Source organism: Macrosteles quadrilineatus, unplaced genomic scaffold (genome assembly GCF_028750875.1).
Source record: "Macrosteles quadrilineatus isolate MER2022 unplaced genomic scaffold, UCM_ALF_1.0 Scaffold_3__2_contigs__length_128488019, whole genome shotgun sequence".
Classification (NCBI taxonomy): domain Eukaryota; kingdom Metazoa; phylum Arthropoda; class Insecta; order Hemiptera; family Cicadellidae; genus Macrosteles; species Macrosteles quadrilineatus.
The window spans coordinates 107,691,157-108,823,837 of record NW_026542596.1 but is presented as its reverse complement, the minus strand read 5'-3'; the positions used below and the strand labels follow the sequence as shown (position 1 = coordinate 108,823,837).

The 1,132,681-nt window shown below is 32.9% G+C and overlaps 14 protein-coding genes across 20 annotated transcripts; 3 read left to right on the top strand and 11 right to left on the bottom strand.

Moving 5' to 3' along the window:
- The first annotated feature begins 18,037 nt into the window (after positions 1-18,037).
- On the top strand, positions 18,038-19,360 carry LOC128989455 (uncharacterized protein F54H12.2-like). The gene has a single exon (XM_054411349.1). It carries the CDS (start codon positions 18,038-18,040, stop codon positions 19,358-19,360), a length of 1,323 nt encoding a protein of 440 aa, XP_054267324.1.
- A 1,759-nt stretch (positions 19,361-21,119) lies between these two features.
- LOC128989454 (uncharacterized) lies at positions 21,120-26,043 on the bottom strand. Its single transcript, XM_054411348.1, has 3 exons — positions 25,818-26,043; positions 24,759-25,084; positions 21,120-24,197 (listed from the first exon to the last, which is right to left on the bottom strand). The coding sequence occupies exons 1-3, from the start codon at positions 26,041-26,043 to the stop codon at positions 21,120-21,122; spliced, it is 3,630 nt and encodes a 1,209-aa protein (XP_054267323.1).
- A 6,390-nt stretch (positions 26,044-32,433) lies between these two features.
- LOC128990123 (armadillo repeat-containing protein 3) lies at positions 32,434-39,676 on the bottom strand. Its single transcript, XM_054412383.1, has 4 exons — positions 39,405-39,676; positions 37,415-37,619; positions 36,556-36,697; positions 32,434-32,889 (listed from the first exon to the last, which is right to left on the bottom strand). Exons 1-4 carry the CDS (start codon positions 39,634-39,636, stop codon positions 32,590-32,592), a joined length of 879 nt encoding a protein of 292 aa, XP_054268358.1. The 5' UTR covers positions 39,637-39,676; the 3' UTR covers positions 32,434-32,589.
- Positions 39,677-40,152: 476 nt separating this feature from the next.
- On the bottom strand, positions 40,153-46,216 carry LOC128989453 (armadillo repeat-containing protein 3-like). The gene is made up of 8 exons (XM_054411347.1): positions 46,074-46,216; positions 45,163-45,393; positions 44,656-44,814; positions 44,115-44,339; positions 43,444-43,644; positions 42,185-42,463; positions 41,444-41,602; positions 40,153-40,410 (listed from the first exon to the last, which is right to left on the bottom strand). The coding sequence occupies exons 1-8, from the start codon at positions 46,116-46,118 to the stop codon at positions 40,153-40,155; spliced, it is 1,557 nt and encodes a 518-aa protein (XP_054267322.1). The 5' UTR covers positions 46,119-46,216.
- A 3,218-nt stretch (positions 46,217-49,434) lies between these two features.
- LOC128990366 (neuroligin-2) lies at positions 49,435-74,906 on the bottom strand. Its single transcript, XM_054412712.1, has 14 exons — positions 74,026-74,906; positions 65,168-65,449; positions 64,120-64,266; positions 63,018-63,171; positions 62,178-62,389; positions 60,960-61,127; positions 60,199-60,400; positions 56,614-56,801; positions 55,883-55,995; positions 55,368-55,441; positions 55,047-55,152; positions 54,603-54,798; positions 51,414-51,529; positions 49,435-51,133 (listed from the first exon to the last, which is right to left on the bottom strand). The coding sequence occupies exons 1-14, from the start codon at positions 74,332-74,334 to the stop codon at positions 50,818-50,820; spliced, it is 2,583 nt and encodes an 860-aa protein (XP_054268687.1). The 5' UTR covers positions 74,335-74,906; the 3' UTR covers positions 49,435-50,817.
- Positions 74,907-177,529: 102,623 nt separating this feature from the next.
- On the bottom strand, positions 177,530-180,078 carry LOC128990240 (uncharacterized). Of its 2 annotated transcripts, XM_054412541.1 has the most exons (3): positions 180,025-180,073; positions 178,485-178,525; positions 177,530-178,430 (listed from the first exon to the last, which is right to left on the bottom strand). In XM_054412541.1, exons 1-3 carry the CDS (start codon positions 180,049-180,051, stop codon positions 177,644-177,646), a joined length of 855 nt encoding a protein of 284 aa, XP_054268516.1. In that variant the 5' UTR covers positions 180,052-180,073; the 3' UTR covers positions 177,530-177,643. The 2 variants fall into 2 exon arrangements, with proteins under 2 accessions (XP_054268516.1, XP_054268515.1); XM_054412540.1 differs by having other exon boundaries at positions 177,530-178,525; positions 180,025-180,078.
- Positions 180,079-200,075: 19,997 nt separating this feature from the next.
- Positions 200,076-201,179, bottom strand: LOC128989452 (neuropeptide CCHamide-2 receptor-like). Its single transcript, XM_054411346.1, has one exon. The coding sequence runs from the start codon at positions 201,177-201,179 to the stop codon at positions 200,076-200,078; it is 1,104 nt and encodes a 367-aa protein (XP_054267321.1).
- A 78,363-nt stretch (positions 201,180-279,542) lies between these two features.
- On the bottom strand, positions 279,543-292,578 carry LOC128990450 (prolyl 4-hydroxylase subunit alpha-2-like). 3 transcript variants are annotated; one of them, XM_054412816.1, is made up of 10 exons: positions 292,218-292,578; positions 289,632-289,777; positions 287,506-287,661; positions 285,473-285,679; positions 284,685-284,836; positions 283,738-283,986; positions 282,655-282,864; positions 282,097-282,141; positions 281,457-281,622; positions 279,543-279,689 (listed from the first exon to the last, which is right to left on the bottom strand). In XM_054412816.1, the coding sequence occupies exons 1-10, from the start codon at positions 292,406-292,408 to the stop codon at positions 279,658-279,660; spliced, it is 1,554 nt and encodes a 517-aa protein (XP_054268791.1). In that variant the 5' UTR covers positions 292,409-292,578; the 3' UTR covers positions 279,543-279,657. The 3 variants fall into 3 exon arrangements, with proteins under 3 accessions (XP_054268791.1, XP_054268792.1, XP_054268793.1); XM_054412817.1 differs by having other exon boundaries at positions 283,738-283,974; XM_054412818.1 differs by lacking the exon at positions 287,506-287,661.
- A 4,050-nt stretch (positions 292,579-296,628) lies between these two features.
- Positions 296,629-302,619, top strand: LOC128989451 (odorant receptor 4-like). The gene is made up of 5 exons (XM_054411345.1): positions 296,629-297,434; positions 298,034-298,133; positions 299,702-299,809; positions 300,988-301,140; positions 302,454-302,619. Exons 1-5 carry the CDS (start codon positions 296,629-296,631, stop codon positions 302,505-302,507), a joined length of 1,221 nt encoding a protein of 406 aa, XP_054267320.1. The 3' UTR covers positions 302,508-302,619.
- Positions 302,620-304,148: 1,529 nt separating this feature from the next.
- LOC128990224 (TIP41-like protein) lies at positions 304,149-316,514 on the bottom strand. Of its 3 annotated transcripts, none has more exons than XM_054412522.1 (6): positions 316,438-316,514; positions 310,072-310,244; positions 308,123-308,302; positions 306,733-306,955; positions 305,486-305,644; positions 304,149-304,337 (listed from the first exon to the last, which is right to left on the bottom strand). In XM_054412522.1, exons 2-6 carry the CDS (start codon positions 310,236-310,238, stop codon positions 304,221-304,223), a joined length of 846 nt encoding a protein of 281 aa, XP_054268497.1. In that variant the 5' UTR covers positions 310,239-310,244; positions 316,438-316,514; the 3' UTR covers positions 304,149-304,220. The 3 variants fall into 3 exon arrangements, with proteins under 3 accessions (XP_054268497.1, XP_054268496.1, XP_054268498.1); XM_054412521.1 differs by having other exon boundaries at positions 316,354-316,500; XM_054412523.1 differs by lacking the exon at positions 316,438-316,514 and adding an exon at positions 316,143-316,245.
- Positions 316,515-338,965: 22,451 nt separating this feature from the next.
- On the bottom strand, positions 338,966-369,468 carry LOC128988800 (uncharacterized). Its single transcript, XM_054410455.1, has 21 exons — positions 369,411-369,468; positions 367,462-367,573; positions 365,990-366,126; positions 365,148-365,380; positions 363,349-363,562; positions 362,072-362,146; positions 360,689-360,888; positions 359,072-359,201; positions 358,405-358,517; positions 357,631-357,771; positions 356,224-356,430; positions 355,483-355,637; positions 354,045-354,168; positions 352,057-352,253; positions 351,534-351,690; positions 346,039-346,179; positions 345,306-345,446; positions 344,569-344,712; positions 342,773-342,940; positions 340,999-341,098; positions 338,966-340,649 (listed from the first exon to the last, which is right to left on the bottom strand). The coding sequence occupies exons 2-21, from the start codon at positions 367,551-367,553 to the stop codon at positions 340,462-340,464; spliced, it is 3,057 nt and encodes a 1,018-aa protein (XP_054266430.1). The 5' UTR covers positions 367,554-367,573; positions 369,411-369,468; the 3' UTR covers positions 338,966-340,461.
- Positions 369,469-379,221: 9,753 nt separating this feature from the next.
- Positions 379,222-488,741, top strand: LOC128991119 (transformation/transcription domain-associated protein). 2 transcript variants are annotated; one of them, XM_054413864.1, is made up of 67 exons: positions 379,222-379,437; positions 382,537-382,768; positions 384,940-385,050; positions 386,099-386,287; positions 386,645-386,845; positions 387,212-387,378; positions 388,122-388,357; positions 389,077-389,281; positions 389,714-389,905; positions 390,376-390,509; positions 391,514-391,668; positions 392,425-392,637; positions 393,256-393,569; positions 393,901-394,040; positions 394,870-395,036; positions 396,460-396,605; positions 397,726-397,870; positions 398,786-398,937; positions 399,552-399,643; positions 400,312-400,595; positions 401,500-401,697; positions 404,372-404,554; positions 405,401-405,599; positions 406,080-406,369; positions 406,501-406,684; positions 407,460-407,692; positions 408,733-408,880; positions 413,719-413,852; positions 433,000-433,161; positions 433,507-433,755; positions 435,922-436,195; positions 436,933-437,043; positions 437,802-438,007; positions 438,439-438,618; positions 439,978-440,160; positions 440,839-441,168; positions 446,042-446,164; positions 446,857-447,055; positions 447,807-447,958; positions 450,149-450,330; positions 450,803-451,041; positions 451,614-451,771; positions 462,358-462,606; positions 464,268-464,398; positions 465,150-465,312; positions 466,974-467,224; positions 468,444-468,615; positions 469,579-469,746; positions 469,947-470,201; positions 472,667-472,849; positions 473,161-473,257; positions 474,650-474,861; positions 475,477-475,641; positions 476,333-476,455; positions 477,502-477,544; positions 478,236-478,363; positions 478,669-478,843; positions 481,705-481,930; positions 482,330-482,423; positions 482,561-482,776; positions 483,466-483,592; positions 484,043-484,131; positions 484,389-484,505; positions 484,814-484,955; positions 485,179-485,375; positions 486,548-486,691; positions 488,463-488,741. In XM_054413864.1, exons 2-67 carry the CDS (start codon positions 382,625-382,627, stop codon positions 488,538-488,540), a joined length of 11,649 nt encoding a protein of 3,882 aa, XP_054269839.1. In that variant the 5' UTR covers positions 379,222-379,437; positions 382,537-382,624; the 3' UTR covers positions 488,541-488,741. The 2 variants fall into 2 exon arrangements, with proteins under 2 accessions (XP_054269839.1, XP_054269841.1); XM_054413866.1 differs by lacking the exon at positions 436,933-437,043.
- Positions 488,742-489,855: 1,114 nt separating this feature from the next.
- Positions 489,856-999,911, bottom strand: LOC128988764 (agrin-like). Its single transcript, XM_054410381.1, has 35 exons — positions 999,809-999,911; positions 910,126-910,536; positions 909,193-909,531; positions 905,327-905,362; positions 798,113-798,322; positions 543,274-543,510; positions 527,661-527,876; positions 525,209-525,424; positions 524,027-524,239; positions 523,163-523,257; positions 522,493-522,607; positions 522,101-522,340; positions 513,248-513,526; positions 512,589-512,741; positions 508,948-509,070; positions 508,662-508,799; positions 507,652-507,798; positions 507,331-507,473; positions 505,624-505,735; positions 505,216-505,401; positions 501,530-501,709; positions 500,770-500,928; positions 500,412-500,589; positions 499,836-500,063; positions 499,039-499,271; positions 498,291-498,416; positions 497,663-497,900; positions 496,824-496,988; positions 495,763-496,010; positions 495,180-495,255; positions 494,411-494,545; positions 493,286-493,475; positions 492,730-492,877; positions 491,806-491,976; positions 489,856-490,920 (listed from the first exon to the last, which is right to left on the bottom strand). Exons 2-34 carry the CDS (start codon positions 910,169-910,171, stop codon positions 491,822-491,824), a joined length of 5,703 nt encoding a protein of 1,900 aa, XP_054266356.1. The 5' UTR covers positions 910,172-910,536; positions 999,809-999,911; the 3' UTR covers positions 489,856-490,920; positions 491,806-491,821.
- On the bottom strand, positions 817,002-818,013 carry LOC128988763 (venom allergen 5-like). Its single transcript, XM_054410380.1, has one exon. The coding sequence runs from the start codon at positions 817,943-817,945 to the stop codon at positions 817,055-817,057; it is 891 nt and encodes a 296-aa protein (XP_054266355.1). The 5' UTR covers positions 817,946-818,013; the 3' UTR covers positions 817,002-817,054.
- Positions 999,912-1,132,681: the final 132,770 nt, after the last annotated feature.

Below are 1,132,681 nucleotides of genomic sequence, written 5' to 3'. Positions count from 1 at the left end.
AAAATTAGAGTTTTGTCTGTACACTGTTCAGAATGACATATTTTCCTCCTCGATAAGGGTTTACCTCCTCGCAAGTTATGTCAAAAAAGGTGTAATTGTAATTTTACTAAGAAAATTAAATCCAAAAAAAGGACTGGTTAATAGAACCAGATTAATGGCGAAAGTTATGAATGATGAAGTCTTGAAATTATTACTTGAAGTTCAGCTGGAAAACGAGTGTTCCTCTAAAATTCGTCCTCGAAAAGTTGGTCTTTATCTGCTAGAGCTGCATCCCCTGCTTACAGCATGGGGAATTGTACGTAACAATTTCAAGATGCCACGCTTTTGATGATCTAAAAATAATGGTTAAAGAACAACGAAACCAAGGTCATTTGGCTGAAGACGTTAGAGTGTTTACAAAAAGACATGGTATGTGAAGAGTTTCTTATTTAACATTTTAAAAGTAAGATAAACATTTTAACTGGTCTGTCAGTCAGTATTCTAAGCCTACTCTGTTAAAACCTTTATTAAAACAGTATTGAGCTTAAGATTTTTATTTACGGTTAGTTAAAAGTTAAGCGCTTAAAATTCTTCCTTTTTTTGTATTGAGAAGTTAAAAGGTAATTAAATTTTTTTAATGATTTTTAAATAGGTACTGTATAGTTAATATTAACTGGAAACAACTAGTCTATACTAGAGTAACAAATTACAAAATACAATACAAAGGAAAAGGGCATTCCTATGAATGCTATTGAGCATTGATTATTTAATGTATTTGGGTTTTATGATGTATTACTAACCAAAGGAATACTTACTAACCAACCGCGATACCAGTGACTTAATAACGGTCAACAGATGTTGGGTATCACGAGCTTGGATCGCTAGACAAAGTTGCCCGAATCGCATGGATGGTAAAATAACTTCTGGCGATGTCTAGAGAGATTGTTATTTAGAACACATGAAATCCTTTCTATAACATAAATGTCGGCTAATCGTGTGATTCCAAGTACTTTCGCCTGATTTGAAACATATTTCCAAGCCCGTGCCAATATTACTTGTTTCTGTTCGAAAAGGCCATTGCTGTGAGAATATCAGGTAAAACTAACATAGAAACTTGAAAAATACAAATTAACAATTAATTGGCAACATAATAAATATGGAGCATTACTGATATCGCAAGTAAAACAAAAAAGACTTAACTATATAAGTAATCGCAATGGGAAGAGAACGCGGAAGAAAATAATGTCTGTATATGCTGTATATGCTGTGTATGCTAAGATCTGTATAGTCCTTGCCTTATATAATTGACAAATGCTTATATTTGCTCCAAACAAAAAAAAATACCAAACCCTTCAAATATTTAAGTTGACGGGAGCGGGACCTACCACTTCTAAAGAACGCCACCGTGTCTGTCATCCCTATTCTCTTACTTAAGAACACCCCTAAAAACCTTCACCGAATAGGTAAGGTACTATCGTAAAAATAACGAGGAACTTATATAAATCAGTTTTAATTTACAATTCTCTGGACGTACATCACTGTGAGAACCGAAGCCTCGGGGAAAGTCCACGGGTGCGGGACTTGCCACTAGGGCGGTCAATATCTTCAAAAGAACGCCACCGCGTCTGCTTTCCCTAACTTAACAACACCCTTATAAGCCCTAAATGAATAGAGACTATCATAAATATGACAAGCACCTTTTACAACTTCTTTCCATTTCCAATCAACCTGACCTGTCCTTCATCGGCGTGAGAACGAAAGTATTGGGGAAGTCCAGAGAAGCCTAGAACTGCGTAGATGAAAGAGAAGCCGCGTTGGATGACCTTGCCACCCCTTCGCATACCTTCATCAGCGATATCTCATAGTGACTTTTTACAACGCAATTTTTGTTGTCAATTTGTCTGATCTGAACAATTTAAATATTTCAAAATTAACTAAGTGAATAGCTGATTATAATTGATTATTTTTATTGGTATTTGTGTAGCCACAATATCCGGATTGAGCGTAGTAAACGAACATCAACCAGGACGTGTTTGATTGATGCGAGCGAGCTCATCTTGAAAATGAAAGACCATTTGACATTAAACCACAATAGGACCACATGGTATATTGGATTAAAATTTGCACTGGTTATCAGTGTTCGTTGACTTTGGAAATAAGTCAAACGTCACAGTGTCTAATGCTATTCAGCAAACATTCCACATAATTAGTTCCACTATTCGATCAACTTGAAATGCTTACATTTCTTAATAACGCTGCCATTAATTTTTATCGTATTAGCTTATCTAGCCAAAAATGACAAAAGTAAGATATTATCATCATTGTGTCACGCACAGTTTAAATAGACACAGTTTAAATTTCGATCATAGTTAGTTGTAATAAACATTATGAATCGGCATATTTTGGGGTAGGAGTTAAGAATTTTATATTTGAATTTCAACACAAAAAATCTTTTAAAATCAATATTTCATTTTCTCCGTAATTTTCTCTCTACAGCTTAAACCATACATTTTCGAAAGTTTAAAAATACCATAATCGGATTCCTCACCTATTAAAACATACATTTTGACATACGGATCATGGTATGTCCGATTCGTGGTTTAATTCGATTCGTTACAAATTATTCAATTAAAATGCAATCAAAAACTACTTTCGGCCAGATATTTGGTTGGAATGTGGAATATCTTAGCTATTGTATAAAATTATAGCTTAACTAGTGTACATGTTGCTCGAAATCGAGCAATTGCAAAGAAGTACAGGAGTTACATATAAACAAATGACTTGTTAAAAAACTAATAACAGTCATAATTTCCGATGATTTTAAAAGAGTCAACTAAAAGATTATTAACTAATGGAAATACTCACAATTTACATAACAGTCCTATTCCAGTTTAAAGGGTTATTTTTTAACTATCAAACTGCCCATGGACGGGAAATGGTAAGCTTACAATTTAGGGCCGGGCTACACGAGCGTATGAAACGCCGCCGACCGTCTGCTTTTTTTGCAGAGCCAATAGCTTTATATGATGTGGACTACATGAGCGTTTTGTCTGCCTGGCGAGGACGCGTAATTCAGGCGTTCGGCAGATCTAACGCATCTGGATGCGTAAAATACGCGGGCAGATCGTCGGCTCGCCGGACTACACGTAGCGGCAACTAGCATTTCTCCTGCGCGTTGGTTGATACCATCGATATATAACTACTACTGGATTGCTGGCTGAGCTCGCTAGCCCGAGCCGAAATCAGTGGTTGCGTTCTGCACTTGAAGGCGTCGGGGAGGGGCAAGAAACCCGCACGGTGCTTGGGTTTTACAATGGTTTTACATCGCACTGACGCTGTGATAGCATTTGTTTACCCTATTTTAACTATTGATTCACGAAAAATGTTCATCGGGGGATATTTTGACTTACTTATATAGTTATAATAAAAACTGAAAGTATATAAGTTAGTAATCAATTAATTGCTATACAGTACAACGTGTATTTACACTGTTATAAAGTTGGGCGATAACATAGTATTTGTATTCCAAAAATTGCTTGGATGGTTTGGGTTATGGGTTTTATAAAATGGTTGACAAATTAAACAATAAAAATACAGCACAGTGTTATAAAAACCATTTACTGTATTTGAATACAGTTCCACACAAAGTAGCCTACATTTTACGCATGATTAAAAAGTACTAATTTTGTTAGCTTTTGACGAATACCAAATTTTGACAGTGCAATGGTTTGCTCTTTAGCATGACTGTTGCAAATTATTTAAAAAAACAAATTTCCGATTAACTTTATCAGCTTAATTTCGTGTGTGTCCTCTGCAAAGTCAACGTTAGACATATGGGTGTAGCTACTTAAATTGCATTCGTCAGCTGTCAAAAGACTAACACATTCATCACATGTTACTGTACCTAATATTTTTCTAACAATAAAATAGACATATAATATTGATACATTATTCTTGTAGTATGATCCAGTTTCCGCAGATACCACTCTTTGAAAGTCAATTGCATCGTTTTCTTCACAGTCATCAATATCGCAATTAACAATTGCCTGTATTTGAATGCATTAGGACTGTAAAATAGACAGTGAGTGCAAATTCTTTCATTTTTTCTGAATACACGGTCCTGAATTTACTGGTGTTTATCATAGAATGGGCAATTAAATCTAATGGAAATCCTGACAACTTTTCCTCTAAAACCTCTATTAACCTATCAGCATACTCCTTTTATCTATGCTATCAGGAGTTTTAAGTTTTTTCTTAAACACTACAATCATTTCACGCATGGATGAAATTTATCCTAGCATCTCTTCTGTTTAGCCGCGGTTGAAGAATTTTGACCTTCCGTCTCAGAAAAATTAAGACTTTTTTTAATTCGAAGTGGGAATAATGGAACAAACAATCTATTATACAGCACAAGAAGCAACAGTCAAAGATTATTTAGATTGCCCAAAGTAAACAAATAAAAAAACTAAATTATGGTGGAATAAATCATTATTTCATATTTCATTAATTCATACATTTCTAACCAAACTACCACGTGAAAGTGCTAACCGTCCACTAATAACTGGCAGGATGATTCATTCACAGGTGGTTTACTTTTGCTTCTTCATACATGACCTCGAATTGTAAAAAAAAGATTTATTCCACCATAATTACATTACATACAAATGAAATAAAAACTTGGAATTACGTTGCCACAGCATCCAGTTAATGTGACAACGTTCAATACAAATTAACAATATAAAGTACATTCTATAAACTTTCAGTCCAGTCCACACATGAAAAACACCTTGCCGCTCTCTGTGACGTCTTGATGACAGTTGTTAAATTAAACAGTGCTATCCGTCCACTAATAACTGGCAGGATGATTCATTCACAGGTGGTTTACTTTTGCTTCTTCATACATGACCTCGAATTGTAAAAAAAACTATTATAGATTTGGCGGGATTGCTAGTGGCGGAATAATTTTTTGGCGGGAATAGCAGCGGGCGGTGGCGAGAGTTGCTGTTTTGCCCCTACCGGGCGCCTGCAACACCGCGATACGTCCCGCCACTCACACCTGTACGCGACCGAATTTCTCTACACAGCTCTTATGGACAGCGCGCAATCCAGTAGTAGTTATATATCGATGGTTGATACATCCCTCCCATCACTTTGGCAAGTCAAATTCTGCACTACTTGTTGTAATTGGAGTAGTTTTTTTTATTGTTTTTTGTAATTTCTTGATCAGCATTGTACGTGTTATTAAATTTACGGAAAGTAGCCTAAATAAAAGAAACGTCTCATAACTCTTAAAATGGTTTTTGTGTCTCAATATTTGTATTTGTTTTGCTGAAAAAAAAAATTCTGAGTACATTCTATGGAAACATTACTTAAAACTGCCCTGTTACTAAACAACTTGATAATGTTGGGGGTGACTACCAACGCCTCTTTGCACGACGTTTCTTCTTAACAGCCTGCAACAATATATCATACCAGCTACACATCCGACTTGTACAGTATCGTTTCCATATTGGAACGGTCCAAATGCAATGAATACACAAACTATAGTTACAAACTATATAGTTTGTGTATTCATTGCCAAATGTCAGTGACATTGGGCGAGGACAGTCGGCGGCGTTCTATACGCTCGTGTAGTCAATGTTCTCGCGTTCAATACGCTGCTGATTGTCGGCTTCGTGTAGTCCTAGACATTTTTGCGCGTACTGTCGGCGGCGTTTCATACGCTCGTGTAGTCCGGCCCAAGTCAAAATAAAAAGTCTGTCAGCTTTTATAATGTACTGTACCTAAGTTATTTAGCCAATTTGTAGACAATAAGGTGTAGGCTACAAACTCTACAGAACTCTCATGCTTCCATGGGGAGCAACTAATTATTAATATTTAATTCCTGACAACAGCTGGAGTTTCAAAACAATGTTTGTTTCCCGTGTTAATCTTATGGAGAAATACGAAACTTTAAAGGGTCCCAGGGCCTCACTCTCTAATTATTTACCTAAAAAGAAAGTTTCCTGCACAACTTCACGTTACGCTCTTTCCAATGACACCAAAAACATGTCAATCGGTTCAGTAGTTTCGGAGGAATAATTGTCACAAAAATCCTGCTTGCGTATTAAATAAGTATAGATGTGACCGTGGACCCAATTTTGTACTAAACACACGCTGTTGTTTGATCTCGAGTAGCCGACCCAGTGTTAGCATCAAGAGGCCAAAAACTAGGAACGTAGTGCCAGCCACGTCCCTTTCACTTTCAGCAATTTTACAACCCTCGCCAACCCTACACATCCAAAGACAGAGAGAGAGAGGGAGAGAGACAGTAAAACAGCTGTCGAAGTCGATCGGGTCGACCTAGCCTCGGTCGTCAACTCGCTTTCTTTTTCTTCGCCTACAAGCGTTTGAATAGGGGCGCGGGAAAACTACTTGTGTGATGCGGCACGCGTAATACCGGAAAAGGCCTTCGGGTAGTTCTAGAGCGCCGCCAGAATTGGGTCGCTGGAGTCGCGTTTTAGTTGCCACTTTACTATTGAAGATTCTTAAGTGGCAAAAGAGTTTATGACGAAATATACCCCCACCGCAACAAACCTGCAGACTAAGCAAATTTCTATTTGCCTGATTGGATTTACACTAAAATGACATTTTGAAAATATCACAGTTATTCCATATTTAAATAGAATAAGTTTAACAAGTACTTAGGTTTGCTGCAACAGGGAGGGTAAAAGTGTGTGTTTTTTTTTTTGTAAAATAATAACATTTTATAAATAAATAAATGATTTTTTCCTAATTTAATGCAAATATTTTCATAAACATGAAAACTACTACAGTTTACTTATTCCCTGGTGTGAGTGAGGGTATACATTCAACTCTAGAAAATACGCTGGTCAACGAACGACAAAGAGCCGCCGATGTCTAGAGTTTCCTCGGATGGGTGGCCGACCGACCGGTGGTCATAGGGTGACGACACAAAGGGGGTGGTAGGCGGGTATCCGTGTCGGCCAGTGAGTCAGTGTTACCGGTGTTACTTCAAAGATGAATTATTGCCCTCGGGGAATCCCGAGGTAGGCGCGGCGCCGCCAGCTCGACACTTGTTTCGGTCACTGGTCTTGGTTGATTGTTTCGTTTTCGTTTTACTATCTTTTGATACTTTTACATAAACGATATAGCCATGATATATTACTAATGAAAATTCAATAAGTACATTGCACACTATAAAAAAAAACTTACATATAGGATAGTTCATAAGAATAAGAATAAGAAGAAGAATAAGAATATCTTTATTGTCATTAAATACAAACAAAAGTACAATAGACAACGTCAAAATAAATACAAACTTTCTATGGATTAGGTCAATTGTGTTGAAAGAAAATAAGTTACAGCATGAATTGAAAAGGGAAAAAACAATGAACTATATATTAGGTATTTGGTATTCTAAAAATTCTTTTACTGAAAAAAAACTTCTGTCAAGAAGCCAAACAGCCAATTTATTTTTAAATTTATTAAAGCTAAGCTCTTGAAACGATACAGGTAGCTTATTAAAGAGCTGTATTTGGAGGAATTTGTGACTATTAGTTGATTTTGATAATCTTACTATCGGAATATCTAGGTGGTTACTTGTTTTAGTATTATAACTGTGAAATTCATTACGTTTTGGGAATGATGAAAGAATTTCTTTAACAAATAGCAAATTTTGAAAAATAAATATACACGGTAGAGTCATTATTCTGTGTTTGCTAAAAAAAGGTTTGCTGGTCGTTCTGCGTGGTATTTCAAAAATTATTCTCAGTGCTTTTTTCTGCCATGAGAAAACCTTTCTGGCTCCAGCGCTATTACCCCACAGAATGTTTCCATACAGAAGATGAGAGTGGAAGAAACTATAATAAGCAGTAATGAGCATATTATCCGAGACGCAACTCTTAAGTCTTCTCAACAAAAAGCAGACTCGGGAGATCTTAGAGACAACATGCGTAGTGTGGTGTTGCCAGGTAAGCTTTGCATCCAAATGTATGCCTAAAAGTTTCACTGTTGACGGGATATTTGAACCTTCTAAGTGTTTTAGCGAAAAGCAAATCCGCTCAGTTTTATCATGATTTAAGGTAAGAGAGTTTGCATTAAACCAATTAGAAGACAAAGTAATTGCGTTGTTGACTGTGGCTTCAGACTCAGTAAAACTACAACTTGAGGAAAATAAAGTGGTATCATCGGCATATAAGTGAGTGATTGGCAAGATAGGTTACTAGGTAAGTCGTTAATCATTAAGAGAAACAGAATAGGCCCTAACACTGACCCTTGAGGGACTCCCGCTAGAATTTCCTCAAACTCAGATGAGTCCTGCCCAACAACCACTTGTTGGAATCTGCCACATAGATAAGTATTGAAGAAATTTAGCTCATTTTTTTGGACTCCATAAAATTTTAATTTATGCAAAATAATTTGGTGTGATGTACTATCGAAAGCTTTACTGAGATCCATTAAAGCTACGTTAAGATATTTTTTGTCTTCAAAAGATTTTAATACCTCAGAAATTAATTTGTCAACTGCCTGTATTGTTGAAAGACCAGGTCTGAAACCAAATTGAGCTGGGCTCAGAATTTCGTGCTTATCAAGATGACTGTAGAGTTGAGATTTCACATGATGTTCAATTATCTTTGAAAGATTGGAATTATAGAAATTGGCCTAAAATTATCAATAACTGTTCTGTCTCCCTTTTTATGAATTGGGTGTGTTTTGGAAAATTTTAGGCTATGGGGAAATGTACCTGAAAAAATAGACAAGTTTGTGAGATAGACTAATGGTTCTAAAATGAAAGGGATGATTTCCTTTACGACATTATTTGACAAACCAAATATATCTTCGGATCGGGAGGTTTTTAATAATCTTACAATTGATAGCAATGACCGGTTATCTATTGGCTGAAGGTGGAACTCTTTGGTCACCGGCTTTACTTTTTGAAGAAAGTTGACAAAGTCACTATTGCAATTGGATGAATTAACTTTTTCGGCCACTCTTCTACCGATCTTAATGAAGTGATCATTATACTCTTGGGCTGAAATTGGGGACTCGAGCTTCTGTGTTTTGTTAATGTTGGATTCAAATTTTATGAGCCGCCAAGCGGCAGCGCATTTATTTGTCGCATTACTGACAAAACTGTCGTTGTATTTGATTTTAGCCTTAATGATAGCTGACCTGTATCGTTTCTTAAAATTAAGATAAAATGCTTTCAACTTATCGTTTCTATACTTGGGTATTTTTAACAAGTCATTTAATAAAATTACAGTGTTTCTCTGTTCTTTCAGACTGCTATCAAACCACGGCTTTGAGACTCTTTGACTTCCCGGTACACATTTTTTTGTTATTCTAGGGCAATAAAAATTATACAATAAAAGGAGTTTATCCAGAAATAATTTAAACGCTAGGTTTACATCATGAGTACAAAACAATTCATCCCATTCAGTGTTGGCCAAAGAGCTTGCAAACAAATTGATCTGTTTTAGATTTCTATAGGAAATTTCATCTAACTTGCATTTTAGGGGATTTTGTATTATTAATTCAAACCAAATAATTGAGTGATCGGAAATAGTATGGGGCCAAATTCCTTAGTAGCTGATAATAGCCGAGTTCACACATGCCTCCCCTCCGGTAATTAGTAATTACAATGAGTAATTACAATTAGTTTTTTTTTTTTGGTAATGAGTTTTTTTTTGTAATGAGTTTTTTTTTTTTTTTTGGGTAATGAGTTTTTTTTTTTGTAATGAGTTTTTTTTTGTAATGAGTTTTTTGTAATGAGTTTTTTTTTTGTAATGAGTATTTACAATTAGTTTTTTTTTTTTTTTGGGTAATGAGTTTTTTTTTTTTGTAATGAGTATTTACAATTAGTTTTTTTTTTATGGGTAATGAGTATTTACAATTAGTTTTTTTTTTGTTAATGAGTATTTACAATTAGTTTTTTTGTTATAAGTATTTACAATTTGTTCTTTTGTAATGAGTAATTACAATTAGTTTTTTTTTTTTATTCGACAATGTGTAATTACTTATTAATACACATGTTGTACGTGGCAGAGGGTACTTCTCCCCCTTCCTTAATTTTTTAAGTGTAATTATTCTTTACATCGTGAGAAATCATTGTGATGTTGCTTTCCACACACACTAATCCCATGTCTAGACTTCATCAATCTGTTGACACATGAGGGAGGAACTAACTGGGGGAGGATATTCCTCCCCTTCCCTGTGTATGTGTGTGTGTGTGTGTGTGTGTGTGTGTGTGTGTGTGTGTGTGTGTGTGTGTGCGAGTGTGTGTCATAACACTGCCGCTTGGAGCGCTGGTGTAGGGGAGTAGCTACGGCGCTTCCACACTACAAGCATTCACAGACAACATGTTCTCCGACGAAGAACTCATCGCTGCCGCTGATGAAGCAGTGGCAAGACACCACGCCGAATTGGAGACCGCGGCGACTCAGCAGACGCATGGCGAGCGTAATTTATCCATCACGGATGATGAGGTTATCGCGAGTGCTGACGTCATCGAAGCGAGGATTGAATTGGAGGATAATAACGTCGAGCAGGAGGAGGGGGAAGACCAACAGTACGTCATCAATGTGCTGTCGATGGAGGAGTTGCTCCAAATACATTTGGAGGCAACAACCGAACTAAATGAAGGATGGTTAGCTCAACCTAGGGATGACGAGGAGGAGGCTAGGTTGAGTAACCTACTAACCCTTATCCCCATGGTGGAAGAAATAATCGCATCTATACAGCGGAGAGAAGACACGGAGGAGTAGATTTAAGTAGTAATTAAAGTAGAATTAAGTTTTGTAAATTAATAATAATAAAAAATATATATATATAAAAAAACAACAAAAAAAACAACAAAAAACAACAAACAAACTAATAATTAGAACTATTCCATACAGTCTTGGCATAGCTAAGACAGTGATGCAATAGTGGCAGTCACCACAAGGAGAGAAGGGGTGTCCCCATCGTTCCTTCCCACACACACATTAATCACCCTGTCTAGACATCGTTAATCTGTTGAAACAGGTGGTGAGGGAAGGACGATGGGACACCACTTCTCTCCTAGTGAGAGATTATTTCCGCATCACTGTGGATTGTGGACCAACAGTTTATTTTGTATGTTTGTTTGTTTTTGTTTGTTTTTTTTTTATTACTATTTATTTAATATATTTTTTTTATTACTATTTATTTAATATTTTATTACAAAATCTTAAACTAACTATCTATTCAACCATCTCAGAAACTCTTCATCTGTCATCTTCATTATCATGCGGTTTTCTTCACGCTCCAGCTTTCTTCTGCGCTCTAGCTCAGCACTCATATATCGAAGATTTTGCTTGATGATCTCCAGTTGCTGAGCTTCACCCTCATCTCTAGGTTGACTCGAAGTGTTTGACCATCGTATGGTCCATTCCAACGACTCGTCATCCAAATGTTTATATTCCTCCGTGGTAAATTTTTCTTCTGCGGCCTTACAAGCAGAAACTAACTGTTCGTCAGATATGTCACTAGGGAAGTGAGACATGTTACTAGCCTGATGACGGAATGTCGAATGACCGTGTCTGTAAGAGCACTATGAGCCCCCCACTCTTTCCAACTGAGAAAGTAGTGGGAGTAGTGCTGCAATATCCCCCCCCCCCTAGTGATATTTTTCACACACACATAATTATGTATGGAAGTGCAAGAGTGGTAATAAATATATCTATGAGTAAATTACAAAAAGCTAAACGAATCAATAATGATCTACGTTGGAATATTTTTATTAAAAGTGCGATAGTACGTGCAAGAGTCACATTCTACGAGGAAAACTTTAATATCAACCAATGACAAAAATAGCGTACATATGACGAAAAATTATAAGAAAAGTGTATTTTTTTCAAGTCCAATAGTTACTATATTTTACTTTGCGGACTATGAAGACAGAAGATGCTACTCACATTTAGATAGTATTCGTTTTAAACTAAGAATAAAACAGATAGAAACATTATTACGTAAACCTATTCTGCTAAGGTTACAACATATAAGAGAGTGTCAAAATTTAAACCACGAGTCATGTTTTGAAAAATTATTAAAATATTCTGTTGGCACACCTGCAGTGGCTTGCTCACCTCAACCCTAACTCATTGCATATCACGTCAGTCACAGTGTAGCAGCCGAACAGTGTGAGTATGAATCCCTCTTGCAGCATTGACGAATACATTCAATCATTTATGCAAGAGATAGACGGTATGACGGACAACGCAGTTCAACAGACTCCAATCACAAACAGTACAAGTAGTACGAAGAAAAGGAAGACTTCCCCGGCTAAGACCAAGATGGAAAAGTCAGGATGGGTACCCAAGCCGCCAGCGGATTGTCCCATAGTATCATGGATGGATAAAGGTAATATGTACGCAGTGCAAAATCCAGCAAACAAAGGAAGTGTTTTATTGAAAATGGAAGTGTATGAAGGTGTCGACATGAAGTTCATGTGCGGTTTATATTTGGACAAAGACAAAACAGTGCAAGAGAGTGTTAATGAAACAATTGAAAAGATCGAAAACATGTGGGTTGATAAAAAAACTGGTGCTCCAAAACTCACGGGATTAACTCAAACTGTTACACCATACAAAAGTGACGAGCTAGATGTAAAACCAAAGAAACGTGTGGTACGTAAAAAGCAATAGACATGTTTATAGGAATTAATGAACACATGTGCCCATAAACTATCCACATATGACAACCAACTCTTTTTTTCTAGACATTTGTTAGCACGTGTGTTAAAACAGCTGCGTTCATTATTAATCCCCCCCCCCCCACTCTCCCACCAACTAAAATGGCCGCTGATCGGAATAAAAAGCCCCAGTCTGTCTGAGACAAATGCCAGTCTGCTCCAGTTCATCAACACCTCACCACTAGCACCAGCACTGTCAGCTTCCACTACACACACACACTATGAGCAACATTGCTGAGATGGACAACGTGATGACCACTGAGGCGGCTACACCGATGGACCTGAAGACCGCATTGAACACCTGCAAGAACAACTCGCCTACATACACCAGACTGACCGACTTGATTGATGAGGTTCCATACCTAATAACGATGATGGAGAGAGCGGTTACACCATTCGGCGAGACAATCATCGTCATCCTTGAGGCCCAGACGGGAGATGACTACTACCTGAGAGTCTATCTGCCGAGACGCTTCAATGATGTGGTGAGCAATGCCGACATCGATCGCTACAACAACGGTTTCGGAGATCGCCTTCGCTTGGTGAAACGCTCACCCAGGCCCGGCGCATCATTCACTCCGTTGGAATTTGTGTAAATATTGTAAAGCAAGAAAACATCAAGACGTAAATAAAAAAAATGTATGTATATATATTCTTAAAATAACCTATGTAGATTTTGATAGTTTTTGTAAGTAATAAATTTTTGATTTATTTGCAAACATAAACACATGACTAAAATGATTGACTTATACCCGAAGGTAATACTATAGTTAAAGCAATGAGTGATTGGTATCAGTAGTTAGTATGACTTTGAAGTGGTTACACCCATTCTCCGCCATTGTGGCGGGGCCTTCAGGTAGTGGTAAATCAGTGTTTGTCTCAAGGTTTATTGATAATATTTCAGAAATGTGTGACACATTATTCTCTAGCATATACTGGCATTATGGTAGTGGTGGTGGAGGAGGAGTTGGTAATTCATTAAACTCAAAAATAAAATACATTGAAGGTTTACCAAACATGGAAGACTTTGACGGTAATCAACCGATACTTGTGGTAATAGATGATATGATGCGAGAAACAAACAACATAGTGGTTGATTTATTTACAAAAGGTTGTCACCATAGGAATATTAGTGTGTTTTTTATAACTCAAAATATTTTCCACCAAGGACGTGGCCAGAGAGACATATCACTAAATGCGCATTACTTAGTATGTTTTAAGAATCCTAGAGATAGGGTGCAGATCAAGTGTTTAGCTAGACAAATCCATCCAGAAAACTCAAAGTTTATCGAGGAGGCGTATACCGATGCAACAAGTAAACCACATGGCTACCTATTGATAGATCTGAAACAATCAACACCTGACGATATGCGAATACAGAGTAATATATTTCCAGATGATGATAATCATTTTGTGTATGTGCCAAAACAAAATAGGAAAACAAAATAATTTAGTTATCATCATGTCGTGCTTGAGGAAGGACAGAGCGCTTCTCAAAGTGTTAATAGATGCTACTCCAAAAGAGCGCAAAGGGCTATTAAAAGTGTGTAACTTGAGTACTATTCGTACAGTTTGTGAATGTATTTACAATGTGTTACGAGGTAACGTTCCTCTATCAGACAAGATAAAACAAAAATTGCGAAGACACAAGACTACTCTTCGTCGAATTGTAAAACGAGGTGAATGCTGGAATAAAAAACGCAAATATTTAGTACAAAAAGGAGGTGGAACTATTATCCCATTATTATTAAGTACTGTGTTGCAAGCAGTTGTACAATCAGCTTTAAATAACTAAAAGTTGTATTAATCAGGTGACTCCTACGTCTACATACATATAAAGATTTGTCATTCTATTCTGAGACACCGTGCGTGAAGTTACACAGAGTTACACGACAATGGAGCATGCACGAAAAATGGTCATTGTTCCACAAGAGTTATTTGATCGTTTAAAATCGCCGGCTAATCAACAGTCACTTTCAACTGAACGTTCATACAAAAGTTTGGATGACGAAATGGAAGAGATAATGAATAATAAAAAACTCAATGATAGTGATAAATGGAAGTTGTACAGTCAAGTGTTACATCGTTTTTTAAACGTAGCGTCAAGTAATCGTGAACCAGTTAGTATCCCCATTGTGAACACCAAACTAGGTGATCAGATTAACGAGGCTGGTGAAAGAGACAGACAGTATGGGCAGCAAGAACCTAACAAGCGACGTGTTTACCCTGGACAAATAGAGGAAATTGTTGAAACATTTTCAAAGACTTATAAAGATAGCGCTCGAAACTTATTGCGCTTCATAACACGCGACGACAGTTTGATTAGCTGGAATGATAATTTTGAAGTGATTATACAGGGTAACAAAATACCAGGATCCAATTTAGTCGATGTGACACATGCAATCGTACGAGTTCGAGCGGCACATTCATTACCGCCAGGATGGAATGAAATATTGAGCGCATTGAAACTGATGAATGTGCCTAAAGAATATATACATAACAAACAAGCGTTGGACTATTTAACGTTTGATGAGGCAACAGATGAATCAGTATATGACTCGGTAGAAGAAACAATGGATGAGCCTGATGATGGGACAAGAGGGGGGGCAGCCGCGCTGTCAGTGACAGGGCGAAGGAGATATTTATTACCAGATCGTTTACAGTCTGCATATGTAAGGCGGGTGGGTCACGCTCCGTATCCACAGAGGCAAGTGGCTGATCACCGTGCAGTGAGAAGAGAGGTACTTCAAGATTCGATTGTGCAGTCACTCAACAATTGGGAACCGTACGAACCGTAAACAATGGAACAGTTGTATTATAATCCAAACGATCCTGCCTCGTATGGCGGCGTAGCTCCGTTAGTACGAGGAGCGAGGGAGAAAAATATTTCCAAACGTAAAATAGTTGATTGGTTACAAACACAAGACACTTATACTTTGCATAAACCAGTCCGTAAACGATTTAAACGCAATCCTTATATGGTGTTTCGACCATATGAACTATGGCAGGCGGATTTAAACGATATGCGAGGATTGAGCAAATACAATGATGGTTTTAACTACTTACTGTCAGTGATTGATGTGTTTAGTAAGCGTCTTTATGTTAGGCCGTTAAAGAAGAAGGAAGGTGCTGAGGTGGCTACCGCTTTTGACGATATTTTCAAAGAAGCAAATAAAACACCAACGTGCTTACAAACCGACAAAGGGAGTGAATTCACAGGTAGAAAGACCGTACGATTGTTTAAAAAATATAAAATTAAATATGTAACCACACAAAATCCTGATATCAAAAGCGCCGTGATCGAAAGAGTTAATAAGACCTTGAAGACTCGTATGTGGCGATACTTGACTCATAAAAACACTTATCGTTACATCAATGTGTTGGATGAATTGGTGAATGCGTACAACAATAGTGTGCACAGGAGTTTGGGCAATAGACTACGCCCTGTAGACGTGGACGGTGGTGACAAACATGTCGTCTACAATGTATTAAAACATATGTTTAAAAGGATACCACGACGAGTGAAACCAAAACTAAAAGTAGGTGATACAGTTCGAATAGCCAGGGAGAAAGGGAGATTTAGCAAAGGCTACGAGACAAACTGGAGTAAAGAAGTGTTTTCGATACATCGAGTGAATGTGTTTACGCCACTACCTTTGTACACACTTACCGATCTCAATGGTGAAGAATTGAATGGACAGTTTTACGAAGAGGAAATACAAAAAGTTACATTACCCGACAATCACTTGTTTAAGATTGATAAAATAATAGAGACTAAAGGTCGAGGACACAGTAAGCGATACCTAGTGAAGTGGGAAGGTTACGGAGACGAGTTTAACTCTTGGGTAGCTGCGCACGATATACAGCATGTCTAGTAGTATCAGTCAATTTTTTATGACATTGCCCAGCAATAGTTCTATGAAATATTTCCCACAAAATACAGTGACCAGTTATACCACACACTTGTCCAAACACATCCAATTAGACGGCAAGTGGGAGTTGGCTTTGGTGGACATTCACTATCCTTGTTCATTTGTGGTGAATGGAAACAATGTTGATGACGAAACAATACGATTTCAGTATGATAGTTTACTAGCGAGATCGACTATCCGTGATACAGAACAGTTCGCTGTTAAAATTACAGGCGGATACTATAGGAATCTTGATGATCTATTGAATACAATAAACAAACATGAAGACATCCACGATTATATGGAATTTTCATACGACACGAGAATCAACAGAGTTAAACTCAGGATCATGAACGAAAACGTATCGAATGTGAGTCTGAGTGAAAAACTATCACAGCAGTTGGGTTTCGATTATGACGAGAAAAATATATTAAAACCCAATATTACCGAATTGATTGGTTCTAAAGCACCAAACCTCGCATTGGGTATTCCAGCGCACATTTATGTGTATTGCGACTTGATAGAGCCACAATTTATCGGCGACACTACAGCGCCATTATTGAATATAGTCAACATCAATATAGATACGTACAAGTACGGTTCGTACAATTCAGTGTCATTCACAAGTCCGCACTATGTACCCGTTATGAAATCCACATTTGAAACAGTGGAAATCGACTTGAGGGATCACACAGGGAAAAAACTGCCATTCATGTTTGGAACGTCGTACGTGAAACTTCATTTTAGGAGAGTGCAGCAGCAACAGCAGCAATAATGATAATCAATCTGAATGATCCCTATTTGGCATACTACCGACGGCAACAATTACAACAGACTGGCGGTGCTATCGATCGAGTATTTCACGGTGCACCATATCAGCGAGGACATGGAATCGGTAGTTTTCTGGGCGGTATGATTCGCACTATCGCGCCACTGATCAAGTCCGGAGCAAAATCGGTGGGACAAGAAGCGTTAAGATCCAGTGTTGGATTCCTAACCGATCTGGCAGGTGGTAAAATTACAGATCCAAAATCAGCCGCCAACTTACGACTTAGAGAGTTTACTGGATCGTTGAAACGTAAAGCTGACGAACAGATAGAACGTATTATGCTTAATGGCGGCGGAGGCGGCGACATTGGCGCGAGGAAACGACGCGTAACGCGTAAGAATAACGCGAAACGCGCAATGCGTGGCCGTGGCAGAAAGCCTGTTACACCACAGTCGTTGGCTAAACTTCTTAGGGTGCGGACGTCTACATCAAGAAGAAGAAGAAGAGTTGGAGGAGTGAAACACAAGAGACTAGTAGGGAGGATACGACGACGAGGAGGAGTAGAGCCAAGGAAGAAGGTGACTTTGCCGAAGAAACGTACTCGTCGCAGTAAAAATTTGAAGTCTATTGATATTTTTAGTTAGTTAAAGAAGGAGGAGAAAAAAAATGTCGTTCCTACATCAAAAATCATGTGAGTGTGTCAAAACCGAGCTGGATTTATTCTCCTTACCACCTACGCAGACGAGTATTGAAAGTGGCAAATGGGTCCAGTACAAACCAATATCCACATTGACCGATGATGCGCCAATAGAGTTTGTAGTTCCGGGTAATGGTGATGAATACACTGACCTTTCACAAACAATGATACAATTGACCGCGTCTATTGTTAAATCTAACGGAACTGCGGTCACTACTGACGAAGAGGCGAAAACAGTTGGGCCGGTCAATAACTGGTTACACTCACTATTCAGTCAAGTTGATATGTTTATGAATCAAAAACTTGTTACTCCCCAAAACAACACATACGCATATCGAGCGTATGTTGAAACGTTAATGAACTATGGATACGATGCTAGAAAATCACATCTAACATGCAGTCTTTGGTACACTGACGATGGAATTGACATGAACGATTGTGCGGAAGAAAATGAAGGACTCAAAGCGAGACGGGAACTAACTAATAAAAGCCGTGAGATTGATATGCTCGGACATTTGCATGTGGATATTTGCAATCAGAATAAGTTCATGCTAAATGGCGTAGAGTTGAGATTTAAATTTATTCGATCAAAAGATGCTTTCTCCATTATGGCCAGTGCTGGTGAATTCAAGGTACATATTGTCGATATTAGTCTCTGGATTCGAAGATGCAAAATAAGTCCCACCGCACTGTTGGCGCACAGTAAAACACTCCAGACTGGTACGGCAAAATATCCAATCACACGAGTGGAGCTGAAAACATTCACACTACCCTCTGGAATACGTAACAAGACTTTGGACAATATGTTTCTCGGCCAAGTGCCGAAACGCGTCATAGTGGGAATGGTTACGAACGCCGCATACAATGGAGATTTTAAAAAGAATCCCTACAACTTCGAACATTTTAAAACAAACTTCTTTTGTCTATATGTTGACGGAGAACAAGTTCCATCAAAACCGTTACAGCCCCACTTTGAAAAATCAAAGGATAAATATGTTATGGCATATCATTCGATGTTCTCCGGTTCTGGTGTACATTTTAGCGATGCCGGCACTGTTATCAGTAGGGAAGATTTTGGTCAAGGATACTGCCTGATGGCATTCGACCTAACACCAGATTTATCTGCAAGTGACACTACACATTGGAATCTGGTGCGTAACGGTAGTGTTCGAATGGAACTCGGATTCGACGACGCGCTTACCGAAACTGTCAACTGTTTGGTTTATGCCGAGTTTGACAATGTTATCGAGATTGATCGACAGCGCAATGTAATTGTGGACTTTGGCGGTTAATCGATCAGTCTTCAATAAACATTCGTTTGAGATGGACCGTTTACGCAGAGCATTCAAGAAATTGAATATATCATCACCCATCATTGTGGACATTCAATGTTTCAAGGACAATCAAAATGAATATACACTGAAGGAAGTTTGCGTCTTGGAAGCCGACACCGGCGTACTACTTATGCATCATATTGCTAAACCACCTTACGATCGATCAGAGTTATCAGATGAAAAACTGAGGGAAAGCTACTGGCTCACAAAACACTGCCACGGACTACGATGGGAGTTCGGTGATATTGCGTACTACGAACTTTTTAACAAATTGACTGATTGTATATCAAAAAGACCGACGGTTTATGTCAAGGGATTGGAAAAGAAAGAATATTTAAAGCGTCATCATGTGATGGACTTTGTTACTACCAATATAATCGATATCGGTGCAATTGGTTGCGAATCAATCACTTCAATCAATAATTTAATGTCAACAAACGTTTTACGATGTCGAAATCACAAGTCTACATACAGTCGATGTGCGCTCACCAACTGTGTCGCAATACGTGGTTGGTTGCATTTGACAACAAATTTGGACGAATGTCTGGATACCAGCGGAGATGCGAGATCCTACTACTGTTCTTGTTTTAGCACCTCTACCAGTACAACAAAAACAGCATCTACTGCTACTATTGGTTATGATACTGTAGAATGAACACGCTACAGATTGAAAAATATCTAGCCACACTTCCTGTGCGCAATGTTGGAGTCTACGCTGCTGACAGAATCCCACGACGCATCTCACCACACACTGCAATAATTGTAAACACTGATCCACACAATGAAGGTGGGACTCACTGGGTGGCTTTCTATTTGAATCGAGAGGGGATGCTTGAATATTTTGATAGTTACGGCCAACCGCCATACTTACCACTATATCAAACATTCCTGCGACACAACGCTCATCATTACCTGTACAATCCATACCGACTTCAAGGTGATACGTCTTCAGTCTGCGCCCACTACTGTTTGGTTTTCCTGTATTGCAGCACACACTTCAGTATGAAGATGATGGATTTTGTTCAACTCTTTGATGAACACACTACTGATCGTAATGATAGAATCGTCAAAAGACTCTTTACTCAAATGTATCACAAGACAAACTAATCACTGTACTGTTGTAAATTATATATATTTTTAAATATATATATATTTTTTATTACCAATAAACTTTTTCCTTTTGTCAAACAATATTTTCAGTTGTTATACTTTATTACCTGTGTTCATCATCATTATTATCATATTTTTAGTTTAAAGCGCATAGACTCTGATTATTTAAATGTGAAAACAAAATGATTTTTCCCTTTATTATTATTAAAATATTTCTGTTCAGAGTCTATGAATACTGATCAAAGTCTAATATTATACTATGAATGATAGGAAAATAATTACAATCAGAATTTGTGAAATAAATATATCTGTTTATTAACTAAAATACTATTTACAAATATATGCATACTTTTGAGGAGTCAGTGACTAGAAATATTTACACGTGACTTTGAAGTGGAAAAAATTAAAGAATTTATTTATCAAAACATCTTTGAATTGTATTCAAAATCTAATACTAATGAAGACTGTTCAATAAATAACTCTACCTAATATCACACTCATGCGGACCTTGGTCTACTAATCAATAATAATATATCAGTTATGATGGGGACAGATGTTGTGGCGCAATTGGAGAGTATCGTATCCACTAAAGGGTCAGTGGCAGTAGTTAAGGTCCCTCAAGTATCTGTGGTACCCTTAATGGTGGTATTGCATAGTGTCCCCAAGGTAGCGTGTTGATACCATCTTCTGGCATTACGTATCGTTTGTCGTCAAACGGTGCCATTGAGCGCTTCTTCACCACAACAGTGTATAAAATGTGGTGACGGCTTTGAAAACGTTGATTGTCTGTACTTTTAGTAGTTTTATTGTACAGACAATTCAAATAATCTTCTATGGTGAGATCACGCTTCACTACTGCTCTATTTACCCCTTTTGCTCTCTTCACAGGCGGCGGTATACAGTTGGCACCATCTCCGTTGTCTCCTTCAGGCGCACACGTTAAGATGCTATACGTGAAACAATACAGCTTCGACATCAGACCAATGAACATTTTAATGGCCACACCGGCAGCTTCGTCCTTAAACTTCCCCAGAACTCTAGCGTTTCCTCCGTCGTAACAAATGTGGTTCCGGGGATAGTTACTGGTGTCAAAGTCGTCCAAATGTTCTAACACGTCGCGGTATACGTTCTTAGTACGTATTGAATAATGACAGCCATCGGTGTCCATGTAAATCATCGATATTCTATCGATTCCATACCTATCTACCATGTCATAGTGGAAACCATACATCCACCTCTTACTGTGGTCCAGAATGCACATCCCTGCGTAGACGGGTTTGCTCAGTACTACCCGCACTTTTGACATATTCAGTATGGCAAGGTTCTCATTTAACCAAATACGGTCATTGAAATTAGCTTTTGCTACATACTTTGTATATGTTTTGCGGGATGATGCAATCTTTAAATCTTGATGTTTGCGCACATTCTGAAGACTCATACCGTAGACAGCGTTTACCATAAGTTTAAACATTTCTACCTCAAATTTATTTGCAGCACGCTGTCTAAGTTCGGTATTCATAGTCACGTACGGTTTCAACCATGCCGACTGTTTAAAACGAATCACTCTGTGGATTCGAGTTACACGTAATCCATTCTCTATAGCTTGTTGTAGGTAGCGATAGTGAATTACATATTCCCTCTTATCCATCAGTGTGGCCATTAGTTTCTTCGATTTTCCTGCTCCACTATTGATAATTTCCTCCAACGAGTATGGGAGTTGATTAATCGGTGCTTTGCATATCTCGGGACAGAATGGTAAATCCCTGTGTCGATCGTGCAGTGCTGGATCTCTGGGGTATTCTAGATCTACTTCCAGCACATATCCATATTCACCATCTGTTGGAATTCTTCCAATGTCCAAGTCGTCACATTCCTGACGTGATAACCACTCAAACTCGGAGTGAGGGAGCAGTTCCGACATTGCCCAGCCATAAAGATTGTTTGCGTCATAATACATTATAAATGTATCGTCATCTCTTTCATCGCAATATTCACTTGATGCTGCTGCGTTCTGACCGTCTCGGTCATTGCCAATTGTTTCCATTCTGGTAAACTTATTGTTGGCAACAACGTGTCTAGTAACGCATTGGGTCAGTCCACCTCGAATACCCTTCTCAAAAAACAGATACATATCAATATCTTGTAGGGTATCAAGGATAACATCTGTCTTGAACATCATTACGTCCCAAGCATATGATGGTAGTGTTAAATAACGCGCTGGGTCCAATCCGTAATGTGTTAGACACATCTCTCGGAATCCCTCGAACACATCCGCTAATAGCAATACGTCAGTCGCCAAATAGATATCAGCATACTGTCCGAGGGTCGTACAGTCAAATTTCTCCCATACTCGCTGCGCATGCTCGTAATCCGCATCACTCACTCCTTCTCCAAATACACACTTTGGTGGAAGGACATCTTCTTCGAGTACCTCCATCGATGAAATGTACTCATACGGAAATACACCTTTCCTACTAAGCAGATCAAACTGTTCTTGATTGGGGTAGCGTGACTTTGTAATTTTTAATTTATCGGCCGGCAGGATTGATGCTAATGTCCCTAATGCTTTTGACATTAACCTATAGGAATCAACAAATTGTAGTTTGAGACCACCTTGCCGACCTGCTCCCGGATATTTAAATCGTTTGGAGAATGTGATATACTTTTCCTCCGTATTTGCGAGTACATTTATATTTCCTTTATCAACGGATAGCTCTCTGATGATAAAGTGAGCATCGTAATTGGATAAATTGTGGAGATAAATGTTGATAGTGTCCTGTTCCTTGTGGCGGATATTACAGGAACGGTGTGCTGCTCCTCTGTAAGTATAGGGAGGAGAGTGTTCGTGATCTCTAACACGGGGGTCGAGTATTGTGAATTCTCGCTTGCATATGTAGCATACTGTTTGCTCGCGGAAAGAATCCTCTTCCACCTGTGTTAACCGTGGAGGGTCATTCGGCAGACGTTGCCCATACACTATATCGCCAATCTTCTGTACGTCATCCCGTATCGATTTGATAAAGTGCTGGGCGGCGTCTTCACCTCTGTACAGACGCAATTTGGAGAACGTCAAAGCTGTATGGTCATTGTCATCAGTGTCACCATCACTTACATTTCTATTATCATCTCGAATGTAATAGGCGTATGCATATGGTACATGGACATTTCTGGCATTGAGCATTTCACCAGGTCGGTGTCGACGTGCTCCTCTTGCTAATGCGGGATCCCATACTGGCGGTGGAACAGTTGGCGGAGGATCGATTGTTTGTTCAGGCTCAAGAGGTACGAGTGCGCATTCAAAGTCAGCGTATATGGTGAATCGACTTCGTTGAGTGCGTTCAAAATTTTTAAAATGTATTGTTTTGTCTTCCGCAAGATCAGTTCTTAACGGAGCATTGTTAAAACAATATCGCTGATGCTCCAAAAGACGTTCCTCTCCTCTAAGACCTAACTTCGTTGGCTGGTTATCGAAGTGTGCAAAACAGCGCTTACATATGTAAAGGCGATGTCCTCTTAGAGTCAGCTGGGATGAAACCAATCTCGTAAAGCTCTTGATCCAAACGTAGTGGGTGGTGACATCATTTGTTATAAGGAGTAGGTCAAAGTGATTGACCAACTCACGATCTGCGACACGAAGAGGGTAGACAATGTGTTTGTCCGGGTCCATGAAATGATTCTTTTTCTTCTTATCCAGACCATACACATTAACACTAACACCTGGATTATTGCGCTCAAACGTGCGGATTTGGTTAAGGCTTACAGGGAAAATTAAGTCATTAAAGTTTAAATTTGCTCTTTCTCTAATTTCTGCTGTGAACATGTTAGGTGTTAGTTGATGTTGATGATTATCAAAATATTTGAAAAGTATTGAATATTCAAAACAACGTTCATCCGCATCGTTTAGCACATTAACCGTTGCTTTTTTAATGGTGATATCATGCGGCAGTTGAATGAAAGAACTGCCTTTGAGCGGGCTATAGACATTTACACGGATTTGCATGTCCAAAACCCTGATAAAGCTCCAGCCAGATCCTTTCATTTCACATGTTTCCTTTTCTAGTAATACATTTTGAATAAACTCTTGCACTAATTCGTCAATGTGAGACGATTGAAAAAAAGGTACATTTTTAGTTTTGAAAGCTCGCCTGCATGTATCACCATGAACATTTACAAATTCACATTCTACAAATATATTACACTTAATGGCATGAGTGTGATTTAATATAGTCCGCATGAGTGTGATTACCTTATCTCGAATGTCATTGAGGAACTCCAGCAGTGATACGGTGTTTTCGGCAGGCTCGGATAAACAATAGGTTTTAAGCCGACCTTTGAACGCCGTCTCAATTTCCTCGAACCCTTGTGGAGCCAAATTGTCAGGAATCTCGACCTGGTCATTAGTATCATCCTCGTCACTAGTCGACTGAGGTGATGACAGGTTGATGGATGGTGAGGCGGGTGAGGGCTGATTGAGTGCTGTCTCAGATCTATGAATTCTGCAGCTGAAGCGGGCATGTGTTCGTAAGATATTCTTCCTGGAGAATGTTTTCCCGCAACCGTCACATGTGTAGCCTATATCAAACAAACCAACAAAAAATTAATCCTAACAATTCGGTGTGAGTAGTTCGTAAACATAAACAAGATCATAGAAGTTTATATCAATTTATTTAATTGCATATAGTATTTTTACGTTATATAGTTGTTGTTATTTCAGCGATTGGATGTCTATTGTTTGTAATAAAATTATTTTCGTAAATTATAAAATATCTATTTTTGGTATTGTTTTGACGATTAAACCCAATTAACCACAACCGAGTATGACTCGGCCCCGCTGACGTTTCTAGTAAGCAGAAAAGAACAAGTACACTAAAACCTAATGAAAAAAATATTTTTACTTTAAACAAAAGAGTGTAATGATAAGGAATATACTATATACTATATACTATATTGTTTTGTTATTGTTCAAGGAAAGTGACAAAAGATAAATATATATTTCATATTTTTACTGTGAAATAGTAAAACGTATTGGTTTTGAAATAAAATGAAATATGATATATTAATTTGTTATAGTATGCCTACAAGGAAAGTGACAAAAGATAAATATATATTTCATATTTTTACTGTGAAATAATTGGTATTGAAATAAAATGAATGAATAAAGCATATAATTACTACTAGTATTTTAACAATAGAGTTCAAAGATAATTCAATACTCTATTGCTATCATACTAAAGGTTATGTATCGAATTATATTTAATTAAAACGATTGTACAGTTTATTGGTGATTATATTATTTAAAACGTACCTATAAGGTGAGGTACAGTGGGTTGTGCTATCATCGGACAGTCTGGGGCAGTCGATGGTCCTGGTCTTGGAATGTAGTCTGGGGCAGTCGATGGTCCAGGTCTTGGGATGAAGTCGGGAGCGCTGGATGATGGTACAAGCCGATTACTTGTGATAGTAATAGCAATGTTCTGTCTAAATGCGGGGTTCTCCGGTTGTTGTGGCTGTTGGCGATGTGTGCTTAGCATGTGACGTTTTAAGTCATCGTTGCGCCTAAATGTTGTCCCGCAGGTAGAGCAGGCTTCAGTTGTACCACCATGAGTGACTCTAGTATGTCGCATCAAATTGTCCTTCCGCGTAAATGCCTTGTCGCAGAGGGCACAAGTGAAACTACGCCGTACGGTGTTATTATTCATGATCTGAAAACATAAATAAATACTTTTAATATACATACTAAAAACCTTTGATGCAATATTTTAATGTTTTTTTCAACCAAGAGAAATATTTTTAATTTCATACATTTTAGTTAATTGATCTTATTAGTTTTCTACGTTCACTATTTGCTACGATCAGAGCACTTCTGTTTAGTCAATTTCTTTTTGTAATATTGTTGATTTATAGTACTATTACAACTATTTATATTAATTAAAATCTAAACTTATTAATCCAAGTATGATATTAAGTTCACGATAGATTGGATTTATTTTCGTAATATTGTTACTTTATAGTATTACTACCATTATATATATATATATATATATATATATATATATATATATATATATATATATAAATTAAATCCAAACTTTTTAATCCAAGTGTGATATTAAGTTATATATTTATCTCTTTTTCTTCCTAGTAAATTTAATTACCTGGAGTAATTCTAGTCACTTCTTTTTTACATTTGTTTAAATATGAAATACATAACAATAAATATATAGTACTGTATACATAATGATATGTACTTACATTTTATGATTGAGAGGTTAATCCAAAATCTCGATGCTGCTATGCACCTATCGACTGTAGAAGTGGGTTGGTGATTAGTCCGTCCGCACTACACGAGTAATGGAAGCAGAATGATGTTTTAATATAGGGCTGGGATTTGTTATTTGGAAGGAAGGGGATGAGAGGGGGGTTGATGGGGATGAGGGGGAGGGGATGAGAGCGGAGATCTCTCATCTTGGCGTCATTTCTCGTCCTACACTCCAGCAAACATCACGATGTCCTTTGGAAGTGATATTAATGATGAACAGTTAATCGATGCTTCTATTTCGGCGGAGGCTGAAGACAATGTCATCAATGATATTGGTGAGATGACTCTAATCGAAGCATCGAGGTTGAAGTACGATGGGAACAATCCTTAATGAAGACAATGAGTATATCACAGTTGATGTCTGCGATGACTGATGTGGCCTTTGAATGGGAATTACGGACATATTGCGACACTCACACGCAGGACACGGTAAGGATAGCGTTGCAGCGATATGTAAACCTGGACGCGGAGATAAGAAGCCGAGGACTCCAATAGCTTTAGTATTAGTAGGATTAAGTTAGATATAATATATTAAATGCTTGACTTCCTGGTTCCTCAATAATGTAAATTAATAAAAAATAAAAATAAAAAATAAAAAAAAAAAACAAACAAACAAACAAACTAATAATTAGAACTATTCCATACTGTCTCAGCTTAGCTAAGACAGTGATGTAATAGTGTCTGCGATGAACCCTCTCTGTTGAGTCCAACGCACCCACGTGTCTAGACGTCATAAATCATATTGAAACATGTGGTGAGGGTGGCGAAGGGAGAGCTTGTCGAGGCTCCCTTTCTATCTTTGTGAGAAGATCACAACACTGGAGGGGATGAGTACCCCCCGCCTGGGATTAGTGTGTGGGAAGCAACATCACGATGATTTCTCAAGATGTAAAGAATAATTACACTTAAAAAATCAAGGAAGGGGTAGGAGTACCCTCTGCCACCTACAACATGTGTATTAATTGGTAATTACACATTATCGAAAAAAATAATTTTAATTACACATTATCAAAAAAAATAATTTTAATTATATATAAAAATTTTAATAACTCATAAAAAAAAAAAACTAATTGTAAATACTCATTACTCATAAAAAAACTAATTGTAAATACTCATTACTCATAAAAAAAAACTAATTGTAAATACTCATTACAAAAAAAAAAAACTCATTACAAAAAAAAAAAAAACTAATTGTAAATACTCATTACAAAAAAAAAAAAAACTCATTACAAAAAAAAAAAACTCATTACAAAAAAAAAAAACTAATTGTAATTACTCATTGTAATTACTAATTACCGGAGGGGAGGCATGTGTGAACTCGGCTATTACCAACTACTTTCCTTGTTTAAATTGAGATTTATGACAATTAGTGGCTATGTTATCTAGACAACTCAGGTTTCTGGTAGGCTCCCTATTTATACAGTACAAATTGAATGACTTAAGTATATTGAGAAACATATTACTGGTAACATTCTCTTTAAGTATATCAATGTTGAAGTCACCCCCCAAAATCAATCGATAATTAGTTTTTTTCTTACACACATAATCAAGTAAAGCATCTAGTAAACTTAAGAACATGATAAAAAGTCTATCATGTAAACAGTTGTTGCTTAAATCGTTTGGAACTCTGGCCACGTCTATATTCTTCATTAGAGTGAACTTAACTGCAGGCTATTCAATAGACTGTGAAAAAAAAAACTGTGAATGATTTTATGTACTTGGTTTTTTTTATAATTATAGCAAAAGCTACCAATCTTTGTCATCCGCGTCATAATTCTTGAGCTAACTACTTCTGCAGTGATATACCTTACACGTCACAAAACTGTATTAACCCTAGATCCAGTACCTCTGCTCCAACTAGTATTATAACATTGCCGTCCAGGAATCTTTGAACATATAGTTTGACAATAATTGCATGGATAGTACAGCCGTTTCAACAAGGATTTATTTACTATATGTTCTTAAAACTGAAATTAATTAGAAATACTATTAAAATAAATTAAATTAATTAATTTGATGTGAATTTAGCTTTAGTTAACAACACTCATACAAGTTCATAAACATAAACCAAATACAATTTTTTTTAATAGAAACGATTTGCAGGGTCGTCCAGATGAACTTGGAAATAGTACCATAGATAAAAGGAGTAGACATACTCTGTCATACATACATTTCTATACTCCTTTTATCTATGATAGTTCATTAGAAAATCTGAATATACAGTAGTGCCGTGCATTTGAAGTACTTACTCAGAACACAGACTTACTTGAGGACAGTTAAACAATAAAACGCAAAGATCCACGGAAGTAAAGACTACATTATTTAGTAAAAAAAAAACAAGGATGCGTCAGTTAGGGCCAGTTAGACAATTGAAGTACACAGAATTGAATCACCATAGTATTGTCCACGCAACAACATGAGAGGATAAAACATGTACTTCTTCAATTATAATTACATGTTTCTGTGTAAAACCGAAGACGTCTACAGACTTTACTAAGAAAAACTTCTCCCCGGTAACACAGGCAATGGGAATTCCTTCTAGACAAGGTTTTCAATAGGCCTACAACAAAATCATAAAACAAAAGATGTTTCTCAGGCTAAGTAGCACACTGTGCACTTCAGCAAATAAATAGTTTACAGAGATAACTATTGCTTACCAAGACAGCAGTGTCATTTAAGGAGAAATAGTACAAACTAATGTCACCAAAAGTCTAAATTCATTCTTTATTTTATTTTTTTAAGAGAGGGAAAAATAGACAACAAAGCTTTAAATAACCGGTATTATCAATTTCTATTTATCTCTCAATTGAATAAATGTAACGGTAGTTACCTCACCACTGTTAACAATATTTGACCCTCCTATTACATAAATATGTTAGTTAATTTAATATTCAAACTCGTGTACATGTTGCTCGAATTCGAGCAATTTCAAAGTAATACAGAATTTATTTCAAAACGAAAAAAGTAATAATCAATGAGTTTAAAAGAGTCAACTCAAAGATCACCAGTGTGTAACTGCTGGAGATACTCACGATGTATATACAGTAATCAACATTTCCTGTAAATATTTTATCATATTTCATAAATTGGTATTGCTTTTTAATGTTTCTACAAATGTTTCCTGACTTATAGCTGCATAAGGTTGTCCATGTTTATCTTATTTATTGATAAACCTATGTATGGCACCACCCTTGTCGCCAGCAGTAAGTTTACAAATTTCAGTAATTTTTTAATAAAGATAAACACTTTTTTGATCATATTAAGGACTTCCTGTTGTCTGTAACAATTTTATTTGTTCAATCGGCGTATTTTTATTTATTTAGCTAAATAAAACATTTATTTCATTGAAGTAAACTAATATAGGCCTATTTATATTCACTGTACTGTGTATAACAAAATATCGATTGAGAAACAAACAATTACACGTAATAAGAACCTCGCTAGTCCGCTGCATTGTGATAGCTGAAAATCGTCGGAATGAAAACCGCCGCTACAAGATACAGAAGTTGGTACGCCTGCAGTGCCCTCCACAGCTGCGCGCGCCGCTGGCACTGCCGCTCAACACATCCCCACCTAAAAGACGAGCAAGTGGTAAGTCGGTCGGGAGGATTGACGACAAGTTGGTTTCTCGTATATAATAATTTAGATTTACAGGCCGGTCAACTGGACTGACGATGAAATAACTTGTCGACGTACTGGTTTTCAGTATTTATCTATTTAATTAAAAAAGACGGTCTAGTGGCAAGACGACCAAGTATCTTGTCGGTCAACTGGTGGCCCCCCTAATTTTGTATCTTCTTCTCATAAGTGTTAATGGGGCATGAATATCCTGAAAATGAGGCAAACAAAAACAAGGGTAGCCAACAAATAGATGACATGTAGTGTTTCTTCATATCTAAATATTACGGGAATCTGTACGTTTCCAACAAAATTGAATCAAAATTTCTTCTTTTGTTAATGAATTTCTTCAGTTGATAACCATAAAACAATGTAAGGTAAGTTAAAAAGAATTTTAGCTATGAATTTGAAATTCATTGCAAAATATTATGTTTTATACAATTTTCCATATAGTTGGCAGCAATGCTGGCTAGGATTTAGGCTGTACAAATGTTGTTTTAAAATACATAATTTTTCCTTATGCCTTTTTTACAAAGGATTTTCATGTTTTGTTCGAGTTATGGCTTTAATCAAATTCTAAAGCCAGTTTGCAAATCTGCACACCTACTGTATATACTACAGGAATGTATCAGGTATACATCTATCAGAACAAAAAAGCCTTACTGGGAACAAACTTTGCAGACGTAGTGTATTGAATGTTATAAATTGTAAATTTAGTTAGCTGTTTTGTTACAGGCAGCCAAAACAGTAGGGATACATCAAATATTTGAAAAACTCAATGCAGGCCAGAAAAATGAGTAAATTTAAGTTTCATTTTAAAATTTGTATTCATATTGCAGATGTTTTAGTTTTTTTTAGAAGTCTGCCCTATGCTATCTGTGTAAAGGGGGGTTTTACATTAAGATGCAAGAATAAAACAGTACAGAGTGCAACAGCCCTGTAGGATAAAAATTTGTTCAAAAGGAGACACAGTTCTATCTTTGATTATCAATACAATTTTCAGTATCCAATAGTCAATGGTTCTACTTTGGGGTACATTTTAAATACAGTAATCTCATTGTATATTCTTAAACACTCTTGACTCTATCTATAACTAGTGATTTGGTCATGGTTCTGTCAAATTACTTTTTCCAGTTTCATTTAAGACTGTTAGTGTTAAGAAAGAACAAACATATGTATACTAAAGTTAAGTTACAAAACAACACTATTCATCATTGACCAATAATCTACAAAATTGACCACAGGGAGATCTTGTCACTGACAAGATTACAAGATTTTAATTTCAAGGACAATCTGCAATTAACATTTGAGCAATGAGATCAACTGCACTTAATCCGTGTTAGCACATTTCAAAAAGATCCGCCAACTAATTAATAAAAGTCTCTTCAACCAATAATTACCCCATCAGAAAAACCTGGGAGCTGCAATGTGTCGTTTTAAAACCTATCCATTCAATTTTGTATGGACTTTTTATGGTTTGGACAGAAATCTGGTACAGAGATGCTGTCAGAGCGAGATGGAAACATTTTTATTAACATTTTCTGTATTACTATGCATTATGAATTAATTGTTTTAGTTGTTTGTAATGGAACTGTCCAAACGCTGGTCTTAATTGTTACTATTTTTATTGTTGATCTTTTTAGATAAACATCATCATTAAATCGATAGCCCAACAAAAAATGACATCTTCTGTCAAAAATGGACCCTGGTAGGGATTGAACCAGTAACCTTCACATTTTACGGCAAGCACTATAATCACTATACAATCCACAGTAATATCAAAGTCTCAAGTAAGAAATTGTTAAAAACACAAATAACTATCAAATTGAAAAAAAGATTTTTGTGATTTTTGATATGGTTTGATTTGAACAATCTCAGATCTCAAGAATTTGGTCTCCTAATGTATGAACCAAAACAAAGCAATTGACAGGAGTCTGAGGTAAAAAAACATGATAAAAATACAATCGAGTGTTGGATTCAAACAAATATTTTACTCGTAACCTTTTTCACAAACTACATCCACACAATTTAATGCTGCAGATCATTAACGCATTTATCATAATACAAATTCCCATGTAGAAGGAGACATTACTAAATGGGGTTTCAAATACAATATAAGTTTTACTATCATAAACCATTATCAACATGATTTGACCCCGCAATACAGATCAGCCTCGTAGCTTTGTAACTGCAGGAGTTCCCCAGGGTTGTTCATCAGATCCACCACGTGGCTAGGTCTTAGCAGACTGTCGGGGTAGGCGGGGCGTGGAGCGGGGGGAAGATGGGGCAAACACACCTCCACCCAGCCCCGCTGCCACCCCCTTACCAGACTACACGGCAGACCTACCCTGTCAGCCAACACCTTGAACAGGAGCGCTCTCTCTAGGTGAAGACCTACTCGGAGGTGGCCCACGGGGATGATGTTGTCCACTAGCTCAACCTAGATGACGGATGAAATATACAAATAAATAAATCCATTAAACAAGTTAAGTGGTATGAATGAGGGATGAGGGTGAAATGGTGTGTGAACATGTAATGCAAGAATTGCCCTTGACCTCCTATCAGACACGCTAGAACTACAAGAAGTACAAGAAAAACCTCATACTCATCGGTGACATAAATATCGACAGGCTCACCCAAGATTCCAAAAACACCATGCTGGAAGAAGAGTTAACCACACAAAACATCTGGAGATTTCCTCTAGACGCCACCAGAATAACCCATGACACAGCCACTTCAATAGACTGTATATGCTCAAACATACCATATGCGTATATTACTGGACAAGTTGTGCATACTGGTCTATCTGACCACACTGCGCAGCTATGCCTGCTGAAAACACACCAAGAAGACACTTCCCAAAGATTTGTAATGAAAAGAAGCCTAAACAACACAAACCTAAACAATCTAAAGGCTCACCTCCATCTACAAAATTGGGAACATGTTTACTCTTCACCGAATCTTGAAACCTCCTACAACAAATTTCATAATATTCTTCAAACAGCACTGGATTATACATGCCCATTAAAGAAAACTAAAATTAGTACAAACAAAAAACAAATGAAGTACTACGATCCTGAAGCAAAATACCTTAAAGAGAACTTTTTAAAAGCTCTGCAAAAATTTGAGTTAACAAACAGAAATGAAGACAAATTAGAAATGATTAATAGAAAAAGGATATACGACATGAAACTAAGAAACCTAAAAATGTCCTCAACAGCTAGCTTCATAGAACAAGCTGACAACAAACCAAAAGCACTATGGCAAGTTATAAACAAGGAAAGAAAAGGAAAATGTGAAGAGAAAACCCTTACAGAATTAGAAATAAATGGCAAACTCACAAACGACACAAAAGAAATGGCCGAACACTTCAACACATTCTTCTCAAATATAGCAGAAAATACCCTTGACCAAAACAGAGCAATCGTTATAGACCCTGAAACAGTGCTGAATGGAGAGGAACCAGTCTGCCCAATACACCTTACCCTAACTTCAACATCCTATAAAGAAGTTAAAACGATAATAAACTCCCTAAAAGCCAAAACATCAAGTGGAATAGATGAGTTTTCCTCTAAGATGATAAAGCACTGCTCTCAAGAACTCATCTCTCCTCTGGTTTATCTTATAAATAAATCATTTAAAGAAGGCAAATTCCCATCCGCCATAAAAGTCAGTAAAATATACCCCAAACATAAAAAAGGACCAACTGAAAATGCTCAAAACTACAGGCCCATCTCTCTCATCTCCAGTTTCTCTAAAATCATAGAAAAAATTGCTCTGGCTAGATTAATGGCACATCTTAATCATAACAAACTCTTAACTGACAGCCAACATGGCTTTCGGAAGAATAAATCTACATCCTCAGCTATAACAGCACTAATTGAGTACGTCCTAGACCAGATAGAAAACGAACAATACATTTCCGCCATCTTCCTTGATTACAGTAAAGCTTTTGACTGCCTGGGCCACGACCTGATCTGCAAGAAACTCGAAAGACTCGGTATAAGAAACTCTGCGCTAGAATGGTTCAAAAGCTACCTAACGGGACGTTCACAAGTTGTGGAACTGAAAAACTCATCAAATGAAGTCACAGAAAGTTTCAAATCTTCAAAAAGCAAGCAGACGAGAGGAGTTCCACAAGGCTCTGTATTAGGCCCGATTCTATTCATCTTATTGACTAATGACTTCCCCAAACAAATTGAGAGTGAAAATGCTGTTGCAATCATGTATGCAGATGACACAACCATTTTGATCAAGGACAACACAGCCCAAAACCTTTACCTTAATTCAAAATCGATCCTAAATAAAGCTATCCTCTACTCAAAGAACAATGACTTAGCAATAAACCCCACAAAAACTACAACTCTGAATTTCAGTAAGAAAAAAGACATAGTCCCTCAATTAGAGGATGTAACAATAGAAAACCACACAAAATTTCTCGGTGTTATCCTTGATAACAAACTAACATGGAAAGAGCACATCAACCACTTAAGCAAAAAAATCAGTACTGGAATATATGTCGTCAGAAGAATAAACTACATAGGCGGACTCTCCGTGGCCAAAACAGCTTACTTCGCACTGGTAGAGTCGCATCTTAGATATGGCTTGACAGTGTGGGGAGGAACTTCAACAAAAAATATGAATCGAATTCTTGTCCTTCAAAAGAAAGCCATAAGAGCCCTCGCCAACCTTGTCCCACCACAGACTTGCAGACTAGCATTCGCAAACCTAGGAATCCTCACAGTGGTGTCTCTCTACATACTTGAATCTATAAAGTATGTGAATGAAATAAACCCCCCAAGAAACCAAGACCTGCACCACTACAACACCCGTCATGGCTCCAAATTTGCACTACCAGTTCACCGAACAACTCTTTGGGAGAAAAAACCTTCCTACACCGGCTGCAAGCTGAGGAACCATCTACCTGACTACCTGAGAGACCTGACTGGCAACAAGCTACACCAGGAGTTGAAGAAGTGGCTAATCGCAAGACCCTTCTACTCAATAAAGGAATTTTATGAAAATTAACATGTACAATTCACTATTGTATTGACACTATTGTAATTCTTGACGAATTAACAATAAAGAATATTGTATTGTATTGTATTGTATTGTAATTAGTCATGACTGATCATGTGCCAAATCCTTTATTAAATATTTTTGTGTCCCTGTTTTTGTGTTTGCTTGTGTTTGTGTCTTCTCAACCCCAGCTATGAAAAAGATAAAAAAAATTTACACTTAAAAATGGGTCATTAGGTAGGAAACTAGTGGTCATCTAACGGAAATTACAGAATAATGTTATCAGCACAACAAGTATTTTAATTTGATTAATAGAAAATTGTTTTATTTCCTAGGACGCTAGGCTCGAGCCGGAATTGTTTTACACATTACTTCAGGCTAGACCTAGGGCTACGGCATTATCACTTAGATAAAATCCATTGGTGATTTGGCGGGATTTGAACCCGGGACCCCAGGAACCAAAGGCCCACGCTCTAACCACTAGACCCAGCTCACTCCTCGTTATTACTAGAACAATAACGTAAATAATCCCTCAAACTTTTACTCAACATTAATGCTGTTGATTTCACTCAGAAAAAACTTTATTAGAGGAATAGGACGTTAATTCCAAATTTAAAGCCCTGTAATGTGTTAAAGGTTGAAGCTAATTTAGTATTTTGAAAATTATACGATATAATAATAGATTCATACTTAGCAGACATACCCAAGACAGACAGAGTCTGACTCTATTTTTGAAGTCTAATCACAGAGAATGTAAGGTACAAAGGAATCAAGTTTATGGGACAGCTGTGTGCTTTCAGCTCTGGTATTTTGGGGCGGAAATATACCTGAGACAAGCAAGGAAGAGCCCGAACGGCGAGCAGTGTGCGGAAAGTCCTATCTTACAGGGCACAGGGTCTTGCTCCACCCTGAATGTTGTAGTACATGAGGGCGAGGAGAGCGGTGTGGGACTTTGCCCTACGTGTACCGTTGAATGTTTCCTCTGTACCTTACTTCTCTGTGGTCTAATTCAGAGGATTGCCTCTAAGCTGATTACACAGAAAACAACTCAGTGCTTTTGACTTAAAATCAACATAAAAAAAATTACTATAAGCTCATTGATGTGCAAGTCAAGCATATGGTTGGAGCACACTTCCTTTTCTTCCATTCCACTCATCTGTTTTGCTACAAACTGTCCAATAACGCGTGATTTTCCTCGTATGGTGTCCTCATCTAACGCATGATGGTGTCTGAAAGATACAATTATTTATTAATTTTTAGTGAATAAATACTAGCTGGGAACATTGAGTATAATGGAATACCATAGAGTTGAATTAAGTCTATTAAATCTCTCAAAGGAAATTTCTCTTGCTTTCATAGTTAAGTATTGGTGAAAGCTTTTAGCTATATAAGAATTTTCCTAACCTAGCTTTTGTTTGTAAATGAACCTTACTGTTAGAAGATGAGTGAAATGGATAATGATTAATATTGTTCGTAACCTCCTGTATATTGTCGGGTCAGGTAAAATCTTGTACGTTACACGTTACGCAAGAGCGTGTTTACATCACTTAGGTAAATTATGCAACTCGCTTCCGCTCGTTGCACAACCTTCACCTGCGTGATGTAAAAACGCTCTTACTACACTTGTAAGGTAAATAGCTATTATATACTTTAAAATATTGAATGGATTTTATTGGAGGTTAGTTTTTTCATCCAGAGAAAGCTACTGACCTTTTTCTTTTCCAAATAGGTAAATCAGTCTCTATGATATCCAAAATTTAACTCTCAGTCTTAGATTCCCAAAATTAGACATTTAACCTTAAAAACCTAACCCTTTAGATCCTAAAATATTGCACCAAACCTTTGACTCCCAGACCCTAAACATCCAAAACAATCCACTTGCTCTTCCTTGAGCTTAACAGCTCAATCTCTTCTTTTTGACATACAATCTATATAACCCTACTTACTTTTTGGTAGGTTCTGTGGAAAATCCATTTTGTTGTAAGGTTTCTTTTAACGAATCGACGTAGTTGAGTAGATATTGATCTGGAGAAAGGATCTTTTCTCGATTAAACGAGACCACAGAGGATCTTACACTGCTTCTTCTGCTTTTCTCTGAATGGTTGAGGGATTCCTTTTTAGATACAGAGGTTTTCACTAATAATTGTGGACCTTAAAACAAAAATAATTCATCTTTTTATAGCGTAAAACAAAACAGTTGATGAAATGTTGATTTCCATTATTGAAATGTTTAGAGAGCCTGGTTAAATTTAATTTGCTAGTTTTGAATAATCAAATGTTCAAGTAAAAACAAGTTTATTACAGATGTACCTGTAGCAATTACAAAAAAACAATCCAAGTATGAAGTTTTAATTCTGAGCTTATTTTCTTTGGAATATTAAATAAGCTACATAGTAGATTAAATAAATAAATAAATATTCATTATAATTTTCCTTACCTACCCCGAAGAGCAAAAAGAAACTTTCAAACTAAACAAACACCAAGACTGAAGACAATTGCACTTCAGGCATTTACATATTCTCAATAAATCAACCAACGTATGTTAAGTTATAATTTATTTTAAACTAGTGTACATGTTGCTCGAAATCGAGCAATTGCAAAGAAGTACAGGATTTATTTATAAACCAATAACTTGTTTAAAAGCAAATAACAGTCATAATTTCCGATGATTTTAAAAGAGTCAACTAAAAGATTATTAACTAATGGAAATACTCACAATTTACTTAACAGTCCTATTTCAATTTATAGGGTTTATTTTTAACAATCAAACTGCCTATGGACGGGAAAAGGTAATCTTGCAATTTAAGTCAACGTAAAAAGGCTGTCAGCTTTTATAAAGTACCGTACCTAAGTTATTTAGCCAATTTGTAGACAATAACGTGTAGGCTACTTTAAACTCTACTCAAAAACTGGCAGAACTCTGAAATGGTGTTATTTATCACATGCTTACTCATATGCCAAATCCTTAAAATACAAATTTTATCATTTATATCATTAAACACAAACCAATATCCAACAACATAGATCATTTACACATTGACTGTTTACAATTAACATGTGTTCTTCTTCTCACTTTTAAATTTTGCTTCGCAACGGGAAAAATCTGTTTCATAATCATTGAAAATATATTTATAATAAATAATCTATCATAAAGTTTAAGATTAAATAAACCTACCACATAGTTATTTTATTTTTCTAGATCAGCTGTCTGAAATTGTAAAATAGGCATTTGACAGTTCTGGTTGTTTACATTTAAATGTCAAAGCAAATGTAAACATGGTGAATTTTCTCATGCTTCCATGGAGACCAATTATTAATATTTAATTTCTGACAACAGCTGGAGTTTCAAAACAATCTTTGTTTCCCATGTTAATCTTATGGAGAAATACGAAACTTTAAAGGGCCCCAGGGCCTCACTCTCTAATTATTTACCTAAAAAGAAAGTTTCCTGCACAACTTCACGTTACGCTCTTTCCAATGACACCAAAAACATGTCAATCGGTTCAGTAGTTTCGGAGGAGTAATTGTCACAAAAATCTTGCTTGCGTATTAAATAAGTACGAGAGGTGGTCCAGTGGTCGAAACTCGACCAAAAATATGTAATGTACTCACTTTTCTATTTTCACCCCACACTGTAAATAAAACATGTGATTGGAGTTTCTTCCATTTGTTTTGATTTTCTGTTTATATTTCGTTGTTATTTCGTCACCAGCATGGCAACGCATAAGATCCATGTTAATATTTTCAAATTTTTAAACTCATTTTTTGTGCTTATCTTTGAGCCTATTTAATTTTATAAAGGGATTCTGCACACCTACAGGAAAATTGCTTTCTAACGGTATGCGCAGATTTACCCCACGATGCACAAAAGCTGAGAAAAAAGGTTTTAAAGAAACATGCTTGCCTATTAATATATAGATAGATAGATTTAATTACCTTCTTGTCTATTAAGATTTCCAAAGTTAGCCAAATAAAGAGTCCACATTGGACAGCACTTGTCTGATACCAAGTCTTCCAAGATTGGAAACATGTTGTTATCGAGCTGTTGGCGAGTTAGCGAGACTCGAGTGATGTAGAAACAATCTCCTGTTACGTCTGTCATGTCAAGTCGTCCTGTGAATGCGAACTTGATTGGAGGAAAATGGTTGAAAACCATTTCCAGAGCCATTTCCCAGGCTGGGCAATCGTATCTGAGACTTCGTTGTGACAACAACCTGTGGAAAATGGTTCATATTCCGTTTATGCAGTTAATGAAACAGTTGATCTTAGTCAGTAACAAAGCTACACAATCATCTCACAACATTATCCACTCATACTTCACTTGTGGATTTAAAATACACACCTAGGTGGCGTCCCCATCTCAACTAATTGATAATTTAACTCTCCATCTCATACAAAGATTATCCATGCCCAAAAACCTTACCTTATCCTCAGCCATAAACTGGTAATGGTAATGTACTTTAATAGCGGTTGATACCTTAGACAGAATCAACCCACACAGAATCTAATTCCATAACGCTATGGGGTAGTACTTTTTGGGAGGAGACTAATCATCACACAGAGGAGTCACATAGAAAAGTTGTGAATGAAGTAAAATAACTGTCTCAGAACTAGTTTGCTTAGCAGGAGTTCAGGAGACCTTAATTTACGGATAAGCCTTGTAATTAACTATGATCAGATGTACTTAGGATTCATACCAGTTCAAAACTCCAAGCCGCAGCAGAGTGGGTGTAAACCGTTTGTCTCCCGAAACACAAAGATGTACAAAAGTAGCTGCAGACTGTAGCAACTGAATGTTGTTGTGATGTTTGGTGATGCTGTACCACACCACAGACAGACTGTCTAGGTTGTGTAACAGGTCCTGTGTCCGTAACTCACTCAGTAGACTACACAACGTCTCACACACAGCTAGCTTCAACACTGACGTGTCTTGGGGATAGTCCTGACACAGAGATTATACTTAATTAAATCCATACAAGCTGTAGTTCCTGTACAACTTTTTAAAAGTAAAGTTTATAACCAATCCAAAGTTTATTCTGAAGGACAATATGCCTGTCCTCTTGTCTAATACTTATTGAAAAAGTGAACTGTACAAGTGGTCAATGAATTTAGTGATCACGACCACTCAGTCAAACTTATTCTGAGAATCAATCTGAAAACCAACTTTTTCAGTTTAAAAAATTAAAAGGCAACTATAATGAGCTCAACTAACTTATGTGTCAAAGATTTGCTTTGATTTGCTATTGACAGTCAGTGGTTATAATCAAAAACATAACTCTTCTCAGAGAATTTATGATTGCAGTTATGTCTTAAGTCAGTGGCGTAAGTACAATAGGCAGCGCCCCCCCCCCTCAAAACATGTGGATGGTGCCCCCCTACCAAAACATCACCACATATGTTTTACTCGATTATCACAGCAAAAGCAGTGATCGCAGTAAAATCCAAAAACTCTTGCGGAAATTTTGTACTGTCTCCATTGAAAATCATCATCGTTTACCGTGATTGTGGCAACATCTTGTACATCATCCGTGGTCTTGTAGACATCATCTCCGTCTATCGCGGTCACGGAAACGACATAATCTTTTTTGGCGGTTGTGGCAAAATCATGAATGTATTCTTCGTTCTTGAAGACATCATCCTTGTCTCCCGCGGCTTAAGAAACGTCACCTTGGGCGGTGATAATCGGATCTTTGCGCCCCCTGGACCTCGGCGCTCCCCGTACTGCGGGGGTTGTGGGGGTTGCGGGGGTGTTATTTATGCCACTGTTTTAAGTTGGTGGAAACACAATGGATTTTGAAAATTGTCCATTTGTATTGTTAGGTTCTTTATGGCAAAAAAATATTGTCCAAAATATGTTCACCGCACTCCTATGCTAATCATGTTGGTAATCATCTGGTAAACACCTATTTTCCAGACGAGTACCGTAACGTAACATACAATTTCATAATACATGACTGTTAACATTGGGACTTTACCTTGAAGCAATGCAGGAGGCTGGATATCAAGTTCTCGTTTATTATTTTCTCTCGTAGATCTGCATAACCTGCCAGTGTAGTAACACAGTTAGCTGCTGTCACTGCTGCTTGCAGCGACACGTTTTCATCAAACTCATTTAGGAGTTTCTCAATAAAACCCTGAAAAACATGAAAAGAAAAAATAATTTTAATTTGAAATACTTTTTCATTATATGTCATCTCCTGCATATACTAAACCACCAAGAATAAACTAATACATTTGGTAACAAAAAAATATTGAATGTATAAACAATTTTGTTACACAAATTTTCTTTGTAAAATTTCTACGTTGTATATAGCAGCTTAAGTCAGTACAAGTTTCAAATCATCACAAAATAAAATTTTTCTCAGCTTTTCAGTTTTTATTATTTATGGTTAGAAAATTATTTAAATTTAGAAGTCAGTTCTCAAAATTTAGGTGGTTTAAGGAGAAGTTTTCCTGGGTTCCCTGCAATTTTTTTTAGTTTAATGTATACATCAGGCTATTGTTTCATTGTTAAGGTGAAGTGGAGAGGATGGAATCGCTTCTCCTCAAACCGCCTAAATTTTGTGAACAATGTACGGTATAGGACATTATAATCTATGTTAAATATAATTATTCAACAGTAAGTTTAACGAAACAACGAACATAAACAAAAGCAACTAGTTTGTAATTAAGTAAAAGCTCTACAAACACAAACCAAACAATTTAAATAGGCCTACCATTTCAAAATGGTCAGCAATGTAAGTACAAGCATCAGAATCTCTTTTCAATATCTCGTAGAGAGTATGGATGGCTGCACCTCGGGCAGGCCAGGATCTGTCTGGTACTGTCAGAATGTTTAACACTTGCTGCACTGTAAGTAGGTCTGCCAACTGGCGCAGAGATGCCAAGTCCTGGCAGAGGTTGGCAACTGTGACACAAGCTGCGGAACACACCACGTCGTCGTGATCCGACAACATCTCCACTAGTCTAGGTATGTAACCGCTGTCCAACAACACCTGTGAAGAAAGTAGCAATGGTGGGCATCAGTGAAAGTCCAGTACAAGAGATTTTGTTCTTTAGGTTTCTAAAAAACATGGGGGATGTAATCTTTTCAAATCAATTAGATTGGATGTATGTATATAACACCGACACCGAGCGGTGTGTGTGGTGAATATTGTACATGGAATGAACGAGTTGATAGTTTTAATTGTTACTGACTAGGAGATCAGCTGTTTCTTTAGTCATGACCATTTACTAAAAGCCCAAAATGATCAAGGACAACTGGGTTTATTTTTTAAATATCAGCTACCGGTACTAATTTTTCTCAGATACTGATCATCCACCTTATTATGTGAGCACTCATATTCATTCAGATTTTTTAAGTTCAAGGAATTTATCTTTCAAGATACCTATTTTTTGTATTCACAGTAGTCCTGGAATCAGCTGTGTTTTTGTTACCAAATACACGTTCTGAGATGTGAGCTTATAGTTGGTTCTATCAAAATAGTCAAGTACCTACACTTTTTCTCCAGACTTTTAAGATTACGCTCGTCAAAATAAAACAACAAAAAACTTAATTTCTAATTTAACCTAATTTATAATAAAAACTTATTTCTATAACTTAACCAAACAGACTATTGGAGAGGTAGCCATAAAAAAAAAAAAAAAAAAAAAAAAATACTGTAGGTAAATCGTTACGGTTCAGGTTGGATGAGTGAATTTTGGACTTGAACAAATGTCAATAAACACTAAGATTAAAGTAGACAGATGCGCCACTCAAAAATCTCACCATCTACATTCTACACTCATTTACATTCATACTTGGCTTAAAATACCTACCTTCGTATGGTCACCATTTCAGTGAAAAGTATTAAAGTATTCAAGTATTTGCTATTATTACATTACATTTAGACAATTTTGGATCCCAACCATTGTTGCTACGGAACAATATGGTAATAACTATCACCATTGATAAAACTCTCCTATAAAACCTTACTTTTCTCCCCAAAGGTGTTTCTGCAATTTTCGACAAAACTTCAACAGCTCCTTTCTTCAGCTGGGGGTCCTTAGCCAAGTCAACGTAAGCAATCAGCTGCATTACGCCATCTTTGAGGAAGGTTTGTGCTATGCTTGTATCGTTGTAAATATTAGCCAACACATCCAACGCTTTACCATGAATGTCTTTCCACTCGTAGTTCTAAAAAAAGATTGTAGTATTAATTTTGTCTCATGTTGTCTAGTAGCCTCTGGATCACTAAATTTAAGCTAAATGGATTTTCAAGTGGTCAAGTGGTCCTGGTACACTCTACTCAGAGTTCTGGAGTCCATCGGTGTGACAAAAACACCAAAAGTCATCTATCCAATTAGGTTATATACGTCGTTACCAATGTAGAACACATACACAAATACACGACAAAAATATGATTAACGAATATAATACTGAAAACTGGCCAGTGTTATCATGGGAGACACAAGTGGCGACACCGTAAGATGAGTCCATGACTCATTCAACATTTATTTAGACTTATAGCCACAATGTTTAGTGGCTTCAAAAATTCTTATCATGTATTTTAACACTTCTTTCCATTTTTTAACACTACAACTTTATAAACACATTATTAAGTGCGTTACAAATGTTTCTGAACTTTTAAGGACCAAATTACATACTTTGACTATTGCCAAAAGCTTCACCACTCCTCCAGCATCTTGAAACTGTTTAGGGATTGGGTTCAGCTTGGTTTGTTCCGTGAGACGATGCAATATATCCAAAGTGGTATTTTGAATAGCAACATATTCGCTTGACAAAAGGTTAACAAATGGCTTGACTGAAAAGCTGCTATCTTCAGTGAGCACTGTTTTATCATTCGGCTCAACTATAATATTTTGTATGATCTGTAAGGAATAAAGTAAAAAATGAAATAAAGTAAATCTGTTGGAAAAAAAGTCAATATAGAAGCACAGACTAACTGCAAGAAAGATAATCAGTATTAAAATATTATCTGTAAGGAACAAAATTAAATCATTAGGCAACACATTAAAATACCAGATAGACAATTAAATATCAAAAGGAAATGATAGGTCTTAGAGGCAAGTAGTGTCCGTGGATTAAAGATTTCCCTTCAAAAAATATGTGTAGGGTAGTAAAATATTTTGTTTCTGTTTGATAAACTAAAAAAATCATACACAAATTTATAGGCTACAAATTTACCTTTAAACAGTTATATTGTACATCGGGATCTGGTGACGACAGTAAAGGGATCAAAATGTTGATCATATTTGTCTCAATAAGCTGATCATATCCATGCCTTGTCTTAGTTAGTTCTGCAACTACGGATGCACTAAATTCTTTGACAAAAGAATCATTTACCTGAAAAGAATTTAAAGTGTTAATGAGTGAATTTAGAATCACTATAAAAACTTAAAAGAAAACAAATGCAATTCGGCTATGTTTTTTAGCTATAGAAATCTAAAAACACTTACAGTATGATCCTAGCAATGTTCATCCTAAATGTTACACACAAAAGTGATACCTACATTTTTTGTACAATTTGTTTACTAATTTTGAATACAGAGTAAGTGTATCAAGGGGGGAGATGTTCTGTGTATCTCAAGATTGTTGTTTTACAATAATTGTAATTATTACGTGTACGGTACTTAAATTAAATATTAGTTCCGGGTAAACTGGCAGATTTAAAATTCAGATGTATAAACTTACCTTATGTAAGAGATTTAACATATTCAAAAGTAACCCATCAAATTCTTCTAACAATTGGTTAACAATGGCTTGGTTAAAGCAGAGTTCTGATAACAGCTTGGTTGAAAATCTTTGGATATAGAGATTAGAGTGTTCCAATAATGGTGTAAGTGATTTCAAAACTCCCTCTTCATGTAGTACCTTAGCATTTTGTTCAAGTTTACCAGCAAACTTATCTAGAGATGATAATGCCTAAAAAGTAAAAATAACTGAAGTTACGTTAAAATAGGTAGTGAATATTTTACATTTGAAAGTTTTGCAATTGCATTTTATATTTATTCTTCAAAATACAAATTTACTTGTTATTCAAGACGAAAGAATAAAATGATAGATCCTAGGTCAAAGTTTAGGGTAAACATTGGAGATTTTGATCCAATACATTTTATCAAGTCATGCTTGCTTTTCATCTACCACATAGAATATTCACTAATTTTATTAGAGGGTTTTATGATCACAATTCAAAGAAAATGGCTGAAAACTGTCAGAGTCAAGCAGAAGGTGCACCAGTATTGTTGTTTGTTAAAAGTGGACTGTTAGATTTAATAAAAGGAGTTGCCTTTACAGGCAAAAGACACCAACATAGATCAGGGTTTGTGTCCATCTCTATAATGTACAGTGTGCTATTCATAGTTCATGTATCTGAGCTAGGAGAGAGCTTGGAGGAAGAGGAAAAATACAGTGAACATCTCTGATGTATGCAGTGAGTTGCATTTCAAGTCAGGCTATTTTGCTACTTTTTGTACCCATCCTATTCGTGTGTGTGTTTACCAAAACTTATGTGTAGATGAGAGAAAATATATTTTTACAGTAAGCATAACTAAGCTAAAAGTATCCCTAGGCTTATGGGTCCAACTTAAGTCAGTCTACAGTACCTTCAGCAGAACCATATCTTCTTTGCTTTCAAGTAACAGAATCATTGTCTGAGGAGTTTCTATATCAACAGAAGTTGTTTCAAAACAGGTTTTTGCAGCCAACTCCCTGTCTTCGTGTTTTTTAAACGAAATTAAGTTTTTGTTAACCATGTCAAAGTTCACTGTTTTGTTTTTCTTGTTTACTTTAACAAATATTTTTGTGGAACATATGGTTTAGGAATTAAAAATAAGAACAATACAAAATAATAAGACGTTTGATTATCACAGATGGAAATATGTTTTATGGTTTGAGAAATATGTTTTTTTATTTTAATTTTTTACTAAACAGAAATAAAGTCTTAATTATTCTAATTTATTTCTAAGAAACACAACTGTTTGCGTCACACTAACTATTATAAATAATCAAAGCTAATTTAATGAACAGAATTTAAACAAATTCTTGAATAAGTTGTAGACAAATTTAATATAACGTCGCTAAAGACTTTCTACAATTAGATAAAATAAATACTTTGGGTAAAACATTCAAATAAAACAATTTTCACAGGAAGTATAAAACTCTTTTTATTCATGTATAAATATGGAATCAAAGGCACAATTATTGCACTATTACATCAAACATTTGTAAATATTTCACTAAAAGCAAAATAGAATAAAATATTATGTATATCTCTTTAAAAGTAAATCAGTTAAAACTAGTCATTAAGTTTTACAAGACACTCATTTTGATTCTCTTGATTGGTCTGGGCATTTTGTACATTTTTACAGCTTAGCATTTTTACTTTTACAGCTAAAAATAAATTTTACTGTGTAACTGTATATTGAAAAGCAAGGTAAAAAAATCATTAATGAAAAATAACTCAACACTATTTGAATAAAATAAATGTACTACCGAACAATGACTTTGTACTGCTTGCAAAATTGACTCCATTGCTTTGCAATGATTAGTCGTACATTGATGTTTTCAAACAGCTAATACTCTTCATTTAAGTCTATTTGAAATACGCAAGTAAAATAGTCTTACATAAAAAAACTTAATAAATAAAATACCAGGCTTAAACAGAACAGTAAAAAAAAATTATGTAATTAATTAATTGTCAAATATTTGTTCTAATAGGCCTAAAACCTCCTTGAAACCTACAAATATTTTAAACTAGCAAACAAAATAAGTTTTTATTTAAATATTAATTCTCTGAATGAAAAGTAAAACTATTTTAACAGGTATTCAAATCTAAAAAAGTATCAAAGTTTTAATTTCATGAACAAGCTATGTATTATTATGTATGATAATAATTATAAAAGTTTTAAAATAGATTTAATTGATAATACATATATTTAAAATTTTTGCTTTTCAACAACAAAATTAATACAGGAGAGTAATTAAAAAATATAATCTATTAAGAGATGGAATGTGTAAATTATATCAACAGCCTTCACTGAAAAATACTATAGAGATCAATTTCAATTTATACTATACATGGAATGTTAAAGATAAACTTCAAACTATTAAAACTTAAATTAAGTAATGCCCTGGGAGGCTAATCTTCAACAATGGACGGCATGTCATTTCATTACAACTAATTAAGAACAAACCAATGTTTTTCATAGGAATATAAAGTCATTGACTTGGCATTCTGAAGGAGATATTTACTCAGGGGAGGTATAGATGAGCTTAGGATGACAGCTGTGGGCTTCTCATTAGCTGAGGGAACACCATTACGTAACAATACGGTTTGCAGCCATCGTCGAGCGTGCCGGGCTGATGTGCTGAGAGTCCCAGGTTCGAATCCCGCTGGTGGCACTAACTTTTGACCAAGATTTTTTCATTATCAGCAAGTTTGGTTGGTTTGGTTCGGTTATGACAGTTTAATTTTATTATTAAGTCATTATAAAATTTTAATTGAGCAATCACTAGTTTTATTTAATGAACAGAATTATTTTTGATATTAATAAACTTTTTCTATATTATTTCATTATCAGAAAGTTTGGTTAGTTCGGTTAGGTTATGATACTAATTTTATAAAAACCAAATTATAAAATTGAATTTGAGGCATTTATAATTTTATTTTATGGACAGAACTATTTTTGCGATTAGTAAACCTTCATTGCCAAAATGCTCTCTACTACAGCCCTGTTCACGAAGGAATTTTGAACTAATGCCTCAATCGTACCTCCCCTAAGTCAGACCCGAAGGAGACATCCCATTTATATGGACCAGCTGTAACCTGTTTATTTCTTTTATTTCAAGAATACAGTTGAAAGAGTCTATTAATAAGTGTGCTTTGATTAAAGTTTAATATTCTCTTACTTTTAATAGTTGATGGTAAAATAAACATGCTATGGTTTACAGTAAAAATGTCTCGATACAACAAATTTATTGATTAGCGATACCAAAAGGTGAAAAGTCAATTACAATAATACCGATGTTGATAACAATGTCTAATTGAGAATCGACACATCCCTACTTTAAAGTAAGTGCCTTTTAAGTTAGGCATGAATAACAAGTTGGTCCATAAGAATAAAAACTGCATTTTATAGACAAGATGAATTGAAGTTATTTTTATTTTAACTCTGGTGTCAGCTTTTACATGCAAATGGGATGTCTACTTTTTATGGGTAGCATATCTAGTTAATTGTAAAATATGTTACTTCAAAACATATTTTACATGATAACATTATACTTTTGTTTAATGGTGTCAAAGCTATCTTAGCAAAAAGAATTAAAAAATAATAACTATGATAATATTACAAAATATTATGTGAAGTAACTTAAGTAAATAATACTTTATACATGTGCAGCATTGAATTAAAAACTATATACAATCTTACATAAAGTAAGAAGAACATGTATAGGTGCATTTTACTCTCAAGCGGTAAAAAAATAAATTCAGTACAGTACTCTATAGGCACATTATTATCACACCATAATGTATTTTGTTTAAGTATACATATTTTTACATATAAATACGGTTGTTTTAAACTTTTATAATTTTGTCATCTGGGGATTAAAAGTATGTTGTTACTTTCCGAGACAATGTCATATAAATCTCATAAATAGATGTGAGATCTTAGTTCTAAACCGGTACCTAAGAACTAAGAATATAACAAACCAAAATAAAATAAACATCAGTATAATCTTAATCTATACAAAAATATATTTGAACTCCATAAAATATTTGGAACATCCTGAAAATATGTTAACAAATTATTTAAAACATAGTGAGCATATTATGTTGTAAGTGAAAAATAGTAAAATTTATCACCTAGGCCTATTTGAAATAAAGTTATGAAAAATAATCTTTCACGATAAGAAATTATTTTATAAAACATTATTTTATGTCGGCTCTAATAACTCAAAATTGTAAAATAACAAAATATTGAATTGTTGATACAGTACCTAAAATGACCATATTTATAAAAAATGTTAATCAGGGATATACAAAATATTAAAACACTTATTTGATAAAATACAAATACTAATTAAACATCTTAAAATAAATCTTTACAAATATCTCTAAATAATTAAACTAAAACAAATATACAATATATCACATTAATTTAATGAACACATTGCGATGGAAAAAGTGAGTGTAAGTCTCAAAATAAAAATTATTAAATCGTTCATTGATTAGTTGATAATACTCTGCCTCATAAATTGATGCATGTTTTCACAAGGAAATAGCTTTTAACAAGGTAAAAAGGGCTGTTAGGTCCTGTTTAAGGCAAACAATAAGTTTAAGGCTGCCATGTGGCTTTCAGTTACAATATTAACAATTTAGTAAGATACTAAAGCTTGAAGCAATACAAATTAATAATGCAAAATTACCGGAACATGAGTTTGATGTTCCTTTAAACAAAATACAGGGAAAACAACAACTCTATAATGGATGTAGGTCTTGTCACTGATATTAGATAACAAACTGAAAGTGATCTTCCTGCTGCCTTGTAAGCTCTGAGGCTAGTTATGTGCAATAACATTAAAGTGTGTTTCTGTAGGCTAATTTTTTCTTTCAATTTTGATTGCTTTTAGTTTTAGAAGATTGTTTCTATATAAGAATGTTAACAGAACAAGAACAAATGTTGGGCCAACACTTGATTGTTAAGGACTCTATCAGCATTCAAATACAGTAGATTTTTTATGATAAAAAAATTAATCTATATTAAAATAGCTGGTTTTATTCAGTAACAAAAGTACCCAAAGATGTCTCTAAACGCATACCCATATTTAGTTTAAAGTACCCAACTCACAAGTGAGGGTTGCTTTAATTAAATTGTAATAGTCCAAACAGTTGCTAATGTTCTTGTAGAGAAAAAAACCCTAGTTTTGTGGTACATTCAAGTACATGCATTTAACCTAGGTTTATCTTAAGTTTTTATGTTAGGGAGAGAGCAGGTCTAGTGGTAGAGCACGGAGCTTTGGTCCTCGAGGTCCCGAGTTCAAATATTGCTAATCACCAATGCATTTTCTTTAGTGATGATGTCCAAGGCATGGCCTGAAGTAACGTGAAAAACAACCCTAGACTAGAGCCTAATCCTAGGTTTATACTTAGGTTTAATCAAATTTAGCAATGGTCTTTAAGTTCTGGGGTCCTATCAGTGAATGCTATGGGATATCCGACAACTAATTTCCAAGCCAAAATTGTTTACGGAAAAAGTGTTTATAGTTTTTTAACTACGGTCACCAACAAGTTTTAACCAACTTTTGTGCTTAGCACAATTTTTGTTTTGGTCACATCCGCCAGGGTTTTCACACATCAGTCTGTGGGACGCCCACCTTATCCACCTTGGTGATGGACCGCTTGGCGGCCACCGGGGTTGTCTTCTTCCTGGGCCCGGCGGGGCTGTTGCTCACCTCCTTGCTGAGTGAGGTGTTGCTCCCTGTCCGCAGTGAGGGGTTGGAAGGTGTCCGCCGAGGTAGGGGCTGCTTGGCGGGGGCATCCCGGTACTCCATGCTGTAGATGTTACTGGTGCTCCGCTGATGACTCTGGATGTTGTTCTCGATGCCTTCCATCCGGTCGCCTTCGGACATCATCAGCATGTCCCCATTGTAGTACAGTGATTCTCTGTAACCAGTCAAAGATTGATTGGATTAATAATCAATGTATAAATTATCATGGGTATCCTTTTTAAATAACTTCTTGATCAGCATTGTACATGTTATTTACTTTCCATATCCTTTTTTTTTAACTTGTTTTGTTAAAAAAAACATTTAACAAAAGAGAACATTTTGCTGGTTTATAAACATAATATATATATATATATACATCATACACACACACACACATCTAAACAGCAATGTATAAATGAACTACAGCTAAAAATAAAGATGAATTGTTAACTGACCTTTTTGCATTCCTCCAGAGAATGCAGAAGATAAATATAAGCACCACCAAGACCAGGTTTACCGTGGACATGGACCAGAAGGCAATCTGTAGTGGTTCTTTGGGCTCCCACCAATACTGTTAACAGTCAGTAACAGCATTAATCATCATCATCATCATCATACTCATCATAGAGGCATAACTTTTAGAGGTTAAGTGGTACAGAGGACTTGCAAGTACTAACTTTGCCTCTTAAATAACTACATTTTTCAGTTCATTTCATCACCATCACAACCACCACCATCCATCAACATCATGAAATGAATTAAGACAACAAAAAACAACATTTTGTGGCACAATAGCATTGGTATAGATACTATTGACTAGTATGATCTTACAACCCAGCCATCTAAATGAAACAAAAAGAGAACAATACAAAGTCAGTTGATTGCAATGAAGACCACACAGTTACCACATTGCTTAGCTAGATAGCACTAGCTCTCAAAAATTTGAGTGTGAATCTTGCTCTTCAGAAAAAAAATATCAGGAGTTTGGGATATGAAAAGTAGATGTTAGGACAATGATTTTACAATTGCAACAAGAAAACGTATTTAGGGAGAAGTGTCATGAAAAAGTAGTTTGAGTTAAAAATGCAAAAGACATCTTAGGCTGGTACTTTAAGTATATATTGTGTCAATTAGAGTGGCAAGCAGGATGTGCACGCACACAAGAAACTCTTCGCCTACCACTTTTGTCGATTTTGTTATATTTTACATTCATCTCAACAGTTAATTACCGTCAGATTAGTTTAATGCCACTTGCGTCTAGTGGTGTAACTTTCAGTGTTGGGAGCCTTCCTGTTATTCCTTCCTAATTGTTGCTTTGCCACTTACCTGATACACAGACTACTGCATTAATCATAACAGCCATTGTGTATATAATCAATGGAGATACTCCTCTACTACGGCACAACACAACCACAACCAAGCGAGCTTTCATGCATTCTTCACTATAAGTTATTCACCTAAAGTAACACACTAAAGCAACTAGGGGTCTGCGGGTCAGACTTTTTTGGTTCGGGTCGGGTCGGGTCGGGCCAATAATTTTGGTCCTCGGGTTTCGGGCCAAAATCGGGTCGGGCCAAAAATTATTAATTACCGGATTTTTTTTATTTTTTTAACTCCTATCTGTGTTTATAATATTACTTGAAAATAACATATGGAAAAAGATTGTATTTATGTATATTATTTCATGTTCATAACTTATTTACAGCTTAGGAGTTCGAGTTGCCTCAACTGCAAGAAAGAAGAAAATAATTTTTTTTTATCAAGCCATTCTTTCCCATTTCCATAACTGTTGAAATATCTAAACAGCTATATAACAAGTTTGTAATGGAACTTAATATAAATGGATCATAAACAAATCAATTAACGTTATCACAAGTTTAGGGCCTGTGGCTTCAAGACTGCAAGCAAGAAGAAAATAAAAATTCTATGTTTCCACCATGCAATATGAATCATTCATTCCCTGCCTCCTAACCTCCTCTCACACTTACAATAGCATTATTAGTTACATCATCATAAATAAAGAATTATCTATTACTGGCATTAGTATGCCTACAGCTTTACATAGGAATTATTTTTTATAGGGCCTAAAATAGTAATAGACTAAGCAACATGACAAGTGGAGAACTCATTGAAGAAAAGATATTGTGTAAACTAATTTACTATAAAACTCTAAAACAATAAATAACACACATACATTGTTTATGGTATAGTTATAGTAAAGACTGTAAAAATTGCATATCATGTCATACACAGTTATAGATACACAGTTATAGGCACAGTTATAGGTATTGCAAGAGATTAAAATCCTAAAACAACTGATTTTAGCTAATAAATGAAAAGAATTAAAAATCCATAAACTCAAGTCAAACAATATCACAATTATTAGGTACCCGAAAAGGAACTCTTAATATATAGAAAATTATATTAAATCAAGAGAAAAGAAAGTTAAATGCTAATTTGGCAACATAAGCAGACAGCAGAGACATTATAGTGCCCTAATTAGCAACACAACTCAATGTTTTTATACTGTTAAGTCAATGTTTTTGAAACTTTAGGGTCTTTTTCTCGGAAGGAAGGGTAGTAGAATGTAAACAAAAAACCATGAATCACTCTCACAGCCGGGCCCGGGGACACTCAAGGTTACAGACCCTCCCCTCCCCTCCCCTCCCATCTTACACAACCCGAGCCAGGCCCCGGGGACACTCAAGGTCATAGACCCTCCCCCTCCCCCACCACTATTACGCCACCCGGTTGTTCCAATTGCTGACAAAATACAAGTAACAAAACAAGGAAGTAGAGACAAAAAGATATATTTTCTTTATTCAAAAATATAAAACTGTTACGGATAATTTCCAAAGAAATTAATTCATGGTAGTTTGTGTCTTGTAAATATTTTGTATTGGATCTTAGAAATATCTTTTTTGAAACTCAATCTAACTTAAGGAAAAAATAATTTTACTGATGAAAACTTTCATAAAATTATAAAATATTTAGGCCTAACCTCTTTGTAGACTTGTTGATACTTGATACTTAAAAAAAAAATTAAATGGTGACCATAAAATGCCGAACCAGACGATCAGAAGTGTTGTTTTGTTTTGTTACTGAATGACAAAAAGGACAATAGGAAAATAAAAGAACAAGATACAGATCTGTACACTATATCAGATATTTCTTTTGTTTATAATTTATTATGTAAATAAAATACTAAAATATAATTTAAACTAGGTATGGAATAAACAATAAATAATTAAACTGGTACCTCTGGATAAATAGTCTTTGTTTTGACTTTGACTTTTTTCTTTGCACTGTTGCGTCACGGCTTTTGTTTTGTCAGTAGACGACTGGCTCTGGCTAGTGACAGTAAGGCAATAATTGCTCTGTTGTGTCTTTGTTCTTAAACGTGAGCAAACTTAATATTTAATTCTAATTTTAACATTTTAATTCCTCTGTAATAATGTATATAAGAGTGTTTCTTTGAAAATTACTTATTATAACTTTAAAAATAGCCTAATAATTATTTTTTTTGGCCCGACCCGATCTTGGCCCAAACAAATCTCTGACCCGACCCGGTCTCTCGGGCCTTCCGCTGGCCCGACCCGACCCGAAAAAATCGGGGACCCGCAGACCCCTAAAAGCAACCTCACCTCAGTGGAAGGAGGGTACGTAGGCACCAAGTAGCCGACTACTGTAGGCAGGTACCAGGTCCAGAAGGCACTCTCAGTCTGGCGATAGTTGAGCTGAACACTTGAGTTGAACGTAGTGTTGACACTGAGGTACTTCAACAAACCATCCCTGGCCATCTCAAAGTGCAACCCCAGGATCTGGGTCTGGGTGGGGTTACTGTAACAGAAGTTACACAGCTCAGTAAACTCTAAAATATCATGTTCCAAGTTAAGGCTAAGACAATACTAAAGTGACAAATTATTCATTTTAAATTCCTTGGTTTTAAAAAGTCCTCTTCAATTTTAAGAAACACACATTTAGTTGAAATAAGGCATAATACTCCATGCCACATAGGTTAGTCAAGGGTATCGTCAAATTTGTCACAGTTAGAATTTAACCTATACCTAGTGTATATACACCCTTACCCAAATCTGGCAAAGTTGCTGTAGGCTTTCATGAAGAAATGGCTCATGTTGCGATCATTATCTGTCCACATTGTGCGTTCTAGTCGCGGCTTTGCTGGGAAGAACTCTGAAGAAAGCAAGAAACACAGCAGGGTTAATATAATATAAACTATTTTACTTTCGTACACCAAGAATAAAAAAAGGCCAAGAGCTTTTTGGTCTTAAAAACATAATTTAAAATTATAATGTAGTTGGGATACCAAGCATGTTAACTATAATATTTTTAAAGTATAACAAGTAATGTTCAAATTTAAGATAAAAATAAGTCAAATTCTTTCATACCTATATCCATAAAGGGTGCACCAGTCAGCAAATAGTGTTCAATATCATGAGGATATTTTCTCCATTCTGGGAACCTGAACACAATCAAAACAAAACAATTATTTAGGACAGTAAACCACCTAATCAAAGTATCAATATGAAAGCCAAAACTTCTTGATCAGTAAATATAAAACCTAAAATCTAGGAATTCCAATAAAAGATCAAGATCAAAGTTGATCTGCATATGAACTTTAATAAATCTAGTTCCAAATAAACCTCTATTTTGTATAAATTCTTAAACTTTTTAATATTCAAAACTGATGACTCCAGCATTGCAGGAAAATCAGTGACCATCTGATTATGATAACATTTTGACTATTTCCTACTATCATGAAAATATAGCCAGATTCAGATTGTTCTCCAAAAATTTCCAAATACATTTAACCTATTCAAAAACAAAAATAAAACAACCAAAGTTACCAATAGGGAAGAGTATTTGTATGTTCAGTATGAGTGTTTAGTCTAGTGTTGGATACCTGAAGGCCTCTATGGTGGTGTTGAGGACGTACATGTAGACTGGAACATGTTGCTCCACCAGCAGTTTGACAATTTGGTCAACAGGCGCTCGATACCAGAAATCTGATAACATCTGGAACACAACACACATTGGATACTTGTAGGCCTATTTCATAAGTGGCACAGGCTCATGTGTAAAATAGGCCTAATAATAAATACAAACTATTATGACTGAAATAATTTTTTTCATATCCATTCATATTTTCTCTTCCTCCACTATTGACCATAACTGAAAATTTACAGGCGATAGAATGTTATATTCAAAATGTTGGTTTGTATAAAAAAAAAAAAAACATAAATAGGAAGAGAATTAAAATCCACTCTCCACTCCACCCCAGGAAACATAATATTTGTCAGATTTTCTATTTCGGGATTCTATAAAGAAAATCTGTAATTACTTATTACCTCGTAATGAGACAAAAACCTTGAAATGAGCTGTAGCATAATAAATCAAACTTGGAAAAAAAAAATACATACAAACATCAGTAAAATAACAAACATAACAAAGAGTTTTGCAACAGATAATCAGTAGCATACAGTATGGTTGTAACAGAAAACTGTACAAATACTTAGATCTTTTCATTGTAGTAGAACCAAAATAGAATCCATCTAAATAAAAACATAACAATTAATAATTGTCAATTCCTTGAGAAGACACACATTTAGAGTAGTTATATATCTTGTTACTTACGTGTATGTACTGTTCGCGAAGATGAGTTTTATTTGTTGGGTCAGGCCAGTAAGTGTACATGTACTTGATAGCTTCATAGATCCCTTTCTGATTCAGAGTGTAGTTGTATCGCAACACCAACTCTTTTATCTTCTGATCAAAGAATCGTTCATCAACTTCGTAAAGTGGTGCCAGAGAATCATTGTTATCTGAAATTATACAGCATTGTTGGTGTAAAATTACCTTAGGCTAAGATTAATTCATTTTTGTCAGCATTTTTCAAATATGCTGTTAGATAATTTAAATATCATAACAATTGGAATTGAATTATATAGACCTAGTAGAATTATTTCCATAACTTTGCAGGTACAACTTTGCTTAAAAACCTACAGCTACAGTAATAAGAATCGTTATTAAAGAAGTCGGAAGCGGTGATGCGGTTGTGTAGACATCACTAGCAGCAGAAGAGTGATATTTTACCCATTTTTTTTTTTTTTTGTAGATCAGTGCCACAAATTGATTTTGTTTTTCTTGTTTGGTAACTGCAAAACTCAAGACTTTCTTTTTATGTACAGGAAAAAATCCCGTCCCGTCCCAAAAATTTGGAAGGAAATAAAAATCCCGTCCCATCCCGAACCAAAAATTCAATCTCGTCCATCCCTAAAAACAATGTTTACGCAATTCTTGACTCCAATATTTTCATATTCATAAGTGGTTTTTCGAAGGAAAGCAATCATCTGCGGTTCGCTGGCGTAATCTTAAACGTCTTGGATTCAGAAAGCAAGTTGACTCTGTCCCATTATCAATGTCTTTGAATGGTTAGAACAATAATTTCTTATCAGTTTGAAGCACTCGTGAAAACAGTTAAATAGTTCAGAACCGAGTTAAAATATGTCGGTTGCCTAATACTATTCCCTAATTTAACTTTAAGCCAGTATTGCAGATTGATGTTTTGAAGGCTATAAGACGGATAACGTCTGATACTACTGGTTCTGACACAATCCCAATTTTCTTAGTTAAATAAATGTATCTTGTTTGCTCTCCTCCCAACAATAACTTTCATATTTATAGATCAGTGTTACAAATGGTAAAAATTGATTTTGTTTGTCTTGTTTGTTAACAGTGGCGGTTCTGGGACCTTGTCAAGGGGGGGCTACCGGTGGGTTTGGGGGGTGTGGAGCACCCCCCACTAAAGTAGGGGGGTCCGGGGGGTCCTCCCCCGGGAAAATTTGGAATTTTCAAAGCCGTTTGGTGACTTTCTAAAGCCATTTTTAACACCTAAAACCGTGCCCAACTGTCCATAAACTCCAATTTCACTTGTTGTTTGTCATGAGCAAATAGACATTTTAAAAATTAAACTATGACGATTGCATTCATGAATTTCAAAACACACTGTAGACTACGGCCATATCCTCCTAAAAGCCGTTTGGTGACTTTTTACAGCATTTTTTAACGTCTAGAACTGTGTGCAAAACCAAAACCTCCCATTTCCCCATTTATTTGTCATGAATAAGTAGACATTTTTAAAACTTACTATGACAGCATTCATAAATCTCAAAACATATTATAGGCTACGGCCCACATCCTCCTAAAAGCTGTTAACTGAATTTCTAAAGCCATTATTATTGTCTATATCTGTGTCCAACTGTCCAAAAACCTCCCATTTTACCTGTTATTTGTCTTTGTCATGAGCAAGTGGACTTTTTAAATTCAAACTATGACGAACTTGCATTCATGAATTTCAAAACATAGGCCTACTGTAGACTACAAAGCCATATCTCCTTAAAGCCGTTTTGTGACTTTATTAAGCGTTTTTTAACGGCTAGACCTGTGTCAAATTGTCCTAAAACCTCCCATTTCACCTGTTATATATGTCATGCAAGCAAGTAGACACGTTTTTTAATCTTACGTTTTTCTCCATTTCATAGATCTGTCACACAATATGTATAGTATCGAATTCAGTAATAGCATTGACTATATAAACTTTAACACTAGTGTTAGTGTTTATATAGTCAATGGTAATAGGCTACTGGTGCTACCACTGATTACTGATTGATGCCTGTGTAAAGTTAGTGGCTAGCAGACAATTTGACAACTAACTATGGAACATCAGGAAATCAGCTGTTTCCCCGTCCTCGCTCGCACGCTCGGCGCTTGCCTTTGCCCTAGCATGTCAACAGCTGTGCTGTAAAAATTGGATGATGCGCACAACTTTCCATCGCGTAATATTGTTATATTCATTGTGCTATTGTCCACAAAGTTTATCTTTGTGGAACTTAATACTACTCCTGCCATCGCTTATTAAGTTTAATAAAAACTACATTGATGTCTGTTTTATGACGTTGCGTGCTATGTACGTTTAAATTTATTTTTCCAGGTTCCAGGGGGGGGGCTTTAGCCCCTGTAGCCCCCCCCTGGAACCGCCACTGTTTGTTAACTGCAATACTCAATATTTTCCTTTTATGCACAGGATAAAATCCCGTCCCGAAAATTGAGAAGGAAATAAAAATCCCGTCCCGAACTAAAAATTCAATCCCTAATATAACAGTACAGTACATTTTAATTTAGGTATTCACGTAATTGGGCTGGGCTGCTGATATATTAAATTATTGTAGTAAATAAGTACAACTGAGCACCCTGAATATTATATTTTTAAAAGAAGTAACTTCTTTTAAAAATATAATATTCAGGGTGCTCAGTTGTACTTATTTACTACAATAATTTAATAGTACAGTATATATATATATATATGTTTCCGTTACTCTCGCAACATAAACTTTTGTAAGCTAAATAAACTTTTGTAAGTTAAATATTTTCGTCTATTGGCGCATTGTTGTAAGATATGCTTTATGCTTAGTGGTTACAGAGAAAATTCTAAAATATATACCTAAATTGGAATTAGGCAAATATGTTTTTCTCATGGAGAATAATAAGTAAACTGTTGTAGTTTGCTTGCTTATTGATAAGTTTTGATTAGATTTGGCAAAATTATTCATTTCATACTAAGCTTTGATTATTTTACTAATATTCTTTAGAAAGAAAATCACTTTTACTTCTAGTTTAAGGAAATATTTGAGTGAAAAGCCAATCTGAATAGTGGAAATTCGCTTAATCCGCAGATTTGCTGCGGCGGGGGTATTTTAGAAACTGCATCACACCTTTAGAACTCTGTACCTTATCCTATTAAATCCTTAGAAAACCGATCCCAACTGACGGTGACGTTGAGAGAATATTACCTTAACCGGATGGCCGTGGCGTGGCGGGATGGCGTGCATTAGGCCTTGGTGCAGCAGAGGCTGTATGTGTGTGTGATTGTATGTTAGGGAAATTTATGTAATGTTATTACACCTATTTGTTTATTATTGTATAAACTTTGTTGTTTTATTTTGTTAATGTTTTATTATTATTTATTGTTAGTTTTTTAGAGGTAGAAAGGATTGTGAGATCCTTAGTTCGCCTCAATAAAGAAGGATTTTCATTTAATTTCATTTCATTAATTGAGTGGTGATTTATACTGATCTCACAGCTATCCTTTTACTTCGTACAAACTATTCTTTCAATCTCTGTAATACAAAATACAAAAACCAATTTCTATCAACGACTTACAAATGACAAACGCTGCCTCCTGCGTGGTGACCCCAGTCATGTAGGAGAGCCCTCTGTTGAAGCGGCCTTGCCTGATGTACTGCTCTGCTGTGAAGTTGGTGAAGCGCCAGTCTTGTTCTCTCCAGCCCTCGTACCACGTGTCCCGCGGGACTGTGAAGTTGAGATCCAGCACCGGACCCCACGGGAACATGCCTACCTGGGGCTGTGACAATGTGGACAGAAAGAGTTAGAAAGAGAGTAAGTTCTGACGAGGTTTGGAGGAAATGTGATATGTAATAGCTTTCAGTTGTGTAAGTTCTTCAATTAAGAAAACGTCATTGCTTGAATTAAGTATCCAGGGTGTCAAACTGTTTCTTGAAAATCTGCAATTCCTTTGCTGTAGGCTACATAATTCTCCATAACATGTGTAGTTTGTCATATTAAAAACTTTGTTGTTTTCATAACATTATGAGAGTGTAAACATGCACTGTACAGTTGTTAAATAAAAAATTGTTGACTGTTCATTTTATTACTGGAGGAAAACAAACCTCCGGCATGAATTTAATTCAGCCTACAAATTATTTTATTTTCAGATTAGATACATCACAACCTAAAACCTTGAGACTATTTTAGTTACTCCTCAATGAAACTGGGAAGGGGGGAGCTCATCACCCTGCCTACAGGGTTAAAAGCCACTGAATAGCTTGATCAAATTAGACTACGTTTCTCAATATGAACAAACAACCGAAATATAGTTTTTAGGTAGTCATTTTTTTTAGTACCTCAAACTCAGCATTGCCCAGCTCATAGAAGCTGCGATGTCGCAGACACTCAACCAGCTTGTAAGAGCTCTCAATGCCACAGCCCAGCCGCATGGCGTACACTCTGCTGGTGTTCTGGGCTCGGTACCTGTCTACAGTCAACGCCCAGTCTGCTGTTGCAGACCCACTCTAAAAAAACACTCAGTACATTAAAAACTAAAAATCTACTGCTAAGTTTTTACTGACTAAATATTTTATTGTGACTAAAAATAATACCTTCGGATTTAAATCAGTGCATATTTTGGGTGAAGAAGCATTTCAGGAATGTTTTTAAGAACCAAACTCAGAGATATCTCTAATAATGATTCACTTAGCAGCTAGAAAAATAGGCAGATGTGTTCAAACTGCATTTAAAAATCTGTAACTTTAAAACCACTTTGCAATGAATAATTTGACAAATTTCTCAATCAGATTGTTAATAGGCTTTGCTTATTTTTTAACATACAGATATGACTTATTAAACTTACTTTCTAATGCTCTTTTACTTTTTTTTTAACTTTATTTAATTTACAATCAGTTCAAGTTGAACAATAAGCAAATGATACAAATAGTAATACAAAAATAACTTGAAGAACATGAGCTAGTGATTGACCACTGTCAACACTAGCTAACAAAGAGAATTTTTATAACACTTAGCTGAATCTGAATGGTAGGTCCAATATTGTATGTCGCTTCAGTCTGTAAATGGTGTTGTGATTGTCCAATAAATTAAGTGCAAGATGATTTGAATGATTTCCCAATTTTATAACGTATTTTTCACTAGATTTTGTAGTGAAAAATACATTGGTGTTAGTTTTTTTTTAGAGGAAAAGGTTCTTGACTTAGTAGTACATGATTGAAGGAAGAAGGAATGGATACACAACTAACTTACCTGAGTAAATAAATCCAGGTAGCTGAAAGCACACCTAAAAAGGTTCCCAACATAATAAACTTGATATTTCGCCTCTACAAGGAGCTGCCTTGCTCATATCAACAGTTCACATTTGCCAAAAATAACACTAATCACTGCATTATAAACCCTTTTCAAGACACAGGTATTGCTAATAACTAGGTACCTAAATACTATAAAAATTCACCCAGACATGGTAAAAAAAAAATAAATTCAAAACTATTAATTAAAGCGGGGAAATATTTACTCGTCACAACAAAAACTTATCCCTAACCAAGAGTGATACAAACCTGAGCAATTACTCTGGCGATTACGTCTCTAGATCTAGGGTTGACCATGAGCAGTCCGGCAGCCGCAGCTCCTGCGTCCGGGCCAAACACTGTGATGCCATCTCTGTCTCCGTTGAAGAACTGAATGTTCTCGTAGACCCATCGCAGCGCCATTGACATGTCTTGGATGCCGTAGTTACCCGGAGAATTGGCGTCTGCTGTGCTCAAGAAACCTGCACAAGTGATTGGGGCTGTATGAATTCATGATCATAGTTTGATTACCTATATTGTTTTAGTTTCTATGTGTGGATTGGATGAGTGGATTGGATATGTATCATTACTACCACTATCACGGTTTTATTGATAAAGATGTTTCAGTTCAGGTGCTAGAAATCAATCACTGACTATAATATAATTATTAAGCTTGAAGTGTTGAATTCCATGTGTCTGGGCTGCCATTGAAGGGACGAACTCATCACAAAGATTCTGATGAATTCAATATGGAACACCTTAAGAATAATTTTCTACTAGAGTTGGCTTAATCCAGACAAAAAATGTTTCTATTATAAGCAATTCGATTAAAAGGAAGGATACAATTTTTAAGTTGTTTACTATTCAGAAACAATACACAAGTGTTTATGGTAGAGCGACACTATTTGACACAAAATTGAGAACCAAGACTTTTCATCACAGACGAGTACGGAACACACTTAAATGGAATTTCTACCTACTCAGCCAACCCAGAAGGCTTATCTAATGTTTTGATGCATTATTGAATGCGACGGTTTAACAGGGTTTTACTGTACAAATTACCTTATGAGACTGACTACCAGGCCAATATTTATTAAATCATTTTCTCACCAAGAGCCCCAAGACGGTAGTTGATTGTGACAACCACCACCTCGTAGAAGGCTGCCAGGACATGTCCTGGGAACAGGTTGGAAGCTCCTTTGCTGAACTCTCCCCCATGGATGTAGAACATGACTGGGTACTGCTTGGCCAGACCTGACACCGTCTGTGAACATTATAAATCAGCATAGCTTTAAAAAAATCCCAAGTGAAGTTAAAAAATATACAATTGGTTATAATTCAAACAATGAAATATTAAATTTTATTTTTGGGGTGTGGGCTGCCGTGTTGCTTAAAATGTGTGAGGGTTTTTTTCCTTGGTTATGTTCAAAATGTTTGGTAAGAAAAAAAGAGCCGTTTCGGCACCCTTTCCACACCACCTTGATGGACCTAACGCAGAAAAGTCAGTCCCTCAAGCCGTGCACACAGTTGTTAATACACTCCTGGCTTTTTTTTAACAACTGAAAACATTTCAAGAATATTACACCTTGACATTAAAAGTTACTAAGCGAGGATTTAAAAAAATTTTATTGTCAGAAGCAAACTTCGTGACAAAATTGTAGCTAATGAGATGATCTTCAGCATATAACCAAGCAATTTCAAATAACATTTCTTAGTCTTGTGTAATGGAGTAATTAGTAGCGCAACAAGGTTCTTTATAGATTGCACCACGGGCCGTCCTCCCTGGTTTCGCTGATCTTTTGGTTTATGGTACTCCCAGAAATGTTTTCCTAGAAAACTAACTTTTAATGTCACAATGTGAAAATTCTTAATTCTTTTTAACTATGGAAATTATAAATTTATAATTCAAATTAAAAGTAAAAAGTATACAATTCTGCATTCTGCACTTAAGGCAGATTCCGAATAAATAAGTATTATTGTACTTAATCCGTGTTATTGAAGGCTAGGAACGAGATAACAACTTCGCACACTATTCGATGAATTGGCTCATCTCCGCTGAGTCCATCATGGTGGTGGAGGAAGGCTGTCACAAGCGTGCTTTCGTGAACTTATACTTAGCGTTCCATTTATTTACTTCGATGGTATCAACACGTTACAAGTAGCTAGGTGGGGGAAAAAAAACATTAGAACACTCTAAAAACCCAACACTCACCGTAGGAGAGTAGACGTTGAGGTAGAGACAGTCCTCGTCCATGTCTCGGATGCCCTTGGTGGCTCCAGTAAACCTGGTAGGCTGAGGACAAGCTGGGCCAAAGTCTACAGCTTGTATCACCTCCCAGCCTCGGTGGGGCCTGGGTGGCTGAAACATTACCATGAGACATTAGTTTTAAACAGAACCTCAAAAACTATACCAAACCAATATTACCTTCTGACCGGTCATTTAGAGTGGGCCGAATGAACCTTCCACATAAATAGAGTATCTGTACACTGCTCAGTTCTTGTTCCATGATGCATTTAAGCTGGTGATGTCCTAGGGCTGTTAGTAGCCTACTTTAGTACTCTTCAGCCTTGGATAGGTCAGGCCTTTCAATTATCAATTATCAATCATCAATGCCACCTAGGTGCTATTTTAACCCAAATATGAGTGAAGGATGAGTGTAGAATGGTGTGTGATGACCTGTGTAGCTTTGTTACTGACTAAGATCAGCTGTTTCATTAGTCAGGATCATTTATTTAAAGCCCAATTATCAGGAACAGCTGGGTCCAGTTTCGATCCATCAAAAAGCCACTGACTTTTCTCAGGATCGAACCAGCAACCTTTTGATTACTAGGCGAGCACCATAACCACTCAGCTACCCAGCCAGTTTTTGACAGGTGCTACAAGTATTGTACTGAGGTGAGTTGATACTATTGGAGGTTGAAACAGACTATTCATAGTTTTTGGTACAGAGTTTCAATCTATTAATGGTCAATGAGAACCCTTTGATAGTTTTTCTTGGTAGACTGTCTTTGTCGATTGATTTACAATATGTGCAAAGCGTGACAGGCAATTAAACCAAAAAGTGAAAGACTAGAATTAAGTCTGCTGTTAAATGTTATTTAATTAAATAGGCCTAGTTATGAAAATATATAATCATGTTAGAGGAACATGATACTGGTAAAATGAAACTAAACAGCATTTTGTGCAGCTTGCTCTGAGTAAAAATATTTATTCTACTTGGCTAGATCAAAAGAAAATACCGAAGTAATTGATAGCTTACCCTAAATCGACCCTCTTTGATAGGCGGGACAGCGTAAGGGATGCCGAGGAAAACATCAACTTTCCCCTGTATCCTCTCAACCTGCCCAGTCTGGCCCGGCCTGTAACCTGACTTGGGGTCGGGGTTGTCGTACAGGTACGTTTTGAAGCCTTGCACCTTTCCATACTTAGTGTCGACGATTACATCCCTCTCTAGCGATTGCCAGTTGTCTCTTTGCTTGCCTTGCAAGTCAGGCCTCCATTTGCCGAGCACCCCCGGAAGAGGAATTAACTGGCCTAATTCCTGCAAATAAAGAAAACTATCAGACAAACAAAATTGTAAAGTGAGGTTGCTGGCCTCTTTTAAGTCAAACAACTGAAGTACTGCTTCTTCCGCCATTCTAATTACCTACTAATTAACAAAACTTAACCTACTGCTGCTTTAGGACAGTGTATGAAAATGTCAACAATCTTTAATTCAATAAATCTATGATGTCTAGGTATCTAGGCCTAAGAATGTCTAGACAGAACTGTTGCCAGATATTTTAAATGTTGTGCTATTTGATGGGATGCATTTTTGCAATAGCCTGTACTTCCAGAATTCCATAGCCTGTATGTGACACTTATAATAAAAAAAAGCATAGGGGTGAGATGGTAGGCTACAGTAGGCTTACAAGAATAAACGGGAAGCCTTTCATAAGTGAGGCAAAAAACAACCGAATAACTATATCGATCAATTATTTCATTTAATAGGCCTATCAAGTTTGGTTAACCTAACCAAACTAACCGAATGAAATAATCGATATATCGAATAATCGATAGATATTTTCATTCGGTTGTTTTTGGCCCCACTTATGAAAGTCTACCCGAATATAAACAGTAGGCAATAAATAAAAATATCAAGTGGTGACACCAGGTTATTTACATCATGTCGGCAAATAAGTCGAGATCACAAGTAACTCTGATGCACAAGACAATCGAACAGGTCCCTGGATCTTGTTATGGTAGGGATTCTAATGTCTATTTCTGATAGCAGCCTGGACAGCATATATGACCTTTAGCAGCTTTTACAAGAAACCAACATTGGCAACGCTGCGCCTCATGCACAATGGCTGGATTTTCAACTCCTCAGCCAGAATATCCTTGGGCACCTCCCAATAGCGGTATCCCTGACACACTCCCACCAGACTCTAAGGGAAGCATATTCCAGACACAGTCTCACCATTGCACAATAAAGAGTTTTCAATGCAGTTGGGTTATTCATACCTTTGGTAGAACGGGAGATGTTTGTTGATACTGAACAATAGGCCTAGGCCTTAACTTATTATATTGGAATCCGCATTGCTTGTTAAGAAGAATCCCAATATTTTTGTAACTAACAGCATGGTCCACAATTACAATACAAGAAGAGCAACAAATCCACATGTACCTCAAGTAAATTCCACCCTTGCAAGCAAGAGCCCTTACTTCAATAGTATAAAAATTTACAATAAATTGCCTCAGTACATCACGCAAGAGCACTCTATCAACAAATTCAAGAACCTGCTAAAACATTCTTAAGTCAAGCGTCCTACTACAGTGTTGATGAAATTTATGTCTAGGCCATGTACATCCCTGAAGCGGAAATGAAACCATTTATATAAATTAATATCAAGAAATATATAAAAACCTGACGACCACGTCGCTGATGCGATACCAGGGGGAATTCTCCAAGTAAGTTTCCAAGTATTTATCGTATAGGCCTAGTGTTGTAAGCTGATGATAGGCTTAAGTTTTATGTTACAATTCGTTAATAACGATTAGGCCTATATCAGATCAAAAATAAAATAACTTATTGATAGGAATAAGTTATCTAGGCCTAATCGAAAAATCGTCCATAATTGTAATGAATGTTTAACAGGACAGTAACTATACCCCGGTAGCCTAAGAGTCGAGTACGCCTAGGCCTAACTTACATTCTATGAAAAATCTTAAATTTAAACGTAGACCTATTAAGCTGACCCAATTCAAATTAGGTAAACATTAAGTCAAAATAAGCATATTTTATGAAAATATTTGAGTGGAAATTGTTACATTACTCACCCAGCCAGTTAAAGGTGTAGCAATAACATAAGAGGGAAACAAAAATACAAAAGCAATACCATAGCCGAGCTTTGAGAAGAAACTAGAAGACAGTTTGAATCTCAACATTTAAAATCTGACTTATTTAGAGTTTGTCAAAAAGTCAAGTCTTAACTCTGAGAAGAAATCGTTAAAAATGGAACTTTGTTTACACTTTGTATAATCATAACATAACCTCAATTAGATGCAAGTCAGACCACAATTTTAATTAAGGGGATGAAAATATTTTATAACTATCTTTGACTTGACTTATTTCACTTTTTAGAGGGGTTTTATCACTTCATTATTACAAAACTCTTGATAATGAGTCAGAAATATAAAAAGGCTGTGAACTGGAACTTGAGAATAGGGTACAAAACAGAAAACAAAACAAAAACACAAACAAACGACAAAGAACGTCAAACGTCACTCGTTGCCGTCACGAGACGAAAGGGAAGGGAGTGTAGAAAAAAATCCACAAAGACAAGACATAGAGTAGTACAGATGAGGACAAACTATTGTTGAGTGACGAGATCAACGAGAAGCCGCTACTGCAGTAGTGATGACGAATCAATGAACGCTGATTAAGAGTGAACAGTGAAGAATGAAATGACTCATATGAGCAATGACGTCAGATGTCATGAAGTTCCGTTCGTATGAAGACTGCCCGACTGCCGTGCCGGCCGGTACCTACTAAACTACAGTAGGCTTATTCTGAATTGACTCAATTTCACGTTTTCGTTCTTCAACCACACTGTCCTCAATTATTTTTATTGTAAATAGGGATTAACTAATCCTATACTCCTATGATAATTAAACTACCATATGAGACATTTTACTATAGGTGCCTCAAAACGAATTTCTAATTTTGATATCTCATAGTTTTTTATCTCCTGAATCCAAATATAACACATTATTTTTCACAGCAAATGAATATTACTGAAGATATCGCTGTTTAAATGTACAACTTTTTAATAATAAAGGTAGTCAGCAAGAATGACATTTAATGGAGGAATGAACAGAGACTAAATTGCATGTAACTTATATAACTCATAACTCATTTATTGAACCAAAATAACAAAGAATACAAAATTTGCATTGGTCATGTCAATTAATATAAACGTGGTTCTTAATAATTTAGGCACGTCAATGTGGTGGGTCGATTCACGATTGCGAATTCGGGGCTGTAAGTGTTTTGAATGACTAGCACCAAAACCCGGCTTTGCCCGGGTAAAATTATACAATGTACAATGATTGTGGAATTATTTTTTTTTGCTTTCATAGATGTATATATCTTGGTAATATTTAATTTAGAAATGTATGTTAAATATTCTTTGTAGCACACGTTTCCTTAAATTGGAACTAAATATTAACATCAATTAAATTATCTATCTGACCATAATGTAAACAAATATGTTCTTCACATAGCATGGGATAGCATGGAGAGCCCCAGTGGCTTCTAAGCCACTGGGGCAGAGCTCAAGGGACCTTTTCAAAAATATAGGGTCAGTTTGCAAATATACACACCTAGACGAACATTTTGGTATATGTGGGGTTAAATCTTAAAACAAAAAAACCTTATATTGTTCACAACATTTCATGTAGCGTATTAAGGAAGGTATATTAGCGTAATAAGCTTTATTAGGAAGGTAACGCTTCGGTTATAATGAATCGAGTTGTTGGTTTGGTTAATGTTACCGATAAAACTTAGTCCCGTTACCTAAAGACTGTTTTGCACAATTAAATCTCTGGAAAAACACTTCAAAATACTATTTCAAAAATGCTTGCACACTTTAACATGAGTTATAATGAAGCCAAAGCTCAACCATCGACTAAACCAACACAAGTAGACTTATTCTCATTCCATTGTAAATTTTGAAGCTCGTTTTTCGTGTCTAGCTCATGCCCGGTGACTCTGGGGGCTAGTGTTGACGAGATTTTGTTTATATTAATTTGGAGTTAATTTCATTATTTGTGTTTTACCGTTCGGTTATATAACTAGAGAATGGGTTATTGTTTATGATTATATCGTTGGTTTTATTTGTTTAAACGGGGTAAATGACTGAAAACAAATTGTAAACAAAACACCGCCTCTATAGTGTACCGGACAGAACTAACGATAAAATTGGCTTTAGCTGTTCCATAAGGATGGGAAATCTACTAAGGGAGTATGCTTATCTATGGCTCAACCGTAGGCCTACTTATTTCTTATTTTAACGAAGATATATTATAATTTGCAATAAACGGTGCAATTTTCAGAATAAAAACTAATATTTTTTTAATAATAATAATAATCATAGACAATCCCCCTTAGAGCAAAGAGCAGTCCAAAGTCCAAACAGCTGATAGTTAGGTAAAACCAATAAAACAAAATATAGGCCTAACAGCTGACGCACCTTATTTTAAAGGTAGGTACCAATTTAAAAAAAAAATATTGAGGTGGTCATAATATAGTTGATGATATGACCTACACAACATTGATAGAATTGGTGAAAATAGTTATTTGTGCAACTAGTGAGAAAAGTGAGCAATTGACTCACTCGAGAGAAATCCTTACTCACGAGCCGTAGGCGAGTGGGGAATGTTTTCTCGAGTGAGGCAATTGTACTTTGAACTCGAGTTGCACATTATACTTTTCCTACAGTTACCATAAAACAAATAAATTTGTGAAAAAACATAACCTATTTTTACACAAAAGTGAACTTTTAATATAACATTTAATGTGAAGTGACAAATACAACAGTACAACAGCTGACCAGCTGATTTACAGTCAGTGCTGCCAACGTATTTCGCGCGCATACGACGTTGCCTGCATGTTACGCGCTCACTATTTCGTGCCTTCACGTTGCAAATCTGGAGTGAGACAAAGTAATTAGAGTGAGACAATGTTAACATTGTCTCACTGATGAGCGAATTGGCCACTTTGCTTTCTCAAATCAGTGAGAGAACATGTACATTGTTAGGTAACTGTAGGAAAAGCTATTTGAGTTTTAACAAGTGGTGTTAAGCCATTAAAACATTGTCTGTGTCGTCACCATAGCATTTAGGATTTTACAATGGCTTTATTTTAGTCTCTGCTTTAGAACATTTACAGACCGTAAGTGCAAGTTCTCGGGGCTCGTGTATAGAGTAGAGTGAAAGCATTTCTTCCGTATTCCAATGTTGTTCAAGGCCATCAAATCTCGTCTCACACATCTTTTGGGGTCAACAAACTATTTCGACTTCACTTGAGGTCAGGCCATGCTCTCCACCTCCCCCCACAACACCCACCTACAATTAATTTCCTCAAGTAAACCCTTTCACGTTTTAGGACAAGAAGACATACAATAATCGGCAAAGGCAAAAACATTAACACAGTCATACAAATACAACACACAAAGGAAAATACGACAATTACTTTGTTTTAAAGGTAAATACAGATGTAAGCAAAACTATTGTAACAATAATTATCATTGAGTCCCTAAAAGGTTGGTATGTTTAGGTTGTGTTAGTATTCAACGAGAAAGGGTCTTTTTTGACCAAGTTGGGATAACTCGCTTTATTTATATTAAAACTAATAAAGGTAAGGCCATTGATAAATGCGGAGATTTAAAAATCAAATAATAATGATTTGTTTGTCAGTTGTTGTAATAATACTAAGTTAATCAAAATCTTAATAAGCCTCACAAAAGCAATCATTTTTATTTTAAATAACCCAAACACTTGATTGTTAGTAAAAAATAAATTAAAATTTCTGATGAGACTATTAATCTACTATTAATTCGAAACTATACCAAAAAGACACCGGTTTCACCCGGGAATCCCCTCTGAATTTTAGTTCGTCAGGCACTCCTGAAATCCCCCGATCGCCCAAAATGTACTAAATTATCGCAACACTGGGGCTTATATTGAAACGCTGGTACTCATGTTCATAGCGAGAACTAAATTAATTTTCGTAGATTTTATCAAAACATAAGATTCCTTCCGTTGTTAAATTTGTGGAATAGCAATTATTACTTATATTCTTTTTGTCTTGGTCCTAGAATTTTCAGTAAATACCTTATTATTTCATATTCTTTTTCACTTTATGTACCTTCATTAGCCAATCTACGTTACCGATTCTTATATAGAACTACATCCGGTTGGTCGCAATGCTAAACAAAGTGCAGTCACAGAATAGTATGAATAAGCGGGCAATTGAAAGGACAATTATTCAAATCTATTTCTCATTATAGATTAAACCATTGACTTTGAATAGTGCAAGTACGTTTAATCTATGATAATTTGTTGAATTGTACGAACGCGTCCTTTTCATCCGAAAGATATAAAAGTGGGCCTACTTACCTATGTTGTTATGTTCATGGAACGAACTAGTTTTAGATGCTTTAATGATTAGTACGGTAACTAATTTATACGATTAATTGTTGACGTGTCTATTGCATTTTGGGTTCCTTGATAAAATTAAGATTTTGACTTTTTACTTCCTCTCTCTATGCATAAGTAAGTCACGATTTTTAGAACCCCATGTGTTTGTTTATAGAGTTATTTGATTTCAAATGCGTAAAAGTCTGCTATGCTAACTACTGTAGATTTAGTTTCGTAGACGAAGGACTATTTATAACCAAATCATTACGCGAGTCAACGTTTTCAGCACTTAATGCCCTTACCCAACTCGTGATATCTCAATGGGTTACACCGTATCATCAGCAAGATAAGCGTTATTGAGCGCGCAATATACTGTACTAGTTCAGGATCTTAGCTAGGCCTAGTTGTATTTGAAAGAAAATATGTTAATCACCATGTAAGCGTGATTTAAATAAAACTAATAAAACTCAATTACACCACTAAAAAACCACGGGCAATTAATTAAAATGTCATTAAATGGGTAAAATATTTCTTCGTAGATGACTTTAAAATATAGCCAATCAAGTAGAAAGGTAGGTGTTCAGTGATAAAAATAATAGACCTACCTGTAACTTGAGTTTTTATTACATAAGGCACAGAAATTAGTATGTTTTCTGTGATTAAGGGAAGGGGGTTGCTTGTTTTATACCATGGTGATTATAGCGTCCTGATTGTTGTAGCGAGTGTGCCTCATCCCTCTTTAAGGGCAGTGAAATTGGTATACAAGTGAGTTGCATTTATTTGTTTTCCGTCCCCGACTCATTGTCAATGGGTATTATTGAGAGGAATATTTTTAAATTTACTGTAAGGTAAAACTATAATGATAATATGATAAGCATGACTAGGACAATTTGAGGTATCTTAAACTAGAACATGGCCAATGAACAGTGATGGACTTAAATTATGAATCAATCAATTATCAGTTTAATTGGAACGCCAATTAAGTCTTGAACCTTGGGAACGTGGGAAGTACTCTACTAGAGAATACCGATACGGCGATATATTCTTGAACAAAGGCTGAATTGTAGGGTTAACAGTTCGTTCACACAATTAGCAGAAGCCTTGACCGTGGAAGGAGATTGTTTCGAAGTTAGGGATGTCTGACGAGTAACCACAAATGAAACAAAATTAATGTTTAATTGTTGACTTAGGTTAGTGCAATTTCGTGTTGTAAAATCTAAAGCCTATTTTATCTGCATTTCATCAGCGGTAAAATTTGAGAAGTAATGTGGATTTAATTAGAGGATATACTTTACAGTGTGCACTTTGTATTTTGTCCTGGCATTAATTGACAAGTAAAAATATCATACGGTATAGATTGTTTATAGTTGGTGAAATGCAACAAATAACTACGGTAAGTACATATTAAACAAAAATGCATTCAACAAATACCAGACAGAATCACACTTTTTGTCTTGATCTATGAGGACTTTAAAGGAACTTTAAAATCTATGATTTTACTTGGTGCAAATATTTAAAACTTCATGTAAAAACCTAGGCCTGCCTTTGTGCTGTATTTTTCGTTATGTGATGTATGATTAGAACGGTTATATTTTGCATCCCCCCATTACTATCCTATTATCACACGCGATCACGGTGCTTAGATAAGTTGGTTACAGCCTACAGCACGAAAGTTTGATTAAATAAGAATTTTTTTATTATAATAAGTTATAGGAATATAGGATTATATATTATATTATATCAAAATAAGAGTTTGAGTGGATATATTTGTATGGGCCCTCCTGAACCCAAAAAGTGGGTTTTGAAGCTATGTATGTCTGTGTGTGTGTCTGTATGTGTGGATGTGTACCGAGCTACAGACTAAGTTTACACCTGACACCTATAGTCAGATTTTGATGAAATTTGGTACCTATGTAAGGTACAATTCATGCGGTATCTCCAGGCGTTATTTTAATTTTGTTTAGTTATTTTCCCCATAAAAATCAACAAGCAACGGAAAAATAGAATTTCTTTTAAAATTATCTAAAGATTTTGATAGAAATTTAGTAGACCTATGTTATAACTAGACTACTTAGTACTTAGTCCGTTAAACCTGAACAAAATGGTACAACTCCCATTGCAATAATTACGGTTCAAAAGTTATTGTACCGTAACTAATGTTATTACACCATAAAAACCCATCCGATCAACATTAGTTTATTATGATACTTTTAATTCGAAACAAAATAGTGCAACCCAATTGTTATAAAAATAATGTGCAAAAGCTATTGCAACTTTTTTGATTTTCTCTATAGCACAGTAACTTTCACCAGGGCCCACGATAAAAGTTGTTGACAAGCGAATGGGAGAAAGTATATGTGTCAGATTTCTGATGTATTTATTTATGAAATGAGCCAAATGCGTTGAGAACTAAGATAATGCCGAAGCCATACTCACATGATTGAACATATATCTGTTGGGGTCCTCCCCCGGTGGCAGTCCCCGGTTGATGGTCGGGTCGTAACTGTTGGGGTTGGGCAGTTGGGGGTTGTTGTATGAAGGGATGAACTCTCTAGGTGGCAGCGCTTGGCCGTACCTGCGATTGTTGTAGATATAAGTCCTGTAGTTGGGGTCACCAGGGGGAGGTAGCGTGAACACCTCTCTACCCTCTGGCTGTATAGGTCTCCCTCCAGAGTATTGACTAGAGATCAGCTGTAGATGTAAACATTGTAGAAGCAGTAACGTCCTTGAGGCACGAGACGCCATCGCGGGAGTTTCTCTGAGGCCACGCCCCTCCACTAGTAAACAACTGTCATAGATACGTCACCTTTCTTGTTGTTATCAATGAGTAGTGATGGTTTACCCGGAATAAATTGATGAGGTTATGAGTTGCAAGACATTACGATCGATAACAATAGAAATCATCAGTAAATGTGGGAATAGTTTTCAAAATATATTTCTCGCTTTGAACCAAATTTCAAGTTTGCGAAAAATCACAAGAGTAAGTTACACAACAGTACTAGATACTTATTAATTAAAACAGCCTTGTAAACAACACTGGAACTAGCAAAACACTTTTAGAGGAAAACACTCACGATCACTACACTACAACACTAGCCACTGCTGACTTGAAACTCATTTCTTCTTCCCGAACTTCCGCCCACGCAATTACTTATTGGGATCAAAGTTCACACCCGCACACTTCCGCTCCAGCTGGTACTGGATAGTCACCAAACCCGTGATGTAAGGAATTCGTCACGGCCTTCAGTTATTGTGTCTGTGGAAACTAGGCTGACTCGATACGGTGATGAAACGTCGTTTACGTTATACGCGCTACGGTACTCTACTATTCGAGTGGCGTGGCTTTGTTGGTGTAGTTGCCGCAGCGACCACCGCACCTGGAGGCGCCACCTGACGGACGCCTTACCTGTACTCACGCACGCACCGGCACACTACACACGCTCGTGCTAGCGGTCAGTGGTCCCAAGGACGGGCTGCGAAGGAATACCGGCTGGTAAACTGGTTGATACTGGATTGGCTTCGGTACCGCGTTTAAATGCATGTTTTATCTGTTTATTAAAACAAAATAACTTGATTTACAGATTTTTGATGGTGCTAGTATAACCATAGATGAAGTAATATAATGTGTTTAATTATTCTATGCTATAAGCATAATCATCGATCTTTTGAAAGTGAATCAAGATTTACGTCTCTTATTCCGATTCATCCTGATGTTTACAGGTGTATTTGATCGAAATCGATCGAATTTGTAACGTAAAATAAATAAAACTGGGTTCATCATTAAAATGGGGGTAAATGACAAAGTATTTCCATAGATAGAAAGTCGTTGAAAAATATCTAGGATAATCTTTTTCATTTAAAATATAAAAATCAAAATAAAAGGGAGAACAAAGGCCGCTACTGAGGTGTAAGTGTTCAACCCGAACTGTACTGTTTGACAGTAAACAGTTCGTAATTGTTGAGGATGATACCATTATACATTATCAAGGTAGAGAAGTGAATCTCTTTCGACACTTAGTAGCATCGGTCCTCCCAACAGCTCAGTCTACAGCGCTGTATATATAGCGACGCGCTTCTACCACTTTCCTGCGAGAACCAAACTTTGAATATGCTCGTTAGCCCTCCTACCCATTCCGATTCTTGGATACAATTATTTTATCCGATTAACCCCTACTGAAGTTTGCTAAATAAATTAATTAAGTTAGTTCATAAATCTTTTTTTACAATTTTAACACATGTGTATTCCAAAAACGGCAAAAACTACTCTCATGATTCAAATTAAGAATTTAAAAATTTTACAGTCCTTTAATTCAATATTTAAAATTGAGGTTTTACTGTAATGCACTAATCAGTTTAAAAAGCCATTACTAGAGGTTGAGATGCGTGCACGGAAACCTGCATATCATGACATAATATGATGCAACTATAAAAAATGCAAGTGAAATAAAACAATTAGGCCTACCTGTAGAACCATGTTTTCCTTCAAAATCATCATCCATCTACGCAACAAATCCCGATGATAATAAACCTGATTACAATCTGATAAAATCAAATCTAATTTCCTTGATTGTTTGAAAAAGAGAATCATGTAAGCCGGTAAATCAACATCCGATACTTTTAACATACATTTTACTACTTATACCTTAACAGGCTTTAACATTCTCGTATTATCAAACGTTTATTTTTAATAACGTTGTTATACAGACTGTCCCAAAAGTCCCGGACCGGTTTGATATTTTCTAAACGACAACAGATAAATCAATAATATTTTGCACATCTACACCAGACTTAAAAATCTACTTTTTTAAGGAACTATCAATTTTCTGTCATATCATGGGGACGTCCCACAAGGAGTCAGAAGGAAATCTTAAATAGAAGCATAGGTTAATATGCACATCAGTTTAAAGGGCTTAGATAGCAGAGTTCAATGCCGGAAACCGCGCCTCAAAAGGACCACCCGTTACAAAATGGCGGCCGTTCAAAGATTTCCTGAACCTGCCATTTTGAATCTTTGAACGACTGCCATTTTTTACTCAGGCGTTCTTTTGAGCTTGAATTTACGGCATTGTAATCTACTAGTGAAGACCTTTAATTTGATGTGCATATCGACCTATGCTTACGTTAACAATTTTTTTCCGATTCCTAGGGCTGTGCCCCCAAATGCAAATTAAATGAATCTTTGAACCACTGTCATTCTTGACTTGGTTGTCCGTTTGAGTTCAAATTTGCAGCAATATATTCTGCTAGTAAAGACCTTTAATTTGATGTACATGTCAACCTATGCTTCTATTTAAGATTTCCTTCTGACTCCTTGCGGGACGTTCCCATGATGTGACAGAAATTCGATATTTCCTTAAAAAAGTAGATTTTTAGGTGTGGTGTTGATGTACCAAATCTTATTGATTTATCTGTTGTCGTTTGGAAAATATTAAACCGGTCCGGGACTTTTGGGACAGTCTGTGTATGTTGCAAAACCAATACATAAATTGCTATAGAATGAAAACAATAGAAATATTTGTTTGAAAATTAGATATTCTATACTGTATTTATTGTAAAGTACAATTTATCTGTTATGAAATAGACATATTTGTTATATGCTTTGGATCAGAAAAGTGATTCGCTTTGTTTACGTAAATTACATTTATGTAAAACTAGCTGTTGTAGCCGTGCTTTGCAACAGGAAGATGACACGAAATAGAAACATTTTAATCTTTACATCTGTTGCATATAATAGTTACACATCCGCCAAGCCAACGCTTTCATAACTCATAATTCATAACTCGAGTTAACCTATACAAACATTATACCTTACTTCCATATTTTTCCAAGTAAATCATCTCCATTTTCAATTTTGCCACGTTTAATTAAGTTTTAAAGCCAATTTCTCTACGGCAGAAATTCCCTCTTCATTCTTAATTTAATTAACAATCATTTTGATACAGAAGAACAATCAACATTGAAAACATCTACAATGAAGTTAACAACAAACTCGTGATAATGTTTAACAAATCAGCTGTTGACCAGTATTGTTGCGAGTTGCGAATATTATGCGCTCTCTGGTTGCGACATGTTAGTCACTGGATCAAAAACCTAAAAGATATCACTGAAAGGAATCTAAATATTAATCTATAAGTATAAAAGAGGATGTTTGTATATATATTTGTTTGTTTGTTTGGCAGTGATAAACTCAGACACCGCTGAACCGATTGCCACGAAACTTGGTACGTACGTGTAGAATGTCATGGAATAGGTTTATACACCATCAATTTCGTGATCCGTCCAATCGGCTCCGCCCCAGTGGCTCTGGAGTTTCCCATGTTAACCTTATGAGAAATGGAATAAATGAATCTTAACAGCTGTTTCAATTAAACAAGTTGGTTCTGTTCTATGATGTTCAATAGCATTAATGTTACAAGGATTACCAACAGGGTGCAGCACTATTATTTCTTTTACATTTATGACAACAGCTAATTTGCAACCAAAAGGTGAGTGAGCGTAGCGAACGAACTTTAACCTGGAGGCGAGTTAGCGTAGCGAACGAGCTAACCTGAAGGCAAGTGAGCGCAGCGAACGAGCTCCAACCTAAAGGTGAGTGAGCGTAGCGAACGAACTTCAACCAGGACGTGATTGAGCCATGCGAACGAGATCATCTTGAAAATTAAGAAGTTAAACGGGGCAAAGCCCGCAGGATTATAAATAGTCAAAGGCAAGACAACGTCTGCCGGGTTCAGCTAGTAATCTTTACACGTGTTTTGGACTTTTTTTGACAGCTGCATTGAAATAATAATACAAACCTGTTTATTTTCGGGTTATTTGTTTGTTTATAATAATCCAAAACACAATTATAATTGTATAATTATAATTGTAATTGTTATATAATTGTGTATAATTGTGGGTTAATTTTGGATCATATATTTTTTTGGTATTAACTTAAAAAAAAAACAAAAAAAACACTTTTACCCTCCCTGTTGCAGCAAACTTAAGTACTAGTTAAACTAATGCTATTTGAATAGGGAATAAATGTGATATTTTTAAGTAGTCATCTTATTGTAAATCCAATCAGGCAAATGGGGATTCTCTTAGTCTGCAGGTCTGCTGCGGTGGGAGTATTTTTTAGTCTTATCTGCAAATGTTTCCCGTCTACCTATAGCTGTTCCCTTTAAACATTTCTTGAATGTATTCATTTGATCAGACATTACATTACCACCGTGACAACACGATGTGTATACTGTATACAGGGTGTTCATAAAGGGGTGTCATAAACTTCAGGGGCTGATGGTACTAATCAATCTTAACAAAAAAGTTCACATAAAGATAGGTCGAACAAATTTCGTTTAGCCGCTAGGCACCATTTTGTTTTATCTACAAAACAATTTATATATCAAGACCAACCAGCTACGGAAACCAAACTTTGCACTTACATTTAATGTGTCAAGAGAAAAAAAATATTGTCGTGTAATTTTCTTTAAAACTAACCAAATGGCGGCAATTTAAACACTTAAAACTTTAATTACTAAAATATGGCTGATTTTGTGGAAATAATGTCAAGACCACTTTTATTTAGCATTTTCAATGCCCTATATCTGACGATACAAAGTTTAAAAGATCGAATATAAAATGGCTGAACTATCACGATTTTTAGTTGTAAAATGAGGCAAACCTGACTAGCTTAGCCTTATTCTACCCCATTTTACAACTAAAAATCGTGATATTTCAGCTACCTTACCAGGGTGCAGCACTATTATTTTTTTTCTATTTATGACAACATCTAATTTGAACCAACTAGCAACAAAAGTTGTGAAAAATGAGAATTTCACTTTTTATTGTTTAGGGGCAGTGGTAGAACATTATGGCTAAGGTAAATGTGCTATACTATAGCATACCGTAAATTAAAAGAATCAAAAAGTGTCCTCTTCCATTGAAAACGTAAAGCACGAGTATAACTTACTGCAAGAAGCATTTTATACTTATACCAACCCCATACAAACGATGGTTACTAGTTACTCTGCTAGAATATATAACTTAGATAGATAGATAGATAAGATACCTTGAAAAATTAGGGTAAGGACCAAATTTACTACATGGTCCACTACATCCACAACCATCGATTTCGACGGGTTTCACCTAGTTATTATTAAATATATCAGATGTTTAACTGTGCGATGCAAATTCAAGCTAAACTTGTCCATATTTCTTTGAGTGGTGGAGTTTTAACAAATTCTACACATTAAAACTTTGCCGGTTCAAAACTTGATTGTTCCACTTTCGTCTTTTCATCGTCAGCTGAGATGCAGACTGATGTTCTTCGTTAAAAGTTTTTATTTGTACTTAACAAGTTTTCAGAACTTTTTACAGTATTTCAATTTTCCTGATTGAAACATGGATACGGTAGTAGTTGCGTTACACTTGAACATTATCTGGTTATGCTTACTGAAGTAGACGTCCCATTTATATGGTCCAGTAACCAGTTGTAGAGGAATATTTTAAAAAAATGGGGTTAAATGAGCCTTTCATAAAATTTGTTGTCTGAATTAAATTATATCTCTTGGTTTCTGTTACTATGATAGCTGGTGTAACATATAGAATAATATTGATGTTTTATGCCCCACCTTCACATTAGGACACTCTAGGTTCTATGGTTCTATCCCGGAACTGTTTTACATATTACTTCAGGCCAGTCCTGGTGGGTTTCGGCTTATCAGCTCATAGATCAAATCCATTGGTGATTGGCGGGGTTTGAACTCGGAATCCGAAACACCTACGCTCTACTCCTAAACCAGCTAGCTTCCCGGAATAACATATTAATTTTCTTAATACTGTAGTAATATATTGTACTAGGGGCCCACAGCAGCAACTGCTGACCTTCACCTCCGCTGCCCATTCCCTATGCTGTGCACCATTCCTAAATCTTACTCTCCTTCGTAGTCGTGGTCTTCCCCTAACGATACATTTCAACACTGCATTTACCATTCTAACCTAAAAACAGAACCCTACAATCTATAAACAAACAGATATGCAACGTTTACAAACACTGTAGCAGTAAGAATGTGACGGCCTGTGGGGCAGAGCAAGGGTAATTTTTGACACTTCTGATATTTCTTCCACCGCCCTTGGACCTTAAGCTTTAAAATGAATCCTCATCAGCCGGCATGGCTGTTGGCATAACCTTTTCTTAGCTCGAGATATTTCGTGGGGACCGATTCCCTTACGGAATTAAATAATATAATACCAGTGTGTAATTATTCCACTGAATATGCTTTTATCTAGTATAGTACGGTGCAATTAAACCTAAACCGGGACATCCAAAAAAATTTCAAACCAGTGCCAAATTGTTGAGTACACTTCCCTCAATATGTAAACAAAAGTTACACTGATTTGAGTGTCGGGTTTGGGGGGGAGGGGGTGAAAATGGGGTGAAAATATGACTTTTTTTACTTTTTCGCAAATATCTCAAAAACGGTGCGTTTTTCTTAAAATATAACAAATTACAAATATAATCTACATTAAATTTCGAACAAAATGATACCATACAATACCTATCTACTATGAACGGTTCAGGTAATATTGAGGGGTAAATGTGATTTTTTTCTTAAAATTCTAAAAAAGTTGTTTTTTATCTGGAGGAAACCCATGGACAACCATAAAAAAAGTTTCTAATGAGTGCCAAATTGTTCAATAAACCTCCCTTAATATGTATAAAAAAGTTACACTGATTTGAGTGTCGGATTTGGGAAGGAGGGTTAAAATAAAAGGGGGGGAATGGGACTTTCTTTGCTATTTTACAAATATCTCGAAAACGGTGCGTTTTTCTTAAAATATAATAAATTACAAAAATAATCTACATTAAATTTCGAACAAAATGAGACCATACAATACTTATCTACTATGAACGGTTCAGGTAATATTGAGGGGTAAATGTGATTTTTTCTTAAAATTCTAAAAAAAGTAAATTTTTATCTGGAGGAAACCCATGGACACCCATAAAAAAGTTTCTAACAAGTGCCAAATTGTTCAATAAACCTCCCTTAATATGTGTAAAAAGGTTACACTGATTTGCGTGCCGGTCTTGGGTAGGAGGGTGTGAAAACGGGGTTGGGAATTTTATTCATAAGTAATTTTGTAAATTTTGTTAAGTAACACTTTTTATTTTCCATTTTAACACAAATATAACTACAATATAACTAAATATGACTTACCTACCTAAAAAAGACAAACCTACCTAGATACGGGAACACGGTGAACTTTCTACCGTTTGAATTCTCATGAAGATCGAATAAAAAACAACTGAAGTTACAACAATTTTTAGTTGTAAAATTATTGTGATCAAGGCTACGCTATTCAGAGTTGCCTCATTTTACAAATAAAAATCGTGATATTTATTAATTTTTTATTATTTTAAAAGCTAAATAAGTGTTACAGACATTTTTTCATAAAATTAGCCATTTCTAGCAATTTCAATTTTAAAAAATTAAATGGCCGCCATTTTAAAATTTTTATTGGATTAAGATAATTTTTTTCTAACGTGGGGCTATTTTATCTCAACATACATACCAAGTTTGTTAATGATCGGTTAAAAAATTCAGAGATGAAATAATGTTTTTGTGAAAAAAACAAAATGGCAAATGTCTGGTTAACGAAGCGATTTTGGAAAACATATTCTTGATTTTCTTTTTATTTTCACCCATAGAACCATTTCCTGGGGTTTGGCTGTTTACTTACAGGACTCCCTGTATACAGGATGTCTCACCTAAAGTGAACCAATAGCTAACTTTTTTATCATGAGTTATACAGTTGACTTCTTATGGGACACTCCCCTTTTTTTTAGCGAATTTCCCATATAGGGAATAAGCTATTACCGTAGTACTCATGGTAAGACCTGGACGCGGGACCGATTTTTTTTTCGTTTTGAGATCCCTAGAGGCCAAAAACACCATCCGTTCAAATTCATATATATATATATATGTGTGTGTGTGTGTGTCCGTTAGCACAATAACTCAAGCAAAAATGATCCGATTTTGATGAAATTTGGTACAAACGTGTAAACCTACGTTTATTCGAACGAGTTCGCGATCCAGCATGATCGGACCATGGGAACGGGGGTTTACGGGGGGTTTTATGGGGTAAAAATAGGTTTTTCCCATTTTTAACCCAAAAAACATAAAATTTAGCAATTTCTTTCCAAACCATTTTGTAGAGCTTAAAATAACAAATAATTAAGTATATTGAAGCGTTATTATGCGCCTAATGGTTACGGAGAAAATTCCAAAAAATTGTAAATTAAAAATTTCCATGTTATTCTTAAGGAGAATAAGTAAACTGTTGTAGTTTGCTTGTTTATAAACATATTTTGATCAAATTTGGAAAATGTTTTTATTTCTTACTAACTATTAACATTTTACAAAAAAAAAAAAAAAACAGTTTTACCCTCCCTGATGCAGCAAACCTAAGTACTTGTTAAACTAATTCTATTTAAATCGGGAATAAATGTTATATTTTTAAGTAGACATTTCAGTGTAAATCCAATCAGTCAAATGGAAATTCGCTTAGTCTGCAGGTTTGCTGCGGCGGGGGTATTTTTTATGATTTGGAATGGTTCCCAATTTTAAAAATATGTTCGCCATTTTCCAATATGGCCAACAACTTTGTTGTTTCTTATGGAACACCCTGTAGTTTATGATTTAAAAAAAAATATAAATCCAATTAAAAAACATTTTTAATTTTGACATTTTTTCTTAAAAGCTACTCGTTTAGGAGTTACAGCATGTTACACTTGAAAAAAGGCTTGTTGTGTACATTCCGTATCCTGTAGCTCATAAACGAGTAAGTTAATAGATAAAATGCAAAGAACAAAAACTATTTTTATGGGTATCCATGGTTTTCCTGCATTTAAAAAACAACTTTTTATAATTAAAAAGAAAAATTACATTTACCCCTCAATATCTCCTAACTTGGTAGATAGGTATTGTATAGCATCATCTTGTTTGAAATTTAATATAGATTATTTTTGTATTTCATTATATTTTAAGAAAAACGCACCGTTTTCGAGATATTTGTAAAATAGCAAAAAAGTCCCATCCCCCCCTTTTCTTTTAACCCTCCTTCCCAAATCCGACACTCAAATCCGTGTAACTTTTTTATACATATTAAGGGAGGTTTATTGAACAATTTGGCACTCATTAGAAACTTTTTTTATGGGTGTCCATGGGTTTCTTCCATTTAAAAAACAACTTTTTAGAATTTAAAGAAAAAAATCACATTTACCCCTCAATATTACCTGAACCGTTCATAGTAGATAGGTATTGTATGGTATCATTTTGTTCGAAATTTAATGTAGATTATATTTGTAATTTGTTATATTTTAAGAAAACGCACCGTTTTTGAGGTATTTGCGAAAAAGTAAAAAAGTCATATTTTCACCCCATTTTCACCCCCTCCCCCCCAAACCCGACACTCAAATCAGTGTAACTTTTGTTTACACATTGAGGGAAGTGTATTCAACAATTTGGCACTGGTTTGAAATTTTTTTTGGTTGTCCCGGTTTGCTCTTTTTTTAAGCTAATTGCACTGTACTAGTAATAATATAGATTAAAACATATTCACTGGAAGAAATACATTTTATTGGTGTACCAAAAAACACAACAATTACACCAAGGAGTGACCCGAGTAATGGAAATTCTGGAAGATCAATGGAATCTTCGGCAAACGAGTTCTGTAGAAGTTACAAGTTAGGCTTACAATACACTGGACGATTACTTCAATGGTAATGGTTTAGGTCGTTATCACGCAAACTTTCATTATTACCTTCACCAGCAAAGGCAAACAGGTTCTGTCACACTGGACTGAACAGGAATCAACATGTTAATCACCTTTCGTTCAGCACAAGAAGTCAACTGAAGAAGTGATTATACAGTCGAAAACTGCAGACGATTACAAATTACTTTTGCTTACTGAGGGGAGCGACCTGGTCTAGTGGTAGAGCGCGGGGCTTCGGTGCCCGAGGTTCCGGGTTCAAATCCTGCCAATCACCAATGTATTCTATCTATGTGATAATGCCGCAACCTACTATATGACTTGCCTGAATTAATGTGTAAAACAATTCCCAGCTAGAACTAGCGTCCTAGGATGTGAATATGGGACATAAAAATAACTGTATGATTACTTGTAAATCAACATGGTAGCTGGGATAGCTGCGACTCATTCATTTATCTCCACTTAGGGTATACACATTTTTACTTAAATACAGTATAGTAATGAGAATACGTGTTCTGAACATGTTTGTTTGTTCTTAATGATCATTAAACTACTAGACTGCTAGGTAGTCAGCAACCAGACCCACACATTAATATGAGTTTTCTTTTTCTTGAATCTCCTCGGCAACGCCCTGTAGATTTCCAAAATATTAAAGTGGAGCTTTTGAAAGTAAATAATACTGATAAATCTATATTGGAAACCAGATGAAAGCCCCATTTCGCAGCTCTCATTTTAAATTTACTTTATTACTATTTTGTTTAAGTTGTTTATTTGATTCTAGCACATTGTTGATTCAATTAAACAATTGTATATAACTAAATGTTACAATTTTGCTTCGTCTCCATAAGAATTGGTAGGTGAGTAAAATACTATTATTTTTGGCGCCTTAGTCCGTGCTCTTAAAATAGTCATATACAATACTCATAAATATTTAAAACCTATAAAAATCAAATCCAAACAACTGAAGGCAGAAAAGCTATAATTAATATGTTGATTGTATGGACTCGAGAAAACAAAAAGATTAAATCTAAAGTGAAACCAAACGAGTTGGTTTTAATTATTTTTCACCCTCACCTCCGGTCTCCGCTTGAGATCGGATGCTTAATGATACTCATGAGGCGCCTGGTGTTGTAATTAATTCAGTAGTGGACTGTGACAGTTGTCCTACTATATACCCAGGTGCAGACAGGACGAACTCACCAACCATTCGTTGTGCACACATGTTGTAATCTGAATTGTGAGGCGACTTAATTAAATACGTGTTGTTTTCTATGTTAAATTTAATATAACTCAACATAGAATCAAGTAGAGGGTCGATAAAAAAAATATATATGACTACTTTATTTCTTAAAACGGTTTAGAATACCTGCATATAGTACGGTAGTCATTGGATGCTGTAGTGTCAAATAGTTTCGGTTCTTACTCTGAACCATCATCAGGCCTATAATGTGCCAAGTAGTCACAAGTAAAACACAGAATTCAATAACACACAAACGAGAACATAATACGAACATACTTTTATACGTAACATGAAACAAATGAAGGGACATTGACAAAGGTGATTGTGACCGAGCTGATGAAATAAAACTTGCAATTCAAATTAGGTTAGATTTGTATTTATTATTATTGCTTTTGAAATTTAGATTTATTATTTTTAAAAGAAAATTATATTTAAAATAGTAACCTGATGAGAATTTCTGAGCAGTTTTTGCACTCTTTTCTGAACATGTATTTGTTTTTATACAAACTTTTATAAAAGTAGTGGGTATTGCGAAAGGAAAAAGTTTAATAGAAGAATATTATCAGAATATTTTAATATTTTTGTAGAGTTTTCATTTGTAAAACAGTTGAAGGGGGTTTGATGCAAATACATTCAACCAAGTTGGGTAAACAGGGAGAAATTCAGTAGGTAGGTATCGCTATTGAAACGGAACAACTCTATAGGTACTTACAAACTTTGTTAAGAGTTTTCTGCATTGCTTAACTCCTTTATAAAATGTTTATTTGCCGGACGAGACCTAGCTTGAAGTTATTTATTGTTTATAATTGCTGAGAATATTCCTCTCTTCAAAAAAGTATTCTGTATATTTAATCGTTTTTATTTCCACCTCATTTTTCAACTAATAACATTAGGGGTTTTGTAAATTTTAACATTTTTTTGTAACCTTCTTTACTCAGAAATCTGTGCATTCCCTTTAGCGGTGTTACTTAAAGAAAGCCAATCTGTGTATATTATACGAAGTCTTTTTGAACATAATCTAATCCAACCTAAATTACTGAAAATTAAATAAATTGAGAATGGAGTAAATAAACACTAAAATAACTAGGTAACCTTTTAAGGGAATAATAATGTTAACAAGAAATAGAAAGATCACTTATTATTTTAATTACAAACATATCAACTAGAAAATTAATGTTTTACATATATCTTAATAGTATTGTGCCATTACTCCTATTCATACAACTTAACTTTTGAATGAATTATTTTGACTACTGATACTGCTATTTATACTACTACTATTAAACTATACAAACTTTGCAAACCTATTCATGCTACGGTTATTATACTAGTAGTCGTAAAAAAACTTTAACATCAGAACGAACATTAGAAATTTTTAAGGGAAAGTGAAGAAACTCTGAAAAATACCTCACATTAGTACATAAACATTGTATACTTATAAGGAATATCCGGTTTTCCTCTTTAATTACTTTAAAAATAACATTTCACATTCATTAGTTTAATTATCTTTATACAGCTTAACACAACATAGTGGCTGATAACCTATGAAGCTCATAATGCAAAGGTTCATATCAATTTAGGAACTTCATTAACCTTATCTCAGTCTACTGAACCGGTTTAATATTACACATCTAATCTACATGTGACGTATTATATAAGTGTACACCACATTCGACGTTTACATTTACCAAACTATTTGACTTATTTTGGTCAGATCACATAATGAAACATGCTGTAAAGATTTTGTCAAAGAGATACAGGGTGTCAAAAAAAATTGACAACCTTGAAGCTTAAAACAATCTATTTAGGTGTCCATAGATCATTTTTGAAATTACCACATGATAGAAGAATTCGTAATTTCAACATAATGTCCATGTATCAGCTGATTCATTGTTGTCGCTCAAAGCTAAAGTTCAACACATACAGTAAGGCAGACGTCATGGACGTGTATGAGAAAGCCCAGTGTTCTGAATGGTACATTGAAACAAAAACATTCCACTACGTTGTCAAAGACCAAGTTTTACAAGTCGAAAGTCTCCAATATTCGAGAATTGAGATTGAGAATCAATGCAGCCTTCAGCAACATCACTAATGAAATGCGACATGTAGTGTGGTCAGAGTTAGATAACTGTTTTTGCCATCGATGTATAAAACTAACGACATATAAAACTAACGACATATAAAACTAATGTTAGTTTTATATTTCGATGGTTTTTGCCAACAATGGAAGCCATGTTGAAATTTTAAAATTAAACATATATATATATATATATAAACTTAAGAATATGTGTGTTACTTTACATTTATTAAAATTTGTACAAGCCTGTTATTAAAATATTTACACTGCAACAACGTTGTTCAGTTTTTTTGGGACACCCTGTATTTTGAGAAATTTTTACTACGATAAAATTATTAGTAGTGTACGGTATGACGTATTAGCTACTGAAAGCAGTAGGCCTATAACTCTAAATGCAGTTTTTATCCTCCCATCAACCATACTTTTCCAAATTTGCGTGTAAACAACTGTAAGTTTAGATGAACACACACCAACTATTTTTAAATGGAAGATAATATAGAAACTAGCAAAAGTAGCCCTTCGAACGATGCCGTGTGTTTGCTACAATGAGAGGACAGAATGGGGCATTTTGTTATTTTTAAAAACATTTAATTATTTAGGATAGTTTAGTTTTTGAAAGTATCTCCATCCTAACCTATACTCTTATATGAGCAATGTTTGCATGTATGTATGTATGCTTGTATACTTGCTTACACAAAGAACTCGAAAACGGGGTTTTCCACTTTTTTCCAATGTTGTAAATAATTTATTTCTGGCCTAAAAACGTGTTGAATGCAGTAATAACTGCCAACAAAATCTATTTACGTAAAAAAATTAAATTGAAAGTAAAATCTGTTAACATTGGCCTTATGGGTTGCTAAGTAACCATGCAGTTTGAACAAAATAACAAGGCAAAAGTAAACGAAAGACTTGTTAACATGTGTTCATAACAGCCATCCACAGTATACTGTATACTAGCAAATTATAAAATACAGTACAAAGTGAAAAACTATTGAGCAGAGATTATACTGAAGATAACTCGGCAGAGGTGAAATAGTTCCAATCAAATACTGATTATTTAACTTGGCTCTTACCTATCAAAACTGAATCCCTCAAGAAATGAGCTGTTTTAATTTAAGCAAAATGCCAAAACAATGTTTACCTAACCCGCCATGTTAAACTTCCATATCAAACTCTGAACATAACCAGACAATCAATTGGTTAATGGGATCATAACATTGACTATATAGTCAATGATTATACTGTTATGGCAGAATTTGCAATTATATTTATTTGTATCCAACACTGTTAATAGTAAAAGAGTGATGCCAATAAGGGACATAGGTGTGTCTTGGGGTGTCTGTAGATCTTACTATGGGTCTTGAGAGTTTACCATTGGCTCCTGAAAGTCTAAAAAATGGCGACTCTGAAGTTCCTACAAAGTCAGGTTCAGTTGAAGTTGCACTAGGATACACAGCCCGAGTGTACAAGGGGTGTCCCGTGACCTGAAAATAGAAAAGAATGTTTTTACATACACACAATATAACCCTTAAAGAGGCGTTCAATTAATGTAACTAATTGATTACATTGTTTTATTAAAACATGCTTAACTAAATGTAACACATTGATAGAACACTATTAGTTCTACAACTGCCTGACAAAGAAGGCTTACTTGCACTGATTAGCATGCAAAGTAGCTGATTGCTGCATTTACTTACTTTTACCGCACTCATTTTTTGCCGCACTCCATTATTCCAACCAAACAACTCAAAACAGTGTGCTTTTAAGGTACGTAATACGTGTACGCTTGGAAATAAGATGGATACTACGACTACAATCAGCTGGTGCAGCGTTTCACAGCCTTTTGAATTTGATACTACGGCCATAGATAAAACATAATGTTTTATCTATGCTACGACTTAACCTTTCGTGTTAACATTCTTTTTTTCGATCAACGCTTGGACTTAACAGCTGAGTGTTTGCTGGTAAAAGATAGTCATAAAGCCTTGTAAGTTGATGGCCTACTGATTTGTTTGCGAACTCTATAACTCAGTTATTCAGATGTATTCAATTGAGCAACGAAAATCAAACCTTTCCTTTCAAACATTTAATAATTGAGTTTAAACAAATCTGTATTTTTGATGAAACGACACTTTTGGAAGAGGTATAAGTGGCTGTATTCAACTGGACCACTAGTTTATGATGCAATTTCACATGAAACCCAACTTTAAAACGTAATGATACACCAAAGTGTTTAGTCAAACGAAGAACAATTCAATTACGTCACCACATTACCACAACTTACCTGCATGCTTTGTACAGAGAGTAAAGAAACCACCAACACAACCATGAACAATGCAGCGTTGGAAGTCATCGTGGATACCTAGAAAACCACAACCAGGATACCTTTAGTAAGTGTAATTAATTATTTAATTAACTTAGTGATACTAAATATATGAGATAAATTATATTTATAGATTTTCAGAAAGAATGTTACATTCAGTGACCATTTTATGGGTTTTCATAGTGATAATTTTTTAATGCTGATTTTTGAATCATTAATGTTGTATTGTAAAAAAAAAAGAAGGAACCATAAACACTGGTTTTAAATGCTTGTTTAGTTCCTCAAAGGGACTGAATAATCAGAGAAACTTTTGACTACGATTGGAGCACTTGTTATATGTATTATGTTATACATTACATTACATGTTGTCATAGAAAAAAAGAATTAAGTATAGACCGTCAGCCGCACTACGGTTACGATGGTTACCATAGGTTCTGGCGCACACCGCTGGGAGCGCCGTGCAGTTACTTAGTGCGTACGCTAACTACATGACACTCCCAGTTGTGTGCGCTAGAACCTATGGTAACCGCTGCACAGCTGACGTTCTATATTTAATTAATTTTGTCTATGATGATGTACAGCTTTCTTGACATGTATTTTTGTAAAAAATAAGTATTGCTGTAATGATATATTATTGGAGTCTTTTCCCGGTACATGAACCTAATTGTTCACACAGAAAACCTGATACAGAAAACAATGCTAAGTAACATTTATATATAATAGCAATGTATCTACATCTATTACAACACATACAGTAATGTGTAATATTATATCAGAAAAATCATCATTTAAATTACTCTATGGCGGCTTTCTTTCAAATTCCTAGATAACGATTAAGTTATTAATAGTTACCATAGAAAATATTCCTCACTTTGTTTTATTAGATAAGTAGACCTAGAACCTAAGTTGGCCGAACCCTAAATCATGTACCTAATAAATATAACCTTTCTATAACTGTTTGGCAATATTTGAACCGAAACCTCTAAAACAGGCCTCGAGCTCTGACACTACACCAATCTTACCTATCCTCAGACGCATACATGCATTTTTACTACGATAAACAGTTCCAAAACTATGATAGTATATTTCATCACTAGAGCGTAAAGTGACTCTTTTTGACCCAAGACCAAGTTTAACTATCTAAGTTTATTTTTCTAACGCAAACAAGCAGCTGTTTACTAAGTGATTTAACCATTTTATCTATTACGATTGTGTTAGTGTACATCACAACATCAATATGCCGAACAATTGACTTGAATGCAATAATGCTTCAATTGTTTTAATCAATTGATACATGATTTTGATACACGCGGTTTCATACAATCAAAGTTTACAACATCTGATTTTTACTCTCTAGGGACTAAAAAAGGGGGTTTACTCCCTAGGGAGCAAAATTACTACACTTTAGACACGCAACGCATGTATTAAAAAGGGTATTTTTGGTGCCGTGTGACGTAATAGTATTTTTTACAATCTACACGTATAAATATATGGCATATTTAAACTTGGAGACATTTCAATCCTTTAATTAGAACATTTATTTTTCTTACGCAGGTTACTTTCAGTTGTTCACTAATACAATATTTTTGTTTAATTTACTCTTTACAACGCATTTTTACGGCATTGGAATTGTAAACCAGTTCCAATAGCCTACTTGGTAAATTATAATTACTAACTAAAATTGAAAAAAATAAAACATAAAAAAATTAATACGGTATTTTACAACAAGATATTCAGTATCTATAAATATAAATTAGAATACCTAAGATAGATAAGATAATACCTATTTAACAACAATTTAAATAACTTAATCCCACCTTAAGAGTAACAAATTAAATATTCAAGACTTACTTGTCCGAAAGGAACAACACCAAAAGAAGCACGAAACTGAATTAAGTAAATAAATTTCCAACATATATAAATACCATAATCTGGTTGGGTAAATACCATATGGGAAGTACAGAGAGTAAACGTAGTAACATCAACGATAAAATTGCGATGACCTGACCTCAACGTAGATATTGATGACTAATAAGTACTCTGTGATTTCCTCTTAATTTACAAAATTTTTCGAGGAAAAAGCTGTACTACTTCTGCACAAGCACATTTTTACAGTGCCAACATCACTTAGTTTAGTTAGTCACATATGGCATAGTGGGTTATAAAGGATTATTTACTGTCATGTTTTTCCGTGTCAGGCTTTGTGATTTAAAAACGACAAACCCAATGTGGTGTATTTCTCTACAAACTTCATAGTTAGGTAAAAAAATCGTCTATTCAAGTTTATACAATTTTCTTGGATAAAATATTGAGAGGGTTTTACCCGGTCAATTTAAGATGGCGGCTAAACATGGTAATGTTTCTAAACATGCCTCTACGGTACAAGCTCTCAAAACTCTAAAACTAATTTGTTTCCAAGGATTGTGTGTTTTTTGTGCTCTTAACAAGAGCTTGCAATGGATGCAATGTGTGACTATTTTTCATCACTCCTTACCGAAAGGAACTATTTTCGATAGCCTAACAGCTGATATGAAAGAAAGTTGTTGTTTCCCAAGCTCTAACTTACAGCGAGGGAAAAACGATCAGCTGATTTTACCTCGCTTTAAATTTATTTTCCCTCGCTCTCGTTTAGTTCTCCATTTATCCACTATGCGCGCCAGGGTTTTAAAGGTCGAAACAGAATAGCAGACGTTATAAGAGTTTTTATACTTTCTTGATCTACTCTTTACTCAACTCACTATTAAATGTTTGACATTTCATCGTGGTTTTCCTATTGTTGTGATACTTTGTAATATTCAAGAGAAAATTAAAGGTATAAATATTATAAGTATATGTAAATAAATTATAAATGTATTAGTCAATCAAGAGAATAACAGATGTTTACAAAGTTTTTAATATATTCTCTCCATAATGGATCAGCAATTTTGAATATTTATTTTCCTAGTATTACACTATTACATAAGTTAGATACAATAATTAAGTTAGTCACTAACAAGACTAACTCGCGCCACTCATCCTACACTCATCTCCATTCGTACTTGGCTTAAAATACCTACTTTGTATGGTCGCCATTTCATAGAACAGTATTAACAGTATTAGATTTTACCTTATGTGTGATTTGCTTGTAGCACATCACTGTGTATTACTTCCATTGCAGCAAGAAGCATTAACAAACTAATATATTGCTTCCATGAACAGAAAATCATATTGTGTTTGACAAAGTTCCTTTGATTTGCTCACTTTGTATCATAGTTGATTGTGGATTAAGGATTATTGACATTAATGTTTCCCTTCCTAGTACTGCATTACTGTTATCGTTTGTAATAAAAAAGATAACACTAAAAAGGTTTGATTCTTTCTGTCATCTAATGCCAGATGTTTGGCTTAAATTACCATAGGCCTACACTCTTTTTGACTCATAACAGACTATGGAATAACGACATTTTAGGTTTAATATCCAAATTCTGGTGAAATTTAAGCTTTTTTGTGTAATACTTTGTGTTAAAAAGAAATAACTAAAGAGCTCGAATTGTCCTTTGATTAGTAGAATGTCAGGCGTTTTATAAAGTTTGTTGCATACTCTATTTGTCTCAAAGTTTCCTATGCATAACTTTTTCGTTTTGTTTACTTGCAAAACATAGCCAACCTTTTTTTGTAAAACATCTTTAATGAACAAGACTTTTCGAAAATGGTAACTGTAAGTTTGTTTTTAAAACAGAGCATAAGGTATTTTAAATCTACAGCTGGTTCAGTGTTGAACAATATTATCTAGTTTCCGTTCTTAGTCTTAGATGAGAATCCTGGCTACATACTTTTTTTTAAACAAGTGATTACAGAAAGGCTAAATAACTATGCTTTACCACCAACATTATGTCAGGTGTCTAGTTACTTTACACTAATCAGTGTTAAACTTACTTTTAAAACATGATAACTGGTTACTAGACTCTCAAATTAGTTTATTATTCATTTTATGGATTCTCTAGCATAGAGGAATGATTCACTTATAAAATTTAATTACTATATCAATTGCTCATAATAGTTAACGGCGGATTGTTCCGTTTTGGAAAAAGTCATATAGCATAGTGGAGGTTCATATAACAATGTAAAGGTCACAATAAACGGAAGTATGTATGATAAATTTGTATTATAACCACTAGCATACAAACGTATAAGTATATTTGTATAACTCTAGATATATGACAATGCAGAAAATTTCATTAAAATCTCATTACCTAATTAAAATTAAAACATTAAATTAACTAAGCACAACGTAACCCTATAAAGTTTAAATAAAAAATGTTCAAGCTAACACTTTAAAATACAGAAACAACAAGCTCACACTTCAAATTACTGAAATGTACAAGTTAACACTTCATAGTACAGAAACATACAAGCTCACACTACTCAGCTGATATTCCTATCGGTATATCATACGCTGAGTTGCTATGTCACATAGAAGATTGACAAAGTTAATTAGATTATATTGTTTGAGTTGATGTTCAACGTCGAATGTGCCTTGGTACTACAACAAAGATATACAAGTCATATCACTCCATTATTAAAAGATCACCCATGTCTGGGCTAATATAAGCAAACCTGCGTCATACTCTTGATTGGTATAATAAGAGTAGTTAACAGCATGTCATTGGAATATGTTGTACTAAACAGAATCAATGTGTAATCAAGGTTATTGGTTAACGAAGTTCTTAAAGAAAAGATAGCCTATATATAAATGAATTTGAACGGATGGGTTTTTAGGCCTCTAGGGACCCTAAAACGAGATTTAGGTTCATCTTAAAAAAATTACTTATCTTATCCCTAAAACATTTTAGGTCTCTTAAATATAATTTTAGAAGTATAATGGATACTAATGATCTAAAAATTTAAAACGTAAAGTGAAAAAAAAAATGCAATTGGGGATGATATGTTTTACAGTCTAAATATGTATGGATATACTAAATTTAAGCTGTCTAATTCAAAAATTGAACATAGTTTATAGCGTAAAACATAAATAAAAGTATGAATCCAGTAATTTTAAATCACTTAACTTAAAATTATGTCTACTAGGAAAAAATTAAAGGAGTATATTTCATCTTAGTTAACTCATAATAAATGTGTAAAATTACAATTCGTGTAGACAATGCATATTACTAAGGCCATTTTGTACCTGGGTAGGATAAAATTTACAGTAGTAATTAATTAAGACACCAAGCAGCTTATTAGCACAACTAAGCACCCTTCCTAAAGAAGAGGGGAAGAAATAATTGCATGAAACCACGTCGTTAAGTCTCGTTTTGGGTGTTTTTTTTATTGCTTTTTTAATTATTATGATTTCGTATTTTTTTCTTGCTATCTTTATATCACTATTAATTATCAGCACTGCGTTGAGAATTGAGATGCGTACACATTACTATGTATTTTAACATAAACATGAACTAATGAATATGACGAGTCATCTTGTTTAGCTTTGTACCTTAGTTAATACCTCAGTTGTTCTTTAGTCAGAACTATTTAATTATTAAACATCTATTGTCAAGAACAGCTGTGGGGCCTGTTTCATAATAATAAACTACTAACTAATATTATTAGTAAATCAGCTGATTGCCCAATGCAAATCTAATGGGAATTACAAATTACAAGTTGTACAAGTTGTAACTTGTAATTTGCAATTCCCATTAGATTTGCATTGGGCAATCAGCTGATTTACTAATAATATTAGTTGGTGTACAACTTGTAATTTGTAATTCCCATTAGATTTGCATTGGGCAATCAGCTGATTTACTAATAATATTAGTTGGTAGTTTATTATGAAACAGGCCCCTGGGCGTAGTTTTGAACCATCAAAAGTCACTGAATTTTCTCAGAATTGAACAGCTTCCTGATTTCTAAAAAATAAGATCCTTGACTTTTCAGCTACCTAGGTATACAATGCAAGCAATATCAGTATAGAGCTAACGACTGCGTCATTCAAATAACGAACTTTGAAGTCTTTGATGTAGAGAGCGTCGTCCCTTAGCAAAGAGTCGTCATTATGACTGGTTCTTATGTGAACCTACCTATCTTTTGTGATTTGTATTGTTCAACTAAACTATTATTTGATTCCTGCAATAAAGGTTGTGTACACAGGACAAATTAAATAATAGATGTTAAATTTAATTTTTACATTTTTTTCTATTTTATTGTAGTTTTATGTATTTAGCCCAGCTAGTTTTGTGTAAGCTAAACGCTTATAAGTTGAGCTCCTGTCATTGGTCCTTAAGATTTTACCCCGGAACTAATCTGTGGACTTGAATATAATCTTGATAGAGTAAATCCTTTGCATGTTTAGAGTATTGCATATCGGAGATCTGCCTTTTAAATTATTTATTTTGAAAACTGAGTTTATTATAATAAACTTTGCCTATTAGACACAGTAACAAAAAAGTTAAATTTATGATATAAATAATATGTATCTTAGATTAATAACGCTGTCCATATAAATTATTTTGAATGATTTTACAAGATCTTTTTAACACCTATGACTATTTCATTTTTTTATTTTGATGAAAGATTATTTTTTTTTTTATTTGTCAAAATATTTTGTAATAGTCCCTCTTGCACCAATCATTATGCCAATTACTGATATAGAATTTATATTATATTTGTTTCTTAAATAAGTTTCACACTTACTATAAATTTTCCTCTTTTCTTCATCTACTTCTAAGGGTTGATTTGTTGATGTTTCTTCAAGTAAGTTTATACAGGTTGGATTTTAAATGTTTTAGTTTATTATTAATTTTATTATAATTATTATATTTTTTTATTTTATTATTATTAGTTTTAATTATTTAGTTAAAATACCAGGCTAATTTTTAAATAAAATTTTTATGGTTTGTAATACTTTTAAATGTAGTAAAATGAAAATTAATAAATAGAAGATATCAACACTCTTATGCGTTAACGGACGTTACATCGTCTTAGGATTGCCCCCAGCTGATCCTTGTGATAATAGATCCACGTGTTTTTAATCAATGACGTGTTTTATCAAGTTGAAACTACCTCGGGAAAGAGAATATAGTTTATTACTTTCTGCCTGATATTGGGTTTCATTGATTAACTACGGCGTATAACTCACTTTCTGTACCAGATTGTCTTTTTCAGGGTATTTGGCGATCAATACAGTATAGGATGCTGGGAAATACAGTTTGATACGTATAAAAGGATTAGTGTTGCCCGTCTCAGTTGTCATATGTCTGCTGGGACCGACACAGAAAATCGTATCTGACATCTGCTGAGGGGATGATATTGAAAATCTGATGTAGTTCCGATTTTCCTTAACAAATTATTTAGAATGTATGTTACATATTTAGACTGTTTTTAGCATACACCGCTCCTTCCAAGATGGACATATCTCAAGTTAGTAAAAATGAGTAAGTTGAGAATATAATTAATGATAAAATTACCTAGTATTCAGCTCAGGTTTCTAGAAGTGCAAATTTGAGTTATTGTTAACCCTTGATCTGGCGTTGGTCCCTAGGGGACCAGAAAATGTTGAGTTCTCAGTGGCGGTGGTCCGCTAGGGACCAGAACGACATGGTCCGGAACTTTCTATTGTTAAAATACTAAAACAGTTTTAAACCGCAATGAATCTTATACCATTAGAAAGATGAGATTCTGATGATTCATTTTCATATATAAAACATGTTTGAGCGAGTATTATGTAGCGAGAAACATAGTTTGAAAAACTAGAGCGTTCAAAATAGATTTTGGCGGTGGAAAGTTTTGGTCACCTGACTACAAAAACAGCTGTTTTTGGCGATTGTCAATTAAATTGTATACAATATTAGTACATATTCTGAAACTACAATAAGTTCCCTACAATTCCCTCTGAATCTATGAGGTTGATTGTAAAAATTTTATTTGTTTTTAAAAATGTCATAAAAATTATGTTTTCGTAAAAAAATCTTCGAAATTTTACATTCCGACGTAAATTTCTTTGAAATTTTAGAATTCAACTACATATAACTATATATTTTCAGAAAGGTCTTTTATTTCGTATTGTACAGTATCATTTTAAAAATTTGGTTGATGCATTCTATTATTTCCTAGGTGACAAAAAAAGTTTTGTAGTTTTTCAAAAAAGAAAATGTATATGTAGAATTTATTTTTTATAATTTTATTTTTATGAGTATTTAAAAAAACATTGATATTTCTACGTAGGGAATCATATTTCACACAACCTTTACATTTAGATCAAATGTCTAAAAAAATTATTTTGTAGTTTTCTTGTGGGTTGCTTTTGAAATTTCTAATTTGCATAATCCAAAAATTTGCAAACCTTTTGCTACTACGCCTAAACGCATTGCTAGGAAAAAAAAATTTATATTATTATATTCTAAATTTATCACTGAAACAGAAAACATGTATATGTGTGTACTTATATTCACAAATAAATGTTCTGTGGCAAAATATATGGTACCACTACAAAAGCACCAAAATATACCCGCCACTGGTGAATAAAATGACCACCAGATCTAGGGTTTTAAACCCTGTCACAGCTCGATTTTACCGTGGGTTATGAGTTGTAGCATAGATGAGTCAGTTCAATAAGATTAGACATGAACTTATTTCATTAGAACCTCCGTCAAAGTGGATTGCTTTCTGTTCTATTTCTTATTTAGATAAACATTAAAAGATCAAAAGGAACTAAACTGTTTTTAATCAAGACAATATTATTATACAAAGTAAATAAAAACATATGGTTAAATAATAATTAAATAACCATAGAGGTTGAACATCTTTCCCTTTTGAGTTTTTTTTTTTCAAAGTTTATTCAGGAAATCATTTAGTAGGTCTTATAATTCTGCCTCTTGATGATTTTTTTTATTGCAGCTTCTTGATTGGGAATTGTTGATCGTGAAAAAGATTTACTGTAATCTTGGTGTGTTCTAGATGGAGTAGTAGTTGCTTTTTCAGCAGTATTTGATAGGGACGAGTTGGTTTGAGTAACAGTAGTAAATTGCAGAGTATCTGGCATTGTATCTTTGATGGATAAAGGAATAGGATTGCTCTGTTTGCTTGTATTACCTTTGTTAGGCAAAAGGTGGTGTCGATTCCTTCTCATCGTAGTGTTTCCTGTCTTAACCCAGTATGACCTTGGTTCTTGTCCTAAGCTGATAATAATCCCCTCTCTTTTTAAGTCTTGGATCCATACTTTTTTACCTACATGCAGTGATGGATGTATATCCTCTCCCATTTCCCCCATACAGTAGATAGGCATGTCAATCAGATGCCTACCAGAATGTAGAGCTAAATTGCTAAGGGAATAATACCTCACAAAGCGAGTCTTCCATGTCTTCCAGCCGTGAGGATTGAAGGAAAAGGCTTCAGGAGGCTTAATATTCAAGGATACTGGTTCTTCATTTGACTGCGACATGTTCTATTTCTTATTTAGATAAACATTAAAAGATCAAAAAAACCAAACTGTTTTTAATCAAGACACAATTCCAAGACAATATTATTAAACAAAGTAAATAAAAACTTATGGTTAATTAATAATTAAATAACCATAGAGATTGAACACTTTCAATTAATTATATCTGTCGTATAAGTGGACCAAAATATTATCTTATATATTAATAAATATCATATAAAAAAATAAAACCACCGCTTATAAATATGATTTAAACAAATGTCGGTATCAATTGATCTGATTATAAACTCAGTTTTTTATTTTGAGAATTAAAATAGTAACGACGAAAGGACACAAATAACAAGTGTCTAACAGTAAAAACATCATTATCAAAGGCAGTGCAAAACAAATTAAGTACCTACCAAATTATCCTTCACCAATCTTCTTCAAACGCTGTAACACCAGCGAACCATACAAATAATATTTTCCTGGGTGTCAATGGCAAGGTAGGACAGAACTTTGAACACTTTTACTGATTTGTATTAGCATAGTTACTATAATCTTGTTTGAACATTGATGGTTGTTAGTGATTTTACACGGATCGTTTCTCTACTTGAAAGTTACAAGTTAGAAAAGTTTGAATCGTGTATAACGATGCTCAACTAACAGTTGTAACTCCGTTAAATTATCACGGTTAGTTTTGAATGTTCCTTTGATCACTCATTAAAGCAAACACGATTCGGCTGCCGATTTAAAGCTACGTTTAAACTTTTACTTAAGTTTGATTGTTTTAAAATAGAGTAATTGTATATTATCTTATGTATTTGTGTATCTACGTTTATTCCTTGCCAATGTCAATTTTTACTTTTATATTTTAAGGGAACTATCCAAACCCTAATTTTGTTAGCATCTAACGCCGACCATCGGTTATAAGGAATCATCATTTGAAAAATTAATCAGGTACTGAATTTATTGCGAGGGATTGAACTAGCTACCTTGAAAGTTGAAGGCAAGCAATGTGACCAGATAGCTAACCACAGAGTTAACCCCTTAATTTAACTCTCTTACTACCATTCTATTAGTTTTGTATGTATTAGTATGTGTCTATCGAACGTCATATTGTTCATTGGTCTAAACCACTTTTTAAACGTTTTATTTGCTATTGATGAATAAATAATGATAACAGATTTTTCTTGCATTGAGCATAGGTTCAATAAGTGGTTTATCGGAGCAAAATGTTTAACCAACATTACAAACAGGTTGTCCATAAAAAAATACACAATTATTAAAAAAGTGTTAAAATAAAACGTAGGCTAAATCTTAAAGATCAACATTTTAACTCATCAACAAAGATCACCATAAGTGATCATGAGCAACGGGAATTCGTCCTGAAGCCTTAGGATCAAATCTTGACGATCTCAAAAGGGCGACTTTTAACAATGTAATAATATCACTAAGTGTCAGGGGCCATTAGTAGTTAAACTTATCAAGAAACATAGTCTATAGTCAATTGTATTGGACTCTATACGTTACAAGGTTCTCTATGTGTGAAATGTGTGTGTATGACAGACGACCCATAACTTATGACACTGGATGTGTGACGAATTACGGTCGTTGACAACATGTCAGTGTTGATATCACTGTTAACAACAGCTGTTCGTCCTATGATAGAGAACGAGTTTGTTAAAGTTGGCTGAGGTAAAATATCACGGTAACTTTTTTTGGTGTTTTTAGATTTATAATCAATACCCGCCACAGAAAACCTGCTGACTAAGAAAATTTCCAGTTTTCTGATTGGTTTTTTACTAAATTGTCCTTAAAATGTCATGTTTATTCTCTATTTAAATATCATTGGGTTCTTTAGTCTGCTGAGAGCAATAACGTGTGTTTTCGTGAAACATTTATAGTTTATTAGAAAATAGATTAATTTGATCATGTACATAAACATAGAAACTACAACTGTTTACTTATTCTCCGTAACAATACCATAGGATTTTAAAATGTACAGTTTTGAAATTTGCTTCATAATCAAGCGTACCACAACCATTCAGTATACTAAATTATATGATTTATTCTCGACAAAATGGTTTTGAATTAAATTAAAATTATTTTTGTTTTGATGGTCTTTAATTTCTACTTGAGTCGTAAAGACTATCTTTATGCTATCGTTGCATAAACGCCATAAACTACTATTTTATATTATGTTTGTGATTTTTACATTCATGCAGTCTTTTTTATTTCTGTTTGTTTGTATGTTCTTCAGTATTTTCTGTAAATGAAACTATATTTGTTCGTGTTTTACGTGTAGGCTAAACTAAAAACGTTTCCCATCCTCCTGCCGTACAGTTTTGAACATTGTACGAGATTCAAGGAATGTAATTTACCATAAATAAAAAAAAGATTTTTAGTATACATAAATAGAAAATTCGAAGGATACTCTAATTTTCAAAATTTGTTCTAGAACTTTATTTCCATTCACCATAGATCTAAAATTTTCTTGTTACTCGGAAGGAAATAATCTGTTAAAGATCATTCGTGATGTTAAATATATATAATAAAATGGGGTTTTCGTAAGACTAGTAATTGCAATAGCAAGTAGTATTAACGTGTTGTTCAAATTGTTATATTTTCGTTTTGTCGATATAATAATAGAAAATAAAAAGTATCCTATAATCAGTGGTATTCTTAAACGCTGTTTTATCGTGTATCAATAATTTGAAAGCTTATTTAAATTTTTTATTCCTCTACAATCGTTGTAAAGTACGGTTGAAACCGATGAACTCAATGTTACTCAACTAAACATTCAATATATTACAGTGAAGGATTTGTTATGACTCATAGCCATATATACAATCAACGGCATTTGGTTTTATGCGAAAACACTTCGATATAAATTTTTATCTCTTAAGGGTTGTCATCTTTTTTTTTCTAAAAAGTAAACATAATTAATAGTTAATTTTTATTTGGAGTTGAAAACCATTATTATTTCTGCACATTGTATGGATTTAATACGTCACAAAAATACTCACAAAATTAGCTGAGAATTAATCATTCAATGCGGTTAAAAATGATAATCAACTGTTGGACTTTTGTACGCATTTTTAACATTTAACGCCATTGGCATGCTTTGTTATTTTTAACAACATGTAGCAACATAAACTGATAGGCTAAAGATAAATGACTGGGTCCATAAATGACCATTGAACCTAAGTGCCTTTGTATGTATGTTTTCCCTTGCACCATTATCGACAGATGATTCTGTCAACAATGATGATCACTGGGCATAACGTGCTGCATAAAAGTAGGCTGCTCATATTGGGGCATGACGGAGTAAATTCTATTAATTTAAATCAAATCAACTTTATTTGTGAACAGAAATATCTTAATAATAGCGTCAACTATTCCTAACCTAAAAACAAAATCTTATTCTGTAAATTATAAAAATGTACTAAAATTAAATCGTTATACTTTACAAGCTATACAAAACAATTTATACTTATGAATAACAACAAACAAATGATTGAATCACCTGTTATGTTTTAAAACACCTGATTGACGTATAACAGATTATTGTACAGATATTTAGACAATGTAAAAGGAGTATTATGATTGTTTAAATGGAGAAACTTGGTCATGCATTTGAAAAAGAAAACATCTCTCTGTTATTATTAATCCATCCTTAACAAATAAGGTATCATTGAAAACTACATACAATTAACTTTTTTGTCTTGAAATTTTTTTTGTAAACTTAACGGTTTTCGTGAAATTTGGCATCAAATATTTTTAATGGCTGCCATTTTGAGGAGTTTTTTAATTTTTTTGTAAAAAAACATATAAATACAGACGGACGGAAAACTAGGCACCACAGACCATTGATCTCTATTCACAGACCCATGTTCCTATGGTGAAATGTTCTTGTCTTGACCTAATCAATAACGCTATATACATGTGTCCATAGAGTTACGGGACACCCTATATTTAATTCAATCAGCCCCCTAAATAAGTAAATAGCCGATTATCAACAATAATATATAAGACATTATGAATCGATCTGCAACTGAAATATAATTAGACATTTTCAACTAAGATGTAGTTTTTATGATTACAAATCAGTCAGTTTTTTGTGTCGGCTACTATTCTTTATTTCTGTGAATCTCTGGATTTTATCCTGAGCTAAGAAGAGTAATGCTTTTGTTGTAAGGACCTCTACCTTGCCCTTCAACGAGAGACATTATTAAGGATAAGATCGAAATGGCCGTCGTCGTTGAGGTAGAAAATTGGCTACATTTCTCTTGTGTCAGCCACTAACATGAACTGAAAGTACTTTCTGTGGATAAACCTAGACAATCGTATATAAAAAGAAAGTTTGATTGTGAAATTTGTAGCCATGATTAATGATAATTAATTATCAACATGTGTTAAATTGACAATAGATTGTAACGACTTATTTTTCTCACGTAATGTGCAATTTAAAAAGTACAACCAAAATAATATGGTAAATTTATAAGAGTGATCAATAATCATCAATCATTGATATACAGAAACATATTGTTATTTGTTAATTTAATTATTGTTTTATTACAAGGCCATTTGGCTTAGAACAAAATAAAAATGTGTTTTTTTTATATGATTGCAACAATTCTATTACTAATACAGGGTGGTTAATAGTTTCTTAAACATCTCAAAAATATGCGGCTCGTTTCCGTAGGTTAACCTGAAATATTTCACTAGTGCTCTCAATGATCCATTTTTTCTCTATTATAGTAATCTTAAAAACAAACATAGCTAAATTTTACTTCACGGTCATTCTTAAGATCAGAATAAATAAACATCTCTCTGTTATTATTAATCCATACTTAACAAATAAGGTATCATTGAAAACTATAACAATTTACTAACTTTTTTGTCTTGAAATTTTTTTTGTTAACTTAACGGTTTTCGTGATTACAAATCAGTCAGTTTTATCTAATTTAAACCATTAAATCGCTAATTTAATTTCAAACACACGTCATAGTGAAATAGTAAACACAAACGTTAATATTATAACAGTGTGCAGTAAAAAAAGAATAAAGCACACCAATTACAAAGGTTTTGACTAAGCAATTTTTATTTTTGACAATTGCCTAGGTTCTTAAACACCCAATAAAATTGTTTCAAAGTTGCAGTTTTTTTTACATTTCAGTTTTCAAATACCGTGATAACTGCAGCGTAGGAATTAATTATCTTTTAAATACTGGTAGATACTTCGTTCACGTTATTAACCTAAGCGCGTAATTTAACCCAAATATGAGTGAAGGATGAGTGTAGAATTTTGTGAGATGATCTGTGTAGCTTTGTTACTTACTAAGATCAGCTGTTTTAGTAGCAATATGCAATACTTGTAGTTTAGATTATAGTTTGATTCTAACAATACAACAGAATGTGGTTTACTACGGCTGTTGGTAACATCTGCGTTGAACGCGTTGTTGAACGTTGTAAACCATCAACACACGATCTGTAAATATGTCATAAATCAAACACACACACACACACACACACACACACACACACACACACACACACACACACACACACACAAAGAAGAGGGTACTGGAATGTCATATCTGATATCATAGTCCTCATCAACACACTATACAGTAGATCTAGTATATTATATTATCTTACATTTAAAAATAAACACTTCACCAATAATAAAATAAAAAAAAACTAAAATATTGGTCAAGTTACTTTTTTGCTAATTTATTGAAACCAATATTACCAGTTCTTCATGAAGATTATATTATCTTGTGTTACAAACACTCAGCCTTTTAGAAACACTGCTGGTAATATTCCAAACACTGTCACTAAATATTGAAAGAACATCATGTTTTGAAAAGGTTTACAGATCTCTATCTTTTATCTATCTGTATACTTAATACAAAACGGGCTTGATCTATAATCCCTTTCTTAGACTAAATAAAGTTTTAGGATTAGGGTGTAATTTTAAAGCTTATTATGCGCATAGTAAAGGGCTAATGGAAAAATCAAACTTTTTCAAAATAGCTCGAGCAGTTTTGATTCGAATTTGCTATATTTTAGTCCTTTTCTTGAAACAAAACAGGTCATCTATCCCCCGTTACTGAAGAATTTCTGTACAAAAGCTATTGTAACTACTGATGTGATTTGCCCATAATAAGCATTACATAACAAACAAAAAACGCATTTTAAAACAAACCTTGACCGATTTTGATTAAATTTTAGTATGTTATGTTTTTTTCTAATTTAAAAAAGAATGGTTTAACCCGATTGTTGTACAAATTGAAGTTCAAAAATTATTGCAAACCTTTGTGATTTTACCCATAAAATTTAATAAATAATTTATATATATAAATATATATATAATATATATATTTATATAAATATAATAAATACTTTTCTCCCATCGCTTGTCCATGATAAGGGTTGTATGTGTCACAATGATGGTACCGTTTATTTAAAATATGAAAATATGTTTAAAATACTATCTTAGAAATATATTCTAATTAATATTGCGTTTTCCATTTCATTAAGCAAACATTATTTTAAATTGCTTTTTAATTTTGGGAAAGAGCTGAATGGCAAGACCTGTATACTTTTTAATTGTCTGGTGGCCATGTGGGTATATTGTTACTCACCTACAAATTTATAAGTAGTTATTCGTTGCTGGTAAATTTACCATCACATTGGTTTAGTATAAAATTTTCAATGTACACCTTTTAATTAATAACTAGTTGCTTACAGTTACTGATGGAATGATTATTTCATACCATGGCACATTAGAGAGTAATGTTTTACAAACAGACTAAGTTTCAGAATCTAGAGCCAAGGACACAGGTCAAGTTTTACCACTTTGTTGCTGAATTTATCAACTGAAGTCTTTTGTGAAGATGTCATGTCGTTTTTAATGTTGGTGACATCGTAAAGTAACTTTATTGTATAGATGATATTTTGAATGCTGAACAGAATATTAAGGTTCGTATTTAATTTTATTGCAATAAATAAACAAATACTTGAGTTTTTTTTTACCGAGGTAGATTTGAAGTGATATTTTTGCTATGGAAATGTACGTATAAATTGTTTTTTCTACTATTAACTTGGACACAAGTATTTTTGTCTACTCCTTTACTCTATGGTATGCGTGTTAAAGGGAATCAACAAAAGAAGAGAGCATTCTTCTACGTAATTAATGATAGTTTGTGGTATTGACCACTAGTCAATTACAGCCTACCCGCAGATTCCTCTTCAGATTAATTACCTTAGAGTTCATCAATTAACAGCATTGATTACGCTGGTGCAACACTAATCGGCAATCTCTGATGTGATGTAAATTTTTTACGCAAATAATATATCTCTAAAAGATTTATTTTTCAGACGTTTATGAAAATGAAGATATGATTACCCCATCAGAATCAGGTCAGGAAGACTTATTCCGTAGATAAAATCCGTAATTTAAAAATTGCACAATGTTAAAAAAAAAAATTAAAATACCTCCGCTGCAGCAAACCTGAAGACTAATATTTATATTTCCTCATTGGATTTTCACTAGAATATTGTCTTAGCATATTTCAGATGTATTCCTTATTTAATAACATTTTGTTTAATGAATGCCTAGGTTCCCTGCCAAAGGGAAGTTTATAAAGTGTATTTAGTGTAATAAAATTTCTAAAATTAATAAAAAGTATTTCCATAAAACAAGCAAAATATAACAGTTTACTCATTCTTCATAAAGTAAGATGACCTATTTAAATTTACAGTTTAGTGAAATACAATTCCGTACTCCTTTATCGCTTAGTAACGTTTTTGTATACAAAATTATTCGCTTTTTAAGCTCCACACGTTGACTGAAATTAAATTGGGCATTTCCAAATGGTAATGGTAAAACAAAATTTCACAAAATCAATTTTAGATTCAATATTACTCTCTATTCATCACACAATCTTGCTGGTTTTTGAACTTTATCAAGTTAAGTTAAAAGTTCGTTTGAATTTTTATACGAAAAGAGAAATCACAAAGAAGTTTGGATTATTATTACTGGGAATAAAAATAAACTTTTTGTGTACATGGTTATCGGATGTTACCTATGGGGAACGACCCACAGGGACTAAGTTGAAAATCTTAAAGAAAAATCATTAGGTTAGTATGGACATCAATTTAAAGGTCCTGTTTTAGCCAAAAATACCTCAAGAGGTTGATTCAGTTGGAAGTTATTGCTTTTCAATGGTTTAAAAATGGTTTTTGCTTAAAAATAGTTTTAATACGACATTGTACTAATGAATGACAAAAAGTTACAAGTTGAAGACAATTTTGTATTCAAAGTAGATCGTAAGATATGCCTAAGACTACTAACCAACACAGGGAGTACGTTTTAACTATGCTATCACTAAAGATGTAAAGTATATAAAAAATAAATAAAAAAACAATTAAGATTCACGATTTAAAAGAAATATCATATTAATGGAGTTGTTAACCAGGTTCTGAAACAGTAGTGACGCCAGCGAACAAAGTTTAGTTCATCTGAGAAGAAACTTTCTCAATTCATCCTAAAGGTCTGGGAGAGATTCACTTCTATTTGCATAACACATTTGGACAATGTTTTCTCTTTAGTGATATTGATGTGAAATAATAGTATATAAAAAAACTGCTTCATCAAACTTAAAAAAAACATGGGAACTTCAGTTGTAACTTTATTGATGTCGGGTAAAGTATTGTTTGTGTAGCGAAAGTAATGATTATGTCAGGAAAAGTCAGCTGATCACTGTTTTTATTGATGATTTTCGAAGATCTCAGCTGTATGGAAATGGGCTATCTTCGAATACAGAGTAGTGAAATATATGCAGTTTACGCCCTGGTAACCAAAAACTAATGATGTAATGTGATACGTAATGCCTGAGCTATAAACAATGCGTATTGTAGCATAACGTGTAAATAGTTTTCAAGGCCAGTTGTTAATGATACCCCAGACAGCTGATATATGGTTTGTATTTTGGCTCAATGGTGTCATGTCGTTCTGAATTTACTATCACATCAAATACGGTACTTGTACTTAACATGGTTTCTAGTATACATTATCAGTGTAAATAGTTAAGTTATTTCAACAACAATAATATGTAATTTAAATAACATTTGAAAGATTACATCTAACATTAAAAGGTTTTATTTATTACCATTTAAATTATATGGAAAGAAATTATGAGTTTAAACTGTGCTATGTAATCGTAAAATGAACAAACAAATTTACCCATACGAAAATCAGCTCTATTAAAAAAGTTATTTCGTCATTAAAAAGCAAACACTATAAATCCAACCATGAATTTTTACTTTCATTATACATTTACTTCCGTATTTAACTCAGGCAGCTATAAAATAGTCACCGGTTGTAGTTATATATTACGTAAACAGTTTACTTTGTATTTCAAAGCAAAATAAGACAATTAAAAAGATTGATTCGTGCCAAACATGAAAATCTTAAGATACATCGACACCAACAACGTATTAAGGAGCTAATTGAAACATGTCAAGATGTATGAATCACCGAAACTCAACGAGTTTAATGCAAACAAAGAAATTGCGAAACTCTAGAATGAAATTGCCCCCTAAATACCGATGTTATTGATTTGAAAATTTTAATTTCACTTTTTATATAAGTGTCGTAAAAATAGGTACAAGTACCCATGGGATTGCAGCGCAGCTGAAATAAAAAATAGGTACGCTGAAATTAAAAAAATTATAAAAAGTCTCGGCCATTTTGTAAAATTGCTCGAGCTCATTACAGTTCCTCAATATTAATTTTTGATATTTACATAGCATTTTATTGCAACGTTCGGGAAATGCCAACTTTTACATTTATAGCGTACCTAATAAATGTTAAAGTCGGAATTTCCCGAACGTTGCAATAAAATGCTACGTAAATATTAAAATGATTATTATTGAGGAACTGTTATTGAGCTCGAGCAATTTTACAAAATGGCCCAGACTTAAAAACAATATAAATAAGTTAACAAGACCCAGGGGCTCAAGTTAATGCGCAGCTAATAAATTACGGTGGCATACATATAGGGATGTAGTGCATAGTAAATAAATATATTTCGTGTCCACACCAACCACAGCTACGAATCCTCTACGTTAACTACAGGTAAGCAAATTATATAACATTAATAAGGCAAAAGCAAAAGAGTGTAGGGGTCCCGGCCACTGGTCGTAAATTCAGGTGTCATATTTATATAATCTAACTTATAATCTAACCAACCTAACCAAACCTCTATATGCGGATTAGGGCCAGAGGTGGCCTGTTCTCCGTTTCCCAAAGCAAAAACAACCCCAATGACATTTTATAAAAACTAAAAAGTTAATCGTTTTATGACAAGTTGATCGTGGTGGTAGGAAAGTCTTGTGTGTATTATGAGCACAGTCATTGCCACTCTCGTAATGTATGGACGCACTCGGCTAAATCTTCGTACCGCCATCTACAGTCCCAATGGCGTACTTCGTGCTCGCTCTTACTCAAATGGTTATAATTAGTTTTCTCTCTCATCATCTGAAACTAATATTGGACTAATTGAACAAATAACGTTATCAAATTACTCGAAATAAATTATGTTACATGCAAATTTAAACAAATACTTAACTTTAACAACAATGCCTAAAACATTACCTAGTCTTCAATCAAATGTTTAAATTGTTTATAGCAATGTAATATCCTTCAAGAAAGTAAAGAGATACATTAGGAGCTCGTGTATTACATTTCGGACTGAGATCCTTTTGTCGACCTAATGACAGTGATAATCTGTTCTACGTGAAGCCAGAATTATCAAAGGCACAAAAGAACAAAGGTTTGGTCATTAGTTTCACGTCATAATCTTACTTTTGACAACCGTCATTGCTACAGCTAGCTGAAAAAAAATTGACAGTAAATGACAGATTAATGAAACTGTGGTTTAAATTTATGCTTGGGGATGTTTTACTGTCTCCTACATTACACACAGTGTAAATGGAAAAAGTATTGTTTTCATAAACATTTTCGAGTTTGAGTTTTGGATGGAATATCCGATTTGCCCCCCCCCCAACCCAAAAAAGTGGTTTTTGAAGTGATATATCTGATTGTGTGTACATTTTGTTTTACTGAAATATGTAATGGTGATTTTTCCCATAAAAAAACCTTGCACCCCATAAAATCCATAAATTAACGGAAATATCGAATTTTTACAATAGCAACACAGTTTTTGTTGAGCTTAAGGATTAAACTTTTTGTAGATGTAAAACTTGGTTTTCTCCATTTGAAACACAAAATTTCACAATCTATTTCCAAACCATTTTGTAGAAATAAAAAAATAATTTTGCATATTGAAGCGGTGTTTTATGCTTAACGGATACGGAGTTAATAAAAAAAAAATTGTGAATTTAAAATTACCATTTTTTTCTTATGTAGAATATATAAACCATTTTGGATTGCTTGTTTATGGATATATTTTAATCAAATATGGCAATTTTGTTTATTTTATAGTAAGCTATCAACATTTCAATAATAAAAATAAAATAAAAACACACCACAATACCTTCCCTGTAGCAGCAAACCTTAGTACTCCTTAAAATTAATGTAATTTGAATAGGAAATAAATCTGAAAAGTTTAAGGAAATATTTTAATAGACGTTCTGCCAGGAAAATGGAAATTTGCTTATCCTATAGGTTTGCTGCGGCGGGGGTATTTAGTTTCTATTCAATGTTCATTTTATTTAATCTTCTAAGAGTCGTGATATTTGTTGATGATCAAAATTTGAGACCTTGAATATTTCTTTTGTGTACAGAAAACCCCCTGAAATTGTTAAAAACAATTACTAGTTGTAAAACAGAATACACTTTTAATAATGCTAGTCTATAGTGCGTCTCAGACTTTGATGCAAGAGAGGTGGGTACGAGTGTTCGACCCACACCGTATCCAATGACTTTATTTAGGGGGTTGATCGCTTTTGCTTAAAAGCATTTTGTAACAACTTCATTGAAAAAGTTACTCACAAATACACTAAAAATGAAGGTTTACATCACAGAGTGTTGCGCTTAAAAATTCTCTTGAACATTGTCTTCAAAACATTTTTAATCAGGGCATAAAACATAACACAAGTTGTATTTCCACTTTGCTGCTAAATATTACTCAAGACAGTCTCTTGTGAAGATGTTTTGTTGTTTCCTGAATGTTTGTGACATCGTAAAGCAACTCTATTGTAAAGATGATGTTCTAAACGCCTAGCAGAATATTGCAATTCTTTTATTATAACATTCGAGATAATATTTTATAGCTCAACGAATATTTCTATTCTTTATGTGTTTTTGTGCGAGTTAGCTAGGGAAACTGTTAATGTTATGGATACAACAGAATAAATTACTATAGAAATAATATTTTTCAATACAATTTCTTGGCTTTAAAAAACCAGTTTGTAAATATATAAACGGTTAATACAATACATAAAACGGGTAGGTAAAATATTTAACTGTAGTTAAAATTTTGCGAAAAATAAAAACAATTGCAAAATATGATTACATAATGCAGTTGTAAAATAAGTGTTATAAGTTAACAAAAAAAATTAATCAATTATTATTTCGCTTACTATTTACAATACAATATAGTTAGAATGCATTAAAGAACTTTATTGGGGCCACAGACTGACAGAGTTATGCTCTAAAAGCTGCTCGGGCCTGTTAAAAGGCTGTGAAACAATATTGGAATGTAAAACCACCCTTTTAGCTTAAAATAGTACTGTAGTTCGATAGACAAACATTTATTAGGTAACACCATAGACCATAAAATAAATATAAACCATCAGCTGTGGGTAGCATAATTTCTGGAGTCCACCGCTAGGTTTCCGTGTAGTTACGGCGCACACCGCTGCAGCGTCTGCTGGTCACATACGGATCCTGAGCTCCTCGCCTGCAGCGGTGGGCGCCGGAACCTTCCTTTGAAAGTATATATTTATTCTATTTGTCTAACAACAATAGTTTATTTGTCAAATAATAGAAGCTCATCTAGGCAGCCGGCAGCCCTACTTTTCCACTCCATTACCGATAAGCTGATGTGCATGAAATTAATTTTCCCTACAGTCACCCGACAAAGTTGGCTTCCTTGTACTGTTTACGGTACAGAAAGCTGCTAATTGCTGCATATTTATACTTTGTCGTACGGTTTATACTTTGACGCACATCAGGATTCCAACGAAACAACACAAAACAGCGTGGTTCCATTATGCACGTAATCCGTGTACGCTTGGAAATAGGTTGGCAACACTTAAAGATAATAATACTATGAGCAGCTGATTGACTATTATAACTACGATTTTACCTATCATTTCGTGTTTATAGTTTCGGTATTTCTGAACTTTCTGGACTTTTCTTTTAAACGTTTTTAAAACATTCCTACGATCTTAAAAACAAGAAAATACCGTTAAAGAATATTTTGAGGCGCAGAAACCACTTCAAATTACAAAAACATACGGAACTATATTCTCAAGTCGCGGAGCACATTTCTTGCCGAGGAAAAATAGCGGAGTGATACGAACCGGGTATTACTTTCTCTAGGGCACCTATTTGTGTTGCCGGCTGAACCTAAAAACGTGTTGTATAGTGTTTGAAAGATTAATGATTTATACGTCTATTAGATGTCATTATTATGACCTAGACATTAAATATGAGTCTATGAGATGTCATTATTATGACCTAGACATTAAATATACGTCTATTAGATGTCATTATTATGACCTAGACATTATTTATACGTCTATTAGATGTCATTATAACAGAAAAATAAAAATACATAACATAAAAATCTCAATCTTACAAGCCTTAGGCACCATGTTCACTATATGTAATGGCATAGTTTGATTAATGTTATAAGCACAGCTATAACATAGCAACATTCATTGTTCCTTTACTTATAATAAGACAACTTAAGAGAATTGGAATGCTTTCACAGCCTTACCCTGTATAACTAGGTATCATGGTATGACCTGGACCTGGGACCGATTTACTTTTTCGTTTTGATGTCGCCATAGTCTAAAAACACCACCTGATTAAATATACATATATTAGATGTCATAATTATGACTTAGACATTAAATATACGTCTAATAGATCTAATTTTTACGAACAAGACATTAATTCTACGTCTATTAGATGTCATTATTATAACCTAGACATTACATATACGTATATTAGATGTCATTATTATGACCTAGACATTAAATATACGTCTATTAGATTTAATTTTTATTACCTAGACATTAAATATACGCCTATAAGATGTCATTCTTATGACCTAGACCTTAAATATACGTCTATTAGATGTCATTCTTATGACCTAGACATATAATATACGTTTATTAGATCTCATTTTTATGACCTAGACATTAATTCTACGTCTATTAGATGTCATTATTATGACCTAGACATAAAATATACTCTATTAGATGTCATTATTATGACCTAGACATTAATTTTACGTATAATAGATGTCATTTTTAAGAACTAGACATTAATTCTACGTCTATTAGATGTCATTATAATGACCTAGACATTAAATATACTCTATTAGATGTCATTATTATGACCTAGACATTAATTTTACGTCTATTAGATGTAATTATTTTGACCTAGACATTAAATATACGTCTATTAGATGTCATTCTTATGACCTAGCCATTAAATATACTTCTATTAGATGTCAATATTATAACCTAGACATTAAATATACGTCTATTAGATGTCATTATTATGACATAGACATTAAATATACGTCTATTAGATGTCATGATTATGACCTAGACATTAAATATACTTCTATTAGATGTCATTATTATGACCTAGACATATAATATACGTTTATTAGATCTCATTTTTATGACCTAGACATTAATTCTACGTCTATTAGATGTCATTATTATGACCTAGACATAAAATATACTCTATTAGATGTCATTATTATGACCTAGACATTAATTTTACGTATAATAGATCTCATTTTCAAGAACTAGACATTAATTCTACGTCTATTAGATGTCATTATAATGACCTAGACATTAAATATACTCTATTAGATGTCATTATTATGACCTAGACATTAATTTTACGTCTATTAGATGTAATTATTTTGACCTAGACATTAATTATACGTCTATAAGATGTCATTATTATCACGTAGACATTAATAATACGTCTATTAGATGTCATTCTTATGACCTAAACATTAAATATACGTCTATAAGATGTCATTATTATGACCTAGACATTAAATATACGTCTATTAGATGTCATAATTATAACCTAGACATTAAATATACGTCTATATGATGTCATTTGACCTATACATTAAATATACGTCTATTAGATGTCATTATTATGACCTAGTTAAAAGACCATGTTAAAATGACAGTTGTTAGGTACACACAGATTTTACAAATATTAACCTATCAACTTGAAATTTTTCTACTAAGTTTAATACATTATTACCAACAATAATATGAAGAAAAAAAAAGTTGTTGGGCAAAATTAAATTGTTAGTATGATTTTAAAAATTTTAAAAAATATTTTGTAATTTTTTAACATAAAATAATTTTTTTCTAAGGTTTTTGGTTGTCATGGAAACCGATTCGTATTATTGTTTCTTATCATATGAGGAACACACACACCAATTTTTATTGAAAATGGATTATATTTGAGGAAGAAAAGTGTACCTGACTAAAAACCACCTGACTTTCGGAAAACGACAAAAGTACCCCCTGTCACGGGTAGTAGTAGGACCCTTGGGCATGCTAAAGTAAGAGTGTATAAAAGTCGCTGTATAGCTTTAAATATTTTTTTCTTCCATAAAATTTGGTATGTACGTGTTCAGGAAAGTGTGTGCTACAAAACTAAATGATAAAAAAGGTTTTAAAAAATTTAATAGTTGACGGCGTACCCTCTGCGTCTTGATTAGTAGTAGGACTTTGGACGTGCTAAATTAGGCTGCAATCGTTTATAAAAGTAGCTGAAAATGTTAAAAATGATTTTTTTCTTCCTTAATTTTTATTATCAACGTGTTTAGAAAAGTCTGTTCTACAAAACTAAATAATTAAAAAAATTACAAAATTTTTTTATGTTTGAGTACAGTACCGTGTTACCTTAAATATACGTCTATTAGATGTCATTATTATGACCTAGACATTAAATATACGTCTATTAGATGTCATAATAATGACCTAGACATTAAATATACGTCTATAAGATGTCATTATTATGACCTAGACATAAAATATACGTCTATAAGATGTAATTATTATCACCCCGACATTAATTATACGTCTATTAGATGTCATTCTTTTGACCTAGACGATAAATATACGTCTATTAGATGTCATTATTATAACCTAGACATTAAATATACGTATTTTAGATGTCATTATTATGACCTAGACATTAAATATACGTCTATTAGATGTCATTATTAAGACCTAGACATTAAATATACGTCAATTAGATGTCATTATTATGACCTTGACATTAAATATACGTCTATAAGATGTCATTTGACCTAGACATTAAATATACGTCTATTAGATGTCATTATTATGACCTAGACATTAAATATACGTCTATTAGATGTCATTATTATGACCTAGACATTAAATATACGTCTATTAGATGTCATTATTATGACCTAGACATTAAATATAGGTCTTTTAGATGTCATTATTATAACCTAGACATTAAATATACGTCTATTAGATGTCATTATTATGACCTAGACATAAAATATACTTCTATAAGATGTCATTATTATCACCTAGACATTAATTATACGTCTATTAGATGTCATTCTTATGACCTAGACATTAAATATATGTATATTAGATGTCATTATTATGACCTAGACATTAAATATACATCTAATAGATCTCTTTTTTATTACCTAGACATTGAATATACGTCTATTAGATGACATTCTTATGACCTAGACATTAAATATACTTCTATTAGATGTCATGATTATAACCTAGACATAAAATATACGTCTATAAGATGTCATTTGACCAAGACATTAAATATACGTCTATTAGATCCCATTATTATGACCTAGACATGAAATATACGTCTATTAGATGTCATTATTATGACCTAGACATTAAATATACGTCTATTAGAAGTCATTATTATGACCTAGACATTAAATATACGTCTATTAGATGTCATGATTATGACCTAGACATTAAATATACGTCTATTAGAAGTCATTATTATGACCTAGACATTAAATATACGTATTTAAAATGTCATTATCAAGACCTAGACATTAAATATACGTCTATTAGATATCATGATTATGACCTAGACATTAAATATACTTCTATTAGATGTCATTATTATGACCTAGACATTAAATATACGTTTATTAAATGTCATTATTATAACATAGACATTAAATATACGTCTATTAGATGTCATTATTATAATCTAGACATTAAATATACGTCAATTAGATGTAATTATTTTAACCTAGACATTAATTCTACGTCTATTAGATGTTATTATTATGACCTAAACATTAAGGTGACACAGTACTCCCTATCCTGCCCATGTGAAAATGACAGTTGTTAGGTACACACAGATTTTACAAATATTAACCTATCAACTTGAAATTTTTCTACTAAGTTTAATACATTATTACCAACATAATAAGAAGCAAAAAAAGTCTTTGGGCAAAATTAAATTGTTAGTATGATTTTAAAAATTTTATAAAATATATTGTAATTTTTTAACATAAAATAATTTTTTTCAAAGGTTTTTGGTTGTCATGGAAACTGATTCGTATTATTGTTCCTTATCATATGAGGAACACACACATCAATTTTTATTGAAATTGGATTATAATTGAGGAAGAAAAGTGTACCGGACTAAAAACCACCTGACTTTCGGAAAACGACAAAAGTACCCCCTGTCACGGGTAGTAGTAGGACCCTTGGGCATGCTAAATTAAGAGTGTATAAAAGTCGCTGTATAGCTTTAAATAATTTTTTCATCCATAAAATTTGGTATGTACGTGTTCAGGAAAGAGTGTGCTACAAAACTAAATAATAAAAAATGTTTTAAAAAATTTTATAGTTAACAGGGTACCTTCTGCGTCTTGATTAGTAGTAGGACCTTGGACGTGCTAAATTAGGCTGCAATCGTTTATAAAGTAGCTGAAAATGTTAAAAATAATTTTTTTCTTCCTTAATTTTTATTATCAACGTGATCAGAAAAGTCTGTTCTACAAAACTAAATAATTAAAAAAATTACAAAAATTTTTTATGTTTGAGTACAGTACCGTGTTACCTTAAATATACGTCTATTAGATGTCATTATTATGACCTAGACATTAAATATACGTCTATTAGATGTCATAATAATGACCTAGACATTAAATATACGTCTATAAGATGTCATTATTATGACCTAGACATAAAATATACGTCTATAAGATGTCATTATTATCACCCCGACATTAATTATACGTCTATTAGATGTCATTCTTATGACCTAGACATTAAATATACGTCTATTAGATGTCATTATTATAACCTAGACATTAAATATACGTCTATTAGATGTCATTATTATGACCTAGACATTAAATATACGTCTATTAGATGTCATTATTAAGACCTAGACATTAAATATATGTCAGTTAGATGTCATTATTATGACCTAGACATTAAATATACGTCTATGAGATGTCATTTGACCTAGACATTAAATATACGTCTATAAGATGTCATTTGACCTACACATTAAATATACGTCTATTAGATGTCATTATTAAGAATTAGACATAAAATATACGTCTATTAGATGTCATTATTAAGAACTAGACATTAAATATACGTTAATTAGATGTCATTATTATGACCTAGACATTAAATATACGTCTATTAGATGTCATTATTATTACCTAGACATTAAATATATGTATATTAGATGTCATTATTATGACCTAGACATTAAATATACGTCTATTAGATCTCATTTTTATTCCCTAGACATTAAATATACGTCTATAAGATGTCATTCTTATGACCTAGACATTAAATATACGTCTATTAGATGTCATTTGACCAAGACATTAAATATACGTCTATTAGATCCCATTATTATGACCTTGACATTAAATATACGTCTATAAAATGTCATTTTTATGACCTAGACATTAAATATACGTCTATTAGATGTCATGATTATGACCTAGACATTAAATATACGTCTATTAGATGTCATTCTTATGACCTAGACATTAAATATACGTATTTTAGATGTCATTATCATTACCTAGACATTAAATATACGTCTATTAGATATCATGATTATGACCTAGACATTAAATATACTTCTATTAGATGTCATTATGATGACCTAGACATTAAATATACGTTTATGAAATGTCATTATTATAACATAGACATTAAATATACGTCTATTAGATGTCACTATTATGACCTTAACATTAAATATACGTCTATTAAATGTCATGATTATAACTTCGACATTAAATATACGTCTATTAGATGTCATTATTATAACCTAGACATTAAATATACGTCTATTAGATGTCATGATTATAACCTAGTCATTAAATATACGTCTATTAAATGTCATGATTATAACCTAGACATTAATTCTACGTCTATTAGATGTTATTATTATGACCTAAACATTAAGGTGACACAGTACTCCCTATCCTGCCCATGTGAAAATGACAGTTTTTAGGTACACACAGATTTTACAAATATTAACCTATCAACTTGAAATTTTGCTACTAAGTTTAATACATTATTACCAACATAATATGAAGCAAAAAAAGTTTTTGGGCAAAATTAAATTATTAGTATGATTTAAAAAATTTTATAAAACATATTGTAATTTTTTAACATAAAATAATTTTTTTCAAAGGTTTTTGGTTGTCATGGAAACTGATTCGTATTATTGTTCCTTATCATATGAGGAACACACACATCAATTTTTATTGAAATTGGATTATAATTGAGGAAGAAAAGTGTACCGGACTAAAAACCACCTGACTTTCGGAAAACGACAAAAGTACCCCCTGTCACGGGTAGTAGTAGGACCCTTGGGCATGCTAAAGTAAGAGTGTATAAAGGTCGCTGTATAGCTTTAAATAATTTTTTTCCATAAAATTTGGTATGTACGTGTTCAGGAAAGTGTGTGCTACAAAACTAAATAATAAAAAATGTTTTAAAAAATTTTATAGTTGACGGGGTACCCTCTGCGTCTTGATTAGTAGTAGGACCTTGGACGTGCTAAATTAGGCTGCAATCGTTTATAAAAGTAGCTGAAAATGTTAAAAATAATTTATTTCTTCCTTAATTTTTATTATCAACGTGATCAGAAAAGTCTGTTCTACAAAACTAAATAATTAAAAAAATTACAAAAATTTTTTATGTTTGAGTACAGTACCGTGTTACCTTAAATATACGTCTATTAGATGTCATTATTATGACCTAGACATTAAATATACGTCAATTAGATGTCATTATTATGACCTTGACATTAAATATACGTCTATTAGATCCCATTATTATGACCTAGACATGAAATATACGTCTATTAAATGTCATTTTTATGACCTAGACATTAAATATACGTCTATTAGATGTCATTATTATGACCTTGACATTAAATATACGTCTATAAGATGTCATTTGACCTAGACATTAAATATACGTCTATTAGATGTCATTATTATGACCTAGACATAAAATATACTTCTATAAGATGTCATTATTATCACCTAGACATTAATTATACGTCTATTAGATGTCATTCTTATGACCTAGACATTAAATATATGTATATTAGATGTCATTATTATGACCTAGACATTAAATATACATCTAATAGATCACTTTTTTATTACCTAGACATTGAATATACGTCTATTAGATGTCATTCTTATGACCTAGACATTAAATATACGTCTATTAGATGTCATGATTATAACCTAGACATAAAAATATACGTCTATAAGATGTCATTTGACCAAGGCATTAAATATACGTCTATTAGATCCCATTATTATGACCTAGACATGAAATATACGTCTATTAAATGCCATTTTTATGACCTAGACATTAAATATACGTCTATTAGAAGTCATTATTATGACCTAGACATTAAATATACGTTTTTTAAATGTCATTATCAAGACCTAGACATTAAATATACGTCTATTAGATATCATGATTATGACCTAGACATTAAATATACTTCTATTAGATGTCATTATTATGCTCTAGACATTAAATATACGTTTATTAAATGTCATTATTATAACATAGACATTAAATATACGTCTATTAAATGTCATTTTTATGACCTTGACATTAAATATACGTCTATTAAATGTCATGATTATAACCTAGACATTAAATATACGTCTATTAGATGTCATTATTATAACCTAGACATTAAATATACGTCTATTAGATGTCATGATTATAATCTAGACATTAAATATACGTCTATTAGATGTCATTATTATAACCTAGACATTAATTCTACGTCTATTAGATGTTATTATTATGACCTAAACATTAAGGTGACACAGTACTCCCTATCCTGCCCATGTGAAAATGACAGTTGTTAGGTACACACAGATTTTACAAATATTAACCTATCAACTTGAAATTTTTCTACTAAGTTTAATACATTATTACCAACATAATATGAAGCAAAAAAATCTTTTGGGCAAAATTAAATTATTAGTATGATTTTAAAAATTTTATAAAATATATTGTAATTTTTTAACATAAAATAATTTTTTTTCAAAGGTTTTTGGTTGTCATGGAAACTGATTCGTATTATTGTTCCTTATCATATGAGGAACACACACATCAATTTTTATTGAAATTGGATTATAATTGAGGAAGAAAAGTGTACCGGACTAAAAACCACTTGACTTTCGGAAAACGACAAAAGTACCCCCTGTCACGGGTAGTAGTAGGACCCTTGGGCATGCTAAAGTAAGAGTGTATATAAGTCGCTGTATAGCTTTAAATAATTTTTTCTTCCATAAAATTTGGTATGTACGTGTTCAGGAAAGTGTGTGCTACAAAACTAAATAATGAAAAATGTTTTAAAAAATTTTATAGTTGACGGGGTACCCTCTGCGTCTTGATTAGTAGTAGGACCTTGGACGTGCTAAATTAGGCTGCAATCGTTTATAAAAGTAGCTGAAAATGTTAAAAATATTTTTTTTCTTCCTTAATTTTTATTATCAACGTGATCAGAAAAGTCTGTTCTACAAAACTAAATAATTAAAAAAAATTACAAAATCTTTTTATGTTTGAGTACAGTACCGTGTTACCTTAAATATACGTCTATTAGATGTCATTATTATGACCTAGACATTAAATATACGTCTATTAGATGTCATAATAATGACCTAGCTATTAAATATACGTCTATAAGATGTCATTATTATGACCTAGACATAAAATATACGTCTATAAGATGTCATTATTATCACCCTGACATTAATTATACGTCTATTAGATGTCATTCTTATGACCTAGACAATAAATATACGTCTATTAGATGTCATTATTATAACCTAGACATTAAATATACGTATTTTAGATGTCATTATTATGACCTAGACATTAAATATACATCTATTAGATGTCATTATTAAGACCTAGACATTAAATATACGTCAATTAGATGTCATTATTATGACCTAGACATTAAATATACGTCTATAAGATGTCATTTGACCTAGACATTAAATATACGTCTATTAGATGTCATTCTTATGACCTAGCCATTAAATATACTTCTATTAGATGTCATTATTATAACCTAGACATTACATATACGTCTATTAGATGTCATTATTATGACCTTGACATTAAATATACGTCTATTAAATGTCATGACTATAACCTGGACATTAAATATACGCCTATTAGATGTCATTATTATAACCTAGACATTAAATATACGTCTATTAGATGTCATGATTATAACCTAAACATTAAATATACGTCTATTAGATGTCATTATTATAACCTAGACATTAAATATACGTCTATTAGATTTAATTATTATGACCTAGACATTAAGGTGACACAGTACTCCCTATCCTGCCCATGATAAAATGACAGTTGTTAGGTACACACAGATTTTACAAATATTAACCTATCAACTTGAAATTTTTATACATAATTACCAACATATGATAATATGAAGCAAAAAAGGTTTTTGGGCAAAATTAAATTGTTAGTATAATTTTAAAAATTTTATAAAATATATTGTAATTTTTTAACATAAAATATTTTTTTTTCAAAAGTTTTTATAATTATAGGTTTATTTATATTTAATCAGGTGGTGTTTTTATGTCTAGGTCATAATAAAGGCATCTAATGGACGTATATTTATTATCTAGTTCATAATAATAAGATCTAATAGACGTTTATTTAATGTCTAGGTCATAATAATGACAGGTTATAGACGTATAATTAAAGTCTAGGTCATAATAATTACATCCAATAGGCGTATAATTAATGTCTAGGTCATAATAATGACATCTAATAGACGTATATTTAATGTCTAGGCGATAAAAATTACATCTAATAGACGTATATTTAATCAGGTGGTGTTTTAGACTATGGCGACATCAAAACGGAAAAGTAAATCGGTCCTAGGTCCAGGTCATACCATGATGCCCAGTTATACAGGGTAAGGCTGTGAAAGCATTCCAATTCTCTTAAGTTGTCTTATTATAAGTAAAGGAACAATGAATGTGGCTATGTTATAGCTGTGCTTATAACATCAATCAAATTATGCCATTACATATAGTAAACATAATGCCTAAGGCTTGTAAGATTGAGATTTTTATATTATGTATTTTTATTTTTATGTTATAATGACATCTAATAGACGTAAAATTAATTTCTAGGTCATAATAATGACATCTTATAGGATTATATTAATTATCTAGGTATTAATAATGACATCTAATAGACGTATATTTAATGTCTAGGTCATAATCATGACATCTAATAGACGTATATTTAATGTCTAGGTCATAATAATGACATCTAATAAACGTATATTTAATGTCTAGGTCATAATAATGACATCTAATAGAATTATATTTAATTTCTAGGTCATAATAATGACATCTTATAGGATTATATTAATTATCTAGGTATTAATCATGACATCTAATAGACGTATATTTAATGTCTAGGTCATAATAATGACATCTAATAAACGTATATTTAATGTCTAGTTCATAATCATGACATCTAATAAACGTATATTTAATGTCTAGGTCATAATCATGACATCTAATAAACGTATATTTAATGTCTAGGTCATAATAATGACATCTAATAGAATTATATTAAATGTCTAGTTCATAATTATGACAACTAATAGACGTATATTTAATGTCTAGGTCATAATAATGACATCTAATAGACGTATATTTAATGTCTAGGTCATAATCATGACATCTAATAAACGTATATTTAATGTCTAGTTCATAATCATGACATCTAATAGACGTATATTTAATGTCTAGGTCATAATAATGACATCTAATACACGTATATTTAATGTCTAGGTCGTAATAATGACACCTAATGGACGTATTTTTAATCAGGTGGTGTTTTAGACTATAGCGACATCAAAACGGAAAAGTAAATCGGTCCCAGGTCCAGGTCATACCATGATACCCAGTTATACAGGGTAAGTCTGTGAAAGCATTCCAATTCTCTTAAGTTATCTCATTATAATTTAAGGAACAATGAATGTTGCTATGTTATAGCTGTGCTTATAACATCAATCAAACTATGCCATTAGTTATAGTAAACATAATGCCTAAGGCTTGTAAGATTGAGGTTTTTATGTCATGTATTTTTATTTTTATGTTATAATGACATCTAATAGACGTAAAATTAATTTCTAGGTCATAATAATGACCACTTATAGACGTATTATTAATGTCTAGGTCATAATAATGACATCTAATAGAATTATATTTAATATCTAGGTCTTAATAATGACATCTAATAGACGTATATTTAATGTCTAGGTCATAATCATGACATCTAATAAACGTATATTTAATGTCTAGGTCATAATCATGACACCTTATAGACGTATATTTAATGTCTAGGTCATAATTAAGACATCTAATAGACGTATATTTAATGTCTAGGCGATAATAATGACATCATATAGACGTATATTTAATCAGGTGGTGTTTTTAGACTATGGAGACATCAAAACGGAAAAGTAAATCGGTCCCAGGTCCAGGTCATACCATGATACCTAGTTATACAGGGTAAGGCTGTGAAAGCATTCCAATTCCATAAGTTGTCTTATTATAAGACAAGGATTATTGTAAGTAAAGGAACAATGAATTTTATTATGTTATAGCTGTGCTTATAACATCAATCAAACTATACAATTACATATAGTAAACATAATGTCTAAGGCTTGTAAGATTGAGATTTTTATGTCATGTATTTTTATTTTTATGTTATAATGACATCTAATAGACGTATAATTAATGTCTAGGTCATAATAATGAGATCTTATAGACGTATAGTTAATGTCTAGGTTATAATAATGACATCTGATAGACGTATATTTAATGTATAGGTCATAATAATAATGACATGTAATAGACGTATATTTAATGTCTAGTTCATTATAATGACATCTAATTGACGTATATTTAATATCTAGGTCTTAATAATGACATCTAATAAACGTATATTTAATGTCTAGGTCATAATAATGACATCTAATAGACTTATATTTAATGTCTAGGTCATAATAATAATGACATGTAATAGACGTATATTTAATGTCTAGGTCATAATAATGACATCTAATAGAATTATATTTAATGTCTTGGTCATAATAATGACATCTAATAGACGTATATTAAATGTCTAGGTCATAATAATGACATCTAATTGACGTATATTTAATGTCTAGGTCATAATAATGACATCTAATATACGTATATTTAATGTCTAGGTCATAATAATGACATCTTATAGACGTATATTTAATGTCTAGGTCATAATAAAGACATCTAATAGACGTATATTTAATGTCTAGGTCATAATAATGACATCTAATAGACGTATATTTAATGTCTAGGCGATAATAATGACATCATATAGACGTATATTTAATCAGGTGGTGTTTTTAGACTATGGAGACATCAAAACGGAAAAGTAAATCGGTCCCAGGTCCAGGTCATACCATGATACCTAGTTATACAGGGTAAGGCTGTGAAAGCATTCCAATTCCATAAGTTGTCTTATTATAAGACAAGGATTATTGTAAGTAAAGGAACAATGAATTTTATTATGTATACTTGTGCTTATAACATCAATCAAACTATACAATTACATATAGTAAACATAATGTCTAAGGCTTGTAAGATTGAGATTTTTATGTCATGTATTTTTATTTTTATGATATAATGATATCTAATAGACGTATAATTAATGTCTAGGTCATAATAATGAGATCTAATAGACGTATAGTTAATGTCTAGGTTATAAAAATTACATCTTATAGAAGTAAAATTAATTTCTAGGTCATAATAATTACAACTGAAATACGTATATTTAATGTCTAGGTCATAATAATGACATCTAATAAACGTATATTTAATGTCTAGGTTATAATAATGACATCTTATAGACGTATATTTTATTTCTAGGTCATAATAATGACATGTAATAGACATATATTTAATGTCTAGGTCATAATAAGGACATCTAAAAGACGTATATTTAATGTCTAGGTCATAATAATGACATCTAATAGACGTATATTTAATGTCTGGGTCATAATAATGACATATAATAGACGTATATTTAATGTCTAGGTCATAATAATGACATCTAATAGACGTATATTTAATGTCTAGGCGATAATAATATCTAATAGACGTATATTTAATCAGGTGGTGTTTTTAGACTATGGCGACATCAAAACGGAAAAGTAAATCGGTCCAGGTCCAGGTCATACCATGATACATAGTTATACAGGGTAAGGCTGTGAAAGCATTCCAATTCTCTTAAGTTGTCTTATTATAAGTAAAGGACCAATAAATGTTTCTATGTTATAGCTGTGCTTATAACATCAATCAAACTATGCCATTACATATAGTAAACATAATGCCTAAGGTCATAATAATGACTTCTAATAGACGTATATTTAATGTCTAGGTTATAATAATGACATTTAATAGACGTATATTTAATTTCTAGGTCATAATAATGACAACTTATAGACGTATATTTAATGTCTAGGTCATAATAATGACATCTAATAGAATTATATTTAATATCTAGGTCTTAATAATGACATCTAATAGATGTATATTTAATGTCTAGATCATAATAATGACATCTAATAGACGTATATTTAATGTCTAGGTCTTAATATTGACATCTTATAGACGTATATTTAATGTCTTGGTCATAATAATGACATCTAATAGACGTATATTTAATGTCTGGGTCATAATAATGACATATAATAGACGTATATTTAATGTCTAGGTCATAATAATGACATCTAATAGACGTATATTTAATGTCTAGGCGATAATAATATCTAATAGACGTATATTTAATCAGGTGGTGTTTTAAGACTATGGCGACATCAAAACGGAAAAGTAAATCGGTCCCAGGTCCAGGTCATACCATGATACATAGTTATACAGGGTAAGGCTGTGAAAGCATTCCAATTCTCTTAAGTTGTCTTATTATAAGTAAAGGAACAGTGAATGTTTCTATGTTATAGCTGTGCTTTTAACATCAATCAAACTATGCCATTACATATAGTAAACATAATGCCTAAGGTCATAATAATGACTTCTAATAGACGTATATTTAATGTCTAGGTTATAATAATGACATTTAATAGACGTATATTTAATTTCTAGGTCATAATAATGACAACTTATAGACGTATATTTAATGTCTAGGTCATAATAATGACATCTAATAGAATTATATTTAATATCTAGGTCTTAATAATGACATCTAATAGACGTATATTTAATGTCTAGGTCATAATCATGACATTCAATAGACGTATATTTAATGTCTAGATCATAATAATGACATCTAATAGACGTATATTTAATGTCTAGGTCACAATAATGACATCTAATTGACGTATATTTAATGTCTAGGTCATAATAATGACATCTAATATACGTATATTTAATTTCTAGGTCATAATAATGACATCTAATGGAATTATATTTAATATCTAGGTCTTAATAATGACATCTAATAGACTTATATTTAATGTCTAGGTCAAAATCATGACATCTAATAAACGTATATTTAATGTCTAGTTCATAATCATGACATCTAATAGACGTATATTTAATGTCTAGGTCATAATAATGACATCTAATACACGTATATTTAATGTCTAGGTCATAATAATGACAGGTTATAGACGTATAATTAATGTCTAGGTCATAATAATGACATCCAATAGACGTATAATTAATGTCTAGGTCATAATAATGACATCTAATACGGTAGGCATATAATTAATGTCTAGGTCATAATAATGACATCTTATAGACGTATATTTAATGTCTAGGTCATAATAAAGACATCTAATAGACGTATATTTAATGTCTAGGTCATAATAATGACATCTAATAGACGTATATTTAATGTCTAGGCGATAATAATGACATCATATAGACGTATATTTAATCAGGTGGTGTTTTTAGACTATGGAGACATCAAAACGGAAAAGTAAATCGGTCCCAGGTCCAGGTCATACCATGATACCTAGTTATACAGGGTAAGGCTGTGAAAGCATTCCAATTCCATAAGTTGTCTTATTATAAGTAAAGGAACAATGAATTTTATTATGTTATAGCTGTGCTTATAACATCAATCAAACTATACAATTACATACAGGGTGTTGAAAATGTCTGGAACCAACATTATATCTGGTGAGTGGTTAAAGAAAAACAACTGATATTTTGTGTACGGATATACTATGGTTTTACCTATCTTTTGGTGCCTTATGAAATTTTTTACCACTTATAGGGAACGTCCTGTGGAGGATGCAGTAAAAAGTTTTAATGGAAGCATATGGTAAATGATACATCATTTTAAAGGGCATTTTTTTCTGAGTAAGGAGCCACAAGTTTCATCTCAAAAGGACCACCCTAGCAAAAATGGCGACTGTTTGAAATTTAAAAACATTGCTATTTAAATGGTCCGTATTTGTTTCCTTTAAATGCTATTACAAGCCAGTTACGAAGTACAGTAGTTTATAACGTGGTGAACTGAAAAGTGACTAAAAAAAACATTTAACTAAATTGTTCGTGTTGTTTTACTAAACTTATTTTTAACATAAATACCAAATAAGCTTTCAATTATTTTCAAAAACTTAAAACAGTCACCATTTTCGCTAGGGTGGTCCTTTTGAGATGAAACTTGCGGCTCCTTACTCAGAAAAAAATGGCCTTTAAAATGATGTATCATTTACCATAGGCTTCCATTAAAACCTTTTACTGCATCCTCCACAGGACGTTCCCTATGAGTGGGTTTTTAAATTTCAAACAGTCGCCATTTTTGCTAGGGTGGTCCTTTTGAGATAAAACTTGCGGCTCCTTACTCAGAAAAAAATGGCCTTTAAAATGATGTATCATTTACCTTAGGCTTCCATTAAAACTTTTTACTGCATCCTCCACAGGACGTTCCCTATAAGTGGTAAAAAATTTCATAAGGCACCAAAAGATAGGTAAAACCATAGTATATCCGTACACAAAATATCAGTTGTTTTTCTTTAACCACTCACCAGATATAATGTTGGTTCCAGACATTTTCAACACCCTGTATAGTAAACATAATGTCTAAGGCTTGTAAGATTGAGATTTTTATGTCATGTATTTTTATTTTTATGTTATAATGACATCTAATAGACGTATAATTAATGTCTAGGTCATAATAATGAGATCTAATAGACGTATAGTTAATGTCTAGGTTATAAAAATTACATCTTATAGAAGTAAAATTAATTTCTAGGTCATAATAATTACAACTGAAATACGTATATTTAATGTCTAGGTCATAATAATGACATCTAATAAACGTATATTTAATGTCTAGGTCATAATAATGACATCTAATAGACGTATATTTAATGTCTAGGTCATAATAATAATGACATGTAATAGACGTATATTTAATGTCTAGTTCATAATAATGACATCTAATTGACGTATATTTAATATCTAGGTATTAATAATGACATCTTATAGACGTATATTTAATGTCTAGGTCATAATAATGACATCTTATAGACGTATATTTAATTTCTAGGTCATAATAATGACATGTAATAGACATATATTTAATGTCTAGGTCATAATAAGGACATAAGTACGGGGTTGGCATATAAGTTTAAAATGCTTATTGCAGTTATACTCAAGCTTTGCGTTTGCAATGGGTGAGGACAAAGTTTGATAAAATTTGCTTCTATAAATTGACTTTATACTAATAGTATTACACATCTACCATAGTCATAATGTTCTACCACTTCACCTAAACAATAAAAAAATTAAACTATTACCAATTCACAAAAAATTATTCCTGACATTAAAACATAAACATAACTGTAAACAATCATACTTTGACAGTTCTCATTGCGTATCACAGTTTTTTGTTGCTGCTCAGTTCAAAGTTCAAATTAGCCGTTTACATAAATGCAAAAAAATATTGTGCTGCACCCTGTTGGTAAATCTCATAACTTTTTGATGCTTTTGTATATCATAGAACCAACTTTTTTAGTTGAAACAGCTGACTGAATTCTTCTGATTAATCTTCTCAATTTTCTCACCATCGAAAATCGTCAGCTCATAGAATATAGTAATATGTACAAATCCTAGTTATAATTCGTGAAGCTAATTTCATAAAGTAATTTCCAATTAATGTTTATTTAAGAACTTAATCTTTTAACCTAGAAAATCGTTTTGTTTATAATCATCGTTAGGAATTAGAATAATTAAGAGCTTATTTGTGTTTCCACAGTATTCATTGAAAGGGTGCATTTTGTGAACGTTTTAAGGCAACGCGCTTTAGGGAAGAATATAACAGGAATGTTATGCCACTTGTTTTCCTTATTTGCTGTTGAATATCTTAAGTGAACACTAAAATGATGCTTTTGTGACGACGTCTTATCATTCACTAGATTTCTGTAGCAAAACACTCTTGTCTAAAGAACATTCTAACAAATGAGAAATAGTAAAAGTTTATATTATATTTTTTACAGTTTTTTTATACGGGTAGGGCTAGTAAATTATAATGGGCACTTTATTCATTTTACAATTAACTTTTAAAAATACTTAAGGAATAAAAAAGTCTGCAATGTCTGCAGACTAATCTATTTTTTAGAGGGGGTTATTTTTATAAAAACAAATTGTTAAACACTTAAAATTAACTCTAAAACTACAGTATAAATTAGATTTTTTGGAAAATTTTATTTTCGTGGATAACAAAACTATAGCAATCTATAAGGTGCTATGCAATGTGTTTTAATATTTATAAATTTTGGTAACCAACTGGCGTATAAAAAAACTTGTAATTACTAATATCTTTTTAAAAATTAGTTTGGAGAAGTAAAAATATCATAAAACTATACAAAAAATAAAAAAATAAAAATAAAATAATATTTTTTTAAGAACGTAGCTGTCAAAAGTAATGCTTTGGCCGCTGAAGGCAGACTAAAACTAATAGTGAATTCTGATTTAAGTCTTTACGTTTTGATACCTTTTTATCTATTGGTAAATTCCCTAAAACATAGCTTTTAAATTATAAAATCAATATCATAAATAGTGTAGATAGTGTGAAAATGCAATCTAAAATCTAACAAGAGTTATTTTAATTACAATAGTCATTAACATATTTAAGATGTTTTTTAAATGACTAATCCGTTCATGTAATTCAACCAATAAAAGTGACAATAGGTACATTTATCAAATCTGTACAAACCAAATTGCGTTGTATTACTGTGTATAGTGAGACAATCAAGATAAAGTGTTGTTGGACGGAGAATGTAGATGCTAAACATTTAATGGGTCATAGTATGACTATTTAATCTGCAATAAAAGTGTGCACAGTCATAAAAGTCCTGAGGTCTGAATAAATGTGTGGGATAAAACACCCTTTTAGTTCAATGAAAAGTGCAAACTGTCGTGTAATTCATCTGTTAATAAAAGTTGTCAACAATCAACTAAGCCAAAAGTTGTTCTAACAGAGTTTTGTGATATTTTACTTATTGGCATGCCTCTTTTTAATTTATTCGTATAGTCTACATCTTTAACAAAATACAAATTTTATACTTCAGCAGTAGTTTTGCATTGAACATTCCAGCATGTTTAAATGAAAAATAATTGAAGTTAGATTAGCAATTTTTTTTAATTATAAAGAATTTTATGGAAAATTTCCTCTTAATGTTTTATCTCCCACTAAAAAAATATAGGCTACTAATAAATGTTTGCATAGATCGCTATCCTGCATTATAGACGATCGATATTTTTAATTGCAAATTTGAGAAACTCTGATTAAATTCTTATGGAGTTTTCCTCAATGTATAAAAGCTGTTATCCACGTGTTGCCCTTTTGTTTCCTTAGTACAACCTGAGATTCCTTAGTAATTACTCTGAGGTATCACGTTTTTATTTACTCTAACTGAATATAAATTGAAATTTTTTGAACGAAATATTTAATATAGAAATATGTTTGGGAGTGTTGGTCCTGTATAAAAAATATTTGTAGAATATGGTGGAAAACGATGCCAATAAATGGCGGTAACCCGAGTATTTTTCAATCTAAAAACTCTTTTGCAATACGTAGCCATACACTTAAACTCGACAATTGATCAAATGGGATATATCTGGATCCAAATTAACATCTATTTAAATTAATGTCTGAAATCTTGTGACTTATAGACATGTTTTGTGATAATTAATCAATACAAAAATCAGAAAATTATGGAGATATTCTTTCAACAGTGATAAAAATAAGGCCTAAGAATGCTTATATTGTGTTTTTATCAGGACTTTCAAAAACAACATCTGTGAATTATAATGACAAATACAATATGAGTTAATATAATCTTTGTATCCAATAGTCAATGGTATAACCAACAATTTTACTGGGCATTGGAATCACCCACAATTATTTCTCTAGCCTAAAAATAAAATACGCATTATTATCAGACATAGCTCTATTACTTTAATTTATTTAACTGCTTCTTAACTGTGCTTATACATGATTGTTGATTTATAACTATATATATATATATATATATATATACCTGTTAACTAATTGACAGTTAATACCAAACAAATCTTTGTCTCTTGATAGATGGATTACAGGTTCCATCGTATTTTTTATTATAACATAAAATAGAAACAATCATGTTTCAAATTATAGAAAAAGAATGAAAATAGAACGTTAAGGCCAAGATAATTCAAGGCAATCTCTTAAGACAAATGTTATAGAAGTAGTAAGATTAGCATGGGATTAGGATATTAGGATGATATCTATCTAAACAAAGGTGTTGTGTACGAAGCTAGTTTTCAACATTGACAAACGGCTTACAGTAACGATCAACATGCATTAACAAAGAACTTAATGTTTATTTTGAAGAAGAATGGGTTTAATTCTCTTTCGGAAGTCAGGTAATTTGTCTTTTCACATTGTCGCAATAAAAATGTTCATTCAAATATCAAACTCCGTTCATTTAAAAATTCAAGCATTTAATAATTTTGGGTAACTATAATCAAAACTTATTTTTTGGATAACTTAACCTTTGGGGCTGAATATAGCAAGGGCATTACACAAGTTATGATTCTAAATTGCTGCTGAATTCCTTAAGAGAAGGACAAAATGAGATCTTTTGTCACGAAGTCATATAATTTTCTAGGCGTTCATAAAATCATAAAATGTCTCCATTGTAAAGGTGTTGCAATACTGTACTTCCCAATAAATTGTTGCTAGTGAGAACACTTAAATAATAGGAATATAGTTTTTGTTGAGAATTTAAAATGCATAATTTATTTAATATTTTCTATATACATGTATGTATTATCTCCAGTATTAAATTCCCTTTCGTAAGCTGATTTTTTGCTTAAAGATTGTGGGCGTCTGGCAGTTCTTATAAATTCGAGATAAGGCTCAAGTTAAAGGTCTTTATTTCATGAAATGTAAGGTAAAGGCTCCTTTTCACAGAGAGTTTTGTAAAACATAACATTTGAAAACGTGTATTATATTATTACTAGGTGAAACCCGTCGGAATCGACGGTTTCTTTCAAGGCTTATGCTAATTAATCTAACTGCGATAAATTGAGTGAAATTATTATCATTTAATGATTAAAATATTTCCCATACTGTACGTCATCGTAGTTAATAGTATACTATCTGGTATCTCTTCCTTTGGAAGAACCTTTAAATCTATATCTATATCTATCTATCTATATATTAATAGGCAAGCATGTTTCTTTAAAACCTTTTTTCTCAGCTCGTGTGAATCGTAGGGAAAATCTACGCATACCGTTGGAAAGCTATTTTCCTGTAGGTGTGCAGAATCCCTTTATAAATTTAAATAGGCTCAAAGATAAGCACAAAAAATTAGTTTAAAAATTTGAAAAAATTAACATGGATCTTATGCGTTGCCATGCTGGTGACGAAATAACAACGAAATATAAACAGAAAATCAAAACAAATGGAAGAAACTCCAATCACATGTTTTATTTACAGTTTGGTGTGAAACATCAACATAAGTGAGTACATTACATATTTTTGGTCGAGTTTCGACCACTGGACGACCTCTCGTACTTATTTAATACGCAAGCAGGATTTTTGTGACAATTACTCCTCCGAAACTACTGAACCGATTGACATGTTTTTGGTGTCATTGGAAAGAGCGTAACGTGAAGTTGTGCAGGAAACTTTCTTTTTAGGTAAATAATTAGAGAGTGAGGCCCTGGGGCCTTTTAAAGTTTCGTATTTCTCCATAAGATTAACATGGGAAACAAACATTGTTTTGAAACTCCAGCTGTTGTCAGAAATTAAATATTAACCATCTTGGTCTCCATGGAAGCATGAGAAAATTCACAATGTTTACATTTGCTTTGACATTTTATTGTAAACAACCAGAACTGTCAAATGTCTATTTCACAAATTCCGACAGCTGATAAAAAAATGTATTTTCCTTCCACCATATAAAACAACTATGTGGTAGGTTCATTTAATCTTAAACTTTATGATAGATTATTTATTATAAATCTATTTCAATGATTATGAAACAGATTTTTCCCGTTGCGAAACAAAAATTAAAAGTGAGAAGAAGAACATATGTTAATTGTAAACAGTCAATGTGTAAATTATCTATGTTGTATTAAAATGTGTATAGTTTTGGATGTTGGTTTGTGTTTAATGGTATTAATTATTGCACTTTTATTTTAAGGATTTGGCATATGAGTATGCCTATGATAAATAACACCATTTCAGAGTTCTGTCAGTTTTTGCCTAACTCTGTTCTGTAGAGTTTAAAGTAGCCTACACCTTATTGTCTACAAATTGGCCAAATAGCTTAGGTATGGTACATTATAAAAGCTGACAGCCTTTTTACGTTGACTTAAATTGTAAGCTTACCTTTTCTTGTCCATGGGCAGTTTGATAGTTAAACATTAACCCTTTAAATTGGAATAGGACTGTTATGTAAATTGTGAGTATTTCCATTAGTTAATAATCTTTTAGTTGACTCTTTTAAAATCATCGGAAATTATGACTGTTATTAGTTTTTAAACAAGTCATTTGGGTATATGTAACTCATGTACTTCTTTGCAATTGCTCGATTTCGAGCAACATGTACACTAGTACTTATTTAATACGCAATCAGGTTTTTTGTGACAATTACTCCTCCGAAACTACTGAACCAATTAACATGTTTTTGGTGTCATTGGAAAGAGCGTAACGTGAAGTTGTGCAGGAAACTTTCTTTTAAAGGAAATAATTAGAGAGTGAGGCCCTGGGGCCCTTTAAAGTTTCGTATTTAACCATAAGATTAACATGGAAAACAAAATTTGTTATGGAACTCCAGCTGTTGTCAGAAATTAAGAGTGAAATATTTATTGATGGTATCCATGGTTACAAAGAACAAACCCACAAAATTTAAAAATGTAAACAAGCAGAACTAACTGTCAAATTAATTTTGATTTCACAATTCCACACAGCTGGTTCAAACATATTAAATACTGCATGATTATTAGAACAGGAACGGTAGGGATTATAAACATTAATCAAATATGTCACTCGCCCGAATCATTTTTGTCTATGCCCGAATGTAAACATTTAACATTGATTAAATTGAACTGTCAAACTATATGTTAATGTCATTAGTATGGAATTCTTTAAACATCATTTGTTGATCGAGTTAGTTTCAATATTTTTGAACTGCTGTAATAATATTTTACAGGAAATAATTGTTAGATAAATTCGTGGATATAAGTAATAATTCAGATTCTTCAATCTTTGCTGTTATTAAAATTTTGTATCTGCAGCAAACCTTCAGACTAAGCGAATTTCCATTTACCTGGCTTAATTAATACAAAGATTAATTATTCCCTTAAAATGGTCATTTTTCCTATTTAAATAACATTAAGTTAATTTTAATATGAGTACTTAGGTTTGCTGCTACAGGGAAGATAGGCGTGTTTTTGTTGAAATGTTGATAGCTAAGTATGATTGTTATTGGTTTGCCAATCCTGTAATACTTTACAATTGCTCGAATTCGAGCAACATGTACACTAGTAGTATTAAAATCGTATGGTGGATCTTTTGTCGTTAAACACTTCCGTAATTTCATCAGTGTAATGCAGATTAATCTATGATTTTATTTCAATAAAGTCTGTTTGTTGGGTAGACACGTTCTAACTTCACTTCAAAGGGAGGTATATCCGTTACAGTGTAAGTTTGATTTTTCCTTCGTCACGTCGCGTCAGTTCTTATCGTACTTCTGTGCCAATGAATAACGCTCTAGCACAGTTTTGAGAAATTGGTTGTGGGGTTACTGTTAAAGCTGGAATTTCTTGACATGGGGGATGTCAGTTAGTTGTCTCAGCCTTATCAGTTACATAAAGTTGCCAATTTAATCTCTCTACGGAATCTTAGGTGTAGTGGAATACTTGAAGTGAAGTTTGCTTTTATTCTTGAACTGTTAGGGGCCTCCTCATTTATATGGTCGTGCAGCTTCATTGGCAACAAATAATGTGAATGACATAGTAATGTGGCATTTCCAAAAAGCTAAAAATAATGTAAGTTGGCTGTTACGTAAATATTGACGTTTACATGCATTGTTAATCAACGTATAAAGGATGGTGTGATCTAGTGTAAAAGGAATACGACCCTTCTGTCATGACAGTAGTTACTTAAATAGTAAACTCATTGGGCCATTTTTACAGCCAAAATGTCGTGTTATTTTCAATAATGTTACCAACCACGACCAACCCAGTGGGCCACGGTCAGTAATATAGGCCACTGCAAATAATTTGTCAAAGATAGGTCCCATTTAGGCAAGGTTTCTGTGTTTGGATGTTTTTAGAAATGGAAAGAGCACAATAAAGTTCTTCTTTATAATACTGAATAAAATCAATTTTAAAATCAGAACATAACATTGCAAATACTTCTTTTTGGATAATTCAGTAACTCCCAATAAATGTGTGTTGTTTAAAATACAATTTTTAGCGAATTTCCCATATACGGAATAAGCTATTACCGTAGTACTCATGGTAAGACCTGGACCCGGGACCAATTTACTTTTTCGTTTTGAGGTCCCTAGAGACCAAAAACACCATCCGTTAAAATTCATATATATATATGTGTCCGTTAGCACGATAACTCGAGCAAAAATGATCCGATTTTGATGAAATTTGGTATAAACTTCTAAACCTACATTTATTCGAACGAGTTCGCGAACCAGCATGATCGGACTATGGGAACGGGGGTTTATGGGGGGTTTTATGGGGTAAAAATAGGTTTTTCCCATTTTCGACCCTAAAAACACAAAATTTTACAATTTCTTTCCAAACCATCTTGTAGAGCTTAAAAAAACAAATAATTTTGTATATTGAAGCGTTATTGTGCGCCTAATGGTTACGGAGAAAATTCCAAAAAATTGTAAATTTAAAATTCCCATGTTATTCTTATGGGGAATAAATCAACTGTTGTAGTTTGCTTGTTAATGAACATATTTTGATGGAATTTGGAAAATACACTAATTTTTTTCTAAACTATTAACATTTTACAACAAAAAACTTTTTTACCCTCCCTGTTGCAGCAAACCTTAGTACTCGTTAAACTAATTCTATTTAAATAGGGAATAAATGTGATATATTTTAGTGTAAATCCAATCAGGCAAATGGAAATTCGCTTAGTCTGCAGGTTTGCCGTGGCGGGGGTATTTTTAAATTAACAGCTGTTTTATAAAAACAAAAAGTATTATCCACGTAACCAAAATGTAAAAAAATCTGTGGAGGGATCTTTCAAGGCTTCTGGGGCAGAGCCCTAAGCAAATTCACTTCGTTTTTCTTTTGATAACTCATCTACAGACCAAGACCTTTCTTTGGACACCCCTACCAAGTTTATAATCCCAGCTGTTCTCTCAAATGAGTGGAGACAAATTTTCCAAATAAATATTTAGATTCCCCTATGTTAATCTTATGGGATGAGACCCAACTTTGATGGAAGATCCTGTCCAAACTAATAAAGATATCAAAAAACTAAAAACACTTTGCAAAACTATAGATCAGGGCAATTGCTTTGACACTTTAATCATCAAAATCTGTCCAAAAATGAGGGAGGAGTTCTGTTTACAAAAATCGGCTTAGCGTATTATAGATTTAAGATATTGTTACAAATTTAATCTATAACGGCAATAAACTAAAATATTGTTTTATCTTTACTATGATATTTTATTAAATCCACCTCAGATCTTTAAGGGGAGCTGTAAATTTAATGGTTTGAACCTGCAAGTGGTTGTATCTTCTTTAAAAAGAAACTAAAAAAAAAAATTTATGTTATTTTAAAAGTTGTAATTCCTGATAGTACTGTACTTGTACAACACACAGCACACAATAATAATGCAAATTTCGCATACGTCGTTCAAACACTTAACACAAACAATTACTGTTTAAACCTAAATGTATTACCAACCTCCATTGAAGATTTTGGGAACGGATTAGTGAACCACATGAAAGCTTTCTGTGGTTTGCTTTGCGGTTTCGCCCCAAAGTGCTCAATGGCCTTCGGAGGCTTTTAAAGCCCAATTTCATTTCCCATTAATTTGGATTCAATTTACGTAAAATGTAGAAAGGTCTTTTTAAGTCAATCAATTTTTTTACATTCATATTATAAAACTAATGTTTATTTGTATGAGAAATAAAGATTGAAATAAACAGAGAAAATTATATAACGAGCTAATAAAGCCACTTCAAAATATCTTGTACTCCAATTTGAGAAAGGTTTGTGTACACAATGATTTGAGAAACATCTCTAACCTCCTCTAAATTATTTACAGTGAAATTAACATGAAAACCCAGAAACATAAGATTAAAATACATAATAGTTTATAGTTAGCTTGACTAAAACAGGTGTTTTAGTTTGATCATAAAATAATTTTTTTGAAACGAAACGACGAGTCAGGATACTGTTGCATAAGAAGTAATGGCGAAAGATACAGTAATACATTGTGGTCACAAAATATACTATTGCAACCATTTGGAGCTTCATGGTTTTTGGGTATCAATCCCTAATAAATTAAAAAAAGGTTGCCGAAAACTACTGAACTAAGAAACATAAATATCAACGGCAGCCATTTAGTAAACAGATTCTATTCCTATGCCGTCTAAAAATACATAGGTTTTTAATTTCTATATTTCGTTTGCCGTGTATGTAAGACTGCACTTTTTTTTAATTTTGTTTGTATAACTTAAGATAACGTGATTTTTTTTTTGGGGGGGGGGGATTTTGCACTAGTGTCACTTACACTACAGTAAAATTAATTTGTTTTCTTTTATTTAGTAGGATAAATATTTTATACAGCATTTAATCCTTTTTCTTAGTTTAAAATAACATTTGTCGGGACTTTTGCATGTCTGTTACATATTTTTTACAATCAATAAAATTTATCACCACTGGGCATGGATCGATTCCGTGATACGTTATTACAACCTACAAGAATTACCTTAATTCAATTATGGGGTTATAAAAATATACATTTCGTGGTTCAATAAGGCTTGGTAGAGGAAAGCTTATGTTTAATTAGTTAGTTCAAAGACTTATCTCTGTAAAGCACTAATAGATGATGAAATGAGTTATATTTGAAACCTCCAAATCCATATTTCAAATAAACTGAGTTTTTTGTGCCTTTGCATTTGGCATAACTTTGTTTTAATTTTATACGGATATGCAATCAAATGCATAAATAGTATATGCCACTCAAGTAGCATGAATGTTTGTATTCTTATATTGTATCTTTAAAATTACATAAATAAATGTATAGGTTAAATATTTGAACGATTAGTAGATATAATACCAGAATATGACCCCACTTTCGGCGTTTTAGAGGCACTTTTAGGGCACTTTTTATAGGGGAAAAATGAGAAAAAAATGGAAGAGCTTTTTTTGGCCACTTTTTTTAAAGACCCAGCTCTCGACCTATACACCCCTATATAAATTTTCTACTTTTGTTAATACTAAAAATCACGTCTGGAAATGGTGAGCTTTTTTTGGCCACTTTTTTAAAGACCTGGATCTCGTCCAATACAAGCCTATATAAATGTTCAAACTCCATTAAAATTTCAAATCCACATCCATTCCCATGTATATTTTCAAAATCATGTGAGGTTTGTGCGCGAACTCGGGCACGCTTATGGCTATGTGTAAACTATGCCTGACTCAAATGAATGACTGTGAGTGTAACCTAATGACCCCAATCAAAACCAATTGTCAACATTCTCTGTCTGTCTGGCGCCAGTCTGTCTGGGGCAGGTTTAGACAATTACCAAATATGTTTGATTGATTGACCTCAATTATTCAATTGTTCAATTTCAGTTTGTTCAATTTCCATTGTTAAGTTCTAAATTAATTTAGACAATTTTGTGGTATATAAGGGGGGCATTCTACGGAATCATCACTAACTCTTCCACCTGGATCTTCTTGTTTTGGTAAGTCTTTGACATATAAGCTAGACTATTGTAATATGTTGTCGCGTGTTGGGTCATGGGATCAATTGGTGACGTAATTGATGCTTGTACTCATAGGCCTACTCTGTATTTCTTTTAACTTAGGAGTGTAGCTAATTTCCCGAGTCCATTTTTCAAAACTTAGCCGAATTGAGTCACTAAGGAACTTGTAAAAAATGTATATAAGTCTATTTTTAAACACTTAGAGTATTTTGAACAGTCACTAAGGAACTTAAAATGTATATAAGTCTATTTTAAAAAACTTAGCCAAATTCACTCATGACTTTGAGTCAAAAGTTTGCACAAGTTATTATTTAAAAACTTAGCCGAATTATACTCACTATATAATTTTGTCGAGTTCCTTTTAACATAGGTAACATAGTCTTCTCTATAACTAACACTCACTCTGTATATATGTAGACTCAGCATTCTGAATTGCTAAAAAGTATTTTTACTTAAGATTTTGGATTTAGTTTTGATTTAAAAAATTGCAATTGCCAAATTTTATTGTATGAAATTGTTTTGAATATTAAAATTTAAAATTCTGATTTAAATTATTATTTCCCATTAATTGAAATTGTCTAAAATGTAATTTCCATCATATAGAAGATGCTAACTTTGTTTTTTAGTTACATGTCAACTGTGTGCTGCTTCTCTATCCAAAAAAATAACTTATTTTGTTATTACTATTTTTAAGTGAGTCAAAATTGTGCACAAGTTATTATTTAAAAACTTAGCCAAACTTCATGCAACGGGGGACTTTGAGTTAAAAGTGTGTACAAGTTATTATTTAAAAACTTAGCCAAATTCACTCACGGGGGGGGGACTTTGAGTCAAAAGTGTGCACAAGTTATTATTTAAAAACTTAGCCAAACTTCATGCACCGGGGGACTTTGAGTTAAAAGTGTGTACAAGTTATTATTTAAAAACTTAGCCAAACTTCATGCACCGGGGGACTTTGAGTCAAAAGTGTGCACAAGTTATTATTTAAAAACTTAGCCGAATTATATTCACTATATAATTTTGTCAAGTCTCCTTTAAAATAGGTAACACTCACTCTGTATATATGTAGACTCAGCAATCTGAATTGCTAAAAAGTATTTTTTATTTAAGTTTTTGGATTTAGTTTTGATTTAGAAAATTACAATTGCTAAATCTTATTGTATAAAATTGTTTTGAATATTAAAATATAAAATTCTAATTCAAATTATTATTTCTCATTAATTGAAATTGTCAAAATGTAATTTCTACTATATAGAAGATTCCAACCTATTTTTTAATTACATATATAAAAATGAAGACTACATGTCAACATTGTTTTGCATCGCTCTCCAAAAAAAGCAACCTGATTCGCCACTACAAGGTAATACATAAAATGAAGGTGAAACTGTGCAAAGTTTGTGATATAATCTGTGATAATAACATGGCTCTAAAATCTCATATATTACAAACTCATAAGACTTGTAATTTCTGTAAAAGAAATGTTGTTGGTCATTTTAAAAGACATGTAAATTCTTGTAACAAATGTCCATATACAATGATTAAATTTGTTGGTGAATCGATTAAAACTGAACTTAAAAGTACTCTTCAGTCTTGTCCTCTACCAATAAAATGGACTTTAGTAAGGAGAATCAAATTTATAAAATATACAATAGATCAAAATGGAAAATTAGTTAATGAGAAAGAATGTATTGCAGATTTTAGAAGCCTTACTACCTTAACCATTGAGAAGAGAGATTTAAAGCCTCAAATTGAAAATGCCCTTTTAAAGATTGACGCTTCCATACACAAATATCAAGCCGAAGGCAGTGGATGGATTTATGACCATACTAAATATTGGCAGTTGCACGTTTACAAGTATAAGCCCCTAACTCCAAAGTCATACATTCCCACACCAAAAAGTATTAAATTGACAAAAGCAGTTTTAAATATAAAGAATGTTGATAATAAATGCTTCCTTTGGTCAATTTTAGCAGCTTTACATCCAAGGAATGCTAAACATGCTAATAGAGTCTCTAACTATGCACCCTACGTAGGTAAGTTGAACATGACAAATATAAAATATCCCGTAAAAATATCTGACATAGATCAATTTGAAAGAAAGAATAATATAAGTGTTAATGTATTTGGAGTTGAAGACCAAAAATTTATATATCCATTAAGAAGAACCAAACTGAATAGTAACACTCATATAGATCTATTATTATTACAACAAGGTCATAAATCACATTACTGTTTAATTCGTGATTTTAATAGGTTAATGCTACGGTCAACAAAAGATAACAGTAAAAAGCATTTTTGCAAGTTTTGTTTACAACATTTTTACACCAAAGATAAATTGGAGTGTCATATAACATATTGTAAAAACTTTGATGTCCAACGAGTGGAAATGTCTAAACAAGATACATTACAATTTAAAAATTATAAATATCAACTTAAAGCCCCATTTGTAATTTATGCTGATTTTGAGTGCTTTATAAACTCTAACAACCATACTCCATCTGGATTTGCATTTGTCGTAGTAAAAGATTCTAAGATTATTTCTGAAGAGTTATATAGTGGCGAAAATGTTATGGATGTGTTTTTCGAAAGGTTGTTTGAGACTTATGACTTCATTAAAAATCAAATGGCAATATATATCCCCCTTGTAATGACTCCTGAGCAAGAGGCATCTTTCCAAAACTCAACACATTGTCATATTTGTGAAAAGCCTCTATATTTTGATAGGGTACGGGAACATTGTCATTCAAATGGCCAATACCGTGGAGCTGCCCACAATGATTGCAATTTAAACTATAAAGTAACAAAGAAAATACCAGTATTCTTTCATAACTTAAAAAATTACGATGGACATTTAATTATGCAACACTTGGGAAAGTTTAATCGTAAATTAAATTGCATAGCCAAAGATATGGAAAAGTACATTTCATTCTCTGTTGATGATTTAGTATTTTTAGATTCCTATAACTTTCTGTCCCTTCCATTATACAAATTAGCTTCCAATTTAAATACATTTAGATTCATAGACAATCCACTACTACAACGCAAAGGCGTATTTCCCTATGAATATATGACAGGACCAGATAAGTTTGCAGAGTCTCTACCTCCAATTGAAAAATTTTACAGTACTTTAACTAAAGAACATATCTCTCCCATCGAATATGAACATGCTAAAAATGTCTGGACCCATTTTAATATACATAATTTACAAGAATATCATGATTTATATCTTAAAACAGATGTATTGCTACTGGCTGATGTGTTTGAGACATTTAGAGACCTGTGTTTAAAGGATTACAAACTTGACCCCGTACATATGTATTCACTTCCAGGACTAACATGGGAAGCTTGTCTTAGAATGACTGGTATAAAATTACAATTATTTCAAGATATTGACATGCATTTGTTCATAGAAAGTGCAATCAGAGGAGGAGTCAGTATGATTTCTACACGTTACGCTAAAGCCAATAATAGATATATGGGCAAACATTATGATCCCAATCAAGAAAGTGTGTATTTAATATATTTAGATTGTAACTCGCTATACTCCACAGCTATGTGTGAGACACTACCCGTGGATGGATTTCGTTGGACGAATGAGATAGACTACAAAAACAATCAAAATGATGAGTTTGGATATATCTTAGAAGTTGATTTAAAATACGATAAAAGCTTACATGATTTACATAATGACTATCCATTAGCACCTGAGAAAATGAATGGCAAATTAATACCTAATTTAAATGACAAAACTAAATATATTTTACATTATAAAGCATTACAAAAATATGAGGAATTAGGTTTGGTTGCTACAAAATACTATAGAATTTTAAAATTTAGACAATCAAAATGGCTTGCACCCTATATTAATTTTAATATTGAAAAACGCAAATGTGCTAAAAATGATTTTGAAAAAGACTTTTACAAATTGTTAAATAATAGTCTCTTTGGTCGAACAATTATGAACCAACGCAAGTTTCGTGATATATATCTCAAGGATGAGTCACTATTAACAAAATATGTCACTAATCCAAGGTTTGACTGTAGCAAAAAGTTCGATAACAATTTACATGCTATACATTTAAATAAATTAGTTGTAAAGTTTAATAAGCCGATATATTTGGGAATGACCATTTTGGATATTAGTAAAGTAATAATGTATGATTTCCACTATAATTATATGTCAAAATTTAAGAACAAAAGATTTCTTATGACTGATACAGATTCTTTAATGTATTCTATAGTTACAGAGGACTTTTACAAGGAAATAGAAAGTGACTTGCACTATTTTGATACCTCTGGATATAGTAAAGACCATTTCTTATACTCTGATAAAAATAAAAAAGTCACAGGCAAGTTCAAAGACGAATTAGATGGTCATATTATGTATGAATATTGTGGTTTAAGACCAAAGTTATATTCTTATATTCCTCTAAAATGGTTATATGAAGAAGACAAGCAAGCTTTAGAGGTGAAGAAAGCTAAAGGAGCTGATGGTGCTACAGTTAAACATCTCCTTAGACATCAACATTATTTGAACTGTCTTGCAACTGGGCAAGATTACTATGAGAATGTGACAAGAATTAAATCTACAAATCATCATCTTCAAACCTTAACCATGAACAAGAAAGTACTATCATTTGACGATGACAAGAGGTTTATTCTAGAAGATGGCATCAATACGCTTGCGCTTGGTCACTATAAAATTGATCAAACATAAATCTATATTTGCCATTATTCTTTGACCTTTCTTTGTCTATTACAAAAAAGCCATATTTAGTTTTATCCCAGCATTGGTGGCAGAGATTTCTAAATTGGTTAAATGAAAAGTCATTACCAACATGATTGTTATATACATGTTTTAAATTTAAATCATCTTGTTTAAATAATATTAGGAAATTTACATTATCACGTAAATGTTTGTGTACTTTGCTGTAAGATTGACACAAGTAAAAACAGTTAATATTTTTATGTCGACCCATTGAAAAAAATTGTGTAATATTTTGACTATTTATGTCATCAAATACAACAACTGACTGTGATTTTACATCATTTGGTGTGATTTCACAGTCAGTACACGTGTGTAATTTCACTTCGTCACACAAACTAAATATTTCAATTATTTTTTTATATTTTTCTTGTTCTAAAGATTTAGATATTAAATATAAGTTTGTAAATTTTAATCCTTCCTTTCTTACAATTAAATTGTAAATTACAACCGTCTTCCCACTTCCACTTGGACCACAAATAACACATCGAATATTGGTAGGAAATAGACCCAACTTCTTTGGTATATTTTCCTTAGTATGTACTATTTTAAATTTATGTTTTTGTTGAATAAAAGACATTTTTTATATAATAAAAATGGTGAAAAATGATAATAAGAAAACATGTAAAAAAGGCAAAGGTTTATTCTTAAAGCCTTACAGGGGTCGAGGGCTATTGAATACTCTTATAAATAATCTTCCATTTCCACTTCACATACCATCATATCGGTACTGTGGACCTGGAACGAATATACGTCAAAATCTAGCCAAAAATGTACCTCCAAAAAATAAGTTAGACTCTTATTGTAAAGAGCATGACATATTCTACATGAATAATCCCGATACCGCTGCTCGGAACAAAGCAGACATGAGATTAGCAGACTTAGCTTGGACTAGAGTAACGGCGAATGACGCAAATCTTGCTGAAAGAGCTGCAGCTTATGCGGTGACAAATTTGATGAAGGCAAAAGCAAAAATGGGAATGGGATTAAAATTTAATAAAAAAGATGGACAACTACCAGCTGTTAGAGGCCGCAAAAGACGTGCCTCACTTCCGGGGGGTGTACCTAAAAAACGAGCTAAAAAATCTAACACCAAAAGTAAAAGAGTGCGGAATAGTTAATTTAGACAGTTCATCTGGCACACATTGGACAGCATATCGTAAAAATAAAGATATTGTAATTTATTTTGACCCATTTGGAATCCAACCTCCAAAAGAAGTAATTAAATATTTTGAGGGACATAAAATATTCTATACAACCGATCAAATACAAGATTTAAATAGTTCTATTTGTGGAATTTTATGTTTATCATTCATAAAAAATTTTTGTTTATAAAAATGGATTCATTTACAATAACATTTTCGGGTACAGAGCCAGAGCTAAAGTCAGTGTTCTTTCCTCCCATAGAATTAAATGATGATTATGTAATTGGATTAGTTGATTTTCAAAGTTATAATTCTATATTTAATGTGAAAAAACCTCTAAATACTTTAACATATTACAAAGTAGAGAAAAAAACATTACCAAAGGGAGAGATCTCAGTTGCTGATTTAAACCAGTTATTAAATGGTAAACTTAAAGTTATAATAGATAAAAATGGAGAAGCATTAATTAATACTAAATCCAAACTTTTATTCAAAAGGCTTATTCCAAAATTAAATCAACTTAAAGGCAAAAAATTAACCATTAGTGAAGGTGATGATGTTTTCTATTATGACCACAATACTCCAGTTACAATAGAAATTTCCGAAGGAACATATGAGGTGGTTGAGCTTGCAAAGGAAATTCAAAAGCAAATCCCAGACTTTTTCCTTACAGCTAATAATAAAACTATGAAAGCGACATTACTTTCTAGCCACGTGTTTGATTTTACAAAACCATGTTTAGGGTCTGTTTTATTGGGATTTAAAGGTGTTTCTACTCCTGGTGTTCAGTTTGAATCTACAAATAAAATAAACATTAATAATGTAAATGTGATTAGAGTAAAATGTAATATTGCAAACGGGTCCTATTTAAATGGCAACAAATCACACACCATACATAGCTTTTATCCAGAAGCTCCTCCTGGCTACAAAATTATTGAAGTTCCAAGAAATATTATATATTTTCCTGTAAATAAGAGAAGTTTAGATGTTGTCAGTATTACATTTGTCGATCAGCACGACAAGGCAATTGACTTTAACGGAGAAGAAACTACAATTACTTGTCATATAAAAAAGATATGAGAATTTATAAGAATTTATCTATAAGTGTACAAAATGCTAGGTTCCTAAAATCAATAGGACTAAAGTTAAAATTTTCTATGAATAAAAATGGAAGATTTTCTAGACGTTACAGGGAAATCCCAATTCGACGATAGTGTGGTTAAAATTACAAATCACTCCTATGTTCCTCACAATACTTTAGCAATAAATAATTCTGATGAAATTCGAATATGTATTAATAATCAAGATTTGCTAACTCTGCCATGTAGGAGTTATCTGTATATTAAGGGAGAAATTGAGAATCATGATAAAGGTCATTTTATAAATAATGCATTTGCGTTCTTATTTGATGAAATTAGATACGAAGTCGCAGGTAAAGAAATAGATATTGTAAGAAACCCAGGAATTTCTAGTCTTATGAAAATATTGAGCTCTTACAATAAAACAACTAAATTGTCAAATGTAGCATTTGATTCTGACACGAATTTAAAAGAGTTCCATAAAAGTGGCAAGTTTAGTACTTGTTTGCCATTAGAACTGTTAATGGGTGTATTTGAGGATTTTAATAAGGTATTAGTAAATGTCAAACAAGAATTGGTGTTGAAAAGATCCAAAAATGATTTGAATTGTATATTAACAACCACTAGTGCTCCAGCCAGTGGTACTGCTGATGCAATTCCCAAAATTATACTTAACTCAATTCAATGGGTGATGCCACATGTAATACCATCAGATGGGGAGAAGTTACAATTACAAAAGATGTTATTGCAAAATAAAAATTTGCAAATTGCATTTAGAAGCTTAGAGTTGCATGAACTTCCATCATATCCCAATACTACAAGACATACATGGTCAGTAAAGACATCTTCAAGTTTGGAGAAGCCTAGGTATATTATATTTGGTTTCCAAACAGCTAGGGATAATAGTGCACGAAAAAGAACTGATGAATTTGATCACTGTAAGTTAAAAAATCTCAAAGTATTTCTAAACTCTGAATATTATCCTTATAGTGATTTAAATCTCGACTTTGAAAATGGAGATGTCTCTAAAGCTTATGAGATGTTTATGAGGTTTAGAGAGACTTACTATAATACTATCCCAGATCCTATGATTAGTAGGGCTGAGTTTATGAAGAAATATCCACTAATTGTAATAGACTGTTCTAGACAGAACGAAACAGTAAAGGAAGGAATTGTTGATATTAAATTAGAGATTGAAACTGCAGAAAATGTACCAGCAAATACATCTGCATATTGTTTAATAATACATGATAAAGTGTTTGAGTACAATCCTTTGTCAAATGAAATAAATAAAATGTAAATAAAAGATGAAAAACATTCAACAAGAATTGGTTGACTCTGCAAATCAAATACGAGATAAATATAGAGCTTTAAAACGTGGCAAGTTTCTAGAGGCTGAAGAGAGGTTTCAAACATTCCAACCTTTAATAGAGCCATTACAAGAATTAAAAAAAATCGCCAAAACAGAGAGGCCTCGAATGGAGATTCTCCCAATGACTCCATCTAGAATACCAATAATACCAAGATTACAACCATTACAGCAATCCACCCCACAGAAATTAGATTTTGGTCTTTTAGCATCAGACTATTTAGGAAATTACCTCAGTAAAAGTAGTATGACAGACACTACATATGGTATTAGACGAGAAGCAAATAAATTTTTTATTGGAAATAAGGAAGTTGACATTGCCAATGATGATGTTACAATTGCAAATAAAACCTACAAGGGGACAAAAGGTTTGTGGCAATTGTTAACTTTAAAAGAACCTGAGGATTATACTCCGGCTGATTTGCAAAATTATAAAGAAATTTTGGAAGCTACAAATGGACATTTAAAGAGTTACAAAGATGGTGCACCAATTTCAAGTAATAGACATACTAAATATCTTAATATAATTAAACCTCTATTTAAGTCTGTTGGTGAAGGTTTGAGACAAGTGACTGGTAATAAAATAGACTATATTTATTGGGATGATCCTAATGAGCTTGTAGATAGGTTAAGACTTCTTTGGCTAAGTCGCCAAGCCGGTAACTCAGGAGTGGATAATGAAATAGATTCCATTATTGAGGAATTGAGAGAAAGTGGAATTATTTACTAAATAAAAATATGTTTATAGATAAATTTTATCGTTTATATAATCCATATAATAAGCCTGCAGAACCCAGGGCTAGTAGTGAACCTACTTTAAATTTACAAGACGATAGTTGGAATGGTTTAAACCGTAAAATTGGTAACGTTAAAGATGGGGAGTTTGTAGATGATGTATCAACTTTGGGACAGACATTAACTAGAAAAGGTGATGTCTTCTTACAAGGTAGAACTAAATATGAGTTTTTAGAATCTAAGAATAAAAATTGGAATGCTAAAAAACAGAAAATTACTAATGTGGAAAAGGGTGAAAGTTTAGATGATGTGCCCACTTTACAACAGACTTTAATACGAACAGATGGTGGTACATTTGTACAAGACAATAATAATTATGAATTTTTAGAATCAGAGAATGGTATTTGGAATGCTAAGAAACGGAAAATTACTAATGTAGAAAAGGGTGAAAGTTTAGATGATGTGCCCACTTTACAACAGACTTTAATACGAAAAGAAGATGGTAAATTTGTACAAGACGATAATAATTATGAATTTTTAGAATCAGAGAATGGTGTTTGGAATGCAAAGAAACAGAAAATTAGTAATTTGATGGAAGGTACAGATAGTAAAGATGCTGTGAATGTTTCACAAGTTCCAAAAATGGAAGCAGGCTATTGGAGTTTTAATAGTAAAAGGTTAGTACGTGTTAAACCTGCCATTGATGACACTGACTGTGTTATAAAAGAACAGACTATAACTTTTGATAAAAAAGAAAAATGTTGGGATGCCAAAAAACAATTTATAAGAAATCTACCACAGGGGGAACATTTGGATAATATTTGTCTAATGTCACAATCTATGCATTATGATGGATCAAAATTTGTATATGGAGAAAAAAATTTTAATTTGATGGAATATAATCCTGATTTATTAGTTGCTGACCCCACATCTTTGAGTGGATTTAAGTATATAGATAATAGACCATATATACCAGAAAACTATGTATTTAAAAGAATGGAAGATAATCTATTGATTGGGGCTAATGGTGATGTATTTAGAGTTACAGGAAAGGATGATGTTATAAAAAATGAATGAAATTGCATACGAGCTTCATAAGCCTGCAAGAAAGAATTTCATTAGAAGGTCTTTTAAAGTATTGGGTATAAACGAAACCATACAAATAGATTTAGTTGATATGCAAAACTATGCTAGAGAAAATTCTGGCAATAAATATATTTTAACTTTAATAGATACATTTTCTAAAAAAGCTTATGCTGCTCCACTAAAGAATAAGACAGGGTTAGTGGTTACAGAAGCCATTAAAACCATTCTACCAAAGGGGGTTAAAAACATTCAATCTGACAATGGAAAAGAATTTTTTAATCAATATTTTAGCAAACTAATGAAAAAATTAAATATTAATCACTATCACACATTTTCTACAACTAAGGCTGCAATTGTGGAGAGGTTTCAGAGAACTTTAAAGAATTGGTTATATAGAGAATTTAGTGCTCAGGGGAGTTATAAATGGTTGGATTTACTTCCAAAGTTAATTCGAAAATATAATAATAAAGTGCATAGATCTATAGGAATGAAGCCTAACCAAGTGAATGTTAAGAATAGTAAATATGTGCATGAGAGGTTGACTTCTAAAGTAGTGCAAGTTAAAAAGCCAAGATATAAGGTAGGTGATAGCGTAAGGATTTCCAAGTATAAACATGTTTTTAGTAAAGGTTATACTCCAAATTGGACAGGGGAACTATTTACAATAGCAGAAGTTAAGAATACAAAGCCTGTGACTTATATCTTGAAAGATGAAAATGGCAATATAATCAGGGGAGGCTTCTATACAGAGGAGTTGTTAAAGACCAAGTATAAGGACATGTATTTGGTAGAGAAGGTAATTAGGAGAAAGGGTGATTCGTTGTATGTCAAATGGCTTGGGTTCCCAAGTAGCCAGAACTCATGGATTTCCACTAAGGATGTCCAAGGGAGCACATCATGAGCCGGGAGCATGCCCGAGTTCGCGCACAAACCTCACATGATTTTGAAAATATACATGGGAATGGATGTGGATTTGAAATTTTAATGGAGTTTGAACATTTATATAGGCTTGTATTGGACGAGATCCAGGTCTTTAAAAAAGTGGCCAAAAAAAGCTCACCATTTCCAGACGTGATTTTTAGTATTAACAAAAGTAGAAAATTTATATAGGGGTGTATAGGTCGAGAGCTGGGTCTTTAAAAAAAGTGGCCAAAAAAAGCTCTTCCATTTTTTTCTCATTTTTCCCCTATAAAAAGTGCCCTAAAAGTGCCTCTAAAACGCCGAAAGTGGGGTCATATTCTGGTATTATATCTACTACGATTGATAACCATCTGCAATTTCATATAAAACTTCATCATTTAGACATTTTGTGACATCCCATAATGTATATGTAGATCTATTTATAAGATTTGTGGACATTTGGTTGTAGTTTTCATTTCCTTATAAATAATCAAACTAAGTACACTTTTGTCACAGCCTATGGATAAAATTGTTATGATTTTTACACTTTGTTAAACAATAAGGTATTTACAAATCCATAAGGAAATTTCAATCTGAAAACGTGAATTACGTGCTAGCTCAAGCCAGACATTGTGAACAAACATAAAATAAGAAAGATAGATGTTCAGATTTAATTTCCGGGAAATGGACTAAGGATCTCATGCGGAAGGATTTTAGCTAAACAAACGTTTGTTCCAACAAGCTAAGATTTATTAATGAGCATTTTTAAATCATTTCCCTCATCAGTTATGTAGTCAACTCAATCATTGTTAGTGAACGCACGGAGTGAGATTATAAAACAAGTTATGCTATTCAGTAAATAAATATCACATGGGATACAATTGCATAGATACATCCACATAATGTATTATTGCACTTTGTAAGATTGAACATGAACACATAATATCATTGCACCACATATCTCAACAGCATTATGTATATACATGTTTCGCATGAACTATCATGTGATACTCTGCTGTGGTTACAGTATGTTATTTACAATGTCATTACGTAAACAATGAGTGGTTAGATTTCTAGTAAATTTAAATTACTATGCTTTAATCTATTTAAATAAAACTAGATTGTTTTCTGTACATTGCTCAGAATTATATATGTGTTAGTTATTTTTATGTTTTATGTAAACAATATTATTATTTGTTTCTCTTATTGGTTTATTTTTCTCTTTTAGCGAATTTCCCATATAGGGAATAAGCTATTACCGTAGTACTCATGGTAAGACCTGGACCCGGGACCAATTTTTTTTTTCGTTTTGAGGTCCCTAGAGGCCAAAACACCATCCGTTCAAATATATATATATATATATATATATATATTTATATATGTATCCGTTAGCGCGATAACTAGAGCAAAAACGATCCGATTTTGATGAAATTTGGTACAAACGTGTAAACCTACGTTTATTCGAACGAGTTCACGAACCAGCATGATCGGACCATGGGAACGGGGTTTATGGGGGGTTTTATGGGGTAAAAATGGGTTTTTCCCACTTTTGACTCAAAAAACATAAAATTTTGCAATTTCTTTCCAAACTATTTTGTAGAGCTTAAAAAAACAAATAATTTAGTATATTGAAGCGTTATAATGCACCTAATGGTTACGGAGAAAATTTCAAAAAATTGTAAATTTAAAATTTTCATGTTATTCTTATGGAGAATAAGTAAACTGTTGTAGTTTGCTTGTTCATTAACATATTTTGCCCAAATTTGGAAAATGTTTTTATTTCTTACTAACTATTAACATTTTACATAAAAAACACTTTTACCCTCCCTGTTGCAGCAAACCTAAGTATGTGTTAAACTGATTCTATTTAAATAGGGAATAAATGTGATATTTTTAAGGAGACATTTTAGTGTAAATCCAATCAGGCAAATGGAAATTCGCTTAGTCTGCAGGTTTGCTGCGGCGGGGGTATATTTTTAAATCTATTAGAATTTTTGGAAAGTTTATGTGAGGTTTTATGCTAAAAAAGAGATCACTGATGAAAATAATGCTTCGGTATTAAAACAGCTGTTGCAATTAAACAAAAAAAAGACTGATTACATAAACAGTTTTGATGGAAAATTCCAACAAGTTGGACAAACAAAATTTGATGCAATGCATTGGCGGTGTTTAGAATTATAATATTAAAGATGATACTGTGCTCAACTTTTACAGTGTTAAATTTTTCAAACGGAATTTTGTGTAGAATATTTTATGAGAGTTTAACAACTTTATGAAAAGTAACGCCACTCTAATAATAAGGAAAAAATATATATGAAACCTATATAAAACAGCCTCGTTTGGTAAATTATAGTACTCATTTTTACCATCTTATTACTATGATAATCCGACTAGTTATTCACGATAAAGAGGAGATAGGTATATCTAAAATACCATAAGGACGAGATTTGAAAGATATCAATTGATACAAGAAAGCACTGTATTATTCGGTGCCACTAAAGATACGTTTAACTTAACAAGAAACTCAACAACGAAAGTCAAATAAAGTATAAGTAGATTTGTTGTGATATTTTTCTGAATATTCCAGTGTGGCATCCAACATAACGTGAACCTATGCAACAACAATGTAAAACAGCTAAGATATCAGCTGTTTCCATGGCTTTAAAACGGCCTGAACGAAGCTGTTGGTAAAACCATTGCCTATTGGATACTGTACTGAAGAGTCCCTTCTATATGGAACATCTGTCACCAATGTTTTATTTAAAAAGAACATACTTAGTTGTGTGAGCCAGTCATAGAATGAGCTAGTGTCTAAAATTCTTTTTCCTACCTTATTTTGATGACACGGTTGATGGGTCATAACAATTTCTGTAGCTCACTATAAGTTGTTCTATCAGTTTGACTAGTAAAAAGGTTCGTGTATTTAACAGAAATCAGTAATCTATATCAGCACAATCTGTCGGTGGCTCGCATCAACTACGACGATTTTGATTTCAAAACTGGCGTCAACTTTGAGATAGAGATGGAATATCTAGTTGTCAAAGGTAAAACTGCGATATTGGCTACACCACTTTGATTTTCTCTTATGGTATACTATTTTTAGATCAATATAAATATTAAGTGTACCCTCTATATATGCCCTTAAACTTTCAAATAACTGCAATCTTATCACAACTTTAAACGACATGTTTAAAGAGTTCTTCAATAAAATTGTAACATAAAAGTCATCATCAAGTACAATATTTTGTACCAGTTTTAAATATAATGGTATACGAAATGAAAACAATATGCAGAACTATTTTAAGTTAGTTAAAGATAAGTTCAATTGACTTATTAACTTCATAGAATATGTATTGAATATTGTAAAATATTTCCGACGAAATATTAACTTTTTAAGTATATTTTAAATATTCAATACACATGCTTGGATGATGCATTTACTGTTCCTCACACAATTATTGAATTAAACTTTGAGTCAAACAATACTTATTAACATTCTAAACTATAGTTTTGATAAAATATTTCTCTAATAAAACGCACACAAGTTCAACAATGTCTGGGAAAGCAAGAAAAGAAAATACAATAAATTCCAATATCCGTTTCGAAGGCCGTTATTGCCAGTTGTTCAACAATTTCTTATCCAATATCCCTTTGATTCAAGAAGAAATATTTTTTTTAGTTAATAATCTGTACCTTTATCAATTTTATAGATTTCCTCTTATATTACGCTTATAATTATATCCATTAGGTGTCAATAGTGTGCCCTTTGAAATTGTACCAAACCTATAAAAGTAATTAACCAGGTATCTTCTAACAAATACAGTATTTATTTATTGAGTTGACATTATTACTCATTGTTAAACATAATTATACAACTTAAAGATGGAAGCTTAAGCACTTTGATATGAAGGAACCAATAATTAAATAATGATTTTTTAAACTACATAGAAAGCACATTTGAATCACGAACTATAACCACAGACAAAAAGAATTGTTTAATTCTTTTTATTTATGCTATAACTTTGAAACATTTTGTAAACAATTACAAATTACGAGCTTTACGTGGTTGCTAGCTTGAATAGACAGTCACAACCAAAGAAGCCGGTCTAACTTCGATTAGTGACCTACATTTTACGGACTAAATTTGACATAGGTCATGGAGTCCCGAAAGATGTCTCCTAACAATTATATAGTCAATGGTACTAGCCAGAGCATTCGAAACAACACAATGGAAATATATTAAGTATGGCATGAATAAATATATCAATACTACCTTGTAAAAGTCTATCAAACCTTTATTTTAGTTTCAAATTCCATTTAAATTGACAAGAAAGCTACTCACTGAAATATCGTTAATGTGACGATGTTAACGCTTATATATTATATTTTGATATATTGTTTAATTTTTTTTATTGTATTTAAATTTTCTCAAAGAAGAGTAGGCTAATTGCCTTTTGTATCTTCGCCACTACAACTTGAACATGGGGAGCGAGCTGGCGTAGTGGTTAATAGAGCGCGGGACTTCAGTCCCTGAGGTCCCGGGTTCGACCCCGCCAAGTCACCAATGGATTTTATCCCAGTGATAATGCCGCAACCCCTAGGTCTAGTCTGAAGTAATGTGAAAAACAATCCCAGACTCGTGCCTAGCAAAAAAAAAAAAAAAAAAAACCAAAAAACTACAATTTGAACATATTGTTTTGATATTGAGTTAATCATTTTAACTTAATATCTAGAGTTATTTGCTTAGAAATTATTCTGCCAAATACAATTTGGGTATAGCAGCTCTTTTCGTATGCAGGTCATAAAGACAATAAGACATCCCAAGGAATGAGTGACATGGAAAAGACATGACGGAATTATGCAGAAATCGTCGGAGAATTCACTTACATTTCTTAAGGGTACAATGATAAATGTTTTCTAGCTATAATACTTAACTGTAAATAAATAAAATACAAAATACAAACATTGTACAACAACAAAAGTACTTAGACGGTGCAAGAAATTTAGTTACTATTCAAGATTAAATGTTGTATTTTCTTCACCATTATTTTTTAACTCTAAAAATACATTGGAAAAATAAATAAATCCCTACAAGACAAATCCTACAGAAAAAATACCCTAAATATTTACAAGACAATTTGTATTGTTACAATTTGTACATTGGTATTTTTGTCAATATGTGATATCTTATTGCTTCATCTCCTTTTTTTAAGGTTAAAATATTATTTGCAATAAATCATAGTATTCTTTATCACTATATGGGTTTGTGAACGTCAAATCACTGTAAAAAAATTATGTACACATAATATATGGAGTATGTCTTTACTCATTTATACTTTAAGTTGACCTTTTATTGATTTTAAACAAACCCCTTGAATAACTATGTATGAATATATTGTAAATAAACTACACAGAAATATTTTGACAGCTTGGTAATCTCCCTACTTAAATGTTATCATTTGTTCAGATCTTTGTAAACCTGAGATACTTTGATTGTTTTGGCTGTGTAAATTTTCACGGTCACTGAAATACCTGGTATTGTATTTTCAGCTTTAAGACCAAGAAAGATCAGGTCCATTGAATGTTGTATTTGAGGTAATATTTTTAGAATTTTATTCATATGAACAATAAATATACAACTACAAGAATGTCGAACAACATTGTCTGGGTTAAAATGTTTCTTGACGCGGATTTCTTCGAAAAAGGGTTGACAACGAATCATCCGTTTCAGTTAAAACTTCAGACACTTTTTATGAATCTTCAAGCTAAGTGTGATCGTTCACCCAAATAATTTACCAAACCCGAAAAAAATGTATAATATTTTACTTTAATCAGAAATTAATATTTTAAAGAAATTATAATCAGGGCTAGCTCAATAAGATTTGGGTATAAATAATCTTGTACTTCTGAAAACCCTTGTCACATTACCTATATAGTTTTTCAAGCGTTAAAAATTTAATTTATTATCAATCTTGTCATACTCCTCTATATCAAAACTATACTACTGGAATTGCAAAGTTCGATTAATAACTTCTCGATAGCGGGAATTATACATTCCCAATCTGTTGAAACTCAGCAAACATTTAAATGTTTAAATCGGTAGTTTGAATATTAAGAATGTTCCGAGGGGATAAAAGTTTTTCCGAAAGAAGAACACAATTTTGATGTCTTATTTAAAGATGCTGAAACGTTTTGAATCACTAATTTCTTTTAAATATGCAAACATTTGCTTGAATCTTTAAAGTAAGACGTCAATACCAATATTACGCTAAGGATATTCAGTAAACAAAAGTTTAATTTAACTTCGGATCCACGTAATTTAATATCCCTACTTTTATACAATTAACAACCGATAGATATAAATGCACGTCGTTAAAAATGTAGCTTGTTGCTTTTGCACTTATTTTGAAAACGTGTACAGACACAAACAACTGAGAAAGTACTACACATGAAAAGTTAAAATAGCATAGCAGAGTGCTTAATATAAACTACACATTTTACGTAATGGGTTATTATGACATTGAAATGAAAAAATAAAAACAAACATTTCATATATTATAATAAATATCAATCCCGAATATAAGTTACAAAATTGAATTTTTACATTGTAAGAACATACATTTTCCCTGTACTTTGAACAGGTTTTTGAGATGTAATTTATTAAATAAGCTAGTAATCCACTACATCTCACAAATAAAAAAGGGATGCCAACATAAAGCCTGTTTTGACGTTACTCATTGTCTCGAAGTACTTGTAATTTTGTTTAATGTTTAGCAAAAACCCCGTGCAGTTTGAAATTTCTTATTAACTCATAATAATCACAACATCCACCATCTAAAAGCTCAGGAATTATGGTATATGTGGCAAATATGTTGAATTGCATTCAGTTACAAATGTGTTAACGCTTAATTAGAATAGAGTCAAAACCTCTCTGAAGTTGTAAATGGAACAGCTTAACCAACTAATGTTGCATTTGGAATGAAATTTGTAGTTGTATTATGTAACATGTAAGCTGTTTAACATACACACCGTAAATGAGAATCCATCTAAACGTTTTTATATTAGTCGTTCCTGAATGAAAATACCTACAGTATAATTATTTTATGAGACAATGTTTATCATTGTTTTTCTGACGGGATGATGTTAGACGATAGCATGACTTCATTTAATTCTATTCTCTTGTACAATACTTAGTTAGGGCAACTGGCTGGAATCAAAAACACTATAAAACCCACTCTGAGTTTTAAACAATCGTCAACGTTTGATAGAACATAAAGAGGGGTTTAGAAGTACATACCAAGCTATATGACTACAAAAATATTGAATATGAAACAACCTAAACAGTTGAGTTCGTTATCAATTAAATTATATCCTAAACATTCTAAAGTTGAAGGGATACACGAGCGAGATAGTCTGGTTGTAGAATGTAGAACTTCGGTCCCCAAGATCCTAAGGCCAAATCTCACATATCATTTAGGTTTTATCCATCTAATAATGCAACAATCTTCTAGGTCTAAACAGAATTAATGTAAGGCTAAAGCGTTCTAGGGGGTGGGACAAGAATGTAATGAATTTTACTGTAATAAAGCAACTATTAACCTTTAAGGATAATCATCGCTTGAAATGGTAAACAGAAGTGAATGTAGATAAACACAAATGACCAATCAGCACCCAAAATGATCAGGTAAAAGGAGGAAAGAATTAATAATATTAGAGGTAATTAGAAATTAATTAACTTTTCCAACTTGAGACATTTATGGTTTTAGCATGTTCTCTAAGGAAATTAGTGATAATTTTTTCTCAATAGGAAGTTATTATTCTAGATTTGAAACCCGAAATTTAAGTTAAGTCTCGAAGGGTACACAAACTTTACATTTTGGATAAGAACAATTTAAAGTTAAGCAAACAACCCTTTCTCCTTGTATTATAATTGTTCTGTACAACAGATAAGCCAGCATCCAGGGACTTATTAGTCTCCAGTGGAGATGGCACAGACTATTTGTTTACATAAACTTTATCTCGCACCTTTGTTATAGCTGCAAATTTGTGAGTACTTTATTGTTGTTAAGTGAAATGTCCAGTGCTAAAACTATGTTGTTATTTGTATTTTATAATAGTTTTATTATTATATGACTTTACTTTAATTCCATTTGTATTATCTGTCAAAAAATGTTATTATATTTAACAATTTGTAGAATACCTACTTTTGAGCATTGTATCAAACCATATATAGTTCCATTAGGTTTTAAATTAAATAGTGTCACGTTTGAGAAAAAAGTATGTATTTTGATAAAACTCCATATTTTACGAGTGATAACTTATAATAAAAGTGATACGTTGTTCAATTTAACACACATTATCTAAGCATCCGTTGCGTAGGAACAGCATTACATTTTGACCGTGTGTCGTGTACACTGACAGGGGTACACTATATTGCACACAGTACTGAATATTACAGAACACGGAAGCTTTATCCCTAAAATCTAAGAAATATTTTACTAATACCTAGAACCATTGTAACAAGGAAAATCAAGGAGCTACGAAGTTATCATCATCCTAAATTACAACCTTGAGGAGGAAAAAAGTGCACATAAATTTTAATTCATTTAGTTCTTTACACTGTTCATTGAAGATATCCAAATACTATACCCGCATAATGTAACTCACTCACTCACTCACTCACTGGTGATAGAAATGTTAACCCACATCTATAATAGCTAGAGATCTGGAATTTAGCACGATTGTAGGTCTTGGTCCCAAACCCCCCGGGATAATCCTTAAAGGTTCCATTTTTTTATTTCAACCCCCCCAAAAAAAAATTTGAATCCCCCCCTCCCAATGTTATTCTTATGGGAAATAACGTTGAATATTGCCGACTTTGGTATGCTCATCTGAACCATTTAGCAACGTGCTAGAGACTTGGAACTTGGCAGAATTGTAGTACATGATCTTAAATTAACGGTAAAAATTTCAAAAGTCCCATTTTTATATTTTAATCCCTCCAAAAATCCAAAATGGTGGACAGCTGAAAACAGGAAAACACGTTTTTACGGCTATAACTCAAAAACGGTAAGGGCTAGCAAAGTCGAAAATTGCACCCCTTCACGCCTAAAAAATGTACTATAGGCCTATAATGCTTACGGAGACAACCTAAATAACAAAGATTTGGACTATTAACTGGTTTATTAACACCGTTTACTGGTTCTTTTGTTTAATTCGATTTTATGTATTTAATATTTTGTGTAATTTATTTCCAAATTAATAGCAGAAGCTTATTACTTTGGATTATTTTCAAAACATTATTTATTGTCAACTCTCCAAAATATAGTTGAGTTTGTTCTGCAAAAAGCACAGAAGATACATTCTCCGAATTTGGTCTAAATCCATTTTCTGCTTTCCTTTTAGAGGGTCTGTAATCATTTAATGTAATCACTGAGTTACATTCACAACAGTGAGATTTACTTTTCTAGAAATGGACTTCAAAGAAAATATGTGTGATTGCAATATTGCTGTGCCATATACATTCCCAAAAACCGTTAAAATCTCAGGTAGTATTGAATTTACTTAAACTTTTCAAACAATTTTCTCTAATCCCTACTCAGATGTGTAAACGAAAATAAAAAATGAAAATATTTGTATTTCTTCTGTTACGAACCCCAAAACCACAAAATACGACAATAACAAATTGATGACGTGCATATTACCATTGACTATTGGATACAGAATATTTTATTAATAGTCAAAGATATTACCAACCAATATAAGTGACCAATATACCATACGTGTAGTTTTATCTTATTGTACACACTTTCAAAATGAAAATAAATAATTTTAAGTGGTTTTTATTTTACTGTTAATTGTACAGCCTTACTAAGAAAATTGCAATTTTATACTTAAATATTCTAGTTCTAACAGCCTATTTCTACTGAAAATATTTTTTTATGTTTAGTTGATTTGTTAAGTTTATTATAAAGTTTCTTTGCTTAGCATTATCGTAATAGGATCATGAAAATTATGTGTACGTTTAAAATACGAAAATTTTACTTCAATATGAGGATAGTGATTAAACAATTATGCAAAACGTAATGGCAATGGTATCTTTATTTCTTAGAACTTTATTTGAACAAAGAACATCAATATCATTTCTTCATGTATCTCTGTAAGTTTTTTACATAATATTTTAATTATTAAGTTAAACAACCAGTCTGTGTATCTATTGTTTATTTATACTTAAAATCTATAAACCAAAAAATGATCTTAGGTCACTATATATGGTGAACTAAATCTTGCAATGTTACATGTCAATGATAGCCTAATCATTACATTCATTCATTTTAGGTAAACCAAAGTCTTCCATTTAGCCCATTATAATAAATCATCAAAAAATGTTTTGTAAATATAAATGATATCATCCTTTTATCACCCCTCAGAAACCATCGTCACATTTAAAAATATCATATATATATATATCCAACAAATATTATTGTTACAAGATGCCCGAACCTTGTAATTTAGTCCATAGTTGCAATAACACTTTTACCCAAAATTATTAATATAGTATACATTTATCCTATAGTCAGAGAAATATAAAAATTGCAAGAAAACGTGTTATGGTTTATTTTGTAGTGTTGGGTCTGCAGAGTGACATACTAAAAGTTGCCAAAAATCGGTCTACAGGAAACCTCCTAAAATCACGATTAAAAATGGCTTTTTCTAGAATTGAAATCAGCGTGAAAATCTAGTTTATAATGATGTATCACAACGTTATAATTACATTTATTTTTTTATTTATATCCAATATGGCGGATCAAAGATGGCGGCCAAAAATAAGTACCATATCGAAATGAAGTACTAACCACCCAATAAACATCGGTGGTCGTCCCAAAGTCAATATCTCAAATATTTTTGAATGAAAAATGCATGTGGTACTGTATCTTTTTTCAAATTTGTCCAATGTTGGGAGAAGCCGCCATTTTTAATAGTGATTTTAGGTTGTTTCCTGTGGACTGATTTTTGGCAACTTTTAGTATGTCACTCTGCAGACCCAACACTACAAAATAAAACCATAAAACGTTTTCTTGTAATTTTTTTAACGTTCCCTATGACAGTTTTTTTAGTTTGCTTGGACTACTACTACAGCATTAAATCACTATCCAAAAGCCTAAGTGAAAGTGATGTTACTGTATCAAGAAAGAAGACAGCTGGCTACAACAATGAACTAATTAACCTCTTGTGTAAAAAAATCTTATCTTCTCTATCAGACATGGCAGTATAAACACACTAAACAATTTTTATACAACACTAAGTTGGCCAAATAGGTATCGACAGATATATTATTTTCAAAACATAGGGTAGAATTAGGCTACCATAATAACATACGCATTGCTTTCTTTTAATCTTTTGATTAGTTTATTTTTGTAGAGAAGAAATTATGTACTTACTCGTCCACTAATTAGATCATCACTCCTTCTACATGCTTAACCAATTGGTATGTATAAATGTTTATAGAGTGATGTGGCAAGGTTTTTACTTGTGATTTGAAATGTGTGCACACTTTACATATTGGCCCAGATGATGAATTTACAGTATGAACAACTTATCTTAAATTACATAGTGGTATTTTTTTTTATTCCTAAAACATCAGAGTGAATTAATACATAAACAACACACATAGTTCTTTATTAACTTGAATAAAGAAGTAGAATAAATAAATAATATTAATGTGTAGGATACACCAAAATGATTATCAACTTCCCCACCTCATTTTTTTATGACAAAAATGTTAATGAAGTAACATTATTGAACTGAAACAAAAAGCACATCTGACATACAAAAATAGAAAGATCTTTACCTTCTAATATTACACTCCAAGATAGATTGAACAATTCTGGAACTTGACAATACAATGGTATTGCAGTAGCAAGTCAAATATAATATTTCACCTGAAAATCTTCAAAGCTAAAACAATCAACTGCCAGTTTTACCCAGAACTGAACGAATGTTGACATTTCATTACTCTAAGATCACCGAATTGTAAATATATTAATATTTTTTGTTTATTTGATTGTATTATCAAAGATTTTTGTATATAAAATAGCATGCTATGTAGTTCACTCAACCAATGCATCTTCAAAAATAGTTCACCTATGCAATACAACTGAGTACCCCTTATGAATACATATGAATTGCCTTACCCTTTACACTTGTCTACAATATTAGTTGTGATATACAATATTAGTATGTAATGTATCAATATTACAATATTAGTTGTTACAATATGACGTGTCTACGTTGTCATATTACATTATGAGAAAATACTAAATCCATACGGATTTATAAAGTAACCCAATGCACACATTAATACTTTAAAACTTAAATACTTAAAACTATTTTAAAACCGTACTGTCTGATGAGTACAATATATACATTTTTGGATGGTAAACTTAAACATATTATTCCAAGGGCATCAGTATGGGTATTTGCAATTCAATATACTCGATGGATAAGATCTTTCAAATGTTACCGTTACTGCTATATCACTAAGGCCTTTGTAATTATCTAACAAGTTCTAACTTGTTTGCATTTGTCCGAATACGTGGGTTTTAGGTCTGTGTGAACACATCAATCAAAGCAAGGAAAGAACAATATAAAGTTAGTGTGGAAGTCGAGTTGAAATAAATTTCAACTTTATAACTAGATCTTAATTAATAAATTTAATTAAGTAGAATAAATATGTCCAATTATGAAGTTTCTGGATTCAAACTTTGCACTTCAGAAAGGGCCAACGATTGAGAACATTGGGTGGCCTAAATTTAGCTTTGAGGTGTTCTGAGGGACGCAACTTCAATATCTATCAAGTTACTTATTTGATTTGAGCTACACAAAAGAGAACGTTACATTGTCTGTCCTGTCTTTGTTCCATGATGAATTTTATTTTATCTTCAAAGGCTATGTGATACGTGTGGCCATTCTTTACCAGATTATGATACTTATACAGTACACCGTTACTTTTGACTAAATAAACCAATACACAATTTTAGAAGTTTAAATAAGCGACACATACTCAGAATTGGAAAAAAAACTTACTTTAAAATATGCCTTTGTATTTGAGTCGCATAATCTTTAACAATAATTAAAATCTTTATCAGAAATGCAGCCTTTTCAGATATGTCTAGTAGTTGGTTTTCATAATTTTTCATTTTTCAACATTTGTTCATTAAGTTTTAAATATTAAAAATTTTAATAATGACATCGATAAGTTGAGAAAAGTGAAACTTAAATGTGATTATCTTAATACTAATAATTAAGAGATTTTACTATAAATGCTAATCTATCGTCAACTAATGAATAACGAGTTGGTGCGGAGTTTTGTCTGGAAGCTTACAAAATCACTTAAATTTAACGGTATACTTTATAGGTCGATTTATACACCAGACCAGTCACAGTTCAGTCTCAGTTGCATCCGCAATTCCTCAGTAAACTGTCCGTCAGTTGGTTTTAGCATTGACTATTGTTTCAATCTTCCATCATTTCGTTAGAGTGATGTTTAAAGAATCCATTACATTAGTTGGAAATTTTACATCAATTGGGTACCTTACAATTGTATCTCATATGTTATGTTGCCACAAACATACTGTTCTATGTTCGTTTTGGGGTTTACCATTAAACCAATTTTATTATTATTGGGATGATTCAGCCCTATGCCAGGTGAAAAATCGCTAATTTGCCTTATAACTCCACAATTTGGTTTGGTAATTAGGGAGAGCTTACGTTACTATGAATCATTAGTGTTTGTACCTTTATATATTGCTCATCTACAGTTACCTTAGTGGTTTTTTACTTCTAATGGGCTGTAACTGGTATCACGTTAGTGATCAAATTTAGATTGTAGTACAGTATTACCTTAAAATTGCAAGAGATATTATGTCAAAACACAAGATGTAGGTGTATGCATAAGTTCGTACAAGCCCACCACGATATTTTGGTATGCATTGTTTAGCATCAATTATGCAAACCATGTCTGTATTCGTCTTCATTGCTCTTGGTTACAACGTAACTATACAGTGTGTAAATTAAGTATGGAAACAAATCTGTATTTTTAAAACCGAAATAGATGGAAACATTCTATTTGTGGCAATAATAGTTAACAAAGATTCCGCAATTTTTCACATGAAAAATATTTTTTTACCCCCCTAACAGGGTAGGTGGTAGGGGGTGACTTATTTTTTTCAAATAGCAACCCCTATTGAGTGACCCCTCATTTTGAAGGGTTTGTCAAAAGAAACACAATGACGCAAATCCGAAGTGAATATCTCACTCCTAGCCCAAATGGCGGATATTCCAAAATTTGATTTATTGTACGTGAAAAGCACCAATTTCACAAATAATGGAAAGAAATCTGTATTTTTAAAACCGAAATAGATAGAAATATTCTGTTTGTGGAATTGATTGTTGACATAGGTTCCGCAATTTTTTTAATTAACAATATTTTTTCAACCCCTTTAACAGGGTAGGGGGTGGGAGTGACTTATTTTTTTCAACAACAACCCCTATTGAGTGACCCCTCATTTTGAAGGGTTTGTTAAAAGAAAAAGAATGACGCAAACCCGAGGTAGATATTTCACCCCTAGCCTAAATGGTGGGTAATGAAAAATTTAATTTTTGTAAAAAAAAGCCCATTTTGGAATATCCGCCATGTTAGCTAGGAGTGAGATATTCACCTCGGATTTGCGTCATTGTGTTTCTTTTGACAAACCCTTCACTCAATAGGGGTTGCTATTTGAAAAAAATAAGTCACCCCCTACCACCTACCCTGTTAGGGGGGTAAAAAAATATTTTTCATGTGAAAAATTGCGGAATCTTTGTTAACTATTATTGCCACAAATAGAATGTTTCCATCTATTTCGGTTTTAAAAATACAGATTTGTTTCCATACTTAATTTACACACTGTATGTCATACCACACTGTAAAATGTTTATGTTGAGCGGTGTGCTCCAAGCGGGTTCATGATGGTTTTCCTTATTTGTTGTTTGTACCTCAACCACACTGATAATATTGCAATAGCAATTTAAAATCTTTACTTACCACAATTTTTAAACTAGCCTTTCCAATTAAGTTTTTAGAATAGAAACTATTTACTTAACAGTACTGTTTACTTACTTAACAGCATTGTTTTGTTACTTTGCAGTACAGGTTGGACCAATGAGGTTGAAGGATTGAGAGAAAAGAAGTAAAATTGTAATGATTCTAACATAAACTTATCAGCTGTTAAGGCCAATTTAATTGATTATAATGAGTGAGACAATGAGTCGATGCATCACTGTCAGTGGCAATGCGAGGATAATACCCCCGCCGCAAACCTGCAGACTAAGCGAATTTCCATTTGCCTGATTGGATTTACACTAAAATGTCTCCTTAAAAATATAACATTTATTCCCTATTTAAATAACATTAGTTTAACGAGTACTTAGGTTTGCTGCAACAGGGAGGGTAAAAACGTTTTTTGTAAAATGTATTAGTTTAGTATTAAAACTAGGTGTGCAATGCAGTTGTATGCTTGCAATATTGAGCGGAGCAAGTATATTAATCAATTTTTTAAAGTCAATGCTATGCTACGTCTGTTTTATGTAAATGGAATGTCTACTTACTGTATCCAAAGTCAATGCTAAATCTAGTTCAAGTAAATGAGACGTCTCCTGGTCGAATCCTTATTCAATGGTACGTTTGGTTCACATAATTAATGGAATGTCTACTTACAGAACCCAAAGGTAATGCTACATTTGTTATACGTAAAGGGGAAGTATACTTACAGTATCCAAAGTCAATGCTCCTTTTGGTTAACGTAAATGAGATGTCTCTTTGCAGTATCCAATGTCAATGGTGCATTTATATCACGTAAACGGGATGTCTAGTCTACTTGCAGTATCCAAAGTCAATGGTACATTTGGTTCACGTTAATGAGATGTCTTCTTGCAGTATCTAAAGTCAATGGTCTTTCTGTTCTTATAAATTAAATGTCTATTGATGTATCCAATGCAAATGGCACATTTGGTTCAATAAGTAAATGGAATGTCTACTTGCAGAACCCAAATGTGTTATATGTAAAGGGGACGTCTTCTTACAGAGTATCCGAAGTCAATGGTTCATCCGGTTCTCATTAATTAAATGTCTACTTGAAGTATCTAATGTCAATGGCACATTTGGTTCACGTAAATGAAATGTCTACTTGCAGTATTTAAAGTCAATGGTTCATCTGGTTCTCGTAAATTAGATGTCTACTTGCAGTATCTAAAGTCAATGGCACGTCTGGATCACATTAATGGAATGTCTACTTACAGTACCTATCCAAAGTTAATGCTACTTTGGTTCACGTAAATCGGATGTCTACTTGCAGTATCAAAGTCAACAGTTCATCTGGTTTTACATATATTAAATGTCTACTTGAAGTATCCAAAGTCAATGTCTCTGTTTCTTGTAAATGAGATATCTATACTTCCAGTATCTAAAGTCAATAATGCATCTGGTTCACGTTAATGTAATGTCTAATTGCTGTATCCAAAGTTAATGATATATTTGGTTCACATAATTTGGAATCCCTATGTGCAGTATTCAAAGTAAATTTACGTCTGGTTAACATAAATGAAAAATGTTTACTTGTAACATTAAAAGCCAATGGTTCATAATCCTTATTGGTTATACATTTTGTAGCAAATAATGCTCAACGGTATCAATTCGATTGTTCTTCCCTTTTGTTCTCTATTTTGCAATGTGCTAGTTTAGATGATTTATTGGTAAACACATGTTACAACTTTTGTTTACCTTTTTATTGTTATCTTGCAAATACTGTCATGGCAACAAATTAACCCATAAGGCCCATGTTAAATTTCTAAAAGTTTAAATTCACATAGGGAAAAGCCCTGTGGTCCGATTTGTACCATTTCAGATCTATACCTTCCCATGGTTGGTTACTATGACTGTGCCAAATTACATGCAGATCGCTTCAACCGTTCAGGGGGAGTATTTGTAAAACAAAAGCAGGAGTGTAGTATAAGAGCTTCGCTCGCTTGGCTTCGCTCCGCTCAATTAATTCATTTTCCAAATTTAATCAAAATATGTTCATAAACAAGCAAACTACAACAGTTTACTCCATAAGAATAATATGGGAACTTTAAATTTACAGATTTTTGGAATTTTCTCCGTAACCATTAGGCGCATATTACCGATTCAGTATACTAAATTATTTGTTTTTTAAGCTCTACAAAATGGTTTGGAAAGAAATTGCTAAATTTTAAGTTTTTAGGGTAAAAAATGGGAAAAACCATTTTTTAGCCCGTAAAACCCTCATAAACCTCTGTTCCCATAGTCCGATCGTGCTGGTTCGCGAACTCGTTCGAATAAACGTAGGTTTACACGTTTGTGCCAAATTTCATCAAAATCGGATGATTTTTGCTCGAGTTATCGCACTAACGGACACATATATAAATTATATATTAATATATATTAATATATATATTAATATATATATATATTAATATATATATATTAATATTTATATATATATTAATATATATATTAATATTTATATATATATTAATATATATATTAATATTTATATATATATTAATATATATATATATTAATATATATGAATTTAAACGGATGGTGTTTTTGGTCTCTAGGGACCTCAAAACGAAAAAGTAAATCGGTCCCGGGTAATAGGGGAAATTCGCTAAAAACGAAAACACAACCTCTCTTAGACGTTATGAGTAGTAATTTTTGTAATTTAAAAACTGTCGTAGGTAAATTAGTGTACGCAACTCGCGGGACACTCATAGACGTTGAAAGGCTCGAACCTTAATTTTTGCTACTCGTGTCTAAAAAGCTGTCTTCACGCGATCGTTTCGTAAACTACTATGAACTAGGTTTGTGTAAAGTTACAAATAAAAACGTTTCTAATAGCAAATTTGTATATCAACAATTATAATATAACTTTTAGGGTAATTTTTATAACTACAATAAACCAAGTGCTTTTCTAATCAAATGAACATTTTATACACATGTATACCATCAGACTTTTTGTTTTCTAGAGCAAACGGTAGGATCCCTGGTCTAGTTCTGAAGTCTACCTTCTGTTATACAACATCATTAATCGATAGCAACGATGTTGTCAAATTTGTAATTGGTTTATTGATGTAGATTTGGTGTGTGTGTTTTTTTATTTATCTATATACTCTATATCTATATACTCTATGAAGAAATGCAATAGATCGTTTGGGAGATAGGCCTATAACAGATTCTTCTTATGCAATTAATACATCATGAGAAATGGAATTGTTTACTTTTGAAGCTAAATAGTTCTTGCGACTCCACTTGCGTACAAGACTTTTAAATGACAATTTCCCTGTAAATTTACTATATCGATAGCCAAACAACATTGACCAACACTGCCGCTAGCAACGACACTATGTAGTAATATTATTTTGTAAACATAATTAGTGTTGTTTACAATAGTTAGACGATTTATGTACTAACAGAACTGCAGGATATATGTAATACTAAACATGATTTAGTATGGGAAACTTAGCTTCTTTTAAATAACACTGTAACAAAAAATCAAATGATTTATTATAAATAAAGAACTATTTGTTCAATAATGAGATAATAATCAATAATCTTTAAATAATCGTTTTAAAATATTTTGGTATTTCTGTATACAGTTTTTTTACATTTTTTAGCTTGTCGTCCTCATATACTTGTTCCTAGCTGTGATATCTAAAGTATATTATCAGCTATAAACGTATAGTGGGTTGTGGTGCATTCTACCATTGGGGGAAAATACATAAAATATAATGTTGGCAGTGGATTTTTATTTGTAATTTACGATTTTAGATAATTTGACTGAAACTGCGTTCAGAGGTTTTGAAAATAATGCAAACAGTTACATGTTTGTAAGTTTATATATTAATTATAGATACAATGAATCATAAAATAAACTTCTTAATGAATGATTATTTTTGTTAAATTCGTCAATGTTTTGCATTTACATCGACTAATACTTGATACTTAAGAACTATTTGATAACGATGTGATTTGAATATTATTCGGACTAAATATCCACAAAATATTATTAAGTAGGCCTACAATAAAGTACTTCAGAATGCACTTAATAAAAAATATGGACAAAATATTTTGTTGATATTTATTCCGTAACATATAAAAATCACGTCGTAATTTTTAATTTATAGGTTGATTTATAGGTTATTTGTTTATAGGTTATCATAGTTTTTAAGTTTATATGTTATTTTAATTTATAGGTTCAAAAATATGTTAAAATCAGTTTTAAAGTTTTTTTTTTAATGAGAGATATTTTGCACAGTAAGAAAATCCTTTTGCCCAAAGAAAACCATATTTTAGAAAAATATTGAATATTTACATCAACCAAGTTTGATTTAATCTCAATTCACGCAAAAAACTGTTTATATTTTTCAATTTACATTTTTACAAGAGAACTCCCACAAGAGAGATGATTAACATTTGTAATTATACATTCACGTTGGTTCTGATATTAAACTCAAGGGTGGAATACTTAATTTACTTTTACTATCTCAAACTGTAGGTCGGAGAAATCATGAATAATTCCAACAGATTTATTCATGAATATTATCATATGAGTAGTAAAAAAAATCACTAATATTGCCTGTTAAAATATGAATCATCAAGAGTATGGAGTTCTGTAGTTTTGCAAAGGTACTTTCCAACTGAGATATCATTTTTTCTACAGGTTAAAATAGGTTCTTAACTACTGAGTTGTGAATTTATCCCATGGCTGAGTAATGGGTATTAAATTCTCTTGATATAATACCCATTGATTTGAGAGAATTATCCTAGACTTCTACTGCTGAAATCTCAGGCCTTACTACTAGATTCTCAGTAATATTTGCACATCCCCATTGGAACCAGTGATAGCTACAGTAATCAATTTATTCATTAATAAAATGGCTATATGTTGGGTATCTTATAGTGGTTATTTTTTTATTTGCTTTTAGCGAATTTCATTGAAAAGACAATTATGACTGTTCGAAGAAATTAAGTAACTTCAATTAGCTTCAAGAGATATGTACGCTAACCTTCACGACGCAATTAGAGATATACAAATTCCAACATGTTTTCAAACAAATCTAAGATTTGTACTACAATTATTTGGATCCAAGAACCAATTTTGTGTATCTTACTACGCTGCTCATAGCCGGACGGGTTACATAGTAGTATTTATTTATACGTGTCCGCCATCACGGTTACTAGAGCAAAAATGATCCGATTTTCATGACATTTTATATAAACGTGCAAACTTACATTTATTCGAACGAGTTCACCAACCAGCATGATCGGACGATGGAAACAGGTGCTTATGGAGGTTTTATGGAGTAAAAAATGGGGGTTTACCAATTTCAACCCTTATAACATAAATTTTTCGATTGATTTTTAAACCATTTTGTAGAGCCAACATTTTTTTATATTGAAGCGTTGTAATGCGCTTAATGGTTAAGGAGGCTATTTAAAAAACTGTATATTTAAAATTCCTATGTAATGTTTATGGGAATAAGTAAACTGTTGTGATTAGTATGTATGAAAATATTTTTACCAAATTTGAAAAATTTACTTATTTTATAGTATACTATTAACATTTAACTACAAAACACTTTATTACCTTCCCTGTAGCAGCAAACCTCGTTAAACTAACGATTTTAAATAGGGATATGACACATTTAAGGTGATATTATAGCGAAAATCCTATCAGGCAAATTAAATGGAAATTCGCTTAGTCTGCAGGTTTGCTGTGGCATTTTATATTTTAACTTTGGAAAGATTTTTTTAAATAACGAAACGAATAATGATTATTATAGTATAATATAAATAATTGAGAACTATTAAAATAGTAAAGGAATCATTGGCACTTACATGCACATTTCCTCATATTATCAACATCTGAAGCTGTGAGCTACTACAATAATTGGTCAAGAGTGCTCCCAAAGGGAAGTTGTTGATTACCTTTATACCTTACCTGGCATGCCAATTTACACAGGACAATCTTACACAATCGTTGTTTGTAATCAGCAAAATATAAAAAGTTCAATTAATTTCCAAAGCTAAGTTTGGGTTTTACTAACACACAGTAACATCCTACAAGGAAGAAGTTGATAGGTGCCAGTATTTTAAAAGATTTAATAAGAAGGATACAATCTTTGTTTACGGAATTGCATTCTTAAAAACTGATTCAGTTGTTGTTTCAATAAGTCGTCATAATAGTTCCAGCCTAGTGTTAAACATTGACAAATCAGCTGATAAAGAATTATTCCTGACCAATGCGTCTAGAAAAACGTCTAGAACCAATACCGTACCCTCTGGACCAACAAAAATAGGTATAGAATACAGCTAGCTAGGTTCGCAAAGAATGTTTTTCATCAGATTCTTTCAAATTGAAAATAGTTTTTGGCCACAGTTTAAATAAAATATTTTAAAATCTTTTTTTATTTTATCACCATGTAATAAATATCAAATAGTAGATCTTGAGTATATCCTAAGAGACAGACAGGATACACAAAGTGTTCCCTAAGGACCATAATGAATCTCTTATCTCAAACTTATCCATTGTTGGCGACGTTCTGTCGTTTGTGCAACGCCTGAACTTCTCTGTTCAAGTGTAAATAAGCTCATCATTAAACATAGATGGAAGTTAAAGTATCAGATTGAAATTGTATATTAAAACCTTTGTAAGGTACGAAATATTTCTAAAGCTCGCGATAAAGTAGAATTGTAATAATATTTACCAATATGTGTCAGGTCTTTAAGCAAATTTACTAGGTATAAGTAAATTTGATTCACTTATATTTTGTTCATTTTCCTCTACTCCATCAAATTGATTTTAAATAGAATAATTGAATATAATTTTTAACAGGTCTGGAAATAACATATTTAGTATGCAGGTCTTGAAGACAATAAAAGCAGTCCTCTCAACGAGCGACACGGAAAAGGCATGAAGGAATGATGGAGACATTTCGCAAGGAATTACTTTTGTGCTGGTCAAAATTAAAGAGAATTTTAACAGTTTGAAAGGTATATACTTTCAACTAAAGTTACATTTAAAATGAATTAATTCATTTGGAAAACTGTAATAAAACGTGTGATAAAAGAACTATACACTCTTCGTTTCAACATGATTTCATACATCGTAATTCGTGGGGTTACTAAAATGTTTTTTTATCCCACAATTTTAAATACCTTAGCTTAAAGTAAGCATTAAAGAACGAAGGTGACACCTTTTCCCCAAAATTTTTCAGAATAAAAAAGTAAGAGAACGTTTTGTTTTGTTTTTGTGTTTTATGTCAACTATTTTAAACATTACAGAACGATATCTTTTTGTCTGAGCGACCAACATTATATTGTTTTAGTGAAAATATCAAACATATTATTTTTTATATTATATTGTTAGTAGAGGCGCATATTATGGTCATGATATTGTTTAATGTTTTATAGTTTTTTGGAACTGTTTTTTACATTTAGTTGGCCATAAAGCTTAAGGTGGGTTTACAAACTATCGGGTCGCGGATGAATAATCTTGGCAAGATAAACTCTACCTAATAAAAACGTTTTAAAAACATGACGGTCTTAATAAAGATTATATCGCCTATATAGTGTATTTGAGCAATAGAAGGTGTTCCACCAATATCACATTTTACATTCTTTCAAGAGAGTATATCGACTATTGTCTACAGTAATACAGATCAGTTTTTACTGTAGATAATCATTTTCAGAGTTTAAAAAGTAATGTGTTGTTGTTTATTGTCTGTATTACTCGAAAATGAATGTTGTATTAAAAAATAGTGAAGAAGTCAACAAAACGCGGAATGAATCTTTGTAAAACAGACTTTTTTACGACTTTTTGTTGTTATTTGCATATATCATTCTAGTTATAAAAATCAGTTATTTGGAATCTCGAAAACATTTAAAATCCTAAAATAACCAAAATATGCAGCAAATGGTTGGTCTGAAGTAGAATTTGATTTTGTCAGACATTTCCCATTAACTGAGGAACGCAAGATCTAAACGCTCAGAATGACGTTATGCACGACAAATATGTAACGTAAATTACATTCGGTTACAAATCTGTTTACGTCAAATCAACAGAGATTCAAACCCTCAACGGAGTCATAAATTAAATAACTGTTACATATGTGAACATATTATGTGAACTGTTAGTTTGGACATTTTAGTTTTAGCGAATTTCCTATATAGGGAATTAGCTATTTATTACCTTAGGTCTAATGATAAGATCTGGGATTAAGAAATAACATAGCTTCTTGTATTGTGGTTGTACGCCTTACGGTAACGAGGGAAATTCAAAAAAGTGCAAATTAAAAACATGTCATTCTTTTGGAGAATAAATAAACCGTTGTAGTTTGCTTGCTTATGGATATATGTTTATCAATTTTGGAAATTTTGATCATTTCATACCAAGCCATCAACATTTTAATAAAAAAAAAACACACCTCATTATCGTAGCAGCAAACCTAAGTACTCATTAAAATTAACTTAATTTAAATAGGAATAGAAATGGAAATTAAAAAGGAATATTTTAATGAAAACCCAACCAGGTAATTAATAATTGATTTAGACTGCAGGTTAGCTGCGGTGGGGAATTAATGTTATGTATGTCAATTCCCAGCCTGCTCTTTTAGATTTGTTACGGGTGTTACGACAGAAAACTGTACAGATTATAAACCAAACAATTTTACTTTTACTTTCCATATTAAATTGCGGTTTCCGGTATTTAGGTATTTAGGTTAGGTTTTATAAGCAATTAGGGAACTAAAACTTTATAATATTATATGTTTGGCACTTACACTTGTAAACAAATAGGTAAACAACCAATCATCTATAGCTATTATTAATTTTCATATTTTATCGATTCGAATATTTTCCAGGATTTTGAATTCTACAAATGGTTATTATAAGTACCCCTGGGGATCAAGAAGTTTATTTACTATAATAATGTTTACTCTTAATTCATTTAAACCACCATTTATTTAAATAACCAACACTGTAATCAAATTTACTCGCTCTATCCAATTCCTAAAGAAAATTAGTATTCGTGATGTTTCTGTTGATTTCCAAACTGGTTTTAATTGAGTTCTGGACACTGAATTGGTTGGGAAACAGTTTTGTAAGCAATTTACTTTTGAATTAAAACATTTTATGTATGTACAGTTTATTATATTTATCAATTGTATATTGATGACGATTGTATTACTTTTAAGTTAAGCGGACATACATTTTGCAGATACGCAATATTAAAGCTCACTTGAAACATTGAACCACCGATTAGCGATTTAAATGCGTTCCAATATTATTCTTCTTCACCGAGTACTCTATATTGTCTTATTATTTAAATGCTTGTCACTATGGCCTCAGAATAAAGAAGAAGACCTTTATCATGCGGTAAGACACCATAGCAGTGGTGAAGACGTGTGGAAATGCTATATAAACATATATTTTGCTATATAAACATGTTTTAGACCAAACGTTAAAAATAATATTCACACATTTCAAGCTAAGATTTTGTAGTAATAAAGGTACATTTCCAAATTCATACATTTCAATTATATATGTTATGGAATAATGTTTCAAACACAAAGGTAATGCAACATCAACTTTTACTAAATTACATTATACCTTATAGGCTACCTTGTGAAATGCACTCTGATCGTTCTTTTACTGAAATGTGAATAAGTATAAGTACTCATTACAAAGCAGGGAAGTAACACGTTTATTTAAGATTCATATAATAAAAAAACCATTATTTCTCTTTGTGTTGTAATTTAATAAAGGAGCAGATAAGCATTAGTCTTCTGACTCGTATTAGAGTCTCCTGTGAATGTGTGAGAGTTTATCAGTTAAGTACACTTTGTTTTATCTCAAGCTTTTGTTTTAACTTTACTATTGCTGGACACTGACCATGAGACATAAAAATATACGTTTATAGTAACAATTGTCTGAATCTGAAATGTTTACCTTATGGGTTCTTTCCTCGGATTATATTGTCTTATTTTTTCAATTGTTAAAAAGTATAATATAACATTCCTGAGGCCATCAGTGGCTAATTTTTACATGATCTCCCATTTAAGCTAACAAGCTCTTAAAATGGCTTTCGTCTTTTTTTAAAGTTTATATTGGCTCGCTTTCTTGTCTGTTTGGTAAAAATTATGCGTTATATTTGAAGTTATCAATATTTTTAGCCCTTGGATTGCTTATACACAATCAATTGATAATGTAAACTCTTACTTTAGCAATCCTTACTGTGGTTACCCGATATTAATTTCGGACCCTTAGGTCCATCTTCAGTCGGAAGTCTAGGGAGACCAAGGGTGCCTAAAACGAATATATCCACTCAAAACTCAAACTCTAAAATTTTGACGAAAACAATACTTTCTCCATATACTATGGTATAGGGGGAGGAGGTAAAATGCAAACTAAACACCACAAACAATAAACTTTAATCAAACAGATCATAAAATTTAATGGAGCATTTTACATCAAAATGACATCAAATGGGTGTTTTAAAAGCGTGAACCTACTGTAAATGTGAGGAAATTTTTTTAAATTTTTTTAGGAAAGAAAAATAACAGCTTTTATGGTGATTACAGTTTATTTTTAAGTACTTTTAAAAATAAATAGCATATGTTAAAAATAACTAAATAACTAAATAACTAATAACTAAATAACGTCGCAATTAGATCTTTACACAGTCATTACCACGATGGTGCACCAAATAATCTATTTGTTCAACAAATCAGGATTAGTGACGTTACAGTTAGGGACTAGGGAACGATCGATGCAGCCGTAGTCAAACTCAGAGTAGCCTTGTCCAGCCGGACATGTCATGTTGATCAGGTCAAACCCGTACAATGTAGGAGAACACTTGTAGTAGTTGGCACAGTTTACGTCCTTCTTGGGAAACAATCCTGCATTTGGACAGACAAATTTACAATCTTGTGCGCCCGTGGAAAAGTAATAGTCTCCGATGCACCGATCAACAGCCACTATACTTCCTTGAGTGCTACAGTATATGAAGTAGTTCCACGTATAACCAACAGCTACTTTCTTCCCATAGTAGGAACTGTAATATTTACAGTAGTACCCCGCAGTGTCCCAGGTACAGTAAGAACTGCTAGTAACACACATCTTTTGGCCAGGGTGGTAGTAAGGGGTCGGGTACGAGCATGTGTATTGGTATGCTACTTGGTGTTGACAGTTGTAGTACAAAGAACAGTTCACGGGGTCAGGGAAGTAGCCGTCTCGCATGCAGGTGAAGTTTTTTGCAACAATCGGGATGGGTTGGACGCAAGAAGTGTCTTGAGTGGAACCGCAGGTCCCAGTGGTGTAGTTGCAGTAAGGATTTGACGAGGTGCAATAGAATTTAGCTATCTCCTGAAGATGTTGTCCGTCTGACGTTGGAGCGCAGACTCGCACGTTGAAACAGTCTGCACATGAGTAGTCCCTATCACAGTATTTCACTGGGGAAGTGTCAACAGACATTGATGTGTCAGTCAGTGAAGTGTCAGCAGACATTGCAATGTCATTAGACAGAGAAGTGTCAGCAGACAGTGAAGTGTCAATTGTTGGTGACCCCAGTGACGAAACTAGAGTTGTGGCAACCTGCAATGAGAATGACTATTATTTTAAGTTTTTGACATTAAATTCTGTGTTTTATCTGATTCATAAACAACACATAAAAATTGTCTAAGTGTTAAAGTATGGAAAACCCTTTCTTTTCCTGTATCAAGCCGTTTAGCCAACAACATAGTGTGTTGACTTACTGATTTCTGTCAAAGAGACAAAAACCTTACTGGTATGTCAAAGAGACAAAAACCTTTTAACCAACCCAATTTGAAAGAGTGATTTGTTGTAAGCCAATAGCATCTTTTATGAAATGGAAGGGTGCTTTATTACACTGTTGAATACTGTTGATGTTGTCAGTATCAATCAATCATCAATTATATCAATAATTTAAACTAGGTGCGTATTTGAACAAAAATATGAGTGGAGCGATCTTGTAGTTTTGTTAGTGATTAAGGCCGACATGTCCCTTAGACCATTCTTAGACACAGCATACAGGCAATGGTAACCAAAGGACCTGTAGTTTATCGTGCAAACCGAACCACATTTTTGCCTCGTAATTTACGAATCGGTCTAATTATCAAGATAGCACTGTGGGCAGTCGTAGTACTCCCTGTTAATAATCCACACCATGGAGTATAGTATCCACTGTGCATGCCTATAAATATCCACAATTCGTGACCTCCTAGTAGCTAGATTACAGGACGACGCTACCATTACAATAGTACCGATGCTAGTATTAAATATTAGTCAGCAATCATCTCCCTTTCATCATTGCCACACTACTTTCATAAAACAAACATCGATCTGTATTACTAAATGGAGATAGATGAAAACAACAAGACAAAATACAAAACTTAATAAAAATACACTTTATCTCTCTTTGGTGTTTATACTCACCAAAGACAAACCTGGATGAAAGGAGAAATTCAATATTTGATAAGCAATGGTTGATTCAAAAGTAGATTTAAAATATTAGACAAAATAAAATATAAAGTCTTTCGTAGAGAATATCTGAAACGCATGACTGGTAAAAAGGTACGTGAGAAAAACTTGATCACCATGTAAAATGTCTTATTCCCTTGGTAATAAGAGGTACCACCCTTTATTTATTCTTGAATTTTTAAAGTGTTAACATTCTTACATACCGTTGAATATGTATAGAGTTAAACAGTTCATACCCATTATCTTTTTTTTATCTTTTTAGGTAGAGGCTGGAAAATGTGGGGCCCCAAACACACACTCAGTTTTAACGTTATAATATTAGTATGATTATTATTATAAATCAGTAGCATATATTTATTTAGAATAAATTGAGTCGTCTTAAATCTTACAAAGATAAATCCATTTTTAAGTTTGTTGTAATTTTGTTCCTTGAGGCACCCAAGAAAACCTTTTTCAATGAACCCTTGTGTTGAAATTCTGCCCTGATAGTAAGATAAGATTTTGGTAAATATGATTTACGATAGGCAACATGACTCTAAAAAATATTTAAATAACATGTTATTGTATAAATAAGTAAAACTCATATTGCTTACCACCAGAAAGAATAGTTGGAAGCCCATTATGCAGTCTTCTAGCTAAAGTCGGACTTTCAATATGTGATGTGCCAATTGTAGTGGTTTAAATACCTAACTTGAAAGGAGATAATTCAGAGTATCCTCAATCAATGATTGACATCAATGAGGCATTGTGAAGTTCATCAGATTGTGAGCTTTTTGACAAGATGAGTATGAAACGCAGTCTTTGAGATTTCTGTTGACTATATTTCTTTTGTTAATCAAGATCCACTTGAGAATTATCATGTTCTAAAAATAATTGATAGTTTAGCGAGTAATTCCGTGTGTATTTTCCTGTCATAGTTTCCTTAAGGAGCATTTCCCTATAGCAAATATGCCATTACCGCATGTGGTGCGGAAATTCCTAGACCCGGGACCGATTTACTTTTTCATTTTGATGTCCAAAGAGACCAAAACACTATTGTTCAAATTTGGTTATATGTATACATGCTTTGAAATAAAAAAAACCCGGGACAGTTAAATATTTCGAAAAGTAATAAATATAGAGCGTCAAACTCGGTACATAGTTACTGGGGATTAAAATAATTTTAACACATTAATCAGTAATACTCAACCCGCTAGGAGTCAGAAGAAAATATTTAATGTAAGCATAGGTTGGTATACACATTAAATTTAAGGTCTTTGTCAGTTAAATATAATCCTGCAAACTGGACTCAAACGGACAACCGAGTCAAAAAATTGCAACCGTTCAACATTGAATGTGCCATTTTGAATCTTGAAACGGCTGCCATTTTTTACTCAGATGTCCTTTTGAGCTCAAATGTGTAGCATCGTATAGGACCTTTAATTTGATGTGCATATCGACTTTTGCATACGTTTATGATTTTCTTCCGAGTTCTAGCGGGCGTCCTCCTTAGGAGGTATAAATGGCATTGCAATTTTAACGCATATTTCAATAGCTGTAATGTTTTACTCGCTTGTACGTTTAAGTTCAAATTTGCAACATTGTATTTTTATAAAAAAAAATACCTTTAATTTGATGTGCAAATTCACCTAAGGTTACGTTTCATATTTTCTTCTGACCCCTAGTGGGCCATCCCCCTGAGGAGTTAGCCCATCACTGAATAATGTGTTCAAATGATTTTAATGCCCAGTAATAGTGTACCAGGTTTTGAAGCTCTATCTTTATTACTTTTTTGAAATATTTAACCATCCCGGGACTTTTTTCCACCCTGCATACAAACATGTTTGTTAATCCCATTACTGAAGTATTTTTCGTCCAGTTTTGATGGAATTTGGCATAAATGTAGAAAGCTAGATGGACTTGAATAAGTTCAAAATCTTTACCCTTAAAACATAGAAATGACCAGTAACCATTATAACCATCGTGTAGAGCTTAATATAGAACAAACACTTTTGTATAGGTATTGAAGCATTTTTGTTCAATTACAATTTACTGAAAAATATAAAATATTTAATATTCCAGTTCTTTGCTTGTAGCCTATACATTTTGTGATATATTTTCATAACATTTATTTATTTCATCCTACTTTGACAGTTCTCATTGCGTGTCACGGTTTTTTGTTGCTGCTTAGCTCAATTACATAAATGCAAAAAAGATTATAGTGCTGCACCCTGTTGGTAAGTCTTATACATTTTAAATGCTTTTGCATATCATAGAACCAACCTTTTTAGTTGAAACAGCTGATTAAATTTGTTTAATCTATAAATAAAATCCAATGTATGTTTGTTTGTTTGTTTGTCCTTTATGGACTCCGATACCGCTCGACAGATTGTAATGAAACCTTCAGGCATTATTAAGCATTATGCAAGGATGGTTTTGTAAAGTTTGGTGCAAATCCGTCAAAGGGCTCCGCCCCAGTGGCTCTGGAGATTCCCATGTTAAACTTATGAGTACTCATATTTAAATGGAATTAAAGAATCTTAACAGCTGGTTCAACTAAACAATTTGATTCTGTGATGTTCAATAACATTAAAAAGTTAATAGGTTTACCAACAGGGTGCAGCACTATTTTTTTTTTATGACAACAGCTAATTTGCTACCAAAAGGTGAGTGAGCGTAGCGAACGAACTTCAACCTAGAGGTGGGTTAGCGTAGCGAACGAGCTAACCTGAAGGCAAGTGAGCGCAGCGAACGAGCTCCAACCTAAAGGTGAGTGAGCGTAGCGAACGAAATTCAACCAGGACGTGATTGAGCCATGCGAACGAGCTCATCTTGAAAATGAACGAGTATTTTTCATCAAACCACATTAGGGCAGGACGAAGTCTGTCGGGCCAGCTAGATCCCTATAAATATGAATACTAAGGTTAACATGGAGAACTACAGACCCACTGGGGCGGAGCCCGAAAGGATTTTTGAGATAAGAATATGTCTATATGTTAATCGGGAATGTGAGCTACCATCATACCAAATCCATCATGCCAAATTTTAGCCCAATCCGTCCAGTGGTTAATGCGTGATTGAACTTCAAACAAACAAACACACAAACTTTCACATTTATAATATTAGTAAGATTAGTCTATGTGGGCTTACCCTTAGGTTTTTAATAGAAATTTGGATTTCAAACATCATGCGCCAGATTGTAACACATTTTATTACTAAACATGTTTTCCATCTCACAAGATTCGTACAGTCAGGGATAAAATTAGATGATTGATGACGACAGTTTCAGGTTGTTTGCATTGACACACGATGTGTAATTGACAATGGTGTTGAAGCAGGGTTACATGTCTGACCATATGACGTCCATTTCTAATACTCGACTGTTGGAAATAAGGCATACATAGTACGTTATATTCTATGTACTAGGACCATACAAGCAATAAGTTGATGATGGTTTATGTATTAGATGTCATAATAAATGAAGACATTAGACAAAAACTGTTCCCATACAAAAATGTAATTCCTTAAATACAATTAATTGATCTTACTGATTCTATACTCCGTTCACAAAATTGAGTTGGTTTTAGGGGAAGAAATCTATTCCTTCCATTTGGACCTACCTTGGAAAATGATAGCTCAACAGCAGAGTTTTGCCAAAATATGAATATGAAGTAAAAATAGTAGTTGGGGTACTTTCCCTGATACCGCCTAAATTTTATGAACTGAGTATAATATGCGTTACTAGTAATTACAGTAATTAAAGATTAGTACTAAAAGGCGTTATATTTTGTATAGCAATTTTACTACAAAGTAACAATATCACATACGAATTGTAAATTAAAATTTTAAAGGCGTAATAAAATCAAATGAATTATGTAGGGGATTGCAAAATGGATTCAGAAATATATTCTTCCAAAGTATTCATCTATTTTAACAAATTTCTAAAGTTTTGTAGAACAACAATGAAATGCATCGGATCTTTTATTGTACTCCATATGGAAATAGTATGACTCTTTATTATGAGTCTTTATATTTATAGCTATCGTGACTGTATTGTTTATTAAAATAGCAAAAATAAATTGAATATCAACGGACACAAACGATACCAAGAATAAATTCCCTAAAATGCATCATACCAGATGGTTTTTATACACTTGTTTAAATAATAGTGGACAAGCAGTTTTGGGGATAAACTTGGATATTGTGGACTGTATAAAAGGGGATGTGAGATATATTAAGCTAAGATCAGCTTTAGAGACACACTGTGAGCACAAAATAATAAACCTTTAAATATGAAGGATTACGAATTGGTACCTCCCTTTTTACTGCAGCGATGTCTGTAGACAGTTGACGACTTTATGTAGCTGGCCAGCTTTCGCGTACGCTACCGTTTTGCACCATGAACAGTTTAAATACAGTTTTTAACTTTTCAAAGTTAACTTTTTTTAGGTGTGTCACGAATGAGTACATACGATATACATAGGATAATATAAGTTCAATTTATATGCCACAAACTAAGTAGGGTATTATACATAAATCAAAGTAGAAAATGGCGAAAACATGATGCCGGGTTGAAGAGTACTAAAAATATTGAAGAGTACTAAAATGGGGAATGGGAAGGATCGCCAGACATTACGTGACAGGGCAAGGGTCAGAACAAAATATGAATGAAATCTGGATTCACCTATATTGCGTAGATGCTTAAACATGGAACACAGTTATTTTCCAATATATAGGCTACTGTTTAGTTGAGAGGAGCAAACGAAGCTTTTATACTACACCCCTGCTTTTGATTTACAAATACTCCTCCTGAACGGCCGAAGCAATCTTATCGAAATTTGGCACAAAAATACGAAGGTATTAATCTGAAACGGTACAAACCAGGACAACAATCGTCTCCCCAAATAACGAATCATGTAAATAAAAATATCTCAAATATTTAAGATATCTTTATTAATATGTTTCATGATGCGTCTATTAAAAGAAATAATAAAAATACACACTATCCCATTTCAATTAGAGTGAACGTTTAAGCTTCATAATGTTCTACTTTACATCTGAGCCGAGATGTTACAATCAACAGAACGTCCCCAACAATGGACAAGTTTGAGATAAGAGATTCATTAGGGTCCTTAGAGAACACTTTGTGTATCCTGTCTGTCTCTTCTAGGACACAATCCAGACTCAAGAATTAGGAAACTTGAGCATGCAAAGAGTATTTTTGTAAACAAAACTCAGTTATACAGGATAAGCGTATGATACCCTAAAAAAAATACTAAATCAGATGGTTGTACTAATGATTTTGGAACTGAAAAAAGAGAACTAGGTAATGGCTCTGCACAAACATTGGTCCTGTGTATTTAATGTTGAATAAAGCCTCATAATCAATGCTATCGCTGCCTCCATATATAATATGGTGTTCACCTAACCCTCATCGTAATGCACTAAAAATAATGTTCACCGTATAACTCATTTTCTGCGTTTCACTATCGAAGACTCGATACGGATGCGGAAAAACGTTGAAAACCAGGTTAATAGAGCATACTCCTTGCGAGGATGGTGCATATCATATTATGCTCTCGTTTGAATTAGGGTATTGTTTCTGCAGACGCTACCCAGGTCGTTTTAGGGGAGGATTGAGTGTCAATGAGCTGGTAGGTAGTTTTTTTTTTTTTTTTTTTTTTTTTTTTTTTTAGCGAATTTCCCATATAGGGAATAAGCTATTACCGTAGGTCTCATGGTAAGACCTAGACCCGGGACCGATTTACTTTTTCGTTTTGAGGTCCCCAGAGGCCAAAAACACCATCCGTTCAAATTCATATATATATATATATATATATATATTTATATATATATATTTATATATATATATATATTTATATATATATATTTATATATGTGTCCGTTAGCGCGATAACTCGAGCAAAATTGATCCGATTTTAATGAAATTTGGTACAAACGTGTAAACCTACATTTATTCGAACGAGTTCGCGAACCAGCATAATCGGACCATGGGATCAGGGGTTTATGGGGGGTTTTATGGGGTAAAAATGGGTTTTTCTCATTTTTGACCCTAAAAACTTGACCATTTTGAAGAGCTTAAAAAAACAAATAATTTAGTATATTGAAGTGTTTTTGAATGTTCATTGACTACGGAGAAAATTAAAAAAATTGTAAATTTAAAATTCCCATGTTATTCTTATGGAGAATAAATAAACTGTTCTAGTTTGCTTGTTTATGGATATATTTTAATCAAATTTGGCAATTTGGTTTATTTCATACTAAGCTATCAATATTTCAATTGAAAAAACACACCTCAACATCTTCCCCGTAGCAGCAAACCTAACTACTCACTAAAATTAATGTTATTTAAATAGGAAATAAATCTGAAAATGTATAGGGAATATTTTAGTAGAAATCAAGCTGGGTAAATGGAAATTCGCTTAGTATGCAGGTTTGCTGCGACGGGGGTATTTTTTTTTTAGTGTCGGAACTGATAGAAGATTTTTTAGAAAACCCCGATTTAAAAAACATTGTTAAGAAGATTTGTCTATAATAATGTTCTTGGTCAATGTTGTCGATGTTTGTAAATTTCTAGCAAGTGACATAATGAGCTTTGGAAATAAAATAAAAACTTTGGAATTTTACTGGTTGGATCCAACAAAAACTTATCCTATTCAGTTAGAAGTCCGCATCTCTACTATTCGTAAAACCGTTGAATTGGCGGATGTAAAAAAACTGGCTTGTAAACTTGGTAAACAATAAAATGGTTTGAAAGTGGGTCCCAAATGTGGAGGAAGTGGTGGCGGCCACAGCAGCCGCAAGCCACATAGGGGTATCATCTAGGTAAACCAGTAAAATTCCAACGTTTTTATTTTATTTCCAAAGCTTGCTAGAAACTCTGGAACATGTCAACAAGAGTGACCAAGAACATTACTGGAGAAACCTTCTTATTAGAGTTTTAGAAATCGTTGTTTTCTAAAAGAAATCTTCTATAAGCCCCGACACTCATAAAAACTAACTACCTACCGGCTATATGACTAACGATTGTGTAAGATTGTCCTGTGTAAATTGGCATGACAGGAAAGGTATAAAGGTAATCAACAACTCTCCTTTGGGAGCGCTCCTGGATAATTACTGGCTTACAGCTTCAGATGTCGATCATATGAGGAAATGTGGATGTTAGTCCCAATGATTACATTATTGCTTTATATGTTTGTAGCTATTTGATGTTTAACAAATGTACCCTTTCTTTATATAAAAAAATCTGCAATTTATAGAAGAGTTTTACGTAATATAATATATTGCAAATTATTCAAATAAATAGTAAATTCTTACCTTAGCAATCCTTATTATGGTTGTCCGATATTCATTTCGAACCTGTAGGTTCATCTTCAGTCGGAAGTTTAGGTAGACCAAATGTTTATTCTAAAATCCACCCGATGGGTTTCGTAGAAATGTTGACATATAACACGAACAAGACACACATTACAATTGACATCAATAATATTCGGAGTTTAGGGATAAAAACCATGGTTTTATAAAACAGTGGGATAACCTCACTTCAGTCAAGGAACACGCTGCCGGCAGAACTGTCAAAATTTAGTCAGGATTCAATCCTACGAAACCCATCGGGTGGATTTTAGAATAAACATTTGGTCTACCTAAACTTCCGACTGAAGATGAACCTACGGGTTCGAAATTAATATCGGACAACCATAATAAGGATTGCTAAGGTAAGAATTTACTATTTATTTGATTATATAAGCAATCCAGAGGCTGAAATGATAGGCAAATTATTCATTGTGTACATATTCTTGCCCATAAAATATAATGTTAAGTTTTAGATCACTATTGCGATTACGATAATTATTTTTCTCTAATGAATATTATTATCGTATTCTAGTTGGCTTTAGATTATCACGGTATTTATACCTACAATATGAACATTCCTAACAAAAAGTATATAATTTAAAAAAATTGTGGTAGGAACGCTAATGTTCCCGTAGATAGAGCAAATTATTTTTGTCGTAGAGACCTCGGTTCAAACCCTGCTAATCACTAGTAGCTGTTGGGTTTAACTATTGTGTTGCATATTTACAACTCCAGCACATTTTAGTGCGTATTAAAAAAGATAAGAAATTATGGGAGTTAAATTCTAGTTTTATTACCAAATAATGTGGTTGGGTTTGCAACCTGTTGGTTCAAACCCCATCTTAAATTCAGGTAAGCCATACTGGAAAATGTTACTCATTCTGCAGGTGAGGCGAACCTTCTCTGGACTGCAGAGAGCCTACTACTAAATTCGATTAGAAACGTATTTTTCTAGCTAGTCAACAATTGCATTAGTTAGTAATTTAAACATAGACATATGTCATGCTCAAATCTGCTGTAATCGCACACTATATCCCTCGCTAAAAGATTAGGTGAAAATTGATTAACATATTCTCTTATAATTTCCCAATACTAACCAACGTGGCTGTTTAATTAAAAATTTTAATAGTCCGGTTGAAGGAAAATTTCTTGTTAAAAAGGTAAATAAATGCTTTAGGTTTAATTAAAGTTGCTAATTTATTGATTAAAAATTACTTTGCTCTTTACGTAAATGGGTTTTCATTTTTTTTTTTTTTGTTCTTCGCAAACATTGCATAGCTCTTAACAACTTTTTGAGTTAGGGTTTTCTATATAATACATCAATAACTTTTTGAACAGTAGGACTTGAATTAGCAGAGGAACACATGTCTGCACGTACTGGGAGAAATTAAAAGTAAGTTCACATTAAAACTGCGTTAAGGTTTTGCCCTAACATAAAAAGGGGTTGAAAATATATGTTTATAGTATTGTTATTATACCATTTATACATAAAGTCCGAGAAACTTTGATGTTATGTTTGCAAAAATGATGTGTTTCTACTGATGGTCAAGTTATATATGTATGATTTAAACAAATTCAAAACCACTTTACGGTCGACGTTTTGTACTCTGTTCTACTAACAACCTATTACAGTATTAAAAAACTCACCCTGATAAACGGTAGAATATGTAATTCTGTCGTCATGGCATGTGAAATAAAAATGTTCTTATTCTTTGAAACTTCGAACTCTACACCAGCATAATGGAGAGGAACAATCGCTCAATGTTGTATTGTGGACAGAGACAGTTATTCTGAATATTTTAGAACAAATTTTATAGAAATTTCACCAGATTGAGATGGATTTAACACAAAAATAAATAAATTAATGAATAAACAAATCTGTCGAATTACACATAATGCCGTGAATATTTTCCTTACTTACAGTCACTCTGTAAGGTCACTTGCCTATAATTTATTCAAAATACATAGAATCAATATCCTGCAGTTAGTTAACTAATCGTACAACACTTGATAGCCGAACTGATTATGTTTACAATCATTACTACACGGTTTACTTTGCTAAAGCTAGAATTGGAAATCATTGTTTTGCGTCATTCTCGTTAACATATAGGGAAATTGTAATTTATATTGTATGCACAAGTGATAGCGTAACAGCTATTAACATACCTAAAACGTTTAATTTACTGTATCCAAATATACTTAATCATTTATTATATCTTTTGTTATAACACAGTTACCAGTTAAAAAAATAACCAGTTATAGCCTGAATCTAAGGCTGACAGTTCGAACCCAATTAGAGTCCATTCTAGACCTGGATACAGATTAAAAGCTTAGAGCACCCTGTTACAAAATAACTTTAAGGCTTAGAAGGAGACAGAAATAAGTGAATTTGATTAGCAAAACACAATAGTACAAATAATTAGAAGTAATTATTTGCGTTTTATTCTAAAGTCATTTTGTTGAAGTTATCCCACTTATTATTTAGTTACTCGTTAATCTTTACCCTATTATTATTCAGCAGCATAAAACATTATGGATTGTTTTAGAAGTTGTAAACAATTCGAGTTCATTAAAACACCGTTCAGATTTATACAGGGTGGCTGAAAAGTAACTTGCACCCCCCTTAACGTTTCAACCATTTGAGATATTTGAAATCTGTTTGTGGCAACCTTCTTAGCTATAAGGGGCTACAATAATTATGGTCAATTTTGAAAATTCTGCCCTTAGGGGTAGTGGGGGTAGGGGGTAGCTCAACATTTTCAAATGACAAGTATAGTCGAGTTTGGTATCATTTTACAGGTCTTGACGCGAAACATACAAATTGACATAAAGAAAACCAAAATCGGCCCACTAATAACAAAATGGCGCCCTAAAACGTTTCAAATCCAAATAACCATGAGGGTGGCTGAAAATTAACGTGCACCTCCTTTAACTTTTTATTTATTTGAGATATTTGAAATCGGTTTGTGGAAACTTGTTTGGATATGAAGGGCTATAAAAATTATGGTCAGTTTCGAAAATTTTGCCCTTAGGGGTAGTGGGGGTAGGGGGTAGCTCAAAATGTTTAAATAGCAAGTATAGTCGAATTTGGTATCATTTAACAGGTATTGACAAAACATAACAATAAACATAAAGAAAATAGAAATCGGACCAATAATAACAAAATGGCAGCTAAAAATGATTAAGACAATGGTTATTAAAATTAATTTTGAACTGCCATTTTGTTATTAATGGTTCAAATTCCATTTTCTTGATATTAATTGTTATGTTTTGTCAAGACCTGTAAAATGATACCAAACTCGACTATACTTGCTATTTAAAAATCTTAAGCTACCCCCTACCCCCACTACCCCTAAGGGCAAAATTTTCGAAACTGTTCATAATTATTGTAGCCCTTTATATCCAAACAAGTTGCCGCAAACCAATTTCAAATATCTCAAATAGTTAAAAAGTAAAGGGGGTGCAAGTTACTTTTCAGCCACCCTGTATAATGTTTTATTTTGTTTAGTTCGTGATATACATATAGAAAAGTGTTCAGTTTTTAATGGCTTGAAACTGTCCTTAATAATTGACGTTCAAATAAATGGGCCTAGCCACATGGAACGACCAAAACATATGTTCAATGCTATTAGTATAGGATTCGGGCCAACAACGTCATTTTTTTGTTTATGATCCATACCGGTATTTTTCTAGTTTTCGTGGTCCTAGCTAATGAAACAGCTGATCTTAGTAACAAAGCTACACAATACATCACATTTTATTCTACAAAATGCCCTTCGCTAATATTTGGTTAAAAATACACACCTATTTGGCGTCCCCATCTAAACATTATTCCCTATTTAAATAGCATTAGTTTAACATCTACTTAGGTTTGCTGCAACAGAGATAGTTAAAAAAATTTTTTTTTTTTTGTGAAATGTTAATACAGTATATAGCTTCGTATGAAATACATAAATTATTGCATTTCCCAAATTTGATCAAATTATGTCCATAAACAAGCAAACTACAACAGTTATTTATTCTCCATAAGAACAACATAGGGATTATAAATTTACAACTTTTTTATTCTCCATAATCATAATTTGTTTTTCAATTAAAAGAGCTTATATAAGCTTTACTAAATGGTTTGGAAAGAAATTGCAACCTTTTATGTTTTTATGGATAAAAATAGAAAATCCCATTTTACCCCATGAAACAACCCATAAACCCCTGTTTCCATAGTTCCATCATGCTTGAATTTAAGTTTGGTTATGCTAGGTTAGAATCAGCTGAACTACAAGAGGATAGTGCATGCATATGTTGGTACAAACCACCCACCATATGTTGCATGTGTTGCTATGCATATTGTAGCGCCATCCGTACGTGTTGGGTCTGACTTGATTGCTTTTGCCTACAACGTAAACTATATACTGTCATCATAGATGAAGTAATATACTTATATTATACTACTTCACCTATGATGTCATACTACACTGTAAACTGTTTATATTAAGCGGTTAGTTTATCTGCTCCGACCAGCTTTCGTGTTGATTATACCTCAATTGTTAGTTGTACCTTTATTTAAAAGAAACTTGATAAAAGTATTGGTTTGAAGACCTATTGGGAATTAAATTTAAATGCAGTTTTATCATTATCAAATCTATATAACAGTAGAAAAATTTTATTACCAATATTAAAGCTTGTTATGTTTATTTTTACGAACCATAAATAGGCATTTTCACTCATATCTTTTAACAAGCCTGCTTTATACAAATATTTATTTTTTACTAATAAATAATTTGTATAGTGAGTAAATTATGTTTCATGTGACATATTCTTTGAATTACTATATATTGAGGAGTTCTGCAATTTATTAAATGGTTTGTACTATATTTAAGTTATGAATGATTAGCTTAACATTATTAATTCAAAATATTTATAGTCACGCAGTATCCAAGCATGTTGTATGATTTGTATGAATTGTCGAAAAAATAAAAAATGCTCATACAAGACAATATCTTAGTACATTTATTTTTATATTGCAATTATACTATGATTATTTGAATAAACTAATTTAAAACTATTATTATAACATCACGAGGTCTTGTGAAAAATCATTACAGAGTAACAAAAAAAAAACACAACAAATTACATGCATTTTATTTTTTCATTTAAAAATTCTTAAACTAATTAGTAATTTAAATTAATTAGGAAAATGTAGCATTTATAACCAATGTTCATACAACAAGCAGTCATGATTTAGTGTAACCTATAATTGGCTTTTTGAAAATAATCATACCAATCTAGTGCTCTATAAGAGTTTGTTTGTGTTTGATATTAGCTTAAGAGATTAGTAATTTCTGTTTGCATAAATCAACCATTGTATTAGCCATATTTATCTTTTTAGTTTCTATTAGTGTTCATAAATTGTTTAACATCCAAGAGCAAATTTGTTTGGCATTATAAGTTTAACTACCATTGAAGTTGGTATTAATTCCAATTTAATTAAATGCACACATTGTAAACTTCCTATACTTCTAATTACTAGAGATTCAAAGTAAAGTAATTATTTTAAACCGTTATCATCTTGAATTGAATGTAAAAATGTACTATTTTCAAACCACCTTTTTTAACTTTTAATGTAGTAAAAAATAAATTCTTACTGAAGGATAGAAAATATAGGTACCAAGATAATTTCACAACTGGATATTTACAATTTTAAATTTTCCAAAGGCATTATCATGAAAATGGTGGAATATGGTTAATTTGTTTGATTGAAAATAAGTTAAAATACATCATGTGAAAGACATCATCAAAACAAAATTTGAAAAAATATTTTTTAAACTCATATTTATATATCAATTTTATCTTTCTTGTTTTAAGACACAAATATAAAGATGGATTTCAAACAATGATTTTGTTAGGTTTTTAGTACCTATGCATAGTTAAACCTAAAATGTTTGTTTAACTTGATCAAAAGTAAAATAGTAAAACACCCCTCTAGTAAATAATATGGTCACATGTACTATTTTTAGAAGACTTAAATTGAAGTTAACGTAGAACAAAGACAGGACAGACAATGTAACGTTCTCTTTTGTGTAGCTCAAATCAAATAAGTAACTTGATAGATATTGAAGTTGCGTCCCTCAGAACACCTCAAAGCAAAATTTGACCACCCAATGTTCTCAATCGTTGGTCCTTCTGAAGTGCAAAGTTTGAATCCAGAAACTTTATTGTTGACCACATTCATCTCACTTAATCAAATACAGTAGTGTACTATCAAGGATAATACAAGTTGAAAAATGGCAACTTGTCTAATTTCACCTCCGCATTGAAGTGTGATTTATTCTCCCTACTTTGGTACATTCGTTCCATGTCCAAGTTGGGGGACGATGTGATCAGAATTTAAGTAAAAAAATAGCCATTATTATTTTAACAAAAGTTGTAAAAGGTTATAGAGGCCATATATATGCCTACAGTATATTCAGAGTTATCATAAAATAACGGTGGGGGTTTAACTGTCTATAAAACTATTTAAAAAAATTAAATATTTTATGTTGATATCCCTGTATCCGGTAAGTTTTGTTTACATTAATAAAAAACAGCTGTTTTGATTGTTGTGCTATTCGACAACCTAATTATTCTTTTAAATAAACTTCAAGTATTTTCTTATAGCTTAAACATGTTTGCCGTCAAGAAAAGACTAGGTGTGTATATGTGGTGAACTCAAGTCAGTGACTCTAGTATAACCCATTCAGGGTGTCAAAAACATAGTTCATTTAAAAAAAAACCATCTACTAGAATGAACCAGAGATGAATTGAACATTGTAACGAGAAAATTTTGTACGTGTATAGATCATCGTTTGGACGTCTGTATAGCAAGAAATGGTTGTCACGTTGAAGCTTGTTAGCTATGAATAAAATCTTTTGGATGTCAGGAATTCCAAAAAATAAATAGTTTTTTAGTATCTTTTCTCGTTTTCTTTTTATAGCATAACTAAACCCCACCATTACGTTATGAAAACACAGTATATATCAAGAAAATCGTGAAATAATAATGTTGAAAATTTGTCTGCTAAGAGTAAGGAATACATTACACTAGATTTATTCCAATTAAACAAAAAGTGTCTGATGTAATACTTGTCCACTGGTGTCATTTATCATATCCAAACTTGATAAATAATTAGAAGCAGTAACATGGATATCACACACAACTAATGGGCATCGCTTTGTTCTTTTGTGCTTTTGATGACTTGAGCTTCATGAAGAACGGAGTATTACATGTCATTAGTTCTTAGAAGAGAATTATGATGCCGAATTACATTTACAATCATTTGAAACTATACACAATTATTTCGTGAATATCATAATATAAGACCTAAATGATTTCTTGATCAGCATTGTAACGTTGAAGAGAAATAAAAAATCTATTTTAAGCTGCAGCATTGTTAGTTTGAATGCATCCAACCATGTGACACCACATACAGAGCTACATGTTACAATTTGAGCCACAGTAAAACTCATTTGTCAGCCTTACGAGGTATCACTTACAACTGACCTTCAAAACTATTTATGTTTGAACATGATATTTGAATTTTATTTTGCGTTGTTACAACTTTGCACTTTTTGTACTAAAATAAACATCTCGTGTAATGGTGGACATAAAAGATAGTGTTTCCAACCACTAAACATGTTTAATTAGAGACAAAATAAGCCATTTTACGAATATTCTACGGTTATGTAATTGTAACTTTAACAAGTAAGTCAACTAAGATGGTGTAATTTTAAAAAACTAAACATATTTTGTATAAAGATTTCTGTAGTAAAAGTATTATTCTTGGTATCTACATTCACAACAAATAAAATAATTTTTTTACTGTAATCCTTGTCTTCTGGATGGTAAATATATCAGGTTACAGCATATTTATTTATATATTTATAAGGGTAGTATGTGTGTGTAGTATATTAAATTGGGGAGCGAGCTGGTGTAGTGGTTAGAGCGCGGGACTCCGGTCCCTGGGGTCCCGGGTTAAAATCCCGCCAAATCACCAATGGATTTTATCTAAGTGATTATGCCGTAACCCCTAGGTCTAGTCTGAAGTAATGTGAAAAAAATCCGGGCTCGTGCCTAGCGTCCTCGGATAAAAAAAGGAAAAAAATCATATTAAATTAATCACTTTTGTTATGTATTTATTGTATGTAATAACCTATAACGAAAACATATTATATTAAAATTTCGATTGAAGGAAAATGACCACAATCAGTTTTAAGTTTTGTCTTCCTTTTATTTAGAGGCAAATATTGGAATGGAAAAAAACTATAAACTACTATACATCAGTTATGAACTGGATCTGCGCGACCCCTTTTTGGAATTGAAAACGTGCTGCAGTGTGATGTATCGTATTCAGTGGGAATATCTACGTGTAAACGAACTAGTTTTTCTAGACCGTAAATGTGACATGATCTAAAGTCTAGACAATCACGTTTACATACAACATCCACAGATGGTTTGCTTGTTCGTCATTTCTATCAAACGAATCTTTTTGATTGCTTATTTTGTTAGTTTCATCGGAGCAAAGTTATGAGTTTGCATCTTATTAATAATGTATAATAAATTAATGTTTGGTCATTAAAGATTTTGATAGGCGATTCTTCACAAATTATTGGAGTTATGACAGGCTATATACTTATACGTTTTATGAAAACTTTTAAGATTTAAACTTAAGTACTATGAAATAATATAAAATAATATTGAAGTATAGACTTTTAGTCCTATTTCAAATAAAAGAGTTATATAATTATAAAGGTCAAACATGTTCTAAAGTTTTTAAATATTTGTTTTTTAAACGTTTATTACTGTTCGAGTGTTTTTTATTCTATACCGAATGTAGAACATACCTTAAACCATGTATTATTTCCTTTGTAAGTTCAGCAACCCAATATAAGTAGATCATCCGTCATGGGGTTTGTATTCTCATTAACCTCCCTGGCGGATCTCTTTCAAGTTTTTCACTTGACAGAATTCCACAATATACATTTTTGCTAGGATTCAAACGAAGAAAAATATATATATATATTTACAGTCACAGTGAAATGCTATTGGTGATAGCAGATGTTTGAATAAACTCTAAAACAATACACTTTTTCAGGTTTAATTATATTACAAAATATTGAAATTTGGATTAGTTTTGTAAATGAATATCTGAAAACATCTATAAATAATATGATACGAGCTATAATGCATGGTTTATTGTATTCCCTGTAATTTATAATTTCTACATTTCAGATTTTTAATTTCTGTTTAATGGAACGTATTCAGTAGGTGAAAGATATTTTCATCACTCCTTATCGAAAGTATTTATTTTCGATGACAGCTGATATCAGAGAAAATCGTTGTTTCCCAAGCTCTAATTTGGAGCGAGGTCTAACTTTTCAACCGATTTTCCCTTGCTCTAAATTTACTTTCCTTTGCCCTCGATTAATTCTCTATTTTACCCACTACGCGCGCTAGTGTTTTGTTACGGTTTTTTTAATGATTAAAATCAGCTGTTTTCATTGTTACACGATCTAAATGTATACAGAAATAGGCATTAGTTTATTTACTGTGTTTAAAATTACTCATAATACGTATTTATAACAGTCATGATGATTTAATGAAAACAGCTTCAGAGGTAACTAATGCCCTTCCACCAGAGAAATCACGGGAAAGATATGAAGAGGAATACAGAAAGTTTACAAACCAGTGCAAATTACAAAATGTTTAGTCAACTAAAGTAAGTGATAAAGTGGTTATTAATATATTAATCTAAAAAATCTATAATCATGAAACCATATACGTTGTGAAGTAGATTTTCTTTTAATAATACTAAGATACGTTATTCTGTATGTGTGTATTTTGGATCGTGATTAAAATTATCGTTCATAACTCGTAACAAAAGCTATTTTTCGAGACATGCTCCATTACCCCCGTCCTCGCGCCTTGCCTCGTACGTGAAAATACTTCTCACATGCTCGGCGTTGCCTCACACATGAAACTCGAGCGCGCCCCGGAAATGTCACTTTCGGGCCTAGTAATGAAATATACTATTTTATCTTCCATTGAGCCAATTAACTCAACGCTTGCAAATCAAAGAGACATAAATAAGTCCATATGATACGCCTATGTACCTATGTACTTACCCTCCTTCGTATCGCACACCTTGGAATGATACCCAGATTGTAGTCGGAGCCAACTTGGCATATGCAGTACTCACTCCTATATTCCTCTATGTTAGAATAATTCTGTATTTCTTTAAGTCTGTATTCTACTATTGTTTGTAAACCTTTGGGGATAATTAATCGAAAAAGTCAAGGTATTTACCCAATAGAATAGTTTAAATATTAGTTTCTTCTTTTACAATATGCTTGGATAAGTTAAATTTAATTTCTCACAACCTACTTCCAAACACAATAACTTAAACAATTAATGTGGTAGGCCTAATCCTTATTATCTTAATGAATTGATATGGGGACGTAGTCTATGTGCGCATTTCAACCAAAATATGAATGAAGGTTGAGTTAAGAATGTCTTGTGTAGCTTTTTAACTGACTAGATCAGCTGTTTCATCAGCCAGGATCATTTATTTTAAGCCCAACTATCAGGGACTGCTGGATCCAGTTTTGAACCATCAAAAAGCTACTGTCTTTTCTCTTGCCGGTGACTTTTTAATTGCTAGTGGTCCAATTTTTATTTTATTTAGGCTATGTCAATTGTTTAGTTACATCAAGACCGTTAAAATGATTATATGAACGTCTGTTGACAAACGCTTCTAATAGCAAAATGGCAACAAAAATATAATTGAATAACCCACCATAAAACAGCATTGTATTGTGGTTTAGTAAAGAATAAAGATAGCAATTGTATTAACTTTAAATTTTATTTTATTTAAGGAAACATTTTTTTATCACTCTGTATACGAAAACAGCTGGGTTTCTATACAGCAGAGATCTTCAAAAATCACCAATTGCCATACACCAAAAAACAAATAGTGATCAGCTGACTTTTCCTGACATAAACATTACTTTTGCTACACAAACAATACATTGCCTGACATCAACTAAGTTACAACTGAAGTTATCGGTTACCCCAAAAGGAGCGAGCTCCATTATGTTTTATTTAAAATACATAACAGAAAATTGATTTATTTAAATAAAATTTGTATTAACAAAGTTTACAATTTGCGTTAATATCAAATTTAGACTAGATTAAATAGTTAAGAAAAACGACTAAATCTGACAGAACATAGAGTAGAGAACACTTTTTTTAAACATGTTAACAAACCATTGTGATTCATTTGTTTGTTTTGGCAGTTTGTTGATGTTCAATCAGCTAAATTTTAAACTAAAATTAATTGTACAGCCGTATTGTGTTTAGATTAGAAAAATAAATAGATTACAAAATATCAGATAACTTTCATAAGTTTGATGAAGTAATTTTTTAAATCGTGATAAAAAGTATCGATCAATACTCGTCACAAAAGTCGCATTTCGGCCATCTCGATAGAGTTTCCCATTCTCGTCTTCGACTCGCATGTAAAACACTATCTTGCCCCGAAATGGGTCAGTTGCAGTAGTGTTATAGTAGGGAAATATACTATTTCTAGTTCATGTTATTGGTTATAACGTCCGTGTGGTTAGTAATGAGTGCCTGAAACATCTCCCCATATCAGAAATCTCTGTTTGTTTTAAGGTGAATAATCTTTGGGCACAATTTGTCTGATTTTTATTTTCTTAAGTCCATTGTTGTCAATTGTAATGTAAAAGCTAAAACTACTAAAATTATTAAAATGTTCTATCGGTCTTAAGGAACAAAAGATCTTTGTGCTCGTATACATAAATTTTAGTTGCTATAAAAATCAACTTTTCATGTAAACACCTTACCATTTTGAGGGCACTTTTTCAGTATAGTTGTAGGATTGTAGTAGCTTATAAAATATTTGTTTTGGAATAGGTGTTAAATTCAATAAGTGGAAGCAAAAACTAATTTTGTTGACATGCTTTAATATTTTCAAAAACATTGAGTATAAGCTTTTCAATTATAAATATTAAATTACAAAAATCTTATAGATATTTAAAATTAATGTAATATGTTTCTGTCCTTGCATAGCGTAATACATTGGAAAGTCATACTTTTGATAGTTTTACTGAATTATACTGTCAAATATTGCACTTTTTAAGAAAATACAATATTATTAGCACAACTAAAACTAAGAGATCGCCAAATCACCTCTAAAAACATAAAATAGCTAAGAATAAACACTAAAATACTCGTTCAAGAGTGGAATTTCTGTTTATAAATTTGTTTAACTTTTACATTTGGCACTCTCGTTGTTATCATGTTGACTGTAAACCTGGATATGAAATTAAATGAAATGAAAAATTATTTATTTACACAGGTAAAATTGACCTTTTCATACACTTAATCTGTTAAAGAAACGCCTGGATATGAAGGTTTAAAGAATTTAACCGGTGACTGACTCGAAATGACTTTCCAGTGCTTGAATTAAATAAAATGTTATTTCCGATAAATAGTGATTCCCAAATTTGAGTGTCTTATACTGATGGTCAGTTTAGGAAAATCACGTTTATTATTTAGCAAGGTATAATCGCACAGGAAGATGAACGTCACCCCCTCCCCTCCCCAGCAATAAATATACAAGTTAGCCCAGGGCTGTAAACCGTATTTTAATTGCAAGAAATAAAAATTCCTCTATGCTTAGTCAATTTGCACACCTATAATATTGTCACTATTTTAGCATTTACAGGAAAATCCAAATCATTTTGAGAAATATTATTTATTTTTGTAATGATAGATCTAGACTTGGAGGAAAAAGCTTAGCCAAGAACAAAGTATTTGACTAAAAGTTTATAATGACTGTCGCTCTCAGCTATAGAATAGCTAAATACACCGGGTTCTAAGGAAAACTTGTATTAAACTAAAATATTTGGATTTTAACTTATAAAAACCTGTTGTGAAACAAGATTTTCTATTACATTTTACACAACATGGCCATAATTTATTCAGTATCTTACAGTTGTTCGAAACACTTCTTTCTTCTTTTAAAAAGATTCATAAATAATTTGCTTCACATATGGACTAGCTTATAATCTAATCATTAAGATTTTTTACTGTACATATTCTATGAAGAATAAAATTATTTTTTTATCACAGATATTAATACTAGTATCAAATTACATATTTACAGCCATCAACAAGCGTTAGCTGCAGCTACAACATAGTATTTACGTTGGGAGCCGGCAGCTACAAGTATCGTCAGGACTTCTCCCCATGAGCGATTGAGTAGTGAGTGGTCAGCACAGAGTTCTGACGACGATAGCAAGAGCTGTTGATGTGGACCAGAGTGACGTCACTATACTGGCTCTCCTGCTGAATACAACATATCAGGTAACGGTTGAAATACTTCCGGAAAGCCTTGCTGACGAGATACAAGGCGATGGGGTTGACGCACGAGTTTATGTAGCTGAGACAGAACCCAATAATTCGGAAAGCATGCCAGAAGTCATCGTAGTCGTCGTGAGAGTTCGGATAGAAGTGAAACCACAGCATGAATATGTGATAGGGAAGGAAGCAAAAGATAAAGATCATTACGAAAGCCAACACCATCTTAGCTACTTTCTTCCTCGCTCTGATCTGGTTGGTTTGTCCCTTCCCGTGTTCACCAGGGAGAGTTCGCGTACTCAACACCAAGTGACGTGCCATCAAGACGTAGAAGGCGGCGATGACCCAGAGCGGAATAGCGTAGTAGGCTAAAAACTTGAATAGAACAATCCCTTTTTCGTAGGTAGATCCGAATTCTTGTGGGAACGGTGAACAATACTCTATGGTGTGGTTGTCTTGTACCACTGCTGACTGTACGTTGGAGAATATCGCAGCTGGGAGAGCGAGTATCAATGATACCATCCAGATAGAGAGGGCCGTGACTATTGTGAGGGGTTTGGTGGACATGTGTCTTCTGAAAGGGTTGACGATGGCGCAGTACCTCTCAGCACTGAGAGCAGTCAGGGTGAAGACAGAGACACCGATGGACACATCCTTGGTGGCTTCTGATAGCTTGCAGATAAGAGCGCCCCAAGGCCAGGACTCCAGAGTGTAGAGTATAGAGGTGAACGGCACACAGCTGACGATCACCAGGAGGTCCCCCAGGGCTAGACTCATGATGTACGTGTTGGGGATGTTGCGCATTCGCTTGTGTCGAGCGAAGATGAAGACCAGAGTTCCGTTGCCCAAGACTCCGACGATGAATATGGCAGCGAACACCACAGGAACTATGTAGGTCTCCGGTCTCTGAGAGTAGGGAATGTAGCCTTCCTCCGTCGCGTTGATAGACCCCACTGCCTCCTCTATCTCTGGATCCATTGTCCTGAAACAATTTATTCCATAAGTCATTGGCTTTATACTACACGACAGACAATATATATAGGTGATGGTTCTTTAGAGTATAGAATATAGTGATCTCCGTTGCTTTGGCCAAACCTACTGCCTACTATATATCTGAACAGATCGCATTAAAAATATCCATTCGATGAGGAATTTTTTTTATTTGTATTGGCAGGCACGTTTTATGACTAATTACTGATCCAGGCACAACCTGATCAATCACGTTTAAAGAATCCTGACTCCTTGTTCTCCAATTGGAAAGAAATTATTTTGAAATTTGTTCCAAGAAAAATATTGGCATCTTAACCACTGCCAGAAGCTGTCCGGAAACACTGTAGATGATATATGTATATATTGCGAATTTCCCATTAAGGGACTATGCTACCTGTAGATCTCATAGCAAGACCTGGGCCACAACCTATGACCGATTTACTTTTTCGATTTGATATCCAAGGAGGACAAAAACACACTCCGTCAATACAAAATGATACAAATGTTTTATTTGCTACAAACGTGTAACCCTTACGTTTATATAAACAAGCTCACGAACCAGCATGATCAGACTTTGGGAATGAGTTTTTTTTTTTTTTTTTTGGGGGGGGGGGCAAAAAGGGGGTTCCCCATTCTAACTCTCAAAAAATAAAACTTTGGTATTTCTTTCTGAACTTTTTTGTAGAGTTTGATAAAAACAAATTATTGAGTAAAGTATTTGAGAACCTTAAATAATGAAGATGCAAATCTACGACGGATTATCAACTACAAACCATAGGTTTTATAAGTTATGTATTATTTCTTTTTGTAATTTTTAATAAAATCTCAAATAAAAAATTATAATTTTTTTACTGGACGAAACCAAACATGTATTTTACGGTTCGAAATTGCATACCTACACATAATTATTCAGTATTAATTAAATTAGTAGTCTATGCTTAGTAAAAACTTTTCTTTGTGATATTCATAACAGAATACCACAAGTTTTAAGAAGCAGAGAAAATTGTTTCAAACGAAGAAATCAATTTATTGAAACTTTCTTGTTTGAGGCTAGTACCAGCAAGAAAATAGTTCCAAAACATCTGGTTTCCAACCAATGTTGGGAGAAATAATTAAACTTGCAGACAACTTTGCCCATCTTCAATACTCTGTATTGTTTATTAAACTTGATTAAAACAAAAAGTATCTATCTAGAAACTATTACGCAATAACTTGTAAGGTTATACAGAGAGAGAGAACATTCTCAGTACAAAAATGGGTTGTTCCTATTGTTTCAAAGAAATTTTTAAGAAAAAAAAAACTTCATCTTCGTATGTCTTTTAGTGGGGGCCTTCAACACAGAATAAGTTCTCTTTGGCTAAGCTTCTAAATGTTTTTTGTTTCTTATGTTTGTAAACCTTTTCATTATGCTATGAAAGACTAAGTTGCGGTATTACAGCCTGGCAAAAACCCATCAGAGATTTTCAAGACACAAGACTCAGGAGAAAAGTCCTGCCCTCAAGTTACTTGACCCCACTTTACACCCTGATTAAGATTTTTATTTTGTTGCAATGTTGAAATAGTACAAAAACTGTCATAGAAGTCACCCTGATGATAACCCACCATCAAAACCAAAATCCTATAGTAACAGGGACCCACCAGTTGATCGACAAAATACTTTATCGTTAGAACACTTGACTGTAAACTGACGTCACAGTAATTAGGTCTTAAAGCCGAGTCTACAAACTGAACATAGTGTAAACCCAACCTCATTAATTTAGTTGCTTTGATGCTAATGCATTAGTATAGTAACATAATACAATTACAATAAACTAATCACATACGAATCATTAAAAACTATGGATCAAACAAAACTGATAATTATCCCAGTGCTTTGATAGATCATTTATTTGTTGAGGTATGCTACTGTAGTTTGTAATTACATTATTAAACCTCATTGCATTAACGGCATTACAAGGTCAATGATAGTTATTGCAATCTGAACCCACGATAAAAGAGTGGGTAGTGCTTCAGTGGTATCCATGTCATTAAAATAATATACTAAAAAGTCCATACTTGACATTATCATGAAAAATAAAAATATCATTAACCATATCTATATTCTGATCTTTGGTTTAAGATAATAAAGTAAAATGTTGTTTGTTATCGAGTTTTTCATATGAGGTCTTATATATTATTTCTATCACATGAGAACGAGGTAGGGAGCGAGCTGGTCTAGTGGTTAGAGAGCGGGACTTTGGTCCAAGAGGTCCCGGGTTCAAATCCCACCAAATCACCAATGGATTTTATCCAAGTGATAATGCCGCAACTCCTAGGTATAGCCTGAAGTAATGTGAAAAACAATCCCAGGCTCGTGCCTAGCATCATAGGACAAAAAAATCATATGAGAACATTTCCACCTTTTTATATAAAACAAATCTGGGTTCTTGGTTTATAATTTGGCCTATATTATGAAATTTGCCTTTATTTGCGTTTGATGACGTTTAGTCTAGTTGAATAGAATCTAGGTACAGTAGTGGTCAATCCATAGTGATATATTAGATACTAATAATTATAAATATTTATTTCTGATTCATTGTATTAGTACATTGTTTACAGAAGTTTGAACAAAAATATGAACAAGAATATGACAATAATAACACTGCGGGTACTTGAGACAAATAGTAAAATAGCAAATTTAAATACAGTTAACATGTTCAATTTTCTTTAGGCTTCGCCCAACAAGTCTTGGGGAAGCCTTCGACGTAATCTTCTATTTTCTGTTGTTTCGCCAAAATTGTAAGCCGGGGCTCCAGGAAAATTGTGTCAAGATTTTATAAACTTAAAGTTAGATTTTCAAATGCACGTCGAGATAAAATCTACTCCTAGCTCTTCGTGTATATGTTTATAATGACTCAGCCAACCAGAAAGTATCCACCACCATTCTAAGAATGATGTTTTGGATTACTTTAATTATGAAAAGTTTATTTTTTTAATAGCCAATCCTCAGAAGAGGTGATGCATGTTATTAACGGCTGAATTATTGAATTATAGATTAAAAATGCACAAGCTGGTTTTAGAGTATATTTTCTAATTATCAAAAGAGAAAGCTGTGAAAGGCGTATATAAACATTTGAATGTGTTATTTTACATGGTAGTTCCAATTAAGTTTCTTATCCAGCCATATTCCAAGGAATATAATGGCCAGAACATAAAGGTTCCATGGTATAAAATTGCCATTTTTAATTTCATGTGGCAACGCATGCTTTTTGAAGGAAAATATTGATGTCTCACATTTAGTCGAATAGTTTCCACTGCAATATACTATAAATATACTTTTTTAGATTACAATCAATCTAATTTTGTTGATTTTAATCAGTCTTGAACCATCGAAGAGATCGATGCCTCGAACGTGTGATTCCAATAACATTAGACAAACGTAAATAAACGAACTGAAGGTAAACATCGTAGTATTTCATTTTGTTGCCATGGTGACCAGTGAATGTTTACTTCCCAAAGTTCCACATCAGAACTTGAAAGGCTCGAGGCTAAGATCTTTAACCCGAAATATCCAAATAGCAATGTCAAAAAATATAGGCTATCTTAGCGTGGTTATATTTTGTCATAGTAGTATTGTTTGGAAGTACTATATTATTTTGGATAGTTAAAAAGTTTTGTAATAATATTTGGCTTAGAGGACCACTTTCAAATCAATTGCATGCTTTTAATTTATTTTGAGCGTCTCCCCCAGAAACATAACATATTGATACGGAGATGTCTTTTATTCTTTAAGCCTAGATGGTTGTTAGCTATAGACTAACCCTCTTAAATCTTCATACACATTCTTTTAGTGAAAGCTTATTTGTTCCTTAAATACGTCTCAACGAGCAATATAAAATCTTACATCACTACTCCAACAATATGGTGGTAACGATATATTGGCTGTTGTAGTTAAAATAGTAAGACGCCAATTAACTATAATATCAATTATTATATGATGGTACGTGTTATCTATATTTTAAAGAATTTAAACTTTTTTACATTCGTGAGGGAAAATGTCCGCAATAAACCTTTGAACAACATAAACTCACCATCACCAACAATGAACTTCAAACAAAGAATTTGGTCTGTTCAAGTAAGGTACTGAGGCAGCGAAACACTATAGTATGATTTATTGTGTGTATTAACAGCTATTTCCAATTACCAGTTTAGTGTAAGGGGTGCGTGATGATACAGCTATTAACACTATCTATGCCCAGCATTGCGTGCAAGAACCCTTTATTTGGGGGGATGATTGAGGTAGTTAGGAGATTCAGTTACCCAGGATTGCCTCAGCCACAAAACCTTCAGTAGGGGTGTTCTTTGTCTGGTTTAATTTAACAGCTTCACAATCACCGCCAAAACATTTCTTTGGGTAAATGCAAAAGAACTTCTTGATAAGCCTAATTTGAACCAAGGAAAGAAGTAAAATACAGATAAAATTTACTATTTGTGTGAAGAAAATAAAAAATAAACCCGCGACAACAAACCTGCAGCCGAAGATAATTTCCATTTTCCTGATTGAATTTTGATACAAATTTAATAATTCCTTAAAGCTGTAACTTTTATTTCTTTATTTTAATAGCATTTAGTTTAATGAATATGTGGGTTTGCTGATACAAGGATGGTAGTAAAATGTGTATTTTTAGTGAAATGTTGATATCTTAATGCAAAAAAATTAATTTGCTAAATATTGTCAAAAATATCCCTAAACAAACAGACTACAACAGGTGGGGTTGACAATCTGCCTATGTTTAAGTAATATTTCAGATTATTAAGTGTTTTTTGTGCGTACACCTGGACACACAAAAATACAGATACAACGACAAATGCAACAACTTGTGATATCATAGATTATAAGAAGGTGGGAAAAAAGCTTTCAGGGATTGAAATAGTATATTACGTTACTAACCTAGAAAGTGGTGTTTTACCGAAGCCGAGTGTGGGATTTTCGTGCGAGTACGGTAAAGCTTACCGGGCGAGTAACGTACGATACGATACTTTACATCATACTACACAGAAAAATAGTACATTTTAAACTCGTTACAGAATATATTCAGGACGTAACATAAATTATAATCTTCCTAATATTATAAATGTGAAAGTTTGTGTGTTTGTTTCAAGTTCAATCACGTATTAACTACTGGACGGATTGGGCTGAAATTTAGCATGATGATAGCTCCATAAATTATAATATTTTTATATATCAGAAAATAAAATAGGCCGTTGCATTAGCTCTTAATTTCATCAGTTGACTAAGTGCACGGTAAAAGTACATTACGTAACGTTTCCGTGTGTAGGCATGGCAAAGAGCAACTTTCCAGCCTATCAATATGGAGGGAAAACTACATGTTTCTGGTTAGTATGATGTAAAGAATTTTTTTTATTGTTAGTGTTATAATTATTTTCTATATCACAGCTCATTTTCCTGCAATTGTAGCTAAATTTAAATTTATTATAGAAAACCCTTGTAATGTATTTGGTGAAAAATTAATTTATAAGTTAGTTTTATCATTACCTATCTAAGATATATAGAATATATTGAATGGCTCTATTCTAAGCACATACTAGGGAAACAAAATCTGTGATTCTATGGGTTTGAATTAAAATCATAATTTTCGTGACATAACTGTACTGTAATAGTAAAGCCTAAACAAATCGATATGGACAAGAACTAAGAAGTGTTCCGTCTCAAAGTTAGAATTGATTTTTAAATCAATAATAAGTGTTTCTTTTAGCTATTAAGGGGAGTAAATAGCCACCCAATATAATATGACTGCAACTTGACCTACATGTTAGATGTTATGCAGTTAATTATCTTTCACAACAATCGAGTGTTGGGACATGATGATTAAACGTCAACAAAAATGTCCAATTTCATCCACTTTGACAGCTGTAAATTATTGTTTTTAATATTTATTTCAACGAAACATTCATGTTTAACTAGAGATGGAATTAAGACAATTAATTTAGGGAATTAACTTATTTATATGTCCAAAGAAAACCATACATAGTTTAAACGTTAAACAATAAATGCAATGGTTAAAAAATATAGTTTTCGCGGAATCAAATCTCCAGTACGAGTACAATTTTACTAAAAACCATTGATACAGCCATATTGGTACAATTGCTGACATTAAAGGAACCTTTGGGTAGGTCAAAGTTTTTTGTCTACATTCTAAGGCTGTTGAAGTCTAGCTTCAGACTTCAGCTGATGTAAATTGAGAAAATTACTTCAACATTTTACCATTAGTCAATGATTTTACCTACGACCATTTTTTTAACGTAGCCGTTTCAGTTCAGTTCTTAGAATTGAGCAAATTCACATAACAGCATTGTTTACTTTCATAACAGCATAGTTTTACTCATAACAACACGGGTAACAGACCAATGAGGTTCAAGGATTGAGAGAGAAGAAGAATGATTGTAATGATTCGAACTTCAACTAATCAGCTGATCAGGCCATTTTAATTTTTGGGTGGTGCAATTATTAGTGTTTGATACAAGGTTTTGTTTTGTTTCATTACTGTCAGTGGCAATGAGAGGTTATAAACGAAAACATAACCTCTCTTATAAGTTATGAGCAGTGATTTTTAGTAATTATAACACAATTGTGGATAAATTAGTGTACGCAATTCGCTTAAATAGTGTTAACGCAATCATTGCGTAAACTACTTTAATACTGTTGTAGTAAAATTGTTTGAAGAATTTCGTTGATTGAGTTGGTCATTTAAGGTCTTTGAGATAAATAGATATAGTCACTACTCTCTGGTTGAACATTAGAGAAAAACGTACCACTGTTTGCTGGTTTGTTTTCGGTTTTTCGTGTTGTTGGGTTGGCCGTGTGATCTGTTGGTGGGATGCTGTCAAATTCAATTCCTTCTAACCTAACCATACTATTTATTTGGGGTTTTCCGTTATTTGATGGACTTCAACTTATTTAAGTTATTAAACGTTAAAACCTGTGTATTTAAAGTTATTTTATTTTGAAACATTATCAATTGCTTTTGATACTAAATTCTAACTTATTTTTAAGCTATGATTAAAGGTGAAAATAGTTAAGTTTCCTGGTCATTATTTTTACTACGCCTAGCGTAATTATTTTTGTAAATGCCCTACAGGCCCACCTACTTAACTTACGTTGAACGATCGCGGTTGTATTTATGATATTGTTAAAATGGGTTGCTCGTAAAGTAAATAAATAAACTCATATTGCAATCATAATGTTGACATATTTTTGTTTACTATCAACAAAACAACAGGATGACGCCACCTTGCCTCTAATTTGACAAGTCCCACCAGCCTAACAACACGAAGCCTAACAAAAAACAGCAAAGACAGTGGTACGTTTTTTAAACACAGAGTGGTGACTCCAGTTATTTTTATAGCTCAGTGTTTAAGGTGTAATAAGACTCACATTTTCCGTGTGAGTGAGAAAAAGTTGAAAAGAAATTATATTAAGTTTAAAAGTTCACTGATTGTAAATAATCGGCAAAAAAAGCTAACTCGAAAAAAATCTCCTTATAAAACTGTGTTAATATGAAGTTTATATTGAGCACTAATCCCAAAACTTTACTTGCTCAATTGCTTCAAGCATCAACCAAAAGGGAATTTGTTTATCTTTATCAACAGAACTGGAAATGTTACAAACTTAGTTTTATCGTTCTTGAGACGGTTAGCTGTTTGTTGATCCATTGGATGAAAGAGCTCACTTGCAAAAAGGCTTTGATTGAGAGTTCCTAATTATTTCAACCAGAAAACAAAGTAATCAGAATTGTGTAGCTGCACCTCCATAGGCCTGATATCTCTCATGAAAATCTTTGATCATGGCAATCCTTCGTATGCTTTTTTGTTTTATGATATTGGATTACAATTTAATAAAATTTAGCTACTTTGAATATTTATATTTGACTAGCTGTTTGCCTGTTCTACGTACGGGAATCTTGTAGTAAGTAATCTTGCCTTATATTCAGAACAGGAGTTGGTTTGCATATTTAGTGTGAATTTTTCCAGATATGCTTGCAAAACTATTACTGTGTAGGAATACATACAGGGTGAATAAAAAGTCAAGACCCCCCCCCCCCCATCTAATATGTTTCCACGTAGATATACAGAGATATCCTTTTGGTGGTCGTGCAATCTTAGCAGGAAGTTTCATTTTATGATTGTGAAATTTTTTGTGTCCCCCAAAAGGGGGGATTTGGGGGGCAACTCAAATATTTTAAATGTAAACCCCCTGCAAGTCGCTATCTCTTCTCTATCCAAAATGGTAACCAATATTACCATTACGACCCAATTTTACCATTGATTTTCCATCAAATCTGATGGGCTACCATTTTGGATAGAGAAGAGATGGCGACCTCTAGTTTTCACCATTCTTTAAGTTTTTGTAAACCCTTCAAAATGAGATGTCGCTTGCAGGGGTTTACGTTTAAAATATGTGAATTGCACCCCAAATCCCCCCTTTTGGGTTGACACTCAAAAATTTCAAAATCATAAAATGGAAATTCCTGCTAAGATTTAACGACCACCAAAAGGATATCTCTACAAAAAAAGGATATCTATATTTACTTGGAAAAATATTAGAGGGGGGTCTTGACTTTTTATTCACCCAGTATGTATTTCTATACAGTAATAGTTTTGCACGCATATCTGGAAAAATGCACACTAAATATGCAAACCAATTCCTGTTCTGAATATAAGGCTTCATCTTACTACAAGATTCCCGTACGTAGAACGGGCAAATAGCTAGTCAAAAATAAATATTCAAAGTAGCTAAAAGAGGCATTCCAAGTAAACTAATATGGATGACATCTGGGGGTTTATTAACATAATTACCGTGTGCAAAATTCCAACAAAAAATATACCAAATCTCAATTTCTTATAAGCAGTAGTGATAAACCGATAAATTGTTGTTACAACTTTCAATCAGAATTTTTCGTAAGTTATTACAAAATGGATGATGGTTACCGACTTCGAGTATATTTTCTTCACCATTGTACTACATGAAATTGGTAAGAAAATGGGAATTAGTTTGAAATTGGGTACTCTTTTGGACAGTTTTCCCTATTACTTTTGGCCCTAAGCGATTTAACTCTTAGACCAAACTTTGGAATTAATTTAGGCACAATGTCCTATAAAATGAAATTAACACTATGAAAAGCTGGCAAGATCTGGGAAGAGGCAAAGGCTGAAGATCTGAAAGTCACATGCCCATTGTTGAAGAGTACAGCTGGTGAATTCACATAACACTTGCCACAGTCCTTGATTTTTGTTCTAATTTTGAAAAGTAATACTATATTTAAGATATTAATATATTGCAATTTTCTTACAATGATATTATTCTAAGTAGTAATTGACATAGATATTACATTGTAAAATGCTAGAAGGTATGACATTTCTGCGGGATGATGGCCGATGGGATGTTATAGAACATTTAACAAACTGTATGAAATAATACATATAACCAAAAATAAAAATTTTAAATGACTGATAGGACATTATTAGGGGCATTAACAAACATTGAAGGAGAAAATATAAAAAATAATATGGAAATTAATATTAATGATGAATGAATGGCATGTAATGCTACAAATTTCAGTCATCAATTCGTTTGTAATAAAAGTGTTTTCGTTAACCCATTTTTTGTATTATTTTAACGATTAAACCCATTTATGCACAATTGAGCAAGGATCGGCCCCCCGGTACTGTAATAAATCTAACATGTTTCAGGATACATTTAAGTGAACATCCAATCAGGCAAATGGAAATTCACTTAGTCTGCAGGTTTGCTGTGGCGAGGGTATTTCATTTTACATTCACCCAGCATTCATATTTAGTTTGAATACTTATACAAAGTGTGTCACTTCAGCAGGAAAATAATAGAGTCAATAACCATTTAATGGAAGCAAGCAAATATATACGAGTATAATGCAAGGGAAACAATTAAACAAGTTGCCAAATTATGCCGTAGATATTGCAACAAGACTTAACGACCCACATTAAACTTCCTAATTGAACATGGGGATATTGCACACTTCTGTTTCGCCAGCAAAATTGTCCAGTTTGTAGTTGTATAATATATTCATTGTAGAACGTTTGGTGACCGTAGGTTTGTATAGTCCCCAATATATGTTTAAGGTAATGTTAAAACTTATGTATACAGTTATGCTACTATCTTTGTTATGAAATTATGAAACTATTATCGTTTGGCCTGTCCTACGTACGAGAATCAAGTACCGGTAGTCAATTAAAACTGAATTTAATCCAGAACAGCTAGTTTACACTCATAAAGAAACTATCTGGCAGTTTTGATAGAGAAAATCATCGTCTGAACGAACATCACATGACCACCTATTTCTTTCATCCGCTTATTATAAAGGCCTATTCGATATGCGTTTTAAATCCGGTAATCTTACAATAAAACAGGTATTGTGTTGATTTGAAAAGCATTGAAGTGAGATTGGCCGTCGATTCACACACACTCCACCACCTTCCATAGCATACTATCGTAGTAACTTCCTTATTTTATCTCAGTGGCCATTGAAACCTTAAGAGAACTTTGGCCTCCCATTCTATTCCATCCCTTGCCTCTTTCTAATGTTGATCCCGGTCTGAAGAAGGCATTCATTGCTTGGTCTTCCAAGGGGTCGTCTTACTTGTGGTACTCCTTGGAATACATTTGTTTAAAGTTGACGTATCTCCTCTCCTCCACGCATAACCTGTCAATCCCAGCCTTTTAATTCTGGAAAGTACCCATATATCTGGGTGGTTACACTCTTAGCTCTCTGTTCTTTTGTGTCTCAACCGCCGTTATATCATAGATTCTTTTAATCTATGGTTATATTGAAACGAAAACAAAAAAAACTTGAAATTTGATCATATGATTTTGAAAATGGACTTAGTTTCCAAAACATTTCGTCAGTCAAAATCAAATAAATATTTAAAAATTGTACTTTACTGTATGTTAATTGTTAATTATGTTTTTAATTTTTATTATAATAGTTGCCCTAAACATGCAAGAAAATAATATATATATAAGAATATGAACTGATCGTGTTTTTGGCTTCTAGGGACATCAAAATGAAAAAGGAAATCGGTCCTGGGTCCAAGTCTTACCATGAGACCTACAGCAATAGGTTATTCCCTATATGGGAAATTCGCTAAAACCTTATTAACATTTTTGTAAGAATATTATGGGGTTTTACAAGTATTGCAACAAACAAACCATTTCCCCATGTTGATACGAAAATCTTGAAAGTTGTTAAATGACAAATGTATATTTTAGATTTTGTGGCTACTGCAAAGTTGGAAAAACACAGAGATAACACCCAGACATCGAATAGAGGGGATTTGTAAGGATAGAAATTGTAGAAATGGACAGTTACATCATCGATGAAAAGGCTTTTGGCTACAAGCCTTGGAAGGATCATCTTGTTTCAACTGTCAATTTTAGCTTACCAGACTTCTTATAAGTATTTGACAGTTCCACAAGATGCATTTTGTAACGGTCTATTTTCATTGGAAAATGATGTCGGGTCCAATCTGTTTGACATAGAGTTTGAGATAGACATTCACGTAGTATTGGCATGCCAGATTTGAATCCAGTTATAGAATAAAAGTGGACATAGTGAATCGAGCCTTTGAGTGTCTATCATACACACCAGATTTCTACGTTTTTAACCAAGCTTTGATGTCAACTTGTTGTAAACTTATCGAATTTACATAGTATATAGAATTAAATATACAGGATATTTTTTTTTTTTTACTTGCATCTTTATTTATGTAAAAACCGCAATAGATAGAAATATGCAGTTTGCGGGAATCACCTATTGACGTAGGGGGCACAATGTTTTTGAATTCAATGTTACATTCACATTCCCCCCTTTCCCTCCTGCCCCCAACTTATTTATTTAATAGCAAGGTACCCCTTGTGACATATAAAATGAAAGAGCATGAAAAAAGAAAATGTTTGATGAAAAAAAATTGAAAATCGGTTCATAGACTTGTGAGATATTCCCCCCTCCCCACCCGGAACTTAATTTTTTTTAATAGCAAGGTACCCTTTGTGACATATCAAATGAAAGAGCATGAAAAAATAAAATGTTTGGTAAAAAAAAAATTGAAAATCGGCTCATGAATTTGTGAGATAATCCCCCCCTTTTCCCCTACCCATAACTTTTTTTTAAATAGCAAGGTACCCCCCTTGTGACATATCAAATGAAAAATAAATTTCACCAAAAATTTTCTTTTTTCATGCTCTTTTATTTGATATGTCACAAGGGGTACCTTGCGATAAAAAAAATAAGTTCCGGGGAGGGGGGAGGGATATATCTCGCAAATTTATGAACCGATTTTCAATTTTTTTTTCATCAAACATTTTTTTTCATGCTCTTTTATTTGATATGTCACAAGGGGCACCTTGCTATTTAAAAAAAAAATAAGTTGGGGGATGGGGGGGAAAGGGGGGGGAATGTGAATGTAACGTTGAATTAAAAAAAATTGGGCCCCCTACGTCAATAGATGATTCCCGCAAACTGCATATTTCTATCTATTGTGGTTTTTACATAAATAAAGATGCAAGTTTAAAAAAAAACACCTGTTGCTACGAATGGTTCGCTTAAACAGATGGAATGTCTACACTCTAGCCTAAAAGTAATTGGCCCAATGCATGGATTTTTCCTGTTTATCCAGAAATGATTAAGTAACATTTGTAACACAAAATTATTGAAAATGGAGAACTACTTTTTGGGAGATTCCAGAAACGTTCCGCTTCCTCAGGGTTGGCAGGACTTTTTTGCCAAGTGGTCAGTTTTGATTAGGCGTTTAATACAGGTGCGAAGGAAATATATATGTGAAAGTACATAGATAAAAAATAAAATTCCGTGATGGGGGGTTTTATGGTCACACCTCATCTCGGATTGCAGATTAAATACTCCTATAAAGAATAATTATCCATGTTTTAGTGACTATTGTAAGTATTCAAAGGGATGCAAATATATTTATTCAAGATATTACATGCATGAGCTAGCCAAGTTAACAAAATTTGTCGCCGAGGACCAATAGATTAAAAAAAATTACAAAGTTTACAGATATTCTTTTCTTTAGTTGTTTTGTTCTAAGTACAAAACTATTTTGATACTAGCTATTTCTGAGGCGGTTTGTGGCAGGCACTTATTTATAACCAGATTATTTTGGCAGCAAGACTTAATTCTAAAAGCATTAAAAAGAATTGTAACAAATAAACTATAACAATAGCATGTAAAGAAGTAGGAACGAAACTCCTATAACCAACGGCTTTCTACCTAGATTGATGATGGCAATCTTTCGTTGTCTTTGGATTTGTGAGTTTATGTCGTGTGGTGAGTAACAGTGTCTTTCAGCCTGATAGAACAAAAGAGTTGCTCGTGTCGTGTTTGTTGGTTGAACATAACCTCGCACTAAAAATGTACATTTTTCATAAGCAGGATAAAAAACATTTTTAATAAAGCTTTTATGTATTATTTGTGAATTGTGGCCTTAATCTTGTGGGATTGGTTTTAGTTTTAGAGTGTAGTGATAGTGCCAGCAAACAACGTACTACATACTGTAGTCGATTTTGTGGTTTATTTCCTAGGCTAGTGTAAGAAACGAAGTTGTACCTGATGAATCATGGAATACCAGGTATAGTCCAGGCGCTAAACGGGTTGAGTATGCACTGAAAGTCTGACAAAATTTGACTTTTGATTATTGTTGGGGACATCTAGTAGATGAAAAAAATCGATGATGTCGCATTTCTAGGGTGGTCACAACTCGGGGGGGAGGGGGGGAAGTTGCGCGGGTCATCGGTTTACGTTACCGCGTCTAACTCACAAACGGTTAATGATAGAAAGGTGGTTTAAGCGTCTATCAACGCCTAAATATATTGCCCTTCAAAAAGGTTATTACAACCTTTCTTCTATCTCTTATGCTTTAGGCCTAAATCAACGTTTATTGCAAAAATTAAAATTTTAAACTACTTTAAAATCAAATATCGGAAATATTGTACGCGTTTAAGACATGCTACAGAAGATTTATGGTTAGAAAAACTAACAAATAGTACAAGAACACCAAGTTTAAGGAAATATGTGCAAAAACAACAGAGCTACGTTTCATTACGTAAGAGTAGACGTGGAAAATTCGTAGTAGTACCGAGGCGCGCATGGACGGTACGTAGCCCACAGTCAATACAGTGTGTAAATTAAGTATTGAAACAAATCTGTATTATTAAAACCGAAATAGATAGAAATATTCCGTTTGTGGCAATATTTGTTAACAAAGGTTCCGCATCTTTTTACATCAAAAATATTTGTTTACCCCCCTAACATGGTAGGGGGTAGGGGGTGAATAATTTTTTTCAAATAGCAACCCCTATTGAGTGACCCCTCATTTTAAAGAGTTTGTCAAAACAAACACAATGACGCAAATCCGAGGTGAATATCTCACCCCTAGCCAAAATGGCAGGTATTCCAAAATGTTATTTACTGTATGTGATAAACCACCAATTTCACAAATAATGGAAAGAAATCTGTATTTTAAAAACCGAAATAGATAGAAATATTCTGTTTGTGGCAATAATTGTTAACAAAGGTTCCGCAATTTTTACATCAAAAATATTGTTCAACCCCCTAACAGGGTAGGGGGTAAGGGGTGACTAATTTTTTTCAAATGGCAACCCCTATTGAGTGACCCCTAATTTTTAAGTGTTTGTTAAAAGAAAAACAATGATGCAAACCCGAGGTAGATATCTCACCCCATGCCTAAATAGTGGGTATTCCAAAATTTAATTTTTGTAAAAAAGCACCAATTTTGGAATATCCGCCACTTTGGCTAGGGGTAAGATATTCAACCCGGATTTGCGTTATTGTGTTTCTTTTGACAAACCCTTCAAAATGAGGGGTCACTCAATAGGGGTTGCTATTTGAAAAAAATTAGTCACCCCTTACCTAACCTTACTGTTAGGGGGGTAAAAAAATTGTTTTGATGTAAAAAATTGCGGAACCTTTGTTAACAGTTATTGCCACAAACAGAATATTTCTATCTATTTCGGTTTTAAAAATACAGATTTGTTTCAATACTTAATTTACACACGATAGGTTTGATGTTGTAAGTAACTATGGGAAAGCTGAATTTTTCTATGCTGTTAGACCATGTTGAGATAAGTATTTTCCCAAAAGTCCCCACTCCTACCCCTTTGTGCTTTCCTATACCCCCCCTTTTAGATAAATGTACAGTCTCTTAGAAATTAAGCTATAACTTTAAAACGGGTAAGGATAATAACGCAATCTTTTATTAATCATTTTGCGTTACGATATTCTACAAAAAGTGTATTTACCATGGTATCCTAAATATTCATAGTTAAAAAATATCATAAACATAAAAAAATGTTTTTTACGGATGTATTTATGAAACTTTTCTTTGTCGATTTTTTTATACGAGGTCGCACAACAAAATGTTTTGATACAACATTTGGGGTGCATAGTTTACATTTTAAAATGATACATAGTTATTAACAGTTTGTTTGCATATAGTGGTTATAGATAGTACAGTATATTGATTGTACAGGACTCTGGCTTTTTTGTGCACCGCAACAATGAAAAAAATTACGTATATTATGGTTTTTTGTATTTGAATTTGCCGCTTTATATAGATTATATTAACGTTATGTAGCTCATCCAGTACATATACAGACTATAGTGATATACTAGTTAAAAATATGTTCGCCATTTTCCAATATGGCTGACAACTTTGTTAGTCCTATGGAATACCCTGTATTTTATGATTGTTTTAGAATGTAAACGCACAATTTTTAAACCTCTTTATTCTTGACATTTTTCTCTAAAGCTACTTGTTTAGGAGTTACATCGAAGAAGAAATGGTTTGTGAGCACATCCTGCATCCTGTAGCTCATAAACGAGTAAGTTCAAGAGCGAAAATACAAAGAATAAACAAGTTTTCAAATCACATCTACATTTTAAAAAAACTATAAAATAAATTGTTCCAATATCAAAGTAAGCTACCGTTTTTGAAAATGGTGGCCATTTTTAAAACAACAAAATCAGTATTTTTTAACGTATTTTATATATGTTTTTGAACGAGGACTTATATGTGACTTATTTATTCTTTGCACTTTCTCTCTCAACTTACTCGTTTATGAGCTACAGGATGCCGAATGTACACCACAAGCCTTTCTTTTAGATATAACACGCTGTAACTCCTAAATGGGGTAGGTTTAGAGAAAAAATGTCACGAATAAAAAAATAGCTTTTAAATTCTAAAATAATACTAAAATACAGCGTATTCCATAAGATATAACAAAGTTGTTGGCCATATTGGAAAATGGTGGATATATTTTTTTTATTCGTAACCATCCCTAAAAACATTTTTTACAAACAAAGGGGGTCGTCTAATAAAAAGTTAACTCTATATGGAAAATAAAATGTATGTATGTCCACTGTGTAATCTCAACCGGGATGAAACGTGTACCCTTTTATAGCAGAATGTCCAATTAAAAAAAGATACGTCAATTTTGGTCCAACAAGTTATATTTAAATGAATATGAGTTTTTTTTTTTTATTTTTAAATGGCAAAGATTGGTGGGCACTTGGAAATTATCTCAAAGGGGCGTGGAGTAAAGGGTGGGAATTGATAATGGAGTTTAATTGTTAAATTTAAGAATTGAAATATCAATACAAAAATGGGAAAAATCTATGTAATTTAAAAATTTTTTAAAATATTATTTGTTAAGTATCTATCAAAGTAAATTATAAAAGTAACAGGTTTGTTTTATGAATTATTAACTGTTTGCAAGAGAAATTCTGATTCTCAGTAGGCTACATTTAAATTTTATTATTCATTCAATTGTTATCTGATCTTTATTACTATGTAGTGCTATTTGTGTATATTCTGTAGTTGAAATCAGTTTATTTCATGAATAATTGTATGTGATTCATAGAATTTTTTTAAACTGTTTTAAAATATTTTAAAATCAGTGTGTCTAACACAAAACAGACGGTCTTTGACCATTGTTCTTTGCATTTAAATAAAAAAACACTGTATTGATATTTTATTACAATGAACACATTTTCTTCTTCTTCTTCTTCAGAAATCTATAATAATTCTTTTTAAATATTTATTTATCTAATAATTATTTTTGTAGATTATCGTAACGCAAAATGATTAATAAAAGATTGCATTATTATCCTTACCCGTTTTAAAGTTATAGCTTAATTGCTAAGAGGCTGTAAATTTATCTAAAAAGGGGGGTTAGAGGAAAGCACAAGGGGGGAGGAGTGTTGACTTTCGGGAAAATGATCATCTCAACATGGTCTAACAGCATAGAAAAATTCAGCTTTCCCATAGTTACTTACAACATCAAACCTATATTGATTGTGGGCTACGTAGCATCCATGCGCGCCTCGATACTACTATGAATTTTCCACGTTTACTCTTACTGAAATTAACGTAGCTCTGTTGTTTTTGCACAGATTTCTTTAAACTTGGTGCTGTTGTACTACTTGTTAGTTTTTCTAACCATAAATAGTTTGTAACATGCCCTAAACAAGCGCAATATTTCCGATATTTCATTTTAAATTATTTTTAAATCTAATTTTTTGCAATAAATGTTGATTAGCGCCTAAAGTATAAGAGATAGAAGAAAGGTTGTAATAACCTTTTTGAAGGATAATATATTTAGGCGTAGATAGACGCTTAATTCACCTTTCTATCATTAACCGTTTGCGAGTTAGACGCGGAAACGTAAACTGATGACCCGCGCAACTTCCCCCCCTCCCCCCCGAGTTGTGACCACCCTAGAAATGCGACATCATCGATTTTTTTCATCTACTAGATGTCCCCAACAATAATCAAAAGTCAAATTTTGTCAGACTTTCAGTGCATACTCAACCCGTTTGGCGCCTGGACTAGTAACAAAGACCAGTGAAGTCCATGAAATACACCATTGCTTTGCCTACAAGCAAGTAATGTGAAACACCAATGTTCTATTATAAACGCAAATGTTTAGATACATGGTTGTTACTCAGCTTCATCACAACAGCTTTAGGCAGTCATAAAATTTGGTTCATATATAGTTTATAGCCAGAAATAGGACTGGTGTTTTCATCCAGATTTTCAGGTTATAACAGGAGTATGACCTCAAAGAACCCCCAAGGATTGTTATACCAATTATACAATTATGGTTTGGTTATACCCCAAGGAATAGATGTGACCATGTTTTTCATTTGAGAAGAAGTTTATTAATTGATATTTATGAATTATATGCAGTAGCTACAACATTAACTTTAAATTTTATCACTAAATACTTTTTAATTTTCCTTTTAAATGCCACACATTTGAAAAAAAATTAAACTTGATATTTTGTAAAAATAAATCATAGGTTTCATACAACTTGGGTATGCAAATAATACGAAAGGTATCCACATGACCACATACCTGATTTAGTATAATAAGACACCTACTTGCTATATATTTTTTGCTTATGAAAGCAGGGTGAGTTAAAAATGGTGTTAAGATGACCCATGTATAGTTAAGCTTTTTACTTGGCCGTCTTTTTTGCTTATGACTGATTATATATCATTATTTACAATTTAAAGATTGTATTTACACTTTTCTCCCACGGATCACAGGCAGTTTAATTTACAAAATTTAAATGACAAAACTTATTTTCTAGATTAATAAATAGATTTCACATTTTATGGTTTGAAAGAAACTAAAACGCTGTTATAATTTCTTTCCTTATATTTTTGTCAAAACTTCTGTGAATAATGTCCTGATACATTGAACCAGGAATCATTGTTGTAAAAATCTGATGCGTTTTCTGTTATATAAATCATTCAGGCTTTACAAAACCTTTGTAAATTTGTATGGATTTTGACACTATAACCCCGTTAGGAAACACTTCCGAAAACAGTAGTTGAACCCCTATTATCCGCTACACTCGGGACCGGGAGCATGACGGTTAAGCAAATAGACGGATAACCTAAATCATGCTATAAACCAGCACAGTTAAGTTGATTTAAAAGGTTTGAAAATAAACTAAACCCTGTACAAATAAAAAATACATAATTATATTTAAATTACTTTCATGCAAGAGTAATACAGAACTGTTGTGGGGTGACGGATAACATTAAGTGACGGTTAAAAGAGTATGGAGGTTCTACTAGCAATATTGTAACAATGTATATTTGTATCCATACACTAACTAACTGTGAAATTATACAAATTCTATAATAAAATACATTAAAGCCAAAAGCCTACTAGTGCAAGAAAAGATTATTTTTAGGTAATAGGTAGGCTAAATTGAAAGTAGTTAGAAATATTTCATAAAATTACATTATTAATAGATTTTTCGGGTATTCTATTTCAAACAAACACCTTTCATTTGGCCTGTTAATTCTTAGCAGGATCTTGTATTTTTTTACCAAAACTGATGGGGTTTAGTTTTGTGCAGTTATTAAATCCGTTTTTGTTACCATTATTTATTCGGTTATCATTCTTTCCTTTGTTGAATTTTCAATCAGCTGTAATATGGCTTCTCAGATCCTACCTCAGCTGTTTGAAGGTTAGTTCACGTACAAGCCATTAATCAGATACAATTTACAGCTGACCTTTGGAACCGAGTTAAACTCAGCGATCACGTTGTCATTCAACAGTTGTTAGCCACAGCTCGTCCTTACTAATATCCAAACTTTTACAATATTCTAATGTCATTCGTGAATACAAATCACCTAAACTCAACTCTGAAAATGGTGTTTTAACATCAATACATTTTTTTCAATAATTTGTTATAATTTGTAATTTTGCCAGTATTTAGGGATAGACCCTGAGGGTGAGTGTATTTTTCTCTAGCCCAAAATTCCTCTTTGTTTAAGAGTTTCATCCAATACAACCTATGTGAGTTACTATGCTGAACTGTTGAGAAGTAATCTAGAAAAGTCTATTAATTATATTAAATAAAATAAAAAATACGACTATAAATAGAATTTTCTGTTTTGTGAGATTAAGTAGGATCCGACTGTATAACAAAACAGTCAGTGAATCAAGTGAAATATATAGCTTATAACAAAATATTTTACTTGTGTCGAAAGAATTTAATTTTGTCGTGGGACTTCAGAATTACATAAATAAATTTGTACATTAACTCCTTCAACCGTCTTGTCTAAGAAAATAATTTCACATCTCTTTGTTTCCTTGAAATATCTCTAAAAGCGAAAGCTAAAGCTGTTTTCATTTTACATAGTAAAGTTTGGCTTAGTTGAAATTTGGCTTATCCAAACGAATAATTCGATATGTGTAATGTACATTTAGTGGGAATCGGTTAAAAAATGTGTGTCGAAATCATATTTCTTCAACGGAAAGGGCACACAAAGCTATCCCTGGAATAAGAAGGATAGACAAGATCAGAGTATTATTTTGATTCCCTTGATGATGACAAAGAGGAAGTAATTTAATCCAGGAATACGATGAGTTATAAGAATATTTATTTATGATCAATTTAAATGCATAGGAACCTTGCTTATGGTGCATTGTCTGATTAAAGTATATATTTCAGCATTTAGTTTTTTTTTATCTAACTAAGGTGAGACGGGCGTCCCTATCTTGCCCATGTTAAATTCATATATTTTAGGTACACATAACTTTTACAAATATTAACATATGTAGCAGATTTTTTCTGGGCTTATTCCAGCCATAGTAAAGAACAATAATAGGAACCAAAAGTTAATTTGGTTGAATAGTAATATTTTTATGGATTATTGTTGTTTATTGATTTTTTTACATTTTTTACTACACATAAAAGGCCATATAAAACATACTTTTTGAACAACACAAAAACTGGTTCCTATTATTATAGAAAATATTACAAGGAACAAGTAAACAAAAATTGTTCGAATTGGTTCATAAATATGGTCAAAAAGCGTACCGAAGTGTTAAAAACCTCAACTTTCGGAAAATGGCGAAAAACTAAAATCACGCATTTTACACGAGTTATGAATATCGACAAAACAGAGCTTGTAAAGTTTCAGAAAAACTCTTATAAAACATTGATAAATTATTATTTTTATATTGATTTTTGACGCCTGTCTTACCATGCATTCTCTTGCGTCTTGCGTCTTTCAGTAAAAGGAATTACACTACAGCTGGTCTACTAATCTGAGAAACCAATTCGTTTTCATTATCTAGTCACGTAAATCTACAACTTCAAATGTTAGGTAAAAATTGCATTAGTCTATGTCATAGCATGCACAGTTAAATACAAAACTTAACCTAAAAGATATGAAAAATCAAACAAAAACTAAATTACACTAAAAAGTTAATAATCACTGCATAATGCAGCAAACAGCAGCTGTACTATCCATGTTAGGTTTTTAAAACACTATGTCATTCCTTGCCACTAGGCTATTAAAGTCATACAGCTGGATTCGAACCTAATTTATTGGGAGAGCGAAGTAGACAAGAATTAAAATTAATCATGTGAAATCTACGATGCTATCTAAAAGAGCAACCGTGTACAGTTTTAAAGTAAAGTAACAAAGAGAAAAGATTTAGGTAAGAAAAGGTTTGCAGGAAATGCATGGAGGATTATTGGATGATTATAATATAGTCAGGGGTTCAAACATCGCTCAGTTTGAAATTTTAACAATTGTCTTGTCGTTTAGTTTGTTAGATTATTCTTGTGTTTCTATTCATCAAACTCTGCCAAAATAGAAAGATTAAACGCATTTGGATTAAGCCCAAACCAAGGCTGAAATACAATAATTTATAAAAGCTTTCTGTGCCTTTATAATAAAAAATCAAGTTCATGTGTAAACCATTATTTTGAGAGATAAGCATTTATAAAAATTGATTTAATTTGACCACAAACTAAGTACATCAATAAATTGTACGAGTTATTTACACTAACCTATAGCGTGTTAGTTATTGCAATAATATACATAATTGTGACAGGAAATGTTAGATTTAATATATAAATGGAATATACATAATATTTCTGTACGATTAGATTTAACGCGAACAAAGATTATAACAAGAATTTATTTTATTTAACTTCGGAGTTAAATCCCACGTATTATCAAGTGTATGTGTACGGATAAAGCAATGAATGAAATCAAATGAGTACATAAGGTGGTTCTGTGTCCCCTCAAAACAAAGTATTAGCATCATTTGAATAGTCAATGAGAAGTTTATTTAATTTAGGACCTTGTATAAATATTGTTGCATATTCATGAAATCAGCCCATTGTTAACTGTTTAATTCAACCCTAAGCAAAAAGGTGTGTATTTTAAAGCCAGAGAATTAATATAACTATTAATCTTAGTATCCGCCTAGTAAGCAAACGTTAAACATTTAATATGAACAAACAATTGTTTAAAACTTTAAAAATTATAGGCTGTGCAGCTAGAACTATTTGAATAAATTTTAAGTTATTTAAGTGTGATATTCAATTTTCTTCATAATGTATGTACAGTAATACATTTTCATATTTCGTATAAAATATTAAATAAAAATATTACAATTATTATTATTATTATTATTATTATTATATTAAAATATTACATATTTTCTTCATGGTTATGTGATATGATCACTTTGTTGACACAAAGCGGAGTTCTTTTTAAGTGATTAAAATAGAAACAACTTCCTGCCTTAAGACAAGATAACATAATGGGTATATTGAGCTTGACCCTAAGTTCGTCACTTCTACATACATAGTATTCATTGTAACTGTCATCATTCTCTGCACAACATCCATTTAATGCATTTTGCAAAAATTTTATAATCTCCCATAAAATCGAAAAAAACTTATAATAAAACATGTTAAAACGGAAATAAATAACCTGTATATTCTATATCACGTATAAAAAGTGCTTTTGAGTTTAAAACTCGAAATATGAAACTCACTTAATAGTTCACAACATTTCCCTTCGAGAGTTGCATATTTTATGTTTCAAACTTTACTAATGGATCTTTGTTCTTCTGGGAAGTTTTTACAGAATCCTTAATCGACTTAAATGAGAGGGTTAAGTCTCTCAGTTATGGGGGTGCCAAGTTCTGCTGCTGAAATATCAATTAATAAATTTTCAATGAACTCAGTTGCTAAATATGTAGCTTTTATTGAGTTCTAACATTTTGATTGAATACATACAGTTCAAAGGAAAACTCTTATTCCTTATACCAACGTTTTAGCGAATTTCCCAAATAGGGAATAAGCTATTACCATAGGTCTGATGGTAAGACCTGGACCCGGGACCGATTTACTTTTTGTTTTGAGGTCCCCAGAGGCCAAAAACACCCTCCGTTCAAATTCATATGTATGTATACATTTATATACATGTGTCCGTAAGCTCGATAAATCGAGCAAAAATTATCCAATTTTGATTAAGTTTGGTACAAACGTGTAAACCTGCATTTATTCAAACTAGTTCGCGAACCTGCATGATCGGACTATGTGAACGAGGGTTTATGGGATAAAAATTGGGTTTTCCCATTTTCGACCCTAAAACTCAAAATTTCATAATTTCTTTCGAATCCATTTTGTAGGGATAGAATCCATTTTGTAGGGATAAATAAAATAAAAAATTTTGTATATTGAAGCGTTGTTGTATGCTTAACGGTTACGGAGATAATTCAAAAAATTATAAATATATGATTCCCATGTTATTCTTATGCAGAATAAATAAACTGTTGTAGTTTGCTTGTTCATGAATATGTTTTAATCCAATTTTATAATTTTGTTTATTTCATACTAAGCTATCATAAAAAACACTTCAACAAAAAAACACCTCAATGCCTTCCCTGTAACAGCAAACCTAAGTAATCATTAAAATTAATCTTATTTAAATCGGAAATAAATCTGAGCATTTTAGGGGAATATTTTAGTAGAAATCCAGCCTGGTAAATGGAAATTCCCTTAGTCTGCAGGTTTTCTGTGGCGGGGATATTTTAATTATATTTAAAGCACGTTTATACTATAAGCACTAATATACTAATAAAATATTTATTTTAGTAATCCTTTATGGATATAATCAAATATGTCCTCCAAAATATGTAGATTTTCCCATCAAAAATACAATTATTGATTGACGGCGCCTTCAAAGTAGGTTTAGTATTGTAATGCGAGGATGGGTGAATAGTTGAGCGTTGAAGGAATAAGACTACAACTCCACTAGATTATCGGGGTTTTATATGCCAGTAGCATTTTTAATTTAAGTCATAGCTAGTTAGGTATTAAATATTTTAAGGGAAAGCTGACCAAACCCATCAAAGTGTTGTGGATTTGCCCAGAAAATCCACAGTAGTTTGTGTGACCGTAAACCCCAAAAATAAAGTGCATCGGTGATCCTATTTCGTATAATCATAAAGGTTTTTACTTTTCTCAGGGCCAGGATACAATAGAAGTATTATAATTTAGTTTATTTAATTTAGTTATATTGTACACCTAGATGTTAAGTGGAACCACCATTCTACGTTACAAGCACATACGTTTTGTCATGCTTTGGATATGAGCTATCAGTGACTAAGCTATGCAAAGAGTTTGTTTTTATTGGGATTAAGAGTCATGAAGGTTATGAATTAAACATAAAATCTCAAAAAATATGTTCACTGAGTATAGTGACTAGAAATCATTTATCAATGATCAAACTAGGTACAGTCAAATAAATAGTACAGTATAAGCGAAACCAATTATACCATACCATAAATGCAACCTTGATTTTAAATTACATATTTAAGCTATACAAAGCTTTTACGGTACGAATAAAGCACTTCAATTCACTTCAGGTAAATTATCATACAAAACTAACAGCAGGAGAGTATGTTTAAGTACTTAATCGTCCAACCACAATTGAAAATACAAACTTAAGTAATATATTGAATTTTTTTGTAATTTATAGGTTTATGATAAAAATCCTATTTTCTGAAAACATATTAGATATACTTGTTCACTATTTCAAAACAAACATTGTTATTCGAATCCCACTCGCATTAAGTTTAAGTATAGATCTCTAGGATTACAGTTATAATCATTCTGTTTTGAGACCCCCTTATCATATTATTAGTTAAGTACGGTCAGTGGCATTTTTTAAATCTTAAAATTACCTACTTTACTAGTTACAAGTACATAGTCATGTTATCGTGATATACTGAAAAAAATGTTTATGATTATAAATGAAAAACTTTGAAAATAAATGAAAAACTAATTATGAATGTATAGGAGTTTTCAATGGCCGCAGACATTAGTATATCATGTTATTGTTAGTATATTTAATTCCAAACACTTATTGTGTTAATTGCAAAGTTTTATTCACTGCCCGCGTACAACTTTATTCAAACATTTTTAAGTACCAGTTTATCATAAATATATTTCTAATCTAAATACTGAAAAAAGTTAATTATTCGTTTGGATAATGCAAGAGTTCAACTAAGCATAACTGTACTAAAAATACCCTATGTGAAAAACTGTTTAAATAATTTGTAATCAAAGTGAGAAAAGCTGTAGCTTTCGCTTTTAAAGATATTCCAAGGAAAAAAGTAAGAAATGTGAAATTCTTTACTTGTACAATAGGGTTGAAGGTTTTTTTAGTGTGGCCTTGGTTGAAGGAGTCGATTAACAAATATTTATTTATGTAATGTTAAAATTCCACGGCAAAATGAAATTCTTACGACACAAGTAAAATATTTCGTTTTAAGCTTTATTTAATATTTCGCTTGCTTCTCTGATTGTTTTGTTAAACAGTCAGATCCTACTGTATCTCACAGCACAGAAAACTATATTTATAGTCGTATTTGTGATTTAATTAATAAATACAACACAATTAAAAAAATATTCTGGATTATTTCTTAATAGTTTTAACTTATGGAAACTTACATAGGTTGTATTTGATGAAACCCTTACACAAAGAGGGGTTTAAGGTTAGAGAAAAATACACCCGTGAAAAAAATACACTTACCCTCATCCCCATTGACTTAAATAATTACAAAAAAGTCATTTAGTAAAAGTAAATTGAATTTTATGATTTTATTAAATACTTGAACGTATAGAAAAATTATTAAGCTTAACTTTCACTATATCTGCCTCATTAAAAATGCAACAATCGGAATAGCTTGATTAAATCTCTTTTTTTTATTTCAAGCTTGACTTTAATTAAAAGTTAACCATTTAAAAATAAAACAATATGAATTGATAAGTCAAATCTCTTTAACGTCTCTGCAGATAATAAGTACACTTCTGAAAAGTATTCAACCCTACAAAACAATGTGTACAGTTGCTCTTCCAAATACTTCCAAGTAATATTCTTTAAATATTCCAAGGATAAACATAAAATCTTGGTTTGATTAGCACGTCTGTTGTATTGTAATTAAATTCAAACTAATTGTTGATCATCAAACTACTTTCCACGGTGCGCAAGTTATTTTTTTAACATGTTTAATATTTCATATGTATAACAGCTATTAATGTTTGCATCTACGAAAGTTTGCTTACCAAAGAATTATAATCCAAATACAGGACAAGGTAGCGCGCGCCAGACTGAAGTTTGAGGGTGTGAATACATAGGGTGGTGTTGGGGTTAGGGCATGCGCTTTGGAAATATTTTCAGGGTAAGTACGTTTTGAAGCACATTGTATTCGCCATTATAATATAATGAATAGCTCTTCTTTAATTCATTTAAAGGATGATATGAACAATTGTAACGTAAAACTCAAAAATGGTTTACAAGTTTCACATGTTGCTATCTGGAACCTGTACGTTTTCGGGTTGAATATACCGGAAAGAGTAAAAAAAAGACAATAGTGGTAAAAATACATCTAATAACTTGGTTTTTCACATTTTAAATAACGTATTTAAAATTTTTCCAAACATCTGATAGGAGTTGATACATACCATTTGCCTAATCAAACTGTTACCACCTCTAAATAATATTTAAGTATACGGGTAACACTTTTATGGAGAATAAAACATTTTCTTACAACATTCTGTAAAAGTTGACTCATATCAACTTTGTAAAAAATCACCATTTTAAGAAAGTTTTTGGCTTTTTTAAAATCACCTGTTTAAACCCGACAAGACTTGAGAAAAAAACTTAACATTGCCAATTTTTTAATGTTTGCTAATCAATCAAAGATCAATTTTCCTGAATAATGATTGTATACTTACAATGGCAGCTTATCAAAAACTACACAAAAGAGACTTTGTAAGCCTTTGAAGTGCGACACGTCTCCTCCTTTGCAACGAGACATTGTTAACCCCTTTCGTTTTGTGATGAGCGTTCCAAAGTTAAATATCTTAGACAACTATGGGATGTTAACAGCAAAAATTACTGATAATAAGACTGCGACGGGTGAATGGAAATTCTGTCCCTGAGTCCTGGATTGAAATTCCACAAATAAAGCTACACTGTGTGGTCCAGCGACTGAAAACCCATCTTAATCCGTAGTTCCACCAACTATTGAAACAAAAATGTAAAGGTCCCTCATGCAGAGAGTACGTACATTGTACAACCCCTTCCGATAAAAGCCATATGAGAAATAAATATTCATGATCACTAAAAGTTCTATGGATCAAGCTGTGTGAATAATTACGGTATGCAAATGAGCTACGGCTCTTATAAGTCTAGAGTATTTGTGTGACGAATATTAGATTTGATTATTGTTGTTTGATTGGTTTTCGTGACGATGAATTGTAGAGTTCCACTACGTGTTCCAAACGTGCTATTCAAACGAAGATTTTATAATTATCATTAAAGTATTTCAAGAATATTACTTAGATGTGGTTGAAAGAGTAACTGTACAAATTACTGTGTAGGGTTGAATACTTTTCAGAAGTGTACTTATTATCTGCAGGGATGTTATATAGAGTTTTGACTTCAATTCAGATAGTTTGGTTTTCAAGTTTGAAATTCTAAATAGAGATTTAATCAATCAATTCCGGTTGTTGAATTTTTAAATGAGGCAGATACAATAAAAAGTCAAGTATAATAATCTTATAATTAAAATCATAGGATTAAAGCTAATTTTATACAATTATTTTTTTTATTTTGCCAGCCAATGGGGAAAGACCGTGTGGGTGAGTGTATTTTTTTTACCAGTGTATATTTCTCTAACCTAAATTTCCTTTTTGTGTACTAGTTAATCAAATACAACCTATATTAGTTACTATAAGCTGAATTGTTGAGAATCTAGAAAAATCTATTAATTATATTATTAATTGAATCAAAAATACGACTATAAATATAATTTTCTGTTTTCGTGACGATGAATGGTAGAGTTCCACTAAATCGAGAAATCATCAAATACACTAGATATAAGAGCTATTTACATAATTATATGACATCAAGAATTTAGACACCATAGAAAATTGTTAATTTTTATGCATAATTGTGGATCATTCCTTAGGCTATTGATAATTGTAAAGTATTAAGAATGAGAAGAAGAAGTACAGTAATCCATACTGTATATGAATTAAAAATAGTTTGATATATTAGCGTGGTGTTATTTCTTTCTCTTCAAACTTTAAATTGAGCCAACACACTGAAACATTACTTAGCTTAACTATGGTAAAACATTGTCACAAATACAAGTTCCAATTCAAACTCTTGATAGAAAAGACTTTTACACAATGTATTTCATTAAATAGAACAAAAGACAAAATTTTTTATGTATATATTTATATTTCTAAAATGGCAAAGTATAATTCCATCCTATTTATTTTTTTATTATTTAAGAATAAAACTAGGACTTCGTCCAATACAGTTTGATACGTATAAAATGATTAGTGTTGCTCGTCTCAGTTGTCATATGTCTACTGGGAACGACACAGAAAATCTTATCTGACATCTGCTGAGGGGATGATATTGAAAATCTGTTGTAGTTCACTTTGTCTCCACATCAGTTTTACAATAAAGGCTGTATATTTGGAAAATAATACGATTTGATGAATTACGATCAGCAGACTTTTTTATATAGGAACATTAAGCTTGGACGTATCCAAGCCTTGGTGGTGTATTTTGCCAAAACCCCATCTTGATGATTGAGGTGTTTCTTTTCAAAATCAAACAATTATGTTTTCTCTACAGTTACTTGACAAAGCGGGATTTCTTGCACTGATTATCGCACGTAAAGTAGATTCTTGCACTTACCTACTTTGTCACACTCATTTTGTGCTTGAAAACAAGTTGGCAACAGTGCTATATCGATCAGCTGGTGCAGTGTTTGTTATTTGACATTCCAGTTGGTCATTGATACAACGACAACTTATAAACCTGTTGCTGTGTGTTAACATGAACATTACAAACTAACAATTATATTCAGATTTTGATTCATTATGATTGTGAAATTTCATTCGGATTTTTATTTGATTTGTGACACAATTTCATTATGGTTTTTATTTGTTTGGGAGACAATTTGATTTAGGTTAGAATTGGTGTAACAACTAATACATGTCAAATAGTAAAAGATATTGCAGCAAAGTATTTTACAACAGTTCTAAGAATTTCATTTTGTCGAGAGTTTAGAATTTGGAAATTATGTCTCTAAATCCGTAACTCAACTCTTTCCACCGTCTGTAATCTAAAAGATAAGAATTTTAAATATCTTACTCGTTTTCTTGAAACATCTCTAAAACCGAAAGCCATAGTGATTTCAGGGTTTATTGTACATTCTTTCTCTAAGAATTTTTTCATGCAGTGTTTGTGTGTAACAGTATATTTCATGAAAATAGAAGAAAGTAAGTTGTTACACATTTGAGACCATATATTTTTTAAATGCGAGGTTGATCGAGCACTGTAAATATGGTCGAGAATATGTTATGACCCACTTTCACTCGTGTTTGAACGTTACCGTTCGTAACACTAATTATTTTTGATTACAAATAGACATTGGAATATTTATTTATTGCAGTGTTAGGCAACATTTAAAAACTAATAGCATTTTTAGAGTATGCCTTTACATTGATTATACAGTTGAGGTTGTTGCAACTTGAAACAGTTGATGAAACAGTAACAAATTTTTGTTTGTTTATGTTGACAAAATTTAAAAAAAGATAACTTTTTTGCATACTTAAATTTTTTTTCATGTCACACAATGTTATGATGAATTTTTGCAATTGATAAACATATTAAGAAAACAGGTCATTTCACAGTAGCGTAACGAAAAGGGTATTTTCCATACTTTTTATTTTCATTCTGAAATCGTTTTAAAATATCGTACTATTAAAACAATAATTTATTATTGTTACCTTAATCGATCAAAGGTTTTATTGTTTAATGTTTAATACCCAATAAATCCACTACTTTTTCTAACAAGTGTAGCGTTGTATAGATAATCCAAGTGGCAGAGAATTTGTGAAATCTTAGAAAAGGATTCCACGAGTATTCCTCAAAATCTGCGTGTGGCAAGCGAAAATTGATTAAACACATTGGTTTTGCAGCCTTACAACTTTTCGGTGGTTTGTAATGACCCCGTCTTTCAATTGATCAATAAAAAAACATTATTTAATTACATTTTTTATTAGAGATATATGTACTGTATTAATTTATAGGTTAAATGCCACTATCACCAACGCAAGTCATTTCAGACTGATTTCACGAATAAGTTATGAAAACTGATGGCTTGCGCTGCATATGTTCAAGTCAAATAAATTTTGTTTAAGCATTAAAGCAAAAGCGGTGGTGTTACTGTTAAGCATTGTCTATAAACCTAGTCAATACTGTTAAGTATGAGTATCTGGGGGCCGTGCTATGGCTTGGTATAGTTTATTTCGATTGTAAAAGCAATATAAGAGAAACTCACGTTTTATTATTTAAGTTTCGGTGGAATTTCAATTTATTATGATGTAAGTTTTTACCTGGCAAATCCCCAAGAGATTGATTGTTTTCAGTCGACGGTAAAAATCACTCGTTTATAATCGCATATACTTGTTTAAACATTGTTTCTACAATTTTTTTAAAATTAAAACAGCTGATTGAAAAATATTTGTTTCAATTCTAATGTACATAAAATAAATTTAATTAGAGAGCCGAGTAAAATAATCAGTATTTGATAGAAAAAATTTCCCTTATATCGAGTAATCTTTGATCTAATCTTTGCTCAATAGTACCAACTTTGTTTTTCCCTTTGCACTGTATTTTGTAATTTGCCAGTATACTGTGGATGGTTTGTTAGAAACACATGTTACAAGTCTTTTGTTTACTTTTTACATGCAATTTTGTTCAACCGACATAGTTACTTGGCAACCCATAATGCCAATGTAATTTATTTTATCAAATGAGTTATGTAGTGAAAAACAAATTTTCCAGAGGTAATGGTTGTCGTCAATTACGTTATTAGACACTAAATAAATTATTTACTACATTTGAAGGAAATCGTCGAAGCATTTTTCCAGATCTTTGTGCAAGCAGATGCTTTGTACAAGCTCATATAAGCGTATAGGATAAACAATATTTCAAATAACAATAGCTTTTTCTTTTCGTCTAAAAAAGAACAAAAACACTTATTTAGTTCTAAGAAGAGTATGTATTTAGGCAAGCAGAAATTATGGTTGCGATCAACATTGGTAATTTTGCTTTCGTTTCTTTCCTTCGCTGAACAAAATTTAAAACAGTTCGTAGGAAATTCAAAAAAATAATATTTAAATGTATGACGATTTAATCAATTCAATCTAAAATGTAATTAGATTGAACGTTGGAGCTTACTTTTTCCCCGATCTTGAATATTTCATCTTAATAAATACAATTATAAATATATTTCCATGAATATATTTCGTGTGTTAATTCACCATACGGTATTTGTGGCCGTAGATGTATTAGTCAACTTATTTTTAACGCTTCAATCAAAGCAATAAAGTTTTTTTTTCAGAATTCGGTCAGATTCGATCAATAAAATTTGTGGCATTCATTGTGCAGCGAATCCAAGTACCGCTTTAGACATCAGCAATGTTGATTTTATTTATCTTAGAGTAAATCACCTATTTTTTATGGGTCTGTAAAACATTTAGAACAGTAAGAAACTGCACTTGCCTGCAGATTTGTGGTAACTTGTGTATTTGGATTTGTAGTAGGTATATTATTCTTATACCAATTTAGAGAAACAAAACTCATCAGTAGTATTCGTTTGTGCTTGTAGAGTTTATGTGGTGTAATATGGGTTTCCGGTAACGCTGAGAGTATTAGGGTGTTCGCCAGTGTCGTGGCAAACTGTTCATTTCTACACTACCTGACCTCTATTTCTTAGCAAATTTATAAAATAGCAATCAATTTAGAGTAAACTAATAACTCTACTCAATGATAGATACACAACTCTATCAATAATATATTAATCCTAAAAATGTTACCTAAACATAGATGCAACTAGAGCCTGTATCGTGATACTAGATCATATTAAATCAGACATTAAATCAGACAAAAACCCAGCTAATAATAGGTTAACTACCTACACAAAGACGGATACTTACTTTATTTATCTGTTTTGAGCTAAATATGGATACATGGTGAGTATAGAACGGCGTATATGGTCTGCTTCGCTTTGTTACTGGCTAAGATCAGCACTTTATTTAGCAAGGTTCATTTATAATTTGACTAACAATCAAGGACAGCAGCTGTATCCAGTTTTGCACATTCAACCAGCTACGAGCGAACCAGCTGATTGTAAGGCGAGCACTAACCTCTAAGCTACTTATGAAAAACTACCACCAAATATGCGATATTGGTGATGGTACCGATTTCGGTATCCATAGTCAAAAGTGATGCGTGGAACATTGTTTTGTGTGGATGACGTATGGCTGATGACATGTGTCCTTCGTTGACATGTCATTGTTGACATCATTGTTGCCAACAGCTGTTTATCTTCTGCTAACTAAATAATACATCTCAACTGTTGTGTAATTTGGACAATGTTAATATTACTGCTTGTAAACGGTTAACCTATTTTCATCTAATAGTATTTTACTAATAGCATTGAATTACTCTCCTACTAATACTAACACTAGCACAATACATAATTAAAATTATAAGGAACGTATGGTTGGTTAAGTTTACTTTTATGACTGGTACGTTCCTGAACAAGATAGTTTCTGGACCAAGATACTTTTTGTTAATTGACTATCGTTACTACACTAACAATTGAATGCGTTCCTACAAATGGATATAAATTGGACAATTCGTTGATACCCCTTTAACGGTTATAACATAATTTTATATTTCGTTCTTTAGTTTTATTAGTTGTCATGATATCTAAGTACAAAACCATACAACATAAATTATTTATTCATAGTTATAGCAAATTTGTATTGATGTACCGGTATGTAAAACACTAAAAATCGTTTTTGCTTTCACGGTTTTAGGTTACCTTTCAAGCACAACTTTTTTTTTAATTTCCAGTACTTTGCAAAAACCACGGTTCTCGTATTAGATATAAACAAAACGAATAAGGCTATTAAATGTAATAAATAGTATATTTCATTACTAGTACCGAAAGTAGATTTTTACAGCACGCGCTCAAATTTAACGTGCCAGGTGAAGGACGAGGATGATGAAGCAAGTACCGAAAAATCACTTTCAGTACTAGTTACGAACGATACTTTTCATCACAACGCAAAGGTATACACATACAGAAAAAAACCCTGTACTGTAAACTATTATATTTTTCAATTTACATTTTTTTAATATCTAAATAAAAGTAAATAACAACACAAATTCTTAGAAGTTATATTTATTGTGCCGCTTTCCTTGTTGGTAACCACTCACTCATTCGTTTATAAGTTTTTATAATTTACTCTTTATCATTGAAAAACACCTTTACAACGTAAATGGTTTCATTATTATACTTTTTATATAGGCCCTATCAATACTGGTATATCCTTCGTCACTTACTTTATTTGGTTCAACATTTTGTCCTTTGTATCGGTCCGTAAAAATGATGTATTCCTCTTTATACCTTTCCCGTTATTTCTCTGGCGGAAGATTTTTAGTTTTCTCTAAAGTTTTTTTCATTAAATCATCAGGAATGTTAACAATACAGATTTTGAGCAATTCCAGCAAACCAAACTAACGCCTGTTTCTACATTAAGATTGTGCAACAATGAAAACAGCTGTTTTAAATAATTAAAACAAACCTAATAACACACTAGCATGCTTAGTAGATAGAGAACTAATCGAGAACACGGGAAATTAAATTTAGAACGATGGAAAATCAACTGATCGTTTTTCCTTCGCTCTAAATTAGAGCTTTCGAAAAATGTACTTTCTTTAATATCAGTTGTTATTAAAAACAGCTACTTTTGGTACGGTGTGATTAAATACGTGTTTTAATCGCGTTAAAAACTTTATGAATGTAACACCGTTTTATGAATGTAACACCATTTTATGAATGTAACACCGTTTTATGAATGTAACACCGTTTAGTGAATGTAACACCGTTTTATGAATGTAACACCGTTTTATGAATGTAATTGAAACCCGTCGGATACAACAAATGGCAATACTTAATCTAAACGTGAGAAAAAAAATCGTTAAGGCACCTAATGTCAAATCCTATTAATTAATTACCATAATAAAATTAATTCCTATACACTTTGTATATGCATACTGTACGATAATATATATATATATATATATATATGGACCGCTTGGTAGTTTGTTTGGCAAGTAACATATTGGATTAGAGGAAGCACTTGCATCCATTCCAGGGGCCGACAGAGGAGAAATATGTACCCAATTTTCTACCTCAACAAAGAGAACCGTTTTGATCGTATCCTTAATCATGCGTCTGGTGGACGGAAAAGGTAAAGGTCCTTAAAACCACAACAGCATGCTTGCTTTGCGTTTACTCTGAAGACATATCCTCTTAAACTTTTAATAACTCCAAAACGCCACAAAAATATTTTAAATCAAATAATATTTTGCCTACGATCATTTTTTAAAGTAGCCGTCTCTGTACAGTTGTTAGAATTGAAAATTTTAACATAACAGCATTGTTTACTTTCATTACAGCATAGTTTTACTCATAACAACACAGGTAACAAACCAATGAGGTTCAAGGATTGAGAGTAAGGAAGTAAAATTGTAATGATTTGAATTTCAACTAATCAGCTGTTCAGGCCAATTTAATTGTCGAGTGGTGCAATTATTGTCTGGTTCAATGTTACGTTGCATCACTGTCAATTAGAGGTTATAACGAAAACATAACCTCTCTTAGAAGTAATGAGTAGCGATTTTTAGTAATTATCTAACATAATTACTAACTATCTTAGGTGAAGTAGTGTACGCAGCCTGCGTAAGTGTTAACGACACCATCTTTACACAAGCTTTGCTTAAACTACTATAATCCTACCAATTAATTAGTTATGCAACTTTATATTCCTCGATGGATGTTTTTTTTAAACGGCGTTTTCAAGCAAACCAAATTGTAAGTACTGAGGGACAAAACAAGCTTATATTTGGTTTGCATTGTACTGTTATCTTTACTTCATAGCCTATCAGCTGATATGCATACTGTATATGCATTGTTGTATTCAGGGTTTTTTCTCATGGGGGATTTGTTGTGAATAAGACTAGTGTATTTTGAAATCATAAAGGCTATTCATTGTAGACTTATACAATAAAAGTTAACTATTTGGTTTTATGCCAAGAAAGGTACATTGTGGTGTGTGACATTGTGTATCTAGTTGTGATTGCAATATAAATCAAATCAACTACTTATAGACTATTTAAATATTTCACCGTTTTTTAAACTAGCTTTTTCAGTTCAGATCTTATAATTGAAAAGATTCAATTAAAATCGTTGTTTACTTATTTAACAGCATTGTTTTACTTAACAACACAACTTACGGACCAATAAGGTTCAAGCACTGAGAGAAGACAATTAAAATTGTAATATTTCGAAAGTCAACTTATCAGCTGTTAAGACCAATTAATTGATTAAACAATGAGTGAGTGTTGGGACTAAGTCGTTGCATCACAATCAGTTGCTATGAGAGGTTAAATAATAACGAAAACATAACATCTCTTGGAAGTTATAAGTAGTGATTTTTAGTAATTAAAAAACGGCCATAGGTAAATTAGCCTGTAAACTCGCGTAATTAGCCTTACCGACACTCGTAGAAGTTCTCTCTATTCGTGTCGTTAAGACTATCCTTACACGATCGTTAACTACAAGGAATTCGGATGTGTAGAAAACAAAAACGTAGGCATACACTTCATAATATTTGAACTTGCAAAACACTACGTTGAGTCTTATTCACAATATTCCCTGTAACACTAAACCGTGTGGGAATCAGTACAACGATGCATTACATCTGATCACCATAGATGTAAAGAATACAGGGTTACCAACTTATAAGCATCTTTTTCCCTAATACAGTGTCCCTCAGTGCTTGTAATTTAGAGTGTGTAAAAAATCCCTGTAATATCATGTAATATACTTACCATGCTTTGCATAAATATTGTAATAGTTTTGTAATAGTAGTTTACGCAACGATTGCGTAAAGATAGTGTTAACGACACGAGTAGAAAATTTAAGGTACGAGCCTTGGCGAGTGCCTTAATAACTTCTACGAGCGTCGTTAACATTATTTACGCGAGATGCGTACACTACTTTACCTACGACATTGTTTTAATTACTAAAAATCACTACTCATAACTTCTAAAAGAGGTTGTGTTTTCGTTTATAACCTGTCATTGCCAGTGACAGTGATGCGACGAAACATTGTATCAAACACTAATTGCACCAATCAACAATTAAATTGGCCTGAACAGCTGATTAGTTGAATTTCGAATCATTAAAATTTTACTTCTCCTCTCTCAATCCTTGAACCTCATTGGTCCGTTACCCGTGTTGTTATGAGTAAAACTATGCTGTTATGAAAGTAAACAATGCTGTTATGAGATACTTTTCAATTCTAAAAACTGTACTGAAACGGCTACTTTAATAAACGGTCGTAGGTAAAATGTTATTCCACAACATATGTTATTTTTTCATAAATACAAATCAAACTTTAAAACTTGTATTCTTATCCCCAACATGAAGAATATTGTTTAAAATTGTAACACAGGAAGGCACAGCTAAAAAGTATCCTTGCGATTTTATTAAGAGTGAATGGGATAAAATGTAACTAAGTGGTGTTGGAAGGATTGTAAACAAAGTACTCTCTTGAATCTTAATTTTTCTGGAGACAAATCTGAACGAACCGTTGAGCTTTTAACAACTTGATGGAGAGCCATTTGTTACTGCCTCTTTCTTACATTTAATTTTAAAAACGTTTTAACTAAACGTTTTCCTTCAATGTACCAAATCAACTGACATATTTTTCATAATACTTTTTCTTCATAAGGTATTTCATCTTCGCTTTAAATTTTATCAATCTTAGATACTCTAAAACATTATTTTTACATCACAATAATACTAACTAAGTTATAATAAACTAGTAAAATTAATAGTAAACTTGATAGCAAAGTAAACATTTTCACTGATGTTTGAGTTATTTCTATTTTATACTAAATAAATGCAAACGTTAAAAAAATAAATATTCTCAAGATTTTATATTTGGCCCTTTAACATTATTATTCCTTGTCCCTTATTATTCCAACATTATTACTTGTGCCCATTAGGAACCATAGCATGTTACGGTTACATGTTTAGATAATTACATCTGATACGGATGAATGCTCGAAGCCAGAAAAGAACATTTGGTTTGATTTAATTTAATATACATGCTGGGTTAGTGAGATTTGATATTAGATTTTTTTATGGCGGCGATTGTTTTATGAATATAAAATGGTAGTTTAAACTAATATTGAAACCTTTTATCGTTAACCTTCATTTTCAGCCATATTTGTGATCATAAGCACAGAAAACGTACTACTGTGTCATAAGTAAGGTTGAATTTAAGTAGGTTAAAATGCCAATAATGTGGTATAACTTTAACTTAAAAGCACTTCCTTATATTATATAATAATAGAGCAATAAAAATACTGGTCATAAAATAAACAGTATTGAATTCATAGAAACGTTGTGATGTTGCATTAAATATTATCAATCCTTGAAAACGTGATTACATTTTTATGTGAATATAATATTTACGTTAAGAGGTAGGAAAAACATCAAAGTTATGTGATTGTTATCATGTCAATGATTCAAACCTATAACTTCTAAAACTTTAATTCATTTTTATATTAGAAAATCAAATCTTTAAGTCTATTTTCATTTTTATTAAAAACAATCTATTACGTAACTTCCGATAACAGTCCATTAAAGCTTTGAAAGCTTCAGGTACTGACCTTTGGATTTCAAGATGGAAAAATGAGCAGAAACCTTTCCAATTTTACCCGAAAAGATCTTCCATGCTATGTGGTGATAACAAACAGGGTGTATGTGTTTATGTAAATAGATTTTTACAGAAAGATGCCACAAATATATACATTGTAGAACTAAAATGTTTTTAAAATCTTGAAACCCAATTTATTCCAAGGCACGTAAAGTGAATAGTAATAGTTTGGGAATCTTTATTATAGTTTCATGTAAAACGTTTATTTATCCTGAGCTAAGAAGAGTAATGTTTTTGTTGTAAGGACCTCTACCTTGCCCTTCAACGAGAGACATTATTAAGGATAAGATCGAAATGGCCGTCGTCGTTGAGGTAGAAAATTGGCTACATTTCTCTTGTGTCAGCCACTAACATGAACTGAAAGTACTTCCTGTGGATAAACGTAGGAGGTAAAAAAACACAAGAAATTCATAGTCTACAGACAATATTATAATAGGAATTATAAACTTTATTAGTTTTCATACAATTATTTATCAAATAACGTATTTAATTTAACGTGAAACTTTTGTTACAATAAATTACAACGGAATTACATTGAAGTGCTATAGTAACGTGCAAAATTCCTAAAAAGATCCAAACGATAAGGTTCATTCACATTTTTTCAAACGAGAAATACGTTTTGAGTTTGAACTTCCCAAAAATGTAAAATTACAACTTCGTAAACATTATGACTGGTTTAACTGTTTTCAATCTTTTCTATTGTTGTTCAAAAATTTGTAACATCTAAATTCTATTATATATTTGACAGTTTCTTTTTTAGCTGTTCTCGATTTCAAAATGCATTCTTATAAAAAAAAAAAAACCAAAAGTAAACTACTCCTTAATTGGCAAAAATCTTGAGTTCCAGTTTAACGTAGCCAGATATTTTCTTCGAATAACTCCGTCATGAATAAGGAACTCCATAATTAAAGTTACTTGACAGCTTTTCAATCTGGTTTCCAAACAGTGACGCACGCCCTTTTCCTTAGTTGCAAATTTGCAGCTGAATAATACAGGGCGAGTGTACTCTTAGAAGCTTTGACTATGGATACAACTTCAGTATCCAATTGTCAATAGTAGAATGGAGTGAGATCACGTGTAGCTTTTGACCCCATGGCTTAGGCCCATTTCCATACTATAATCTAGATGCAATAGTTCCTATCCTATAATGCAAGCAATTGAGTTAAGTGCATAACTGGTCAATTGAAGAGGAAGTTTTTATATCAACAAGAGTATTATGGCGTGAAGGTTTGCTATAAAGTCGCGTTCACACCGGAGTTTCTGACACACGTGTTTACAACAAATATTCCTATAACAAATGTTCCTAAAAATCCAAGAAACACTACTTTTTGAACAGAAACGTTTTGATGTTGAAAACAGTTTTTTGATGTTTACAACAGAAATTTTGTTTCCCACCTTTAATCGGTAAAAATCTAAGGGTGTTTCAAACATTAGGAAACTTTTGTTTCGGAACAAATGTTTCCGTATCTCCGGTGTAAACACGGCTTAGGAGTTATCGTAAGCAAACTTTTGCCATCCAAGCTGACCAGCTTATCAAACTCACCATTACCTTTTGCAACAAAGTCTTAAGATTTTTTACAAGTTAGATTTTTATATTATGGGTTTAGAATGTCTAAAAATACCTTGTATTTATTCCTTGATTGTAAATTATCCTACTAATAATATTATAAATGAGAAAGTTTGGATGTATGGATGTATGGATGGATGTATGGATGTATGGATGTATGGATGTATGGATGTATGTTTGTGACAAGTGAACGCGAAAAATACTGGTCGGATTGGGCTGAAATTTGGCATGATGATAGCTCACATTCCCGATTAACATATAGGCATATTCTTATTTCAAATATCCTTTCGGGCTCCGCCCCAGTGGCTCTGGAGTTTCCCATGTTAACCTTATGAGAAATGGAATTATTGAATCTTAACAGCTGTTTCAATTAAACAAGTTGGTTCTGTTCTATGATGTTCAATAGCATTAAAGTTACAAGGATTACCAACAGGGTGCAACACTATTATTTCTTTTACATTTATGACAACAGCTAATTTGCAACCAAAAGGTGAGTGAGCGTAGCGAACGAACTTCAACCTGGAGGCGAGTTAGCCTAGCGACAAGCTAACCTGAAGGCAAGTGAGCGCAGCGAACGAGCTCCAACCTAAAGGTGAGTGAGCGTAGCGAACAAACTTCAACCAGGACGTGATTGAGCCATGCGAACGAGATAATCTTGAAAATTAAGAAGTTAAACGGGGCAAAGCCCGCGGGTTACAGCTAGTGGGATATAAATGTTGGTCGTAAATAAACAAAATTTTTGTGAATTTCGGTTATTCCTTTATATGTGCAATATTTGTACGTTAAGGATCGAGATATTTATGTCAATGAATAGAGTTGTTCCCTTGTTTGAGAGTAGATAGTTAGCGAGTTTCGTTCCGAAAACTTCTTGTCACGTTTTTTTTAGAAATCTCGGTCTTTTATCAACTTTGATTGCTAAGAAATACTACGGAAAATAATTATGCTAATTATAATCCAAGGGCAACTACGCGCCCTATATTTATTTTATAACATCAACCAACTTATTATAATATCAACCAATTTATTTTATCAATGAATCCAATGACAAAATCCATAAAACATGTTTATGTTTGTTTTATGTTCCTTCTATAGAATTAAAACTGGCCATATGTAGTTTTCCACGTATATTCTTTTGGTAATGAGTCCTTTGATAATACACTCTGTTGAAAAAAAACTTTTCCTCTGTGCTTTCATACGAACGTGTCACAGAAGCCACTTTTCAAGTGCTAAGATATGTCTCATGTTTATTAAATGTGTGTCCTTCAAAAAGGGCAAAGTGCTACATTATCCAAATATTTTCTTTGTAGCCCTTGATGTCCTAATAAAAATATCGGCTTAACAAGAAGTGTATTTACTCCTTGAGGATTTAAACGTCACAATGAAAGCATAGTTTCATAATTTATATTGCTTGACATATTTTTTGTTATATTTTTTTACAGTTTGTAAAATTGTTACAATAACAATTACAATTACTTGTCTTAAGTATTCGTGGATGAATTTCCTTCCATTTTGAGGTGTTAAAAACTGGCATTAAAGCGGTAAAAATGTGCTAAATGTAATAGAAACCGTTTAAATCCTTTTTTTATATAATCCAAATAGAAACTACACCATTTTTTCATCTGAACGCAAATTGTGTTATGAAAATTGGATGATTTGTGTTGATAATTTGTTATAGTTTTCGTTTATACTATGAAAAATATATCTGCAACCGTAGTCTCAAGTTACTGTACAACATTTTTCATTTATGATCTGGATTTAAAAAATATGTTTTTCTTAGATGTTTTTCAAAAAGATATTTTCTCTTTAGCTTTTCAAAACTTTTGTCGTTAGTTTATTACAACAAATTAAATAAAACAACAATAAACACCTTAATAACAAAAGATTGTAAAATGACACCTTAACCTTTCCCGAAATAATTGACATATTGGCAAAAAATATACCTCCTGCTATGTGACACATGTTTGCTCCTGAGAGAATACGGAAAGAAACATATACAAAAGTAAACGCAAGAGAAGGAAACAAAGAAATCTTGGTAAGAAAGTTTGACAAAAAGAATATGAAATGCCCGACATGTTTGCATTTGTTTGACAAGCTTCCTCACACATGTTAGTCTTACTAAAGGCAATTGAAATGTATTGCTTATAAAAATAAAATAAATTCAAATACATCATCTGCATCCTACAACACGGGGTAAAGTAGCTTACGCTGTATTTTAGTGGCATAAAATAGACATTTTACTTTCATGTTTAATTTTACGTCACTTGTGGAAAATAGCTTATTCCACCGACAGAATGTACTGGTATAAATATTATTTTCTTTTTGATGTGCGAACTTTTTAACCGTTTAAAACGAAAACAAAATACTATTGTAAAAAAATCTTCTACTATGTTTAAATGGATTTTTGACAGATTTAAGACTTTGAGGGGCAATGAACTTAAAAAATGGCAAACTCTTAAAAGACTTGTTTAACTTTGTTGCTAGGAGTAAAAACTGGCTAATTCAGATTTGTATGGGATATATTATATCAACAGATAAAGCATATAGCTATATTAACTATATTTAACGAAGGTACATGTATACTATGAACATAAATTACCAAGATAGGTGTAAAATTAGATACAGAAATTGAGAAATTAGGAAAAAAAAAACAATTTTTATGTTCTGTAAAAAAAATTGTTGGTTGGAAAAAAGTGCTCATCAGTCAATCTGTGTAATTGTTACTACAAGAAACCAATTCGAAGAAAGTTCAAACTGTTTTCAAATTGTAAGTACATATTTTATTTCATTCAACTAATGCTTTCAACTTGTATGCATAGGTAATTAGTTTTTGGAGTAATTTAATTGTTGAACTAATTACAATTGTAGTGTAACACAATCCGGTCATATTTTACTATAATTTCCAGTTACGGCTTAATATTTATTTATGTATCTACCAAGAAAGCCAAAAAATATGTTACATTTTTTCAAACAAAAATATGATATTGCACTAGGGCTCTTGTAAAACAACTAAGAAAAATATAAATTAGAATCAATTACACAGTAAGTGTACAGTAAAATGTATGACACCAGTTAATGGTACTTTATGTTTAACAGTCAATGACGTATGTGTTTCATATTACATTGACAGATGGTCTCAGTAATAATTCAGGTTTGTTTGTAGTAGTTTGTCACTACCACTCAATTGCATTCAACCACAGATTCTCCTTAAGTTTGATTACTATGCAATCATCAATAATGTCCGCAGTTTTGATACATTGTCACGTTATTTGACCAATCGTTATGAAAACAATGTAATAAAATATCTATACCTTTATCTTTATCGACAGTTTTTATTGTAGCCCTTTCGGTTCAGTTCTTAGAATTGAAAAGTTTCTCATAACAGCATAGTTTTACTCATAAAATCACCTTAAATTTTCTACTCGTGTCGTTAACACTACAGGAGTATGTAAAAATAAAATGCCACAGTACAGTATAAGATCTTTGCTAACTCCATTATGAAAATCTTGACCCTTTTACCATCAAATAGTTAGACTATACAAAGGACTGATGTTAGAATTCTCATCGTTATAACATCATACGACCCTGTTATGATATTGAAGTGTTTAAGGTCACTGCTCTAAGTGGTCCTTTGACGAAACCATCTCACCAATATGTTAGAGGAAGTATGTGACATCGTGTTATTTGCTTTTGACCACTGAACGTCTTTGTGTTATGGCTGTGGTATTCAATCTCAAATAACATAGTTATTGGTAAAACTTAGAACGATATTGATGTTCAGTTACTTTTAATCCTATATTTGGCATCTGTGTTGAGACATTTCTCGGGGAAAATGTGAAATATTTAAACATTCATCATAGGAATACCCTGGGTTCAAGTTAATTTGTTACCATAAGTGGTTTCCATAAAATCAAGAACTAAAACAATCCTAATTTGTAAATGTCCAACATGATTTTAATACTTATATATTCTCTCCATTTTTCGTCCACATCATTCCCTTTTCCTCCGTTCATAAAAAGATTAATTCATCTTAAACACTTTGGTTTTACACCATTATGATCTTCATTAAATCTTTTTTCATAGACCATAGTGATTAAAGAATATTTTTTTATCTATCTGTACACTGACTTTTTATGCGTTAAGCTTATTCTGACAGTTTCTCCTTGCATATTACATTAGCTTGTCAGTGAGAGGAAGAATATTTTCCTTAAAATAAATATATAATCTGACCATCCGATCTAGTGATATAAGGGAGAACTGTGATCTCTAGGGGTTGTCTTGTTTGCTGATCCTGTCAAAATTGGACTGTCATTTCTGAACACTCACTTCCAATATTCTGGACACAGGTTGCAACCCACTGGCTCTTTCACAAAATTTTTCGATTTATCATAAATAAAACTTTTTTTATATAAAAGACAGTTTTCAAACTGAGCCTATATTGTACGAGTATCAACACAGAACACGTAATAAATACACAATGGATGTAAAAAAGCCAACTATTTTTTTAAGGGTGTGCGCTCTACCAGTCCGCCGCGCGCTAATGCAAGGGTTTATGAGGCGTTAATCCAAGACGCTAATGCACCTTGCATCTCCGTCATTGTCAGCTTAGTTCTTAACAGATTGAAAATATATTTATGTTACTTTATTCATTTCATATTAGTGTTGGCTTGTACGGTTTTTTACTTTTGTGATAATAGTAGGAGTTTGAGTGTGACTATAGTCTCTTAAAGGGTTTAACTCGATGTCCTCAAATACCTATTTCAATAAGTCTTTGCATTTACCTAAAATACATGGTCAACATCTCCAGTAGAATAGTAGTCCAGTGGATTATTTTGTGAGTAGTAGTTGAAATCGGACATCCTATTTCTTACCACGAGCATTTTCTATATCATTGATTTTTAGATATTGAAATAGATGTCTCATGTACATTGTGTAGCTCTCATCAATTTTTCTATAAAAAAAACATAGTTCTATGAGCCAATTACAGATTTTTCTAGTGTCTAAAATTATATTTTCGTCTTTTTTTCTTTTTTTACTGTGACTATAGGGTACAACAGATGCTATATGACCACAAGTCGACCTATCAGTGTGTCTTAGTTAAAAATGTCGCATATTCGTGAGATATTAGTAATTTACATAAGCAAAATCGTCGGTAGCTTACTTTAACGACCGTACGTCCATTTTGGTCCGAAAACTGGCGACACCTTTATCATGGGGACATTTAGTTCTATCAATTGTAGAAGCTATAAAAGCTGTGTTTCTGAGTCAAAATTAGAATTGAAAATAATTTGAATTTTTATTTCCTTCAGTGTACAAAACTCACTCAAAATATGCGTAATCAAATTACTGAATAATCCATGGAGAACAAAAGGGTAGTTTTTTTACAAAATTCTACTTAAGGTGATAGGCCTACAGCAGTCCCTATCCCGCCCATGTTAAAATGGCAGTTTTTCGGTACACATAATTTTTACAAATATTAACCTATCAACTTGAAATTTTTGTACTAAGTTTAATACATTGTTACCAACAATAATATGAAGTAAAAGAGGTTTTTGAGCAAACTCAAATTGTTAGTACGATTTTTAAAATTGTATAAAATACTTTGTAATTTTTTAACATACATTTTTTTAATTTAAATGTTATTGGTTGTCATGGAAACTGATTTGTATTATTGTTCCTTATCATAAGAGGAACACACACACCAATTTTTATTGAAATTAGATTATAATTGAGGAAGAAAAGTGTACCTGTCTAAAAACCATTTGACTTTCGGAAAACGACAAAAGTACCCCCCCTGTCACGGGTAATACAGTACTGTAGTAGGACCCTTGGGCATGCTAAATTAAGAGTGCATAAAAGTTGCTGTAAAACTTAAAATAATTTTTTCTGCCATAATATTTAGTATGTACGTGTTCAGGAAAGTGTGTTCTACAAAACTAAATAATAAAAAATGTTAACAAAAATTTTGATATTTGACGGCATAGCCTCTGCGTCATGATTAGTAGTAGGACCTTGGGCATGCTTAATTAAGCTGCAAGAGTTAATTAAAGTAGTTGAAAACTTCGAAAATAATTTTTTTCTTCCTTAATATTTATTATCTACGTGTTCAGCAAAGTCTGTTCTACAAAACTTAATGATAAAAAAATGTCATATTTGACTGCTGTGTTACCTTAAACAATTTCTTGAAATAAAACACTTAATACATGTTTTTATACGTAAAATAAAAATTGTGTTGATTATGTTAAATGACGCTTTAATAGCTGTTGGAAATTATATTAATCCATCAGGTAAGATATAAGCAACAATTTGTAACCACTGTGTAACCTTAGGCTATATTTAAAATTGGTGATTTCTAATGTTTGGCTGAAACTTAAAAAAAACCAAATGAAACTTTTTGTTAAAGTATATAAAGATAAACCAGTTTAAGATAGTGATCATGTTAATATTGTTAAACTCGTTTTATTAGGTTCAAGATTCATTTTTGAGAGATAATAAAAATCAAAATAACACGATTTATACAGATTGTTGACTTGCCAGTTTACAGTATTGTTAGTCTAACAATTGTACGGAAATTAAATCTCTTAACATCAAAATTTACTAGCTTCTAAATGCTAATATTTACTCCTCTCCGCTCTCTTCGTGTTTTAATATTAAAGCAATGGTGCTTGACTTGCAAATGAATAATTGTACTTATGTTAAGTTCGAGGATTTAAAATTGTGTACACATCGCGATTTCGTGTTTCTAAATTAGATAAGTAATCCCAAACAATAATCGAAAACTCATTTACTTATCGTCATTTCTATTAGCTTAACAATAAAACTTCCAACAATGTCTTATATTAGTCCCTTGGAAAGATTAAGGTATTTTTTACATGTAAATGGCATCTAAATGGCCCGGGACAAATAAAACAACTTTGTAAGACTAAATGTCTCCTTCGTTAAACATAATGTTAAGAGATTGAAAAAGTTTTAAATCTACCAAAGAACAGTTAACATATTGTATTTGACATTTTGTAATGTTTTCCTGCAACCAGAACTCTCAAAGATTTACTTTGGTTTTGGTTCTAAGAAAGCACTAAGTAAAAAGCCAAATTTGTTCCTCAACAAACAGAAAGTAAAACGGTTGACAAAGTTTGAAATCCACCCTACAGACAACGCCTTAACATTTCCAGAATTCATAAGAGTTCCTGGAGCTAAACTGGTATTATATCACTTTTGGACTTTGTTCAAGCTCAAAATAGCTATATTTGTTCTTTGATCAAAAGGATGTTAGCGTTTGCCAAACTTTGACATGTATAATCCCTGTCTTGGGGGGTGACACCAGATTATCGACATTATTTGCTTCAAGTCATGCCGTACTGCGTTACCGACCTTTTAGCTAAAAACTTTGTTCTACAAGTGATTTACTCACTCCAACTAAATTTCCTTCTCTGCTAACTCTCAGTTTTTCAGTATCGGGCTTTTCATAAATCGCACTAAAATTCGTGATGTTTTTTCCCTACCTACCACAAACAAAGGTTTAATTTCTTAAGTAATGGTTACATGTGCAAAGGACGCATTTTGCTCAAAACTTGAATATTATTGTGACCAAAATCAAACAATTTCTTTGATAAACTTGTCGAATGTATAAAAGGAATTTATATATTATAACGACAATACCGTAGTAATTACTAGACAAAAAAGCCCCTGTTAATATGTAGATACTGTCGTTTAGTGCCTACTCCAAAAAAATTAAATAATATTAGTACTTATTCACATACGTTTTTCTATCGTAAGAGTATTGAATAATAAGTAGAAAAATGTTAACAATATTATAGGTAATGAAATACGTGATTGAAAAAGGTAGTTAAATTATGGAGAGTCTGCTTATACAGTTTGCATAACATGCTTTGGTAAATAGGCTTTGTGTGATATTACATCAGTTGATGGCCTACTGAGATAACGGTTCTCAATCATCATTAACTAAGTTAATGAAGTTACTATTGATATGCAGCGTTAGGAGTACGTTACTTATTAAATATTTTAATTATTTACCAAATAGTTATCGTTTCAATAACTGACACTGTTCACAATCAAGTCTCATCACATGGGAATAAAAATATTTAAAAAGTTAAAATGGTAGTATTTTTTTTTTGAGGTAAATTTGTGTAACTTATAAAATATACCAATACCAACCAAACCACCAATGTACACAATGTACACGCATACACAACATTCACACACACACACGCACACACATGTACCAATGTATTAAGTTTGGTTATGGTTGATAGGCTGATTTGTAAAATAAACTTATAAAAATATTGTGAATAATTTCAACGTAGTGGTTTGGTTTTTAATACACAATCAGTGGCACTTTCTATTATAATAAAACCCTCAAGATGTCAGTAACTAGGAACATTACAAAACTGTTAATTTAAACACAATTTCCTATGCTCAAAATTGAAATTTTCTAAACTTTATTTATATTTGGATATGAAGCAGGTTTCATATAGTTGGTTGGTAGTCCGGTTTTACATAATAATCTTAAAAGAAACAATAATAAAATGTCTCAAACTTTATCAAATGGTAAAAGCGAGAAAAGTTATCTACAATGCAACGTAGGTCTTGTTCGGAAGTTATTTATTCCTATAAGGAAAACGAGAAAGTTCTAAACAAAGTTTTGATCTATAGAGTTGTAATACGTATTTAATACATCTCATATTACATATTAGATCGAGTAAACTTCAGATTTATTCAATTTAACCACATCAATAGTTTACATTTAATGATGTAGTTGTTAAATATCTATTACTAGCCACAGAGCCCGTTGTGGTTAAATAAAAGGGTCTCTAGGATAATAACAGTTATGAAATCCATGCACCACTTAACTCACTAATACTAATGGTACAGATTAAGCACATAGCTTTAGAAACACACACATAACATAAGGAACGAACTTTAATCACAAATGTAAATTGTGAACAACAACGTGCAAACAAAGAAAGATTAATGAAATAACAATACAACAATACAATATCAGCTGTTAAATTGTCAACACATGTTTCATATGATTAGATGATGCATACTGGCAAACCCATTACAGCCATTAATCGTAAAAATTCAAACTTCCATAATTATTTGCAAATCTACATGGATGTAGCTTTCCATTGACCTATTAATTGTTAAAATCGGTCCAGTAGAACTGTACATTTAGTTGTACAAAATTTAACAACAATATCTCTAAGAACTAATTATAGACAAGTTACATCAGTTCGTTACTTCACACAGAAGATTGCAAATATGCTTGATTTTATCATCTCTTAATTATCCTGACTTCATACAAGATTTAGACACACATTCTGATGCATTTTAAAGATTTACTACGCGAATGTTATAAGCTTTAATTTAGGATTTCGCGAGTATATTTTTGTTGTCTATAATCAATAGCAAATATAAGTTAGTTTCGCTAATAATTCATGATTTTTACAATAATTTTATAAATAAAATATTGACGAAAGGTTGTCGTCTGCGGGTGAGGATCTAATTATGCTGGCGACATATCCTTTTTGAATGGTCATGGCAATCCGTTGAACTAGGTAGCTCCTTGCTTTAAAGTCACCTGTTATTTTTCAATCAGCTTGCAGCCTATTTTATTATTTCACTAGCTGTACCCGCGGGCTTTGCCCCGTTTTACTTCATAAGTGAGCTCGTTCGCATGGCTCAATCACATCCTGGTTGAAGTTCGTTCGCTACGCTCACTCACCTTTGGGTTGGAACTCGTTCGCTGCGCTCACTTGCCTTCAGGTTAGCTCGTTCTCTACACTAACTCGCCTCCAGGTTGAAGTTTGTTCGCTACGCTCACCTTTTGGTTGCAAATTAGCTGTTGTCATAAATTAAAAAAAAATAATAGTGCTGCACCCTGTTGGTAATCCTTGTAACTTTAATGCTATTGAACATCATAGAACAGAACCAACTTGTTTAATTAAAACAGCTGTTAAGATTCATTAATTCCATTTAAATATGAGTACTCATAAGGTTAACATGGGAAACTCCAGAGCCACTGGGGCAGAGCCCGAGAGTCCGATCAGAATAAAAACAACTTAGTTTTCCTATTTAATGCCTAAAGAATCAGTGTACCAAATTTCTGCCTCCTAGGTAAATGGGAAGTGGGAGAATTAGTGATGAGTGAGTGAGTGAGTGAGTGAGTGAGTGAGTCAGTCAGTGATGGCTTTGCCTTTTATATATATAGATTTATCCAGTTCTTGCCTTCTTTGCACAATGGCCCAGCAGATTCCACAGCCAGGACGATTAACTAGAATCATCTTTAATATAATATCTGTGTATTTAGTATGTTTTCTCTGAGTGGCCATTTCAGCTGCTGCTGTGGTTTGCTTTTGCGTTTGATTGATATAACTTACTGCATAAGTATCATAGCAAGTTAAATCTCAGACTCGGTATTGGCCCTTGCACCAGGTGATGATTGTGGCTCGATCTGGCCGCTTTGGCTGGGATGTCGACACACACCAAAGCCTTTTTAATCACGTTGTTTACTTTAGCGTGTCGGAAAAATCTGCCAGAACTTTTTATACAAGATAACGGGTGTAAACCTTTCTTGTCCACGATTTCACCACAGTTCTTCGCCCTTATATCATCGTACCTCTAACTATATTAATGACTTCTCATTTTCATTGTTTTCCTCAAGCTTATACTTCCTGAAAAAAAAAATTAAAATTCAAGAAAAAACTAAAAAAATACGCCTTAAAGGTAATGTATATTCATAAAACATTGTTTGAAATTGTTCTACAAATAAATAATAGGCCTAAAGTAATGTCCTCTAAGTTAATAACTTGTTCTATGAATTGTGTTTTTTTTTTGTTAAAATTTAAATTTACGTTATGTTTATATTAATTTTAACTAAGTAATAGACACGAGGGGACCCATGCGCAAATAGTACATTTTTATAGCATTCAATTCCAAAGCGAAACGAATACAGTACCCTTTTACTTTAAAAGATTGTATTTAATTTAGACACCTATTAGGGGAACGAAACTACTAACTACAATACATTTAATTTGTTGCTTTTAGATCTACAACATGATGAGTGTACACTATATCAGGTAAACAGTTATAAGAAAAATAGCTTATTGAAATCAATTTTTATAAACTGTTTGCCTCTTGTTTACAATCTAGCTGTGTATAAATATTCAACTCAAAGACCCACTGTTCACATTTAAATTTACACCTAAACTGTGATAAATAAAGCTGGTCAACATCACTGAATCTTAGGAAGCAAACTCTTAAAAAACTAAAAGTTAAGGGGGGCGAAGCCATAAACGAAATGGCCATTTTAATTAATATTCCCAGGGGCGCTAGATAAGCTTAGGAATGACTCCTCAATCGTAAAAATCAGTTTAGTAGGTCGACTGACTTAAAGAAGTTAGTTGAACATTAAAACATTTGTTCGCAATGAATAGCTGTGATCTCGATCTGTACCTGGATAAGACAAGATTTGTACGTAATTAAGTCACCAGCCACTTTGAGTCCAGCAATACAGCAATATTCTAGGGAAGAGATGGAAATAATTAAAACAAAACAACTCTCAGGGCCTTCGCTCATAGCTTTACTAATTGGTTTAACTTTTACAATTCAACCTCTTTATTTTTGCATTTTTACCCAATATAGTTTTTATTACTATTTTTGTTTGTGTTCTTGCAGTTTACTTACGAATTTTAATTAATTGAATCTAATTGTTTGTAACGATTGTATTAATAAATGGTCCATCTACGGGTAAAACCTTTCATAGAATTTATTATAGCATCTGATTTTTTTTTTATTCAACAAAAAAACTACTAAAAATACATAACTGCAATTAGTACTATAATATGTTAACCCCTTTGTTATGGAAGATGCTTTATACTCATGGTATCTTCATGTCTTAACGTACCTTGTTTATGTTTATGTACATTTTATTAGATATATATTAATGGTTTGGGAAAACCAAAAAGTGTGTAAACAGTCCATAGGTTACTGGAAGGTAATTGTTAGTATTAATAATTAAATGTAAATAGGTAATTAATAATGTCAATAGGTAAATGTCAAAGGTAATTAAATGTCAATAATTATATGTCAATGTTAATGTTAAATGTTAATACTTTCATGTATTAAATATCAAACAGTATATTTATTCAATCCGTCTACATTTAACTACCCACATTTTGACCTTTCGTGTTTAGGACCATTTTTGAATGTGTGAAAAAAACCTTGACATAAGATAAAAGGCAGAGTTTCAAATAACAGCCTTCGAGAAAATATTCCTGAATGTCTACCGAATAATATCAAACATCTAGACGTCAGTGAACCTTTCTTCGGTGTTTAACATGGATTTATAGTATTTACCACTTTCTTATACATTTTTCACACACATAAAAGAGGATACTAATAATAATTCATTTTCAAGAGTAAAATAGATTCAGATCCTTGGTTTAGACACTTCGTAATTACCAATTTTTGGAACTTAAATCAACTACTGATGGTTTGAAGTGATGATTTTGGTATTAAAGATTTTTTTAACGTAATTTAAAAAACAATTAAGATAAAAACCCGTTGTCACCCTACTAATTTATAGGTGTAAAATAAATTGTTAAATATATACAAGTGGTTATATACAAGTGACTTATCAGTTTTTTCGGAATCGAAGCAAACTCAATCAACGTCCTACCATCATGTTTTGGATATTAGGGTTAGCAAACGGGTTTCAAAAACCGGTTGAAGCCAGTTTTTCGTTAAAATAAAAATAATTGCAAACAACTAGAGGAAAACGAGTAGTTAAGTTAAAAAGAGTTAAATAGTTTCTTAAAAAGTTAAAAAGAGTAGTAGAAGTTTCGAGAGAGTTTTAATTGAACATAAATTTGCTACAGCTGACAAAAAGTAGATTCATTTATCAGCTGACAAATGACAAATAAAAATGGTATCACTAACATGGCATCAAGATCAAAATATCAATGGTTACGCTTACACGAATACAACCAATGGCTACACTGGCATGTATACAAATGTTTTTGAAAACAAATATGTGGAGGAATTTGAAGTGAACGCTTGCATATCTCTTGTACTATGTGAGTTTTGTGAATTTAATAATAGATCATTATTACTTACTACACTTATTAAAAACTGCTGTTGTACCCGCTGTTGTACCCGTGCTTTGCAACGGGTAGGGGACACAAAATAGAAATTTTTTGGTCTTTACATTTGTTGTATAAAATAGTTACACCCTGTCGGTAAACCGTATAACTTGTTAATGCTATTACCATAGAACCAACTTGTGTATTTGAAACAGCTGACGAAACTATTTTATTCCTTTTAAATATGATTACTCATAAGGTTAACATGGGAAACTCCAGAGCCACTGGGGCGGAGCCCGAAAGGGCTTTTGCGATAAGAGTGCGTCTATATGTTAATTGGGAATGTGAGCTATCATCATACCAAATTTCAGCCCAAACCGACCAGTATTTTTCGCGCGTACTTGTCACAAACATACATACATCCATACACCCAAACTTTCTCATTTATAATATTAGTAGGATTGGTAAAACGGATGGCATAAAATAGTCCACATAAATGCATTGATGTCTCTGAAAATTCATCCAGTTTCTAACTCTTGACAAACTTACAAGTGAACAAAATTACCAAAATACAAATTCAATACGGTTTTTTCCTTTGTATTTATTGAAAGCCAATAATTCGGACTAATTAATAGCATGAATAATAACTTTACAAATAACTAAGCTGACTGGTGGAGGTCAATTTGAATGCCAATTAAAAAGTCACTTTTAAAGTTAAATTATCTGTAAACAAAACGTCAGTAATTTACAATTTTGTAATTTGACTTTTCTCTTAAACCTTATTGATGTGATGTTCAAACAGTTGTATTTTTGTTTGTCTTGGTGTACAGTTGTTTTTTTTCTTTTTTTAAGTAGTGGCAATATTTTTATTTATGTTCCAGTGCAGTTAAGGTTATTTCCGTCCCAAAAAAATTGAGTTACAATCATCTAGTTCAATCTTCATTCGAAAATGTCGTTCCGATCAATTAGACATACAATATAGGGAACATACTCGTATAATAGAATAGAATAGGCTATTTGAAACAGATTTAGGTCTTGCCATGCTGCATGGGTAAAATAGCTTATTTTGGGTAAATAAATAAGTGTTATTATAGCCTATCGTATGAGCTAGGACATTCACTCCATTCAAGATTTTAAAATCACATATCTGTGCCTAAGACACTTTTGTACAATTACTTTTCTTGTTTCGTTAACTATAAATCAACACAAATAAACAGTACCGTTAACAGCCTAAACTACTTAATTCAAGCTGTTCGAATAGTTCTTTCAAACTATCAATCCGATAAATTCCCTATTAAAAACACTTCACTTTCTTTTTGACATTCAATTGACTTGGAAGAATAGAAGGGGTTTCTGTTGAGAGAAGCTGAATGGAAGGCTTTACTTCCACTTAAGCGTTGAAGCAAGATTGCCTTTTAGCCGACCCTTCATCCACATTCAGAACATGCAGCGATATATCTATGTCCTAAAATAATAGTAGGTCTAAGTCTGTACATCAAGTAAAATAATACAGGAAGGCATAAACAAATGTTGAAAAGATTCCCCAACTAAGGATCGGTTTAAATCAATTATACCATAATGTTACCGTATCTTACTAATATTATAAAATGTGAGCGTTTGGATGTTTGTGTGTGTTTGGACAACGCAGCTTTAAGTTATAAATTATTCCGCAACGGAACATTTTAGGCCAATTTTTATTTTGAAACCCACCCATGGCTCCCCCAATGCCTTCTGAATATGGTTATTCTTTTATTACATTCTTTTTCTTATTCTCATCATTTTATTCTTATTCTTACAATAATGTTAGAATTAATTTACTAGTATGAACCAGCTGTTTCAAATGTGTGTCTGTTGGTGTTTTGTTTAGACTGCGGATATTTGTGTGTTATTTAAGAGACCCTTACACTATCAATATTACTGTCAATATTATTGTAAGACCGACATTGACAGTATTGGATGGATCACAAGAAATCTAGATATTCTTCAATACAAGTCGTCAATATATCAGTATAATATATTCGTTTCAACATTATTTTCAAAACTAACTTATATTGACAGTAGTATTAAATAGTGAAAGGGCCCATTTAAAAATAGGACTAGGTTACTTTTAAAGTAGGTAGGTATTGTGGTAAAAGTGTGTTGGAATTGCGCTTGTTGTTTCTTTTAATCTTTGTATAAATATGCTACAGGTAATGAGGTCAAGAGGGCAAATAATTTGGGCAAAACGTCTCTATTTTATGTGACATCTATATCACGTAATTGACTTAATTGTTACGATACGGTATTTTTGGGGATTTTTTATCTATTTACTTCCTTTATGTCGGAGTTTAAAAGTAAATAAGCATTCAAGAGTATCAATTCAAACGAAATCACATAGTTACAGTATTTCTAAATCACACATTCCACTTATACCCCGTATTAGTTAGTCTATGTCATTTAAACCCCAGATCAAAATTTAAATAAAAATCATTTACCTAACCAAGTGGTAAAATTAAGTTTCGATTTCAAAATAAACTAGCGATTTGTAATTATTTCATGCAGCGGGTGTAAGGAACCATGTCTACTTCCCATAGCGAAGCACGGGTTTAGCAGTTTATGCTTAATAAATAACAGTTTACCATTGCTTAATATCAATCCAGCATAATCCTTGTTTACAAACCATCGATAAGCCAGTGTTTTCAGTCCAATAAACAGGGATAACAAAGGAATTATTACCGGATTGTAACAGTCCACTGGATTAGAGGCATTTCCAATATTTTACATATTAACTGTATTCAACAAAATTGAATGAAATATTATTATATTTTGTGGATGATAATTTATACAACAATTGTAAAACCTTTTTTTTATTATTTTGTCAGGAACAGCGTCTTGAGTAACTAATATAAGAAATCGGTTATAATAAGTTGACAAAAAGATAATAGTATATTGCTGGGAACATTGTCTGACACTGTTAAATAGGTTACATAAAATAGAAACCCTAACATGTCTTCCTTATTGGTCATCACATCACAAAAAAATTAAGATCAAGAGTTTTTAATTAGTAGTGTTAATATTATTAATGTTTATGCTGTAATTATTTTTTTCCAAACTAACCTTAATCAACCCAAGGGTATTTTTTTTATTACAAATACGTATTGATTAAATAGTTTTTACAAAATGATACAACATTATGCAACCTAGTCCATATTTAATTATACTAAATTTATAAACAAATGAATTGTTATACTAAGTATATTTACACAAGTGTATAAATATATTTTACCTACAAAAGAGAATAAAAATTGCATACAAAAAGCTTCCATCTCAATAAACCAGCCCAAACTTTACATTCAATGGATTGGACACCCTTCTATTCTTCGGCCTATAGTGTGATGAAAGTACAGATTATTGCTAAGCTATTTCTCTTTTTGGAGAAACCCACCTAGAGAAAAGAGGTGTTTTAGCGAATTTCCCTATAGGGAAGTAGCTATTACCGTAGGTGGCACGGTAAGACCTAGACCCGGGACCAATTTACTTTTTCATTTTGATGTCCCCAGAGGCCAAAAACACCATTTGTTCAAATTTTTATATATGTGTATATATATATATATATATAGATTTATATATATATACGTCCGTGAACGCGATAACTTGAGTAATTTTGGTCCGATTTTGATGAAATTTGGTTTAAAGGTGTAAAGCAGGATAAACTTGAATGAGTTCGCGAACCAGCATGATCGGACCATGGGAACGGGGCTTTACGGGGGGTTTTATGGGGTAAAAATTGGTTTTTCTCACTTTTGACCCTCAAAACATAAAATTTCCCAATTTCTCTTTAGACCTTTGTAAAGAGCTTAAAAAAACAAATAATTTAGTATATAAAAGTATTTTTGTTTGGTTATTAGTAACAGAGAAAATTTAAAAAAATTGTAAATTTAAAATTCTCATGTTATGCTTATGGAGAATATTGTCAAATGTTGTAGTTTGCTTATTTATGGATATATTTTGATCTAACTTGGCAAATTTATTTATTTTGTACTAAGCTATCAATATTTTCTCAAAAACACACTTTATTAGTTTCCTTGTAGCAGCAAACCTAGGTACTCGTTAAACCTAATGTTATTAAAATATATTTAACTGAAAATCAATTCAGACAAATGGAAATTCGCTTAGTCGGCAGGTTTGCTGCGGCGGGGGTATTTAGACATTTATTAACCTTTTTGAGTATACTGTTTAGCTGAATTTCAGGGTGTGCGAAATTAAGTTTTATACATGCCTGCTTGCATTTATTTCTTAGAATCCTTGAAATCAGTAAATTACATTATTTACACTAAGTATTATGACATAACCAGTTTTAGGATCTTTACGATTAGCTTAGTTCAAATTTTCAATGTTTACAATAAATATATGAGTATACAAGTTATACATATATGTTTGACTCATACAGTGAGAACGTGAAGACCATAGTTCAGAGCTGAAAGCCAAGAGAAAGAGCCAAGAGAAAGAGTTTTGAAAGACAAAGACCTGAAAACAAAAATCAAATCAGGAGTAAAATGTAATGAACACAATAACATTGTATTGTTGTTATTTCATAATATAATATATATTCTATGTGTTCTTTTGTGTGTTCTCAATCATGAAAATAGAAATTATATAACTAAAGAAGTACAAATTAAACACTATGTTAGATAATAATTTCACTTCAAGCGAACCACCCTTCCCCCTTGTATTATAGCTGCACTGTACAACACAGTTTGAGTACCCAGGGATGCATTAGAGTCTCCAGGAGATATCACTGTTTATTTGTCTACGTCACTCTGTTTATCTCACACCTTTGTTCTGCAAATGTGAGGAGTTTAACTAATAAACCTGGATGCTATAACTGATTGTTATCACAATCCATTGATTATGTTTGCCGTGATTTGAATTATAAGCTTGGAAATATCTTCAACCGGTATCATACTACTATTACATGTGTTTATTTTAAAACTACGGTCCTAAGAACTTTAATCTAAGCGTGTATTTGCTGCGTTTCCTCGTATTGATATATGGCGTTAACCTTTTTGCCACAAACAGTTAACTATTGACTATCAATCTAACAATATTGGTTGTTGACTAATCCCCATTGACTTAATACTTAAATACTTTTCATTGAAAAGGCGACCATACAAAGTAAGTATTTTAAGTTTGAAAGGAGATGAGTGTAGGATGAGTGGTGCGATCTTGTAGTCTTGTTACTGACTAAGGCCGACATATCCCTTAGACACAGTTAATTAATATCCTATACAGCTAATGGCAACCAAGAGACCTACAGTTTATAGTGGAATCCGAACCACAATTTTGCCTTGGCATTAACGAATTGGTCTAATCATCAGGATAGTACTGCGGATAGTCGTAGTACTCACTAGTGTGGATGTTAATGAGTATCGCATCCACAGTGCATGCCTATAAGTATCCACAATTCGTGACCTACTAGTATCTGGATTACAGGACGACGCCACCGTCCCAGTCAGACTTGAAGGAGGGTGAGAACAATTGGACCTGTGTAACATTTCGTCCAGAGTACTCTCCGTGCCAAGAAGCTCGGAAGTTGACATCGACTAAGATGCGGTCTAGGTCATAAAATAACTGAATGCTAGAATCAGTGGAGCCCTACTAGAACTAGGGGCTTAGGGTGGCTTAGGTCATATGTTGGCCTGATTTGAAGACTGTGACAAACAATCCCAACACAGAGCAGAGGGGATTTTTAGTGAGTAGTCTGATCAATTCAGGAATCTCATAGTACATAGATTGGCCACATGTGTGCGTAAAAGAATGTTCCCTCCTCCCCCTCAAAACACAAAAAATCCCCATTGCCTATTAACCACTGAATTGTGTCCATAAACCGTTAAATTTACCAACAACAACTAACCATTGCATATAACAATGAACCATCAACATTTAATAGCAATTATGGCATAAGGATAAAACAGGTCACCGACTAAGCAACCTATAGCTTTGACTGATTTAATTAAACAATTAACACAATAAAAGTGTTTAATACTGATGTATGAGTCCATTGAGTGAATGAGCTCTTGATCAAATGCACATTCAAATGGGTTAACAATAATAACACGGAATAATTGACTGCAGGTTTCAAATTGTTTGCTTTGATACTTGATACCTAACTGTAGTGTTTGGAATAGAATTACACTACACATTTGAACACGTGCCGTCTATTTAGTAATGTTTAACAGTCTGAAGTATATAACTTGTGTATATATGTTACCAATAATCCATTTATGTTTTTACCTATTATTTTAGCGAATTTTTCTATAGGGAAGTAGCTATTACCGTAGGTCTCATGGTAAGACATAGGCCCGGGGCTGATTTGCTTTTTAATTTTGATGTCCCCAGAAGCCAAAAAGTAGTGGCGAACTACCGGTTTAACGCCACTTCCGGCATTTTTTGGCCCAGAACTTTTAAAATTTTTGGCGAAAAAAATGTCCGAAGCCCCAGGATCATTTTTTAGCCACTTTTTTTAAAGACCCAGCTCTCGACCTATACACCTCTATATAAATTGTCTACTTTTTTAATACTGAAAAACATGTCTGGAAATGGGGATCATTTTTAGCCACTTTTTAAAAAATCCAGCTCTTGGCCAATACAAGCCTATATAAATTATCAATACCATTGTATAACTCCATTAACATTTCAAATCCACATCCATTCCCATGTATATTTTCAAAATCATCAACTTGACAGTGTGAGGTTTGTGCGCGAACTCGGGCGCGCTCCCGGCTCATGGCGCGCTCCCTTGGACATCCTTAGTGGAAATCCATGAATTCTGGCTACTTGGAAACCCAAGCCATTTGACATACAATAAATCACCCTTTCTCCTAATTACCTTTTCTACTAAATACATGTCTTTATACTTGGTCTTTAACAACTCCTCTGTATAGAATCCTCCTCTGATTATATTACCATTTTCATCTTTCAAGATATAAGTCACAGGCTTTGTATTCTTTACTTCTGCTATTGTAAATAACTCCCCTGTCCAATTCGGAGTATAACCTTTACTAAAAACATGTTTATACTTGGAAATTCTCATGCTATCACCTACCTTATATCTTGGCTTTTTAACTTGTACTACTTTAGAAGTCAACCTCTCATGCACATATTTACTATTCTTAATACTCACTTGGTTAGGCTTCATTCCTATAGATCTATGCACCTTATTATTATATTTTCGAATTAACTTTGGAAGTAAATCCAACCATTTATAACTCCCCTGAGCACTGAATTCCCTATATAACCAATTCTTTAAAGTTCTCTGAAACCTCTCCACAATTGCAGCCTTAGTTGTAGAAAAAGTGTGATAGTGATTAATATTTAGTTTGCTAAAATATTGATTAAAAAATTCTTTTCCATTGTCAGATTCAATGTTTTTAACCCCCTTTGGTAGAATGGTTTTAATGGCTTCTGTAACCACCAACCCTGTCTTATTCTTTAGTGGAGCAGCATAAGCTTTTTAAGAAAATGTATCTATTAAAGTTAAAATATATTCATTGCCAGATTTTTTACCATTTTGCTATATCTCAAATAGTTTTCGAGATATAAGTATTTAAAAACAATATTATGGACTTAAAAATGTCAAAATGTGCAAAAATGTCAAAAAGTCTGGACTTTTAAATTTTCGTGATAACTGTTATTTGTACCCATATAAAATAATGTTAAAATTGTTTTTGAATTTTAGATTTACATTTCACACAATTTTCACACAATTTGACACAATTTGTACACGATTTGACACAACTGAAATGTGTGTGATAAAGTACACACGAATTCACATCACAGTCACAGTGAAATTACAACTTATGTAAAATTTGTGTCAAATCGTGTACAAATTGTGTCAAATTGTGTGAAAATTGTGTGAAATATGTGTGATAAAGTACACACGAATTCACATCACAGTCACAGTGAAATTCACAATTCATGTGAAATTTCTTTCATAGTTTCAGAAATTGTGTAAATTTGTGTGAAATTTATAAAAGTTGTGTGAAATGTGTGTGATAAAGTACACGCGAATTTACATCACAGTCACAGTGACATTCACAATTCATGTGTAATTTGTGAAAATAGTATGAAATGTGTGTGATGAAGTACACAAGTACACAAAAAATTGACATCACAATCATAGTTAGTTGTTGTATTTGATGATATGATATGATGATAATAGTCCAAATATTACACCATTTTTGTCAAAAGGTCGACATAAAAATATTGACTGTTTTTACTTGTGTAAATCTTGCAGCAAAGTACACAAACAGTTATGTGATAATGTAAATTTCCTAATATTATCCAAACAAGACGATTTAAGTTTTAAAACATGTGTATCACAATCATGTTGGTAATGACGTTTCATTTAACCAATTTAGCGATCTCTTCCTCTAAAATTTTGATAAAACTAAATATGGCTTTTTCATAATAGACAACGTGCTTAAAGTAGGGTCTCTTTGCTAGTTCGCCACTACTTTACATTTACACTTGTAAGGGTCAATAAATGTAAGAAATAGCTTTTTTAGCTTGATATCGAATATATTTTTGGGGAATAAGTAAGAAATAAGGTTTGACAATTATATAGAGATATGTGGGCAAAGATCAGGATTTTTGGAATTGGTGGCCAAAAAATGATCACCATGTTATTCTTATGGGAAAAACGCCTAAAGTGGGGTCATACCATCATATTGCCACTACTGAAAGGCTAAATAATAATTGCAATTATAGATTTAAGTTTGATCAATTTATAATTACTAAGAGCAAGAGTATTAATGTCATCTTCCAGAATAAGCCTCTCGTCATCATCAAAAGATAGAACTTTCTTATTCATAGTTTTTGACATGTTTACTCACCTAAAATTTGTTAAGCCCATAATATTGTTTAAAAATGCTTATATCTCGAAAACGGCTTGAGATATGGCAAAACGGTTGAAATTCTGGCACACATAGTGGGTGTCAACTTTTGATTACAAACAATATTACAACATAAAAAAATCTAAAATTCAAAAACAATTTTAACATTATTTTATATGGGTACAAATAACAGTTATCACGAAAATTTTAAAAGTCCAGACTTTTTGACATTTTTGCACATTTTGACATTTTTAAGTCCATAATATTGTTTTAAAATACTTATATCCCGAAAACTATTTGAAATATAGCAAAATGGTAAAAAATCTGGCAATGAATATATTTTAACTTTAATAGATACATTTTCTTAAAAAGCTTATGCTGCTCCAATAAAGAATAAGACAGGGTTGGTGGTTACAGAAGCCATTAAAACCATTCTACCAAAGGGGGTTAAAAACATTGAATCTGACAATGGAAAAGAATTTTTTAATCAATATTTTAGCAAACTAAATATTAATCACTATCACACTTTTTCTACAACTAAGGCTGCAATTGTGGAGAGGTTTCAGAGAACTTTAAAGAATTGGTTATATAGGGAATTCAGTGCTCAGGGGAGTTATAAATGGTTGGATTTACTTCCAAAGTTAATTCGAAAATATAATAATAAGGTGCATAGATCTATAGGAATGAAGCCTAACCAAGTGAGTATTAAGAATAGTAAATATGTCAATGAGAGGTTGACTTCTAAAGTAGTACAAGTTAAAAAGCCAAGATATAAGGTAGGTGATAGCATGAGAATTTCCAAGTATAAACATGTTTTTAGTAAAGGTTATACTCCGAATTGGACAGGGGAGTTATTTACAATAGCAGAAGTAAAGAATACAAAGCCTGTGACTTATATCTTGAAAGATGAAAATGGTAATATAATCAGAGGAGGATTCTATACAGAGGAGTTGTTAAAGACCAAGTATAAAGACATGTATTTAGTAGAAAAGGTAATTAGGAGAAAGGGTGATTTATTGTATGTCAAATGGCTTGGGTTTCCAAGTAGCTAGAATTCATGGATTTCCACTAAGGATGTCCAAGGGAGCGCGCCATGAGCCGGGAGCGCGCACAAACCTCACACTGTCAAGTTGATGATTTTGAAAATATACATGGGAATGGATGTGGATTTGAAATGTTAATGGAGTTATACAATGGTATTGATAATTTATATAGGCTTGTATTGGCCAAGAGCTGGATTTTTTAAAAAGTGGCTAAACAATGATCCCCATTTCCAGACATGTTTTTCAGTATTAAAAAAGTAGACAATTTATATAGAGGTGTATAGGTCGAGAGCTGGGTTTTTAAAAAAAGTGGCTAAAAAATGATCCTGGGGCTTCGGACATTTTTTTTGCCGAAAATTTTAAAAGTTCTGGGCCAAAAAATGCCGGAAGTGGCGTTAAGCCGGTAGTTCGCCACTACTCCAAAAACACCATTTGTTCAAGTTTTTTTATATATGTATATATGTATATATGTGTGTGTCCATCGATAACTTATTTTTTTCCGATTTTGATAAAGTTTGGTTTGAAGGTGTGAGGTGGGATAAACTTGAACGAGTTCGCGAACCAGCATGATCGGACCATGGGAACGCGGTTTACGGGGGGGGGGGGGGGGGGGTTTATGGGGTAAAAATAGGGTTTTCTCATTTTTACCCTTAAAACACAAAATTTATCAATTTTTCTCTAGATTTTTTTAAAGAGCTTAAAAAACAAATTTAGTATATCAAAGTGTTTTTGTACGATGATTGGTTACGGCGAAATGTTAAATTTAAAATTCCTATGTTATTCTTATGGAGAATATTATAATTTGTTGTAGATGGCTTGTTTATGGATATATTTTGATCAAACTTGGTGGATTTATTTATTTCATACTATTTATATTTTCATCAAAAACACACTTAATTAGTTTCCCTGTAGCAGCTAACCTAGGTACTCGCTAAACATAAATGTTAATTTAATAGATTTATTGAAAATCAATCCAGGCAAATGGAAATTCGCTAAGTCGGTAGGTTTGCTGCAGCGGGGATTTAAACTATGAATATGCCTCCTGTATTCAAACATTATTCTGAAACATTACAATAACACAAACACCAACCACAATTTCTTGTTTCAGTCTATAATACTGTGCCATATCAAACATGGCCCCACCTAACTGCCGTTTGTGTTTGGTCAGTTATTGGGCTGTCTTGTCTGTCACTGTAAAGTGATCCATATTAGATGAGCATATTGTGGTAGGGAATCAGGTGTAGTGTCATTAGAAGACCAATAAGTAAGGTTTTGTATCAAACTTGAAGGTCACTTGAAAAACTCCAGATTTGTTTTAAATTGTTTATACAATTCAATTCAATTCAAAAACCTTTATTTCACGCAACATCATGCTAAATATTTCACATCCTCTTGTGCGAGGAAATCTTTAGGTACATGCAATTTTACAATGTTGTTACTGGCAGAGTCTATTCACTGTTGATCAAATCAAATCAAATCAAAATACTTGTATTCCAAAAATTAAACAGTACAATAATAGAACAATATATTACATGGAATTATTCCCCCGGATAGACTGTTGATCTGTGATCAGGGGAAGAGTTCTTGTAAACCATTGTTAGGCAATATACAAAGTATTTAACATTTGTTCGATGCTATTACCTATATCTACTAAAAATTAAAAAAGACAAAGACCTTTATAAATTTAATATTAGAAAGGAAACCCCTAATTTGATTTAAACAAATACGAAAGTCTATAGTAATACATTCAAAAAAACAATAAAATGGATCCTACCAAACTAGAAGTTACTGAAAACGGTAACAAAAACATGGTTGAATACTGCATCAGCCGTGGCAAAAACATCTTTTTTCAGTTAATGGAAAATAATTATACTGTGTAAACGGACTGTATCAGCGCCTCTTACACAGTATAATACAATATACAGATACGATACACAAATACAATAAATAATAATGGTATCTAAGCTTACAAAAATAACAGAGGTTTTTTTACTTTTTTTTATTCATTTATTTTTTTATAACTTTACTGTAAAAAAACACATGCAACAAAGAACAATAAAATACCAATGAAAAAAGTGATTACATTTATAAGTTATAAAGATTTTTCATATAATTTATAAACATAAAGACACTCGGATATGAAGTGGTGTTATGAATCTTTCTACAATAGAATCAATAAATATGGAATGATATAAAAAATAAAGAGTTATAAATTAATACTCTACGGTCAATAAAGAACTAGGCCTATGAATAGAAGTAGTTTTCCAAATAGGCTTTCGTATCTGGAAAGAATGAATGTTAATTGATTTTACACTGTAACGACTAATATGGATTATTAATGTTAAGCTAATACCGTGGAAAAATCCTTAGTTTTTTTATTTTTTATTATGTAAACCTATCAGTTGTATTTATTATTTCACTATGCTATACTCAATTTAGTTTTTCTATTTACTCAAAATAATATATATTTTTAAAAACTAATTGTTGTGTAAGACTAAGGCTAGTTTGTGAATTGAAAACTTACTATAGCACCCATGGTCTAGTAAACACACATTTCTTGCATAACAGTATTTTAGGGAGTCGAGATTGGTACCCAGAAAGTAATTTACATATTTTTAGCAATGACTACAATTCACTAGCCTTCATACAAACCTTAATTTATATTGATTAAATAAGGTAGGCCAGTTAAGATTGAGAAACTATTTCTTTGCTCCCAATCGATATTGACGATAAGAATGTTTTTAAATGATACTACTAAAGATGGTATTAAAACAAACATATTCATTCTGAAAGAGAAGGGATGTTGGATCAGCAATAATTGCCTTGCAAACGGATATTAGAATTTATTGTATTTCCCTTTCTCTCTAAACTAAGTTGGACACTTGAGGTTATATGAAATAACAAATATAGACTACAAGGTACCTAGGACCTTTATGTATAGACTGTACCCTTGAAAGGTAAATAGCTATTACATCACGGCTGAATACTCTATGGCTTTTAGATGAGTTAATAACATTTAGAAAGTGTGCTTATGTTTGCATAATTGGTTTTTGAGAAATAACTAATATTTTGGTTTGATTTTTTTATATTTGACATTTGTTCATACTGAAACACTTAAATAAAAGTTAGTATAATCATAATAATAGGTTAAATACCTTGTTTACGTCCTCAATCCAAGTCATCTTTTATAATGACTATAGTTTCGGGGCCAACAGCCCCATTGTCAAATTTTCTGTCTTGTTAATTACTGTTGATAGCATTGGTCACCGTTGAAGTTCACATATACACATACACTGACACACGAAACATTTATATTTACACATAACATTGAGAATTTATACTTTTGGCCGGCCTAAATAAAAGTGATTACATCGTTGTGCGGACCGGTACACTGACGAACTGGTTATAAAAGACGACTTGGATTGAGGACGTAAACAAGTTATTTAACCTATTATTATTATTATTATTCAATCCAGGAGGCAAACATGGATAAATTAGTATAATCCTCCGCTAAATCCTTTAAAAACGTCTATACGTGGTAAATAGGGTTTTAAGTCGAGATTTTAAGTTTCATATGAGAAATTGTTACAACAAAATCCATATAACCAATGTTACAACAAATTTACCCTTAGCTGGATTGCAATAAATTACTATTAAACATGCATCACTTATTTAAATCTTTTGAGTATATTTTATTATATTATATTTTGGTACGAATAATCCGTAAGCCTTAAAAATCACGGGAATGTGTCACCATGCTCATAATACAGAACGTATTTTTAATTTAAACCACGTATTCCTGTGGTGACATACGCTGTTGAGTTATGTGGTGGAAAGATATTATATGTGAATGATTAATCTTGCAGAGTGCAACAATATATTACAGGCTTGATGGGATGTATTAATGACACTTTGTATTGCAAACTGAGTAATATTAATTTACTACTTAGAGTACCCAAAATCATTATTATTATTAATTATTAACGCTGAAAAATTTATAACATCAATGTAAATAAATCATACTGCCTGCTTTCATTAACATAGCATGGATACAATGTAGAACCAAATGGTGGTATAAAAATAATAATAAACTTAGTTTAACAATTCGTAATTTGCTTGAACAAAAGTCTGTTTAACTGAGTCTCTTCCGCATGAGTCCCTCTGTCCGTTTCCCGGAAATTAAATCTCAGAAGTCATCTTTATCTTTTTCATGTTTACTCACAATGTTTGACTTGAGTCAACATAAATGTTACGTTTTCTATTTCTCTAGAATATTAAGTTATCTCATCAGTTTCATAAGTATAAAAATGAATGATTACTAAAACATTAAATCTGATAATGACATTAATAAATTTTAAACAATGAAATCAAAAAAATAAAAATCGGAAAATATGCCGTTGCGTTGTTAGTATAGTGGTAGTCTCGGACTTCGATGCGAGAAGGATGAGTTCGATTACCGCGATACCCACAAAAATATAAGGGGTTTGAACAGCTTTTCCTTTAAAGCGTTGTAGTTCTTTAATTGATACTACAACTGCTAATTCGAGATCGGCTGACTGCAAAATAGTAAACAGACTTAGTGTAAAAGGTAATTTCGCGACAGTAGTCAACTTAATTTTTTTTGTTTATAGGCATTGGAATAATCAACCAAATTCAACTTAATGCTTGATTACAAAAACAACATGATACAGAATATTGAAATTTCAAATAATGTCAATTCAATGCTTTTCCATCAAACCGTTGTTATTTAGCAATATTAAGTGTTACTCGTTGCTTATTAGGTACACTAACGGACGACTTTTTAACTACTATTAAGCTTGCCTTCTTTTCCTTGTTTGATTCTATCTTAATTTATTTCAAAAATATATAATCCGACGTATGCTAACGTTTCAGTCAAAAAGTTAAACTATAAACAGAGTGGTCGAACTGTCAATAAATCTAAACATGTGTCTAATCCAGATGAATAGCAAACCAAAGTTGTCTAAATAGCATTTTGCAGTTTTGATTAATAATACCGCAACGCAAACAGTCATTCGGATTTACTAATTTGTTACACAAATACCCCCGCCGCAGCAAACCTGCAGACTAAGCGAATTTCCATTAACCTGATTGGATTTACACTAAAATGCCTTCATGAAAATAGCACATTTATTTCCTATTTAAATAGAATTAGTTTAACGAGTACTTAGGTTTGCTGTAACAGGGAGGGTAAAAAAGATTTTTTTTATAAAATGATAATAGTTTAGTAAGAAATAAAAGTATTTTCCAAAATCAATCAAAATATGTTCATAAACAAGCAAACTACAACAGTTGACTTATTCTCCATAACAATAACATGGGAATTTTAAATTTACAATTTTTTGGAATTTTCTCCGTAACCATTAGGCGCATTATAACGCTTCAATATACTAAATTATTTGTTTTTTTAAGCTCTACAAAATGGTTTCAAAAGAAATTGTGAAATTTTGTGTTTTTAGGGTCAAAAATGGGAAAAACCTATTTTTACCCCATAAAACCCCCCAGAAACCCCCGTTCCCATAGTCCGATCATGCTGGATCGCGAACTCATTCAAGTTTATCCCGCCTTACACCTTCAAACCAAATTCTATCAAAATCGGACAAAAATTACTCAAGTTATCGTGCGGATGGACATATATATATATATATATATATTTGAACGAATGGTGTTTTTGGCCTCTGGGGACATCAAAATGAAAAAGTAAATCGGTCCCGGGCTTAGGTCTTACCATGAGACCTACGGTAATAGCTACTTCCCTATAGGGAAATTCGCTAAAAGGTTAATAGGTTTTGTTTAGACCGTAATTAAATTTCTAACATAGTTGAGAAAATGTGAACTAGTCCAAAATAAATGTAGAATAATCTTTAAAATGGCTTATTTAAATACTATTGTAAAGGTTTTTTCTCTAACTTGGATTCTTTGTGTTCTAATTGTTAATCTTTATAAGGGCTATTTAAGATGTTTGTATTGTAACATAAAAGGATGCTTGTGCATCAAAATAATTAAAAAACACTAATTTATGTTTCCTTGAAATATTATCTTGAAGTTTGAAGCTGCAAATCAAATAACTGTTCAAAACGAACACAATGAACAATGAAACCTTTCCTATTAAATAACATCGATCAAAACAGTAACTTGATAGATATTGACACCAATATACTTCTCTGTAACCTCAAAACTACCTTTAATCCATCCAATGTTTTAAAGTCTCCTTTCAAGCGCAGAGTTTAACTTTAACATTTTGATACATTTGACTTATCTTTTGAATTTTACTTTAACTAAAGTACAGAAAACTAAAATGTCATGACAAATTCTAAGAAAGTATTAAGAAATTCCCGTTTGAATAATGATTTATGAGAAATCCCATGAGTAAATTGCGCATTGTTATAGGGTTAAAAGCTCGCCTCAGAAGCAGACCGAACAATGGTAAAACTCTGTGACCTTTTAAAGACTACCATGTTGCTGAAAAAACTAACGTTCAAGTCAAGAACACTCATCGTGTACAGTATTTAAAATAAATCGATTGTAGATATGTATTACTAGCAGAGTACCCGTTCTTCGTACGGCGTTGGTGTTATGTATAAAATGCTTATTGCAGTTATACTTGGCTTTGCATTTGTAATGGGAGAGGACATGGTTTAAGAAAATTAGTTTTTTTAGTTTACGGTATGCTATAGTATAGCATAGCACATATACTATAGCCATAATGTTCTACCACTGCAACTTAACAATAGATAAAGTAAAGTTCTCATTGTATATCACAGCTTTTTTGTTGCTAGTTGGTTCAAATTCAAAAAAGGTTAATAGTGCTGCACCCTGTTGGTAAGACCTTATAACTTTTTGACGCTATTTATTATCATAGAACTAACTTGTGTAGTTGAAACAGCTGGCAAAATTATTTTATTCCTTTTAAATATGATTACTCATAAGATTAACATGGGAAACTCCAGAGCCACTGGGGCGGAGCCCGAAAGGACTTTTGAGATAAGAAAGCGTCTATGTTAATCGGGAATGTGAGCTATAATCACACCAAATTTCAGCCCGATATGACCAGTATTTTTCGCGTTTACTTGTCACAAACACACATACATCCATACATCCAAACTTTCTCATTTATAATACTAGCTGTACCCGCGGGCTTTGCCCCGTTTTACTTCATAAGTGAGCTCATTCGCATGGCTCAATCACGTCCTGGTTGAAGTTCGTTCGCTACGCTCACTCACCTTTAGGTTGGAGCTCGTTCGCTGCGCGCACTTGTCTTCAGGTTAGCTCGTTTGCTACGCTAACTCGCCTCCAGGTTGAAGTTCGTTCGCTACGCTCACTCACCTTTTGGTTGCAAATTAGATGTCTGTAGTCATAAATTTAAAAAAATAATAGTGTGCTGCACCCTGTTGGTAATCCTTGTAACTTAAATGCTAATTGCACATCATAGAACAGAACCAACTTGTTTAATTGAAACAGCTGTTAAGATTCATTAATTCCATTTAAATATGAGTACTCATAAGGTTAACATGGGAAACTCCAGAGCCACTGGAGCGGAGCCCGAGAGTCCGATCAGAATAAAAATAGCTTAGTTTTCCTATTTAATGCCTAAAGAATCAGTGTACCAAATTTCAGCTTCCTAGGTAAATGGGAAGTGGGAGAATTAGTGATGAGTGAGTCAGTGAGTCAGTGAGTCAGTGAGTCAGTGAGGGCTTTGCCTTTTACATATATAGATTAGTAGGATAAGGAGTGATTTCCTCTCCTACGGAAATAGTGCATGTGAACCTCAGCTAATCAGGCTACTACTACAGCTAATATAGCCTTCTTTTTACTTTTAAATTTTTACCTGTTATTGTCTGTGATATTAGCTTATTAATCTAGTCTGGGTTACTGTGTAACCCTATTTTACCATAATAGGTGACCATGTCTATTGCAATATTGTTTTGCTAAAGGACAATAAAGGATTTCTGATTCTGATTCTGACTAATTTTAGTTGAAGTAGGTACTCTATTAACATTAAGTGTTGATACAATTTGGCGTACTATAATCAGTTCAAAGAAGGCCACTTTGTCAGGTAACTGTAGGAAATATTGTATATGCTTTATAGTAACTGTAGGATAAATATAATGTGTAACACGAGTGCAAAGTGACTTTGCTGCACACGAGAGAAATGTTTGCGCACGAACCGCGTTACACAAATAACTATTGTCTATTATGTTTACAATCAAAATCCAAAATGTTTACGGATCAAAATCCAGCTGAAGTTATTTGTTAATTGTCATTTAAAAACGTTATATGAAGTGCATCGGTTCTAGCAGGAATATTTGTAGATTGTATCTGTAGAGATGGATGATTAGTTGTCAAACTTTTCCGTCAGCTGCAACAAGGAAGCTGTCAAAACGTGCGAACATGACATAAAACTAATGACCAAACCTTTGTTCTTTTGTCCTTTTGATAACATTGACAGCACGTAGAACAGATTATAAAATGCTATTACTCGTTGGATCTGAAAAGAATAAATATTCTGAATGTAATATACAAGAACCAAAGATATCACATGCATTCCATGGAGATATGTTTTAAAAATAGTCTGTTCAAAATATTCACCATTATCAGTTGGGAATTATTTTTAATAACTGATGATAACTATTTTGCTGTCTACGGAGGAAGCATTTTTACAGGAGGGTTTGCAAGGTGTACTCAAACTCTTTCAGGACAGTCGGTCCTAACCCATATGCTTTAAATTTTACATTGAACCAGATTTGAGCCTGATACTGTATAGCCAAGGAATATAGGCATAGTACATACATAGTACATAGTATAGGAATATCATATACGCACATTAAGTATTATTTTTATTCTAGATACACTGCAATAAAGGCCTAATTGTAAAAGTATATTATTATGTATTACTTTAATAATATAATAGATTCTACAGGAAAATCCAATGATTTTTTTTATATTTATTATGAGGCCTAGCTCGTTTACTGAAAACCACTGGATCTTAAAACTTAAAAGCTTATTTGCATTTCTTAATGAAACAAAGGCTAATAAAGGCTTTTAAGACTTTATCTCTCCTTGATTTGCTTAACTGGTCTAAATACTCGCATGGCATAATATTACCAATTAATTACAACAATATTACAAAGTTTGGGCATAAATGTGCATAGATGAGGAAAACATATATTTTGTAGGATTCACATGATAAAAAAACTTAGGTAAAATCAAAATAAAACCTTCATGGTATTTTTAAGGAGAGCACAGCATAACTATAAAAATGTTGTTTGCATTTAGCTTGTAAAAGTTTAGCAACTCATCACACATCTTTGAAAACTTTGGAATATGGCTTCTTTACGTGTAGAATAAGTGAAACTTAAGAGTTTAAATGTTGCTCTAGTAAATCTTTTGAATATCAAGATAGGTTGGATGTTAAAAGTTAGATTCTGCTTTGAGGTATTTTTGGGAGTAAACACCACAAACTCTAAAATCGAACATTGCAAAAACTAATTTTGCTATTACCATGAATGAAAAATTTAGTCTACCAAGAAAAATATATATACCATGAAAAATATTGTCAATGCTATTACCAAACATAAATGTATATAACAATAATAAGTATCACGAACTTAAGAGAAAAGCGTAAGTCGCAACCTACCAACCTCATGCTAGAATGAAAGGTCATGATGTGAAATTTCCCCGTAAAAATCAGTTTTTCGATAAACCTAAAGGCACAATGAACTCAACTTTGTCATTCTCTGTCAGACATTATACCCCTTTATTAGTAGTCAATTGGATTTTAATTTATAATTGCTCAAAATTGTTTCAAGCATATACTAGAGGGGTGCTCCGCAGCTATGAAATAAATACCATATCGTAGAAAATAATATTTATGATTTTTAATTGAGTAATACAGTATCTTGAACTTAACTGATTCAAACGATCAATAGCTCAAATTGAAGCCTATAGTTAACTGATTATTTTAAGCGTAAAACATTTTAAAAAACACTAACAATACTGGAGATATTGATTTTTAATCATAGAAAACCCTTATAAAAATAATTTTTATGTTGGTTGTTCATCTTGCCAAAGCTTAAAACTTGTCCGATTTGAATAACTAATAGCTTAAATAAAATCCGGTATTTCACTGAAGGTTCTTAGACCAAAATATATAGGATTATATAATTATAACTGATGAAATACATCTTAAATTGAATTATGAATTCGAAAATAAATCAAATTTATGTTTTTTGTTTGAGTAATACAGTAGATAAATATATGCCGTTGCGATGTGAAATCTGTGCATGCATACCTTCAGTTTGAGACCTCAATCAAGAAAATCGGTCAGGTAGGAGAGTCAAACGAACTCGGAAAAGAAAACCATTTATTAAAATATATCAAACATAACGATTTAATTTATTTGTGAATAAATGAAAGCATAACTTATTGTACATAATGGGAAGTTTGATTTGAATAGATAAGTATTCCATAGAAATTTCTACTATGAACTTAACAAAAATCATTTGTCATCGATCCCATGCATATTCTCATTTGTCAGTAGTCAAACTACAAAATTGTTTTGGCTGCAATAAATGTAAATTATATAGAGAATTTTGTCTTGTAATAATAACCACTTCCGTCTGCTAGACACAAAACCAAGTTAGCAAACGTATGTTTTACAAGTACAAAGTACAATGATAACATTTTGTTTCTAGTAAAAGGTGTTTTAGTCTTTTGTCTGAGTGATGTCTCCTGAATCAGACTCTCGACATTATACCTGACAAGAGAACATCAATAATCACGTAGGGTGAAATTCAGATAAAATATTAAATGCATACTTTAATTACTGTAGTCTGTAATGATGAGGTTTTTGACCAACAATACAAATTTTTGGTCATAAAAACTTATATAATAGTATTGTAAATACGAAAGTAAGAAAAATTCATAATGATTCAAGTACTCTATCCCAAAACACTTCACTTTTCTTTTTGACATTGAATTGACTTGGAAGAATAGGAAGGGAAGAATTGGAAGGGTTTTCTGTTGAGAGAAGCTGAATGGAAGGCTTTACTTCCACTTAAGCGTGAAAGCAAGATTGCCTTTTAGCCAACCTTTCATCCACATTGAGAAAAAATATAGGGAGATCTACAACTCAGGTCTCAATCCGTTCAAAAATATTATGAAGGAAATTATTCTATAATCTTATGTCTGTTTGTCTGTCTGTATGTCTGTCTGCATATCTCAAAATCCAGCGGAAGGATTTTGTCAAAATTTTGGAATTAGGGACTTATAGCCCTAAAAACGTGATTGGCGACAGCGACTACCTCAGGAAAATTTATATTCGTCTACACAACTCATTTGAAAATTTAAACATTTAACATTGGCCTTATGGGTTGCCAAGTAACCCATTGTTGTTGTTCAACCCATTTGTTGGTTGAATAAAACAACAAGGAAAGTTAAAAAAAAGACTTGTAACTTTTGTTTATAACAAGCCATCCACAGTATACTATCAAATTACAATACAGTAAAAAGGGTAAACATCAGTTGTTACAGTTAATTGATCAAAGATTACTCTGAAGATCACCCCATATAAGGCAAAATAGCTCCTATCAAACACTGATTATATTATACGTTCGTGAACACAATAAATTGATCAATTTTTGTCCGATTTTGATGAAATTTGGTTTAAAGGTGTAAGACAAGATAAACTTGAATGAGTTCGCGAACCAGCATGATCGGACTATGGGAACAGGGTTTTACGGGAAGTTATTTTTTACCCTCAAAACACTAAATTTACCAATTTCTCTTTGGACCTTTTTAAAAGAGCCTAAAAAAACAAATAATTTAGTATATCAAAGTGTTGTTGTACAACTATTGGTAACAGAGAAAATTTAAAAAAACTATAAATTCCCATGTTATTCTTATAGAGAATATTGTAAAATGTTGTAGTTTGCTCGTTTATGGATATATTTTGATCAAACTTGGCAAATTGATTTATTTTATACTAAGCTATAATGTTTTACCAAAAAACACACTTTATTAGTTTCCTTGTAGCAGCAAACCTAGGTACTTGTTAAACCTAATGTTATTTAAATAGATTTGATTGAAAATCAATTCAGCCAAATGGAAATTTGCTTAGTCAGCAGGTTTTCAGCGGTGGGGGTATTTAAGAAAATGTGATCATGTAAACTGTAACAATGTGTGAGCCACGTCAATCGGCTGTTTTATGCTTATTTACACTGATCAGCTGTTTGTAACGATACATTGTTAAAATGTCATAATTTCCTGTGTGTTGCTTATTGTTAATCGGTGTGCTGCGTTAGTATCATTTTTCAGTATTAATTTATTCAATTTGTCCTTATTGATAAATGGCTAGTTTTAAACCTAAAATTTATAGTTGCAACTGCATGGAGACGCTTGTGCACAATAGTGAATGTTTTTGCACTGGGACTGGGAGCTGTAGACGTGGCTCACTACCAGTGGTGGTTTACATAGGAACAGTTGGCATTGACATGATAACAATAAAAAAAAGAGTGTTCTCCCTTATTTACTAACAGATTTTCTTAACTTTGTTATCATAAGATTTGTGTAATTGAATTCTCTTTAAAAAAAAAATACTAGAACATTTTTATACACAGTTTTTGAGATATTTTCGTTTTAAAATTTTAAGCAGCCACCATTTTGAAAATAAGCAAACCTAAAAATATATTTTTTTATGATTTCTTAAGTTAATAATGCCATATACCAAATTTTTATTTTTTTATAACAAGCCGTTCTTAAATAAAAAATATTTTTGTAAATTAAAAAATAGATCAAATAATAAATAATTAAAGGAATAATACATAAAAAATTTGGTAGAGAGTTCCGGGACACCCTGTATATTAGTCCTACATTATAAAGTTCTCAGTCTAATAATCCTGGATGACAAAATGTGTTACCCTGGAGGATTATTTAATAACTACAGCCTCTGTTTTAAAACTCTAGCTGACAAATGGAGTGTTACAGAAATCCTGTTGTTTTTAATTTGATACATTTAGTAAACTATGATTGTATCTATTAATCTCTATCCCATGAGTATGGAATTTACTAGCCAGTAATCCAGACAGATTTGACTTAACTACCTCTGTCTACTGTATGGAAACACACGTTAGTTATACATTTAGTTGTGTTGCACAGTGTACAGTGCTGTAGGAGGTCAATGTTATTTTTCAGAATACACACTATTTAACTTTTTATGTTGAAAGTGTTTCGTTATATTTATTAATTGTACTCACTCAAACACCACTGTCTCCCTTTATATCAGTTATATTCCATTTAATTCAAATTTTCATTATTCCGTACAACTTGCACTTCCAACTAGTATAGTAGGGTATTGAGTAAGTTGACAGTTTGAACTAAGACTAAACTTCAGGATGTTAATTATTTCAACTTCTTCAGCTCTACATAACAGCGAAATTAGTTTGGAAATATTTTAAGAGTTCCAGTCACTTAAAACATATGAATCTTAATGTGGATAACTTATTATTGTGCATTTTATTTAGAAGTAAGTAATTTAAAAAATACCTACTTCTTTAAACATTAACCGCTAGCCTTCCTAATAAGGCGTTGTCAACAACATGTGATTTCTTAACGCCATACGTTTTATGTTATTGTTTTAAAATGTTTACGTTTATATTTTTCATTCAGTTCAAATCTTACTAATATTATAAATGTGAAAGTTTGTGTGTTTGTTTGAAGTTCAATCACGCATAAACCACTGGACGGATTGGGCTGAAATTTGGCATGATGATAGCTCACATTCCCGATTAACATATAGGCATATTCTTATCTCAAAAATCCTTTCGGGCTCCGCCCCAGTGGCCCTGTAGTTCCCCATGTTAACCTTATGAGTATTCATATTTAAAGGGAATTAAAGAACTTAGTCAGCTGTTTCAACTAAAAAAGTTGGTTCTATCAAAGCAGATTACATTGGTTCTATGATACAAAAGCATTAAAAAGTTATAAGATTTACCAACAGGGTGCAGCACTATAATTTTTTTGCATTTACAGTAGATTCCCTCTTATCCGGACTCCTCGGGACCGAGGCCAGTCCGGATAACGGGTTTTCCGGTTAAACCGACGTCCCCAAAAACTCATTAAAACGGACTGTTTACTGTGATATTCGACTTAAATTTAGGAGAGCATTGTATTTAGACACGTGATCACTGGTCTCGTCTCAAATCTTTCCCACGAGAACAGTCGTTTCAGTACCGCCCACTTCCTGCCGATCTAGTCCGGTTAAAACAATGTGCTGATAAAAATTGTCCGGTTAAACAGATGGCATTTCCGCCGAGTGTAGTCCGGTTAATCCGATGTCCGGTTAAAAGGTGTCCGGATAAGAGGGAGTCTACTGTATGTAAACAGCTAATTTGAACTAAGCAGCAACAAAAAACTGTGTTACGCAATGAGAACTGTCAAAGTAGGGTTGTTTACAGTTGTTTACATGTTTATGTTTTTAATGTCATGAATAATTTGTTATTTTTTGTGAATTTTTAATAATTTTTGTATTGTTTAGGTGAAGTGGTAGAACATTATGGCTATGGAAGATGTGTAATACCATCGTATACCGTCAGTTTTAAGAAGCAAAATTTTATCAAATTTTGTCCTCCCCCATTGCAAACGCAAAGCTTGAGTATAACTGCAATAAGCATTTTAAACTTATATGACAACCCCCGGGTACTCTGCTAGTGGTTGAATAAAAGTGGGTTTTGCATTCTCTTGTATCTTGATTTATTTAATTTAAGGACTTGATTATTCCCATTCAAAAAATTTACACTGTGCATTTATTATTGTGAGGGGATATTTGTTTCTCTTTTACAATAACTTTGTTGTCTTGATTTCAAATTGACATTGTCAATTGTTCAAAAATAGTGAAACAAGTAATCAAAGATGAACATAATTTAAAGATTATTACGTCAAAACTGTATTATAGTATATGAAAAAAATAATAGTCCAAAAGTATTTAGACAATGTAATAATGCAATACAGTGTTAGAACATTTGCTGGGAAAAAGGAATAAAGTACTCTAAAAGCCTATTTTATCTCAATAAACCAGGCCAAAGCTTCTTCTTTCAATTCAGTGGATTGGAAACCCTTCCATTCTTTGGCACATAGAGTGATGAAAGTTCAGATTATTGCTGAGCAATTTCTCTTTTTAGAACAGAAAAGAGATGTGAAATCTCTTTGACACTTCAGTGGAAAGAATTAAGATAACAGTTTTTTAATAGACAATGGAGGGCATTAATTACCAGTATTTAACTTTAAATCCATAACTGAATTTAGAGTTGATGAAATTAGATAACAGGGTTATTACACTTTAATAACAACACTTGAAATTTCTATACATATTTATTTACAAGCTGGGTGCCTTTGGGCTGTATTTTTTGTTGATTTAAAAAAACACATTAAACTATTTTTACCATGAAATAGCCTTTTTTCCCAAAACTATTGTTGAAACATAATTTTACTTTAAAAAATTTTCCTCAGCGAAAACGTTGAAACCACATGTTTAGAGCTGCAAACAAAAATGTAATACAAATTATAACATACCAGTAACAAAATTTACTTATTATAGATTTAAAAAAATGTTGACTTAGATATAATAATAACTGAATCTTTTCTTTTAGTGTAAAGGTCGATTCACACACATCAGTTACGGCACGTCACAGTAAAGTCACTTCAGGCACGTCACAGTTAACAAAAATATTCTTTGATGGATTTTCTATTGCGCTATGTACACTCATCCGTTGCAGTCCCGTCAGTCACTCTGCTGGCATCCGTCAGTCAATTTCAGATTTCTTTCCAACGATACTTTTTGATTGTTCGGACGCCTGACGGAACTGTTTGAGGTTAGAAAATAGTGTTATTGTTATTTAAATGGTTGCGTTTGTATTTTTAGTACTGTTTGTAACAATCAACAAGATGGACAATGATAATTTGATAGAATATAGGTTTATAACTTTAAATTTTTGACTATAAATTACTGTGAATTTTAGAGACGGAAGACTGACTGAAACCACTTGACGGACAATTGACTGAGAAATTGTGGATGCAACTGTGACTGGACTGTAACTGGACTGCAACTGGACTGTAACGGAACTGTGACTGGACTGATGTGTGTGAAATGAGGCTTAAGTCAGTAACAAAATTATTAGACTTTATTTTTTGCAAGTCGTAAGTAGAATTCTGAGCTTACGTAGTTAAATTCTAAAAAGTTTCAGGATAAATTATTTAATATATTAAACAGTTGGTAAAATATTTACAATATATATGAGTATAATGTATATAATGAGTATAAATATGAGTATAAAGAATACCAAAAACTTGTATGACAAAGTATACCAATTCAAATTTTGAATCTTTACAACGTTTTCTAGGAAGAACGTTGGTACCACATGTTCAGAGCTGAGAATATTTAAATAATAAAGTATGAAATTTAATAAATACAGGAGTTATAATTGTCATATACACAACGAAAACTTTTCACTCTGAGCAAATACGATAACTAACTAGCCTTAGGAACTTTGTGTGATTAAACATAGACCTTAATACATGTAAGAGTAATTTGAGATCTTTAAACTCAACATTAAACTGTGCAATTGATGGGTTCAGTTGATTACGCTTGGTAATTTGTTGTGTAATAAATGTGCATTTTGTACTTGCACTGCCAGAGGTTAAGTGGTAGAGAGGACTTGCAAGTCCTAACTTTGTCTCTTAAATAAAGACATTTTCATTTCATTACATATTGTGCTCCCGTAAGAAGTGTTTGGTTTATAGCTAGGGGACGAGTTAGAGTTATTGTTTTTGATTAGATTGTTTTATTTGGTTAAAGAAGTTTTAAATTAGTTAAATAAGTAGAAACAAATTGAAAACAAAACACGACGTCTACAGTCAAGGCCTCACCTTGCCTTGTTACAGTGCACCGGACAGAACTAACTATAAAATTGTCTTCAACTGTTCCATAAGGATGAGAAATCTACTAATGTTTTATCCATCCTAATATTTTTCATGTGTCAAATATATAATAAGATTTTGGATTGAGGATGGACTTCTAAGATATTGGATTGAATCTATCCCTCCACAGTCACCCCTGATCATAATATTAAACAATACATCCAACCCGGCAGGAGCAAAATATGTCTTGTTTAAAGTTGTTTAGGTGACCTAACAAAGGACGTCTTTCCATCAACTCTTTTATCTTCATGTTTATTTGACTAGGGTTATACAAAACTAAATAGATAAGTAAGATATTCAAAACAACTGTTAGAACTTAGAAACTTACTAGTCTTACGTCCTTGTATGACAGGACAAGAACCCCAAACCATATTTTCGTATATGTTTTCCTCTTCGTCTACATTTAGGTAAGTGAGAGCTGCCCCCGCCACTGGGGCTACGGCCAGTCCCAGGTAGGGAAACGCCATCAAACCCCCCGCCTGGGGCTGTTGTAGCTACATTACATCACATCAAAATTATTGTTTATCTACCACAAGTAACTTATTCTACCAAATTGCAGAATAATTATATTTTGTCGCTAAGCAGCTTCGTCAGGGATCTTGTAATGTTCTATAATTTCACACTTTTGCAGCTAAACTATGTAATGGGTTGTTATTTGTTATTACTATACTCAATAAGGGTAGGAATAATTTCTGTTGAGCTGGAGGTGATATCTTAATATTTGCAATCTGTTCTTTATACTACAAGTAAAGAATTTTATCAGAGCCTTGGTGGCTTGCAGTGTGCTACAAACACAATTATGATAACCCAACCTAACAAAACTGCCGCAGCGCTGTATAAGGGTGGCCTCCGGATAATACCAAAGTACCTTGTATTAAGTATTTGGTTCGGTTTAAATAAAATGTAAATGGTTAAGCTATTTACGAGCATATTGTATAGAATAATTTAAGACTTTTACATGTACTTACAAAAAACATAGTGGATCCGTGTCTGGAAATATCTTCTGGTTCATCCTGGAAATGCGCCATGTTGCTGTTATTGTGGGTAAGGAAATAAGTAGTAAATAACCAAATCTTAAATTGATTAAAATTAAAGAGACTGAATGGGTTGGAAAAATGGTGGTTTAAAAATTAAAGATTACTGGAGACTAATTTTAATAGCAACTGTAATACTTGGGCTTTATACCAAACCACCCACAAATTTAATTTATCTCAGCTACAATCAAACTCATGACATTCTACAACATTCAGCATTCTATGACAATGTTTCCTCTCTTCTGCCACTTTTTATTAATATTTTCATATACGTTTATTTACTGACTAAGATCAGCTGTTTCGTCAGCCAGGATCATTTGTTTACAATCCAATAATCAGAGACAGCTGGGTCCAGTTTCGAACCATCAAAAAGCTACTGACTTTTCTCAGGGTCGATCTGGCAACCTTTTTAATTGCTAGGCGAGCACTATTTTAACCGTTCAGCCAGACAGACAACTTCCCAAATGATGACATAATGAAAGGAAACCATACCTCAGTCTCAGTCAAATAAATGTCCCGATCAATCAAAAGTTCACCACCAGGAGGGAATGCAGACAGATACGTTTGTTCTAGTGTGTTGTGCATGTTAGCTGCAGCGATCCAGTTTGCTCTGAGAAGAAGAGATTCACTGACTGAGGAATTCGCTGGGAGAGGTCCCCAGTACTGCTGCACTCGTCCAATCAGGTTTGTGTACCCAGATTTCTTAAGGGATCAAAAATAAAAATTAAATTACCTAATTAACCATGAATAAGAAAATAATAACATAAATAGTAACAACAAAATAAATTATTATAAATATAAATGTAGGTGAAACTAACAATAGTATAAAAATAAAAATAAAAAAAGGTACAAAATCTAAACAAGACAAAACTCAAGTAAAATGAAATATCAAGGAATAGAAAATTAACCACTATTGACTCAATAAATTTGCAATACAGAGTCTAAAAATAGATTCTCACAACTTGATATTATAAACTTAACCATTCTCTCTCATTTCAACTAAAAAAATACTGCAGTTTTTAAATGTAGGGCGTTTGAATAAGTATTAGGTCTTCAGTGAATTTCAAATTTCTCTATTTAAGCTTTGACTATTAGACATTCCATCCCCATGTTAAAGGTCGCCAGCTTTTTAATCAAATTTGTCTTAGTTGATGTGAGCCACCTACAGATTGCGCTGGATATAAATTACTGATTTCTGCCGATTACACAATGGTTTTTACCAAGTCAAACTTATGGAATGACTTATTATAAGCTATAGCAACTGTAATGACCCAGTAACTATGTCAGTAACAAAAAATAAGGTACAAACTAGAGTTTTAGACACTAGAGCAATCTGTGACTGGCTCACACAACTACATTAAATTAGTTTTTAGTAAAAAACGGGCCACAGCTGATCCATATAGATGGAATGTCTTCTTCTGTATCCAATAGTTAAAGATTTAAGCTGTACAAAAAATCTCAATCAATGTTTTCAGAAAAATTACAATTTTTTAACATTTGTGAAAATTAAAGCATGTGGGGTCACGATAACACTTTTTATTAGCTTTTATCTGACACAACCAATTAGAGACTCACCTTACTGTCGTCAATCATTTCTCGCATGAGAAATTCACTCTCAGTTTGATGAATGACATCATATGTCAAGTAAACGTCTGGTTTCAGGTGAAGATACTCTATCTTGAAAGGTCTCAAGAGCCAACGCGGATCTTCTTGACCACCCAAGTGGCACCTCAGAGTTTTGGATGGAGAGCTCTTGGCTCGACACAGTTTTGAATAGTTGCTTGATAGCTGTGCATCCTCTTCCCATGCCAGCTGTAATCTATGCTGTGTGAAGTAGTTACAGAATATATTATTTAAATTTTAGACTAAGAATCGAGTTTGATCCAAATGTTTCATTCTTTTGGTCATGTGGAGAGAGTGTACTCCTACGGCTATGAATAGTTAAATCATTGCAGTTTTAAGAGAAAGATTAAGAAGAAAAATAAATTTTTAGAATGTAGAAGAGGTCTTGAGATTATGGAGAGAAAATGGTTGATAGAGTGTAAACTTTTTAGAAGAGTATAATTGGAAAAATTTATGCCTATATCAATTATCAATCATTGAGATGGGGACGCCACCTAGGGGCGTATTTCAACCCAATATGAGTGAAGTTTGAGTGTAGAATGGTGTGTGATGACCTGTGTAGCTTTGTTACTGACTAAGATCAGCAGTTTCATTAGTCATATCAGGATCATTTATTTAAAGCCCAATGATCAGGAACAGCTGGGCCCAGTTTCGAACCATCAAAAAGCTACTGACTTTTCTCAGGATCGAACCGGCGACCTTTTGATTACCAGGCGAGCACTATAACCACTCAGCTACCCAGCCAGTCTATATATATATCTAAACTTATAATAATAATTCCGTATTCATGTATCTACAACTTAATCAAGTGGGCGAGTTGATTTCTGTATGCAGCAGTTTGAATAAGTCACAGCTAATCTCAAATAAAATTCAGTAGGATTCATGTATTTACAACTTACATCAATTGGCTTTAATGATTCGTTATCAGTCAGTTTCTTACAAGTATCATTGATTGCCAGAAGATGATCTTTAATCAGCTCCTGGGTTGGGCGGAATTCTGGAAACTCGTGGTACAACTTTTTAAAATACTTTCTTGCCAGTTTTTCATCTCCTGAAACATAATGAAATACATCCAGGTTAATATTTGTAATTGACAGTACCGCCTCAAGACTGTTTATCTAAACAACTGATCTTTTTGGCCGCTTAGAAAGCGACCTCCTCCAGCATTGGTTAGCATTAACGCGCAGGTCGCTTTCTAAGCGGCCGAACTATACACAGATCATCTCACACCCTTCTATAATCATCCTTCACACATATTTGGGTTAAAATAGGCACCTAGGGGGCATCCCCATGTCAATTATTGATAACTGATAATTTAATTTAATTTAAGCCTTAGCTAATATAAAATATGAATATAAAGTTACTTGTATGTCTAATTTAACAGGAGACAAATACACACACAAGGCAAGGGTGAAAAGAATTTGATCAATAGGGGATGGACTCCACACAGGGTTCCATCAGTCCATCACTTTTGCTGTAACACTAAGGCTGCAGGGCAAGTCTATGAATCTTTGGAGACACAAAACAGATGCTCGATGGAGTGCATTTTTTATTCCTGTGATGCCATCATTTTCGTTAGTACCAGGGTAACATCAGCTGTTTCCATTTTCTTGAAGACTGCATTCGCTTGGATTTTAATGTATGCTATGTGAAAAGTCTCATTATTAGTGTTATTATAACTGCATACCTGTAAAACAAATAGCCAGAGCTGTATACTCATAAATCTGTCCCATTTCAGGTACAAAAGTTTCATAATCACTCTCTTTGGTTGCTAACACGTTCTTCTCCTTGGTCTTATTGGCTGCTTGAGCCAACGCTTCCTTGAACCAGTCTACGGCCAAATGATAGTGATGATTCTTGAACAAGTCTTTACCCACTGCCAAACAGTCATCAACTGTAACAATAATATCAACATAAAATTAGGTTATAACCTGTCCTAAATCAATCATAAATGAATAAATAAATAAATAAATCCTATAATTATTGACAACGGCAAGTGCAAGAAGATATGTTTGACGATTTAACTACTGATGATTTGAAAATGGGGTTTTAATCCCGAAGCTATAGTCATCAAGGTTGTTAAGGAAGCCGACATCAGCTTGTCGAAACAAAATCTAAATTCACATGGTTCAAATTGTTCAATAATTAAACTTATGTCCTTGTCAATTTGATTAATTCATTGCTAGATTGCTTTACTTCTATCAGTTTCCATTTTACAGTGTTAGTTCATTAATTATTAATGGAAACTGATAGAAGTAAGGCAATCTAGCAATGAATTAATCGAATTGACAGGACATAAGTTTAATTATTGAACAATTTGAACCATGTGAATTTAGATTTTGTTTCGACAAGCTGATGTCGGCTTCCTTAAGGAGAAGACCGACATTTTAAGTTAGAAAACCTACATCCTAAAGCCCCCTGATTTCTCCCCGGCAACCCCTAACTGAACTTAAACTATCGCATGATTGAATTGGGATTCCCTGATAATTTATGCAATACTTAGATACTAATACTTATGTTTAGTTTTGAGTTTTCAGCGAGGTTTCTGGGTCGGCGATGTCAAGTCCGAGAAGAGGGGAAAAGGCGAACGAGAGAGATTTTACGTATCCTCGTCGTTTTTACCTCTATTGCCGTTGACAGCTGATACGCTTCGGCCAATAAGTTATTGCTCACGCGCTGAGTATGTATGTATAAAAGTGACGCGCACGGCACAACGACAAATATAGGATTGATTGGCGACAGGTTAGTAACGTCATTTTATGTCAATTAATCAATCCTGGAGGCAAATATGTATAAGATTATCAAGTTTGTAATGTAAGCCTGTTCGTCAAAACCAAAATCCAAAACTTAGATTGTTTTATAGTTGTACGGTATCTTAGTTGTATTATGTCTCACAAAAATCTGTGTTATTGTAACAATGTAAAGTTATATGTTCAATTTGGCTTCAGTTTCAAAACTAAGAGTTGTAAAAATGTGTCTAAATGTATAAAAAAATTACAAACTAGTATAAATGCAAATAGTTTAAATGTATATCTACAAAATGTATTGATTTTGTCCAAATCCAATGGGCAGTTTGAAACTAAGGCTTAAACTGAGAAGAGCTTTTTATGCTCAATGTTGTGAGAAGAATAAGCTTAACACACTACACACTACCAAAACAGGTAAGAAAGACACAACATTCTTCAAAAAAGAAATCATCCTTAGTCCTTAGTTTGGAAGGAAATGAGGACTGAGTTAAATATTTGTTCAAATAAATCAACAAATTATAAGGGATAGCAGTGCAGGTTTCTCAGAGACAATTTATCGTGGAAAATAATTACGGTATCTATGTACTTGTTTTAAAGTGGATGTAGTGATTTCGATAAAGATACCTTAAGTCCATATTTACTGTTAAATGTATGAAAAAGTAAATTTTACTTAGAAAATTAAAAATAAAATTTAAAAAAAAAACATTTAGTCACCATCGATCAATACACTCTTTATAACTGGAAATGAATCCCATCAGTCTTAGGTTTCATAATAGGATGAGGAGTTCAATGCACCATCCAAAGCAAATTATAACATTAGCCCTTCCACATGCTACAACAACAAAGACTACTAAACAAAGACCAATAAAAAGATCAGAGCCGTCATACAACCTTTGAAGAACTACCTCAAACTATTTCCCAAATATGCACCATGTAGCTCTTCAAATATCCATTGTTGATTAAGATTACACACCTGTCAGCAGAGATGTATTGTCAGTGCCATGAAAAGGTGACCCATATACTAATGCCTCAATAGAATAACCGTAAACCTGCTGAAGACGAGCAATACTATGCACAGCTGCGTAATAGTCGTCAATGTTGGGAAGATCAATCAGTTCATCTTCTTCATCTGGTATGAAATAAAATGGCGATTAACTAAGGTTCCTTTGATATTAAAATGTCAACAATTTCTGTAAAGAAGTTTTATTTACTAGTTTAATTTGTTATAACCATTTATATATATAGAATGGAGCAGATATTCCATATACCTGGACCAGCTGTGGACAATTTGTTACTTTTGAGTCTGGTTTACACGATGCCAGCTGGTGTGTCAGTTGTCTTCGCCAAATGTGATCACGTGATTGCGGGATTGTCGAGGGTCAGCAGTTGTCCTCAGTCTACTCCCGGAGACAATTGAATTTCAGGTCAGTTGTGAGGACAAAGATTGGCCTGAAGTGTTTACATGAAGCAATAATTCCATGCCAGTCAGTTGTCTTCTGACAACTGTCTCACCTACTTGCATCGTGTAAACCCGGCTTTTAAAGAACATAGCTGAATTACAGATTGTGCGTTAATCTATAATTTTACTTTCCCCTTAGTTTGTATTACTGTAGTTAAGATAGCATAAACAATGGCTAACTAAAAATTGCCCTCACAGTTTGGCTTTATTAAAAAGTTGGCAGATTCATAAAAAAACAGTGAATTACATCAGCTCTATTGGTAGTTCAATTCCACTTCTTTCATTTGTATTTTATAACTGGCTAAAACTCTGAAATGGCAATAAAATATCTAGTTATATACATAATCAATGATGATATCCATTGTATGAATCTATCATATCGATACTTAATACAGTGAGTATTTTATCAAATCAGATTTAATTTCCTAATTCGAAACTTAATTTTTCCTAATAAAGTATCAAGGAGACAAATGACAGGAAAAGCAGGCTTACCTTAACAAATGTAGGCATCCCACTTATCAATATCAAGGCAAAAATGTGGTTCGGATACCACTATAAACTGTAGGACCCTTAGTTGCCATTGGCTGTATGGGCAACTAAGGTCTGTTAACTTACAGCTTTTTCTAAAGAACATGTCGGGCTTAGTCACTGACGAGACTTTAAGATTGCGCCACTCATTCTACACACATCCTTCGCTCATATTTGGGTTAAAATACGCACATAGTAGGGTCTTCATCTTAAATAATTTATATAATTGACAATTTGAATTTACAAATGAATATTTACAAATAAATACGGTCATTGATTATTATTTACAAAAGAGTCCAAGCCTGCTTTAGGTATGGAAAGGGTAATGAAATTGTTATCTGAGATTTTTATCTACAATTTTCTTTCCCTTTCCATACCTAAAGCAGGCTTGAACTCTTTTGTAAATAATAATCAATGACTGTATTTATTTGTAAATATTCATTTGTAAACTCAAATTGTGTTGGCAACACTGCTTCCTTTACCAGTGAATTGACTTTCAGAATCTAATGTGACTCTCAATGTTCAGAACGGGGCCAGTGACCTCAAAATATTCAGTGTTTTATTTTGTGTACTTTAGTGAATGAAGTTGGGATGCCTAAATTTTTTAAGGTAAACCTGCTTATTCTGCCCTTGGTCTCCTTAAGAGTCGGCAAGAGTCAACTAATTTTACATTGTTGTTGACCGTCAGATGCCAGGCTAAAAAACAATGGTTGTCCTAGCGCCGATCAGCAAACACGTTCACGTTGAAGCATATTAATCATGTACCGTAGGTTTGATTACAGAGCAGAAACTTTTATGTGATTCTTAAATATATTTTCCGTGTGAATTGCTTGTTGGATTTTTTAAACTTTTGTTTTAGAAGTTGAAAAAAATTACAAGTCAATATATTTATATAGTTTGACAAAATAATAACAATTAAAATAAAAAAGTAGATAGCAAATCACATCTGTGGTTTCAATAGCTTTAAAATGAGATATTTTGCAACTTGTCATCTTAATAAACAATGCCGTTATGGGTAAAAAATCCAAGATGGCCGGCGGTCCTGCGACTCTTCTCAGGCAATTCAAATCAAACCTTTCCTAATAAGTATGTTATTGTTAAGATGAAGTAACCTGCAATAGCGCCACCAACCATCACCAGTGTGAGGGGCCAGTCATTCACCAATCTCTTGAGCAAGGCATGAACATTGAGAGGGTTGCCCAGGTATTCATCTGGATTGTTGATCTTGGGCTGGTGCTTCTGCTGTTCTTCATAATGTCTGAATTAGAGAGTGAACATGATTACTTTTACTTAACAATGATTTTTATAACGTTTGTTATATTTTTCTTTGAACTAGTTGTAGTAATGGGTTGCTAACCATGTGATGGTTTAACTTCTGTTTAACTACCAGCATCACAGTAGAAACAGTTAATGGACTCGACTAAAAATTAATTTTCAAAAATAAAGATTCACCTTAAGATACTAAGACACGGAAAGGCGGCTGTGCAGGAACACACTTTGTGTAATATTAAAATACCCCCGCCGCAGCAAACCTGCAGACTAAGCGAATTTCCATTTCCCTGAATGGATTTACACTAAAATGTCTCCTTAAAAATATCACATTTACTCCCTATTTAAATAGAATCAGTTTAAAACATACTTAGGTTTGCTGCAACATGGAGGGTAAAAGTGTTTTTTATGTAAAATGTTAATAGTTAGTAAGAAATAAAACATTTTCCAAATTTGGGCAAAATTAATAAACAAGCAAACTACAACAGTTTACTTATTCTCCATAAGAATAACATAGGAATTTTAAATTTACAATTTTTTGGAATTTCCTCCGTAACCATTAGGCGCATTATAACGCTTCAATATACTAAATTATTTGTTTTTTTAAGCTCTACAAAATGGTTTGGAAAGAAATTGTTAAATTTTATGTTTTTTGGGTCAAAAATGGGAAAAACAAATTTTTACCCCATAAAACCCCCTGTAAACCCCCGTTCCCATGGTCCGATCATGCTGGATCGCGAACTTGTTCGAATAAACGTAGGTTTACACGTTTGCACCAAATTTCATCAAAATCGGATCATTCTTGCTCGAGTTATCGCGCTAACGGACACACATATATATATATATATGAATTTGAACGGATGGTGTTTTTGGCCTCTAGGGACCTCAAAACGAAAAAAAAAAATCGGTCCCGGGTCCAGGTCTTATCATGAGTACTACGGTAATAGCTACTTCCCTATAGGGAAATTCGCTAAAACTGAATATGTATACAAGATACGACAGAATGAGTTTAGATGTGATTATGTGGCTTTGTATTAAAAGCCTAATAATCAAGCACAGCTGGAACCAGTGTTCTGAGAACCTCAAAGCAAATGCAAAGGATTAGTGTTTCCAATAGATAAATATTGGACAACTATGGGTGGGATTGAAAATATTTTTTTTATCAGAATGGCAAGGCTAGAGGATAGTTTGGTTACGTGAAATGGTTGGATGCTAGAAGAGTGGATGAAATCTTGCTTGAAAGAGATATCGGAAGAATGGGAAGAGTTCAAAGATCACAAAAGAAATTACGAGATATGATATTCTTTAAAGCAATTTAATATTTGCCACATATCTGTTTTTAATGTTATACTTCATTGATAAATATGGTTAAATAGTTAAATGTGTTGATAAAAAAAATAGTGTGATCTATGTCTTCACTTGTAGTTGGTTTAATTCAATGTGTTAAGTTTTAATAATTCAGTTTGCCCTTTTATTTTGGTGAGCTAGATTTATAATTTAGTGTCCAGGGAAAACATATATTTACAGATATTATAAAAGAAGACCTAATGATGAAAGGAAAACATCAACGAGAAGCTTCAATGGAGGAATAAGGTCAGAAGTGGTATATCTCGTACCCCTTGGAGAATGGGGCTGTTAAATCAATTATGAGCCAATGTGGGGATAAGGACAGAAATGGTATATCTCATACCCCTTTTTTTTCTTTTTTTTGTCCTAGGACGCTAGGCTCGAGCCTGGGATTGTTTTTCACATTACTTCAGGCTAGACCTAGGGGTTGCGGCATTATCACTTAGATAAAATCCATTGGTGACTTGGCGGGGATCGAACCCGGGACCTCACGGACCGAAGTCCCGCGCTCTAGCCACTACGCCAGCTCGCTCCCCATATCTCATACCCCTTGGAGAATGGGGCTGTTAAATCAATTATGAGCCAATGTGGGGATAAGGACAAAAATGGTATATCTCATACCCCTTGGAGAATGGGGCTGTTAAATCAATTAAGAGTCAAGGGTGGAATAAGGACAGAAGTGATATATCTCATACCCCTTGGAGAATTGAGCTGTTAAATCAATTATGAGCCAATGGGGGTATAAGGACAGAAGTGATATATCTCATACCCCTTGGAGAATTGAGCTGTTAAATCAATTATGAGCCAATGGGGGTATAAGGACAAAAAGGGTATAACTCGTACCCCTTGGAGAATGGAGTTCCCACACTGTCTTATACTCTATAAAACTGTCCCTATTCCACTAGTTAAACCAAAACAAATGCAATTTTTAAAGTAACTCTAAGGATAATGTCTAAAAAATTGATTCCCACACTTAAAACCTGAAATATAACCAAAGTGTTACATAATTTCCTATATTGATAATTAGACTAAATAATACTCAAATGAACTCAGATCGGTACATCTTAAAACTCTGAACTTACTGGCTAACAGCTTGCAGAATCTGTTTTTGTTCTTCTAAATAGGTGGTAAATGTTTTCACAAGTTTTTCTTCCAGGTCGTAAAATTCTTCAAGGTCTTCTATAGATAGAAAATGTCTTTGGGCCTGTGCAGTTGTACACAATACGAAAATTCCAACTAGAATTCTACGCACAAATAAATCTAAATTGATCATTTCCCCACTTTGCTACGATTAAAATACCTAATGTCTCTTAGATTATCTTCCCTAAATGCTACACAATAAAAAAGTATATTGGTCAAATAAATGTAGTGTACATTTAGATAAATCACAAACAAATTTAACTGTTATCGATATTTGAAGATAAAACCGTCATATCATTAGATATGTCATTAAAGGTAGGGAGGGAGTTTGGTAATAATTTACAGGACTCAACAACTGTGTTATTTCACCATCTGAGCAAACAAAATGTATTGAATGGTTTAATATTCCACATGTGTTAAAACTCAATGACACACACAAGTTAAACACTCTCTTTATAATTACATGGTGACAGAAGTTCAAAAGTTCCTGCTGTGTATTTTAACTCTAATACGGACAAGTGAAATACGTAAATTGAATGAAGTTCCCCACACTTCATTACCTTGTAAATCTTTGTTACTGGCAAAGATCAGCTGTTTCTTAGCCAAGCAATTAAACCAAATCATCAAAAACAAGTGGGTCCAGTTCCAAACCATCAGGGAGCAACAGTATTTTCTTAGCCAACAAACTTAAATAGATTTTTAGTAAGATAATTTTCCTTTTAACAAAGTTGTTTCGATATTATCTGGAGTTCCATGGGTATATATTGAAATGTATGAACTCATATATGGGGAATAGATAACCAAGTTTTATCCTAGCTACAAAATACAGGGCGATTGATATAAGTGTGCCAAATGTTTTATTCGAAAACTATACGAGATATCAAAATAAGTTATGGTAAGTGCCTTGGATTTTTATTTTAAAAATTTTAGTCAAGTCGAAAAAAATATTTTAGCCGCCATTTTTCCAATATGGCCGCCAACTTTTATTTTTCTTATAATAAAACAAGGGATGGAATAGCCTAAGGTTGACGGATATATCCGTCTCCGTCTGCTGCCCACAAGAATACTCAAGATTATTGGCAGTGTTCATATTTTGTGATTATCACTGAGGGCTGCAGACGGATATATCCATCCACCTTATGTTTTTTGTTGGGCAAAGACGGATATATCCTTCAAATCAAATTTTATTTTCTACATAACTTTTTTACAAAAATTAGATCAGCCCTAAGGAAAATCTTTTTATGATCCATGAATTATTTCAAGTGAAACAAATACAAAACACAATTACTATAGTTTTTTTTTTGTTTTTTTTTGGCAAAAAATAATTAAGCTCCAGCCCTTCATTTAATTTAGCCCTGGAAGGGTTCATTCTCAAAATCAGCATGCTCATAAGACATATACTCAATATTTCATAAGGATACAAAACTAGTTATAGAAATAATTGCATCCCATCATTGCGCAAACCAACATGAAAGTGAATAACTAACCGAAGCTGATCAAGATCGCCAGCTTTAATATTGAATAAAGTTGCCAAATTACAAGCCCCAATACAACATAGAATATTAGATTTGGCATTGACTAAGTTAACACCTTAGTTCTAAGACATTTCCTTGACTGTGCCATTAATGTACAACAGTGTAACGGCAAACAAGCATTCTTATCCTTATTGAAATGGAATAATTGGGAATAATCTGTCATTTTACACGTAGCCAAGGAATTCGCTTAACAGTAAGTGTAGTTTAGCTAATTCATATTTTTTAAAATACTGATAGATATGGATAAACTTAATTTTAACATTAAGTTCTTAAGAACGTTTGCTAGAAAGAAACTTTCTTTTGTAAAGATCAAACAAGTTTTCTATTTAAATTGTGTTGTATTAGCTACCGGTACTTTACTGATTGATTTTTATCATTGCGCCAAATATGTTTCATAAAAATATTTTGAAGAGAACATTTTTAATTTAATTTATGTCATGTTTTAGAGATTAATTAATCATACATATTAACAAAATTATAGGTCAGCAAACAAAATCGTTTTTGTATGAACCACGACAGAAAAACGTTGAATTTAGTCACTAAAACCTTGTTAACTTACAAAATATCTATTGCATTCACATACATATTTTAACTTTTTAACAGAACTATTAAATAATGAATTGTAGATTTAAATGTACTTGAATAAAGAGAAGAAACTGTTTTTAAAATAGTTAAAGAATTAACTGTAACTTTTACAGCTGTTTATAAGATTACAAACTTTACAATGTACTGTACTGCCTTTTGTACCTTCATTAAATATGACTAGTGCACATGTTGCTCAAATTCGAGCAATTGCAAAGTACTAGTGCACTTGTTGCTCGAATTCGAGCAATTGCAAAGTATTATAGGTGTTATTTTAAAACGAATAACCCTAACAGTCATAATTTCCTATGTAAAACAGTCAACTCCAAGATAATGTAATCAATCACTCCACTCCAGTTATCGAAACTGAAAACGAACTCGCTTTGAAAACAAACGCTCGTGTGTGAATCATGTGTTTACTATGATACAGCTGTGATTAATACAAATTATTCGTCTGTTTATAGTAAGTAAACAAAAGCATTTTTTCATAAGAAATACCGTACATTGGTATTTTGATGGCCTGTGGGGCAAAGTCTGAGGACTTTTATTACATGAATTGGGGAAAGGGGGCGTCTACACAAAACATACTTTATTTTGACACGTCGTTTGTAAAAATCCGTCCATTACTAACGGAGGAGTAGTGTTTCATAGAAATCGCCTTCACATATTATATATAAGGATTCCAGGCATTATTTCAAAACGAATAACAGTCATAATTTCCGATTACTTAAAAGAGTCAACTCAAAAATAATGTAATCAACCACTCACCTATAGTTATCAAAACTGAAAACGAACTCACTCTGAAAACGAACGCCCACTCCAATCCAGTTATTGAAACTGTAAACAAACTCACTCTGAAAACAAACGCTTTTGTGTGTATCATATGTGTTTACTATGAACCTCTGTAGTTAATACAAATTATTCGTCTGTTAAATAGTCTAAATGTCTTCTTTACAAGAAATACATTGGGATTTTGATGGCCTGTGGGGCAAAGCCCGAGAACTTTTATTACAGGAATTGGTGAAAGGGCGTGTCTACACAATAAATACTTAATTTTGACACATCGTTTGTAAAAACCTGTCCATTATTAACGGAGTAGTAGTGTTTTGTAGAAATCGCCTTCACGTATTATATAAGGATTCTGATTATATGTATAAAATAGAAAAATATTGAAACAACAACAAAAAAGTTTATCATTTAATTTACTATCATAGCTAAGTGATTACAGTGTCAGGAAGGTAAAATTATAGATAAGAAAGTAGTTAAGATGGCTTAGTCCTGAGAAACTAGCTCAAGCTTAAGTCTTTAGCCTAAGAAACTGCATCAATCTGAGTTTCGACTAAACTGTCTTTTACCAAAAAGTCCTGGTTAAAATACCCCCGCAGCAGCAAACCTGCAGACTAAGGGAATTTCCGCTTACGTGAATTGATTTTTAAATAAATCTATTTAAATAACATTAGATTTAACGAGTACCTTGGTTTGCTGGTACAGGGAGGCTAATAAAGTGTGTATTTTAGTAAAATATTAATAGCTTAGAATAAAATAAATAAATTTGCCAAGTTTGATCTTAATGTATCCATAAAAAAGCAAACTACAACATTTTACAATATTCTACATAATAATAACATGGAAATTTTAAATTTATTAAAGTTTTTTTTGTTTTCGTTATAACCAATAACCGTAGAAATACTCTTTATATTAAGTTATTTGTTTTCCAAGCTATTTATAATGGTTTGGAGGTAAATTGAGAAATTTTGTGTTTTAAGGGTCAAAAATGAGAAAAACCAGATTTTACCCCATAAACAAAAACAACAAACAAAATGGTTCTGTTCTATGATGTTCAATAGCATTAAAGTTACAAGGTTACAGCTAGTAAAGTTACAGCTAGTATATATATATACATATAGCCTATAACATTTTGAACGGTTGGTGTTTTTGGCCTCTGGGGTCATCAAAATGAAAAAGTTAATTGGTCCCGGGCCTAGGTCTTACCGCGCCACCTACGTTAATAGCTACTTCCTTATGGGGAAATTCGCTAAAAACAGCTGATCATAGTAACAAAAGCATCACAAGGAACCTTATTCCTTTCTACAATCATTGTTTACTTTTAAAAAAATGAGTTGCTGAAAGTGATTTTTAAAGCTGAAATACCAAATCATTACATTAATTTATTTATAACCTATTATGTAATATATTATAGTGGAATTGTTTCAGCCAGGTAGATACTGCATCAACCATGACAGAAGACACGAACGGTTGGAATGTTCCAACCTCAAAGTTGTCCCAAGTATGCCTCAGACTGACTGGAATATCTACCACCAACTACAGGGTGTTCCTGATTAGAACCTCTCTGATGATAATGACATCAGTTCAAGCCATCATTTCTCTATGCATCCATTGGAACGACGGGCCAGAAGAGGTTTTCCGGATCGCAAACGATGTCAACGCTATCGTCTACGGTACTTCTGTAGCCATCACGTTCGCCTACTTCAACAAACACATCACCGACCTCTTCTCAATGCTGCACCGAGGCTTGTTTCAATATTCCTTGCCACTTTGTCAAGAACAACATACCGCCAAGGATGCAGCGATGAAGAGAATCAAAAGAATCGAGAGGATCTTTAACATCTCTTCTGTTTTGGGCACAGTATTCTTCTTTTTGAGTCCGATGGCTTTTGGTATAGCGACTTTCGTGACAGGATCAAAAAGGAGATTACCACTCCCTTTGTCCCCTTGGTATCCATTTACGATCGACTCGATATATCTTTACCTTGTTCTCTATTTATTTGAGTTTTCAATCTGTGTGACCATAGTTATCTACCACATTTCTTGGCAAACCTCTCTTTACTCAGCTATCATTTGCCTTCAAGGTGAAATGAAGATGTTGGTGATTGCTTTTCAAAGGATAGATGGTAATGCTTCGGTGATGGCTGCAAGAGATCGTGTAACAAGACCAGGGAAGGCCCCTGTGCTGAGAAGTATTCAATATTACAAAGAGCAATGTCTCAAGGAGTGTATACAACATCACCAAATGATAATTAAGTAAGTTTAATGTATACCAGTATATTTTTCAATACTGTATTTTAAGCAGAATAAATGAAAATAAATATGTAAATGAAGAAAATAATACCTATATCCCTCTCCTGGATTGTAAAGAGGAGGTTTCTACAGATATGTGTGTCTGTGTTTGTTTACAAAAACTGCTGAACTAATAACTGGGATGGTAACATTTTACTTGGAGCTGGTATAATGTTATAGACAAATATAATGAATTTAGACCGGCAGCAGTGCTGGGGTTAGCATATGTTCCGGCGCCCACCACTAGGAGTGTCGTGTAGTTACGGCGCAGACCGCTGCAGCGTCTGCTGATAGCATACGGCTCCTGCGCTCCTTGCCTGCAGCGGTGTGTGCCCTATACGAGTACTTCGCCTTTCAAATAAAGACATTTTTCATTTCATTTCATATTGGTTCTATGATTATTTGTTAATATGTTTTACTTTAAGTATTCATAATGCCCCATTGCAAATGCTAAGTGAGAGTATAACTGCAATAATTATTTTACACTTATATGCCAACCCCGTACGAAGGACGGGTACTCTGCTAGTTATTAATATTTACTGGTAGATTATTTTTATTTACAGATGTGTCTCAACTTTAAACGGTGCATTCAAGATCACAATCTTTGAATATCTGCAATGTGCAACATTCATATTCTGCCTCAATGCAATGAGACTTACTCTGGTAATAACATATTTTAAAACATTACACCAATTTATTTCAACAACAATATTTTTCACATTATTACTAATTACAATTTAAGTCGTAAAATTTTATAATCGAACATGTTAAAATGTTAGCAAAAATTACAGACAATATTTTAGTAAAGTAGATTATATTTTAATGTGTATCATTTTCGAAGACAAAGTGCTTGTTAGGTCAAGTGGTTCAAATTCCATCAATATAATTGATCATGGATTTGCCTGGTATTGGACCTGTTACAGTACAGCAAATTCCTAGATGCAAACACTAATCTCAATAGCCCTTGCAGTGTTGCTATAAAATAATCCCTTATCTTGTGAAAATAAATTTCATCTGGACTGTTTGCTTCTTCTAACCTTGCATTTGGAAGCTACAAATCTCTGTACTGGCAGGCCATATTTTACTGTAAAATGTAAATAGGTTACTTTAGAGCAGTATAAATTGTGTTCTACCATAAAAAATATAAGACATTACAATGAACAAATCTTAACCATTAACAGATCCCACACAAAAATCGGTAGAACTGTTTACGTGTAAGAAAAAAACGAAAGTGGGCCGGTAACATTTTTCAAAAATAGAGGCTTGGTAAAAATACAAAATTTTCTATTTAGAAATACAAAGCTTTTATTAAATGCTTCTTTACATGAAAAAAGTAATGTTTTATTTGTATTATTATTTGTATGTAAAAAATTTAAAAAAGTATTTTACGTCACTACCCGCTAAACACACAGTTGTGTCATTCTAGTTTTTATTCTCAACTTGTAAAATATTATGTTACATCACAGTAACTAAACAAACTTTATATCAAGATAAACGTCAGAATCTCCTGTGTAAAATGATATAAAGCAATATCTAACACACAGTGATGTTTTCTGTTGATACTTAGCAGTTAAAGAAATTGATGCTCAAACGACTGGTGACTAGACGTTTGCCAGTAGAGGAACTAGTTTTAGCGAATAGTCAATAGTCATTTGCCAGATGCAGGGTTAATAAACTCAACAAATGTCAACATAAACATTAAGAGTAACTACCCAAACACCAGGCTTATATTAACTACCCAAACACACCTATATTATTCCAAGTTTAGTACAGTGAAAAGAATTGTAAAAGTGAATTTTCTAATATTTCTTTATATATAACAAATTATAGTAGTGAGTACCAGATTAGCAGGGCCAATTATAGACATTTTTTGATTATAAGCTAACAACATTCAGCCCCCCCCCCCCAATAAAAAATTAAAGTTTTTATTACCTATATTTTTTGTGGGGTGCTGGATTTTGGTAAAATCAATGGGGCTGCAGAGTTAAGTACTATTTTTTTTTTTTTTACTAAAATTTAACTCTTATTTTCTAAAATTTATTATTTGGAAAATTAATTATAATTACAAATGGAAATTATTACAAAATAAACGTAAGGTATCATCCCTAAGTGAGAAGGCATATAAAACTTCACTAGCTTCAAAACATGCTCAGTTTTTTTTTTGTGCAAATTCAGAAACAGTGAACATAGTCATCTACTTGAACATGTTTTGATACAATTTATGATTACAGGAGCCAGTAGCAATTTCTGTGCATACAGTGACTTCTGTTGGTGAAATCACTCCTGTGTTACTTCAGCTGTTCCTTATCTGCTTTTTTGGTCAGCTGCTCAGGAATGAGGTTAGTTGTACTGGCTGTTTGCCAATTACCAATAGAAGACTATAGTTTGGCCGCTTAGAAAATGACCTGCGCGCTAATGCTAAACCAATGCTGGAGGAGGTCGCTTTCTAAGTGGCCGAACTATAGTGGGAACGAGCCATAGAAGCAAAAGATGCAATAGTGTACTAATAGGTCGCATTACAACTAGCCCATGATAGTGCACTAGCTATGTTCTAAGTCACTAAAGGGCAAGTATTTACACACAGTGCTAGCTGTCTACCTGCTAATATACGTTTCATACTGCACTAAGTTACTCCCTAAGCAAATTAACGCTAATACTAGAGCTGTCTAACTGCGGTTTTAGATTCTTTTCTTGCTGAGTCTTTACGAAGCTTGAGCTTCTGGCTCGAGGAGAGCTTTCAGACATTCATTTTTCAGCAAAGACTATGAGAATCTAAAGCTCTAGCCACGAAAGAACAACTGCACAAGCACATCTTTTAAAAGCGTTTTACTTTTGTAATAACTGAGTGAAATTGTGCCATACAGTAAACGCTAACAGCTAGAAAATTTAGACATTTTGAAAGATTGAAAAGTAAATTTAGAGGTATAAACTTGCATGAAAGGTATAACCTAGACATTCCATCCCCATGTTAAATTTGTAGCCAGGTGTTTTATCAAAATTGTCATAGTTGATGTGAGCCACCTACAGATTGCGCTGATCTAAATTACTGAATTCTGTTGAGTACACAAACTTTTTTACGAAGTCAAACTTAGAGAATGACTTATGGTGAGCTATAGCCACTGTTATGACCCATCAACCTGGTCAGAAATAACAAATAAGGTATCAAATATAATTTTTGACACTAGTGCATTTTGTGACTGGCTCACACAACTACGTTCTTTTTTAGTAAAAAACTTGGTGACAGCTGGTCCATATAGATGGGATGTCTACTTCAGTGTCCAATAGTCAATGGTATAACAAACAGGGTATATTATAATCAAACATACATGTCTTCTTCCACTATCACTATTCTTGGGACTAACCACCAGCTGAGCCTCAATATTTTCTATTCTCCACAGTTCCTTCCCCATCTACCATCTCATTCCTCTCTTCTCCACATCCCTCTATCTCCTTCTCTTTTGAGTTCCCATTGCTCGTTGGACAACATTGTTTTATCAAAACATATTTATGATTTCAGGATGACCAAGTTAGAGAAGCATTCTACGGATGTGGGTGGCCAGATCAAACAAAACGTTTCAAGCAGATGTTGTATATCATCTTGACCAGATGTAAGAAACCTCTATGCCTATCTGGAGGCTTGTACACCGTTGATATGCGAACTTACAGTCAGGTAATATATGAATTTGGAACCATCTTGTTGTAATAAAGATCGCTCATTATAGGTATGATGGTTAGTTTATGCCTATATTATTAAAGAGATTATTTGGAAATGTCTAATCCTTCTTCCTAAGTGGAGACTGAGCTCGTCTGGTAATCAAAATGCCACAAGTTCCGATTTTGTGAAAAGACAGAATCTTTATATAGTTACTTGAAACTGGACAAAACTATTCTTGGTCATTGGGATTTTAATAAAACTAGTGCCCCTGTTGCTCGAATTTGAGCAATTGCTAAGTACTACAGGTGTTATTTTAAAACGAATTCCAACCAAGTCAGCAAATATTTGTAGCAAACTGTTATATTAGCAAACTTATTGACTGTTTAGGATTAACCTATGCTCTTCTTCTCACTTTTGATTTCTGACAACAGCTGGAGTTTCATGACAATTTTTGTTTCCAATGTTAATCTTATGGAGAAATACGAAGCTTTAAAGGGCTCCAGGGCCTCTCTCTCTAATTATTTACCTAAAAAGAAAGTTTCCTGCACAACTTCACGTTACGCTCTTTCCAATGACACCAAAAACATGTCAATCGGTTCAGTAGTTTCGGAGAAGTAATTGTCACAAAAATCCTGCTTGCGTATTAAATAAGTATATAGATATAGATGGTCTGAGCTAAAGGATAAGCTGATGATAGTCATGCAGAAACAAAACTATTTTCGCATTAATTCAACACTCATCTTTCAATCTTTGCCATGAATATGCATTGTGAAGTGTTGGCGTCATATAGATCTAATCCAATCCAAGACCTGGGATTGGCCACAATTCCACCTGCAGAGTGCAGAGTGACTTGGAATAAAGAGCATCGACGATGGCCAAGATAACTTTGCAGCCGTTAAAAAAGGTCATGTACTGATTTCAATTCATAATTCAACAATGTGTGCAAAACCAAGTACGCATTTTACTGACACTGTATTAATAAATATGGCACTGTATTAAATTTAATATATAGATGATTATTTTTAAGGTGAAACATTAATTTCCACTCATTTACTTAGGATTTATGTTAAAACAACTATCTTTTTTTCTAAATGAATTATTTGTGATTTTCCAAAATCGTGCCGTTTCACTGCCTCAACCTGTATATTTACTGTCATGTGAGTTAACAGTATAACCGTAAATAGATGTGTGTTATTAGATGTATCATTTTTTACTTTCCGTACATAATTAAAGACAAAATGGCGGATATCTCTATAACGAGGTGTTTTTGGAAAAAATATTAGTTACAAAACACTCTCTAATGGTTTGACAGTTTAATTTTTTTACAGATTCTTCAAGCTGCATACTCATACCTGAACTTTCTACTTTCTACGCACCAATAGGAAGGAATTTCACCTTAAACATTATTTATTGAACACTAACTTGCAATATTCACTTGCAACACAAAATATATTCTTATTAGACCTTCAATGCATGTGTTATCCTTGACGGCAACACTGGTACACATCAGGATGCTGTGTTTTATTAAAGCAACTAAGAAGAATAGGTAGGTACATTTACAAGCTGTCTAGTATATGGTTTAGTTAATCGACGTGATTAAGTAAATCCGATGTTATGCACCCACAGAGCACTAATCTCAATAAAAAAAGATTCTTTCATCAGCACATTTATATTTTAATTTATTCACCCAAGGCCACTTCAAATGTGTGTAATCTATCAATTATCAATTATCAATTATTTAAGATGGGGACGCCACTATGTGCGTATTTTAACCCAAATATGAGTGAAGGATGAGTGGCGCGATCTTGTAGTCTTGTTAGTGACTAAGGCTGACATGTTCCTTAGACACAGCTGTTAATTAATAGCCCATACAGCTAATGGCAACTAAGGGACCTACAGTTTATTGTGGAATCCGAACCACATTTTTTCCTCGTAATTAACAAATTGGTCTAATTATTAGGATAGTACTGCGGATAGTCGTAGTACTCACTCGTGCGGACGTTAATCCACACCAGGTAGCATCGCATCCACAGTGCATCCCTATAATTATCCACAATTCATGACCTCCTAGTAGCTGGATTACAGGACGACGCCACCCGTCCCAGTCTTATTCCCCATGATTAAAATTGCCTCCAGGAATGCAACAAACAGAATGTAATTTCTTTTTTCCAAAAAAATATATTTATATAGCAGAATATTATACTTAATGCAGGAGACTGGGACGGTGGTGTCGTCCTGTAATCCAGCTACTGAGGTCACAAACTGAGGATATTTTTAGGCATGCACTGTGGATGTGACCCTGGTGTGGATTAACGTCCGCACTAGCGAGTACTACGACTATCCGCAGTACCATCCTGATAATTAGACCAATTTGTTAATTACAATAAGGTAACACTATACGCTGTAGGTCCCTTAGTTGCCATTGACAATATGGGATATTAATTAACAGCTGTGTCTAAGGAACATGTCGGCCTCAGTCACTAACAAGACTACAAGATCGCGCCACTCATCCTACACTCATCTTTCTTCATAATTGGGTTAAAATACGCATATAGAGGCGTCCCCATCTTAAATAATTGATTAATTGATTGAGTGATTATGGCTACCTACAACAGTAAAAAAAATTATGGTTATTTAAAAGTCTTTTAACACAAAAACCAACCTCGCTAATTAAAAATCTCTTAGTCTGCAATATTGCTCAAAATAATCAAAGTAAAAAAGGAGGTCAATCAAAACTAATTTTTGATGGTCCAATTTTCTAAAAATTTGATGGTTTGATTTTTACCGTGCTTTTTTACTGCATATTGATGTAAAATATAGCTTCTAAAAACAGCAATAATGTAACTAACAACTGCACAGAGTGCAGCTAGCAGACGTTGCTAAATAGGCCCTACTACATTAAGATGTTAGAAATTGAACATTGATACAAAAAATATCTATTGCTTTTAACTTAAGTATTTATTATTCAGTAACATTTAAACTCTACCAGAAGATAACTGCCTGGTAATTGAAGTTTTAGGTGATTAGTTTAATGGTATAAATTTTTATTACACATATATGATGATACAATAAGCACACAGACACTTAACTTAATGCTATGTTGGAACTGGTTCTTCAGCAACTTTTGGGATGGACAGTTTTTCATAACAAGAAGTCTTCAAAGGCAGAAGAGGAGCAACTGCATTAGGATCTGTTGCCAACAACAAAGGGATCTGGAAGAAAACACACTAATCAGAAAACACCCAACTCAGAAGCCTTATTTACAATTGAAAGACATTCAACCCATGGTTTAATTATATAGGTTTTTACTTTGATAAAGGTTTTTACTTTTTATGATTACATATTTAATGCAGTATTGGAGAATTTTAACGTTGTTGAGTGCACAGGTGTAGTGTGCTGCAATATTGGGGTTTAGTATTTGGACTTATCTAAAAGTAAAATAGTTTTCTGTGCTGCATTCTGTGGAAATATTGTGGCACTATTCCAAATCATGACTAATACAGAATGTTGTGATTATTCAAACCAACAGTTGGTGAAAGTAAACATCTGCTTTTAAATTATATTTATTTGTGAACATTGTCGTTCCAAAAGTTTGACATTGGACCTCTCTGGGGCGGAGCCCTTTTGACCGATCTGCTCCAAACTTCACACAAACCATCCTTGAATAATGCTTATAATGCCTGAACGTTTCATTACAATCTGTCGAGCGGTTTCAGAGTCCATATTTATTTATTTATTTATTTATTGAGTTACATGTCAGTACATCGTAATAAAAGGACATATTGTCAATGGTTAAATCTATATACTTATATTTAATACGCAAGCAGGTTTTTTGTGACAATTCGTAAATATTACAATGGAAAAAAGCGAGAGAGCCTGGATAAATTGATGCACTAAAAAGAAAACTGAATTAAGACTGCGCTGGATAGGTAGCACAGCACACCCTCAGCCTTCTGCGATCCATCCAGCGCCCCAGCTATATAATTAACCATTTGTGTTATTGATGTTTGGGTATTACTTAAGGTAGATACATATATACATACATACATATATATATATACATACATACATAGTTCCTCTTTTATAGATATAGATGTAACTTTAGTTACATAATTTTTATCCAACACTGAACTATTTTTCTACATTGTGTCCGGACACGTTTTAGTATGCATAACTGTTGTCTTTTAGTCAGTGGTTTAGTGTTGTTAATGAGTATGGGGCTTGATGACCTGGAGAAAGTAAGCGGATTGAGAAGTTAGCAGATGTGGTTCTTGCGAATGACCGAGGGCAAGTGCAGTTTGAAAAATGCGTACAGCTCTTTTATATTAGCCTACACTAACTTTAGGTGTTAACTAATCACCTGTAACTCTGCTAGTTGACCTTCTCGTGAGGTAAACTCTCTGAGAATGAAGTCTGTAGTGAAGTCGTGATAGTACCTGGTGTCATTGACTCGTACCATCACATTGTCAACTCGCAGGAAATACCTCAGAAGAACAAAGAACCCAGATGGCATCACTCTCTGGAATAGCAAATTCATCATCTTTAAAATTCTTTTGATTGACAAATATTTAGAAAACACATGTTTATGAATTGTAATAAATAGGCTACCGATTATGTTCAGGGACAATTTGCCAATAGTGAGGCGTCAAATTGGAATATTTAGATTCATTTTCAGTTAGATTCTGCCAAACACAAACATTTTTAAGCTGTTTTGCCAATAGTCTACTTACTCATTCAGAATTTAATTTTAATTGAAGGAGGTGTCACCAAAATTTTGCTATTCTCAGTATTACAGTAGAACCTTGATAACAAGACTCCCATGGGGAAAAAAAGACTTGTTATCAAGGTTGACTTCTTATCGAGGTTTGTAATAACATGTGATTAGGGGTAAAATAATTTTGAGGGGATTTGAAAATGACACTTGTTATCAAGGGTGACTTGTTATCGAGGGTCTTCTTATCAAGGTTCTACGACACTGTATTATAATATTGAAACTTAACTTAGTGAAACTAACTATTCAGTATCCATTGTAGATACATGTACAATGTATTTACATTTGTATCTTATTGAGCGAAGGTTCTATCTCCAATCTATAGGTACTTATAAAAGGCAAATACCACTCACTCACTGAATGACAGACTCATTATATCTAAAAAACTTTCTTTTGAGAAATCCCATCAGGCCTCTGCCCTAGTGGCCTTTAAAGTTCAAATTTTATCATTATGGGGACAAGATTTGTTTACATTTGAACAGATAAGAATAATTTTAAATCTACACAATATTAATTAACGGAACCGCTTATATATTGTTGTTCAAAATACAAGTTGTAAATATTTATCGAATCAGTTTGGAATGGAAGTATTTGAATTAATTGTGTAGTTTTGAAATTGGTGTTTTACTGCATTATTTTTAATAGTTCAAAGGAACAATGATTTGCTATCAAGTTTCATATATCTATAGTCAGGGATGGTACCACTTCTTCCTTAATTTATAATTGTTAATGATAGGTCCTCAAGAATGATAGCCTAATAAGAAATTTGTTGTGCACAATAAATAACATTTGACACCCAACTCAAGACAAAATATAAAATGTTGAAATCAACTCACAATTTTTACACTGAGTGTGGTGATACCATTGTCGTGCAGTTCATCTTCAAACAGGTTAAGTTCATGATAAAAGAGTATTTGCTCCTTCAGTTTGAGCCGTTCCAAATCTATCCTTAATTCCGTTGGCTCCACTAACCAGCCTTCCGAGAGGCTGCCTTTGTAGTTGGTGCTGAAGGTCCAGTCAAACGGATGTAATTCTTTCTCCGTCAATCCCGTATCTTGCCTACACAAACAAGTTACTTAAACTTAAGGCATTTTTGATTTGTTACTTTTAAGCTTTAGTGTACGAGTCAACTTAAAGATGTTGATCTTTGGATTTTTATAGAAAAAAAATAATACTTCTACAAATATTTTATGATTTACTCTACTTAAATTATGTTGAAACCCCTTGAAAAACTTATAAAAATAAATAAATAACTTTCCTTCATAAAAACCCCATTTAAGTTATTGGTTTTCCAACAAACTCTATCTGTCAAATGTTTTGATAATTTACAAATCCAGACAATAGTAGGCCCTAAGCCTATATAAGAATGAACGGCACTTGATAAGCAGAAGCTATTGAGGTAATCAGATAAGTAGGCGGTCGGTAAATCTTCAAAGAAAATATTTTTTTTAATACAGAGTCCAAGGAAGTTTAAGATTAAGACCTTTACATTTCAAATTCAGTGTATATGAGTTCTTAAAAAACATAACGACTTATAAAATATACTAACCTAACACCCTAGAGTAAATAAACGAGCACTAATAGGCTACATAGAAAAAACAAACAAAAATTGGGAATCCAACAAAAACAAACAATCTTTTACTTTAGGCTGGTAAATCCTATTTTTTTTTTTTTTTTTTTTTTTTTTTAAAGAGGTTGGCGGCCTCATTTAACCTTGCATTTGCCCGTCCACATAGACTAAGCGCCCGTGCGTGGATCGTTAACAGCAAAGCAAGGAGTGAGCCGGTACAGTACAAAGGTGAACTGTACTGATAAAATGTTATCGGCAGTGACCAGGATCCGAACCCACGACATCGCTGCCTTGGGCCCGAAGTCCGCGACGCTACCGACTGAGCCACCGACTCACTACAAAAGTCCGTGCAAGTCTCACTACCGTCACTATGCGTAGGCTAAGCTGGAATAGACACTTGCCAATAAGGGAAATGTAGTGTTACCCTATGTATTTACTAAATGTTGGTATAGCCTACTCAATATATTCTAAATAAATACACTGTGATTAGAAAGATCACTAAACAAGCCAGGGTACCTAGGTTAGGTTTAATCATAATATTCAAATACTTCAGCAATACATTTCTAAATAAATAAATACACTGTGATTAGAAAGAAACAAGGTACCTAGGTTTAATCCTAATATTCAAATACTTCAGCAATACAATTAATAATTACCGAGATTCCTTCCAAGCCTCAGAACATGCAATCTTGATATCACGTTTGCCGGTGATGACAAGCTTGAGGGCATCCAGAGCATTGAAGCAGATACGAGGACCTGACGCGTGTAGCAGTGTCAATTCATTTTTTGGAAATAACATATCCGGCATGTGTGGCAAGCTGAGCTGACGAGTGTACCTAAAATTTGAAGTAAAGTTACATGCTTGATCATATTTTAATTCTATTACAAAAACAGAACCTATTCCTTCTTAAATTCTAGACAAGAGAGCCAGATAGTTAAGGTTGGATGGATTTGTGATAGAATCAATTATAGCCTACTATAGACTCCCAATTATACAAAAGTGGATTGACCACAATCATAAAAAGATCATTAACAAAATACCATCCAAGTTATACTTGAATAGATAACTTCCGTATCGGTGTGGTGGGGCGATCTGACTTTTGGGTAAGAGGGAGAACTGCCAGGTTGGCTACCAGACCAATAAGGGCAAGGAGAGCCTGACGCGGTTTCCATAGCAACAGGTGCTGTTGCCATATCGTACCGCATCTCCACGCTCGCACATGTGCAGTTCCTCTAGTGTTATAATAGATGACAGTGACTACTTTGAGTAAAACAGTATACTGTCCGCGACAGTTCCATTTTGATGTTGGAATAGTATATTCCATATATTTATACATAAGGGAAAAAGGTAAATACTTTTTGGTAACCGTTTAATTTAAAAGTGATAGTAATATTTATACATGTTTAAAGATTTAAGGCATAGTGATATTACCGCACAAAATAAGATAAAATTAGGAAAATTACAAAATAAAGGTTTATGTCTAAAAAACAAAAACGGTGTTACATAAATTTTAAAATGAAACTAACTCATCTTTTTTAAGATTTTTCCATTATTTTTCCACTCCAAATATAGGCCTAATAAGAATTTTAGTGCTTTACACATATTATTTCAAGAAATTTTGAGTTTATTCGTAACTTTTTTCTTTTAAAAAGGGAAATATATCCTTTGCATGTTTGCCCAACTCAGCTATAGTTTTTACATAGGCAAGCAATGTACAAATCAAAAAAGAACTCTGTGGGCGAAGACACGAGAGACTGCACCGAATCAGATGACACGACCACCCACTCATCAAAACAAAGATGATATGAATAATGATGTTTACAACAGATGTATACAGTATATGCTGAGGACCAGAGGGCAGGAACTCTTAATACACAGTGTAACGTTGTGTGCGTTCGCGTTGTTGACAAGTACCCTTCGTGCATATTACGTCCGCAACAACGCGGCAACAGCAGTCTCCCCACTGCTCGCTACCCCTCCACACCTCTCCGATTCGGAAGTTGTATCTATTCAACCATAGTTACTTTAGACAGAGACAACTAAGATGTTACAGGAGGCCCATCATCTCATGGGCTGACAGTAGAGTTAATGTTGCTTACTTCACCTACTACCAATGAGTCACCGATTACAACCAATGAGTTGATAAGGATTTTTTGAGAGGATAGCAGGCTTACCTGCAAGGGAAAGAGTCCAAACTAGCACAGGAAACACAAACTTTACACTATGAACACAAAACATTAGAATATGTCACTGTCACTGACAGCATTTCCAACTACAGTAAGGAAGAGAGAGTTTTCTTTATGTCCAAAATGGTGGCCAGTGAGTTTAATGTTAACTCACTGGTCACCATTTTGGACATAACGAAAACTCTCTCTTCCTTACATCGTGTGACACGGACTAACCACTAGAGAGTACATCACAACTTTTAGGTCTATTTACTAGTCAATCAAATCAATTAGGATATTCTAAACTGAAAGGAGAGCATAAAATGTCAAAAGTTAAAACAATCACTGGTAGGTAGCCTATAACAAATTAATAGATTTCTTCATGGATTAACTTAGGCCTAGGCCTAATCTTAAGCTTGAGTCATATTTGATAAGTTACCTGCAAAACTGGCATTCTTCTGGAGATTCTTTGACACAAGAGCCATTATTTGTGCATTTTGAGCTTAAAATATGGCTTTTTTCATATTTCACTGTCCAGCCTTCAAATTTCTGCTCTTCTCGGTCAACTGGAAGCCGAGTGATATCAATAAAGTTCTTCACAGACATTATTCCCTGAAATTTAAAAAATCAAACGTTAATTTAACTTTAACCTTGTTTTTCCTATGAAAATTCCAAGTTAGTCATACCATACAAGGTAACTGGGAGATTAGGCCTATAAGTTATAAGTTAACACCTTTTGCACTAGATATTTTTTTTAGTTTGCAGTAGAATACGGCCTAAGTTATATGAGGAAAGTGTTAACTTACTTACAGGATTTGTGACGGAAAAGCAAAGAAAAGCTTCAAGACGTTTAATCCTACTTTGATGTTTTAAGTTAAGCCGTGTTTACACCGGAGTTTGAAACACGAGTTGCAAACAGAGATTGCAAACACCTCTAAAAACGCACATTTTTAGACAAAACATTTCGCTGTTGCAAACAGTTTTTCAGTGTTTGCAACAGAAATTTGTGTTTCCACTTGAAGTCGGTAAAGATCAAAGGGAGTTGCAAACTCTTTGAATTGCAACACTAGTTTCGGTCATTATGAGCCGTTGAAACACGAGACAGAAACATTTCTCCGCCATCTCCTACGCTGCCACCTCCAGTCTCACTCACGAAATCACTCGCACCCACCCTGTGTCTTGACTCAGTGTTATTTAACTCTAGAACAGCCAAACGACTTTTTTAGTCGTTTAGTTACGGTAAGATCGTGGCCAAACAACTGTTTTAGTCGTTTGCTACAGACTTGCTTTCTAACATACCGGTAGCCTATATTTGGAACTGATAATATGTATTACGTAGAACTGTACATAATATACAGATTTACGTCAACTATAACGGAGGGAAAATAAATAAACCCATATTAGAGTTTCGCGCCTCGCGGGCTCTGTCGATCGGGAAGCAAAATCAATTCGTGGCAAAACAATTCTACGTCTTAGATGATATTGATAGGTACCACTGAACCTAGGGATTCTTACTCTACGCTCTGTCCGTCGATAGATTTTGTCTAGCATTGTTAGTTTACAAGCTGTGATTTTTTTACAAAAACCAATTGCGTGCATTGACAACACGACACACGCCACTGCGGCTAAAATAACATCCTCGCACTTGACATCCTCGGAAGGACTGATCCCAGGAACCAGTAATAATCAAGGTCGAAATTGTTTCAAACATTTTCATGAAACATGGAAACAAAACCATAAAAATAAAAATTGCAAACTTTTATTTGAGAAAAGAATTTATTAATAAAAATAAATACATCTGCCTTAAAAAATAAGGTTGCCGATGACACAGAACAAATTTTACACATATAAAATATTGAAGGATTAACCCTCCGAGTGTCCATAGTTTAGGCCTTAATGTCCACCTATTTTTGGCGCATTTGCAAGGTTTTATTAAAACGGATCTGAGAAGCTTACAACAATGTTAATTCTACTGTTCTATATACCATTTTGTTTGGAAAATCATGGGCTTCAATATCAAAACATAAGAAATATTTGTTTCAAACAAATTTTTTAGGTAAAAAAAAATTATTTTGGAAAAATTGAAAAAAAAATAAGTTCGCGCTCAATGAAATTGTATAAATTATAGGCCTATAAATATTTGAAAATAGCCACTTTGTTCTAAATTTTATGAGGATTACAAATATATAATAATATAAGGAAGTAGATTTGCAAATGATAAATAAGTTATGGGCAAAAAACAGATTTCAGTACATAGCGTTTAGCTAAGAATGCATAGCCTAACCATAGCTAGGAATCTGGCTGATAATTTACATCAATATCACTACCTACTTCATCCGGATCGTCAATAAGTCCTTCAACATCACTAATATCATCTTCTAGTGCATTACGTATATCACTACTGTCCATTTTTACCACTAAAAACGACGATAAACGTACAAAACCACACAAGTCACCGATGTGAAATAACCAAGTTGTCTAAAACCCGAACGTCAGCTGTCTGCTACAATTACGATCGGCTCGGAGAACATAAAGCGCTTAGAGACAGACCTCTGGAGAAAGCTTAGAATCTAACAAAAAGAACGATACCTAACTCGATCCAGTTCAATCCGATTCAGTCAGTCATAGAGCCTTCGCCGTAAACGATGTTCGTGTGTCGAAAAATCGACGCGTGACACTACACAAAGTGTGTCGTGAGTCGATTTTTCGACGAGTGACGCTCGGAGGGTTATACAGCTATAAGACTGCAACTGATGTTTGCAGTAAAAGTTTGCAACTTTTTACAGTTTGAAACTCCAGTATATTAAACGCGGCTTTAGACGTCTACTTAGGTCTGTCCAAGGAACAAACTGGGAGGATAATACAGTGAAAGAAACTAATTGTCTTAACTTAGGCTAGCCTACTGTTTTTTGTTGTTGTTTTTTTTAACATTGGCAATGTTAATGAAATGTAGACTCAAATGAAATTTGATAAAAGGCTAGGACTGTATAAGTTAGGCCTAGGTTACAACCTAGGCCTAACTTATACAGGCCTAGGTACACTGCACATGTTACACTGCACATTACTAAGTAATGTGCAGTGTCTGCGTAATAAAGTAGCTGAGCTTGATGTTTTATGTGATCAGAATAACTTGGATGTCTTGTGTGTATCCGAACATTGGCTAGTTCCAGAAGAAGTTGGATACTACGATAAGGTCAGCGATCTTGAGCTTGCCTCTTACTTCTGCAGGGCAAATCCTAGTGGTGGGACAGCTATATTTGTAAACTCTGGCGTAAGTTTTGAAGCTATAGATCTAAGTGACTTCTGTGAAGAACTGGAAGGTGAGTTTTCTGCTGTACTTTTGCACGAGTTTAACTTAATAGTAGTTGCCATGTATCGCTCCCCGAATGGCCAGGTAGAACGTTTTTTTGCCTTATTAGAACTTTGCTTAACTTTCTTGATTTCTTTTGGCCTGGCAGTGGTTATTGGTACTGACCACAATATTGATCTGCTAAAGTCAAATAGAGAATCAGTTGATTTCCTAAACTTGCTTCGGAGTTTTGGGTTTTATAGTAGCGTACTTAGCCCGACTAGAAATAATGCATCCCTTGACTCATTCATCACCAATCTGGACTCATGGAATTATCAAGTTGTGGTTAGTGACGATCAAATTGCTGATCACAAACATATATTCCTGAAATTAGATTTGTGTATACCACCAAAAGACACGAGTGATTTTATACCCAAAACGGTGTTCTTTAGGTTAGGCTTGAAAGATGAAAACCGTATCAAATCTTTCTGTGACGATATTGCGAACCAGACAGCCCAATGGTTTAATGAATTGTGTGTTCTCCCAGCAAATGAAGCTTTTGATGAGTTTTTCTCAAAATTTAAGAGAGAATTTGATCTACATTTTCCACTTAAACAAAAGACTGTAGATTCGGCTTGTCGTGATACTCGGGGATCAAACAATAGGATCAAAAACTGGTACACGAGCGAACTTGCAGATTTTAAGAGCCATATACTCCTGGTTCATGACATTTCAAAATGTGAACCGGGTGTTCTCCCATACCTTCGTGAATTAAGAAGAGAGTATCGTGTCCGTCTCCGTGAAGCAAAGCAATCAGCCGCTGCAGCCCACATCGCTAGTTCTGCCAATCCCTGCAAGGCGGCATGGAAGCTGATTGGCAAGAGTAGGCCCAAAGGGGGAGCAGCTGCCAAGCTTGATTTTGCTACTGCCGATGACTTCAACCACTTTTTTGTTGAGTCAGTAGATGATATTATTGGCGGTATACCATGTAATACTGATGTTTACAATTTTAGTGATTCAATTCCATTGGTTAGTGCTAGTTTTGAATGGAAAACCATAAATGTATCCGATGTTGTAAATATTGTAAATAATTTTAAGTCCTCTGACAGTAAGGACATCTTTGATATGTCGACTTCACTAATCAAAAGGGTTGTTAAGATACTTGCTCCTTTGCTGGTCCACTTGTTTAACTGCTGCCTTTTGCAGGGCATTTTCCCTAATGTATTAAAGACAGCCAGAACTGTACCTGTGTACAAAAAGGGTCCCAAAAATGTTTTATCTAGCTATAGGCCAGTGTCCTTGATACCTGTGTTTGGTAAGATTTTTGAAGCTGTCATGTTAAGTCAGCTCTGTGATCATTTTGAAGCGCACGGGCTCCTGGTCCCCGCCCAGCATGGTTTTCGGAGGGGCAAATCTACTGTCTCGGCAGTGGGCTCCCTTCTGCAGGTCATCCTGGAGGCATTTGAGGAAAAATGTTCAACTTCCGTTGTCCTGTGTGATTTATCACGGGCTTTCGATTGTGTTTCACATGACTTATTGCTACAGAAGCTTCCTAAGTATGGGGTTGGTCCCCGTGCGCTTGGAATGATCGAGTCCTATCTTAATAATAGGACTCAAGTAGTGTCATGGGCAGGTGTGAACTCAAAAGATCTGGCAGTTCAGCATGGGGTCCCACAGGGCTCGGTGCTTGGGCCTTTCTTATTTATAGTTACAATGAATGACCTTTATCACAATGTCTCTAATGATGTGTTGCTGTATGCAGACGATACAACTCTGTTCTCTAAGAACACTGACCCTACCACAGCTAGAAATTGTGTAAACACATTGGTTAATGCAGCATCTGAATGGTTTGCTGGAAATAGATTAGCCTTAAACAAAGATAAGACTCAGGAAATCATGTTTAGTCTTAACAAAAATGTTACCAGCAGTGATCCTGTAAAGCTTCTGGGTTTCACCCTGGATTCTGAGCTTGTGTGGAGTGACCACATTGACGCCCTCTGTGCTAAGCTCAATCGAGTGATTTTCCTTTTAAGAAACCTATCTCATGAATTGCCATTTCATTTCTTGAGGCTGGCTTTTTTCTCTTTCTTTCAGGCACACGTTGTCTACGGTACGCGGCTCTGGGGTCACTCCCCACATGCTAAGAAAGTGTTGTTACTTCAGAAAAGAGCGATTCGAGTCATGTGTCAGACTCATTTTATAGAGCACCATAAACCTGTATTTAGCGAACTTCGGATCATGACTGTGGTCAATGTGTACATATATCAATGTTTGATAGCAATGAAAGATATGGAGGCTGATCTTGTATATAATAAGGATGTTCACTCTTACATGACCAGAAATCGTTCAAATGTACATATGAGTAGTAATAGATTAAGTAAATCACAAAACTGTTTTCCTGTTACAGGTACCTATTAGGTTTTTCAATGCCCTCCCTGGTATTGTCCGTTCCCAGAGGAGATCAAAATTTGTATCCATTGTGAAAAATTGGCTTGAGTTGAACCCATATTACAAATTTGATGAATTTTTTTATGCCATGAAGGCTGCACAAAACTTAAATACTTATTAAGTCATGTCATGTACGTCTACTGAAAGGTATGTTTGTTTGACAATTATATTTTGCATGGTTTGCTGTGTGAAGATTTTGACAGAAGTGCTGTTGTTTGGTTTGCAGTGGATTATTTTATTATTTTGTATGTTTTATTTTTTTTCAGGAAAGACTGAAATTATTTTTAGATTAATATTTTATGTAAGACAAAGCCTATTGTAATCAACTTAATGGCCGAAATAAATCTTGAATCTTGAATCTTGAATCTTGAATCTTGAACCATAGCTTTAGCAGCACATAGGCTATCCAGGTAGGTAGTGACATAAGTTATTGAAGAAATAACATAATGGCCTAACTTAGTCCATAGCAAAAGGTCCTAACCGTAAGTTGCACAAGCGTTCTAAAAAATTACCAAAACAATTTGTCAGGTAGACATTTTGACTTAAGCCTACCATATATATTAAAGCCTACCTTATAAAATTAAACTATCATAACATAGGCCTAACCTAACCAACCAAACTTGCTGATGGTGAAAAAATCGCATGAAGGTTTACTAATCGAATTGATAGTTTCAATCGATATTAGCATTGCCCAATTAAGAAACTGTATCTGTGAGTAGACCCAGCTTAACTTATTAACTTGTTGGTTAAAGTAAGTTCTTAGGACTACTAACCTAATATCACCAATTAAAGCAAATAATAAGTATGCTTAAAAATAAGTAGATGGGCAGGTACTATCATTCATGAACCTCTTGAAGATTGTTTTAGGAATGTTTAAATAACTTAAACCATAAATCAAAACAATTAATTGGCTGTGACTGGACTGGAAAACACTGAAAATTGGGTTGTTAGGTTAGTCCAAAAGTAATAATAAACAAAGCTCACCTCCTTTTTCAGCTAGTCTCCAGTTAATACTATGCAAATATTTTATATAGTTAAAACACAACTATTACAATTTGAAATACTAACCGGCTAAAGCAAATCAAATCACAAATCTTATTGCTGTATTTCTTTAAAAGTCAAGTCAAGTAGTTAGATCGATCTTGTTTTCTAAATTTTTGACGTTTTGTTTTTACTTTTTTTTAGAAAGTCTTGTGTTTAGTTTAATTCCAACATTCCACCATAGAGCTTTTCACGGCCGCCTTCAAGTACTACCATTGATTATATATCTTCAACATAATTATCAATAATCTACCGGGTGATTCAAAATGAATAGACAGGTTTTACCGCTTCATAACTTTTATATTTATACTATTAAGGCCCGTTCACACGGGGCGAGTTTACAAGCTACACGCCAGCGTGTAAGAAGCTGGCGAGTTGGCGTGTAAAGTAGCGGCAGCGTCAACTTTTTCCAGAGCTTTTTTACAAGCAGCTTTTGAGCGAGTGTCGTTCACACTGAGCTATTTTACTAGCTGCGTGTAAAAAAGCCGGCGTGTAGCTTGTAAACTCGCCCCGTGTGAACGGGGCTTTAAACTAACCACTATAAAACACACATCAAATGGAAAAGCAACTCTAACAGTTTTATGTCTTCCAAAGACACATTATTAAACAAAATAGATCCAGTAGAAAAGTGAATTTAATTGTTCAAAGATAACTTCCCGTACGAGTGACTGAACTGAAATATTCACCTAAGTTTTTAGCAATAAAGGATGGGTAACGGATATGTCAGCTTATGGTTTTTATGTTCCGAGCGGGAAGCGGATATATCCACCTTCTCATCAGACAGACTGGCAGGTGCTTGAGCAGTAACCATATGTTTCGCGGTACCAAGGCGCTACTTTCTGTACTCTCCATGGCTGCGCTCTCTCACGCACACCCCCCCCCCCTCATGCCTACACCTCTCCCGCCGCTCCCCTTCTCCCTCTCCCGCGCATGACCCACCTCTCCTACGCTCCCCCCTCGACGTTTCGTGCTCAACACTTGGTCGATTTTTATTTATTGTATTCAAATTGTTCTTTATATTTATTGCCTAACATTGTCATGGTCATATCTTCAAAGATGGGTGGCGTATATCCGCTGCTTTTCTACTCATCCGTGGACGGGTAGCGGATATCGGCATAGTTAAAAACGAGAAAAAATTATTTTGACAGTATGAAGTGTTCCATTGTGTTTATTTTATGTATACTTGTATACCAAAACACAAATGAGGAAAACTAATTTTTATTATTTCCTATAATTCTTTCCTGTTCTATGTCACAAATTCGCCCATCCGGAAAGGGTTAAAAAGTAATCTCAAACTTTGTTCACCACATCAAATTTGAGGTTGCTTGACGTTTTTGGAAATAACTTTTAAATGGTATTGAAATCGTCCAAAGTGGAAGGAAATATTCCGAAAGCGAATAAAGTTTCCTACAATTTACTATTGTGCATTTCTTGAAAATACTCAGCAAAGGCAGCCAAAAATTGCCAGAATGAAACAAAAATTGGCAATCCCCGGTTTTTATGTCTATTGTCTACATTGAAAACGGAAATTTTCACATATTTTTATTTTGAGGCCATTTTTTGGCGCTCAGAAGGTTTTTGCCTGCAATCAGCTGAATGCTGAAAGAGTCTTTTGACAAAACACCAGACGTAATCTAGGGTCGCCTTGATTTAGATTCTGTTCAACGACCACGACCAGTTTGTAGGGATTTAAAATCGTCATGTAAAATACAATGTAAACGGGTCCTAGAAAAACCTAAAGCAACATAATGTTTTCTTGTCAATCTTTTTGACTTCAGAGGACATAGATTCCCGAATTCTTGTGGTGCTCTCATCAGTACGTACAGACTTTGGCCTCCCCGGAGGTTTATTCTTGAGAACATATCCCTTAGATTTTAAATTAAACATCCACCTAACTTATATTATGTCAGCTATCCTTAAATAATGTGTTTGACCTAAAGTAATATAACTGGTACTGCTGACATTGAATTAATAAATATTTTGTTTATTATTTTCAAAATAAACTTATCACACACTTTTATAGAAATTTCTATATTTCGGCATTAGCCTTCTTCAGGAACAAACACAATAACAAATAGAAGTGTTTACCACTCTGAATCATATGGTTTTAGCAAAAATCCAAAATACATATAATTTATGAAGAAGTAAAAAAGAAAATGTTTTGATAGAAAGAAAGAAAAAATTTTATATATATAAATATATATGTATATATATACTATCTCAAATTTAGACCGGAAGGTGTTTTAGATTTAAGTATTAATTGATGAGCTTGCTCAAGCTGTCTTAATTTCAAGTCTGGTGCGTCTTTTGCCAATTTTCTTATTCCTTTTAATGAATAACATTGTTCAAAATTTTGAGAATGCTCTCTCGCATGAATAGCCACAGGTTTTTGTTTATCAGGATGGTTTACATCATATCTGTGGCCATTCATACGAACTCTTAGAGCATTGGTGGTTTTGCCAATGTAGTCTTTAGGACAATTTTTTTCTTTTTTTGCATGAAATTTGGTAAATTACATTAGTAGACTCACAGGTGATGTTACTATTTATGTTATAACATCTTTTTGTTTGCCTGCTTGTGAAAGTTTTTGATGGGATGATTAATTTGCAAGTGGCACATCGTGGTTTGTTGCATTGATTACAGCCCGAAGGTTTTGCTGAGGGTTGGGAAGTGGGAGGTAGTTTGGGTTTTGAAAGAATGTATTTAAAGTTAGGAGCTTTTTTGTATATTAGTCTTGGGGGTTTGGAAAACAAATTATGGGTCAGAGGTGAATTTGAAAGAATATTATGTGCCACTCTTAAAACATTATTAACTTTGTAAAGGCCAGGAAAGTATTGGGTGATGAATCTTGGATCTTTTTTGAAATTATCTGTGTTAGGATTTTTTGAGCTTTTTATTTGACTGTCTATTAAATTTTTAGGATAACCTCTTCTGTTAAGTGAATTGCTGAGTTTTTCAATATAATTTTGGTAATCACGATTTTCAGAACAAAGGTTTTTTGCTCGTATTGATAGGCTTTTTGGTATGGATTTTTTAATGTGTGCAGGATGACAGCTTGAGTAAGCTAAGTAATCCATTGTATTCGTATCCTTTACATGGATTTTGGATTTTAACATACCATCTCTAACAAAAACGTCAACATCCAAAATCCAACATCCAATCTGTTCAACGACCACGACCAGTTTGTAGGGATTTAAAATCGTCATGTAAAATACAATGTAAACGGGTCCTAGAAAAACCTAAAGCAACATAATGTTTTCTTGTCAATCTTTTTGACTTCAGAGGACATAGATTCCCGAATTCTTGTGGTGCTCTCATCAGTACGTACAGACTTTGGCCTCCCCGGAGGTTTATTCTTGAGAACATATCCCTTAGATTTTAAATTAAACATCCACCTAACTTATATTATGTCAGCTATCCTTAAATAATGTGTTTGACCTAAAGTAATATAACTGGTACTGCTGACATTGAATTAATAAATATTTTGTTTATTATTTTCAAAATAAACTTATCACACACTTTTATAGATATTTCTATATTTCGGCATTAGCCTTCTTCAGGAACAAACACAATAACAAATAGAAGTGTTTACCACTCTGAATCATATGGTTTTAGCAAAAATCCAAAATACATATAATTTATGAAGAAGTAAAAAAGAAAATGTTTTGATAGAAAGAAAGAAAAAATTTTATATATATAAATATATATGTATATATATACTATCTCAAATTTAGACCGGAAGGTGTTTTAGATTTAAGTATTAATTGATGAGCTTGCTCAAGCTGTCTTAATTTCAAGTCTGGTGCGTCTTTTGCCAATTTTCTTATTCCTTTTAATGAATAACATTGTTCAAAATTTTGAGAATGCTCTCTCGCATGAATAGCCACAGGTTTTTGTTTATCAGGATGGTTTACATCATATCTGTGGCCATTCATACGAACTCTTAGAGCATTGGTGGTTTTGCCAATGTAGTCTTTAGGACAATTTTTTCTTTTTTTGCATGAAATTTGGTAAATTACATTAGTAGACTCACAGGTGATGTTACTATTTATGTTATAACATCTTTTTGTTTGCCTGCTTGTGAAAGTTTTTGATGGGATGATTAATTTGCAAGTGGCACATCGTGGTTTGTTGCATTGATTACAGCCCGAAGGTTTTGCTGAGGGTTGGGAAGTGGGAGGTAGTTTGGGTTTTGAAAGAATGTATTTAAAGTTAGGAGCTTTTTTGTATATTAGTCTTGGGGGTTTGGAAAACAAATTATGGGTCAGAGGTGAATTTGAAAGAATATTATGTGCCACTCTTAAAACATTATTAACTTTGTAAAGGCCAGGAAAGTATTGGGTGATGAATCTTGGATCTTTTTTGAAATTATCTGTGTTAGGATTTTTTGAGCTTTTTATTTGACTGTCTATTAAATTTTTAGGATAACCTCTTCTGTTAAGTGAATTGCTGAGTTTTTCAATATAATTTTGGTAATCACGATTTTCAGAACAAAGGTTTTTTGCTCGTATTGATAGGCTTTTTGGTATGGATTTTTTAATGTGTGCAGGATGACAGCTTGAGTAAGCTAAGTAATCCATTGTATTCGTATCCTTTACATGGATTTTGGATTTTAACATACCATCTCTAACAAAAACGTCAACATCCAAAAAAGTAACAATATCTTCTGAGAAGTTCCAGGTAAATTTAAGGATTGAGAATTGATTTAGATTTTCAAGGAAAGTTTGCAGGTTTTCTAGTCCATGTTCCCAAACCATGAAAATGTCATCAATAAACCTATACCAAATTGAAGGTTTCAACATTTGTGAATTTAGAAAAAGTTCTTCAACATGCCCAACAAATAAGTTTGCAAAAGAAGGTGCCATACGTGTGCCCATAGCTGTCCCTTTCACTTGAAGGTAATTTTGATCAAGGAATTTAAAATTGTTCATGGTTAAAACAAAATGAATTAAGTTTATAATAAAATTTGCACTAGGTTTGGAGTTAACTGGACGTTTTTCTAGGTATTTCTTTACAGATTTTTCTCCTTATGTGGGATGTTAGTATATAGTGAAACTACATCAATTGTCACCAATATAGTATTGTCCGTTAGTGGGGTGTTTAAGTTCTTAATTTTATTAAGGAAGTCTTTGGAGTCTCTTATATATGACGGTAAAGTTTTCACTAATGGTTGGAGGGTGTCATCAACGAATGCTGAAATCCTTTCAGTGGGTGATCCATATCCAGATACGATAGGTCTTCCAGGTGGTGGTCGAATGGGTTTGTGGACTTTAGGTAAAAGATAAAAAAATTGGTGTTCTTGGATTTAGAGGGCTCAAAAGTTTTATAGTTTCTTGACTTAGGTCTTCATTTGGTCCATATTTTTGCAAAAAATTAGAAATGTCATCATTGAAAGTTAAGGTAGGGTCATTTGGGATTTTTTTGTAGAATTGTTTCCTTGAAAATCTAAATCAATTCTCAATCCTTAAATTTACCTGGAACTTCTCAGAAGATATTGTTACTTTTTTGGATGTTGACGTTTTTGTTAGAGATGGTATGTTAAAATCCAAAATCCATGTAAAGGATACGAATACAATGGATTACTTAGCTTACTCAAGCTGTCATCCTGCACACATTAAAAAATCCATACCAAAAAGCCTATCAATACGAGCAAAAAACCTTTGTTCTGAAAATCGTGATTACCAAAATTATATTGAAAAACTCAGCAATTCACTTAACAGAAGAGGTTATCCTAAAAATTTAATAGACAGTCAAATAAAAAGCTCAAAAAATCCTAACACAGATAATTTCAAAAAAGATCCAAGATTCATCACCCAATACTTTCCTGGCCTTTACAAAGTTAATAATGTTTTAAGAGTGGCACATAATATTCTTTCAAATTCACCTCTGACCCATAATTTGTTTTCCAAACCCCCAAGACTAATATACAAAAAAGCTCCTAACTTAAAAGACATTCTTTCAAAACCCAAACTACCTCCCACTTCCCAACCCTCAGCAAAACCTTCGGGCTGTAATCAATGCAACAAACCACGATGTGCCACTTGCAAATTAATCATCCCATCAAAAACTTTCACAAGCAGGCAAACAAAAAGATGTTATAACATAAATAGTAACATCACCTGTGAGTCTACTAATGTAATTTACCAAATTTCATGCAAAAAAAGAAAAAATTGTCCTAAAGACTACATTGGCAAAACCACCAATGCTCTAAGAGTTCGTATGAATGGCCACAGATATGATGTAAACCATCCTGATAAACAAAAACCTGTGGCTATTCATGCGAGAGAGCATTCTCAAAATTTTGAACAATGTTATTCATTAAAAGGAATAAGAAAATTGGCAAAAGACGCACCAGACTTGAAATTAAGACAGCTTGAGCAAGCTCATCAATTAATACTTAAATCTAAAACACCTTCCGGTCTAAATTTGAGATAGTATATATATACATATATATTTATATATATAAAATTTTTTCTTTCTTTCTATCAAAACATTTTCTTTTTTACTTCTTCATAAATTATATGTATTTTGGATTTTTGCTAAAACCATATGATTCAGAGTGGTAAACACTTCTATTTGTTATTGTGTTTGTTCCTGAAGAAGGCTAATGCCGAAATATAGAAATTTCTATAAAAGTGTGTGATAAGTTTATTTTGAAAATGATTAAGCCGTTTGGCAATATTATGAAGAAACAATATTCTGTTTGGTAATTATATCGACCTCCGGACCTCACGCGATCTTGGATCCACCATTTTGTAATGTGATAAATTATTTTAAATATGAAGGTGGTGTTGTGACCCATCATTTTAACTACTTTTTTATGCTGAACTCAATGCCACAATCCGTTTTTGTTATCAAGCTTTCTGCATTAAATATTACAATTGATTCATTTAAAATTTCAATATTTTTAAAACCAAATACGAAAATGTAAAACGGATTGTGGCATTGAGTTTAGCATAAAAAAGTAATTAAAAATGATAGGTCAAAACCACTAGCCCTGGGTCAAAACACCACCTTTATATTTGAAATAATTTATCACATTTCAATATGGCGGATCCAAGATGGCGGCTGAAAAAAATACATCTGTCATTACCAAGTGTAATAGGTCGACAATGATTGGTGGTGTATAGACCTACTTATCTTTATCTAGCACTATTTTAAGGTTATGTTCTTAGTTTGTAAATGCACAATTTTAATACCCCCGCCGCAGCAAACCTGCAGACTAAGCGAATTTCCATTTGACTGATTGGATTTACACTGAAATGTCTACTTAAAAATATAACATTTATTCTTGATTTAAATAGAATTAGTTTAACAAGTACGTAGGTTTGCTGCATCAGGGAGGGTAAAACTGTTTTTTTTTATGTGAATAGTTGGTAAGAAATAAAGACATTTTCCAAATTTGATCAAAATATGTTCACAAACAAGCAAACTACAACAGTTTACTTATTCTCCATAAAAATAACATGGGAATTTTAAATTTACAATTTTTTAGAATTTTCTCCGTAACCATTAGGCGCATAATAATGCTTCAATATACTAAATTATTTGTTTTTTTAAGCTGTACAAAATGGTTTGGAGAGAAATTGCTAAATTTTATGTTTTTTGGGTCAAAAATGGGAAAAACCTATTTTTACCCCATAAAACCCCCCGTAAACCCCCGTTCCCATGGTCCGATCATGCTGGATCGCGAACTCGTTCGAATAAACGTACATATACCTATATATAAATACTAGCAGAGTACCCGTCCTTCGTACGGGGTTGGCATATAAGTATCAAATGCTTATAGCAGTTATGAGTGAGGACATGGTTTAAGAAATTTCGGTTCTTTTTGAAGTTCGTTCGCTACGCTCACTCACCTTTAGGTTGGAGCTCGTTCGCTGCGCTCACTTTCCTTCAGGTTAGCTCGTTCGCTACGCTCACTTGCCTTCAGGTTAGCTCGTTCGCTACGCTCACTCGCCTCCAGGTTGAAGTTTGTTCGCTACGCTCACTCACCTTTTGGTTGCAAATTAGCTGTTGTCATAAATGTAAAAGAAATAATGCTAGTGCTGCACCCTGTTGGTAATCCTTGTAACTTTAATGCTATTGAAAATCATAGAACAGAACCAACTTGTTTAATTGAAACAGCTGTTAAGATTCATTAATTCCATTTCTCATAAGGTTAACATGGGAACCTTTGCTCCAGAGCCACTGGGGCGGAGCCCGGAAGGATTTTTGGGATAAAAATATGCCTATATGTTAATCGGGAATATGAGCTATCATCATGCCGAATTTCAGCCCGATCCGACCAGTAGTTTTCGCGTTTACTTTTCCCATACACACAGACACCACCTCTTTTTTATAATAGTACTAGCTTTTGTACCCGTGCTTTGCAACGGGAAGAGGACACAAAATAGAAACATTTGAATTTTTACATCTGTTGCATATAATAGTTACACATCCGCAAACGCTTTGATAAACAAAACTCAACTTTTATGGCCTTAATAGAAACGTTTAAGCTATGACTTTTGAATCTGGTAAGTAGTGGATACCACCATTTTAGTTTTGATTAATTTTGAATCTTGTGTAGGCTGATATGAGAAAAACTGACCAAATCTTTGAATAAAACTTTGACATACATGATTTACCTCCATCTCCCTTAGTTACATATCTTTTAATTTATTATTGACATTTTAAATTTTAATTTTGAAGTTCCAAAAATACTAATTAGTAACTTTGAAATGACCATTTTTTAAATTTCAGTTTCTTCATATTAAATCACAAATCCTTCCATCTTCAGTTTCTTTACTCAATAAATCAATTAGCAAAACTAAGTCAGCTGTTATAAACTTTAGAAATATTGGTGTGCCTTATCAATAAATAGTCTTTTGAAATATTAAAGAAACTATATCTTTACTATAAAAAATTTTAAACAAATAAATTAGCATTAAAGACAGCAGACAAAACTAATATTATTATCAAAGCATCAACTGTTTCTAGCGTATTCAACAAAAATATTAACAAACAACTTAATATATAAACCAGTTATTTTAATCAGTTCCATTGCCCATTGCCTTTACATTTTCACACTTGCCATTAAGTAAACATAGTAGTAACAGATATGTCATTGATTTTAGAAACTGTTAAGCAGCTCGAATTTATGTATAGTAGCCTCCAAAATCATACAAAACATCCATACATTGTAATTTTCTTACTGTTTCCATGAAAATATATCAATAACATTATTTTCATAACACTTAAGACACAGAAATCGAAAGCAGAGCCTGACTTGATACAGCAATGCTTTTAGAATATTTTATTTATTTCTATAATCCTTGACGTAGTTTTTTAATAAATCTTTGATAGATTAAGATTAAATAAACCAACCATATAATTGTGTGAAATATTAATATTTAATTTCATTGGATCAGCTGTCTTAAATTGTGAAATATGCAATTTGGCAGTTCTTCTTGTTTACATTGAAATGTCAAAAACAAATATAAACATTGTGAGTATTCTTAATGCAGCCATGGAGACCAATCAATATTTACTTTTAAAATTCTCACCTCAGAACTTTTAAAACCAAAGGGGCAAAGCCCACGGTTGGTATCGAAGTGTGAATAGTCCTATAATGGTCCTTGGTATGGTAGCTATATTTTTATAAAATTTAAGCCCAGTTGGTTTAGTAGTTTTTGAACCTATTAGTAATACACATACAGACAGACACCATTAGATTTTTATATAATAGTATAGATAGATATATATATACATATGAATTTGAACGGATGGTGTTTTTGGCCTCTAGGGACCTCAAAACGAAAAAAAAAATCGGTCCCGCGTCCAGGTCTTACCATGAGTACTACGGTAATAGCTTATTCCCTATATGGGAAATTCGCTAAAATGAGCTAAAAATAAAGTTATAAAAGGTTCTCATAACTTAAGAATCGATCAAGATTTTTTTAAACGGATTGCAGCATCGTATTCAGCGTAAATATCCAGTTTGAAACGATGGGTCACAACCCTACCTTTACATTTGAAAAAAAAAATTGTATCCAATATGGCGGATCCGAGATGGCGGCCAAACATACCCAGTAAAAATGAAGTACTTACTACTCTACAATGATCTGACGTGGTCCGGAGTTGATATCTTAAGAAATGTAGTAGGGGGGACTCATTTAAAAATCACCCTGTATGTCTTTGCACTTGTTTTAAAGCAAAAAGTATATTTTGCCCCTGAAAAAAAATAAATGAATAACTTATGAGACATGAATAAACTATGAATAATTAATAAACAAAAGGTAATTATATCGACCTCCGGACCTCACGCGAAATTAAAATTTTTTTTTTCCTAAATGTTCGAAATTTCACGCTGATTTCAAAAATGATTGTCGTTTTTTTCGGAAACGTCCCGTTTTCCCGGAAAATGGGAAAAACGGGAAAAATATTTTTTTGCTCAAAACCCATAAACTAAGTAAACTAACCTAAACTAACCTAACCTAACCAAACTTAACCTTACCTAACCTAACGAAACTCAACCTAACCTAAACCAACCTAACCTAACTTAACTAACCTAACCTAAACTAACATAACTTAACCTAACCTAACCAAACTTAACCTAACCTAACCTAACGAAACTCAACCTAACCTAAACCAACCTAACCTAACCTAACTTAACCTAACCTAAACTAAACTATCCTAACCTAACCTAACCTAATCTAAACCTAAGTTAGGTTATGTTAGGTTGGGTAACCTGTCCAGTGATGGTTTACTTAAAAGCGATCGTAATAAAAACTACATATTCTTGTTCAGGATGAAATTCCGCACAATTTGAGTACCTACAACACAACATGGGTTTTGAGCAAAGACCCTGTTTTCCCCGTTTTCCCGTTTTTCGGTGATATTTTACTTAATAGTGGTCCGATCGTAATAAAATTTACATATTCTTGTTCAGGAGGAAATTCCGCACAATTTGAGTACCCACAACATGGGTTTTGAGCAAAAAAATATTTTTCCCGTTTTTCCCATTTTCCGGGAAAACGGGACGTTTCCGAAAAAAACGACAATCATTTTTTAAATCAGCGTGAAATTTCGAACATTTAGGAAAAAAAAATTTTAATTTCGCGTGAGGTCCGGAGGTCGATATAATTACCTTTTGTTTATTAATTATTCATAGTTTATTCATGTCTCATAAGTTATTCATTTATTTTTTTTCAGGGGCAAAATATAATTTTTGCTTTAAAACAAGTGCAAAGACATACAGGGTGATTTTTAAATGAGTCCCCCCTACTACATTTCTTAAGATATCAACTCCGGACCACGTCAGATCATTGTAGAGTAGTAAGTACTTCATTTTTACTGGGTATGTTTGGCCGCCATCTCGGATCCGCCATATTGGATACAATTTTTTTTTTCAAATGTAAAGGTAGGGTTGTGACCCATCGTTTCAAACTGGATATTTACGCTGAATACGATGCTGCAATCTGTTTAAAAAAATCTTGATCGATTCTTAAGTTATGAGAACCTTTTATAACTTTATTTTTAGCTCATTTTAGCGAATTTCCCATATAGGGAATAAGCTATTACCGTAGTACTCATGGTAAGACCTGGACGCGGGACCGATTTTTTTTTTCGTTTTGAGGTCCCTAGAGGCCAAAAACACCATCCGTTCAAATTCATATGTATATATATATATCTATCTATACTATTATATAAAAATCTAATGGTGTCTGTCTGTATGTGTATTACTAATAGGTTCAAAAACTACTAAACCAACTGGGCTTAAATTTTATAAAAATATAGCTACCATACCAAGGACCATTATAGGACTATTCACACTTCGATACCAACCGTGGGCTTTGCCCCTTTGGTTTTAAAAGTTCTGAGGTGAGAATTTTAAAAGTAAATATTGATTGGTCTCCATGGCTGCATTAAGAATACTCACAATGTTTATATTTGTTTTTGACATTTCAATGTAAACAAGAAGAACTGCCAAATTGCATATTTCACAATTTAAGACAGCTGATCCAATGAAATTAAATATTAATATTTCACACAATTATATGGTTGGTTTATTTAATCTTAATCTATCAAAGATTTATTAAAAAACTACGCCAAGGATTATAGAAATAAATAAAATATTCTAAAAGCATTGCTGTATCAAGTCAGGCTCTGCTTTCGATTTCTGTGTCTTAAGTGTTATGAAAATAATGTTATTGATATATTTTCATGGAAACAGTAAGAAAATTACAATGTATGGATGTTTTGTATGATTTTGGAGGCTACTATACATAAATTCGAGCTGCTTAACAGTTTCTAAAATCAATGACATATCTGTTACTACTATGTTTACTTAATGGCAAGTGTGAAAATGTAAAGGCAATGGGCAATGGAACTGATTAAAATAACTGGTTTATATATTAAGTTGTTTGTTAATATTTTTGTTGAATACGCTAGAAACAGTTGATGCTTTGATAATAATATTAGTTTTGTCTGCTGTCTTTAATGCTAATTTATTTGTTTAAAATTTTTTATAGTAAAGATATAGTTTCTTTAATATTTCAAAAGACTATTTATTGATAAGGCACACCAATATTTCTAAAGTTTATAACAGCTGACTTAGTTTTGCTAATTGATTTATTGAGTAAAGAAACTGAAGATGGAAGGATTTGTGATTTAATATGAAGAAACTGAAATTTAAAAAATGGTCATTTCAAAGTTACTAATTAGTATTTTTGGAACTTCAAAATTAAAATTTAAAATGTCAATAATAAATTAAAAGATATGTAACTAAGGGAGATGGAGGTAAATCATGTATGTCAAAGTTTTATTCAAAGATTTGGTCAGTTTTTCTCATATCAGCCTACACAAGATTCAAAATTAATCAAAACTAAAATGGTGGTATCCACTACTTACCAGATTCAAAAGTCATAGCTTAAACGTTTCTATTAAGGCCATAAAAGTTGAGTTTTGTTTATCAAAGCGTTTGCGGATGTGTAACTATTATATGCAACAGATGTAAAAATTCAAATGTTTCTATTTTGTGTCCTCTTCCCGTTGCAAAGCACGGGTACAAAAGCTAGTACTATTATAAAAAAGAGGTGGTGTCTGTGTGTATGGGAAAAGTAAACGCGAAAACTACTGGTCGGATCGGGCTGAAATTCGGCATGATGATAGCTCATATTCCCGATTAACATATAGGCATATTTTTATCCCAAAAATCCTTCCGGGCTCCGCCCCAGTGGCTCTGGAGCAAAGGTTCCCATGTTAACCTTATGAGAAATGGAATTAATGAATCTTAACAGCTGTTTCAATTAAACAAGTTGGTTCTGTTCTATGATTTTCAATAGCATTAAAGTTACAAGGATTACCAACAGGGTGCAGCACTAGCATTATTTCTTTTACATTTATGACAACAGCTAATTTGCAACCAAAAGGTGAGTGAGCGTAGCGAACGAACTTCAACCTGGAGGCGAGTGAGCGTAGCGAACGAGCTAACCTGAAGGCAAGTGAGCGTAGCGAACGAGCTAACCTGAAGGAAAGTGAGCGCAGCGAACGAGCTCCAACCTAAAGGTGAGTGAGCGTAGCGAACGAACTTCAAAAAGAACCGAAATTTCTTAAACCATGTCCTCACTCATAACTGCTATAAGCATTTGATACTTATATGCCAACCCCGTACGAAGGACGGGTACTCTGCTAGTATTTATATATATATGTACGTTTATTCGAACGAGTTCGCGATCCAGCATGATCGGACCATGGGAACGGGGGTTTACGGGGGGTTTTATGGGGTAAAAATAGGTTTTTCCCATTTTTGACCCAAAAAACATAAAATTTAGCAATTTCTCTCCAAACCATTTTGTACAGCTTAAAAAAACAAATAATTTAGTATATTGAAGCATTATTATGCGCCTAATGGTTACGGAGAAAATTCTAAAAAATTGTAAATTTAAAATTCCCATGTTATTTTTATGGAGAATAAGTAAACTGTTGTAGTTTGCTTGTTTGTGAACATATTTTGATCAAATTTGGAAAATGTCTTTATTTCTTACCAACTATTCACATAAAAAAAAAACAGTTTTACCCTCCCTGATGCAGCAAACCTACGTACTTGTTAAACTAATTCTATTTAAATCAAGAATAAATGTTATATTTTTAAGTAGACATTTCAGTGTAAATCCAATCAGTCAAATGGAAATTCGCTTAGTCTGCAGGTTTGCTGCGGCGGGGGTATTAAAATTGTGCATTTACAAACTAAGAACATAACCTTAAAATAGTGCTAGATAAAGATAAGTAGGTCTATACACCACCAATCATTGTCGACCTATTACACTTGGTAATGACAGATGTATTTTTTTCAGGGGAATGTTGCTGGAAGTCAACAGTCCCGGAAGATCAAATAATTTATACCTGTGCCGCTAGGTCAAAAACTACAATGTTTGCAGTGTCTGTAGGTCAAAAGTCCCAGTAAGTCAAATAATACAGTCCGAGCTAAAAACGTGGTCTATGTTAAAGGAATTGACTTATTGGGAATTTGACCTAATACAACAGCAGTTTTAATATAACGAAATACAGTAAAATACAAGTTCAGTTTCGCTGAGTCAACAGTGCCAGAAGATCAAAAGCAATAAAAGTGAACATCGATTCAAGTGTAAAGTAGACCTCCTGCAACGCTTACTACACCAACAAAACTCGCTTTTAGTTACTTCGTGTTTTGTCATAATTAGAATAGAGCTAAAATTATCATATTTGGTACATAGCTTATCTATTAATGCTTCTTGCCAACTGTTTGGTCAACACTGTAAATAGGTATAGCCTTTCGTCAAAATTTGTGGCATAAAATACACGCAAGGACGATCTGAAAATTTCTGGTTATTATATACGTTTGTAAAAGGAGATCCATTTAATTGTAGAACTATTTTATGAGTTATAATGTAGTCTAAATATAAACTGTGTAAATGTATTACGCCTCGGAAGGGTTGAAACCTGTCCAAACTATCATATATATTATTAAAACGTAAATGTGGTTTTTTCACGATTCTGAATAAACCAGTCGATGGATTTTCATTAGTTTTGTGTTGAAAGAAAGACAATTTTGAGAACTAGGAAATTTCAAAGCCATAATTTAAAATTAGTGTCCCAGTTTTTTATAAATTAAGTTTAAGTTTTTAAAAAGTCTAGCAGCCGATGCTAACCTTCTCCAATAGTCAATGCTTCTAGCTAGCTTTTAGTACAACATAATTTGCTTACATAACAGCTGTAACATTCAGCATTTGTGACACAAATTCAGCATTTGGAAGAAAATTCAAATCCATACTTATGGTGGACTTATTTATACTATGTGTAATGCTCACCATTAATACATTTAATTCGTCGGTACGAGGATGGCAGATTAATTAAATATGCATAGTAAAATACAGTAGTAGGATGTTCAAATTATTTTTTAAAGTATTCTTTGTAATCATCGATTTGTTTTAGTCCAATATAATTTGTTTTAACTAACAGCTGGTTGAATGTGCTATGTATACTTATAAAAGGCAAAGCCCTCACTGACACAGTCACCCTCACTCACTCATCATCACTAATTCTCCCACTTCCCATTTACCTAGGAGGCTGAAATTCGATACACCGATTCTTTGGGCATTAAATAGGAAAACTGAGTAATTTTTTTTATGATAGGGCATTCGAGCTTCACCCCAGTGGCTCTGGAGTTTCCCATGTTAACCTTATGATTTTTCATATTTAAAAGGAATTAATGAATCTTAACAGCTGTGTCAATTAAACAATTTATGACAACAGCTGATTTGCAACCAAAAGCTGAGTGAGCGTTTCGAACGAACTTCAACCTGGAGGCGAGTTAACACCAAGGCAAGTGAGCTCAGCGAACGAGCTCCAACCTAAAGATGAGTGAGCGTAGCGAACGAACTTCAACCAGGACGTGATTGAGCCATGCGAACGAGCTCATCTTGAAAATTAATTAGTTAAACGGGGCAAAGCCAGCGGGTTCAGCTAGTCTAATATATAAAATTCTCGTGTCACAGTGTTTGTCTGCAAACTCCTCCGGAACGACTTCACCGATGATTATGAAATTTGGTGTGTAAATTCAGTAGGTATGCGAATCGGACGTAAACTATATCCCGTTTCGAAATTCTTAAAAGGGCTCCGCCCCAGTGGCTCTGGTGTTTCCCATGTTAACCTTATGAGAAATGGAATTAATGAATCTTAACAGCTGTTGCAATTAAACAAGTTGGTTCTGTGTTGCTTAGTCTATGGTTCTGTTCTATGATGTTCAATAGCATTAAAGTTACAAGGATTACCAACAGGGTGCAGCACTATTATTTCTTTTACATTTATGACAACAGCTAATTTGCAACCAAAAGGTGAGTGAGCGTAGCGAACGAACTTCAACCTGGAGGCGAGTTAGCGTAGCGAACGAGCTAACCTGAAGGCAAGTGAGCGCAGCGAACGAGCTCCAACCTAAAGGTGAGTGAGCGTAGCGAACGAGCTCCAACCCAAAGGTGAGTGAGCGTAGCGAACGAACTTCAACCAGGACGTGATTGAGCGAACGAGATCATCTTGAAAATTAAACGTAACGGTACTTTCTTTCCATCGGTCTGTCTTAGGGGAAACCTATAACTTAGGCGATACGAAGTTCGCCGGGTCAGCTAGTTATTCTATAGAATTATTAGGTTTTTAGCGAATTTCGCATATAGGGAATAAGCTATTACCGTAGTACTCATGGCAACACCTGGACCCGGGACCGATGTAATTTTTCGTTTTGAGTCCCTAGAGGCCAAAAACACCATCCGTTCAAATTCATATATATGTAAGTGTATAAGACATTTTGGGGACTTGACTTTTTCGGGTCTCAAGAATTTATACGAAAATACACTATTGCAATATTTTGAGGACTTGAATTTCCGTATGTGTATAAGACATTCTAGGCACTTGACTTTTTCGGGACTCGAGAATTTAGTACTTTTCGAGGACCTGTGCAATTTTTTCCATTCCAAATGCAGCGCGTTATCGATCTTCACCCTTGTGTGGGCCTCCCATTCACTGACGGAATGTCTCGTGGCGTATGACGACCGGATTTAAATAGTCACTTTACACTCACTTATCTCGTTATTTTTTTCAGCATATTCGTTGACCCGTCTGCAGGTCTTATGTTGACGGGCTGTCAGAGCGTCTGTTGTAATAACTGGAATTCCTTATGTATGTTTGCTGCTGATTACGGTGAAGTATTGTTAGAAATTCCACCTAATCTTTAAAGTTACCCATTAAATTCATAGAAATAATAATATTTAACCTGTTTGACGAGTACCCCTATTGTAATCAAAATACTAAACGGCCCAACCCAATATTTAATACAAGACAAAGGTGTCTTATAGATTCCGAGTAAATTATTATAAACTATCAAATGGAGCATGTAAAGTGCATTATAAATAATCAACAAACCCTTACATAATTGACTATTGATTCAGTTACTGATTCGGGAATTACAATTGCTGATGATAACTGAATGCTCTGACCTGAAGCAGTGTTCTTCTTTACTTCTTTACCTATAAAACACATGGGATACAGCCTTTCTTCACTGATCACGTAATGCGTGATTTTCTATAAAGTCTTGGAAAAATAAAAGGAAAAATAGATAGAATACAGGTGTACTGTATGTGGTTTACACACAAATATTCATCAAACTGTGTGATAGTTTGTCATAGCAATGAACAATTTGAGAGTATCGTATTGTTTAAGTCGATGGAAAATCTCTGTTGATCCTGTTTTACAAGCAAACCAAAAATATACAGTAGTCACCACTCTATGCGACATATTCTAACCAGAAAATTGTAATCGTATGATTCTATAAGCATTGGTAGGATTGCAAAGTACTACACAAACATTATTTCAAGGGTAATAACAGTCACAATTTCCGCTGACTTTAAAAGAGTCAACTAAACTATTATACAAATAGACACAAAACTAAATGGAACAACTAATGGAAATTCTCACGATGTACATTTGTTCGATATAAGCATTGAGTATACACGTCAGTACATACGTGTATACCCAATGATATAAGCAAGGGTTCTTGCAATTTATTGCTTATTGTTTTTTAGAGTTGTTTTCGGACTTACTCTTGTTTTCGGACTTACTCACACTCGTATAAGGTTTTCCACGTTTGTCATTGATAATTTAGCCATGTTGCTTTGAAATGGCGACCATACAAATGTATGCATTTTAAGCCAAGTATGAATGGAGATGAGTGTGGGATGAGTGGAGCGATCTTGTTGTCCTGTTTATGACTAAGGCCGACATAATCCTTAGACACAGCTGTTAATTAATAGTGCATACAGTCAATTAATAGCAGCAGAGGTCAAGTTTGGTATCAAATTAAAGGTTTTATTCATAAAAATACATTGCCGCAAACCCAAACTCAAACGATGATGATGATAATAACGTTAATGAGGTCACTAAAACGTATCGTTTGAAATTTAACAGCTGAAAATAAGTGAAATAGAAAAGGTTTTGGTTAAATCCATCAAATTGTAATTGGACACTAGTAAATACTAGTGCACTTGTTGCTACCTCCCCCCTTCGGTTTCATGTATTCCTCTAAATCAGTTCAAACCTAGGAGGATTAAACATTAATGTTACCTAATTAATGTTAAATCCTCCTAGATTCAAACCTGAAACACCCAGATCGAAACTCGCCTGTCGTTATTTTACCATCGCCTTTTTTTTTTAATATATTTTTCAAAAAAGAAAGATTATATTGATTTACTTTGGATTTTAAAAATGTTAACGTTTTATTTTGTTAAAGACTTATGGTAACTACGGTAGTGTACATGTTGCTCGAAATCGAGCAATTGCAAAGAAGTACAGGAGTTATTTATAAACAAATAACTTGTTTAAAAACTAATAACAGTCATAATTTCTGATGATTTTAAAAGAGTCAACTAAAAGATTATTAACTAATGGAAATACTCACAATTACAGTCCTATTCCAGTTTAAAGGGTTAATTTTTAACAACTAAACTGCCCATGGACGGGAAAAGGTAAGCTTACAATTTAAGTCAACGTAAAAAGTCTGCCATCTTTTATCCTAAGTTATTTAGCCAATTTGTAGACAATAAGGTGTAGGCTACTTTAAACTCTTCAGGACAGAGTTAGACAAAAACGGGCAGAACTCTGAAATGGTGTTATTTATCATAGGCTTACTCCTATGTCAAATCCTTAAAATAAAAATTCAATAACTAATAACTTATATAATTAAACACGAACCAACATCCAAAACTATGCACATTTTTAATACAACATAGATAGTTTACACATTGCCTGTTTACAATTAACGTTTTTCTTCTCACTATTAACTTTTCTTCGCAACGGGAAAAATATGTTTCATAATCATTGAAATAGATTTATAATAAATAATCTATCATAAAGTTTGAGATTAAATAAACCTACCACATAGTTGTTTAATTTTTTTGGATCAGCTGTCTGAAATTTTGAAATAGGCATTTGACAGTTCTGGTTGTTTACATTTAAATGTCAAAGCAAATGTAAACATTGTGAATTTTCTCATGCTTCCATGGAGACCAATTATTAATACGAGAGCACGCCCCATGGTCGAAAAATCGACCAAAAGTGTTTTGTGCAAACTTCTCTATTTTCACCCCACACTGTAAATAAAACATGTGATTGGAATGTCTTCCATTTGTTTTGATTTTCTGTTTATATTTTGTTGTTATTTCGTCATCACCATAGCAACCCATAAAACCCATGTTAATTTTTTAAAATTTCGAATTCATTTTTTGTGCTTATTTTTGAGCCTATTTTAATTTATAAAGGGATTCTGCACACCTACAGGAAAATAGCTTTCTAACGGTATGCGTAGATTTTCCCTACGATACACACGAGCTGAGAAAAAAGGTTTTAAAGAAACATGCTTGCCTATTAATATATAGATAGATTTAATTTCTGACAACAGCTGGAGTTTCAAAACAATGTTTGTTTCCCATGTTAATCTTATGGAGAAATACGAAACTTTAAAGGGCCCCAGGGCCTCACTCTCTAATTATTTCCCTAAAAAGAAAGTTTCCTGCACAACTTCACGTTACGCTCTTTCCAATGACACCAAAAACATGTCAATCGGTTCAGTAGTTTCGGAGGAGTAATCGTCACAAAAATCCTGCTTGCGTATTAAATAAGTACAAGCTGAGAAAAAAGGTTTTAAAAAAACATGCTTGCCTATTAATATATAGATAGATACGTAAATATTGTGGTGTAGTAAAGTATATTATACTGTAGTTAAGTGTTAAATTTTGAAATTTTAGGGTGAATCGAGATGAATCTGTTTTTATAACACAGGTCTCTCCTACATTAACATACATACCAAGTTTCATAAACATCGGTTGGAAAAGTGCAAAGATAAATATTTGTATGTAAAAAATACAAAATGGTGGATATCTGGTTAACGAAACGATTTCGGAAAAAATGTTATCCTTGATTTTCTGTTTATTTTGACCCAAGGAATTACTAGGTAAAGTATCTCCCCGCTTATTTTTAACACCCTGTTTATGATGTATTCTTATAAGTGAAAAATGTAAGCTGGTAATACAGAAAGATGTGTTATAAATAATATGAATGTACTGGTGATCTGTATATTCATCTTTTTCTTGTTCTTAGAACTGTAAATTAAAATTCCACTCAGCAGTCGCATCGTACGATGTAGTTCTTTCCATGGGTTGCGAAATGCTAAATTTGCCGTCCTCTTCAACCCAAGTTATCTATTGAACCCTTTGATTGTAAAAAATTCAAAAAAATATATTTTACGCATCACACTTTTGGCTACAACTTTGCCACAGACGAAACCTCACTAACCCAAAAACAAAAAAAAATCTCGCATGCTAACTTTTTCATGTTAGAAATTACGATTTAAAACTATTTCACCATACATATCAATTTTTATTAATTAGATCGGTAAATAGTTTAAAGTTCCAACAAAATAGTCATCGAGTAGGACTAACCAAGAAGCTCTGTGCCAATTTTCAAAATTTTAGCACAACTTTAAGTATACCAAAACACGAAATTATTGAAGTCATGCGTCGAGAGGACTATCGTTGTTTTTAACAGATTATACTTTTGACCTTCCGGCACTGTTGACTCAGCGAAACTGAACTTATATTTTATCTTATTTCGTTATATTAAAACTGCTGTTGCATTAGGTCAAATTCCCAATAAGTCAATTGCTTTAACATAGACCACGTTTTTAGCTCGGAGTGTACTATTTGACTTACTGGGATTTTTGATCTACAGACACTGCAAACATTGTAGTTTTTGACCTAGCGGCACAGGTATAAATTATTTGACCTTCCGGGACTGTTGACTTTCTGCAACGCGTCCTTTTTCAGCCGCCATCTTGGATCCGCCATATTGAAATGTGATAAATTATTTCAAATATAAAGGTGGTGTTTTGACCCAGGGTTAGTGGTTTTGACCTATCATTTTTAATTACTTTTTTATGCTAAACTCAATGCCACAATCCGTTTTACATTTTCATATTTGGTTTTAAAAATATTGAAATTTTAAATGAATCAATTGTAATATTTAATGCAGAAAGCTTGATAACAAAAACGGATTGTGGCATTGAGTTCAGCATAAAAAAGTAGTTAAAATGATGGGTCACAACACCACCTTCATATTTAAAATAATTTATCACATTACAAAATGGTGGATCCAAGATCGCGGGCGAAATAAATACATCCGTCCTTACCAAGTGAAAATAGGTCGACAATAATAGGTGGTGTATACTTATCTAGCACTATTTTGAGATTATGGCCTTAGTTTGTAACTGCACAATATTTAAATTGGGCTAAAAATAAAGTTATAAAAAGTTCACATAACTTTAAAATGGATCAAGATATTTTTTAAACGAATTGCAGCATTGTATTCAGCGTAAAAATCTAGTTTGAAACGATGGGTCACAACCCTACCTTTATATTTGAAAAAAAAACTTTGTATCTATTATGGCGGATCTAAGATGGCGGCCAAAAATGTTTACCTGGTAAAAATGAAGTACTTACTACTCTACAATGATCTGATGTGGTCCGGAGTTGATGAAATGTAGAAAAAAGTAGGAGGGGGAACTCATTTAAAACTCACCATGTACATTGGAGTTTGGAGGAGTGAAAACAGGATATTAGAAAAATCATATTTATTGTAGGTATTTAAAAAAGAGTAACAACAAAAAAATTAACTGGTGATTATTGTAACAAACAGTTATAAAATTGAATAAATCTCCAACAATATTAATATAGACTATCTTAAAATTTCAGAAAAATCAATACAAATTAATGACTAGTTTACTATTGTAATACTCAATTTGTACACTACTTTCTCTTAAACTATAGGCCTAATAAGACAGTCAATGAAGATAACCTATGAATGATTTAGGAATTTTTGGAAAGAGCAAAAGAGCCAAACTTCAGCTAATTTACCTGAAAATAAGAATACAGTGGCTTATAGACACAAACATCACACATAAACCTAAAATTTTCTCCTAGTATAGAACTTCTTTGGAGAGTAAATTGATGAGAAATGTCTATTAAAATCCAGGTAAGGTAACCCAGTTTAGTTATACTCCTTAAAATACTCCCGCTGCAGCAAACCTGGATAATAAAGCAAATTTTCTATTTACCTTATTGGATTTTTATTTTACTAAAATATTTAGTCTTTTTTAGGAAATGATTTATTGACATGTTAGATTCATTTTTTATTGAAATAACATTAGGTTTAACAAGTACTTTGGTTTGTTGTTACAGGGAAGGTAATAAAGTTATTTTTATGAAATTTTAATAGCTTAGTATGAAATAAATCACTTTGCCACATTTGATTGAAAATATTGAAATATGTCGAAAAACAACCAAACTACAACAATTGATGTTTTTATTATTTTATTTGGCTTCTTTTACCTTCTATGTCACCTGACATAATAGCTAACAAATAGTCAATGCCGACACATTTACAACAATGGCATTTTGTGCAATCAAACTGTGTTCACATTTAGCAGTGTTATGGTGAGTAGTAAATTTTACTTGAGTAATAAATACATGATTTTAATCCAAACACTTATAAATTCAAAACACGTGAAATACATAAACAACTATTTAAGGCATCAACTTTCAAAATATCACAAAATATAACAATATTGGTGAAAAGTGCAATCAACACTAAATTGGCCAAGCTACAAAATGGTCCCGGGGAAAATATAGTAAATATTCTAGTTTAAATTAACTTTTGCATTTAAATATTTACCTACAAATATTTTTTGTAATAGCATTACATCCAAAACTTAAATAATATGTAGTACAAACATTTTAGATGGTATATGTGACTAATTTTTTCAACACTACACCCACAGATCTAGGGAGTATTTATAGATAGTGATAGTGTTGCCAACTTCTTTTCAGGCAAACTCATCCTTGTCTGTTTTTTTTACAAGCTTACAATTTTGTATTTTGTACTAAAATATGGAATATAAGAAAATAAAGTAGTACATGAATAAGCTTTTCTACATTTTAGTGCCAAAATAGCTGCTTTATTAATAGTTAGGTAACTTCAGAAAACAAATTCAAAAATTTAAAACATTAAACGCAGAAAAATAGGCAACTAAATGATACCAATATCTAAATGTCTATAAACCTAACTTCTCCCAGGTAACTAGACTCAATTGCTATCATTATCAATTAATTGAGATGGGTACACCTCCTACATGCATATTTTATTTTCAAACCAAATATGAGTGAAGGATGAGTGTAGAATGGAGTGAGATAAGCCTTGTTACTGACTAAGTTCAGCTGTATCAGTAGCCAAGATCATTTATTTAATGCCCAATAATCAGGAACAGCTGGGTCCAGTTTCAAACCATCAAAAAGCTACTCACTTTTCTCAGGATCGAACCAGTGGCCTTTCGATTGTTAGGCGAGCACTATAAACCACTCAGCTACGCTGCCAGTTCCTTGTTGTTGTATTCAAGCATACAAATATGTATACTATTTTTAAATTACGCATGAGTAATTAGAGATTTAAGGAAGCGATGAGTTGTCGTGCCGTAGCGATGATGACAGAGCGTATGTGATTGGCATGAGCTATTTTCTGACACGTCGCTAGGTGGCTCTTGTACTTCTGTCTTCCTAGGCTTCCACCAGGTAACACCCTGCATAATACATCGGGCGCTACATTGTTGCTCAAGTACTCCAGCACTTCTGTAACATTTATTTATTTGTTTACTAAACACAAACATTTCACCTAAATCAGGCCACTCTAACGTACCCTTGCATGAAACACACATTTAAGTAGGCAAAGATTTCACCATAGAATATGAATCATGTTAAACGTTTTACATTTCATCACAAATATACCAGAAAGACAATAGAATGCAAGTACCGGTAATGTTAAATATTTTACATTTCATTACAAACATAACCCTTGGTCAACATTTATACAATGTGAAATGTAAAATAACTTAAGTATCGCCACAGGGTAGGCCTACTGTTGATACAATAACACTAGGTATAGTTTTTCCAAAATAGCTTTATTAACAATGTGGTTTACCTTTGAGTATTGGCTCGTAACTTCCTGATGAATCTTCCTCTACCTTCTGCTCTAACAAAGAAATCATTTCCTTTAATTCTGCTTCATTTTTCAAACGATCCTACAACAGAAAATGAAAAAACTTGGTTTCACTCAAATATGGAAACCCAAGCAGTCTGTGAATACCGTAGTCTATTGTTTGAGGATGATAGATTATGCTATTCAAAAATATAATCATTTGAAGTATATATTTGTTTACGTTTACACAATTTAGTCCAATTTAAAAAAAATACTCAACACATTTTAGCATTATTTTTACGTCTTAATTTCAGTATTATATTTTCATTTTGTTCTATTTATTTATATGCCAAAACCTTTATACAATATGTGTTAACAGATAGATTTGAGTTTGAGTTTGAAAAAAAATTTGAGTTTGACAGTTAGGTGCTATGCTATAATTTCCTGGTTTTGTTTTCTTTCCTGTATTTATATTTGTTTGAATTTACAGTTTCATTTTTTAAATTACCTAGTTAATCATAAACTAGAATTATTATGGCTTTTCTTAGTTAAAATAAATCAATACAGTATCACAACTTCTTATTAGAGCTTTGGGGCGAAGGCCTAAACAAATTTATGTGACAAGCAAAGGCCTAATAAAATTCTACTAGGGGTGTGTAGGAACACAAGTCCCTAAAAAGCTCGAAATGTGAAACAACTTATTTTAATATTTAAACAAACTAAGAATCAAATTATTTATTTGTCAAGATGGGTATGCTGTACACGATATTTTTGTCTAAAAAAGGCACTCTCCTTGCTTTTGTTGTTGTTATCTATATATATGAAATCCTATGTCCTTTATGCGTTACCAAACAACCATTTGATTGTGATGAAACATAAGGGAAGTAAATAAAGTACTATACAAAATTTTAACAGTTTTATTAGCCACATTTAGTAATATTTTATGGTTTTAGGGTTCCATTTCCCAGTTGTCAAAGCCAATATTGACAGTTGACACAAAAATCTTTGGTTTGGTTTTTGTTTTCAAAAGTTTTAATTATAGATAACGTTATCCCTGGTTTTAATATAGTATACATTGCATTATAGAGTTAACTGGCTAAGAAATAAACCAACTGTGTGTATTGAATACTGGCTTGGAAATATAGCGCGATCAACTATATTAAAACTATATTTAATCTAATATTAACATAAATCAGCCGTGTATGGCTTCCAATGCTATTCTTATGGAAAACATTTTACGTAATATCTAAATTTTGGTTGAAATTTTTGGGATTCCATTATTTTTCCCGCCGTCACCTGATAGAGACCTTTATTTTAAGCCCTCTCCTGCCGTTCTATGACATCCCAGTCGCCCACAATTTTGACGCAAAGAATCGGCTCACGTAATTAATATATAGATACTCAATTCCACGTTCACTGTGCAATATAGGTCTTCTTATGGGAAATAGTCAAGCTATTAACATTACTGGAAACATCATATTATTGTAATTATCATGGGGGTCGAGTAAATTATGTTTAACTTTCCTCTCAAAAGTCAAGAAAGCCTTCAGTACATTTTACTTATTTATTAACTTTGAATTATTATAGATAATTATGGCGACACTTGAATTTTTATTTTGGTATGGAAAAAATATAGTGGTAAAAAATGTAGAAAATTTAAAGGAACATTATGTAGGGTCTGATGGTTTTGGGACGGCTAGTAGTTGCTGAAGCTAAGACATGGCTTATGCACACTATATACTGCAAAGTGAACATGAAAATGAGTATAGTTTTGTACCTTTGTATACTGAGGGATGGCCTGAGGACACTTCTGTATGAGCAGAGGAAGACCTTCTGATGGCTGAGCCAACACCAGCAGACTCAGGCAGGATGGCAGCACCTCCTTGACATACTGAGTCAGCTCAGTTAGACATTCTGTGCTGAGCCATCCACTGCAGATCAGCCACTACAAACACAGAATCAGAATGTTATGTTAACACCTTCAAACTGATGAAAAAAAATGGAGCGATTCCTTCTAGTCTTTAACGCTGGTTGTGTCGAGGAGTTGACAATTCTCAATACTTTGTGACCTTGAATTTGATACTGATTCCACTGTGGTTATCTCCCACGATTGCAGTGACGTTGCTAAATTTCAATCAACTAAACTTGCCTGTGATGGAAATTTTCCATCACTAAAACTATATCAATTATGTCAAAAATATGAAATATTAAATTTCCAATCTTGGAACATTCTTACATACAGATTCAAAATTATTTGAATAACTAGTTAATATTATGTCTATTTTTGAATAAATTGTTATCTTTGCACTTTGCAGTATTATTCTATGAATAATTCAATTAATCTTCACGTTAATAGCAAACATTTTTTATTTTATGTGTAGTAATTAAGTCTGGAATAAGAATTTCGTCCAAAATCAAGAAGCATCAGAATTGGAACCAACCAAACATTTTGGAATTTGCCCATAACTCCTTCAAATTAAGTATATCTTGTCTATGTTTTTGATAATGTTTAAAAACAATTTAAGGAAAAAGTGCATAGACTAAAAGCATTGTCAAAGCTAAAAGTCAATGACCTAATAAGAGTAGCACAATTTGGATTTTAAATGGAGACAATGGATATCTTCTTAACATTTATTGGAGATAAGCTAAGCCTATTTAGTCTGCAAGTTAAACACTGCTTAAACTTATTCTACACTAGGGGCCTAGGGAGTCTGCAGTTGGCGGCAGCCAATAGCATGACTGGACTAGCGCGACGTTGCAACATCGCCCGTTCACTAATTTTCAATACTAATTAAAATATACTCAACAATATTTTCAAATCAGCTGGTATTATTTATTAGATTTCGCAACTTCCTCATTGACTCCTTCAAAGTCACTTGTTAAATAGGCACCTCCCTCAACTGCAGACTCTCGTGGACCGTTTTGTAGTTAAACATGTACTGAAATGAAACAGCTGTCATAAAAATCAGCTGTAGTTTAAAACAAAAGCTATTTTACTTCCTCCCACTAGAGAAAGTATTGTTTTTGTAAAAATTATCCAGTTTGAGTTTTGAGTTGGGTATTTTCGTTTTGGGTCCACCTGAACCTAAAAAAGTGGTTTTCGAGGTGATGTCTGTCCATGTGTGTGTGTCTGTCTGTCTGTATGTGTGGATGTGTACATAGCTACAGACCACACCTGCTTAGTCTGATTTTGATGAAATTTAGTATGTTGGTACTAATCCATGGTATATCCAAGTATAATTTCATTTTTTTAGAAATTTTTATTTTTAATGGTGACTTCCCCATAAAAACCCATAAAATAACGGACAAATAGAATTTTCTTGAAAATGGCTCTAACGATTCCAATTCTAAACAAAATAGTGTGACCAATCCCGTAAAAGTTACAGTTCAAAAGTTAATGCTGTTTTTGTTCATTTACCAATTAAATATCATAGTTATTCTCATCACTTACCCATGAAAAGGTTGTTGACAAGCTAATGGGAGAATGTATGTGTGATACTGCTGATACCGTTTATTTTGAGTTCCAAGAGAAGTATTGTAGAAACAGCAAATGGTGTATTCATGATAGCATACCTCTAGCTTGATAAGACTCGGGTGCTCAGGTGTTGAGAACGGAGGCAGCTGGTGTACAAAATGAGGTCTCTTCCCAGGGAAAGGGTTGCTGCCGTTTCCTTTATTGTTCACTCTGAGATCGCTTAAGTAGGAGCGCATCAATATCTAGACGTGACATTTTAGTAATTTATTAATATCAATCTCAGTAAAAAGTGCATTTATAGCTAGACACTAGACAGTTTAAAGAGGGGTAGAAAAAGCTTAAACTGTGAAATTTGAGTCCTTTTAAAGCAATTTCTCTCCTTTCACTACAACCAATCAATTAAAGGGGAAATGATTGTCTGATGGATTCGGCAAAATCATGTTTTTGTTCTAAGGTCATTGTAGGCCTAGTTAACCTAAACTATATATAATTAATCAATTCTTTGCTTAGAGTTGGATGCCAGATGTTTTGATGATCATTACAGACCTTTTCCAACACTGATCAGTAAAACCAAGTTTCACAATGATTCTGAATCTGAAATGAGACTCTGCCATCAAATGCAAAGAATCATAGAGCATGAAAATAATGATACACACATTGGGCAACCACGGGAAACACAACAGAAAACCAGAAATGTTAAAAACATGGGAAACGTTGGCTTCATATCATGAGTCAGACTTCCAAATTTGTTTTTGAGTTGTCAGACAGTGGTGATAAAATTATTTCTTTAGAGAGGACAGTTCATTAAACAACGAGCTAGTCAATAACAATTTACCTGTAATGCTTCTCGTGTAGGTGGATAAGTCACATCCAGCTTCTCTGTATTGACCAGAACCTGTTCTAGGAACCCTTGTAAGACTCCACTAGCAGCTGTTCCAGCCACTCCTACTCTAGAAGGTAGGTATGATAGGAAAATCTGGAAATGCCAATGTTAAGCTTAAGGTCAACTTTTTCATGAAATTAACAATTTACAATTTTGCTATGTATTTTTTAATGTTTCAGTCTAGGAATGGTTTGGGAGTAATTTACAGCTTTGTTATGTATATTTCAACACTTCTCTTCTGAGCAATGTGTTATACTGGACCCAGCCACTTATGAATTTTAAATAGCCCCAAATAAATAGCAGGTCTTGGAAAGTGACAAAGCTTCAGAAGGTATCTTACCTCTACACTTTTTAAAATTTAGTTTAGGGCTGAATTCAATTAGACTCATGTAACGCTAATACAGACATAAGGAGTGGAGAGAATTTTGAGGCAAAGATGAGTGAAAGAATAGTGTAAAATAAAATAGTTTATAGCCTAAAATTAGTAAAACATTCGGTTTAAAAGCCATATTTTTTGTTAATGATCAAGGACAGGAGGGCCCAGCTTTGGACCATGAAAAAGTGATGTAACTACAAATGGTCCATAAACTAAAAATTAAAAATGTCTGAGCAAATTATTTTATTTTGATTGTTTGGTATTTAATTATGTAAATCAAACCAACACCAAACCAAATAACATAATTACCTGTAAAACATGCTGGAGATCCATTGCCTGTTTTTCAGTGACTAATGAAGCCAGGATAGAAGCAAGGATTTGAGGTTTGGATTCCATTAATACCACCCCAACATCGGAAAAAGTATACATGGAATTCTTTTCAGACGAACCCTGAAATGATAAAAATAGAAACCTGTTATACTATAAGCAAAAGCAATCACCTCACTCATGAATATACAACAAAACCAACAAACACACTACTTAAATATTTAATTTCTTTTAGCAGGTAATGTGAAGTTAAAATAAAAAATGACAGAGCATCCGTTATGTAGCTGAGGTACTAAGGCTAGGACTATGTGATGATTGCCATCACAATGATCGATGATTGTTATTTGAATGCTTTTCCTTGTAGATTGCCTTGTATTCTTTGTATGAACAAATTTTAGCTGTGATAGCTTACGGCCTTGAATATAGTGAATGGGGATTCAAATCTAACCCTGGGCTCTACCTCTGAGGTGGCAACACCGGATCTGTGCGTAGAGACCCAGGCATGTGCAACTGTTCCAGAACAGGAGAGAAGACAACGGCCATCTTTACCCCCTAGTGTGTGGAGGACACAGGTCAGGGCAAGGAAGGAGGCTGAGGGTACTTGGCTTTCAAAAGCTGAGTACAAAAAATCCAAAGGGTTTGTCAACAAGCCCAAGAGGAAAAGGCAGGCTGAAACTCCCAGTCCTGCTGGAGGAGAGGGCTCTGGTATTTCTCCTATGCGCAGAGTTTCAGGTCCACCGCAGCAGCATCAGACTCAGCAGACTCCAAAGCGGCCGAGAAGGTGGGATGTCCCACCCCCGCCGCCAAGGAGCGCTGCAGAGGGCGATGCCAGCAAGGACTTGACCTTCAAGGACCAACTCTCGGGCTGGAAGATGGCGATTGTTCCGGAGAATTATCCTGACGATAGGTTCACTGATGAACAATTTTGCCTGTTACAGGAGAAACTGTTTGAGATGGTTATTATGGCCGCCACTCCTCAGCAGATCCTGAAAACCTACAAGGACAAAGGTGCCCTCGCAGTCTTGTGCGGAAACGAGGAGACCAGAGATTGGCTCAAGGAGGTGGCTGTTGGTCTGGGTCCGGTGGGCGTGGGGGGGCCGAGTGTGATTGTGGGGGATCATAAAGATCTCCTGCGTACAACCAAGGTCCTTCTCCATACCGACTGGATCCTGGCCAGGAAAGATCCTAAAGAAATCTTTGAGTTTGTCCAGAAGCTGAATCCTGGACTGTCAACCAGAGACTGGAGAGTGGTCAGTTGCAAGCGAGAGGCGGAACACCAAACTCTGGTTCTGGCAATTGACTGCGGGAGTGCCAAGTTCCTGAGGGACAGGGGCTGGAGGATTTTCTTGGGTATAACAAGGGTTCAACTCAAGGTTCTTTCAGGTGCTCCTGATGACGATCCGAATACTGCAGGCGAACCTACAGCACAGTAAAGCTGCCACTGCGGTACTCTGTGCGAGTACTGCGGGTGGGGCTTTTGACTTTGCCCTTATCCAGGAACCCTGGGTTAGAGACGGCAATATAACGGGAATGGGGGTCTCTAGGGGCCAGGTATTCTCGGCTCAGGTCCGGAATCCTAGAACCTGCATTTGGACTAGCTATGACACCATTTGTGTGCCGGTTCTGGAATTTTGTTCCAGAGACATCACAACGGTAGAGACCAAATGCAGGGAGTCCGGACGGCGTCTACTACTTGCTTCAGCATACATGCCGCAAGATGAGCCCACGCAGCCTCCGCAAGAGGAAGTTAGGAAGCTGGTCGAGCACTCGGCCAGGACCGGCGTCGACCTCGTGCTGGGCTGCGACTCCAACTCCCACAACACTGCTTGGGGTTGTAGGGACAATAACGCAAGAGGTAAGGCACTTCTCGAATACTTAGCCTCTAATGGTCTAATGATTGCTAATGTCGGTTCAGAACCAACTTTTCATAGCAGGGTTGGGGAATCTGTAATAGATCTTACTATAACCAACGTGGGGATCAGTAACAGAATTCTGGATTGGAGGGTATCCCAGGAACCTTCCCTCTCTGACCACAGACATATCATGTTCAACATTGGTAACTTTTCCTTGGAAAAGATTGAGTTCAGGAATCCCAGAAAGGCAGATTGGGATATGTACAGATCAACTCTTAAAGAGCGCATTGAATGCTTTGACACACAGTTCCCTTGGGTCAGAGACACCAACACGCTAGACCTTGCCTCTGGGAGCTTAGGCGAGGCCATTGTCACGTCCTTTGACGAGAGCTGCCCGCTAACGGTGAGGAAGCAGGGTAAAGTGAGTTGGTGGACCACAGAGCTTACCAACCTGAAAAAGAGAGTCAGGTCTCAGTTCAGGTGGGCGAAGAGGACAAATAATTGGGATGGCTATCATAGATTGCTAACCCAATATAACATGGCTGTAAGGAGGGCCAAAAGGCTCTCCTGGAAACATTTCTGTAGCAAGCTAGAAAGTGTTAGAGATACATCTAGGATATACACTGTCCTAACAAAGGACAGCTCCTCCAAGCTAGGCCCCCTCAAGGAGCCTGGGGGAGATATGCTGTATGAACCTAAGGAAGTGCTAAAGCTCATGGTGGCCACCCACTTCCCTGGCTGCATCATCCCAAGCGAGCCATTGGTGCCGGAGGATGAGGAACAAGCTGTCGCAAGGGCAAACAACACTCGGTGGAGGGTTGCGTGCCACATTGTGACACACAGTCGTGTGAGATGGGCCATAGGGTCACTCATCCCATACAAATCACCTGGACCTGACGAGGTAAGACCTGTCTGTCTCCAGCAAGGTATCGATATATTACTTCCGGCAATGAGTAAGTTGTTCAGGGCCAGCTTGGCCCTGGGACACATTCCCCCGGCCTGGAGCATCTCAAGGGTGGTTTTCATCCCAAAACCTGGTAAGGCAAGTTACACGGATCCCAAGTCCTTCCGTCCCATCTCTCTGTCCTCATTCCTGTTGAAGACCTTAGAGAAACTGGTGCTGAGGTATGTGGGGGACACAGTCCTCAGAGTCAATCCCCTACATAGAAACCAGCACGCCTATACCCCAGGAAGATCCTGTGACTCTGCCCTACATCACCTGGTAAGCAGAATCGACAAGGCGTTTGAGTTCAAGGAGATTGCCCTTGGGGCGTTCCTTGACATCCAGGGCGCCTTTGACAACACTGAAACCCAGGCTGTAATCAATGCTGCCAGAGCTCGTGGATTCCATGAGGTGGTGTGCAGGTGGGTAGAGTCTCTACTTAAGAGGAGGAAGGTAAGACTCTCTCTTCACAATGAGGTTCTGGAGGCCAGGACCACACGAGGGTGTCCACAGGGGGGTGTACTCTCTCCTCTTCTCTGGAACCTTGTTGTGGACGACTTAATTAGATCTCTCAGTGATAGTGGTGTATTCGTTCAAGGATACGCGGACGACATTGTGATACTAGTTATGGGTAAATTCAACAACACGGTCTCCGACCTCATGAACACAGCCTTGAGGTCAGTTGGACAATGGTGCACTGAGGTAGGCCTTTCTATCAACCCCTCCAAAGTGGCGGTTATCCCCTTCACGAGGAGGCGCGATCTAAATGGCATTGGACCTCTGAGACTACAAGACACAGTGCTTGAAATGCAGAATCAGGTAAAGTACCTGGGGGTGGTATTGGACCGAAAGCTGCAATGGGGGCCACAACTCCAAAAGGTCATTGATCGAGGTAAGTGGTCACTCATGGCCTGCAGACGCATGGTGGGAGGAACCTGGGGGCTCAAGCCGGCGCTCATGCACTGGCTATTTGTCTCCGTGGTAAGGCCCGCCATGACATACGGCTCACTCGTGTGGTGGCCCAAGATGGACTCAGTGTCGGCGGTGAGAGATCTGGCTGCCGTCCAAAGACTCGCCTGTCTCATCATCACGGGCGCAATGAGCAGCTGTCCGGGAGCCTCACTGGACTGAATTCTCAACCTCACTCCGATTGACCTGCATGTCAAGGTCACTGCGAGGAGGACTGCCTACAGACTCCAGTGTGAAAACCTTTGGTTGGATGTTGGAGGATCCCGAGGTCACTCTCGGATCACTCAGCAGGTAAGAGGGGAGGTAATGGACATGCCCTCGGATCACATGCCGACTCGATTCTTCTTCGCCAGACCATTCACTGTCCTCCTTCCGTCCAGGGATGAGTGGATGTCCGGTGGGAATCCTCTTCCACAAGGCGACCTTGAATGGTATACTGATGGTTCTAAGGTAAGAAGTGGGACTGGGGCTGGAATTCATGGAGTGCAGAACGGGGTGGACATTTGTCTTCCTATGGGCACTCACCCAACTGTGTTCCAGGCCGAAATGACTGCGATTATGGTATGTGCTAGGGAAAACCTGAGGCTAGGCTTCAGGGACATTAACATTTCCATTTTCACAGACAGCCAGGCTGCGCTCAAAGCGCTTGATTCCTATGAATTTAATTCTAAGGTGGTCTGGGACTGCCTTTCTGCGGTATGTGACCTGGGCAGGCGCAACAAGGTAACGCTCTGTTGGGTTCCTGGGCACTCAGGGATAGAAGGGAATGAGGTGGCTGACAGGCTAGCAAATGTCGCGTCAGCCTCAGACTTCGTGGGACCACAGCCTTTCTGTGGAATCTCTCGTGGGCATGCATGTCACTCAGTCATGGCATGGGCTCAGGAGGAACACAGGAAAAGATGGGTTAGGCTTCAGCACCATAGGGTAAGTAAGCTCACCCTCTTCTCTCCTTCCCAGACGGTCGCCTCCAATGCCCTACGCTTGGACAGGAGGCGACTCAGACAGATCACAGGAATGGTCACTGGACATGGCTTTCTGAAATTACACCTGCATCGCTTGAGGATCCACAATGGTGACACTGCGTGTAGGAAATGTGGGCAATCAGAGGAGACTGCTGATCACCTACTCTACGACTGCACAGCTCTGAATGAGGTAAGGGACAGTACTCTTGGTGTAATGACAAGGGGCAGACACCTTCCTCAGGAGGAGCTCATTGACAGGATGCTTGAGTTCATTAAGCAACTCAGGTTTGACGGACTCTGAAGTACCATGTGGGGAGCGCAAAAAGCCCATCAGTGGCTGACGTGCAATAGGACAAGGTCCGCCCCTACAGAATCAATCAATCAATCAATAGTGAATGGGGGATAGCTATTATTAAAATGTAAATAAAGTTTAATCTTATTAACAAAAGATTAATATAAGTTAATTGTGCTCTAAGATATTTAGCAAGTTTATCTCTGATGACTGTCTCAAGGATCCATACAACAGTTAAAAACTATTTTATTAAAGAAAACCCACCTATTTTAACAATTGAATTTGTAAAACAATCACATAGAAAACTCTTACCATTACAAACAATACAAACATAAAAAATCTTTCCAACTCACTACAATAGCAACAAGTTCAATATTAACAAATTTACCATTACTTCAATTTACATATATATTGTTGGAATCCCAAGTATAGTAAATGATGAACAATATTAATCATACCTGCCGCATACTATCCAATAGCAGGTTCCAGTTTTGTAAAAGAGCTTCTGTCAACTGTACATCGTTTTTAAAGTTGTTGAGCAGATTTTTGGCATCTTCTGGGAGACCTCTCTCAACTTGGAGTGTAACAAGGGCTAAACACTCAGTGGGGGAGTTACTGTAAGAGACAGTTTGAAATCAATTTAACCTGTATTGCGTTTGATTTTCTGACAGTATAAATTATTTTTTTTAACATTAAGTATAGGATAGTCCCAATACATTTGGACTCTCTTGAAATAGAACCCAACTAGAAATATCTGAGAGATTGGCAAGGAAAAGGAAAAACTATAATATCTGTGGATGTGCATTACTCATGTCTTTAAAAGGCAAATACAAGGTTTCTATAAGACATTTTGAGGAGAAGGAGTAAAATCATATTTTTTTAGATACTGCGGTTCAGTAACCATAAAGAGATTGATGAAAATCACACCTTTTAGGTCTAGCTATATAAACACACTTCCATACAAACTAACTTCTCAAATACCTGATCTTAAACTGGTTGCTAAGACTGTCGATGACCCTCTGAGTTGTAGCCTCGCGCAGGGAGGGTGCTTGTAGCAGCAGGTCAGCCAATAGATGAGGAGGTAGAGTGTCCAAGGTGGAGGGGGGGACCCACACGCCACCCTTGGCCGAGGCTAAGCAGTGCCTCAGGTAGTGAGCCAGCCCTGGGCCTATGTCCACCTGGAATGAGGAAATTAGTTACTGTACAATGTGGAATTTAACTGACGATTAGAAGTTTAAATTTAAAAATTGTGTTGAAGAAACAATGTGCATGTTAAAATAATTAAAAAGATTGAAATACAGTAGTCTTGAATTTCTGATTTTCAGTTATCCGACCTCCTGGGTTATGTGACCATATGTTAGATCAAGTACTGAGTGTGCTATTTTCATGTGGTATGACTGTGCACCATAACAGGTGCATCGAGACAACCCCTTTTTTGTATGTGCCAGGCTTTAGGAGTAACTTGATTATATTTTCTTATTGTTTTAGCATGTAACATACCTGTATACCACACAGTTTGTCATATACTCATACCTGCATATCTCTCTTCAACGCCTCAAGTTCTGGTTATAGTGCAAACAAAGAACTGTGAATGAGTGGACGGGTACGGCTTTATCTTATATTTTACAATTAGTGGAATTTTTACTTTGTCACTTTTTTTTTGTGATGATAGATTTAAAATTAAAGTTAGTTGTTTTAACGGAATACAAAGTTAAAGCCTCAAAATTAGGTGGTAGATAAACTTATGAGAGGACAAGCAGCTACTTTTTTTATGGGGTCAAACAAAAGCTGGAAGGTAGTGGAAGATGCCTCCTTCCAAAAGAAGAGAAGGCAATAACACCGAGAGTTTGGGGAGCTCTTTTGATAAGCAAGCCCAGGAGTTAATTGGGGTGAGAATTTCACAAGTTGGATCTTGTGATAAGTTGCATCACAGAAAGAAAGAAATCGCAAGGAACGTGGCTGATGGTGGGTATTCAAACGCCTTTAACCTGAGAGACTCAATTAGCCTATTCCTACTTTTGTATTTTCTGCTCATATATCATAATCATATATTTTTTATCTTCTGACCCTAACTTGGTTTACAAGATCCAAACGACAGTATATCTCATATATATAAAAGGCAAAGCCCTCACTGACTGACTGACTCACTCACTCACTCACTCATCACTAATTCTCTTACTTCCCATTTACCTAGAAGGCTGAAATTTGGTACACTGATTATTTAGGCATTAAATAGGAAAACTAAGCTGTTTTTATTCTGATCGGACTCTCGGGCTCCGCCCCAGTGGCTCTGGAGTTTCCCATGTTAACCTTATGAGTACTCATATTAAAATGGAATTGATTAATCTTAACACCCGTTTCAATTAAACAAGTTGGTTCTGTTCTATGATGTTCAATAGCATTAAAGTTACAAGGATTACCAACAGGGTTCAGCACTATTATTTCTTTTACATTTATGACAACAGCTAATTTGCAACCAAAAGGTGAGTGAGCGTAGCGAACGAACTTCAACCTGGAGGCGAGTTAGCGTAGCGATCGAGCTAACCTGAAGGCAAGTGAGCGTAGCGATCGAGCTCCAACCTAAAAGTGAGTGAGCGTAGTGAACGAACTTCAACCAGGACGTAATTGAGCCATGCGAACGAGCTCACTTATAAAGTTAAACAGGGCAAAGCCCGCGGGTACAGCTAGTATCTCATAAGTTAACTTCACAATGTACATGTTTACTTCTGGTAATCATCATATTTTTCGATCGTCTGATCTTTGAATCTAATGAAACATCCTTTGGACCTTAAGAACTAAAAATCTTGGATCTTGTGTTCTGAAATAAGCTTTGGATCTTATTTTGAATAATCTGAAGATGATACTACTTCGGGACAACTACATTACATCTGTGACCATGATCAGTCTTTAAAAAATATGTGAATGAAAAAAAAATTGCAAAATACATGAAAACTGAAAACCTCAGTTACCTCCACTCCCTTCTGTTTAGCCTCCACCTGGGTGGCTTGCAGCCTTGCTAGCAGGGTGGCAGGGTTATCTTCAGCCTCCACACTCAGGGCTGTGCCTAGCTCCCAGTCAGCATCATGGGGACTCCTGAAGAAAATACGAATACACAGTCACATTGCATACAATGTAGTATACAAACAACCTTGTGTGACAATTTAAAAGTAAAAGAATTCATTCTGGCGTCTCAAACGTCATTCAAGTGGTTTCAGGTGTTTAGAAAGTAAACGTTCCAAGACTACACTTGTCTTTATTCTACCAATCTATATATTAATAAGCAAGCATGTTACTCTAAAAACTTTTTCCCAGCTCGTGTGCATCACATGGAAAATCTATGCTTACCGTTAAAAAGATATTTTCCTGTAGTGCAGGATCCCTTTAAAAATTAAAATAGGTTCAAATATAAAACAAAAAATGGATTTGAAATTTGAAAAAAATAACATGGGCTTTTAGGGTTGCCATGCTGGTGACGAAATAACAATGGAATATAAACAAAAAATCAAAACAAATGGATGAAATTACAAACACACGTTTTATTTACAGCGTGGGGTGAAAATAGAGAAGCCCGTACCTTTACATTCCATCATAGATAAATCATACTCCCTTAGTAGATTTGTCATCCCTATGGAACAGCTGAAGCCAATTTTATTGTTAGTTCTGTACGTCCAACTGTAGAGGTTATGTTTTGTTTACAAATTGTTTCTTGTTATTTCAGTCATTTAAAACCTAATTTAACCAAATAAAATGATGTAATCATAAGCAATAACTAGTCTCCTAGTTATATAACCAAATAATAAAGCACAAATCATGAAAATAACCCTAAAATAACAGAAACAAACTGTTGTCTACCCCAGCGATCAGTGTGGACGTACATGAACTAGACACGAAAAACAAGCTTCAAAATTTACAATGGGATGAGGAGTCTACTTGTGTTGCCTAGTCTATGATTCCATCTCCATGTTAAAGTTGTCACCAGTTTTTTTTTTAAATTAAATTCATCGTAGTTGATGTGAGCCACCAACAGATTGCGATGATCTAAATGACTAATTTCTGTCGAATACACGATGTTTTTTTTTTATCAAGTGTAACTTATGGAATGACTTATTATTAGCTACCGGTATAGCAACTGTTCACCCATCAACTTAGTCAGCAACAAAAATAAGTTAGAAAATAGAATTTAATACACTCATTTGGTGACTGGCTCACACAACTACAGGTTTTGTTAATTTTAAAAAATGGCGACAGCTGGTCCATAGAGATGGGATGTTTACTTCAGTATTCAATAGTCAATATGTGTACATTACATGTTTTTGACCACTGCACGACCACTGGTTATAATTAATGACCGCACTTTAAAGTGTTTTGTAATCCTGCTAAACAAGTAATTAGCAAACGATCACTCACATGAGGTAGTGGTCAGCCAGCCGTTGACAGGATGTCTTGTAGGAAGCAGACAACGGTTTGCGGACAGCCAATACTGACGTGGAGAGGAACTGATCAGTGTAAAGAATTGCGTGAGCTTCACTCAACAGATGTCTGTAAGTCCCAGAGACACTGTACTGAAAAATATACATCCAGAATCAACTGAAAATTAAATTTAACTAATTAAATTAAATTTCAACTGTAGTAGTTAAATTTAGAACACATTGTACATTATGTTAATAATAATGAGCTTTTTTTTATCAGAAACTCAACCTCCATCAACACAATACTTCAGGTTTATTAGGGCTATATGCTACCTTCAATATTTTTATGTTTTTCTTACTTATGCGTTATGTATTTTGTGGCTACTATAACAAATCTTCGCCGTGTTGAAAAGGATTGAATGTGCTTAATGTTTTGTAGACTTGTAAACAAACCCATCTTGAGTTTTGAAACCATCATATTACTACAAATTTTAATTAATTTATGAAACATGAGGTAACTTAACCATTTTATTGCCTATAGAAAGTGAGTAATTGAGTGAGTGATAAAGTACATTGCTACTTTTAACCCAACTTTTTAATGGCCTACGGTGAAGCACTGAAACTCAGAAACTATGCACACTGGCAAAACAATGAATAAACTGAGAAAAAATGCACAGGAAAACTGAAGCAGCCCATACACTACTAGGTTAGCCAACTGAAAAGGTTTAAACCCTTATACCTGATGACTAGTGGCAAGAGCTGTCATGTCCGCTACCAATGTCTCCGCAGGTGGCAGCCGCAGTGAGTACACAGTCCACGCTGTCTGTCCCTCACACGAGGCCAGTATCACAACATGACTGTCACTCAGTAGCAGGTCTACTGGTCCGATGAATGGTCGAAGGCCAACAAGACACACCGGGTCTTCGATACTGACCTCACCCAACTTCTACAGAGGGAAAAAATAATTATTTCACAAAAATAAATGTATTACAATTATCATACATTTAAAATATTTTCAAAACTGTCAGTCTTAAATAGTATAAGATTTTTTTTCCTGGGACGCTCCGCTCGTTCTTAGTTCGGGGATCTTTTTTCACATTACTTCAGGCTAGACCCAGGATATGCGGCATTATCACTTAGATAAAATCCATTGGCAGGATTTCAACACAGGATCTCAGGGACTGAAGTCCCATACTCTATTACTCGACCAGATCGCTACCAAAGCATACAAGATTACACATATAAAGAATTGGAAGTGACAATTTAGACAAAACATACCCCCGCCGCAGCAAACCTGCCGTCTAAGCAAATTTCCATTTGCCTGAATTGATTTTCAATTAAATCTATTTAAATAACATCAGGTTTAATGAGTACCTAGGTTTGCTGCTACAGGGAAACTAATAAACTGTATTTTTGGTGAAATATTAATAGATCAGTATACAAAAGAAATATGTCAAGTTTTATGAAAATATATCCATAAACAAGAAAACTACAACATTTTCAATATTCTCTCCATAGGAATAACATGGGAATTTTAAAATTACAATTTTTTTAATTTTCTCCGTAACTAATAAACTGTACAAAACCACTTTGATATCTGAATCATTTGTTTTTTTAAGCTCTTTAAAAAGGTCTATAAAGAATTTGGGAAATTTTGTGTTTTGAGGGGCAAAAATAAGAAAAACCAATTTTTACCCCGTAAAACCCAGATCCTATGGTCCAATCATACTGGTTTGCAAACTCGTCCAAGTTTATCCCGTCTTACACCTTACACCGAATTTCATTAAAATCAAACAAAAATTATTCAAGTTATCGCGTTCACGGACACATATATAACTACACCAATACCTGAATACACAACAAACTTTGTTTTACACAAAAGATATGGCGTACAGGGATATCTATTCTGACACACAGATAATATATTTCTTAGTTTGTTTGAATATTAGAATAATTTGTGTTATATTATTGAGCTTTTTATGGACTTATGTCCCTATAAGCCACTAGTAGCTATTATAGGTCTAAGACTAAGACTAATAACCATACTTTTGAAAACTATTCAATGAAAAACCTTCCTAGTTGATTTTAAACAAGTTCTTAGTTTTTATTCTTTGTGTATCTTACTTTGGTTCTGAAGCAGGAGTACCTTATAGATTGCGTGTGTTGTGCGCAAGGTGTAAGACTCCAGTGTAGTCTGTGTGAGTGCGTGCAGCACGTAGGGTTCTAGGACTATGTGCATCACTGGGCTAGTAAAACTGAACACGGAGATCAGGTAGCCAGGATTTACCTACATACAAAATATCAAAATTTGTCAAAAATGGCAACAAAACTTTTCTTTACTGAAATCATTGTGATAACTAATCAAATCAAATAATCTTTATTCAAGCTGTACATACGTACATGAATAGTCACAGAAACAAAATCACAAACAAATACATTTTGTTTCCTATTTGCATGATTTTATTTACATCAATTGCTATACACCCACTGACACTTAGCTACTAGTCACGTAGATAAGTGAATAATAGAACTCATCTAGTGATCAGGAGGTAGCCGGTTCAATCCTGAGAAAAGCCAGCTAAATATTATGGTTCATTACTGAATCAAACTGTCTTTGGTCATTAGACATTACTAAGGAAGTATGGTACCAATTTAATCAGAACTTCAATATTGAATTCACTATTGACTCCTTACCGTTCAACTTGTATATTAGCATGTCATAGAATTACCAAACTTTTGATGAGTACTCCTAGTGAGCTAAAAATGATTTCTCTTACTTTCCAGTTTTGTTTTAACTTCTTAGGGAACTTTCAAAGATAAAAAAACAAGAGATTATTTTAACTGTCTGATAATTTACAAACATTGTGTTCGAACTTCCATATTTAGGGAAAGCATGCATAATAATATATTTTCTTGTTACCGTTTCTCCATTTTCAACAGGGAAGCTATATACGTAAGCTTCCTGATGAGTTGCTACCACAACATTTATGGCTGCCAGGCGAGAATAGCTTGACGATCGTAGCCTTGGACATTCTGAAACAATTCTATCTATGAAAAATGTTCAACTTTTGACATTATATATAATATTTAATAAACAATACAAAACTATAAAATCTCACCATTTTATAGAACCATCATTTTTCACAATGGCAGAATTATATAAATAAAATTAAAAAAAAGTTCTAAACAGGGAAAGGCAATTTCTCAAGAATATATTGTTAGATAGCTGACTGAGTCTACAGTACTGCCTGAAACTTTTGCAACCCCTCCCCCCCACCCCTCAATCAACTCTTCCTAAAAATATGTATTCATCTTAAAAGTTGATTAAGAAGTGTACAAATAACTTTTGCGACTGTATAATTAACTTTTATCATCTACACAGACAGTGAGAATTCTTATCTCAAATAGACAGAAGCCCAAAGGATAATTTTATATTTACATATTATAAGTCTGATTTTATTGGACACTCCCGTCACGCTACCAATCGTGTCACTGACAGCCTTCTTCTTTCACTTCCTTTTGAAGAAGCTCCCTTGAAGAGATGAATATATCTAAATGTTGTGATTGCTTTGTGTGTTGTAGCATACCTGAGTGAGTGACAGTAGCGGAGGTGGATGTATAGTACAAGGGACGCAGATTAAGACAGTGAAGCTGTTCTCTGGACACGTGAAGTTGTAGTAAGCTTTCTACCATCGTTGTCATCTGTTCTGCCCATGGCTGGAAACACAAGACACACAAATTAACCCTTTGAGTGCTATGCAACAATATATCCTTGTTTACTAAAATCTCTAAGGGATATAGAGAGGAAGGTTATTTTAACAAAAAGTAGCAAAACATAGGATACACTAACAACCACTTAGCTAAAAGATTTGCCCAATCCGATGATTCAAAGTGTATGTCTAAACCAAGGATTATGAACACCTCACTATGCCCGAGTGGTTGTAGTATATCGCTACAAACACACAGGTCACCAATTATTTGCCACATAGGACGGGAATTGAACCCGAGCAAACGAATGCCATTGGCCAAGTGACACACGCCCTAGCCTTCTCGACTATCTGTGCTTGGAGACTGAGGAGTCAAAAACCGGTATTTAAGCTGACGCCAATGATTGCAAACAGATAGCGCTACAGCAGGTTGTTCAATGTGTTACTAGGGAGCAGCACTAGTTACTCACGGACTATTTAGATGATATTTTTTAGTTGAACCACAACAGAGATCATAAATAATTGTGTTACTGAGGCTTTGCTGCAACAAACTATTTTTCCTAAAATGGCTATATTATAATAACCTTATAAAACTAAATCAAGGTTAAATTCAATATTACATTGTAGACTAGATGTCTTTCGATTTTATGAGATTTTGGTTTCTTTCAAACAATGCTATCAGAACATTACAATTTATAAGAAAACTTGGAAATTTACAACACAGTTTTATTTAATGTCTACTACAAATACCCAGACTTTTTTCATTGTTATATATTTATTATTGTCTTATTATTCAAAATTAGCCTAATTACAAAATAGTGACAAAAATACTGTTAAAAATATTTTATTTAACAACAGGTAATGGAATTAAATGGCAAACAAAAAAGTGTTACAAAATATGAATAATTGGCCTAGCACTGAAAGGGTTAATAGATTAAATTACTAACACCACTGGAGGATTAAAAATAAATTGACAGTCTACAGTAACATAGGCTACTATTTAAGTTGAATAATAGGATAAAGGATAATTTTAGATAGGCCTAACTAAATTATTTAAAAGTACCGGTATTTAAAACTTGAAAGGGAACTTGAAAGTATTTGAAAATTGTTATTAACACTATTTGTGCTGTCGACATGTTTGAACATAAAAGTTGCATTTATTTCAATGTTAAGCAATTGCGGGAATTCCCGTCATCAGCATCCAACGTGTTAATGGGTTTGTGTGTTAGGTAATCTTATTGAGTTTTGAATATTTTCTCACCTGTGAACATCGGGTTATAAATACTCCAAAAAGTTGGAAAACTTCTGTTCAATCATAATTTGAAATGTTTATTAACAAATAAGTAAAAAACGGCTATAGTAAAATAATGCCTAGGGCTCCGGTAATACAATTCATGTTTGACGTTTTAAGAGTAGGTATATAAACACAATTCTTTTCTAAATTTTAGATTTTCTTTTCTAAATATTGCAACGTTGCCCGTAAAACCGTCTACTGACCTCATTCGTAGGCATTTCCTTCACGGCCACGCCCATGAGACCGGAGTGTGTAGACTTGAAGGGTGTAAGGTGACTATCGCTACGACTAGCCTCTATCAGGGGGTAGAGGATGTAGTTGGGAGACGTTGTGTCTTTGGTCAACGCATCTAGATCAATTGGCCCTTCATCCGCCTCTGTCTTCTTGGCGGCTGTCTTTCTTGCTGAAATTACACATATGTGGTCAATAATCAATGGTCGATCATTATTTGCACAGATGTTATACAAAACTAGCAAAACCAGATACAAGGTGACATAGATAACATGAGGGAACCTGTGCACTGATTGTACAATTTAATGGAGCTCAAAACTTGTTACCACCCAAACACGAACAGTGCAATACTTTTTTCCTGTTAAGATTATGTTTTTTTTTTTAACAGTTCTTAAGTGAATAAAACTACCGAACATTAAATTAGTATTGTCAAATTGAAGATTTTCACCAGCGTTTGATTTACAATGGCATGGTAGCTCAGTTGGCTTAGGTGTAATACTGACAGCAAGGTAAAAAATGCACAGGCTCAAATCCCGTACATGTGCAGTCCATCTATATAAATAAAATTAGAGTTTTGACCGTACATTGCTCAGAATTACATATTTTTTGGTTGTTTTTACGTTTTTTACATTAAAGAAGCCGAAACAAGTCTTATCTCAATTTCTGTCTGTCTGTCACGGCCCAGAAGGCATTTTACGCGGCCTTCTCCTGAAAAAACGAGAGTACCTATCAAAATTCAAATAATTTTTATGTATTCACGGGATTAGCGAGAGTGTCTTTAGCCATTAAAATATCGCATCACTACTTTGTAAATAAAATGACGGACGGTTCAAAAACCCAATTTTGTGCGTATTTTCCCCAGTTTCTCAAGTTATTCCCTAATGTTTATCACATACGTCATCTATGAAATAACGAACAGCTGTTAGTTTGGGTCAAGGTTATTTTTCCTAGCTGTCAATGATATTTTTACATATGTTGTTTACAAATACCGCAACCATTTGCGATCACGTTTTAAAAGAAAATCCAAACCAAGTGAGATTAAAGTTTTTTCTTACATAAAAAAATTAATTAATCGCAAGTGCAATAATGTGTAACCGTAAACAAAATTAAATAACTAGGCATCATCCAGATTCTTTGAGTATCAAATTGAATCAAATTGAAATTCTTGAGTTTTGATAACCGAGAAAAAGACCTTGACTTAGTTTTGTTGTATCAAAAATCAATAGTAACAGGTTTTATATACCAATGAATTGATTGGATTAGGCTACACATTCTCTAAGAATGATTGTAGATTATTAAATCAAATAATAATCCTTAAGAATACTAGTTTGAATAATATCAGTACATAGACCTACCAGAATTGCGTGTGATTGAAGGAGAACCGGAATTATTGCTTGATCTGTCACTCCAATCACTAGCCCTTGTTACACCTGGGAATACAGATTGTTAGAAAGATTAGGCAAAGATAAACATTTGTTGTATATGTTAGTTGAGAATAACTGGCAGGATATTAGGTAGTTGGTAATTAAGTAGACTGTTTGCTTATTAATAAATGTTCCACTCCTCTGAGTATCCACAGCATTACTGGTTTTTGTTTGAGAAAAAACTTAGCAAGTCATAAATGTTTGCAAATTAACTGTAAGACAATTTCTACTTGTTTTTACTAAATTTAATAAAAAATAACAACAAAATTTAACAATGTATAATGTATACTATATTGTTACAAAATTTTTTTTGGATTTTTGCGTGCAGCAAATCGACCCCTAAATATTTATTTTCATAGGCATATTGGGTATCAGTTTAAAGCTCTTATCCTCTAGATGTACCTTTTGCGGGTTTGGGTGATATCTCGTGAAAGCCCTTTGTCCTACAGGCTTTTTAAATTTCAGAGTTTATGCGGAATTCTGTTGTCAATCACCTGATCTGTTTCAAGTTTACATTTGTTTACATCAAACAGGAGAGACGGCCATAGTACAATTTTGTTTACATCCATACAAAAATGGGTTATCTTTAGTTGGTGATGTTTCAGCAAATTCAAGTAAAATATTGTAATGCTATTTGTATAAAATGTAAAGAAGAAAATAACTTACGCTAGATTTTGTATTGTGATAGGATTTTGTGTGTTCATAGTATGTTTTATTGATGTTTTAGGGAGTTTAAGTCAAATATTGTAACGCTATTTGTTTGAAATGTAAAGAAGGGATTTTGTATTTTCATAGTTTGTTCCATTAGCATTTGTAATTTTACTAAGATGCCTCAAAGAGATCACGCTTGCAATGAAAATAATAGGGCACACAGTGCAAATAAAAGGGATATGATGAGAAATAATAGTTTTCACCCTTATTAACTATATAAAATATATGACAGATTTTGAAGTCACAAAGTGACACAGGCTGCTCGTTACAATGAATAAACATTCAACATTTTTTTTTGTCAGAGTACTATTTAATGAAAAAGTGATAAAGCTGATGTCTTTTGCTACCAATGCTGAATGAAAAACTATAAACATGTCTAATTTAAAAATGTATGAATTTTCCATATTTTAGTCATATACTGAACAAATGGACACCTTAGTTAGTTTCAAAATATAAAATTATAAAATTTGTTATCCCACCTCAGAGTCAAACATCACCTTTATTGATCCTGAAGACATGTAATGACTCAGAGTCCATGGCGGCCACCACGTCCTCGACTATTGCGAGGTACGCCGGGGAAAAACTGAGCTCCAGAGTGACCGGCCACAGTTCAAAGTCGAGGAACCGGAGGCGAGAGATGTCGTGGGTTCGGGATACAAGTTGGAACAGGCACAGCGACGTCTGGCTGCTCACCAGCAGGTTCCCAGTGGCCTGCAGCAGATAGATAATGCTACATAAGGCCTGAGGGTGAGAATATGTCCAATAGATGAATAGTGGAGCAGTCATAGTTCTTGTCTGATTATCTAGGTTTAACCATGAGAAAAGCCAAAAGGTTGATGGTCCAGGATAACTGACGAAATAAATTGGAATAAATTTTGCAACTTAAAATCCAAATTAGGTATACAGTTGTGTATATGATCCAAAAAACATATAACCAGATGAACACTACATTTTGCTTCAATGTTATATGGGTAGCAGAATGGTTATGCTGAATCCATAAAATGTTGCCTTAGTTGTTATTTGTGTGTGGTTTTAACACGTTCGCTGCTGAAAATATTTACACGGGTGCTCCTAAACTGCGGCAAGGCCTGGGCAGGGCCCCGGCGGGCTACTGAATCAGCGATTGCTATTGGCATTGAAATATATATCAGTAAGACAAATCACCAAAGAGCAGTGGTGAGTGTACTACGTCACTTCGAGAGTGGACGTAGTTCACTGAAACGACCAAAGGTAGCAGCACTGCCTGGATCAATAACCAGAGAGTCTTTTTAATATGGCTCGATTAGAGGAAATCCCCGAAACCGAGACAAAAGCATTGCCAGGCGGGATTTTACAGGAAATTTTACTACCAACCTACACTAAAATAAAGCTCGCATTCTTAGCTATGGGAGCGATAAAAGCTGGTAGTACATCGCTCGACTGCTGGTCTCACATTGGTCCCTTTTACTAACAATGACACAGCGTTGTACTTTTACAACGCTAGCTCCTGGCGCGCGGTAGGCACATAATAAAAAAACAACACCCGCAGCAAAAGTGTTAAAATGTTTTTAATCCTATACAGTGCCAATGCTAGAGCCAGGTACTAATTTTTGAAGTTGTTATCTAATGACACTTGCAATAACATTTAAGGATGAGAAAGCCATTGTTTGTAGTAGTTAGATCATCCAAAAAAACGCACAATATATTGTCAATAGTGTTCAATTCAATTCAATTCAATTCAATTATTTAAGATGGGGACGCCACTATGTGCGTATTTTAACCCAAATATGAGTGAAGGATGAGTGTAGGATGAGTGGCGCGATCTTGTAGTCTTGTTACTGACTAAGGCCGACATGTTCCTTAGACACAGCTGTTAATTAATAGCCCATACAGCTAATGGCAACTAAGGGACCTACAGTTTATAGTGGAATCCGAACCACATTTTTCCTTGTAATTTACGAATTGGTCTAATTATCAGGATAATACTGCGGATAGTCGTAGTACTCACTAGTGCGGACGTTAATCCACACCAGGGAGCAACGCATCCACAGTGCATCCCTATAAATATCCACAATTCATGACCTCCCAGTAGCTGGATTACAGGACGACGCCACCCGTCCCAGTCAAAACAACAAAAGAAAAAACCACTACAACACAGTTTGTAAACCGGTAGGCCTACTTGAGCAATTCAATCATGTAATCTGACCTAACCTAGCCCCCACTTCGCATGGTATAGCTCGCTATATAACCAATATTTAGGCTATAGCATATAGCCTATAAAATTGAACACTAATATAATCAAATAAGCCTATATTACCTGACAGCAGGCGATGGTTGAAGTGTTGTTGAACTTAACTGGCAGCTCTATCATCTCCAACGCATCTCCACCTGTCTGACTGCTGCTGGGAGTGACTCGGCCGGCTATCCGAGCTCTCATTGGCTGATCTCCCCCCTCCTCCCCACCTCGGTCCCAGTTAGCGTACACTCTTGTATAAACAGTTTCCCGACCTTGCCTGCTCAGCTTAGTCTCTAATGTAGCGACATAATTTCCTACAAATTAATGAAATTCAAATTTGCGTTACAATTTGATTGTTATAAGGTTATTGTTGGTGGTGTTGAGTTGATATTGGTTAAAGAATTGTTAAAATCATTTGCTAACTGATGCTTGGTATAAAAGGTAAAGGTTTGGAATCTTGAGTCTGACCCTGTCTTCTGACGGGAAGGAATCAAGAAGAACCCCTGAAGGGGGTGGTAACTAAAGTTTGAAACCCCATCAGTCCTTTTTATTTTCATTTTCAATTTTTTTAAAGGTACTATTCTAAAGCAATAAATATAAATTATACCCTGTAACACATGCCTGTCTAGAAAATTTCAGTACAGGGTCTACAGCTTCAATTTAGCAAATTTTAAGGTTTGTCTACTAGTTATATAAATTACATGAGCCCTACAATAAAACCATTTTTTTAGTTATTTTTTAAATAATTACATAAAAATAATAATTCACGATTTATATTCAGCCAACAATTAAGAATAGCAAATCAATTTTCACAAATGGACAATGTCAATCATGTGCAAACACAGGATTTTTTCTATCAATGTTCTAATTCAAGTATTTCTATGAAAGAAAATAAAATGTATTGGAATTTGTAATTTACAAACCTGTAACACAGTGGAGCATGTAACATACTTGATCTACAGTGGGAAAAGAAAAGAGAATTTCCGATGAATTAGTTCTGTCCGCTTTGCAGTTCAAATCTCTTACTTCAATAACATGATGGGATAGTGCCACAAGCAATCTGTAAAAGATTTTGTATAAAGATAGAATTCAAAACTAATTATTAGTTATTTTTATGTAGATCTAAATAACTTTTAATAATCTTTAGTGTAAACGTAAACTGATCCTGGCAAAACAAGATTTTTTTACTATATTACTTTTAAGTTGACTAGACCAGAGGCTGATCCAAAGGTCCAGGAAATTTTAACCATCTGTTGGGGAAAAAGGTAATTATACACTGTATTTATTTTTTTCAATGAGTTTTCAAAAACTAACTTGGAAACCAGAAGAGTCAAGGATTGCAGGCTATGTGAATTTAGTGTGAAATCAGAAAATTTTGAATAATCGCCAATCAATAGCCTATGGCTGACTTGGTAATCCAAACACGGTCCAGGCAGTTAGTTTGAATTAGCAAGACTCTGGAGTAGAATATGAAAAACACTTTTTAATCCTACAACCAGAGTTAGAATAAGAGTTGCAATACATTATAATTTAAAACCTCTTTGGGAATAGCTTTGTGATTCAAATTGGAGTTAAGTTAGGGTATGAATAATCACCATTTAATAATCATTATCTTGAAATTCATAGATATTCTGATTTAAATATTCTAAAACAAATTCTAGTTTAAATATCAAGATTTAAGGGAGGGAAGGGTCCTCGTGGCACACCCGCATCACACGTGGGTTTGGACCGCTTTCCCTAAAAACGTTTAAAATTACTTCCTCCTTTGATTCCTACCTAGTAAAAATATCATCGACGTGGACAGCAAAGATAATAAAGGGCAAAAAGGAAAAAAAACTATCAATAAAATACGGCTCTTCATGTTAAGTGTAGTTTTAAAAGCATTAAATTTACATTGTGCTTTCCTGAAATGCATTTAGCAAAATTGTTGAAAAGATTTATTTCATTGGTAATTAAGTTACATGTTTACATATTGTTGATAATAGGTAGTACGATGTGGTGGAGCATAATGCAACACCATGTAGGACTGTAGTATGCATCACAATCTAGTTTTTTTGACTGCACAATATTAAGCAACATACACATTGTAACACATTGTACATATTGTGTGCTATATTGTTAACACTTTTGCTTATTAAACGGTTTTTTTAAGCAACAAATAAACAAAGCATTTGAATGAATATTGTTAAACTACAAATTTTGTTAGAAGTAAGATAAGTTAAGTTAGTCCACCTGGCGACTTGTGAGGTAGGCCTACAAATTCGATGTGCACAAAATTTGATAGAAAGTAAATAAAGTGCTGAGTAGGCCTAATCCTTAGTTAACCGCAGAAGCTTGATGAACATATGCTTATAGAATGTAATTGGTTTTATTAGAAGAAGAAAATAAATCTTACCGATCTGGAGGAGCTGTGGTAACGGCCACTGGATCTTCACAAGTCTGTATTGACTGGCCAGCAAAGTGATGAACTTGGATCACTCTGACCATTTTTAATCTGGTGTCTCTTCCTAAGTATAGAAATAAATCCAGTTTTACTTAAATGTATTTTGTTTAAAGTTTAACTTCCTAGTTTTGTATTTGTGTTAGTAAAGCAAAATAATTAGTAAAATGCTTTTAGAATAGGCTACTAGTAATTAGGCCTATTACATATTTTCTTTTCTCCTTTAATGGGTTCTAGGGAATGGGACGAGTTCACTAGCTGCTAGTAGGTTACAAGCTAGTAAACTAAGCCTATTAAGAGCGAATTGGCTAACAAACTAGCCACAGGTAAAAATATGGTTTTAGCAAATTTCCCATATAGGGAATAAGCTATTACTGTAGTGATCATGGTAAGACCTAGACCCGGGACCGGTTTACTTTTGCGTTTTGAGGTCCCTAGAGGCCAAAAACACCATGCCCATTCAAATTCATATACTAAATTTCATATGTGTACGTTAGCACGATAGGTATCTAAAGCAAAAATTATCCGATTTTGAAGAAATTTGGTACAAACAAGTAAACCTACATTTATTCGAACGAGTTCGCAAACCAGCATGATCGGACCATGGGAACGGGGGTTTATGGGGTAAAAATAGGTTATTCCGGGCATTTTTGACCCTAAAAACACAAAATTTCACAATTTCTTTCCAAACCATTTTACAGAGCTTAAAAAAACAAATAATTTGGTATATTGAAGCGTTATTATGTGCCTAATGGTTACGGAGAAAATTTATCGAAACAATCGATAAGCGGAACATCTCGAGAAGGAACATTTCGATTGTTCAAACATCTCTCAATCGCGCATCACTAACTTAGTATGAAGTTTTGAGCCAGGTAAACGTCCATTGAGAAGGCCTAAATTGAGATGGACTGAATTTAGTATTGAACGACACAGGGTGTCCACAGATATTTTGTCATAAATTCCCCTGACTTTCCATGACTATCCATGACCATTAACCATTGATTTCCATGACTCACGAACTTAACTCAAAAATTATAATATACCGTACACACACGAATAATACTGCCTAGACAAGTTATTTCACAGAAAATATTGAAATATGTATTAACAGATAACAATGGAGTACAATAGGTACAACAATGAACTAATACAAACTCAAAACCCACAAACTAAGACAACTGTATAAATTGAAATTGTCGTACATTTGTGAAAAATTCGGAAAAATGCTACGATAGTCACGGTTACGGCCGACTAGAGCATTGAAAGGTCCCCTGAAATCCATCCATCATTGGGGATTTCCATGACTTTCCATGACTTTTTGCCTATTTCCATGACTTTCAATGACCATAATTTTTTTCCATGACTTTCCATGACTATCCCTGACTTTCCAGAATGTGGACACCCTACCCTGACGACATCAGGACGATGGGTGCGAATGTCAACTTGGCAGAAGACAGAGAAGGGTGGAAGAGGCGACACGAGGCAAAGAATCAACTGAGATTTGTGGAACCATGGCAGTAAGTAATTAATTCACAAGCTAGGCCTATTGATGAATTTAATTTATAGGCCTATGTTCTTTAACTTACCAAAATCACATTAAAATGTTACTTTAAGAGGACTTTTATGTTAAGAATAGTAGCCCTAAGCAGATTCCATGTTTGTAATTGAATAAAAAGGAGAACACTAGAACAGGCTTAGTTCAGGAAGATGATATTATATCATTTGTATCCTGGCTCGAAGTGTTATTGTATCAAACTGCCCGGCTCAGAATTTAATTGTAATCACATATAGTTTTCTTACGGAGTTGAATCATAAATCATACTAGTAAATACAATGTTTTTAAAACCATACTAGTTAAATTTATTTATAACAATTTGAATCTTATTCTTACTAGTATTACTTACCACCTCAAAACAATATCTTCATTGCTTAGTTACATCAACAAGAAATGACAGTTCTCCTTGTCTTAACTACCAGACGACAAAGTACTTCTTTTCCTGGCAGTGTACCAACCATAGTTAAAGATAAAAAGGACTAAAAATAATACTCTTCCCTAATACCATTGATTAAATAATTGTTGACACACATAGGGATCGCCCCTTAACATCAAGTTATTTTATTTTAAAGTACAGTACTTTGAATTGAATGAATTCTGATAAAGTTATTTTTTTTTTTTGTCCTAGGACGCTAGGCACGAGCCTGGGATTGTTTTTCATATTACTTCAGGCTAGACCTAGGGGTTGCGGCATTATCACTTAGATAAAATCCATTGGTGACTTGGCGGGGATCGAACCCGGGACATCACAGACCGAAGTCCCGCGCTCTAGCCACTACGCCAGCTCGCTCCCCCTTGATAAAGTTATTAGAATTCATATTTATTACATCCATCATAATTCCAAACTCTTAACACCGGTTGTCATTATTTCAGCCACCTTAGCATCGTATCACCGTATCACCTATGTTTTGTACCTCATCCACAATATTTATAGTTAATTAAATCCTAACCTTTTGTTTTGTAGAGGTGACTTTAGATATCTGAAGAAGATACAACCTGTAGTGAAATGCGCATTAGTGATACAAACTTAAAACATCGAGAAATAAAGGCACCTCTAAAAAACAAAAGCTAAAATCTAAAATACTCCTTGTGTTGGTTAGTCTGTGTTTTAGCGAATTTCCCATATAGGGAATAAGCTATTACTGTAGTACTCATGGTAAGTCCTGGACCCGGGACCGATTTTTTTTTCGTTTGTCCCAAGAGGCCAAAAACACCATCCGTTCAAATTCATATATATATATATATATATATATATATATATATATATATATATATGTGTGTCCGTTAGCGCGATAACTCGAGCAAAAATAATCCGATTTTGATTAAATTTGATATAAACGTGTAAACCTACATTTATTCAAACAAGTTCGCGAACCAGCATGATCGGACTATGGGAACGGGGTTTTATATGGGGTTTTATGGGGTAAAAATTGGTTTTTCATATTGTTGTCTATAAAAACACAAAATTTTAAAATTTATTTCCAAACCCTTTTGTAGACCTTAAAAAAAACAAATAATTTAGTATATTGAAGCGTTGTTGTGCGGCTAATGGTTACAGAGAAAATTAAAAAAAAAGTAAATTTAAAATTCCCATGTTATTCTTATGGAGAATAAGTCAACTGTTGCAGTTTGCTTGTTTATGGACATACAGTATTTTGATCGAATTTTGAAAATACTTTCATTTCTTACTAAACTATTAACATTTTACAAAAACAATAATTTTACCCTCCCTGTTGCAGCAAACCTAAGTACTCGTTAAAATAATTCTATTTAAATAGGAAATAAACGTAATATTTTTATAGCGCCGATTTCCTGCCTTTTCTTGGAAGTTGTTCAACAAGCTCCCCCCAGAGATCAGCAGTCTTCCGAAAAAAACGTTTGCCAGGGTTGTACGAGATCACTGAGCTATAATTCTAACTGGAGGTAGCACTGAATGTCAAAGATGCGTGTCGCCAGCCGCCATGTTTGCGTGAGTCTGGTGTCATAAGAAGCCATTATTGCTATAACTATTATTATACTTGGCTTAAAATACCTACTTTGTATGGTCGCCATTTCAAAGAAAATTATTAAAGTATTAAAAGTATTCAAGTATGACAAAAATACTCACTGCTATACCAACCTAGTTATAAGAAGCCATGTCGTTGCTATGATAAGAAAACTTACTGCTATACCAACCTAACAAAATCAGCGACACGCTTTTGACAGACTTCTGCCATGGCAGTGCTACCTCCAGTTATAATTTTAGCTCAGTGTACGAGATAGGCTTCTTCAAAGAGCCTACTACTCCATGTGAGAGTATTTTGAAGACAAGGTAGAGTGCACATCACCTCCGTAGTCACCCGCCAAGTTTTTATTTTATTTTTTGAAACTTTCAAATTTGTTTCCTTGAAAGATACAAGTATTTATTTTTTTGTTGTAAATAATTTATATTTATATTTAAAAATTGACACAGTTTATCCAGCTATGCTGGTCAATAACGCAGCTTTGGTAATATGGTAATAGAGGCATTTTAGTGTAAATCTAATCAGGTTAATGGAAATTCGTTTAGTCTGCAGGTTTGCTGCGGCGGGGGTATTTATTCAATTGGTTACCCTACATTGATTTTGCAGCTTGCTACATGTTTTTGTTTTTGAATTTTGGGTGTTCTTGAATCCGATCATTCCGATCCCGATTCCAATCCCGTTCCCGATTCGAACAGAATCGTCGTATCTATCATTAATTCGTGAAACGAAACGAAAAGAAGAAGACTGTACGGCCGTGAAGATAGCTGTCACCAGCTGTCGCCAAGCAGTTGCGGCGGCTCCCCCACTCCGTCACCCTGGCCCCAAGATAGATAGTCTGTTATTATGAGAATAGACCACGAACCTCACCTTGCTACTGATTGATTGCACCTACTGTTATTACACATTGTACAAGTATACAGGATTATTCTTATAAAAAAATATGTAAATTTAAAAAGTGAAGGATCTTTAGGAAAAAATGCTGTTAAAAAAACACAAATACAGTGGTTTATTATTTCATTACACTATGACCAACATTCATAATTTTCTTACCTTGGCCCTGTTTGATTGAACAAAATTAGATTACTGATTGTACTAGTGTAAATGACTGCTTTTAATAATAAAACATAATAATTGGAATAAAGACTGCTTTTAATAATAAAACATAATAATTGGAATAAAAGTATAAGATGTTGGCGAAAATGGTGTCGAAAACTACCAAATGGTAAAATAATATTTCACATTCAAGATTTTTTTCTTACCATGACTCCGATTGATTGCACCAAATGTTATTACTGATTGTACTTGTACAGATGATTGCTTTTAATAATAAAATATAATTATTGGAATAAAAGTGTAGGATGTTTGCATAAAATGGTACCAAAACCACAAAAATGGTCAAATAATGTGCCACATTTACAAATTATTTTTACCATGACCTTGATTGATTGCACCAAATTTTATTACTGATTGTACAAGTATAGATGATTGCTTTTAATAATAAAATATAATAATTGAAATAAAAGTGTAGGATGTTGGCGTAAAATGGCACCAAAGTCACGAAAATGGTCAAATAATGTTATACATTTAAGATTTTTTCTTACCATGACCCAGATTGATTGCACCAAATTTTATTACTGATTATACTAGTATATATGGTTGCTTTTAATAATAAAATATAATAATTGAAATAAAAGTGTAGGATGTTGGCGTAAAATGGCACCAAAGTCACGAAAACGGTCAAATAATGTGACACATTCACAAATTATTTTTACCATTACCCCGAATGATTGCACCAAATGTTATTACTGATTGTACAAGTATATATGGTTGCTTTTAATAATAAAATATTATAATTGAAATAAAAATGTAGGATGTTGGCGTAAAATGGCAACAAAGTCACGAAAATGGTTAACTAATGTTATACATTTAAGATTTTTTCTTACCATGACCCAGATTGATTGCACCAAATTTTATTACTGATTATACTAGTATATATGGTTGCTTTTAATAATAAAATATAATAATTGAAATAAAAGTGTAGGATGTTGGCGTAAAATGGCACCAAAGTCACGAAAATGGTTAAATAATGTTATACATTTAAAAATTTTTCTAACCATGACCCCGAATGATTGCACCAAATTTTATTACTGATTGTACAAGTATATATGGTTGCTTTTAATAATAAAATATAATAATTGAAATAAAAGTGTAGAATGTTGGCGTAAAATGGCACCGAAACCACGAAAATGGTCAAATAATGTGACACATTCACAACTTATTTTTACCATTACCCCGAATAATTGCACCAAATTTTATTATTGATTGAACTAGTATAGATAATTGCTTTTAATAATAAAATATAATAATTGAAATAAAAGTGTAGGATGTTGGCGTAAAATGGCACCGAAACCACGAAAATGGTCAAATAATGTTATACATTTAAGATTTTTTCTTACCATGACCCAGATTGATTGCACCAAATTTTATTACTGATTATACTAGTATATATGGTTGCTTTTAATAATAAAATATAATAATTGAAATAAAAGTGTAGGATGTTGGCGTAAAATGGCACCAAAGTCACGAATATTGTCAAATAATGTTATACATTTAAGATTTTTTCTTATCATGACCCAGATTGATTGCACCAAATTTTATTACTGATTATACTAGTATATATGGTTGCTTTTAATAATAAAATATAATAATTGAAATAAAAGTGTAGAATGTTGGCGTAAAATGGCACCGAAACCACGAAAATGGTCAAATAATGTGACACATTCACAAATTATTTTTACCATGACCTTGATTGATTGCACCATATTTTATTACTGATTGTACAAGTATATATGGTTGTTTTTAATGATAAAATATAATAATTGAAATAAAAGTGTAGGATGTTGGCGTAAAATGGCACCAAAGTAATGAAAATGGTTAAGAAATGTTATACATTTAAGATTTTTTCTTACAATGACTCCGAATGATTGCACCAAATTTTATTACTGATTGTACAAGTATATATGATTGCTTTTAATAATAAAATATTATAATTGAAATAAAAGTGTAGGATGTTGGCGTAAAATGGCAACAAAACCACGAAAATGGTCAAATAATGTGACACATTCACAAATTATTTTTACCATTACCCCGAATGATTGCACCAAATTTTATTATTGATTGTACTAGTATAGATGATTGCTTTTAATAATAAAATATTATAATTGAAATAAAAGTGTAGGATGTTGGCGTAAAATGGCACCGAAACCACGAAAATGGTCAAATAATGCGACACATTTACAAATTATTTTTACCATTACCCCGAATGATTGCACCAAATTTTATTATTGATTATACTTGTATAAATGATTGCTTTTAATAAAAAAAAAATATATAAATATATGCTGCGGGGTGGGGACCGCGTCATGTTGCATATTTTTTTAATGCAACAGAACCCTGCATTACAGCCCAAAAGCATTTTTCAAATTACACATTTATCAATTCAGTTTCTTTAAACAAAATTAACAATAATAAAATTTGGTGCAATCATTCGGGGTAATGGTAAAAATAATTTGTGAATGTGTCACATTATTTGACCATTTTCGTGGTTTCAGTGCCATTTTACGCCAACATCCTACACTTTTATTTCAATTATTATATTTTATTATTAAAAGCAATCATCTATACTAGTACAATCAATAATAAAATTTGGTGCAATCATTCGGGGTAGTGGTAAAAATAATTTGTGAATGTGTCACATTATTTGACCATTTTCGTGGTTTCGGTGCCATTTTACGCCAACATCCTACACTTTTATTTCAATTATTATATTTTATTATTAAAAGCAATCATCTATACTAGTACAATCAATAATAAAATTTGGTGCAATCATTCGGGGTAGTGGTAAAAATAATTTGTGAATGTGTCACATTATTTGACCATTTTCGTGGTTTCGATGCCATTTTACGCCAACATCCTACACTTTTATTTCAATTATTATATTTTATTATTAAAAGCAACCATATATACTAGTATAATCAGTAATAAAATTTGGTGCAATCAATCTGGGTCATGGTAAGAAAAAATCTTAAATGTATAACATTATTTGACAATATTCGTGACTTTGGTGCCATTTTACGCCAACATCCTACACTTTTATTTCAATTATTATATTTTATTATTAAAAGCAACCATATATACTAGTATAATCAGTAATAAAATTTGGTGCAATCAATCTGGGTCATGGTAAGAAAAAATCTTAAATGTATAACATTATTTAACCATTTTCGTGAATTTGTTGCCATTTTACGCCAACATCCTAAACTTTTATTTCAATTATAATATTTTATTATTAAAAGCAACCATATATACTTGTACAATCAGTAATAAAATTTGGTGCAATCATTCGGGGTCATTGTAAGAAAAAATCTTAAATGTATAACATTTCTTAACCATTTTCATTACTTTGGTGCCATTTTACGCCAACATCCTACACTTTTATTTCAATTATTATATTTTATTATTAAAAGCAACCATATATACTTGTACAATCAGTAATAAAATTTGGTGCAATCATTCGGGGTCATGGTTAGAAAAAATCTTAAATGAATAACATTTAATTTAACTATTTTCTTGACTTTGTTGCCATTTTACGCCAACATCCTACACTTTTATTTCAATTATTATATTTTATTATTAAAAGCAATCATCTATACTAGTACAATCAATAATAAAATTTGGTGCAATCATTCGGGGTAATGGTAAAAACAATTTGTGAATGTGTCACATTATTTGACCATTTTCGTGGTTTCGGTGCCATTTTACGCCAACATCCTACACTTTTATTTCAATTATTATATTTTATTATTAAAAGCAACCATATATACTTGTACAATCAGTAATAAAATTTGGTGCAATCATTCGGGGTCATGGTTAGAAAAAATCTTAAATGTATAACATTTAATTTAACTATTTTCGTGAATTTGTTGCCATTTTACGCCAACATCCTACACTTTTATTTCAATTATTATATTTTATTATTAAAAGCAATCATCTATACTAGTACAATCAATAATAAAATTTGGTGCAATCATTCGGGGTAGTGGTAAAAATAATTTGTGAATGTGTCACATTATTTGACCATTTTCGTGGTTTCGATGCCATTTTACGCCAACATCCTACACTTTTATTTCAATTATTATATTTTATTATTAAAAGCAATCATCTATACTAGTACAATCAATAATAAAATTTGGTGCAATCATTCGGGGTAATGGTAAAAATAATTTGTGAATGTGTCACATTATTTGACCATTTTCGTGGTTTCGGTGCCATTTTACGCCAACATCCTACACTTTTATTTCAATTATTATATTTTATTATTAAAAGCAATCATCTATACTAGTACAATCAATAATAAAATTTGGTGCAATCATTCGGGGTAGTGGTAAAGATAATTTGTGAATGTGTCACATTATTTGACCATTTTCGTGGTTTCGGTGCCATTTTACGCCAACATCCTACACTTTTATTTCAATTATTATATTTTATTATTAAAAGCAACCATATATACTTGTACAATCAGTAATAAAATTTGGTGCAATCATTCGGGGTCATGGTTAGAAAAAATCTTAAATGTATAACATTTAATTTAACTATTTTCGTGAATTTGTTGCCATTTTACGCCAACATCCTACACTTTTATTTCAATTATTATATTTTATTATTAAAAGCAATCATCTATACTAGTACAATCAATAATAAAATTTGGTGCAATCATTCGGGGTAGTGGTAAAAATAATTTGTGAATGTGTCACATTATTTGACCATTTTCGTGGTTTCGGTGCCATTTTACGCCAACATCCTACACTTTTATTTCAATTATTATATTTTATTATTAAAAGCAATCATCTATACTAGTACAATCAATAATAAAATTTGGTGCAATCATTCGGGGTAGTGGTAAAAATAATTTGTGAATGTGTCACATTATTTGACCATTTTCGTGGTTTCGATGCCATTTTACGCCAACATCCTACACTTTTATTTCAATTATTATATTTTATTATTAAAAGCAACCATATATACTAGTATAATCAGTAATAAAATTTGGTGCAATCAATCTGGGTCATGGTAAGAAAAAATCTTAAATGTATAACATTATTTGACAATATTCGTGACTTTGGTGCCATTTTACGCCAACATCCTACACTTTTATTTCAATTATTATATTTTATTATTAAAAGCAACCATATATACTAGTATAATCAGTAATAAAATTTGGTGCAATCAATCTGGGTCATGGTAAGAAAAAATCTTAAATGTATAACATTATTTAACCATTTTCGTGAATTTGTTGCCATTTTACGCCAACATCCTACACTTTTATTTTAATTATAATATTTTATTATTAAAAGCAACCATATATACTTGTACAATCAGTAATAAAATTTGGTGCAATCATTCGGGGTCATTGTAAGAAAAAATCTTAAATGTATAACATTTCTTAACCATTTTCATTACTTTGGTGCCATTTTACGCCAACATCCTACACTTTTATTTCAATTATTATATTTTATTATTAAAAGCAACCATATATACTTGTACAATCAGTAATAAAATTTGGTGCAATCATTCGGGGTAGTGGTAAAAATAATTTGTGAATGTGTCACATTATTTGACCATTTTCGTGGTTTCGGTGCCATTTTACGCCAACATCCTACACTTTTATTTCAATTATTATATTTTATTATTAAAAGCAACCATATATACTTGTACAATCAGTAATAAAATTTGGTGCAATCATTCGGGGTCATGGTTAGAAAAAATCTTAAATGTATAACATTTAATTTAACTATTTTCGTGACTTTGTTGCCATTTTACGCCAACATCCTACACTTTTATTTCAATTATTATATTTTATTATTAAAAGCAATCATCTATACTAGTACAATCAATAATAAAATTTGGTGCAATCATTCGGGGTAATGGTAAAAATAATTTGTGAATGTGTCACATTATTTGACCATTTTCGTGGTTTTGGTGCCATTTTACGCCAACATCCTACACTTTTATTTCAATTATTATATTTTATTATTAAAAGCAACCATATATACTTGTACAATCAGTAATAAAATTTGGTGCAATCATTCGGGGTCATGGTTAGAAAAATGTTTAAATGTATAACATTATTTAACCATTTTCGTGACTTTGTTGCCATTTTACGCCAACATCCTATACTTTTATTTCAATTATAATATTTTATTATTAAAAGCAATCATATATACTTGTACAATCAGTAATAAAATTTGGTGCAATCATTCGGGGTCATGGTTAGAAAAATTTTTAAATGTATAACATTATTTAACCATTTTCGTGACTTTGTTGCCATTTTACGCCAACATCCTACACTTTTATTTCAATTATAATATTTTATTATTAAAAGCAACCATATATACTTGTACAATCAGTAATAAAATATGGTGCAATCAATCAAGGTCATGGTACGAAGAATTTGTGAATTTGTCACATTATTTGACCGTTTTCGTGGTTTTCGACGCCATTTTCGCCAACATCCTGCACTTTAATTTCAATTATCATATTTTTTTATTAAAATTAATCATCTATACTAGTATAATCAGTAATAAAATTTGGTGCAATCAATCGGGGTCATGATAAGAAAAATAGTAATCTTGTCAAATTATTTTACCATTTTTCTGGTTTCAGCGCCCTTTTCGCTAAGGTCCTACTCTTTTTTTCAATTTTCATACCTTATTAAGAGCAATCATGTTTCTTTATATAATCAATAATAAAATTTGGTTCAGTTTAAATAGGTCCAAGCGTCCAAGGTAAATACATATTTCTTATTGGTCACATTATTGCGTAGTTTTTACCACCAGTCAAGATTACTTATATTTATGTTTTTATATTATTTTATTAATGCATTTTAATAATTACAAAGTCATTCTTATAATTAAATAGGTTATAACCCTTAAAGCTTAGAGTTTTAGAAAATATAAAGTACGGGATTCGGAGGTCTACTTGTGCAAAGCACTGACTACTTCGTAGGGGTAAACTCAAATGTCTGGTGGAGGGGGAAACTTTGGAGGGATGACAGCTGGTGATAGCTATCTTCACGGCCGTGAAGACTGTTTATTGTCATGTTGATAAACGAGCTAGTCTAAGTAACTTAAGTTTATTAATTGTTTATTTTTCTAATTTTAATACAGATATTGAATAAGCTTACCGAAATTCTCACTAACAGACGTTGTAATGGTGTATTATTATAATCGTTTATATATCTACCGTTAGCATTTATATTACTTGCAGGCTGATTATGGAAATGTTTATTTCGAGTCATAGGCCTAGGTTCAACCGGTAAGTAGTGATTTCAGTCCCAGCCAATGCCTTCCTCGTAATTTGAGGTTTAATGTCTAGATAATTATTTGATTTGACAAAAATAACATACATTAACTATGTGTTAATAATAGGTCTATTGGCCATTTTTCTGCTGGAATATAAAATGGGGGAGGCTATTTTCATGACTTGTCAAAGACGGCCTGTATTTTAGTTATTAAGGTTATGCCACAACCCTTAGCCTAACCCCAGAAATGTCAAACACCAAGTAAAATGTTTATTTGCTTTTTTACGATAGTGACAAACATTTATTTAGAAGCTCTATTTAAGTGTTTATAAGTTTAGGCCTACCTGTCCCTTTTTATATCAAGGTTATCTTAAGTTAATAACCTAGGTAAACTTAGGCCTAAAAGACCTAAGTTATCTAAGTTAGCAATTGTGTTAAAGAAAAGGGTAGGCTAAGTTAATTAAGTTATGTAATTTAACTAAGTTAGGCCTACCTTAATTTAGGTTAGGCCTACCTATGCGATGCGGTATGCGATTTTTACAAACTTCAAACTTTTGTTCATTTGGCTTGCCTAAAGTAGGCTAGGCAACTTTAGGCTTAAGAACCTTTTCTTATGGCACTCTTGGGTTAAACGCCAATTTCGCCCAGAAATTCACGTTTTAAGGTGGCCGAAAACTGAAACAGGAAGGACTATTTAACATTCTCGACTGGACTTTACTTAACGTCCTACACTCATTCAAATGAAAATATCGCTAGATTAGCCTTTTCAATATCGATCAGGCCTAATCGATATTACGATTACCGGTACTCATGATTTCGATAGCAGTATTCTATAGGTACATCGATTATTGCATTGTTTTTGTTTTAATTTAGGCTACATTTTTGTTTATTTTATTGTTTTTGTTTGTAGGCTACAAGTAATTTTTTAAGGATTTCACCATGAATTATCAAGTATTTAGGCCTAGTCATAGTATTTTATGTAACTTAATCCTGAAAACTGTTTCAAATGCAAGATCAAGGATTAAGTTAAACTTTTAGTACCGTTACCTGATACTCCTAAATGTGACATCTGTAGGCCTAACGAAGATATGAAAGTTAGAAAACGAGGTGAAAATCAGGTGGATTTTAGATGTCAGAAACGATCTAAATCACACTCACTAGCCTATCCATAACTTAAATGCATTGAAAAACACCTTTTTGTTTTGAAAACCCTCACGGTAGGTTCTTGACTTTAGCGGTTTCTAACGAATTTTGAAAAAAATGTTTTTTCCCCATTATCTGGCCTATTTTGAACACTTTTTACATTTGGCACTTTTAGGGCAAACGCCTATTTCACCCTGAAAATCGCGTTTGAAAATTGCGAAAAGTGCTAAAAATTTGCATGGGTATTTTACTCTTAATGTGTTTTTACTATTACTTAAGACCTACAGAACTAAATATAATCCAACCTAACTTTATCTAATCTAATCTAACCTTACTTAACCTAACCTAACTTAACCTAACCCAACCCTACTTAACCAATGCTTAGGTTAGCAATATGCCGAAAATAGCGGATTATTAGTTAAACAATGGTTAGGTTAGGTTAGGTTAGGTTCTAGGTTAGGTTAGTTAAGGTTAGGTAAGGTATGGCTAGTTATTAAGTTATTATTTTAATCAATTTGCCTAAAATCACCTGAATATTTGAAATATAACCTAACCTAACCTTACGTAAACTAACCTAGGCCTAACTATATCTAAACTAACCTAACCTAACCTAACCCAACCCTACCTAACCAATGCTAAGGTTAGCAATATGTCGAAAATAGCGGATTTTTAGTTAAACCTAGGTTAGGTTAGGTTAGGTAAGGTTAAGTTATTAAGTTATTATTGTTGTAGGTGTAGCCAACCTAACCTAACCTTACCTAACATAACTTAATTTATCTACGTCACCTAATCTTACGTAAACTAACCTAACTATATTTCAACTAACATAACCTAACCTAATCTTACCTAACCTAACCTAACTTAACCTAACCTAACCTAACCCTAATTAACCGATGCTTAGGTTAGCAATATGCCAAAATTGGCGGACTTTTAGTTAAACCAAAGTTAGGTTAGGTTGGGTTAGATTACTTAGATTAGATTAGATAAAGTTAGGTTGGATTATATTTAGTTTACCTAAGTTAAGTTATAAAGTCTACAACTTCTTTTCCGCAGAAAATTCTCCATTCTGCAAACGGTAACTTGACACTAAAAAATGTCATAGGCCTACATTACATTGAACAAAACCCGCGATGTCAATAGGCCTATTCGGTGCATTGATCGTGAGTAACGCATAGGCTACCTACATTAACCGAATTATGCCTACTTAAGCGATTCAATGTAAATAACAGTTTAGTCTATTTGAGCGGATACGAGAGTTTGAAAACTTATTTATTTCCAAACATTCATTAAAACTGTCACACACGATTCATTTACATGCAACTTAGACCGTGTAAGCCCGCAAAATATTTTTGGATTTTTCCAAGTCCGTTACTGAAAACGTTCTGCTTTGGGGATCTAGTTTAGGCTAGCCTAACTCTATCGTGGCTTAAACTCTAGTTTAACCCCAGATTCACTTTCCCCAAAATCTTAAGTTAAGGATTGAGTTAACTGGTGAGGCCGTTTAGGGAGTTAACTGGTGAGGCCGTTTAGGGAGTTAACTGGTGAGGCCGTTTAGCTGGTGATTTATTGGTTAAACCAGGGGAGAGGAATAGTAACTCAATTCATGATTGGCTGACTCTTGTCATCCTTTACACATAGCTTACCGTACCTAAAACAAATTGAAAAATTACATTTAAATTTTACCTAAATAAGAAGCTTAGATTGGTTAAATGACTAGTCCTATTGTAACATGTAGGAATATCATTACAGAAAAATTAATATATTTTAACTTAGAGTGTGGGTATAAAATATCTATAAGTTAACTTTGTTTCTGTTCCAACAGTCCTGTAAATATTGGAGTTGGAAGATAAAAGTGTTGACACTTAAATTTTCTTTGTGTTTTTCAATGAAAAGTATTAAACTTAATAAATTGTATCTAATAAATCGTATCTAAATCGTATCAATCTTAATAAATCATTATTATGTTTCAGCTTAATGTAATAATGTAAGCAAGAGATTAGGTAGCGTAATACAATTGTTTGGGGCAGACTGAGAGCCAATCTAGCTTTAACCTGAAAGATGGCTCTTCCTCAAGGGAGTATAACAGACCCCTTGACAACACAGATGAACACGTACAAATCTTATGTCACTACGATCGGTGACCCTGGTGCCAAAGAAGAAATAAAACTTCAGGCTGCTCAGGAACTCAGCGAGAACTTTGAGGTGAGTTTAGTTTGAGTTAATTTGGAATAATTTCTTTAAAATCAGAAAGAAACCTAAGCTATTGAGATGAACATTGATTTGACAATAGGCTGATCTGTTAAAAACCGGTAGTTGATTTTTAAATCCCTTTTATAGGTAGGTATATAATATTTATATATTTTATTTTTTGCTTACAAAAACTTTGAAGTTAGGCCTAAGTTAGTCAGTTTAGTTTTCAGAAGCGATCTCACCTGTTTCTACATGAAACACGTATCAAAACAAAGTTCAAACTTTACAATAGGATGAGAAATCTATTTGCACCATTGACATACAACAGCGTCAATAATAAAACCACATGCTTAATTTATTATAATGGCTTATTTAGATTTAAATATTAATTTAACAATTGCTAGCTAGTTTACATCGCTGATTCTAATTAGTTTGTTTTGATTCCCATTTCCGTACGATCAATATTATGATTGAAACATTTAGTCGACATCAGAACACTCAAACATTCTATGATGAATCATTCTTAAAAACAGGGCTGTTGCTTAGTTTATTGGCGCCCAGGGTGGGATGTTGTTAGGCGTCCCCTCCCCCTCAAACACACAATGAGCAATGCTCTTGGCGGGTTGCGTCACTGTCTGAGACATCATCTAAAGTGGAGACATCATCATCGTCCTCAAGGCAAAATCCTAAATACCTCCCGTGGTCACAAAATCATCATTGTCTTCCGTGATCGCGGCAAAATCCTGAATAGCCTATAGGCTACCCTACGTTAATAGAAGTTTAGTGATTGTCCTCTGAAGACGACAATCCAAGGTCGCGCTCTGACGGCTTCCACGGTCGCGGAAACATAATCCTTGTCTTTTGTGATCGCAACAAAATCTTTAATATTTCCTGCAGTACCGCAACAAAAATGTAATCATCATCATCATGGATCCCGAAGAAATTTTCAACATCCCCCACTATCTCGAAAACATCATCATCGTCTTCCGAGACCACATAACTTAAATGTTATTTTTGTCCATTGCGGCAAAAGCATTCGATCTTTTGCAAACCTGGTTTGCAATAGCCAAAACATTGCAATTGAAAGCTCGTCTCGAGCTTGATTTTCTGATATAATGCTCAAGCTTGTAGGCTAAGCTCGGCTTGTCTCGAAAATCCAGTAGTTCACATGCCTCTACACTAAGTACATCAAACATAACTCTTTTAAAATTGTTGTACCACATTTGTGGTGCCCACCAAAGTCGCCGCTTCCGGGCCGCCGCCCACCCATGCAATGGCCGTGCTTCAAATCCTGTAACTATTTCCGGTCAGTGGTAAATAAAACATGTTTCTTAATAGCCTAGACCTATCATCTATTTATATTTATTATTGTTTCGGTCCTAATTTATATTAGGTAGGTAGGCCTACATCTAGAAAATCAGTATAAAATACTTTACCCACCCTATTTGATTGGTAGTAGTTTCTAAATGCCCTCTAATACCCTCTGTCTCTCTGTGTGTTCTTTGATCAATGGCCTTCACCCCCGAATGTTGTTTTTATTTTTATTGTATTTAGGTTAAACATTGTATTGGGTTACTAATAAAAATGAGGGGACCCTTACGCAAATTTCAAGGTTTAACACAGTCAAAAACTATTGTAAGGGATAATAAAGATTTTCCAACCAACCTTAACGAATCGTTCTTCAATAAACAGGCCCAATAAAAATTAAATAGTTATGATAACAAATGTTAAGTTTGAATATCGAGGGCCATTTGGAAAATAAGCTCCGTTCCACCACTTTTTATGGAACAAAGAGCTTCTTGCTTCTGTAGGTGATTGGAAAAATTTAGCTTAGGTACTTATTTTGGGCTTGGTTGCAACATGTGACCTTAAATTGTCACTGGTTTGCGTTGAAAATGAAAATAGGCCTATCATGAAACATTATGTAATGATTAACACTTAACAGGTTGCAATTTTGCAACTCAAGTCATCAATATGTTTTTGCTTTTTGTTTGGTTTTCTTAATATAGTTTAATATTTAAATGTTCTTATTTTAGTGTTATAACTTATGTATATTTTTCTCAATTTATTTAGGCTAATTAGTAAAACTGCTTTCAACTGAATAACAGTAAACCTTATCAATAGAGAACAAATCATCTGTTTTATGAATTCTGATTGAATCTTTCATAACATTTTGTCTGCAGGTCATCGTCATGTCCCCAAAGTATCCAAGTTTCCTGGAGCACTCATTGAAGATATTTTTGGATATACTTTCAAAAGGAAAGCCACACTTTGTTGCTGAAAATAATCTACATGTGAGTAAACATTATTTACGACATTGAGTATTACGAAGAAAAAAACAATTCCAAGTAAACTCAATGACAGCTCCAAACTAGGCTAGGCCTATATGTTTTGTAATTCTTTTGCTTTTCAGTAAGGCCCATACTCTTCAATGTTCATGATCCTAATGGATCACTAGAAAAAATCTTTAGATATGATTGATTATGCTTGGTACTTTAACGTTAGGGTGTGTAATGTCTTCTCTACACAGGATTTTTTACTTTTCCCTTTTGAAATAATAAGACCTAACTGGTCAAAACACAACCTTTAAAATATTAGCAGTCTATTATTTTTACTCACTATTAAATCCAAATATCAAAGAGCACACTGTCAATAAAATTATAGAGAAAAATTTAGTCACCATAAAAACGCTCATGTGTATCTTTTAGGTGTTACATACTACGAAATCCACCCCCAGGCTTTGAAGCTCTAATTTAAACTATTGGAGTTACTGTACCGGAATCTTTTTCTATGAAATCAGCTTATGTTAACTTAATGAAATTTGTCAAATATTTTCAACCAAGTATATCAAGAAAATAATGTTATTTTATGTTAACTATGTTGATTGTATTATAATTTGTTCAAAACATTTAGGTAGTTTAAGGGGGAGATTTGATGGGTCCCCACCACCACTTTTTTAGCTTTAGGTAATGTATTTATCAGCTGATCAGCTTTTGACTGTTATTTTAAAGTTGTTCCGAGTGAAGTGTAGGGGATGGAATCGCCTCCCCTCAAACTGCCTACATTTTGTGCAAGGAGTATATGTTCAGAGTTTAATGTAGTAGAGTCTAATAATAACAATACCGGTACTGAACAATATAGGCTAGTATGGTTGAGCTTATATAAGCCAAATTTTGTGACATAAATTCTGAGGGGTTATAACATTGTATCATAGATAAAACATACTCCCTTAGTAGATTCGTCATCCTTATGGAACAGCTGGAGCCAATTTAATTGTTAGTTCTGTACGTCTCGGTCTCAATTGTAGTGGTCCTGTTTTGTATAATTTGCTGTACTTCCTAGGCCGTCCGAAAACTGTTACTGGAAATGATCTACAGAATGCCACCCAATGAACTGCTCAAGCCTCATGTGGAGACGATTCTCACTTTGTGTATGAAACTACTTGAACTGGAAAATGAACAAAATGTGTTGGTGTGCCTGCGGATCATCATAGAACTGCATAAACATTTCCGACCAGCTTACAATCCAGAAGTAAGTTGAGAAATGTTTGACTCTGTTGATGACAATAATGTTAGTTCTTCTCTCTTAATTTTTCTCTTATCAACATATTCTCTAATAATGAAGCATTTTTCAGAAGTAGGATTTCTGAGTTCAATTCAGAACTAGTCTATTAATATTTTTACCATAGAAATACATTTTAATGATAGAACTGTCAACTTTCATGAAACAAAAGGTTAAGTACGAAGAGTGTATAAAACAAGTCTTTGAGACGTGGACGTGAATTACAAAATCAGTGGACTTGCTAACAAACAGTGAACACCTTTAACCTTTTTCATAGTCTTTTCAGATATCATCACTATTGATCTAATGAGCCTTTACATTTTATAGATTCATCACTTCCTACAGTTTGTTCGGTCAATCTACCAAAATTTACCTGGCCACATGGACAAAATATTTGAGCCTAAAGATCCTATAAAGGTGTCAGATCTTTCGGAACTGAACATCGAAGGGTTACTTTCTATCACCTACACGGCCGTGCCAATTCAAGTGGATAAGAAACTGGCAGATGGAAGATCTGCTACGGAAAAGGTAAGTGATTTCAAATATTTATGTGTCACTCAAAGTTAAGGCACAGTAAACTCTGGTTTTGACTTTGGATGGTTTAAAGTTATCGGCAATGTGTTTAAGATAGAGTTCATTTCAGATTGATTACTAGTTAAATAAAATGATCAAGCATATATCTAACAGTTATACATACAGTTAACTACCTTAAATTGAAATACATAACATCACCGCAAGTATTGCAACGAATATTAACTGACTCTTTGTGCTTTGTTCTTCTCTTTGTTCTAAGGTAATGTGAGTAACGGTCATTGCAAATTTTGTGCACTATTTAGCTATAGGCCTAATTGAAATTTGAATAAAACGTATGTCTTAAATGTAACTTTTTTTCAGTGTACATTGATCCCCAAAGGGATTCTTTCACTCAAAGTGCTTCAAGAGCTTCCTATTATAGTTGTACTCATGTACCAACTTTACAAACAGAACGTTCAGCAAGAAGTCACTGATTATATACCAATCATTATTGGTACTATTACACTCAAGCCAGCGGAACATCACAGGTAGGCCTACTTTTGTTTTAATTTAAATGTTAAAATTTGAGTAAGGATCGTTTGTTTAAATTTGATTCCTAATAATTGTGTGAGCAACTCTTTTTATTCGTGTGGAGTAACTAAATTATGCTTTAAGTTGCTTTAAGTTAATGCCATAGAGTAGAATTAAATAAAAGTTTAGTTAATTTTTAAACATTGGCTTTATAGTTACAAAATCAAAACCAATTAATACTAGGAGGGTGTGGTAGACCGTTAGGTTTGATTGATAGGTTTAAGGTGTTGTTTCTCCAGTACCTACAGTGTAGATCGAGGGTTTGAATCCCATTCCATACCTACTCTGGTGTGCACCTCGTGGGGATTTCAGATTTATTTGCCACATCTTGATGGGAGAGGCCCATAAAGCCTTTCTGGCCCATAAGGGCCAAGAGAGGCCCATAAATGGTAAATGAGTGAATGTTAACGAGATGGGCAAATTATTTGGGAGATTCACCTAAAACCAGGCATTTCGCTACAAATTTCTTGTCCGTATTGTGTGTGTGCACCAAAAAGTAGTTGTCTATTATTTAGATTTTCAATATTTACATGTTCATAAATGTGTGGTAGTAAAAGTGTGAAAGTGTGATAAAAATAGCTGTACAAAATTAACGATTAATCCCTTGTTAAACGGTTTAAACTTTCATCATCATAACTTCAGTAGTTTATCATTTCAAACAAGTTATTCACCAATTTGTAATTGTAATTACCGGTTGCAGAGCGAACCCCAACTTCAACAAAGAGGTGTTTGTCGATTTTATGGGCGCTCAGATCAAGACTCTGTCTTTCCTGGCGTACATCATCAGGATCTACCAGCAGATAGTGGGAGAACACTCACAGCTGATGGTGGAGGGGATACTGGGCATGCTGACCCTGTGTCCCATGGAGGTCACCCATCTCAGGAAGGAACTGCTGATAGCGGCCAGGCACATTCTGGCCACAGAGCTGAGGATCAGTGAGTGTTCAACCTCTTACCATTTTGCAATAGGTTACCATTTCATTTTTTGAACATTTTACGCGAATGTGAATAAAGTCTATGGACGTATAGGTACACAATAGAAGGTAATTTTTCATAGTGTTATTTTGTATGTATTATTATTTTTATTTAGTCCTATTGTTGAACTTCTCTACATGGTTGATTAAGGAAAAAGTTATTTATGTTTAAATTTTCTTCAATTTACTGTCTGAAGAAGATCTACACTTGGAGGAAATATTAGTGTTATTTTTTAGAAAACAAAGTTGTCATAATATTTTGGTGCTAAAAACTAATCCTTTCCTCAGGTGAGGAAGTAATATAATAAGGTAGTACACAAATATAACCAAAGCTGGAAAGTTGTATTAGTAAAATCCTAAAAAAGAAATCATTAATAGTTTTGTTTTCTTCCAGGATTTCTTGTTTATTGTTTTGGCTACTATTCAGTTCTCTGTGCGGTTTAAGTCTTTTGTGATTTTCTTTTGTTTGTTTACTTACCTTTTTTGGTTTAGGTACGCCTAAGTTTCTTACCTAAGACTGGAATAGAATTCCAGATCACAAAAAGGAATAAAAAAAATTGATTTGATTAATCTATGTCATATTACATGGTGTTAATTGTGTATCTATTATGCCCATGGGCTCTAATTTTCCTAGCTATACAAGCTAGTCAACCACTTGGTAATCAATGATTGTGTTGACAGAGTTTGTGCCGTTCATGGACAAGCTGTTTGACGAGGCGGTGTTGCTGGGGCGAGGCTGGACGACCCACGAGTCCCTCCGTCCTCTGGCCTACAGCACACTGGGGGACTTGGTGCATCATGTGAGGCAACATCTGCCCATGTCCGACCTGGCCAAGGCCGTGCATCTGTTCTCCAACAACGTACACGACGAGACACTGCCTACCAGGTAGGTTGTAAGAATACTACAGAATTTGGTGATGAGAGTAATAATGTGGTGTAGAGTTTGAGATAAGGCGAACGTATAATGGCAACTATGAGGGTGAGAAGCTAGAAAAGGATAAAAAAAGAGTTTGTAGCTTTTTTTGTAGCAGTCTCAACTGCCTGTAATGTTGGACCATTTGGACCTACTAGCCTGTGTAGTGATAGTGAAGTAACTTTATGGCATGAGTCACTTGTGCAAGTTAATGGTGGCTTCAATAATACAATATTCCGTACCCCTTATAGCCTGCATTATGTAGTCTACAGAGCTTGAAAGGCTTATTTGGTGTTACAAATCGTGATGTTAGAATTACTGAACGTTCTAGGTTTCAAAATGCTAGATTTGTGCGATTGTATGTATCATTTTAATTGTAACTAAGACCCACGTGGATGTTACCAGTATCCAAATCATCTCATGCAAGCTGCTGCTGAACCTGGTGGACTGTATCAGACAGAGGAGTGAGAGTGAGGCAGGTCAAGGTCAGGACTCTGTCCGGACGGGTCAGGACTTGCTCATGAGGATGCTGGAGGTGTTTGTCATCAAGTTCAAGACCATCGCCAAACTGCAACTGCCCATTCTCATACAGAAATCGTAAGGACAATTTGGATATTACAATGTTTCCTTAGTTTAATACTAGAAGGTTAAAATACCTTAATCCATCAATGTGATCATGTCACCAATGAAAGGCGACCGGTTTCAACCCATCAAATGGGTCATGTTCAGGTGAAGATGAACATAGAATTACTCCGAAGAGGTTGTCAAAAAGTCAATAAATACAAAACGAAGAATAGTAACACTTAAACACATTTTTACAAAAAACACATGTGGCTACAAATCGACTGTGCAGCGGACAGTATGCATACATTGAGTTACAAGTCCAGAACTTAGTTTACTTAGTTTTCTTGAAAACCTGCTGTCTAGACAATCTTTTGATTAATTTTCCAAATTAAGTTGTATTGTTGGTACTGTACACTCTTTGTTATCCAAGCCCGTGGGGTTATCTTTAACCACACTGTAGAAGCTTCAAAATAGTTTTTAATTGACAATTGATGTTTCCACAGAAAGGCCCAACAAGCAGCTACTCCAGCCCAAACTCCGACCACCACTTCAACATTGCCTAACCTGGACATAGTCAAGACTGAGCCAGACGTCAAACCTCCGATAGGCTCTCCTCCAGCATTGATTGAGCCATTAGGTAACACAATAGGGCTACTGTTTAGTGGAATCGAGACTAAAGTATTCATCCCACTTACACATACTGTTTATTTGCATCATAAAAAAGCAATATAATTCTCAACTGAACAGTAAAAAATTATGAATCCTACCTCTAGTCTAGAGATGTCCTAAACTATAACAGCTAAGTTGTGTAAAAGTAAAATACTGACAAGAAATGTAAAATACAAAATAGGGAAGTACCGGTAAGTTATTGGCTTCACCTAAATCCTACTGAAAAATAATAAGTTTATTTTCAAAGACTTCTTTCTTTTAAGGGGACACCATTTTGCTTTTCTCCAAAGTGAGTCCTTTTGGTTATCGTAGATTAAAAAAAAAAAATTACATAGCCTAATAATATCATGTAAACTTTTGATGGATGAATACTGATTTAACACTGATTTGTAATTCTAGTATAAGAAACCAGTGGGTAGTTGATGAGAAATGTTACTGTAGTTGAAGTTCAAATTTACTCTTTTGACTTTACTTTTCATATGCGCTATTTTTGAACTACGAATCCCAATGACCCCTCTCAGTTAGATTTATATACTGCAAAATTTGAATTGGGTTACTAATTATTTCATTTTAAAGGAAAACCAATTGGCTAGTAAGATTTTTTTTTAAAAAGGAACAAACCTGAGAAAATAAAGAGTCAATGGGCTAATAGACACACAACAAAAGAACACAAAAACAATACACTGGTGTTTTGTCCTGATGTGGTCGAAGAGAAAAAATGTGATTAAAACAAGTTTTTTGACACTATCAATCTCCCATGGGGTGAAAGATGTAAAACTGGAAATATTAAAACCCACAATCTCTGGTGACACCTCCACTTTAAGATTCTACAGTTCAGCTAGCTTACCTAAACATTTTTTTCCGGAGAGCCAATTTAAGAAAAAACTAGCTTCACTTCATCCTGTTAAAAAAACCTTGGATCAGCCACAAGAATTTTTATGTGATATTCTAATCCTAGTTGTATTGTTGCAGCCAATGTGAAGCCTGAAGAGAGAGATGCGGGCAAATCCAAGTTTGGATTCCCGCCATCCTTAGCCTCTACCTACACAGTGACTGACTGCAAGAGCTTGGTCAAAACACTGGTCTGTGGTGTTAAAGCAATCACTTGGAGATGCGCTTCTTTCAAGGTATTTTTTGTTGCTGAGCTTTTATACTAAATAGCCCAATTTATAGTTTGGTGCCTTGTAAAAACTGTTAGGGCTTACACCAAACTTTTATCTAAATTTTCAAAGTCCACAAACAACTTTTACAATGAGTTTTGATTCTATAATGCTAATTTTTTGTCTGAAATAAATCGGTAATTTAAGGGTCTAAGCAACCTTTGATTTTTTGTTGTCTTGTACATCACAAATTTCTTGAAGTAAGTCTGCTCTATAGATCACACCAAAACATCAACTGTAGCCTAAGATTATTCTTGTAATGGCAATATAATTTTCCTTTTCAAAATAAGTGATAGGAACAGGTTCAAATTATAATTTTAGGTTCATTGCTTGTTTAAGTATGGCTCCAGTAAATTTCTTATTTATTTATTGGATTTTTGGTTTCTTGTAAGATTCATTTGACAGTAAATACTAAACACAATGACAGTTGTACATGTCACATTTTTAGTCTCTTTACAAACGTAACATTTAGGTTATTTTGTTCTTCAATCAACATAATCAAAGATAAAGCTGCTCCAGCTCCCTCGTTTCCTTAGGCAACCTCTTGTTTTACTTGCTGTAGATATTGTCACAATTAGATAGATGTGTATAAAATCAGTCTTAGACTGATGATGGATTATTGAAAGTGATGTGTTCATGCTTAGTTATTAAATGTAATGGATCCTAAAGTGCCGGATTCACTAAGCTTTAGTGTGTAATACTAAACTTGTTTTTGCTGTGCAGCAAGGCAACATCACCGTGGAGGGAGGTAAGCTATTCACAGCTAAGGAGACTGAGGTGTTTATAAGGTTGGTGAAGTGGGCTATGCAGGCTCTAGATGTGTACACTCTCAACATCACACCCAACGCTGTCCAGCAGCCTGGCACTAGACTGCCCCCCCAGCAGACAGTGCGCACCAAGGAGGAGAAGGAGGTTTTGGAACACTTCTCTGGCGTGGTATGTAGTTGCAGTGACTACAGCTTGTTTGTTTTTAAAATAAATACTAGGCATTCGATTCTCGATACAACCGATACAACCGATACGACCTAAGACGACGATGATATCTCCACGACCACTGGATATGATCACGAAATTACCTTGAGTTTTTCTTGACCGAAAATATAACTGGTACTCCTCTATAATAACATTTCATTTTCTTTTTGATTTTTGTTGTTGGATCTGGCTAAATTGGCTAGTTAGATTGTTTCATTGTCTTTACTTTAAAACACCCCATTACCTCAAAAATACTTAATGGAAGGACATAAAGACAGGGGTTGGTGTAGCCAACTATTTAGACAATTTGGTAAAACTATAAAAAGTGGTATTGGTATCAAGAATCGAGAATCGATTGTTCATCGTACTATTGGTAGGCTATTGGGAATTTAATAAATTTTAGTATCGACAGATCACTAACAAATTTGGAGTGTGGCATTTAGGATTGCAAGTTTTTTACAGTTTTGAAGCAATTCAAATTAAACCTTTCCAGTTTAGATTTCGTACTTTTTGAGTATTAAAAAGAAACTAGGCCTATTACTCTCAGTTCTCCGTTTAAGCAATTCATGTTTCTGCTTTCAGTTTTCAGTGCTGGATTCGCACACATTCAGGGAGATCTTCTCAACCACCATAGAGTACATGGTGGAGAGGATTGCTCACAACTTTGCGTTACAAATAGTCGGCAACACCTTCCTCTCAAACTGTGGAACGTCCCCGATCTTCGCCACAGTCCTGGTAGAGTACTTGTTGGGACGGATGGAGGAGATGGGAAGTGGTAATGTGGAGAGGAGCAACCTCTACTTGAAATTGTTTAAACTCGTCTTTGGCAGTGTTCAACTCTTTGCTGCGGAAAATGAACACATGCTTCGTCCACATTTGCATCAGATTGTCAACAGGTATTTTATTGGACATTTATGCAAAACATGTATGTGTTTATTATTGGTTTTTAAAATGAAGTGAATACAACTTCTCATAACTCATAACACAACTTTTGACAACACAGGATTGTTTATTTTTTTTAATTATTTGATTTTACTTTTGATTATTACACTTGCAAAACATCAGTGACCTTGCCTTCTTTTCTTGCTTCTTTCTAAAAAAAAGGGGGAAATTAGTTATTGTTCAATGAATTAAGCTTTCTTTTGGTTCCCAGCTTTTAATGATTGAATTAATTGGTTTTTGGATTATTCATTGTGTTTTTTTATCTAATCGTCATCCTACTTTCAGGTCAATGGAGTTAGCAATGACTGCTAAAGAGCCATATAACTACTTTCTACTTCTGAGAGCTTTATTCCGGTCCATAGGAGGAGGGAACCATGATCTGCTCTACCAGGAATTCTTGCCTCTTTTGCCCAATCTTTTACAAGGTAACTTATTCAAAGGATGAAATATACTTCTTTATAGATCAGTCATCCTCATAGATCAGCTAAGGATATATTTTAGTTCATTATGGTGTGGGTAGCCTCCGGATTGCGAATAATAACTATGATAGTGGTTTAAATACCTTATTCATGCAATCCAATTGTTGTCTCCACAACTAGTTTCAACCTGCTAGGAGGTCATCATCAGGTGAGTACAAGGATGAATTACTTCATATGAAGGTCGTCAGTAACAGTTTTTTTACATCTACACAAATTCGTCATTACATTTACAATTCGTCGTGTGTTTGTGTAAATGTAAAAAAACTGTTACTGACGACCTTCATATGAAGTAATTCATCCTTGTACTCACCTGATGATGACCTCCTAGCAGGTTGAAACTAGTTGTGGAGACAACAATTGGATTGCATGAATAAGGTATTTAAACCACTATCATATATATTTTAGGTTTTTAGGTCCTTTTAAGTCATTACAGTACTTGTCATTATTTATCACCCATCTCCATACCCTCTATATAATATATCCCCCTTCTTCTAGGTCTTCCTCTTCTTTCCTTCTGTCTATCACCATCAACTCCGCATACCTTGAAATTCTATCTTGCATTCTTCCTGAAATTTTCTCCTGATTGCAAGGCACAGAGAATTGACTAAACCTTGATCAATACGATATATACTGAGGGTAAAGCATATATACTTACAGGGTACCCTGCAATAACATCACATCGAGGCCTAGCATAGGATAAATACATTGGGATCTGTCATCTATGCTATGTAGGCCTAACAGAAAGCGTTTCACTAACATTTATATTATCTTCTAGGTTTGAACAGCCTACAGTCTGGGTTGCACAAGCAGCATATGAAGGACTTGTTTGTGGAGTTGTGTCTGACAGTGCCTGTGAGACTGAGCTCTCTGCTTCCTTACCTTCCCATGCTGATGGATCCTCTAGTGTCAGCTCTTAATGGCTCACACACACTCATCAGTCAGGTGATTTACAGTTCTCATTCCTGAAAAGGGGGGGGGAAATTAGTGGATCGTTTGAATTAGATGAAATATCTTTTGTTTATGCAAAACATTATTAGAGTGGATTTTTCAGTCAAGTTGAGTCAATAAGATGCGACTACTTGAGTGTTGAGTCGAGTACAAACTGTCAAGTGTCAGATCGGGTTACAAATTTTGGCCCTCGAGTTATGAAATGAAACTGGATGGAGCCAAACTGAGTTGCTTTGGAAACTTGATTTAAAAAATATTAACTTAAATAATACATTAGTTTTATAAATAATCTTGTACTTGTTCTCCCTCAATATCACGGTAAAATTGTGAACATCTTCTGCGATCACGACAAAGTCTAAAACATCTTGCTCGGATCGTGAACATCTTCCAAAGTTACAGCAAAATCGTGCACATTTGTGGTCACAATGATATCATTATTGTCCCCCACGATCCTTGCAAAACCATCGAGAACATCACAGACGATCATAGCAAAATGGTCAATTTTCTGTATTCACATAAATAAGAGCTGGGCTCAGGAAACTAAAATTTGAAAAAAATATGTCACAACCAAAAGTTTATCCTTTGCGCCAACCGAAACTCGACTCAAAAATATCAGGTGTTCGCAGACCCCTATCAACTAGTCAAGTTTTCATTAGGGATGGACGAGATTGGATTTTTAGTTCGAGACGAGACGAGATTTTTTATTTCTCATAAAATTTCAAGACGAGATAGAGACGAGATTTCTCTTCTCATACACAACGGGAAATGCACGTTCGAAATTTTTACCTGATTTTGTAACATTGTTAGATGACTGTTTAAATACTAAAATAATGATATAGGCAAGAATATTTACAATCTTTTATTAAATAACATCAGCATAACATTTTTTTATTAATCACGCCTAACTTATTAAAAATGCCTACGATTAGGAAACATGGTGATATCAGTTAGGATAGATTTCAACTTATCCTAAAATAAAATAAATCATAAAATAAAAGCAATATTAATTTTTATAAAATAGTTACTTGTTTTGACTTTTTTATAGTAATAAAACATTCCTCACTCTGCTTACACTTAACAAAACTTCTCAAATGTTATTAAAGTAATATTATTAAAATAATGAAAGTAATATTTACATTAAAAGAATTAAAGTAATATTTACATTAAAAGAATTAATTAAATAAGAACGCCTTCGAAAAGGAAACGCAACTACAACACGCTCCTGTATTGCGGGTATTGCATTGACTTTCTGCAGGCGTTTTTAATTTTTTTTTTTTTTTTTTTTTATTCTCGTCTCGATAAAAATCTCGGCCAAAAAGTAATCTCGTCTCGTGTAACGAGATTGAAAATTTCCCGAAATTTCGAGACTTGACCATCCCTAGTTTTCATGAAATGATTGTGTATTGTGTGTACCCAGGGTCTGAGAACGCTGGAGTTGTGTGTGGACAATCTTCAGCCAGACTTCCTGTATGAGCACATCCAGCCTGTGAGAGCTGAGCTGATGCAGGCATTGTGGAGAACCCTGCGCAATCCCACAGACCAGGAGGCCCATGTAGCATTCAGGTCAGTCAACAAGCTGAGCAAATATAATCTTTTAATCTTTAACCATTGATATTTAGTTACTAGTAGATATCCAATCAATATGAACCAGAAAATGTTTAATTCAAGAACATGATGGCCACTCAGAATGTAACCTCCCTTTATCAGTGTGGGATGTAGGCCTAGTGAGTTTAGCGCAGTCATTATTGTACAGAAGTGTGTTGAAGGTTACTTGGCATCCAGCTGTGCTAGTGTGAAGGCTAAGCAATTGCTTAACTTCATTTTGTAGTAAGTTATCTAGTGAGGCGATTAGAATATCCCACAAGTTTGAGGTGCTATCTGGTACTTTTAACATCATAACATTATTGTACGCAGCTATTCATCAGGAATTGTTTGGCGTATGGACCAAATGTGATGACTGAAGAACAGGTACACAAATGGTGAATGAGTTAAATACCCCCGCCGCAGCAAACCTGCCGTCTAAGCGAATTTCCATTTGGCTGAATTGATTTTCAATTGATCTATTTAAATAACATTAGGTTTAACAAGTACCTAGGTTTGCTGCTACAAGGAAACTAATAAAGTGTGTGTTTTAAGTAAAATAATTATTGCTTAGTATAAAATGAATATATTTGCCAAGTTTGATCAAAAGATATCCATAAACAAGCAAACTACAACATTTTACAATATTCTCCATAAGAATAACATGGGAATTTTAAATTTACCATTTTTTTAGTTTTCTCCGTAACCAATAACCGTACAAAAACACTTTGATATACTGAATTGTTTGTTTTTTAAAGCTCTTTAAGAAGGTTTCGAAAAAAATTGGGAAATTTTGTGTTTTGAGGGTCAAAAGTGAGAAAAACCAATTTTTAACCCATAAAACCCCCCATAAAACCCTGTTCCCATTGTCCGATCATGCTCGATCGCGAACTCATTCAAGTTTATCCCGCCTTACACCTTCAAACCAAATTTCATCAAAATCGGATAAAAATTACTCAAGTTATCTTAAAATCTCTCTCTCTCTCTCTCTCTCTCTCTCTCTCTCTCTATATATATATATAAAGGCAGTTTTTGCTTTCAATTATCACTCTATAAGTAGTGTACAACATCAGGATATGATTTTATAATTTTGTTGTATCAGGATCCTTGGCAAGTTTGGTGGCCGCAACCGTAAGATGATGATAGAGCCGCAACGGCTGGAGTACAGTGTAAGGGAGACACCGGGACCAGCTGTTGTCGTCCACTTCCCTGATCACAACAAGCCGATCGAGCTGCCTCTGGAAAAGGTAGGCCTACTGTATATTCATAGCTTTAACTTTGCGAGCTGTTGGCACGTCCTACGTACGGGAATTGAGTGTTAAACTAAAACTGAAGTTATATCAATATTTCCAATTCTAATCCAAGCAAAGTTCAAGCGGTTAAACATTTACTGTAAACAAAAAGCTTCCAAGATGAATTAAAACATGTAAACATTGTTATTTTCCTATACTTTCCTCAAACAGTCGAACAGAAAAATAATTTGCGTAAACTTTCCTTCGAAAACTCGAGGACAGAGCTTCGATACATCAGTGGTTATAGAATCTTACTTATTTCCTATAATCAATGGCAAAATCACAGAATAATAAACTAACCTGATAGTTCTAAAGAATATTGCTATATTCAACCAGCTGTTAGTTAAAACAAATTATATTGCACATAACAAACATAATATTTTAAAGATTGCTTTAAAAAATTAATTAGAACATCTAGTATTTTACCATGTATATTTAAATAGTCTGTCATCCTCTTACCTAATAAAGGAACGTATCGAGTAGGCCTATAGCATTACACGTAGTATAAATAAATAAGTCAACCCTTTGCATGTCATTATTATCCAAATGCTGAATTTGTGTCACACACGCTTAATGTTTACAGCTGTTACGTTGAGCAAATGGTTTTATACCAAAAGCTAGTGTAAAATGTTAGCGTTGACTGCTAAACTTTTTAAAATTTTAAACTTTTTTTCTAAAAAACTGAAACCCTAAACTAAAAATTATCTTTCTTCCAACACAAAAATCATGAAAACCCGTCAAGTGGTTGATTCAGAATCGAGAAATAAAAAAACCCTGTCACATTTTAATATATATGGTTAATTAGTTGTAACAAGATAACAACAAGTATAACAAAGCCAACAAATGGAGCTGCTCTTTTCTCTGTGCCAGATCATAGAAACTGCAGTCAGTGCGTTGAAGGCCAGTGCTACAGACCCCTTCTACAGGAAGCAATGTTGGGAAGTGATCCGAAGCTATCTCATAGCCTCTATCAAGCTGGATGATGACAAACTGACCATGCAGAAACTGTTCACCCATCCTAGGTAATTCAACAGCCGACGATTTGTAGATTGTTTGTCGCATGAAAGATCTTTTGGTAAAATAAGATGTATGATATTGCAAAATGACCTAGTTTTTGTGATAATGGCATAATTGTTATTTTTTCTAGAGAGTGGACTCCTATGTCAAAACAGCTATTCTTAGAAAAATCCTTATAACATTCTAGTAAATAGTTAATCGGAAACTTATGTGGTTTACAGTGGAATTGTTTTAAAAATGTTTTGGAATGCATTAAATAATTCTAAGGAAGGGGAAATAGATAGAGTACACAAAAACCTCACCAATTAAAATAGCTCCAATTAATAAATAACATGAAATATTTCTGCAACTTAACTTGTTAATTTATATTTTACCCCTCCTAGGAGTTATTTTCAGAAGAATGATTAGAAGATGTTATTTTGGTAAGACTGCTGTAAATCATTCAACCAGTGTTTGTTTTGTATTGCTCTTTGATTCGACTACATATTTTAAAGAAGCTTTCATCAAATTTCAAATTTAATCTATTGTGAACTAGAAAACCATAAAGAAACCTGCCATAAATTTTTTTTACAACAAGCAACAGTTTTTTATAACAACTAACAAGAAACATCTTTTTCAGTTTTCAAGAAAACAAGATCAACGTGCTCCAGGGACTTCCTTACAAATCCTCTGACAAGTTGGCTCGCCAAACCCATGTCAATGGCCTCACTGGTCAGTACTTATAGACATACTATTGGACAAGTATAGGACCCTTGGTAAAGTTGTGACCAGGTTAAGGATAAAAAGTAACTTGCTTCTATTGAGCTACAGGCAGAGTGTTCTGCTGTAACATAGCACTGTTTCAACTTACTGGCAACTTTCTGTAAATTATTATATTTAATGTCTCCATCATAAATTGAAAAAGAGAAAATAGAACAATAATAGTAGCACACACTTTGAGAAGTAGATTAAATTATGTTCTTTTAAGTTGAAAGAACATGTGGACTTCTTCCTGGTTATTTTTGTGATCTCACTTAACTCTTCTTTTTTTTACAAATTTCTCTCTTCCCCTTGCTGTAGATGTTTTTCTTTTTGGGAAAAGTTCCTATTGATTTCTTACGTTTTCTTATATGGTCTTCCTAATCTGTTTTCCCACTATATTCTCTCCTCCTTTTCCCCACACTGTAGAAGTTTTCCTATCAGCAACCTTCTTTGTTTTCTTTCTAAACCTTCTAATTCTTTCCTCGCCACTTTTTAAATTTCCCTCCTATTCCCTCTATTCCTATCATTTCACCATTTGAAACATACTAAGTACTCATGTCATTCCAACTGCCAAAGTACCTAACTATAAAACTCAGCACAGCTTAAATATACACTATATATCCACTTTGTTTCTCTAGGGATGTTCATTGCGGCGGCCATGAAGGACTTGAAATCCACAGTGCAGCCGACAATGATGGCAATGGTCAGACACTACACCATGGTCGCCATCGTGCAGCAAGCCGGACCATTCTCACTGAATGCCAAGCAGGTCTGTTTGGAGGGCAGCATGGACGCCTTGGTGCTGATAGATGCCCTGGCCATCATCATGGGCCATGAGGAGAAGGAGTTGTGCAAACCTGGTCAGGCCGCCCTGGCTCTCATACTGCAGACGGCCACCAACATACTGGGCAACAAAGACAGGGTTGGTAGCCACCAGTAAATCTTGTCCAAGTGTGTTTTGCTCTAGATTATTATTTTTGAGTTGACAAGAACAATATTATTTTCTACTATAAAAGTAGGTTAGCAGTAAGCCTATAATATTGTAAAGGAGAGTTCTATTTTACTTTCAAAGAAATTTATGTTGTGAGGTACCAGAAAGTGAAATAGTTCATTCTGGCACAAAAATCATATTTATGGACTACTATTTACTAGGGGTCTGTGGAAATCCTGACAGGACAGAATAAAACAATAGGTAGTCAATCCTGACCTAATTTCAGGACACAGGTTATCCTGTGTCATATCAATTAATGCATGGTTGGGAAATCACATGATAGGGCGAGTTTGTCATGATTGCACAGATGTTTACGATTTTGCTGACAATCACGATCTCTCAATAACACGGGGAATGATTGTGATTAGTTAAATATTTTTATTGTTTTTGAGAATTATGGCTGCGCCATGAAAATATATGCGTCTACCAGGATATGTTTAAGTAGACAAATTTATCTTCAACGATGCTAAGTGGTGTGACTAACATATTTTTTGAGTCATGATACTTTTAAAACCAAACTTTTGATACTAAATGCACAACTTGACCTCTACTGTAGTTCAAGTAAACATTCCTTACCCTCAGATTTATACAATACTCAATAATCAGAATATTACTTCAGCACTCACAGAAAAAGATTTTAACAATTGTTTACAGTGTTTAAAGGTTTTGTGTTTCTTGTGCCAGAATGGACACTTTCATTCAGGAAAGCCTGTTAACCCAACAACCCTTTGTGCCTTTTGTGTTCTATTTGCATCATTAACCACTGTCTTAAACTTTTATTTTTCTATTAATTCATTAAAATTTGAAGTGTAGCTGTGATTGATCTCTGTTCCAGGCATGCAGACTGCCGATATTTGAATACCTGGCAGAGCGCATGTGTTCCCTCTGCTATGACCGAGCGTGGTACGCCAAGCTGGGAGGCTGCATCGCAATATCCTTCCTTTACGAGAGGATGTCCATCAGATGGGTTTATCAACACCTGTTTGTGTTTGTCAAAGCACAACTGTTTGTCATGATGGACCTCACTGGAGAAGTATGTTACATTTTTTATTCATTACGATTGTGTATCATCTTTGATTTTTCAATTACCTTTCAAAATTTGTTAACAAAAATTAAATGAATTAATATGTGAGCCATTAAGAGTAACTCTAGCAAACTTTTACTTCTCTATGCAAGTATAATTCAACAAAGACCTTTAACAACTTTTTTGACATATTGTGCTTTAACTTGAAAGTTGAGTTTAGAACTACTACGCTTACGTTTGACCATTGGGTGTAGACTTTGTAGTAGGGGTCTGCGGGTCAGACTTTTTTGGTTCGGGTCGGGTCGGGTCGGGCCAATAATTTTGGTCCTCAGGTTTCGGGCCAAAATCGGGTCGGGCCAAAAATTATTAATTACCGGATTTTTTTTCTTTTTTTAACTCCTATCTGTGTTTATAATATTACTTGAAAATAACATATGGAAAAAGATTGTATTTATGTATATTATTTCATGTTCATAACTTATTTACAGCTTAGGAGTTGCCTCAACTGCAAGAAAGAAGAAAATAATTTTTTTTATCAAGCCATTCTTTCCCATTTTCATAACTGTTGAAATATCTAAACAGCTATATTATACAACAAGTTTGTAATGGAACTTAATATAAATGGATCATAAACAAATCAATTAACCTTATCGCAAGTTTAGGGCCTGTGGCTTCAAGACTGCAAGCAAGAAGAAAATAAAAATTCTATGTTTCCACCATGCAATATGAATCATTCATTCCCTGCCTCCTAACCTCCTCTCACACTTACAATAGCATTATTAGTTACATCATCATAAATAAAGAATTATCTATTATTGGCATTAGTATGCCTACAGCTTTACATAGGAATTATTTTTTATAGGGCCTAAAATAGTAATAGACTAAGCAACATGACAAGTGGAGAACTCATTGAAGAACAGATATTGTGTAAACTAATTTACTATAAAACTCTAAAACAATAAATAACACACATACATTGTTTATGGTATAGTTATAGTAAAGACTGTAAAAATTGCGTATCATGTCATACACAGTTATAGATACACAGTTATAGGCACAGTTATAGGTATTGCAAGAGATTAAAATCCTAAAACAACTGATTTTAGCTAATAAATGAAAAGAATTAAAAATCCATAAACTCAAGTCAAACAATATCACAATTATTAGGTACCCGAAAAGGAACTCTTAATATATAGAAAATTATATTAAATCAAGAGAAAAGAAAGTTAAATGCTAATTTGGCAACATAAGCAGACAGCAGAGACATTATAGTACCCTAATTAGCAACACAACTCAATGTTTTTATACTGTAAGTCAATGTTTTTGAAACTGTAGGGTCTTTTTCTCGGAAGGAAGGGTAGTAGAATGTAAACAAAAAACCATGAATTACTCTCACAGCCGGGCCGGGGACACTCAAGGTTACAGACCCTCCCCCTCCCCTCCCCTCCCATCTTACACAACCCGAGCCAGGCCCGGGGACACTCAAGGTCATAGACCCTCCCCCTCCCCCGCCCCTATTACACCACCCGGTTGTTCCAATTGCTGACAAAATGTACAATTAACAAAACAAGGAAGTAGAGACAAAAAGATATATTTTCTTTATTCAAAAATATAAAACTGTTACAGATAATTTCCAAAGAAATTAATTCATGGTAGTTTGTGTCTTGTAAATATTGTATTGGATCTTAGAAATATCTTTTTTGAAACTCAATCTAACTTAAGAAAAAAATAATTTTACTGATAAAAACTTTCATAAAATTATAAAATATTTAGGCCTAACCTCTTTGTAGACTTGTTGATACTTGATACTTAAAAAAAAAAAAATTAAATGGTGACCATAAAATGCCGAACCAGACGATCAGAAGTGTTGTTTTGTTTTGTTACTGAATGACAAAAAGGACAATAGGAAAATAAAAGAACAAGATACAGATCTGTACACTATATCAGATATTTCTTTTGTTTATAATTTATTATGTAAATAAAATACTAAAATATAATTTAAACTAGGTATGGAATAAACAATAAATAATTAAACTGGTACCTCTGGATAAATAGTCTTTCTTTTGACTTAGTTTTCTTTGCACTGTTGCGTCACGGCTTTTGTTTTGTCAGTAGACGACTGGCTCTGGCTAGTGACAGTAAGGCAATAATTGCTCTGTTGTGTCTTTGTTCTTAAACGTGAGCAAACTTAATATTTAAGTCTAATTATAACATTTTAATTCCTCTGTAATAATGTATATAAAGAGTGTTTCTTTGGAAATTACTTATTATAACTTTTAAAATAGCCTAATAATTATTTTTTTTGGCCCGACCCGATCTTGGCCCGAACAAATCTCTGACCCGACCCGGTTTCTCGGGCCTTCCGCTGGCCCGACCCGACCCGAAAAAATCGGGGACCCGCAGACCCCTACTTTGTAGACTTTGAGGCTGATTGACGTTTTAGATTATATTTATTTGTATTTGCTTCATACCATAAACAACATAGTTAAAAATAAAACCATAAAATCCCACCAATCCCACCAATTTTATATCATGAATGTAGTAGACACCCTGTATAATAACATAGATTATCACAATCAATGCCTTAAAAACAAGTGTTTTAGTAAAAAAATTTGTCATTCATCCATAATTGATACCACAAACTTATGTAACTTGATCTAAATTCAATGAAATTCTTGCTCAGGTATCCAGTGGGGCCATAGACAAGGCTAAGAGTAACCTAGAGAACATGCTAGTATTGTGTGCGGCCCCAGTGGACCCAGCCTCCGACCCAGAGCTGGCTGCCATTCAGAAGAAAGCTCTCAATGAAGTCACATACGAGCTGATACGACAAGTCACCAGTCCCACTGACTTGCTGCGTCAACAGGTAAAGCTTTTCATCTGCAATTCTGGAAATGAAACCCTTCGGTTAGCTCTGATGATTGAAAATTTAGTTTGTTGTATTGACTTACACTTTCAAATCTGAGTGTATTGTTAAAATCATTTCTATGCAAAAAATTAAAATCAGTAATTTCTATGCAAATCTTTCAACGAAGAAGAAACAATTGAAAGACTGAAGATGTTGTTAGGTTTGAAAATTGAGCAATAAGGCTATGATACTAGTCAGGTGTAGTAATCACAATAGAAAGTAGATGGACAAAGGTAAAAAGGTAGGCCTATAAGAAAAATAATCCTTTTTTCATTAGACACAAAAGTATAATAGACATTGTAAAAGCTAACAAGATGAAACAGGAGTACATAACAGTAGACCCTCTCTAATCTGGCACTGCGGCACCCTATTAATCCGGCGTCTTTTGACTAGTGAGGTCCTCCGCGATCCCGGCAAAATTCTGATTATTTCATTTCCCAAGGACATCACCATCCACTCCTGTGGTTACGGAAACATTATCGTCTTCTTACGCGCTCGCGGCAAAATCATGATTCAAGATTCAAGAAAATGTAAAAAAGAAAATGACTTAGATTTTGTGTTTTGATAGGATTTGTAATAGAAAATTGTAAATTAATTAAAATATATCACGTATTTTGAAGACACAAAGTGACGCTGGCTGCTAGTATATAAGTAAAGAGCTTTTGTCTGATTTATGTAACCTATATTTTAGCCACTGTATACATTTTGTAGGTTAAATGAATAAAAAACACCTCTTTTAAACTTTGAATTTTATTTCCATATCTGTTTATGAAATCCCTAATTATTATATATTTGCTTGAACAGGCGATGTATCTGCTACAAGTGTTTGCGGACACACAGAAGAAAAGTGTGGTGGAGGTGATGGAGCCTCACAAGGATGAGTTGGCAGACATGATCCCTCCAAAGAAACACCTGCTACGTCATCAGGCCGCTAACATACAGATAGGACTGATGGAGGGAAACACCTTCTGTACCACATTGTCTCCAAGACTCTTCACACTGGGTTAGTTGTTCTGTATCAGTTGTCAAGGCTGCAATATTGTAATGGTGCTCGCCTTCAAATCTGTAGGTTGCTGTGTTTGCAACAACGGGACTCATAGAATTTTTCGTTTGCCAATGGGTGTAACAATCGTCTTTGACACTTTTAGTTTTGATCCCAAGCGAGATTGTGTTGACCCAGATGCCTTTACTCATTGGGCTATCAATGAATTAAAATATATAAATATAAATGCTAGAGCTTGTTAGTTATATGTCAAGGATTTAAAAATGTAAAAATGCTAATAGTGTTGAAAACACAACTTTAAAACAACAGGCTATGCATCTCGTTGTCATTCGTTTATACATTTCAGGCAAAAGGTCTGTTGAGAAAAGGTTTAAAAACTTATATTACTCATATGTCCTGGGGCTACAATGGATAATTCGTGAAAATCTTGCGATACATATTCTGCAATCTTTTATCTATTAACTTAAAATCTACTTTCAGATCTAAATGTCGGGGAGCACGCCGTGTTTTACCAGGAGGTTAAGTCGCTGTGTGAAGCCCCGGACTCAACGCTGCAGAAGCTACCATGCTACAAGAACATCCGCTCGCTGGTGCCTCTGCGTAATGCAGCAATGCGTGCGCTGGCTGCGTGTCACTATGTGCCGAGCTGCTCTAAAGACATCTTCACCATCCTGTACCAGGCACTGGAGCGGCCCAATCCTGAGCTGCAGGAGGCTGCCTTTGAGTGCATGAAGACGTTTGTTGCTGGCTCACCAATAGATATGACGATTGTAAGTGAATTGGACTTTTTTTAAATTTTATGTTGGTACAGTAATAATGATTATGAAACATAAATAAAGCTCAGGATAACCTTGAGGTTTACCCACTGTAACAATAGGTCTATAATGAGTGACTACTACAGGTACATGAGGTGATGAGGCCTCTGTTGTTGACACTGGGTGACTACCGCAACCTCAACCTGAGTGGAGCACGTCGCTTGTCTTACCTCGTGCAACTGTTTCCCTCCAGCTTCAGCGAGAAGCTCTGTGATCAGCTGTTACAGCATCTCAGGAAGATGTTGGATAACCTTGTTCAGGCACAGAAAGGTAACTTATTTATGACTACTGGTTGGTAATTTAATTTGATTTTAAAATTTAAAAGTGGCATGTTGGTTGTTTTTTAATTGTTCAGGTTTAAAGTGTAGATAAGATTATTTATTTTACAAACGTGGGAAATTAAAAATTGTAAGATATTCTTATCAGTTTAATTATTTGTATTAGTTAACTCCAAAGTAAATTGATAGCATAAAAAAAAAAAAAAAAAAACACATTCAACAAATTTGTTTGTTTAGCCTTTCTTCAACTGTGTGCTTATACAAATAAAAACTGTTCTCATAGATGACAATTATAAATCGTCAGATTATGTCATCTGTCTTATCTCCAAGTGCAGATAATTTAAAATAAAAGAAAACAACTCAAATATCGGCAGGGTAGTTGTTATTGGTAAGGGTTCTTTACACATTAACTTCATATGAAACAAAAATAAATTGTAATTATTCTTTCACAAATAATATGTTTTAATCTGTAATATTCTGTCTGGTGATTATGTAAAATATATGTGTACATGTTGGTTTTGTGTTCAATGGTTTGATTGATGAACTGTGTACTAGCAAAGCTTAATAATATTGATAAGGATCCAAGAAAAGGTGACATAGTCTCCGAAAAGATCGTATTCCACATGTAGAAGAGATAATGGAATGAAGTTAACCTTTTACTATTTTTACCTTTTGAATATTTTCAATTCAGTTCAATTAACCTTTTATGTGTATGTTCAAGTGATTTACGACCACACAAAAATGACGTGTTGTATTTGATTCTCCAGGTATATCCAAGAATGGAGATGCAGAGAAGATAATAGTCACTATTATCAACATCTTCCAGCAAATCCCCGCCGCAGGGCCACGCTTCATAGATGTGTTGTCCCAGCTGATACTTCACAATGAGAAGGCCATGTTGATCGGGGCCAGCTCGCCTTTCCGTGAGCCACTGATGAAGTTCCTGCTGCGTTACCCAGCTGAGACAATGCAGCTGTTCCTTCAGGATAACAACATCAAGGTGCAGTCAGATTGTTTGAAGATTTTTGCAAATTTAGAAGTGTCAGAGAAATGTTTATTGTTCATTGGCATGAAGATATTCAGTTAGTTTTAGTTTTGAGTAGTGAGGATTTTAAATTAGGTCCTATTTACTTACTGCCGTGGCACTTATTCCTTACTTACTTATTCCTGGGTCTTCGTTATCTCATTCCTCTCTTTTCGATTTCCCTCTTCACGTCATCTATAAATCTAGGTATTCCTTTCGGTCTCTGCTCTTCTCTATCACCAGCAACTCCATATTCGTAGACACTATTCTCAAACTCTGCTCATATATAAACATTAACTCTCTTGTTTTAATAAACAAAAAATTTAAAGTGTGAACTTTAAATACCATACACCTAGTTAAAGGTGAATTAATGATTACTACTCCTATGGCTCAGATCCCATTACTTGATAAGTTCAAACTTAAATTCAATTATAACCTAGAAGTTTAGAAATAAAGCTGCATCTTTAGAAAAATATTTGTTTAGAGTGAGAAGAAAGTTGTATCCACATAGGAGGACTTCATTCACAAAATTTACAAAACTTAATTTTTAATTGTTTTAATTAGTAAACAATCAATTAATTTCCACACAAGGCCATAGCTGATCCATGGACAAAGTGTAGTACTTCTGTCCAGTAGTCGGGCTCAAATCCTGTCAGTCACCAATGCATTTTTAGTCACATATTGTTAAAAAAAGATACGTGTGTTGTTAATATTAATCGTCGCTGTATTGGAGATCTCTTGTTAAAAAGACAATACATATTTTATTGTGAAATAACTTAATATGAATCAGCAATTTGAGGAACTGGTGAAAATTGAAATACATGTACAATTTAAATGTAAAGTATGGTAGGCCTATGTATAATTTAAACGCACACCTCATTGACAAATTTTGCTTTTATCATGTAATTTTTTAAACAAAAAAATTGTATTTAAGGCATAAACAATTTTTGATTTTCTTCAGATGAAGTAAGTAAACTGGTTCTAGTGCAGATTTGCTAAGGACGTTACATTTTTAGGATGAGCAGTGGAGCAGATATTTAGAATTTTTGATTCGTCACACCAATGGAAAACCTTTCCGAGACGTTTTGCAGAACGACACCAGTGTTGAGAGACTGATCTTAATGGCGTTGGCATTGTCCAATAGTCAGTGTGCTCTGTCTGTCAGTAAGTACTTTTTGCTCTTACTAAACACTCTTTGTCGGACATGACTGTCCCTCTTATATACTTGGGTTTTCTAAATCAAACACTTCCCAAAGCAATAATTTTTATGAGGACATTAGGCCTACTCCAACACAAAAGCATATAATTAATAATAAGAGCATGCATTCTATACTATTGTGCTTTCAATAGTAGGCATATTTTAATAGGTTTGGGAATATGTAACTTAGGATTATGCTAGGTTCCTTCTTTGTGTGATGTTACTTTTATGCTTAAATTTGGACTGACACGGTTTTCTTTTCATCAGTTTTATCACAAAACTGAAGATTCATCATGCAACCTGTGACCTGTTGTTGTTTTGTACTAGTCTTAAACGGTCACATAGTTCTCTTAATACACAAAACCTGGAAAGCGGGGAACTTCCAATCCTTCAAATCACCAACAGATTTATTTAGGGGTCCGCTGCGGTAAGGGGAACTTAGATTTGATTTGGTACGTCGGTTCGGCACATAGTTACTGGTCTGCAGTAAGTGGAATTTAAGGTTGATGTGGTTCAGTACATAAAATAGTTTTGTACATCGGTTCGGCACACAGTTACTGGTCTGCGGTAAGGGGAATTTAGGGTTGATGTGGTTCAGTAAATAACTTTGTTTTGTACATCGGTTTGGCACAGTTACTATTATTTTCTGTTTTCTTCACAAGATAGTATTCAAAGTCAAACCATTAATTTCAATTTTGATACATTGACATTACTATGAAGATAGATAGAAGCCAACATTCAAGGTTTTCTATCAAAAATTACCACACATTATTAAAACCTTTTAATCCTAAGAGGATGTGTCAAGAAAGAACAAAAGTTAAAACAATGGCTTTACCTATTTCATTCCCTAAAGTCATATAACCATCATAAAGTAGTTTTAAAATTAGGTTAAGAACTATTAGCGAGGCCAAACCTATAGACAGAGACACACATGTAGAACATAGACTGGGACAAATAACCCCGCCGCAGCAAACCGGCTTAGCAAATTTCCATTTACCTGGCTGGAATTGCACTAATAGCCCAGTCAAATGGTGTTTTGAAATGGAAAGTTTTGGTGTAATTGTTTTCTTTTGTTTTCTTTATGTTTTTTGGGGTGCTGAATCCAAATTTGAAGTTTTCCAACAAAAATTTTATCGGCAAGTATGAAATTTTTTGAAAAATAGGGTGAAAATTGAATTTTTTTCTAGTTTTTGGCTCATAATTTATCGAATAATAATTTTTCCCAAATATCATCCTATACTAAAATAAAGAGCATAAAATTCTTTACATTTTATGTATCTATAACTTTCGTCTTTAACAAAGAAGTTTTTATCAAACTAAATTTAAAAGGTCTGCAAAATTAATTGATTTAGGAAAAAAGCAAAATTATTTCCGTTATGACTTCTCCAGATTATTATAGGATGTAAAAGTGTAAAACGTCCCATAAATCTTGTTTTATTTATAAATATTAAACCCTTTTAATTTAAAAATACATGTACACCAACATAATGGTAGATACAAATGACTTTGATTAAGTTAAACTTTTTAATTTCTCCGAGTCTTCTTGGCCAACGGTACCATGATTTCTGCAGAGCTACTTTCAGGTTCTTTTTCCCCTAAAAAACCTTTCAAGATTTGGATCTTCAGTATGTGTGAATGATTTACATAAGACTTGGCCTCTTTCCTGATACCAAAGTCATCGAATAGAGGCATTGGGTACGGGCATAGTTCCTATTTCAAAAAGCCTTTAAGTTTCTCATCAGACTGCTTGGCAATTGTCATTCTGTAAACAATAATAGTTGGATTGATACGTACGATTAAGGTCATCATTTATTTTAAGGGAATGGATCATTGTGGAAAGTGGCAAAACTCTGTCTTTTCTGTAAAACTTTACCTGTTGAAAATCACTTCCCACGATTGGATTTTAAGCAATGTGGCCAATCTCCTTTGCCTTGTGGCAGTTTATATTGCTGTCACCCACAACACCTGAGCTAAGAGACATCAGCGAATGGTTTGCGTTGCGTAAACCAATCATCTAACTTTTTTAAATCATTTCCATCTCTTTTGATTCTAGCTTCTCTCATTTTAACTTTTTGTTCAGAGCTGATTAATGTCACTCCACACATCTTCTCCATTTCTTCCAAATTTGTTGTAGTGAACTGATTCCTTTGTTCATCTGCAAAGAAACCCTTCACTTACACCACGGTCATGGGTAAGCGCTCCAGCAATTTTCATTACTCTCATAAGAGATTGGTCTATGGACATGTCTGTCCATGATCCACTCCAGAACTTGTTGGTCCTTTGAACGGTAAATCCACCAACAATAAACTTTTAATATTCCTCAGGGCTCATTTTGTCTTTCATCGAGTGCGTCTTGGACGAGGTACAGATTACAGCACTTAGCATACAAGAAATGTCCACTTGCATGGAAATATGGTAGCATCTTTTAAAATCTTTTGAGGTGAAGGTTGCAGTTTGCCGATCTTTCAGCTTCTACGAATAGTGTAACAAGTGATAGTATCTCAAGGTTCCAAAGTTTAAAAGTAGCACCACGATGAGCTAAAATTTGTAGCCGAGCAGAAAACATAGTTTCCAATTTCTTTACACTGCCATTTTCATTAGGTGACAGCGTAGCCGACCTATTATAATTACGGAATAACACTAAGAGTTCTTCTTAAAGGTCTGCCGTCAAATCCATTGTGTTGAAAATAAGTTTTGCCAAGCATGCATGGGCAAAACATTTGCATTTTTATATCTGCTCTATCGGCTCTTGAATAGGCATGTCCAGTCAGAAGCTCTATTGAAAGCAGTGCATATATTGTACTAAACATCCATGATGTAACATATTGTCTTCAAAAAGGACATTCATTCGTTTCATACACCACTGATCGTATCTCTTCAAGGATTATGTCCGCATACGTTCATTTATGTAACTTTTCTGGCAACCTACATGTACATAACGATGAATGAATGCATAGCATGCGAGTACTGACGACTACACTACAGTACCCGGTGAGCAACAAGCAGACGCCTGTCGGCACCTCCCCCCTCCCCCGTTACATAAATATTTTAATTATATATATTTTTAAATGTTAATATATGTGTCTGTTAGCACGATAACTCGATCAAAAACCATCCGATTTTTATGAAATTTGTTATAAACTTGTAAACCTTCATTTATTCGGAGGAGTTCACGAGTCAGCATGATCAGACCAGTTGGTTTTGGTGGGGTTATATGGGGGTAAAAATTAATTGTTTTACCCTAAAAGTATACAGTTCTGCAATTTCTCCCAAACAATTTTGTATAGCTTAAAAAACAAATAATTTAATATATTGAAGCTTTATTATGCACCTAATAGTAACGGAGAAAAAATAAAAATACTTTTAAAATTCCCATGTTATTCTTATGGGGAATAAGTAAACTATTATATTTTGCTTGTTATGAACATATTTTGATAAAAAGTGGAAAATTTATTCATTTCATACGAAACCATTAACATTTTAAACACTTTTTACCCTCCCTGTTGCAGCAAACCTAAGTACGCGTTAAACAAATGCTATTTAAAAGGGGAACAAAGTCGATATTTTTAAAGTGATGTTTTAGAGTAAATTGAATCATGCAAATGAAAATTCGCTTAGTCTGCAGGTTTGCTGTGGCGGGGGTATTTTGTAATTTCTATTAGGTAATTACTTTGTAAATGATAATGTACTTGGTATCTATTTTCTGGAAGAAATATATATGTTAAATATTCAATGTTCAATAATTTCTGAATAAAATAACTTTATTTGTATTAATATAAATCACTTATCATTGGTTCGATTTGCATCACCAGATAGTCAATGTATGCGGAATTTTATACTCTACAATTCATTTATGATTTTTTTTTTTTTTTTTTTTTTTTTTTTTGGCTAGACGGTTTTTTGACGTTTTAGCAAAATCTAAAAAATAACCCTGAATTTCAAGGTTTTTATGGTCCCAGGTCAGAAGCTCACCTGGAAAAATGGGATAAACTTCAAATCCTTTTACTTCTATATAAATAGAAAGGATTAAAATGATCCCAAGCTTTCCAGGAATTATTTCTGGGCAAAACCCTATTTTACTGGCCTGTAATTTAAAAGTTGTAAGCCAAAAGCTAGAAATAAAGCATTTTTTTTAAATTAATTTTTAATTCACATTTGCCGAAATAATTTTTGTTGGAAAACATCAGATTCGTGTTCAGCAACCTCAAAAACATAAAATAAGCCATAAAAAACAATTACACCAGAACTTTCCACTTTGAGCCCTTTTTAAACACCATTTTGCTGGGCTATAAATTATTCCCTAAAAATGGTCAGATCTATTTCCTATTTAAGTATCATTCATTTTAATGTGTACTTAGGTTTGCTGTCAAACCATCATTGAGTTCCCTGCAAATTGAATGTGTCCATGTATCTTATTATATTTATTCATTATGCTTTCTTTTTATGTTTGATGATGCTTTAATCCACACATAAAAAAAAAAAAAAAAAAAAAAAAAACACAACATGGAACAAAGGGAAATGAAGTGATGTTTAAAATGGTACAGGGCCAGAGCTCATGTCCTAGGTAGGATAAGATGGTAAAAAAATGCCAAACCGAATGTGAAATAATATGTAATCTGATGTAACACGTTACCTAATTTAATATGCAATGTAAAGTTACATGTTACCTGATGGTAACATTTACCTGATAATAACACATTACATGATGCAACATATTACCTTATGTCAAATGTTACCTGATGAAACATTAACTTAATGCAGGGTTTAAGCCCAATGTAACCTGTCTGTCTGTCACCTGTTACAGCGGACAAAATGGAACTGCAATACCAAAGCATCCGAATAGTGTCTTTACTAGTCAAGTTTGACGACCAGTGGCTCTCATCCCAGCAACGGCTTGCACAGGCCTTCAGGCAGATATGGTGCAGCGATCAGTACCAGGTAGTTTATAACAGTGTGTGTGTGTCATTGCAAATAATTACAGAAATCCCACATTCATTCGGATCTGCTTGGCTTAGACTACCATCTGCATATGAGTCACACAATCACTCACAGGCACTGCTATGTGATAATTCACATAAACAAGTCACAAGTTATTGTTCTAACAGGGGATTTACCATTTTATTTGGTAAAGTTTTTTCTAATTAAAAAAAAAACAGTGAATGGTTTTAAAATGTACTCATATCTTCAAAAAACTTAATAAACACTTCAAATAAAATTCTTACATAAAAACACGTATTACTTGTATCTGTTGTCATTGATAAAGTTGATTACTCTGTAGGCATTACTGTCATCAATTATTCAAACAGAATACTCATTTGCTGGATAAAATACCTTCATAGAAATTTGACAATAATATTAAAAACAAAAGATTTTTGCAGTGACAATTTGTAACCTATCATATTATACAAAGTTCTACAACTTTCCATGCCTCACCCAGCTCGCGCCTTTCTCCTTCTAAGGAAAGGTACCGGGCCACGTCTGGTTCTATTGGCATTCAAGTTGAAAACAGTGTTTGTATGATAAGTTGATCAAAAGTTTGGCTGCAATGAAATCATTTTTGAAATTATTTTAATACCCCATTTGTTAGTTACGACCCCACCACCGCCGCAACTGAGTGGCAGCCTTCCAAAAAGAAACTAGTTGCTGCCTCCTTTTCCCTACCCCAAGAAATAATAATGTTAACAGATTTTTTCCTAATATAAAACCATGCATTCATAACTTTTCCAGACTCACCCGGCTCACTCCTTTCCCTTAAGAGGCATCCACACCCCTTCTCGTTTTAGAATCGAACAGACAGACATTGGTCGCGCAACAGAGATATAGAAAATAGTGCGGCAGAGCACAGCGCAAGAGTGACGTGTCGGCCAACCCTCCTCCCCCCCAACCATCCACCGTCATGGCTCTCTCTCTCTCTCTCTCTCTCTTTCTCACTCCCTCTCTCTCACACACAACACAACACACTCGTCTACTGAGCTCTGCTAGCTAGTGCCACTGTCCTCCATCCATGCCCTGCGTCCACACACTAGGCCTACATTACATCTTTTTCTGTCTTCATTCAATCCTGCAACCACGCACGTCACTGTAGAAATTTTATGTTCGGCCTTATAAGAAATGCACACTAATCAATGCAAATACTTTAAGGTTATGTGAAAAAATATTTAAAGGAATCAGCAAAAATAGTAATACATAATTGCTGGGCAGCGGTCTATTGCAATTCATTAGGGATATACTGCTTGTATATTTAATTATATATATAAATGTTTTAATTAAATAAGCGATTTTCGGTACTAGGGCTGGAAAATTTTAATCACAACTATAGCTGCCATTTCGACCCTGGACAGCAATGCGTAGCTGGTAGCTTTCAGCCTCCAATTAACGTCTGTAAAACTACTAAAATATCGTATTGCGGTGAAAAATATTTGCCAATCATACTCAATCGACTCGGAATACTGCAGTTCCTGATTTAATTAAGGGTATTATTAAAAACAGGGTAACGAATTGAAGGATAGATACAACTAGACTATAAGGACGCAAAATACGCGTACGTACAACTAGACGTACGTACAACTAGACGTAGGGACTACTAGACGGAGGGACCACTAGTCGTAGGGACTACTAGTCGTAGGGACAACTGGTCGCATCCGTACAAGCTAGGTGATACTACTTGTCGGTGGGATACACGTCTAGTTGTACCTACGTCTACATGTACCTACGTTTAGTTGTACCTCCTAAAAATCTGCAGGTACAACTAGTCGGGTGAGCCACCGTCTACTTGTACCTACGTCTAGTTGTACCTACGACTAGTTGTCCCTAGGCCTCGAGGTACAAGTAGACGTAGGTACAACTAGACGGAGGGACAACGAGACGCGGTCCCATCCCTCACCCCCACCCTCTCTCCCGCCATCACCCCATACACTACTCTTATCAAGTTGTGACTGTCAAGTTTGGCCGTTCACTTTCCTAATTCGCAACTGCATTATAGCTACTTGTTTATCATTTGGTTGGAAATAGGTGTGCAAGATTTTATAGGCCTGCTGCGAAACCAACAACGAATAAACAGTTTGCCGTAAAGTGATTAATCTTGCCAGTGCCAATTTTAAGTGTTAATATACCTGTAAAGCTTTATTTTGTAGTCAGGCGTTATTAGAAACATATATTGTTGCACCAATATACCAAATCTATAACACTTATAATAATATTAAACGTTATTAAAATATCTAGGGAATTGTGCAAACTATATTTTTAATAGGTACAGTAGTACTCGCAACTTAGGCCTACCAATTAGTGCTTCTATCACACCCACGATACGATGAATATCGTGGTTACTGTAGTGAAAAGGTTGTATACGTCATTTAATACTAACGTCACGGAATTAACTACGTCATTCTTAGTGTGAACAAATATTACTGCGCGAATATATGGAAGCGCCTCACTTTGCCGCCAGGATCGCTCGAATCAGTGCGCATTCCGCGATGTAAGGGTTTGCGCGGTCCCATTTTGTGCCCGTATTTTTCAACATATCAATGTAATACAATATTATTTGAACAAATAATACCCTAAACTACTCAAAATGCTTTTTTAAATTTTGAAAAAAGACATAAAATAAGCGATATTAATATCCAAAGTTGATGATTTTCAGCTGACAATATAAAAAAACTATTTAAGTTATCGAAATTTTCAAAAAGCAATTCTAGTAGTTTGGACTTTTCTCGTTATGAATATATTTAGTTTATAATTTTCGCTCAATTACTGGGGCGTCTATATGGGACCGCGTGAAAGCTGTTTTTGGAAATTTGCGGCTGGGTGTGGAGGACTCTTAACATTAATGAAGGTACCGGGAAACGTCCGATTCTATTGCCTGTTATAAGTTACAAAAGCATGATAAGGAATAAAACGCCTAAACTACTTTAATTTTTTTCTTTTTTTTGTCACATTTTCTTTTTGTATTTTATTTTAAAACCTCACTTCAAAAAAAATTCTCACATACAAACACGTATTTTTTGTATCTGTTGGCGTTGATGAAGTTGATCACTCTGTAGGCGTTCATAACGTTGGCCTCATTTTCACAAGGCTGTTCATGAAATTACTTCTTTCTTGTTTTGTTTAAATAGTATTATTGTCTTCATTTAAACTTAATAAACTTTACAGTATTTTAATCAGCGACATTCAATTATTTCGAGATATTAATCTTTTTAACAATAACGTTACTTTTAATTGTTATATTAATTCTTAAATACTTATTAATAGTAATTGTTACCTATTAATATTTTTAGCATCAATTAAATTCAAACAGAATACTCATTTGCTAGATAAAATACCTGCATAGAAATTTGACAATAATATTAGAAACAAAAAAATTTTGCAGTGACAATTTGTAACCTATTATAATATACAAAGTTCTACAACTTTCCATGCCTCACCCAGCTCGCGCCTTTCTCCTTCTAAGGAAAGGTACCGGGCCACGTCTGGTTCTATTGGCATTCGAGTTGAAAACAGTGTTTGTATGATAAGTTGATCAAAAGTTCCGCTGCAATGAAATCATTTTTGAAATTATTTTAATACCCCATTTGTTAGTTACGGCCCCACCACCGCCGCAACTGAGTGGCAGCCTTCCAAAAAGAAACTAGTTGCTGCCTCCTTTTCCCTACCCCAAGAAATAATAATGTTAACTGATTTTTCCTAATATAAAACCATGCATTCATAACTTTTCCAGACTCACCCGGCTCGCTCCTTTCCCTTAACATAATTAATGAAGGTACCGGGAAACGTCCGATTCTATTGCCTGTAATAAGTTACAAAAGCATGATAAGGAATAAAACGCCTAAACTACTTTTATTTTTTTCTCTTTTTTTGTCATATTTTCTCTTTGTATTTTATTTTAAAACCTCACTTCAAATAAAATTCTTACATACAAACATGTATTACTTGTATCTGTTAGCGTTGATGAAGATGATCACTCTGTAGGTGTTCATAACGTTGGCCTCATTTTCACAAGGCTGTTCATGAAATTACTTCTTTCTTGTTTTGTTGAAATAGTATTATTGTCTTCATTTAAACTTAATAAACTTTCCAGTATTTTAATCAGCGACATTCAATTTGCCCGAGATATTAATCTTTAACAATAACGTTATTTCTTAATTGATATATTAATTCTTAAATACTTATTAATAGTAATTGTTACCTATTTATATTTTTAGCATAAATTATTCAAACAGAATACTCATTTGCTAGATAAATTACCTGCATAGAAATTTGACAATAATATTAAAAACAAAAGATTTTTGCAGTGACAATTTGTAACCTATCATATTATACAAAGTTCTACAACTTTCCATGCCTCACCCAGCTCGCGCCTTTCTCCTTCTAAGGAAAGGTACCGGGCCACGTCTGGTTCTATTGGCATTCAAGTTGAAAACAGTGTTTGTATGATAAGTTGATCAAAAGTTCCGCTGCAATGAAATCATTTTTGAAATTATTTTAATACCCCATTTGTTAGTTACGGCCCCACCACCGCCGCAACTGAGTGGCAGCCTTCCAAAAAGAAACTAGTTGCTGCCTCCTTTTTCCTACCCCAAGAAATAATAATGTTAACTGATTTTTCCTAATATAAAACCATGCATTCATAACTTTTCCAGACTCACCCGGCTCGCTCCTTTCCCTTAAGAGTCTTCCGTAGTGGAAGCCATGTTGGATTTCTTCCCCATAAGAACAATGTTAGAACATAACATCATTTGTGGACATGTAACGGCGTTATTTGTTAAGATATAGCTTTGAAATTTATAATTTGTATTTTTAACATAATAGACTTGTGACTGAAGTTTTTGAATTTCGAAAATCCATTTTCATTTCCATTCAATAATTAGCTTAATTTTAAGCTAATAATTAATCAATTATTCATTATAAAAATTAAAAATTGTGAAATAAAAAACGTCAATCTCTAGAGGACCGCAATTCCTTAAATTTAACTCCTTATACATAATTATATGACAATTTGCTGATGAGATAATTGGACCCAAAGTTAACATTGTTCTTATGGGGAAGAAATCCAACATGGCTTCCACTACGGAAGACACTTAACATAATTAATAAAGGTACCGGGAAACGTCCGATTCTATTGCCTGTAATAAGTTACAAAAGCATGGTAAGGAATAAAACGCCTAAACTACTTTTATTTTTTTCTCTTTTTTTGTCATATTTTCTCTTTGTATTTTATTTTAAAACCTCACTTCAAATAAAATTCTTACATACAAACATGTATTACTTGTATCTGTTAGCGTTGATGAAGATGATCACTCTGTAGGTGTTCATAACGTTGGCCTCATTTTCACAAGGCTGTTCATGAAATGACTTCTTTCTTGTTTTGTTGAAATAGTATTATTGTCTTCATTTAAACTTAATAAACTTTCCAGTATTTTAATCAGCGACATTCAATTTGCCCGAGATATTAATCTTTAACAATAACGTTATTTCTTAATTGATATATTAATTTTTAAATACTTATTAATAGTAATTGTTACCTATTTATATTTTTAGCATAAATTATTCAAACAGAATACTCATTTGCTAGATAAAATACCTGCATAGAAATTTGACAATAATATTAAAAACAAAAGATTTTTGCAGTGACAATTTGTAACCTATCATATTATACAAAGTTCTACAACTTTCCATGCCTCACCCAGCTCGCGCCTTTCTCCTTCTAAGGAAAGGTACCGGGCCACGTCTGGTTCTATTGGCATTCAAGTTGAAAACAGTGTTTGTATGATAAGTTGATCAAAAGTTCCGCTGCAATGAAATCATTTTTGAAATTATTTTAATACCCCATTTGTTAGTTACGGCCCCACCACCGCCGCAACTGAGTGGCAGCCTTCCAAAAAGAAACTAGTTGCTGCCTCCTTTTTCCTACCCCAAGAAATAATAATGTTAACTGATTTTTCCTAATATAAAACCATGCATTCATAACTTTTCCAGACTCACCCGGCTCGCTCCTTTCCCTTAAGAGTCTTCCGTAGTGGAAGCCATGTTGGATTTCTTCCTCATAAGAACAATGTTAGAACATAACATCATTTGTGGACATGTAACGGCGTTATTTGTTAAGATATAGCTTTGAAATTTATAATTTGTATTTTTAACATAATAGACTTGTGACTGAGGTTTTTGAATTTCGAAAATCCATTTTCATTTCCATTCAATAATTAGCTTAATTTTAAGCTAATAATTAATCAATTATTCATTATAAAAATTAAAAATTGTGAAATAAAAAACGTCAATCTCTAGAGGACCGCAATTCCTTAAATTTAACTCCTTATCCATAATTATATGACAATTTGCTGATGAGATAATTGGACCCAAAGTTAACATTGTTCTTATGGGGAAGAAATCCAACATGGCTTCCACTACGGAAGACACTTAACATAATTAATAAAGGTACCGGGAAACGTCCGATTCTATTGCCTGTAATAAGTTACAAAAGCATGATAAGGAATAAAACGCCTAAACTACTTTTATTTTTTTCTCTTTTTTTGTCATATTTTCTCTTTGTATTTTATTTTAAAACCTCACTTCAAATAAAATTCTTACATACAAACATGTATTACTTGTATCTGTTAGCGTTGATGAAGATGATCACTCTGTAGGTGTTCATAACGTTGGCCTCATTTTCACAAGGCTGTTCATGAAATGACTTCTTTCTTGTTTTGTTGAAATAGTATTATTGTCTTCATTTAAACTTAATAAACTTTCCAGTATTTTAATCAGCGACATTCAATTTGCCCGAGATATTAATCTTTAACAATAACGTTATTTCTTAATTGATATATTAATTCTTAAATACTTATTAATAGTAATTGTTACCTATTTATATTTTTAGCATAAATTATTCAAACAGAATACTCATTTGCTAGATAAAATACCTGCATAGAAATTTGACAATAATATTAAAAACAAAAGATTTTTGCAGTGACAATTTGTAACCTATCATATTATATAAAGTTCTACAACTTTCCATGCCTCACCCAGCTCGCGCCTTTCTCCTTCTAAGGAAAGGTACCGGGCCACGTCTGGTTCTATTGGCATTCAAGTTGAAAACAGTGTTTGTATGATAAGTTGATCAAAAGTTCCGCTGCAATGAAATCATTTTTGAAATTATTTTAATACCCCATTTGTTAGTTACGGCCCCACCACCGCCGCAACTGAGTGGCAGCCTTCCAAAAAGAAACTAGTTGCTGCCTCCTTTTTCCTACCCCAAGAAATAATAATGTTAACTGATTTTTCTTATATAAAACCATGCATTCATAACTTTTCCAGACTCACCCGGCTCGCTCCTTTCCCTTAAGAGTCTTCCATAGTGGAAGCCATGTTGGATTTCTTCCTCATAAGAACAATGTTAGAACATAACATCATTTGTGGACATGTAACGGCGTTATTTGTTAAGATATAGCTTTGAAATTTATAATTTGTATTTTTAACATAATAGACTTGTGACTGAGGTTTTTGAATTTCGAAAATCCATTTTCATTTCCATTCAATAATTAGCTTAATTTTAAGCTAATAATTAATCAATTATTCATTATAAAAATTAAAAATTGTGAAATAAAAAACGTCAATCTCTAGAGGACCGCAATTCCTTAAATTTAACTCCTTATCCATAATTATATGACAATTTGCTGATGAGATAATTGGACCCAATGTTAACATTGTTCTTATGGGGAAGAAATCCAACATGGCTTCCACTACGGAAGACACTTAACATAATTAATGAAGGTACCGGGAAACGTCCGATTCTATTGCCTTTAATAAGTTACAAAAGCATGATAAGGAATAAAACGCCTAAACTACTTTTATTTTTTTCTCTTTTTTTGTCATATTTTCTTTTTGTATTTTATTTTAAAACCTCACTTCAAATAAAATTCTTACATACAAACATGTATTACTTGTATCTGTTAGCGTTGATGAAGATGATCACTCTGTAGGTGTTCATAACGTTGGCCTCATTTTCACAAGGCTGTTCATGAAATGACTTCTTTCTTGTTTTGTTGAAATAGTATTATTGTCTTCATTTAAACTTAATAAACTTTCCAGTATTTTAATCAGCGACATTCAATTTGCCCGAGATATTAATCTTAAACAATAACGTTATTTCTTAATTGATATATTAATTCTTAAATACTTATTAATAGTAATTGTTACCTATTTATATTTTTAGCATAAATTATTCAAACAGAATACTCATTTGCTAGATAAATTACCTGCATAAAAATTTGACAATAATATTAAAAACAAAAGATTTTTGCAGTGACAATTTGTAACCTATCATATTATACAAAGTTCTACAACTTTCCATGCCTCACCCAGCTCGCGCCTTTCTCCTTCTAAGGAAAGGTACCGGGCCACGTCTGGTTCTATTGGCATTCAAGTTGAAAACAGTGTTTGTATGATAAGTTGATCAAAAGTTCCGCTGCAATGAAATCATTTTTGAAATTATTTTAATACCCCATTTGTTAGTTACGGCCCCACCACCGCCGCAACTGAGTGGCAGCCTTCCAAAAAGAAACTAGTTGCTGCCTCCTTTTCCCTACCCCAAGAAATAATAATGTTAACTGATTTTTCCTAATATAAAACCATGCATTCATAACTTTTCCAGACTCACCCGGCTCGCTCCTTTCCCTTAAGAGTCTTCCGTAGTGGAAGCCATGTTGGATTTCTTCCCCATAAGAACAATGTTAGAACATAACATCATTTGTGGACACGTAACGGCGTTATTTGTTAAGATATAGCTTTGAAATTTATAATTTGTATTTTTAACATAATAGACTTGTGACTGAGGTTTTTGAATTTCGAAAATCCATTTTCATTTCCATTCAATAATTAGCTTAATTTTAAGCTAATAATTAATCAACTATTCATTATAAAAATTAAAAATTGTGAAATAAAAAACGTCAATCTCTAGAGGACCGCAATTCCTTAAATTTAACTCCTTATCCATAATTATATGACAATTTGCTGATGAGATAATTGGACCCAAAGTTAACATTGTTCTTATGGGGAAGAAATCCAACATGGCTTCCACTACGGAAGACTCTTAACATAATTAATAAAGGTACCGGGAAACGTCCGATTCTATTGCCTGTAATAAGTTACAAAAGCATGATAAGGAATAAAACGCCTAAACTACTTTTATTTTTTTCTCTTTTTTTGTCATATTTTCTTTTTGTATTTTATTTTAAAACCTCAATTGAAATAAAATTCTTACATACAAACATGTATTACTTGTATCTGTTAGCGTTGATGAAGATGATCACTCTGTAGGCGTTCATAACGTTGGCCTCATTTTCACAAGGCTGTTCATGAAATGACTTCTTTCTTGTTTTGTTGAAATAGTATTATTGTCTTCATTTAAACTTAATAAACTTTCCAGTATTTTAATCAGCGACATTCAATTTGCCCGAGATATTAATCTTTTTAACAATAACGTTATTTCTTAATTGTTATATTAATTTTTAAATACTTATTAATAGTAATTGTTACCTATTTATATTTTTAGCATCAATTATTCAAACAGAATATTTATTTGTAGATAAAATACCTGCATAGAAATTTGACAACAATATTAAAAACAAAAGATTTTTGCAGTGACAATTTGTAACCTATCATATTTTACAAAGTTCTACAACTTTCAATGTCTCGCCCAGCTCACACCTCTCTCTTTGACATTTCAGTTGTAAACAGTGTTATTATGATAAGTTTATCAAAAGTACCGATACAATTAAATCATTTTTGAAATTGAATTATTACCTTATTTGTACCTTTTAATAATACTATTTAACACTTGCTTATTTTAATAATAATTATCAAGTTAGATTTTAAATATTATTTATATGAATAATCAGTAAAAATGTATTACAAATTTTGCTTTTTATTTTCTTGTTTAATTATTATCTTCAAAATGAGTGATTTTAATTAATGGTTTGTTTTGAGCTACTGGTACTTAAAAACTAATTTAGTCATTAGTGTTTTTATAGTCTGGGTAATTGGTAAACATTTTTGTAAAAACACAACTAGAAAGTGCAAATGGAGTAGACCAATCAATTAAAAATGATATATTTTGGATAATTAGGAATTTTATCTTAGATGTTGCTAAGCCTTATTTAAATTGATGTTAAGAACTAATGGTTTATAATATTATACATACCGACTATTCATATCAAAGAATAAGATTTTATGTAAAAAAATTTCAAAAATACAAAAGTTAAAAACTCATCAATTGATGTCTTCAGTGTAAGACGGATTTTCACATTTTGTTTAGCTTACTTGGTAAATTTCCATCTATTGTGTTTTGCTTTGTTGTAGGGGTTTTTTGCCGTTATTTCGGAATGGGAATTAAGATATATAGAAACAGTGTACTCACAGTGCAACAGTGTAGTTTTGGATATGTAGTGTGAAATAACAGAAATTTTAGAAAAGGTCCAACTCCTCTTGAAAAAACAAATAATTTAACTTATACTTTTTGTGTTTATTGATGTTGAGTGTACTTGATTTAATTGTTTTGCTAGTTATGCATTGGTTGGAACAATTATTTGTGTTGGAAATATGAGTGAACTAAAGCAAATAATATTGTGCTTAAATTTAAGCTGTCTTGTCAATTCAAACTTGGTTGCAAAAACTCCTAACAAGGTAAATCCAAACAATTTTGGACGATTGATATTTTGTGGTGTTAAAATGGTAAAAGTTAAGATAGCTATTTGATAAACAAAAAGTAAATAATGTAGAAACTTTCTAATTTTTTATATTTGTGGCATTACTATATTTTAGGGATGGACGAGATTGGATTATTAGTTCAAGATGAGACAAGACGGGATTTTTATTTCTCATAACATTTCGAGACGGGATTTCCCTTCTCATACGTAACGGGAAATGCACGTTTAAAATTTTAACCTAATTTTGTAACATTTTTAAATACCTACTGATTTATGACTGATGGCTTAGTACAAAAATAATAATAACGGACAAGAATATTTAAAATCTTGTAGTTCAAAACATCAATAAAAAAAAACATATCATTTTTTTGTAGTTCATCAGTACAAAAAAACAAAAACAAAAAAAAAACAAATATTAATAAGGGTTTCCTTATTAAAAATAACTCTTCAGCATAGGAAACATGGTAATATCAGTTAGGATAGGTATAATTGGACTTTGAAAAATTCATAGTTTATCAGTCTGAAACACAAGTCTTACTAAAGTATCAAGTAATTTTTTAGTCTTATATTATTTTAAGAATGATTTTGGAGTGACTTGTTTTGGCTACGTTTACAGTAGTACAACATGTCTCACACTGCTTACATTAACAAAACTCATCATTTGGGATGTCAAAACAAAAAATTATTAATGTAAAGAACACATGTAAAGAAGAGACATGTAAAGAATTAATGAAATAAGAACACCTTCTCAAAGGAAAAGAAACAACAACACACTCCTGTACTGCAGGTATTGCATTGATTTTCTGCCGGCGTTTTTAATTTTTTTTATCTCGTCTCGAAAAAATCTTAAAATATTATCACGTCTCATAGAACAAGATTTAAAATATCCTGAAAATTTTTTGAAATTTCGAGACCTGTCCATCCCTACTGTATTTGACTTCTACAGTACTTTCACCAACTTTATTTCTACTCAATACAAATGTTTAAATCCAATCAAAATATGAACACTACAAAAATTTTAAATTTAGACTCACCATTCACTGTCTTTTATGTAAGATCTTTTTCTATTGTAGTCTGCTGATGTAGATTTGATTAAGCAGTAGTAGTCTGAAAAAAAAATAGTTGTTGTGATAACATGCTACACAATGCTTTTTAATAATAGCTTTGATTATAGTCCTATTTCTTGTCAAAGTTTTTGCTTGATTATACTACGATTTTGCTTGTTTGAGTAAGGGAATCAGGTTCTTAAGGCTCAGCATAAATTTTCTTTGCTTGTAGATACGTAATAATCTGTAACTATTTAACTGTACACATATGTAGTTAACAAATCAAGTAAAAGAAAACATTCATCATGAGACAAGGGAAACATTCTCTCTTAGTCCCCTCAACAATAGTTATTTGTGCAGCTAGTGAGCAAAGTGAGGAATGGTTTCTCGAGTGAGGCGATTGCACTTTGCACTCGAGTTGCACATTATATTTTTCCTACAGTTACCAGCCAGTTTCCAACCATATAGGATGACAAGCCATATCATAGTATTAAAACATTGTAAATTAAAACTGAGTATATATCACACTCTGTAATAAGATTTTTGTGGTTTCATTCGTCATTATTAGGGGACCAAAGTTGGGGAAATTTTGCATGCATATTGCAGTGTGACTGAATGAGAAATATGATTAACTAATAGGGACGTCCCTATCTAACTTAAGGACTACGGTCTACTCTGGAAGTCTGATACATGCTGATCAGCAAACAAAGTTTCATTTTCAATCAGCGTTTGTCTCTATGGAAACTAATGAACACTCACTGATGGGCCCTTTGTGCAAATATGTACGGTATTCTAATAATTCCCAAAGCCACCAATACCCATTTTCTATGCTCTCCACACATTGGTGGGGCACACGGAAGATTTCTCAGGTGCCGTTTGACGTCACTAACTGCTGCGTCTGAAGAAACAGACAATTTTATAATTTTTCTATTATTAAATTAAACTGTCATAACCTAACCAAACGTGCTGATAATGAAAAAATCGAATGAAGATTTACTAATCTAAAATATAGTTTTGTTCATAAAATAAAATTATAAATGCTTAAATTCAATTTTATATTTTTTTAAATTTAATTTGATTTAATTTAATTTTTAATTATAAAATTAAACTGTCATAACCTAACCAAACCAACCAAACTTGCTGATATGAAAAAAAATGTTGACAAAAAGTTAGTGCTACAAGCAGGATTCGAACCTGGTACACTCGGATTGTCGGCCCGACACGCTAGCCACTACACCACAGAGGCCGATGGCTCAATTCCGTATCGTTGCGGTAATAGTGTTCCCTCAAAGTGACGTCAGCAGTTAGTGACGTCAAACGGCACCTGAAAAATCTTCCGTGTGCCGTTTTGCTCCACACATTGGTCAACTGGCAAAAAATCAATAGGGATTGACCACTGTTCTACAGAAACTTAACACTAATAACTAAAGTTGTCTAAACTTGAATAAAGAATATCTGATTGATTGAATACCGAAACCCTAGCTAGGCTGACGTTAACCAAAACCCCCGGTCTGTGAGACCCCATTTGAAAAAATAATGGAACAAACCGAAATAATGAAACCCTCAGCCTGTAAGTCCCCGCATTAAAATACACTGATGCTGGGCTTTAAAGACGGGCATGTTATGAACCGACAACCTGTCAAGGTCACGGCACCCATGCAAAATAAACAAACAATATATCAATAGGTATGGGAGGAAAAGTGGGGAAGGTATTGGGGGAATGGAATCTCCCCAAGTAAACAGTGTTGCCAACATGTGTTTGTGAAAATTCCCGCGGGCCTGTCAGACCGGGGTTTCGGTATTAGTGTTAATAGAACATGATTTATGATTGTCAGATGTGTCACTTTTCTCTCCCAACGTTTTTAAATAGCAGGCCTATGACTAGACTAGGTTTTATCATATGGATAGAAATCCGCTACAATACTAGGGGATGAAATAAGGAACACAACATTGGTCTCAGAACTGAACTAGGCTTGGCTAGGACAGGAACTCAATGCACCTTAATTTAGGACAACCCTCCAAATACAGAAAATTTGTACAATGATAATACCTTGTTTGTAATACAAACTACTTTTATAAAACAATTTTGAAAACAACTTACCATTCAATGTCTTTTTTTTGAACTGACGTTCTTCTGATGTGTTTTGAACAGCCTTCCATAAAGTCCTGTAAAGAAATTGATATTTGACAATTTAAATGGTATAAAGAACACCAAAAAAGGATACTCTGGTTGTAGATATTTTAATCTAGTACTACTCAATGGTGAAGAATCTTCGGGATTCTTGCTTCCTAGGTTTTGGTGATACACTGGATACTTATGAATCAATTTTGACATACCACCTGTGATTAATGAAATAACAAATATTAAGTTTCCACCTTATAATGGACATAATCTGATGTGATCATCTTACTTTTGGACAAAATATTTTCTTCGGGTTGAACCTACAATTTCTCACAAATTTTATAATCACAATTTTAAAATATTTGACTAGTGTTAGTTTTGAATAGTCTCAAAACAATGTTTATGATAGTTAATATTAACTAGGTACTCACTTGTTTGGCAATCCAATGAGTTTTTAAACATAATATTCTTTAGAGCAATATTTATTCACTACTAGATTTCCTCTGATTTAATTTTTTTGTGTATCCATAGAAACCATTTTACACATAGCATGTTTGCCATTGAATTTGTACATACAACTTACTAACCAACTGCAATTCGGATTAACTCTGTTCCTCTGTCCGGGCAAAAATGTAGGTCGGTCTACCTTGAATTTATACCCCTGCCACAGCAAACCTGCAGACTAAGCAAATTTCCATTTGCCTGATTGGATTTTCAATTAAATCTATTTAAATAACGTTAGGTTTAACAAGTACAAAGGTTTGCTACTACAGGGAAGGTAATAAAGTTTGTTTTTAGTAAAATAAAAATAGCTTAGCATAAAATAAATAAATTTGTCAAGTTTTATCAAAATATTAAACAAGCAAACTACAACAGTGTACTCACTATCCCTCCATAAGAATAACATAGGAATTTTATATTTAAAATTTTTTGAATTTCCTTCCTTAGCCAGTAACCGTATACTAAATTATTTGTTTTTATACACTCTTCTCTTTAAATTGGTTTAAATAGAATTTGAGAAATTTCATGTTTCAGGATCAAAAATTAGAAAACAATTTTTTATCCCATAAATCCCCGATAAAACCCCATTCCCATGGTCTGAAAATGCTGGTTCGAGAACTCATTCAAGTTTATCCCGCCCTACGTCTTCAAGCCAAAATTTCATAAAAATCTGACAAAAATTACTCAAGTTATTGCATTCATGGTCATATATATTTATAAAACATTTGAACAAATAGTGTTTTTTTTTTGCCTCTAGGAACATCAAAATGAAAAAGTACATCGGTCTCGGCTGTATGTCTTACCTTCGATATATGGTGCCACCTTCGGTAATAGCTACTTCCCTATAGGGAAATTCGTTAAAATGTCTTAATTAACATACTCTTATAACCTAGACACTTCTGTGTCCAGACCTATCGCAGCATTAAAATAGTCAATATAACTATTATTGTCTTTTTCAGATATATTATTGCTATTTTACCACTACGCAAAATCATAATTAGAAAAAAATCACCCACTTTTCCAAGTACGTTGTTTGGCATGGTTTACATAGTTGTACATTCCAACTAATCTATCTGGTCATCTGACCTTGACAAGTTCTCTTGATAGGGTGTACTGTACTTGACACACGCTGCATTTGAGGACCTTTGCTTGGGCTTTGTGTTTACTAGTATTGTCTTTACTGTAGACCAGTGTAGGTCTAATCAACGGCCATGCAGTATAAGGTGCCATATCCCCATCCAGGAGCAGGAACATTTATATCAGGAACATTTATATCGTGGAATAAATTTCTTCGGCACTTTTTCCTTTGGAGGCCAAAGCTAAAACCATTATCTCCAAGGAAATGATCAGGAATAATCCTGATGAAAACTTCATCTTTTGTTTGTGGCTGCCCCACCGTTCAAGAAAGTGTTTATTAAACGTAACTCAGGAAAGAGTTTTTGTTACTAGGGAAGAGTGCCAGTGTGTAGGTGTCAGGCCGGTTGACTCACGTATGTTTCACCAAACATTGACCAACTGGTCTCCTGCAACCCATTTCAGATACAGACACGATGTCTCAGACATCTGTCGCAAGCAGTGCGTAAACTCTGATAACTCAGGTTGGTTGCATTTGTGAAGTGTGTTTAAAAGTATCGTACAATCAATGTCTGCGTAACAGTGTGTGACTGCACAATGCTACTGGAGGGTGAGACTGTTATCACAACTAGAATGATATGTTAGCATTTCACAGATATTGACAAAAACAATTAAACTAACGTCTCATTTATCGCAGCATGAGGTCACCAAATATTTAGACTATTAGTGAAATGATTATTAAGAGTTGACCATTTAAAACGCCCATTCCAATCATGGAATTGGAAGGTAACAATGTATTAAAGGATAGGAATCAATAAGTTTTAAATAAAATTTAAATGAAACCCAGACAGTTAAAAATATTAAATCTCACCATTTGACGTTTTATGTGTATTTTCTTTTGCTTTCGTAACTAGAAGTACGTCTCTCATCTGGAAGGTTTGATTTTGCCAAATCTCCTAAAACAAAATATATAGTTAGTTATTGAAAGACAGTGACAAAACTAAATTTTCTGAAGAGGTATGTTTAGAACTATCTATCTTATCTATCAAAATCAGCTAAAAAAGTCAACAACGAGAAGATTGCCTGGACTCTAGTTGATTCTTTTTTACCATCTTTAGTCCTGTAATGAATTAATTGAAATATTAGTTTTTCCTGCAGTTTAAAAAAATAAAATTTTCCTCTCTTGAGCAAAAATAATTTGCTTTCACAACCAATCCATGTATAAATTACAACGTGTACATACATTTACAACAATTAACATATTAGTATCAAGTAGTTATGGTAAAAATTAATTCAAAAATTTGTATTAGCAAGTAAATTTTGCTTGTGCTGTGGATATGAATTTATGATTTTAAAAAGTTTATAGAAAAATATATGTTTCTATGAGTAAATTAATATTACAAGTTATAGTAGGTACTCACATGTCTTTACAGTGTGTAATTACTTTAAATATATCCATCCTTACATTAGTTGCAGCTATTTTATGACCAGTCCTCTTGTGAAATTGAAGTAAAAAGTTTTGTTTCCATAGAAACCAATTTATACAAATCCTACTTTAGGTTGAGCTAAAATGTCAAGGGTGTTACTTTGGTAAATGTTAGTATTCTAGGTTTTAGAAAAGTAAAACTACTTGTTGTTTAATATAATTTGCTAGCAGATCCTGCTCTTATGGGTGTTATTAATCACATTTAAAATTGTTAGAAAAATTATCATGGAGAACTGTAACGGACACATTCCAGCTTAGTTCTTCCTTTAAATAGACTTATTAGTTGGATTCACTATAAATTAGAAATCATTTATTGACAAATCTAATAAATAAACTATTTTATTTTGTTTTAAATTGATTATTTTGTTAATTTTATCCTTGGGAGTTTGTGGGTAGATTTCTTAAGTAATAGGCTAATAAGTATTGATGTGTGTTTACAAACTTGAAGCAGTGAGATTACGAGATTTCACCATCATTCCATTATGTTTCAAAAACAAATTAGGTATGCAATAAATACTCTGCCATCTTTAAAAGAATTACAGAAAGCATAAAAAAATATTTTTAGCGAATTTCCCTATAGCGAAGAAGCTATTACCACAGGTCTCATGGTAAGACCTAGGCCCGGGACCGATTTACTTTTTAATTTTGATGTCCCCAGAGGCCAAAAACACCATTCGTTCAATTTTTATATATGTATATACCGTATATATATCTATATATATATATATATGTGTCCATCCGCACGATAACTTGAGTAATTTTTTTCCGATTTTGATAAGATTTTGTTTGAAGGTGTAAGGCGGGATAAACTTGAATGAGTTCGCGAACCAGCATGATCGGACCATGGGAATGGGGTTTAACAGGGGGTTTTATGGGGTAAAAATGGGTTTTTCTCATTTTTACCCTAAAACACAAAATTTATCAATTTTCTCCAGACCTTTTTAAAGAGCTTACAAAAAAATAATTTAGTATATCAAAGTGTTTTTGTACAATAATTGGTTACGGAGAAAAATCAAAAACAATTTTTATTTTAAATTCCCATGTTATTCTTATGGAGAATATTATAATATGTTGTAGTTGGCTTGTTTATGGATATATTTTGATCAAAATTGGCGTTTTCATTTATTTCATACTACTAAGCTATTGATATTTTAATAAAAAACACACTTTATTACTTTCCCTGTAGCAGCTAACCTAGGTACTCGTTAAACATAAATGTTAATTTAATAGATTAATTGAAAATCAATCCAGGCAAATTGAAATTTACTTAATCGGCGGGTTTGCTGAGCGGGGTTTTTATTACTAGTTAGTTGCTGCACTTTTTTGAAGATTTTTACCACGCGTTGCTGTATCTTGCATTGGTCATATTTGAATCAAACCAGACAAATGGAAATTCGCTAAGTCGGTAGGTTTGCTGCAGCGGGGGTGTTTTATTCATGAATGTTGGTATTTTTTATGGAAAGAAACACTGTTAGTTTTATAATAATGTCCATACTGTGTTAGGCATTTAGTTCTTCTCTAGCTCTAAGTGGAGTTTTTGGGTAACTGAGTTTTTCTACAGTAGAGTAGGAGTAGAGAAATTTACATTTCTAAATATACCCAACTGGCTTAGCGTATAATTTTTTTTATCTTTGCTTAAACATAAGTTACCATTACAGGCCGTTGGATAGTCCTGGATAATAACATTTCCAGATAATCAATGATTGATATTTAAAGGATAATAATTATGCAGGAAAGTATTGTGAGTTTAATTTTGACCTTCACCACAGTTCTAGTTTGCCGCCTATCTAAATCTACATTATGTTTTATCTATTAAAGTAAACAATAACCGAAGCTTTGGGTATCAGACTATCAGAGTAGTGTTTCTTTTACCTATTTATATTCGAGTACAAAAACTTGTATGACTCATAGGTCTGCCACTGTTACAGGACTTAATTATTTCTTTCTCCTGAAGCTTTTAGGATAAGTGAAACTTTATTTATTTTATGTTAGTTTGTAGTCTTTGTAAGATGAATACATTGTCTAAGAAAACTAATATTAAATCTTGAGATTTACTGCATAACCTTTTTATTTTGTGTCCATAATCGTGAAGTACAGAGAAACATGGTTAAAGCCCTAGATAAGTAGATTGAAATTCATCCAATACATTTTGTTGTTGCAGGAGAGACACAAGAAAATAGAGAATGTTGAGTATCAACACTGGAAAGAACCCAAGCTGCTGGTCAAAATTCTCTTGCACTACTTCAGTCACCATCCCAACAACATAGACTTGCTGTTTCAGCTGCTCAGGGCAGTATGTGATAGATTTCTACCAGATTTCACTGTGAGTTTTATGCGTTTTCCTCTTCCTGTGTAAAATACAAATTTAAAAACGTATGACTTTAAATGAAGGGAGTTCAGCAATAAATAAACTTGACCATGACCTAACCCAAAATCCCAATATAGGTGATAGCTTACTAAGGTTTACAACACTTTAAGGTTCTAGATGTAGTAAAATGTAGTCTACTATTCCCGTTTGAATGACTCGCCAACTGACTAATTGACTTTATTTTATTATAATTTATGGTTATAACACAAGCAATAAATCCCTGTATCTTGGTGGTTCTAAAATATAAAATATTTAGTGATCTATAAGAATCCTAAATAAAAAAAATTATTATTGTTCCAGTTTTTGCGAGACTTCCTAGAGAACACCGTTGCTGGAGGATATACAGTTGAGTGGAAGCGATCTGCGTTCTTCAGGTTCGTTGAACTGTTCCCGCAACCTTCCGTGTCTCAGGAGCTCAAAGCCAAGATCCTCCAGCTGATTATCATTCCCTGCTTTGCTGTGTGTTTTGAGAGAGGCGAGGGTGAAAAAGTGGTCGGCCGATCAGCGCAAGACTCCCCCGACAACGTTATATTTGTCTTCATCAACAAGGTTTGCCAAGTCATATATTTGTCAAAGAGTTGTTTTTAAGCTTAGCTGAAACTGATATGCATTTTAAGGTTTTTAGAATCGTGCATTAGTTGAATTGCATTCAATCAATCAATGTATCTTTATTCACATACACATTTAATACAAAGAGGATTAAAATGCACAGCAATATATTACTTGTATATTAACTTTTATGCAAAGTAATAACAGTGAAAAAGTTCTCGGAATGAATTTCTGTAGACATTTAGCGTGATTGCCAGTAATAAATTCGCCTTGCAGTAATTAATTGCTACGACTACTGGGGAGGGCATATCAGTAGTGGGCGTATAGCTGACGAGCCTTAGTGCAGCATTGGTAAGTGCTTTTCAGTACCTGCAAGTCTACATTGTCAGTTACTGTTGGTTGTGTACCTGCAAGTCTACATTGTCAGTTACTGTTGGTTGTGTACCTGCAAGTCTACATTGTCAGTTACTGTTGGTTGTGTACCTGCAAGTCTACATTGTCAGTTACTGTCGGTTGTGTACCTGCAAGTCTACATTGTCAGTTACTGTTGGTTGTGTACCTGCAAGTCTACATTGTCAGTTACTGTTGGTTGTGTACCTGCAAGTCTACATTGTCAGTTACTGTTGGTTGTGTACCTGCAAGTCTACATTGTCAGTTACTGTTGGTTGTGTACCTGCAAGTCTACATTGTCAGTTACTGTTGGTTGTGTACCTGCAAGTCTACATTGTCAGTTACTGTTGGTTGTGTACCTGCAAGTCTACATTGTCAGTTACTGTCGGTTGTGTACCTGCAAGTCTACATTGTCAGTTACTGTTGGTTGTGTACCTGCAAGTCTACATTGTCAGTTACTGTCGGTTGTGTACCTGCAAGTCTACATTGTCAGTTACTGTTGGTTGTGTACCTGCAAGTCTACATTGTCAGTTACTGTTGGTTGTGTACCTGCAAGTCTACATTGTCAGTTACTGTTGGTTGTGTACCTGCAAGTCTACATTGTCAGTTACTGTCGGTTGTGTACCTGCAAGTCTACATTGTCAGTTACTGTTGGTTGTGTACCTGCAAGTCTACATTGTCAGTTACTGTCGGTTGTGTACCTGCAAGTCTACATTGTCAGTTACTGTTGGTTGTGTACCTGCAAGTCTACATTGTCAGTTACTGTCGGTTGTGTACCTGCAAGTCTACATTGTCAGTTACTGTTGGTTGTGTACCTGCAAGTCTACATTGTCAGTTACTGTCGGTTGTGTACCTGCATTGAAAAATGGCATTTCATGAACAGTGTGCGAACATTAAGTTCTGTGTTTGACTAAAAAACCATATAGCGAGACTCTTGAGTTATTAATTCAAGCTTATGGAGAAGAAGTGATGAAGAAAAGTCAAGTTTATGAATGGCACAAATGGTTTCTTGAAGGCCGTGAAAGCATTGACAATTACCTTCGTAGAGAACGTCCTTCAACAGCAGTCAATTACATTAACGTTGAGTGAGTACGACAAGTTGTGTGTGAAAATCGAAAATTAACAATCTATAAAATTGCATTTGAGGTATATTATTATCTCATGGAAGTGTTCACACCATCCTTCATGGTCATTTAAACTTGCATCAAATTTGTTTAGGAATGGTTAATGCTGTCCCCTGACAAAGAACCTCAAATGTTGATTGTTGGTAAATTCTTTAATATGGCTGATGCTGATCCATATGTTTTTGAATTAAATTGTGACTGGTGATAAACCATGGTGTCATCTCTACGACCCTCCACCAAATTTGTGCCACTCAGTTTGTGGTAGACAACCGACAAAGTAGCCTATACTTGCAGGTACACCAAAAGCGCTTACCAATGCTGCACTACTATACCCCCACTACCGATATGCCCTCCCCAGGAGTCGTAGCAACTACTGCAAGGCGAATTTGCCGCTGGCGATTGCATTAAATGTATACAGAAATTCATTCCGGAAACTTTTTGACTGTCGTAGTATATTTACAGATTTTTTACAAGAACCATGTTATACAATTACCATATGTATCATATTATTTGTCATGTTATCCAATCTTTTTGCTTTTCCAACCTTTCCACAAGTTAAAGTCAGATAATTAAGACCCTAATGAAGTAACATACAACATACTGTCCTTTACATACAAGTGTTAATCTCCTCATAATTTATATTCCTACCTAGGTGATAGACCCAGACAACCCATCAGGCAATGCAGACTGTGTGCGGATACTGCTGCTGCAGTTCTCATGTCTGCTGGTAGAGCAGGCATTGCCCCACACTCACGACACGGCTAACAAGGCCAAACTGCGCAAGCTGATGACGTTTGCATGGCCATGCTTCATGGAGAACAACTGCGTAGACCCAGCCACGAGATACCACGGCCATCTGCTGCTGTCTCACATCATTGCCAAGTTTGCCATCCCCAGTCTGCCGTACAAGCGAATCGTCTTGAAAGGTTAATATTTTGTGTGCTAATTGATGTTGCTGCTAAAAGCTATCTGGAGGATTACCCTCAACTACTTTAGGTGACGTTTCTAAGGAACTTAAAACATCTCTCTCAAAACTAACATTATTTTCAATCAGATATATGTGCAAAGTATAATTATTGAGGAGAAAGGAAGGATACACAACTAACTCACCTGAATAAAGAGTCCCAGGAGGTCAATAGAACACATCAAAAGTACACATTAAACTGATACCCCTTTCAGGGGCTTCTTCACAGGTAGACGTTCTTCTGCAAAACTGTAACTGCCATTCTATTTTCTACCTCTGAAGAAGCCCCTGAAAGTGGAGAAATAGCTTGCTATGTGTTCTATCGACCTCCTAGGACTCTTTATTCAGGTGAGTCAGTTGTGTATCCTTCCTTTCTCCTCAATAATTTTTCCAAAGCCAAGTTGCTTTTTCCCTTTAAAAAAATATGTGCAAAGATTAGTAAACTTTTTGAGAAACGTTAAGTCACGAATAATCAACTACAGTCTACTAAATACTTCACACTTCTTTTACTCCCAAACTTCCCTCCATATCAAGTACACAGTCTACTTGAAATATCGACCTTCTCTAGGCCGGATAGCAAGTTATTGTTTAAACACTTCCAGCCTTCTCACTCAACATTGCATAGTGCTTCTTCTGTATAAAGTAACCACTCCTTTTATTACAGATAGGTTAAGAGTTAACAATGAACCACTTTTTCAGTTCTCAAGATTGATCCATTTATCTTGCCCTACCTTACCTTATCTCCTTGGTCAATTAAAGCAAGATTTCCCCTTTCCTACGCTGCCTATCCATCTTCTCTATCCTTATCAGGTATGTTCCTTATTGTTGCAATACAGGTTGTTGCTAAATGAATATTGGAGTATTTAAGCATTACAGCATCACACTATAATATTTATAAATCGCCCATAAAAAGATAGTGGAATTTATATTCCTCTATGATCTCATTCTGTCTGTAGGCCTACAAACAAGTGTCCAATGTTCTATTTTTCATAAGGTGTAAAACACAAGTAATCCCCATGGCACCACAACCCATGCGTTCATTTAAGACATGTAAAGGAATCTGAATAGAAATTTTCAAGTTGTGAAAAATTTTTAATTCTTTCTGAAAATTTTTAGTTCTTTTTTTTAGCCAAACAAAATCTAAACAAATTAGTCTGGACAGTAATTTTGTAATACTTTTTTGATTGCAGAAATGACTACAATTACGCTGTTGTATAGGATATGATAACTGGCACTCCGTGATACAATAGCAATATTTTGAAGAATCTATCATAAGTTTTAGAACTATATTTGAAACAAGTAATTTAACACTTTGAGGGTAGACTTGTATAATAATTAAAGTAGAATAAAAAATATTGTATTTTACAAAAACTTTATTTGGATCAAGATTGAAAACTCCCTAATTCAACTATTTGCAGTAGAAACTTCTTCCTAGGGTACTACTGATTGCCCGTTCCTGCCTTTTACACAATCCCACAAATTCCTTTTTTCTAGATGTCAAAATGTCTTAGACATGACAGAAGAAGGGCTGAGCCATGTACTCATCTGAGATTTGTGTGTGCTTGCAGTGTTCCACGGGCTACTGAAGGCGCATGCTATAGAGGTGCGGCAGGTGGTCAGACAGGCGCTGGAGATTCTCACACCTGCCATGCCTGTCAGGATGGAGGACGGCTACAAGATGTTGACTCACTGGACCAAAAAGATCATTGTGGAGGAAGGACACTCCATGCAACAGCTGTTCCACATCCTGCAGCTGGTGGTGCGGCATTACAAGGTAATGTATGTTAGAAAGTGACCGTATCACGTAAGAAGACCGTTTCCCGCTTCCTATTGTTAAATAAAGATGGTAGGCCAGGGACAGGAAGGCATTTGCAGTAAGTAACAGGCAAGTTTATATTGTTTACACTGCTGCTGGGGTCAGTTTGCGTTGTGCTAAACATAGATGGCTACCATTATTTAAGCTATTAATTAACAGGCGTGTCTAAGTCTTAGTCACTAACAAGACTACAAGATCGCCCCCACTCAATTATGAAAGGTAATTATTTCATGCATCATCAATAATTGATAATGAATTAAAAATAGGATTCTGAATCTCGATTGGATCCTGCTTGGGATTTAACCAGTAGTGTTACGTTTTGAAGGTGAGCACTAAAACTACTAGAATGTAGACAATCTACAGTTATTAAGTTAAACATTGGGTTGCAGGTTTACTACCCTGTGAGACACCACCTGGTACAACACATGGTCAACTCCACCCAGCGCCTGGGATTCAGCGCCTCCTCCACCATAGAGTACCGCAAGCTGGCTGTGGAGCTGGCCGAGGTCATCATCAAGTGGGAGTTACAACGCATCAAGGACGAGTCAGAGGCAGTGCAAGTCAAAATTGTAAGTAGGAAAGGGTCAAGTAATAATGGATAAGCAGTTTAGTTTACTTAGTGCTCGTATTTGTTTTTTAGTATAAATTTCTTTCTTCACATCCCATAACTATTGAAGAGTTCTATGACATTTCAGGTTTTGGAATCTAAACTTATACTAGTCATTTTACTCAAATACTAACATACATAGAAAATATGTACGGGAATTCCTTAACAATTATGACTATTAATTACTCTCTCTTCGCATTCACCTTATGTAAATTTGAATTTATTATACCCAAGAAGGTATTTGGCCACACCAACTCACTTCTTACACTTCCTTTCATCATCTATATCTTCTTCTAGAAAGAATAAATAAATAAAAATGCCTTTATTTAGCAAGCGTGTTCCTCCGTACATACTGCTTTACAGGATAACTCTTGTCAATTTACTAATACTAAATCAAACTAATAACAGAAATCGTTCTTATATAATAGGCATTCTGGTGCTAGAAAAAGGTGATATTGGTAGGACTGTTGACTTGTAATGGCCCAATAAAGTAGTAACTTAAAACATCGGGATTAGTCAAACAATTTATGTTATAAGAAATAGAATCTTCTGAACACTTGTGACACCACTGTCCGGGCCTAGCCCAAGGGAGGTTGAAAATCTTAGGAAACCCCTAGAAAATCCTAGACATTGAGGCCAAAAATAAAATGTAAAAGAAATCAAAGAAACTAGCGTTCAACACCTGTTAGCATTTTATAAAATCAAAGTAACCAGAGATGGTTGTACCCCCAAGTCGGGCCCTAAAAAATAATACCTCTGCTGCAGCAAACCTGCAGACTTAGCGAATTTCAATTTTCCTGATTTGATTTACACTATAATATCTCCTTCAAAATCTCACAGTTATTTCCAATTTAAATAGCATTAGTTTAACCAAGTACTTAGGTTTGCTGCAACAGGGAGGGTTAAAGTGTTTTTTAATGTTAATAGTTTAGTATGAAATAAATGCATTTTCTAAATTTGATCAAAATATGTTCATTATAAACCACTGTTCCCATAATCTGATCATGCTGGATTGCGAACTCGTTTGAATAAAAGTAGATTTACACATTTGTACAAAATTTCATCAAAATCGAATCAATTTTGCTCTGAGTTATTGTGCTAACTGACAAATGTATATATGAATACTAACGGATGGTGTTTTTGGGCTCTAGGGACTTCAAAATTAATAAGTAAATCGGTCCCGGGTCCAGGTCTTACCATGGGTATCTACGGTAATAGCTTATTCCCTATATGGGGAATTCGCTAAAATGTAACATAAAATGTAAAATGTAACCCGTATAATATGACATGGTTGTTACTGAAGATTGGTGTATGATTGCAGGAAGGAGCAGATAACGTGCGTAAGGCTGCAGACGACGGTTCCTCCTCGTGGAAGCGCCTAGCTGTGCCTGGTCCAGCAGGGGTGCCAACTGCTACCATCAAAGAAGACCCTGATATCAACAAGCCCATAGACAGAGCCCACGCTGACACAGTCATCAACTTTCTCATCAAACTAGCTTGTCAGGTGATGGTTGTATTGATAGTTTGTCGTAGTGTGAATCTTTCTACCACAATCACTTTCTGTTTCAAATACAAACTGCATTTTACTAAATGCATTCTTTGGAGTAGGTACACTCTAATAGGGTGTCTACTGGTTACTAAAGTCACTGATTTAACTAGGATTGTAGAAGTAAACTCGTGCAGTTCACCCGACCAGGCTCATGATAGCCTGACTTGTGGATCACTCACTTTCTGTCGCATACATAACTGTTTCCGTTCTCCCTTATCTTTTGTATTCTTTCTGTCATCATACTTTTATATAATATACAAATAACAGTTTTTAGTTTTTATATTGTTTGTTGGTTTTACTGCATTGTTTTTGTGCATTTGTTTCAAAATTCGTTCAAGTGTGAAGTACTTTTTTAAATACAGTTTAGTGTGACTTACTGAATTATTGCTATTTTTTAAATTTAGAGGATAGGATACTGTAAATTAATTTCCATTTTTAATCCTTAATAATTTCAATGTTTATACATAACACATTGCCTTTTTTCTGATGATCCAACCCTTTTTTTTGCGTCCCAACCTTGCCCAAAGGTGATAGGTAAGCTTGGTTTGCAATGTAAGCTCACTTAAATAGCCCTCAGATTCACTTTTGGTCAAGTTAGTTTACCCATTTGCATCAACCACTGTTCTTTTCCAGGTGAACGAAGTAAGCCCAGGCACGACGGCAGGCAACTCTCCCGGTGAGCTCCTGTCACGCCGGTGTGTGTCTCTGCTCAAGATGGCGCTAAAGCCAGAGGTGTGGCCGCAACAGAACGTCGACCTAAGGCTGCAGTGGCTGGACAAAGTGTTCCTGGGTGTAGACGCCTCGCCTAAGTCGCCCAAAGAAACACCCAACCTTGGCAACGTGTGCACTGCCTTGGAACTCTTCACGTTCCTGATCACGGTCATGAGAAAAGAACAAGTGCTGACAACTGTGAAACCTCTCCAACGAGGGATTGCTGCTTGCATATCCAGCTCTAACTCAAAGGTACGGTAGATGTGAGTGGAGAGAAGGACCCAGCTGTCATTGATAAATGGTCTTGGCTAATAGCAGCTGGTATGAGTCAGTAACAAAGCAACACAGATAAACCCACTTTATTCTAGACTGACCCTTCATCCTTATTCAGCATGAAATATGCACCAAAGTTTATATTCCAAACACATTTACAATCCTAGACCTCAATTTTTTTATGGATATGGTGTCGATCAAAACCAACCGTCAATATGGCACCAAAGTTCAAGACTACTAATAGTAGACTACTAGTTGACTAGTAGTCTTACTTAGATTAGCAATACACCGAATGAATTTTGATAATTGAATTTACTATTTCTGCTTAAATTTATGTATATTGTTGATGCGAAGGATTTGTCTATTGGATTAATATAATAAAGACGAATCTTTAAATACAATCTAGTTTTACTCAGGGGTAAAACTTATACATGCAGTGTATGTTTAGTTAGTGAAATAAGTAACATTATTCTGTACAGGGGGTTCTTCTTAAAAGTAAGGAACAATCTCATTCAAAACAATTTTCTCTTACTTCAAAAAATAAATCTGTGTTTTTAAAATGTAGACTATACATTTTCACCATTTGTCAACTAATAAGACTGTTGATATATCTTTGTAAAAATAAATACCAAACATACTTTGTTTCTACTTGAGGTTAAGGGTGTAGCATAGAGCACAAGGGCCTTGATTTTTTAGGATTTTTTGAGAGGATAGCAGGCTTACCTGAATGGGAAAGAGTCCAAAATGGCACAGGAAACACAAAACAAAACTTTACACTATATACACAAAACATTAGAATATTTCACTGCCACTGACAGTATTTTCAACTAAGGAAGAGAGAGTTTTCTAGATGTCCAAAATGGTGGCCAGTGAGTTGTTGAGTCAGTGTTGCCAATAGTATGAATTCAAAAAACACAGTTTCAGTTTATCTTATATGCACTATATATATATATATGAATAAATAAATATGTAAGCCTGCTAGTTGGGTTGGATGGAAGTGGAGTGGGTTAGATGAAAGGTATTATCTCAGGTTTAGGTTTGGGGGTTGTCTAGACTTAGTACAGTAGACTCCCTCTAGTTCGGCCACCTCGGGACCGGACCACTGGCCGAACTACAAAACGGCCGGACTAACCGGATGTAGTGCATTTTACATCATCAAAATACAAATCATAGTATTGCGCAATTGTGATATGTTAAGTCAATAACCTTGGTTCAGTAATAAAAACTGTAACGTTAAACTCACGCTTACTCAAGCAAAACAAAAATTACACAACACTGAACGTACAACAATAAATCACGTAAAGAACAGAAAAAAATGGTTACTAATCACCCAATCACAAACTGTTTGTGAGATAGCAAACAAGTGCACAGCAGACATCAGTTGTTTAAAGAACAGATGATTGTCAGTGCAAGCGGATAGCTTGACCTTGAAGCTAACGATGGCTATTTCTTTGTTTTGCTTTAATTTATTTTTGTCAAATAAACTGTGGTGTTTCAAAAATAATAATGGGAGAACCTACCGCATAAAAAAATGGTCCGAAATATTTAATTATACACTGCATTTCAACTTATTAGACCGAAGAGAAACTATTTATAAAATGTTCTCGGTATTTTTGAGGTTATGTAACATAGTTTTACATAGGTAATATGCAACAATTCACCCATAGAAGCACCTGTCAACTAAACTGACATGAATTGTTTACTTCTCTGGCCGGAAACTAAACATTCAAGTTAAATCCTGTCGAAGGCTATTCCCCCGTGACGATGTGACTTGTCCCCCTGAGACCAGGCCGGACCATCCGGCGGCCAATCCAACCGAAGCCGAACTAGAGGGAGTCTACTGTAAACAATTGATAAGACAAATCCCATCTTCTCAGTTGTGACTGGTTACATTGAGGAGGCAGTGATTTGACTATTTTGGTTGTTAAGCAGTCATTGAAACTAGGGTTGTTGTGGCTCTGGGCATGTTGTACAACTGGTTTGTCTTTGTATCCAGTAGATACATCTTGTCTATGGCCATTCATCCTGGTTCTGAGGCTATTGGTGGATAGGCCTACATACTGTGCCTCACATTTGTTACATTGTAGTTGGTAGATAATTTTTTTCGTTTCACAAGTGTTGAAGCCTCGGATGTTGTAGTTTTCTTTGGTTGTGGAACTGGAAAATGTTTGGCTGGGTTGATTTATTTCACATGTTTTACATCTCTTGTTATCACAGGGATATGAACCGTTAGGGCGTGCGTTGTTTGGGTTGTTGTTGGCCGGGTCAGGAACTTTTGGGTGGACTAGTATTTTTCGGAGATTGGGTGGTTGTCTAAAAACAATGTTTGGTGGATCTTTCAAAAAATTGATGGTGTGGTTGGAGGCCTTGAGGATTTTGAAGCCCTCTTTTAAAATGCCATTCAATTAAATGCCATTTAATTGTCTTGGTGGTAGTCTGTGACAAGAGCAATGGTTTTGCTATTTCGTTTTTCATTATTTGGTTGTGGATGGTCTTGCGCTAAGCGGATTTGGTTCTCCACCAGCTTTCTAGGGTAACCCCTTTTTATGAATGCGTCAGATATTTTGTTATTGAACTTGTTTAATTCATCATCGTTGCTGCAGATCCTTTTGCCCCTGATGGCTTGACTGAACGGGATGGATCTTTTGGTGTTCTTTGGGTGGTTGCTGTTAAAATGTAAATATTGTAGATGGTTGGTAGGCTTGAAGTGTACACCGGTTTGTATGAGTCCATCTTGAATATTTATTTCTAAGTCCAGGAAAACTATTGTTGATGTTGAGATGTTGCTGGTGAATTTAAGGAAACTGAAACTGTTAAGGCTGTCAATAAACTGTTTTAAGGAGTCTGAGCCTGAGGTCCACAAGATAAAAATATCGTCTATAAACCGGAACCAACACAAAGGTTGTACTTTTTGGGATTGTAGGAAACACTTTTCGAGTTTCCCCATGAACAGATTTGCGTAGGATGGGGCCATCCTCGTACCCATGGGAGTGCCTTTAGTTTGTAAATAGTTTCTACGTTCAAATTGAAAATTGTTTTTTTCTAGAATAAACTCAACCATGTTCAGTAGGAAAGAAGTTGAGGGCTTAGTGTTTTTGGGGCGTTAACCAGGAAAAATTCTATAGCCGCAAGTCCATGTGTAAGGGGGATGTTAGTGCACAGGGAAGTTACATCTATGGTAGCCAAAATCGTCTCAGGAGGAAGAGGTGTTGGTATGGTTGTCAGCCGTTCTAAGAAGTGGTTGGTGTCTTTAACATGTGAAGGTAATTCTCTGACAAAAGGTTGCAGGTGAGAATCTACATATGCCGAGATTCTTTCTGTGGCAGAATTGCAACTGGCAACTATAGGTCGGCCAGGGGGTGGAAAAACGTGTTTGTGTATCTTGGGCAGTATGTAAAATTGAGGGGTAGAGGGGTTGTCATTTATGAGTAGTCTTATTGATTCAGGGGATATATTTTGGAGAGGTGCTTCTTTAACGAGCCACTGTGTGAGTTCAGTATTAAAATCGTTGGTTGGGTTTTCATCAATCTCTTTGTAGGTGTCTTTGTTGGATAACTGTTTGTAGGCTTCAGCAGTGTAATCTTGTTTGTTCATAATTACAGTGGTGCATCCTTTGTCAGCTGGTAGTATCATAATGTTTCTATTATTTTTCAAGGATTTTAGAGCTGTTCTTTCTCCTGGAGTCAGATTGTCGTTTTTTGGCAGTTTCTTCAAGAAAACTGCAAGAAATTGCATTATGAAGTTTATGTACAGTTCAATCGGATGATCAGGCGGTAGAGGCGGTGGATCCTAGTTGGAAGGCGGTTTAAACTTCATGAGAGATTCATCGGGTTGGGGTTGGTTTTTTAGGGCGTTTGGAAATTGATGTATGTGGTACTGTATTCTAAGATTTCTCGCAAATTATGTGAAAATGTCCTGTCCTAAACTGAAAGGGTCCAATGTGTGAGTAGGAGTAAAGGTTAGGCCTTTAGAGAGCACTGATGTTTCATCCTCCGACAACTCATGCGAAGAGATGTTCATAATCGATTGATCGGAAATGGTAGTTTTAGGGACGGTGTTGCTGTCTGTTTCATCTTTTTTCACTATGGGCTTTCTGTAGGGGACTTTTGGTAGTAAAGGTAATTGTCCTGTGGGAATCGGAAGATTAAAAATTGTGGCAAGGCTAGGCTTGTCTCCTATTAAAGGTACGTTTTTTTGGTTTGGAAGTGAACAGTTAGCTTCAATGAATCCCTCATTTCTTAATTTCAACAAGCATAGTTTAGACAGTTTTTTTAGTTTATTCTTTGCTAGATTCTCCTGTAGCTGGTTAGCTTTTTTAACTGTACTGGTCATTTCAGAGATTAGATTAGGGAAATTTGTTATAAGAAGATGGTTGACTGCTTTTAGGCTATTGAGTAATTTGTGTTGTTCAGTTTTCTAGTTTTGTTTTTGTAAATAATAATAGTTTTGTTTCTACTTGATTTACCATAATTACGCAATAATTGTGAGATATTATTTCAAATTTTCTTATTTATCTTTGGTAGCATTAATGGGTTCTATCATGTAAGTTTATGAAATTTGTGACAACTTGATACCAATCTATTCTATAACAGTACTATTAATGTCATATGTCTATTCATGAGTGTAAACTCTCGTAGCAAGGGGTACAATTCTCCTTGCCTCAGAGACCCAGATCATTTTCTATGTTATGTAGACCTTAGCCTTAGCTGTGTCCCAAATTATATGGCCACTGTATGCTACTGGTGAATTGGTATTTGTCAGGATATGATTGAAATGAACCAGGGCTTCACTCCTCTAACCACAAGTAAAGCTTCCTAACCCATTCACTGAGGTTGTATATTGGCTGTTCCAGGTTATCCGACTGACTCATGGTCTACTGACCAAACTCATGGGAGTGTTCCCAACAGAACCCACCGGTTCCTCTGTGGCATCCAAGTTTGAAGAGCTTGAGTGTCTGTACAACTGTGTTGGAAAGGTGATAAGACTTGTGCTCTTTTATATTCATTTTGTTCTTATTTATCTATAAAAAAAATAATTGCTAAATCTCACTGATTGTTTGCACATATATATCCTCCTTTGTTCCAGTTATTCTCAGGTTCGGTCGTTGACTAAGCCTCTTCATATTCTCCTATCCCTCCACGTCTTTCGTACTCCACTATGTGCCATTCCATCTCAGTATACCTCTACACTCTCTTCCCTTTTGAAACAAATCCCTATATCACTGCCCTATATATCCTATATATTTGGTCTACATTCCTATATATCAACTCCATTTTCCTGAAAAATTACTCTTTTTTGCATTACTCTAAGTGATATACTGCATCTAAAAATACACAATTTTCTTAGTTTTATGAGTGTGATATTTTGTTATCTATTTATTACATATGAATTAATTAAAAAAAGATAAAAGTACAACTCTTATTTTGGAAAGGCACATATATAGAGTTCAGTTAGCTCACCTGTGAAAATAAAGAAAAAATGTCACATAGTTAACGTAGTCGTGGTATTTCTAATTGGCACAGCGCTTCTTCACAGAGTAGAACAATTAATTAGAAATTTTTTTAAAATAAAGTAGTTAAGAAATAATTCTAAAATGTATGTCTTCTAAGTTGTTGAACCTGAGATCCATCTCCATCTCTAACACTGATTGTTTTGTTTACTGTGTAGGTGATATTCGAGGGGTTGGCAAACTATGAGAAGAATGCATCTGCCTTGGCCACATCATTGTACGGGACCCTGATGATGCTAAAGGCAGCCTGTAGCAGTAACCCTGGGTATGTGGACAGACTCATCATCCCCTTCATACGAGTGATACAACGGATGGCAAGGGAACATCTCAACCAGACCAACACAGACACCTCATCAGGTGAGAGGGGCGATTGATGTTCTTTACTCTGTTAAATAGACGGATTTTCATTCTCTAAAAGGTAGGCACTTTATTACATTATTGGTTGTTGACAAGGAGGTTAGTCCATTCTAGGAGAATACCGTTCAAACCCCCCTAATGTTTGAGGCTATGCCGATAATCTAAGCCATTGCTCGTACACTGAATCCTGAGCCACTATGCCATTGATCCTATGTTCTAGTAGAATATCGAAATCCCTCATCCTTTTTTTTTGTATTTCAAGATATTCACCAAGGTACATATCTGGTTCTCGTGGAAAGACAAGAGGTAATAAAAGTGCACTTAATAGGCTACGGATTTATCATAAATCTACTGTAGGACGTTTTCATAGAGTTTATTTGATTCTAATTGAATACAGGTTACACTAGAATAGAAAAGTTAATGTTATCTGGATCTTGTATTTTGCTATATGCTGAATTCTAAATTTTTTTCATGTAAGCTGCTGAACCCCATAATCCTTCTTTATCTAACCTAGCCAACTGAGCAACAACAAATAAGTACGAATGTCGTTAAAAAATATGCCAAATAAATGTCTGAGTAACTAAAACCATGATGATGTAGGCTGTTTTTTTTAATATGAGTCAAATTTAGTTGAATTTAAATTTAAAAACTACAGTATCATGCCAGTTGTATAATTTATACACTGCTAAATGCTATCTCGGTAGTCTAAATTAAATTTTACGCTTTTTAACTTGATCATAATTTTCTGCAGCTACCAGTGACTTGCTGATCTTGAGTCTGGACCTGGTCAAGAACCGTGTGGGAATCATGACTGTGGACACCAGGAAAACCTTCATAGGCACCATCTTGGTTGGTCTCATCGAGAAAACTCAGGACACCAAGGTCATGAAAGCAATTTGCAAGGTAAATTCATAAACACCCTAAATATTTTTCAGCTTTCAAATAGGTCTTACTGATAAGGTGTAATGTATTATAATTTACCTCAGATTCTTCGCTCGGACAGCTCAGGTAGGTCCAGGGTTCGCTGCTCGCTCTTACTGCTCGCCCTTAGGATGATACTATTGTTTTGTGCCAATCTACAAGTAAACGAGTACACTACTTGGTATGTAGACACATCAACCCGCCCACCCACTAATTACAACACTGTAACGCACTGCAACACAATGCCAGCACAGTGACACATTGACGAAAGAATATGTCGGATCTAACTAACAAAGCTTGAACAAAGAATATACTCAGTAACCAACTAAAATATTACTGCCATCTATTTCTATTGCACAGTTACAATGTCAGCACAACAGCGCACTGACAAAAGAATAAGTCGATTGAAACTAAAATAAAGAACCTGTAAATAGGCTTAACAAAACAATAACTTCTGAAAACAACTAAAATTAATCCTCTTGTAACTTAACAGAAATTTAGTTTAAGTGAAATAATTAAATAAACTAAATAAATTTATTGTTGTGTTATATTCTTTTATATTGCTCGCTTGCGAATCGCATACGTGACGTAGGCTTTTCACCCACAGGTCTGACCCTGGGTTTCGAGATAGGGTTGTGAGCAAACCTAACGCTCGCCGCTGACTGACCAGATGACCGGCCGTTTCTTGCCACCGCTATGCTAGCGTTTCGAGTAGCAGTGGTCGAGTCCCGTACTAGGACACACTTGACATGTCTAGTGTTACGTCGTTCATTGTTGCCGAGCGCGCTTTAGCAGTTTATGGCTTAGAAATAATGAAAACGTACCCCTAACATTTGACCATTACATGGTTGGGAAATATGTGTATATTTTTCTTGCACTAAAAACTAGTGATATGAACCAGTTCTTAAGCAGTTTAATCCTGATATACTATTTGCATTTTATCGTTTTTGCATACGCGAGTCTTGGAATCTCTTAAGTCAGTAAATTAACAGGGTTTTCATATATAATTTGAATAACTAGAGAATCTAACATTGCGGATGTGGTTGTTGAAATTAAGAGCAGAAAAAGACATATTATTAGAAGGAACAACTTAAGTATAGGTACTGTACAAAATATGGAGTAGCGATCGTGTTTTATTGGATGGTGACTGCAAGGCAGGCTCAAAATATATCACCTTGTATTGCTTTTACAGTTTATATCGTTTAGCAGTTACATCCTTAATCTTGAACCTTGTGTCATCCCTAATTGTTTGGACACTTTAATTTAATGCCTTTGATTACAATGCATTTCGGTGTTATAATTTTATAGGTAATTTTGGTCATAAGTCATTTTGGATAAAAGTGTTTCGGTTGTGAGAGATTCTGATGTAAGTATGGTAAATCAAATATCTGAAACAATTGGAGTAGAGATTTGTATTCGCCTATTCGGAGAATAGATTTTTCACATGATCGGACATCAACACAAAATGGCCATATTTCTTTAATAAGCGTGATTAGAATCCCTCAATCTTGGCATAAAGTGTATAGTTTCAGCTGCAAACAAAGTTTGTGATCATTGTAGAAGCTTTGACTTACTGTAATGCTACCGTGATCGTCAGCGGTGTGATATTTCCGAGACCTTTGGCATATCTGACCATATCATCGTGATTGTATTTAGTTACTTGTACATGAGCAATAAAGCAGGGTAGCACATGGTTGTCGAGTTCCCAACACCAAACTCATGAGCTAAGCTAGAACTATATGCTCAATTTTTAAGCTGATCTAATATTTTAAGTTAATATAATCTAATAATCTTGTATTTTGTCAGATATACAAAGTACATCACCTTTCCTTTTTGCTGACATTGCTATAGCCTACTTTAATTCAAAAAGCAAACCAATATTGAAAGGTACGGTACTTGAAACAATGATAAATTATGTCATTGACCCAAAGTGAGGTTATGTGTATACGTGTGGGGTCTACATGTCAACACAATCACCGTGTCGCTTAATTTCACGTGAATTGTTCAACTGTGCGCTCCTGCCATTTGCCCTTGTAATGTTGGTGTGGCAGAAAATTTAGATTTATCGTCTTTGGTGGCGATTTCGGTTAACCAAGTTTCAGATGACCGGCGTTTGGATAATCTGCGCTCCACTAAATACAGAATACTAAGAACTGTTTTGGTGTTCCCCAGATGGTAGAGGAGTGGATGAAGGTAGGCAAGAACGGGTGTGCAGTGGCAGGAACTTCTCAACTCAACGCAGGACCCAGTCTGCGGGAGAAGTCCATCCTGCTGGTCAAGATGATGCAATACGTGGAGAAGAGGTTCCCTGACCTCAACACTCAGTTCTTGGAACTTGTCAACTCTGTTTACAGGTGTGTTAAAGTGTCCTGTTACAAAAACACAACAGGCAATTTAAGGACTTTGTGATGATATGTTATCATCAGACGTATCTAGTGAAGCTTATGGTAGTAAATTTATGAATGTGCTTATGCTGATCAATTAGATTAAATAAGAGTGTCTTCCAGTTACTGCAGTTATGGAAGTAACTGAAAATTTTCTGTTTCTATCAGAGGGTCACAGATTTCTAGTGACGAATTTGAATTTAAATGCATTCCAAGAAACAGACTTGTATCAGAATCCTAGAAGTGGAAATGGATAATTTGATATTTTTTAGCATAATAAATTTAGAAGCAACAATGGACAAATAAAAGAGTTGTTCGGAAAAGTATGTATTTAGCTATGTATTTAATGACAATACAACACAATTGGGTGTGTTGCTAGCCTATGATTTAAACACTACAGTACATATTTAACACTGCTAAAATTAATTTTACACTTTTATAGAGATGAGAGCTTGAAGACATCAGAGTTAACAGTGAAGCTAGAACCCGCATTCTTGGCTGGTCTCCGCTGTACTCAGCCGCAAATAAGGGCTAAGTTCTTTGAGATCTTTGACGGCTCGATGCGACGCCGCCTACACGAGAGGCTCATGTACATCACGAGCTCTCAGAACTGGGAGCCAATGGGACAACACTTCTGGCTTAAACAGTGCATCGAGCTCATCATAGTCACAGCTAACTCTGGTGAGTATCTTGTAACAAAACCGTCTAAATGATGTTACGATGGATGGATACATCAAACATGATCACTCCCCATAGGGCGAGTTAACTTGACAACTTAATCTAAAAAAAATACATTTTCCAGGTGGTGTTTTTTTCTGATTTAAACTTCTTTTAGTGACACATTATAAATATATAGTACTCTAAATTACCCTTAATGGAAGGTTATTTTTTTGTAAATACAGTAAAACTCCTGTTAACCGAATTTGGGTTAACTGAAATCCGGGTCAAAATGGTTCCATAAAATAATACAGACCTGTAAAATGCTTTAGTAAACTTCAGTTGTTCAGTTTAAAGTGTTTTATAACCCATTGTAACGTTGTTTAGCTGAAATAAAACACTGGATTATATAGACATCGTCTTAATTTTGTTTCTACACACCGTGGGAATACATTGGCTATTTTTAGCATATGATGGGTTAACGGAAAAATTAGTTAGTGGAAGCGGCTCTCCTCCCTTTATTTCGGTTGACCGAGGTTCTACTGTATGTAAGTAAATGGAATGGAATGTGTGTATACAAGTATTTATTCTTGTAGGTAATCAAATCCAGCTAGCCAGGGAGTCAGGATTGCTACCTAGTCTCTCCTCGGTGATTGTCCTGGCTGATCCTGCGGACAAGGATAACTTCCTGGTGTACTCCAGCATCTCTGAGGAGCCCCCAGAGATTGATACAGGATTCTTGGACCCTGCACAGGTAATTGAAGAAGAGTCGAGAAATATTTTGTTGCTAAAGGGGCCATACATGGAAGACAGTCTGTGATCGTGTTCTAATTTTTATGAATCAGGTGATATTGTTGAAACTCTGTGTACTGCTGTTATTTAAAGGATTTTAGCAGACATTTTGGATCACAACAAGTAAAAAATAAAATTAACATGATGTTTTGGGAACTTTGTTCTTGTTGTGATACTGATTTCTTGCAGGGAAACACCTAAAATATACAATATTTTACACAAACCCAGCAGACAAGAAAATCAGATAAGAAAACCTACATTCCAAAAACTGTAAGTTAGTCCAATCGTAAAACAAAAATCTTGTAAGAAAAAAAAATTAATACTTACTTATAGTTATAGTCCTGACTAGGGGTGTGCGATGCAGCATATTTTTTTCGATTCGATGCATCGATGCGATTCAAAGAATTTTGATCGAATCAATGCGATTCGATTCGATGCAGCACAGCATGATTTTCTTTAAAAATTAAATACAACATGTGTTTCTGTAATGGACCCTTTACCTTAAAAAAGTTAAAGTAAAAAAAAATGTACTAAATAAAATTATGAACAAGAGGATAGTTGCTGACCTAACCTCACTAATGGACACTGCTAATTTTATGGTTGGCCTAAGGAAATTAACCCTTCACTAACAATTAGAATAAGCCTATATATCAATAAAGCAATTGTTAAGTTTATTATTATTGACCTGTATTAAATAAAATACAGTTTATTTTATGATGTAGTATTGTTACTTAATTTTCACATTTATATTTGTTGGCTTTCAATACTTCTGGTTCATTCTTAAATCAGCGTGAACCAAAAAAGTTGATAATCAGTGTTTACTATTTATTTTATATACTTATTTGATATACTATATACTTATTTGATACATTATTGCATGCTATGAATAAATAGATCTGAAATTAAAAATAAAGATTGAAATTAATAAATGTGTGTGTGTAAACTAAAAAGTTCAAAGAGATCAGTGAGGCCTACCAAAAAGATAAACGTTATTAATTAGAACTCAAATAATATATAATGTAATTTTCTCACTATTTATATCTTCAACATTTGTTCAACTATGAAAATAAGTCACTAAGTCTAGCTGAAAACACATTAATAAATTACAATATCTTTTCAATACAGAATAATAAAACAAACCACATTTTACAAACATTTTATTTCTTAACTTTTTCCCTTGAACAGGGTGAGGACTGAGGAGGCCAACATTTTTTTAATGACTATCAACAAAAATTAGGTATCAATTATAATTTCACGAAAGCCGTTGATGAGTGAGCTGTGAAGAGCAGACGACAGAATTACGTCACTACCACAACAACTCAACTCAACTGCGATTGTGAACTGCGGGTGTTTAGTTTAGTGTGAAGTGAAGCACCCCCTCCCCTGTCTAACGGGACATGGGGTATGAAAAGAGAAAGTTTGTCAGAATGGCAGACTTGCCCTTTGTAAAGTCTGGTTCACATGCCCTCCCTCCCTCACCCTCAGTCGCTTGCATAATTCTACTAAACAAAAGTTTTTGAGTGTTGATTTTAAAATTGTTGTGTGCGAGATTTTGTTCGAATTGAACATTTTTCAAGGAAAATAGTGGAGTTTCACAGGACCACTGGCATTCCAATCATAGTGGTAACAAAATAACAACCTGGTGCTCAGAGAATACTTCACCATGGACTCTCCCATTCAGAATTTGTCCTTAAGCTGAGACAGAACATCCAGACATTATGCCCGGCAAGCAAACCAACAACTGTACCACTGACACTCTGCTCATCTCAACCGTCTTCGCAGCAACTACAACCACTATCTAGTTCTCCACAGCATCACTCACAACCAACTTCAACACAACTTCCTGCTGTTGGTCTTATCAGGGTTGGTTCCAGGCGGTCTCAGCTATAACGAAGTTGTTAAGTCAAAACCATCGAGTGTTGTGAAAAAGCAGATCAAATGTGTGGTGTCAAGTGTTGAGGGTGATCCATCAGTGTTAGAGTTAGATTCCTTTTTAGATGATAGTTCTCCTTTAATTTTAAACTGATTCATTCTGACAATGACCTTGTACCTGCTAAATTAAGTAACTTAGATAATTCTTTGCACAAAACGAACTAAAAGGTTTATGTAATCAGTCTTTTTATTCAACTAACTGTGATTTAATAATGCATTACAATTGTCAAGGTTTAAATTTAACAACAATTTCAGCTCTCAATTTATTTTTATCTGAGGCCAATTTGAATATTAAAGCTATATCTTTTAATGAACATTGGTTAGATCATAATTCAGCCTCTCTGTTAAATACAATCAATAATTTTAAATTGGCTAGTTCTTATATAAGAGAAAGTGGCTGTAGGGGCGGATCTTGCTTATTACTGGATAAGAACTGTAAATATGTAACAATAACACAGTTTTCCAATTTAAATGAAGACTTTATTTTTGAATGTTCTGCTATTGAACTTGTGGATTTTAAATTAATTTGAATTTCTATTTATACAGTACCAAATTTCAACATAAGTAAACAGTTTTTAGATAGACTTGAAATTCTATTTTTGATAATACAGAAAAAAATAAAAAAAAAATACTGTTTTTGTAACTGGAGATTTTAACATAGACATTTTAACGAATGACACATTCACAAGTAGATTTAAAGAAATTATCGAATGTAATGGTTTTTGTTTTCAATTTGAGGAGCCAACTAGAATAACAAATACTTCATTTACTTGTTTGGATAATTTTATCACACCCAAAACGTTTAGTTGCCATTACAGGTTAAACACTGAGTTAGGTCTTTCTGATCACAATGCTATATTTATAAACCTTCCTAAGCTAGTCAAGTGTAAAACCATCAAGAATACTTCTAGTTCTTTTAAGAAAAGAATCATCTCTGATAGAAATACAGATGAATTTTGCAAATATCTACAGAGCACTAATAATAATTTTGTATTTAACCCCGCTTTAAACCCCAATGAAAATTACAATAGTTTTTTGAGAAATTTTTTATTATCTTTCAATCATATATTTCCTGTTAAATCACTAAAAAAGAATGCTAAAACTAATAAATCTACTCTGAATTGGGTGACCCAAGGTATAAGAATTTCCAGTAAGAGGAAACGGGAATTGCACTTGGAAGCCAAGTTTAGTAGAAACCAAGAGTTTTTATCCTATGTAAAGCAATACAAAAAAATATTTAATAAAGTTGTAAAAAATTCAAAAATTCTCTCAAATAATAACCTAATTAGAAAATCTAAAAACAAGTCTAAGGCAGCTTGGCAAATTGTTAACAATGAACTGGGTTTAAACCGTACTCAAAGATACAAAATTATTTTAAAAGATGATACAAACCAAACCACTGTTGATAATCCTGATGATGTAGCCAAGCTTTTTAACAGTTTTTTCTGTAATCTATATAATTAATACGCTACACGAAAGTTTGTCGGTTGAACTCCTCCGCCATTTCCTAACCGATTTTATCCATTGACGTCTCATTGGAAAGAGCGTGTCGCGTAGATTTGCAAACTGACCTTACATTTTTGAAAAAGTCCCTTGGGCTCTGCCCCAGTGGCTTTGAAACTTCCCATATTATCCTTATGAAGAACATAATTGTTTACATTTTGATCAGCTGTATAATTTTATTGCTGTTATTTACTTTTCAATTCAATGAAACACATTGAGTACATTTATTTACTATTTGAGTTTGTGTAAACATAACCCCCAAGACGGATCGTGTTAGTATGGTCGTATCTTAAATTTGTGTATTTATCGTTGTTTTGTGTCGCTATGATGGATTGTGTTAGCATGATTGTAACTTAAGTTTGTGCTTTTATCGTTGTTTTGTGTAGCTATAATTTGTTTATTACAGGGTGTCTAGTAGTCGGGAAAATCGGGAAAGTCGGGAATTAGTATTGAATTTCAAAATGGTCTTGAAAAGTCGGGATTTAGTCTTAAATTTGATTTCAAAGTCGGGAATTTTCATGATTTTGCCGCGATCGTCGTCTTGCGTTTACGTAACCGCGAAAGCCGATGATGATGTCTACACGGCTTCGGGAAATGTTCACGATTTTGCCGCGATAGTGGACGACGACGATGACGTTTCCGTGACCGCGGGAGATGACGATGACGTTTCCGTGACCGCGGGAGATGACGATGACGTTTCTGTGACCGCGGGAGACGACGATGATGTCTACACAGGCGCGGGAAATGTTCATGATTTTGCCGTGATCGCGGACGATGACGATAACGTTTCCGTGACCACGAGAGATGACGGTGATGTTTAAACAGCCGCAGAAAATGTTCATGATTTGGCCGCGATCTCGGACGACGACGATGACGTTCCGTGACCGCGGGAGATGACGATGACGTTTCCGTGACCGCGGGAGATGACGATGACGTTTCCGTGACCGCGGGAGACGACGATGACCTTTCCGTGACCGCGGGAGACGACGATGATATCTGCTTGGCCGCGGGAATTATTCATGATTTTGTCGCGATCGCGGACGACGACTATTACGTTTCCATGACCGCTGGAGATGACGATGACGTTTCCGTGACCGCGGGAAATGACGATGACGTTTCCGTGACCGTGGGAGATGACGATGACGTTTCCGTGACCGCGGGAGATGAAGATGATGTTTCCGTGACCGCGGGGGATGACGATGATGTTTCCGTGACCGCGGGAGACGACGATGACGTTTCCGTGACCGCGGGAGACGACGATGATATCTGCTCGGCCGCGGGAATCGTTCTTGATTTTGTCGAGATCGCGGACGACGACGATGACGTTTCCGTGACCGCGGGAGATGAAGATGATGTTTCCGTGACCGCGGGGGATGACGATGATGTTTCCGTGACCGTGGGAGATGACGATGACGTTTCCGTGACCGCGGGAGATGAAGATGATGTTTCTGTGACCGCGGGGGATGACGATGATGTTTCCGTGACCGCGGGAGACGACGATGACGTTTCCGTGACCGCGGGAGACGACGATGATATCTGCTCGGCCGCGGGAATCGTTCTTGATTTTGTCGCGATCGCGGACGACGACGATGACGTTTCCGTGACCGCGGGAGATGACAATGATGTCATTGATGTCTACAAGGCCGCGGGAAATATTCATGATTTTAACGTGATGGCAGACGACGACGATCACGTTTCTGTAACCGCTGCAGTCAATGATGATGTCTAAACGTACGGTACGTGGAAGATTTCATGATAAAAAAAAACCAAATTTGCTAGTTAGAATTTTTTATTGCTGCATTATTTTTTTACTTGAAAACACGACATTATCATAATACTACTTTATGACAAAGACAGGGGTTGGTGTAGTATTATTTAGAAAATTTTGTTAAGCTATAAAAATTGGTATCAGTATCAAGAATTGAGAATCGATACGTTTTGGTATCAACACCCACTAATTATTGAAAAACTAGTCTTGAAAAATATGGAATTAGTCTTGAAAAGTCTGGAATTAGTCTTGAATTTTATAATGGAAATAAACTAGACACCCTGTTATTATTTGTTGTTTATTTCTTTTAAATGTCTCCGACGCAACGACAACGAAACAAAGACAGGGGGCGCAAACGTGATAACGACCGCAGCTATACAGAACAGTAACAGTGGCGCGTAATAGGCTTAACTCATCACAGTCTGAACCTGAACCTGGACAACTTCAACTATTTGGTTACAAATGCGCCCTAACACTACCCCAAAACGACTTTTCTTACTCAATTGGCCCTCTATTAATGACCTGTGTTGCCTGTACAGCGAGGCATTTTGAGAAGGAGAGAACCGTCCGGAATGCTTTAGGTTTATCAATAACGAAGATAAACGGGGTCTGAGTTACACAACGGTAATATTTGAGTCGACTCTCTTAAACTCATTGTAAATATGACTGTTATTCAATCTGAAATAACTCCTGTAATACTTTGTAATTGCTCGAATTCGAGCAACATGTACACTAGTACAGTTATTAATCTGAATGTAAAAAAGGCTTCTGTCAATGGTGTTCATTCGTCTGTAAAATCATACTGCAGTGATGGTGGGGTTACATTGTGCAATCTTAGCCCCACTAATAAAGATGAAATAAAAAAGATTATCCTTTCTCTAAAGAACAAAATTTCGGTAGGCTGGGACGAAATCTCAATTAAATTGATCAAATCTGCTGCTGACATTATCTCCGAACCCTTATCTCTTATTATAAATCAGTGTTTAAAGAATGGTATTTTTCCGGATCAACTCAAGTACTCCCAAATTTCTCCCGTTTTTAAGAAAGGTTCAAAATCAGATATTAATAACTACCGTCCAGTATCAGTATTAAGTAATTTTTGTAAAATATTTGAAAAAGTAATAAGTTATAGACTAGTTAATTATTTTTAAAGTAATAATTTATTTTACAATAAACAATTTGGTTTCCGAAAAAACTTAAGCACAGTTTCTGCTCTTACTCAGTTTGTTAATGAGATTGCAGAGGCCTTGGACAGGTCTCAGGCCACAGCAGGTGTTTTCTGTGACCTGTCTAAGGCTTTTGATTGTGTGGATCACTCACTCCTGTTGCTAAAACTTATTGATTATGGGATTGGGGGAAGTTGCTTTTCTTTAATACAATCTTACCTTTCTGAAAGAAAACAAAGAACTTTAATTTTAGAAGATAACAACAAACATTATTCACCATGGGAAATTATATCCACAGGTGTTCCCCAAGGCTCAGTATTGGGCCCACTTTTTTTTCTTATTTACATTAATGATCTTCCAAAAGCTATTAATAAAGAACTAATTCTTTTTGCCAATGACACTACTGCTTTGATCAAAAATAATAATACAACTGAAATGTTTTCTTCTCTGCAAAGTGTGGTTAAGGACATGGAGCAATGGTTTTTAGAAAATGGGTTAAAACTTAATGTTGAAAAAACAAATATTATTAAATTTTCTACTAGACACAAAAATATGGAAAACTGTTCCTTTAATTTAGTTGAAGCTCATAAATTCTTAGGGGTTTACGTAGATGACGCAGTTAAATGGGATTTACATTTGAATTATTTACGTAACAAAATTAGGTCGATATCATCTTTATTCATACATTTAAGGGACTGTGTTTCTATTGAGACACTTAAAGTAGTTTATCATGCTTATGTGGAGTCAGTGTTAAGATATGGCATAATTTTATGGGGTCAAGCTACTGGTATTAAAACTTTATTCAGGTTACAAAAACGTATTATTCGTATTATTACCAACTCTCATCCACGCAGTTCTTGTAAGAAACATTTTCAAAATTTAAGAATTCATACATTGACGGGGTTGTATATACTAGAATTATTAAATTACATACATTCAGTTAAAAATGAGCTACCAGAAACAATACATTTTAATCACAGGTATGAAACCCGAAATGAAAATATATTTAGACTCCCCAGACACCGTTTGACCCTATATGAAAAATCTCCATTGTACGCTGGGCTGAGATTGTACAATGTGCTTCCGCCATGCTATAAGTCACTAACCAAAACCAAATTTAAAGATACAATAGATAGTTTTCTTATTGACAAGGCTTTTTACTTAATTGAAGATTTTCAGGGCTGTGCGAATCCAGAAATTTTGGTTCGAATCCGAATCCGAATCATAGCTGTACAGATTTTATCGAATCCGGATCGAATCCGAATATTTTAATTAATTCCGAGTCGAATCTGGGTCGAATCCGAATCTCAAATTTACAGCCATTATCGAACCCGGATCGAATCCGAATCTGAAATTTAAAGCTGTTATCGAATCCGAATATTTAAACCTGTTCAGAGTCAAATCCGAATCCGAGGAAAGTCAGCAGTACCAATTTTCACATTTTTAGACCACATTTTCTGGGGCTGAAATAACTTAGGGAATTGCTTAAAAAAATTCTTGAAATGGGCCAAATAAAAAAGTTATAAAATTTAGGCCTACCTATTTGAAGTTTTGAAACTACAAAATTGGGCATTAGTTAGGCCTACCACCTAGGCCTAAGTTACTCGCTAAAAGTGATGGACTACCAATTTGTGTAGTCTAAAACATAGGCCCAGCCTATTATACACCTCGGTGTTAATCCTCCAAACAAGCCTATGTCTGCATTACTATTACAAGTAACAACTAACACTGTGAGGTTAAGTTTACTGATAGCCAAAATAGGGTTCAAATGCGACCTACACTAATGTGCCTAAAGCCTAACACCAAGTTGGTCAGGTTCCTAACATGAACCAGTCAACAGCAAATCGGAGTGCACAAGTAGTTTTTTAGTGTCTAAAAAATTATATTGAAAATTAAATTATATTCAATCAGAATCTAGTAAATTTCAATATCGAATCCCAACTCGGATCTATTTCCAAGAAATTCGAATATCGAATCCGAACCCGGATTTCTTACCAGTAAATTCAAATATCGATTCCGAATCCGAATCCAGTTAGAAACAGTAGATTCATTCTCGAATACAAATCGAATCTCTAAAAAGATTCGGATTCGATTCGTTTTTCGAACTATTCGCACAGCCCTGAAGATTTTTACAGAACTACAATTTAGAATTTTTTTTTTTAAGTGTTTAGTTTTAAGTTAAAAGTTTTAATTTTAAATATTTTATGTATGGATTTAATTTTGACAGTGCACCTATTCTAAATGTTATGACATGTATGGAATGTTTTGTGCAAATAAAGTCTACGTCTATGTCTATGTCTATGTCTACAAAACTAATAGCTATCAAATAAATAAATGTTAAAATAAAATATCTATCCATCCCTGTCGGGTGTCGGTATCGGCGGAATTGGGCGAAATCGACGTTTGGCAATCGATTCTTGATACCGATATTCCTAGTATCGGCCCATCGGTGGTAGCGATAATTTACACTTCCCTATCTAAAACTCATTTTGGAGTCCTAAATTAGTTTTAAATATGCATCGGGACGTAATCGTTGCATCGGGACTTAATCGATGCATCGGTCTTTTTCGATGCATGCTGAATTGAATCAAATTGAATTTTTGATGCATCGCACACCCCTAGTCCTGACTTGAAACACATTGGGACAGGTCTGCACAAGATGATTTATCAGTCTTTCTTTATCAAACCTTTGGTTTCTTCTTAGTTTGACTACTATGCAGTTAGTTCTATGTGAGTTATATATCGTTATTTCCACCTTTGGCTGGGTTTTGTACACTAATTTATCATTTAGGTATTTTTTAGCCAATTTCCGGGGAACGGGGTTTTATGGTATAAAAATTGGGTTTTCTCATTTTTTACCCTCAACATAAAATTTCCCAATTTCTCTCTAGACCTTCTTAAAAAGTTTAAAAAACAAATAATTCAATACATCATAGTGTTTTTGTATGATCATTGGTTACGGAGAAGACTCAAAAAATTTGTAATTTAAAATTCCGATGTTCTTATGGAAAATATTGTAAAATGTTGTTTATGGATATATTTTGTTCAAACTTGGCAAATTTATTGATTCTATACTAAGCTAATTATTTTACTTAAAACGCACATTTTCTTGTAGCAGCAAACCTAGATACTTGCTAAACCTAATGTTATTTTAATAGATTAAATGAAAATCAATTCAGGCAAATGAAAATTTGCTTGGACGTCAGGTTTGCTGCAGCGGGAGTATTTTTATCTGATGATGGAGTTAGTTAGTAAAATTCTTATTGAAAAGTCTGCAATAAAAAAAAAAAATTAAATTAAATCAACATAAACTTACATTATTACTAGGGATGGACGAGATTGGATTTTTAGTTCGAGACGAGACGAGACGAGATTTTTTATTTCTCATAAAATTTCGAGACGAGATCGAGACGAGATTTCTCTTCTCATACACAACGGGAAATGCACGTTCGAAATTTTTACCTGATTTTGTAACATTGTTAGATGACTGTTTAAATACTAAAATAATGATAATAGGCAAGAATATTTACAATCTTTCATTAAATAACATCAGCATAACATTTTTTTATTAATCACGCCTAACTTATTAAAAATGCCTATGATTAGGAAACATGGTGATATCAGTTAGGATAGAGTTCAACTTATCCTAAAATAAAATAAATCATAAAATAAAAGCAATATTAATTTTTATAAAATAGTTACTTGTTTTGACTTTTTTATAGTAATAAAACATTCCTCACACTGCTTACACTTAACAAAACTTCTCAAATGTTATTAAAGTAATATTATTAAAATAATGAAAGTAATATTTACATTAAAAGAATTAAAGTAATATTTACATTAAAAGAATTAATTAAATAAGAACGCCTTCGAAAAGGAAACGCAACTACAACACGCTCCTGTATTGCGGGTATTGCATTGACTTTCTGCAGGCGTTTTTAATTTTTTTTTTTAAATTTTTTTTTTTATTCTCGTCTTGATAAAAATCTCGGCCAAAAAGTAATCTTGTCTCGTGTAACGAGATTGAAAATTTCCCGAAAATTTCCCGAAATTTCGAGACTTGACCATCCCTAATTATTACATACAACAATTTAACAAAGAAGTGTATATTGTTTATAAACCTTGTTACTTCACTGTATTACTCTTGTATTTTTCATTGTATTGTGTGTTTTGCACCAGGATGAGATGGAGTTGGAGTTTGAGCTGAAGGAGATCGTAGAGGGAGAGGAGGAGGGAGGTCGGCGTGCCACACTGAGTCAGCTGGTGGCACAACAGGCCAAGTTCCTGGAGGAGGCGCGCCAAGTACACACCAGTCAGCTGCTCGGTGCCATGGCGCAGCTGTGTCACATGGACACTACGCTGGCGGAGACTGTGTGGCTGCAACTGTTCCCCAGACTGTGGGCGATACTCAGCACCAGGCAGCAGGAGGTGAGACTACTCAGTGTCCTAAAACCCATCTCCCAAAGAAATAAACTAAGGCTGAAAGATATGTTGTTGAACAACCTCTGACACTTCACTTACTGACATTTCATAATTTGTCAAACATGTTTCCTACTACTTGAATCATGCATCTATTCTTAATGAAACTGAAGACGTTCAATATGAGTAATATGACAGCAGTCATAAGGTCCAAAATTAGTGATGGGGAAGTAAAAAAAATCAATTTGGATTTCCTTTCTTATTTTGAAGAAATAGTATGGAAATGTAGTCGGAAATAATTACTATGGTCATGACCATCTAAACATTACAAAAATTTTATGATTTAATAGTGACTAGCCTGTTTCAAAATTAGTAATTTGGGTACTAAAATGCTTACTTTGATTCTACGTTTTAATTTTATTTACAATTTCAATTCCAGACAAAATTAAGGTACACAATAAATAAATACAAACTTTTTTAAGCTAATAAAGAAAGGCGATTGAAAAGCTAACAATAAAAAAAATATGATAAATATTTGCTCTTTAAAATTACAGATATTTGCTAAGTTATTAAAAAATTTAGAAAATGAAAATATTTATTCCTATTTTCTAGCAGATTTGAATAGCCTACAGGAATTTGTTTTTTTGGGACATACACTTTATGATACTATTTTAACTATATAAGTCTGTGCGGTTGAAAATGTACTATGTTGACAAATTTGCCTTTTAGCGAATTTCCCTATAGGGAAGTAGCTATTACCGTAGGTCTCATGGTAAGACCTAAGCCCGGGACCGATTTACTTTTTCATTTTGATGTCCCCAGAGGCCAAAAACACCATTCGTTCAAATTTTTATATATCTATATATAGATATATATATATATATATATATATATATATATATAGATATATATATATATATATATATATATATATATATATATATATGTGTCCATCCGCACGATAACTTGAGTAATTTTTGTCCGATTTTCATAAAATTTGGTTTAAAGGTGTAAGGCGGGATAAACTTGAATGAGTTCGCGAACCAGCATGATCGGACTATGGGAACGGGTGTTTATGGGGGGTTTTATGGGGTAAAAATAGGTTTTTCCCACTTTTGACCATAAAAACACAAAATTTCACAATTTCTTTTTAAACCATTTTGTAGAGCTTAAAAAAACAAATAATTTAGTATATTGAAGCGTTATAATGCGCCTAACTGTTACGGAGAAAATTCAAAAAAATTGTAATTTTAAATTCCCATGTTATTCTTATGGAGAATAAGTCAACTGTTGTAGTTTGCTTGTTTATGAACATATTTTGATCAAATTTGGAAAATACATTTTGTACTAAACCACAGTACTTTTTAACATTTTACATTAAAAAAAATTTTTACCCTCCCTGTTGCAGCAAACCTAAGTACTCACTAAACTAATTCTGTTTAAATAGGGAATAAGTGTGATATTTTTAAGGAGACATTTTAGTTTAAATCCAATCAGGCAAATGGAAATTCGCTAAGTCTGCAGGTTTGCTGCGGCGGGGTATTATTGTAAGCCATGAACAGCATAGTAAATCATGTACTCAGAAATGTGTTTGTTTGGTACCAGTGTTTACTTATTGTTAGTTAATACATTGAGCATTGCCACATTAATGGTTTTTGTTGTGTGATCAGTCCTTGACCGGAGAGATTATGCCGTTTTTGGTGAGCGGAAGTCACGTTATCCAGAAAGACATTCATCCCAGCTCTATTGCAGTTTTCTTCGAAGCACTGTCACACTGCAATCCCCCAGTTGCAGTCAAACCGTAAGTATCATTGGTGCCATCCTTGATCGTGGTAAGCCTCCTAATTCTAACTGATAACTGATATCCAACCAACAGGAATCAATGTGTGTGGATGGACAAAAGAACAATAACAGCATTGTTTGATTTTATGATTTAAATCTATTGTTTGTGAAAATATGAATTTAAATTGATACGATATTTAGAGGTGAATGATGTTTATTTGTATTTCCAAGTAAAATAGGTAAAATGCTTCTATTTCTAATCTGCTGTTACTTACTAAGTTAATGATGTTGAATTGTAGGATAAGAAGGGTAGCAGCTTTTCTTGAAGAAGTGCAGGTAGGCAGAAGAGACACTGAACACTCAATATTTTGTCCCCTAATTAAATTACATTAAGGAATAAAGTACAGATACACAATATATAACTTCAAGAGTTTCAGGCAGTTGGAAGCACACATAAAGACCACAACACATAAAGTTGATATTTCATTCCTGTAACTTCGTCTTTTCAGAGGAATTAAAAAAAAGTCCTTTATTAGCAACAATAATTTAGATTTTCCAACCAGTGTTACATTTTGTAACTGCCATTCTGAAGAAGCTATTGGAGGGACAGACTATCAATTAAATGTGTTTTTAACTATTTTTGTGCTATAAATTGCCTGAAACTTGTATCTTATAGCCTATGTGTTGCTTTGCTTGTTCTGTTAATTCCTTCATTTTCAATGCATATTGATGCATTTTTGGAGGCAAAACTAAATAATGTTTCTTGGCAGGAGTGTGATGTCATATCTGGGTAAGGCCCACAACTTGTGGCACCGTATGACTCTCAGCCTAGAGAAGTTGGCGACAGAGCAGCAAGCTCAACAGTTGCAGACCAAAAACCGGAGGGACCCCATTGAGTGTTACGACTTTGAACCAGATATTGCCCCTCAGCAGGTAAGAGGTGTTGATTGTAAAGTAGGGATGGTCAAGTCTCGAAATTTCGGGAAATTTTCGGGAAATTTTAAATCTCGTTACACGAGACGAGACTTCTTTTTGGCCGAGATTTTTATCGAGACGAGAATATAAAAAAAAAAAAAAAAAAAAATTAAAAACGCCTGCAGAAAGTCAATGCAATACCCGCAATACAGGAGCGTGTTGTAGTTGCGTTTCCTTTGCGAAGGCGTTCTTATTTAATTAATTCTTCAAATGTAAATATTACTTTAATTATTTTAATAACATTTGAGAAGTTTTGCTAAGTGTTAGCAGTGTGAGGAATGTTTTATTACTATAAAAAAGTCAAAACAAGTAACTATTTTATAAAAATTAATATTTTATTTTATGATTTATTTTATTTTAGGATAAGTTGAACTCTATCCTAACTGATATCACTATGTTTTCTAATCGTAGGCATTTTTAATAAGTTAGGCGTGATTAATAAAAAAATGTTTTGCTGATGTTTTTTAATAAAATATTGTTAATATTCTTGCCTATTATCATTATTTTTGTATTTAAACAGTCATCTAACAATGTTACAAAATCAGGTAAAAATTCCGAACGTGCATTTCCCGTTGTGTATGAGAAGGGAAATCCCGTCTCGATCTCGTCTCGAAATTTTATGAGAAATAAAAAATCTCGTCTCGTCTCGTCTCGAACAAAAAATCCAATCTCGTCCATCCCTATTGTAAAGTTAAGGAATTTTGAATGTTAAATCCAAATCCAGATTTTAAGATATTTAGTTTAGACTACTCTTACTTACTTACTTGCTGCCATGGCTCCACAAATCTCAGCCGATTCCTTGCCTCGTATACCAGCCTCTTCCACCCTTCTCTGTCTTCTGCCAAGTTGACGTTTGCACCCATCGTCCTGACGTCGTGCACAACTTGGTTAGTCAATCTCAATTTCAGCCTTCCCAACGGACGTTTACCTCCAGGTGTGGCTTCACACAGTCTTTAGTCTTGTTCCTTTCTATCTTCTTAGCACATGCCCTTACCTCCAACTTAACACTCTTCATTTAAACATTGCAACAATATCCGGGTCGGTGTATAGTGATCTTTTCTAATTTGGTATTCTAAAACATTGAATCGAAAAAAAAGTATTAAACCTGAATCGTAGCAATGACATTATGGGATTTCAGTGACATCCTTGAGCATTATTGTGAGTAGGGCAACATTCTGATCATTACATAGAATCACAATAATATTGTACAGTTCTTGTACAGAAAAAAACTTTAAGTTTAAACTGGCTATAAACCTGAAATAAAAAGTACTCTGAAAAATAAGTAGGTGTCGTAGGGTAGGCAAATTGCAGTAGCTATTAAATGCAAGATCCTGGGTTGTATTTTCAAATCCAGCCAGTAAAATCTCAATTTTTCTTTTAACTTTGGATCCAGTGAATTCAATTTGACAATTCACTACTGTTAACCTAAGTTCTCTGTTAAGCACCAAAGTAATGATTTTATCAATTCAAATTCTGCACTATTTACTGTTTCACACAAATTACAATATTGTTAATTACAAAAATATCAGGAACATTAGCTTTCATCTAAATAATACTTTGAGATAATCAATCGGTTCATAACAGAATATTTCATAAAGTTGGTGTATTTAATGTTGTAGGGTATCATGGATCACCTAGCAGAGATGTACTTGACACTGAAGGAGGAGGACATGTGGTGCGGCCTGTGGCAGAAACATGCCAAGTATCGGGAGACTAGCATCGCCTTGTCCTACGAGCAACAGGGCTTCTTCGAGCAGGCGCTGGGGGCATATGAGCTGGCGCTGGGCAAGGGACGACAGGACTACGCCTCCAACCCTGCGCCTCTCAGTCTAGTCAGTGAGGAGAGACTGTGGGAGCGACAGTGGATCAGGTAGTTTGGCAGTGAATAGGATAATTTCCCTTGCTTTCTAACCAACAGGAATTCCTCTTTATGTTAAGGATGGAGCATACAGCCTAAAGGCCTACGTTTAACAAATTTTTTTCACTAAGCAGCTTGCTCTGACTTTGTTGATGCTTTCACTGACTGACACATACATTTTTAACAAAGGAAGTTTTGATTTGGGGAGTTAATTATCTTCAGGTCTAATGGTGGCTAGTTAACCAGTATTAAACCTATATGGTCGAATATGCACATATTGGCAACACAGTCAATACCTTCCTGGACACCATTTGACATAAAGACATCTCTCTTCCCAAATCAATTTGTCTTTTGTTGAAAATGCTGTCAGTGACATTGGGAATTTATTCCTCTATGTAGGCTATTGTGGGTAACGTAAAGAACTTTGTGTTTCTTATGATGCCTATTTCCCATTTATATAAGGCTGCCATTTTGATCAAAATCCTTCCTAGGCCTTTGTGCTCTACAATACATGCTCAACCTCTTATTTATGTTAGTTATTATCACAAAAGGAAAATAGCTAAATGTAATGCTATAAAATATTTTATAGGGAAGAAAAACAAGTTTTGACAAATCATTATTATTATTTTTTTCGTCAAACAACTTCAGGTTTTCTTTTTTTTCTCAATCAATCATTCGGGCACTGTCTCTGTACTCTGCAGTGCAAACAAACAGTTCAAACATGGTCTACAAACCATGAAAAACAAAGAGGACCAAATATATAAGCAATCTAAATAGTATTCCGTAGATTATAAAGCAATTACCTATTTCATTACATTTAGATTTTTTTTGTGCTGCCAATTACTTTGTTTCAAGTTAACAAACTGCCGTAGAAATAATATATTTATGAATCTTTTGTTTTGGGAAAAAATGTAAACATTTTGTTTGTTAGCTTTTATGCATCAACTGGACCTCGCCGACAAGTTTTTTAAACTTGGTGTTCAGCCAATCTGTTGTAATTTCTATAATATATATTTAAATATTTGAATGTACTCCTGCTACTAGAATAAACTGTAGTGTGTAAATAAAGTCTTTTCATTAGGTTCAGGTATTACAAAGATCACTACTAAGAACGTATACATGTGTTAGTTCAGGGTTCCCTAAAAGGTTTTTTAACATTCTGGAAAAGGTACATAAATTAAAATTAATTATTGATTCATTAATTAACTGATTCATATTCATGTTATTTCAGATGTTCCAAAGAACTGAATCAGTGGGAGCATCTACTGGAGTATGCTAAAACCAGAAACCATGTAAATCCATTCTTGATACTGGAATGTGCTTGGAGAGTGCCTGACTGGAGTCTTATGAAAGAAGCTTTGAATCATGTGGAGAATAATTGCCCCAACGATATGCTGTGGAAGGTAACTAGATTTATAGTAGGGATGGTCAAGTCTCGAAATTTCGGGAAATTTTCAGGAAATTTTAAATCTCGTTACACAAGACGAGATTTATTTTTGGCCAAGATTTTTATCAAGACGAGAATAAAAAAAAAAAATTAAAAAAAATTAAAAACGCCTGCAGAAAGTCAATGCAATACCCGCAATACAGTAGCGTGTTGTAGTCGTGTTTCCTTTGCGAAGGCGTTCTTATTTAATTAATTCTTTAAATGTAAATATTACTTTAATTATTTTAATAATATTACTTTAATAACATTTGAGAAGTTTTGTTAAGTTTAAGCAGTGTGAGTAATGTTTTATTACTATAAAAAGTCAAAACAAGTAACTATTTTATAAAAATTAATATTGCTTTTATTTTATGATTTATTTTATTTTAGGATAAGTTGAACTCTATCCTAACTGATATCACTATGTTTTCTAATCGTAGGCATTTTTAATAAGTTAGGCGTGATAAATAAAAAAAATGTTATGCTGGTGTTTTTTAATAAAAGATTGTAAATATTCTTGCCTATTATCATTATTTTTGTATTTAAACAGTCATCTAACAATGTTACAAAATCAGGTAAAAATTTTGAACGTGCATTTCCCGTTGTGTATGAGAAGGGAAATCCCGTCTCGATCTCGTCTCGAAATTTTATGAGAAATAAAAAATCTCGTCTCGTCTCGTCTCGAACTAAAAATCCAATCTCGTCCATCCCTAATAGTTAATAATCCATATAAGCTAATGTAAGCTACTAGTCGGCGAAAAAATTACCACCTGGAATCGAAGGGATCGGAATCGACTTTAGGCGATCGATTCCCGATTCCGATTCTAAGCCAAGCATCAGTGGAATCGAGAATCGAAGATGGAATCGACCCATCCCTATAATTAATATTAAAAGCTGTATTGTACGGAAGCAGCACCTAACACAATGTTGGTGTTGACAGGTGCACCTGTACAAGGGGTTCCTCTCAATCTGTCCGCCTGATGAGCAGCACCTACAGTTGGTGGAGCGTCATGTCAAGAACGCCAGTGCCACCTGTATGAGAGAGTGGCGGCGCCTGCCTCACATTGTCTCTCACATACACCTGCCTCTGCTACAGGCTGCTCAACAGGTAACATTAGGAGAGCATGATAATTACTGTGTTATCACAAATTGTCTGATGTTCGCTGGTTCAATAACAATTTGGGTTTATTATGGACTTCAATTACGATTAAAATGTAAAAAAAAAATATTCAGTTTTTTTTTTTATGTATAATCTAACTATTAATTGTGTTAGCTCAAAGATATCTGAACAAATTTTCTCTATGACAGATTATGGAGTTGCAAGAAGCGTCGCAGATACACCAGGGTATCCTGCACGAGCGCAACAACACCTTCCAGGACATGAAGGCCATAGTGAAGACCTGGCGCAACAGACTGCCAGTGATCGCAGACGACCTGAGTCACTGGAGCGATGTATTCACCTGGAGACAACATCACTACCAGTTCATCCTCAGTCACTACGACTCTCAACACGACCAGGTCAACAACAGCCAGAGTATGCTGGGCACACATGCATCCGCACAGGTACTGGCAGTCATTGGTGAACCAACAATGTGGAATTTTTTTGGCTTACCTCATTCGTCCAAATCTATACTTATTTAATACGCAAGCAGGATTTTTGTGACAATTACTCCTCCGAAACTACTGAACCGATTGACATGTTTTTGGTGTCATTGGAAAGAGGGTAACGTGAAGTATTGCAGGAAACTTTCATTTTAGGGAAATAATGAGAGATTGAGGCCCTGGAGCCCTTTAAAGTTTCGTATTTCTCCATAAGGATAACATGGGAGATAATTTTTATTTACAGAAACATATGTTTGTTACTTGAAAATAGTCAAAGTCTATTACATAATAATTTCTGTGTATTATGACTCTTAATGTATATCTACTACATTTCAATCGAGGGTTGTGTGCCTTAAAGTTTACCCATAATGGATCTTACTACTTTATTTTAATGCTGGGAATAGTAAAATTTAGTGGAGGATAAGTTACCATGATTTAGAAAACTTTATTATAATAATTTGTGTATTTAAATCACAAATCTTTGACATTATTAATTCATTTGAAACTAAACAGCTGATCGACAAATCAAACAAATCATCTACTTCATGTGAATAATGTTATTACACAAACATAGTTTTTTTTAAACCAATATCTTGATTCTTTTTCATTTGTGGGTGTATTTTGAGTTTGCAGTTATGAAAGCACCAAGCCAAGTAACTTTTATCTAATTTTCTTTATAAACTAACAGTATTAATGAATTACTACATGAACTTGACAAGTCAGGTAATAAATTGTCAGTATACGAAGGGGAAGAATAGTGGGTCCTTGAAAAAAGACGAAGGCGGAGACACCCATCTAGAAAATCCAACTGAGTGTTTAAATATAGAGGTCAGTGGATTGCCAAGACACAGATTAGACTAATAAAAGGGGGCAGTGGTTTTATTGATGAGGAATATCAATACATCAAAAAGGGCCTATAATGGCACAAGGCTTCATGTGATCAGAATGGTTAACAACTTAATAGAATGTAAAGTCTTAACTGGAACAAGTGAGTGGGGACATATTTTGATTTCGAGGATAAAAATTAACCGTCTGAAACAAACTTACCTTTTAACATGGAAAGATGCTAATTTCTGTTACCTTTGGCATTTGCAGCGCTATATTATGTGTTGTTTTAAGTAAGGCTACATATTTTAATAGGATATGCATATTCGTTACGGAAAACTCTGACCAGGGTAATCTTCATGAAGGTAACTTTAAGGCTAAAATCGTAGTATTCATGGAAGTGCTTTTGTGATAAAAATATAGTTTTTTAGTGTTTATTTAAAAGTGGGTTTTCTTCAATCAGCATTTTTATGACCCTCAAAATATGCTACATAGGCCTATTGGTTTGATGTGATAAAATGTTTTGTTAAATGTGTTATACAAATCTTTAAAACATAACAACCCTATAACCTTGCTCGCTGCCTATAACATACTAGAACTTGAACACTTATTAATTTACTAAATATAATACACATACAGCTAGAAAATGGCTGGACTGCTTCTTTCCCAAGGCTACATTATTACTGTATTTAATTTTCGACGTCGAGTCAATATATGATACGACAAATTTGTTTTCTAAATTCATATGTTATTTTGTGGGGCATTGAGCCGCACAGGTTCACTAGTTACATTAAAATTTCAATTACTTACAGATGACATTTTCTTGCAATGCAACATTTTCGGAGCTTACAACACATCAAAACCATCAAAATTTCACACGAAACAGTACATTACACCCAAGATATTTACATAAACCACAAAACACAATAGCTCTATCATGACACATCAGCGGTTGTAGGTGGACTGGACAGGGGTTATGTAACAGAGAAGGACGGGATAAAGTTACATAACCAGTCTACCAGTCCACCTACAACCGCTGCAGTGTCATGATAGCGCTATTGTGTTTTGTGTTGTGTTGTTTATGTAAATATCTTGGGTGTAATGTACTGTTTCGTGTTAAATTTTGATGGTTTTGATGTGTTGCAAGCTCCAAAGATGTTGCGTTGCAACGAAACATGTCAGCTGTAATCAATTGAAATGTTGATGTAATTTGGACTACTGATAGAGGTAAGCCTATAAAGTCATATATATGTAGTAAATAATTTTAGAGCAGTAAAGGATGATAGTTGGATGAAGTCACTGATAAGAGTCAGGTTGTACATTATTTACACTCAGTTCAGTGATTGGATTCAATCATTTTGGCCTGCCACGTGATAGTGCTAGCAACTTTTATTTTGATTTCATAATGGTGACAACACAGGTTTTTCCCAATATTGTGGGATCTGAAAACATGGATTAAAAATGGATTAACAACAACAAAAGGTAAGTAAGTAATCTATCATCGTAGAGACCAAAATGAATAAACACCTTAACTTAATCTCAGAGGTAAAAAACAGTGTGTGTTCTTTTTAAAGACTACATTTGTAATGCTTGTGTTTTAGGCGATCATCCACTTTGGCAAGATAGCCAGGAAGCACAACCTGACTGGAGTGTGTCTGGACTCTCTGTCCAGGATATACACCATGCCTAGCATCACTGTGGGAGACTCCTTCCAGAAGATACGACAGACAGTCAAGTGCTACCTGCAGATGGCCACACTCTCTGGCAAGAATGAATTGCAAGAGGTGAGCCATTCTGTTACATTGATTATTTTTGTTTAAAATCCCCAACCATATCTTATGGCATTTTCCAATAAATTTTAGGTCACCATTAACTGCAAAAGGACTTTGATTTACAAAATAGTTTTTCCAGCAGCACTCAAGTTTCTCATGATTTGTCAAAAGTTATCGTTTGATCAATACTACAATTATTAAAAATGACTTATAAAGCCAAGACAAGTTTTCTACAGGTATGTCATAGTTTATTAGATTTATTCTCCCTACAGAGATAATTTAATAATAACCATTAGATTAACCATTAATATCATTTTTTCCAGGCATTGGAAGTGGTAGAGCTGACAAACTTGAAACATTTCAAAAAAGAAATGACTGCAGAATTCTACGCTCTGAAAGGAATGCTGTTGTCACAAATAGGTCAGTTTGTTTAAATTGTGTCATACCAAGGGCGGTTTATTAAGTAAGAGCCGATTTTGCGTATGAATCGTAGCCCGCTTGTATGGCACAACAAGTCTCATCACCATTTACTGGCATCATTTGTGAACAGAATGATACCAATTTCAGCTATGTAGCTGTAGCGCTTTGCTGTGTGATTTAAAAAATTGTTAAACAATAAAATTTCCCTCCACTTCCGAGGTAAGGTCAGTGAAACGTTTTGTGATTACAAGAAACATATCCGATGCTGTCAGTCATCGCCAAATGACTGAAGATGGGTTATGGAGTGTGAAAATGGTCATGAAATACTTTTTTGTTTGTGGTCTTCTTTGAGCATTTTCATTGCCATTTTTAAACTCCCTAGCCTGTTTCTGCACTTTCCACGCTATCTTTGCATCAAGCAATGATCTTAGTCTGGCAATGACTATCGGCCTCTAGAAATATATTGATTACAACTATCTTACTTGGGGAAGCAGTTCCCATGTCTAGGTAACGCAGCAGCTTATACAGGGTTAGTAAAAAGTGTGGAGACCCCCTGTTATTTTTTTAACGGCCCATACTAGAGAAACTAAACTCGGCACACCTTTATGGCACTGCTATGACGTACTTTTTGGGCATAACCGCCACTTGGTGTACATCTCAAAATGGGGGATTTTGGGGGAAACTCAAAAATTTCAAATCGAAAGATTGAATATAAAATTGCAATTTATTTCTGACTTCTAAAGATTTCAATCAGCTTCCATTTTTTATTAGATTGAGATAGAAACCTCTAGTTTGAGTTCTTAGTTTTATTTTATTTTGACCTTCAAAATGAGGGGTCACTCAATGGGGCTTATCATTTAACATTTTTTAGTTTCCCCCAAAATCCCCCATTTTGGGTTTGGGAACCAAGTGGCTATTAGGCTTAAAAGGTACTTCATAACATGCCAAAAAGGTGTGTAGAGTATAGTTTTCCTAGTATGGGCCGTTAAAAAAATAACAGGGGGTCTCCACATTTTTTACTAACCCTGTATGGTTTCATTTTGAAAGGTCACATATCATTAGTGTAAGAATTTTCATGAGAGTTTGTTGAAGAGAAATGTAATGACTGTAAGGTTAGCAACTGGTTTTAGCCTCAGTGGTCAAACTTCAAATTTGGTCACATAAAGAAAAAAGTTCATTTAAGTTTTATTTGAATTGCCTAAAAGTGTTGTTAGTGTACAGATAATTTGATGGTGTATTACGCTTGCAACATGACTAGATTTTTTTCTCCGTAGTGACCACAGTTAGTAACATGGATGATTGCACCAGCTTTAACTTTATCTGAATGTGCTCTTTGAAGAAGTGGTACACTTAGATGAAAGACTGGTGTTATAGTTGTTATGTGTGTCACAGGGCGTACGGAGGACGCACACAAGGCGTTCTCAGCAGCTGTGCAGATGCACGACACACTGGTGAAGGCGTGGGCGCTGTGGGGAGACTACATGGAGCAGCAGTTCACCAAACAGACCCCACCTAACATATCTACAGGCATTGCAGCAATCACATGCTTCCTACACGCCTGCAGACATCAGAACGAGAGCAAGTCTCGCAAATACCTGGCAAAGGTACTATCCACCAACTAATTGGAACTAAAGACTTACTCCTGGTTTTGCCGAGGATAATTTTAAGTTATCTTTCGATCCGTTGTATGTTATTGACACTTTTAAGTACAAATGTGTTATTCATGGATCCCAGGTTTACCGGTAATTTTAAACATCCATAGGCCCTTTCTTTGAATACAGTTTAACTTCCCCTCCAGATTCCTCAACCAAAAACAAAATTATTATTCAAGCAGATGTGTCTTTTGATTTTAGTGAATTTAATTTGTAGGTTTTGTACTGTCGATAAACAAACATTGCTCACATCTAACTGTACCAAACCCTTATCTTTACCAACCACTTGTATTTAAAAAAATAATATTAAATCCAATTTTCGCAATGGTTTTGGCTTTACATAGTTTTCATGTAGTCAGGAAAATATTTCATTTAATTTATCAAAGCATTATCTAAAATTTGAATCACATACCTAACTGTACTTGACGGTTAGCCTCAAATTGATACTTTTTTCCACAGACAAGAATGTATTTTTTCAGTTCTTCATGAATTTATCTCCTATTGTGTTTACAAAAAAGTCTAGTTCATTATGAAGAGTCGTTGGTCTAACACGGTATTCTATGACAGGTCCTATGGCTACTGACATATGATGATGAGAAGTTCTCACTGGCCGAGGCTGTAGACAAGTACGTGGTGGGAGTGCCTCCCATACAGTGGCTGCCCTGGATACCTCAACTGCTCACATGTCTTGTGAGGAACGAGGGCAAACTCATGCTCAATCTGCTCAGCCAGGTGTGATGTTTCTTAGTTTGGATATTTAATTTTAAATTATCAATCGACAAAAATTGGTTTCACAGAAATGTTATGTGGCTGATTATAGTCTTCTTCAAAAAAGGGTTGAGTTCAGCTAGCTTACCTGTGAAAGAGTCTAGAGCCATATAAAATCAAAATAAATGTATTTAATAACCTTTCCGCAAATAAAGATAGAAATAAATCCCTGGATCCCAATGTTCTCAGGTAATCTGGCTAAACTTCCTAAAAAATAAACCTAATCATCAAAAATTTTATTGAAAACAACTTTGTTACAACAAGTTTTATAGTGACAAATTTTTTAAACTTCCTTTTAAATTTGCTTTAGGTCAGCAATATTCTTCACCTCAACTTGGCAGGTAGTTTGTCGAAAACTATTTTCCATGCACAACTTGCTTTTAGTGTTTCTGTTGGATTTATGACTGTAACAATAATGACAATGACAATATACCACCTTGTAATTTTTTTTTTGGTTCGGTTTTGGTAGGATCTTGTTTTGAAGATCCTGATTGATAATTTCATGAACAAGTCCTAGGGTTATTATTTCGCAAATAGTTTAGACCACTTGGTCATAGATATTTTAGGTGACATATTTTTGGTAAATGGTAACTGTAGGGGGAATAAAATAATGGTGAAGAGTAGTTAAGGTGATAAAGCATACCTGTGTTGATAGGTGGGCCGCACATATCCCCAGGCTGTCTACTTCCCGTTGCGCACTCTCTACTTGACTCTCAAGATAGAGCAAAGGGAACGCTACAAGAGTGCGGAGCTGGCGGCTGCTCTTGCAGGCAAACAGGTGAGTCATGCTGGTGTTGTTGTTGAAAAGTTCAGTGAAATCTAACGTTGCTCACCCCTTGCTTTTCTTAATTACATCCTACAAAGAAGGCTCGATGCACTTGTGGACAAGGTTGAAAGAAGCCACCAACTGGCTAAAAATATTGATACATTTCCCCAAATTGTTATAACATTTTTTAGTATATTTTAATTTGTAATGGAAATAAAAATTTAAGTTTAATAAAAATTTAAATTAATATTTATTCCAATGTTTTATATAATCTTTAAACTTATCTTTATCTTTACACGTTCCCATAGCACATAGTAAATTTTTATTTCATTTTAAACTTTTTCTTCAATTGCAAATTAGTCCAAAAAATATATAATTTTTAACAACTCGAGTCTACGCACAGACCACTGAGGTCTATGTAGACTAATTTCCATTATCTATTACATTAGTTATTATTCTAGCCGGAGCAAACATATTTCAACTAGTATTTAAGTTTTTACTATTATAACTTTATAAATTTAATTTTACTAGAATTATTTTACGTAAACAATGTACTGTATAATGCTTCAAGACTATATATATTCGTATTTTATTTTTTTGAAAAATTGTAAATTTTTTATATATTGTGGAAATAAAACTGATTTGATTTTATTTGATTTGATTTGATTTGATAATTTTTACCTTGCAAATAGTAACTATCTCCACCGACATAATTTGTTTACCAATCTTATTTTCCTTGCAGTAATGTATAAAGATTTGATTGAATTTTACTGTGTGTGACTTAGATCACCAAACTTGCTACTGTAGATTAAAAGTTGCTTGAAGAGGTCGATGAAATATCTCCCATTTTTTGAGGAATGTGCTGAAGACATCATGTAAAATGTTGGGTAGTTGTAGTTTGATCCTTGGCAATAAAAAGCAGTAAAAAAGTATAGTTAAAGCCATATTATAATGATATTTTAAAACACATATTGATGTGTGTATATTAACAATTCACAACCTTTACATCACATTTATCATTCTTAATTTGTGTTGAATACAATTTTTATATTTTACAGGCTCAAGGCCAAGGCACTCCAGGAACTTCAGACACTCAGCAGAGTAAGTTAGTTTATAGTTTTGGTTATGTTTACATCTTAGCTTAACAATACTCCTTTAATACTTTTGTTGATTGTAATTATTATATGATGCATTTATTAGAACCTTAGTAAAGTGAAAGTCATATTAATATTACAGATTCAACATTTTGTAGACTTTTGAATAGATAGAATCCAGTTAGCTTGCTTGAAAAGGTCTAAGGGCTTATAGATGCATCGTAAGAAATCTAAACTCAAAAGTAAAGGTCACTTAACAACACAATACTGATATTTAATTTACTACTACTAATGTATGACTTTTTGTTGAAAAAAAAAACTATTCTCTAGAATATACTCCCTAAACAAGTCGTTTACTAGGAAAATATATCAGAATTTTGTCGGGTGACCTTTCTTTCTCTCTGACCCTAATTTTTTATGCAAGCTAGCTAAATTCTATTCTCCTTTCAAGAAATTTATCATCAGTCAAATAGCTTTCCTTTAAAATATAACCTAAAAATATTAACATTTTTTTTGTTATTGTAGAAGAATGAAGCCAGCTGCTATCCTGCTTATTATACGATTAAAAATCCTGGCGTAGAGCCTTTCCTTGAACAAAATTTTTCTCAATATTAAGTGGATAGACTGTTAAATATCAAACATTTTTTCTGTATGTTGTCTACTGTGAGATGACAGTAATAACCCTATGTTGGTTGCAGGACCAGGACAGCCAGAGCCTGGTCCTATGAAGGCCACACCCTCCATGCTACGTTGTTCTCACATCATGAGGATGCAGAGAGACATCCACCCTACTATACTCTCCTCTCTAGAGGGCGTAGTTGATCAGGTAAATCATTTGAGATTTTCTTCTTGCTTTACTACTGAATTCGATCAAATGGAAAGATAAGAGTTTCTGTCCTATGTGAACTGGAATAGAATGTAATCTGATATTGTGTTGTGTAGTCAAATTCAGAAATAGCTAAATTTAAATTAGATTTCAAACCCTACAAGATAATGTCTTGAACCCAAGTACATTTTGTTTAAATTACTATTGACACACTTTCACTATTGACTTATTGAATTAATTCCAAAACCTTTAAAATTGAAGATGATTATTTGAATTATTTCATCTGATTGTTTATATTTTGTTAGGTGGTGTGGTTCAGAGAGAACTGGTACGAGGAGGTGTTGCGGCAACTGAGACAAGGGCTGGCCAAGTGTTATCTGATTGCTTTTGAAAACAGAAAGGCTGTCAACGAAGCCACTATCACGCCACACACGCTGCACTTTGTCAAGAAGATTGTATCTACCTTTGGAATTGGTGTTGGTAAGTACACAGTTCTCAAATATAATTTTTGTTCTTTCATTCAGACCCTAAATGGAATCATTGTATAAGCAAAGAAAATTCTGTGATGCAGAGAAAGATTTAGTCTCAGACCTATCTTTTTAGTTTTCTAGAAAAGTAGAGCTATCAGGTTGAGGAAGTCTTTGAACTATCGTTTTACAGCATCAAGGCTCAATTCAAGAAGGAATAAAATGGAACTACGGGTCCCAAAACCTTTCTAGACAAAAATTTAACCATCTTAAAAACATGTTTCCAGAAAAAGACTGGTGCTGTATATTGATTTACTGTTTTCTGTTGTTCCAAGCATAATTTGATAATTTCTTTATTTATCCTGCCCTTGCTTAGAGCAAAGGTCCACTCTTCCGCCAGAACAAGCTCCACAATTTTACAATGTTTTTACAAATTACAAACTGTTTTTTTTTTTTACCACTATATTAGGGATGGACGGGATTGAATTTTTAGTTCGGGACGGGACGGGACGGGATTTTTATTTCCTTCCCGATTTTCGGGACGGGACGGGACGGGATTTTTTTCTGTGCATAAAAAGAAAGTACTGTATTGCAGTTACCAAAAAAGACATACGAAATCAATTTTTACCATTTGTGGCACTGATCTATAAAAACCAAAAAATGGGTAACAATTTACAGGTACCTATAGAAACTTGTGACTCGCGGGTCACGAGGTGATTGTCTGTATGACTCACGGTCATGGCGCGATCGTCGTCATGACTCGCGGTCACGGCGCGATCGTCGGTATGACTTCGCGGTCACGGGGTTATCGTCAGTATGACTCCACGGTCACGGCGCGATCGTCGTCATGACTCGCGGTCAAGGCACGATCGTCGGTATGACTTGCGGTCACGGCGCGATCGTCGGTATGACTCCGCGGTCACGGGGTTATCGTCGGTATGACTCCACGGTCACGGCGCGATCGTCAGCATGACTCGCTGTCACGGGGTTATCGTCGGTATGACTCCACGGTCACGGCGCGATCGTCGTCATGACTCGCGGTCACGACGCGATCTTCGGTATGACTCGCGGTCACGGCGCCATCGTCGGTAGGACTCCGCGGTCACGGCGCGATCGTCGGTAGGACTCCGTGGTCACGGCGTGATCGTCGGTATGACTCGCGGTCACGGCGCGATCGTCGGTAGGACTCCGCGGTCACGGCGCGATCGTCGGTATGACTCGCGGTCACGGCGCGATCGTCGGTATGACTCGCGGTCACGGCGCCATCGTCGGTAGGACTCCGCGGTCACGGCGTGATCGTCGGTAGGACTCCGCGGTCACGGCGCGATCGTCGGTATGACTCGCGGTCACGGCGCGATCGTCGGTATGACTCGCGGTCACGGCGCCATCGTCGGTAGGACTCCGCGGTCACGGCGCGATCGTCGGTAGGACTCCGCGGTCACGGCGCGATCGTCGGTATGACTCGCGGTCACGGCGCGATCGTCGGTATGACTCGTGGTCACGGCGCGATCGTCGGTAGGACTCCGCGGTCACGGCGTGATCGTCGGTAGGACTCCGCGGTCACGGCGCGATCGTCGGTATGACTCGCGGTCACGGCGCGATCGTCGGTATGACTCGCGGTCACGGCGCCATCGTCGGTAGGACTCCGCGGTCACGGCGCGATCGTCGGTAGGACTCCGCGGTCACGGCGCGATCGTCGGTAGGACTCCGCGGTCATGGCGCGATCGTCAGTAGGACTCCGCGGTCACGGCGCGATCGTCGGTAGGACTCCACGGTCACGGCGCGATCGTCAGCATGACTCGCTGTCACGGGGTTATCGTCGGTATGACTCCACGGTCACGGCGCGATCGTCGGTATGACTCGCGGTCACGGCGCGATCGTCGGTATGACTCGCGGTCACAGCGCCATCGTCGGTAGGACTCCGCGGTCACGGCGCGATCGTCGGTAGGACTCCGTGGTCACGGCGTGATCGTCGGTATGACTCGCGGTCACGGCGCGATCGTCCGTAGGACTCCGCGGTCACGGCGCGATCGTCGGTATGACTCGCGGTCACGGCGCGATCGTCGGTATGACTCGCGGTCACGGCGCGGTCGTCGGTAGGACTCCGCGGTCACGGCGTAATCGTCGAAATGACTTCGTCTCCTGCGTTCGCGGACCTATCGCTCGCAATAACGGCGTTATCGGCACTCGCGAAGCGGAAAAATCGCCGACGATCGGACCAAATTCCGTCCCGAAAAATTCCCGAGTCAAATGTAATCCCGTCCCGATAATCGGGAATATTTTTTTCCCGAAAAATTCCCGAAATTTCGGGACCCGTCCATCCCTACACTATATGTAACATACACAACAATAACCTATTGTACTATATTCTTATTTTAAAAAGGTGTACTGTCATCTATCCATTATTTTCTAAATAATACAACACTTGACTAATATATTGTTTCAGTTAATGTTATACCTCACATATTGTTTTGTTCTTAACTAGTATAAATTCAACAATAACATTTTTACCTTGGTTGTAAAACTTTTTTCTGATTCTACATTTTTGATACTATTATCTAGTCCAGTAAGCATAAGATATTAGGGAAGGGAATTGAAGGAATTGTGAATTATATAGAGTTGGTGTCCTTTAACACCTCATTTTACTGTTCTGTTTTATTTTTTCCTCATATTCTAGAAACCAACGACTGCAGGGAATTCTCTTGTAGCTAAATCAGCCATGATTTGGTGAGATTTGAATCTTGGCCATCTAGACAGGAGTTCAGGAGTTCCCCGTTCTAAATACTAGATCAGCCATCTCAGAACTCTTGTTTTGAAGATAAATTTTGAGAGAATTTCTTATTCCTATATGTAAAGTGTCCTCTTGTGTGACAGAGAACATCAACAGCAGTGTCAACTCCAACGTTGTCAGTTCAGCGTCCGAGAGTCTAGCGCGCAGAGCTCAAGTCACCTTCCAAGACCCAGTGTTCCAGCGGATGAAGGGACAGTTCACTGCAGACTTTGACTTCAACGTACCCGGCGCCATGAAGCTGCACAACCTCATACACAAGCTGAAGAAGTGGATCAAGATACTGGAGGCCAAGACCAGGCTGCTGCCCAAGTAAGTTATAAGTTTAGTGTTTAATGCTGCGTGAAAATTGTCCAATGAACATTGCTCAGTCTTAAGTATATTATATAAGTAGTTTCGTCTGTGCTTTTGCAAAGGATATCAACCTAAATTGTGACAGTAATTTTGCCAAAGGTGATTAGGAAGTTCTTGTTTAATGTGCAGTGGTCTGTCTGTTATCTTGAGGTTTTATTTTACAATCCTTATTCTTGTGTGACAGATAGTGTTGTGTTTTTTTCCAATAAATGTTCAACTCTTCTGATGTTACCTAATACTTTGCTGTTGGATTGAAACATTTGCAAAATAGCAAAGCAATTGTGAATTTTACAACATTTTAAATGTGTTAACAAGTGTAATCTAGTAAAACATACAAACATACCCCTCTTTGTGCAGGTCTTTCTTGATCGAGGAGAAATGTCGCTTCCTGAGCAACTTTAGTCTACAGACTGCTGAAGTTGAGCTACCAGGAGAGTTCTTACTGCCCAAAGTAAGTTTTTGGTATCTCGATAAAATGTTCTTTGTAAATGTGTGAAGTAAGTCTCTCTTAATAATGCGTTTATAGACTTAGTGGCCATCTTGATAAGAAACATATTTGTGATTACTTATGTTATGTTGCATTTCCAGCACTCACACTACTTTGTGAGGATATCAAGGTTCATGCCGCGAGTGGAGATTGTACAGAAACACAACACAGCGGCTCGTCGTCTGTTCATCAGAGGACACAACGGCAAGATCTACCCGTACCTGGTGGTGAATGACTCTGGGCTGGGGGATGCTAGGAAGGAGGAGAGAGTGCTGCAGCTGCTAAGGATGCTGAACCACTACTTGGGCAAGCAGAAGGTGAGGAAAACCACAAAAGAGTGGACATTGGTCATTAGTAAAACTACGAATATTGTATGTCTTGTATTGGAGGAGGATCACCAATAGGTCTCCTTGCCTAGAAATGTTTATACTTTCATCTGTTGGCTAAACTGTTGCTAAAACATGTACATCTCTTTTGGACATGACGGTAGTTTACTGTCAAAATTATAAGTACCTATTTAAAATATGTTACTATTGTCAAAAAATAAAAATGTAATAAATTACTTCAAAATTGTAATAATGTATTCCAATTGTACTTAATTTCCTTCATTTATAGTTTCAACTTTCTTAATCCATCACTACAACAGTTAGGTTATGTTTACAAACTGTTACTGTGTACTGGGAATCTGTATCTAATAACTCTGAGAGTCACATTCTAGTGTGGCATTGAGTAATTCATCACAGACAGTTCACTTGATGAACTGGAGCATGTCTCTGAACGTTCCGTTTGAGAATTCTTCTGTTGAAATCACAGTTTTAAAGTACTAAAACGTAAATCCTAATCACCACAGTTCAGGTTTTAAATTCTGTGACAGACTGAAACTTAATTGTGTAGACAGTTTAAGCACTGCCTAAATGCTAGTAAATTAATTATATATCACTATATGAAATCACAGGTAAAGCTAAAGGAATCACAGGTGTGATAAAAGTTTTTAATTGTGTTCCAGGAAACATCTCGCAGATTCCTCCACTTCACAGTTCCAAGAGTGGTCGCTGTGTCATCTCAAATGAGACTGGTGGAAGACAATCCTGCGTCTATATCATTGTTGGACATATACAAGCAAAGCTGTGCTGGTAAATATATTTGTTTGAAAATCATCAATGTTAAGATGTATTCTCGTTTGTCCTATGGGTTGGACTGTGTTATCAAACTGAATGCCACAGTTAAAGAGACGATGCCTCCACTACTCGATTTGTACTCCGATGATAAAAAACTTTGGCATTCAAACACAGCTTGAAATATAGGTAAATCAAAAAACATTATGTATACAAATATTGTGGGAATCTTGTGGAAGCTTACATTCCTTATGACCAATGCACTTGGATCATAATTATTTTCACTTCTATTAAAATTAATTGCTCTTGTCAGGCTTTTCCCTGTGGAGTTAGTAGTGGTAAAAACTTAACAGTAGGACGCCGAGTGAAAGGATTGTTGAGAAACCTATTTTGCAGTTTGGTTAGGACAGGCATTGATTAATGTTGTATCGAATAATTATTTTATCATGCTATTGCAATCTTTTGCAGGTCTAAACATCAAGCATGATGCACCGGTCAGCAAGTATTATGAAAGGTTGGCCACAGTCCAAGCAAGAGGAGCTCAGGCTAGTTATCAGGTAAGTTTTTGTGTAAAATTTACAACACAATAAAATATTTCATATTAGTCTAATTATAAACGGGTAACCTTGATTGTTTCATCCTACTTTTGAGAAGATGTAGACTTTTTAACTTATGGTAACAAGTAATTTATTTAGCAAATTCGTTCAGTTATGTTTAAGTTTAGCTGCTCCTGGAAAAGTACTTTTGTATCAAAAGGATTTTCCTAAATATAATTAAATCAAATGTATTTTACAAATATTAAATTTTTGCTCAGGTGTTGAGAGACATTCTCCGAGACGTACAGAATGTGATGATCCCTCGGACTCTCCTGAGAGACTGGGCTGTGCGGACATTCCCATCCCCTACTGACTACTGGACCTTCCGCAAAATGGTAATGATTCCCACTGTTGTACTTAGCTTTAGAAAGAGATATAAAGACATGAACAAACTCATGTTGAACTGAGAGTCTAATTTATTGTTAGTTGGTGTCAAGGAACGCACGTTGACCAGAAAGGAAAGTCTCGTGGGCATCAAGGACATTTCTCTTAAACACAGACAATGCTTTTGTTAAAAGTTCACTTGTTTAACCAGAAAACAGTAAAGAAAATTGCCTCAACGTAGACAAAACGATAAAACCTTCACAAAATGACTAAGTGTTGTTTCTGTTCAGTAATCACCGTATGTTTTATTTATTTCCAGTTGACGCTGCAGATGGCACTGGCTTGTTTCGCAGAGTATGTGCTCCATCTCACTCGTCTCAACCCAGACATGATGTACATCCATCAGGACTCCGGCCTGCTCAATGTCGCGTACTTTAAGTTTGATGTTGATGACTCAAAAGGTTAGTTTTTTGGTTTGGTTATAGAATTAAAGAGTGTTTTAGGGAACAAGATATACTGAGTGATGTTTAGTATTGGCTTTAACATAGATACATGCTATGTCAGCTATATGTACACAATTCTTCCGAGCGTCATCTTTGAGCGTTGGGTCTTCCCTTTGTTGAACTAGCGTATTCTAACTCTGATTTGACTCGTCCATGTTGGTTACTCTGACTGGTGTTGCAGGAGAGCTAGATGCCAACAGGCCAGTGCCGTTCCGTCTCACGCCCAACCTGCAACAACTGCTGACAGACATCGGTATCTCCGGGCCATTGACAGCCTCCATCATCGCTACAGCTCGCTGTTTCACACACCCCAACTTCAAAGTACAGACCATCCTCAGGGCCATACTGCGAGATGAGATGATTGCCAGTCATAAAAAGGTTAGTCCATGTTTAAATAGTTACTTGTCACACTAATTGTAAATTGTGTAAATCGTCGTGTCGTCTGTCTAGTGTCTACAGTACAGTTCCGCCATTGCTTGCTACACGAACACAGACAAATACTTATTGCGGTCAAGGTTAAGTCGATACCGGCAATGGCGGCAATAGTTGCTCGCATTGAACTAGAGCTACAACCAAAGGTAGCACTGAACTGAATCCGAGAATTGAGATACGTTGGCCTCCATATGTACTAGGGGAGTAGTAGGCCTACTTTGGAACTAGGGGATTGTGGTTGTCGTGCCGTGCTACCTCCATTTGGATGTTTTCAGTCTACAACTATTTCGTTTTGTAAAGAGCAGTTCCCTGATTCGGTTTACTTATCAGACTTGGATACGATAATTTAAATAAACAACAAAACATTGACCATGGCAACTTCCTTAAAATCTAAGTTTGTATATGGAATCGGTATCAAGAATCGTGAGTGATATTTCAGAACTGGTATCGAATCGAGAAATTATGTTATAAGCCTAGGCTGATAACGACATATCCCTATTAAAAATTTTATTAATATTCGGCTAGGACATAATTCAAGCCATGGCCTTGAGTTTTCATACCAAGTTTGGCTTTGTTCAAGCTATGCGTCGATCCACACTGCTGCTACACATTATTATAGAGCTGGCGGCGAGTCGGCGTATTCTGTCAGCAGACCCGAGATTCGATTCTTGAATCTCGTTAATCGAATCTCAAATCCGAATCTTTTCTTAGGATTCGGTGGATTTGAGATTTGGATTCGACGCACCTAGGTGTTTTATCTTATGTGGAATGTTCAAAGTATTTAGTTACAGTAAAACCTCATTAATACGGACTTTGTAAATTTTTTAATCTTTTAACAGAGCAGTTTCAAAAATTTTCATACAGGTAAGTCTAGAATGAACACTTTAATGTACACATTATTTTAGGTATCGTTTAATTGCTTAACTAAACAATTGCACAATATTCACAGGCTACATAGAATACCAGACTGAACTCTTTAAAATACATGTTGTCACAATGTAATAACATTGCCATTGTCATGGCTGTAAGCCTTGGACATAACCGAGGAATCTTTAGCCTCCAATTACCTCAATCAATTGAGATCTAGTTAAACAAGATTTGTACGTTTATGACCACAGAAGCAAGAGGAGGAGGCTGCCAGTGTTACCACCGCGCCCACCGATGTCCCAGGGGAGCTCATCATCACTATGGTGACGAGAGCTGTGTCAGCCATCACACAGAGGCTCAACAGTCTTGCCAACTTTGACGGCACCGACAGCAAGGTGAGCATTGATATCTTTGTCTCTTTTTTTCCAGGTGAAAGGAAAAAGTACCTAGTGCTCGGTAAGCTTAAATTCATTTTTTTATTTATTATTATTACCAATGAAGATGGAACTGCAACTGAATGTAATTATAATCTAATGTTACTGAAGGATGTGCGCTGAATGGAATGAGATCCTCTCTGTAGCTTTGTTACTGACTAAGGTCATCTGTTGTTTTAACCAGGATAATTTCAGGGCTGTGCGAATCCAGAAATTTTGGTTCGAATCCGAATCCGAATCATAGCTGTACAGATTTTATCGAATCCGGATCGAATCCGAATATTTTAATTACTCCCGAGTCGAATCTGGGTCGAATCCGAATCTCAAATTTACAGCTATTATCGAACCCGGATCGAATCCGAATCTGAAATTTAAAGCTGTTATCGAATCCGAATATTTAAACCTGTTCAGAGTCGAATCCGAATCCGAGGAAAGTCAGCAGTACCAATTTTCACATTTTTAGACCACATTTTCTGGGGCTGAAATAACTTAGTGAATTACTTAAAAAAATTCTTGAAATGGGCCAAATAAAAAAGTTATAAAATTTAGGCCTACCTATTTGAAGTTTTGAAACTAAAAAATTGGGCATAGTTAGGCCTACCACCTAGGCCTAAGTTACTCACTAAAAGTGATGGACTACCAATTTGTGTATTCTAAAACATAGGCCCAGCCTATTATACACCTCGGTGTTAATCCTCCACACAAGCCTATGTCTGCATTACTATTACAAGTAACAACTCACACTGTGAGGTTAAGTTTACTGATAGCCAAGATAGGGTTCAAATGCGACCTAGACTAATGTGCCTAAAGCCTAACACCAAGTTGGTCAGGTTCCTAACATGAACCAGTCAACAGCAAATCGGAGTGCACAAGTAGTTTTTTAGTGTCTAAAAAATTATATTCAATCAGAAACTAGTAAATTTGAATATCGAACCCCAACTCGGATCTATTTCCAAGAAATTCGAATATCGAATCCGAACCCGGATCTCTTACCAGTAAATTCGAATATCGATTCCGAATCCGAATCCAGTTAGAAACAGTAGATTCGTTCTCGAATCCGAATCGAATCTCTAAAAAGATTCGGATTTGATTCGTTTTTTGAACTATTCGCACAGCCCTGGATAATTTATTAAAAGCCCATTGATCAAGGACAGCTTGTCCAGTTTTGAACCATCATTAAGGTACTGAATTGTGTCAGAATTTAACCAGCCGTCTTTTAATTATCAGGCTAGCACCATTAACCTACCTCTCAGCTACCCAGTTATCATCATACCATCATATCCTTCCTTACACCTCCTTTGGATGTCCAAATTTCTGGTGTAGAGCTTTCGGAAGAAAAATTTATTTGGTCCCCTTGAAAAATGGTTGTCGATGTTTACCTTTCCTGCTTTATTTACTTTTACTTTATATTTTGTTCACATTTTGATTAAGTTAGTATATTCTGTTTCACAACTGATTGAATTTAAATAAATCAAGGGAGTTTCATAAAACTAACATTATAATTGAATCTCCTTGAATTGGTGGGTGTGCAACAGTTTTCTAAATTAGATTTAACAAAAAAACTGTATGACTGGTATCAGAATCAAAGAAGGGATGAGTAATTAAATGGAAAGTCCTCGTTGCAGATTTTTATACATACAAATTGGGACATGAAAAACTTTGAGAACGGAAATTCTTCAGCTAAGCGTTCATATTTTATTATGATTTCTAACCTGAGTTTAAATGTTTGCAGGTTAACACTCTAGTGGTGGCAGCCAAAAGTAGTGACAACCTGTGCAGGATGGATCCTGCCTGGCATCCTTGGCTGTAACTCCATCACTCCCTAGCTCTTAAGTTGTAACAGTATTCTTTTGTTTTAATTTTAATATGTGATAAGTCTTTTGTACAAACTTCTTCCATGTTTCATACTTATGTAAATTTGTCAAAAAAAATTTTACTCCTCTTACGTGTGGAGCATTGGCTATATGTACATAACTCCATTCCTGAATGTGATTTTTAGAAAATTAGAAACTTTTCTAAAAAATAATGTGTTTTTGTGACGGATACCCTTTTCCCTCTTTTTTATTGTAACTGTTTAGAGCAAAAAGTGTTTCAGTTCAACAACCATAAAAATTGATCTCCAAAATGAAAAAACCCACAAAAACTAAAAAAAAAAAACTGAAAAATACCAACGGCACTGATAAACACAAAACATGAATGTTAAAACATAAACACAAAACTAATTTGTAAATACAGCAGAACCTCTTTAATCCGAGCCCCCGTAATCCGAACGTCCACTAATCCGAACGCCTCATTGCTGTACTCTATACACACTACAGTAGTTCTTTATTGTATACTGTATTCAATGTACAGTACAGTTTACTCACTATTTTTACTACTGTATTAAATAAACACTGTATTTTACTTTATAAAGCATTTTTTCACTTTTCCCGTACCAATTACAATCAATTTTAGCCAGGTTTTAGCTAATGTTATGTAAAAACATAATATGGTCTGTAATCCGAACTATTCAATAGTCCGAACTACCCCCGGTCCCAATTAGTTCGGATTAAAGAGGTTCTACTGTATTGTCTTCTACACAAATCTGATTAATGAAAAGTTACTAAAACAAAAAAAATAAAATCATACAATTTACAACTTATTTAATTATAGCATACTTGTTAGGAAAATTCAAATGGTAGGTTTAAAATTAACAAACCAATTTTACTCCACTTACGTGTGGAGCATTTACTATATGTACATAACTCCATTCCTGAATGTGATTTTTAGAAAATTAGAAACTTTTCTAAAAAATAATGTGTTTTTGTGACAGATACCCTTTTCCCTCTTTTTTATTGTAACTGTTTCTAGCAAAAAGTGTTTCAGTTCAACAACCATAAAAATCGTTCCCCAACCTGAAAAAAACCACAAAAACCAAAAAAATGAAAAATACCAACGGCATTGATAAACACAAACACACATGAATGTTAAAACATAAACACAAAACAAATTTGTAACTATTGTCTTCTCTACATAAAACTGATTAATGAAAAGTTACTAAAACTACAATTTAGTTAATTATAGCATACTTGTTAGGAAAATGCAAATGGTAGGTTTAAAATTAACAAACCAGTAACACACTCCTTATCAAATTTGTCATTTATTACAAACATCCTTTGTTCTATAATACAATATTTAAATATACTGCTAAATGTTAAATCACTGTTTTTACATTTCATACATATTACATAGTAATAATTATTGCACCATAAAAGTTAGCTGAGTCTTTATAAATAAAATGGCTGCCCCTAGCTTGAATGCATTACTATTTCCTTTATTAGTTGCTTAGCTCAAATTGAAATAAATAATCAGGAATAGATAAAAAAAATCACTTCTGGAGCAAAAAAGGGAATGCAGGAGTTCTAAGATTATCTCTTATTTGAAGCTTGTCATTATTATAATAATAAACAAATTTTATATAAAATTTCTGTTTTAACTTTTTTCCAGGAATGACATGATCTTATCTTACCATAAATTGAAATACTGTTGGATATGAAAGAATAGTGAAATACATATTATTTATTATCTTAAAAATTAAACTTACTCTTTATATTGGGGATCTGATTTGGATCTTACTAAGTTGTCTACTTGATACAAAGTTTCGTGATAAATACAATATCATACACATTTGCTTGATAGTTATATACATTGTAGTTAGAGGTAGATTTTAGGAATAATAAATATCAATTTGTAGATTAGCTGCATTTATACAAAAGAACCAGTTTCTAGTTTTATTTGATAACATAGCTATACAATATTTCCCTGTAATTGTTTCTTGGATATAACCTAAAGCAACTCAAAATAACTTAGACTAAACAAATTTATGTTTCTAATATAATATATTAAAATGCAGGTGATTTAATCTATATTCCCAAAATTTGAATGACTCGTAGATTGTTTTTGTTCATCTTAAATAATTATTATTGTACTTTCTTAACAGAAGTTTAGAACAAATTTCAAATTGTATATACAGACAATGTTTTAGTTTAGGCAGAGGACGGCCATGTGCATTTAAACCTATTCACTTAGGACTTAGGACATACTTACAAAATATCATTGTCTAAACATATCAACAAGTTTTATCTACACACTTTTCTAAATTATCACAACACAATGTCAGGGCTCTCAAGTGGATCAGGACTGCTGCTACTCTAAGAAAAATCAATACAAAACATGATTAATCTCATGCACTTTCAAAAGCATAAACTGTGTAACCAACTATGAACCATATTACTTAATAATAGGTTACTCTGAAAGGGACAATATTATGTTAATGCTATTAAATAGCTTGCTAGTGTTATGGAATACATTTTTTATTAAACATATTTTAACCAATAAACATGTTGAGTTTTAAAAACAATTTTGATTAAATTCAGTATAAGTTGTTTCTATAAAGTATAAATATAAATCCAACTCTTAAGTACAACTAATGAGTGTGTAGCAAAATTAGTTCCTGAATTTAAAAAAAAGGTTCAAGATCAAAAATCTGTTTTTTCAGTTAACATGGCCACTCTTATTTCCTATTCAAGACATTTTGATATTATATACAGGGTAATTTCAGTATTTGGGAATTCCTCTTTTAAAATAACAGAAGTTTATTCCTAAAGGCTAAACCTGGTTAGGAAATTATGTATCATAATTTTTAACAGTCTTTTTTAATGTATATTAGTGTTTCGTTACCCCGAGTTAGACAAAAGTTTGAGCGTCACAATAGTGACTTCTTTTCTGACATTTACTTGGTTTAAGACTGACAAGGGAAGTTCTTTGTATTTAATTAAGTTAATACTTATTACCAATTTCACCAGCTGTGCTAAGACCAAAAGACATGTTTTGTGACTAATAAAGAGTTTAAAGTCAAAGCAAAAGTGAAATAAATACTAATAAAAAATACTCAAACTTATAAATTTATTAAATAGTCACCATTTTTTAACTAATCTAAATGGAACTTATATTTTGTTAAATGTTGTACGGACTCAAAAAACCTTGAAATATTCATAAAACAATCCACCCCCAAGACCAAGACATCTATCACTTACCAGTGGAGTGAGTCGGTCACAGGAGAGGAAGATCGCAAGAGTCCGTCGGCAGACTGTAGTTGAGTAGCCTAAGGTTGACAGGACTCTTGTCCAGGACCAATCTCTGCAGACAACCGTTGAAGTTGAGGTAGTAGGAGGACGGCAGACCAGGGGGTAGTGTAGGCGCTCCTCCTGGAAAATTCATGGATCAGTTGAAGACAATGTAACAATCTGATTATGTTGATGTAAACGGCATTGTGAAGTGAAATTTGCTGATATCTGTTTAATCTTATTTTTTTAATTGTGTGTTTTAACGTCATTGGTATTAGGTGTTTTGTAAGATACCAGTCCAAACCCTGGTCTATGCGCACGATAAGCTGTTTCAGCTATGATGCAACCATGGTCTAAGTATAAACCTGGCCCTCGTAAAAAAACCCCTGGTCTAGTTATTATCCTATGTCGACCTTATGTTAGATTGCATCATAAGCCAAATGGCATTTGGGTCTAGAATCTATTTCACTTGGCATTGAACCTGAAACCTTCAGATGTGAAGGCAAACACTCTATATCCACTCTTCAACACAGCTATTAAATGGTGTTGAAAACAGTGGATTCTGTCATCAATCTTGGAGCCTGACTATGATTTTAAAACCTCAAATATATACAGCAGGAGGACCTTTCTTGTTCATAATCCTGTATAACAAGAAATCATTTCAAAATATGAAACTAAATTATCAGTAGGTTTATTCAACTTTTTGATCCTTAATACAGCGAAACTCTGATAATTTGGCACATTCAAAAATACTGTATCAATAAATAATCCATCTGCAATCCATAGAGATTTGAGTAATCAGCTGTAGATATACTAAAACATGTTAATAGAACAAAGGCCTTTACTTGTACAAACAACTATCACATTATTAACACATTATTCAGTGCCACTTACCTATCCACAACTGTGTGTTGGTATTAACTAAAGTTTTTCCATATTCCGCTTGTTCCTTGTCAGGAACTTCGTTGTCAACTTGAATCTGACCTCCGCGTTTCCATCTTTCGATCACCAGCGTATGCCACTCACCGTCGTTCACTTGGATCTAGAATCAAAATTTATGAATGGACAAATTTGTTAAGCTGGTGAAAGAATTAAATTATCAAAGAGCATATCATAGAGCCTTTTAATTGGACCTGCAGTTCGCAAATGCAATTTAATTCTGACAACTTCGCCCGCTGCTGTCCATCACAAACTGATACGAGCCTCTCCCACCAAACTTTGCCTGAGACAGTTGAATATCTTATGACTTCCTACACCAGACCTGACTAAGTCAAGATCCACGTTCTCAATCTTGCTATTCCTGGCAGGGAAGGGAACAACCTAGATCATTCTAGGAAACTCTCAGAAATAACCACAGTAATTTTATTTAAATCTGTTTAGTTCTGAATTAAAGTAACAAATATTTTCCTGTTTTAACAAGAACTTGCTGTATGCATGTAAACATATTCACCTTTGATCGGATATTGAGCAGTGGTATGTGCCTGCCCAGCTTAAGACTAAGTTCGGCGTATCCGTCAGTTATAGCTACAGCTACGAAGTTGCCTTGAGGGTTCTTGCCTCGCTTCAACCACAGCAGTAAACCATTGGAATCCACAGTGCGGAGGGAAACTTCAAAATGATTCCTTCTCTTGTTTCGATACCTGAAACAAATAGTTGATGATCAAACCTGTGATCTATTCTAAAATAAAATAAAATAATTTTAAAATGTATTGGTTAAGCTTTAAAGGGTTTGTTGTCTGTTGTGTATTACTAGGGTATTCAAAGAATATCCTTACTTGAAAAGTACGTTAACTGTTATATGTATAAGGTTAATAGTTAATATGTTTAAGTCATAGTAGCATATCTTATCTTGCCAATGGTTGCTGCCACAATTAGACAATTCTGCATTAGATCATAGCATTGACTTATCAGCTTACATACAATGATGTAAATATTGTTTAGTTAAGTTGTTATTTTATAGTTTATAAGACACTCTGTATTTTTTATGTATATAAAATTGACTTAGCCAATGCATTAATGTAAATCTGGCCAAATAAATTACTTATGACTTATGACTTACAATACTTATGATACGGTTATGACACACATACACTTCTACCCATACACATTTAGCTGTGTTTTCGAGTTTCAAATATTTTTTGTTTTTTAAATTTTATATACATTTACTTCAATATAGTTATAAACTACAAATTGAAATTACTATAAACTCAAAATATTTCAATCCTTTTATATTCAAGTTCAACCAATTTAGCTGTGAAATGATAAATCAATTTATTTTGAGTAAAAATTTGTGGTCAATGGGATGGAGTATTACGGTATTACTTTTGTTTAAATTACTATTAAGATACACTATTAAAACTGTTTTAAAAAGGCCAAAAGCTGGTTCTTAACAGTAGGAAAAAAATAGCCAATTGTTCCTAATTAAGGTTATTGCAATATAAATCTGTAATGAATATACATGCAAAATATTTCTGCTACTGGGAAGAAGTAATAATTATGGCAATGAATAAAAAAAACCTCAACTAACTAATTGACTGACAAATTACTATTTTCCACACTTAACTAATAAACTTACTCGTCAAAAAACACAAATTCATCTTCATCGTACATATCCTCTGTATCGTCCCCTGTTTCTCCATAATCTTCTTCAGTCTCTTCCCAATAGTCCTCCACCAGATTAGTAAAGTTAAAAGGCTCAGACATGTTAAAACTGATAGGGAAAAAGGTTAGTTGCTAAATCTATTAGTACTGTAAACAGTTAGTGACCTAGAGATGAGAAAATACATTCCCTGCAACACATTGGTGGAAAAAGAGATTTAGCAAAACACTAAAATGTAGCTGTGTTAATTGAAGGAAAGGTTTGATAGTTAAGTTTCTTTAAAAAGGCACAGAGTTAGCGATTTATTTCAATATTCATTTGCAAAATTTTGCTTGTTTCAGGTTGAGAAATCTAAATCGTTTACTTTGCAGTTCCGTTTGGTAGATTACAGGACATACTTAATTCTTTTATCTATATGCTTCTACAGAGCTTCTCATCCCACTCCAATGCGTGGAAAGCACAAGCGTTTTAAAAACTGAAACCAAGCTACAGAATATAAATAGTACAAAATGAACATTGTTTTATGTATAGTCTATAGTTCATAGGCTTTTTGGTACACAGTATAAGAATTGCAAAGCCATTTTGTGAACTAAAAGTACAAATTCTATTCAGAATTTGGGAAAACTGATTACACTTAAATTTATTATTTCTGAAAGTGAATGAAGATTTTTGAATGGTTTAAATCACTAGCTCATCAACTTTGTTACAATATTTTGACATGCATTGTTTATTTGAAATAGTTTACCTTTTGCTCTGAGAAGAGGTGAAGTGTTCCAAGTATGTGTCTCCGTTGAGCCGTATAGGTTTCTCGTTTTCAACAGCTGGAAATAACCACTTGCATTGATAAATACACTTCAGTAAAAATATTATAGAAAAATAAAAATGATAACTGATGGACAAGTTTGTAAACTATGAATTCTAGCATCTGCAATAGAAAAAAAGAAACAAAAAACAAACATTAGATTCAAAGTTTGACTGACTGGATAGACTAGTTGTTATAGTGTTGCTGATTCATTCCCTAGTGGGATAAATGCTGAAACTAGTTGCCATTTTTATTTTTAGTTGTGTTATCAGTCGTAACATTAACGTTAGGAAATGGTGTGGAAAATTATCAAAGAAATCCAAACAGTAGTTAACCAATGTTTTCACCATTTAAGATGCAGCCGGCTGTTTCTGAAACATTATTTTGATAACTGAAAAAGTGAAAAGTAAGGTTTTGTAGGCTAAGCTATCTTAATCAAAGAGTGTAATGATCATCAGTACCTGATAAACTTTATGGATTACAACATGTCTACAGTTAAGATCTAAACTTGATTTTGAGTACTCACACTGTTGGCATTGTTCACCATAGAAGCCGTCTGTGCATTTGCAGGTGAAGGTATTGAGGTTCGGCACACACACTCCATTGTTGAGACAAGGGTTGGTGGAGAGGGGACAGGGGGGTCCTTGGTACCTCCCCACCTTGTACCCCTGGAGCCCCAGCGCCGTCCACGACTGACCATTCACTAGCAGCTTTTGGATGGCACCAACCAAACCAAAAGTAACTCCAGAATCCCGACTGGTTTCAGTGAAGTTGCTGCAATAACATATTTACTACGGTAATCTACTGGTGGAAGAAATTATGCTTGTCAAGCAATTAAGTATATAGCAAACTAGACTAGGTTGATAGTTGAATATTGTAACACTAGTGCAAATGATAATATAAAATCTAGCACAAAATATATAATTAAATCACAGCTACGATTATCAAATACAGTATCACAGTGATAGTAACTTGAGTCGACAAGCCAGACGAAAGCAATCTTGCTTATTCAAGACCAGTCTGCACTTTATTCTCAGAGCAGTCCCCGCTGGCTGAACCATAACTTATGGCATGTAACGTTAGGTACTTCTCACTCTCTTTGGATCAATGCTGCTCAGATTAGCTGTCTATAATGACAGCAATTTAAAAGTTTGAAAGAAAGTTAACTGAAACCTAACTCATGATGGGTCCAACAAAATAGTACATTAACTTTTTCAAACATCATTTGTACTAAATGATGGTTCCATGAAAGAATCAGCCTTATGTGGTGAGTCGGTGGCTCTCAGTCGGTAGCGTCGCGGACTTCGGGCCCAAGGCAGTAGTGTCGTGGGTTCGGATCCTGGTCACTGCCACTAACTTTTATCAGTATAGTTCACCTTTGTACTGTACCGGCTCACCCCTTGCTTTGCTGGATACGTTCCACGCACAGATCTGTAGTCTATGTGGACGGGCAAATGCAAGGTTAAAAGAGGCCGCCAACCTCTTTAAAAAAAAAAAATAAAATAAAATGTCAACAACAACTACTACTAGCTGACCATGAAAAACAACTGTCTAAAAATGAAAAGTAAGTGTAAGCAAAATACTTACGGAACACTGCCAATATAGAGGGGCAGCTCTAGATTCAGCTCATTCAGTGGAGCGCCTGACATTCCATGAACCACGGAGCCGTTATCTAGCTGTAACACTCCATCTTTGTCTAGTCTGCTGGCTTGCACAATGTGCCACACTCCTAGTTGGACCTTCTCCGGCGTTCTGTCACAAAAGAAGAAAAGAGTCAATCATGTGACTTGCATATGAACACATTTAGGAACTATACATTTACATTTATTTGTGTTGAAGGAGAAAACACATTAACATTGCTGAGTGACTCATAGAAGCATTATAGAAGTCCACCTGTAAGCTATGGGTAGATCTTTTGGAAATGGTTTCGCAACTGGATTTTGTCTTAGAAGAACTATAAAAGTGTATATAAGCGAGTGGCTGGTTACAGTGCTCTACAAAATCAAAAGGTACCGTATCTGACTTGATCCTGAGAAAAATCAGTAGTTGGTTTTATGTTAGTTTGAAACTTAACCTGCCTCTCCTGAGATATGCCATTGACTATAAAAAGACTTTAAACTATTCTGTGGATAGTCAATGGATATGACGGATCCAGCAAGAGATTGCTAAAATAAAAGAATTACTGTACCCGAGTAGGCCTACTGATCATTTAAAACTGAAATTAGTTTGAGCTCTTAGTGGGTTTTAAATAATAATTTTTCCCCTATGCTAATGATATTTTAAGAAAGAACCACTAACACTTTCATGGGAAGCCGTCAAGAGCTCTTAATTTACTGTTGATATGTGAAGAATTTAAATCACATCACTCGCACCAAGGTTGTCAGACACTATCCAGACTTTTACAAGAATTATTTAAGTAAACTTACGTTAAGTTAGCAACTCCACTGCCTAGGTTGAACTTAAACTGTACATGTCTATTGATGATGTTCAGAGCTATGAAATCTCCACGTCCCGTGGTCAGTTGACCGTTGTACAGCAGCACTCCATTTTCTGCTTTGCTCATGAACCAAACTTCAATCGCAAACGCTCTTCCAACGTTTTCAAGTTTTCTGGCCTCCAAGTAAGATTCCCCGTTGAACTCTGGTATTGCCAACTCGTTTTGGGCTGAAATACATAAAAATGATAGCACTGCATGGATTTGTTATCCTCACTAGAAGAAGATAATTTTAGTATGACTGATATAGAGTGTATTTTGGTCACTGAGCTAGAACTATAACTGTAGGTAGCACTGACACAGCATTATTTTTTTTATAGGTTTATAAACTTGACATTAAAAGAAGCAGAAAGAATCTAATAAGTGCACTGGCACTCTTAAGTGACTGGATGTGAATCACACATAAAAACAGCCTTGAGAATTTACATTAGGTTGAGAAGTCTACATGACTATTTGATAGTAAGTACCTATTTATTAACAAATTACAAACAAATTCAAAGCATCTTATCTTAATTATATTTATGTTTGGTTGTGTAATTTTTAATTTTCACTACACTGACCTTGGTGGCATTCGTCCCCAGGCAGACATTTGCAGGTGAAGCCTCCTTGCTGCAGAGGCTCACAGGACGTGCCAAGGACACAAGGATTCACCACGCAAGGATCAATCCTGATCTCACACAGTGATCCTGCAAACAAGAACCGTACAGTTGCAGTGGTATGTTTACATCATTCTAAATCCCAAGTTGATTACACTGTCAGTTTTTGTTTAAAGGTTTATCACCATTATAAACATAAGTTTGACAGCAGAGCCGTCCCTAGTGTTAGCGGCGCCCGGAGCAAACGTAGTCGTGGCGCCCCCTCCCCCCCAGTAATAGTCGCATTCGCATATTTTTAATACTATGTTAATACAAATAGTCGCGGCACGGCGCCTCCTCAGCCGCGGCACCCGGGCCAGCATGCCCCGGTTGCCCTCCCCTTTGGACGGCCCTGTTTGACAGGTGTTTTGCTGATAGAGAAGGCAACAATGAATCATAAACGTAAAACTATATGTTGGTTAAGAGTTTGACACACAAAAATATATTCTTAAAAACATATAAATTAGGAAAAGATACTCATCTTCATCTCCATTTTTTTAATTATTCTTAAAAAACTTTTTTATTGTTATATATTATTTAGATGAGTTCTAATTGTTGCTTGGGGTTGGACTCGGTAAACATCCAAAATTACTGTATTTAAACTTACTACAAATATTTTATTCTAATACTAGTTATTTGGTTCTAACATATAACAACAATTGTATAAACTGACCTGTGTAGTGTGGGGAACAGGCGCAAGTGAAGTTACTTTCACTGGTGAAAATGCAAGTAGCTGTGTTCAGACAAGGCAGACTAGCGCAAGGGTTTGTCCCACATTCTCTAATGTTGTGTACAGACTCCACCATCCAATCTCTACCATCCTCCAGCTCCACCACCTTGCGACCGACCTTCAGACGACGGATACAACCTGAGAAGCCCATGCTGGTCCCGATGTTCTCAGACACCCTGTAATATTAGTCATTGAAGTACATATTGTCCTCAAATAATGTTAAATTCAGGAGTGAAACATTCCTAAAAGAGTGTTCACAAAAAACTTATTTTGAAATAATTTGGTTTTCTGTGTTCACTAAAGCGGAGTAGTTCAAAACTGTGCTTCCAGATTGCAGCACATGCTAACAGGAAGGAGTAAATATTGGTATTTAGGAGTAAATGGTTGTATGCTAAGGATTGGTTATGGTTATATTTTTATAGATCGATATATTGGCCGTTGGGAAACGGTATAGAATTCCAGCAAATCAAAAATTACAACATTAGTCGACATAACATGCAACACTACAAACTTTGCACATCAACCACAGCAAAAACCTATCTTACAAAGGCAACCTGATATATTTCAATTCTCAGACCACTTACAAGGAACCCATCAAGACAGTACTGACAAGATGACTTCTGGAAAGAACATACTTTAAAGGGAGGGAATTTCTCATGGACCAACAATCTACGATTCCAACACAAACTGCGTCCCATTCTTCTGTAGTATTATCAAAGTCTATTATCTGTCTTACTCACTTTTTGATGGAAGTGGGCACATATCCAACAAAGGCGTCCTCTAGGAGATCCAGTGCCCGAAGAGTGCCTTGTGATTGTCCAGCTACAGCCTCACTATTGTCCACTTGCAGTATCCCGTCACGTTGGTAGCGCTTGGCGATCACTCGGTGGTATTTGTGCAGCTGTACTCGCTCCAGTGACGTCAACACCACCGGCCCACTGCCCAGGTTGTAGCGGAACTCTATAAACCTGTGACAAGTGGCAAGTCCAATGTAGCGCAGAATAATTTGCCTGGGAATAAATGCTTAGTACCTAATTGATCAAACTATAATTAATGTAAAATTTGATTTTTTATATTCAAAATGTCAATCATAGATTTTGAAATATCTTTAGAAAGCCAAACATGTCAAAGTCAAATAATCTAACATTTAAAAAATGTATTAAAAATAATAGTTGGAATTTGATATTTGTTTTATATACAAATAAAAATGTTATACATTTTCAAAATAAAATTTTGTTGTGTAAATCGTTAAGTTCAGCAATAATTTGTCAGGCACTTGTTACCTAAAATGTAAACCTATCTAAATGTTTGGTTACCCGTTAACAATTGCTAGGGAGACGAAATCTCCGGTTCCATCAGCATGCTGTTGATTGTAGAACAAGATCCCGTCATTGGAGTACGTTTTAAACTCAATCTCAATACTGAGTTTGTGGTAGGCTTTGAGTTTTTTTAGTCTTGCATACGATTTTCCGCCAAAGGCTGCCACCTCTATACCTGAAACAGAAATTTTAATGGTTAATTGTATTTCTCTTGTAAGTCTTCCTCAGCTAATAATTGCCAGAGATTATTCCAATTAAAAAAAAAATTGTACTTTGTACTTGTGTTATTTTTTAGATAAAAGAGAAAAGAAAAACATGGTTTTATTACGTTAAAAAAGTGTTTTTTTTTACTTACTTCTTGGTATGAGAACATCTGTGCACATAAGTCCTCCGAAATACTTGGTGCAGTGACATAGAAACGCTCCAGCATCCAAGTCCTCACATGTACCTCCATTGGCACAGGGGTTGGAGTCACAGGCAAACACCTTGGGGAGTGGGTGGTTTGGTTTGTTTTCTGAAAAGCAATATGAATCAAAAACATTTTAGTGATCATTAGTCTATAACTGATCATGCTGATAGAACAGGTAACAGTTATAGTATATATTTCACTACTATAGTCCTGAAAGCAACCCATTTGGGGACCACAAAATCCTAGATACTACGGGAAATCTCATAAATACATTTTGATGTTTTAAACCGCTACGCAAAGACTGTTCAAAAACACAACAGTCAACAGATTTACAAGAATTTTTTTGTTTAAAATCTGTTACAAACGGTTTTCCATACTATAGAGAATACTAATGCACACTTGTAATTCTTTTGAAAACTTTAATATGTTTTGGGTGATGTATTCTTTTTCAGTTTCATTAGTTCACTCAGTTTATACTCTATGTATAAAATACAACATGATGAGTTTGAAGTTAAACATCATCATCATCATCTTTATTTCAAACATGGCTTATGTTTCATGGTGGTATGTGGCATTCTGAATTTTAGGAAAATCAATCCTATAATTATTTGAATTTGCAAACAGTCAATAGTTATGAAACAAGTTTGCTCCTTTTACTCATTTTAAATTTAAAATGATTGATAACGATTCTCGAAAAACGTTTTACCTATGCAATGTTGTCTGTCCAGCGACTGTGTGTGATTGGTTCCACAAATGCAAGCTCCACCTATACACACACTGTGGTTGATGGTACAGTCACTATCAGTAGAGCACAGGTCCCCTAGCAGGGCGGTGAACACCTGAACTGTAGCCGGGGTCGCCTGACTACCGGAAAGTTGGAACACACCTGCCAAAACAGAACACTTCAGTCAGGTGTATGATTGACTTTTTGGATACTGTTAGACTTCCATTTGCTGTTTTATGTTTGTTTTACAAGTGTGCTTGTTGACCAATGCTTTATTATTAAGGGTGGATATTAGAATATGTGTTCTGCTCTTTGTTGTACCTAATATAAGAGGATACGTTTGCAAAATATAGTTGTTAAGTTGGTCAAATAACAAGAAACAAACAGCCAAATAAACATCCTTAAAATAAACCAGAAAAAACATATATAGCCTATAGTTTCAAATTATCTTCCAGAGGTCCATAAGGATGACGTACATCTAAAGTAAGCATTCGCATTATCTATGTACTTTATAAATAAAATTGTAATAAATCAATATTTGTCTGTTTTTGGATCAGCGATTTGTCTCATTTAATATCTAAAGACTTTTGTCCACCCATACAGTCTACAAGTAAAGAAACAATTTTCAAAATTTTCATTTTGGGACATTTAGAATGCTAAAAATATAAACATGCAAAAGTGGAATCAGGAACAAATAAACATTCAATATGTCACTTTTACATATATAAAAAAAATTATGACAAGTCTAAATAAAATTAATTCCATACATAAAGTAGACCAACAATACTAATATGCAAAGAGGATGCAAAAAAGGTATGAAAATTGTGAATGGAAAAACAGTATTCTACAGTATTATTACCAAACAACAAAATAATACATCAATAATATGAGATTTAGTCAAACAAGTTGGTTCTGATGATGCTAAGCCAAACCCTTACTTGGAACCACAAAAAAAAAAAAATATATATAAAAAATAAACAGTACAGTGGTCTTAGTGGTGACTTAAGAATATGTGAGTTTGTGTTGGAGGCAGTTTGATCTACCTAAACAAATCCTGATTCAACATCTGATTCAAACAAATCCAAACTAAATTTAGTTAACTCTGTTACCTAGTAAAATTTTTAGTTATATTATAAGTTTATTATTTAAAAATTGTCTGAATCACTAAAAAAGCGAACACAAGGTTTATTTTACCTGTGCTTCAGTCCAACAACCCTGTGTTGTTGCAGTGGTGGCAATTGTACTCAAGGATTTATCGTTTAAAAAACAAACTCGGTCCCTCCAGAGTTGGGGTCCTCATTACCCTAGTGGAAGAGATCAATATATATCAATACAAAAATTGTATATTGATACATATTGATACGTATGTGTATTTGGGCCAATACACATCAATACACATCAATACATATCAATACAAGTAAATAGGAGAGTCCTTAGCTTTTTTGAAAATAATTTGTAGCTTGTTAAAAAACCATTTTTAATTTGTTTCAAAACATTATATAATATCAACTATGCACTAAAAATAAAATAAAAATTAAAAAGTAAAAAAATTCTTGGCAAAAAGTTCAGAGGGATCCCGAGGTTTGAACCGGGGACTCCAGCATGGAAGCCGATTGTCTTAGCCATTACACCACGGACGCTTCATGTTGGACTGAGTAATGATAGCCATTTTGAATGCGAGAAGCTGTGTTAGGCCTCATAATTTGAAAAAGATTTTCAACGGCATTTGTGTCATTTTCAAGCATGTACCTATATGCTTTAACATGTTTCAAAACTGTTTTATTACCAGTTCAAACTGTTTTCTTGCTACTTGGGTGATATGAATAGTGTCAATACAATTTATTTTTATTGATTTCTAGAAATAAGGAATTCAATAATGAATTTGTGAGGCATTTTTATCCCTAACGATAACCCAATAAGCAAAAAAATTGTTTAAAGTTGTCGAAAGCTGTATTACAATAATTGTTGTATAACAATTTTAAAACATTTTGATTTAAACTTCATATTACAACAATTTTGATATAAGATTGAAACAATTTTAAAATTGTTTAACAATAAGTTTTTTGGAGTTGAAAAAAATAAGTTTCAATACAAGCTGTAACTGTTTTTCAACAATTTTAAAATTGTTTTACAACCACTTTTTTGAAATTTAAGAAAATCAGTTTTAATACAAGTTGTAAACTGTTTTACAACAATTTTAATGTTTAGCAATCAGTTTTTGGCAGTTTAAAAAATAATTTTTAATACAAGTTGTAACTGTTTTTGCAACAATTTTAAAATTATATATTTTTAAATTACCTATATTGAGTTTTAGGTACCTCAGCTAACGCCTATGACCTAGAACTAGAGTTTTTCCTTTTTTCAAAAAATAACATTTTTATTACCGTACTGTTTATTTTACAAAGTTTACATTGGTATTTTGTATAATCCATAATGTTCATATGTGGTACTTTTTAGAGATATTTTGCATTGTATTTATCCGTATAGATGTCTATTGATTTATATTTACATCTAACATATTTAAAAAATATTCTCTATTGATATCAATGAACGATTTGTTTGCTCTAATCATCTATCCTACTACTAATATTATAAATGAGAAAGTTTGGATGTATAGATGTATGGATGTATGGATGTATGTTTGTGACAAGTGAACGCGAAAAATACTGGTCGGATTGGGCTGAAATTTGGCATGATGATAGCTCACATTCCCGATTAACATATAGGCATATTCTTATTTCAAAAATCCTTTCGGGCTCCGCCCCAGTGGCTCTGGAGTTTTCCGTGTTAACCTTATGAGAAATGGAATTATTGAATCTTAACAGCTGTTTCAATTAAACAAGTTGGTTCTGTTCTATGATGTTCAATAGCATTAAAGTTACAAGGATTACTAACAGGGTGCATCACTTTTTTTACATTTATGACAACAGCTAATTTGCAACCAAAAGGTGAGTGAGCGTAGCGAACGAACTTCAACCTGGAGGCGAGTTAGCGTAGGGAACGAGCTAACCTGAAGGCAAGTGAGCGCAGCGAACGAGCTCCAACCTAAAGGTGAGTGAGCGTAGCGAACGAGCTCCAACCTAAAGGTGAGTGAGCGTAGCAAACATACTTTAACCAGGATGTGATTGAGCCATGCGAACGAGATAATCTTGAAAATTAAGAAGTTAAACGGGGCAAAGCCCGCGGGTTACAGCTAGTATTGATATATTTTATGTTTAAAGATGTCTAGTGATATGTATTGACTAAGTTTTCAGTGATGTCTATTTGTTTATATTTACTTGTAATGATATCCATGAACATCTATTGATATCACTAAGCATCTAGTGATATCAATAGATTTTTTCTATTGATTTCTATTGATGTCTTCCACTAGGGTAGGGTTTGGATTAAAATAAACAACAAACACAGGGCATGTGTGTAAACAAGTTTTTATGTTTAAATGTATATTTAAGTGTTTTATTAAAATCCTAATGATAACCACCCAACATCTTATGTCATAGGACCACCCAACTTGACGTTTTTTAGACTTTTTTTAAATATTCACAAGTACAAAACAGCTGTAGTCTCTGCGACATCACAGGATCAAACGATGGAAGCACATGTGAAATACACCTTGAACTTATCTTAGTTCTAAAGCATGCTGAACAGAGTTACAACCACAGAGTTACCTCTATTCTTGCCTGGAGTTATGAAGTGATTGACCTCAGTGCCGTGTCTGTTGAAGTATTGCCTCGGCTCAGGCATGAGAAGGTGTCTTGTGGACTTGGACAGGGGCGAACTGACGTCCTCGGGCTCCGTAAACCTAACACCTGACGTCCACTTCACAGGCCACTCTGTACCTGCTAGCATGTCCTCTGGAAAGCACATGAATAAGGGTTAAAGTTGAGATAACTTTTTAAACCATTATTTTTGTATGTTTGTACAAAGAATTAGAATTGATTTTGAAAAAAAATTGCTTGTTAATCCACAAACTTGTTAAAGAATCTTTTAAATTAGATAATATCCAGTTATTTTAATAATTTATATTTATACAGTGTTTATGGGTAATAATAACATTGTCAATAACATAAACTGACCTGTGCAGGCTCCCATAGCCTGAACTGACACATCCTTCTGATATCTGCATGCATAGAGCTTCAACTGGCATTCAGAACCATAAGTTTGACCATCACTTCCGCACACCATTTGCTGAAAAATATCAAATATCTTTATTCTACCCCTAATACAGTACAAGTACCTATATAAGTATACCGGTAACTTAATCTTTTATTTAATTTCTTTAACTTAAATCTGTGTTAGAAATTCTCTAGTTTATCGTGTACTATACAGGGTGAGTTTTAATTGTCCCCCCCCCCAACTTTTTTCTACATTTTTTCAAATATCAATCCCAGACCACTTCCAAACATTGTTGGATAGTAAGTACTTCATTTTGACAAGGTGGTCATTTCCGGCCGCCATCTTGGATCCGCCATATTGGATGCAAATTTTTTTTTTCAAATGTAAAGGTGGGGTTGTGACCCATTATTTCGAACTAACTTTTTACCCTGATTACAATGCCGAAAACCGTTTTTAAAAATCTTGATTCATTCTAAAGTTATGAGGGCTTTTTAAAACTTTATTTTTAGCCCATTTTAACATTGTGCATTTACAAACTAAGACCATAATCTCAAAATAGTGCTAGATAAAGATAAGTATACACTACCAGTAATTGTCGACCTATTTTCACTTGGTTATGACTGATGTATTTTTTTCGGCCGCCATCTTGGATCCGCCATTTTTGAAATGTGATAAATTATTTTAAATATGAAGGGGGTGTTGTGACCCATCATTTCGAACTACTTTTTTAAGTTGAACTTAATTCCATGATCCGTTTTTCATTTTCATTTTTTGATTTTAAAATATTGACATTTTTAACAAAAAAATTTCAATATTTCATAAATAAAACTTGATAACAAAAAATGGATTGCGGCATTGAATTAAGCTTAAAAAAGTAGTTCAAAATGATGGGTCACAACACCACCTTCATATTTAAAATAATTTATCACATTTCAAAATGGTGGATCCAAGATGTCGGCCGAAAAAAATACATCAGTCATAACCAAGTGAAAATAGGTCAACAATTACTGGTAGTGTATACTTATCTTTATCTAGCACTATTTTGAGATTATGGTGTTATAGTCCTCGCCACCCTAAGTTGAGGCAGGCAAAGGCCGCACTAGATATACGCAGTGCGGCCTTGGGCTGCCTCAACTTAGGGTGGCGAGGACTATAGTTTGTAAATGCACAATGTTAAAATGGGCTTAAAAAAAGTTTTAAAAAGCCCTCATAACTTTAGAATGAATCAATATTTTTAAAAACGGTTTTCGGCATTGTAATCAGAGTAAAAAGTTAGTTCGAAATAATGGGTCACAACCCCACCTTTACATTTGAAAAAAAAATTTTGCATCCAATATGGCGGATCCAAGATGGCGGCCGGAAATGACCACCTTGTCAAAATGAAGTACTTACTATCCAACAATGTTTGGAAGTGGTCTGGGATTGATATTTGAAAAAATGTAGAAAAAAGTTGGGGGGGGGGGACAATTAAAACTCACCCTGTATAGGGTACAGTAGTTTCTAGGGACTTTACGTTATTAAACCTTAACTTTTATCAAAAAACATCATTCATGTCGTAAAGACAAGATAAACTCACAATCACCAAATGATCTTCCTCTAACCACTGCTTTAGAAAAACCCTGATGTTGTCATCTCTAACGTAACTCACAAGACGTGACAATACACACCTGAGGTTGGTCTGCTTCCTGAGGACATGTCATGGTGCACACACAGCGAGCCTGACCTCCGCTCTCTTCACACATGGCTCCCATAAAACAGGTGAGATCACCACACGACGACGGTTGTCCTGTAGCCATCTCACCCCCGTCAGCTGTTCATCATATACAATGGTCAAATCACATACTTACTCAGTGGATTCAAATCAGAGGGAATTGGAGGATATTTGGTTTGTTTGGGATGGTAATAGTAGGTGAATAAGATTGTTGGATCTCCATACAGACCAGCTTGCTCGATGCTGATGGGCAGTTAGAATAAAAAAAGCTACGTACCTGAGATACATCCGTTATGTCCCAGCAGTTGTGTTGGGTCAGTACAAGTGTCACATTTATGTCCCTGGACTCCCGGCTTGCAGACACACCTTCCTGTCATCTGTTCACAGTCCTCCCTCACTGAACCCATCATGGAACAGCTGCAAGCTAGAAAAGAAATAACAATAAATTTGAACATTAAATTTTCAGCCATTCTTAGTTTAGTATTTTCAGCTATGTCAAAAAATTTAAAATAGGTAGGCATAGAAAATGTGTGATGTTTAACTAAAGAGTTCAGATCAGTGCTCGATTTGACAATTTGTTTGAAAGAATTTGATGTCCTGGAGCTGTAACCTATTTAATGTGATTATGGTATTATTTTCATCTTTCTAAAAGAGAGACCGAAACTCTGTTCCGCCGTTTTCCCCCTCAATTCAAGCACATACTCGAGATTATCAATAAAAACATTTTGATGATAATATTTTTAATTTTTAGTCATTATAGTCACTGTATGTGGTTCATGCTTTTTAATGAAAAGCAACATAGACTTCCGGATTTCCTGTTTAGAATTTATACTATTTACTGCCGCTATTGGTAAAAAAAACAGCTATCCTTCCACTTTTGAATATAATGACCCTTCATTTGACCAACGATGATTTAGTAGTTTATAATCATAAGTAATTAGTGAACCACATGAAATCTTTTCGGATTTATAATTATTAGAGTTTTTCAGAGTTATATGTTTGTAAAATGGTTTTGCTGGTACAGTACTGATGTAATTCTGAGGCTGTAAAAAGCAATACAAAATTAAAAAATGTTAACATTTAAGAAACCCTAGTTTTAAGTAAAGATAGAATTATTCTTATCAATCTCTTACCTAATATTTCAATGGACATACATTAAAAAAAAGTCAAATCACCAGAGTCAAGAGACTATAGATACGAGATGGTTTAGTTTAGACAGAGTTCACACAATCTTGATGGCTGGAGAAAAAAAGACAAGGGTTATAAAAGTGATTGTAAAACACTTACGCAGACAGCCCTGATGGCCAGAAGTGATCTTGGGCAGACCCCAGTAGCCAGACTCACAGCGATCACACTTGAGTCCTCCGACCCCTGGCTTGCACTTGCACTGCTCCGTGTTGGGCTCACATGTCTCACTGTACGATCCTACAGCATGGTGAATAAATTGAACACATTGTTACACACTATTCCACGGAACTGAATTGAATATTTAACAGTTTTCTTTATTTTCTCTAGCAAGTTTTCATAGATTTAAAAATTAGAAGACTATTCAGCCGTAAACTCAGCTCCTTACCTATCTTGTTGCAGCCGCACAATGAAGGACATCCTGCGTTGTCAGGACCTTGGGCTGGCGACTTGTCATCAGGACAACATCCAAACCAAGAGTCATGGCAGCTCTTCAGATATACTCCGGTTTCTAGAGAACATCATTTCACGGTTAATCATTTAGAAGCTATGGATTTGAAATAACCGGTATTTTGTTTATCAAACAATAATGCTTATTTAAATTTGGATTCATTAATGGAAGGAGATGAGTTTGGAAGAGTATTTTTAAGGTTGGATTTTTAATTTGGTGCTTTTTATCAAGAAAACAATAGGCGGTGAATCTTGAACGAAGATCATTTTTTAGAAGATCAAGAAAATATATCATTAAGGATTGTCTTCCAACATAACTACTAGAAAATTTAACATTGAGAAAAAAAGTAAAAGAAATACTAATTTAATTCCTTTTGTCAATTTAAAAAGGCTCCTGGAGAACAGAACCAATAAAAGATTTGTTGAAAAATATGGAACTAAAAAACTAAGAAACTAAACAGAGGTACATTGATCCCGGTACATCGAGGTTGTATTTTTTATAGGCTACAGTGTATAAAACAGACTGTGGATTTCAAAGCTCTAGCGAGATATGAGAGTATTATTACACTTATAATTTGAGGATTTAAACAAACAAATCAGATAGAATAAAAACTAACAGACTAGAATACAATTATGGTCAACAGACAGATAAAAGAAAGAGTGATTTTGTAAGAAAATAAAATTAAATAATAAATAAATATTAATGTCCATAAAATAATAAGATAATTAATTGCAACACAGTACCGGTAATCTTTATGGGACAAATCATCGATAAATCCAGATTCAGAATGCAAAGTACGTTGATTATGTAGAAGCAGCAAAATTTAAAAAGTGTTGATTTCAATTCATGTATTGCTTAGAAACAATTCAAAATCAATGGAACTGTAAATTTATTGGCAAGTAAATGAAGAAGAAGAATTGATGAATGGGAGTGCCTTAGGTGACTAATGTAGCAGCTAGTAAGTAACACTGGATTGTTATGGAGCACCTTACTGATTAATGCCCTCTATTCATATCCATCCAAAGCCCTGTTGAATAGTAAATCACATACAAGAGTAGCTACCTGTACAGCTTTTGCATTGCATTGCTTAGGATAATTAACACCGGGTGATACATGATCACAGTGTTTCAAATTCAGATTATTTAGTTTGAGCTTTGAAAACCCTTCAATAATATGTTAATACACTTTATAAATGAAGATTCTTGATAAGGCAGATCTTATTTCAGCACATAAAATGTATTTAACTATTTACTACTATTTTTATTTAAAGATTTATTTTTGTTCTTTGTGTTTTACCAGGCATTACAGCAATACAAATTAGTCCAGTCAAGGAATGAGGTGTAGAGTGCGTGAGCAGGTAACTAAGCGATTCCTTCAGAAACTTGTTCAGGGGGCTTAGGGTGTTAACATACCAAAAGTCCTGACTCCTAGGTGGTGAGCCAGGGGGTGGAGGGGGGAAAAAGGGGGGGAGAAAGGTACGCATTATGGTTTTTTTAATTATATTTCGAAAACTATCAACTTTTTGTATACTATAGTAAATTATAAAATTGAAGAAGATTAAATTTTCTACAAGAAAAGTATATAATGTGTTTATTTTGGTTCAACAGATTACGAGTTATAACTTATTTAATTAATATCTTATTAAAATGCTCCTTCCATAAGAAATACATGTAAATTAGTGTGTGAAATGGGGCGAATCCTATCCGCCCAAAGGAAATATAACTGATATTCTGGAAATCTTGACAAAATTTCCAGTAATTTGACACTTTAATCATTAAAATTGATCCAAAATTAAGGCGAGGGTGAGGTAACAAAATGTTGAGTTTTGGTGTTTTTTTTATTGGAAATATAAAAAAAAACCTCAAATCATCCCGTTTTTAAACGCTCACCCTCGCTTTAATTTTTGATAAATTTTAATGATTTAAGTGTCAAATTACTGGAAATTTTGTCAAGATTTCCAGAATATCAGTTATATTTCCTTTGGGCGGATAGGATTCGCCCCATTTCGCATACTAATTTACATGTATTTCTTATGGAAGGAGTATTTTAATAAGATATTAATTAAATAAGTTATAACTCGTAATCTGTTGAACCAAAATAAACACATTATATACTTTTCTTGTAGAAAATTTAATCTTCTTCAATTTTATAATTTACTATAGTATACAAAAAGTTGACAGTTTTCGAAATATAATAAAAAAACCCAAAATGCGTACCTTTCTCCCCCCCCCTTTTTCCCCCCTCCACCCCCTGGCTCACCACCTAGGAGTCAGGACTTTTGGTATGTTAACACCCTAAGCCCCCTGAACAAGTTTCTGAAGGAATCGCTTAGTTACCTGCTCACGCACTCTACACCTACTTTTGGATAATTCGTTGACTGGACTAAATGTGTTTTCCTACGGTCACCTGACAAAGTGGCCTTCCTTGAACTGATTATAGCTCAGAAGGGGCTAATTTCTGCATCTACTTACTTTTGCGGCACAATTTTTACTTTTGCAGCACAATTTTTTTTGCCACACACAAGTATTCCAACTAAAGAACACAAAACAGCGTGCTTTTATTAGGCACGTAATATGTGTACGCTTGAATATAAGTTAGCAACACTTTAAGATATTACATAAACTACTATCAGCTGGTGCGGCGTTTCCCATTTCATTCAATGTTTGAATTTAACCTGACCTAAAAAAACGTGTAGTAGTGTTTGAAATACTAATTATTGATATGCTTTATAGTAACTGTAGGAAAAATTTAATATGTAAAGCGAGTGCAAACTGCCTTTGCTGCACTCGAGAAACTTTCCACACGAACCGTGCAGCAGTGCCACTTCGCCCATTAGTTACACAAATAACTATTCCTTCCAGCACCTTTTATCCATGCAATCTGTTGTTTTTTTGTTGTTTGATGTTAAACAAAACATTTATAATGAGGATGGTTTTGAAATTTTATAATGACAATGTAGTTGACTTAAAAAAAAACTTTGAATTTTGACACCAGTAGCGAAAGCCTATGTATTAATTGATTCATGTCTAAATAATAGATTTTCAGTGTCAACTACTAGTGTTAGTGATTAAAATACAAGGTAACCTTTTTTTCCTACAGTTACCTAACAATGTACATGTTCTCTCACTGATTTGAGAAAGCAAAGTGGCCAATTCGCTCATCAGTGAGACAATGTTAACATTGTCTCACTCTAATTACTTTGTCTCACTCCAGATTTGCAACGTGAAGGCACGAAATAGTGAGCGCGTAACATGCAGGCAACGTCGTATGCGCGCGAAATACGTTGGCAGCACTGGCTGTAAATCAGCTGGTCAGCTGTTGTACTGTTGTATTTGTCACTTCACATTTAATGTTATGTTAAAAGTTCACTTCTGTGTAAAAATAGGTTATGTTTCTTCACCAATTTATTTGTTTTATGGTAACTGTAGGAAAAGTATAATGTGCAACTCGAGTTCAAAGTACAATTGCCTCACTCGAGAAACCATTCCTCACTCGCCTACGGCTCGTGAGTAAGGATTTCTCTCGAGTGAGTCAATTGCTCACTTTTCTCACTAGTTGCACAAATAACTATTTCTCACCTTTTCTACAACACTTGGCGAACCGAGGTGTCTGATGGCAGTAGCTGTCTGAAGGACAATCCTGTCGGTTAGGACCACTGCCACAGTCCAACTCCTGGTTACTCACAGGGTCTACCACTGGGGGCTCTCCATTACACGGCTTCACCTCCATACCTGGCAACAGGAAATGAGCTTTTCTTATGGTGAAAGACAAAAAAAAATCCTTATGAGTAGTCTAGTTCTTTTTTATGGTGTATTCAAACGTTGATAACTGCATTGTCATTCAAAGGTTCAACCCTTTTAAGCCTGCATTTGTTTGACAACATGGGCCTCAAAGATCTGAATGAGGAATGATTCAAGCAAAGCAAGAGGTGAGTAACTAGAGTATAATAATCATCTTACTGGTTGGAGCTCAGGTATGCCAACACAAGACATCGCTACCTTGGCATTACAAACCCTTGCGTGGCAATTTTTTGAAAGCATACTTTTTAATCATATTTTTTTTACTATAGACAGTAAGAAAACATTGTCCAGGGAAAATTAAAGGTGATATATTAGTAGGTAGTCGTTAATAGATGCTTGGAAGAGAAGTGATTATAGGATAACCAGGATTGATAACCCGGAAGCAAGCAACTGGAGAGGGTTTGAGATATACCACATTGTTTCAGATCAACACAAACCTTGACATAGGTCTAGCGGCCTCAACCTGAGCTCCTCCTGACGTTGACAAGCCTCCATCTTCATGGCACACATGGACGGGTAGATCCTGAGGTCTGAGCCGCACACAGGGCTGGTCGGTTCCTGGGAGCAGTTCATTGTACAGGAGCACCGAGGGAAGCCGTCGGCGCCCAGCTCACAAGTGGCGTCGTAGTCACAGCGGATGTCCGAGCAGGCCTCTCTGGGCGTGTCTGTGGGGCGAGGTGAAGGTTGGGGTATAGCTCCTGGGGTAAGAGGTGTCGCTGGAATGTTAGTGTTGTTAGTGCCTCCACCAGGGTATGCAACTAAGGTTGATAAAGCAAGCAGTGAGATGTGTCACGATGTGTGATAGTTTGTAATTCGTGTAGACCTAGTTTAACAGTTACCTAGATTAGATTTATAATATAATAATCTAAAAGAAACTGTAAATTAATATAAAAGATAATTAATGTTTTACCCATCAAATATCTGGGAAAATAAAATTACCTATAGACTATTGTGTGACAAATATGAATCTGTAAACGTAAACAGTAAATACCTGTAAAAAGGTACTGTGTGTCGCTTTAGAAAACATTTTTAAGCATTTAATTAATCTTTCCCAGATAGCAAAAAATACTTGATTAAAGCTTGAAACAAGTTTGATTTGTCAAATCTGCAAACTTGAATCAAGTTTGCTCAGATGGGTCCGTAAACTTGATTCAAGTTAATATCATGCGTCGAAGTTCCCGCTCTTCCAGTTTGAATAAAACTTGAAATATCTAATTTGAATAAAACTTGAAATTTCTAATTTGAATAAAAATTGAAACATCTAATTTGAATAACACTTGAACTATCTAATCTAAATATAAATTGAAAAAATACTTGATTCAAGCTTGAAATAAGTTTGGTTTGTCAAATCTGCAAACTTGAAGGATCAGGTTTGTAAACTTGATTCAAGTTAAAATCATGCGTCGAAGTTCCCGCTCTTCCAGTTTTAATAAATCTTGAAAGATCCAATTTTAATAAAACTTGAAATATCTAATTTGAATAAAAATTGAAGTATAATATATTGAATATAAATTGAAGAGTACAAAAAATAATTCTTTTTTAGCCACTTACAAGCTCTTTTTTATTTCTGAAAATTTAATTCATTTGCTTTTACCAGGATTCACACAGTCTTGGCACAAGTAATAAAAATTTCATATTTTTTAGGTTGAGATGCATAGCACAATATAATCTTCCAATATTTAAGATAATTTTTCACAATCACAACATAATCTAATAACTTCAATGCCTCTAGTTGTTAAATGCCAAGACATTTCTCTAAATAAAAAAGCGAGATACCATCTAAAACTTATTTCTATAAAAGAGCAGGAAAACATGAATTATTATAGTTTTCAACCCTACAATTTTACATATTATTACTATTCAGAATTCTTTGAAATTTAAAATAAAACACAAGAGGTAATTTGTCTAAATAGATTTATATTGAAGATATACATAACACATTTACATTTGAAAATGCCCCGTATCTTTAACTTTCAACAAACAATTCCCTCAAAAATTCCTCATTTTACGATTACTTTAATACAGAGTAAGTTATCTATTCAACAAGATCTTCATCCCCATTGAGTGGAACTTCTTCCCCACTGGCACACCTCCCTGCCACCTCCTCCATGTCCTCTGCTTGGTTCCTCTGGCACCTGGCACAGTGGCAGGTTTTTTCCTCTGAAAAAAGTCAAAACAAATAGAATCAATATTAAATTTAAGTATAATTAACCAAAATGATTAATTTTGTATCTGGTATAAAAAAATAGGCAAGTAAGCAACATTTTAAACTAACACAGATTAACTCACAACCAGTGTTGGCCTGTTTGATGAAAATTAATTTTTTCTACAATGATATACAAATACAATATATGATCTTCCGAATAGTATTAATATTAATTATTAATATGTATTAAACACAATTACATTTTTATTGTCAAAAAATGCTTGACACAAGCCCAGGGTTGTTTTCACATTACTTCAGGCGAGACCTAGGCGTTGCGGCATTATCACTTCAATAAAATAATTAGGTGAATCTGCGGGATTTTATATTTTATCGTTTAAGTATAAAACTAGTGATAGTTCTTGGTTGGTTATCCTAAATATTGCCAAGAGATTTGTTACAAATCTTGCTCATACTTTACAAATATTTATAAGCTTTCATTTACTGTATAAATTAACCCAGGTAAGCCTAGCATTGCTATGAAACATGAAAACCCCTCTACAAGAATAAAAATACTAGAATTTTTTTTTGCGAATTTCCCTACAGGGAAATACAGGGTAAGTAGCTATTACTGTAGGTGGCATGGTAAGACCTAGGCCCGGGACCGATTTACTTTTTCATTTTGATGTCCCCAGAGCCCAACACTATTCGTTCACATTTTTATATATGTATATATAGATTTATATATATATATATATATGTCCGTAAACACGATAACTTGAGTAAGTTAATTTTTGTCCGATTTTGATGAAATTTGGTTTGAAGGTGTAAGGCGGGATAAACTTGAATAGCCTAAGTTCGCGAACCAGCATGATCGGACCATGGGAACGGGGTTTTACGGGGGGTTTTATGGGGTAAAAATGGGGTTTTCTAATGTTTGACCTTCTAAACACAAAATTTCCCAATTTCTCCCCAGACCTTTTTAAAGAGCTTAAAAAAACAAATGATTTAGTATATCAAAGTGTTTTTGTACAGTTATTGGTTACGGAGAAAATAAAAAAAAAATATTTTAAAATTCCTATTTTATTCTTATGGAGAATATTGTAAAATGTTGTAGTTTGCTTGTTTATAGATATATTTTGACCAAACTTGGTAAATTTATTTATTTGATACTAAGTAATTAATATTTTACTAAAAAAACACACTTTTTTACCCTCCTTGTAGCAGCAAGCCTAGGTACTCATTAAAGCTAATGTTAATTAAATACATTTAATTGAAAATCAATTCAGGCAAATGTAAATTCACTTAGTCGGCAGGTTTGCTGCGGCGGGGGTATTTTTTTAGCTTATACAGTACCTACTTGAGTTATCATAATGATAAACAATAAAAAACATTTTTATGAAAAACCATTATGCAGTAGACTCTTTTTTACCCAAACACCTAGTAACCAGACTGCACTCAGCAGATATATTTCTTAAACCAGACAATTTTTATCAGTACGGTTTAACCACACTGGATCGGCAGGAAGTGGTCGGTACCACAGATGTCTGTACTGAAACAACTTGTCTTGTAGGATAGATTTGAGACCATTCATCAGATGTCTAAAGATCAAAAGATTTAAAAGGTATAAAGTCTTGGCATCTTGTGTTTTGTTTACAGTAATTATCCCAAATTGTCTATAGTTTGGCTATTTTTACAGAATTAACATTATTGGATTTAACCCTCCGAGTGTTATGTGTCGTAAAAGCGACTCATAACACATCGGCTGTAGTGTTATGTGTCGCTTTTGCGACTCACTAATACTGTTTACGGCGACGGCTCTGGGACTGACTGAATCGGATTGAACAGGATAGAGTTAGGTAGCCTATAGTTTTTTTTCAGCAGATTCAGAGCTTTCTCCTGATGTCTGTTTCTATACGCTTTTCATTTTATAGTTCCGAAAATATTGTAGCAGACAGCTGACGTGCGCATTTGTAAACAAGCTGTGCTTGGTTAACCTCGCACCGATGACTGATGTGTTTTATTACGTTTATCATTGTTTTAGTGTTAAAAATCCAAAGTAGTGATATGCTGTGCTTGGTTAACCTCGCACCGATGACTGATGTGTTTTATTACGTTTATCATTGTTTTAGTGTTAAAAATCCAAAGTTGTGATATACGTGGTACATTATAAGGAGATTTAAGTGATTTTGAAGGGCTGGTTGATGATCCTGAAGAAGTAGGTAGTGATATTGATGTAAATTATCAGCCAGATTCCTAGCTATGGTTAGGCAATGCATTCTTAGCTAAACGCTATGTACCGAAATCTGTTTTTTGCTCATAACTTATTTATTTGCAAACCTACTTCCTTATATTATTATATTTTTGGAATCCTCATAAAATTCTGAACAAAAGAGCTATTTTAAAATATTTGTAGACCTATAAATTATAACAATTTATTGAGCGCAAACATACATTTTTTCATTTATTTTATAATTTTTGAGAAAGTTTAACCCCACAATAATTAATGAACATGTTTTTTGTAATTTTTTATACTTATGTTACATTGAAGCCCATAATTTTCCAAACAAAATGATATATAAAACAGTATACTTTACATTATTGTTTTTAAGTTTCTAAGATACATTTTAATAAAACCCTGCGATTGCACAATAAATAGGCGAACATTAAGACCAAAACTAGAGACACTTGGAGGGATATATTTTGCATTAGACTTTTATCATGTTAACAAGTATGAGGGCACGTCAGTTTCAACTGTCTCCTCCCCTGTATAATTGAGTCCACTGTTACAGTATTATTAGGCTACCAATGGAATTCTATTAATGATGAGTTGAATAGTTAGTTGATGAAAATTTTTATCCTTACCTTCTTTCACATCTGGTCTTGGCTTGTTGAAGCTACTTAGCAACAATGCTTGTACCTTTGGCTTCTGTGGCTTCACTCATGCCGAACATTTTCCGTGCAGCAGCTAAAAAAAAAAAAATACTTAAATTGAACTTAATACAGAATAGTATCCTACATTTAACTCCTAAGACCTAAAGTTTGTCCTCCCATTTCAAACTTTCAAACCTGGGGTTAGGTTTAATTTCTGAAGCAAAGTTCAAGATTTTACTTTCATATTATCCTTAATATTTTAATAAATCAACTGTTTGACAAGTTCGCTCGGCACGTACATGCGCCAGTAGAGCGATCAAAATAGACCGATCCTAATATTCAACGTCACTGATGGACTAAAGGTAGTAAATTAGTCAGTAGCGAATAGTAAACCTTCATTTGATTTTTCCATTATCAGCAAGTTTGTTAGTTAGGTTAGGTTATGACAGTTTAATTTTTATATTACACGAATTATATTTTTTTTATTTTTTAACTCATTTTCTCCGTATAAAAATTCCGCAGGTGAAATAAAAATTGTGCCACCCCTACAGTGCCTATTTTAACCGCTTCTGGTTAAAAATAATCCAGCTGTAGGCCGATGTGTATAACTTTATTTAGAAGGTCTTTATTACATAACGTGTGTCTAAACTTAAGCCTAGACCTAAGTTATTTTAGTTATAAAATATTTATGTTAAAACACCCAGGTAGCCTACATTTCTGCAATAACCCTACAAAAGGCCTATTTTATATCATCAGATGCGACTTTTATTCGATAATTTAACTTAGGTAACTTAATAAAATATTAAGTTAAATTAGGATTACGTTATTTTCCATAAAATACTTAAGTAAAGTTATACTTTAAATGTTTGACTCAGATTAAAATATTTAATTCGATGTAAAATATTAAGTTTAACTTAAACTTAGGCCAGAGTTTCTCAAAGTGTGGTCCGCAAGCATTTTTTTGTGGGGTCCACGAAAAACATTTTAATCAAATTTATTTTTATATGTATTGTATATTATATTATACTAGCCTATTTTGCTATAGGCTAAAGGTTTAAAATTAAGAAAAATGCAAACGAACTTAAACCTAAACAAGTAACTTACTTATTTATTTAGGTTTAAGTTTGTTTGCATTTTTTAATTTTTATTTTAATAAGTAGCTTAAAGGCCTATTTTGCTTGGAGGGATTGCAGCGATAGTCACGTGGCGATAATCGGTCCGCAATAGTAGCTGGGCACTGCTCTGACGGAGTTTGCGTTGTCCTATTTTGCTTGGAGCGACTATCGCAAGAGTCACTAGCTAAAGACGCGGACCACTGCCCTGGGTACCAGTCTGAGCGATAATCGCGCAGCGACTGATGCACAGTAAAAACATGCACAGAACCTCAAAACAGTCCAGTTCACTCAGTAGGCACATTAATAATGCGGGTTAAAAAAGCCATAATCTACTTTTTTGTTCACATTATTTTTTCCATTCATGTGCTGTTAGGGTTGTACTGTTTTGGTTATTTTTCCTTACACATTAATTTAATTTTCTATATTTAATTGTAGAAGAAACAGGCGACTCTTTATTACCAGCAAACTTTGCATTGTCATTGCTCAAATGGTTGTGTTTACATTTTTGTAGGTAATCCTCGTCTATTCGAATTTAAATATAAAATGCTTGACTGTTCCAAGTTGACTATGTGTTATTTAGTTGTAGGTTTTAATACTGTAGGCCTATCAGTTTTTTTTGTATGAATAAATATTTTTTATTTAGACTCCAAGTTTTATTTTCCGACATTCATGTACTCTTATTGATATCACTAATTTGTTTTTATTGATATAAATATATTTTCTTCATTGATATCACTACAGTTAATTTCTATTTTATCCTACCTAGTGACATCTACTGATACGTATCCGTCCCAAATCCTACGTATCACTATGTATTTTCTATCGATCGTCTATTGATACTTCCACTAGGGTCAAGTAGAGCCTCGTTTTCTAACTCCTCCCTGAGGAGATGGGTACTTTAAAAAGTTACAACACGCACTCATGACCTCACCATTGTGAGTGCTGGTATTCAGATAACTATTAAAAATCGTGCGATGACCGAAAATCAATCGCTCTAAGCAAAACAGCCGCCGTAACAGCGATAGTAACTGAGCGACTATCGCTACAGTCGCTCCAAGCAAAATAGGCCTTAAGTTAAGTGACTAAATCAAAGTAAGTTAACGTAATGCCAATTTTAGTTTAAAGGTTTAATGGAGAAGAAATGTTGTAGCCTATATCAGAAACTCATCGCATGAAAGCTGACCAGACTCTTACTGCGATTAAACGTAGGTCAACGTAGGTCATGTAGGCATTTTATCTGACAGTGTCACTAACAAAGTAGGCTTAAATATCGAGTAGGCTACTGAAGTAACTTAGCTTTAAGTCCCTAGCCCTAAGTTATAAGTTACCTACACATTAAAATATCATGGTAATGGCATTAAGTTAAGTCTAAAGCCGGGTTTTCCTAAACGCGGAAGAGGAGCGCGGAGAGCGGAAAATTGATTAACATGACATTACGCTCCGCTTCTAGGAAAACAGTAACATTAAACTATTTAAGACAAGAGTTCACTCTCCACGCTACTCTCTCCCCGTCTAGAAAACCCCAACTTTATAGAAATAGTCTACAACGTAACTTAGGCCCATTATGGCTAATCTAGGCTATAACTTACCATAGTCTATAGCCTACTATAAACAGTGAAGACAATGCCTAAGTTCGACCAAACCACAATAAGCTACCTACATAAGCTATCTTACATAGAGAACTTGATATCCAAGCTGGTTAAAAAAAATGTTTTTAGGCATACAAACAACTCAAACAAACTAAGTTAGGGCGATAAGTTGACAACAAATTATCGGTCATACTTAAATACACTTCGCCTCTAACCTTTTTATTTTTTAGGCTAGGCTACTCATTGCACGTAGGTTGACCAACTCAAAAGTGGCTTGCTATAACTTAGGCTATACTTAAGTTAGTGCTTTCAAAATTTTCACTGATTTTGAGTTTACTTAATTTCTTCCTAGGTTATTCTCGTAATTAAGACGATTTGATTTTGTTAGTCACAATCCTTGAGTTTACTTAGCCTAGTTTGTGATAATAAGAACTTACCTTGATGGATAAAAAGAAATAGGCCTAGATGAAACTTAATAAAAAATCAGCTTCAACAATATATAATAACTTGAACAACTCAGCACCACAATATCGATATTCTCAATGAGAGAGATTGAGAATGAATCACTCACAAATACACAAAGACAAAGCAATCTAAAAGCAATATGGCCGATGGCGTCTTCAAGTCTTCAAGTGTTGGTCCCGCCGTTAGCGTTGTTCCCGCTCGGAATTGTGGGTAACTTACACTCGACTCCAATTTGAATCCAACGTGATACTTAGAAGCTGTAATTTCAAACCAACGTAAGCGTAATGGAAGTGCATTGTGGGTAATATTACACTTGACTCGGGTTCGAATCCAATGTGATATTTCAAAGCTGTTAATACAAGCAAGTGCAAGCGTAATTACAGTGTGTTGTGTATACTCGAATCCAGTTTGAATCTAATGTGACATTTCAAAGCTGTTAATTCAATCCACTGTAGGCGTAATTCAAGTGTGTTACACGAAGTTGTCACTTGACTCGAGTTTGAATCTAAAGTGACAATTCAAAGCTGTCATTTCAAGTAAAAGCAAGCGTAATTCAAGGCTTGAATCAAGCTTACGTGCTATCTGGGTTGGTTAGGTAAATATATTTCACAAGCAATAGGTCTAAAGCTAAGGTAAAAAGCAATAGTCAAAGGTTGTGCTTAAAATTGTCAATTCAAAACATTTGTTACAGCTTTTACATTGCTGTTCCCATTTATTATATCTGGTTGTTACCGTAGTTGGTTTTATGATTTTGTTGCTCTATTTAAAAACAGCCCTAAATTATAAAAATGGCAATTAATTCTCATTAAAACCAACAAAGATAGAAGCTAGATCACAACTCATCGGTATCTCATGCAAGCAATGTCGTTATCTTTCACATCTTCAATTAATTCATGGTATGTAGCTTACTGACCAAAAAAACCTAAAACTATATTGATTCATTTATGCATTTACTTCTGATAGTTTGGCCAATGATCTGGTCCCGAAGCATTTGGACAATTAGAGAGTCTTTACCTATTAAATTGTACTTTTTCAAGAAGAAAGAAAAATCAACATCAGCTACCAAGTGATCAAGTAAACAGTTGAAGGCTCTAAAAGACTCACTCGTCATGCCAGGGCCGAGGCGGTCACTGCAGTCCCCGTAGAAGACAACAGTCAGAGTGAGGGGAGGGTCGGCCAGACACGCTTGTTTCTGCATCTCGCACTCATTGGCATAAGTCTGCATGTTTGAAGCACACACAGGCTCCTCAGGTACGGAGGGACAGTCCGTGGGACACACACATACACCAGCCTCACACCTGGCACCGTGCTTGCAAACTATGTCCTTGCATAGGTCTGCTAGGACTGTAAACATAGGCGAGAGTGTTGGTAATGTTACATTTCATTTTTGAACTTCAATTAATAATTTCAATTATTTATTTAAATGTAAATTTTAAAATATAATTATTCTACCTATCGCAAAAATAAAGAAAAAGACTATGTTGCATTTTACTTACCACAATCCCCATCATATGCTATCTGAATCGGTAGTTTTTTCTCGCAAGCAAATTTTTGCAGTTCGCATTCGTTCTTATATGTGACGTTGTCAGTGCCGCAAACTTTGTTTTCTTCCTGAAATCATAAAGCATGAATATGTAGCAAGTTCTCCAAAGAGTTTTCCATGGAAATTAGCAAAACCCATACAAAGTGCCCGATTCAATTACGGGGACATTATCATCGTCACTGTGTAAAAATTCAACTTTTGTAAAAAAATTGATAACAATAGTTTCCTTTTTAAAAATGTTTATATTTTTATTTTGAGCGAGATTTTTTAAAATATTAAATTAACTATTTAAGGGTTTCTGTGAGCAATGGCATGTGTTGCTTTCCAGACAAACCAAACAAATACCTCTGATAATTATGAAATAATTGCACCACTATATGAACAAATATTTTGATAACGCTTGATTTACAAACGAAAGAAGAAGTGTGCTAAATCATAACATAGTCAAAACAAAACATTTTAACAATACCTGTTAGAAAATAAATATTATAATAAAGTAGACCAAAGGCAAAACAGCTGTGGCTAAGTTGACGCCACGCCTCTTTTTATAGTATATACTCATATGATAGTGCATCTATAGTACTCTATGCGTATTGTACTAGGTTAAGGAACGCATAATTTACCTCCAGACATTTGTGGTTGCAGATACATTGTGCTTCCCCCTGAGAATCACTCTCACAGACAGAGTAATATTCACAGTGTTTATTCTCACAGCCTCCTGAAATGTAACGATAATAAGCTATTGAAGCTGAACAATCATTTTGATTACTTTAGAAACTCCTATTACAGTGCTTTAATTTTAAGTAGGCCTAATTTAATAGCTTATATACCATTTATCAAATTATTGGCATCAACTGTAAGATCATATAATGAGATTCAGAAAAAGAAAAATATTATTTCTTAATAAATCTACACTAAGCCATGAATAAATATTACTAAAAGAAATTTCTTTTAACTAAGCATGTAGATTTCTAAAAACTTTGAAAGGCAGTGAGTACAACTTAGAGCTCAAGATGCATAGATCACCCAGTCTTAGGTATTTTGAAATGAGCATAATAAAAATATAGTTAAATATTAAAGAAAAAAGATAAGAAATGTATGTGAACTCTAGTTTAAATAGCGATTGTCTACAATATATTCTATGATTCATTAATCTTGACATATACCTATAGAGAAAAAATTATTCACATTTACTTTATTTTACTGCTATAATTTACCGAGAGAAATAAAAAGTTATGAGATTATATTATACATTGTTAAAACACTCGTATCATCAAACTACTGAACATTTAAAATTTTGTCTAATCAAGTTACTGTACAAATTTGCTTAGCATTACATACAATAATAGGTCCTAGAAGAACATTTTAGTAAATTGTATAACTATATATTAAAAAAAAAAAAAAAAAAATTTTACAGACTATTGTTTTTTTTTTGTTTCTTTAATTTTGCATGACTATTTTTCCCTTTCATAACTCATTAGCCTTACCGCAAAGACCGCTGTGGACGATTGATATGTTGCGCATGTGTTGGCAAGACTGGAGCCGAAGTTTGCACTCGTTTCCATAGGAGATTCCGTCGGAGCCGCATATAGGGCTGAACTCCGTGGAGCATTGTGGACACTCACACACAGGCAGACCTCCCTTCTCCACACACTCGGCTCCATGGAGACACTTGTGGCTGCTGCATGGGCCACTGGCTCCTGGGGACACAGGGGGGGGGGGGGGGGGTTGTAACATCAAACATGAAAAATATATATCGTGTACTCGTTGTCTTCTGGTACCAATCAGTTGTTTACAAACTGCTTCCACTATAGTGTCCAAATTAACACTCTATTAACAGAGTACTGCTACGTTTCCGAAACGTGTCATTCAAATACACAATCCAATCCAGAAAAGAAACAAGTATACATATAGTGAGAACGACCATAGAGGGCTACATTCTTCATATTTTTTATAACTGTGGTTTGGTGGTGGGTAAATTGAATTAGAAAACTATTTTCCAGATATCAAACAAAATAGTTACTGTTAAGTTGGTTGATGAATCAGGCTTGTCAACAATTTCAAGTAATAAATCATTGTTTGAAAGATCACTAAACTTATACAATTCCCTTAAATCATTTTACTACTTGAAGATTACTATTACGTTGACTAGAAAAATATGACTACTTTTTCATCATGCAAGTACCTATTTAGAAAAAATAGTAATCAATAGTAATATACTCAAGATTTTACTTTATGAAAAATTATGCGACAATACTTTCAGTATCGAAAGTCAATGTTTTCAAATGTGAGAATATGCACACTATTACAGTAGGCTATGTATTTTAAAATTAGGAATTTTCATGACGTAAAATAACTGCGTATCTCGATATAATGTTTTGTGTCTCAATTCCAAAAAGTGACCCTGATCTTGATGCTATATCCAATGGAAATGCATTGTTCCATAGCATCATTAGTTTAATTGATAAACCTAAAACAAATGGCATCTGAGTCTAGAATAGACACCATTCTGAATCGAACCAGAAACCATCTAATTTTTAGACGAGCACTAAAATCACAAGACTACCGATGCAAAACCACTCTTTGACGCTCTTAGACATAAACTAATTCTTAAAATTCCAACTCTGAACATAACGTCTACAGCCCTTCAGAATATCCATAGAACGTACCACACTGCCCAGTGTGCGCCACCTTGATGTCCGCTTTGGCTTGACACGCCACCTTGCGCAGGTGACACATGGAGTCGTACGTTCGTCCGTCACTGGCACACACAGGGCGTACCACAGTCTCACACTCCGTGGGGCAGGAACACTCCGCGATGCCGAACTTTGAGATGATGCATTCTTCACCTGGCGAGCACAACAGGCTGCTGCATGGGTTGACACCTGGAAAGAGGGTAGAAAATGATACAACAGGGCGAAGCCCTGGCTGAAAAATGGAGAAAACCATACTCCCAAATTATCGGATGGTTGAGGATCCAAAGCCAGCTTTCCATCATTCAAGCAGTTTCGCTTAGGCTACGGGGAACTATACGAAAAATTCGAAGCATTCAATTTGAAGATGGTGCCGCAATTCCCCCATTGCTCTATTGAACTTTCATTTTATTTTTTTAAACATTTATATTTGATTGAAAATCATATTTTGTCCTTTAAAAATAAAGAAAGTTTGTTTTGACATTAACACTCTAGAAACCATTAATTACAATTAAAATATTTGACAAACCATTTTTGATCTGTTTTCAAAATAAATATTTTAAATTTAGAGTTGAGACGGCAACATTTGTTTATCAAAATTGTACTGTGTTATGTTTGTAAAGATTTGTATAAAGGTAGGCATATAGTTTGCGAATAGGTTAACACCAACACAGTTGTATGTAAGTGCTCAAATCGGATTTCTTGATTGTTTGAACATCTTAAAAGATACACTATAGATACTTTGTTAAGTTCTGGAAAACAATCTATCCATCTTCAATCCATATAATTTTTGCAATAAGGGGTTTCCCTGTTACATCCCTTTTCCAGCCGTCCAAATTGATTTTTACGATTGAGGTGTAGTTTTACATCTTCAAAATCGTGCTAACGCATATTTATACCTGTTAATAACATACCAAAGCACATATTTGTAAAAAATAAGTGCTTATTGTAGTTTGCCAAACAAATGAACAAAGCTGTTAAAGAAAAAATTTAAAATAAGTTTTGAGAACAAATAAAGTTGTAAGTATTCATATAGTGTACGGTACAACAAATTGTTCTAACATAATTCTTTTCCGCTGTAAATGTAAATGAACACAAAAACAAAAAGGTTTTGTCTGATGAATAATGCAGTAGTATGCACCAAGACACTGGATGTGGATGCATATTGCAGACTACTATTGTTTATTATCACTCAGACCACATACAAATTACAAAATTGATGTGCTAATTTGGTTTAACGTATGAATACAAAACCTTAACCAACCTTTCTTTTATTTTCATGCAATGTTTACAATGGATAGTAGGCTAGGTTAGGAAAATTGAAAAAAAAAATAATTTAATGTAATTTGAATGCACTTAGACTTTACAAAAATACTTCTCAGCTTCTTTAGGGAAAGTGCATACCTTATTTTACCTATTAATTCAAATCATATGCCAAACAGTAAAAAATTAATGAAACCATCAATTTATTTTGTAGGTAGTGATTGTAACCCTGTTAATTTTAAAGAAGAGTATGTTATTAAATGTTACCGAATTATCAAGTGCTTAGTTGAAATTGGAAATGTGTAAATGTATCGCAATACTATTCTCATTTACCCAAGTAACGGGATTACCAAGGCCATTAACATGGATACTTGTTGAGCTGTAAAGCCGAGATTATTGCAATGGAGTGAGCCTATGGTTGCTATGGAGACTGTTGTAGTTACTCTAACTGTGATTTTCAAGAGCTTCCCGAACCATGCATGTGCATATTCAATGATTTGTATTGGAAAATATACAATTGAGCTATTGTTGGACACTGTATTGTCCATCAAGTGGAGCTAAGCCCACTGGTTTATTGGACGGTTCTGGGTTATACATATTTTGTTTGGAATTATTGTTTGAATAGTGTTTGAACTTTATTAATACAGCTAGTTTACATTATATCCACATAGCTAGATCAAATGACATACAAAAATGGTTTGATTGTTAAAAAATAATCAAAAAATACACATAGTTTCCATTTTTAGAAACTCTTAACATCAAATAACTAAATGAAAGAGGTCCTGCTAATAAAACCATTATATCATACCTATACCTTTATGGTGCATTCATACATTTTTCTAAAACATAAATGTAGGAAACAAACTTTAAAGAATGTAGCCTAACATGATGATTTGATTTCACTCGTCAAAATAGTTGACATTTTGAGTAGTTTTTAAGTAGATTTTAAGTCGCTTGGATTCATATTAAAAGTCATTTTGACAATTAAAATTAAAATTGGATTTAAAAAATAAACAATAATAAAAGTCTAACACTTCTATGTACTATATTTGTAATATTTGCAGTACTAGTGGAAATATTTGAGTGGAATTATACTGAGTGGAAATATTTGCAGTAAGAAACCCACAAAAAGCAAACCGATTCAAAATCACTCAAGGTGTCTTACCAGAGCTGCAAGTCCCCCTGTAGATGATCCGGAGATTCTTCTTGGAGCGGCAAGACTCCAAGCGGAGACTGCACTCGTTGGAGTAGGTCTTCCCGTCGGAACCACAGACAGGAGTAAACTCCAGGGAACAGGAGTCTCCGCAGCGACACACAGGTTGGCGCTCCTCGTCCAGCTGACAAACCTCTGGCTCCACACACTCCAGGTTCTCACACGGGTCTACGAACACAACAGAGACAAGTAAATGAAACTATCTTGACAAATATGCATGAATATACACAGAGTCTCCACACCTCGTCCAGCTGACATACGTCTGGCTCCACACACTCCAGGTTCTCACACGGGTCTACCAACACAGCGGAAACAAATAAATGAAACTATCTTGACAAATATGCTTAAATATGCACAGAGTCTCCACACCTCGTCCAGCTGACATACCTCTGGCTCCACACACTCCAGGTTCTCACACGGGTCTACCAACACAGCGGAAACAAATAAATGAAACTATCTTGACAAATATGCATGAATATACACAGAGTCTCCACACCTCGTCCAGCTGACATACCTCTGGCTCCACACACTCCAGGTTCTCACACGGGTCTACCAACACAGCGGAAACAAATAAATGAAACTATCTTGACAAATATGCTTAAATATGCACAGAGTCTCCACAGCGACACACAGGTTGGCGCTCCTCGTCCAGCTGACAAACCTCTGGCTCCACACACTCCAGGTTCTCACACGGGTCTACCAACACAGCGGAAACAAATAAATGAAACTATCTTGACAAATATGCTTAAATATGCACAGAGTCTCCACAGCGACACACAGGTTGGCGCTCCTCGTCCAGCTGACAAACCTCTGGCTCCACACACTCCAGGTTCTCACACGGGTCTACCAACACAGCAGAGACAAATAAATGAAACTATCTTGACAAATATGCATAAATATGCACAGAGTCTCCACAGCGACACACAGGTTGGCGCTCCTCGTCCAGCTGACAAACCTCTGGCTCCACACACTCCAGGTTCTCACACGGGTCTACCAACACAGCAGAGACAAATAAATGAAACTATCTTGACAAATATGCTTAAATATGCACAGAGTCTCCACAGCGACACACAGGTTGGCGCTCCTCGTCCAGCTGACAAACCTCTGGCTCCACACACTCCAGGTTCTCACACGGGTCTACCAACACAGCAGAGACAAATAAATGAAACTATCTTGACAAATATGCATAAATATGCACAGAGTCTCCACAGCGACACACAGGTTGGCGCTCCTCGTCCAGCTGACAAACCTCTGGCTCCACACACTCCAGGTTCTCACACGGGTCTACCAACACAGCAGAGACAAATAAATGAAACTATCTTGACAAATATGCATAAATATGCACAGAGTCTCCACAGCGACACACAGGTTGGCGCTCCTCGTCCAGCTGACAAACCTCTGGCTCCACACACTCCAGGTTCTCACACGGGTCTACCAACACAGCAGAGACAAATAAATGAAACTATCTTGACAAATATGCTTAAATATGCACAGAGTCTCCACAGCGACACACAGGTTGGCGCTCCTCGTCCAGCTGACAAACCTCTGGCTCCACACACTCCAGGTTCTCACACGGGTCTACCAACACAATAGAGACAAATAAATGAAACTTATCTTGACAAATATGCTTAAATATGCACAGAGTCTCCGCATCGACACACAGGTTGGCGCTCCTCGTCCAGCTGACAAACCTCTGGCTCCACACACTCCAGGTTCTCACACGGATCTACCAACACAACAGAGACAAATAAATGAAACTATCTTGACAAATATGCATAAATATACACCGAGTCTCCACACCTCGTCCAGCTGACATACCTCTGGCTCCACACACTCCAGGTTCTCACACGGGCCTACCAACACAACAGAGACAAATAAATGAAACTATCTTGACAAATATGCACAAATATGCACAGAGTCTCCACACCTCGTCCAGCTGACATACCTCTGGCTCCACACACTCCAGGTTCTCACACGGGCCTACCAACACAACAGAGACAAATAAATGAAACTATCTTGACAAATATGCACAAATATGCACAGAGTCTCCACAGCGACACACAGGTTGGCGCTCCTCGTCCAGCTGACAAACCTCTGGCTCCACACACTCCAGGTTCTCACACGGGTCTACCAACACATCGGAAACAAATAAATGAAACTATCTTGACAAATATGCATAAATATGCACAGAGTCTCTGCAGCGACACACAGGTTGGCGCTCCTCGTCCAGCTGACAAACCTCTGGCTCCACACATTCCAGTTTCTCACACGGGTCTACCAACACAACAGAGACAAATAAATGAAACTATCTTGACAAATATGCATAAATATGCACAGAGTCTCCGCAGCGACACACAGGTTGGCGCTCCTCGTCCAGCTGACATACCTCTGGCTCCACACACTCCAGTTTCTCACACGGGTCTACCAACACAACAGAGACAAATAAATGAAACTATCTTGACAAATATGCATAAATATGCACAGAGTCTCCGCAGCGACACACAGGTTGGCGCTCCTCGTCCAGCTGACAAACCTCTGGCTCCACACACTCCAGTTTCTCACACGGGTCTACCAACACAACAGAGACAAATAAATGAAACTATCTTGACAAATATGCATAAATATGCACAGAGTCTCCGCAGCGACACACAGGTTGGCGCTCCTCGTCCAGCTGACATACCTCTGGCTCCACACACTCCAGTTTCTCACACGGGTCTACCAACACAACAGAGACAAATAAATGAAACTATCTTGACAAATATGCATAAATATGCACAGAGTCTCTGCAGCGACACACAGGTTGGCGCTCCTCGTCCAGCTGACAAACCTCTGGCTCCACACACTCCAGGTTCTCACACGGGTCTACCAACACAACAGAGACAAATAAATGAAACTATCTTGACAAATATGCATAAATATGCACAGAGTCTCCGCAGCGACACACAGGTTGGCGCTCCTCGTCCAGCTGACAAACCTCTGGCTCCACACACTCCAGGTTCTCACACGGGTCTACCAACACAACAGAGACAAATAAATTAGACTATCTTGACAAATATGTATAATGCACAACAGTTTGTCTGTGTATTGCAACGGGGTTTGAAAATGATAAAATATTGTCCTAATTACAGTTAAACGAAGGTTAAGAAATTTATAAATTGGGGTTTTGAACGTTTTTCCAAAGTAGGTAGCGTAAATTTCCTTTTTGACTGTAACGAACAGACATCTAAAAATATATTAAAACAAACAGACAAAGAGATGGATGGAAATGTAAATATTTAAATAACCAAAAACCCAATGATTCTAAGCAATACACAGTAGTACATATTTTTTAATTTTTTTTATTGTGCAACTATAAAATGTGGTAAAAGCATTTTTGTCTAAGGAAGTTCCTAATTTCTGTATTTATAAATTAAAGGTATATTCAGTATTTTAGGATACAATTCAATACTCCATGTAAAACTGAGCCTATGAACAGAGCGCATGAATAAATCAGTTTATTTAATTTAAAATTACTAACTGAAAACAATCTTTTCCTACCGTTGCATGGAAATTATCACATTACCATAGCTATAAACAGTACACAAAATAACTAACTCTTTGCTGCTCTAGAGCAGGAAGGAAACATAAATGAAATGACATCATATGTAAATCCAAAAAGTTAATCTGTGTATGATTATAAGGTTATTATGGTGGTAGGAAAAAGCTTGTCTGTATTACGAGCACCAACAGTCATTATTATAGTCGAGCACCGCTCTCTAAATGTATGACCGCACTCAGCTAAAACTTCGTACGGCCATCTATAGTTCTCGAGGGGCAATGACTTACTTTGCGCTCTCAAATGATATACATAAATAGCTATAATTGTGTGAAATACTAACTGGCCGCTTAAGTTGTGTGGTCAGCAGAGAAAATTCTTAACGCACTAAACATACTTTCTCCCATTAGCTTGCCAACAACGTTTATCTTGGGTGGTGAGAGTAACTAACTATGATATTTAATAGGTGAAATCACAAAAGTTGCATTAACTTTTGAACCGTAATTTTTACAGCAATTGGGAGTTGTACTATGATGTTAAGAGTTAAGGACCATGCAAACACCATGTGACATACAAATTATAATCAAAACTGGCTTTTTCTAAAATACGTTTTATTTTATTTTATGGGAAAATAGCATAAGTTACAATAACTTTGGAACAGTCATTTTTACGGAAATAGAATTTGTAGCCTACTATTTTGTTCACAATTTAAGGGACTATAACATATTAAATGTTTTCATAATCGTTTGGGCCATTTTTGAGAAATTCCTATTTTTCCGTTATTTCATGGGTTTTTATGGGAAACCCTCATAAACATCAAAATTTCTTAAAATGAAAAAAAACCTGGAGATACTATGGATTAGTACCTAGAGGTACATACCAAAATTCATCAAAATCGGACTACAGTTTTTGTCTGTAGATCTGTACACATCCACATATACAGACTCACAGACAGACAGACATCACTTCGAAAACCACTTTTTTTGGGTTCAGGGGGGCCCAAAACAGATATATCCACTCAAAACTCAAACTCTTAAATTTTGACGAAAACAATACTTGCTCCATTTATACTATGGTATAGGGGGAGAAAGTAAAAATTAAGGTAATAAGTAATTAACATCTTATGACATGCATATTATAGTCTCCTATCCTAAAAAATACGATACACACCAAAGTAACACAAATAAAGAGCACTAATTAATAATGGCCATTAAAAACATAAAGTACAGAACAATGCTGTAATCACTATTTACCAACAACACAAAAGAGAGAAAAATTACTTGAAAAGTGAACAGTTGGGAACAAGAGCGAACGACTGGAGAATTAGAGTCACATTTAGAATGTCCGCCTCTTGCTTTGCAACAAAAGAACCGACCGACTGGATTGGTAAGATACTTTATAGATATACCCTTTCTTGCTACTTTATTTAGTGTTTTTCTCAACTTGAATGTTTTCCTTTTTGCTTAGGCGAGATTGTTCCCTCTCAATTTCTGTGACGTAATAATTTTGTCCACTTTTGGGACTTGTCTTACAACCGTTTCTGTGTTATGTTTTGTATAGCAAGTTTTTTTGCCTTTAGAGGTAGATGTTTAGGATGTCAAATTTTATAAATAAAGGGTTTTAACAACATACTACACAGTTTTATTTTAACTTCAGTTCTATTAAACTTTTTACTAACTTAAAACAATTCATGGTTGCATGTTTTGTCACGTTCACAAAATATTTGTTTACATTATAATGTAAACAATCTCCCAAGTAGGTTTTAAAATTATCAGAATAATATTTAACTTTTGATTATAGCTACACCAACTTAAACTAGACTATGTTTTCCTACTGTTAAGTTGTTGCCAGTTACAACAGAATGTATTCAATAGAGTCACTAATATTTTGTAGGTATCATGATGGAAAATTCAGCTTTCTTTCATAAACATCAACTTTATTTTCATGACTAACTTATTAAAGTCGGATGACTTATAAAATTTGGTGTCTCTTAAGTTCTCTCCAAGTATCAAATATGCCAAAAACTTAAATATAAAACAACATATTTAAAGATTTATCTGGTTTCCATAAAAAAATACTACTGACCAAAGCTTGTAAAGTTAAAACAGTTATAGCTATCATAACATCTGATAAGTGCGGATATTCAGCAGAGTGTGTTATTTTAGTGATATTGGAGAACCATGTTTCACCGGGCCTGTCACCGCTAAATACTCCAATTCTGACGCCAAACCTCAAATTTACGCGAACACACCAGCCCATTTGAAAACTTCTGATAATTTATTTTTGTAAAAAAATACAACCGACTTCAAACGCTCTAAAAAGAATGAAATAATTTCAATAAAGTAATCTTTTGTATTAGGCAAGCTCACGTATTTTAAGTCAGCGCGGCTCTATGATGATTTTTGATACAAAATTTAAAGAGGGTGTCCATATTGCAGGTGACTATCTATAACTAAAGTTGTTAATCTGCATGTCTTTTTCATAGTTATGCGTTAAGTGTTATTTTATTACCGTAATCAGAGATCGGTATTATAGTGGTATTAACGAGCATCTTTAAAACGATTATAACGCATTTAAATGTTTCTAACATGGAAAATTAACGTTTTAATACCAAACTAGCTTCTTTTCCCTATCATAATATCAAACTAAATTATTTTCCTATTCATATAGAACATTTGTGTGTGTTATTTTCATAATGCATTTATTCTGAAGTAAACATAAAATACAAGAAAATATTTCCTTTAATATATAAACAAAACAGTCCAGTATGTTTATTATATATTTATGTTATCCAGCTACAATTTATTGATTTTCAAAATACACACACAATATTTAATTACAATCATATTTGCAGTTTGAGCCGCGCCGACTTGAAATACGTGAGCTTGCCTAATACAAAAGATTACTTTATTGAAATTATTTCATTCTTTTTAGAGCGTTTGAAGTCGGTTGTATTTTTTTACAAAAATAAATTATTTCACGATTTTTAGTGACTGTATAATTTTTATATATTAATTACTTGAGGTTTTTTGATAAGCAAAACTGTTTGAAACAATCAAATGTTCCACAGAACAATCATTATTTTAAAACTGCTTAAGTCACCTGTTCAGGTTACATAATCAATGGGTATGAAAATAAACATTTTCAGTAGATATTCCTTAAGAAAGAAAGAGTTGTCCATTACATTAGGCCTAATGAAAAACTAATTGTCTTTTCTTGATACATTGAAATGAGACATCATCGTTTCCTGCAATCGGTGTACTTCTACATTATAAAAAGAAATACAGTAACGTCTCAAGCCTTTTGGAACAATATGAAAGTTATTCCTCAGGTACCAGCACTAAAAATTCTCTCAAAAATGGAAAATTGTTCGAAAACACGTATAGTACCTTTGGAAAATATTATATGAAAGATTGGTTCAGCTAAAAGTGGTGTAAGTCATGTAGGGGGTTTTGTTTGCTCAAGATATAGCCTAGTCGAAATTGCAAATCATCTTTCTCTAGGACTTTCCGAAGCAGGCATAATAGTATTGATATGTTATAGTAACTGGGTAGAGAATATTAATAAACATTCCACATATCTGCAAATGAAATATGTATATGAAAGATTGGTTCAGCTAAAAGTGGTGCAAGCCATGTAGGTGGTTTTGTTTGATCAAGATATAGCCTAGTCGAAATTGCAAATCATCTTCCTCTAGGACTTTCCGAAGCAGGCATAATAGTATTGATATAATATAGTAACTGGGTAGAGAATATCAATAAACATTCCACATCTGCAAATGCATGTTTAGTAATTGACGATTATGCACTGTCACACTTCTTAGGTCGTGTAAGGAATAATTGCATTTAATTTATATTTAGACCTTTTTTACGAATGCTTTGGTTTTCACAATACACCTTTATTTGTCAATATCATACAGCTATTCACTGAAACATATATGTTTTTTTAAGTCAGAATATTCAATACTAAAAACAGAATCACTGTATACACAAATCAGATCAAACGTTAAAATACATTTTTTATAGTAACCAAAACAAAATGCATGGCAAGAAATAGTTTATTGATCAATATATGAAGCAACTGTTTCATGAAAAATTTTCTGTAGCTTCATTTAAATGGTTTCAACTAACAGCTGTAGGAATGTTATTATTATTTATTGCCTTCTCTGCACAAATGTAAACAATCTGCACAAATGTAAACAAAATAAATGTTGAATATTTAAGGTTTTCAGAATTTTTCACCAAAACAAATATTATACTTAAACATAATATATAAGGTACCAAATAGAAACTCTCCTGGTTATTTTGGTGGTGGGACCACACTGATCGGTAAAAGAATCACAGAGAAATTGGTGAACATACATAGAAAAAAAAAAACATCGCCACAAACAAATTGAGAACCTCCTCCTTTTGTTGGTAGTGGGGAAGTCGGTTAAAAATACCGTAACCCATATTTACAACGCCAATCTATAACACTAACTAGTGTGGTTTACCATGGCCTGTAGGTATTTATGTTTGTTGGTAAAAGCCTTACACATCATTTAAATTTACAGTTAAATACAGGGTGTCACAAAAAAGTGTGATGGGCTATACAGGACCTAATTTTACATGCAAAAATAAGTCAAAAATGAAGAATAAAATTTTTTGGATTTCGGCTTAGTTTAGCCGTAATCCGCCATTTTGTTTTTTTGGGGAAAATATTTATTATTTCAAAATCCCTTTGATATATTTTTACGAAACTTGGCCAAATTGTTTACACTATAGTAAGTAACATTTATAAAAAAAATTATTATTTTAACTTTCCAAATTTCAAAATGGCGGCCGTTTGAATTTTTTAATGCCAAATTTCATGAAAACCGGTACCTAAATCAACATTTTGTAGGAGACAAAAGTTTTAGTATTTATTATGAAACATCCAACGAAACAAAAATGAATAAAATCGGTTCATAAATAAAGAAGCTGTGTTTATTTTAGTAATTTAGACTGAAATTACTTAATACGTTACACAAATTATTACATTACATTTAATATATTTTAATATTAATAATTTCAGTCTAAATTACTAAAATAAACACAGCTTCTGTATTTATGAACCGATTTTATTCATTTTTGTTTTGTTGGATTTGTCATAATAAATACTAAAACTTTTGTCTCTTACAAAATGTTGATTTAGGTACCGGTTTCCATGAAATTTGGCATTAAAAAATTCAAACGGCCGCCATTTTGAAATTTGGAAAGTTAAAATAATAATTTTTTTTATAAATGAAATGAAATGAAATGAAAATGAAATGAAATGAAATGAAATGAAATGAAATGAAATAATATTTTATTTCCCATTAATTATTTACAGATAAGTACATTGTATTTTTTTCATTACTTAAATATGATACAGCAAAACATTACTAACTAGATAACAAAACAAAAAATATATACTGTAAAAATAAGTGAATAAAAGTGTAAAAAAAAAAATACATTCTATAAGAAAGGAAAAAGTCTACATAGGCAGGGCCTGTGCGTAGACTCGAGTTGCGAAAAAGATTAATTTAAATGGGAAGTAAAAAATATAGGAGAAAAAAATCGTATAATTAAAACTAATTTTTATTTGTCTTGCTTGAAACTGAATTTTTAGTGTTTTGGAATAAATTGACGGTAAAAAAAAAAAAAAAAACTCTTTGTGCAAGCAGAGGTAATTTGTAAAAATCTGGTGAAGATTGAAGAGGAGAGGTGGAGTGTGGTGTGTTGGTCAGTCAGTGAAGGTGGTGTATCAGTGATTGTGTTGTGTAGTGGAGTGTAGGGTCAATCTCCATTCATACTTGGCTTAAAATACCTACATTGTATGGTCGCCATTTCATAAGAAAGAAAGAAAGAAAGAAACGGTCAGGTCCGCCCGACGCGATTACGGCCTCGGTGTCCTCTGAACTCAGTCCTACAAGCCACCCTACAACATGCTTCTTAAATAGAGAGAGAGAGGGTGAATTTAGAATGTTGACATTTTGATATCTGTTACACATGTTACGATAAATGATTTGAGTTAAGTGAAAGCAATTCGTATTTGAAAATGATTTGAAAGTTTGTGGAACATTAATACCAACATTTCGAGAAAAGCGCGTATTGTGTGGATGAGTAATTTTTACAAAAATATTATCAAAGTTTTTGTACATGTGAACTAAAATAAATTTTAAAAATAACTGCCTGACTGTCAAAACTCCCGATTCTACAAAAAGATCGTCAGTTGAATATCTAAAGTGTTTTTTAAAAGCAACTTTAAGTATTGTTTTCTGCACTACAAAAACAGGTTGCAAGATAGTTTTGTAAGCACCACCAAAAGCAATAATTCCAAAAGACAACAATGATTGAACATATGCATAGCATGCTATTTTAATTTCTTGCTCTTCGAGAATATCACTAAGTTGCCTAAATGCATAAATATATTTACGTAATTTATTTTTTAGATATTCAACATGTTCCGACCATTTCATCTTTGAATCAAAAACAATACCAAGATATTTGTATGAATCAACTTTTTCAATTTTGCTACAGAAACAAGAGTTATTGAAATGATTTCCACAGACATGAATAGTTAGGTTTTCAAGTTTGTATTCGGTTATCTTGCGTAATGAAATTGGCATAAATTTTGTTTTAGATATATAGAGGGACAATACATTTTGGTCAAGCCATTTTTTTTAGTAAACAGAGGTCTGATTCAGCCTTGTTTTAAACCGGAAACATTATACAATGTTACTTACTATAGTGTAAACAATTTTGCCAAGTTTTGTAAAAATATATCAAAGGGATTTTGAAATAATAAATATTTTCCCCAAAAAACAAAATGGCGGATTACGGCTAAACTAAGCCGAAATCCAAAAAAATTTATTCTTCATTTTTGACTTATTTTTGCATGTAGAATTAGGTCCTGTATAGCCCATCACTCTTTTTTGTGACACCCTGTATTCTTCACGGATATTCCATCGTTCTCCAGGTAAAACATAACGAGTTCTAAAATTTAAATCAATTAGCAAGAATCAAAATCTGTGAAATAAAATAAAATATTCTGCGAAAGTTATTAGTATTTGTTTCCTACAGAAATTATTATACAGTATTAAAAAAAGGAGAAAAATACAATCAATTCTTAATGAATTTTGTTTTCAGAGAAGGCTAATTTGATGGATTATTGTATCAATCATAGCAAACTCAAACTAATTTAAAGAATTAAACACAATCCCGAATTAATTTTGAAATGTAACTTCAAAATAATTGTAGGTATTAACGAGAGCCGCCCTATGGTCGTATATGTATTGTTCAAACTTCTCTATTTTCACCCCACGTTGTAAATAAAACATGTGATTGGAATTTATTCCTTATGTTTAGATTTTCTGTTTATATTTTGTTGTTATTTTGTCACCAGCATTGCAACCCATAAAACCCGTGTTCATTTTTTTTTTTAATTTCAAATTCATTATTTGTGCTTACTTTTGAGTCTAGTTTAATTTATAAAGGGATTCTGCACATCTACAGGAAAATATCTTTCATTTGGTACCAACCACGTGTAATTCGGTCCAGAAGTATGGTCAGGCTAGCTGTCATAAGTTTTTCAATAGTTTGAAATGGTCAGATACTAAAACCCAAAGGGAATTTTTTCACGCTAAAGCGAGACAATTACGGCCTAATGTTGCACACATGTTGTTTCGAATCATATTTCATTGTTGATTTTGTTTAGTAAACGCGAACTCCAAGATTATTTTTACACGTCATATAAACAGTGAAATATATTTTTAAAACAATATATTCGGCGAAAACAATAGTTTACAAGTTTGTTTCTGTTGCTACAAATTTAACCGCTAAATAATCATTGAGTATTCAACTCTAAATTCAAACTAAATAACGAATATAATAGTGAGATTCAAATAAGTTTCTGCGCTATAGTTCACATCGGGCGAATGTTGCTACAGACCCAACAATGGGTAACAAATGCGACGGCGCGGATAGGCCATTTGGCTACACAGGGACAATGCGACATTTGCATACCTTGTTGTGGAACGGCGCTCTCCGTGATGCTACGCTCCTGTATTAATTATGTATGTATTTTGTCTGTTGGATTAACAACAATTGTTTGAAAATTAAACATTTAACTTAAATTTATTATTTTTCCAGAAACATGATTTTTACGTCCAGAAAATTGTTATTTTATTGTCTAACTGTCCGCGGTCTCTTTTGACGCTGCAACGATCTAAAAACAGTGAAATATTGTGGCAGAAGGAAACTGCAGTAAAATAGTGCAAGCGGACGATATTAAACCAGCTGTGTAGCTCCCCTACAATTGAGTTACCACTGAAATCAGCTGATTTGTTCACATTTACGGTCATCTGGTATCTTTTACCACAGATAAAACATACTGTTGGTAAGTCTATGCTTTCACACTCTAAATATAGAACCTTTGACTATCAGTATCAGCACAATACTAATAATTTAGCGTATCTTCGTTCGAGATCTGTGATTTAAATGATCGCATAAAGAAAGTTAATGTGTGTTTGTCATGTTAGAAAAAACTTTGATAAAGATATTGATGGGTTTTGAACGATAAGAAACCATGTTCACCAGCACAACAACAACAACAACAAGCTCACCAGCTGCACGTTTTAACGTGTAGCATCCTCTTACAAGGAACAGTTACATAGCAAACAATCCAGCCGTTTTGTTATGCATTGAATTCGTAAAGTACCAAAGTGGGACGTAAGTGGTGTGTAAAAACTTGTACAAGAAAATATTGTCAGAACATGTTGTCTCTGTAATAAATTAACAAACTAGGACTGCACTAATAAACTTGGTTTATAATTTTTATAGCTGATAAATAAGTATTGTGATGCTCCACGAACAGGCTCCCCAACAGGCTACCCTCTCGACCCTCAAAAAACCATAGTTGGACAAAATATGTGGATCTTTTGGCAACTCACACATAGTCATGACATATTTTTAGTGATATAAATCATGGTGATTAAAGAATTTATGACACAATAAAAATGAATTCACAGTAGTACCATGTAGTGTTTGTATTATTAGTACCAATTAAATTTAATTTGTAGTAAATACAAGAGACTGGAAGACTTAAAAGTTGATAAAATATATTTACGTAATAGTTTGTATACTATTATGCTAAAATAAACGTTAATCTACTAAAAGGGAATGCAAGAGAGTTAATCAACGGTGAGCTACTGAACATTGTACACGATAAAACAGGCAAACGCACACATCTAGAGCTTAATCTCCGTAACTTTGTAAGATAAGAATGGAAGTGCTTTTAGTTAACCCGTTGGCCAAGACGTAACTCCCAAAGTATATAATGGAGTTGAAAGCTTCCGAAGATTTCCCCTCTTAAAAGCAAGCTTTCTCTGGAAGAACACATTTTATTCATGCTCCATTGTTCCTTTGAAGGGAATTAAATGAGCTGAAGCTCTTTATAAAAAGTATAATTTGTAGGATCCACAAAATTAGTATTTTCAACATGGATTTGTCTTACAAAATCTAAATTGGTACACTATAGTTTCTTAATGTCTCAACAAGGAAGTAAGATGACACAAGGTCAGGTATAGTTTTCACAACAATAACTGCTAGGTCTGAAAATAGTTACTTAGACAGACAATCAACATGTACACCCTAAAGTCTATTTTACAACCTGATTGCATTTGCTGATCTTAATGGTTACAAGTTGATAAGAATGTATTTACTCTGGATCTATCCAATATACAATATATAAAACACAACCTAATAGTTGAACGACGGTATATTTTAAAGGTTAGTGATTATTGTTTATTATTACAACAATACTAGTAAACAGCTGGCAATGGAAATGGTCAATAGGTTTAATAACAGCTGTTAAGAGAGACTAAATTAAGACTTTAATATCTCTCTGAAGATCGTAAACGGTTGAGTATATCAACATTTACTCAAGAATAAAAAGGTCTAAAATTTTCATTTACCATCCGAAAACACCTAAAATACAGGGTATTCTATAAGAAAACGAAGTTGACCGCCACATTGGGAAATGGCGGCCATTTACAAAAATTGTATTTACTTATTTTTAAACCTCTTTAAAAACAAGGGAATGTTCCCCATTTAAAGTTTGCTGTAAGATGTATCGTTTACAAGATCCTAATGGTGGCACAGTAAAAAAAAAAAAAAAAAAAAAAAAAAAAAAACACCCTGAATATTAATTGAAGGCTGGTGGGTATAATTGACATATACATAAGTATTCTATCGGTCAACATTTTGGCAAGCGATTTTGTGTAGATTGTTGAAAAACTAAGCGGGGTTAAATTTAATTAACAGTATTAAATGTAATAAATATATATGTAGCTAAACTCGGCAAAAGAGTTAATTACAGTTTTTAAATAGTTATCAGTTTTTGAACGAAAAATAACTTAGTTTAACAAGCTACCGCCAGACTGCAACTAAGCCATCTATATACACGTTCAACTGTGCAAAACTGGAAGTGAAACTCTTCTAATATTACATAGCCATAAATGGAAGAGCCTTTTATCTTCCCAATAACTACATTGTGTAAAAAACGAAAGTAGGACATACAAGTTTAACGTTAGCCGACAAGAAGTATTCTATGGCATATTTACTGAAAAATATATGTAAAGAGAAGTTAGGTAGTGTTAGTTAAATAAACTTAGAATAAAAAAAAGGTTGGGTTTGGCACGATTAGGTTGGATTTGATAAAGCTAAGTTAAGTGATGTTGGGTTATAGTAAGTGTGGACAGGGTTAGCATAACTAATTTGTTTTTTACCATGTTATTGGAATCTTCTCCTCACATTTTCTTAAAAGAATCAAATGAAAAATTCAAGAATAAGTTGAAGATGGTTGAAATTCCTTTGTCGGCTCACAAAGAATCAAACGCTCAGATAAACTAAGTGTGAAGTCCCCAGACATGTCAAACAAAAGTTGAAGTGTTGTAAAGGACACCATTTGTAGGAAGTGCAACACGTGTCCTGGGATAGAGATACAGAGCGTTGGGGGGGGGGGGGAGAAGGATTCGTCCAGGACTTGGCCACTTGGGAACTCTCCTCTAAACTTGATAGTCACCTCGCACTTCATCTTATGTATATTTAGTCTTTTTCACGGTTATGTTTTCCAATGAGACCAACCTTCCAATATAGGCCTATCTAATTTTTTATTACTGAAACAATATTATTTACCCCTAAACATTCAATTGGACCTTGTTATGATGAACTTGAGAAAAGCTCAGAATGTGTAATTTTTCAACTTTAAAGTACGTTAATTGGCATATGTGCTTAATGATACTAGATTTTTAATACAACCTAACACCATAAGTTATTTTTGATGGTATGCTTCCATCTTCATAGTTGACAGTCAAATCTTAGCTTTCGGGATAAAACTGTGTAATGGCCAGACGTTTTGCGTGTTTAACGACACACTCGGAGAACCAATATTTGATGACTTGTTTCTTACAATGTTAACATTAAAATTAACTTTATAGGTAGGCCCTAAATCTTGACTTCAAATACTTGAATTTAATCTTGTAGTTTCAAAAATAAGTTATATTGTTGCCCTAAGACATATTGTATTGCGTAGTTTAAATTTTAATAAAAAATATCCGCCTTCCTCCTTAAGTCTTGCACGCACACGTGAGAGTTTAATTCCTGCGTCTGCGCAATACGATATCATAAGCAACAATCATTATATCTTTTGCAAAGATGGCGACAATTAGACTAAAGTGTATAGCTCTAAACACCTCTATAAGCTATAGAGTATAGTGCTTTAGAGTGCTATAGATCAATGCGTTTTACATGATCTTTCCTTGTGTGTGCTATGTGTCAAAGGTAGTGGCGGTAATGGACCATTAAAAGTCAGAAAAACACCCGAAAATGGATTATGTTCGAAGTAAACATGATATCAATTTCTCAATATATCTCTCTAAACGTGGAGAGCATCAGCTCACATGCTTCCCTCTAATAATCACCACTGGACGGTTAATACATTCTGGAACTGATAAAACGTGGTTCTACTCACCGCAAGCACCGTGGTATTTCACCACTATGTCGACACCCTTCTCGCAGGCAGCTCGGCTCATCTCACACTGGTTCTTGTAGTCTTGGTTGTCCGAGCCGCAGACAGGCCTGGAGGCGGAGTGGTCGCCATACTGGGGGCAGTGGCGGGGGCAGACACAGGAGGCGCTGCGGCCCTCGGCGTCTGGAACACAGCGCGCCCCTGGCGGACACACCTTCCCGGAGCACGGATCTGCAGCATCTGGCGGGAACACGTAACAGGCCTCAGTGCCATGGAGTAACAAGTACAGAATACATAGAGTATACATTAGTGGCTCTGGATATCTTTGGGTACAGTCATGGTCGATCCCTGTAGACCTGCGGGTAAAGTCGTGGTCTGTCTTGTAGACTTTCTAGTACATTATTGGTTACTGCCCTTCGAGCACAGTTGTGGTAGAATACTGTGAACTTGACGGTACAGTCAATGTCAGTCACTGTAGACCTTGTAGACTTATGATGGGCGTATACAGTCCTTTATGTTATGGGTGATAACTGTAGACCTGAGAGCAAAATCATGATCAGCTTACAGGGTCATAGATTAGCCCCACTAGACCCACAGCGTTAGTCCTTGAAACACACGATAAGCAATATAGGAATACAAAAAAATAAATCAAAACTAAACTAGAAATGAATGAAATTTACAAAAGAAAATGTAATTTTATTTCCATCATGTTACATCGTCCTAATAACAAACGGGGAATCATCGAGATAATTTTCACGGGGTATAGTGGCAAAAACAAGATGATAAATGGTGTGATAATGCCAGGTCATTTGGTATCCAACAACAATGCTGGATTTGCATTCTCGGACGTAAAAACCGCTCGCCAATCACACGGTGTTTACTGGACCTCAACTATGTTTGGCCACCCTATAATTAATCTACTCTTACTTTAATTATGAAGGGTTGTACACAACACATACATTGCTTGATGTTTCATTTTTGAGATAATCGAGCTTTTAGTGAGGTTCTACTAGTGTGAACAAATTGAAAAATATTCAAAACTACAACTTATGTTATCTACTGTACAAATAAAATTTTCTGTATCGAAGTTAAAAATCTATTTTGGATCCTGTGTAAATTCTAAGTAACCTGTGCTAGGTTATAATCTTTAAATTTGTAAATGCACTTAATATAAAACAATTTCGAAACACATTTTTAATAACGTAAACATGACGTAAGAAGCAATAAAAAACTATAACATTTTAAATTAAATATTTCATCTCAAAAACAGTTATGTTGGAACTTAAAATGTTAGAAATAAAATATTATTACAACTATTGATAATTTATAAAAATAATAAAACTACCAAAATGTGCAAAAAAATGACAAAGAAAAAAAAACTATTTAAGAATTAATAATCCAAGAGGCAAAGCAGGAAAGAGTGAGAAACTTGCGGAATGGCGGAGGAGGGGCGCGTGATAAACGTGAGCACAAAACGGACACGGATGAACGACGGGAGAGACGGACGCCGACTGACGATGGAGTAGAGTTGTGGACGGTCGCGCAGAATCATATCGATTGAACCACCGAGTTGATAAATGTTTGTTTAAATTATACCCACCTTTGAACCGAATTTAAATTAGATTCGAGAGCGTATTGACTCAATTGATTGCGTCGTCGTCCTTTCTCCGCGGTGATTATCTCTAAATTTTCGGCGGGAAAAGTTTCCCTCCGATTTCACACTTTGTTTTCACCGATTAACCCCGAACGGCGTCAGTGGGGCGCTGTTTTGTTTTACCTGTTTTGTAATTAAGGCCTCTGAGTTTCAACTTTGGACTTTCATTAAAGTGAGGTCGTTTCGCTCTTTAGTTTCGCAGTTTGTCATTTTCTTTGGTTATAATGAAATTTCGCAGACAGATTTTAGGTTATGATGTTTTATTTTGTTCGGTTCCTATATTGTTTTGTGATTTTGTAACTTCTTGGCTTTTATGGCTCAATAAACTATCTATAAATAAAACATTCACTGAATGACGACAAAAATTCCCTAAGCAACTAAATAATACCATAGATTTATCACTTAACACAGAATATTGTATCTAGTTGGTGACCATCTCAACAAATTGCACCCTGTTTTGTTTGCTTCAAATTTTTACATTACATGGGAAGTCTATTCTGTGCATAGTCAATCATAGTACTCAGAACCTTTACAAGGACTTGTGACATTTGAACTCACGTGTTTTTGTGATTTTAAGTCATTGGAATTGTATGCGTTGTTTGAAAGAAATAGTCCAATCCTTGTTTCCACGGGTGTTAGTAGAGCAGACAGGCTACGTACCTCTGTATTTCAAGTTAACTGAGACAGTTTAAGCCTGCTGACTTCGTGTGGGCTGTAGTCTTTGGTCTAAACCCGCAGTTTGGCTAGAGAGCATAGTTTTCGTAGGCAATAGAGTCCAAACTATCGACCCCGCTTAATATCAAAACAGCAATCTTCGGATTTGAAGGCGACAACTATAACCACTCTGATACAAATAGTTACTTAGAATAAACTACTCTACTTTAAGCACTCGTTTGGTTCTTTGTTTACTCACAAAGAATACTTAATTCAATATTTTAAAAACAAAGACAAAAAACTATATTATTAACATTATTACTTCCACTTAAATTGTGTGAATCCACTAAAAGCACTGGTAAGCGAACAATAAACCTACCACGAACAATATATTGTAAGATGAAAAGTACTTAAGGTTTTGTGTTTCAATAGAAACGTACAAGAACACAGGTGGTGTATCGTGTCTGACTTAGAAATGCGATTGGATTGGTTTGTAACTTTACCCTCTCGATAAAACTTGTTCATGTTATAATCCACCAGTGAGGTAAAAATATTTCCACGATTTTGTTAGAAAAAGTCATGATGACGTAAGTTTGATTCGTATGTAAGCGTATTTATTTGTATTTAACTGTTATGTTTATTAGGCGCAACGTTTCATTTTATTTTATTCGTGAATACATGAACATTTTGGGTAGGAAGTTTAGTTAGATGTTATAAAACTATCCTCATATGTTTAGCATAGTTAAAAATTCATAAAGTAGTGACAATTTTAATTAAATTTAATTTAAAAATGTATTTTGAGTTGGAAACAAAATTAAATAGAATAGTGAAAATGGCTCGTTTAATAGCTTGTGTACACATAGCTAAACCCATAACTTAGATTTGCCATTTTGAATGCTTGGAAGCCATTAAATCGGAGCCAAAATTAATAATGAATTTACTTACAGGCTAAATTTAAAGTTTTCAAGTCCGAGTCAATATGAATATATACGCATAATTGAACATACTGTAAATAGTTTATGAACGTGCAATGACTAAAATTCGGCACACTCGTCAAACCCCCATGAATTATAAAAACTTCATAACAAACACTACAATCCCTCAATTTGAAATAAACTAATATTAATTTTCGCAAAAACTAGCTTATACGTATTTTAAATGACAAAACTCGTTGTGGAAAGCAGAACATATTTAGCGTCGTATATTTTTCTATGGTATCCCAACAAAGGCCACGCCTAGGGACACGACATGAAAAAGAAAATGACGACAACGTCGACCCAATAAACTCTTTGTGTGAATTCTGTACCCCCCTACCCCCCTTCCCCCACCATATAACCCGCAGGACTACCTGGACTAGCGGGCGAGGTTATTAAATACCGTATTGCAGAGGGTTTTAATTTTAACATGATTGGTTTTACCCTATTATGTTCGTGGACGTAGCGATAGCAATCAAAATTGGGAGTTTTGTCACAATTTATAAGTTTATTGGTAATATAATTCTACTTTTTCTACGAACGGAGTACTTTACAATATGCTTTTAATTTGTTTAACCTAAACTAAAAACGTAGTAGATAGTTTAGATTTAATTGGAGATTAGGTTTAAGATTGTTAAATGGGCTAACTGATATTTATTCCCTGATCGAAGAGATGGCCTAAATTTAGGTTATGGTAAGGTAAGAAATGAGTCTCGCTGAACTTATAAAGTATACAATTCTTTGGCCCATTTTAGTTAGTGCCCTTTCAAACAAAATTAGAGAAGTTCTAGGCTGTAGGCTATACCTGAGAATAATCGAAGCAATATTGGTGGATGTGTTTTCATAAGTGGGTGTTTAATATCCTTGTGGCACTTATTGTTTCTATACATATAATTCGATTTACAGTAACCAGTGTAAACAAACAACCAGTCAGCAATTTTGAAGGTATAAAATCAATAGTTTTACTCAGAAACGGAAGAGATGAAGGATGCAGCAGACGAAGACCCTAGACATGAATACAAACAAAAGTATCTGAGGAGTTGGAAGTATTAGATTGTAACCAAACAAGGAGTTGTTTGCGGAGCGTGGCCCTATCGCTACCACTCGTACATTCGCTGGCATTCTTCCATTGCATTACATTAGGTTAACCGGGTTTTAAGGCCAGTTTTTCACTTAATCGAGTGAATTAACAATTTTCCAGAGTGCTGTTAGTAGTTACATCTCTAGAGAAAACATTTACAATTAATTTTTGATTAATGTTGTTATTCCTACTACGCGTCAACAAAAAGTATTAAATCTGTATATTGGATCTAAAGTTAGTGAGATATTGTTCAGAATAAGCTAGATGGTGGTTTTGCTAATTGAACTGATTGGGTGTTGCCATTTGAATAAAATAAATGAAATGAGCTAATTAGTGGTTAGGGCTACTATAGAGATAAGAGACTGGAGGTGATAAGTCTTGAATTAAAATGTCTGGTTATTCAGTCAATTAAGCTGAGCAATCGTGTTCTATCTATTGCTTCTGAATACATTTTTGTAGATTAAGGTCATACAACCATAAGTCATTATATAATAATCCTTCCTACTACCTTATGTTATATTGCCATAAATTGTTGAAAGCCCTCTTATTGTTGAACCTTATAGACGAACAATTGATCAAATAATGATTATATTTGATAACAAATGTTACGAAATCTCTCCAAGTTTCATTTGAACCCCATCCCAGCAATTATGAAGAAGGTTACCCTTCCATCCACTGGTAATTGTGATATAGTTGATACTGTACTTTGGAAATCTGCAAAACTAGGTATGATTATTGTAATATTCTTATCAGGGTAAACAATACGAATACATAGGCTAGATGTTAAATTAATAAATATTTATCAAGAAAATTTATAATTTTGCAAATTACTAATCTAGTAGTACTAGGTTAACAAAAATTGTTCAGAACTTCCGGTATCCAATAGTTTAAAAGTAGGGTTGCAATAATTAAATGTATAAATAAATTTAAATGGTGAAAAAGGTCAATCTATATATATAATAAATTGTTTTATTCAAAAGCGCACGTCAGACTGTGTTTAAACTAGTACAAAAAGTAAATATTTAATTTACTTTTCGATTTAAACAATTTATTATATATTGGCCTTTTTGAAAATATATTTATTATATATAGTTATACATTTCATTATTAATTGACAATTTCTTATATAAGTTATATCGGGTCGCAATGTTGTTCTTCTCTACCGGATCTGAAGAATATTAGTATATTATTATATTGAAGAATATTCCGATCCAGATCAATCAATTGTTGTCATATTTGAGGTATTATTATGTAAACATAAAATGTAATTATAATTATTCATGTAATTTTTCGGTGATATAGATTTTAATTTCAATTATCTATTTTGATCTATGACAATCTGTGAATTAATTAACACCCACCATGCTGAAAAAAGAAGTAGTTCAAGGTAAAGGTAATTCTCAATTAGATAAACCCAAATTGTGACAATTTCCCCCAGGTAAGAAAATATAATAGAAGCAACACACTTTGTAGAAAAGGTAATTTTTGACAGAAGGAAGTAAGAAAAGGGCTACCTAACTTAAAGTAACGATTCATCTTCAAGCGTCATTTAAGAAGGCGGTTGTAAAGAAGAAATACCATAAACTTAGACAGAGAGCACAGCAGTAAAGAGAGGAACGCCGAGCAATAAAAAATACGGTCTCTTGGAAAAGTATTCTTTTGTTAATTGAATACATGATGAGCATCAGCAGATGTCAGAGTCTGTTAAAATTTTAAACATTTGCATTCTGAGTTCCGAAACGGAAATGGGCAAGCTATTGTTAAAACGGCAATCTTTTTCAAATTCATAAAAAAGTAATATTATTCGTATGGATTATAAGGTATTTAGGAGGTATTATAAGGTATATATATACTAGGAAACTCCCAAACCGATAAAACCATATGGTTTCGATAAAAATAAAGTAGTCTTTATGTTTGAAATAGCAGGCAGCATGATTTTTTCTGTCTTAAGCCTCATTCTGTTTTCATATTAGGCGAATAAACAAACAAAGTTGAAAAGTAAGGGAAGAAAATTCAACAAAAGTTATCCATCAACAACACATTTTCCTTATAGTAATAGGACTAATAAAACTAGAATAACATAGTAATTGTATAATTAAGATATTCAGTACAAGGAAAAAGTCTACCGATACATTTTACTGACAGGAAATGTAAAGACATTCGACTATTAAACTTGAGAAAATGTAAACTTTGTCCATTGTCAGAACTAAATTAGTAAATAAAAAATACTTATTTACAAATGACACACCGAGTTAAAAAATGTTCCTTAATATGAAAACAAGAAAAATTGTGAATGGGAAAACAACAACAACAACTTAAGCAACATGGAGAAAATCATTTACTCAACTATTACATTGAGCATTTATCTTCTTCTACTCCAATTAAATGTTATAGCCATGCAAAAAACGGAACGTCTTCTCGATAAAACTTTCAAATTATATACACTATATTTTTACAAAACATTTTGGAAACAGGAGTTAAATCTGGGTAACTTATGTATACTATTTATATAAATGGTGTCTGTCTGTGCGCGTGTAGTAACTCAATCGTGTAAAAACAACTGAACCATCTGGGCTTAAATTTTACACAAATATAGCTACTATGCCAAGGATGCAAGGACCATTCATGCTTCGATACTGACCGTCGGCTTTACTCCTTTGACTTTCAAAGTTCTGACGTGATGTTTTCATAAATAAATATTAATTGATCTCTAAGGTTGTAATGAGAAAATTCACTATTTTTAAATGTTTGCCATGCTATCTCAATGTAAACAAGCAGAACTGTCAAATATATTTCATTTGCCAATGCCACAAAGGAAATAAAATACAATATTCAGCGAAACCATGTGACAAGTTTATTTTTTCTATGATTATGGATATTGATTAAGGAAACAAGCAAGTTTCTATATAATAGTCATTGTATTTATGCTCTGTCTCTAAATTTTCAAAATTGATACTACGTGAATTTTTTATTGATAGGTAGTTGTATAAACAGTATGCAAATTGTTAGATTTACGTAATTTGAATGATTTTGATAGTATTTTTATTTGAAAGTACCTAACATGTGTTGGGGTTAGGCCTTAAAATGTAGATTTTTCTTCTAAAGAAAGGACTTTATGCAAATATTTTTACAAATTTTGGGTAACGAATGCTTGCACCATTTGTTATACAATTTCGTAATTGTAATTTGCTTTTAGTCTAACTATTCCATAAATCCTGATGGTTTTTACTTAGAGATAGCTGCTATATTTTCCTCTATAATTGAGTTTAAATATTGTACATTGTAGTAAAAGGAAAGAGTCTACATTCTACATCCTCTTTTAAAATCTGAAGATATTTTACCCGTATTTCATGTGTGGTCACGTTTTAGTGTCCTGATGATACTGGCAAAATATTTACTTAAATTTTAATTTACTTTACATTTCAATAAATGCATTTGTTTTTGCTACACAGCTACTTATATTAAGACAAAGAAAGAATTATAAAATAAGCTGTAAGCAGTTTAATTGTTTCTTTAAACAATAGTAAACAAGTGAATTTTTTTATTTTCCTAATAAACGGTAAGTTTGTTATGTAAATGCAATGCCTTGAACTATAGAACTGGTAAAGTGATATATTTGTAATTGGTAAAACAAGACATTTTATCGTTGTGTTGAGGTTTTTGCCAGTTTCAGAATCAATCTGCGCGTAGTAGAATTGAGTCACGATACTCGACAGATTTAAAAGTTATGAAATCAACATTAATATTGCTAATAGGTAATTATCGATTTATGTCAAATTCACCTCTTTTACCATTTCAAACTGATAGGAAAATACGCTGGGCGACTGACGCACCTGTCGCTCCAAGCAAAACGCACCTTTAGCTGGACACACAAGGATATTCTTAAGGGTGTTTGGTCGCAAATTTTCATGTCTGATTTTTTGTTATTGTTTAATTGTACTAAAAATTAGAGATACAAATATATAAGAAAAAATGTTTTATTTTGAATATTAAGCGAGATATGGAGCTTGAAAGTAGTAAATTTTTAATCTTTGGTACCAGTTCACAGGGAGAATGGGTAATGCGATTCTCACCAAAATTTGCATTCAGGTGTGGAAAAATAAGATAATAATCACTAGCTATTTAAAATTAAATAAAAAATACCCCCGCCGCAGCAAACCTGCCGACTAAGCGAATTTCCATTTGTCCGAATTGATTTTCAGTTAAATATATTTTAATAACATTAGGTTTAACGAGTACCTAGGTTTGCTGCTACAAGGAAACTAATAAAGTGTGTTTTTGCGTAAAATATTGATAGCTTAGTACAAAATAAATAAATTTGCCAAGTTTGATCGAAATATATCCATAAACAAGCAAACTACAACATTTGACAATATTCTCCATAACAATAACATGGGAATTTTAAATTTAGATTTTTTTCAATTTTCTCTGTTACTAATAATCGAACAAAAATACTTTTATATACTAAATTATTTGTTTTTTCAAGCTCTTTAAAAAGGTCTAAAGTGAAATTGGGAAATTTTGTGTTTTGAGGGTCAAAAGTGAGAAAAACCAATTTTTACCCCATAAAACCCCCCGTAAAGCCCCGTTCCCATGGTCCGATCGTGCTGGTTCGCGAACTCATTCAAGTTTATCCCGCTTTACACCTTTAAACCAAATTTCATCAAAATCGGACAAAAATTACTCAAGTTATCGCGTTCACGGACGTATATATATATATATATATATAAGTCTATATATATATATATATATATATATACATATATAAAAATTTGAACGAATGGTGTTTTTGGCCTCTGGGGACATCAAAATGAAAAAGTAAATCGGTCCCGGGTCTAGGTCTTACCGTGCCTCCTACGGTAATAGCTACTTCCCTATAGGGAAATTCGCTAAAAATTAAAAAAAAACTTTTTTTTATTTTTTATAAATTTTTAAAAAAATAAAAATAAAATTTAAAAAAATTTTAAAATAGCTCTTTGTTTTTGGGAAAAATGTATCTGTATGTTGGAATAAAAAAAATGTGATATGTTAACTCGTTTGGGCTGTGAATTCGTACCTTTGATGCCTTGCGCTGTCGGAGCACTACTCGTTGAGAGTTTGTACACTAACACCGGGGCTTTAGAATACTTTAACATCTCGTAATTATTAACATCCTTTAACATTGAAAGAATACGTTTATCGTTGTATTCTAAAGCCCCGGTGTTAGTGTACACACTCTCAACGAGTAGTGCTCCGACAGCGCAAGGCATCAAAGGTACGAATTCACAGCCCAAACGAGTTAACATATCACATTTTTTTTTTCCAACATACAGATACATTTTTCCCAAAAACAAAGAGCTATTTTTAAATTTTTAAAATTTTTTTTTTAATTTTTTTAAAAATTTATAAAAAATAAAAAATAATTTGTTTTTAAATTTTTTAATTTTAAATAGCTAGTGATTATTATCTTATTTTTCCACACCTGAATGCAAATTTTGGTGAGAATCGCATTACCCATTCTCCCTGTGAACTGGTACCAAAGATTAAAAATTTACTACTTTCAAGCTCCATATCTCGCTTAATATTCAAAATAAATATTTTTTTTTTATATATTTGTATCTCTAATTTTTAGTACAATTGAACAATAACAAAAAATAAGACATAACATTTTTGACCAAACACCCTTAAGTAACAATATACTTTCTATAAACATTATATTTATCTGCTCAGCCATTACGAAGTTACTATTTGCAGTAATAAAAATAAATTACACCTTTAATTAGTGAATACACTTGTAGAATATATGATTAATTCTTGAAAAAAATATATTATTGTAATACAGTCGACCTCTTTACACAAATAAAGAAATTTCATTTCAAAAGGAATACTTTATCATTCGAAGAAATCACAATTGGGGATTATTGTGCCTTTGTTCGCCCTTTTTGTAAGAAGTTTATTGTAAATGGAAAATGAAAATATCTTTTAACTCTGTGCCTTGATGTAAAAAGACAATTTAGATAGCGCAAACAATCTGAATCAAATATTCCTTATTTTAATAAAGAGCGGGGAGGGTTTTTAATACTTTGGAAGCGTTGTTTACAATTGATATTTTATAATAACTACTATACAATATTAAAATAATCTTTTTGAGACATTTAAAAACTATTTATTTCGTACTGCAGCTTTGTTTCATATGGAGTACGAGAATAATACTATGGCTTGTGATTTGTTGCAATTTAATTTACCATTTACTTTTGATACGCCGTCAACAATATTTGTTACAACGAAAAACATATTCAAATTGCCTTAATTTATACAAAACGAGATAAAAGAGTAAAAGACTTTCCGAATCATTAGCCAACTTCAATGACAATAATAATTATTGTAGAAAATAAAATAAATGACAAAAAAATCGAAATATGAATGTAGCAAAACACAACACTAATAACAGAAGTAGTTTAAATAATTAAAATGATAAAATTAACGTAATATGATAGAAATTAGTATTATTATTACTAGTAAAAAATATGTCAAAACAAAAATAAATAAATACACTGAAAACTGTATTAACCATGCATAACTTGAACTGAATAAAATAATATTACATATGAATGTACACAGGTATAATAGCTAGACATATTTTAATTAGTCTACTATTAGTTTTCATAAATATTATGCATACTATCTGTACTAAATTGCCATTCAGCAAAGGAGTAATTTAATAAATCATACTTCAATAAAAAATATATATAATATAAAAAGTTTTACATTTAATAAAATATAATAAATTGGATTAAAACTGTATTTTAGTGTCTCAAAGTGTTCGTGGTCTATAAAACCACAAGGGGAGTTTCGTATCGGTTATCATACTGTAGTTTTGAATGGATGACATAAAACTCAGCCAACTATTCCTGCACCAACAGGAAGCCACTTCACCACACATCATCAAATATTCATTGCCTAACACTCTTCGTGATTGGTCTATTTTCACAAGAGTTTGCACATCGCTTGCAATTCTCGAAAAACAAGTTATCCTGGGAATGAGTTTAATTTTATTGTTTGGTACTTGGAAATGACCGTACCAGTGTTCCAAAACTATAAAATTTTATTGAGTTTTTTTACCATTAAAATACAAAATATTTATTGCTAGGTCAAAATCTCGTTGTTAATTATTAAATTAATTACGTCCTTTTGTTATACTTCTAATTCCTAGCTCTTGTAAATATTAATTCTTATATTAATTATTCCAACAATTAATAATTTTTAATTCTTATTGGTTAGTTGTTTTATAAATATTATAAAATGTCATTTATTCTATTATGTTAAATTCACTTATTATTTTATAACTAACTATTTAAACCTAAATGTCCATAGTACATTTTTAATGTCCTGTTTGTACATAATACAGTAATTATTTTTGTTTCACGTTTTATTGTAAGAATCTTCTGTAGTTTTTTTGTTAGGCTATTTTATTTTTTACTATCGTTGGTTTGGAATTTTTTAATTTCTTTAATCTTGATTGTTTATGATGCTGCATTAAGGAAATGCTAGATTAGAAAATTAAAAAAAAACAATTTTTTTTATCTAGAACAACGACTTTTTGTTAGAATAAATTTAAAAACAATTTAATTTTTTTATGACCTTTGATCAAATAATCAAACATGTTGAATATAATGATAGCAAAAAAAAAGAAAATTCACAAGAAACTGAAGATCAGATTTGAGTATTGAATTAGATAACAAATTAAAAACTGTAGCTTTGGTTCTACGTTTATAAAATACACAGTTTGTGTTTTTATTTATATGGTACGTTTTATTTTATCTACGATCTGTAAATGGTTAACGCATAGCAATATTCTGTTTACACATTTCATTATCTGCGTCTCATAATTTACAGTCTTATTTAACATTTACGTCAATGTATAAAAGTATATAGTCTTCAAGAATGTTTTTACTGGTGTAATTAGTATTCACTGGTATAATTAATTTCACTGGTGCAATGTTTTCACTAGTGTGATTCAGCCACAAAGATTACTAGAAGGGGAAGATTGTATCCATCTGATTTCACTAGATATCGATAAACTAACCAAATCCCTCTTTAAAATTTGTATTAACCAAAGTTAAGGAAAAATTAAATATTTTACTTTGCTCAGTAATGGTTTAACAATATTTTACAAAACATACGCAACTAAATCATGACAAGGTTCAAGAATCCCGCTTTAAAGACATAAAAAGGTTATATATTTGCACTGAAATATACGGATACAATATATTTATACTGCTTGACAGCAGCGCTTTTATCATAAAAGCGTCTGCTTATATTTGGATTCCTTCCAAACTCGACTCGTATGGATTCTACAAGCGCTATCTTATATCTACAGTTGCTCTAATAAAGGTAATGTTTACCGTAGTTTTTATGTATAAAAAAATCTTAAACACTGTAAACAGTTGATTTCCATACAAGGCGTACAAAATATCCACATTATTTTGTATACATTTAAATTCTTAATTCTTATACTAACACTTTCCACACTACTTTCTCTGGCTCAGTCATAGGTACAGCCTAATAGTCATTACTATTCATGATGTTTTACATAAAACATTGTTTATCTATAAAATGTTAATTAAAAAAATACAAAATATGCATATTGTTGATTTGAAAAATGGAATATGCTCACTCAATCTTTTACATGACAATCTTAGTATGGAAATCTGTTTGGAATCACACCGTGACGAGGACTTAGTATATAACATGTCATACTTTAATTATGCTGAGATATCCTTTACATACTATGGATTACGAAAAGAAATATTAGCTCGGTCTAGCAAAGTTATAATTAGCTGTAGGACAAAGGTTAACCTATAATGGTTTCTAAAATGTCAATAACTTTCACATAAATACTATGTACTCTTTACTGCCACGAAGACCAATCTATATTTTTACTTCCAAATCGTACATCGAAGTTGGTCATCCACGGGGATTTGCGCAAGGAGATTTTCAAGACATGAGTCAAATCTGTACTGGCTTGATTCATAACTAATGTTTGTGTAAAATTTCAACCCAATCGATGTAGTAGTTCTACAACAGTTTTCCGTTCACTCGGAACGAACACAAAATAAATAATCCACATCTTGTAATAATGTCACATCTTTGTTAGCAAGGAGTTGTCATATAAAATAATATATTCATGGAATAACAACTGTTTTTGTTATATAATTACCTAAACTGTGACTCCAAACGCCTGACTTAGTTTATATCTTATGTTACCTATTATATGTACAGCGTTGACAGAAGCTGCAGATTGATCTTCTACAAAACACAATAAACTATTCAACACTAGCCTGGGCTGTGTGATTGTGTTGTGGGGTCTCTGATATCTCATGTGAGAGCCGACCTCCCTTTCGTGATAAATAACTTATACATCACTGTAACAGTAACTGAGTCTAGATCTACAAAACAACTTATCGAGAATTTGTTGTATTCATTTATAGGAATTTTCCTTATGCATTCAAATATAATGTACTTTTGAAAACGTTTTATTCTGGTTACAAATTACATAGTACATTTACCATGTACAAACTACTGTTTAGTTTGCTGGTTAATTGAACTACCAAACAATCAAGCCGCAACATTTGAATTAAGAAGTTTTAATTTGGGAGGAAAAAGAGAAACTATACACTTTAAATACTATTGTAACTGGGTTAATTAGAATTTATTTGAACAAGCATTTTTTTCGAAAACCGAAACGATTTATACACTGTATATCGTAGAATTGAAAAGTTTCTCATAACAGCATTGTTTACTTTCATAGCAGTATAATTTTACTCATAACAACACGGGTGACGGACCAATGAGGTTCAAGGATTGAGAGAGAAGAAGTAAAATTGTAATGATTCAAACTTCAACTAATCAGCTGTTCAGGCCAATTTAATTGTTGAGTTGTGCAATTAGTGTTTGGTACAATGTTTCGTTGCAACACTGTCAGTGGCAATGAGAGGTATAAACAAAAACAAAATGTCTCTTAGAAGTTATGATAGTGATTTTTAGTAATTAAAACAATGTCGTAGGTAGATTAGCGTACGCAACTCGCGTAAAACTTAAACTCGCCAAGGCTCGTACCTTAAATTTACTACTCGTGTCGTTAACACTATTTACGCAATCGTTGCGTAAACTACTATCACAAAGATATTCAGGTATATTAAGAAATTTTACCTTTAACAATATAGCGTAGCAATTATACTTTTAACGAAATAATACTTATAATATTTCACTCCTGGTTTAACTTACTAAATATGTGGAATAAGTATTATAAAGGTGGAAGACTAGAGGATTAAGCGTGGAAATAAAGCAAATTTATAAACCGACGAAGTGTTATGGCAAAACTTTAACCACGAGCTTCATGATAACGGTTATAACGACAAACGAGAACAGTTATAATGTCATAGGCACGCTGTGTTACGGTGGCATTGCTTTGAATTACTTAAAACAAAAACAGCATTTTCCCTCCCTTTAGCTATTTACTACAGTATTTATAGGGAGTACAGTAACGTACAATGTTCAATGTTCGAGCAATAGGGCACCTGCCATCGTTGCTTACGTTCAAATCCCGTTTACTGTAAAAAGAATATGTGCAAAAATACTGTAAAGTAGTTACTAAAAAATGGTCTCTCATGCAAGTGTTTCCTTCTTTGTAATAGACAAGCTTATACAAAATGAGCAAATTGATATATTTTATATATTTATCGCTATAATCAGTATTGCCATTAGATAGAATAAATTAAGGCAAAGTCTGCTCACAACGTAATATAAATAATCATGCAAGGATTTTTTGTGCTAAGACGCCTGCGACTTTTTTCACATTACTTCAGGCTAGACCTAGGGGTTGCGGCATTATCACTTGTATAAAATATATTGTTAATTTGACGGGATTTGAACCCGGAACCTCAGGGACTCAAGTCCCGCGTTCTAACCACTAAACCAGCTCGCTCCCAATATGTGAGGAAGGTTAGTGTTTGTGAATTTCAAACCTTATGTCAATTAATTGAAATATTATTACTTTTACTTGCGTGATTCTTGGTATACAAACGTTTTTTGAGTACCATTATCTGTTGACGTTTGCTTGAACACTGTTATACCTTTTTGTACCCATAAAATGGAGTGCTATGCAAACATTTAACAATAGGATATTTTACTGAAACATTATTTAAGCAATAAACAGTTGGTTTATTGTAAGAGAAAAACCAGGAGAAATACTAATTTCAAAATGCATGTTGGATGCTGTGGGAAACACAATGGCAGATGTTGAATAATTTATTTTACCCTGTCTGGTGTACCGGAGTCACCATCCTACGCTGCGAAACATTTGTGAAAATAAGGTCAGTGGTGTTATTGCATCCTATGTACACCTTGTATATTTGGTTTTTCTCATTTATTTCGTGAACTTGAACATGTTTTAGATGTGGCATATATTGGTAATTCATTCTTTATACTAACTGTGGATTAAATAAATTCATTGTATTAAACAATAACTCATTTTTAACTATACAAATTTATCGACTTCAAAGCACACGATGTAAATATATTGTGAAATGTTTTTCCCTTAAAAATATATTCTATTTTATACAGTTTCATGCAGTTATCTTAGGCAATATTCCAACCAGATTGATTTCTTTAATATCCAGAAGGCATTAGTCAAAGCAGTTGGACGATGTTGGGTATTAATACCGTGTTGGCAGCTTTCTGCGGACTGCCAGATCGTTGGGACCGAGCCCAACACTCGACGTGGCTGCCAAAACATCCCTCGGCACGATATGTATTCACACGAAGGGGTTGAAAGTTTGTTTATTGTATCCAAGTTAGTGCAATATTGAAATATTTTCATTTAACTCAATTTTGCACTTTGAAATTACACAACTCATTTAAGCTCGAAGAACGGCCAAAAGTGTAAGAGGGATGTAGGATAAAGTCTTCGACAGTTAAAATAACTTTAGAAGTTAACTGATCCGAGATTACGAAAGAGTTTCTTAAGACTTTGGCAGCAGATTCCGGGAGTGGAATTTGATGAAGTTTATTTGATATCTTATATCAAATTTGTTGGATATGAAATTGAGGGGATGAAGATTTTTATGGATCAAATAAAAGAATAACGCAATTTTTAAAAATAAATTTTTTTAACTAGCTAAGCTTATCTTATATACTTGTGCTTTATGTTGCCCTTTACAGTAAAAACGAATATGTATTTACTTACATAAACTCCCTATCCATTGGTATCGAACAGTTTAACTAAAAAAAAATATAGTTTGATAAAACATTGAGTGTGTGACTATCAAAGTCTTATCTTTAAGTATTTGTACAATATGTTTAAAATGTGGTATATGGTGTTTTATTATATTTGGTCATAATCAAATATATAGTTACATTCACACCTGTATCTACTCAAAGTACTGCAATTTGTACGAATTGTCATATTACGATATTTTGCCGTTTTAACTAATTTGGTAACGAAAATAACACACATTTTGAATAAAAACAAGGGTCTAAAGATACTCTTTTAGACATGTGCTTATGTTTAAATGGCGCTGCAGTAGGAAATTAGCAAGGGGAAAGGGGTAAAGGTAGATAGAAATGTGCCACGATTATAGGCACACACAAAATTATATCAATATCATAGTAATTATCGATCGGTAATTTTCCAGTAAAATCAGCAGAGGTATCACAAACACAGAAAATGTACAGCTGAAACTTAGAATTAAGCTGATTCTTTTTGGCCTTGAAAATAAAAATAAGCACTTTAGCTGAGGCTATGAATGTATCAAAATAGTAAATAAATAAAAAGGTTAATATACCTGATTGTTGCCTTGTGGTCCAAGATTCGTCCCACTGGATTGTGCACATTTTGGCCCGAACACCACAACAAAAATGAAACTAAATAGTACATTTATTTCACCAGATGATCTGTTTTTCGACATATTGTAACATAATATTTCAAACTAAGTTAGGGAACGAAAATACTCCACATGACACGATAACCTCTTAAAACAACTTTCAACATTTTTCAATTTTGATAAGTCATGGTTCATTCTAATCGGTTGTGAAACTTATCCTTTAAAAAAGCAGGTTGTGAAAAAAGTCACTTTACGCCCTAGTGATGAAATATAATATTTAGTCACAGTACGACGGAAAAGCTAACCATTTATAAATAAATAATTTTAATTTACTGTTATTATTTTACATAAACGTATTTCTAAAATAAATTTATATTCAATACCAGCGAGACCGGAAGCGAGTCGGAAGTGAGGCATGTTGTTGCGATCGATCAGAACTGGGTTTGATAAATGTGACTTTTGCGTTTGAACACGACTTTCATGTCTTTGTTATACTAGTATAGGAATGTCTTGCGAGATTGCCATCATCCACGATTTGAATGTTCCCGGCATGACATGATCTTTGTCATCTAACAACTTGGTTGAGTAAATTGTTTAACGGAATGTTTAGGCAATTCTTAACGATTTGGAAAAAATAATAAGCTATACATTGTAACAAAGTTATATAAACCAAAATAAATTATAAAACTAGCAATTGGTCTGTTTATCAAATTTCACCAGACATCTGACATCAAAAACATTTGATTGATTCCTAGTTTAAAACAATACATGTAGACTTTTGTTGTAAGCTTCGTAAAAAGGAAGCCGAAATGTGTAGTTTTTTAGTTCTGAAATCAAAGATTACCAATTGCCATAAAATAGAAAATACAATAATGTTTGTATTGTTAATAATACTTAATCTTGAACCTATTTATTTTATTGAATTATATTGTTAGCTTAGGCACAGTTAATAAGACCATATAAACCAACAGATACTTTTAAACTATCTTGACCTACATATTTTATCTGATATGAAACTATGTTAACAATAACTAATTTGACTTAACGTGTACATCAGATTTAGTGAGATAGTGGTAGGTAAAGCGAGAGTTCAAAACAATCTTATCATCACAAATCATTTTTTTGGTCAAATAACTGTTACTAAAATGAGGGGAAATGCTAATAAATACACTTTGTTCGTCAAGGACTTAAAACGCCATCATCATGGATTTAACAGTATAATACATGCTAAATATTTTATATCATAAAACAAAACAAGCAATGCAATCTTTAAATCTAAATGTACTTGCAATAAAGAAAGATCCAATTAATTAAACCCAAGGGTGTACCAGAGTCAATAAAATCACACAATCAAACTAGTTTCCATAAATTGTCAAATAAATTGTGTTCGAACAGTAAATAAATATAAAGCAAATCATTAAGATTGCGGCTACGTCAATAATAATTTTAATAATTATGTTTGACAAGCCGATTGATTCAGTTCAAACACCACATCAACGCTACAGACTGTTTCGTCACAAATGTTTCGCAGTGTGTGATGGTGTCTCCGGTACACCAGACAGGGTAGAATAAATTATTCAACATCTTCCATTGTGTTGCCCAATGTCCACAGCCCACAGCCATGCATTGACGGTAAATTTTAATTTATCTTGGTCTGTCTCGAGTGAACCAACAATGATTAAAATTGCATTAGTTTGTATGCGTCAAAATATTTAAGTAAGTCACGGTTTTAATCTAAAAATGATTCGAGGTTAGGGTAAGTTGAAGGCTACACAGTTGATATAATTGTCTGGGTAGCCAAGTGGTAATGGCACTTGCCTTCAATCTAAGAGTCGCCAGTTCGATCCTATGTGGGATAATCTGAACCCCAGTTCTATTATTTGTCATCGTGCTTTCAATGGTACTAAATAGGACATTAACAAGATCAAAGTATCCTTAGTACGATAGTATCCTTTAAAGATTTTTAAATGAACTGCACGCACTCTATCAATAGAATTAAAAGTAGAATAACAATGATAATACATTTTTAATCACATGTTTAATGTAAAAAAAGTAGACGTTTTCCAATCCTAATGCATTTTTAATGGAAGATATTTGTTTTTGTTTCTCATTTTCTGATAAATTTGGACATAATCTGTATTTTCCGACCTCCTGGGACTAAGACCTTTAATTTGAGCCCTCTCCTATCATCCTGTCAGCTGTTAAGCTCTCACAATTTTGATAAAAAAGTTACTTACAGAATTAATATAGAAGATGGGTGATTTAAGATAAAACGTATTCAAAAGGTTTAAGAAAAATACATATTGTATGTTATAAAATTTCAAAATCATTACTTCTAATTGGCGAGACGTTAAAATGATGACTGTTAAAGATAAGAAAATTAATATATGTACAGTATAATATATATGCAAATAAATATATGCAATTAGTTTTAATTTAATAATAATATTTAAAATTTTATAAACTTCATCACATAAAATCAGTCTGTTAACAATGAAATATTATTACTAATTAAAAGATTTTAACATACCATGAAAAAGAAGACCGTAACTAATTATTACTATATTGCAGCCAAAATATGAACTAACTTAGATAAATGCAATCTTGCTAACACATTTACTCCATAATTTAGTTATATCTGATAAACCTGTAATGGAGAATGATCCGATAATTCTCTTTAATAGAGATAAGGGTTATATTTTTCTCGACGATAGAATTTATGTTTTAATTTATCTATTATCAGCATTAAAACACATTTAAGAATACAACTATAAAATAAGTATTAATATTTCACATTATTAATATTTATGATTTTATTAACTGAGATTATAATTATTTTGGAATCTTTATTTTATAGTTATTCGTTTGTGAAAGTAAAATTTGTGTATAATAATATTAGTTTATTATCTAGTAAACTTGTATATAGTAAACATCGTGGGTTTACTATATACAAGTTTACTAGATAATAATTAATAATATTCTTATAAATATATAACTTTTAAACATGTCGTAAAGATTTATAAGTCAAGGCAATTAGTTATTAACAACGTTTGTACTTAATTGTATGATAGTAGTGGACTGTACTTTATAGACAGAAAGCTTTAGTTGTTGTAAGATTAAAATCAATACGAATGATGCTCAATAGAATAAAATCATAAAACAAAAATGTGAATAATCCAATTATTCAACATACTAACAGTTAAATTTATTCATATTTTCATTGATTTCATATCATCATATTAATTCATATTGGGAACAAATGCATTCAAAAGGAAATAATATAAGTATTGAATAAATATGAACCAATCATTAAATTTATTGTTTAAGATTCAAACATATGCTGATGATTTTAAAAAGTGACATATTAAAATACGTCGTTAAGAACAAGTTTTAGTTAAATTTACGTCAAAAAATAGTTGTCATGTGGATTTTAGTAAAGGGAGTACCTGTGAGATCTTTACGTTTTTCCTGTTTTACACATTTGAGGCAACATTTTTGAAATGACCACCTAAGCACTATTTAACGAATTAAATTGTTTCTGAACCGTCTAAGTACCACAATAAAAAAAAAAAAAACATAATACTGTCGGAAGTGAAAAAAGTCAGTGTAAGATTAGGTTTTTGACATTTTATTTGACAAGACGCGAAGGAACTATCTTATAAAATATCTCATCTCACGTGCCATCTACTGGACGTGAGGCATCGTTTGTCAAATCATCCGATACATCGAGACAACGTGATCATGATCATACATTGTAGACAATGTCACGTTCAACATAGTGCAGGTGTCAAACGAATTTAGTACTTCAAATAAGGTTTTGATGTGTTGACAATAAAAGTTTTCATGTTGTACATTTCAGGATATTTCATAACATTAAACATTAAGATTAAACTACTTACTTTAACTTTTAACAGATTCGCTCAAACATACTGTCATTTTTAATGTTTTAAACGTTTTGCATTATTTATGTCAATCTCTGCTCCCAAATAATGAATTGTTAAGGTCTCATGAATCCGAATGGATTTAGGCTCCAAGATTAATCCGGTTTTCGGATTGAATGAGATAATACACCTATGAAGAAACCAACGTATTAAACCACCATTTTGTATTTGATAAATATGTTCGACATACCATAATAGTATGTATTTTAAAATACTAATATTACTTTTGGCTCAAACATATATAACGGTTTAGATTGTGGTTCATAAATTAACATTTTTCTACTCCTGCTTTAATCGGCTCCACTTCTTGACTCTCACACACAGTAGCGTTTGGTTTAAATTTCTTTTAACTGGTGTATTATTAAACAGCTGTCTGGGTTAAGCGGATGATTCACCATGTACCACTTGTTCCTACTTTAAGCAATACAACTTTAAATTTAAATTAACAAAAATATCCTTCTTCGGGATTCATTAAATAAAAAAAAAACTTCTTCATACCAATAGGATACCATTTCGGTTTATTACATCTTCATTTTCAAATACATTATTTTACATAAAAACTAGAATTGTAAGAATAGAAAACCCCGAAAACAAACAATTGATTTAATATTATTTAGATATTTAAGTTAATAGTTTCTTTTTTTAAATTCTTTTAAAGCCAAATTTATTAACTTAGTTTGGGCAAGTTCTAAGGTTTAACTATTTTTTTTTACAAAACGTTTTAATTATTAATTTAATTTACTTAAAGGATCGTATTGGTTGGCAAGGCAAGATTAATTTAGGTCTAATTATAATAAAAATAAATTTAATCACCCAAATTAGGGCTCAAACAAACAAGCTACATAAAAAGATACCGCTGAAACTTTTAACTAATTAAAGTTGAAACAGCAACGAACTAAGACCGAGACACGTGGTCACCATGTTCAACAATCTAACATTATTTAAATAATTATATCTCATAATTATACTGGTTAAACTCAGACTGTGATACAAGTCTTTATACTACTTTTTAAATTACCAAATCAACCTCTGTTTATAGTATCGTGAAGCAGCAATGGTTCTAAGAAGCTTAAATTTATTCCATTGTATATCTATTTTAAACAAAAAACAACATTGTTAAAATAATAAATGTTATTATTGAATTCTATCAATTCAAGGTTAATTTAGAGGATAATACATTTTATATTGTAAGGGTCCTTTAAGTAATGAGATTGTTTCCACCGTGATGTCAAAATAGAACTGTTGCAAAGAAAACTTTAAATAATACAACGCAGTTTACAGAGAAATTTGAACTTCTGAACCAATATTTGAAATGTATTCTGGGAAGGAGAGTTGTAGCTTGCGGGTCGGTGGGGGGTGGAAGGGGGGAGGAAGGGAGGAGGGATGACGGATCTACTGATTGATGAAGTGCTGACTTGAGTTTATCAAGAGTTTGAAAGTTGAATTGCTGTATTTCCAGATACCTCAGATTCGTCTCAATTTTATAAAACTCCTACTTTCAATCCATTATATTAAAGTGCCAGTAGTGAATTTGTCAAAGTCATCGATGTCACTATTATCGATGAATGAACGATCTAAGGTCAGACCAAATTAAAATTCTGTTCCAAATGTTCTGTAAAATAAATCATGATTGTAATAATAATGCACACTCGGTAAGATCTTACGTGATCATATATGTTGCATTGAATGAATAGTCCTGTATATCGGGTATCACCCCGTCTAATAAAACAATGCACTATGTTAAAATAGAATATGTATAGCCATGATCACTTAATTTGACACACCCTACTTCATCTAAACTATAGATTTATTTCAGAAGCATTTCTAAGACGTCATTCACCTTTTCGCAAAAGTAAATTTAATAAAGCAATATTAGCTTATACCATGTCCAAGTATTTGGCAGGTCTGACATAAATAAAAACAAAATCACCCACTTTCAACAAAATTCTTGATGTACACCATCAATATTAACATTCAATTTAATTTCAATCTAAGGTATGATCCCACCAAGCCTGCTAAGAGTTAAACAAATGGATTTACGACACACGCTGGTTAATATAAGCCTAAGTTAATTGACACAGAGCTTAAGTCTCATCAAGCTATGTAATCTCCTGTTCTGGAGACCAAGTTGATAATTAGATCTGTGGCTTACATCGCGCCACACCACTTGTTGCGGTCGCTGGTAGTTTTGTAGTTACAGCCTTGCCAGAAGCTCAATTTTAGACACCGCGCCGGTACTGTAAAAATGACGTGGAAACTCAACCGATGTAATATAGTTGTAAAGTTATTAAGCTTATTATCCATTTTATGACAAAACTGTAGGCAGGAAAACTTTTGGTCACCAAGAACAGGAAAAGGCTAGCATAGTTGAAAAGAAGAATAATTTGGAAATTTGAAGAAGAAAATTTGTTGATAACACTATGCAGTATTAAAATACATTTCTCAACTTTTCCTTGATTTTCGTATCTTCTTCACTAGTGCCAGAAATGTTGACTGATATGCCTTTTAATAAAAAGTACAAGTATATAAATTTTTTGTTGAAAATCTGTTACATAAAAGTTAATTTACAATGACTGTCAGCATTCAATTTTATCCATAACAAGTTTAAGCTGTAAAGCTACATAACATGTTACATGTCAAATTAATTAAACGTTGACTTCATAGACTTTATATGACTTTATGTAGACTTTACTTATGCACTTTGGGGAATCAAGAATTCACAGAAATCCACCTACATATATCAATACTTAGAACAGATATAACACCACGAGAATACATTCTGATATTAACAAGATATGCGGCGAGCTCAACATACTCCGCTATCCCGTATGAGAAATATTCCAACAAATATCTTCGAAATGCTACTTGAGAATGTTAAACGTACGTTATGTTATCTAACATTTTACTTTACTTTACTTAACAGTTTACTAACATTTTATTGGTTATGGTTACAGTTGGATAAGGTTACCAAAATGACTTCATGATGGATTTTATTATATTGTATGTAAAGTATAATTTTTCGTAATTAATTCCATAATTTGTTACTAAATGACTAGTCTTGGAGGTTTTTAGCTCTAGTCAAAGAAACATGTCACCAAGAGTGAAAATAGGTTACCATGCAGAGGAGGTAAAATAAAACAAAAACGTTTTCAATCAATCCTTAAAATAGTGAACATAGGCTACGAGTAGATTTTTTGTCCAAGGACGCTAGGCACGAGCCTGGGATTGTTTTTCACATTACTTCAGGCTAGACCTAGGGGTTGTGGCATTATCACTTAGATGAAATCCATTAGTGATTTGGCAGGATTTGAACCCGTGACCTCTTTGACCGAAGTCCCGCGCTCTGACCACTAGACCAGCTCGCTCCATACAACATACGAGTAGTAGCATTGTATAGACCACGTTGGATAGTCCGATAGTATAACTAAGAGTAGGATAGTCGGATAGTATAACTAAGAGTAGGATAGTCGGATAGTATAACTAAGAGTAGGATAGTCGGATAGTATAACTAAGAGTAGGATAGTCGGATAGTATAACGAAGAGTAGGATAGTCGGATAGTATTACTAAGAGTAGGATATTCGGATAGTATAACTAAGAGTGGGATAGGCGGATAGTATAACTAAGAGTTGGATAGTCGGATAATATAACTAAGAGTAGGATAGTCGGATAGTATAACTAAGAGTAGGATAGTCGGATAGCATAACTAAGAGTAGGATAGTCGTATAGTATAACTAAGAGTAGGATAGTCGTATAGTATAACTAAGAGTAGGATAGTCGGATAGTATAACTAAGAGTTGGCTAGTCGGATAGTATAACTAAGAGTAGGATAGTCGGATAGTATAACTAAGAGTAGGCTAGTCTGATAGTATAACTAAGAGTAGGATAGTCGGATAGTATAACTAAGAGTAGGATAGTCGTATAGTATAACTAAGAATAGGATAGTCGAAATGTATAACTACGAGTAGGATAGTCGGATAGTATAACTAAGAGTAGGATAGTCGGATAGTGTAACTATGAATTGGATAGTCGGATAGTACAACTAAGAGTAGGATAGTCGGATAGTATAACTAAGAGTAGGATAGTCGGATAGTACAACTAAGAGTAGGATAGTCGGATAGTATAACTATGAATTGGATAGTCGGATAATACAACTAAGAGTAGGATAGTCGGATAGTATAACTAAGAGTTGGATAGTCGGATAGTATAACTAAGAGTAGGATAGTCGGATTGTATAACTTAACTAGGATAGTTGGATTGTATAACTAAGAGTAGGATAGTCGGATAGTACAACTAAGAGTAGGATAGTCGGATAGTCGGATTGTATAACTAAGAGTAGGATAGTCGGATAGTCGGATTGTATAACTAAGAGCAGGATTGTCGGATTGTGCTGTTTGTAAAGCATAGCTTTGTATTGGGCTTATAGGATTAGTGGTAGTCACTGTTGACTAGAGCAGAAATGAACATGGCTCGATACATTGTCCTGGTTACATGAATGGGATTTGAAATCACTTGAATCAGTTTTTACTTATAGCGAGCTCTTTTATACAACTTTTTCATTTTATAGTGTCTATATGGATGATGCGGAAAGTTTAATCGCAATACATTACACTTTTTGAGAAAGCTAATATTGTTGAATATAAGAAACGTGTTTTCTCTATATGTGTTATGTATCTGTTGCTGTAGTAAACTATATCACTTAGTACCCGACTACCTATTGGTTATGATCTGGATCTTTATTTAGCATCGTTTCATATTATACAAATGAGTTTTAAAATACCAGCAATTAATTTAGTTTTGAGCTTAACAAATTATGTACCGTATACTCTAAACATCTACGGATAAAATACAATACATTCGCATACAGTTACCTGACAAAGTGGGCTTTCTTGTACTCATTTTAGCACGCAAAGTAGCTAATTGATGCATTTACTTAATTTTGCCGCACTCATTTTCCTTTTACCACCCTATTTATATTGCTCCACACGAGAATTTCAACCAAACAAAACAAAAAAGTGAGCTTAATAATAAAAAAGGGACGTAATATGTATACGCTTAAAAATAAGAAAGACCCCTGGTGCAGTGTTTTAAATTTTGTTCAACGCTTGGATTTAACCTAACCTAAAACGTGTTGTTTGGTAAATTGAAGACTGGCTATTTCAATGAATTATAGTAACTGTAGGAAAAATATAATGTGTAGCGCGAGCGTAAAGTGTCTTTGCTGCACTCGAGAAACTTTCCACACTCGCCTGTGGCTAGTGCGTAAATATTTCTCTCATGTGTAGCAAAGTGCCACTTTGCACCCTAGTTACACAAATAACTGTATTCACTACTATTTAATGCGTTTATCATGGAGAGAAAATGTGACCTGATGATGACCGGTGACACTTTCGAAATCTATTGCCATTTAACATAATTTTATATGTCCTGTCTGTCAAATATTACTGTATGAGTATAATAAACACTTAAACAAACTGTGTATAAAACAGTAACGCTTAATTACAACATTAGTGCAATAATTTATGTAGTATGTTCAAATAAGAATAGGGAATTCATTTATCTTTTTTGTAAAAAATTGAGTTTGACTTTTTGATACTACTTGATGTACCATTGAAATTACCATGATCTAATCTTTGATAATAAGTCACATCTCATTATTACTGTTGAAAATAAGAAGATTTTTCATTAAAAAACACTATACGCTGTAATTTTATAGCATTTTTTAAATATCAGATTTTGACATCTTCACGTGATTAAATCCAGAATGATTTATCGATCAGAAGGATTACAAGTTCAGTAATACTAACATGAGAGATTATCTGCATCAACCTATTACAACAGATAAGCGGCTAAGCTTTCATTACATATTTATACGGGCTTAACAACTTTCTTGCATATTTTGCTTGTCATTATTTTATAGTAATGACATTACCGGAATAGTAATTCACGTGAAATATGCAAACGTGTGTGATTCTGTTCTATCAATAAGTTGACGAGCTAAAATACTAAATTGCAGTTATAAAATGGTTATGTATAACAATTTAATAAATCTATATGTTTAATACCAATTTTGTTTGAAACACACTAATATCTTCAACAAGCTGAACAAGTTTGTTGTTTTTAACCAAAATCTTTAAAAGTTCATGTTTTTAAGGAATTTATATTTACAATGAAAACAAAACAGTTCTACTTAAAGCAAGCAGTTCATCTAAAAGAGGTGATAAACTTTATAGGGTTTGAATATAAAAAAGAAAGCTCTCAATGCAATACAAACTTGATTTTATATGTCAGAGTTAGTGACTATTCCACAGTCTTTGAACGACCTTTTAGAGAATTCAGACGTGATTGAGCGAGATTTATCTGAATTCGATTTAATTTAATATCTGTTTTAATGTCAAAAGGAGTGAAAATAGAGATCTTAAGACCTGATAGGAATTACAGTAACTGGAAATCGTACAGTATTTAGTGAACACACTTTTTACTATAGTTCGGCCGCTTAGAAAACGACCTGCGCGCTAATGCTAAACCAATGCTGGAGAAGGTCGCTTTCTAAGCGGCCGAACTATAGAAAAATAGCCGATTATATCACCTAAAAATAATTAACTGTTTAAATGTTATGGGTATTAAATCAGATGCTAGACATTAGGAATTGAAGACCTACACAGGAAATAAAGTCATTGTTCACCTTCGGTGAAAACTACGATTTTGCAAGTTTAGTAGTCATTGGCTGTATAGGTCACTTGGTTGTATAAGTTTAGTTTTTTTAATGTGTATATTTATATACATTTACCTTTTCACGAAAGCCTGACATCACAGTTCTTTTTTTATAATATTGTAAAATTTAAGATCAATGAACAAAAAATGCAACTTCGTACATAAGCTACATTATTATTATAAAGAATTGGTTCTCATCTAATAATCATAACTAAGATTGATACACAGAACCTAACTAACCCAATAATGGAAAATACGTTATTTAAAATATATTTCATTAAGGTATAAGATATATTTTGCTATTGAATAATGTATTTGGCAACTGTTTCTTGTTTTAAAATAAAACTAAATCTTTAGATGAAGAATTCCATTTAATAAACTACAAGTTAGTTTGTTTTACAAGTAAGTTTTTTTTACAAAAACAATATAATAATAATAATTAACAACCATATGACTTTATAGTCATATGTCAGCAACCTTATGAGAACAATATAAAATAATCATATTAAGTAATGTGTATTTTAACTTTACACTATAGTTTATGACTATACACTTATTACTCTACATTACAACTTCTTTAACATTTAATCTTTACGTATTTTCACGAAGTTTATGTAAAGCTGTGTTAATTCTCTCTTTCATCAGGATAAAACACAATCCAACCTGGAGCATAATAAAGAAAATCCACGCAGAGAAAGCGGTGTTATAAAACAATAAGCACTTGGGAAGTTATAAAGAACACCTACTCAAACACTTCCTTAGAACTAATCGATTAAAGGGGCACCGCCATTAATCTGAATTTAAGGACGGATTACTCTAAGGATCTCAGGAAGTTAATCCCACTGGGTGATAGGTTTTCTCTTTAGTTAATTACATTACAATAACATTTGTGGTTGGTAACTATATATAAATATTTAGTAGACGTAGATGTTTAATGACACACATTGAGTATGTCATTTCTAGTGAAGTGGATGTACTCGTACATAAATAAAATATAAAAAGGATTCCAGTAAATATCCCGATAATATAAAGTATTTATGCACGGATAACACAAAAGGCTAAAACTATTTAATCTTAGTTATTAATTGTATGTCTATGTCCTGAAAGTTCACTTATAATAATTACTAACTAAATTAATAAACGTCATAAGAACACATCATCAGTATGTTTAAAAAAGAAAACAATTTAAGGAGCTTATTCTAATAAAATACTAATGAATGATTCAAATGTGCAACAGAAACTTGAACACCCCTAGTCTTGATGATTATTCATGAGCTTAGTTCAAATAACTACAAAACTTGTTGCTGAAGTTACGACCGATTTCTTGTGGTAAATAACACGAATATTATTTCACTCTGAAATAATATTGAAACACCCCCATTTAGTCACATAGTAAATATACAAAGAAGAGATTGTGGAGGGGGTTGTGAAAAAGTACGAGTAAACGTAATGATTGCAATGCGTCATTTGATGTTTTATTGTTACTACAGTAAGAAAGAAATGTCTTCCTTGATAAACTATCACGGTCTTTGATTGTAAATTCGGGGTCTTCTGGTGTCTATCATGACCATTGACCCTCTGAAAAATGACGCAACACTTCCTTTTAACACGGTCGATCGCAGAACTTCACGAGTCTACGAGCACGAAATTTATATAATTCATGGATAAAATATATTTTTGAATGTATGATTATGAAATTAAAATTAAAAACTGAATATAAACTGATTACATTCATGAAGACTTATAAACACAACCGTGTTCAAAAAATACTTTACTTGTAACCATTATTTATATGTTACGCACAGTAAATTTGAAATGCGGTATTTTTAGCAATACGTTTGAAACAAAGTCTAATGTTCTGTTATACTGATTTTGCTTTTATCATTAGAATACACAAAAAGTAGCACTTCAGGGACAGTCTCAAAGAACTTTAGAGCACTTCAATGGACACAATCATGAAGGCTTGTTCGACTGTTGAATTCCTGATAGTTTTTCCTCCCATACCGGCGAGACATTATCGACATCTACTTAATACTATTACTTAATATATTACTAATTATTTTTATTCTAAGAAAAGAACATCAAGGATTCCTTTAAATTAAGATAAATATAATGCTAAGCTTATGTTAACGATATACAATACACAGTTAAAACTATTTTTGCTGAAGCTCGCGTTTAAAACATTATATACTTTAAAATATATGCTTGGTAAGTGCGATTGATGTTGTAAATAATAAATTTGTTTTACCTTTATTCTTCTTGTCATTTTATACATACCTGAAACAAAACATATACTATAAATATTAAAACTAAGACAATTTCTAAACAGGAAGAACAGCAGTGGATGCGAAGAAAATTGATATCTGAAAAATATAAAAAAGAATTATTGTTATATAAGAAGAGAATGTTTGAAAATAAATTGAACCACATACAAATATATATGTTTAATAATGAGCTAAAGTTTGTATATACTAAAATACCCCCCGCCACAGCAAACCTGTAGACTAAGCGGATTTCTACCTGCCTGGAATTCTACTTGATTATAGTTCTTACACTTTTCAGTTTTATTATTTCATTTAACTGCTGGCCTAAAAAAATTATGTTGAATAAACCTTGTACGTACAATAGTTTTAGTATATTTTTTTATGAAAGCCATCACTAAAACAATTACATTGTTTAAACCAAAGTGTGATCTTCGCAGGTTGATTGATACATTTGACGTATCATATTAACTGATTTCCTCAGACCTAATTCGTGTTATATTACTTGAAATTTTAACTATTTGAAAATCTTGTCTTACATAAGCTAGAAACTAAATTATTCTATTACTATATTCGACAAGAAATTAGATAAAGAAAATTGAACAATAGAGGTCCAAATTAAATGCACACAGAGGCTTAGAAGGAATTCGATTCTTTGAAATTGAAATTTTATTGAATTTAGAAACGGCTCTATGAATATATTCCCTCTCCCCTTGAGCTTTTAGTAAAATGGCTAATCCTCTAAGCTTATTAGAGACGTTTTGTCTTACTTTGTGACTGTCATTTAAAAGCTTTCAGGTAAAACACTTCTCAGGTTCTGCAATTTGTCAATTCCAGCATTGTTTTAGACTTCAGGTTTCAACTTAAAGGCTGCAATTCGTTTTAGAAAACATTAAAAAAGTATTTTAGTAATGAATAATAACATTTTTAAACCAAGATTTTGGTAAAAGTAGTTTGGTAACGTTATCATTTGTTTTAACACATACATAGTTAAATATTAGCAATCATTGTAAGAAAAAAACTAATTAATGCACTGACTTAGTCAATTTATTGAAATTTAGGTTCGTGTAAACAATTGGTGCGTGGATTGGAGATACAATAAACTAAAATGTCTCGCACCAAATTTGCAAAAGATTACTGGTAAGGAATTTTTTTAATGAACGCAATAAGTTTGCAAAGTATTCTCCTTGACTGAGATATTGGCAAGCTATATGTCTTTGGTCTTTGCTGGAGCAAACGACGTGTTACACATTCCTTCTAATAGAAAATACCTTCAATTTTAAACTTTATAGACCTACCATATAGTAAATAATTTCATACACATCAATTTACATTTGAGCGATTTATATGTTTAATATCCAAACGCAGAACAATAGGTATCCAGCAAATATGAGTAAACAGTATCCTTGCAGTATTTATATGGATTTTATCATCAGATAATGGGGAAATTACATATCAAAGCCTACGTCCATAAAAGTATTTGTTAGAAAAGCTATATGATCATGGTGAAACATTCTCTTTAGATAATTTCAGCATACGATCAAGGTTTGAGCTATCCTTATAAATAAATACAAACAAGTATATTGCTTCAAATATAAATATCAGAAGGTTATCTGAGTCAGTTTTTATTTATAAACGTGTTTATAATAACTGAAAGATGAACATCCTTTCCATTCCAGAAGCAAATCAGAAAGCGATTAGCACAGCGTTGGATCAGAAAGTAGGTCATTTATCCTATAACTGGAAAATTTGTTTCAGAAGCATTTCCTTTCAACACATTTATCTGTATAATGGCTCTCTTAAAATTTAAATTTACAAAATGTATTTAGAAACGATTTTTATTTTAGTTATTTATTCGTTTTTATAAGGTTAGCAGCAGAAAATTTGATTATTTTTGCAGTCACCTTGACAAAAAAAAGACAAATAGATTGTTATAAAAATATAAAGTGTTTTTGTTGAATCTATAATATTTTTGAAATGTAAGATCTTGGATTAGAACTCAAGGTCGAGTTGATCTGAACTACGAGATTGACCTAAAATATAAAGCAATTTGCAAAATAATTTCTGTTGACGCATACACGAGGAACAGTATATTACCTAAACTAAGTGATTAAATACTAGGCAATGACACATTGTGTGCCTTGTCCAGAATGCGCTTGATATATAGTACAGAGAATTGTTCTGCGTCAAATAACACTGCGGAGCAACAACATACGACATGATCTACGCAGCTTCTCTGCATCAACCCAGCAGGACGAGGCTGGCGTCAGATATTTGTTTATTTTGAGGCCTAGAATGTACGATTTTCATTACAAAGTTATCAAGTGTAGTTAACTGGACACTTTTTTGGTTTATATATTGATTAAAATGTAACAATGATTTTATTATGAGCTACAATGTAATATTTTAGAGTTGTCTACATCGGATGGAAAAATAAACGTAGGTCATATTTTGTTTAGGCACAAATCGCGTGCTGGACAATATTATTTGTGAACACTACAAAATTTTAAGCGTAGTAGACTATGTGACATGTAAAAATCCATTTTGTGTTGAACGAGTATACGCTTAATATGTAGGATAAATATGTTCAAATTATTTTACTTTGTATTTAAATGCATGAAGAATATAAAGTACAAAATTATAAAAAAATATTCAAGCTTTAAAAAATACTACTACTTATTGGTATACAAAAAAGTCTTGTTATGCTCATATCGTATATTTTACTACACATATACCCCGTTATCAACATAGCAAAACAAAAAGGCCTTTTTCGGAGGTAATACTTTTAAAGGGGAACTAAGGTGGTGTTTTCCATAAGCACTGAAATTTTCTACACTATAACAAAAACTTTGAACCTTGAGTCTAAATGAGCCATTTTATGATCAATTTTAGGCCCCTTATAATATTTTAAACTTTTCTTAATATTTTTTATGATATTCACGCCAATATTGTGGGTCCAAATAAGTAAATTTTTCAGTAATCCTATAAGCAAATCTTGATTCATCCTACCATGGTATGTTCTAATCTTAAGTCTGGTGATTATTTAAAACCTAATTAAATATACAAATAATACTGAAGTAATATTAATTCGTATTAAGTGTTAGCAAATTACCAACCACAACATATACATAGTCCCAGTTTAAGATAAGGGTGTGCATATTGATGAGAAGTACAGTAGTTGTAATATGAGTTCAGTTATATATTGAGTGCACTATACACTCATGCAATTCAGATCCATATGTTATTAGACGGGTAAACCAGTGACTATTGTATATGAGGCCAGACGACCAGATGTGACTACAATATTATACTGTGCGACTGGTATACAAACTAACTCGATTGGGTTATTTGAAAGTTGACTAGTTATTGTTCTCTTCCATCCAGTCATTTAGAGCATTCTTTTTAAATACAATTTTTTTGAAAAAACTTGTAAAAAGATATTAATATAAATATACCCTCTCTCTTAGGACTATCTTAAATATTTACATTTATACATAGCAAAACTCTTATTGAGGTAAGTAACATATTGGTCCAATTAATAAAAGTAGTACTAGATAATCACTTTTAGAAACTTAAGTTTATGGTTTTACTTCTCTATACAAAGGTTCTAAAATGTGACTTTAGAGAAATTACATGACGATAATAAAATAAAATTGTTCACTAGGTGATATGGTGTGAGTAGTGTTAGAAAGGAACTAAAGAGGAGTTTATTGGAAGGATGTTTCATAAACAGAGAGGTATCATCTCTCCTTAGAGATATACCAATATACTTTTTTTCTATAAAAGATAAATATACATCAAGGTTGAGGCAAACTCCGACTGGTATTATCACTTATCCAAAGGTTTTGGTCATTGGTGGCATTTGAAACTAAGTCTTACTGACGGAACAAATTTTTAACAGACACTGGACCATCTTGGGCCCCTGGAAAACGGGGGTTCTTACTCCTTGTTAACCGATATAATATATGATAATCCGTTTGCATAAGATTGTAACGCATTGTTACTAGTTCTTTGCGAATAGAGAGCTTGAATTATCATTTTTATACATGTGCAAAATATAATTTTAGTTTTGGAGTAGCTCAAAACAATGCCACCGTAACACAGCGTGCCTATGACATTATAACTGTTCTCGTTTGTTGTTATAACCGTTATCATGAGGCTCACAGCTGAAGTTTCGTCATAACACTTTCCGTCGGTTTATAAATTTGCTTTATTTTCACGCTTTATCCCCCACATAAAAAAAATGGTTCTATATTGTTTGAACCACTAAACCATTTCTGTTTGGCTGTTTACTTACGGAGCATTCTGTATAAATATTTGTTTCTTTTATGTAATGCAACAATAAATTAAAAGAAAAATTTATGTGGCGTGGTTTAATTAGAATTAAAAACATGTACTTACAAAAAATATGACCAAACCTTACCAGAAGAGAAATCGTTTGTTTATAAAATAACAAAACGTGTAAAATTGGCGCTTTTATTAAAGCCTCATAACGAAGATAATTTAAAAGAACATTATTTAAATTTGTAATGAAATCAATCAATTACGGTAAGAAATTTAGTATAAATAGACAAATGCAAACCTTTTCAAGAAACTTCAAAGAAGCGGAAGGGACGCAATCACGAGGTTTGTTCAGATGTTGATGCTCGATCGTCCTGTTGACCCTTTTTGACGAGGACTAAAGAGATGTCCATTCCAATTGATGTGGACTCTTCTTCTTTTAAAATGTGCAATGGAAAATCCACGTAGCATTAAGCATAATTTCCTCATGCTTTTGTTAAGGAAAAGTGTAATTAAATTGGGTTCTGATTAAAATTGAGGCATGCATTATGAATACAGATAGTAATCTTTCCTCCTACACAAATTATCGTACCATTCTCTATTTTACAACAAAAATAACTATCAGAATAATTGTTTTGCAAAAAATTCATATAGTCTGGAAGATTTTTTCAAACTTTCTTTAACAACTAAGTTCTAGACTTCAACAGCACGACTAGAGTTACAACTCATTAGTTAAGTTTGTTTTTATTCTTTGAAGTGCAAAACCTAAACCAGCTATGTTTCAAATTTCAAGTCTCTAGCTCATCGGGAACTTCGTTTAAAATTGATATCAACATTTGTAGAAAAGCGACTAGCGAGCTAATAAAAACAAGCCCATGGGGCGTAGCCCAAGGAAAATATGGAAATTAAATGATATAATATTGCATTGTCATCCATTTGTGAGCTATGATTCAAGTTTCAAGTCTCTAGCTCATCGGGAAGTATCAAAATTTTCAAGAAAGCGAGTTAATAAAAACAAGCCATGGGGCGTAGCCCAAGCGAAATATGAAAATAAAATTATATAATATTGCATTGTCATCCATTTGTGAGCTATGTTTCAAGTCTGAAGTCTCTAGCTCATCGGGAACTTAATACAAAATTGATTGCAAAATTTGTACCGGACAAGAAAGCGAGCTAATAAAAACGTTTTAAAAAGGGCACCACTAAAAGGGGAAGAATGAGAGAGGGTGTCAATTATCAGGAGCGAGACAACGACAGTTGTTAGAAGTGAATAAAGAAGAAGAACCTTTGCAATTGATGAAGTGCAAACTCGGTTTGAGTTTAAAAGTTTGATTGGCGTCTTTGTTGAATCGTTCGTATCCATCTTCATTTGACAAACGTTCTTTTGCTTCTAAAGCATTTTCGATTTGTTCTTTGTTTGAAATTTTGGTAAAGAATTAGTAACAAGGATGACCATAATGTCTAATGCGAAAATTCTAACAAAACTGCGTACTTTATATTTATGGAAACTTTAACCACAATTGAGTGTATTGTATATATGTCATGGGATGACATTACACTAGTAAGAAATTAAGTAACAATGGGTCGGAGATAGAAATCGTCAGAATATTTTATAAAGATTGGATTTTTATTGTAATTCAATACATATTATATGCACGATGCAATATTGTTTGGATTAGTTTCTACTGTTTAAGGATGTAAAATGATCAACATGCTTAATTTTTGTTGTATTCTTGGATAACTTTAAATTTATGAAAAATCACATTCCAAACACCCGGGACACATCACATTCTAATCACATTCATTGTAACGTTCCCAGTTTGTGGCAGCACTAAACAATCTCTACTTTGAACAAATGGTCTCAGCTGGCTTGTCCTAGGGTTTGTTATTAGATTGAGAAATCTCATTGTATTTTTATTTCTTTATATTTAAGTTTATCAGGTTAAGTGTAAGAAGGGACCATAGGGGCTCCCCAACTTTGCCTGGTAAAATAAATAATTTTTCATATCACATTTTTTAGAGTTCACTTTTAAAGATCCAGAGTTGCTGACCAACCTCCGTTATAACGGTTTAAAGTGAATTGTAATCTAACAGCATATCATAATCTAGCAATTATAATCTTCAGTTGACTGTTTTACCACATTTATATTGTAAACAAAAGAGACAGACGTAACAGTTTATGGAAATAAAGAAATGGTAGACATTTTTAATAAATTGCAACCTTATTGAGGTAGGGAAATCACTCTTCAGTCTTTGTAGTACAGGAAAAATACTAAATAAAAATGAAAAAAATAGTTCAGGGATGAAACTTTGGTTTTAACTTCGTTTTACCAATAGAAGTCAAGATCCAATGAGTCCCTAACAGTCCCGATGGGGGAACATGGCTTTTAGGGGGTGGGGAGGGGGAATTTTGATATAATTCATTATTCACAATTTGAAGTCATTTAGGAAGTCGTTTTTAAGGTTTGTATACTTGGTGAATCGATAGGAACCATATTTAGGTCAATAGAACCACCTCCATAAGAGATTTAGCGTATTGGTACATGTTTAGTTGTTATTTTTTCTAGGAGGGGTAAGGGGAATTTTAAATAATTTATGATTTTTGACTTATGACTTGTTGGGTGTCGTTTTCAATGGATTTCTACATGCCAAATAGAATGGAACCACTATTTTGTCGATATAACTACATTATTAACAGATTTGGAGTGTTATCTGAAATAAAATAAATGTTTGTGCACAAAATTAATTAATTTAATTTAAACATAAAAAATAAAACAATTAACTTAACATCAAGTACTAATTGAATGAGTTTATTTTTACGATAAATTTAATTTTTCCTATTATAATAAAATACTCCCTCGCAGCAAACCTGCAGACCAAGCAAATTTTCATTTATTTACCTGACACGATTACTATTTATTTTCTATTTAAATCAAATTAATTTTAATGAGTCATTAGGTTTGCTGCTACAGGGGAGGTAATAGGGGTTGTAATAGGTAATAGGAGGGGGTAATAGGGGGCAATAAACTATTTGAATTTGAATTTGTTTTTATTGAAATGTTGATAGCTTAGTATAAAATAAACAAAATTGCCAAGTTTGGTTTAAATATATCCACAAACAAGCGAACTACAACAGTTTATTTATTTTCCATTAAAATAACATGGGAATTTTAAATTTACATTAAACTTATAAAAAAAAATTAAAGTACTTTTTTACAATGTAATAATGGAATGAAAATTTTTACAGTGTATGGTTTGTATATTTTTAAAACTATTCAGCATGTTTATAAAGATAAAAACACTGAAATATCCAATAAATACAACACAAGGTGGAAAAATCTTACTGTAAAAAGTCATCGGCTGAAACTTTCAAAAATGAAACCTTCGTATATCGACAGTTTATTCATAAGAAGTTTGCCTGCCTTACTAAAAAAAAATCAAAACAAACACAATTTTTTAAAGAAATTAAAATCATTCTTAATTAATCTGGCTCCTTATAGTATAGATGAGTTTCTAAATCAAAAATTAATTAGCTATACATTCTAAAATAAATGTAAAATTGTACGGTTAAGTCTTTAAGATGAAGTTGTATAACCAATTTTGTATGCGTTGACACTATTCATGTATGTAAAATGTATAAAGTGAATAAAGATAATTAAATTTGATTTTATTTGAACCGTTAGGCTTACAACCAGGCATATAATAAACTATTTAATCTTTTAAGCTCTAGAAAGTGGTTTGGAAAGAAATTGTGAAATTCTTTGTTGATAAGGTCTAAATGGGAAAACCCAATTTTCTCCCCATAAAGATCCCCACAAACCCCTGTTCCCATAGTCCAATCATGCTGGTTCGCAAACTCGTTAGAATAAATTAAGGTTTATACGTTTGTACCAAATTACATCAAAATGGGATAATTTGTGCTCGAGTTATCACGCTAAACGGACACATATGTATATGCATTTGAAAGGATGGTGTTTTTGACTTCTGGGGACCTCAAAACAAAAATGTAAATTGGTCCCGGGTCTAGGTCTTACTATGAGACCTACGGTAATAGCTTATTCCCTATATGGGAAGTTCGCTAAAAACCTCGTTGTAACTTAGAATGTATTCCTTTGACTTGCTGAAGGATATGAAAACAGTATACATATGTACAAAACATATAAAACATATATATATATATACAAACTTTGCAGGGGCTACGCAAAGGTTAAAAGATATTTACTTGAACTTTAAATCATAAAACATGGTTACTTTTTATGACCTAATGTCACTGTCTGACTTAATGGTTCTTTGAACATTAAGTCAATGTATTACAATGTATTATGGGTTTATGGAGACTTTTGTGGGGAGAAAATTGGGTTTTCCCATTTTTGACCCCATCAACAAAGAATTTCCAAACCACTTTCTAGAGCTTAAAAGATTTAATAATTTAGTATATGCCTTGTTGTACGCCTAACGGTTAAGGAGATAATTAAAAAAAATGTAAATTTAAAATTCCCATGTTATTCTAATGGAAAATAAATAAACTGTTGTAGATAAATAAACTTGTTTGTGGATATATTTAAAACGAACTTTGCAATTTTGTTTATTTCATACTAAGCTATCAACATTTTAATAAAAACAACCCCCATTACATCCCTGTAGCAGCAAACCTAATTATTAATTAAAAATAATGTTACTTAAATAGGAAATAAATCTGACAGTTTCAAGAACACATTTTAGTAGAAATCCTGCCAGATAAATGGAAATTCGCTTGGTCTGCAGGTTTGCTGCGGCGGGGGTATTTTTTATAATGGGGAAAATTGAATTTATTGTAAAAATAAACTCATTCAATTAATACTTGATGTTTTGATAATAGTTTTAATTTTTATGTTTAAATATTAAATAATTAATTTTGTGCACAAACATTTATTTTATTTCAGTCAGATAGCACTCCAAATCTGTTAATAATGTAGTTATATCGACAAAATAGTGGTTCCATTCTATTTGGCATGTAGAAATCCATTGAAAACGACACCCAACAAGTCATAAGTCAAAAATCATAAATTATTTAAAATTCCCCTTACCCCTCCTAGAAAAAAAAACAACTAAACATGTACCAATATGCTAAATCTCTTATGGAGGTGGTTCTATCGACCTAAATATGGTTTCTATCGATTCACCAAGTATACAAACCTTAAAAACGACTTCCTAAATGACTTCAAATTGTGAATAATGAATTATATCAAAATTCCCCCTCCCCACCCCCTAAAAACCATGTTCCCCCATCGGGACTGTTAGGGACTCATCGGATCTTGACTTCTATTGGTAAAACGCCTGAACTAATTTTTTTGTTTTTTTGGTGAATTTTAATCTATTTTGCCTGTATTATTGTGGTGTAGATTTAGATCTTCGAAAATTAAAAGGATATTGCATTACTTTTTTTACCTTGAAATTAGGTCTAAACCTTATTAAAATGCGCAATTTGCGCATGTGACCATAGTGTATATAAATGCAAACCCCTGACACGCGCTTTAGGAAATTAAGGACAAACAGACAAAATTCCGCTGTTTGTAGAGCTGAGCTTTGGTTGCGGCTTAAAAGCTCAGCAGTAGTGGCCATTGTTGACTAATCTAGATATGCTTGTTTGGGTTTACTCTGAATAAACAATTGTTAACTTTGCGCTTTTGGAAAGTTAAAAATAACAACACCAAACCTAACAGATTTACTCTTGAACTTCATGTAAGATTAACATTCAAATGTGTATTTTTAACGGTAGACTTTAGTTTAGGACTTGATTATTGTTTTAAAATCCTCACGGCAAATATGTTTAGTGTGCGTTAAGGTTCTTTCATTATAAATATTATTTGAGTTTGATTTTTGAATATGGCATTGGGTGTTTTAGTTGAAAATACCTGCATCAAAAAAGGAATTAGAAATACGAAAAGGTAAATGTAGCGAACATGATAACGTTCACTGCATTTACCTATTTCAGTAAGATATTACTGTACACTTGAAACAACAAAGAATATAGTTGATTTCTAATGTATTATTTAGTGTAATTGGAGTCAAATGTAATTTATAATAACAATAACAACTGCATTTATAAGACATTTAATTGTAGGTAGTGCAAAGTTACAGATAATTTATAATGAATCTCCTCTATATACACTAATCTCTACTCAACACTTTCTCTACGTTAAACTCAGCATGAAATACGATTATCTTACATACCTCTAACAGAATTAAACTGTAAAGTTACTATTGCATTGTGAACAGATGATATATTTGCTAGATTGCAGATTGGTTGGAAAACAGTACAGTAATCATTAGTCAAAGCAGTTGGACAATGTTGGATATTAATACCGTGTTGGCAGCTTTCTGCGGACTGCCAGATCGTTGGGACCGAGCCCAACATTCGCCGTGGCTGCCAAAACATTCCTCGCCACGATATGTATTCACACGAAGGGGTTGAAAGTGTGTTTATTGTATACAAGTTTGTGTATTATTGAAATACATATCGTATAGAATATTATGTGTTTACTTCGTTTGTCATGCGTCAGAAAAAGAAGAACAAATTTCAAAAAGGTTCAAAGAACAGTTAAAAGAGTGTAAGGAGGTGTAAGATAAACCTTCTGATGGTTGAATAACTTTTGTATTTTACTTTTGATTTGAGATCACGAGAGAGTTTCCAAAGATAACGCAGTAGATTTCGGGAGCGAAATGCGATGAAGATTTGTGGAATTTCTGCATCTATATAGTTTCATATGAAACTGGGAAATGCTAAAGTTAACTAACAAAGAACTTGTTTTAAAGTGTAGTCAAGCGAATTGTTTTCATATGTCCATTATTTGTCATACATAAAGTGATGGAGCCGGAAATAAGTAGTGTTGATGGTTGAATTAAGAATAGTTCAAGGAAGTATCATCAGCATTTGCTATGTTACCGACTAAGGTGTTAAATATAACACCAAACAAATACTATGAACTGGAAATAATGCCCCGAACTTAATATGGCAGCTTTTACATATCATAGGCAGCTATGCCCAGAGAATTGTAAAAGGTGTAAGGGGATGAAAGTTTCTGAAAGTTGAAATAACTGATTAGAGATTACAAAAGAGTTTCCTAATACTTTGGGAACAGATTCCGGCACCATTATTCGATGAAGTGGATTGGTTATTTAAGTCCACTTCGTTAGATATAAAACGTGAATCACGTGAATACTTAAATCAAGTGAACAAAATAAAATTGTTTACATTCCATAGCCCAGACTTGTTTAGTTTATATTTTAACTAAATTTATACAAAAGTTGTCTTGTAAAATTTTGGTACAAATCTACGTTATGTTGACAACCTGTTTCAACAAAGATTATAAGAACAACATTTCATAGCTATATTGTCCATTTATAAATACTTAAAAAAATAACTAAATAAACAACAAAGAATCTCATTGTATTACTGTTCATCAATTAGAAATTTCTTCAGCAGATACTAAGCAGAACTACAGTAATTATACTCATTTGCGAATGTAGTTTAAGATGTTAATGTTGACCCACATGCAAGTTATAAATCATATGTATTTCGATATTATAGGCTGAATATACTGCTTTAATTTTGTCCACTACATACTATAGAATAGTTTATAAGTGGATAAACTATACAATAAGAGTGCTTATATGCCTAGGATTCCATTGATCTTGAGATAACTTAATAGCAGTGTGTTACAAAAAAAACCTTCCTGATGTAGTTGAGAGAAATTAATTAACTAATTAGTTAACATTCTAAAGCAATCAAACATTTTGTTTAGAATTAAATTTGATGAATACACATGACTTAGAACTAGTTAAGTCAAACCAGTTCAAATATGAACTGTTATATTAACATATGTTAATAACCTAAATTTATATTCAATATCAAGGAGACCGGAAGTGAGGCACGTTGTTGCGATAGATCAGACCTGGGTTTGATAAATGTGACTTTTGCGTTTGAAAACGACTTTCATGTCTTTGTTATACTAGTATAGGAATGTCTTGCGAGATTGCCGTCGTCCATGATTTGTCTGTTTCTGGCATGGCATGATCACTGTGTTCTTCCAATGTAATTTGGCAAATTACTTGACGAACGGTAGAATAGAGCAATTTAACGAGTTGAACATCAGTTAAATGTAATCTGATTAAAATTAAAGAATAGTCCAGGTTTTTGCAAACCAATGGACTAATCAAACTGTCTATTAGTTTGTCATAATTATTATATCTATCTATATATTAATTTGAAACTGTTTTTCTTTGTCATAGCTATTTTGAGAGAACGGCTGGGTGTAGAAACTCGGTAGAGGGGTCTAAAGAAAGGTCTTGGTCTGTAGATGAGCCATCAAAAGAGAAACATGGTGAATTCCCTTGGGGCTCTGCCCCAGTGGCCTTTAAATTCCTATCCCATGTTATTCTTATGGAGGAAAACGGGGTTTTTGTCGTAGCTAATTTGAGAGAACGGCTGGGCGTAGAAACTTTGTAGGGGTATCTAAAGAAAGGTCTTAGTCTGTAGATGAGCCATCAAAAGAGGAACGAGGTAAATTCCCTTGGGGCTCTGCCCCAGAAGCCTTTAAAGTTGCCTCTTCAGATTTGTTTACATTACGACCATATGCATAATTCTACATTACTTTTAATTAAACAGCTGTTAATATTTAAATTGTGATTTATTGAATTTGTCAAAATGAAGTACAGTAGCCTATTTGCAATGGGTTTTTCTGATTTTAAATTGGATTTTCTTCTGCATCGATTCATGTTTTGCAATATAATGTTCTATTACCAAATCAGTGGAAAATCCTAATATCACAGTAACTCTTAAAATTATTCTTTTTGGAGTTAACTTATATCTATTGTATGGGTTGGTTTCTGCCTTTTTTTACCACTTCTTGGTGATTGTACGTAGGTGATATTCGTTGGCATATTGCATCTGTAGACGAAACTTGGGGTGGTGTAATTATTACAATGAAAAAGAGCGAGAAATCCTGGCCAATTTGACATAGGCTAAAAATAAAACTGAATTAACACTGTTCTACATTTTTGAGCAATCATCAAAATTATCAATTTGCAAACAATGGAAACATAGAAAAAGTCATAGAACACAACCAAGAAGAAGAAATAGAAATAATTTTTTTTTCATATATAATCGTTGTCATAGACAACCTAATGCGGCTATGAGAGGGGAAAATTTTTAGAAAACACTAAAAAACAAGATAAGCTTTTTGAAAAAAGATAAGATATTTACAAAAGATATTGATTATATCTAACTGTTGCGTAGATCGTGAGTATTTCCATAATCTTCGTGAGTCGCCTGTGATGCTTCGCAATTGCTCGAATTCGAGCAACAGGTACACTAGTCTATATATTAATAGGCAAGCATGTTTCTTTAAAACCTTTTTTCTCAGCTCGTGTGTATCGTAGGGAAAATCTACGCATACCGTTAAAAAGCTATTTTCCTGTAGGTGTGCAGAATCCCTTTATAAATTTAAATAGGCTCAAAGATAAGCGCAAAAAATGAGTTTAAAAATTTGAAAAAATTTACATGGATCTTATGCGTTTCCATTCTGGTGACGAAATAACAACGAAATATAAACAGAAAATCAAAACAAATGGAAGAAACTCCAATCACATGTTTTATTTACAGTGTGGGGTGAAACATTAACATAAGTGAGTACATTACATATTTTTGGTCGAGTTTCGACCACTGGACAGTACTCGTTTGAATTAATATACAAACAATAATGAAGAGAGGTAAAATAAAGATAAAAAAATATACATGAGACATTTTACTATATAAAAACAATAAAACAATACTACATATTGCAGATTTAAAAGTATTATTCAATTAAATCATCGCACGAGTAGAAGTTGGATGTTTTGAAGTGTACAATAGCGGTACAATGGTACACCAGACAGGGTAAAATAAATTATTCAACATCTGCCATTGTGTTTCCCACAGCCTCAAAACTATACATTAGTAATGTCTTACAGTTGGTCTCTTACAATGAGTCAACTGTTATGTACTTCAGATTATAATACAGTAGTCTCTGTTTTATTGGTTGATCATAGCTTGGCATTAAAGAAATAAATGGATAACATCCATATTTGTGTGCTACTATTTATAAACATAAAAGTTTAAACACTTTTTTTAAGGTATGTTCATACTCAGTGAATAAGTAGAATTTTTTATTGCGGGCTATATAAAAGAAAAAGAAAATCGTATTTATAAAGAGCTTGTAAATTACTTACTTATTAAAAATAGTATAAGGAATAATACCTGAAGAAAAACAAAAATAATAAACAAAAAAAACTGATATTGGGAGGAAATCTGCATGCAGAACCAGTTGGAAAAATATGACAATGAGCCGGGCTTTATTTAAATATATCTAAAATTGCGTGTACTATACGCAGAGACTACAATACCAATTCAAGATTTAATGTGGAAAACCCTAAAAATGTAAAATAATAGACAAATATTATTTTTTTGTTTAAAACTGAAATAAATAAACTATCCTGTCTTCATAATGATAGATAATTTTTAGTCTGTTATTAAAGGTAGAGAGATAACTAAGATACGTCTAATAAAGTAGTTAAGTTGAAACATAACTCACCTAGCACGTTTATACAATAATTTACTTTTATCTTCATAACCTTGGGGAAAATTGGCCAATAATTCAAAGTTATAAAAGGTAAAAGTTTTCTTATAACATTTTGATAAAGGATATTTATGTTTTAATTAACATGGTTTAGATACGACTTGTTAATTTATTTACTCTTCGTATTACAACGCTTTTACAAACGCTGCATTTTTTTAAAGCCCACAGTAATTTGCATTGTATGCTTAGCTAAATTATATAAATTACCTTTAAATAATTATATCATTTCAACAAAAAGTTTGACTGCTTTTCTATCCATTTGTAAGTTTATTTATTTATTTATTTTAAATTTTTTTTATTATTAACATTGATTTATTATAAATGTTGTGACAGGTAACTGTAAGATATTAAAAGATAAAAGTATATACTTGTTTATCATTCAGAATGTTGATTTTTTATTTGACTACATCAAAATTAAATGGTGAGTAGATTCTTTAACGAATAACATACATCAAAAACAATCTGAATCGTCAACACTTGGCTTAGACATAACTACAATATGGTAAGCGAATAAGTTTCATTTCCCTCTATATTTTTTACGTTTTCATTTTTTGAAGAGGCCAGGAGGAAACAATATCATAAAATATTTCCTCTTTCGTCCCGTCACCTGAACATGAAGTATCGTTTATCAAAACCATCCGAGACATCGAGAACACGTGATCGTGATCATACCGGTGTTCTACAATGTCACGTTCATCATGGCGCAGGTGAAAAACGAATTTAATACTTTCCGAGAAGTTTTTAAGCGTTTAACTGATATAACGTTCTGGGTTGAAATTTTGGAAAATTATAAGATATACAGGATGTCCCACGAAGAGGTTGATAATTTCGAATTGATACAATAGACTATTAAACACGCTAAAACTTGAAAATCTACTCTTATAATAAATAAGTGTGTAAAAATACCCCGTGTTTCGTTTGATTCTGATTAGTCAGAAAAAAGTGGTGGAGCAAGAAGATAATGACAAAATTAACAAAAATGTCTGTTAGCGTTATCAAAAGAGGTGCATATACATTAGAGGTGTGTAAATTAAGCCTTGAAACAAATCTGTATTTTTAAACCGAAATAGATAGAACTATTCTGTTTGTGGTGTTGATTGTTAACAAAGGTTCCGTAAGCATATAAATATGTTTTAACCCCCATAACAGAGTAGGAGGTAGGGGGTGACTTATTGTTTTCAAATAGCAACCCCTATTGAGTGACCCTTCATTTTGAAGTATTTTTAAAAAGAATCACAATGACGCAAACACGAGGTGGATATCTCACCCCTAAGATGATCTTTTTATATTTACAGTTAATACTGTTCAATGAAATGGCGACCATACATAGTAGGTATTTTAAGCCAAGTATGAATGGAGATGAGTGTAGGATGAGTGGCGCGATCTTGTAGACTTGTTAGTGACTAGGGCCGACATTCCTTAGACACAGCTGTTAATTAATAGCCCATACGGCTAATGACAACTAAGGGACCTACAGTTTATAGTGGAATCCGAACCACATTTTTCCTTGGTATACACGAATTGGTCTAATTATCAGGATAGTACTGCGGATAGCCGTAGTCAAAAATATTTTCTTACGAGCATTTGGTTTTCATTTGAAACTACATATTGAAACTGCAAAATTACTGGATGTTAAAGCTAAAAACCACTCTTTTAAAAAGTAGGTAGTACAAAAACTGCATTTAATATTGAAATTATACAATGAAACAACAATTTTTCTCCTAGAGAGATCATGTAAAATAATGTTATGAACCCCATTGAAAAAATACTGGTGTATGTAATTTCATTTGTTGAGAGAATTGCATTTTGTAGACCAATATTTGAAATGTATTCTGGGAAGGAGAGTTGTAGCTTGTGGGTTGGTATGGGAGGGGGAAGGGGAGGAGGGATGACGGATCTACTGATTGATGAAGTGCTGACTTGAGTTTATCAAGAGTTTGAAAGTTGAATTGCTGTATTTCCAGAGTCTATGGATTCGTCTCAATTCTATGAATATTTGATTGAGTGTGTATCCATATTAGTTTAATCATTTAGCAAACAAAACTATAAATAAAAGAAACTTAAACTCAACTAAAATCGGTATTTTTGGAAATGTATTAAAAAATAATCTTCAGATAATTTCAATCTCGGAGAAAAATTGTGACATGTATACACAAAACATATAATTTTATCTCTCTTTGAAAACTTTTAGGAAATATCATGATTTAAAGATAATAATTTCAAAGATATTCATGAAAAATGCACATAAGAGGCTAATTTACCTACATTTCGTCTTGTGATTCTTATTATCTCCTTCAAAGGTAGATTACAATCGTTACAGGGGTTATGTTACCTTCCTCTTCCTTGCGTGCTTTGTTGATCCTTGTCAATAATATTAGTTTTTTACTCGTAGTGAGATTGTCAAAACATTAAGCACGCATACTAGGTCAAGGATATGATAAAGGTGGTATTGTCAACTAACGATCGTGATCCACCCTTAGAGGAGGTATAAGAATCACAAGACGAAATTACGGTAAATTAACCTCATATTTATGTGTTAAGTAACTCGGGACTACACAGAAAGTGGAAAATAAAAATTATGCATAACCAACTGGTGGGCTTAAAATACTTATGGTAAAAAGTCCCTCTTGTCTAAACTATTTGTATGATAAACGTAATTAGTTAAAAAGCTCTTAATTAACTCTTTATTATCTTTAATCTTCTCCCATAATATTAACACAAGTGTATACCAGATACTATGTAAATGCAGTACACCATAATGGCCAGTACTCCTCATAATTGAATAGCTGTAATTCTCAGAACTAAATTCCATAATACAACAATGCGTTCCGACGGAATATCCGCCGAATTCTGATCTTCTATATAACGTATAGACCTGCCATAGTTAGACAAAAGATTTCAGGCATTTCCAAGTCCCTCAGATATTGTTTGGGGGAAAAATGTGTAAGTACAAATGTAATAGCATATTTCATCACTAGGGCGTAAAGTGACTATTTTCGACCCGAGCTCAAGTTTCGCAAAAATAAAATTAAACGAAAGTAAAAAAAAAAAAAAAAAAAAAAAAAAAACACGTTTTGCCTGTGTGACGAACTGTATTTTATGTTATATTTTTAGAAAATTAAAATACTTACTTGATTTATATACTTAATTAAAATATTTAAATTATAATACTTACTTATTACAAAGTTAATTAAAAGAATTAAAATACTTTTCATGTTAAGATGACCTCTCAAAATGACTTCCAGCATGTTTAGAATTTGCTAATGCAAATAAGCAGCTATTCAGCAAGTGATTCGATCATTTCGTCTATAGTGATTGTCTTGCTCCACATCATGCAATCGATATGTAGAAATATTGATAATGATGCAACAATAAGCTACAACCAATCAAATCAATCGATAAATAATATGCGATTTCTTAAAATCGAAGTTCACAAGAGCTGATTTTCACTCCCTAGGGAGTATAATAACTACTTTAGTAAATACTTTAGACTAAACGCCTGTTTTGCTGCAATATTACGAAAATATATTTCTCTGTAATGACCCTCAAGATTAAGAATTTCAGTTTCTACACGAAATTGTTCTGATAAAAGAATAGTATAATAAAAACTCAACCCAGCCCCCGTTGCAAGAAAATAATAGAAAATTTAACTACACTTTTAGAGAATTAAATGTAGAAATGGGTAAACTCTTTTCACGTAAAAAATTTCCGCTTGACATGTTTTTTTTTTGTAGAATTTAGAAATAAATTAGTTGTTAAAAAGGTTGAGAATATGATTTTGCCTGTTAAAATGTAAAAAAATGTTGGCTTAAAAATGATATTATTATCTAGCAAAAACCCAAAACACCATGAAATCGTTAAGCAATTCGCAAAATATTCTTTCCGAAAGTAACTTGCCAATTTACTTAGCTTGTTACAGTTTAAATTTTGATTTTGGAACCAAATTTGAATCTGGAGTATGGTTTCATTGAGTAAATGGATTTACGACACACGCTGTTTAATATAAGCCTTAGTTAATTGACACAGAGCTTAAGTCTCATCAAGCTATGTAATCTCCTGTTCTGGAGACCAAGTTGATAATTAGATCTGTGGCTTACATCGCGCCACACCACTTGTTGCGGTCGCTGAATATAGTTTTGTATCCGTGCACTATGGTTGGTGGTGTTGTACAAGTAAATTTCCTTAATGGCTTTGGATGCTTTTGCATCTATTATAACAGAGAAAATAGCGTAAACCATCCAACCAATTGCTATCGTAAAAGGGTGCTTAACACTCTTCAAAACCCTCAACTGTATTTCTTGTTACTTAAGCTAATTTTACCTTATATTTATTCTTGGATGTAACCATATATCAGGCAACTACGTCATAATAAGCTACTCACAATATGTTATAGTAAAATTTGTGTAAATCCGTTGTCAAAAAATAAATAAACTATGTATTACAAAACTTACATAACTACTGTGCTAAGATTGTCAGATATCCATATTTTGCCAGGGTACAGTAGAGGAAGGAAAAGTATTATAATCTCAATTTTTGAGTTTTAAATATAGTTTTTAGACTCAATACTGTAATAATTTTGTAATAAATTTTCTTTAAAGCAAATTATAATATTCCCCCACTCCATGGAAAACCCGTGTAGAGTGGATTGAAGTGTGACAGAGAGAAAAATATTGACTACGTTGTTAAGTGTTAAATTGTCAAACACCCCCTTAACGATTTTTGTTATCGTCGTTGGAAACTAGTTACACTCACAGATTTAATAATTATCGGTTCTCAAACAATAATCTTTCGTAATGCTACCATAATAAGGGATAATGCACAAAAGGCATATTTGCCGATATGTAATTAACCTAGGTCACCTAGCTAACCTAGGTGTTTACTTTAACATATTGGATTCACTCTGATTGTTTTGTTCAGTAATACTAAAATATATTTTCATGAGATATAACTGTAATATTTCTTGTTGACATTTTACACGTTACCCTCGGTTTAAAGTCCTAAACTTGACATCTCATCTATATGGACCATATGTTATTTTTACTTAAATATAGCATGGCCGAATGAGTTGGTTATTTAGTTTGCGAGGGTGTTGCTGTTCACTTTTCCCTTTGCAGGTTTTTTGTACAATGGATCATACCGAGATTAGGGGAAAACTCGGTTGTAGTATGCGCATTATGTAGTGTTAAATTTTACTTTGCCATCTTTGACTGCTGGTGAATATGGGAATCGTTTTAAAATAACAACCCTATTTCAGTTGTTCAACCCTATCATCTAAAGTAGGTAATTTATAGAGCCAACTACAAATTTAGTATGGAATTCACGGAATTGTACCTCAAATCAAATCAAAATCTCTTTATTCCTGAATAAATGTTACATGTTGTTAACATTGTGTATGTAAAGGAAAAATAATTCCCAAGTAGACTATCCGTCTGTGTTTGGGGATGACCTATAGGCACATATGTTTCATTTGTAATCTTTAGTACGATGTGGTATCAGAATCTCATGTATTTTAGAAATATACTTCAGTTTTATCTCAACACGTGTAAAACGGTCGTCATACCAAGTGAACATATAACATACGTTATAAAGCTATGCGGCAAGCTCAACATACTTGGCGGATGAGAAATATTCCAACAAATAACACCGGAAATGCTACATGATAATATTGAATATAACATACTATCAGGTGTGCAGAACAAGAGTTTAGAAGAGTATGTAGAGTATTTAGGCTATAACATCATAATTTAATTTATCATCATCTACCTCGTACGTTCAATATCGTACTTACAAAGAAAAAACTAAATGTATGTTAGGAATTGTGGTCTAAATTAAAATGAAATGTTTAACAGGAATATATTCTATAAAATTGTATACCTCAAAACACAATTATAGAAGAAATAAACTTATGCAATTTGAAAGGAGAACACATCCGTTTAAAAAATGACATGTTTAAAACCCAATTTTGGCTAATATTTCAAATTATATATTTACAGTTAAATTATATATTTTCAACATGCAATGATGACATAAATCTTTATGATTCCAATTTGTTTAGCTCAGATCGATTTAATCTAAAACCCTGTACGTATTTGAAATATTTTATTATTTTCTATGAATTAAGGTTGAATGATTATAAAGATAATGAAAAAATAAAATTTCAGTGCGCCATTTGTGATCTTTTAACATAGATACCTAACATTATAAAATATCCAATGAAGGAAAATAAATGATTGATCACAGACACCTCGTCGCTAGCCGGATATCCGGTTATCGTTAGGTGCCCGAGAACCTTCTTTCGCTAGAAGGACACCGGAAATGATCCTGAATCGGAAGTAAAAAAGTTGAAAATACAATTTTTTTCATAGCTTTACGTCATAGTTTTACGGCAACTGAGTAACTTAACTGATGCATGATATTATTACCCTTTCTGTATTTTTACTGCCTTAATACACAGCTTGTTCCCCGTTAAGCATTTTTATATATTTAAAACCGTTTGTGATAAAAAAAAGAAAAGAAAAGTTGGATGATGAGATATTCTGATTAAAGCTTTGTAATGGCCCATAAATATTCAACACTATATTTTTCCTACAGTTACCTAACAATGTACATGTTCTCTCACTGATTTGAGAAAGCAAAGTGGCCAATTTGCTCATCAGTGAGACAATGTTAACATTGTCTCACTCTAATTACTTTGTCTCACTCCTGATTTGCAACGTGAAGGCACGAAATAGTGAGCGCGTTAACATGCAGGCAACGTCGTATGCGCGCGAAATACGTTGGCAGCACTGGCTGTAAATCAACTGGTCAGCTTTTGTACTGTTGTATTTGTCACTTCACATTTAATGTTATATTAAAAGTTCACTTCTGTGTAAAAATAGGTTATGTTTCTTCACCAATTTATTTGTTTTAATGGTAACTGTAGGAAAAGTATAATGTGCAACTCGAGTTCAAAGTACAATTGCCTCACTCGAGAAACCATTCCTCACTCGCCTACGGCTCGTGAGTAAGGATTTCTCTCGAGTGAGTCAATTGCTCACTTTTCTCACTAGTTGCACAAATAACTATTAACAGAAAATTTTGTTTTTATATTATAACTTATTTGTGCAAATAATGGTGTAATTGTGTTCTTTAAATACTTCAACACACTCTACCTATGGAGTATTTATTTGTGTTATTTCATTTTTGTACACATTATTTAAGTTTACAAACATCATAACCATATAATCTACATGTGTAATTGTTGAAAATTATGGATATAAACAAGTGAATATGTAAGTTAATGTTTACTACCATTTTGTTACTTACCTAAACGTTTACTCTAGCGATTTGTTTATAGTTAGTAATTATCAATTTAATCAGCTATAATGTCACGTGAGATTTGAGCCATGCTTTAAAAAGCCAATATTATTCGAGCATCCCTTTGTATGTGTTATATTAAGGTACGATATAAAAATGAAACAACTTACATATCAAATAACAAATATTCAATGCAATTAAATAACTTCTTGATCAGCATTGTACGTGTTATTATTTTTACGGAAAGTAAATAAATGAAACGTCGTATAACACTTGAAACGTTATTTGTTTCAAGTGTTATAAGACGTTTATTTTATTTACTTTCCGTACAATACAATTTGCAAAGTGCAAACACATTATTAATATACACCTACAGAAATCTTTTATATTTCGATTATAACTCGAAAGTTAAAGAAATAATCCAAAATAAAAGTTAAGCAGTTTATAAAATGCCACTTAAAATAAACAACGCAACTAAAGTCATCATGGGGGCGTTAAACTTTATAGAGTTTGAAAATAAGAGAGCTTCTAACTCAATAAAGATACCTTAAGATGCCTTGGAATAAAAGACGTTACTAAAACTGTGTCTGCAAATGGCCTATAGGGCATTGAGTCTTAATTTATCTTAATCTAAATACGATCTAAAATATCCATTGTTAAAAGGAAAGAGTTCAAACGTTAATGTGCCATCAAGGCCGTTGATGCAAACGTTATCAAAATCGAACATAAATCTGCCATAGGGAAAAAAGGTAGATTTAAATTAATCTAACCTTTTGGAACCGTAGTTTTTTCCTACGTTTAATCCCTATATGACCTGTAAGATTAAAAACAGTGACTAATATGAGGTACATACCTTTACGTCAACAGTTCAATTTTGTCGTAAGTGGAACTCACTACATGTTTCGCCTATTCAGGCATCGTCAGGTGATATCCTAGTTGCCTCCGTACCGCGACCGGTAATAGTAGGCCTACTAATTAATTGTTAAATGTTTTCGTGCGTAATGTGTGTGTATTTATATAAATGTTTCTTGACGACCCCATCATGGATGAAGACAAAGCATTCTTGCTAGGATATCACCTGATGATGCCTGAATAGGCGAAACATGTAGTGAGTTCCACTTACGACAAAATTGAACTGTTGACGTAAAGGTATGTACCTCATATTAGTCTAATTAAACAGTTCAGGGGCTACATCAGGAATTTTAATATAAACAGTGCTTTTGAAAGTATACTTTGTACATGTTAAAACAATTAAAGGGTATTTATTTACTGATCAAAATCAAAAAATGTTATGCAAAAAGGGACTATTAGACATAGTCTAGTTGATATTCTCAGCTATATTTTGTATTATAGAAATTTTTGATCTGAGGGGGATTTTTACATACGAAATCGGAAACAAATTATTGAATTTCTTTCATATCTAAATACGCTAAAATGAAAAAATAAACATGGTTTATTCCTTAAAATAATAGGAAATAGTTATTTGTGCAACTAGTGAGAGGCTCGCGAGTAAGGATTTCTCTCGAGTGAGGCAATTGCACTTTGCACACGAGTTGCACATTATATTTTTTCTACAGTTACCATAAAACAAAAAAATTGGTAAAAAAAACGTAGCATATTTTTACACAGAAGTGAACTTTTAATATGACATTTAATGCTGTGACAAATACAACAGTACAACAGCCGACCAGCTGATTTACAGCCAGTGCTGCCAACGTATTTCGCGCGCATACGACCTTGTCTGCATGTTACGCGCTCACTATTTCGTGCCTTCACGTTGCAAATCTGGAGTGAGACAAAGTAATTAGAGTGAGACAATGTTAACATTGTCTCACTGATGAGCGAATTGGCCACTTTGCTTTTTCAAATCAGTGAGAGAACATGTACATTGTTAGGTAACTGTAGGAAATTTTTTTTTTAACATTACGTAATTATATCTTATATTGCAATCGATATTTCAATATAATCGCATTATGCATGTTCTGGGACGTATTTGTATCAGGGTCTTCAAGATTATTCTTGTTTTAGTTTTATCATTAGGATTGATGGACTGCAAGCTGGAAGCATAAAACAAGTAATTCTACTGAAGTGGTGTTATAAAACAACTGAGCTCTTGAATGTTATAAACACCCACTCAAACACTTCTTTCAAGTTGAGTAAAGGGCCCACACAATTCATCAATTCAAGGAGAAATTACTTGAAGAATGTAAAAAAAACTATTAGTCTATTCGGTAAGTGTGTTTTAACTTTTTCATAGTTAAAATTATTAAAATCGTATTTTAAAAACCTCCAAAGTTTTGTTTGGTCAAATAAACATGTATTTGTTTGGTAAAACATGTCTAATGAACTTAACCTTTCCACCATTAGGTCTCTTCCATTTTGATACACGTACACGTACTAATTCAAGCAGTAGGAAATGTTTTTGCCCTATGTGTAACTAGGACTTATTCACAACTTTCAGGCGTTGACGTTTTAAATACTGTTTAGTTAACCTCTGCTATTCCTTTTTAATAGGCATGATAATTTGTTTTAAAGTATAGAACCACAAGTAATAACGTGCAACATGGAAATTTCTGGTAATTAATTTTTCTTTGGATGGTAACCGAATGATAACACCTTGAGATAAATAATAAAAATCACAATATATTTGCAAATTCTGAACTTAAATACTAACTTTGTGGCACCAAAGGTTCTCTCATCGAAAGAGACGCTAAAAATTTTTTTGTATAAAATAAGTATACGGATTTTGTTTGGAAATAGAATTAAATATAGAAATGAATACATTTCAGTAACCAAGTAAATTTACAAAAAAGTCCGATAGTTACCAAGTGAAATGATATCATGTAAGAACACGTCTTTAGGTAGTTAAGATAATAGAACAAACTTTAAGTACATTCTGATATTATGATGATACATACTAATGAATGATTCAACTGTAACTAAACGATGAGAAGCTAAAGCTGTGAGCAGCCTCTGACTTTATGATTATTCATGAGCTTAATTCAAATAATAACGATGGAACTTGTTGCTCAAGTGACGACTGAAGATAACGCTAGTTATAATTTCTTGTGGCACATAACACAAATATTATTTCTCTCTGAAACAATATTGAACATTGCCACGTCAAGCCTCTTCACTACTTAACTAAAACTAATTTATTGTTTTCAAAGTTAACAGTGTAATTAAATAAAATGTTCACGTAAATGCAGATATGGTTAGTAAATCTACCATCTAAAGTCTACCATCATTGGGTTGACGAACTTTTGCTTTTGAGTTGTTTCAATACCGAGTTTCTAGTGATGTCAAAACCGTTACACAAGTATGAAAGTGATAATTAATTTAATCAAACGTTAGAGAAATATATTGACATTCCAAAGAGCGTACTGTTTATGTCTACGAGTGTCATATATCCACGTAATTTTCCTCCTTGGTAAAATGCAAAAGTAATTATAATATAAACTATTTATAAACCGATATTAAGTTTAAACATTGTTCCAGCGAAGGTCCTTACATAGTACTGATAATAGTTAACTAGAATTTCTATTCATGTCCCTTCATTAAGTCTTTCTGACTATTTGTATTGTTGATGCATGTAGTATTTAAAGAAAACAAGGAACACTTTTGGGTTTACTCGAAGGCATTTAAAGCAGTGGAAGGGACGCAATCACGAAGACGTATTTGACGGTTGGATTTTTTATTGCTTTGTCTACTTTTTCTGCCCAGATTCATATTTATCAATAAGATTCCACTCTCTACAATATAGCGTTATAGGTTCAATCGTAATTTTAAAAAAAAATCTAAACGTAGCTATAACTTCCCGAAAAGCATTTAAGATGAATAATTTATTTGCCAAGGCTTCAGGTGTTCTTCTTTGTCAGTATTTAAATAATTTATATCCTCATGTTTTAATTGTGGTAATGAGTTACTGTCCTCAAGATTAGATATGCGAAAAATTGCCAAAAAAGATAAAAACCGGAACACCTGTACTAATTTATTAACAAGATCGATGATCTAACAACAAATGCACGGAGAAATAATTAATTACGTACAACAGTTGAAACCGATTAACTTCCTACCTTTTTTAACACCAGTATGTTTATTTGTTCTGCCAGTTTGTGAAAATAATAACATATTTTACCCCCTAGACATCAGTTAATGTACACAAAAAATATTAAATATTTCAAACATCCCTAAGTTAAATTATCTTATAATTGAAAAAAAAATTAGAAGTTTGAATAAAGATGGATTGCCGTATAGTAAACATTAAAAATACATGGTTAAGCTCTTAGCCAGTTGAGCTGGTCCATCGGAGTTTGGTGGCTCAGTTGGTAACGCCACAGACTTCGGGTACAAGACAGCGATGTCGTGGGTTCGGTTCCTGGTCACTGCTGCAAACATTTTCACCTTTGTACTGAACTGGCTCGCCCATTGTTTTGATGGATACGTTCCACTCACAGGCCAAATTTGTTTACACATCCATCACAGGCCTCTGTGGTCCATGTGGACGGGCATATGCAAGGTAAAAGAGGCCGCCAACCTTTTTGAAAGTAGTGCTTGAGTCACCGATAGAGTATAGTACTGACAATTATATTTTCTTTCTCCAAAACGAAGTTTTAATTAATGCAAATTAAAGAGAAAAACCCAGTAATCTTGAGTGACTTTGATGGAGAGATCAACCCTATCAGTATAGGTTTGCTATTGCTATAGGTATACAGGGTTAGGCAAAAGTCTGGAACCCCCCAGTTAACTTTTTAACGCGTTGTAGTTCGAAAACCAAACTCGGCACATATGTACAACATAAGAAATTGCACTTTTTCATCAAAGCAACAACTTTGCCCCAGCCCCCAAAATAGGTTTTCCTATTGCAACGCGTCAAAAAGTTAACTGGGGGGTTCCAGACTTTTGCCTAACCCTGTATGTATAGGTTTGCTGTGTTGATGTCATATGAGGTAAATCAAACAAAAGATACACAAATGTATTGGAACATTTTCATAAAAAATAATTTACTCTAAATCCATTTTTAGTCTTGGACACTACTCAATAATTAATTGAACATATTATTAATACACAAAATTATTTAGCGCTATAAAGAAGCATTGATTGAGAAAAATAAACCAAAGTAGCCTGAATTCGTGAAATAATGTCGTATATATCTTAAACCCTCTAGAGGGTTTAGTAAAATAGCAAAGCCCTCAAGCTTATTAGAACCTTTTGTTGTACTTTTTAACTGTCATTTAAAAGCTTTTACGTAAAGCAGATCTTGCCGGGTAAGTTCTCCGTTTTATGAATGTTTTAGACTAAACGTTTTACCCTAAGTGCCCTAATTTCAACTCATAATACTATTTATTGTATCGTAAACTAAAAGATCGTACGGTATTAAACAATAACTATAATTCATGTTTTAATAAACCAACATAGGACATTAAATTTAATGTCTGTATATAAGAACCTACGTTGATCTCCTTAATGGAAATAGTTATTTAAAAGATTTTTGCTAAATGCTTTAAATATAATAAAACATTTTATTTCCTTAAGAGTTTAAAAAATGTAATAGGTTTTTATAAACGTTGTAACTCATTACGGTAATTTATTATTTTAATTTTTGAATATAAACAAATTGAATTTATTTACTAATAATTGTCAGTCAGAAAAAGTTTTAGGTTTTTCATAAAATAACGCTTTGTTAACTATGAATATGAAAGCAACCCATTAAGAAAATCATATTTTTTAATCGGAGTAAATAAAATGAAAAATAAAAATAATACTTCGAGAAATTGCGGGAACCCAATAAAATAGGAATGCACATACGAACGCAATAAATTGTCCGCAAAGTATGTTATGTAGGTAGATGTTGGCGAGCTATGTTTCACCGGATCTTACTGAAAGAAAACTCGAAAATTTCTACTTTTGACAATCGTATACAGAGTTTCAACTTCAACATTATACATACACATTTTATTTAAACACCTAAAAAATAAGATATTCTTTAACATATTGCGACAATTTAAAATGCTATTAGCTACCGTTTGTTCAAATTATACCTAAGAAAGCGTGTTTTTCTCAAATTTGTCATTGCTAGCAAATAGCTAATCACGAATTCTAAGATGAAGTATGTTAAGTAAGTGAAGTTACGATTTTTTAAAAAGTGAAATGAGGTTATTTAAACAGCTTTGAATATTAGTGGGATTTCGGGAATTATATTTAGAAAATTTTATCCCATACATCGGAGAAAAGACAACAAGGTATTGTATTTTTTGTATTAATCGTTTTCATTTTTTAAATTCTTACGGTGTTTCCAATCTTCAGTTCCCTCTTTATACTAAATTTTAATGTATTCCTAAACAAACCGATCAAAAGAGCGTATTGTCATGTTTTATTTCTACAGAGTTTTTAACACTGAGTGGTTTATTAATCCTTATCGTTTTTAATTATTAAAATAATAAACGAGTCTACCCAATATTGTTTTACTCCCTCAATCAAACTGAATGCAACCGATCATGACTCGGTTGCATGGTAATAAACTTTTATCCGCAGATTTGCATTAAAGATTAGTTGAAGTAAACAATTTGCAATATAAAGCTATTCCTGGGAGATTCAATGTGGAGTGGTTTGGACGTGTAAAGTTGCGTTTTGGCGCCAGAATTGGCATCGTTATTGGGAACTGGGATCTGTGAAATACGGTTCACCAAATAACCACAACATACTCCGCAGACGATCTATCTCAACTTTTACATGTATTTATCACTTGAATTCGAAAAAAAGACGATTAAATATTTCCAAACCCTTCATTACGATTTATTTAAGGTTTTATATATTCTAATTTATAATAAAATAATCTAAAATACAAATTCTGGATATTTATAGGCACTGTGCACTGTGGATGCGATACTCCCTGGTGTGGATTAACGTCCGCACTAGTGAGTACTACTACTATCCGCAGTACTATCCTGATAATTAGACCAATTCGTATATACCAATATATACAATGCAAAAATGTGGTTCGGATTCCACTATAAACTGTAGGTCACTTAGTTGTCATTAGCTGTATTGGCTATTAATTAAAATAAAAACAGCTGTGTCTGAGGAATAAGTCGGCCTTAGTCACTAACAAGACTCAAGATCATGCCACTCATCCTACACTCATCTCCATTCATACTTGGCTTAAAATACCTAAGTTGTATGGTCGCCATTTCATTGAAAAGTATTATAGAAGAAATAATATTGATGATTTTTTCATTATTTTACTAAGAAGAAAAAGTAACTCATATTTGCTAATTGTCTTTAAGACTGATGCATTGCAGTTCCATTGAAGTTACTACTACACAACTCAGCCCTACTGGGTATATAAATGACACGGTGTATTGCCAAGCCAGATTGCGCTTGATATCCAGTACAGCGACTTGTTCTGTGTCAAATAACACTGCGGAACAACAACAGCATTAGTCAAGATCTGCGCAACATCTCCGCATCAACCCAGCAGGACGAGGTTTGGGTTTGAAATCATTTCAGATTTTAAATCCCCCTCCTCCTCTAATAAAAAATACAAATAAAGTCCAAATGACGGTCTTAGTATACTTTAATACTTTTCATTGAAATGGAGACCATACAAAGTAGGTATTTTAAGCCAAGTATGAATGGAGATGAGTGTAGGATGAGTGGCATGATCTTGTAGTCTTGTTAGTGACTAAGGCCGACTTATTCCTCAGAAACAGCTGTTTTATTTTAATTAATAGCCCATACAGCTAGGGACCTACAGTTTTTAGTGGAATCCGAACCACATTTTTGCCTTGGTATATACGAATTGGTCTACTTATCAGGATAGTACTGCAGACAGTCGTAGTACTCACTAGTGCGGACGTTAATCCAAACCAGGGAGTATGGCATCCACAGTGTATTACTATAAATGTTCACAATTCGTGACCTCCTAGTAACTGGATTACAGGACGACGCCACCATCCCAGTCTAACACGGAATAATGAACTAACACGACATAATAACAAATAATGGTTTTTGTAATTGGTACAAGGCATTATCCCACAAATATTGGCTGTAAAGATTATTATATTAAGTGCTACATACAGCACAGTCTAGTAAACGTAAGCACTCATTGCGAGCGTGACTTTGTCTCCCGAGTTTTTGAACACCTTTATCTTTTTGAGTGAGAACTTCTAGACGGGTACATTTAAAACTTACTACCATTCTAATGTTTAACTTTACACCCAAGCCTATACATAGTTATTTTTTCAAGGTTTTAAGAATAATGTCTGACTCGCTTTGGACTTGACATTGACACGTCATGAGATGTAAATGTTCTCAATTTAGATAATATTGTAAACATTGCATATCTAAAAACATACTGCACAGCTAAACATAGTGGTATTATCTACCTGTATCATCTATACCAGACATAACAATTCAGTTTGGTTTCAAACAACCTGTTTCAAACAAACAGTTTGGTTCAACAAAACAATGGGAACAGTATGTTCAGTTTGATCAATTATAGATCTCAATTCCTCAATTTTAAACCATAAATAATCGTGAAGCGAGAAAATGTAAAATTATATCTTCAAATATTTAGTTCAACTAGACTAATGTCTAGGATCTTTAGAAGCATGACCTCTAAGCTGTGCAGCTTGTTTATATTTCTCACTACCCAGCTTCATATCATAACGGACAGACCGGTCATTACAATATATGAGGCCAGAAGACCAGATGTGACTCCAATGCTAGCCTGATATCAGTCGGACATAATTTGTAACGGTAACGATGATTATAAATATGTCCAAATATCTTAATAAAATATCTGTACTGCCGAGACTGTTGAGTTTACTGTCCTTTCAATTACCATTTTTGTTTATTATTTAAGTGATACACAAAAATATAGTGGAAACTAAATAATTACTTTTAGTCAGTAACACAACAATGCAATTCGTTGAACTTTATCTTCACCTTAAACTAAATCTAAAATTGGTTGAAATCAACACAAAATGTTACGTGTACGATACGAGAATCTTTCATATATTTTTTAATTTATACATATTATATAGATTTAGTTTACGCGTAATTTGGTGCAATGCAATTACCACAAAGAAACCTAAGTTCGTATAAAGCCTTTTAAAAGATACCTTACAATTTCAAGAGTTTTAAAAATATAATCTTGGTTTATTACAGCAGTGAGGTCAAATAATAGGAGTATTTTACTATATAAATTTGTACATATGAATCAAGTCATCAGATTGACAAGACAATCGAAAGTATTTCTGTTCTCATCTCGTGCTATGAAATATTAGAACAAGAACTTGCACTTCCACGACTCTGTAATGAGAAGCTTATCCGCTTATCTGTTGTGATTGATTATTAATGCAGGATAAACCTCTCCAGTTACTAAAACTAGACTTGTAATCCTCCTGATTGTTATAATGTCTAAATATGGATACGGTATAGCTTAAATCACATTTTATTTTGTATGATAATTATTTTATTATAGTTGTTTGATTTTTGTTTATTAACAATGGGGAACAGCCATTAACATTAACAAACATGTTATTATTTGTACATATATACGTTAGAAACGAATATAGTTTTGTAGGAATGAGATATTGATAAGGTAATAGTTACATAGTCAGGCGCATAAAACCGGCTTAAAGGTCGACATATTCCTTAGACACAGCTGTTAATTAATAGCCCAAACAGCTAATGGCAACTAAGGGACCTACAGTTTATAGTGGAGTTCGAACCACATTCTTGCCTTGGTATTAACGAATTGGTCTAATTATCAGGACAGTACTGATGGTCGTAGTACTCACTCGTGCGGACGTTAATCCACACCAGGGAGTATCGCATCCAAAGTGCATCTCTATAAATATCCACAATTCGTGACCTAGTAGCTGGATTACAGGACGACGCCACCTTCCCAGTCACTATCGAGTTTAATTATAAACAATATTAAAGTGGAGACATTTTTCAAACGATTTAAAGGTAGCGAATAAAGTATTTCTTTTAAAAATCCATTACCATTAGCTTGAAAAAAACTTTCTTAGTTATCGTGAATTATTAAAAAATGTGTAATTTTGCATCTTTATTATTATTCTTTAACGCATATGGATATATTATATATCTTGGAGATAGTTTTGGTTTCCGTATAAGTAGGCGGTTGAAACAAAAAAAAACCTCAAAAACCTCAAAAACCTTCAAAGAAGCGAAAGAGATGCAATCACAAGGGTTGATCAGATGTTGACGCTTGATCTTTCCGTTGACCTTTTCTGACGAGAACTAAACACACTTCCTTACCATGCAATGTGGATTCTTAGTTTAAATTCAATCATATATATAACTACGCAAATTGCTGTTTATTTCAGATTGCAAAACGCGATGTAACAAAAATATCTTAAGTCTTTTATTGAATACACATGAAGCACGTATTATACACATGGGCCATGACTTCTTTTGCAATATTGAGTAGGATGTTTTCTTGATTAAAATCTATGGATATTGTAGAAATTATAATTTGTATAAGCCTCGCAGCCAAGGTGTTTTTTGTCCACTAATCACGAGGGGTTGATCCACATTGATAATGATTCTTCGATTTCAATACGTTGCTACTTTCATCCTTGAGTATTTGTTTTAAATTTAATGTTATGATTGTATTATTAGTTTAAAATGTATAAAGAAATTTAAAAGCCTAAACTGGTTCTTGAAAACCCGAGTTTTTATCTTCCTTTAGTGGAAAAATAGCACTGAGGCAGGTAAAAATCTAACATAATTATTGGTCATTAAGAAAACAATTAAACCACTAAACCGTAAACAAATATTTTTTTTTAATTAAATAATCTACTAATAAGTATTAGGTTTTACTTAAGTATAGTGTATCCGAAAAAAATAAAGTTAGATTAATCAATGAACCTAGACAATACAAATTATAGTTCGTACGATACTTTAAAATGGGTCAACAGCAGGTAAACAATGATAACTGCAATAACGGTCTAAAAATACCGCTCACACCTAATGATTATAACCTAACCTAACCTAAGGGTGGACTATGTTTTAGGTTAGGTTAGTTTAGGAAGATTTTGTTATTTAAACTAATTAAAATCTTATTTGGAAGTAGATATTTGTTGGTTAGGTCGATGACCAAAATACCAAAAGAAGAACCTGCGCAATACATTGATGAGCTGCGAAACTTATTCAAATCTACATGTCTGAATTACGCGGTGCCTTTGTTGACTCATATTCAACTTTATTTGTCAAACAGTCTTTTCTCTTAAAACATTTTCGAGTCATCACTGTTTGGTAATGATTGTAGTGTAAAGGGGCTTAATATTTATATTTCAAACTGTAGAATCGCTGATGGGGATTTTAAAGCTGGGTAATCTGTGACATTATTGTTGTAAAATCCTTCGTGTGAGTATTTATCTTAAATATAAATTACTAGCAAAACTTCATGCATTGTGAAGATTTATAGTTTAATAGTTATAGAATAACATGGAGAGCTTCCTAGAGTGAAGTATACCTTCATGCCATTTTACATGTGCATAATAATAGGGTTTAAAGGAAATCGGGACGTATTATTGTAAATAATACAGGGTGGATGAAAAGTAACTTGCACTACCCTTACCTTTTTTAAATCAGTTTGCGGCAACCTTTTTTGATATAAAGGGCTACAAAAATGATGGTCAATTTTGAAATTTTTTTTGTCAAGACCTGTAAAATGATACCATACCTGACCATACTTTATATTTTAACACTTTGAGCTACCCTACACCCCCACTACCCCTAAAGGCAACATTTTCAAAATTAATCTTAATTATTGTAGCCCTTCATGTCTAATCAGGTTGCCACGAACTGATTTCAAACACCTCGAATAGTTAAAAAGTTAAGGGGGTGCAAGTTATTTTTCAGCCACCCTCATGGCTATATTGATTTTATACGTTTTAGGGCGCCGTTTTGTTATTACTGTTATTATTTTGTTATTAGCCCGTTATTTTCCCTTAGAAGGTTGCCGCAAACCAATTCCAAATATCTCTAAAGGTTTAAAAGTTAAGTCGGGGGGGGGGGGGGGGGGGGTGCACGTTACTTTTCAGAGCCACCCTGTATTTTTTTTACAGTTATTATCATTAGTTATGCTGTTTGCAGTTTCAGTATGAATTAGTAAAAACTTATTATTAATTAAGCTTCAGCCGTTTGAATGGAAGATATTTGTTCAATCCAGCTTAAAAGCTCGGCAGTAGTGACCATTGTTGACTAATCTGGGTGTTATTATTTTGCCTCACGTTGAATTTGTAATCGTTAATTTTGCAATTTTGTTTAATTTAAAACCATTGAATGTAGGCTTTTTAAAATATTTATTTGCATAGCAAGCAATGGTTCAACTGCCTTGAAGATATATATATTTTTAAGATTGTTACTATATATTTACTATAATACAAGATATTTACTATAATTATATTACAGTATGCTATTTTTTGAAACAATTTTAAAATATTTACACAATTATATAACAAACTGTATTGTAGTTAAAGGACTATTAAACTAAATTCATATGTGGTTTGCATAATTTTCTCAAATACATTTACGCTATTCAAATTTACATTGTTTTGGAAATATATTTATGAAAACGTTGATATACCTTCCTCTTTGTTCTATGCTGTTCATAAAAAAATGAACACAGGTTTTTTCTCTAATAATAACTAAATAATAAATATAAACATGAATGATGAGAACAATTTATCAATGCAATCACTTAGTATATTTAGTCTCAACATCCATCCACACAAAATATAATGTATTTTCATCACTCCGTAACGAAAGTAACTATTTTCGATAACAGCTGATATCAATGAAAGTAGTCGTTTCCCAAGCTCGTATTTAGGGCGAGGGAAAATCGATCAGCTGATTTTCCCTCGCTCTAAATATACTTTCCCTCGCTCTCAATTAGTTCTCCATTTATTCTCTACGCGCGCTACTGTTTTGTTACGGTTTAATTTAATGATTTAAATCAGCTGTATTTATTGTTAAAAGTTGTTTTATTCTTTTATTTTGATGTTTAAACAACATTCATTGAGAAATATACGTAGGTTTCCTTTTAGATGATTTTATTTTATTTTGATGTTCAATCAAATTATTTGAGAAATAAAATAGTTGTAATTACTGAGGTCTGCTAATCTGTGTTTGTGTATTTTTGCATCGTGATGAAAAGCATCGTTCATAACTCGTACCAAAAGTTACTACCCGGCACTTGCTCCATTTTTCCCGTCCTCGGCTTCGCCTCGTACGTGAAAATAGCTCTCACATACTCGGCTTCGCCTCGCACGTGAAATTGGGGTTCCCTGTGTGAGGCGAAGCCGAACACAAAGACTTGGGCGTGCGACGGAAAATCCCACTTTTGGTGCTAGTAATGAAATATACTATTATTACAACTTATAATTAAGTTTTACATCAATATTAGTTCAGCAAGGAACTGGTTATTACGCATGCACACGCAAATAATAATAGTACATTCCGTTCATTAATATCGTAAAGGTGTCTATAAACATTTAATAGCGTAATGACTATTCAAAGTTGTAAAATAAGTTACTACTTCCTAGTAATTAATTTCAGCCTATTAATATAATAAACCCAAAAAGAGAAGAAGAAATTTTGTTACAAAAGTTTTCATATTTCAAAAAATAATCCATGTCCAAATTATATCTTTAAAAAAAGATAGGCGGTATAACTAGCCTATGCAATGTTAAATTCGTCGACTCAACACAATCAAGCTACTAAATACTAAATGTAAAACCTTACTAAATACCTTATAGTATTTATGACGGAACAAGTAAGCAGCTCCGCCAAATGAACTGACTAAAACTGTAGAGCATTATCCGATCGTCCATTGACGATAAATTTGTCGTATTTTATTACGTGCTCTTTAGTTTCCCATTTTAAAGGTGCTTTTAAGCCCTATAAAGGTTTCTGGAAAAGATGTAATCGCTCCGGTTCATAAAGGTAATTTTGTTCTTTGTGCAAGTTACGTAAAAGCTTTTTGTTAAATCTTTTAGAGTATTATAATTCATTTTCAATTTTACTATAAATGGAAAATGGCAAGTAAGGTTTTTTTACGTACAAATACTTAAAAATATACTAGTTTACTATTTTATTTTTAGTTAAAATATATTTTACCAATTCATACGTTGACAAATCAATATTATCTTTTTCTGTAGTAGCCTATCCAGTAACGTAGTCAATTATGTATTTCAGAAAAGATAAATTCAAAACTACAAACGACGGTGACGATAAAGTGATGAAAGTTGTGTCAATATAAAACTCATTAAAGTCTGCTAACAGACAGAGAAAGTTAAACTGCAATTTTGTTCATTTGTGCAAGTTTAATTCTATTTTCAGACAAATTGAATCTAAAACACTCTTAAACTCAGATACCTTAGCTTGAAACGTTGGTTTTAATTTGTTTTCTAGAGCTCCTTGATTGGTATATTTTGTAAATTGTATATTAAGTTGATATTCTGTTACAGTATGGTTATAAACATGCTAATATTTGTGCGTTTGATTTCAAATTAGGTATAATCTTACATAAGCGTTAATAATGCAAACGATGTATCTAATAATTTTCTCATCACCTTTCAAATATTTCTTTAGGTTAGGCTACCTGATTATGAGAACAAATTTTGGAAAAAAAGACACACATTTGACATTTTGGCTAAAGATGTACAAGTAGCGTATTAGATAGTATTTCAATTTGGTCTTAGGACATGGTAGGTGTGAATACAGGTCTTCATTGTATTCCTACATTGTATTAGTCAAATTAAATATTTCAATAAAATGTATGATTGTATTTTTTAACCTATAATATTGCTTTAGTAGTTTGATTTAACACAAAAAGTATATCGTCATGTCTTCCAACATACATGGACTACACATGACGTTCATAGTTGGTAAATGGGTGGTAATTTCTAGTACTGTATTTGTGTTGTATATCAAGTTGATGAACTCACTATGATGATTATTTATTCCAAAATCAAATAGTTTATATATATATATACATATGTATATAGCTTCATGATACTATTCAGATCTGTGTCCTTAGTTATATATAAACAACATAGTTATATAACATTCATAGTTAGCATGAGGTTGTATCAAAATATTGTTTACAAATAGAACAGAAATCATACAATGTTTGGTTAGTGACATATTTTATACATACATGTATCACTTTAATAATATAATAGATAATTATCAGTTGATTGTAACTAATAATCATTCACTAAAAATGACATTCAATTGTTTTAAAGTCAAACATTTGTTATCTCGCATTAAGAAGAATAGAGAACGTCGATTCTGCAGCCAGCTACGTGACACTGAGTACATGATTATCCTCAGTGTGTGACAAGAGTTGAGAGTAGGTCCCTTACTGCGACACAGGCTCCTACTATGTCTATAAGGACTCCATACACTTTAGTCAGACAACGTTATAATGGTGAAATCAACAAATAAGAGGTTTTTTTTTTCGGTAAACGACAAACCACGGTGTTTTGGCACGATAGTTTCAAAAGTATATTACAAAGTGACTAAAAGTACACTAGCTCGAACCGTTCTAATGACAAAATGCCTGGTAAATTTACATTCTTTAATTCATATTATTTGGTATAGAAAATGACAATAGTGGATGCGTTATAACCAATGGTTAAAAGTGTCATGCAGCGCCTAGTTATATTGATTATAGGTAGTCATAGGCAATGAACTCTATTTAATGATTTTTGCCAAATCCTTATTCTTGAACACCTCATCTGAGTGGTGTTAAATTTTGGAATGATAAGTATGAACTGCCAAACAAAGTATGCCGCCCGATTCTAAACCTCTATTTTATTAGACATGTTACCAGTTCGTTATACGCTCCGAGTACCAATTCTTATTCCAACTCGACGCTTGTAATACAATAAATTGTTTGGACTCAAGATATCTCAATATTTGCACTTTTAAAACTATCGTATGATATATTTTACATTTAATAACAAGTTATTGGTTTAAAAATAAAATACAAAATAGTCTCTTTGATCTTCAGTTCATTTCACTCTTCTCTTCATTTTTAAGAAAAATAATATGTAAAACCAACAAACGAAATTATTTGTAAGGTTTTACATGGGAAGTTGACAAACAGGCAAACTCCCGCTGTAGGAATAAACGATATTTCAATCCAGCTTAAAAGATCAGCAGTATTGACCATTATTGACTAATCTGATTGTTTTTGTTTTTGGTTTGCTCTAAAATGTTAACTTTGCACTTTTGTAAACGCATTAAAATTTAGGCTCTAAATATTTGGCAAGCAATGTCAGGCTTAAAACCTATTTCTTTTCACATGTAGGTACTCTATAAAATATAACGTATCGTTATAAATTTAGTATAGTACAAAACTTATGTACCGTACTGACCGAAATTGAAGTTTTTTTAACATCGTGAGATGTGGGTATTGTCTCTGAACTGGTTAAGACAGCAGGATTCGATTATTTTCAGCCATCCAGTTCAACGCGGCCAGTGAACTTGAATTCGCGCATGCATTTATATCTATGTACTGATCGGTAAGCTGTTAACTACATATTCGTGTTCGTGTCAAATTTCGTGTTAACTAGACATTGTTGAATGATAGCACAACTGTTATGCGCTAAAACATACTTAAATACTTTACTTTAGCACTTTTCACTGAAATGGCAACAATACATAGTAGGTATTTTAAGCCAAGTATAAATGGAGATGAGCGTAAGAATAGGTTGTAGGAATACGACTACACTTGATCTGGATGATAGAAGGCGATTGAATCTAATTTATTCATCATTGCCTCCAGGATTGATTATTGACAATATAAATAGGTTAACATCTTAAGTCGCCAATCCTAAAATTAGTCTATGGCGAATAGTTTTGAAACATCAGTGGTTACACTGTCGAGCCTCTTGCCTCTTATTTTGCATCGTGTCCTTCACCGCGGTACCTATGGCCGCGCATTCATTTTTGTAAATAGTGTCCGTGTTCGTGTTCATAGATGTTAAATGTACTATTGTGCATTGATGACAAAAAGATGTCCCAATATTTTAAAGAGGCAAGAGGCTCGACAATGAAACCACTGATGTTTCGAAATTACCTGTTTATATTGCTAAATCTAATATTATAAGCATATTAAATTACCCTACGTCTATTGAAATCCTGGGTAGTATCATACTACATCCTTAAATATGTACTCAAAGTCTATATAAATTTATTCCTATATACTGCTTGTTATTAAACCACCTAAAAAATATAAAATAATGTCTTACTCAGTTGTAGGAATTTAGGTAAGAGAACTATCTTACATACCATGTTTACAATCATCATTAGGTCAATAAAGCCAAGATATTTGATCTTAAGTATAAGTTTCTTACTACTAAGGAGCTGGAGGAAAAGTTAATTCCATAGGTACATTAAAAATCCATCCTGATTTCACATTTAACTATGTAGATATCGTGTAGTTTAAGTACAACTAACTAAATTAAAATTTTTAATTTTTAAAATGGGTAAAACCATTCTCATAGGCCCCATTTAATCTAATCACAAACTTAATAAGCTTTTTCGTGTAACAAGGAAATATTTAATAACTTAATCCTTGCTCTATATTTGTTTTGAAACATGGCGTTGTGACGAGGCAGGCCACGAGGAATGTTTCAAAGTTTTTAATGAAGTCCTAAACTTCTCAACTACTGTCTGCTCTTCATCAAACTGCCTTGGTGAACTTGACTTAAATGTTAAACAATGTATTACTCTTTTAGGTAGATATTTAATCGGTATATTTACAAGTTCAATAAATGTATAATATTTTAGGAATACAATTTTTAGAAAATACGGCAAAAATGGCTGTGTTTAATGGTCAGCAAAAACTACATTAGTGTGTAAATAGGTTTAGCTTAAGAGCTTAACAAATATCAAACATAATTACACCTATACTGATACATCCTTGGGCTCAAAAATCAGATGATATAGTATTGAGAAATTCCCTGGGGCAAATATTGATGTAGCAATTCCCTTCTATATGGACTATACATTTTTGTAGTTAAATTACCTATACCTGTATAATACCATCCATATGAGGCAATACAGCCAGCTAACCTTAATAGATCAGTTAGAACATAGTGTGATTGCTATCGCCAAACAAGATGCAAATACAGGATATTAATCACCTGTCCATTTTTGATTTCAATGTCATTAGATGGAGGTATTAAGTGAGTTTGCTTTAGGTAATAAACCCGTTAAAGGTGTACAATACAGACTGGGTTTGCATAAACGCTTTTTTGATACTTATCCCAAAAAAATTTGATTACTATATCTCGTTTTAACAAAATAAAAAACCCGAATTTTGTGCACCATCCGTTGACAATTAATTATAATATTCAATCTCTAATATTTTAGATTGTCGATATTTCACAACAAACACCATAGCTCAGTCTCCTGGTCCCTGGACTCATTACGTTAGGTACACAGCCTCACCCAATATTTGTAGGTCCATTCAATATTTACCTGCATTTTTCGTTGGTTGTACTTATTCCTTGATTTTCTGGTAATACTCTTTAATGCAGTTAAATGTTTAGCTTAAATACTTCTGGAATAAAATTACTTACACTGTTGTGCAATGTTTTATTTGTGATGTAAATATCTACCATTTGCCTAGCAATTTAATTTGTATAAACACTTAAAATTCTTACTCACCTTTTTGTACAAACCTACTTTACCAACATTACTAAATTACCTAACAATAAAAAATGGCTAATATGGTTCGAAAGCTAACATAAAAAAGAGCCATAGAAAATTGTCCATGTATATCTTATGTTTTATAAATGTATCGGTAAGTATGACGAAAAATATATCTGCAATATCATATGTCAAAAGTGATTGCTTTAGATGATTGCTTTCAAAAGTTACAATTTTTGAACTGAAACTGTTTGATCATTATTATTTTTAATTGGATATCAATTAGGTACACAACAATGTTTAGTGTGAAAGTGTAATCATTACAATCTCTAAAAATTCAAAATCTTCAAGTGTATCAACATAAGAGTAAAAAAAAAAAATGCTTTTGATGTCAGATTCATTTTACGTTCAATCTTTTTGTACATTGATCCATTCGCTATTGACCAATAAATTGTATAATGCTATGGACATAACAATATTATTTTCATGTTTACCTTCCATAGTTCGTAGTACTTCTTGGAGCCAAAGAAAACACTATAGTTTTAGAAAAATCTATAGTAGTTATTAGGGGAATACCCATAAGTAGCAGTTGCTTTCTAATCCATAACCTTTTACGGATTGGAAGCATTAAGTCATTTGAACTCAACCTAATACTCATATTTATATCATTCAACACTTTGAAACGATTTATAAATACCAATTTTCAGGTTTAACCTCTAGCAATGGACAACACACACCAGGTCTGGTCCCTGGACTCATTAGTTAGATAAACAGACTCTCCCAATATTTGCCTTCCATTTTATATTTATTTTGATTTTTCATTACAGTAAATGTTTTTCTCGTAAGCATAAAGGGGAAGGGAATATTCTTTAATGCACGCAGGCTATACACAAGCTAAAATACTTGTTTTCGTTAAACATATTACAATATAAGGGTTTTTTTACAGCCACAAAATTATAAATCAGCAATGAGAATGCAATGTTTTTTTTTTTTCAATATTTACTATAGCAAGAGTTAAGTCAAACAATATAAAACTTTATCTGTACATTGATGTCAATATTATTTTTTGCAAAACGTAACTTCGTACAACTTTTGATGATGTCTCCCTCTTATTGAATTATAAAAAAAACCTTAGTATCGCCAAAAAATGTTAAAAGAAAATACTAATACTCATAACCAAGATATATAGTGACCAAGATATATAGTTTATCAGCAAAAAAAGGGAATTAATTAATTACGTAGCCTACTTCTAAAGTTTAAAACAATAACTTACTTGCCAACGAAGCATTTGCATTTCTAGTCTTTTATGTTACCTTTTCCTGGCCCTCTTTTTAACGTACCTGCAAAAAAACAGACCATTTTAAACATCCAAATTTTAATTATATGTTAAGGTTAAAAGTAGGAAAATATTAGTTGTAGATGCTTTATATATAAATACACTTCCGTAAAGAAGACATCCCCCAACATGTAAGATAAGAGCTGTCACCAATTTCAAAATAACAAAATCTCTGTTCAATCGTAGAAAAAAAGAATTAAATTATAAGGTTCTGGCGCACACCACTGGGAGTGCCACGTAGCTACGACATACGCGCTACGTAGCTACACGGCACTCCCAGCGGTGTGTGCCAGAACCTATGGTAACCACAGTACGGCTGACAATCTATGATTATTTCTTTTTGCCTATGGTTCAATTGAGCCACGAGTGATAACCCAATACAGGGTAACACACAATAAAGGGGGGGGGGTGGGGGGGTTGAGTTTCGGGTGTGATGCGGTGGAAGAGAACTGGTCTAGTGGAAGGGCGCTGGGCTTCGGAGCCCGAGGTCCCGGGTTTAAATCATGGTAATCACCAATGGTATTTATCTATTTGTCAATGCCACAATACTATAGGACTGGCATGAGGGAATAGTAACTGTCGTCAATCACGTTTTTAAGGCTGTAGTTCATTAATTCCAAAATTTAGTCTAAATCCTACCACTAGATTTTGAGATAGACAGACAAACATACTTTGCTCGTATAGGGTTATTCGTGTTTATGACAACAAATTTTCTAATAGTAAACGAAGAGTTTACTATATTTACAGTAAATAATACCGTATCAATATTCATTTAAATACGCATCCGAATTTCTTTGCTAACGGAGTAAGGATATGTTAATAATGTCTATGAAGCTATATTATCTTATCGGAGATAAATTTATTTCTTAAAGTACTATTCTAATTAGCTTTTAAAATTAGATTTCACAAACGTTTCTGTTTAACTATTTACAGTTAACAGATAGATGCATCAACAATTCAAGTTTAACCCATTATAATTATAACACTTATTGACAAGTCAGGAACTAATTTTACTTTCTTGTTGGATGAATAAAACGAGTTTTTTTCGAATTAAGGTAAGTGTAAAAGGTATTCAATTTGTCCTAAAATACATCACAGAATAAATTAACGTAGCTGAAAAGTGTAGGAAATTAAAATTCAGGTGAAAACTCAAATGAGGTCCACTACAATAGATAAACAGCACGAATCGTTAGATGTCCATAAAGAAGAACCTTTACAATAAAGTGATGAAAAGAAAACCTGGGTAACATTTAAAGTCTGATTCATATTTTGTTGAATCGCTCATTTCTAACTTCATAAGAGAAACATTGTTTTTACGCTCTAACATTTATACTCGTCACTCTTGGGATGTTCAGTAATGATTGTATTGACAAGGGAGAATTTTAAACAAAAGAATGCCTTATAAAAATTTGTAGTGATGTGTAATCTATGATATCATTGTAAGAGAATATATTGTTTGTGGATTTAATACAAATTTTAGTTATTTACCGAATGTAATGAACTGTGATAATTTACAATTTATACGTTGATGGCGTGGAATAACACTGGGATTTCCATCGATGTGAGGTAAGCCTTTATATGATTTCAAATGTTTGTCGGAGCTTTCCAAGGAAATTGGGTCAAACATATGGAAATTATACTAGTGTAAATTATATTTTTTGATAATGAGTAAGTAAAAACATTTAATTTAATTGAATAACAAACGGTTTGGTCTGACTATCGACAATCTAATTACGGTACATATTACTACTGAGTTAAAGGCTTGGAATAAAAAAAATATTAAAAGGTTACAATGTTGTGATGTAAGCCACCGAACTAAGTGGAATCTATTGTTTTATCTACCCGAAGATTCGACGCTGATTGTGCAATTCAATGTCAAATAAACTCTTCGGTGTTTAAACAAGCTTTACAAAAATAAACTGTGAAATAAACAATAAAAATCAATGGGAGTGTTTTGCACATGCTTTTGAAAGTTAGGATAAACAGGCCAACTTTAGCTGTTGGAATAGCGGAGCTTTGGATGCAGCTTAAAAGCTCAGCAGTATTGACCATTATTGACTAATCTGGACATTCTTGTTTTGATTTACTCTGAATGTGTAATTGTTAAGTTATCACTGTTGTATAAGTAAAAATAAATAGGTCCAAAACGTTTGGCTCGCAAAATCAACTGTCTTGAAAACCTATTTCTGCAAATATTGAAAAAAGACATCAAATTGAAAAATGAAAAAATGCCGTTTTATTAATTTGTGCAGCAAATTCTATTTTCAAGCCAAGTTAATCTCCAACATTGTTTAACTCAAATACCTTAGTTTGAAATGTTGTTTAATTAGTTTTCTGGAGCTCCTTGAATGGTAGAACTGATTAATAAACAATTTAGTTAACACTTATACATTCATAAAGATGCACATATTTGGGTTTTTAATTTAATGAAAACTACCTTGATTATATGATATAGACTAGAAGCTGGATATATTAAAGTTTATTGTTTTGATACTTGGTCTTTATAAATTATCAGACCCGTTTATTGTAACATCCCATTTGGAAAAATGGACACTCCTTAGACATTTACAAACATGAGTTGCTGCATGCTGGTACATGTAAATTAAAGTGGTCTCGTTTATTATACATTCTATTTGTTATATGAGTGTTTTTGCGAAAGTAAAACTGTTGACTGTAATGGCGGGCCTAACATGTGCTACAAAAGTTATAAATTTAGTATCTTAGGTTATACGTAACAAGTGAACTGTAATTTTACATTCATGGAGCACACATTGCTATTTGGGAATGGATGATCCTTTGTAACCTTTGGATAGTATGCCGAGCTATTTAAAGACACTTCAATGGTTATTGTGTCAATAGAAAAATAATTCCCGTACAGCATCATAATACTTTTTAGGTCCACTCGATGTATTATATTTATAATTACTTCAACTACAATAGTACAGTTAATAACTCTCTAAAAAACACCCATTGGAAATAAAATAAATGTTTGCTACAGGTGTATGATTAAGCTGTTTAAAAATTAAATTATTTTCATACAATTGATAAACCTTTCTAGTCTTTTTCGATGATTTACCCTATGGTATTTTACATAAATTTTTATTAATAATATCTCAAATTTATAATGCTTTATCACAAATACAATCATCCTATAATTTCAAAGCCAGACCAATAGTCGTAGGGGTTTTACCCCGCATTACTAAAAACTTAAAACGTCGATTCTGCAGCCAGCTACGTGACACTGAGTACATGATTATCCTCAGTGTGTGACAAGAGTTGAGAGTAGGTCCCTTACTGCGACACAGACTCCTCTTTCTATAAGGACTCTATAAACATTAATCGTACGAAGTTACATATAAATGAGCATTTAATCGCCAAATAGGAAGATCAAAAACATTCTCCGACAATTTAAATAATTTGTACGTATACAGTTAAAAAGAGACACCGTTTAAACTAATTCTTTCACATACTCAAAATAGAGGAAATTTAAATATTGAGGAGTTTTAGAACTGCATAAATAAAATAAATTAATGTATATACTTCATTAATTCAAGTATTATTCCGATGGACTTTAAGGATGGTACATCAATTTATAGTAAAAGATAACACTGCAAAATACGAAAAGTTTCAAAAAAAGCTTCATAAACCTTTTTGACTGTAATTCTAATAAGATTCCGTTAACTTTTACCATTTTTGTTGTAAATTATTTATTTTAGTTATTTATATAGTAGGTTTGCTGCTCAGCTAAAATACAAACTTAACACATTTATATAAAATTAGCTCTTATATAAAAGCAATAAAATCTAGCTAAAAAAATAATATTATATTTCTAAGTAACCAACTCAGAGTAGCTAATTTGTGGTTCATAAAATTTGCAAACGACAAGGAAAACGATGATCGCAATAACACTCTACTTGGAAATTTAATTTACTGGAAAACTGCCAGTTTCATATGTTTGTTACATAAAGAATATTTTATATCAAAAGCTTCGTATCACGATACTCGGAATTGTAGTACATTTTGAGCTGTTGATGCCACTCTAAAATATTGCTTGTAAACCCTTCGGATTAACATGAATTTCAGTTTGAATTTAATTAAGTTAATCCCTTATTATTGAACTCTTTATTACGTTTTTACTGATCACCAAATTTATCAAATAGTTTATTTTATCAGGACACCTTGTCCATTTTACTGTTAGTAAATAAACCAATCCTAAAATTTATTTTATTTAAAATTTTGCATAGTTAACGGTATTTGTTAATAAAATTAATCAAATTTAGAATTATATCTTTTAAATTTTCCTTTCCAGTGTACTTATTTAAGTTGGTCTCAGTAAATATGTATACTAGACACTAGTATATTTTACTTACATATTATGGAATCCCCAAACTCCATACCGACCTTTCAAAATTCTTGGACCAAATAGAAAACGAAAAAATCATTATGAAAATATCCAATACCCAAAATGTATAAGTACAGCTACCATTTTTTAAATTATTTTGATATGACAACGGTATTTTGTAGTAAATTGAAATTAAGTACACAAGTTATAACGACAAAGGCCTATTTATTTGTATAATGTTTAGTTTCAAAATGATGCCAATGTAATGTTTCAAACTTAAATAACATCAAACCTACATAGGAAAATACATTAATAGCAGGAATGATTATTTATATGAAGTTATTATATTTCTGAGGATACAATAAAATTGACGTTTCATTTGTATTCTTTGGCAATTCCTATTATTTAGTAAAGACAAAAGCAATATAAATCAGTTTAAATAAACTTCAACGAATCAAAAGTAACTAAATGGCTTCGTAAAATCTTAATGCATAGCTGAAGAACTCTATTTAGACATTTTAGACAACAATTTGACCTAGAAAATACTTAAAAGAGCGGAGAGAAATTTTGAAATGATAAGCTATGAATCGCTAACAAAGTATACCAATATCGGTGATATTGGCAAACAATATTTCACTGGGCTAGTATGCTACATCTGCCAATTATGATTCCAAATATACTCCCATACCAAAAACCTTTTAAGCTTTTCTGAAAATATATATTTTAGCACTTTCAAAAAGGTCCACGAACACCTTACTAGCTTAAATCTATGAGAACTTTAAACAAATGTAATAGTAAAAGTTTCTTTACAGTTCTCGTAAGAAAAAATACAAATACAGTACTCACTAAGCAATGCTATTTCATGTGTGGATTAACTTTATGTGCCAATCTATTTTTTATGAATGTGTAAAAAACTTGAATTAATGCTAACTGATCACTGAAAAGTCACTTGGCTTGCAAGATGGTGAATGTCATGCAGTTAAAAGAATCTTAATTCATCTTTTGATAATTCAACACATACTTGTAATATTCACACAGGAAAGGACTAATTTAATGTAGTAATGAACTTATTAGCCACAACTTTGCCACTCAAAAACTAAAATATTCAATATGTTAAGCTTTGTTCTATATTTGTTTTGAAACATAGCATTGTGACGTTGTTGAGGCGGGCCACGAGGAATGTTTCAAAGTTTTTAATGAAGTCCTAAACTGCTCAACTACTGTCTGCTCTTCATCAAACTGCAATTCGTCTGTCGTGTTTTGTGTCTCATACTTACATTTATAATCAATTTAAATGAAAGAAAGTACATTAAGTATTCTTAATACCCCCGCCGCAGCAAACCTGCCAACTAAGCGAATTTCCATTTGTATGAATTGATTTTCAGTTAAATATATTTTAATAACATTAGGTTTAACGAGTACCTAGGTTTGCTGCTACAAGGAAACTAATAAAGTGTGTTTTTGAGTAAAATATTGATAGCTTAGTACAAAATAAATAAATTTGCCAAGTTTGATCAAAATATATTCATAAACAAGCAAACTACAACATTTGACACTATTCTCCATAAGAATAACATGGGAATTTTAAATTTAAAATTTTTTTAATTTTCTCCGTTACTAATAATCGAACAAAAATACTTTTATATACTAAATTATTTATTTTTTTATGCTCTTTAAAAAGGTCTAAAGAGAAATTGGGAAATTTTGTGTTTTGAGGGTCAAAAGTGAGAAAACCCAATTTTTACCCCATAAAACCCCCCGTAAAGCCCCGTTCCCATGGTCCGATCGTGCTAGTTCGCGAACTCATTCAAGTTTATCCCGCTTTACACCTTTAAACAAAATTTCATCAAAATCGGACAAAAATTACTCAAGTTATCGCGTTCACGGACATATATAACAATTTGTACGAATAGTGTTTTTGGCCTCTAGGGACATCAAAATGAGAAAGTAAATCGGTCCCGGGTCTAGGTCTTACCGTGCCACCTACGGTAATAGCTACTTCCCTATAGGGAAATTCGCCAAAAGGTAAATACATTTATTTATTACTTTAGACATAAGTTTTTTGACTATAGTAAAGATAAATTTAAACTTTAGAATTGAGTTGCATGATTAAAAATAATATTTTACAAACGAAAAGTTTACCTTCTAATCATGCAGAATATTCTACAACGGTCATATTTTAAATTGATACACCTCTGTGCTAATTCCATTAGTAAGGTCTAGTGCGGAGAATTCCTAGGGGCAGGCATTGGGCTAATATACATTAAACCCCCTCTGTCTGCTTAATATCATTGTTTAGCTAACCGATCCCAACCTGTATGATATCGTATTGATGTATGAGGCAATACACCAGATATTGATTGGTCAGTATGCAACGCTAATAGTGAGATTACTTTAGCCAAATAAGTGGGCAATATTAACTTTCTTGTTTTACCAAATAAATGTTTCGAAATTTCAATCTTAGTTGCATTAGTTTGGATCCTACATATTTTGTGTACAGCCTAAATTTTTAAAAAACTACAGTTGTTTCAAATCCATAGTGTCAACGATAGTCAACCACATTTTTGGCGATACCCTTTAATACTTTTTGGCTGTCAATACAATGAACTTACAATGAAATTGTTAAGTTTTAGCTTTAAATCATAAGGTTCTATTATAATCAATCATCAGTACTGTAGACCTATTCCATAAAACTCTATCTCAACAGAGTTATGATTTTAAAATAAATTGTAAAACCTTGCATACCACATATTTTTCCAATTATTTTGATTACTATCCTATTAAAAAAATCTTTTGGTTTACACTCATCTTTGTCATTGATTAGGTGTATGACAAGGATTATGGAGTTTTAAAGTATATTTACCACATGCATTTTTTAAATTTCAACAGTTTTTTTGTATATACACATATTTACTATGAATATAATTTTCTCTCCTTCCTTTCCTTTTAAAGTTCTTTTTCCTTTACTTTTAACCTTTTATAGTCATTACTATTTATTAGTACCACACTATACACTATGGTTGGGAAACAGCTGTACAGTGGACTTATTGGGAAAATGTCCAGCAGTAGGATGAATTGAACTATTCCCTAAAACTATTTACATATATCCACATTCCGATACATGTTTAGAAGCAATAGCCTCAATGAATAAATTTCGTTCAACCCAAGGGTGGCATCTATTGATTAACGTAAAATGTAGTTTAAGTACAATTTTCAGGTTTAACATTAGCAATGCACGACACTCACCAGGCCTGGTCCCTGGACTCATTACGTTAGATAAACAAACTCTCCCAATATTTGTACTCCCATTTAATATTTACCTCAATTTTTCATTACGGTAAATGTTTGCTTCACAGCTTGTCATTGGTTTAATTAAACATTGTCAAATATGAGGAAATTGGATATTTCATAAACAGTATAGAAAATTCAAAAAAATAAACCCTTTATAAAGTAAACTTACGAATAATGTTTAGCCTGAATGAACGATACCATTCTGAAAATTCGTGTTCCATACCTTAACACACAAAATATACAGTACAATATATAACCATAAAAGTAAATATTGTTTCTTACAGCTTAGGAGCACACTATTATTATGCTTAGAGTGTCTTTCATCTAAAAATGTTGACAAAATATTATGGTTACATGACTTTTTATATATTTATAGTTTTTTAATACAGGGTATACGAAAAGGGTGCCGAAATTTAGACACCAAATTACAGCGGAAAAAAATTATAATAGAACTAATTATTACTTAAAAGACTGATTTTGTAACCAACATTTATAAAGCTACATAATATAAGAACAAAATGATGACAACATCTCTAGAACATTTTATAATTTAAAAACCATCCAATAATATGTTGCATGAAAAAAATATAAAACCTTAGTGGCTTAATGGCTGAGCTGTACCGTTGGTTTTCATAAAAATAAAGTCAACATGAAGCTCATTACGGTCTACACCAGACTGACAAAGTCAACAGTAGACCCATTCATCTCATTATACTGTGTCTTCATAATAACATTATAATATTGTGGAGCCTTCACAGTCCGGTTGTTATGAATCATACATAATCAAACAAAAGATCATACTCATTAATACTTTCATAACCAGTTACAAGGGTTTTTGGAATAATTTAAGATAATTACCTTGCATATTTTTGCACAATATAAATCAAGTTATTACTCACAGTTAGGATTATGATACATAATTTAATTTATCAATCCATTTTAATATATAAGTTATGTACGATTTGGGTCAAAATTACTAATTAAATTGACAAAAATCTATAAGACTTCCCTCACACCCATAGAGATTCCGTTTAATCTTTTCTTTCCGTTGTGGTTTTTCAAATCTGAAGACCTTTGTGAGATGCTGCATAGCTTTACTCTATTCTAGGCTTATTTAGAGGCTTCGATTTTTACTAGACTTGTGATATGAAATTATTTATTGTGATATGAAGCTAATTAAGGGAGTCCAGCATGATGCATATTTCAATTATATACATTACAAAATGCCTTTAAAGATGCACCATTAGGGTCTCTTTAAGAATTATAATTTAAAACAGGACTTTATTATGAAAGATTACATTGCAAAAGGATTAAAATAAAAATAGGGGTAAAGAAAGTTAATGTTGATATTTTCTTAAACATAAAAAACAAGCAAATTTATTAATTTTAATAGTGTAGTAATTTTAATAGTGTGTAATTAGGTGATGGTAATCTCAACACAGAGTTTCCCCTAAAGAGGTACCTATATTTTCCACAAATGTTTGTAAAGCTTCATTGTACAATTTGTAAATATGGGAAATAAACTGATTTATTTATTTCTTTCTTCTTTCATAAATACAATGTTGGTTTCACGTAGATTTGAAGTAAGGAAAAGAGATGTTTACTTGTGCCATAGTTAAAAAGAATCCGTTTTAAACACAGTGAAACATTTAATTATACTTTATATATGAAATGCTTTGTTGATTTGTTTATACATGCGTTGTTGGTAAATTTTTAGAATAATTGTTTAAAATAGTGTGAAAAATGTTCAGAGGCAGAATCATCTCACGGACCCACTGGCTGGCAAACATTCACCCGCAGATAACCCATTTACCTGATAAACTTTGTTATTCAGATCCAACTGCTATCCACAATTTACTTGTCACATTTATCTGGGCTTCAATGAGTCTGATTGTGAATAACAATGTTATATTCAAACTTCATTGTATTTGTATTGCCAGCTTTGAACAAGGTATTACAATATAATAGTTAAATAAGTGAAAATTTAATGCAATAATATGATTGCTGAAATTATATGTTTGATTATATGAGGGTGTTTAATAGCTTGAATGTGTTTGATACAGCTGAGTATTCTTTTCAATCCAAAAATCTTTTCCATCCATTTACATTCTAGAATGTTTGACAAAAACCCTTATAAAAAACTTATAAAACTTAAAACAAAAACATTTCTGTTTTTGACTTCTCAACTAAAGGTCCATTGTGCAATTAATTTATTTTGCCAACTCCTAAACCCAAAACATAAAAAAGCACACACGTTGTACGTTGGCATAAAGCAGATCAACTCACTTTCAAATACTGTAGGCCTACAGCACGTTTTTAGGTTAGGTTACATCACGAATATTAGAAAAATACCGGTATGGATCATAAACATAAACAAGTGACGTTTTTGGCCCGAATCCTATACTAATAGCATTGAACATATGTTTCAGCAGTTTCATTTAAGCAATGTTAAATTATGTTTATTTTCGAGCAAAAACGTCATTTGTTTATGTTTACGATCCATACCGGTGTTTTTCTAGTAATCGTGGGTTATATCCAAACATGGAACGAAATGGGAAACGCTGCACCAGCTGATCGTAGTCATAATATTATTAAGTGTTGCCAACTTATTTTCAAGAGTACACGGATTTCGTGCATAATAAAATCACGCTGTTTTGTGTGGTGTGGTTGGAATACTGGTGTGCGCCGAAGTAAAAACTTTGCGCCAAAGTAAGGCTTAATGTACTACTTTGTAAGGTGACCGTAGTAAAAATAGCTTTCGTATGTCAGCAATTTTGCAGTTTGTGTTTAAAGTAAATACAGAATATGATTGTACGGTAATTAATTTTGGTGATTTTTTCCTTGAGGGTTTGCTTTTTTAAATCCATTGAGTTATAAGCGACTTTTAGCTAATAACTCTGGTGATGCCCTGACCTGGTGGTTAGAATCCCAGCTTTTATAGTTTGCACATCCATATCATTAAGATTCGTTTTTATCTTATTTGCTCTATCTTCTTTTATCTCTTTGTTATTCAGTTGTAAAATGATGTTCTGGGGGGAAAATCATTTGCTTTATTGCTAGACTTCTGGCAATATTTTCAGTTTTTAAACTGAGTTTGATCAAATTCAAACTTCGACAAACGCATCTAGCTCCAACACCTCACCAGGAACGCCGCTGAGCTTGTTATTGGTGGTTGGGTGGTTTTATTAGTCCAGTGGGTATAAACCAGATAACTCACCACTGGAATTGGCAAATTTTGATAAACTACCCTTATAACTTTGATATATCAGACTTTTTTAAAGTGGAGTTAAATAATTATAGTATACAGAAATATAAACATTCTTGTAACAAGAAAAATATTTAGACCAAAGCAGTCATTAAGTAATGGATCTCCGAATTTTATTGGTAACATTTATAAGACTAAGCTCACTTTGTATGGTACAATGATGTAATTTTTTTTTAAAGTTTATTTTACAATACAAATTTCAACCCCACAAATAATTTAATAATATTCAAATTATTAACGTAAGTTTTTAAGGTAAAAATTGGGGATGATATAAAAATAAATAATAAACTATTAATTAATGTTAATAGGAATGCTTTATACCAACAACAATAATGAGATAATGAGACAATAATATTTGTTTAACGATATTTCTATTAGAAAAAAATCGTTCCAAAGTCTTAAAATAAGAACATTAACAAAAATAACACAACTCGTGTTGAAAAGTAGTTGAAATATAGTTTTAGAAATAACTACCATAGTAATTACACATACATGTTAAAAGAAGAAAACACTAATTATTTCCACCAATAAAAAAAAACCTATTATTATGGTCCCTGGCTTATATCGGGTGTCCCACGAAGGGGTTTAAACGTTTGATTTTAAATTACGTGCCCATTCATGCACCAAAATTTTTTTAACTTTACACAGTTTACAAAGTAGGTTCTAAAATTTAATGTTTTTAAAGTAACGTTTTTCAATATGCCGCCATTTTGTTTCTACTAAGGTTAGGGAGTTGAAATTTTTCCAGAATATTTTTAGAATCTACTTTGTAAACTGTGTAAAGTTTCAAAAAGTTCGGTGCATGAATGGGCGCGTAATATAAAATCAAACGTTTAAACCCCTTCGTGGGACACCCTATACATTTAAAATAAGTAATAGATTTGTTTCTTAAAGTTTTGTCATAAAACTTTGTTGTAAAAGGACTATATGAGTTCACCTTTTTATGTTGGAACTTCAATATTTCAACCACAAAAATGAAAACACAGCAATGTCATGTTTTTATCGCTAACAAGTAGAAAGCCGCATCGCCAGTTTGACGCAGTTTAATTTTGCACTGGTGATTAACGACTTTTTCTGCAGATGCATTTTCCGTCACAATCTATTGAATTTTGCCAAACATTAACAATGTTATGATTTTCTAATGTGTGTTGCTTGAAATGTATCCTTTGAAATGTACTTTTCAGTTTAAATTTTAATGGCCATTCTACATAACGAAATAATTTATTTTGTAAGGGTTTATTTACGCTGAAGAATGCTGTTGATGATTATATAGAGATATGTGAATATTTAATTGAACATTAAGTTGAGTAAATGTTTTAATTTACAATAGACCGTTTGCATGTCATAAAATTATGTTCTAGAAAATTTTTAACAAAATAGTTTATAGTTTAAATGCATATTATCAGGAGAGCAAGATCGATAGAAAAAATCTTTCAACAAAAAAATTGAACCAAACATTGAACGGGAGTGCAAATATTGGAGAGTCAATGTGACTAACGTAATGGGAAGAGGGATCAGGTGATTCAAGTATTGAATGTATTGTAAAGTATCAACATTCTAATATTTAAACAAAAATAAAAATTTAGAGAATGGATAAAAATATTTATACAATTCTACAATGTCGTTTTGTGATCAACAAATTATTTTTTTAACTGGTTCTTTTTTAGGAGAACCTCCCATTTTATTTTAATAAAATGTTAACCATTTCTCCAGGTGTTATTCTGTTATTTTAAAGTATTCTCATTATTTTAAATTTCCTCACGTGCTGTTGGATTAAGAATAAATTAGTCAATGCAAATTTTGTATTTGGAGATTAAGACTATTATTTGACTTGGGGACTACACCTAGGAGCTTGTTTTAACCAAGGCATGAGTAAACGTGTAGAATGAAGTCAGGTGATTTTTTTTATATTTAGACCAGGCGTTTCATTGTCCAGGATCATTTATTAAAATTCCAATAATCCACGAGAGCTTGGTCCGGTTTCAAACCAGTAAAAAGCTTCTAATATTTCACAGAATCGAATTGGTGTTTGGTTCTGCTCTGATGTATTATTGGTAATGTTTAGGGATGTAAAAAAACTAGAAAAAAACAGTAATTAAGTACGATTCTCTATTGAGAAACATTAGGGGGATTATTGAGCGGAGCGAGCGAAGCTCTTATACGTCGACTTTTATGCATTTCGTAATACGCAAACTCCTCCTAGACGGCTGAATCAATCGTTTTCAAATTTTGCATGGTGATAAAGACCATATCGGTGAGTGCCAACATCTATATGGCGTTAAAAAAGTCTCTCAGGAATCCGTAGAAAAATGAAACTGAAAATCACATTTTTTTAACATTAGTCTTATGGGTTGCTAGGTAACCATGTTGGCTGAATTAAATAACAAGTAAAAAGTAAACAAAAGATTTGAAGTTTTAGCATGTGCTCATAATAAGCCAACTACCCACAGTATACTAGGAAATTACAAATACAGTACAAAAGGAAAAACATCACTTGTTAATATTGAGCAAAGATTATACTTAAGATTACTCGATACATTGCAGTCAAGGGTAGCAGTGCGAAGTCTAGGATCTGTTTATGACGAATACATTAAGGTATCTGCAATCCTAAAATGCTATGGGAAGGGAAGGAAACAGGTCCGTGACGTAGGAAGTAGTATAGGCAATCATAAAATGCTATGGGAATAGAGGGAAACAGGTCCGTGACGTAGGAAGTGATGAAGGAAGTAGTAAATGCGAGCAGTCCGGAGTGTGGGGACTGTTTATGACGATAAGATTAGGGTATCTGCAATCCTAAAATGCTATGGGAAGGGAGGAAAACAGGTCCGCAACGTAGGAAGTGGTGAAGGAAGTAGTCAAGGCGAGTAGTCCGGAGTGCGGGAACTTTTTATGACGATTAGAATAAGGTACCTGCAATCTTTAAGTGCAATAGGAAGGGAGGGAAACAGGTCCGCGACGTAGGAAGTGGTGAAGGAAGTAGTCAAGGCGAGCTGTCCGGAGTGTTGGAACTATTATGACGATTAGATAAGGGTATGGGCAATCAAAAATGCTATGGGAAAGGGAGGGAAACAGGCCCGTGACGTAGGAAGTGGTGAAGGAAGTAGTCAAAGCGAGCTGTCCGGAGTGTTGGAACTGTTTATGACGATAAGATAAGGGTATGGGCAATCCTAAAATGCTATGGGAAGGGACGGAAAGAGGTCCGCGACGTAGGAAGTGGTGAAGGAAGTAGTCAAGGCGAGCTGTCAGGAGTGAGGGAACTGTTTATGGCGATTAGATAAGGGTATGGGCAATCCTAAAATGCTATGGGAAGGGAGGGAAACAGGTCCGTGACGTAAGAAGTGGTGAAGGAAGTAGTCAAGGCGAGCTGTCTGGAGCGTGGGAACTGTTTATGATGATTAGATTAAGGTATTTGCAATCCTAAAATGCTATGGAAAGGGAGGAAAATAGGTCCGCGACGTAGGAAGTGGTGAAGGAAGTAGTCTAGCCGAGTTGTCCGGAGTGTTGGAAATGTTTATGACAATTAGATTAAGGTATCAGCAAACCTAAAATGCTACGGGAAGGGAGGAAAACAGGTCCGCGACGTAGGAAGTGATGAAGGAAGTAGTCAAGGTGAGCTGTCCGGAGTGTGGGGACTGTTTATGACGATTAGATTAAGGTATTTGCAATTCTAAAATGCTATGGGAAAATAGGTCCGCGACGTAGGAAGTGGTGAAGGAAGTAGTCTAGGCGAGTTGTCCGGATTGTTTGAAATGTTTATGACAATTAGATTATGGTATCAGCAAACCTAAAATGCTACGGGAAGGGGGGAAAACAGGTCCGCAACGTAGGAAGTGATGAAGGAAGTAGTCAAGGTGAGCTGTCCGGAGTGTGGGAACTGTTTATGACGATTAGATTAAGGTATTTGCAATCCTAAAATGCTATGGGAAGGGAGGGAAACAGGTCCGCGACGTAGGAAGTGGTGAAGGAAGTAGTCAAGGCGAGTAGTCCGGAGTGTGGGAACTGTTTATGACGATTAGATTAAGATATCTGCAATCTTTAAATGCAATGGAATGGAGGGAAACAGATCCATGACGTAGGAAATTGTGTAGGATGTAGATGTGTGGATTTATGTATCTCCAATACTACGGTGCTTTCAGAGTGAACTAATGATTTTCCCCGAGCAAAGCTCGGTCCCCAGGTACTATAATCAAATGACGACACTAGCTTGAGGTTCGTGACGTATGAAGAGGTTAAGGAAGTAGTAAATGTGAACAGTCTGGAGTATGGAAACTGTTTATGACGATTAGATTAAGGTCTCTATATTCCTAAAATGCTACGGAAAGGGAGGGAAACAGGTCCGCGATGTGGGAAGTGGCGAAGGAAGTAGTAAAGGCGAGCTGTTCGGAGTGTGGGATCTGTTTATGACGATTAGATTCAGGTATCTGCAATCTTAAAATGCTATGGGAAGAGAGGGAAACAGATCCGCGACGTAGGAACAGGTGAAAGAAGTAGTAAGGTGAGCAGTACGGAGTGTGGGAACTGGAAACCGTTTGTAGCAGTTTTAATGTATCTGCAATGCTGATATGCTATGAGAAGGGATGGAAGCATGCCCAAGACATAGGAAATTGTGAAAGAAGTAGTAAAGTCTAGCAGTACGGACAGTGGGGATGTTTGTTGCAATTAGATTAACGTATCTAAAATACTAAAATGCTATGGAAAGCGATGAATACAGGTCCACGACGTAAGTGGTGAATGAAGTAGTAAAGGCTGGCAGTGCAGAGTGGGGGAACCGTTTGAGCAGATGGATAAATGAATTTGCAATACTTAAATGCTATGAGAAAGGAAGGAAACAGGCCAATGACGTAGTAAATGGTGAAGGAAGTAGTAAGGCTAACAGCGCAGAGTGTGGGAACTGTCTTTGGCAATTACATTAATGTATCTGCAATCCTAAAATGCTATGGGAAGAGAGGGAAACAGGTCCACGACGTAGGGTGTGGTGAAGGAAGTAGTAAAGGTGAGCAGTGTTGAGTTTGGGAATGGATTAATGTATCTGCAATGCTAAAATGCTACGGGAAGAGACTGTAGACTGTAATATGTTAAAATGATTACGAAGCACAAATCGATACATATTTTCGATACATGCAATCGTTTACAATCGAAATTTACAACTGAGTTGACAACAGCTGATTTTTACTCCATAGAGGCTAAACACGATTTTTACTCCCTAAATATTAAAAATGCTACTTTAGACCCGCAGCGCATGCATGAAAAAATACTGTTTTTACTGCAGTAAGACAAAAACAATATAATATGAACCCTTGATGACTCCGCTCAATTTTGTGGATGCCTCTGCGAACGCCACCTAGTTAAAACATTAATTTTAATATCTAGCTGTTGAAAGTAAACTGTTAAAACAATCTTGTTGTTACATAGTTAAATGTTTTTAAATATCAACATAATATAAGTTAATGATATATACGGCGATAGATATTAATGTATTAAGCAGTCAAGGATCACCACATTATCAAGCAATGGGGATCATGCTATTAACATTGTACACACTGACCTATCAATGTTAGCTGTTGTATTGGCTCATATAACTCGGTATTATGCCGATAGGGATCAGTTAACTAGACAATGGTATCAAGCAGACAGAAGCGCTTTAATATCACGTGACCTCAATAACTAAGACAGCTGATCGTCCTTCAGGCTCTGCTTAGTCATATGCTAGACAGTAGTATATGATACTATTATTGTAGTAATGTATTTGACCGTGTGCAGTGCACATTGTATCTCAGTATTGAAGTTTTGTTTTTGAGAATAAAAGGCAAACCCAACTGATTCATCGATAGTTGTTCTGCTAAAAATATTGTTTTATTTCTTATTTACCATCTTAATAGGTTTCAATAAATACTTTCTATAGTCAAAAGTTATTATTAAGAGAATATTAAGATAAACGGAACTTCAATATTAGTTCAATCAACGTGTTTCGGCTAATTTCTCTTTGAGTTAAAATTTACATTGTAATAGCTGGAGTATATTATTAGGATTTCTGCTTTAGTATCTTAAACCGATAGTAATATCTTAATTCAAATAACATTTAGGTTAGTTATTTGTATAACTTACGGCAAAAAATAAATACTTGAGAATTAGTAGTGGAATTATTAAAATGTTCTTTTTGAGAGGTAAAGTGCAAAATATGTTGTTATCCAATCACCAATACTTAGATATTCAAGTTTGAAATATATATTAAATGGTTTATGTAATTTCTTAAACATTGATTATAGTTAATTTTAAGTCTTTTAAAAATTTAATATATATTAAATTTACTCTCTCAAACGAGGTAAACGAGATTAAATTCAAACCCAGTTAACAGCAGACATTAGTTGGCTGGTTCAAAACTTCATTAACCACTTTAAAACATTCTTGAGCTTACTTTATCAGTATATTGGCTAGGTAGCTGGTTATAGTAGTGGTTATAGTACTCGGCTAGCAATAGAAAGGTCACCGGTTCGATTCTGGGAAAAGGCAGTAGCTTTTAATTGGTTCAAAACTGGACCAAGCTGTTTCTGATCATTGGGCATCAAATAAATGGTCCTGGCTAATGAAACAGCTGATCTTAGTCAGTAATAAAGCTACACAGATCATCTCACACCATTTTACACTTGTCCTTTACTCATTGGGTGAAAATACGCATTTAGGTGGCGTTCCCATATCAATGATTTATAATTGATAATAATAGTACCTCAACGCCACGTTTGGAAATAAACACGACAGAAAAAGACTGTTTTTACGTTGTAAACTGTGCAATTTATTACTTTGAATAGTTTTGCACACTTCTCAAAAGGTGAAAATGACTTTAGATACGTTTAATAGAATGTATACATAAAACCAACTTTTTCAACTTTGTATGCTTTTATGTGTTGTAGTTTTTAATTCGTTATGATTTAAACATATATAAACGTATTTTAAAATACACCCAACGAAAGCATAATGTTGCATATTCCCCCGATCGAACTATTTTATTTATGAGTTTTAACAAAAACACTCATAAATAAAATAGTTCGATCGGGGGGATATAAAAGAAATAAATTTAGGAAGTTAAAAAACATAAACATTGTACAATCACTAGTCAAATAACTAACGGCTGTAACGTAATACAGTATATGTATTGTTTGTTCTATGATAATATAAAGATATGCTCATTATATTAGTTAAATAAAATAAAACTTCTTCGGTAAACGTAGTTTGAAAAATGTTTTGAACAGGTTTGAAAAATGAGAGTTGGATTAAGAATTGGCACGCGTAGCGTAGGCTGAAAGTCCAGTGAAATATGGTTTGCCAATATCTGGCGTAACGACATACTTTGCTGGCGATTTATAGCTTATCATTCCAAAATATATCTCCACTGTCCTCAGTAGAAAACAATGTTTAATATATATCTTCCATGTAAAATTGTAAACTAAAATTTAAATTATTCCGTAATACTTTGTCCATAAAAGTGTTACCTTAAAATCATATATAAGACATAAAACATTCTAATCCTCATTATGATACTAAATAATTGAATATTATGAATTAGGTCATAATCTAGGTTGATCTCTAGTATAATACTTATTGTAGTTTATTGTACGTACAGGGTGGCAATTAAGTCTGTAATCTTTTTCAATTTTTAAACCACAATAAAAAAAAATACCAAAGTTCACACGTGCTTACTGGTATTAGTAACGCACATATCTGCCCACTTACCGACCGGTAATTCAAAATTCGATTCAAAATGTCAGGTTAAATAAATCTTTGAACGGCTGCCACTTTTGACCTGGTTGTCCATTTCACCAACTTCAACAAGGACGTGTGAGCGCAGCGAACGAGCTCCAACCTAAAGGTGAGTGAGCGTAGCGAACGAACTTCAACCAGGACGTGATTGAGCCATGCGAACGAGTTTACGTATGAAGTTAAACGGGGCAAAGCCCGTGGGTACAGCTAGACTATACATAAATACAAAAGTATCCATGAACTCTTGAGAAAACTACAAGTCACACCCCCATAAACCATATACTTAAAATGTTCGTCATGACGAGATACCTTGCGCAATACTATCCATTTATTCATAAATTGCCCTAAGGTCATAATTGCTTTCCAAAGGGAACTTTCCATATACTTAATGTTAAAAATACCTCAGCTGTTCTTATTTGTATGTTATTCTTTCAATTTATTACCTTATTAAAATCAGGTGAGATTATTTGTTTGTATTACTGTATTCTGTTTTGTTTATTTCAGCTTAACTTAACCAATCAATAGTTTTATTAATACTTATGAAGTCAAACGGGGTGAAGCCCGTGGGTAACAGTTAGTTTTAACTAGAATTAATTTATGAAAAAATCACAAGAATAAAATCGTCTTAAAAATACATTTTCTACCAGAACACATAATAAAATACAAGGTATTCCATAAGAAAAATCCAAGTTGGCGGCCATATTGGAAAAATGGCGGCTAAAATAATTTTTTCGACTTTACTACAATTTTTTTAATAAAAAGTCCAAGGCAGTTACTATTTAACTTTTTTGATATCTCTTATGGTTTTCGAATAAAACGGCTGGCACACTTATATCAATCACCCTGTATTTATTAAAATTAGTCAAATCAAAGTTATATTTACTAACATTAGAAAGAATATATAGAAGGAACACTATTTACAGAAGGGGCGCATAATAGAAGCAATATCCATAACACTTCAGCTTGATATCAGATCTACAACAGATTGTTCTATGGTCCACTTTCTGTTGTTTCTGTCTTTTGCTAAGTAAATCCTTACATTTTGGCAAACTCTTTACTGCTTATAGTAGAGTAGTTGTATTTATAGTTATATTGTTAGTTGGCTGACTACGTTGTGATTTATAATTAAAAAGGTTACTCGGGATAAAATTTTTAATAGGTAAATGTAATTTATTTCAGATTTAACAGTTATAAAGTTTTTTTATATCAGCGTATACTAGACGCCAGTTCAACTTTAAATCGATGTGATTCCCTAAGGACGTGAGCAATATACATATCCGTGGTAGTCACTGCAGTGGTACTGTAGAATCAACAAAGTTGTTGTATTATGTTGACCTACATGAGAAAGGGAATTTTACAACATCATGATGTTATTTTAATCGTGTGTCATTGCAATAATTATTATAAATATTATTATTATTATTATAAATATATTATTATTGAAAATATTATTTTTAATGTGTATTGTTTTATTATAAGAAAATAAATATCACAAATAATATTTTATAATGAAAATAGCTTAAGCAGTTATTGGCTTTGTTTCGAAAAGATGAACTTTAACAAAAAATATTATGAATAGGCTTAAAAGATTTTGTCAAGAATTTTAAGTCTTAACAATAAAGAATTCAACACTTTGTTGCTATAGATGTTTTTGATAGCCAAAAACTAGCCTAAAATATTATCTAGACCAAAACGGTGCCTGTTTTTAGTAAAATAGGCCTATAATGGGAAGTTTTGTGTTTCTTTTTTTAAAAATCCTAGTATAATCTTCAAGTTTACTGGTTCATGTAAGTTTCTGAATACATTATGTTCACAAACAACAGTGAATTTGTAGCAAAATTTTATTGAATATTAAAATAACACAATAGCCTAGTTTTATAAATTGGGAAATTATTGACTTTGACAGTTAAATTTGAACTCAATATAGTTTTAGTAAAAAAATTACACTGTGCAATTGTTGTGTGTAGTTTTTAAGAGTATATTGATACTGTCAAGATATCAATTAATTTATACAATATCACTGATGGTTACAATATTCATGTTCAACATCACCAAAAGGCAGATCAATATTACAAGTGAATTGTGGATAGCAGTTGGATCAGAATAACAAAGTTTATCAGGTAAATGGGTAATCTGTGGTTGAATATTTTGTCAGTCAGTGGCCCATACTGTTTCCACTTTAAGTCTCGTGCTAACAATATTAATATAGTTATGGTCAAAACTATTTAACTCCATCGAAATGAAGTAAGCAACATAAACCCAGACAGCACACTTTCTCCTCAGGACATCCCACGGATATTGCGACAGGATATGCAAGATATCCCATAGTGGTCCTATGGTCAACCTGGGATATCGCAGGATATCCACAGGAATGCCTAATGTCCCCGCCAGGGGATGTCCTACGGATAAGCTCACAGCATATCCGTGGGACATCCGAGGTCATCCCAGGGTAGTCCTCAGGACATTCTCAGGACATATGGGACTACTTTGGGAGGGAGTGTTGCACGACGTCCAAGTGCCACGACGTCCAATAATATTTTTCCAGTGCCACGACGTCCAAAACATAATTTTTGAGTTGTTGCACGACGTCCAAAAGTACAGTAACTGCCAAAAATATAGTCTTTCTACAAGCTTTGGACGTCGTGGCACTTGGACGTCGTGAAACAGCGCACTGTAGAATTGTAAAGAAGTATCATTTGCACCACGTCCAAAGCCTCTGCCAGTTGCACGACGTCCAAGTGCCACGACGTCCAATCAATATTTGACTGTTGCACGACGTCCAAGTGCCACGACGTCCAAAGTGCCTGCACACTTTGAACACTGTTTGCCGACCTCAGTGCATACAGTTCGCATTGCAATTATTGAAGGCAACTAGGCCTAGTCAACTGTTTGAAAGTTGTCAACCGCTTCGTCTTCGATTAATGTTTAAATTATTCAATATTCAATGATTCTAATTGAACTAATTATTGCATTAGCTTAAATTTTTATATGTAAAATAAATACTATGTCACCGTGTTATGTAATGATGCAGTATTTCTGTTGTTATGATTGCATAATTGATTTCTACAAAATAGAGCTATGTCATAGAAACGAAATAAATAAATGACTACACTATTCACTATATTGTATGATTAATACAATAAATTAATCACTAGCCCAAAAGTAAATATGGTAGGTTTAATGTGAGTAGTGGTAAAATTCTAAGTACTGCAGTAGAATAGAATTGTCATACTATATCAATTGGTAGCAAATTTACTCGTAAGATAAAATGTATGCACAGTGTTATAACAGCTGTAAGACTTCCCATTTAAGTACCGGTATCATTGAAATTGTATAACTTCCATTGAACAGAAATGAGATAAGTAGATATTGATACACAGATGTATGAATTTCCATATACTTATAATATGACGAATTCAAAAAGGTTTATCCAGTTTGAACCGACTGGGCTCAAATTTTTGCACGCAAATGAAGCTACAGCTGCGAGGATACATATTTTACAACTATTCCCTCTTCGTTATTCTCCTAGGGCTCTGCCCCATGGGCTTTAAAAAATTTGAGGCGAGAGATTTTAAAATATTGATTGATGGTATCCATGGTAACAAGAGCAAACCTATATAATTTAAAAATGTAAACAACCAGAACTAACTGTCAAATGAATTTTGATTTCACAATTCCACACAGCTGGTTCAAACATATTAAATAATGCACGAATATTAGAACAGAGAGGGTACCGTAAGGATTATAAATTTAAAATAATGATGTTACTAGCCCGAATGTAATCATTATTTTACATTACTTAAATGTAGCTGTCAAACCATATGTTAATGTAATTTCATTAGTATATGATTCTTTCAGTTACTTCATTTGTTTATGTTTATGATCTACTAGCTGTACCCGCGGGCTTTGCCCCGTTTAACTTCACAAGTGAGCTCGTTCGCATGGCTCAATCACGTCCTGGTTGAAGTACGTTTGCTACGCTCACTCACCTTTAGGTTGGAGCTCGTTCGCTGCGCTCACTTGCCTTCAGGTTAGCTCGTTCGCTACGCTAACTTGCCTCCAGGTTGAAGTTCGCTTAGTTTTCCTATTTAATGTCTAAAGAATCATTGTACCAAATTTCAGCCTCCTAGGTAAATGGGAAGTGGGATAATTAGTGAGTGAGTGAGTTAGTCAGTCAGTCAGTCAGTGAGGCCTTTGGCTTTTATATATATAGATTATACTTATTAATAATAGTCTGTTCTATTTTTGTGAAATTCTGTAATAATATTTTACTGGGAATAATTCGTTTTAAAAGAAATCATTCATCATGGATATAGGAAATAATTAAGATTCTATAATCATTGCCCTATCAACCTAGGCCCTTTTCCTGAGTGTTATGAGGTTTATGTTTTGATTTATTTTTGTGTAAACCGTAATATAGGCTAATCCCCCAGCCACAGCAAATCTGTAGACTGAATTTCCATTTGCCTGCTTATATAACTTCACTAAAATATGTTAGAAAATTACCCTATTTTCCATATTTAATTATATTTTCCTATTTTTTCTATTTGTCGGTTTGGAACTATTATTGTGATAGCTTTCAGTGCAAACCATGGATTTATGGATGGATGGATGGATGTTTGTGACAAGCAAACGCGAAAAATACTAAACCGACAAGGTTGAAATTTGGTATGATGATAGATGACATCCCCGATTAACATATTCTTACCTCAAATATTCTTTCAGTCTCCGCCCCGGTGGCTCTGGCTCTGGACTTTCTCATGTTAACCTTATGAGTATTCATATTTAAAGAAATTAAAGAATTTTGTCAGCCGTTTCAACTGTACAAGTTGGTTATGGTTCTTTGATATTAAACAGCATTAAAAAGTTATAAGGCTTGCCAAACAGGGTGCAGCACTATTATGTTGTTTGTTTGCATTAATGACCACAGCTAATTTGAACCAACTAGCAAAAAGTTGTGGTACACAATGAGAACTTTACTTTTTTCCATAGTTTAGGTGCAGTGGAAGAACATCAGGACTATGGTAGATGTGTGCTACACAATAGGATACCGTATAAATTAAAAGACCAGTTTTTTTTTAATTGTGTCCTCTCCCATAACTACAATAAGCATTTATACTTATATGCCAACCCCGTACGAAGGACGGGTACTCTGCTAGTAACACAATAATACAAATACAGTATACTAATACAATAATACTGTAGGTTTCCGTAGTCTGTGGCCATAGGTTCGTCTGAACTGTCAATCAATTCTGAGAAATTCACAGTTGTAAATTCTTACTAGTCTTTTTCTAAGTTCACGTCGCAATCGCAATTAGTTCGCATGTTTTATCTAGGAAAGCAGGTATGCCCTAAGTCATAGCATTTGTAGGTTAAGTATAATATTAACAAACATGCTTATCGTAGGTTTGTAGGCACACTTGTTCAAGAATATGCCGTGGTAGGTGTTGTTTATAAATTTTATTTTTTAATTCTTATCTAATGACGATATTGATTTGTATTTGTGCGAAAATGTTAATTTATTTGTCAAGGGCATGAGCGGCCCTCTAGTCTATGTATGTGTTACATGAAGCACAACAGGAAAAAGAATAAATTAAACAAAAGTAAAACACGGATCAGTCGCTGAAGATCTAATCAGACCTTCGACACTTATTTTGCAGTTTGTACTTGATGCTGAGGATCCCATGAATCCTGTACAAAATAAAAAAATGTTTCATTCAAACTACAAGTTTATTACTTTTCCGAGAACCAGCCTTTATCAGGACTTCCGCTCCCACGCTAGTCGGCAACATGAACTGTGCGATATGAAAACAATACATCTTGAGTAAATATACTGTAATGTTGAATTTTGAGGTTGTGGTGTTCCTTCGTAAGCACATTCAATTACAATCTAGGAATATGTAAATTTATTGTTATATGTTAACTTTATTGATATTCGATTCGCTACAGTACTATTAAACCTATAACATTTTCAATTCATGTGCGTTGTATTTTAGAGTTAGGGAAACAAAAGAACCCTGTGTACAACTTATTTATATGATATTCTCATTGGTTGCAATTTAATAAGTGGTGTAGCAAAACACAGACACAAAATTTATTGAAATTAAATTAAGTCAATGTTAAGTGAATACTATTAATAAACATATTTGCGACATAAGAACATTTAATTGAAGCCTAAAAAACAGTTTGAAAAAGGCATTCTATTCTTTATACTAGTAAAAATTAAAATGAGGGTATAATAAATAGTTTTCAAAGATCATGTGTTGATCAATGTACATTCATCTAGTCTTGAAAAAATAAGTATTTAAAAGCTAACTCCAAACATAATGAAGTTTATCGGTTGTTAACAAAATGTCATCATTTTTCAAACCATGTAAACCTTATAGTTTTCCAACTGTTGCCTTGTTTATTTTTTCTTTTTATGTTTTTTTTTTAACTTTATGATGTTTCAATTAATGGTTCAAATATTCATAGTATATATATATTTCTGAACAAGAACATATACCCATGTATATATAACTAATAAACGTTCCATAAGCACTTTACACGAGAGAACACTGTTCGGCAAGTAGCCGGTAATCGTAACCGGTCATCATGAAGGAGCTTGGACGTCGTGCAACAGCGCTGAGCTATATTGGACGTCGTGCAACAGTCAAATATTTATTGGACGTCGTGCAACTGGCAGAGACTTTGGATGTCGTGCAAATGTTACTTTTTTACAATTCTATAGTGCGCTGTTTCACGACGTCCAAGTGCCACGACGTCCAAAGCTTGTAGAAAGACTATATTTTTGGCAGTTACTGTACTTTTGGACGTCGTGGCACTTGGACGTCGTGCAACAACTAAAAAATTATGTTTTGGACGTCGTGGCACTGAATAAATATTATTGGACGTCGTGGCACTTGGACGTCGTGCAATGCATCCCTTTGGGATGTCCCTGGGATAAAGTGTGGTCTGGGCCTGAACATAAAAAACACAAAATAATATAGATTTAGTATGAAAAGCTTAATTATAAGTTTAGTAAATTGATTAAATAGTTAATAAACACAAATTTTGAAGCTACTTTATTAGTTTTGCAATCTTATTTAGTTTTAAGTTTGAAAAATTTCCAAGAAGAGTGTTTATTAAAATGATTATTATTATCCTTGCTCTCTGACATTTCTGTGAAATACAATGGAAGCTTTGCAAAGTATATTACATTTAATATATGTCTTACCTCACTTTGATATTTACTCATTATTTCTAGTTTGAAACTTGAATAATAATTAAGTTTTAGTTGGTTTATTCTATTACAAACAGCGGATGAAATCTCTTTAAACAGTAATAACTATACTTGGATGATGTTTAGTGTGTATATAAGTCACTACAAAGTTCATACTGTGTTAGGCAATAAGTTATAAATTTAATTGTTTTAAAATAAGTTTTATGATATTATAACACCGAATTCTATGGGAAAAAGACAATAGAACTTTATTAGAGCTAATGACTCTAGTTAATTAATGAATTATTATCTATATTTTTGCATTAAATAGTATAGTACACAGCTATGTGCCTTTTTTGGGCGGTGGATTTAGTTGGTAAATTGTGATATTATACTGAAGACTAAACACAACCAAGCTGATCCGTTGAATTTTACTTGCAAAGACTCTTGAAGTCATATTGCATTTAACAGTTTTTGTACATCCCACACTTGAAAATTATTCTTGGCAAAGGGTTTGCCAACACATATGCATATTTGTCAGCTACAAAGGCAAAATTATTTACTTGCAAAATTGCTTTGATAGTTATAAAATATATAAAATTACTAAAAATATTATTTATGTTGCTTACTTCATTCCGATGGAGTTAAATTTCTTGACCATAACTCTATTAATATTGTTAGCACGAGACTTACAGTGGAAACAGTCTGGGCCACTGACTGACAAAATATTCAACTACAGATAACCCATTTACCTGATAAACTTTGTTATTCTGATCCAACTGCTATCCACAATTCACTTGTAATATTTATTTATCTGCCTTTTGGTGATTTTGAACATGAATATTGTAACCATCAGTAGTATTGTATAAATTAATCGATATTTTGACAGAATCAATATACTCTTAAAAACTACACATAACAATTACACAGTGTATTTTTTCAATAAAATAATATTCAGTTCAAATTTAACTGTCAAAGTCAATAATTTCCCAATTTATAAATCTAGGCTATTGTGTTATTTTAATATTCAATAAAATTTTGCTACGAATTCACTGTTTTTTGTGAACATAATGTATTCAGAAACTTACATGAACCAGTTAACTTGAAGATTATACTAGGAATCTTTAAAAAAGGAACACACAACTTCCCATCATACATTACTAAAAACAGAGGCCTTTTTGGTCTAGATAATATCTTAGGCTAGTTTTTGGCTATCAAAAACAACTATAGCAACAAAGTGTTGAATTCTTTCTTGTTAAGACTTAACATTCTTGAAAAAATCTTTTAGGCCTATTTATAACATTTTTTGTTAAAGTTTATCTTTTCGAAACAAATCCAATAACTGTTTAAGCTATTTTAATTATAAAATATTATTTGTGATATTTATTTTCTTATAATAAAACAATACACATAACAAATAATTTTTTTAATAATAATATAATAATAATAATAATAATAATAATAATATTTTACTAATTATTACAATGACACACGATTAAAATAGCATCATGATTTTGTAAAATTCCCTTTCTCATGTAGGTCAACATAATACAACGACTTTGCTGATTCTACAGTACCACTGCAGTGACTACCACGGATATGTATATTGCTCACGTCCTTAGGGAATCACATCGATTTAAAGTTGAACTGGCGTCTAGTATACGCTGATATAAAAAAAAACGTTATAACAGTTAGATCTTAAATAAATTACATTTACCTATTAACAATTTTATATCAAGTAACCTTTTTAATTATAATTCACAACGTAGTCAGCAAACTAACAATATTACTATACAACTACCCTACTATATGCAGTAAAGAGTTTGCCAAAATGTCTGTAAGGATTTACTTAGCAAAATACAGAAACAACAGAAAGTGGACCATAGAACAATCTGTTGTAGACCTGATATCAAGCTGAAGTGTTATGGATATTGCTTCTATTATGCGCCCCTTCTGTAAATAGTGTTCCTTTATTTTATTTCTAATGTTAGTAGATATAACGTTGATTTGACTAATTTTAATAAATATAGTGGTAGTTGCTTAGCATATATGAAATACAATATTTTTACTTTCTTAATTAGATCAACTAGTTGTTACCCAGGGGCTTCACCCCGTTTGACTTCATAAGTATTAATAAAACTATTGATTGGTTAGGTTAAGCTGAAATAAACAAAACAGCATACAGTAATACAAACAAATAATCTCACCTGATTTTAATAAGGTAATAAATTGAAAGAATATCATACAAATAAGAACAGCTGAGGTATTTTTAACATAAAGTATATGGAAAGTTCCCTTTGGAAAGCAATTATGACCTTTAAGGGCAATTTATGAATAAATGAATAGTTTTGCGCAAGGTATCTCGTCATGACGAACATTTTAAGTATATGGTTTATGGGGGTGTGACTTGTAGTTTTCTCAAAAGTTCATGGGTACTTTTATATTTATATATAGATTTGTAAAAGCAATATAGTAAACAAACAATTCACAGTAAAGATTTACATATTTGAAAATATTATGATAAAAAATATACTCGTTTTAAAAGAAGACACAAACATGACGGATTTAAGGCGTCAGGAATGATAAAACAAAAATAACTAATTCAAACTTTGGAGAACAAAACTTGTTCGACACCTAACCAGGAACGCTGCTGAGCTTGTTATTGGTGGTTGGGTGGTTTTATCAGACCAGTGGGTATAAACCAGAGATACCACCACTGGATACGACAACTTTTCACGAATAACAGGCAACAATTTATCCGTTATATATTCTCGATTTCAACACTACTGAATTTTACACCACACAAAAAGTGTATAAATAATATAAAATAATAAAAATACCCCCACCGCAGCGAACCTGCAGACTAAGCGAATTTTCATTCGTCTGATTTAATTTTCAATCAAATCTCTTCAAATAACATTAGGTTGAATGAGTACCTAGGTTTGCTGTCTACAAGGAGGGTAATTAATTGGGTGTGTGTTTTTTAAATATTAATAGCTTAGTATAAAATAAATTGATTTGCCAAATTAGATCCAATATATATACAACAGCTTACATATTCTCCATAAGTATAACATGGGGATTTTTATTTACAATTTTCTCCGTAGCCATACAAAAACACTTCAATATACTAAATTATTAGTTTTTAATTTGTGGTCAAATTCAATTAACAGCCGGCTGATTTTTATTTTTTTATTAAGGTTGCAATGAATGGAGCGTCATCTTTCTTGATAAAAGTTTTATGTCACTTTTTGCTGTTCGAATGCCAAAATATGCTGATAACACAGATTTAAAATAGATTTGTTTGATTTAAAAAGAAAATTAAATTGTTTAGCTCATATACGCAAAGTCAAATTCTCATTTTTGTGTCATGAAGGGGTATTTCTGAGAGTTGGTTATCCGATTCAAAGGCTAGGGAGCTGAATAGATATGAACTGCTTGCAACTAATAAGAAAAAATCTCTGTTAAATCATGACAAGTTTAAATGAATTTTATAATAAATTGGTTTTAAACTGGACACATACAAAGAAACCAACCATCAAGAACCACCAGGAACCATCAGAATTTTTTATATGATTTTATTGTTCTATTTTGTTACTTTTGGGTACCAGTTAGTTATTTACCTAACCTGGTTAGTTAAACCACATGATATTAGTAAAAAGCAAAGCTCCGACTGTCTGACGTTCTTCAGTAATTATTCACTTAAGATGATTCTGTATTTTGATGTCGCACAAACATAATCTAATGTAATTAGATTGTACATAACACATCATCTTAGGTTTATAGTTGGACAAAATATCTATCATTTAGGTAAACAAAGTACAAATAGTTTTAGAAAATCAAATTACCTATTGATTATAAGCATTGTAGAGACACATTTCTCAATAACTTCAGCTTAACTCTACTTATCATATACACAGCAAATGTAGATAACAGAACGATCTCTCTGCCAGATATGGAACTGAAGGGTTATGCTTATTGTCTATGTTACGTCCCTGTATCGCGGGCCATGTGGTTCTGTCGAATACCTTACTCTGCTTGAAACTGCAATGTGGTCAGTTGAGCACATTGTTTCGTGTAATTCAAAGTTATTTTACGCTAGGCCATGTAGCAATGATAGTTTTATCTTATACATGTAAAATACGTCTTCCAACGTCTTCCAATACAGTTTGTCAACCTCAAACCTGAAATGTTTACAGGGCACAAATATTTATAAAGCACTGTCAAAATGAAATCAATTTAAACAAGCAATGCTTAAGCCATCATCAGGCATAAGTGTAACTTCTGTGTAATGAATCGACTTTTATTGTAAAAACTTTTTTTTATTCTTTTGATGTAATCCCTCTTAGTTTACTGTGTGGTTGAATAAAAAAATACTGAAACCATATTATTTGAAAAATCTTATGAAACTGCCAACATATAATTGGCAATTCCGATTCTTGTCAATTGAATCCATATATAAATCTTATATTATCCATGAACTTTTAAGAAAACTACAAGTCACACCCCAATAAACCATATTCTTAAAATGTTCGTCACGACGAGAACCCTTGCGCAAAACTACCCATTATTTCATAAATTGCCCTTTAAGGTCGTTATTACTTTCTAAAGGGTACTTTCCATATACTTATTGCCAAAAAAACCCCAGCTGTATTATTTGTTTGTTATTCTTTCAACTTATTACCTTATTAAAATCAGGTGTGGTTATTTGTTTGTATTACTGTATTCTGTTTTGTTTATTTCAGCCTAACATAACCAATCAATAGTTTTATTAATACTTATGAAGTCAATCGGGGTGAAGCCCGTGGGTAACAGTTAGTTTTAACTAGAAGTAATTTGAATGAGTTTTATGAACCAGGTGTCCGTAAACCATTAGCAGTACATGACGCCATTATAATGATTGACCATTAAAAACTCACAAGTTCAGGTTTCCAAACACTTACCTGAAAAAGAGAAGACAGAAAATCGTTATTATTGGATGTAGCTATTGCTTGTTGCAAGTATAAAATTGAAGCAATTAATGTAAAGATATTAGTTTGAATTGACACTGTTTTAATATAATGAAGAAGATAAAACATAAAATCGTAATTTAATCCAGCCAGGGCTCTAAAGATTTAACGAGAAAGATAACTTTATTGGTCTCATGACACCACTAGCTATAAAACAATGCATAGCAAGTTTTAATTTAAAAACCAACCTTAGGTTTATTGACAATTTGAGATCTCTTGAATTTCACAATCACACTAATACACTTTATAGTTAGACTATATTTTCATTTTTATAAAACTAAAACTTTCAACTGAAATAAGTTATTAAAATCAAAACCAAACATACATTTTCTACTTTAATTATTTAACTAAATCTCTTTAAACATTTTACCTAGAAAACCTTTACAAACAAACAAACTATCTACAGTAAAATTGTCTCAAACCTAATAATAATCAACATTCTTTTTTTAAGAGGACAGTTGGTATACCTACTAATCAAAGGTTGCTTAAGTATATATTTATTTATGTGACTGCACAAAGGGGACTTTTTAGTGACTGTAACTGTTTAAAAGTCACATTTCGTATTAAGTTGTCAACGAGCTTAGCTTTGTTTTTGTTTGATGAATACCTCTAATGAGACGTTTTAATGAGTTTCATCTAATGGTGATGAATAGTAATATTACAAACCCTTCATATGTTTCTGTTATTATTAACCTAGTTCTTGTATCAAGTCAGGCTCCTAAGCTTCAAGTTTGAAAGAATTAACCTTTTTTATGTATTCAAAATACATTGGTAACTTCCAAACAAAATACACGAAAACAGATTGATCAACATCATGTTTATAATTCACTGTTACAATACAATATCACATGGTTAAGAGCACAATTTTTAGACATTTAAAATATTAAGTTGTAAATTCATTGTTCATTGTTCAAATATTAAATTGTAGTTTAATTCACGATTTAGAATTCCTCTCAAAAACTATACAATCGACGGAGTTAAAAATTGTATATAGTTAATTATATATAATTATTCATAATCTATGCATGAGTTAATTATGCATGGTGATAAATTATTGTACTGTTGATAGAACTGGATGTCAAGTAGGACAGGCAATATAAATTGCATCAATATTTCAGGTTGCCATTTCTCCCACACCAGGTTATCAATTTCCCTTAACCGATATTTCCCCATGTTTATCGATACATTTGAATAGTTTATTTGTATGTAAATTATCAAATTATTTATAATCGATTGTCTTTCAAACGTTTTTAAAAACATTATTAAATTCAACACCGAAAAATATTAACTTTGTAAAGACTAATAATGAAGAATTAATTTTTCAAAGATATAATTTTATTCCGTGGATTTTGCTAGATAATAAACACTTTATTATCTTGCTTAAATATTATCCAATGACATGTCTGTTTAATCAATGTAGCATGTTGATATGCATAATTTTTTCTGCATATATGCATTTAGTTTAAACTCCAAAACTCCAGAACAATGGAAGAGAAGTAATACCTTTTTATTTCTAGAAATACATTCTAGTATTCAAAGGAATTGTATTTGAATTATTTTAATTTAATACACACACAATTATTAAAAAATGTAATCAATATTTTTGATATTTTAAACAAAAATACAAATTGTAGGATTACATATTTCGGAGCGGGAGAAACGAATTTAATGCCTAAGACATATTTTGTTCACTCAAAAGACCAAAATCGGACTAACTTTGATAAATGTTTTTTTTTTAAACCCTGCGATGCTGTAGCGGTAAATTTTCTTGTAAGAATTGAAGTGACGATTTGACCTCATGTAAGGAACCCTTCGAACGACCCCGGATATCCGGTCAGAGATACTCCAACATCCTTCCGGTAAGACCTTACAACAGACCCGGGTAAAGCTAGTGATACCACGGGAATAGGACTGAATAAAAAATACTAATAGCAGTCAAAGGTAACATTTTAATAAATAAAAATACGAAGTTCATAGTAAACTTCAAAATCATTTAAGGTTTGAGCTTGTTGACTACTCTTTAATTTATTTGCTTAATTTGGATTTGCAGTTTCTATTAATATAGTCACAGATATCTTTGACAATGGCAGTTTGCTTCAATACCATACAACTAATAGTTTCCAATAAATACAAGCATTTTACACGTGTGATTTTAATGAGAAAAGTATGGAACAGTGCCCTAAAACGACATAGGTACGACAAAAATATACTAATTTAATTTAAATAATCAGTTATAGTTTTAGATATTGTCTTCTTTAATACGTTGTCGGTAAAACGATTTAAATTGAGATGTCAAATCATTGCATGCAACAATTTAATAATGTCGGACTGCATTTAGTTATTATTCAGTTTAATTTTGTATCTTTACATGGCAGTATAAAGAGTGCAAAACCTCTATAATTTTTAAATTACTTATAAATGTACCATGGAAGGCGAGCAAAACAAACTACATGCGTATGCTCAAAAAGGGAACACGGATGGTATGTATTGGTTAGTAACGAAACTTCATTCCGGGTTCAAATCTCGCCATTCACCAATTGATATTCACTATGATGATACCTTGACACGGTAGTTTGGAGCCATCCTCAAACTTAACTAGAAAAAAAAACTATTGGTCCTTAAAAGTAAGAAAAACGTTTTCTGTATTCGCGAGTTTTCTAAGAACGCCATATGATTATGAAATAATTCTCAAAAATAAGATTACAGAGAATCTTTAAAACTACAAATTAAATGTCAACAACTACAACAAAAAATGTAATAAAAAGTATTCAGTAAATTTTTTTTATGGGTTTTTTGGAGAAAATAGTTTTATGCCTAAACTATTTGTATAGCTACAACGACCAATACACTTAATATAATGGTCTACCAATTTTATGCAATGCAGCACTGTACAACACTAAGTAATGACCGCTAGTTGAGCGCTGTTGTGTGTTGAAAGCTGAGCCTTTGTTGATATCAAGCAAACATCTGCCTCTGGTAATGAACTTGATTGGTAAACCCGGTTGATTTGGTCATGTATACTATAACAGTGCTAAATTAATACCATAGACACGTCTGTTTCTTTTAAGCACTTTTATTGCAATAGTTAGGTAATTTTATTTTTGTTGTTGATTTATTGAGCGGAGCGAGCGAAGCGAGCGAAGCTCTTTGGGATCAACTTCAATGCAAACAATATAACACCATCACTCAATAACGGCTGAACACATTTCAGCCAAACTTAACAAGACTGCTTAGACTAATAATGAGATGGTTTGTAAGCAAACACATTTCAATTAGATAATGCTAATGCAATTTAAAACGAACTTAAAATTAAAAATTTTTAACATTAGGCTTATGGGACTAAAGTAGCTATGACAGTTTTTTTGTTTACAAGAAAAATGTAAACAAGAGAATCATAAGGTATTTCTGAACTTTCTATACTTTTCTTTTAAACGATTTTAAACCATTCCTATGATTTTAATAAACAAGAAAATGCCGTTCAAACATTTTTTTAAGGCACGGAATTCACTGAAAATCGAGAAAATATACGGAACTACTTTCTCAATGCGCGGAGCATAAACAAGGAGCGGAGGGATACGGACCGGTGACTACTTTCTTGGGAACCTATTTGTGTTGCCAGCTGATTAGAAACAGCCAATGTTAGAAATCAGGATTTAATAAGCGATATATCGAACCGCATCGAAATCGGTATTTAATCCGATAATACCTCATAGGTTATATTATGTTGAATTACATCGATGGTACAGTAAGTTATTACACTTATTGATAAAACGCAGATTGAACACTGATTTAGGCATGTGGGGAGGTAGGTCGGGGTTTATGAGTATTCGTGACTACATTAAGTGTTTTGAAGTAAGGTTAGATTAGGAAGGTATAGTGTAGGTTATAGGTAGGCGATCGGGTTGTTTATTTGTGTTGCACCATGTAATTTTATCTTTTGGAATGGAATAGTTGGTTAAGGTTAAACGGGGAAACGATTTCAAAAATGCTTGCATATGGTCTTAACTTAACAAACCATCTACAGTACTCTAGCTTTGACATTGTATAAAGTCAATGATTCTAGCAAATTATTACATACTGACCAAAAGAAAAGAGAACATTTGGATTTGTACCTTTGACCGTAGCAAAACTAACATATAATTATGGAATGTGAAAAGTTGTATATCATTATATACTATTCTGTAATATTAATAATTATTCGGCAAATCCTCATTTTAATGGCTCGGCTGAAAATGGAATCTGCATTTTGTGAAACAGTAATTTGGTAACAATTCAGTCATTTCAAATGTTGATAACAGTAGCCTATCCTATATAAATACTGTTATTTGATTACCAAGCCACGGACTATACCAACTATACATACGTCCAGTTACAACCGTTGATAAGTAAACCTGGGCTTATAAAAGTACACTTTTAACCACGGTATGGATAATTGTCTAGGCCTGTCCAGAAGTAGGCTACTAATTTCTAATCATATTATCTACATTGTATATTTAAGGCATGTCTTCCCTTCTTATTATTATTCTGTTTTCACTTAAATCAGCTGAATGCGATGTTTATTTATTACTTATGTTTATGCCTACATTTCAGCCATCTTATTTTTTTGTTCAATAAGTAAGACTTTTTGCAGTTTTTACGTTTTTTAACATTGAAATACATGACTGATAATTCAGTTTATTTTAGTCTTTTAAAGGCGTTTTACATTTGAGTCTTACATTAAAATAGCCCTACATTTTTAGTAGGCCTATGTTTTATCTTTGACTATCAAATATCAATACAACTAGACATTCCATCCCCATGTTGAATTTGTAGCCAGCATTTTCATCAAAATCTACTGTATTCAATGGTCAATGGTATTATTAAGGCCAGTATTAAAATGCCGCTAAATCGTCCTAATAATGGCAGAAGACCTACATTCCAGTTACATTACAATCATATCCTCCATCAAGAATACTTGGTATTAACAATCATAAATTATTTCCAGCAAAGAAAGCTGAGTTTAACCTATGTTTATGCTGCACAGTTGAATTTAAATGTCACATTTCCTCTCCTGTTGTTATACAATACTCGTTTTTTAATAGGTACTGTTTTTTTATACTTAAATACTTTAACCAATTGTAAGGGTGAAAAATGAAGTCCAATGTTTTTGTTGTAGGCTACAGTTGAATTTGAATGTTAAATTTCCTTTCTCTTTTTTATACTTTAATGCCTTTTTTGGATGTTAATATCAGATTCCAACTACTGTAATACTTTCCTGGTCAAAACTACCATAATGCACTTCTCGAAGAGGTAAATTTGAATTATTATAATTTTAATCTTTAAAACCAGCATTAGTAAATAAATCTATTGACCTTTTTACATTTAGTTACTTATACAAATATACGTTTGTTCCGCTCAACTGGCTTTCACCTCTCTGAAAGCAACCCTAGTTTAACTAAATAATGGTTTAAAACAATGTTTATCCTTGTTAAATCTTATGGTAAACATTTTGATGCGAATAGTTTTCTTAACAAAAATAATATGTGTTTATCAACATTTTTTAGTTAATAACGAGAACGAAGGGTTTTTTCTGAACAAAACGCAAGTGCAGTAACCTATCTTATAAATGTGAAACTTTGGATATTTGAGAATATGTTACATTTAGATTCGCGTGGAAACTATTGGACTAGTTCAGCCGACATTTTGCAGGCATATCTCCAATATACCAAAGATATATATAGACCAATTATCATTTGCAAACTCTTCTAGGGCTACCTAACTTCTTACTGGCTCCCAAAGTTGCCATGTTATCCTTACGAATACACTTAATATTGGAATTACCATAGTTATTGGTATAATCCAGCATTGAAAATGTTACTTTTGGTATTTTATTTACAATATATCTTTTTGTGTGTTACTTAATGAGAGGGTTATGATTAATTAACGAAAGGTATTGATAATTTTGCTAATTGACTTCTACGAATAGCTATGGATTTCTATAATGATCTTTAGGTACAGAGGTTTGACTAATTGAAGAATTATGGGGGAAAACTTTATTTGATATGCTATCAACATAAAAAAATATTGCTACACTAAGGTATGTTGTTAGATTCTTGTGGATGAATTATTGTCTTGAAATATAATGAAGATTTCATTTTTAAATAAGCACACTTTTAGGTACACTTTTAGGATACACTTGTATCATTTAAAATTAAAAGGCATAGCCTATTACAATAATTTAAAAATAAATCAGCAATTTACTACTCATCACACTCCAAACAAAGATTATATTTATTAATCTGGATATATATTAATATGGATTAGTACTAGTATGTACATTGATATGGCAATGGTTTATATAAGTTCGTTATTTTATGTTTAGTTTAATGTCACTGTGAGGCAACCTAATTTCGCATACAGTTCTTTGTTGGAAAACAAAATTAATAGTAAAATATTAGGATACGTAAAAATATCACAATTTAAATAAGTAATAAATAAGGTATAAAATAAGAGAACAGAAATGTTTAGTAGAGACGTTTTATTCCAGGGAACTTTGTGGAACAATATTCAACAAAATGTGGCCACTGTCCACAATGTGTGTCCAGTTCGGGACTGAAGGGTTATGGATATTGTTTCTGTTATACTCGTGTCCATCCCCTTTTATTTGAGATCATCACTTGTGCCAATACATAGTTTCCATATCAGCGCTTATATCTGCATTTCAAAACGAGTGTCATGTAATTTGCAGTATTTGACGAAAAGGATAAAATATGTTTTACTATTTTCAATAACTATCTCGTTCCACAAATTTCGTGATGACTTTTTGCAGTTCATTTCAAAAAATCTTCAACTCAATTTCAAAATATTTTTTTTTTAAGAATAATACAGAATTTTAATACGTTGTGTTTTTTTTATAGTTATACTAAGAATAAATTTCCGATCGAATATTATAAAAACTATATAGCGTACCTTTATCTTGCTTAGTTTACTAAAATGTATACCTGTGTCCGTGGCAGTGACCACGTTTGTCCACGTTTCAGAATGCAGGTCACACAGGGAACTTTTGGTTTCGTTTAAAAATAAGTACTAATTTGTAAAATTGTAACCCTCTTAGTGAATTAGATATAAAATAATTACTATTCGTAATCCATTAAGACTACTTTTATTTAAATTTATTTTCCCATGAAAATTAAGTTTAAAAGTTAGGCAGGTATGATGACTGTTTAAAGCATTACCAGAATGCAGTTAAGTTTGTTATTAATGGTTGGATGGTTTTATCAGTCCAGTAAAATTAACCAGAGATAATCAATATTGGATGCAACAACAATTCATAACATAACTTTGTCAATACCTTGTTGTTAGAAATCAAAAGTTAATATTTAGTGTATTACAGAAAGATCAAACAACGATTAGGGACGAGTGTGTCAAAAATCAAACAAAAAAATACTTAAATTTCAAACAGTAATACAATCAAAAAATAAAAATTTTGTTTTTAATTTCACACTTTGAATCGAGGAATAAATCAGGTGTTAAGTAAACATGAGTTGATACAAGATTTTTTAAACTAAACATACTTTAGTGCCACTGCAATTCAATTTAGTAGAATATATAGGCTATATATAATGCATGCACAGTCTCTGAAAGCTGGGGAAGTTTTCCTTTGTTAATATTTCTGAAGGAAGAATTCAATAGAACTTTCAGATTCCTGATAAACTCAATTTGTCTCAATTTCTCACTTGCAAAATCCATTAAACTTTCACAAAGATACCTTAAAGTGCCCGATTGAGATATATAAAATAACTATTTCCTTTCATTTGAATTTTACAAGAAAAAGTCAAAAGGATTCATTTTAAGTGATTTACATAAAATTAGTTTTCTAATCGTCTCACACTATTAATGTGTTAGCTTTTTTAATTGTTCTAAGACTTAAATTTCACTTTACATGATCTCAGATAATATTTAACACAGTTAAACTTTATTATGGTACAAGTATAGCTTGAATTTATCATACATTGAAAAAATGCAGATTTTGATAGGTAATGTCAATAATTGGTCATAGGTTATGGTATTAAATAATAATCTGATGAGCGACAAAAAAGTATAAATTGTTGTTGAAATATATTTTTAATCTAATATTGGTAGAAATAGTTATGGGGAATTTTATTTATAGAGACTGTACTCATAATTGATGGTTTACAAACTTACTTAAGTTTAACTTCGTTAAGCATCTAATATTTATAGTACAAACAAAGATACACGTTTAAAACAATATCACACACTGTATAGTTGTTTTATTCGTATGACCAAGTAGGCCTACAGTAGTCATATACAAATTTTTATTTTTTCATTCAAAATAAAATTGATTAGAAATAAGTTTTTATTTTAAAAATCACGATGTATTCAGTTGTTTACAACGATAGTAATTTTATATTACCCAGATGTTTCTTATATTACGAGATGTCCAAGATACAATATATGGTTTACAACAGAGATATACACACTTAATAGATGATGCGAGTTTTGTACCCATAATAATTATACATCATAATAAAGCGGTAAATTTATTAAAGTTTCTTTTGAGAGTTTTACTAGATTACAAAATAATTTATTGATAAAAATATAAGAATGAAAATAGATAAACTGTTTAAATGTTTCTTTAAGAGGAACTGGTAATATTGGAATTAATATAAATTTGAAATAAAAACTTCACCAATATTTTAAGAATTTTTAATTTTATGAGGCATTTCGCCAACCACTAAAACCGAAATGTGAAACTATTAATTCAATCAGAAAAATATAAAGGCATTTAACTTCATCTAGTAGGTTGAGTTAATTACACATTTTTTAGTGAACACTGAACATATAGCAATCGTCCTAACATGAAATGGAAACTACCATTAATTATTACTCAAGATTAGATAGTCCAGTCAGAAACTATTATCAGCCAATACATTCTACGTAATCGTTGCACTAAATCCCACATAGTTGCTGAAACATAACTTACCAAAGTTTCACAACTTCCGCTTTCGATCTGTTCCCATTAATTTCCATGCAGAAATACCTCTGACTATGGAGAGTTGAGGTTATTAAACATATTTTCCCATCCAGAAAAGAACCGGACTTAATTTTAATAGTTAACTGAGGTAAAAATATTACTCGAACTATTTAAGCCACATATTTCATTCTAATAAAAATATGACAGTAGTAGTTAGTACAATATGCAGCAAAACAAATATTGCTAATGGGTGCAAATTGATAGTCTTAGAAACTGTGTGGTTTTAGTGCTCGCCTCCAAATATGAGGGTCGCTGGTACGATTCCAAGATAGAGATAGTTACTAGACCCAGATGACATTTTGTAATTGGACTATCAATTGATGACACTGTATTAAAAAGGTTGGTTTTAAATACAAACAAGAAATAGGGTATACGTTCCCTAAAAAAAAAACTCATAAATGCCAATGACGTAAATATCAATATGAAGAAACGGATGTCATGTAGAAACGGAGTTATTAACACTTCGCTTGCTTCTAAAGAACCTTTACATAAATTCTTTAGATAGTGTTTTTGAAGCAGTGGCTATAATTTAAAGTTAATTCACAGTAGGATGTTTTGAAATAAATACATAAATTCCTGTAACAATAGTACAGGGGGGCGTTCTTAATATTTTGGTAGAAAGCTTTTTTCAAATGGCTGACCGGTTTAGAAAATGTCGTATTTATTAGGTTTTACTATACTTTGACGTAAATACCAATGTAGTAGCGATGGAGATAGTAAAACATTTAGTCTACCAGATGTGTCATTGTTCTCTATAACAGATACAGTTGGCACGTAGACATAACCCGACAATACGAGTAGTCACGTACAATAGACTGTAGAGTGAGCACGACTTTGTCTCTCAATGTTATAGTGATGTGATAGTAGTTTAGATAGTAGATCACGTAAAGATAATGTTACGGAATGAGTAGAACATTTAAGGTACGAGCCTTTACCATATTTACACGAGTTGCGTACACTACTTTACGTATGGTCGGTTTTTAATTTCTAATAATCACTACTCAAAACTTCTAAGAGAGGTTATGTTTTCGTTTATAACCTCTCATTACCACTGGCATCGATGTACTCAATGTACCGATCACTAATTACACAAATTGCCAACAATTGCATTGGTAAACAGATGATTATTTGATGTTCGAAGCATAACAATTTTACTTCCTCTCTCTCAATCCTTGAACCTCATTGGTCCGTTACCCTTGTTTTAAGTAAAACTATGCTGTTTTAAAATTAAACAATGCTGTTATGTAAAACTTTTCAATTCTAACAACAGAACTGAAACGGCTACTTTAACGTATGTTACGCGTTGATTAGGTCATGTAGTTTATAGTGTACGTATAAACTAAATGTTTATAGCTTTTATTGTCTTCGTAATACTGTATAAAGTAGTTTAAAAAAAGATCCCGTTTAAAATAATTCAGTGTTCTATCTTGTGAAAAATAGATTAAAAAGAAGAATATTTTGATGATAAAACAAAGACACCATCTTCGCATAATAACAACGCCATTCGGAATTGTAAAGATATAGGGGATAGAAAAAATAATTCCATAAAAAAGTGGTCACTAGTATAATTGGTGGATCCGATATAAAACCAAAGTGTTATGGATACTGTTTCGATTAAATGAAGTTCTTCTTCTCCCTTCTGTGTATCTTAATTTAGTTTTCTCCTAATATTATTGAGCTGTTTATTTAGAGGTTTGAAAATTAGTACAAGGGTTTTTCGCAATTTATTTTATAGTTGGAACCATTTAACAACTAATGTAAACCAATAGCTATAAAAATTTAAAAAAAATTATATTACAAAAAATTTTGTAAGCAAATTCATAAAATATTGATTTTAACTTTCATATTCATAAAAAAAAACAAAAAAAAACAATACGTATATTTATTTAAAATGAATTAGGGCATGTAATATTAGCTAAAATTGTGTTACTGCAGACCATAAAATACATGTTTTTTTTAATCATTTTTATGTATAAAAGATAATACTGTAGTTTAAAAACAAAAATCTTTATTTTTAAACTCTATGCAAATGACAATTAAGGTTAACTTTTATGCTAAATTAGAGTTAGTTTTTTTATATATTTATATATACTTTTAAAGTATCGTACTGTGTATCAATTAGAGGAATATTTACCTATGGAGCATTCACTTTTTCCTTTTTTCAAACACATACCTGAAAAACAAAAACAAATATTAACATTGTAGTTTATTATTATTATTATTATTATGCGGTGCTATTGTATAATAAAGTCAATATCATGCAATATAAACATATTTTTTTCAAAATAAATATGACGTGAAAGATTATTCCATTTCCATTTTAATAAGTTTCTTACAAATTATAAATCTAACTAATAACTTAGAATTATTATTGATAAATTGAAGATTTAACTTGTAATAAAAGCTTAGGTTTAAAGTTAAATATTAATTTAACTGCTCTATCAACACCCACATGCCCATATATAGGGGAGGGTATCGAGTAGAGAGGCAATATAAATTTCATCAATATTTCAGGCTGCACATTCTCCAAACTGGGTTATCAATTTCCCTTAACCAATATTTCCACCTTTTATTGATCTAACTAACCCAGTTAAATTGTAAATAACTAACCTACAAGTAATGTAACTAATCATTGAAAGTTAACTAAGTACTACACTATGCGACTAGGACTAAACACTGTTTCAACTGGTTTCTTGTATTCTAAACTTATGAAATCATAAATTATATTATAATCTATTAGTTTTTTACTACAAGGCTATCGATGGCTTCTAGGCAGTTTATATCACAATCTTTGAACGTCTTTATCGTAAGAATAGCTTGACATACACATAAAATTAAAGGACTTTGTTAGTAAAGCCATGTAATCTTTGGTAAATCTAAAAATGGCAGCCATGTAAAGATTTTTTGAATAATTTTTCAAAATATTTTCCAAAATCAACATTACCATTTTTGTGAATAAACACGCCTAAAGTGTTATCTGAATGACGTGGGTGATTGTTGTTGTACACGGACTTGTGCAACATGATCACGTCGGAGAGTCGATCAATAAACCATTGTACTGCAACTGTCGAATTAGACGACATGTGGTGAATAATGACCATTATACCAACGACCTTGAACTAAAGTGCTCAATTTAATGATACAGTATTTTGAACTACACATCACATGGTACAGGACAAAATCAGTATAATATTTATTATTTGCTTAAATATAAAAACGGTGTAATGGTAAAAAGTACGTAACTTCTTTTCTGGAAGCCTAGATTAGGGTCTACACAATCCCCTATTATTTTTTTTGCAGTAAGAATCGGGGTCTTCCAGAAAGCCTGCAAGTACTCCCGGCAAGAAAAAGTAGTGTAACAAAAAATTCATTCAAAAATACCACTATCAAAGGAAACCTACTGACTAATTTCCATACGCCTTATTGGAATTTTACTCAAATATTTCCTTAAACTTATCAGACATTTTTCTATTCGAAAAAGATTAGTTGTAACCAGTACTTAAGTTTGCTGCTATGTAGTAGAAAAGGGGTGTTTTATTTGAGTACCTTAGTAGCTTTTTTGTAGTTTCTCTGATTCCTTTAATCATACACAATTTAATTGCACATGCAACGTTATTACTTTTCTTTAGCTCTACACGATTGTAAAAATATGATTTTTGTGTGTAACGTTTTTTATGTCAAAGGTAAATTTAGACATGCATGAACATTTCAAAACCCTATAACATCTCGTTCCGATGACCCGATCTTAGTCATTTGCGAAACCTCATAAGCGTTGGCCTCTGGGGACTTCAAAATGGAAAAGTATTTCAGTCCTGGGTCTAGGTCTGACCATGCTATCTACGGTAGTAGCTCCTTCCCTGGAGGGGGAACTCGCCAAAAATGAAAACTTGTAAATTTTTACCTCTCTAATTAGAATCAATACATTTTGCAACGAAAAATAAGTCATGTTTAGCGAAAGTTTTTTTTTGACAGATCCCTTCTGAGTAACTTATTTGTACATCAACGACACGGTACAAAATAGGTTATGTTTTACGAAACCATTCATATAAGGAGAGTCCAGTAGTGGTAGAAAGCTGGTGTGTGTTGTAAGCTGAGCCTTTATTAATATCAAGCAAACATATGACTTTGGTAATGAACTTGATTGGTAAACCTTGTTGACTTATTATTAATCTCCAATATGTACTTAGGTTTGCTGACGGTAATATACATGAATCATTGAAGCTACAAAGGTAGGTTCATGTCTCTTATAAGTACAAATACCTACCAATACCAATGACTTACATTTACTTTCAACTTTAGAAAAAAAGTTAGATATACGTTTTATTGATTGTACATCATTTTATTGCATAAATATTAAGAACTTGTCATACCAAAAGATTTTCAGTCAAATTTACAACGTTGTAATGATTTATAACGTAAATACACGAATACAATCACAAGTTGAAGACCCTAAATGTATAAATAGTAGAAGGAAAGTAAGCTAGTAAGATACATAGTATGAAGAGTTACTAGTTACGGTAATAAGCAAGATACTATGACCATATTTTAAATGAAAGTTTCTCTAAGCAACCTCACTGTAGAGAGGAAAGGTACTTAGTTTTTTAACTAAAGAATAAAACAAAACGCTTACATCCAAATGAAAACTTACCTTTCAAATTTGATTACAAAAATAACATTGAAAAGTGTTCTTTACTTGCACGATTGCAGACCAATTTGATTTATTTCGTTATATTTTTCGAAAACTAATCCAAATTTTCCACCTACTTTGTAATCCGCAATAATTTAACAGTTGTGTTTATTGAAAAAAGAATAGTGTGAGTATCAAATATCACAAACCAAAATAAGAATGAAAGAAAACTACGTAAATCTTGTGTAGAGATGTTTTATTCCAGGGAACTTTGTGGAACAATATTCAACAAAACGTGGCCACTGTCCACAATGTGTGTCCAGTTCGGGACTGAAGGGTTATGGATATTGTTTCTGTTATATTCGTGTCCATCCCCTTTTATTGAGATCATCCCTAGTGCCAATACGTACTTTCCATATCAGCGCTTAGGTCTGCTTTTGTAAACGTGTATTTAAAAATGTTTGTGAATTTTTAATACAAGGGTTTTTTTATTTGTTGGAACATTTTTGATCACTGTTTAAGTTATTGATATTGATATAACTTATTCTTTTAGTAACACATCACTCTATTGAGGGGGAAAACATAATACCAACTTTAAAGCTATAGATGCATAATATCTTTAACAGTTGTGTAGTTTTAAATATATAAAAAGGGACATTAGCTATATAAATAATACAAATATTATCAAATTTATTAGTTCATGAATTTAAAACCATATTATATAACTAACCCATTTGATAAACATTATTAATCAGGTTGTTTTCTGAACCATAGTAACCACATATTCTGCTTGCAGTAGAGTAGTTTTTATGGATCTATTATTTTTTAATTTGTAAAAGAAAGTATTAAAAAAAAGTAATTTAAATTTAAAATAAAACTATATACAACGTTTAATTACATTTTTGGCACATTTACTTAAAAAAGTTAGTTTCACGCATTTCTAGGAATACTGCTGAACTGTGGTTTTATCAGTCCATGTGGTATAAACCAGATACTTTACCACTCAAAACTCAAAATTTTCCTAATCCGACTTACATTGGTATGTGCTTTTAAAAATCTGTTCAGATATTGTAATATACAATAGTTTTGATTTGCTCAATCGATGCTTCAAATGCTTCAAGTACAAATTCCAGAAAAATATTGTTTACTTTGTCAAACAATGCAAAAAAGGTAGCTGTATAACAGTAGATGTAATTACTATTTTCAACCGATTTAATTATAGACTAAATTATTCTCCCAATTTAATTTCATTTATCATCCTATATTTTCATACATAATCAAACTGTTCTTAGTTAGAAAACGTTGTGGGAAGGAGTGCAGTGTTGAAGAGCAAAAAATAGACTGGAATGGCTTTAAAAATTGAAATTGTAGTGTACCCAAGGTGATATACTTGAAATTTGTTTGTATAATGTCTATTATAAATCCGGATTTAAATGATTAGATTACCTATTTGTTTTACCTTCTGATTGATAAGAGCGTCAAAGTAATCCAAAGATTTGTAATATATAAATTCAATTTTTGCAACCTGTATATTAACTGTTTGACTTTATAAATTTTGTTTTATAATATAATAAACAATACAATATATTTTACGTAAACATTTTACATATCATTTGTCTAATCTTTTAAGAATAACAACAATTATCAACAATTCAAAAGTTTGTCATTTTCATAATAAGCTACTAACATTGAAGTAGTTTATAAGTAAAAGTTAAGCTCAACATATATTACCCAAGTGTTATTTTGTTTTAAGTTCAACTCGATATGTAATATATTATACTATGGATAACGCACTTACAAAGTAAAACGTGGAAGAATATTCTCTTATTATATCCTTGAAGGTAGAATTCAATAGAACTTTTAGATTAACGATAAAACTATATTCTGTCTCCATTAATCACATTTAAAATCAATTACACTTTTACAATTTTATCTTGCAAATGTCAATAAAGGTGTATAAACTAAATTTAATTCCTCTTTATTCAAATTGTATATTATTTCAAAGTAAACTCTTGAATACGTTTCCGTTTAAGTATCTTTTACCTTCCACTCTGTACCTTATTTACGATTATTCGGATAGGAGTGGTTTGCAGAACTAGTTTTTAAGTAAAACTGTTAATAGAAAAATAATATTTGTTAAAAATTCATCAAGATGTAGTAATTAAGTTAGTATATAAATTCGCTTGTAAAAGTAATAAACCATAAATCAATTAAACTATTTTACAGTTGCAAAGATTATAATAAATAAAATAATAAAACTAATTGTTATTATAATACCTACAAGTTTTAATAATATTTGTGTAAATTCCATTACAGTTACTTAAATACGTGTATATAATCATAGAATATTAACAAAATTATACAATTTGAATATAAAAAACCACACAACGCGTGCAGTTGTTTCAAACAATGGTCATTTATAGTACCCAGATGTTCCTTATATTACGACATGCCCAGTGCATTACAATATATGGTTTACAACAGACATATAAAACTTTACTGTCGGAAGGGCTTTATGGTTGATGTGAGATTTGGTACCCATAACGATATTATGCGTTAACATAAAGTAGTAAATCTAATAAGAATTCTATATAAAGCTATTTGCTGACTTTGTGAATAGATTACTATTGTAATAATCCTTATAATCATCTAAAAATGTCAGCTAATAATATATATTTCTACTGGTAAAAACCTGAACTATTTTAATGAATTATTTTGAAAGTCATGTTTTAAACATAAACGTTTTAAGCAACAAATTAAACGACCTTTAGACATGAACACGAACATCATCACTGTCCTGTAATGACTGGACCGTAATAAGACAATGAATATAATATCTATAGACAGCACTTTTTAACATTATACATACTACGTACTTTATGCCTAAGACAAAAATGCGGGTAAAAACAGTAACACACTTACTATGAATTATAAAGATAAATCTCAATCCTAATTATTGCTTATTTTAATGATAACTCGCTGTTACCTACGGGCTTCGCCCCATTTAACTTCATAAGTATTAATAACATTATTAACAAATATTATTAACAAATAAGTACAGCTGAGGTATTTAACATTAGGTATATGGAAAGTTCCCTTTAAAAAGGAATTACAACCTTAAAGGGCGATTTATAAAATAATGGATAGTTTTGCGCAAGGATTCTCGTCATGACGAACATTTTAAGTATATGGTTTATGGGGTTCTGACTTGTAGTTTTCTCAAAAGTTCATGGGTACTTTTGTCTTTATATATGGATATATTATGTATTTGCATTAAGCTGTATGGCAGAATCAAAACTAATATCTCCATCGTAATGTAAACATCTATAATAAGAATACAAAATAAAGTTAACAAACAAACTATAAATAAAAACAAATGTAACAGCAGATGCATCTTAAAAATGTTAAATGTGATAAAACACAGCCCTTTAACTAAGGTGTGTTAGCTTAGGGGGTGAGAGGGTTTATCGAAAAATTAATATTTTTCTGGGACGTTTCACTTTAAAATGTATGCGGTTGATAAGTGTGCGACTTACGGTTTTCTTTTTCAAAAGTTTTTAATAATTATTAGGTTTATACATGGATATTTTATTCTTGTATTTTTTAACCAGTTAAAACCATTTGTACTGTGGCTAAAGGTTACAGAATATTCCTTGAGATAGAATGTATAATACTAGAAGCTATTTATAGGCAATAAATTCTGCGTAATCAGTGCACTAAACCCTCATAGTTGCTAAATCAAAGTTTACCAAAGTTTCTCAAGTTCAGCTTTCAATTCGGTCCTGTTAATATTCACAAATACATCTGTTTTCATGAAGCTTGTTGCTACAAATATTTCTTCTATAGTAAAATTACCAAATTTAGATTGCTATTTGGATAAAATTGACAATATAGGTTAAACTTGATTCCACCAACGTTTGGCACCGTAATCAAATTAAGGAAGTACATACACATCTCAAAACTCCAGAAATAATGTAATTTTATACAAAGGAGTTAATTTATTGTAATATGATATAATTGATATACTATTCTCGACACCATATGGGGGAAACAAGTTTCAGTTATTACTTGGTATTAAACATATTTGAAAAATCAAAATGTGGACAACTAATTTGTTGGACAACTATTCCTAACTCACTTCGAAAAACTGGGGCTGAAAAGTACAACAGCAGTAGTCGAAACACCCCTAAGCATTAAAAAAAACTACAGCAGTTGGTGGAAAAGATAATAAAAATTATATAGATGTCAGCCATCAATCACTCAGTTCGGTGTATAACTTTCAACCCTTCCAAAACCCTTTTTCCATCTCCAAAAATAAAAATCTTCAAATATAAAATTACTTTTCTTAAACACAAACACAGGAATATTTTCTCTGTGGGACATAATTTTCATTGGTCAAAGTTTTAAAGTTAAAGACTTTTTGTAGAAAGCTTTATATAAAACGTTAATACTCTTTATAGAACTAAACAATATTGTAACTATTTTTGTACACTATTTGTTATCTCACATAATCGAAATGTGCATACTAGGCACGTAGGCCAGTAGATACCCTTGCTTCGTCACGTAGAATATACTCTAAAGTGTGTATGACTGTGTCTCTTAATACTGGAGTGATTTAGATGCTTATAAACACGTTGTTTCAACAATGTATCATGAATAAAACAGGTACACTCTGCACGTAGCTTCAAACTCCAGCTATAGTCACGAACTATGTAGAGTTTATGTCATAGGTGTCAAAGTAATGCAAATGTTTTACAAATTATTACATTTTTTTACACACAATCTTAGAGTGCATTGACTCTGTTGATTAACTACATAATACACATATAAATATGTTCTATAAACAGCAAAACGTAAGCTCAATGTTCACCGATATCGGACGGCTCGAAGGAGTTTCCTATACGACCACGGATATCCGGTCTACGATACGACGACTTCCGGTCACCTTTAACTTTTCTGGTCTCCAAATATAAACTCTGATAGTATATATTATTAGAAAGGTTCGTGAGAACAAAAAGGGGTTTTCTAGGTCCTAGCTTTGTTCAATATAGACATTCCATTACAGGGTGTGTAATCTGTATGAAATAATATCACCACTATACGAACGAATATTTTGATAAAGTTTTATTTACAAACGAATAGAGAAGTGTACTAAATCATACCATGGTCACAACAAAAATGTTTAACAAAACTAGCAACAGCTGTTACATAATAAATATTAAAATTAAGTATAGACCAAAGGCATCACACCGTGGCTAAGTTGACGCCACATCCAAAAAGTAAAACTTTAAATAATGTTGTCAAACATTTGTATAATATAAGATGGATATAATCTGACATTATTTCGATTGATTATAGACATAATATCATAATATGTAAAGTTTCAATCAGTAAAACCAATTTGTCTAAAATTCTAACATCTTAACTGCATAAATTGCTTAAAATAGCTCATGGTGGAAGTAAATAAACCAAACAATAACATATTGTAAAAAAAATTATACAAATTTTTATATTTTACAAACCACACACTATTTACCACACTCTAACGTTAACATGGTACACAATGGGATTTAACGACAGCCATCAAAACTTTAGATTCATTGCAGCAATATACAGTAACTTTGTATTGCAGAGTAACCTCTATAGATTATACAAACTACAAACTGTTTTTTCACTAATTCAACAGAGTTCATCCCATTTTTTAAGTGCTTAGTCATAATATTGTTATAACTCAAATTGACATTTCCAGAGTGCCTTTTTTGTAATGACCTTTTATACTTTGAATGATGAAGAATGATCATGAACGTTTACATATCGATGACTAAACATATAATTTAATTGCATATACGCATCAGCTGGTTTAGTAACATAACAGTAACAATAGCAGTTTATTTTATCGTTACGGTAACGTGTTTAATTAACTTAACCCACCAGATGTGAGCTTACAATGGCCATTTTAAATACTGTGTATGGAAGGCACATTATATGTTTCTAAAAAAATTACCATTCAGTAGTACGTGGTAGAAAGCCTAGTAAATAGTAGGTAGTCTTGTAGTTTTAATATATCTAATTATAAAATATACTGATATTTTTAATAAATAAAATATATGAAATGCTCTTAGTATGTTTTCTGTGGTGTAAGTAACTAAACATCATCAATGTATTTTTGACAGTTGAGAAATGCATATATTTGAATTAATGCCTTTTTTGTAGATACAGTTTTAATATATTTTGCATTTTAAATGTTGACAAAACTTTTCTTTGGCGACATGTAACACGAGTCTATGCCGTTTTAAATTGAATTCCTACTATTCTTAATACATATGCATCGTATCTAAATAATTACATAGGTAGGTTTTAATATCATTCATATTAATATATATATATATATATATATCATTAATATATATAAATATATATATATCATTGATATATATATATCATTAATATATATAAAGCCTACATGTTTTGTGATTTTCAAAATTCAAATACTTAAATTATGTTTCTTTGTTTCCTAATAATAGTGATGATCAAAACTAGTGTTATTTTTATTGTATTATTAATGATTTGTTTAATACATAAGATTAGTGAACATTAAATGAGTCAGTGTTGTTTGATCACATAAACTGGTACTGATAATGAACAAACTAGATATTAACCTGTCTAGATGAAGATTTGATCAGTTTAGGTACTATACTTTACACAGTAGAAATGATTATCCATGTACACAGTTTTTCGATAAGAGATTAAATGCAGGATAAATAAAACTTAAAAATATTTCCTCCTCCTTAAAAAACTAAAATTCGAGATAATTATGAAAACAATTAGTTACGGAATAATAATATTAGTTTGTCCAAGTGAAATATAAAGTAAATGATAATATAGAGCACGTATATAGGCAGTGAAGCTAAACCAATAAGTAAATAAGAATTGTAGCAATTATGCTTATGGTAATTTATGGCTTTAAGCCTTTGATGTCCAGCTTTGCTCACAGATAAAATGTTGGTAAATTTCCGGAAACAGTGATCAGAAGTTAATTCTGTAACAGGAAAAACTCATCAAATCACAGCTACACAAATGACTGACTCTTGTTTTCAATTCCTACCAATCGTTGAAGATTTAACTATCTCATCATGAAAGCGGTTGCACTGTGCAGTGTCCAATACTTGTAGAGATTTTGTTTTTACCTTCTTCTGTGAACGGAAAAACATTAGGTAGTTGTTTACACTTTAAAAACTACTTATACTTACATTTGTGCAAGAATATTGGTTTTAAGCTCAAAACTAATTCAAATCTAAAATTTTCATACACATTATGTAGTATTTTCATTAAATAATCGATAAATTAAAACAAAACAATCCTTTTCAACACTGATCTAGTTACCTCTAATTTAAAGATAGGCACGCCGGTTCTCCTTATTTTAATAAATCAATCTCCTAAAAAAATGCTTAGATATCTTTTCAGAGGAATTTTTGATAGTTTTTACCTGTACCCATTCAACAACAATCAACAACAACGTTCAATAGGCAAATGTGCACTCCAATAATTAATTTAATGCCGTCTCAAGTTGCCGAATTCACTTCGTAAGAAAAACCTTTTGTTAAATTTATATTTATTAAACTACAAATATTATATTACAAGGATTGTATGTATTCATAAACATAAATATTAGTTACGGCGTGGTTTACAAGCGAGATCATGTTTTGGCAGGTTACGACGAGCTAACAATGACTGACAGACAGCTAGTGTTGAAATCTGAGCCTTTGTTGTTATCAAGCAAACATCTGCCCTGGTAATGAATCTGATTGGTAAACCTAGGTATTATGTACACTTTGCTTTAGCTGGCCAAACCTTTATTTAATTTTTTTTGCTGGGTTTTGAAGAATAACATGGAAATACAAGCTTTTAAGTAAAATTGTTTACATTGTACAGATTTGAATTGAGTGTTAGATATGGCTTTAGTATCATCGTCTGTAAAATTAATTGTGTAAATATATGATACTTATTTGCTTTTTATATAATTACATCTTTTATAGTTGAGATTACAAAACCCCCACAGTGTATTAAAATATTAAATTTACTTGCCAATTGGAATAATTAAACATTTTATTCTTGTGATTATGTAAGGTAAAAGATACACAAGATTTGCTGTGCCAAAAGTAGATTTAATCTTCTTTTATTGTACAGCAGTTTGTTTGATACATAATTTAATATTTAGCAAATTTTACAAACCTTTATTATACACGGTTAACAAATTTTTATAAATATGTAACATCTTCCCTTATGAATCTTTATTCTGTATTTGATTAGGATTTTTGTTGTCCTAAGACGCTAGACATGAGCCCGGGATTGCTTTTCACATTAGGTTGGACCTAGGGGTTGCGGCATTATCACTTAGATAGAATCCATTGGTGATTTGGCGGTACCGAAGTCCCGTGCTCTAACCACTACACAAGCTCGCTCCCCGTTTTGTTAGGAATAGACTCTTTAAATTGGATAAGAAAAGAAAAATATTAATTGAAGGGAAAATCTGTTTAGTAATCTTAATACAAGATATCTGTGAAGTTGAACGTTCCTAAACACTCTCGAAAGCTTTGACAGATTTTGCGTTTTAAGAAGATATTAAATATATTTTTAAAATCTACTTACAATATAAAATGATCTATAGTTTATTAGGTTAATTAATAACATTGATAACGTGCTTATCGACAGAATACAGAATTGTAACTCGATAATACCGAGCGTTGAGCTGCTTGGTTTAACGCTCGTTGCTGGTTTAATATTTCAGCATCTGACTCCCCGTGGTACACTGGGACAGCCTTATCTCCCGCCAAATGTTGCCCCTTCCCGCCAAATGACTCGTGTTTCACACATGTTCATGGGATAAACATTTTCCCGTGAAAAAGGAGTTATACTAGATTCGAACAAAAGAAATTGAACTGCGGAATCCGTGATTAAATATTTAAAAATAAAAACTCAGTAGATGAATGTCTATATTGTACAATGTTTGCTATTACATTACAATCTTTAGAATGCATTTTTCTCCCAACTTTACTTTTAAACAAGATTGAAGCACTCAATCGATAATTTTCCCTTTTCAAACTGTAATAATGTTTTTGTATTGATATACATAATCCTACGTTGGATATAAATATTTTACGACAATAATTTTGTCAATAAACATAAAAAACCTTTGATGGTTCAGTAGCGCAAACAGACTACGGATCCAAGGTACATTGTAGTAGATTCCCGTCTAGGTGTCACCACAATAATTTATTGATATAGTTCATGTTAATTCTTTTACTATACTGGAGCTCTGGTTGCTTCGCTTAAGATGTAAGACGCAATGGAATGAGACACATCAGGATAAACATAATATGATGGGTCAAAAGAAGCTTACAATCTTTTAAAAACATAGGCTACTTGTCTTGACATATTATTGATCAATAGACTAAGGTCGAACTGAGGTAGAACTAACTGAGAATGTTGAACTACTTAAGATAGAACTGACTGTATTCCAATTTCAACAAAACTATTCCTATTTCTAATGGCCACCATGCAGAAACATGACTAAGAAATAAAAACTTTCAAATTTTATACAGGGTTAAGTTATAATTTAAAAGTTAAGTTAGGTTTCAACAAGTATCAAGTTATTACCAATACTAAACCGTATTATATTCATATTCCAATAAAAAAAAGTAAAACATAAAGTGAATTTATGTGTAACAATCAAATATATTATCAACCTCCAAATGTAACAAGAACGAGATATTCTGCCTTGATTACATTAATGCGGTTGACTGGTGCTGCAGCGTTATCAAAAGTTGCCTGCAATCACTGTTTCTATTGTTCGCATTTATGAGTCGCCAATCGCAATAATAGTGACGTTGTAATAAAGGTTAGTAGCATATAATATTCTGTTGCACCATAGTTATGATAATATTGAATTTAACTTGTACGATGCGTGTATTACTGTATATGAAACATTGTATATGGATATGGGCTAAATGTTTTATGAGTTTGGATGGTATCATGGCATTTCGATCGAAGCTTTACAGCAAATTAACTTTTAATTTATTTTATTAATTTTTACTTCTATCTGTATTTAGTGTGATTTTGGTTGTTTTTTATGGATTTGTTTTGAATAATTAATGGTTATTTATGGTTGCGGTAGGTATATGATCTTCTTCAATCGCCTTATTGATAATACAGCTGCAAAACTTTAAGAAATTGCAATAAGTTGTTGGACTACAATTTAGGAAACGGAATTATTTATAAACATAAAAGAAATATGAAGAATTTCCACGTTTATGTAATGTTTTCACCGTTGAAATGTAAATTAATGTTTAATAACATTGTATGTACAATGTTTTTGATGTTTTTTATACTACTCTTAAAACTAATTACGTAAATAAAACCCATTTCCATAAATATTCTAAGTAACTTATTAAGTGTATCATTTTAATTTAAATAATTTTGTAAAAATATACAATATTAATAAAGACATTCTTGTATTCACCTTGTTACACGATTAAACATCGTTAATTAAATTTAAATAGCACCTGCAAAATATATTAATTCTGATCGCAGAGGCAAATGTTTGCTGGGACGAATTTAAATCCGACAACAGAGTTTCGTTTCCACGGCTTTTGTTTTATCGTTAGTTTTTTCCAAAATATTATTAATCTTTACAATTGTTCAGTCTGATTGTATCGTTTTATTTATGATGAATTATCTTCATATGGTTAACTATTTTAACCATATGAAACATAGAAATCTATAAGTTTGTATAAACATAAAGCTAATTTATTACAAATGATTCCAATAACAATGACAAAAGAGAAAAGTGTAACTTTTACAACAAATTAGCTTTAAAACATGTAAAGTTATTGTCAAGTTTCAATTTTACGCTTTTCAAAAATCAATTATCTTTCAAATAAATTTATTTGAGGGAGCTGAATTTTTACCAGTGTTTACTAGATTACGTGAGGTACGTACGTAGATAGACAATCTATAAACATTCATTATTGAGGGTGATAAGGTGTTTTACTTCACCGCTCTTTATTACACTTTTACCATTATTATAGATTACTAGCAGAATACCCATCCTTCGTACGGGGTTGGCATATAAGTATAAAATGCTTATTGCAGTGATGGGAGAGGAGATGGTTTAAGAAAATTGGGCTTTTTCATGTATATAGTAATGGTATCCTATAGTGTAGCATGCATCTACCATAGCCCTAAATGCTCTACCACTGCACCTAAACCATTGAAAAAAGTAAAGTTTTCATTGTGTACCACAACTTTTTGTTGCTACAGTAGTTGGTTTAAATTAGGTGTTGTCATAAATGCAAAAAACATAATAGTGCTGCACCCTGTTAGTAAGCCTTATAACGTTATAATGCTATGTAATAGAACCAACTTGTGCAGTTGAAACGGCTGACTTAAGCATTAATATAGATTATTATTGTATCCATTATGAGATGTATTGTTTGGGGTCAATGCCACACCATACCCAGGGGTTTGAATCCAGCCAATCACTAATGTGGATAATTTCTATGCCACAGCCTAATGGTTCGGAGCCCACCTTAAGCATAATTCACCTAGGTATCAAACAAGTTATGGTATTGCATAGAATTTCTCTATATCAAGACTATCTCTACAAATACCATACAACGAAAATAATTTTACTATTTATCTACCTACTATCTCAATAGAACAAAGAATAAGTTTTATCATGTTGGACTATCCAACTTAACTACTGAGCTCAGCTAATATCCTGATATTGGGCCATGGTAACAGGTGTTGCAATATTAACAGGCTCAACAGACATTAAACTCAACTGTTTAATATTGTATAGCATCCTGCCCGTGAAATTGACCAGTCCGCCATCACATCTTGTAAGCGCATGCTGATCTACGTCATTGCACTTTACTGTTGGTTAACTGGTAAAAATATTTTAAAAGTAGTTAAGTGAAAATTATAGGTAGCTAAATAACACAGGATTTTCATAAAATAATGATGGGGTTTAGTTATGAAATAAAAAGAAAAGGAAAACAGACAGTTTATTTAAAAGAATAAGTAGGTTGTCGATAAGCACAACAATCAAACAGCTGATTTCAATAGCTGATATTATATGATTCAAAGTTTATTCAATAACAGTAAACAAAACTGTTTGAGCTACCAGATCCAGGGGTAAAAAATATTTAATTTCCCTTATAGTTTTACATACAGTTAAAACCGGACCATTATTTTATGGAAACCCTGTATATTGTAAGATTTATGAACTGTTGAAACACGTTATTTAACCAGAAACCCCCATTCAAGGTCGTTTTAGTGAAATTGTAGGCATAACAATATAATTTCTTCCCAAACATAAATAAATCTAATATATAAAATTCTCGTTACTTTATAAAATCAAACACTATAATTATTGTAGCATCTCAATAAATATGAATATTACGATAGGAACATATTAATTGATTAATTGATTCTTGGCAAGTACTATTGAACTTCTCTTGTCATGTTGAATGGCCAATTTGAAGTCTTTCAAAGGGGGGGGGATGGTAATTATTATTGAAAGAGTATTGAAACCTTGAAATATGTGCTTGACATGCTTGACAATACTGTCTTCCCTATTCACAACTACCTTCTTAGGCACTAGCGTAAATTTAGGTCATCACCCAAAAAATTAATTATACAGTAGTTAATGGTTTTTATAAAATAAAGATTATAGTCGTCATCAAACCACCTTCATTGATGAATAAATACGTTGGTTAATCATTTTAACCATCAATAGTAATCACATCTACTACTATGTACTATGTAGTGGCATTACAATTGTTAACGTGATTAGTTCTGCTTAAGGCCAGGAAAATAGACTAAAACCAACCACACAATTGCCTCCCCCATATCTCAGAATACCTACGTATAATCTGACTTATTATTAATACTTCACTATTATTCGGGTGGCATAAGGGAGACCCTGTTATACATCGATGGTTAAGGTTTGCCTTACTGATGTGCGTGATAAAATGAATGTATTAGAATCAATCAGCGAAAATGCATATGCTATGTAAAAATTCACAAATTAAAAGCATGTCTGACCATAGAATTGAGTAACACTTTTTTTCAATAGATTAGAATAGTTTATGTGAAGAATTATCAGTTAGTACTTTATTCGTAGTTCATAAAAAATACACACCAGTTGGATTATTGAAACAGATTAATGATTATACAAAGGTTTAAAAGTGTTTCTGATGTCATATCATGTCATGTTTCTTCTATAAATTTATATGCATATATATTTTTTCACATAATAATACTCCAAAGTGTTTTACAAACTACGTTGACATAAAAGCGACACCCAGTGATATGGATATGAAACCAAACCACATCATAGATGAGATGGGTGGTGTATCAAACCACATAGGGCTGTCACATCCCTCATGACATGTAATTTAAAACCACGGAGGATCAGTTTTTGACGATACGGGCTACATCGATAGAAAAATATCCCCTGTGACTCCGTGGGTCATACATTCTGTATCTAATAGCCAAAGGTCATACCCAACGGACCCACCTATAAAAAAATAAGAATAAATTCATCTCTTAGGCGAGAAGAACTGTTTATAAACTGAATAACTTTGCTTTACATGCGCAATCAATTTATTCTCACCTCAAGTTAAATTTCTTTGATCCATGGCAGTGATGTCGTGAGTTGGCGTCGATAGGGTTGTCGCTAAATGTTCAAGTACAATTTACTCAAATATTTTAACTTTGCATGCCTTAATTACATTAATAGCTGCTACGCATAGGCCCAAGGCATATATGTCCAGCCAAATGCTAGGTTTAAGGAGGACCCTAACCCTTTTTTCAAAGGAAATAAGTAAGTTACTAGCCTACTTTGGGGAGCGAGCTGGTCTAGTGATAGAGGTCGATTACCGATTCATACTTCGAGGTACCTCATTCAAATCCCTCCAACACCCAATAGTTTTAGCAATGCGATACGCAATATAATGCCGTGATCGTGTAACCCTAACACGTAATGAGTAAATTGGTTCCGGGACAGAGGGAAATATGTGAAATGAAGACTTATGACGTACTGAAAATAAAGCTACTACAGGATTAACGGTTAAAATCAATATTGAATAGTATCTAAAAGGGAAATTGGAAATTCGAAATAAAACAGGTTAACTGACAATCATTACTAATCACGGTTGAACAACAATATCCAAAATGAATTATTTTGCGTGTCATGAGAATAAACATGGTTCCTAGATGGTAATTAACTTAGACAAACATGTAATAGTTGTAAATAGAATTATCATCATGATTATTGTGTGATAAACTTCAACTATTATTTTATGAGTTGAGTATTAACATAGCAAGAATACAAGCAATTATGTTCTTTTTCACAGTCTTGCCAATATAAAATAGGCTTTGACCAATGTCATTTTCTAGGGTATTTCAATAATCTAAAATTACAGGAAATAGTTTAAAATTATATTAAATGGGACCAAAATGATGTATGACTTATACGATTAAACTATTTCATCCTTTTAAATTAATAAGTTTTGCAATATGTTCGTTTTTAAAAACGTCTGGGTAATATCCAAAACCAACGTAGTTTTATTATACGATGCTAGAAAATTTTTTGGGTTGTTGTTTGGCTGGAATAGCTCAAACATACATCCTAAATCTAATGCATATTTTAGTACGGAAACATAATCTACATAATCATATTTCAAGTGTTTCTGATGCATGCAAAGCATTCTTCTCAAGGATACCACAGTAGAAAAAGGAAAATTTTATTTTTATAGCTAGAGCTAGTAAAAAGAGCTAGAATGCAAGTGAATGGTCTTTTATCTCGTTTCTCAGAACACGCTAAAAGAAACTTCTTCCCTATTTCGACGTTATTTAAAAGGTCTTTATTCCTGTCCTATACCGTTTTAACCCTTTTCTATCAGTTTTGTTAACGTTTGATGCGTTCTTTGTTCATGTACGTTTTGTTTTATGTGACCAATATAAGATAAAAAAAATTATCGTGATTCTTTCTTCGTGATTTCTTGTTTGGTTGTCGATAGTATTACACCTTCAAATACATTATAAGTAAACATCAGAAGGCATAAACGACTATGCAGGATTGGCTAATTGAGTTACTTAAGGTAATAAACTTGTAAAAGCTATTAATATTTTGTCTTTCAATACTTTTACTCTTAATCGAGTCATTGGAGTTTGCGTATGACGGGACTTGTACCTGGACTTGTATAGTAAATGCTTTTGTAATTATCTTACATAGTTAATATTATGACTATATAACAAATACACAATCCGAAAAAGTTAGAAAAAATAGGCTCCAACTTGAAAAGATCACCAAACACATACTTTTTAGACATATTGAGCTGTTAGTTCAGAAACACGCACTTCTCAATCCCACGTATGGCATTCCATCTAGCAATATTAATAATTTTTTTATAAATTTCTTTCTGTAACGTTACCAATTAAGTTAAAACTGTCCATTCGCTTATGCTGTAGGTGTACATGTTGCTAACCCAAATCTACCCATTGTTCAAAGTCAAGTTCACACAGGGACTTGATAGAATAAGACATATAACATGAAATAAATACATCATTTATTGGTTAACGCCAACACACAAACGTATGATAGGTAGGCTAACATATTTGTTCAGTGGCGGCATAAGCGGGAATCAAGGGCAGTCTCAGCTGATGCGTTAGAAAACGGGTTTGTTTCAATATTTACGCGGCAAAACAGCTGGTATGTTATTTTGTTTTCTTATCCCTCACGTTCGTTCAAGTAGATTTGAAATTGTTCAATTTACCTTTCTGCTACTGTAAGGTGTACGTGCCTTACTGTACTTATCAACTGTCTGTTACCTCATTACTTCCTTGTCGAGTTTGTATAGGGAGAATGTATACAGGGTGAATACAAAGTCAAGACCCCACCATCTAATATTTTTCCAAGTAAATATACAGAGATATCCTTTTGGGGGTCGTGCAATCTTAGCAGGGAGTTTCTTTATATGATTTTTAAATTTTTTAGTGTCCCCCCAAAAGGGGGGATTTGGGGGGTAACTCAAATATTTTAAATGCAAACCCCCTTCAAGTGACACCTCATTTTAAAGTGTTTACAAAAACTTAAAGAATGGTGAAAACTAGAGGTCGCTATCTCTTCTCTGACCAAAATGGTAGCCCGTCAAATGTTGTGGAAAATCAATGGTAAAATTGGTTCGTAATTGTAATATTGGTTACCATTTTGGATAGAGAAGAGATAGCGAACTCTGGTTTTCACCATTCTTTACGTTTTTGTAAACACTTCAATATGAGGTGTCACTTGAATGGGGTTTACATTTAAAATATTTGAGTTACCCCCCAAATCCCCCCTTATGGGGGGAGACTCAAAAATTTCAAAATCATAAAATGAAACTTCCTGCTAAGATTGCACGACCCCCAAAAGGATATCTCTGTATATTTACTTGGAAAAATATTAGATGGGGGGTCTTGACTTTTTATTCACCCTGTATAAAGAAAATCAATCTGTTGCCTACAGTGTAATGAAAGCATACGAAAATTAACTAAATTATCTCAAATGGACGAGAGATGTGTAACTACTACAGTCAGTGGACATTGCATTAACGTTAATAGTAATTTGTGGTCAGCTTCAATCCCATCTGTATAGTGGGTTGTGACTACGAGCCTCATATCGGTCCAATTAGCTTAGCATTTTGTTTAATAGATTGTCCGTATTCTATTTTTGAAATTAATTAGTTTTGAAACTAGAGGCTATTTTTTGCTCGTCAATTCAGTTAATAGTTTTAATTTGGAAAATAATAAGCTAAGTAAACGTCTGGATTATTCAAATCCATCTATGTTGAGCAAACTTCAGAAGAATTTAATATCGCATTACCATTGTAAACAATTTAAAAATTTTGACTAGTAGGTCATCATGCTAGGTCTTAGTCTGCCTCATATGATTCAAGCCTTATTGCAAAATAATATTGTTGACGAAGAGACCAGTCTATTAATGTACATTAAACATGTATCAGACAATAAACAGTATTAACCGAGACTGCGTTACTCAACTAAATGTTAACAGCCTGTTACTGAAGACATAAAATACGTTAATAATAATTATAGTATATTTAAAACTAAAAAGAAAGTTAAGTAAACATAATAAAAACCACAAATCAATGAATACAAGCTACCTTTAACTCTGATTATTACTCTTGCCTTGGTTACATTTACGATTTACTAAATAAATCTGTATCTGAACAACATGTTTGTTCTACTTTAAACTCGAAACACTAAGGATATTACATTGATGACATAGTTTTTAGTTCTAGAAGTTTTTAGAAGTTTCCTGTGTTTGATTGTTTAAAATTGATGTTCAAAACCATTTGAACATTTTTTACTTGATAATGTAAGCGGTCAACTATCTTTCTAAAATCTTACCTATCCATCACTGTAAAATTCGTAAAATATAACATCATGTCGGAGTTATTTATTAATATATGATGGAAATAAACTTGACATATTTCAGACTTTTGTAGCGGCCATTTAACGTTAAAGACAGTTGTTATTAAAAGGAAAACAAAATTGTTGATCTGTAAAACGAATAAATCGTACCTTACATTTATAAATACTGAATGAAGTAATCATTACATTCCCAAGAAAATAATAACGACAGTTTCAAATTAAAAAAATAGCTCAATTCAATCAAACCTCAAAAGAGTGAGCGGCTTTAAAATAAAATGTTTTCCTTAGGTATTTTTTTTTTCATACCAACGATACCAGGGATCTATTATAAATTAACAGCTTTGTACTGTATCCTGATCAACACTTGCAAAAAACTAAAGATACCATAAACAAACTAATTAAATAAATTAAATATAAATAGTAGCTAATTAAATGAGAGGCAAATGAAACTATTCAAGTTAAAAAGCTTGTTATGGGTAGTCAACAAGTTATAAATGGGACGTATTTCAGTAGTCAATATAAATATAGTAGTCAATATAGTCAATAGCATAAGTATATGCTTGTGATTGACCCCTCAAGTAAAATAACTAGAACTATAATAGTCATGTATTCCCACTAGGCTTTAACCATCCAAAAACATATGTTTCAAAACATTGACCGATCTATACATGTTGCAATAGTGATTTAATGATGTTTGTTAATATGGTTTAATTCATTGAAAACATTTGGCATACCAACTAAAATCTGGCATACTCTTTAATGTATCAAGCTACAAACAGGAGTTGTGGAGTCAACAGTAACTTGTGGTCTGGTTACTGAATACTTGTGATTAGTGTTTGGTTCGAGTTTCTGATAAACATCGATAGACCACGCCACGGGCTACCGATTAGGCCGACCAAATACCTTTTAGGTAGAGGGCCATAAGGGGTTTCCTTTTAACCAGGAAAATAAACTTTAGGGATGAAAAAGGAACTATTATTTATTTATTTTTAAGAAACTGAGTACTATCTGATCAAATAAAACGATGTTTGCATTATTTGATACTTCAAAAGTGTTTTAAAACCCCCATATTTGTTTATTTATTTAATATGATTTATTTTGTTTATTTTAGCACAATTAGCATTTTTATTTTATATCAAGGAAATGGTCCAAACCTTTGTCATTCCTTAATACAGCATGCCAACAGTTTGTTATAAACATTAATTGATAACTCAATGGTGAAATTCACTTTGGTCCAATATCGAACTAGAAACCTAATCATTTAATGTATCTTAAATAGCTACGTAGCTTCCAAGACAATTTATCGACTGTAGAAACCTCGTTTACGACGCAAATCTTAAGAAATTCAACTAATATGTGGACAAAATATTTTTTTTAATAAACACGTTTTTCATAAGCCAAAATAAATGCTTTTACTTAGGTTCATTTTTCCTGTATTACGGTATTACTAAGGTAGATTTAGCAACTATAAAACTTGCAACAGATGATTATTTCTTTGATTACACTAAAAAAAAACTTGTAAAAATATATAAACTAATTAGACTGACGTCTTTAACACGAAAACTAAAAAAAATGCAAGAATTTGTAACGCATCTCACTTATATTCTTTTTGCTGCAGCCATTTATGTTTTTAATTAAAATATTCAAGTTAAATTTCTTAACACATTCTTATCATGTGCTGTTATTTTTAAACTTGCACGAATTAACCGAAAACTAATTGATTAGCAAGTTTACAAAATTCGTTACCATAGTCAACTTGTATCTTACAAATTACCTATTTTCGAATATTCATTTCTTCTCTTCGGTAGACAGGGATAGTTTTATCTCTGGTCACAGTGACCTTTAGCATTGATCTCGTCGGTGGTTTGTGAATTACACGTGGACTGACAACTAATTATGTTGATGTTGTCCCACCAAGTAAACATTGTCGATATTGAACATCAATGGTGAACGATTATTCTCAATTGTACACATGCGTTATATCGACCGGTTGTCATATACTTTTTAGACAGGACCAATACTAATCGATCGATAAATCCTTTTTGACATATACTTGAGTTCATATGTAATGTAAATGGTTAATTGAATGGACATTTGAGTGTACAATTCAGTAAGATGAACTTTAAAGCTTTGTCACGCTTTCGGCCTTTTGTTTTTTGCAGACCATTCATTTATGAAAATGTATAATAACATTCAACTGGCTTGTTTTCGGGCGATTGAAAACAAATTAAATTATTGGTAACAAACTCCACAGGTGTATATATAGCGTACTTTTTATAGAATAAAATTTAAATGTTTGCGTTTCTGAATATGGAGTTGAATCTATGAATTTATTTGTTAATTTTCTTGTTTGTGTTTAACTTTGGTTAGTTTATTTTACAAAACATATACAGTAACCTCTACAATAACCTATATCATTTATTCAAAAACTATATTAATGATTATAGAAATAAAATACCCCCGCCGCAGCAAACCTGCAGACTAAGCAAATTTCCATTAACCTGATTGGATTTACACTAAAATGCCTCCATAAAAATAGCACATTTATTTCCTATTTAAATAGAATTAGTTTAACGAGTACTTAGGTTTGCTGCAACAGGGAGGGTAAAAAAGATTTTTTTTATAAAATGATAATAGTTTAGTAAGAAATAAAAGTATTTTCCAAAATCGATCAAAATATGTTCATAAACAAGCAAACTACAACAGTTGACTTATTCTCCATAAGAATAACATGGGAATTTTAAAATTACAATTTTTTTGAATTTTCTCCATAACAATTAGGCGCATAATAACGCTTCAATATACTAAATTATTTGTTTTTTCAAGCTCTACAAAATGGTTTCAAAAGAAATTGTGAAATTTTTGTGTTTTTAGGGTAAAAAATGGGAAAACCCTATTTTTACCCCATAAAACCCCCCATAAACCCCCGTTCCCATAGTCCGATCATGCTGGTTCGCGAACTCATTAAAGTTTATCCCGCCTTACACCTTCAAACCAAATTTTATCAAAATCGGACAAAAATTACTCAAGTTATCGTGCGGATGGACACATATATATATCTCTATATATAGATATATAAAAATTTGAACGAATGGTGTTTTTGGCCTCTGGGGACAACAAAATGAAAAAGTAAATCGGTCCCGGGCTTAGGTCTTACCATGAGACCTACGGTAATAGCTACTTCCCTATAGGGAAATTCGCTAAAATGCTAAACCTATGCTTAAATTAAACTAAAGAATATCATCAATAACTAAATTGTATATCGTTGATTTAAATACTCTTATTTTATCTTAACATAGCTTTTAGTTCACATTTACTTTAAATGATAAATATATTATTTGTGTTTTGTCACATCACTGATTAAATTAAACCAAGGAACATATAATAAAACTAAGCAGTACACAGTGTTCTTTTGTTTCTTAAATCTATGAAATATCTGTTACTATGTTTACTTAATGGTAAGTGTGAAAATGTAAAAGCAATAGACTATTGAACTGATCAAAAGAACTGGTATGATATTAAGTTGTTTGTTGATATTTTTGTAGAGTAGAATCAGATATGAGATGAAGCATATATAGGTATGGTATTTGCTATTACATTTTTTGCTTGATTTTTGATTACATGATTTTATTACATTTTTCCTTGATGCTTTGATAATCATATTAGTTTTGTATGCTGTCTTTAATGCTAAATTATTTGTTTAAAATTTGTTATAGTACAGATATAGTTTCTTTAATATTTCAAAAGACTATTGAAATATTAGACTATTGATATAAGACTATTGACTATATAAGACTATTGATAAGGCACAACAATATTTCTAAAGATTATAACAGCTGACTTAGTTTTGCTAATGATTTATTGTGAGCGAAGAAACTAAATATGGAAGGATTTGTGATTTAATATGAAGAAGAGTGAAATTTAAAAAAATGATCATTTAAATTTTAAAATTAGTATTTTTGCAACTTCAAAATTGAAATTTAAAATTTCAAAAATAAAGAAAAAAGATATGTAACTAAGGGAGATGAAGGTAAATCATGTATGTGAAAGTTTTATTCGAGGATTTGGTCAGTTTTTATCATATCAGCCTACACAAGATTTAAAATTAATCAAACCCAAAATGGTGGTTTCCACTACTTTCCAGATTTTAAAGTCATAACTTAAACGTTTCTATTAAGGCCATAACAGTTTAATTATGTTTCTAAATGCGTTGGTGGATGAGTAACTATATTATACGTAACAGATGTAACGATAAAAAATATTTCTATTTTGTGTCCTCTTCCCGTTGCAAAGCACGGGTACAACAGCTAGTAACCTATGAAACTTATGAACCCCAACTGTTTTGCTATAGGCTAATAGGATTGTAAATCTTTTACAATTATTGAATATTGCATTGTTATGTGTAATGAATGCCCAAATTCATCTTTTTTTTCAGAAAAATATTGATTCCATTGAAACTGTAGAAACAATATAAAAATTGATTTTCCAAACCTTTTAGATAAATTTTAACGAAATTTTGTTTGTTTTAAGTTTCAAACTTAAGAAATATACTATTAATGAACTAGATAAGCAGAACCAGTTTAAAATAGAAGTACCATTTAAATTCCTTTGTCATTACGTAGTACACTGTTAATGGAAGATAAATGTACTCTGAATCATAAATTAGGAAGGAGTCGCCGATATTACCACGGATATCCGGTCTAGGATACTGCAGCTTCCGGTATGCGACCTCTTCCTTTAACTGGCTTCAAAATAACATATCATCTGTGATAACCCTAACATAATCATTACATTGAAGCATTAACTGTGCGATGAGCTTTTGTAAAGCTTAGATGCATATGACTCTAATGGCAAAACACGTTTGTTGATGAGGACTCTTTAGCTTTACACATTTATCTTAAACTATTTAATTTTATTAGTATATTGATAGGTCAAAGTGTTAAGATTGCCTTTTCTTGTTGTAAAAGCTCTCAAATTATTAAGACAAGCAATAGCAGAGAAATATATTTCTTAAAATCGTTTCATTTGTTATTTCCATGTTCTTAACATCCGTTTTGTTTTAATTCCAACATGGTGGTATTTGTTTATTATGCATATTGTCAAAAGATAACTTTAAAATAGATAATACTGGAGATAACAGTAAAGACTCTAACCAACACAACTAAAGAGGAAGTACGAAATACGAATTTCATCAAACGGCATATAATATAAGCTTGGTTAGTTATAATTCTAACAAAGCTGTTTTAAAACAAATACTGATTCAAATTATTGTTTAAATGTACATTATAATTTTTGTAATATAAATGCCATTATTTATGTTCTTATATAGTGTTCTAACACTATTGTGATCATTTTAATATATCGTAAAATGTTCATTAGCGGTAGTGTCTATTTAGATTAAAAGAAAAAATAAGTGTGTAAATGTAACTTTTACAAACCTTATATGTGGTGAATTTATAACGTAGTGGTATAAATTTTAATTTATTTGTTTTAGAACTATCTCACAGAATAAAGTATTAGAAGCAGAGTGTAACAATTGACTGAGTATTACAATAGCCGGCGTTTTTTCATCTAAAATACGTATAAACTTAAATCTCTGTAATCAATGGCGCTAACAAGATTTATAGTACTAAAACGGAAAAATATATTTCCTACAGTCACCCGACAAAACGGGCTTCCTTGCACTGATTATATCACAGCAAGCTGCGAATTGCTGCATTTACTTACTTTGCCGCACACATTTTACATTGTCGCACAGTTTTTACTTAGTTGCACACCAGTTCTTTAACCGAACAGCACAAAACAGCGTGCTTTTATTATCCGTGTTCGCTTGGAAATAGGTTGGCAACACTTAAAGCTACTCCGCCTACGATCCGCTGGTGCAGCGTTTCCCATTTCGTTCAATGTTTGGATTTGACTTAACCTAAAAACGTGTTGGACAGTGTTTGAAATATTAATTATTTATATGCTTTGTAGTAACTGTAGGAAAAATATAATGTTTAATGTGAGTGCAAACTGTCTTTGATGCACTCGAGAAACTTTCCACACTCGCCTGCGGCTCGTGCGTAAACGTTTCTCTCATGTGCAGCAAAGTGCCACTTCACGAACTAGTTACACAAACTATAGATTGGTTTATTGTGTATCTTAACATGATTGAACATATTTTTAGGCACTCATGGTATCTTATTCGGATCACTTATATTAACAAAACATTTTACCTTATAATATAATTATACAAAATACATGCTTATTAACACAATATAAGGCATATATTATGCATATTTCATTCAGTTATATCATACAACTTAACGTTATAAACAATATTCGTAGATGGATAAAACTAGAGAAAACGAGGTTATTGTCTCTTTCTCTCTCATCTATATGATACTTATGATTGGTTTATTGGTTTAATTGTCATTATAACATCAATGTTTGGTTCAGGCTAACCATGAATCAATTTACATGCTCGATATGCAATAATTATAATTGGGTTGCCTCGTCAGACCTATTAACCTTAATTGAATCAGCAGCAATGTTAACTCACTGGGAGTAGTTTCTGATAATTTAAAGAGTCCTGATCGACTCTCATTTAGGATATACAACACTTTGCTACACTTTTGGACTAGAGAAAGCTTAGACTTTATGATACTTATTTTCTTATATACTTATAGAGAAGATATCATACAAATAATCCTACAGCTCGGTTATAAAATTAAAATAATAGTTTATAATTTTCATTAAAATAACGTTTTAAGCTAAGGTTGAAATAAATAGCAATAAATAGTTTATCTAGAGCAATTAAGCTATTTTCTAATAAAATGTCATGAGAGACGACGTAATGCATTAAGCTCTATCTTGCAAAAACTCAACGTAAAAAATAAAGCAATATAATACGTTGTTTGTATTATTACACGATGATTTGAGGGGTTAATAAGTGTTTATTTATCGTTTATATTTTGTTTGAGATTGATATTATGTGCTAAAGTATGGGCATGTTAATACATTCTTTTAGAACCATAAACTTCAAATATAAGTCTGAGTTTTAAGTAAGTACACTTTTAAGTATCCGTATATTTCAAAATTAAAACATGTAGTTACACAGTTACATTATTTTTAAACAATCACCGGCGCTACTTATACATTGTTCTAGGTAGCCTAACAAATGTAAACACCCAAATTCGCGGTAAAATTATCAAACGTAATGATAAAATTAAGGTTTAAATCGAAAATCAATGATTGATGTGAACCATTTATGCATTTGGTCTAAAAAACCGCATGATTCTTTTATAAGTCCTTCTCTCTCTGCGAAGTACGAATATACTGGTAAAGTTACAACTGATCGAAATTGAACGGTGTGTACTGAAAATAGTAATTAATTCTATTATTTTAATAGAGATTATGTCGGACATAATTAACTTATGATTTTTAAGTACCCTAAATGAATTTTACAGCAGGTCTTCTATTTCTAAAACTCAGAGAAAGGTAAATTTAATGTTAACTTAGAGTTAATTGTGTTGAAGTTATTTGAGACACGTCAAATTTTAGACGACCCCTTTTAAGGGATATGTATCGACAAAAAAAATCTTAAAACTATTAATTTTACCTCAATTGTGAAACTGCAAACGCCTCCAAAGAATCGACTCTTACCTGAAAATACAACAGTGGGTTAAAACATACAAGCGTTGTTTATTTTCATATTTTATCATCGTTATTTTTAGTAATGACAAGTTTATTGATTCTATTAATGCTAACTTTCCATTATGTTCTGTAGCAAGTAGTATACCTTTTAATGAGTAGTTCCTAAATTTATACCTACTTAAATATGGCAAGTATAACCATTAAAAAAAGTTCAAATACCTGCTATTAGGCAATCCAAATGTTGTAGACACAACACAACTGATCAGTTAGTGAGTCTGGACTCAAACTCCGCCGGATAGCGTCGTTGTAACTTAACTAACTGATTAGTTACATAAATGTCTCGTTTTCGTGTCTGTGTCGTTTTTGAATGTATATTTTTATTTTCTTGTTAACTAATGTGACGCTCTTCGTATGAAGAAAGAAACCATTCCTTGTTCAGCCTGAAAAAAGTGCCACACAGGTACCGAAAATAGTTGTGTCTGAAACAACATTTGGATTGCCTAATAGCAGGTATTTGAACCTTTTTAATATTATTTGGCAATCTGGAAAACAACGTCTACAATGAAGTATAACCATTTATTTGGTTTACACAAAATGTCTGTGTATGCATGGTAGTTCCTAAACCTTTTTTGTCCTAGGATGCTAGGCACGAGCCCGGGATTGTTTTTCCATATTACATCAGATTAGACCTAGGGGTTGCGGCATTATCACTTAGATAAAATCAATTGGTGATTTGGTGGGATTTGAACCCGGGGCCTCAGGAACTCCAACATAATTCTAAATCATCAATCGATTGATTTCTTTAAGTAGCCTAGTTATTATAAAAAATTACAGCTTTTTACACACTAAACGATCTTAGTTGAGAAATGAGGATATTATGTTAATGGATAACAATTAAGTATAAACACAAACAAAAACAATTCACCGAATAATGTATTTATTTGTATTTATTTATTTAACGCAATACTTTATACTCAATCTAACACCGGATACATTTAATCCAAACCACATATTCGCTCACGTGGAATTGTAACGTGATTACATCGAACGGGCTGAGCTGCTTAGTTTAACGTGCGTTGCCATTTTAATATTTTAGTATCTGACTCCCCGTGGTACACTGAGTCAGCCCTATCTCCCGCCAAATGTTGCAATTTCCCGCCATGTTTGCATAAGTCGTAAAACATGAAAAAACCACAACCTAAGCGTAAAAGGTTATAGCAAATAAAATAGAGAAATAGTAACAATTAATGCTAAATGACAAAAGCTAACTATTTTACAAAATAACGCTTGAAAATGTTTACAATGTAAAAGTTGTATTATAAGTAAATGTATTTTCATGAAAGTAAATAAACAAATAAATTTCAAATAGCCTGTCGATTGATAACATGTTTGTGAAGAACGCGACTGCTGATTTATAATGAAATATAATTTCTACACCTTTAAAATAATTAAATATTTTAACATTCATATGTCAGTATATAATCATCAAAGGTTATTTAAAACCCTCTAGCAGAAGTAGTGAAAGACCTTTGATAACATTAATGCAGTTAAATATTGCTGCAGCGTTATCAAAAGTTGCTTCTATTGTTCACGTTCATGGATCACTTCACGTAATTATCTCGCTATGTTGTAATTCCTTTAAGGTTTGATAACATGTGTTAGCTGATGATAGCGTTTTAACTATTTGAACAATTAATTTTCTTTTGAATTATTGGTGTAAATTTTGGAATTTGTAAAATGCTAAGAAAATAATGTAATAATATGAATGATTGTACTACAATTGTTGATGTCTACGTTTTATTTGCCTGTATTTTTTTATAATTAATTCAGTATACTTTACTAGTAACATTTTGATGTTTTGTTACTATTTTCAATATTTAAAATATGTGTTAGTTATTTTCTCTTGCCACCTGAGATTAGGTGACTTGGACGTATTGCAAACTAAACATTTAATGTTATTTTCCCATTATAAGCACTTTTTAAAACGGGTTTGTTAACAATGTTTTATTTTTTAACAATTCAATACTAAAAAACTAAATAAACACAGAATACTATTCTTTTAGTATTTATTTGTTGTAAAAATTCCCCATTTTGATAACTTTTAAACGATAGCATTTGATAAAATAAAATGTTAGCGAATAAGTAGACGAAACCTCAGCCACATTAGAACTAAACTGTTACTTTTCTTGCAGTTCTTGATTTCCATATAAATGTTTTTGTTTTAAAGGTTACCTGGGAAATCTTTCGAAACCGAGTTTGGCATAGTTATTTGTATAGACTAGATTATTATTTCAATATAAATTTAACTAACTGCTGTACCCGTGCTTTGAAACTGGAAATACCTAAATAAAGTAGTTTTTTAGATCTACTGTGTGAAATACTTACATAGCAACAAAACTTTATTTTACCACTTGGTTTAGATTTTTTAATTTTGTTATTAATGAAGAGGAGTTTAAATTTCATAGGTAACCTATTTTGCGTAGGTCGTGCCCTAGGCTGAACAAATTGGATGAACGGTGGTTCTAATGATTATGCTAAAAGACGGTAATGTTATAAATAAGCATTTTTCTCATAGCTTAAACTTTTACTACAATACTGTACACTTAATTGTGTCTGGTACCTGGGATAATGCCATGATACAGTTTATTTACCTCAAATACTGAGCTAATATTCTGATGCTGGGCTAACATAGTAACAGGTGCTGCAATATTAATAGGCTCAACACCAGATGTTAAACTCAACTGTTTAATATTGTACAACATCCTGTCAACCGTCAGTAAAAATGACCAGTTCATGATAAGTTCGACATATCGAAAGTATGCCCTAACACAATCGTAATAGACGAAACAATTGACCTAACAGCTGCTTGTTTCCATTAGCAAATTAAATTGAAAACAAGCTTCAAGTAGTTTTGATAACTTACCTTTAAATGAAAACTAGCCTATTTCAGTTTTGTAAATTAGTTTGTTCAAATAATGGCACAATATATAGAAAAATATAGATCATCACATGGGCAAAAGGTGTACTTTCAAACTCGGGAAGAAAAGAGTCACTTGAGACACTATTACGTATGTACCATAATCTACGTAAAAATACATTTAAAATCCCTCTGAATGTTTTGTAACTATTTTATTTTATTTGCACACAGTGGCCTAGAAAAACAACTACAACATGAAAAGTATTGATTTTCATCACTATCTGTTTTTTTTTTATTTCATCAATATCTATATAATATGATTTATTTTTTTGAGTCAAGCATACCCAAATTTTTATCCCGCCTTCAATCGAAACTCAAAACAAATTGTCGAAGCTTTGATAGTATTATCATTTGTATGACCGGTGTTTAAAAATTCCCATCATACATAACTCTGTTAAAAGCAAAACCACATCATAGATTTTTTCAATCGTTTGACAATCCATGCTCTCACATCCCTTACATGTAATTTAAAGCCACTGGTGTCAGATTTTCACTATACGGGCTCCATCAACAACTACATTTCCTTTTTATCTATCTACACTCTTTTAGAATAAATTAATGGAGGCTGGTAGCCATTTAAATCATCCTAAGGTGAGGTATTGAGTGATTGAGACTAAGTTATTTCTAATTTATTTTGTTTTCCACATCACACAGAATTTGCAGAGACACATACTAGAGTTGAATTGTAAACAGTATACAGAAATCCACTATGCATTGTCAAATTAATCATTTAAAAGGAAAGGTAAAAGAAGTAAAGCCAGAATGCCAGCCAATGGCCTTTTATCTCGTTTCACAGAACACCCTAAAGGAAAAACCTTCTTTCCAGTTTTATGTTACTTAAAGAGCCTTTCATTCCTTTTTACCACTTGTTATTTTGTATTTTACCCGTGAGTTTGTTGATTTCTGTTATTTTTATTTACATAACACTGTATTTTATTTAAAGTTGGATTTAATATAACTGTTGTACAAGTAAATTTACTATTTTTACCAGGTCTTTAAAGTCTATATATCCCCTCTTTTGATTCAATAACTGAATTCACTGATATTCACTATTGTTGTTATTTCGCATTTATTATTGGTTATTAATTTATATATTTAATTCTTTCTGTTATTCATCGTCTCAAAGTTCCTATCGTAAATTGTACAATCTTAGTTTTTGTTATCGCTAGGCTGACTAAATTATTTTCCCCTTGTTATCGTTATTGTTGACTACGTTTTATTTTCCATGCCCATGTTAAGTTTTTCTAATTCTTTAAATTGTTCAATCTTGTTATCTATTGCAGTTGTCCTGTTTCTCGTAGAACTGTATTTTATATTTCAATTGAGGAAAATATCTGCTCTTCTCCTTATTTATTACTGTTTATTTTTAAGACGAACTTTTCTGCACCCTAAATTTATGTAGGCCTATTGTATTGTAAAAATGTGTTTACCATTGAAAATAAATGGAATGAAAGAACACTTACATGTCGAAGAAATTAAAGGTAGTTGAAATGTATTGTCATACAGGGTGAATAAAAAGTCAAGATCCCCCCCCCCTCTAATATTTTTCCATGTAAATATACAAAGATATCCTTTTGGTGGTCGTGCAAGCTTAGCAGGAAGTTTCACTTTATGATTTTGAAATTTTTAAGTGTCCCCCAAAAGGGGGGATTTGGGGAGTAACTCAAATATTTTAAATGTAAACCCCCTTCAAGTGACACCTCATTTTGAAGTGTTTACAAAAACTTAAAGAATGGTGAAAACTAGAGGTCGCTATCTCTTCTCTATCCAAAATGGTAGCCCGTCAAATGTTGTAGAAAATCAATGGTAAAATTGGTTCGTAATAGTAATATTGGCTACCATTTTGGTTAGAAAAGAGATAGGGACCTCTAGTTTTCACCATTCTTTAGGTTTTTGTAAACACTTCAAAATGAGGTGTCACTTGATGGGGGGTTACATTGAAAACATTTTAGTTGCCCCCCAAATCCCCCATTTTGGGGAGACACTCAAAAATTTTACACGTAAACCCCCATTTTTGTCACCTTTTTTTACAAAAAAAAAAAATTGTTAGTGATAAATACAAATACACAAGTAGAATAAATGATGCTTTGAAATACTATTTAGTAAAACATTTTTGAAATGAAACAAGTTTTGAAGAAGGTATGTTCCCTTTTGTATTAAGTACTCTAAGTGTATTAATAATTGAGAGGCAGGAATGTATATAAATTTCACTCGGTCTAATCAATGATTATCAGTTTTACAGCTTTGAATATATCCAAACTAGTTCCAAACTAGAATACATTCAAACTAACCAAATTATTGCAAATGAACGGGAGATGTATAACTACCGCAGTCAGTGGAAGATTGCATTAACGTGAATGTAATTTGTGGTCGGAATCAATCCCATCAGTACACCAGGTTCAGTACAGTGGTTTTGACTTTGCAAGCCTCATTTTACACTAAACAGTTAAGCTTGCTTCAATTTGTTTATCGATTTGTTTATCGGGTATAAAATTTAGAACACTGTCCTTAGATTGTAGGTTTTTAAGACAATCCTCCGCTTTTATGGAATAATTGCATAGATTTTGTGAGAGTTACAGTACGAATTCACAACAGCTAAATCAAACAATGGTAGGTTAGTTTTACATGAGAAAATTACACTATTTATCTATAATAATTAATTAAATGTATTTAAAAAATCCACTATAAATATAAAAGGATATAAAAATATATATGTAACAATATATATTTTATCCTATACAGGGTGTCCCGGAACTCTCTACCAATATTTTAGGGCATTGCTCCTGGGTAAGAAACATTACTAAATATCATATTTAAACTGTCCGGAAGTCCTTAGTTACTCACACAGCCGCCATTTTGTTTTTTTCAGTTATTAATTTTTGTCTAAAGAATAATTAAACATACTAAATAGAAACTTTGCACAAACATTTATGACAACTAGACAAAGCTACCAAAAAATTATGAAGATTTTTCAAATTCAAAAAACAAAATGGCGGCCATTTAAAATTTTTGTAAAATCAATGGTTCTTGGGTTATTTAGGAAAGAAAATTTTAAATTGCTGCCATTTTGTTTTATGAATTTGAAAAATCTTCATAATTTTTTTGCAGCTTTGTCTAGTTGTCATAAATGTTTGTGCAAAGTTTCCATTTCGTATGTTTAACCATACTTTAGAAAAAAATTAATAACTGAAAAAAACAAAATGGTGTCTGTGTGAGTAACTAAGGACTTCCGGGCAATTTAAATATGATATTTAGGTATGTTTCTTACCCAGGATCAATGCCCTAAAATATTGGTAGAGAGTTCCGGGACACCCTGTATATTATATTTATGCAAGCAAATTGGTTTATAAATTATAGAACATTATTTAACCAAATATTGTTATTAAATTCTAAGTGAACATAGTGTAGAGGTTCTCAAAACTCATAAAGCTTAAGACAATGACTTCACTTTACCTTTTGTATATATAGATAGTACAATGAAAGAATGACAGTGTGTAACAAAACAAATTACTGAGTACTGGTTTTTAAAATAAAAAAAAATCTTTGTTAAGACTCTCCATTAAAGAAAATACACATAACGAACACAAACGTTGTCAGTTCGTATCATTATAATACTTAAACTGATAAAGCTTAAAAACACTCGACAAACGTGTTAAATATACACTATTTTTTTCTTTGCACAAATCTGATACTTGAATACATCAAAAGATATTCCCTAGGAGTACATAACGCTGTAACTATATAGCAAAAATATTCCAATATCGCTGCATAAGCACTACAATTATATGAAAAATGTCATGTTATATGAATAAAGTTACTAGAAATAAGCATTAAGGTGGATTAGTAATGGATTAGTATAGCTACCATAGGTAGTTTAAATTTATAACTCTGTAACATGCATTTAATTCAATAAAGGTTTTTAAAGACTAAATAAACAATAATTTAAGATGATGATTAATTTCAGCACCTATACGCCAATTAAATATGTCATACATGGTATTTACATGGATATTGTTGATTTAAAAAGGGAAATTGTGTCATTCAAGCGAAAAAAATGCTTTCAGTATGGAGAAAAGATAATCGACAAGTGAAATATTGTTGCCAATATCAGGGTATTTCTGGCACCACACTATGCAGACTTTTGTATTTATTTATTATAAACGCTTGATGCATAACATACATAAAATCAACAACAGGGAACATTCGAACGAAATCTAAACTCAAGCCTATATTATTAAAAATACTTACCTCAACTAACCTTTAATTGAGATAAAATGTTACCGTTATTCCGTTAATTTTGTTGATAACCTATTAAACTAGGTTATGATAAAATAGGCTTTGATCTAACAAAAATAGGTTGTCATATGAATCTTAGACATGATAAGTAAACTTTATATAATTTTTAGTTGAATTAAATATGTCAAGGTACGCAAATTAAAATTCGTGTCTACATGAAATGAATCAGTGGCAACTAATGTCATATTGTAAACGTTGAGTAGTGACCATTATAATGTTTTAAGGCATCATAACAATGAAGTTGACCAGTTCATGAGTCCTTACTGTACGTTTGAACTAAAATAAAGTATCTTTATGGAGTATCTTTATTTACTATTAGACGTGCGCATTGGGTGTACTGTACGTATCTTTATTGCAACAACAATGTTTCTGCTGTATTTGGAACGTCTTTGAATATCGAAAATTATATTTTATAGCAAATTGCCCAAAAAGGTGTTGTTGGTCCGATGACATGTATCTTAGTGCGTGAATTATTTAAAAGACCTCAGCAACCACGTAGTTATATAACTACAAATTCGCCAATGATTTTTACTAGCTTGGTTAGCGCACCAGGTGAATCGATCTAGGTACTAAATTTATGTTTTGTTTATTGTCGTCGAAATTTATAAATTTTTGTAAAGAGAATTCAAGTTGTACTTGTTCGTAATAAATATTGAAATGTAATCTCTATAATAATTTGCTCTGGTTTTCGTAATGATTTTCTTAACGCTTATAAATTGTTTATTAGATTTCAGGTAATCTATAAATAATGAAAATCAATGTTATGTATGTTCTGCGGATTCAAATAACTAAAAATATAAATAAAATATGATTTATCGAAAATTAATTCATAAAAATCCAATATACAGGTAAAAAATCAATCATTTAAAAGCTAGAGGTAAAATAAATAAAGCCAGACTTTCAGCCAATGGTCTTTTATCCCGTTTCACAGAACACCCTAAAGGAACACCTTCTTTCCAATTTTATGTTACTTAAAGGGCCTTTCATTCCTAGTGTATCATTTGTTATTTTGTATCAGTCTGGTTTGTTCAGCTTTTATTTTCTTCTGGCTTTACACTAGTATAACTAATAATTCATAAAAAGTGTTTAAAGTGACTTATTTGTCGTATTTTTACCCCTGGTTGACCTTTAAAAGGATGTTCTACAAGAAAGCATAGAATATTCAACATTTATAATAAGCAATAATTTACAGTTTTACAATTAATACCAATCAATCACACAAAATATACAAGAGATGTGTAACTACCATTCAGGGGACATTGCATTAACTTGGATAGTACTTTGCGGCCAGCTTCAATCCCATTGATCAAGTCCATTAAACGTTACAAACCTCAGTTCAGTTAGCATTATTTTATTGCAAATTTGTTATTTTTATATCGAATAAATTTTCCTCTTGACAAAACTATTTAACCATACAATGACCTACATAGGTTATAATTCCCACCATTGAAAGTATTTACATACACTAATACATTCGTTGCGAAAATCTGATGCATTGATAGCCTCACATTCATTTTAATTCTGTAAAATCTTGAATGCTGTTATTTTGGGTAAAAACCCCCACATGGCTGTACAAATTACCATATCTCATGATACCGTAAATTAATTATACAAAAACCAGATAAACTAATATTTTAATTTTAGCAGCATCTATAACAGTATTATAGTTTATATGCCTTGATATATTTTACTGAAGGGAACAATCATATTCAAATTAGCTTATTCAGAAGTTAGCATTCAGAATGTATGGTAAAAAAGGAAATTGACAAGTGAAATATCATTTGCCAATAGCAGGGTGGTTCTGGCTCCGCTCTATACAGACTTTTGTATTTATTGCAATTCTGATGTCTAATGTATAACATACATGGATATATTCTCGTATATAACAGGGCAAATCGTAAAAGCATTAAATACTTAAAACCGGAACATTCTGTTGAAAAAGCCCCAAAAGTACAATATTCTTTTACTGATTTTGAAACATTGATAAATATACCCAAACAAACGCTCCCTAACTGAAAAAATATATAGATAAAAATTCTAAAATACTGTAAAGATTTTCTTGTATATCTTGGTAAACGCGTTAACACGTTAATATAAAATTTAATATACCACCCTTCTAAAAAAAAAAAAAAAAAAAAAAAAAAAAAACAATGAGAAAAGGCATCCAACGTTAACTGTTATACAGATAATTTGTATCTATAAATCTTTTTACCTTTAACATAAAGTCCCTCTATTCCTCCTCTCCTCCTATTCCTTTAACATTCCTTGGAATTTTAAATTTTCTCTTAAACTGTACAATAAACTGTACTACAAGAAATATAAACAAAGATAAACAAACACTTAGACCGTTACAGTCAAATAATTTACTACCTCATTGTTGTGGCAATCAACTATGAGTTGACAGCTTGTTACTGAGGGGACAGAATACACCAATTATGGCCTCTTAAACAAGTTAGTTACCGTTAACAGTATTAACTCTGTAATTGGCAGTGTAATGGTGACAAGCTGTAACTTTCACCTGAAATAATCTTAGTTACAAAATTAGTTTCAAACAATCCTTTTACAGTAGGTTTCTGACACTTTTATGAAGTGCTCAAGTTTGAAGTATCCTGATCAAATAACGCTTAATTTGATTTCTTTATGCAAAGATAGTTTCTTCAAATAAAATACCTTTACTAGCAAATATGTTTTCTCTAGTTTTCATTTCGTTTAATATATTTGACGAATAATAAAAACTAAAAACTTCAGTACCGTAAACAAACACATACTAAACAGACAAAAAAACACCGATTTTAAAAACCAAAGCATTGTTTTTACAACGTTGTACTATAATCAACACTATCCAGTTTAAATGTCTGTAGAAAATGAAGTTGTGGGATACTAATAAAGGCGGCAATTGGAACCGATATTGGCGGGAAGGACAATGAGCGGCTAGTCACAAACTGCGGGTGGTAATAAAACATATGCGTTTTACGATGAATCCAGCTTTTGATTATAAACTTAATATCACTACAGTATTTGAAGAGTTTCCAAAGTTAGTTTAGGTTTTCTGGTGAAAATACTTTTTTGTCTGCGTTCATCAACGCCATATGCCTAGGGTCTTTACAGGAAGGTTTCCAATAACAATAATATTTGCTGTATGTGAATGAAGGTGATTTAAACTAACCATAACTCACCTAGTCTAACAATACCTAACCTAGGACGAACTAACCTAACTTGAATATGGCAAATGTAATTGACGTGGATTTCTCCTTGATAAGAACCAAGAGGTGTTCAAGCCATTTGATAAGCATTCAAGTATTCATTTTATTTTAGTTTTGTTCCATTTTCACTTGTTACATCCTGGTCTTGCCGATAGTTTGGTTATAATTAAACTTCGCTCTGTAGTTATAAAGACACGTTAATCCCCACTAATGGCAATTAGCTCAGGACTAGCTAAGCCACAGGTTCCTGAATACATTCATTTTATGGTCGAAAAAACCTTCGGATTTAGGACAATCACCTATTTACTACAATATTGTTTCAGAAATGTGATTTTTTGCAACAAAGTTGTTAGGCATGCTGCAAGGGTCAATTCTATGAACATCTGTTTCAACAGTAAACCCACAATGAACTTAGACCATTGTCGTGGTCCAACCGCTTACCCTAGAGTCCAAACGTTATTGTCTTCTTGATCTACATCAACTAACTGTTTTACTATGACAGATAAGTTCGTCCATCTGTCCCATAAACTTAAATACTCCAAAGTCTTTCTGTTGTTTATAGGGGCGTAGTGTTATTCCTTAAAGTAATTAGGGACATTAGGTTATGATTTCTGTACTATGTATAGATTTGTTAGGCTAATTGTAATTTTATTAACCTATAAAATAAGCTATAGGTTAGAGTAAAGAACATACCGTATTAACGTATGTTTCAAACCTATAGCTGTGCGAAAAATGAACAGCTAGAATACAATAATAAAAGAAACATTTGCTTCTTTATTGCTCAATTTAAGCTTAGGTTTTATTAAACATTTTTTTTTCAATAAATATATAGATATTATTATTTATGGTACAGGAAACGAAAACAATTTATTAAAACATTTACTCGTAAATGGTAAGGTTAAGCATAATGGTTTAGTTTAAGAAAATGTGTTCTTTTCATTGAAGAGTGTTGTTTAAATCGGGTTGAGAATTATACTAAAAGAGAAAGTTCGGAAGTAAAATATAACTTGTCAATACCCGAAGGCCCGTTAGTGCGCCTTAATGCTTTCCGTATTTATTGTAGTTAGTAATCTATACATTTGCGAGTTAAATAATTTTTTCCTCATACTAACTTCTTTATTGATTTTTTCACAATGCAAGAAGTAAAGAGTTGGGCGTGGATGGATTTCATATTGATGCAACACATTTACCTTTATTGACGAAGTTTCAGTAGATACAGTAAAGACCTTTCCATTTCAGGAAGATTTGTATAAATATTCAGCTAAATTTTGCTAAACTATCTGTGTCTAAGGTGGACAGACGTATTCTACGTATCTTAACAGTATATTTTAAACTAAACTTATTTGAGCTATTAAGCTTTTGGCCTTACTGTCAACTTAAATCTAACACCTTAAGCGTTTTAAGTAATGGCTCAAAATTATATCCGCTTATGTATAATATATATTTTGAAAGTGTACAAGTAAAACTGCAGAATTCTCCAAGCTAGGGTGCTTTATCTGAGGTGGATTATCTAATTTATACCTTTTTAAGTCGTTAATAATTTTATATTAAATATGTACACGTAGATATATCGAGTTTTGCCTGTGGTTACTCTAACGTTTGATACTAATCACATTGGTAATTAGGTGACATTACACGCTCCACTGGTAACTAGTTATGTTGATGTTGTCCTATTAAGCAAGTCCTAATAACAATGGTCAATGAACATCATTTGTGATCGCTAACACTCATTTTATACACATTACATCAATTGGTTATACGTTTCTGGTCCCGGCTTGCTTTTAGTCTCTAGGCTACTTTACGAAAATTTAAATGGTGATTATATTTGTTGAATTAAACTGCGTACAAAGTATTATACGTAATAAACTGCGTAATCTAACAATATTCTAATTTAAATAAGACATTACAAATCGATTATTTTAAAATAGTTAATTGTGGTGTTAACATTTTATGTTGATGTATTATGCAAAATTAGATCTCTATAAAGATCATCTTTGAGTATTTATAACTATCATATGTGTTTAGTATTATGATATATAAAAAAATAGTTACAACTAATTTGTCAAACAGTCACACAAAGTTTGTTTGACGACTGTAACATATTATCCCCCCCCCCCCAACGAAACCAATTACCTTCGAGTTAAATCAAATAAATTTTTCTCTATACAGCCCTCCGTACTGATATTTTCAAAGCTCTCAAAATGGCATTTATCTTCGGAAAACACGACATTATACACTCTGGAATATATGAAGAGACATAAAGAGTTCAGAAACTTAATGAAAATTTCATAACACTGTTTCTAATTGAATTATCCTTCAGAATTATTCGTATAAAAGTTAGAATACGAACAATAATCTTAAAGATTCCAATACAAGTTGAAATAAGTAGTGATACTAGCTAATGTTGGTTTCGATGGCATTATTGGGCTGTATTGTGAGTATTAAGCTTTAGAGTTTGGTGTACATCCAGTAAATAGTAAATAAATTACTGATAGTTTATGTTTACCTTTGAATGCGTACTCATACACTGAGTTCCGGTTGTTGGTAAAGGATTAAAAAAAATAACTCTGACCATGATAAAAAAAGGTGAGAGCACAAGTGTAAAAAAAAATTATTAGCGACTAATACAATATATTGTTGTTTTATTCTTGTGTCCATCAACCAGTTCTTATACCATCTATTCGTATGTTAATTTTAACGCTAAATATTAACTCTAGTGGAATATATTTATATGGTTATATTTTTATAAAATTAAATAAGCCTAAATAATTATAACATTATAATATTTGACAATTTATATTTTTAATAAAGTGGTTACAAGAAGTAAAACTAAGGAAATAATGTAAGGATGTTAAATTTATTTTATTAATTTCAAACAATATAATCTATGAAGAATAAAGTTAATCCCAAATGATATTTCTTAGAAATTATTCTCATAAATATTGTAAGAAAAGGTAGTTAGAAAAATACTTTGTTCACGTAGCCAAGTTATTTTTCTTCGCCACTCCGGGGAAATCACGGGTTAAGCCTTAAACCAACGGCTTCTGTTATTGCTAATCACGGTCGACCAATATATCCATCGAATTTTTTTTACTAGAATTGAAATATAATTAATGAGCTTTAAAATATAATTAAAATATAATGTAATAGTTGTGTTGATATATTTGGTAACATTTAATAAACACTACAATATCCATAACAATAAACATTGGTTCATAACAAACATTTGAGAATGTTTAATGCCTATTTACATTTTAATCTTCATGCTTTCTAGAAACATCAACGAGCAAACCGTTTTAAAAATAATAGCAAATAAATATTATTTTTTATATTATTTTTTTTTGTTTTTATTGTTTAAATTTTGACTTAGATAAACCAACGAAATAAGCCTACAGCTGGTTCAAAATATCTAAATTAATTAGAAATATATTTTGATCGACTAGGCTTGATCGCAGATACATTTTGATTACAGATGGACAAAACATCGGTTCAATACAATGAGCCCTGGCATGTAGTTACATAATGATTCCAATTATAGTCAATAGCTGGACGGTTGAACAATGCTTATGGGGTGAATGACCCTCAATAATGTTCAATATGTTCCTGTGTTGTAATGTTGTATTCACGCTAAAGTAATCTTTTGTTGAACTTATAACGTGTTTTGCATTATGTTGAAGCTAGTGTAATCAAGACCACATTTGAGGATGATTTTAGATAATTTTTGATGTATTTATTATTTAAACACTGGATTTTATATAGGTAAGTCATTAAAGATTACTATGGCTTCATGTTCAAAAGCACGGAGCCCACCATTTCATAGAAATAAATATCTAGCTTATTATTAGCATTGGTGGTAAAAAACAAACCATTTTGTGAGAATAATAGAATTGCACGTGCATATTTAACAGAATAAAACATATCGATTGTATCCTATATTACGTACAGGTTTTCTAGAACACTAACATATACAGATTAACCAATACATGACAATACTAAGACTCTCAGATAGCAATTTCCAGAATAGGGAAGCAAATTACATTGTGGCCGAACTAATAAAGGCAGCAATTTGAACAGAAATTGGCTGGGAAGGACAATGGACCATTCAGAGTCTCCACAGCCGATAATGGCCACTGAGTGGAACATGTGTGTCGGGAAAATGTTCTACGCAGATATTTTTAAGTAAACCTCCCGATGGACAAAAGAGCTACTTTAGACTCGCAACGCATGTATAAAAAACAGCGGTTTTTGCTGCAGTATGACGAAAATATAATTTCATAGGTGGAACGTGTGAGCTTCAGTATTGTTTCATACACATACATTAAATGTTTAAATATTAAATCTTTTAGTTCAAAAACGTATATGAAAGAATAATTTTTAGAAATTTCTTATTACGTATATACATTTATTTTTAAAAATGTAATAAATTTTATGGTTTTATTGTGTGTAAATCTGTTTGGATTGTGATTACACAGGAAGGATTTTATTTCATTAAAATTGAGAGTGCTTGATAAACGTGTACGTGAAAAAATATAAGTATAATAAATCGGTCACAGATATTTCCTCCATTATATGTAACGTAGCAATACAACGAAACAGCAATTTAGCATTGAGTCTAAATGGAAATCGCAAAGGGATGGAATATATATATATATATATATATATATATATATATATATATATATAAACAATTTAAAGTAAAGTAAAACCAGAAAAATAATACTTTAACATTTACTTATTGTTTCATCCAGTTTCCTTGTAAAACAGTGCAAAATAGTTAATATTTCAGTATTAATAGTTCAAAGCATTAAAAATACTTAAATTAGTACAAATTAACAAAATAAGGTAAACTAATACAAACAATAAAAATATTTACTGTCGACTAACTATTTAAAAAAATTAAAAAATACACTCAGGTTATGAATATTATACAATATAAATTGGAAAGACTATTATGATGTATCTATATATACTTAACAACTCAAAGTTAACTCAAATTTTCAAAAAGACCCAATCGTAAAAGGGGGAAATCACCTGGCTTCTATTCACAACATTATACCCAACTATTAAATATGGAAAATATTACTAATAACTACTTTCACACGGAATGTTAACCTAACTTATAATATAGAATATTTAACCAATATAACCATGCGCATCGTATTCTTGTGTTTTGTATGATTTCTTTGGAACCAATAAAATCAAAAGAAAATAATAAACTGGTAAATATGTAAATAAATTATTAATGTGAGAGTTTTGTCTTCGTAGTCAAGACAAACAATGCCACCCTGATCAGCATTGTCAGTAAAGTCTCTCACCATCATGTCAGCAGCACAACAATGAACAGCCCAAGGCTGAATCAACTTCAGTCTGGCAAACCTTTGAGACTTGAAACATCAGCTTTGAGTTTTGATGGTTTATAATTACAGCGGTTAATGGAGGGAAATTATAAACTAACAGGTTTTAGTTATAGCTGGCCCTCTAACTTTGATAAATCGCGTCGTATGCTACCAGGTTTTATTGAATAATAAAACCTGATTGTTTGTTAAAATATAAAATTAAAACAATTTATTGCTAACAAGATGATAAACTATTGCAATATAAAAGTGTATTTAATGCATATTTTTAGAAGCTCCTTTCAATGACAAAATTTGATACAAAATGGTACGTATTATAGAATATAACATACAAACAGATTGTATTATTTTAACTTAAGGCTGTAGGAATATTTTTAGAGCACATTAATACACTCAAGATATTAATCTAGTAAAATTGACTACGTTAAAACAAATTCCTTAAGAATCGTGTGATAGATTTCAAACTATAAGTAGTGAGGTCAAAAATTAAGTACATTATAAAATAGGCAATACATTAGAACCAAAAAATTCGAAAAGTTTTGAGATAAAGAAGCTGTAAAGGGATCCAGATACAAATGGCTGCAGAGAATCACATTTCAGGCAAAGAACAATGAATCTATAGACCCGCCTCTGCACATATTGGCGCCAGAACAAATGGTGCTATTAGCCTTGTAACATACGTCTTATACAGTACATGCTTCTTGGATTTTGAAGTCCTACATATTATATCAAACTATTTATGGAAATGTGTCTTAAAATCACTCAATTTATTTAACAGGTACATTATTATGTAATAAAGTTAAATTTTACATGGCGTCTTTAGATTTAGCCATCAAGTAATAACATCGGTTGAAATTATAAAATTATAAAAGCGGTTCAATTAAAATTTTTTGTAACCCTATCGATTCTGTAATGTTGGCCTACTTAATGGTGATAATGGTTATCTGTTGTAATATCTTTATACGTTGTCACATAATCTTTCTCTGCAAACCATGGGTAGTGCTAGTTAGTTAGTGTAACTAGTTGGTTGGTTGATGCTAGTTAGTAATAGTTAGTTACAAACCACATATCTCGAGTTTATATCCCTAATATTTACATTATTTTACGCTACACTACACTGTTTTAATGAACTTCCCACGAAAATATTTAGTCCAGAAAACAGCTGTTTGCCGCCAGCTAAATGAAATGGGGTTTCATAACTTACTACCTTTGACTATTAATACAATGTTCTACAACTGTTAAAAACAACTCTTAATAAACAAAAACATAACCTCTCTTAGAGGTAGTGATTGTTAGTCCTTTGGTCCATGGGAATTAGGATTTGTACAGATTTTCTTTTATTATTAAGTTAGTTTAGAGTAGTATGGCGCAAAATTTCGTACGTCACTCGTACAAAATGTGTTTACCGGACTGTTATGGTAACTCCGCACTCGACTTCGTCTCGTAAGGAACAACCACTCTCGTCCGGTAAACACCTATTATCAGGACTAGTAACGTAAAATACTCTACAGCCTTAAAAAATCATACTAATATTATAAATGTGAAAGTTTTTGTGTTTGTTTGAAGTTCAATCACGCATTAACTACTGGTCGGATCGTGTTGAAATTTGGTATGATGATAGCTCACATTCCCGATTAACATATAGACATATTCTTACCTCAAAAATCATGTCGGGCTCCGCCCCAGCGGCTCTAGAGTTTCCCATGTTAACCTTAAGAGTCTTCATATTTAAAAGGAATTAAATCATTTTGTCAGCGGCTTCAACTAAAAAAATTGTTTCTATGATATTTAATAGCGTTAAAAGGTTGCACGGTTTACCAACAGGGTGCAGCACCATTAGTTCTTTATACGTTTATGACAACAGCTAATTTGAAGCAAGCAGCAACAAAAACCTGAGTGTGAGAACTTTACTTCTTTCTATTGTTTAGGTGAAGTGGTAGAACATTATGGCTATGGTATATGTTCTATATACTATAGTATACCGTAGATTATAGTAAACAAAATTTTCTCAAAACGTGTCCTCTCTCATTGCAAATGTAAAGCATGAGTATTTAACTACAATAAGCATTGTATACCAACCCCGTACGAAGGACGGGTACTCAGCTAGTAATATTATATGTGTTAAAATTAAGTGTAATAGCTTGACCTTAAACACGAGATTAATAGACAATCATAGCTATTACTCATAATATTAATCAGACAAAATTTACTGCGAGAAATTTAATCATTGCCGAAGCGTTGTTTGCTAAATCAATCCTTACTTGATAATTTGTTTATGAAGCACTTTACATAGGTAAGTGACAACATGATGAATGGTTGACGTGTTACGTCAAGACGGTCACAATTACTGTCATAAGCTGATTGGTTGTTAAGAGGACTATTGACCAAGTGTCACCTGTGTAAACATAGCGGGCCTAATGATAAATAAACTGCAAGTATTTTGATGGAGGGAGAAATCATAAAAACCCCATATGAGAATATGAAATGGCGTTCTTTGCTAGATACTAATTATTTGCTACATATGTAGAATTGGTCAAATTCTCCAAGCTTATGAGACGTCTCATTGTTAAATCAGTCTTGATATAAAAATTATCATATACAATAGTCATATTTTTTCGTAGTTTGATAATATTATTTGTAATTTAATAATAAATGACATTGATTTTTTAAGCTATATATTGGAAGTTAAATTTTTGTAGGCCTATAATTGGATAAAAAGTATCTATTTGGGCATTAAATTCAATCTTACTTTCAAGACAAGTCTAATAGAGAGTAAAACTAATTATAAACTATTGCTGTTCCAGTTAAATATAATGAACCATTTTCAATTATAACTGATCTATCCTTAAACAGCAAACCACATTTACGCTAAGGGGCCTCTGTTTAACATTCTAAAGTGTATTGAACCTCATTGTTTACTGAAGTACTTAGTCGGGTTATCAGCTTTGAACACTCTAAGGCATCTCGTACACGGTTTATGATACTTTGACAAACTTGAGGTATAAGGTAATAAGGTGGAATCGATTTATAGATTAAACATTTAAAGATACATTACATAATTTAAGTTCCAGTTAAGGGGGTTTTAACATAATAGTAAATCACACATAGTTTGATTTTTTTTGTTTGATAATCAAAATACCACTAGTGGACGAGAGATAAGTAATTACCAGTCAGTGGACAGTGCATTAACATGAATAGTAATTTGTGGTCAGCTTCAATCCATCAGTAAAATGGGTTACCAACTTGCAACCAATTGATTTTATCGTATTTTAAACAAATCTATGAAGTTCAAAAAAGCTCAAAAACCAAATAAATTGACAAAAACACACAAACATACGATTCACAAGTTTTAATATTATAAGATATATTAATTTAACATAATTATAACAAAAAACAAATACAAAATTCCTAATCGAAGATTAACTTTAAATCTGCAACCTAGCTAAAGTGTGGTTGAATTATATTGGTAAGATCATTATAGATGCTAACTTCCGGATTGAATGAAAAAAGAACGTTATAGATCGGACCACAGTCTAGATTTTGTAAGAAATGAATGGCTAGACACGGTCTAAGCCCTTCGGGCGTAGACAAACTCGGCCTAGTTCTGATGAAGTGCGACAGTGTTCCCAGGCTAGTGTCCGAAGAGTAGAGTAGGTTTTTAGTGGGAAGTCTCTGGGCCTTAAGCCCGTTGGAGTCCCACACTACAGGCTAGCCACCTGTGTACATAAATGTACCACCTCTCCCAAAAAAAAGTTCCGGATTGCCAAATTATATTAAAAAAGTTCAACCACCGGTCATTAATTAATAAGTATATTGTATTTTATAATTAGTTGCAGTAATTGCAGCCATCGATTGTAATTAGGCAATCCATTGCAGTTGCAACTAGTTTCAACTCCTATGTGGAGCCATAATCAGGTAGTATATGAACCTTTTTTTTAATATTGGTAAGAAACTGTAAATAATGATAATAATATACAGAACATTTTGGGATCTTTTCACACTGGTACAAAATAAAATTTAATTTTAATTTTGTCATGAAATGTATTTATAAAGGGCATCCATATAAATGAACTAATATTAAACTTGTAAATAGAATAATGTTTTTACATAGTTTTGGGTACGTGGATGAACTTGGCTGACATTTTGTAATGTCGTACTTATTTAATACTTTAAAAAGTTTAAGGAACTTAAAGCCATGTCTTTGAGGTCAATTTTGATGACATCTGCCACACCACTTTCGAACAAGAACCCAGAGCATTGTTGTGGTCTAACCACTTACCCTATAGTTTAGACGTTAGAAACTAAGTCATTGTCTTTCAGTTATACATCAACTGACTTAATAGACCAGATGGGTTAACTTAAATGACCACTCTAAGGTGCTGTGAGTTGAAATTTAATCAGAGTTTGAGTTACAGTTTTTTTTTATTACTTTGTGTTCATATAAAAGTAGGCTAATTTGAGAAAATTGTTCATAACAATTAATTCATACAGATACTATGTTTGAGAAAGCATATTTTGATATTGTATATACATCTGTAGCTGAATTTAGATTGAAAATTTATACTTACTGTGCTATCTTCAAAATTATATTATACAAAGGTTTCAAGGGTTCATTCTGTTAGTCACTAGTTAGGTTCAAGGCACTGTATTATTAGTCAATGTATTCAATTAATGTGGTGAGGAAATAGTTTTTAAGGACCATTATAATACGTGACAATAATAATGGAAGGATCTTGGTTTAGGAATATAATGGAGATATAAGTTTCTCCAGTGAAATATTGTTTGCCAATAGCAGGGTGGTCCTGTCCCCGCGCCTTACTGCTTTTAGTATTTATAATTCTTAAACCTTTAAGTTCATGATCTTTCAGTGTCTAAATTTTTCGCCATTGAAACATTTGATACAAAAATAGCATACACATTAGTGTATGCTATTCATTAGAATAGTTTGTTTTTACTCAATAGATAGTAATTCTTATCTTTTTATCTTTCTTTTTCTTCTTGGTTTTCAAGTTCAAATCACTTTCCTTGATAATACTTTATATTGTGAAGTTATTTTTTTTAGGTATAACCTTAGTGTTTGTTTACGTTTTTAACGTGTCTTGAAGTAGCTTTCTTTGTGGCAACGCCTATGCATACTTCCATATCCATACGATATTGCACATTTAGATAACTATTGGATCGTAGAAAGATTAATCTCATCCACTTCTACCATATATGCTGGTATTTTTTATACTTCATCTTAATCTTAATCGATACTTCATTTTTAAATCGACATTCATCTTATATGACAATATATATAACACAGTTAAGGAGCATTAGACTTAGGAACTATCAGTAAAATTTCGTTAAGTGGTGTTTAGAAAAAATTAGTTTTCAAGTTATTTTAGTATTGCCGAGTGAAGAAATTGCATTAAATATCGGAATAATACTGTTATGGTGGGCAATTGTTTCATTGTCCTGATTTAGAAAGCTATGCTCAATTATGTTGGCTCCAATCAGTATCTGTGGGCATTATTGTGTGTATCGTTAAGTTAAGTACGGTGAACATTAATTAAATAGTAACTCAATTGGCGATCAATGTTTACCAATAGCATCACATATACAAGTAAACTGATCGATGGGTTGGATTGTCAGTAAGGAACTTTATCAAGGGATTTGGTTTCATCAACCTTCACAATTTCTTTGTTTAAAACCATTATTTCTAGTCCATTTCGGGTTCAATAGCTACCTAATAATTACTTTTGCACTAATAGTGTCAAGTAGTCGATTAATCACATTCTCTCTTTATCTCAGATTAACTGATGTATTTTTTTACTATTAGAAACATTTACAGGAATTATGTAATATATTTAAACTTTACTTATAGTATTTGTTTCCATCTTTAGGTATACTTTATTTTAGAAACCTTATAGGTCTATATCAAATGATATTAAAAAATCTAATCTATGATAAACCTAAAATGATTTGGAATGCTCAAATAATTGTTTCGTGTCATATGTTCTGTGAAATAAACCGTCACAATTTTGCAATGGAAAAAAGTATCTTTCTACTTATAATATATGTTAATCCAGCGACTAGTAGCTCATAAAATATTTATTTCATAAGACATTATTTAAATTTTTAAAACAATTGCAAACTTCTTTATGGAAGATGGATGTTTAACAATTTACTGCACCGCCAGCTTTTTTCATTTAACTAGACGCATTTTTAAATATTAAATATTTGATAAAGTTAAGAAATATAAAAAAAGTTACAGAAATACGTCGCTCACGTAACAACGCGTTTATTTTACGTTCACTCCAGGGAAATCAAGGGCTAAGTCTTAAACCAAAGGTTTTTTTACAGCTGATCATGGCCAACCTATATCTATTGATTGCAATCATGCTCTGAAAAATTAAATGATGATTTAAAAAAGACTATATAGTTAAGTTAATGCCTTCAGGCAAATACAATATGTTAACGAGAATTTGTTTATAATGAATGGATCACAAATAAAACGGATACAATAACGCAAACAGAGGCACAAAGCTTACTATTGGCCATAATGGGAGAATTTATGAGATATATCAAGACAGAATATGACAAATCTTACTTTGCATATCAGAATAATTTACTGGATTTGAGAAACGTTTGTCCTTTACATGCCTTATATGAAAAATTACCACGGTAAAACATTTCAACACACTTCAAATGTGATTTAAATGGAGAAATCATGGAAAGAATATTGAATAAATGACAAGTACATCAGTATGTAATTTTTAGATGAACTAACAACGTAAGTATGGTAAGATTCCCAGATGACAATTGACAGAATGGTAAAGCAAATTACATTGTGGTCGAACTAATAAAGGCAGCAATTTGAACAGAAATTGGCTGGGAAGGACAATGGACCATTCAGAGTCTCCACAGCCGATAATGGCCACTGAGTGGAACATGTGTTTTATTAAAAAGCTCTACCCAAATGTTACTGATGTTTTATATAAAAAGATTATTTTACAGGCAGAAATTCTAAGCAACAGTACAATCGTATAGTTAAAATAATATGTAAAAACGTAATTAAATGGAAGATCAATTGTCATTTAATGTGTTTACACAAGTACTAGATAAGGTTGTCACATAATTTCCAAGATGTACTATTAGTTGTTATACAGGGTGTTTTTTGTTTTTTTTTTTTTACTGTGCCACCATTGGAAACTTGTAAACGATACATATTACAGTAAACTTATAAGGAGAACATTCCCTTGTTCTTAAAGAGGCTTAAAAATAAGCAAAAAAATGTTTGTAAATAGCCACCATTTTCCATTATGGTGGTCAACTAAGTTTTTCCTTATGGAATACTCTGTATTTATGTTTTTTTCGGATGGTAAATAAAAATCTAAGATTTTTTTATTTTAGAGTAAATTGTGATATACTCAACCGTTTACAAGCTACAGAGAGGTAAAGATTTAATTTAGTCTCCTTAACAGCTATTATTATTAAAAAGAACAAAAAAATTGAAAAAACACAAGAAATTATAAATAAAATAGTACGGTGAACGACAACTATTTTCAGACTACAAGTTACACATGTTAGTACATGTACAGGTTAGGTTTTGTTATTTATTATTACAAAAATGCTAGTAAACAGCTAGCAATGAAAATGGTCAATAGATTTTAGATAGAATTTAGATGATAACAGCTGTTAAGGGAGACTAAATTAAAATTGTATTATCTCTCTGAAGCTCATAAATGGTTGAGTATATAAAAATTTACTCAAGAAAAAAAGTCTTAGATACTTATTTAATATCAGAAAACACCACAAAATACAGTTTATTCCATAAGAAAAATTAAGTTGACCACCATACTGGAAAATGGTTGCCTTTTACAAAGATTTTATTTACTTATTTTTAAACCTCTTTAAAACAAGGGCATGTTCCCCATTTAAAGGTTACTGGAAGATGTATCGTTTACAAGATCTTAATGGTGGCACAGTAAGAAAAAAATCACCCTGTATATTTGTTTTAGAGCTAATAAATCTATTCTTCCTCATTCACAATTTGATTACCATTCAATGACAAAAGTAAAAATACACTCACAGAAAAAGATAAAAAAATATACAAATGCATAGAGGTCGCAAATTCATGCATTACATTATTGTTTAAACTTGGAAATGTATCTCCAAATAGACCCTAGGACTAAAGTGGTTTCGGCCTCTAATCTAAAAATAAACTATTAAGTTTATTCATGTAACAAGCATGGTTGGATAGGGGAAAAAATTATTTCGAAAAGCAATTCCAAAAAGACTTGTAAAGTTAGCAAAGAAATATTCACTTCTATTTAACTGACGGAACTAACACTCAGCATTTTGATATTGAAAATTAAACCAATAATAAACGTTGTAAATACCTTTACATCGAATATCAACCTAATTGCTTGAGGAAAATAAACCCAACGGATCTTCTAGCTATTTTCTGTAATAAAATTTAATAATACGATACCTAATTAATTATTTTGTTAAACGTCTAATATACAAGTCTAGATAAACAATGCCACCATGATCAGCGTTGCCAGTAAAGTCAGCAGCACAACAATGAACAGCCCAAGGCTGAATAAACGTCAGTCTGGCAAACCTTTGAAACTTGAAACATCATCTTAGACTTTTGATGGTTTATAATTATATTGGATACTAAATGGAAATCTGTAACTTAAACCAAACGAGCTCGTTTTAAGATTGCCTTTTATTTTTGTTAAACTAATAATACTTTCCTCTTTTGTTTTTTTTTTTAAATACTATCTTTGCCGGTGGATCTTTTACAAGAGGAGGGATTGCAGAAGGAAGTACTTACATTTTTTTAGGAAAAAGTAGTTAAAACTCAAAAGGTCTGTGTCGTGGATCTGCCGGGAATCGAACCCACAGATCTATTCCCTTGCACCGGGACCCGAGACGCTAGCAACAACAACAAACTACTATTACAACAAACAAAAGTTGTTTGATTGAAATTATAAACATTTTACGGTGCTTTTAATGTGAAGAAATTGTAAATTTATGAGTACACATTTTTTTCTTCCAGGCGCTAGGCACGAGCCTGGGATTGTTTTTTACACTACTTCAGGCTAGACCTAGGGGCTGCGGTAGGCCTATTATCACTTAGATAAAACCCATTTGTGATTTTGTGGGATTTGAACCTGGAACCTCGGGAACCGAAGTACCGCACTCTAACCACTAGACCAGCTCGCTTCCCCATACGAGTAAACATGGTAATAATAATATACAACTAGCATTAATAAATTTCAAAGCCCTTTTAAAAAAATTTCTTTTCGATATTACGAAAAACCCGTTTATAGAACAATCACCGTATTTGAAATGTTTCATTGACATAAATGTATATTTTTGCATTGATGATTAGTGTCATAAATATATTTTGTTGTCTTGGCGTATTATATTGGTAGTTTTTGGTTTGTGGAGTATTGAAATAAAACCTTTTATAAAAAATGTAGATATATGTTGTATTGGTAAACACTAAACATTTTGTACTACGAAATCAGCATCTCTTCAAATTATACTGAACGATAGATTTCGATTATATAAAACGGCATCAAAACCCGTTTTAATCTCATCTTACATGTAGTTAAAATAATTTTCAAATAAAACAAATATTGGTGGGTAATATTTTAGCTTTGTATAAAGAATATCGAAGAGATTCAGACCGAGTAGCTGTAAAGGGACCCAGATACAAATGGCTGCAGAGAATCACATTTCAGGCAAAGAACAATGAATCTATAGACCCGCCTCTGCACATATTGGCGGGGGAACAAATGGTGCTATTAGCCTTGTAACATACGTCTTATACAACCATGTTACGGGGCTCTTTCGGAATTTGATCTCATACAGTTAAAGTTAGATTCAATATTTACTGCAAGGTTTTATACAACACATCTAAAATCCATTAATCTTTTTTCAATCGTATATACAACTAATCTGTTGAAAATTATCTACGATGAATGTGGATTTTGACACGTTTAAGGAAAAATACTTTTCTTTTAATCACACGACTAATATCACAAATCTCTGTAGTTATCATAATTAATGATATAAGATCTTATAATATATTCATATTTTACCGGACAAACCTGATTTTGAGACAAACTATTTTGGACTAGGATGGTCTAGTTTTTCCTGATCACTGTAGGTTAAACTAGTTTGGCCTTCTTTTTCCCAGGCTAAACTAGGTAGGCCTAATAGCGTTAGGATAAACTAGTTTAGCTTGGTTCAATTTTTAGGCCAAAATAGTTAGCTTAGGTCAGGGTGGGTTAAGTTAGGTAAGGTAAGGTAAGGTTTCGTTTTGTTAGGTTTGGTTGGGTTTGATTAGGTTAGGGCAAAAAACTAGCCTTAAAAACAAGTTGAAGCATTGGAAAGAGAGAATTTATTGCAATTAACTGTTATTCGGCTTTGTCATGCTACAAATACGTTTAGTTTTGTTCCTCAAAATCTTAAACCTTTTATGATTCTCAAGTAATTGTTTGAACACACATACTATTTTGGCCTGGTCTTAAGCAGACCAATCTGTTTTTTCCTAACGTCACTCGGTAAAACCAAGCCTTTAATCTATAAGGCCAAGCTAGTTTCTCCTACACAATCAGGGTTTTACTGGTATCATAACCATATAAGTAACGATAGTGTATTAACCAAGAGGATTATAGTTACCATTTCGTTTGTTTGTATTTCAAATGTCGAAATCCAATAATTACGTACCTGAAAAAGAGTAAATCATATTTTACTACCTTTTATTTTCATGAAAATTTCGGTTTAATTTTATGAATATAACGCCACACAAAAATGCTGAATACATTAGTCATACAAACTTTCTGACACTTATTAGAGATTACTTGCATTATTTTTTTGATTAATAAGCTCTCCTAATAATGTTTTTTCTAAAATGTGATATTTTGTTTAGTTATGTATTATTATGAACAACTATTTCAATCAATATAGTTATCAAAATTCAGAATAAGTAACTGTCGATTACTTGGAATATACTAATCACAAACAGTTGTCGCTGCTAGTGGCATTTGTTGTCTTATTTACTTACTTTTTATTTACTTTGATTGATTTGAACATATTTGTTTTTAGTTTTTTCGACAAATACTTTTTATCTTATAATATTTGTATAAATTACTTCTTGATCAGCATTGTAAATGTTATTAAATTTACGGAAAGTAAATGAAAGATACGTCTTATAACATATATTTATGCTTATACTGTTACTCACAAGACTGTAAATATACAAAATACCCCCGCCGCAGCAAACCTGCAGACTAAGCGAATATCCATTAACCTGATTGGATTTACACTAAAATGCCAAAATAAGTAACTGCCATATAGAAATTTAGAACGATTTCTTATTGTAAATATTTATATGGTAGTTACTTTAACATAGTTACAACTTGCCATTAATTATATTTATAAGTCAACACTGGCAACATTTATACTGGTAACATGTATTAACATATTTAGTTTAACCTAAAATATTATATGCGATAGTGTGTTTGTCCACGACGAATAATTGTTACGAACTATTTTCGCAAAACTCTGTAATATATTGACCTAGCAATCCTGTGTATGTGACAGTACACTATTACTATTACTGAACCATAGTATGCACATATACTTTTCAGATAAATATATATTTTAGTAACAATTTTACAAATGCTTTTAATCTATAATAGTTCAAACTATTGCAAACAGTTTTTACATAAAAAAACTCAATAAATTGACTTTATGGAATAACGTATTGATAGTTGTTATTATTCTCATTAAAATGCACTCCTATAACTAGTTCAATTATTTATACATTTATAATCTAAACAGTATCAGCAAACTGACACATACTTTCTCCCATTAGCTGGGCAACAAGCCTTGTAATTGGTAAGCGGTAGGAGTGACAATGATATTTTTTGTGAAATCCAAGAAAACACACACTTTTGAAAGGCAATTTTGCAGCTTGGGGTTGCACCATCTTGTGTAAGGTCAAAAGGACCATAAAATACCAAATATTCATGAAAATCGTTCGAGCCGTTGTAAATGGGGAAAAAGCTATGGCTGACCTTAATCTTACAGTTAAATGTGTTTAATTACAACATTTCAATGTAATCATCACAAATAGAATGGAGTTGTGTAACTACCAAGTCGATTACACATTGAATTGCCGATAATTGGTGGTCAATTTCAATCACATCAGTATATTGACTTACTGATCCACATTTGTGCTTAATCAATTTTCTACCAATAAAAATAGATAGGTTCAGATACAAGTTCAAAGCTATAGAAAAATACTATATTCAAAATCCATTCCCACTATTTACTCTCAATGTATACAGTGAATAATGCGATTGACGCATCTTGTTAAATACCTGTACTAATAATACTCATAAGCTGGAGAAATAGATCAACTAAAACTGTTACCGCTAACATGAAAAGGAAATAATTTTTGTCAAAATTGGAAGAATCTGCCTTTGTATAAATATTTCTGTTCTTTTTTGATACTTTTGAAAATCTTTTAAGAAAATAAGTATATATCTTGAGGTCAGTTGTTACGCAATCTGTCACATCACTTAAGTACATGTGTCCAGAGCATTGTTAGTCTAACCGCTTACATTAGAGTTTAACCGTTAGAAACGAAGTCGTTGCCTTTTCATTCTGACATATAGGTGAAGAATAGAAACATTATTAGAGTGTGAGCAGTGTTTCCTAAAAATGTTGAATGTTTGAAAGTAAATTAACCACAATTCAACCCAACAACTTTTATTTATTTATTTATTTATTTATTTATTCATATCAATGGATACACCATTTACAAAATATATGTGTTTTAAGCACATGAGCAGAATGAAAAGATAAAAAAAAACAAGAGAAGCTACATAATGACCATGAAACAAAGCAGCATTGCAACAAAAAATAACAACAAGACAACAACGTAACAACAATAACAGATAGTAACATTAACAAAGAATTGTACAGATAATAACAAAAAAATATTTAATATTAATTTGGATTTCAGAAAAAGCATATAGAATTGATATTACAACAGCAACAAATATCTCCTCAAGATTAACAATATATAAACTATGATGACAATAAGTTCTGTGAAAAATTAACAACAAACAACAATAAATCTATAAATGAATAACAAGAATGAAAAAGATTTAGGAACAAATCAAACATACATCAGATACAAAACAGGCATAACAAAGATAATCATAGAGGATTTCCTTCTGAAGGAAGACAACTGTTTGTTGAAGGAGTCAACTTGTGACTTCGTTTCCAAGACGCTGCAATCTGGCCAATCCACAATTGAGAGAGTAGTTAGTTGGTGAGTACAAGTGAGCAAATGTATCTGAAGAACGTGTTCCTCTCGGTATAAGGAAATCAATTCCCTCCAGAAGCCCGGTAGAATCGATCTCACCACGGACCAGTTTAAACAGAAAAATCATGTCGTGCAGCTTTCTTCTGAGATGGAAAGTTTGGACGTTTGAAGTAGTGAATGTGAGATTCATGATGTTATGTTTTACATTGTGAATTGTGCTGTATTATTTTAAAAACTTTGACATACACAGTTTCACAAGAGGTTTCTAGTTCGTCAACGTCCTATGAGTAAATTTTGTTGGTGAACGATTTTGTAAAAATCGTTTAGAGAAAAGCAAATACTTTAAGAAGAATAATAATGGAAGGAGCTTGGTTTAGGAATATTATGGAGGGATAAAATTGACAAGTGAAATATTGCTTGCCAATAGCAGGGCGCCCTGTCACCGCGCTTTACTGCTTTTAGTATTTATTGTGCGTTTCTTGAACCCTTAAATTCATTAGTTCCCTGTTAATCTATACTTAATTTAAGCCAATGATTTCGAAAAAATAGTCAAAAGCTCAATAATTATTGTATATTACTAATGCAATTCTTTTAAATAGTTTTCTGATAATATATTCCTTTCATAAACTTAAGTATAGCAAATAATAACCAAAGTAATTGTATGAACACAATTTCTGAATGATACAGTATACTCTCTGGTAACCTGTATTGGTGCAATCAGTGCGGTGGTTTGATGGCATTACAATGCTTCACTAGTAACTAATTGTGTTGATGTATTTAGTTTTAGCTTGTAAACATTTACAGTATTGAAAATAACTGGATATCGCTCATACTAGTTTATACATAAGTAACCATCTGGTAATCACGTTACATGTTCTATTTATGCATTTAGGTCTCTCGTCTTGATCATTAGTTTTGATTACAACAGGTATTAGGTATTCCATACCCATTACCATTTGGTAAATTTATCGAACCATCTCCTGTCTCACTTACATGCAGTGATAGAATACTATAGTAATATTGCAGTGATAGAAAGAGTCTCAGTGGTAAAATATAATTTGTTGTTATACATTTTACCTACGACCATTTTTAAAGTAGCCGTTTCAGTTCAATTCATAGAATTGAAAAGTTTCAGAAAACAGCATCGTTTTACTTAACAATACGGGTAACGGACCAATGAGGTTTACTTTGCTAAATTCAAAGTGTTTTTTGACAAACTGTTGTGGGCCTTAAATAGTTCGATTCCTTTGAAAACTGTCGGTTCTAACAACAAACCTAACAAAAGGTGGTATCATCAAGGACTTGTAAAAATGAAAAATGAGCTGGACCGGCTATATTTTTTGTTTTGTAATGCAGGGACTGCTGAAATTAAAACTAAGTACAACTCATTAAAGTTGCAGTACCGCAAAGAAATCAAGAAAGCCAAACTTGACCATAACAACAGTTTATTGCAAAACTCTAGTAATATTTCTAAAACATCCTGGTCTATCATTAATGAATTAAGCAACTGTAACAGTAAGCCTTTGTCTATTCCTGACTGCCTAACTGCCGATGGACTGAACTCTTACTTTGTCGACTGTGTTGAAAACCTGAGAAGTAATGTTCCCGCCTCTTCTAATGGTCCTGAGCAATATCTAAGTAATTTGACATCTTGCAACGTTCTTCCGACTATTGAGGACAACAATGCTTTTAGGCTTGAACTATTTACTGTAGAAGAGGTGTATGCAGCCATCAACAGTCTTAACAATAGCTCTTGTTTAGATATTTACGGAATTAATGTCCCCATCTTGAAGTTAGCTTCTAGTTACATAAGTGAAGTTTTGACATACCTATTTAATCTCTGTATAACACAAGGTTGCTACCCAAACAAGTTCAAGATTTCTAAGGTTATACCAGTCCATAAAAAGGGGCCTAAAAATGTTATTGCTAACTATAGGCCTATATCTATTATCCCTGCAGTGTCGAAGGTCTTGGAACATCTCGTACATCGTAGATTTTCTCAGTATCTTGAGGATAGTAACCTTTTAGCAAGTAGTCAGTTTGGCTTTAGGCCCAAACACAGCACTGTCCAAGCAACCCAGGCACTGATATCAAATTGCTTTCAAAGTTTAGAGGCCAAAAGTGGCATAGTGTTTAGATCGTACGACATGTCTAAGGCCTTTGACACAGTGGCTCATGATCTCCTTGTGGATAAGCTTTCTTGCTATAACCTTGATGCAGTTTTGGTTAAGTTCTTTCAATCTTATCTAAGTGACAGATGGCAAAAAGTCTATCTAAACGGCACTTATTCTAGCCCTGTTCGAGTGCCCCACGGAGTGCCCCAAGGCTCTATATTGGGCCCTACCCTGTTTATACTGTATATAAATGACTTACCTTGTAATATTAATGACTTATCTGTAAAAAGCTTTCTTTTTGCTGATGACTTGGCCTTGTGTGTACGGGGTAACTCTTTGAATGACGTTACAGATACATTGGATACAAAATCTGCTGTTATTAATGACTGGTGTAATGCAAACAAGTTATGTCTTAATGCTGATAAGACTCAAGACCTAACTATTAGTCTTAGCAGTAATGGTAATGATGTAAACACTCTGAAGTTTTTGGGTTTTCACTTGCAGTCAAACTTGAAGTGGTTTTCACATGTAGATTTTGTAGCTTCTAAGATTGTAAAAGGCATATTTATGATAAGAGCACTTAGATCCACTGTTTCAGTTGATGTCCTTATTTGTATATATTATGGCCACATTCATAGCTATTTGTCCTATGGTACCTCACTGTGGGCAGGTGGTTGCTCTTTACTTTACAAAAGAAGGCGGTGAGGTTAATTTGTAGTGTGAATAGAAGAACACATTGTAAGCCCCTTTTTGTGGGTCTTAACATTCTCACATTTCCATCTTTGTATGTTTTGGCAAGTTTGTTATATGTAAAAGAAAACATTTCTCACTTTGAAAAGATATCTGATGTGCACAACTACTGTACTAGATCAAAAGATAATCTGTCTACACTAAGGCATAAGTATACAGCCACTCAAAATAGTTTTGAGTACCAAGGTGTTAAAATGTACAATTTCTTGCCTGCATCCATCAAAAACCTGTGTGTTTTAAAATTCAAACATGCTATAAAAACTACTCTAACCCAGGCTTGCCTGTATAAACATGAAGAGTACTTTGGTTTAGAGTTTTAGATATTTTAGTTGCCAGAGCCATCTTGATTGTTTTGTTTTTATTTTGACGATTGTCATGAACTTTGTACATAGTTTTAACGACAATAAATCATTTCATTTCATTTCATTTCATTTCAAGGATTTATGAAAAAAAGTCAAATTGTAATGCCTCGAACTTCAACTAATCAGCTGTTTATCAATTTAATTGTTAACAGTTAACACTGTTTACTGTTAACTGTTAACAGTTAACTGTTGTAGTAACAGTTAACAGTTACTGTTTACAGTTAACTGTTGTTTAATTTGTTTGTGATTGGTGCAATTAGTGATTGGTACAATGAGTCGTTGCATCAATGTAAGTGGCAATGAGAAGTTATAAACGAAAACATAACTTCTCTCATGAGTTTTAAGTAGTGATTATTAGTAATTAAAAACCGGTCGTAGGTAAAGTAGTGTACGCAAGTCATGCAAATTATGTTAACGAAACAAGTAGAAGTTTTTAGGGACTCTCCAAGGCCTTGACAAATGAAAGCACAACCATTATTACATAAATATCACCAATAGTAGTTGCAAAGAAATTTTGACAGTTTTATAATTTTGGTTGAATAATTATGCTCAATTACGTTGGTTCCAATCGTCATAGTTAGTTAACGTGAGTATCACCAAGTTACTATAGAGTTGGGTGATCATCGAGTAAATACTAACTCAATTACTGGAATACTGGTGGTCAATGTTTGACTGCAAACATACAGCTTAGCTACGGATTAAACGTGGTTGAATACAGTTGAACAGGTCATACAATGAAAACGGAAAAACTAAGTTAAAAGTTTAATAGTTATTTTAATGGATGGCCTTTATAGCTTCACAGTGCATTATTTGTTGTCATGAAAAATAATTTGTAATTCTTACCTATGCTGAAATTTATCCATCCAAAATATAAAATGTAAGTTTTCATCTCAACGTGATAGTTTAGTTCGTCGCTCCAACAACCCTTAAGAGTATATGCGTTGTCCATGTTACCCTCATGAAGTAAATATTCGAATTTCATTACTTAAATTCATAACTATCTTTCTCGAAAATAATATAAGTATCATACTGATTGTACTGTAATAATATATTTTATATAATGGGGAAAGGTAGTTACAGAAATACATCGTTCACGTATCCAGGCTATTATTTCACCACCGCTCTGGGGAAATCACGGGTTAAGCCTTAAACCAACCTATTTCGTTGCGGCTAATCTGGAGCAATTTATATATATCAATCGCCTTTATGTCTCTAAGAATAAAAAAAAAAAAAAACGTTAAGTTTGTAAACCCCGTTGAAAAAAAAATCCTGATATGAAAAAACTTTACCTATAAACTAAAAAAATAGATTTTTTAAAATTTTTTAACGGATTTTGTTTCGATTTATCTTTCAATAGACTTACAGGGGAAGTATTTCAGGATGTTTCAATTCAATTGAAATCCAAAATCTTCCTCGTTTTTACTATGATGTATTTGTTTGAATCGTCGCAGACTTTTCAGACTGAATTTACATTTCCATAATTATATTTTAAATAAAATATCTCCTTAAAAATTTTCATATTCATTCTCTGTATAAATAACATTAGTTTAACGAGTACTTCATAAGGTACCCGTATCTCTTTTCAAAAGTGATCAAGATATGCTGATAAACAAGCAAAATACAACAGCACATAACAACGCACTAGGCTTTATACTAAAACAATTGTTTTCGTAAGCTCTACACAATGGTTTGTCAATAAATCACAAAAGTTTGATAAGCTTGGTTATAATAGTTTACCAATCAAGGAAATAAATAATACCCAGCATCGAAAACATATAACAATATTTTATCCTTATTAGGTAAATAAACCGTTTTCATACTCTACCTGGTTCTTTTTTTATGTATGGATAACAACTTAGGCTTTCTACTGATTTCCTGATTAAACAGTAAACACCCACGAAAAAAAATCACTTAGGACTTAGGTGGATTCGTGGCCTTGTAAGTTATACAAATTACAATAGACTATAATCATTAAAATATTAAATTTTGGATACAACATAATAAATATGTCTCATACAGTAAATAAACTATTAACAATTTAATAATATCATAGTAATAAAAAATTTTAAAATTGTTGACACCTTAATGATTGTAGTTATAGGAATAACACTTAATTGAAAACTCGTTTCAAGTTATTCGAACATTGTATCCGGATGACGGTTATTCGAACATTCGAATATTGAGGATCAGTTATAATTGTTTTTTAAACAAATTAAAGTGAGGAACAATGCATCTCCAATTCCCGCCTTGCACATATTGGAGGCTGAATAGATGGCACAATTAAGGCTCTGCACCTTTCCTCTTTTAAAGACTAAATAACTTCATTCGTTATGAGTCTTTGCTGTGTTGGAGTTGGTTATAGTTAGTTAGGTTGTGTTAATTTTTTTCATGGCAAGCTATTCAAGGTATTCATAATTATGACAACTCCTCAAACTGTTTTGTACCTTAAGTATTGTTTTTTTTTTTATATAAACCGTCCATTTTTTCGTTCAACTTTCTTTTTGAAGGAAACCAAATAGTTAAAATATGAAATCATTTGAAAGAAATTTTTTTATAACTATTAGATAAGTAGTTGTGTATTTTAAAGTGCCTTCACAAAAAACTAGATCTGGTGATTGGGTTGTAATGTTTCTAATACTGTAACATGTTGTTTTAAATAAGTTTCTTAGAATTAAAAGATTTTTAGCATTTTTTTAACATTTTTAAACATTGAGTGAATTGTAAATTCATAGCTTAAAAATAGGGTATTGACTTAGCCATCTGTATTATAAATAATTTTTTTTTCATATACTGAACATTGAGACATCCAAAACATGAGTTTACAAGATCCAAACCCATCATAACATTCTATGCATTATTGTATAAATAACTGTGTTTTATGTTTGTGTTTTTAATTTTATCCGTCGTAAACTACTTACCAGTTACAATATTTTCATTTAATTTCACATAATTTCTTTAAGCTTACTACATTGAACTCTACAAAACAAATATCAACAAGCCTATCCACAATATTTAAGGTCATTTAGAAGCATATTATATCAAGCACATTAACAATGCAATGAATCATACTAATATATTTGTAACTCCTTGAAATGAGTATATAAAGAGTCCCATATGTATATTGAATAAAAAGTCAATTAGGCTTCGCTCCAGTAATTAAGGCGGGTATTTATAAAAATTGGTGGGAAAGAAAATGAAACATTCAGAGCAGCCAAAGCCAATATTGGGCCATAAGTGGATATAGGTGCAATTAAAACAGAAAGTTTTCCCTTTTTCGTTTGGATATATTGTTTTGCTTAAAGACCTTAACGCCTAAAGTGATTATTGATTTTTTTGTTTTTTATAATTGCTTCATCTCCTATGAGAAATTAAATACTGAGCTTAAACCATGTGTCAAATTTAGTTTACAGCCATCTTAAAGTATAAAATGACTCAAACTAATTATTAACTTGTAGTCTTATCTTGACTCAAAATAAATGCTTATACAACTATTACCAAACCCGTTAAACAATACCATATAATATGTTGATTATCCAATAATGCAGACGTTTTGTAAAGACTAATTCCCCGCATAACTCGGCGTATTCCTAACTTCCCAGTAAGCCATAATCAATGGCTTAGCCGTATATTACAATAACTTCCCGATCGATTAGCCGGAAGTTTAATAGTGACCTTAATCACTGTCGTTCCCTCCCCTCTCCTCTTATTCACTATCCTACCCTTCTCACCTTAACTAATCATTTTCAATTCGACCAAGTGGCTGGAACACGTGCGATTATGTCCTTTAATATTTTGTCCTTGTTAAAATCACCACGGTAAATACATTTGTAAGAATGCAGGTGTACCGATTTTAGAGGGATCAGAATATAAGCTAGAGTTTCAGTAATACTAATTAGCCAATTGTTGTATTTTAACTATCCAAACTAGAGAAGAATCAACAGTGTATGTATTTTCCATTTAGGGGTTTTAAATACGAACCAAAGGGTGCGGTTCAAACTATAACTACAGGTCAAAACCTGTAACCTACGTATTATACGATAAATGGTTTTTATTAAAGTTGATGAGTCGAAAACTCTTAGACAGCGTGCGGCAAAAAAACGATATATTTTATGTAGCACACTGTTCAGTGACATATCGTCTGATAGTAGTGGAGTTAGGCTTGTTAAAAAGCCTACACAATATCATTATCTGTAGTCATAGAGTCGTCAACCCCACCAATCTCAGACGACCTGTCGCTGAACAGTACGCTACATAAAATAGATAGGTTTTTTGCCGCACCCTTTACTCTCTTTTCCAAAAAGTAGAAATTAGGTTTTAGGCGGTAAATACGATTTGTTTATATAGTGTGGTGGTAATAAACCAATGCAACGGGGGAGCGAGCTAGTCTAGTGGTTAGGAGTGCGGGACTCCGGTTCCTGGGGTCCCGGGTTTAAATCACGCCAAATAACCAATTGTTTTTATCTAAGTGATAATACCGTAACCGTCTGGCATGAAGTAATTTAAACAAAATACCGGGCTCGTGCCTGATCCTAGGAAAAAAAGAAATAAATAAACAAATGCAGCAATAATTAATTTTTTAGGAGGAAATTATATTATGTAGTTATAATAAGGCATCATGAAATAATAATCCTCGTCCACGTAAATGAGTTTGTAAACACTGAAGAGTGTATTGAACCTCATTGTTTACTGTAGTACTTAGCCGGGTTATCAGCTTTGAACACTCCAAGGCATCTCGTACACGGTTTATGATACTTTGACAAACTTGAGGTCTAAGTTAACCTATAAAGTAAGCTGTTGACTATATAAACCAATTTGAAAAGATGTTTTCCTTCTCTTAAACATGGTTGTAAAAGTATTTAAATTGATAGGTGTTTTGGAATGATTTATGTTTACAGTGTGTTTATAATATTTTATTACAATGTTCTTGATTTTAGAATTTTGCTATTGAACGTCTTACTTGTTCATTTTTTAAATCGAACGATGTAAAACGAGTTTTTTTGTTAAAAAAATGTGTACTATGCAACTATTTTAGTAATATGACAGTTAGTCACTTGAAATTACCTCCTTCCAACCTAACAATTAGGTAAATTGTCTTTCACCACACTATGATGTTTTTGGCTGTATTACATACGTTAATTGGTGGCTGAAAGTTACGTTTTGCTGGCCATGCCAGCTGTCATCATAATTTTGGGACCGAGCAGGTTTTTACAGCCCGGGGCCGCAAAATCAGCTGTCCGCTTACTTACTTAAAACATGAATGCATTTCAAATACACAATCAAAATCCATAGCATTGCAATAGAATTGTGTTATTGTCACCGTTGCCTAGCAACTATTTATTTTTATTTTTGCTGATTCCTCAAATTATTTGTTCACATAACCTTAAATATGTAGTTGCGTTGACTATCAGTGTGCATTATAGTGGTGAATAGTGGTAATAGGGTATGGGTATAGTGTGGTGAAAAATAGCGTTCGTACCACGGACCGAAATGGTTTTGCAGCTCTCGATCGATTTAAGTTCTCAACTTCGTCTCGAACTTAAAAACTATCTCGAGCCGGCGAAACCTCATTTTCGGCCCTAGGTACAAAATATACTATTGCATTTTCTTAATTGGATTAAACCTGTTTTAGTTACACTTAATTTGAAATTACATGACACACCTTTATTGTAGTGGATTCATAACGAACCGTTATTTCTCTAATGGTGTAAGAAATACACTATTTTAAAGAAAAGTAGTTACAGAAATACATCGTTCACGTATCCAGACTTTTATTTCATCTCCACTCCTGGGAAATCACTGGTTAGGCCTGAAACAAGCGCCTTTCTTTGTGGTTGATCACAAGAAAATTAAATAACTCCAACAGAATATTGCACTTTAATCTTGATTTAAAGAAAATGTGTTTACAAAAAGTTTCCACAGCAAGGCAATGAATCACACGCAGAATAACGTATGATAACTGATTCCCTATTTGCTCATTCCTCTTTTAGTAATTAATACGATACTGTACTTATTCCGTCTGTAAGGTAATTAACAATTTGTTATAGCTATAGGTAATTAACTTTAGACTATGTTTATGAAATTCTTACTGATATGCCTGTTCAAATTATTTTCGTATTTGTATTCCTACTATATTTCGTTTCAGTAGAGGTTGTAGAAAAAGCTGCACACAACTCAACTGCGTCAAAAGCTCAGAAGCGAATGTTGTGTTAAAGGCCTTTGATCAATCACTCAGCAGAAGTCGATTTTCTACACGGGCGCGTTTTTATATTTGAATTTGTGTTTGGGGAATGGCAGGAGGGTTAATCTTTATTTGAAAGAACGTAACAAAATTGTCCTATGCGCTTTATGGTAAACATAGTTTGGAAACCAGCGTATGTGTTTAAGTGTTCTGAAGTTATCATTGTTTTAAAAATAATTTACTATAAGTTGGGTCTACTGAGGTGCTCACTTGAGTAAACAAAACATTTAAAGATTTAACAGTTGGAGAACTGAATATTAAAGTAGGGTTTACTTGCGACATTTCTTCATAAGTATCTATTTTAAAATCGCTCTAAATATAATTGCATTAAACTTAAGTCTGTAAATTATTTATCTCGCCTCATTACCTAAACAAAATCAACGCCAGGTAGTAATGAAACTAGGTCTTAGACCGTACCCTAAATAAATGTAAAATATGCCAATTAAGTAAAAAAAGATAAAACATAATAAAATAAATATAATATACGGTAATTGTTTTTATAGAAAATTTAGTGATTAGAAACTATTAAGATTATTAAGACAAAGAATACACAGATACATTTAAAAATCTGAGTTTTAGGACATAGACCTTTTCGTAAATTACGGTAAAATAGTAATTTTTTTTCATAATACATCCAATGAAACACTACTGCTGACGTTACAAAGTATTATCTAGATTCAAAATTTTATTTAATTTAAATCCGTGGTTAAAAAAATTTTGGTTGTTACACATATACACTCATGCGATATAAATTTACACATCAGCTATTGTAGAACACCTCTGGTTTTTTCTCTTTTTTTTAAGGTCTTTGCATTTTTTAAGATAATCTCTCCTTATAACACAATTAAAATATAATGTAACAAATAATATACTTAAAGTGCAAGAGTAATAAATGACAACACTCAGCATATAGGAACATTAAAATCAGAGTAAGGAGACAATTGGATAGTGAACTTAAAGCCAAGAGATTCAGTTATAAATGGTTCCAGAGAAACACATTTCAGGCGAAGAACAATGAATCTCCAGTACCAGCTTGCACATATTGGTGGCAGAACAAATGGTACTATTAGGCTCTGCACCTTTTCTCTTGTATTTACACATTAATATACTCCATTGTATATATTTAAGTACCAGAGTTGCTATTGATAAAACATGCCTAGTAAAATATTTATACATCTTTATTTTGTATCTTTTGGATATAATTTTTGACTATGATATATCTTTTTTACTCACATATGATTTCAGCTAATGGAAATAGACAGAACGGTCCAAAATTATTATTTTCAAGAGGATCTATAGATTGATTGATTGACAAAATGCATGACTAATCTACAGCTTAAACTATGTTAGAATTATTTTGTTTTACTTTAACCTTGTAAAGCTACTATAGTTCGGCTGCTTAGAAAACGACCTGCACGCTAATGCTAAACCAATGCTGGAGGAGGTCGTTTTCTAAGCGGCCGACCTTACATAAGAATTCTGATATAATCGATAAATATTAATACAATATAACGTTCTTACTAAATCTTTTCATTAATCTAGATTTCAAATTGGTGAAAAACGAGGAAGCTTTGTAGATATTGCAATGTGAAAACAATTTCGATTACGATTGGTAAAAAACTCAAATATGCTACGACTCGGAGGGAAATTGTTTAATTGTGAAAGGAAAAGAGATTGTGGCCGAACTAATAAAGGCAGCCATCTGAACAGAAATTGGCTGGGAAGGACAATGGACCATTCAGTGACTCCACAGCCGATAATGGCCACTGAGTGGAACATGTGTTTTGGTAAAATGTTCTGTGCGGTTGTAATTTTTGTAAAAATGATTGAAGTAGTAGGCCTAAAGCAGGGACTTAAATAGAGGTTACCGTGTTCATTGTAATGAAAACAAATTAAAATGGTACACGTAAAACCTAACTATAAATAGTAATGACATCGCTATATGACTATTTTAGTTTGATTCATTAAAATCAAATTTACCCCCAGTGCTACATATATTTGGTTGGGTATAGAGTAAAAATAATGTATAGTGTTTTAATTGACACAAATAAAATCTAATGATCAAAGCTTAAAGAAAAAAAAGCCAAAGGAAAAAAGAGACGCTTATGTAATTTATTAAGATATCAAAAAACTATTTCTTTAATTAAGGGAAATAAGTTTTTCCCTTGGTTAAAAATGTATTATAAGCACTATATTAAATGTCTGAGATTATATTTTGTAACAATATTGTGTTAATTTTATACAACATTTAAATACGTTTACTACTTTAAATGCAAGGAATTAAAATCCTACTAAAGTAGATGCAAATGATTTTTTATCCATTTCAATTGATTGATGGAGTGATTTCGGTTGGTGGAATGTAGCAATGTGAGAGACGATATTCATTTCTCAATGAAGGTGAAATATAGGTTCGAGATATCAGAGGAGGCACTGTGGTCCCAGAAATCTGTAATGGTTGAATATGATATGTAGGGGAAATATATAGGATATTATCAACTTTAATAGTCTAAAAATGGAAAAAGAAACAAAATGCTACACTTTGTATTCAGTTTTACTTTGATTGATGGGCTTTTCAAGGAATGAATCAATTCAAAAACTTTCCAATATGACAGCAATACCTTTACCCTGTATATCATGTATAAGACTAGTAAAAAGTAATAACTAATATGTACTTTATATATGAAAAACTTTTACGAATTTTAATTCATAATAAAATTGAAGAAAAATTATGTAACAATGCTCTACTTCCTATAACAACTAAATTACCATCTATTTAACTAATAAATTTACTCCATGACTATGCCAGAAAAATATTTATATACCCTATATTTACTAAACTAAATTAAACCTTTTACTCATTTATCCGTGTAATGTATTTATATTAAGTAAATCCTATTTAAAAATAAGATTACTATTCGTAAAAGTAAATATCAAACATTAAAGTCATTGTCTAGACATATTTCATCAATAAAGAAACTCTATGATTTTTCAAAAGATTATAATAAACGACAACCACAAGAATATTTCCTTAGAAAACAACAATGCCATCCTAATCAGCGTTGTCAGTGAACTCTAATGATCATGTCAGCTGCGCAACAATGAATGGCTTCGGGCTGAGACTACGTCAGGTTAGGAAACCTTTGTAACATCATCCTTGGGCTTAGATAGTTTATAATAATGTTATAGATAGAGGAGTGCAAGTTTATCATTGTTATGACAGTGTTTGGTGTTGGAGGAATACTTAAATAATTCTATTGTAAATAAAAACACTATTTATATTTTCTTTCCTTTTTGGATGTAGATTTAAACTTGTTTAAATTGTCTTTATGATAGATTTTTAAAATTTTACACAAGATAGATTTCTCGGGGTGGCAAAATGTTTTTACAATCATGATAATAAGTTATGAAATCGTAAGAATAATAGACTTTTTCTTTATGTAACGCCAATTACAAAGTACTGAAAGGATATGACAAAATATAAAAGCTATGAAAAGCAACACTTTTTACAGAAAACAGTTTTTACTTTAAATCCTATAATAATACGAATCTTATGCGTCATGCATCTGTAACATTATTTGTTTTAGAAACAGACCCAGAATACCGTATTCTAACTTCACTTCCTGTGAAAGAAAAAAATTTAAATTATTAAGAAATACTTTGCGAAAAGGCCTAAGTATAGAAGTTATTGAATTAAGTTTTAGAACCACTTAACGTCATAATTGTGTCTCTTTGGGCAGAAACGAATAGACTACATAATCTATTGTACCTTGTCAAATTTTAGATGGCTTATCATAACATCACTGATAAACTTAACTGTTAATTTTAATAATTAAATAATTCTAAAAATCCATCCATTTAAAAGTAAATGTTGATACATTTGATCCCTAAACGAGATTTGGTTTTTCATGTACTTATGAAGTAAAACTATGAAAATCTGGATCAATAACTAATAATTTAGGATAACAGGTAGCATTTTGGAGATAATTTAAATGTATGCCACTTGTATTTTAGTAAGTATGATAATAGTTATTGATATGCACATTGCACTTTAGAAGAAGTAATTGCCAGGAATAAATCTCATCACCTTTTTTCATTGAAACAATACATTAGTGTGTAAACATTGCTTCATTTGTTCGTCCACATTTCTTAGTTAGTAATACATCACAATACAATGTTTTATTGGCCAAATCAACAAACAAGTTTTCACAAGTGACTTTTAAATAACAAAATATATTATCATCTACCATTCACCATCCATGCGATTAAATACTTACACGTTTTTAATGATTGACATAAACTCTAATCGTATTTTTAACACAAATAAATATATTTTAAAGCAAATAGTTTAATTAACAATGTATTATTTATTACTCCCCAGAAATACTAAACCTCGGTTAAAACAAGGTCGCAACATTGATATAATCAGGGTTTGAAACATCGTGTTCGTGATGTTTAATGAATCGGGCCTTCCTTGTTAATTTGTTTATGAAGCACTTTGCGTGATTAAGTGACAGCCTGAACGGTAGTTGACGTGATTGAACATGACAGACACAATTATTGTTGACAGCAGATTGGCTTAGAGAAAGATTATTGACCTACTGTCATTCGTGCAAAGTTAGCGGACAACGCGGATAGGATAATCTGTCGAGCCATGCTAACAAGCAAATCAGGGAAACATTTTAACGTTTTCAACATTAGTTTTACTAGTTTCTTAATAATTTACGTAACAGAAAAACCACAAAACAAAACTTTTTCACCACACTATGATGTTTTTAGCTGTTTTAAACACGTTATTGGTGGCTGGAAGTTACGTTTTGCTGGCTATACCAGCTGTCGTCGTTATTTGGGGACCGAGCATGTTTTTACATCCCTAGGGCCGCAAAATCAGCTGCCCGATTACTTGGTTTATTGTCACCGCTGCCTAGCAACTGTTTATTATTATTTTTGCTGATTCCTCAAATTATTTCTTTACATAACCTTAAGGTTGTACTTGTGTTGACAGTGCGCATTATTATTGTGGTGAATAGTGGTAATGGTGGTATAGTGTGGTGAAACAACTTTTACAGGACCTTCCAAAATAACATATGGTATTTTACAGTTCATCAAATAAAGTTAACTCTGCAATCGCAATTTAGATCGATGCTGTTAGCTTGTCAAGGAGTTAAACAACAATTCAGTTTTTAAGTGCCAAAGTGTCATAGCTAACAACATAAGTTGTTTTAGTAATATTTGTTGTTATTATTATTTGAACGGTTTGTGACCTTCTTAAGTGAAGCTTGACATAGCTATTTTTAAGAAAATCAGTACGATACTGAAACAATGCTTAAGTAAGTAAACTGTTACGTCACGTCTGTTTTGCAGTATCAAAATGGATTTATTTCATTTTAAAACTATAACTCCTTGTTGTTGACTAGAAAGGTTGGTGATCTGTACATAATTAATCACCTTTTCCAATGGTACATAAACAAACTCATAAAAACACACACAATTTGCTTTGAAATTTATTATTTACACAATTTTAAGTGTAATAAACTTGCAATTACTGTGAATATACATTAATCAATTTTACAGTGTTTTGTTTGTAATAAATGTACTCTATTGGTTAAAACGGCTCATATACAGATACGGGGAACAGTGATGTAACTATTAACTGCTCAGTGGTTGAGCAAAGTCAAACCTATTGACTTGCTACAGCCAGCACGTGTGTCGACCAAACAGTGAAACGTAATATCTCTACAAACATTAATATGGACTGAGCAGACAATATGGACTGGCTTGCTGACTAATATGCTATTAATCAAGCCAAGTACAATAGACTTCATACGTTCTTGGACTAAAAACTGTAATTTGTTTGCTCAAGAATAGAAACTCACTTTTTATCATTATGTTTATGACAGATTTGAACACTCTAATGCATCTTGGACACATTTTATGGTGCTTTGAAAAACTTGAGGTTCACGTTAGTTTAGCTGAGGGAAAAGTTTGAAAATATTAGACTGTTATGTAAGGCTAAGAATTTAGTTAGTATATACCACGTTAGTCACCGAAAAAAAACATTATTTGCAACTTGTTTGAACAGGACAATATTCGATGACAAAGTAGTGTATTTCTTTAAGTTCTTCTTCTTCTCTAATGTCAAGAGTTTTCACTTGTAAAAAACTGGTCAAGGGAAAAGAACCTTTGTTTTCTGTAGAAATAAACCTACCTATTGCTATACAAATGAATGTTACGTGCTAAAAAACATTAACTAATGAAATTAATAATTTTAATAGTTCAGGTTTACGTATTACTAAGTATGACGATTATTGGCTAAATTTTACTGAAATTATTTATTAATTTGTGTTCTCAAATGTATGGATAATTGAAAAACCAGTATGGATGAAAAAAGAGAACAACCCTGGTTGGATAGCAGGAACAATAGTCAAACGCAATGGCTTATAGTCTTAAGAAGTCATGTGTGGTGGAGTGATAAAAAGAAAACATTCGGATCAACTGCGAAGAAGAGAAGGTGCGGTAGACGATGAGGAGGGAAAAGTTGACAATTATTGAGAACCCTTACGAATCTGCGTTATAATGTTATTTTGCCTTATAAGCAACATAATTTATGGGATTCATGGCACCAAATATGATTTTGTATCTAATACAGAAATTGCAGAACAACATTATACTTAAAAATCAATCTCTTGATCTTTCAAAATAGAAATTTCCTGATAAAATAAAACGTGCAAAGAAGTGAAAAGATACTTTTGAACAGGTTCTGTGAAAAATTTAGTTTTTGTATTTTATGTACTTGATAATGTCTGGTTTGCCTTAAAATATACATCTTTACCTAGGCTGTGCTAAGGAAACTTTAGTTCCAAAACACTGCGCTCTGTTATCAGCTTCACACACTCGGAAAGTTCGTATAACTCGCTTCTCAATTGTTTACAAATCTTTAAGTAAATATGTTTGCTCACGCTTTACTGGATAAGATGTTTCGTAGAAATCATAATGTTTACATACATTCTAGCGTTATAGAAATAATAAACGTAAGAAACTGTTAAATTGAGTTACAATACATATCTATCGTTGGTATGTATTTAAGATACCCTACGATTGCTATTTTAAGTTAAAATTCTGCATTCTTTGCATATTAATTTAGATTTGAATCCAGTTTCTTACACTGTAAATCAAGAAAACTCGGAAAAAGACTGTAGTTTTTGGTTTCTGTAATAAAAAACAATCCTTGGATGTTTAATATATATTTACCTCTGATATTAAGCTACCTTTAGGTACTTACACTTAACTTGATATTGAGTACATTTTCATACAACGCCTTTATAATTAATAAGTTATACCAAATTTGATTTTAAAATATTGAATTATGATTATTGCTTGTTCAATAAAAAAAATAATAGGCAACTTTTAGCTCATTGTAATGGCAGAACACACTGTTAAATAGGGGTTTTATAAAAACTTGATTAACTGGCTTTTATAAACCTAGGTTATAAAACCTTTGTAGTGGATTCCAGTGAAATCTATCACAAGCTTGTAATAGTTGAAAAAGTAAATTGTAATTTACATTGAAAAACAATAACAAAAGTTGATTTAAAATAAGTATTTTACGAAGACAACAGTAATTTTCAGTAAAGGAAGGATACACACAATAATTTCAACCACTGTTACATTATCTTCATATAATACAGGAGAGCAATTAATACTGGTACTTAAAACCATAAATTTTATGGTTTTGAGAGGTACATTAAGTACAATTGGTGACTTGCCCTTGTTGGGACTCCGAGTTTTTTAAGTTCATACGTGCTACACGAGTGGTTAGTAAAATTTCTTTGGATATTATTATTTTATTTATTAATTAATATTTTTTGTCGTAGGACGTTAGGCACGACCCTGGGATTGTTTTTTACATTACTTCAGGCTAGACCTAGGGGTTGCGAAATTATCACTTAGATAAAATCCATTGGTGATTTAGCGGGATTTGAACCCGGGACCTCTTGGACCGAAGTCCCGCGCTCTAACCATTAGACCAGCTCGCCCCCCTTCCTCGGGTATTAGCACTCCTCAAAATGAGGTATTTTGCCATTAACTGCCTAACCTCAACCTTATGTGTTTACCAATCACTTTATCATGCCAGTTGCAGAACTGACACACATGGTAAAATAGGAATTACTTAATAATTGAATAACTTTCGAAGCATTGAAGTATATTGAATCTTTTTTCTCAATATACTACGACCAATGCAGTAAAGTTTTTTTACAGCTTAAAACACCTGAATTGCCATTGGTCACTATGTCTGGGATAAAGATTTTCCACAATATTGATGCCTGGGAAAGGAAAACGGAAGCAGAAGAAGAAGTTTCTTGGATATCATTGTAAAAAGGGTTCTATTAAGGTTGAAAGATGATCCGTAATGGAAGAAATCTCCGGTTGTAACCTTTTTATGCGAAAGGTTCTTTCAGTCTTATATTTACAACATCGACGCGTTTTTCAGTTACACCCTTCTTTTTGGATTGATTCAAACAATATTATGTATTGTCGTAATTTTTTTAATAAAAAATATATAAAATGCATGTATTGCATGTTTATTGCTTTATCATTGTTTGGAAGAGTAGAACGACATTAGTAATAACTTACACGATTAGTTTGCGAATAGAGAATAGGTATACTAAATTTGTGAAAAAGCTACGATTTTATGGCCATCGACTATGTAAATTTTTTTGTCAATAGACACTTGTGTAATTAATACGTACGATAAAAATGAACGAGGATGATGATATTTATAAACGTATGATATAAATTATGTTAATAAAAATTTACTATTTTTAAATTATTTATATTTTATTTAACATAAAATATATTTCGAATACGACAAAACTAACTATTAAAAATTAAACTGTATAAGACGCTTAAAATGTGTAAAACATATATTGCCATTGTGATCACTTTTTGCCAGGCTCCAGTAATTATTATTTTTAGGAGGCTCCTAATTATAATTAAAGATTATGAAGTAATCAATAATTATAATCTTCAATTGGGTTTGTAATGACCCATGTGGGTGGTAAAATTTATCATTCAGTATAGGTGTGCATATGTCTAACGGAGTTTGAAGATGTATATAAGTATATCAGCATAATACAACTTACACGAACAAAGCTAATCAAAATGCTATTTTGACTTTTAGTAATATTAAACGTAAGGACTGAACCCTAAAATAATTCAAACAATTCCTTCACAACATCATTAGAACTTATAAATGACATCATTATAAAAATGGCCTTACTCGACTGCTGGTGACTGACGATTATTTAGCCATCGATCGAACACAGAACTCGTACTGCAAACTTCCTAACTCCTTGTGTGTGGTAAGTTTAGGTTAGTAAGTTTTAAAATAAATTATATAATAGTCTATGCTTGGAAGGTTACAGTAAAATTTCAACGGTTTTAAGACTCTGCAAGTTAAATAATATGTCTTTAAAAGTGAAAAGTAGGAAACAAACTGCTTTCATTGGTCAATAATAAGTTTTTTCGTCAAAACGGAAACGAAATAAACAGTTTAATATTGAAATATATTATTTTATTTAGTCAAATCAATTTTTTCTAGGTAACATCTAAAATGTTATATGAATTAATTTTAGATACATAAAACTAGTTTTGCAGATTTTTATAGTAAAAAAAAAATGGTAAGTTAAATGCTCTGTTTAAACAAGTTATTAGATTTTATAGTAAATTTAGATTAGTGTTGTAACATGAAATAACAATGAAATATTAAGGATACTAACAGCTGCCAATAATCAGTGTACCTTTATAGGGACCACTTTTACTGTGCGGAAAACAATATTTTGTTTTTGTTTAATTTTTAATTTTGATGTTATTTGGTAGGTATGCTAAACCACATTCCATGTCATATAAAATTAATTTAAGTGATACAATTAAATTACAAGCCGTTATTCTGATATTTGATAGAGATGCAATATTCTGAAACTGTATTTAAAGTAAATCTTTGAAAAAAAGTTATTACATTTATGTCAATTTAATCAATTGTTAAAGCCCCTTTTACATTAAAATGAATTTATAATTAATTAAATTTAGGATCTGTATTCTATCTGTATACGAAAATATTAAACTAAACCTAAAATAACAATAAAACATATGTTTGAATTATCTTGAAATAAATGTTTGAACTAATTTATATGACTGAACCAACCTTTCTAATAACAACCTTGACCTTTATACATAATTTTCCAAAGGTAAATATGTCTTATGTATCCCTGATTATATATACAATCCCTTCACTTTTAGTGTAAACTGGTTGGGATTAAGATTTGTGAAACTACATTTTTAGATGTGCCATAAGTTATGCATCTTTTTATTAATAATAGCCCATATATTTTTATCATGCAATAACGAATAATAATAAATAATTTTATAATCTATTGTAGATTAAAAGACAAGAATGCCAAACCCATTACTCTGTAGAAAAAAAATTTTTGTAAAAGAAATCCTCAAAAAATACGAAATTAATGCCAATAAAAAAATAAAAATGGACATTACTGCGGTTAAAAAGGGTACGTATATTATAACGTCGGTCTGGTTGGACCTATAAATATAAAATATTTAGCACTTTGCCACTGAGAGAACCTTCAAAGGATTGATTAACAAATTGGTCAATAATCAATATCCAGACAGTCCATTACAATAACGTTTCCGATCGGATGGCTGAAGGTCTAATAGCCTTATAAATCACTAGTCCTCCCCTCCTCTTACTCCTACAATTAATTCTCCTGTCTGTGGTTTAGCCTTCTTTGACTAAGCTATTTTGTTTCTGATATATATTATTACTAGCTGTAACCCGCGGGCTTTGCCCCGTTTAACTTCTTAATTTTCAAGATTATCTCGTTCGCATGGCTCAATCACGTCCTGGTTGAAATTTGTTCGCTACGCTCACTCACCTTTAGGTTGGAGCTCGTTCGCTGCGCTCACTTGCCTTCAGGTTAGCTCGTTCGCTACGCTAACTCGCCTCCAGGTTGAAGTTCGTTCGCTACGCTCACTCACCTTTTGGTTGCAAATTAGCTGTTGTCATAAATGTAAAAGAAATAATAGTGCTGCACCCTGTTGGTAATTTTTGTAACTTTAATGCTATTGAACATCACAGAACAGAACCAACTTGAGTAATTGAAACAGCTGTTAAGATTCAATAATTTCATTTCTCATAAGGTTAACATGGGAAACTACAGAGCCACTGGGGCGGAGCCCGAAAGGATTTTTGAAATAAGAATATGCCTATATGTTAATCGGGAATGTGAGCTATCATCATGCCAAATTTCAGCCCAATCCGACCAGTATTTTTCGCGTTCACTTGTCACAAACATACATCCATACATCCATACATCCATCCATCCAAACTTTCTCATTTATAATATTAGTAGGATGGTTATTATCATTAAAAAATCATTTTATTGTTTAATATTATTGGAAGGGTGAAATATTATTTTAACTACGATAATAAAGGATGTTGCACACATTTGGCATTGTGTGAGAATAAATCAGTATTCTATTCTAAAGATTTCGATGATGCACGAGTTAAGCTTAAAAGGTCGCAACTTTGATACGACTATCCGCACAGTTATCCTGATAATTAGACAATACCAGGGGAAAATGTGGTTTTGATACCACTATAAACTGTAGGTACCTTAGTTGCCATATTGGCTGTATGGGCTATTAATTAACAGCTGTGTCTAAGGAACAAGTCGGCCTTAGTCACTAACAAGACTACAAGATCGTGCCACTCATCCTACACTCAGCTCCATGAATTTAATCTCTAATTTGTAGGTTTATTGCGGGAATTACTTTAAGGACTTGCACATGAATGTTGCGATTTAGGACTTAACATTTTCCAGGATATATGAACTACACAGCTGTGCTACGGCTGTTTTCATACCGTATATTATACCGTATGAATGTACAGATAGCATTTATTTAAAATAATTAGTTTAGGTTATAAGTCATTCGTTAAACGATACAGCAAAAAACCTTTTTTAAGGTCATAGATTTCACAGGACTCTTGCAATAAAAAAAATCTCTGGAAAAGTAGAAATAAAAAAAACATAAACTATGGGATACAGCATTTTTTTTGTAAATTCTAACTGTATACAACGTTAACAAGACAGTGTAATGATTAATTTAGATTAGTGTATCTAATCAACAAGTTTGTTTTTATCATATACGACGAAGAATAACTACCCTCACAAAACACATTGTAGGATGACCGATGAGTCATTAGTTTTTCGATCAATCAAATTTGCATGTATATTGGAATTACCGTTGTCTGTGTGTATAGAACATAGTGTTAAGTAAACGTTTATTGCAAAACACGTATGTTCAAAAACATAATTATGTCATCATACATGTGTATTAAGTCAAGAGTTGGTTACCAACACAATATAACAATGATGTTGCTTAAGCTTAGAACAAATCGAAGGTTTAATCGATATAAAAAAAATATAAACAAATACTATTCCAGTGTTTTTGATATTTTATAATGTTTTTTCACAAGTTTTACTTTGTTTTCTAAACGAATGTTTCTAAATACAAAATTTAGTGATGTGTTAGAATGATGATAAATAGTAGACGCTTAAGTAGACTGATTCCTAAAGCTTTATTGAAAAGTATTTCAGCAAAACCTAACATTTCGTTCGACGGTAAAGAGAGTATTAGCCTGAATATGCGACGTTTCAGAACTCTGGAAGCTTACTGAACGAATGTGTTTTATTTTAGAAAGCTTTTCATCAAGCAATCGCTTTCTGGTAGGTTTACAGCTTACAGGTTCTTTATGTTGTAGCCTTTTTCTATCTTTGTTGTAAAAGGTTTCTCAAATTAGCAAAAAAAAAATGAAAATAGTAATCGATACGGATTTTATTGAACTAATTTGCGATTTTTTAGTAAAATTTTCTTTATCAATGAGGCTTTTGTGCATGGAGTATTTAATTTTCGTAAGATATATAAATCGTCTAGCTATTAGCTCAGTAAATTCCTAGACAATAATAAATAACGTAATTATCTTATAGTGTTCAAAAATAGTAAAAAATAATACTAGTTCATTTAATCAACTCAGATACGGATTTTTTTTTTATTTTACCATAAATATGTTTGCTAGGTGAACGTGCTGTGTTATAAAGTAGATAATCAGATTTTGTTTAATATTAAGACAAAAGGTTTCCTTATCCAGGACCAAATACAATAAACACCATGATTAGCAGAGACAAAAAGTCTAAACAATCTAAAAATTGCCTATATCAGAATTTAGCCAGATACCTGTTTTTACCAATTGGGCTTTATAAAATATTTGACAGCCTCCAAAAATAATTAGTAACGATTAAACTATTTCTACTAAATAATCAGGTTTATCTGAATAGCAAAATACTAGTTAGTAAAGGTTTGTCATTTGTCTTTCTACGGAGGGAAAATAATCTGCAAGACTTTTATAAACAATTTTACAATGGTAAAGTAGTATTAAATACGCTTCAAAAACATTTTCAAAGACTTTTACTTCGTATAAAAGTTAAACATGCACCAATAACTGAAGTAATAGTAAAGACAACGGTAATCCAAGTATTATTCAAGATATCTCCAGTTACTCAGTCATAAATTAGCCTTACAAAATCAAATAATCAGTTTATTTTCTTAGTGAGTAATTTATTAACAATCATAGATAGCTAAAAACACATAACTTAATTGTAGATTTAAAATAATCGAATATTTACGGTATAAGTGTTAGCTGAAAAAAGAGGAACAGATTGATAAAGCGATGAAATATTCGCGTGAAGAGCGATGAGGGATGATGTTCGTCATATGACACAAAGCTCGGCCGCTTATTGTTCCGGTGTCACATTGTTGTAAGTGGTTGCGGATAGTTGGTATTACTGACAGGGATGATGTTCGTCATATGACACAAAGCTCGACCGCTTATTGTTCCGGTGTCACATTGTTGTAAGTGGTTGCGGATAGTTGGTATTACTGACAATGCTTCTTTTAGGGCTGCATTTTACAATGTGAAGTGCAATATTTTAGACATGTTTGCTGTTATTTTGTATGATTCAACCATACTTTTTCTGTTAACAATATTGAAATGTCTGGTTAGAATTTCATAAGGTTATTTAATAGGAAATAGTTATAATATAGCTATTTAGTTTTTAGATGTATTTGTCATAATACATCCTTTAGTATGGGGTTGATTTGTTTAATAATGAGAATATGGGGCTTGTGTTTAGATACAAGGTTCAAATCTCACCTTACTTATCTATGTGATGAGTATGGTAACCTAATAGTTCGGCCCACTGTTTGATATGGATCAACTATCAACCCATATAAGAAATACCCCCACCGCAGAAAACCTGCCGACTAAGCGAATTTCCATTAGCCTGAACTCAATTTCAATTTAATCCTTTAAATAACATTGGTTTAAATAGTACCTAGGTTTGCATCATAAAGTTTTCCGCAAGAACCTTTCATTTTGTAACGGATCAACCTTTTGAGTCGCGGTTTCAGGCAATGAACTCCACTTGACCAGCCTTTTAAAATGGTGCACCTATTAACCTATGCTTCTTTAAAGATTATGTGCCTACTACTCCTCATGGGTCGTACCCTGGTGGAGGTTGAAAAATGTTAATGCTTGCAAAAGTAGTTTTCATACATATAAGTTCATGTGAAAGGTTTGCATTTTCTAACGGATTCAGCTAAAAAGATATTAAGCCGTTTCCAGACTTTTTTGTCACCCTGTATAACATTTGAGCAAATGGTGTTTTTGGGACATAAAAATTAAAAAGTAAATCGGTCCCATGCCTAAGTCTTACCGATGTATTACTCCATACATCTTGGGTCTTACCGTGCCACCTACGGTAATAGCTACGTCCCTATAGGGAAATTCGCCAAAAGAATACTTTTCTTTCTATTAAAAACTCTCTCTATACATATAAAAGTCGTAATAAATTACGTTATATTTCATTACTTAGTGCCATTTAGAGTATGTTTTGCTGAGTGTCTGTGGACTATGTTTTACCATTTAGTTTCGTTATTTAAGTAGATTTATATATTAATCTTAGCCTTTTAAACCTACCTTTTTGTACACTTTTTATTGCGGTCTTGTGTTATAATAAAAGTTTTAAGCACACTTTTAAAACATATTACAAAGTAAAAGAAAATATATATTGGAATCTTAACAATCTAGGCTTACTGAACATTTAATATTCTTAAAACTGCCCTCGGATTGTAAAGTGGAAGGAAATATCTTCTTTCATGATCCAAAGCCAATGCCTCGCACAATCCTGGTTTAACGAAACGGGATCACAATTGAATTAAAACTAACAAATAGCTACTTATGAAAAACTAAGCACTACGTTATAAAACTTAATATTTAGCGTACACTGATTTATTAATTCAAGTTACTAGTAATATAAGATGGATAAAATAGTCTAACTATGGGCTAACCTTGTAGACATGTAGGCTAAAAATTTTGGTTTACGGATGCCATTTTTATTTATCCATTAATGATAGTTTATTGAGTGATTGCACCAAAATTCAGTTAACAAAATTAGGTAATATGTTAGATCTTTGATCCCTAAATTTGAGGCAACATCTAACCTTTTTTAAGCCCATTGCAAAGTTTATGCCCTTTATAAAATGCCGTATCTGGTATTAAGGGTCCTATGTATCTTATGGCATAAAAGATATAACCGGCTCGAGTAAGAAGTACGTTGTGTAGACAATATAGCTGATAGCCTATAAACCTGGAGAGGCTCTTGCAGCGATCAAGGTAAACAAGCAGTTTTGTCGATGGTGTACATAAGGACATGATGCTATAAAGATATATACGGAACATCGAATATGGAGAGGGTGACACACGTATAAATTAAGTAATATATAATCATTTTAGTAAATTGGCTATGAAATGCAAAATATTACATTTTACAATACAATTATCTATAAAGTTTTACTGTTTGTTATTACATTTGTGTCAATAATATTGTCGTCAAATGTTGGGTTGAAGGTGGCTCACTAATATTTTTAATTATTCAATTCTCTAATGAATAATGTCACCAAATATGAATAGTATTCAGTTTTTATCAAATGTCCCATTTAATTAGTCTTATAATGGACGTTATCTTATTTTTCTTATAAAGCACTACGGTGTTATAATACAAAACAAATGAGGAATTATAATTTAATATTCTTAGTACCCACTTCCTGTTTGCGTGCCCCATTTGCATTTAATCTAAACATACTTTAAAGTTGAGGAAAAGGAAAGTAATGTATGCAAAGGTCTGAATACTCACATTAAAATAACACGCCGGGTTGAAAGATTCGTCTTATTTATATGCAGATTTCAACGCAGGGGATTGAGGTCTTATTATTATTCCTAAAGGTAAAAATTATTTTCATAAATTTGTTTTCTACGTTTTGTAGTTCAGTAATTCTGAATTGTGATAAAATATAAAATCTGGTTCTTACGAAATACACACACACACACACACACTGAACATGATTTATTTTTATAATAGTTTTTATTATTTGTGTAAGATGCATTATAATTTACGTTACAATGAGATGTGATTAAGTATGAATTCAATAGATATAAAAGATAAAACTGAGAAAATCACACGTGTTGTATGGACAATAAATATTTCCATCCAAATGTCATGTTATTTCCCCAACGGCAAAACAATGCTTTGTTAACTACGTTGAGGATTGTTCGTTAATACTTGATTTTGTTTTCCAAGTACAGTTGATATGAATTATACCACATGTATTTTAGAATGTGCTTTAAACTCAATTGATAATTTAAAACTTATGAAAACGGATTACTTTGTCTATTTCAAGTGTATTAATCTAATTTAAAAAATATAAATATATTTAAAATCTTTCAAAATTAAATATTAATAATAGTTGAAAACTCGCCTCAAGTTTTAGCGAATTTCCCATATAGGTAATAAGCTATTACTGTAGTACTCGTGGTAAGACCTGGACCCGGGAGCGATTTACTTTTTCGTTTTGAGCTCCCTAGAGGCCAAAAACACAAACCGTTCAAACAATTATATATATATATAATTTGGTATAAACGTGTAAACCTACATTTATCCTAACGAGTTCACGAACCAGCGTGATCGGACCATGAGAACGGAGGTTTATGGTGGTTTTATGGGGTAAAAATAGGTCTTTCTCATTTTTGACCCTAAAAACAAAAATTTTTAGCAATTTCTTTCTAAACTATTTTGTAGAGCTAAAAAAAAAAATAATTAAGTATATAAACGCGTTATTATGCGCCTAATGGTTACGGAGATAATTAAAAACAATTTTAATTCAAAATTCCCATATTATTCTTATGGAGAATAAGTAAACTGTTGTTGTTTGCTTGTCTATGAGCGTATTTTGATCACATTTGGAAAATGCATTTATTTCATACTAAACTATTAACATTTTACGAAAAAAAAAATTCTTTACCCTCCTTGTTGCAGAAAACCTAGAGTACTCGTAAAACAAACGCTATTTACATCAAATTATTCAGCCTTGACACCTTAAATATGTTTATTATAGATAAAAATCTACTTACGTATGCCAGTAGAAATATTAAATATGAAGTAGTGAAATATTTTTACATACAAGAATGCTGCTGAAGATGAGCCGTACTAGGCTCGAAACATGTACAGCATAATTATCTACAATTGACACCTACTGGCAGTTAGTAGATTATTAGTTATTTACATAGAAAATAAAGGTGATATTTTAAGGAGACGTTTTAGTACAATTAGGTTAATGGAAATTCGCTTACTCTGCAGTTTTGCTGTGGTGGGGTTATTTATTTTATTGTATAGGAAAACAATTGGACATTTAAAATACGATTATAATATTGATTATTTTAAATGGACCAAGCACAAACTTTAATCTTAAAAGCCATGGGATGCTTGATTACATTCCTAATATATTAAACCACATCGAAAAAAAACTTATGAACTATACAGTATGGGTTTACTAGCAATGAATTTTGGTAATCTAAACATTTTTATTTATTTCTGTTACTCTTAAATGTTGATTAAACAATTATATCTTAATTTTCACGTACAACGAAACGATGACTAAAAACTGTCCTCACAATAAATCGTCTGTTTTTTATGTTGCTTAATCATTTGTTACATTTAGGATAAAAATCCATTTCAAAAATAATATTCAGCCTCAAAATCAGCGCTCTTTTCCATAAAATAGCAGACAAAAGCGATACCACCTAAGGTTGTATTTATTTAAATATTTTGAATTATGAATTAGTGGATAATATTGACAAAATAGATATTAATTAGCTGACTTAATTAGCATAAGGTCAGTGTATGGGTGGAGCATTAGAGCCACCTTAATATTAACTCTATAGTTGAACCTGTTATCTATATTCTAGATAAATTTATAAAAAAACATTAGCCTATATGTCAACTGACAATTGTTTATAACGTTTTAATTCTGTACTATAAATCTTAAATTCAAACGGGTGTTGCTCGTCAATTTTTGGGAATATCGTAAGTCTGAAAGTCTGATTAAAAACATCAGTACTAAAAGGTTAATTATCACGTTTACTTTGATATGGAATTATTTTAGTAAAAAGAAGGTAATACCTTGGTTTACTCTTGGGAAATCAAAGTCTTGAAGAAGAATATAAAAACCCTTGACTATCTGATTAAGTTTTTCTTTCTTTAAGAGAGATGCATGAAGTATTCAGTAAACATGTAAAAAACACGATCATTATTTTAACACAACATAGAATTTGCTATAATTATCCAGAATAATTCGAACAAGTAAGATCTCTAAAGTACATTTAGTCTATTTTCCTAGTTGAATACACTCTGCAGCAATATATAACATCCTTTGATACATAAGCTAATTTATAGACTAAAACAGTATGTGGTATAAGATTTATAAATGTTTATAATTACAAATACAATCGTTTTTATCCATGAAGATATTCTCAGAGTATTTATTGTATTTAAAGTCTATAAATGGGTTATTACCGATATTTGATTGTTAGTTAAATTGTAAAACTCTTTTACATTAATTCAGTTCAGAATTTTTGTAACCTAAAGCATATTGATTATTTAAACATATTGATTATTTCCAAAAACACTATTGTAAATCAATGAAAACCAACTTAAGAGTTAAACAGACTTACATGAGAGACATGGTAGTGTAATACATGGACCCTGCTAGATAAATTTCTATACCACTTTACTCAAACATTGGATTATTTAAAGTAAGGATTTTATGTAACAAAATATCACGGAAACGTAAAAATTGGTAATTTCGGGAGGCAAGACGCCGTTAGTAAGGGTTGTCACGTATTTGCAGCCATTTTTCTTCAGTGTATTTAATTTGCACGCCGTGGGTCCAGGGAGACAGTGGTGTTATGAAAATGGCATCCTGATTCTAAACAAACACCTAAAATATATTTTATTCCTTAGAAGAACTTAAAATCCTGTAAGTTAACTAACCTATTGAGGTCAAAGCATGCTACTTGATTGATTTAAAATCACGTATAACCACAAATACCATTACTGTATAACACTATTGTTAATAACTGATAAATATATATTGCCAATATATTGGGTATTTACTACAGTGTTTTTTTTCCTTCTCTTACTTTTTCCTTGACCCACCCACTTGCTAAACATTTTTTTTTCATCTCCTACGTTTTCCTCATTTAGCCCACATGCTAATAATATTGCATATTGATAAACGTAGAAAGTACAAGAAATTATAATATTATATAAAGAAATATTAAATTTGTAGTTTGGATTTTCTGACAATTACGTTTATATGCATATTTTAAAATATTTTGTAGGTACATTCCAAAAAGGGCGTATTTGTTTCACATCTATATATTTTTACAATCGCCATCTATGATAGGTTAAAGAAGAATAGGATACAATAAACGAGAAATTTGTTGGTTTCCTCTTATCGTAAATGAAAGACTCATTTACAAGTGAATTTATAACTTAAGCGGCAGAAACAAGGACTATAATAGTATACCTTCATACTATTGTGTTGTTGGAATTCTTTTTACTTTAAAATAAAGTATAACATGTTTAATTATCTAGGGTTGCTAATAAAACTGTCTTATTTTAAAAAGTTAGTAATGCATTATGTAAGTTGTATTATTTATATATGGAAGTCATTAATAACATTCCATACTCGAAGAGGCTCTAAAACCAAGCTGTCCTAGTGCTTTGGCCCTGGGGTCCCGGGTTCAAATCCCGCAAAATAACCAATGTATTTTATCTAAGTGACATTACCGTAACCCCTAGGTCTAGCCTGAAGTGCTTTGGCATTTAGTTTCAAAGGATAAGAGTGAGGTTTCCACAAGCATTAGTGACGGATAGAAAAAGAATAATGCATACATGTTCAATCTCTTACGTTTCTAAAATTAAACAAAGGAATAATACACATCAAATCTAGCGAATAAAGGGAATTGTGTACAATATTGTGAAAATAGTACACTTACCATACAATTAAGTCGTTTCACTTACCTGAAAAAAACAAAACAAACTCGATTAGTAAATAGCTTAAATGTCAAGGGCCAAACATACTGTAAGTAAGAGAAAAATCATCAATCCACAAATTACTTGTGTTATTCTTAAATGTATATGTTACCATAAGTCACCATAAGGACCGTTACAGTCGAAATCAATTAATTGAATGATGTTAGAATGTAAAATACTGAAAAATTACAATAAAAATTTAACACTGTAATAAAATGGCAATAGCTTGCATGAAGCGGCAAATAGAAAACATTTTATTGATGTGCCACCGTTTACATTCAAGGTGTGAAATATGTAAAATATTGCTTTTGAGAGAGGCAGATCGTCATTAATTAAAACAATTCGTTACAAATGACGTACAAAGCGCAATACAATGTGTTGCTGTTAAATCATTGTTTTTACTGCCTCACATACAACGGCCCTGTTTGGCAGCGTTTATGTTTTTACATATTTTGTAGTCTATCTAATATCTTATTCGTTTTACCTTACGCAGACAACGTAATTGAAGTTGAAGTTTATTTATTAGTCCATGACTTTGTTATTTTAAAAATGAATAACTGATTATGACAAAATGTAGATAGAAATTCAGTGTCATTTGTCACTAAGTATAAGGTTCGTACTTTTGTCAGGCCATCTTTTTAAAATATAAGGCCATCGGTGATAAAACGCATACAAGGTAATAAGAAACAAACGAATTCAGGTATTTATACTTATAAAAGAATATATCATAATTTTAACAATAAAATCAAGCCAACATAAATACAAACACCTTTAACACATGAAAACATAAGCCTTTAATAATAAAATAAGTAAACAGATTTTAAGAAATGTTTTTTAATAGTTTTAGTTTTTAGTTTTAAAATAAGACATATTTTAAAGATATTATGACGTTAAGGAAAAATATGTAATTATATGTCTCATCATAACTTAATCGAAACAATTTATGGGTCATGTCATAGTTTTAGGGCTATTAAAGGTCTCCCCAAATTTGAAACAGTTACTGTAGTTATAGCTTTCAAAAGAAACTTATATAGTTAAAAAGGAGTTGAAAATAACACACTGGATGAAAAGGTTTACCCTATTTATATGCAAATGAGAGGCGAGAATTTGAATGTGTTTTATCATACGTGGTAAATATGGAAGAATATTCATTTTAAGACCTTTTTAAGTCTTGGAGTATACTTTGATTTCTAAGCTAATTTTTTTACTATGCAGATGTAAAGTGTTATGCATTCAATTGTTTCCTTGTTTTATTAGATGTTAAAGTCTTATGTGCATTTAGTAGTAAAGAAATGCAATATAATGATCAATTAAAAGATCTGGGTCTGGGAACAACCTCGATGGAGTCAAACTAGTGACCTGATTTGGGACGAGCACTATAACAACTCGAATACTCAAACAAATACTCTTAGGATTGATATTGCTAGGGGATCCAGGGCAGCGATGTCGTGTGGTGGATCCTGAATTTTATCAGTAGAGTTCACCTTCGCACTGTATTGGTTCCCCCCCTTGCTGTGCAGGATACGTGCCACGCACGGGCAGTTAGTCTACAAGATCGTGCCTCTCTTCTACACTCATCTCCATTCATACTTGGCATAAAATACCTACTTTGTATAGTCGCCATTTCATTGAACAGTATTAACAGTATGTGAACGGACAAATGCAAGGGCAAAAGATGCCAACAACCTTTTAAAAATGTGTATTAATAAAGGAAACAATCTTATAATGGTTTTACAGAAAGATAAGTTTACTTAGATTGATTCTGAATGAGTTTTGAAATTGTGATATTTCACCAAATATATATACGACCCACAAAACTGTAGTTTGAACCAAACTTTAAATAGCCATTTAACTTTTTTCAAGTACTTGTTTTCGTATGTAATTAGTATACAAGAGTGACGTCATTGTCATAACAATGCTGTCCCCGGACACTCGACTCGCAAATTAAATACGCTGAAGAAAAATGATCGTGAAAACGTGACCACCCACTTAATGATCTTTCGCCTGTTTAACCTAAGTGCAGTTTCATTGCTGAAGGTGTTTCAGTATATCTCCAAATGGGTTTATATATGAATGGTATAAGGTAAACTATATGAAGTTTAAAAATTAATCCATCCCTATGTTTCCCTTTTTGTGTAAATAAAATCATACATTTTCATCACTCCGTACATATAATAGTTATTTTCGATAACAGCTGATATCAAGGCTTTACAGATATCATCATTTAGAGCAAGGGTAAAACGGTTCGCTGAATTTCAATTGCTATACATTAAGCTTTCCTTGCTCTAAATTAGTTCTCCATTTTCCCACTATAGGCGCTGGTGTTAGTTTTTTTACGTTTTAATAATATATTATTGAAATCAGCTGTTTCAGCTATCAGTGTTCAGCTATTCAGCAAACTCACTCAGCTGTGTTGTGATTCAATAATCAGCTGTTTCAGTGTTTTCAGCTGTTTTTATTGGTCAACAATTAAAGTTTAAAGGAAAATAAGCATTAGCTGTTGCTATGATTTAAATAGTAGTTTGATTATAAACTGAACTATTAAAACTTTTATATGAACCTTTCAGATAAATTCAAGATATTATTAATTGTAATTATATACAATTATCACTACAACAATTATTATTTTATGAAATCTTTAAGAGAAAAACAAAAGACAAATAAAGAAGAAAAAGATTCGCAAATATTGTATTTTAAATCAAATACAACGTCGATTGGTATCGTAGTGAAAAATGACACTGAATATTTCCCAGCTATCAGCATGTTATGGGGGATGAGTTGTACTTTTGTTTTTTAATCCTGTGAAATCATGTCCTGTGTTGTATTTATGACCTCTACTTCTACTTTACTGTTAACAGACGGTGTTTTAGCGAATATCCCCTTTAGGGAATAAACTATTACCGTAGGTCTCATGGTAAGACCTGGAACCGGAACCGATTTACTTTTTCGTTTTGAGGTCCCCAGAGGCCAAAAACACCATCCGTTCAGGTTCATATATATAAACAGATTAAATTTGGTACAAACGTGTAAGCCTACATTTGTTCGAACGAGTTCGTGAATCAGCATGATCGGACCATGGGAACGGGGGTTTATCCCCAGTTTAATGGAGTTATCGTGCTAACAGACACACACATATATGAATTTGAACGGATTGTGTTTTTGGCTTCTAGGGACATCAAAATCAAAAAGTAAATCGGTCCCAGATCCAAGTCTTACCATGAGACCTACGGTAATATAGGTTATCGCCTATATGGGAAATTCGCTAAAAGTACCTACTTAAAACTTAACTTAAATTTAATTTAGGAAGTCTTTTTTATAAAAACAAGATTTGTTAGTCTCTATATTTACTAGAGCTAAAAACACATCGTGATTTCATTTGTAATCAATTTAAATAATACATTTAGTTAAATAAAAATAACATTAAAAATTAGAACAAACTCATAAAGTTGCATGGGAAAATGTAACTAAAGACAATGTCAAGACATAGTTTATAATTATTAGGATTTCGTAAATACATTGCGTTTGCGTTCGTTAATACCTTTGCGTTATAATAAGGCAATAGGTTACTGAAGAAATAAGTAAGTACAGCACTTAATAGTTCATGGGAAAAATACTGATTGTAACGATTGTTAGGGAGAATAAAACAATAGAGGAGATCGTGGAAGGTCAGCCACAAAGTTTAACAAATTTGTCTTTTGACTAAAAGTGACAGTTACGGTTTTAAGGTGATAGAAGTTTATATCAAGGTCCATTTACTAAAAATATAAAGTAGATTACCAATCCATGTCAAATTTGACGAAGCTTATGAGATCCAAAGTTCAAACGACAGTTGAGGACTTAGGCTATTGGGCCAGGTTGACGCTTCGGAAGCCAAATGAGACTTTGATATTTGCGTTGTCACGTTTATGAAACCCTGCTAAGATTGATAGTCAACTTATAAACAGGAGTTTCATACAAAATTGTCTCAATTCAATATAAATATGTATTACATGTTTTTAAGTACGATACATTTTCGATTTAATTTTTTTTACACATTTTCAACACAAATACATAAATCTTTACACCAGTTTCTCAGCGATATAAAATCTTTATTCGAGGACATAACCCATCTAATCCAAGAAACCTAATACAACAAGCGCAACTTTAATAGCTCAGGGAACTACTTATAAAAAAAATGACTTCAGGGAAATATTCATTTAACTATCTAAAAGTGAAGAAAGGTTCAATAGCTAAGGTTGAGGTTTTTTTATAAAAATGGTTTCATATAAGAATAAAAAAAAACAATTTTTACTTCAAGAAAGTTACGATACACCTATTCAGTATTTTGAAACAATTTAAAAGTAAATTTTAAGAATGTAGGGTGAAATATGTGTTTTAGGTAGAAGAAATATGAAGATATTGAATAAAATAGATATTAAATAAAATTATTTACGCCACACTACATTATTTTGACGAACTTTCCAAGCAAGTATTTAGTCCAGAAAACAGCTGTTTGCCGCCAGCTTATTCAAATGGGGTTTCATTGCGTACTACTGTACTGCAATGAGTTTTCCCGGACACCAATCAGCTGATTATTCTGTATTTAGGTGGCAATGAGTGCTTATAAACAAAAACATAACCCCTTAGAGAGGTTATGACTAGTGATTTTTAGTCCTTTAGTTGGTAGAAATATATAAGGATTTGTACGGATTTAGTAGTATGGCGTAAACTATCGTACGTAACTCGTCCAAAATGTGTGTACCGGACTCGTATGGTAATCCCGTACTCGACTTCGTCTCGCAAGGGAACGACCACACTCGTCCGGTAAATACTTATTTTCAGGACTAGTAACGTAATATACTATTTCCGTTGGTTTTAGAATTTTGATAGTTTTATATGACCCTGCCATAATGAATTAAAATAACGACAAAAATAGCGGCAAGGTAATTTCTGAAAAGTTTACTAACAGTATCAGTTTCGAGTTTCGGAATGCTGTTGATTGTTACAAGTTTATAATCTTAAAACGTTATCAACGTTTTCACTTGGAACCATGTAACTTCTTATTCAGTCTCGAGAACATTTGCTTCTATTGTATTACGTTCACTGTACTTTTAGATCATGCTCCCCTTCTAGGTTTGTTCTTGTTTGTTCCAACTCCTATTTTCATATTTCCTGAGGTGGCGTATATTTTTTCAAATATATTATTACCATAAGTGCATGTATAACCCGGGTTTTTCTATTGAATAACATTCCTACAGAACTGGCGGCACGCTCAGCAATAAATATCCTTTATCCAGTCAGTTACAGAACTCTGCGTTGATTTAATACTGGATTGCTGGCAGTGATATATTGCTGGCGACATTTAAATTTGGTCGGCATTTCAATTATGTTACAGTAAACCAATGTCAAGGATTAGTAAATGTTGTTTTTGAATGCTTATTTTGTAAGAGGGGGGACATTTCAATGGCTATTTTATGATATAACGTTTATGAGAAATTTTACAGTTTTGGATAGATAATGTAAACTAAGTTTGTTCAAGGATTTTAACATCACGGTTGTAACAAGCTGTTGTAAGAAATGCACAATAATTATCACAAACCAATACGTTATACGTCCTGTGTATTTAATCGATCTGTTTCCAAAAGATTTTATGTTCGATTAACTGTACTGTGACGTCAAGTTTTATGTGGAATGGGGAAACTTAGTACAGGAACTGCATACGTTGCGTATTATCACACCTTAATAAGACTGCAATCTTTATTAGATCGATTTAAATTGTGAATCAGGTCCTTAGACGGAAACTTGAGGTTATAAATCTTCTAAATCTACCGGTAGGAAATAATCAATAAAAAAAAAACATGTATAGCAATTAATTAACTAGGAAAGTGCAAACAAATGATTTATGAGAGTGTTTTAACTTGAATAAACATTCATTCAAGTGTAGGCATCCAAATAAAAACATTAAGGTCTTAGTAGGATTTCGTAAAACATAATTCTACGATTAACTAAAACAATGATATTCTGTATTTTTACATGTATTTTAGTTTATAGTGGACAAGTCTGTAAAAAGGTTATGATGACTTAAAGATGGACCGGAAAAGTGTTTGTTATCATCATGTATGAATTAGTATTCTGCCTGAAGAGTTGATTGTGCTTCTGGCTTTACTAGTTTAACTCAATCAATTAGTGTTAAACGTGTGGGGACTGAGAAGCAGGACAGACTGTTCAGGTAACTTGGGACAGTTAGATAATTAGGACCTATTTTATGGTATGACACAGTAATTATATTGCCTAACAAATGATTGTTAAGGGAAACATATTAGATTGCTTGAGCTGGTAAAATATATTTAGGGTTAAAACTGTAATCTAAGTATCATAGATTATTACAATAAGAGATAATCTAAACAACTGTTTAAAATAAAATATGCTTGATAGATTATTGCAATAACCACGTATTCAGGCTATTTGCTAATGTTAATTTCTTGGTGGGAAAGTAAAGGATTTTAACCAACCTCAATATCTCGCTAAAAACGTTTCTACTATTTACATTTTCTACTACTTTTTTCGACATTCTTTACTATTTTATTTACGTTTCTACTATTTACTATTTAATGGTATATTTTCGTTGTACCGGTCTTCTTAGTATACATAAGCATATAAGTTTTCGTTCTCTATCATAAATTTTACCTAAAAGCTATTAATACTTTCCAATGTTTAAACTGTATAATGATATAGTGTATAATCAATCATAAGTCAAAGACACATTATCGTGCATGTGTTGTTATAGTTTCCATTAGGGTATTAGGTAGTGTTCCCAATCTCGGGTTTCATCAGATGTGAAGCATTGTTTATATCCCTGGTGTGCTGTCATGTGTAGAGATCCTCTCTTGTGTTCAAAACAATCAGTTCAATATTAATATTCCTGTTGTAACATCAAATATATCTAAAGTGACTGTTGTAGATTTGTTAAACCGAACAGAATGGTCCATTAATATGCTAAAAGAAAACATATTTCATCTTGGGCTATTATTGTCTATTAACGTATATTATTGACTTTAAGGTAATAGGCAGAAAATATATAAATGCTATTAGATACCAAACTTTATAATTTGTGTTTTCCCCTTTTACTGAAATTTTAAAAAGGGAAAAATAGTGAAGTTAAATGTTTTAAAGCCTTATGATGTAAATGGTAACGTTTACAGCACAGTAATCAGTATTCTGTACGGGAACTCGATTACCTTCCTTGGATTTACGGGTTAACTCAATCACTTAGTGGTAAACGTGTCGAACCTTGCCAATACATGTATTAGAACTGTCTGTATCTTTATTTAAATATGTCACGTGGTATTTATTTTAAATTGAAATTGATTTATACAGTTGTGATGTTAACAATTTAAAATAATACACCAAATGAGAACGTAGATATACCATACACTGAATGAAGTTTAGTTAGAGGAAAATGAAGAGTGAGGAATTTAGTAGTCTTAACTTCATGAGGAAAATAAGCTGCAAACAACAATAATTTGAATTATTGTTCCCAATGATGACGTACAAATTAGGTTATGAAGAGTAATAAAAATTTCAGAATAAATAATTATCTAAACACTAGCTGTTATCCACAATTTAACCCCGTTCGACTTCATAAGTATTAATAAAACTATTGATTGGTAAAGTTAAGTTGAAATAAACAAAACAGAATACAGCAATACAAACAAATAATCACACCTCATTCAATAAGGCAATAAATCGAAAGAATTACAAACAAATAAGTACAGCTGAGGTATTATTAATATTAGGTATATAGAAAGTTCCCTTTGACCTAAAGGACAATTTATGATATAATGGATAGTTTTGCTCAAGGTTTCTCGTCATGACTAACATTTTAAGTATATGTTTTTTGGGGGTGTGACTTGTAGTTTTCTCAAAAAAATCATGGGTACTTTGGGATTTATTTATGGATTTCCGAGGTGAAGTAATCCACTATTTAAAATCGACTCCTGTAGTTAAATACAACACTTACAGTATTTACAAACATTTGGTCAAATAGTAGGACCTACGCTTTACATTCTTCCTTGATAATTTCTTTTCAGGAAAATTACATATAAAACAAAATCATGAGCTTATTAATTGTGATAATAACCATACTTAGTTAGGTTTGTACTAATAATCTTATGACAAAAGTATTTTCAAAAATTACTCCCATATAGCTCCCATAGGTGAATAAAAGTCAAGTAATAAAATTACATAAAAGCAATCATAATTCCAATTAGTATCATTTAATGCAATTTTATGAAGGAAATGAGGTACCAAAGAATAAATAGACAAATGAAAATTCGGATTTTAAAAATAAGTATTTCAAGAATTGGGGTAAAAATTACTAAATAACAATCCACAAGCGTGTCATGGGGTACGAGATGTGTTCATGTTTTGTCATCCTGTAAATCAGGATCAGGGTAGTGAATCTTTTGTTAAAATATGTATATACACCTCTATCGTTTTAGGACATAAATATAAATAAATGGTTTTAAATTAATACTGAACCTAAATCATTAATAATAATAGAAAATATAAATTGATACAAAATTAATATATATTTTAAGAGGCTTTCTCCTCGTTGCTAAATATTTATTTAAGAATCTTTCAAAACAATAATATGACGATGTCCTTTCCTTTGAACATGTTTTCAGAATGACAATGTACTGCTGATAATTAATTTGGGTACTTTCCTGTTAAAGGGAACATTCATTATTATCGATGATTTTTTTCTCGATATATCGATGTTTTTGTTTTCCGATCCATTACAAATTGACAACAAGAAATGAAACTGTTCTAAGCTAACCTAACATAACCAACCATACTTGCTGTACCATTTACAAATTCCGTTTGGGTTTGAATATAAAAGGCAAGTTATAAACGCGGAATTTTTAAATGTTACAGCAAGTTTGGTTAGTTATGTTAGGTTATTTATTTTAGAACAGTTTAATTTCATTAATGTTTGTTGATACTGAACAATATTTTTCGTAATTGTCAGCTGATATGTTTCAATTTGTTAATATCGATGTATCGAGAAAAAAATCATCGATAATAATGAATGTTCCCTTTAACAGGAAAGTACCTTAATTTGTTATCGATTGTCATCAATATTAACACAATGTGACTTGTTCGTAACTGTTAAAATACATGCATTATTAATTGCAGTGGCGTCCCTATCTCAATGGGTAATATAATAATAAAATCACTTAATTTGCAATGAAAATACAAACAAAATAAACATTATTGAACTCCTAAAAAAAAAATAAAATTAAAAAAACTCATCATTTATTTTATATTTGGTGCTATTTTATGACAGAATTTGTTATGTAATATAATTTACTATTTTAAGAGAAAATATTTGCCAACCAGGAGATACTTTATGTATAAGGTCAAGGGTACTGATTTTGAATAAGGTGTAAGATTTTTTTTTTGTGTATTACATACCGTATCTATTTGATTAATTTTCAATATTTCCCTGTAATTGTATGTTCAAGGACTATTCAAAATGCTCCATTCTGTCAAATATTATGTTTTTGAGGAATAGCAATCAATCTGAAATGTATTTTAGTCTTATATCCAGTATAAACCAATCTGCAATAGTACTTCTACTACTGTAGTAGTTGAAAATCAGTATGAGTATAAATTCACAAATAAAAAGGAATATTTTTTATCTGGCTGGTGTTACTGGAAATCCTAGCTCAAAACTTTATGTTTTTAACGTTTAAAATCCCTCGATGTTATATTTACTCAGATATTATTTACCCTGCACCTATAAATGATTTATAACATCTGCAACAGAGTTATTCCTAATTGTGACGATACAGTATTTGAGCCTATTTAAAATTCTAATAATAAAAGATGTTAGCTATATAGCTCTTTGAACTGTGAAGAAAATTTTATGTTACATCAGAATAATATCATTAGTAGTAAATTCAAGGGTTTTCAGGATTATTCTAAAACCATTTACCGAACGATTTTGTCGGAACGGATAAAAAATGACACATTTGATTGACACTTCCTGAATTATAAAGGAGACCAAAATATCGTAAGCTTGGGGAGACATAAATTGGCCGTCACTTCTCAAACTAAATTCCAACGTTGGGATATTGAAGAATTACCTGTGACATCTTACATTCAGTACGTGTTTTTCGTCATATTTCTTAGCGTTAGGACTTGTATAAAGGCATGACGTTTTGTTTTACAATCAGGATTAGTACCAAATAATGTATAAAGTTAATACATATAGATCCATCTCATAAGCTGGGTAACAATTTTACTAGTTAAAAGATGCAGTTGTCTTCTGAAAATTAGAAAATCTACTTCGAGCGTGAAAGGTATGAAGTTACCATTCAGTATTATTGGAGTAATTCGGAACAACATATCAATGGAAATTAACAAAAAGTCATCATAAATGTCAAGGCAAAGACATATGAAACAGTACCACATAACGGGGCAACCTTTTGAAGAGCCGGGCATTGAGTTTCAGGTATTGCCTGATCAGTCTACATGTAAATTAATTTATATTCTTTAACTAAATAACTTAAACTTATAATTGCTTATTTTACTAATGTCCATGCAATAGCTGTAGTTTCTTGGTGGTAAAATGCTTGATCCTGATCCACTTAATAAAAATGTAAGGTAGATTACCAATCGATGGCAAATTTGACGAGGCTGGTGAGATCGAAAGTTGAAACGACAGTTGAGGACTTTGGATATGGGCCAGTTTGACGCCTAAGAAGCCAAACGAGACTTTGATATTTGCGTTAATATGCTTTGAGATTGATATTTGGCTGATGATATCAAAAGCAAACTTTAAACATGGATTTTTTAAATTTCCTTAATGTTCCAGTTAATTTGATTTTAGCTAAAACTTAATGATACAAATTATCAAGAAATTCAAAATAATATTCGTATTGTAACTTTCATGGTTACAGGATTGTTTTTATTATATTAGCAACCTCTTACACCAATCTTTTTACGTTTCATATCATTCGACAATGTATATTTCTTTTCTAATGGTTCGTATGATATATCGAATAAAACTATAAACATCTCAAACATTTAACTGTATGAATACTTTCCTCAACAACGACGATTTGCCCATTTCAGTTTTGAAATGTTTTTCTCGTAAAGTTTTATGATCTTTGAGAGTATGTGGGATACTATTTCAGTTACGTTAAAATTAGTACCATATAATTGTTTAAAACAAATACCCTGTTTAAATATAAAACCTTGCTGTAGCTTTTACCAACAATATATTTAAAACTTGTATAGATGATCCATTCGCCAAGGAATAAAACCGATAGATACAAATAATAATTTAACAGTATGCAATTACATTTTATTGATGTAGCAATATAAAAATTACTTCATAGTTAATACGTATCCGTGGTATACAATATAATCACAATATTTGTAGTGCAATAAATGTAACCCTGATGGTAGTAAGAATTGTCTGTTGAATAATTGAAACCGGAAGACAATAACAATGTAATGGCAACACAGTGTGATCCAACTTCCGCCTTCGATACAAATAGTGAACTTACAACCTTAATATACACCGTTATTACTAGAGTTCTATTACAGGTTTTATTCATCCAACACTGGTTCAAAACATTATTTAAATACCACAGTGATTTGTCACAATTTTATTGTAAGTTTATCAATTTGTCAAATATTCCAGGATAACACTAAAGAAAATGTGTCGCTGTGCTTTTGCACAGAGAACTCATGTGGATGTATGATGGATGTACAATTATCCACACGATAACATATATTTAAACCCTTTATGGAATGGAAGGCTATGGTCAGCGATATAGAGACGTCGTGGAAGTGAAGAGACAGGGAGAGAAGGGACAGGAAAAGCTATAAAAGTCAATAAGAAGTAAGGTTCCATGTATTACTAAGCTAAAAAATACTTTTAACTGAACGAATAGGTTTTTTGCTTTAAAGCGTTGCTACATGTCTGCTCAACATGATTCTAATTCACTTTAGTTTTGTATCTTATGAAACTCTTATAAAACTCAATTACTACTTTCCAAACTTCGTGTGCAAACAATTTTTTTAACAGTTTGGTCTGAAATCCCATTCATAAAGTTTGAAACACTGTCATTATGTATAGCAAAACACTGTCAGTAAATAGAAAATATACTTGTCCGTGTTATGGGTTTCAGCAAACACATACTATAAAATGAATACTTAAATACGTTGAATACACTTTATATACTTTCCCATTGATGATTACTCAATGTGCTGAACACCCCATAAGCTTTAAGCTATTAATCAACCAGTGATGATTAGTAGAATGATTGCTCAAAGGTCACATAGTACTGGACTTTGGTCACGTAAAATAGATTTTGAAAATGTGCTAATACCGAGACCTCGTGGGTTCTGAGCCCACCTCAATTTTAGACCTACCTAGGCTGCACACAAAATTACTGGTTTCTGAGGCAAGAAGAACTTAATACGTGCTAGAGAACAGCTCCCGTACAAATCTATTGATAAAAATGATCTGCAAATCAAAGGTTAGAGGATAACTATATCTCTTGATATTCAAACAAAAATTCTGAGAATAAATAGTTCAACTAGACATTCTTAACAAATGCAGTTTACTGATGAACAGTTGAAGGCAAAATGAGCTTTGCTGTTAACAATTAATTAAAAATCCTAAATAGTTCAGCACAAAGTATTTGTTTATACCGTGTATAAATCGGTATTCTGCCAGAAGGCTGATTGCGTTGGCTTTATTAGTTTAACTTAATCAATTAGTGTTATACGTGTGGGGACTGGGAAGCAGGACAGACTGTTCAGGTAACTGGGGACAGTTAGATAATTAGGATCTTTTATATAATATGAAACAGTGATTGTAAATTCAACCAAAAAAGGTTTTAACAGTAGGGTAAAGGTTTAAGGAAAATGAACCTTATTTCACGTATTGCTACCGTAAATGGTGTTTCAAGAACTACGAAATAGGATTTAATTACTTGAAAGACGTTTAAAGCATTATTTTATTGAGCCACATCAACTCATATCAGTAATATAACCCACTTTTGGTGGAAAAATTGTAGAGTATTAGTTTGACCTTGTTGGTGCACAGATATACTATCACAACATTGTCAAAAACGGCATGCTTCTCAAATTATTTTTTAACATCATAAACTAAAATACTAGACAGAAATGCCAACTTAGGAAGGCGAAAGATCATTAAGTGGGTGGTCACGTTTTTACGACCATTTTTCTTCAGCGTATTTAATTTGCGAGTCGAGCGTCTGGGGACAGCATTGTTATGACAATGTCGTCATCCTTGTATACTAATGCGTTTAGAATTGTAAGTTAAATTGGCCATATAAAGTATGTTTTAAACTACAACTTAAGATTTTATCATAAGATATACAAACAACCAAGATAGAGTTTTAGATTTTTGTAAACTACCAAAATTTCGATTTCTGAAAAAAAAAACATTTTAACTTTGCTTAACATGTGATAATTCGTATCTCCTTATTTAGATTTTGTATTATTTTTGTCCATTAAAAATATGGAAAATGTATTTTTTATGTTTCTGCTAATAATTTGATTAGTTTCAATTTAATTAATAAAAATTTTATTTGATAGTTTTAAATATTTTATTAAGATTTCATACCTTAAAGTACATTCATATCTTAAACATTTTAAAACCGCAATTATTTTAGTTAAACTATTTACTTTACTTTCACGAAGATCAAAGAAAAAAATTTCAAGAAATAAGTTTCTAAACACTTAACCTTTCCTGGAATCTTTTCATACCGCGTAAATTTAATCAGAGCGTTAGTGTGTACGTAGCCTTTAAGTCATGTATGTAGATATATATTTACAGTAGTACAAATCCCACTAAATAAACTATTAATCCGAATTTCATACAAAGTTTTAAACATATTAAACCCATCAGTCTGGCAACCCAAAGATGAATAACAGTAATTAAATTAAATACACCGGTTATTATTTGAATGGAAATTAGAAACATCGAAAGTAAGAAGAATAGGTTTTAAAAATAAATTTTGTTCGAATGTAAACAAATGAGTTGAGAGTACCGTGGTGAAAAATGACATTGAATAACAATCAGCTATCAGCGTGTCACAGGGGATGAGTTGTCCTCATGTTTTGTCATCCTGTAAACCAGCATCAGGGGTGGGACTCATTTGTTAAACTCAGTCTGTATTTTTGTCCACAATTGTTACCATACCTTGCTATTTAAACGTTTTGAAAACTTTGTTTACACACTTTTTTATACATATCTTTTACTTAGTTTTAAGAATACTATGGTTGCAAATTATCCTTTAATTTGCGTTGAGTCAGATCGTTGGTTTTTTATAAATTAAAAAATTGAAAACAATATCCTACTTAAAAAATCACAGCGTAACAAAGTCCCAACATGTAATTCAGGGGAGCGAGCTGGTCTAATGGTTGGAGTGCGGGACTTCGGTTCCAGAGGCGGTGATAATGCCGCAACCCTAGGTCTAGCCTGAAGTAATGTGAAAAACAATTCCGGGTTCATGCCTAGCGTCCTAAGACAAAATAAGTTAAAAATACCCCCGCCGCAGCAGACCTGCAGACTAAGTGAATTTCCATTTGCCTGATTGGATTTACACTAAAATGTGTACTTAAAAATATAACATTTATTTCCTATTTAAATAGAATTAGTTGAACAAGTACTTAGGTTTGCTGCATCAGGGAGGGTAAAACTGTTTTTTTTTAATGATAATAGCTTATTCCCTATATGGGAAATTCGCTAATAAAAAACATTTAATTCGCTTTCATGATTAGTATGAATACAGAATGTAAAATTACAGCGGAAGACCTATATCGATCCTAGAGGCATAATAATTTAGCAATATCTATTCACTAAATCAGTAATTGGTTATGTTTAAACCTTAAATTTGTTCCAAATAACTGTACTTTTAAGCTTATTAAAAGGACTCTACATATCATTAATTTATATCATTCCTAACTATCAACAACGTTAATTAACAAGAGACAAGTGCAAGAGTATTTTATTTTCATATCTCACTAATGCTTATTGTATTAAGACAATATTAACGCGATATAATGACAGTATTATGTTCGCTTACGCCTGTCTGAATACTTGTTAAAAGATAATACGTTAATAAGCTGTTTTTTTTTCAAAAAATTTGTATAAAATATATTATGTGGCCTACTTATAAACACTCCGGTACCGATAGTATTAAGGAGCATAAAATTCTATGTTCTTACATAGCATTATAATCTGAAATTGGTCATTTTACATACACAAAACAGCTGTTATAGCGTTTTATTTATAAACAAGATTAACATATACCTAATGTTTGTCAAAATACATTTGTATATTAGAGATTGTTAAATGGTGCAAAAAGTCTACATAGGTAAATTTTTGCGAATATGCATTGTATATTCAATTTTTCCGTGTAGCAACGAAATCAATTAGCAACTACATTATGTTTCAATGTGTATAATACAAGTATGTTGTATTACTAAGACAGGAATACAGTTAGTATTGATAGATTCTGTTCAGACCCAATTTGGGGCAGTGTTTTCTCGTGATGCTATATAATTCAGTGGGTCAGGTCAGGATATTGATTTCAAGCCATTATTTCCACTGAATGAGGGTTATCTAACAACTGATTGTCTCAAAATTGAAATAGACAAAGTTGCACAATTATTTTAAATAGTGTAACAAAAATACGTTATATTACTCGGCCTATATAAAGTGCTAACGTATTTAAAACGTATTTAAAATCTATCTCTTCTAATATGTCAACGTTATTAGGATGTAATAAGTATAACAAAGCAAAATTATTTTTATTTTTAGAATAGCTAACTAATAATGTGTGATGAAGTAATTTTGGTGTAAATTGCATTTCAAATTGAACTCTGTTACTGAAAAATTACATCTACCATCTAAATTTATCATTTGTTTCTAGAACTGAATTAGGTTTTTATGCCTGAATCTTCATTCTGTGTGAACATAAGAGAATGCATATATTATCAATTTTAAGATTCTTCCATGGCAATATTTCTAAGTATGAGTTCTAGTATACGCAATTTTAGTTGTATATACAGTTTAGCAACATTTATTGACTAAAACATTCTGATATATGTAAATGTAATATGTTCATGGTACTATTATACTCTATGGATTTTCTTCTCTGTGAGCTTCTTTAAGCCATAACATAACCACATTAGTTCAGCTATTCATGTTGCATATCCCTTTATTTTTTTTAAATTTAAGTTTTCCCTTTATTTAAAATTTAATATTTTACACCGTATGAGGCAAAAAAATATTGCACACTTCCCTATAGGTTCCTAAGTAGCTTGGCTGAGTGTTTTCAGTTCTAGAAATCCAAGTCCACCAAGTCACTGGTTTCATTCTGAGGAATCGGTTAAATTTGGACACAGCTTTTCTTGATTATTATGCTTTTAACATATAAAATTTTAAATCAATAGATGACCAACTTTTTCCAGAGAAAATAAAGTAAAATTTTATATTTAAATTCATCGTAAGATTCACAGTAAATGAGTGTAATGTGTAAGACCTGGTTTCATAATATGTATATCGCAGATACATTGCAGTTTAAACAGGTAGCTCTTATATATGAAAAAAACATCTTTCTAAAGATTTTTATTGCAAACCATGAATAAATCCAATATGGTGATATTTAAGAAAATTAATGTTATGTCTAGCAATTTGTATATTGAAATATAGAAATCTAGAACTTGAAATAGGCCTAAAACAATATAAATTTTAATAGCTTCAATTAAAATTGTTTGAACACGTTGTAGCATAAGCCCACAAAAGGACCATTAAGAAATAACGGAAAAAGTTTAAAGTCACCCTAACATACAGTTTTTTGTTTGCATAAACTCCTAGAAAATTATTTTATGAAAATTGCCAAAACTGTGTTTAGTTAACCTTAATTGCAAGTTTTTCAATACGACTATTTTTACTGCGTTCCACAATGAGCTAAATCATATGCAAAAAAACAAAAATCAAAAAATAATAATAAAAATATCAGGGACGGAGGAAAAGTAAAGCCCCTTTAGCTGAACAGTTCATTAGCTGAATTGAGGAAATATAAGGTCTTGGAATATCTTCGTTAAGGTTTTGAAGTGTTAGTTGATGAGGTAACAAGGTTACAATTTCAAAGTTAAGTATAACTCACCTTAATTTTTATTACCTAAATTTCCTGAGTATTTCTTTGATAAAGCTATCAATTTGCAAAAATGCTGTATTTAGGCTCTTAACTATGATAGGTGTAGTGAGTACATTATTTTTAATCACGAATTTTCCAAATACTCTCACATAACAATATCAAACTATTTCTGGTATCAGAACCTTTGGAGGAGGCATATATATTCCAGGGACAAAGTTTATTTAATAATAATATTCTAACAGTTATTTAAAATGAAATAATGGGAAATCTAAAAAACCTTCAAGGTAACTGCAGATAAACCAGTAATCAGCAGACCTTTGAAGAGACGGACGGCTACAACAATAACTTCCTATGACGTCAACACAAAATGAACTGACCTTGTTTTAGTACATTGTTTGAATGAGTCTTAAATCATCAGATTTTTGTCCTCTCTTTGATTAAAAAGATGTAATTTGTAGGTGGTAGAAGTTTCACTCCTGATACATTTATTAAACACCTAAAGTCTGTCACCAAGTGATGTCAAATTTGACGGAAGCTTATGAGACTCAAAGTTCAAACGACAGTTAGGACTTTGGCTATTGGACCAGGTTGACGCTTCAAAAGCCAAATGAGACCTTGATATTTGCGATATCCCGTTTATAAAAGAGCACCCGATTTAATTTTGTTTCTCAAATTAATAAGGAAATTATGAACAGCCTTTTCCTACATTTGTTTTTGAGTATTTTATGAGAAGAAGCTTAAACTTGTGCTTAAAGTGTCTCTTGGTATATGTTAGGCAGTAGAAATATACAGATACTCCATATACTATTTTATAAACTATTTTTTTTTAGGTTAAGGCAACATTTTCTATAAAATAGGGAAATTCGCTAAAAGGAACAATTTATTTATGTAATGCTTAGTGGTGTAAATGATCGAGTAGTTATGGAATAACATGAAAGACAAATGAATTCTAAAGAAAAGTTTATAAACAATATTGATATAAAGTTGCAGAAAGCTGTTGATTGATACAAGCTTACCATCTTAAAACTTTATCTTCAAGTTTTTATTTGAACTCGTGCAACTTTCAACCTTCTAATTCAGTTTTCAATGTGAAAGATTTAATAAAATAATATCATTTTCACCGTGTTCTTCGATAATTTACACACGTTCATGTTTTTAATGTTATGAAAACCTAATACCTCGTTCATTTTTTAGTAATTTGAATATTTGTTATTGTTTATATTTTTACCATAAGTGCATAACACGTTTTTTCATTGAATAACATTCCTACAGAACTGGCGGCACGCTCAGCAATAAATATCCTTTATCCAGTCAGTTACAGAACTCTGCGTTGATTTAATACTGGATTGCTGGCAGTGATATATTGCTGGCAGTGATATATTGCTGGCGACATTTAAATTTGGTCGGCATTTCAATTATGTTACAGTAAACCAATAGAATAAAGAAGTTGATGTCATTGTTGGACAAGTATTTAAAAAAGTAGGATTGTTATACGGAAAAATTATAGGACGTCAAAGAGGTTATCCTCGGAATTTGGCATAATTGACAGTATTCATAATATATGTTTGAAGGATGTAAAGACTGAATTAAACAATAAAAAGTTAAATAGCGTAAATAACAATAAACACAATTTAAGTATTTGTCATTGGAAATGCTAATATATTGTAAATATTAACTAGGTTTGACTACAAAACCTTTAAGTGACACAGATTCTTTGTTTAATAGCGGATATTTTTCGTATAAATTTTTGCCAACTAACCATACCATTTTCTAATTGCATCGTAATTAACATAATTGCTTCATTTATATGATGCATACAATGATAAAAACATAAAAGAAGTGGATCTGGCATTAATGGACCATTTAATGCTTTAGACTCTGGTACTGTTTGCATTACCTTTCCTTTTATTGTATGTAATAGCAATGAATACACAAACTATAATAGCTCTACCTTTGAAAATCAGGCTGCCGAGTATAGGAATGAGAAGGTCGTTGTACACATCTGTTAGTTGGGCTCCACGAATCTGCCCTTAACAGTGGTATAAATGGTTATGAGGTTATTAAACCTCCAAATTATTAATTAATGTAAATATTTAAATTTGAAAAATCTTTATACTATAGTAGGTAGACATGTCTGCCCGTTTCATATTGCATATCATATTGCGTTTTATAACTGCCAGTTCCTTGCTCATTGTATATGTTCAAACATTGTTAGTCCAGTATTTTTGTTTGTGTAAGCAAACAAAATAGTGAATTTAAAAAAATCATAACATACATAGAGGTAAAAGATTTTCTTCCCATGCAGTAAACAATGCAATTCAATTTCTGTCCTTATAGCTAAATCAATTGTATAGCACAACAAATACAAATTTTTTCCTCGTTTTATTTAGGTTTTTACCTCCATAAGAATATTTATACGGGGAAGAGAGTAAGTTGTTCTAATTTGTACATATGAATAGAAAATGGTGGATCGCCACCTTACAATATCACTTTTGTGCAGTCAAATATAAAAGAAGGTAGGCGCCTATTGAGTCTATGGTGATTAATGTTTGAGTCAGGTGAACAAGAATAATGGGTGTTTGAGGCAAGTTTCTTCGTTAGGAGTAGTAATTAGTTTAAATATTAGGGCGAGTTTCATAAGTGGACTTGATGAAAAATATGTAGTTTGGCGAAGAAAGGTTCATTAACCTCTAAAGCGCTTCAACGTGTCTCGTCAACAAACTCTAACTCGCTTTAAGAGTTTAGGGTCTTATTAACCAAAATCAATCATAAACTTAGGCTATCCATAAATTGTGTTTCTAACAGTTTGCTCGAAATATTTTATTCAAACTTTATCGTGGCAGTAAATAAAAGTAGAAAATATAGAACTACATATTAGGCATTTGGCTTAGTATAAAACATTAACATAATACTCTTACTGCTTAAAATATTTTTCTTTCAACCATCTAAGTAGGCCTTTCCATGTATTAATCAAACCAAGCAATTGTATGGGAGCGAATGTATGGGAAAAATTGAAATGGATATTACTATACACCTTCCAAAGCCATTTAAAAAATTATTTATAATGATATCTTAAACTTGTATAAGAAGGTATTTGTAGTATATGTAATTATTAGTGTTGTATATATGTATTATTATATAAAAATATTATTATTGAGCTAATTTTAAAAATATTTACCATGTTACAACACTCTACGTTTCAGGGTAAATTACTCGAGCGATAAACACTATTAAGACACTATTAAACACTATTAAGAGCCGAGAAACACTATTATGATTACAAACCTCCGTTTAATATATTTTACCTAGATAATCTATATTTAATTAACAAAGTTATTTTAAACAGAAACGAGTAATCTCTAATCATGAACGAGAAGAAAGGTTTTAGTAACCAATAAAATGATTGAATTTAAATACAGTTTTATATCCCAACTGAAAAATACAATTCTTGGTATTTACCATGAATTATACAATCCCCACACTAAAAAATTACTTACACAAGTATATTATAACTAAAATTGTTGCAACTAAATACTAAATACAGTAGTATTAAATAGTAGCAACTATTAAACACGATTAACAATTTTCTATCTGGTCTAAAGATAAAGTGGAGATGATTACACGGAACTCTAATTACTTAACTTCTTAGATTTAGGATTCTTACTAAAAAAAAAAAAAAAAAAAAAAATGGATTAAACCCTTTCAATAGCTCAGAAATGTATTTACTATCACCGTATATAAATCATAATTCTGACAGAAGGCTGATAACGTTGGCTTTACTAGTTTAACTCAATTAATTAGTGGTAAACGTGTGGGGACTGACAAGCAGGAAACAAACTGATCAGGTAACTGGGGACAGTTAGATAATTATTAGGATCTATTATATTAGTAATATGAAACAGTGATAAGGTTTTTTCATTATCGATGGAACAAACTATTTCAAATTGTTGGGGATAGTGAATTTAACCTATAAACTTTTCACCTGCTGATTAATTTTCAGTAAGATAAGGGTAATTATTTTTGTATATCAAGCTGATATAGGCATATGGATATTCTTGTAAAAATTTTAATTTATTATACTCGTAAAACAAAAATAGTTCCGCGAATCATTTTACGGCTGTAAAATTGTTGGGGATGAGACTCGTTTGGTGCTGAGGCACGTCAATGGGTTGTCGTCAACCAAGGTCCAAGATGCTTTTGTCATGGAATCTCATAAACTAATATCAATCACTAACTTTCCTAAACTTTGCTTATTACTTACTATACAAAGTAGCAGGGCCATTCCAACTTTACCTGTTTCATGGTATACCTTACATATTATGACTAAACTACCGAATTAGTCGCAGGGAGTAAAATTATGTTATCGCTTTATCATCATTTTACTCTCTGTAGTGGGTAATTTAGCATGAGATTTTGGAAATCACCAGGAACTTGTAAAGTACTGTTAGTAAAAGTTCTGAGTCTCAACATACCAATTTAAGCTGTACAGGGAAACCCCGATGAATTTAAAATATGTCCGTTATTTTCCTAATCGGTTATTGGTTTTTGTTACATAGGTTTTAAGTTTAATTACGTTTAAAAGCTTTGTTTTCGTGCAGCGGTATTTTTATTGTCTTTTAAAACGTATTTGCTTAATATAATATTAATATCTAGTTAATCTTCAAATCCCGCAACATTGACACTGGATGCTAAGAAGACCAAGGCTTTGGTTGCTTCCAAATCGTTATTCTGGTATATCGATATCCTATACATTATTTGAACATATAGGTACAACAAGCAAGGGACGGACAGATATAAAATGCAATATAATACGTAATTTGAAACGGGCAGACATGAGTATCTTCTATGGTATAATGATTTTTCCAACAAAAATATATGCACTTCATAATACTTTGGAGGTTTTATACCACTGTTAAAGAAAAAAAAATAATAGTAGAGCCCATGGTTACAACGACCATCTCATTCCTGTGCTAGGCAGCCTTATTTTCAAGGGTAGCTATCTAGATAATATACAATATACGAAGTTGAATTTTGGGTTACGTAGCTTTAAGCTATTGAGATTTTGCTTTAAGATGGGTTAGAAATAGCTGACACTATAACAAAGTATTTATAAATCAACAAAGTCTATGTCTCACTGAACTGATTGTAATATTATATCTCTCTACTTGTGAATATTTTCAACCATTCTATCAATATAAGAATGATTTGCTAGATGTAATGAGAAAATCCATTAAGGTCATTTAAAGATAAAAATCGTCAAGCACTCAACTTTAAATAAAAGCATAATCCATGATTAAAAAAAAAATGTAATACCTTACATGTACGTATACCGTGTGTGTGATAGATACACACACCACCATTATACATGTATATGTATGTGTATGTATACATGTATATGTATGTGTATGTATACATGTGTATTGTGCATGTGTAGTGATAGTTTCCATTAGGATATGAGGTAGTTTTAGTAAACTCGGGTTTTATCAGACATGTAGCGTTGTATCCCTGGTGTAATGTCATGTGTGGTAAGTCCCTATTGTTTTTTTTCTTGATGCTTTTAAACACAGACAAAAGACCATTTTCAAAGCGATCGATGCAATGTCAAAATCATTTTAAACACTTAAACTCGACAACATTCTTAAATAATTTAGTGTTACAAAAAACCTATTTTTTTACAACATTCTTAAACTCGACAACATTCTTAAGTAATTTTGTGTTAAAAAATGCCTATTTTTTATAGAATGCTATTTAAGACAAATTATTTACAAAATTATAATGTACCCTACAACAGTAAAATACAATGAATAATACGTAAATTAGACCAATTGAAAAACGTGTTTACGATTAAAACACAATATTGTAAACAGGAAATTTCTGAAAGTAAGCTTATAGCTCAATAATGTATCTGATAACTATTATATTTACAGCGCGCTAATCAGTATTCTGTACGGGAACTCGATTACCTTCCTTGGATTTACAGGTTGAACTCAATCACTTAGTGGTAAACGTGTAGAAGCATGCCAATACATGGGTATGCAATTTTGTCATTTCTTAGTTTAAAATCATTATAATAAATATTAGCAAGTAAGTAGATTATATTCAATCCAGTGTGCTGTATAAGGTAACTCGCAGCTTTTATAATATAAAAAACTTATTTATCTATTTTTATATGGCATTATAACTAAAACAAAAACTCCTTTCTCTGTACGTACACCCCTTTATAGCGCGTCCTATTTTAACCAATTTTTACGAGTAAGGAGTCGTTTTAAAAATATAATTATATAAGTATAATATATATAAAATTGATTTTCAAATGTCCAATGAATCTGATCATATTTATTTAACGGTTCAATATTTAGCTACAGTTTAATTATATAAATCAGAGACGAAACAGTTTATGACAATGAACTTTGAGTGTATCTCTTTTATTGATAAGTAACAATTAATTGAGTTAGGTAAATCACTTTTTATGGTATGGATCTAAAATTACCAATTAATTTTATTAAATAGTAGTAATTTATTAAATTTCCTCTTAAACAATATAAAGATGACTGTATCAAGGTAATTAGGTTAAGTCTTAAAATGTCGATAGTGAATCAGGGTGAATGGTTGGCCTACATACCATATAATTTATTGTTTGTGGACAGAGATGTTCAATAGCTATGCACAAAGGCGAAATTGATTGGTGCTAAGAGGGCATATAGTGTTACAGTCTCATCTTAAAACTAATGACTCGTTCAGAAGAGTGTTGAAAGGTAGGCGCTTAAAATATTGGATCCTAATGAGTGGAATTAAAAACACACTAGTTTTATGTGAGTTTGACTACATTAATTAAGGGTTTGCTTTTGTAAATTGGGGGTTTTCTGCATTAACAAACACAAAGATTTGAGACTTGATAAAAAAAAATATTGTATGTTCAATAACGTTATACTATTGTAAATATTAACTATCAAAGAAGAAAACATCTACGGAATTGAGAAAAAATCTTATCTTTGACCAATAATGTAACGCAATTTATTTAACTTTAACCATATTTAAGATCTATAAATCAACGTGTTTGGATGTGTTAGGTTGAATATTATTTATTTTATTCAATACATTTATTATTAAAATCATTTTGAATGTTCTTAAAGCACATAATTGAAGATGGTTTTAAATCAACCACGTTTAAAAGTTTATTTTATGATAAATCCAAACTTATACTATTTCCTACAGATTTCCACTGTAGTGGTTTGAACCTCCTTTTCCTGAAAACAATTCTAGATGAACCTTAACAAATGCCGATGTTGCATAAAAAAGAAAAGTGAATGCCTACAACCCTTTCATTTCGCGAACTTTATGTTAAAACTAATGAGAAATCCAATACACAAAATAATATATCTTTTAATTCAAACATGCCTCTCGCGTATAAGACAAATTAATATATACACGTATATTTTAAGGAAAGCTCACCAGTGCGTGAGTTCAGGCTTTGTCTCTAACACGTCGGTTCGGAGGCTTGTAATGTTTCATTGTTCATTACGTATTCAGTGATTTCCATATCAACTCACGATAGTGAGGACGTTAACAAGGGTTCCAAGCTAAAGAATAAACGAGAGCCCACTTACTCGTTTTCAGTCCTTACTAGATGCTTGTGAGTGACAGTATAAGGGTTTTACCGGTTACTATAAACCTGTAGTAAATTAGTTAACTACAGATAATGGCTTAAAGTTAACGGGCAAAAGTTTGGTCCAATGATTACTGTTTAGCTGAGCCGCTGAGCGATAAGAACTGAATTAAAATATAATAAACATTTCAGTAAGAATTTAGATAATCGCTTTTTTAGATCAAACAAAATCATTTATACCTATATTATTAGTAGCCGATTTTGTATTTCAGTAGTTGTTGGTTACTGGCAAACATAGTTAGAGTGGTTGATTAAAAAATATTTTGCCTTTAGACAGAAACTACTTGTACCCTTACAAAAACTTTGTTACAAATTAGGTATGTATTTTGTTAAAATAAACTACAAGCTTATATTTAGTATTGAAGAGTTATCGAAGAAACAGATATTATGTGGTCAGAGAAATTAAATACATTGACTTAAATATTTTTCAATAGGGTTTTATGAATAATATATTTGAAAATGTTATATATATAGGCTTCTTTATGGAGGAATAATATGAATGAATTAATCTAACACGTTAATTATTAAATGTTTTATGGAAGATACTGTTTAGGTTGAACCCTTGAAACCTAATTTTTAACTCCCTAACCTTGTTAGCTGTAACAAGCATCACACTAATGAACATCTTTCTGTTACCTTTCCATACAAAAAAAAACTGTCTTTTCTTTCATTTAAACTGTAAACAATATTAACATTGATGAATCAAGTTTATAAGCAAGGGTTTACTCCCTGACTGTTAGTTAGTAAACATTATGATAATAAATTCGATTATTTTAAATAAAAAATTGTAATCTTATTTCACAAAAGAAAAAAAAACTGTACCTAAATAACTGTTTGTTTATATGTAAGATCTAATAGCTCGTTTTGTTACATTTTCTTAAGCTGCAAATAAATACTTTGTGCGATTAATTTATAGAGTTAATCAATTTATAGTGAATATCGCTTTCTGAAACTGAAATAATTAAAACTTCATGACAATTAAGGCTCAATACAGACACAAGGGCTTAATTAAATATAAATTAGGCTGAGTAGAGTTAGTGCGGTCTCTAATTTGATGTGTCTTGAAATAGACAATATAATGCTTTTTAAAAAATAAATAAGGAACAAAATAACTCGTTCCATACACAAATTGCATATTGTAAGGTAATTGGCAGTAGCTGACGGATTACGAAAAAGCTATTACCCCCGCCGCAGCAAACCTGCAGACTAAGCGAATGTCAACTTGTCCGATTACATTTTTACTTCAATATTTCCATAAATAAGAGATATTTGTTCCCAATTTAAATGACATTAGATTTAACAAGTGCTTAGGTTTGCCGGGAAGTTTTTTTTTAAGCATACGTCAATAATATAGGATGAAATAAATACATTTGCCAAATTTGATCAACATATATCCATAGACAAGTCAACTACAACAGTTTTAATTTTATCCATAAGAATAACAAAATAATTTAAAATTACACTATTTTAGAATTTTCTCCATTACCATTAGGCATACAACAGTGCTTCAATATATTTAATTATTTCTTTTTTTAAGCTCTACAAAACGGTTTAAAAAGAAAATGCAATTTTTTTGTCTTTAGGGTCAAAAATGGGAAAACCCTATTTTTACCCGATAAATCCCCGTTCCCATGGTCCGATTATGCTGGTTCGCGAACTCGTTCGAATAAACGTACGTTTACACTTGTGTGCCAAATTTAATCAAAATCGGATCATTTTAGCTCGAGTTATCGCTCTAACGTACACCCACACACACACACACACACACACACACACACTGAATTAATTGAACGGATCGTGTTTTTGGCCTCAAGGGACCTCGAAACGAAAAATCTTATCGGTCCCGGGTCCAGATCTTACTATGAGTACTACGGTAATAGCTTATTCCCTATATGGGAAATTGCTAATCATTTTAAAACGGATACGGTTTCGTCAAATGATTAATAAAATAAAAATTTGATCAGTTAATGAAGGTTAACATTGTTAAAAAGTACAGTATGTATTAATTAATCTTTTCACTAATTTTCAATGACGAATCTCTTTTTTGGGATGAGAGAAAGGGCTATAATGACAAACTTTTAAGCGCAATTTCATGGCCTTTATCTTTTAAAGAGCTCCAGTTATCTTCGTTACTAGCTAACTTCACCTTAATGTTAGCTCAGATGTGCTAACATAGTCATTCAAACTCCTTGTTGGAAATACACTTAAGGGGCCTTCAAAAAGCATATTACTGACGAATTTGCTAAAAATTGGATTGGACAAACTAACGACCAAATAAAATATAAACCAAATATAAAATTTTTTTATAATAAAAATGTCTGCATTAACTTAAAAATGTTACATAATTTAGCGTTAATCTAAATCATGAAACCTGTATAACCCTGTATAATACAAAGTGTATGAGTAATATGAGTAGGCCTACTTACATAAACGTGTGTAAAAGCACTCACCTATAACAAACATAAATTCTCATAATTATTATTAATAATCAGTATACTTTTGTTAAACAACCATTACACTTTATCTAACAAAGACAACTACATAGCATATTCACTGGATATATTTCTAAATGTCATCGCCGATATACGAATAAACAATAATAATCATCTGGATAAATAGCTAGTTAGGAAACCTTTTAGGCAAAGCGTGATGTTGGAGAATGAAGGTTCTTGATTTACAGGATGAGTCTGATTGTAGTATATACTCAGAATAGAGGATGCTCAAATTACTTAAATTACAAATTATATCAGAATTTTAGGGAAATTTTGAGAGAAATTATGGCTTTTGTTACTAAACAGTGATGCAACTCCTAATTATTATTTCTTCAACACCTCAATAATTCAACAAAATGCATAATTAAAGATTACAGACAACAGGTAAAGCATTAGATTTCAATCCAACGTAAATCAATTACAAATAAGTGATTGATTTAAGTAATTGATCTACAATCTACTCCCCTAGTTATGGTAGTAGCAAGTAAGCCTATACTGTTTGTAGGAATGAATGCAATATACAATAAGATAAAACCTCGTATTCCTGAAAGTATTAACGTTACATGTCGAGTTCTGCATTATTCAGACCGGAAGGTAATAACGATGTTGTGGCAACACTGTTTGACACACTGCTTCCGCCCACAATACAAATATCGTATTTCCGCCTTCGGTTAACAATGCTCTTGATTGTCTTTGAAGATATTGACATAATTGTGGGCCACTTGTAGGACTCATATACTTTTTTTAAATATCGGACTATATTTTTAATACTCAAACAAACAGCCTGGGTAAGTGTAACATTGAAAGTATATTATCACTGAATCAATCTTAACCAAATGTTTAAGATACAATTTTAAATAATAATAGATTTTAAACTACATTTTAAACTACAGAAAAGATTATAAGGTTGACAAAGATGTGTGTGGAGGGTTCAAGAGGTAAAGTTAGGATAGAGAGAGAACTTACAGACACTTTTGACATCAATACTGGGGTAAGACAAGGAGATGGACTGTCTCCTCATCTGTTCAACTTTGCCCTTGAAGACGCCTTGAAAGCAACCAGATCTATTCAGTTGGGTGCGAATATTGAAGGACAAATCAATGTACCGGCTTTTGCTGATGATGTAGCCTTATTGGCTGAAAAGAAAAATGACCTAAAAGTATTAGCCTTCATAACAGAAGCAGGAAAGGTAGGGTTACAAGTGAATGAAGATAAAACAAAATTTATGAAGATAGGAAGGCAGGCAGAACATTTGACCTCAACACTGGAATGTTTGAGTTATAAATTTTCTGTCACAGAAGAATTTAAATATTTGGGTGTGATAATAAACAGCCAGAATAAGATGGATCAGGAAATACAAGCTAGATTGAATGGAGCTAATAGATGCTATTGGAGCTTATCAAAACTTTTGAAAAGCAGACTCCTGTCAAGAAACACCAAGGTTCGAATATATCTGGCAATAATCCAACCTGTTCTTCTCTACGGTTCGGAAGTATGGACCCTCACAAAGAACATAGAGAGAAAATTAATAACTTTTGAGAATAAAATACTGAGGAGAATATACGGACCAACTTTGGAAGATGGGGCGTGGAGGATTAGAAAGAATAAAGAGTTAAGGGACCTTTATAAAAGACCTGATATTGTAGCTTTAATTAGAAGTAGGAGAGTCAGATGGTTTGGGCATGTTAGAAGAAGAGAAGAAGGCAGCAGTATAAAAAGAGTGTGGAGGGGAAAGCCTGAAGGAAGACGCCCACTGGGGAGACCAAGATTTAGATGGGATGACCAGGTTGCTGAAGACATCGGAAGACTGGGCGCAGAGTTGGACGAGGCAGAAGATAGAGAAAGATGGAGGCACCTTGTTGGCGAGGCCAAAAATCTCCTTGGATTTGTGTGGCCACAGGAGTAAGAGTAAGTAAGTAAGTAAGTAAACTACATTTTGAGTCCGAGTTATATTTACAGAGTCTTATACACGATACCACTATTTATAAAAGCAAAATATGACCAAAATCTAAATATTAAAATACAATTATTGATCAAAACCTGTAATGATTACAATTTGAAAACGATCCTCATGAACATATTGCAACTATCAAACAAATGGGTGTTTGAGAAGATAGAGAATTGAAAGTATAAAACTAGACTTGTAGGAAGAGGTTGTAAAAAGAAAGGATACAATAATTGAATAAGAAGTTTTTTTTCATGTGATAAGTGGAAGTTCTGAATGGACAATTATGTACTAAACATTTTCAATTTCTTTTATCATTTAAAATTGAATTTGTAAAAATGTGAAAATTACGAAAGGGTGTAAAGAAATAATTTTTACATTTGGACTTCACATAAACATATGGTTTGAATTTAACTTAAAGTTAGTGCAAGTTGCCTAGCAAGATAGATAGTTCGTGTTTTGTTTTTTGAGCGTTAATGGACAAAAGTTTAACTAATATATTTTATTGTTAAAAATAAAGTCAGTTCTATAACTGTGTATTCTCACTTCTATAACAGTAAAAGTAAAAACCCAAAGTAAAAACTCAACATCATCAAGATTATTTAACTCAAAATAAATCGAACACAATATTTGCGTCTAAAAGTCATAAAACAAAGCTTAGGTCGCTGCACGGAAGGATCTACAATGTAAAGTAGCATTTCTCAAGATAATGGGACATTTACTCTCTCCGAATGGCAACCTTTAGGCCGTAGGTTTAAACTCTGACATCGATCTAAATTACACTCGTCCTTTCGCGCGTAAACATTTTTGTAGGGTTAAAGTATGCCGTTAAACTTTGTTGCTTGTGTTTAACGGAAATAACTCTTTTTAAATGATTCTAAACAATGATTTAATAAACTTTTACACATAATACGTAATAAGATTATTTTTAATTTGAAAAAATTAAATGTTATCATTATAACGAAATGTAATCGGTTTGGAGAGTTTTACGTTGAAAGTGTGTGTATTCTTGCCATAAAAAATCCAATAGCATAGAAACTACACGAGAAAAAAGCATTAAACCCATGAAATTTACCACCGATTTTTTCCTAAAACATGTAATTAATTCGTTAAAATAGCTATTTGTGTATTAGTACGCAAAGTACGTCATTGCCACTCAGGAACTCTACATGGCCGCACGAAGCTTTGGCGGAGTTTTTTTTTTTTTTAAGTTATTTACTTGGTCTTTTAACATTCAGATCCGTGGTTGTGGTTGGTGTAGAAACTATAACAATAAAATCAGCTCATTAGTGAGTGGGAATGATCCATTTTCACTATAAAACGTAAATGAGCTATTTTGCACACTCTTTACAAGTTAGGCAATGTGGTAATTTCCATTTAGAGGTAGGAAAAATATGTTTAACAAATGTACGTTAATTTGAAAAAAATAAATATACCTAGTATATTTTTAGAACAGGGAAAATGGATGTTCAGATTACCTAAATAAGGCAGACACAGATCTCTAGAGAGGTTTGTTGGACGTGATTGTACCCTCGAGACTGCGACATTGAGAGAGTGAGAGAGTGATAAAGAGGGAGAATAGGTTGGTTAATGTGACTACTTTGCTACTTAACCAGTTTAACACGAGGAATATTACACCTGATTGGTCGTTTGTGCTTTACCAGTTTTGGAAATCAGAATTATTTATCTCTTATATAAGATAAACCTAGATGCTTAAACATTTCCGTAGGTTATTTTAAACTTGCATTAACAAACATGTTTATATATTTTTTAGATAAATAAAAAATGCCGTAAAAACTCAAAATTATAATAGAGGTCCCACTAAAGCTTTACCTACATAAGCAACAAAAAGAGTATTCAACAAATTCCATTATGACTGTATCCCCGTTGTTTTTACAGTTTTACGTTATCCTTATTGGCAAAGAATTGTTAGCATCAAAACAAACTCATAAGTATAAACTTACATTATTTTTATAATTAATTATTTATAATCAAAATATTTGCATTATTGTTTACGGTTTTTTGATGGCTTGTGTTTTTATAAATAGCTGAAACGTACAAAGGTTTTTAATGATTAAATGTAACGATAAACTCTAGTTTTAACAAAATCTGAGTTTTACAGAATATCAGTATATTATCATGTAATTCGTAGAAGAAACCTGAACGTCAAAGGGACCATTAAATCAATTTTTAATTGTCCTATAAGATAGCATATGCCCTTCTAATCACATTGGTACTAAAAACAATCCTCAGAGGGTTTTATCGTAGTGTTAAATATGTTTTATGTTATAAAGAATAATACTATTATGACGTACAGTGATTTGCATTATTTACTATTAAACAAAATACTGTAGGTTTTTTTTTATTTATTCTAACGTGAGGAAATCCGTGGCATGCCATAAAATATTCAACACATGCATTTTGTATAATATACAACATTTCCTCCTATGACAAATTCTTTATAAATTGTTATCTTCGTAATTTGACGGAGGAGTAATGTATTTACTCATGCCATATACAATCTAATTGTCAGTATATTGTATTTTAGGATTGCTTTATGGCTTTCCCCCAGGCAGTTAGAAAAAAAGTGCCTAAACAAAACTCATTGTGGTATTTTATTTTGGTTTCAATTCAAAACCATGAGTTTAAAATTACATAATGTGTAAAATACATTTTTACATACAGTGTTTGTGAAATTTGTATGTGCTCTATCGATAAATGTGACTACGGGTTGTTTCAAATTAGGCTTATTATTTAAGTGTATTCCTACAGTAATGCTGTCACACTGACAGTTATATGGTTATAGGGGTGAGTTATAGGGTTTATAACTACAAGGCACGATGTAAATAAAGAGTTCTTGAGCTTATTTGATTTATTCAACAATTCCCACATGGATTGGGCAGGAGATTGGGGAGACGTCAATCCTAATCATTCCAACCCACAGAATACATTTTCCACCATCGGTAACATAACGAGCTACTGTGCATCGCTTGGAGAAAAACTATCTTTGAACATTAAATATATTGCTTATAAGCTTAGTGACGTATCTGTTTAGTATTGCTGCCTAATTCTATTAAGTAAATTTCAATTGCGAATAGTTATGTTACAGTAATAGCCCAATATTAAGTCTGTATTTCCTAAATTACTCAGTGACAGATAGGACTGAGCAATGTATGTGTACATCATAAAATGTTTTCTATACTGAATTTTTGTTAAACTGAAATTGATAACCACCTTCAATTATATAATTATATCCTTAAACAGTAATATTAATATGTTTAATATGCATGTTTAACACTAATAATAATATCCTCTGTTTGGAGTTCCTAAGTGATTAAGAGGGTATATGTTATTCCCTTGGACAATTAAAACTCGAAATAGTAGTTCCTTTAAAATTTTTCTAAGAATCCATAATAAAATACGGTTACATATTACACATAAGCATCAGTGTTGGCCAAACAAAGGGTTTTTTCAAAGAAACCAAAATTACAAATACGAAAAGTCGCAGTTTAAGGATGTAGCAAGCTTATAAGTTATGCCAACTTATAAGCTTGCTACATCCTTAAACTGTGATTTTAATTCAATTTTAATTCAATTTAATTCAATTTTAATTTAATGTAGGAAGCAGGGATGCCCCCTGCTTCCTACATTCCAGTACCTACATGGTTTTACAGTTATTGTACGTGGTATTAAATACTGAATACAGTAATGTTTGATTACAAAACTCAGAGAAAATAGTTACATCAAACCCATACTAAAAGCTTATAAAGAGTGAAAATGAAAGGATATTAGTCGCTTTAATTAGTCAACGATTTTGGACTCAATGTTTTAAAAATCTAAATAATCAACAAAGAATGAATTAGGAAATCTCGGTTGTATTAAAAATGAACATGATTGGTGAAGAGTATTTTATTTTATGAAGAAGATGAGGAACATACAGAAGAGTGAAAGTTTGAGAGGGAGAAGACAATAAGAGAGGCCTTTACAGAATTGTTTAAGTTCGTCCTTCTTTAGTCTGATACACTCGCAAAGTTGTCAAACACAATTGTGTCTAGATATGAACCTGAGCTGACAATATGGAGAAATTCTCATCTGAATATACTTATTAATCATTCCTGAGACAAAATTTATAAACAAACTTTTGATGAATTACCGTCACGGAATCGTAAAAGGATTTAATAATTTGTATCAATCATAAGATACAGTTTGTGTTTAAAGGCTTAAAATTATAGGCTGATTTTAATGTTTCATGGGAAAATTTAATTGGAAACATTTAAGAAAATACGGATCCACTCTAAACTCCTATTTTATTGATCAATTATCTGCACTTAAACTGTATTTCTCTAGTTAGCTGGAAGGTTCATTGTAAGTCAAATATATTTCAATTTTTATTTCCATTAATAAATATGTATCTTTTAATAAGTGGTATACTGTACATAATTGTTTTTCCAACAGTAATGAAACTTACTTTTAGAGTTTCTAATGTTATGAACCTAATTTAACCACTAGCTTATCAAAGCATGTACATAACGTATGTTCATACATTTTAGATTATATTCTACCTAAAAATTGACACCCGTCATGACAGGTATTCATAAGATGGCTCAACAGAAAAGTAAATAAATTACGTTATAAATTTAAGTGTAGAACATGTGGTAACGTGTGTCGTGGGTATTTTTTTTGTTTTTGCCCTAATTTCCTAAACTGTTGGTATAATCTATGTCATCTCTTAATGTTATGAAATATTGTATCAGAACACGTAACTCAATTACAAAATAACAAGTTATTTTAGCAATAAAAGTATAAGGTTAAGTTATAATTGGGAAATGCTATAAATTTCTATATATGTACATATTTTACCAAAACACCGTATTGTAATCCTCTTAAGCAATATTCTTAGCACCCTTGCTATCATTAAGTAGGAAAAATTGATCCACCAAATTCTTTCCCGGTTGTAAAGTAGTTAGGAACGAAACTCGTTTGGTGCTAAGGCGCGTCAATGGGTTCTCGTCAACCAAGTTCCAAAATGCTTTTGATGGAATCTCATAAACCAATATCAATCACTAACTTCCCTAAACTTTGCTTATTACTTGCTATACAAAGTTTTCAGGGCATTTTAAACTTTACCTGTTTCACTGTATACGAGATATTGGCTCTCAGGGAAGGAAAATATTTTATTAGATTATTACCCTGAAATATAAGGGGCTCTTTGTCACAATTCCTCAGTATTACCCTCCAAACATTAGCAAACAGGTTCCTTTTAGATCAATACATTAACAAGATTAGGGTGTATCCTTACCAAAAACATTGTTTGAGACCCTTTAAAAAGGATAATAATTTAAATGTTATTTCAAGGGTAGATGATGCATATGGAAATAGTCATTGTTTCAAAGGCCTAAACTCAAATGTGTCCGATAATTAACCTGATTGTTTCGAGGTAAGGATGATTTTACGTCAAGTTAGTTCAAACAACTTGTTAATGACTAATTCACATTGGATAAGTAATAGTCAATAGCATTTCTTTGATAAGAACTGCCATGGTAAATATTTTTTTTGTATTATGCAATAAATACATCATTTTAACCTTTCAGCCTGTGTTGTTTTTTACTTAGTCTGTAAATAATATCTATTTACGCTTTTGAATAGCTCGAGGTCATAATGTGTGTATACGGTGATCTGATGAACTGTAGTGCATGTGTAGTAATTGTTTCCATTAGGATATGAGGTAGTATTCCCTAACTAGGGTTTTATCAGACATGTAGCGTTGTATCCCTGGCGAGCTGTCATATGTAGTTTCCAATGTATTAGTACCTGAATTACTCATTGCTTTTAAAGCAATGAACATTCCTAATTTTAATATTATCTACTTAGGCTGAAAGGTACGTTTTTATATTTTCACTAGCAGAGTACCCGTCCTTCGTACGGGGTTGGAATTTAAGTATGCTGATTGCAGTTATGGAAGAGGACACGGTTTAAGAAAATTTGGTCTTTTAATTTACGGTATCCTATAGTGTAGCACACATCTACCATAAATTTAAATTTAGTTGACGGATTAAATTTAATTTATTGAATGGACTATTAGCATGTAAACTAAGGTAAACTTCAAATTCTAGCTGAAGCTTTTAAACATTTTTCAATTCATAAAATACTAGTGTACCTGTTGCTCAAAATCGAGCAATTGTCAAGTACCGGTATTATACAGAAGTTATTTTAAAACTACATTAATAACAGTCATAATTTTCCATGAGTATGAAAGACCCAAATAAATGCTTTTGTAACTAATTGAAATAGTCACAATATTTAATAGCTCTTTGAAATAATAAACGCTTCTTGTAAAAATATTAAAAAATTTTTGGACCCGGCCTTATTTTTTAATCTTTTCTAAAAATGTTTCCAAATTAAAGCTGTTACCAGTAAACATTTCTTGCATGTATTTATTTGATCTGACTTTAGGTAGGTTTACTTTACCACTGTGACAACATGATGTGTATATTCTTCATGGTTTTTTTACTTCCAAAATAAGCTGCTTAGCATAACTGGCAAAAATGATTCATCTCCCCAAGTGATTGTGTACCTGGATTCCTTACTGTGAGACCAGGCCTCTCCTCTACTCTTCACATACGTATAAGATTTCCTATTAATCGTCTTCTCCTCCTGTTTTCAATATTTCTCCTTTAAACTAAAAAAAATTCTGTTCTTCTAACAAAACTGATTGACTGTATAGATTTGTCTATAATTTCTTAAATATTACAAACATCAATATTTACTCCCATCAAGCTGGTGAGTTTCTTTTTATATACAGCTGTTTTTGTTTTTAAATTTGTTTTCAATGTAATTCTTATGGGGGAAATGAGACCTTTGTGAGCGTCTCGTGCCCTTTAGGGTAAGAGTTTTAAAATTCTAAAACCTTTATGCAAAACTACGAATTGAGACGAATTATTTGGCACATCAAACGTTAAAATCGGTCCAGAAATAACGGAGGAGTTTTGTTCACAAAAAACAGCCCTCACGTATTAATATAAGGGACATGCCACCGTTCAATGACATATGACTGGTTTGATATTTACTGCTAGGTAATCAGTATTCCGTACGGGAACTAAATTACCTTACTTGGATTAATGGATTGAACTCAATCACTCGGTGGTTTTCGTGTCGATGCATGCTAATACATGTACGAGTACTATCGATATATCTATTGAATTACTGGTTATAGGTTCACGAACAACTTTTAAAACCTTAAAAACTACATTACCATTCAATATTTTATATTTGCTACACTGGCGCTTGAATATTCCAAAAATGTTTTTGAGTATTGAGTACATAGCATTATTACAGTTTTAATTATTTATTATCCATTATTATCATAAAAGTGGAATGTCTGATATCTTGTTCACTTATAAAACATATATGCATATGTATAAAACACTTTTTAATCTAAGCAGTGTTTTATCATACGCTAGAACAATCTCATTGCTTGGACTCACCACATATTTAATTTTATTATTTTACTAGAGGTCCCATGCTGCTCCGCAGCGTTGAAATAAATATCATATCCAAGAAATAATCAAATTTAAGATTTTTGATTGAGTAATACAGTATCTTAAACTTAACTGATTCAAACAATGCTGATTATTTTGACTTAAAAACATATAAAAAAAAACATATAAAAAACATAAACAATATTCTGGGGAGCTATTGATTTTTTATCACGGAAAACCTTTATGAAAATAATTTTTATGTTGGTCGATCACCTTGCGATAGCTTGAAATTCATCTGATTTGAGTAACTAATAGCTTAAATGAAATACGGTATTTCATTGAAGGTTCTTAGACCAAAATTATAGGATTATATAATTATAACTGGTGAAATACGTCAAAAATTGAAGTAAGAATTCGGAAATAAATCAAATTAATGTTTTTTGGTCGAGTAATACAATAGACAAATATATGCCGATGCTTGATGTGAAATCTGTGCGTGCATACCTTAAATTTGAGAACTGAATAATGAAAATCGGTCGGGTAGAAGAGCCAAACGAATTCGGAAAAGAAAAAGAAATTTTTTACATATAAGATGTGCAAGGGCATAAGTCTAGAATCGTTTTAAGGTAATTTGTATAAAATTGCTAAAATTTGAATATATATAAAATTAATTAATAGTAAAATTAACAAAAACATGATGCGTTAAACATGGTCTTAAGAATACCCAGAGTGAATTTAATACTGAAACCACTATAAATAAGGAAAGCTCACCTCACCAGTGCGTGAGTACAGGCTTTGTCTCCAACACGTCGGTTCGGAGGCTTGTAATGTTTCATTGTTCATTACGTATTCAGTGATTTCCATATCAACTCACGACAGTGAGGACGTTAACAAGGGTAAGCATACACGAGAACCCATTGGCTAAGTTGAACTGCCGCTAAAATTGTAGGAGTTAGTAAAATAAAACCAGTTGCTGTATACTTTGACAAAACAACTCATTGAAAATTGTCGACATAATTGACCTCAAAATTGTTGTTCTGCACACGGTTTGGACAACATAGGGATATGTAGTATGTATATTTTTGTTTTAAGTATAGTAGTATTTTGAAGAGCTAATATAAAAAGGTTAATAAAGATGGATGTCTATACAAATAGGGTAATATTTTATTGATATTTTAACACCATTTCTTATCACAGTTTTGCAATATATGAGAACATTGCAGAAATAGATTATTCGTACAAACAATTTAATGTAATGTGTTTTGTATTACACGTCATGATTCTGTATGTTAATAATTAGGCCTAAATTCAAATGGCGTATGTATAACACATATTTGGATTTTACCCCACTAATACGATATTTTCAAAAGAAAACAAACTTACAGAGCAAGTATAGGTTATTATTTTGGCCAAGTAACTTTTCTCTTGAGGTCTCAGGATCAAATTAGGCCTGCTCCAAAGCAACGGCTATTTTTACGTTATAATAGCGAGTTTGAAAGCTTGACCTCATTAGCTTTAGGCCTACCAATTCAGTAAATAATTGGTCTCTCAAACTAAAATATTCTATATATATAAAATTTGCGAAATTATTACATAAAGAAATATAACGTTTATGAAACACGTAATTAATTGAAATTCGTTTTATATGAGTTACTACTATGGTTAAATATATGAAATTGAATATGGTGCATGATTCGGTTTTACCATAGAAAAACACTGTTTAGGTATTTATTACAACCCTTAAAACCTAATTGTAACCTCCCTGATCTTTTGCCCTAACAAGCGAAGAACTAATGAATGTGTTTTGGTTGCAATATTCCATTAAATTGTTAAGTAAAGGTAAAAATCTTGAGTATCACGTTTTTATGCGATTTTTAAATTTAAGTTGTCTTATTGCGTTTTATGAAAACTCTGTTGTATAGATTAAAATGAATTATTTGTTGCTGTTATTATTACAGCTTGATTCTCGGTCCCATTCATCCCCCCCATCACGAAACATGTTATGAAAACCATTGATGCGATAAAATATAGATGTGGATGAATCAGCAATAAACTATTTAGATAATTAGACTGTCATAAGGATTGAAATTAACAAAACCAATTTAAATATTTTAGTGCCAATAAACCATTTTTTGTGTGTTAAATAAAAACTATATTCATATTAATTTAAGAAGGGTACACCACCGATTTGAGTATTTTAATTCAAATATGAGGGAAGAATTACTGCAGAATAGAGATCGATGCCTTATGTAGTTTTGTTACTGATTAAGATCAGCTATCATTTATTGAAAGCCCAATGATCAAAGACAGCTGGGTCCAGATCATCGATCTCTAATAGAGATCGATAGTAAAGATTCGAACCATCAAAAAGCTACACACGTTTTTCAGGATCGAACCGGCGACCCTTTTTATCACCAGGCTTGATAGTCAAAGCTAGAACTCTAACCACTCAGCTATCCAGCTTTATGTAAAGCCTGCCAACCAGGCAGCCAAATAATAACAATATGGTTTTAGAAGTTACGTTCGTGAACGTAATTTCAAACAAAAAATAACCTTTCAAGCACGAATAAACGTGGAAGAGAATGCCATAGAAAAAATCATAGAGAGTAAAAATATACAAATGCACCACCTGCATATAGGGTATTACTCACAAAATATTTACTAAACTCTTTTACGAGCGAGCTTATAATACCAAACTTTGACGTGTAACTTAAAGGCCTCATTCACCATAATGGTCCTAGTTATCTTTGTAACTCCTAGCTAACTTTACCTCAATGTTAGCTTTAAGATATTCCTTAAACGGTCGTTTAAACTTCTAGTTGGATCCCCTAAGTATAAGTATGTAGTAGGTATAAGAAAACTCATGTAAAACCTATTAAATGTTAGATCCTATCCACAATATATTTATATTAGCTAAGCAATAAGAGTTAATCATTTCACTTAAACTATACAATAAATCAGTCATAAATATGGTTCGCAGCAGCATACACAAAAAGTGTTGAGAGGTGTAAGGTAATACACTTAAATTAAAAAGCACTTATGAGGAAAATAGTATATGGCAGTATTATAATGACTGTATTCAGAATAAGTGTGGATACCCAATGGTAAATATAAGTATTGTTTAATTAAACCTCTAAAACATCTAAACTGAAGTGCAACACTTTTTTAATAGGGTTAGCATAGGTGTGATGTGAAATTCATACATATTTAGTTTAGTTAGAACTAATAAAAAAAAACATATTATGTTGCTTTATATTGTACATTATATGTTTACATACTATAGTTTACATGCCTATTTATAATAAAGGTGCCAGATCATATGGTTTTAGGGCCCCTCGGATACGTGGACTTGCATACTTACATATTGCAATCCACATATTTTTTCTACACAATTAGTACCCTAAATTTAAAATCACCGTTTTCTTTTCCAATCGTTCAGTTTCTGAATGATAGCAGAATCAATAACAAAAATTATTATTACGCTCAAGATTAAACACTACTATTGAACCACGCTTGTGGATATTAATAAAATAAAGGGTTCGAACTAATTAATCAAACGTATCAGAGCCCTAGCAAAACCGACATAGGTTCAAATTTACGTTGGTATTTCCTGAGCTGTTGGACCGACTAAATTACTTACGTAATCACGTCACAGCACAACAAATGTTGACAAATTATGATCTGTTTTCACCATAGTCAGCTTCAGGTACTTGCAGGGTTCAGCTGTAAACATTGTCATTACCTGTGTGGTCGATCAACTTATGTTAGAGTAAGCACGTTTTAAATGTTTCAATGTTTCTTTTTGTATTTTATTGTAATTTTGTTCGTGCCGCACTGTGTTTACCTTTTGACTATCTTTACAAGTGAACAATTATACAGGTAACTGAAGCAGACGATGGTGTTTTTACACCGAAACATACTCTAATTTGACACCATTAAGCTTTGGATTACGTAAGTTATTTCGCCTAACAACATAGGTTAGCTGTAACAAAAGATAGCCTTAAACGTAGGCCTATATACTTATTTGTTTTTCATCAACACTCCAGTAAGAGCTACAAACAAATATCACTCGGGTAGTTGTTATAGAGTACGCTATTTTAAATCAGTGTAATATACAATAAGATAAAACCTCGTATTCCTGAGAGTATTGCTGTTACATGTCGAGTTCTGTATTATTCAGACCGGAAGGTAATAACGATGTTGTGGCAACACTGTTTGACACACTGCTTCCGCCCACAATACAAATATCGTATTTCCGCCTTCGGTTAACAATGCTCTTGATTGTCTTTGATAATTGTGGGCAACTTGTAGGACTCATATACTTTATTTAAATATCGGACTATATTTTGAATACCTAAACAAACAGCCTGTGTAAGTGTAAAATAAATGTTTAAGATACAATTTTAAATAATAATATATTTTAAACTATATTTTGAGTCCGAGTTATATTTAGAGAGTTTTAAACACGATACCATTATTTGTAAAAGCAAAATATGACAAAAATCTAAATATTACACTACAATTGATCAAAACCTAAAATGATTACAATTTGAAAACTATCCTCATGAACATAATTAAGGTTTATTATAGGCCTGCGGTTTTATGCAAATTAAGACATATTTGATAATATTAAATTAGCAATGTGGTTTATACTCTACGGATAGGTAAGGTATACAAACTTAACTAGGCAACGATGCTTGCTTTACCAACTATAAAGTTTTTTTCACCACACTATGATGTTTTTGGCCGTATTACATACGTTAATTGGTAACTGAAGGTTACGTTTTGCTGGCCATGCCAGCTGTCATCGTTGGGGACCGAGCAGGTTTTTACAGGCCGGGGCCGCAAAATCAGCTGTCCGCTTTTACTTAAAACATGAATGCATTTTAAATACTCAATCTAAATCCATAGCATTGCAATAGAATTGTGTTATTGTCACCGTTGCCTAGCAACTATTTATTTTTATTTTTGCTGATTCCTCAAATCATTTCTTCACTTAACCTTAAAGTTGTAGTTGTGTTGACTATCAGTGTGCATTATTATAGTGGTGAATAGTGGTAATAGGGTATAGTGTGGTGAAAAATAGCGTTCGTACCACGGACTGAAATGGTTTTGCAGCTCTCGATCGGCTTAAGTTCTCGACTTCGTCTCGAACTAAAAAAAAACTATCTCGAGCCAGCAAAACCTTATTTTCGGCCCTAGGTACGAAATATACTATTAACCCTTGGTAATTCTAAAACTATCCCCAAAGTACAACACTTTCTTCAATTGTTTCGACATAAGCTGGCAATCAATTTATTGTATATTCAATTCGCAATGTTAGTCACCATATTAATAAAAGTTCCTTCATAATCAATGGCATTCAATTTAAATTAAGTTGAAATAATCCTCTGCACAGACTATGATTAAAATATTTTTCCTTTTCACCTTTCTAAAGAGGTTGGAGGTGCCTTAAATCAACCTACCCTAAGAGGGTTAAGAGGCCTAGCCCTGGAGCATTTAAATAAAAACAGTAACTTCGTGGGATAACTGGTATATTATAAGAATTTCATTTCATAAATATTAAATAATAATGCACCCGCCGCAGCAAACCTTCAGACTAAGCGAATTTCAACTTGTCTGATTACATTATTACTAAAATATTTCCATGAATAAGACATATTTATTCCCAATTTAAATAACATTAGATTTAACGAGTGCTTAGGTTTTCTGCTTAGGGGGGAGGTAAAAAGTGTTTTTTGACCATACGTCAATAGTATAGGATGAAATTAATAAGTTTGCCTAATTTTATCGACATATATTCATAATCAAGTAAAGTACAACTGTTTTCATTTTCTCCATAAGAATAACATGTGAATTTTAAATTAGACTATTTTTGATTTTTCTCCGTGACTGTTAGGCATACAACAGCGCTTCAATATAATAAATTATTTCTTGTTTTAAGCTCTACAAAATGGTTTAAAAATACATTTTTACCCCATAAAACCCCCCATAAACGGATGGTGTTTTTGGCCTCTAGTGACCTCAAAACGAAAAATTATATCGGTCCAGGTACCATGAGTACTACGGTAATAGCGTATTCCCTATATGGGAAATTCGCTAAAAGGATATTCTCACTACAGCATTTTATATTGTTCGACGACTTCGAAATATTTTTTGTAATTTCTTTAAAGTGAGTAGGTATTTTTTTTCTTAAACTTATAAAAAGTGATAGTACTTTATTAAAGAATTAGCAGTCCAAAGTACAAAGGCCCCTATGGATAAAAGTAAAGGGGATGTTGAGATTACCTAAATAAGGCAGACACAGATCTCTAGAGAGGTTAGTTGTACGTGATTGTACCCTCGAGACTGCGACATTGAGAGAGTGAGAGAGTGATAGAGAGAGATAAAGAGGGAGAATAGGTTGGTTAATGTGACTACTTTTAACCAGCTTCAGACAGTGGATTATGTTGCGTTGGAACTAACATATAAAATTTAAAGATACGAAACGAGTTTTTATCAATAAGGAGACAATCAATACTTTCATTCATTACTTTCTTTTGTCTAAAGGCCTATTATTCTGTGCTATATTATCTCTTAAAATGTTTGTATATGTTTCTAAAGTACTTTTTGTAACTATCTATGATATAATACGTTTAGTTTATTCATTATACATTTAGTTTTCATCATATTCTATAATTAAGAATCATTTTAAACTTGAACTTTTTTCTCACTTAGGTGCGGTTCTAACTTCCATTTTAAACTAAGAGATTTCCATGGTTGAGTGTATCATACATAATTTTGGAAACATAACTAGGGACACTTAATTTAAAGCCGTATATTACTAGATATGTAATATGGCACAACTCAAGATAATGGGACATTTAACATTACAAGAGTTGGAGTTAATTCTCATGTAAGCCATGGGTTGGGTCAAAGTGCTAGTTTGAGTATTGAATTTATACGTAACTTTTATGTAAACATTATTAAAAAAAATGTTTTCTTGGCTTGATAAATTAAATAGTAAATAATTATTAATAGTTTTACAGATCTTAAAAGTACCCAATGGGACTAAAGTTGTTATGTTATCTTCTCAAAATCGAATAACTGTTTAGTGTGTGAAATTAATACGTTTTGATTTAAATTATGCTTTATACATCAAATCATTCTCAGACTACATATACATTGTTTAAGGTCCAGTCAGTAAATTTATGTATGTTACAAAGAAGCCGATAAACCAGTATGTTGGACTAACATGACGTTTGATCTAATGTCATATGAATATTTAAGCTAAAAGATAACAGTTTGTCTTGAAAGTTTTACATTTTTCATTGTACGCACCAACATGTCTTACTATTTAGAGTTGAGTAATGTGTGGTAAATTCTTGAATGGTGTGAAATAATTAATAAAATATAGTTTTACTGAAGATGCATTGTTGTGAACTATTTTTCCATGAACTCCTTAAAAAAAGGATGTGCACTTATCAAAATTGCACCTAATTTCCTGGTACAACGGATACCCACAGTTTGATTAAGCCTTTTAGAGAATTTAAAGTACAGTATGTAAATACTACTTTTTATTAAAACTACAGTGTATATGCGTTCTATGTCTGAATTTTTAAATACTACAATCTCATGCGACCCCATACATTATATAATATGAAAGTTTAAATGTAAAAATATCCAAACAATACAGCATTTTATATCGAGAATATATCATTTTATATCTTTCATATCAAGAATATCTTTTCCTTAGAATGAAATTGTTGTCTTACATGGATAGTTCATGTCGTATTATATATATTTCAGGATTGAAAATAATGGATTTAGTAATGGTCAACCTATGTATGAGTTAAGAAATTGGATCCATAACCATGGATAAAACATAATGCCTTAGTAGATCTCTCCTTCTTAACAACTGAAGCCAATTTTATTGCTAGTTCTGTCCGGTGCACTGTTGGGGTCGTGTTTTGTACAATTTGTGTCTTGTTATTGTTCAGTCATTTAAAACCAAATTCAACAGAATAAAACGATCTAGCCATAAGCAATAACCTATCTTCTAGTTAAATAACCAAACAGTGAGGCACAAATCATAAAGTTATTGCTAAAATAATAGTAATAAAATTTCGTCGACACTAGCGACCAGTGTCACCGGACATGAACTAGACACGAAAAAAGCTGAAAAATTTACAATGAGATGGGAAGTTTACTTGTGTTGGTTAGACTATGCCATAACGTAATGGTTGTCTTTCATTTATAATATTATGCACAGTTTTTGTTAAGTAATTTAATACTATAGCATTAAAAGCAATTGCTACCAAAAGTGTTTTTTGAATCAAGTTTAAACTTTGTTATAAATTATTATAAAAAATCACTTACTTTGGAAGCTGAATGATACATAATTAAATCATCTTTTCTAATAATAAAACACGGATTTTCCAAAAGCTTCTAAGCTAATTTTACCATCGCAAGAAAAGAATGAAAAAGTTACTATGGATTTCGATAGTAACATTTTTGGCCAAGTAATATAAAAAAAGTTAGTTTATCCGTATTATTTAATTACAGACCTATATCCTGGACATTGTATTTTTATTGTGTATTGAAATGTAATTTATTGCCTCAACCAAACACGAACTGTATCATTGTCAGCAATTGAGCAATTGACCACGGGGCTACATACAGATATAATTAGCTACGCCATCATGATAATCACTATTGACAATGTCTAGGATCATAACTACATACAGTATTAGTAGGCCTAAAGCTGTCCTGACTTGACATATATCTTGTTCTGCCTTAAAGAGCACACTGAAAATATTATAGATTAAGAATACCACGTTATTACGTGGTACTACATATTTGTAGTCTTTGAACTACATAACTTAAAGTTTGTTATTTAGTTTGTCAAATATGTTCGAATAAATAAATAAAACATGTTTTATGCTGTTGATAAAATCAATTTTTACAGGTAGAACTGTACATTCAAGCTGAAACTTTGTAAGTACCTACTCTATTCTTGTATATGTCAGAATCATGAAAGTATGTATGACTCAAAAACGAGATTTTCAATCGTTATGAAGGTTATGAATGTAAATTTTACGTTATACCAAGAAGACATCAAATCTATATGGATCATCTGTCACCAATTTTTTACTAAAAAAGAATGTTGTTTTGTGAGCCAGTCATAGATTGCGCTAGTGTCAAAAACTCTATTTTGTACCTTATTTTTCGTTACTGACATAGTTGCTGGGTCACAACAGTTGCTATAGCTCATAATAAGTCATTCCATCAGTTTGACTTGGTAAACACCATCATGTAATCGGCAGAAATCTGTAATTTATATCAGCGCAATCTGTAGGTGGCTCACATCAACTAAGAAAATTTTTATTAAAAACCTGGCTACAACTTTAACATGGGGATGGAATGTCTAGTTAGACATTGTACAGTTTATTACGACAAGCATAATTAAGTATTATCATTGACTATCCACAGAATAGACTTCCCATGTAAAGTTAAAATTTGAAGCCAAGAAAATAGATAAAGTTCAGGACCATCTCACCAGAGGGTACTAGTGTATTGGGTTAAATATTAATAATTAAAATCAATGCAGTATCATAGCAAACAGCTGATCGATTTATCACTTGACACAGAATATTGCTATTCATTGATATACCATCTCAACAGATTGCACCACGTTTTTTTGCTTCAAATTGTTCTATTACTTGTGAAGTCTGTTAGTAGTATGTATAGTACATAGAAATTCAAATTAAGCTAATATAACAATAAGCAAAAACATAAAATTTTAAAGTTTCGGGAAACCCCCTAAGCTTAACGGCTTAAGTATTTCTACCTGTCTTTGAGTCGTCAAGATAAACGTAAAACTAATTTTGGTGTTTTATGCACTAGAACAGCTTTTATATACATAAAAGCTAAGTCCTGATGTGTTTTGCATTAGCATTCAAAATACACTTCGCATTTCACGATAAGTATTTGTAGGTCGCTCAAGCGGGTGAAATTACTTTTCCATTCCTCACATGTCGTGATTGGTTGCGCTAATCTAACGTTGTCAAATGATGAGTTTAGATTTTAAGGTGATATTTAATGAATGTTTATGATAATAACATAGGCCTACATAATGAATTTTAAAATAATTAACAATATTTCTTTACTTGACTAGTGAAATTTTAGGTAAGAGTAAGAATTATTAATTTTTTTATATTATTCGAAAATCCAAATTTACTCTTTAAATGCTGGTGTAAGTATGGGCTGTAACTAACAACCGACATTAGATGTAAATTGCAACTAGGCTTGTTAACCTATAGAAGAATCTTAATTTGGTTTGGTGTCCAGTTAAACTTAAAAAATAACTAAAAACTTACGCACGCTACTTACTTAGCAGGTTACTTAGGTTACTTAGCACGCTTGGGGGGACTAAAATGTTCCCTTTCATTTCAGGGTAAACACTGTGACTAATCATAACCAACCATAGTTCTAGGAGGCACTTAGTAGTACTCAGTCGTTTTTCTTACGTGTAGAGGTTAGAGGCCTACGTGTTCAACTCTGAAGTTCATTGTTTAACACGATACTGAGAAAACGTAGTAACACAATCAAGCATTTTTGGTAATACAAAATTGGTAAAAAATACGCTATATTAAAACTTGAAAAAATAATAGGATTCAACATGTAGCATTGCGTGTAGTCCATCACGACTTTAAAAGTGCAAACAACGAAACTGGGAATTCAACTAAGACTAATTTTTTTTCGTGTAAACCGTACTACCCAATAGTTATCTCTTCTGTGTGATTATCTACAAACAGCAAAGTACTGTTACGGGTTAAGAACGATACAACAGTGATACAATGGTGCAGGTATACCGGACTAAAACTAACCGTGTCTGACTCATCTGTCTTCCCACCTAGCTGTAGTGTTTGGGTTATGTGTTATTACTCCAAGGTAGCAAAAAAACTTGATCACTCAAATGCGACTAAAGATTATTTCGTACACGTGAAATAGTAATATACAACATTATTTTTACTGTGCAGTTAAAAAGTTGATGTCGAGTCCTTTATCGTCAAAGTTATGGAGGTAAATGATATTATAGCTTGAAGCTCAGAGTAATAAAACAAAAATTGTTTGTTTTATTACTCTGCGCTTGAAGTAAAACAAAAGAATTAAAATTAAGACTATTATTGCCAACTACTGTCCGAATTCTGGTTGCAGTGAAATAGTAGAGAGAGGTAAATCTGACATAATTAACAGGTCGATTGATAATCAAGGTACTAAATATGCAAATGATTGCAGCAATCTGTGAATTGGACAAAAGCACATCGCATTTTAATGAGACAATTTCAGTAAAAATCTCATTTGTAACCTTCATTAATGCCACGCGCATGATTTTAACGGTCCATTTGATGATTACGGGACGGACAGATTTACTGTAATGAAAGCAGAAATTAAAACATATTAGCTCAAATGCTATGTTTACTAATTAATTGATATACAGGATGACAAAAAAGTCTGGAAACAGCAATATCTTTTTAACTAAATCCGTTAGAAAATTTAAACCTTTCACACCAACTTACATGTATGAAAACTAATTTTTCCGAGCATTATCATTTTTTTACCTCTACCAGGGGACGACCCATGAGGAGTAGGTACATAATCTTTAATGTGAGCATAGGTTGATATGCACATCATTTTAAAGAGTTAGTCAAGTGGAGTTCATTGCCGGAAACCACGTCTTAAAAGGTTCATCCGTTACAAAATGCCGGCTGTCCAAAGTTTATGTGGAATATACCTGCACAGGCCTTAGTATTGGTAAATACTCGTATTCAACATTAGCTTGAGAGCTGAAATTGTATTTTAAAGTCAACTAGCTCATAGACTAATATTATTCAATCTTAAAAAAAATTACCGAGTTTCAGATTTCCCGGCTAATGTTGACTATAAGTATTTACCAATACTAAGGCCTGCGGCCTGCGCAGGTATATTCCGCAAGAACTTTGGACTGCCGCCATTTTGTAACGGCTGAACCTTTACTACACTTGACCAGACCTTTAAAATGATGTGCATATCAACCTATGCTTACATTAAAGATTATGTACCTACTCCTCATGGGCCGTCCCCTGGTTAAGGTCAAAAAATGGCAATGCTTGCAAAAAGTAGTTCTCATACTTATAAGATGATGTGAAAGGTTTGATTTAAAAAAAAAAATAGTTAAAAAGATACTAAGCCGTTTCCAGACTTTTTTGTCACCCTGTATATTGACTAAGAATAAATAATCGATTCAACAATTTAATTTAGAAAATTTGTAATTCGAGACTTATACCGAGAAGTCATTTATCTCAAACGAAAATAAAATCCGCTATTACATTCAATATAACGCTATTAAATTGAGAATGCTTAACAGGTTTAAGCTTAAAAGCATAAGCCTTTGCATTTACTGTGAAGTTAGGCATATTACCTATTTCAAATATAAGAGCCTTTTTATTATATTGTTATGTTGGTGACATTGACAGCACCTTGGTCGACAATGTCTCTTTGCTCTAATTTTCAAAGAGATTTTTCAATTTGTGCATTTCTCCTTGGTCGTGAAAAGTTCGAAGTAGCTGTAATCTCTGGCTTAGGATTAAGTGGAAGTACTGGATTAACTCAATTAATCAAAATAGGGAACACACAGGAGAATTTTAAACTCTTTTTGAAGAACTCCGGCATGATGATAACAAGTTTTTCAAATACTTCAGAATGTCTGAAATAGAATGCTCTTTATCCTACAAATTGTTCAAAATCCTCTCTCAGAGCAGAGCTAACTAGTTTCCACGCTTCTTTCGTTGCATTTGTCCTTATAATTATCTAAAGTTTTATCTCACAGAACTGGTTTTGCTTCCACCAATGAAATCAAAACATCATTGTCAATAATTATCACTTCAGTTGCTGTTTTTGATTCACATGCATATTCATTGAAAGCTGTTGTCACTCACAATTAATTGTCACTATTGTCACTGAAAGACAAAACGCAGTATGCAAAGTGCACAGCGAGAAGACACAGTGAGTACTAGGACTACTGGGGAGAACGCACGACATCCGACAAAAAATCGTAGTGTGGACGAGCGCCCATTTGATTCCAGTGATTGGTACGCCACTGAGAGCACAGTCGGGCGACAGTCGTGGATCACAGTGGAGCATTATGTGTTGACTAAGTCGATAGTAGATGGAGCTACGCAAAGCTTTGTAGCTGGTTAATTAACAAAACTTCGATAACCACAAAACGGAATCCAAGAGAAGCAGTTAAAGACCTTAGAATTGTTTTCAGATACAATGATGATAAATCTGCAATGGAGTATGTTTTGGAAATGACCTAACACTCATACAGCAATAGGGGATTATGTGTTAATCATTATTTTAAAACGAAAGACCAACAGTATCACAAAACAAGCTGTTTGTTACATCGGTCCCAATTAATCACTAAAGCTGCGTCACACACAGACAACATCGACTGTTGTGTCAAGTTTTGTCATGCTTTGTTTACAAAGCTTTCATTAAATACCACAAAATCAGTATTTTCTCTGCAATAACAGTGGAAATACACTACCTATTTGTAATGCTCGCAAATAAGTACTGTGATTAATTTATTGTTTTAAAATTACTAGTCAAATATAGAGGGTTTTTCATGATGTGGCACCAACAAGCTATTAGACACTCATTTAAGTCTTTTAAAACGAGAACAAAATATTCTAAACTGAAACAAAAAAGGTTTTTATTATAAATTTGTTTCCATTCGACGTCTAAAAAAGATTATTTAGGTTTTTAAATAAATTTAGAAGTTAATAAAAGTAGTTAATGAGATGATTATTATAAATTATAAGATTATAAGATCACTATTCGTATAAGCGAGAGAACGATTTTATTCTAAACAAAGTGCTTTACTTACGATTTTGCAAAGAAAATATATTTATACAATTTTTATTGCTAGTTTAATTTTTCCAAAACCATTGTTTTAAAACCATTGATTAACTTTTAACCTGTTGATAATGGGCCTGTTTATTTACCATACGATCTCTTAGTCTAGTGACCTTTGCATGGTGGTAAAATAAAAGCAAAATCTTCCCAATGGTGTAGTTAATAATATGCAAAGGAGCTAGTAAAGTTTTATCCTTGATTTGATTTAAAAATACTTTACTTTTCTTTTGTACTTTTCAATGAAATGGCGAACATACAAAGTAGACATTTTAAGTCAAGTATGAATGGAGTTAAGAGTATGATGAGTGGCGCGCTCTTGTAGTCTTGTTAGTGACTAAGGCCGACATATTCCTTAGACACGGCTGTTAATTAATAGCCCATACAGCTAATAAGTGACCTACAGTTTATACTGGAATCCAAACCACATGTTTGCCTTGGTATTAACGAACTGGTCTAATTATCAAGATAGTACTGCGGATAGTCGTAGTACTTACTAGTGCGGACGTAAATCCACACCAGGGAGTATCGCATCCACTGTGCATGCCTATAAATATCCACAATTCGTGATCTCCTAGTAGTTGGATTACAGGAAATTAAAACAAGTATTAATACTACTCAGTAGTAACCATTGCTTAATATACTATTGAATATTGAATGAACTTCTTTGTAATTACAAGCAATTAATACTCTATAGCTCAGACTAGCCTTATTTATCTATTACATTTCATTCAAACCGTAAACACAGGAGGCAGCTTTCTTTTGACAAAAACGTGATTGTCAGCTTTACAATGTTAAAACAATAAAAAAACCTTTAAGAAATTTGCAATACAAAATAATATTTACTCAACTAATTCATTTGAGTGTTTAAAAAGTATATTCAATAATACAGTTAGTAAAGTAACAGAAATAAGTTTGTAGGTTTGACAGGTTGAGAGGCGGAAGACAATGAACGAGACTGGGTTTCAGAGACTTATTTGTTTAAGTTCAGCCTTCTTTAGCCTGATACACCGGCAAAGTTGTCAAACACAATTGTGTAGATATGAACCTGAGCTGACAATATGGAGAAATCCTCATCTGAATACACTTATGAATCTTCCTCAAGACAAATCTACTTTGGAAACTTTTGATTGAGTTTCCCCTCTCTGTATTTAAACTGGATGTAATAATATTTATTTTACCAATCTCTGTAAGTAGTTAACAATATTTATAAATTGATTTTTGTGATTTTTGATATTTAGTATTGAATTTGGATTTATAGATTCTAATATAATTATAATTTGTACACCAAATATTTTGCTTTGAAAATACAAAATGTAAGAAAGAAAGGTTAAAGACAAAAACATTTAGTTTTTTATTTACTTTTAGTTATACAGCATTTTACCAGCAGAGACGAGTAAATAAAATATTTGTTGCTTTAGTTTATAATGTAATTTAGTTTGTTTTGTATTTGTGCTGAAAACAAAATTGTAAAATTAATTTTATCCTTTCTTAATTTATATTGGATTGAATGTTATATATATACTAGTGTACCTTTTGCTCCAATCAAGCAATTGGGAAGTATTGCAGGTGTTGTTTTAAAATGATTACAGTAATAATTTCTGATGACTTAAGAGTTGACTCGAAGATTATGGAAATACTCACGATGTATATATATTTTTTGTAAATATCTTATCATTTTTCAAAAGCTGATCTAGTTTTTTTTGTATTTTCCACAAAAGTCTCCCGATCATAGCCGCATCAGGTTGTCCATAATAACGATTATAAATAAAAAAAAAACAAAAAAACATGATTTATATTCCTTCTACTTGGTGGCGATCTATGAATTTCATATGTCTCCATAGTTTGCAAACGGCTCTTTCAATGATTGATCAAGAAATGCAGCCCAGTGTTAATTTAGTTTTCTTGTTAGTATATAAAGTATATATATATAAATGGTCCAGGCTTTCTATATTTTTTCCATTGTACTATTCACGCCAACGCAAATTTAAATAGTATATTTTTAGTAAGTCAGTTTGCAAATCTACACATTTGGACGAACATTTTGGTACATAAAATGTGGGGATAAATCTTTAAACAAAAAGCCTTATTGTTTGCAAAGTTTCATGTAGCGTATTAATAATATAGATTATTGCAATAGCCCTATCATTACTGACCCTCATACATGATTAACTAATATGATGCACGAATTATTGTTTAAAATTTTATAATCTTATAAATATCACACAGCCTTATACAATTCCTTTTTCAAGATGGGTAGCCCCCGATTCCTAAGATAATACACTACTGTACTGTAATTGGTTGAAAATACCTGTACTGCGGTAATCCAATAATACAGAATGTTTTCCCTAGTAGAAACATTCAATATGTGAAACTTTTCTTCGAGATTTCAAACAAAATAATAAGAATTGAAAATTTTTTTAGTTGAGATATAACTGAATAAGGTAAGTATTTGTTTGATGGTTGAAAAGTAAATCCATATTTCTTTTTGGGTTTAATAGTCATGGTTATTAAAACAGCTGGTATTACGCAATAACACAACTGTCATCAAATTAACACGACCACTCGCAGCCATCTCTGTATACATGGTCTAACATTAACTGCTAGAGAGTTTATTAACACGTTTCCCCCATCAGTTACACTCCTCTGTATGTATCTTTGGAAACGCAAGTAAATTCCACACTTTTCATAACCTTAAAATACAAATCCTAGCATATCGGTGTCTCATAAATTTCATGCACATCACCTAAATATCTAACAGTAGCGAAACATTTAGTAGAACAAGAATAATTTTTTTTTATTCAAAAGCATCCGTTAACATTTAAATGTCCAAAAGCTTATGAACTTTTTCAACACTCACCACATTCTCCAGGATGCTGTACCCGCACGTTCTCCTGGTTTCTGCAGGCGTACATGCGGAGAGCACACAAGCTGTTGTAGGTGTTGCCGTCCGTGCCGCACACGGGCGAGTATGTGACCGGACACTCAGCCGGACAACGACACGTCGACCGTCCGTCCGCACCTTGCATACAACTGGCACCGTGCGTGCACGATGTCTTGTCGCACAGTTCTGGAACAATAACAGGTTTTGTAACGCTATGGTTAAAAAGGAACGGGAATTTAGGGAAATATTATTGTAAGAACTAGATGTAAATATGTTAGATAACTTCAAGTACTAGGTGCTAGCTAATTTCTTCTGAAACTATCTTGATGTGGTGGTAGGGCTTGCGTAGAGCTATGCCGGTGGTAGCGTAGTCTCCCTTGCCGGACAAGTCTTTTATTTGTGAGGTAGGAGCCAGACAAGAAGGAACACCCTGGTCCCCCAGTTTAGGGTTTGAGCGTTGGCCAACAACTTACCTCTTTAAAAAATGCTGTTATGAAGCACCAACAAATATTAGCCTCCGAAATTGGACAAGATAAACACTTATTTGAAGACACGGATTCGCCCAAAATATCTTAAAAGCAGACATGGAGAGAACCGGAGCAGTAGAGGAAGATGCAGAGGACTGGATAACGGGGCAAAGATTTTTTTGTACGCTTACCTCCAACATTTATGGCCGTAGGAGTAAGAGTAAGTGTTAGCTTATTCTATGGAGAAGTGACAGAAGATACTTAGAGTACAATAAGCTACCGCTAAAACGTCCTACATGCTATGTACTAGCTATGGAGCAGTGACAGTATAAACGTTTTAAGCAATAAGGTGTACGTCATGTTAATAACTAACGTAGGACATGTAAGTCACGCATAAAACGTCTCATTTTGTAATTATGTTTAAAGGAGTGATAGCTATTTACCTTACAAGTGTAGTAAGAGCGTTTTTACATCACGCAGGTGAAGGTTGTGCAACGAGTGGAAGCGAGTTGCATAATTTACCTAAGTGATGTAAACACGCTCTTGCGTAACGTGTAACGTACAAGATTTTACCTGACCCGACAATATACAGGAGGTTAAGAACAATATTAATCATGATACATTTCACTCATCTTCTAACAGTGACGTTCATTTACAAACAAAAGCTAGGTTAGGAAAATTCTTCAAAACATGACAATAAAATTCAAGAGCACAACTGATTTCTAGAGTTGAACGTCGTTTTCTCCATAGAGGTATATTTTTTAAGTTAATCACTCAATGTTATTTAAATGGGTTTCATTACATCACCGAGTGAGTTTTTGATACTTTACATCACTCGAGAAGTAAGGAAGTTGTATACATCACGCTTGGGATAGGGAAGTTTAACATGGCGGGTTAGGTAAAGTTATAAAGGTCCTTTTGCAAACGAAACATTAACTCCAGTTCGGTAGCACGTACAGAACCAATTTCAATTGGGTGATTTGATTATTAAGACTGTATTGGATACGTTCGTTTAATTTTAATTCTGTAATATTGTGTAATGTTGCTAGTGCCAGTACTACTGTGGACACTTGAATGGATAATTTACTAACTTCCAGTGAATGGATGGGTAATTCACATTTGCTCGTTTGGTATTGAAGCTATTGCTGAAACTCATAACCAATGAGTATTATAACAGGCAATCTCAACATAAATTGACATTTTAGGTGGAATACTTTACTAATTTTATTTGCGACTTTTTAAAATACGTACCTCCCATTTAAAAAGCAAAAACAATAATTTAGTAATGTTTATTATTGACAATTGGGGTAATATTTATAAATGGTTCATCAAACAATGTCCATTGTTTGTTTGAGCACTAATTAAATAAATTAACATTTAATTGCTTATTGTTACTAATGAAGTATAAGTTTTTCTTTCTCATATTCAACTACATTCAAATTTTTTTTAGACAACTCTTGTGCAATTTGTCTTTTCTAATCTCGATACAATTTCACTGTTTTGTCCCTAGTTGAACAAATACCTTTTTTAACATCCAGAAAAAAAGGCTATTGTTGCTAGTAAAGTTTTTGTGGATATTTGTGTAAGTCTATCGTAAGTTTTTTGTTTAAGTTATGAACCATATATGTAACCAAAGTTAATACAACTCATAGTATTGAGATTCAACGTCTTAATCTACAATATCGAAACCTTAGTTTCAAATTCACTGGTTTCAGTTACTTTTAATAACGCATACATTTTTAAATTATTGCCTTGACCGACCCTGAGGTTACGTTTAGACAGCTGATGTAAACAAATACATGCAATTTGTTAAACTGACCACAACTGGTGCAACGCAGCTGTGCTCATTCGTTGTGAAAAATTGAACTTTGTACATGTCGTTGTCGATGATTTTGCTGACGTAGTGCTCCAAAAAAGGGGACCTTGAATTTTGATGTGTGATACTAACTCAAAAGTAGGGCTTCGTAAAAAATTGAAAGTGAGTTTGTGTTTTTAATCATTGTCACATTCTTTCCCTTAATCCTTTAGGAAATAATGTACAATAGTGTTAACAGGTTATCTACAACTAGTTATAATACAATAATATTTTTAAATCAAACACTATCCGTATCTTTGAAGCTTGAATGTATATCAGTTGTAAAAAAAATGCATTTCTATTATTTATAAAGTAAAAAATAGTGTAACAGGTTATCTACAACTAGTTATAACACATTAATATTTTTAAATTAAACACTCCGTATCTTTGAAGCTTGAATGTATATCAGCTGTTAAAACAAATCATTTCTATTATTTATAAAGTTGAAAATAATAAATAATAAATAAAAATATCAAATATAAAAATTCGTTATAATAATATATTTTGTATGGTAATGTTTCGATCTCTATGAACAAAATACATCTTCGAGGGTATTTGGTAAAATTGAGATGATCCTGAAAAACTATTTAGTTGAAGAGATAAAATTGAAACCTTTTCTCTTCTCGGAATAATATTTTATCTCGCTCCGGTCTCAAGAGCGCTTCGTAGAATGAAACGTAAATATCTGATAACCCGCTGTTGTTCCACCATCAAATTTATTTCCCCACCATTATGAAGATATACCATGTATATTGAAACGACGAGTTGCATTTATGAAAATACCTCATTGTGGGAGTTTTACTAATATAATATTTACACTTTATCAATTCATGGACGAATATTAAAAATTATTCTGGTAAATAGTAAAATCTCCAACAGAAAGTTCTTGTCTTAATTATGTCAAGGATCTCCTTAGTTAAACATATTACAGATTATCAACCGTTTTTTTAAGTTGTTAGCAGGAAATATTTTATTATTATAATGTTTATTTATTTACAAAATAACTGACATCATTTGCTTGAACATGGATAAAAACTGATACTAGTAGAATAAATAAACTGTGTTAAGTGGAATGCTAATATCTTTTCAAGGATTTAGTTATTTGTTATTACCACAAACGTTCAATTAATATGATATATCAAACCAATTCTGATCAGAATTAACTAGTATTCACTAAACCAATTAGTAAACACTAGTTTGTTTTGTTTTTCTATTAATCAGTAAACCGAAAGACTCTAATTTTATTTTCCATTACCATCGTATATGCTGGCATTTTTCGATCCATATATGCATGGTTTTTTAAAGATCGTAAGGATAACTCATATAAACTGTAATAGATTACAATGAATTTATTGTTACAATTGAACTAAAACATACGTATACGTATGTAAGATATCTGTAAATTTCAGCAAATGAGTGATTTGAATTGAGTTATAGTATTAGGAAAGAAAATGTTTTAAAATAATTCAACAAATACATTACAAATATATTTCAACAAATACAGAACAGAAAGTTAAATGATCAGAGAGGAGAGTAAGAGATGTGATAATAGAATTTAGCATCAGGTTTAAGTAGTACTAATGATAAGTGTTTAGTAAAAGATTTTACCTTGAAATATGTTCTTCTTCGTCTAAATCATGAGGTGTCTTGAGGTTTGAAATTTAGAGTTATTGAGAACAGTTAGAGTAAAAGGAGAGGAAAACTTTGTTAAATACTATAAGATAAAAAAAATAACTAAGAGCAAGTAATTGAGTACAACTGGTACAACATAGTTATTTTATTTCCAACGTGAGCACACTTTATACGAAAACAACCAAATCCAAAAACACATGTTAATATTTTATACCTAAAACATGTGCTGGAGCCAGACCAAAGGCAAAAACACATTTTATTCAATATAATACTTAACATATAGTTTTGCTGTTTAGTAAAGGAACGTAACAATGTGCTGTGCCCAGACAGAAATACTTGCGCAGTGTAATTGTAAACATAAACAACACGAGTGTATGCGGAGACAGACCGGCGAGGCTTATATTTCACCACCGTATCCTGCGTCTAGTCCTGAATGCCACCCTTATATGTATGCTAATTCTACCCTCCCTATATCTTACTTCAATGTCACTGCCTGTTTACATTATTTTCTTAGCCTCTTCGATTCTGTTCAAAATTAGATTTTCGTGCTGATATTGATTTGAGTATGACAGGTAAGTAATTTAACAAAATCAAAACCTTTTAATTATGATTAATTTCCTCGATGATACCCATAAGGTCACCGATTATATCCTGAGAAGTTTCTGTAGCATTTTGATGGTTTGAATCTGGAATTTGCTTTCTGTGGTCATTCGGCGTATAATAAACTGTCCTGGCAAAAATAAAAAAAACTTTCTTATTCATTAATAACGCTGTCATCTAGCTTATTTATATTTATACCAGCAGAGTGTGTTCTTCGTACTGGGTTGGCGTATAAGTATAAATTTCTTGTTGCAATTATACTCGTGCTTTGCGTTTGCAATGGGAGAAGACACGGTTTAAGCTAATATGGTTCTTTTAATTTACGGTATAGCACATCTACCATAGATATAGTGTTCTAGCACTGCACCTAAACAATAAAAAAAGTTTAGTTCTCATTGTGTATCAAAGCTTTTTGTTGCTGCTTGGTTCAAATTAGCTGTTGTCATAAATGCAAAAAAGATAACAGTGCTGTACCCTGTTGGTAAGCCTTATACCTTTTTAATGCTATTGAATATCATAGAACCAACTTGTGTAGTTGAAACAGCTGACAAAATTCTTTAATTCCTTTTAATGTGACTTTTTATGTCAATACTCATAAGTTTAACATTGGAAACTCCAGAGCCACTGGGGCAGAACCCGAAAGGATTTAAGAGATAAGAATACATCGATATGGTAATCAGAAATGTGAGCTATCATCATACCAAATTTCAACCCAATCCAACCAGTAGTTAATGCATGATTGAACTTCAAACAAATAAACAAATAAACAAACAAACAAGCTTTCACATTCATAACATTAGTATGATATTAATTCATTTTCGACATAAAAACTTGTCCTGGCTTCTAATCTAAACTGGTACATTGTTAAATAAGAATAACTAACTTTACATTCTTAGAAACTCTAGAAATATGCTACTGAAATGACAGGATGAAAAGGTTTTGTTGAATATACGTTAAATTAGTATATCATACAAAATATATAAAATCGGCCATAATCTGGGTGAATACCAATTGCATAACAAACTCCTCCTTTCTGTAATGTGTTTAGCCTGGCTTTTCGACATATTTTGAAACCAATAAGTTCTAAACTAATCATGTTATAGTATCTCCTCCAAATATCATTAAACTTATACTATGAATTTACTCATTACTTCAGCTGCCTTCTAAATATTCATAAACAAGGAATTAGTTTAATTGAATACATATATTCAGTAATATCTTTAATAAATATTATATTTGTCCATAAAAAATTGAAAAATATAAATGGTCGTTTTAACTTTAATGTTTTTATTTTTCACGGTGATTTTAATATGTTCTTCACTTTATTGTATGCAACACACACACACACACACACATATATATATATATATATATATATATATTTAAGTACCTAATAGTATATTTTATAACAAAAGTAGAAAGTGAGTCATTACATATTTTAGGCATGTTTGAAGTGCGAGATTTATCGAGCACTTTAAATGGTCGATAATATGTATAGACCCACTTTCACTCGTATTTTGAACGTTACTTTTCGCTAGACTACAAAGACAAATTATTTTCTTGAACATTACAAAACACATAACATTTTTCAGATTATAATTTCAATGTAAAGGTAATATTTACTCTGGTTGTACAGTTTTGGTTGTTGAAAGTTGAAGAAGTTGACAAAACAATAACAAATCTTTGTTTGTTTACGTCGGCAAAATGAAAAAAAAAAAAAATAGTTAAAATGACTTTTGCATAGTATATATTCTTTTGTAGTAGCATGTAGTAGTAAACAATGTATTGATGAATTTTCGCAGGTAGTAAACATGACTGTAACGAAAACAGGCCATTAAACAGTAGTGTACCGAAAAATCAATTACGATATGGTGTTAGGTTGAAGATAAAACATAAAGAGAGGTCTGTATGAAAAATCTACTAAAATAAAAGTGATTTGCCAAATAAACCTATTATTTCTTGAAATTAGGCTGAAAACGAAAGTAGAAACGTTTAAACTAATACAGCAGCGGAAGTGGCAGAGGAAGAAGAAGACAGAGAGGGAAATACTCACTTTGTATTCTGCAGCCGAAACTGCTGCTTGTCACCCCACTTTGAAATGGAAGTAGATTTTAACTTCAGCCGGAGACGTGGTTTTTAAACAGTAAGAAAACTTTCTTTGTGACCCTACTTATTATTTATTTGTTAGAAACATGTTTACTAAATGTGTTGACTCTCTTGGGAACGGATACACGCCTTTAGGTATACAGGCTCCTGAGTTACTCAGTTTCTTATCCTTTAAAATTTTTAAATTTAAACAAGTATATTAGACTGGTTCGCAAAACTGGGCATCAATGTTTACATTTTAACCTATACTGCATGGTACTATAGACCATACACAGAATAGACTTCCCATGTAATGTATACATTTGAAGCCACGAAAGCAGATGAAGTTCAGGTGTATTGGGTTAAATATTTATTAAAAACAATGCAGCATCAAAAAACAGCTGATTGATTTATCACTTAACACAGAATATTGTCATTTAGTTGGTAGACCATCTCAACAGTTTGCAACACATTTTTTGGCTTCAAATTTATACATACTTGGGAAGTCTATTCTGTGTATAATCAATGATGGTACCCATTCATAAGCTGAATGTGACACATATATATATTTATCAGATAATGTATTAATTTATTATATACTTTAAAAGGTGTAGTATGTTTATACCCAGGATAAGCCCTGGAGATTGAACTATTGATTAAAGAAACTGCGTTCGGTTGGAAAATTAGGTATGATAAATGTATCAACATTGGATGAAAGTAGCTTCGAAGGACTATCTTTATCTCTCTGTGGTTAACCTTATTGCAAAACACAGGCAATGGCGTACTAGTTCCTAATTGAACAACAGTGTTAGAGTAAAATTTGAAAAAAATTAAAAACTCTTTATATACCGAGGCAAAATACAACCATATGGGTCTTTAATACGCTTCCAACAAATACATAAACGAATTAAACTACAAAGAAATACCTAAATCTAATATACATCTTTATACTTGCACTGTGTTCCTGTAAATAAGGTACACTACCTGAGTTATTCAACAATAACAGTTTAACTAAATGAAATAAATAAATGTATAATTAGGAGACTAAAAACAGAAGCAAAGCCGAGGTCGTAAAATGAGCGGGTGTTGAAAAAAACACTTTTCGCCCGTAAATGAACAATATTTTTATCATATTGCGTGAATTTTCAACAAACTAAGCTAGAAAACGACAATACTAAATATTTTCATAACCTTTCAAAGCGCGACTTCCAGCTTGTTTTCAATTTTGCTTATGCAAACAAGCAGCTGTTTAGTAATGGGATCAATTATTTCGTCTATAACGATTGTGTTGGTGTTCAATATGTCAAAATATTATATTTTGTTAATATAAATACAGGGTGTCCTGGAACTATCTACCAATATTTTAGGGCATTGTTCCTGGGTAGTGAACATACCTAAATATCATATTTAAATTGTCCGGAAGTCCTTAGTTACTCACATAGCCGCCATTTTGTTTTTTAGTTATTAATTTTTTTTCCAAAGAGTGGTTAAACATAAGGAATTGAAACTTTGCACATACATTTATGACAACGAGAAAAAGCTACCAAAGAAATTATGACGATTTTTTAAATTCATATAACAAAATGGCGGCCAATTTAAATGTTGTTTCTTAAATAACTCGAAAACCGTTGATTTTACAAACATGTTACAAGTATAAATTGTTTAAGGCAGTTTCATTACAAATCGATTGACACCTTAATTCTTAAGATTGGATAATTATTAACTGAGATATGGTAGTTTTTGTTTTTTCCTTCCACCATAGTAGTTTTAGTTATACGTGACCGCTGGAGGTTAGTTGCAGCGCATGCTGATAGCGGTCACGTATCACTAAAACTACCATATATTAGTATAAATATATTTTGTCAATATGTTGTTCGATTTGTCAAAATATTGACAGCAATTCAAAAATGAATCTATATTACAATTTCAATATATGTGATTATTTACCATTGAAGCTTAAAACAGAGTTTTACTCGTTCAAAGTAATTGCCATAACATATATATGAATGATGGCGTTAATGGCCTCTGGGGGCCTAAAAACAAAAAAGTAAATCGACCCTGGGTAATGGTTTCCATATACCTAGGGAAGTTGACCATTTCCTGAATGGGAAATTTGCTAAAACAATTCCATAATGTAAATATTAATGTGTATATACACTTTCTAACACACTGGACTTATTTTTACAAGATGCATGGTGAGAACGCATGAACTAGCTCAGCTATTACAGCATAGCATGTTGAATATGCATTAAGAGCCGGTATATATAGCGGTATGTAAGTTCCTTGCGAACGCTTTTGCCACTTTATGGCCCAATCTGCTTCGAATGTATGAATATATGTATGAATAGTGTTTTGTCGTTTGTCGCGCAATAGCCAGGAATATGACCAGCTTATTCGAGTTATTTAGTTGCATGTCACAGTTATTTTCATTATAACCGATTGTTATGTGTCATACTAAAAAGCCAACCATTTATGGAACTTTTTGAAAAGAAAACTAGTTAGGTTTCCCGTTGATGAAAATTGCATTTAATTGATCTACATAGTACATAGTGATCATAGCCGGGTCATCATACAGTTTTACTGTAAGAACCTTTGATTTGCGTCAATCATATTATGTTATGATCTAATTTATATTTTTTTTATAACGAACCAAAAATATAACTAAAGATCGAATGCACAAATAAGCTGATGATGGTGGCCTTTTTATATGCAGTATATCAAATTAATATTATGATACCAAACTCATCTTGTCTTTGGCATCAAGAAATTTTATTTTTTCTTGTAAAACATTTTACAGTAGTATATTTTAGGGTTGTATAAGATACACAAAATGGAGCTAGAAGAGGATTATAAGATATTTATGTCTCGTTTCGTGAAAGTAGTGGGATTGTGAATGTTTCCAAGATAAAACCTAGCACTAAGATTTATTGTCCTTTTATCTAATTCTGTTAAAATATTAAGACACTATCACTGCTCTTGTCTCAACAGTCGTTTATTGCGTACCTAATTCATTGAGATATACAAATGGTGTTGAAGTTGCTGCACGAATGGTTCTTAATTAGTAATTAATGTTAATTAAGAATAATTTTAATAAATGGTAAAGTGTGGCTTTAACTTGGATATACAAATTGGAGCAGCTTTGTAATTAACCTAAATTTCACCATGGAATAAATTGTTGCATATTTTAGTTTGGTTTTTGATATTTTAAAGTAGGTAACTATATTTTACTTTTGTATTGGTTGATAAATATTTCTGATAAACAGAATTGAAGATCACTGTTACTATGTTCTTATTACATTTATTAGTATAAAATTCAATATCATAGTTGCAAAAACCTGCAATTATATGAAGAACTTCCGTGATTTAAAGGTTGACTAGTTAATTTTCTAATGAATAACTAATATTACAACATTAACCTAGACAAAAATATCCCAAATGTATTCATGTGTCTCTACTCTGAGTCAACAAATGATAGATCAGAGTGGTACAAACATTGTTTGACTATGTGTACCGATTATGCAAATGGCCCAACACTTCATACATCGATTATGTGTCAATGTATGAAATACTAACTCAATACATCATGTGTGGGTGATACACCACTGTTAAATCGAACCACAATACAATAATGTACAATGAGAGTATGTTACCATGATAGACGCTTTACCGATTATTTTAAAGACACATGTAAACTAACAGATGATTGATAAATAAATATTTAAAACTAATGCACCTGTTGCTCGAATTCGAGCAAAGTATTACGGGTGTCATTTCAAAACAAATAATAGTCATAATTTCCGATGACTCAAAAGAGTCAACTCAAAGATTATGTAATCAATCACTCCACTCCAGTTATCGACACTGAAAACGAACTCACTATGAAAACGAACGCTCTTGTGTGTATCATGTGTTTACTATGAACAGCTGTAATTAAAACAAATTATTCGTCTGTTTAAGTAAACAAAATCTTTTCATCATAAAAATACATTGGGATTTTGATGGCCTTTGGAGTAAAGCCCGAGGACTTTTACAACAGGAATTGGTGAATCTACACAAAAAATACTTAATTTTGACACATCGTTTATAAAAATCCGTCCATTGTTAACGGAGAAGTAGTGTTTCGTAGAAATCGCCTTCACGTATCTATATATATAAAAGGCAAAGCCCTCACTGACTGACTGACTCACTCATCACTAATTCTCCAACTTCCCACTTACCTAGGAGGCTGAAATTTGGTACACTGATTCTTTAGGCATTAAATAGGAAAACTGAGTGGTTTTTATTCTGATCGGACTCTCGGGCTCCGCCCCAGTGGCTCTGGAGTTTCCCATGTTAACCTAATGAGTACTCATATTTAAATGGAATTAATGAATCATAACAGCTGTTTCAATTAAACAAGTTGGTTCTGTTCTGTGATGTTCAATAGCATTAAAGTTACTAGAATTACCAACAGAGTGCAGCACTATTATTTTTTTAAATTTATGACAACAGCTAATTTGCAACCAAAAGGTGAGTGAGCGCAGCGAACGAACTTCAACCCGGAGGCGAGTTAGCGTAGCGAACGAGCTAACCTGAAGGCAAGTGAGCGCAGCGAACGAGCTCCAACCGTAAAGGTGTATATATATAAAAGGCAAAGCCCTCACTGACTGACTGACTCACTCATCACTAATTCTCCAACTTCCCACTTACCTAGGAGGCTGAAATTTGGTACACTGATTCTTTAGGCATTAAATAGGAAAACTGAGTGGTTTTTATTCTGATCGGACTCTCGGGCTCCGCCCCAGTGGCTCTGGAGTTTCCCATGTTAACCTAATGAGTACTCATATTTAAATGGAATTAATGAATCATAACAGCTGTTTCAATTAAACAAGTTGGTTCTGTTCTGTGATGTTCAATAGCATTAAAGTTACTAGAATTACCAACAGAGTGCAGCACTATTATTTTTTTAAATTTATGACAACAGCTAATTTGCAACCAAAAGGTGAGTGAGCGCAGCGAACGAACTTCAACCCGGAGGCGAGTTAGCGTAGCGAACGAGCTAACCTGAAGGCAAGTGAGCGCAGCGAACGAGCTCCAACCGTAAAGGTGTATATATATAAAAGGCAAAGCCCTCACTGACTGACTGACTCACTCATCACTAATTCTCCAACTTCCCACTTACCTAGGAGGCTGAAATTTGGTACACTGATTCTTTAGGCATTAAATAGGAAAACTGAGTGGTTTTTATTCTGATCGGACTCTCGGGCTCCGCCCCAGTGGCTCTGGAGTTTCCCATGTTAACCTAATGAGTACTCATATTTAAATGGAATTAATGAATCATAACAGCTGTTTCAATTAAACAAGTTGGTTCTGTTCTGTGATGTTCAATAGCATTAAAGTTACTAGAATTTAATGCTGGGTATAAAAAAATTAACAAAAAACATAAACAGCAAGACCTTAAAAAAAGAGTCACTCTAAAATAATTTGTATGACTGATTATAGAAATATAAAAATATCATGATGTAAAAAAATATAAAAGCAATCTACAATATTTAAATTTTCATTCATTCTCATACTGCTTTGGTTATCTCTTATGTATAGTAGGCGGGTGCACTCTATGAGCACGTAGATGTCAACCACACACTGTAAAGTGAGCTTTTGACCTAATGTAGCTCAATTCCTCTCTTGACGCCAACCATCGCTACTCTTATTCTAGCATTGTTAAATTGTTTCTTTGATGTGTTCTGTTTTAGGCGTATTTAAATTAGGGGCCCTAACCCAAGTCTCCGGTTGGGAACATAAGAGGGTAAGCAAGTGGATCTAACGACAGATCTATAATGGATACGCGTTTAACATTATTAGTGTTGGAAAAAACTATACGATTTATTTGGCCAGGTGGTGCTTTGATTTCAGCTTTAAAAATTGCTGCGAAATCTTCACAGGTAGCACCATTGTAGCGAGGGAAGACACTTATGTTATTATGTACATAAGAATCTCACTTGACTCCTCGGAGCTCTCTTCCCTACATAATGTCTGCCACAGTCTTCAAAGATTTGCAAATGGGTTGGCATTGTGACCCTATTTCCCGCATATTTTTATTACACTTTTGTTAATTGTACTTGGTTCTCCTTTGGGTTCTAGTGACATTGCCGTGCTTACTTATATATCTGTGCGTATTTAGGATCATCACCTTCTTGAGGAATTAGAGGACTCACTCGGTGGTAAAATTTGTCACGGATCTTGAAATTGCAGATCCCCTGTGGAACTTTCTCATCTTAATGAGCTTTGGAGCTGACCATGGTAAAGGCAGAACTGAATTGACGAACTTTATCAAAAACATTTTTGGATATAAGTCTCACAGTCCTATTTTCAGATTGGGAGTTTCCAATAAGAACCCGAAGTTTATTGTGTTGATTTGCACAAATGAGGTAAACGAACCTTTCATTTATGGCAACAAAGAGTACAAACTTAACTGTCTCGGCCAGTCTTCTCTTGCTTAAAAATATGTAAGCCACTACAATGTAAATATTTAACATTCATTTGTCCGAGATTGGACTATCACAACGGTGGTACTACCACTATGTACCCATCAAATGTTAAATTGAGAGGTTGATGCAAGCGGTCATGTTCGCGTTCCCTCCAGCCCTTCACAGTTCTTCGTCGTACTGGCGGCATTTGATTTTACATTGAAATGAAATAAGAAAGTTAACCAAACAACAGAAAACACTATGAAGTAATTGGAATTTTGATACAGATTGTAAATTACATGATAATATGGTAATGTAATGGATAACTGCCCAGTGAATAATCACTTTTAAACATTCACTTCATCACATCGAACTGTAACTACACGATAATCAGGAAAATACGATGTAAGGTAAATCAATTTAACCGTAGACAAAAAGAATTAAATACTTATTAAATATTTATTCTTAAACACTTTGTTGTCTAGTATTGATAGGGAACTCTTTATTATGAACCAGACTTAGTTAACAGATTGAAACAAAATAATAAATTCCAGCTTTGCTCTGGAAGTTTTAAGTCCTGCAGTCTGTGGTTAACCTTAAAAACTATTTCAAACTACGTCCATATGTTATTTGTAAACAAAGGGAAATGAGTTTGATCAAATGTCAGCAGATAGCGCCACCTTCCAAACTTTAGCCCTTAAGTGTAGGCCTACTTAAGTGGTGCCCTTTCTAAATATTCTGGGACGTATTTGCACCAGCGAGCACATAATAATAATAATAATAGAGAGGACACGGCGTTTAACCAAATGCACTGAAAGTGTGGCCAAATCCGCCATCTTGGTCCGTCATACAGCCTGAATCCAAGACCCGCGAGCTCAGTTCGCATTAAAAACCCCGCGACAAATACACGATCATAAACAACATTAATAGTTGACAAAAAATTCTGAAATTTTGCACACTTGTAGATATGATACTGAGGAAAACGATGGTGTTAATATAAAATTATTAGTTATGATAGTAATTGAGTTTTAAATATGTTTAATACTTATGTAGTTTAATTTTTCAGATTCAGACATGAAAAAGTTGTATTGCGAGGAAATTTTTTATTTTTTGGTCAGAGAAATTTCGTCAGCGGGAAAGTTGTGGATAAATAACCAAATTTAACTATCCGATTCACCAAAAATTTTTATCATGTTCGGTTTTCTCAAAAATCAGGTACAAAAGGGATCCATTGCCGCTGCTCCGCGCCACGCCCAGCGCGCCGCCGGGCCGTCGTCTATACATTAATTAGCGTGCAGTGTTTTAATGTTTTATACTGTTGTACTGTAATATTGTATATATTAAAGAAATTTTCAAAAATATTGTCTATGTAGAATTTTCAACCGTTTAGCACAACTTTTTAAGGACTAATTAGCTTTCAAGATAAACTAAAGATAATTCTGTAAGTTAAATTAAACATCCCAAATATATTTGTAAAATTACACTCAATTTATTGTCCCAGGAAATTACAGTTTTATTGAGATGTTGCCTGAATTTATTTTTGTGAAGACTGCCGTAACTTATTTTACAGTAATAGCGAACTCTAACATTGAAATATTTTTGAGCAATAATTTTAATTAGGTACTAAACAAAAATGATTTTTGTAAATATTGTTTCATATTCTGAGAAATATGTACTATTTGGAAACAAATTTACTCCTACACATTGTCCAAGTACTTTGTTCGTCAAGTCCTCAATTACATTGTTCTCTACACTAATATCATTAACTTTTATATCTACACTATTCTCATCACGCATTGCAGACGATAGCGCGCTGCACACGCCGGGACTACTGTCGGGGAAATAAATATGTGCTTGAGTTTGAGCCTAAATATCTCTTGAGATTAATTATCCGATTTTGTTGAGACAAAAATTAAATAGAAACTGGTTTAAATACATTTTACGTGGTAACAATTTAAAAAAAAATCCGTTTACCAGAAAAAAATTTATAGTTGAAAGATTCTAAAAAGTACCCGTTTTTAAGAAACTCTGCACTAACACTGAAGTTTAAAACTTAATTGTAAACAAACCACTAAGCCAATCTTTCTGAAATTTGTATGGCTTATTGGTAGATTTATTGTTAACAGTTCAATGCATTTAAAAAATTTTACTCACGATAGTTTTTATGCTGATGTTTATTTTTAAAACGTATGCTAACATCGTTAATAAGACGCTAAAAATTTCGTTAAAAATACCATCGTGTTTGTCGTGACACAAGAAATAACACCAATATGACAAATTTATAATGCGAACAAAAGTGTTTTTTAAACATATATATATTTGTAAGAAAAATTTCTCCCGCAACTGGCAGGCCGATTGGCTCAGTGGTTTGTTTACAATTAAATTTTAAACTTCAGTTTTAGTGCAGAGTTTCTTAAAACCCGGTACTTTTTAGGATCTTTCAACAATATAAATTTTTCTGGTAAACGGATTTTTTTTATTGCTACCACGTAAAATGTATTTAAACCAGCATATATTTAATTTTTGTTTCAACAAAATTGGATTATTCATCTCTGAGATATTTAGGCTCAAACTCGAGCACACATATTTATTTCCCCGACAGGTAGGCTAGCACCGCCATCTTTGTCCGTTTCGCCGGCTAGTAAGACTGCCACGCTCCTGCGCTCCGAGTAGCGGTTCTATTTTGTTATGTGTTCGCTGATTTGCACATCTACGCGAAAATATCTTTAATTCGATACCTCAAACTTTAAAATCCGTCAAACCGTTATCGAGTTATGACTGTGAAAAGAAAACTGCTTGCGTATTAATATATACTAGTGGTCGTCCTGTGGTCGAAACTCGACCAAAGATAATGTAGAGACTTCTCTATTTTCTCCCCACACTGTAAATAAAACATGTGATTGGAATTTCTTCCATTTGTTTTGATTTTCTGTTTACATTTTGTTGTTATTTCGTCACCATCATGGCAACCCATATGGTCCATGTTAATTTTTTTGAAGTTTTCAAATTATTTTTTTGTTCTTATTTGTTAGCCTATTTTAATTTTTAAAAGCATTCTGCACATCTACAGGAAAATATCTTTCCAACAGTATGCGTAGATTTTCCCTGCGATGCACACGAGCTGAGAAAAAAGGTTTTAAAGAAACATGCTTGCCTATTAATATATAGATAGATAGATAGATATATAGATAGATTTAATAGTGATTTATTTTAGATACACGTAAAATCAATTTTTAAACTATCAATTAGATTAATATTTTAGTTTGTAAATATTTTACTTGGTCTTTTAAAAGTTTGATTACTTCCAAATTACAAAAGATCTAGATGCTGACCATTTTCTTTACAAGGCCAAGTTATTGCTAGAAATATGTTTCTTCTAGCAAACAAGGATTATTTGATTTAATATCAATAATTTGGCCAGCCAACTATTATTTTGACGGGTCATTAAAGATGGATTAAATTTGGGAGAGTTAGCCTATATCATTTATAATTTATAATATTAATGGTTTAAAGATGCATGGTACAGTCCTTATTTTCAAATTATAAAACTAATTCAAATAATTTGTTGCTAATTGCCTACAACCTTTCGAGATTTAGTTATTAGTAGTTAACTCTGGTCCTCCTAAAGTTAACCAGAGTTAAAAGATTTTATTTGGGCAATATTTTGGCGAAAGTCAGTACAGAGTACTTAATTAATAAGCTATTTAAAAAATAACCTTTTAAAACAATAAACTTTTATGATTATTACGTGTGAATTTGTTTAGGGTCTATTTGAGAGAAAACTTATCGAATGCAGACATTTGTAGGCAGCTTTGTCGAGCAATCTTGTTAACGAAACTCTCTCACATATTGTTTCTGTAACTTAGCAAACGCGTGGAATACAAAAAGGTGGTTTTGTTGAAATAAAACATAATCAAAGTAAATTAAACATACGGTTCTGCCAAATTATTTCCTGACCAAGTTTTCAATGTTGATTCCGTAACAATTAAAAACTTTCATAACCATAACACCAAACACCAAACAGTCCTCCCCTTTGAAATTGGCGTGTCGGGTTTGTACTAGATTCAAAGTGTGGTATTGTTAAGATACTGATTTAAATTTTTTAGTGCTTTACTGATTTAACTGTCGTTTCAAGACACAAAATAGTCAACAACAATTCAGTCGAGGATGAAAACCGTTTATAAAATGTAATTTAGGAAGATTATAATATCTTTAAATAGGTAAGGAACTAAGATATTTCTACAAACGCGTTGCACAATAAACAATAAAGTAATTATACCGAAAACTAACGTTGCATTTGGAAATAACTTCGACTGTTTTGACCAGTTACTTTAAAGCTGCAAATTAATTTCATGTTGTTAGCCTCCGGATCAATGGAATTAATTAATAATGGTTTAAATACCTTTGTAGTCCAAGTATAGGCTACTGCAGTTTCGTTACCGATTGGGCAGCCTGATTAAGTTCCCATCGGGAACGAAACTGCAGTAGCCTATACTTAGACTACAACGGATCACTTGACAGTATAAGGTATTTAAATTGAAAATTAATGACTTAGTTTTATACTTACGCAACCCATAACTAGTTGCTATGCCCGTGCAAACCGTGTTTCGCTACGATAAGAGAACGCAGAGAAGTTAATATAGTGATTCTTCACTGCTTCGTCCAAAGAAAATTCCTGGTTAAGTAAGCGCACATTCTTTATGTAAATTAATTATCTAATTATCTATGTCCATTTCAGAAGGAAAAATACTCAGCAATTGAGTCTCCAACCTAAAGGTGAGTGAGCGTAGCGAACGAACTTCATACAGGACGTGATTGAGCCATGCGAACGAGATCGTCTTGAAAATTAAGAAGTTAAACGGGGCAAAGCCCGTGGGTTACAGCTAGTTTTAATAAATACTAGTGTACATGTTGCTCGAAATCGAGCAATCGCAAAGAAGATCTGGGATAGAACGGTAGAATCAAAAGGTTAACTCAAGGAAAAGTATACAAACAAACTAAAACAAAAACAAATCTAAAGCTGATGTATCTTCAATATTTTTTATGTGATTACAACAGTCCCATTTTATAATTGGTATTTTTGGCGTAGTTGTAAGACCTTTCATTCAAGTATGTGGTTAATAGGAGTGTGGCTTATGGTTTTCTAAAATGTTTAGATCCTTGTTAGCTAAAACATTTTTAAGTAAGTGAAGTAATAAATAACAAGGACTGGTACTGAGTGTCCAAGGATTGACTAAATAAAATAACATTCAAACAAATGGTTAAAACATAAACCCTCCGCAATCAATGTATCTCAAAATTGGTTTATTTATACATTCGCCATCTGACTATGGAGGTTGAGGCAGAATACGAGATGGTTCATGCAATATTAATATCTGGTGTAAACAGATTGTTGCATCGTGCAAAACTGAGACAATCCCCAGCACAGCTGTGACCACGACTTTACATGAAAATCTGAATTTGTCGTATGAAAAATCCAAAACAAATTTAGTTCCTACCTCATCCAAGCTATAATCTGTTCCCTTAATTAACTGTCGAAATAGACTAATTCATTAAAGTCTAAAATGTGAATGAATAAATTAATCCTCCAACATATGGATATCTTGGATCTTTGACCCAAAAATCGTCATCCCTAGACTTATTTTACGACTGAAGACCGACAAAGGTACGAATAATATGCTATGATATATACGTAATAACAGACTACATCAGAAAGTGAATTCGATGTAAAGTGAACCATGTAATGTAGGATATTGATCTAAATCTGTAACTAAAAAACCTTAAATTTAAGTTTTATTTACTACAAATTATTTTTGAAAAGTTGTATAGTAAATTAGACATAGTAGTAAATTGATACCAAAACTATTACTCCAAGAAAAACGTTTTGTAACGAGTCGCTTCTTAAAATAGAAGATGAACTTTTCCTTTTTGGAATCCTTTTTTCATCCGATTCCCCAGTACAAAGTCCAGGATACATTTTACTACAGTGAGTCCCTTTTGGACACTTGCTGCAGGGTTTACCAACTTTATAAACAGGCATGCCAAGCCAGTTCCCAGAAGCTGCATAGTTGCACTTCATACATACCGGCTGGTAAAACTCCATAGTTTTGTCCTCTTCTATGTACCCACAGCCTATTCGATCAGTGTCTGCCCACACGACTTGGGTATAATGTCCAGTTTCGTGGCTGAACGTGAATTTGTCGACGGATTTTGAATCGAACAAAGACACCTCGTCGTACCACAACTGCACCATTCTGTAGAAGAGATCAGTTCTGTTTGTTCCATCTCTTAGTGGAAGATTGTCGTTCACGCTATTCTGACCTACTTCAGTTCCGTCCTTTAAGTTTCTACACTTATCGTGGGCCAAACCATCTCGTTCACAAGAATTAGCGAATGCCTGAGCAATTTCTGCTAACTCGGAGTCCCATTTGAGTTTCATCATATTAGCAGCGCCTGGTTGCCCTGGCTGTTTACCCTGGGCGACCTTTTGTCGCAATTCGTTGTGGGCGTGTAGAATAGCTTGCACGTATTCATCTTTTAATCCTCCTCTCGCTTCTTCTGACGAACATTTCGGTGCACTTCTGTCCAAGGTTTTGGGATATATACAAATTGAATGTGGGGAACCGTCTTTACACGAAGGATATTCACAGGTACTTGCAACTATGTGATTTGTAAGAACTTTTACGATCATAAACACTATAACTTTATCACAATATGTTTTCATTTTTAAGAATAGTAATGTTCTAATTAATTTTGAAACACGTTATCGATTTGTTTTAATGCAACTGTTAATTGAGCAATTCATTATTGTTCTTTATTTACAAATATTACAAACATCACAGCTGGAATTAGTCATTAGCTGTAGTATTAATTTATTAAAACAAATCAGATGATTTGAGCCGTTGAATATACTGTGCTAGAAGGCAAAATACATTCAATCGTCGGCATTTGACAAATTATATCGTCGTCGGACCTGTGAAAATATTAAACAGTGTAAAAGATGCGTTGAAGTATTCCAACTTCGAGAAAATGTCAAGTTCACAATACTCGGTTACAACATTTTATTTCACTAGTTTAATAAGGTAATCACCTTTTATCATGACATAAATTTAGATTGAACACTGAATTTCTAGACACAAAAGCCACACGTCTTTTGGAAAATTCTTACAAAAAAGACTAAGGCCTGCGACAGGAAAAGTCAATAGCAATAGTTCTGTTCAGCTGTTAAGATTCTTTAATTCCATTTAAATATGAGGACTCATACGGTTAACATGGGGAAACTCCAGAGCACGATTACTAGAAAAATACCGGTATGGATCATAAACATAAACAAATGACGTTTTTGGCCCGAAAATAAACATAATTTAACATTGCTTAAATATAACTGCCAAAACATATGTTCAATGCTATTAGTATAGGATTCGGGCCAACAACGTCATTTTGTATATGTTTATGATCCATACCGGTATTTTTCTAGTAATCGTGCTCCAGAGCCACTGGGCCCATCACGAAAACCATCCTTGAATAATGCTTAATAATGCCAGAAAGTTTCATTACAATCTGTCGAGCAGTTTCGGAGTCCATAAAGGACAAACAAACAAACAAACATACATTGAATTTTATATATATACATGATAACGATTTAAGTCGTACAGTAAAGGATGTTTTAAACGATCATTTCCTGAGAGCAAGGAGTTATTAAGCTTATCGAAAATTCAAAGGGAAAGGATGAAGATCATATGTATTTACGTAATGTTTGTGTAGTTGAGTATTGACTGTGTATGGACGTAGTCAAAACAGCTGTTTATACAGGGCCATTTATATGAAGTATATTTATGTCAAATATTAAGTTACTTCCTGCATCTTCACTTTGTGACCACCCTAAGATCAGCTGTTTCATTAATCAGAACTCCCACTACTAATTATTAATAGTTAAAAATGCTTTTTTATAATACAGACTAGCTGTACCCGCGGACTTTGCAACGTTTAACTTTATATGTGAGCTCGTTCGCATTGCTCAATCACGTCCTGGTTGAAGTTCGTTCGCTACGCTCAATCACCTTTAGGTTGGAGCTCATTCGCTGCGCTCACACGTCCTGGTTGAAGTTCGTTCGCTACGCTCACTTACCTTTACCGTAGGAGCTGTTTCGCTGCGCTCACTTACCTTCAGGTTAGCTCGTTCGCTACGCTAACTCGCCTCCGGATTGAAGTTTGTTCGCTTCGCTCACTCACTTTTGGTTTAAAATTAGCTGTGGTAAAATATTAAAAAAATTATAGTGCTGCACTCTGTTTGTAATCCTTGTAACTTTAAAGCTATTTAACATCATAGAACAGAACCAACTTGTTTAATTGAAACAGCTGTTAAGATTCATTAATTCCATTTAAATATGAGTACTCATTAGGTTAACATGGGAAACTCCAGAGCCACTGGGGCGGAGCCCGAGAGTCCGATCAGAATAAAAACCACTTAGTTTTCCTATTTAATGCCTAAAGAATCAGTGTACCAAATTTCAGCCTTCTTGGTAAGTGGGAAGTGGGAGAATTAGTGATGAGTGAGTCAGTCAGTCAGTCAGTGAGGGCTTTGCCTTTTATATATATATAGACTAGCTGTACCCGCGGGCTTTGCCCCGTTTAACTTCTTAATTTTCAAGATGAGCTCGTTCGCATGGCTCAATCACGTCCTGGTTGAAGTTCGTTTGCTACGCTCACTCACCTTTAGGTTGGAGCTTGTTCGCTGCGCTCACTTGCCTTCAGGTTGGCTCGTTCGCTACGCTAACCCGCCTCCAGGTTGAAGTTCGTTCGCTACGATCACTCACCTTTTGGTTGCAAATTAGATGTGTCATAAATTTAAAAAAATAATAGTGCTGCACCCTGTTGGTAATCCTTGTAACTTTAATGCTATTGAACATCATAGAACAGAACCAATTTGTTTAATTGTACAGCTGTTAAGATTCTTTAATTCCATTTAAATATGAGTACTCATAAGGTTAACATAGGAAACTCCAGAGCCACCGGGGCAGAGCCCGAAAGCCCGATCAGAATAAAAACTACTTAGTTTTCCTATTTAATGTCGAAAGAATCGGTGCACCGAATATCAGCCTCCTAGGTAAATGGGAAGTGGCAGAATTAGTGATGAGTGAGTGAGTCAGTGAGTCAGTGAGGGCTTTGCCTTTTATATATATAGATTAAACAAGGTTTTTTTAATATTCAGCGTAATAACTCACATACCTAGCATTATAGATACCACAATAGGTCTAACTAAGTTAAGTAGGTAAATAAGTTTCAAATCACTATTACAGCACATCATCTAAAATAATGCAGCAGATCTGTCAACATAAACCAAAAATACTTAGGAGGGTAAAGGTAAATCGGAAATAAACAACTTAAATAAGAAAATTGACAAACCTCTAAGGCATGATTGTTAACACTATGTAATGTCAAAACATACAAGACTTGAATTACTTTTTCAAAACAGCATTGGTCATGCTGCAAATTTTATTTAAGACTCAAATTTATTTAATAAACAGGAGAACGTTTTGTGAAATATCTCTTTGATCACCACTTTAACAATATTGTTATTGACAAAACAAATTTAGTTCTTACCTCATCCAAGCTATAACCCTTAATTAACTGTCGAAATAGACTATTTGATTAAAGTCTAAAATGTGAATGGATAAATTGATCCTCCTACAGATACTGCCAGGAATTCACTGGCACAAGCAACAACCAAAAAAATTTAAGACAAGCAACACTGTACAGTCAACTGATTGTAAGCCGCAGCATGTTTTTATCAAATAAACGTTATACCGAACTAAGAGATTAAATGGAATTGTACTCTATGATTTGCTTATTCACAAATGCTTTATTTTATTCAATAATTGGCTAAAGCTGGTCAATGTAAATAGTACGTTTATCTTGATACGTAAGAGTTGAGTCAATGAAATTACTGAAGCTCGAATACTTAGAATTTACCGGATGGTTAAATCTGAATACTAGAAAAATGCTTTAAATAAAGCATAAATAAGATAATGAACCAAGTATTTCTAGTACTTTCTAAGATCTTGCAAATGTGTGTTAGATTTGAGGTTAGAGTCAATATGATTCCATGTCTTATTATTTATCTTTGTTTGTAAAAGTTATGATAAGTAGCTTGTGGCAACGATTCATGTATATTTTAAGATATCTAGACGTTAAATGTTAATATGGATCTTATAATGGGTCTTTGACTAAAAAATAATCATCCCTAGACTTATTTTACGACTGAAGACGGACAAAGGTATGAATAGCCAACTATGCTATGATAGTTTATCCTACGTAATAATAGAAACAGCAGAAAGTGAATTCAATGATGTAGTGTAGGATATTGATATACATCTGTAACAAACAATAAGTTAAGTTAAGTTTTATTTACTACAAATTGTTTTTAAAAAGTTGTAGTAAATCACACATAGTAGTAAATTGATACCAAAACTATCACTTCAAGACCAGCGTTTTGTAACGAGTGGCTTCTTAAAATAGAAGATGAACTTTTTTCATCCAATTCCCCAGTACAAAGTCCAGGATACTTTTCACTGCAGTGAGTCCCTGTTGGACACTTGCTGCAGGGTTCACCAACTTTATAAACAGGCATGCCAACCCAGTTCCCAGAAACTGCATAGTTGCACTTCATACGTACCGGCTGGTAAAACTCATAAACATAGGTAAAAAACATAGTTTTGTCCTGTTCTATGTACCCACAGCCTATTCGATCAGTGTCTGCCCAAACGACTTGGGTATAATGTCCAGTTTCGTTGCTGAACGTGTATTTGTCGACGAATCTTGAATCAAACAATGACACCTCGTCGTACCACAACTGCACCATTCTGTAGAAGAGATCAGTTCTGTTTGCTCCATCTCTTAGAACAAAAGTGTCGTTCCCGCTATTCTGACCTACTTCAGTTCCGTCCTTTAAGTTTCTACACTTATCGTGGGCCAAACCATCTCGTTCACAAGCGTTAGCGAATGCCTGAGCAATTTCTGCCAACTCGGAGTCCCATTTGAGTTTCATCATATTAGCAGCGCCTGGTTGCCCTGGCTGTTTACCCTGGGCGACCTTTTGTCGCAACTCGTTGTGAGCGTGTAGAATAGCTTGCACGTATTCATCTTTTAATCCTCCTCTCGCTTCTTCTGACGAACATTTCGGCGCACTTCTGTCCAAGGTTTTGGGATATATACAAATTGTATGTGGAGAACCGTCTTTACACGAAGGGTATTCACAGGTACTTGCAACTATGTGATTTGTAAGAACTTTTACGAACATAAACACTATAACTTTATCACAGTATGTTTTCATTTTTAAGAATAGTAGTGTTCTAATTAAATTTGAAACACGTTATCGATTTGTTTTAATGCAACTGTTAATTGAGGAATTATCGTTCTTTATTTACAAATATTATAAACATCACAGCTGGAATTAGTCATTAGCAGTAGTATTAATTTATTAAAACAAATCAGATGATTTGAGCCGTTGAATATACTGTGCTAGAAGGCAAAATACATTCAATCGTTGGCATTTGACAAATTATATTGTCGTTAGACCTGTGAAAATATTGAACAGTGTAAAAGATGCGTTGAAGTATTCCAACTTCGAGAAAAAGTCAAGTTCACAATACAACTCGGCTAAATTTTATTTCACTAGTTTAATAAGGTAATCATTTGCCGATGACCAATATTGAGAATCATTATACCTTTTATCACGACATAAATTTAGATTGAACCCTGAATTTCTAGACACAAAAGCCACACGTCTTTTGGAAAATTCTTACAAAAAAGACTAAGGGCTGCAACAGGAAAAGTCAATGGCAATAGTTCTATTCCTGAGACAGGCATGCAAGTTATATGTGTTACTGAGAAGATATTTGGTCTGGATAGCGTTCACAATCCCACCACTTCCTTAAAATGAACCAGAACTTGTGAAATAAATTAGTGTAGATGAGATTAAAAATTATATCATAATTATTGATTCAAACTGTCTCTTGAGAAATACTGAGTGTGCAACCTTAAAAGATTTGATACACACATAGTCTTTGTGAGTAAGTTATATGCGAGTAAATTATTTGCTTTTATTTTGACTGCTGCTTCATATTTCAGCTGGAAAAGCAGCTGTGCTGGGGATGGTCTCAGTTTTGCACGATGCAACAATCTGTTTACACCAGATATTAATATTGCATGAACCATCTCGTATTCTGCCTCAACCTCCATAGTCAGATGGCGAATGTATAAATAAACCAATCTGGAATAGCCTATACATGGATTGCGGAGTGATTGTATTGTAATTGGTAAAACTAAGAGAGTAACAGTTATAAGTATTAACGTATTAAATGTTGACGTATTAACGTCAACAATTACATTGAGGAAATACTTACTGGCCTATTTCAAAAAGTCTTCAATTGCTCAAGTATGTTATATCTTTGACTATTCATACAACTTCAGTATCCAATAGTCAATGGTTACATATTCGTCATTTTCTGAATGCGATCGCTTCGACTTATAGGGTTTTAATTCTTTTAGGGGCAGGTCATTTTTTTATGTGTGGTTATAACCTGAGTAATAACTACTTTTTTAAATTAGAGTTTGTAAATAATAAAAAAAATCAGTTAAACAAACGACAAATCTCCCACTCTACAATCGCTACCCCCCTTAAAACTGTATTAAGGATTATAACCACATAAGATAATCTGTTTATCGTTATATACATGCCATAACAATGTATGGCCAGCTCTGATTATAGTTTAGAAAGATATCTACTGTTGCGTAATGTAACTATTTATGAACAGTACGAAATGATTAATGTTGTCGTCGCTAAAGCGGGGCATTAACAAATAGGCCTTATCATAAATAGTTTAACTAGTTGTAACATCCAACGATCTGATAGACATAATCTGCTTATGCAGTAGATATTACATTAGTAAAACATGATAACACCCACAACCTCCTCAAACTACAAGTGTCATCTTAGAACACTGTATATGGTAATGAGGTCCTTAGTGTGCTCTACAGTTGTACCTACCTACAGGGCTCATCCCTATCTACCTGCAAACTTACTTGTGTAGTACAAATGTACAATGCAAATGTACAAATGTAGCATTCATTATGATATACATTTAAAGTACTTATTTAAAAATTAATGTGTTGTATCGAAGAAATATATGCAGGTTCAAAAAAGGAACCACAATTATGGTTGTTCAAAGATAATTGGGAGTGCAATTTTATACATTTCCTTGTAATTTGATCGACTAATTATTCATTTCAAATTTTGTTATGTTGAAAAATAGGAAGGTGGTGACATAGGTCTAGAATATTATGCTTCATTAACACAAAAATTATTGTTTAATGAGTGACCTACCAACAAGCTTACAAAGTTAAAGGATTTCAACGAGCCCCTGACTTAAATTGCAGTCTGTTTCATTGTGTGTTTCTTTTATTTAGCAACTAGCTGGCCCGACAGACGTCGTCCTGTCCTAATGTGGTTTTATGTCAAATGCTCGTTCATTTTCAAAATGAGCTCGTTCTCATGGCTCAATCACTTCTTGCTTAAAGTTCAATCGCCACGCTCACTCACCTTTTGGTTGAAAATTAGCTGTCGTCATAAAAAAAAATAGGTACTTTTCTGTTAAAGGGAACATTCATTATTATCGATGGTTTTTTTCTCGATATATCGATATTAACAAATTGAAACATATCAGCTGACAACTACGATAAATATTGTTCAGTATCAACAAATAATAATAAAATGAAACTGTTCTAAAAAAATAACCTAACATAACTAACCAAACTTGCTGTAGCATTTAAAAATTCCGTGATTAACCTGCCTTTTCTGTTATCAAATGCTTAGCTTAGAACAGTTTCATTTCTTAATCCATATAATAGACTGTTTTAGCCTAAACAAGATCAGTAGTTAGTAGTGGTCAATTTGTAATGGATCGGAGAACAAAAATATCGATATATCGAAAAAATCATCGATAATAATGAATGTTCCCTTTAACAGGAAAGTACCAAAAAGGGTAAGTACTGCACCCTGTTGGTAAACCTATTAACTTGTTAATGCTATTGAACATCACAGAATCAAATTGTTTAGTTGGACCAGCTGTTAAGATTCTTTAATTCCATTTAAATATGAGTACTCATACGGTTAACATGGGGAAACTCCAGAGTTTTCTAGTAATCGTGCTCCAGAGCCACTGGGCCCATCACACAAACCATCCTTGAATAATGCTAAATAATGCCTGAAAGTTTCATTACAATCTGTCGAGCGGTTTCGGAGTCCATAAAGGACAAAAAACAAACAAACAAACATACATTGAATTTTATATATATACATGATAACAATTTAAGTCGTACAGTAAAGGATGTTTTAAACGATCATTTCCTGAGAGCAAGGAGTTATTAAGCTCATCGAAAATTCAAAGGGAAAGGATGAAGATCATATGTATTTACGTAATGTTGGTGTAGTTGAGTATTGACTGTGTATGGACGTAGTCAAAACAACTGTTTATACAGGGCCATTTATATGAAGTACTAGCTGTAACCCGCGGGCTTTGCCCCGTTTAACTTCTTAATTTTCAAGATTATCTCGTTCGCATGGCTCAATCACGTCCTGGTTGAAGTTTGTTCGCTACGCTCACTCACCCTCAGGTTGGAGCTCGTTCGCTACGCTCACTCACCTTTAGGTTGGAGCTCGTTCGCTGCGCTCACTTGCCTTCAGGTTAGCTCGTTCTCTACGCTAACTCGCCTCCAGGTTGAAGTTCGTTCGCTACGCTCACTCACCTTTTGGTTGCAAATTAGCTGTTGTCATAAATGTAAAAGAAATAATAGTGCTGCACCCTGTTGGTAATTTTTGTAACTTTAATGCTATTGAACATCACAGAACAGAACCAACTTGTTTAATTGAAACAGCTGTTAAGATTCAATAATTTCATTTCTCATAAGGTTAACATGGGAAACTCCAGAGCCACTGGGGCGGAGCCCGAAAGGATTTTTGAAATAAGAATATGCCTATATGTTAATCGGGAATGTGAGCTATCATCATGCCAAATTTCAGCCCAATCCGACCAGTATTTTTCGCGTTCACTTGTCACAAACATACATCCATACATCCATACATCCATACATCCAAACTTTCTCATTTATAATATTAGTAGGATATTTATGTCAAATATTAAGTTACTTCCTGCATCTTCACTTTGTGACCACCCTAAGATCAGCTGTTTCATTAATCAGAACTCCCACTACTAATTATCAATAGTTAAAAATGCTTTTTTACAATATAGATTAAACAACGTTCTTTTAATATTCAGCGTAATAACTCACATACCTAGCATTATAGATACCACAATAGGCCCAACTAAGTTAAGTAGGTAAATAAGTTTCAAATCCTTTTTACAGCACATTATCTAAAATAATGCAGCAGATCTATCAACATAAACTAAAAATACTTAGGAGGGTAAAGGTAAATCGGAAATAAACAACTTAAATAAGAAAATTGACAAACCTCTAAGGCATGATTGTTTACACTATGTAATGTCAAGACATACAAGACTTGAATTACTTTTTCAAAATAGCATTGGCCATGCTGCAAATTTTATTTAAGGCTTAAATTTATTTAATAAACGGGATAACGTTTTGTGAAATATCTCTTTGATCACCACTTTAACAATAATGTTATTGACACGTTCCGCGAATGCAATATATTTCAGCATCAACTGATAGCTACAAATACTCCCTCCCACCCCCTACATCAATCAATGTGTCCTAAGTTGGTGGCCATGTCTTTGATACTTTGCACTTTATCTGGTTTTATATTTCCTAGAAACACGTTTTGATCTTTTTGCAGTTTATGATTGATGAACATCAAAAAGCCTATAAAACTGATAGTCCTTGCAAGATCCTCTATGGGTTTACTTAGCAATAAGTTTATAAAATAAACTTAAGGAAACTGAAGGAAACTCTTAATGGTCAATGATTCAAGGAGTGTCAATTTAGTGTATTTACTTCTATGAGTACAGCTGGGGTGCTGGTAGAGTATACGACTTAAACATCTTCATTGGTAGTAGATATAGTATTACTGGATTTTAATACATACCATAGTGTCACTACATTGAACCTTTTTCGTCTGATCTTCTCTGGTTTAAAAAATATATATATTAATGATATTTATTAATATTTGAAAGCCAATGAATGCGGTTCATCTAAGAATTGTAATCTGCCATTTACAATCAACGAGAATCATTGGCGAAGATTTGCTGAATCCAATTCCACCTTCTGGTTGACGTAAACTCTTGAAAAACAATCAGTGATTGGACAGCCGTGTCATAGTCGATAATTTACAAAACAATCACCATCTCTGCAAATGACATATGGTTTTTCGTTATTTAAATTTGTTCATCATAAAAGAAAATTAATTTTTCATTAAACATGATGTTTTCAGCAAATTTATAAGCCAAATAATCTCATAAATGGCAAATAATTCGGTAAAAATTTGTTACAATTTTACAATTATAGAATTTTCAATTAATATACCGGTACCTAATTAGTATAAAGTTTAATGTAAAAAAGATTTATGTTTACGTGCATATCACTTTGAAATCAAATGTGATCTGATTGGTTGTGTAATCTATCAGTAGACATGGATAAAGTAAACAAATAGAAATCATGAAAATCAGTAGGCAAAATGCATAAAATATAAAATACTAGCAGAAGTACCCGTCCTTCGTACGGGGTTGCCATTTAAGTTTAAAATGCAGTTATACTCAAGCTTTCCGTTTGCAATGGGTGAGGACACAGTTTGATAAAATTTGCTTCTTTAAATTTACAGTATACTATGGTATTACACATCCACCATAGCCATAATATTCTACCACTTCACCTAAACAATAAAGAAAAATAAATTATTAAAAATTCGCAAAAAATCACAAATTATTCATGAGATTAAAAACATAAACATAACTGTAAACAATCCTACTTTGACAGTTCTCATTGTGTATCACAGTTTTTGTTGCTGCTTATTTCAAATTATCTTTTTTCATAAATGCAAAAAAATTATAGTGCTGCACCCTATTGGTAAATCTTATAACTTTTTAATTACTTTTGCATATCATAGAACCAACTTTTTTAGGTGGAACAGCTGACTAAATTCTTTAATTCCCTTTAAATATGAATACTCATAAGGTTAACATGGGGAACTACAGAGCCACTGGGGCGGAGCCCGAAAGGATTTTTGAGATAAAAATATGCCTATATGTTAATCGGGAATGTGAGCTATCATCATACAAAATTTCAGCCCAATCCGTCCAGTGGTTTATGCGTGATTGAACTTCAAACAAACAAACAAACAAACAAACACACAAACTTTCACATTTATAATATTAGTAAGATATTCTTTTTGGAGACGACAACCTCCTTACGTTAAGCTCCACTATTTATCTACTAATTTGTACTAACTAGGTAAATGTTTGCTTATTTCTGCAATGCTACATACTTTTAGAACAAGTTATTTTTTACGTTCTTACAGTGGTGGTGAATCTTGTGATGCTATTGTTCTCATATCATAAATATAGATTCAAAACTGTTGTCTATAAAAACAATATAATCGTCATGGCCAATAAAAAAGAGACTTAATGAAACAAATCTTATTAAATTTCATCGATAGTTACCACTATATCTTCTTACAACATTGTGTGACCAAACCAAATTTGAGACCATGATCAATATCAATATCAGTTTCTGCAATTTTGACTGCTGTCATTGTAAACACTGTCCAAGGGTCTGCTCCAGAATATGCAAACCCACATTCATTTAGGACTTTAAGGTAGTTTGATCACAATTATAAGCCCCATTTGTCTGTTTAAAGTTTATAAATGCTACTTTACAGGCTTTAAGCTAAAACAAGATTACTAGATCAGCAACTTTAAATTTAACTTTTAGTTTTTACATTGGTTCAAAGATGTCTGATTTGTTAATATAACAAGAAAATTTATAAAATTCTTGCAACACAACGTAAACAGAAACACTTTTTGCATTACAGGATTCACTGGCTACTGATGTGCTCCTCTATAATACATCAATCACCCACGTCCTGTGTTAGTGGACGTGCCTTTGACGGTTTACACTTTATCGGGCTTTCATGTAGCCAAGAAACACGCCCTGACCTTTAGCGCTACTGCCACTTTCAGTTTATGATTAATGGCTGATATTAAGAACGACGTTGGGTGAAAAGTTTTTTAGAAAACTCATTTTGCAAGGTAGTATTTTACAGGTAAATAAAATGGTAACATGGAAAAATCATTAATATCAAGGTTATGTTAATAAATTAACTTATATAGCTAGATGATGAGTTAATTGTTATAATACCTTTAAAATAAACATTTATAAAAAAAACTACGATTATTTTGTTGAACATGAAAATGTGCTTATGTAAAAATGAACGTACAATTTGATTACCAACAAGCGTTAAAACAAATAGACACGAGTAGGTAAATAGGTAAAAATTAAAAATTATATACGATTTGGAAATTAGATCGGAGCCCCTTAAGAAACAGATAATTAATGCAAAACGCTCAGAGTATAGTTTTATTACAAGTTAACCAAATTTGTATATTTGCTTTAGTGTTTTGAACTGTACTGTGTACAAAGGAACAATGTGTAAATGACAGACATAAGCCAAGAAGTGAAATTGTTAACTAATTATATCAATCCCAGTGCAGTGTAACAGAGGCCTTGTGTCAAACAAACGTTTGAGCAATCGTTATAGAAATGTATTATTTATAAAACTGTTTAGATTGTTGATATATCTGAAGCGTACATATACAATTTTAGTATATTTATTGGAAATAAAATCATTATTACACCAAACAGAAATTTAAATTTAAACTTAACAACTTAACTGTATGAACTTAACTGTATGTATGTATTTTATGAAAAACATGTTTATTACAACGGAAGAAAATTATTCAATAAATTACCAACTATTATTCAAAACTTAAAATTAAAAGAATACAAAAGAAAATTAAAACAAATCCTTACTGAAAATCCAATTTACTCTATTGAAGACTTCAACAAAAAATGCATAAAAATTTAAAGAGTTTTATTTAATACCATACCTAATTGTACTGTCGATACAATCTATATTGTCAAGACAATAAAGTATTTATTTATTTATTTATTTATTTATTTAACTTAAACTTAACAATTTAAATTTATACGTAGCAATTATTGTTTGTAATCCAGCTATCACCATGCTATTTAAGCAAGTATGGGATTCTCACTTAACAATTGTCACTTAATAAACATAGAAAAATTGCTTAATTTTCAGTAGAACATCAAATGGAACAACAATTTTATTTTCTGGACGCGTTGTCCACACTATTGCGTGGATATATGAGTGGTTACAGTGTTTGCCTTCAAATCAAAAGGCTGCTGGTTTCATTCCAAGCGAGATCGTTTCGAAATACAGATGCTATTTGTCACTCGGCTAACGTTATATAGTTAGAAGACCAGGGTTTGGACCGTTCCCTTGAAAAAGTTATACAATGCCATTTAGCCCAGGCAAATTAGACATATGCTCCCCAAAAAATCGTCTAAAGCTGGAAAGTGTTTTAATACCTTTTGGGGGTCTCAAATAAGACTCCTGTGAGTTTGCGACGGATTCTGACGTCTGCTTAAGTTTTGGGAGTCGAAAAACTATGAAAATTTTGCACTTTTTTCAGTTTTTCGCTTATAACTCCTAAATAACGAATCCTAAGGAAAATGTTGTTCAAAGGTGTCTTTTAGTGCATTAAATTCCGCGTAGATTGATGTTAAATACGTCAAAATCGGCCGAGCAGTTTAGCCGCTGTAGCTTTTCAAAGTTGGGATATTTTCAATAACATGGCCAAAAGGTTGATTATTGACCAGTTTTCGGCTTACAACTCCTAAACGACGCATGCTATACAAAAATGCACCTGTAGTTGGTTTGGAAAACACAAAATTCTGCGTATGATGTTTTTTTTTATTAATAAATAACCGCGATTGATTGTTACCTACTTTGTATGGTCGCCATTTCATTGAAAAAGTATTAAAGTTAAAGTTGGGAAATTTTACTAAAATGTGTAACAACATAGATCCTGTCCTTAAATGGATTATGAATTATTAGATAGTGGTTTATTCCATGATGGTCATCCAGAGGTTTATCTAATAAGGTGTGATGAGAGTAAGACATCCTATGTAATTTTAAGTCTAATATTTTTGTCTGAGGTCTCGAAAATTCTAGTATTCATATCCCAACCACCCATTATACAGGGTGAGTTTTAACTGTCCCCCTCCAACTTTTTTCTCCATTTTTTCGAATATCAATCCCAGACCACTTCCAAACATTGTTGGGTAGTAAGTACTTCATTTTGACAAGGTGGTCATTTCCGGCCGCCATCTTGGATCCGCCATATTGGATCCAAAATATTTTTTTCAAATGTAAAGGTGGGGTTGTGACCCAATATTTCGAACTAGATTTTTACCCTAATTACAATGCCACAAACCGTTTTTAACAATCTTGATTCATTCTAAAGTTATGGGGGCTTTTTAAAACTTTATTTTTACCCCATGTTAACATTGTTCATGTACAAACTAAGACCATAATCTCAAAATAGTGCTAGATAAAGATAAGTATACACTACCAGTCATTGTATTACTTACTTTTTTAAGTTAAACTCAATTCCATGATCCGTTTTTCATTTTCATATTTTGATTTTGAAATATAGACATTTTTAACAAAAAAATTGCAATATTTGATAAATAAAACTTGGTAACAAAAAATGGATTGCGGCATTGACTTAAGCTTAAAAAAATAGATCGAAATTATGGGTCACAACACCCCCTTCACATATAAAATAATTTATCACATTTCAAAATGGCGGATCTCAGATGGCGGCCGATAAAAATACATCAGTCATAACCAAGTGAAAATAGGTCGACAATGACTGGTAGTGTATACTTATCATTATCTAGCACTATTTTGAGATTATGGTCTTAGTTTGTACATGCAAAATGTTAAAATGGGGCAAAAATAAAGTTTTAAAAAGCCCCCATAACTTTAGAATGAATCAAGATTGTTAAAAACGGTTTGTGGCATTGTAATTAGGGTAAAAATCTAGTTCGAAATATTGGGTCACAACCCCACCTTTACATTTGAAAAAAATATTTTGGATCCAAAATGGCGGATCCAAGATGGCGGCCGGAAATGACCACCTTGTCAAAATGAAGTACTTACTACCCAACAATGTTTGGAAGTGGTCTGGGATTGATATTCGAAAAAATTGAGAAAAAAGTTGGAGGGGGACAGTTAAAACTCACCCTGTATAATGGGTGGTTGGGATATGAATACTAGAATTTTCGAGACCTCAGACAAAAATATTAGACTTAAAATTACATAGGGTGTCTCACTCTCATCACACCTTATTAGATAAACCTCTGGATGACCATCATGGAATAAACCACTATCTAATAATTCATAATCCATTTAAGGACAGGATCTATGTTGTTACAAATTTTAGTAAAATTTCCCAACTTTAACTTTAATACTTTTTCAATGAAATGGCGACCATACAAAGTAGGTAACAATCAATTGCCGTTATTGATTAATAAAAAAAAAACATCATACGCAGAATTTTTTTGTTTTCCAAACCAACTACAGGTGCATTTTTGTATAGCATGCGTCGTTTAGGAGTTGTAAGCCGAAAACTGGTCAATAATCAACCTTTTGGCCATGTTATTGAAAATATCCCAACTTTGAAAAGCTACAGCGGCTAAACGGCTCGGCCGATTTTGACGTATTTAACACCAATCTACGCGAAATTTAATGCACTAAAAGACACCTTTGAACAACATTTTCCTTAGGATTCGTTAATTAGGAGTTATAAGCGAAAAACTGAAAAAAGTGCAAAATTTTCATAGTTTTTCGACTCCCAAAACTTAAGCAGACGTCAGGATCCGTCGCAAACTCACAGGAGTCTTATTTGGGACCCCCAAAAGGTATTAAAACACTTTCCAGCTTTAGACGATTTTTTGGGGAGCACACCCTATATTTGATCTAATTTGCCTGGACTAATTGGTAAAGAAAAAAAAACAAAAAATAAAATACTGTTAAAGGAACATTAACGAAACAGTAATAGTATATTACGTTACTAGTCCTGAAAATAAGTGTTTACCGGAAGAGTGTGGTCGTTCCCGTGCGAGTCGAAGTCGAGTACAAGATTACCATACGAGTCCGGTACACACATTTTGGACGAGTTACGTACGAAAGTTTACGCCAAACTACTAAATCTGTACACATAATTATATATTACCACCAACTAAAGTAGTAAAATCATTAGTCATAACCTCTAAGAGAGGTTATGTTTTTGTTTATAACCACTCATTGTCACAAATATACAGTATAATCAGCTGATTGGTGTCCGGTAAAACTCATTGCAGTACAGTATTACGCAATGAAACCCAATTTGATTAAGCTGGCAGCAAACAGCTGTTTTCTGGACTAAATCCTTGCATGGGAAGTTCGTCAAAATAGAGTAGTGTGGCGTAAAAATATTTACATTACTCTAACGTTTATCGAGTAGCAATAAACTCTTGGATATTCAATGCAGGGATTAGATTTTAATTCAACTGTCTGTTTCATTAAAACTCTTGAAAAACAATCGAAGGGACGGATATCCACGTCATAGTTAGTTAATATTCACCAGCTCTCTTTACATCATAAGAGATTTGTTCTGGACATTATTTAACACCACTTATATAAATTTACTATCTTTGTCATTCGAATGCTAATCAGCTGTATAAACAAATGATTTCTTTTTATACAAAAATAACACAGCACAAAAGGTGATTAATGCCACATAGAAGTAAGTTGTACTACAAATCTGTAGTTATTCATAAAGTGAGAATATTATACATAATATTAGATTTGTTGGTGCTTTCCTGGCAATTTACTTTTAGTAATAAATTAAAATATACGTAACATTTTATTTTATCAATATAATCCTTTTTAAACACAGAAAAATATATCGAATTTTATAGACCGAAAAACAAAATGTAGTCAACATCTAATTTAGTTCAATTGACGTTTTTTTTTTTTAACCAAACAAAAATGTTTTAATTTGGCGTAGGATATAGGGCATATCATTATATATTAATTAATGCTGTCATGTCGATTAAACCAAACAGTCTGTATGTTTAAAACGTAGTAAATTTTTCATTGTATATTTAATTGAGTAAAACTACTCTGATACGAGTGATACCAAAGCGGCTAAATAAGCGTGAGTGTAGTCTTTGACAATTGAGCTGGAAAACAAGTGTACGTCACGCTTGAGGCGCGATGGTAACGGCCAAAACTCTACAAAAGTTACTTCACTGTTACGGCATTCCCTGACAGGCTCTTGTAGGAGGACGATAAATGTATTTTCATCAACAGGATGTAATAGGGTAATTATTTGCGTTTTGTTAATAGTTCTGAAGTCAGTAAATGATATATAGTTTGTTTAACTTGCTTCGCACTAATCGAACCGTGTATGGACTAACTAAGTATTTTTTTACTTCACGGATCTTCTGTCTATTTTTTTTGATTTGTACAACAATTATGTTTTCTCTAATAGAAATTAGAGAAACAAAAAATGTTTCTTATTTTATCATTGTTGTAAAGGAACACAGTAAACATTATTACGTCATTTATGTTAGATTAATCAAGGCTTCATCTTCTATTACTATTCAAGACAGCAAATTAAAAGTAAGTGTTAAATTTGAACTTAATATAAATTCAATGCAAGTGACGGTAGAATACAATAAGGTTATATGTTATGTTTTGTTACTTATCAAAGCCAGTACCATTTAGTTACCCAATGATCAATGCCACTTTAGTTTTGAGCCACAAACGTGATTATGACTTTTCTTAGAACTAAGCCTCCTTACAATACGATAACTATGGATATTTAGCTACCAAACTATTTTATTAAAATAATCTTATAGATAAGTTTTAGATTGATTATATTAATATAAATAAAAATACGGACACTGGTGTGAAATTGACATTGTGAAATTGCGTCTTAAAATCCTAGCTAGTCCTAGGATGACTGATAACTAAAGCATCTTCAACGCCCGATATTTTATCTGTCAGGTGAAAACTAAATAAATTATACAAACCACTTTATATCTGAAATAAATTACATGAGGAAAAAGCAGGCAGTATTTATCAAAATATTAGAATAGGTCTAATCATGATATCTTAATGTTTTACAGTAAAATAATGATATAAGAATATTTATTATTAAAATGAGTAACATATTATTCAAGTAAACATTCTAGTAGACATTATTTGTTGTAATGTTTAAACGACCTTCTACATTTATAAACTTATCGTTATAATAAAATTACTTAAATGCACAAAACGCGAATATAATAAAATAAATAACCCATTAGTATAGTAATATACCACTCCTTGTATACATATTTTAAAAGTACGATGAACAAACTACATAATGCAAACTTTAAATTTTGACAAAAAGTCCTGTTTACAAAGAACGTTGTATAATATAAAAGTACCATCCGTCAAATTATTTTTTAATTAAAGTGAAATTTTAACAATAACCGCAGGCATTTTAAGATCAAAACAAAACTCTACGATTTATTACAGAACTTTCATTTTCCTTAAATATACGCCAACGTTTTAGTTAGGGCTCTGATTATTATATGGTTGAACCATACTAATTTTATATATACAACATATATATTTGAAGGACTTACGAAAATTGTAGTTTTTTTTAAAATCATTACAGAGGTACATCTGCATTTTTTAATTTATTTTAACGAATTCTTTTAAAACATTATTTATATATACTGTATAAAATTAAAGTAATTCAATTTTGACATTTTTTCTTAGCCTGTTGTATAAATAACATGTTAAAATTAATTTAACGATAATATCACTACTGATTTTTTTCTCAAGGCATATTTCATTATATTATATCGAGAAAGAAAATTAAAAGAAAAACATAAAAACTCACCGTTAAAGTAAGCGTTTGCTGTGCAACAAATACCCCCGCTGCAGCAAACCTGCCGACTAAGCGAATTTCCATTTGTCTAAATTGATTTTCAGTTAAATATATTTTAATAACATTAGGTTTAGCGAGTACCTAGGTTTGCTGCTACAAGGAAACTAATAAAGTGTGTTTTTGAGTAAAATATTGATAGCTTAGTACAAAATAAATAAATTTGCCAAGTTTGATCAAAATATATTCATAAACAAGCAAACTACAACATTTGACAATATTCTCCATAAGAATAACATGGGAATTTTAAATTTACAATTTTTTTAATGTTCTCCGTTACTAATAATCGAACAAAAATACTTTTATATACTAAATTATTTGTTTTTTTAAGCTCTTTAAAAAGGTCTAAAGAGAAATTGGGAAATTTTGTGTTTTGAGGGTCAAAAGTGAGAAAAACCAATTTTTACCCCATAAAACCCCCCGTAAAGCCCCGTTCCCATGGTCCGATCGTGCTGGTTCGCGAACTCATTCAAGTTTATCCCGCTTTACACCTTTAAACCAAATTTCATCAAAATCGGACAAAAATTACTCAAGTTATCGCGTTCACGGACGTATATATATATATATATAAGTCTATATATATATATATATATATACATATATAAAAATTTGAACGAATAGTGTTTTTGGCCTCTGGGGACATCAAAATGAAAAAGTAAATCGGTCCCGGGTCTAGGTCTTACCGTGCCACCTACGGTAATAGCTACTTCCCTATAGGGAAATTCGCTAAAAGTAGCATTAGGCCTACTATTTTACTTACCATTATTCTTTGTAAACGGTTTTTAACTTTGGAACAAACCATTCCCTAATGGGTTATATAAACCCAATAGGCCTGTAGTAGATGATCTGGGAACGAGTGCCAATCATCAATGCATTTTATCTACTCTAAGTGGTTATGCCGCGACCCTCTAGGCCTTTCCCGGTATAACGTGAAATGGTTCTGGGCTTGGCCTAGGATGTAAGGGGGCCAATAAAACACAATTATGTTACATAATTATTTGTCATGTTCGCTAATGATTTAGCTTGATTTAAACCAATTCTCCTCCAAATTACACAAGCACAATTAATTTTTTTAACACAATAAACACATTTTTTTAATAAGTATGTTAACCAAAGCATTAAAATACACAGTTTTAACACCACGTATGATTTAATAACACAACATAACTAAGTTTTACAATTTTACACAACACGATGAATAGATTTTATAAAATGATACCAAACTGCAATAAGATATTACAAAAATAAATATTTTTATTGCTTATTGTTTTGTACACGTAACCTCGAAATCACATTTACGAAAATAAATTTAAATTCTCGAAAAACATTTACTAAACATAACACGGATAGTATTGATCGGTTGCGGTGTTTCTCATTAAGATAGGATTAAGCGGATTAGGTTCATGAACCAAGATAATATCAGCTCTAACCGCAGGTAGGAATCATTCCAGACACATATTAGGATTATAGTGGACTTTGAATGTGTTAAAAACATATGAGGAAATAACAAAAAGGTATAGTTAGGTTTTTAAACCTCATTTTACCTTGCCAAAATTTACAATTTTATTGTAGACTTTTCAATTAAATATTTTCCTATGAACAACATCTTTACATGGACATTTTATGATTGAACAGATACTCGTCCATAGCACTAATTTCCACGTTAAGTTACACGTAATACTAAATATTTTTATTGATTACTATAACTTGTATTAATTCGTAATTTGTCAACATTATTGTCATTGTGTGTCGAAATAGTCCAATATGTATATAAAACATGTCAAATGTTTTGTAGACAGTCATTATTGGATAAAACTATAGGAGCAAATAACAATAAAATATAATTATTAATCTTAGAGACGAGTCAATCATAGTTAGATTATTTGGAATTAGGATTTAAATATAAATTTCATGGTGACAATTCTCTAACGGCAAAAAAGAAGAGTAAAATAATAATTATAAACGAAGCGTATGCAAGTAGGAGAAAGTGCATTTTTCAATGTAACTTCGTTGTCTGTTCCATGAATCTGAGAGTGTTTATGTATTGATCTAACCTCAAAATTTTTTAAGTCGGGACACATTATCACACTACATACAAAGAAGTTAACTGCCAAAGGTAGTCAACCGGATAACGCTAAAACCATTTTGCAGGTTAATATTTACCATAAGTCGTTACTGCTTGATTGCTTCTAGTTTAAAAAGATTGGACTTTAGAAGAGAATGGGAGGCCTCCTCTTAACTCCTTTTAAGGTTTTAGAGGCCACTGAGGTAAAATAAGGTACTCTTTAAGTGATGGTATGCAATCAGTGGAAGGTGATATGTGGCTACTACTGTACCGTTACTATACTTAAAATCAGTGTGTGTGTGAATCGACTGCCGACTGCCAATCCCACTTCAAGGCATTTTAAATCAACACAATCACGGTTTTAATGTAAATCATCGGATTTAAAATGCATATCGTATAGAGCTTAAATTCGGATGAAAGAAATAGGTGGTCATATGATATTTGTTTACAAGATGATTTTCACTATTAAAACTGCCAGAATTTTTCTTTATGCGTCAAAACTAGCTGTTCTGAATTATATTCCGTTTTAATCGACTACATGATTCCCGTACGTAGAACGGGCTTACAGCTAGTACATTATTATTTGTTTTTTACATCAGATGTTTTAAAAAACTGATACTTTCTGTTGTGGGTTATGCAGTAAATTTTGCCTCGCGATTAAAGTTTGGTATCAGGAAATATGGAAAGGTATTATTATTTTTGTACTCACGTTGATGATGTTAGATGTCAGTAAAAGTAGTATAGTTTTGGTTATTTTTCTTTGGATTTAACCCCACTTATGTCGTTATACAAATGGTTTTAGCTGACCCTTCTACCCCTGTTAGTTGTAAGTGAGTGTGCAGAGATGTGCTAAAGCATTGTAGTCTAATCCCTCAAGACAAAGCCTGATCCTGCAGTAATTGTTGTGGAGCTGTGATCAAATCCGCAACCTGACTAAGCATTACTGTTAACTTAGATAACGATTAAATGATAAAGGTAGTGTATTTCTGTCATTTTTTGAAATCAACATTTTGTTAAGTAAAATTTAGGAACATAAAAAGTGTAATATCAAGTTAGACTTCTAGTTAGATATAAGCATTGTTGTTGTCATAGATAGTCATTAATTTAACAACTAGTGGTGACGGCAAACACACATATAATAATTTCGTACGTTTTCGTTTAGTAGTATTCCAAATTTGTACGGATTATGTATTCAAACATTTAGAGTTTGTTGCACGCCAAGAGTGTGTTAAACTCGTAATAAGACATTTGGACTGTTATGCTCAATGGGTTAAAGAAATATTCGTGTATATTACGGTTCATATTCACTATGAAATAGTTGTACAAATTATTTACTTTAAGATGTGATGAATACAATCAATATTCAGCAGCTTTAATAATTATAGTTTAGACATTTAAAGCAGTGAAATGTTGTGTATCTGCACCAAGACACATAAAACAATGGTCAATCAGATAAACTTTCATTTGTCCTGTACTCCAGCTACTAGGAGGTCACGAATTGTGGATATTTACAGGCATGCACTGTGGATGCGATACTCCCTGGTGTGGATTAACGTCCGCACGGGTAAGTACTACGACGCAGTACTATCCTGATAATTAGACCAATTCTTATATACCAAGGCAAAAATGTGGTTCGGATTCCACTATAAACTGTAGGCACCTTAGTTTCCATTAGCTGTATGGGCTATGGGCTATTAATTAACAGCTGTGTCTAAGGAATGTCGGCCTTACTAACAAGACTACAAGATCGTGCCACTCATCCTACACTCATCTCCATTCATACTTGGCATAAAATACTTACTTTGTATGGTCGCCATTTCATTGAACAGTATTGAACAGTTTTTATTTCTAACCAAATACAACTTTCAAATTATGTTTTCAATTATAATTTACAAACAAGAGAAGCCACTTGGCAGTTGGGATATCTAAAGATAAAAAAAATGAATGCACCTAATTTTGCCGTTAAATAACTTAATTGCTTGATGGAAACTGTACTAAAGTAACATTTAAATGTTAGTGTCTGTATTTTCCAAGACAGACGGACTGCAGTAGTGCTGTTTGACAGTTGAAATGTCTAGAACTGTCAAAACCAAATACGCTGATGTGCTATATCATATAGCTGTCTAATCTAATCTTACTAATGTGTACGTTTCTGTGTCTGTTTGAAGTTCAAATCACGCATTAACTACTGGACGTATTGGGCTGAAATTTTGCATGATGATAGATCACATTCCCGTTTAACATATAGGCCTATTCTCATCTCAACAAACTTGTGGGGTTCTGCACCAGTGGCTCTGTACTTTAAAAGGAATTTAAAAGTAGTCAGCATCTTCAACTTAAAATCTATGATATGCAAGCATTATAAAGTTAAAAGGTTTTTCCAACAGGGTGCAGCACTATTATTATTATCGCATTTATGGCAACAGCTAATTTGAACTAAGTAGCAACAAAAAGCTGCAACGCACAATGAACACTGTTAAAGTAGGACTGTTTTCATTTATGTTTATGTTTTTAATTTGGTAGATATGTAGAATTTACTATGGTGAATGTGTTATACTATAGCATAGGTACCGTAAATAGAACCACATTTTATCAAACTGTGTCCTCCCCTATTGCAAACGCAAAACTTGAATATAACTGCAATAGGCATCGTATACTTATATGCTAATCCCGTACGAAGGTCGGGGACTCTGCTAGTAAATATAAAGGAAAGAGTAGTTATGGCTTTAAATTGGTGAATAACTAAATAAATTTGTACTGCCAATTTATATATCAAGTTAATAAGGAATATTGAGAAAACCATAAGCCGCACGCCTATCAACCGCATTCTTGAGGTCTTTATGTGAAACTCCTCCGAAAAATATTAGTTTTTCGTTAGACTTCTTTACCTGTAACCTACTATACAATTTATAAAGAAAGCTGTAAGAACTATTCTTAACTTTCTTAACTAAATATAACCCTCTTACTAAATAACAGGCAAATTTCTACAATATAAATAAAACAGTATACAGAACCATGGACTAAGCAACACAAGGGAGTATATTTTATTTCTGACACCTATCTTATCTTATTTTATCTTTTTAACACCTATTAATTGCATTGGCCAGCTGTTCCATTAAATAAATTCGACCATTTTAACTTTTGACCATGTATAGCGTAGCCCTTTAGAAATTGGCCTGTGTAGCAGATCCCTTATGAAATTCGTTCATACCAATACTTCGGCAAATCTACACTCTAAGCTATATTTTGATAAGCCATATTCCTATATTTTTATTTGGTACAAGGTCTTTAAAAATTACCACTAATTTGACTGAATCACTTTAATAAAATTGTACATAATATAGTGTAATAGATTAAGGAGCTGATATTTTTTCAAATGCAATCAAAACTAAAATACTTGACTTGTTAGCGAATTTCCCTATAGGGAAGTAGCTATTACCGTAGGTGGCACGGTAAGACCTAGACCCGGGACCGATTTACTTTTTCATTTTGATGTCCCCAGAGGCCAAAAACACCATTCGTTCAAATTTTTATATATGTATATATATATATATATACGTCCGTGAACGCGATAACTTGAGTAATTTTTGTCCGATTTTGATGAAATTTGGTTTAAAAGTGTAAAGCGGGATAAACTTGAATGAGTTCGCGAACCAGCACAATCGGACCATGGGAACGGGGCTTTACGGGGGGTTTTATGGGGCAAAAATTGGTTTTTCTCACTTTTGACCCTCAAAACACGAAATTTCCCGATTTCTCTTTAGACCTTTTTAAAGAGCTTAAAAAAACAAATAATTTAGTATATAAAAGTATTTTTGTTCGATTATTAGTAACGGAGAAAATTAAAAAAAATGTAAATTTAAAATTCCCATGTTATTCTTATGGAGAATATTGTAAAATGTTGTAGTTTGCTTGTTTATGGATATATTTTGATCAAACTTGGCAAATTTATTTATTTTGTACTAAGCTATCAATATTTTACTCAAAAACACATTTTATAAACCCCCTAGCAGCAAACCTAGGTACTCGTTAAACCTAATGTTATTAAAATATATTTAACTGAAAATCAATTCAGACAAATGGAAATTCGCTTAGTCGGCAGGTTTGCAGCGGCGGGGGTATTTAATTCAATCGCAGCGCCCATAAAAATACGTAATGTTTACTGAATGTATTACTCTCAATACGATTGAAGCTAAAAGTATACATTATGTGAAAGTGATATACGTTGATGTTTAACTTGATAAGAAACAATTATATTTTACAAAAGCTTAGCCTGACCAACGTATACTATTAAAAACAATTACCTAAAAAAGGCTTTTAATAGTTTCTTCGCCAAGTATTTCATGGAGGAAAGTGCCTCAAAGAGTGAGGTGCTTTGTCCGGAGATTCAGTTAAGTCACTTGTTTTCCAGCCCAATTGTCAAAGACATCACTTGCGCTAGTTTGGTCGTTTGAAAAATAAAACTACTGCGTTAATTATTGGGTAAGTAGCCTAAAATCAATAAAATATAAATAATCACATTTATAATATTAGTAAGATACTGATAATTTATATTGTTTCAGAAACAACTTGTTTACAAAATATTTAACTTTATCATCAAAAGCAAAGATTTTTATATTTTAATAAAATTTTATAACGATTTATATGGTTTACAATTTATAAATATCTTTATAACGAATTCTTTATTAATTTAATATTTTTATAAAGTTTGATTTAATCCATATGATTACATATATGTTTACAATAAGAAAAAAAATATTATTTTTGTTGTGAGTTTTTTGTGGAATTTTTTTATGATAGAAAAATAAATATTATTTTTATTGCAAAACTACTTTAATGTAAAATAAAAGCTATAAAATGCCCTCCTCTCTCGAAGGGCAACAATGATAACACCTCAACGTGGTGTATATATTATCCTTATATTTGTTTAGTGTTGCTCCCAACCGTACTAAAATCTACAAAAATTTCTTTATAGTTTTTAATATATTAGTATCGTATGTTAATTACCTAAAAAGTATAATTTATATCCTTATGATCTTTATATCCTTTAGGAATCTGTTATTTATATATCAAGGATAAAAGAGTAAACTAGCATTATTTTTTAACCAGTAAGTTAATTCATTTGAGATAAACATTTGATCGCGTGTAATTATTTTCCATGTAAGGTTACTTTATACTGTTGAGTGTTTGTTGGCTTCTCGCATAATATAGAGGTTTCAAAAATAAACTTTCACCAGAGATGAAGAAGTTTGAAAAATTAGGAAATACAATTTTCCACATTTCACCTTGTTGGCGTTCCTATCTGAGTTGATCAAATTTGGAGCTTCCTTGCTTACATAGGGTAATTAAAATTGGAGTTTTCGTCGTACGAGGCTTAGCATGTTTTTTCTTTTTTTTGATTCTGTAAATGTTTTGAATTAATACTTAGAAAATTTTTAATATTTCTATTTTTTCCATAGGTTAAGCTGAAACATCTAGAATTTTATGCCTAGTAAAATACTCTAGATTAACAATATCATATTAGCTACCTATTAAAATATTAATTTTCTTCCAAAAATTCATAACAGATTATGGAGGCGATGTTTTTTTTTTTTAAATGGGCGTCGTGTATTAAATGACAAGAGTGTGTTGTAATATGTTTTTCACCACACTATGATGTTTTTGGCTGTATTACATACGTTAATTGGTGGCTGAAAGTTACGTTTTGCTGGCCATGCCAGCTGTCGCCAATTTGGGGACCGAGCAGGTTTTTACAGGCCGGGGCCGCAAAATCAGCTGTCCGCTTACTTACTTAAAACATGAATGCGTTTTAAATACACAATCAAAATCTATAGCATTGCAATATAGAATTGTGTTATTGTCACCGTTGCCTAGCAACTATTCATTTTTAACCGACTTCCCCACTACCAACAAAAGGAGGAGGTTCTCAATTTGTTTGTGGCGATGTTTTTTTTTCTATGTATGTTCACCAATTTCTCTGTGATTCTTTTACCGATCAGTGTGGTTCCACCACCAAAATAACCAGGAGAGTTTCTATTTGGTACCTTATATATTATGTTTAAGTATAATATTTGTTTCGGTGAAAAATTCTGAAAACCTTAAATATTCAACATTTATTTTGTTTACATTTGTGCAGATTGTTTACATTTGTGCAGAGAAGGCAATAAATAATGATAACATTTCTACAGCTGTTAGTTGAAACCATTTAAATGAAGCTAGAGACAATTCTTCATGAAACAGTTGCTTCATATTGATCAATAAACTATTTCTTGCCCTGCATTTTGTTTTTGTTACTATAAAAAATGTATTTTAACGTTTGATCTGATTTGTGTATACAGTAATTCTGTTTTTAGTATTGAATATTCTGACTTAAAAAAACATATATGTTTCAGTGAATAGCTGTATGATATTGACAAATAAAGGTGTACGGTATTGTGAAAACCAAAGCATTCGTAAAACAGGTCTAAATATAAATTAAATGCAATTATTCCTTACACGACCTAAGAAGTGTGACAGTGCATAATCATCAATTGTCTTAAAAGTGTTAAATATTTTAATTACTAAACATGCATTTGCAGATGTGGAATGTTTATTGATATTCTCTACCCAGTTACAAATCAATACTATTATGCCTGCTTTGGAAAGTCCTAGAGGAAGATGATTTGCAATTTCGACTAGGCTATATCTTGATCAAACAAAACCACCTACATGGCTTGCACCACTTTTAGCTGAACCAATCTTTCATATACATATTTCATTAAATGAACGGGTAATATACGTGTTATCGACCAATTTTCCACTTTTGAGAGATTTTTTAGTGCTGGTAGCTGAGGAATAACTTTCATATTGTCCCAAAAGGCTTGAGACGTTACTGTATTTCTTTTTATAATGTAGAAGTACACCGATTGCAGGAAACGATGATGTCTGACATTTCAATGTATCAAGAAAAGACAATTAGTTTTTCATTAGGCCTAATGTAATGGACAACTCTTTCTTTCTTAAGGAATATCTAAAAATATTTATTTTCATACCCATTCATTATGTAACCTGAACAGGTGACTCAAGCAGTTTTAAAATAATGATTGTTCTGTGGAACTTTTGATTGTTTCAAACAGTTTTGCTTATCAAAAAACCTCAAGTAATTAATATATAAAAAAATTGTACAGTCACTAAAAATCATGAAATAATTTATTTTTGTAAAAAAATACAACCGACTTCAAACGCTCTAAAAAGAATGAAATAATTTCAATAAAGTAAACTTTTGTATTAGGCAAGCTCACGTATTTCAAGTCGGCGCGGCTCAAACTGCAGTATGATTGAATTTAAATATTGTGTGTGTATTTTGAAAATCAATAAATTGTAGCTGAATAACATAAATATATAAAAAACATACTGAACTGTTTTGTTTATATATTAAAGGAAATATTTTCTTGTGTTTTATGTTTACTTCAGAATAAATGCATTATGAAAATAACACACACAAATGTTCTATATGAATAGGAAAATAATTTAGTTTGATATTATGATAGGGAAAAGAAGCTAGTTTGGTATTAAAACGTTACTTTTCCATGTTAGAAACATTTAAATGCGTTATAATCTTTTTAAAGATGCTCGTTAATACCACTATAATATGCCGATCTCTGATTACGGTAATAAAATAACACTTAACGCATAACTTATAGTCAATGGCATAACTATGAAAAAGACATGCAGATTAACAACTTTTTTTATAGATAGTCACCTGCAATATGGACACCCTCTTTCAATTTTGTATCAAAAATCATCATAGAGCCGCGCCGACTTAAAATACGTGACCTTGCCTAATACAAAAGTTTACTTTATTGAAATTATTTCATTCTTTTTAGAGCGTTTGAAGTCGGTTGTATTTTTTTACAAAAATAAATTATTATTTTTTGCAAATTCCTCAAATTATTTCTTCACATAACCTTAAAGTTGTAGTTGTGTGACGATCAGTGTGCATTATTATTGTGGTGAATAGTGGTAATAGGGTATAGTGTGGTGAAAAATAGCGTTCGTACCACGGACCGAAATGGTTTTGCAGCTCTCGATCGATTTAAGTTCTCGACTTCGTCTCGAACTTAAAAACTGTCTCGAGCCGGCAAAACCTCATTTTCGGCCCTAGGTACGAAATATACTATTAAATCTTGAAAAGGTTTTTAATTTAGATTTTTATTAATTACGATGTAAAAAATATAATTAATTAAACACCTTTGTAAAACTTTCTGTACTATAAACATTTTAAAATCCAAGAAGTGCTAAAGGTTGTAACGTTTTCAAGGGCTTAGGTGGGTAAATTCAAATGTTAAACATATTCATAGATAGTCCTTAAAACTTAAAATATATATTTCATAAACTATCATATGATCCATCGTAAGGTTATCTTTAATACTTACTGATTCAATTTCACTATTCAATTTATTTATTTGTTTTTATGTTTAAAGAAATATATTTAAAAATTATTGGTTTGTAGGACTTAAACTTATTTTACTAAGATATTTTCCATCACAATATATTTTCTCTAATTTACCTCACGTTTACAGTAAATAGTATAAAAGCAACTGCAACAGACACACATTTACAAAAATAAGTCAAGTGGCATTTCCCGCTGGGGAAATAAAAGTGAAATGCTCTTTGGCTTCTTTACTGTACCTTCAAAAGCCACGGGCTTTCTCTAGATGTCTTACTCCTTTGATATTAGGCTTCGCATTTACCCTTTGTAAGTAGGCTATGACTTTTGCCTTTTGTTTTCTTGGCCGGACCTCGTATGTAGAAAATAAACATGGCTTCACCAAACATATAGAGATAGAAGTCAGTATATTATTCAAGATGGATGTTACATAACAGTAATATATCTAAAAATATTAGCTGTCAAAAGGAGGCTGATATTGGAACTATTTTAGTCAAATCTAATATGTATTTGGGAAACAATAAAGCTACTGAACATTTAATACATTGAACTGATATATCTAAGATTAGCTAATTTTCAATTTTATTACACAATTTCACATTACAAAATAGAGTTGCCTTCACAACCCTCTTGCAATGTAGTAGTGAAACATTACTATTTTTTATTTAAAATCATTAGTTAACCTATTAGAACCTTGTTGGCTCAAGCTGTCAATGGCATGATCTATTTAGACTTCATATACATGCTTTGTTTTCGTAAACATTGGAATTTATAGTGGTTATTTAAAAGAATTGAGGGGGGTTGCTAGGTCAGGTATAGTAGATCAATTTGCTTCACTATAGCGGGTTTTCCAGTACAGGTTGTTTTAATGTGGATTACATTTTACTCCTTCAAAATGTTTGGCAAATTTTTTTAATTATTTTTGAGAGGACCATGTACACATATAGTCGTTCTTTTTGTCCTAGGACACTAGGCACGAGCCTGGAATTGTTTTTCACATTACTTCAGGCTAGACCTAAGGGTTATGGTATTATCACTTAGATCAAAACCATTAGTGATTTGGCGGGATTTGAACCCCAAGGAACCGAGGTCCCGCGCGCTAACTACTATACCAGCTCGCTCCTCACATATAGTTGAATGAAGATAGTGAACAAATAAAAACTCTACGAAAAAGATTTTTATTAGTATAGTTAGTTACAAATGTTTAGTTAATTCATTAAATAAAAGCTAAGTTGAAATGAGTGTTCTAATTTGTAATTATAGTTAACTAATAAATTTACAGCATTAATTATCACTGTGAGATTATCAAAAAAATTATTTAAAAAATCTGAAGATTTTTTAATAGTCGATTTGTTTTGTTTGACCGTGGGCTGAAGTAAGTGTTAAGCCCAGCCTCTTAGGAGCCAAAATGTCAAGACTCAAGAGGTTCTTGAGACGGAGACGCAGACCTCCAACAATGCTTCATCGCCACCTTGCAATCCCCAGGATTAAAACTGCCTTGCTTCTACATATATGAGGTTTTGTATTAATATATTGTGTATTTTTATAGTAAATCACTATACACTAAAAGATTACCAGATACAGTTTTAATACAGTTTTTACAGTTTTAATTGGGAAGAATATATATTTTGCAAATCTATAAAACTGTAAGCTGTCATAGATAAGATTAACAACCATAACTATATTGTAACTATATGTAAAATATTTACAATGTTTCTCCAAAACGTTTTTTCCCCAAAAGACTGGGACTGTGACGTTGTCCTGTAATCCAGCTACCTTCGTGTGGTTGCCATTTCAGTGACAAGTATTTAAATATATATAAATAACCTTACCAGTTAGCTCAGATTCAACCTTAACCCATTTGGTGTTTTACCTAGTTTAGCAGGAAACCCTTATATTTGTTGGTAAAGACGTAGATTTAATTCCCCGTAAAATGGTTAATCGTGTAGAAATCAGAATATTAATTTATTGTAATAAACTTGTTCTATTGCACATGGCCTTTTTAGTAAATATACCTATCCTTGTTCAGCTTTTTTTACTCTGTTTGCACTCTTGCCTCCCCCCTTCTTATGAAGATAAGAATCAATACATCTCATAGCAGGAGGCGGTATTCCGGTGCTTATAGAAAAGAAAGAAAGTGAATATGTCTTAACACTATTAAAGTGCATTTCTAATAATTCACTTACTAGCCTTTGTCTGAAGATGCATATTTAAAAACATCCATTTGTATGTGTCATGACAATATTTCTCTAAGACACAGCTGTGCGTGCACGTGTGGACCCGCACGAAAATTGCTCAGTTTAATGAGGTTTAAAGCTTGGTTTAGAGGAAGGGTGAAACCAGTGCAACACCCACTTACCGTTTCATGATTTTGTTTGTTTAGAACAGTTGTTAGGCGAATAGAACTACAAACTTACAGTAAATTTGTTAATATTTGATTTATTAAGAATATGCCTGTGTTGTCCTAACACAGTTTTCAAAAAGGTAACCTATTTAAAATGCATTTTCATAAATTGTTTGGCATCTTATTCACAATCTGACTATGGTTGAACATTTAACTGAATGAACAGCTGTTTATTTAATATATATTTATGTATTGTGCTGTATATTTAATTCAAAATTAAACCATTGTAGAGGAAGTTGGTCAGTATAGCTGGATATTTAAAAATGGACAAATACATTAAACGTAAGGGGGCAAAGCCCTACAAGAAATTACCAATTTAAATACCAGAGGTGCGTTAGATCATGAGCTTTAAAATGGCACCTCAGTACTAAATATCGGTCAGGTAGGATGAGTGAAAAATAGATGTTACAGAGAAAACCCATATATAGATGTGATACAACATGAAAAGAATAATTTTGAAGCTTTAAAAATATGTGTATTTAATAATCAAGTAAAATTACCTATCTAATTGGTGCAAATTTGAATAATAAAGTTTAAACAATTAAACATATTCAGGTTCAGGTTTGATAATCTGTTACAGTTGTTGTGTCATGTAATGATTTCCAGTGAGTCTGTAATGAAAAATACGTATTAACATTCGTAATTGGGTTTAAGTGTGACGTAAGTAAAAAACCCATTTGTTTTTATGTTTAAAATTTAAACATTTCATATGAGGCTACATTTTTGGCTAGTGTGGTTCTTTTTATATTAGACCGTTTGTAAATTGATCCTTGAATCATATTTTAATCAAAACTTCCCTGTTGAAACAAAATGTTTATTTGGAAATATGCGACATTAGGAAAGTACCTTTCTTAAAAAAAATTAGATGTTGACATATGTATTTTATCCACTTTACATTACATAAATAAAATCTCATCCATTACCCCCTGAGCACAGTTGATCTTTAATATTCATGTACATTTTCTTGAGTCTGCCTGCTATTTCAGTTTATAATCTTCGTTTGTGTACTCTATTAGGAAAATATAAACATATAAGTTGTCCTTCAAAATTATTGTAAAAATGTGAGTGACGGAATTAGGATTTTTCTTATTCTGCACAATATACAACTACTGTATAGGTAAATTTATGTTTCCTAGAGTCGCCCGACAAAGTAGGCTTCCTTGTACAGAGTATAGTACGGAAAGCCTTACTTTGGCTCACAGTTTTTACTTTGGTGCACACCAGTATTCCAACCAAACAACACAGAAAACCGTGCTTTTGTTATGCACGTAATCCGTGTACGCTTAGAAATAAGTTAGGGACACTTGAAGATAACTACAACTACGATCAGCTGGTGCAGCTTTTTCAATTTCGTCCATTGTTTGGATTTAACCTAACCTAAAAATTTGTTGTATGCCTACAGCGTATAAAATACTAATTATGTATATCATTTATAGTAACTGTAGGAAAAATATAATGTGTAACACGAGTGTAAACTGCCTTTGCTGCACTCGAGAAACTTTCCACACTCGCCTACGGCTCGAGCATAGGCGACCATTTCCCTCGTGTGTAGCAAAGTGCCACTTCGCCCACTAGTTACACAAATAGCTATTTTATATCTTTTGAATTATGGCTTACACATTGTATGGTAGGTACACCTGTTACAAAAACTATAGTAAACAACCTTTTGCAAGGTTTCTCTATTTAAAAATGTTATTTAAACCTTATGTCACCAAGTTACATGATAGACATCCAGTCATGGGACATATTGAATTAAAACTTGGTATGATAAGATTATAGCAACTGAAATGTAAACTACAAAGTATGGCATTGAAATTATTCTAGAACATGCAATAGCAACACTAGAGTTAGTTGAATATATTTTGCATACCTTTCGCTCTTAAATTCATTGTAGACATACCTGCAACAAGAATTCATAATTCAACTTTGATTCAGCGATAAAATAAAATAGCTGCTTTTATGTCACTCATTTTCTAAACCTAGACCTTTGGTATAACTTAGACCTTTTATATAACCTAGACTTTTATATAACCTAGAAGCATTTGGATGTTAGTGTTTCATAAACGCCAACATTATAATCAGCTGATATGCAGAGAGGTGAGTAAATAAAGTGGAAATTACCTGTTTAGCGTACTGTTTACAGGTGTGAAAATTTAATAATCTCCCTGCAGTGGTAGGAAAAGGGGGAGTCCAAACAAATTACTTAAATTGTTAAAGTGTTTAATTTGTATTGCAAAGGATGTAACTTTAATCCTAATACAAGTTTTTGATTGCAAACAATTTGACTAGTTTATCCTAAATAACTGTTTTCTCTTTTGTTTTTTTTGTTAACTTTATTTCTTGAAGTGTATTAATTTCCTGATGCGCATTCCGCCTTAGTATGGTAATGATGCATCTGGTTAACACTATTAACTGTTTTCTAAAACATTTCAGTTGCAATATAGGTGGTGCAATAGAATAGATGGTAATTTTAGTTTAAATCTTGATAGAACTTTAACAGGACCTCTAATTTTATCTCTTGACATTCGTTAACACATTCCAACGTGTCACCACGGAGTCTTTTGTTCCAACAATCTGAAAGTATATAAAGCAGTAAAACCCCGAATATTGATAATAAAGTGGTTAAATAAGCGTAAGTGATGTCTTTGACAGTTGGGCTGGAACACGAGTAACTTAGCTTTGAGGCGCGATGGTTTCCTCTACTCTTATTTTTCTTCAATGCAGATTTTTCCAATTGAAGCTCAGGAAGAGGAGCTTGTAAAGGGGTCTAAAATTATTTTCTTCGTAAAACAGTGTTTAAAAGACGAAATTAATTTAAGATGGCGTACGACTTAGGAAAAAAAGCTACATAGGAAACGTAATTAATTAATAACTTTGTACGTCTATACAATTGCAGACTAAAGTTATTTTTATCATATTTTTATAATTTGATCCTTATTTTTATTTTTTATATGCGAATATAATACGGTAGTTGGTTTGGAAACTGTTTAATTGATGAACTGAAATGGAACTGAATTAATGTATGACTTTGTCAACTTCAGCTATTTCTACTGACAGTATATCACTTGCAGCTTGTCTACCTTGTATAACACATATTTAACATTTAATTTAAAACTTGTCATAGATTTCAACTAAAGGTATTTCAAACAGAATTGGGCTTCATGTGTGTAAAACTTGTTTTTAACGTTTGCTTAAAACGTTATTTTGTGATTAGCAGCTAAGTCAAGATTATAATAAACTGTTATTTAGAGAAACACCGTATAAGTACTAAATATTCCGAGAGACATGCACATGTTTTCATCAATTTAGAATCTACAAGATAGTTTTGACATAGAAAAAAATAGTACTGTTTAAGTTTTGGTAATGCTATTTGTACATTTATTGGCACGCTTGTTATACATTTTAAAATGTTAAATCTTACAATTTTAAAGACCTTAACAAATTTATTTTATCCAATAATAATTTTTTTTTAATTAATTAATGGTTAGTTAACAGTTGGTAAGTAGACATCCACCGAATGCCGTATACTTCCTTATGAAATAAATGTTTATGTAAAAAAAATACTCGACGAACAAAATGTGAAACACTCCACAACATTGACATAAAAACAAATATTAAAAACACTCTTGTTTACAAAGCACGGTTGTATTGTTTAGTATTGTGCATCGAAGTATTTTTAATTAAAGTGGAATGTTGCCAATTACCGCAGGCTGTTTAAGATCAAAACAACTCTTGGATTTATAATTAAACTTTTAATTTCCCTGAAAAATACGTCAATATTTTATTCCACGCTATGATTTTCATTTTGTGGTAACCCAGTTAAGTTTAATTGAAGTTAAAAGGTATACGAATATTATTGTAATATTTTTCAAATACAGAGACCACATTTATTTGAAGTTATTTGACCAATTAATAAAAAAATGTATAAATTTATGGGTTGAAATAATTTAATATTATTAAAAGTTGTTAGCGAAGGAATTTCGTTTATTGGTTATTAGCTTAGATGTAGGTATGAATTTCATTGTCCAAGATTGTTTGCCTATAGGATCGTGAATGATGTGCTTTACAGTCTATTGGACCGTTTGCAATGTCGCCCACACTCCTGGTAGTCATTGATTTCCAGAGTGTAAAGGTGCTTCCTGAATTGGCCGTGTCTAGTGATGAGAAAACGTACATGTTTGACCTTCCCTCTCCAATCTTCAGCGGCTAGCGTGTGAAGAGAGTGAAAGATTCTGAGAGAAGCTTCTTGCCAAGTGATTGTCCAGAACAATTGCGCCAGTGCTTAAGAAGTTGTTCTCTGGACCAATGGACTATTTGTTGATTACATGATTGTCAGTTATTTTGCTGTTGCCACAGAATGGTCTAAGGAATGGTATGTTTTTTGCCATCTGATATGCACTATCGTTGCCACATATGCCTACTCAGCTGTGTTTACATAGATTCGTATTTTAAGTTTGCAGAGGGTAGCACAAGGTGCAATGGTGCAGGGGTCTGCCCCAGAAAAACCATCCCTTCACATTTATCTATGCCAGTTACCTGATAAGCTTTTTTCCACTAGACAAACAACCCATAGGTAATTTAATGCCTCACATAGCCAGAACCCAATGTTGAGTTTTATTCCCTAAGTGGTACCTGCAAATCTCCTGGACATCGTGAGCGCCTATTTGGCGTTGTCTAGTACGTTGTTAAGGTAGTTGTTCCACGTCAGTTTGGAGTTTTATGTAATTAACAAATACTTGAAAAACTCACTAACACGGATAGTATTGATCAGTTGCATTTTCCCCCCAATAGATAGAATGAAATGGATTAAGATAAGAACATTAAAAAATGCTTAATTATCACCCCTAATCAAAGTAAAACGTGCTAGAAACGTAATGGGAATAACATGTTTTTTATATATTTTTAGTCAACGCATCACACAAACAATTTACACGATTTTAGATAGCGAAAATGTATTTTGGTAGTACCCGGTAAAATTACCGATTACTATATATAATGTGTTAGTAGTTTTAATATAATTCAAAATGCATTTCACTATTAGTTTATTAAAATAACTTTACATATCAAATACTCTTATTGAACAAACTGGGTATTTCTATAGAAGAAGCTATATTTTATCAGCAGCACAAATTGTCTATTGTTATTGCTTAACCCTGTTAAATATGGTATTAAGAGGTAAAATTGTGAGAAATACCTTTAGATCCTAAAACTGAAGATCCATTAGGGTTTTGGTAGAACAGGAACAAGATGAGCAGAGAAGCGATGGCTCTGGCCAGAGTGACGAGAATCGAAGGACCACAGATGAAAGATGATGTTGAGAAATGACTATTGTTGTGTAGTATGTAATTCTTCACTGATTTAAATTAAAACTCTTCTTCATTAATAAAAAGAAAGCAATTCACTACTCATGAATATTCTGGACTGTACACGAAAATTTACAACACATTTACTTTAAATAAAAATATCTTCTTGGATCCTAGCTTGACACTTGGTACTATAAATTTGGAATCCATATTTAAATGAGAAATGATGAAATAATTCACTTGGAGCGGTAAGAGAGAAAGAGAGATTAAAATATTTAATATGAACTAAACCAAAAGGTAAGCACTGTGTACTGTGAGAGAGGTGAGTCTAAACTGAACTGACTAGTACGAAGTGCTGTAGTGAACTTTGGACAGTGATGTCATCATATCAGCTGTTGTATCCTTTCAATAACTGAACTAAAAACTTGACTTGAATGTTAATACTACTTGATTAATTGTTTATATTTGACTGTATATAGTTCATATGTTATTAAATAAATATTTTATTAAATGTCCTTAGTTGAATTACTAAATATTTAACATACCGGCCCCCCCTGAACCCCTGGGTTCTGAAAACAACACAAAAAATGAGAAAATCAATAAAAAAGGGGGGTGGTAACTCCTCTTCACTATTCCATAGGAAGGACAGACACCTTTGTCACAGGACGAGAGAGGTGTCCACTTGCGGTCTTCAGGTGCACGACCCGTACTATTCCATCAGTACCAGGTGAAACGGAGAGAACTCGTCCAAGCTTCCAGGAGAGTGGAGGCAAGTTGTCTTCATGAATGACAACCAAGTCATTGACTTCAATATTCTTCTTGGGGTTGACCCATTTATTTCTCTCTTGAAGAGTGTACAGATACTCTTTCTGCCAGCGAGCCCAGATATGTTGACTGAACTGTTGGACTAACTGCCAGCGTTTTAATCGGTTGATAGGAATGCTACGCAAGTCAGGTTCAAGAGGTGTCATAAGAGGACCACCTACAAAAAAATGACCTGGCGTCAAAGCTTCTAGGTCCGAGGGATCAGAAGAAAGAGGAGTTATAGGCCTAGAGTTCATCATTCCTTCAATACGGGTGATTAAAGTCGAAAACTCTTCCAGTGACAGGGTCTGTTGTCCAATGACTCTTATTAGGTGAAATTTCACACTTTTGACGGCCCTCTCCCAAAGGCCTCCCTGATGAGGTGCATGTGGAGGTAAGAAGTGAAATTTAATATTGAAATTCTCAGCGTAGCATTGTACTGTGGAATCCTTGATTAAATTTTCAAAGTTGCGTCTGAGTTTTTCGGATGCACCTGTGAAATTTGTAGCATTGTCACAGTGAATATCTGAAACGATTCCTCGTCTGGAGACAAATCTGGTAAGAGCGGCTAAATAGGCATCCGCTTTTAGGTCGGTTACTACTTCTATGTGTACCGCCTTAGTAGAGAAGCAAATAAATATACAAATATAAACCTTGATAGGTTGAACTCGTCTTAGTAGATGTTGCTTCACAAAGAAGTGTCCTGCATAATCTACACCAGATATGGAAAATGGCCTTGAAGGTGTAACTCGATTCATAGGTAATTCCCCCATGAGTGGAGAAGAATGAGGAGGTTTACATCTGAAACATTTTATGCATTTAAAGATCCTAGATCTTATTAAGCTTCTAGCACTGAGAATCCAGTACTTGTTTGCCAGCATAGCCTGAGTTAGAGTTGGACCAGAGTGCAAATATAAGACATGATGGTGGTCAATCAAAATATCAACTAACCTATGACCTTTAGGTAGCAAGACGGGGTGTTTGTGATCTTCAGAGATATCAGCCTTGTTTATTCTTCCCCCTACTCGAATGAGGCCATCTTTATCCAGATAAGGAGCTAGGCGTCTAATGCGTACAGAGCAAGGTTTATTGGATTTCAAACATGAGATTTCTTCAGAAAAATATTCTCGTTGAACCAATTTACAAATCAGGTTATGAGCCTCTTTTATCTCCTGAGAAGTTAAATTCCCAATTTGTTTAACTTTATTTCTGGTGTTATGAATGAAGCGCAGCAGGTATGCGGAAACATGAAGTAGTGTTGTCCAAGATGAGAAGCGAGTGAGGAGAGAAAATGGTTCATCCGGAACAGCAGAGAGAGTGTTAACTGTGAGAATCTTAGTTTCAGGGATAGACTCTTCAGGTAAAGATTTACAGACAGACTTTGGCCAATTTTCTTCAGAGTTACACAACCAGACAGGTCCATTCCACCAAAGTGTGTGGTTAATCAAATCTTGTGGGGCGGTACCCCTTGACCCAACATCCGCTGGATTTTCTAGTGATGAAATATGTTGCCAAAATGAAGGTGGGATATTTTCCTGTATTTCTGCAACTCGATTTGACACATAAACCTTGAGTCGATAAGAGGGCATGCCAATCCATGAAAGCACGATTGTGGAATCGCACCAAGCTGTGTATGAACTAATCTTGCAGTGAGGTGAGAGAAGTTGTATACAGTAATTTAGGAGCTTAGACAACAGGTGTGCTCCGCAGAGCTCCAAGCGAGGTATGGAAATACGCTTCAGAGGTGCGACTCTTGACTTCGCTATCAGAAGATAAGTCGATATAATTCCTTGTGAATTTACAACTCTCAGGTAAACACAACTACAATATCCTGCTTCACTTGCATCAGAAAAAGCATGTAGCTGAATATCTTTAGCAGAAGAAAGTCCCACGTAGCGAGGTATCTTGAGCATTTCAATATATGGAAGTTCATTGGCGAACTTGTTCCAAACTGATATAACGCTGTCGTCTAGGGGTTCATCCCAATCGAGACCAAGTGTCCATAAGTATTGCATGAAGGATTTGGACCAGAAGGTTACAGGAGTTAACCATCCTGACGGGTCATAGATCTGTGATATCACACTTAAAACAATTCTTTTTGTAGGAGTTTCCTTAATATTTTGAGTTCCTACAGAATAAGAAAAAACATCTTCATTAGGAATCCATTTAAGTCCTAAAACACTATGAACTGGTTGTTCGGGAGCTCGAAAACCAATAGGTTTTTCTTTGTGATCTTCAGGGATCGACTGTAAGAGTAATGGATTATTCGAAGACCATTTTCTTAACTCGAAACCTCCTTTTTTGAGTAACTGAACCACATCATTTTTCAACAAAAGAGCGTTTTCTACGCAATTACTACCCAATAGGGCGTCATCGACATAAATCTGATCCTTTAGAGCAGTTGCGGCTAGAGGATGATTTTTTCCTTCATCAATAATGAGTTGTTGAATGACACGATTTGCCAAGTAGGGCGATGATGTGAGCCCATAAGTGACAGTCGCTAGCTGATAGATTTGAAGAGGCATTTTATCATTCTCTCTCCAGAAAATAAGTTGAAATATCTGATCAGATTCCTTTACAAGGACTTGTCGAAACATCTGCTTGATGTCGCATGAAAAAACAACCGCATGTCGGCGAAAGTTGAGAATGATGTCACATATGTTGTTGTGGAGTTTTGGTCCTTGATGAAGAATACTGTTGAGAGACAGAGATGTTGATGTAGGTGCTGATGCGTTGAATACTACCCTTAATTTTCCATCTTTAAAAATTCCATGATGTGGAAGGTAGTAATGAGGATTATTTTTAAGACGTGGTGACTGACAGAGTGTCATATGTCCCGAAGACAAGTAATCTCTCATAAAATCAACATAAGTTTCCTTGAAATCAGGATTAGAACGAAATTTATTTTCCAGAGACCAGAATAGGGATTTTGCCATTTTGCTCGAGTTGCCTAATGTTGACGGATCGTCTGAGAAAGGCAAAGAGACAATATATCTTCCTTCAGGAGTGCGATAGTGCGTAGATACAAAATGTTTTTCACATTTTTCTTCGGCTAAGGATTGCTTGCTTGTAAGAGGGGGTTCCTCTACAGCCCAAAACTGTTGGATAGAGGTGTGAAGATCCAAACTATTGGTGGTTAAGAGTGTGACTAATCCATGAAATGAATTTTTGCAAGTTGAGGCGACAGGGGTCGATCCTAAGAGCGCATATCCAAAAATGGTGTCAATTGCTACAGGCATATTCTCACCAAGTGACAAAAACTGGCCTTTCACAGAGGAGGCAAAAAGGTCAGCTCCAATTAGAACATCAATAGGAGCGGGTTTATCAAAAGTAGGATCGGCTAACATTAAATGTTGCATCTGTGAGCGAACTTCAGGAGTGATCTTAGCTCGAGGTAAATCTGGAGTGATATTATCCAAAATGAAGACAGGGTGAGAGCTTGCCAATACATATCCACTAAGGGACTGGAGAGTGACATGAGTTAACCCTTTTGTTTTCACCTGAGCAGACGAGATGCCATTAATAAGCGTTTTATTAGCATGAGAGCGCTTAATCCCTAAAGACTGAGCACATCTTTGAGTAATGAAGGTAGACTGAGCAGCAGAATCTAAAACTCCCCTACAAACTAGGGTCTTACCTTCGCTTGATTTTACCACAATTAAAGCAGTGGCAAGAAGAACTGTGTTCTCTGTATTTGTCAAACCAACAAAACCAGATTCATTTTTATTTGAGTCAGAACTTGGAGCTCGTTTGTCTGTGTTACCTTTAGACACATTAGGAGAGGGATTATTTTCAGAATCCATAAAATGGTCCTTCGAGCCGGATGTTTCCCAGCCTATGGAAAATAATCTACTGTGACTATTAAGTTTTGTATTTATTTGAACTGAATAAATTAATTGAATAAATCTGTCATCAACATTAAGTATCATTAACAAGAGGATTAAATATTTTTGATCACATTATTATCAATTTATTAAATTGTTGCAGTAATTTGTGAAATAACACATAAAGTTTTGTTGTCCCAGACAGAAAATTTTGTTCTCAGACTGTACTGTCTACAACTCCTGTATTTTCATGCATAGTTTGTCTATTCTCTATTGTGCATTATCGGGCTGCATCCTGTCTGCCCCCCTCTCTCCCCCCTGTAATGTGAAACAAGTTTCTCTCTTGTTGCTGAATATTCAGAAAATCATGGAACTCATACCAACTTCACAGCTGATCAACACTAGCGCTGCTGATGGATAGAAATGAAAACTTAAATGTCATTATGCAAGACTTTGTTTATGTTTTCATAACCTCAATTGTTTGCTTACACTTTTAAATTAAAGTGACAGAAGAATGTTTATTAATACGGATTGAACATTTAATTACAGTTTGTGTTTGAAATAACATGTTTTATTGAATTTCAAATTTATTATCTGGAAATAATTGCAGGTAGATATTTTCTGGGACTTAAACTTTTTATAGGCCTATACTATGGCTGAATATTTCTCTCTGATTTCAAGTTGACTAATATTAATATTTAATACAATGAATCCTGGCTGTCTTTAAATAAGTTTTGCTCATTATAAACTTATTTTAATCTGCATTTATTTTTATTTTGGAATTATATTGAATTTAAGACTTATTCAAAATGAGGTTCTCAACTTTTGTGAAGCAATCTGAGCTTGTGCTAGCCAGGCTTAAGTCAATTGAAGCAAAAGTGCTTGCTATCGAAAAGGAACCTATCACTCCTCAACTTATAACAAAGCTCACTCTTTTGGATTCCACCGCTACAGCCAAAAATAATGATTTTGACAAATTAGTGAATAAGTTGTTCGGCACTGTGCCTTTACCTGAGGAATTAGATGAAAGTGAAAATATCACTACAATTTCAACATTACAAGATGAAATAAGTGATCTCTATGTGTCTATTCACTCTTTGTGTGTGAACTTGATACCTTCCCCAAGCTCTAACCAGTCGAGCCAGCCAAACCTGGATGATTCCAATGCAGCTATCAGCCAAGTAGCTACAACTAAGGTTAGTGTACAGCTTCCTAAACTTCAACTTGGTACCTTCTCAGGTCAACATGAAAAGTGGATGGCGTTCAAAAATTTGTTTGAAAATACTATTCATAAAAATGATAGTATTTCTGGTGTTGAAAAAATGAGTTATTTGTTAAGCTGTCTTGAGGGAGAGGCACTTTCAGTTGTTAAAAACATCCCTATGACTAATGCTAATTATTTTATTGCATGGGAATCTCTACTTAAAAGGTATCAGAATACAAGATTACTAATCTCTCTTCATGTCAACAATGTGTTAGACTTACCAGTTCTTCACAATCCCTCAGTGAAGCAACTTAGAAGGTTTTTGTCTGTTTTAAATGAAAACATTGAAGCACTTAAAGCTCTAGATGAAGAAATTTCTCAGGAAAATTTAATTTTGACCTCTCACTTGTTAAGAAAATTTGATTCTGATTTTCGCCATCATTTTGAACAGAGTCGAAGTGATAACTCTGTAACTCCTAAGTTAGATGAGTTAACCAAGTACATTGAGTCTCACTGTGTAAATCTTGAAGCAGCTAATCTTACTAATGTGGGATCATCTCTTAAGGGTACCTTAGGCCACCACACTCAAGTAAAACCCCCTCAGCGCTCAAATAAATCGGCACTTATTGCAACTCCTCGCAATGTTTGTACATTTTGCGCAGGTGCAGATCACAAAATCTATCAATGCAAAGGTTTTCTTAAATTGACTTCACAAGAAATGTATAATTTTGTTAAAGGCAAAAATTTGTGCACCAACTGTCTTGGCGATAAGCATAAGGTAAAGGAATGCAATTCATGGCGTACATGTTCTACGTGTAAAAGAAAACATCACTCTCTTTTGCATTTTATGGATTCTGAAAATAATCCCTCTCCTAATGTGTCTAAAGGTAACACAGACAAACGAGCTCCAAGTTCTGACTCAAATAAAAATGAATCTGGTTTTGGATCCTAGCTTGACACTTGGTACTATAAATTTGGAATCCATATTTAAATGAGAAATGATGAAATAATGCACTTGGAGCGGTAAGAGAGAAAGAGAGATTAAAATATTTAATATGAACTAAACCAAAAGGTAAGCACTGTGTACTGTGAGAGAGGTGAGTCTAAACTGAACTGACTAGTACGAAGTGCTGTAGTGAACTTTGGACAGTGATGTCATCATATCAGCTGTTGTATCCTTTCAATAACTGAACTAAAAACTTGACTTGAATGTTAATACTACTTGATTAATTGTTTATATTTGACTGTATATAGTTCATATGTTATTAAATAAATATTTTATTAAATGTCCTTAGTTGAATTACTAAATATTTAACATACCGGCCCCCCCTTGCATATTGTTGCAGTAATTTGTGAAATAACACATAAAGTTTTTCTGTCTGGGACAACAAAACTTTATGTGTTATTTCACAAATTACTGCAACAATTTAATAAATTGATAATAATGTGATCAAAAATATTTAATCCTCTTGTTAATGATACTTAATGTTGATGACAGATTTATTCAATTAATTTATTCAGTTCAAATAAATACAAAACTTAATAGTCACAGTAGATTATTTTCCATAGGCTGGGAAACATCCGGCTCGAAGGACCATGTTAAATATGGTATTAAGAGGTAAAATTGTGAGAAATACCTTTAGATCCTAAAACTGAAGATCCATTAGGGTTTTGGTAGAACAGGAACAAGATGAGCAGAGAAGCGATGGCTCTGGCCAGAGTGACGAGAATCGAAGGACCACAGATGAAAGATGATGTTGAGAAATGACTATTGTTGTGTAGTATGTAATTCTTCACTGATTTAAATTAAAACTCTTCTTCATTAATAAAAAGAAAGCAATTCACTACTCATGAATATTCTGGACTGTACACGAAAATTTACAACACATTTACTTTAAATAAAAATATCTTCTTGGATCCTAGCTTGACACTTGGTACTATAAATTTGGAATCCATATTTAAATGAGAAATGATGAAATAATGCACTTGGAGCGGTAAGAGAGAAAGAGAGATTAAAATATTTAATATGAACTAAACCAAAAGGTAAGCACTGTGTACTGTGAGAGAGGTGAGTCTAAACTGAACTGACTAGTACGAAGTGCTGTAGTGAACTTTGGACAGTGATGTCATCATATCAGCTGTTGTATCCTTTCAATAACTGAACTAAAAACTTGACTTGAATGTTAATACTACTTGATTAATTGTTTATATTTGACTGTATATAGTTCATATGTTATTAAATAAATATTTTATTAAATGTCCTTAGTTGAATTACTAAATATTTAACAAACCCATCTCATGACGTTTGTACAAATGACTTAAGCTGGCCCATCAACCTCTGCCTGTTGTGGCGCGTCTCAACTGAGATAGGCTAGAGTCTCGTAGTCTAAGACTAATCCCGCAAGACAAATCCTGATCCTGCAGTAATTGTTGTGGAGCTGAGGTCAAATCCCTACTCAACCTAACTCTCACTGTTAACTCGGATAACTATTATCTAAATAAACTACAGTATATATGAACTAGAAGATGAAGACTTTGCATGAACAAAAATATCATCTAAAGCTAGATTATACTATATACAGATTATACTGTATATATACTATATACTGTATAATAAGATTTTTGGGATCGCCGAATTAAATTATTTTTTTAGACATAACGTACCGGAGAGCAAATTGTGTAGCTACGGACCTACTCTATTATACGGGGCCCCCGAAAAAAACCTTTTAGGATTATGGGATATGATTCCTCATTGAAAAAGGGGAAAGTATGACTTGTCCATGGATTTTTTTTTCGTAAAAATCCAATTAGACAAATTAAAATTTGCTTAGACTGCAGGTTTGCTTCCATTTATAGTAAACCCACATTATTGATACATAATATATATATATATATATTTAAAAGCGGTGGATTCTTGCTGGGATATAGATAAAGTCAAGTTGACTAAGGATACATATTTGTGGATATTGTTATGTATTATATTTATTTCACAATTACCTTATAAGACTAGTTCAAAAGGTGGTAAAATATTGAATAAATCCTAGCCAAAAACTTTTCTATTTAAATTACAACTAAATTTCAGACAATGAGCTATCACAGTTCATCTAAAATCTGATTGAAATCTGTGAATTACCATTTAAATTTTTGTTATTAGTTTTGCTGCCAATTTTATAAGCTCTAATAATTAATTGAAGTTGTTCAAAGGTTGTTTAAATTTACTGCCCAAAAAAATATTAAAAAAATGTAAGCTATTTAATTGAGACCTATTTTTATTAAATCACTATACGTTTTGCAAAATACCTGTTTTTTTGTATATTCTAATATTATTTCAGAGGGTGTTTGAGGCAAATAAAACTAAAAACAGGTGCAATAGACATATATTTACTAAAAGAAGTCAAGTGGTATTTCCCACTGGGAAAATAAAAGTGAAATGCTCTTTGGCTTCTTTATTGTAGCCTACCTTTAGAAGCCACGGCCTTTCTCTAGACATCTTACTCCTTTGATATAAGGCTTCGTCCTCCTCCTTTCTAAGAACTTTCCTGACTTTATTCTTTGGAAAATATAAAATCTATAAATACAACCTTTTGTACATTATTTGCTAATGTATATTTTGAAATATTTTTTTAGATCACATAACATATATATTACGGTTACGGTTGTACACGCATTGTTATAAGTTATCAACGATTATTGTCCTGAACGTATCACTTAAATCTAAACTTAATAAATAAGGTGATAAGGAATAAAGGTAGTGCATTTAATTGCTAGAACTTTTATATTAAATCTAGTAAGAGGTGTATTGTTTAAAATAAATCCAAACCATTATATACTTCAAAATATGGTAAGTACCCATCAAATTTATGTTTTGTGGTCTAAATTTAATAAAATCCACTTTAAAATCTTCTAATGAATATTTCTATTATCATTATGTGCTTTATTCATTTTTTACTTTTTTACTTTGGCTTGTATGTGATTATTCATGCCTTTCATCAGGAACATAATTATCTGCCATGGCTTTAGGTTTTAGTCTGTCAAATTGTTAGTGTTCTTTGAGCTACAATATTATAACCAAACATGGTTGATATGTTATCAAGATTGGCTTTCGTGAAACTTTATTCTAAATAGGCGTACAAAATAACTATTTCAACAATCTCGTCTACAAATTAAATTTTTACAGTAGGTTAGGTGATTTACATAGGGTTGCTTTGTTAGCCTAGTGGTTAGTATTTTCATCTTGAGTGCTAGAGGAACGGACTCGATTCCTGGCACTCCCGAAAAACATTTGGATCTGGACCGCTTACCTCAAAAGGGTTAAAGTGAACCTCTTACATCTCCTTTAAATGCCAGAGGTATGGACAATAATACAATCAAAATAAAAACACAGACAAAAATATGCGTGGCGTATGTATTTGCCTTGTTTAGTTTGACCGTAGGCTGAAGTAAGTGTTAAGCCCAGCCTCTCAGGAGCCAAAATGTCAAGACTGAAGAGGTTCTTGAGACGGATACGCGGACCTCCAACAATGCTTCATCGCCACCTCGCAATCCTCGGGATTAAAACTGCCTTGCTTCTACAGATATAAAGAATAACTATCATAAAACCAATGGTTTAAAACATTGTTGGAAAATTATTATAGTTTAGTCTGTATTTCAGTTAAAAAATTATATTTTCCACGGTGATAAAATCTCCTTTGTATCTAGTAGTGTTTAACGTTTATTTGAACTCTTAACGTCACATTTTAAAATACATTTAATTTTTAAGATAGGCATATGTCTTACAAGTTGAAACATTTTTAACTCAAGTATTTTAATTATTTGTTGGAGCAGTATATAAATTTGTTATAAGTCACTCTACATCGTGTTTATAAAATTATTTTGTAGGATGTATACTATTTATTATTTTTTTGTGCCTAGATTGCTTACAGCTCTGTATTATCATAACATCTTACTATACAGGCTGTTTTTTTAACACAACCCAAATATTTACAACTAATATGATACTCTTTTTAACAATAAAACCAGCATATGATGGTATTCCTATTTTCTTTACTTCAATGCCAGTCAGCTATTATGCATCATTCCAGTTATCTTTGAGGTTTAGTGTTATTGTTAATTTATTGTAAAAAATTTGTAATATGATTGTTTTTCGCATGCTCAAATAGAAATTGAGAAAACGCGAAGTTGAGATTTAATCTATATAATTAATACGCTACATGAAACTTTGTCGGTTGAACTCCTCCGCCATTTCTTAACCGATTTTATCCATTGACGTCTCATTGGAAAGAGCGTGTCGCGTAAATTGGCAAACTGGCCTTACATTTTTGAAAAAGTCCCTTGGGCTCTGCCCCAGTGGCTTTGAAAGTTCCCATGTTATCCTTATGGATAACATATTTGTTTACATTTTGATCAGCTGTATAATTTAATTGTTGTTATTTATTTTTCAATTCAACGAAACGCATTGCGTACATTTAAAACCAGATCAGCTTGATTATATGGAACTGTTAGGTGCGTAATCTACGACTTTAGTCTTTTAAACTCTTCGGAAATTATGACTTTTATTAGTTTTTAAATAAGTTATTTGATTTTAAATACTGTAACTACTTTACTTCTTTGCAATTGCTCGATTTCGAGCAACATGTACACTAGTTCATAATAAATTCTCAACCATGCAGATCAGCTGATTAAAATTAAATAAAAAATACAGGAATACCAAAATGTGACGTTATAAACAGTGTCTTATGGTATTTATAATTTAGGTTTTGTTAAAAAACGCCCTGTACATCTCAAATTTAGTGCTGTATACATTAAGGCTAAGCTGGAAGTTCACACCGTTTTATCAGAACCCCTAAGATAAATATTGATACGTCACAAGTGATAAGATAAATATTGATTCTATAGACGTAAGAACAGAGTTAATACTCTTGTCATGTAAATGTCACCAAACGCTAGATAAAAGCAATAAGTGTGACCCTAAAGGTTTCAGTCATAATAAACAGTTGGCCTTTAATACATATTTACTTGGTCTCAGCCAGTTCCTTATTTCTGAAATTTGTATCAGTGACTTTGGGTTTATCAAAACACACTGTGACACATATCTATGATACATTATTTTATAGAATATTAAAAAACCTGTATTAAATTAATATTTTTTATTTTATTTTGTAAGTTAACGTTTTCATGAACGAGTTTCACCATGTTATGTTTTTATGCAATTTCATGTTCAAAATGTGACACAAAAAGACTTATTCCGTAGTTTTTTTTTTTTTTTTTTTTTATAAGGGAGAGGAGGTAAAAATGCTTTTACGCACACAGGTAGCCAGCCTGTAGTGTGAGACTCCTGAGCTTGTCAGACTACTCACTAAAAAAAACCCCTCTACTCTGTTGGACACAGACCTGGGATTGTTTGTCACATTACTTCAGGTCAGGTCAACGTGTGACCTAAGCCCTCAGGGCTCGCGCCGTTTCTGGCATTCAATTTCTTTATGACCTAGACTGCATCTCGGTCAAGCTCTAGCTTCTTTGTGCGGAGAATATCCTGGACGAAATGTGACATACAGGTCCAATTGTCCTCACCCTCCGTCATCATCGGAATGACCGTGTCCACCAACAACTGCCCTACATGTTGTTCAGCCTCCAGGCGGGAACCTTCCCAACGCTGGCAGCGGAAGAAGGTGTGCTCCGCGTCGTCGGGAGTGCCTGGGCAGTAGATGCAATCGGGTGACACGGCTTTGCCCATCCTGAACAGGTACGACCGAAAAAACCCGTGACCTGTCAGAAACTGGGTAAGGTAATAGTCCACCTCACCATACCGTCGGTCAACCCATGGTTGGACTTGCTGAATCAGTCTCCTGGTCCAGCGTCCCCGCGACTCCTGTTCCCAGCTCTCCTGCCAGAGCTGGTAGGTGCGGTTGCGCTCCTCCATTTTTGCATGGTCCTCTCCACGCCGCTGATAAATCGCTTTCCTCTCCGCCGCCAAAAGTTTGACGGGGATTACTCCAGCAACCACCAAGATGGCAGGTTCAGACACTGTTCGGTAGGCGGATGCTACCCTGAGTGCTGCCTGACGCTGCACTCTGGCAAGCCGCATCCTATACACCTCCTTATTGAGCGCGTCTGCCCACACCTCCGCACCATACAGGAGCACAGACTGAACTGTAGACATCAACAGCCTTCTGCGACTGGAACGAGGACCTCCGACATTGGCCATTAACCGGCTAAGAGAAGAGATAACCTTAGCGGCCTTGTCCGCTGTTCGGAATATCTGGTCCCGCCAGCTAAGCTTAGAGTCCACCATGACACCAAGATACTTGGCGGCACGAACGGACTGGACTTCGACGTCCCCCACCCTCAACGGCACAATGGTGTCAATCCGCTTTTTGGTCAGAATCACGATCTCAGTTTTGTTCAGCGCGAGTGAGAGACCGTGATCTGCCATCCATGCGTTTATAGTTCGCATGACTCGGTTTAATTTTAGCTGGGCCAGCTCAACACTACGAGCAGCTATTAAAGCTGCAATGTCATCTGCGTACCCAACTAAAACGGTTTCTTCAGGCATTTCAGACCTAAGGAGGCTGTCGTAGGCAACGTTCCAGAGGTCCGGGCCGAGTATGGAACCTTGGGCAGCACCAGAAGTGACACTCATCGTCCGCGGGCCTTCTGTAGTATCATACATGAGGAGGCGGAACCGGAGGTAATCCTCTATAATGCGCATGAGGTATGCCGGGACGTGGAAGTTGTTCTCCAGGGCGTCCAGCATATCGCACCATCTTGCAGAATTAAATGCGTTTCGCACATCGAGTGTAACGAGCAGCACAACCCTACGAGAGTAGTGATTAAAATCCTCAGCTCTCATCACGGCTTGCTTCACCTCCTCAATAGCGTCGACCGTTGATCGCCCCTTCCTGAAGCCGTATTGGCGAGGGCTCAGGTCCCCCGCAGCAACCACGGCTGAATTCAGTCGGGAACGGATCAACTTCTCTAGGACTTTCCCAGCCGTATCCAACATGCAAAGGGGTCTGTAAGAGGACGGCAATTCTGGGTCTCCTTTCCCCTTCCCTACGAGCACGAGCCTAGCTTTTTTCCAGCACAACGGAAATACCCCCTCTGCTAGGCAGGCGTTGTACATGCTCAGAAGAATCAGGGGATTGATTGAAAAAACCTTCTTAAGAGCCTCGCCAGGTACCCCATCAGGTCCAGGAGCCTTGTTGTTTTTCAGGGATAAAACGGCAGTCTCCAGCTCCTCATGAGTGAAGAGTGGGACATCGTCCATAATCTCAAACTCACGCAGTGGGCGCAGAATATGATCCGGAAAAAGGGATTTGACGACCCTCTCCATAGCGGCCCCCTCCATGACGGAAGGTGGAGAGCGAGTGGTGAGTTTTTGGGTTACTAGTTTGTAACCCAGGCCCCACGGGTCGGAATCGACATCATCCCTTAGTGTTTTCCAGCAATTGTGTTTGCTCCGGTTGATGGCCCGGCGGAGAGACTTCCTCGCCACCTTGTAGCTCTCCAGCTTACGGCGTCTATCCAAGGGTGCCCTGGCCCTGGTAGCGAGTCGTCTAGCTCTCAAAGCAGCTCGGCGCAAATCCGCGATCTCTGCAGTCCACCAGTATACGGGTCTCCTATCGCAACGGAGTCTCTTGCGGGGCATTGACTCATCACAAGCCGAGGCAATCAGCCCCATCATCGATGTAACTATAGCCTCTGCATGAGCCATGCCAGGTGCGGCAGGCACCGCTGGCACTCCCCGCAGGATGGCCTCGGTGAATTTAGCCACGTCCAGTTTTTTGGTGTTCCACCGAACGGGCACTTCCCGAGATGCAGCAACTTGTCTCGGGATGCGATCTAAGACATTGAAAATAATGTATTGATGGTCGCTGGCCGTATAATCCTCCAAGACTCTCCAGGCTGTGATCCTTGGCAGAAGAGACTCAGATGCGAGTGTTATGTCTGGGATCGTTCCCCTCATCCCGGGTCGCCGGAACGTTGGCGTGTTGCCCTCGTTGATTACAACGAGTCCGGCCCTGGCAGCAAAGTCCAGGATGTACTTCCCCCGGGAATTAGTGAGGGTCAGTCCCCACTCGACGGCCCTAGCATTGAAATCACCAGCCACGACCACATGCCCTGTGGTGTCCTGCACGCTCTCTTCCAAGCGGTCTATCTTCTCGCGGAAGTCATGGATAGCCTCGTTAGGGGTGAGGTAGACACTGTAATAGGTGACGTCCTTGCACCGAACCCAAACAAATCCACGGCCCTTTCCATGACCCCGCACTTGCACTTGAGCTGTATTACGCACCCAGAAAGCAGCAGTACCAAGACTATCGGGGAACCAAAAGGGTGGGACCCTATTCCGGTACTGGTACTGCTCGCTGACCAAGAGCGCGTCGACACCGTGTTCGAGGGCAAGCTGACTGAGAAGCGCGTCAGCTGTCCTGGATCGCCCAAGATTACATTGGAGTATTCTTATTTTCGTGGGTGGGCTTTTGCTTGCTGAAGCGCAGTTTTAAAAGCACTGCCCAGACCCAGCTATATGTTTGGTGTTTTTGTCCGCGAGCCCATTTTCCTTACAAAGAAAGCAAGATTCGACTTGGCAGTCCCTACGAGCGTGACCCACCCCTCCGCACCGGAGGCAGTGCTTGCCTCGGTCGGGCCCCTTGCAATTTCGGGAGGAATGACCGAAACCGAGGCACCTAAAACACCTGGTTACTTCCACCCTCCGTCTGAGCCTGCAGTTGACCCAACCGACCCTCAAATGCTGGAGTGCCAACACCTTACTAGCGTGTGCGTCTGCCATTTCGGCGACCGCCATCCGCTGCTGGTTTCTATTTGGTTTTGTGAGCCACACCCTAAGAACAGCCGATGTTCCGGCAAGCTCGGGGACTGCTTCCTTTAGGGCCTCAACCACCTCACTCTCTGTCGACACACCATCTATGTCCCGAACCTCAACTGACGTTTTAGGCTCGAGTGCACGGACGGTGCCCTGGCCTTCCACGGCTGCCTTCAGTTCAGCAGCAAAAGCGGATTTGTCCTTTGACTTACCCAGTTCAAGGAGGACGTCCCCGCCCCGGGTTTGCCTAATCGACCGCACAACCGTATCGGTCTGCTCCGGCTTAGCTTTAGCCTTTATTATACCCAAGACTTCAGCGAATGATCTCCCCCCTGAGGGCTTAACCAAGATTGCCTCCGTCCTGGGCTTTTTTGGCCGCGACCTTTTAAGAGCGGGGGCCAAACCGGGCCCAATTTGGGCAACGTTTGTCGTTTGTGCCTTTACCGCCACATTTTTCTTGGAGGTGACCTCCGCCCGCCTCTGCTGCCTCTTCTCCTTTCGGGTAAGACGCTTTTCCCATGCAGCCCCAGATGGTGTCTCAACAACTGATCCCTTACGGGAGCTTCCCCTAAGAGGGGTCACGGGTTGCTGAGGTTGTAGACGCTTTGTTGGGAAAGCAGCTACATCTGGGGAAGACCTGGGCCCGGCAGACAAAAGGTCTGTCTGGGTCGCCTTAGCCTTAACCTTAGCCCTTGTGGTCTGAACAGCCTCTTCCTTTTTTGGAGGGCTTTCCGTAGTGGATGGCCTTCTGCGTTTCTTGGAAGGCAGCGCCCTGTCGTCGGGCATAGACACTACCTTCTCCGCAATCTTCTCCATGGCCGCCTTGCTTACCAACCGGCAGGCAAAAACGAATCCAAGGTCATCTTCTAGCTTGGCCATGCCATTTTTGACCACTTGGTTAACAGCTTTCTGGGTCCGAAAGGTGTCCAGCATAGCTTTAATGGTCTCCTCCATGTCTCGAAGCCGGGTTTCGATGCTACTCTCTGCGTCAAGGTATTTCTGACGCAGAAGCACCATCCCTGAGCTCTCCGACTGCAACGTTGTTGTAAGGTGTTCCTCCAACAGCCCTTCACCAGACTTGAAAGCTGGCACCGGTGGAGGGGAGACAGTCGCTCCCTTTACCAGCGAAGGTGCCAACGATATATTTTCTGCCGTCAGAGGGGGTGACCTTGAAACACACCCTCCCCTCTTAAACGCATTCTCCTCTGACTGCTTGCCAAGCAAGCCCTCCATGCTACCTGGGGTTGAAAAAGCCATAAAAATGTTTGCCAGCGCATCGTGCGGCAAGGGACGGCCCGGAATAACCAGGAACGGGTATACCCTCGGGGACGTAGCCCCTACCCCAGTTCCCTGGGGCCCGGTCTCCGTTTGCCTAGTACCGAGAATCCTGACGTACCGGGGGTCGCCCGTGGCAGTGCAGAGCCCGACCTCTGCACCCATGCCGCACTCCCTGACTAGGGCCCGAAGGGGCTGGTTCCTGACGACACACCAGAGAGGTCCCATCGGCAGTGCGAGGCACAAAACAGCCCTTTTGCACAGAAAGGGCACTCCCAAGGCTCAATAGTGCACGCCGGTCGAAAAAGAAGAAAGGAAAACACCCAAACCGGGGTTGAAAAAAAAGAAGTGTAAAAAGGAAAGATGAAAGATTTCGAGGTACAAGCCAAAGGTAAGAAGCAAACTTGGCCTCAGAGAAAGTTGGGAGCATAAAGAGAAGGATCTCCCACCCCCTGTTAGTCGCCTTTTACGACAAGCCGAGGGAGGCTGCGGTCCTATTCTAACCCGGTACCGCACGGGGCTCTTATTCCGTAGTAAGAATGATTGTTGTCAAGTTATTAAGAAATGTAAAATTTATTAATTTTATTATTAAGATTTTCGTTAAAATGTGTTCTACTAAACTACTTAGTCAATCCCAGTTCATATATTTCGCCCAAAATCCCCTTTTTTGTTTTAGGCTCCCTTGGACTTAATATGCACTCTTGCGATTCTATGCCCTATGAAGATAAGAATCAAATGCATCTCAAAGCAGGAGGCTATATTCTGGTGCGTAAAGATAAAAGGAGAAGTGTTCATCGCATTGGTTAATATTTTATTCATAAGGTTCGTTTTAAGGCCCATCACCTAATAACGTAAAAAGTCTAATTTTTATGTGTATTTGTGAATAAAATGGCTGTAGGCCTTACACAAATATAAATTATAACCCATTAGCGTTTTATTGTGATATGCAGTGTTTTTAGTAAGGTAAACTTACTAGCATACATAGATTGTTATTAATAAATAAATTATATCAATCACCTAACAAATTGGTTATACTTTAATATTTTTTTTCAAAGTTAAAAAAGTACTCGTACGAGAAAGTCCTGGCTAAGAAAAATGCAATTTGACATGTAAATGGAAGTAGAGTTTGAAATATTAGGAATTCCATCTAAGCTCGTGTTTCCCTTACACTCTTACAGTTCCGAGTCCAACATTACTTGGGTAACATTTTGTTAAATCATTCGAGTCATAAGTGTTACATACTCATATTTTATTGAGAAAATTTGTACTAGATTATAATAAACTTTAAAGGCCAAATCAAATATATGTGTCAAATATTATAAACCTTTGAATCAAACTGGACGAAAATATGTAAAAATAATTTTAACTTTCCAAACAAAAAAATGGTATGTTTTGAAATAACTTAATCACTTTCTAAATCTAAATTAGCTAAGTAGTTAAATATGATACTTAAAGCATTAACTGAGCATTTACTTTTTATTTTACTATCATGAAAAAACATTTGAGTTAAGTCTACGCAATCAAAATCTTGCAGACAAGACACTGCAGTCCACATATTGATATAAAAATATTCTAAGAATATATCAGAATTCAATATACTAACATCTTTGTGCTCAAATCCATGAGCCTTTTTTTAATTCTCAATTATTTTTGTATTCATGTCCTCCTAAGCTTAATGAATGACATGCAAATCTCCTTTTTTGCATTAATTTATCGCAAATACACCTCTAATACAATCATGTACTATTTTCTCTCTCATAAAATAAACCTCATTCGTATCAAATCCTTGGAGGTTTTCTTTCTTACATTTTTTTATTATAACTACACCACACATGGGAAAATTACGAATTAAATTCTTCAACAACTTGATCAATACTTCCCAAAAGAGCCATAGTGGAGAGAGAGAAGGTTCCGAGAATCCAATGCACGCCGGATCCAATATACAACAGTTATTATATTAAAAACATGCGTATTTCAACATTTTCAATTAACATAACCTTACTTAAATTTTCAAGCTAACTAGTATTTAGAAGGTAGAATTATAAGAATAAAAAATAAAAAAAACTAACTAACTGATGCAAGTGTGAACGCTATTATATGCGACACGGTGGACAGTGAGGGCTACGAGCTGTCACAATGATATGACTAATGTTCACAAGATACCAATTTAATTTAATCCTACTAAACAATTGTTTGACAGATACATGAAGTGCTTATGACATTAAATCCCTTGTTTCACTGTTTTGTATTTGAATTGTAATTGGATTTTTTCAATGTGTGCTTTTGAATAGATAAATGTTTTTTATTGTGTATTTGAATAATTTACTAAAATACCTAGTTTCACAAGTTTGGTTTCTAGTTCAATTACTTCATTTTGGTTGAATATGCAATCATTGCCTTTCCAGATAAAGATTAAATGTTTGAGAGTTTCACTTATTATTTGCGTAAAATAAATAATTCAAAAATATTATTTTAACTATTTTTTGTTGACCTTTGTAGCTATTGGCGTTAGAAGCCAGAGATTGCTGGTTCAAAACCATCATTTTAGTCGGCTCAGGTTAGCCTTTGTCACTTGTACTGTAACGGTACATTACTCATTAGTCTTTCCACAGATTGGTGATTTGTGGGGATTGACAGTTGTCAAATCAGTTATGAAATACTTACCAAAAGAGCCACCCAGACTAGGTTTCGAGATTGAAATCTGTGTTTAAACCAATGAACAACATTTAGGAAATTAATGCACATTCGTGATGCAATAATAGTAAAGCAGGTGAAGCCTTTTTGAGAAATTGCTATTTTACGAAGTTAACTTTGCAGCTGTCACAATATGAATGAAGCATTTCATATTAGGAATGTTTTTCAAACTGTGTACCTTAACTACCAGTTTTCGACTCACGGGATTTCCTGTTTTACATTCCATTAAGCAATTTATACCCTATTTATAATAGAATCGTTTTATTCTGTTAACAATGATATGACACTACGTTTATTTATAAATCTATAGATCGATAATGATGAAACGGAAGGGTAATTTGTTTTAAGCACGACTGAGCAAATGTGAAATTTCACAGTGAGTGAACACTAAATCGTGTGTACGAAAGCCTTGATTTCCCTAAAATACATCTACGGCTGTTTCAGACCTTGGCGCTTTGAAAAGGACTATAAAGGATTGGGACGTAGATAATCAAGTAAAAAATTCAACATTTAAAATACATTAAGAGGATTTTGTTTGAGTCGATATACGTGTAAATCTATTTTTTGTAAATATGGAAGTGTTCAGTCTTGTGAGACTTTATAAAACAATATTTTCAAATGTTTTTAAAAACAATTGTTTTAAATTCATGTTTTTGAGTGTTTAAGTTTTAAATATATATAGAAGTATATAGTAAACAAATATTTTGATAAATTCCTCTTTAATTATTGTTTGAGAGACCATTTTTGAGTTTAGTGCTTTCGAAATTGATATGTTAAGAAAGGTAGAATAATCGAATATTAATGTTGTTTGTTCTCTGGTTCATTTTATTGAATTTGTAGTATTTTTACCCACTCATCCAAAATGTTCATTCAATCACTTAGATTATATAGATTACTTATTTCAATATGCAAATTAACTACCCCGAGTTTTTTTTCTTACCATCTACCATTTTAGTACAAAATTTCTGATACAAACAAATTGTAAGCTTTAATCGTATATTAACGGAAATATTTTTAAGGCTTTATTAAATCGTAAAGAGCAAAGTAACATGCATTCAGCTTTGAGCTCCATAATCATAATCTGAAATGTGTTGTAGGAGCCAAGCATGGGTGTAGTCTTTGACAGTTTAGCTGGAAAACTACTTGCTTTGTGCATGGCCCAATCTCCGGAGGATAAACTTGTTTCTGACTCTCAAACAGCTTCCTTAATGCAGAAAAGACTTTAGATATACTTTAATAGATTGTACATGGTATTTTTCTGTGACAATGATGTTTTTCATTTCTTCTATTTATTATTACGAATCATAATTCTCTTTTAGAGGTGAGTAGACATAAGAGTATACAATAGAACAACTACGACTCAGCGACTTATAATATTCTCTGGGCTCGAATCCGCAACGTTTCATTGAATATTAATCGACATTCTAAATTTAAAAGTATATCCTGGGAAAAGTGTTTAACAAATACATTATAGAGGACGATGTAAATCGAATAACCTTTAAAATTATTTAAAAACTTCACGCTATAAAAAAAAGTTTGAAAAATAATTTGCTCAATGAAGTGTAGTAAAACACTTTCCCCTAAACTAACTCTAGAAAATAGGAAAAGTCCTTTTTCATTTGAATGTATTAAATTCAAGCTCTTCGTATAAAAAATATCTACTATACATAAAATAACAAAATTTTGAAGATGTTAAGTGATAATAAATATATTTCATTAGAAAAATGATATAAATTTATCTAGTAATATTTTCATTATAGAGTTTCGTTAATTTACACAAACGAATACGTAGAGCAATATAGATAGCTCAACACCTATTGTATCTACATCAGGGATCAAAATAGTCAGTAATTAAAATCAGATCTTCCAATTTGGAGAGTATAATGTTTATGAAATATCTTTGACTTATGTTGAATTAAGATAAAAAAGAAGCATAATTCTTTATTATTAACTCAGTTCCACTTCAATACATATTCGATGTACATCCAAGAATTTACTGCTCTTAGATCTATATTTTATTATTATTACACTATCTTAATGTAAAGTTCAGCATGATTTTAGTATTAGCTTCTCCGTAGTGAATTCTTTCACACAAATCTATGTAAACTCAAAAACTGTGGGATATATTTTAGTTTTTAGTAAAGTAGTTTATTACTCTGTGTAATATTAAGCTTAGCTATCGGAATAAAACTTCAAAGGAGACGAAAATGTAGTATATTACTGTTACTGGTCTCTGCCAAAATTTACACTTGAAGAGTGATCTAAAAAATGGTTTACTTTTCTAGGCAGCTAATTAGATGATAAAATAGCCGGAATATGTTACCAAGACCAGGCTGTAAAGCATGGTGCCATTGACTGTGTATAGTCAATTATAGTGCTTTTAAATGTTATTTTTTCTCTAACACCGTTGTTTTGCATAAGTATTGTGGTTTTAAGTTTTAAGTAAGTTTTCAAAAAAAAACAAAAAAAAACTTATTCCCGCAGATTCTTGAAGTCATACAAAAGTGCTAGTTCCTACGAAACCGAAGTCCGAGACACTAGCCACTACTCAAGCAACAGCATAATCTTTCTTGGTGAGATCTGGGCTGTTAAAACACAGTTTTTCTACATTAATCCTATGAATCCCAAGGTTTAGGTACTTCTAAGGAAAATAATCAGTTATACTCTATATTTTTTTTACTGTGACGGGTGGCGTCGTCCTTTAATCCAGACTACTAGTAGGTTACGAATTGTGGATATTTATAGGCATGCACTCTGGATGCGATACTCCCTGGTGTGGATTAACGTCCGCACGAGTGAGTACTACAACTATCCACAGTACTGTATTGAAAATTAGACCAATTCGTATATACCAAGACAAAAATGTGGTTCGGATTCCACTGTAAACTGTAGGTCCCTTAGTTGCCATTAGCTTTATGGGCTATTAATTAATAGCTGTGTCTAAGGAATAAGTCGGCCTTGGTCACTAATAAGACTACAAGATCGCGACACTCATCCTTTGTCCTACATTCATTCTTTGTACTGTACCATAGTATTATTTATACCAATACTAGCTCCCATTTCCCTAGTAGAGATGCCGCAGCCCAGTTTCACTGGGTGGTGGGGGTGGGGAAGGGAAGGGGTGTTAAAGGATGGCGTATATGAGGGAATTCAATTTTGCTTCTCCTTCCACATCAGCGGGCCTCGCCTCGTCTGCGGCGGGAGATAAGATTCTGAATCGCATCTTACGTGGCAATCGATAACTTTTACAAGGAGACCTTAAACCGTTTACATTACATGAGCATCTAACTCAATGTTATTCAGAAGATAAATTCAGCAACTTGTTACAATTATATGACAAATTTGTCTTGTAAACACATTAGTAACTTGTACAATTTACGCTGATTTTAATAGTGAATATATTGTGTAATCTCTAAGTTGTTTAGTTCGTTAAAACTATTTTTACCCTGCGAAGATTGGATGATGTTAAGCTTTATTTGTTTTCAAAATGCATTTCACTACAAGGCGTAGGAAGTTTTTTTTTCAAATGTAACTTTTTAGACTCAAATACTTTTTACATCCACAAGGTGAATAAAAGAGTAAATTTAAACAAATGAACTATTCAAGCTTGGGTAAGATTACATATTTCGCAATGCAATACTTCTAGATGTTAAATCGTATAGTTAAAACATAAGACAGTGAATATGTGTGATATATGTTATATTGGCGACCGGTTTGGATCAGTCACAAACACAATCATTTTGTATTTCTCGTAAATTCTGACGATTTAAGTGTGGAAATACAAACATGTTTGGAGAAATATTGTATTATATTTGTTGATAGAGAAATACTTTAATACTTTCTTATTAAATGACGACCATACAAAGTGGGTATTTTAAGCGAAGTATGAATACGGAAAACGTCTAATGATAATAATATATATATATACGTTTTATACTCATGTTTCCATATGTACAATCCTTCTCCTCAAATGTTGAAATAATTTTAGGTGGGTAAAACATCAACATTTTATCTTTAAATAAAAACTAATATTTATTATAGGCAGCTTTTAATACCGAAATTAAAATATACGGTACTATACATCACACAATTTGAAACGATATTTTTTTTACTTATCTCGGTAAATATTTCCCTATTAAAACGAGTTTGCTATGAAAACCAAACCCCTTTTATACAATCAGAGTATAACGTTGAATAAATTATACTTGAAATATAATTATCTAAAGACAGTTTTTTGTGCAGTATTTTTATCACAAATCGGAATAATAAAGAACAAAATTTTTTAAAGAATAAGTAAGAATAAAAACTACACTTTGGTACTTTACACAATAACAAGCCACCACGAGATAAGAATTTGAATATTCATACTTTCAATGCATAAGGAAGAGACCTCAAGAGAGCCACTGCTTCTGCGAATCCAACCGCTTCTACCTTATAAGAGGGGATGTTTACTAGAGATTATTCCCCCCCCCCCTAAAATACTGAAAATTATATAAATAAAATATATGTTTCTTGTGGGATTTCTCTAATCAAAGTTTTCTTAACGTGAGAGATGTATCCAATTATTTTTTTTTATACAGTCATTCTATAGTCATTTGGTTATATTTTGTTATGTATTTTAATCCACGCCAATGGAATTATTTACTTGTGGGGAACGGTCGAAAACGTGACCCTGTTTATAGTTTACGTCGACCATTAGTTACATAGTTTTCATTATAGTTGTGCAATGTCAAATTGGATCTGAGTCTTGGAAGAATTTCTCTTTGGATCTAACAAGCATTACAGATTTGACTGTGAGCACAACTACTTGACTATCCAGAAAATTAAGTGTTTATGTCATAATTAGAAATGCCTTGGTAGGGCTTATTGTTTGACTGTAACTACAAACCTTGCTTTACCTGATACTTTCCACGCACATTCCTTCAAAACCTTTGTAGGTAAGTTTATAATCAAACTATGTATTGACTTACTTGACTTAATTACTGTTTTCTCTAGGGGGTAGAAAATTACTGGGTAGTGAAGTGGGGTCTTGTGCGGCCACAACCGCCTTTCACAGAACACAAATAATATAAATATCGAAAAATTAAGTTGCTTTAGTTAGGTTATAAAATAATGTGTTAGCTAAAATTTCTACCTGGTTTTGTTTATTTTAACCATGGCAAAGATGATTTCTAGTTGAAAGTCTTCCGGTACTGAAAAATAATTAAATGTAACACTAAGTTATTATATGGAATCAGTTGATTTCAATGCGAATATTAAAGTACTTGAAATGTTTAAATCATTGAAGACGTGAAACTATGTTACTCATTTCCATTGCTAAAAGATGTAAAAGTTGCAAAAGTTTGTTTGTCTACAGGGTAAATACATTTACAAAGTATTTTAAGATATTACAATTCAACGAAAATACAATCATGTATTATTTTCACATAAAGGAAATGTAATATCAACAGTATTATGTACTAATAACCACTTAGAAGATCAAACAAATTTTAGTGATTATAAGAGATTAAGAGACGCAAAATGAAACTCATGTTGGTGTAATGTTCATCAGAGAAATATATTTCACTTTAGCTGAATTGCTCTCAGCCCAGTGGAATATGTTAATACGTCCAAAAATCATGACGAATCGTCAATGTCTGTAACTCCATCATCCAATCTTAGACTACTTCTTTTAAAACTTGTTTATATCACATTATTTTAATTGTATTTCATTGGCTTTATTTTAAAAAGTCTCGGAACAACCCAATATCTTTTTCCAGGTTCCACTTACACAATTGAAACTTTGCAATTTGTTTATGGGTATAAAAAACTACTTTTTTAGAATATGGTTGATTTTTTATCTCCTCTGGGGGACGACCCGTCAAGAGTCGGTGAAAAATCTTAAACGTAAGCATGGGTTGTTATGCATATCATTTTAAAGGTATTGATGGGACAAACACAACATCATAAAAATGAAAAATGGATGATCCGGACAAAAGTTTTTGGTTTTCAAAGATTTTATATGCTATACCTACTTACTGAAATTAATGTTATTTTAGGGCCTAATAGGAAATAAATCTGAAAATCTTAAGAAAAATTTCAGTAGAAATCCAGCCAGGTAAATGAAAATACGCTTAGTCTGCAGGTTTGCTGCGGCGGGGGTATTATGTTTAGTCTTAGATATATGTGATTTAATTGTATAATTCCTGTAAGAAGTTTATACTTAGAATTTCACTGGATTATGTTAGTTTTCCGTTTGCACAATTGTAACAACACAAGGAATCGATACACGTTTGTATTTCATTCATAACATAAACTACGTAGATACTTTTTTTTTAAAACCTTTCATTGTTCTTATACAAGTAACTTAAGACACTCGACAAGACAAATATTACGTAAGTATCAACAACAGTTGTAGTTTATTGGGACTTCGTTTAATTATCGTCAGTAATACTGGCGCTTCGTGACGATGAGGCGATATTAAATTCCAGCCGTATTTTTACAACCTCGCTTGCAGCTATTTTAATTTTGGAAACACGCTTTAATTTATGGTTTTTAAACCACGCTTTTGTATAACTTCCTCGTTTATACAGTCAAAGCTATCAAACCCAGTTTTCTTTTTTGTCTTTTAATAATATTGAATATTTGGTTATTCAGTTTATTAGAACTGGAATGTAACCTTACTAAACAACTGTTCATTTGGTATGAAAGTAAATTATACTATTGACAGACTTAGATAACAATATCTATGCCTAGTTATAATTTAGAATCCACTTAGTTCGGTGTGGTTATGCGTTATTTAGACATATTTAATATTGTTGTTTGATTGTTTGTCCTACGACGCTAGGCACGAGCCCGGAATTGTTTTTCACATTACTCCAGGACTAGAAAGTTTCTAGACCTAGGGGTTAAGGCATTATCACTTAGATAAAATCCAATGTTGTTTGAAATAGTGACGGATTCTTTTGCGTTATATTATAATTATAATGGATGATAGTGGTAATTGTTGTTACTGATATTTTAGTGATGTAGATGTATTTTAAACGTACTACTATCATTGACATTATATCTACACACTATTTATCACGGTATCCTATATGTAGCCCTCACGGTCAGTACACAAATGCCACACAATGAACTTTATTGTAACTTTGCAACCGTATTGGTTATTATAATTTATACTTCATATTAGAATATTTATAACCATGGAAAGTACTCAATTTGTTTGCTTCTTTTTGTAAACTACAATGAAATACATTAGAAACACAAGTTTAATTTTCTTTTAAACCGGAGAATTTTAATGGAAAAGTGATTTTAAGATTCGATTGTACATCATGTAGATCAACGAAAATTAATTTGAAATTTATCTAGTAGCCTTAATTACAAATGAAAAATGTACCCAATGATTTAATATAATTGGGTGCAAGTAAACTAGTTTTAACCAATTACAATCTAAAATATTAATCAAACTTCAGCATTCAGATATTGAAAATTCTCAGTAGTATATAAACTTAATATTGACAATATGTTAAAAAAACTTTATTTGAATATCTGTTATCATTGGAGTTAAATAAAACTTAATTAGAAACGGTGCAGTTTGTAAATGCATACAGCTTACAGCAAGGGTTATAAAAGTAATAAAAATTGGCCCGCTATATGGTGGAACAAGGTGTGTTTATGAGCCTGCCTACTCAGCGATGCATTTTATTGCGCATTGAATTGAATTACTGTTGCACATTTAGCACTGAACATAAAAGAAATATAGTCATTTAATGACTTTTTTGTATGGATAGTTAATTGTCATAGTCATAGTCAAGAATCTTCATTCATAGTATACATGGCTGTACATGAATAGTTTCAAATAAATTAAAACTAATGCTTACAACATTGATAAAGCCATTTTCAATTCATCTAAAGAAAATAAGGACAAGTCCATTAACTATTCCTTGACACTTTTTTTTTAATGTTGGGGTTTGTTCTGTTTTAATTTTCAAAGGAATAAATTTAAAAAAATACATGTCCTGCATTGATAGTCATTTTTTTAAGAACTCTAATTAATATTTTCCATAAAAAAGTTATTTTTGTTACGTGTATTGTAGTTAAGATTGTTTTCTTTTATTAATTGTTGGATTGAAATCTTAGTTTTGACAAACATAATACATTCAAGAACATACAAAACATATACATCCTCAAATGTTTAAAGTGTTCATTTGCGTAATCATCTTTGTTCATTTTTATCATAGCTCTGATTAATTGCTTCTAAATTGTCAAAATCTGGATAATATAACATATCATATCACTCACATGATTAAATAATTACTAATTTACCATTGCTGAAACTATAGTTAAATCATGATTTTAACCAATGTAACCTAAAGTAAATCTCATCTAAGGATGCAAAAAAAGTGTCTGTACAAGATAAATTACAACATTTATACTATTATCAATTGTAGAATTTTGTTTATTGTGTCAAAAGAAACATTATAAAATCCAGAAACTATGGTACAACCTTTTATGGAACAACTTCTGAAGTCTGCTAACGGATCATTGGATTTATCAGGAAATCGGTAACACGAATAACGAAAAGTTTAATTAGGCAGTGATGATGTGGGTCCAGATCCTACTCACACCACTAAAATCTGCCAATAAAATTATGTCTAGTACTGTGACGGCTCTCTTCACATTGACAACAGTGGCTACAGTCACGCGTAAAATGATGTGGACGGACAACGTTTGAAGAGGCCTCCGAGATCAATGATAAAATGAATTAACATATTCCGTATCACACTTCGTCATTAAAAATATAGTGTAATATAATAGTAATATAATATAAAATTCTAATAAATGCTGCAAAGTAAAGAATGTGTTTATTATTTAACAAGAGTCATCATCACCACAACAACAAACTAAATTATAAAACATATGTTAAATGCAAAGGCATATGAATGGCACTACATCTCCCCTTCCTCATTATATTTACTCATATCTTATTGGTGGTCTGATAGTTCTGATCGATCTTCTTATTTCATCTTTGTGGTTTGGCTGCACCCTCCTTCCATGGTAGACATCGTCAGAATCATCATTCTCTTTTCTTGGTAGGGGAATGAGATGCCATCTGTTTCGTCTTACATCATTCCCATTACTCAATGATACTATGTAGGATCGAGGTAGATTGGTTGTTGTTCTTATGGTTCCTTTCGCACTTATATCTTTAACCCAGACCCTCTCTCCTACTGCTAAAGGTGGAAGTTCTTTGACGCCTCTTCTGTTGTCAAAGTTTTTCTTGACTCTGTCTCTTATTTTCTTGTCACAGTTTCGAAAGGATTCTATTTGATCTTTTCCAACCACTTGAAAGTCGTTGAGAGAAGGTAAAGTTGTTCTTAGTTTTCTACCATACAGCAGCTCTGCAGGTGATAACCCCGATTCCAATTTGGTGGTCCTGTAAGCTAATAGACCAAGATTGGGATCCGGACACTTTAGTATAATCCTCTTGGCTATAGATACAGCGTTTTCAGCTTCTCCATTCGATTGAGGAAAGTGTGGACTACTAGTTACAGCTCTAAATCCGTACTCTTTTGCGAAACCTTTGAACTCGTCAGAAGTTAACTGAGTACCTCCATCTGTACGAATTTCTAGAGGGATCCCGTGTCGTGCAAAAATGTTTTTCATCCTTCCAATAACTGCCACTGAAGTCAAAGTATTGAGTTCGATGAGCTCTAAAAATCGTGAGAAATAATCTTGTATTACCAAATACCAGTTTTGGTTACATTTCAAAATATCTGCACATAAATGGGTCCAAGGCTCTTGAGGAAGCTGTGTAGACATCAGAGGCTCCTTTCGCTGTAGTCTGTGTTCTATACATGTTGGACAATTTTCCACTGTAGTACTAATTTCTGTTGAACAGCCTGGCCACCAAACAGATTCTTGAGCACGCCGCCGACATTTTACTATACCCAAATGTCCCTCATGTAATCTTGATAAGATTTCTTTTCTCAAGGCCTTTGGAATGAACATCCTCCTTCCCTTAACAATTAATCCATCTTCCAAAGCGAGTTCATTGCGATACTTCCAGAATACCGAATTTTTCCGCCATGTATTCTCTTGGATGCATTTTAAGAGCTCCTGTCCTTCCGGGTCTTCATGTTGGGCATTCTTAATTTCCAACAGCCGTTTATCAGAACAAGGCAATGCATCAATTATGCTTCTTACAAACATTTCTTCCTCCAGATTCTCGATAACCTCATTCTCCCGATCCATTGGTGAAATTTCAGGGCTTTTTGATAGTAAATCTGCAGTTACATTTTCTTTCCCCGGGATGTGAACAACTTCGTAGTCAAAATTTTGCAATCTCATACGAAGACGTTGCAGCCGAGAAGAAAGATCAGAGATCGGCTTTGAACCCATTATCTCAGTCAGAGGCTTATGATCTGTGTAAAGCTGGGACCTTTTACCAAGAATAAAGCTAGAAAATCTTTCGCAAGCCCAAGTTAAGCCGAGAGCTTCTTTTTCAATGGTAGCATATCTTGACTCTGTTTCTGTTAATGTCCTCGATGCAAATGCTAATGGACGCCAATCCTTTCCATCAAACTGCTCAATCACTGCCCCTAAACCATAAGATGACGAATCTGCCATTACACGGGTTTTCGCTTCTCTGTTGTAGTTGGCCAATACAGTATCATTAGCTACAACATTCTTCAATTCCTTAAAAGCTTGTTCTTGAGGCTCATCCCAAGTCCATTCAACTCCTTTTTTAAGGAGACTTCTGATTGGTGCTGTTTTTTCAGCTAGACGAACAACGAACTTTATTAATTGGTTTATCATTCCCAAAAACTGTCGAACCTCCGTTATACTCTGGGGGCTTTTCATGGCCAGAATAGTTTTAGTCTTCTCTGGGTCAATACTGACTCCCTGTGATGAGACAACGTGTCCGAGGAAAATCACACTTTCTACTCCAAACTTACATTTGTTTTTGTTTAACGTGATACCATTTTCTGAGAGTCTCTTTAGTACCAGTTTGACTCTGCTGTCATGTTCTGCTTCTGTCTTCCCCATTATCAAGATATCATCCGCTTGATTCACTACGTCTGGGATATCTGAAAGCATTTGACTCAGTCGGAATTGGAAAACCTCCGGTCCAGAACAGATTCCAAACGGAAGTCTCTGAAGAAATATCGCCCGAATGGTGTAATGAACGTGGTGAGTTTAAATGAATCACTGTGAAGTGGAACTTGCCAGAATCCATTTGCAGCATCCAACTTAGTGAAAAGCTTACCTCCTTCCAACTTAGCTAGAGACTCATCCACTGATGGAAGCTGCAACAATTCTCTTTTCACATGTTGGTTCAATTTTGTCTAATCAACACAGACTCTAATTCTACCATCACTCCTTGGAACCACTACTACGGGAGAACACCAGTCAGTAGGTTCAGTTACACCATCAGCAAGCATCCTGTCCAATTCATATTTAACCTGTTTGTGGAGTGAGAAAGCCACCCTCCTCGGTGACATAACAGCGTAAGGTTTTGCATCTTCGTGCAGCCTAATCTTGTATGGATGATTCATTCTACCCATGCCCTCAAACACTTTTGGATATTGACTCTGGAGTGATTCACCATCTACAAGATTAACGTTAAACGTAAGTAACTCTAGTTTCAACAATGCATTTCTACTCATTAGAGGTGTACTTTGGGACGGCAAGACATATATGTCTTCTAATATTTGCTTATTGCCATACATAATTTCAGCTGAACAGACACCTACAACAGTCAATTTAGTCTGGCCCGGCCCAAAAAGAACTTTATGGGTTGGACGGATTACAAGTTTGAGGTCAAGTGCAAGTGTACTTCCCATAACAGAAACGTCTGCCCCAGAGTCCATCTTAAACTCTACTGGTTGACTATTTACCTTTACCACTACACTCGGACATTCACCCTGCTTAAAGTTTACTTCACCTAAATATCCTTTTTTTGAATCAATCGAATCGTCTGAGACAACTTCCTTAATCTCTTTTACCTCCTTTGGTTTGTTTGGACAACATTTTGCAAAGTGACCACGAAATTTGCACTTGGAACACTTTTCTCCAAAAGCAGGACATTCCCGAGGGCCATGAGTTGTTCCACAGCGACGACAGGAAAATGTTTTAGTAGTTTGAGCCGCACGTTTATTATTATCAAAAGGTTTTGAACTTACCCCAAATACATCTTCCCTGGATGGTTTATCTCTAATTACAGCTTGCTGTTTAGACATTGCTTCTGCTTGACGTACTCTCGTGATTGCCTTATGAAGGGTCAATGACTCATCTAATTGTAGAGACTCTGATAAGTTTTGGTTATGAACACCAATAACAATTAAGTCTCGTACCAAACTGTCCTTGAGCTGTCCAAACTCGCAACTTTCCGCGAGTTTGTGCAAGTCATTGACAAAAGCATCCACCGGTTCACCTGCACTTTGCCTACGTTTTAGAAATTTAGCTCTTTCGTAGACCAAATTTCTTTTAAGGCCTAAGTACCTCGCAAAGGCATTTACTACATCCTCATAACTTAACTCTTTTTCTTCGCCTAGTCCAAATGTTTCAAAAAGACCTTCACCCTCCTGCCCTAAAGTATATAAAAGGGTGCTTATTTGCTGGTGGTCCGGTTTTAGATACAACTCTGATGCCTGCCTGTAACGTTCAAACCGCTTAATCCACACAGGCCACATAGCTGGGTTGGTAAAATCAAATATTTCAGGAGCACTTAGTGGTGCCTGTAGACCTATCACTATTGGTGCTGGCTTTGATTGGGTACTAATCATTTTCATAGATTTATCAGAGCCTATTTGAAACTTACTTCTATGTCGTGGACCAACTGCCTCATCTCCAGAATCTTCAGTTGTAAACTCGTCCTCTTTCTTTTTTGACTTTCTAGAAGATTTCTTGTTAGGTCTTGGCATATTTTAAATGTTTATTTAACAACCCGACAACATGTAATATAATATAAAATTCTAATAAATGCTGCAAAGTAAAGAATGTGTTTATTATTTAACAAGAGTCATCATCACCACAACAACAAACTAAATTATAAAACATATGTTAAATGCAAAGGCATATGAATGACACTACATATAGTAAGCTTTAAACCGAAAGTAATTTTTTTCCATGCTAGAGAAATACTATTTACAACTAAAAATGTGCCATATCGAAATAAATTGTGTATTCCCAGTAAAGAATTTACATGGTATTAAAATCAATACATTATTTTGGAGAAAACAAACTTAATAAAAAACTAAAACAAACTAAATTCGACCCTTTTCTAAAACGAAACAGAAAACATATTCCAATTACATAAAAAATTAAAATATTAATTAAGTTAGGCCCTTAAAAATAGTTCTTTTTATAAATTGTCAACTGTTGCTTGGAAAATGTGTCCTGAACTTTAATGACGAAAACAATAGATTTCACTATATTACATTTTTCTGTTCTGGATGATCCTGTAAATTAGTTACACTAATAAAGTTTTAAACTAGGAGGAAAGTAATAGTTAAATACTAAATAAAAAATGTAAGCAAAAACATTTGCCCATACTATGATTTAAGATGCATGTGTAAGAACTTAGTAGTTTCTTTTCCTTATTTAAATAAACATATCTTTTTATAACAAAATGTAAGATATTTTGGTGAACACATAGAAATAAAATATCTATTATAATATTGCCAAGCTCAAATAAAACCAAGGCACCAAATCATATCGTTTTTTTTATTGGAATTATTGAAACGGCATTTTAGTGAGTGTGTTCGTTTAGCGTAACGTCTATTTTTGTACAGCCACCGGCCAACTTTATAAAACAGTTTTATAGTAATAAAACAGTCCAAGCGTTGTTCTTGCGAGATGTAAAGTTAGTTATGCAATATATTTTCTAAACAATGTGAGTTTAAACTTTTGTTAAAAAATACCACTAAACGTACGAAAATACAAATCATTAAATCACCTAAGCTCAATTAAGTAAATAAATAATCTAGTTTAATTTTAAAGATAATGATAAAGATAAGAAATAGAAACATCTCCTCAAGAGGGCCATTAAACTAAGGCATTTCAATGGCTACATTGCAAGACAGATTCAAATTACTTGCGGGGCCTAGGGACAGATTTACCACAAGTAGAGTGGCAGTGATCGTGTATCCTGCAGGTTAATTATTCTACTATCTGTTTCTCACTGTTATCCAATGTAGGGTTCATAAATTATTATTCTTATGGCATATACATAAGTTGTTACGTAAGCAGTTGTATGAAGTTATAAAAGTAATAAAAATTGGCACGCTATATGCTGGAACAGGGTCCGTGTGTTTATGAGCCTGCCTACTCAGTGATGCATTTTATTGTGCATTGAATTGAATTACTGTTGCACATTTAGCACTGAACATAAAAGAAAGTCATTTAATGACTTTTTTGTATGGACTTTTTTGTGGAGTTAATTGTCATAGTCATAGTGAAGAATCTTCATTCATGGTATACATGGCTGTACATGAATAGTCTCAAATAAATTAAAACTAATGCTTACAACTTTGATAAAGCCATTTTCAATTCATCTAAAGAGTATAAGGACAAGTCCATTAACTATTCCTTGAAATTTTTTTTTAAATGTTGGGTTTTTGTTCTGTTTTAATTTTAATTGTTTTAAGTTGTATGGAGTAAAATACATTTACATGAGGTATTTAGTTCAGTTACCATCCAACTTATGATTTTTATAAGGGAGAACGATTTTTATGTGATAGGCATTTGAAAAATGAAAAATATTAACAACGGTAGCCTAATGTTCTACAAATTTGTGTTAGAAATGGTAAAGTATTAATAATGGCCTGTGTTGAATCTTAACATAATTATTTAAATATAAGTAAAATATAATAGAAGATTAAACGTGAAAAGACTAACACTTTAAGGTTTGTGTGCAGTAATTTACAACTCTCACATCCGTCCGACGTAGAGATAAAGTTCTCATACAAGTCAATAAATAGAAACTTTTACAAGGAGGACCTTTGGAATATAGACAATGTTTATTTATGAAAAAGTTGAATTATTTAATGCTTATAAAAAACCTATTCATAATTTTTTTAATAACTCTGGATGGTTATGATTTATGAAATTTTATCTGTTTATATTTTATTAAAACAAATTTGTTTAAAATACGTTATTAGTCCTAATGCAACTTCATATTAACAACTTTTCTATATAAAAAAATACTTTTTTTGAGATTTATGTGTTATTTAAGTTAAATTAAGTTCTGAATAAAAATTCAAATTTTGTCAACTATGTATGCGTTTTGTTTTGTGTGTTTTCCTCACTAGAGATGATAACAATATTAAAAACATGTAATAGCATTTAGAAAACTAAATTTAAATAACAAAATGTATATTATTTACAAACGACATTAATTAAACAGATTCTTATCAGGAGAGGTTATAACTGGATGTTTGATAGTGGGGTATTAGCTATTTATGCGTTTTGTTTTGTGTGTTTTCCTCACTAGAGATGATAACAATATTACAAAACATGTAATAGCATTCAGAAAACTAAATTTAAATAACAAAATGTATATTATTTACAAACTACATTAATTAAACAGATTCTTATCAGGAGAGGTTATAACTGGATGTTTGATAGTGGGGTATTAACTATTTATGCGTTTTGTTTTGTGTGTTTTCCTCACTAGAGATGATAACAATATTACAAAACATGTAATAGCATTTAGAAAATTAAAGTTAAATAAAAAAAGTATATTATTTACAAACAACATTATTAAACATATTCTTATCAGGAGAGGTTATAACTGGATGTTTGATAGTGGCAATGAATAACACCTGACTGATAACCGAATTTGAATCTTTGAAAAGTATATTTTATTTTCTAGGCTTTTATGTTATTTGTTTAGGTTGATAGTGTTTAAAAAGGAAGGTATATTATCAAAGGTTTATTATTTCTGTTCTATTTATTTGATGTCCATAGTTAAAATCCAAAGTGTAATTAAAAATATTTAAATTTATGAACCTATTAAACATATTTTATTTTTCATCTTTTCACCTCTTAGGACGATCTATCCTAAAAGAGTTTTACACTTTACTTCAAGCTATGTCTAGTGGTTCGTATCATCACTTAAATATCAACAACATTTAAATAGAAAGCTAAGAATCAAATAATTTTGATATTACTATTTTGAAACGTAAAACTCGAGGGTTATTTTTCAGAAGAAGATTAATATTATCACGAGATAAAAAGGATTGTCTGTTTCAAAACAAACTCGGGACAGATTTAATATGCACGGTGTCCCAGAGGATAGCTTTAATACAGACAAAGGGAAACTTTATATTCCTTAGTCTTACGTTTTCTTCGTCCTTGTGATAAGATGTTACTGTGGTTTTAAATTATTTCGATGTTCAGGTTACTGAATCCATCAGATTGTAAAAAAAGATGGGGTATGTATAAGGTAAAATGTTATTTATGGTTGTTTATAAATGTTATTGATGAATACAAAAACTACTAAAATGATTTGACTGTTTTGTCGTGGTTTTTCGTGAACTATTCTTAAATAAGCGTATTTATATCCTTATAATCCGTTCTTACTAAACCCCATGGATGTTCCTAATTTCAAATAAGATATTTTGGAAGCGGAACTTCGGTCCAAGAGGTCTCGGGTTCAAATCCCGCCAAATCACCAATGGATTTTATCCAAGTGATAATCCCGCAACCTCTAGGTCTAGCCTGAAGCAATGTGAAAAACACTCCCGGACCCGTGCCTAGCATCCTAAGACGAAAAACTGCCCATAAGTTTAGGGAGATCAGCAATTATTGTATGAAAGAAGAAAAATATAGTGAAAGATATTTACAGTATTTTAAGGAATGCAAAACAGGAAAAACTACCGTTTAAGACCTTAGCCTAAAAATTAGGTTTTGATTAGAAAAATCAATGTCTTTAAAGGATGGATATCTCCTTTGTCCAGTCAAAGGGCTAATGGGTCACAAACGTAGCCGAGGATTATAGCCAGAAGTAATATATCCTGGACGTAGCAGTCCTTGTTCGTCTAATGTCATGTCCTTCGTGTTGGTGCTGAATATATATTGGGACTGATTTATAGTTTAGAGGTAGTATAGGAGGATTTTAACACATACCAAGCTGTATATTTTTGGAAGACTTTACGTTCTGTATTAAAATATCATTGAACACTAATAGTAAGGTTTAGTTGTAATAAAAATACACAATTGTGTATACATGTTTGTTTGTTGTAATTTTTCGACAGTAGTTGCTAATAAAAAGTAAAGGTGTACTAATAAAACTAATATCTTAATTTTATCGCCTGTATTTCTTGCTGTTAGCTTTTATGTTTGATCACAATTAAAACATTAATTTTTACAATAATAACTATCTCGTATTTTATACATAACACTTACTTGCAAATTTAAAGAAGAAATTATATGTGATTTTTATATAGAAGTCAGTAATTCATGTAGTTAGACATTGTATTTTGTCATATTAGAAGGATAATAATTAATTATTAATTTGTGTATATAATTTTTTTTATACAGTGTAAGACACATTTTCACCTGTTATCAAAGAATAACTGGTAAATTATCCAAAAAGTAATGTTTGAAAACAATCGTGATTATGGTTTTCTCAATGTATATGACCGTTTTTCATATCTAAAAAAATGTAAAAGCACCATATGTAAACACTATCCGGGTAATTTTTAATCTGCTGTTGATCTTATACGTGGTTTTAGATATCATACAATTACCAAAAAAATTTCCGTCTTTTAAATGATTTTTATATAAATATTTTGAGGTTACATTATAAATCGGAATTAAGTAAACATAGCTTAAAACATTCTACAATCAAAGACAAAGACGTTTTTCAGTTTAATATCGGTTTTGTAAAAATATAACCTGATAAAGCCAAGATATAAAAACGTAGAGGAAAATTCCTCTAATAATTTAAAGGTTGCAATATATTTTCGTATACGCTCCGATAAAGATATATTCCTAAAGGGGAGTGGACAGATTTAATATTCCCAGTGCCTTATTGCTTCCACTGCTTCAGTCTTCAATTCCATCTTTTTATCTAAATATACATTTTCTGAATAGTCCAAATCTTTTACGTTTTAAATGCAAAGCTCTCAATTCCATTTTGTAAATATTAAATACTGTTTACAAAGTATTGCTACTTTAAGACATACATTTCTTGTAGTACTGTTTTAACATTAAAATACTATTATAAATTTACACTTAAACGTTGCTTTAGCAATTGAGATGTGTATCTTAAGCATGAAATAACGTTGGACGACTAAAAAATGTTTATAAATTAATTATGCGTGTAACAGGTAAGGCAACTAAATGAAAATTTTAATGTTGATATTTTCCAATTCCAACTATGTCATGTTGTTTCCAATTGTCTCTATTGAAGACAACCTTTTTACAATAAGTAATCAGACAAAACATAACCTTTGTCTTTTAAACATAGAAGGTCTTGCAATACACATTATACGTATTTTACATAGCTTCGTTTTAAAAGAGTTGACGCTCTCGCTTCACCCACACTATTTAGTTCTTTAGTAAATTTTGATAGCAAGTAATCAAACTAGTTGCTGGTTCAAATTCAAGCGAGATTGTTATGTGTTGATCTTATGTTGATTGATATGCATTGAAGAGGCTATATATAACAAGATTGACGTCGGATAGAAGCTAGACCAGGGTTTGGACCGTTCCCTTTTAAACGTTAGCCTATAGAATGCCAATTGTATTTTTTTCGTTTTTGTTTACATTACGTAGATTTTGACTTTTAATTTGATCTGCAATCAACCTATGCTTGCTATTATTATTTTTAACTTACTCCCTGTGGACCGGGACGGCCCATATTCTATGGGGATATACAAAAGAAACATTCATTCTATTGGGGACCCATAAGTGACATACAATCATCATGTACAACAAAAGTAGCTTTCTATTGCCAGTAATGATATGCCAACTGTGGTTGAGATATCTCTTTTCGTTCTAAAGTTATAGAGTCGTTCTTAGACTTAATTAACCCTGTGTATACATAGAACCCAATGGATGTAATAAATCTAATAAAGTCTGTATATAAAACGTAAACATAAAATTTACTTAATTTTTACAAGTTTAACAAACATATTTTTATACGTAGTAGGTGAAGTTGATAACGAACTCTGACAAGCTTGAGTGTTGAAGCAAACTAGGACAGACTGCTATGATAGTGTCAGTCTTATCAGTGGAGGGACAACGTGTATTACTGTAGCACACATTACCCCGGGCTACAACCTAGATCCGTTTGTAAACCCTCATTGGTCCGTTTGCCTGCAGCTGTTGTCTATTCAGTGGGAATAATTCAAACAACTACACTGCAATCAGTAAGGATGTGAGTAAAGATAATATGTACGAAGTACATACGCTATAGCATCGACTTTAAATGTAATAGCTTTGACTACACGATTACTCAATGGTCAGTGCTATTGCTTAGCACTTTTGTTACCATCCGAATATAAATAAGGTTTTCCACCTATTGAGAATCCTAATTATGTAAAAGTTTTCTATGCTTGAGGTTTATCATTTAGTAAAACCTGAAGATTATTAGGGATATTCTTTTTTAAGATTATATTGGCAACTGTAAAGTACCGCAAATGCCATTTACTGTTTTAGCACTATATAACCATTTTAACCATTTAAAACCCAAAAATAAATTACAATTTATGGTAATTCTCTTATAATCATCTTAATGAAAATATTAGCTAAATTTCTGTAATTTGTAATACCCCAAACTTCTACTGTCGACGTTTTATGAGCAGGTAAAGTTGAATATGTATATTGAGAGAGGATACGGGTTGACAATATTAAACTCGGTCAATCTTTATCCAGGCTGACATTTACGTTTTCCCCATCCCCTGATATGCAGTTATTGCATAAGGCTAGGATTAGTACTCTTTAATACATACTTCTAATGGTTACTGACTATTATGGCATAATCATATAAAGCTAAGTTGCCAGTTAAAACAACTACAGTAACATATTATTTATTTTATCTTACATTTGTATCAACATTAGTATATACTTTTACAAATATAAAAATATCGTGTTTGGTAAGGTTTATTCCTTATCTTCAGCCATGTACCACTCATCACACTTTTTGATGTAGAACTTAGTTGAGAAATAGCGCAAAACGGAATAAACTGAGTATTTGAAAGTTATATCGTTTAAAAACTGCAATTTTTTACATGAAGAGGGTAGTAAGTTATAAATATATTGGTTAAGGAAGACTTTGGGAGTAGTAAATAGGATTCTCACAGATACAGTTAATTTGCCCATAGATATATTTAATAAATCAAGTTATATTCGAAGATTTTCCTTAGTAAACAAAAATGCATTTATATTTGGTATTAAATATTTATATATACGTCCCCTGCCATGTATCTTTAAATATTTTAAGGAGTTTTTTAACAGACCTTTTCTATATTATATCGAAAGTACCCACTAATTACATTTTGAGCAGCCACAAGCAACAAACACAAAATACTTTCACTCTAAAGTAAACTTTCAATTTGAAACGTTCCGAATTGGGTTCCATTTTAGAGTTTGTGTATTTAAGGCAGAAGCTAACGGAATATAAAGGGGTTGTGGTCAATGGTTCGATCGCTGCGGTTGTCCCTTGTAATCCCCGGACTCTATATCTACTGCTCTTGATATATTTGCTCAGTTAAAACAAATTTTTCAAAAATTCTGTATTTAAACCGCCTGTAATTTCACCTTGTATATGAATTTCTTGTCCAATATATTTTTTTTGCGCATATACACTTCATGGATAGTTATTTTAATTTCAACTTAAAACCCCAAACAAAAACGATCTAATTGTGAGTAGAAGAACTGCAGGTTTAGGCAGGTAAATTTAAATGCAAGCTGAGTCGGATTGTATTATTGTTCGATATATCTTAATACTTATAGTTGTTTAATTTTTGATTTCTTAACTACAATTATTTATAAATCATATTTGTTTAAGAAATATCATTGTTTCCCAAACAGTTCACTTTGTATGTTTGGTTATCATAATTTACAGTAAAACATGAATGGCTGATACAAACAGTAGTTCTTGGTAGCTATATTAGAATACTAGTTCTAATAAAAAGGACCTAAAATAACTTAGAACGTCTAGTTGGACCTGAAATAGTTGTAAAGGTCGCAACAAAGATAATAATGGATTACACGGTTAATTTTGTCAACAGTATAAAAACGTACAAAGAACGAACACAATAATAACACGAAAATATCTTCTACCTAGCATACATTCTTTTACTAAAAATACATAAGTTATACAGTTGTTCTTTCTCATAAGTTTCACCAATGACAATTACTAAAACAATGAACAATATTGTATTAACCTACTAGACTAGCACTGTGAATATTAAATAGTATACCATATAAACCTTAATTACTATTAGAATACTCTATTAGTATGTAATATTGTTTTTTTGTTGTTGTAATAAACAATATTTTACGTACAAAAATAAATATACTTAAATTTCTTTAATTAAAATCAACAAAATATTTCATTAGATAAATAATTTTGTTAAACTTAAAAATGTATCTTTTTAAAGATTACTGTTTCTATCAAGTAGAAATAGGATATTTGCCGTAGGTGTAAAAGTAACATTTATTACTTAAAATAATTAGCTTAACAATAATTATAATCTATAAAAATATTGAATGGCTAGTAAACGTTAACAATAAAAGTATTATTTGAAATTAATCCAAACAAAATTAACAGGTCTAGTCGCTTAAAATAATTGACATAAAAAATAAATTAAGGTGAGCAGACCAATGAGACAGCGCAGATGATGAAGTGCAGCGATTCATCAAGTTCTAGCCAGCGTTGACACTTTTGATCAACTATAATGTAATTAAATTACTTATATTTTAATTACCTTTTCAATTAATTGCATTTCTATGCAATTTCTTTATGTTCCGATGAAATAAGTTTTAAAAGTAATTATACTTCTATTAAGAAGTATGGCATTCCTAGTAATATTGTACAATTTCAATCCCTTGTCTTTTCTCAGTGGAAAAACTACCTTGCACCAAATATTGTCTTAAAACAAATATTGTCTTTAAACTAGTTTACTCAACGCTTATAAATAATTAAGAGGTCCAGTTAATGTAGGACATAATACTCGTGTACGGAAGGCTGTATGAATGACTACTTTGAAATATATAAACGAATAAAATTACAAAAATTGTTTATACGATTGTATTTTTTATTTGAAATTTTTGCGTAATGTCTTTAGTAGGTTTTATGGTAAATATAATAAAGCAGTTATCCTCCAAACATAAAAGTATTAAAATTCAAAATAATTACTAGGATTAAATTACAAGACCATTCTTAGTAAGATAATATTTCTCATTTTCATAGTTAATTTTGTTTAGTTGTCCAATGATTAAGTCCATACCATTCCTGTGTCCCAAAACAGATTTGTCTGTCAGTGGTTTCGGTTGTGGCAAGCCCGGACCTATGCTGTCCTGTGGCGAACCATGTTATATCCTAGGCTCAGTACCAATCCAATTGTGTATTCAATTAAGTCAACTTATGAAGCCTCTAACTTGTCCGTTCATTGTTCATTGTCCGTTCCACTCAAATAAATAATAATAGTTTTTTTTTCATACGGAAAGTTATTTTGGGTCCAAAAATTTCCCTTAGTGGTTTGATAGTTTAAATGGCAGATATTTTTCCTAGAAACTGAAGTTGAATTATTTGAACTGTAATAGCTGTTAATCACTTGGAAATGCCATGGTCTCCCTGTTCAGAGCCCGAACGGGGGCGTCGAGAAACAAAAGATCCAGGAAACAAAAAATATATTTCAGAGGATCAGAGCTTTTTATTGGAGAGCAAATTTGGAAACAGATTTTTTTCTTTTATTTTACACTCAAACATCATTTGTAAGTTTCAAAGTAGTAAACGTTTTTATGGTATACACATTTTAAAATCTGAATAACGCTTTTACATTACAATCTGATTAGTTTTTTTACTTTAATTTTACATAACCAGGTAACAAATAACTTTGCAACTATTGAATACTCTGACCAAAAGTTAAAGGATTAGAGATGATAAAATTAATTACAATCAGGAATTACGAAATATAAGCATTATGTATCCTGAGTTATAATTAATAGTTCTTAAAATTGCAGATATATTGTATGCAATATGTTTTTTTTTTATTTGTTGTAGGGTATCTTAACATGGTAAAGGGTTTATATTCCAAAAGAAACTTGTAAGCTTAATAGTTTTAAATATTATTCAGTAAGCGTTAAACGTGAAAATGGTATGTGGCAAAATAATATATTTTTCGTACTATAAGTAAAGCAATCAATATCGTACAACGTGTTTTATCCCTATTTCATACCTGAATGTTTGCACAGCATATTTAAAAATATCCACGCCGCCTTTTCAAATACGATTTGAGGAGTACTTCAAAATAAACCGATTCAATTACTTAGGTCCAGTTAGAGCAGAAGGCAAATTGGACAGACAATGTGTAGGTGGGCATCTTTTGTGGAGACCGTTTTAGATGTGTGGTTAAACCCAAATAATAGGACACGAAGGTAATTTTGATAAATATGCTTTGTATATATTATTCGTTTAGTCCAACATATTATTATTTGTCGCTTTACAGTTCGAAATACGTAAAGCCCAAGCGATTGTTTTTTTCTTATTTAACATCTACTGTGTTTTATTTCGCACCATCATATTCGGGAAGGGTTGCGAAATACTTTTATATTGTTATAATCTATTTTCATACGATGTTATATGGTGTTATAACTGTTACGTGGAGGGTAAAACAAATACGTCAAATAACCTTTAAAACGTATATTTCCGTCTTGTTAAGAAAGCATAAGAGAGAAAAAAGTTCCAAATGTTATTTTATGTATTTTATTTTACTCTCTGTAAAATATCTTATTACTCTCCACAAAAATAGCAACACTGATTAAGAAGCTATTAATTAATTACATTTACCACAGGTAAAAAACGAACTCGATCTTTATTCGATATAAAGTCGCGTTAGTTGTTTTGTTTTTTATATTGTTCACGGTAATGCTGTGCAGAATTTATATTTACATTATATTTTCCCAGCACCATTTGTTCAATACCAGAATATAAAGAAATATTAGAATATAGTTTGTTGCATTGAGAAGTAAAAAAAATGCATATAATATACTATAAAAGTTCTCCAACGAAACTTGTTTATGGTTACAACCAAATGACGTACAAGCAAAATTGTCCCAGGCATACGCCTAATTTAGACTGATAGCCGACTTATTGATAATTATTATATGTAATTATTTTAATTTATAAATGAACGTTCATGCATGCACAAAGTAAAAACAGTTAAAACGATTACCTATTAGTTGAAGTATTATGGTAAATAGCTTTACTAAAAATTTGAAAGGAATGACTCACTTAATTTCATTTAACTGAACGTAGTATTGATTATATGTTTTAAGCTTACTTCAAACATTTAAAAACAAAATACTCAATGAGTGTTTCAAGTGAAAAAAGTTAAAAACATTTTTTCCAGAAAATAATCAACCAGTAAAATTAACATTTAGATAAATAATTAAGAAATATATTGAAATGTTATTGGTTTTAGGAATTTAAAAAGGGAAAATAGGTTTTTAAAATTACTTTGGTGGCAAAAAAGTATAAATCAAATTTTAAATTGAAATTGTGTATGGAGTATAAATATACAAGGTATAAGATATTTGTTTCCAGGTGAATCTGAAGAAACATATTTTTCCAGAGGCTTATCAGAAGAAAACACGAAAGATGCGGGAATATTAAATTGAATCTTTCTTTAAAGTTGTTTTGTTTTAGAAAGAGTTCTTCAGCCCTTCGGGTAAGTAATACGGAATGTTTACGTTTGGTATTATGTTGGGCAGGCTACGTAAAACATTATATGATGCATTTTACCACGTGGGTTTCAGTTTGTAATTAGTTCAATCCAATTTAATAATAATTATCAATAATAAGTCTTAAATCTGTGTTTATATTATACGTCGGTAGTCAGGTGAAACTCACTCACCTTCTCTTGCAAATGCAAAACATAGTAAAATATATCAAAATTTTAACACTCATTACATGGATTACATATTTTGTGCAGTAGACATACTTTTATTACGACTAATTGTTTGGTTGTAAACTATTCTCTTACAAAACAACGCTTTATGAAGTGTTTTGCAACTGATTCTCTAGCATTTTCCCTACTTATTATAACAGTAAAAAACACTATCCCCATTAGATACCTTTTACTATGTTGAAAAATCACAAAGTAAATAAGCTAATTATTGTTGAGTGATTTTTATATTAGTAGGTAATATTCCTATTATTTGAGGTATTTTAAGCTAACACGGTATACAATTATTATAACAAAGTATATCCTTAGTCTTTTGTTTGTATGTAAAATATAACCCGTTATGCATATCAAATATTTCAATTTTAACGTAACGGACAAAACCAAGATAAAATATATTTTCAAATTTGTCATAGGAGATTTGTTGAGGATAAATCGGTTGAATTAATCGTCAGTAGTTTCGAAACACATTACAGAAAGTGGCGAACCATTTAATACGACGGCAGCAGAAGTTACAACCGGATAAAAACACGGTCAATTAAACAAACTTGGCAACAAACTTAGAGTGTAAAAACTTCTGCTCCCAGAGAACACAGACTTCAACTTTTATGCCAGTTTTTTTCTGATGTAGTGAGGTTTGAAACTGTAGTAATACATTTATCAGCCTCATTTTCACTATTTACTACAAAAACATTCAAATGTAGTCAGATACGTCTATCTTTGTAGTATATGTACATTCTAAATAGTGGTTTATTGAGTACATGAACATTTCTTCACACAGAAAATACCTCACAAAATAACACAGTTATATTTTCAACTATTATATATTGTATAGTTCTGTGAGGGGGGGTTTCTAATAGAGAGACATTTTTTCTTTATGAAACTATTATCAATTTACTTGATACGTATAAGTACAGCGTGTGGTCGAATTTGTTGAACCTCTGGTCCACGGTCGTCAAGATTTTAAGCTTTCAAGCTTCCAAGAAAAAGCTTTAACGTAACCGACTACGATTTAAATGGCAACCCAGTAATTTATTTTACTAGAAAAAAATTAAATTTTAATTGATTACAGAACCCTTGTTACATTTCACTTAACTGCATTTATTAATGCTACATATTTATTCATGATCATATAATTTTCAATCGACTTCAGAATTCCTGTACGCCTAGGGTGTAGTAGATATCAATATCCCACTCTGACTTAATATACGAAGAGAAGCGTCAAAACCAGATTAACATCTAAATATTGCGCCGACAGAGCACAGATGGCACCACCAACTGTTGTTGACATGCTTACAAATCTGCATTGCAAAGTTGTGAAGAATTAAGACAAACATTTTTTATAAATTATTTTTTTCCGCCACTACCAACAGAATCGCCCTTTCAATAATATTTGTGTCATATTTGAAACCTAAATAATCGTTAGATTACGTTTCATTTCATTTTTCTCCATTCAAAATTATGTTTGTTATAATATGCCTAATGAATACTAACTCACGTTTAAGATAAATGACAGTAAAATAAATAATGTTATACGTAATATACTTTTGTAAATTTTTGAAATTATAGTCTTACTAAGTAAATACGGAGATGGTATAATGAAGATAGATAGCATGATTACTTGGAAAATTTATAAATTAAAAATATACATCTTTGGGTACTAGGCCTAAGTAAGTTACAGCAGCTTAGTATACTTTGTCTAAAACGTAATGAACCATTTCCAAAGAAATCCCCACATTAAACAATGTCAATCAAAACCATTTATTTATAATTTGATATTTACTCTCCTGTAATGTTGTAATTGTGTTTGAGCTCTTAAAAATGCATGTTGAAACGCTTTAAGTAATGTAGACAACGATAGCGAAAAGGCTAATTTACGTAGGGCATTTTGAAATTTATGTTATATTAATGTTATTTTTAAGTAAACCTAAAATTGTATCATGTTCAGTAAGTAAAGTTAAAACAACCCATTTAATTTATTACCCTATTTCTAAATGCTAATTTTTGCTCTACAGACTATATATTTCCTCTACCAAATCGGTACTTTCCTGTTAAAGGTAACATTCATTATTATCGAAGATTTTTTCGATATATCGATATTTTTGTTTTCCGATCCATAAAAAATTTACAACAACTAACTACTGATCTTCTTTAGGCTAAAACAGTCTATTATATGGATTAAGAAATAAAACTGTTCCAAGCTAACCGTTTGATAACAGAAAAGGTAAGTTACACGGAATTTTTAAATGTTACAGCAAGTTTGGTTAGTTATGTTATGTTATTTTTTTAGAACAGTTTCATTTTATTATTGTTTGTTGATACTGAACAATATTTATCGTAGTTGACAGCTGATATGTTTCAATTTGTTAATATCGATATATCGAGAAAAAACCATCGATAATAATGAATGTTCCCTTTAACAGGAAAGTACCTACAAATCATAAATTCAAAACTTGTCGAACAAAGTAAGCTAGAATGTAATCGAAACGTGTAAGAACAATCCAGCTCAAGAACAATGACGTCTCTAGAAACTTAGAAACAGAGGCCAACTTTAGAAATATGATGGATCTACTAAGTTGCGTGGATTTCTTGATATTTGATGATAAACTCTGTGTAACTATACCTAAAGATATGCATTAGATTACTGTGTATTTACTTTTTAAGCATTTTAATCCATATGCATCATAGATTCTATTTAGTTTAATAAAAGGTTATTATATTAAGGAGTAAAAAGACTTATAGGTTGAATTTTTAATCTATCTTTCCTAACGGATATTCTTTATAGGATTTTATCATTAAATCTTAAAAATTATATTTTTAGATTTAAAATTAGAATGGAAAGAATCAATATACTTTACAAACGATTTTCTTACACATTGAAGTTGTACGTTTCATCGTTTGATTAAAAATTCGTTATAATAATTTAATATAATACATTTCTCGTACAAAATTATAACATAACAACTAAAGAAAAAAACTTTAAAAGATAATTTTAATTTAAAATAGAAAAATAATAAAAATAAACACTCCAAATGAATCGAAGGTATTGACGAAACCGAATTTAAATGCAAACAGTTAATTTTAATTCAGCCAGCCAACTGCACCTGGTACCAAACCACCTGTCGTATATCCAACAAAATCTGAATTGCTAAACTCTACAAAATAATACCCTTCAAAACGTCGGTCGTTATAATAACCCTAACTGTCGATGTATTTACAGAAAGTCAATAAAATATTTGGAACAGTCTAGAAAAAGGAACATAGAAGATAAAATTAATTATAAGCTATTTGTGTTTCGTAAAAAATTACTACTTCATTTCAATAAACCTTTTTTAACTTTTTTCATGAGAAATTATTGATTATAAAACACTATAAATGACACCTTAAAAGTTATTTTCTAAGCTGTTTTGTTTGTATCGTTCTATAAACATAAAATGCGTCTTAAAAACTTAATTTTTAACACCAATTCATTATTAAAACTGCTACACCCTGATTTCCGTAATAATAAGTAGCAAACACTGTGTGAATAAATAAGAAAAACTACACTATTATGTTGTAAAGGTTGGTAGTTTGATCCAAAGAAGTAACATTTTATAATCATTTGACGTATTTCAGAAATTAAATACAGATACTAAATTCTCTCAAGACACACAAAATATATTGAATGGGTAATTTTGGTAAAATGAAAAACGGGTAATGAGAATCAACTATGCAGGGTGCAACGAAAATGACTGAAATATAAAAGATTTAAAATGGAAGTCCGGTTTGAAGTCACGCTCTGCTAATGGTGTTTGCAATTAGAGAGGCTCTGTCAGTCCGGCACCAGACATTATTTGAATATAATGATCATAACAATTACTAGAATATGTCAAAATATCTTGAGCACTACGAAGGAATTTAATATCCAACACTTAAAGCATAATAAATTACCAACTACGTGAATACTAAGTTTCACACAACTTAATGTAATATGGAATACGCAACTAATTAATAGTTAACAAGCTCTTAACAAAATGAAAATGTTACAAAGAGTCTTGACTTCTTTAAGGGTTTTGAATTTGCATTTTCATTTTGGAATTATATTGCAAAACCTATTTATAATAAGGTTTTTTGTTTACAATTCTTTTGCGAGTTAAAACACTGTTTAGGTTGATTTTTTTCACTAGAAACATCGGACTACACACTATAGACATCCTAACAGTGTAGGTGAGACTGACCTACAGTAAATATTGATTGAACTCTATGGCAAATAAAAAAATACTAAGAAAATAATTGCCTTCGATATTGCATTTGCATATTCACGGAAATATTAAAATCAAGTTACAGAATAAAACAAACAATTAAAAAATCTATTATTTTTAATTAAATAATTAAAAAATTGGTCTGAAAGCGCTATTATATTGGTTTCAACTATATCTCTCTGGCTAGATTCAGTATGTCAAAATATTGTTGTCTCACTAAAAATAAATCTTAAACCAGACTTAAAATCCCAAAACCGTATATTAGATTAAGAGTACCTCAGGGGCAAGTAATTTCTCTTACCTCTCTCATATCTCTTTTTTGTGCGGCCACAGATAATGTACTTATATTATATTTAATGATGACTGATATAATATTTGAGCTTATGTTAACTAAGCAGAAGAAACACAATGAAAGACACCTGCTGAGCTTAAAACTTAAAAGGTATATAAAACATAACATTACTAAAAAAATTACAGTCAATAAAATATTTGGAGCAGTCTTGAAAAAGGAATATAAAAGATCAAATGAACTATAAGCAACTTGTATTTTTTTTTATTGAAAAATAAATTGTATACAGCTTAATGTATTGATTTTAAATGTTATCAGAGTAGAAAAACCCCAAATAAATAAATTTTAGGATATTGAGAGTAATGGTACATACCTTTTAATTAAATATAAATCAAAATCTTAATCAGGATGAACCTGTGCACAAAGCAATGACTGGTGTATTTGAAAAATTATATTTCACTAAAAAAATAAAATACAAGATATATTTTTGTATATAAACTCTAACATTCATTTTGCCCAAGTCTTTTGGTTCAACTACTAAAGTAAAAGTATAAAATATTTTAAAAAGCAAAAAAGCAAAAGCAAATGATTTTTATTTTAGCAGAGTTAAGTTTTATCTTATATAATGATGATTTGGTTAAGGACCATTTGAACCATTTAACTAATTTTTGGAACAATAATATTAGTTCAATTTAAATCAAAAAAAAATATAAGTGTAGACATTTGGTAAGCGGTGATCCATTAAGGTAACCAAACAAGAAACAGCTGTCTTCTGCAAAACAGGAACGATTAAAGAAACTTAGCAACAAAGACGAATGGAGTAAAGTGGAGTTGCAAACACCAACTGTTCAACTTTGTACAGCAATCCTTTCTGTCGTGAGGTGTAAAAAATTGCAAATTGAGAAAAGTTTCAGATTTACTACCCCTATAAAAACACTCCAGCGAATGAAGTGTGGAAGTTGTTCTTCCTTCAAATCGTAAATGAATATTTTGATTTATCTGCGAAGTACATGTGCCTATCCAAACTACTTTTACAGTTTTGTTTAGAAAATATTACATTTAGTATTGCTTCCGTAAATCTTATAGTTTATTTAATGCTGAGTTGTGTTGTTTTGAACTGTTAAAACGCAACAAGCTGCTTTAAAATGTTAAGAAAACAAATGTCAACAAGGAAATGAAGAAATATTTTCAATTTATGAATAAAATATTTAAGCACCCATTTCGTTATTGTTTTGCAAAAAGTACATTAAACTTAAAGGCCATAATCAATATATCAAAAATGGGGTATTTCTCATTTCTGGAAGATTTATTTTAAAATCCACACTACTATTTGCACAAAATATGCATTTAAAACTAAATTATGCCGTTAAACATATCAATAATAAATTTAATGCCACTTTAACACTAAAATACATCATACTCAAAGTTTTTTATCAACTTTGAAACATGATAAAGAAGAGGTAACCTTAAAATAGATGCAGAAAAGGAGAGAGGGTGAGAATGTGTGAGAGAGAAGGGTCTTACCTTCAAGGGGTTGTGGTATCGCCTTGAAGCCGACATCTGCAACAAGTGCATCATTAGTGAGCTCCTTTGGAACCTACATTGCGGCAATAATAACCAGTTACACTGCTTCAGATACTACTGACAGAGGAATACTAATTGTGTATTGCTAAATGGCGTTCTATAGAGTATTAGGTTGTTTGATAATAGTTAGCTTTGAGATGTGTTAACACAAGGTTTCAAGCCTCATTCAACAAAATTACTGGGTTAAAATTGAGTTGATGGATCAAGTATATTTAAAACTATCAATATTTTTAATTTGTATTAAACATTTCTGTTGCAGTTATTCAAAATAATTGTGGTCATGCTTGAAAGGAGGAGATGCTTATACAATGGGAGATAATTTCAAGAAAAATGACGTATTCCAATGCATAAATAATTTTGGTTTCCTTATGAAACATAAAAAGTAATTGATAAAAACTAATATATAATAATATACAGTATATTACCCATGAATAAGGAAAAAATATATATTTACTGCACATATATATATCACACATTAAAAGCATACACATCACATATAACATGCTCACATGCAAAAGCAATGTATAAAATATGACACATCTATATAGTTTTTATTTTAAAGTGTTACGCTAATTTTATTTTAATTACGATCCCGGTCACCAAAACCAACCGTACAAGTGCATTGATACTTTAGCGAATTTTGTAAGGAGAACCTAACCTTTGCGTTATTACTATATTCCAAAGTCAACCTTTTCTTAAACATTATTTTAACTAACTCTTGAATTTTGTTTATGATTATTGTATCGTATTCGAGAAAGCTTTATTCGCCATTTAAAGGTTTTAACAATAAACCACAAACAGTCGTACTTGCTAAATAGTTATTATTACACCCATCGAGTTCTTGCACTGTAAAACTCCGGAATTACTTTGACTAATGGCTTGTTTAATGATGCAAGAACCGAGTGTCGGAAAGACTCACAATAAACGTCTTCTTTTAAACCGCCAAGTCAGTAAAGGGGATTCAAGAGGCGGCAATAACGGCGGGAAAGACTCTGACCAATGTTTGGAACGACCACTTAAGAAAGTCGCCTTCAAGAACAGCCCGAGATAAATCTAACGCAGCCTCATGCCTGCATTATAACCGGCGACATTAACTAAAGCAGTGTGTTTTCCAGACCGTAACTCTAGTTAATTTAGAGCACGGTTAACTACTCTCGGCGGAGTGATACACTGGCACTATCTGCTCCGCACTTTAGTACGCGTTTGCCTAGATTACTTGCAATTGTGCTTTATGGGAGGAGCATTTAATTCTGTTATATCGCGAACACGTTCGTTCTGTTTATCTGCTTTGATTGTTTATGGTAATTGGGCTGAAGCGAGTTGTTGTGTGGAACGTAATAGTTTTCCTTTGGACTAGTTTGCGTTTATTTTTACTAAATCTATAGGTCTCTCTAAAATAGGAAGGATGTTGAATCTTTTAAATTTTGTTATATGTTCCATGGATACGTCATTTATCTAGTTGTTGGTGGCCTCAGAACAAAGAAAACTGCATAAAGAGTACACCATTTAAAAGTAATAGAATTGTAAATATTGAACTTATTTTTGCATAATGGTTACAAAAATATACAAGTATAAAAGGAAATCATGATTAGGTAAAAATTAATAATATATTGATACTAATAATTTATTTATAAAAGAAATATTTAAAGCAGTTAGATACTTCGACGGGGTTTTACATTTTTTATTTGAATTAGTATACATGTTTTTCTAGATGCTCAAATATTTTAGGAGTAAGGATGTGTTGTGTTATATTTTTTAATGAGCTCTAGACTTAAATTTGTAACCTACCAAAATATTGGTGACAGTATTTTGTAAGTGATGTCAAGTTTCTTAGCGTTACTCCAATTATGATTTGCTTTATCCATCAATACAATTGAGGTTGAAAGGGGCAAATTTAACCTTCGTTTGGACCTTCATTTAAAGTATAAACACACAGTTTTACGTGAAAAAGACAAGGTATTTATATTAATAATTTTTTATGGTATAAATTAAGTGAAATCATAAATAAAATAATTTTATATACAAACATTTGCTGTGGCCTCTGTAATGTTTATTTGGAATTACAAAAATAGCATATACAGTTTTTACTAATTCATTCTACGGAATTTGAATTCACTTATTCCAAATAATTGTTTAAGAAACGAGACAACCGTTAATTATATCTACGTTTTAATATTTCAAATAACCCTATGGTACGGATATAATTATACTAATAATCACAATGATGGTTAATAATGTCACTATTTAGTTGATTTATTTATTTTAAATTTTACAATGTACTGCACTTTTTATAAAAAAAATCCTGAATAGTGTTTTGCTCATTACTTAAAAACGTTATTGATAAAACTTAAAATGAATTTTAGAAAAGCAGGAGAGAGCGAACTGCAATTACAGAATGTAATATTGAAAAGGAAAACCACGGAGGGATGAAAGTTGGCCACATAGTTGTGTAAACATTCTTTCTGCTCTCCGTCGCTATTGTAGTGGGTTAATAAAACGGCTATTGTTGGCAAAGCAGTTGTTCTGCAAACGAAAGAAAGCCCGAACCTGTCTGAAAGGGGAATTGTACACTGGCAATATTTGTATTAAACATTCATAAACTTCAAAGTTTCGTTTGGATATTGAAATGGATCTTTTGCTTTCACTTGGGAGTTCTGTATTTCTCGTTTTCTATCATTTTTGCTTTGTTTGTTTGAAGAAAGTTTGTAAAATAAACTGTTGACTTAACACAAACTTCTCAATGTTGTTTTTGAAACTACATAAGTTAGGTTAGAGTGTTAAAATAAAATGTTATTTAACAAGAAGAACGGGATACTAAAATGTAAAGAAAAAGAAAATCTGTATAAAGTAAATGAAAATGACAATTTAAAATCTTTGAAATTATTGTCGAAAATCTTTTATGTTTGTCTTTAATTTAAAAAAATTTAATTATTTTTACTAAAATCTTATACTTACTATAATTGTTTATGTAAAAAACATTTTCAAGTATTTCAGGAAGTTAAAATAAAACATAGGATTTCCTTGTTTAAAAGTTGATTGTAAACTACGAAGTTTTATATTCAGATCTGCTACAAATGATACAACTTTACTAAACAATGTATCTCGCAATACCAACAAAGGTGATTTCTACATTCATAAACATAGAATATTTAATTATAACCATAACACTGGGTATCTATTGTACACTAGTTACCGTTTCATAGTTTGTTTAAAGAAGCTTAGTTTACTGACAAATAACTAGGATTGCTTTCTCATGACTCAGTAAAATATAAAGTTGAAATTATCTACGTGTCTAGTGTATTCAACAAACTAGTTTTACAAACTAGGGTTAGGAAAATGACACAGAATATTTATTTGTGTAACTAGTGTGCGAAGTGGCACTTTTCACTCGCGTTATACATTATATTTTTCCTACAGTACTATAAAGCATATAAATGATCGGTCTATCATACACTATACAACACGTTTCAAAGCGTTAAACGAAATGGGAAATGCTGCACTACCTGATTGTTGTCGCAGTATCTTTTAAGTGTTGAAAACTTATTTTAAAGCGTACACGTATGACGTGCATAATAAAACACACTGTGTTGTGTTGATTGGTTGGAATACTGGAGTGAGGAAAGAATTAGTGTATGAAAAAGAAATGAGTGCGAAAAAGTAAGTAAATGCAGCAATTAGCTACTTTGCGTGCTATAGTGCAAGGAAGCCCCCTGTGTGAGATAACTGTAGGAAAAATAGTATTTCCATGCATGGCCAAACTGCGTAAGTTTAAAAACAAGCAACATGCAACACATCCAAATACTTACGGTTATAATACACGAGTATGATAGAGATGGTAAGGAACACTATCAGCAGTAGAGCCAGCACTATTAGTAGCACAGCTGGTTTGTACCAGGGGGACTCGACTGTCTGTGTCGTGGTAGACTTACACCAACACCAACTACACGCTCCCCCCGCCACCCCGGTGGTGCCACCCCTCATGATGCTGTTCGTGGTGGAACCGTCCCTCTGGGTAGTCACGACCACCACGTGACCAGGGTCCGAGTAGTGGTTGTAGTGGGGGGTGTGGCTTGGGGACGCGAAACCCCCGTCCTCACCGTCACCAGCGGAAGAGTACACGCCGTAGGCGGCCAGCATGTTGTGATCTGATCAAACAGCTGTTTTATACCACACTTTCTTGGATTTATAAAATGTTAAATGTTTCGTTTGGATATGTTTATTTGAAAAAAGTCCTAACTGTTAGTTATTAAAACGTAAGATTTTTTAACATACATTTTAACAAGCAAAAGATTTAACATCAGTAAAAACAACTCTTAGATTTTTGCTATCTATTGTATTTAACACTCACACCATGGCAAAAGAATATGATTTTGCATTGGATTAAGTTTATAATCGATTTATGATTGTATTTTAAAATGTAATTAGGTGATGTGTTAAATTATTTTGTTAATAGCACAGTTATTTATCTATTCATTTTTTAAGTGGTCATTAATTTGAAAAACTTTTGTCCTTACCTAACAAAAATCGTGCATATCAACAGTTTTGAGCATATTTGTTCCAAAATTATAATACTTATAAATGAAATGTCAATAAGCTGATTATCATAACAGAAACTAGATAGTAATTAATTAAGTAAATAGAAAGAATAAACAAACATTATGTAATGAAAATAAACTAAAACTGAATATAGTGTGGTATAAAACAACATATTTATTTTAAAGACTACGACGTCAAGTTACCTTTCCCGCCGTTTTGGATGTTTCCATTTCTGTTTCTGTACTCCATCACGCAAACAATAAAAGTTGGCCGGGATTTCCTACAGCAGTCTGAATCTCTTTCTCTTGAAACTAAAACATCTAACTTGGAAACGTTTGTCACGTCATTGCTTTATCAAGTCTATCCGTCTTTATTGGACCTATTTTTACAAAACGACCACATCCGAGTATTATTGTATAACAGAATTCCTTGGCAACATTGGGATGTATGTTTGTGGACATTTTCGTTGTGAATTTAGAAAAAGGACGCAAAGCATCACGCGTAAGTGGTTAATCCATTGCACATTGTTAGTAATAGAGTGACAAGGAAGGTCTTGTTAGTTCTTGTTAGTGAAGCTTACGTATCACTTCTCAGTCTCAAGATATCCAGCACACCTGAAACAATTGAAATCGTCATTAGTTTCAAAAATTATACAAAAACACCATAAAAATCATTATTACATTAAAATACACATTTAAAAATGATTGGAAACTTCGTGTTAACAAATTGCATTATCATTAATTCCTGTGTGGTTTAAGACTCAAGAGGAAAATAAATATAAAAACCGCTCATGAATTCTGTAAATGGATTGAAGTTACATATTTTCCCTAAGAAACTTTCTCTAGTTTGGATTATTAAACATAACTATACAATTATTGTAACATAACTAGATTTATCTATGTAGAGCCAATGTGAGTTAGGCTGGTTTTTATTCGCCCGTGCTTGGTAATTCATTTTTACAACCGACTTAAAAAAATTAAAAATTAAAGTTCATTATACTTTTTTTGTATTCATTAAAAAATAACACTAAGCGTATATCAAACATTTATTTGTCACGAAAATCTTGGATTAAATTGAAATGGCAATTGGGAAAATTCGCGTTGTCTGCAGGGCTTTGTTTGATTTATACAGGTATTTGTCAATGTTTACAAACTTTCTAGGTCTTTCGTAAAACTAAATCACAGCAACCAATCGTGTAAATTAAATTCATACCCTAAATGATTTACTAAACGTTTACTGAACACTATGTTATCCAAGTAAATTAATTACTCGACAATTATAGCTATGGAAACTGCATCATAAAAGTGCACAACACTCAATGGCGTAGCAACGACAGTAGAGGGATAAGGTTTTCAATAGGCTTTACTTGAATGTAGCAGAACAATAGCAAGAATGTCAGCTCGGTTCAGCATTCTCGTCTCAATATTGTTCTCAGCTAATAATTGGATCACTAAATCATTCTGCTGTTATGTATGGTAGCTTGACTCTGCAAGTTAAGTGGAATTTACAGTTACGCATCAGTGAGAAAATATAATGGTGATAGAACAAGTTATTTTTGTTTAATTTACAAAAGTAGTAAAAAGTCCCAAGAATACACCTTGTCAAATTGTAGACATTGGCATGTAAACTGTACATAGTTTGGCTTATGAAGTATTGAATAACAAAAGATAACAATATTTATTGTAGCATTTACGTTTCAAAAATCCCCTATAATAATTAACTGGTATCAACATTTAAAATGTGTTCTGTAGATATATTTACCAAAACAAACATTTAAACAGCTTAATTTTTTCCCCCAAGCCGAAAACCTATTTTCTTCTTTTTAAAATAAATGTTAAATGACATCATTACCTAGTTATAAAGTTAAAAGTTCAACAAAGGCAGTAAAGTAATGTATAAGGTCACGTGTACTGCTTTGTTGTCACAAGGAGACATGGTTTGAAACTTACAATGTCCGATAGTAGACATCGATCGACAAGATGCATGGCTTCCTTTGACTGTTGCATAACTCATTCACTCATGAACTAAACATTGAGTCTGCCATTGTCACAAATAGCAACAAGATGTTTCTATAAATGGAAATTATGTTACAGATGAATTTATTGTTGTGTCGTTAACACACAAGTAGTTAATTGATTTTAAGTTATTATAAAGTAGAAAATTCAAAACTCAAGGCTTAAATTGTCATCGACTTGTTGATATCATTTTAGCAAATTTCCCTATAGGGGTAGCTATTACCGTAGGTGGCACGGTGATGAAATTTGGTTTAAAGTAATAAGGTGGGATAAACTTGAATGAGTTCGTGAACCAGCATGATCGGACCATGGGAACGGGGTTTAATGGGGGGTTTTATGGGGTAAAAATGTTTTTTCTCATTTTGACCCTCAAAACAAAAAAATTCCCAATTTATCTCTGGACCTTTTTAAAGAGCTTAAAAAAACAAATAGTTTAGTTCATCAAAGTGTTTTTGTACGGTTATTAACGGAGAAAATTCAAAAAAAAAATTAATTTAAAATTTCCATGCCATTCTTAATGTTATTCTTATATTGTAAAATGTTGTTGTTTGCTTGTTTATGGATATATTTTGATCAAACTTGGCAAATTTATTTATTTCATTCTGAGCTATTAATACTAAAAAATACACTTTATTAGTTTCCTCGTAGCAGCAAACATATGTACTCAATTACCCTAATGTTACTTAAAACAAATTTAATTGAAAATCAATTCAGACAAATAGATAATCGCTTAGTTGGCAGGTTTGCTACAGCGGGGGTATTTTAAAATTGGTACGAGTCACATGACTGTTAAAATTACAACGAAATTGTGTTAAGTAGGGCATGCTCTAAAATACAGAGGACGTTTATGAGGGAAATATTTGTACTAGAAAAGCGTACTTGCAATCTGAACAACTAAGTCAAGAGGTGAAACCCTATTGGTGGTGGTGGAGTTGGAATCTCGTCTTTAAATACAAAGGATCCTAGCTCGAACCCCTAATTTATATTGACTCCATAGCTAAAATAGTTGAATCTTGGAAATTTCTTATCAGAGTGCTTCGCTACGTCTTAGGTTTTATAAAGTAAAATTCGGGATCACATGGCTTTCGATAATTAGGTGTATGTATGAATTACCATATTTTATAACATGAATTCCAAAACATATATTTTTGAATTACTTGCCCTAATTCCAGAAATGCTCCCATAATGGTTCATTAACACTGTAAAACCTAATAGTTTCCTTAATTAACGAATTACTAAACCATATTATAATATAAAATAATCCACTACCTGACTGCCAAAAACGACCATAAGGGGCTGTCTTGCATTCATAAGTTTCTTCCTTACTTAATCCCCTTAATCTACTTAATCTTCCTTACTTAGTTTCTTCACTAACAGTTAATCGCTTCCTAGAATAGCAGATTTTATGCAGAGTGTGTGTAAATCAATCAACCAATAAAAAGTAAAAAGCTAAGATAGTTCAAATTTAAATTATAACAAATAATAACAATAATAACATAAATAAATAATAACAATGTTTCAATAACCTGAATTGTTACCATAGTCTTCAATATACTCTGGATACTTCACGTTAATGATTATTAATCAGTGTTTAAAATAATAGAAAAAGGAGCGAGGAAATGAATAGGTGATTTCGTAATGATGAAAGGTAACAGGTTTATAGTGGTTATTATTACTTTGAGTAATGAACTAGGTAATACATCTTGTATCAAAGGACATACAGTTATGTCCTTGTACAAGGTGCATTAGTATCTCAGGACTAATGGACTTGGACCGTATTCTATGGCTGCTGTTATTCTTCCATTAACAACGGACTCTGTCGCTGAGCCATTTCATAAAGCGCTCGTTCAAAATATATTGACTTTTCAGACATTAAACTTAACGAAAGGGTTTTACTTTTTCACGATTCAAATGGTTCGTTGCATCACTCTCACTGGCTCTGAGATGTTACAAACGAAAACATAACCTCTCTTAGAAGTTATGAGTAGTGATTGTTAGTAATTGAAAAGCTGTCGTAGGTAAAGTAGTGTACGCAACTCGCGTAAACAGTCTTAATGACACCAGTAGAAGAGAAGATAAAAAGGCACTCGCAAAGGCCTTAAATTTTCTACTCGTGTCGTTAACACTATATTTACGCTATCATTGCGTAAACTACTATAATAATATTCCTTCTTTCAACGTTTTGCAATCTTAATTCTTGTTTAGGTTATGTTGCAGCATCATTTAATGTAGCCAGTGGCAAAGAGGCCACAGAATACCACCACTTGCGAAAAAAAGTCAGCGAAATATTTTCTCAATATAAATATTTGCGTGCCTGAACAGAACTTTTCACATTAAAAAGGGTTACTTAGTTTGAAGATGTTTGGTCTTGCAGTTAAGAGGGGATAAACCTTAAACTCGGAGCTGGGCGATTCTGTCTGGATCAGCCTAAAACTTATTCATCAGTCTGAAGGAAATTGTCTTTCCTGTTTCATTCAACCTTTGTATGAAAAACTATGAAAATAGAATAATTTATTTTCAAACTTAGATATTTTCAAAAAAACTGTTACCTAATCTACATGAAAAATCTGTTAACAAACTATTAAGCTAACATATGGATGAACATGCTTAATTACAACCCATTATTTGATAAATAGTTCCGTTCAGAGGAAACACAGGGTAGGCAATCGTCCTTATGTGTCAAATAGGTATAGTAGAAAATATAATGATAAAAGGGGGTTTACATGATAACTATTCAGCACACAATAATATAGACTCAATAAAAGAATAGGTTTGCTGAAGAAAAAGTTTTGTATTTGAATACTTTTAAAACACATACAAATAAGTACAGGAACGTGCTATGTTATAATAAGAATATATTTCGACAACTAGGCAGTCTACGCTGCCAATGTAGATAAGATATAATGGGAGGGGTCACTTACTGTGTCGAACCCTTTTGGTTTCTTCATGCCTGATCGACAAAAACCTTATATACTAAAATATCGAATCTTTCTTTTGTATCTTCAGTTATCTAAATACTAAGAATTTTTTTTTTTGAATTTGTTGGACTATTTTGAAAATAAAGCTCAAAATTGTGTTTTAACCTGGAATTCACACCGCAAAGCAAAAGAAAACTACGTTTTTCCCACAGATACTTTGTACAGAGAACAAAGAAATAGCCGTGACGCTGAGCAGACTAATGAGTTTGCCGAGACTTGAATTTCTTTGACGTGTTGACTTTCTGTGAGTGGTTTTGACAATTTCGTCATCCTTTCTTTCCTAAAGCGTAATTTGAGCTTGGCATCGCTATTTTGTGTTACCGGTACATTTTTGTGGAACTAGGTGCTTTTGAAAGACATTTGTATTGACCGGGGAAAACTTTTAGACATTTTTTTCGATATTCAATATTATATAGAATTAAAGAAGCACAAGTTCAACCAAGGGTTTTTACAGCCATAATGTGAATGTTTAGTAAGAACATTAGTATAATTTTTTTATGAACATGGAATGATCCGAAATCACTTTTTTATCAAACAGTAAATCTGAAATGCTGCGGCTACATATTGGATCAGACCACGCAATAAATATCAGTGTTGTTTCTATGCAGGTCACGGACGGAGGTATACCACGCCCGATTGTGCGTCCAACTCATTCCGGATACGTTTGTTTTGTAACCACAATGCCCAATTAACTGGTCTCTATTCATAATGAGGGTAAATTTACCTCTAACGTGCATTATTTAGAATTCTTTTATTTCCGAGGTTTCAATAGTTGAAAATAAATTATTTGGCAGTTGGTGAAGTGTATAGGAATGTAAGAAATTGAAAACATATTGAGAGTGTTTTTATGTAAAATAGTACTGTAATGTTATTGGTTGAAATAGTTTAGGTATATATTTAACTACACTTTATACTAGCGGAAATTTATTTACACAGCAGACTCTACAGTTTATTCACTTTACCATAGTTACGTAAAATTGCTGTACTTTCCCCTAACTAAGATTATGGTTAACATTAAAATTATGAAATGGTTCGAATATTTACTTACAAGGTCAATAAGCGCATGGAGTTCTAAAAAATCATAATACTCATTTTGGTAAAATGTGAATCATAATAGAACATGGTTAAGCCTAGCAAAACCCAAACTACTCGTTGAGACACAAGTGTTTGGATTTATGTATAATGTAGTTGTTTTGTGTATTTTGCTTCGTTATACGTACCAATGTGTTGATTTTAGTATGCTTAGCAGCATAACAGTATCACACAATTAAGCGATCTTAGACAATTCACATCATCATTCCTAATGATTAGGTTAAGTATAAAACTTTCTGAGGGTGTCAATAAATTATTCAATATAATGTAGGTCACCTGATAGTCTAGGTTACAACCGTCATCTATACATCACACATATCTTTGGCTTAGCCAAACCACAAACTGTGCCCTGAGCTGTTAGAACATTGGATTTACTACCTATAAACCTTATAATCATTCGTATTTATGCGGTAACCTAAGAAATGTCGAGATAATAGTTCCAATTAAAATAACTTTGTTTCAGTTCCGTATTTTAACAATTTAACACCGTCCGCTATCTATTATATACAAGTCCCAAGTCGTCCTTAGCAACGTCTAAGTATGTTCTTTGTGTATAGGTATTGTATGTCTATGTTCTTTGAAAGGTAGGAAAATAGAAAATTAGTAACTACCGCTTCAATAACCAAAGTAGGTAGTATTAAGCTCCCATAAGCTGTGAGTTTTAGAAATGAATTTAAAAACACAGTGCAGAGGTTCGGACAGGATCCAGATCAGCGATGTGACTGTGATGTTCAAACCCAATCAAAAAATGTATCATACGGGGTTTTTCAACGAGGTTTACCGAATAGTTAAACATGACTTCAAGACCCAAACAGAGCATCATTGGTAACTTGAAACAGATACATAGAGATACCTAAGTTTGTATGAATATATACATCGTAATATAATTGAAACTGATATTTGATTGTGTGTGTAATAACCAGTAGCATACGCTTTGTAGAGTTTATGGCCAGTGTGAATAAAAAATAGCATTTTAAATATAAAAAAAAACAGTCAAGTAATGTTTCGTTGCATATACAATTAATTTTAACAGAAAAAGCAAGTATAATTTTATAGAATAACATTTTAACTGATGGTGATATGGATTGTGTAGTTGTATAACAACTACAGTTAGAGTTTTTATAGTTTGTGTAATGAGAGAAAATATCAGGTTTAATAATGGTAATTTACCTAAAACAACTTCCGGAACCAATATTCCATCAAGAAATTTGTAGTTTCAATCAATTCAGTACTTGTCCTCTGTTTGATGAGCTCATGTATGCTTGAATCTTATCCATGTAAATACTACGTACAGAACTAAACCCCTCTCTGTCAGTTTACTGCTTTGTAACAGGTTGCATTAGTTCAACTAAACTTCATTGTTACACAAAGAGCTTTATGTTAGACTGCATCAGTTGATTTATCTTTGCTCAGAATTGAAAGGTTTCTAAAATTAAATTAGTTGCTTCTAGGTTATAGGTGATGTTGGAATTAAACGTGTAATAATTTCAACTGTAACTAGCTTACTTATGAAGTATAATTACAATTTTCATAGTATGAACTACGCTAGTTAGTTTGTTTGATATAAAAATGTTTATTAAAACTTAACTGATTTTCAAAAGTTTAAAATCAAACTCAATCTTATAAACATTACTAACTATAAGTGTAATTTAAAATATAAAATTTAATTCAAATATAATATAAAATAACTTGATATTTGTAGTTACCAACAATTTTCATTAAAATATTTTGCCAGTAAGCTTTAATTTTCTATTTTTTTATTTAGGTCTCTGATATAATATATTTTTAGATATTTATATCTTAGAAAAATGTTTGTTTTCATTTTTATTTTATTTTTTAGATTGAACAATAAAAAAAACCAAATCCCCATTGATAAACTTCAATGTTTCAAAATAAACTGGATTACATGCTTATATTAAAAACACTTTTATAGAAGCACAGAAACTCATGCTAGGGAAAGCTATTAGTTAATATCACATACAACTAAGACAGGATGAAATGGAAACAACAGTGGAGAAGGGAACCCAGAGTAGGTCTTGAATTGAGAACCAACAATGAATGGAATGTCAACAGACCCAGGGCTGGCTTGAACTAATGTCATTATTGGTTTTGTAAGGTGGCTGGAAGATTTATTTTCCCCCTATTTGTATGGTAATAATGATTTCTCTACTCATTTAGAATCTATCCTCTTTATATTTTAAAATGTAATACAATGAATGAATCAAGTAAATTTATTCTGACAATTTTCATCGTTATTCATCAAATCCTTTTTTTAAACTTAAGTATCATCCGATTATATATATCAAAGAAACTTACGAAGATGTATTTATGATTGCTTATATACATATAATGGAATGAAATGTTAATTGTTTCATTGTCTGATACTAGTTTGAGTTAAATAAAAATTACGTGAACGGGTGCTTTATACTAAATTGTTTTTGATTATTTAATTGTTTATCATCTGGTCACATATACACATAGTTGATTTTAATGTATTTATATAATAAATAATACTTTACTTTTTTCTCCAAAGTATGCACAGTGGCGATAAAGACTCTTGATTTATGGCTGATTTATTTCTGTTAACTAAATATTTATAAGCGAATGGTAATTTAACAGCACATAAACTTAAATGAAAAATTACTAACAAGTGAAATTCAAGTTTTTTTTTTACATGCCAAGGAATAAAACGGTTACAGAGTTTATTAATTGCAGCTAATACAAGAAACTCTTCCTTAAATTAATGATCCCGTTCCTTTGGACATGTTTATGATGTTATAGAACAATTACTTAATGCTTTTGCTCTACAGGTGTTGGTGTAGTATTAATACACTTTCCCAATACAAAACATATTCTCTCGTATAAATCCCCAACTTAAAATAAAGACAACGAATCAGCTGTTTAACCAAATCCTTAAGGAATCACTACGAAGATTGTCTCGAAGATAGTTGTCCACTAGCCGCTGGTATAATGTATCACTTAGGGAGGGAAGGGTTGAGCCAGAAGGGTTAAGGGTTAGTCCTCGGAGGGTAATATCTTAAACAACAAGGCTTCCATATCAGTTACTCGCGATATCATCTTACTTGACCCTGATAATCCATGCTAAATCTTAACTATTTAAATACATTGGTTAATATTGCGTTACCATAATAGTCTAAGGCATAAACAGTCCAATAGATATTTTCTACGAATAAAAATGTACAATTAGTGCACTGAGTCTCTTCACAAAATGGGTTATAGTTTATTGAACTTTTCACTCTATAATAACAACAATGATATTTAAACTAAGGATTCGGTGTTTCCCTAGCTTATTCAAAAAGGTATATCAACAAATATATATATATATATGTATATATATATATATATATATATAAACCATCATCTATATGACCACAATGTGTGACACATTTCCTAAGACAAAACCATAAATACATTTTATATTGGGGTTCATGTCACCCGTACTCTATTTATTCTCTCATAACCAAGTAAATGCTAAATCATACAATTATATAGCTTTGTAACAGGTAATGGTTTGCCAAAATGTTCTGACAGCATACAAAGAGCCAATTAACCTGGATAAAGTGGTTGAGGATGTGACGCCAAAAGCAAAAATTGTTAGGGTGTTTGCGATCGTCGCTTAGCTACACAAAGGAGTCACCTGGCGTATAACACTACCTCAACACCAATACTACGTAGTGAAGCTTGCTGGGTACTACAAAAAATAATGTTTATATTATAACCTAGGTGTATTATATTTTGATAAGTTTTCTTATATATGAAATCATTCGTTGCAAAATATAATATAGAATGGTTGGGCTAACAACCCTTTTTGAAGATATGTGACAAATGATATAGATCTACGAAAAAAATGTGGGGTAGAATTCTATGAGGTTTTTTTCTTTAGAAAATAACAAATCACATTATGTAAATTAATTAACTCTGGCTAAGCTCACCAAACAAATTTAGTTAATTGAATTCAAATTAGAATACTTCGTTGACATTAAGTGTAGAAAACTGCAGTAATGCATGCATTGTATTAGTTTCGAACCTAAATTCCAGCATCGTAAAAAAATATTGATTTTAAATAGCTATAACAACATTTTGCAGATAGCCTGTAGGGCTAATACCGTTTATAAGTGAAAGTTGTGTATTTTATAGGATATTCTACAACCTTGTATATATAACTAGTATATATACTAGTATATAACCTAGTATATAGGTAGTGTAGGTAGTGTACGTACTTATTTTTGCATGTAAAATCTGAATCTGCATAGCCCACTACGCTTTACTGAAACGACATGTATAACTTTCCTCCTACGATATGAAATAAATACTTGGAAACAGGGCAACAGAGTGTTTTAAAAATAAACTAACACTTACTAATATTAAAGTCATGATTTTAGCCTGAATTTACTAATAACATCTAGTAGTCAGCTGGTGTAATGTTAAAATTATCGATACAGAAACAAACATGCATTTACAAACATGCTTAGCAAACAAGTTTCTCAAGGGAAATTTTAAAATTTAGGCTCTACAATCTTTCCTTTAGTTTGTTGCACTTGATACACTTTTTACTTCAAAGAAATGTGGGAAGATACAGCTAGTCTCGAACTACCCTGTTATCCCTTTTATTTCATTTATAAGTTGAACATATGTTTGTTGCTTGGAAAAATTTTGATCAAGTCTTACATATTTACACAACCTGTTTTAACTGTTAACTAAACTCAGTACATGTAGTATTAAACCATAAATCAAGAGAATAAACACTTTGTAAATATCAACATGTCATTTATTGTCTTCTCTTCTGTTCCAAACATAAACTTGTACATTGTACACACAGGTTTATAGCAAATACGAAGGTGCGATAGTAGTTGTTTCCATTAAAGATTTGACTATAGCGTTCGTGCTGCGTGTCTTGATCGATTCTCCACTAATGGCAGTACAAACACCCCTCGTCCATTCCGGCAGTTAAGGTCCTTTGTATACAAGGCTGAGTCAATACATTGATTGTTCGCTTGTTTCTTGTAAAATCCTCTTAGAACATTTCGTGATATTCTTTTAGTTCAATTCAACGTTAAACCATAGATGAAGTAATACTTTAAGAGGTCCTGGTTTATTTCTAGCAATCTAATTTAATACTGATTCTTAAGAAAATTAATCGTGGCAAAGATTAATAGTGTTTGTCCTATCCTGTGGTATTATCGGTTAAAGCAGTAAACATTTGTACAGAAACTAGTGTACTCGTTATCTAAATAATGAATGCAGGAACTGTAAATATTAGCGTCGAATGGCTGAAGCTTTTAGTGGGTAAAAGTTGCGTGAATTTGAAAAACGCTAGGCAAACAAGAAAAGGAAAAGTTATATTTATAAGAATCTCGGATATAAACAATACAAAGTTGGTCCCTAAGGAGACCCTTTGATCTCAACTGGATCTCCCTATGGGCTTCGACAAGCCACTCTTACAACAATACTTTGTCTGAGTCCACTAAACTTGGACACTTCAACTCCTAAATATAAGGCTCAAAGTAATATTGTTGCTTAAGATTTAGAGGTATTTTCAAACCTAAAATGAATTACTAGAATTTTTGATAAGTAGGAATGTTGTATTTACATCTACATAAACATACACGAAATGTTTCTTGTAATATATTATTTCCTAGGCTTAAAACCCTGTCGATAATCACTCTTTAAACCTTTATTAGAAACATCTGTTCAGAAATGCTCTTAGAGACTGGTATTCTAATGACATTGATATTCTTGGGATACAAAAAAAGTATCTGTCAATAAATTGTACTAAGATCTATAAAGTACTACTCCAACTCTATTGGATCATTGAGTTAGTTTTTTTTTTGTTGTTTTGCTTGTTTGTTTTATGATAGCCATTGTGGCCAATAGGTTGATATTTCCCTTTTAGAATCATAGTAAAGTGTATCTTCCATAATCGGCTTTCTCATGAACCCAGCTTTATCCATGAAAGCTTTCAAGGTTTCTAAAATTTGAAACAAATTACCTATATTACGTTTTATATTTATTATTTTATTTCAAAGATTTAATTGCTTTCCACATGCTCCATTTTCATTTAATTGTCCATTGTCCTTATTAATGTATAAATTTATGGCCATAAAAAGACATATTCAACCATTACCTAGGACACTTTTTTAAATATAGAAATGTTAAAAACAAAACTTTAAAGTTATCATTTTAACACCAACCATTTTTAGGAGTAGGGTAACATTTTTAAACAAATGCAGAATTTTTTTTATTCCGTGACTTTTAACGTAAAAGAAAGCAAGGGGTGGACTAAGAACCCTTGTCTATTAAAGGGTGTGGTCCCAAGGGTGTGACCCATCAAAACTCTGATGGAACATCTTGTTTGAGTGGTCTTGGCTTACTGGACACTTGAGAACAAGAGTAAGCTTTACATTATAAACATATTTTTAAAATATAGATGATTCCTTTAAGTATCCAATATTTTCTCCTGATTTGCATTATTTTTATTTAGGATTGTTAAGAATAAAAACTTTGAAAAACACTTACCTACCTTTCTGCCTATGTCAACTCTTGAGTATAAGAAGTTTTTACCTATTTTTCAGTAATATTGCTAAATATTAATATTAGTTATAGAATTTTTTTAGATCTGGCAAATTCTATTAATTTTTTACATTGGGTTAATACCATTATTAAATATACTAAGAATTTATATATAGGACACAATTGTCTTGCTAAAAAGTATTATTATTAAATATACTAAGAATTTATATACATGACAAAATTGTCTTGCTAAAACATATACATGCAAAAATAAAAGATACATGCCCACCTTAACACTTTAGCAAGTGTTCTAGTGCACCGTGTGTTTAAAACGTGGTAAATGAACTCCAAAACTGGTTTAATAATGTAAAATTAACAACAAAGAGCCACGCGTGTTTGAGATGGCGTTACGAGTGAATCGTTGTAGTGAGAGTGATTTTATGGGGCGAGAGTGAATAATTACTGTAAACCTGACTCTTGCTAGAATCACTAACTCTTACTAACAGCACATCTGAGCATCCCTTCTACAAAATGCATATAACTACTTTGAATAATATATATCTAGGACTTATTGCCTTTCAAACTATTTATTACAGTAATTGTAAGTGTAAAATTTCAAGTGTTGGTAAACGTATTTATTTTCTTTTAGTTTCATTTTGTGGTTGATTAGTACCTAAATGGGTACAACATTTTATTTTATTGTATTAAATTAAGTAGATAAATACCTACTCCTTTCAAATACGAAAACTATATTGATTGATTTAATACAAGAAAATAATTCTATAAACACCCTTGCGATGATGGGCTATCTCTAGGTAAAAAAGAATCTGCCGGGGTCAGAGTTATCAAATGTAAATTTTCCTTTTTGAACTCGTTTTCTGCTAATCTCGAAAAAAAATGATAAGGTTTTGGATTATAATATATACTATCATGTATTTTTTTAACCCATTCATATTTAATATGTTGTATAATTTTGCATTTCGTTACAATACTCCCTTATGAAGATGTTAAGACGAATTCTATTTAAAGAGTTCTTTACTAAAATGAATTTCTTGCATCGTTGGTATCAAAATAGCTGAAGGTTATTTCCAATAGGTCAGATGTTTTTATTGTTTTTGTTGTTGACCCAATTTTAAATAGATTCAGTAACGGGTGAGTTTTGCGTGGAAAGATTATATAAGTTTTAGAAACTACAAACAATTTACCAAATGTTAATTATTTATGTAAGTTATTTAGATTGAGGAATAAAATACATTAAGACAAAAATACTGTCAATTGCACAAGCCCTTAGTGTCTTTTGAGCCACGCAAATTTGAGAACCTCAACTTCTCAGAACACTACTAATTTATATTGAACGTCTAACTCGAGCTTCGCTTGGCAAATTTCAGCTTTATAGTATAAAGAATGGTAAGCAATATTTTTCCATTCAAATAATTATATACATTATGGTTTTCAAATCAATCAATTGGTTTTAAAACGCGTGTTCACAACTTGTTGTGTACAAGTAGAAAATCATAATTTTCAAAATAAACTAGCCTTCAATGATGTTGAATTTAATTGCAATTTAAATTTTATATAATAGTACAAGATCTATGGATCAAATCGCTGCAAAGTTTGACGATCAATTTATTGGAAATTTGTTGTTCACTAAGTAGTATCGGTTGTTAATCCAACAATGGTAATATCAAAATATTTACTAATAACTCAATTTACAGACAAATAAATGACATAATACATCAAAATATTAAGTCCTCACGCAAAAATCTTTGTACATAAGTAGTCTAGTAGAGAGTGATCGTATATGTAAGTGATCAGCCATTAAGCTAACAAAGACCCCCTCGTCAGTTAGGGTTGTAGTTTTGATGCTTTGGTTAAGGCAACTTCGCCTTTAGCTAATGGACTACAACTTGACCCTACTTAAACTCTGTACATATTGAGCGCTCAAGATTAAAGCCCCGTAAACAAAACCTACCAAGATGCACTTTGTGCTAAATTCAGTGGTGAAAAGATACAGGTTATTATTTAGAGAATTAGGTTACCATTGCTTCCCTCCAGTATGTTTTCAACGTTTTAAATTATTAACAGATTAAATTTGACTATATTTTCAAATCAGGTATTTCTTATATTTAAGGCAACTAGTGTACATGTTGCTCGAAATCGAGCAATTGCAAAGAAGTACAGGAGTTATTTATAAACAAAAAAAACTAATAACAGTTATAATTTCCGATGATTTTAAAAGAGTCAATTAAAAGATTATTAACTAATGGAAATACTCACAATTTACATAACAGTCCTATTCCAGTTTAAAGCGTAAATTTATAACAATCAAACTGCCCATGGATGGGAAAAGGTAAGCGTACAATTTAAGTCAACGTAAAAAGGCTGTCAGCTTTTATAAAGTACCGTACCTAAATTATTTAGCCAATTTGTAGACAATAAGGTGTAGAATACTTTGAACTCTACAGGACAGAGTTAGGCAAAAACTGGCAGAACTCTGAAATGGTGTTATTTATCATAGGCTTACTCATATGACAAATCCTTAAAATAAAAATTCTATAATTATATATCATCATTAAACACAAACCAACATCCAAAACTATACACATTTTTAATACAACATAGATAATTTACACATTGACTGTTTACAATTAACATATGTTCTTCTTCTTTTTACTTTTTGCTTCGCAATGGGAAAAATCTGTTTCATAATCATTGAAATAGATTTATAATAAATAATCTATCATAAAGTCTAAGATTAAATAAACCTACCATATAGTTGTTTTATTTTTTCGGATCAGCTGTCTGAAATTGTGAAATAGGGATTTGTCAGTTCTGGTTGTTTACATTTAAATGTCAAAGCAACAGCTGGAGTTTAAAAACAATGTTTGTTTCCCATGTTAATCTTATGGAGAAATACGAAACTTTAAATGGGCCCAGGGCCTCACTCTCTAATTATTTAGGCAGAGGATACACGTCCGGTAACCAGACGTGGATTAGACGTCCGGCAATTACTGTCATAACCTAACCTAACCAACCAAACTTGCTGATAATGAAAAAACCGAATTAAGGTTAAATTCTTTCTCTATAAAAAAAAATTATAATACAAAAAATTCTAATAAAAGATGTACAGTTAAGAACTAGGAGTACGCTCTGAAGTCGCGTATGAGAATGAACGAAGACAATTCCATGCATACAAATAATCCTTCTTAATGGTACCTATTAATTCTATTCTTTCTACATAATCAGTTGCCAGCAAGCAGTTTGAATTTGCTAAAGCCCTAAGTTAGATCAAATTATTAATTTTCACTAAAAGGGGTCTCGACTGTACTTTGGGAAATTGAGGAAGGACCAAAAATGAGGGAATTTGCTTTATCATGATAACAAATGGACAACAGTTAAAAGGTAGGGAAACTTTAAACTTTAGTTCACAATACAGTACTATCATGTGACAGAAAGTATGATTAAAAATCATGGTCTGAGTTTCACTTCTTCAAATTAAGTATTATTATGAACATATTTTTTAAACCTAAAGGATTCTATGATGCACATGTAAACTGATACATGAACAAATAACATATTTCAATGTATTACTGTAAAAAGGAAATTTCTCAATTCTGCTTCTTAGTAACTTACTATAAAGTAGTCAAGCTATGAAAAAACCTTACAATTCTTTGATATTTTTTATTACAATAAAACTTTCAGACAATAACAGAAAGACTATCTTCTACATCAACCATAAAAATTACAAATCACAAAATTGAAAACAGATGTAATTTGTGTAGTAGCCCTTAGAATTAGAATGAATATTAATACTGTAATGTTTACACAAAAGCTTAACAGATCTAGTAATTAATGCATGAGCACCCTAGGTCTGTTGTAAATATTAATTTGAGGTAGCCTACTTCAGAATTATCATCAATTGTTTGATGGCACAAAATGATGTTTATGTAAAATGCATGTAAGAAAAATCGACTATTTAAGTAAGTTATATCTTGAAGTGTAGGGACCATGACACCAGAAGAAATCCTTTTCAAAATTAAAAAGAATAATTAATTAATCCTGACTAAAGAATTTTCTGAATAGGGTTTTTGCTAGCTTTAGTAGCTTGTACTGTATAGGTAGTATACATACAGTAGCAATAAATACAGTGTAATGGAAATTGAATGTGAGGTAAAAAATAACATGATATATATTTCAATTTGTTTTATTGTCTATGTAATAGTTTATACACAATATTGTAACAGATAATTAATTAGGCCTACTGTACATACAATCAAGAAGTAGGTACTATATTTTGTCTTCGATAATTACTTACATACTGAGCTTAGTATAAAATAAATAAATCTGACAAGTTTGATCAAAATATATCCACAAACAAGCCAACTACAACATTTTAGAATATTCCCCATAAGAATAACATTCGGAGTTTTAAATGAAACATATTTTTAATTTTCTCCGTAACCAATAACCGTACAAAAACACTTTGATACTGTATACTAAATTATTTTTTTAGGCTCTTTCAAAAGGTCTGGAGAAAAATTGGTTAATTTAGTGTTTTAAGGGTAAAAATGGAAAAACCTATTTTTACTCCATAAAATCCCCAGTTAAACCTAGATCCCATGGTCAAATCATGCTGGTTTGCAAATTCATTCAAGTTTATCCCGCACTACACCTTCAAACCAAATTTTATCAAAATCAGACCAAAATTCTATTCTGCTAGTAAAGACCTTTAATTTGATGTGCATGTATGCAACCTATGCTTCTATTTAAGATTTCCTTCAGGCTCCTTGCGGGACGTTCCCATGATATGACAGAAAATTTAAAGTTCCTTTAAAAAGTAGATTTTTAGGTGTGGTGTTGATGTACCAAATCTTACATATTAAAAAAATTTGGTTTTTCTTTTCCGAGTTTGCTTGGTTTTTCTACCCGACCGATTTTCATGATTGAGGTCTCAAATTAGTATGCACGCACAGATTTACCATCAGGCATTGGCATATAATTATCTATAGTCTTACTCGGTTTATACGTAAACAAAATTTGCTCCCCATGTATTTCTTATGGGAGTTAAATTTGGTTTTTCTTTTCCGAGTTCGTTTGGATCTTCTACCTGACCGATTTTCATGATTGAGGTCTCAAATTGAAGGTATGCACGCACATATTTGCATCAAGCATCGGTGTTCATAAATATATATATTTAACTATAATCCAAATCGGTATATATGTAAACGAAATTTTCTCCCCATGTATTTCTTATGGGAGTTAAATTTGGTTTCTCTTTGCCGAGTTCGTTTAGCTCTTCTACCCGACCGATTTTCATGATTGAGTTCTCAAATTGAAGATATACACGCACAGATTTGCTATCAAGCATTGGCATATAATTATCTTTAGTTCAACTCGGTTTATACGTAAACGAAATTTGCTCTAGTTATGTATTTCTTATGGGAGTTAAATTTAATTTCTCTTTGCCAAGTTCGTTTAGCTCTTGTACCCGATAGATTTTCATGATTGAGGTCTCAAATTGAAGATATACACGCACAGATTTGCCATCAAGCATTGGCATATAATTATCTTTAGTTCAACTCGGTTTATACGTAAACGAAATTTGCTCTAGTTAAATGTATATTTCTTATGGGAGTTAAATTTGGTTTCTCTTTGCCGAGTTCGTTTAGCTCTTCTACCCGACCGATTTTCATGATTGAGTTCTCAAATTGAAGGTATGCACGCACAGATTTTCCATGAAGCATCTGCATATAATTATCTATAGTCTCACTCGGTTTATACGTAAACTAAATTTTCTCTCCATGTGTTTCTTATGGGAGATTTGGTTTTTCTTTTCCAAGTTTGTTTGGCTCTTTTACCCGGCCGATTTTCATGATAGAGATCTCAAATTAAAGGCATGCACGCAAAGATTTCACATCAAGCGTCGGCATATATTTACCTACTGTATTACTCGACCAAAAAACATAATGAGATTAATTTTCAAATTCTTACTTCAATTTAAGATGTAGTACTTGGGGACCAAGCTTTGCTCGAGGAAAATCATTCCCCCACTCTGCGATGCCAGCCTTTACTACTTCCTTCACCATTTCCTACGTCACGGACCTGTTTCCTTCCCTTCTCATACCATTTAAGTATTAGAGATACATTAATCTAACTGCCACAAACGGTTCCCACACTCTGCGATGCTAAACTTTACTACTTCCTACGCCGTGGACCTTTTTTTCATCTTTTTCCATAGCATTTTAGTATTATAAATACATTAATCTAATTTCCACAGACATAACCCACACTCCGCACTGCCAGCATTTACTACTTCTTTCACCATTTTCCATGACTTGGACATGTTTCCATGCCTTCCCATAGCATTTCAGTATTTTAATTTCAGATACCTAAATCTAACTGTTACAATTAATTGGTTTCCAGTTCCCAGACTCCACACTGCTCGCCTTTACTACTTCCTTCACTTCTTCCTACGTCACGAACCTGTTTCCCTCCCTTCCCATTGTATTTTAAGATTGCAGATACCTTAATCTAATCCTCATAAACAGTTCCCACACTCCGGACTGCTCGCCTTGACTACTTCTTTCACCGCTTCCTACGTCGCGGACCTGTTTCCCTCCCTTCCCATTGCATTTCAAGATTGCAGATACCTTAATCTAATCCTCGTAAACAGTCCCCACACTCTGGACTGCTCGCCTTGACTACTTCTTTCACCACTTCCTACGTCTATGACCTGTTTCCCTCCCTTCCATTTAAAGATTATAGAATTTTAAGATTGTAGATACCTTAATCTAATCGTCATAAACAGTTACCACACTCCGGACTACTCGCCTTTACTACTTCTTTCACCACTTCCTACGTCGCGGACCTCTGTTTCCCTCCCTTCCCATAGCATTTTAGGATTGTATATACCTTAATCTAATCGTCATAAACATTTCCCACACTCCGGACCTCTCACCTTTACTATTTCCTTTACCACTTCCTACATCACGGACCTGTTTCCTTACCTTCCCATAGGATTTTAGAATTGCAGATACTTTAATCTAATCGTCATAAACAGTTCCCTCACTCAGGATAGCTCGCATTGACTACTTCCTTCACCACTTCCTACGTCGCGGACCTGTTTCCTTACCATCCCATAGCATTTTAGGATTGCAGATACCTTACCATCCTTATGGAACAGCTGTAGCCACTTTTATTGTTAGTTCTGTCTGGTTTTCTGTAGATGTCGTATTTTGTTTACAATTTGTTTCTATTATTTTAGGGTTAGTTTCTCATTATTTGTGTCTCACTGTTTGGTAGTGAACGAGTTATCGTTTATGATTGAATAGTATTATTTGGTTAAACGAGGTTTTAAATTACTGAAATAACAAGAAACAAATTGTAAACAAAGCACGACATCTACAGGAAACCGGACAGAACTAACAATAAAATTTGCTTCAGCTGTTCCATAAGGATGGGAAATCTACCTAAATCTAATCGTCATAACAGATCCCACACTCCGCACTGCTAAGTTAGTCTTTACTACAATGTGTCGAGTAAGCTTCAGTATAATCATTGCTCAATAGTAACAAGTGATGTTTTTTTGCTTTTGTACTGTATTTTGTAATTTCTAGTATACTGTGGGTAGTTGCCTTTATGAACACATGTGTTACAGCTTACAAGTCTTTTGTTTACTTTTTCCTTGTTATTTAATTCAACCAACATGGTTACCTAGCAACCCATAAGACTAATGTTAAAAATATGTGACTTTCAGTTTTATTTTTCTACGTAGTTAGATTTTTGTTGGCAGTTCTAACTGCAGTAAACTCGTTTTTAGGCCAAAAATAAACTATCTACAACATTTGAAAAAAATCGTCAGAGCCGTTTTCGAGATCTTTCTGCAAGCAAGCAAGCATACATACATAGCCTACATAAAGCAAACATTGCTCGTATTAGAGTATAGGATTTGACCAGTTATAATAATATAATCCTATATAATTTGGTCAAAGAACCTTATGGTGAAATGCCAAATAGGGTAATTGGCTTTCATTTAAGCTATTTGTTATTCAAATCGGACGAGTTTCAAGCAATTGCAAGGAGAAAACAACCAACATAACAATAATTTTTCATAAGGTTTTTCGATGATTAAAAATCAATAGCTCCAGTATTGTTTATGTCTTTTATATGTCTTAGACTAAAAAAATTGGTAAATTTAAACTTAGGCTTTAATTTGAGTTATTGATCGTTTGAATCAGTTAAGATCAAGAAACCTACTGTATTACTTTAAAAAATTATAAATACTATTATTTCTTGGTTAGCCTATTATATTTATTTTAACGCTGCGGAGCAGCATGGGTCCTCTAGTCTTATTGATTTATCTGTCGTTTAGGAAATATTAAACCGTTCCGGGACTTTTGGGACAGTCTGTATATAAAAATTTCAACAAATAGTGTTTTTGGCCTCTAGGGACATGGAAATGAAAAAGTAAATTGGTCCCGGGCCTAGGTCTTACCATGAAACCTACGGTAATAGCTACTTCCCCTAGAGGGAAATTCGCTAAAAGGACTGTGTGTCACCCTTTTACAGTACTGTACGCTGTAACAATCAAATAATATAAAAAGTAATTATATAACTGAATTTTACCATTTTAAAACTTGTAAAAAAAACAAGTTACGTCTTTGTAAATCTATCCCTTTATCACACACATTACAGATAGGGCCTATGTTAAAAGAATTCCTTCACCACATAGCAGTGAACTATGGATGACGTAAGGCCCCTATTAGGCACTGAGGATAGTACCGCGCCACGAAAACCCCACGTCTGCAAAACTCGCATGCGGTTTGGGAGCATATCACTGGTAGCAGTGACAGTTGTTGCACCACAGTGCATTTAAAAGCTACCAAAAGACCAAATGTACCTAAAGCCGAAAAAAAAAATGCGTTTCCTATGTCCCCCACACTGGACTTGCAAACCGCAACTATAGAGCAACTGCAGTGCATAAAAGCATCCAGTTGAGTAAATGTTCTTATAGAAACGCAGTGGCTGCCTCAGTGCAGCAACCACGTGCACCACGTGCCTTAGGGTTTTTGTCAAGGACCAGCGCCAACTATAGTTGACAATGGGTCTGGACTCACTGGACCGACGTCAAGTATTTTGTTGATGTCAAAAAGCGTAACTTACACTTTATGGTTTGTGACAAATGTAGGCTAGCCTACAGTTTATTTTATCGACTTAGTTGTTAGTTGTACTTAGGTCTAATGTTATAGTGGAATAAGGAATGGAATAATGCCTAAATATTCTGTTGCTGTGGTTTCTATGTGGTTGATTTTTTTTTTTTACATCTCGATTAGGTCTCAATGCGTTAGTTGACCCAGTCCTTTTCAAAATAGTTAGTGTGTGTTTATTATAATATTTTTGTGTTTTATATTATGGATAAAGATTGACAGGTACTTTCCTGTTTAAGTGAACATTCATTATAATCGATGATTTCTTTTCGATATAGGCCTATAGGCCTAGGTATTGAATATTTCTATCTGATATATTGATAATAACAAGAATTGAAACATATCAGCTGACAACTTCGATAAGGATGAATAAATAATAAATATTGATCAGTATCAACTAAAAATTTAAAAATATTTTAGCCTATATACAAATGAAACTGTTCTAAACTAACCTAAACAACCAAACTTGCTATAGGCCTAACATTTCAAAATTCCGTTTGATAGCCTATTCCCTTTATGCATCTTCTGTTATCAAACAAAATTTTGGAACCGGTTACTTAGCCTACAGCAAGTTTGGTTAGTTATGTTAGGTTAGTTTGGAATAGGTCTTTCCTAATTCAATAGGCCTATATAGGATTAGGAATATTAAGGAATTTATTTTTGCCTATAAACTAAGTTAGTTTTTAATTTGTGGTACCGGTAGGCTAATTTAAATGCGTTTAAAGGTAATAAATCAGAAGGAATACGGATCATGAAGTAAAACAAAAATATCAATATAGGCTATCAAAAAGAAATCATCGATAATAATGAATGTTCTCTTTAACATACTTTATACCTAACTAACCAAACCTAACCAACCAAACTTGATATATCGAATGAAATAATCTATATACCTAGGCTATCGATCAATATAAGTAGGCCTATATTTAACTTATTTGATTGTATTTAGCCCCACTTGTGAAAGTCTACCCAATTTAATTTTGTTTTCCTATTTCATAAAAACAAATATTAAGTTATTCGCAGAAGATATGCGTCTGGTCCGGCATGGGACGTGGATTAGGCATCCGGTAGTTACTGTCATAACCTAACCTAACCAAGCAAACTTGTTGATAGGCCTAATGAAAAAATTGAGTGAAGGTTAAATTCTGTTCATAAAATAAAATTTTAAATGCCAAAAATTCTAACAAAAGATGTTCAGTTTAGAAGAAATGGCATGCAAAGCGAAATCTTTTGACAAAAAGTTTAAAAGTTACCGATGAGATTCGATTCAGGTACCTCTTGCATATCAGCCAAGCACTCTATCCACTACACCACAAACACCGATGGCTAAACATCGTATCGTTGAGGTAATTGCGTTCTGGGCCCCCACAACCCGGTGACGTCACTGCCGAATGCCTAATCCACGTCCGGTTACCGGATGCGTATTCTCTGTGTGAGTTATTTCAACCCTACTTGTTTAGAAAAACAAATAACTTAAATAGGTTTGGTCTGTGGATTAGTTTTAATTCAATAAGCTTGGTCCAAAAGGGAAATCTGGCCTTTAGGTTAGGGTAATGACTAAAGTTTGGTGTCAACTGTATTTGACGATCGGTAACAGACTAACTTATACAGAATAAACCAACGTCTTTTTTTAGAAATGTTAAGCTAGCCTAACTTATCTTACTTGTTATTAAGTTAGGCCTGTCATAAACTAAAATAAACTAATCTTACGCATCCTAACTGCCGCAGCACTGTGTAAAATATTCTTCTTAAAAAGATCGGTACCTTCCTGTTAAAGGGAACATTCATTATTATCGATGATTTTTATCTTGATATATCGATATTAACAAATTGAAACATATCAGCTGACAACTACGATATCTTCTTAAAAAGATCGGTACCTTCCTGTTAAAGGGAACATTCATTATTATCGATGATTTTTATCTTGATATATCGATATTAACAAATTGAAACATATCAGCTGACAACTACGATAAATAAATATAGGCTAGTTCAGTATCAACAAAGGAGGTAATTTGGCTGCACTTTACTTTAGGTCCTACACTCATTCGAATGAAAATATCGATTATTCGATTGTTTCATTCGATATATCGTTTGGTTAGTTAGGTAAGGTTAACCTAACCTAACTAACCAAACGATATATCGAATGAAACAAGATATCGATCAATATTTTCATTCGAATGAGTGTAGGACCTAAAGTAAAGTGCAGCTGGTAAGGTTTAAAAAAATATTTAAATGAAACTGTTATAAACTAACCTAACAAAACTAACAGTAGGCCTACTTTCCTGTTAAAGGGAACATTCATTATTATCGATGATTTTTTTCTCTCGATATATCGATATTTTTGATTTACGATCCAAAACAACAACAACAAATTGACAACTGATCTTGTTTAGGTTAAAATAGTCCATTATATGGATTAAGAAATGGAACTGTTCTAAGCTAACCTAACATACGGTAACCAACCAAACTTGCTGTACGATTTAAAAATTCTGTTTGATAACAGAAAAGGCAAGTTTAACACTGAGTTTTTAAATGTTACACGTTACACAGCAAGTTTGGTTAGTTATGTTATTTTTTAGAACAGTTTCATTTCATTATTGTTTGTTGATACTGAACAATATTTGTCGTAGTTGTTAGCTGATGTTTCAATTTGTTAATATTGATATATCGAGAAACAAATCATTGATAATAATGAATGTTCCCTTTAACAGGAAAGTACCAAACTAACAAACTCGCTGTAACATTTAAAAATTATGTTTAATATTCTCTACTTGCCTTTTCTGTTATGAAACGGACTGGTTGGTTATGTTAAGTTAGCTTATAGAACAGTTTAGTTTCTTAATCCATATAATAGACTATATTTTAGCCTAAACAAGATCAGTTGTCAATTTGTAATTAATTGTAAAGGAAAACAAAAATACTGATAAGAATCGAGAAAATCATGTTCCCTTTAAAAACAGGAAAGTACCAAAAGATCCAAGGCTTATGTAAAATGTTCGGCTGCACTTTACTTTAGGTCCTACACTCAATCGAATGAAAATATCGATCGACATATTGATTAATCGATTGTTTCATTCGATATATCATTTGGTTAGTCGAATGAGTGTAGGACCTAAAGTAAAGTGCAGCCAAATGTTCATATTAAAAAACATAACTTACAATCAAAATTCTAAGGTATCTTAAGCCTACGGTATCGCCTAAAAATGGAACCCGATGATACAATAAGTAGGAGCACAACAATCGGGTAGACTTCCATATCTGTTTGGCACAAACAACCGAATGAAATTGTTGATCGATATATTGATTATTCGATATATGTAGCCTATGTAGGCCTACCGGTAATGTATGATGAATGTATCGGATTATGTATGAATCGATGATTGATATATCAATTATTTCATTCGGTAACTTATATCAAGTTTGGTTAATTAGGTTAACCTAACCTAACTAAACTTAATCAAATGAAATCATCGATACGGTATATCAAGCAGTCTATACCGTAAATTGATATTTTGCATTCGAGCGAGTGTAGGACGTAAACTTAAGTGCAGCCTAAGTTTACAGCAGCTTAGGTTCGAACAATAATATTTCATCCGATAAAATATCATAGGCTAAGGCTAAATTGTCTGCGGGACTGCACCCTGAAGATAGGGTAGGTAACCTACTACAACACGTAGGCCTAAGCCTATTGGTACCTAATAACTTAGCTAGATGAACGTTAAATACATTACCTTTCTAGGCCTAGATAGGCTATTAACTTACCTATCTTTGTTTTTTTACTTGCTAGGGAGGCCTACGCTCTATGTCAGTGAATAATGCATAAAATCAGATTGTTAGTTAGACAAACAAAAGTAGGCCTAACTTAAAAGTATATTTGTAATGCAGCATTAGTAACACAAGCAAAAGATTTTAACATAACACTCACTGATATGCCATAAGATAGCTTAGCCTTTGTCAACAGACACACTTGACACATACACTTCACATGACACAGCACTTTCTCGCTTGAGTTTATATTTTTGAAATTCCCCTGTCCGTCTCACCACCAGCCTTTTTCCACTGGCTTGGTTTTAAGGGATCAATGTAGACATATGGGCCCAACTTTATGTCAACTCCAATGTCTTGATCTTCACTTATTGGTTATCTTAGCCTAGGCCTAGTCCTTACTTTGTTATATTGACCCTCGGCCTCAACAGCATTAGGCTATTATAAGTAGGCTAGGCCATTAGCTGTTCAAAGCAGTAGCAGGCTACCATTTTAATAGCCTATTACCGTTCAATAGGCCTAATTAGTGAAGTGCCTATAAGCTGGGTTGTCACATAGTCAACTTACAGTTCGATAAGACTAATTAAAATGTGTCAATAGGTACTACTTAGGCAAAATCCTGAAAATGGCCTTCCTGTTGTTGTTCTTGCGTCCATTGACACACGCGTCAACAACTATATAAGATACTTACAGGTACTAAGTTTACTTGTTGCATTGGTGTAGCCTAGAAAAAGTCAATTCGTCAATTGTTGTAGGTTAAACCACAGATAAAACATACTCGTTAAAGTGTTTAGGCTGAGTAGCTTGAGATTTGATTTAATAAGACACTGGTCACTGATTTGCATTCTTTTAAACATCGATTCGATACTACTAACTTAACACTTTAACCTCAAAGTAAAAGTCTGTTGTCTCCTAGCCCTAGCAGACTGCAGTTATATTTACTGATTCTGACTTCTGCTCTGCAGAGTGCAGGCAGACTACGAATTCCTGCTGAAGATATAATTTGAAAAACACTTTAAGAAATAATTATTGGCTTAAAAGCAGGCCTAAGGGGTACAATTTCTTTACTCTTACTGGGCTTGGGCTTGGGCTATGCTAATATCGATTGAATTGAAACTATCGATTCGATTACGATTAGTAACTTAAACCTTCAATTCAACGGTCAACGGCTTCGTCGACCGTAGCGTCGTGTAGTCGGACCAAACAATCGTAACCTCTAAACATGTAAAAATGTATTCTTTCATTAGAAATTCGATTGCAATAAATTTCTATATTAGTTTATATTTTTTTAACCACTACCAGTTATATATATTTTTTAAGTATTCTAGAAGTTGTTATAATGTGAATACCGTACAACTGTTACTCTATGAATAAAAGAGTTCATTGGCTAGTAGTTCTCTGTGTCTCAAGTAATCGACAAAATTGTTGCTCGTAAAATGTAAACAAAAAAAAGAAGAAAAAGGTAGCTCTTAATGTTATTCTTATGGGACAAAATTAAAATGGTTATTTAACGATATTTATTTATTTCAGCAAAAATTATCTCCAATAAACAATCCCACGCAAGCTAATCTAAATATATAAAAGGCAAAGCCCTCACTGACACACTCACTCACTCACTCATCACTAATTCTCCCACTTCCCATTTACCTAGGAGGCTGAAATTTGGTACACCGATTCTTTAGGCATTAAATAGGAAAACTAAGTTGTTTTTATTCTGATCGGACTCTCGGGCTCCGCCCCAGTGGCTCTGGAGTTTCCCATGTTAACCTTATGATTTTTCATATTTAAAAGGAATTAATGAATCTTATCAGCTGTTTTAATTAAACAAGTTGGTTATGTTCTATGATGTTCAATAGCTTTAAAGTTACAAGGATTGCCAACAGGGTGCAGCACTATTATTTTTTTAATTTATGACAACAGCTAATTTGCAACCAAAAGGTGAGTGAGCGTAGCAAACGAACTTCAACCTGGAGGCGAGTTAGCGTAGCGAACGAGCTAACCTGAAGGCAAGTGAGCGCAGCGAACGAGCTAACCTGAAGGCAAGTGAGCGCAGCGAACGAGCTCCAACCTAAAGGTGAGTGAGCATAGCGAACGCACTTCAACCAGGACGTGATTGAGCCATACGAACGAGCTCATCTTGAAAATTAAGAAGTTAAACGGGGCAAAGCCCGCGGGTACAGCTAGTATACTATAAAATCTTTGTGCAAAACATCAAGTTGATATACATAGTCATTGTCGAGTTATCGTTGTGCAATGAGATGCATTTTGTCATGTATGAGAATTCACTTCGTTCATTCAATAAATGGCATACAATGCAAAATCTTCGACAAAAAGTTAAAGTCACCAATGGGACTCGAACCCTGGACCTCTTGCATATCAGCCGAGCACCTTATCCACTACACTGCGACCACCGATTGCTAGTCATGGTATTGTTGTAGTAAAGGCGTTCCAGGCTCCCGCAACCCCATGACGTCATTGCCGTACGCCTTATCCACGTCCGGTTACCGGACGCGTATCCTCTATGAATTATTTACCTAAAAAGAAAGTTTCCTGCACAACTTCACGTTACGCTCTTTCCAATGACACCAAAAACATGTCAATCGGTTCAGTAGTTTCGGAGGAGTAATTGTCACAAAAATCCTGCTTGTGTATTAAATAAGTATAGATTAGTGTATTGAAGACATTATATTGAATCACAAATATAATAAATTTTTAAATACTTCTATTATTCCTTAACATTCATAGTAATACCACACATAAAACCAATTTCAAACATAGCTCTATTCGCACTATCCAAAATCAATAGTTAAAGGTGTTATTTTGTGCATAAAGGGGTTACTTCTGCCATAAACAGCTTTACAGACACATTAACATGGTCTTGATTTATCTTATGTCACTTAAAAGAACAATATCGATTCTTCAATCCGACCAAGACCGACATGTCTTTGGATGACGTGTGGCTGTCCACGCAAGCTAGGATCAAACGCTTAACTTTAAAACGCTCTATAAAATTTATCTCCAACCCGGAGACTCGGAAAAAAGTTCCAGTCATGAAAGTTTTAGGATATACATGGTTAACATAAAATTCTATCGTTAGCTGCCAAAGAAACGTAAAAACACTCCTAGAAATTAAGAGGGATTTAAACTAAACGATGACTTGAGGATGACAAAATATTTTTCATTGAATTACGCAAACTTAGCTTCTAGTGAGACAGGTAATCAGAATGCACTGATCCTGAATTTAGCGTATAGATTCAGAGCAAATTCATCTATACTTTATCAGTTTGATAACCAGGACCAAATATAATTAATTGCTTATAAATTGAGTCCCTACGTATACTATATCTACAGCAAGGTTCACTTATTGGAATGTAAATAATTCATGATACATTTATTGTGTGTTGACATTTATAAACCTGGACGGGACGTAAACATCTGATAATTTAATCTTAAACTCCAAATCTAACTGCAATACATTTTATGGTAGCCTACTCGATTAATACACTCCTTGAGTCTGTGTACACATATTTTTTTTTAGTTTTGGAAACTTAATTATTGAAGATAAATATAATTAACGCTGATATAGTACCAAGCCATCAAATGTGGAAACGTATATTAGTTCTGAGCATGGTCAATTCTTATTCACATTTAAATACGTTTCTGTGGCGAAATTCAACCACTGTAGTATCTATGCATACAGAACAAGTGTTAAATTCCAAAAGGTTTTGAGGGTCACAATAAATTCTTCAGTACAATCTGGGTCACGTGATAGTCCTGGTTGCATAGCCTTATCTGGCTCAGACACACACATCAACGGCTCTAACCACCAACTGCTCCCTGAACTGTTACAGGGATTTATTACTCTTTAACTTTCCCTGTTGTTTAAAATGATTTGTGCCTTTGTAATTATCAAAGTTTTGCAATATTAGCTAGTTATCAAGTGATTTACTGTGCATTAACTCTAAACAACGACTCTCTAACAATCCGCAGAGGAATTTATTCAATGACCTATAATGTAATTACTGCTTGGTTGTCTTAGACACGTTTTGAATAGCTGTGTCGTATTGTAAAAAATACAACTTTCTGAAAATACTCTGTTCACAATATTTTTTGTTTGAGGGGAATTTCCACCACCATATTTTTCTGTTTATGTTGCAGCTGATTTACGTTTTGACAAATCTCAGCTGTTGAGCTATTGTTTTAAAGGTAGGATCAAGACGTGGAGGGGATAGAATCTTTCCCTAAAACCCTCCAAATATTGTGAACCGAGTCACTCCACAATTCATTGATTGATTCATATGCAGGAATCATCTATACATAATTTCGTCGCTTAATATATTTGTAGTATTAATAATTTCTTTAAGCAGTCATCGTACGCTTTTTTGGCATCGTCCGGTAATGTGTTCAAAAGTTTGGTAGACACAAAGAGATAATTTTTAAAGAACTTCGGGAGTCCGCACATTGATACGTCTACAACAGCTACAACAGCGTTCTACAAGTGTTGAGTTTTGTGTCTTGCTATGCTACGCTAAGCTATTTTGTCAATGTTACTATTACAAACACAAAAGATGTCCAGCATATACTTACATCACTTATACTTAGCTCACCTAACATTTTCTATGTAATGAGAATGAATTGATTTATGAATGAATGTATGTAATGGGAAATGATTGATTTGATATGTATAAGTGGTTAACAAAACATGTATTTATGCTAGTCAAAGACAAAACGTTACACGTTTTTATTTTACATAGTTTTACACGAACCAAGACTCACAAACTACTTACTTAGTAAAGAAAATAACCAATATCTTTTAGGGAGGAAAAGATATCTACGAATACAGAAACAAATCTTTTCATCTGAAACATTTATCTCTTTACTATAGGTGTACCAAGATGTGCGTTATGACAATGTTTCATTAGTCAGGCATTATTAGTTTAGTCAGGTAGGAGCAATGACTTGCTAAGTCATTGGGTTTGGTAAAAGATAAACCAGGTACTACAGAACAGAAGTTCCAAGGTATGAACTCCGACTCTGTTACTGGGAAAGTGCGTAAAAAACCCGTCATTCAGGATTATGATACCATGGTTAATGTAAAACTTGGAATATCCTAGCTGCTTATAATATCTTATCTATAGCACAAAAGTTATCATTTAAATAAACTTCAACTGTTTTATAAGAGAAAAGAGGAAGATTCATGGGAGGTTTGTTGATTTCTTAAGAATAGTTTTCTTGGAGCACACTTGCTTAGCTACTGGAGCAATTCAACTTCCCAGAAGAGGTCAATTTAGCGAGAAGTGTGTTTTGTTTCATAACTTAGAAATATAAATATATTGACTTAGCTGCTTTAATCATGTTATTTTTATGATACAAAGAAAAAATATTTTCTGGCCATAATTAACAAACTTATAGGCAACTTGAAACATGCAATGCAACTCATACAAAAATTTAGCTAAAATGCAGCACAGTACAGGGTGTCGATATGTCTTTCTAGAATAATAAACACTTCCTTTGTTGTGTATAAATTAATCTTTAAACGTAAATGTACAGGCTATATTATAACACGAACTAAAAATCCCAATGCTTTTGCAGTTGTTTGCATTGATTAAACTTTACTTCTAAGTTATCATAAAGCGCTCTACTGTAATTTCATCACATTAATTATGTTAACTCATCATTCTAGATTCTTAGAATATTCTTCTTGTGCATAATAGCTTTTTGTGGAAACTAGACACTTTAAATATAAAGTAAGTATATAAAGTAAATATAAAGTAGGGTAGTAAAATATTTTGATTTAAATGCTACGTGTTAAATCATCGTTTGTTAAAAATTCAAACTAAAATATTAAGTTGACTTACTTAGTAAATGAATTACAGGCAATTTCTTCTGAAAAATCGCATATCCCCTCAACTCTCCATGCATTTTTGTGATTCAAGCGAGATTTTATACTAATATAAGTATGATATTTGCTAAAATCATAAAAATTAATCGCTAAGATATTTATATTTCTTTGAGCAAGGCAATGATGTATAATGCAAAAGGGTGGAATTTGTTTTTTTCTCTTCTCAAAGGCGAAAAAACCTTTGTCGTGAGCCCCGAAACAACTTAACGAGTATTTTCTTTGCCCAGAACTTCTTTGTAGGGTAATAACAAGATGAGCTCTTTTAGTGAAGTGTATTACTTTTTCTTTTCTCAGTAGGACCCTATTCACTCTGTGATAAGCACATTTTTATGCTACCGTCCTTTAAATATCGTTAAAATAATAACGAAAAGGCAAAAAGAACAATCGGTGTTTGTAGGCGTTGAAATTTAAATCGCTTGGGAAAAAAATAGTTAATTTTATTAGTTAGTTTTAATATTGTGGTGTGTTTTAACATAACATTTGAACTAAAATATGATATTTTGAAGTTCAATTGTTTGTAAACCATTTAGCCACGTATAGCCAAGCTAATACTTCAGTAATTAGTTTAAAAATCACATTAAATGAACTGGTTATTCAATTTAGAATTTAATACACTGCGTTTTTCTAAGAATACTTCTTTTTATATTTTTAAAGTTCAAACATTGTATATCAACTAAGGGTTTCAATAAATCCAACAATGATATAATCTAACGTAATTTAGAATTTATCAATATATGACTAAACACTTAAAACTGTTTACAATAAAGTACATTATTATTTCCACCTGAACGGTCGTTAGTAAATCCAGCGTTCCCTAGAGAGTAGATGGGAATGGAAATAGCTATGGAGACGGGAACAGAGAATGGGTCTTGAATTGAGAACTAACAACGACTGGAATGTCAACCAGCTAAGGTTTCCCAGGACTATTGATATTATTTATTGTGTTTTGTTAAGTATTAACTTCTAATACTATTTTAAAATGTTATATCATAAAATTATATATGATTTTGTCGTGCTTATAGGACGCTAATCTTAAAACACATTCGCTTTATTGAAAGTACATGCACAAAATCTTTTCCTGTATTTGCAATGGAACACTTTGTTTAAATTTTCACACGATGAATTTACAAATATACTATTATCCAGGAGCATTTTGCACGTTTAAATGGCATAACTCTATATTAAAGTCATGGGATTTTGGCAAACATAAAATAAAAACAACTTTAAAACTAAACGCTTTATTAACAAAATGATTTGTTTCTTCCACCTGCAATGATTGCCATAAATATTCTATAAGGGCGATGGGTAAAGTAATATTACTGAAAGACCAATGACACGAAATATTTACCCTTGTGTTTATAAGTTTGTGGAATAACCCTAGCAATACTAGTTAGCGAGCTGAGTGGCTAAGTTGATAGGTCCACGGTTCAATCTTAAAAAGTTTCAGAAGTTTGTTGATAGTTATAAATAGTCATAAAATACAGCTGGGTAGCTGTAAGTGATTCCCAAAGGATCAATAAGAAGTTCTATAGATATAATTTCACTCTTTTCTACAAATACCCTTTATTTTGCATTCACATTTGATTTCGCACCCTAATGTCCGCTATACTAATAAATTGCATAATTACTTGGTTGATTTAAACTTATATTTGAACGGAAAAAAGTTATTTAAATAAACCATTTCTGAAGGCTTAGGATATTGGGCTGTAAAGTGATTTGTAGCGTTGAAGAAAACATAAAAGAAGGTGTTACTGCCTCGTAAGCCGCAGACTCAGAACTAGAAGCGAGACATAAAATCTTGCGGTATCAGCACTCCTGAATTGACGATCTTTTAGCCTATGTAGATATCAAGCTGTTCACGTAGTTTATTTCATAAAATACTTTGATCCTGTAATTGTATATGCAAGGACTACTAAGTTAACGTTTTGTAAAACTATTTTTGAACAAGGATGAGGCATTTTATTTCGGTTTAAGCTTTTAATTTTAAAGTATTTTTGGACTAAGCATATGAGGTTTTGTCAAATTATTTACGTAGCTATAAGGGTGCATTTGTATCATATAACATTTTAAAATAGTTTTTAATCAATTAGCAATCCTTACAAAACTGCATGTTAATTTTTGCTATCTAGTTTTAAGTTTTAACATTAAGCATTAACAGTTCGAAGTTTTAATATTCGAGTTGAAACGACCACATAAAACACGGGAACATTGTAGTAATTTAAAAAAGAATAAATTTAATAAAAATAAGGTTCTTTCATCGAACCCCATGTTGACGGGTAAACATCACTGTTTATGGTCATGGTCATAATATATAATTCGCTCACAATAGGTAACCGGATTAAATCCTACTAATATTATAAATGAGAAAGTTTGGATGTATGGATGGATGTATGGATGTATGTTTGTGACAAGTGAACGCGAAAAATACTGGTCGGATTGGGCTGAAATTTGGCATGATGGTAGCTCACATTCCCGATTAACATATAGGCATATTCTTATTTCAAAAATCCTTTCGGGCTCCGCCCCAGTGGCTCTGGAGTTTCCCATGTTAACCTTATGAGAAATGGAATTATTGAATCTTAACAGCTGTTTCAATTAAACAAGTTGGTTCTGTTCTATGATGTTCAATAGCATTAAAGTTACAAGGATTACCAACAGGGTGCAGCACTATTATTTCTTTTACATTTATGACAACAGCTAATTTGCAACCAAAAGGTGAGTGAGCGTAGCGAACGAACTTCAACCTAAAGGTGAGCGAGCGTAGCGAACAAACTTCAACCAGGACGTGATTGAGCCATGCGAACGAGATAATCTTGAAAATTAAGAAGTTAAACGGGGCAAAGCCCGCGGGTTACAGCTAGTAAGTAATAACTCTTTTCTGACGAAAGAGTTTCAGAAAACAAAATGAGTACAACAACAAAATGAGAAAACAAAATTGGTATTTAGTTATTTATATTTTTAATGTGATATATTCTGTATAGTCTCAAAGTTTCGACGACAATCACTTCGTCAACAAAAGGAGGAAAATCACCGATTCCAGACCTATGTGTACCTACTTATTTTCTATGTCCATCTACTCTAAGAAGTTGGTACTTTTAAATATGTATATTAGGTCTTAACATAATAAGCTGGATATATAATTATAAAAAAAACTTTGATGTTTCTACAGTATCACAAAAGTATGATATCAGTTCCATTGTTAAATTAATGTAGTACAAATCAATATGATTTTTAATTGGAGCGCGTGATAATAGTTAAACAACCAAAAATCAGCTAACTTGTACACTAATTTAAATTTTGCACATTCTATCAAGCTACAACACTTTATCTGAGTGACGAAATTTTTACAAAGTATGCTTTTGCATTGTGTATAGGAACGCATAGAGTTTTACCATCTCATACGACAAAAGGGTGTCGGATTTTGTTGATTGACATAAAGGAACAGTTCTCCAGTCGGACCCACTAAAAGTTAAGTAATTTACCAATTGAATTTTCTATTAACCAAAATGGTATGGAAGGACACCTGGATGAATTGGGGAAGGTTTCTGATATTTTAAATTAGTTTAATTTAAAATGTCAGAAACCTTCCCCAATTCATCCAGATATCCTTCTATACCATTGTAGTTAATAGAAAATTAAATTTGTAAATTATTTAACTGTTAGTGGATCTGTCTGTAGAACTGTTCCTTTATGAAAATGTAAAACTTGCAGTGGTAAATTAAATCCTTGTAAAAGAAAACATTACTTATCAATAAATACTAGAGAACACAGAAATCTTTAATTTAATAAGCTACTTTTTGTTTCAAACCCGTCAATTACTTTAAGCCAATTAAAGTTTCAGAAGTTGAAGTAACCTTTGATTTGAAAAGAGATGATATCAACATTATCAACTTTTAAAGGAAACGCAAAATCGTTTAAGAGGGGAATAAAAACACGACTGAAACTTTGCCTCTGATTGTCAGTTAATTAAACGGATGGTGAATTGCTAAAGGCTTGAGGTAAACTTGATTCAGAGCTTTGGTTATTTTTTATTTCAAAGTTTTAAAAATTATGTTTTAAATAATTTAATAAAAAATAAAAACATGTATATTTTAACTATCTTGGTTCACTTTGTGTTCATTACTTTAAGAAATCACCATATTTTAATATTTTTACATGTTTGTAGTTGGTATGTTGGTGAAAGTTTTATTATAAAAACAAGATATGAAGCTCTATCTCATAATAGTTTTTGTGATCTTTGACTGGTACTTAAAGAAATAATTGTCAAGATAAAGATACTAGACTAAGAATTACATATTTATTCTATTAGGGAAAACTTAAGAATTTTACTATACACTACGAAACATAGCAAAACAAGGAATTCGTCTAAATCTTCGTGTACACTGCTTAATATTTGTCTTCCCACTAAGATCTATAATTTACAAACAGACCATTTAACATGTATAGATTTAAAATATTGAACCCTAATGTGAAACTGGTCTGATAACTGATTCAACATGTATAGTAACGAGAAAATGTCATTTTAAAATAAAGGATGGCAAACAAATAACTACGTTTTTAATTCTCAACGTACGCCTGCCTCTTAAAGCGAAATCTGAGCTAAATATAAAACCACATCACAACATGGTTTCACGCAAAGTACGTCTTGGGTTGTTTTGTTTGAGAGGTTTTAATCTCAAGAGCTCAATATGTGCAGAGCCAAAGTAGGGTCGACTTTTGGTCCATTAGCTGAAGGCAAAGTTACTTCCACCAAAGCATCAAAACTACAACCCCAGCTTACAAAAGGGTCTTTGTTGGTTTAATAGCTGATCACTTACAAATACGATTACTCTAGAAAATGTAAAACCTACTCACGTGTTGAAATGGACAGGAGTCTTTAATACACCATTATTAATGTAAAATGGCCACTATCATTTTCTATATACAATATTTAACAATACTTGATTTAATAACGGGTTGGTAATTGTTTATCGTATTCTATACTGAAGTACTTGGGAATTACGTCATCATTCTGTTAAACTTTACTTACAATTACCTAATTAGAATTATTCATGATTTTATAAATTTGCTCACTTAAATTATGAATTTTCGTGCGTCTCTCCACAGTTCTCGAGTGGCAATGACGTACTTTGCGCTCTACTCAAATAGCTATTGTAGAAGTATCAGTCATGTTATGTGTATTTACAATAGTTTATCAGGTGTTACGATTGTTTTCGTAAAAGTCGTAGATAATCTCACACTATGCTCTGTTACCGTAAACACTAATTAAATATGTTAAATATAATAAAAATAAGTTCTTAAGATACTTAAATCATATAATTGACCTTAAACTTTTTACCATTAGTGAATATTAATCCCGTAGATTAGTACAAAATAATATCATTACTAGTAGAACCCCGTCGAAATCGACGGTTAATCTTGAGGTTTTATGTAAATTCAGCTAACTGCGATAGATAGAGTGAAGTCATTAAAATCTTAGGTAAATGAAGGGAGGATAAACATAAATATAAGTATGACGATTGTGTTCCCTAAAAAACGTGATTGATGAATTCGTTTAACACAATATTTCCTACCTTTTTATCGGCTTTATGTTGCCCAAAAGGTTTTTTTAGGAATCTTATAATTGTTTGTTCATGAGTTTGTTTCATGTCAAAGCCACTTTCACGATATGGGAGAATGAGTTCATATAATTAGTCTATCATGTTACGGAAAGAGTCAATATTTATTACTAACAACAAATTCAATCTGCTTTAACAAAAACATTCAGATTGTATCCTGATTTATAAGTAAATCTTCACATTTGGTCATAAAAATACAGAATTTTATCAGCATATTAAATCAGTTTTTTTATTTGATAAAAATATCTGATTCTCTAGAAAGCAGTAAGATTCTTACTTCGATCTAAGCAATTTTAATTCCTTCTCTTGCCACATCGACCCATGTATTTAATCATCCTGTTCTTACATGATAATTCATTAACTTATGGGATAGTTTCGCCTTGGCCAGATCGATAACATAAAGCTGTGCATGTATTTCGTGGATGGAATAAACCATAATTGTAGGAAATTTGATCACAAATCTTGAACATTTGCGGAACCAAATCCATAATCTAGTCCAGCCTTGGTAACAAATTATGCAAATGCAATTAGATGTGATGACACTGTTGTGTTTCCGAATGCTTTGTATGTAGTGAGGTTTAGATGTGTTGTTACATGTGTACAGCAAAGTAAAAACCCTGTACACATTTTTCTTAATACCTGAATTGACATTAGTTCACCTACTTAACCAAAACCATAGACTCCGTAGTTATAGTCTATTCCAAAACTTGAACACAGCTCTCATCCTCAACGTACTCATTTATGACACAATTTTTAACCCGATTGTCGAAAACTTGTATACCAATAAATGAATTTCTGGTGTTCTTTCTTGAATTAAAAAATAAATGGTAATTGAAAGTAGGCAAAAAAAAGGCAAGTGCCAACCTTACAATATATATAAGCTAACCCGATAAGGAATAATTATGTTCCTTTAAAATTGATATGTCACACTTATTTCATAATTTAAAATTTTCTAAGAGCAATAAAGCATATATTTTTGATCACAACATTTAAAACGTATCATAAATTCATCATCTTGTTAAAACTATAAAAAACTTGCCATGCAGTGGAGAATCAATTTAAAATCATAAATAATAGATAATGTAAACATTTAATTTTGACAGTTTCAGTAGCCCTTTGAATACAATTTTAATATTAACAGCTGGTTCATTAAAAGTAGTGTAAAATTATCCATATGGTCGTAATGTAAACAAAATTGCTGAGTGAACTTTAAAGGCCTCTGGGGCAGAGTCCCAAAGGAAATTTACCTCGTTTCTCTTTTGAGGCCTCGCCTACAGACCAATACCTTTCTTTAGACACCCCTACCAAGTTTCTACACCCAGCCGTTCTCTCAAATTAGCTGTGACAAAAACCCCGTTTTCCTCCATAAGAATAACATGGGATGGGACTTTAAAGGCCACTGGGGCAGAGCCCCTAGGGAATTTACCACGTTTCTCTTTTGATGGCTCATCTACAGACCAAGACCTTTCTTTAGACACCCCTACCGAGTTTCTACGCCCAGCCGTTCTCTCAAAATAGCTATGACAAAGAAAAACAGTTTCAAATTAATATATAGATTTAACATAAGGTCTACTCTGAAAAGGGGCAAAATTCAGGTTTCAACCCTTAGTTTTACATGTGGACTTCCTTCAAGATATAATCAGATAACATAAAATATTTTTATCCTTTATTTTAAATTGGACTAGTCTCCTACGGAATGTATTTTATTTTTATGTCTAAGGTCTAGATGTTTTACAACATAAACTCCTTTTCAACTGTCATGTAAGCTAAGGCCACTCAAACATGAAGTTTGATAAGCTTCATAGTTTTGATGGGTCATACTCTAGGGAGCACACTCTCTAATGGACCAGGGTTACAAGCTATCCCTGGCTTACTTACTCGCAACATAAAACATAAAATGGTATTTTTTTACAAATAATATAGAAATATGTTAATAATTTTCTCAACCATAATACGTATATTTGTTGCTGTATGGAAACACCTTTCATGATAGAACAGTGTCATAGTTGTCGGAACATATTAGTCTCTTGTCATAATCTTTTTGTTATATTAGGTGATATGATCAATCCATGTACAACCAGCCATTTATGAAAGATCTACTTTCCTATGATTCTAAAAGGAAAATATCAATCAATTGGCCACAATGGATATCATAAATGAAACAAGTAAAACACTAAAAAATGAACTCAATGATCCAATAGAGTTGGAGCAGTACTTTATAGATCTTAGTAAAACTTATCGGCAGATACTTTGTTTTTGTATCTTAAGAAAACCAATGTCACTTGAATAGAAGTTTTTCCAAGAGCATTTCTGAAAAGATGTTTCTGGTGCTTTAATAAGCTAATATAGGCTTAAGAGAGTGATTATCGACAGGGTTTTTAAGCTAAGAAATTTTACAAGAATCATCCGTGTATATGGATGAAGATGTAAATACAACATTCCTACTTGGCAAAGATTCTAGGAATTCATTTGATTAAAATAGGTTTTAAAATTACTCAAAATCTTAGGCAACAATATTACTTTGAACTTTATATTTAGGAGTTGAATTGTCTAAGTTTAGTGGACTCAGACAAAGTATTGTTGTAAGAGTGGCTTGTCGAAGCCCATAGGGAGATCCAGTTGAGATCAAAGGGCCTCCTTAGGGACCAACTTTGTATTGTTTATATCCGAGATTCTTATTAATATAAAATTTCCTTTTCTTGTTTCCCTAGCATTTTTCAAATTCAAGCAACCTTTCCCCTTAAGCTAAAAGCTTCAGCCTTCCAACGTTAAGTAATTTATATGTCCTCCATTCATGACTTAGTTAATGAGTACAATAGTTTCTGTAGACATTTTACTCCTGAAACCGATAAAACCACATGATAGTACAAAACAATACAGGGTGTTTACAAAAGAATGCCAGGATTTAAAGGTAATTGCTTGAGTACTATTCAGTTCAAGGTAACTAAACCTTTTATGCGTCAAATTTAAGTTAAAATAGCCAAGATCTGTTTCCCTTATACCAATGGAGGAAATGTTGACCTTGGTATGCACAACACAGGTGTAAGTGGCAGGCCACCATTGTGACTTTGCCAGTTTTATGCTCATATGAGATTCATGAAAATCGGAATTATATTCACTTTTTAAGAATTTTATCTAAGTATGGGAAAACAAATTTGTTCTTTTCTCTTCTATTTGACGTTTAAGTAATTTAATTATCTTAAATAGTACTCGAGCATCGGCCGTTTAAAATCCCGGCATTTTTTTGTAAACACCCTGTATTAGCTTTGAGCTTACTACGAATTAAATAATAATTTTCTTTGGTATAAGTATTAAATGAGGGTGCTAGAAACAAACTGCGAACTGTTAAAGTATTTTATGTTAGTTTAACGTTGAATTGAACTAAAAGAATATCACGAAATGTTCTAAGAGGATTTTACAAGAAACAAGCGAACAATTAATGTATTGACTCAGCCTTGTATACAAAGGACCTTAACTGCCGGAATGGACGAGGGGTGTTTGTATTGCCATTAGTGGAGAATCGATCAAGACACGCTGCACGAACGCTCTAGTCAAATCTTTAATGGATATTTGAAATCATTTTACAAATAGGTTTACAATTCCAATGTCAAATACAAATAATTTATATCTTCAACTTAATTTGTTTTTAAATATTTACAAATACCTTAAAAATTATTTAGCGATAAAGCCAAAATCCTGTTTTATTTGCATTGAAATGCAGACATTAAGGGCAGCCTTAGTCCTTATGACTAAAGCAATAATTTTAATTTAGAAGTTCCTGTTGTTATACATGGTTTAACTTGTCAAGTATATTAAAATAAAAAAAAATACTTTTCTACTACCGAACAATTGCCAGTGTGCATTGTACAAACTAATTAACATATCAAATCTCATTACGAGAAAAACTACATGAATCTGAACAACCATATTTTATATTAATCCATTATGACTATAACTAAAGTGTCATAGGGTCATTACTTAGAAAAAAATACTAAATTATAGGCTACCTGATGAAACACTTTACTTAGTTTGTAGTACAATGTTAGTGGTAGGGTGGTGTTATACGCTAGGTGACTCCTTTGTGGAGCTAAAAGCGGCAATATGACGATCACAAACACCCTAACAATCCTTGCTTTTGGCGCCATATCTTCAACAACGTTATCTGGGTTAGTTGGCTTTTTGTATAGTATGAAAGGACTCGAGAAGTGGCACCCTGGTCCCTTAGTTATTTTACCTCGAAGCTACTAAACTGTACAATGTTAGATTTAACGGGCAGGAGTGGCACCCTGGTCCCTTAAGTATTTTACATCGAAGCTACTAAACTGTACAATGTTAGATTTAACGGGCAGCAGTGGCACCCTGGTCCCTTAAGTATTTTACCTCGAAGCTACTAAACTGTACAATGTTAGATTTAACGGGCAGGAGTGGCACCCTGGTCCCTTAAGTATTTTACATCGAAGTTACTGTACAATGTCATATTTAACGGGCGGGATTGGCTCTCCATTCCTTTAGGTATTTTAAATCGAAGCCACTGTACAATGTTAGAATCAACGGGTGGGAGGGCTCTCTGGTCCCTCAGGTATTTTACATCGAAGCCACTGTACAATTTTAGATTGAACGGGTCGGAGTGGCTCTCGAGTCCCTCAAGTATTTTACACCGAAGCTACTGTACAATGTTAGATTTGACGGGTGGGAGTGGCACCCTAGTCCCAGGTATTTTACACCGAAGCACTAAAACTGCTATCGATCTGTCTCCACACGTGGTCAATCCGTTTACAGATTACACATGTTATAGTAGACCTTGAATTAATTATCCTATATGTTTTTAACATTTTAAAGGAAACATTTTTTAGTTAGGATAAAGCTTTTTATTTCGACTATTTTAGACTGGTCGTTGGATTATAAATAATTGAGGGTATCATTTTTTTAGTGACAATAACTTAAGGTCACTTAGCCAACATAGGCTACTTAAAGTAATGTCTGAGTTAATATTAGTGAATGTAAATCTTCCTATAAACTCTATTTGAGGACCTAGAAGGTAATAAAGAAATATTTCTTACGTTTCAAAAATCTTTTTGATACACATTCACTCATTTTTATGAGTCCTGTAGTGAAGAATGCAATTACAATCTTAAATTATTATGAATATTATTTTGAGATAGGCTAGTAAAAGATTTTTTTTATTCTAGTATTTCATTAGATTTATCTTTTGTACTTTACAGCGGTTTTATAAAAACAATTATTTTAATTATTTTATGTCTTGGTTTCAAATATTTCCTTTGGTAAAATTATATTCACATATCTTCCCTTCTCCGTCTAAAAGAACACAAGCAAATGATACGTTTCAAAACCAAGTCGTATGTTTTTAAACCAATTAACTATAAGCTCAATTGAGGAATTTTTGAAGGTGTATGTACACAAACCATTTAAACTAACTATCCATGAAATTAAGACCATTTACCCAACGCATTAGACATGCCCGGCTCAGATTTAGTATGGATTATCAGGGTCAAGTAAGATGATACTGTGAGTAACTGATATGGAAGCCTTGTCGTTTAAGATATTACCCTCCGAGGACTAACCCTTCACCTGCAAGACTTATCCTTTGTATTTTGATCTTTTGAGTTTATATTTGTGTTTTCTTTTAATGTAGAATTTATGATTTACTTAGCTAAAGGTCAAACCTACAAAAGTCAGATAAGATAATACTATGACAGTTATATGAAATTTGGTTTTCACAAAAATTTTCCTCTTTTTAAATAACTTTAAATGTCGTTAAAAGTTATATTAAAATAAAGTAAAGTGGATCATAAAAGTTAGTGATTTATCTATAATTCTAAATATGTCAACCGAATGGTACATGGAGTAAATATTTCATTAGCATATTCAGTTAATCTAGTTTTCATCCTCATATTTACTGTCACTAGGTGTTAAAATGTTTCAAAGTTTATAGCAAACATATATGTATTGCTTTACTATCTATGTGCAGATGTTTAAAGTTTACTTTATCCTTAATCTTACTAAATTCTCGTAATTTACTGAATTTTCATTTTCAATTCCCTCAATGACTAACTTATTTGCAAGCAAGTAGATGTTCTTCGTAAATAAAAGATTGTCAGCTAATTAGTGGATAATGATACTTGACGGAGCTTTAGGTAAACTCTCGGAATATTTCTTTTCAAAATTGAAACCTCAAGCTTTAAAATGTCAATCAATTTGTACGCTTTGGTCTCAGTATCAACTTTATCTCTTTAATTAGATTTATTCAAAATAAATATTTATCTGTTTTCAAATAATACAAGCTATAATGGATAATTATAAAGCTGTGTTTTTAGAATATTAAAAATGGAAATTACAGAAAAATACTTATAGCAGTTTTATATAAAATGGTAGGGCAAATCTTTTTTTCTTACGAAATTATGCCATGTCCAATATAGTTATCGTCAGACTAGTTCGTTTTAGTTTGTTTCGTTGAAAATCGTCAATATATATGCGTACTAGGTAAAAAGTATGAAATTGTATATACAGTTATTTATATACAGTTAGTTATTGGGATAGTCAAAGATTTAGATAAATGTAAGACATCGCTAATGAATATATGGGCAAATTTTATTGAATAGCCTACTATTTGTTGTTATTTATTTCTGCTTTGGCCCTAAAATGGTCTTACAACACTAAAAAAATCATTAGTATATTTATCGTAATTTTAAAAATAACATTTGCAAATTAAATTAGACTACATTCTAAATACATTAAGACTAAATGTTGACGTTATGAGGATTAATTTGTTCATCCATAGTAAAGTATATGATATATTAGGACAGTACCTACACATCTTTAGCACAAACACCTGTACTAATCATATACTGCAGGAACCTAACAATAATAACAATGTATGAAGGTATTATATTGGTAGGTAGGTTGGGTTGCACAGGCTGATTATTTAAATGGGCAAATTTCTCAAAAACTAAAAGAAATTATTATTTATTTATTTAATTAACAAACTAGAACTGTAAGTATTTAAAAAAAATTAAATTTCTTTTTCGTTCGGTTTAGAATGCAACACTTATATAAGGAGTGGTCTCTGACATGAAAATTCCAGATGGATTGATTTCTCCGGGGCTACCAACATTACCAACTGATATATCCTCTTCCGTCCATTATACAGCTTTTAGACGACTTCCCCTTCTTTTGCAGCCAACCCTCTGTATAGGATCGTCTTTGTATTAACCTCCTCTATTTGAACCTTCAACATATAAATTGTCACTGAATATAATCATGACTAATACATTTGCGTGTACTTTCTCTAGTCACTTGTTAACCAAAGAAGAATTTAAATGTATTCATGTGTTATGAGTATGTTACCAATCCAATTACCTATTGAATAGCTAATTTTATTATTTAGACCGTAAACAATATTTAATACCCCCGCCGCAGCAAACCTGCAGGCTAAGTGAATTTCAACTTGTCTGATTAAATTTTTACTAAAATATTTCCATTAATAAGACACATATTAATTCTCTATTTAAATAACATTTGATTTATTGAGTGCTTAGGTTTGCCGGTCAAGGTAAAAAGTGTGTTTTTCCCATACGTCAATAGTATAGGATGAAATAAATAAATTTACCAAAATGTATCAACATATTTTATTCATAAACAAGTAAACTACAACAGTTTTCATTTTCTCCGAATAGCATGGGAATTTTAAATAATTTTTTTTTGAATTTTCTCCGTAACCGTTAGGCATACAACAGCGCTTCATTTTACTTAATTATTTATTTTTTTAAGCTCTGCAAAATGGTTTGGAAAGAACCTGCAAAATTCTTTTGTTTTTAGGGTCAACAATGGAAAAAAACCCATTTTTACCCCTATGAAACCCCCCATAAATCCCCGTTCCCATAGTTGGATCATGCTGGATCGCGTACTCGTTCGAATAAATGTATGTTTACACGATTATACAGAATTTCATCAAAATCGGATCATTTTTGCTCGAGTTGTGCTAACTAACAGACACATATATATGTATATATATATATATATATATTTATGAATTTGAACGAATGGTGTTTTTGGCCTCTGGGGACCTCAAAACGAAAAAATAAATCGGTCCCAGGTCCAGGTCTTGCAATGAGACCTATTCCCTAAATGGAAAATTCGCTAAAATTGATAGCGAAAGTGGATTCAACTCACCCATCGATTAAGATACTAATATTTCTAGAGCTTCGATATATTCCTAAAGTGTGAAAGTGTATCTTAGGCGTCTTATAACAAATAGTATCCCAGATAAGAGTGAGTGTCTAGGTTAGCTGCACTGTTGTGTCGCCATGTTACGCTACGGCACGCGAAACCCACGATAACTGTTAAGGGTCACGCCACCAATGTGTAGAGTTTTCACGTGGGTGGTATTTCAGTTGGCGCTGTGTAACCTAACGTATAAACAATATTCGTTTGAATATGACAGTTTTAGTTGAATTTATTGTTTTAAAAATCTATACTTATTTAATACGCAAGCAGGTTTATTGTTACAATTACTCCTCCGAAACTACTGAACCGATTGACATGTTTTTGGTGTCATTTGAAAGAGTGTAACGTGAAGTTGTGCAGGAAACCTTTTACACACGATGCGTCAAAATTAAGTATTTTTTGTGTAGAAGCCCCCTTTCGCTAATTCATGTTATAAAAGTAATCGGGCTTTGCCCCACAGGCCATCAAGATCCCAATGTATTTCTTATGAAGAAAATTTACTAACCCAGCTGTTATGCTTCGTTTTGCTATTCAATTAAATTGGTTTATTATGAACATTTAATTCTTGGTGCCATCGGTCAATGAATTAGTCTTTTGCATATATTTCAAATGCAATACACTATATAAAGTGATGGTAATACATTAATAATCTGCATTTAAATAATCAATGAGTACGATTGAGCTTTGTATAAATGTTTCATGGCAAGTGTGTTGTTACTGTTTCTTATAGTAGGTTAAAAATCCTAATTATTCTTTTCTGCATTCTCACCCCGTAGCGAAGCACGGGCAGAGCAACTAGTAGATTATTAATTCGTAAAAAAAAGTTACTTTTCTTTTATTGCAATGATAAAAGAGCCAAGAGCAGTTTTATAACAAATATTCTCAACCTACGCCAAATTTATTTAAAATTTATGTCCGTAAAATATTTTTGTGAGGAAGTGTCTTAAATGTGGATACTAGGTGGGAGTGGCTCCCCAGTCCCTCAGGTATTTTACATCGAAGCCATTGTACAATGTCCGATTTAACGGGTGGGAGTGGCTCCACAGTCCCTCAGGTATTTTACATCGAAGCCACTGTAAAATGTCAGATTCAACGGGTGGGAGTGGCTCCCTAGTCCCTCAGGTATTTTACATCGAAGCTATTGTACAATGTTAGATTTGACGGGCGGGTGTGGCTCTCCAGTCCCTCAGGTATTTTACACCGAAGCACTAAAACTGCTATCGATCTGTCTCCACACGTGGTCAATCCGTTTACAGATTACACATGTTGTTGTAGACCTTGAATTAATTATCCAATATGTTTTTAAAATTTTAAAGGAAACATTTTTTAGCTAGGATAAAGCTTTTTATTTCGACTGTTTTAGACTGGTCGTTGGATTATAAATAATTGAGGGTATCATTTTTTAGTGACAATAACTTAAGGTCACTTAGCCAACATAGGCTACTTAAAGGAATGTCTGAGTTAATAGTAGTGAATGTAAATCTTCCTATAAACTCTATTTGAGGACCTAGGAGGTAATAAAGAAATATTTCTTACGTTTCAAAAATCTTTTTGATACACATTCACTCATTTTTATGAGTCCTGTAGTGAAGAATGCAATTACAATCATAAATTATTATGAATATTATTTTGAGACAGTAAAAGAATGTTTTTATTCTAGTATTTCATTAGATTAATCTTTTTCACTTCACAGCAGTTTTATAAAAACAATTATTTTAATTATTTTATGTCTTGGTTTAAAATATTTTCTTTGGTAAAATAATATTCACATCTCTTTTCTTCTCCGTCTAAAAGAACACAAGCAAATGATACGTTTCTAAACCAAGTCGTACGTTTTTAAACCATTTAACTATAAGCTCAATTGAGGAATTTTTGAAGGTGTATGTACACAAACCATTTAAACTAACTATCCATAAAATTAAGACCATTTATCCAACGCATAGGACATACTCGGCACAGATTTAGTATCGATTAACAGAGCCAAGTAAGATGATACTGCGAGTAACTGATATGGAAGCCTTGTCGTTTAAGATACTGCCCTCTGAGGACTAACCCTTTACCTGCAAGACTTATCCTTTGTCTTTTGCTCTTTTGAGTTTACTGTTTTAAAATATTAATTTTAAAATGTGATATTTAGGTTTTACTTAGCTAAATATAACACAAAAAAAGTCAGACAAGGTTAAACAATAGTTAGGTGACATTTGGTTTTCTCACTAAACTTACTTATTTTTAAATAGCTTTAAATGTAGTTAAGAGTTATACTTAAATGAGGCAAAATTTGATCATGAAGGTTGGAGATTTATCTATGATTTTAAATACTGTAAAGTACATGGAGTTTTAACATATTCAGTAAATCTAGTTTTTATCCTCATATTTACTGCCACTAGGTGTTAAAATGTTTCAAATTTTATAACAAACATACATGTATTACTATTCTATCTATGTGCAGATGTTTAAAGTTTACCTCATCCTTAATCTAACTAAATTCTCTTAATTTACTGAATTTTAATTTTCAATTCCCTCAATGACTAACTTATTTGCAAGCAAGTAAATGTTCTTCGAAAATAAAAGATTGTCAGCTAATTAGTGGATAATGATACTTGACGGAGCTTTAGGTAATCTCTCGGAATATTTCTTTTCAAAATTGAAACCTCAAGCTTTAAAATGTCAATCAATTTGTACGCTTTGGTCTCAGTATCAACTTTATCTCTTTAATTAGATTTATTTAAAATAAATATTTATCTGTTTTCAAATAATACAAGCTATAATGGATAAGTATAAAGCTGTGTTTTTAGAATATTAAAAATGGAAATTACACAAAAATACTTATAGCAGTTTTATATAAAATGGTAGGGCAATATTTTTTTCTTGCGAAATTATGCCATGTCGAATATAGTTATCGTCCGACTAGATCGTTTTAGTTTGTTTCGTTAAAAATCGTCATTATATATGCATACTAGGTTAAAAGTATGAAATTGTATATACAGTTAGTTATTGGGATAGTCAAAGATTTAGATAAATATAAGACATCGCTAATGAATATAGGGGAAAATTGTATTGAATACTATTTGTTGTTATTTATTTCTGCTTTGGCCCTAATATGTTCTTACAACACTAAAAAATCATTAGTATATTTATCATGTTCCTTATATAATTTTAAAAATAACATTTGCAAATTAAATTAGACTACATTCTAAATACATTAAGACTAAATGTTGTCGTTATGAGGATTAATTTGTTCATCCATAGTAAAGTATATGATATATTAGGACAGTACCTAACACATCTTTAGCATAAACGCCTGTACTTCTCATATTAAGGAACCTAACAATAATAATAAACGGTATCAGCAATCTGACACATACTTTCTCCCATAAGTTTGTCAACAACCTTTATCATGTGTAAGCGGTGAGAGTAAATATACGGAAATGGGATTTGTACAATTTTGTTCAGAATTTAAAGGAATATAACATGCTAAATTTTTATCAAAATCTTTCGGACCATTTTTGGGAAAATCCGATTTTTCTGTTATTTTATGGAGGTTTTATGGGAAAATGACATAATTTACATTAACTTTTGAACCGTAATTTTTACAGAAATGGGATTTTTTGTACCATTTTGTTCAGAATATAAAGGACTATAACATACTAAATTTTTATCAAAATCGTTTGGGCCATTTTTGGGAAAATCCTCCTTTTCCGTTATTTTATGGGGTTTTATAGGAAAATCCCCATTAAAAAAATTTCTAAAAAAATTTAAAAAACTATCAAAACTGTAAGGACTATAACATACTATGTTAAATCAAAACAGGATTTTTTTCTAAAATCCTATTTTTCGTTATTTTATGGGGTTTTATGGGAAAATAACATATTTGACCATAACTTTTGAACCGTAATTTTTACAGATATGGGGTTTGTACCATTTTATTCAGAATTTAAAGGGCTACAACATACTTCATTTTTATCAAAATCGTTCGGGCCATTTTTGAGAAAATCTGATTTTTCCAGTTTTTTATGGGTTTTTATGGGAAAATCCCCATTAAAAATAAAAATTTCAAAACAATGAAAAAAACGCCTGGAGATACCATGAATTAGAACCTACATACCAAATTTCATCGAAATCGGACCGCAGATGTAGTCTCTAGCTCTGTACACATCCAGACACACAGACACACACACAGACACACACACAGACACACACACACACACACATACACACAGACATCACTTCGAAAACCACTTTTTTGGGTCCAGGGGGACCCAAAACGAATATATCCACTCAAAACTCAAACTCGAAAATTTTGACGAAAACAATACTTTCTCCATATACTATGGTATAGGGGGAGAAAGTAAAAATGTATGTAGGTATTATATTGGTAGGTAGGTTGGGTTGCACAGGCTGATTATTTAAATGGGCAAATTACTCTAAAACTAAAAGACATTATTATTTATTAATTTAATTAAAAACTAGAACTGTAAGTATTTAAAATTAATTAAATTTCTTTTTCGTTCGGTTTACAATGCAACACTTATATAAGGAGTGGTCTCCGACAGGAAAATGCCAGATGGATTGATTTCTCCGGTGCTCCCAACATTACCAACTGAAATATCCTCTTCCGTCCATTATACAGCTTTTAGACGACTTCCCCTTCTTTTGCAGCCAACCCTCTGTATAGGATCGTCTTTTTATTAACCTCCTCTATTTGAACCTTCAACCAATTAATTGTCACTGAATATAATCATGACTAATACATTTGCGTGTCCTTTCTCTAGTCACTTGTTAACCAAAGAAGAATTTAAATATTGTATTCATGTATTGTGAGTATGTTACCAATCCAATTACCTATTGACTAGCTAATTTTATTATTTAGACCGTAAACAATATTTAATACCCCCGCCGCAGCAAACCTGCAGGCTAAGTGAATTTCAACTTGTCTGATTACATTTTTACTAAAACGAGGTGTTAGCCCGCCCTAAGTACGGGAATTCAGTAGTCAGTTAAAACCGTGTACAATTCAGATCAGCTAGTTTACACATATAAAGACAAAGTTTCTTGCAGTTTTAATGTGAAAAGTCATCTTGTAAACAAATGTTGTGTGACCAAATATGTTTTTATTCCATCATAGGCCTATACTATATGGATTTTAAATCCGATAATTTTACAATAAAACAGCAATTCTGCAATTTTTACGATGTGAAAAGCGTTGAAGTGAGATTCGCAGCCGATTCGCACAGACGCACACTGATTATAAGTAGCCTACAGTAGAGAGAGTAATAGTCAATTGGGAAGTGTATAGACCTAGTCAACGATACCACCTTCCATAGCATACCTGCCTCTTCCATAATTATTATCACCACAATCACAGAAAACATACTACTTTACTCCACAATACAACTACTAATATAATATAATAATATATAATATTATATTATATAACATTAATATGATAATATCCAATAAAATTCACAGTACACATAATTTAGCTTTGGTGTCCTAACATCAAAACTAATCGTCACACCTATCCTTTATATCAATTTCACTGCATTAATTGCTAAATAAATAAGCGTAAACAAAGAAAAGTAAAAACAATAACAGTTTGTTTTGAAACAGCTGTTTGGTTCAAATAACATTCATTTGAAAAAAAACTGGTCACATGTAGCAGGAATATAAAAAGTAAACACGCTAGTAACGCTAATGACGTAATTGTCAATGTTTATTATCCATACCGTTATCAGTTCTACCCTAGATAATTACCCACCCTCATTGAATAAATGTACATCGTAATTTCCCATATTAGTTAATTTAAACTACAATATATTCATAGTTGAAATAAAAGTGATATTTTCACGTTTGGATGCGCTGATATAGGCGATCCCAAACGTAACCACAACTAAACACGATTTCATAAAAGGATGGTTTGTCTAATTGCAGTATCCTAGGTCAATGTTGACGTTGTGTTCAATCTATGTCATCCATCTGTTTATCTTTGTATAAAACCTGGCTGAGGTTGTAGGGGTAATTTAAAATCGTAATTCTTTATTATTCTTGATCTTTTTTTATGACATCAATATTTCCGGGCCTAATCCAAACAAAGTTAAAGCAGACAAACATCAATTGTAATCAAAAAGCTACCATGAAGAATTAAAAACATGTAAACATTGTTATTTTTCTAATCTTCCCTTAAAAAGTGTTGCAGTAAAATAATTTGCATTTATCCTTTTTTTATTAAGACTCGTGTACAGAGCCTCGATTTGTACTGTGGTTTAATTAATTTCGGTTAAAACTGTGGCCTAATTATCTCTACCAATATTACTTATTTCCTATAATCAATGACAAAATAAGAGTGAATAAAATAACCTCAAAGTTCCATAGTTTATATTTAACCAGCTGTTAGTTAAAACAAATTATATTGCTCTAAAACAAATCGAAGAATACAAAGATAGATTTAAAAAATATTTTGAACATCCTAGTATTTTACTATGTAAATTTGATTAATCTGTCATCCTCTTACAGAAGAATTGAACTTATCAATGATTAGCATTACACATAGTATATATAAGTCAACCCTAAGTATGTCTTTTAATTTTTATCCAAATGCTGAATTTGTGACACAAAAGCTGAATGTTTACAGCTGTTATGTTAAGCAAATTATTTTATGCCAAAAGCTAGTTTAGAATCTTAGCGTCAGCTGCTAGACTTTTTAAAATTTAAAACTCAATTTCTAAAAAACTGGGACCCTAAACTAAAGTTTTGGCTTCGACATTCCCTAGTTCTCAAAGTTATCTTTCTTTCAACACAAAAATCATAAAAATCCGTCGAGTGGTTGATTCAGAATCGTGAAATAAAAACACACTGTTTCGTTTTAATATTATAGATATTTCCATAAATAAGACACATATTAATTCTCTATTTAAATAACATTTGATTTATTGAGTGCTTAGGTTTGCCGGGGAAGGTAAAAAGTGTGTTTTGCCCATACGTCAATAATATAGGATGAAATAAATAAATTTAGCAAAATGTATCAACATATTATATCCATAAACAAGTAAACTACAACAGTTTTCATTTTCTCCGAATAGCATAGGAATTTTAAATAAATCTTTTTTTGAATTTTCTCCGTAACCGTTAGGCATACAACAGCTCTTCATTATACTTAATCATTTATTTTTTTAAGCTCTGCAAAATGGTTTGGAAAGAACCTGCAAAATTCTTTTGTTTTTAGGGTCAACAATGGAAAAAACCCATTTTTACCCTTATGAAACCCCCCATAAATCCCCATTCCCATTGTTGGATCATGCTGGTTCGCGTAATCGTTCGAATAAATGTATGTTTACACGATTATACAGAATTTCATCAAAATCGGATCATTTTTGCTCGAGTTGTGCTAACTAATAGACACATATATATGTATATATATTTATACATTTTAACTGATGGTTTTTTGGCCTCTGGTGACCTCAAAACGAAAAATAAATCGGTCCCGGATCCAGGTCTTGCAATGAGACCTATGGTAATAGCTTATTTCATAAATGGGAAATTCGCTAAAATTGATAGCAAAAGTGGATTCAACTCACCCACCGATTCAGATACTAATATATCAAGAGCTTGTATTCCTAAAGTGTGAAAGTGTATCTTAGGCGTCTTATAACAAATAGTATCCCAGATAAGAGTGAGTGTCTAGGTTAGCTGCACTGTTGTGTCGCCATGTTACGCTACGGCACGCGAAACCCACGATAACTGTTAAGGATCACGCCACCAATGTGTAGAGTTTTCACGGAGGTGGTATTTCAGTTGGCGCTGTGTAACCTAACGTATAAAAAGTATTTGTTTGAATATGACAATTTTAGTTGAATTTTGTTTTGAAAATTAAATTAAATTGATTGTATTAATTTTATACATTTTATTAAATTAAGTTTTGTTTTGTTAGATTTTTGGATTAATTCGTAAATAAATAAAAAAACCAGTCGGTCTTCCTCTATTGCAATCATAAAAGATCCAAGAGAGGTATGATAAAAAATATTCTAAACCTACGCAAAACTAATATAAAATTTATGTCCGTAAACTATTTTTGTGAGAAAGTGTCTTATATTAAATGTGGATACTAATTATCTAGGATTTTATATTATAAATTATAACTAGATCTTTGTAAAAATCAAAAACCTAGACGAATTTTATTTTTGTCACTGGAGAGGTCTAAGGATTTAGAGTTGAACAACTGGTGAAACCGAAATACCTCTTTTTCTACCTAATATCTCATCACTCCTTAGCTTAAGTACCCTTAAGTTATTTATATGATTACTACCAGTCAACATGTATTCAGCTGACAAATTAATCAAAAGTCGAATACGTATATTAAAATATTTTAACATATTCAACATACGTTAATGGGTGCCTTTAATCAAAGCGTTGGAATTAAAAAAAAAAAACCTGCTTAAAAAATTAAATGTATGGGAAAACATTAGTAACGATCAAATTTGCTTGTGTGCAAAATAAGAATACAATTCTTATCTCTGAATTATTAAGTGCAACGAGAAAGAAAGTAACGCAATTTTGTCAAACAAATAATCACATGATACCTTGACGTAGGTAATCACTACCGAAATCATGTTCACTACCATCATGCGACACGGGATTGTTTCTGGTACATACATAAATATGTATATGTTTCATTCAAACAACACAACAACATGTAGCTGTAAAAGTATGAGATATGTGGCAAATCTCGGTCTAGCCAGCGACTTATCCCTTGTGCTTGGTTTGTTGAAAACCTCTTGTAAATCCTGTTCTGTGTTTAGGAAATCCTCAGGGAAGCATTTTGTGAGATCGACTTGCCAATAACATTGTATTCTACTTGAACTAGGGTTGTTATATTATGTATTTTAGTATAAACGGTCTATACCCCGTTTTACAATAAACTAGTTAGTTTATTATTGACATTCATCTTTCTACGATTTGTTGCTCAAAATACTCCAACATAAGTTAAAAATAACAATTTATTTATCAAGTCAATTTAAAACACCAGATACCCTAATTACTTTTAAACTTTTGATGAGCCAGGCTAAATGTTGTGCCTTGTTTTAAACATAAAATTATTTGTAACCCATTATTAGCCCGTTTAAAATCATTGCTTGGTAGTGTTTCTGTATTTAATTTTGCAAATTATTTTGTGAACATAAGTTGATAAGATAAGACAGTAAAAATATAAGCTACTTGCACTGTGTTTTAACCTGGTACAGCCCAACAGTCTAATTAGACTGTAATTTTCTATAGAACGTAGAATTTCTATAGACTATTGAATTCTGTAGTGTGTTTACTCCGAACTAAAAGTAAATACAAGCTAGGTGTAAGTGGTGAGGTTTTAAAAGTAAATTATTAATATAAAACCTAACATTAACTTATTAATCCAATACTTACAACAAATCAGAATTCACTTTTGTATGAAATGCATATTCCTTTTATAAGTTAAAAACTGTGTATAATCTGGGTGTAGTATTTCTTCTACTTGGTATTTTAAATAGTTTACAAAATAGTTTTGACAGACATGGCTTAACACCCTTATTGAGTATTGGTCACTGACAGGAAAATGTCAGCTTGGTTGATTTTTCCAGCGCTGCCAACATTACCAACTGAAATATCCTCTTCCGTCCATTAAACTGCTTTTAGACGACTTCGCATCTTTTGTTATTGTATACCTAATGAACCCACTGCAGTAAAAAATGTCCTATCTATTTTGCATTGTTCTCATCTCCAATACAATTATTTAAAGTCAGCAAACGAAATTAAAAAGGTGTTTGCTGTACTATAAACTCAACGATTGCAAAGTTTCAAATAAATTAAAATTATTGTTGTTCATGGTTTGTGAGATATCTGATTAAAAACGGTGTTTTTAATACTACATAAAATAAGCGAAAATTCCATAAACAAAAACAATAGCTCAAGTGACAAATTTGATACAGATGGTGGGTGTACCTTCCGTTTGAAAATAATAAGGGAAGCTGTGCTACGGCCGCCATATTGGAAAATGGTGGCATATTTCTTAATTTTTCACTATAGTGGCTGTATTAAGATACAGGGAAAAGCTGTACATACAAAATATAGTCCATCTAAAAATACACAATTTTGGTATTTTTAATTTCTCTTTAAACTCAACGAAAATTGAGTTATTTGGGTTTAAGACATTTTTTATTTATTTATAAAAAATAAATGAAAACCTATAAAAACCAATAACTGCAGGTTCAGTATGATAGCAGTATGAAGAGTAAAGGATAAGGAGGTTTTATCGTGAAGCCTACTTTCCAGTGAGCAGTATCTCCTATTTCTTAAACCAGGATCATTATTATTTTTTATTTTTTTTTTTTTGAAAGTAGTATTTCATTGTATTATAAACGTTAAAATAATGGGATATATTTTGAAAATAGATTAATTTTATAAAATTTTTAGAGGGAAAACATAATTGTGCCCTCATAAAATATAAACATAAAAAATTTTTAAAACATTTTACTCTTAACCAATAACCATTTATGAATAAGGTTAAGAAACATGATGATGGCACAATCATAACGAGATTCGTGACGCCATACACTTCAGAAAAAGGTCGAAATGGCGACACAAAATCATGAATAATTCCTATGTCGTGTGTTTGTCTCATTAGGGCTACATTTTCATACAAGGCTTGCATACTTATAGTAATGGACTCCATTGCAACGGTAATTTGAGCTTAGAGAAAAATCTTGATAAAATACGTTAGATATGTTACAGGCCAAGTAGTGAATGGATGGACTAAGTTGATTAATAATTTACTAGTGTCAAACATTTTTTTGGTAAATGTATTCTTTAATTGTTGTTTTATCTTAACATATTAAACTTATCTATAAGTTATACCTACTTCCGGGACACCTTGTATTTACAAGCTCAACAACTAATCATTTAGTTTTGTTACTAGGGTCCACAGGAATTCCACAGTAGTGCATTAGTAGCCAAGGAGAAATGGTTTTGGTTGTGTTGCATGTCTATTTCTCTCCTGGGAAACCTTCCTCATCCGTTAATGGATTGAAAACATGTCCATTCAATGAACTGAACACGTTTCGGCTTGTTCTGACGTGTCTAATACATTAAAACAATGAGCACTTTGATGCTAATAGTATTATCGTTCCTGCACTTCTTGAAACTAATTTAAAGAAATGAGCTTAAAAAATGTTAACTAAAATTTCTTTATTTGACTTTGATGACTAAATTTGAAATACGTTTAAAACATTATTTTCCCAACTTATGTTTTCAAGTTGTTTTGCAGATCCTAAATCAATGTGTGAACTAACCTGTACGTTTTTTGTTTTTTTTTTAGTTCTAAAAAGTAGCTGAAATGAGGCAAAATTTTTGATTTTTATCAGGTAAAAATAGAGCTTGTATCAAATAATTTAGTTTTTATTGATACAAAGTAAGTAAAAATTATATTGTTTAAATATGATGTTTAATTCAGCACCCAACCATCAATCCATATATAAATCCCAAAGTACCCATGAACTTTTGAGAAAACTACAAGTCACACCCACATAAACCATATACTTAAAATGTTCGTCTTGATTAGAAACCTTGTGCAAAACTATCCATTATTTCATAAACTGCCCTTATACCTAATGTTGCATAAGTTTCCAAATGTCAAAAATACCTCCGCTGTACCTATGTGTATGTTGTTCTTACAATTTATTACCTTATTAAAATCAGATGTGGTTATTTGTTTGTATTACTGTATTCTGTTTTGTTTATATCAGCTTAACTTAACCAATCAATACTTTTATCAATACTTATGAAGTCAGACGGGGTGAAGCCCGTGGGTAACAGCTAGTATGGTATAACTTACAAACCCCCTTTAACTTTTGATATTCAAATTCAAATATTTACAACAATATATTCTTGTATAAAAAAATATCAAAAGAATATTGTATTATTTTACATCATTTTCATTATCTTTAATATTTCTATATTTAAAAGAATAAACCTATGTCATAATGCGAACTACTGGCTTGAATATATCTTTTTCTATATTAATTCCATAACCGATAAGATTGGCAATACATTATAGTTATGATAATATTATCCAGTAGTAAACTAGTATTGCATCAACATGCATTCCATTACATTTAATATGTTGGCAAATATCTATTGCCTTGGAACTAATAATGTGCAAGGTAGAAAAATCATATACAATAATTAATTGCAAAATCGAATTCACACAAGCATTCTAAATGTGTTTGCAATTACAAATGAACACAGTAATCAGTTCTGCAATTATAATGGACACAAATGAAACTGTTTACATGATGAGGTATGAAAATTGAGTCCAAAATGTGATCAACACATGAATAGAGAATTATTCATGATTTCGCCATTACTTCTGTGAATATTCTATGTAAATAGAAGGTTTTTGAATAGTGAGTACTGGAAGACTTTCAATAACGTTATTTTATGATGCCCTGATGTCGTTTTAGAGGTTCGTACAAAACTTGTATATACGTAGCCTATTTATAAATGTGAATAAGACCAAAATAGTTGCTACATTTTTGTGTTTTAAGGCTGGCAAAGAATGTAATTCCCGAAATATCTTGATAAAATTTGTTAGGGAAAATATTGGGAAACCTTAACCCCTCTTAGCTGTTTATTATTTTTTCAGTAACGGAACCTTGAAAAATTAATTTATACCTACTATAAGTTTTCAATCATCATTTATCACAATAGAATCTGGGAATGGTCAAATATAATTTTTGAATCAGTAATTATTTTATATGGTTCTCGAAATGAGAAGTTATTTGAAAATTCTTGATTATTTATTTTTAAAAAACTTGAGCATAAACTGATTTAAAAAAAATCATCGTTCACCTACCGTAAAAAAGGTTAAAAACATTAATTACTAAGAATGTTTGTATTACTAATGTAAAACGCACATGTTGCTACTGCATGGCCGACACATGTTTTGGGTTCCAGAGGTTCATAAAACTCGCCTTAGTCAGTTGTAAATAACCCCAACCGTCCAACCAACCACCAAAGCTTATCCTGAGTCTAAAAAGTTACTCTGTTCTTTTGATGGTGGTTTAGTGTTTTGTCTGTAGGAATTCACTCTACAATCATTTGTCTGTTGGGAGACATAAAGTACGTTTCCCTGGTTATATCTGTAGCAATTAAACATTTTCGTTGATCAATTTTTATGTATTTGTTTATTTAAAATTACTATCAATAATTAAATAATGAAAATACAACAAGTTAAGGAGAGCATGCATTGTTTTAAGGTGTTATGGATTTAAATACTAAAATCGTTTAAAAGTGTTATCGTAAAATTTTTGCTTACATAGAAGATTATGTCGTTTAGTGGCCACTTTGTTTAAATGATGATCAATTAATTGACAAAACAATATTTATATATGAAATTTGTTACACGTATATTTATGACATTGTATCTTTAACCTATGACTGCGCTTTAATAAATTCCTGGCTTAAATTTTATCAATCGTAAAGTGGTAAAATTCCATACCGTAATAAGCTTTACGCCTTAGAAAACGCATGTCACGGGGGATCATTTTTATTTTAATGAAAAAAGAGAACAAAATAATAATAATAATGTATATTTATACTATGTATATTAATTAAAACCCGCTTAAATTACAAGATGCATTAATATTCCGTCAAAAGTACACTATTGAGTGTTTCGACATATAAAACGCAGCTCATTTCTAAAGATAATTACTTATTTTATTTTAATTACAGCTGCTTTGATGTTTGCTAGCCTCGCGTTATGAAGTTGGTCCTTTATAGGCATTAAGGATTTGGTAGTGAATTTCATCTATATATTTTGCATTTTATTCAAATATCGCGATATAAATAAGCGTGACCAAAGAAATGGTTTTAAAACAGTAAATGGTTGAACCTGGAATAATATACATCATAATGACGCGTTCTCTTTTTTCCTGTATTTTTAAACGTATGAATTCAACTTCTTTAGGCCTACTGATTACTAAAGCCTCAAAGCTTTAAATAAAAATAATAACTTTTATATAATGGACCCCTACACTTATTTAGCATAGTTGCATAATATTTATACAATATTTAGATCGGGTATATACTAATCGTTGATTGTAATAATAAAACAAAATTCTTAGTCACTAACAAGACTAAAAGATCGCGCCTCTCATCCTACACTCATCTCCATTCATACTTGGCTTAAAATACCTACTTTGTATGGTCGCCTTTTCATCGAAAAGTATAAAGGTAAAAGTAAAAGTAGGTCTCCGGTACAGGTAAGGTACTGTTTGATATATATATATATATATTTTTTTTTTTTTTTGTCCTAGGACGCTAGGCACGAGCCTGGGATTGTTTTTCACATTACTTCAGGCTAGACCTAGGGGTTTCGGCATTATCACTTAGATAAAATCCATTGGTGACTTGGCGGGGATCGAACCCGGGACCTCAGGGACTGAAGTCCCGCGCTCTAACCACTACGCCAGCTCGCTCCCCCTGTTTGATATTGCCTCCCACTATTTGTGGGTTATTGCTGCTAAACTTGCAATGTGGCTGGGTATCAGCGCTATTTATTGAGTAAACAATACACGGTGTTGTAGGTTCGCATCCCGGTTCTGCCACTCAAAATGTATTAATATAGTTTGTTCATGTACTGTACCGGCTCACGGCTCGATTTGCGTGGTAGATTCCACGCACACATGCCTGATGGTATAAGGACGAGTAAAAACGGTAAACAGGCAGCTAGCCTACATTAAAAATATATCCTTTTTAACCTTTCCTACAAAACAATTTTTTACGATTGAGGTGTCATTTCAACGCTTCTGATCTAACGGAGTGAGTAATGGTAACTTTACTTTCAAAGATTTAGTGATTCTGACCCACTTTCGTTATAACGGTTTTGCTATGAATTTAAATGATGGGAACAGCTAATCGTTTGGTTGAATGTTTAACGACTGTGAGATTGTAAACAGGTAACGAATTAATTATGAAAATCAATTGAATTGAATTGGTGAGTTGGTGGCTCAGTTGGTAGCGTCACGGACTTTGGGCCAAAGGCAGAAGTGTCGTGGGTTCGGATCTTGGTCACTGCCACAAACTTTTATCAGTACAGTCACAGAAAACGTACTACAGTGGAGTCCCGATAATCCGAACTTCGGTAATCCGAAAGTCCGCTTAATCCGAAACCAAAAAATATATTTAAAAATTTTTTTTTAATTTTTTAAAATTTTTTTGAAAATTTTTTGATTTTTTTTTAACTTTTGAAATTTTTTTGAAAACTTTTGAAATTTTTTTGAAATTATTTAGGAATTTTTTTTAAATTTTTGTTTATTAAACTTTTAACACAGTTAGCTGTACCTCGTCAAAGTATTCTGTAGCGGCCGGGCAAGATAGACTTTTTTGTTGAGTATTTTAGTAAATATTTCACAATTTTTGTTATTAACATTTTTTATTTTCGTCCAGGGTTCCAATCCCCCCAAATCACAAATGGATTTTATGAAGTGATAATGCTGCAGCCACTAGGTCTAAGTAATCTAAAAAACAATCCCAAAAAATTTCAAAAAATAAAAAAAATTTCAAAAAAGTAAAAGATTTTTTTTAAAAATTTTAAAAAGTAAAAAAACAAAAAAAAAACGTTTAATCCGAAATATTCGGTAATCCGAAATGGGCCCGGTCCCGACCATTTCGGACTAAAGGGACTCTACTGTAGTACGTTTTCTGTGGTACAGTTCACCTTTGTACTGTACCGGCTCACCCCTTGCTTTGCCGGATACGTCCACGCACAGATCTGTAGTCTATGTGGACGGGCAAATGCAAGGTTAAAAGAGGCCGCCAACCTCTTAAAAAAAAATTCAAATAGGCCACTTTTATAGCTGTAACCTGATTGAGGCAGGTAAATCGCTCTTCGTGGTAAATTAGTAGTTTTTCCACCATAACTAGTAGTTTATTTCCCTAACTAGTAGTTTATTTCCCTAACTAGTAGTTTATTCCCCTAACTAGTAGTATATTTCCCTAACTAGTAGTATATTTCCCTAACTAGTAGTTTAATCTACTAAAGATTCTTTGACAAGTAAAGGGGTAGTGCATTATTCGTTATCCCTCCGAAGTGAATCCTAAAAATGCGCAGTTTGCGCATGGTTCCCCCTAAATAAAATAAATTACCTTACAACAATACACTTTCGCAAAAATAACAGGGTTTTTTCACAATGAGTACGCCTTATATTTTGTGGAAATAAGTATGGTAATTCGAATCATACAATCGGACTATAACAGTTTATTGTGACAATAAACTACAAAAAATTTTTTTATGATAGCCACCAAACATCAAATAATGTTTTATAAATGTTGTACATTCTACAGTACACATTGATTACAGTACATATTGATGTTGTCACTCATGTTGGAGGTCACGTTAATTTGGTAATTGGAGGGGTAAGTGTGTGACTGTGAATATTGACTTTGTAAATTTGTTTGACATCAGCCTCTATAAGCTCCACACTGCTGTCATACGTTAAAACATATGTAAAGCTATTAGAGTGAGTTGTATAAAACGAGTATAAATATTCTAATACGTTTAAGTTTATATACTTGTTATATAACTATTATATACTTATATTTTATAAGTGTGTATCCAAAGTTTAACATAAAAAATTGCTCCTTAGGTAGTTAGGTTGTTTTTGTGGTTGTTTTTTGAGGTTGGTTTTTTTGGACTAGGTACTAATTGAGCGGAGCGAGCGGAGCTCTTTTACATTAACTCTGGTGTATTTCGTAATACGCAAAATCTTCCTAGACGGCTCAAGCAATAATTTTCAAATTGTACTTGGCGATAAAGACCATATCGGTGAGTGCTAAAATCTATATGGCGTTAAAATGTCTCTCAGGAATCCGCCCCACCGGCTCTAAAAATGTAAATTTAACCCTTATGGAAGTAGTATTTGACACAAAAACAAAGGGTTTGGCAAGCTGTTGACTTAAAGGCTAATATGTCATACATACATTAGTAGCCTTTTATCATCTCAATCTAAATAGTTTTGGTGATAAAACGTAAAATCTTTTGTAATGTTTAATTACTCCTCAATTAATACGATCCTAATCAGCCTATAAAGTTTAATTTTGAACTAAATCCAATTAATTGTTATACTTCTCGTAACTTACCGCTTGTTGTTGGTTTATATTGTTAATATATCAAATCAAAAATCACTTTATTCACTTGAGAAATATACAGGAATACATTATTGGTGGTAGGAATAGTATTCCCCCGAATGGACTGCAAGTCCGTACTCAAAGGAAGAAATTAAACATAAAAAAATAAAATATAAAACTAAACATTTTGACAATTTGTGTTAACGTTGACTTAAGTTACAATCATTAAAATATGTTCGTAAAAGAGTTATTTTAGAGTCGACCTTAACAGTAAGGATGACATTAAGCAAATGTTACAATTGTGGCAAAGACCTAAAGGGCAATGGCGGTGTTGTGCGGGTTAGCTTTGTCAAAACCTCATTTACTTCTCATTTGTGTTGATGGGTTGGATTTACTAGCTTAATTGTTCTCCTTTCTTAGATACACCATAATTTTAGCTTGAAGTTATATACATAGCAGAATTGTTGTTAGTTCTCAAGTTTTATAAGTAAAAAAAGAATACACGTCAGTATCTTTTGCCTTTTGCAAATGAAGGATATTGTATGGTTTGAAAGTTAAATGTGATATTATAGGAATAAAAACTAGAATTTTGCAGTCGGTTCACACTTATATAAGAAGGATAAACTTATTTAACAGTTATGACGAAATATAAAAGTGTATTCGAAGGCAAATGAAATTACTTTTGTAACATGTGATAGTAAATACCTTAAAAACGGTAGAATTCTAGCTTTGGACTTAAATATGTAGTTTTGATTAATTTAGGTTTACTTAAGACGGAAACTATAACCATTAATATTGGAATTCCCGAAAATTAAGTATTAACAAATTAAGTTTGTTTGTGATTTAAATTTAAGTATAAATAATATGGAATAAAATGTGGTTTGTTGAATACAGTAATAAAGGGTGTCCCAGTAAGAACGCCGGATTTCAGGAGCGTCTTATCCTTATCTGTATTTCAATAGGAATTCCCAAATTACCAGCGATGTTATCAGTATTATGTCCCTTTTGTAGTCATGAATCGTTACATGACGGATCAACGCATGGTCATAGTTAAAGTGCACTACAAGTACGGGGAATGTTTCGCTGAAACGGTGCGGAAGCTGCACGCTATTTTCGCCCGGGATAATGCACAAAATGAGTCATCTGTCTGAAAATTAATATCTAAGTTCGAAGGAATTGGCTCAGTTTTGGACATTAAAAGACCAGTGCGTAGTCGGGCAGGTCGTTCCCTCGAAAATATTGAGGCTCTACATGATAGTGTAGAATACAACGCAAGAACATCGATTCGTCGGCGTAGTCAACAGTTAGGCCTAGCTCGGAGCACAGTACAAAGAATTTTGATAAAGGACCTTCACATGTGCCCTCAAAAATCCAACTCAAACAAGAGATCGAGCCAAGAGATACTGTAAAATGGCTTGAATTTGTAAACTAGGTGGTTGGAAAACAAGTTGAAAATGACATGTTTTAAAAAACATTGCTGTTCAGCGATGACGCACACATACATCTAAGCAAGATCGTGCGATTTAACACCGTGTGAGTACTTTCTTTGGGGAAGTCACTTGTTTTTGCCAATAATCCTCAAACAATCGAAGACCTGAGGGAGGAAATTATTCGTCCCATTAATGGAATTCAACATGAAGTGGGTGAAAAAGTTATGGAAAACTTCGTCAATAGATGTCTGGCTTGTCAGCAGGCAGCAGGTGGGCACTTACGAGACATAATATTCCATTACTAATCGGAGATACTATGCTTTAATATTCATGTTTCATATTGTAAATTTAGCTTGAAAATATATGGTTTATTAAATTGTTAAATCCGGCGTTCGTATTGGGACACCCTTTAGTTTATAACATTAATGCACAAGTGTTAAAATAAACAAACTTATAAGAGGTTTTTATAAAAATCTTTGGTCACTTTAGTTTCAGATTATGCATTAATGAAAATACCCAATTTTGAAGTTTGTTTCAATGAAAGGTAAAGACAGGTAACGTGTTGTTTAAGAAACTCAATTTTGAAATTATTTTAAATTTGGTACTAATTTAAAAACATAGCATTTCTCAAAATACTGTGAACGAACCCTATGCCAATTACCTATTATCTTATAACTTGTATTTTTTGTTTTGAATTGAACAACTGTTAAATTCCAAAAGCGGAAAACGGGTAAACGGACAAAAACCTGATTATGTTGTAAATTGCGCGTGTAGCCCCTACCTACTTCAAAATTAAAATCAAGCAATCTTCCATGGATTAAACAGGCCAAGATAAAGGCAAGTTGGCGGCCTCTGTTGGACCAATTATTGTAAAGGAACACGCGACTCGGAAAATCACGCTACACTGTTTAACTTTGCTGTAAAAATAAACTGTTTGCCGAACCTGGAATATTCAGTAGCACTATACAAGAGTTTGCAGTTTAGCACTTTCCCAGCTAGATTACGAATATGCATGAAGATTAAACATATTTTAGAACTAGGAAATTATATATAATTTTTTAAAGGTTCGTAGTATAGACTGGTATGCGCATGTGTACTCATGCATTTAGTATTGAGATCAATAGCAACACATGTTTAGAAACACGGTTTGTCTGTTTTAACTGTATCCAATTTTTCCCTGTTCTCTTTTTTCCTGTATTTTTAATCGTATGAGTTCAACTTGTTTAGGCCTACTGATTACTAAAGCCTCTAAGCTATAAATAAAAATAATAATTTTTATATAACGGACCCCTACACTTATTTACAGTTATAGTTACATAACACTTATACAATATTTAGATCAGGCATATACTAATCGTTGATTGTAATAATAAAACAAAACTCTTAGTCACTAACAAGACTAAAAGATCGCGCCACTCATCCTACACTCATCTCCATTCATACTTGGCTTAAAATACCTACTTTGTATGGTCGCCTTTTCATCGAAAAGTATAAAGGTAAAAGTAAAAGTAGGTCTCCGGTACAGGTAAGGTACTGTTTGATATTGCCCCCCACTATTTGTGGGTTATTGCTGCTAAACTTGCAATGTGGCTGAGTTATCAGTGCTATTTATTGAGTAACCAGTACACCATGTTGTAGGTTCGCATCCCGGTTCTGCCACTCAAAATGTATTATTACAGTTTGTTCATGTAGTATACCGGCTCACGGCTCGATTTGCGAGGTAAGTTCCACGCACACAGGCCTGATGGTATAAGGACGAGTAAAAACGGTAAAAAGGCAGCTAGGCTACATTAAAAATATATCCTTTTTTAGCCTTTCCTACAAAACAATTTTTTACGATTGAGGTGTCATTTCAAAGCTTCTAATCTTCCGGAGTGAGTAATGGTAACATTACTTTCAAAGATTTAGTGATTCTGACCCACTTGAGTTATAACGGGTTTGCTATGAATTTAAATGATGGGAACAGCTAATCGTTTAGTTGAATGTTTAACGATTGCAAGATTGTAAACAGGTGACGAATTTATGATGAAAATCAATTTTCATCACTCCTTAACGAAAGTAACTATTTTCGATAACAGCTGATATCAATGAAAGTAGTCGTTTCCCAAGCTCTAATTTAGGGCGAGGGAAAATCGATCAGCTGATTTTCCCTCGCTCTAAATTTACTTTCCCTCGCTCTCAATTAGTTCTCCATTTATTCACTACGCGCGCCAGTGTTTTGTTACGGTTTAATTTAATGATTTTAATCAGCTGTATGTATTTTTAAAAGTTGTGTTATTCTTTTATTTTGATGTTTAAACAAGATTTATTGAGAAATATACGTAGGTTTCTTTTTAGAAGATTTTATTTTATTTTGATGTTCAATCAAATTAATTGAGAAATCAAATTGTTTTAATATACTGAGGTCTGCTATTCTGTGTTTGTGTATTTTTGCGTCGTGATTAAAAGTATCGTTCATAACTCGTACCGAAAGTTACTATCCGGCACTTGCTCCATTATTCCCGTCCTCGGCTTCGCCTCGTACGTGAAAATAGCTCTCACATACTCGGCTTCGCCTCGCACGTGAAATTGGAGTTCCCTATGTTCGGCTTCGCCTCACACAAAAACTTGGGCGCGCGACGGAAAATGCCGCTTTCGGTCCTAGTAATGAAATATACTATTCAAATACTGTAGGCCAATTTTAATAGCTGTAACTGATTGAGGCAGGTAAATCATTCTTCATGTCAGATCTGATAGCTAAAAATTTGTCTAATTGCAAATTAGTAGCTTATTTCACTAACTAGTAGTTTGTTCCACTAAAGATTCTTTGACAAGTAAAGGGGTAGTGCATCATTCGTTTCCCTAAAAATCGAATCCTAAATATGCGCAGTTTGCGCATGGGTCCCCTAAATAAAATAAATTACCTCACAACAATACACTTTCGCAAAAATAACCGTTTTTTTTACAATGAGTACAGTAGCCTTATATTTTGTAGAAATTTGTATGGTAATTCAAATCACACAATTGGACTATGACAGTTTATTGTGACAATAAACCACAAACAATGTTTTATGATACACACCAAACATCAAATAATGTTTTTTAAATGTTGTACATTCTACAGTACACATTGATTACAGTACATATTGATGTTGTCACTCATGTTGGAGGTCACGTTAATTTGGTAATTGGAGGGGTAAGTGTGTGACTGTGAATATTGACTTTGTAAATTTGTTTGACATCAGCCTCTATAAGCTCCACACTGCTGTCATACGTTAAAACATTTGTAAAGCTATTAGAGTGAGTTGGATAAAACGAGTATAAATATTCTAATACGTTTAAAGTTTATATACTTATTATATAACTATTATATACTTATATTTTATAAGTGTGTATCCAAAGTTTAACATAACAAATTGCTCCTTAGGTAGTTAGGTTGTTTTTGTGGTTGTTTTTTAAGGTTGGTTTTTTGGACTAGGTACTAATTGAGCGGAGCGAGCGGAGCTCTTTTACGTCAACTCTTGTGTATTTCGTAATACGCAAACTCCTCCTAGACGGCTGAAGCATATCGGTGACTGCTAACATCTATATGGCGTAAAAATATCTCTCAGGAATCCGCCCCACCGGCTCTAAAAATGTCAATTTAATCCTTATGGAAGTAGTATTTGACACAAAAACAAAGGGATAAGACAAGCTGTTGACTTAAAGGCTAATATGTCATACATACATTAGTAGTATTCTATCATCTAAACATTTATGAAGATCACACGTAAAATCTTTTTTTAATTTTTAACTATGGCTTAATTAATACGATCCTAATTAGCATATAACGTTTAATTTTGAACTAAATCCAATTTTTACACTTCAAGTAACTTACTGCTTGTTGTTGGTTTATATTGTTAATATGAAAATAAACATTTTAACTATTTGTGTAAACGTTGACTGAAGTTCAAAATTATTAAAATGTGTTCATCAAAGAGTTATTTTAGAGTCGACCTTAACAGTAAGGATGACATTAAGCAAATGTTACAGTTGTGGCAAAGACCTAAAGGGCAATAGTGGTGTTGTGCCGGCTTTGTCAAAACCTCATTTACTTCTCATTTGTGTTGATGGGTTGGATTTACTAGCTTAATTTTTCTCTTTTCTTAGATATACTATAATCGTAACTTGAGGTTATATACATAGCAGATTTGTTGTTGGTTCTTAAGTTTTATCAGTGGCAAAAGAATGTGCGTCAGCGTATTTTGCATTCTGCAAATGATGGATATTGTTTGGTTGCGAAAGTTAAATGTGATATTATAGGAATAAAATAATTTGAATTTCACAGTCGGTTTGCACTTATGTTAAATGGATAAACTTACTCATTTAATAGTAATGAAACGAGATATAAACGTGTGTTCAAAATAAAATTAAATTACTTTTGTAACATGGTTTCATATAACATGGTAAAATCAAATACCTCAAGATCAGCAGAATCCTAGCTTTTGATCCAAATATGTAGTTTTCATTAATTTATGTTAACTTAAGACGGAAACTAACCATTATATTGGATTTCCCTAAAATTAAGTATAAATAAATTAAATTTGTTTCAAAATATTATGGGATAAAATATGGCTTTTTGAATGATATTTTATAACATTACAAGCGATAAAAAAAACAATCTTAATACAGGTTTTTACAATAATCTGTAGGCACTTTAGTGCCAGAAGATGTAAAAATTAAAGTACCCAATTTTTAAGTTCGTTTCAATGAAAGGTAAAGCGGGTAACGTGATGTTTAAGAAACTCAATTTTAAAATAATTTTCAATTTGGTACTAATTTATAAACATAACATATTTCTCAAAATACTTTGAACAAACCCTATGCCAATTACCTATTATCTTATAACTTTTTTTTTTTTTTTGAATTGAAAGACTATGTTAAATTCCAAAGGCGGAAACAGGTAAACGGAAAAAACTTGATTATGTTGTAAATTGCGCTTGTAGGTCCCCTACCTACTTCAAAATTAAAAGCAAGCAATCTTCCATGGATTAAACAGGCCAAGATAAAGGCAAGTTGGTGGCCTCTGTTGGACCAATTATTGTAAAGGAACACGCGACTCGGAAAATCACGCTATACTGTTTAACTTTGCTGTAAAAATAAACTGTTTGCCGAACCTGGAATATCCAGTAACACTTTACAGAAAGTAAGTAAAAGATACGTCTTATAACACTTAAAACATATATTTATGCTTATACTGTTACTCACAAGACGGTAAATATACAAAAAAGATGGTAAGTGGTTTTTTCGTATATTTACCGCCTTGTGAGTAACAGTATAAGCGTAAATATATGTTTTAAATGTTATGAGACGTCTCTTTTATTTACTTTCCGCAAATTTAACAACACGTACAATGCTGATCAAGAAGTTATTTAGTAACACTTTACAAGAGTTTTCAGTTAAATACTTTCCCAGTTAGATTACCAAGGTTATACGTTTAATTTAATTTTAGAAATAGTTAATTATATGTAAGCTTAGTAGTATATACTACGTAGTAGGTTATTAGGTGTTATCCTGTACTCATACATCTAGCTTCCTCTGTACTCCTATTGAGTAGGCAATGAAAAATAAATTGTGGTGTAAATTAAAGTTGGTCAAAGATTTGTCCTTAAAATTATTGTGTTTTGCGTTTGGTTTGAACTCTAGTCATGGACTATTGCTTTGCTGCGTTACGCTACATTCATTTAAATTCTTTTTTTGTGTTTTTTTTCCTATTTAAATTTATTAGGATTCTCAACATATACAGAAAATATCTTTCTAACAGTATGCGTAGATTTGCCCTGCGCGGAACGCAAGTTGAGAAAATAGGTTTTCAAGAAAAAATGCCTGACTATTAACATACAGATTATGGTTCCATATTAATGTATGGTATTTAAAATTGGTTGACGAACTTTAAAAAAGGTTCATTGCTATTTTATGAAATTTCACGTGCTGAAAAAACCCTTAACCTTTAGTATTAATATTCAGCTCAGTTATACGAATAAAATCAGTTCTCGCAGCGGGTTAGGTCAAATATAAACGACACACGTGAGGGCGTATTTATGACTTCTTCATGACCAAGTGAATCTATGACGTGACCCAACTGTTGTACAAGTGATTGTCTACACGTCTTGCTTATACGACTCTTTCTATGTAGCTGGTTGTGTAAAGTACTTATGTTACATGACAATTTTACTGAACTTTGTATTGATATGGGTACTATCCTTTTTGTTATACAACAGTATTTTTTTAATGATGTATTTGACCGCATGCATCAATATTTTAATTTGAAGATAAATGTATCCTTTTATTTTCCGACTTACAGAAAGTAGTCTTTATCGCATTAGGAAAATATATTTTTACTAAGTCGGACTGTAAATTTTATATTGACACATAAAGCAAAAGAACACTGTTTGGATATTATAGTTTTTCAAAGCATTCAGTGAGTTTAATGGATAAATTATCATAATAAAATCAATGGGATCAATCATATGAAAGTTTTTTTGTCTGGATATTGTGTTTTTGTAAATATATAACCTTCTTAGAAAATAATTTGTAAGAATATTGTTTTGTTCAATTTCCTTTTTCAATTTGATTTAATTTTTTTTTATTTGTTTGATTTTGTATTTGAGCTATATCAATGAACTACTGTCCACCCGGAAAAAAATAATATTCCGATTTTCAATAATTAATGAAATGAAATTAATTACGTGCGTGGTTATAACCACGTCGACTTGAATGCGAGTGCCAATGTAGTTTAAGGCGAAATCAGTGATTCCCTGACCAATTTAGCGATTGGAAAAATACTTTTAAGTTGTGAAATGTAGAAAATGAACAACATCGTGTTGGATTAGCTATCTTCAAATGGAAATCATAATTTTTATAAATAGAGACGTAACAAGAATTCTATTCGTAATTCTGGAAACTGGAAGCACCATTATTCAATTCATGCCATATTCAACTAAGCTAGCACTACTTTGACTGTTATGGTATTATTATTCCACCGTCTTGATATGTACCTAACTTTACTACCTGCTACCACGCGACCGTTATTAGGCCCGTGTATAATTTATTAAATGGATTTAATACCGTGGGTAAAGTATGTGTACATTTGCAAATAACTAAATATATTTTAAAGGATTAGAAAGATGCATAAATTCGGGTAGATAGTTGAAAATAACTTGGAATTGTTATGGTTCCAAATACTAAAACTAATACTTTAGGAGATGTATTTACTAAATGACGTGTGACTACAAACAACTGTTGCAGATTATATTTGGTTATATACAAGTACACACCTGAGTAATGTAGTTGGCAACGCTATTTGCTTGAATATTCCTGGAGAAACCCCGTCCCTAGTAATGTATAAAATCCTTAAATGTAAAATTATTTTAATACCACGTGAATCTGTATGTGACAACTAGTAATACATGTATTTTATTTCTCACGGTGACAGAATCTGTATAAGCATCCAATGATCAAGGACAAATAGGTCAAGACACAAACAATGAAAATCTGTTGACCTTTTTCAGTTTAATACATATGAATATCTTTTTCATCTTTTTTACTACAATCATCATCTGTTCAGCTATACTATTTTTTTTTTTTTACTGAGATTTACTTGATTAGGATTTCGAAAAGAATTTCACTTTAAATGAAAACTAAAGTTCACGTATATTTTCTTTAAGTGGTATTTTATCAGTTACTATATTTATCTTAAAACAACAACAATCTTATTGATTTTATACCTCAGTTTCCTCGACTTTCTGGTCACTTGACAATAAAATCCTTTCTAATAGCTGGAAGTAAACTAGTATGTTACCTTACGCAGCTTTTTATGTTTATATAGAGCTAAACTAAAAATACCTTAACATCCACAGTTGAGCTGTCAAGTAAAAATGGCTTACCTGAAAAGCAAAACATTTGAATTAGTTATTATTCAGACTACATAAACATACAAATGCAGTAAAATTAAAACCACGGTTAATATCCACCTAGAACTAAACCACTTTTATTTGCATGCACATCTTATTTGGTAGAAATGTTTACACCAGTTGTTTAATATTAGCCGATTAAAAACCATTAAATTAGGAAAACAAAAAAAGGCTGTAAAAAACTAGCGTAAAACGTAAATGCAATTCAGTTAAGTTATATCGCAGACCCAGCGAACCCTTGAGTGCTTGGTGTAAATTACTGAAGTGATTTGCTTCGCACTATATTTTTCTCGAGGGTGATATTTCATCCACCTTTGTCGATAAGGACTTTATCTGATCCTCACATGAAACTATTGTGATAGAAATTCCCAATCGCATTAAGTGTCCAATATAAGCGTATTATTACTATGGACACAAAAGAGTGAAAAAAAACTCTTTATAAAGACATTTAACAATTATAACTGTTTTAATGACAATTGAGTTGTGAAAAACTATTTTTTTTATGAAATAGAGCAACATTTACAGTTTTTTTTTAAATTTTAGTGCTCTTTTTGAAAACCAAAAGAATATAACCACAGCCACCTCTAATACATTAGAGGTGTATGGATTAGAGTGTGTATATATTAGAGGTGGCTGTGATATAACAATTTTTTTTTTCATTTTCGATATTTATCATAATACAAACTTAAACAAAATTATGTAAAGAGATGTAAGAAAACGCTACAATGTTTAACACTTATTGTCAAGATAAAATAATGTATTTATTGCAGGAATCAATATAAAATAAATAAATATAAATAAATAAAATGAATAAATGGTAAATCAATAATATAAATTAAGTTTTTGTGTTATTAATAACATATATATTTAAGTGTAAGGTTTGAATTTTCTAACGTATTTAGTTAAAAATATATTATGCCATTTCCAGGCTTTGTCATCCTGTATATCACTTACTGTAACTCGATTCCAATAAATAAGGGATTAGCTACATTATAGTTATTTCATAGTATAGTATATCCATGTTTCATTATTTAATGGAAATTGTTTTTATGGTTCATATTTTACTATTTAGTTTCAAGTTTACCTGAACCCTTTATCAGTAACACCTGGGACTGTGGTATGGTGGTCAACCCACTAGGATATTTATAACGGCGATTTAGCCGCATTTTATGACCAGCTTAGTCCATTGCACTTACTCTATTTCTAAAAACGCTGTTGGTTATTGCCCTTAACTTTAAGGAAAATCATGTTGGAGTCAAATATTATTTTCTTCTGCGTAACTTTGCACAACATTCTCTACGTCATTAGGCAGTTGTATTGACAAACAAAACCGCGTTTATATGTAAGATAGCATTATCTTATACGTTACAACACAAGTTTTAGGACGAGTTTGTTAACGTTCGTTGCATTTTCGCCACTTAAAACGAAAGTCTTATTTGTGTAACTACGTGCCCATTTTACTACTTACTCTTGACGTAAAACGTAATGCAATATCTATGAATGTAAATTGTATTAAATATCAATTATCTATTATAAAAACAGGGACGCCACCTAGGAGCACATTTTACCCGGATATGAGTGTAGAATGGAGTGAGATGCTTATGTAGCTTTGTTCCTGTCTCAGATCAGCTGTTTCATTGGCCGGGATATATAAAGCCAGCTGGGCAGCTGGGTTAGGTTTCGTACCATCGAAAAGCTTATGACTTTCTCATAATCGAACCGGTGGCCTTTTGATTGTTGAATGTATCCAAATATTTACATTAAACATTGGAAAGCAGTTAACGAGCTCAGGTAAGGTACAGACCAATGTTTACAACAGGTTTCAAAACTAACCTTTATTACTATATACTTATTTATAAGATGTGTGTTTAGGTTATTAAGGATGTAGTGTGTTTAGGATGTTGCTATTAAGGCTATTGACAATAAATTTGAAGACTTTCAATATTTGTAGTTTTCTAAAACAGCAGAACTACATAAATTGTATGCATATACTAAAAATATTATTGATGTATCTTACGATAGGTAAAAAACACACATTTACGAATACTTGTTAGGGCGCAATTTTTTGTTACATATGTCAATTAAACCTTCCTATTTCTATTGGTATAATTCCTCATTAAGAAATGTTTTGTTGGGTTATTTTAGAGTCGACCTTAACACTAAGGATGACATTAAGCAAATGTTACAATTGTGGCAAAGACTTAAAGGGCAATGGCGGTGTTGTGCGGGCCGGCTTTGTCAAAACCTCATTTACTTCTCATTTGTGCATTAAGTTGAGGAAATGTTAAACTCATTTGCTGATATCTTTAGATTATGATATTTCTAACCTAATATTCATTTAACTATATCCTTAAAAATATTTTTCATAACCTAACGACTTTATTTGGTTTAAAAAGTTAACCAACCATAAACAGGAAGTGGAATCATTATGTTTGTACCAAATATTGTTAACCTCGTATGATTCCAATGTAATAGTCCAGAGAAAAACAATACACTATGTAATATTTTGAGTTAGTAGGGCCCCTACAAGCTTAAAATTAAAATCAAGCAATCTTCCATGGATTAAACAGGCCAAGATAAAGGCAAGTTGGCGGCCTCTGTTGGACCAATTATTGTAAAGGAACACGCGACTCTGAAAATCACGCTACTCTGTTTAACTTTGCTGTAAAAATAAACTGTTTGCCGATCGTGGGGTTTCCAGCAATAATGTAAAGAAATTTACTCAATAATACGTTTATAGATGTATTCTAAACGATGAAAAACATTTTGTTTACAAAGGTAGCAAAAGATTATTTTCTTGTTACTGGGACGTTTAATTTAAATCTTAAGAAACAAACATTATAAGTGGGATTTGCTTACGTACAGTAGTGTTCATGTGCTTATAGGGTACTGGAATTTTAATAGAAAGGCTGGTTTGACTCTAAGTAGGGTCCACCTTTCTCAGAACTTAAATCAAGTTTACTCATGTGTCACTAAACCTTCCATGAAACCGGTTCTAAGCTCATAATAGTATGTACTGTAATTGTAGTTTGAATATCCTCTAACGCATCTAGTATGTAACGGTGGAATACATGTGTTATATAACAGTCTGAGTAGTTTTGTGTGAAGTGAAGCCTAGCTCGGATTGAATCACTTTCCTAAAGCGTGCAAAGTCGAAAATCTGACCTCACCCACGACATGTCGTGTGCGGGTAGAGTCCTAGTTTGTTGTTTATAAGAATACCTGCCTTGAAAACGAATAGCTATATAGTTTTGAAGTTAATAAGTCCATTAAATAGGCTATTACAAATATTACAGTTTTAACAGAGATAACTTTCTACGACTTATTTGTTTTTGGTCCTTTTTTATGTTTCCTGAATGTAATATTATGTTTTAAAACGACTTTTACGTCGCAAAAGAGGATTATGTATCAAGAAATAGGAGCTCTGAGAACCTTTGCGATAATGTTGCATTAATAATTGTGAAACAGAAATAGTTTGTTCTAATCCTAATAATGAAAAGCACAATTTAAGTTAGTTTTGGGTATTACACGCAAACATTAGGCAAACAATTAGTTTGTGTATATATATATATATTTTAAGGCTTCAGAAAATAATAAGAAAACCCCAAATTATATTGTAGTATTTGCTTGCCCAGTCTTGAATGTTAAATACTGAGAAATACACTAAATAATTACGTGTTTACGGTAATATCTTAGAAACACTAGTATATTGATAAAAATTTAAAAATATTTAGGTAATTTTTATTGCTTATGTTGTTAGCATCTAAATCCACATCCAGAGCAATTTTAGCGGATTCGGAGCACTTACACTAAAAACATAGCCTACTTAGATACTTTATTCAGAAATGGCAACCATGCTAATGTAGGTATTTTAAGCCAAGTATGAATGGAGATGAGTGTAGAATGAGTGGCACAATCTTGTAGTTTTTTTTTAATGACTAATGACTTTCTAGCCGACATGTTCCTTAGACAAAGCTGTTAAATAATAGCCCATTACTAAGGGACCTATAGTTTATAGTGGAATCCTAACCACATTTTTGCCTCTTTTTTTAATGAATCGGCCTAATTATCAGGGTAGTACGACCATATACAATATAATACGGCGGGACGTCGTGTGCGTAGTACTCACTAGTGTGGAAGTTAATCGACACTAGACACCAGGGGGTATCGCATCTACATTATGTGTTCCTTATAAAAAATACCTCTCTTAGGTAGGAAATAATACGCCCAATCAATAAAATCTAAGTGAAAATATAATTTAATAATTATTATTTTGTTTCTATAGTAAATGGCAATTTAAAATAGAGAACATTAAATCCTATGTTCATTGGGAAAGTAAATACCACAAAGTGTAAGATGACCTAATATTACATCGCAATGTATCTATTAAAAATATTTCAACCTAGCTGTGTTAATACATACAATAAATCAAGTTTTAACACGGCAAACTATGTATGCAACTTTTTAGTGTTTTTTACTAAGTTCCAACCAACATTTCGGTGTAAAAGGCTGTACTGTTTTCACACTTTTCGGTATTCAGTTAAGAGCCGTAGTCAGATTCAGTTAGGTCAGATATGTACGACACACGTGAGAGCGTATTATTTATGACTTCTTCATGACCAAGTGAATATATGACGTGACCCAACTGTTGTACAAGTGACGGTCTACACGTCTTATACGACTCTTTCTATGTGACTGGTTGTGTAAACTTAAGTTACATTAAAATTCTGTTAGATATTTTATTTTACTGTTTTTTTCTTAGGTTGTAAATTATCATGCTTATTTTATTCGAAGACACAACTCATTGAAAGAATTTTCAAAATACTTCTCCAGTCCGGAGATGGTTCAACTTACTAGAGAATTTTATACATCTTAGATTAGATATGATTTGTTTGACGCCCACACCAAGTTCAAGTTGCGTATGAAATTCATTTGAGTGAATCGTGAGCGTTGGACAGATGAGATGATACCTTCATTTCTGGTTACGATTGACTAATTTTCTTTGCTAAGAACATTCATAAAGCGTAGATATAAAGGACAGCTGGGACCATTTTCTGATGGATTTACCTGCAGGCTAAGTTTAGGTTTTGAACCATCAAATAACAACTCGAATAACAATATCACTTGTCTAAAAGCTTTTTGTCATTGGAAGAAGTGTGCCCATGGTAACATATAGGATAGAAGTTCTGTAGTCAAAACTCAAGCTTAGACACGCCCCAATAAATTAAAAAGATGTACAAGTAAATATTTATCAAATTGAATGAAATGTTTAGTAGTTTCTAAAACCTAATTCTCTTTCACCCATACGTACTTTTTATATATTTAAAGGAACCAATAATAATAGTTTTTATCTATAAAATGAGTCTTATTACAATTTAATCTTTTCTGTGCAACATATTATGAAATTTAGCTACGCATTTGTTACTACGCAGTGTTGAGTATGGTGTAAATATTTGCTTAAAACGACTAAAAAGACAACAAAACATGGTGTAGCAAATAATATTTTTTAGAAAAAAATATTATTGAGAGTAACAAAACTAATTTTACGACAAAACAACTGGGAATAAGTGACCAATATAAAAATCACGAGTATTTTAACCTGTTACATAGAGACTTGGGAACAATGTATTTTGTTCTGACACGACATATCCTTTTTTTGCTATAACAAAGCCACAAAAGTTATTAAAATTGCAGATTTGTTATTCAATTCATGGCGTATCCGACTAAATATGCTGCTTTGACTGTTAAAACGGCATTACTCCGTCTTGATACGTACCTTACTTTACTGCCTGTGACCACGCAATGGTTATTAGGCTCGTGTATAATTTTATTTAATGGGTCCAATAACGAGACTACGAGTTTAGTATAATTCCAAACAGTTGACCAACGAAAATAAATTGTGTTGAATATCTAGATGAGAAAGTCAAAGGCTTGAGTGCATTGAGGGAGTTATCTCGCTTTTTAGCATACAGAGTAAAAGTGCAGGCGATTTGAATGCAAGTGCAAAGGTAACTAAATAACCAATTCCACCAAATTTAACAACAAAGTTGTACGGTACTCGTCACTTATGCACAAGTAACTGTGAGTATATTTTGATAGTTTAATGATATAGCTTGCTTAAAATTCAGAGAATGGCATTTAAAGTAGCTAGCAGTAAATTGTTCGAGCATCTTAAAAGCCCGGCTAAAGCTTTGTAAGAATTTGTGCAATTAATGCCTTGACGTGTAGATGAATTTTTAACTAAAAATAGTAAAATAATGAAAAAATATCATTTTTACAGTTATGCTCGTTATGGAAAGCTGAAATGCCGCAGCTATGAGTATCATTTTTCTTCAAACACGATACTAATGCAAGCCATGAACTTAATGTTATTGGTGGTCAAAAATATAACAAACTAGCTGTACCCACGGGCTACGCCCCGTCAACTTTATAAGTCAGCTTGTTCGCTTGGCTCAATCACGTCCTGGTTGAAGTTCGTTCGCTACGCTCACTCACCTTTAGGTGTGAGCACGTTCGCTGCGCTCACTTGCCTTTAGGTTAGCTCGTTCACTACGCTCACTCACATTTTGGTTGCAAATTAGTTGTTGTCATAAAATAAAAAAATAATAGTGCTGTACCCTGTTGGTAATCCTTGTAACTTTAATGCTATTGAACATCATAGAACAGAACGAATTTGTTTAATTGAAACAGCTGTTAAGATTCATTTATTCCATTTAAATATGAGTACTCATAAGGTTAACATGGTAAACTCCAGAGCCACTGGGGTGGAGCCCGAGAGTCCGATCAGAATAAAAACAACTTAGTTTTCCTATTTAATGCCTAAAGAATCGGTGTACCAAATTTTAGCCTCCTAGGTAAATGGGAAGTGGGAGAATTAGTGATGAGTGAGTGAGTGAGTGAGTCAGTCAGTGAGGGCTTTGCCTTTTATATATATAGATAGATAGAATTCTATAAGTAGCAGTAATTTTTGTTTTAAAAGGAGTAAAGCAACTTTTAGTTTTTCATTACTTTTACGTTTTCTAAACTACAATAATGTCAAGTTATGATCTTCAGGATCAAGTTTTTTGCCGAGCAGGACGCGCTTCTTCACTTAACTTTTAATTAAGTGCAGTTTATGATGCTTTAAATAAGCTCGCCTGAGCAACAAACCCCTACAACTAGTAATTTCATCTTAAATATTAAACTTTTTTTAGAATTAATTAATTAATTAAATTTATTAATTTCGTTATTTAAAACGTAAGATTATTTTAAAATGTTTTTACTTTTTTGGCCTCAGAATACCATTTATATCAGAATTTAACACTATATTTTACATACAGATTTATAATAACTATGGGCAAAATATTTTTCAATCAAAAAGCAACTAAACAAATTATCGAATAAAATAGTAATGAAAATAGTAATAGTAAAATTGTATTTATATTTCTTATGACTTTTTGATTTCTATAGTTATTTTTCATAATTATGTTCTCAATTCGTCAAGTCGCCACACACAATTATTTATTTTAATGTAAAATGATTACACAGTTTGTAAATTGATAAATGAAACAGTTTCCAAAAACTTAGGAGATCATAAATTATTATTTGATGCACTATTAAAAATTGTGGATATAAAAATTAGTTACTATAGTCTAAAATTCCATAGGCATATTTATTGAAACAATGGCATGGTTACATTTAGGAAGTGAATAAAAAATAATTCTGACAAGGTTCTTACAAACTTAATCGTCAAGACATAAGTCAGAACTGTTAATTGTCTCAGTCAAACTCGTGACCGAATCATTGATAAGTTTTACTGCTGCCGATCACGACATTTCTGACCTCCGATCGAGCTGTAACGTTGTTTCTTGGTGAAGTTATTTTACCAAAGTTTTTATGTTTAAAAATTGTTAATATTTAAGTTGGGAATTTTAATTATTTTTAACCTTAAGGTGCATTATTTTGTTCAAGACTGTAGTCAGTAAAATTAAAAATTTAAGTCTATTTTTATGTGTTATTTTAACAATCCAATGGCAGAAATTTCGAAACGTAACATATATCAACTACTACAACTACAATATCATGTTTGTATTATAATTGGTTACAAAATTTAATACTATTACATCTTTTACGGTGATAATGGCATTTTAGGAGATTAATGAAAGGTAGATGTAAATAGTGATATTGATCACAATAACTGATATATTTCTTTCTAAGGGAGAAAATGTTCTTGTGACAATGTAGTGCACCTAATATAAATAAATTTAAGTGCATCCTGAACCAAAAGAAAGTTTTAAAATGTGATATATGAGCTCTGAGAATATCTTTAAACATAAAGTAAGTGCAATGGACTAAGCTGGTCATAAAACGCGGGTAAATCGGTGTCATAAATATCTCAGAGTGCTGACCACCATACCACAGTCCCAGGTGTTACTGATAATGGGCTCAGGTAAACTTGAAACTTAGAAGTAAATTTACACTGTGAATTATAGATTAAAACTCGCTTAAAAACTGCTTATTTATACATTTTCTAGGACAAATGGTCTGTAACAGTTAACAATATTCATTATTAACATATCTGCATCAATGTTATTTCATACCTAAATATTCATTAAACACCACTACAGTAATCTGTTAAAGTCAAATCACACGGATACATTAGACTCCTAACATGTTTGGCCATTTTTTGATCACTCAAAAATTTTAGGCCTAAATCCATTTTTAAATAAACGGGGTTCTAAGTAATTGATGAAAATCATGTCAATTAATTAGGACAGGCTATTCGTAATATTATGTTTATGGCAACCTGTCATGTGTTTTTGCCTCGTTTGTTTTTCACTTCAATTTTTTACTATATTGTGTTTTTTTTATACGTAATGTGTTCCTATTCTCTCTCAAATTAACACCAAATTGGTACCAAAAGTAGTTGCTGTAAGCCATTTTTATATGATTTTCACCAAGCAATTTTTTTACACCGAAAATATTAATAATTAATTTTTTTTTGTGAAATCTTATGGTGATTTCATATACAATATTGAGTTAATAAATTTCTATAAACATGCAAAATTCTTATAAGGGAATTAAATGCCAAAATTATGACTTAGTAATATTCACCCTTTTAATATTATCAGAAAACTGGACACCTATAATTTTTAGTTATCAGTTAGTTATCAAAAGAGTAAAAGGTAGGCAAAATATTGTGTTATTTGTTGGTCGAATGTAAGAGACGAAGCTACTCTCTCTAATTAAAACCCAACGCATTGTAGCAACTCGTCTTGGCCTCAAAGTCGCATTCAAAACACTTCTTATCAGGCAAAGAGGTTTTATAATTACATTTTCCGTTTGGTTACTTTAAAACTAACCTCAACTTCTGTCCAATAGTATCAAACTAAGATTGTTTATGCCATATATTTTTATTATATACCTATGAAGTTAGTAAACTACCGTATTTGACAAATTATAAATATGAATATGATAAAATTTGTTTTATATTTCTTTGTTCTATAATGTTGGGTATTGGTGTTTCTACTGCAATGTCCTTAGACAGCCGTGATTAGCATTTTCTTTTTTTGTTTATTTGGTTACTATGATAGTAAAAATATGAATGTAAACTTAGTTAAAAAAAGTTTATACAAACTTAAACTCTTATTTTATTTAACTTATAAATGTATTAATTTTCATTTTAAGGGTCCCTTTAAAAAAAATGAAAATTTATAAAAATTGTTTTCATTAAATTTTTTTGTTGCTTAGTTACTCTAGTACACTTTTTAAACAATTTTAGTAATAAATATAGCATGAAAATATGTTTTTTGTTTATTTCTTGATCTAGTACGTAGGGCGTACACCCTTCACTCTATACCATGATTTAGGAATGATACTAGCGGAATACCCGTGCTTCGCTACGGAAACTTTCAGATTAGTTGAAACAGACGACAGCCTTCAGGTAGCAATTCAGCTACAGCCTGTTTCGCTAAAATCAATGTCATGTCAGCAGCTATTATAATGTCTCACCCGTTCCATAAAGTGTATATGCTCAGGGTGGTTGCTCATGACCAGACTGCATAAAGATTTAGGTAGGTGCTGCAAAGGTAGTAGCTGAACTTAAAGACAAACTTTTTTCTTTAGTCTCACTAAACTTTTATTCATACAAGTATTAGAATACAAGTAAATTTGGCTTATTTTTATATTCGGGTAGATGGCCCCCTGAAAGTAAAGCAGGTAACCAACAATAACTTGAACTAATCCACCTTAAAATCCGGTAATTGGTCACATTTTTACCTTAGTTTTTTGTTTGGCCTTGTTAAACGTACATAACATAAATTTAACAAAGCATTTGGTCGTTATATGTGACAGTGTCTATACGTTCGTATTTTAGTATTCAAGTAGAAAACGTATGGAATGGTTATTGGAAGGTATTAGGCTCGGCAGACCTACACGTCCGCATGTGAGGTCGAATTTATGACTCCTTCATGACCAAGTGAATATGCTATTTGGCCTAATAGGTTTATAAGTAGTGAAAAATGTATGTTGACAAAATTTGTTTTTAATTAGCATTGTTCATATGTGCTTGTTTTCAATTTGTGGTTATATTGTTATATTGTGTTGAAATATTTAATTAATTACTTTTGTATACATACCAAAAGATTTGTTTCAAATGAATCTTAATTTCTAGTTGTTACCTAGAAGTGACTGTTCTTTTAGTTGGAGTAGAGGACTTCTGTCCAAAGTTCCCATATTCAATTTCCAGTTCTTTAGCTATGTGATAGATCCCACACCCATCGAATTTGGAGCTGTAGCCGAAATAGGAAACCAGAAAAAGAAAAGGTTTCTTAAAGGATATTAACTTTCTTTTTATTGCATAACTACCTTCATAAAAGCCGTAAGGTAATTAAATTTAATCGAAACTAGTATTATAAGCAACGAAGTCTTACTTAAACTTTAATTTAGCTCTAAATATTCAACCGAACATTATATAAATACCTCCGCCGCAGCAAACCTGCAGACTAAGCGAATTTCCATTTATAAAAAACGTACCTTTTACCGCGTAATGAGCTTTTATTTTTATAAATTCGAGGCGCTGCTAAAAGGTACACTTAGCCAAAGACTTTAATCCGTCTTAAATATACCAGGGAGTAATACTTACCTCGGTTTATGGACTTTTGTGTTGCACATAATAAAATACTGTATGAAATTAAGCATTATGGAACCTATAACATCTTTGTTTAAACCGGAGTCATCGTGGAACCGTTTATGATTGCGTTCTGTCCTTAATACAAAACTTTAGTTAACTATCATGAATCACGCCAGGTGTATTAAACCCCAATTGTAACATATACTCATTACTTATAACATAAAACTTAATCAAATTATAAACACATCTGCCTTAAATTAGTTGTGATGAATGCCATCAGTTGGTTTAGCATAGATGCAATGCATTTAATAACAAATTTGAATTATAAATTAATGCTAGATAGGTATGTTTAGATTTTGTATTGTTTCAAAATATTTCCCTACACAAGCTTGGTTTTAGTTTTGTCAGCGTTGCAAGAATATAGTTTTTTTTTTCGTTTTACAATAATATAATTCGTTTTATGTTTTAAAAAGTATACTTAAAAGTAAATTTATATAAAGAGTATTTTAAATAAAAAATTTCATAATTATTAAACTTAATAATTCTTGTTGGACTTAATTCTTTGATTTTAAGTTGAATATAAGACTTCAAACACGAAGCTTTATGCAATCAGGTATTGTTCAGTGGCGTGGAATGCCGCAAGGAAAAGTAATTAAATTTATGTATAAAGAGTCGATTAACTTTATTAAGGGTGTTTATTCTGCTCGGAAAGGCTTGTAAAATGTATCAGCCTCATAAACCCAGCTTAATTAAAACTCAAGTAAATGAGTGCGCACTTTCTTTGCTCAGCACTATAATTTTTAATAACGCTCATAAAATAAGTACCTTTCAAAATCTTCCAATTTCAAATTAGCTCTATACCTTAAAGTTGTTTTTAAGGTAGTCAAATCTTAACACAAATTTAAGAGAACATTTTGATTTGTGTCATTGAATATAATATATATTTAATATTACAGTTTTATAATGGTTTAAAGTGTTTTTGCGGTAGTCAAATCGTGTCACAAATTTAAGAGAAGATTTTGTTTTGTGTCAATGAATATAATATGTATTCCATATTTCCGGTTTATTTTATAAAGTATATTTTTATTATTTACAAGGAATACATTTTCTTTTATTGAATGTGCCCATATAATTACAAAAATATGGGCACATTATTCCTTGTGGTATTGGTAAAAATGTATTCACCATATTATTAACTATTCAATCCATTAGACTGTAATTAAAATATATTTTAATTAATATTAAAAGTTATAAATTGTAACTTTAAATTGTAAATTATTAATAAAGGGAGTCGAAACTGCCATCCCTCAATTCCTTTAAATTGCACACTCTAATTTCTTTCGATTGGCTTGGTATTGGAGCCTATGCATGAAGGAGAAATAAATTGGTTTTGAAAATTCGCTATAAAACAATTTTCTTAACAAAACAATCAAACAAACAAATCTCTCCAGGCTGATCATTGTTAATACACCACTAAAAATATGTTTTGCGAATATTCCGATTTTGAATTTAATTTGTCAACAAAATATATAATTAATGTCACAGATACGTTTATTAGATATCCCTTTTACATTTAAAGCACGTGCAAGCAAAATAGCCTTTCAGGTTTAAACAATTACAAACCTCAAAGATGATGAATTCTACATGATTAATGAATGCTAACCTGTTTATAAAATGTTAAAGTTCCCAATGTATTATTTTATCTCGGTAGGTTTAGGCATAGGGTTAGGTTACCGATAAAAAAGGGTGTTAAAAATGTATTGTTTAATTATATTCAATGTATTGTTTTAAAACCAATACAACACCCAGATTGTGATTTTGGTATAAAAATAAAAGTATAAAAAGACCATCTAAAAATGAATACAATCGAACTTAATCCTTTGATGAACAGCTATGGAATAGTTCCGAGAACAATAAATTAATTTTAGCCTCCACAAACGCAATGTAATTTAATCCAATCAAATCATCCAACAGTCTATTTCCAATAATTGTGTTTTAAATCTTATAGCCTTAAAACAACTTTAATTTAAAATTTATTCTGCGTTAATTTATTTCTCCTGAATTTCCTTATTCAATCAAAAAATATGTGTCCAATCTAGCGGTTATATTTAATTGCTGGTCAACATATAATTCGAAATATGTCAATGTTATTTAATATCTTTGTATTTATACGTTGTTGAACGTATATGAGGTAAAGAATAATAAATATTTTTAACCTAGTTAAAGTAGCTTTTTTCATAAACCAAATAATGTACAATATAAGGTGGTCCGTGAAAATCTAGCTACAAGATTAATGTAAAACATTTTTAAAAGTTTCAGAGACTATTTAATAACTTTTGTACACTAGCAAAGTAACTTTTTGGCCACCCTGCCTTACTACCTTTTACATTTGAGGAGAGCGAACTGGTCTAGTGGTAGAGACTTCGGTTGTCGAAGTCCCAGGTTCAAATCCCTCAAATTAACAACAAATAAAAACGACCTATTACATTTAATGTTCATAGCTAACAGGTTCACCTTAATCTCTAATCTGAACGGGTAGATGTGCCTTAAATCATAGTTTTTTTTATGATTCAGTTAAAAAAAAACTAACCCACCATTTAGTTCATTTAATACTATTTTCTTTTTTCTATTTGCTTTAAACTAACCACTGTTCTTCATCGATGAATGTAACATTAATGAAAAGTGTAAGTAAATATTTAAAAAAATGTACTAAGCAAGTTAATCTGCAAATTTTAAATAGCCGTTGTATGAGTAATTGTGTTGAGTAGTTGTTTTTTTTTTCTGATGAATAGTGTTCTAAATTGTTTTTGTACTCAAAGACTTTTGTAGTAGGAATGACATTCAACTTGTTCTAACAATAATTTTAGTTTTTGACAATTTACACTTATATTTGTTAATAGATACTGAAAGCTTATGATAGAACATAATTTTACTAACACCCAATAAGGGTAAAAGATAAGAACTTTGAACATTGTCAAATAGTAATATTGTACAATAACAAATGTTTAGCTACGAAACCCTGTGAAGTTTACTCTTATTTTTTCTTTTCAACTCAGCTGATTATGTTAGAATTTAAATATATGGTCAAAATAGTTAATCAGGTAGACTGTGTATGCCAAATTGACAATCTCCCGACTGATTAGTTGCAGTTAATTTTTTTACTGAAATTCACATTGTGCATGATTTACCTAAATAATTATAATTAATCTTTAATCATATAGATACATTATCCAAATAATCAGATAAGTTTTAAGCAATTTAATCTGTGCCCCCAAATCGTTCCATATACTTAGATGAATCGATGCCTATTGTGGTATAAATTTGCAACATCCGTTTTAGCTATCAGCTGATAGCCAATAAACAATGGTTTAATTACACCTCATGTATTTTCATTGCACATCTTTTATCGCATGGACTATAAGTATCAATTTCAACATTTCCCTATTTAGCTGTGTTTTATACCTTTGCGATAAGCTTTTAATAGTTTTTCATGGTTAGAAAAAAAAAATTGAAATAAAATCGAGATGTAAATGTTTTGTTACGATGTTTTATTTTATATTTTGAAGTAATTGTTGTGACTTATCCACATTTTTGGTAATTTGGTTATCTTTGACCACTGAAATAACACTTTCATTGGCTTTAAAAAGTTTATTAAACATTACTTCTTATTGTAAAACTTACGATGTCTCATTATTATTGTTTGGTAATAAAACATATAACTCTCATGGCGCGTTAACTCCCTGTATGTAAACAACCATGTTTTGTTTCTTGGAGGGGTTGTGTGATTCACAGTAAAGCCGCATTACACACACATACACACTTAGACACACTTTAATAATTTTAACTGAAATGACAACCATACGAAAGTAGGTATTTTAAGCCAAGTATGAATGGAGATGAGGTAGGATGAGTGGCGCGATCTTGTAGTCTTTATTGACTAAGGCCGACATGTTCCTTAGACAGGAATGTTAATTAATAGCCCATACAGATATAGGCAAATGGTGATATGGGGCATACAAACTCGGAGCAAAAGATACGCAGTTTTACTAAATATGTGACTTAATTCCTAAGTTAAAGAATTTTTTCTCGAACTACCACTTGTTTGTCCTAGGACGCTAGACACGAACCTGGGATTGTTTTTCACATTACTTCAGGCTAGACCTAGGGGTTACGGCATTATCACTGAGATAAAATCCATTGGTGACTTGACGGGGATCGAACCCGGGACCTCAGGGACTGAAGTCCCGCGCTCTAACCACTACGCCAGCTCGCTCCCCCGAATTACCAATTAGAACTACTACAAAATAATATTCCTCTATCCTAGAAGAGTTTCATATTTTCGCTTGCATAAGTAAGCAGATTATATATTCTCAACACACAACTTTTTAGATAAATCGTTTATTGTCACACTTACCTATGATCCAATCAATCCAAATTGCATTTGTTTAGAAAATTTTACAAAATGTGATTTTTATAGTCGATCACTGCTTTCAATCAAAACTAATTCACACGAATGATATCTTTGTAGAAAAACAAAAGTCAACCAGTAAAGACACTATGATTAATTTAAAACTTGAATGAATGTTTTTGGTCAATAGTGTACCGTTTTACTTTAAAATGTCTTTTCAAACCCGTACAAACTTTTGAGTGTTCTTGGATAGTTGTATTCACACAGAAATTTAACTATGCAGGTTTTGGTTCATGTAAATAATTAATAGTCTTTTAGATTTAATTCCCATTTATTGAATTTTTCCTCACTGGTAGTTGAACCCTAAAAACGAAAGATATTTTTAGTTGCCTGAAGGGCCAAATTATATTCTTACATAAAGCTGAAAATGATTAAATAAAAAGACCACTGCCTGCCTGCACTCTCCGTACTCACGACAATGAATAGGATAAAATTATAAAAATTATAGCTAGGACTCACCCACAAAGGGGAATATGTGCACTAAGCAATTTCACATTATAAAAGACTACTACACTGACCAAATGAGACCGGGCCACGTGGTTCGATCCCTTGTATAACCTTGGTTGTGACGTAGGCACTCTGATTATCTTTACATAGGATCGAACTATGAAGAGCCAATACAGAGAGCTCACAGTGGTTGCAGGTACATCAAGATTTGACAAAACTAATAAGTTTACTGCTTTACTAAATGGCAAAACTTTAAAATATAAAATTCGTAAAATCTTTACAATAGTACAAAACATTCTTTGTCTGTATCGATGTTTCGTATTTTAATCAGCATGCATCAGAAGCCAGAGTAAGCCTCTATAACTGGGTCGGGTTATTAAGAGGGTTTAGCCCAGGACATAACCACGGATCGATGGCCAAACCACGTGGCCTCCTACACTAATAGCTCGGCATTACATAAACTATCTAACTGTGCTATCAGTTATTGGCTTGATTGACATTGCAAACATAGCACTTACATTCGGTAAAATATATATATGTAGTTAATTATTTAGACACACATTTAAATTAAGTTAGTTATTTAGAAATACTGTGACAGGTAAAAAAGATTATTTTTTAAAGGTTGTCATGTTATAAAAATTGTCTTTAAGTGGTTAAACAAATTATATAAATTAGCCATGTAAGTAAAACTACTTATGAAATGTAGGGAAATGTTGATATGCTTTTAGTAGTATTTAACTATTACTCTGTTACAAAGAAATATGTTTTAAATTGACTTTACTTGTCGATCACAATACATTATTTTGTTTAAATTTTCTTTTAACTCTTTCATATACATGTTGAAAAATGTCAAAGATTTGTGATTTTCATAATGGGACCTGCATTAAAATTGTTCGAACTACGAAAATATTGGATCACAACGCATCAGATTGTTTATGCCTTATGTTGTGAATAATATTCGTTTGTGTGAATAATATACATTGCAAATAAACCTTAAACAGTGTACATGAGAAATAATAACAATGGCGTTGTAATCGATGATTACTATTCATTGCTATTGATTACCACTACAAAGTAATTTCATTGATCATTGAAATTGAAATTGATCATTGAATTCATTGATTTCATTATCATGTTTCGACAAGCTGGTGGCGGTAAAACATAACGATTTGCTGTTTATATAAAATTATATTTAGTGTAAATTGAGTTTGTATTGTGCGGATTTATTTGTCCCACACAGTAAAACAATAGACCAACATTTGATACATAGCCTGTCTTCAGCGGATTATATAATAATAAGCTCGATAGTTAAGATTTTATGTTATTGTTAAAATTTTAAAGTAGCTTAGGCTTCATTTATATAGGCAACCATCTATACTTGCTACAACCCACTTTATAGTTAAATGTGTAAATAACACTGTATACAACAAACGTTAAGCATTAATACTATTCTACAACTATGTTTGATATATATTGGGCTTGAAACACTCTGATTTGTTGTTGTCACGCATTCCCTAGACACGTATTCACAATCGGTATAGGGATGGGTTATTCTTTGTCATAGAGTTAGCTTATACAATTTGCAATAGTTGTTTGATTGGCTTATTGCAATACGTAATAATAATGCAGTTAGGGTGGATCTTAAACGAAGTACACGTGGGATGCTACAATAGAATGGATGCTATATTATATTTGCATATTATTATGACCAATATATTATTTGGTAGCCGGCACATGTAGAAAAATGTAAAAGAGTTTGACCGATGAGTTTCCTGGGGTTCTTTGTTACATAAAGACACTGGTGTTAAGACCGGTGATAAATTAGTGAGATTAATAATGACCAAAGCAACATACCAATAATTTGTGGTCACACCATAATATACGAATAAAATACTAACATAACCTTATTTGCAATCATTTTATATATCCATTACCAGTAATTTTTACTGGTTTAATATTTCCCAATAGTTTATATTCATATTTCTCAACTCTCACCTCAAAATACCACTAACACTGACAGTAGTACCGTAAACACATTATTCACGATAGCACGTTAGAAACAACGCGGCGCACAGCGACACGACGCGCCACCATCGACACTCACCGGTCGACTGACGCGACGCTCGGCAGAGAGCAGTGTCGGCGTAGCGACGCCTCAGTACTGCCAACTCTCCGCGATAAACAGCTGATACCGGCTCAGCGTCTGCACATTGTTGTAGGTCTTGGACTTTGGGCTTGTTTACTTTACATCACTCGGTAAATTGATAACGCATGCTTTACAAATTTGTGTTAAACTTGATATACTTAAGGTGTTGAGTATTTTAAGAGATTTCTACGTGTATCTAAGGTATTATTAACTCAATTTGACAAAATTCTGTTACCTGCTCTAACCCTTTTTAATTCAACTGAATATATTAGTTAAGTTAGTACTGTAATGGTTTAATTTGATAATTAGTTTAAATATGAAATATTGATGTTTATGGGAAACTATGAATATGAAGTAACTAGCCATTCCTACGGTAATAAAAGGTTGGTGGCAGTAAAATTAGTTTTACACATCGATTCGGACAAAATAAACTGCAAAACATCAACTGTTTAAAGTAGCGATGCCAATCTTTCATTTTAAACTATAAATCAGGTATGAACGGTCAGAAATTATAGATCTGCTTTATAATCTATGGAAGTAATGGAAATAACATAACTATACCACCTAACCTAAACTCACCTACATACATTTATGTTTATTTCAGGTTCTTGTTTAATTTCCTCCAACGAAATTACAAAACTCAATACAAATCATATTTTTTTATATAATACAGTATAATTGAGGACCTAAAGAATGTTATATGTCAAACCTATATAGAAAATATATTAATTAAAAAGAAAAACATTTTAAATAATACTTGCCTTCAGATTTAAAGAGTTTTGGTCTTAAGACGACATTCTTTACCGCTGGTAGGATTTGAAAATGTTTTTCAATAACGTAATAGTATATTACGTTACTAGTCCTGAAAATAAGTGTTTACCGGACGAGTGTGGTCGTTCCCGTGCGAGACGAAGTCGAGTACGGGATTACCGTACGAGTCCGGTACACATATTTTGGACGAGTTACGTACGATAGTTTACGCCATACTACTAAATCCGTACAAATCCTTATATATTTCCATTAACTAAAGGACTATAAATCACTAGTCATAACCTCTAAGAGAGGTTATGTTTTTGTTTATAACCACTCACTGCCACCTAAATACAGTATAATCAGCTGATTGGTGTCCGGCAAAACCCATTGCAGCACAGTAGTACGCAATGAAACCCCATTTGAATAAGCTGGCGGCAAACAGCTTTTTTCTGGACTAAATCCTTGCGTGGGAAGTTCGTCAAAATAATGTAGTGTGGCGTAAAATATGTTTTTTACTATCTGAAAATATGCCGAAGTGTATTTAAGGTTAAATAGACCTAAATATAGTAAAATTATGCTACAAAAAACTATTTATTAGTCAATCGTCAAGAAGAACTTAAGAGAGCCGCCAACCTCAAAAAAGCACCAGTAATATTGAGTAAAATAAAATGTTTAATAAAAAAGAAACAATATTTAATGAACTTTTAATTTCACGAATCATATAATCAATAGTTCATTAAATATTGGTGATGTTTTTATTTAAAATTTTAGTTTTTTGTCAATAATTTTAAGAGCTATTCTTAGGGCTTTCAATTATATTGTAACAACACACTGATAACATTTATATTGTGGATTTATTTAAAATCCCTTACATACAGTATATATACAGTAGGTTAAACCATTTAAGAAGAAACTATGAATAGACTTATTACAATTAAATTTAGGTAAAAAAAACTTATAAATAAATAACATAGGCAGTTAAAATCGTCTCATAAATTCAGTCTACAACCCCTATTTACAAAACAACACCCTGTGACAATACTACAACATTGAGATGTAGTTGTGGCAAAGGTACTACAGCGTGTTTGTAAACAGTACAATAGCAAGCTACACTTTCACCTCAACAAACATTTGGCAAGATACAGCATGCGTTAATGTATGCGAAGAAGTTTAATATTATCTTTCCTGACAATTGGTTTATAACTAGTACTAAATAATTGGTCACTTTTACTTGAATGAAAAGTGACTTCCAAATATCAAAGAGGGATTTGAAATAAAAGTAGTAAAGGGAACCTCCACGTGTTCATACCTAATTATTTTGATTTTAAATATAAAAAATTAGATGTAACTTTGTATGGCATTAGTCAAACTTGTGAACTAAAAGGAATAAAATTTGTATCTCATTGATCTGAAAAAATTGAAATTTTAATAATAATGCAGTTGGAAAAAATACAATACTAAGCATCTTAAAAGTTTTGGTCATAATACTAATTAAAAAAGTATGATTATTACAAAAATAAAATATAACTCATAAATGAGAATGATCCACATTTTATAATACAGTAAAAGCATTAAATAATAAAACATTACATTGAGTTTCATTAATCTTAGAAAGTTTTCGAAATTTTTCTTTGGTACATAAAACAAAACGCTTTTTTAAATCTGAGAATTCTTATCGTCTCAACTCTTTATTAATTAATTCTCATTGGACCATATCTAAGTATAATTTCCATTGTTGGTGAAATGAAATACTTGAGTGAAAAGTGGTCTAGGGATTGTGTGTGAACGTGACAAACTAGAAGGCAGCCTTCCCAGCCTGCAGGGCGTTGTTATACATAGGGTGGGAGGGGTGGGATGTTGGCAGGGGTGAAGTTATCATACAATATTTTCAATGTAATTTACTGTGTAGTTACTGTATGTGATTGGTGGCACATTTCACCTTTTGTAATGGTAAGTGTAACCATTACATCACAATAACACTCATACAATAATAAAACTAATATAACCGAAACTATTTTTCTTGCAGCGTAGGACTTTAAATAAAAATAAATTAAAAATAATCTTTACCAAGAACCTGTAAGATACCTATTCAGTGAAAAATAGTTTCGTTTACTATGTTTTTAATTTCAACTGAAACCTCTTTTGTAATTAATATTCCAAAAAGGAATACTAAAGAAATATACGCATTGAGGAGATTTAGACATTTTACTTATAAATTTTGTTTCAAAATTTTAAAGCCCAACAGAATGAATACGGAGAAAACATTATTTATATTTTGTGAGTTTGCGTTTACTTAAAACCTTGAATTTGGCAGTCCACAATGGACTTTGAGCCTAGACATGAAGCCTATCAATCAAAAATGGGAGGGAGAATGTGCATCGGAAGAAAGAATATTAAGGAATGTCATCGGGATTTGAACCCAAGACGTCGCTCCTTGGTTTCTCAGTCATCGTCCTATTTACTGAGCTACTGAGGAACCAATTTATACACAACAAACACAAAAGTGAAATCAAAACATTGACAGACATCTGATTTTGCTAAATATCTTACTTTGAAATTGTAAAATAAATATTTGCAAAATAAAAGATATATTTAAGTTTACTATTAACGTTGGAATGTGTGATAAGTGGGGAAATTTTAACTTCTTGTGTAAAGAGAGACCTCTCATCGTAGTTTACAGTACAATAATAACTGTTTTAATATGATAAAGATTGTGCCCCAAGGTCTTAAATTAATAAGATAATATAGGGATTGTTATGGTTAGCTAATTTATTAACACCACCACAACAAATCTACGATTATTTTATTCTAATTAAAATCCAAATACTGTAATTTGTATTCAAGGAAATGTTTATTATTTTCCTTCCACCAGAACAATCGCAATAAGCTTCATTAATTTTATTGAATTATTGATGGCACTATAATGCATTTATATTAACAAATTCATTGGTTTATAAATATTGTAACTTTGATTAGTTATGGCTTACATAAGTAATACTTTATTTTATATTAAAGTTTGAATTATTAAATTATTTTGGAAATACAACTAATTAAAACCACAAAGGAACATGTTCAATTATTACTTTTATACATTTTGAAATAATGTTCACGGCAAAGATAGGTTACACAGACAACCCCAAAATTAGGGGTGAGAAACCAAGGTGTTGTTTAATTGGCTGAGAAGTGGTTGAACCTGCTTTGGCTGAGGAACTTGTTTCTCCTTGCATAATAAGTTCTAGTTCATTTATATTGTAACCAAAATAAAATATAAATTGGAAATCATAACAATTAATTTGTTGTAATAGTGTTTAACAGTTGTATATAGCCCTATTAAACAATTTATGTAAAGTTTATTTAATTAAACGTATTAGAATTAGAGCTTTTCAGAAATGTAATTTTTACATGTGACTCTTTTTGAAAGGTCGTTAGTACTGTACGTAATATGGTTTTTAATCCATTACTTACGTTACGTAAAATTAATGTTGGGTTATCCTATGTTCTACGAGCTATGTATGTTTGTCTAACACACGTTAGTCTATGTTTACAATGAATAGCTAAAATGTATAGGTGATTTACTTAGCTATGGCCTTCATAAACTTTAAAAACCAATATTGCATTAAATAATGAACATGGTTGTTTTAACACACAAATAACACACCAACTCATATTAAAACATCTCACATAATTATTATGTCGCCACATTTAAACTCTGTAAAATACCAACACAGAATAAACCATAGGACAGCTTTCCGTGAAGATATTCGACACAGAGACAATTTTCGGATAAGATACATATCTGTTTTACTTAAAATTTTGGGCCAACTCAATGGTTGGTTCCGTATCACTAGGCCGTGGTTTCAACACGTATACTAGCAAATCTAATTTTGATTGGTATTTGTAAATTGACTGAGACCGTGACGCGATATTTTTAAATTGACTGAGACCGTTTCGTCGTCCTGTAACCCAGCTCAGGAGGTAAGGACAGTGGATGTTTATAGGCATGATCTGTGGATGCGATACTCCCTGGTGTGGATTAACTTCCACACTACGACTATCCTAATAATTAGACCAATTCGTATATTATAAGGCAATAACGTGTCGTTGATTCCACTATAACGGGGGGAAGGGTGTTGAAGTTCCCTTCAACATGTCGGCCTTAGTTAGTAACAAGACTACAAAATTGTGCCACTCATCCTACGCTGGGAGTGAGCTGGTCTAGTGGTTAGAGCGCGGTACTTTGGTCCAAGAGGTCCCGGGTTCAAACTTCAAACCCCGCCAAAACACCAATAAGTGTTATCTAAGTGATAATGCCGCAACCCCTAGGTCTAGCCTGAAGTTATGTGAAAAACAATCCCAGGCTTGTGCCAAGCATCATAGGACAAAAAACTCACCCTACACTCATCTCAAATTATAATTGGAGTCTGAAGTATAAAAAAGCGTGAAACAAAGTTAGAACAGACGACCTCCACTTTATCCACTAAGCCAACTTTGCTACGGAACTGTACAGAAAGTTAATGAATAATACTTATAATAAGTCAAGTATCAGAGTATTACAGTCAATATTTTCCCAGTAACAGTTTTGGAGGTAAGATTATCACTTGTAACTCCAAGGATCCCAAATGTATGCAGAATACACAAAGGAGTTGTCGCTGTGTTTTGCTGCTTGGCTTTGTTCCTCTTCCTCTCTCCAGGCGATTTTGCTACACGTAGAGAGCTTCTTGCCGATCTGTAATTGTCTAAGTTCACTGTCTTAGATCACCTTCAAACAATAATGGTTCACACTGTGTTTGTCAATGTTGCAATCAGTGATTCTAACTTCTGTGTAGTTATCGAGGTATTTAAATAAAATCAAATTATTGGTATTGTTTAGTTACATCCCATAACTGTAAATTTAGCTTCTTGGATATTATTTTGGGTAAGTTAAAACTTAATGGTTCTCCAAGTTTTGGTAATTAATACAATTCAATCAATTATAGGCTGGCTCTTGAAGTTTTGATACCATTGAGGTAGGACTTATAATTTGATACAAAACGTGTGCTTTTTTATCATTATGATTTGTAAACGTCTGGATTTTCGTAATTTTCATGTGAATGATAATACAATTAAAAGATACATATAAAATAATTCATAAATAAAAAACTTTTTTAAACAAAACGTTTTTAAACGCCCTAAAAAGTAGAAAATAATTTACAAATAATTTATAAATATGTTGAGAGAGTATAAATACTTGTACGATTTAAAACGAAAAACGTTGGGTGCATGCAATTAATTGATAATAATACATTAGTTCAGTAGGTGAAGGTAATTGTAAACTATCTATTGCATGCACCCCACGTTTTTCGTTTTAAATCGTACAAGTATTTATACTCTCCCAACATATTTATAAATTATTTGTAAATTATTTTCTACTTTTTAGGGCGTTTAAAAACGTTTTGTTTAAAAAAGTTTTTTATTTATAAATTATTTTATACTTTTTAGTTTTAATGTGTGTGCATGTTAAATCTATTTCAAGCGTCTATATCAGATTAAGACAGAGGCATGTGGGAAATCTAAGGTGTATTTGAGTTTCTTTGCATATAATTATGTATTAGATTGAATGTATGGCCTACCTACTAACTATAAATGTATCAATCTATTTGATTTATTGTTTACTTTATAGAATACTAGCTGGCCCGACAGACGTCGTCCTGTCCTAGTGTGGATTTATGTCAAATGCTCGTTCATTTTCAAGATGAGTTCGTTCGCATGGCTCAATCATGTCCTGGTTAAAGTTCGTTCGCTACGCTCACTCACCTTTAGGTTGGAGCTCGTTCGCTGCGCTCACTTGCCTTCAGGTTAGCTCGTTCGCTACGCTAACTCGCCACCAGGTTGAAGTTCGTTCGCTACGCTCACTCACCGTTTGGTTGCAAGTTAGCTGTTCTCATAAATTAAAAAAAAAATATAGTGCTGCACCCTGTTGGTAAACCTATTAACTTTTTAATGCTATTGAACATCACAGAATCAGATAGTTTAGTTGAACCAGCTGTTAAGATTCTTTAATTCCATTTAAATATGAGTACTCATAAGGTTAACATGGGAAACTCCAGAGTCACTGGGGCGGAGCACTTTTGACTGATCTGCACCAAACTTCACACAAACCATCCTTGAGTAATGCTTAATAATTCCTGAAAGTTTCATTACAATCTGTCGAGCGGTTTTGGAGTCCATAAAGGACAAACATACAAATATACAAACATACATTGGATTTCATATATATAGACTAAATAAATAACAAATGACATTATTAACAAACTCCTTTATATCTGCAATCAGATTGTTTATCTTTATTTTGAAATGTTTGTTTGTATAAAGAATCTCTTGGGAGCAGAACCTGTACCTCTTAACCTCTGCTTTTTGAACTGTCAAATTTAAGTATTTACAGCTGACTTAAATTAGTTGATATATTTACATTCTTTCAAAATGTAAACATGAAAAATTTGGAAGCCCATGGGGCGTAGCCCAAGGGAAATATGAAAATTTAATGATATAATATCGCATTGTCATGCATTTGTGAGCTATGTTTCAAATTTCAAGTCTCTAGCTCATCGGGAAGTATCAAAATTGGCCAGAAATCGATTTAATAAAAGCAAGCCCATGGGGCGTAGCCCAAGGGAAATATGAAAATTAAATTGTATAATATTGCATTGTCTTCCATTTGTGAGATAATATGTTTCAAGTTTCAAGTCCCTAGCTCATCGGGAAGTTAGTATAAATTGTATCTTGTAGCGGACAAGAAAGCGACCTAATAAAAACGTTTTAAAATACATCGTTACTTTGCACATTTTCACTAACTAACATATGTTTAGGGTAAATTTTGGAAATATATATTTTAAACGGTTTAACAACTACGAAGTAAATTTTTAACGTTACAATAAAACTGACGTATAGTTAAAACTTGATGTCTTCTGCTCCCCAACAGTACGCCTACTAATATTTTGTATTTCACTGGATATTTCAAATTAGCTATTTTATGTTCGCTATTGCTTGCTAAAAAGTTTATATTCGAGAGCACATCCCAACGATATATTTGTTTCATAACCAAAACAATTATTTTATAATAATTATGAAATAAACTGTAGGCTAACAGCAATCCGATACATACTTACTCTCTTACTGGCTTGTCACCAAGCTTAATCACGGGTCAACGTGGGAGTAACTATGATGTTTTATGGAGGAAATCACGACAATTGTATTATGTTTGAACCATAATTTATACAGCGACGGGGGTTGTACAATGTTTTTGTTAATTTGAAGGACCGCGACACACCACATTTTTATAAAACTCGGTCGTACCATCATTTGCATTATTATATGGTTTCTATGGGTAAATCACGTAATTTACAATTAAATTTGAACCTTATTTTTTACAGCGATGGGTGTAAAACCCAATTTAACTACATATTCCTAATCCACGTGGCATTTTCCTTCCCCAGCTAGGGCTTACATGGTAATTATTGAATTAACTAAACTTAATAACATATTAATTCAGCTCAGTTGCCTATTAAGCCTACTTACCGTGTCCTGACGAGTGGAAATCACGCTATTTAACCTCACCCCCTGGCAGCGACTCTGATTTAATGCAATTAACATAATTAAAAGGCCATCTCTACTCATCGCCCTGTAATCGTTGCAATAGAGTCGTCAGAAGTGCAGCTAGAGTCTATATTAATCACTACTCCAGGATCATCCATGACACAGCCTCTGTTATATCTCTTTATCGCTTCTGATTATCCTAATTACTACCTATCAAATATCTCATCTTAAATCTTTCCACCAACCAAGCCTTTCTAGTTGAAATGATTAATTGGGATGAGACGAAACGAGGTGTTTTTTTGTCTTGCTATTTAGTGTTGTAAGCGATTTGTGTACTTTAGTCTTCGTGAGTTATAATGGGTATTTTGACAATATAAAACTATACATTCCAACGATAAAAAGGGAATGGGATGAACACTTTATGTTAAAGTTTCCACATTACGTGTATGGGAATGCATATATTTTTTTTTTTCAATAAAAAAAACTACATTTAATACTTTAATACTTTTCATTGAAATGGCGACCATACAAAGTTGGTATTTTAAGCCAAGTATGAATGGAGATGAGTATAGGATGAGTGGCACGATCTCGAAGTCTTGTTAGTGACTAAGGCCGACATATTCCTTAGACAGACACAGCCGTTAATTAATATCCCATACAACTAATGGACCTACAGTTGATAGTGGAATCCAAACCAAATGTTTGCCTTTGTTAACTAATTGGTCTAATTATCAGGATAGTACTGCGGATAGTCGTAGTACTCCCTAGTGCGGACGTTAATCCACACCAGGGAGTATCGCATCCACAGTGCATTCCTATAAATATCCACAATTCGTGACCTCCTAGTAGTTGGATTACAGGACGACGCGACCGTCCCAGCCATTTACCTTATAGGATCCACAATATTGTCCTACAAATCCCCAAAATATGAAACAAGCCTAATGTTACGAGTCAGTAAGACGAACAAGGGCTGTAAAGATTCTTTCTACCCTCGGAGCATAAAGGAAGCGGCCCCTTATGTTCGACCGTAAATGTGACAGAACATATTGTGGCTTGTAAACTGCTCTCGCCCGTAACTCATCTCTAAATCACCCAACATCATTTGTCACTGAACACATTATATATTTATGACATCACGGAAATGTGATTTCACACTTATTAGCTTACTTTCTCGTATTTTAGAACGAGTAACACGCATTGCTATTCCGCGTTCTAATCTTTTTAGAAAGTATATCGCAGCCAGCTGACGTTCGTGTGTAATTACAAAATTTTACGATATTTGTTAGACGGTGTTTTCGTATCATTGCTGATTATTTTGTGACAAACAAGTGCGTTTCGATATGTTTTACCACGTTCTTGTATTATTAATGTGTGTTACTTTCTAAGCTTACTAGAATGCTAGTATCGGATGTTGTTAGCTGATGTTAGAATGTGTGCAGACCATTGTTAGTCTGCATTGAAACAAACTGACTCATACAAGTTAACAAATCATTGTGTAGGATGTTGGCTTTGGATACTGCAAACAGTATTTTCATCCTATTGTTTAACCTGATTTGGTGTATTTCATGCCTGCATGAGTACATTGATCTCGACAACATCCCTCCAATTTGAGGTCCCATTTGCACTCTCCGCTTTCCTCTATAAGAAAAAATACTTGCAGCTAATATTTTTTATGACACAACTGCGATCAAGTAAATCATGTTTTTTTTTTTTTTTTTTTTTTTTTTTTAAGAGGTTGGTGGCCTCTTTTAACCTTGCATTTGCCCGTCCACATAGACTACAGATCTGTGCGTGGAACGTATCCAGCAAAGCAAGGGGTGAGCCGGTACAGTACAAAGGTGAACTGTACTGATAAAAGTTCGTGGCAGTGACCAGGATCCGAACCCACGACATCGCTGCCTTGGGCCCAAAGTCCGTGACGCTACCAACTGAGCCACCATAAAATGTATGTCATTGCCTTGTAAGGAAAGGAACCAAATTCGTAAGTACAGTTGTTAACATTGGTAAGGTCAATCACCGAGCTAGTAGATAATACTCATTGTAAGAAATATTAATACATAAAATAATAATTACACTTGTAATCATTCAATGGCATTTATATATGTTGTGTATTTCGTAGCGAGTTCAAACGCGTCCCCGTCAAGAATTATTGATTTTCATTATAAATTCATAAACAGTCATTAAAAATTGAAATAGTACAACACACAAATGGTAACGAGGAAAATGTACTTAAAAAGGGAATTAATGAGCTGTAACTTTTAACACGGTTAGCACCCTCTGATGAATAATCAATTTCATGTTTAGTTAGTTTGCCATGTTAATGCGCTTTATAGGGCTGTGTGTATTAAATGAAATTGCAGAGTCTTTATCGGTCAAACATCTGCTGTAGTTTTTTATTTAATTTAAATGTGTACAAAATAAACTTTACTTAAAAAGAGATTTTTACTATAGGTAATATTTTACTTACTTTTGCCTGAAGGTGTTTATGCTGTACATGTTTCGATCTACTTACAGCTCATATTCAGCAGCATTCTTGTGTTAAAATACCACATCAGACGATGTTTGAAGAATGCTGCTGAAGATGAGCTCTTCTAAGTAGCTCAAAACATGTACAGCATAAACACCTTTAGGCAAAAATAAGTAAAATCTTACCTATAATAAGGTGCCAAGGCAGATTTAAAAAAAAATGAAAAGGAAACCAAATGCATTTTAACTAAGGATTTGACGTATAGCACTAATAATGTTTTGTATAGCCATCCATGTAATATAAAAAGTTATAGATAAACAAAATAAATAAACTACAGAACAATCAATATTCCTTAAGAGGTTATGAGGGCATTCTATCGACCAAATGAGAGGTAGTTAACAAATTTCTAATCAACAAACAGCGCAGTGTTTCCAGTTTGAGCAGTTAGGTTATAATGACGCTTTATTACAACCGATTAGAGATTTGCCGCAATGGCTGCATGAGAATGTTCACATATCGCCGACGGCAATCGCGTACTGCGTTGCTTCAATTTGCCACAACTCGCTTCAGCTCGCCGACAACACCACTTGGAAACAGATTAAGGATTGGCGTTAAATTGGGCGTGGAGGAAACACAATAAATGGTCGGTAATTGATGCAAAACAGACCCAGACCCCAGTGTGAGAAGAAAAGAGCAATACGCCATCAGCCTCGAGCTGAGATACACGACTGCGATATGGACTACCGAACAGCTTCATTAGGATCGTAACTTTACAATCCACCGTGTAAATAATCGATAATTCGTCAATATATATATATATATAGCCTTTAATCCAGATTTCGAATCGTAAAACTGTATACAACATTTCTTTTGACTTTGTAATAAATTATTAAATTTTCAAAACATGATAAATTTTATGATGATTTGCATACGAAGAAGTGAAATACTGGTGTCAATCCGACGTGTTGTTTATATGCTTTTGATATTGTACAATATTAAAATTTGAATGGATGTTAGATATTAAAAATTTTGATATCGTCAAATAGCCAGTCCCTGTCGGGTCAAAAAGTATAGATACTCGAGTTTGAGCTTTTATTGCAACGTAACCAGTAGACTTAGAAAAATACAAGTTACATCATAATTTTACAAATTTATTTCTACGTTTATGTGTGTAGGTTAAACATTTTTAATGCAGTTTCAACTCATCCTTTCAGCGGGTTGAATGAAAAAAGTACACGTTTTTCGGCACTTTTCTATCAACGGGCGACTTTAAAATTTTATAACAAAATAACTACTGATCTAATCGTCATGACACTTTGACAGCCTTTAGAACATATACTTATAATGGATATCTGTAAGTTTCAGAATTTTTCATCCATTAAAAAAAAATCTGTTGTGGTTTTTGTAAAGGCATTTTATTTCAGGTACGGAACAAGTAAGAAACTACGATTAAAGCTTGAATTAAAGCTCATAAAAAGATATAAATGAAAAGTTAAGTCACAGATTCGCTAATTGGCATTGAATAATTAAAACGTACGTATAATCAAAGCAGATCTGAAACGCAGTAGTGCGTGAAATTTGTACCGCTATCGATTCGCAGGCAGGGAGTTCTTTAGTGTGTTCATTACGCTCCAACGGGTGATTGAAGACTATTGTTAATTGGTGATGACCATAGTTAAACACTTTAAATAATAAATATTTTCATAGAGTGCCACCATTTCTCTAGGTAGCTGCGCTTCACGCATTTAATGTTTATTAGAAATCACTGCAACAATCAAAAAAGCCTCTAAAGTATACTGATGTTTAAAAAATCACTAAGTAAATTTTAATTCAGTAATCTATTACCATTTTGCTACTGCCTGTTGAATTATAGATTTAACACTCTAACAGCATTTCTTCTTCGTCACAGCAATCGTAGCTCATCCCATAAAGCATAACCGAGTAAGCTCAGTCTACATAAACCCACTGCTCTTTGTCCGACAGCAATCAAGGCCTAAATGTAAATGTAGGACTAGCGGGACGAGTCTTAATTTTATCGTGACATCGCGCGGGAACGTTTTATGCTCGACGACGGAAGGCTCCGCTCCTCGTCGCCCACGTGGATTCCTACCACAGCCACGTGCATCCGGCACGAAGGACCAAATAATTCCTCTTTAAGCTCTAGGGGGTGCGTTAGTGGTTTTGAGGGTCGCTAATGTGTTTTTTCACCCTTGGTCACTGCTGTGAGGGATTTGGGATGTTTCCGGGTGGTATTTTGTAGCAGTAAACACTCGTTTGTGTAACAGGTGTGTCGCAGAGGCGCCTGAGCTTGGATAGAAAGTGTGTTCAGACCTGGTGGGCGCGCGGCCACTCCTACACAATGCATTACTATTCACGTCTGTTTACTCCCTTGTCCAGCCGGTACGCCACAATCCCCCATTTAGTTGATAATACGGTGTATACCCTCGCACTCCCGGCCCTTCTGATTTATGGGCCTTTCATAACTGCATAGGAAATGCAGGCCTACACGATCTTTACTTTGGGAAGACGTATGTAGTCTACCGGGTTGGAAGTTTTATGAATACGGCTTGTTAAGTAGGCTGAAAAGATATAGTGATCTACTTAAAATCTTTTTTGAAAAATATATTAAACTGCGAAATTGAAGGTGTTTGTATACACGAGAGAGTTAGCACGACATCAGAATTAGGTGGTGATTAAAGCTTGCGATTTTGTCTTGTTTTCAATCGAAAGATGATTTTACACAGATTAGTTACAATATTTAAAAAATCATTCACAAATGAAAGTTTTTTGAAGTAAAATTCTTACCACCAAACAGTTTAACTGGATAGAGGGTTGTGATGATATTTCTGTAGCCTTTCTATAAATAATGTGGGTTATTTGATTTATAATTTTGAAGTAATATAATATAAATAATTGATAGGTATAATGCGATAATATGTAAGCATGGAAATTCGCTATGGGTCACTAATGCTAGTTTTAGCCATTAGTGTTATTTAGCATTATGGTTGGTATCCTAATAACCAATGGGATTTAAATTTGATACGAAACTGCAGCCAATTATTTGAGGATCAAGTTTTACCTACAATATTGAAATATACTTGGCAAATAAAGGCAAGATACCAATTCCACCGGAAAATTTTTACCGAGCAAATTTCCACATGGAACAAAAGGTACATGACGTGAAGAAGGAAAACACAACGCTGGAGGGTGAAACGTGCTATCGTTATGGGAATGGTTTTTTTTCAATATTGTACTTATTTGTCACTTTTTAGTAAATATTACAAAATCCGAAGAGAATCAAAAAGTCCGGTTTCAGTTTTTCTATATTTTGGCAAATAAGTTTCTTTAATTTATTTCAAAGAGGAAAATTGTGATTCTGATTCCTGAAGTGAATTGGTCTAAAATCACTCCTACCATGTACACACACAATATCAGAGATGTTTGTACAAGTTTCAAAAACTGTTTAGAACCTCATTGGGAATGAAATAACTAACTTCAATGGGGATTCCGCACGAATATTAAAACAGAACAGAAACGGCATGCATCATAAACATATACAAACTACTTAACTGGCCCTAATCTTATTCTTCTAACATTAACATATTATGGTTTGTACAGAACAGTTTAGTAATGTTAATCATGTTTATTTTCGGGTCAGTTACGTTAGGTGTTTATGATTATAGTCCCTACCACATCTAATACTTGTGGGATTTCGGGAATAAGTGTCATGCAAATAACTCAAATATCCATAGGAAAGTCGCTTATAAAAATCCGAACAAATCAGCTGTTTTTTACGACTTGGACCCTGACGTGAAGGAGCCAACAAGCCATATCTCTCGGACGAGGGTCCAGGCTAATTTTACGGCGAGGAGGATCATCCCATTATTTACACTAACAGGTCCGCCGCGTCTATAGAACCGCCCCTGGCTGAGGGTGAAGAAAGCGTAACAAAAACTAATCAGAACCCCAACACCTTGCCGTCCGTGATAACAACGGCGGTGGCATTGTGGCCTATGTGATTTACCGAAACATTTATTAAATTTTGGGATTCACGAAATGAAATAAGCCTCGAGGTTTGAAAGGCTTACCGGGGAAATACCTGGAGATCTTTTGAATAGGGTTATAGACATGGGACAAAAGGTTTGGAATGGTTGTTATATTAAGCCCCATTCACATTGTGATTATGTAGATTTGCCTTTCGATGTAATTAAAACAGGGGTTCTGGGTAATTTTGTAGATTTATTGGAGGTTAATGAATATTCAGTATTTGAAAAGTCCATATTTAAATTTCTTCGTCAAAAAATGCTTTGAGGTTGTACATTTAAAACTCTATATTGAATGCTTAAAATCTGTATTCCCCATTTAGTTTTGACTTAAAAACGTAGTTTTATTTCTTTAAAATGGCTTAAAGTGGTACTACTTGAGGTCCTTAAGCTAAGCGTGATAAACTCAAATATTTTTATTCGTTTGTATATCATTGGGTTATATATATTTATCTAAAATATTAAACCGTTAATATATTTAATAAATAATTAACAATTTGAATTATGTACTAAAATAAAGTTGAAATAGCTTAAATTCAGTCAAGTGATACTTGCATTGGTTTGACTATCCGACCAAAAGCAATACTACATGTCGGTATAAAGTATTATCGTTATTATTTAAGCACACGTAAAGAATATTCGTTTCTTTATCATCATGTATGTGTAAGTATCTATAAAGACTTTTTAAACCTCAGTGATAAAGAGGATTAGAGTAATCTAATCCTCTAATAGTAGCTTAGAGTATTCTACTCCAAGATTAACCTTAGTTGATGTAAATATTAAACATCTAACCGTAAACCATCTGACATAACTCCATTTTACATTTATTTATTAGGAAACATAATCATATTACAAAACTTCCATAATTTATTAATTCTTAATATGTGTATGGCCTTAATTAATTCTTACAGTAAAGTATTATATTACACTTAAGAGGTAAAGCACAATATAACATAGCGCAGCAGCCATCATTCATTGTAATAATGGGGTGACACCTATTACTTCATGGTCTTCTTTATTAGCTCTAAATCATAAAGAATGCTTGTTGCGCGTTACATAAAAGTCATGCGTTTAACCGCCAGCTCTATACTTTACTGCTGTAGGCGGCCCTTCAGGTAAGGCACAACTTATGCGACCTCATGCTCTTCTCTCTTTGAGAATTTGGTGTGATCTTCTAAAATGCATATATGCTTTGTCAATTAATTTAGACAGGGACCACAATATTAGGGCCTCATGCTAATGGGAACTAAGATCAGATGTTCCTTTAGCCAGGATCATTTATTTAGTAAAAGCCTCAAGGTACAGGAAAATTGGGTCTAGTTTTGATTTGTGAAATTTCTCACTATTGATTTATAGCATTTCGAAAACAAAAAAAAAATAGTTTAAAGTTATATATAGCCCCTTAATAACTTAGTATACATGTTACAAGCTTGGTATTCATTTTTTTTTTTATTGATTACTGTACTCAAACCGTTAACTGTTAAGTGTTAAAATGATCTTACGATTTAATCTGAAATGGTTAAGTTTAATATTGGATTTACTACATTTTTAGCATCTAGATCATGCTTATACGTTTAAAAATGTTAAATACCTGTTGTAGTTTTGAATCACCGACTTTTGCTAGGTAGAACTTTTATTCAACTTTTATTTGCCCTGTAAAAGTTTTATTGTATCAAAGTAGTCAATATATACTTAATTCCAAACTTCAAAGCAGTTCCAATATTTCATTAACTACATTTTTACCTCGTACGTTTAAACTCCAATTTGGTTATTATTGTACATTTTTTAAGATTACTCATATTTTGACCTTTTCCAAATAAAAAGAAAAAAACTCACATTTTACATTGTTATAAATTAATGATTACAAATGAAGAAGCAGCTTAATGATCAAATCTGGAGACAGTAAAATTGTATTTTCGGCTTCCAATGAAGTTTGTAAATATGTATATAGTTCAAATCTTTAACAGTCCCAATATTATATCACTGGCCTGGATGGATTAACACGTGTCCAGTTGTTGTGTGAGAGTCAATCACAATCTCGAACGTTTAATGCGTCGGTCCATCTGGATCGTGTCAGGGATTCAGTCGGTTAAGTCGTAAATAAGCTGTAAACGCGGCCTGTTTGAGTGCAAGGCTCCATCAGGAGTCAATCTGAGACTGGGGATTGGGACGATCTGAGTGGCACGCAACGGACAAGATGGTATTTTGTAACTTTTACTTTAGGCTGAGGTTTTGTAGAGGTGGTTCTAGAAGAATTGGGCTGTTAAGTAAGAAATTCTTTTGAAATAACCAAATGGACTATGTTAAAATAATAGAAATATAAGGTCTTGAAATTATAATTAACAAATTAACTGAGTCTTTTGATTTATAAAGAAAATGAGCATGCATTTTCTTCAAGTCAAAATTATTACACTGTTAAAATCTTTCGGAGTAACTATCAATTTTAAAACAATATTCACTAGATTCAACAAAGTGGTTTGGATTTTGGTCAACCAATCTCAATGAATATTTTCACCATATACCTCGTCTACTAGTGTTATTGATCGCAACCTGTAGGGTATATTTCTCAAGCAATGCAACTTAACACTATGAAGAGTTTATAGACCAGAATGAATGAATTTACAAACAGCCAATTAGGAAAAAAAACATTCACTCAGGATTAAACTTGGTAATTATCAACTTAATAATTTGTCCAAGCAATATTCGATTGAAAGAATCATTATTTACTCTTTTGTAAAAACTCAGTTAAGGTTAATGATTTGATAACATACAAATTATTAATTTATCCAATGTTGTAGAGTTTGTAAAATTTTTTTTCTCAGATTTACCATTTTAGTACACAAATTTAAAGTATTCCTGATTTGATAAAAAAATTGAAAATTATGCAATGAGAATTTTAAATATTACACACTTGTGAAAATTAAATGAAATAGCATAATTAATTTATAATTAATAATAAATAAATGGCGACTGAACACAAAAAGCTTTCTCGATTTCCATCGCGCCATTATCATGCGAGTTTCTCTAGTATTTGTTATAATGCACATAATTAAATTAAATATTGAAAACTAAGACTGAAATAAGTGACACTAGTAAGTACATACTTTCTTTTCGATATTTCACCACACCATAGAGTCCATATGACACTTCTGGTTATCTCAACGACAGAAGACTCTGGTCCCACTTAATGGGTCCAATCTTGTTCTCACTGGACTGTTAACGCTCTGTCACCAGTCAGATATTATCACCGACTCTTGTCTCCAATGGGCTTTCAACCATCCTACTTGTTATGACTCACATCTCATTGCCTCATTATAAATGGAATGTAAGTTTGGTTGTACATGCGTTCGATGTATTCTCACTTTCTCTTTACTCTCAATAGTTTTTACATTACTAGAACGTGGGGAGCGAGCTGGTCTAGTGGTAGAGCGCGGGACTTCGGTCCACAAAAGTCCCGGGTTCAAATTAGGATAAAATGGATTTTATCTGAGTGATAATGCAGTGATTCAGGCCTAGCCTGAAGTAATTTGGAAAAACATCCAGGCTATACTAGAATGTAATTTTAGCCTATGTGCAATTAATCAAAATTTTATTTACCTCAGTTAAAACGTATGTTTATGCTCATCACCTTGATATATTTCTTATTTGTATAACATAGTATAATGAAAATAAATAAAGATACAGTGGAGTCCCGATAATCCGAACTTCGGTAATCCGAAAGTCCGCTTAATCCGAAACCAAAAAATATATTTAAAAATTTTTTTTTAATTTTTTAAAATTTTTTTGAAAATTTTTTGATTTTTTTTTAACTTTTGAAATTTTTTTGAAAACTTTTGAAATTTTTTTGAAATTATTTAGGAATTTTTTTTAAATTTTTGTTTATTAAACTTTTAACACAGTTAGCTGTACCTCGTCAAAGTATTCTGTAGCGGCCGGGCAAGATAGACTTTTTTGTTGAGTATTTTAGTAAATATTTCACAATTTTTGTTATTAACATTTTTTATTTTCGTCCAGGGTTCCAATCCCCCCAAATCACAAATGGATTTTATGAAGTGATAATGCTGCAGCCACTAGGTCTAAGTAATCTAAAAAACAATCCCAAAAAATTTCAAAAAATAAAAAAAATTTCAAAAAAGTAAAAGATTTTTTTTAAAAATTTTAAAAAGTAAAAAAACAAAAAAAAAACGTTTAATCCGAAATATTCGGTAATCCGAAATGGGCCCGGTCCCGACCATTTCGGACTAAAGGGACTCTACTGTACAAATTATCATGACAGGTGGTCAATTAACCCATGAGTTTAGTTACCTACCTTGTCTTTATAATTATGAGGGACTTAGTATGTTCATATGAAAGTTAATTTTTAGTTTCCGCCTGCAGTGAATTAGTTATTTATTGTTTATTTTCAGTTTCCGTATGCAGTGATTGCTTGGAATTAATTTTGTGCTTTTAATATATCACTTTTTTCAATTCGATTTGTTTATTACGTTAGCCAATGAATTTAATAAACTATACCCTAAAATAAACCAAGCTTATAAAAAAATGTGGATAAAATAAGTGACAGTCAGAGGCTGTAGTATATTCTTCTTTAAAATTATGCATTACCTAAAATGAAACCTGTTATGTATTAGATTCTATTTGTATACATTTCAATATACTGTACAGTATCGGATTTTATAAAATTGACAAATAATGGCATTACTGTATTTATAAATAAATTCATAAAAAGTCCTTCGATCAGGCAAATACGTGTAAAAACATTCCTCAAGTCCAAAGTAATCTAAAAGTTTACACGGACTAAATACACGTTACAAGCATACACGTGTATTTCTATATCAGAAAACTTATTATTCAGATTCATCATCCTCTCAGAGTCATTGTCATAACATGACCGTTCAAACCGTGGAAAATATCAAATTTCAAGCTATTAGAGATATTCTAAAAGAGTTATTACGTGTAGAACAATGTATGTTGACTAATGGATGTTGAGGCGAGTTAGAAAGACGGATAAGATCTGCTGTGGCAGGAGATCTGATAATGGAGAGGTGAGGCAGTTCTAGTCGGCGCTTTGACCCGTGTCTGCAGTTTTATTGTTCACTAACATTCTTAATTTTTTTTGAAGCGAATCAAGTTATGGGTTATTTATAATGTATAAACAAATAAAGTATTTAATTATGTCCGTATTTGTAATTTACGAAATCGCACATTAGTATGGTAATGTTGTAGAATTTAGAAGATGGATTAGAAACATAATGCCTTGAGTTAACATACCCTTCGATTTAAAATGTTTTAAATAACCTTTCACTAGCTGAGTGAGCTAAATACGTTTTATCCATGTTATAAAAAACTCTTTCACAAATTGTAAACCAGTTTGAAGCAAACCGACACATCGTAAATAGGAAAATGAAACCAAATAAAAAACATATTTAACATTATGAAAAAGTAATTTTTAAACTCGTTTTGCTAAGATATAAAAAAAGGTTGTTCGTAATATTATTTGGCCATTAACTTTTAAAAATATACCTACTGTACTTTTTTTACAAAATAATCAGTACTGTTATATTGTAGGCCTACACACATTTTCTTTAAATTATGAGAATAGTAAATGGCAAACCTTGCTGGAATTTCTCTCACATTTACAAATAACTACGATTACGATAAAAATTGTATTGGCTAATTCTACGTTACATTGTATTTATGGATAAATAAATAATATCAAATGTGTATGGTCCTAAATTATTATAATTTAAAAATGAGATTACATGTTTTTACTTTGTTATTCTTTATTAGTATTTTAAATTACTCCTTCAAATTCTCTTGTTTGATAACTTTAATATTAGACTTTAGTTCGATAATTTCACTTAGATAGAACCAAATTGAGCTTAATCGCACTAGTTAATCATATTCATCACTACACTACCTTTTAAATTGAGCTCCAAAACCTAACAAGAAATTGAAGGTGAAAACTTCAATGTAACAAAAAAAGGTAAATGAAATCTAAATATGCTACCATTACAGCCACCGGCGCTCGCACCTGAGGCTTCAATATTTATGCTCGCTGCCGAAACAATAAAAACCAATTAATGAGCGTGCCAATGGCTTTACTGCCGCTCTGACAACCGATGCCCACACCACCGATTGTTTACCAACCTAGCGTAAACAAACTCGCCACTTGGAACGTGTCGCCGCATCTTTTTGTTTGCTGTCGAGTATATTTTGCTTGCCTAAATGTTTAGTTGTTTGCCAATCGTTCGATGGACACCATATTGCCGTTATAAAATAGTTATGTCTATGTCTAATTGGGATGTAGTCGTTTACAGTTGTGTCATCTATATCGGATTATATGTAATAGAATTTTTGCAGATTATAATAAGGATTTGAAGTTTCTATAAACATTGTTTAAATCAAGATTCAATTTCATTTTTTTTTACTAATACCGTATTATTTAAGAAACTTATACATCTACGACTTTATAATGAATCCATTAAAGAAATTACTAGTTTTTTGCAGAAAATGAAACTTTTACAAGAAATTGATACTTTATAATGAAAAGAAAATTAACTATGTATAAACTTGATGAATAAAGATAAAGGAGTATTAAAGTCAATTATATTAAAGGTAGTAAATATATTGTTTTTCAATAGTTTGGCGACTTTCACTTCACTGTACTAACCTGCTTTGGGTAGAGGGAATGTTTACAACGGATCTACAAGTCACAAATTAATTTTTCGTAATAATAAATGGTGTTATTAGAAAACTTAGCAGACACTAACTACTGAGGCTTAACGCTTTACTAATAACCAATGTGTTGCCATGACCGTCAATGAATGGTGTACCTACATACACTTTATCACAAATGTCATGGTAACTACTATTCGAACGATTCCACATTAATGACATCAGAGAATTATTATGTTAATGATTCTCTTATGGAATAGAACATTATTTGGAGATATTAACACATCACGAGGTATAGTAATGTTTATTTTAAGATAATATAATGTCATTGTATTGGCCACCTCAAAATGTATATGAAAAAATGTAAAAATATGATTCTGTAATTTTATTTCATATGCTTTATCAGAAACAACATAAGGTAACACACAACTCAAATCAGCTGGACACATAAATATTGAGGTTGATGACAGTGAGGAAGAATGGTACTACATCAGTCACGATACAACTAGCGGTTAAAGCGAAGGGATTCTGTATCTATGTACAGGATATAATTTTGTAATATACAATGCATTTTAGCTGTTAAATCATATCATGTCTGGGTGGAATGGATCACAATTAAACAATATGTTACGTTTTCAAGAGAAAAATATCTTTCCAGGCAAATACCTTTAAATTAAAGCTTAAAATTAAATAAAACCCCTTAAAGCAGAAAAATCCTTTACATGAAACCTATACAATGATACAACCAAATACTAGAAAGTCTTGTCTTACCTTTAACAGCAGCAGCCACACGACGTAGGTTGGCCAGGGACATGGGCAGAGGATCAGTAACGGAGACAAGGAGATGTCTGTTGAAAGTCTCCGGGTCTTGCAACTTAGTCACAAACAACTTGGTGTCCCTCACTCTCAGTTTGGGGAGTGGAGAAAAGATACCGAAACAAACAAGAAACTCCCCCGAAGATATCTTAGGCACCGCTACGCTCACTTTCCTTCCAGGAGTAACCTCGAAGACCTCACTACTTGAGGCGTCGTTTCCCTCCAGACCCTCAGTCTCCAGACGAAACACTCTCTTTACGCGGACCTCTGCTTCCCCAGTGGACGAGTTGAGGGACTCCACCTTACCCGTGAACACCGCACTGGCAGACGACACCACTGAGGTCACTACCTCGCGACACTTCAGAGACCCTGAGGTCGTCGAGGCGAACAAAAATAACACTAATATCACTCGCATTTTAAAAACAAATATTTAACTTATTAAAACTCTTACGATCAATAAACATTTTTATAAAAAATATTTATAAGGTTAAAATCACATTATATGTGAAACACGAAAGGACTTCATCATCCCGCGAGCCGTAGGTCCATCGTCTATCGCTCCACGACACCAACTGAGAGACCTCCGGCTCTGCCCGCCTACACACCACTCCAGGTCCAGTCCTGGGTTTCTCCTGCTATTGGTCTAATTATCTCTAATCTTTAACATTTCTCTTAATCCTTGGTGGTCAATACGGTGATAAGATTATTGAAAGAGTGGTAAAAATATAATTTCAGGTTTTATTGGTTGTATTAGTTTTTCAGGTGATTTTGACATGTGTTTTTACAGATATCTTTAAAACTCCTGCCTGCTGTATCTTATATGGTGTTAGGGTCATAGTATGCATATTTTGGCAGTTATTCAGAATAAATTCAATACAATTGTAAACAAAATAGTTCACAATATGATAGACCATTAATTTACTCACCATCGCAAAGTTGGTGAATTTGAGTTATATAAGTTATAATAATAAGTTAATAATAATAATAATAATAAGTTATATAAGTTATAATATAAGTTTTAATACGTAGTTCAATAACAATAAGTTACGAGTTGAAAACCATAATAGTAATATATATATTTTCTTTAAATATATCATATATATTATTGAAAACCTATCCATTTTACTCTCACAGTTCAGATTTTTGACGTTTTATTCACACTCGTATACTTTTCCTCACCAAACGGATTGATGTTTAAATTGATAATCACAACTTACGTCAATCAATCCAGTAATATTTATGGAGGACGCACGTTTCCAAATGTTATTAAAATGTTTTCGTCTTCGTCAGTGTCGTGTTTTTGTGATTTTATGTTTACGTGGTCAGACTATGTTTCTCAATGTAAAATATTTGACGCGGTTGCTACACCAACAATGCAACTAAGTGTGTATGTAATGTAAACCTAGTGCAACAGCGGAGCAGAAGATGACAAAGGTCGAAACGTGCGTCCTCCATAAATATTACTGGATTGATTGACGTAAGTTGTAATTATAAAAGTGTCCTTTATTTTTATCATAAATGTTCTTGACTACAGAAACAGCTTATATCGATCATTAGCCTAGAAAACTTAAAAATATAATCAAACTACATTATAAAGTCATCTTTCATTCATATTTAGCCTAAAATTTCATCTCAAAAACAGTAATACTAATAATAATGAAACTCCCCTACCGTTATCTCTAAAAACAAAAATAAATCATAAAAGCACACTAACCCATATCATATTCTACAAATAAACCCAAGATCAACGCTTGTACAAAATATTCTAAGCCCACACATCTCCTCTATTGGATCTCAATTGTAATTTGTAATTCAAATTAACAAGACGTGTATTTCCACGCACATTGACCGCAAACCTTTTCACACTATCGGTGCAAGTCTAATGGTGCATTCCACCAACAAGGTATTGCACTTATAGCCAGACAGTTTGCCAGATGTAGTCTTATAACCTTCGATTCACCGCACCTTCATCAACGGGCCTCCCACGAGTTGTAATTCAATTTAAACTCGATCACGATTATTTGAGCCGAGATCGCTACTTATCGTTGATGTATCGGCGCAGTTCGTTATCTCGGTTCTCTATCCCACACACCGCTGCAAATCTCTGTGTTTCTAGTGACGATTTTGCAAATTATAGCAAGTGTATATACTTATATAGGCTTACCTCCGTCAGTAGTCCAAAATCGTGTCTTAATTCAACTAATGTTGATCAAAGCTGACATGTTTCGTTGCATTGCATCATCGTCGGAGCTTTACGTCAAAAACATCAAACAATTTAAACATAAAATACAACACGGGACACGGAACATTTAAACACGAAAAAACACGATAGCGCTATCATGACACGGCACGGCAGCGGTATCGTGTTTTTTCGTGTTTAAATGTTCCGTGTCCCGTGTTGTATTTTATGTTTAAATTGTTTGATGTTTTTGACGTAAAGCTCCGACGATGTTGCAATGCAACGAAACATGTCAGCTTTGATCAACATTAGTTGAATTAAGACACAATTTTGGACTACTGACGGAGGTAAGCCTATATAAGTCATTATTCGTAGTCCAGGGGCTATCAGAATGAATAATAAGTGTATATAAGTAAATTTTGGCGTCTTGGATTGTAATTATGCACATTTATGGCATAATTATGGGTATTAGTTTTAGGTAGTGAGAATATATGAGTACAATTTCGGTTTAAAAAATTATTAATGAGGATTCATTTTCAGTCTACGTAAACATTTGTAAAGTTATTTAAATAACAAAAACTCGTTATTTAAAGCAAAGTATGAAATTAAACTCTAGAATAATTTCTTTCAAATGTGTTTTCCTTTATATAGCAGTTTGCTTTTGAAATTGTTTACTCAGAGGTATGGTAAATCCTACATTAATTTTCGATGGTACTTTGGCTTAAGTTTGCAAAATAGTTTATTTATTCTGTAGATGTCTTCTGTTTTGAAAAATGTCTTAAAAAAAGTATTGAATAGAGATAGTAAGAGGTGTACTAACTAACGATTTTCGACAGATATTTTACGATTTACAGAAAATCAGGAGTGTGAAACATGTAAATTGTGGTTTATGGTAACATATATTACGCACAGAACAGACCGTGGGCAAACCGGTAGAACTTGGCACCGTGTGTTAGCCGCAGCTGTATATATTTTACCGACTCTTCGCCTACTCAAACTGGTTTTTTGGAAAAAGTAACACGATATAAGGTGCTAAAATTAACATACAGGGTTATTTTGAAGGACATCCGTTGGTTGTATTTTGAAAAACCCGCTACATTACCAATACTGCGCGCGACCTACATTTTACACAACATTAACAGTTTTGATAGGGTAAAATAGCAAAAGCAAAAAATGGTAAAATATCTAACAGTATTTTGCATTAAATTTTATAGGCGATTATTTCGTTCCTTTTCAATTAGTTTCGGATATCCAGAATTCATTCGTTTTTAGAAGTATTAAAAAAAACAAAAATACAAGTTTACAAATTTGACATTCTTACTAAAATGTTATTATATTTTTTGGATCAATAAATAAAATTGATTTCCGTTGTGGGAAATAGCTTCCATAGTCTTTATGGTAAGACCTAGGCCAATATGTTATTGGTTTAAGATCACTGAAATGGGCTCTCAATATAACAACCCTGATCGCTTAATCTATGTATTTTTGTCCATTACAGGCCTAAATATGTACCATATAACGCCTCTGAGTTCTGCTGAGTTTGTAGGTCTAGTCTCCACTAGTATTTTGTTATTTACCAATACAAATTGACGTCACCAAGACAGCTACAAGTAACCGATACTTCGTTGTAACCAAACAACATTCTACTCATTTGTCGTTTCCCTCTTGTTGACTTGACAAATTGAAACACGAACATTGTCTACTTTCATCTACATCTGCCGAATCAAACTGGTTTCCTATCCAGATAGTAAGAATCAAATCAATCTTTTACTTTTTTGAGGGAAACAAAACCCACTTATGAGTAATAAATTTAAATTACACACATAATAATATTGTTTATGTTATCTATTGATCCAATAAAAATCAAAAGTTTTGCGTTTCCTTTCTAAATACTGGTTAAACAATTTTAGAATTTATAATTTTTGTGTGGAGAAAACTCTCCATGGGAGGAACCCTATTATTTCGTATCTCTAGATGGACGAAACTTTAATTTTACGTTGACACCAAACCATTGGATAACGCCACTATGCACAATTTCCCTAATTATTTAGCAGATCACTCCGAAACAGAAGTCCATCACTCTAAGCGGCACCACAAGGGGGGAATTCAAAGAGATAAATCATGAAGGAGCCACTATGCTTATACAACGTCTATTCATGTTACAACATTGTCAATACATCACGTACAACATGCTCAAGTCACATAGAGCTCGTGAAGTGCAAGGTCGCGACCGGTCTGCCTACACGGTTTGTCAACATCGGAAGTGCCGAGAATCTATGTTGGATGACTCAGCTGCCGTGTGTGGTAGAGTAGGTGAAAGTGTAGTGGATATAGTGTGAGAAAATCCGACTTTTGAAATCCTCACCAAACACCTTAAAAGTATTCACTGAACGTAATGAGATTGGTTAAACTAAATTTAGCATAAATTCGCATATCCACGACCACTTCCGAAGGCCTCTAGCTTCAGACCCTGTCAATCTAGCCTGGGACGCTCATCAGTGAAATATTCCTCTGACTAATGCTAGATTATGGAATGTTTCTGAATTTCTTGATTTACTATAATTGAATACAGAGCTTAGCTATACAACTAGGGATATGGATGCAATTGTCCTTCAACATTCTCAAAACCAGTTACAAACAAGACACAATTTAGCATAGATTTATAATCATTCGGCCATATCTTAGATCTAATAAGGTACACTTAATACCTTCTAAGAACAAAACAATACTCAAATACACACAATCCATTACATTTATTTGTTTTTCTATGTGTTTAGGTATAGTATATGTACATGGAGCTTGGTGTAAATATATTGCTCTGCAATAAAATTTTCGATTAATGAACATGCATATTGCGATTTGTGTCGAGTACTGGTAATTTACGTATGGTACATAGGCTACTAGTTATCATATTAAGACGTAACTTAGTAACATTTCATGAACCCAATCAGTAATTGTTTAATACGAAAATATGACTTTGACAATAACGGAAATCTGAATTATCTGGACAAATGGCCGATATTATTGTAGAAACTGAAAAACCACATTAAACAGTTTATAGTTTAAACAATTTTTCCCTTTGCTAAGAACCACGCATTACTATATTTGAGGAGTTCAATCAATTTATATTTACTATTGCTAAAACTATCACTACACTTTCAACAATCATAAGTAGTTCTACGCCTAAATCTTAATCGTCACGTTTTACTACGCTTTTCAGATGGTGTCAGTCGGTATGACTGTCCAGGCCGAATCTTGAATAAAACTACAATGGATGCTGGATATTTAAATTTAATAGCAGGATTTACCCGTGTCTAATGTGGGAAGTGAAACCAACAAAAGACGTATTCTATTTAAATATGGCAATTTGTATTGTTTCAAAATCAAACTATACGTAAGGCTTAGAGCTTATTTTCGTTTTAAGTTAAATTCCAAATAATGTGTCGCATTGTCTTGTATCGAGCTTAGTAAAATAACTCGTGATTTTCAAGTGGAATAAACCAAAGTTTCAACAAAAACCATGCCCATTGAGTACGTAAATTTAACGTATTTTATCAAGCAATGACAACACTGTATGATCAAAACACTTTACTTATGCTAATAAAAAATATAGTTTGTTTCTATGAACTGCGGGACTTTATAAAAGCGAGCATCATGAACTCCAAGTAAAGAATATGTAAACATAGTCCTGATATGGTTCATTCTATGCAATTGATCAATAAATAACTTCCGAAATCATTAAATGTCTAGGATTCAGAGATGTGTAGGGAAAAATATGTTTATACGTTTCTAGGTATATACAATTTGGTTTACCATAGTTAGATTGGGGTCGGCTTGGTAATGAAAAAAAGAATAAAGAACAAACACTCAGACATGAATTCGATTGATACAAAAAGTGGACCGTTATTTTATTGTGCAAGTTAAGTTCAAAAGTAAACTACGAAGTGGTAACTTATCCAACTAATGCACTACTGTTTATCTCATTAGAACGTGTCTTACAACTTCAAACACTTAAAATAATGTTAATTAGTTTAATTAATAAAGAAGATAAATTTTTACCACAAAAAAACAAAACTTGTCAACAGTTTTATAACACGTTTATATTAGGAAATATACGAAACAACCTGTTTGAGTACTAGAGTTTTGCAGCAAAGGTTAGCTCAAGGATGTGGTGAAGTTTTCTCCGCTCCTCTTCGTCGCCTCATCAGATTGCACCCTTCCCCTTGGATCGTTTTTCAGTTCTGTCTTTAGCAGACAAATATATATCTCTAAGATTTCAAACTCAGCTCATATAATCCCTTTTCCCAAACTCGAGAATTTTCGAAAGTATAAATAATTTAATATTTAGCAAAAGTCAGTTGGATATTGGAAGTCATATCAAGGTGTTAACCTTTGTGTATTTTAATTTTTCGAACAGATAGCCTCTGGATTACCAATATACAATTGAAGTTGTTTAAAAACATGATAATCCAAATGTAACAACAAGTTTCGGCTCACAATGACTCATCAGATTTTTTAAGGACAATGTCACTTCTTCTGAAGGTCGTCAAAGTTAATTAATGTTAACAAAACATGTGTATTTACCCAAAACAAACCAAATTATGTTTCCTTTTATAAGGTAAAACTTTATATTTTTTAACAGCTCTATTTCCTCATAAATACAATATATAAAGATGTCTTATATATTGAAAGTGAAGCCTTAAAAAGGCCACATAATTGAATATTGAAAAAACATGATTTTTTGTGCGAAGAATACTGCGTTTCCTTCAAATAAACAAATGAAACCTATCTATACATCTTTTAAAGTTCACCATTGACCTGAGCATTGCTCACATAACCAACATTTCATTAGTATATCTGACATCCATGTTTACAGTTTCCGGTCTTAAAATATTTTCGATTTTATTAATATGGTCAAATTCTTCCTTGGTAATTACCAACTTAAAATAATAATAGTATGTATACACTTTTTTCATTGACAACACGATCGATATTTCTGTGGAATCTTGTTTAAATATATACTTTTTACAACTCGCTTTATTTAGAACGATTCAATATGATAATTCTTCTTATATTTATGATATTTTAAGTACGAATATTCAATTCTGGTAAAGGAACGATTCGAATTGCAAAATGATGTGAGAAACGTAAGTTCAGTTGTTATTGAAGTAGAAGAAGGGTGCGAAATTATTAATGGACTATTAAACACAAAAGGGGGTTTGAATTATTCCAAAAAGAACTGAAGAATATTGAAAAAGTAAGTAATGTAGGTAAAGAAGGTTTGGCAATAAATTAGCTTTCATTATGCCTGAAGAAAATCAAGAATTAAATTGCATATTTATTTACATACTTTGAATGTGTAAGATAGACATTCGTTGGTGAAAAGATTAAAAACAGTTTTCTAGATAAATAGAAGTCATTTAAAACGTACTTAGAATAAATTTTCTAAACTATGATCATACCATGGATGTTGTATTTTGGTCCTATGTTTTTTGTTATAGAGCAGCCAAGTGGAAGATTTAGTTGTGAAAAGATTAGCAACGGGGGTCACAAAATGATCACCAGGATTTCAGTACATCTCCTGTACATTTTTTCTCATCAGTAAGTTTACTATAAATGATTTAATATGAATATTCTAGATATCGGTTCATATTTACGATTTTAGTTTATTGTCGCAACTGTACACTAACTCATGGTGGAAGTAACTCAAGTGTAAAATAATGACAAGTTAAATACACCAGTCATACATTTTCATATACAGTAACAAATCAAGATAGAATCCATTTTGCTAGTCGCAAAGAGATCGCTTTAAATATAAACTAAATTGTTTTTTAACAATGAGTTATTTTTTTATCCTCGCCTATCTTCCCAAACCATAACTCAACCTTAAGCTTTAATTGTTGAGCGACATTCAACCTTAACCCAAACTTTCCTTTTAGGCCCTAGAATTGATCTATTTAAAACACTACTAAATACTTTTTTAAAACCTATCGTAAATTAAAATGAAATAACTAAAGACCTTTATATGACAAAGGTACATCTATTATTTATTATCAATTATGGTTTACCATTGACACAATTATACAGTAGTATTAACACATTCAAACATTACACATTATTAACATCATGACCAAATAGTCTTTTACTAAATGTATATTGACATAGACCAATGCCGGGAGCATTTTAGTAATATAATTAAATATTACATTCAATGATCATTCGGTTATTGATAACACCATGTTTACCTTTGGCAAAGGTTAAGTAAATTCAATACTATCACTTTAATTAACTCTAATGCATACTAATACGGTGAATTATTACCATATATTTTGTAAACATGAATTGATATAATTTATTTACAATAGTTTGATATTCTTACACAAAGCCTTATTACATATTAATGTTACTTCGCATGAATGCCATTTGACAGGTATATATATATATATCAACTTCGATTTTTTAATGTTGTTGAGATAAAGGCTAGGACAGTAAGAGCTTCGTTAACCCTTATGATGAGTTTAGATGGTTTTATTTGTTTAGTTTGAAACCCAACCATAAATAAATATACAGGATGTCCCCTAACTCTCTGGACACATGTATATAGCGTTATTGCTTAGGTCAAGACAAACACATTTCACCATAGGAACGTGGGTGTATAGTACTAAAGTGCAGTACTAAAGTGATTATGGTCTAAGGAGTTACCGAAGTGCTTGCAGCGGACAAAAAAAAACCAAATTCAGTGGTTGAAATACATAAAATACGTTTTAATAAGGCAATGCTACACAACAATAATGGAAGTAGTTATTTGGTGGCTACCATGGTAACGCAATGGCCTACAAATGGTGTCTGCATTTGGCGTGGTGAGAATGCGGCCCGGCACCTCCACTTGTTGAGCACAGGCACTTCTTGTGTTGACCCCTTTTACTTGATGATTTCCAAACATAGCACTGTTGCTCATATAGATGGAAAATGAAATAACTCCACTCAACTCTAAAAAAATTGAAATGTTTTATAACAAAATTAACTGCCAATAATAAAACTACGCATTGATTTTGTTTACAACTTACTATGCTTATTAGGCTAATTTAGTTCTGGCAATCATAATCTTTATTCCTAAACAATGGTGTGTTTTTGTGCCAGCAACAGGCGAGTCTCCGCAGATGCTGGCAGACCACTGCCTGTGTGTGGGAAGCTACAGACGAACTCCTACGTAACTACGATGCACATGGTCGCCAACCTGGCATACGACCAAGATCCAATCTGTCATCCAACACTTGATAAATCATGTTAATTTATTATCAATATAGTATATCTATGCTTAGTTGTTAGGCTGAAATTAATCAACAACATTGTACTGATTATAGCACAGAAAGTTGCCAGTTGCTTCATCTACTCACTTTTGCCACGCAATTTTTTTCCGCCCACTAGTATGCCAACCAAACAACACAAAACGGCACGCTTTTATTAGCCACGTAAAACTTGTACGCTTAAAAATAAGTTGGCAACACTTAAAGATATTACGACTACGATCAGCTGGAGCAACGATTCCCATTTCATTCAACATTGGATTTAACCAAACCTTAAAACGTGTTGTGCAGTGTTTGAAAGACTTATTATTTATATGCTTTATAGTAACTGTAGGAATAATATAATGTGTAACGCGAGTGCAAATTGCCTTTGCTGCACATGAGAGAAATGTTTACGCACGAGGCGTCACCAAATAGTTACACAAATAACTATTTCTACGGCTCCATTTTTTAGCCAAAGGCACTGATTGCTACTGACATTAATCTCAAAAAGATCAAAACAAACTTTTTATTTTTACTTTAGTTTTACAGAATGAGTTAGTTATCTTATGAGCTAGTTATATAGGATCCGTTTCGCAATATTATACAAATGAAGGTTCTCAGTACGTACTGTAACGTAACACATATTCCTGTGTTAAACACACTGTATATGAGAACACATCAACAAGAGAACAAGCCTACAGTAGCATCCCCTGGTATGTCTCCCCGCTTGGATGTCAAATACAACAACATGTTATATAGGATCAAATGTTGTTATGTATAGGATCAAATTGTATTAAACTATTGGCAGTAAATGAGTCTAATGATGTGTTTCGGCAACTTTTTATGCACTCATTGTATTTTTTATGCTACGATGTTACAAGGAAACGTATTTGTATTAAATAAAAACAAACCTAATTTTATAGGAATCACAATTTTTTTTAATAAAAAATGTGAATGTTATGGACTGTTAGGTATGAAGTACAACTTTACTTAATTAAACAATTGTAAACTTTTCCTAAAGGTTGTTTAAAAATATGCAAAACAATCAGTCACTGATAGCCCACATTGTGTTGTGTAAATTATTTATATTTGATTTCAAAATTATTTTTTAAATTTGTGACACACAACTCAATAAAACTATGTATATAACCTTTATTACCCAGAGACACGAAATAAACGAAAGTATGTTTGATCATTATTTATACAAAAAAAAACTAACCAAAGTGTTCAGTCGTGTAAACCCGTGGTCGGCGATAGGGATACTGTCCTCGCCTAATGAAGAGGTCAGATCTCTTAAGTGACAGCGACACTGAATTCCCCAGATAACTTAATTAGAAACCTCTCGAATAAGATTGGCGCCTTTTCTTCCTAATTAAAAGCAATACGCTGAATGCCCCCGTAGTTGGTCTGAGAGCTGGAATGTAAATGGGAGCCTGATTACTTCCTAGCTTTACGTTTGTGTAAGGAAATTTCATGTACAATTAAATTTATTTTCCTGTGAGTGAATTTCATGTTCGTTTTGAGATGTAAATAGAATAATCAAGTAGACTTAATGTACTTGTAACAAAAAAGTATATAGCATCAAGTGTTTCGATTACCTGATTAAATTTATACAAGACCAAGTGGTTAGAAGCTATTTAACTAAACATGATAGATTAAGACAATTGTCATCAAAATTTGCAGTATAAAGAATGGTGATTTAAAATTTTACCTGACTATATTCATTCGGGGTTAGTTTAAAATACATAAAACACATAAAATGTCTACAACAATAGCGTTTAAGTTTTTTTTTCTTAAACACATTGTCCTAATATATAGTAATGATTGTTATATTCCGTTCCATGTAAATATGAAACTTATATCCAATTTACCAACGTTAAAATGTTAAAAAATGTTTACGCTAATAACTTTCAGTTTTTATTGTAAGTCTTTTTCATCACAAAATTACTTTTTTAACTGCCATCGGAACAATATTTGGTGATTAAGAGGAGCTGCTCGTGAGTAGAAAATCACAAAAATCGATACAACATATGATAATGTATTTGTATTGTAGTGATTCATGTGTCGCACTTTTGACAGCAACAACCATGCGAATTAAGTTGAAAAGAAAAATGGACATGTACCTGAAAATTGGTACAGAGACTTGGGGTTACTGCTTGTGTGAGTTTAGGTCATTTATCTGTTATCACGTAAGACCTATCCAATCATGTGTCTTACCTTTGCCACTAGCAACCACACGATACAGGTTTACCCAAGACATGGTCATTAGTGAGATGAAAGGGAAGTGAAGATAATGGTTGGAACCTTTGAATCTCTTCTAGGTTACCACATCAGCCACACCATCATGTGGCTTATTTTTGACATCGCCATACAACGCAGGATAACCTTAGACGTAGTCAACAGTGGGATGCCACATTGGTGAAAAACTTATAATTGTGTTCCCTGGGATCTTTTATCGATTTCTATATCCGTTCTACTCAGAATGTAGTTTTACCAGGATACAAGTTGGAGGCTAAAAAGTACGTTTAAGTCCTAGCACGGTTTTATTAGGATCATCACCTACAAAAACACCACAGTAAAATAATAAGCATGTCTTACCTTTAACAGCGGCAGCCACGCGACGTAAGTTTGCCAGTGACATGGGCAGAGGGTCTGTGATAGCAGCTAGAAGGTGACGATTGTAAGTCTCCGGGTCTTGCAGCTTTGTCACAAACACCTTGGTGTCCCTCACCCTAAGTTTGGGCAGTGGAGAGAAAATACCAAAACAAACTAGAAACTTCTCAGACTCATTAGATGTCAGTACGATGCTCACTTTCCTCCCAGGAGTAACTTCGAAGACCTCACTACTTGAGGCGTCGTTTCCTTCCAGACTTCCAGTCTCCAGACGGAACACTCTCTTGACGCGGACCTCTGCTTCCCCAGTGGACGAGTTGAGGGACTCCACCTTACCCGTGAACACCGCACTGGCAGTCGACACCACTGAGGTCACTATATCCGAGCATCGTGATGATGACACGGGCGGAAGTTGTACAAACACACATAGCGTTGTGAAAGCCAGTAACAATTTGACACAATAATTTAGCATTTTGGAAGGATTATTATACAAAATCACATTTATAGTTACACATCTCAATGTAAAACACGAAAGTATACATGAGGCGCATGCGTAATACCAAGCAGGCTTTTCCGACAGACTGTCCAACTACGACGGCGCGACACAGACTGACTCAAGCCCGCCTCTCCACACCCACACGTTCTCCTACTTCAACTGCGGAGTTTACTTTCATATTTGTGTTTAATTTTCAATCTTCCATATAACAAAGTTAGACCTTTTTTCTACAAAAAGCATTTATCGTAGTATTCATGCTGTAGCCTAGCTATAAAACGAGAACACATTTTAGTAAGGGGTATCTTAGTAGGGTTTTCTAAATAATCCTATGTTTCATTATGTTTGTTTGAGGAGTTAGAGCTCAACAACTTCCCTACTTATTTCGTCACCTCATTATATTGCACCCTTCTTAGATCGTTTTGTCAGCCCTGTCTTACACAGACAAATATAAATCAAATAGGTTTCCAATTCAGCTCACTTTCAGAATCCCTTCTTTTGGGAAATTTTGAGATCTTCCAAAACTTTTTTTAAATGTGCGAATGGATATATTATATTGCACACCAGTGAGCAGTTCAGTTCTTATGTTTAATGAGTTTATTATCTTTATGAGTTCAACTGCACCCCATAGTTGTTAAACCGTATCTAGAATTTAAATAGTTACCAAGAAGTTAATAGTTAGAAGATAGAAGTTAATAATTTAATAGTTAATAGTTACCATGACCTGTCCTTACCTAAAGACATTTTAAACGTGTTTAACCGAACACTAAAGCTTAGTATGGCATCTGGAACTAATAAGCCAGACACGCTGGTTTGAAACCGACTTTATGCGTTATCTTATCATTGATGTGACCACTGGTTCGCCCTACGCCCGAGTCACTTACACCATAAATGCACTTTGCTGTCTTTATATCACATGACAAACAAAGAAGGCTATAGTTACAATTATTTGAAGTTTAAAAAATTGCAAATATAATTCTACAGGTAGTAGTGCAATAACCTATTTAGTTAGTGCAATTACTTTCAAGATTTGAAATATCGCCTTTAAAAGAAAATTATGAATAAATCATAGAAACAAAGTACCTTTTTTGGAATAATGCATAAATGTGTGCGTTAACTTAGTTAACACTGGACTTCACTAATATAAGTTAGGATGTTAGGTTTGGTCGGTTAGTTTACAAACCACCTAATTTTATTTGAAAGTACATTAATACGTCAAATTACTCTTGTAATAATATATTTACACTTATAATGTTTACTCACAAGACGGTAGATACGTATAGAAGATGGCAAGTGGTGATGGATTTCGATAGGACACTCCAATCATCATCAGACACACGACACATGACAGTTTGACCAAAGTTTTTCAATATTTTCGCAATAACGCTGTAATCAAATATTTACCAATTACTAATACTACAACATTCCTATTTTGCTTCACACACTCCCAGGTTGAAGTATGAAACACGTCTCATGTATCGATTGATACCAAATCACTGTTATTCGACGGGAGGTAGTGTCTTATCAAGGCTTGCATCTAGCTGGGGGCTTGTTTATCCCAAATAACAATAGCCCCCCGCATTGAATCGTTTGGTTATTGAATTTGAACACTGTGTTTAGTATTAGGACCAGCTGATTGTATCTAATGACTACGTGATGTTTGTAGCGCCAGGCATCAATCTGTAATAAAAATTTTAATTTCCGTGTGGGACTCGTGATAATAAAAATATGCTCGTAAAATATATTTGAAAATAATTACCCATCATTAGATTGGGGTATAATGTGTCCTTAATTATGCATTAATCATTTTGTTATTGCGTTTTCGGGTTTACTTATTATGTAGTTTACTGACCTTAGTTTTGAAAATAATTTATTCCCTATTTTATAAACTATATTTCACATTTAAATAAATCCAAAATGGTCGATAAAAACATTTTGTTAGCATTAAAATCTTATCCCTCATTTTAAAATCGACCATTTAAAATAATAAGTCAACCTACAAACATTAAGTTATAATTGATCTTTATATATATATTATGTATGGATGTTTAAGATGTACACCTTAGTATACACTTATTTTTTGGACGTTTACATCAACCTACATTTATTTTTAGATGTCTAGTTGATACTATAGAGCATTGTTGCCAGTCCTTGATTTTTATAACTGCTAAACCAGTTATAACAACATTGCGTCACTATAAACAATAATTTTGCGTCAAAAGTTAATCTGAAAAACCCTTTAGAACCGTTTTGGGCCGTTAAAAGATAAAAATTACAATCAATAGTTAATGATTTTAGGAATGAGAGTAAAAAAAATACTTACTAAAATTCATTTTTTATTTATTTTGGGAAATTCAATAAAATATGAACAGAAATAAAAGAAAAATTGAAAAACGAAACATAAGCATGCTTATTTTGTAAAGTGTGTTGCAGTGTTGCAAGTGGCAATGATGAGCGTAAAAAACAGATCCCACGGTGACAACATTCACAAAGCCGCGCACTGTCTTGTGGGAATACTGTGGTGATGAATATGCAAAGTTTCACTTATACACGCCAATAAACTAGTTAGTCAGGCTTCAGGTATTTGGACCAGCCAATGCATCAATATTCATGTAGCTTTTGTTCCTTCCTTCGGTTTTCAATTTTACCAAAATATGCTGAAGAATTCCTTTCGTGTTTCACCATTTAGCAAAATTGTAATTCTTTTTGTGCTATGTTCTTCTAATACTTGCAAGTATATAGTGAAATAACATATGTAAGCCTTACTAAAAGAATAAAACTATCTCTTGTCGTTGTTTAAGAGCGGATTATTGTTAAAATTACTTCCTTCTTTAATTAATCAGCCTGAAAGTTATTAGGTATTTAATTAATGTGTTTTACCCTATTTTCACCGTCCTAGCTTGAATTGCAGAAAGGCCAGTGAAAAAACAAACAACACGTCCACTACTACTTATACCTGTAACTTACAACTACAATTTCAGAATATTTAATTACGGCAGCTAGTATTTAATAATTTGTCAATAAATAAGCTTTAAATTATAAACATAATCCTCGCAGGCTTAATAATAATAGACGTCTTAAGCAAGGCCACTCATTTGGAATACAATGGCTCTACATTGTGTGGAAAGTAAATTTGTCAATTGTATGACGATGTTCATACAATTGTATGAACATGTATTGTTCATAGAAAATAACATATGGACGAATGTTACAACTTTTTGTTTCAGTTGTTAAATATTTATTCATGTGTTTAAACGAATCTCGTGGTGATGTGTATTACTGAAAAACTTTAATGATCTAAAATTTTAGAATTGATGCATAGTTCTCCAAAACTTGTAAACTGCTCATTGTTAGTGAATTGACGACGACAAAAAACACCTTGCCTACGTGTCATTGTAAACTATATTTGAAAATTAAACAAATTAAAATATCACACACACCCATTGTTTATATCTAATTGGTAGTTTTTAGATGCATGTATTTTTTAAGGAACTGTACGGTAATCAATAATTAATATTACAATAACATTTAGGCAATTTAACACCAAACTTCTTTGAACAGATGGTTGCTTCAGCTTCGTCGAATCTTCTCCAGCTGATTTGTATTTCAAGGTCTTCCAGATCGTTATAGAAGACTAAGCGCCACATATGTTCCAATCATGTTAGATTTACACTTTCTAAATTCATATCAGGCTACTGGATTACATTAGTTACTTTATTGACGTGCACTTCCAATTTAATAATACCACATGGCAATTAAATTTTAAAGGTTTGCTGACACAGTGATTAAATTATAAAAAATTAGGTTTTTTTATTTGGCATGAAAATTAGGTCGCAAGTGTCATAGTATTTAATAATTTGTCAATAAATAAGCTTTAAATCATATAATCCTTGCAGGGTTAATAATAATAGACGTCTTAAGCAAGGCCACTCATTTGGAATACAATGACTCTACATTGTGTGCAAAATAAATGTTTGTTAATTGTATTTTCATAGAAAATAATTATTATACATTTATTATAACAACTCATGGCGTATCATATAGCATGGAGTCTCTTTCGTGGATTAAATTCATATAAGTAAACCCTTTTAACTCCAACCCTGTTTTATACTTTATGAGTAAGGAAAAAACTTATAAACAATTAATTAATAGAGTAACTGGATTTTTTTATCGATAAAAGTTATAACAAACAACAGACTTTAACCATTTACTGATTTCTGTGTTGTTAAACTACAGGGTGGTAAAAAAAGTCCCAGGACAGTTAAATATTTTAAAATATAATGCAGATAGAGCTACAATACTTGGTACAAAGTTACAGGGCATAAAACTCTATTGTAAAACATATTCAGTGATCCAATAACTCTTCAGGGGGACGGCCCACAAGGAGTCGGAAGAAAATCTTAAATGGAAGCATAGGTCAATATGCACATCAAATTAAAGGTATTTTTTATTAGAATACAATGCCACAAACCGCACTTCAAAAGGTAGATCCTGCGCAAAATGGCATGTTTGATAATAATTACAACGGAAACATGTTTAAAAAGTCAGAAGGACAAGACTATACCAGTCAATATCAAAACATTGCAAGAGTGGCCGCTCGACAAATAACGAGCCTTAGCCGCCATGTGAAGAGGGGTCTCTCGTCTTTTTAAAATTCCTAATAGGACCCTTTCGTTTCAATAATTGGTTTCTTTTGAAGGGCCCTTCAACACCTACACCCATAAATTACGGGACCTCTAATAGCCCGCGGGATACGATCCTTTCAACTCTACATGTTTTATAAACAGAATTATCTCCTTCAAACTATATTGCCTGTCTTGTCTTCTGTAAAATATTAACTCTATAGGTTTGAGCTGGTCTATTAGATCTATGTTTTTAACTAACTAGTACTATTATGTTACAACAACTTTCAAGAGGTTTTACATATCTAATTTTGACGGTTTCCACAAGTGACCCTAAGATATCATATATAAATGAACTATTTGTAGATGATTTATCGTAAATATCCAACTTTTTTGGCAAAACCGTTTAGCCATCCACAAAGTAAGCCAATGTCAAAATTACAATAAGTCCAACTTTTAGTTTAATTGGGTTTAAACGGTCGTATATAGCCTACAGCAAAAGTCAGTAACTAAAGGAAGTAATTCTATTGAAGACTCTAAGGCTGACTACAACAAGGAAATGAAATAATTGTTAAAGCTGGTCAAAACTACTGTTAGATTGAATGCGTTGTCTACAAACTAAAATTCAGTAGATCAAGTTAGCAACCAATATGTATTATTGGTTTTAAACACAATCTTGAAGTTAAATAATAATTTTTGCTCCAGAACTAACTTTTATTTATGATTTTATTTAGTTTTTATGCCATTATATTTTAAGAAATTAAAAATGTAATGCTACATTTCCTACAAACTAAGAGGCGGTTCAAGACATTCATGTGTATGTATGAGTCAAATGTATGACAATGTACAACAAAATAGCACATCGTAGTTTTTATTTTGGTTTCCCTTGAGACCAATCGGTAACAACTTCTCCAAGCCAGGCTTTAGAAGTTAAAAGGTCTATAGGTTGTTTTACGTTAAAGTATAAAAATTGAAGTACGCCTAGGACACTTCTCGGTAAAGTGTATATCGATGTATTCAGTTTATTTTTTTATTCAGCAATCCATATTTTTTACATGATAAAAAGAGGGATATGTACATAGAATGTGCAACAGCGTTTTTATTTCACTAACCTATACGGATATATATATTTTTTCCAGTACAGCTTGATATATTTCAACTTATACTGAAATACATTACGTGACGGAACTTAAAATATGTTCTAACTAAAACTGATTTCACCCACGAACACGTGTCATTAATAATCCAATCAGTCTCCAAATGAGTTTTGAAAACATATTTTACTATCCATATTGTTTCGCCAACGCGTAAAATGCTAATAGAAAATATGATAAATTATTTTTCAACAAAATCATTTAGTCATAAGCTATAAAAAGATGCTAGGCTGAAAAAACTCCTAAACAAAAAATCCTACCATTATCCATACATTGTCTGGCATGTAAATAGTCGGTGTTTATTGTGGGTGCCTGAGGGACTTTGGATGTTCTCCCCTCACAACCAATATAACTTAACGAATTTATAGAGGGCACAGAGGAATCCAATTGAGAGGGTGCAATAAAATGCATTTTTCAGATAAGCGATAAAGGGTGAGGATAACAACGCCTCGCGGCCTCCCTACAAAGGTATCCATCACATCACTGACAGATTAAATGGTAAGTCTTGTTTACAACCCTAGCCCTTCAACGGATAAGACCCCAGCAGCAAAAACTCCTGCCACGATTTACCAATTATAGTTTGGTAGTTTTCTCTAGTATTATGAACTATCACGTAAATCAACTTAGGATATCAAAAGTGGACCACTTCAACAGAATTGTGATATTGATAAACAATTTGTAGGCCAAAGTTTATGTTACACCATCGACTAGAAACCATGGTTAATCGTCATACGCTTTACCCAAAACGAGAATTTTTAATTATCTTGTTTTAAAACGTATTTAACAGCTTACTATTGTCATACTCATTATCATTTTTTACTAAGGGAAATTTTGAATATATACTACAGCTGCCACTATTCCTGTCATCTGCATGTGTCTTTTTAATAAACCAAGCGATTAACACAAAATATTTCCCCACAGTTGATTTCCAGTTTGTATACAATACATCAGTGACAGTTGGGCTACAGCTAAATAGTCATAGTTTTTTTTTTGTCGTACTTTGTTTGATTTGGCCAAAGTATCCCTTGCATAATCTTACTGGGGTTATGTTTCTCCAACAGCCAAATATCGATTGAAAGAACCCTAAAATGACTGCAAATGATCCGTCAGTATTTTTCTAAAGAGTTTTTAAAGAGCAAGTTCCTACTTCCTATCTCCAAATGTATTTTTCCTACAGTCACCCGACAAAGTTGGCTTCCCTGTACTGTTTATAGTACAGAAAGCTGCTAATTGCTGCATATTTATACTTTGCCGTACGGTTTATACTTTGCCGCACGGTTTATACTTTGCCGCACATCAGGATTCCAACCAAACAACACAAAACAGCGTGGTTTTATTATGCACGTAATCCGTGTACGCTTGGAAATAGGTTGGCAACACTTAAAGATAATAATACTATGAACAGCTGATTGACTATTATAACTACGATTTAACCTGTCATTTCGTGTTTATAGTTTTGGTATTTCTGAACTTTCTGGACTTTTCTTTTAAACGTTTTTAAAACATTCCTACGGTCTTAATAAACAAGAGAATACCTTTAAAGCATTTTTTTTTGGCGCGGAAACCACTTCAAATTACAAAAACATACGGAACTATATTCTCAAAAGACGGAGCACATTTCTTGCCGAGGAAAAATAGCGGAGTGATACGGACCACGGGTACTACTTTCTCCAGGGCACCATTTGTGTAATTGTGTTGCTAGCTGAACCTAAAAACGTGTTGTATAGTGTTTGAAAGACTAATTATTTATGTTTTATAGTGACTGTAGGAAAAATATAATGTGTAACACGAGTGAAAAAGGCCTTTGCTGCACTCGAGATCATTCCGCACTTGCCTGCGGCTCGTGCGTAAACATTGCTCTCGTGTGCAGCAAAGTGCCACTTTCACCACTAGTTACACAAATAACTATTCATTGCAAGTAACTCAGGCTTAACAACTAATAGTCTAGTTATGGAGTCAATCGCGTAGTCTACAACCTACCACAACGATAAATCGTTTTCCAAAAGATTTTAATTAGTTTAAATAACAAAATCTTCCTAACCTAACATAACCTAAAATATAGTCCATATTAGGTTAGGTTAGGTTAGGGTGAGTCTAGGTTAGGTTATAATTATTAGGTATGGTCGGTATAACACCAAAGTAACCTCAAAGTCTATTGTGCGGTAACTTAGGTGAAATCAAACGTTGGCTTTACAAATGTATCATTTGATATCATATTCAACAGAGGTAGCAGACTAGGAAGTAATCTCAGAATCGCCGTCAGCAAACATATTAAATACAGCTTCTGCCCACACATTCAGCAGTCGAGTGGAGATTATGTGGCAATAAATTACGCAAGCCACTGACTCTAATTTTACCTATATTTTAAACTGATCCTGTACGGTATTATCTGATTTGAGTTTCATTTCAAAATCTAGCATGCTATTCCTGTAAATGAAGGAGTGAGCTGGTCTACTGGTAGAGAACCGTGGTTCAGTCACCGAAGTTTCGGGGTGAAATCCGAGCAAATAACAATGCCTTTGGAAGTATTTATATAAAAATGGTATCGGGATAGAATCATACCATCCGTATTGGGTATGCAAAGGAAAACATGCCAAAAAGCATAATCCTTAAATGAACATAAATATTTCTATGGTTGTGAAATAACATTTCGTAATTTTGTTTATTCAATTTTCTTATTTTTTTCAAAGCCTAATACAATTTTTGGAAGGTTGTTGGTAAGGTAGTCATTTTTGCTAGAAAATAATTATGTGTTACAATGTTTATTAGTTGATAAAATACAAAATGACGACACAATTCAACGTGTATTGTATTTTATCATAATTTTGTTCGTGCTGTTTTGTGTTTGCCTCTTGACGATGTTAACAACTGATCAACTCTACAAGTAACTGAAGCTGATGATGGTGTTTTACCACGGAACCATTTCCTACTAAATTGACATATTTTTTACATTTATGTCCGACAGCTCTTGGGCTGCAAGATTTTAATTATATTACGACTCTTCAACAAATTCATGTTACTGCAATGTTGCTTAATAGATTTTCAGTAATAACTGGCTAAAAACAAACGAGGTTTTGTAGAATTTAAACAGAGCTGTTAATCATTTGCGGTAATAAGGGCAGGCACCCGTGGTGTGATCCAAATTTCCCCGTGTCGCGCCGGTTCAATAAAAACATAATTGATGACATGCCGAATACCCTAAACGCCACCGCATGTTATTTATAGCCACAAATCTTCAGACAACCGGCTGAGCTGAGTCTACCGTACAGGGCATAACCTGGGAAATTTGGTGTAAAGGTTTGACCAGTAATGACATTTTTGCATAACAATTTGAAAATTAGCATTACTAGTAGAATCATTGTGTGCATTTTTATGGAAGAATTTTCCACTACAGAGAAAGTCCTTTTTACCCAAGAAACGATTTAGGTACGTTGTCCACTTAAGAATATCTTGTCTTTAATGGTGTATGTGAGTAAATGAGCTCAGGCGTTAAACGTTGTTCAATACAATGATTTAAACTCTTTGATGGACATACAAAGATACCATATAACACAAACACGTCCAGATAAACATGTTCACGTTTGTGTATATGTATTTCGTGAAGACTCGTGACGACTAGGAGCGATTTTACGTCCAGCTGACAATGACGCCATAGACGCCGAAACCGGTCGCCCTACAGACGATTTAAGGATTACTTGGACAGAATTAAGGTAACTTAACCTCTTGTATACAATTATGAAAACGGCCTAACTTTCCTATTTCTGACCTGAATAATGAGTAACTCAAAATCCAGCCTTCTAGGTATTCTGAAAGTTGGGGAATTAGTGAGTGACTTTTACTTTTATACGTTTAGATTAGCACTGTTTCATTTTATGATTGATATATTTCAGGGCATAGGATGGTCAAAAATATATACATACTTAAATCTATAACTAGAACTAATGAAAAAGTTATACCGGTACTAAAGTATGTGCTTTCAAAAGTGTGAAATATTAAAATTTTCATGTAGAAACAATTTCTTTCATAAATAAAAATTTAAACAAGTTACATCCAATAAAGATATTAAGTAGACCTATCCCTAAATTTAGGCAGCAAATGTATCAAGCTGCAAAGAAAAGTAGCTATACGTTATTGCCTTTACCGAAAGGGAGGGAGAGTATTCAAACTGTCAAGCTGATGCAAATACTGTTTTGTTTTCGGCGAAATTGCAAGAATAAATCCTATTTATAAGGGCATTCCCGTGAGAGCTAAATCTTGTACTGAACCATTCACCTTAACACTTGTCTTTTTGTATAAAGCTGTAATAAATATTAGGCCTACAGTTCATATTTACGAATAAATATCCTATATGTTTAACTTATCAAATATAACAGGTTTTGCTTTTGTCGTTTTTATTGATTTCGTCTTACTTAGCTTAACTAACGTTGTTTTGTAGAATTTGAGAAAATAGAGAATAATTTGATGGGCTGTTTTAGAAACTTTTCTTCTAAAACTTTTCTATTTTTTGTTTTTATTTTTGACCCTCAAAACACAACATTTACCTATTCCTCTCCAGACAATTTTGAAGAGCTTAAAAAGCAAATAATTTAGTATGTTAAAATATTTTTTGTACGCTTATTGGTTAAAAAGAAAATTCAAACAATTGTAAGTTTAAAATGTTATTCTTATGGAGAATATTGTGAACTGTTGCAGTTTGCAAGTTTATGTATATATTTTGATCAAACTTGGTAAATTTATTATTTATTTTATACTAAGCTATTGATATTCAACAAAAACAAACTTTACTACCCTCCCTGTAGCAGAAACCCTAGGTAATAGTTAAACCTAATGAAATTTAAATAGATTTAATTAAAAATCAAATCAGGCAAATGGAAATTCGCTTACGCTGCATGTTTACTGCGGCGGGGGTATTTTACAATAGCTATGTATATTTTTAATGTATACATTGCATATATAAACCTTTATTAAGGATTGTATTGTAGCAGGGACACTACAATGGAATATTTTTTTGAAAAAAATTATACTGACAGTAATCAAACAAAATCAATGTTTTTTTTATATTAATTTCAATTTATTTAAATAACTGTTAGAGATAGGACAAATATGTAAAATAGTAAAAGATGCATTTTGTGTGTTCTTTAACTTTTTTTTACAAGATTTCTGTATTTCTAAAGGTTAGTAAAATATGGGCAAAAAAATGAAAATTGAAAATCGGCCGCCATTTTCCAAGATGGTGATCGTAGCACAGCATGCAACTGTGTTCTTTTGTTATATTTTGAATGTCAGGTTAAGTGTAAGAAAGGGCCATGTGGCCCTAACTTTGCCTGAAAAAATAAACGATTTTCATTTCATTTCATGCAAAAATGTTGACTTTTTACATGTTGCCCAGTAATTGGTACAACAAATGTGCAAAGTTTCACTACATAGGGAATTATTTCCACGTAGAGGGGTATTTTTACCTAAAATTACTTGAATAATTCAGAAAGTAATTTACTTTTGATTTTCACATTAAACACATTATGCTAGAAGTGTATATTCACACGTTTCTACAGTCAGTTTAAATGTAAGCTTTGTCAATCCATAAACCTATATTAAATCCTAGTACAAAATAACTGCAACATTTCCACTCTTGATATTTTAATATATTTTAAAGCCTTTCCCTAAACACTTATTCCCACCATAAGGTAACTTTGTACAGAACATCTAACTTATCTGTAGAACAAATTCCAAACAGAATCCTAAAGACTATAACGATTCCTATACCACATAATCAAACATGCCAACAAGTGTGTTCAAGGTTTGCTCTTCGCAAATATCATATCCCCGGGTCAAGTAGCACCCAGTGGTGGATTACCATGTCAAAGACACCGCCTCTGGGAGACTGCGGTCCTCACGTCTCAGTACATCTTTCAGGACCGCGATCTTATCAAGTACATAACTAGTCACGTACTCTACATTGTACTGTAGTAGCTTGTCATATGAAATAGTGACAGTATGTACGAGAATGTCCTCTGTTCAAGTTTTCGGTTTATTTGATTTTACAATAAGACGATTTAATATGACAACATGTAGCAAGGAGCCATGTTTCTGACTGACGAGAATCTGTCTTTAAGCTCATGGTCTTCATATTAAAGTAGTTACCTTATTTTTATTGCCCCTGTTCTTGAGTTGTAGTTGTAGTTGTATACCTTATGCACATTTGTTTGTCTTCTTCAGGAAATCTCCTTATACTATCACACTAACGCTAGCTGTGTTTCTACTTTAACTAATACTAGTGTACCTGGTGCTCGAATTCGAGCAATTGCGAAGCATTACAGTCGACTCACGAAGATTATGGAAATACTTACGATCCACACAACAGTTAGATATAATCAAAATCTTTTGTAAATGTCTTATCTTTTCTCAAAAAGCTGATCTTGTTTTTTAGTGTTTTCTACAAATTTTTCCCTCTCATAGCCGCATTAGGTTGTCTATGATAACGATTATAAATGAAAAAAAAACATTATTTCTATTTCTTCTGCTTGGTTGTGTTCTATGACTTTTTCTATGTTTCCATTGTTTACAAATCAGTTATTTCAATGATTGCTCAAGAAATGTAGAGCAGTGTTTATTCAGTTTTATTTTTAGCCTATATCTAATTGTCCAGGATTCCTGGTTTTTTCCATTGTAAAAATTTCACCTACCCAAGTTTCGTCGACAGATGCAATACGCCAAAGAATATCACCTACGTACAATCTCCAAGAAGTGGTAAAAAAAAAGCAGAAACCAAGCCATACAATAGATATAAGTTAACCCCTTAAGAAATAATTTTAAGAGTTACTGTGATATTAGGATTTTCCACTGATTTGGTAATAGAACATTATATTGCAAAACATGACACGATGCAGAATAAAATCAATTTTAAAATCAGAAAAACCCATTGCAAATACTGTACTTCATTTTGAAAAATTCAATAAATCACAATTTAAATATTAACAGCTGTTTCATTAAAAAGTAGTGTTGAATTATGCATATGGTAAACAAATTTGAAGAGGCAACTTTAAAGGCTTCTGGGGCAGAGCCCCAAGGGAATTTACCTCGTTCCTCTTTTGATGGCTCATCTATAGACCAAGACCTTTCTTTAGAGACCCCTACCAAGTTTCTACGCCCAGCCGTACTCTCAAATTAGCTGGGACAAAAACCCAGTTTTTCCTCCATAAGAATAACATGGGATGGGAATTCAAAGGCCACTGGGGCAGAGCCCCAAGGGAATTTACCACCTTTCTCTTTTGATGGCTCATTTACAGACCAAGACCTTTCTTTAGACACCTCTACCGAGTTTCTACGCCCAGCCGTTCTCTCAATTTAGCTATGACAAAGATAAACAGTTTCAAATTAATATATAGATAATTAATGAACCACTTAACTACTATTCGAGTTCTTGAACATGGGATACATCCACAAAAGGATTCATGTTTTTATGTGTCCAATAAAAACTTAATAGAAAGAATTCAGGTCTTTATTTTCCAATAATTTAGAGAAACCATGATAAAAACTGTTGTGGCCGTCAACTGTCAAAATGATTTTGACAGTTGCCGGCAACAGGTTCTCTAGCCAAAGTGAGGTTATCTGACATAATAAACCATGGTTTTTAACCCTAATCGTTTTATTATTTTCGTATCGACTATTACTTGTATTATCTATGTTGAGAAACTTTCTATGAAACCCAACGGGTGGATCTATTATAGAAAAGTTTGGTCTACTAGATTCCGACTAATGATGGACCTTCGGGCCCGAAATTAATTATATTTAATTAAGGCCTTATAATATCAATTAATATATAAGCAATCCAGAGGCTAAAATGATTGATAACCAAACAACTTACAGGAAACCAAAGTAGGGCTTTATCAAGAATTAATCAAAATTCAACTGTATAAACTCCCCACATGAATTACATGACTGACATAGTAGCGTCTCTTTGTCGTGAGAATGTATTTCATCCATATATTCATGGCTTGGACCAGAACATCACAGCAGAGACAATCAACTCTATGATTGAAGCCGGTCACTTAGAAACAGTAGGAGGTGATAGGTTTGTACTCCTGTGTTCTTTGATATGACACCATTAATCAAAGTGAGAAAAAGGTACTCATCAATTGTTCTTTGTTGCTTTCTGATTGTAAAAGACAATTAAGAGTAATATAATTGAGTACGATGTAAAGAGAAACTAGTATTTTATTTGATGTAAAATGTGGGACAGTGGGAGTGTAGAATAACTTGAAGGGATTTTTTTACGCTAGACACGAACCGGGAATCGTTGTTCACGTTACTTCAGGCTAGACCTAGGGGTTGCGGCGTTATCATATACATAAAATCCATCGGTGATTTGGTGGGATTTGAACTCGGGACCTCTGGAACCGAAGTCCCGCGATCTAACCCCTAGACCAGCTCGCTCCCCGAACTTAAAGGGATGAGATGAGGCTAGTATAATTTTAGAACGTGAAAATTTTGCCCTGACAACCTGAGTTCAAAAATTACTAATACAAATTTTGTTATGTGATATTAAGTGATATGCCTAAGTAAGCTGTAAGTACCTCTATCCTATAAAAGAATTAGTCTTTCGGACAAAGATGAAATGGAGAACTTCCTTCGTCAAAAAAGCTGTACTGTATAGTGTAAAGCTAACTGATTGTTTTGACTCAAAAACATTCAATGAAATCAAACTATTAACGCTTTACATTATATCTTTAACCAAAAGACTTAGGTTCCCGTAATCCCATGTAACATAGTAGCGTAACATTTATATTTTGTAATAAATAAGAATTTTGTGCGCGTTACACCACAGATGTAATCACTACACCACAACAACCAAATCGAATACTTCACAGGTTTACTCCAACACCCACGAACCTTTTTAGGGCTGGTTTTGATTTAAATTAGTACGTTATGGTCATTATAGTTCTAAACAGTATAGTGCAACCCACCATCGCTGTAAAATTTACAGTTTAAAAGTTATTGCGACTTTTTTGATTGTTCCTATAAAATATTATAGGTAACGCCTACCCATGATAAAGGTTTTTGACAAGCTAATGGGAACCAATGTGTCAATTTGCAGATACCGTTTATTTAAACTTTGTCGACCCATTTTGTTGAGATACAGTAGTTAACTTCTCTGCCATGTTAATATTCGCCAAAAAATTCATACACCCATATTAATTTCTTCACTACGAATACACTACACTAAAGAGATCTACGAGCAAAACAAATGAATCAAATAATTAATTAATTTTTCAGCATCTCAAATAACATGCATTTTGGTATAATCATAAATACCAGTTACAGTTGTACTCCCCACCGCAGACCACATTCATCTTCAAACACTCCCACACCGGTAATCATACAGGTCTAAGTTCAGTGTTTAGGTTTAAGTCGATCCATTGTCTCGACGTAGGTGGCTCTACCTGCATTGACCAACCTAGCAATTATATGGGACGATATCGTGGGAATCTCAAATACCGTGTTATTGATTCATCCAGTCAACAATTAAGTAACTTATTAAGTATTAAGGCAAAAAACTTAGTGTGTCTGTTGGTTTTTGTGTCTATTGGACCTCTGTAAGTCGTAGTTACAGTATCGCGATAAGCAAAATATGAAACTTGGCACAAGATTGTCAATAAAAGTGAAGTAGAATATTATTAGAAATGTCCGGGAGAGTATCTATTTTTATAAATACAATTACTTATAACCAGTATTATTTTATGATCATGTAACTTTACAAAGTATTGCTCTTCTCCAAAACGATTACCCCTCATAAAACGCAAAGTAATACTGTTTCGTAAGTCAATGTTTCTTTCGACTAAATATAATATTTTTATATGCCTATGTATACGTATATGTATTATTTTTTTAATATGTTATTTGGGAATGTGAGTTATCATCATGCCAAATTTCAGCCCAATTAATCCAGTAGTTAATGCGTGATTGAACTTCAAACAAACAAATAAACAAACACACAAACTTTCACCTTTATAATATAAGATACTCGGATTTTAATGATGTTTTCCTTATTATAAAAAAGTGTCTTTTTTATAAAAAAGTGTCTTTTTTGTTTTAGATTATACTATAAATCAGTAAATTTCTCCCTTGTGTAATTAAGACGGTAGACTTCTTAAGACGTTTATAAATCGTGACGTTGACAAATCGTCAGTTGACATAACACATAAAACAACTTAAAAGTTAAAATATATCATTCATTAAAACTAAATTGTCTCAAAACTACAGTGATATCAATTTCAGAAGTATCAAAACAGTACTGTAACCAGTTTACTCATTTAATGGGATCAGCTATTAAATGTTAACCTTCCTAATCTGCAATTAAATAATCTGTAATGTTAATTCAAACGTTTAAACTGTGGGTTGGAGCTGCCTCCTACCATATGTCAGCACTGACAAGGCAGCTGTAGTTGCCTCCGGAATTCAGCCAACTCCCTGTCCTGACAAATTAATGTAATTATTTCCCTTCATCTAACCTGACACCTTTCACACCTTAGGACCTCACACTTAGACTGGCTCATGCGTGGATAGTGATCTTATTGATATCACGTAATGATACAAAATCGCATGAATATTGGATACTTTCAAGCCTTGAACCGGTGAGTCAGTGGCTAAGTCAGAGCAATGAACTATGAAAACAAGGCAGTGATTTCGTGGTTTTATAGTGTCTCGTTTCTCAAATTTGTCGGTTCAATATTTTACCGTACCAACTAACACCTTGCTTTGCTCTTATTTATTTATTTATTTGTTTACGGTGGTCTTGTTAACCACATAGGCCTGGGGCACCTGAACGAGCGATCTCCATGTCAAAAAATACCTTTAACCAAACACAAAATACAATTTATCTGTTAATGAATTAAAAATAAGGAAGTGCCTACAGCAAGACCTGAAATTGGCTTCTTTAGAAGGAAATATAAAAAAAATCCAACGGCAACATTTTTAATACGTACAATTTGATCGTATCAGATGGCCTGTGTGGATAAATTCCATCCCGGTATCAAACTGCAAGTTAAAACGAACCAACTGCGAATATGGACGATTTGGCTTATTATTTTCATATAATATAAGCTCCAGGCTTAGATATTACCGTCAAGTGTTTATATAACCAATGTTATTACTTCAAGCCGTTTTGGTCTTCTTTCAACCAATGGCTGACAGGTCTAGGGTCCTTCCTGGACAGCAGCAAATTTTGATCATTTATTTAAAGAGATGTTTTGATTAAAGTTAACTCTTGGCATATAGGGTTCAGATTTTCTTGAATGAAAACATAGCATGAGAATAAAAAATGCATAGTAGGTGAGAGTTTTGGTAAGTAATAAGGTCTCTAGTTTTGGAATCAGAGATTTTCGTAGATTTTTGTTCCTTTCAAAATGGACCAGGTTTCCTTGATGTTTTGGCTTTTAAACTGTCATGGACAACAAACTACTTGTCTTTGTCCGTAACAAGGTTATAAGTATATATATAACTAGCTGTAACCCGCGGGCTTTGCCCCGTTTAACTTCTTAATTTTCAAGATTATCTCGTTCGCATGGCTCAATCACGTCCTGGTTGAAGTTTGTTCGCTACGCTCACTCACCTTTAGGTTGGAGCTCGTTCGCTGCGCTCACTTGCCTTCAGGTTAGCTCGTTCGCTACGCTAACTCGCCTCCAGGTTGAAGTTCGTTCGCTACGCTCACTCACCTTTTGGTTGCAAATTAGCTGTTGTCATAAATGTAAAAGAAATAATAGTGCTGCACCCTGTTGGTAATCCTTGTAACTTTAATGCTATTGAACATTATAGAAAAGAACCAACTTGTTTAATTGAAACAGCTGTTAAGATTCAATAATTCCATTTCTCATAAGGTTAACATGGGAAACTCCAGAGTCACTGGGGCGGAGCCCGAAAGGATTTTTGAAATAAGAATATGCCTATATGTTAATCGGGAATGTGAGCTATCATCATGCCAAATTTCAGCCCAATCCGACCAGTATTTTTCACGTTCACTTGTCACAAACATACATCCATACATCCATCCATCCATACATCCAAACTTTCTCATTTATAATATTAGTAGGATATATAAGGCATCTTAATCCATTGATATTGTACCCATTTACAAAATAAATGTCCATCATTGTCCCCAAATCAGGAAAATAATACATTTCTATGGCAAAACCATTATGTTTTTAACTAATACAGATCCGTAACAACAGCATTTCACATTTCATTTCACAACAAAATGTCTCAATTGTTTGAAGGTTTTAGATTGAGAGTGTAAATACAATGGCCGTTTAGAAAGGCTTGAAATACAAGTGGATCACTATAAGAGGCGGTGTGAACCCACGTTATGGATTTTACGTTCCGATTCCACAATTTACCTGGACAATAAAAACAATTGATGGGAGTGTGAATAGCATTTGGTCTGGATCAGATCGTTCGCACCACCCGGCGTTGTCCTCATCGTGACGTTTTATCACAGAATGCATTTTCGTGTTTTTGTTTAACAGATACATGTTTTCGTCTGAACATTTCAATTAACGAACCCCACGGGATGGACATGTGCATTTTACTAGTGATTGGGGAAGTTTAAAAAACGTGTTTTTAGGCCTAATAAAAAAAACAACAATAATTATAAAGTTTTATGATTACACTTTTAGCCCCAAATTTGCGTGTTGTAATGTAGACAAGAACTTGAGAATCGGAACCTTTGTTGTTTGATAGTGACGGAGTTAACAATAATAGTCAAAGTATACGAAATAAACGGTATCAGCATTCTGACACGTACTTTCTCCCATAAGTTTGTCAACAACCTTTATCGCATGTGTAAGCGGTGAGAGTAAATATACGGAAATGGGATTAGTACAATTTTGTTCAGAATTTAAAGGACTACATACTAAATTTTTATCAAAATCGTTCGGGCCATTTTTGTGAAAATCCGATTTTCCGTTATTTTATGGGGTTTTTATGGGAAAATAACATAATTTACAATAACTTTTGAACCGTAATTTTTACAGAAATGGGATTTGTACCATTTTGTTAAGAATATAATGGACTATAACATACCAAATTAACAACGATGACTGATGAATCATCTCATAATTTAAAATTTTGCAAACACAACTATTTAACAATTTATTTCTGTATTACATCAGCTGAGAATATACCATTTCAGACAAAAAACAACTATGAAAAGTTGTATAGTTTGAAACAGCTAAATAATATAAGAATTTAATTTTTCAATTATGAGAATATATCGAGCATTTTTGATTTCCACCTTGTAAGAATTAAAAACCATTTATTAAACGTACTTATTTAGTCACTGTATATAATCTTTTTTGAACGTGGATTTTGAATTTTTACAAAAACAAAATACAGTGAACATTATTAGTAGGTTAGAGTTATTTTAAATTCTGAAGCTTATGTAAAACTGGTACCCACACTCTATATATCGATAACGCATATATATTTCCCATTTATAAATTTAGGGTCTTAAAGTAACACATAGTAAGCTAATTTTGTACGAAAACAATATAATGTAAGTCGAATTTATTACCACTTTGAAAATTCCGAAATATATATTTTACTGCACATGTGTAGGCTACCGCAAGCTATGTATGCAAATTTATAACCCAATTATCTATAGTAGTGTAATTGATCGAACCATCAAACCAAGATTGCAATCTAGTCTGTCCTAGCTTGATCTAGTCTATAGGAAGCCTATTATAATAGAAACAGCTTCTCAATTGCATCGTATGTAAATTATATCTTCCCATGCATAGTCAACAGTACAGAGAAATAACGATACCTGGTAATTGGAAAAAAATAAGAAAGATTCGCTTTAAAAAACCGGTACGCTTAAGTAAAAAACAATACATATTACTTAAATTATATACATTACATTACTTACATTTTACCATTGTCTCAAAACTAAGCTGAGTTATTACGTTGAGTTATATGGGTTTTAACTAGAGTCAAAATAATTCAAAAATATCGTCACGTTGTTGGTTTCAAATTAGTGTTTCTCCCTTTAATTGCAACGCTTAAAGTGGAATTTATTACTCCGAAAAAATATAACATTTAAAACATTATGTTGGTTGATTTTATTTCACTTCCTAGGATAACTCATGTTTTAAGAGTCGTTACAATAATTTTAAACACAGTTTCAAACGTAGAATCGATCAGATATAAATTTTTTTTATCACAGTTTGAATGGATTGTAAGACGATCGTACTGAAATTATTTATTTTCAAACAGCTACATAATCTATTCCGTTTGCTGAACAGCTTAATAACCGTAAATGACTTGAATCTGAAATTATATTTTTCATTCATGCGAACGTTTCAAGTCACGAGATATGTAGCTTTTCTGTATTGCCTCTATTTTAAGTGAAATCCTTTATTAAATTGTCGAGAGTATACATATCTTCCTTTGTTACGGCAATATTGCTGGAATAAATTCTGTTTTAAATATCGTTTGGAGAGAAACAAAACAAACGTAGCACATTTTGTATGGAATGATTAATAACCGCAGGCATGAGAAACATATCATTTATGTGTTTCACACAGTTTCTATAAAGATATTAAATTTAAAAAAATATACCGAATATATAATATATGACATTGTAAAACGGATAAATTATGTTACTGAATTGCTACAACCAATATCTTAAAGGCCCCTTTATGTTATAGCATTTGAATTTATTATTATAGTAATTAAATTTAAACGCTAAAATACATTTTGATTGTTTCCATAATGTTGTTAAATCAGTGCAACATTATAGGATTTATTTACAGTAACTATCCATAGCATAACTTTACGTATTCATCCTTAGTGTATAATTAAGTTATGAAGCTAGATTTCCACTGGAAAAATAAATACATTTTGTATAATAGAAAATACCATTTTGCATTAAAACTAAAATGTTTAATTCTTTTAGAGTGCGTTATTCTATTGGATGACAGGATTACTATCTGTGTGATATTGCTGCATACCGATGGTTTAGATCTCACCTTAAACTACAAAACCATTGTAAAGCCTTTACACTGACTGTTACCTCGTACAAAGAAAACCTTTTGGTGTACTGTAGAACTTTTCCCAGTAAAAGCCTTAGACAATTGAGTGTACTATATTTTTTGTAGATATTTTTAGCTATTAAATTTCTACTTACATATTTTATACCAAACGGTTTGTCAAGACCTAAAGCATATACGAGGGAAAAAGAGATGAAGAATATTTAAGTGAAACAGCTCGCTCCGCCTCGTTGCAGCCGACCTGCAGACCTACTACAGGCTGACGAATGATTGAGCTTTGTTATTAGGATCCCAAATTCTATTCAATTGCATTTAGGTTAACTTGTAATTTCATATGTACCTGTACGAGCTTTTTTTTCTCTGAATTCTGTGAGATTGGAACAGTTTGACGCATTACATCGAGATAAACATACTAGGCTGATTTTGTTATACATTTGAGTCTGAGACTAAATGCAATTTGAAGTCATAAACATTTGTCACCAGTTTCACACTTGCTATTTTTTCTATGTTTGTATTTAAACAGAATTAGCCTACAATGGTTATGTGTTACTTCAAAATACTACACATTATCCAGTTTAGCTACGGACTCATTATTTTTCCTATATGTTTCCAATACTTTTTAACTACCTATACAACTAATTCGTTGTCCTAAACAACCTTCTCGAATATTTACCAATAAACTGCAAACTCAACATTATTTCAGAGCCCCAATCACAGTCGTATCTTCAGTCTAATGCCCCTGCACATCAGCTATACAGCCAGAACAGACAATGCTATGGAGCTGCATCTACATATGCATGAGCTGCTCCGAGGCTATTAGGGTTACAGTGGGGCAGGCCTGAGAAAGGTGATTTACCAATCTGGCCACCGATCTACCATGGACAATGGGGACTGATTGGTGTTATGGAGGATCTGTCCAGGCTGGATATTATATGTGAAAATGATAGCGCGGATTAATATAGCTTTTATTTTTATCTATCTTACACAGATAAACAGATACTGTTCGGCCAAAGATTCTGTGCGCGCGACCTGATCTGGTCGGGTATTGGCGAGGGGGTTTGCGGGGGTACTTTTGTGAAAACATTTATTTCTTCCTACGCTTCTATCCCCAGCACTGCCAATAACCGGTACCCGAAGGCACATAACAGATGACAGATATTTGTGCCTCAAGTGCCTCTACACGAGTGCCTCATGAGGCCACAGCAATGTTGTAAAAACACATGGTGGAAGTAAATTTCTTCCACCTTGGTAAAAACCTAGGTTACAAGAATAAGGGCTATAATTGAACCGGATGGCTGGTAGTAATGAAACCATTATTTTTTCCACTGTCTGAGGGACCCTTGCCTGCACTATCTGAAACTGTTTTGACCAAAAAAATATGTTTACAATAAAAACACTTTGGTAGTTCACATGCGCCCTACATTGAAATATAAGTTTTGAAATATCGTTGCACTCATCTAGTAAGAAAATGAAACCAAGAACACAAGTATATGCCGTATGATATGATATAGCTAGTGGTTGAAAATTATACTTATACAACTCTACTCTAGGTAAAAATGGATAAATAAAAATAATGGTGTTTAATAAAAAAAAATCTTTTTGTTTTCTTTAACTCTGTAATTTATTATAACGAAATAATGAAGATATAATTGCAAGGGTCGATAAGAAAAAGACGTTTGGTAGATAATCACAGTCAATTATTGATGTCGGGAATGAAACACGCGGCACAGATTTTACAAAATGAGAAATCTATTTGCAGTATAAAAACAAGCGTGGTTATTACTTAAAATTGCATTACATTTTCTAAAATTGAACCTACCTTGTTAACAGCATGTGCTCGAAGTGTTCTCCCTGGACAGTCTGGACCATTCTTTAAAGCTTAACATTTAAAAATATCACAACAAAACATTGAGGCTGTGCACATGCTGTTTCAACTCACGATTTATAGTAGTTTACGCAACGATTGCGTAAAGATATTGTTAACGACACGATTAGAAAATTTAAGGTACGAGCCTTGGTGAGTGCCTTAAAAACTTCTACGAGTGTCGTTAACACTATTTACCTACGACCGTTTTTTTAAGTAGCCATTTCAGTTCAGTTCTTAGAATTGAAAAGTTTCACTTAACAGCTGTTTACTTTCATATCAGCATAGTTTCATTTCATATCAGCATAGTTTTTCTCATGTCAACACAGGTAACGGACCAATGAGGTTCAAGTATTGAGAGAAAAGAATTACAATTGTAATGCTTCGAACGTCAACTAATCAGCTGATCAGCTGATCAGTTGACCAATTTAATTGTTGATCTGACTTGTTCCTGTTGATACTCGCGTATTCTTAACCTAAGTTTGTGGAAGTTAAAGGAAGGTAGATTAAACTGATTTAATAATGTCAGTTAGTGAAAGTGAAGTTGACGAGATGGAAATGAGAGAACAAACTGTTTATAATATTCGAACCCATATTCGATGCTGAGATCTATCTGCAAATTAACTGTTTCACTATAATCATTCAGTTGTCAAAAACAAAATGCAAAATTTTCCTAATTGTACCTGATGCAGTATTTATGGTAAGAATGCTGCTAGCGGAACACATTCCCTGAAAAAGGTAACGCATTTTTTAACGAAGTTTTTGACAAACACGTTATTACAGGAAATCAGCTGATTATACAATAAGTCGTTGCATCACTTTCCTTTCATTGGCACTGACAATAAACGAAAACATAACCTCTCTAAGAAGTAATGAGTAGTGATTTTTAATAATTAAAAACCAGATTGTTAGTAATTAAAAAACTGTCGTAGGTAAAGTATTGTACGCAATTCGCGTTAATAGTCTTTACGCAATCGTTGCGTAAACTACTATTACGCGAGTTGCGTACACTACTTTACCTACGACGGTGTTTTAATTACTAAAAATCACTACTCATAACTTCTAAGAGAGGTTATGTTTTTGTTTAGTGATGCAATGATGCAATGAAACATTGTATCAAATACTAATTGCACCAATCAATAATTAAATTGGCCTGAACAGCTGATTAGTTGAATTTCGAATCATTACAATTTTGCTTCTCCTCTCTCAATCCTTGAACCTCATTGGTCCGTTACCCGTGTTGTTATGAGTAAAACCATGTAAAACTATGCTGTCATGAAAGTAAACAATGCTGTTATGAGATACTATTCAATTCTACGAACTGTACTAAAACGGCTACTTAAAAAAATGGTCGTCGGTAAAAACAATTATAGGTGTTAATTTACTTTTCTTATCATCACATCATGTAAATTCAGTATTTAAGGTTCAATGACGGATATTAAGCTCTCCATTGAATTAATCCAAATACACATTTTAGGACATTGATATTTTTAAGGTGGAGTACAAACGATTTTAAAGCAAAATTAGGCATTTTCGTACCGAACACTTTTTTCATCATAAATAACAGTTTCTATCTAAAATGTCCATGTGTCAGTCCACTGTATATACACACCAATGATTCTATGAAAGATCTACCTGTTAACAGTATTTACACCGTTCTGTTCACTAGACCTACTTATGGCTCAATTTTTACACGTTATGATGAATATTGTCACAACATTAAAAATTACATCGTTAATGATTATTTGAATATTATTTATCAAGAGACAGACCACCAACCCAAACCTGGTAGAGGTTGTTTAGCCCCCGCTGTGAGACGCCCCGCTGTCTTGAAGATTGCTGCACTGTTGTAGCGATTTCCTTTGCAAGACATAAAACAAAATTTACTAGTACACTGAATTCCAATACGGTAACTGCAAGGCAGTAAAATTTAAAGCAATCCAGCAAAAAAGCAAAATTTTGAAGAGTTTTTTTTTATTTTGTTAGGTTTTTTGATTTAGGGACAGTAAACGTAATAACAGGTTAAATTCGGCTAACAGGTCCCTCCATGCATGCAATAGATTGTTAAGCTCAAAATTATTATCCCACAACACCAAATTACGTATTTATAAAACAATAATAAGACCGGTTTTACTGTATGGCTCAGAAACATGGGCAATGAGCAAAAAAATAGAAAAGAAAATTATAACATTTGAAAACAAGGTTCTCAGGAAAATATATGGCCCGACGCTCGAAGATAGAATATGGAGAATGATACACAACATCGAGATTAGAGAGCGCTATAAAGACCCTGACATCATAGCGGAAGTCAAGAGCAGAAGATTGAGATGGTTTGGTCATATTTCGAGAAGAGAGGAAGACTCTACTACGAGAAATGTACTTGATAGAAACCCCGAAGGCAGGAGACCACGAGGTAAGATGGAAGGATCAAGTACAAAAAGATGTAAGAAGACTGGGAAGGAGTGAAAATGCCACCAAAGACAGAGACATCTGGAGGCAGTGTGTGGGCGAGGCCAAGTACCTCTTAGGGTACCAGTAGCCACTCCAGTAAGTAAGTAAGTAAGTAAACGTAATAAAAAGATGCATTAAAAGCTCTTGAAACAAGATGTGTGACTGGTTTGAACGACATGAATTTGATACCAATATTACTGTTAATTGTAAAACCCGGAATTAAAAATAGGGTTTTTACACTTTTCTTTATATTTAATTTTGTGAAACTGGTAAACCAAAGTAACTCAATTTCAGTAACATCCAAACAGTTAGTTTCCATTTTAAGAAAACCCAAATACAGAATGAAAAGATATCCTATACAATCAGTGATAACACTACTCACGACCATTTTTTAAACTAGCCGTTTCAGTTCAGATCTTAGAATTAAAAAGATTCACTAAATAGCATTGTTTACTTACTTAACAGCGTTGTTTTTCTGAACAACACGAATAATGGACCAATGATGTTTAAGGATTGAGCCAATGCACCAATGCAAGAACAAACCAATCTGCGATATCTTGCCAATGCAAGATTGCAATAGTCTTGCAAGATTAGCTGAAACTGATGTGCTTCTAACTTCATTTAATCAGCTGTTTACCAATTTAATTGTTAATGATTTGTGTGTTAAAAGTGAAGTGCAATTAGTCTTTATAAGTCGTAGCATCACTGTCCACTGTTATGAGTAATGATTGTTAGTAATTAAAAACGGTCGTAGCTAAAATAGTGTACACAACTTGCAGAAGTTTTTAAGGCACTAGCCATGGCTAAACCTTAAATTTATACTCCGGTCGTTATACAGTAATATCATTATGCAATAGTTGCGTAAACTACGTTTAAAGACTACCACATCCATGCGTGTTCAAAACGTTAACTCTAGAAAATTGTCATCAAACTTGCATCGAAAATAACAATTGATGTTTATACGATTAACTTCGTGAACCAATGAAAATAACTTCGAAGCACATTTACATCCAGAAAAAGATATTATTAAAGTATAAAGGCATACCTACATAATGTTTCTAAGTATAAATGTGGTTTTTTTCGTACTTAAATAGCTAGGTTATTCTTGCACCTATAATAATAAAGTGTAAAAGTAATTTAAAATGTAGGTACTTGAAATAGGATAACGAATTCAACGATTTGGCAATTCAATTACCTATCACGTTTCTACGAAGTTCAGATTTTCATGGCCAAGACTTTAACTATCGTCTGCTTAACTTTAGGATCTTTTTAGTTTAAACGACATTTAAATTGGCAGTTAAAAGGTTTACGATCTTAAGTTTTTATCCAGAGACTTTAAATTTAATTAAAACTTTTCCAAGACGGTTTACTGATAAAACAAACTTAAATTAAATGTTTCATTCCAATGGAACAACAGTTGATTGTCTTAAGGTTTAAATAGCTTGGAAATATAGTTAACAAAAAATATTTTTTTCTCGTTTTTATTTAATAATAGCTGATGTACCCGAGCTGCTGTACCCGTGCTTCGCACCGGAAAAAAGCCACGTTCATAATCATTGAACTATATTTAGAATAAATTATCTATGATAAAGTTTTAGATTATAAATAATCCTACCACATAGTTGTGTAAAATATATGTAATTTCTTTGGATCGGCTGTTTGAAATTGCGAAAAAAGGGACAGTTCTGATTGTTTATATTGAAATGTCAACGCAAAGGTAAACATTATGAATTTTAGCCTGCTTCCATTGAGCTCATTTTATATTCACTTTTGAAAACCTCACCTCAAAATTTTGGACATCCAAGGGGCGTAGCCCGAGAGGAACTCAGGCAAGAGAATAGGTCTAAGACCTATATATGTCAAGACCTATATATGTCCTAGATATGTGGACCATCTTTGTGCTTAATTTTGGATGCATCGGTTCAGTATTTGAGTCGTGAGAGCCGCACAGACAGACGGACAGACACCACCTCAATTTTATAATAGTATTAATAACAAATGTGGGAACCATTTTTTGTCTCATTTTTACCTTGAGATGTGTTCGAACCTATTTTTATGATTTAGATGTATTAATGCATTAAATAATCTGTTGGTTGAAGTATATATTTAAATAAATATACAGGGTGAATCTTCTAAGCTGTCCTAAACAGATTACAGACGAACGGCTTGACATACAGAGATAAAAAAAAACTTTTCCCCACTAATTCATACCCAAGGAACAACGTAAATATATTTTAACCATTTTTAAAATACAGGGTGTTCAAGAAACTGGGGGTCATGGATTCGAATCTCAGAGTTTTCAAATGTAAACATATGTCATGTCATGCATCATTTTAAAGCTCTAGGCTAGACAAACAATTTAATGAAAACAGAACTCATTTATCTTTTTCCGTTTCAAAATGGCGGCCATTTTTATAGAAAATATTGATACTTACAGAATACCCTGTATCTTGACAACCACTAAACTTATTTTCGTTCTGTTTGAAAATTCTTAATCCTCATTGGTCCAGCTTTAATTTGATATACGACAAGTCAACATTTTAAAAACAAAATATTTTTTCTATGATTTTAATTATTTTTAGTTGGTAGCCTTGTAAATGAAAATTTTTAAATGGCAACATATGTAAAATTGTGTATCATTTTTAAGGTCTTGTAAGCCCATGTTAAACGCATAGTATCATGGGAATAGTGTATCTGCATCCCCTGATCTTCAGTACTGCACGTTTAACATGGGTTTTATATGGGCAATTGGAGTTTTTGGTTAATTACCAGAAAACGACCAAAGATAGACGGTAGGTTTAAATTTAAAAGTTGTTTGTTTTTACAAGACCTTAAAAATGATACACAATTTTACATATGTTGCCATTTAAAAATTTTCATTTACAAGGCTACTAACTAAAAAAAAAAATTAAAATCATAGAAAAAATATTTAGTTTTTAAAACGTTGACTTGTTGTATATCAAATTAAAGCTGAACCTACGAGGATTAAGAATTTTCAAACGGAACGAAAATAAGTTTAGTGGTTGTCAAGATTCAGGGTATTCTGTAAGTATCAATATTTTCTATAAAAATGGCCGCCATTTTGAAACGGAAAAAGATAAATGAGTTCTGTTTTCACTAAATTGTTTGTCTAGCCTAGAGCTTTAAAATGATGCATAACATGACATATGTTTACATTTGAAAACTCTGAGATTCGAACCCATGACCCCCAGTTTCTTGAACACCCTGTATTTTAAAAATGGTAAAAATATTTTTAAGTTGTTCCTTGGGTATGAATTAGTGGGGAAAAGTTTTGTTTCATCTCTGTATGTCAAGCCGTTCGTCTGTAATCCGTTTAGGACAGCTTAGAAGACTCACCCTGTATAAATACCAAAAACCTCTATTTGATTTAAATACCATTTCGTTGCTTAAGTTTTACGTGCTGATAGGATCTTATCAGCGACAAAAAAAACAACGTAGGAAGGCTTGAAAAAGATCTGATCAAAATATGGCATTAACAGTAAATGTTAATGTAATCCAAATACTTTTGGTTTCTACCAACACCTCAAGTGATGATAGAGTTAGCAGTAATAACCAAAGCGTAACTTCCTAAAGCGGATAATTCAATCGTCTTTAAGCAATTTCCAAGTTCAGATTTAAATTGACCAACTAACCCCTTAGCAAGAAATCTAATTTGGTTTTTTTAATTTTAGTTACTAAATAAACACTCTTAATAACCATTTTTCTTTGTGTGTGGTTTCGAGTTTTAACGAAGATAGATAACAAACACATGAAAACAATCAAACGTATTTGGTAGTTGTTTAGATCAGTCATTTTTCTTTCTATTTTTTTTTTATGTTTGGATTTCAAATGAGACCGTTTTGTTTTCTCTTGTATTGTTATATATCTATCTGATCGCTTTGTATACATTTAATTTGTAAGTGAAGTGAAGGATTCTCAACCACAGCCTTTTCATAATGAGGCCCTAATTATTTCTAATTATTTCTATGATTTAAAAATTGAAATGTCACTTTTATTGTACATACAGGATCGGTTACTTTTGCTTCAGTTAATTTAATATAACTTGTATTTTGTCAGTCTGGTGAGAACATCGAACTTTTTATTTCATTTCAACTCTATTTTCATTATTAACAAGTTATCATTATTTGTTTTACTTCGAGTGAACTCTAACGTACAATATTTGTGAATATGTATATTATATTCTATTTACAGATAAATAAGATGCTGAAGTGTAAGCGATACAAACAGATGTACTAGAAATAAATATACTACGCTAATTAAATTATTGTTAGTTTATTGCTTTCTATGATTTAATACTATATTTTTCTTTTTGAATAACTTCAATGAATTTTGTTTTCACTTTTCAATGATTAATTGAATAATTTAATTAGCTTCGTATATTTTTCAGATATACTGTAGCTTACAGTATGCGGAGGATAAGGCATTTATTTATTAATCGTTAAGTAAAGTTTCATTAAAACCCAATACTATCAGTGTATGTAGAACATTAGTTAATACGATCAATAAACTAAAAACTCCCTAAAGACATGGTAGGTTTGTACGTGTGCAGGTTTCCTGAGTCCCTTCGTACTGTAGTAACGTCCGAACTTAAACCATCTTCTAATGGCAATAACAATGGTGTTACTATGATGGATGGAGCTGCCAAACTTATCACCTGTCTTGTACAATGTTGTGATTGATGAAGAAACAGACAGTGTTTGAGTCAAGTTACCTACAGTTCTACAAAATGACCAGGGCAACTATAGAGTCTGCAGGCAATACGATAGTGAGAACTTGGATCATAGGGTTTTGTTTGATTTGCTATACTGTACACCATGTTGTAAGAGTTTTTATTGGTTTAAGTTAAATATCAAACTATGCGTATTCTAGCACTAAAAGTGCTCAGCCTAAGGGCTTATTGAAATTATATCCAGAATTTCCAATTTTTTTTGAAAGAGCAGAAACAATTCCAAATCTTACTATAAAATGACCAGCAAGAATAATACAATTGACCGTAAAATAATTTAACCCTTTTGACGATTTTTTAAAAATTTTAACTCATTTTAACAAAGACTATTTCAAAAAAGGAAACAATCATTTAACTGCAATCGTATTTACAGCATAAGGTATAAGCAAATAGGTAAATTTGAGCTATAATTTCAACAAACCACCACAAATATGCATTTTGTAATACATTTCAGCTAAAAACTATATCATACTAAATGTTAAAACATGTTTTATAGTTTGCACGTTTTGGTGAAATACTCGTAAAAAACTTTAGACATATATATATATATATATTTATTTATTAAAATCACGATGACACTATTCTCTTGCTACATTTTCAACTAAGTGATGTTAATATTTAAAGTGAATGTTATCATAGTTAACATTTTGAAGCAAACCTTTATGAACGTTCTAGAGCTATCAACGGTAAGATTCAGGCCTGCAGCGAGCCATAAAACCCCCAGTAAGTCAGCAGACGTTGGATTTACATATTTATATATCTTGGGGAGGGTCAGTGAGTGGTAAGGCAACGGAATAAATCACAGACAATTATGTCGTAAATCTACACCATTGATTTTGATTTACAGCTTTCCGAATTGAAACAGTATCGCGTCAGCGAACGTAAGCTTTGAATTACTTTAAATGAATTATTTTTTACCATAGTTTTATTATCGTGCACTAAAAATGTTTATTGTATGCAGTGGTAACATTTCAACTATTATTAATAACAAAACGTAATACCTGGATGTTTAAATAATATATTTAACGCGATACTACTATTAAGCATAGCTCTTTCAAACCTGATGTACCTTAACGATTAGTTTTAAAATCTGTGGCATGTAGTGTAGTTACTATACAACTACAATACGTGTTATCTTGTATAGAATGTACAAAGATAAACGATTTCAGAGTGGTTTTACATGGTAGACCTTAGCCTTAGCCTTATCTATCCTTTTAAATTTATTATAAAATTAAATATTATTGAGGTAGACTTAACCATGCAGTGATGACGTGATTTTGAACGGTCATAAAAACTATACCTATGACAAGTATTCTGACAACTGTAAACAACTATACTGTATTTAATTCTCTCTTTCGGGAACAAATATTAATACAAAAACAAATTTAGAGAATTTTAGCCTACGTGAACAAAAATATATATATTTCAATATTGTTCACAAAACATTTTTATCTGTTCAATAATTTAAATTTTCAGTATCTCAAATAAGAATAAGTCTGTAACTTAATTTCTAATTTCCCTATTTGCTGTAGTTGCTACTCTAAAACAGTTAATGAAAAAGTAACAAGAACAAAACAAACCATATAGTTCATCAAACAAACAATTATTATCTTAGTATGCAGGTTGTATTAAGCTTATGTTTTCCAAATAACTACATATAAGAAACAAGCAACATAAAGAAGACACAAAGTAAAGATGAAGAGATGAGGATTTGTATGTAAGCTGCGAGATGAGGATATGGAGCTGTTAACATGCAGATCAGAAAATTTCCGACCGTACGAGCCACCCTTGTGCAGACGACAATGGAATTTGCTGCCAATTTGGAAGGATATACGTGTAAACCCTGACGTTGATATAAATTGGGTGCATTGTATGCAAAGGCGAATATTAAACCACTTTAGATTTTAAATCGAATATACCCTTTGTCAAAAATTTTCTTTTTAAATTGTATTTCATACTATCACATGTGTAGGCCACATTCAATTTGAAAAGGTTTGTTTTCTCAAATTAATGTTTGAGAAACCTGGATAAACGTTAATGATTTATACTTGTGTATCAAGTTACTTTAATTGAAAACGAAACTTCATAATGAATACGATACACAGCAATTAATGGTAACTACGATTACTAGGCGACTTATAGGAAGCGAACTACTTAACATTCAAATTGAAATAACTATTTTACAATGAAATACTTTCTTTACATGATGTATTTTGGTTGATTAAGGCAATGTTTTAAAATGTATATACAGGGTGTCCATAAAAAACGTTTTAGGACTTTGGAAAATGAATCCTACTAAAAGGAAGAAAAAAGTAGTTGAGAAGGTATGTCTGAAAATGCATATTTACCCAGTTATCCGATATTTTGTTTTTTATACAAAAATATTTTTATCTGTGAAGATTTTCGTTCGATGATTTTTCGGTAACCATGTTAACATACACAATACTAAGATCAAAAAGGTCAGACAAAAGATAACTGAAATATAAAGTTTTTTTTTGTGTAAAAATAAGGCAAAGTTAGTCGGGGAACCCTAAATTTTGCCTTATTTTTACACAAAAAACTTTATATTTCAGTTATCTTTTGTCCAATATTTTCAATCCTGGCATTGTTTGATAGGTAATTAACAATGCTAAAAAAAAGTATTCTTGACATTTTCTCATAGAATTTGCCATTTTTCAGTTATTTAAGTTAGAAAAATTCAAACGGCCGCCATTTTGAAATTTACAATCGGAACAACTTTACTGTTCTACTGTTTCTATTATAGTTTTTGTGTATGTTAACATAGTTACCAAAATTTCATAATCGTCAAATGAAAAACTTCACAAAAAAAAATATTTTTGTATAAAAAACAAAATGGCGGATAACTGGGTAAATATACATTTTCAGGCATACCTTTACATACACTTTTTTCTTCCTTTTAGTCCTTTTAGCCTAAGGACTCATTTCCCAAAGTCCTAAAACGTTTTTTTTATGGTCATCCTTTATATATATTGTACTAGCTGAGTACCCGTCCTTCGTACGGGGTTGGCATATAAGTGCAAAATGTTTATTGCAGTGTTATACTCTAACTTAGCTTTTGCAATGGGGTAGGACACATTTGAACAAAACTGTTTACTATAATAAAATTTACGCTATACTATAGTATTACACATCTACCATAGCCATAATGTTCTACCACTGCACCTAAACAATAGAGAAAAATAAATAATTAAAACTTTGCAAAACATCACAAATTATTCATGCAATTAAAAACATAAACATAACAGTAAACAATCCTACTTTGACAGTTAGTTCTCATTGCCAATCACTGTTTTTTGTTGCTACTTAGTTCAAATAAGCTGTTTTCATAAATGCAAAAAAATAATAGTGCTGCACCCTGTTGGCAAATCTCATAACTTTTTAATACTTTCCATATCATAGAACCAACTTTTTTAGTTGAAACAGCTGACTAAATTCTTTAATTCCCTTCAAATATGAATACTCATAAGGTTAACATGGGGAACTACAGAGCCACTGGGGCGGAGCCCGAAAGGGTTTTTGAGATAAGAATATGCCTATATGTTAATCGGGAATATGAGGTATCATCATGCAAAATTTCAGCCCAATCCGTCCAGTAGTTAATGCGTGATTGAACTTCAAACAAACAAACAAACAAACAAACAAACACACAAACTTTCACATTTATAATATTAGTAAGATAAGATATGTGTTGTATATGGAGAGATTAGTCTAGTTATCAATATTTTAATTTTTACTAACCCATTGCGTGAAGAACAGGGTTAGCTTAAGTTTACAGAATCATTACAAAGTGAAAATGTGAAACCGTTTTAAGTACAGAGAAGAATTGTCAATAACTTTGTGAAAAATTACTATTCACAATAAAAAATATGCCGAAACATACAAAGAGGTTTTAAGAAAGTCCTCCCCTTATAAATCAACATACTGGATTTATATGATTGTCAATCTATAAAAATAATTGTTTATGCATATTCAAATAAAATATGTTTCTATTTATCCTCATTTAAAGTTCACTTATTAAAATTTCACTTACAGCCAAAAAATAATCGCAGCGTATCTTCCTGGACCTCAAAAACCATTTCTCATATTAAATATTTAACTTTGAGCAAGTGTATGCGTTATCTTGGCAGTTTAGTTGGAAGGTGTAATGTACCATCTTAATACAGGCGATGGATGCAATCAAGTAAGCTGTATAAAACTAAATTACTGACGCCTAAACATCATGTTAGTCTGTTGGCTGCTCATCTACTGCGGAGGGGAATAGACATGCTATGAACTAAAGAGCTAAACTACAGATTAGAAATAAGAAATTAATTAGACTATACAAAATAAGTCTAGCAAACTTAAATGGCCTTAAAACATAGTCCTATAAATAACTGTGTCATTGCAACTATCCCTTCGAGGAAGTGTTAAAGTTTCTTTTTACACTTTGTAGTATTGATAAAACCGGTAACAAACTGTTCTGTATTCCTGCTTTTAGAACAAATATAGGTTCTACATTTTCAATACATAGTCGAAAACCCACGCCTCAACAAACCTGCAGATAAACTAATTTCCATCTCTTCAAAACATCCACTCTGATAACAAGACATCTCTCAGATAAAACATAAGATAAGTACAGCGTAAGCCTAACCTCAAACTGTAGTATTCCATACAGATTATTCGTTGCAATATCTTTTGTTGAGTTGCGTTCTGCAGTTTAATTTACCTTCCAAACTGTATTAGTGGGATGATGGGCTTTATCTGATAAAGGAGCAAGAAAGGAGTCCAAGAAGTAATCCTGTAGCAATATTGAGCTTGGGTACAAGAGACTTAATCTCGTGATCCTCAGTTTATCGATAGACTTGCCGAAGCGACTTAGAGAGCGCACAATCTTTCTTTATTTAAAGATTAGTTTTAGTTCTTTTGCGAAGGTAAAATTTTCCTTCTGGCCAGATATGATGTTTATGTTCAATAAAAGGATGGAAATTTGCTTTTCATTTGGGTTACTTCTTTTGCAAAAAGTAATACATTTCATTTGTCAACCCCCGTGTAAGTACCGACGTATTATGTTTTTATTACATTTATTACATGCACGACAAACGCCATTTTACGATAGTGTTTAATTGGTACGAACTGGTATAATAGAACTGTATAATAGAAAGAGCTTAGCATTTATAATAGTAGTTAGAAGTTCAATACAAACAATACTGTTTGTTGAATAAATTAACAATTATATAATAGTAGGTAAAAACGGTCAAGAATTTTGCGAGAAAACAATATAAATAGACAATTTAACAATTAAAAACAATTATATTTATTTTGGTTACTTTTTACGATGGAGGCAGATTCCACCAGTTAGCTAGAAGTTTCTTCAATAAAACGTGTAAACTTGCTTCATACTCGTATTTTGATTAGGAAAGAACTGGAGAATAATGTTTAGTAAAGATGTTTTATTTAGTAGGATTTAAATAAAGGTTATTCTAAGATAATTGAGCTTACTATTGCCACTTTTGTTCCTTTTCAATTCACTACCACTTATAGTAAAACCAATAACTTTTATTCGTTCAAGAGTATATAAATACATGTAATTTGGCAGCAAACAGTTTTAAAATGTTGGTTTTTTAAATATTTTTCTTTTAAACCCACACTGACTAAAATTTATAAATGTTTAAAGATTTCTCGTATTACTGCAGCAAAACAGCCGTCATACCGTATGCTTTGCGGGTCTAAAATAGCTTTTTTACTCCAAAAGGTGAAAAAGCCTTTTTAGTCCCTAGGTAATAAACCGGCTGTTATAAACTTCGATTGTAAGCAATCGCATGTATCGTTTGTTTAAATCGGTTGTAACTTATTGTTGCCTTCTTGTCATTTCGACATATCGATAGTATTAAATGATTTGGAGTAGGAATATATATATATATATATATATATATATATATATATATGCATTATATATATACATATATATATATGCTGGTAAAACCATTAATACCATTTATATATATGGCCATGCTCGAAGAACCAATGGATGAATTGTAGAGTAAGGAAAAATATTAGTTAAAGAAAGTAAAGTTAATGTTAGAGAAAAGGGAATAGAAAAAGAATAGGTTAGTTTCAAGGACCAGAGGGGTAAAATGAAGAGGGATGGAGATATTGAAATTGAGAGAATATATGAGAAAGACAAAATGAACACACTTTTAATGGCTACAAGAGAACAAGGCTAAGCGAACAACAGTTCCCCCCTATTCTCCGCAAGAATAACATGGGGATTTTAAAATGAATTAATATTAATTTCAATTTTCCTCAATAACAGTTAGAGATAGGGCTAATATTGCTATTACTTAAAAATATGCATTTCTTTGTGTTCTTTAACTTTTGATTTAAGAAAATGTCTTTATTTCCAACGGTTTGTGAAATATGTAATATTACGTCTGGAGTTTTGTCAAAGACTCTTTCAGCTAATTGATGTCAAAAACCTTCTAGGGTGCCTTAAGTTGTAATGTCTCTTATAATTCAAATAGGCTTCAATGCAAAAGTCACGGTGTTGTACTGTCCGAAGACCCGTGATTACTCAAGTGGCATGACTTTGTTGTTGTTTAATACAACAATGATAATTTTACGAGTAACAACAGCTGAATAACATATTTTTAAAATTATCCGATACTTATGGTCCACCCTTTACTATACTGGTTTACCTTTAGCTTTGATTGATACCACTAACGACTCCTAGGCCTTTCAAGACAACGACAGAAGTAAACAGAAGTGTAATGTACAAAATGAAAAAGGACTGCCAACCTCTAAACAAATCGGTAACCATCAAGAAACAGAAATTATTCAATTAGTTATTGTCTTTCCAGTACAATGTAAAATTTATAAGATAATGTCTACTAATTAGTATTTTAATTCATTACCAATTCATTATCAAAACATAAAGCATTATTAACTTAAATTTTAAATCATGTTTTGATGTTTTGAAGCAAAGTTTCAAAACATCAAGATCCTAAAAACCTATACACTACATCAAAATACCATACGGAAACACACCTTAACGAAGTGTAGAAGTTTGTTCAACTGTTGCTTGAAATAATACTTTTTCATTAAGATGTAACGGAAATGAACCCAAGGAGGGATTGGAGTTGGGTTTAATCATGGATGATATTGCTGCTGTAATGTCATTGGTGGAAAAGCAATCAGCTGTGTGATGACTGTTAAATCGATTGCCAATGGAAATTCTACCTAGACCAGCATAAAAATGATGAGTGCAAAACTTTTCCTTCCTGCAAATTAAGTTAAGATTTATAAGTTAAAAACACCTTATCTGATAAATTCTTTCCAAATATGTCGGCAAGTTTAACTTATTAATCATCTGACACAGATTTTATAACTATGAGCTTAAAAGGTCACAGATACATTACCCATAATGTATCTCATTAAATCAAATCTACGCCCACTATGTCACATCACGAATGCAGTATATTAAATATTACACCTAGATTAAAACTGCATCAGGGAGGAAAAAATATTTCTAACAGTATGCGTAGATTTTACCTGCGATTCACACAAGCTGAGATAAAAGATGTTCAAGAAACATGCTTGCCTATTAATATTTAGATGGTGGTTATGTGTTCAAACCATTAGGGAGATATATTTAAGCCTATTTATTTATTCAAAGACCTGAGTGATTGGAAAATTGTAAGCCATGTTTGTAAATATTAGAGTGTTGGGGCTGGACAATATAAGAACCTTCCCACGTCAGTTATAAAATGTTCAATTGAAAAACACGTCTACTGGTTGCAACATATTTTGTCAGCTATTTATATAGTTGGATAAGGAACCCAAGTTTCACGTAATGGATTGCCAAATCAAACTTTGGTCGAACTCTTGATTGAAAAAGAGAGATTATCTCAGACAGCTCTTAAAGTTTTAAGCCCTGCCAAATCATACGTATGTTATAATCCATCCAAATATAAAAGTCAAACTTTCTTTAATAGCACTTTAGGAGTTCATTATGTTCTTGTTATTTTTTTATCCAACAGAAAACTCAGTGAAGTTATTGATATTAATTTAAAATGTATCCAACTACGTTTTATCTAATATATAAAATCCAATGTATGTTTGTTTGTTTGTTTGTCTTTTATGGACTCCTAAACCGCTCGACAGATTGTAATGAAACTTTCAGGTATTATTAAGCATTATTCAAGGATGGTTTGTATGAAGTTTCGTGCAGATCCGTCAAAAGGGCTCCGCCCCAGTGGCTCTGGAGTTTCCCATGTTAACCTTATGAGTATTCATATTTAAATGAAATTGAAGAATCTTAACAGCTGGATCAACTAAAGAATTTGATACTGTGATGTTCAATAGCATTACAAATTTAATAGGTTTACCAACAGGGTGCAGCACTATTATTTTTTAAATTTATGACAACAGCTAATTTGCAACGAAAAGGTGAGTTAGCGTAGCGAACAAGCTAACCTGAAGGCAAGTGAGCGCAGCGAACGAGCTCCAACCGAAAGGTGAGTGAGCGTAGCGAACGAACTTCAACCAGGACGTGATTGAGCCATGCGAACAATCTCATCTTGAAAATGGACGAGCATTTGACATAAAACCACATTAGGACAGGAAGACGTCTTCCGGGCCAGCTAGTAATAAATATTTCTTGAAATAATAATTTTTTTATCAAAATGGATTGCCATTTTCTTTGTTTTTGTCAACGAATTTATTATGTTTTATACTATTTCATTTGAATGTTAAAAGTATTAAGAAATACGGTTATTTGCCTGTATTTGTGAAATTGAATACTGTAGGCTAACGATGTTTTCCCCCTTAACCATATGAAATCTTACAATATATCTCAATGCCTGAACTATACCAAACAAAAAACTTATAATGTTAGCTATGATTATAAATGTAGTAGTCACTGGAATCGAAACTTGATATCGAAATTAGTCTAAATACACACCATAGTGAACATCTTAACGGTGAAACTAAATATCATAATTAATATATTTTATGTTTTTCAAATATGTAAATTTGAATATCTGTGACGTTTATGTGTTTTATGATTTGTCATTATTAATATAAGTGTCCAGGCCTATTTAGCACAGTCCACGCTTACTTACTCGATTGAAAACTGTGCGTGACATATTTCTCAAAATGCACAAACTGTTCTACTTAGCCGATTAATTCCAGCCAGGAGCTCAGGACAAGCTGTAGATTTACATAATGAGGATACAATGGAGCCTTGCTGATCCTGGACATCCTTGGTGGGAATCTGCAACATGCTCTAACTTGTTCTTGACTCATAATACAAAGAAACAAAAGATTTGTCATATGGTTAGTATAATATTTTACTTCAAAATAAATTATTGTACCTAATCTGTTATCGAATCTAACAGAAATACTACCAAACTTCATTTTGGAAAGGATAGAGAAACGACAGGTGATTCATAATCAAATTCAGCACAGAATACGAAAAAAATATTTGACTAAACAAAACATATAATTTAATTTAACATGGGATAAGAGTAAATTTTATATTCAAACATTAGCGAAATAAAATGAGTTGAACTTATTTTTTCTATACTTATCAAGAGGCAAAGTAAATATTTACAGTTGCAACATTTTTCTGATAAGAAAATAAGTACTACCTTCATTGTTTATTTCATACATTTTATCAGGAAACTCTCTCTCCCCAAAGGTTTGATGTAAAAAAAAAGAAATGCATCATTAGGCTAGCACATTTTGATATTTAAAATTTACACAACGAATCAAGTTAAAGCCCTATTAACTTTTTTATAAAAATCTGAATAAGCTGGATTGGACACTGTGTAAGCCTATGGCCGGACGCACACCTGATGCGGCACGGCACGGCACGGCGTGACGTTTTGCCTTAAGGCGCCTTATGTGACTAGATTTATATTATCTCAAATGGGGGTGCCGCACACATCATCGGGCACGGCAAGGCAAGGCAAAACAGCGCCGTACAGCGCTTTGTTCTGCCTTTTCAATTTTCGTCTTTTGGGCAAAAGGCTTGAGGCAAAACGATGTGCGCATGCGCGAGGATCGTCACCACGTTCAGCGCACTGACAGCCCCTGTCAAAATCAGTGTGCACTTTCAACGATTAGTAATTATGATTTTTTCCGGATCTGCTCTTAGTTCTGCAATTAATGGTTTCAAGTTCCTTTTTTGGTTGATGGGATGCACCCACGATTCTCTGTTAGGGAGATCATCCATTACATTCATTAGGTACCATCATTGACCATATAAACACAACAGTCAATGGTACCATATAGCAGCGATGGCAGCAGCCTCTTCTTCGCCTTCTGCATCCATTCTCACAAAATGTGTAGTACAAAGTGTCACAAAATGTACAAACAACCTCATAACACACAGTATCTCACTTTACTGAAACCATGGGATCGACCATGTGGGTGCTCAAGTCGCCTTGCCGTGGCGTGCCGTATGCATCTCGAATCTCCATCGGGCACGGCAAGGCGAGGCAAAGACGTCTCGCCTCGCCTTGCCGTGCCGTGCTGTATCAGGTGTGCGGCCGGCCTATGTCAGACGAATTTTAAAACATCTAATGATAGTTCTGATCAGAATATTAGAACTATAACTAAGATTTTCTGCATACCGATGAAATAGCTTTGTAATTATAGTTTACTTTCACCTATGTTATCCATTAAAAACTATAGACCTACTTTTAAAAACGAATATGAAAAAAATACACACATTTAAAACAGAAAAGACGCGAAAAATCCAAAGTTTACGCAAAGAGAAGTCTTTTAGCACAACAAAAGAACACAATCACAGTACTAAGGTTACCACAGAAATTTTTGTATTTTAATGTGAACGGGGACGTTTCCGCGATTGTTTGTGTGTTTGTACGCTTGATAACTTTCTTTTAAAATATGCTCAAATGTAACAAAACACACATCCTCTCAATTTAGCATCAACAATTACTGAGCATAAGGCTTAAGACACACTACTGAGCTAGGATGAGGGCTACTGAGCTTACAGTGTTAGGGTACGATATTTTATGTGTTTAAAAAGACAATAAGAACAAATTATTCCAACTCAATTAGTGATACTTGACATTTTTCTTTAAAATTTAAATTTAAATGTGTAAAACACGTCATTTAATTGAAAACTGAAATTTGAGCTGGGAATTAAAGCAGTTATAAGACATACTAATGAAGCAAACAAATGATATATTAATTTAAACAAATAGCCGATCAAAATCTAATTAGAATAGTAATCAAGACCTATATTTTTATACATAGATTTATCATTCACACATTGCAATAATTGAATGTCAATGATTCCCCAAACACTTCAGGTAATAAAATTGATGTATTAACCTTTAAAATTGAGTAACAAATAAATTGTGGCATAATTTATTTTTTACTCAATTTTAAAGGGTAATACATCAATTTATGTTTTAAAACCAAAATTATTGTTGTTAAGGAATTTCATACTTTATCATCCAATATAGAGTAGCCCATTTATTTTCAATAAATATTACTACAGTAAATAGCTAGAATATAATTTAAATGTATACAAAGAAAATATTTCACAATTTTGTTTACAATACCTGATTTGGGTTAAACCCGAGTAAACATATTTCTTTTTCTTTAGTTAGGATTACTTTTTAAGACTTGTATGCGTTCTAGGAGTTGGATTAACCAAATGCATTTTGTTTACTTTGTATGCCTAATCGTGAATGAAAACCTCCTTTAATTTAATTATTGGTGCAATATATATTACTGATTCAGATTTAAATATCGTGTTTAGTAACTTGCCGAACAATAAGAGCTGTAATAAGTATTCTGTTAAAACTGTATTTTAAAGTAGTAATACTGTAATACCTGTATAAATTGTAAATAAATCAGAAGTTACGCCAGCTACACTTTAGTTTACGTCCTACATTTACTCACATACTGCAGTTTGGTTAAGGTTAGGTTTAGTTTAGAACAGCTTAATTTTATAACCAGCTGGTAGTTAATGTATAATGTATAATTGTATTTATAGGACGTAAACTAAAGTGCAACCATATTTCCGCACTTAAATTTCCCCGTATTTTTTCTACATATTTTTTTCATCTAAGGATTAAAGGATTTAATTTGAAAATTATCAATGATGTCGCCAACGTTATAGGTAAATACTTCATAAATAATGTGTTGTTTGAGCCAATTACAACAAAGCTTTGTTTAGGACAGGACATTTCCATTCACTGTTAGACTGGCCAATGTCCTGTAGCATGTTGAATTAATCATTGTTTCAAGTTCAGCGGTCTCATCTCTTACAGAGTCTTCTTATCGATGTTCTTAAAATTTTCAACCTAATATAACTCTAAAACCATTGGCAACCATAATTCATTTAGTTTTGCTACAATTTTATTTCTACTGGTTTATTTGGAAGCCTAAAAACGGGTAGCGTGTAGCCTGCAATATTAAAATTGTAATTTATTTATTTAAATATAGCTATGATAATTTTACCCCTTCACAAACTATAGCCTCTGTAGCAAACTTGACGATTATTTTAGGTGTAAATAAATCAGCTCTAAAGTTTTAAAACGGAAGAATTCTTTTAGGCCTAAATATATTGGTGGCGTTGAAATTTGATCTTAAAACGTTGCTGCTGTTGATTCTGTGTAAAGTCAAGGATTTATACAATGTATTATTTATATCATGAAATATGAATAGTGCATTCTGATTCATATAAAAGTAGTACTGTTGCAGCAAACTTGTAAAATAATTAAATGTCTAGTAACTATCTTAAAATACAAAGAGGTTAAAAATAAAAGGAAATTCACACTTGCATCAGCGCCTAGTATGAAAACGTGCAAATATACCTTAGGTTTGCTGCTACGAAGAACTAAAAAAATGTATGTCCTTTATTATATTCTAGGGGCATAACATGGAATATCTCTAAAAGGAATCAATCATTAGTCAGTATGTCCAATAATAATGATTGTATTGGGACATAACAATTTAAATATTTTAGTAACCAATATACGTAAAATAAACAGACAGTTACATCTTACTATAATGCTATAATCTTAATTTATATAATCACGTGAATATTTAGATACTTTTATAAAAAGCTCAAAACGACCGGGTTTTGGATGACGAAAAAGTCTTTTTTCACCTTTTAGATTAATTATTTTAGTATGTAGAATATGGTTTAACTATTTTTATGCCAATGTATTTTAACGTTTATCAAGATAGATGCATTAACACTAATTTGGATAACTTATACATTTTGAAAGACAATATATATATTATTTTTTTTTTTATAAAAAATACTTTTAAAACATTTAGTCGAAAGGAAAATAAGTATAGTTAAAATTAATTGGTGAAACTAACATGTTATATACTCATAATTATTTATATTTTTGATAACTATTCCAACCCATAACTACGCGTTATATGTGTTGACTGAAGTGTTAAACCAGTTGAGGCGGTTGGTCTCAAACGAGCAATGTTTGGCTTGCCAGTCAAGACCATCGAAGTATATAACACAACTGGAACGCTAAGTACGAGTTTAAGAAAGCGTGCCGTTTTGGCAGCCTTCCCGTACCACCATGTGGGACACAGCGGATTTTAGCCAATTAATCGAATAGTGCGCGAAGTTGTTAACTCGCTCCTAGCCTTCAATGACGTTCTATAACTATTGATTGTACTCAAAACATTTCTGGGAGTACCGTAAACAAAAAGATCAGCGCGCTTTTCATCCCACATCCCATATCTACCCAGTTGTGTTATATGACCCTACCAATGACCTACCATTTTTGGTTAGGTTTTTACTGGTTTACAATGTCCATGGTTTTAACGCATGCCCATTGGCATTAGAATGGCTATAAATATTGTTTAAGATCAAAGCCATAAAATGTTTACCCAAGTGGTGACCAAGAACAACTTGTCAAGATTTGAACCAATGCCAAGAATCGCCTCAAGACAAATTACCAATGGGGATAACTTGTCCACCAATGAATTAATCATCTACCCAAGGAATCTCTGAGCAGACTATTGTTTTTGCCGCTATTGTTTCCATTCAGCTCCTTTTGTATTGCAAACTGTAATCAAATGTTTGTTATTGAGGTTAAAATTTGTTAATAAATATTGTAATGTTAAACCAGAGTCGGATATTTTATTAAACTTGTTTGCAACACGCAGTTTACCACCTCAGTAAATGAAATATAAAGCCACAATTGAATATGCTTATAACAATTTTTGATGTTTTTATGTAACATGATATAGTCAAAATATGTTATACATTGAGCTGCCTAGAATGGTAGTGGTGTAAGTCATAATTTAGCAAATCTGAGTTCTAGTCTATATAAAATTAGTCTCCTTTCTAGCTCATATTTTCAGTATGATAGTGGTGTAAGTCAGTTGTTCAAAAAGTGGCCACCAGGAGCAGTACCAAAAATATCAACTAATCAAAACAGCTGATGGACTGAGAATGATAGTGGTTTAAGCCACTTAAAGCCATATGGTGTAGCTTAAATATAATATTTTATGCAAAATAAAAATAAAGTAAAATATGAGGCCAAACCATTTCTACATATATAACATAGTTTTTAACCAATTTTTTCACAAAAACAACATATAAAGATAATATATAAAGCTAATATATAAAGATTATTTTCAGTTATTTACACCACTTTCATTCTAGGCACCTCAATTATTTTAAAATACCGTACCTCATGTACAATTTATTTTAGTCATTTCAAGACCAGTTGATTTTACTTTCCTTTTAGTGCAAGTTTCAAAATGTATATTCTAGCAATGTAGGCCCTACTTAAGACAGTAAATACGAAAACTTTGGTTATCCGATTGTAGTTCAAACTTATCCATAAACAGCTTACAGTAATGATTAAGTAGGAGAAATATGATTTAAATGTTCTGTGTAAATTACCTATTATTGTAACTAAATACATACCATAATTTAAAACTCTAACTATAATTAATGAAGAGGTAGGGCCAAAGAATATCATAAGAAGATTACGTAATTCCGGAAGGTCTGGATATTTTTCAAACTAGACAGCGGGCTGTGTGATACGCCAACCAGGCGTCATCATTAATCGTTATTATGGAAATATTTCGGTCTTATCCTGACTAATCTAACTTACCAAAGGCTTTAGACTTTAGGTAGTTTTTACATCATTGCGATTTAGTGTGAATTATTTTCACTATCTAATCTTCGAAATGCATGTATCTAATATACTTTCATCTCAATATATTTCACTTTCTCAGAGATAAAAGATAAACACAGTATTTTCACGACGTATTTGGATAAAAACATGTTTTGAAAACTGAAAGCTATAGATAAACAAATACAAAAAACTACATTATCGAAAAAAACCATGGACCAACACTGGATTTATTGGCATGATGTTTAAGGAAAACAATTAATTGCCTTTGCTGTTAAAAATATTACAGTTTATTTAATCTGTTCACGGCCAAAACTTAGATTTCTAAAATCAGGATACTCCTACGATGATACAATCTATATTTAAAAAAGAAGAAATAGCTGAATACTTTACATCAAAATCTAATAAAAACCTTGTTTAAAATTTAAGTAACTTATTGTTAAAATACAAAATATTTTTAAAAAACTAACCATATCTTGAAATTGTTTATAATCAAATAACGAACGTGCATGAAATGACGCACAATCAACACGTAAAGTGATGAGCACAGAATCAAGATCTTACAACATCTTGGCAGTTTATAGCTGGCATTAACCGTGTACGACATCAATTAAAATTAAATTGCTTCAATTTGGACTTTTATACTAATATAACTACGTGTCCTTAAAACCAAATTTTCGTTGGTGACATACCCTTTAGCTATTTTAATTATTGTTTTAGTATAAGACTCCCTTTACTACGAACACAAAGTATATGACCCAAAGATACCATAAATACGACAACAAAATATTTCATAGGGGATAGCCAAACTCAACAGTGGTCGGATTTTGGATGAGTAATAGTTTTATGACCCTCGAAGGGTCCAGTCCAACTTTCTAACGGTGTGGTGGTCACTTTTAGTGTATAGTCAAACTCCCAAAAGTAATGTTACACTTTTAATTGTTCCTAGCTACTTTATTCGTTTGACAGTTTAGGTTATGTTAGGGCCAACATAACATATGCTTATAACAATTTTTGATGTTTTTGTGTAACATGATATAGTCAAAATATGTTATACAACATATTAAGTTAAAACATGTTTTGTAAACCCAAGGTTACATAAAATGTTTGTAAATTAAGGTTAGGATAGGTGATGTTAGGTAATGATAATGCATTAAATAAGACTTTGGAACACATAAACGCCGCGTAGAGTTGGACATGTGCCACGAGGGTCTCGAACTGACCACCAATGTTGGAAAAGCCCATTTCAGAGATTGGTCTCGATTTTGGCAAATTTCAACTGATTTGACAACAGCCCTTGTGTTCTAATCACATACACAAGGGAATTTAATACAATTCATAGGGTTTTGTTGTTTGTTTGAGCTTATAGACATATGTGTAATGGTTAGTGCCGGCATACTAGATGTTTACTGATTAATGTATCTTGTTTTGACTTAAATCGTATACATCTAGCTTATGGTTTGTATTGAGCAGAAAAAAATGTTCAGATTATGTAGTATTTAATTATAACTGTTAACATTGCATATATTCTAAACTGTATAATTTACATACGGTTTTACCTAGTGGTTAAACTGGTTTGTTACACTCACGTCATGTTACACTAAATAAAGAATAATCCCCTCATATGATGGATTTGCTGACACAACAAATAACAGCATCAGCTTAGTTGGGCACCGAGCTGCATCATTCATGCGAAGATCGCTTAAGTCAATTGTCTGTTTGTCAAGTTGAAATACACATAAAAAAATAACAGGTGGATCAGAAACTCGAACAAGATGGTTAAACTTTGTGCAAATATGTTATTAAAGATTTATTACATTATTCAAGACTAATACATTATGACAAAATGTTTTATGTCCAATTGATCAATATAAAAGACAAATATTGTAAAGAAGTTAATTAAATAAATAGTCAGGTTTAATATAGTTTAGGAATAACGTACCTCAGCTTGATGCAAAAAGTCTTGCTTAAAAACTTTACACTTGGTCCCAGTAAACTATTACATTGAATGATCAAGTTTACATGTGGGCATAGAAAGATGTATTTCTCATCTTAAACTAAAGTAATTACAAAAAGTATACCTTCAGTTAAAGGAAACGTAGTTATAAGAAGGATTGTCTATTAACATTAACAATGTACCAAATAGGGAAAAAAGAATTGGTTTACTAGTAATAGATCTTGATATAGTAGTAAAAATAAGATTACGATCTCCAAGTTTTCTTAAGTTTCAAGTTTAAATCTATATCAATAATATTTCTTTGTGACGATCATATTGTTTTATTGTTCCAAAAAATGTTATATACTGTATTAAAATCGTTTGGAAATGATTTTACTATTAGATAAATATATTATCTATCATTAATTTATACACAATTTACTATACTGTAATTATTGAATGATATTCCCAGAATGTATTCCTTAAAATGCACAAACTGTTCTACTTAGCCTATTAATTCCAGCCAGGAGCTCAGGACAAGCTGTAGATTTACATAATGAGGATACAATGGAGCCTTGCTGATCCTGGACATCCTTGGTGGAAATCTGCTACATGCTCTAACTTGTTCTTGACTCAGTTGTGTGAACTTGTGATATCTTACTTTGTAACCAGGTAAAATTGTGTATACATAGGGTCGAATCTTTTCTATGAGTTCATCCGAGGTACCTAAAGTTATTTTGTAATGTTGGAATAGTTATTAACTCATACTTAACGCCAGTAAGTTTCCCGTTAAAAAATGAATTATTCATTAGACATATTAGAACTGGACTACAGAATTATTAATTGACTATAAGTGTCACGTAACGCTCTTAAAAAAAATCTTGTGGCTTTTCTTATTAATTTTTAATTCTCATTTCTTAAGGATCCATGTTTTTTTTTATTAAATTATTTTGTAAAATAATCTACGTAAAACTGATACTCAATAAATAATACCCTTACTAAAAACATTTTTAGATCTTTGAATTTGTAGAATATTTACAAAAATATAAATACTCTAAATCATTAGGAGTTTAATCTGTTACACCATTTTATAAAATGTTTCCTCGTTTTTATAAAACCTAATTATATGGTAGATTAACACCAAAGAATGACATTCAAGGGTAATAGCCTCATTAACCGCCACATTAATCAGTTTCAACGCTTAGAAAACAATTTTAATATCAGGCTACTAGATTCGTGTTTCTTTTTAAAATTCGTAAATAGTTAATGTACATGACAAGCAGAATGATAAAATAAAACAACAATGTTTGTCATAACGTTTGAAAATAATATTTCCATGGAAAATTTTAAAAGTTCATTTTATATGTATCTTCTACCAACAGAAAAAGATGAGAATCTTAGAGATGATTTTAAATCAGATAATTTCTTAGTATAAATGCATAATTTATCGTAATGCCTCAAACAGAAATAACAAATTGCACTTTTTTATCTAATTAATTTTGTCCTAATTGACTTAAATGAAAACACATAATACGTCTTCAGAAGTTAAATGTTGTACTCTAGACGGTTTTTTGTGTTTCCCTAAATGAGTTTTGCCATTCTTTCAATGGGTTCTAATCAAAATGATTACGTAGGAAATATAAGATGTAAAAATAACTTTGAAAATCTATAACTGTGAATCAACCGACTTGGTTTTTTACCAATCCTAAGAATTGCCTCAAGATGAATTACCAATGGGGATTGCTTGTCCACAGTCATGAATTAATCAACTACCCAAGGTTTCTCTGGAAAGACTATTGTTTTGCCACTATTGTGTCCATTTGGCTCCTTCTGTGTTGCAAACATTAATCACAATTTAATTATTGAGAATGCAACTTGTTGGTTAAAAGAAAATAAATAACTTCTTTATCATCATCGTACGTGTTATCAAATTACCTGAAAGCACAAACAATACGTCAAATAATACTTGTAATAACACTTATACTGTTAACTCAAAAGACGGTTAATACATATCAAATATGGGAAGTGGTGATCGATTTTGATATGACACTGAAATTATCTCTATTGGATCTGATGATGATTGGAGTGTCCAATCGAAATCGATCACCACTTACCATCTTTTATACGTATTTACCGTCTTTTGAGTAAAAAGGATAGGTGTAAAAATATTATTACAAGTGTTATTTGACGTATTGTTTGTGCTTTCAGCTAAAAGAAAGTAATATGTTCTAAATTTTAATAAGTAGTATTCAGTAGCCTACTCTGTGGATTTTTAATAATTTGAATACCTGTTAGGTATTCTTTTCTTTTAAAGTTCGATCAACGTCCAACTATATACAATACTAAAATATAATAGGCCCTAGATATTCTTATTCTGTTTTCGGGGTTGTAGTTTAAAACCATACCCTCACACTTTTATAATAGTAATTAGGCAGGATAGTAGTGTTTTCAAATGTTATATTATGTTTTATATTATGTTATATATGTTTTATATTATTACTATATTTATATACTTTTTTATCGGTCTGCAATAATAGATCAGATTAATATTATTTTGTAAAACCATGTTTTAAACGGTTTAGGTTATACTAATATGACGAAATTGCTTAACGACATATCAGATCATAGTGCTCCAGGAAAGTATTTCAAAAACATTTAAAATTATTTCAAAATATAACATAACTAAGTATTTTAATATGTCTTTTGAAAAGTTTCCAAAAAATTATCCAACCCGGTTTATTCTAATACTGGACTCTCTATGGTATGCTGCTTTCTCTAATTGCCTAGCTTTTTTTTAATAAGAAATTATCTTAATTAATTGTGACAATGTTCTAAAATAACGTTTTGTCTCTATTTATATTATTTTAAAACTTCGGTATTAAATGCAAAATACTTTTTTTAATTTTCAAATTAAAAATAATATAAAAACAGAATGATAAACTCCCTCTCCATTTTTTTACTTATATAACTGAGTCAAGAACAAGTTAGAGCATGTTGCAGATTCCCACCAAGGATGTCCAGGATCAGCAAGGCTCCATTGTATCCTCATTATGTAAATCTACAGCTTGTCCTGAGCTCCTGGCTGGAATTAATCGGCTAAGTAGAACAGTTTGTGCATTTTAAGGAATATATAAATTACAATTTAAGGAAACGATTTAGTACATGCTTAGTAACTGGGTGAGGCCTAGTATTATTTTATAAAATATTTTGGAGGAAGTAGTAATAATGTTTGTGTCCATCTAATAAGCCAACGTTTTTTTAATTATTTCTTAATTAATTAACCTGTTGATAATATTGATAGTCCATATAACCTATTAATTATTCCATAAAATCCTTTATTGAAAATCTCTTGAATTTTAAGGTTGGCAGTTATTTTGAATTTGCTCAATTTCAATTAAATTAGATATTTTTGAAACAAATCATGCCTTTTTTCAAGGTGGAAGATTCTTTAAAATCATACCAAAGAATCTTTGGTATGATTCCTGTTAAGTACAATTCCTGTTAATGAACATAATCTAATAACAAGACTTGATTTTCCTTAATTGTTGTTCCAGACTAAATAGTATCAATGATATTTGGATGAATTATAGTGGAGTTATTATTTAACCGTAACAGTTTCGGGAGCTGTCCGTGATAATCTCTCTTTCCAATCAAAAGTTGGACCGATGATCCCAAAAGTTTGATTTGGTGATCCATTACTGGCTGCTCGGGTTCCTTCGCAAAAAGTATACTTTGCAAAAAATGACATTAAACCTTTCGTATGTGTTTCTTGCACTTTTCCAGTAAGACTACCGATCTATACAAAGGTTTATGAAACAGACTGTGGAAGAATACATCACTTATTATTTGTTGATGATTCATAATACTTTAAAAAGAGCCAGAATAGTTTATAAGCAATATTTATCGCGAGTCACTACAAGAGATTGGATGATTGATGCAGCTCGGTGCCCAACTAAGCTGATGCTGTAATTTGTTGTGTCAGCAAATCCATCATATGATGGGGATTATTCCTTTGGGATTGTTATTTGAGGGATTGTTAACGAAAATTTATCATAAAAAAAAGACTTCTGGTTAGGTTTTGTCACAGTGTGCTATATTAATTGTGTTTGGTGTTTCTGGCTATTTTATACTAGTAGAACAATTATTTGAAAAATAAAACACATAAGTAACGAATCTCAAATCTCATGTTTTTTTTAATATCGGTCTTTAACAAATATGGTTTTGGAACCAAAAATAATTTACGTTGCAACAAAAATCTCTAATTATAAACTTTAAATTCATTGTTTTAATAATAGGCCACCTTATGCATGTATTTATATGATCCAAACAATTCAGAAATTCTATCATTAGGTTGCCCATTTAAATGGATGTTGAAAAATTAGGAGGGATATTAAATATTTATTATACATGTATATTAAAATAGAACTAGTATTTAAATACTCTAGAAGGTATTTTACCATATCAATTAATTATCAATAAATTCATATGTTATAACTGTATATCCAGACACACAGTACAACAAAAGCAAAACTTAAGCGGGAACCTGCTTCACTATTTTCCTTACAATAAAATTACACAAAATAATAATAAAAAAAAAAAAAAATAGGGTGAGTGAAGGCAGAAGGGAGGCAAAATTAATTAGGCTAAATTAATTATATTATCCATTCACATTTCACTCGCATTCATATTTCACATTTCATTTCATCTATATTTTAAATCTATCAATTTTGTATCATAATGTGAGCATGTCCACCTTATAAAAACTGTGTAACCGTAAAATAAATAAATAAATTATACCTAGGGAATAGATCACCACCCGACTGATTCATCTACGACAGATAAAAAAAAGCTTACTTTAAAAAAGCAGACTTTAAAAAAAGCCAGAATAGTTTGTAAGCAATATTTACCGCGAGTCACTACCATCGATATATAACTACTACTATAATTAAAATAGAACTAGTATTTAAATACTCTAGAAGGTATTTTACCATATCAATTAATTATCAAGAAATTCATATGTTATAACTGTATATCCAGACACACAGCACAACAAAAGACAAACTTAAGCGGGAACCTTCTTCACTATTTTCCTTACGATAAAATTACACAAAATAACAAAAAAAAAAAAAAAATAAAAAAGCATAAGTATAGGCAGAAGGGAGGCAAAATTAATTAGGCTAAATTAATTATGTTATCCATTCACATTTCACTCGCATTCATATTTCACCTTTCGTTTCATCTATATTTTCAATCTATCAATTTTGTATCATAATGTCAGCATGTCCACCTTATAAAAGTTGTGTAACCGTAAAATAAATAAATAAATTATCCCTAAGGATCACCACCCGAACGATTCATCTAACTAACAGTAAACATTAAACTACTATCAGTAGTTTGAATATGTATAAATACAACATTATACGTATCAGAAGTTTGAAACTCTAATATCCCTATGGGCTGCAATTACATAACTCGTAAACTAGGTCAACTATCAAAAACATTAAATAGTGAATGTACCCAGGGGTACTATACGTACAGGGGTGTAGTATACGTAGATGTCATTTGTTTTGGATAATGCCATAGGGAAATTTGGATCTTTATGTTTCAAATATTGAACTACTCGTTGTAAGTTGATTCTAGTGAGCCTACAGCGTGACCGGCGGAAAAATAAAGGGAACGACGGTATTGAGTTCTAAACCCGGTCTGGCCACTGAACATTTTTTATCATACGTATCACCTTCACATCTAGAACGCTAGTCCCTAGCCTGGAACAGCTTTGCACATTACTTCAGGTTTCACACGTCATAATCATCACATAGAAAAAAAATTATTGATGATTGGTGGGATTTGAACCCAAGACTTCAATGACCAAGGCCCCACGCTCTTCAACTAGACCAGTCTGTTTCCCACTGAAAATATAGTTCTACAAATTATTCTTGTGCCGTAAAGGTTCTGTTTTGCTTTGCTCGACTCGTCCTACTCACCGGTGTTAATTAAAATATATACTGGCAATTGTGAATTGAAAAAGGCCACCAATGTCTTAGTAGTGTGTTATTTTTACCAACACGGGTTCGTGATTCTTTTATTGAACACGATTCTACTAGGATTAATTTAGAGCTCCAATGTGAACAGGCTTCCTAACTGAAGTGCACGTTTCTAGCCAGCTATAAACTGCTAAGGGATTGTAAAACCTTGATTCTGTGCTTAACACCTTACGTGTTGTTGGTGCAAGACAAGGCTTGTTTTGTGTTTGATTGCTTTTCAGGCTTGCCAGGAAAGATTTGAAAGTGTATTAATATTTAAGGCTATATCATTTTAGTTATAGATTTCAATGAAAAATAAGTATTATTTGGGGTTTCTTTGGAATAATTGGTTTGAAATGGACCCCCAAACTCACAGAACAAATAACATGTATTTATGTATGTGTTTGATAAAATTTGTATCCAGTTATAATGTATGAAACAATAATTATAATCCTATGTTTTATACTAGTAGCTAAGGATCTCCAAGGGCTAACCATTTTGAGCATTTAGTTCCTTAAAACACCTTAGTGTTGTCTTTAGGAAAAGTAAAAAAATACGCTTATTACGTGCTCATTTGAGCGACTTTTGTAAAGAAGCACGTTGATTATAAAGAAAAAATATCGTTTTGTTAAGTTTTAATATATTTTTATATGACAAACACGTTTTTAAATTATTAGTAAGAGCATGAACTTATTTTCACTTTATGTGGCGTCACCACTCAAATCATAAGACCAGTAACCAGCAAATTTATAACAGGTAATGAAGACCATTCTTCAAAATAATGGACCTATACACCATTATGACAAAATTACCTTTAGCTACATTCATCTTTCATTATAGCGATACGAAGGATTTAAAACTCGACTTTATCTAATGAAGTATTTAATTTATAACACCCTGCAATATCATAAGCAGTTTTAACACCGTCATCAAACTTTGTCACGTTCGGTTATGATTTAAAGTGACGGAGACATTGATCACGCAAGACTGTGCTATAAACACGTCAACATCTAAGCCTTGACTGTTTATAGTTTGTCATGTACGTTTTTAATCTTCTTTTCGCGTTAATTACAGATTGTACATGAAGTTTTATTAAGCAGTTATAACAGTTATAAATCAATTTATTACTTACGTCTAGCTTCTGAAAATAAAAAATAAAAAGTGGCACAAAAAATCCTTATTTGGTTTGTTTATTGGACCCTTACTTTTAAGATTTGATTGGTCAACTGTATGCTTTGATATGTCTTTGATAGGTAAGCCCACCAGAGTTTTAATATTTTTGATAGGTGTCCATAAAATAAACACCCCCGCCGCAGAAAACCTACAGTTTTCCCATTTGCCTGTCTGGAATTCCACTGAATTATTCCCTTGAAATGTTTAGATTTATTTTCGATTAAAATAGCATTAATCTTAATGAGTACTTAGGTTGTTTTTTCATTGAAACATGGATAGCTTAGTATGAAATAAACAAATTTGTCCATTTTAATTACCATGATTCCAATCATCTATATAATAGGTATGTTTGTTAACTACCAATAATCAAATTCCAAATTTGAATCTCTTACTTTACTTTTACGGAAATGATTAGCTAGAAATAAGGTTAAAGGGTTGACAGCCAGGTCTGGAGATTACCTCCTCATATCCGAGCTAGCGCGGTGGAGGTTGGTTGATTAACTCTGTCACTGATTACTAGTAACCAGTTACCTGAGAGTAACAAAGTTTGTTGTTAACAGTCTTATCTGAAGCGTAACGAGTTGTAACTGTGTAATGGACAGTTGGCTGTATAACTTTGCCCCTCATTGCAAATAACCAGATATCACTGTAGTACAAGTGGTTCAATTTGTATAAATAATTATTCCTCAGATTCGTGTCTGCTAGAAAAAAGGAGGGAGGGGTCTTTTAACATTTGATAACTAGTTACAAAGGACCTAAGAGTAAATAAGTATGTGCTTGTTTGTCTTACCTAAAAGTTACTACTTCAAATTCTTGTAAACTAGAACGGTATAGCTGGGTTGAACATGAAGTGTAAAACCTGGTAAAATAGGAGACTCGTGGTTGACTGTTACATGTAGTCTTAAACTAAAGCCTACGTATTACTTGGGGGAGTGAGAAGATTTGAAGTTGATACCCAAAGCTAGAGAAGTTCTTATTAGCTACAATATAAATGTTAGAAGATGCACTCTGCCACTGATAAGGCTAGTTACAGTATGCATAAGAGTGACAAGGTGTAGTTGGCATACATGTTATTATTAGGATTATTATTTTTATATTAAACCGTGTTAAAAGGACCACCCACTCCACCTCTGATTACTAACTAGGATATACCTGGGAGTACTAATTTGGTTTAAAATCCCAATTGTGAAGTTAACAGTTGTATTTAGAGATTAAGCCATCTGACATGAAGTATAATAATATTGCGAACGTTGGTTGAACTCTCACCAATACTACTAGGTAAGTTGGAATCTATGAATGTTATATTGACTGCAGGCAAATCCATGAAGAATTGCAGTGTGTATTAAGTCATTAGGATGGTAGATATGAGATGCATAGAAAATATATGTGATTTTTTGTGTGCAGATATATGTTTTTGCCATTTTTGAGCACGAGGAATTATTACGTGTGAGGATTAGAGTCAAATAAAAAGGTTGCATTTTTAAGTTTTCTTTTATTTGTACAATAAAAGAAAACTTAAAAATGCAACCTTTTTATTTGACTCTAATTATCAATTATTAGTAAAGAAGAAATTTTCTACAACATTGAACAATAAAATAAATGCGTTTTATATAGTATACATAAACGTAGCTTTTTCAAAACGTATTGCATAGTATCTTATAGTTTCATCAGACAAATACTGTAACTTCAAATTTAATTCATTTTATTTTACATAGTTGATTAACTGTTAACTCGTTGAGAAAATAGTTTGCTATCTTATCATGTTACGTTCGAGAGGACAATAGTTTCTTCAACTCATCCTCGACGAAGTTTCTTATAGTGATCAATATCTCTATCAATCACTAGAACACACAAGGTAGGTAGGAAGTTTGCATCGTGTGTCATTGTTTGGCAGGTGAATGTATTATGGAGGCAGTGTTGTTGATGGACACCAACTTTGGTTATTAGTTGGCTATCTTGTGGTCGAGCCTTTGTCATAACATCAATAGATAAAATACAGGGTGTTCATAAAGGGGTGTCACAAACTTCATGGGCTGATAGTATTCATCAATCTTACTTGAATACTTACTTACTTAATAATACTGAATACTTACTTAGGTAAGTACATATAAACAAAGGTCAAACAAATTTTGTTTAGCCGCTAGCCGCCATTTTGTATTTTTTTACAAAACAATTTATATCTCAAGAGTTATTCAAGCAAGGGAAAATTTTACGCATACATTTATTGTGTCAAGAGGCAATTTAAAAATATAATTATGTAATTTGCTTTTAAATTAACAAAATGGTGGCCATTTGAAATCATTGAACTACTAACATACTACATTTAAATTACTAAAGAAGCCCATGAAGTTTGTGACACCCCTTTATGAACACCCTGTATTTTATCTATTGATGTTATGACAAAGGCTCGACCACAAGATAGCCAACTAATAACCAAAGTTCGTGTCCATCAACAACACTGCCTCCATAATACATTCACCGGCCAAACAATGACACACGATCATGCAAACTTCCTACCTACCTTGTGTGTTCTAGTGATTGATAGCAATATTGATCACTATAAGAAACTTCGTCGAGGATGAGTTGAAGAAACTATTGTCCTCTCGAACGTAACATGATAAGATAGCAAACTATTTTCTCAACGAGTTAACAGTTAATCAACTATGTAAAATAAAATGAATTAAATTTGAAGTTACAGTATTTGTCTGGTTTTATGAAAAAAATTCAAGAATACTTTTATTTAGCATTATTAATTCAAAAACATCGAATAAAGAATAGCTGGATTTTGTATTGTAAAATTGGGTAGAAGAAGGCTAAGCTAGTCAGGTTTGCCTCATTTTACAACCAAAATTCATGATATTTCAGTTATTCTATATTCGATCTTTTCGTTTGATAGGGAATTGTTAGTCGGGCTTTCGTGACGAGTATTGAACGACACTTTTTATCACGAAGAAAAACTACTTAATCAACTTGGGAACATCAGTTGTAACTTGATGTCAGGCAAAGTACTGTATTGTTTGCGTAGCGAAAGTAATGTTTATGTCAGGATAAGTCAGCTGATCACTATTCAGTTTTGGTGTTTGGAAATGGGCTATTTTCGAATTCTCGCTATTTATTTATACAGGACCCATTATTAAAATGTTTAATGTTGGAAGGACAACTCGGTCCTTAAAAGTAGACCTAAAAGTTAATGACCGTTTTCTGGACTAAACTACTGCAATAAACAAACTGCTTGGTGAGCACTATTAAATTTCAGACAAATGGGTTAGTAATATTTTTATTTTAAGACGTTACTAGACTACTACTTGTTTACTTAATGTTATAACAACAATATTTTCTTTGTCCTTTTTAGTTTCAAACAGGAACGTTATAAGCCGGATCTTGACTTTGCTACTTAGTGTTAACCTGAAGCTAAAATTATAATTAATGATTGATATACTTAACTGTTCCTTTTTTGTTTATTATTTCTCAAACCCTAATGCTACTATGTGACATCGCCTTCATTCTTGCTTGTACAATATGATTAACAACATCATTGTGCCCATTGATTTCAAATAATGCAGATTTCCGTAAGATTTCCTACTATGTAAGCACAATATTCAAGACGAATATTTTTTAATTAAAACGTGATGTTGATGTTACTAGACATTGGGCTGAGGCTTTGTTGAGGTTAAACAATAGAACCCATGTCACAACGTTGATACAGGCTAACCATTAGTTAAACATTCCATCAAACATTCTCTAGCTTATATTCTTCTGTTTTATTTTTAAATGTTTTTCGGTCTACTTTGACCTAGTGGTGGTATACATGATTTGACCTTGTTTGTCAAAATGACTCAATAAATATGGTGGAAGAAGTAATTCAGCATTTACAAATCCTTAGCAACATTTATGAACAGTAAACCTCCTTCACCCTGCTATCAAGTGCCAATTTCTAGTATTATTTGCTCAAAGGTCAATTTCAAAGGACCGTGTGATGACCTTTAGAAGTAAATGTGAACTTTATTTCAATCATCAACAAAAATGGTAATAAAAAGAGGATGAAAACAGTTAAATAGGGATGAAAAACATTTTAATACCCCTTTTTTAAAAGATATCAATGGATATTGGAAATGGAATTGCCGTGAGTCAAGTCAAATGGAAGAGGCTGTACTTCGAATAGAAGGTAGACACATCTGTCGTGGGCAAGAGCATTAATAAGATCAAGTAAGATGTTTTATTATTAAGAAGACTCTGGCCAGAAGGTTAGGATAATCAATAATTCTAATAAATAGGTAAAAAACTGAATATCTTGGAGGAGTCTGATCTCTAGAGAATGTAAGTTCGAGTCTGTCCATCGCATCCCGAGGTACTCCAAAATAGACGGAAATTTAGACGGGTCTTGATTAGGTGAACCAAAAATTTCCCTATTGGGTTTAATGACGATTAAAGTTTACATTCGAAATTAATCACCACTAGCATCTTGCATGATATACGTTTAACATCTTGTTAAAATAAACGGTATCAGCATTCTGACACATACTTTCTCTCATAAGTTTGTCAACAACCTTTATCATGTGAAAGCGGTGAGAGTAAATATACGGAAATGGGATTAGTACAATTTTGATCAGAATTTAAAGGACTATAACATACAAAATTTGTATAAAAATCGTTCGAGCCATTTTTGTGAAAATCCGATTTTTCCGTTATTTTATGGGAAAATAACATAATTTACAATAACTTTTGAACCATAATTTTTACAGAAATGGGATTTGTACCATTTTGTTCAGAATATAAAGGACTATAACATACAAAATTATCAAAATCGTGATGGCCGTTTTTTGGAAAATCCTATTTTTTCGTTATTTTATTGGGTTTTATGGGAAAATCCCCATTAAAAATCAAAACTTGTAAAAAATTGAAAAAAAAAACTATCAAAATTGTAATGATTATAACATACTATGTTAAATAAAAACCGGATTTTTTTCTAAAATCCTATTTTTCGTTATTTTATGGGGTTTTTATGGGAAAATAACATAATTTACCATAACTTTTTAACCGTAATTTTTAGAGAAATGGGATTTGTACCATTATGTTCAGAATTTAAAGGGCTACAACATACACAGACATCACTTTGAAAACCACTTTTTTGGGTCCAGGGGGACCCAAAAGGAATATATCCACTCAAAACTAAAACTTGAAAATTTTGACGAAAACAATACTTTCTCCATATACTATGGTATAGGAGGAGGAAGTAAAAAGTGTAAATATTCTTCACGTGTTATTTTTATTTACTTGAAAAAGCGTTCCTGTGACTGTTGAATAAACATCAACAAAATAATGAATTTGCATTGAAGAGAATTTTTTTAAATGTAGTGTTTTATTTAAACTTACTAGTTAACTGCTGAGTAGTTAAATATATTTATTTTCCCAATTATGCTACAGCGTAGTCATGCCTTAACGATTAACATCAATTATATAAATAATACATCTTTGTTTCATCTTCAGATATAAAGAAGTTCCTTATACTACAAAAACATTACCTATTACAAAAAGTAAGAAGGAATTTTTTTGTGGGAGTGAAAGCTTTTCGAGGCAGGTCTACCACTCGTATATCTTCGTCACAACCTCTCTGTCTCGCCCAACAAACGATTGTTTACACACATATTCTTCAAAATATCATCTCAGTTAAACTTACATATTTTTTTAAGAAATAAAATCAGTCTCAACTATTGAAAATCGTTTTTAGCAATAGTAAAATCTTAGTAACCCTTGCTTATTGTAAATACTTTATAGCCATACGGATTGTATCCAGCATGGTTTCACGTTTAGTTTCTTACTGTATTTTCATAGACAATATATTTCTTTTGTAATTAGGTTTTGAGTTAAATGCACTAAGCAATTTTTTGTGTTTCATGTTCCGTGGTTTTGTTATAAAATTTTACCACAAATATAAACACAAGTATTGAATTTAATCCATTATAAAATAACACCAAAGCTTTTTTGTTTCGTTGTTTTGCGAGTATTATAAAAGTTTATCATGAACATAATTATCAAAAGAGCGTATAATGTTTGTATGGATTATAAAGATTAACCTATACCTCGTAAAATCAGAGTTCACAAACATACAAAATACTCCAAAGTAGGCCTATTTACTGGTGATAAGGTAAGAGTAGTGGTTGTTTAATATACAGTATGTGGAAACATTTACAATGATCACCTGCTATTGTAAATGTCTTAACAAAACTATTTTAAAAGTATTGCTCCTATTCAAACTACTTAACTCCTTGTGTTTTTAGAAATAAATTTGGAACATTTAAAGTAAGGGGTTAAAATGATTTTTTTTTTTTTTCTAATAATGTTCAATATCTCAACAACAATTTGATTCTGTGATGTTCAATAGCATTAAAAAGTTACAAGTTTTACCAACAGGGTGCAGCACAATTAATTGTTTGTTTAAATTTATGAAAACATCTAATTTGAACCAATTAGGGGACCGCGTCTCGTTGTCCCTCCGTCTCGTTGTCCCTCCGTCTACTTGTACCTCGAGGCCTAGGGACAACTAGTCGTAGGTACAACTAGACGTAGGTACAAGTAGACGGTGGCTCACCCGACTAGTTGTACCTGCAGATTTTTAGGAGGTACAACTAGACGTAGGTACAAGTAGACGTAGGTACAACTAGACGTGTATCCCACCGACAAGTAGTATCACCACACAAGTAGTACAAGTAGTAGCTTGTACGGATGCGACCAGTTGTCCCTACGACTAGTAGTCCCTACGACTAGTAGTCTCTACGACTAGTGGTCCCTCCGTCTAGTAGTCCCTACGTCTAGTTGTACCTACGCGTATTTTGCGTCCTTATAGTCTAGTTGTATCTATCCTTCAATTCGTTACCCTGTTTAATTGATTACTGCACGAGTACTTTTTAATAATACCCTTAATTAAATCAGGAACTGCAGTGTTCCGAGTCGATTGAGTATGATTGGCAAATATTTTTCACCGCAATACGATGTTTTAGTAGTTTTACAGACGTTAATTGGAGGCTGAAAGCTACGCATTGCTGTCCAGGGTCGAAATGGCAGCTATAGTTGTGATTAAAATTTTCCAGCCCTAGTACCGAAAATCGCTTATTTAATTAAAACATTTATATATATCATTAAATATACAAGCAGTAATGAAATGAATTGCACCTAATGAAACCCAACCTAATGAACCTAATTGAACCTAATGAATTGCAATAGACCGCTGCCCAGCAATTATGTATTACTATTTTTCCTGATTCCTTTAAATATTTTTTCACATAACCTTAAAGTATTTGCATTGATTAGTGTGCATATCTTATAGTTTACAATGGATTTCCCAGTGATCAATTAACAATGAAGTGTACAATGAAGTTGAGGTCCAGCGGTTGAAAACTCGACAAAAACTATGCAATGTACTACACATACTTCTCCATTTAACATACACTGTAAATAATAAATGTGATTCGAATGTGTTCCATTTGTTTTGATTTTATTTTCATAATTAGTTGTTATTTCGTCACCAGCATGGCAACCCGTTAAACCCATGTTAGTTTTAAACATTTGTAATTCTTTTTTTATGTCTTTTTAGCCTATTTTAATTTATAAAGGCATTCTGCAGATCGACAGGAAAATACATTTCCACCGATATGCGGATATTGTCTCTGTGATGTTCACGAGCTGATAAAAAGGTTGTAAAGAAACATGCTTGCCTACATTATTGATAAATTTTCTCAGTTTTGTATAGTTTGGTGATAAACAGCAATCGTACCACGGACCGATTTCATCTTCGTCTCGAACTTAAAAATGATCCCGAGCTGAAAAAAAGTCATTTTCGGCCCTAGGTACGAAATATACTCTTAAACTATCGTAAGATCGGTGAATACTAAACTCTATCTTGGAATTGCATACACTCGCTCCTATCTTTAAGTTTACGTTGTTGCCATACAATAAATGTATAAATAAACACAAAAATTCACAAGTTTTGTTGTAAGTACCTATATCATGTATAAATAAAAACATACAACAGCATCATGTGTAGGTGTATTCTGTAAAACTTTAAACAAATATTAGTAAAATAGTTTTCATGTAAACTATTGTTGAATGAATTAGTTTTAAGTTGTTAAATTAACCTCGACCCGTGCTATATGTTTAATGGAATTTGTCCGGAAAAATACCATAGTAAAATTAAATCAAATAAATAAAATCAAAAGCAATTCATAACAAAAGAATAACAGTATACCAAAGCGTTTTTGTACTTTGTTGTTTTGTGCTTATTGTTTTTGTGTTGTAATACCGGAGGAAATTCAAAAACTGTAATAGTACAATTCCCATGTTATTCTTATAGAGAATATTGTAAAATCTTGTAGTTTGCTTGTTTATGGATATACCGGGTGTTTCAAAATGACTCACGCGGTTTTAACGCTTTATAACTTTTATACTATTAAGCTTACCGCTATAAAATACACATCAAACGAAAAAGCAACTCAAGGGGTTTATGCCTACCAAAGACACATTATTTAATAAAATCGATCAAGCAGAACTGTAGATTTAATTGTACAAAGTTAAAAAGTAATCTCCAACTTTTTTTAACACTAGAAATTTGGAGGTTACTTGACGTTTTTGCAAATAACTTTTAAATAGTGAGGAAATCGACCAAAGTGGAAGGTAATATTCCGAAAGAGAATAAATTTCCTACAATCTACTATTATGCATTTCTTTAAAATACTTAATAAATGTAGCCTAAATTTGCCTTAAAATAAAAAAAGTGTGAAATTTAATGTTTGCTATGTCTATTGTCTACATTGAAGACAGGGATTTTCAATTTTCTTTTTCATTTTTAATAAATTTTTGGTACCATTCTTGAGTATTTTCAAAAATGAATAATAGCAGATTGTAGGAGAGTGTAGGTGTTTTGCCAACGGGTATCATGTAGAAAGGGTCCCCATCCATGAATTCCACATACTGCGGAGTTTTGCCAACGGTTGTGGGTTGAGCGAGAGTGATTACACGTGACCGTGAGAGTGGCTTCCGCTAGGGGTGGACAAACCAGGCAGGATGCTGACTGTATGCAAAGTAATGGAGTTATGCACTTCTGACTGTGAAAGGAAATGTATTGAATTTTTAACCTAACCTAACCCACTGCGACAAGCGCATAACTGCCAAGCGTAGACAACCCTGACAATCGCTCTCCCTCCCTCCGTCACACTCTTTCTCCCACCACCACCGTTGGCAAATCTCCGCACCAAGAGGTGGCCGAAGGCATCCCCCCCCCATCTACCTGACACCCGTTGGCAAAACTCCGGTTCCCATTGTAGGAAATTTTATTCTCTTTCGGAATATTACCTTCCACTTTGGTCGATTTCCTCACCATTTAAAAGTTATTTGCAAACACGTCAAGGTTTGGTCAAGTAACCTCCAAATTTCTAGTGTTAAAAAAAGTTGGAGATTACTTTTTTAACTTTGTACAATAAAATCTACAGTTCTGCTGGATCGATTTTTATTAAATAATGTGTCTTTGGTAGGCATAAACTCTTTGAGTTGCTTTTTCGTTTGATGCATATTTTATAGCGGTAAGTTTAATAGTATAAAAGTTATAAAGCCATTACAACTTTATTATGGGTATTATGGTTGAAACCGGGTGAGTCATTTTGAAACACCCCGTATTTTGACAAACTTGGCAATTTAATTTATTTTATACGAAGCTATTAATATTTTACTTAAAACACACTTTATAAGTTTAATTGTAGCAGCAAAGCTAGGCACTCGTTAAACCTAATGTTATTTAAATAGATTTTTTAGAATATTAATTCAGACAAATATAAATTCGCTTAGTCGGCAGGTTTGCTGCGGCGGGTGTATTATCACATATTATGTTAGGCCTAATTTTGTAATATCATGGAAATTTTACATAGATGTGTGGCGATGTTTTTTTCTTGACAACAAAACACATCACAGAGACGGTCAAATCGGTGATTAAATGGCTCATAACTTAAGAGGATACCAAGACTACAGGTGGGAAGCAACCTACCTACAGGACGAGGTTTTCATGGCTATTGGAACCATCCTCCAACAACTAATGGAAATTGAAAGAGTGCTCGTCGCCGCAATGGATGAGACGCCTGAGCTTGCATCAGAGGGTCAGCAAGCATGCCTCGTGTGCTCCACAAATCGACCAACGAGAGTGTGCATCCCTTGTGGCCACAACGTGCTGTGTTGCGCCAAGAGGTGTACTACTCCGTCACCACTGCTGATGGCAACATTATGGAGACCCAAACACGCCTCCCACTGACCTGCCCAAGCTGCCATGCCATAATTGGGCAAATCGTTAGGTTTTACAATATTCTATAAATTTTTATTTCATTTTTAATTTCAATAAGTGTTTGATAGAGTTCATTCAATTGTATTTTCCTTATACTGTATATTTCTAACAATATAATATTTATTTTTATTTTTATAATAAGTCTGTTTTGAATCTTGAAATTATTACCAGAAATGAAAAAAATAATTATTTCCCAAACGGATTAGTAAGCTTCTTTATTTATCCTTAAGTTTTAACTGAACCTTTTAATAGCTATTAGCCTACGTAGGAAGGGCCAACAGCTCGTAGTGATTAAACTTAACTGAATTTTAATTTCTATTATAGTATATTTTTCCCTTTGAATACATGTTCTTGTTAAATTCAATTATATGTAAATTATTTTTTACATTCATAATTATTTTGTTCTTTTTATATATTTCTTCATTACATTTAAACTATATAAACTAAATTTTATACTGAGCTAGGTATGTGTGCGCGCAAAAAAAGTCATATCTGGGTTATTTTTTTAAATGGTATTTCAATACTGAGCTTTAATTACGTTTGCGTAGAAGGTAATTAAGATGTTTTTTTTTAGAAAAGTTAGTAATATTTGCAATAATAATATTTGCAAAAAGGAATTGTTTAAGTATGAAAAAATAACGAAAACCGGTAAAAATTTGAAAGAAATTTACACAATTTTGAAATTAGGGCGTTTTTTTAAGCTTCAGGAGTGCGATTTTTGGAAAACGCCAATAAGGGTTCAGTAGAAAATTTAATTTCCTTTCGCTAAGATCCTTTCAAATCTTTTCTAGCTCTTACTGTTTTCGAGCTATATCCGTTTGAAAAAAAACTTGTTTTATCGTTTTCAGAGGTCCGCCATTTTGGATTTTTGGCGGGGTTAAAATTTGAAAATGGGACTTTTGCAAATTTCATCATTAATATAAGATCCCCTACTACAATAATACCAAGTTTCAAGTCTCTAGCACGTTTCTAAGTGGTTCAGATGAGCATACTAAAGTCGGCATTTTTCAATGTTATTCTCCATAAGAATAACATGGGGCTTGTAAAAGTTGTAAAAAACCTTTAAATTTTGACATTAAACGTAAGTTTTGGGGGTTAAGGAGTAAAGATACAAAAAAACATTAAATGAGTAAAATATAAAGTAAAGTAAGCAGAATACAGAGCATTAATAATATCTGCAAAAAGAAATTATTTAAATATGAAAAAATAGCGAAAACCGTAAAAAATGTGAATGAAATTTACAAAATTTTGAAAGTAGGCCGTTTTTTGAAGCTGAAGGAGTCCGATTTTTGGAAAACGCCGAAGAGGGTTTTGTATAAAATTTAATTCCTGTTCCTGGATATACTTTCAAATCTTTTCTATCTCTTACCGTTTTCGAGCTACATCCGGTTGAAAAAAAGTGTTTTTTCGTTTTCAGAGGTCCGCCATTTTGGATTTTTGGGGGGGTTAAAATTGGAAAATGGGACTTTTGGGAATTTCATCGGTAATGTAAGATCCATTACTACAATACTACGCAAATTTGAAGTCTCTAGCACGTTTCTAAACCGTTCAGATGGGCACACCAAAGTCGGCCATTTTTAATGTTATTCCCCATAAGAATAACATGGGGGGGGAATTCGAAATTTCGGGGGGGTTAAAAATTGAAAATGCGACTTTTTGGAATTTTATGGGTGGTTTGGGCACTAGACCTACAAAACACCGAAAATTTCAAGTCTCTAGCTCATCTAGAAGTGGTCTAGAATTTGTATCCCCAGTCAGTTACACATCGGGTTGTATAGTATTTAGACTCGCCTTTTGGCTCGCTGGGGGCTCCACCCCCAGGCCCCCTTTTTTGGTTGGGGGATAGTTGGAAATTACCTCAGGGGACAATATTTTGTCTAGGAATGTTTTCAGCGTCTAAATATTATGATAACTTAGCAGTTGCTAGGTAATTCATAAAGGGTATTTTATTACGGGGCTCCGCCCCCAGGCCCCCTTTTAATATCAGCCGTGATGAGAAATTGTCACGGGGGACAGGATGTTGTCCGGAAACATTTTTGCTTTTTGCGTAAAAGACGTAGTGATAACTTGGCAGTTGCGAAGTATTCCATAGGGGGGTTGTTTAGTGGAAACCAAACCAGTCTTGGCATGTTAGAGTCTCGATGTAGGGCCGGTGCTATGATGAATTAAATTTGCTAAGTCACAAGCTCTAAAACTTTCTTCACATCAATAAGCATCGATATAAAGTCTTAGGAGTAAGAGTGAGGTAAAATAATATTTTAAAATAATCTTAGGCCCCCTTCGGGGGCGGGGGGTTGGTAAAAATTGTCGACATGAAGAATGGACCCCTTGCGCAGTAAAAATCACCAAAAATAGGGAAAAAAGGTAAAATTTCAGGTTTAAACACGAATTTATGGTGGGAAAGATGGGAAAAATTAAACTAAACGCATGGCTCAATTATATCCTGGTTGAAGTTTGTTCACTACGCTCACTCACCTTTAGTTTGGAGCTCGTTCGCTGCGCTCACTTGCCTTCAGGTTAGCTCGTTCACTACGCTCACTCACCTTTAGGTTGGAGCTCGTTCGCTGCGCTCATTTTCCTTTAGGTTAGCTCGTTCACTACGCTCACTCACTTTTAGGTTGGAGCTTGTTCGCTGCGCTCACTTGCCTTTAGGTTAGCTCGTTCGCTACGCTCACTCAACTGTTGGTTGCAAATCAGCTATTGTCATAAATTTAAAAAAATAATAGGGCTGCACCCTGTTGCTAATGGTAAAATTTTATTGATGGGGATGAAAGAGGGAGGGTTAGAATGGGATTGGTCTAAATATCCATAATTCACCTACTTACATTTAGATCTCGTTTGCGTGTATAAGCATGTTAATCTTCTATAAGGAATACGTTAAAAAAGAGTTAAAAACTACCTTTTTGAATGAAAACCCACCATTTTAAATTTTTTAGCACGTTGAAATTATAGAAGGTCACTCAAAGGATTTTCTTTTCAACGTTAAGACCATAAAAAGTACATATATATGTACGAAAAGTCGTTTTATAAATTAAAAACACCAAAAAAATCAAGAATTTTCACAATTTTTCGAAGTAGGGCGTTTTTTGAAGGTGAAGGAGTCAGATTTTCGATATGATCCCTTATTTGAGAAAAGTGTCTTGTAGAAAATTTAATTCTGAACCTACAATTTCCCCTCAATTCGATTCTAGCTCTTACCGTTTTCGAGCTACAGCAGTTTTAAAAAAACGTGTTTTTCCCAAAAACTAGGGTTTTAAGGGATTTCTTTTTATGGGTTTCGGTTGGAAAAAACTAAATTTTGGGACTTTCTGGATGGTTTGGTACCCAGACAAACCTTTACAAAAAATTTCAGCTCCGTAGCAACTCTAGAAGTGACAAAAATGCTTTTTCTGTCGCCAAACGCCCATATTTCACCTACTGACGTTTACTTCTAGTTTGCTTGTCGTAGCATGTTAATTCTCCATAAGAAATACGTTAAAAATAATATTTTTTATTGAATATCCGCCATTTTTAATTTTTTTTAGTACGTTAAAATTATAGAAGGTCACTTGAGGCACTTTCCTTTCAATGTTGGGAGCATAAAAAGTACAAATATACGAACGAAAAGTCGTTTTAAAAATTAAAAACACGTAAAAAATCGAGCATTTTCACAATTTTTGGAAGTAGGGCGTTTTTTGAAGGTGAAGGAGTGCGATTTTCGAAAAACGCGTAATAGTGTCTTGTACAAAATTTCATTCCAAACTCACGATTTTTCCTCAAATCGATTCTAGCACTTACCGTTTTTGAGCTACAGCTGTTTTAAAAAAACATGTTTTCCCCAAAAAAGGGCGTTTTTAATGGAATTTTTTTGGGGGGGTTGCATTTAGAAAATGGGGTTTTTACGAATTTCACCGGTAACATAAGATCCCATAGTGCAATACTACGCAAATTTCAAGTCTCTAGCACTTTTCTAAACGGTTCAGATGAGCTTACCAAAGTCGGGAATTTTCTATGTTATTTCCCATAAGAATAACATAGGGGGGGGAATTGTCAATTTAGGGGGGGTTGAAAGGGGAAAATGCTACTTTTCGGAATTTTTCCGGGGGTTTGGACACTAGACCTACAAAACACCGAAAATTTCAAGTCTCTAGCTCATCTAGAAGTGCCCAAACATTAGTATACCTGATCAGTCAGTTACACATCGGGCTGTATAGTTAATTAGACTCGCCTTTGGCTCGCTGGGGGCTCCGCCCCCAGGCCCCCTTTTTTGGTAGGGGGTAAATAGAAATGTGCCATGGCGCAAGACCTGCAATTGAGCCAAATTTCAGATCTTTAGCTATTCTAGAAGTGGGTAAAATTAATTTAAACCGATGCACTTGTAGGAATAACATTGGGGGGGGGGATTCTATATTTCGTGGTGGAGGGAGTTATATTTGTAAAATGTCACTTTTCGGAAAGGGCGCAAGATCTACAATCATGCAAAATTTCAGATATCCAGTTAATCTAGAAATGTGTAAACGTGATTTAGACTTATGCACCTGTAAGAATAACATTGGGGAGATTTAATATTTGGGGGGGGGGGGATTGTAAATACGATAGGGGGATAAAACCTTAAGTAAACCAGAGTAAATCTATAGCATGAACGGACCATGGGAACGGGGACTTATGGTGGTTTTTTGGTTTTTATGGGGTAAATGTTTTCTCCATAAGAATAACATGGGGCTCGTAAAAACTTTCAAATGTTGACATTAAACCTAAGTTTTGGGGGTTAAGGAGTAAAGTTACGAAAAAACACGTGCAGTGTAAAATTTTAACTAAAGTAAGGAGAATACAAAGCAATAATAATATTTGCAAAAAGGAATGATTTAAGTATGAAAAAATAGCGAAAACCGGTAAAAAGTTGAAAGAAATTTACCAAATTTTGAAAGTAGGGAGTTTTTTGAACCCGAAAGAGTGCGATTTTCGGAAAACACTTAGGAGGGTTTTGTAGAAAATTTAATTCCTGTTCCTGAATATTCTTTCAAATCTTTTCTAGCTCTTAGTGTTTTCGAGCTAAATCCGTTTGAAAAAAACGTGTTTTATCGTTTTCAGAGGTCCGCCATTTTGGATTTTTGGCGGGGTTAAAATTTGAAAATGGGACTTTTGCAAATTTCACCGTTAATATAAGATCCCCTACAACAATAATACCAAGTTTCAAGTCTCTAGCACGTTTCTAAACGGTTCAGATGAGCACACCAAAGTCGACCACTTTCAATGTTATTCTCCATAAGAATAACATGGGGCTTGTAAAAGTGGCAAAAAACCTTCAAATTTTGAGATTAAAATTAAGTTTTGGGGGTCAAGGAGTAAAGTTACCAAAAAACATGTAATGAGTAAAATTTAAAGTAAAGTAAGGAGAATACAAAGCAATAATAATTTTTGAAAAAAAAAATATTTAAGTATGAAAACATGGCGAAAACCGGTAAAAATTTAATAAAAATTTACCAAATTTTGAAAGTAGGGCGTTTTTTGAAGCTGAAGGAGTGAGATTTTGGAAAACGCCTAATAGGGTTTTGTATAAAACTTAATTCCTGTTCCTGGATATACTTTCAAATCTTTTCTAGCTCTTACTGTTTTCGAGCTAAATCCGTTTGAAAAAAACGTGTTTTATCGTTTTCAGAGGTCCGCCATTTTGGATTTTTGGCGGGGTTAAAATTTGAAAATGGGACTTTTGCAAATTTCACCGTTAATATAAGATCCCCTACAACAATAATACCAAGTTTCAAGTCTCTAGCACGTTTCTAAACGGTTCAGATGAGCACACCAAAGTCGACCACTTTCAATGTTATTCTCCATAAGAATAACACGGGGCTCGTAAAAGTGGCAAAAAACCTTCAAATTTTGAGATTAAAATTAAGTTTTGGGGGTCAAGGAGTAAAGTTACGAAAAAACATGTAATGAGTAAAATTTAAAGTAAAGTAAGGAGAATACAAAGCAATAATAATTTTTGAAAAAATAAATTATTTAAGAATGAAAACATGGCGAAAACCGGTAAAAATGTAATAAAAATTTACCAAATTTTGAAAGTAGGGCGTTTTTTTGAAGCTGAAGGAGTGCGATTTTTGGAAAACGCTCAAGAGGGTTTTGTATAAAATTTAATTCCTGTTCCTGGATATACTTTCAAATCTTTTCTAGCTCTTACCGTTTTCGAGCTACATCCGGTTGAAAAAAAAGTGTTTTTTCGTTTTCAGAGGTCCGCCATTTTGGATTTTTGGGTGGGTTAAAATTTGAAAATGGCACTTTTGCATATTCCACCGGTAATGTAAGGTCTCTTACTACAATACTACGCAAATTTGAAGTCTCTAGCACGTTTCTAAACGATTCATATGACCATACCAAAGTCGGGAATTTTCAATGTTATTTCCCATAAGAATAACAAGGGGGGAAATTCGAGATTACGGGGGGGTTAATGATAAAAAATGCAACTTTTTAGGATTTTCCGGTGGGTTTGGGCCCAAGACCTACAAGTGTGCCAAATTTCAGATCTCTAGCTCATCTAGAAGTGGTCTAGAATTTGTATCCCCATTGAGTGAGTGAGTTACACATCGGGCTGTATAGTTAATTAGATTTTTTACATTCATAATTATTTTGTTCTTTTTATATATTTCTTCATTACATTTAAACTATATAAACTAAATTTTATACTGAGCTAGGTATGTGTGCGCGCAAAAAAAGTCATATCTGGGTTATTTTTTTAAATGGTATTTCAATACTGAGCTTTAATTACGTTTGCGTAGAAGGTAATTAAGATGTTTTTTTTTTTAGAAAAGTTAGTAGTTAAGTGTGAAATAAACTAATTTGTCAAAGTATATGCATCAACTACCAAACTACGCCAGTTTACGTAATATCCATAAGAATAACATATACATTTTTAATTTGAACTTGTTGTAATATTCTCCGTGACTAATACCGTACAAAAACACTTTATTATACTCAATTACTTGTTTTTGTAAACTCTGAATTTATTTATTTAAGATAATTGTTTAAAGTTGTTGTTTAAGCTAGTTAATGTTAGTTTTCTATAGAAAGGTAGAGTTTAAGTGGAAAAAACAATGATAGCAGATCTTGACAAGAAATAAGGAAAACCAAAGTGTAATATGGATAAGGACTGACCAAGGGACACAAGTACGTTGTTGTCAAGAACAGGGGTTTCTCAATGAGCTGCAGACAAGCCAAATTTTCCTGGCTTTTGTAGCAAGTTGTTTATAATAAATTGTTGTAAGATTGTATGATTTTTAAAGAAATAAAATAAATCTCTTAAACCGGTGACAAGTTGAAGGGGAGATACAACTAGCCGCAGGTACAACTAGACGTAGGTACAAGTAGGCGTAGGTACAACTAGTCGTAGGTACAAGTAGTCGTAGGTACAAGTAGTCGTAGGTACAAGTAGTCGTAGGTACAAGTAGTCGTAGGTACAAGTAGACGCAGACGTATGAGGTACAAGTAGACGGTGACGTTCCCGACTAGTTGTACCTGTAGATTTTTAAGAGGTACAACTAGACGTAGAGACAACTAGACGTCCGCACCATCGTCAAGTTGTCTCTACAGCTTTGGACGGGGTACAACTAGACGCCTGTCACCAAAATGCAGCAGGTACAACTAGACGCCGGTACAAGTAGACATCGCCCCCCAATTAGCGTCAAAAAGCTGTGACACAAAATGATAACTTTCATTGAAGAATTTTTTTACAAAGCTATGTTTATGTTTTCAATTTAATAAATAATATTTGATATTGTAAGAATAAGGCGTTTTATTTTCAAGTGCATAATTTATTAACTTATTGACTTTCTTTTTACCTATTGGTTTAAATAAATCTGTTGTGTTTGTATGGTTTATTTCCCCAAAAATAATAAACGGAGTAGCCAGTTAATACTTTTAGCTTTTAGTTATACTTTTTTATTACTAAAAGTTTATCTACATACAGCAAACCTATGGATCATAATTATTCCCTTTAGAGTTGTCTTCCCGTTGCGAAGCACGGGTATGACTGCTAGTAAGTAATTGAAATAAATTTTGATATAAGAATTAATAGATTATAATTTAAAAGAAAAGAAAGCTAAATGTAAAGTTTTACAGGAGTGTTTATATTAATTAATAGATGACTTTAAATGACTTTTTTAAGGAATGGTTTAAAGTTTTATTGGATTTAAACTAAAATATCTGCTGGTAAAGTAATTTAAATTAGATTTTACTAACTTCTAGTTGAAACATTTAAACAGTTGAGAAGGGTGTTAGAAGTACTGTATGTATACTATCTACTGCCTGCCATTTGAGGATAAAATCATATGTTTTATTAATTGTTAATCTTCTATTTACATTATTTGTTTAGATTTTATCAGTTTTGTTCTCAACTATGTTAATAAACCGTCAATTGTTTTTTCATCTTTTTTATTTTGTAAAATCTAATCAATCATACTATTTATCATTAGCATTTTTGGTCCTTAGAGCCGGATTTGTGGCTCGAAGTACCAATAATGTTAATGATAGATAGTATGACTAGATAGTATGATATGGGGGGGGGTCTTGACTTTTTATTCACTCTTTATATGTTTGAAGTGTTTGTTCGTTATTTTTTAGCACATTCATTATGCTGTGCAGATTATTTCTCTATCTCAATTTTGTATGGGTTGACCCCTTATGCAATGCATACAAATCTAGAATACTTTTTAGTATATCTTAAATAGATGTAAATATCATAAGCCAACAGTTTCAGAAGTTCAAGACGTCATGTACAATGTCTACTGCTAGATAGGTACGTGAGATTATCTTCCTACCTGATCATGTTACCTGAGTAACTGTTTAAGTTTCCTAGACCTTTTATACGACTTTGAAATTCAATCCCAATTATTTTATCATATGATTTGTTTTAATAATTGCAAAGAAATCTACTTCTCAATTATAAATGGACTCTTTTCACATGAAATAATAGCCATAACTACGTCACCATATTTTCTAAAAAAAATTAGGTGTCCTTAAATTATATAAAAACCCTGTTACTTTCGTTCGGAAAACCCCAGTTCATTTTTCCGTTAAGTCTTATCTCTGTATTTATTTTGCATTAAAACTAAGTGAAGACAGCTTTTGTAAAGAAAGGTTTTAAAGCGTATGAAATAAAAATTAAAACAGGCAAACCGAGTTTAAACATGATCTATCTTAAATACAATTAGTTATTGAACGATAATCTATCTTTCATACGTTAATTTTAATTTTCCTAAAAATCTAATACGATTTTTTTACCATTTTGGGAATACCACTTCCACTTCTTATGTTGGACTAGAACCTCCATCACACCTTTGATACAAGAAGTTCATAGTTTTATTTGTATATTTAAACAATAGATTAATTTTTTTACATTTTACCTCTTATATGCATGATATTCTTCAGTTACAGTTTTTCATTTATTTGACAGTGCAACTAATTAAACAGATTATTTTGTTTTAAAAGCTGAAAGCCCTTTTTCTACATCTCACCTAAACATAAAATAGTTTGAAAACAGCTTCTTAATATAATACAACAATAAACATTTTATTCCCTGCTTTGTTTTTATATATTCTGTTAAATTTTTTGTTGCTCCATTATTTTGGTAAAAAGTAAGGTGGAGGTTTAGTAAAAGTGAAGGCTTTCTGTGGCAGATCTACACTCATACGTCTTTGTCACAACTTTGGAGAAGCCAAAAACACACGATTGTTTTGCAAAGTCTCGTAAAAAACTCTTTCGGAAACTAAAAGTAAACTACTCAATTGAACTAACTAAAAATAAAGTACCCAAGATTGAATAACATTCGAACAATTTTACATGGCTTAGTATAAAATACATCACATATTTATTGGCTTTAATATATATATAGGGTGGTAAAACTGTCCCAGGACAGTTAAATATTTTAAAAAATAATGCAGATAGAGCTACAATACTTGGTACAAAGTTGCAGGGCATAAAACTCTATTTCAACACATATTCAGTGATCCAATAACTCTTCAGGGGGACGGCCCACAAGGAGTCGGAAGAAAAGCTTAAATGGAAGCATAGGTCGATTTGCACATCAAATTAAAGGTCTTTTTTAGTAGGATACAATGCCGTAAACCGCACTTCAAAAAGTTGATCCTGCGCAAAATGATAGTTGTTCAAAGATTCATTTAATTTGCATTGCTATTACAGTATACGCTTACTCCTCAGGGGGCACCACAGCCCTAAGAATCGGAAGAAAATTATTGTTAACGTAAGCATAGGTCGATATGCACATCAAATTAAAGGTCTTCACTAGTAGATTACGATGCCGTAAATTCAAGCTCAAAATAAAGTACACTGGTATCCTCTATTGCCACAGTTAAATACTTGACATCGCCTTATACATGATCAGGCGTTATACTATTAATCTAGCATGATAATGGATCAGAACTTGGTTTCGGACACAAATTATGAATTTGCACGGTAAAATTACCAATCAAAAGTAGAAATTGAAATACATTAGGGAAGTTTGTGTGGCTAAATTAACTAAACAGAAGGAATCCATTTAAATTTTTATATAAATATAAATTTTTTTACAAGAGATATTATAGAAAAATAATAAAGTTGGTCCGATTGTAAATTTAAAAATAGCGGCCGTTTGAATTTTTAAAACCTAAATAACTGAAAAACGGCTAATTCCATGCAAAAAATGTCTCGAATATTTTTTTAGCATGTTTAATTTTTTATCAAACGATACCAGGATCAAAAAGATCGGACGACAAATGACTTAAATATAACGTTTTTTGTATAAAAATAAGGCAAAATTAGTCGGGGAACACTCAATTTTGCCTGATCTTACAACTAAGAAACTTTCTATTTCAGTTATTTGTTGTCCGATCTTTTTGATCTTGGTATCGTTTGATAGGGGATTGGAAATGCTAATAAAAGTATCCTCGACATTCTTTCATAGTATTAGCCGTTTTTTCAGTTAATCAAGTTATAAAAATTCAAACGACCGCCATTTAAAATTTACAATCTGACCAACTGTATTATTTTTTTCTATAATGTGTCTTGTGTATGTTAACATGCTCACCAAATCTCATAATCGTCGAATGAAAAACTTCACACATAAAAATAGTTTTGTACAAAAAACAAAATGGTGGATATCTGGGTACCTAATGCATTGCCTTCACATAAACTTTTTCTTCCTTTTAGTATAAGGATTAATTTCCTAAAGTTCTGAAACATTTATGGACACCCTGTATAAAAAATTAGTTTAAGTGGGAAGAAAAACTACACTTAAGTGATAGTCGTACACAGACGTTTTAACACCAGTCCCCAAGTTTGCAGGATCTGAATTGCTACTATAGATCTTTTGACGCAACTAGAAACGCCGTTGTGTTTATACTGTATGTTATTTGTTAGTGAATGAATATTTTGGATTTATTGTAAAACTACTTACCTATATTAAAGCGTAAGAATCTACATTATTTAGATTTTTGAAATGAAGGAAAATTCTAAATAAGATTACAGTTAATAATTGTTATATTTTATGTTTAGCAATTACTTTCCCCGATTAATTATTCAATTAATGTGTTAAATATATATCCTACATTTTTTTCACCATGATTCAGAATACCACAACTGTCTCGGCTCACGTTCTCACCGTAAAGACTGTAAAACAAAATTGGCTAAAAATAATGTTATACATAATATTGTGGCTTTTAACATGAATACTAGTTTTGTTTGAGCTTTGTCTGGAATTTTATCAATTAATTATAATTTAATTCGTTGCGATAGTTAGAAAAAAATATGTATATCAAACAAAGTAGGAAACGCAAGAAACTTAGTTACAAGATAACTAATAACATACATAGAAATCCATTTTAATCATTGCACAAACGTTTTGGTCCAAATATATTATCTATGGTTATGAGAGAAGATATGTTACCAAAGGTTTCACTAATCCTTTCGACGTTAGTAAGAAGGTGCAAACCTATAGGAGTTCAAGAAACATCTGAAGTGTTAATTGAGTCAGCTGTAATTGCCAAACAGCCGTCCTAGTAGGATCTAATAACACTTGGATACAACGATTGTTCAACATTTGGAGACAAAATTAAATGTAATAGATTCTTTGGAAAATCCTTTCACTAATAGTACAACCGAAGTTGGGACCAGGTTTTGGGCAAGTTGTGTGGTATATTATGCATTTTGACATAATTTATACAGTTCTATAATTAGGTTTAATCCTTAAAACTTATTGATTAATTTATTATTTAAATACAGCTGAATCGCTTTAAAAATGTGCTTATAAAAATAATATAAGACATTTTAGATTTGAGGCAGTAATTACAGAATACATGGATTGATTACACAAGAAATAACCTTTGGGCCACAATTTATTTTTATGGCCAATTTTGCTCAAAGAGAAATACTTACCTTAGACGAGACCTAGCCTCCTTTTAGCGATTTTTTTTATAGGGAAATAGTTATTACCGTAGGTGGCATGGTAGGGTCAAGACCCGGGACCGATTTACTTTTTATTTTTATGTCCCCAGAGGCAAAAAACAACATTGGTTCAAATTTATTATGTATATATATATATATATATATATACGTCCGTGAACGCAATAACTTGAGTAGTTTTGTCTGATTTTAATGAAATTTGGTTTGAAGGTGTAAGGCGGGATGAACTTGAATGAGTTTGCGAACCAGCATGATCGGTCCATGGGAAAGGGAACATAATAGCTACTACAGAATAACTACTCATAGACATAGTATAGGTTTATTGGCCTCTCATTCTCATCACTAGACTAGCTACATCACCTGGAACTATCTAACATTATTATGATAACGATATAATAGTATATATACGTATATAATACAAATAAAACTTTAACAAATTAAATTACAACAAGAGCTATCATTTGGCAACGAACACTAACTCAATGGTATGTGAATTCGTGGAAAACCAGATAGCGAACTCCACAACAAAGTGTTTGGAGCTTTAAACATGTCTATCTATTTGTCAGGTTCATCAAAGTTTATGTAAATCAGACATGTGTTTCGTTTGATAAAATAAATGTTTCAGCTTAATGGGAATGTATCGACAACAATACACAAGTGGTATAACGCTACTGGAATCTGTTTGTTCTTTTAACAAAAATTTTATTTGTATGCCTGAACGATTTTGTCAGTTTGTATTTTCAGTATAATGTATTCGGCAGTGTATCAAATGAAAACTGCATATTACTGTAATTATACATTTAATGAATTCATACATTAGTGGCTTAAAATGGTCTCAATGATACAGAATTGACATATGCTGTGTCTCATGAGTTGAATCCTGGAGAGGAATCATAATTGCAATGTAATACACATTAAACATCGTGTCTAACCAATGATTATAAATAACTCTTTGAGTCATAAAAAAAAGTTTCAATCCTCTCCCATTTCATATCTCTAATGGGTAGAACATGGCTACCTCAAACTGAATTTAAAATATCGATGCACATGATTAAAATTGATGTGGACTGATTTAACTATTTTTCTTTTTTTACTGAGAAAGTAATACAATCTCATTACGAAAAGTTGATTAAATATCCTAGACCCGTCATGTTTTAAGTTTATGATAACTAAATATAAGTATCAAACTATAAAAAACAACATAATTTGCTTAAAAGCTGACTTGAAGAGATCCTGGTATGATTGATGCAGCTCGGTGCCCAACTAAGCTGATGCTGTAATTTGTTGTGTCAGCAAATCCATCATATGATGGGGATTATTGCTATGAAGCTTTGTCACATTCTAAAAAAAACTTCTCTCTGTAGAGTCCGATCAACTTGAAAATGTTGTAAACAACTAAATTATTATGTAATTTGGGTGATTTATTTTACCTTTTTTAATCAGTTGATGAAAAATGTGTAAGCATAAATACAGGGTGTCCCGTAACTCTCTGGACATATGTATATAGCGTTATTCCTTAGGTCAAGACAAACACATTTCACCGTATGAACATGGGTCTGTGGGGTCTAGTTTACCGACTTTCGTTATTTATGTGTTTTTTACAAAAAAACTAATAACTCCTAAACGGTTTGAGATACAGCTTTGATATTTTACAAAAATGTTTATCTTATTAAGACCTTTTATCGTTAGAAATTATACTAAAAAATCATTAACCGTTTCAAAATGGCGGCCATTTAAAATATTTAATGCCAAATTTCACGAAAACCGTTAACTTTACAAAAAAAGTGCAAGAGACAATAAAGTTTGTAAATTTTATGTAGTTTCCAATGATACCTTATTTGTTAAGATTGGATAAATATTAACAGAGAAACTAGTTGTTTTCGTAATGTATGACCACCTTTTTCCATTTAAACAGTGCTAAACAACGTTAAAGGAGTATTAGCATTGTTTAAATGGAGAAAAGTGGTCAGGCATTTGGAAAAGAAGACATTTCTCTGTTATTATTTATCTAATCTTAACAAATAAGGTATCATTGAAAACTACATAAAATTTACAAACTTTATTGTCTCTTGCACTTTTTTTGTAAAGTTAACGGTTTTCGTGAAATTTGGCATTAAATATTTTAAATGGCCGCCATTTTGAAACGGTTAATGAATTTTTAGTATAATTTCTAACGATAAAAGGTCTTAATAAGATAAACATTTTTGTAAAATATCAAAGCTGTATCTCAAACCGTTTAGGAGTTATTAGTTTTTTTGTAAAAAACACATAAATACCGACAGTCAGTAAACTAGACCCCACAGACCCATGTTCCTATGGTGAAATGTGTTTGTATTGACCTAAGGAATAACGCTATATACATATGTCCAGAGAGTTACGGGACACCCTGTATAGGTACTGCTTGTTAAAGTCTGAGACAGGTATTTTAAACATGATACATAGAGTCTCTTTCATTTTGATTTAGACATTTTTGCACCCTTTCCCTTTTGCATTTAAGAAAACAAAATGATAAAACCAAAACGAAAAAACTGCCTTTATGTTTGATGTATCTAGTGTATTTTAATTATTATTAAATTGTATTTATATTTTTCACTTATTCCTCTTTATAGAGGTTGTAAACATTTTACATTTTTTACACCCTCAAAGTTTTTAAACAATTTTCGAAATCAAAGCAACCTAAGTTCACACGAAACCTTACACAGAAACTCTAAACAGTAAAGTTACCCCTTAATGTCCCCCGAATTACCAAGAATGAAGCTTGGTAATTAATTTAGGAAGCAAATCAAACGTTATGTGTTGAGCAAACTTTATAGCGATGAATAGGTGTAATCAGTGTTAAGTAAGGGGAAGTTTGATTCAATTAAAACTCGATTTCCTAAAGTTATATCGTTGACTCGTGCCTGACTTGTGTGGTTGTAAACGCGACTGCTGGTTTCTGGTGTTTAACTTGACGCTTGCACTATAAACATTTTTAGAAACCCTGACATAACCCTACATCCAAATTACATGTTAATTGCATGGTCCATTTTATTATTAAACATAGAGTAAATATTTTCGTTTGCTTCTTACATTTTCATCACCTACACTATCAATTCTTTAAATTATGACCAAGCCATGATATACGTTTTTTACAGTTTTATTTTGTGATTACTACAAGGAATATTATCATGACAACAGTAAAAACTGCCAGTAAATTTGTTAATTTCTGGTAATTTGACAGACTTGAAATGGGAATTTATAATCTCACAGATAGGTATTATAGGAAGAGAAGAAATACTTTTTGGGTTATTGAATGCATACAAATTTACATGTTTTATATTGATCAAAAAGCATATTTTTGAGGTAATGCATTTTAACTTCCATCTTCTATAGGGTATATTAATAAACAAGCATGTTTCTTTAAACCCTTTTTTCTTAGCTCATGTGCATCCCAGGGAAAATTTACGCATACTGTGAGAAAAATATTTGCCTGTAGATGTGCAGAATCCTAAATTAAAATTGGCCCAAAAATAAGGACAAAAAATGAATTTGAAATTTACAATAAATTAACAAGGGGTTTATGAGTTGCCAAAATACAAACAAAATATAAACAGAACATCAAAACCTGTGGAAGAAATTACAATCAAATGTTTTATTTACATCGTGGGGTGAAAATAGAGAAGCCTGTACAGTACATATTTTTTGGTCGAGTTTTTGACATCGGTAGTTATTATTTAATGTGTGATTTCAAAAATTATCTATGGTAATTCATCTTGTAATATACGTTGATTAGTAAATGATTACAACACTCTGCAAGATTTCGATCATCAGTCAACATGTTTCACACTAGTTTGTAGTATTTGCATTGTTGCGGTGGACGAGTCTATAAGTTGCTGAGGAGTCAGCATAGCATTGTTGTAGCCTATTGCAAAACTGAACGGCAAGTTCTCCAGCTGACTTTACCGGTCTTTTTCTCCGTCTGGTCTACAAAAGTACAGAACGAAGCTGATTACTGTGTAGTGTGGTGAAAACAACAAGTATTGTGTTGGCAATAACATTGTCAACTATCTGACTAAACAACTTCATAGATGCAATTAATAGTTATTATCGAAGCAAAAACATTTCGAGCAAAAGCTGACTTGAAGAGATCCTGGTATGATTGATGCAGCTCGGTGCCCAACTAAGCTGATGTTGCAATTTGTTGTGTCAGCAAATCCATCATACGAGGGGATTATCCCCCGTTTTATACGTATAAATATGTTGAAACGCAATTGTTTAAAATACAACTAGCTGTTGATGTAATACATTTATATGAATGTTTGAAACCACTAGTAGTCTCAGTTCAAAATTCAGATAAGTAGTTAACCTTTATCCTATCCTGTTTGCATTGCAACTTTGAGGTTAAAGTTGAATCCTACGATGCCTTCAGTTCCCGCTAGGCAACGCGTGTTACATTCATGCTTCTCAGTGTATCGGCCGAGTACAGGCACCTTTCACGATCGATAATTTAGGTTAGATTTATATTATAGACTTATTTTAGGATCGAACCGGAGACCCTCTCACTAACTGCCAATCAGTTTTGAGTATACGTTAAAAGTACCATCAGGTACTCAACATATATTATTTTTAATTTGAAAGCGCTTGGTACCTAAAACTTGAAATGAGTGTTTGTATACAATATTATACTTGAGTATGTTGATCTCTTATATTTTTGTTTACTTTGTTGGTCTTTGAAATTAATGCAGCAATATTTAATGTCCACACAAATCCGTTTGTTATAGGATTTAACGAAATAAAATACACACAGTTTGATTAACCAAAGAAAGACATTTATTAGTACTCACTAAGGTGCCAAACATTAGACAAATAAAACACATTAAACAGGTTTCAGATATTTCAACAGAATAAGAAATCCTGCCAGATCCAAAATCAATATAATAAATGTGACAAATAAATATTTTACAGCAGTGGGAATAAGAAAGTGCAAAGCCGCATTTTATAACAAAATCCCAAAGACTTTAGTCGCAAGCAATGTTTGTGCAATTTGTGAATGGGACCGTTTCATTAGGCCTGCTTCAGGAAACTTGGCAAATTGCATTTGTATTCATCGCCGTCGGCGTTTCTGTTCATTGTAAGGGGTTTCTTGAAAGGGTGAAGCGGTTTGAAGCTACTGTTATGTAACCTGAAATGAACAATCGTATCATGGTACTTAAAAAATGTATATTGAATCAAACGTAATTTATATAATTCACAGATAAACATACTATAACGAATCTCTACTTCTTTTTGATCTAATTAAGATTACCCACCTTTCATGAATTTAGCGTTCTAAAACTTAAATGTCTAATTCCCCGTTGTTAGTAGTTAGTTAAGTTAACACATTTCGTTTGATTCTGATAGGATTTAGGATCGTAAATTATGTCTTCAGATTCATAGAATCTTTTCTTTTCCCCTGGAACAAATAACACCACAAATTTTGCAACTTGCATAATTTAGCCCAGTCATAACAGGTTATGATTCAGAACTAATTTTTAGTTAAAGCTGTTTTATGGATGTGTTTTGTTTATATGAGAAACATTCTCTGGAAAGACCCCACTCCTAACCATCTCGCTTCCCTCCTAGCCTCCTTTTAGGTAAACTTGTGTAAGCATTTACTATTTTATCAATATCTAAGAGACAAACAGTAATAGGGTTGTTTTTATTTCGTCATTTTAATCCTTAATGTTATCTACGAATAGCTTCATCAGTTTAAAATTTATTTAAGTTTAAATTCAATTATTTCACTTTTAAATTGGAACAATTTTGTATTAGTGTAATTGTATTGATATGAGACTGATTTAGTTTGACTAAATTAGTAAATATTACAGTTAAACATAGCCTACATATAAATGAGTACTGGCTTATTAAAAATTTAATACTTTTTATAAAGTATTTTTATAGATTAAAAAAATCTTTTAATTAACTTACTTGTTAATTGTCATTACATTTTTTTGTACTTACTCAAACAAATATTTTCCTCTGATAAAATTTATTATTAGAGGTCAAGTTCTCCTAAAATGGAGGAACGTCAAAGAACCGTAAGACTTTTCAACTCAAGGATGCGTTGAATATTACATTTTATTCGTCACGAGAAACTTGCAATGTTGATTACAAACCTCTAAATTAAGCATTGATAATTTTCAAAGAAACTTATTTCTACATATTCATATTTGATCAGGACATCTTTCTTGTTTTGAACTAAAGAAACTGACATGAATCAAACAATATTTTTACAATAAATAAGCATTACCAAATTTAAGTTGTGGAAGTTAGATTTAATTAAACCTTGATTTCCTCCAGTTGTATTGTTGACTTGTATGGTTGAAGTTACGAACTTTGTTGGTTTTGTATCTGTTTAGTGTGTATTGTGTCGTATTTAACATGCCACTAATGTTAAAAACTTTCAACTGAAATGTAATCATATTATTCTATATTAAACCCTATACAGGGTGTTGCCAAATCGTCTGGACATATTTTGTGGACTTGTTCCTTGGGCTAAGACAAACATAAAATGCCATATAAGTATGGGTCTTAAATGCCTAGATTTCTGTTTTTCGGTACGGTACGTTTGTGATTTTTTAGAATTACTTTATATCTTAGACATTTTCAAGAAACTTATAGAGATTTCAAAATTGGTATAAATGTTCATTTTAGTAGATAAAAAGCGCTTACAAAGTTTTGTTCCAAAATCTCAAGCCGTTTCAATATGGCGGCCATTTAAAATCTTTAATGCCAAATTTCATGACAACCGTAAATATTAAGAAAATTTTCAGCTCAAAGAGATAGGGAATGTAAATCCAAATCAAATCAGACCTTGTTTTGTTAAAATCGGATGACAAACAACCGAGCTATCAGTTTTTTATTGTTTTTTTTTTGTTTTTTTTGTGGAGGAGGACCTACCTCAATCAGCTAAAAGAGTCTTTGACAAAACACCAGACGTAATCTAGGGTCAACTTGATTGAGATTCTGTGCAACAACCAGTTTGTAAATTAAAATCGTCATGTAAAATGTGATGTAAACTGGTCCTAGAAACTTCTAAAGCAACATCGTGTTTTCTTGCCGATAATTTTTGACCTCGGAGAGCATATTCCCGAACTCTTGCTATGTTCTCATCTGCACGTACATACTTCGACCCTTCAACCTCCCTGTAGGTTTATTCTTGAGAACAGGTTCCTTAGTTCTTGAATTAAATACCCACCTATAGAAAGTATTCTTAGAGGGGACCGCACCATAACGATGGACGTTGAAATTATTTCGAAATAACCGCTGAGTTACAATCACATACTCGTTATTTTTTAAATAGGCTTTAATGCAAAAGGCACGATGTTGTACTGTCCAACGATCCATGATTACTCAAATGGCATGACATTTGTTGTTGTTTAATACAACAATGCAAATGCTTCCTGTAACAACAGCTGATTGACGTTTAAAAATGATCCGTTATGTATGGAGCATCAATAAGAGGTTTTTCTAAATAAACACACATACTGTTGATAGCATATTAGTAAATAATAAGTAAATATTAGTAGATAATTACATACAACACCTAGCACAATAAACTACGAATATATATTCATATAATGTTTAGTTTAAATATTAATAAATAATATACTATGGAAAGATTTCATAAATATTATTTTTTCCCAAAGATCACTTATCACTGGATTTACTTTGAATCCTTTGAGCTTAAACGACACTTGAATTGGCAGATAAAGGATTTACCAACTTAAGTTTTATCCTGGGCTTTAAATTTAATTAAAACTTGGCCAAGACAGACTGCTGATCAAACAAACTTAACTGTATTTTTCCATTATACTTTTGTTTGAATTTATAGCAATGCTATTGGCATAATCACATTCACAGACCGGGAAAGGGTACCTATATGTGTTTTTCTTCCAAGATATTTAGGATTGGATCATCAGTTGAGCTCATACAGGGTGCTCAATAAGCCTGGGAATTACATTTTACTTTTTAAATCAATGAAGATAATGCACGGAAGTATGCATGTTAGTACCAGGCCTTAAAGTTTATTTTGTGAAAAAATATAAATATTCACCATAATACTGGGGGAAGGGCCAAACAAGGGAGGAAAAGCCAAAATAAGACCATAGGCCAAGTAGCGAATTACAATGTCGTAACTTGAATATGGCAAATTAAATGTGAATTGAAAGGTGAATGAAAGGTTTGTAAAATACAGTGTAACAAATCAGACCTCAATAGATCTGTCCCAGCAAAAGTTGTGGCACTGGAAAATAAAGGGTTTCTGTTTTGAAACATAATTACGAAAGTTCTAACACAAAAATTTACCATCAATTCAACTCTATCTCAATTCATGATTGATCTGCTCACATGGTTCATGTGAGGTTTAATTAGTATTAATATTAATTTAATATTATGTATTATAAACGTCATACAAATCAGGAGAATTTGTACAAAGTGTATTTAAAATAAATACGAACATGTTTGGTTTCATACAAACACCTCAAGTGATAATAAATTTTGCTGTGAATGTCAAATAGACTTCTCCTGAAGCGGATAATTCAATCATATTTAAAAAAAATCTACAGTTATTTTCTATATTTCGTCACGACTTAAGTCCTTAACAAAAGTCAAACTCACATTTCGAGAGACATTTGAGAAGACTGTTATGACCGATTCAGGTGGTTAAAGGGTAAGGGTAAGAAAGTGTCTAGGCTAAGAGTTTATTGTGAACAATATAAATAAGTTGTTGTAATCACAGTTCAGTTACTTCGCCTAAGTAAAATGTATAACCTTTTAATTTCATGTCAAACCATTTGGTTCATTAAAATGGTTAACTATGTATGGTTAAGTAACGAAACACAAATAAAATTATACTTCTTAATGTTCAATTATATTTCTTACCAAGTAATAAGCTCAGATCATTGTACAAAAATACAGTAATTATATTTAAGTGTGGTGGCCAAACACTATCTTTGTACGGCATAGGATTATAATGTCGTAGTTGTCACAGAATTAGTTGGTTGTTAACAACGCAAGTTTCTTATGAGGTAGTTTATCCTATTTAAAAACCAGCCCTTTAATGGCAATAACAATGGTGTTACTATGATGGATGCAGCTGCCAAACTTATTACCTGCCTTGTACAGTGTTGTGATTGATGAAGAAACAGACAGTGTTTGAGTCAAGACCCACACAATGACCAGGGCAACTATTGACTGTAAATTGAGGATAAAATAATCAGTACAAGGCTTAGGCTGTGGTTTGCTAGACGCGTAATAGATGCACTGCTATTTAGTTGTAGATTGAACGCAGCACAATTTATTTTATTGGTTTCCAAGACTATGTAAGAAGATACGTCCTTAACGCATAGTTTTAGAACTGTGTGTGTGGAGTGAAATTTTGTTATATGAGGAATGAGGATTTAGATGATGCTGTTTATGATATTTTGAAAAATATTTCGGAATCACTCCGAAGACTTGTAAGCCGTGTTTTGATTTGTACAGCAGAAGAGAAAGTGATGGAGCGTATAAATTATAGTTTGCAGGCATCAGTTAGGCAGCGAAGTTAAGTTAAAAGAATACTTCTGATTAGGGGGCAGTATTATAATTTATTTTATACATTTATACCCCCACAAAATGTCGTATCCCGACACCTTTTCGATTAGCTCTTTATAAATCACTATAAACAAGTTAACTTTTGTCACTACACTAAAAGGAGTGTTTGCTCCTTTGTGTTGGGCATCTGCGTCGCTACGCAGCTCAGACTTGACTCATTAAAACATTGTTTTGTAAAAAATAAATAAAATGGTTTATTTACGGTAGAAATCACAAAATCAAGTTTAAGAAAAAAACTAAGATAAAGAGTTACTCCTAAGTTTTATGGACAAACACTCAATAGCTATCAACGGTAAGATTCAGGCCTGCAGCGAGCCATAAAGTCCCCAGTAAGTCAGCAGACGTCGGATTTACATATTTATAGATCTTGGGGAGGGTCAGTGAGTGGTAAGGCAACGGAATAAATCACACGGAGAATTATGTCGTAAATCTACACCATTGATTTTGATTTACAGCTTTCCAAATTGAAATGAAATATCGTTCAAAACTTTCTTGGATTAAGGTGATAGTAGCTTAACATCCGCGAGATGAATAGCTGTTTACCATTCTTAAATTTTCGTTCACTTACCAAAATCGTGTCACTTATCAATTCCAGCACAGATATACTGTATTGCTTTTAAGCTTTTATCTCGTAGGTCATGACATCCCCTGATTTTACTTCCATTTAAACGTTAATTACCTAATAAATAACAAAAACTAGCTACTAAAATATATTATTCAAATGCTAATGTATTTCTATTCCCTTTGCAAAATAGTTTATGCGATTAACTAACTACTTAAGAAATACTTCAGATACAAAGTAAATTGGAAGATATTTTCCATGTAAGATGGGAGAAGAGGATATGGAGCTGTTAACATGCAGATCAGAATACCTAGGATATTCCTGTCAGTAATGCACGAGCATTGAACAACCCTTGTGCAGATGACAATGAAATTTTGTAAACTATTTAAACCCTGGTGTTGATGATATATAATAGGTACACTATGTAAAGGAAAACATCGAACTTTTATTTTGTATTTTTATTGGCGGATAATAAACTACGTATTTTTCTACAATCTATCACTGAAAATAATTTTTGTGAAGATTGAATATAAAGTGTGCATATCAAAGTATTTTCATATGGAGATATCAGAGGTCAAACCATGATGTTGGTTGGTACTTCAAAATCAAACTAGTTCGGCCGCTTAGAAAGTGACCTCCTCCAGCATTGGTTTAGCATTAGCGCGCAGGTCGTTTTCTAAGCGGCCGAACTATAGTAAATGTCAAAACAATTGGTATCCCAGGTGCGTTAAATTTCAGATTTCAACACTAACACAATTAACACCTATTTACTGCAAACTATAAATTGAACTATTATTTATTACTAACTGTAAACGTTCTGTACTGTGATAAACAAAACATTGCAATTTTTTCACTCTTAAATTATTTTAAGAAATTCGTTAATTATCAGTTTGTTATTAGCTCTATAATACTTTTATTTTACTGAACATAATATTTCTAAATTTGAAACATGTAAATTCCTTTATCTTTAAGAAGAATATGGATTAAAATGAAAGAGATATTTTATCATAACCTATAAACAGAAGTAATCAAGAATGATTCCTGCACAATATTTTACAATCTTCAAGGTTGAATAAGATGGAAACTGCTTATTTCGTGCTGTAAGTGTATTCTTATTTGGCAATCAGAATAGCTTTACTAAATTACGAAATGAAACTGTTAGATATTTAGATCAACATTGGGAATCAGCTAAAATGTTTATATTAGATGAATTTGGATCCTCAGAAAAAGATGAATACATAAAATTGATGGGAGAAAATGGCACTTTTGCCACGTCTGTGGAATGTTTTGCTTTGACCCAACTATATCAAGTTAGTTTTCACATTTACCTACAACCCATACAACCACAAAAATGCACAAGGACAATGGCTATGAGACAACCTCCCATTGTAATTTCCTCTCAAAATGACAAACAGATATCAGTACCAGTGGTAAATTTATTATTGTCTGGTAATCCAACTTCAGGACACTTTGATCTACTTTTAGCAAAATCCAAAGCATGGGCCATAAAAGAGGACAACGTTAATATCATAGATGATTTGACAGATGATCTATATAGGTGTACTGAATGCAATACAAGTTTCAAAAATAATAATAGGCTCCAACAACACTTTAAGAAAAAACACTCATCAATAACAAACTATGATCCTAACAAGTCTTCTAATAGAAAATCATTTGACAAACATCCTCTTGATGTCTTAATAAAATCTTTTGGAAATGACCAACCACAAACCCAAAATCATAAATCATCTGAATGGAATGATAGATAGGAAAAGATTATTTCACTGAAAAGGATGCAATATGAGTTACCAAATGGATCAATAGGAAACAACTTTATTCAAATACTTGCTGATGAAATATTACTGTTGGCAAAAGGAAAAGAGATATCTGAGAGAGTGATCTGTTTTATAGCAATTATCCTTCAAAGAGACAAAATGATTAAAAAAGCTAAGGATATAAGAAGATTAATTGAAAGAAGACTAGATGAATGGCAGAATAATCAATTTGACGAACTCATCAATGAGGCCATTCGATGTGATAAATCTTTAAAGAAAACAAAATTTGAGCTTGACTCTGACGAATATGAACAGTTAAAAGACTCTTATTTTAATAAATTAGTTCAAAAAGGTAAAATAAAGGAAGCCTCAAGACAGATAAATAAAAAGAATACAGGTGGTTTACTTAATCCGGAAGAAACTATTGATAATACCTCGTATACTGTTTATGATGTATTGAAAGAAAAACACCCAAATGCTATAATTCCTGACATTAATTTGCTTAAATTACCAGATGGCATGGACCAAATTCCAAAGCTTGAAAATGCAGAAATAACAGCAGAACATGTAGAAAAGGTAGCAAGAAAACTTCATGGTAGTGGAGGTCCAGGAGGAAGTTCATCCGAAAATTGGACAGATTTCTTATTGCGTCATGGACAAAAGAGTACTTATTTAAGAACAGCCATCGCCACCTTGGCGATGAAATTAAATGGAGAAGTAGTACCATGGCACACTATAAGAGCTCTGATGGCAAATAGACTTATTGCAATTGACAAATGTCCAGGTGTGAGGCCCATTGGAATAGGAGAATGTCTCAGACGCATTCTGGCCAAATGCATTATTTTAGCTTTTGGCGATGATGCAAAACAAGCATTAGGTACAGATCAACTTTGTGGAGGTCTCAAATCTGGTATAGAGGGAGGAATACATTTCATGCGAAACCAATATAGTGAACATAGTAATACCAACAAAGAATGGTGTATGATCCTGGTAGACGCAGATAATGCCTTCAACAAAATAAACAGAATTCATGCTTTATGGCAAGCAAGAGTCCATTGGCCAAGGGCTGCAAGATTCATTTATAATACTTACCAATGTAGCTCAGATTTAATTTTACAAGGAAGTAATCAAAGATTATATAGTCAAGAAGGAGTTACCCAAGGAGATCCACTATCAATGATATTATACGGTCTGGCAACACTTTCATTAATACAAGAACTAAAAAGAATGCCGAACACATCTCAAGTTTGGTATGCAGATGACTCTTCTTGTCAAGGCTCCCTTGATGATGTCGTGGAATGGTGGGAAAAGCTCTCAAAATTATGTCCAAAATATGGGTACTTTCCTCAAGTTAATAAAACAAAATTAATTTTTAATCATGATAATATTTCCAAACAATTTAAAAAGAAAATATCAGGTATGAAAATTTGTAAGGGTAGCCAATTTCTTGGTGGATATATAGGTTCTGAAGAGGAAAAAAATAAACACATTTCTGAAAAAATTGGTTTATGGACCCAAAACATTGACAATCTGGCAAATATTGCAAAGAAATATCCACAATCTGCCTACACTGTAGTGACTAAATCTTCACAAATGGAATGGACTTTTTTTCAAAGGGTAGTTGAAACTAAATCTGAAACGTATTAACCTATACAACAAGCAATTAGAACATATTTTTTTCCAAATCTATTTTGTTCAGAAGTAAGCAATGAGGAATGTGAGATTCTACATTTACCAGTAAAAAAGGGAGGAATAGGAATAATAGACCCAACAAAGCATTCAAATTATATATTTAAATCATCTGAAGATGGATGCAAGATTCTTACATCTTGTTTAAAAGAGAAAACTAAATTTTGTTTTGATTCACATGAATATGCCCTAAATTTATCGATTAAGTCATGCAAAGAAGTAAAGAAATCCATGGAAGAAGAATTATTCAGTCAGCATTTGGAAACTTTCTCAGAAAAACTGCAGAAAATTATAATGCGCAATGCAGGACCTAGAGCAAAACATGGATGCTGGCTATCATGCTTGCCTCTGAAGAAACTTAATCTGGACATGTCCCCACAAGAATTTAGAGATGCCCTTGCTCTACGTTATGGGAAAACACCAATAAACCTCCCATTAAAATGTGAAGGATGCGGGAATGAGTTCAATACAGAGCATGCTCTAAAATGTCGAAATGGTGGTCTGATAATAAAAAGACACAACGAAGTAAGAGACACAATAGGTAGCATGATGGAACAAGCCTGGGGAAACTGCATTAAAGAGCCCTTGATAGCAGAAGGCTGTCATCTCAACGAACCTGCACTAAAAGCTGATCTAGCTTGTAGAGGTGTATGGGAGACTCAGATGGAGGCATTGTTTGATGTTCGTGTCGTTGACACTGATGCTCCATCTTATGTCTCCATCCCTCATCAACAAGTAATTAAAAAAGCTGAAGATGAAAAAAAAGAAAATATACTAAAGCTTGTGAACAACGACATGCATCATTCACTCCTCTTGTTACAAGTGTTGATGGAATTTTTGGGAATGAGTTCCAAATGTTTTTAAGAGTTATGGCTGAAAAACTATCAGAGAAGTGGAAAAAACCATACAGCTTAGTAATAAGTTGGATAAGATCAAGAACAATTTGTGCTGTTTTAAGGTCAACCAGTATGTGTTTGAGGAGAACAAGAAGGAAATGGCGGTCAGCGAGAGAATTTGAAGATGGAGCTGGGATTCCAAATTTTTTTGTTTCAAAATTAATTGTTAACTTCTAATTTTACAGTCCTCTAATTTTTTTTTTGTAAAATCTATATAATAAATGTTTTAGAGAATAATAATAAAAAAAAATTAAAAAAAAAAAAACTGTAAATATACAATTCACACGTCTAAGGAAATATTGATAATGTTATTATGGTTCGATATGTTTTATAAAACTTGACATGTTAAGTCCTACGTACTAAGGTATCCCAAAAGGATTAAACGTTTGTGTTATCGGTGCAGGTAAGTTAGAAGGTGTACTTTAGACGATACGGGAGAGAGATGCAATCAGCTAAACTAAAGATAAAACCAAATTACTGACATCTAAACTTCATCTTGGTACCGCTGCTACTGCTCGTCTACTTGGAAGTGGAAGCAGACATGTAAAACATTTCCCCACATGAAATACCAAGTTATTGTGACTATAAATATGCATTAGAGTTTTAAGCATTAAAATTTTATGACTAAACTATTTATTTTCTGCATGCATAATATAACAATGCCTTTGTCTACTAACTAGAAAGCGGTTTTCAATTTGAATCTAAATTTGAAAATATTTGAGAGTATATCAAAGTAATGTTTACCTCCAGTTCTTGAAGAGGGAGTAGAAAACAGGTTTAACTTGTTGAAACCACACTCGTAAAATACGAGTACACTCTGTATTGTTTGTAACATTCTCTCGTGTGAAGTGTTAAAGTTTGTTTTCAAGCTTGTTTGATTGTCTGAATAATTCTAAGAAGTATTTTTGCTCTTAGACCAATCTACTGTATATATTAATAGGCAAGCACGTTTTTTTTAAAGAATTTCTCAACTCGTGTGCATCGTAAGGAAAATATACGCAAACTTTTAGAAAGATATTTTTGTGTATTTGTGCAGAATACCTTTATAAATTGAAATATACTCAAAAAATAGCACAAAAATGAATTTAAAATTAAGAAAATATTTGCATGGGACTCATGTGTTGTTCTGTTAATGATGAAATAACAGAAAAATATAAAAATTTAAGAAATTACACTCACGTGTTGTATTTACAGCGTCGGGTAAAAATAGAGAAGCCTGTACATAACATATTTTTGGTCGAGTTTTCGACCACTGGACGACCACTTGTATATATACAGTATCGTAGTATTCGTAGTATTCCAAATGATTTAACTATATTTTTACTCCATGGCATTAGTTTATGCCGATTTTAACTTGAGGAGAAAGCTGAAATCATGTGAAACAATTATCTAAAGTGGCGCAAAGCCCCTCCGCTTTTCTGAGAAACTTTTCCAACAATGAACAGAAACGAGCGTGGCAAAGAATACAAATGTAATTAGGAAGTTTCTTAGATACTAACAAGAAGGTCTTGTATTTGGAATTGAATACCTTATTTGCAATTCCTTAGTTTGATTGCATTATTTTATTTTAAGATACGCATTCAGTGTATTGAAGGGTTATAGTCCTAATGAACTTGGTGGTTCATATAACCATTATTTTATTAGTTGAAAAATTGCCTTGGTATACCCAAAATGCTTTACACACTTAGAAGTGTACCAACATTTCTATTTCAACAAGCTTTAAGTACTCTGGACGATACAATCGCGTACTCTGAATCTCTTAAACATAAATATTACACCCAAGCAAATGGAACAAGCAAGTCTCCCCATAAGCGGTGGCATTGGTATACGAAGTCTCATTGATTTGAGTTTGCCCACTTTCCTTTCACCATGTGCAGGAGTTACACCACTCGTCTTCAACATACTTGATATACCAGTTGATGAATTGGCGTTAACTTTCATTCCTTTATCTATAATAGTATAAAATATATTACACCGTTCCGAGGCTTTTCAATCACACTGTAATCGTTGGTTAGTTTGAATGCTTTACGAAATCTATATATATAATACGTGAAGCCGTTTTTTGTTAACGCAACTCCTCCCTTATTTGCGGACCAATTTCAACGTTTAAGGTGTCAAAAGATTCGTCTCAATATGTAGTTTTGCAATAAGGTTTTAGAATTTTAAAATGCCAACTCTTAAGGGTGTGAGACCCTCTCAAAGGTCGGGGTTTCCCCATAAGAAATACATAGAACAAATTTAAAAACAAAAAACAGCTGTTTATAAAAAGAAACTCATTAGCTTTTGGGGAGTAAATATTAATGTTTGCAATATTCAGTAGGTTGGCCAAGTTAAACTGTTAATCAGTTTTGTTTGGAAGAACAGAAAATGCCTCAAGTTCAAATAAGAAATATTGAAAACAGGAGGATGAGACAGTTAATAATAAGATATCTTATGTATAAGGAGAGTAGAAAAAGAGAGGTAGAAAATTCACCAACACAATCCAGACATTCCAAGTCAAAAATAAGAAGTTGCTATTGAAAGCTTTAGTGGCAATATTAGACCAAACATAAGTGAAGGAATTAGTGTTTATGTATTCAACGATCGAGTAGGGACAATCAAGTTTATTTTTACAATTCTAAGGCAAATAATATACGTTGTTCAAAAAGAGAAAGTTTCAATTGCTATCCAAATCTTATAGCTACAAGAGTTAAACCTATTTCGACAAACGAATCCATACTTTCAAAACTTTGGGACAGGTATTAAGAGAACCCCAGAAACTCCACTGAAAAACGTAAGAATGTTCTGATGCGAGGCATATGCTGAGACTGAGAGACACGTTAAGTTAACCAACTTTCAATGGTGTTGCTGCTTTCAAAGCAGATTATGGCTGTCCAGTTGGTAATCCGGAGACTTTTTGGGATTCTATACGAAAAAAATCGTTGGTTTAGGAGGATGTCTCAAATAAAAGAAATGAAATTACCAAACTAAAAAAACCCAACTAAATTACTTAACACGGGTTATCAGTAAGGCAACAGTTTTCTTCAATTCTTAATGCTGGAAAAACTTTGTTGCAACATGTTAACTCGAATCGAAGCAGAACGTTTAGCTTCCATTAAAAGTTATCAGTTAAAACTGGGAGCAGAAATAATGTAGGTGAACCTTGACGACGCAAACAGAGTTATTCAAAATAATTTTCTAACAAGTTTTCAAACAACTCTAAGATGTAACTAAAAATACTCGAATTTAAGCATAACGCTCTCCTCGGCGTTATGTTTCATACTATGCGGCTCATTGAGCTGCACGGGATCTCTAGTAATAATGCAATATTTGGAAATTGCATTGCTTACATTTAGATAAATGGGTTATTATGGCAAGTTTTTGAAGGTTAATCAAAATCAGGTAAGATTAGATTTGTCTTACAACCTTGCTTGTTTGAATTAAAGATAGGTAACGTGATGCCGAGACAGATCCCGTCAACGAAATTTAAAAAGTATAGAACTGATGCATTAACTGAGAGAAAAGTAACGTGGTTTTTGTGAGAGAAAAAGCCTTCCAAAACAGGTCTACCTTCATATATCTTCTTCACAACTCTTCTGGTGCGTCCACTAAACGATTTTTTAGGAAAATTTTCCTAAACAATTTGTGTTATTTCTAAATAAAAGCATTGGTCGATAATAAACAACATAATTTCTTTGTATAAATCAATTGAAATGTATTCCTAACAATTTAAATGTAACCTATTGAATGTAGTTTTCTATGTTTAGTTGTTTTTGGATTTTCCCAGATCTTATATTATGGTTTACTTATATTATTTTAGTCATTCATAGGTGTTAAAATAGAACGGTACTGTAATTAATTGCAGCACATGTGTTACTAAGCATTGTTTGTTTTCTGAAATATTTAGCCCCGTTCTTATGCATTCCAAGAGTATGATTGTGAATACAGCTCCTGAAATATTTTTATTATTAAATCTAGCTACCTTCCGTTTTGGAACCTAAGAAGATTTAAACATTTTCAAACAAAAATTTATATTTCATAAAAATCAGTAATATTTATTTAATAGGCTACATATTCAAAGACATGTTGAACTAGACATTTAGATGTTAACTTCTTATGTTATTATATTCCTCTTGTATTGAAATGTTAAATTGTTTATTTTTATTTATGAATAAATTTTGTATTTCTCTGTTATTGTCTTGCCATCTGCAGTATAATCGTGTACATTAACATTGTTATCGAAGGCATGCATCTTATATATCTAGAAGTATTAATCATACAATTGACATTGATTATTTTAACTGTATGTCGTATTGTAAATGGCATTGCCGCGGAATACATAAATAAGACATCCATATATAAAGCCTAAAGTTCACATGAACTTTTGAGAAAACTAAAAGTCACATCCCAATAAACTATATACTTAAAATATTAGTCATGACGAGAAACCTTGCGCAAAACTCTCCTTTATTTCATAACTTGCCCTTTAAGGTCGTAATTTCTTTCTAAAGGGTACTTTCCATATAACTAATGTTGATAATACCTCAGCTGTACTTATTTGTTTGTTATTCTTTCAATTTATAACCTTATTAAAACCAGGTGTGATTATTTTGTTTGTATTACTGTATTCTGTTTTGTTTATTTCAGCTTTACTTATCCAATCAATATTTTTATGCTTTTATTTTGTTTGTATTACTATATTCTGTTTTGTTTATTTCAGCTTTACTTGTCCAATCAATAGTTTTATACTTTACGGGGCGAAGCTTGGGTGAAGCCCGTGGGTAACAGCTAGTTGCTTATAACTCATAATTGATTATTACTCTCGCTAAACAAATTGGATAACTTGATATCATGTTGGCAGTATCACTCGAAGTTGAGCTGCTGCTTTGTTGAAGGTCAACTGGAGAACCCTTGTCACAGCTTTGAAACTACTAAACCACTATCTAAAACATCCCACAAACATTTTCCTTATCCTATGAAATATATTAGTTAAGTATTGTATTTGATTCCATACATGGGTAAGAAAAATTACACCGGCTAAAAAAAGAAAATGTATGACGTTTTATCTATAGCCTAAAAACTCCTCAGATACATACAGTTTCCTGTTGGTATGAATCAGGTACTTTTAATTTTCAATATTATTATTCAGAAGTATCTATGATTAATTTCACCACATTTATTTAAATATATATAATTTTTTTGTGTTGTTTATTATGTTAGTAACTTTAACTACGTATGTTTATTTTGAAAAAAATATAATTACTTTTAATTTGGTGAATATTTACAAATTACTACTTAACAATAAAAAACCTAAAACTAGAGTTAACTTATCACTAAAAACAGTTTAAACTTTTAACACTAAAGAACGAAAACAGTACCGACGCTTCGTAATAAATCAAGTTAAAGATTCCTCTACTACTGTTGTCAGATAAGAAAGTGCAAACCTAGAAGATGAGTTCAAGAAACATCTGAAGTGTTAATTGAGTCAGCTGTAATTGCCAAACAGCCGTCCTAGTAGGATCTAATAACACTTGGATACAACGATTGTTCAGCATTTGGCGGGAAAATTAACTCTGATAGACTCATTGGAAAATCCTATAACGAATAGTACAACCGTGTTTGGGACATGATTTTAGATGGATAGTTTTGTAGAATATTGTTTGCATTGGCATGGGCTTAAAGTATTTTAAATATGCAGTTGATACGAACATTAACAGTTTTTGAGGTTGAAAGAAACCCTCATATTTTAATGAATAAAGGTATTTTAACGTTGCAGCTAAATTATAGCGTATTACTTTTCTGTTAATATTTTTCACGTTTTATTATAGCCGAAACGGATGGTTTGGATTGTACTGGTACTTAATAATTTACATTAACGAAACTCGTTTACAAAAGGGAAAGTCTCTTTTTCGTAACGCATATTTTGTTATTGGACAGATTAATAGATAAGGCCTCATGTGGGATCCCAATCGCACAAACTTGGCTTTAAAAAGAAAAAAACTTTTGGTACCGTATTTAAAGACATGTAAACCAAGTGGTTTTATTACTAAACCAGCAACGCTCCATCGGTTTGTGTAATAAGACCACCTATATATATACTGATTTTATATGTATATACTGTAAACTATATATATACTGAATAAATCCTTGAATATTTGAGAATATATTGGTGGACACTTTATAAATCAGACTTTTAGATTGTTTGTATTTATAAAATTAAATCCAATAAAAGACACATTTCAAGAAACTATGAGCGCCAAATCAATAGTATTTATAATGTAGGCCAAGTATATGTATTGTAATGATTCAGTTCCACTACTGTGGAAAACATATATAGAGATCAACAGCAAAAAGTTCAAATGATTAAAGGGATCATTGACAGATTGCGAG

Bases quoted from the DNA above. Each gene is read 5' to 3' on its own strand.
- LOC128989455 (XM_054411349.1), top strand. From the start codon at position 18,038: ATGTCGTTCCTACATCAAAAATCATGTGAGTGTGTCAAAACCGAGCTG.
- LOC128989454 (XM_054411348.1), bottom strand. From the start codon at position 26,043: ATGCTAAGCACACATCGCCAACAGCCACAACAACCGGAGAACCCCGCA. The intron at 25,085-25,817 runs GTACGTTTTAAA...TGTTTGATATAG, and splicing joins CACTGTACCTCACCTTATAG to GCTACACATGTGACGGTTGC. The intron at 24,198-24,758 runs GTAATCACACTC...GGTCTGGATAAG, and splicing joins TCAATGACATTCGAGATAAG to AAGAAAAAGAATCATTTCAT.
- LOC128990123 (XM_054412383.1), bottom strand. From the start codon at position 39,636: ATGGCTCTGGAAATGGTTTTCAACCATTTTCCTCCAATCAAGTTCGCA. The intron at 37,620-39,404 runs GTAATTAAATCT...TTTTGTTTTAAG, and splicing joins AAATCTTAATAGACAAGAAG to GTCCACAATTATTAGTGAAA. The intron at 36,698-37,414 runs GTAAGTAGGGTT...TGTATCTTTCAG, and splicing joins TCCACAGAACCTACCAAAAA to ACACCATCATGCGTTAGATG.
- LOC128989453 (XM_054411347.1), bottom strand. From the start codon at position 46,118: ATGATTCTGTTACTTGAAAGCAAAGAAGATATGGTTCTGCTGAAG. The intron at 44,815-45,162 runs GTAAGTTTATAC...AATTCTTTTCAG, and splicing joins TGTTAAATCTCTTACATAAG to GTAAATGATTCTTTTGTCAA. The intron at 42,464-43,443 runs GTAAGGTTTTAT...CTTTCTTCACAG, and splicing joins AAACACCTTTGGGGAGAAAA to GTGTTGTTGGACAGCGGTTA.
- LOC128990366 (XM_054412712.1), bottom strand. From the start codon at position 74,334: ATGGCGTCTCGTGCCTCAAGGACGTTACTGCTTCTACAATGTTTACAT. The intron at 55,996-56,613 runs GTAAGTAACAAG...GTTGTGTTCCAG, and splicing joins TTCGCGAACAGTACATACAC to ATGTTATCAGATTTCTGGTA. The intron at 51,134-51,413 runs GTCAGTTAACAA...GACTGGTTACAG, and splicing joins CTCTGGAGGAATGCAAAAAG to AGAATCACTGTACTACAATG.
- LOC128990240 (XM_054412540.1), bottom strand. From the start codon at position 180,051: ATGGGCTTCCAACTATTCTTTCTGGTG. The intron at 178,526-180,024 runs GTAAGCAATATG...TTCTCATTGCAG, and splicing joins TCCAACTATTCTTTCTGGTG to GTTGCCACAACTCTAGTTTC.
- LOC128989452 (XM_054411346.1), bottom strand. From the start codon at position 201,179: ATGGATCCAGAGATAGAGGAGGCAGTGGGGTCTATCAACGCGACGGAG.
- LOC128990450 (XM_054412816.1), bottom strand. From the start codon at position 292,408: ATGATCAATTTAGATTTATTTGTGCGTAGAATTCTAGTTGGAATTTTC. The intron at 289,778-292,217 runs GTAAGTTCAGAG...TCTCTAATTCAG, and splicing joins ATTCTGCAAGCTGTTAGCCA to ACATTATGAAGAACAGCAGA. The intron at 279,690-281,456 runs GTAAGTTTCTAA...TTTTGTTTGCAG, and splicing joins CATACAAGGACGTAAGACTA to CTCTAAACATGTGGTTTCAA.
- LOC128989451 (XM_054411345.1), top strand. From the start codon at position 296,629: ATGACAGAAGACACGAACGGTTGGAATGTTCCAACCTCAAAGTTGTCC. The intron at 297,435-298,033 runs GTAAGTTTAATG...TTTTATTTACAG, and splicing joins CATCACCAAATGATAATTAA to ATGTGTCTCAACTTTAAACG. The intron at 301,141-302,453 runs GTAATATATGAA...ATTTTTTTACAG, and splicing joins ATATGCGAACTTACAGTCAG to ATTCTTCAAGCTGCATACTC.
- LOC128990224 (XM_054412522.1), bottom strand. From the start codon at position 310,238: ATGTCTGTGAAGAACTTTATTGATATCACTCGGCTTCCAGTTGACCGA. The intron at 306,956-308,122 runs GTAATTATTAAT...TTGTTTGTGTAG, and splicing joins GAGGCTTGGAAGGAATCTCG to GCAAGATACGGGATTGACGG. The intron at 304,338-305,485 runs GTGATTAGTTAA...GTTTTCTTCCAG, and splicing joins GTCAACTAGCAGAGTTACAG to ATCCCTTTGTTGTTGGCAAC.
- LOC128988800 (XM_054410455.1), bottom strand. From the start codon at position 367,553: ATGGTCAGAGTGATCCAAGTTCATCACTTTGCTGGCCAGTCAATACAG. The intron at 362,147-363,348 runs GTGATGTTTGAC...CTGTATTCCCAG, and splicing joins TGTCTTCAGGATCAATAAAG to GTGTAACAAGGGCTAGTGAT. The intron at 356,431-357,630 runs GTACTCCTGCTT...TTCCCTCTGTAG, and splicing joins CAACACACGCAATCTATAAG to AAGTTGGGTGAGGTCAGTAT.
- LOC128991119 (XM_054413864.1), top strand. From the start codon at position 382,625: ATGGCTCTTCCTCAAGGGAGTATAACAGACCCCTTGACAACACAGATG. The intron at 438,008-438,438 runs GTAATGTATGTT...ATTGGGTTGCAG, and splicing joins TGGTGGTGCGGCATTACAAG to GTTTACTACCCTGTGAGACA. The intron at 469,747-469,946 runs GTAACATTAGGA...TCTCTATGACAG, and splicing joins TGCTACAGGCTGCTCAACAG to ATTATGGAGTTGCAAGAAGC.
- LOC128988763 (XM_054410380.1), bottom strand. From the start codon at position 817,945: ATGAAAACATATTGTGATAAAGTTATAGTGTTTATGATCGTAAAAGTT.
- LOC128988764 (XM_054410381.1), bottom strand. From the start codon at position 910,171: ATGGAGTACAGAAACAGAAATGGAAACATCCAAAACGGCGGGAAAG. The intron at 524,240-525,208 runs GTACGTTCTATG...CTGTGTCCCCAG, and splicing joins GGCGCACACTGGGCAGTGTG to GAGCCAGTGGCCCATGCAGC. The intron at 507,799-508,661 runs GTAAGTGTTTTA...TTTCTTTTCTAG, and splicing joins TGGCCATCAGGGCTGTCTGC to CTTGCAGCTGTTCCATGATG.